Consider the following 1,015,260-nt stretch of genomic DNA (forward strand, 5'->3'; position numbering starts at 1 on the left):
TATTTTGAATACTGAGTACATTAAATGTCAGTATGGCAGGAGGACTAGATGGAATTTCACCACGTTTTAAGGGAATGTGCTGCAGAACTGATCATGCCATTACCTTGGCTGCTTAATGAAGATCTTGCAATGAGAAAGATTCCTAGAAATTGGAAGGAGGGTAAGGTGATGGTAGACTGAATTTATCAAACTATAGGGCAGTTTGTATTTCTTCTGTATTTGTTAAAATTTTTAAGAAGTTGATAAGAACTCGCATACAGAATTGGGCATAAGAGGGCAGTATTATTTATGCAGGCCAGCATGGATTTGTTTAAGGCTGTTCTTGTTTTAGTAATCTGATTATCTTTTACAATAGAGTAACAAGAGCTGTGGATGATGGTAAGACATATGCTGTCATTGGATTTTTCAAAGACATTTGACAGGGTGCCACATGATAAGTTGGTTTTTAAGTTGCAACATAAGAATTTGAATATCAAGTTAGCACCAGGACCATTACTGTTCAGTCTTTCTGTCAATGATATTGATACTACAGGGAGATATTCAGTTTTTTGCAGATGATAAAAGGACCTCCCAGATGAGTCTTTGACTCCATGAGGTCTTGGGTAATAATAATAATATTATGAAGCTTGGAAAGGTTATTAGTAATAGTCCTGCATTTTGGCTTCTCAGGAGGATTTAAATAAGTTGGAAAGTTGGAAATATGAACGGGAATTTTAGTATTATGCAATTAAATGTAAGGTTTTGAAATTTGGCATGCACAGATGGAATGCTTCATACTCACTTGATCAAGCTATATTGGCAAGAAAATTGATAGAAATTTGAAGTTTAGATGAAGTATTGCAAAGGTTGTGAAGACATCTCAGAGAATTGCAGCAATATTAAGGAGGATGTTGTTCATGAGATATAAAAGGGTGGTGGTTCCATTCTATAAATCTTTGATCAGTCCACATCTGAATTTCTTTGCTCAGATCTAGTCATTGGGATTTGAAGGGGATAACCTTGGTTTCGAGTGCAGAGGCAGATAACAAAAATGATATCAAGACTATACAGTCTTGATTAGAGGATAGGCTGAGAGCATGCAGACTGCAGAGTTTATTGAATAGAAGACAAAGGGTGGTGGGGGGGGGGTATGTTGAGACATTTAAGCTGTTGGAAGGTTATTATCAGATTAACAATGAGGAGATTTTTCATATGGTAAAATGAAGGAAAGGAACGAGGACAAGGGGGGTGGGGTCATCCCTAGAAGTTACAAAAGGAAGTAGTGAGTAAAGAGGTAAGAAGACAGTTTTTGAGGAGAGTGGTAGGAATTCATGGAATTGCCTGAGAAGGTGGTGAAAGTTTGGATGGTGGATGAGATTAAGGAGTGGTACAATAGACATTTTATATTGATCTCCCATGATGAGTCCTGTGACTGCATGGAGGTCAAGAAAATAACAATAATAATAACTTCAAGTGAGTGAAGTAGCAATGATATTATTACTGTCATCCCAACAAAAATGAAGCCATATGATTCCATGGAGGTCAGGAAAATAATAAAATAAATTAATAAATTGCCAATAATAGCCTGATATTTTGAGGATACAAACATACTTCATGTAACCCATGGATTTTTCACTAGACCACATTCTTATATCTGGATATATACCTCCCAAGGTGGAATTATGTTTTATCATTGATTCCATTTTCTTTGAACTGCTGAAAATACCTGCACTGGTAAATTCTTTTCTGTATTTAGATTTCTCCTTTCTTAGACCTTAAGAATATAAGAATGTATATGAAATTTCTCTTCAGCTACCCTCTGCATATAGTATAATAATGAATATCTGTCTTATTGCAGACTTTTTTTCTCAGAGACCACCTGCACAACAACTTTTTTTTTTCCTACATAACACAAATGGACATTAACTCGGCCATTTCTGCTTCTATTCTCACAAAATAATTCACCAGTAATGAATTTGCTATTTTATTAGGGATAGGAACAAACTTCAGAATATCTTTCCTTGAACCTCTGCATATGAAAGAGTTGTAAAGTAATGAGCACTTGACTCTGCCTGACAAAATGGCATGCTATTCCACTAGAATCAAAGCACTACTTGCATTTGGCTGGAATATATCCCATTACAGGTTAGTGGTGAGTCATCGTAACACTTGGTATATTAACTGTTGTTACTGTTGAAACAAGAAAATTCCAGCATGTTCTCACTGATTATGACACTTTCATGACAAGCACTATAACTACTAAATCATGCCATAAAGTAACAACCAGAATATGTAATAATAATGATTAAAAATCTAGTCTTTGTTATATATTATTATTATTATTATTACCACCCCAAAACCTCATGGAGTCAAAGACTCATCTGGGAGGTCCTTTTATCACACACACAGCTCATCATACTATGTTTTAAACACATTCAAACTCTTTGCAGACATCACATTCTCAGGCAAGGCATTCCAATCATTTACAACTCTGCACGAAAAAAAACCTGCCTCTCACTCCCCTACTCACACCCTCTTTATTCAGTTTCCAGGGATGACCTCTGGTTCTCCCCTGATCTCCCACTATTCTCTGTAAAACTTCTCCAGCATTGATCCTATAACAACCCCTTACTAACTTGTAGGTCTCTATCATATCTCCCCTCTTTCTCCTGTCCACCAGACTCTGCAAATCACATCTTCTCAATCTTTCCTCATACTTCCAGAGGTCAGAAACTACCTTAGCTAGTCTCCTTTGGACCCTTTCCAACATCTCTTCATCCTTCTGAAAACGGTGACCAAATCTGGGCACAATAGTCCATGTGTGGCCTAATCAAAGCCTTATACAACGGAACAAGAATCTCCCTACTTCTACATGTCAGTGTCCTCTGCATCATTCCCAGAAGCCTTTGTGTTGTCTTCACAATTTTGGCGATGTGTCCTCTAAATTTTAGATCCTTATCCACTATCATCCCAGATCTCTTATTTCCTCTACTTCCAACAATATATTCTCACCAAGCATAAATTCTGCATCCCATCTTTGTTTTCCAAATTTTAAAACCTTACATTTTGCAACATTGAATTCACATATATGTAGATAAAATCCTGCAAGTACACAAAAATACAGTATGTTTCCAAAGGTATGCATTGCATTGTCATGTATGTAATAACCACATTGTTCGGAGCTTGTAATACATGTTGATATTGATGTTTATTTGCATTATGTAAATGTTTAAAATCTGCACTACTGCCTATGTGTTATTTCCCTGATGTGTTATTAGTCTGCCCAGAACCAGTTCACACTCTGTAAAGGGATTACAATCAGCTTCTTATTGATTGTAATCCCTTTTTTGTTCTTGCAATTATGAAAGATAATAATAAATGATGGAGAAAGGAAGGGGGGGGGTGTTGAATGAAGTGAAAGTGGATGTGCAGAATCAGAGAAACTAGAGCTTTTGAGGTGGGGGGGGGGGGTAGCTGTTGAGTGGATATGCAGATATCAGCAGAGTGTAAGAATGTGTATAATATGCCTAAGTTAGTACCACTGGTAACAAACCAGAATGGAATAGTGAGTATAAAGCATCAGGATAGCAATGGGACCAAGAGAATTTTGCACTTTATGTATACTAATGAGAGAAGCATTCAGAACAAGCATGAGAAATTTTTGGCATTAATTAGTTCATCCGGGCCAAAATTATTGGCATTAGTCAGACATAGTTAATAGGATAGAATGTGAAGGATAGAGTGTGTTCAGGGAGAATAGAGAACAGAATGGGGGGGGGGGGGGGAGTATTATTGATGATAGCTGATGAACTGCAACCAAAGAGAGTAAAAGTTCAACTGCAGGATGGTGAAAATATTATATTTGAGGCTATCTGGTGTGAAATAGAGGCCAGCAGAACAAAACATACAGTTGGATGCTGCTATAGACCAGGGTATGGAAAATATCTGGTCTGGGGTCTTTCCTCCAGAGGCAAAGCTGCATGTCACCCGGTCCCCTGGTTGCGGATCAGGGAATGGCCACCAGAGATGGTGGCTAGCTGCGAATAGCCAATAAGCAGTCCTGGACAAGAAACCGCAATACTAACAGGATGTGGTAGGTTAGTGGACAACTCCAGTAACTCTATAAAATGCTACAGAAGTCCAATGACAGTACTGCATCAAGGCGAGCTTAGGCAGCACTAAGCCTAAATCTATATACTCCTTCTTGCATCTCTCCCAAGCTCTTCAAGGAAGACTAAGGGTCAGATAAGTGTCAATGTGCTGGCAGTAAAAAGAAAATACAATTGAAATCTGTTGCCAAAGAACAAAAGAAAAAACTCATGCCGGCTCAGACGTCACCCAATCAAACAAGGTCCACGTCCCCAATCGAGTAATCAGGATTGGATCGAAAAATCCGTTACTGAAAACAAAGACAAAAATCAAACTCAAACCTGTAAAGGATGGAATATCAATTGGTATATGGAATGTCCGTACACTCTGGGCAACTGGAAAATTGCAATTGCTTCAAGAAGAAATGAAAAAATACAGATGTGATATATTGGGTATTTCAGAAATGAGATGGACACTGTCAGGAGAATCAAATGGTGGAAGAGTTCTCTGGTCACGAAAGTAAGCATGAAGCAGGCATAGGTTTCCTGCTAAGTAACAAGGCCTATCAGGCAATGATAGGATACAAACCAGTTAGCGAAAGAATAATGGTTGCAAGATTCAGTGCCCAACCATTTAATATCAAGACCATTCAAGTATATGCGCCCACTGCAGAGAGTGCAGATGAAAACATTGAGAGATTTTACAGGAATCTACAACTAGAAATTGATGAGGTGCCGAAGCAGGATATACTCATTATTGGAGGAGACTGGAATGCAAAAATTGGCAAAAATAACACAGGATGGGAAGAGGTTATGGGAAAATTTGGATATGGAGAAAGGAATGAACGTGGAGAGATGCTTCTGGAATTTGCTACTGATAACAACCTGGTGATTTGCAATACCAAATTCCAACAAAAAGATTGTCGTAAATGGACATGGCGCTCCTTCGATGGCAAACACAGGAATATGATCGATCTGATATTAATAGACCAGAAATAGAGAACCTCAGTTCAACAGTGCAGATCATTCAAAGGAGCTGATATTGATTCGGACCACAGCTTAGTGATTTATAAGATTAAGACTGAAACAGAAGTACAAAGGAAAGTTCCAGAAAGCTAGAGACATTTCGAAACTAAATGAAGACAGGCTAAGAACAGCATATCAGAACATATTGGAAACTAAGCTTAAGATCCCAAGTGAAAAACAAAATTTAAATACAAGAGCAGAACAACTGACTAAAAGAAGTGCTAAAAAAGCAGTAAGGAAATAATTCCTGAAAGAGAAAAGATCAACAAAAAATGGATAACTCACGAAACCCTAAAATTTGTACAAGAGAAAAGAGAACTGAAACTTAAAAGAGATAATTCAGAGGCAGCAGATAGATCAGTTATACCCTCAGTGCAACGAAGTACGGAAAGCAGCAAGGTCTGATAGAACCAAATGGTTGGAGGACCAGTGCAAAAACATTGAATAGTACTATGGAGAACACAAAACTAGAGAGGTCTACAAACTTATAAGAAATGTCAATAGGAAGTGGCAAACAAGATCAGTAGCAGTCAAAGATGAAGATGGTAAAGTATTGATGGACAAGACTGAAATCATACACAGATGGACAAGATATTGCAGCGAACTATATAAAAATCAACTAAATAATACTGCAACAGAAGTAATCAAAGAACTAAAAGCAATCTCTCCAGCAGCAGAGATCTTTGAAAATGACATCTTGGAAGAGGAGGTGAATAAGGCTATAAAACATCTCAAGAACAACAAGACTCCTGTAAATGAGATGCTAAAATATAGGGGAGAAGAGAATCAGTTGTAAAAGAAATGCATAAGCCATGTAATGAAATATGGGGAGAATATAGGGGAGAAGAGAATCAGTTGTAAAAGAAATGCATAAGCCATGTAATGAAATATGGAGATCAGGGTATATACCCGAAGAGTGGAAAAAATTGGTCTTAGTTGTTCTTCATAAGAAAGGCAGTGCTTTAGAATGTACCAATTACAGAACTATTGCATTAATGAGTTCATCTTGGAAAACTGCTGATGAAAATACTAACAGAATTCCTGAAGGGTCACATATTATTATTATTATTATTTCCCAAGACCTCATGGAGTCAAAGACTCATCTGGGAGGTCCTTTTATCACACATTTCATCATACCGTGTCTTAAACACACTCAAACTCCTTGCAGATACCACACTCTCAGGCAAGGCATTCCAATCATTCACAACTCTGCACGAAAAAAACCTGCCTCTCACTCCCCTGCTCACACCCTCTTTATACAGCTTCCAGGGATAACCTCTGGTTCTCCCCTGATCCACTGTTCTCTGTAGAACTTCTCCACCATTGATCTTATAACAACCCCTTACCAACTTGTAGGTCTCTATCATATCTCCCCTCTTCCTTCTCTCCACCAGACTCTGCAATATGGAGGCACATCTTCCTGATGAGCAAGCCAGATTTCGAAAAGATCAAAATACAGTACAACAAATACTCGCACTAAGACTAATAGCAGAGAATAGCTGAACATTGTGCCCTTTGATTAGAAAAGACCTGGGTTCGATTCTCGTCGTGACGAGGGGAATCCTTATATGGGCTTTTTCAGTTGAAGGTGAGTTTGCCAATCTCATACAGCCATAGCAGGGTTTTTTGAGTTGAAAAAACCCTGCTACTACTGCATGAGTTGCCGGCCTGGTTGGCTGAGTGGTTAGCGTATCCAATGTCCAGCCATGTTATATTTTGGTCAATATTATCAAATGCTTTTTGGAAGTCCACGAAACAGCAGTATATCTTTTTGTTCTTTCTTCGAACTTTCTCTGCTATTAGTCTTAATGCGAATATTTGTTATACTGTACTTGGATCTTTTCGAAATCCAGCTGCGGGTTCGAATTCCGCCGTGGGTATGGATGTTTGTGATTGTCTGTGAAAATACTAGCGGCGGTGGTGGGGGAGACATTATGCTTGATTGTCACACCGAGCTACAAGTGCTGGAAAAGGGACTATGACTGGTGAACGATATTGCAACAAAGTTTTTCAACTCATGCACGAGCAGTCGAGATACTTCTGGAGGCCAAGGATATTAATCGAATCGAGTGGCCAGCACCCTCCCCAGATCTCATCTCCATAGAACACGTTTGGGACGTAATAGGGAGACGCATTGCTGCTCAAAATTACCTTCTAGAAAACAAGACCTATGTTGCTCTGAAAGATGAGTGGTTTGCCTCAAGAACTCCTAAATCACATGGTACTAAGCATGGTAGGATGTTGTGAGAGCTGCATCGCAGTTTTGGATAGACATATTCCATACTGAAATCTTTCCCCTTAGTTTTCTGTAAGCACTGTACATTGATTTTTTAATTACGTCCTTTGGAAATTTGTAACTTTTGCCAAAATACCATATTGTAGTTTATTTTGTACGTAATTTATAATACATTTTTGTGTAATATAATTCATTAGTAAGCTGGCAATAAATTTATATCCACATTTGGCTGTAGTCTTGAAAATTTTTCATATACTGGTAAAAATGTAGTTTGTCCTTAGCTTTTGAACACCAATGTATTTGAAAGTTCTTATTTCGAGCCGGGGAGGTTAATTGGTTTTCTATGATTTCGTTTGAAAAATTAAATTGTGAAGGAAATGACCTATACCAATGTATTACATTCACTAAATATATGCAAAATACACAGTTTGGAAAGAAGTCAAAGGACACCTCTATGAGCAATGTGCATCGTGCCATGTAACGCTGTTTCTAACCTGTATAAATTGGAGGAATATGATATTATTATTATTATTATTATTATTATATAAAGGAATACATTCAGAATTGTACACTTAATCCCTGAAGACGAAATAATGTTATATTGTATGTAAAACAATGTATGCAAAATTATTATATTTTCGTTTAGTACAGAATCGAAAAAAAATATATAATAATAATTTTTTTTTCTCACTCAAACTTTATTATTTATACATAATATTCATAATACATTACATGAATACAATTGTACATAGCAGATACTTACACGTACATAATATTTTTTATTAAATAATAATTGTTTACAACATATATTATTATAATATTAACAATGTGGATTATACAGATTTTTTTTCATTATCATACAGTATTTACATATACAGTCATCCCACGATTTACGTCGTGGTTCCGTTCCATCCGGCACGACGTAAGTCGGTTCTTATAAGTCGATACATTAAATCAACAGAGTTATAGGGGTTAGGGACTTAACTGTAATAAGTATACTGTCATTTTAATTTTTAAACCTTATTATAAAACTGTATTGTGCGTTAATGCCAGTATAAAACAGGAGAATAATCACCCAAATCTCTACAATCACATCTCCATTACCTTCCCTATGTGAAGGACAAGGCTGCGGCTTTTCTGGTGTAACTTTTTTTTTTTTAATTAAAATACCCAATGTGCTGTGCTTGTTCCTCTTCTTCTTTTCATCATAAAATTGTTTATAGTAAACAAACACATCATGTTTCCTTTCAATTAATAAGAAGCGTTCAACATTTGGGTCCATGTCTTAAACCATTTTGAGAGCATCGCTAAGTGCAGAGAGCATTTCTGCAAGACCTGCAACAATTTATTCCTCCAGTTCGGCCAATTCTTCGTTGGTCAACTCTTCAGGAGTACTTTCTATGAGTTGAACTATTTCATCATTCACTTCGAGATTCAGATTGTTTGCTAAGGCCAGTATTTCTTCACTCAATTTACAAAGGTCTTAAATTTTTTCAAAACTTCCAAAATCGTGCACAAACCTTTTTAATGTCTTTTTCCATGTGCCACTCATACACTGAGAGATCACTTCATCCCAAACTACAACAATATTTTTAATAGCATGATAAATATTGAATGCTTTCCCGAATTGCATGAGAGTCTGGTTGTTTCCTTCAGTAACAGAAATGATTTGTGAAAAACTTCTCTGTAGATAATAAGCCTTAAACACTGTAAGAACTCCCTGATTCATCGGTTGAATCAATGAAGTAATGTTTGGAGGAAGAAACATGACCTTGAACTTGGTGAAGATCATCGATATAAGACTGATGACCAGGACCATTATTTAGAATTAATAAAATTTTAAATTCTACATTTTCTTTCACACAATGGCTTTCCATTTCACTCTCATTACAGTTCATTAAGGCATCGGCAAACACTTTTTTGAGTCATTCACAGCTTTTTATATCTCCGCTAATGAACTGGAAGTGTATGCTTCCTAAAGTTTTTGGAGGCTCTTGGATTCACACTGTGCTATATCACAAATAATTTCAGTTTACATCCAGCCACATTATCCCCTAACAGAATCGTAACACAGAATCGCAGATTTTGGCTTTTTTGTCGATGAGTGTCAGCTCTGGCATTTTTTTCCGAAACGAGGAGGTCTCATCAATATTAAATATTTGCTGTGACAAATAATTTTCCTCCGTAATAATTTTATCCAATTCCTCCACAAACTCCTTGGCATCCTTCTCATCGGAACTTGCAGATTCACCATACATTTACATTATGCAGTGCAAAACGCTACTTGAATCTCATGAACCAACCGGAAGAAGCGTTGAATTCGTAGTCATAATCGGCTCCTGCTTTTTCCTTCAACATATTAAAGTGACTGTGCCTTAGCAGTTATGGTCATAGTGGTAAGGGGGTATGTTTTAGTCCAGGTCCTCCTCTATGCATGATGGGTAGCTTTTCCAATCACCGATAGGACCTTGTCGTTGCTTCCTCACTATCGCAAACTTGCAACTGCGTTTCAAGATTAATTGCTCGCCTCTTTTTTTGTGATTCTTCACTAGGTCTTTTAATTGGGCGTGTAGGAACCATGTTGCTCAATATATCGAGAAATATTTAACGATAAATACGCAAAATTTTTTAAACACAAAATCAACAGAGGAACTGTTGAATCCACGTGCCGACTGCCGAGGGATATTGCCGATGAATGCGTTGTTGCCACTGTATTGTTGCATGATGTATTGTTACTAAATAGAAACCTTTTTACTTTACACTCGCTTGCGTCTTGTTCAAAAATATAGTCGAAAATGCTATCTATTCCCTTATGGGATCACATACGTAAGTCGAGGAATGGCTGTATACAAATAAGATAGTTTTTTTTCCTGCTCTGTACAAAATTCTGTACACAGTTTAGAATACCTTAATTTCTTTTTAATAATTTTCTTTGAATATAAATATACACATACTTTTTCTTTTCATATCAATATTATCGAGGCCTGTGTAGCCCAGTGGTAGTGGCTCTAATTAGTGATTCAAATTTCCGAATTTCCGTGAGAAGAAAACCCTCCTGATGCCGTATGAGATCGGTTAACTCACCTTCAATGGGAAAAGCTATCGCAGATTTTTTCTAGTAGACGAGCGCAGTGTCTCTATGCTCTTCCAATTTCACTACAGATCTCATTTGGTTTATCTTCCTGACCCTGGGTACATAATCTGATATTTCTTCCCTCAAACATCGCCTGACCATTTCTCATATGCTTTCAATATTGTGCAGATTCTTCTACCCAAGGCAATGCTTCAAGCTACCTCCTCAGATTGTCATAGTCACCTACGCTTTAGTTCCAGAGACACTCCTTCACTAAAAATTCTGCATGTTTCGCAAAAGATCAAATTGCAATGCAGAAAAATGCTGCTTTAATAATAATAATAATTATTATTATTATTATTATTACCCAAGACTCATCTGGGAGGTCCTTTTATCACACACACATCTCATCATACCGTGTCTTAAACACACTCAAACTCCTTGCAGACACTACACTCTCAGGCAAGGCATTCCAATCATTCACAACTCTGCACGAAAAAAACCTGCCTCTCACTCCCCCACTCACACCCTATTTATACAGTTTCCAGGGATGACCTCTGGTTCTCCCCTGATCTCCCACTATTCTCTGTAGAACTTCTCCACCATTAATCTTATAACAACCCCTTACCAACTTGTAGGTCTCCATCATATCTCCCCCCCTCTACCTTCTCTCCACCAGACTGCAAATTACATCTTCTCAATCTTTCCTCATACTCAACATTCCAGAGGTCAGAAACTACCTTAGTCAGTCGCTTTTGGACCCTTTGCAACAGCTCTTCATCCTTCTGAAAACCCGGTGACCAAATCTGGGCACAATAATCTATGTGTGGCCTAATCAAAGCCTTATACAACGGAACAAGAATCTCCCCACTTCCACATGTTAGTGTCCTCCGCATCATTCCCAGAAGCCTTTATGTTGTCTTCACAATTTTGGCGATGTGTCCCCTAAATTTTAGATCCTTATCCACTATCATCCCCCAGGTCTCTTATTTCCTCTACCTCCAAAAATATATTTTCTCCAAGCATAAATTCTGCATCCCATCTTTGTTTTCCAAATTTTAAAACCTTACATTTTACAACATTGAACTCACATCCTCATTTGCTTGCCCAATCACTCAATTTATTCAAGTCTTCTTGCAAGGCCACAACATCTTCACTACTCTTTATGGTTCGTCCCAACTTTGCATCATCTGCAAACAACTGAATATCTCCATCCAAATCTTCGCCAATATCATTAATATACAAGTTAAATAGTAATGGTCCTAAAGCAGACTCCTGAGGCACTCCACTAGTGACTTTCCTTTTCCTGGATATTGCACCCCCATACACACCTTGTTGATATCTATCAGATAGCCAGTCTCCAATTCAATGCACTAATCTAATATCCAACCCCATCTGCTCTAGTATGACTGTCAACTTGTCATGAGGTACTCTATCAAAAATCTTTTGCGAAATCCAAGTATATTACTATCCTTCTCCTCTGTCCAAGGAAGCAGTCACTTTATTGTAATAAGTAAGTAGATTACTAAAACATGACCTCCTTTTAGCAAATCCATGCTGTCCATCAAAGATTATACCACTGTTGTCAACCCAACTCTGGATCCTAGTTCTCACAAGCTTCTCCAACAACTTAACCACAACACCTGACACACAGATAGGCCTATAGTTTGATGCTTGAGTTCGATCACCTCATTTATGAAGTGGCACAATCGTGCCCTTCTTCCACTCCTTAGGAACTTGACCAAGTGCAAGACTCGTATTAAAAAATTCTCGTATTAAAGACTCGTATTATTATGGTCAAACTTGATGATATTACAAGATCCAGCACTCCTAAACCCCGATTTTTGCACTTTCACACTCTATTTCAGATAATTTCTCACATTATCTTGAGAAATTATATTTTTTTCCCTCTGCATATCCTTTCCTCATTCGAATCTCAAGGAATGTATTACTAAGCCTTGCTTCAGAGTTGGTAAAACATTCAGCATCTTCTGGTGATTCCCATATTCAAACTCAATTGCCTTACATAAGGACGTCTGCACGCACACACACACACACCCTCACTTATATTCCCCTAAAGTTCTGATGTTGCATTTCCATTCTCTCACTGAATAGGGCTTTCTTCAGACATCTAACTCTATACTCATTCAAACACAGTTCACCATTCGTATATAAATCCTTTCATCCGTTGAATTTTCACCATACATTCGTAATCCGCACTACTTCTCCCGCACTATTTACTCATTCACCGTTTGCAGTAATTGTCCTTCAAAATTCGCTTCTGTTAATAGATTTACAATTTTAATTCGCTCACTCTTCATTTTCGCTTTTTTTTCCAGTAGCTCCTTCATATCATCTCTCATTTCTTACCTGTCGGTGCATTCCCGTTTATTCTGTTGGCGCCCCTCACTGCAGATAGTCTCGAATGCTGTGTTTCTCATGAAATATGGTGACGAGTTGTATTATCTTCGATGAATATTTCTTATCATTTTTTCTTGATTTGATTGATTCGTTTTTTTCCTTTTCCTGATCCAAACATTAGTCCCAACTAATAAAAGAAATAGTTCTTCTTGGAAGTATGCTTCTGCAAGCCTTTTCTTCCATTTCACTCAAAATTCCAGACCTGTAACCAAGGTTCGGTTTTCAAACAAGTGTGGTAAAGCGTCCATTAATAATAATACGTTTTAATCAACATCTTAATATTACTCAGCATATTAAGATGTTGATTGTAATAAGTAAGTAGATTACTAAAAAATTTGGCATAAAAATAAGAGGACATTTATTTTTTACACACAATCAATATCCATTGATTGTCTTTATCACTGCTGCACTGAACTTTTCTTTTAATTTTTTTTCTCTTTGTTCTGGCGGGGGTTTCTGCTGTCTTCTATGAAGCTTGTGCCGAGTTTATCTGAGGATGATAGATTGCTGTAGCGTCGTGGTTTTGTTTCAGTATCCACGGCGAACCAGGTGTCGATTTAACTGTTTATATGTATATGTGCATATATATGTACACAACTTAACAATTCTTAACATAGTTAAAAAGCATCAGCTCCGTCGGTTTGTTTACATTGTGCGAATGAAACTGGACAGACCTCTTCGCCTATTTGAGGGTACTGTGGAGGATATAAGATCCAGGGGAAGACCAGCTGGCATAAAGTCCTTAGAACTGCATTGGACTTTCAAAGCTATTAGCATATGAAAGGGCGTGCTTTTGGAGAACAGTGGAAGACTCTTATTCATTTGGGACTCAACCTATTTTGAGGACGGAAAAGAAGATAAGTGCATTTTTTTTTTCTAGTTGGAGTGTAGAAGCGAGTCCTAAAAAATTCCCAAAATGTGACATCGGATTATCCCTTAATCTTTTGGTGGTCACCGACTAGTCTGGGAAAGACGACGGATGCATAGCTTTTGGACATTTCTTCTTTTATTTCAATTTTAATTACTAACATTTATTTTAAACTTTGATTTGTATTTTAATTTAAAATTTAACTGCAAATCCTGAACATTATTTTGTTCTGACTTACTGTGAGAAAGAGCAGTTCACACACACACACACACACACACACACACACACACACACACACACACACACACACACACACACACACACACACACACACACACACACTGTCCTACCAAACTTAAATTTTTGTAACTGAAATAAGTACGATGTATTTTGAAATTATTTGGGAATGTCAGAACCTACTTTTAAAATATTGCAAAAAGCAATAAACAAATAAAAATATTTAATTCTGCATCTTCTGAAACATTTTCATTCCATTAACTTTAAATCCATGTTCGTTACTTCTTGCATGATGCAGACGATTCAAACATTATTTTTTGAACAACAGAGTGCGCTATGAACAGTGCTCTCTGCCGCTGTTCAGTTTACCCCTGTATTTGAGGCTTTGTGTAAATGCGCATTAGTATGACAGGTAAGGTGCTGTATCTGGCAATTCAAGTTAGAAGCGTCAACTGTAGATTAAAAATAAAGATTTAATTTGTCTTGCATAAAACTATGTTTTAAAGAAGTATATATATTTCAATATAATAGAGGTCGTTATTTTAATCCAATTTACGAAACTTCCTGTAGGACGCTACTTCCAGTTCTGTGTAAACAATTCCGGAAGATAACACACCTCGAGATACTGTAGGCGTGCGCGCTATGCTGTGGTTTATTATAAGCCAAGTGTTTAAATTAATAAATTAATATAGAAAGCTAAAATACGACACTCCATTTCGTTACTCATCTTTTCGTGCAGTCTTGATGAGTGTCAAAAATAAGAATGATCTCAGAGGATGTCAGCGTTCTTGAATCAAGCGTGAGACTAACATTTTTGGATCGGATTAGGAAATGTCTTTACAGTAAAGTAGAGTGGAAAGCTTATTTGTGTGAAAAGGTGGAGAAACAACGGGAGAGAGAACAAGGTATGCTTGCTTTATAAAAGTAATATGTACAAATTCAGTAATCTTATTTGGTACGCCACACGAATTGCTGTGTAGCTACGTTCTGTAGATTCCTTCATGAACGTATAATTTTGCATATTTAAGTTAATTTAAGGATTTATCCTACTTTCTAAGTAAAAATAAATAATTAAAAACGAAATATTACCACCGTTTGTAAATAGTTTTTTTTTTGTTGTTATGTATTGATGAAATAATTTTTCGAATTCCTCTATGAAAAAAGTTTATACTTTATATTTTATTTTGTTTTCCTATCCCCTATTAGAAGAGTGCTTTAAAATGTAACAAAAAATAAAAAAAAAACGTAACCTTCGAGTTTAATACTGCTTAAACCATATTATATTCTGTAAATCAGTAATATCTTTATAGAAAATTCATATCTTCTAAAATGTGGCTATTTAGCGTATGATATCTAAAGAAAGAAAATAATCATAAATAAATCTACTTTATTCAGACTCGTACACAATATGATAACAGTATAAATAAATTTGTGGCACATACTTGAGGGTTAGCTTTTTTTTTTTTTTTACTGGCTTGTATTTTTTAAAGAAGCTTCTTCACCTCGTTCTGTTAGTGTCCTTCCTATAAGCTGCTTAAACTGGTACTGTTTAGGAAACGATATGCAAACAGTTCTAGATTTTCATCATTTCGTTGTCCATATTCTGTGAGGTAGTGCATGGTTCGCTTTGCGCTGCTAAATATAGAAATAAAGTCGACTGCACGTGTCTCAGAGTAGCTGCACCATCGTCTATTTCCTTACTAATTTCTGTACGCCACTACCATGTTCCATGACAGAAATAAAAATATTGGCTTACACTAACGAGAACTGAAATTAAAGATCTAACTTGAAGAAGTGTGTTTTCTTAATTTTCCTTAGGCATTTTATCGCATACGTTTAACTTGAACAGAAGTTTAAATTTCATTTACGAGAAAACAATTTGGAAAGGCGTATCGTCCAAAAATCGAGAGTTTAAACTTTGCTAAACATTATTTTATTATCGTTTCTAATTATTAAATCAAGACATTTCACCTGACACTGTCTTTTATGCACTCGTTGTTCGACTACAGATAAGACGATATTTTTAAGTAGAATATCTTCAACCGAAAGATATCGTATTATAAACTGCAACCAAAATAAAGATGACATTTTTAAATTTCTTTTTTTTTTTAAAAAACTTCTTCAACTTACTTTTTATCCCAAATATGTTGTAACATGTTTACCATACGATTTTGATAATAACGTTATTAATAGCATAAACGTTAATCTTAGATAAAATAAGGAAATAATCGAGTTTTAAATTTAATTATAAACTGCACTTAGTTATATTTAACAATAACTGAACTCATAAATCTTTCATACAAGAAGTTATTGTGTATTACAGTTAAATAGCTTACTATACAGTCTGAAATAAGACTAATGGTTACTTTTGAGAAAAATAATTAAGTAGCCTTTGTACTTATGGCAGTAATCATAGCGATAAATAATTGCAATTAACGGATATTTATGGACTCGTTAATTTTACACAGAATTTTGTACTTTTTAATTTTATATTATAAACGTAAACAATGTAAACTTAATAGTAAATGTTTCTCCATCTTTTATGTAAGCTTAAGCTTTGTTGCGTTCATAACACTTGCATGTAGAGTTTAATCTTTGTGTGCGCGTGTGCGTGCGCGCTGCGAAATTTGGTTTCCAATTTCTTATTAAACTACTCTGAGTTCAGTCTAGTGTCCATTCCGTTCTGTTTTTATCTATTCATTCATTTATTGTTACATAAATCGTTTTCCCCCCTATTACATAGTTTTCACTATTAATTTTTTTCCCCATTTCACAAGTATTTTCTATATTAATACTCGGACCACTGATTTATAGATTCTTTTGTTAGAACTTCATTATTTCATGTTGAGTTTAAATATTATTTTATTCCATTTTTAAATATTTGCATTGTAATGTTCCTCTTCCATTCACTAGGGATGTCTTTTCTTAAAGAAAAGTTTGCCCCGTTTTGGTTGATTTCCCCCCCCTCAATACTCAGATGACCTTATGTTAATTTTTTTGTTTTCTCTGCATTTTTTCTGGCTTCAAGGTTTTCTCCACATTTTGTTTTTGCTCCATAAGAGTCGTATTTCTACTGCGATGAGTCTTCAGACTTTTTGGAGGTGTCACGAATAATATTTCAATTGTTTAGATTAACCGTCCCGATATTTTTACTTTGCTCATCATTCTTTTATATGCTACATATTTAGCTTTATTAGTATTTAACAAATATTTGGGAATATAAGACTACCTTTTGATTTCTGATAGGGTTTTTATTTCTTAACACACACACACACACACACACACACACACACACACACACACCAGGCTATCCATTTTGTTTAAATTTTTTCCAGTGTTTGTCCTAATGCTTAGTAAGATCTGCTTGTCTGTTTTTAAATTTTTCGCTTATAGAGATCTTTTTTTTTTCAAAGTCACTAGTTTTTGATAAAGTATTCTTATATCTTATGCTACTGTCTTAAATTTATTTTCTTAGTTATCTCTTTATTTGTATTTTGTTGGAGTCGAAAATTTCCCATTAGTATCCCTATGATATCCTATTTTTCATCTGGATTTAGTATTCTTTTTTATTACTAAAGAATATCGTTGGTGAAATTACTGTTATTTCTCCATTGTTTTATACTGACTCTTGTAAACTAAATCTGTGTGTGTGTGTCCGCCGCACTATTATAAATGTGTTTTCTATAATTAATGATGTTGTTCCATTTGAGTTCAATTATTTCATATGTTCACTACATTATGGATTAAAGAAAGGAAAAGTATTTCATATGTTCTTGAAACTGCATTGTTTCCAGTCTTTGCATTTAACTTTTCTGCCAGTATTATTAATTAAGTTGATAATTTTACAGTCCAAGAATTCAATTTCTGTTTTTCTTCCTTGAGACTATATGCCCTGATTAGAATTTTATTTTGCAATGTTATTTTTATTCACCGTATTTCGACTAGTATTCTCCCTTTCTGAAAACCCTCCTGTATTATTCCTATATCAATTTATCTCTCTTTCTGTATGTACTGAAAACTGTGACATTTAATTTGTACATTACTTTGCATTTTCTTTGTTTCTGTTATGCATGCTATATATATATATAATTTATCATTTCAGATTATCAATATGTTCCATTTCCAGTGTCTTCTCCTTTTTGCTCTTTCACGGTCAAATTCATCGGGAGATTCAGGCTATATTCCTTATTGTTCCTATGAGTATGTAAAAATATGTAACTACAAGCTCGTAATATGTAAAAAAATCATTTTTATTTTATTATGCTTCGTACTGATAGAGCGGTGCTACTCTTACATAACGTCCAAAAGGACTTAAGAAGGCCAAAGCCTTTACATAAAGGCTTTACATAAAGATCACTCCACTCCGCTAGAGGGCTACATGGTGTGTAGTGTTTTCAGAGAGCTTCCGAAAGCTAAGTATAATTTTGAGTGAAAATTGGAATATTGGTTTAAATCTTAACGGCATTGTTTATTTTTGGTAGCTTGTTGTGCCTGTTTGATTTTGGTGTGAATTCCGTTATATTTAACTTAGTATTTTAAAGATACCTTTCATAGAATAGCACATGGCGTCAATGCGACGAAAAACAATGGCTTCCAAAAATACGACGCCATTGTTCAAAAACTTTAATGTGAGGGAGTTTGTCCAGTGTGATATGTGTGGGATGTATGCTTTCCCGAAAGAGTCTGGAGTTTGGATGGAAAATGATAGTGGTGGGAGACTGTGTGGAAAGTGAGGAATTGAAGTATGTGTCAGATCGTGAGATTGTTGTGGTTGAAGAAAGCTAGAATGTGATTGTAGTGCCTTGATAGGAAATTGCGATTTGTACAAGATGGCAATGAGAGCAGTGATCAAATAGAGAGTGAAAGCAATTATACAGAGAGAGAAAATGGTTTAAATGATGAAACAAATGAGGAATTATTTGTAAGGAGTGAGATCGCAAGGTTATGCGGAGTAATACACGGTGCGCAACGGCAGTTGGAGCACCTGCAAAACGCTTTCCAGAGTGCCTTGGCACCTGCAAAACGGAAATAAGTGTTTGAAAGGAAAAATAAGCGTAAGAGTGAGAGAGTTTCAGAAATGAAGGAAAGAGCGTTGTGCAGTGACTCGTTATTCAGAGGTGTGATAGATGGGAGTTTAACTGAATCGTACTTACCGGGTCCGAAATTTAAGGATGTAAGTGAGAGTGTGAGAGCGCAAAAACAGAGGGTAAAAGAATTGATAGTTGTGGCGGTGTTACGAATTGAAAGGAGATCAATTTTTTATGAGCGAGGACTTGAAAGTGTTGTTAAAGGTGCGAAATAAAAGAGTGACAGAGTTAGGATGGTGAGTCTGTTTCCGCGGTACGACAGAGAGGAGTTTAGGAGGAGGGCCATAATCGCAAATAAATTTATGCGCAGGTTATGCAGACAGTGTGGTGTGGAATTCGTGGATGTGTCGAATGAGTTTGATGGGCGAAAGGATTTATACAAGATGGATGGCCTGCATTTGAATGGATTTGGTGTGCGGAGACTGGAAAAAGTGTTGCTGAATGAAGTGAAAATGGATGTGCAGAACCAGGGAAACTAGAACTATCAAGAAGTGTGTGTGTGTGGGGGGGGGGGAGATATGCGGACATCAGTGAGACAGTTGATGGTAAGACTGTATATAATGTACCCGAGCCAGTACTAAGGACAAGTAATCGGAATGGGATAGTTAGAATAACGCATCAAGATAGGGGTGGGACAAAGGGACCTCTGCATTTCATGTATACTAATGCCAGGAGTATTAGGAACAAGAAGGACGAATTTTTGGCCTTGGTTTCTCTTCCTGTCCAAGGTTATTGGCGTTAGTGAAACATGGCCGACAGAAGATGATATAGTTAGTGGGATAGAATGTGTAGGTTATAGTGTTTAGGATGGACAGAGAAAATAAAATGGGGGTGAGAATGTTATTGATGACAGCTGATGAACTGTAGCCAAGGAGAATTGAAGTTGTATTGCAGGATAGTGAAAAGAGCTCATTTGAGGCTATTTGGTGTAAGATTGAGACTGGCAGAACAAATATACAGTTGGGTGCTACTATAGACCAGGTGATGGAATAGATGGTGGAGATAGTATGCATAAACAAATTGATGAAATGAGTGGAAGTAGGGTAATTATCATGGGGGATTTCAACAATGGCAACATTGATTGGAAGGAGGAGAGGACACATGTGAGGAAGGAAAAGGATTTTATTCAATAATTAAAGGATAACTATCTGAGACAGCATGTAATTGAAAATAATAGGCATTTGAGAGTGCTTAATTTGACTGTAATGAATATAACCATGTTGCCACCTATTGTTGAGAGTGATCATAAGGTCTTGACCTCGGAGGTGGTTAAAGGTGTGGAATTTTCGATTAAGACAGGGTATATGTGGAATTACTGTGCTGGCAAGTATGATAAGCTTAAGAATTTGATTGGTTCAGTGCCATGGCATGTAAAACTGCAAGGGCTGGATGTTGATAGTGCATGGGAGGCGGTTAAGAAGTGTTTGCATGATGCAGTGGCTGACTGTATACCTAGAATCCGAATAATAAATCAAGTAGGGGTTAAATAGATGAATAACACCATTGCTTGAGCTGCAAAAAGAGAAACAACTGTGGAGGGAATTTAAAGAGAAAGGTGACAATCAGGCACACGAACGGTATGAAGCGCAGGCCAGAAGGGTAACGAGTGTGGTAAAAAAAAAAAAAGCAAAAGCGGATTATGAAAGGAAACCAGCTATGCATGCTAAAGAGAATCCAAACAGTTCTTTCAATATGCTGCAAGCAAAAAAAAAAAAAAAAAAAACTGCACACGGCAGAATGGTTTTAAGGAATGCCAATGGTAAGGAGTTCACTGAATCAGTCGATATAGTGGAATTACTGATTGAGCACTTTGCAAGAGTATATCATCCAGGTGGTGACATTGAAAGAATAAAGGAACTATTAGTTTATACGGGAGTTGTGATGAATGAGGTGGAGGTTAATGGTCTATTACAGAACCATACTCTGAATACATCTGCTGGATTGGGTGGTATACCAGCACGGGTCTTACTTGAAGTGGCTAAAGAATTATCATTGCCCTTGACCATGTTGTTTAATCTGAGTCTCGGGTCTTTTTTATTCCCAAAGGTGTGGAAAGAGGGGGAAAATAGTTCCACTGCATAAAGGAGGATCCAAGACTATCTGTTGCAAATTACCGACCGATCAGCATATCAGGAGTTATTGTCGAGGTCTTGCAGAAAGTAGTCAAGGGAAAAATACAGGAATGGATTGATGAAAATGGGATACTGTATGGGAGACAACATGGTTTTGTGAAGGGTAGATCATGCCTCAGTAATTGCTCAAGTTTTATAACACAGTGACGGCTGAACTGCATAAGGGTAATGGGTTTACAGTGATACTGCTGGACCTGGCTAAGGCCTTTGACAGGATACTACTTGGAATTCTAATCCGTAAACTGCAATATATGGGAATAGATATAGGGTTGGTGAGATGGACAGAAGGGTGGTTGATGGAGAGATATCATAGAGTTGTTTATTCAGGAGTAGAGTCCAAAAGATGGCCTGTGACTAGTGGTGTGCCGCAGGGTTCTGTTCTTGGACCACTGCTGTTTAATTTGTTCATTAACGATATAGGGAAGGATCTAAGAGGAACAGTTCATTTTTCCACTGATGATGCAATGTTGGGTAGGACAATAGTGAATGCAGAAGATGTCAAAATCTTGCAGGATGATTTGGATTTATTGGAGTTCTGAGCAACTGGAATGGATGTCAATTTAAATGCATAACCTTACAAAATGTAAGGTTATGCATTTTGGGGTGAAAAGATTAGCAGCAGTATACCACATTGGTAGAACTGTACTCCAGGAGATTGATGAGGCCAGCGACTTGGGAGTGTTGGTGGATAGGGAGATGAAGTTTAGGGGACACATTTCTAAAGTGGCTAAATCAGCTCATTAAATCACTTGGTTGTTGAAAAATACTTTGACGAGCAGAGACAAGCAGGTTATTGTTCCTATATACCGAGCCTTGATAAGACCTCATCTCAACTACTGTGCCCAGATTTATCACTTAGGTTTCTTCTTGATGGGGAAAGGTGGAGAGGATCCAGAGGCGAGTGACCAAAGAAATTGGTCACTCGCCTCTGGATTACAGAAATTGGTTGATAGGCGGAAAAGGGGCGATATGATTGAGACATTCAAATTGCTGAATGGTTTTTATAGGATTAATTCAGAGGATATTTTTGAGATCAGGACTGGTGGTGGGAGAACTAGGGCAAATCTATGGAAGCTGGGCAAGAGTGTGGTTAGTAAGGGTGTTAGAGCTGGGTTCTTTACTTTTAGAGTGCTAATTGAGTGAAATCAGAGTGTTGTGCATGCTATGACAGTGAGTGAGTTCAAGGCAAGATATGATAGATACCGTGAGAATGTGGACATGATGTTTAGGGCCTCCCTCGATGAGTCTAAGGACTCCGTGGAGTCGCCGTAATAATAATAATAAAAAGAAAGATTACAAGCGTATCACCCGACGCCAGTTCTTGGTATCCTATTTGTCATACGCTGATGGTCACGCCAGGCCACCAGTGTACCCTGCAGGGTCCTCAAAGAAATAACTTCAACATCGCTCTTAGATAAACCAAGTAAAGAAGTTACTATAGCTAGCAGCACTCCATACGCCGTTCATAGTGACTGTGGCGCTGGTAAAACGAGGATCCGCCCCAAATTCCTCTTCTATTTACGAGGCAAGGTCATCGTTTCGTTCGTAGTACTGAACCTTGCTCTTATGGCAATAGGTAAGTGAGTGCCCAGTATCCACTACCTGAACATCAATCGCCCAAACACCACACTCTCCTCATTACTATATCTGGCTTTCTGACGCCAGTGAAGTTCTATAGAGTGGTTCAACTGTGGTCTCCCAACCTTTGTTATTAAAACGGTTAGCCAATATGGAGATCACATGGTGTCCATGTGCCTGGAAACAGCATTGGGAAATATGATACAAAGTCTCACTGTAACGGCAGCTAGCCCTACAGCTAATGTCTTCACTGCCCCATCGGGCTGTGTGGGCCCTAGTGTGCAGGGAATTTATTCTAGTCCTTATTAAATCAGTAAACTCAAAACCAGGAAGTAATCTAGTCCCGTCACTATCCACTAATGTTGTGGGGGATATCAAGTGTGACTACTAAGGAGGCGCCGTCTACAGAACTGTAAAGCAAAGATGCCCATCTCTTATCCTCATCTCTTGCTGTCCCAATCTTGGCGCCCTGATACTGGGCCCACCTTTTCACAGTCTAAAGTACTTTTGGATACTATATGAAAAGCCTCTCTACAGATAGCAGAGGATGAAGCTACAGTTTTCTTATTCTAGAATCAACCACCTTAGTGATGGGGACCCCGAGCCCGCCGTCCTTCACTCGTGCATGGAAATACGATATTGTGGTGTCTGGCGGTAATCCGAGCCATGAGCTAACGGCTCTATCCATTCAGGGCAGTACCGAGACGTATGTCATACCAAGAACCAACTTGTGGTAAAATCGAGGTGGGAGATAATAGGACAGAATAAAGAGCCTTTTCTGGGGGGCTTAAGAGGAGCTCGCCTCAAAACGGTAAGCCCAGACTCTAAGGCAGAAAGGACAGAAGACCTCCCCCTTTGGAGTGAACATAACATCAAGGTATCACCACTCCTCTAGGATGGTCAAAGCATGCAATGGTTTTGCATGCAGGGAAAACTATACCCTCGACCTTAAGCTTTTTGTCATGACCTGAAGGGACAAGATCATATGAATCGGACTTCTCAATATTAATATTCAGGCCGCTAATATGAAGGAAGTCAACTGCCCGGTCAAGGAGTTCCGGCAAGCCTATCTATTTGTGGTGGCTACGAGAATAAGGTCGTCAGCAAAGGCCATAGCACTGAAGAAAGAGGCACCTAGAGAGTAACCAATATGGTTAGGAAGAGAGTGAAGAAACTCATCTCTGATGTACTTGAAGAATGGAGATAGAGGGTCGGCCTGATGAACACCCCGCACCCCGAGTATTGTGGTCACACAGTCCCCTGTTGTGATAGAGATGGAGCCACCTATATAGTGCTCCCTAACATAGGTAAGAAATGGTTCTGGACATCCAGCAACAGATAGCATTCTAAGGATAGCAGGAAGGGAGACACTATCAAAGGCCTTTTGGAAGTCCAGGGACGCCATGTATAGAGGCTCCCTTAAGGCGGCGTCGGGAATCTGAAAGAAGATAGGAAAGGAGGTAGATGTTCTCGGCACAGCCATCTGAAGGGATAAAGACTCACTGCCGGTAGTCGTGCTGTAGTAGTCTGCCCGATATCTTATGGAAAAGTCTAAGAATCACTGGTGATATAGTAATAGGCTTATAGTTTGAAGCATATGTAGAGGTTTCCTTCTTGGGAATAAAAATAGTTCTTGAGGCACGAAGATATGGTGGAATCACTCTTATAGAGAGAAGAAGGTCGATTATGTCTATAAGATAAGGAGAGGTACCCTATGACGTCTTAATTCTGGGAAACTGTCTGGTTCAGGGAAAGTTGAATTTGCAGGTTTTAGATGAAAGCTGATTTTATTTCTTGAATGGATACGGGACGATAACGCTGTGATGCAGGAATAGATCACAATGCCTTGGGCGAGTCACTCAGAAAAATGCAGAGGTGGAGTGGAGAACACCGAACTCCAAAAACTCCACGAAGTTTTCGTGTTGTTCTTCCAGAGATGGATGGGGGGGGGGGGGGAGTGCCATCTTAAATGGTTTTGGCACACATCCCTCTGTTTTTCTTATAGAGGGCCTGCATTACTGCATAGGCCCTCTTCCGTAGTACTAACTACAAATAAGCAGAGCTAACTGGTGTCCCCTCCCCTTTATTTACTTAGGCATGTTGATATGGTCTTCATACGTTTAGTGGGCCTTTTAGAATTTACAGTGCTAGACTAAACTTGGTTAAAAAAATCTTCCAAGAATGATTTGCGTTATATGTAATTCACAGATTATGCTTTAACATTTCGTTCTTCCGCAAGTTCTTGATAACACTGAAAATAATTTATTGTGCAAAGTGGTACTGTGCGCCAAATAAATAGGACACAGTCTGCTGTCTTTGTGTCATGTTTGCATATAATGTAAAAGCACCCTACTGGTGTGTGTTTACAAAAAGGGTGCTCTTATAAGCTGTCTTCCTCTTTTCCACTGTTACTTATTGTGCAGTATTCGCACTGCAAAAATTCGTATATTACAAAATCTCTTATAAAATGATAGTTAACTTCCCAATCAGCAAATTTTTAACTCTAAAATTTATCGTTTGATATTTCTGAAACGTGGACTTGGGTTATTCGTCGTTAACTCTAATAATACAATATGTACCGACTAATGGAACCGTAGATTGCTCCATGGTCAAAACAAAGGATTCATTATCGCAATGGATATAGCCACTAGAGGGCTACATGGTGTGTAGTGTTTGTAGAGCTCCTGAACAGATAAGAGTTATTTTGAGTAATAATTGGTAAATTTGCTTAAATCTTACGTAGTGTTATTTACTTTTCGAATTTTGGTGTGTGATTTTTGTCTGGGTGATTTTTTGTCTTGTCCGAGTTGTTTCAATTAGTAATTTGATAGATACGATTATTTGTGCACATGGCGCCGATAAGGAGGAATACAATGGCGTTCAGGTCGCCGTCCTTGTGTAAAAATTTTAATTTAAAGGATTTTATTCAGTGTACCGTTTGTGAAATGTATGCTTTGAGGAGAGCGGTTGGAGTCTGGTTAGACAACGATGGTGGACTGAATATGTGCAGAAAGTGTAAGGAATGTGAAGATTTAAAGAGTATTTCAGGTCGTGAGAGTGATCGTTGTTGAAAGTGAGAATGTAGAAAATACTGATATGCGAGGTATGAATAGTGATATTTGCGAGGAAGTACCAGATAGCTGTGAGAGTGGCGTTGAAAGTGAGAATGAGGGTAAAGATACAGAATGAATGAATGAATTAACGATAATAAAAACGATGATACAAATTCAATGAATGAGATCGCACGGTTACGCGTAGCGATACACAGGGCAAATCGGCAGCTAGAGCATTGGCAAAAATGTTTACCGAGCGTACCAAATAATAAACGGCAAAAGTATGATAAGAAAAATAAGAGTATGATAGTGAGTGTAAACAAAATGAAAGAACGAGTGTTGTACAGAGATTCGTTAGTAAGAGGTGTGATAGATGAGAGTTTAACAAGTATGAGCAACCTGATACGAACGTTAAGGATGTATGCGAGTCAATTAGAATGCAAAAGCAAAGGGTGAAAGAATTGATAGTGATAGCAGCAACAAATGATTTCAAAGGAGACAAAATGACTCTGAGAGAGGATTTGAAGGAATTGCTAGAGGTAGCAAAAGTGAGAGAATTAGGATGGCGAGTCCATTGACACAGTATGTTAGTGGAGAGTATAGGAGGGAGAAATTGCTAATGACTTTATGTGCGGATTATGCAGGAGGAGTGGTGTGGAATCTGTGGAGTGAGTACGATGGGCGAAAAGAATTATATAAGATGGATGGTTTACATTTGAATCGAACGGAGACTTCAAAAGGTGTTGTTGAATGAAGTGGATGTGTAGAATCAGGGAAACTAGAGTTATTAAGGGGGAGGGTGAAGTAGATATGCAGACTTTAGGAAGACAGTTGAGTGTATGGATGTGTGTAATATGCCAAAGCGAGTACGAAGGACAACAAATCAGAATGGTATAGTTATTATGAGGCATCAAAATAGGGATGGGAATAATGGGCTTCTGTTTCATTTATACTAATGCCAGGAGTATTAGGAACAAGAAGGAAGAATTTTTGGCCTTGGTTGGCTCTTTCAGACCACAGGTTATTGGCATTAGTGAAACATGGCTGATAGAATATGATATAGATAGTGAGATAGAATATAATGGGGTATGGTATGTTCAGGAGGGTAGGGAGAATAAAATGGGGAGGAGTGTTATTGATGATAGCTGATGAGCTACAGCCAAGGAGAATGGAAGTGGAACTGCAGGATAGAGAAAAGAGTACATTTGAGGCTGTGGTAGGAGGGTAATTATTATTGGAGATTTCAACTATGGTAACATTGATTGGAAGAAGAAGAGGACACATGATAGGAAAGAATTGGATTTTATGCGGTTATTAAGAAATAACTATATGCGACGACATGTAATTGAAAATATTAGGGGTCAGACAGTGCTTGACCTAGTAATTGCATCTGAGAATTTCGCTGTAACGAATGTGACCACGTTGCCACCAATTGGTGAGAGTGATCATAGGGTCTTGACTTGGGAGGTGGCTAAAGGTCTGGAATTTACAATTAAGACAAGGTACATGTGAAATTATCGGGTTGGTTGACAAGCTTAAGAATTTGATTGGTTCAGTGCCATGGCATGTAAAACTGCAAGGGCTGGATGTTGATAGTGCATGGGGGTGGTTAAGAAGTGTTTTTTCATGAAGCAGTGGCTCACTGTATACCTAGAATCCGAATAATAAAATCAAGTAGGGGTTAAATGGATGAATAACACCATTAAGCTTGAGTTGCAAAAAAAAAAAAAAAACTATGGAGGGAATTTATGGAGAAAGGTGACCTGCAGGCACATGAATGGTATAAAGCACAGGCCAGAAGGGTAACGAGTGTGGTAAGAAAAGCAAAAAAGGATTATGAAAGAACATTGGCCATGCAGGCTAAAGAGAATCCCAAACAGTATTTTCGATATGTGGCAAGTAAAGGAAAAAATGTATATGGCAGAATCATTTTAAAGAATGCCGATGGCAGGGAGATATCTGAATCAGTTGATACAGTTGAATTACTGAGCGAGCACTTTGCGAGAGTATATCATCCAGGTGGCGACAATGCAGGAATGAAGGAACTAACATCTTATACGAGAATGGAGGTGAATAGTCTATTCCAAAACCTCAATGTCAATACATCTGTGGGATTGGATGGTATACCAGCTCGTGTTGTACGTGAAGCAGCTAAAGAATTGTCAGTGCCCTTGACTATTTTGTTTAATTTGAGTCTCGGGTCTGGGTTAGTCCCGAAGTGGTGGAAAGAGGGGAAAATAATTCCACTGCATAAAGGAGGTTCCAAGACTGGTGTTGCAAATTACCGACCTATCAGCATATCAGGAATCGTTGTCAAGGTCTTAGAGAAATTAGTCAAGAAAAAAATACAGGATTGGATAGATGAAAATGGGATACTGTATGGGGGACAGTATGGTTTTTCTGAAGGGTAAATCATGCCTCAGTAACTTGATCACGTTTAATAACACAATGCCGACTGAACTGGATAAGGGTAATGGGTTTACAGTGATTTTACTGAACCTTGCTAAGGCCTTTGACAGGATACCACATAGATTTCTAATCAGTAAACTGCAGCATATGGGGATGGATATAGGATTGGTGAGATGGATAGGAGAGTGGTTGTTGGAGAGATATCAGATAGTGGTTTATTTAGGAGTAGAGTCGAGAAAATGGTCTGTGACTAGTGGTGTGCCGCAAGGTTCTGTTCTTGGACCACTACTTTTCAATTTGTTCATTAATGATATAGTAAAGGATCTGAGAGGAAGTGTTCATTTGTTTGCTGATGATGGAAAGTTGGGTACAGCAATAGTGAGTGCACAGGATGTCAAAATTTTGCAACATGATTTGGATAGTTTGGAGGACTGGGCTAAGGAGAATGGATGTCAATTTAATGTGGCAAAGTGTAAGGTTATGCATTTTGGGGTGAAAAGATTAGCAGCAGTATATCACATTGGTGGAACCGTACTCCAGGAGATTGATGAGGAGAGGGATTTGGAAGTGTTGGTGGATTAGGGAGTTGAAGTTTAGGGGGAACATCGTAAAAGTGGCTAAATCAGCTCATCAAATCACTTGGTTGCTGAAAGATACTTTAACAAGCAGAGGCAAACAGGTTATTGTTCCTCTGTATCGAGCCTTGATAAAACCCCATCTTGACTATTGTGCACAGATATGTGCGCCAGGGTTTCTTCTTGATGAGGAGGAAGTAGAGAGAATCCAGAGACGAGTGACCAAGATGATAGCAGATCTATGGAATGAACCTTATGAGAACAGATTGAAGATTTGTGGGTTGCAGAAATTGGTTGATACGTGGAAAACGGGTGATATGATTGAGACATTAAAATTACTGAAGGGTTTCTATAAGATTAATTCAGAAGATATTTTTGAGAATAGGACTGGTGGTGGGAGGACTAGGGGGCCATGCGTAAAAGCTCTGCAAGAGTGTGGTTAGCAAGGGTGTTCGAACTAGGTTTTTTAATTGGAGAGTGGTGAATGAGTGGAATAAGCTGCCAGAGTCTGTTGTGAGTGCCATGACTGTGACTGAGTTCAAGGCGAGGTATGATAGATTCTGTGTGAATGTCGAATAGTTCTTGTCATGATGTTAGGGCCTCCCTCGATGAGTCTGTCGACTCCTTGGAGTTGCCCCTAATAATAATAATAATAATTATTATTATTATTATCAATGATGTCTGGAAGTTATTGCATTTCAACATATCTGAGTTTAGTTTTTCAAACTGCCACCTTCAAACCTTCCTAGAAGATAAGTGACGTTCCCAGTATCGTCGACAGGATGTAGCATAGAGGCAGCCTGCCTCACGTCTCGGCTTAATAAGTGCTCTCGTTCAGCCATATTACGGTAGGCGCCGTCGCTACGCTAGGAATTCCAGTTAGCATGGCAAGTGCAGAAATAAGTTTTTCCAAGCTTAAACTGATTAAAAATTATTTGCGAATAGCAATGATCCGAAAAAGATTGGTTAGTCTAGCATCTGTATCGATAGAGGCGGACATAGCTTATTACTTAAATTTAGAAGAGCTTATAAACAGCTTTATTGTGCGATATCCCCGTAAAGCAAACATTCAATTAATATTAAATGTTTTAATATTAATTATGTAATCGTTTTGCATTAATGTTTCTCTTGTAATAAAAACAAAATAGCAATTGGATAGTTTCTTATATTTTTGTCTTATAATCCATCACGGGCGATATTTAATTGTTTACTTCAGGGAGCGATCTAATTTGGCGTCGTCCCTGGACGTGCCATACATCACTAATGTTTCATTTTTTTTTTTTTGATTTTTTAATAACTAAACGGTTTATCTAAAAATTGCAAAATATTTAAAAATCACAGGTGTAATTAACTCTATATTTAAACCAAACCTAGTTCAAAAACAAACCAGGCTAAAAGTATACAATACATTAGCCCTACCGGTCTTAATGTATGGAAGCGAAATCTGGACAATAAAACAAAAAGACAAAGATTAACAACAGCAGAAATGAAGTTTATGAGAAAAACTGCAATGTATACCCTATTTGATCACAAAAGAAACGAAGATATTATGAAAGAATTAAACCAAGAACCAGTAATAGAAAAAATTAAAAAATATAAACATAAATGGATGGAACACGTTCAAAGAATGAAAACAGAAAGATTACCAAAACAAGTCTTCAAGTACAAGACATTAGGAAAAAGAAAACCAGGACGTCCTCTTAAATGATTCAACGATGACTTCTAAGGCCGGAACAGACCATGCTAGGCTTAAATCCTTGATACGCATGATGATGAAATTTTAATTTTGTTTTCACTTGCAATTCTTACTAGTACCTGCCTGAAGAAGCCACTGGCGCTTAGTGCGCGAAACTAGTCGATGCATATTATTAGAATGGACTAATAAATCCGGTCTTTGTATCACCGAACACAAACTCGTAATCGCAAAATTCCATTGTTAAATTCGATATTATTCGTTTATTAATGAAATTAGCCTTAAGATGCTTTGTATACTGAACGAGGTAACAGAAAAGGGGGACATACATCGGCACCCGTATTCCATTATAATAGGATAACATATTAACTATTCATTATTAATCAAATCAAGTTCATTAAAATATTCAGTAGCATTGAGTTTATTCATCGTGGCCGAACGTTTTTAAGACCTATTTGAACCGTACTCATTAAAATGCCAAATGAGATTTTTTACCCCGTCAGGGAAAAAGTGAGTTTGTTCATAGGGGGATAACTATCTTAAGTATTGTGTGTTGTAAAGATCACCAGGCCGAGTGAGTGTTCGGTGTAGTAATAACGGAAATGACTGCCTACATAGCACCGCACAGCCAGTACCACACCTCCCCTTTGGTAATAGGCGATGCGTAGTCTCATAGAAATATCAGGGAAAAGAGTAAATCAGGTAAGTCTGACAGACAACCGCTTGGAATAATAAAGGTTAGCATATAGCCAAGTCACATTTCATGAGATGGCAAGTTTAAACTTAAAGTTGAAAGGATAAATAGGGTGTTTGGGAAATGGATAAAAGAAAGAAACAGTTACCAAAAAAGAAGTTATTACAGAGAGAGAGAGAGAGGGGTGGAGTATAGCGATTCTAGGTGGTAAGTTTAACATCAAAGGATTGGAAGGAGATTAATGATTTTTAAAAAAAAAAACTAGAATATTCAGTAATCTTAATATTCCCAAAACAATTACCGCTTCCTTTGCTAATATTTACAGCGGCACAGTGCATTAGCGAAGAATTTGATCAGATATCTCGTCTTTGAGGTGGTGTGCAAAGGAATTAGATTGAAATGCTTGAAATTTTTGTAGTTAGAAGAGTCCCAAGGGAGTGGAAAAAAGCAAGATCTCTCTCTCTCTCTCACTCAAAATAAGAGGAATGATGATTGGGACACAGAAGCAGTTAAGAAGATCATACTAAATAAAATGGAACCTTTTCCCATGAGATTCCTATGTGAATCGTATTGGCATTAAAATAATTATTAGACTTCACTGAAACTTGATTTGACTGAAATTTGTTTCTTTGTTAGGTGGGAGGTGTTTCAGCAGATATGCGAAGCAATTAGTTCGATTATAGTCATCTCTATAATCGAACTAATAACAGTCTTTCTTCTTAGAAGTTTTGTTTACTAAGTAAATTTTCTTCATGTTCCGCAGTTATTAATTTCTAGCACGTGTGTAAATACAAAGAATTTGTCCCCACAAAATAATGAAATCGAACTTGTAACCCAGCAACTCAACGAAAATGATTGCAGTACACACACACACACATGAATACAAATAAATACAATTTAGGATTACGGACATCATACTCTCTTATTTAGCATCCGCGGGAACGCATTTAACCATGACAATTGTGAGAGGTAGAATTAGGGAATGAAACGGCGTTAAGGGATTTATCACTGAAGTTGCTAGTAAAAGCGTCGTGCTACTTTCCCATCGCAATTTATTAAACTACTTTTGATGGATTTGATAAAATTTAGTATAATAATTGTTTACTAAACTGTTCTTCATTTAGGTACAGTTTAATCTGTCATTTAACACAATGATTACCTTTATACTTTATCAGCAGTTGCTCCAAAAGAAACTGTCGGGTTAGGCGGATCATTTCTTTCTATCTTCTCACCAAATTCATTCTTCGTGAACACCTCCAATTCAGGTTTCTTTTTTTTTTATCTTATCTGGTCTCTCCTCCTTTTCCTTGGTATCCCTCTTAGTCTCTTCCCATCAATTTTCAGTTCACACATTCTCCTTGTGTTCGTTTTAAATTCATTCTCAAATATCCAAACCACTTCAAGTGATTTTAAGAGAAAAAAAATTTTTTTCCCAACACTTTCTAGTCCCAAATAATTCCTTATGTTCACATTTCTCATTTTATCTTTCCTGTTTATACTAACATTGTCCTTAAAAAAAAAGTAACTTCTGTTAATCATAACCTTGCACTTGTTATGTGTGAAATGTTACTGAGTGAGAACTCACTATCCCAAGGTACACTACTTACCTGCTAAAAAAAAAAAAAAAAAAGTTGTGCCCACTGAAATCATTCTCTCCTGAAGGTTTTTCCAAATCAAGAAATGCTATAAACAGGGTTTTTTTCCCCAAATTTCCAGTGACTTCCCATAATTTGCCTTACAGTAAAAATCAAATCAACAGTTGTTGCCCTGTTTTTTCCCCTATTCGTGTTACCATTATCCTTTCACAAATCCTTACTCACTGATACTAATGTTATTCGTATACAGTCGCTACATTCCCTTCTTTAGTTTCCTTTATATATTGGGAAATTAATCCCCTTGTCCCGATCGAGTATCGCCTTCCTTCTCCAGATCATTTTCAAGATGTCACATTACGATTTCAGTCATGTACTATCACAGTGGTGGCGAACCTTTTTATGTGCGCGTGCCAAAAATTCACAAATCGAGTTGCTGACGTGACCGGCAGTTTTTAATGGGGAAATAATTAATAGAAAATTAATTTAACTAATTAATTTATTAATTTAACAAATATAAAAGTACGTTTAAATTAGTTATCAATCACTGGACTAATGAAATCTTGCAGCATATTGTAGTTTCCTCAGGCCAACATCATTAAATTAATTTTTGCTAATTTTCATTGACATATCCCATTCTGATCACCAAAAATTTATAATATTATTCAGTGGAAAATTGATTATTATATTATTAAATTGATTTTAATGATGTTAGTTTTAAAAAAAAAAAAAAACCTGTAGTGAGAAAAAATTTATGCATTGTAACTCACAATAGAAGTCAGCTGAGCAGGGGAAGCAGCAGAAGGATGTCAACTTGTCGGCGAAACGCTTACCGTATTTATTCGAATATAACTTGCTCTCGCGTATAACTCGCACCCCTGATTTTACTTTACAAAAAAAGACATTAAAAAGTTTTGCATATATCTCACACAAAAAATGTTTAAACATGTTCACATCGAGGCGATAGTAACTCCTCCCCCGCGGTTAACTACATGCCCTCCCCAGTAGCAATTATACTGCATATGCAAGAAAAACGAGTAGTTTTATTGTATCTCTGAATAAGGTACAGAGGCTTTTGCAGTCTGTGTAATATATTTCTCAACAAATAGTGCAGTTAGAGACAGCTGGAATAAAAACGGCACTAACAAATGTATCATATGTCCCCTCTCACAGAAACTATGCTGTATAGCATTGTTTCTCAACGTGGGCAATTTCAATATTTTAGGGAGCAATTTGAAAATGTACATGTACATATTTATACATATTTATCTTATACATTTTCAGAACTTGGCTGACTATTATGCTAGAGGGGGGGGTCAAAATCTTTGAGACGTTGAGGTGGGGCATGATCCAAAAAACGTTGGGAAACACTGCTGTATAGACTCAAGCAAAACCATATGTTGCACTGGAAACACAGTATCGAACTAAAAACTATTGTCCAATTTTTCAATTATGTGAAATAAGTGTTTGATTGCATTTGAAATTCTCGATGTCATAACAGACCACAAAGGCTAAAATTCTACCACGAGTTGAAACATGCCGTATAATGAGTGTGTGAGTTCGCCTGCCAGCTCAAATGCAAACAAGCAGCAATAAAATTCAACCAAGGGTTGAAACTTTGTGTGAGTGAATGTTGTTATGACAGTTTCAGATGTTATGGAATTCGGTTGAAGAGAATTAGCATTTCAACTGAACAATTGTCGGTCGCCTTTGTCTTTGGGTCGCGCGATCTTGTGTTAATACCGCACCAATCATATACACGTCTTCATAGCTGCTCTCTCGTGTAAAACAAAATTTAACTTGTACGTATTGTAACTATTAAAAAAAAAAAAAAACGTTGAATAATATATAAGTGCATGAAAGGATGTCAGCTGTAAATCGTTGATGTGCCAGCAAAATTCTCGGATGTGCCACCTCTGCCACGCGTGCCATAGGTTCGCCATCTAGATACTATCAAAAACTCCGGTCAGTTCAGCAGGCAAATAATCTATCTCGGGGATGCTTCTTTAACTTCTGCATTTCTTTTTCACCACTGTATTCATTCCAATTTATTACACTGTGACTTATCTTTGTACTGTATAATGTTGCCACATCGTTCCCATTATACAAAGTACTCTATGCGAGTAATGGCTAAATGGATACATGTCATTTGATTCACATAAAAATTCATTTGTTTTACTGAACTTCATTGATGGTCCCGACACCAGACGAGGTGCACTGCCCGATGACGAGCGTTGGCTAGTCTCAGTGATTCTGGTATTAATATTTTATGATGAATTTTTCCGCTTACGTCTCGATTTTTAGACGAATTGGAAGTAGTATTTTAATGCTTCTGTGCTTTAATGCAGACATGTACACCAACCTACGAAAGTTTTTTTTTTTTTTTAACCTATAGTACATTAGTACAGTGGGTTGGCTAAGAATTTATATTTTATTAATATTATACACTCAATGGACGAAAATTAGAGACAGGGGGCGTTGGGAAGTTGACACCTATATCCATGGCCGTCTCTACCGACAGTGCAGAACGTGCTTCTATAATTCTTGTAAAGCTTTTGACAAATTTATCTGCTGCTGCTGCTTTGTCAGCACTAGCTGCTTCTCCATGTCTGACCACACTATGAATTCCTATTCTTTTTTTAAAGTTGTCAAACCTCTGCTACCTTTTGAAATCGTCATCATCTACCTCAGAACTTGATCCCGAAGTCTTCTTTTTCAAATCTTGATAAATCTTTTTAGCTTTCTGACAGATGGCATTTTGAGATGTAGTATCGCCCGCCATTTCTCTTTCTTTGAAAATTAGTAATAGCTTTTCCATTTGCTCAAAAAGAAGCCCTCTGACATTCAACCTTGAAGTTCCCTTAGCTACCATAAGTTCTTCTTTCTTAGCCAAAATGGTTAATATTGTAGAATGACTGGTTTCATATATTCGAGCTAGCTGCATAACTTTCACACCATCTTGTTTTGCTATTATTTCTTTCTTCTGTTCAATAGAGAAAATGTTTCTGTTTTTTTTTTTTCTCTCACTAGCTTTCTTTTTGGGACCCATTTTGTCACACGGTAAAAAAATTCACTCTATAAAAAAAAAGATACGCAAAATACGGTATTATTACAAATTGTACAACACTAAGAAAAGGGATACAAAGAATATATCGTCACCTGAAAATAAAAGTCGTCGTCGTCCGGTAGCATCATCTAGCAAGAGGGTTGCAGCAGATGAGCAGCTCTTCTCCATTTCTCTCTGTCTGTTGCTTCCATCATTCTTAAACCAGTCCATTCCACGATGTCATTAAACCACTCTCTAGTTGGTCTTCCACTTCTTATCTTCCCCTCAACTTTCCCTTGTAATATAGTTCTTGTCAGGTGTCCCGAAGAGCCTCTCAGAAGATGTCCTGCAAATCTGGTCTTTTGCATAATATTCTTTAGCAGTGTTCTTTCCATCCCAACTCGTCTTAAAACCTTGATTTGATATTCTTTCTGTATAGCTAATCTTTTCCATCTTTCTATAAAACCATATTTCCAATGCATTAATTCTTTCCATATCTCTTTTTCTGAGTGTCAATGACTCACTTCCATAACTTGCAATACTCCAAACTGTTGCTTTAATTATTCCATTTCTAACGCCTATTTTAGTGTTCTTGTTTATTAAAATTCTCTTCGTTTCCATAAATGCCGATTTAGCTTTGCCTATTCTATTTCTAATGTCCAACTCTGAAGTTCCTTTCTCTGGGATCCAGCCACCTAAATATTGAAATCTTTCCACTTCTTCTAAAATGTTTCCTCCACATCTTATTTTTACATTATCTCCTATTTCTCCTGTTTTTTTAAAATAAAAGTAAAAGTTCAAAAAAAAAAAAAAAACGCGTTTTGAAATAAAAGTTAACAGTTAAATTCGAAACCTGCAGTTTTTGACTTAGTGCATTTTGCTTGTAAGGCGACCATATTAGATACAGCACTTACCGTAACATACACTGATTAGCAGCTTATTGATACAACAATTATTATACAGATGAGATTTTATTTTGCCTTTTGATGGCGAACGAACAGTGACACGCATCCGCCGATTTATTGCCTATAAAAAATAAATGCTTAAATACTCATTTTCATCATAAAACGCATTTATAACCACAAATTTTAAAACAAAGCACAGTACATTACAAGAAAAGAAACAATAAACGGTAAACGTAAACAGCTGGCTATGATGGGTCAAACATATCTGAGCTTCACAGCTATGCCGCTTGGCTGTTCTCTATTCGACAATGTCTTCCCGCGGGTGGCTGAGTGCGATCGGAAAATTCCGGTTTTTTAGATCAGTAGAGAGGTTCACATAATTGAGAGTCGTTAAACAAAGCCTGTGTCGTTAACCAAGAGATTTTTTTCTTACAGCCACTCGTCGTTAACCAAGTATGTTGTTATCTGAGACCGTTGTAAACCAAGGCACCACTGTATACCAAAAATAAGGGGTGGCAAAATTCCTAGGGGCGACCCTGCTTATATTCCCCGCGCAGAGTGAAATGTACCCAAACCGAACGCAGACAGTAAATAGGGAGACATCGGGCTTCCCAACAGTGTATCGCAATCGACGAACATGACTACTAATGTGGCAATCTTAGCGACTTTGATAGTGGGCGCATTATCTGCTCAATTCTATCGCTCGTACAGACCAACTACAGGGCAATGGCGGCACAAAGTTTCACATCCAGTTTGAATGTCAGAGGTCCAATCAGCGTCAGCAAACGAGGGTACAGCGAATCCTGCATACCATTGGCTACGGGAGCCGACGCCCTAATAGTTTTTTAATTATAACCATTAGCAATAAAGGTAGTTCTGATAATAAACAGTTCTTTGCTTAGAAGAGAATCTGTAGAACAAATTTTATGAGCTCTGTCAAGTAAGGATTTAATTACACCATATTTCTGAAAAGGGTGATGATGAGAGTTAGAATCAATGTATTTACCAGTATTGAGTTGGTTTTCTATATAATGAGAACTGTAAACTACCAGTTGGTTGACGTAGAATGAAAAGCATCCAGAAAAGGAGGACAATTGTTTTCTACTTCCATGGTAAATTTGATTCATGGGTTTATTGAATTAATATTTTCAAGATATTCATGAAAATCGGACAAGGCAAACACATCGTCAACATATCTGTACCATACCGATAGTTTGGGTGAAATAACGCCCAGAATATGTTGTTCGAAATGTTCCGTAAAGTAATTGGCTAGAGTTGGCGAGAAGAGATATCCCATAGCTGTTTCCCCTCTATCTGTTTATATAGTTTGTTCAGGCATCTGAAGTATCCTGCATTAATGACAAAGTCGAATAATTTTGCAGTATCAGGAGGAAAATCTTTATAAAGCAATTCAATCATATATGTAAAGAGTGAGATTACATCAAAACTTACTAGAAGATCTGTGGGTTGTAAGGGTAATCCTTACATTTTAATTTTAAAATCTGTTGATTTTTTTTATGATAGAAGCAGAATTTATGGTAAATGTAGAAAGAAGATTAGATAAGTATTTTGAGATTTTATATATAGGATATCCTATGCAGTTCATAAGTCTTAACGGCACAACTTCTTTATGCAATTTAGGAAGGCCATATAGTCTAGGAGCAAAAGCATGAACTTTTAGCCTTTTTACTGTTCTTCATCCCAAGAATGAACTTCGTTCAAGAGGCTATTAAGTTTATTGCTTTGTGATTGAGTATGGTCTCTATCAATACTTCTGTACGTAGAATGATTTTGAAGTAGAAAATTGTTTCTAAAATAATTTTTTCTCATCGAATTACAACTGCTCGACCTTTGTCCGCTTTAGTAATAATTAGGTTTTTATTACATTTTAAAACAGATAAGGACTTGAAATTCTTTTCTAGATAGATTACATTCAGGAAGTATTGATTTAAATAAAATATACGCTGATTGAAATGTAGTTTATTATTATTATTACTACATGACACCTCCAGGGAGCCCAAGGGCTCATCGAGGGAGGGCACCTACTCTACAACGCTCATTCTCCACCACTCAATCCACCAACTACAACGAACGGCCATCATCATCTACACCAACGCCATCTACCGGCCATCACCACCACTAGTATTTTCACTGACAATCACAAACATCCATGCCCACGGCGGGATTCGAACCCACAGCCTTTGGACTGGAGAGCGGATACGCTAACCACTCGGCCAGCCAGGCTCCTTAAATTATATGAACAGTTACCAAGAGATATTCAGGGGATATTTAAATCAATTCAAAGAATTAAATTACATAATTAATAATAATTAAATAATTCAAAACTACCTTTATGGTTATAATGAAAAAACTATCGAAAAATAATGAATAATTATGGCCGTCGTCCTAACTCTCCTCCCAGTACCAGAATTTGTATTTCATATGTTAAGAGACTTAGAAAAAATAGCAAGATTATTTCTACAGATTAACGAACAGGTCGCGTTCCGTCCAGTTCGCAAACTTGATACATTCCTTATCTCACCAAGAGACAAATATCGTCTTCTATCTTATCCAGGAGGTTACAGAATCCCTGCTCTTGTGGCTTATTATTATGGACAAACTGGTCGATGTGCACAAATTCGTCTTGAAGAACATCAAGAATACATTTCTCCTAAAGAGCCCAACAAATCCACTTTAGCAAGCCATGCTTTATCTAACAAAACACAGGATTCAGTGGAACAAAACCAAAATGTTATACAAAAGTTACTTTCTTTTGGAAAGACTACAAAGAAAGCTGTGAAGCACACATTCGCAAACCGAACCTGAACAAAAAACTATTACCTAAAACTTTCTGATTTGGGGAAGTTATATTAACTAATACTCACCACTCATGTGTAATTAAATTTTGCTTATATTTAAAAATCATCAACTAAATTAATGTATTGTAAGTTATTTTGAATATCTATGATATTAATGCAGATGGAGCTATTCTCCTGCAGCCGATAGTGCACATAATATCACGGGCCTTTAATTAAATTGTTCTTTTTAGAGATTTCCTCTATACTAAGTTTCATAGCCATTGTCAATACAGATTGAAAATAGCTATTAAACTTAGCCGAACATTTTACAAATAGAAATATCAAACGTAAGTGATTCTGGTATTAATATTTTACGATGAATACTACTCCCAAAGAAAAGCGTTTCTATAAATTATGAAAAGGAGGTCATCGAAAATTATTGCTGAATTGCTTTTACAATGAAATTTCGTTCGACTATGAAGTGTCCTTGGATGAACTGTCATTCACTGAACTGTTTCGGGTGGATTTTCATGGAACCCTGTGAAACCATCACCCTGCTTGCTGGACGTCTGGAGTGGCTTGAAAATATTTTATGGTTATTCTCTAAAGTAGGGTTGTCAGAATATGTAACCTCGCACCCCACCTACGAAATTAATACTGAAGACTTTACAGCGGTGGGATTCATATTTAGGAGAAAAAGCCGATGCGCTGGACAGTCGTGCCTTCCTACATTGTGGCAATCTGCTTTTCCAACACGATGACTGCATCTCATAAAGTAATTATTGTGCGCAAGTGGTTTGAGAAAATTAGCATCCCTTGACCTTTGGTAGGATAATGTGGCTATAGAAGTTATATGCTAACGTGTAAAATACATTGCATTATGTTTGTTTGGACATAATAAATGTATTAACTGATAGCAAGAAGAATTTACTCCTCGTTTCCCTGCAGCATGTTATAAACAGTATTCTATTAAGAAAAGCGCAATTAATATTTTTTTAATCCTTGCCTCACCCTAATAATCTTTTAGAGGCAACCTCTCCACAGAGATGAAGAAAGAAAGAAATATGCAGTGATAATGGAACTAAATGTTTATAATCTGCTATTCTAAGAAAAAAAAAAAAATTACCGTAATTTTCCTTGGTCATGCTTCAACGCAGACACAGCTATAAACAGGGATGTACTGAATTGTTAACAACCGGCTTGCTAAAAATAAATAAATAAAATTAACAAAAGGACGTTGCAGGATCTTCCTTTATAGAAATCATTCCCTCCCCCCCCTCTCCTCGAAAGTATAAACGAATTGCATTATCAGCAAACATCCGCTTATTTTCTCGTTACATTCTGAGGGTAGCAATTCCACAAAATGTTACTAGGGAATTATTATAGAACAATGTAGTTTCCTGCTGTTTTCGTTGTCCAGTAGTATTCCACGTCTGTAGATGTGTTCATGGAGCCGGTTTGCCTGTTTTGAAGGACGGAAAATTCTGGTTTCCGGGAGAAAACTACCACCTCCGTATCAAACTGGCTAACTCGCCTTTAACTGAAAAGCCTCGATAAAGGTTCTTCGCATCATAGGCGGGATTTGAACCCGGGTCTTTCAACCAAAGGGCTCAGTCAAAACCAACAGATTAACAGAGGTCCACGACAAATCTAGAAATGCGAAATTTTTGAGAGAATAAGAAGCGCCCCATTCAAAATTAAGCGGTTTGTTGGAAAATAATATTCATGTAAAATTGTTAGCGGAGATAATCCGTACGCAGGCCTGCCGCGTATGGGGACGGGAAACACAGGGTATCGAAATGCAGACGTCTGGATTTTATGTGTCACCATATACAAACTTATCGCACAAATGACGCTTAGTCATTGTGGATTGAAGTGCTTGCCGCTCTACAGTTTATAGCCATTGTCGGTTTAACAACAGGCTCGCAAAATTATTGAAAACTTAACAGTCGGTTCGCATGAGCCGGTACGAGCCGGCTTCAGCAAGTAGAAGAATAGAATGAACATACACAATCAAGTTAAAACGATAGCTTTTCAACACAGGAGAACTCTATCAAAACTGTAGTCCAATACAAGAAAGAGAAACTGGCAATTTAAAACAAAATTAACAGCCGTGTGGTTAGTTTATCAAGAGCACTTCCTAGATGAGGTGATAATTACGTTTATACAGTTGCGCTTGAAAAGGTTCTCCCATCCTTAATATTTTTCAAGCACGAGTCCTACGTAATATTCTGGTATTATTTATTTAGTATTTTTATTATATCAGAATGTTCTATAGGATTCGTGCGATAAAAAACAAACAATAAATAAATAAAATAAAAATAATATATATATATATATATATATATATATATATATATATATATATATATATATATAATCTTTTCAATCCGAAGTGCAATACCTTTCATTTTGCTACATTAAATTGATAACCATTGTTCTTTGCCCACACTGCCCATTTATTTAAATCCTCCTGTAAGAATCTACATCTCCTTTATCAAGTATCGTCCTCCCTAGTTTTGCATAATCGGTAAACAGCTGAATATCCACCCTTCAAATCTTTCGCTGTATTATTATTGTATAATTTCAAGAGCAGCAGTCCTAGTACAGATACCTTGGGCACTCCACTACCCTCATTAGTTCGTTATCCTCATTCGCTTTGATTCCACTCTACCATACACCACCCTCTAATGTCTATCAGCCATCCCCTATCCATCCCACCAGCCTCATACTCATTCCCTTTTCTTCCAACTTATGTAATTCCATGTGGTATTCTGTCCAATGCCTTTGCAAAGTCCAGCAGTATCATTGTGAAGTCATTTCTTTTATCCAATTCTGCTTTCACCTTATTATAAAATGTGAGTTAATTACCGAGGCAGGACCAACCTTTTACAAAAGCCCCTTTATTTTAAACCAACTTTTCCAATACTTCAACCAATACTTACAAACCAATTAATATCTCCAGAGATATTAATTGGCCTTTAATTTGCTACTTCTGTCTTGGAGTCACCTTTATGTAATGAAACTATCTTACTCTGTTTCCACTGCCTTGCATACTTGCCAGAGCTGAGACTTAGATTAAACAACTTTGTCACAGGCACTGTCAGTCCACTTGCACATTTTCATAGCACACGAGCTAACATGCCATGCAGGCCCACTGCTGTCACCTTGGTTTTTTTCAATATACTGAGTACCTCAATGCTCACATCAGTCGGTAACCTTAATAACTGCTAAGTAAAAACCTGGACGATATACCCTTGCAAAGTGATCACTTAGTAAGTGAACTCCTTCTGCTTCTGTCACTTTTTTACGATTACTACTAAGTATAGTTATCTTTTCACAATGATTCTCTAACTTGCTATGCAGCAAACAAACTTGGATTTACTTTAGCCTGCTTGTCTATTTTTCTCTCGAAATTTGATTTAGCCTTCCTTACCATACTAGTTACCCTTCTTGCTTGTTTTTTATAACTGCTCATGGTCATGCTGATCACATTGATGTTTATATTTCTTCCACAATGCTTTCTTTTTTTGAAGCTCTTGCTTTATATTGCTACTCATCCATTTCATCTCTGCTTGGTTTATCCTCCTTACCCGGGGTATACACTCTGATACTGCCTCGCTCAAATAATCCTTGATCACTTCCTATGCACTAATGACATTCATTCCATGTGGGTTCTTATGCCATGGCACTACTTCAAGTGTCTCCTAAGTTTATCATAATCGCCAGCATTGTAGTTTTGCATAAACCCTTTCTAGACTGAAATTTCCACATGTCGAACAACCTCCGAGTACAACTCTGCATGGTCAATCTCCCCGATCGTAGGTAGTGTTGCTACTGCAGTTATAGATAGATCTTTCGATGCTATTACCAGATCCAACACTATCAAACCCGTGGTCCCTTCTATTGCTGTTTCAGGAAATTATCCCTTAATAACTGTATAAATTCCATTTCCATTTTGCCATGAGCACTTTCCTACTTCAAATCTGTATCATCATAGTTAAAATTTCCGAAGACAATTGCTCGGCCTATACTAATTGTGCTAATGTGTTGATGCATGTTGTCCACATATTCTTCTGGACCTCCATTTTTATAGCAGCAACCAACAATACATTTTATTCTGTTGGCGTCTATCTCTCACCAGACCGCCTCAAATGAACCATTTCCATGAGCTTAACTTCATTTTTTGTTGGTTGAGGTCAGTGGCGGTTCGTACATAAGCACTGCGACACTGCAGCACCCCGAAGGGAAAAAAAACGAAAAAATTAAATTTTGTTTGTGTTTATATATAAATAATAACAATGCTTACAACATTATATAAATGCAATACAACATGTTAAAGGGTACAGCTTATGTTTTGACAGTGATTGAATAGTTAATAATTTGAATTGTTCGATTAACGCTTTAGATTACGAAACAAATGCACTGCGATCTAACGCAGTGTCGGAATTATCACGTTCGGTCAGTTCCAGCTAGATTCGCCGATATTCGTTTGCACTTGTCACTGCACATAACACTGCTCGTTGAGCAGTGTCGCTACAGATAAATTGTATGCTTGCACACGTTATTTCTGTGAGATACGAAACTTTTATTATTGGTGTGTGTTCGCAGCGAGGGTGAAATATTTTTAATAAAGCAGTTTTTGTAATATGTAGATTTATTTATTAATAAATTGGTTACTGATTAGGAAAAAATGAATTATTTTTTCCTATTTTGTATATGCAGCACCCCTACTTAAATATTCACCGGCCGCCACTAGTTGAGGTCCTTCAGCCATCATTAATAATACTCCTCCTGCTCCATTTCTTCTAACTTCTCTGAAAATACAATATCAAATATTCTGTCCCTGTAATTACATCTTTCTCTGATATCTAGGTCTCTCTGATGCCAGTTATTTTGACCGAGTTGAGTTGACCAATGTTAAAAACTACTCTTCTTTATTTCCGATACTGCGGTCATTTACGTGCATTTCAACATCCTCCTTCGGCCCACAGTTATCCTTACATGTCATTACCTGTCCATTCAGATGCGAAATCTAGGAAATGTAAACATCTCTTCACAATCATTCTTGCACTCATACTTATCTATCCCAAGGGCAGCTATTTCTACACAGTCATTTCTGCACTCACACTCATTTGTCCCAGGTGTGGCTAGACACATGCTCGATTGCTTCCCCCCGTATATCTCTAATTTCCCTGGTTTTGCACTTCCAAACTCTCACTGAACAACACTTTTTAAGTGCAGTCCATTAGGCATATACATGTCCTTAAGTCCATCAAATTTGCTCCAGACTTCTATAAACCGCACACGATTCCTCCTGCACAACCTCACTGACTCATTGTCATTCGTAGCCCTTCTTCCCAATTTTGTCCTGTCATACCGAGGCAGCAGACTCACAATGTTTACTTTCATACTCTTCATTTTTGATTCTTTTAACAACTTTTTCACATCTTCTCTCATTGCATCTTTCTCAACTTTCAAATCATTTGTGCTTGCCAAAACAATTAACTTCTTCGCTGTTTTCTACTGCAAACTTAAAGCTTCACTAACATCATTTATCTTCGCGCCTGGAAAACATGCTTTCGTCACATTCTCATTAAGTATACCTCTTGTCATTGAATTCCTCCCCCATACAATACTATCTCTTTTCTCTCAGGTTCTCGCACTTTTATGCTTTTCCCATTCACTCTTTCTTTAATTCTCTGTCCTCTTGTACCATACGCCATCGTTTCTCCACGCGCTCCAGCTCACATTTCGTTCTGTGAAGGGGTCCGCGTAAGCGTGCAATTTATTTCGCGCTGGCATCCACATTATTACTTTGAACAGCTTCCTTCAACCTCTCATTCGTATTTCTTGCACTATCATTCACTTCTTCCGCAACATCCTGCACAACTTCCACAACCCTGCCTTAAATCTATAACATCTGTCGTATAATATCCATAATACCATAACTGTCGGTTGACAGTTATGGTATTAACATATTATGTTCTAACATAAACATGTGCACAAATTCACATGGAGAGAAGAGGCAAGGAACAAGAAAAGTCTCGTTGACTATGTTATTGTCGATAGTGATGTTTTCTCCCTGATGCAGGATACCAGAGTGTACAGAGGATTTCAAATTGGAATTATCACCAGTTAGTCTTGAACAGGATAAAATTGAATTTCATATTGAAAAAGAAGAACATGTAAGAAAGTTTTAAAGCGAATAAAAGTTGAGCAGCTCTCAGATATGAACTGTAGAGACTAAAATACACAAACATTATTCAAAAAAAAAACGAAAGAGTTTCAGAACAGGAACCAAACCTTGGACATTCCGTGGCAAGCCCTGAAGAAAACACTGATTTGTTCGGCCTGAGAGGTATGTGGTGAGGTCTGCAAGGATAGAAAAATCAGAACTCCATCGTGGACACTGGAAGTTAAAGAGGCAGTGAAGGAAAAGAAGAAAGCAAATCAAAAGTTTCGGGCAAATAAGTCATCTTGTGCTCTTAGAGAATACAGAGACAAATCTAAGAAAGCTAAACGCTGTGTAAAACTTGCTAAACAAAAGAAATGGGAAGACTTTGGTAAGAACGTAGAAAATAAATATCAATAAGTTCGCAAGATATTCTGTAGGTTGTTAAAGAAGCTCGGAAATGGAGGAAAGAGTGCTGTAAAAGGAATTTGAGATGATAAAAGCGACATGAAAACTGGAGAAAAAGAAATCCTTGAATTGTGGATTAATTACTTCGAAAAATTGCTAAATGAATCAAGCAGTGATAGCCCAGTGGTAAAATACACTCAACAGGTATGCAGTCAGGAATACATATCCATACTTGCAGTAGAAAAAGCCATCAAAGGCCTGAAATGTCGAATGGCAGCAGGATAGATGATATTTGACCAGAAATGTTCAAGTATTTAGGTATAAAAGTCTTACAGTAGCTGTACTGTATAGTTCAGAAGGCCTGGACAGAGCTAGAAGAATTCCGGATGATTGGAGTGGAGCTCTTATAGTCCCCATATATAAAAAGGGAAAAACTGAATGTGAGAATTACATAGGTATTTCTCTGCTGAGTGTTCGTGGTAAGATTTACGCATGTATACTTGAGAAACGGTTGCGAATGATTGTGGAAGAAAAGCTTGGTGAAGAGCAAGCTGGATTCAGGCCAAATCGAGGCTGTCAGATCAGATCTTCACTTTACGACAAATAATTTAGATATCATGGGAATATAACAAAGATCTGTATTTAAGTTTTGTAGGTCTGGAAAAGGCATATGACAAGGTGCCAAGAGAGAAGCTATTCAATACCCTACAGTTATATGATATCAGTGGGGTATAATATCAAGCAATACTTAGTCTTTATTTGAGTTGTAAGTCAACAGTTAGAATTGAAGGAAGTAGAGGAAGATGGTTTAATGTTAAATCTGGTGTCAGACAAGGATGTACATTATCCCCTCTGTTATTCATTATCTATATGGATCACATTATGAAGGAAAGTGGTATTAAACATGATATCAAAATTGGAGATGTTAATGTCAGTTCTTTGCTTCATGCAGACGATGTTATACTTCTAAATAAATCTGCTACAAGTCTGCAAGATTTCGTGACTAAATAGAACAACTCTTGTAATAGATTTGGTAGGAAGATCAGCAATAACAAGACAAAGAGAATGAAAATAAGAAGAAACATTGAAATATCAACTGCATTGTGAATGAAGAACCTATAGAACAAATGAAACATTTCAGCTACTTAGGCACGATTTTCAGTGAAGATGGTAAATTAAATATGGAAACAGACAAACAGAATCAACAAAGCTGGTATGGTAGGAAGTCAATTGAATAAATTTATATGGAATAAGAGAGAAATTAATCAAAACACTAAATTAGCTGTATACAAGACAGTGTTCAAACCAATTTTAACTTATGGATCTGAGAGCTGGGTCAGAAGTAAAACACTTCACCAAAGACTAGAGACCCCAGATATAAGAGTCCTGAGAAAGATTAGAGGCGTGAATAATGACATCAATGGCAATATATTAAAAACGAGGATATTAGGAAAGAATCTTAACATCGTCAGCATCCACGAATGCTTTAGCAGAGCTAATCTCAGGTAGTATGGTCACTTAAACAAAATGTACGAGGAAATATTAGCAAAACAAGTGTTTTCTGCCAGATTGGCAGGAAAAAGACCTAGAGAAAGACCAAGATATAGGTGGATTGATACGCTAAAACGTGCCTTAAAAGATAGTAATATAAGATCTGATAATGCTGGAGTCTTGACAGATTGATTTGGAGATTTTAGATAGGAAGTTAGTAATGATATACATTTTTCATGTAGTAGTGTCATATCCTTGAACCCTTGAGAGTACAGGCAGGAATTTGATGATGATTTAGTGAAAGTTTAATGTGGACACTGATTATTTTGTGGTCAGAGTTTAATTGAACAGTATTATATGCTCAACAGTTCTTGAGTGATCCATTTTCCATTGATTAAGATGTGGTCTATTTGGGAATGAGATCCATTTGGATATTCCCAGGTCCATAGTCTTCCTTTTGTATGAGGAAATTTGATTTGGTTGATTACCATGCTTTGGCTATTGCAAACGTTCATAAGAGAATGTACATTGTTATTTGTGGTTTCATGATAAGTATATTTTCCCACGTTTGTAGTAGTACTGGCAATGTCTTTACCGATTTGGGCATTAAAATTGCCATCAATGAGTGTGACGGTGTGGTCTGGGATATTCCTGCCAGCTTCAGAAAGATCTTTATAATAGGTGTCTTTGTCTTCTAGTGAAGAACATTCTGTAGGAGCATATGTGGATATTATTGTCAGTTTAAGGTTTGTATTTATAGTTATGAGAAGAATTCTTTCAATTGATGTTACTTTTTCTGCTAGTTCCTTCTTGAGTATTATTCCAACCTCTCCAGTTCCATACTTTTTGCTGAGTTATAAATATATCTCCATTTTTTGTCAGCTGATGAAGTTTCATTCACTTCGTGATTGTGAGTTCACCATCTATGTTCTTGTATACGTATACTGTCTATGTTGACTTTTTCTGCTCCTCTAAGTAGCTCAAAATGTTTCGTTTTCTTGAGTGTCCGTACATTATATGTTGAGATGAGATTAGATTTCCATAATTTAATTTGATCACATTTTCTTTTACCTTTATTCAACCAAGAACTTCCTAGAAGGCTTTGATCCTTGGTATTCATAGTAACTGTATCAGCAGCTGAGGCACAAGTCTGTGTGGAAGTAACTGATATTGTCTCGTTTTCTTTCTTAATCATTTAATATCCACATATTGGGTGATTGGCCCTACGAAACTAGGTCAAAGAAATAGAAAAAATAACAAAAACAAAAAAGAGAGCAGAAATGGCTACATTCCAAGAGAGCGTATGCCGGAATAGAACAAAATAAATAGTGCAATTGCAGAACGAGAAGTAAGGAAGAAACAGAGAGAGAGATGGAACAGTTTTGTAACTGAACTAGAAAAGGATATAACTAAGCCACAACCAGAAAATAATAAAATACATGAACACAGAAATAAAAGAAAAGGTAAAAATACAAACAATAGATTTATAAAAATGTGTATTTTATTTTCAAAATCTCTTGACTGATGATAAGAAAGAAAGAAATAAAATTTTATAAACAAAGAATGCTCTAACAGAAAGTATTACGATGTCAGCACTAAACAAAATAGAGTAAATAAGATAAAAAAAAAATAGGAAAGCACCAGGAGATGACAATATAAACATTGAACTGTACAAAAATGAAAAATTCTAAAATTCTTTTTAACTTGTTCTGGATTTCCGGAGAAACTCTTTCTACTTAATGCGCAGTTATTTCTGTGTATGGTTACACGTGAATTTTAACTGACTGATAACGAATCTTTGAAAGTAAGATATAAGTAACAAATGTTAAAATGGGTTCTCAGTTTTTCGAGAAAGATAAACAAATACGAATTTAATTCGCCGTTTCCTTTGATTATTCATTTAATGCACTACTCTTATAAGTATTACATATTTTAGCTAATTGTAGTTGTAGTTTTAACTCTACATGCTTGAAAGAAATGGCCAGGGTTTTTTACTACTAGACATGCAGTGAAATATAAAAAGAATATATAATTTGTTAGCAATAAATTAAAGTTGTGTATATTTGCTTTCATCGATAACTTGCACTCACACAAAAATTCTCATCCTGAATGTATTGAGATGTTATCGCTGAAAACTGTTTTAATGCTAATTTGCTCTGAACTTATTTCCAAGCGAATTTAATTCATTGTTACCAAATACGTTATTTTTTGATTCTGTTTTCATCTTTGTTTCCTCATATAAAAAGTAATCATTTGAATGAATTTACACGATTGTTTCCTTATTTTCAGGAAAAGATGGCAATCGAATGATTGAAAGTGATCAATTGAAGACATCGGATATCGAGTGAACCCGAAATGATTCTGAAAATAAAATTTAATGTAGCATAATAAATGATATAATTAGTAATAAATAATTCCGTATTTTATTTATTTTATTTTATTTTATTGAAATTCTGCATGCATTAAGCATGCATAATAAAAATATTGTTTAACAAATTTCTTAGTTCCATCTTTATGCTTTGCAGCTGAAATAGCCTATTATCATTGGTTCCTTGACAGATCCTCCCGATCATTCACTTTATTAAATGATTCTTGGACTTAGCTCCACTATAAACTTCTTCACCAAAAATTATTTAATTCGGATATATGGATGTTTTTCATACGTTTTTATGAGCATAAGTTTAAATTAATACTCGTAATTTCAGTGGTTCCAGAATGCAATTTAATAAATAAATGTTTAAAGAAGTTCCTCTTGCCGGCGAGCCTTGAACAGAAACGATTTTCTAATCGAGTTCATTATTGAATTTGTCATGTAACTCCCACCGAAAGTGGACGGCGGACAGGCTAACGATTTTTCTTATATTTTTCCTAACCTGGAAACTTTGCTACCTAACATGGAAGTTTTTAAGCCACTTCAGCCTCCAATTACCGGGGAGGTGGTTCCACACCGAACGATGAAATTCATTTCCTATCTAAAGACTCAAACATCCATGTCCCGATCTTAAGCCACCGCTTGTTGGATACGCTAGCTATTCGGACAATTAAGAATTTATTATATTTTATTTACGCTTTCTGGGAATGACTGATAGACGTCAGTTGATTTATGAGTAGATGTGTTCTGTCATTTCTTATGCGTTGGTTTTCTTTTACTCTTCTTTCTCGCACTTAAGCGACGGGACAAGATATTTTCTCAAAATCTTCCGTAATGTTGACTGCTGTAGATGTACCGCCAAACCCTGTTAACTGTTCCCATACTCCACTGCATTGTAGCACTTGACAGGTAGCAGTGATGGTGTCTTTTCGAAATCGTTATACCACTCGCAAAACGAATTCCCGAATTCAAATGAAGTTCATCGTTTAATATATTTATTTCGATTACGAAGAGGAATAATACTAGCAGACATTCGAAAAGGAGACAGGGAAAAGCATTCAACAATAAATAATAAATATATAATATATATCGCATTCATCCTCCCTCATCTAGTTATAGAACCAAGTAACATTTGCAGTCCAGGATGAAAATAAGCACCTTAACTTCACTGTGATGTGTCAGAACCTTCTTTTGAATGGTGTAAATTTCACTTCTGTGTTTAGTTTTTAAATTAAAGTTTGAATCAGTTCCGATCACTTCTGTTCACTCTATACCGAGTTTGTTGTTACATTGTTTCAAGTTAATTTAACTAAAAACTGCCTGAACAGATCCACTCCAAAGTCGAAGGGGGGGGGTCTTTTCCCCTTCCTTTTTATTCTTTATACTGCGGCGATATGGGAGTTTCTCATCTCTATCGTGTATTTCCTTACGATTGTAATCTGTATGTCTCCAAATCCAATAGTAATTACGTTAGCACGGCACTAACGTAGAATAAGATGAACAATCTCTGGCGATTACCATGAAAAATAAATAAATAAATAGATCAGTCAGCAGCTGAAAGCAGCACGTTTTTCCAACATCAATTTACCATGGTCTTATATGCGATGAAGTCTTTGAAGATTACATTCAGATAGGAAGAAGTTTTAAATTATTTGAGAGATAAAGAAACCAGAATGTGGCTTTCCTCCTTGCACAGGAGGAACAGTAATCAATTAGAGAAGTCAGATGAAATCTAAGTCACTTTCTTCAGCGGCCGATATGCGGCAGAGAGAGAAGAAAAAAAAACTAGATATATGCTCAAGGGTGTCTGATAATTCATTTTTTTATTATTCTCATTGTTTTTTCTATACAAATGCAAGGGTAAATAAAATTAACCAATGGTAAGGTTCCTCATGATCCCGATGCTCTGGTACTTAAGGACAGATCCCATAAAGGAGGTAATGAAAGAAAAAAACATCATTTTCACTTTTTTTTGCAAAGATGTTCTGCTAAGATTTTGTCTAGATCATTCCAGGTGAAATCATCAAATTAAAATTAGTACAGAACTAGTACAGAAACACAAGCTGTAAGGCACTCCTCCAGTGGATCTTATCATTCATTACACATTTATTATCTTCCAAAGTGATGTCAAGCAAAGTTAAAACAGAAATATACAAGACAATCATTCGACTTGTACGTGTTTTGGATGAAGCATAACAGACTTAGCTTAGCAGATTGGTGAAAATAAAATCATTAGAAAATTCTTTGCTCTTGTAAAAGAAAACACAACAGGTGAATGGAGAGGACAATTAAAAACTATACGAACTCTTTAGATCCTAATAATTGATGAAATCAGAGCTTGCAGACAATGATTTGGATATGTGCAAAGAATGAGTGAGGAGTGAAAGCTAAAGAATCATTCAAGAGGGGACCTCATGGAAAGTGACGTACGGGAAGATGGGACAATTCTGGGAGGATAACATCTTAAAAAAAAACCAGTCTTGTGTGAGATGGGAATACTGCACTGAAAGCTCAAGACAAAAAAAAAAAAAAAAAACAGACTTGGAGAAGTTGATACTCGCCACAAAGAACCCCAGAAGTTCCGTAAGCTAGAGAAGTAGAATTTATTTTTGAAATTCGTTCCATTTTATTTTCAGGAGAGAATAACATTTCGATAACTAAAGTAATGATAATATGGTTACTGAGGGTTATCTGGCCCTTGTCTGGTTTTAAAATTAAGTATGGCAGTAATTTAAGAAAAGGGAAAGTTATGAACAAATATTCTGTAAACACTTAAATTCTCTTGTTCAAACCTGTAAGGATTGAGGACTCGTTCCGTTTTTGAAATCTGTGATATGGTTACCATTTGCCATCACTGCTATTTGTAATATGATTGCGCATTCTACTACGCCGTGGTATCTGCGACCATATGGAAGTTCTATTCACAGAAAAAAGTAACCATATCGGCAGGTTATTATTTGCTGCTGTAGTAGGCAGAGTCCACTCCAGACGACTGTAGTCATTCATTATTTCAGTGTACATTCATATAAAACCCATTGTAACCCCGATTAAGTTCCCGATCAAAATTAATTGAAATGTGACATTTTTAAAAGTTCCACGTATCACCACTTCACAAAAGAGACATTACGGACATCCATGCCATATTGTGTGCAAAATATTTAATCCGCTGTACTTAAGAAAATAATGTTATAAATGCTGGATTAAAATCGTTAAGAAAAATTTAATGTTTAATTTTTTTCTTAATGTTTATCAGAAATGTAAATGTAATTTACTCTTGTTGAAGAGATTTGTTATTATTTAGAGTATTCATACAAAGTTAAACATAAGGAAATATCCTCGATAAATAAAATACAATGAATAAACCTGTAAAAGAGGAGCTCAAAACATTTTTTTAAGCAAATGGACAAATGACAAGGATGCAGTTCTTTTTTTTGTTAACGAGCTTCTTTCGATCTTTTTCTGGCAAAAAAAAAAAAAAACATGGTATAGTGAAATGATGTGGAAATCTTTCCTATTCCTTTATTAATATCATTAATGCAAGTATTAAAGAGAATTTTTTATTATTATTCTGTGGATGATGTGATAGAACCATTCGGATGCACTATGGTGGACGTAGGGATGAACAAAAGTTGCAGTCACCAACTTTTGCAAGACAGAATGCGTGATTAAAGGACGAGGTTCAGTTAACCAACATGGTCACTCATTAGTGTTTATATTTGTGAGGCATTTTTCGGCAACTGAAACGTGAAGAATCCTTTTCTTCACGAATAGGAGTTTCGGTTGTTGGAGAAGCCAGTCCATGCAAATTAGAAATTAACGGAAAAAGAATGGAACCAGTTAGCCAGATAAACTGTATAATTAGAACTTTAACGTTTGAAGTTTAACGATGACAGTCACACTTGGCTCGACCAAGTTACTGTTTACTGGAAAGTGAAAAAGTAAGCACTAAACATCATCGCTCGCACAAATGATACCAACGATATCTCTACGAAGTATACTGTTTCGAGTAACGTTAAAACTCAGAGAAATCACTCGACATAATATTGCAAACCTTCCATATTTTTATTATTTTTTATTTTTTAGGAGGAAAGTTTATCATGAACGCTGCATCAGGAAGGATGTGTGACGCCCTCATTTCCTCACCCTCGCTGCCGCGAGTTATATGGAGAGGAAAGGGGAGGGGGGGGGGGGGAAACTGTGCACACGTGGAAAGATGCGTCTGCACAGTAGATTTCGCTACTCTACTGTGCCGACGCATCTTTCCACGTGTGCACAGTTTTTCCTCTGCGTGGTTTAAAGGACCGATGTCGCAACTGTGTTCCTTAAGTATCTTCCCATCGAAATTGGAGTGAGAAAGCAGTTGTGTGCTTGTCGCAATTTCAACGGGTTTTCATGTCTCCAAACACGAAACCTCGTTGAACTAGTTAACAGTCTGTTGCGATCTTCGATCATCGCAAGACAATTCAACGACATCAACGTACACCGAAAGAGAAGAACCGCAACTGTGCATCACCCTTTCCGATCCCGTACAGCCATCTCCAAACTGTAACGTGAAAATTGCTTTAAATGAACATTCAAATTATTGATATCAGATTGTTGGAATAAACGGTGATACTTTTCAGTTTGAACCCATTGGCTGACTGTAATTCACGTTAACCCAGTTCCCTCCGTTTATGCTTGGGCCATCGAGAAAATCAGCTTGCTTACAGAAATTTGTGCACGATCGTAAAAGATGACGTCACCATCCTTATCGAAAACGTGGGCACCTTCAAGTCGAAATATATACCCTCTACTTTAAGCAAATAAAAACAAGACGTTTTCTTATAATTCTGTGTAATCCTCGGGTTCACAGCTAGATTTTTAGACTGCATTGTATAAATCGTCTCCTTGTTTGTCATTTTTTTTATATCCAACTTGAGTCCAATAACATTTTCTTCGATTTGAATTGATATGCCAACCTCCATTTGCTCTTTCTGCAATGATTCCTTAATTTAGATTCCTCACAATATCTGAAAAAAATCTTATCGAAGGAAATTAACAAACCGTATGCATATGGTTTGGGATATTGATAAATAGTAAGTTTTGGCATAACATTGATTTCTTTAGGGCAGTTTTGGTGTGGAATTATGTGCTAAACATGTCGACGCCCGGTTCGGTGCAGAGGTGGAAAGGATTGCTTTTCTTCCTGCGTAACATTTTATTCCAATAAACAAGACAGCTCTAATACACATTCAATTACACAAAGACGGCAGTGTTCGAAATTGGTAAGCAGCTCGTGTTCACCTTAGCCGTTATCTGGGTTCAGACTGGGTAGAGTTGTCAGGATCAGATTTTCGCTTTAAGACACAGTTGAGAAATCGCACGAATATAACAAGGACTTGTACTTTGCAGATCTGGAAAATTATACGACAAGGTGGGTTGAGAAGTTTTTTTAATGCTACAGTTATGAGTAAATGGAATGTTGTTCTAATCAATACTTAATATGCAGCTAAATTAAAGAACTAGAGGAATATGGTTTGTAAAATCAAAAATTGTGTCCACAGTCATTCAGCGACTGTGGACACAATCTCCGCTTTCTTTCATCTCCTTATGAAAGAAAGTGACATTAAATCTGATATCAGAATCGAATATATCAAACTTAGATCTCTATTTTATGTAAATGATGTATTCCTGACAAATCTAATGTAAATCTCCCGAATTCTTTAACTGAAGTGACTTTAACTTTAATAACATAACTATTTCGATATGAAAATCAACAATGAGAAAGAAAAACTCTGAAAACAGGCAGGATCATAAAAACGTTTGCTAGATTCTCAAGGGAGAGGAGACATTATATATAAACCTGTATAGCAAGATATTATATATTATATATCGACCTGTATAGCAAGTAAAACATGCAACTATTTAGGCGCAATTTTTGGTCAAAATGGCAAATTCAATATTTAAATTGACAACACAATAAACAAAGCTGGTATGGTGGGATCTATTTGAATAAATTTAGATGGAACAAGAGAAATTAGTTAAAACAGTAGACAAGCAGTATGCAAGGCAGTGTTCAAACGTTTAAAGTTATGGATCTGAGAGTCGGTTAGAAATACAGCGCTTGATCAAGGATTAAAGACCATAGATATGAGTATTAGAAAAATTAGTGGCATCAATGGCAGAATTATATTAAGAATGAAGATATTAGGAAGGGACTTAACATTGTTAGCATTCAGGTATGTGGAAATCTAATCTAAGGTGGTATGGTCATCAGAAAGATTAACGAAACAGATATTCAATGCAAAGATAGTAGGCAATAGATCCAAAAGAAGACAAATATCCAGATGGATTGATTCAGTTAGACGTTTACATTTGTGATAATGTAAACTTAAGCATATCATTCTTTTAGTATCTGCCTTCCTCTTGAGTTATACATATTAGGAAATTGAGCTCGCGGCTTCCGAGCTGTGGACTTTAATATTAAGAGAATAGGGAGGAGCCATCTTGCATTTCCAAACACTATTGGAATGTTGTAGTATTGTGAGCTCTACTGTCAATTCCTTCATACAGATTAAAATCCACATTCGTCGAGAGGGAAAGAGAACATACACCGCCAATAAGACTAACTGAAATTGGGCAAAAAATCAAGTGCGATCTCCGATACGGAGGTTGGCCACCACGTCGTTCACTTATAATTCCTATCTTGTGCATATCTATAGATCTATACGGTGCTTTTGTCTGTATTCTTCTAGCATTCAATGTTGTTCATATATTGATATCCTGGTGCGGCTCTTCTTTCCTGTGGTGTTCCATATTGTTCAGTCCTTTTCCTTGGTATGTTTTAAGAATTCTATTTTCCTCTCCGGTTCATATTCGCTAATTTTAATTTTGATCAGCTTTATGAAGTACTTGTTTGTAACATTTTCTAACCAACCAAGCGCATCATCAATCTTCTTAGTAACCACATCTCCAGAGTCATTGGTTTGTCTTGATGTGTTTCTGGGATGTACATGGATATAAAATATACATAACGAATCACAGACGCATTCTTCTTACTTTATTTTAATGGGAACATTTTCAGAATTTGTTTTGAATACTGTGATCAACTTCATGTTTGATGAAATTTTTAATGGTGGTCCACTCAATTTTTGTTCCACTGTTTAAAGTGGAACAAAAACTGAATTTTCAAGTGTATATGTAATGTATTATTTGTCACCATGAAATTCTTGATAAGCACTCTGAATGTGTGTAGAGGATTACTATTATAGACCTGCATGAAATTTACTCGAAACCAAGCCTTCCTTCGAGCGGTCAAGTGTCGTAGTGTGCAAACGCCACATCCACTGAGCTACACAGGCTCTTGTGAAAGAATATAAGCAATTTCTACAAAGCTTTAAAATATATATTCAAAAACAAGGATTACAAAATAGTTTTAACTAGTTATCTCAGCTCTGTAAAGAAAAAAAAAATTGACCAAGAAATTCTTTAACAACTTACCATGCCAATCAAACTGTAATACAATGTGTGGCTCTCCAGTCAGGTCATTGAGTTCTCGTCTCTACGAGCACTTCCGAGACTGCTGTGTTTTTGTGAGAGGAAATGTTTTCATAAATTTAGAGAACAAATAAATCCCAAACCCGTAACCACTAAAACGGCAGATTAGGCCATTCAACATAACCACATTCCTCAAACTGAAAAAAAAGTTAGCATCTCTGATTTTTAGGACAATGAAACCGAATTAAGTTAATCTCAAACAATAGCAATCATATCCATCATATTGCAATAAATCCGAAACTTTACCAGCAGTTAGAATGCTTCGTACCCTCCGATGCTATCTGAAAAATTATGGAATCACTAGGGTGATTCTGTAATTTTATTATAATCTCTCACTGATCTTTCACACTTCTGAGAACGGCTATTTTCTGTTTGTACTTTCGTATGTTTCGGAAGTGTCGTTTTGAACTACTAACATAGTTTAAAACACTAATAAGTGTGTATCACTAATCTTTATTGTCGCCAAGGCAGTACTTACATGTTTTCCGAGACGGACGGGCCCGAAGCGCTAGAGTGCTCCGGGGTTCCTCCCTCATTGTTTGGGTACTTAAATTGGCCTTAATATATCCCCCCCCCCCAGCTAGAACCTCGTGCGCCTGTGCATAAGTACGGTCCTGGTTGGCACTAGTGGAAAAAATCAGTTTCACTAGCGCGAAATTAGAGTTTGCCACAAGATAGCTATTTTTACAAGTGCAGAATATATATATATATATATATATATATATATATATATATATAAAAAGAGGATTCAAGTACAACCAAGGACTAGGACGAAAAGAATAGAGGTACCAGACTGTGAAAAACTCACTCCTCACTAAAGTTTGAAGGAAATAATATGAACACAAAACATCTATTTCTTCACCCTTATGCTGGAGGAAAATTCTTATTTATAATAAAAAAAAAACATCGATATGCAGATTAACTTCTTAGGATATTTTCCATGCAAGCGAACCGCATCACTCCAGTAATAGTAGACAGTCAGGTGAGAACAGTGGAGATGACAGATTAATTCAGGCATTCTCAAAATGGGTATGGTGAGTAATATCAGGAGTCCAGAGACGGAGTCTGCACCCTAGCTCTACTAAACAACTGAGTAATGACCGCTTACCCTTCTCCGAGCCGAGTGTTTCAACGGCACAGTGCTCACACCGTAGCAGCCCATCGCCAACAATAGCGAATTTCCATAATTTTCCACTAAAAGACAGAAGGGAGAAGACATTTGTGCAGCCATTCTTCGAAACGTCAAGGCATCTCCAGCTACCACCTCAGCATAGGCTGACCATACGTACCGTTTTGAACGGGACAGTATCGTTTTTTTTTTTTTCATATTTTCCGACCGTCTCGTCGTTTTAATAAAAATGTAAATTTTGTCCCGTTTTTAATAAAAACTATAAATTTACTTTAATATTGGTCAGTCATAAATTATTATTCATAATCTGTAATCTTTTGTGAATTAGTGGACCCTCATAAATCTATAATCGTGAGACAGCTGGATACATGGAATAAAGAAAACATCCCTGTATCTGATAGACGGGTACAGATTTTTTCTGAAATGAGCGAAAAACGCCTAGACGTTCAAGACTTTTGTAATATTGTGGAGTTTATTCTTTGCCTTCCAGAAAGTAAGCACCTGTTGAGAGAATATTTTCTGTTATGAACAGTGTGTGGTCGAAGGAGAAATCTAGAATAAGTGTTGAGATAATGAGGGCTATGTTAGTTGTAAGACAAAATTGTGTGATGGAGTGTGAGAAGTTTTATGATAAGCTGTTGAAAGACCAAAATTTTCTGCATAAGTTCACTTATCGGAGAAATATTCATGGTACGATTGTGGTGAAATACAGCCCCCCCCCCTACGTCTACCTAAATTTTTGTATGGGTTCTGTCACTTAAGAATAATGGGAAGCTCAGCATGTTTATGTAATAAAACTTTTTTTATCGTCTTACTTTTGCATGAATACAGAATATGATTACATAATCCCCGTCCCGTTTTGGCAATCCCATTGTCCCGTTTTTGTCTCAAGGAAATATGGTCAGCCTGCCTCAGCAGCTACACGAATCATTTATACCTTACTACTACACCAATATCTTCGAAACGGATGCTCACCATCTAGCTGGAAACATCTACTAAAAAATCCGAGGAAAAGACTCTTTTACAATGGCTAGTACATGTAGGAGAAATGCAAAATGTAGGGGGAAATTATTGAACCATCACCACAGAAATCATTAAAGGCCATCAAGAAAAAATTTTAAAAAAATCAGAAAAAAATAGGGAATAAAAGGCGTTATTTTCTATGAGAGGATAATAACTTTTGTTCCCTTATATGGAGCAGACGAGGCGATTTTAGCCCTATTTAACTTTTGGAGACTGTTGGGCAGGTCAATGTCCACCTGTAACGAAACAGAGATAACTGGCCCAAAACTGTCATTAACTGTCAGCAATCGATGAAGAGACGATTGACAAGTGTTCGCCATCTCGTGGGTCCTAACGCGATATGTTACTGCCTGCAATAGTGTAACTGTTCTAAGAAAAACGATCGAAGAGGGTTTTTCGATCGTTTTGCGTGAGTTTACGGATGACAAACCTGAGTTTCTAGGAGAAAAAAACCTGTTTGCCTCTCTTAGAGATTGAGCAAATCAGGAACCGGTCAAAGAAAGGCTACATAAAAGTTCCTCTTGTCTGTGACTAGAATTGCGTATAGGCCTTATTTCGGGCAATCTAGTGCTCAAGAAACAAACGTCTCTTCCACCGAATTACACAGGCTTGAGAAAAGAGGATCCAACTACAAACCCGAAAAGAAAGTAAAGTCCAAAATAAGAAAATCCATAAGTGAAACAACAGAATCTGAGATAGAGCGAAAATTTCCTATCTTCAAAGAAAACAATATCAGTGACAAGACTGAAACGTATATTAACAACTATAATTACATAGTTGTTAATATACGTTTATATAAGTTATTATACGTTAATACATGCTAAAAGGAAACGCATTTCTGTCACTTCAGAGATACGTTAGAACTGACCACAAATACCCCATGACATTATTTTTGAAATTTGAAACAATATGCTGAACATTTTGAACTACAAAGCAGGAATTTATGACAAACTGAGGGGTATGCTGAGTTCAGTGAAATCAGATCGGTTGCTGGATGGGAAGAATATCGACAGTGCATAGGAAGCATTTGAAAAATACTTAAACGATACGATGTATCCAGAATGTGTCGAGACAGTTCGAAGAATAAATAGGGTAGGAGTCAAATTGATGTGTAATTTTAGTAAGCAAGAGATTCGTAAGAAAAGGATGATGTGGAAGGAATACCGTATGCATAAGGACGATGTCTGTTATGAAAATTATAAGCAGCAGACCAGAAAAGTCACAACTGTTGTACGGAAAGCAAACTCTGAGTATGAAAAGATACTGGCTCTGCATGCTAAAGACAACCCACAAGAATTCAATCTATTTGCTTCAAGTAAAGGAAAGAAATAATGACAATCAAAGAATAACTCTTCTAAATGCAGATGGTGTGCGGGTTACGAATGAAGAAAAGGTTGTTCAACTAAGGAGTGTCCAATTTGTTAAAAACTATCAACCTGGTGTATGTAGCATTGAGCTCACTGCTACCTCTTCAATAGGTGAAGAAACTCAGGTGTGTGAGAAAGAGGTATTAGAACTGTTGCACAAACTGAATGAGAATTCAGCAATACTGACTGAAGGAACACCAGCATTTGCGCTAAAAGAGTGATCAGGTAAACTGGCTATTCTTTTGACCAGGCTGTTTAAAATGAGTCTCAGAACATGGAAGATTCTACAGGAATGGAAAGAATGTATAGTAATTCCATAGCATAAGGGTGGTGTAAAGACCGATGTAACCAACTATCGACCAGTTAGTATGTCAGCAGTGGTGGTGAAGATTTTGGAAAGCTTGGTCAGGGCTCACATTCAGAAATGGGTGACAGTGAATCTCTACATTGCAATGAGCAACATGGTTTACTAAGGAAAGGTCATGTTTTAGCAACTTTCTCACATTCTATAACAATATTACCATTGAACTAGACAAGGGGAATGGTACCATGATACTTTTGGATTTTACTAATGGTCTAGACAGAATACAGCATGATAGACAAAGGGGTATTAAGTAGAATTCTATGATCCTGTTTAAATACCCGTTTTATATTTTCCTTCCATTTCTTTACTAATTCATCTATATAGATATTAAATAACAGTGGTGACATTGGACATTTTTGACGAACCCATGTGTTTATTGATTTCCATTCTGTAACTTTTTCGTTGATTCTTAAAGCTACTTGGTTGTTCTTATACATGTAGTTATTGCAGAAAGCACTTGGATTGGAATGTTTAGATTGTTTGATAGCTTGTTAGATAGTTTGTTCCTTAATTCTCTGTCCAAGGCTATCTGGTAGTCTACAAAAGCTATATGCGTTTCTACATTGTGTTCATAATGTTTTAATTAAGATTTTTAATGTAAACGCTAGATCAATGCACAGTAGTCCTTTTCGAAAGCCATTTTCTTCTTCACAAAGTTTATCTTTTACATATGATTTAAGTCTCGAAATTAATATTCATGCATATAACATAACATGTATTTATAAGACTTATTCCTATGTAGTTTTCATAATTGCACTATCGCCTTTTTTACAAATTGGGATGATAATTGCCTTGTTCCAACTTTCTGGAATCTTTCTTTAATGCCAGATATTGTTAAATTATTTTAAAAGTCGTTTACTCAATAGGATAGGATGCCTGAATATTTTATAAGTTCTATATTTATTCCATTTTCTCGAGAGAATTTTCTTGATTTATTTTGCTGAATTTCTTGTAATGTATTTTTTTCGTGTATAGTTAGTAGTAAGCAAACCAGATTTTCTCTTTGATTATTCCTAGTTTCACTTTTTCTTTTACCTCATTCATATTCCTTAGAATTTTGTATGTATTTTGTCTCTTCACTGTAAGATCTCTTCTAAGTTTGTTATGAAGTTGTCCCATGTTTCTCTATTCTTTTTTTTCGATATGCTTTTTTCTATTGCTCCTTTGTTTATAATTATCTTTTTGCCTCTAATGATTTTGTGTTTTAACCATTGTTTATATGCTTCTTTCTTATCTTTGATTATCGATTCAATGTTTTCTTCCCAGTTTTATTCCCTTTCTCCTCTTCCATTTACTTTTTGTTCGAAGGCATTCTGTTACTGCAGAATGCCTTGACACATTTATTAACACATTTTTTAAATTATTCCATTCTATCTCTACATCATCATTATCTTTTGTTTCCTCTAGTTTTCCACTTATTCTTTAAGAATAAAGGTAGTTGATACTTTTATCATCCAAGAGTTGAACTCTAAAAGATTTCTGGAGATTTCTTTTAGCACTGATTTGGTTAATTGGAATAATCTTAATTTTCCTTGTAAAAGATAATGATGAGATTCTTTTTCTTCACTTCTAAATACCTGGCTATATAGCAGGGGTAGCCAACTACGCATCCTTTTGGAGTCAAAATAATTCCGGTAAGACTTAGATGAGCTGCAATCTTTGACCAATGTGATGGTACGGGAGTAAGTGAGTGCGCACGGCGAGGTTGTAACGAGCTTGTCAGGACTGGTTTGACTAATTACTAATCTTCTAAGGAGCTTAAGGAGCTTACTAAGAAAATGGATACAAGGAAGGTCTCTACTAGTAAATAAGTAACCAAAAGTATTGTATTTCGATTTTAAAATTATTCTAATTCTTCAAAGTAAACTTCATTGTGTTTCGAATTAAACTTTTTTATTGCAGTAATTTTTATTAACCCTGTTTTACTGTCTCTCTCTTCTCTCTTTTTATTTTGTTCCTCTTCTCTTTTTGTTTATTTTTTCCTGTTATATCGTGAAGAGCCATGTGACGTGTGGACACGAGTCACATGCGGCTCAAGAGCCACGTTGTGGCTACCCCTGCTATATAGTATAATATTATCTGTTTTCCTACTAGCTAATATAGTCAATTATACTTTTTAGGTTTCTTGATTCTCAAGTGAATTTATGGCAATCTTCATGCTTGAAAAAATTGTTAGTAATTTTTAAGTTATTATACACAGAAAAATCTCTAAGTCTGTACTCATTTTTATTCAATATTTGTTCCTATATTTGTACCCTAGTGGAAGGTTTCCTACTATGGAATTAAAATCTCCCATTATTAATAGATAATAATTTGTGTTTATTTTTTTTTAATCTAAATAAAAAGATATTGCTATCATCCTCTCTTCCTTCCTCTGAGGCATAGACACCGATGACAGTCAGGAAGCCACGGCTTATTTTTAATCTTAATTCTAGAATTCTCTCACTCCAGTATTCCAGTATTTGTAATTCATCATATTTTTTAAAATTGATTTGTGAATTATTTGTGAATAATTCATAAATAATTCGATATGTTCAAAGTAAACTTCATCAATGTGTTTCGAATTAAACTTTTTTATTGCAGTAATTTTTATTAACCCTGTTTTACTGTCTCTCTTCTCTCTTTTCTACTATGTACTTTCTACTATCTAAATGCAATCATCCGTTTCATCTGAGCCTATATTACTGCTAATTTGATATGTCTTTCTAGACGTGTCTAGATCTTGATATTTGTGATGGATACTCCTGACATTCCAAGTAGCAACATTCCAGATATTCTTGTTTATTTTCATTTTTTCCCTTTCCTTATCCTTCTCATATCCGTTAATCTGTCCAAGTCGTTTTCCATAGTGACAGTCTGGTTACTTCTTACTTTAGAAAATGAACTAAGAAAAGATTCAGCTGGGTTGGTACCGGCCATCCGCAGTCTACTTTAGTGGTAGGGCTGTCACCTTAGGGCCTCCAAACTTGCCCTAAGTCTTCCATCTCACGTTTGCACCTCACCAAGATTAACACTGGGGTTAGTACCCAATCTTCCACACGGTTGCTCAAGTTCCAGGTTTCACCAAGTGGAGGTAAGAGTTGGATTGGAGAGGAGAGACTAGGAGATCCTTCTTGAGAGAATCATATGTTGCACACATCTCCTTTGAACCCTATATAGCAGAGGTGCGACAGATACCAAATACTTTATACTATATACCAAAAGTACAACTGATATACAGGGATTACTCCTGAAACAACAGAAAATTAGAACGGATTGTTACAAACCACTGAACAAACCAATTTTCTCAGACAATTTAAGGACTACCAGGATTCTCGCTCCCTTCCAGGTGTGTACAGTATCTCGCTTCAATGTGGAATTCACTACTTTGAATAAACACGACAGAACACTGTCTTGAAATGAAAACAACATGAAAATATATATAAATTAATGAAATAAAGAGCCAAAAGGCTTCACTTTGGTGATGTTAATATTATTTAAATTAAGGGGATATTTAATCCCACATTATTTCAAAGCCGAATAAGAAAACTCTAAGATAGAAATCAAAGAGTTTCATGCCGAATAGAGCAATTTATAGAAGTTTAGCGAGTCCAAGCGTGAGCAAACACCTGGGTGGTACAATACCGGGAAACTCGCTGCAAAGGGTAGTTAAAGCTACAATCGCTATTCTTAGTATTTTCCCTAATGTAAAACTCATCCCCTAGGAGATGTATGTTGTTTTTCATTAAGGGAGATAGGTCACTACCCAGACCGGTTTCAACATTTATTGAGGTCTCATCAGTGAGTAGGTAGACCAAAAAATACCAAAATTATAGTGATAATAGCTTTTTTTGCTATTTTTTGGCTCTTTATTTCATTAATTTATTTGTGCACCTTTTTGACAACTCGTACTGTAAAGTATTAAAGCTATTATGACTATAATTTTGGTATTTTTTGGTCTACCTACTCATTGATGAGATCTCAATAAAGGTTGAAACCGGTGTGGGTAGTGATCTATCTCCCTTAATGTAAAACAACATACATCTCCAAGGGGATGAGTTTTACATTAGGGAAAATACTAAGAATAGCCATCATAGCTTTAAACACCTTTGCAACGAGTTGCCAGGTATTGTACCACCCAGGTGTTTGCTCACGCTTGGACTCGCCGAACTTTTATAGTTTGCTATATTCGGCATGAAACTCTTTGATTTCTATCTTATAGTTTTCTTATTTGGCTTTGAAATAATGTGGGATTAAATACCCCCTTAATTTAAATAATGAAAAATATAATCCGTGCCTTAGTAAAGACTTTCATCAAGTGAAAAAAATATGCGAAGCTACTACCTATATCCCAGTATAAATCACAGCGACTATTTCTGAAAACGGTTCATGTGCCCCAAATCCGTTGACCATAATAGAAATAGTGCAATTTGTATATAAATTTGGGTGCACTGCCGAAATACATTGCAGAGAGCACTATTTTCGTCCTTCACACATTCTTCTGGAAGACGTAATTAGTGTCTCCTTTGAGTGTGTATATTAAAAATGCCATTGATTATGCCTGCTTGCGCTGGCAACACGTGATGTTTTTTTTTTATATTTAATTTAGCTATAAATCACGATTTCATTTCTGTCTCTGTGTAGTATATTGCAGAAATTTCAACATGAATTCCTTCAATTGGTGAATGGAATCCATGTTTTCTTCTAGGGTGTAGCATTACGGAAGTATACGGCTTCTTCCTCGGGACTACACAATCACCCATAGAAATAATTACAATTGAATTCTATGTGATTACAAATAGCTTTTGTTTGTTTGTTTGTTTAATGCTAAACTAATTTTAAAGAATTTTTTTCACTAAAGTTCTTTGCTTGAACCTCAGGAATGTTAATACAGGAATATCAGTGACGTTCGTCCCAGAATTTATTATTTGAAACTAGATGCGATTTCTTTTGTGGAATGCGACGCTGTAAAACAAATATTTGTTTCTCTGAAACAATTTTGTTAGGAGGCTAAGTAGCTCAGTGGAAGCGGTGTGTTCGTCTATGGTGCTATCTTTTCCAAAGAAAGAAAGAACATCCTGAATTCGATTCTAGTCGTAGACTAGAGAAATTTTTTCTAAGGCTTTTTTTTTTTTTTTTTGGACCAATTTCCGAGTTAGTCGATCGCTGACACGTGCACGCTGGTATTATTTAGGGACCACAAGATGACCACACTTGTCACCTGTCTGTTCGCCAGAAGCCAGCTGATTGGTTACTGGTGATGATTGAACTTACCACTCAGTCTCCAGAAGTTACATAGCGGTAAATGGCCCCGCCTACTTTCCATTGGGGAATAAAAGGCGTTGCATCAGCCGATTTTTTATTTTAACTACACTCATGCGGACTTGCGCTTCATTGAAAAAATCCACAAGCAAGTACGCTATGCACTTCGTCGTCCCGCCACCCGTGACAACTCAAACTACATTACACCAAATTATCAAGAACCTCAATAACAGAAAAGCACCAGGTCCTGATCAGATTTCAAACAAAATTATTAAAGTACTTCCTCATAAAACAGTAATGCATCTTGTAGCAATCATTAATGCTATGCTAAGACTCAATTATTTTCCCACTCGATGGAAGCAAGCAGATGTAATCCTTATACACAAACCAGGGAAGGCGCCCCAGTTCCCCCAGAATTACAGACCTATCAGCCTCCTGTCGAGCCTGGGAAAAATAGCAGAAAAAGTAATTCTTAAACGCCTCCAAACTGAAACAGAGAATCTAGGTGTAATCCCAAAAGAACAATTTGGATTTAAAACTGAACATAGTACAACCCAACAAATCCACAGACTCATAGAATACATCACTATTGGATACAACTGGAGACAGCATACAGGTGCAATCTTCCTAGATGTGGCAAAGGCCTTCGATAAAGTGTGGCACAAAGGCCTCATCCACAAACTAATTACTGCAAAATACTCACTAAACCTCATTCAAATCATAGACTCTTACCTAAAAGACCGAAAATTTCAAGTGAAACTTCGTGGACGCAAATCAACTACAAGAAGAATCACAGCAGGTGTCCCACAAGGCTCCCTGTTATCACCACTACTCTTTAACATTTTTATCTCTGATGTCCCAAGTACGACATCAACCATCATGGCATTTTATGCGGACGACATGGCAATACTCACCAGATCGCTCAAACCATACCTGGCCACCCAAAGATTACAGACTGCAGCTAAAAATCTTGAAAAATGGTTTCGATTATGGAGAATAGATGTTAATGTAGATAAAAGTACGGCCATACTATTTACAAGGAAGAAAGCAGACCATCATGGAGCAATCACGATGTTCAACACTGTTATCCCATGGCAAACAGAAGTAAAATACCTGGTAATCATACTAGATAACCGTCTCAGTTTCAACTCCCACATCTCTCATGCTTGCAATAAAGCAAATTCAACAATAGCTCAGCTCTACCTTCTACTCAACCGCAGAAGCAAAGTCAGTCCAGAAAACAAATTAAGAATATACAAAACATTCATCAGACCTATACTGTCTTATGGTTCCCCAGCGTGGAGTCACACCTCTCCTAGCAACATCAAACGATTGCAATTAATCCAAACCAAATGCCTCCGAATGATCTTTGATGCCCCATGGTTTGTAAGAAACACCATTCTCCATCAAGATGGAAACCTGCAAGACATACCTACATTTCTCCTCCAGATAGCAACCAAGTACTTTACTCAAGCATCACTCCATCCCAACCTACTCATTCGTGAGTCATCCAACTATGATGAAAATGACAGATGGAAACATAAACGCCCAAAGGCGGCCCTGATCACAGATTGAAACCTTTCAACACAGCCCTAATAAGGGCGAGCCAAGTGCTCAAAAATTTCTCTATTAAACAGAGAATTTCAGAGCGATGTAGGGAGTAAAGTCCACGGGACTGACATCTATCAAGCCACAGAAGATAAAAGATTTTTTATTTTAGAACGGAATGATGAAAAAAGATGATGATGAATTATGAATGATGAATTATGAATTGGTTTGATATGTTTTTAGCGATTTATATTTATGCTTATTCATTAGTAATAGTAGTTAATTGCTTGCTACCATAAACAGTCACTTTATTTTCCATAGTGCTTTATCCAGGTAAGTCATTTGTAATTACAAGGGCGATTCGCTAGGCCTACAGCCGCTAGTATCGCCTTTTATTTGTTTCTTATAGTGACCTTTTATTGCTGGTAGGACACCTAAGAGTGTCTACGGGATTTGCTAGTGGGCCCTCAAAAGTCCACAGGGTTATCTTTACCTGCTCGGGACACCTGAGAAATCTCTACTCTTTCTCCATCTGTGTCTTGAAATGGCAAAACTTGTGAATGAAACCCAATTCGAGGAAGTATATAAGGAATTCCTCAGATTGGGAAAGCTGCTGAGTGATAATTGGCCGGGAAAAGTGAAATTGTATGACACGTTTCCCCTCGAATGTGTCTCAGACGTTGCCGCTGAAGATCATTTAGAATAGTGCTTCTACTTCTTCAGACTTTGTAGAAGTGCGCGCACGCAAAAAGCGAAGAACAACAGATGAACCGCACAATGACAATAGTGAAATGGAACAGGCTTTCGGACGCCGCTATTTCTCCCAAAGAAAAGGTGCCTCCGATCATCCTTAGAGAGAAGCATAAGTGGACAGCTTTAAGATCCACAATGTCCAATTTGCATATTGGCTTCATTAGGTCAAAAACATGGATGAAGGCATAAAGATCCAGCCAGCAACAGTGACAGGCTATAGAAGGTTGTCCAAAGAACTGGACGACAGAGGCATCCAGTATCATACTATGATGATCCAACTATGATGAAAATGACAGATGGAAACATAAACGCCCAAAGGCGGCCCTGATCACAGATTGAAACCTTTCAACACAGCCCTAATAAGGGCGAGCCAAGTGCTCAAAAATTTCTCTATTAAACAGAGAATTTCAGAGCGATGTAGGGAGTAAAGTCCACGGGACTGACATCTATCAAGCCACAGAAGATAAAAGATTTTTTATTTTAGAACGGAATGATGAAAAAAGATGATGATGAATTATGAATGATGAATTATGAATTGGTTTGATATGTTTTTAGCGATTTATATTTATGCTTATTCATTAGTAATAGTAGTTAATTGCTTGCTACCATAAACAGTCACTTTATTTTCCATAGTGCTTTATCCAGGTAAGTCATTTGTAATTACAAGGGCGATTCGCTAGGCCTACAGCCGCTAGTATCGCCTTTTATTTGTTTCTTATAGTGACCTTTTATTGCTGGTAGGACACCTAAGAGTGTCTACGGGATTTGCTAGTGGGCCCTCAAAAGTCCACAGGGTTATCTTTACCTGCTCGGGACACCTGAGAAATCTCTACTCTTTCTCCATCTGTGTCTTGAAATGGCAAAACTTGTGAATGAAACCCAATTCGAGGAAGTATATAAGGAATTCCTCAGATTGGGAAAGCTGCTGAGTGATAATTGGCCGGGAAAAGTGAAATTGTATGACACGTTTCCCCTCGAATGTGTCTCAGACGTTGCCGCTGAAGATCATTTAGAATAGTGCTTCTACTTCTTCAGACTTTGTAGAAGTGCGCGCACGCAAAAAGCGAAGAACAACAGATGAACCGCACAATGACAATAGTGAAATGGAACAGGCTTTCGGACGCCGCTATTTCTCCCAAAGAAAAGGTGCCTCCGATCATCCTTAGAGAGAAGCATAAGTGGACAGCTTTAAGATCCACAATGTCCAATTTGCATATTGGCTTCATTAGGTCAAAAACATGGATGAAGGCATAAAGATCCAGCCAGCAACAGTGACAGGCTATAGAAGGTTGTCCAAAGAACTGGACGACAGAGGCATCCAGTATCATACCTTTGCGCTCAGCTCCGAAAAAAACTTAAAAGGAGTCCTTCGTGGTGTCTGTGAAGACATTGGCACAGCAGAAATAGCTGCTGACCTAAATTCTCAGGATCTTCCCCCCAGTCAAAGTGAGCAGAATGTACAAAGCTGACAAGACTCCCATGCCATTGGTCCTTGTTGAGATTCATAAAATATACAAGGATATTTACAACTTAAAAACAGTCTGTGGTCTCATCGTCACACCGTAACCACTCCGTAAAAGATCATCGTCTGAGCAGTGCCACAGGTGCCAGAAGTTTGGCCATGCCCAGAATCTATGCAGAGCAGAATATAGATGTTTAAAATGTGGAGACAGCCACCCAACCAATACCTGCACAAAGCCAAGGACTACCTCGGCCAAATGTGCCAACTGCAGTGGCCCTCATCCCGCGAACTACAAAGGATGTACTCAGCATCCAAAGAACAGACGGATGGAGGCAATCAATCAGCCCTCCTCCTTCAGCACAAGAACACCAGAGGCCCAGACATCAAAACCGGAGACTCAGCGGCCACAGTCGGAGACCTCCAATAATACAGACACCCGAAAAGCAAACAAGAAGCTATGCTGATGTGACCCGTACAACTAGACCAAATCCAGAACAAAATCAACCAACAGCACCTAAAAACCTAACAGCTGTTATTACGGCCTCACTAGCAAACATGCTACAAAATTTCAGCCTATCAAACCCTACTGAAACCTCCATTAAAAGATTTCTTCGTGAAACACAGGTCATCCTCACAGCTCTCATAAATGAATAGTAACAAACTCATTCTTCAGATAGTTGCGTGGAACGCAAATGGCCTTAAAAACAAAATTCTGGAACTCCGACACTTCACATCTAGGTATCAACCAGATGTTATTTTAATCAGTGAAACTCATTTAAAACCCTCAGACAATCCTACAATAAGGGGTTATCACCTATACAGAAATGACAGCCTACTCTACAGAGGTGGCGGCACTGCCATCTTTATAAAAAACTACATTAAGCACCACTCTGTGAGCATTCCTTCAACCACTAACCTTGAGATCACAGGAGTGGAAGTAGTCACCAGCTCCACTGGCAAACTGAAAATCTACTCAGCTTACAGCTTACAACCCTCCCCAAAAATCTCTACTTCACTCTGATCTAAATGCCATCTTATGCACCAGAGAGCCCACCATTATTGCCGGCGATCTGAATTCCAAGCATCCTGCGTGGAATTGTACAACCACAAACAAGAATGGTTGCATCCTTTACAATTACTTAGGATCAAGCAACGCTGTTGTGGCAGGCCCCAACGAACCAATTCATCTCAGTACGTTCGGCACTGCTGACATCCTGGATATAGCTATCCTTCAGGATATTAAACTTCAATTCAGCATCATATCTATGGATGAACTATCATCCGACCACAATCCAATACTACTACAGCTGGGAAATCGAGAATACCTATGTCCTCTTTCTCACTCCTACATTGCATGGGAAAGACTGTCAGCAGCACTGAAGGATTATATTGGACCTGTTCCTCACATACGCACAAAAGAAGAAGTAGAAACTGCAGTTACAAATCTCACACAACAAATTAATTCTGCTATAAAGGTAGCTTCCTCCTACAAATCTGCCCGCAAGCCAGATCGTTTGCCTGAAGACATCATGAATATGATCAGAGACAAAAACAGAGCTAGGAAAAGATACCATAACACGTGTGCACCACAAGATAAAATAAATCTAAACAGATTAAATGGGGCAGTAAGAGATGCACTCAGAGCCCATAGAGACCAAGTATAGAGACCAAGTATTATCCAAAGTATGGGATGAAAAGTTATCCTCCATTTCTCCTACTGATCACTCCATCTGGAGACTACTGAAAAATATCAAAAACAAAGACAGATCCCTTCCCCCCAATATTCTCTGACCAGGGCCTTGCTCACACAGATGTAGACAAAGCAGAAGTTATAGCACAAAACTTAGAGGAGCAATGCAGGCCTTCGTATGAAAACTTTGACTTTGACCACATATATAAGATTCACAGCAAGGTCAGACACTCACTCAAATTTCCTATCTCCAGCACTGACCATATTGCACCATTAATGTCATATTAAAAAATATGACATTAATAATGTCATATTTTTTAATATGACATTATTAAAAAATTAAAGAACAAAAAAGCTCCTGGGCCAGACGGCATTACTAATCGGGTGATTTAACTTCTGCCCCGAAAAGCAGTAGTGCACCTGACCAGTATAATAAATGCAATTTTAAGATTTCACTATTTTCCTTTCACCTGGTAACTGGCTGACGTAATTCCCATACATAAGCCAGGCAAAGACCCACACCTACCGCAACATTATCGTCCAATCAGTCTTATCTCAAATCTGGGTAAGGTTGCAGTGAAGGTCATCCTCTCACGACTCCAAACCTCAGTAAATGACCTAAACATCCTCCCTAAAGAACAGTTTGGTTTCAGGCAACACCATAGTACTACCCAGCAAATTCACAGAATTGTGGAATACATCACCACCAGCTACAACTGGCACCAGTGTACAGGCGCTGTTTTCCTAGACTTATCCAAAGCATTTGACAAAATCTGGCATTTTGGACTCCTGCACAAACTTATCTCAGCCGGTACCTCACTGAAATGGTTCACTTAATCCATTCATATCTTCAGAATAGATCAATGCAAGTAAAAATCAACGGTTCTACATCCTCCAGCTCCACATCTTTGCTGGAATGCCGCAGGGATCTCTACTGGCTCCATTGCTGTTCTCTACATACATGTCAGACATCCCGCACAATCCGATGACTTCCATTTTGGCCCTGTATGCGGACGATACGGCAATACTAACTAGATCTCTCAGACCCCATTTCATTACCAGAAAGCTTCAAGAAAACCTTCTAAAGCTGGAGGGTTGGTTCTCCAAGTGGAGATCGGAAGTCAATTCCCAGAAAAGCTCAGCCGTTCTTTTCTCAAAAAGGCCAATGTCTCCTGCAGGAGATGTGTTACTATTCAATACTAAAATTCCCTGGCAGACAGAAACAAATTACCTGGGTGTAATTCTCGACAAAAAGCTATCTTTCAACCAACACATCAAATCTGCGTGCACAAAGGCATCTAAAGCCATAGCTCAGATCTATCCGCTAATTAATAGAAATAGCAAGCTCAGCAACAGAATCAAATTGCAACTATACCAGGTGACGATTCGTCCTATAATCACCTATGCCTCTCCCGCCTGGAGCCACACCTCTAATGCTAACATTATCAAAATACAGCAAGTGCAGAATAAGTGCTTGTGAACGATTCTGAACGCCCAGCGGTATGTTAGAAACAATCAACTCCACAGAGACCCAAATATTCCCTATATTTTCTCTTTTTTACAATCCTTAGCAACCAAGTTTTTCCTAAAGACGTCCACACATCCCAACGAATTGGATCAGCAAACTGCAGCATACGATCCAACGGACATATTCAAATATAGAAGACCAAAAGCTATATTAGCTTTAGTGATGCATTATCTCCATGCCCATTCAGGGCGAGCAATCTGCTCATAAATTTTATCTTCACTGTAACCACAACAGATAGCGGGGATTATGAAAAGCATCTTGCTTCACCCCTAAAGACATAAATGTCCATTGTCAATTGTCAATTTTTTAGAACAATTTTATTACAGTTGTATTTCAATTATAATTTCAATTTCAATTATATAATAAAATTAAGTTGTGATGTAGCTCAGTGGAAATGGTGTTTGCATGGCTCTTGATCGTCCAAGAGAAGACCTAGATTCAAATCTATTCGTCGACTAGAGGAACATTTTCTAAGCCTTTCTTCTTCGCAGATTCCCGTAGGAACTTGGCAGCCACCAGTCTTGAGCCAGTTATCTCTAGGGCTCTGTTGTTGAATGAATTTCTCCAAAAAGTGAGATAATGCTAAAACAGCCTCTCTCACCTGTAAGAGAATCAAAAACGTTAGCAGTATATATCATCATCAGTAGGAGCAGAGCAGCAGCCATTGTCGATCTACTGCTGGATGAAGGCCTTTCCAACTATTTGTCCGTGGCTCTCCTTTCCCATGTCACTCCTGCAAGTCTGATAACGTCATCAATCCACTGTGATTTACGTCGACATTATGGTCGTCTTTCCTCTCGTGGAATCTATATCAGTGCTTCTTTTGTCCATCGTTGATCCCTACACCATCATCATGAGGTATGAAAATGCAGCCAAAAATATGTTTACAGATGTGTGTGCAGAACATTAACTAGAGCTGAAGACTGACCAGTCAATGTAATGATTTCCTTTGCATTACAACAGTCATAATAAATTCCTTGTCTATAATGATTATCTAGTTTTTGTGAAATCAATTTGTTCGTCATAATCAGTAGTGCACTCTTATTTTACCTATGCAAAAAAAAGTTCTTAACATGGTATCATGTTGCTGTATTAATGATACAAATTCAAGTCAGGTAAAATGAATTTCTTGAAGTGGATAGCTTTTTTGCAAATAATGTAGAGATTATGGTATGCATATTAAATTAAAACGAATAACTGTGAGAATCTGCTGCTAGGATTACCCTGAGATGTTTAATCCAAAACGTTTTTACACCAGTAATAATTGCAGAGGAAATGGGAGATAAATATTCATAAGTAATACATATGCAGTAATTATCTCGCATTTTTCGAATAAAAAAAAAAACATTTGTAATTGCTCCCGTTCTCTTACGTCTCTTTCATGAAGTGTAAGATAAACGCCTTCAGTCATATATCCACCGTGATGTTAAGCAGAAAGCCTTTATCCCTGTGATGCTGTGCTGAGAATATCTTTATTCTTTCCTCTCTTCTCTCTGAATCCTGACGCTGACTTCGGTCTCTCTTTATGGCGTCCATGGACCACCAGAAGACCTTCAGCAGTGTCTCCCTTCAAGTTGCACTTCGAGTGCTGTCTGTTGCAGGATGTTTGGAAGCTTTCTTCACTTATGTATCAGGGATTTACTCTACAAATTCTGTAACTATTACTCTTGACTCCGATCGGCTTCCATCCCAACACTTAGGGATATATGCCAAGGAGAATCTCTGTTTTCTGTTTTCTTTAATTCTGTCATCGATGAGTTTATTCGCTTTCTTCCAATACATATTGGCTTGATGCAACCACTATTAATGTTATGACGTTCGCTTAAGATCTTATAACTCATAATTTGTACTAGAGATCGCTTGTCGGAACTCCTCAACTAAGCAGTCGACTTCTTTCAAGTTCAAGACCTTAGCATCAGCTTATCTAAGTTGAGTATGCGTTTTTGTAGGTCGAAACAAGAAACTGGACGTTGAAAACTGAGTTTTCCTCTCATTGCATGTCTGTGCATTCTCTTTCGGATCCAGAGGAGTGAAAATACTTTTGTATTCTCTTCTTTCCGATAGCCGCTCCTCTTTCCCTTTCATTCCAGGATCATATCCCTCTTCTTTCCAAAAAGTCCAAACAGCAATTCTTCATTCTGAATTACTTCCTTCTTCCTAGACTCTATCATAGGTTAATCCTGGGTAAAGTCTCTCTCTCTCTCGGCACTGTTCCGTATGTCTCTGTAAACCATGGTCATCTTGAGATTTCGTCGTTGCAATGCTTAGTGCGTATGTATCCTATACCCAGATTACAGATCATATTCCTCTCCATTTCAGACTCATGTCTTGCTGTCTGTAATCAATGCTCTTCCGACTAGAGGTCGTACAACTCGAGTAAAAAGTGATGACAACTGCAGAATTTATAAACTTTTTCTCATGTTGCTCAGTATTGTTACTGCATAAATGGAGATTTGTCAGAAGACACAATGCAATAGTGAGGGTTACAGAGCATAGGTTCAAGAACAAAGGTTAGACCACATCAGTAAAACCTCACTATAGTACTAACAATGGATTGAAAGAGCCTGACTTTGTAGGGGAGAGGAATTGAGATAGTCGTCATCGCCATAGAGTTGTGGGTGTAGGGCAATCATTCATCATGAGATATCTGCCTATTATTCTGTAAACCTTGGTGCAACTACTTTTAGAACAACACCAAATCATATCAAAATTTTCCTCTGCAACTGTCTCCTGACATCATACAATTGTAACAAAGGTGTATGTGTGTTAGCAAAGCATTTTCTAAGATTTGGAGTCTCTCGGGTTGATATCAAGAAACACTCTTCGTATACCTTGCAGGGCACACTGGTATGGAGGTACCAAAGAAGGACTTAATTCCCAGGTTTAGAGCTGGATAGCACAGGGTACTGTTGGGGCCCTCTTCTCTTGTGTGTGGTACCATAATATGTAGCACTGATTTCAGTGTAAAGTTTACAAAATATAGATAAAATTAAAAAAAATCGTTAAACAGGTGAATAGGCAAATTCTCTCAGATTCATAACCAAGCCTTCTTCCTCTTCTTATAGTACTATCTTCTATCGAAGGTCAGCGTCCATCTTGGCAAACAAACTACGTTCTTACGTTGATCTGAGCAGTTCTACGCTGCTCTTTCCTATCCACGCCTTGATGTTGTGAAACCAATATATCCTTTTTCTTCCTTTAGCTTCTTTGACATCAATTGTTCCTACCAAAATGGTTTGTTGAAGCTAATATTTGGGCCAAAATATGATATTTTTCGTTTCTTGATCGTTTGTATGAGATCTTTGTCAATGGATTTTAAGACATCTTCATTGGTTATTTTTTTTTCTGCCCATGATATCTTTAGCATTCGTCCATATAGCCACATCTCAAAGGCTTCAATTTTCTTGATGGTTGCCGCCTTTAATGTCCATGTCACAACTCCATAGAGCAAAATGGACCAGAAGAAACATTTCAACATTCCGCATTTGACTTCTATGATTAGATCTTTATTGCAGAATAATGTTCTCATTTTCATGAAAGACCGCTGCGAAACTTCAATCCTTGTCATTATATCTATTTCAGGATCCCACCTTCCATTAATCTGCCAACCAAGATATTTATACCTTGACAATTGATCGGTAGTTTTTCCGATTGAGTGTAAGTTTCATTGATGAGGTTGGATGTTTGCTAATCAGTGGCGTAGCTAGTGGGGGGGAGGGGAGGTCCGACCCCGGGCGGCAATTTGTACCTTTTTTGAACTTTTGTAATTAAGTATATTATTTCTGGGAAAACTCCCATGTTACGAAACGAAACACTCTCGTACTAATCTAACGCCCATTGACATTATTAACTTAATAAAACTAATAATCTCGGCAAACTTCTTCAAGTTCAACAACAACATGTACATTTAAATCTTCGGACTCCCCATGGGCCAAAACATCAGTGGACAACTAGCAGAATTATTCCTAGCACATATAGAATCACTCCTACTCCACCGTTCCCCCCCCCCCGACATCACCTTTTATGGCAGATACGTGGACGATATTCTGTGCATTGGTAATCCCACACACATCACCACCTTAAAAACATCCCTAAACGGTTACAGCAACAGACTAAAATTCACCACAGAAATCGAACAGAACAAATCCATCAATTTCTTAAACTTGACATTAACCAGAACACACACAACAAAATAGCCACGAAAATATACCACAAACCCTCGCATATCGGAAACTACCTCCATTTTCACTCATACCATTCATATTCTGTTAAAAAATCTGCCATCTTATCACAATTCATAAATGCCTACAAATTTTCAACCAATCAGAATAATCTAAACGCAGAAATATAAAAACTAACACAGATCTTCATAAATCGCAACTATCCTACACAACTTATTAACTACGCGAACAAGACGGCAAAAAACCGCCAAAACAACCCAAGTACCAAAACGAACTTCCCAACACAAAAAATTATCAAACTACCATACACCCAAAACACATACAAAGCTTATAAATACATCTTCAAACATACTGACTACAAATTGGTATTCGCCACAAACCAAAAACTGGCAAATCTCCTAAAATCCGCCAAGCCTCACACACAGAAAGAAATATTTGAACATCACAATGTAGTCTATAAATTTCCCTGCCAAAAAGACTGTGATATTACCTACACAGGTTCCACCATCAGGTCTTTATGGGCAAGACTACAAGAACACTACCATGATTGTAACATCCCTATTCCAGAACATCTAAACACTAAAAAACGTAACATCAAAAAGAAAAATCGAATACAAAGCACAGGAAAAACGGAAATAGCTGTTCACGCCCTTGAACAAAAACATACCCCGCAGATCGACAAGGCCATCATAGTAGACAGACAAGACAATGAAACAATGCTAAGAATATCGGAAACAATAGCCATAAAATGTGACCCGAACTCTATCAACGTACACAGGCCCTACATAATCTCCGAGGTTTGGAAGCTTCACAACATAAAATTGAGGTCACAACCCCGACCAATAGTCGATAACACAAACACTTCAAAAACAGAAGCGCCTACCCGACCTGACATAGCATCCACTTTCCCAATGTGTTCAGATGACGACCGAGAATAGTCGAAACGGACCGCACCACGTCAACCCCCCTTTCCCCTTCCCCCTATATAAATAATCAACACTTTCACCTTTCCCCCATCCTACATAATATAGTAATATAATATACAGGGTGTTCGGGATAAATTTGACAGTTTCGTAAGGAAAAAGAAAATCTTCTTTGTATCTATTAAATTTAATGAATTGACAAAAAAACATTACAGGCAGAGTTAATTACAATACTATCAACAAGATTTACTCAAAATAACCACCATTAGCATCGATCACAGCTTCAATTCTGCTTCGGAACCTCGAACAAGCTGATGCTACAGTCTCCCTGGGAAGGGCCGCAAAAACTGTTTTAATTTTATCCATTAACTGGGCTTTTGTATTACTGGAAGTGCGATTGGTGTCTTTTTCAACTGCGCCCCATACAAAATAATCCATGGGGTTAAGGTCTGGGGAGTTTGGAGGCCAAACATTTGGACTGGTGAAGTCGTAGAAATTTTCAGACAACCATTTTTGACTTTTCCCAGAGGTGTGGCAAGGGGCCGAATCCTGCTGCCATACATACGGCCTACCATTGGCTACCCTTGTTATCCAGGGCTTGACTACAGTTAGCAACTCCACGAACAAAGCCCGAATTCCAATGCCAGGGTTCTTCAACACCTGTTCCTGCAGATTTGCGAGGAATTCTGCTGTACGAACGCAATCAGATCGTCTGCTAGGGATCTTTCTTCTTGCTACATCCTCGTAGTCACCATTGCAAGTCTCTAGTTCATGCCTGATTGTTTTTACTGTATTCAGGGAGCATTGGGCAGCAGTCGTAATATCCTTATTTTGATGGCGGGCACGAATCATCATGATACAAGTTATTCTCTTCCATGATTCAGGTGGGTTCCAGCTATCCATCCTTTCTGACATCTTGTATATGAATGAAGAAGGGTCCAAACTTTTAAATGAAGAGAAGTGTGTGTTAATACATGTAACTTACGGAAAAATATAATTAATTATAAATATGTCAAATTTATCCCGAACACCCTATTACGGGAAAAAAACCCGGGTTTTTCTAATTTAATTCTCCCAAATTGCCTACCCCCCTCCACACACACTCAGTGTTTTCGGACATGGCACAAAGAAGAAAAGCCGCAACACCCAGAAAAATGTATGTGTAAATTTCTCTTCCTTATGCTACATATACTTTTTGGTAAACTTACATCTACAATGCCCTAAGAATCCGTGAGTAAATAGCCAATGATATTTAAACACTCCTAAACTGAAGCAGGCAAAATAGCCGTAATTATAATAATTTTGTAGTTAATTCTAAAATGCAGATTCGAGAACTCAGTTCCAAATATCGTAATACTGTTGCGAATTTTCCTCACAATTGCTGTAAGTATTTTGAGTTGTGAGAGGAGTTTTTCTAAATAAAATTGATTAAGAATTACCTACATTACTATGAAATAGACTTCTCCAATGTCATGAACGATTCTGTTAACAGGAAAGGAAGAAAAATAACATTTTAGAATGTTGAAATTAAAGTTTTACTTCAAAATAAACATAGTGTTTTAATTTATTTCCCTATACGTCATTTTGACTTTTTGTAGTATTTTTGGTGTGTATTGAGAGGGGCGGCAAAACTCAGGGACTGTCCAGAGACAGTCCCTGAGTTTTGGGGAAAAAGCTCTAGCTACGACACTGTTGGTGATGAGCACGTATTTCGTCTTATTGATGTTTATATTTATTCCCATTCTCTGGCTTACTATGTATACTCTGTCAATGAGTTTTTGGAGATCTTTTGGATCTTTCGGGAGTTTTTGGATTTAGCATAGTGTCATCTGCATATCGTAGGTTGTTATCAATATTTCCATTTATTGTGCACCGGACATTCTTCCAATCCCTTTTTAAAGATTACATGTACCTTAGATTATCTGAGTACATGTTGAACAAGAGTGGTGAGAGAGCACACATCCTTCTCTCACTCCTCTTTTGATTTTAATATCACTGGTGGTAATGCTGTCTAATTGAATTGTAGCTGATTGATTCCAATACAAATTTTTTATTGAGATTTAACAGAGATTTTATTCTGTTAAGTTAGTGTCTGAACTTGTCGAAAGCTTTTTTCAAAATCTCTGAAACACATAAAGACAATTTTCTGTTTTTCTATATTTCTGCATTTTTATCAATATTTGGCCACAAAAAAGGGAAACTGCGTTTCATTCAGAATTTCTTCACTTCTATAAATCCGATTCTGAATTACTTTCAAAATATTTTTAATGCTCAGCAAGGTTGGTCGATTGGCAGAGCTTCTGCTACTAATGGCTTGCAAAAAGTTAAGCAAGTTTGAGTGCGGTTAGTAGTTGGAAGGATTATACTCGTTTGATGCTGTTGGCACACTCTCTTTCGATGAGTCTTTGGACTCCCTGGAGGTGTCACAGAATAATATTTTTTTTTTAACATTTTATTATTTCTCAGATAAATTACATACATTATATGAACACAATTATGCATAAGAAATACTTTCTTGTACATAAAGTTTTTTAAATAATAATAATAATAACAATAACTGTTTACAACGTATATTATTATAATATTCATAATGATGATTATTACAGATTTTTTTAAATTATTAATTAACATTTTTTAAACATTTTATCATTATTTTTTATTTTTTTAACATTTTATTATTATTTTTATTTATTTAAAAATTTTTTTTTTTTTTAAATTTTGAGAAAGAATGATTATACATACAAATTTCTTCATTTGCTTATAAGGATTACTTGTAGATGAGTGAGGCAAGTTAATCCCACCTACTTCGAAGCTTGGGTTAGCTTTTATGAAGAAAGCCTTCACTGTGTTGTTGCTACTGTTTATGTATGCGATGTAGGCATTGGATGCTAGTGATTTGTGATGTGTATATTAGTGTTAATGGTTTCTTAACTTTGTTGGTATATTTTCCAGAGTTCGTTTTTTAATGTTCTGTAGTTATCTACGTGTTTTAACTTTCTTGGTAGGTTGTTGAGTTGCGTGGGTATCTGATGTGATCTCACAAAAGAACCGTATGAGTTATTGAAGGGTGTGGGGATGTAGAAAGTTTTTGTTGTAGGTCGTGTTATACGATATGTGTCTCTGTTGTTTCGATAGATGATGTTGAAGTAATTCCTTGTTAATGTCATGTAGTGTTTCAGGATTTTAATGCTCATTATTCTGTGTATCGCCATGTGCTTGTCGGATATTGGTTGTTGCGTGTAAGGTGTCCAGATCACTGTTGACACGATTTTCCTGTGTAGTGTTTCTAATTTTGTTAGGTGGCTGTTTGATGTATTTGTATAGACTGTTATTCCGTATCTGAGTAGGGATTCGCAGATACTGTGATATAGAAGTTTTTTTATGTTGGGTGGAATAATGTCTTTAACTTGGAAGAGTTTTGCTGCGATGATCCGGAGTTTGGTGTGTAGGTATTCTATATGTTTTGTCCATTTTAGGTGGGAATCTATATACAGACCGAGGTATTTTGCGTGTGTTACAGGTTTGATTTCGGAACATTGGCAGGTATTTTTGTTGTTAATGCAGCAGTATGTGTGCCACTGTATCGATAGTGATGCGGGGCGTATGATTCTTGGGTTGTGTATTATCAGCATCTGTGTTTTGGTGCCGTTGATTAGAATTGCGTTTTGGTGGAAGTATGTTTATAATAATAATAATAATAATAATAATAATAATAATAATAATAATAATAATAATTAGACTAATAAGTCGGAAGTCGCCACAAGATTTCGCTTTGGGTTTCTTTGGGACAGTGATAAATGTAGATTTGAGCCGATCGGCTAGAAATTCGCCACTTTCATATATTTTAGTGAACAGTTTTTCAATAAGTTTGATGTTATCTGATTCTATTAATTTTAAAATTATGTTTGCACACCATCTGGTTCACTTGCTTTTCCTGTTTTACCTGATCTTATAGCATTCTCAATTTTATATTTCAGAATTGCTGGTCCTTGAATGTTATCTTTTATATTTATAGGCTTCTGTCTAGTATCATTGAAGAGTTCTGTTATATATTTTATTCAAATCTGTGCTTTATTCTCTTCTTCTAGAACTATTTTTCCACTTTCGTCTCTTAGAGACACTACTCGCTTTTTTTCTGAATTTTCCGGAAATTTCGTTGATTTTCTTATACAGATTGAAATTGTCATGTTTCTTCTGAAGCAGAGGTGGATACTTATTCTCCAGCCTGACTAAGACGTTCAACTTTAAAACCTCCAGAAATACTGCGTAATACAGTTACTATAATATGTAGTTTTTTTTTTTTTTTTTTTTTTTTTTTTGAGCCTAAAATCGGTAACTTTGTGAGGCAGTCAGCCCACCAGGGTTTCTTTCTGCTGGTTGAATGTATAGAAAGTCTGCTTTCATGCGGATAAGTGGTGTGTGTTTGCGGCTGAATGTTGCGAGATTGCACGTGGGGCATGTATATGTAAATATTTATATATATATATATATATCCGTAGTTGTCCCTTAACATTCATTTGTATTGTTAAAATATGGTATGATATTTGTTAACACACAAAGCTTGTGTATAATGAAATAAGAGACATTTAGATATACTTGTTGCGGGGAACAAAGTTCTCATATGGGTCTTTTGGAAATGTCAGTAATATAATTTAGTTTCTTATATATTGAAATAATATTAGAATACTGATTTTAAAGAATAACTCTTCTGGAAGTAGATAATTATTATTATTACATCAACTCTCTCTTGGAGGCAAAGATACATCTAGTGTGTGTAGGGGGGGGGGGGGGAGTTTATACTTTTATCAATTACATAAATTATATAAGAAGTACATTATGAATTTGTGCAGGTCTACATACAGTGTAGATAATTCCAAGGACTTCTTGGAATTATCAATAATAATAATAATTATTATTATTGTAATTGTATAATAATAATTAAATGGGGGTTTTCAACTGAAGGTGAGTTAGCCGACCTCAAATGGAAGTAGCAGGTTTTTTTATCACTGCTACAGACAAATTGGCCTTCAAAACACAATTTACTGACAAAAAATACTGCTATTAGTGATGATGGGCGGTAGATGGCGTTGATGGTAGTATTAGTGTCGTAGTATGAGAATTAATTAGTAGTGGAGAGGGTGAGATGTATTTTGCCAGGCAGAGTAGATTGTTCACTCACGATGAGTCCTTGGATTCCCTGGAGGTGTCATAATAATAATAATTCATTAACGTGTCATGTTAATGAATTATTGTTGTTATTATACAGGCATGTCTGAACACTCATCACAGGAGACAAACCTAAACTAACCAAAGAATGACACTCATACTTCTCCTTGAATTCATTGGCAGGCAAAGCACTCAAACTGACTGTGTCAATGCATTCCACAAGTTCACCTCTCTTCAACCAAAATGTCCAATTTTCACACCCTTGTTAACCATGCTGTTACCTCTAGTACTCCCACCTTTAGCCGATTGATGAAATATTTCCCCTACATTAATCCTATAACACGCTTTTAGTAACTTAAATGTTTCTATCATATCCCCTTTTCCACCTATCAACTAACTTTTAGCAACCACAAACCTTCAATTTGTCATCATAGGAGTATTCCACAGGCCAGTAGCCTCTGAATCTTCGCCACCATCTCTCATTTCATTCCTAAGAAATCCAGGTAACTAGACTTGAGCACAGTAATCCCAATATGGTTGTATCAAGGACGTATAAAGAGGAATGATAACTTATTAATATCTGCATGTTAAATGTCTGTTTTTTTAAATTTCCAAAGGAAATTTCATTTATTTTTTTATTATGTAATCAAAAACAGTAAAGCTGAGTCTGATGAAGCATACAGAAGAAAATTTACTGTATATTAAAACACCCTTATGGATTTTGTAATTTTGATAATTATTGTTTTTGTTTCATATAAAAAAGTAAAAGAATTTTGTCAGTGGCGACTTTTTTTTGTAGAGTGCTGTGTAATTGTACTTCACTTATCTGACCCTTCAGTGATAAGAAAATAACTTTCCCACTGTGGTTGGATGAATAGTAGATTACTGTATAAAATTAAAATATATACAAAAAAAAAAAAAATCTGTAGCCTACTCTTGGGTACTAATGGACCATAGGTTGACATTCTTTTATGGGTTGCAAGGCACATAAATTCCAATTCAAAATTGATAGTCAAATCTTTGGACTCCTGATGGGATAAGAATATTACTGACTCCTACATATTCCTGGCATTTAATTCTTTGGCCAATGTTTCAGTTGTCCTGAATATTGGAAAAAGATGAGGTTTTATTATGGTTAGATCTGTTAAATAATTCATTAGGTTGCATTTCGCGATGTAATAAAGAGAGAACTCTGTTAATATACTTAATATAATGCTATCCTGATTTAATAAGTGTATCCATTATATGCCTAAACCTGGAAATGAAATGCTTAAAGCTGATCTTAAATTGATTATGTCGACAACTAATCATTTATGCAAATACTTGAGGCAAAACCTGTAGCTTCCTCTCAACAAAAAAAATTTATCCTTCAAAATATTGAAGTCCCTTTAAATTTATAACATCTATAAAGTATTAACACATTTATAAGGTATAAGAAAAAGTATTAACACATTTATAAGGTATAAGAAAAAGTATTAACACTTTTTCTTACACCTTACTTCACACTAGTCAGCATAAGACATATCTGGCATGAATATGTTAAAGACAACGCTTCAGATACTCTACTAAGCAAAAAATCAACACATTTCAGACTGTGTCTGCAGCTTTAACCAATAACTGGGCTCTGATTTGCAGGTAGAATCAACTATTAGATTGCTTTGTTGCTGATTATATTGATACTTTAGAGATTGTAATATTTCAATCCCTGACTGCTTAAACCAATAATCAAAAACACCAGCTGATATTGTCACATAATATAGTATACATCATGAAATGAAAATATACTTGCTTTTCAAACTTATTTATCCTTAAGGCTATAAATATCTATTGTGTATAGATTCTATTAATTGGCGATAAAATAAAATTGAATGATATATGCACGCAAACACAAGAAAGATATTTAATTAACCAAATATTTTGGTCTGGAAATAGCAGACCATCCTCAGTGGTATTACAAGAACAGTTTTAAAAAGAAATACAAGCTAGAATACTAACAATAGATCGTTAAAAAATAGAACACGGCGCGTGATGTTATATCACTAAGTATGAAACGGAATATTTTGAAGTAGAGACATGATTGAAAAAAAAAATAATTAATGCGTAATCTTGATTAGACTTTCCCAGATTTTTGATATAGATATACGGTCATTACGATTCAGGTTGGGACGATGGAGCAAATCCTTCACGCTTTCCTTGAACAAACGTTTGAACCTATAACGGGATCTGATGTAAGAGGTGAGTCCTAGACCAAAAGATGCTGTGGTCAGTTTCAATCCCGTGTTGAGCCAATCCAGACTTTTCAGGTTTGTCGTGAAGAATGGAGGATTGATGTTCTTGGATTCTTTTTTCAAGAGAATGTTCAGTCTGTCCAAAATAGGAAAGATCACGGTTGCAAGGAATTTGATAAACTCCAGGAAGAGATAAAGTTGTCTTTAGAAGAAGGAAATTGAGAAGACACTTTGTTAATAGGCTGATACGTAGTTGTTAAATCATATTTCTTTAAAATTCTTGGGATAGGTTCTGAAATACCGGAGATATAAGGAATAGGCTCAACATGGGATTGAAACTGACCACAGCATCTTTTGGTCCAGGACTCGCCTCTTACATAGATCCCGTTATAGGTTCGAATGTTTGTTCAAGGAAAGCGTGCAGGCCTTGCTCCATCGTCCCAACCTGAATCGTAATGACTGTATATCTATATCAAAAATCTGGGGAAAGTCTAATCAAGATTACTCATTAATTTTTTTTTTTTTTTTTTCCAATCATGTCTTTACTTCAAAATATTCTGTTTCATACTTGGTGATATAACATCACGCACCATGTTCTATTTTTAACGATCTATTGTTAGTATTCTAGCTTGTATTTTTTTTAAAACTGTTCTTGTAATACCACTGAGGATGGTCTGCTATTTCCAGACCAAAATATTTGGTTAATTAAATATCTTTCTTGTGTTTACGTGCATATATCATTCAGTCTTATGTCACGAGTATCCTTAAAACAGCAAAATAAAATTGAGCTTTAAATTTATAACCAGTTAGAGTATACTTTGATCTTTGGTGCCACCTGCATAGATAGAACACTTCTCTCTATGTTTAATTATTCATCTTAATTTCTTTATTTGATGATTTGCTGAATATATAGATGCTTTCAAAATATATAGATTTTAAATCCTGTACTGAATTGTGGTTTATTTGAGTTTGTACTGTTTGTTCTATATATATTTTTTTATTTTGTTTATAGATTTACACAGGTTTTATGTTTTGTCTAATACTACTCAAGTATGAACAGGAGAAATAGTAAGGCCAGTGTTCATACTGACTAACTAACTACAAATATCTCAAGTTGTTTCATCTGTTATCCTTAGATATATATGAATAGACTTTTAGCTTGGACAAGTGAGTGGGATTGCAATTTTAATATTTATAAGTGCAAGGTTTACATTTTGGGATATGGAGATATAAGGCTACATATACTGTATTGGTGTAATTCAGGAAGTGGATGAGATTCGGGATCTTGTGGTAGACAGTGGACTGAAGTTCTGAGTGCATATTGCAAGTGCTGCAAAGACTGCACATCATATTGCTGCTATGATAAAAAGTACATTGACACATAGGGAAAAGGAGGTGGTAGTGCCTCTATATATGGTATTGGTCAGATAACATGGACTATTCTGCTCTGATTTAGTCACCTACCTTTCATTGTGGTGTGGAAACACTAGAGAGGGTCCAAAGACGAATGACCAAAGTGATATAAAGACTGGAGTGTTGGTTATGAAGAGTGTTTTTGACGGAATGTGGATAATAGAGGTTGGTAGATAGGAGGAAAATAGGAGATATGATAGAGACCTTCAAGTTAGTTAAGGGATTCTATAAGATTAATACAGAAGGAATTATAAAAAGAGTGCTTGTTATTGTAGAACGATGTGATGAAAACTGTTGTGAGGAGTAGATTTCTTATGTGGACAGGTTTTGGTGAGTGGAATGCATTGTGAATGCAAGGAGTGTAAATAACTTAAAAGTTCATTATGATAGACATGTTGCTGGTAGAGTGTGGGGGGGGCCTCCTACAATGATTCTGTTGATACCATGGAGGTTACCAAAATAATAATAACATATGAATGGTGTAGTCCAAGGAAAATTGGTTAATGATACCCCACTGAATATTTAGTTTACTATCCAATCGTCTAGAACCCAGCAGGAGGAGAATGCACTTCAAGCTCAGTAAATTCCAGATAGAGCAAACAATTTTTTAGATTTTTGATATTCTTTTGAAGGCTGAGGAGTAGATCATGTTCTTAAAAAAATAATTAACTTTTACATGCTTCAGTTTTGACATCTTTTCACTTGGAAAGTTCTTGGGAGTTCTTTTGTTTGGTAGAACAGTGGGAAGGAGCGATGACAAGGGGCCATCCCTGTAAGTTGCAAAAGAAAGCTGTGAGCAAGAGGGTGAGGAGTGGTTTCTTAGCATGGAGGGTGGTTGAACCATGGATTGCATTGCCTGATAGAGTGGCAAGAACAAGAACGCTCAGCGAGTTCAAGGAGTGGTATGATAGACTTTGTGTTTCCTAGGAAGGACCTCCCACGATGAGTCTTTTGACTCCATGGAGGCCTGAATAATAATAATAATCTCATTTAGGATAAATTCATGTGACTTAGTATGAGAATCAGTTACTAAATAGGCCTTGAATTCCCTGTCATGATCTGGATCATGTAAAGTTACGGTGACATCAGTTTGTGGGCCTCCTCAAAAATTCCCTTCAAAATTTAATCATACACAGGTTCTTATGCAACTTCAATATTATTATTATTATTACATAGTACCTCCAGGAAGTCAAAAGACCCATCGAGGGAGGGCACCTACTCCACAACTCTCCGTCTCCACCAACTACAACTATGTTCATCATCTGCACCAATGCCATCTACTGCCGACGACCACCAGTATTTTCACAGACAATCACAAACATCCATGCCCACGACGGGATTTGAACCCGCAACCTTTTGGCTAGAGAGCGGATACACTAACCACTCAGCCAACCAGGCCTTCAAAATTAATTTATATCAAGGAGTTATTCTTCAAAGAAGTCTTCACAATGAGGCTGCTTTAGCTCTTCCACATCACAAAGATTTGCTTCATGCAATTCTGACAGTAGTATATGTACTGTGGTTTTAACTGCTATTTGAGGTTCAGTAAAAATAACTTGGACCTGAATGTCTGTACATCATATGATTGTGCACATTTGAAGTTTGCATTTATGCCTTAAATGCTGGTAAATTGGATATCGTTTTTAAAAATATTTCTGAGGGAGTGCTTATTTGTTTCTATTTTCGTATTGGTGTTGGAGAATTAGAGTAGAGACATGCAGTGAGAGGAAATACTGTTAGACATGTCACTCATACTGAGAGCATCCAGTTTTTGTTCCACAACACTGCCTTGAAAGCATCTCATTCATATCACACTACTTGAACCCCCCCCCCCTCCTCCAGTTTCAATGTGCCAGCAGGATTGTGTCAGATCAGGAAATCCCATGATACATTACTATAAATTTGGTCACATGTACTGTCTTGCATCAGACCTGAAGATAGAAATGGAGATAGAATTAGATATAAATCCAGTATAAATTCTGTCTTCATTTCTATCTTCAGGGAATGATCGGGCATGTTGTGAAGTAACCCGCTAACTTAAAATAGATGTTCAGTGTATAGCAGCAATTAGCTGAAATCAGTGTATAGCAGCAATTAGCTGAAATCAGAACTAGTAATTGAATACTAGACAGAATTTGAATCATTAATAGTCGATGTTAAAATATGGATATTTGAGAAATAAACATTTGGGTTACCTTTTCCCCCAAATATAAATAAATACATTTTCTTTATATTGATTCTAAAAAATGGTAACCTAAATGTTTTTATCGTGGTTAGTGCTGTGTCGTATGACATCACTGGCCCTGTCCATCTATTATATATTGTTTTCGAGTCAGTCAGAATTCAGAAGACTAACTGTAGTTAATTTGTGTACCTAAAGGTTTTATTTTATTAAGAGCTGTTATAATGATTTTCAATGTTTATACTCTCAACTTTTGTTTATGATGGTAGAGAAGAAATTGACTTGAAAATACTTAGAGTAAAGCTTATTTACCTGGTATGGAACTTCCCTTAGGGGTGCTTAAGGGTCAAAGCTATATAACTGAGAGGAGACCTCCACATAGCCTTTAAAGGAATGCGGAGAACTGACCATGGCTTCTGACCTAATGTCCAATCCTCACCTTCGCGTGGTACACCCTGTTGGGTATCTACTTGGATACTGAACAAACAAGGATGGGCTGGCAATTTGGGATTTAGCCGACCAAATTGTATTCTTATTGGTTAAACCAAAATAAAAAAAAATTATGGTACAACATGACAAAATTTTATGCTGGTTGGGGCATTGCTAGAGTTAAACAAGGCCCCCATTGTTTTTGCCGGGGAACCAGGGTGAACAGCGAAAAGTCAGCTACTGGAACAAATCTGAAAACAAACCCCAACTCAATATCACCAGAGAAGATCAGTACTATCAACGTAAGAAGCCTGAATGGCAAAGAAATGGAGCTAGCTGAAGAATTAGATAAGTACCAGATGGACATAATAGGGGTGACTGAAACAAAAAAACAAAAAACTGAAACAAAAACTGGTGAGTTCTTTCTGAGCAATAAATACAAAATGTTATATTCAGGCAATGACAATCAAGGAAAAGCAGGAGTAGTCATAGTATTCAACACAAAATACGAGGCTAATCTTCTTGAATGGCAGTCAGTCTCAAGTAGAGTAATGTGGGCAAATATGAGAATGAGGAACTAGACAATGAGACTTATTTGTGCCTATGGTCCCACAGAAGGTTCTACTAAGGTAGAAGTGGAGGAATTTTTTGAGGCTTTAGAAAAAGCAACTGACACAATCAAAAAGGAAAAGTTGATCCATGTTGGGGATCTAAGTAGCAGAGTAGGAAATGATTGTGAGACATACAAAAATATTTTGGAAGAATTTGGAGAAAAGAGCAAAGCTAATAATAATGGCAAATATCTGTTGGATTTCTGCTCAGAACATGGACTAGTTATTACTAACACCATGTTCCAACATAAATATGAGCACAAATTCACGTGGAGAGAAGAGGCAAGGAATAAGAAAAGTCTCATTGACTATGTTATTGTTGATAGTGATGTTTTCTCCCTGGTGCAGGACACCAGAGTGTACAGAGGATTTGAAATTGGAAGTGCTCAATATTTAGTCTTGAGCAGGATAAAATTAAATTTCATATTGAAAAAAATAACATGTAAGAAAGTTTTAAAGCGAATAAAAGTTGAGCAGTTATCAGATGTGAACTGTAGACTAAAATACACAAAGATTATTGAAGAAAAAATGAAAGAGTTTGAGAACAGGAATCAAACCTTGGAGATTCAGTGGCAAACTCTGAAGAAAACACTGATTGATTCAGCCAGAGAAGCATGTGGTGAGGTTGTCTGCAAGGATAAAAAAAATCAGAACTCCCTGGTGGACACAGGAAGTTAAAGAGGCAGTGAAGGAAAAGAAGAAAGCATATCAAAAGTTTCTGTCAAATAAGTCAGCTTGTGCTCTTAGAGAATATAGAGACAAATGCAAGAATGCTAAACACTGTGTGAAACTAGCTAAACAAAAGCCGTGAGAGGACTTTGGCAAGAATATAGAAAATAAATATCAAGAAGGCGGCAAAATATTCTGGAGGTTGTTGAAGAAGCTTAGGAATGGAGGAAAGAGTGCTGTAAAAGGAGTTAGAGATGATAAAGGTGACATGAAAACTGTAGAAAAAAAGATATCCTTGAAGTATGGAGTAATTACTTTGAAAAACTGCTAAATGAAACAAGCAGTGATGACAGCACAGTGGTAAAAAACACTGACCAGGCATGCAGTCAGGAATATATATCCATACTGGAAGTAGAAAAAGCCATCAAAGGCTTGAAATGTGGAAAGGCAGCAGGAGTAGATGATATTCGACCAGAAATGCTGAAGTATGGTGGTATAAGAGTCTTACAGTGGCTGCACTGCATAGTTCAGAAAGCCTGGACAGAGGGATGAATTCCCGATGATTGGAGTAGAGCTCTCATAGTACCCATATATAAAAAGGGAAATAAAACTGAATGTGAGAATTGGAGGTATTTCCCTACTGAGTGTTCCTGGCAAGATCTATGCAAGTATACTTGAGAAATGGTTGAGAAGAATTGTGGAAGAAAAGCTTGGTGAAGAACAAGCAGGATACAGGCCAAATAGAGGCTGTCAGGATCAGATCTTCACTTTACGACAAATAGTTGAGAAACCATGGGAATATAACAAAGATCTGTATTTAAGTTTTGTAGATTTGGAAAAGGCATATGACAAGGTGCCAAGAGAGAAGCTATTCAATATGCTGCAGTTATATGGTGTCAATGGGGCATTATATCAAGCAATACTTAGTCTTTATTTGAGTTGTAAGTCAGCAGTTAGAATTGAAGGAATACAGGAAGATGGTTTAATGTTAAATCTGGTGTGAGACAAGGATGTACATTATCCCCTCTGTTATTCATTATCTATGTGGATCACATTATGAAGGAAAGTGGTATTAAACATGATATTAAAATTTGAGATGTTAATGTCAGCTCTTTGCTTTATGCGGATGATGTTATACTTCTAAATAAATCCGCTACAAGTCTGCATTCTCTGACTAAATTGAATAGCTGCTGTAAGATATGGTATGAAGGTCAGCAATAAAAAGACAAAGACAATGAAAATAGGCAGAATCATTGAAAATGTCAACTGTGTTGTGAATGGGGAACCTGTGGAACAAGTAAAACATTTCAGCTATTTAGGCACGATTTTTACTGAAGATGGTAAATTACATATAGAAATAGACAACAGAATCAGCAAAGCTGTTATGGTGGGAAGTCAACTGTGTAAATTCATATGGAATAAGAGAGAAATTAGTCAGAACACTAAATTAGCTGTATACAAGACAGTGTTAAAACCAGTTTTAACTTATGGATCTGAGAGCTGGGTCAGAAGTAAAACTTGACCAAAGACTAGAGACCACAGATATGAGAGTCCTGAGAAAGATAAGATGCATGAACAGATGGCATCAATGGTAATATCATATTAAAAATGAGGATATTAGGAAAGAACTTGACATTGTCAGCATCCAGGAATGCGTTAGCAGAGCTAATCTCAGGTGGTATGTTCACTTAAACAGAATGGGTGAAGAAAGATTAGCAAAACAAGTGTTCTCTGCCAGGTTGGCAGAAAAACGACCCAGAGGGAGACCAAGATATAGGTGGATTGGTACGGTACAAAGTGCCTTAGACGATAGAAATATAAGATCTGATAATGTTGGAGTCTTGACAAGTAACAGACTGATTTGGAGGAAAATTGTAGATAGGAAGTTAGTAATGATGTAATTTTTTTCATGTAGTAATATCATATCCTATACACCCATTGAGGGTACATGGCAGAAATTTGATGATGATGGAACTTCCCTTATGTAACAGAATGGCGGGCTGTGTTTAAAATAGGTTTAATAATTAGAAATTACCAAAAAGAAGGTGGTTATGAAATTATATTTAATATATTTTGAAGAAGTACAGGTACAGTAATAAAGTTTTACACATACTTGATTTTTTGAATGAAGACTATGATTTAAAATTCTGATATGATTTAAAATTCTGATATGACAGTATTGGATATGAAATAATGTAAACATATAAAATCAATGAATAAGAGGAAATAGCAAGATTGAAACACAACAGAAAATATTAAAAAAATAGTGAATCAAAAATTATGAATTTAAGAAGAAAGGGATAGAAGAATTAAAAAAAAAAAAAAAAAAAAATCGCCCTGTAAAAATACATGGTAGGCCAGCAGTATGACAGTCTGCTGCTGACTGTTTTTGAGAAATTATCACATAGTAGAGAATGTGAAAACTAGCCCGTGAGCTTGTGGTGTGGTTATGGAATAAGGTGGTAAGTGCAAATATATAAGTAGTTAACATATTTGCTTGCATTGAAGCAAATATGTTAACTACTTATAAAAAAAAAAAAAAAAAATCAGCTAATGCCTTTTATATATTTCAGACTTATTATATATAATGAGTCTGAAAATCGGGAACCTTGAAATCTGAACAATTTAAGCATTTAGGAATAATGATCGGTAATCAACCAAATGAGATGGTAGAACTCTGTTTCTCTCTCTCACTCTCGTTTGTGCTCAGTTCAAAAGATATTTGGTAAGACTAAAGTAAATATATGTAAACTAGTAATTCTTCTAGTTGTTACCTGTGAAGGTTAAACCTGGATATCTGCAGGAAGAGTGGAGAATTGGATTTCAGCTTTTGAAAAGAAAATCCTCAGTGAAATATTTGGACCAGTGATGTTGATGGTCTCTGGAGAATTAAATGAACTATGAATTATATCAACTTTATAAATTGCCCACAATATCCAGTGCAATCAAGTTCAAAAATTTGCATTGTGTTGGGCATCTTTTTCATATGAAAAATGACAGTATTCTGTTAAGACAATAAATAGTAAAATTATTGGCAAACGATCAAAAGGCAACCTAGAACAAGATGGATAGACACCATTAGTCAAGATAGCAACATTATACTACTTACATGTCCAAACTAGGGAAATAAAGTTTTGGACAGACATAGTTGGAGGCAACAAATCCAGGAGGCCAAGGCTCAATTTGGGCTGTACAAGCTATGAGAAAAAGAAGTGTTTAAGTTTTGAAAAAGACATATGACAAGGTGTCAAGAGAAAAACTTTTCAAAACACTAGAATTATGTAGAGTAATTGGAACATTATACTGAGCAATACATTGTCTAAAGTTGAGTTTGAGTTGTAAGTCAGCCATTAGAACTGAAGGAGGTACAGGAAGATGGTTTGTTGTTAATCAGGTGTGAGACAAGGGTGCATATTATACCCAATTGTTATTCATCACCTATATGGATCAGATTATCAAAGAGAGTGATATTAAATTTAGTATCAAAATTGGAGATGTTAATATTAGTTCTTTACTTTATTGAAGTGATGTTGTACATCTAAATAAATTCAATACAAGTCTGCAGGATGCCCTGACTAAAAATTGAATAACTGCTGTAAGAAATTTGCTATGGAAATTAACAATAAAAAGACAAAGATATTGCAAATAAGTAGAAACAGAATGCATAGAACAAGTAAAAACATTTCAGCTGTTTAGACACAATTTTTAGTGAAGGTGGCAAGTTATTATTATCGTCATCTCGGACAACTCCAAGGAGTCGACAGACTCATCGAGGGAGGCCCTAACATCATGTCAAGAGCAACTATTCGACATTCACACAGTATCTATCATACCTAGCCTTGAACTCATTCACGGTCATAGCACCCACAACAGACTCTGGCAGCTTATTCCACTCATTCACCACTCTCCAAGTAAAAAACCTAGTTCTAACACCCCTGCTAACCACACGCTTGCCCAGCTTCCATGTATGGCCCCTAGTCCTCCCACCACCAATCCTGTTCTCAAAAATATCTTCTGGATTAATCATATAGAAACCCTTCAGTAATTTGATTGTCTCAATCATATCACCCATTTTCTGCCTATCAACCAATTTCTGCAACCCACAAATCTTCAACCTGTTCTCATAAGGTTCATTCTGCAGACCTGCTATCATCTTGGTCACTCGTCTCTGGATCCTCTCCACCTCCTCGCCATCAAGAAGAAACCCTGGCACCCATATCTGGTCACAGTAGTTTAGATGGGGTATTATCAAGGCTTGATATAGAGGAACAATAACATTATTTGTCTCTGCTTGTTAAACTATTTTTCAGCAACCAAGTGATTTGATGAGCTGTTTTCGCCACTTTTGCAATGTGCTACCTAAACTTCAACTCCCTATCCACCAACACTCCCAAATCCCTGGCCTCATCAATCTCCTGGAGTACGGTTTCACCAATGTGATATACTGCTGCTAATCTTTTCACTCCAAAATGCATAACCTTACACTTTGCCACATTAAATTGACATCCATTTTCCCTAGCCCAGTCCTCCAAACTATCCAAATCATCCTGCAAAATTTTGACATCCTGTGCACTCACAATTGCTCTACCCAACTTTGCATCATCAGCAAACAAGTGAACACTTCCTCTCAGATCCTTTCCTATATCGTTAATGAAAAAATTGAAAAGTAGTGGTCCAAGAACAGAACTCTGCGGCACATCACTAGTCACAAGCCATCTTTTGGACTCTACTCCTGAATAAACCACTCTCTGGTATCTCTCCATCAATCACCCTCATCTCCATTTCCCATCCCCATCTGCTCAGGTTTACTAATTAGAGTAACATGTGGTATCCTGTCAAAGGCCTTGGCAAGGTCCAGTAGAATAACTGTAAACCCATTACCCTTATCCAGTTCAGCCAAAATGTGAGCAAGTTACTGAGGCATGATCTACCCTTCACACAAAACCACGTTGTCCCCCATACAGTATCCCATTTTCATCTGTCCAGTCCTGTATTCTTCTCTTGACTAATTTCTCCAAGACCTTGAGAACGATTCCTAATATGCTAATCGGTCGGTAATTTACAACAGCAGTCTTGGAATCTCTTTTATGCAGTGGAACTATTTTCCCTGCTTTCCACCCCCTCGGGACTAACCCAGACCTGAGACTCAAATTAAACAAAATGGTCAAGGGTACTGACAGTTCTTTAGCTCTTTCCCGTATGACACGAGCTGGTATACCATCCAATCCCACAGATGTATTGACATTGAGGTTTTGCAATAGACTACTCACCTCCACTTCATTCACCACAATTCCCGTATAATCTGTTGGTTCATTCATTTCTGCAATGTCACCATCTGGAAGATATATTCTTGCAAAGTGCTTGCTCAGTAATTCAACTATATCAGCTGATTCGGTTACCTCCCTACCTTCGGCATTCTTTAAAATCATTCTGCCATATACATTTTTTCTTTTACTTGCAACATATCGAAAACACTGTTTAGGATTCTTTTTAGCCTGCATGGACAATGTTCTTTCATAATCCTTCTTTGCTTTTCTTACCACACTCGTTACCCTTCTGGCTTGTGCTTTATACCATTCATGTGCCTTCAGGTCACCTTTCTCCTTGAATTCCGTCCATAGTTGTTTCTTTTTTTTTGCAGCTCAAGCTTAATGGTGTTATTCATCCATTTAACCCCTACTTGATTTATTATTTGGACTCTAGGTGGTATACAGTCAGCCATTGCTTCATGCAAACACTTCTTTACCGCCTCCTATGCACTATCAACCTCTAGCCCTTGCAGTTGTACATGCCGTTGCACTGAACCAATCAATCTCCTAAGCTTGTCATACTTACCAGCCCGATAATTCCACATGTACCCTGTCTTAATTGTAAAATCCACACCTTTAGCCACCTCCCAAGTCAAGACCCTATGATCACTTTCACCAATTGGTGGCAATGTGGTCATATTCATTACAGTCAAATTCTCAGATGCAGTTACCAGGTCAAGCACTCTCTGACCCCTAGTATTTTCCATTACATGCTGTCTCAGATAGTTATCCCTTAAAACTGCATAAAATTCAATTCCTCCCTCCCATGTGTCCTCTCCTCCTACCAATCAATGTTACCATAGTTGAAATCTCCCATAATAATTACCTTCCTTCCACTCATTTCTTCCATTTGCTTATGCATACTATCTCCACCATCTATTCCATCACTTGGTCTATAGCAGCACCCAACTGTATATTTAGTTCTGCTAATTTCAATTTCACACCAAATAGCCTCAAATGTGCACTTTTCTCTATCCTGTAGTTCCACTTTTATACTTGGCTGTAGCTCATCAGCTATCATCAATACCCCCCCCCCCCATTTTATTCTCCCTGTCACTCCTGAACACACCATACCCCCTCACATTCAATCCCACTAGCTGTGTCATCTTCTATCAGCCATGTTTCACTAATGCCAATAACCTGTGGTCTGGAAGTGCCAACCAAGGCCAAAAATTCTTCCCTCTGAATACTTCTGGCATTTATATACATGAATTGAAGAAGCCGATTTGTCCCATCCCTATCTTGATGCCTTATACTAACTATCCCATTCTGATTCGTGGTCTTTCATACTTGCTTGGGCATATCACACACATTCACACACTCAAGTGTCTCCCTAAAATCTGCAAATTGATTCCATCCCCCCAACCCCAATATCTATAGTTTCCCTGGTTCTGAAACTTCTTCCACCACATTCGACAACACCTTTTCAAGTCTCCGCACACCAAATCCATTTAGATGTAATCCATCCATTTTATATAAATCCTTTCGCCCATCGAACTCATTCCACACTTTAATCCAAATTAAATATGGATGTTGATAACTAAATTAGCAAAGCTGATGTGGTAGGAAGTCAACTGAATAAATTTATATGGTATAAGAGAGAAATTAATCAAAACTAAACTAGCTGTATACAAGACAGTGTAAAAACCAATTTTAACTTATGGATCTCAAAGCTGGGTTAACAATAAAGCACTTGATTAAAGACAGCAATCACAGATATGAGAGTTTTCTGAGAAAGATTAGAGGAGTGAACAGATGATGTTACTGGTAGCATCATATTAAAAATTAGGATATTAGTCTTCATTTGAACTCCTCTTCCACACCTTCTGCAAACTGCTGTGCATCTTCATTGTCAACTTTCCAACTCTTTAGCTAGTAGCACTATTTTGTTACCAGTCTGTTGTTTTTGTCTTTGTGATAGTCCTGTGAATGTAGGAGCATGTATTTTCATTAGATTTTTCCAAACACCATTCATATGCTGCTGTCATCTCACTCTGTGCTGCATCTGCAAGATATACTTCTTCCAGAGGTCTTTAAGGGTTTTCTCACCCTTATTGTTAATAATAGCCTCAGCAAAATTATTTCTTGAATAATATTCCTAGAAAACAGCAATAACTCCCCTGGTCATGTTATGGGTTGCAAGAAAGAGGGCATTTCGTGAACTTGTTAACGGGATGGGCATTGTAGTTATCAGTGGCCATAAGTCGCATGTCATTTGCCAAGGACTGACTGTACTGATGTCCTAGCCTTATTGGCTTCAGCCATAATTTCAAATGAAACCAATTAGAGCCTGTTCAGCTCAGTGGATGTGGCGTTTGCACACCACGGCGCTTGGCCGCACGAAAGAAGACTTGGTTTCGAGTCTAGTCGGTGACTAGAGGAAAGTTTTCTAAACCTTTTTTCGACCGGTTCCCGAGTTAGTCGATCTCTGGCACGGGCAAGCGAGTTTTTCGTCCCGTAAACTCAAGAAAATCGACCGTAGAACCCACATTATTTCAGACATAAATATATTGTGTTAGGGACCATGAGATGGCGGAACATTTGAGCCGTGTCTCTTCACTGTTTACCGCTTAATTAGTGATAACCTTGGGCCGTCTATCTCTGATTGGTACCAGTGGAGATTGAACTGCCCACTCAGTCTCCAAAAGTTAGATAGGGCCAAATGGCCTCGTCTACTCCCCGTATACGGGAATAAAAAGGCATTAGCTGATTTTTTCTGATCAATATCAGGAAATAAAGCATCGTTTTCTTCCATGGTTCCATGAGTTGCTTTAAAAACATAAAACTGTGATTAAATTAGCAGGATGCTTCTTTTGGTTAATTTGGCATTTCTTAGATGATTCTGATATGTACACAATTTATTGCAGTAAATCAGCAGAATTTCAGTTTTATAATTTTGCTTATAGGAAATGAATCTTGTCAACTATGGACTATTCAGTACAGGAGTTTCCTTCAAGTGCAGAAAGAGTGGCAATTCAAGGAAATCAGCTCGATGCTTATAATGAAGGAACTCCATTACAGCAGTTCTCTGGAAGCAGCCAGATTTTGGGTCAAGAATATAGACTGCTTCATAGTATTCTAGCAGATGGAGGGAACCACTTTGGTGTTTCATCACTTACATTTGATCAACAGGAAGAACTCCTTTGGATGGGAAATCAAGGGGTATGAATAAACAGACTTTTTTATTTTTGTTTTTTAATTTTATTGCAAGTAAACTAATGTTGAATGCAGTGAGTGTAATATTGTATATCATGGGGAATAAGGTTCTTGAATAGTTCTCTAATTTGCATGTTAGCAGTATGTCAGAGCTATAGATTTCGTTACTATCAGATAATTTTTTATAATGACTACCAACTCATTTTATTTATAGCACAACCTGTGATACATGAAATCAATAACCATAATAAAAGAAAAATTCACAACTTTGGTAGTGAAAAAAAAAAACATACAGCATCTGAAAAAAAAAAAACCTTTTCTTTTGAACTACACTGATTTCCTGTTTAAATCTGATGGACAGCAATAAAATTTTTCAATTTTTTTTTTTGTTTGTAAAATTTACACAAATTAATGGACCAACATCTACAGTGTTCATGTTTGTCATCAGAATTTCATGTTTAATGTTTACTTATGTGTTTACTGTTTAGGTATTTAATGAACTTTCCTACTATAAGTACAAACTTGCATATATCATTACTTCATTACTTTCATAAATTGCATCCACAGCAGTACAATTTATCGAAACAACAGTAAATCATTGTCTCCATTAATGAATTTTTAATAAATTTATTTTGTAAACTGTTTTGCACTAAAGTTTTGAATTTACATCTTGATCTTTAGGTTGAGTTTAGATTAAGGTTACGTTTCGTGGTAATTGTTTCATATTTCAATTAAATGACAGTTGAAATTGTTAAAAAATGTGTAGTAGAGTTGAATACCCTCTCTCAATGATCTTTGGAGGTTCTACATAGTAATAATAAAAATACAAGCTTTTCTTAGTGGGACTCGTTTAAAGAATAAAATTCTAATTTTTTTAAAAAAACTACATGGTCACGTGTGAGGTGCAGATGAGGGTTGAGAAATAAGAAACCTTTTGACATTCTTCTTAAAGAGCTGCAAGTTGAAATTGTTGGGCAACACATCATGTGGAAGGCTATTCCAGAGGGCAAGAGGCAGTTGGAATAAATAAGGAGAAGGAGAAGCAGGTTCGATGAGTTTGCAGTTGTACTCTAAAGGAATGTTGGACAACAGCTGCTCTTGTTTTAACATGCCAAACAGCAAGTGATGGTTGTCAATTCACTGGTAGATTAATTGAAAGTATTAATCATTAATTCATCTTCGAACTGTATTATTTCCTATTTTTCATTATTTGTTTTTGGTATTGTGAAATTGCACATTCCAATGGTTTCTTTAATGCTTCCCCCCCTTTTTCTTTCTCATTTTTTGCTTTTTTCCATGTGTTATGTTTGTATATATCTACTTGCTATTTTTTTAAAAAACATTTCTTTATCAAAATTTGAATTCTGTTAGCCTTTCAAAAATCAGTAGTATTTTCTCTACATATTAGTTGTGTCAGCCTTGGGGCTGAAATAACTAAAATGCACTTTTGGCATCTTGGGTAAGTGATCCTACAAAGAAAATGGTTTGAAGAATCAAGAGTCATGGAAGTAACTTATTTGAAGAATCATAAAGGCCTGGTTTTGACTTCTGTGACTGATTCCAGGTTAGATTAAATAATACTGGTTCATGATGTATTAATTTTTTTTGAATTCATACTGAAGATATACTTGATAATTATGCAAATAAAAATTTATGTGTTCCATTTGTATATTTTTCTTTAAATTTAAATGTCTACTTATGTTTCAGTTCTTCTTCTTTAAGTGATATTTCCTAACAGAGTTCAACAACCACCTTTGCAAATTTATAAATTTTGCAAATGTTTCAGTTCATTGAAATAAATTCACCCATTTCCTGAGCTTTTCGATGGTTCACTTTAGCGAGTACGAGTGTGACAAACCCAATGTGCCTGATGCTGGACCATGCATTACTTAATGTAATATACATTTGTTATATTATCTATAGCAGGGGTGGCCAAGATGTCGGCTGCAAGGCACCTGAATGTAGCAAATGATTCGTTTCTTAATGAATGTAGCAAATTAAACGAATAAATAGATTGAAAATGAATAGATAAATGATAATCAAAATTATTAATTGATAAAAAAATTGTCAAAACATGTCAAACTAATTTATTTATAATCTGATGTAAAGTTTATTATTTAACGGTTAACAACGAAGCCATCGCTTTACAGCAGTCACATGATTCGTTTCATCCAGAAACGTTCACTTGACAGTTCTGAACGCGCCCAGTGGTAACATGTTAGATGACGTGTACACTGACAGTTGACAGTCCATCTGTGTATTGTTCTTGATCAAGACTCTTGCAGCCAAAGTGTCCTGATTATCCAGTATTTTAGTACCAAGTAATCCCATGAAATCTTTTTCCGTTTATCGATCTTTAGTGTGTATTATTTTAAATTTAGGAAGTGAATGCAATTAGTATTGTTAAAAAAAAAAAAAAAAAAAAAAAAAAAATAAATAAATAAATTAAAGATAACAATGAGTGAGCCAAGAACAAGTGTGAAAAAAATAAAAACTTATCACTATCATAAAGAATGGGAAGAAGATTTTTTCTTTATTATGATGAAAGACAAATGCGTATGTATAATTTGCAACACAAATGTGGCTTTACCGAAAAAAGCAAACGTTGAAAGACACTATTGAACTGTTCATAAAAACTATGAAGAGATTATCCACAGGGCACTGCCTTAAGAAAAGCAAAGGTACATCAAATGAAGACACTACTGACAGCACAACAAAATATTTTTGTCAAGTACAATACAGGCGCAAAGGCTGCTACAATTGCGTCATTCAAAGTTGCTGAAACTTTAATTAAACGTAATAAGCCGTTTCAAGATGGAGAATTATGGAAGGAAGTCTTCATCAAAGCTGGTGAAATATTATTTCAAAATTTTAAGAATAAATCAGAAATAATAACTGCTATTAACAATATGTCATTATCACGAAACACAATCATGTGTAGAGCAGAAGAAACCAGCTGGAACCTTGAAGAGATTCTGCATGAAAACATAAGTGCAATTTTTTGTCACTACAGTTTGACAGATCTACTGATTATGCTGGTACTGCACAATTATGTATTTTTATTCGAATGGTTTTTGAGGATATGTCCTCCACAGAAGAATTATTAACCATTATTCCAATTCAAGGACGAACAAGATGTCAAGATATCTATGATTTATTTAAGAATTACATTGTACGTATGTTTTCCAATTCATAAGTTAGTGTCAATAACTACAGACGGAGTGCCTGCAATGGTAGGTAATAAAAACAGTTTCGTCGCTCTTTGTAAAAACGATGAAGATATACCAAGTTTTGTAGACTATCATTGCATCATCTATCAGCAGGCCTTGTGTTCAAAAGTACTGAAATTCAATCATGTTATGAATGTTGCTTTCAAAATTGTTAATTCTATAAGATCAAATAGCTTGCTGCATCGTCAGTTTTGGGCTTTGCTAAAAGAATGCGAGAGTGAGCATAGTGAATTATTGTTACATACTGAAGTAAGATGGTTAAGCTGCACCACATTTTTATCAGGATTCAGGGAACATCTTCCAGAAATAAATTTGTTTTTGAAAAACAGATGATTCACATCCAGAATTAAATGATAAATAATGGCTACTTGACCTCGCCTTTTTCTGTGACATTACAGAAAAACTAAATAACCTAAACTTAGAATTACAAGGAAAAAATAAAACAATCATTGATATGATAAGCTCCTTAAAATCATTCAAGGAAAAATTAAATATGCTTGAAATACAATTAAAGCAGTGCAAATTGAAACATTTAAAAAATTTGGCCGATCAGTCAAGGGATATACAAAATGTCACCTTTAATAAACACGCTGAAAGCATAAGACTTTTAATGAATGAATTTGAGGTAAGATTTGTAGGAATCAGTAAGCTCGATGATATCACTACTTTTTTATCATATCCCTTCAATGAAAATATTACTGTTGAGAATACAGCTTCAAAATTGAATGAATTTCTCGACACAAATAGAGTAGATTGGAAGAAGAAATTATAAAAATGAAATGCGATATCCACCTCAAATCAATTGCTTCAAATAATAGTTTTTGGAAGTTGATCCACAAAAGTAAATATCCAAATATTTGGAGAATCGCCGTTTATTTTAATGCATTTTTTGGATCAACTTATTTGTGCGAATCGGCATCCTCATGTATGAATGCTATTAAGAAAGCATAGATTGCAGCTAAGTGATCAACATCTGGAATCGTGTTTACGAATTTCTTTAAGCTCGTACGATCCAGTTTATGATCGCTTAGCTGCATCTATGCAATGTCAGGTATCGTCCAATTAAATTAAAATATTCAATTTTGTTTGTATAATTTTATTTAGTTTTTTGTATTTTTTATTGTTATTATTTTTTTAATAAAGTTATGAACAATAAATTTTCTTTTTTTTTGTTATATTTATTGCCTTATAAACTTTTAAAAATCTTGAAAACATTTTCGATCGCATCTATAGTCGCCCGCAGAGATATTTTCACTAGGTAAGTAGCTCCCAACGTCTAAAAGTTTGGCCACCCGTGATCTATAGACTTGTCCCTGCCCTTCTTTCTTTCTTTTATTTTTCCTTTTTGCTCCTTCCCCCAATGCTATTAGAGTATTCAAGAGCTATGGGTGAATCCTTTCTATTTTACTATATTTTTTCTCCTCATGCAGTGGAGTCTGCTTACTCTCTGAGGTATTTGCCTTATCTAGCAGGCCTGAATCCCAAGATGCATAGTCAGTGTAAGAGGATTGACCAAATAACCCCTCCTGCCCTTAAACAAATAGTTTGAGAATTGATGGGCATAGCAGCCAAGGCCAAAATGGGCATGTCATCTCAAATGTAATATTTATTTCTCAGTTGAATGATAGAATTAACTCAAACCCAAACTCTGGATAGTACATCTATGAAAAACACCTTGAAAAAGAAGAACTGTGTAAAGCATTGACAAAAATAAATTGATATATTCTTGAAACAAGAACTGAAGAAAAAATTACTGAAACAAGCAATTATATTTTACATACTGTTGGAGAAGATCACGGTTAAGGAGATTTAATTATGGTCAATAAAAGATGGAAAAATAATATTCCTGAACTTAAGTGAATCTTCCAGAGAATTACAAGTCTTAGATTGAAAATCAATAATCATTGTGATTTAAGTATAATACCAACAGCTTATACGGGAATTGTGGTGAAGGAAGTGGAGGTGAATAGTCTATTACAAAACCTCAATGTCAGTTCATCTGCGGGATTGGATGGTATACCAGCTCGTGTTGTATGACAAGCGGCTAAAGAATTCTCGGTGCCTTTGACCATTTTGTTTAATTTGAGTCTCGGGTCTGGGTTGGTCCCAAGGGGATGGAAAGAGGGTAAAATAGTTCCACTGCATAAAGGAGGTTCCAAGACTGCTGTTGAAAATTACTGGCCGATCAGCATATTAGGAATTGTTGTCAAAGTCTTGGAGAAAATAGTCAAGAAAAAAATATAAGATTGGATAGATGAAAATGGGATTCTGTATGGGGGACAACATGGTTTTGTGAAGGGTAGATCATGCCTCAGTAACTTGCTCACGTTTTATAACACAGTGACCGCTGAACTGGATAAGGGTAATGGGTTTACAGTGATTCTACTGGACCTTGCTAAGGCCTTTGACAGGATACCACATGGAATTCTAATCAATAAACTGCAGCAAATGGGGATGTGTTGTGTCCTGAATAAACCAAGAAAAAGAATTACCATTTAATTATTCAGGAACAACTCTCTTTAAAAATAGGCAGAGAATGTGATGTGTTGGCTATAAACTGGAAATGTATATATATGCATATAACACTAAGATAGGAGTAAGAAATTATATAACAAATGAAAGAAAATTGTAAGACCTAACCTATTATGTATAAGGGTCTGATAGAGAAATTATTTAATGTATTGAATTAATTTAAGAACCCCATTTTATGTGTCATAAGATAGAAAAATCTGTAAGCCAGAGTCCAAGGGTCACCTTTTGACCGTCCAGTGTTATGTGTGCGGGGGGGGGGGGGGGGGGGAAATTATGGGAAAGAGAAACTAGAGCGCTTTCTAAGAAAACACGCCAAGCGCATGTGCAATGTAGTGGAAGGAGCTGGACGCCATGACAAAAACCTACGTGATTGCGTTGGCGGGCATCACGATATACGAGAAACGCTGGGGAGATCATGAAAACAAAAAGGTCAAGCAAACCCCACTCGAGGCTTTTTGGTTCCTGTTTCCTGACCTCTCGGACATTGGTCCAGTCTGCCCCTACGGAGAAGTTCCAGGCTGGCCGTGGAAGGTATGAGTCGTCTGCCGCAGCGCATGGAATAGGGCTAACTATTTCCTTGGACTAGGATAGCTATGCAATATTGTGCGACGGAAGAACCAAGTAGATGCCGTCCATTCTGGCTAAGCTCCTGAGCCATAATCGCCTTTCTCGCTGAGAATCTGGCCGTACAGTTGTTGAAGGTGACCAGATGAGCAGCAGAGTGAGAAGAAGCCTTGATGCCCAGACAAGGCACAAAAAAGGAACGAGTATCATTTCAGAGACGGTAATGTAGATTCTTGTGTTATATTTTCCGGTTAAGGAATTGTGTTTTCCAAAGAACATTTTGTGTAGTGGACTTATTATATGGAACTTTAGGAACTGTCTCCAACTTGGCATAGACCCATCTTTGTTTGAGAACTGTCTGCCTCTATTTATTTTGTATGAATTAATTGTGTTATGTTAAGTGAGATAACTAGTGACCAGGTGAGTGTAGAATGAGTGATAACTTGTGATGAGATAATGTTCAGCTACATATAGAGGTGCTCCAAGCAAATTTGTTCATGTATTTCATTAGTGGTAATGAACCAGAGATCTTACTAAAATTTGATTCAGATTACTTAGTAATAAAACTTTCATGTATCATTTCTTTAATTAATAAATATGTTTCTTAGTACCTGCCTGATCTGGTTTTGTATATGAATTCAAACAGCCACTCATAAAAATATTATTGAACTTAGCAGGAAGAACCCACGTGTATAATTTAATAAAGCAGACCACGACTGCATACAAGAATATAGTGAACAGAAGTTAAATATTTATTGTAGTTTAGTTGCTGTGTATCACTCTGAGAGAGAGCCATCCTGGATAAGAGTCTCATCTATCCTCGGTATTGGCTGGCGCAGTTAAAAAATAAATTTGTCAATGTTTATCAGATGGATTGTCTCAGAAGATATGTTTAATGGCTGCGTCTCATTCTAGGACAAAGCCTTAATCATTAAGTATCCTAAACGTGATTAAATTTAAGAACGGCCAAAGATTTTGTTTGTTTAAAAGGGGAGGAAAGATTTAAGTGAACAATGAGTTAAGTATAGATTAACTTTAAAGGCATAAAAGGGAAAAATATAGAACAAGAAAAAGATAACAGATGGATATAGGGTTGGTGAGATGGATAGGAGGGTGGTTGATGGAGAGTGGTTTATTCAGGAGTAGAGTCCAAAAGACGGCCTGTGACTAGTGGTATGCTGCAAGGTTCTGTTCTTGGACCACTCCTTTTCAATTTGTTCATTAACGATATAGGAAAGGATCTGAGAGGAAGTGTTCACTTGTTTGCTGATGATGCAAAGTTGGGTAGAGCAATAGTGAGTGCACAGGGTGTCAAAATTTTGCAAGATGATTTGGATAGTTTGGTGGACTTGGCTAAGGAAAATGGATGTCAATTTAATGTGACAAAGTGTAAGGTTATGCATTTTGGAGTGAAAAGATTAGCAGCAGTATATCACATAGGTGGAACTGTACTCCAGGAGATTGAAGCGGCTAGGGATTTGGGAGTGTTGGTGGATAGGGAGTTGAAGTTTAGGGGGCACATTGCAAAAGTGGCTAAATCAGCTCATCAAATCACTTGGTTGCTGAAAAATACTTTAACAAGCAGAGACAAATAACGTTATTGTTCCTCTGTATCAAGCCTTGATAAGACCCCATCTAGACTGCTGTGCCCAGATATGGACGCTAGGGTGTCTTCTCGATGGGGAGGAGGTGGAGAGGATCTAGAGACGAGTGACCAAGATGATAGCAGGTATATGGAATGAACCTTATGAGAACAGGTTGAAGATTTGTGTTTTGCAGAAATTGGTTGATAGGTGGAAAAGGGGTGATATGATTGAGACATTCAAATTACTGAAGGGTTTCTATAAGATTAATTCAGAAGATATTTTTGAGGATAGGACTGGTAGTGGGAGGACAATGCCATCCATGGAAGCTTGGTAAGAGTGTGGTTAGCAAGGGTGTTAGAGCTAGGTTTTTTACTTGGCGAGTGGTAAATGAGTGGAATAAGCTGCCAGAGTCTGTTGTGGGTGCCATGACTGTAAATGAGTTCAAGGTGAAGTATGATAGATACTGTGAATGTTGAATAGTTGTTCTTGATATGATGTTGGGCCTCCCTCGATGAATCTAAGGACTCCTTGGAGCTGCCCGTCATAATAATAATAAAAATATATGTACCCCTCCAGTCATTAAGATGAAGAAATTAAGAATTTCTATGAGGATCTCTCTAACACTATCAGAGATAGTACATGTCACATGAAATGAGAAAGGACAGAGACTAGTTGAATTTGCAGAAAGTGAGGGGTTGTATATAGGAAATAACATTCTTTAAAAAGTGAATTAAAAAAAATGGACCTGTAGATCACCAAACTGAGAAGTTTTAATCAAGTTGATTATATTATGGTAAGCAACATGGAAATACCAGAAAATGTATCTGAAATTGTTATTGAAAATTGAAATTGTAAATGAAAAAATCCACACCAGATGGTGAGGATATAATTATTATTATATTTGTTATTTGTCACCTTCACGGAATCTAAAGACTCATCGAGGGAGGGCATCTACTCTACAGCCCTGCTTCCACCACTTGCAATCCACCAACTGACTGCAACTACACCAACACCATCAACACCACTATTATTTTCACAGACAATCACAAACATCCATGCCCATGGTGGGATTCGAACCCACAGCCTCTTGACTGGAGAGTGGACATGCTAGCCACTTTATAATAAACCATAAAGAAAAATTTGAGAAAATAATGGAAGGAAAGTTCAAGGGGAAAAGTATGAATGAATCAGGCTTATCTGATAGAATGGAGGAGATAACTTTAACAGTAATGGAAGTTACTAAAAGTTTAAGAAAATCACTAGCAGCAAATAGAACTTCTAGAGAAAAACTTACTTTACAGATATATGATCTAATAAAAAAAAAAGAAATACAGAAGTAACGAAGATAACATAGAATTTATGGAAATGCAAAAGTTAGAAAAGAAATCAAAAAACGCTATGAAAATATAATTTAAAAATAATTCGGAACATAATAGAAAACAATCTCTTAAAATTATTAGAATTCAATGATATTTTAACTACAGAAAAAATTCCAGTGCAGTGGCCTAAATCCTTGATTATCTTATTACATGAAAAAAAAAGGCAGCAGAGGGGATATCATTAACTATAGGCCAATCAGTTTACTATCACAACTGTATAAAATGTTTATATCAGTTATATCAAAATATTTAGTGCTCCTTGATTTTAAAGAGGTTTTGATCCTCTATATCATTCAGAAATAAACAGCTTTAAACGATAAGTCATCCCAACAAAGTATATCTAAATGCCTTAAACAATAGAAATAGGGAAGAGGGCCCCCCCAATCCGGACCCTTGAAGCTCTTGACCAAATTTCTTATGGTCTGATTTCAAGGTGACTAACTTTGCAATGGCATCCAATTTTCTAATGAAGAGTCAAACAAAATCATCGACATAGCCATAGCAGTACAAGGATCACACGGAAACATCTAAGACTCTTCAAAAGGACAAGACAACAACATCTCTGAACCGATTGGTAGAATTTTGAAGAAGTATCATATGATTCCTACATATTTTCCTATCAACAAAATTTCTCATCTGTTGCTATCTACAAAAGATAAACTGTCACCTCTATCATTAGCTGGAGTTTACCAGATACCTTGTGAATGTAATCTAAGATACTTTGGCAAATAGGCCGTTCTGTGGAAAAAAGAATTAATGAACATCAGTATTATATTGAATACATGAAACCTCAAAAGTTCGATCTGCACCACATAGTATTGACACTAAACACAGTATCCAGTGGGATAAAGCTCATCTCCATAGAGCAGGTTTAAATATGAACGCCTTTTCAAAGAAAGTTGTGAAGTCCTTTACATCAGCCAAATCTGAATTAAAATGATTGTCTCTCTCTCCCAAAAGTTTGGGAGATTCTTATCTTATGTAATCATCAAAAATTGTTTTTAATAATATTTTTAATAATATTATTTATTAATATTAATTTCTAGCGCTTGGCAACAGTTTTTTAATTGGTAAACCACCTACTGCTGAATGTACCTTGTATTCCCATTCCTTTGATTTGCTTGTTTCTGCATACTCATGATGTACTGCTATTTTCAGTACAAAATATCTGTACTTTAATTTCATTAAAGTTAATTACTGTGGTTACTGTGTAATTTATTGTTTAAATTATATTCTTGCTTAATCCTTTATCCAAGTGTAAGCAAACAGTTTGCATGTGAAGTATCTTCACGGCTAGGTACTTGTATATAGATGCTAATAACTTCACATTAATTGTGTCTTTTTGTTTTTTTTGACCAGTCTCGGTCATTCCACTGCTGGATGAAGGCCTCTCCCATTTTTTGACCACTTCTTTCTATCTTCAGCAGTCTTTTTCCATTTCTTGTCAAAGTTTCTGAGATCATCATCCCATCTAGTCCTTGGCTTTCATCTGTTTCTTCTTCTGGTTGGTATCCAGTTTGTAAACTCCTTGGTCCAGCATCCATCCTCTTTTCTCATTACATGACCTGCCTACTTCCATTTTCGTATTAATGTGAGTTAGAATGACATTTATTTTGGTTTGCTCTATAATCCAATTCTTATTTTATCTTTTAAAGAGATCCCTAAGATGTTTCTTTGAAATTTTCTTTGAGCAGTCTTCAATTTGTTTTCTAGTCTTTTTTGTTAGTTTCCAAGTCTCACTACCATAAGACATGACTGATAATAAGCATTGCTCAGTTACTTTCCTTTTTAGGCACAATGGGATGCTACTCTTAAGAATGGAATTTAGTTTTCCACTGTCCATGCCAACTGTATTAGTCTATTGATTTCTGATTTAATGCCTTTATCGAAATCAAAGAGCTGTCCTAGATACACTAATTGATCTACAATATCTGATTGATTATTTCCCAGGTTGATGGATGATTTTATTGCTGACTTGTTGAACATTACTATAGTTTTCCCAGTATTTATTTTTAACCCTTTTTTTCAGACTTTCTGTATTAAGTTGGTCTTTCATGCCTTGGAGTTCATTGGCTGTTTCAGCTATTATCAAGATATCATCTGCATATCTTAAGTGTGAGGGGTATTTCTCATTTATCTTTATACCTTTATTGTTCCAGTTTAAGTTTTTAAAGATTTCTTCTGGTACTGCATTGAACAGTTTTGGTGACAGTGTCACCAAATTGTGCTGATTTCTTCAATAATATTAGATCTTGGATTTTGCGCACGATAAACTAACACAGGCTTAAGTTTAAAATCGCTTTCTACATTGCCTCCTAAGTTAAAATTGCCTTCTACATATGCCTGAGCAAAAAGGGGGAGGCCTTCATACTTTATATCCTGGTTGAGATACTTCCATTTTAGCTAGGAAAGTTTTTGTCAGCATAAGCTTCCAAAAGAGACAGTTTTGTCGATTGAATATTTGCCGATTGTCATAATCACCCTTCTGAATTATCCTTTGCAAATTCTTCAGGAAACTTAGCTGCAGAATCTTTATCAGCACTAGTCGATTTTCCTGTTATTCGTACTTTATGCAGTCCAGCTCGATTTTTAAAATGGTCAAACCATCCTAAACTTGCAGTAAAGCTTTCACATTCCTTTTGAAATTTGGTGTCTTTCAATGATGTAAAAATATTGAGAGCTTTTGCCTGAATACAGGTAGTCCTTGACTTACGATGGTGTTCTGTTCCAATGTCTCCGCCATAAGTCGATTCTGTCGTAAGTTGAGTACTTTTTTTTAATTCTTGATTTGTTTGATTTCTGTTATATTTTCATAAATTAGGTTTCTATTTAACTTAAAATGGTTAAAAATATACATACTTACATAAACATTTATAAATTATTTATTAGTACATATAAATACAAAATTAAGAAAGAAAAATTTAAGAAAAAAAATACATAAACACATATCAAAAATGGTGCACTTACTTTAATTTGAAATTCCTTTAAATATTCGTTAACATAAACAAAAAACTTATTAACGGTATCTTTAATTAAACAAGTGAGTAACTGTTACTCATTTGGATGATATGGTTATTTCTTGCAATCGGGAGTAGCTTTTTTATTCAGAAAATTGGTTAATGTTATCTGTTGGGTTTTGTTTTCTTTTCTTCATATATTTTACGATAACATCTGACTGCTTCTCGAATTTCCTTTTCGACTTTGGCGAAGCGATCAGTGTCTTGATCCATATTTGAGAAGAGATGAGAAGGAGGGCAATAATTGCAAATGAATCTATGTGCAAGTTATGCAGGAGGAGCGGTGTGAGTTTGTGGACGTGTGGAGTGAGTTTGATGGGCGAAAGATGGATGGTTTGCATTTGAATGGATTTGGTGTGTGGAGACTTGAAAAAGTGTTGTTGAATGAAGTGGATGTGCAGAATCAGGGAAACTAGAGTTATTAAGAGGGGGGGGGGGAGTAGATATGCAGACTTTAGGGAGGCAGTTGAGTGTATGAATGTGTATAATATGCCTGAGCAAGTATGAAGGACAACAAATCAGAATGGGATAGTTAGTATAAGGCATCAAAATAGGGGTGGGAATAATGGGCTTCTGTTTCATTTATACTAATGCCAGGAGTATTAGGAACAAGAAGGAAGAATTTTTGGCCTTGGTTGGCTCTTTCAGACCACAGGTTATTGGCATTAGTGAAACATGGCTGACAGAAGATGATATAGCTAGTGGGATTGAATGTGAGGGGTATAGTGTGTTCAGGAGAAACAGGGAGAATAAAATGGGGAGGGGGGAATGTTATTGATGATAACTGATGAACTGCAGCCAAGAAGAATAGAAGTTGAACTGCAGGATAGAGAAAAGAGCACATGTGAGGCTGTTTGGCATGAGATTGAGGCTAGCAAAACAAAATATACAATTGGGTGCTGCTATAGACCAGGTGATGGAAATAGATGGTGGAGATAGTATGCATAAGCAAATAGAAGCAATGAGTGGAAGGAGGGTAATTATTATGGGTGATTTCAACTATAGTAACATTGATTGGAAGGAGGTGACACATGGGAGGAAGGAATTGGTTTTATGCAGTTATTAAGGGATAACTATCTTTGACAGCATGTAATGGAAAATACTAGGGGGAGGGTCAGAGAGTGCTTGACCTGGTAATTGCATCTGAGAATTTGACTGTAACGAATATGACCACATTGTCACCAATTGGTGAGAGTGATCATAGAGGTCTTGACTTGGGAGGTGGCTAAAGGTGTGGAATTTACAATTAAGACAGGGTACATGTGGAATTATCGGGCTGGTAAGTATGACAAGCTTAGGGGTTTGCTTGGTTCAGTGCCATGGCATGTAAAACTGCAAGTGCCGGATGTTGATAGTGCATGGGAGGTGGCTAAGGAGTGTTTGCAGGAGGCAATGGCTGACTGTATACCTAAAGTCTGAATAGTAAATCAAGTGGGGGTTAAATGGATGAATAACACCATTAAGCATTGCAAAAAAAAAAAAAAGAAACAACTGTGGAGGGAATTTAAGGAGAAAGGTGAGCTGCAGGCACATGAACGGTATAAAGCGCAGGCCAGAAGGATAATGAGTGTGGTAAGAAAAGCAACAGCAGATTATGAAGAAAATTAGCCATGCAGGCTAAAGAGAATCCCAAACAGCTTTTTCGATATGTTGCAAGTAAAAGACAAAATGTATACGGCAGAATGATTTTAAAGAATGCCGATGGGTAGAGAGATAACCAAATCAGTGATATAGTGGAATTACTGAGCAAGCACTTTGCTAGAGCATATCATCCAGGTGGTGACAATGCAGGAATGAAGGAACTAACATCTTATACGAGAATGGAGGTGAATAGTCTATTCCAAAACCTCAATGTCAATACATCTGTAGGATTGGATGGTATACCAGCTCATGTCGTATGTGAAGCAGCTAAAGAATTGTCAGTGCCCTTGACTGTTTTCTTTAATTTGAGTCTCGGGTCTGGGTTAGTCCCGATGGGGTGGAAAGAGGGGAAAATAGTTCCACTGCATAAAGGAGGTTCCAAGACTGCTGTTGTAAATTACTGACCGATCAGCATATCAGGAATCGTTGTGAAGGTTTTGGAGAAAATAGTTAAGAGGAAAATACAGGAATGGATAGATGAAAATGGGATACTGTATGGGAGACAGCATGGTTTTGTGAAGGGTAGGTCATGCCTCAGAAACTTGCTCACATTTTATAACACAGTGATGGCTGAACTGGATAAGGGTAATGGGTTTACAGTGATCCTACTGGACTTTGCCAAGGCCTTTGACAGGATACCACATGGAATTCTAATCAGTAAACTGCAGCATATGGGGATGGATAGTAGGGTGGTTGATGGAGAGATATCAGAGAGTGGTTTATTCAGGAGTAGAGTCCAAAAGATTGGCTGTGACTAGTGGTGTGTAGCAGGGTTCTCTTCTTGGACCACTACTATGTAATTTGTTCATTAACGATATAGGAAAGGCATAGCCAAATTAGCCAGTCTTGCGGCAGGCAGTAGGGTTTTTCTGCTAGTTTATCTGTCATTTTTTATCCCACAAGCAGGCAGACCAGCCCTGTGAACATACGCTTCTACAGCCAAAAATATATCCCCCCCCCCAATGGCAGACTAGGTAACAGGTCATTTGGAAGTGGTATTAAAAAGTAGTCGCATCTAAGTAACATGCAGACCCTGCATAGGAAGCGGGAATAACGCATGGTGAAAGAAGATTAACGATATAGGAAAGGATCTGAGAGGTACTGTTCATTTGTTTGCTGATGATGCAAAATTGAGTAGAGCAATAGTGAATGCACAGCATGTCAAAATTTTGCAGGATGATTTGGATAGTTTGGAGGGCTGGGCTAAGGTGAACGGATGTCAATTTAATGTGAGGTTATGCATTTTGGGGTGAAAAGATTAGGAGCAGTATACCACATTGGTGGAACTGTACTCCAGGAGATTGATGAGGCCAAGGATTTGGTAGTGTTGGTGGATAGGGAGTTGAAGTTTAGGGTGCAATCGCAAAAGTGGCTAAATTAGCTCATCAAATCACTTGGTTGCTGAAAAATACTTTGACGAGCAGAGATAAACAGGTTATTGTTCCTCTGTATCGAGCCTTGATAAGACCCCACCTAGACTACTGTGTCCAAATTTGGGCCCAGGGTTTCTTCTTGATGGAGAGGAGGTGGAGAGAATCCAGAGACGAGTGACCAAGATGATAGCAGGTATATGGAATGAACCTTATGAGAACAGGTTGAAGATTTGTGTTTTGCAGAAATTTGTTGATAGGTGGAAAAGGGGGTGATATGATTGAGACATTCAAATTACTGAAGGGTTTCTATAAGATTAATTCAGAAGATATTTTTGAGAATAGGACTAGTGGTGGGAGGACTAGGGGCCATCCATGGAAGCTGGGTAAGAGTATGGTTAGCAATGAGTTGTGAATGAGTGGAATAAGCTGCCAGAGTCTGTTGTGGGTGCCATGACTCTGAATGAGTTCAAGGCATAGTATGATAGATACTGTGTGAATGTTGAATAGTTGTTCTTGACATTATGTTAGGGCCTCCCTCGATGAGTCTAAGGACTCCTTGGAGTTGCCCTTACTACTACTAATAATAATAATATTTTCGAGTAGCTGAAGTCCTTGATTTATTTTTTAAAATACTTCAGCTTATCCTTTTACTGTAAACGTTTTAATGATTTCTCTTCTTCATCTTCCTCATTATTCCTTTCTTCTTCTTCTACAACTCTTTCGTTTTGAAAAATCAAGTCTTGATCAGTCAGTTCACCTTCTTCGTGATCTGCTAATTCTTCTATATCAGTAATATTGATTTCTAGATCCACTTTTCTTGCAATTTCAACGATTTCTTCACCAATTTGTTCTAACATGCCATGCTAATTGTACTCTTCGAGTGTCTCCTGTGGTAGTAACTTCTTACAAATTCCTTGCATACATTGTTCCGTTACTTCCTTCCATGAAGTTCCAATGTTCTGGATACATTTTTTAATATTAGTTTATTCCAAAAATCGCATGATATTATAGCATCATTGTCTGTTGCTGTTATTGCTTGAGATAATGTAGTTTTCAGATATGTCTTGAATAATATGTCTTTAAGGTAGTAATCGAACCTTGATCCATAAGTTGAATCACAGCTGCTGTATTGGATGGTAGATACATCACATTTATATTTTCATTCAGATCGCCGATGTGAAGAGGATGTCCTGAAGCATTGTCAAGCAGCATTAGAATTTTAAAAGGCATGTACTTCTGGAATAAAATAATTTAAGAACCAGTCTTCGAATAAAACAGTTGTCATCCAATTACGATTACTCCTGTAGTAGCCTTACGATTACTCCTGTAGTAAATCGGCAACTTATTCTTGTCAATGTTTTTCAAAGCTCTGGGGTTTTGTGAATGGCAAACAAGAAATGGTTTTAATTTAAAACCAGCAGCATTTCCTCCAAGAAGAAGAAGCACAATCCTATCTTTAAATGCCTTAAAACCAGGTGCCGATGTAGCTTCTCTGTGAATGTAAGTTCTGACATTCTTTTCCAGAACAGTCTGGCATCTACATTAAAAATCTGCTCTAGCAAATAGCCTTCATCTTTTATCATCTCTTTCAGATTTTTCTTGAAAATATCGGCAGTTTCAAAATCGGAGCTAGCAGCTTCTCCCGTTATTCATAAGTTATGCAAGTTAAATCAGCTTTTGAATCGATAAAACCAGCCTTTACTAGCGTTAAATGTATGCTCGGCATATTTATCTTCTTCTTCTTCTTCTTTTTGTTCAGATGCGTATACAAAAGCAGTGTGATATATGTGGTATATGCTGGCGGAAAAGTTAAATTAGAGAATTTTTAATAATAATTTTTGGCCATCGTAAGTACGAATTGTCGTAAGTCAAGGACTACCTGTATTCCCTGTACTAAGAGGCATTTTTTTTGGTTATAATCTTGAATCCAGAATGATAGAAGATGCTTCATCTCAATCATTAAATGGCTTCTATTTTGGGTGATCTGCTTTCTTAAAGAAACAGTAGCAACTTTTCCTTGTTCTTTGTATTCTTTGCTCTTATTTAATATAGTCCGAACTGTAGCCTAGCTGTATCCCAGGTCTCACACAATAATTGTATTATCGGCACTACTTTCATGCTTTTAATGACTTCCAGCTTTTTCGCTCACTGCACACTGGCAACAAAAAATTTCACATAACATAAAAAAATCAAGTTAACTGATTAATTGTTTGCTTAAAGTGGGAAATAGTATCATTTCACTCAATCGCACTGGTTATCGCACATATTGAATTCATGTTAAGCGAGGTTTTCCTCACCTATAATTTTTTTTTATTTCTTCCTTGTCTCCTTTTTTATGCAGTAACACTAGGTTGGTGTTGTTCCATTCATCTGGGATTTTTCCTCACATAGATTGAGAATATTCAGGATATAAGGGTTATATTATCTCACTTCCATATTTTATTAATTCAATGGTGATGCCATCATTGCCTGGTGCTTTGTTGTGTTTCATTTGTTTCAATGTTTCCTTTAGTTCCTTAATTGTTATCGGTAAGGTTGAAGGGCATCTCGGTGGTGTCGTATTAGTTGTTACTTTTGTATCATATAATTCTCTCTAAAATTCTGTAATTCTCTTGAGTATTTGTTGTCTGTCCCTAGTGATTATGGCATCTTTGTTTTTGATAGCAATGATATGTGTTTGTCCTGTGGTCATGCTCCTAATTAAAACTTTCATGTTTGTTTTTCTTTGTTTCTTTGATGTTTTTTTTTTTTTTGTGTTATATTCACACATGGCTGATCTTATTTTCTTAATGTTTTGCAGATTTCTATTTATTCTATATTTGAAAGTTTTTTGATATTGTTTCATTTTTCTTCTTTTTTTCAGAAGTTCTGTGGTTTTCTTGGTACTCTGGTGTTGATTGCTGATGTGTTTAGCTGTATTAATTTTCTCCAGGTTCTCTTCAAATGTATTAATATTGTCTAACTTCTTTAACAGTTCCATTTGAAACTGTTTTTGTTTGTTTGCAATTATGTTGCTGTTAATTTGTTTTTTTGTTAGCTGCAATCCGTTAATTTCTTTATTTTCTCATGTTCAGCTTTATTTTTGCTATAATCAATCTATGATCGCTACCCATTCTGAATTTGGGTAGCACTAAAACATTTTGGATGATATGTTTTTTTTTTGTTGGTAAGTATATAGTCTATTTCATCTTTTGTATGCCATTGGGGCTTCTCCAAGTCCATTTGTATTTGTTTGGTTTTTTTTTAAAGAAAGTATTCATAATGTAAATCCTGTTACCTAAGGAAAAATCTGCTAATAAGTTCCCACTTTCATTTCTGTTTCCTAATCCAAGTTTGCCTATTTTGTCCAAATTATCTCGTTTTTCCAATTTTGGCATTGAAGTCCCCTATTATGATTAGATATTGCTCTTTGTTTTGATCTACTGCTGAATGTAGTTGGTCAAAGAACATTTCAATCTCTTCCTCTGTGTGGGTGGATGTAGGAGCATAGACTTGAATTAATTTAATTTTATATCTTTTGTCTCACTATAAGCATAAGTGTGATGATTCTGTTGGAAATAATTTTTAAATTCTTGTATTTTACTTCTTATTCTCTTGTTTATTATAAACCCTACTCCACCTATTGATCTTAGGTCCCCTTCTCGATATGTGTAGAACAGGTTTCCACTTGTGAGTTCTATCAGGTGCTCTTCTATTTTTTTTGTTTCATTGAGTCCTATTTTGCAGTTATAAGTCCCAATCCAAAATTTATTATTGATTTTGTCCTTTATTGGTTGAGGGCAAAATCTGATCCTGCACCTTCGTGCACGTGGTGGCCCCCCCGTGAATGGGAAACTGAGCAAAATGGTTCAGCTTATGAATATCTGCAGACTTGGGCCCCCCCCCCGCCCTCAGCCCTTGTTACCTGGGCTCAGCCAGTCCAGCTTACAGTACCAGACATGGACCCTGCCTAGGTAACAGGTGAAGAGGGAGAGAATGAGGATTGAAAACCTGGCAGTAGGTATGAAACGTATCTTCCAGTATGCCTGGTCAGCATGGAAGATTAGATCCCCCCCTCCCCCCACACCACCACCATGACAGTCAGGAAAAAGAGGAGCCATATTTGCCAAGGCCAAAATGGGCATAATCCACCAACTCTGACAAATTATTTTCAAACACATGAAGTTATTATCTCAAACCCATCAGGGAGGATAAAAACATAATAAATTTGGAAATTGTCTTAGCATCCCATAATTTTTAACGGCATTAGCAAAGCTACTAAAATGCAAAAGTGTAAAGTAAGAGTTGATTGTTTTGGATGGAACAAATGATTTGAAAGGAGAAAAGTATGGTATGGGGAAAGACATGAAGGAGTTACTGAAAGTTGCAAAAGAAAAGACTGAGAGAGTTAAGATAGTGAGTCTGTTGTCATGGTATGACAGAATTGAGACAAGGAGGGTTATAATAGTGAATAAATTGATGTGTATGTGTGGAGTGAGTTTGATGGGTGAAAGGACTTATACAAGAAGGATGGTTTGCATCTGAATGAATTTGGTGTTCAGAGCCTAGAGTGTTGTTGAATGAAGTGAAAGCAAAATCAAGGAAACTAGAGCTTTTAGGGTGAGTACACAGATAACCAGTGAGGCAGTTGATAGTCTTCTTCTTCTTAAGTATTCTGCAAATGAGCGGGTTCTTCTCTTAGTAGCAAAAACTTTCCTTCCACTCTCTGCTGTTCTGAGCCTTCTCTTTCAAGGTTGTGTACCTGTCTCCATTCAGCATGTCATCTAGCATTGTTTTCCTTACTCTTTCTCTGAGTCTTTTTCCGTCTATTTTTCCTTCGATGGCATTTCTGATGATTCCATTTCCTCTCAGAATATGTCTGATCCAGTTTCCCTTTCTTTTTTTTTATCCTCTCTAACAGACTTCTTTCTTCTTCTGTTCTTTTTAAGACACCTCTTAATTAGTTATTTTATCAGTCCATTTGATTTTTTCCATCCATCTCTAAATCCACATCTCAAAGCTTTCCAAAATCTTAATTTCTTCTTTCTTCAATGTCCAAGTTTCAGCTGCATAGAGGGCAACACTCCACACATAACATTTTGTCTTTTCTTTAGGTTTCTATCCATTTTACTTTTGAATAAATTCCATTTTCTATTAAAGGCATCTCTTCCTATCGCTATTCTTGCTTTTATGTCACTTTTTACATCTTCCATCACTGCTAATCACACTCCCTAGATATTTAAATGTCTTTACTTGATTTAATTTTTCCCCATTTATTCTGATATCCATATTTGCCTCTTTCCTTGCTACTTTCATTACCTTTGTTTTTCTTATGTTAATTTTCATTCCATAATTGATACAGGACTCCCGTAATCTGTGTAACAGATGTTGTAGTCCTGTTTCAGTATTTGATAATAATGCCTTGTCATCTGCATGTCGTATTGCAAATATCTGTCTACCTCCAATCTTTATTCCTTCTTCTGAATTTTCTAGTGCTTTTAACATTGCTTTGGAATACATGTTAAACAAAATTGGTGACAGAGAACAGCCTTGTCTTACTCCTCATCCAATGATACCTGGGTTCTGTTGTACCATATATGTCTCTCACCATGGCAGTTTGTCCCACGTATAGTGAAATAATTAGCCTTTCCAATCTATACCAATCTTTTCCATTACTTCTGCCATCTTATCCCATTTTACAAAGTCAAAAGTTTTTTTTTAAATCTATATAACTGATATTAACTTCTTTATTCACTTCCAGACTTCTTTCACTTATTATTCTTAACAGTCCAGTTGCATCTCTTGTTCCCCTATCCTTCCTGAAACCAAACTGATCTTCTCCAAGACATTCTTCCATTTTAGATGCAGTTCTTAGTGTTAAAATTCTCAAGTATTTTTAATGTATGGGAAATGAGGCTTATTGTTCTAAAATCCTTGCAGTTCACTGCAACTGTATTACTTTTCTTTGGTATAGGTGTAAATATTAAAGTCATAAAATCTTTTGGTAATTCTCCTTTGTTATAAATTAAATTTATTATTTTAGTTATTTCTTCAGTTCCTTTCTTCTGACGTTGTTTCAGGAATTCTGCAGGTATTTCATCTATTCCTTCTGCCTTTCCACATTTTAGTTCTTTAATGGCCATTTCTACTTCTGACTTCAAAGTCTCTGGGCTTAGATCATCTTCATTTACCTTCTTTATATCTCCTAATAGCAACTCATTTGGTCTATTTTTCCTTGTCATATAGATCTTCAGTGTATTCTTTCCATTTCATTAGGATTTTATCTTCATTTATGATTTTCCCATTCTTATTTTCTATGCCTCTAGCTCGAATTTCATTTCTCTTGTGATTCATGCTTCTTGCTTTTTCGTACAAAAGATCATACCTCCCCACTCTCTCATAATTTTCAATTTCTTCACATTATTTTTAAGCCAATCTTCTCTACTTCTTTCTGCTTCCCTTCTCAATTTGTCATTCGGGGCTCTATATTGTATTTTCCCTTCTGGGGGTGTCTTTATTTTTTCATTTTCTTTTTTCTTCCATTAGAGAAATATCATTAGTTATCCAAGGTTTTTTTTTTTATTCTTTTAGCTCTTACATATCCAATTTCTTCTTCTGCAATCTTCTTTATTTTCTCTTGAACTTGTTCCCATTTCTTTTCTGGATCTTCAGTTTTGACAAAACTTGTTTCCTCTAATTCTTTCTCCAATCTATTTCCAAATTCCTTGGTATTTTTTAATTTCTCTAAGTTCCATTTTTTTCCTTTTCATAGCTTCTTTTATCTTCTTTAGTTTCATATTTATTTCTATGAATAGTAGGTTGTGGTCAGAGCAAATATCAGCTCCAGGATACGTGCATGCATTTTTTACATATTCTTGTATCTTTACTTTACTATAATGTAATCAATTTGATACCTTTCCGTATCTCCTGGTTTTTTCCATGTGTATAGTCTTCTCTTAGATTTTTTAAACCAAGTATTCGTAATTATTAGCTTATTTTCTTTACAGAATTCCACTAACCTTTCCCCTCTCTCATTTCTATTACCTAGTCCGTATCTTCCTACTACACTCCCATCCTCTTCTTCTTCCACAACTCCATTCCACTCTCCAATTATTATCATATAGGCTTTGCTTTTTTCTTCCTTAATTAGTTCTTGTAGTTGTTCGTACATTTCCTCTATTTCCTCATCTGAATGGTCACTTGTTGGCATATATATACCTGCATTATTGTTATGTCCACCGGCCAGCCTTCAATTTTACCACCATAATCTTATCATTCAGACATTTTATGCTAAATAATGCTCTTTGATGTTCTTTTATTAAAAACAAGTGCAACTCCTTTTTCTTTTTTTATCTCTACCTGAGTAAATTACTTTTACTTTTGTCACTATAAAAATCATCTATTCCTTCCCATCTGACTTCACCAGAGCCCTATGATATCAATTTCTAATTTTCCACATCTGTTCATTGTTCTCGCATTCCATGTTGTAATTTTGATTCTCTGGCGATCTTTCATTTTTCAGTTTGTTTATAGCTTGCTCTAAGTCATTTTTAGAGGTTTGATTGGGAGAAACATCAGCACTTGAAGTGTCCTTATTTCCCGATATTGTATCCATTCCAATGCATCTTCTTTTCCTCTCTGTGCCAAGCGATGCCACCTTGTTTTGCTGGGCTGGTAGCTACCCCCCCCCCCTTATAAGTTCTGTCCATTGCTACTAACATTTTCTAGGGATATTAGTGGAGTGGGTTCCCGTTGCCTTCTCCACTGCATTGCTCCAGCAAGTACTAGAGCTGCTGCCCTCTACCAACTAGAGTGGAAGTTGGGAAAAGGAGAGACACCCTCGAGCCTCGAGTACTCTAATACCCTCAGGGTCGAGGTAAGCAAGAGTCATCCAAGTGAGGCCATATAAGAAAGAATATAGAAGGAACCTGACACAAGTAAGTGGAAGCAATGTCAGGCTCAGCTCTGGACCCCATGGCTGCTAACCATGTTGATAGTAAGAATGTGCAAAAAAAGCCTAAGTTATTGCCACTGGTATTTGAACTGCACTTGGTTGCAATTCATCACCTATCATCCATAATAATCCCCTATCATCCATCACCTATCAACCAACTGCAACTCATTGGAAGAGAGTAGGAGTTCAACTGCAGGCCAGTGAAAATAGCATATTTGAGGCCATCTTGTGTGAGATAGTGAATAGCAGAACATAATATACAGTTGGTTGCTTCTGTAGATAAGAAAAGGTAAAGGATGATGGGAATTGTATACATCAGCAAATAAGATCAATGAATGGAGGACAGGTAATAATTATGGAGGAAAACTTCAACTATGCGAACATATAAGGATTAGGACACATTGGAGGAAGGAAATGGACTTTATGAAGTTACTAAGGAGTAATTACCTGAGGCAGCAGGAATGTACTATGGGCTTGAGAGTGCTAGATCTAGTAATTGCATCAGAGAATGTAACCAATATGACCACATGGCCATCAGTTGGTGAGAGTAATTGTATGGTCTTGACCTAGGAGATGGCTAAAGCTAAATATGTGGCATTTTCTGTTAAGAGGGGGATATATATATGGAATTACGGGTAAGTATCACAAACTTAAGTGATTGCTTGGATCAGTGCCACGGCATATGAAACTGCAAGGGTTTGGATACTAATAGTGCATGCGAAACAGTAAAGGAGTATTTGAGGGAAGTAATAGCAGAGTACATACCCAGAGTTAGGAAAATAAATCAAGTGGGGATGAATACATCATTAAGCTGGAGCCCCCAAAAAAGAAAAATTTGTGGAGGAAAATGAAGGAGAAAGGTGACCAGCAGGCACAGCAGTGCAAAACGCAGGCCAGAAGGGTAGCTAGTGTGGTAAGAAAGACAAAATCAGAGTATGAGAGAAAATGAGCATATAAGCCAAAGGTAATTCCAAAGAGTTATTTTGGTACGCTGCAAGTAAACGGAAGAATGCTTATGGCAGAATGATTTTAATGAATGCTTGATGGTAGGGAGTAACTGAATCAAGCGAAATAGTAGAATCACTAAATGAACACTTTGCAGGAGTATATCATTGAGGTAGAGATATTTGCAGACAAGAGAGGCAAATGCTTACATGGAAACTGAGGTAAATGAACTGGAGGTGCATAGCATATTACAAAACCTTGATGTAAATACAGCTGTGGGATTAGATGGTATACCAGCTTATTTCAGTGGATGTGGCGTTTGCACACCACCGCGCTAGGCCGCACGAAGGAAGTCTTGGTTTCGAGTCTAGTCGGCGACTAGAGGAAATTTTTCTAAGCCTTTTTTCGACCGGTTCCCGAGTTAGTCGATCTCTGGCACAGGCAAGCAGGTTTTTCCTCCCGGAAACTCGGGTTTTTCGTCCTGTAAACCCAAGAAAATCGACCGTAGAACCCACATTATTTCAGACATTAAATATATTGTGTTAGGGTAAGAGACCACGAGATGGCGGCACATTTGAGCCGTCTCTCTTCACTGCGTACCGCTTAATTAGTGATAGCCTTGGGCCATCTGTCTCTGATTGGGTACCAGTGGAGATTGAACTGCCCACTCAGTCTCCAAAAGTTAGATAGGGCTAAATGGCCTCGCCTACTCCCGTATATACGGGAATAAAAAGGCGTTAGCTGATTTTTTTTTTTTTTTTTTTTTGAACCAGCTTATTGTTATAATGGGTTTCACGGTATAAAAAGAACACAGATGGTTAAGAAAATAACTATTTATTAACTTAAAAGCTAATATTTCGCTGGTATTATATCCAGCATCTTCAGAGCACACAACACAAAGTTTGTTACAAAGGCAAGACAACCACAATCCGGTGTAACAGTGGGAACAGTAGAAGTGATTGCAGCGTGCAACACAAGACTAAAGTCCTAATATGGCGCCATCTAGGTTAAAAAAAAAAAAAAAATCAAAGTTTTGAAATAGTAGTCCAAATGATAAAAAATAAAAGTAATAAATATTAATTTGGTCTTAGGATGACTGTCTCCCAAATCTTTGGTAGATTTATACAGCCATACTTGTTAAGGTTTGGAGTATGTTTCAAGGCTTCTGTTGATTCCAGGAACAACCTCTCTGACTTGTAGAAGCTTCTGTGCATTACTTTTGTTTCTTTCCAATTGATCCTGTGTGCAGGGGTATCCAAAGCATGGTCTGTCAGACCCGACTTACCATAGCGAAAGTGTCGAATATATTTTTTGTGTTCACTGAGGCGGATGTCCACATTTCTTCCTGTCTGTCCGTAGTAGGTTTGATGGCAAGAACAGGGCACTTCATAGACACCTGGATGTGATAAAGGAGTGCATTTGTTCTTAGGTGAACGGATGAGTTGCTAATTTTATGTAAGGTTTAAATACTGTGCGTAATTGGTGTTGGTTAAGCACCCTGGATATCTTTTCAGATGTGCCTTTAATGTATGGGATGGTGATGGTTTTGTTGTAGTCTTCTGTAGTAGATAGAGGGGATTTATGGGTAGCATTTAGTTTGTTATCTATTTTACGGGGATTATAACCATTGTTTAAGAAGGTTTGATGTAGGTGAGAAAGTTCAGCAGTGAGAGCAATGTCATCGGAACAGATTGCTTTAGCTCTATGGGTTAGTGTTTTTAAGATACCATATTGTTAAGAAGGGTGATGGTGTGATTGTTTGTGTAAGTATCTCCCTGTATGTGTGGGTTTTCTGTAAACAGAAAATGATAAAGAACCTTCTGGAAGACGTGTGATCAGTGTGTCCAAGAAAGGCAGGCAGTCATTGACTTCTAGTTCCATTGTAAAGTGGATTTTAGGAAGCTGGCTATTTAGATGCACTAAAAATGTATTTAGTGTGTCTGGGCCATGTGGCCAAATGGCAAAAACATCGTCAACATAGCGTAGCCAGAGACTAGGTTTGAGAGTGGCTGTGTTGATAGCTAATTTTTCCAGATGTTCTATGTAGAAGTTGGCTAAGGGGGGGGGAGAAAGAGGTGAACCCATAGCTGTCCCATCTAACTGTTTGTATATTTTCCCTTTCCATGTAAAATAACCTGCCTGTACTGTGAATTTAAATAGCTGGAATATATCTGGGGGAAATTGTGAATTTAGTAAGTTAAGTGTTTCAATCAGTGGTACATTAGTGAATAATGAGGTGATATCAAAACTCACCATTAGGTCTGAACTATTTAAGGTGTGGTTTTCTAAAATACTTTTTAGGTGGGTAGAATTTTTAACAAAAGAGGGAGAATTGTTTGTGTAAGTGGTTAGTAATTTTGCTAAATGTTTGGCTAGTTTATATGTAGGACTGTTTATACTATCTACAATAGGACGCAAAGATGTACCTTGTTTGTGTATTTTAGGAGCACCATATATTCTGGGTGCCTTAACGTGTATGGGTTTAAGTTTTTTGACAATTTCTTTAGGCCAGGAAGTGATTTTGTTCAGTAACTTGCACACCTTATTCTTTTGTGAGTTGGTGGGATCTTGATCTATGATTTGATATGTAGACTGGTCTTGGAGCAGTGCATGCATTTTGCTTTCATATTCTGTTGTATCCATAACTACAGTGGCGTTTCCTTTGTCTGATTTGGTTATTGTAATGTGGTTATTATTGCGTAGTTCTTTTAGAGCTATTATTTCTTTATGCGGGATATTATTTTTGGGAGGCTTAGAATGGATAAGGATATTGGCCACGTCTAACCTAATATTATTGGCTATGGCTGGAGGCAAGTCGTGAATCCCATGTTCAACGGAAGCCATTATTTTGGTTTTAGGCACATCTTTTGGAGTAACAGCAAAATTGTGTCCAGGACTTAATGCACTCATGGCCTCTTTGGATAAGGTTGTCGATGATAGGTTCACAACGACGCCATCTTGATGAAAATGCGGCCGCTGTGTAACATTGTGTTGCTGGAGGATTTCAAATTTTTTCTGGTGTTGGTTTTTAACTTTAGCAAATTCTTTATTGGCTGTAGAGTCGGAGATTCTATCCAAAATATCCCATAGCTGCGGGTTCAAAATGTCAGATAATGTATCACGAAGTACACTGATCGAGGAATTTATTTTTGAAAGTTCTCGGCGAGTAGCATATACCTGTTCCCGTAATAGTGCTAAACTCGCTCTTTTATAAATATGTTGGGCTTTGGCCGAGTGAAACTTGTTCCTAATTTTTATACAGTTTGGTATCAAATTGGTATCTTGGCACCTTTTTAAGAAGGCTAACCTGTTCAGTTGCCACGCCAATTTTACTTTCCACTTACCATATTGTCGTGCCTTACGTACGATGTTATCTCCATGAAGAATATTTATACGCGTGGATAGGCTTATGTGTTCGTCAGAAATGTTGTAATAGGTTGCACGGTATAAAAAGAACACAGATGGTTAAGAAAATAACTATTTATTAACTTAAAAGCTAATATTTCGCTGGTATACCAGCTTAGTTTTACGAGGTGTTAGGAAATTGGCAGTGCCTTTGACCGCATTATTTAATCTAAGTGTCAGTTCTGGGTTAGTCCCATGGGAAGTGGAAAGAAGAGAATAAAGACTTATGTGGCAAATTACCAAATGACAGTATATCAGGAGTGGTAGTCAAGATACTGGAGAAGTTGCTGAAGAGCAAAATACAGGAATGGATAGACAGAAAGGGGATACTATATGGGGTGGGGCAACATGGTTTTGTGAAGGATAGGTGATATCTCAGTAACTTGCTCATGTTTTATAATACAGTGACAGCTTAGTTGGATAAAGGTAATGGGTTTACAGTGATACTGCTGGACTTTTCAAAGGCTTTTTTTGAGAGGACACCACATGGCATGGAATTCTAATTAATAAATTGTAAGATATGGTGATGGATATAAAATGAAGTGAATAAGAGGGTGGTTGACAGAGAGATATCAGAGAGTAGTTTATTCAGTAGTAGTCCAGTAGAAGATACCTGATTAGTGGCTTGTCACAGAGCTTAGTTCTTGGGCGACTGTTATTTAATTTGTACATTAATGATATAGAAAGGGATCTGAGAGGAACTATTCAGTTGTTTGTTGACACTGCACAATTGGTTAGAGCAATAGTTAATGAACATGATGTTAAAATTTGCAGAATGATTTAGTTAGACTGGAAGTGTGGGCAAAGGAGGAAGGATATCAATTTAATGGGGCAAAGGAAATTGATGAGGCCATGGATTTCGGGATGTTAGTGGACAGGGAGTTAAAGGGCATACTGTAAAAAGTGCCTAAAGCAGATCATCGAATTACTTGGTTACTGAAGAATACCCTGACAACAGAGACAAGTAGGTTATTCTGCCTCTTTATAGAGCCATGGTAAGACTCCATCTTGACTCCTGTGTACAGATCTGATAACCTGGGTTTCTTGGGGATGAGGAGGAGGTGGAGATGATATGGAGGTGAGTGAACAAGATGGAAACAGGTCTATGGAATGAACTTTATGTGGACAGGTTGAAGATTTGTGGGTTACAGAAATTGGTTGACAGCTGGGAAAGGGATGATATGATTGAGACATACAAATTACTGAAGGGTTTTACAAGATTTATACAGAGGAAATTTTTCATTGGTGACTGAATTACTAGTGAGAAAACTAGGAGTTATCCTTGGAAACTGATTAAGAGTGTAGTTAGCAGGACTAGATTTTTGCTTGGAGAGTGGTCTAAGTTGCCGGTGTCCATTGTGGGTGCAATGTCTGTGAATGAGTTCAAAGCTAAGTATGATAGATACTGTGCAAATGTTGGATAGTACTTGGTATGATGTTTAGGGCCTTTCTCGATGAGTCTAAGGACTCTGTGGAGTTGCCCATAATAATAATAATGTGCAAAGCACACATCCTATCTGATGCATGTAACTCTGTCTTATGAGAAGGGCCATTACCCAGACAAATTTGAACCTTTATTGAGGTCTCATCAATGGGAGCCAGACTCAGACGAGATACCAACAGTCTGTCTTTGGCTTCCACTGATGAGACCTCAGTAAAGGTTGAAACTGGTTTGGGTAGGTGGTCCTTCCCATAACACGTGTGTGCAATGCTGTGCATTATAGGACACTAAGGCAATTAATGTGAAGTCATTATTCTCTATATATAAATAGCCTAGTTGTGAAGATACTTCATACACAAACTTCGTTTGCTTGCACTTGAATAAAGGATTAAACCAGAATATAATTTCTTGGCATGTTTAACTTAATTTATAACTAAGTGAAAAAATTTTCTATTGTGTTATATTTCTCCGTTTTATTCAATGAACTTAAATGAGAAATAACTCTTGTAAGTTTCCAATCAAATGTACTATTTTCAGTCTTAGTGATTCATTAAATCACTTGATTTTAACTTTGGTTTGATGACTAAATTGATTATGACATAGATAATGTATTTTGAGGACATACTTGGGTAGACCTGGTATACTTCATGTTTCTATCTTCATTACTTTGAAATTTATAACTTGAAACTTAGATAATGCTGTCATTGGTAAATTGTTTAAAAGCATAAGAAACTGAATGGTCATAAAAGACTAAATTGCAAAAGCATTAAACACAAAAACCGTAAAGAATTAAAAATTAAAAATCAAGATTAAAAATACACGGGCAAAGATTAAAACACTACTAATGAATAACTAATGTGGGGAAATAATGAAACCTCAAAAAGAATGAATGAATAAAAATGATATTACATAATTTACTGTGTATGAGCCGTTTCGACGTGGCATTGCCTTCAGACGTGCAAAGATCACTAAGAATGCACTTTGCACGTTTGAATACGTCTGATGAGGGAAAAAAGTGAGAAAAAATACAGGAAAAAATAAAACAGGTGGCAGAGTTTACTTAAATGGCTACATTGAATTCCTATAATTTTTCATTGATTGGTAGAAACAGATCAGATCATTGAGAAGTAGAGTATTTCTTTTGCAATTTGCTTCATAGACTACTCAAAAGTCTTTTGACTGTTTGAGACTATAAGCATTTCAAAAGAACACGTAGGATATATTTTGCATGAAAATGCATGTAAAATTGTGGTAATAAAAGTAATAGGTTTTCTCTCAATCATTTAATCCAACACCTGTTCTTACTATGTTTTTTTGTTTACTGTACAAGTTAGCTGTTAACCTGATGATGTTGACTATTTAGACTCACGTGCTGGTTTAATGGAATAAATACATCACATATAAATAATTAAACGCATTTAATCAGTCCTATCTGGTTAAGATACAAGGTCTGAAAAGTTCTTGGCCTCTATCATAGATGGCAACACTATCAACAACATTTTTTTTCCTAAGTTGGTACATCTGTCATAAGCATCCATATGAAATTGCAAGTCATTCTGTCAAGTAGTTTGTTTTATACAGCTGTCTGAAGCAAAATTGTTGTCTCTGTTCCTTGTACGGCTCATAAAATTCTTTGTAAAAGAAGGTTTAACACCAAAAGAAATTCATTCGAAGTTCATAAAAGTTTACGGGCACTCTTCTCCTTTGTTTTCAACAATTAAGAAATGGGTTGCCGAGTTTAAACGTAGCTGAACCAGCCTGGAAGATGATCCATGTGAAGGACGTGTTCCAAAAAGTGTAACAACACCAGAAATCGTTTATCAAGTGCACAATATGGTATTGGATGACTGGCAAGTCAAAGTGTGTGACATTGCTGAGACTATAGGCTTTTCAAAAGAACATGTAGGATATATTTTGCATGAAGAATTGCATATGAAAAAGCTTTGTGCAAGATAGATGCTGTACTTGTTCAAAAAGATCAAAAACACACTCACATGAAAATCTCTGAACAGTGCTTGGAGCATTCCGACAAGAATAAAACTGATTTTGTGCATTGATTATTACTATGAATGAGACTTGGATTCACCATAACACACCAGAATCCAAACAGCAATCAAAACAGCAGACAGAAACCGGTTGTTCAGTGCCAAAAAAGACAAAATAGCTTCCATCAGCAGGAAAGGTTATGGCATCGGTGTTTTGGGATGTTAAAGGCATTTTGTTTATTAATTATCTTGAAAAGGGTAAAACAATAACCGAGGAATGTTCTTCCGATCTTTTAACCAGACTAGACAAAAAAATTCGTGAGAAAAGACCTGATTTGCAGAAGAAAAAAATCATCTTTCATCAGGACAATACACCTGCCCACCAAAGTATTTTGGCAATGGGAAAATTATGGGATCTACACTATGAATTCCCCAGATTTGGCTCCCTCTGACTTCTATCTCTTCCCAAAATTATTTTGCAGATCTTACTGAGAACCACTACAGGGATGGGATAATGGTGCTGGAGCATCACTGGAATAAATGTATTAGTCTTAAAGGAGATTATGTTGAAAAATAAAAAGAATTTTGAAATTATGAATTCGTTTAGTCATTGTTAGGTTGAGAACTTTTCAGACCACCCTCGTACATTGATGATGTATTTTCTATTTGGCTGCATGGCTCAGTCACATTCGAGTCCTTCATCTGAACAGATAATAATAATAGCTTGCATTTTCTAGATACTCTAATCACACATCTTACCAATGGCACTCTTTTTTTCTCAGTTTACAGAAAATCCATCCACACAGGTAGATACAACGGTTGTTCCATAAGTTTCTGGTCTGACTAACTTTTAGATGTGATAGATAGCAAACAACTGTATCACTTTTTCATCAAGGGCATAGAAATGTTAATTCACATCTTTGAATTAACATTTCTATGCCCTTGAAAAAATAGTCTATTTTTGTCTGGAAAATGTCCTAAAACTGCATCTTTCACCTTATTGTCATCTGCAAATTTTCTATCCTTGAAGGTCTTTCTTCAGTTTTGAGAAGAGGTAGTAGTCACTGGATGTAGGGTGGGTGTTTAATCTCTTGGAAGCCAAAGTCCTTCACTCCTTCACTGCAGCCTTTGCAACAATAGCCATATGGACTGGAGTATTGTCATGAAGCAGGCGAACACCATGACTCAGCTTTCCTCGTCTCTTCTCCTTTATTGCATCATGCAGTTTGTGCAGAAGTGAAGCACAATATTCTGCATTCGTGACGGTATTCCTTTCCTTGAAGGCAATCAAGAGAATTCTCTGTCAATCCCAAAAGATTGTTGTACAATTCATGAGCAGTCACCCCCCCCCCCCTTTAAACAATATGAGATTATAAAAACCCTGTGTAACAGAGCAAAATTAATCAGTTCTGATAGGAGTGTTCTAACTATTGAGCTAGACCACATTCTCAATGGTTTCTTAGCCAATGGTTACAACCCCACAAAATCCAAATTAAAGCACTGTAACTGCAATGCTCTCACTCCCCTTCAGAGCAGAGATTATACAAAATCAACCCATTCCATATATCTAGGACACATTCAAAAAATTAAAAATTCTAAAAGTTACAATATATTATGTTTATTACCACATAAAAATTGGCATCCCCTATCTGCTCCAGTAAAGACCAGCTGCATTCCATAGACTCATCAGGTGTTTACCAGGTTCCTTGCAGTTACGAACTGTCCTGCTATACCCAAACAGATAGAAAGCCAATATCAGAATTTCTGAATATATGGACTACATTGATTTCCACCATTACAGCTGTCTGACTTGTTGAGGTCCTTTGTGTGTCTCCTGTAGACATAAAATATCACATTTTTGTTCTTTATACATTTTTGCAATAAGATCTTCTTTTACAGAGGAGAGACCCTCTTTATTGTGTGAGATGATTGTCAGGGTTGATTCCCTTAAGGGCCGTTGAGTTTTAGTCATTGTGTCCCTGATAGTTGCACTATAAAACTGTAGAAAACTATAGAAAACTGTATTGTACTATGCTATACTGTAGATCGCTGGTAGCAGAATTCACGTTTTGTTTACAAGCCGTGAATTCTGCTGCCAGTGGGATTGACAGGGGTTGCGATGTGAACGCTTCTGCTAAAGCCCCTATAATGATGGTGATATTGGGGATATACACCATGTTCCTAGTTGGCAGAGAAAGCAGTGCCTATAATTGTAAATACAGTGAAACCTCAGTTATCGAACATAATTTGTTCCTAATGGCTGTTCGGAAACCGATTTGTTTGAAAATCATTTTCCCATAAGGATTAATGTAAAATGGATTAATTCGTTCCTGAACCCCAGATGATTGGTTATTTAAACTTTATAACTTTTTTACTTCATGCATAAAATCGTATACAAAAGCAATGAAAATGCATAGATTGTTACACAAAAAGAATAAACACGATAAATAAATAAAATATAGACAAAAATTGATCGCCTCTTTATTTTTGAGTTTTGTACAGATCGTTGATTTTGCCATACCGAACTGCATAGCAAGATCCGAGAACGGCATTTTCATGTTTGGATATGATTTCTTTTTAATCTCTATCGTGGTTCTAACAACTTTTCTTTTTGCTTTGCTGCTATCACTATCCTTCTTCGGCACTGCGGTGGCTTATTTAATAATAATTTATAAAAAAAAAAAAAACCCACAAAATACAAAGAAAATCAAGAAAAGGCATTGCAAATTCAAGAATGTGAATGAGTTTAAGGGGAATGAATTTAAGGGGATATTGTGTGAATAATGGTTAGTATGCGATGTTGGGTCTCCCTCGATGAGTCTTTTGACTCCATGGAGGCACCTTATAATAATAATAAACAATAGGTGTTTTAAATTAATTAATTCTCCAGAAATTCCAGCACGTGTCTGCACTGAGCAGAGACTATGTTGTAACTGATGCTCTCCCGCCGTAATCTCAGCCTGCGGAGAACATGGTTGCTGGTTTGCCTGTTTGAGAACCGAGATTCTTTTCGGAAACCGGTGTGTTTTTAGTCCGGAAAATATGTTCGGGAACCGATTTGTTTGAGATGAGTCATTCAACCGCTGAGGTCCCATTGTATATAAATATAAGCACCCAGGATTCAGAGAGGTCATCACCCTGCATTTGGGGGTGACATATCAGGATATCCAAGTTTCCTTTCTGTGAGAAAGGGGTCAAAATCTCCAAAGTGTATGAGGACACAGTACTGGAACCTATGGTATGGTCCCTGAACAGCCTTATTTCACAGTAGGCAGTGGACTTTCCTACAGGACTCAGCCTCTGCACACAAGGCAAGGACCAAACTATAGTTGTTGGAGGTGAATGTTTCCAACTACATATCACTCTGTGGCAGCAGCAGTGATGGTGTGTCCATTGGATGATGTGCTTGCTGCCATCAGTATGTGCCCTCATAGACTTCGGGTGCGCATGAAGGCAGAAGGGGGGAACATTTTGAACATGAATGCTGCTGTGCACATTTACTGATAGATTAAAGGCTTATGCACTGTGCAGGTAGTAACAGTATTTATGGTTAGACTGGGTCTATATTGTTTGTATGGCACTATGCATAGCAGAACAGTGGCAGCCAAGATGTCTTTGTTGGGCAAGCTAAATTTGCAAAATTTTGTCCAGTGTAAAATTGGTGAGATGTATTCATAAAAGTTAAAAGATTTGTGGAAGGAAAGCAAAATTGGTGATCAGCTGTGTAATAAATGTTTTCGGTGAATGTGAAGAGAACGAATTATGTGATAGTGGAGTAGAGAGTATTGATAGAAGATAGGAAAATGTAAATATCAGTGATAACAGTGAAAGTGTAGTAGTGGAAGTTTGGGAGAATGTAGAAGACCAGAATAAAGAAATCACACACTTGCATGTAGTCCTTCACAGGACAAAGCACAAGATTGGAAGGCTGCAGAAATAGCAGGAGATCAGTTGAACTGAGAACAGAAAAAAGCAAGAGTCCTGAAGCCAAAAAAAAGAAAATTGTAAGAATCAGAGAAAGCGTAAGCAGATAATTTTTTATGGTGATTCTATGATAAGCAGAGTATATCATGAAAGCACTACAAAATCTTGTTTCTCTGGTGTGAAAATTAATAATATTAGTAATGCTGTCAGAATTCAGAAATGGAAGATGAAAGAATTGATTGTTTTTGGCTCAACCAATACCTGACAGGTGAGAATTATTGTATGAGGAATACAATATGAGAAATATGTGAAAGAGTTATTGGGAGAAGTGTAAAAGAAGAATGAGAGAGAGAAGTTTGTGCAGTCTGCTGCCATGCTATGACAGAGGCAAACTGAGGAGGAGGATGATAGCTACTGAATCAACTTACAGGTTATGCAGAAGGAAGGTGTAGAGTTTGTGGACCTATTGCCTGAGTTTGATGGATGGAAAGATTTGTACAGTGCTGACAGATTCAGTGTTAGGTTTCTAGAGAGAGAGAGAGAGAGCTTTGTTTACTGAGAGTGTGGAAGCGCAAAGCCAGGAAAACTAAAGAAATTAGGGTGGATGCAAATGAGTATGTATGAAGACACCCATAAAGCAAATGAGTGTGTGAATGAACAAACATGCAGAATCTGTTCTCTCAGGTGACAATATTGAATGAGGTACTCAATTTAGGATGTAAAGATGGTTGGGAGCCTAAGGGGATACTACAGTTTCTATATACTACTGGTAGAAGTTTCAGGCATAAGAGGAAGGAGTTTGGGCATTGATTAGTGCAACCTCTACAAAAGTTGTAGGTGTTAGTGAGATTTGACTAACTGCAGATGGAAATAGTAAATCCACCATATTCTACCCCTGTAGTTACAGGGGTAGAATATGGTGGATTTACTATTTTCAGGGAGGATAGAGTATATAGGACAGGGTGAGTTAGGGCTGTTGATAGCAGATCAGTTTCAGACAAGAGTCAGTCTGACAGATGAGTTCTTTTGAGTCTGATGTGAGATTGAGGCCAATAGGACAAAACATAAAATTTGTTACTGCTATAGGACAGGGGTTGCCATAGATGATGTGGAAGATATGCATCAACAGATTACTGCAATGTGAGTGCAGGTGGAGTAATTGTTATGTGGGACTTCAACTTTGGAGACAAATTGAAAGGAGGAAAGATCATGTCAAAAGATGGAAATGGAATTTATCCACTTATTGAGAGATAATCATTGGTAGCAGAATGTGACGAAGCAGACTATGGATACGATAGTGTTGGATCTTGTTATATGATCAGAGGACCTGTCCATAACTAAGGTGGTGACTGCCTACAATTGGGAAGAGTGATCATGTGGTCTTGACTTGGAAGGTAACAAAACAATGGGTAATTCCAGTTTAGAAGGATATATGAGGAATTATAAGGCAGGTGATTATGCTACACTTAGGAGGCAGCTTGGGAAGGATGTTCACAGAACATGCAGTACAGGCAAGGAGTATCTGGAGGAAGCAGCACTATCACACCATATACTCAAAGTTAGGAGGGTAAATTGTATAGGAGTTAGATTGATGAGTAGTATCATCTAGCATGAGGCTGCAAAATACAGAGAATAGTGACCAGCTAACTCATAAACAGTACAAGTATTAGGCAAGAAAAGTGACCAGCATGGTAAGGAAGGCAAAATCAGATTATGAGAAGACATTTGCCAAGCAGGTGAAAAGAAATCCCAAAGAGTTTTTTTTTTTTTCCCCCCACTCTGTGGCAACTAAGAGGAAGAATGACTATGGAAGAATAACTTTAATGAGTGTAGATGGCAGAGAGGTAATAGAGGCAGATGAAATTGTTGAGCTAAATGACCATTTTGCAAAGGTATATCATCCAAGTGATGATATTATGGTAGAGGTGACAGATACTAATGTGAGGACAGAGGTTGATAAATTGGAGGTACTTAGAATAATACAGGATCTGAATACAAATACAGCTGTAGGATTGGATGGGATATCAGCTTGCAATTTAAGAAGAATGTTCAAGTGAACAGGAGATGCTTTTGATTATTAATTTAAGTCTCAGATCTAGTAGAGGTTCAAGAGAGTGGAAGGAGGGCAAAATAATTCCCTTGCATAAAGGAGGATTGAAATCTGTAGTAACAAATTATAGACCAATTGGAATCTCAGGTATGGTGGTAAAAGTCTTGGAAAAGTTGGTCAAAAAGAGAATTCAGGAATGCGTGGATAAAAATATGCTACTCTGTGAGGGGGCAGCATGGCTTTTGAGATGGATTGGTCATGCCTTAGTAATCTGCTAACTCTTTTATCATAAAGTGACAGCTAAGTTGGATAAAGGGAATTGCTACATGATGAAACTTTCATATCCATCCCCATCCTGTTGAATGGGGATGGATATGAAACTGGTGATACAGATAAAAGAAGGCTGATGGACAGATGCCAGAAAGTAGTATATTGAAGAGCAGAATCAGGAGAAGCAGGTGACTAGTAGTGTGAGGCAGGGTAATAGTTAATCAAGTTTATGTGGAGAGGTTGCAGGATGACTTAAATAGGCTGAATAATATGGGCAAAACTTAATGGATATCAATTAATGTGGAAAATTGTAAAGTTATGTGTTTTGGGATACAAAGATTGCAGGCTGTATATCATGATGGAATTGTACTCCAAGAAATTGGTGAAGCCAGGAATTTAGAGATAGTAATAGTAGATAGGAAGTTGAAGTTTAGAGGGTATATTGCTGAAGTAGCTAGGATTGCTCACTGGATTACTTGATTATTGAAGAGCATTCCAACAAGTAAAGATAAGGGAGTTATCATTCCTCTTTATAAAACCTTGACAGCATGTTGTATTAAGGCTTTCAAAAAGGTATGATAGATACTGTAGTGATAATTTGGTTCTCCCACAATAAGTCTTGGGACTCTGTGGAGGTTTCCATGTAATAATAATAATGTAATAATTTTCAAAAGTTTCTATCATGTTGTACCAGCAGAACTAATCTCAGGTGGTATGAGCACTTAAACAGAATGAGAGAGAAAGAGATTAGCAAAACAAGTGTTCTCTGCCAGGTTGGCATGAAAAAGACCCATGGGAAGACCTAGATATAGGTGGATTGATACAGTAAAAAGTGCCTTAGAAGACAAAAATATAAGATCTGATAATGTTGGAGTCTTCACAGATAACAGATTGATTTGGAGGAAAATTATTGATAGGAAGTTAGTAATGATGTAAGTTCTTCATGTACTGCTATCTTAATATCATGTACACCCTTTGAGGGTACATGTCAGAAATTTGAGGATGATGATAATTTTCAAAATATCACTTTCGATTCAGGCAGAAATTTAGCACAGAACATGCTTTTATGAACTGTGCATGCAAAATACATTTGTATAGTTTTTGAGGGAAACTTGTGCCATAGTACTATAAATTATCTACATGTAAACACACAGAAAAGTATTATTTATTAAATATACTGCCAAATATTTCAGTTTGAAATTAACAAACTATCATTAGTGGCTTAAACAAGTTTTTTACAAGGTAGAATGCAAACAATTGATTTATTCAAAATAGTATGAGCTGTGCGATGTTAAATTGCTAATAGCGTTATGCTTTCACTGAAGAAGAAGTTAATCATAAAAGTGTACAATAAATTGCATAAATAATTATATAATTTATATTATCATACAAAAACTTAATTTATATTTCTGACAAGAATAGGCAGTCAGTCTGATTCAAGTTGGAGTGGTGAAGTAAGGCCTCAGCACTCTTTAAATGGGCGTTTGAATTTATACGGACATCTGCTTAGAAGTCGAGTGTTAGACCAGAGAACGTTATGGTCTGACTCTATTCTGTGCATGTTGTGCCAATCCAGACTTATGAGATTTGTTGCAAAGAATATAAGATTGATGTTCTTGTATTCTTTTTTCTATTGAACATCTGGTTTATCCAAAGTAGGGAAGCTGGCATTCACATGGAACTTGGTACACACACCAGGAAGAGACATACAAGGATAGTCAAAAGTTCTCGGCCTTGACCATAGATCACAATACTATTGGCCTGATTTTTTTTCTAAGTTGCTACATCTGTCATAAGCATCCATGTGAAATTACAAGTCTTTTATCAAGTAGTTTTTTATGGAGCTGTCTAAACACTAATGTTGATGACTAAACAGATCATTAGATAGATATAGTATCCAGATGGTTTCTTAAGAACTTCTGTCTTTGTAAATATCATTATTGGCCTTAATGTGTTATTCAGATCAAACTTCCCTGTATTTTTCTCTCCATCATTTACAGAAAGAACTCTCTACTATACATCATGAAAATTATGGACACAACTACAGCATTAGAGAAAAAGTTTAGTTTAATATAAACCAAAATAAACACTCAATGTTTTGATCTTCACATTAAGATCATCATCTGGAGTATACACATATATACAGAGAAACAAGTTGCACTACAATTTACATGGTATGCTAAAGTTACTGATCAACTGTTAAAACTATTGGCCTGACCTCTGGTGCCATCCAAAGAATTGGGATGGCACACATTCAGCCCACTTAGTTTTTCTAGCAAAACCTGACTTTAGGACTCTAATCAATTTTCATCTTTTATTGACCACTATCCATACTGGTTTATAAGTAATTTTTTTAAAGTAATTTTAAGTAATTTACAGGTCCAATATCTAATTTAATGCAATCTCCAAGTAATTTTTTTAAGTAATTATAATCTCTTCACAGGTCCAATGATTTTCTTAGCAAATTCTCTTCCTCCAATTTACCCTGTCTCTTGCTTCCTTCTTCATTTCTTGATATCCTTGTGTGTTCATTATATCATCAAGCATCATTAGTCATCTCCTTCTTGGTCACTTTCTTTCTATCATTCTTTTCAGTAGGCTGTCTTCTCTTAATACATGCTCTTTCCAGTTATGCTTTCTTTGTCTTATGGTCTTTAGTAAATTCCTTTCTTCTCCAACTCCTTGTAATACTTCTTCATTGGTAATTCTTTCAGTCCACTTTATTTTCTCCATTCTTCTCCATAACCACATTTCAAATGCATCCAACACTTTAGCTTTTTCCCAATTGTCCATATTTCTGACCCATATAGGGTCATATTCCAAATATAACACTTAATAAGCCTTTTCTTTAAATTTTTATTCATTTTATTAATAAACAAATTTTTCTTGCTATAAAATGCATATTTTCCTTTGTTAATTCTTTCTTTTAGTATGATATTATAAATTAAGTTTTTGTATGATAATATAAATTATATAATTATTTATGCAATTTATTTTAAACTTTTATGATTAACCTTTTTTTTCAGTGAAAGCATACTGCTATTAGCAAATTAACATCATGTGGCTCATACTGCAGTGGTATCTCGCTAATCCGAAACTCTTTAGTCCGAACCCTCCAGTAATCCGAACTGCGGTTTGAAAGACAAAAAGTTTTATTTATTACGTATTATTTTGTGTACTATTATTTTTATTTAATAATTATTATTTTAACTATTATTATTTATTTTATTATTATTACAGTACAGTATAACTATGGTGATACACAAAAAGAGGAAATTCAAAACATGCATAATTTGGTTAAAAATATAAATCCAAATGTTGTAATTTCACAGATATTATGGAATGGATTACAGGTAGAACCGAAAGTGAATTCGGAATCAAATCAGATGCTGAAATCATAAATATGACGCTGCAGAATGAATTAGAAGACAATGATGATAAAGAACTCGAAAAAAAAAAAAAAAAAAAAAGTAAAACATGAAGAGGCAGTTGACAGTTTTAATGTGTATATAGAATGGGCTGATATCAAAATTGGAGATGTTAATGCTTTATGCTTTATGCGGATGATGTTATACTTCTAAATAAATCCGCTACAAGTCTGCAAGATTCTCTGACTAAATTGAATAGCTGTTGTAATAGATATGGTATGAAGGTCAGCAATAAAAAGACAAAGACAATGAAAATAGGCAGAATCATTGAAAATGTCAACTGTGTTGTGAATGGAGAACCTGTGGAACAAGTAAAACATTTCAGCTACTTAGGCACAATTTTTACTGAAGATGGTAAACTAAATATAGAAATAGACAACAGAATCAGTAAAGCTGGTATCGTGGGAAGTCAATTGAATAAATTCATATGGAATAAGAAAGAAATTAGTCGGAACATTAAATTAGCTGTATACAAGACTGTGTTCAAACCAATTTTAACTTATGGATCTGAGAGCTGGGTCAGAAGTAAAACACTTGACCAAAGACTAGAGACCGCAGATATGAGAGTCCTGAGAAAGATTAGAGGCATGAACAGATGGCATCAATTGCAATATCATATTAAAAATGAGGATATTAGGAAAGAACTTGACATTGTCAGCATCCAGGAATGCGTTAGCAGAGCTAATCTCAGATGGTATGGTCACTTAAATAGAATGGGAGAGGAAAGATTAGCAAAACAAGTGTTCTCTGCCAGGTTGGCAGGAAAACGACCCAGAGGAAGACCAAGATATAGGTGGATTGATACGGTACAAAGTGCCTTAGACGATAGAAATATAAGATCTGATAATGTTGGAGTCTTGACAAGTAACAGACTGATTTGGAGGAAAATTGTAGATAGGAAGTTAGTAATGATGTAATTTTTTCATGTAGTACTGTCATATCCTGTACACCCCTTGAGGGTACATGGCAGGAATTTGATGATGATGATGATGATGATGATAGAATGGGCTAAGTAGAATGATATGCCAGTCCACAAAATTTTATTGCTAATGCAGCTCTGAGAAGAAGCATTCAAAAAAAGTTACCTTCCAAGAAGCAAAAGAAAATCAGTAATTTTTTTACAAAGAAATAAAAAAAACTTTTTTTTGTATTATTTGTGAAACTTTTTTTTGTGTGTTGTGTACAAGAAAGTGATATTTTTTACTCAAATTAAGTTATGTATTGAAGAATGCAATTTTATTAAATCAGAATCCTCAACAATACAGGTACATACAAATTAAATTTTTTACTAAAATAAATTTGTGTACTGTATTATTTTTTTTAAGTTTTACATTACAGTACAGTAGCTTTTTTTCTATCGGTTACTTCATTTATTTATAGAATTAAATTGATGTACCATTACAATCTGATTATTTTTGTCTTTAATGCTAGTTATTGTTGTCTCTTGGGAGGAATTTGCTAATCCGAACTTTCGAGCATGGTTTTTATTAGTTCGAATTAGCCAGATACTACTATATTTTGAATGAATCAATTATTTGCATTCTACCTTGTAAAAAAAAAACTGTTGTTTATGCCTCCGATAATAGTTTGTTAATTTCAAACTGAAATATTTGGCAGTATATTTAATAAATAATACTTGTGTTTATATGTAGATAATTTATACACAGTTTATACCTCTAGATCAGTGGTCTGCAACTGTTTTAATATGAAGGGCACAATACTGCGGACGCCATGGCGCTTGCAGGCTCTGCATTGCCGTCTCCTCCTGATTTAAATAATTAAACTTAAAATTACAATTGGCATGAATGGTTTTCAAATGTCTTTCCATATTACTTTTTTTTAGAAATAGCCACACTATTATTGCATAAAAAAAAATACATTTGCCATTATGATTGATAAAGCAAGGCGCTCACATCTGATCTGACAGTTACATGCTAATTGTTAACATGAATATTCTTTGACAGTGAAATGCCTGTGTCATGAGCCCTTCGTAATTTTCAAATTTTATATTGCGCTCTTCATATTAAAAAGGTTGCTAGCCTCTGCAAGATGTGCTTTCCATTTATGGAAAATACTAAGGAAAGAGGTCTGGAGCTTGCTCCACCTTTACTACGATTTTCAAATTTTGAAAATTTTCAAATTTTATATTACACTCTTCATATTAAAAAGGTTGCTGGCCTCTGCAAGATGTGCTTTACATTTATGGAAAATACTAAGGAAAAAAGTCTGGAGCTTGCTCCATCTTTACTACGAATTGCCCATAAGGCACTACCTATGCTTGCATCTGCTGAAACTTTTAGTTTCTATACATTTGGCACGAAACTCTTGTAGTTTCTATATTCGGCTATGAAATGATGTTGAATTCAATATTCACTTAATTTGTACCATCATGTATTATATTTGCAGTGTTTTTTCTTTATGTTTTCTTGCATTTTAGCACATACTAGTAATGAATGTATCTCTCAATATACTGCGATCTATGCTGCAAAATTGCAGTTGCGAGCTCCAAAGCAGTTTACAATAATTTCTCTGAGGGCATACTAAAAATTCACTGTGGGCGCCATGGCACCCGCAGGCACTGCATTGCTGACCTCTGCTCTAGATGATCATAAAGTAACATCAGCAGTATTTTCTGTTCTACACAAATTGTAAAAATAAACAGCGGTTATTTCAGTTTCAAAATGTTAGGTTGTGCTTAGGTTATTTATAGTATTAATGATTTTGACTTCTTCAAATTTTAAACTAAGCAGTATAATAACTGCTTTGTTTATACGATGATATGATGTTTTGGCTAATTTCTCTCTTATTCCATATACATTTATTCAACTGGCTCCCCGCCATACCAGCTTTGCTGATTCTGTTTCTGTTTCCTTATTTAATTTGTCATCTTCACTAAAAACTGTGCCTAAATAGCTGAAATTTTTACTTGTGCTGTAAGTTTTCCATTGAAAATGCAGTTTAAATTTTCTGTTTTCTTACCTATTTTCTTAGTTTTGGTCTTTTTATTGCTGATTTTCATGCCAAATTTGCTACAACTGTTATTCAATTTAGTTAGAGAATCCTGGAGACTTGCACTGGATGTGTTTAGGAGTATAACATCATCTGCATAAAGCAGAGAGCTAAGTTTTGATATCCCTGATTTTAATATCAGATTTAATGTCACTTTCTTTCATAAAATGTTATCCATGTAGATGATGAATAAGAGTGAAGATAGCATGCACTCTGTCTAGTCCTACACTTGTTTTACATCACACCATCTTCATGCATTTCCTTCATTTCTGACTTATAGTTTAAATATAGATGGTGTATTGCTCTGTATAATGTTCCATTTACTTCATATAATTTTGCTGATTTTGAAAAGCATCTTGTCATGCATTTTCCAGATCTACAAAAAAAGTGCAAACCCTTGTTATATTCCAATTTGACCTGAACTTGGCTTGTTTTCCTGTTTCTCTTCCATCAGTTTTTTTAACCTCCTTTCCAGTATGCTTGCAGAAATCTTACCTGCCTGTGAGAATTACAGAAGAAATTACCTGACTTGTTTCCTCTGTATATTCACATTCAGCTTTATTCAGCTTTCTATAGATGGGTACTATGAGAGCTTATTCCAGAAGAGATGGTCAGATTCCAGATGATTGAAGCAATCATCTCTTAGAATTTGACCTTCTGACTCAATCCTCTGAATTATGCAGTGTAGCCACTTCGTAACTTTTGTGCATAATTTTAATATATATAAAAAAGAAACGATCTTGGGGCTTCTTTTACTTTTGATAATGCTTAACAGTCGAGCCTAGATCTGTGTTTGTGTGCTAATACTTACCCTTTGCCTTTTCTGGTGTACAAGCAGATCATTTCCATCCTTGGCTTCTAAAAGAACTTGTCATCTGTTTTTGTTAAAGATGATACCTTTCTGATTTTGTTAAAGATGCTATCTTTCATAATCTCAAGCTAGGCAAATCCTAAATCCACTTTACCTTGGAATACCTCTCTAACATTTGGGATGGCATGCTCAAAACCGCTTAAAATTGTTGATACTTCAGAAAAGAACAGTTCGTCTAATTGACAATATCTTTCTCTCTCTCCCCCCCTCCCCCCAGACTCTAGCCACCAGTGATCAGCATTTTGTCTTTTCTTTCATTTCTCTGAGCTCTGTTCTACAAATACTTCATTTTCTCTTCCAGCTTAATCAGTTGAATTGGCAAAGGGAGTCAGTTGAAATTGTGTTATGAACTGGAAAAATGTGTTGCTGGATCTTGCGAGTATATTACATAAGCATGCAGTTATTATTCTGTACCTTGTAGCTGTTTTCTTTGAAAGAAACATTTGGGTGGACTCTAATTGAATTGAAAGTACAGCAACTTTCACTAAGGATTACAGGAATAGAGCTCTTTCTTTAAAACAACAGTGTACCTATGGATGTGCTTTGGTTAGGACTTTTTTGTAGTTGGTTAATGTGAATGTGTTGGTTATAAACTTTTGCTGTAGTGTCAACCTGTAATTACTGTGTAATATTAAAGTTTGCTCACCTTTATGTGCAAAGGAAAATAGTGCTAGCTTGTTAAAAAGAATTACCACATTTACAAATTCTATGTTGGAATATTATCTGACATATTAATTTGCTTATTTATAGGGACATGTGACATCATATTATACCTCAGCTCTTCAGAAGTACACATCCTTCCAAGTTCATGCTACAGATGAGGTGCGGGAGCTTCTGGCAGTATCAGCTGGAATTTTATCGCTTACTAGTAATTCTTTGCATCTCTCCTCTAGACGTGGACCTACAGTTTTTGTACATAGGTAAATGCTGAAGTTTTATTTGTAAATTTTGTACAAGATATTTTATAATTTCTAAAGATTTCATGCAGTCATGTATAAATTTGCTTTGTTTCTTTTAACGAACTGTTCAGCCTTCACAAGAAAATGGGTTTTCATTTTCCAACAGAATGAACATCCATTTAGCTTTTGTTGAGGTAGGTACATGACCAAACAATGTTCCTGCAGACTAAATAAATGCCAGTATACATTAAGATGAAAAGCCAAACGGCTTTTTTTTCTGGCAAGGTTGATATAAGTTAAGGGGATAAAAATCCAATCCCTTATTGTTTTTCAGCCAGTAAGCGAAACTAAGATCGAAAACTACGATCTGTAACGTTTCATGCCGACGAACTGTCAGCATATCCAAGCGTAAGTGACCACTTGGTAGTGCCACGCCACGGCGACTCGTTGCAAAGGTGGAGCAAGATCCCTCACTGTTCTTGATATTTTCTCATAATGTAAAACACACAACTCTTAAGAGATGTAGTACTGTTTTACATTATGAGGAGAGGTCACTACCCAGACCGGTTTCAACCTTTTTTGAGGTCTCATCAGTGAGTAGCTAGACCTAGAATATCAGAGTTTAAGTGAAGAAAACTTGCATACTTTTGCTATACGATTGCCCAAAAGGTGTGTCACTATATTATATTATAACATAGTATAACTAAGCTGAAAAGCCAAACGGCTATTTTTTTCTGGCGAGGTTAACTCTGATATTCTAGGTCTAGCTACTCACTGATGAGACCTCAAAAAAGGTTGAAACCGGTCTGGGTAGTGACCTCTCCTCATAATGTAAAACAGTACTACATCTTTTAAGAGCTGTGTGTTTTACATTATGAGAAAATATCAAGAACAGTGAGGGATCTTGCTCCACCTTTGCAACGAGTTGCCGTGGCGTGGCACTACCAAGTGGTCACTTACGCTTGGATACGCTGACAGTTCTTCGGCATGAAACGTTACAGATCGTAGATCGAAACGTTTTCGATCTTAGTTTCACTTACTGGCTGAAAAACAATAAGGGATTATTATCCCCTTAACTTATGCCAGTATACATTATATTAAAAAATTATGGTGACAACTATGATGTTAGAATAATAACTTTAAATTAAAAATAAAAGGTACTCAATGTTTAGACCATTATGCTATGTGGAGGTATAAGAGGTTACGCTGCATAATTCAGCAAGTCTGGTTTTATTTCCCTTTTTTTTTTTTAGATGGCTGCTGTGAGAGCTAAGAGTGTTCACAGCAACCATCTGTAAAAAGGGAAATAAAACAATGTGAGAATTAGAGGAATTTCTCTAGTAAGTGCTACTAGTTAGATTAATGCAAGTATACTAGAGAACAGGCCATCACAAATAGTGGAAGAGTAAGTTGGAGAAGAACAAGCTGGGTTCAAGGCAAATAGGAATTGGCAGGACAAAATTTTCACTTTAAGACAAATAGTTCAAAAATCATAGGAACATAAAAAAAAATTTATATTTAAGTTATGTAGAGCTGAAAAAAATATGACAAATTTCTAAGAAAAAAGTTGTTCAAACATTACAGTCATATGGTATAAATGGACATCATAGCTAGTAGTATATAGTCTATATTTAAGTTGTAAGTTAGCAATTATAATTGAAGGATATCAGAATGGTGTGATGTTAAATCAGATATAAGACAAGGATGTGTGTGCTATTTGTCGCTGATGCTCATCTATGTGGATATGTTATGAAAGAAAGTGGCATTAAACCCGATATTGAAATTAGAGATGTTTATCTCAATTCTTTACTTTATGTAGATCATACCTACATATTTACTTTATGTAGGTATGATCTTAAATAAATCCGATACATGTATGCAGAATTCCTTAATTAAATTGAATAACTACTATAACAAATTTGGTATGAAAATTAGCAATAAAAACAGCAACTATGTAGGGCTATTGTGAAAACAGCAGCTATATCCTCAATGGAGGAACTGTAGAACAAGTAAAATATTTCAGCTAATTTGGCACAATTTTTAGTGAATCTTGCAAATTAAATGGAAAAAAAAAACAAAAAAAAAAGAAAAAGAAAACAGAATTAAGCAAAGCTGAAATTGCAGGGAGTTAAATGAATAAATTTATATGGAATAAGAAAGAAATTAGTCAAAGCACCGAAAAAAGACAATGTTCAAACCAATTTTAACAAATATGAGAGTTGGGTTAGAAATAGAATCATTAATCAAAGACAATTAATCCAGATACAAGAGTTGCAAAAAATTAGCAAAGTGAACAGTTGACATCAATGGCAGAATCATATTAAAATACGAAGATATTACAAAGGAACTCTACATTCTTAGCATTCAGGAATGAAGTGTCAGTATTGCTAATGTCAGATGGTATGGTCATTTAAGAGACTTAAAAAAAGACACACAGGTAGCTCAAGACCTTGCTGGATTGATGCAGTTATAAGCACCATAGAAGGCCAAAATATATGACAATTTTGGAGTCCTCACAGATAAGACTAATTTTGAGAAAAATTATTGATAGGAGGTAGAATGACTTGCCATCTCCTTGAGTGTTGCATGCTAGTTTCTTGGCTAAGTAATAATTATGCCACATAAATAACACAGACACTTTCATGACATGCCTTTTCTGGATAAGCATTTAATATATTTCCTTTGTCTTTCCTTCGGTGTCTACTGTAAACCTACGTACAGACCTTTTCATACATGTAGACTCATCACTATCGAACACAAAAACTAGGTGTTAGTAGCAATCACAAAAATAGAGCCTTAACAACTTGCTCCAGTTTGAGGTATCAAATTGCCTCTCAAATCACCTTGCCTCCTCCTCCTCCTCCTCCAAACAGGTATGATATTATAAAAATTCTGGTTCATGGGGTTAAATTGATTTGCTCAGATACCACTGCATTCATTGTTAAACTCAACTACACACAAACATCTTTTTAGCTGGTGAACTCTTGATGAGAATTCTGTTGACTGGTTTCAACCTTTATTGAGGTCTGATCAGTGGGAGCCAGACCCACATTATTATTACAATACTTTAGATTAGAGATAGTTGTTGGAAGTTTTTCCACTTGGTAGTACTATAAATTAAAGATATGAAGAAATTATATACATGGTTTAAACCTTTATTCAAGTGAAAGCAAACAAAGTTTGCACCTGAAGTATTTTAAGGACTGGGACAACTTGGATGTAGAAGCTAATGACGTTAATAATAAGGTGTGACACCTTTTGGTTACTCATCTATGAAAATATGACTTCTGATTTACTTCAACTTTAGTATCACCTCTGGGTCTGGCTCCCACTAATGAGACCTCAATGAAGGTCGAAACTGGTCTGGGTAGTGATCCTTTCCATAATGCATAGCATTATAAATGTCTGTAAGGGGATATGCTTTGCATTATGGGATACTAAGGCAAGTAATGTGAATTAATTAGCATCTATATACAAGTTGCTCTGTCCAGAAAATATTTCAGGTGCAAACTTTGTTTGCTTACACTTGGATAAAGGATTAAACCAAGAATATAATTTCTTAGCATCTTTAATTTATAAACCACCTTGAGGGTACATGTCAGGAATTTGATGATGATATAATGATTTGCCTTTATATGCTTACTAGATGAGTTATGTATATAATCCAGTAAATAGTATTTGATGTTTTAAATTATTTTGAACATACTTGGAAGAATTGCTGACTTCAGTTATAATAGTTAATGATTGAGGTTTTTTTGAATTCATACTTGAGTCCTCTGAAATCAGTAATAACTTCCATAGGAGACAAACCTAGTTAGCATTTCAACATTTAAATTAGATGATTTGAATACAAGGAAATCATCACAGGAAATCAAGGAATTGCCCGCTAGAGGGCCAGACGGATGGTTGTGTTTTCAGAGAGCTCCCGAAAGCTAAGTACAATTTTGAGTAAAAATTAGAATATAGGTTAAAATCATAATGTAATATTGCCTAATTTTGGTAGCTTGTTGTGTCTGTGGGATTTTGGTGTGAATTACGTTATTTAATTTAGTATATAACGTTACGTTTCATTGATTTGAATATGGCTCCAATATGATGTAAGATAATGGCGTCCAAAAATACGACGCATTGTACAAAAACTATAATGTGAGAGAGTTTGTCCAATGTGATGTGTGTGGGATGTATGCATTCCCGAATGAGGCTGGAATTTGGATTGAAAGTGATAGTGGTGGGAGAATGTGTAGAAAGTGTAAGCAAAGTGAGGAGTAGAAGTATGTGTCAGGTAGTGAGATAGTTATGGTTGAAGAAAGCCAGAATTGCCAGAATGTGAGTAAAAATAGTGGCTTGATAGAGAATGGCGATGTACAAGATGGCAATGAGAGCGGTGATCTAAGAAAGAGTGAAAGCAACCATACTGAGAGAGAAAATGGTTTAAATGATAAAAATAATGAGGAATTATTTGTAGGAAGTGAGATCGCTAGGTTGCGTGCAGTGATACAAAATGTGCAGCGGCAATTAGAGCACCTGCAAAACTCTTTCCAGAGTGATTCGGATAACGTAAAAAAACAGTGCAAGAATGAGAGAGTTTCTGAAATGAAGGAAAGAGTGTTGTATGGTGACTCGTTATTAAGAGGGGTGATAGATGGCAGTGTAACTAAATCGTACTTACTGGGTGCGAAATTTAAGAATGTAAGTGAGAGTATTAGAGTGCAAAAACAGAGGGTGAAAAAATTAATAATTGTGGCGGGTACGAATGAATTGAAAGGTGATAAATTTTTTATGAGAGAGGACTTGAAACTATTGTTAAAGGTAGCAAAAGAAAAGAGTGACAGAGTTAGAATGGTTAGTCTGTTGCCACGGTATGACAGAGAGGAGTTTAGGAGGAGGGCCATAATTGCAAATGACATTATGCGTAGGTTTTGCAGCCGGTGTAGTGTGGAATTCGTGGACGTGTGGAATGAGTTTGAAGGGCGAAAGGACTTATACAAGATGGATGGCCTGCATTTGAATGGACTTGGTGTGTGGAGACTGGAAAGAGTGTTGCTGAATGAAGTGAAAATGGATGTGCAAAACCAGGGAAACTAGAACTACCAAGGAGGGGGGGGGAATGGATATGCAGACATCAGTGAGACAGATGAGTGTAAGAATGTATATAATGAACCCAAGCAAGCACTAGGGACAAAAAATGGGAATGGGTCATTTACAATAATGTATCAATATAGGGGTGGGACTAAGGAATCACTGCATTTCATGTATACTAATGCCAGGAGTATTAGGAACAAGAAGGAAGAATTTTTGGCCTTGATTGGCTCTTCCTGGCCACAGGTTATTGGCATTAGTGAAACATGACTGACGGAAGAAGATATAGTTAGTGGGATAGAATGTGTAGGTTATAGTATGTTTAGGAGGGACAGAGAAAATAAAATGGGGGGAGGGGTATTATTGATGATAGCTGATGAACTGCAGCCAAGGAGAATTGAAGTTGTATCGCAGGATAGTGAAAGGAGCTCATTTGAGGCTATTTGGTGTGAGATTGAGACTGGCAGAATAAAATATTCAGTTGGGTGCTGCTATAGACCAGGTGATGGAATAGATGGTGGAGATAGTATGCATAGGGAAATTGATGAAATGAGTGAAAGGAGGGTAATTATTATGGGGGATTTCAACTATGGTAACATTGATTGGAAGGAGGAGAGGACACATGTGAGGAAGGAAAAGGATTTTATTCAATTATTAAGGGATAACTATCTGAGACAGCATGTAATTGAAAATACTAGGGGTGTGAGAGTGCTTGACCTGGTAATAGCATCTGAGAGTTTGACTGTAATGAATATGACCATGTTGCCACCTATTGGTGAGAGTGATCATAAGGTCTTGACCTGGGAGGTGGCTAAAGGTGTGGAATTTTCGATTAAGACAGGGAATATGTGGAATTACCGTGCTGGCAAGTATGACAAGCTTAGGAGATTGCTTGGATCAGTGCCATGGCATGTATAACTGCAAGGGCTGGATGTCGATAGAGCATGGGAAGTGGTCAAGGAGCATTTACAGGAGGTAATGGCTGATTGTATACCTAAGGTCCGAATAGTAAAACAAGTAGGGGTTAAATGGATGAATAACACCATTAAGCTTGAGCTGCAAAAAAAGAAACAACTGTGGAGGGAATTTAAAGAAAGGGGTGACCTGCAGGCACACGAACGGTATAAAGTGCAGGCCAGAAAGGTAACGAGTGTGGTAAAAAAAGCAAAAGCGGATTATGAAAGGAAACTAGCTTTGCAAGCAAAAGAGAATCCAAAACAGTTCTTTCAATATGCTGCAAGCAAGAAAAAAACTGTACATGGCAGAATGATTTTAAGGAATGACGATGGTAAGGAGGTCACTGAATCAGTCGATATAGTGGAGTTACTGAGCGCGCACTTTGCAAAAGCATATCATCCAGGTGGTGACATTGAAAAAATGAAGGAACCATTAGTTTATATGGGAATAGTGATAAATGAAGTGGAGGTGACTAGTCTATTACAGAACCTTAATGTGAACACATCTGTGGGATTGGATGGTATACCCGCACGGGTCTTGCATGAAGCAGCTAAAGAATTATCAGTGCCCTTGACCATGTTGTTTAATCTGAGTCTCAGGTCTGGCTTAGTCCTGAAGGTGTGGAAAGAGGGGAAAACTGTTGCACTGCATAAAGGAGGATCCAAGACTACGGTAGCAAATTACCGACCGATCAGCATATCAGGAGTCATTGTCAAGGTCTTAGAGAAAGTAGTCAAGGGAAAAATACAGGAATGGATTGATGAAAACGAGATACTGTACAGAGGACAGCATGGCTTTGTGAAGGGTAGATCATGCTTCAGTAACTTGCTCAAGTTTTATAACAAGGTGATGGCTGAACTGGATAAGGGAAATGAGTTTACAGCGATATATAAAATCATATGTTATATACTTAATTTGCTCTTCTTATTGCAAAAACATCACTCCATGAAGTAAATAATTTTTTTAGTTTTCTTTTCGTATTTTTAAAAAATTTTTCTTGCTAACAGAGCTTGTACTGACACTTATTGGTTTACAAAGCAAGCATCTTATTCACTCACTCACTCACTCACTCACTCCCACACACACACACACACACACACAGTTGAACTTGGTTATAAGCACCAGGGGAGCAACAATATTTCATTGTTATAACAATTGCTCACTTATCAGTGATGAGTTAAATCTCCCTCTTTTTTTTTTTTTTTAGTAACATGATAAAACAAGATTCAAAAAACAAATGAATATTTAAGAGAAAGAAATAATATAATTACACACCTAGATATTATTTGTATGAATACACTTGTATAAAGTACAATATTTTAACTCCTAAACTGAAGCAGGCAAAATAGCTGTAATCATAATAGTTTATAAAGAGGAGTAACATGGGAGTTTTCCCAGAAATAATATACACAATATTTTAATATTAAACATCATTTATTTGTCCATAATTTTAAAACCATGATATGCTTAATACTTATACATGCAGATTATTTTTCCATAAGTTAAAGATGTGAAGAAATTATATTCTTGCTTTTATCCTTTATCCAAGTGTAAGTAAACAAAGTTTGAGCATGAAGTAACTTCGTAACTGATCTTCTTGTATACAGAGGCTAATGACTTTATATCAGTTGCCTTAGTATTCCATAATGCAAGGCAGATATCCTTAGTCATGCATAATGCTATGCGTTATTGGAAGGGCCTGTACCCAGACCGGTTTCGGCCTTTATCGAGGTCTCATCAGTGGGAGCCAGATCCAGAAGAGAGATCAAGGTTGAAGTAATGCAGAAGTCGTTTATTTCCCATATAGAAGTAGTCAAAAGGTGTCACACCTATTACTAAAATAATCTGGATTAGAGTCAGTTGTTGAATTTTATATATATTTATAAAAATAAATTTAACTGACTAGAACCCGAGAAAGTATAACAAAAAAAACCTTTAATACATCACGACTAGTTTCATCGGTGCTCCAACTTCTTCAGGTGAGAAATAAAAAACATAAGACATAAAAATAACAAGGTAAAAAAACACGAACTTTCCAGCTTAATAAAAAGTAGAATAGTAACAGTCATATTTGAATAGGTGACTGCGTGCTACCGTTGGCATGAGTTGAATGTGTGTGACAGCTAATTTTAGAGCGCCACTACTGGATTACTGCGCTATGGGAATCAGCAAATTGTAGCTTAGATTTGTTGTTCAAATGTGAAGGGTCCAGAACTATTTCTTTTGATTCGATAATGTATTCAAGGTTTTTGTTATACTTTCTCAGGTTCTAGTCATTTAAATTTATTTTTATAAATGTATACATCCCGAGTAAATCCTAATTTCAATAATATATATATTATTGAAATTACTGAAAGTGTTGCAAGTCTAGCTGATCCTGCACATAGTGCAAGACCAAGGCAACTTATAGTATAAGTAGGATAAGCTCTGATCACTAATCTTAATATTTACCCTTAATGCAAAGCACATCTCCTGGAGGAGATGTATGATGCTTTGTATTAAAGGCAAGGGGCTACTACCCAGACTGGTATCGACCTTTATTGAGGTCTCATCAGTGGGAACCAGGCTAGAATATATATTGTTGTTTTATAGCCTTTCAGCTGTTTAGGGGCAGCTATATATATATATATGCCACCATCCAGGGAAATGACTATGACCAAGGTGGTTTCCCGTTGCCTTCCTTGCCATACCATATCCTATGACTGTATCCTGTGTGTTCACGAGGCCAGTTTGCCTGCTTGCGGGATGAAAACCCCCAGCTAAACTGGAAAAAATCCTGCTGTCCATGCACGAGACTGGCTAACTTAGCTATGGTTGAGGAAGATCCTTAAGCTCCTTACATCATCGACGGGAATCAAACCCAGGACACTCCTACCTCAGGCATATGGTTGCAAAGCGCATAGCCACTAGGCTAACCCCATGGACTCTCTATATATATATATAGAGAGAGAGAGAGAGAGACAGACAGACACTAAAGAAGAGGCAAAAAAAAAAAAGGCACTAAAGAAGAGGCAAAAAAAAAAAAAAAGCACTAAAGAAGAGGCAAAAAAATAAGAGGCACTAAAGTCTCACTTGTTTTTCATTCTAAAAAGTTACTGATACAAATTTAAGAGATGGGAGCAATATGCAGCTTTTTTCAGCTCAACTGTTTTGCATCAGTGATTCATAACTTATTTAATTTGACAGGATTACAATTAGAACACCAAAAAAAGCAATTAGAAAAGGATGGTTAACTGACTTATATTTCACTGGATTTCAAATCAGCATCCTCAAAGCAAAATAACATGTTACAGTTTACACACAACGTTGAGTAAGTGAAACAGTTTTAATTGTAACAGACGAAAGATCTAATGTTGAATAAAGAAGTAGTACAGCTGAGTAGGAGTTGAACTTAAAACAGTTTGGCAGATTAATAGTAGTTAAGATTAATAGCAGCCATGGTAGTTAAGGTTAGGAAAATGCTTCATAGCCATTGCTGACTCTAAAAATAGTCTATCTGACCTCTAACGACCTCTATATAATATATCACATCAGTTTTCTTCCATCCGGTCCTGTGTGAAGAGGTGTCCAAAGTGTGGTCTGCCAGTCCCAACTGCCATAATAATGGTAGAGAATATGTTTCTTACATTCTCCAAGAGGGATGTTAACAGATCTTCCTGTCTGTCTATAGGCTCAGTCATGGGAACTTTAACTTTGCGTGCGCCAGGATTTGCTAGAGGATGGAGTTTGTCTTTAGGAGAGGGGATCAGAGTTGCTAATCTGATGTGGTTTGAATGTGGTATGAAGATTGCATTTTATTATTACTTTGGTTATCTTTTTGGATGTACCCTGAATATATGGAATAGAAATAGTAGTATTTTGTTCTTGTGTGTTTAGGGATGGTGAAGTAGGTGGAGGGGGTGGGGGCATGTAGTATTTTATCTATGGTGGGGAAGCTGTAGCCATTGGCCAAGAAAGTATGGGGAAGATACTTGAGTCCTGTAGATAGGGCTGCTTCATTAGAACAAATAGTCCCTGGCTGTGTGTGTGTGTGTGTGTGTGTGTGTGCGCGCTTTTAGGATTCCATACTGTTCGGCTAGTTAGTTATGTGATTGTTTATGTAGCTGTCTTCCTGCATGTGCTGGCTTTTTATAAATGGAAAAGATAGTGAACTATCTGGAAGACAGATGACTAATGTGTCAAGAAAAGACAATCAGTTATTGGATTCTGTTTCTAATGTCAAGTGAATTTTGGGGTTATTATTAGTGTATGATTAAATAATGATTATATAACGGCCACGAGGCCCCTTTTTACAGGGAAGTACGGCACCATCTCGATCCCCACTAATTTTATCCGTGCTCGGGACCGGCATAGCTGACGAATCAGGCTTATGGCTGGATCTTAAGTATTCCTGACTGTAATCTGTGTGTGATCACGGGGCCAATTTGCCTGCGGGAGGAAAAACTCCAGATAAACTGGGGAGAAAAACCCTGCTCTCCCCCAAGACCTAACTTGGCTATGTCTGAGAAAGATCCTTAAGCTCCTCATATTGGTGACAGGAATTGAGTCCAGGACGTTCCTTTCAGAGGCATATAGTTGCGAAGTGCATAGCCACTAGGCTAACTGTGTGGACCAATTTTGGGGTATTGGCTATTAAGTGAAATTTGAAAATAATTCAAGAACGCTTACCCATGGGGCTAAATGGCAATACTGTTGTAATACTGTTAAAATTAAAGTAAGTTATTAATAATGTCCAACATCTGAGCTTGTCAGCTGGTTTACAGCAGTAATATACCCAGCAGTAAATAATGATGTAAAAAAAAAAAAAACTGCATATAACAAGCGGATTTGAGGGGGGGGGGAATGTTGCCAAACATAACAAACATATGTATATACTTTGAAAAATTTTCAAATCTGTTACTTATAATTAGTTTAAATTCACATAATTTGTGTTTTTTTTTTTAACTTTTTTTATATGCAGTTTTTTTTTACATCATTATTTTTCTTAGTAACATTTGCATTATGCCTTTGTATGATACATTTTTTGTAATGCGTGGACATGTACTTTCTTTTACTTATTAGATATCTAAAGCATAATTGTAATTCTGTCTCTCCACTTTCAAGTTAGTTCCATTATTTAGTTCAGATAAACTTTGCGATATGGCCATTGACCTATAAGAACTAAAAATGTCCCTAACTATACATTGGGAAAGTTGTAATTTTTAAAATTTTTTCCAAAGGTAATATCAAGCAGTGGACTAAACATCAAGCTTGTAGTCATCACTAAATATCAAGCTTGTAGTCAGGAAGGAATTTGTTAATGTAATGATTTGTAACAGAACTCTAAATCTGGCAGAGCATTTTGTGATATCATGATCAGAAAGCAGCAGATTTGAAAGACATTCTGTTAACTTCACTTTTCTTGTTGTACTATTTTGTGTGTTAAGTTTTGGTATCCTTATACTCCTCCTCCTCACTACTGTAAAATCTTGCATAAAAGGAGTTTTTGTAATGAAATACCTTTTATGCAAATTTTACAGGTATGCTAAGTTCCACTAAAATACTTGTGTATTAATAGAAAAACTTGGTGTAATTGAAATGGAAGTAATGTTTTTTTTTTTAAATTATTGAATATTGTAATATCAAAAGTTTTGTGTAAGAACAAAGGAAATTACATATAAGGTAAATTGTGTCTAAGTATATCACTAGCAAACTAAAATTCCAGACAGATTAAGGGATTAAGTCATGACATGAGGCCACTGCAAATGTGAAGGTCAACATCACACGGGAGTTTCCTGTCTAATTGCACCGATCGACGAGGGTGACAGGTGCAGAACATCAGGGTACCGAGGGAACTACGACATAAGAAAAACGAAGGTCATCGGAACCATATAAATAGGAGTTTGGTGTGTGGAGACAGGACTTGATTGGTTTAGTCTGTTCCTGGGAGTTCGAGTTTGTTCTGGAGTGGAGTTTCTGTTCAAGGGGGCAGGAAGTCACATGGAATTCCAACGAGAGAGTTCGGACTCATGACGGTATTAAGGTCACCGTCAGCCAAGGAGTTTAGAAGACAGTACGATGCTCGTTAACAGCAGCTGAGCTTCACTAGAATCGTGGGTGATGAATTGTTATCCTATTCGGAGACCTGTATTCATGAAGCAAAGGCCAGAAGAACAATGTAACTAAGGCACAGTCGTATTAGGAGGAACCAGATGCCGAACTTCCAAGCCGTAGGAATTAAATTGTCCGCCGATAACAAGAAAGAAGTCTTGCAAATTACGAAAAGGATGTTCAGGTACAGTGATGAGGTCTAACGGGCTATAGAGGACCAGACTTTATGAAAAGTAAGAACTTTCCATTATTTAGTCAGAAAGAAACTTAGATTGTGACGGTGGTTTGAATTGATAGAATTGTTTTAAAATTAGAGTTGCAAGACTTTAGGCCTTGAGCTAACAATTGAATTAATTTACTCTATGTAAGAGAAAGCCTAGCTGAATTGTATACTGAATCTACTAAAATTATTTGTTGTAGTCATTCCTTAAGGCTGAATTTTTATATGTTGACGATCTGATTATATGGAAAGTTAAGAAAGGGGGAAAAAATTCTAGACAAGTAGTTCTGCTAAGATTCAGATGATTGTGAGAAATGATCGTATAACTTATATTGAGTTGTTAGATATAGTGTACATATTTGATTTAAGTCAAATTAATTTGTGTCATTTGTGTATTTGTTGCTTAGTGATGAATATGTAAACGTATGTTATTTTAGCATATATGTAATATCTTTACAATGAAACAAAATATGCACTCTTATGCACTTTTTATCTATTTTAACCTTACTCACTCTACTGCGTTTTATGTTTATCCACCTTCCTTATTTTATTAGTCATATGCCAATGAACACTGAAAATTTATTTGTAAGACTGCACCATCACTATATCAAAAATTCAGCATAAGACTCGATAAAACTTCCGGTAGATCTCTCTCTCTCCTACTAGCATAATTTCCTTCAACAAAGTTTACATAAACAGTAGTGGTTTGTAAGTAACTAAACTGTGCTTTTAATGCATTAATTGTTTCCAGCTCACAAGTCCTATTTTTTTAGGAACAGTGCAGTTGTAAAATAAAGAATAAGGCAGCACTTTTAACAAATAAGACCCATTTATTTACATTAAATTGAAATATACATGAATCAAGACAGGGAGATTGCTTTCTCTACCCATCTATAAAATCTTTAGCATACGATTAAAATCCTTTCACTTCAACACTAAATAATTTCTTTAACTTAAAAACTTATTTACTCTCTGCTTACAAATTCAACTTATTAAACTTCTAGTTTACTCGCAAAGAGGTTAGCTAACTCTCTGTTAAGTTAATTTTACAGATCTTGTATCAACTGCTAACATGCTAATTGACTCTCTTATGGACACTTCATCATCATCATCAAATTCCTGCCATGTACCCACAAGGGGTGTACAGGATATGATAGTACAACATGAAAAAATTATATCATTACTAACTTCCTATCTACAATTTTCCTCCAAATCAGTCTGTTACTTGTCAAGACTCCAACATTATCAGATCTTATATTTCTAGCGTCTAAGGCATTTTGTACCGTATCAATCCACCTATATCTTGGTCTTCCTCTGGGTCGTTTTGCTGCCAACCTGGCAGAGAACACTTGTTTTGCTAATCTATCCTCGCCCATTCTGTTTAGGTGACCATACCACCTGAGATTAGCTCTGCTAATGCATTCCTGGATGCAGACAATGTCAAGTTCTTTCCTAATATTCTCGTTTTTAATATGATATTGCCATTGATGCCATCTGTTCACACCTATAATCTTTCTCAGGACTCTCATATCTGCGGTCTCTAGTCTTTGGTCAAGTGTTTTACTTCTGACCCAGCTCTCAGATGCATAAGTTAAAACTGGTTTGAACACTGTCTTGTATACAGCTAATTTAGTGTTCTGACTAATTTCTCTCTTATTCCATATGAATTTATTCAATCGACTTCCCACCATACCAGCTTTGCTGATTCTGTTGTCTATTTCTATATTTAATTTACCATCTTCACTAAAAATCATGAATAAGTAGCTGAAATCTTTTACTTGTTCCACAGGTTCTCCATTCACAACACATTTGACATTTTCAATGTTTCTGCCTATTTTCATTGTATTTATCTTTTTATTGCTCACCTTCATACCATATCTATTACAACAGCTATTCAATTTAGTCAGAGAATCTTGCAGACTTGTAGCAGATTTATTTAGAAGTATAACATCATCCGCATAAAGCAAAGAGCTGACATTAACATCTCCAATTTTAATATCATTTTTAATACCACTTTCCTTCATAATGTGATCCATATAAGATAATGAATAACAGAGGGGATAATGTACATCCTTGTCTCACACCAGATTTAACATTAAACCATCTTCCTGTACTTCCTTCAATTCTAACTGCTGACTTACAACTCAAATAAAGACTAAGTATTGCTTGATATAATGCCCCATTGACACCATATAACTGTAGCGTATTGAATAGCTTCTCTCTTGGCACCTTATCATATGCCTTTCCCAAATCGACAAAACTTAAATACAGATCTTTGTTATATCCCCATGCTTTCTTGACTATTTGTCGTAAAGCGAAGATCTGATCCTACAGCCGCTGTTTGGCCTGAATCCAGCTTGTTCTTCACCAAGCTTTTCTTCCACAATTCCTCTCGACTGTTTCTCAAGTATACTTGCATAGATTTTGCCAGGAACACTCAGTAGGGAAATACCTCTGTAATTCTCACATGCAGTTTTATTTCCCTTTTTATGTATGGGTACTATGAGAACTCTACTCCAATCATCGGGAATTTGTCCCTCTGTCCAGGCTTTCTGAACTATGCAGTGCAGCCACTGTAAGACTCTTATACCACCATACTTCAGCATTTCTGGTCGAATATCATCTACTCCAGCTGCCTTTCCACATTTCAAGCCTTTGATGGCTTTTTCTACTTCAAGTATGAATATGTATTCCTGCCTGCATGCCTGGTCAGTGTTTTTTACCACTGTGCTGTCATCACTGCTTGTTTCATTTAGCAGTTTTTCAAAGTAATTACTCCATACTTCAAGGATATCTTTTTCTCCTGTTTTCATGTCACCTTTATCCTCTCTAACTCCTTTTATAGTACTCTTTCCTCCATTCCTAAGCTTCTTCAACAACCTCCAGAATATTTTGCCACCTTCTTGATATTTATTTTCTATATTCTTGCCAAAGTCCTCCCATGACTTTTGTTTAGCTAGTTTTACACAGTGTTTAGCATTCCTGCATTTGTCTCTATATTCTCTAATAGCACAAGCTGACTTATTTGACAGGAACTTTTGATATGCTTTCTTCTTTTCCTTCACTGCCTCTTTAACTTCCTGTGTCCACCAGGGAGTTCTGATTTTTTTAATCCTTGCAGACAACCTCACCACATGCTTCTCTGGCTGAATCAATCAGTGTTTTTTTCAAGGCTTGCCACTGAATCTCCAAGGTTTGGTTCCTGTTCTCAAACTCTTTCATTTTTTCTTCAATAATCTTTGTGTATTTTAGTCTACAGTTCACATCTGAGAGCTGCTCAACTTTTATTTGCTTTAAAACTTTCTTACATGTTATTCTTTTCAATATGGAATTCAATTTTATCCTGCTCAAGACTAAATAGTGATCACTTCCAATTTCAAATCCTCTGTACACTCTGGTGTCCTGCACCAGGGAGAAAACATCACTATCAACAATAACATAGTCAATGAGACTTTTCTTATTCCTAGCCTCTTCTCTCCATGTGAATTTGTGCATATTTTTATGTTGGAACATGGTGTTAGTAATAACCAGTCCATGTCATGAGCAGAAATCCAACAGATATTTGCCATTATTATTAGCTTTGCTCTTTTCTCCAAATTTTCCCAAAATATTTTTGTATGTCTCACAATCATTTCCTACTCTGCTATTTAGATCCCCAACAAGGACCAACTTTTCATTTTTCATTGTGTCAGTTGCTTTTTCCCCCAAAGCATCAAAAAATTCCCCCACTTCTACCTTAGTAGAACCTTCTGTGGGACCATAGGCACAAATAAATCTCATTGTCCAGTTCCCCATTCTCATATTTGCCCACATTACTCTACTTGAGACTGACTGCCATTCAAGAAGATTAGCCTTGTATTTTGTGTTGAATACTATGGCTACTCCTTCTTTTCCTTGATTGTCATTGCCTGAATATAACATTTTGCATTTATTGCTCAGAAAGATCTTGCCAGTTTTGGTCTTTTTTGTTTTAGTCACTCCTATTATGTCGATCTGGTACTTATCTAATTCCTCACCTAGTTCCATTTCTTTGCCATTCAGGCTTCTTACGTTGATAGTACCGATCTTTAACTCTGGTGATGTTGAGTTGGGGTTTGTTTTCAGATTTGTTCCAGTAGCTGACTTTTCACTGTTCGCCCTGGTTCCCTGGCGAAAACAACGGGGGGCCTTGTTTAACCGGCGACGCCCCAACTGGCATGAAATTTTGTCATGTTGTACCATCATTTTTTATTTTGGTTTAACCAATAAGAATACAATTTGGTCGGCTAAATCCCAAATTGCCAGCTCATCCTCGTTCGTTCAGAATTCAAGTAGATACTCAACAGGGTGTACCACGAGAAGGTGAGGATTGGACATTAGGTCAGAAGCCCTGGTCGGTTCTCCGCATTCCTTTAAAGGCTATGTGGAGGTCTCCTCTGAGTTATACAGCTTTGACCCTTAAGCACCCCTTATGGACACTTGCCATTACTAAAAAAACTAACTCTTAACAGTCCATATACAATATATCTCCTAGATTATAAGAGAAAAATATACAAAACGATACAACTTACAGAGGCTCTGTATCACACATTCAGTCAAGAGTCTTTTACTAAAGTCTATGGCTTTTCTTTCATCTCGAGTCTTAGGCTTCCTTCAGGAATATCTTGCTTCAGCAGTATCATGTTGGGATGTTAGCGGGCTTATGGACTGCAATCCGTGGTACTCAAATAGCACATATAAAAGGTTTCAGCATACGGGCAATTCTCCTCTGGATCCTAACTTTGGGAACTTCTGCTTCTAATTACCACCACTTCTGCTATGATGCGGACTCCGTATATAGTCTCAGCTCGCTTCCGCTCTGGTTCCAACTGCCTCTAGTTCCGATTTCTGATGACTCTCTCTTGACACCTGGAAGCCCCTTATGCTCCACCTAGTCTCCTTTTATTTTGCAATCTCGGGGCCTTGCACTAAGGATAGTAACCTAGAAGAATTCGGCTCGACTGTTTCATCTTCTCTTTAGTTTAACCCACTCTTTGTTCTCCTCTGTGCAATCTTTTGATTATATTTTGCCAGGCAGCGAACACTTGTCTCTAAAACTAGCGGACCTCTTTGTTACTTTGCTTCTCCTTTTGGGCCGCAGAAACTTCTCTAAAGGTGTTAGCGCAGAGGTAAGCAACTCTTATATAAAACTAGTAAGTAAGTATGTGTAACAACTTTTCCTGCACTCTTACACATAACTTACTTACTAAATAGCTTAAGGAAATTACAACGTACAATAGAATATACATTAAAATAAATTTTAATACACTTCCAATATTTCGGCAATGTCACGTTGCCATTTTCACAGGAACTTAAAAACAATGAAAGAGTACGCAGGCACAACACACAGTAAATGAAGACGAAGCAAGAAGCTATTCTTTCTCCTAAAACTCCTGATGGTGCCCTCTAGCAGGCAATGTTGGTATTCTTGGCCGATTTTTGCCTGAAGGTCTTCTGATGTAGGTTTCCCAAATTTGGGGCATTCTCATGCAACCAAATTTGTTGAGGTTTGGATTGTTTCTTATGGCTGAGGCTGATTCCATTAATAGCCTTTCATATTTGAATTTACTACCGTGTATTATCGTGGCTTTCTTCCACTGTATTCCATGGCAGATATCCAGTGCATGGTCTGCAAGACCAGAGTGGCTGTATTGGCGATACTTATCTGTTCAAATGACAATGCCCTAACCACAGAACTAAACCACATTCTCAACACTTTCTCAGCCAATGGCTACCCCTCAAAAAATTCCAAAAAATATTGAAACCAATAAACCACAACCCCCCCCCCCCCTCCCCTCCTTCACAACAAGGATTACTCTAAATCCATCACCATTTCCTATATCCGAGGCACCTGGAAAAAAATTACAAAAATCCTAAAAAAACATGACTTAACTTCTTGTTACAGACCATATAAAAAATTGGCATCCTTTATCTGCTCCACTAAAGACCCCCCCCTTCCTGACCTACCTGGTGTATACCAGGTCCCTTGCAGCTGCAAGCTGTCCTACTTTGGCCAAACAGGCAGGACAGCAAATATCAGAATTTCAGAACACAAGGACTACATCTGGTTTCACCAATATAGCCACTCTGGTCTTGCTGACCATGTGCTGGATACCTGCCATAGAATATGCAAGAAAGCCACGATAATACACCATAGTAAATTCAAATACGAAAGGCTATTCATGGAATCAGCCTCAACCCTTAGACGCAATCCAAATCTCAACAAATTTGGTTGCATGAGACTGCCCCAAATTTGGGAAACCTACATCAGAAGACCTTCAGCCCAATCGGCCAAGAATACCAACATTGCCCGCTAGGGGGTACCATCAGGACCTTTGGGAGAAAGAATAGCTTCCTGCTTCATCCTCACTTACTGTGTGTTGTGCTGCTTGCGTGCATGTGTCTTGTTTTTAAGTTCCTGTGAAAATGGCAATGTGACCTTGCCGAAATGGAAGTGTATTAAAATTTATTTTAATGTATATTCTATTGTACATTGTTATTTCCTTAAACTATTTAGTAAGAATGTATAACCAACGTCTAAGCCTTTCCATGAGACTTGCACATAACTATATGCAAAGTTCCCCATTGGGAAAGCATTGCCTTTATTTTTGACGTTAAAACAGTAAATACATTCACTTCCCACAGGGTTAACTACATCAACATTTTGCAAAATATACATAGAAACAAACAAGGTTATTTACAGTTCTCGTTGGACTTGACCTGTGTAAAAATCGATGTAAAGCGCTTTGATATTTTTAAGCTACATAGAGTTTTTACAAATAAATTGTTTTCTTGTCAAAATAATTTGCCTGATCTCTAAGTCCAATGCACTACTCATAAAATCGAACTTATGTATCTTAAAGTAGATATTGCCACGACTGCAGAGTAAGAAATATATGTAATTTGCTATAGAGATAAGTTGGAAAGGAAGGAGCTGTGTTTCATACTGGGTGTTCTATTCTTCGGAGGGAGATACTCCTCTTATCCTAGAATTTTGGTGGTGCAGCTGACTATGAAACAAATTTTCCAAAATTTAATTTAGAATAAACACCAGTAAATCAGAGAAAGAGATTGGCTCCAGCCCAAGGCAATTTCTTTGTTCTTGACGTCTTGCACATGTGAGCCTTACTATTTGCAGCCACAAAATAGAGGTAATGTAATGACGATAAGTCAGAAGTATAGTAAAAGGTTAAGAAAATAAGTTTCAAAACAAGAAAACGTAGAATTTTACAAAGGCGCAGCTGAACAAGAATTAATTAATAAGAACCATAATTAGTAACAATGTCATAGATTTAACAATAAAACATAGATTTTAACACTACCCTGCATACTAAATTTTAAAATATTAAAATGTATATGTTTGTTTAGTTCTGAGCAGCTTCAAGATATGCAGTGTATGGTTCAAATGCCTTCAGGCACATTGCTTTTGGGAGGTCATCAGAACAGTCTTGTAGAAATTGACTTAACAAATGGAGAACAAGTTCGAACAGTTCAAGTTGGAGAAAATGGGTCTGCCATCCTGCGACTTCATCCTAGGTTTGTGTGTGCAGGAGATGTTAATGGAAAGGTATTCAGTTTTGTTATTGAAACTGTAGTGTTAGAGTTAAGTTTTCTTTAGATTGTATTAATTTGTATTGTTGTATGTTTTATGGCAGTATGTTATGTCTGGTAAATGTGTGGATAAATGTTTGATAAATGCATGAATTTGATAAAAGAAATTGTCAAAACATCTTATTCCAATTCTAGTAATATTTTCATGCTGGTTCAGGATAAAAGAGTATACAGAGGATTTGAAGTAGATTAGATTTGAAGTGAAGTAGGAAGTTATCACCATTTGGTTTTTTTGAGTGGGATAAACTTGAATATCATATTGAAAAGAGAAGTGTATAAGAAAGTTTAAAAAAAAGAATCAATGTTGAGCAGCTTTCAGAAGTGAACTATTGACTCACATACAGAAATATTATTCAAGAAAAAAAAATGAAAGAATTTGACAACAAGAACCTAGATTGGAGATTCAGTGACACATCCTGAGAAAATATTGACTAGACCAGAGAGAGAGATATGTGGCGAGGTTGTCTGCAAAGATATAAAAAATAAAACTAAAAAATAAGTGACAGGCTCAATTGTCTCTCACAGACAAGTCACTTTGTCTCTAAGAAACTTGCTGCTTTTGGTGGGTAATCATATTATACATTCATAAGGCATATTCTGGTAATTGGACCACTTTTTTTTTTTTTTATTAAGCTAAAAGCACAATAAAGAAATAAAACCCGACAAGTTTCGTAAGTCGTTTGATTTATTTCAAACGACAATTAATTAAACCAAACAAATTAATTAAATGAATTAATTAAATCAAACGACTTACGAAACTTGTCAGATTTTATTTCTTTATTGTGCTTAGCTTAATAAAAAATAAATAATAATAAAAAAAAAATGTGGTCCAACCAGTGGAATATGCCTTATGAACTTCTAAACCACAGAAACCTCCACTTACAATATTATACATTGTCTGCAAATTGTGTGTGTTCTTCTAGTCAGGTTGTCTATTTTGCTGAATGGAAAAAACCTTAGTTTCCGAGAAGGAAAGCCCTGCCAGCTCTATACATGACCAATTTACTCACCTTCACTTGAAAAGTCCTAAAAAAGGTTCTTTGTTTTCCTAGACAGGACATGAACCTAGGTCTTTCCAACCAAATAGCATCTTCAATACCAGCTGAGCTATGGAGGCTATTTATAATATATTATACACTGGTATCCAAAAGCTAAGGACAAACTGCAGTTTTACCTGTACATGAAAAAAATTTCATGATTACAGCCAAATGTGGATAAATTTATTGCCAGCATTCTAATAAATTATATTAAACACAAAATGTTATAAATTTTGTATGAATTAAATTGCAATATGTTTTCAGCAAAAGTTACAAATATGAATGCAGATAAGGAATTAATGTACAGTACTTATAGGGAGCTATGCTAAGAGACATTTTATTAGGGAATATGTCAACCCCAAACTGTGATGCAGCTCTCAAAACATCATTCATGCTTAGTGCCAAGTGATTCAGGAGTTCTTGAGGCAGACTGGCCCACACCTCCTTCAGAGCAAGGATAAGGCCTTGTTGGTTTTTCTGGGGAGGGGATTTTCAAGCAGTAATGCATATTGCATCCCAATCTTGTTCTGTGAGGGTTGAGATCTGGGAGCATGCTGTCCACCGAGTTTGATTATTATCCTTGGTCTCTAGAAGTATCTCCACTGCTCATGCACGATATGGTGTGGTATTGTCATCCATAACAATGAATTCTTCTCCTCCAGCACCATGGAACAATCGAAGATGATGTTGATGAACTTCGTTGCAAGATTGTTCGTAGTGTAAAAATAATCATAATTAAAATTCAGAATATTTTTACAAATTGTTTATGTTAAAATGTTTATTAGTTTTGTTTTCATAACACACATTGTCGGCACTTGCGATGTGCCCGTTATGGAAATTGTTTTGTCAAAAGTGATAGAAGTCAGAAAATTGATGTGCTTACCAGATTTGATGTATTACTTACAGAAATTTTATTGTAATTTAAAATATTAAGTTTTGTGTTTTTATGAAGACATTCTCTTGTCACTAACGGAGACAATGTGCCAGCCATTACACCTAGTTTCTCGCTTGCCATTTTGAAGGAGTGCACATACTTGCTGAGAAGTTTGATGTGTGATTGACAGCTGACAAGGAAAGCATTCGGTATCTGAGTAACGGCTATAAACAAGAGAGCGTTTGGAAGGAATTTAGAACACAGGCTGGCAGATATTTAGGTTCGGAGGAACTTAAGTTTTTTATGTGACAGTTGGAAGAAAATTAATAGCATATTCCGAAAAAGGAATCATGGAACTATTAAGTTTAAAGTGGAATAATTATTTATAAATAGAAGAAAATATTGCTATAGGCATTTTAAAAGGAATATTGGAGGAAACGCTAATTGAAAGATTTATAGTAGGTTCCAAAAAGGGAATCGTGGAACTGAGTTTTTTTTAAAGTGGAAGAGACGGTCAATAAGCATAAGTGAATAAAAGAAGAAGTTGCTATTTAAGTTCTAAAGGAATGTTTGAGAAAACTCTGATTAAGAAGTTTCATCTGCATTAAGGATGCCGGATCTAACTATTATTTCTACTAAAAAGAAACAGAATTAAGTCAGGAAGATTTTATGTGTGCTACATGAGTGATGAAAAAGGATCCTGTTTAAATGAAGAATAGAGTCATATATCTTCGGAAAAGAGCCTTGACAGAGAGAGAACCTAGCTCTGAACATTTTGTCATTTTGAAAACAAAGTGTATAGTCTTAAGTTTAATTTAAAAAGGCCTTGGATCCAATTAATTTGTAGTTAGTTATGTAAAGTTTTTTGAAGTGTATATATGTTGTTTTTGTTTTATTAAATGTGTTTATTTTGTATTTTGGACTTGAGTCAGTGATTATTTGGATTCTGAAAGAAATAGTTAAGATCATTGTACCAATTGGAGTGAACCCTTGTGCATATAATAACATATATGTACACTCGGAATTAAAAAAAATAATTGTTAGAAACAGAGATCATCTCTATGGTAGGATTAATAATATGATAATATCTATGAATATCCTCTATATAAAAATCCATCAATTATTAACAATAGCTAGGTATGTCCATTAAGCATAACGCCTCCCCACACCATGACTCCATCACCGCTGTATCTATCCCCTTCAAGAATATTCTCGCAATGGCAAGCAGTACCACTTTCACGCCAGATTGAGTGCCATCTAGAATCAGAGGAAAGACTAAAATGATTCTTATCTGTAAAGAGTACATTAGCTCATTGGTGTTTTGTCCAATTTTTATATACAACAGTAGTACTGAAAATGTACTCTACAAAGAGTTGAAGTTAAGAGGGCATATTGCTGAGTGATAAAATAGCTCAAAAGATTACTTGGATGTTGATAAAATAGCTGTTGTCAAAATAGATTAACTGTGGAAGAGTCCTAGCATAAGTCCGATAGAATCATAGGACTTATGCTGACTCAATCATAGGACTCACGGTTCTCACTATTTCCTTTGTCCCCTGAGTGTGAGGTTATTTGCTAAGCTCACTATCACAAACAGTGAAAGCTGAAACCTCCACTATTGATGAACCGAATTTCTTAGCAAAATAACCTCACACTCAAGAGACAAAGGAAATAGTGAGAACTGTAACAAAAGAAAATCATGTAATAAAATAAAATAAAACAAAAGTTGCAGATATTCTGTGTGGGACACAGAACAAAAGAAATAGCAAGAAATTATACATTGAGGACAAATAAGAGGATTGACAAAGAATCATAAATAAAACATACAGAATTGACAACATGAAAAAAGTAAAAATGCAAACAGCAACAGAAAATGTAAAAAAGCACTAGGAGAGCCTGAAATTATGAAGAATTGAGAATTAATGTTTAAATTTTGAAAAGTTAGAATAACTTAAATGAATGTCACTTACCTGAAATCTTCATAATGAACTATAAATGTGTACAGATGAATTTAGGTTTTTTGAAAGTTAAGTTTTATGTCAGCTGTACATCATTGGGTTTCTCTCCAGCTAAGACGCTGACATTGACACCAGCTGTGTCTGTCACTTTTCTCCTCCCTTCAGGCTGACAGATGCAGCCTAACATTCATCACTTCTCTTCCCTTCCTCTTTGGAATTAAAGGTGACCAAGTTGACTGACTACTGAAGTTTTCAGATTATTTTTGATTTTAATGATACACACTGCACATATTTGGTCTATTATGAAAATTTCATATAAATGACATCAAGTTAACGTAACTTCATAAATTGATGTCTTTATTATTAAATATTAATTGAAATATTTAATAAATATAATTAATATTTAAATATTAATTTTGGATTTTCATTTTTATAATTTCATACTCTTCTAGTTATTTCTTTTGTTTCCTATTATGGTTTGCATTTGCACTGTTGTACTTTTTTTTTTCGTTGCTGCCAATCTTTTCTGTTGTCATTGTATGATTTCCCAATATTTTCTTTGTTATATTTCCTATTTCTTTTATTATTATTATTATTATTATTATTATTATTTGACACCTCCAGAGAGTCCAAAGACTCATCGAGGGAGAGTGTGCCAACAGCATCGAACAATTGGTCCCCTTCCAACTGCTAACCGCGCTCAAACTTACTTAACTGAGCCATTAGTATCAGAGGCTCTACCAATCGACCAACCTTTATTTATCACATGGAAAACTTACTAGTTTGAACAAATAGGAGTAGATATGAAGCTGGTAACATGAATATTGGATCTCTACAGACAAATACCTGTAGAGTGGCCTCAGGGCTTTGTGCTAGGGGCCATTTGTATATTTAAGTTATAGAGAAAGATTTAAATGTAAGGATTTAATTTAAATGGGAGGAGGAGTCAGTTCTTTGCTGATGATACAAAACTGAGAAGGGCAAAAATTGATAATGTAGAAAATTGGTATTGTGTGCAGAGGATAATGATTATTAATTTAATGTTACAATTATGTACTTTAGGTTGTAAAGGTTACATTCATTTTAGAAATTATGGACTTTACAACCATGTTATAAATAACTATTTTAATTTCCAGTCATTTTGACCATCATATTAAGATCATCATCTGGAGTATACACAAATATACAAGGACAAGCTGAGTTACATTTCACACAGTATGCTAAAGAGACAATGACTTGATCACTGGCTATTCTATTGGCATGACCTCTAGTGAAAATATAATATATAGATAAAAAAAAATACAAAAATTAAAAAATTAATTAGAAACTACATCAAAGCTATATTCTATTTAAGATAACATCAGAGAAACGTTCTTTCATATAGACAGTTTTCTTAGAGTAACAACGATGTCCTAATTTAATATGACAATTGTTTATTAGATTTATGATTCTGGATTATCTACAGTCCTGTTTATAGTTAACTCTTAGGGAGAAAGGTTCCTTGGGTAGCATATGTGCCTTCCATATGCTAGGGATTTTTAGACCATCATTATTGCTAAGGTTAGGGTAGTCGATAAGAATCTCACAGGCTTCCTTAAATTTAAGTTTTAAAAGAGGTAAACCGTGAGTAGACATAACTATACATAAAAATATAACGGAAAAACTCACGTAGAAAAATTATTTAATGGTATAAATTTTTTGTGCCTAATTGTACTGAAGATGCCTGTGACACACGGGCGAAAATTATACCATTAAATAATTTTTCTACGTGAGTTTTTCCGTTATATTTTTATGTATAGTTCCTTAAATTTACTTTCATGATATGTTTTGGTGTGATGTAAACAACTGGTGTTTTTCCAGTCAATTCCATGTAAAGTGTTCAGGACATGATCATAAAGGCCAGCTTCACCATAGTTATTATATTTAATGTGTTGTTTATGTTCCTTTTGTCTGATATGAATTGTACGTCGCTTTCCCCTATATATTGGTTGATTACAGGTGCAGTAAATATGGTATACTCCACGGTGGGCCAGCAGAGGGAGTGGGTCTTTGGATCAGTTGAGTAAGCTTTTTAATTTGGCAGAAGGTTTAAAGGTGGCTTTAAGGTTGTATTTCTGTACTATTCTGTTTATTTTATCTCACGTCCCTTTAATGTATGGAATGGTTATAGTTTTATTGTAGTCTAGTTAATCTTTGTTTTTTATTGAGGTCTTGTAGAGAATTTTGTTGATAGTGTTTTGCTGTAACCATTTTTTAGGAAAGTATTACTGATAACTTTAAATTCGTCTTTAAGCACTTGTTCATTGAAGCATATCTTCAAAGCCCTGTTTTTTTTTTAGAGTATTAATGACACCTAGTTTTTGTGTTGGGTGGTGGTAGGAGTTTATGTGTATATATTGACTAGTATGTGTCGGTTTCCAGGAAGGAAAGACTGCCAGAAGGAGGACATGGGACAAGTGTATCTAGAAATGGAAGTGTGTTCTGCTTTTCAATCTCAATTGTCAACTGTATGTGTTTGTGGTGTTTGTTTAGGTGGCTGAGGAAAGTGTCTAATGTCTTGGATTTTAAAGAAGAGGAATCTAGAGCACGTTGCTCAAAATATTCCATATAAAAGTTAGCAATGGGGGGGGGGGGAAATAATGGCGAGCCCATGGCTGTGCCTTCTTTTTGTGGGTAGGAAGCGTTTTGCCACACAAAATAGCCAGAACGTAATACATATGCAAAGAGCGCCATGATATCTGGAGGGAATTTGACCTGAAGAAGGATTGGGACATTCGTTAATAAGACAGAGATGTCAAAACTGACTAATAAATCATCTTTTTCTAATTTAATGTCTTTGATTATGTTTATAAAGTGTTATGAGTTTCTGATATAGAAGAGGGAATGACCTACTAATTTCTTGGCGAGGTGATAATTCAGGCTGTCTATACCTTCAACCATCGGTGTGTTTTGTTTGTGTCTATATTCTTGCCAAAGTCCTCCCATGACTTTTGTTTAGCTAGTTTTACACAGTGTTTAGCATTCTTGCATTTGTCTCTGTATTCTCTAAGAGCACAAGCTGACTTATTTGCCAGGAACTTTTGATATGCTTTCTTCTTTTCCTTCACTGCCTCTTTAACTTCCTGTGTCCACCAGGGAGTTCTGATTTTTTTATCCTTGCAGACAACCTCACCACATGCCTCTCTGGCAGAATCAATCAATGTTTTCTTCAGTGGTGTGTTTTGTTTGTGTATCTTTGGTGGACCATACATTCTTGTAGAACGAGCGTAGTGTGGAAGTAATTTTTTTGACTGTATCTTCGGGCCATGTAACTGATTTAAGTAGCTTCTCTGTTTTCTTTTTATTCTATTGGTTGGGTCGTAGTTAACAAATTGTTATGTACTCTTGTCCAAGACTAGCACATTCATTTTTTCTAATGTTTGCGGTTCAATTTAGAATAATGTTGGCACTGCCTTTATCAGCTCTAGTTATTAAGATGTCCGGATTTGGTTTTAGTGATTCACCACTGTTAAGTCGTGTTTCGTTAAGTTGCTTGTTATTGTTTTCTTATAATTTATATTTAAAATGTTGGCAGTTTCTAAATGTGTTTTATCTTCTATGGTAGTTGGGATGAATCTTAAGCTTCTGTCAATATTATAAATAAAATCCAGTTTGTTAATCGATCTGGGTGCTACAGCAAAGTTTAAACCTTTTCTGTGTAGCCAGAGTTCATCTTTGTTGGTGTTAATTTTGTTGATGTTTCATCTTTGTTTAAGGCATGGTTGGATAGGTTGATTACTTTATTGTTACCTGAAGGCAATTGGTGGCTCCTGTTGTTTCTTGCTTCTGGTTGGTTGTTAATGTTCACTGTGGAGAAATTCAAATATGTCCGTTGGTTTTTGTCTCTTTTAGTCTATGAAATTTGGATATGGATTTTTTTTTCTTTGTTTGAAGAATATGTTTTCCAAATATCTGTGTTCAAGTAACATGAAAGTTCAGATTTTAAATTTTGTAGCTGGTTTTGAGTAAAGGCCAAGTTTTTTTCTAGTAGCCTGGATCTGTTCTCAGAGTAACGCTTTCTCTATGAGGTAGTATATTCATTCTGTCTTTGTTAAGGTAAATTTTCTCTTAAGTTTGATGCAATTCACAATGATATTGCTGTCTCTACAACATTTAAAAATGCAAGTCGATTGACCAAACCAGAAACTCGAATCTTCAGCTTACCGTATTGATTGCATCGCTCATGGATCGAATCTCTCTGAATTATCAGAATCCTTTCTTTTAGTGTTACATGGTGATCAGCATTCATTTTAGAAATTATGGACTTTACAACCTTGTTATAAATAACTATTTTAATTTCCCGAATAGAATAAAAAAAGAAAACAGAGAAGCTACTTAAATCAGTTACAACATGGCCCGATGATACAGTAAAAAAATTACTTCCACAATATGATCGTTCTCCGAGAAGTTATGATCCACCAAAGATACATAAACAAAACACACCACTCTGGCTGATAGTTGAAGGTTTAGACAGCCCAAATTATCACCTAGTTAAGAAAATAGCGTCAATACTCAAGGGGTTGGTAGGCCATTCACCTTCCTATATCAAAAACTCATAACATTAGAAAAAATGATTTATTACTCAGTTTTGACATCTCTGCTCTCTTTATGAATGTCCCAATCAATGATGCAATCCTTCTTTTATAGGACAAATTTCCTTCGGATATTGCGGTGCTCATTGTGCATGTATTATGTTTTGGTAATTTTGTGTGGCAAAACGCTTTCTGCCTACAAAAAGAAGGCACAGCCATGCGTCACCATTATCTCCCCCCCCCCCATTGCTAACTTTTATATGGAATATTTTGAGCAACGTGCTCTGGATTCCTCTCCTTTAAAATCCAAAGTCTGGCTTAGATACGTTGACGATGTTTTTGCTATCTGGCCCCATGGCTGCCAGACATTAGACATTCCTCAGCGACCTAAACAAACCACAGAAAGCATACAGCTCATAATTGAGATTGAAAAGCAGAACACACTTTCATTTCTAGATACACTTGTCACATGTCTTCCTTCTGGCAGTCTTCCCTTCACTGTTTACTGGAAATCGACACATACTGGCCAATCCCCCCCCCCACCCCCCCCCCCCCCCACCCCCCCCCCCCCCCACCCCCCCCCCCCCCCACCCCCCCCCCCCCCCACCCCCCCCCCCCCCCACCCCCCCCCCCCCCCACCCCCCCCCCCCCCCACCCCCCCCCCCCCCCACCCCCCCCCCCCCCCACCCCCCCCCCCCCCCACCCCCCCCCCCCCCCACCCCCCCCCCCCCCCACCCCCCCCCCCCCCCACCCCCCCCCCCCCCCACCCCCCCCCCCCCCCACCCCCCCCCCCCCCCACCCCCCCCCCCCCCCACCCCCCCCCCCCCCCACCCCCCCCCCCCCCCACCCCCCCCCCCCCCCACCCCCCCCCCCCCCCACCCCCCCCCCCCCCCACCCCCCCCCCCCCCCACCCCCCCCCCCCCCCACCCCCCCCCCCCCCCACCCCCCCCCCCCCCCACCCCCCCCCCCCCCCACCCCCCCCCCCCCCCACCCCCCCCCCCCCCCACCCCCCCCCCCCCCCACCCCCCCCCACCAGATTTAACATTAAACCATCTTCCTGTACTTCCTTCAATTCTAACTGCTGACTTACAACTCAAATAAAGACAAAGTATTGCTTGATATAATGCCCCATCGACACCATATAACTGTAGCGTATTGAATGAATAGCTTCTCTCTTTGCACATTGTCATATGCCTTTCCCAAATCGACAAAACTTAAATACAGATCTTTGTTATATTCCCATGCTTTCTCGACTATTTGTCGTAAAGTGAAGATCTGATCCTGACAGCCTCTATTTGGCCTGAATCCAGCTTGTTCTTCACCCAGCTTTTCTTCCACAATTCTTCTCAACCGTTTCTCAAGTATACTTGCATAGATCTTGCCAGGAACACTTAGTAGGGAAATACCTCTATAATTCTCACATTCAGTTTTATTTCCCTTTTTATATATGGGTACTATGAGAGCTCTACTCCAATTATCAGGAATTCATCCATCTGTCTAGGCTTTCTGAACTATGCAGTGCAGCCTCTGTAACACTTTTATACCACCATACTTCAGCATTTCTGGTCGAATATCATCTATTCTTGCTGCCTTTCCACATTTCAAGCCTTTGATGCATTTTCTACTTCAAGTATGGATATGTATTCCTGCCTGCATGCCTGGTCAGTGTTTTTTACCACTGTGCTGTCATCACTGCTTGTTTCATTTAGCAGTTTTTCAAAGTAATTACTCCATACTTCAAGGATATCTTTTTTTTCTCCTGTTTTCATGTCACCTTTATCATCTCTAACTCCTTTTACAGCACTCTTTCCTCCATTCCTAAGCTTCTTCAACAACCTCCAGAATATTTTGCCACCTTCTTGATATTTATTTTCTATATTCTTGCCAAAGTCCTCCCATGACTTTTGTTTAGCTAGTTTTACACAGTGTTTAGCATTCTTGCATTTGTCTCTGTATTCTCTAAGAGCACAAGCTGACTTATTTGACAGGAACTTTTGATATGCTTTCTTCTTTTCCTTCACTGCCTCTTTAACTTCCTGTGTCCACCAGGGAGTTCTGATTTTTTTATCCTTGCAGACAACCTCACCACATGCCTCTCTGGCAGAATCAATCAATGTTTTCTTCAGAGTTTGCCACTGAATCTCCAAGGTTTGATTCCTGTTCTCAAACTCTTTCATTTTTTCTTCAATAATCTTTGTGTATTTTAGTCTACAGTTCACATCTGAGAGCTGCTCAACTTTTATTTGCTTTAAAACTTTCTTACATGTTATTCTTTTCAATATGAAATTCAATTTTATCCTGCTCAAGACTAAATAGTGATCACTTCCAATTTCAAATCCTCTGTACACTCTAGTGTCCTCCACCATGGAGAAAACATCATTATTAACAATAGCATAGTCAATGAGACTTTTCTTATTCCTTGCCTCTTCTCGCGATGTGAATTTGTGCACATTTTTATGTTGGAACATGGTGTTAGTAATACCATGTTCCAACATGGTGTTAGTAATAACCAGTCCATGTCCTGAGCAGAAATCCTACAGATATTTGCCATTATTATTAGCTTTGCTCTTTTCTCCAAATTTTCCCAAAATATTTTTGTATGTCTCACAATCATTTCCTACTCTGCTATTTAGATCCCCAACAAGGATCAACTTTTCCTTTTTCATTGTGTCAGTTGCTTTTTCTAAAGCGTCAAAAAATTCCTCCACTTCTACCTTATGTGGCACCATAGGCACAAATAAGTCTCATTTTCCGGTTCCCCATTCTCATATTTGCCCACATTACTCTACTTGAGACTGACTGCCATTCAAGAAGATTAGCCTCGTATTTTGTGTTGAATACTATGGCTACTCCTTCTTTTCCTTGATTGTCATTTCCTGAATATAACATTTTGTATTTATTGCTCAGAAAGATCTCACCAGTTTTTGTCTTTTTTTTCTCGATCTGGTACTTATCTAATTCCTGAGGTAGCTCCATTTCTTTACCATTCAGGCTTCTTATGTCGATAGTACTGATCTTTAACTCTGGTGATGTTGAGTTGGGGTTTGTTTTCTGTGAGATTCTTATCAACTACCCTAATTATTAACAATAATGATGATGATCTAAAAATCCCGAGCATATGGAAGGCACATATTCTACCCAAGGAACTTTTCTCCCTAAGAGAGTTAACTATAAAACACTATCAACAAAATTCTCTACAAGACCTCACCAAAAAACGAAAATAAACTAGACTATAATAAAACTATAACCATTCCATACAATAAAGGGACATCAGAAAAAATAAACAGAATAGTACAGAAATACAATCTTAAAGCCACCTTTAAACCTCCTGCATAATTAAAAAGCTTACTCAACTGATCCAAAGACCCACTTCCTCTACTGGCGAACCTGGAGTATACCGTATTTATTGCACCTGTAATCTGCCATATATAGGAGAAAACAGGACACACAATTCCTATCAGACAAAAGGAACATAAATGACACATTAAATATAATAATTATGGTGAAGCTGGTCTTTATGATCATGCCCCCCCCCCCAAACACTTTACATAGAATTGACTGGAAAAGTCAATTCTATGTTGTTTACATCACACCAAAATATGGTACGAACATAAAATTAAGGAAGCCTGTGAGATTCTTAACTACCCTAATCATTAACAATAATGATGATCTAAAAATCCCAAGCATATGGAAGGCACATATTCAACCCAAGGAACTTTTCTCCCTAAGAGAGTTAACTATAAACAGGACTAATTATGAGAAATTTTCTTTTTGGATTTATTAGTGGACCATAGTTCTTTATAAATATATACAATTGTCGACAAGTTTTGCCAACTAAGTCTGTCTGGCTTCTTCTGGACAAGAAATGGGTACACTAATGTTAAATGCTAAAAAAGAATGGAGTAACAACAGTTAAATTAATTAAAATTAAAATGACACATAACATCAAGAGCATGGAGCGTGGAGTCTTAGCCATTGTGTGTTGATCGTATTTTATAGTTTTCCACAAAGTTGAGTTCTGCTAAGCATAGTGAATTTGTTAAGCTTTTCCAGATGTTTTTTAGTATCACTCCTTGATTTTTGTTGAGATTGTGTCCGGAGTACCACTACAGCTTCTTTGAAGTTTCTACATCTGAAATCTTCTTCAATGTATGGCATGGAGCTGTTGTCCCATTCGATGGAGTGGTTCGAAATCGAGAAATGAAGGGCTAATCCTGAAGTATCTGTTCTGTTGTTGTTGACATCCCCTATATGTTCTTTTTTTCGGATTTCTAGGATTCGTGATGTTTGGCCTATATAATTCGATCCACAGGAACGTGGGATGTTATATATACCTGTGTACTTGTAGAAGGTGATGCTGTCCTTAGGAGATCTTAACATGTGTCGTGTAGTTTGAATAGGTTTGAAGGCGACCCTGATGTTGAAAGACCATGATTTTTGCTATTTTTGTTGAAACTGAGCCAGGATAAGGTATGAAAATGGATGATGTGTACTGCCTGACTGGATGTTGTCGCTGTGGTTTGTTTCTATTGAGAATCTTTTGGATTATATTTTTTGGGTAACCATTTCTGGCTAGTTTGAGATATGAGTGAGAGTTCATCAAGCAGATCTTTGTCTTCTGTGATGATATTTGTTGCTCTATTTTTTTAAGTATATGTATAATGCTAAGTTTTTGTGTGATGGTGAGTAGATTTGAAGTTAAGATAACGTCCGGTATCGTATCTATAGGTTTGCGGTAGATCGTGAGCTTGATTTGTCTATTCTCGTGTTTTTTTTATTAGTGTGTCCAGAAAAGTAATTGATTGTTATTTTCCAACTCTAACGTGAACTTAATTTTTTTGTGGGAAGAATTTATTTTTTAAAGGAACTTATGTAAGGCATTTTCTGTGTCTTTCCAAATAATGAAGACATCATCCACATATCTCCATCAGACTAATGGTTTGGATTATTTTGGATAGGATGTCAGCTTCTAGTTTTTCCATGAACAGATCGTTGCAAGGTGGTGGGTGACAAGGGGGGGGGATGCCTATGGCCAAGCCATCAAGTTGTTCATATATTATATTATTTTCTTTAAAGTAGTTTGATTTGAGACATTGCCAATTGCCAAGGCCATTGTGATGCAGCTTTTGCCCACACAGGTTTCCACTGCTCTCACATCTTGATGGTACTGTAGCCACCCTGCCTAAACACAAGGCTCACTTACTGGCATCACTTTTCTCTTCCAGCTGAGCAAAGTTTCCTCTACTCCACCAAGAACTCTAAATTTTCTACTGTAAATTCTGTAAAAATTTCACTATAAATTTACAGTTAAAGAATAATTTTCTAAAAGTGTCATTATAATGTTAATAGAACAACAGATGGTCAATAAAATTCCCAATTATTAAAAAAAATTACAATAATATATTATTGTAATTAAAAAAAAATACCATCTGTTGTCCTATTAACACTGTAGTGGCACGTTTTGAAAATGATTCTTTAATTGTAATTTTATATTGTATTCCATTATCAATGTACGGAGGATGCCTATGATATGTAGGCGAAAATTTTACAGCTAATAAATTTATTTCACATATGTTTAAGTTAATGTCTTTTTTTTTTTTTGCAGTATCTCAAGTTGTGTACCTATATTAAAAATGCTAACAAGTAAAGATAGATTTCTTATTATCTCGCTTTATAAGGGATAACTCCTTATAAGGCATGATTTGGCTGTATCTTGATCACTGCACACTGTTTAGTCACCTGCTATTCTTGGGGATGAAGGGATGGTGGAGAAAATTCAAAGATAAATGACCAAGCTGGCAACAGGTCTGTGGAATGCTGCTCATGAGGGTAGATTGAAGATGTGGGTTGCAAAGTTTAATTGATAGGTGGAAAAGAGGACACATGATAGGAACTTATGATTTATTAAAGGGATTCTATAAGATTGACACAAAGAAAATTATTCAATACATGACAACCAAAGAGAGAACCAGGGATCACCCATGGAAGTTGTGTAAGAGTGGTTAATGAAGGCCTGGTTGAGTGAGTGGAATGGATTGCCAGAATTAGTTGACAGAGCATGCTGACAGGGAATGAGTTTAAGGAGAGATATGATAGTTTTTATGCATATAAAAGTTAGTGTGGGTTACTCACAATGTGAGATCCAGAGTCCACAGAGGTACCCCTATAATAATAATAATTATCTGAACTGCTTCTTTTTTTCTTATCAGCTCAGACTTGTATCAAGACCAAATTTCCTAATCCTAGGTTTCTTGTGTAAAGTGATCTTAAGTTTCTTCCTTTCTAAACTTATGTAAAGTTGACCTCTTCTTTTCAAATGAAGTTTCATTCATCCAGCATCCAAGAGATTGAATTTTTATATCATCCAATTCCTGATATGTACCCTCAGGTAGTGTACAAGATATTGTGACAGTAGTACATGAAAAAGTTACACCATTACTAACTTCTTATCAACAATTTTCCTCCAAATTAATCTGTTAGCTCTCAAGACTCCAACATTATCAGATCTAATATTTCTATCTTCTAAGGACACTTTTTACTGTATCACTCCACTTACACTTTGATCTTCCTCTGGTTCTTCCTGCCAGCCTGGCAAAGAACACCTGTTTTTGCTAATCTTTCTTCTTCCATTCTGTTTAAATAACCATACCATCTGAGATTAGCTCTGCTAACACATTCCTGAATGCTAACAATGGCAAGTTCTTTCCTAATATCCTCATTTTTAATATGATACTGCCATTGATGCTATCTGTTTAGTTGTATAATCTTTCTCAGAACTCTTATATCTGTGGGTCTGCAGTCTTTGATCAAGTGTTTTATTTCTAATCCAGCTTAGATCCATAAGTTAAAATTGGTTTGAATGTAAAATGATGGTACAACTTAAATTTTTATATTATATTCAAAAACTTATAATTGTCTTTGTGTATTTTTTGAATATTTATTTAAATAAAATACACACATGTTAATTAGAGCATATATCATTGGTTATAGGAACTAATGCAGTTCAGCTAATAAAATACTGCATCAAAAGAAAATGCTGAAAATGAAAAAATTAATTGAAGAAACTGAAAATACAGTAATTGCCTTTTATCTGATCCTTCAATTATTGGAATGGGAAGTTTGGATACCTGAAGTGTTAGATAATTGAAGTAGTAATATTACATGATGCTCTACAGAGAAGTTGGTCGACATGCAAGGGTTGGTTAATTGAAGGGTTGTTGTTTCGAAGGTCAGATAAATGGTAGATTGCCATAATACAAATAACCCAAAGAGGTTCTTTAAGTGCAGTGGGATATTTTAAAGAGGATATAGACCACAAACTCAAATACTAACTAACAATCAACAAGATTTAATTTAGGGATGTATCGAAGCAGGATTTGGCTGAAGCATACTGAATTTTATAAACAAATGTTTTCAAAAAAAAAAAATACTCTTTAATAATTAAAAAAATTAATGAGTATTTTTTGTGTTCAAAATATTTATATGAAATTTAATTTGCAATGTTTAAAATTTAATTAATTTTGCTTCTGCAGAATATTCAACACTTTGACTAAATTGCAGAATGAAGAAAGATTAAAGAACATGTGCAGTAATACTTCACCTAACCATGTGACTACAGGAAAATAAATAAATGAATAAATCTATATATAGAAACTTTGAAAGTTTTGAAAACCGACTGGGGAACTTATGAGAATATAATCTTTGGTATTGGAGTTTCCTTAGCTTGCGCTACTTAAGACAGGTGCTGCCTAGGCACTCATATATTTGTCTTTTAATTGTTCTTTTGATTAATATTTCACCAGCCTAACAGCTTGTTCAAACTGTTGGTTCTTATTGGAGATCAAGCAGAAACCTTAAACTAATAAGAATCTTCTGTTTCAGAGAATTGTATTTTTCATAAGTGAATAGCAGTCAGTGCATAAAAGTAATCAAAGAAGAGCCTAAATGTATTCATTTTAGCATTGTAAAATAAACAGATCAATCCATTTTTCATGCACTACTTAAGAAACTTGGAATAGAGACTCCGTAGCTCAGTCGGTACAGATGAAACCCTATGGTCGGAAAGACCTGGGTTTGATTCCTGTTCAAGACATGAGGAACCTTTATCTGGTCTCTTTTGAGTAAAGGTGGGTTAGTCATTCTCATATGGAGGTAGAGTTTTTTCCACCAGAAACTTAGGCTTTTTGTTCCCAAGAACCCAAGAACAGGCAGACTGGCTCAGTGAACACAAATCTACAGTTATAAAATTACCCAATGCCAGACTCTGCGAAAAGCCGGTGGATTTCTCACAGTCGCACAAGCATAGTGGATCTTGCACTAAAGTGGGATAAAAGCACTATAAAAGAGGAAAAAGAAGACTTAAGAAACTTGGTAAGTTTTTTAAATAGTTCAAGCTAAGGCAGCTCCCATGGCAAGGATTCTATTCCCATAAGCTCTCTCTTTATTTGAAACTCTCCATGTTTCGATATATATGTATCAGCTTCAAAATTATTATTATTATTATTACTATTATTATTACGGGTATCTCCATGGAGTCAGTAGACTCATCGCGGGAGACCCAAACTAGCAAAACAATATCTGTCATATCTCTTCTTGAATTCATTTACAGACAAAGAGCTCACAACTAAGTCAGGCAATGAATTCCACTCATTCACCACCCTCCAGGCAAAAAACCTTGTTCTGACACCTTTGTTAACCACACTCTTCTTTAATTTCCAGAGATGGCCTCTTGTTCTTCCATCACTATCACACAGCTGAAACATTTCCCCTGCATCAATCCTATAAAAACCTTTTAGTAATTTGAATGTTTCTATCATATCCCCTCTTCTTCGCCTATCAACCAATCTCTGCAATCCACAAGCTCTCAATCTATCAATGTAGGGAGCATTTTTTATATCACTCACCAACTTGGTCACTCTTCTCTGAACCCTCTCCACAGCCTCCTCATCTCCAAGGAATCCAGGTGACCAGACCTGAGCACAGTAATCCAAATGTGGAAGTATCAATGCTTTATAAAGGGGAATAATAACTTCTTTATCTCTGGATGTCAGTGTGTTCCTCAACAACCAAGTAATCCTATGTGCAATCTTGGACACCTTAGCAATATGTCCTCTGAACTTCATCTCCCTATCTACCAATACCCCTAAGTCCCTAGCCTCATCAATCTCTTGGAGTACCTTTCCATCGATGTAGTACACAGCTGGTAATCTTTTAATCCCAAAATGCATGACTTTACACTTTTCCACATTGAACTGACATCCATTTTCTTTTGCCCATTTTACCAGCTTATTTAAATCCTCCTGCAAACTTTCAACATCAGCTTGATTTTTTATTGCACTACACAACTTTGCATCATCAGCAAACAACTGAATATCTCCCTTTAAGCCATTTCCTATATCATTTATATACAAATTAAACAACATTGGCCCAAGCACAGAGCCCTGAGGCACACCACTGGTCACCTGCCTCATTCTGGACTCGGCTCCTCCATACACCACCTTATGGTATCTCTCCCTGAGCCATTCTCCTATCCATATCACCAATTTAATATCCATTCCCATCTGCTCCAATTTGCGTAACAGTGTTCTATGGGGTATCCTGTCAAAAGCCTTAGCAAAATCCAGAAGTACCACTGTGTAGCCAGTTCCTTTGTCCAACTCAGATGTTATTCTATTATGAATAGTTAATAGATTGCTAAGGCAGGATCTACCTTTAACAAAACCATGTTGGCCTCTATAGAGTATCATATCCTGATCCACCCATTCTTGAATTTTGTCTTTAACCAACTTTTCCAAATACTTTTACCACTACTCCTGAGATGGTGATTGGTCTGTAATTCAATACCGCAGTTTTAGAGCCACCCTTATGCAAAGGAACCACTTTGCCTAACTTCCACTCCCTAGGGACCATACCAGAGTTCAAACTTAAATTAAATATCCAGGTAAGAGGGGTTGACAATTCATTTGCACATTCACGCAACACCCGAGCTGATATTCCATCTAAGCCTACCGCAGTGTTTGCATTTAAGTTTTGCAATATATTTAATACCTCTGATTCTGTCGCTTCAATTCTCACATTAGGTATTGCTATAGGTATAGAGATAGCCTCACTTGGATGATAGACTTTTGAGAAGTGATCACTCAGTAACTCGACTATTACATCTGATTTTGTCACTTCAATACCATCGGCACCCACTAAGGTTATCCTTCCGAAGTCATTCTTCCTCTTACTTGCCACATAGCGGAAGAACTCTTTGGGATTACCCTTGATCTCTTTGGCTAAGGTCTTCTCATAATCTGATTTAGCTTTTCTTACTATGCTGGTAACCTTCCTAGCTTGAGCCTTGTACTGCTCATGGGTGTCCTGATCGCCCTTCTCCTTGTAAATTCTCCATAACATTTTCTTTTTTTTGCAGTTCAAGCTTGATACTACTGCTCATCCATCTAATGCCTGCCTTGTTTGACCTCCTGACCATGGGGACACAATCTGATATTGCTTTCCTCAGATACCCGCTGATTTTATCCCAAGCACTGCTAACATCTTTCCCTTGCAATATGTTCTGCCATGGGATGGCTGCAAGCTCACTCCAAAGCTTGTTATAATTGCCTAACCTGTAGTTCCGTACATACCCCTTCTTAATAGCAAAATCCACAGATTTTGCAACCTCCCAAGTCAATACCACATGATCGCTTTCACCAACTGGAGGTAACGAGAACACCTTACTTATGCATATAACCTCTGAACCTTTTGGGATCTTCTTTGATAAAAAGGGAAAATAAAAGTTTGCTTTCCCTCTGAGATATTGTAATTGAGGATGTTATGGATCTATCCATATTTTGTAGCCAAATGTAGAACGAAACCTAACCCTTTCAAAGATTTACCAGTGTTGTAAGAATGTCATAAGCTTTATAGTAAAGTTTTGAAAGTAAAAGTTTTCTATATTTTCTTACTTTTGCTTGTTTCCACATTTTTCTATAAGGTATAAATGAATCTGTAATATAGTCTATTATAATATCTATGTAAGACAAATTTAAGCTTCTCAGCTGTATAGTTTAATATTTTATTATGTACTCACCTAGAGGTCATTATGATGAATTGAACTTTCTGACATAGCTCAGTTCACAGAGTTGAATGAGCTTTTGTCTTCACTTCTGCTTGTAATTGTTTGAACTTGGTCAGTTTTTGAAGCCTAGATTTTCATGCTAGCGCAAATTACTCAATGCATTAATAAAAGACAAATATATGGGTTGTGGGTAGAGTTCATGGATAGAGTTGTATAAGTGGTGTAGCTAAGGCAAATCTAATTCTGGTCTTGTTCTCGTAAGCTCACTAGTAATTTTCAAAACTTCACTTTCTTTCTACATCATCAAATTCCTGACAAGTAACCTCAGGGGGTGTACAGGATATAATAGCGGTACATGAAAAAGTTACACCATTACTAACTTCTGATCAACAATTTTCCTCCAAATGAATCTGTTATCTCTCAAGAGTCCAACATTATCAGATCTAATATTTCTATCTTCTAAGGGCACTTTTTACTGTATCAATCCACTTATATTTTGATGTTTCTCTGGTTCTTCTTCTTCCTGCTAGCCTGGCAAAGAACACTTGTTTTGCTAATCTTTCCTCTCTCATTCTGTTAAGTGACCATACTATCCCTGAGATTAGCTCTGCTAACACATTCCTGAATGCTAACAATATTAAGTTCTTTCCTAATATTCTCATTTTTAATATGACATTGCCATCTGTTCATGCCCCTAATCTTTCTCAGGACTCTAGTATCTGCAGTCTACGGTCTTTGATCAAGTGTTTTACTTGTAACCAAGCTCTCAGATCCATAAGTTAAAATTGGTTTGAACACTATCTTGTATACAACTAATTTAGTGTTTTAACTAATTTCTCTCTTATTCTATATGAATTTATTGCTAATATTGACAGTGGAACTTAAGTCCACTGTCAATATTAGCAACAAATGTTAAGCGTTTACTATCACCTGAATCTCGTCAACTTCCTGAAGCATAGCTCCACCAGTATAGTACAGTACATTGTCCTATGAAGGTGGTCTGAAAAGTTCTCGGCCTAACAATGAAAAAACAAATTTATAATTTCAAATTTTTTATTTTATTTTTCAACATAATCTCCTTAAGACTAATACATTTATTCCAGCGATGCTCTAGCTCGATTAACCCATCCCTGTAGTGGTTCTCAGTAAGATCTGCAAAATATCCCTCTACAGCTGCAATCACCTCTTGATGCGAAGAAAAATGCTGATCAACGAGGAAGAGTTTTAGTTTTGGGAAGAGATAGAAGTCAGAGGGAGCCAAATCTAGGGAATAGGTTGGATGTGCAACAATTCATAGTGCAGATTTCTTAATTTTCCCATTGCCAAAACATTTTTGTGGGCAGGTGCATTGTCCTGATGAAAGATGATTTTTTTTCTTCTGCAAACTGGATCTTTTCTCACAAATTTTTTCATCTAGTCTGGTTAAAAGATTGGAATAATATCCCCTGGTTATTGTTTTATTCTTTTCAAGATAATTAATAAACAAAATGCCTTTAGCATCCAAAAACACCAATGCCATGACCTTTCCTGCCGATGGAACCGACTTTGGTGCCAAACAACCATCTTCTGTCCACTGTTTTGACTGCTGTTTGGATTCTGATGTATAATGGTGAATCCAAGTCTCATTCATAGTAATAAATCATTGCACAAAATCAGCTTTATTCTTGTTAAAATGCTCCAATCACTGTTCAGAGATTTTCATGCGGGTGCATTTCTGATCTGCTGTGAGCAAGCGTGGCACCCATCTTGGCAAATTCTTTATGCAAAATATATCCTACATGTTCTTTTGAAATGCCTATAGTCTCAGCAATTTCATGCACTTTGACTTGCCAGTCATCCAATACCATATCATGTTCTTGATCAATGATTTCTGCTGTTGTTACACTTTTTGGACGTCCTTCACATGGATCACCTTCAAGGCTGGTACAGCCATGTTTAAACTTGGCAGCCCATTTCTTAATTGTTGAAAATGAAGGAGAAGAGTGCCCATAAACTTTTATGAATTTCGAATGAATTTCTTTTGCCGTTAAACCTTCTTTTACAAAGATTTTTACGAGCCGTACGATACTCAATTTTATCCATTTCAAGGGATAGACAACACTTTTGCTTCAGACAGCTGTATAAACCAAACTACTTGATAGAATGACTTGCAATTTCACATGGATTCTTATGACAGATGTGGCAATTTGGGAAAAAAAAATCTTGTCGATAGTGTTGCCATCTATGGTCGAGGCTGAGAACTTTTCAGACTACCATTGTATATTTCTGCACCTCAAACATCTTGTATATATTAATATCAAAGCTACAACCTCACTCATCTATCCAACCTAAAAGTCTTTTTATGTGGCTGTCACCCATGAAATATTATTTGCAAACTTATAGTAGATTTTGTACTGTGGATGGGCTAAGGATTTTTTTTCTATTTTTATCAGTTTCATATATATATATATATATATATATATATATATATATATATATTTGTATTTTTAATTAATTTTTTACATAATCCAGAAGCCCTACTCTAGAGACTAAACATTGAACTTTTTCAAGCCACTGCAGATCTCCAGTAAGAGGGGTAGTGATCTCACACCAGGCAATGAAATTCATCTTCCACCTAAAGTCTATTCAAATCATCCTGTAGGGAATTAACATCAGTTAATACTTCTGATAATTCTACCTAACTTTGCATCATCAGCAAACATTTGAAGATCCTCAGCTAATCCACATGAAAGATCATTAACAAATAAGTTAAAAAATAGGGGCCCATGAACAGAACCCTGAGGCATGCCACTAGTCACCTTCTTTTTCTGACACGCTTCTTCATCATACATAACGTGCTTGTATTGTACAGAAAGTCAATCTTCAATCTGTTTAGTCAATCTGTTATCCAGTCCCATCTTCTGTAGCTTATATACCAGCCTGTAATGTGATAATCTATGAAATACCTTTGCAAAATCAAAGAAATCACTGTATATGAATCTTCCTTATCCCACACGTATGTATATAAATTTAATCAAAACAGAAGAAAATTCATAGCCTGCTTATGGTACTAACATACCTTTTCATGAGCGCAAATCACAAAAAAACAAATGCTGCTAAAATTAAATGAGTATTTCCATAGAAACTTTCAGTAATAGTGAAAACCAGTATTTATTTATTTTTCAGAGAAATCTTAATTCTTCCTTCTCTTTTTACTTATTTGTTCCCTTCTACTCTCCAACCACACATGTGAGAATCCTGGTTAGCACAGTGCCAAGAAGAGTTAGTTCATGTTGAAGGGAAGAAAGGAATAAGGCGATGTACGAATTTGTCACCAATATGCGAAATCACGTCCTTTATACTTAAAATTTATTAAGAATACTTAAAATTTATTAGAAAATGAATTAAATAACTGTCTGTCCTTCCTAAATATGTCATCACATGCCTTTCGATGGCTTATCTTTTCCTGTTTATATGAAGCCAGCACACACATTGAAGAAATTTATATAAGCAATTACACCATCATCTATCCCGACATGTTATCCTAAAAGAACATATAGGGCCAGAGCAGTTTGTTTCAATGATGCATTGAACCTCATCTACATATCTAGCAATCCAAAAAAGTCTAGCATACTTAATAAATAAAAGATTCATGCTATATTAAAACACACATTGAATTAGCAATCTTCCACCACCAAAAGATACTCCATCTTCTATTACATATGGAAGTGTATGAAATAATATGCACCAGTGGATTGACTTACTGTGGACAGACAGGAAGATCTGTTGATGTACACCTTGAAAAACATAAGAAATACATTCATTACAATCACTATTACAAGTTAGAACTAGCAGACCATGCTTTAGATACTCTTTCACACAGGATTAGATGGAAGAAAACCAATATTTAAAGGTAGCAGAAAGAAACACTCCCCTCCCCAAAATCTCCATAAGTTTGTCTGTATTAATTTACCAAAATCTGGGCTCCAAAATTAGGACTCTGGTTCTTTTCTTATGTTGCACTTGTTACCACAAATGATAAATGATTAGAAATTATGTACAGTGACCAACTAGTTGTTCTCTGAAGTTGCTAGTTAGAACACTAGTGAACTATTAGCAGCTAAATAAATAAATAAATTCTTATTTTATTCCTTTTGCATTGTGAATGATATTGCTAAACCTCTGACAAATAATTATTATCACCTAAGCTTGTCCACACTGAAAAGTTGTAGACCTATTGCACATTTAGTACTTCAGATGGGCAGAGTGGTGGTCTCACACTAGCTAAAGTAAATCATTTATCACCTAAGGACAAATTCAAAAATCCATGTTACAGTGAGATTGAAATCCATAGCCTATTGGTTAGAGCAGTGGTTCTCAAACTTTTTCAGAATGCAGCACACTTGATAATGCAAATTTCTGTTGCGGCACACCCATATTCTTTGCTGGACTTTCGTGTAATTAACTGAAGTTTATAGTATTTTACAGTTTACACAACATTGACTACAGTACATTCCTTGGTACGTACTTGATGGTGTAATCATTGTCATATTGCTGGTGATCAATTGGTGGCACTTTAGTTCAGCATTTGTAGCAAAATATAGCAATGCTACATAAATATTTTGATATTAGGCTGGAAAAGTTTGCATACAATTACAATCATATAAATAGGCAAAAGTGCTCCAATATATAGAACGTGTGGTAACTATTGTGTAGTGTTTCTCAAAATTTTTTAGCTTGTAGCATATTGCTTCGCTGCATGGGATATTATAGCACACTTCCATAGTTGGTAGCAGCATTGCGCTAGAGGCGTTACCATTACCAAGGTCCATTAGGTGAATTGTAGTTCGAGAAATATCTTCAGTACCAGTGGTGGATATATATATGAGTCAACACTTATCACGAATTCAGTTATGCTGAACTCGAAACAATTAGTCATTGACTATTGGTAGCATGTTTACTCTACTCTGCAATTTGTTGTTTATTAAGTTGCAACATTTTGTGGCCTTGATTTATATTTTTTTTAATATGGAGAAATTTTTAAATGTCAAGGTTAAGTGGCCAAAGTGGAGATGCTCGTTGTGAAAATACAACTAGCGATTCCTTCAGACCCAGTAATAAAGTCAGGTACCTTCCCAGACCAATTCAACATCTGATGCTGTGTGCAAGTATCACAATTGTTATTTGTTACAGATTTACATACACGATTACTACTGCAGACACAAAACATCTATTGTTAAAAGAGGCAGAAGAGTTGGCAGAACTTCAGGCTGATCGAACTTTTCAGCTCAAGTTTAGGGAAACAACATTATTTAACTTTTATTATAATTACAGCTATCTTGATGGTAGATTGAGGAAGGAGGTGGAGATTGCAAAGGAACAATTTGGATTCATGCCTGGTAGATCAACAACACATGCTATCTTTGGGTTATGGCAGATGATGGAAAAATATCGAGAGAAACAAAGGGAGCTACATCTGGTATTTATTGATCTGGAGAAAGCATACGATAGAGTGCCAAGGCAAGAAGTCTGGAGGTGTCTGAGGGAGAAGAAGGTGCCAGAGAAATATGTCAGGTTGGTGCGGGAAATGTACAGAAATGTGAAGACAAGTGTTCGGACCTGTTTGGGACAGACGGAAAGTTTTCAAGTAACAGTTGGCTTGCATCAGGGGTCAGCATTAAGTCCGTTTCTGTTTAATATTGTGATGGAGGTGGTAACAGAGGAGGTGAGAGAAGATGCTCCTTGGACAATGTTGTATGCAGATGACATCTTGTTGTGTGTAGATTCAAGAGAAGAAGCGGGAACTAAACTGGAAAGATGGAGAAAAGTACTGGAAGAGAGAGGTATGAGACTGAGCAGAAGTAAGACAGAGTATATGTGTTGCGCAGTCGGCGACGGCCAGGAGACAGATCTGGAGCTGGAAGGAAATGTCATCAGGAAGGTGAGAGACTTTAGATACTTAGGTTCAACAGTGGAAGAAGATGGAGGAGCTGAGAAGGAAGTGGGATGCAGGATACAAGCGGGTTGGAGGAACTGGAGGGAGATGGCTGGAGTGTTATGCGATAAGAGGGTGCCGATCAATCTGAAAGGCAAAATTTATAGGACAGTAGTGAGGCCAGCTATGACGTATGTTATAGAAACTGTGGCCCTGAGGAAAAATAACATCAGCAGAATGGAAGTAGCATAGATGAGAATGCTTAGGTGGATGTGCGGTGTGACCAGAAAGGATTGTCTGAGAAATGACTATGTCAGGGGAACAGTGAAAGTTACGAACTTAGGAGCAAAAATACAGGAGGCAAGGTTGAGATGGTTTGGTCATGTGATGAGGAGGGAGGACGAATATGTGGGAAGAAGGGTCATGCAGATGGATGTGCAAGGAAGGTGGAAACGTGGGTGGCCAAAGAAGAGCTGGAGGGAGCTGGTAGAAGAGGACTTGAAGATGAAGAACTTGGATGTGGTGACAGCCCAAGACAGGATGGTGTGGAGGAGACTCATTACAAACAGTGACCCCACTTAAGTGGGAGAAGCTGCAGAAGAAGAAGAAGAAGAAGAAGATAATTATAATTACGGCTATTTTGCCTGCTTTAGTTTAGGAGTGCCCCTGTAAACTCTACAGGGGCACTCCTAAACTGAAGCAGGCAAAATAGCCGTAATTATAATAGTTTATTAAGAGGAGTAACATGGGAGTTTTTCCAGAAATAATATACATAATTTACTTGTAACCATACAACCCCTATCATTGGCTCTCTACTCAGAACCTCCCCACCAACCCCCAAACCCCCCCCCCCCCTCGATCACAAAACACCCTTAAAAATAGCTTTCACCTAACGCACATACCAACACAAGCATATGTCATGGTCGCACATCACATGTTCAATTTTTTTTACAGGGACACTCCTAAACTGAAGCAGGCAAAATAGCCGTAATTATAATAGTTTATTAAGAGGAGTAACATGGGAGTTTTCCCAGAAATAATATACAACATTATTTCAATTCTGGAATTTGGCAACAAAAAAAAAAAAAAAAAAAAAAAAAAACAGTTCTCAGTATTATCAGAAGATTCCCTATCTTCTACTACATTTTTTGAAAACCTACTTTGGAGCAGGGATTTTTGGCATTGACCAACATTAAAAGTAAGAAACGGAAGCAACTTCTTTCCTCTTGATCAAGAATTACAGGTGTGTTTGCAATTTGACCCCATATTAAACAATTGTGCAAAAGTAAACAATCCCATATTTCTCATGAAATTATAAAAAGGATGCAATTATTAACTCATTAATTTTAACCATTTCAGTTTGTATTACTTACAATTTACTTATTTCTCTTGTATTAATAAATACCTCTGTTGAAAATATTTAATATCTATTTTATGTTTCTTCTTATTTTCTCATTTTAACGAAAATACTTTTTGTTGTTATTTCTCGTGGCACAGTAACACAATTTCGTGGCATACCCTTTGAGAAATGCTAGGTTAGAGAGTACAGATGCTATCCAGTTGGCCAATGAAGCTGGCAGATTTGCATGCATTTCTGTTACATAAGTAGTTTTCATTTTCATTCTGCACCAGAGCTTCACTTTAACACTGTAGGGTGTATTGAATCCCATAGTAGCCTGGATTTTGCGAATGTCTTTAGGTGATAAGTGATGTTTATCTTCTTGTGGAAGACTACTTCCTATTAGATTCTTCATATTAGATCCTCAGGTGGCTTGAAAAAGTACCATCTTTGGTCTGTAAATCCCCAGAAGATCTGACCTTTAATTCATCCACGGTACTAGTGTACTGTAGGTTTAGTCTTTCATGATAAGATTCGGATTTATGTTTAACAGAAATCTAACATTCTTACCATACATATATCAGTTAAGAAACAATTGAAGGAGATCTTTTCAGCATCCTTTGTATAGTTTGCCCACCGATTAGAGATCCTTTGACACTTCTGCACATGTCAGAAAAAGGAGAATCCATTCCGATAATAGGATAATCGATCTGTCTTCTGGGATGAGTTTGTTTATTATTACAGGGCGGAAAATTTAGCTTTTCTTTTACGAACATTGCTGTTTTTAAAGTGTAACTATTTTGCTTGTATAGCAGTTGGAAAAATCTATGTAGAGTATTAACAAAATTAAAAAAGGTATAGTATAAAACAAAAATTTAACTAAGTTTATTTTTAAGAAAATTTTCTATAAAATAAAAATAATTATACAGAAAAACAAATTTTTTCAAATAAACTTGGTATTCTAAACTTTCAGTTGAGAGAACTGAGACACTTTAATGTCCTGAGCCGATTAATTATTTATGACTTGTGACTCTTAACAAACCCATGCAAAAAAAATGTTAGAAAAAAATACCATTATCAAATCCTTGTAATCTTCAGTCATCTGAATCGGTGTCTGAATCGCCATCACTTTCACTTAAACTGATCACCAAAGATTTGCATAATTCTTCAATAATTCCATCTCTGTCCCAATACATATTTTCTAATGAGGTGACATGCAAGCAATATTTTCCCAAGTTTGAACTGTAATACTTTCATTTGCCTGTTTTGAAAGCTTAAAAAGTTTCGACATGTCAATATCCCCAGTTACGTTGCAATGGTGAATGAAGCTTTTCACTTCTGCCCAAACATACTCAATAGCATTAATATCGCGATGATATGGTGGTAGCCTGAAAGCTAGAAATCCATGCTCTTTGAGCATTGTGTCGAATTTAAATAGTGTAATTGTGGGCGAGTCTTTTGACTAAATTAAGCAATTCAATTTTTCGCATATCTGGGGAATGAGAAATGTTATTTGCAGAGAGCCACTTCATAAGAAACTCTCTTCATAAGAGAGCCACTTCATATCACTCTATTCGATTAAACAAAGTTTCAATTTGGAACTTTGTTTAATCGAATAGAGTGATATGAAGCGTTATCAATTATAAAAACATTTTTAGCATTTTTAGGAAGGTTTGGAATCAGTTTTTTTCTGCCCACTTTTCGAAGATCGTAAAATTCATTTGCCCATGGTAATTTCCAGTAATTGAATTGGTTTTGTATACTAAGTTTGAATTCGGTAGAAAAATCCATTTCTCCACCCGCACACAAAATTATTATGCGCCACGAGGCATTTCCAATTTGTGGCACTCCACATTCTTTTTTAGACTGCCAACATTTTCCATAAGTTAAATTACTATCAATCCAAGTTTCATCTAGATACACAATCAATACACGATACTCCCTGATACGTCATATTGCTCTCAAATACTGAGTCTTCTAGATAAAACAATGTCACTTCGTTCCATGATAAGTTTCCTTTTATTCTGGGACTTTTTAAAACAAAATCCGATTTCATGAAGTATTTTCCTTAAAGTTTCTCTTTTCCAAGGAAAATTAATTTGTTCTTTAGGAATCAATTTCGGAACAGTTGGCACTCTTTTCTCGACCACGTAAAATTCGTGAATAGTTCTTATAACATCTACATCAAAATCATTCAAAGCTACGGTTTCGATGGTTTTCTTTCTCTGGCACTTTTTTTAGGCGATTTAAATTTTGGCTTACCTTCACCTTTTGATTCCCTATGAATTCTTTTAACAGCCGACCCCGATATGCCCGCAATTGCACTTACACGTTTTATGACTTGATAAAGGGGAAACAAGGAGACAGCCTTCTGATGATTCTTTTTCGCAGAATGTCAGCACATTATTCAATATTCTTTTGCAAGAGCTACTGAAACATTTAACAATAGAACTTGTTGACTGTACTGGATCCATCATACAAATTAATAATAAAAAAAATGCAAAAAAGCAAAAAAAAAAATCAAGCTACTACTAGTACAGCGACAGACAAGAAAGCACGTGATTTCGCATATTGGCGACCATTTCTCCCCTTCAGCATGAATCAACTATTCTTGGCAAAATGCCAAGGAGAGACCTACAAACGGTGGGCATACTAGATTATTATGGATTCTTTTTTAATTTGGATCCTTTCCATGAAAAGTTGTGAACCAATAGTGTGTATGTTAGACCCACTGTATGTTAGTATGTAAGTGGATGGACTAAGAGATTTTAATTAATTTTTTGTATTATTTATTTAATTTTTTATATAGTCCAGAAAACATGGAACTTTTTCATGTTTGGTATATTCAGGCCTCCATTAAGCGAAGTGCTGGTTTCAAACCAGGTGATGAAATTCATCTTCTACCTAATGATATTAGCATCAACGCTCACAGCGGGAAGATTCAGATTTGCAGCTCATTGGTTGGTAACTGAATGCGTTAGTTGTTGGTTTATTCATCTGAATTTTATGGATTATAAATTAAAGCTTATGTTAATAATTTTACTTCTTTAATGCTGTTGCATTTATTAATTTTTATTTAGATATTATTATTTTTTTAATTAATGAACTGTTATATTTTTATTAGATAACACTTCGTGATCCTGTCTCTTTAAATGTTGAACATAGTATCGATGCTCACTCTGGAATGCTTTCAGATTTTGATGTTCATGGCAATCTTTTAGTTACCTGTGGTTTTTCTACAAGGTAATGCCATTTTTTTAATAAACTTTATTTTCAGTTTATATTCTAGTTCATCACTTTATTGAAGGGTTGATAATATTTTAGATTATCTGATATCAAATCTGTTATCACTATACAAAATTAAGGAAATGGTAAGTGCCCTTAAGATCTAATTTTTTGGCTATTTACATAAATTATGCATCAAGGATTAGTTGAGAGTAAATTTAGCTGGTAAATAGTTTGATAAGTAATATTATATTTATATTGGAGTTATATATATATGTTGGAGTATCCCCATGGGGCTTGCAACTTACAGGCACAGGCATGGCTAACCCAGGGTCCCAGAGCTAAGTATCATCTATTTCAAAGCTTTTGGTCATACTTTTCTCTAACTCTTCCACTTCCTGCTTCTACCCTCAAACTAACATTCTTCCTAATGAGGATTCTTTACTTAAAACTTTCTGTCTGTCTCTTTTCTTACTTACTAACCTCAAGAGGAGGTCCTCCATCTCTCTGAAGCTATTAGAGTACTCGAGGGCTAGGGGTGTTTCCTCATCTTTTAACTAACCACTAATAGTTATAGTAGTGGGCAGCAGCGCTACTTGTATTAACCTCCTGTAGCATACATGTTACAAAACTGCGATGTGGAAGGCAAGGGGATACCACCACATTACATTCCCAAGTAAAAGCACCAAGAAAAAAGAAACCAACATTGAAATCAAGATTGGCAATGGAGCCTTCACTGAAGGAGTCATGCCCGACAGGAGAAGTAACCAGGCTTCTCAGGTCAACAGCCAACGAAATCCCGGTACTCATTCAAAAATGAAGACAAGAAATAAGCTGAATATTGGAACATGGAATGCAAGAACACTGCTAGAACCAGGTAAAATAGAAAATGTGAAAAAAGAAATGGAAAGACTTGAAATAGACATTCTGGGCATTAGTGAGACGAGATGGGAGGGACAGGGGTGATTTCTGGAGTGGAGAATTTCGAATAATATATTCAGGACAAAAGAAGGGCGAGTCAGGTGTTGCAATAATGCTTCATAAAAAAGTTGGAAAGTTAATCACTGCAATAATTAACTCTAGTGACAGAATCATGGCGATAAGTATTCAAAATGAACCAGTAAACCTCAATATTATGATGGTCTACATGCCAACATCACAACATAGCGATGAAGAAATTTATGAACAAATAGAAGAAATCTGGAGCAGCTTTAAAGACAGAGACAATACAATAATAATGGGAGATTGGAATGCTATAGTGGGAGAAGAGAGCAATGATAATGTTTCAGGAAGATTTGATCTTGGACGTAGGAATGAAAGAGGAAAGCAGTTAATAGAATTTTGTACACAAAAACAGTTAGTTATAGCAAATACACTATTTCAAGTTCCAAAAAGAAGAAGATACACATGGAAAGCACCTGGGGATTCAAATATATATCAAATACATTATATATTGGTCAAGAAAAGATACAGAAACCAAATAAAAAAATTGCAAAAGCTATCCAGGTGCCGACATTAGTAGTGACCATAACCTTGTCTTAATGAAAACAGAACTGAAACATAGGAAACAAATCCAAAGATGCAAACCAATAAGATGGAACCTTGAACAATTAAAGAGTAAAGAGAGGATACCAAGAGGCAACTGATCATAACATTCCAGAAAACATAAATAGTCAGAATAATATTGAAAACCGATGGAATATGATTAAAGAGTTAATTACAAATTTATCAAATCAATTATTGAAAAATGCAGAAAAAGAAAACATTGGATAACAGATGAAATATTTGGCCTTACGGATGAAAGAAGAAAATATAAAAATGCTGTTAAAGAAGATGTGGCCAAATACAAATATCTTAAAAATCAAATTACAAGAAAATGTAGACAAGCCAAAAAAGAATACCTGGAAGAACAGTGTAATAACATAGATGAATTATTTAACAAAGAAAACATAGAGAAAGCCTATAAAGAAATTAACAAAATGACTTTCAAATTTAATAAGAACAGCAAAAACAATGCCATCAAAGATGAAAATGGAAAATTACTAATAGAATCTGAGGATATATTAATGGAATGGAAGAATTATCTTGAAAAACTCTATAATGGCGACGAACTTGATGTTGTTATCAGCATAGAAAATCAAAATGAAGATAACCTAGGACCCCCAATAATGCGAGAAGAATTTGATAAAGCACTGTCCGAAATGAGTAAGGGAAAAAGTCCAGGTGTAGACAATATTCCTATAGAACTGCTACAAAATCTAGGTGATGAGACAAAAACCTTACTCTATCAATTAATAGCCCAAATCTATGATAGAGGAGAAATACCAAAGGAGTTTATGAAATCAACCATAATACCAGTACCAAAAAAGAATAATGCAAACAAATGCAGCCAATTTAGAACAATAGTTTTAATCACACATGTTAGCAAAATTCTGCTAAAAATTATTCAAAATAGAATTTATTCAAAAATAGATTGTCTATTGGATGAAGACCAATTTGGATTCAGTAAGAATAAAGGAACAAGAGAGGCAATACTCTATTTAGGAACAATAATAGAGAGAAGATTAGACCTTAGTCAAAATACTTACATTTGCTTCCTTGATTTAGAGAAAGCATTTGATAAAGTAAACCAGCAAATACTCCTAAATTGTGTAACTAATATTAGCATAGATTTGAGGGATAGGAAAATAATTTATCAAATTTACAAAAATCAAAATGGATGGATTAAAATCAATAATAAGGAGAAAATAATAAATATCAGGAGTAGAGTAAGACAAGGATGTATACTTTCACCACTTTTATTTAATTTATATATTGAAAAGACCATTCAGGAAACTAAAGATAAAATAAATAGTGGCATAAAGATAAATGGTGAGCAGGTCATGTGTATAAGATTTGCTGATGACATAGCCCTTGTAGCAGAAAACAGAAGAACGTTAAAAACAATGCTAGAATTACTAAATAATAACCTTGAAAAATATAAAATGAAAATCAACACAGATAAGACTAAAATAATTGTTACAGGCAAAATCCCTATCAATATAGAGTATGTAGACATCAGCGACAAACAAATAAAACAAGTGAAAAGCTTTAAATATTTAGGTAGCCTAATAACAGAAGATGGCAAAACAAGAGAAGACATAAGATCAAGAATAAACAACGCAAGAGCCCAATTCTCTAAGATGAAAAGCATTTTAACAGGAAACCTCAACCTACAATTGAAAAAAAAAATTTAGTAAAGACATTGATATGGAACATTGCACTGTATGGATGTGAAACCTGGATTCTAGGCAGAGAAGATGTAAGAAGATTGGAGGCTTTTGAAATGTGGTGCTGGCATCGCATGAACAAAATAAAATGGACAGAAAAAAAATCAAACCAACAAGTCCTGAGAGAGATGACAGTGACCTGACATGAGAGAGATAAACAAAACAAGAACTCTAATAAAATTTATCAAAATTAGAAGGGATAGGTGGTTTGGACATATACTTCGAAATGTGTAAAGAATAACTGAAGGCAAAATAGAGGGGAAAAGAAGAGGAGGCAGACCAAGGAAAAGCTTTCTTGACCAAGTCAAAGACAGCACGGGTTTGAGGAGTTACCAGGAGGTTAAGAAGAAAGCCAATGACAGAGGGGAATGGAGGAAATTGCTGCTGAGCTACCAGTCCCAAGACTGATGCAACTGATGATGATGATATTGGAGTTAATCTGTTATTATTTTTATAATAGTAGAAACTTAAGAAAAAAAATGGAGGCAGTTAATCCTGAAGAAATAGCATTTTGCAAAGTCTGACTATGTGGATGAATCTGATGCATTGGAGTAGTGTAATAAGCAGGATCCCTTCATATTTGGATAACTACTCTGACTGTTTTGATTTATATCTGAAGCCCAATTTTCTGCTGTTCGTATGCAGTGACTTCATCTTTCCCCAGCTCATTCTTGCCTCCCTCCTCCATTTCAACTAATCAAGCCTGGAAGAAATGCCATGATATTTGCTATGAGCAATGATCTAATACAAATTATTCATCTACCCACTAGAATACCAGATAACCCTTAACCTTTTCTTGGTTGTTTGCTGTTAACAGTGACCTGACTCATTGGCCATCTACCCACCAGAATACTACACAATTCTCACCATCTTGCAAACATCCCTGAGATTTTCTTAAGCATTTCTCCTTTCTAGTATATTAGTTTCCATCCAAGTTTCCTTTAATACGAAAATACCAGTGCATAGCTTTGGTGATGCCAGTACATGCCATTCTATTTCTTCATTTGACATTCCACTCTTGTAATGTACCATTCTATGCTAAGAGATTCTCCATAAATAATACTTTAACTTTGATATCCTTATCATTCTTCATTAGACGAGGATAATCCTGTTAACTTCAGTGCTAACTAAAACAGTCCTCTCTTATTATTTACAAGAAAGAACTCACTTCATTTCTCTTTTCTCTTTTGAAATATCAAAATGAAGTAAAAGGAAGCAAGGTAAGTTCTTTATATAAGACCAAATTTTTTCTTTTGGCTGACTTCTCTTAGCCTATCCTGGCACTAACATCTTGCATCCATATTATCTTTAGCTTCCAAAAAATTAGGTGCCATTTTCTGCTCAAGACATTGCATCTCATCTGTACTGTTGCTAACACTGCATAATTCTCAGTTCTATCTCTGCCCTTATAATACTGTTCACATTTTCCACTTGGCAGACTGTTATTACTTTTTTTATTTCTGTTGTGAATTGGATCCTTGGACGTTGGCTGTTCAAATGGGATAGGAAAGTGTGTAAGTTGGCCAAATTGCAAAACACATCGTCCATATAGCATAGCTAGCCAAATAGTGGGTTTAAGGTGGAGGAATTTAGGGCATTCTTTTAATGTCTCCATGAAAAGTTATCCGGGAGAGAAAGATGGGAGCCCATGAACATACCCTTAATTTATTTGTAGAATTTTCCTTGCCAAACAAAATAGCCTGAATTCATGGAGAACTGAAACAGGGCTAAGATATCAGGAACAAATTTTGCTTGGATAAGTGCCAAGGTATCCTTAAGTAGAACATTTGCGAAAAAAGAGGAGACATCGGAACTGACCATTAAGTCAGTTTGGCAGAGTTTGAGATCTTGTATACTGGACTTATATAAAAAACTCAATCCATTTTAAGTCCAGTACACAAGATTTCACACTCTACCACACTGACTTAATCGCGAGTTCTGATGTCTCCTCTTTTTTTTTCACAAATGTTTCACTTAAGGACACCTTCAGTTTTTAATTGCCCCATCACATTATGTAATGTGATGGGGTATTGCCAGTTTTTAGCTCACATTGTAACTGTTGATGGAGCATGGCTTTATCACTATAACCAGTGACCAAACAACAGTCAAGAGTGAAGACACAAAGGTTCTCCATGGCCAAAGAAGTTCCGAATTCAAAAGTCAGCACGGAGAGTTCTTGACATTGTCTTTTGGGATATGGATGGTGTAATATTCTTATGAAGTGCCTCAAAAAAAGGCAAAACTGTTACAGTAGTTTATTCAACAGTTCTGAAGGAATTGAAGTACTGAAGGAAAAACCCAAGGGAAACTGAGCAGAGGTGTGTTTCTTTTGCAGGGCAAATTACCTGCTCACACTACTCATGAAACCCAACAGACAATACACAACTTGAGTTTTCAATATCTGCCTCACCTGCCCTATTTGCCAGACCTGACCCCCATCTGACTATTTCCTATTCCCAAATTTTAAAAAACACTTAAAAGGAACAGAATTTACCACAGATGATGAAGTCATAACTGCAGTTGAAAACTGATTTGTGCAACAAGTGAAAGACTTTTTTTAAACAGAATGGGAGAGTGAGATTAGCAAAACAAGTCTTCTCTGCCAGGTTGGCAGGAAAAAGATCCAGAGGAAGACCAAGATATAGGTGGATTGATGAGTTAAACGTGCCTTAGAAGATAGAAATATAAGATCTGATAATGTTGAAGTCTTGACAGGTAACAGATTGATTTGGAGGAAATTGTAGATAGAAGTTAGTAATGATGTAAATTTTTCATATAGTACTATCATATTCTGTACACCGTGTGAGGGTACATGTCAGGAATGTGAAAGACTTTTTTCTCAGAGGATTGCAAATGATGCAGCAGCATTGTAACAAGGTATAACACTTTGTGGAGAATATATTGAATAACATGTAAGTTACATGGTTTTATTTCAATTCCTTAATGGTGATTATTACAACTTTTCAGCATCCATCCCCCTCAAAAATATAAAGATGATATGTCTACCTGTGAAAATGTGGTATTCAAATTTGGGGAATAGATGCAGGATAGGAGATGAGATAGAAACATTATTTGAAGGAAAAACAGATTGTAATTTATACATACATGAAATTTTATAGCTCATGTTGGGTGTGTGTGTGTGTGGGGGGACTAATTAAGGGGTCATTATTAGTGTGATTAGGAAACGTTTTGACCTGCTAATACTGATTTAATTCATATAAATGATTAAATGGCCACACATATATATGCAGCACACACATTACATAATGAAAATAAGAAAGTTAATATAAACCACTAATGTTTCATAATGAGTATCTCATTGCCAGCCTGGTTGGCCGAGTGGTTAGCATATATCCACTCTCCAGCCAAAAGGCTGTGGATTCAATCCTACCATGGGCATGGATGTTTGTGATTGTCTGTGAAAATGCTGGTGGTGGTGGCAGCCAGTAGATGGCTTTGGTGTAGATGGTATGTTGTGGTTCACTGTAATTGGTAGATTGTGAGTAGTGGAGAGGGAGAGTTGTAGAGTAGGTGTCCTCCCTCAATGAGTCTTTGGACTCCTTGGAGGTGTCCCCTAAAAACACTAATAATCTTCAGAGTGAATGCACACAAATTGGCTCACCCTGCAGTGTACCTGTCGACCAGAGGCATAGGAATGCCTTGATACTGGAATAGTTGCCAAGAGCGCAGGTGTTAGAACGATGCCAGTGGCAGGATAATTTTAACAATTATCGAAATTGTCTCACTAAGCATAGCTAAGAGCCTTTTCAAGAGCTTAGCTATGAATTTACTGAGGGTGGTAAAACTCTAGTTGTGCTGCTGTCGTAAACATCAGATATTTAGAACATATGGATTACATCTGTTTTTCTCCAGCTGAGAAATCTGGTCTTGCAAAGTGTAGAATTATTACTAGCCACAGGATTCTATGGAACAAGACAAAAATTCTTCACACACACGTTTATTTGAAATCTGTTTTTTTTTTTTTTTTTTGATCATTTTTGTTGGTTTATGTTGGTATGTATATAATAATATGTTTCTGCAAGTATTTTGAAAGGGTTTATTGGGATCATCCAGATAAATTGCCAGTGCTGAAAAACAGCATAATGCAGCATGTACACAACATCAGTCCTGACTAGCTGCATTCTGCTGTTGAACACACTGTGCAAAGAATGCAGTTTCTGTCATACTGAGAAGGGCAGCACATTGAACAGTGCAGTCTATGAATGCATAATAGAAGTAAGTGAATCAAAATGTGTGATTTATGCTCATGTTGCTTTTCTTCTCCTTACACACACACACACACACACACACACACACACACACAGAAAAATTACTGCACAACATTCGGCACATGATACAGTTCCTCCCCCCTCCCCCCAGTGGTGAATTTTGGATCTTGCCCCCCCTCAGATATGGCTTCCACGTGACACGCAGTGTATTCCTGCAAAGTATTTAGATCATTGGGTTGCACTCCACAAGGCCTTATACAAGGATACTTTAATTTTGATTATTCTGTGTGTGTGTATACATATATATATATATATCCTTTTCATATATTTAATTACATGTAGATTTATACCTTACACACATTCCCAGGTTTATTCTGCATGTCTCACCTATACTTTCTGTTTATTGTGTAACTAAGCATTTTATTGTATATGACTCAATATGCATTTCTGTGAGTAGATGTCTTAATTTAATTTTAATCTGATTTTTGATTTAGTCATTTTTCTTGTTAAACCTGCTCTGTGCCATACATTTTTACATTTTGTTATGTGCTTTGCACTCTGTTTACCATCAGCTGTGTCTATTTATACCTAAGTTAATGATTATGTTTTCAGTTCCCATGGGTTCCTAATAGTATCACTCGACTGGATGGAGAGTGGCAATGCGGTATCACTCTATAATTTCTGTTCATTCCTTTCTTGCTTCGTGTATCAGTCTGTTCTCTTTGTTTGTATTCATTCTGATGATGTGATGAGATACTCATCACAAAATAGTGGTTTATATTTAATTCTTTATTTCTGTGTAATTTACACGTGTAGTTGTTTATTTAGGAAACATGTAGTGCTGGCTTTTACATGTGGTGTGTGTAGTGAGCATGTGAATTGTATTATGGGTGCATCTTTGGTGAATGTGTTCAAGGAGAGAGATGATAGATAATCACAAATATCCTTGCCTATAGCAGGGATGTATTGCAATTGTCTTTAGGTGGGAGATGAATTTCATTGCCTGGTTTGAGATCACCACCCAGCTTATTTGAAAGCCTGAAATGGTTCAGGCTTTCAAATAAGCTGTTTGTTTTCTTGCTCTACAGACCAAATATGTGAAAAAATTCCATGTTTGGTCTGCAGAGCAAGGTTTCTGGACTGTAAAAAAATTAAATAAAAAAAATACAAAAAAGTCTTTATCCCACCCATGTGCTATACTGTAGGTTTTAAAAACCTTTCATGGGTGGAAGCCACAATGATGAGTCTTTGAACTGTCTGGAGGAGTCTGAATAATAATGATTTGTCTCATAGTTTGCTATTTCATAGTGATCAAATGAAATCAGTCCATTCCAAAACACCTTTGCTGTTAATATTGATGAGCTTCGACACAGATGGAAATGACTGAACTTCAGAATAATGGCATACAGAAAAATTCCCTGTAAAATTCATTATGGTTCAAGATCTTTGCATTATTGGGAATTTGTCTTAGTTTTATGCTGCACTCCAGGAAAATTATACCACCATCAAGTGAGGCAGCAAAAAAATTCTGTAGTAGATATTTGGTGACAAACTGTCATTAAAAGTAAATATCATTCCTGGCTTATGGATGAATGCTTTAATGCCATCATTTTCTAATGTATCTTCTCAAAAGGTGTGTAAGTGTGTGTGGCAAATATTTATTCCAATGCAGTTAATATTTTATGGCATTTCTTATCAAAAGTTTCCCTCTGCATTGGTTTATTTGTTCATTATCTGTTTGACTTGGGGATCATTTATAACTAAAATGATGTAATTGAGAGGACACCTTTATATATAGTCAGTGCTGGATTTAATGCTATAACTTTTAAGAGCTCCCCCATACTCTAGTGGGTATCTACATTGAAGTGGAGGCCCTTACATTGTGAAACCCTAAGTTGAAGTTTGCCTAGCTTATGCATAAATCTGGCCCTGCATGTAGCCTATGAGGAATGCAAAGAACCAACTGGAGTTCCTTCCCTAGTTTCTGGATTCCTTTTCAAATCTAATCTTCCCAATGCACACTCTGTTATTAAGTATCCACTTGGATGATGAATGAGCAAGAATGGTGTGGCACTGTGCAACTCTGCCCCTAATTGTATTCTCTGGTGGCTAAAACAACTTATACACTGACGGTATAGCATAATAAAATGATACATGTACAGTATATCACTTATATACCATGTTGCATATTTTTACATCCAGTTCAAAGACTGATATGCACAAATATTCCAGAAACATCCTAACTTGGAAATTACATTAACACATCAAGAGTATATCTCTTTTCTATATTTGTTTCAAGCTATTATGATTGATCTGTACAAACAGAATGAAAAGAATATTTATTTTTTCAGTATCCAGTCATTTTTTTTTATTAATCTGTTTTAGCAAAATTTAATGTTGTTGATTATTATTTCAGACTTAAGAAGTTTATGAAATGTACATTTTTATGGTACATATGTGTAATAATGTCCCTATTAAAATGTATACCTATTATTATATATATATATATATGAAATGAAACCAACTTAGAATAGCACAATTACAAAAAAAAGTTTGGAATTATATATATATATTGATTTATTTTTAACAGGCATGGTGGTCTTACAGTTGATCGTTTACTTATGGTGTATGATTTAAGGGTAATGAGAAGTATGGCCCCAATCCAGATGATGATTCCACCTCTTTTACTTAGATTTCTTCCAGCATTTACATCACGATTGTGTGTTGTTTCTCAGGTATAGTCAAAGATTAAACTTTTATTATTATAACATTCAGATTATTAAAATACAAAAGGATGAAAATAATTTTTGTGTGTGTATGCACTATGTACTTGTAACATATGTATATATACATGGTAACTACAAAGTGATTTGAGCACTGGACAGAAGTCTAACTGTCGAGGTTGTATTATTGTTTAGAGCACCTATAAGTTTTTATTCAATGCTGCATAAGGAAAAGTTTTCACTTTTGCCACTTGGGTACTATACAACGGAAACATTGTGATTCATTCAGCAAAGCATTTTCTGTTCTATGCTTGCATGCTACAAAATCTGTGAAAAATTGTTCAGACACAATTTTGGGAAGGATCCATGAGAGATTAGGAAACTTTTCTGTCTACTAATGGCTGATCAACCCAAGGAATCGAATAGCAGTTGCTGAAATTGAATGTCATCTTGATATGAGTAGGACAACAAACATTTATTAAAGTAAATTTCACCTCAATTTAACAAAAATTAAACAATTTATTCAAAAACTAGTACATTCATCCAACATTACATGGATATCATCGGGGAGATACTGTTAACTACATTCAAAAGATGAATCAAAATAATGAGTCATAAATCATGAATATATATTAGCTTGTCTCAGTCACAGCTGAAGTATATATTATACTATTAGAGTTCAAAGGAACAAATGTAGTAAGTTACATAGATTAAAAATTAAATAAAATAATAATACTTGTTAAAAAAAACTTTTAGACAATTAATAGTGATCACTTCCCAAAACTTGGATATTGACATACAGTCTGATTGGTTCAGGTTCGGACAATTTTTTAGTATTTCACATGTTTCAAGGAAAAGACGATTGAATTTGAACTTGCTGGAGTGAAGAAGTTTTGTCTGGTTTCATATGACTCTGTGTCTAATGTCAATAGCATAAGAAGCAAGGCCACACTTGTCAAGTTCCAAAAATGTAATATTGTCTTGATGTTCTTCAATTCTAATCAAGGTAGAATGGCCAGTCTGTCCAAAATAGAAAAGATGACATGATCAGGATTCTTGATAGACACCCAGTAAGGAAAGAGGTGGTAATGCATCCTTTGTTGATGATAGGAAGAAAAACGGTTTCCAAGTTGGTTTGAAGGAAGCATGTGGATTGAATTTACGAAGAATCCTTGCTATTTGTTCCATGGTTCCTTTAAGGTGGGGTATCGAAATTCTTTTCACATCAGATTGTAGTTTGGTAGAAGGATGATCATTATCAATAATTTTTTGAATGGTAGTTTTGTTGTATCTATTGCATATCAGATTGCTTTTAATTTTATTCAGTTCATTTAACAAAAGGGTTTTTTTGTGATGAATGATGTTGGGAGGAATGAGTGAATGTGTCTGCAAGTAAAGTTTGGCTTCCGATAAACTGAAAATTCAACATGACCTGTGGGATTATGAATTATTATGGTATCCAAAAAGGGTAGTTGGTTATTGGATTCACATTCAATAGTAAACTTGATATGGGAGTACAAAGAGTTTATTTTCTCAAGGAACTGAAGCATTTCTGACTCATTGTGGGATTGGACTGCAAATATATCATCAACAAAGCATGACCATACACGAAGGTGAGGGAATATAGTGTCAGAGTTCTTTTTCCAGATGCTCCTTGAAATAATCAGCTAAGGCTGGTGAGATAGGACTGCCCATTTCTGTTCCTTCTATTTGTGTGAACAACTTATTATGCCATGTAAAATAGCCAAAATTGATGGTAAATTTAAATAGTTTGACAATATCTTCTGGTAAATCCGATTGTAAAAACTGAAGACTGTTTTTGATATAAGAGCTGGTATGGCCAATGAGATTCTGAAGATGACGAGAGAAGTTTTGCAAAGTAGTAAGTTGGAGATCCAATACAGTCTGCTATTAGGCATAGTAGATTGCCATGCTTATGCATTTTAGGATGACCTTAGAGATGAGGTGGATGAGCATGATGAATTCACAACCTCTCAACAATAGTAGCATCCCACAAATGTACATTATCTAATAATTTATTTAATTTATTGATTTGACTTTTTGTTGCATCCCTGCTGATAACACTTTAGGTTGATTTATCTCTTAATAAGATATTAATTTTACAATTATATTCAATGCCATTCTTGACAACAGTGGAATTACCTTTATCAGCCTCCATATTGACTGTATTGGGTGTTCTGGCATGGGAAGCGAAAAAGCTTGTACTTCTGAGAAGGGTATATTTAAAGGAGGTGGTTTTGTTTTATATAAAATTTGGGCAGTCTCAAAACGTAATTCATTAGCTTCATCCATACATAATTCTCTGATATCTTTTTCTACATTTTCCTGATATTTATTTATTTTTTTATATCTATATATTTTTAATCTATGCAACTTACTACAATTGTTCCTTTGATATCTAATAGTGTAATATCATATACTTCAGCTGCAACCGAAACAAACTAATATATGCATGATTTATGATTTATTATTTTGATTCATCTTTTTAATGTAGTTAATGATGTTGGCCATGCATTTTTTACTAAATAATTTAAGGAAATTACATCGTAAACTAGGATATACATTAAAATAAATTTTAATATACTTCAATATTTCAGCAACTTTACGTTGCCATTTTCAAGGAACTTAAGAACAAAACACATGCACGCAGGCACAACAAACAGTAAGTGAGGAAGAAGCAGGAAGCTATTATTTCTCCTAAAGTCCTGATGGTGCCCTCTAGCAGGCAATGTTGGTATTCTTGGACGATTGGGCTGAAGTTCTAATGTAGGTTTCCCAAATTTGAGGCAGTCTCATGCAGCCAAATTTGTTGAGGTTTGGATTGTTTCTTAGGGCTGAAGCTGATTCCATGAAAAGCCTTTCATATTTGTATTTACTACGGTGTGTTATCGTGGCTTTCTTCCACCGTATTCTAGGCAGGTATCCAGTCATGGTCAGCAAGACCAGAGTGGCTGTATTGGTGAAACCGGATGTAGTCCTTGTGTTCTGAAATTCTGATATTTGTTGTCCTGCCTGTTCGGCCAAAGTAGGACAGCTTACAGCTGCAAGGGACCTGGTATACACCAGGTAGGTCTAGGGGGGGGGGGGGTTGGTCTTTAGTAGAGCGGATAAGGGATGCCAATTTTTTATATGGTTGGTAACAAGAAGTTAAGTCCTGTTTTTTTTAGGATTTTTGTAATTTTTTCCGAGGTGCCTTGGATATAGGGTATGGTGATGGATTTAGAGTATCCTTGTTGTGAGGGGTGGGGTGTTGTGGTTTACTGGTTTCAATATTTTTTGGATTTTTTTTGGGGGGGGGGATAGCCATTGGCTGAGAAAGTGTTGAGAATGTGGTTTAGTTCTGTGGTTAGGGCATTGTCATTTGAACATTGTCATGTCAACACTCCATATTGTTACAAGGAAGGGTGGTGGGATTGTTGGTGAATGTATCTGCCTGTATGGTTGGTTTTCTATAGACTTAGAAAACCAAGGTTCCATCAGGCTGGCAGGTGACTTGTGTCTAAGAAAGGAAGGCAGTTTTTTTTTTTCCTCTTCTAGGGTGAATTTGATTCTGGGGTGGTGGTTGTTTAAGTGTGTTAGGAAGGAGAGGAGTGCATCGGAGCCATGTGGCTAAATAGCAAACAAATCATCCACATTGCGAAGCCAAATGGTTGGTTTTTGTGGGGCAGAGTTTAAGGCTTTCTCTTCAAAAGTCTCCATATAAAAGTTGACCAAGGGTGGAGAGACTGGAGAACCCATGGCTGTCCCCTTTATTTGTTTGTAGAATTTTCCTTGCTAAACAAAATAGCCTGAGTTCTTTGTGAACTGAAATAGGGTTGTGATATCGGGAGGAAATTTAGCTTGGATTAGCTCTAAGGATTCTTTGAGTGGGACATTTGTGAATAAGGAGGAGACATCAAAACTGACCATTATGTCAGTGTGTTTGAGTGTAAGGGTTTCTATGCTGGCTTTGAAGTGGGCTGAGTTTTTTTATGTGTGAAGGTGTGTTGCCAGTATAGTGTGAGAGAGCTTTGGCCAAATGTTTAGCTAGTTTATATGTGGGGGAATCAATGCCATCCACTATGGGACGTAATGGCACATTTTCCTTATGTATTTTTGGGAGTCCATAAATACGGGAGGTATGGAATTAAATGGTTTTAATTTGTTAGTGACTTCTATAGATCAAGAAGTGACTTTCTTAAGGAGCCTGTGGAGTTTTCTAATTTGTGAGTTGGTGGGACCGTACTTGATAGGGAGGTAAGTAGTCCGATCTAACAATAGAGCTTTCAGCTTACCTGTGTAATCCTTTTGGTTAAGCAATACCATGGCGTTCCCTTTAACAGCTTTGGTGATTATTATTTTCTTGTTTTTCTTTAATTATATTAGAGATTTAATTTCCTTACTGGGCATGTTGGCTTTTGGTGGTTTAGCTTTGGTCAGAACACAAGCCACATCCAGTCTAATAACGTTGGCGATGTGGTTTGGAAGGTGTTGTATGCCGTGTTCAATTCGTATCATAATATCTTCAGCAGGTATTCTTCTGGATGCAATGGCGAAGTTGTGGCAACATGTGAGGGCGTCAAGTGCTTCAGGTTTCACGCTAAATGACGAAAGGTTGACTACCATTTCGGTAGGAAGTTGTGGTTTCAAGATCGAGTTCTTTTTTAAATTTTTAAATTTTTTGATGTGTCGATCTCGTACTTTTTTAAATTCTTTCTGTACTGCAGTGCACGAGATGTTGTATAAAATAGACCGAATTTCATGGCTTAAGGTAATTGAAAGGTCATCTTTGAGTGCCTGGATAGCTAAGTTAGCATCATTCAGGAAACGGCGAGTTGTGGCGATTTGTTCCCTGAGCAAGGCTTGGCTCGCACAGTTATAAATACGAAGAGCCTTTTGTGAAGAGAAACGGTGCTTGAATTTGATACAATTAGGAATTACCTGGTTATCCCAGCAGCGTTTTAGGAAGATGAGATGATTCAGTTGTCTGGCGTGCTTTACGTGCGATGGAAGCTCTGTGAATTATCGTAATTCTCGTGGAAAGGCTTAGACGTTGGTTATGCATTTTTTACTAAATAATTTAAGGAAATTACAACGTAAACTAGGATATACATTAAAATAAATTTTAATATACTTCAATATTTCGGCAACGTCACGTTGCCATTTTTCATTTAGCGAACACGTCATCTATGTGGATGATGTGTTCACTATTTGGCCACATTGCTCTGATGCACTCCTCTCTTTCCTAACACACTTAAACAACCAACACCCGAGAATCAAATTCACCCTGGAAGAGGGAAAAAACAACTGCCTTCCTTTCTTAGACACACTAGTCACCCGCCAGCTTGATGGAACCTTGGTTTTCTCACTCTATAGAAAACCCACCCTTACAGGCAGATACATTCACCAACAATTCCACCACCCCCTCCTCGCAACAATATGGAGTCATTAAGACACCACACATCAGGGCTAAATTTATCTGTTCAAATGACAATGCCTTAACCACAGAACTAAACCACATTCTCAACACTTTCTCAGCCAATGGCTACCCCCCCCCCCAAAAAAAAAAATCAAAAAAACATTGAAACCAGTAACCCACAATCCCCCCCACAACAAGGATTACTCTAAATCCATCACCATACCCTATATCTGAGGCACCTCAGAAAAAATTACAAAAATCCTAAAAAAACATGACTTAACTTCTTGTTATAGACCATATAAGAAATTGGCATCCCTTATCCGCTCTACTAAAGACCTCCCCCCCCCCCCCAGACCTATCTGGTGTATATCAGGTCCCTTGCAGCTGTAAGCTGTCCTACTTTGGCTAAACAGGCAGGACAGCAAATATCAGAATTTCAGAACACAAGGACTATATCCGATTTCACCAATACAGCCACTCTGGTCTTGCTAACCATGCACTGGATATCTGCCATAGAATACGGTGGAAGAAAGCCACAATAATACACCGTAGTAAATACAAATATGAAAGGCTTTTCATGGAATCAGCTTTAACCCTAAGAAAAAATCCAAACCTCAAGAAATTTGGCTGCATGAGACTGCCTCAAATTTGGGAAACCTACATTAGAAGACCTTCAGTCCACTCGCCCAAGAATACCAACATTGCCCGCTAGGGGGAGCCATTGGGACTTTAGGAGAAATAATAGCTTCCTGCTTCTTCCTCACTTACTGTTTGTTGTGCCTGCATGTATGTGTCTTGTTCTTAAGTTCCTTGAAAATGGCAACGTGACGTTGCTGAAATATTGAAGTATATTAAAATTGATTTTAATGTATATCCTAGTTTACGTTGTAATAACCTTAAATTATTTAGTAAAAAATGTAGTTAATGGAATCTATCTCTCTGATGACATCTGCATAATTAATATTGGATGAAATATATTGGAATTTTTGAATAAATTCTATATAATTTTTGTTTTATGTATGAACTGTGAAATTTACTTTAAAGTGTCTAGTGCACATGTTCCATTAAAGCTATTATTAACAAATAGGATATATATATATATATATACAGGGTGTTCGGGATAAATTTGACAGTTTCGTAAGGAAAAAGAAAATCTTCTTTGTATCTATTAAATTTAATGAATTGACAAAAAACATTACAGGCAGAGTTAATTACAATACTATCAACAAGATTTACTCAAAATAACCACCATTAGCATCGATCACAGCTTCAATTCTGCTTCGGAACCTCGAACAAGCTGATGCTACAGTCTCCCTGGGAAGGGCCGCAAAAACTGTTTTAATTTTATCCATTAACTGGGCTTTTGTATTACTGGAAGTGCGATTGGTGTCTTTTTCAACTGCGCCCCATACAAAATAATCCATGGGGTTAAGGTCTGGGGAGTTTGGAGGCCAAACATTTGGACTGGTGAAGTCGTAGAAATTTTCAGACAACCATTTTTGACTTTTCCCAGAGGTGTGGCAAGGGGCCGAATCCTGCTGCCATACATACGGCCTACCATTGGCTACCCTTGTTATCCAGGGCTTGACTACAGTTAGCAACTCCACGAACAAAGCCCGAATTCCAATGCCAGGGTTCTTCAACACCTGTTCCTGCAGATTTGCGAGGAATTCTGCTGTACGAACGCAATCAGATCGTCTGCTAGGGATCTTTCTTCTTGCTACATCCTCGTAGTCACCATTGCAAGTCTCTAGTTCATGCCTGATTGTTTTTACTGTATTCAGGGAGCATTGGGCAGCAGTCGTAATATCCTTATTTTGATGGCGGGCACGAATCATCATGATACAAGTTATTCTCTTCCATGATTCAGGTGGGTTCCAGCTATCCATCCTTTCTGACATCTTGTATATGAATGAAGAAGGGTCCAAACTTTTAAATGAAGAGAAGTGTGTGTTAATACATGTAACTTACGGAAAAATATAATTAATTATAAATATGTCAAATTTATCCCGAACACCCTGTATATATATATATATTGAATTTCACAAAGTATGAAAAAACTCAGTTGCTCTTTATAGAAGTATTTTACTTGTGCACATATGTCACTATTTTAGAAATAAATTTTTGTAATCGCTCACAATATTTATAGTTATCTGTTTATATTAATGACTATTATTAGTAGTATTATGATAATTATTATTATCCTGGCATTTTCAGATAATTAATTTGCTGACAAAGCACTAAGAACTACTGCTGGTAATCTATACTACTCATTCATCTCTCTCTCTCTCTCTCTCTCTACAGTTCTCATATGCATGATAACTATGACCTTATTTAACTTCCAGGGTGTTTTCCCATTTTCTCCAGAGTAGTCCAGAGACAAAACAGGCACCGTGTTTGGTTCCTTTCTTTTCGCATGCAGTGTAGGGATACTCGTTATAAATATGTTCATCATGCCTTAATTAAGTAGGAGCTTATATTTCTTGCATTTGAGGGTACAGTTAATAGAGTAGTTAGTTCTCTAGACTAAACACAAATGTAGTAGATATTATTATTATGTAACAGCTCCAGGAAGTCCGACTCATCGAGGGAGGGCACCTACTCTACAACCTATAAAATTCCTTTAATAACTTACATATTTCTAGCATACCCAACTCTTTTCTCCACCTATCAACTAACCTTTGCAACCTACAGACCTTCAGTCTGTCTTCATAGGAAGTATTCTATAAACCTATCTCAATCTTGGTGACTCACCTCCAGGTCCTCTCCAAAACTTCAACTTAGATTATCCATCACTGGATGTTCTAGTGAAAGGTTTGGAGATATATGTGACTGACATTTAGGCTTGTGATCACTAAATTGCCATTCTTTGGTTCTACCTGCCACCCTTTGTGATTAGATAGTAAGCTTTCCCTGTAGACATTCATTTCAGGTGTCATGGTAGATGGTTTCCTCTCTTTGAGCTTTTTCACTAATATGACAGTACTTCTGTGCTCTGTTTTATCACCCACTCTCTTTTTCCTATACATGAATAGCATGGTGTTTCAAAAGTGGGGGGGGGGGTTACAGCTTTGAATGACAATAGAAGGTAAATAGCGATAGATGAACAATTTTTATTAGTGTGCAAATGTATCATAACACTTGAAGTCTCAACACTGACATATTAAAGTTTGATATGGCTGCCTCCAGTAAATCTGCAGACATCCCATCTGTAATCAGTTTGCTGCCACACCCGGCAGAGCATATCTGGTGTAATTTCAGCAATGGTGGCAGTAATTCTGGAAAGCAGCTCATTCAAATTGCCTGGTAGTGGTAGTACAAGCACTCGATGTTTTGCAAAACCCTATGAGAAAAAAAATCTAACAGTGTAAGGTTGGGGAATGTGGTCGCCATGCTATAGGCACTCCTCTAATAATCAAATTGGTAGAGGGGCCCTGGAAAACAGGTGTCGAGGTACGACCTTACATCTGTTAGGTAATGAGGGGAGGAGATGCTCCGTCTTGCTGAAAAAAATGTGTCTGTTGTGGTCATCATCATCTAATTGTGGTATTAGGTACCCTTGTAGCATGTCCAGATACACACCACCAGTAATGGTAGACTCTGAAAAAAAGGAAGGGTCCATACACTTTCTTCTTACTTATGGCACAAAAAATGTTAGCCTTTGGGGTGCTACAAACATGCTCTATGATGGTGTGTGGATTTTTGCTTCCCCAAATTCTGCTTTTGTGAGTGTTTACTCACATATGAGAAAAGTGCACTTGTCACTGAAAACGATTGTGTCCAAAAAGTCCTCATTTTGTTCTGTCCTACTGATCATTTTCATACAAAAATCCTGACATATCTTCTTATCATCTATCTTCAAATGTACGAGGATAAATTTGTAAGGTCTTAAATGTAGACACTGTTGTAAAACACACCACACAGTCACATGTGGAATTCTAATTTGATGAGACACCTATCTGGTTGAATTTCCAGGTCTTCTATGGAAACTTTCCTGAACTTCTTCCACAACAGCATTGGTAGCATGCAGCCTTCCTGTTGACCTTGGATGATGCACAGAACAGCCTGTTTCCACAAAATTCTTGTGGCATGTGAAGTCGCCATTTTCAAATGGTGTGATGTTTTCTTGTGGTACGTTTTCTTTATGAATCTTCGGTGCCCCATAAAGGCATGGAGTAATAAGGTGTAAGGATTTAAGTTGTTTTTTAGTTCATCCAACCAACCAGTCATATTGCGGATAAGAGCGTTAGTCTCCAGGTGATTACTCATGATGGGATTTTTATCTAAGACTTGGTATGTGGAACTGTCTTCTAGTAACAATAGTTAATCTTATTAAAGTAATCTTTCAAGTTGAGAATGACTGTTGAATTTCCTTTGTCTGCTTTGGTTATTATAATGTCTTTGTTGTTATGTAAATTGCAGATTGCTTTCTTATCATATGGAGTAGTATTAGGTGTTGGTGGTTTTGCTGAGGCAAGAAAAATCGTACTATTGAATCTGATAGTATTTGCTGTAGCCTCTGGAAAATGATAGACTTTTTTCTATCCCAGATAAATCGCAATATGACCGGTTGGTAGGATGAACTAAAAAAACAATTTAATTCCTTACACCCTATTACTCCACGCCTTTATGGGGGCACCGAAGATTCATAAAGAAAACGTACCACTTCGTCCAATAGTTGATGGAAGAGCCTCACCTATGTACTTACTAGCAAAGCATCTGGCAAATTTAATGAAAGGAAAAATTAGACAAACAGAGACCTACATTAAAAACTCTCAACAATTTGTGGAAGAAATCAAAAGGATCAAAATATCACAAACTGACATTATGGCTAGTTTAGATGTAGTGTCCTTATTCACTAATGTAGAGGTGGTCAACATTCTAAAAGATCTCTTCCCTCAGGACATCACCCAGTTGTTTCATCATTGCCTGAAATCAAATTTCTTCAAAGTAAATAACATAGTATACAAACAATCGGAAGGTCTAGCCATGAGTAGCCCCCTCTCACCACCATGCGCAGATCTATTTATGGAATAAATTGAAAAGGATATTTTTTCCACCATTTCACCTAAACCGTCGATATGGTGGGGATATGTCGATGACGTGTTCATCATCTGGATGGATACCATGGAAAACCTTCTCATGTTTCTTAATAAAATCAACTATCAATACATAATAAGATCAAATTCACTATGGAACTGGAAAAGAACAAAGAACTACCCTTCCTTGACATACTAGTGAGGAGAGAAGATAACAATGTCCAACTGTCCATTTACAACAAACCCACAGATACAGGTAGTTCGTCTAACCATCATAGATCACAAAAACACAGCATCATTCATATGCTCCATAATAGAGCCTTAAGGTCTATTTCGAAAGAAGGAGATGTACAGAGGGAACTGTCACAAATAGCTAACACTCTATCTCTGAATGGATACCCTTCTAACATTTTAAACAAATTGCTTTTTAAAGACGACCCCCAACAATGTGGAACGGAGTCCCAATATGTGTCCACAGCTGTCATTCCATATATTAATTCAGTTTCCACAAAATCGGCGAGAATGTTAAAAGCTCATAACATCAGAGTGGTACCAAAGATGAGGTATCTTTCTTCAAATTTCCTGAAGTATATGAAATTCCATGCACATGTAGCCTTTCTTACATTGGACAGACCTCTAGAAGTTTTGAAATAAGACAGAAGGAACACGTGGGGGATGTCAATCACAATAGAATCATCACATCTGGTTTAGCTCATCATTTCTTAACATCAAATCACGTTATAGATTGGAAAAACAGTTCTATGCCTTACATCGATAATGACTACAGTCACAGAACGTTCAAAGAGGCAGCAGTGATGCTACGCACAGGCAATAATTTAAATAGAAATCAAGGTGCTATTCTTAAAGACATATGGAAATATCTCATCAATTCTCTCAGCTCAACAGAACTACAATATGTGAAAAACTACACAACACGTGGTCGTGTACCGGATTCTGACTGAAGCATTCGAACGCATGCATGCCATCAAACACGAATTATCAAATGTAATGACCTAACAGTTACTAAAGTGTATGTTTTCATGTAACTTGATGCATTTGTTATCACACCAGTACAGCCTTGAAAATGCTAGACAGTGGCTAGTGAAACTTGTTGGCTCTTTGTATTTGTAATCATTAAACAGATCACATCTCTCCTTTTCTTTCTGTTTTTCCATCTTCCTTCACTAACAATATACCAGTTATGTTTTTTTTCTTCTTCTTCTAGATCTTTTCTTATCTGGTCTTTCCACCTTTTCCTTGGTCTACCTCTTGGTCTCTTCCCCTGAATTTTATTTCATACATTCCTCTTTGTATTCTTTCTAAATTGATTCTCATTAGATGTCTATACCACTTCAAGCAAGAGTTCTTAAGCATTTCTTCAACACTTTTTAGTCCTAAATTATTCCTGATGCCCATGTTACTTATATGGTCTTTCCTTGTTTTTTGATGGCATTATCATATGAAAAAGTTACACCATTACAAACTTGCTATCGACAATTTTCCTCCAAATTAACCTGTTGTCTGTCAACATTCCAGTATTATCAGATCTTTTATTTCTCTCTTCTAAGGTATTTTTTTATTGTATCAATTCACCTACATCTTGGTCTTACTCTGGGTCTTTTTCCTCTACCATCATGGCAAAGAATGCTTGTTTTGCTAATCTTTCCTCTCCCATTCTGTTTAAGTGCCCATACCACCTGAGATTAGTAATGCTAACATATTCCTGGATGCTAGCAATGTCAGCAATGTCATCTTCTTTTCTAATATTCTCATTTTTAATATGATACTGCCATTGATGCTATCTTCAGTTGTCTAATATTTCTTAGAACTCTCATATCTGTCTCCAGGCTTTGAACAAGATTTTATTTCTGGCCAAGCTCTCTGAAGACAGAATGAAAATGTTCGTATCTTCTTTCTTAGTTTGCTTAACCTCTATGGTTCTTTGCTGCAAGGACCAACTTCTTCCGTTTCTTTTTGTCTAAGTTCTTTCAGTCCAGTCGAGGATTGCCATCTCAGCCAAGTCTTTTTGGATATTATCCTCCCAGAATTATTGTGATCACCCTCTAGGTTGCTTTTCATCAGGCTTCATCTTTATTATTGTTATTAAAAGAGATCCTCCACAAAGTCTGATTCATCAAGGGGAAAATTGGCAGGGGGTGGGATTCGAACCCACACCTCCAAAGAGACTGATGCCTTAAACCAGCACCTTAGACCGCTTAGCCACCCTACTGGCTGATATCTTGAATGCTTGTTTATCTATTCTTTCCACATGTCCAAGTTGTCTCAGTCTGCAAACTCAGATTTCATCAAATAAAAGTAGGGTTCTGATTATGTCTTCTCCAGTCACCTGTTGTGTTATCCCTTATAGTTCCAAAGATTTTTCAGAGGATTTTATTTTCAAAGATCTACAAAGCTTTTGAATCTTTGTCTTTTATGCACCAGATTTATGCTCCTTATAAAATAATGGTTCTAATGATTGTAATTGGTGTAGTGATGGATGAGTTATCAGTGTTCCAAAATATTTGAGGGCAGTGGCATTTTGCAATTTCTGGTTATCAATGGAAAACTTGTCATTATCCCTGGTTGATTGATGATCCTAATTTTCAGCAGAAGGTTTGAGTTTTGTGAATGTTATTCTAATGTCTTAGCATTTTCTTCAACTAGGCATATATCATCTGCATATCTTAATATTACTATTCTGCTTGTGTTATCTTTTACAGTATTTCAACAGTTTCTGAAATACATTTTCCTAAAGCTAAGTTAAAAAGGATTGGTGAAAGGGCACTTTCTCTATGCTTTTCTAAAATATACAAATAAAATATGTTACTAGTGAATATATCCTTTTTTATGTATCTGTCTTCTGGTTAACTGTAGACCTATTTTTTCAGAATCCTTTTTGTATTCACCTGTATTGTTCTGCAGCAGGTAAGATTCTTTTTAGTATAATATGTGAGATTGAAAGCTGCAGAAACAGCTAGAGATTAGAAAAACCGAGAATAGAAAAAAGCAAGACATCTGATACCAAAAAGAAAATTAAGAATAAATGAAAGAAAGAGCGTAAACAGATGATTTATTATGGTGATTCATAGAATCGCTAGAAGAAATCTTGTTTTCGCTGTCAGAATGCAGCTAGGGAAGGCGAAAGAATTGATTGTTTTGGCTGGAACCAATGACCTGAGAGGTGAGAAGTATTGTGTGAGGGAGGATGTGAAAGAGTTATTCGAAGAAGTGAAAACAAAGAGTGAGAGGACGAAGTTTGACGTTCTGCTACCGTGCTATTATAGAGGCAAATTGAGAAGGGGGGGGGTGAAGATTAAATTAATACAGGTTCTGCAGAAGGAATGATGTAGTTTGTGGATGGAAAGATTTGTACAATGCTGATGGACTGCATTTAAATAGATTCAGAGTAAGGTCTATGTGTCTAGAGAATGCATTGTTCATTGAAAGTGTGGAAGTGAAAAGTCAGAAAACTAAAGAAATTAGGGTGAATACAAGTGAATTTGTGTGAATGCAATGCAGAATCTAGTCTCAGACAACATATCAAATGGGGTAGTCAATTCAGGATGTAAACATAGTTGGGGGCCTAAGGGGATTCTGCAATTTCTATATTCTAATTGGTAGAATCATCAGAAACAAGAGGGAGAAATTTTGGGAATTGGTTAGTGCAACCTTGCCAAAAGTTATAGGCATTAATGAAACTTGGCTTACAGAAGATGATGTAGTTACAGGGATAGAATGTAATGGATTTAGTATTTTCAGGGGGGAGATGTGGGGTACTGCAGATGAATGTAGCCAGCAAAGAGTAGGAGTGTCAGCTGGACAGATGACAATTCTTTTGAGTCAGTCTGATGTGAGATTGAGTTTAATAGAACAAAATATAAAATTAGTAGTTGCTATAGGCCATGGAGTGCCAGGAATGATATGGAACACATGCAGCAGCAGCAGATTGATATGAGTGCAAGTTGGGTAATTATTATATGGGGACTTCAACTTTGGAGACATAAATTGGAAAGAGGAAAGATCACATGGCAAGGTTGAAATGGTCCCCAAGTCTCCTCCATCACATTCTATTTCAATTACTTGAAGAGAAGGCGATGGAGAGGACTTGGAATACAAGGATGTTGCATGTATTGGAAAAGTTGGTTACAGGATCAGAAGACCTGTCCATAACTAATGTGGCTACAGTGATCATGCTGTCTTGATGTGGGCAATAGTGAAGCATGTGGAATTTTCAGTTAAGAAAGGGTATATGTGGATAAACAAGGCAGTTGATTATTACAAGCTTAAAGCATTGACATGGCAAGAAAAATCTGCAAGTGAAGAATTTTCACTGATTATTAAGGATAGTCAAGGAGTATCTGGAGAAAGCAATATCAGATTGTATACCCGAAATCAGGAGCTTAATTCTGGTAGTAGTTAGATGGATGAGTAGGACCATTAAGCATGAACTGCAAAAAAAAAAGTTAAGGAGGATATGTAAGGCAAAAGGTGACCATCTAATTCATGAAAAGTACAAGAATCAGGCAAGAAAGGTGTGACCAACATACAAGGAAAGCATAATTACTTTACAAGAAGAAATTTGCTAAGCAGGCAAAAGCAAATCCAAAGAGTTTTTTTCTACATGTGGCAAGTAGCAGGAAGAATGACTGTGGAAGGAAAACTTTAATGAGTGCATATAGTAGATGACAACCAAGGGAGACAAAATTGTTAAACCACTGAATGACAATTTTGCAAGGGCATATCAGCCAACTGAAGATATTGTTAAGACAGAATTGACAGGGACTAATGTGAGAACAAAAATTGATGAATTGGAAGTATTTAGTATATTACAGAATCGGAATGCATACTTAAAAGTAGGGCAGATGAAAAAGGTACATTTCAGCATCTAATAAAAAAAAATAAATAAAGACTGAAAAGGCTCAAGCTTGAAGGCAGGGGGTAGTGAGTGAGTGGAAAAGTGGGAAGGCATTTTATTAAAAAAATATTTTTTTGAAATATTACTTATTAGTACTGAAGAAATGTAACAGAGACATCTAATTAGGTATGAATTAATGACTTTTAATGCTGAACTTTCTGAGCAAGCCTCAGCAGTAGGCAAGTATGGTGTAATTTTCATCTTTAAACATTTTGAGAGATTTTCATCACTTTTCAGATTGTTTCTTGATTTATTTTTAATATAGTTCATGTTCAGAAATACATTGAACTGAAACCCGAGCAAAGTCCAAATGCAAGTAATGTCAAATTTACAGTATATGTGTTATATCTGGTTTATTCTTCTTATTTAATCATACTTTCCTTATATACCTTCTCTCTCTCTATCACTCTATATTTTTGCAGTTGTAATATGTTTTTACCTAGACTCTGGTTCTGTCTCCTTTTTGGACATAGACAAATTTATATTTTATAGCTGTGCCAGCCTATATCCTATAATAGATAAAAAATACTATTCAGGGAGATGTTACCATTAATCTTACACATATATAATAATTCCTACTATCAGTCGTGGCCAGTATTCTAGCGTTTAATTCCCTCCTGCTTGTTAGGTTCGAACTTTAATGAGTGGTGAGTTGATCATTATCAGGCAAGACTCAGATTTGAGATAAAAATACATGTTTATTATCCACTCTATATACATCCTATAACTATATCAAAATACACAGATAAATCACTTATACATATCAATACTAAATTAAGAAAGTTACTTCAATTTTAAGAGCAGCTCAGTGGATGCTTTAAGTGACATTCAAGCACATTGCTAACCACTGCATTCAAACATACAAAATTCTCTTATAGATATCCCTCTATATTCTGGGATTACTATGCAAATTTAGGTTCGATTTAACTCTAACTAGTATTCTTATATATACATACATTTAGATTCACCTCCTTCTAACAATTCAATCCAGTTCAAATTGACAATGGATATCAGGTTGTACTAAGTTGCACTATTCACTTAAAGTTCTCTATGTTGCATTGTCCTGACATAAATTACATTACATATTAATTTCCTTCCTTCCATACAATCTCGTAATTAGGTAACAAAAGTCTACATTACCTTCACTGAGCCTTGATTAGGTCTGCAGGTCTGGCTTGCCTTTGTTATGCCCGAGTGGTGGTTCCTTCCTTATCCCACGTGCAGCATTGTATTGTTACTGGATAGGCTTTCTCATCCACAACATGGCTACTTCAATTTTCAGAGACTTCTTCGGGAGACATCTACGGGCTCACGAACGCTTATTAGGAAACCGTTCGCTCACTCGCGCTGGAATCTCGTCTGCCGTATCGCTAGGAGACTACTTCAATTTTCCGCCGCCACTCATCTCTGCCTATCACACCACTCGCACGACCAGGAAGATCCAGGCACACCTCGGTGAGACGATCCAAACCAAGAAGTCGAACAAAAAGCCCCGTCTGTCCTCACAAGACCCCTTTTATTCTCTGCGCACAATGCCCTCTTTTTTCTCCAGGAACTCCTACGCGGCACTCTGATATTCTTGTCCTCTTGAATTTCTCTTTACTTTCTCTCTGCTATGTCAGCGTAATTTCTCAAAATCTCCATACACTTCGCTTTCTGTGAACCACACTGCCTCAGGTCATACACCAGCAAGTACAAAACCTTTGACCTAATCTTACAAGTTGTCCAGTGATTATACTTGTTTAAGCAAATTCCATACAGTGATATAATACAATATTTCCTGCTCATTAAAATAAACAAATGACATGCTGCTCTGATACATTACTATAATTCATTACCTTATAAGATTGTAAAATTCCTGTGTTTTGCCAGTTTTCCTTTCATTAATTTTTTTTGTTATTATGTTAAGCCCTGAATGATTTTTTTTCATTCTGAACCAAAGCCATTCAGGGTGCAAGATATGTCAGCGTATAAGACCACTCTCGAATACTACAGAAAACCCTATGAAATCATGGGTCGTCTTATACGATGACTATAAAAAGGGAAGCATAATTTCTTGGATGAACATTTAGGTAGTTACAATACATCTTTATATAAGAAAATAGGCAGTGTTTATAAACAAATCAGATTAAATTTTTGTTATATAAATTTATTTAAAATATTACAATAGATGTAAGTCTTAAAAAAACAAATAATAATTATTAACCTCAATTTTCATGTTAATTTCCTTCATCATCTGTTGAAAATAGTTCTTCAAATTCATTGTTTAAATGCTCATCATATGGATCTGAGTTCGAATCCGGTGAATTGATTTTGTTTTCATCGTCATCAGTGTCCCACAGCAGATCATTTCTGTGCCATCAATAAGATTAGAGATACCACACTTTTGAAATGATTTTATTACAGTTTCTACTTTTACTTTATTCCTTGCTTTGATCACAAAATTGCACAATATATCAAGTGATGCAACATGCATAGATCCATCGTTTGTAAATGATTTCACCAGTCAACATCCAATTATTCCATTCTTCTCACATGTGATCTTTAAATGGTTTGTTCAAGCAGACATCTAGTTTGCAATATAGAAGTCAAACCACCTGGTATAACAGCAATTTTTGTGTTATTTTTTTCTAGAAGACATTTATTCTCAGTTAAATGACTACGAAACATATCCCATGCTAATAAACTGTGTTTCTTCGTTATATCGCCGGGTCGTGTGTTCCACATGTAAAATTCGATGTAGCTCAAATTACCAAAGCGTTTTACATCGATTTATACATAGGTCAAGTCTCATGAGAACTGTAAATAACCTTGTTTGTTTCTATGTATATTTTGCTAAATATTAATGTAGTTAACCCTATGGGATGTGAATGTATTTACTGTTTTAACTTCAAAAACAAAGGCAATGCTTTGCCATCGGAACTTTGTATATAGATATGTGTAAGAGCATGGGAAAGTTGTTTACTAGTTTTTTGTATGAGAAAGTTGCTTACAAGTGCATAACACCTTTAAAGTTAGTATCTAAGAGTTTATCTAGGAACTCGTAGATATCTAGGTTAACTTCTCTAAACCTAGGAGTTATCTAGTTTTAGAAAAGTTTCCGCTACTGAAAGGACAAACAAAGTATCAGAGAGATCCGCTAGTTTTAGAGAGAAGTTTCTACTGCTGCCAGGCAAATACGATCAAAATAATGCACGGAGGCAAACAAAGAGTGGGTTGAACTTAAAAGAAGATGAAAAAGTCATGCCGAATTCAGGGTTTACTATCCTTAGTGCAAGGACCCGAGATCGCAAAATAAAAGGGGACTGAGCCAAGCATAAGGGGCTTACAGTCATCAGCAGAGAGTCATGAAAATCGGAACCAGAACGTAGTCTGAACAAGAGCAGTGGCTGCAGAAAAAAGAGGTGAGGCAACACCCCAGTTACTACAGAGGAGAGCCGAGATCCAAGTGCCAAGAAAGCAAAGGCGAAACGCTGTTACTGAAAAGAACCAGAGCCAGTCGGCAGTAGTCACAGTCATTGGCAGTCGGCAGTTAGAGGCACAGTCATTGGCAGTTAGTAGCAGAAGTGGTGGCAATTAGAAGCAGAAGTTCTCGAAGTAAAGATGCAGAGAAGAATTTGCCCGTATGCTGAAACCTCTTGCACGTGCTATTCAAGTACCGCACATTGCAGTCCAAAAGCCCGCTAGTATCCCGACGTGATGCCGCTGTAGCAAGATACTCCTGAAGGAAGCCTAAAACTCGAGATGAAAGAAAAGCCATAAAGACTTTAGTAAAAGACTCTTGACTGAACGTGTGATACAGACCCTCTGTAAGTTGCATCCTTTTGTATATTTTCTCTTATAATCTAGGAGATATGATGTATATGGACTGTTAAGAATTAGTTTAATAGTAATAAGAAGTGTCCATAAGAGACTAAATTGGCATGTTAGAAGTTGATATCAAATTTGTAAAAATAAGTTAACAGAGAGTTAGCTAACCTCTTTGCGAATAAACTAGAAGTTTAATAAGTTGAATTTGTAAGCAGAGAGTAATTAAGTTTTAAAGTTAAAGAGATTATTTAGTGTTGAAGTGAAAGGGTTCTAATTTTATGCTAGAGATTTTATAGATTGGTAGAGAAAGCAATCTCCCTGTTGTTTGATTCATGTATAATTCATATTAATGTAAATAAAGGTGTTTTAATTAGTTGTTAAAAGAGTGCTGCCTGATCCCTTATTTTACAACTGCACTGTTCCTAAATAAATCGGACTTGTGAGCGGGAATTAACTAAGGCATTAAAAGTGCAGTTTAATTGCTTAAGAACCACGACTGCTTATATAAACTTTGTTGACGGAATTTAAGTTAGTAAAAGAGGGAGAGATCTACCAGAAGTTTTATTGAGTCTTATGCCGAATCTTTGATATATACTGATGGCGCAGTCTGAGAAATAAATTTTTCAGTGTTCGTGGGCATACGACTAATAAATACAAAAGGTGGATAAACATAATACGCAGTAGGGTAAGTGAGTAAGGTTACGAGAAAGTGTGCACTACTAAATAGTAATAAAGAATAAAGATAAAGCTAAAGAATAGAGATATAAGAGAATAAAGATATTACAACACAAGTATAGAAAAACAACACGTATTCGTTACATTGATGCAGTCAAGAAGATAAAATCCACAGTAGTTAAAATAAGAAATATTGGATTGGAACAGTTTTGTAAATAAAGAACACGCCAATAAATAGAAAGGATATATAATAGTGTAAGAAATTTTTTTAAGAACCATGAATGTGAACGACGGTAACTTGGGAGCTACTAACACGATGGGGGGATGTAGAATTTTTTAGAACAGTGAATCCTCACCTAATCATCTCTCAATTCTCTAGAGAGGACCACGATGATGTGTTGTCCTTCAAGTTTGTAGAGGAGCTAAGGAACGTCAGAAACTGGTCGGAATTCCAGTTTCTAATAATACTTAAGAATAAACTGATTGAAAGGGCCAAGAATTTTTTGTATTCCTCTCCCATACTGAGCGACACTTTGGAATACAATAAATTCAAGGATACTCTGATATCTCAGTTTTCCAAAGTTAAAAGCATGAGTCCGAACCTGTGGAGGCTCCAAAACTGCAGACAAGAAAAGAAATAACCCATCACAGATTATTACAATAGGTTGCTCACCTTAGCTAATAGCCTGAGCGTGTCCAGTGATGGAAAGAGTCACTTTGATTGGGCTGTCTTCAACCAGTTCAGGTCAGGAGTTAAGAGACAGCATACAAAAGGAAAATAAACACTTTGGAAGAATGCTATCAGGCAATTAAAGAAAAAGAGGAAAGGCTAGGCAATCTGCATCCCGCATCTAGTGCTAGACAGATACACAACATTACAGAGGTGTCAGATCCAAGAGTGAGATTAAGAAAGAGAAAAATCTAGTTAATCCTAAAGAAAAAAGTAAAAACCAACAGAAGGGAGGAAAAGAGGAAAATAAGGCCACAGAAGTGAATAAAATAGACCACAACAGATTGACGGTTGCAGAGTCAATCAATATGGAAGAAATACACTCTTATATAAAAAAAGAGGTAGAAAGACTACAGCAGCCCTAGATGGAGAAACTAGACTCCATCCTAATCAATTAGGGGAGTTCAAAGCAAAAATCTCCAAGGAGAAGCTGGGCTCTGAACAAGAGTGTACTGAAAGGGAAAATAAATATATATAGATAGAAAATAAATATGTTTTGTTTTGTAATTACCTGATTCTTATTCCTTAGCCAATGCACTATCCCAAAGAAATTAGCGAACCTGCGGAAATAGTAGAAAGACATTAGGCACGACTTGCATGTATAGAAATTGTGCTAATGTATTAATTTAATTTTGTTATCTTCTCGCCCTAACTTTCAAGCAATAGAAGGTCAATTAAGTGGCGCAGTTGTTATGAAAAAATAAATTTCTTAATTGATATTGAGCGAATGTTTAGGAACTGCTATGTTAGATAGACTTACTACACGAGGTCTAACTAACCGCTGAAAAGGGGGGGGGGGCAAGATATAAATTTAAGTTGACAGATAGATAGATAGCAAAAGAAAAAAAGAAAAACAAACGAATATTTTACAACTTCAATTCCTGAAACATTAGTTTCCATGTTTCCTTAAGCCATGGTGGAATGTAGTTTGCACAGCAGCCAAAAAAGTTCAGAAGCATCATCAGCTCCCATAGCCCATGGTATGCCGTACCATTGTTCGCTGATGATGCTTGAACATCCAGCATTGAAATTGGATGTGATTTGTGGCCATGGTTGTTCTGGACAGTCTACATCGTCCCCGGTCATGAATGCCATATGGTCAGAAACCAATTGCTCGCTGGTCTCTTGTACATCCATTGATGGTATAGGTGTATAGATCCTTGATATCACTGCCTTCAAGAACCCTAGAACTCTTACCACTTGGGTGATAGAATAACCCATCTGTCTTGCATCAATAATACAGCCACAATCAAAATTGCTAAGATCGCCACATTTACCCATGTTCATCAATTGTGACACACTGTTGGAAAGCCCCAATGTCTGCCTATTTTACTGCCTACATTCGCTTTGGGAATGTTTCACTCTGCGCAGGGTATGCCAGTGTCTCTTGCTTCAACATCAACAGCTGCCTCTGTTATATGCAGCAAAAATAAAATTCTTGACAGACCACCCATCCCGCTTAGCCAGCTATTACTGTCCGTGATGGAAGAATCCGTACAACCCTCAAGAGGCTGCCATAAAACCCTTTGCAAATTACTCAATCTCTAGACATTGTGGTAAACCATTCATACACCGCTTAACAGTCCCACCATGATAGCCATATGTATACCTGCGTATCTTCTCTTTCAGCAAGCTACTGAAATTTTCCTCTTGTTGCCTACCAGTAGCAGGTCTTTGAAGCTTACAGAATTGAATACTCTCATTTTGTGTCTGTGTGCACTGACAGTTCAGAATCAGAGGATCTAGTGAGATCTTCTGCCATCTTTCCAGACAGCATCATATTCACAGAAATCTCACTAGAGTGTACCATCTTTACAGCTGAGATATATGCAATAGAGCTTGCACTAAAATACATTTGATTATATTGCTTCCTGAAGTTCATAATACATTCAGACTCCCAAACTTCTCTTCAGGCAATTAAAAGTCTAGAGCTACAAAAGCATCTAGTGCTATCTTAAATCCAACTCTTCCTCTTTCAGTTATGGAAGCTACATCATATAGATGTATGGTTCTATTGGATTCCAATAGAACCATACATCTATTGGAACCTATTGGATAAAGGGAAATGAGGCTGCAGATACTGCAGCTTTGTTGGCTTGTTTCTCAAACATCCACCATCTTTCTGTCCCATACACTGACTACCAACAGATTTTCAGACACAAACTTATATCCCAGTGGCAGTCATCATGGGATAGAGAGAAACTAGACTGTCAGAATTCAATTTCAGACCTATTGGATAAAGTTTTGAAGGTTTGAAGAGAGGAAGTTATACTTGCTCGGCTCCACCTAGGTCAAAATCATCTCATTTAATAACTCTTAAGTTATTACCCCTCAAAAGGAGGGGTAATAACTTAATCGAGTGTGAGTTTTGTAATGGCAGACTCACCATTTGTCATATTTTAGTTGATTGTCTTCATTTCATGAATGAGTGCAGTTATTATCTTATGTGGATTCATAACATGTCTGAGCCCTATATGATCAGGCAGGTTTTATCAGACTTAAATGTTTCTTATACCAAACGATTTTTAGATTGTTTACACTATTTTTATTTATACAGTATTGTTTCATATATATACTCTTTTAATACGTTGTTTTTCTTTTTTTTTTTATGAACTTTTTATACTCTTTCATTGATTGTTTTACAACTATTTTATCCATCATTTTTATATATGATATTCGTTTTTGTATGCCCTTTTAGAAGTTGATTTGCATTGTTATCTATATCTGTTCATTTCATATTTTATTATCTTTTGAACTTGTATACTGCTATGATCATTTACTGCTGCAGTATTACCACAGCCATCCTTTCTTGCACCATAAAACAATAAACCAATAGTTTTGCTTATTTTGTTGTCTCTTTCCATATTTGATTTCCATCTTCACAAAAATTGTTAAATAACTGAAATGTTTTACTCATTTTGTGGGTTTCCTACAGAATAGAGTTTTGAATACTGATATTTTCAATGTTCCTGCCTGTTTTCATAGTCTTTTTTTTTTTTTTTTTTACAGCAGTTTAGTTAGGGAATTCTGCAGACTTGTTCTTAATTTGCTTAGGAGTATACTTCATTTGCATGAAGTGCTGTGATTAAGGTTTCAGTTTTAGTATGAGATGATTCCACTTTCCTGCATGTGATCCATATAGATGATGAATAACAGTGGAGATAGTGTTACACACTATCTCCTCTGTTAGGTGTAATTTGTCTTGCACCTAATTTTACACCAAACCAGTTCTAATATCGGAATGTTACCTTACAGCTTATAGACAGTATTGCTTGATGTTTCATTTACAACATAGAACAATCATATTCTGAAAAGCCTTTCTCTTGGCACCTCATATGCCTTTTTCAAATCTACAAAACTTAAATATTGTAGATCCTTGTTATAATTTCTTTACTACTTGTCTTAAAGTGAAAATCTGATCCTCACAACATCTATTTGGATTGAACTCAGCTTGTTACTTGCCCAGTTTCTCTTTCACAATTTTTCTCGGTCTGTTTTCAGTTTTTTTTTTCTTTTTGCCACATTGTCATCTCTCAGATGGCATATGGTCACTGCCATACCTCATTAGGGTTTTAGCGAAGTCTCTGTTAGAAGAAAAGCGGTAGGATCATAACTCCCTTTGTACACAGAATTAGTAAGACAATCACAATCATTCATGCCCATTGTGAAATTCAAAACCACAGCCTGTTTGTTGGAGAGCAGGTACACAATCCACTTTGCCAACCATGCTAGCATAATCTCAAGTATGCTTGCAAACATTTTGCCTAGAACACTGAATAGAGAAATTCCTCACTAATGCATATTAAACTCTGATATCCTCACCATTTCTCAGGTAAGATGAAGGGATGATTTAGTGCTATCAAAACACAATCCTGTGTTATTTCCTGGAAGAAAGCTTAGAAAGGAAATAGGAAAATAATCACTTTCTTCCAGGTATTTCCTGGAAGAAATTTCCAATGTGGGAGCCCAGCTAGAGCCTCATGTGCCTGTGCATAAAGTATGACCCTGATCACACACTTGTTTAAGTGTGTGATCATTCTGTTTAAGTGACCATATCACCTTAGATTAGCTCTTCTCATGCATTCTTGAATGTTGACAATGTCAAGTCCTTTCATGATATCATCATTTTTAATAAAAATCTGCCATTGATGTCATCTGTGTCCCCTAATTTTTCTCAGAACTCTCATATCTGTAATCTCCAGTCTTTGATCAACTGTTTTATTTGACAGTGCTGGACTCCATTTAAGATCTGTTTTTGTTGACTTTCTCATCTTGCTGAAATAAATACATCAAATTCATTGCCTCCTCATTCTCCAAAAAAAACTTGGTATTTTTTTTGTTCAAAATACCCTCACACCCTTCTCAATGTCTAACACTTTATAAATCCCCAATCCACTCAACCTTGGAATATTGTTCTCACATTTAGAATGGTGCATCCAAAACTTCCATGTGATTTCTTGATTGTATACAGAAGGCATTCAACTTAATAGGTGATCCCTCTTTCACAAATTCCATCCAATCACTTACTTGTTGGTACCCTGTCTCTGCATTATGCCTTTTTTTTATAGGTATTTTCATGGACATTGCTCCACCAAACTGGCCATTATCCTTCATCCACTTTTCTCAAATCACTTAAGAACTTGAGCAGTCACTTGTCAGTATTATCTGGTTCAATCCCAAGCATATGAAACCAACTGCTCATCTTCTTTCATCCCATGTACTTCTGTTCTTTGTGACGACCTTCCCCATAATGTTTTTTCCCCAATGAATCAGTTTTCCTCAGCTTTTCAAGAGATTTGTTGATAAGTTCGTTCTCTCTCTCTCTCTAACCACTTGCTCACACATGCCAATGTTGTGTTATATATACATTTTTTACCTCTTATGTGGAGGGTTAATTTTAACAAAGGGGGGGGGGGTAGAATGACTACTGATGATAGTTCACAATGTTTAGTGAGAATGTGTGAGAAATACGAGGTAGATATTTGATTACATTTTGCAAGTTAATTATACAAATAATAAGTGTCATTTTTAAATCTTTTTATCTAGAGTGGGCAGTTCCAGATGATTGATACTGGTGACTCAGCTCAGCAACCTTCACTTTTCTTCCATCAGGTTGAAACAGGTGGAGCTGCTTTGTTAACTTTCACCACTTCCTCATCATGTCAGGCATTGGCTTTTGGTGATGGTGCTGGTATGTATGTTATTAATTATTATTGTACGTGGGCTAGTCATTTTATCGCCATGTTCTAACATAAAATCATCATCATTGATTTACTAATGTGTTCAGGATACTATGATTACATGATTGTTTCCATTACTGCTAATGTCCTGTCAAAAATTTTCCTTTAAATTACTCTGTCACTTATTAACACTCCAGTATTATTAGATCATCTGTTTCTACCTTCTTGGGCACTTCTAACTACATCAATCGACCTAGATCTGGGCCATCTTTGGGATCATGCACAAAGTTGTACTTACACTTTTCCTGATGTGGGAAGGACCCAAGGTGCTAGAGTGCTCAGGAGGTCCCTCATCCAAACAATGTGGGAGCCCAGCTTGAGCCTCATGTGCCTGTGCATAAAGTATGACCCTGATCACACACTTGTTTAAGTGTGTGATCATTCTGTTTAAGTGACCATATCACCTTAGATTAGCTCTTCTCATGCATTCTTGAATGTTGACAATGTCAAATCCTTTCATGATATCATCATTTTTAATAAAAATCTGCCGTTGATGTCATCCCCTAATTTTTCTCAGAACTCTCATATCTGTAATCGCCAGTCTTTGATCAACTGTTTTATTTCTAACTCATTTCTCAGATACATAACTTAAAACTGTTTTGAACACTGTTGTATACTGCTGGTTTGATGTTATGGCTAATTTCTTATTTTTTCCATATACATTTATTCAACTGGCTGCTCATCATGCTGATTTTGTTTATTCTGTTGTCTATTTCATATTTAAATTGTCATCTTCACTAAAAAGTGTGCCTAAATAGCTGTAATATTTTACTCTGCAGGTTTTTTTTTTCTTCTTTTTTTCTGTGTCTATTTTCATAGTTTTGATCTTTTATTGCTGATTTTTATACTAAACTTGTGATAGCTGTTAGTCCATTCACTTCAAAAATCCTGGAGGATTTTTGAAGGCTGGATTTGTTTAGTTGTTCCACATTGTTAAACATGACAAAAATTATGAAGGTTAGAGATGTGAGTGAGGCCATGAAAGTTAGAATTTCAAAGCAATGGTATTTCCAGTAGTGATGTATGGATATGAAAGTTGGATTATTAAGAAGACAGAAAGTGAGTTGATTCATTTGAATTATGGATATGCAGAAGACTATTAAGAAACCCATGGACTGCAAGAATGGCCAATAACAAGGCTTTAGAAAGTATAAAGACAGAATGCTCCTTGGAGGCAATGATCGCTAAACAGAAGTTGATGTACTTTGGACACAGTATTATGTGAGCAGAGGAATCATTGGAAAAGGCAGTTGTGCTAGGGAAGATTGAAAGCATGAGAAGGAGAGGAAGACCTCAAAAGAGTTGGATGGACAACATAAAAGAACTTATAAACTTGAACTTAAGTTACTACCGAATGAGAGGACAAGAAGCTGAGTGGGATGGAGAGCCTTTGTTCACTAGATCACCAAGAGTCAAAACACGACTGGATCGCACATAACAACCATATCATTGATATAAAGCAAAGAGCTAAGTTTGATATCTTTGGTTCTAATATCTGGTTTAATGCCACTTTCTTTCATAATAATATTATTCATATAGATGATGAATAAGAGTGGAGATTGTGTGCACCCTTGTCTCATACCAGATTTTACATCAAACTTTCCTGTACTTCATTTCCAACTGCTGACTTACAACTTAAATATAGACTATATATTGCTGTGTGTAATGTTCCATTTATCCCCTATAACTGTTTTGATGTTTTGTTAATGTGTTTTGGCATTCTGAAAAGCTTTTCTCTTGGCACCTTGTCATATCCCTTTTCCATATCTATGAAACTTAAACACAGATCCTTGTTATATTCCAATGATTTCTCAACTATTTGTCATGTTCAAGTGAAAATCTGATCTTGTCAACCTCTATTTGGCCTGACGGCAGCTTGTTTTTCTCCAATTTTATGTTGGACAATTTTTCTTGGCATCTATTCAAGTATGTTTGTGCAAATCTTTGGAAGAGAAATTCCTCCATAATTCTCATATTCAGTGTTTTATATTTCCCTTTTGATAGATGAGTACTATGAGAGCTCTATCTACTCCAGTTATCTACAATTCAACCTTCTGAACCAGGCCTTAATTATGCAATATAGCCACTGAAGCACTTACACCACCATAAATGAGAATTTCAGGTTGACATCATCTGCTTCAATTGCCTTTCCACATTTCAAGTTTTTGATTGCTTTTCAACTTCAAGTATTGATATTTATTTCTGAGTGTATTCCACTTGAAAATTTCTGCCATTGTACTGGCAATGCTTGTTTCATTGCCAGCCTAGTCGGCGAAGTGCTTAGTGTATCTGCTCTCCAACAACAGGTTGTAGATTTGAATCCTGTTGTTGGCATGGATGTTTGGGAAGGTCTTTAGGTGGAGTTAAATTTCATTGTCCAATGTGAGACCACTAACCCCACTTATCAAAGACTGGAATTGGCTTGAAAACATCCCATGTTTGGTCTCTAAAGCAGGGTTTCCAGATCAGATTAAAAAAATAAACAAACCAAAAAATATATAAAATCAATAAAAATATGGGGAAAAAAATCCTTAACCCACCTGCTGTATGAATGTACTATAGGTTCAAAAATAAATCTTTTGTGGGTGGAAGCTACACATAAAAAATTTAACATTTTCCTAAACATTTAACATCTTTCAAATTAATTGCTCCAGGTATCCAGATTATCTTCTTTTTCGGTTTTCATGTCACCTTTATCATCTGCAATATTTTTTACTACCTTCTTTCCATTTCTAAGCTTTTCAATAGCCTCCAGAATATTTTATCACTTTCCTGTTATTTATCTTGTATATTCTTATCAAAATTTTCCCATGACTTTGTTTATATGTCACTTTGCTTTCTTACATTTTTCTTTGCATTCTCTTAGGACATCTTTCGCTTAACTTTCTAGGGACTTTTGATATGCTTTCAATTACTGCTTCTTTAATTTCTCTTGTCTACCATGGAGTTCTTTCTTTTCTGTCCTTATAGACAACTGTGCACATGTATTCCTAGTTGAGTTAATCTTTTCTTCAGAGTTTTCCCTCTATGGTTTGGTTCTTTAATTTTTTTTTTAATGAGGTTTAATTTTTTTTTTAAACTTTCTTACCTTTCTTACATGTTGCTCTTTTCAATGTGATAGTCATTTTTATCCTACTTAAGAGTAAGTGATGATCAATGCAAGTTACATGTGCCCTTTATGCTTAGGTATCCTGAACCAGTCAATAATAACATAGTCAGTGAAGAACTTTTCTTCTTTCTTGTGTATTTTTGTCGTGAGCATTTGTGCACATCTTTATGTTTGGAACATTGTGTTACTAAGGATTAGTCCATGTCTTGAACATAAATCCAGCAGGTACTCATCATTATTATTAGTGTTGCCCTTTCCTTCATATTTTTCTGAAGGCATTTCTGTATGCCTTCTCTGCTATTTATATCTCTAACCAGGACCATATTTTTGGTTTTTTAGCATAAAAATGTTCATAATTTAATGTGTAGAGAACATATGCACATACATATGCCAATCAAGAAACCTATGATTTTAATGCATAAAGTCTTATCATTTATGTTATTATTGATAACATCTTTTCAGATTGGAACAGGGTGACAAGAGTATATTTGAGATGAATTGGACAGAGAATGCCATTTAGTGTTGATAAAAATGAATATCACTTTAAAAAGAAATGTGTACTATAATTCTGAAAACAATCAAAGATGATTACATCTGAGAGATTTGAATTGTAGCACCTCATATGGGAAAAGGGTATGAAAACAAGAATTAAACCTTAGAAGCAGTGTGCTCAAGTCTTAATAAAACATTGATTATCTTAACTAGGAATGCAGTGAAGTTAGTTTTCTATAACCTTAGAAGATGACAGCTCTCTAGATAGACACAATTAGTTCAAGAGCATGTCTGGGAAAATGAGAAATCATATACGAAATTCCTTACAGTAAGCTGTCATCTGTACTCATCTTAGAGCAGATAGAGAAAAATAGTGGAAAGCCAAGTTATATGTAAAAATATCTAAACAGAAATCATAGGTAAATAAGGAAAGGATTGTAAATATTAGAAGAAATATATCGTGAAGGTGGCAAAATGTTTGGAAACTTCTAAGAAAGCTTAAAAATAAAGAGCATCCTAAAAGAAATCAAAGTTGATAAATGTGTTATACATACTAAACTCAGGAATAATCTGTAGTAATTACAGTGATATCTCATTTAAGCTAAGGAGATGCCATCCATGTTTACTTACAAAATGCAGTTCTGTATGCTGATTTATGCTGTTTAGTTCATCTATTTTGAAATATCCATAGCTCATTCAGTATTGACAATACCGTTGGTTAGAAAGAACTGAGTTCTTTCTAACCGAAAGAGCTCACCTTCTAGAACATGAAGAAAGTTCCTTTATAGGGCCTTTCAGCTTCATAGCTGGAAGGGTTTTCCTCCTAAAAAATCAGTTTTTTCCCTCAAAACAATCAAACCAGCAGAAGAATACATACAATTAATAGACATAATACACTGGTTTCACAGCCTTAGTTGCCTTGGCCATAAATCCAAAAAAAAGCAACATTTTGAAATATGCTTAATTTTTAATTCAAATACAACCTGCATCCCTGTTGACCACCTGTTTTAATTAATATTAATTTTACAATGCACCTATCATAAAAACAGTTTTCTTTCTGGGATTTTGCTTTTTTATTTTCCTAAAGCATTTTGGACTCTCCAGAGGTATGTTCTATTCAAAGTGTACATTCAGTGTGCCTGGTTGAACTGAATAGGCCTAACTTTCAATAGAATAGACTAATCATTAGTAATAATATCATGTTCCATCACTGTAATACATGCAACCTTTTTATTCCCATGCGTAACCTTACATTTTGCCACATTAAACAGGTAACTGTTATTCACTCTCCATGCTGTCAGTCTGTTTAAACCATCTTTGCAGGATCTCTATATCTTGATTAGCCCATGCTGTTTTGACATTGTGAGCAAACTGGATATTCCACCTCGCATCATTTCATGTATTTTTAGTGTAGAAATTCAATGTGTACAAATTGAGATTCTGATAGTCACCTGCCTTCTTCTAGATTCTGTTCTCCATATATATTGATATCATCCATCATGCACACTCTTCTCCATTCTACTAGATATATACTGATCCCCATTTTATTCCATGTTATATAATAGAGTACTATGTAGTATCCTGTCAGATGTCTTTGCACAGTCCAGCATTATCACCATGTAACCATTTTCCTTTATTTCACTCAGTCATTTTATCAAAAAGTGAGCTAATTACTAATGCTGATCTACCTTCCCATACCATGCTTACTCCCCCCCCCCCCCAATCAACAGTCTTCTTCTTGCCTTTAGCCTCAGCTTGTTGCATCTCCAACAATACTGTGATTCAGGTGATCTGTCCATCACTTTCTTGATCTGCCAACTACTGGTCTCTTTGTATTTGGCTTCTAGTCTCTTGTTAGTTTAAATATTCTTTTTGGCTCCATTCTATTAACATGTTGATTGAATTTGATTTTAATTTATGGATCTTAGAGCTGGATTAGAAATAAAACACTTGACCAAACACTAGAAACCACAGATGTGAGAGTCCTGAAAAGATTAGGGGCATGAAAAGATGGCATCAATGGCAATATCAAATTAAGATCCTAAGAAATTATATACTTGGTTTAATCCATTATCCTAGTGTAAGCAAAAGTTTGCGGCTGAAGTATTTTCAGGATGGGGGCAACCATATAAAGAAGCTAAGACTTCACATTACTTTCCTAAGTATCCCATAATGCAAAGCACATATCCTTATAAGTATGTATAATGCTATGCATTATGGGAAGGGTCACTACCCAGACCTGCTTCAACTTTTATTGAGGTCTCTTCAGTGGGAGACAGATCCAGCTGTGATACCAAGATTGAAGTAATGCAGAAGTCACATTTTCATATAGGAGTTGCAAAAAAGTGTCACGCCTTATTATTAAATAACTCTTATTATTAAATAACTTCTGCATTACTTCAACCTTGGTATCACAGCTGGGTCTGGCTTCCACTGAAGAGATCTCAATAAAGTTCTAAACTGGTCTGGGTAGTGACCCTTCCTATAATGCATAACATTATACATATCCATAAGGATATGTGTTTTGCATGATCGGATACTAAAGCAAGTGATGCGAAGTCTTAGCTTCTTTATATGAGTTGCCCCAGTCCTGAAAATACTTCAGGTGCAAACTTTTAACGCCATTTTACACATATCGTCGACATCATGCCGAAAGGTTTTTAATGCTTCTTGTGATAAGATTAAAACGTAAGTGTGATTCACTGGTGAGCCTCCCCCAGATCCAGCAATAATGTCTGTGATACAGATAGAGTAGTTATTAATGTGTCTGGCCATCCACAACAGACAGCGAATATTTTGTTTTGCCAAAAGGTCATAATTTCACTGTTGCTCCAAATAAGGTACCCATAATAGGTTTTTTCATAGCCTAGACAGAGGTATTTGATCCTTACCCCAAAAAACAGCAAACAGGACAAGATTTGAATGCGCAAAAATTCTTTTTAATTCTTTTTAAAGTTTAGGAAATTTAAGGACTATTTTTAGTTATCTTACTTTAGCTATTAGGTGGCGCCTTGTGAATATGTCAGTTATCGTTTAATTAGCATTTGTACTTGTACTGATGATGCCTGTGATACTCAGGCAAAAATTTTTCTAATAAAGAATATTTTTCGTGAGTTAATTCCGTTATTATAATTGTAAGTAATTGACATTATTAGCATCCAGGAATGTGTTAGCAGAGCTAATCTCAGATGGTATGGTCACTTAAACAGAATGGGAGAGGAAAGATTACTAAAACAAGTGTTCTCTGCCAGGTTGGCAGAAAAAAAGACCCATGGGAAGACCAAGATATAGGTGGATTGATACACTAAAAAGTGCCTTAGAAGACAGAAATATATGAATTGATAATGTTGGAGTCTTGACAGATAACAGATTGATTTGGAGGAAAATCATTGATAAGAAGTTAGTAATGATGTAAATTCTTCATGTAGTACTATCATATCCTGTACACCCCTTGAGGATGTATATCAGGAATTTGAAGATGATAATGATGATAGTTGTCATGGATATTAGGAATTGTGATACTTGAATTCTGGAGACCACAGGTATAAGAGTTCTGAGAAAGATTATGCAATATTAAAAATGAGGATATTAAGAAAGAACTTTCGCTTGTTAGCATTCAGGAATGTGTTAGCAGAGCTAATCTCTGGCAAAGAACAAGAACCAGAGGAAGATCAAAGTGTAAGTGGATATATACAGTAAAATGTGTCCTTAGAAAATAGAAATATTAGATCTGATAATGTTGGAGTCTTGAGAGCTAACAGATTAATTTGGAGAAAAATTGTTGATAAGAAGTTAGTAATGATGTAGGTTCTTCATGTAGTACTATCATAATATCCTGTACACCCCTTGAGGGTACATGTAAGGAATTTGATGATGACGACGACGATATATTCCTTTACCTTTTTTTTTTCTGCTTCTGATATTCAAGTTATTTTTATATTTAACTTATCCATTTCCTCAATTAATTCTTGTTTTTGATTTAAGAAACAAATAATTCCAACTTCTGATCCTTAATGTGTTCCATTTCTAGTGCCTTTTCCATTGTTCTTTCCTTTCAGATCCATCTGGACATTTTGTATTGTCTGGTTGCATCTTGTATTGTTTCTATGAGTGTTAGAAGTTTATTTTCCACTTGGTTAGACTATAACAAATTCAGTTTAATCCTTTACCCAAGTGTAGGCAAACAAAGTTTGCACCTGAAGTAGTTCAGGACTGAGGTAACTCGTAGCAATGGTGGACCAAGCTCTCATCACTCCTTGTCTCGTCAGTATCTCCCATAATGCAAAGCACATCTTCTTGTGGACATGTATAACACTATGCATTAAGGGAAGGGCCACTACCCAGACTGGTTTCGACCTTTATTGAGGTCTCGTCAGTGGGAGGCAGACACAGAAGTGGTGATACTAAGGCAGAAGCAATGGAGCCTCTCCATTGCTTCTGACTAGTTTTAACTTACAGATTTGAGAGTTAGGTGAGAAATAAAACACTCATCAATGACCACAGATATGAGAGCTCTTAAAAATGAAGATTAAATAAAAGTTAGGAAAGAAGATATTAAGAAGAAACTTGACATTGTTAAATGAGGGATGCATGGTATGGCAGCTGTTGTCTATGTTGCCTCAGGTTTAGCAGAAATAGGAGCATAATGAATGCTAGTTCTGCTGAACAGTGCCCATTGAAATATCTCCAGAAGAGAGACTGTGGAAAATGACTCTTGGAGAGAGAGAGAGAGAGAGAGAGGAGTCAATATTCAGCTGAACTGCTCTCTCTTCTTAACAGCATGAAGTAGTTTTAGATGTACCTGCTCCAAATGTGAGAGCACTGTTTCAAAGTTGGGCTCATTTGGGATTTGTACAGAGTAAGTAACAGAACTGATGAAAAGCAAGTAATGTCTTGAGCAAAATAGGATGCAAAGTTTTTTGGAAGCTGAGGATGCTATTGAAGTGATGCGGTTATTCCAGGAAAGGCTAGGAGTAACAGTCAGTCCAAGAACAGAGATCTGATCTTGACTATTTTGTTAAAAAGAAAGAGAGAACCAAGGTCTTTTGTGAAAAAAAAAAAGACAAAACTCTGTTTTGGAAGCATTGAAGGTGACCAGATTGCTGTTTTCCCATTGGAGGATGTTGTAGAGATCAGTGTTTGAGCTACTTATTGTAGATGATATTGAAACTTGAGATGTTTCAATATTACAAGGTTTGTCATATGAGTGGAGAGTACTGTTGCCAGCATAAATTAGGAAGAAACGTTATTTGACAGTAAACCAAAATATCTTACATCTGATATCCATCACAGTTATGGTTTATTGTTTATCTCTTTATAACTGATATTGTTTACCTATTTAGATTTCTCCAGAGGGCATCATCTGAAAATATTCTACATGAGGAATTTCTTAGGTAGGATATTTTAGATTAGATACTGTTTCACACAGATGAGACACAGAAATCCACTCTTGAATATCTTTAATGGCAGATCAGGTGGCTTTAGTAATAACAGAATAATCGATTTTATTAATATTTATGGCTATTTTGTCTATTTTCATATGGATTACCTCTTGTATAACATCATTGGCTTTTTTTGTTTACTCAATTTATTTAATTAAAAAAAAAGCCAATGACTGTCCGGCCTGGTTGGCCGAGTGGTTAGTGTATCCACTCTCCAGCCAAAAGGTTGCTGGTTCGAATCCTGCTGTGGGCATGGATGTTTGTCATTGTCTGTGAAAATACTAGTGGTGGTGGTAGATGGCATTGGTGTAGATGATGAAGGTAGTTACGATTGATGGAGAGTTGTAGAGTAGGTGCCCTCCCTCGATGAGTCTTTGGACTCCCTGGAGGTGATACATAATAATGCTAATGATAATAATAATGTTATACAAGGGGTACTCCTTAAGAAAATAGATAAAATAGCCATAAATGTTAATATCAATTTAGAGGAGTAACAGAAAATTTTCCAGAAGTAATATTTAGAATAATGGATATTTTATTTACCTGAGTGAAGAAGACAGTTTTTTGTTGTTTCAAGACCAGAACTATCAGTCACATTTTTTTTTATTTGGTTAAGTGATAGCCTCTCTACAGGTATAATTTTCTTGACTACGGGATGCCTCCAGATGCATTTGGTATAATGTAAATTATTCTTTTTTGCATTCCAACCATTTTTTAATTAGGGTGTCATATTTGAATTTTGATTGCTTCAATTATGGTATTCTCCACTCATGTTCAACCAATAAATTAAAGTTAGACAGGGAGCAAGATGACAATATAATGTATATAATTTTATTTTAGTTGGTTAGAATGTTTCAGATTCTAACCAACTGAAACATTATAATTATTTAGTTAATTATTTTAACTATAAGTAAATATAGTTAAATACAATATAGAAATATAACATCTGAATAACTATAAAATCCCTGGGAATGATGAGATCACTGGTGAATTGTTGAAATATGGTGACAAGGTGATAATAGACGAACTGTGTAGGTTATGTAAAATGGCATGAGAGGAAGGCAAAACACAGAAAGAATGAACAAGATCATTCCTAATACCTTTTCACAAAGAAAGGAAGTAAAATGGACTGCAAAAATTGCAGAACAATAGCTCTAATTAGTCATGTGGGAAAAGTACTTATGATAATATTAACAGAAAGAATAAGGAAACTAATGGAAGAAAATCTGGAAGATGAGCAGACAGGATTTCAAAGAGATAGAAGTACTGTGCACCAAATACTAATTTCAGATTAATGATGAAGAAAGCTCTATGTAAAAATAAAATATTTATACATAGAGCTTTCTCCAGAATTAATTATATCTGTCTATATATCTATTTTGTTGCCTTTCAGAAAGCATTTAGCAGTATAGATCAAATATAGTGGCATGGACAACAACATGCCACTATATTTGACATGACAATGACAATGCAGAGGCTGCTGTGAGAAAGTGTGGAGAAATAGGGAGATGGTTCCAGACAACAAGAGGCACAAGACAAGGAGACCCAATATCCTCAAGTATCTTTATCTTGCTTTTAGATAGAACAGTGGATGTCATAAAGGATAATATAAGGGGAATTTCCATTCAAGATACTAAGATAAACAGTTTGTGATTTGCAGATGATATAGTCATTATTGAAGAAGATGAAGAGGAATTAGAAAGAACAGTGCTAAAGTTACATGAAGAAGGCAGCAGATAAGCTGTAATGTCATGTAATGTTGCTGGGTGGTGGTTTAGAATTTCTCTGTCTGAATGATTGGATATACACATACCAGGCACTGAATTTAGAAACCTTTAGAAACATCATTTATTCTGCATATATGCAAAATACTTGATCATGTGCATCACCACATGTTCTAGACAATATTTAGGAATGCTGCTTGTCAGTACTCATCAATAGTGTTGATCACGATGGGGAAAAAAAACAAAGGATCTTTTGGAGTTCAATAAAAGTGAACTATCCTGGGTGTTTAATCAGTGGAAAAATAACCTTCATGCTAAGAGGCATAACTGTGGGCACAATCATGGCCTAAAGATTAGGGTGCACCTCTGTTCTGATTCCTATTCCTAAAACATGGAAGAATACAAAATGTAGCAATTTTAGAACTACCAGTTTAGTCACCCAAGCAAAATTTTCCTAAAAATCTTACTCTCCAGAATTGAGAGGAAAAATAGAAAGTATACTCTCAGAGCACCAAGCAGGGTTCCATAAAAATGAGTATAGTGGATCATTTATTGACATTACATCTCACTGAAGAAAAATATATTGAACATAATAAAATAAAAAGGATGTCATAGTTTTATAGATATAAAGAAGTCCTTTAATGTATTATGGTATTGAGGCATTGTGGAGAATACTAAGCCAATAATTTGGAATAGATAATAAGATAGCATGATAATTAAAACTCTTTACCATTCCTCAGAAATGCTAATAGAAATCAGTTGCAATTATAGCAAGCCTTTTAAAATGGAAAGAAGTATGTGACAAGGCTATGTACTTTTGCTGATGTTTTTTAACCTATTTTTGGAATATAATAAACTGGAATTTGCTGGGGGGGGGGTAAGAACACCCCCTCGCAGCAAATATAACTGGCATACACATTCTTGCAATAAGATTCTTTTCTAAAATTTAAAATATGTTAAACCCTTACATTTGCTAAAGGTGGAGGTATAAAAAATATTTTCATTGTGATCACTCTAAATTCAAACATCTGCAAAAGTGCCAGTGAAATTGTTATTTAATTAGCTGAATTAACAAATTACTCAACATATAATGAACTGTTAATATTATCTACCATTACTACTCTTATTGGTGAACCCATGAGTACAGTAAGAGCTAGTTTGTAAACAATTACAGAAGCTGGGCACTTTGTTTCAAATTTCATGCTCTTTCAAATATTACTTCCACCATAAAATAGTTTTTTGCTTTTTGAGCAGTCAGTGCACTTGATAGCAAACTTGTAGGGACCATAGGAACAATTTGTTGTAGTGTTTTATATTGAGTGAGTTTTATCATTATTTTGTGATACCTCCAAGGAGTCCAAAGACTCATCGATAGAGGGCACCTACTCTACAGCTCTCTGTGTCCATCACTTAATCCACCAACTACAGTGAACTGCCACTACCATCATCTGCAATGCCATTTACTGCCCACCACCACAACTAGTATTTTTTGTCTGTAAATTGCATATGTTCTGAAGGCTGATTTGTCTGTATGTGGGATGAAAAAACCCTAGTTTCTGGGAGAACAAACCGTGTTACCTCCATGTGAGACCGGCTAACTCGCCTTCAATTGAAAAAATCCATATTAAGATTCCTCCTGTCATGACGAGAATCGAATTTAGACCTTTTCCAATCAAAGGATGCAATGTACCATTGTTCTTCCAATTGCACTATGGAGTTTGCTCTAGTGTTTGTTATGGCAAGAATTGATATTACCTTTTTTAGATCAAAAACCTGTAATATGAATGCACTGTTCAGAAAATTGTAAATTTACTTTTTCTTAACCCCCTTTCCCCTTAAATTATTACTACTATTTAATCAGAAATATTGTAAATCCATATTTACAATATTTCTGATACAGTTTCAAGATACAGTTTGATCTTGCTGTAGCAGACTTGTAGGGATCATAGAATGGTATGTTATAGCGGACATACCCCCCCCCCCCAAGCATTGTACATATGGAGCTTTGGTCCAGACTGTTTGATAGTTTGTTATAGCAGCATTCACTATTACAAACCATTCTGTATTACTTTGTTAATATCCTACAGCAATGTGCATGAATTTGTTTTTCTTCTAAAGTGGGAAGTAATCAGTTGCTTTTATTTTTAGTGATACAGACCATAAAAGCAGGTTGTTGCTACCACAGGTTATATGTATGCAATAGTAATTTATGATTAATGTAGCTGAGTGTCATGATGACATCTACTTTCGTCCTCTCTACAAAGTGGTGATCTCTCAATTATCTGACCTTCAGATGATCAAAACTTCATTTGGGTTAGTGTGTCAACTGAGTTCTTGTACAATACTATGTAATTTTACTTTCAGTTATCGTATCCTTGATGACTGACAAATCGATTTTTTGCTGTGGTTGTACCAGGATATTCTGATAAATGCTTGTCATAAATCCTTCAGTTATTATGTAACTTGTCGAGCATTTTGCATTGAAGAATTTGGAATGCCATTTTAGCTCAATGAAGAAAAGTAGTAGACGTTAAAGAAGGACCTTAAGTTTGTTTTGAAATGATAATCAGAATGCAAATTCAGTGTGCAATTTAAAAAAAAAAAAAAATGCTGTGTAATGATACTTGATGCTATCTATGACTTTCTTCTTGAGAATTCTGCAATTGAGCAGGTTCTTTTTTTTAGTAGCAGAAACTTTCCTTCCACTCTCTTCTGTTCTGAGCCTTCTCTTTCAAGGTTGTGTACCTGTCTCCATTCAGCATGTCATCTAGCATTGTTTTCCTTGCTCTTCCACTGGGTCTTTTTCCATCTATTTTTCCTTCGATGGCATCTCTGATTATTCCATTCCCTCTCAGAATATGTCCGATCCAGTTTCCCTTGATTCTTTTTATCCTCCTTAACAGACTTCTTTCTTCTTCTACTCTTTTTAAGACCTCATCATAGTTATTTTTTTTTATCTGTCCATTTGATTTTTTCCATCCTTCTCCAAATCCAAAATCTTAATTTCTTCTTTATTCAATGTCCAAGTTTCAGCTGCATAGAGGGCAACACTCCACACATAGCATATATAGTGAAATCTATGTCTTTATGGTATATTATATACAAGAAAGAAATTTATACTGTTGTTTTAATTCACTCCATACGAGGCTCATGGATGTGGTGGAAGAGATCTCCTAGTAATGATTGACTTTTTCCATTCTTATTCTTTTTCTGTGCTTTGCTTTCTATATTTTTTGCTCTAATTCTCATGAATCATTTTACTATCCTATCTTCCAGTCCACCATCACTAGAATTTAATGCCTTGCTGCCATGTATGCCATGCAATGCAATCTGTAGGCATCTGATGCAGTGAATTATGACAGCATATTACGCAAGCTACCACCATTTCAATTCCTAAAGCATCCAGTTGATTTCTGCTTTTTCTTTAAACTCACTGTCTTGCTTGAGATCAGGCAAAGATACCTTTGTTGTCAGAGCAAAAAGTTCATCAGTTCTGAATCCAGTACATATCTTCTATAACAAGAGCAATCTAGAAAATGAAGGGCAGATAAACTTATTCACCCACTTTCCATTGTTAAACATAATGGATACATAATTGCCAACCCAACAGAAATTGGTGACACTCTCAAAGTTTTGCCAAGACATTCTCACTTTCAGCTGAAAAGCCCTTATAAAGATTTCACATGTTTCCAAGGATTTCAATGCCAAAGGTCATCCTCAGAAGTGCACTGCAGAGGTAAATCAAGCTTCCAGTGAACAGGATAGCACTCTTCATTTAAATTCACTCCTGTAGGGTGGAGCATAGGACTTCCTTGGAAACTGAGCAACAAAACAAATTATATCACAATAGCAGTTGGTTTTCATGTGCGTGTGTGTGTGTGGGGGGGGGGAGCTTTTAATAACAAATGTTTAATGCATTCTTAGTGTGAAAGTTTATTTGCTTAACAAATAAAGATTTGTTATAACATTTCCTTTATTTTGAGAATAACATTCATAATGTTGGAAGTTATTTTTACAAACATTTTTTCAGGTTATATTCATCTCTATGGTGCCAGCGATGAAGTAGCTTTCAATGCCTTTAGCCGTGCTACTGAGTTTGCAGATTCAGTAAGTCAAATTTATGTATTTGAGTTTGAAATTAATGTATGTTGATAAAGCACTGCACCTCCTGCAGTATCTGGAGTGCTCCTGTTAGCTTTTGAAAATTTGAGAGAGAGAGAGAGAGAGAGAGAGAGAGTGATTTTTGTCCCAGACAGGACCCATAAGACAAAAAAATTTATTAGACACTAAAATACTTACACATATACTTTATTTTTCCACATAGCCGGCATCGATTTCCAGACACTTTTGGTATTGTGGCACCAGTGAGTTTAACCGCTGAGTCATGTTGTTCTTTAGTTTTTCATCTTCAAAGTGCTGAGATGGGAGCAACTGTTTCATATGTACGAACCAGAAGTAGTCACTAGGCATGAGATCAGGGCTGTAGAACAGTGGTCAAAAAGTTCCACCCAAATTTTTAATTTTCTGAACAGTTCGAGCTGCAGTGTGAACTTGCATGTTGTCATGCAAAAGCACGATTCTTTACAAATACATTCTTCATCTTTTGTTCTGAATTGCTGGTATGAGTTTCTTCAGCATTTCACAACACACATCAGTGTTAATTTTGGTTCCTTGGTAAAGAAAATTGATGAGCAAGATCTCTTTTTTAGTCCCTGAAGACAGTGACCATCATTTTTTGACCAATGGTGTCTGTTTGAATTATTTTACATTCAGAGATGATGAATTGATTGTTGTTTTCACTCATGTTTTTGCATGAAATCTGTGTTTTGTTACCAGTCACGATACTAGAAAAAAAGTTCATCTTCATTTTTCCAATGCGCGAAACATTTTTGAGCTGATTCCACTCATTGCTGTTTATGTGCATTTGTCAGCATATTTGGGAGCCATCTGGCATATAATTTCTTATACCCCCAGCTTAAGCTTTCTGTCACTTGAACGACTGAGTCTGAAACTTCTGGGAATTCAAAAGAAAGTTTGATAATTGTGAAATGCGATTCTCAGGAATATTTGTGGTTACTATTTCCACCAAATCCTCTTGTCACCACACTTGGCTAGCAACTGCACTTGTCATTGTGAACATTTTTGTTTCCTTCTTTAAAGATGACACCATTGCCTAATTTTACTGTCATTCATTACATTAGGCCCATAAACCTTACACGGTCATCAGTAAATTTCTGCAGCACTGTTGTATTTCACTAACAAAAACCACATCACATCCCTCCTTGTGGGACACCCATTCATGATAGAGGGATTTCCAGGCCCTTTTCATTCTTCCTCTTTTCTTTACTTTACTTCCCATATTGTTTACTTACTTCTCCTGAGACTTTTTTTTATTATCTTTTTTCCATGCGGTGCGACCCATGGACATCCAGTTAGGGGGATCCTTGTAGTTTTGCACTATTTTAGCCTCTGTTTTGGCTAGACAGTTGGTCGTGGATTGGCTGGCCAGGATCATTCAGCTAGTGGGCTTCCCTGCATGAGTAAGTGGTGTAGCAGTAAATCTCATACCCCATTGTTTGGGATTGGGATCTAGGCTTGCTGCGGCACTGGTATAGTGTCTAGGGTAGCTCTTGCATTCCACTTCTGAGTGCAGTCATTGCTTGTTGTGGTGCTGTATAGTGTCCATGGTAGCACTTGCATTCCACTTCTAAGTGCAGTAATTGCTTGCAAGTCAGTGGGCATCCATATGTGACTGTGGTGAGTGGGGAACTTTGGCACTGAACCAAAAATCTTCCAGAGCATGAATTCTTCATTCTCAAATTTCTGTGGTCTAGTATAAATGTACCAGTGTTTTTGATCATCCATGCAACAGGTGAAAAGCCAGTAGGAAAAATTGTCACCCTTCTTTATTCTAAAGGGTTTAGAAGGACTGGCAGGTTATCCTAAAACTGTTCAGAAATTATGTTCTGGTGATATTCTTGTGGAAACATCACATCAGCAATATTCAAAGAAACTACTGGCAGCAACATCAATGGGTGGAATACCAATGACACTAACACCTCATAAAACATTCAACTTTTGTAGAGGAGGAGTGATATCAGAATGGGATCTCCTTGATGTTCCTGATGAGGAGATATGCTCAGAGCTTAAAGATTAGGGAATGACAGGTGTGAGGCTTATCCTGATACATAGTGATGGTCATCTGGTTCCAACCAGGAACATCATCCTCTTCTGATACACCTATGCCTCCAACATCTGTAAAAGTAGGGTACCTCAGCTGTCCTGTTAGTGTACATCCCTATTCTGCTAAAATGCTTTAAATGTCAGAAATATGGGCATGCCCAACTACCTGTTGTGGCTCTACCACCTGTGCCTGATGTGGAAGTAAAGAGTGTGATAACAAATCTTGCTTTGCAAAAAAAAAAAAAAAAAAAAACTAAATGTGTCAACTCAGGGATGTCATACAGCTTACTCTCATGCATATCAGAAGTGGTACTAACTGAAACAAATGTATGAGTTGGGGCACCCCTCTATGAACACCTGTTGGCAGCCAAGGATGTCAACTGGGATCTTGAAGTAGTAGCGTTGCCCATATTTTGTGAAGTTTTATTCGACCACATTTATTTAAATTAGGCTGATTTTAAGAGCAGCAGCTGATTCTAAAAACCGTCTTTCTCTTCTTAATTTACTGTGATGGAGAATGCACAGAATAAGTCCTTGGACTTCTTGGAGTTGTCACGTCATCATCATAATAATAATTTGCTGTCAGCAGTGATCTTTCACAAATTTTCCATCTGCTCACCAGAATATCAGATTATCCTCTCTGCATGCTTATTCTTTTCTTAACTAATTTTTTTTTCAAATGTTCTATTGAAATAAGCTCTCCTCTTGGGAATTCAGATCATGATCTCATCTTGCACTACGTTGGTACTGATTAGGATGACCTCTGCAGTTTTTACTGTCTTTTCCTTAGACTGATTGCTGTTTTCACTCTTCTGATCCAAATATTTATTCCAACCAAATAACTGAAATAATTCTTAAATATAAAGAGCCAGTAGGCTTCATTTTGGCAATATAAACATTATTTAAATTAAGGGGATATTAAATATCCCCTTAATTTCCCCTTAATGTGGGATTTAATATCCCTTTAATTTAAATAATGAAATAATTCTAATAGGAATGAAGGTCATCATCATTCAATCCACTCAGAAACCCATGAGTATTGAAGTTTTAGTCTTCCAATAAGTTGGCCTTGTAGTATTGCATTATATATTTGTTCAGCACTTGTCTTTTTATACATTATATACCAATAATTGTCCAGACACCCCTGTTATTTGAAGTTATGGAACATTTCATATTTTTTGATAACATTAAAACTGGTATACAGATAGTAGAAAGCAGTATTTCATCATAGCAGTTGAATACAGGTGGGTATAGCAACACTACATAAACTCAGAGACTTTGAAGGAAGTGTCATCGTTGGCTGTTGCATTGGTGGTATGTCCATATGTGCCATTGCTGCTCAACTGGAGCATCCAAAATCAACAGTTGGTCATGTGATCAACAAATGGAAATGTTCTGGCATCACTAGTGCAGGAAAACACACAGGGCGACTGCGGAAAATAACTAACAGGGACAGGACGGTGTTAAAATAGGCAGCATGTAAAAACTGACTACAATCGGTGCACACCATCCGTGATGAGTTCCACAGCTCTAGCAACACCATGGTGAACACTAATGAAAAGAACTGCATTTACTGGGTTTCCATGGAAGAGCAGTGGCACACAAGCTGAACATCATATCAATGAACTCATCTGGCCTGGTGCAAAGAGTGTGTGAGCTGGACAACTGACCAGTGGAAAATGGTACTCTGGAGTGATGAATCAAGGTTCACCTGTTTCCAGTCTGATGACAGAGTGTGGAGGCAGCCTGGTGAATGCTTATCATAGTCTGTTGTACTCACAATTAAGTTTGTTGGTGGAGGAGTAATGGTGAGGGGGGGGTGCATTCAGCCGGATAGAACTGCTCATTTTAAAAACCATCAGCCGGATAGTTTTTGTCTGTATTTCCATGAAGGCATTGTTGAAGGTTTATTTTTCACTTGGTTAGAGTATAATAAATTTAGTTTAATCCTTTATCCAAGTGTGAGCAAACAAAGTTTGCGCCTGAAAGTATCTTCGGGACTGGGGTAAGGTGGTACGACACCAGGGCAACTTGTTGCAAAGGTGGAGCAAGCTACCAACACTCCTGTCTCAGTATCTCCTATAATGCAAAACACATCTCCTTGCGGATATGTCTAATGTTATGCATTACGGGAAGGGCCACTACCCAGACTAGTTTCGACCTTTATTGAGGTCTCTTCAGTGGGAGCCAGGCCCAAGTTGAGATACCAGGCAGAAGCATTCGCAAGTCATCTCTACCTATGTTGTACTGGTGTTGTACCACCTTACCCCAGTCCTGAAGATACTTTCAGGCGAAAACTTTGTTTGCTCACACTTGGATAAAGGATTAAACTAAATTTATTATACTCTAACCAAGCGAAAAATAAACCTTCAACATCTTTCTCTAAATCCAGAGTAATTTATTAAAAAAGGGTGGCACACCATTTGGCAACTCCTATAGGTAGAGATGACCTGCGAATGCTTCTGCCTGGTATCTCAACTTGGGCCTGGCTCTCACTGAAGAGACCTCAATAAAGGTCGAAAACTAGTCTGGGTAGTGGCCCTTCCCTTAATGCATAACATTAGACATATCTGCAAGGAGATGTGTTTTACATTATAGGAGATACTGAGACAGGAGTGTTGGTAGCTTGCTCCACCTTTCAAATGAGTTGGACTGGGAACTCTTATGTAGAGGTTAATGACTTCACATCACTTCCCTTAGTATCCCATAATGTAAAGCACATATCCTTATGGACATGTATAATGCTATGCATTATGGGAAGTATCACTACCCAGCAGTGGCGCACCCGGGGAGGGGGGAGGGGCAAAGGGGCCTGGGCACCCCCCAAAGAAAAGGGAAAAAACACTAGAAAATTTTCCAAAAATCTTTTCCTAATTAAAATTCATTTTTTTTATTTATGTTGTGTCTTCTATTTCTATACTACTTATGAATTAGCGATCACTGCAGATGCTCAGTCATAGGTCGTATGCGATGCGTAGTGTGTATGCGCAAATCGTCTACTCAACTGGTTCCCCCCCTACTCCCCCAAAGGTTAAATCCTGAGTGCGCTACTGCTACCCAGACCAGTTTTGACCTTTATTGATGTCTCATCAGTGGGAGCCAGAGCCAGAAGTGATACCAAGGTTGAAGTATTTCAGAAGTCATATTTCCAGATAAGACTAGCAAAGGTGTCACACCTTACTACTAAGTACTTTGTGCTTACTACTAAGTACTTTACATTACGGGATGCTAAGGGAAGTGATGTGAAGTCATTAGCCTCTATATACGAGTTGCCCAGTCCTGAAGTTACTTCAGGTGCAAACTTTGTTTGCTTACACTTGGATAAAGGATTAAAACAATTCTTGTTTTAATCCTTTATCCAAGTGTATTAAAACAAGAATTGTTTTAATCCTTTATTGGTATGATTTCTTGGCATCTTTAATTTATATGGGATAAAAATTAAAGTCAATTCAAAATGCTATTTGTGATCGTTTCTCTTGTTTTCATAGGTGGAGACAATACATCCAATAGATATTTCTGATGAAGTTACTCCATTTTCTACAATTCCTGCACCCCATTGCAGTGGCAAATTACTGTCTGATTGGCCAGAAGAATTAACAAAAGTTTTATATAGGTAATTAAATCACTGTATCTGACTTTCTTGAATATATGATAGAGTACAGCAATGTTTTCCACAAATAATCAATTACACGATAACTACAGTAATTAACTTCAACGAAATAAAGGTACAAATATTTCAGACTAAAATTAACTGTACATCATCAGTGTGGACAACAAGCAGTTCAAAAGAATGGAATACAAAGTACTTTATTATTTGTAATTTATTATTTATAGTTATGCCACAGGTACCTTTAAAGATTAATATTTTCCACAGATATCTTACCCCAGTTACTGAGGTGCAATGTCTGTGGGGTATGGCATTACATAAAGCCTAATATTGATCACATACTGGAATAAATACTTAAATGGATCAGTGACTTGTATAAGTTTAATATAACCAAAATTTTCAGCCAAAAAGAGAACAGAATAACAGTTTTAAAAATTATTCACATATATTCTTGTGCAGCAGTTTTTATTTTTTTTGTTGAGTTCTCCAAATGCTCCTCACCATTGTGTATATTATTGTGTGTGCGTAGCATTTGGTGAAATTTTTCGTGAAGTTAAATTTAGTAAAAGTTTGCAGCTTTCTATATATAATCTTTCTAATAAATGTAACACTTCTGTCTTTTTCAATGGACTGCATGTTTGGAAGATAGTGATACTGCAAGATCTGATTTGTCTGACTCTTGGAATTGTATAGAAACCCTGGTGTGTTTTGAAATGTACAATTACAGATATATTTGTCTGTCCAGAGTATGAAAGACAACATGAACATTAAACTCAACATGGAAGAATTTTTCAAGTGTGGAAGGAAAATGGGCTGGCACAGACTTATGAAATGCAAAAACTTCATCCCCACAAAAGGCAACAGTATGGAAAGGCGAGTAGTGAAAGTGTTCAAGATATGCTGCTCATATTGCTCTTAGTAATTAGCAGGTGAGAGAGAGAGAGAGTTGTTGATGAATTCATAGTCAGAAAATTTGCCTTAAACATTTTTGTGTAGGAAAATTCATCACGAGACATTTTTGGCATAAAAAATTAAACTAACAATCTGCTGACCTTACCAATCAACTAATCAGTTAAAGGAAGGTAGTTTATTTAAAATTAAGCTTTCTAACTGACAGTCTGCATGTGTGCTTCCTTTCATAAATATTTCTGTGCACTAACTCCATTATGTAAAATATTCGGTGAGCATTGTCACCCTTCTCAACCCTGGAAACCTAAAATTTATCAAGCAGTGGCAGACTTAAAATTATCAGCTACTAGTTCACAAATCTCTGCTCAATCTTTAATTGCCAATATTTCATGAAATTTAGATAACAACACTTCATCTCTGATGCTGTCTTTAACAAATTTGTGTTGCAATATTAGAGGTTTGAAGCAAAAGAAAGGCCAAGCATCCCCTCTCCCATCTGGAAAAAATGGATATATAATTTCAGATGAGTATAAATTTCTAGAAAATGGTGAGCAATTTTTATTATATGATAGTGGTTAAGACGATGAAGAGAGAATTCTAGTGTTTGGTACACAAGCTGGATTGGATGACCTTGAAAATAATAAGGATTGAGCATATGACTACTTTTAAATGCAGCCCAAATATATATTATCAGTTATTGATGCTACATATAGTAATAGGAAGTATTTGCATTCCACGTCTTTTTGCCTTGCTTCCTGGCAAATCAGAACTCACTTACAGAGATTATTCAGTGCCTTAAAGGACTTACATTCATCATTAGATCCCGAAACATTGATGGGTGACTTTGAGAAAGCAACTATCAATGATTTTTGTAACATATTTACATCAACAACTATAACAGGTTGTTTATTTCATGTAGTACAAAATATTTATTGCAAAATTGTTGACATTGGTTTAAAGTTACACTATCAAACAAATGCTGATTTCAACACAAAAATTAAATGCTTCACAACATTAACATTTCTTCCAGTGAGCAATGTTATTGATGGATTTGTTGAATTGACCGATGATGATGATTTGTCCCAAGAATTTGTATCTTACTTTGAAACACACTATACAGGGTGATTCAGAACTCTTGGGCCAAACTTTAAGGGGCGATAGAACACACCTAAACAAGCACTTTTCATCATACAATGCATGGTCCGAACTCAAGCGGTGAAGCGCTTAGAGGGCGCTTTCCAGTGAAAACATATAAGCGCTGGTTTTTGTAGTCGTCGTTATTTCTACCGTGGGGTGCAAAGAGGATGGATTCTTTCACAAATCAGGAGAAGGCTGACATGCATTTCATTTACGGAGCTGCAGATGGGAATGAGAGAGAAGCCCAAAGACTGTATGGAGAGAGATTTCCGAACGCGTGCCTGATCATAAAACCTTTCAGCAATTGCACCGGTATCTGTGTGAAATAGGCTACTTTGTCAGTGGCACGAGGACGCCACGTGTTACAGAGGAAATTCTACTTATGGTTGCAGATCATCCCGAATGTAGCACGCAAGCAATTTCCCATGCTGTACGTGTGCCATAATCTACGGTGTGGTGAGTTCTACAAGACGAACGATTACACCCCTACCATGCACAGAGGGTGCAGCCTGACACCTGCAGATTACCGGCCTTGTGTGGATTTTACACAGGGGTTCCTGCAGCGGACTGCAGTGCAGCCAGACTTTGATGCATGTCTTATTCACCGACGAATGCACCTTTACACGTGAGGACATTTTTAATACCCACAATTATCATATGTGGGCAAGCAGAAATCTGCACACCACACGTTCACATTTGTACCAGTGGCGTTTCTACATAAATGTTTGGCCTGGAATCCTACATGACCATTTGATTGGCCCATACCTTCTGCCAGCACGACTCAATGGGAGAACGTATCTCGTATTTTTACAAGAGGTCTTGTCAGAATTACTGAATCCTGTTCCAGCAAACATTCAAACACGTATGTGGTTCCAACACAACAGAGTACCACTCCATTTCAGAGTGGATGTGCGGAATGCCTTGGATGCAACATTTCCAGGACAATGGATTGGACAGGGTGGTCCGATTGCTTGGCCGCCACGATCCCTCCCACCCGATCTCTCATGACTGGACTTTTTCCTATGGAGCCATATGAAAAGCCTGATCTACGATAGCCCCATCGATTCCAATGAGGACCTTATTGCCAGGATTTCTATTGCAGCTGCCGCTGTACGAGAAATGTGTGGTGTTTTTGTTAATGTACGCCAATCACTACTTCGAAGGTGTGAAGCCTGCATTAATGTTGGTGGTCACTCATTTGAGCAGTTTCTGTAATTTGTTCAATAAAATTCTTTAATTTATGTGCCAGCCCATCCTCGTTCATTCAGTATCTACTTGGATACTGAATGAACGAGGATGGGCTGGCAATTTGGGATTTAGCTGACCAAATTGTATTCTTATTGGTTAAACCAAAATAAAAAATTATAGCACAACATGATAAAATTTCATGCCGGCTGGGGCGTCGCCCGGTTACACAAGGCCCCCCCGTTGTTTTTGCCAGGGAACCAGGACGAACAGCGAAAAGTCAGCTACTGGAACAAATCTGAAAACAAACCCCAACTCAACGTCACCAGCGTTAAAGATTGGTACTATCAATAACAAGCCTGAATAGCAAAGAAATGGAGCTAGCTGAAGAATTAGATAAGTACCAGATCGACATAATAGGGGTGACTGAAACAAAAAAGACCAAAACTGGTGATATCTTTCTGAGCAATAAATACAAAATGTTATATTCAGGAAATGATAATCAAGGAAAAGAAGGAGTAGCCATAGTATTCAACACAAAATACGAGGCTAATCTTCTTGAATGGCAGTCAGTCTCAAGTAGAGTAATGTGGGCAAATATGAGAATGGGGAACTGGACAATGAGACTTATTTGTACCTATGGTCCCACAGAAGGTTCTACTAAGGTAGAAGTGGAGGAATTTTTTGAGGCTTTAGAAAAAGCAACTGACACAATAAAAAATGAAAAGTTGGTCCTTGTTGGAGATCTAAATAGCAGAGTAGGAAATGATGATTGTGAGACATACAAAAATATTTTGGGAAAATTTGGAGAAAAGAGCAAAGCTAATAATAATGGCAAATATCTGTTGGATTTCTGATCAGGACATGGACTGGTTATTACTAACACCATGTTCCAACATAAAAATGTGCACAAATTCACATGGAGAGAAGAGGCAAGGAATAAGAAAAGTCTCATTGACTATGTTATTGTTGATAGTGATGTTTTCTCCCTGGTGCAGGACACCGGAGTGTACAGAGGATTTGAAATTGGAAGTAATCACTATTTAGTCTTCAGCAGGATAAAATTGAATTTCATATTGAAAAGAATAACATGTAAGAAAGTTTTAAAGCAAATAAAAGTTGAGCAGTTCTCAGATGTGAACTGTAGACTAAAATACACAAAGATTATCGAAGAAAAAATGAAAGAGTTTGAGAACAGGAATCAAAATTTGGAGATTCAGTGGCCAAATCTGAAGAAAACATTGATTGATTCTGCCAGAGAGGCATGTGGTGAGGTTGTCTGTTAGGATAAAAAAATCAGAACTCCCTGGTGGACACAGGAAGTTAAAGAGGCAGTGAAAGAAAAGAAGAAATTATATCAAAAGTTCCTGTCAAATAAGTTTTGTTAAAGGTAGATCCTGCCTTAGCAATCTATTAACTATTCATAATAGAATAACATCTGAGTTGGACAAAGGAACTGGCTACACAGTGGTACTTCTGGATTTTGCTAAGGCTTTTGACAGGATACCCCATAGAACACTGTTACGCAAATTGGAGCAGATGGGAATGGATATTAAATTGGTGATATGGATAGGAGAATGGCTCAGGGAGAGATACCATAAGGTGGTGTATGGAGGAGCCGAGTCCAGAATGAGGCAGGTGACCAGTGGTGTGCCTCAGGGCTCTGTGCTTGGGCCAATGTTGTTTAATTTGTATATAAATGATATAGGAAACGGCTTAAAGGGAGATATTCAGTTGTTTGCTGATGATGCAAAGTTGTGTAGTGCAATAAAAAATCAAGCTGATGTTGAAAGTTTGCAGGAGGATTTAAATAAGCTGGTAAAATGGGCAAAAGAAAATGGATGTCAGTTCAATGTGGAAAAGTGTAAAGTCATGCATTTTGGGATTAAAAGATTACCAGCTGTGTACTACATCGATGGAAAGGTACTCCAAGAGATTGATGAGGCTAGGGACTTAGGGGTATTGGTAGATAGGGAGATGAAGTTCAGAGGACACATTGCTAAGGTGTCCAAGATTGCACATAGGATTACTTGGTTGTTGAGAAACACACTGACATCCAGAGATAAAGAGGTTATTATTCCCCTTTATAAAGCATTGATACTTCCAGATTTGGATTACTGTGCTCAGGTCTGGTCACCTGGATTCCTTGGAGATGAGGAGGCTGTGGAGAGGGTTCAGAGAAGAGTGACCAAGTTGGTGAGTGATATAAAAAATGCTCCCTACATTGATAGATTGAGAGCTTGTGGATTGCAGAGATTGGTTGATAGGCGAAGAAGAGGGGATATGATAGAAACCTTCAAATTACTAAAAGGTTTTTATAGGATTGATGCAGGGGAAATGTTTCAGCTGTGTGATAGTGATGGAAGAACAAGAGGTCATCTCTGGAAATTAAAGAAGAGTGTGGTTAACAAAGGTGTCAGAACAAGGTTTTTTGCCTGGAGGGTGGTGAATGAGTGGAATTCATTGCCTGACTTAGTTGTGAGCTCTTCATCTGTAAATGAATTCAAGAAGAGATATGACAGATATTGTTTTGCTAGTTTGGGTCTCCCGCGATGAGTCTACTGACTCCGTGGAGATACCCGTAATAATAATAATAATAAGTCAGCTTGTGCTCTTAGAGAATATAGAGACAAATGCAAGAATGCTAAACACTGTGTAAAACTAGCTAAACAAAAGTCATGGGAGGACTTTGTCAAGAATATAGAAAATAAATATCAATAAGGTGGCAAAATATTCTGGAGGTTGTTGAAGAAGCTTAGGAATGGAGGAAAGAGTGCTATAAAAGGAATTAGAGATGATAAAGGTGACATGAAAACGGGAGAAAAAGATATCCTTGAAGTATGGAGTAATTATTTTGAAAAACTGCTAAATGAAACAAGCAGTGATGACAGCACAGTGTTAAAAAATCACTGACCAGGCATGCAGTCAGGGATACATATCCATACTTGAAGCAGAAAAAGCCATCAAAGGCTTGAAATGTGGAAAGGCAGCAGGAGTAGATGATATTCGACCAGAAATGCTGAAGTATGGTGGTATAAGAGTCTTAAAGTGGCTGCACTGCATAGTTGAGAAAGCCTGGACACAGGGACGAATTCCCGATGATTGGAGTCGAGCTCTCATAGTACCCATATATAAAAAGGGAAATAAAACTGCATGTGAGAATTGCGGAGGTATTTCCCTACTGAGTGTTCCTGGCAAGATCTATGCAAGTATATTTGAGAAACGGTTGAGAGGAATTGTGGAAGTAAAGTTTGGTGAAGAACAAGCTGGATTCAGGCAAAATAGAGGCTGTCAGGATCAGATCTTCACTTTATGACAAATAGTCGAGAAAGCATGGGAATATAACAAAGATCTGTATTTAAGTTTTGTCGATTTGGAAAAGACATATGACAATGTGGCAAGAGAGAAGCTATTCAATATGCTGCTGTTATACGGTGTCAATGGGGCATTATATCAAGTAATACTTAGTCTTTATTTGAGTTGTAAGTCAGCAGTTAGAATTGAAGGAAGTACAGGAAGATGGTTTAATGTTAAATCTGATGTGAGACAAGGATGTACATTATCTCCTCTGTTATTCATTATCTATATGGATCACATTATGAAGGAAAGTGGTATTAAACATGATATCAAAATTGGAGATGTTAATGTCAGCTTTTTGCTTTATGCTGATGATGTTATACTTCTAAATAAATCCGCTACAAGTTTGCAAGTTTCTCTGACTAAATTGAATAGCTGTTGTAATAGATATGGTATGAAGGTCAGCAATAAAAAGACAAAGACAATGAAAATAGGCAGAATCATTGAAAATGTCAACTGTGTTCTGAATGGGGAACCTGTGGAACAAGTAAAACATTTCACCTATTTAGGCACGATTTTTACTGAAGATGGTAAATTAAATATAGACATAGACAACAGAATCAGCAAAGCTGTTATGGCAGGAACTCAACTGAGTAAATTCATATGGAATAAGAGAAAAATTAGTCTGAACACTAAATTAGCTGTATACAAGACAGTGTTCAAACCAGTTTTAACTTATGGATCTGAGAGCTGGGTCAGAAGTAAAACACTTGACCAAAGACTAGAGACCACAGATATGTAAGTCCTGAGAAAAATTATAGGCGTGAACAGATGGCATCAATGGCAATATCGTATTAAAAACGAGGATATTAGGAAAGAACTTGACATTGTCAGCATCCAGGAATGCGTTAGCAGAGCTAATCTCAGGTGGTATGGTCACTTAAACAGAATGGGTGAGGAAAGATTAGCAAAACAAGTGTTCACTGCCAGGTTGGTAGCAAAACGACCCAGAGGAAGACCAGGATATAGGTGGATTGATACGGTGCAAAGTGCCTTAGACGATAGAAATATAAGAGTTGATAATGTTGGAGTCTTGACAAGTAACAGACTGATTTGGAGGAAAATTGTAGATAGGAAATTAATAATGATGTATTTTTTTTCATGTAGTGCTATCATATCCTGTACACCCCTCGGGGGTACATGGCAGGAATCTGATGATGATGATAATAATATGTCAAGAACGAACAACAGTATAGAAGGGTTCCACAATTCAATGCAAAGCTCCATTACCAATATGCATCGAAGTATCTGGAAACTCATAACTTAGTTGATAAGGTAAGAGAGTTTAGCGAAGAAGAAAAAGTGTGATGCAGATCGAGGAGACATAGCAGAAAAGAAGAAAAAGTATAATGATGTTAATACAAAACTTCAGTGACAAGTGCTTCGATACAATCTGCAGCAAAAAGTTAATTATGTATGCAGCATCTCTTTTAATATGCACAATTTTTAAATGACTTCATTATGTTATGTACCACTGACATTCACCTTAATAACGATTGCCTTTTTAATGATTTTATAGTATCCTTTATCATCCATTGATTATTTTAAAAAATGTATGTAAAATGTCTTACGATACAAATGTTTAAGGTCTTTTCCTGAAGTTTTTTGCTGACAAAAAATATGTGTCAGTAATAGCAAATTGAAATAATTTAATGACATCAGAAGAAAAATACAGTTTGTTTTTAATGCTTCTGCCTATTTTCATTATCTTTGTCTTTTTATTGCTGATTTTCATACCAAATTTATTATAACAGTTATTCAATTTAGTCTGGGAATTTTGCAGACTTGTACTGGATTTATTCAGAAGTATAGCATCATCTTCATAAACCAGAGCCAAGGTTAGCATATCAATTTTGATTTAATACCACTTCATAATATGATCCATATAGGTAATCAATAACAGCAGAGATAATGTGTACTCTTGTTGCCTGACTTTACTTCAAACCATCTTCCTGTACCTCCTTCAATTCTAACTGCTGACTTCACTTAAATATAGGATATATACTGCTCTATATAATGTTCCATTCATCTCATATAACTGAAGTGTTTTGAAAAGCTTTCTCTGGGAACTTTGTTGTGTGCCTTTTCTAGATCTACAAAACTTAAATAGAGATCCTTTTTTGTATTCCCATGATTTCTCAACTATTTGTCATAAAGTGAAAATCTGATCTCGACAACCTCTATTTAGCCTGAACCCAGCTTGTTCTTCTCCAAGTTTCTCTTCCACAGATTTTCTTATCTGTTTCTCAAGTATACTTGCATAAATCTTACCAGGAATACTCAGCAGGGAACTTCTCACATTGTTTTATTTTCCTTTTTATAGATGGATACTATGAGAGCTCTACTCCAATCATCTAGAATTTGACCTTCTGACTTATGCAGTGCAGCCACTGCAAAACATTTTAAATTTCATATTTGTACATCTGGTCAAATTTCATGTACTCCAGCTGTCTTTATGCATTTAAGGTTTTTGATAGCTTTTTCTACTTCAAGTATGCATAGATGTTCCTGACTGTATTCCTGTTAAGAGTTTTCTATTATCATGCTGACACTGCTTTCTTATTTAGTAATCTTTTAAAGCAGTTATACCAGACATCTAGAATATCTTCATCTTCAATTTTCATGACACCTTTATCATCTCTGATTAATTTTAAGTATCCTTTCCACCATATTTTAAGCTTTTCAATAGCCTCCAGAATGTTTTGCCACCTTCCAGATATTAATTTTTCTATGTTCTTACCAAAAGCATTACTATTGTTTAGCTAGTTTTACACAGAGCTTTGCTTTCTTACATTTTTCTTCATATTGTCTAAGAGCACAAGCTGATTTGTTTGCCATGAACTTTCATTATGCTTTCTTTTCCTTGACCAGCTCTTTAACTTCCTGAGTCAACCATACAGTTTTAATTTTTTTGTCCTTGTAGATCACCTCACCACCTGCCTCTCTGGTTGAAGCAATCAACTTTTTCTTCATGATTTGCCACTAAATCTGCAAGGTGAAACTCACATATATCTCTGCACTGAATTTAAATTTCAGAATTTTTTCTCCCCACTCTATGTGAGGCACCTATTCGTGGTGGAGAAGAGCTGTCATCACTGGGATCCAATATTTTGCTGAGGTGCAACCTGTGGACATCCAGAAAGGGGAAGATTCTGGTAGTCTTGCACTACTTTGGCCTGTGTTTAGGCAAGATGAGTGATCCTGGATGGCCTGGACAAGATCACTCAGCTAGTGGGCTTGCCTTCAACGGTCAAGAGTGCTGCGCACTGGGTCTCCTTCCCCCATGATCTTGGTTCAGGGCCCAAGGCTTGCTGTGATGCTACTGTGCTCTGAAGTGGAACACCAGGGTTACCCCCCCCCCCCCCACACACACACTACAGCAGCATTAGAGTGAGTGGACAGCCATGTGTGACTTTGTGGTGGGCGGAGAGCTCTGGCATCATACCAAAAGCTCCTTGAGCATGAATTCTTCATCCTCCATTATTTCAGGGAGCCTAACAAACTCCTGACCAAGTAATGATACCATTGATACACCTTTTGATAACAGAAATAAGAAACAAAATATGTGATAACTGTATAAATGAACCAATTTTATTAATAATCTGTGCAGCAGATGAAAAGCCAATATGAACAATGTCACTCTTCTTTATTCAAAAGAGTCTTTCAAAAAACACAGTTAAGAAACTGTTCTGGTGGTGATCTCATAGAAACATCATATCAACAACGTTCTGAAAAACTCTTCAGAGCTACCATAAATCACTCAAATTCTGTAGAGGAGTAATCTCAGAATGTGATTTCCGAGATGTTCCTGATGAATAGATATGTTCAGAGATGAAAGATTGTGGAGGGTGGGGTGGGAGATGTGAGATGCATCCTGATCCATAGGGATGATCACCTGGTTCCAATCAGAAGCATCATCCTTATCTTTGATACTTCTCAAGCTTCCAACATTTTTTAAAGCAGGGGTATCTCATTTGTTCTGTTAGACTGTACATCCTTAATCCACTAAAATCCTTCAAATGCCAGAAATACAAAGATGCCAAAACTGTCTGCAGTGGCTCTGTCACCTGTGTCCAATATGGTAGTAAAGAGCGTGATAACCAGTTTTGCTCTGCAAAGAAACCTAAATGTGTAAACTCTCAGGGAGATCATATGTCATACTCCTGTGCATGTCAGAAGTGGAAAGATGATGAAATACAAACAATAAAAACAGAACAAAACATTTCAGACTGCAAAAAGAAAGTTAGCCACCACTATACCTGCTCTGAGATCCTGTTATGTTGAGAAGGTGGCAGCAAAAAAAATGTCATGAGCATCTCAAAACATGTATGTCTATTCCACCATTTGATAATTTCACCATATCTGAACTTGACGAATGTTACTGCTTCTCTGTTGAGTGCATCAATCGCATGATGTATGGCCTCACTTTGAAAATTGTTCCCTTCAATCAAAACTCACTTGTGAAAAAAAAATTATGGCTAGGTTTATCATCACTTAAAAGACAAACCACCAGACCCTTCCACAGAAAAAATGGATACTTCAGTATCCACTGAAATCAACTTGAGCTTAACCAGTGATCCTGACATATCCGATGATCAATAAATACGGTGATGGACACCATACTTCTTAAAATCTATTGAGAGATATAACCTGACAAGGGTAAGTCCTCAACTTCCTGTCAATCAGACAAGTCTACGAATCCCAAACAATAGAAAAATGTTTAAACTTAACTGTTGTGGGTTTCGCCAGTATATCAAGCACCTGCTACAGAAATACAAACCTTTTTGTTTCTGTCCGTAGGAAACTATATATCTCAATTTAAAACTCAGTGAGGATTCTACATTCAGGAAAATCACTCTTGTATGCAAGGACAGAACTGAAGATAGTCCTGCGTCTGGTGGTCTGAGGCAGTAGGCAGTCATGCTCCATTCCATCATGTTCAGCTTAATACCAGTCTGGAAGCAGTAGTGATTCGCCTATCTGTGGGTTTCTAATCACGTTATGCTCAGTATATTTACCATCGGGTTTTGAATTCACTGAAACAGAATTTGATAATCTCCTAATGCAACTACCTCCACCCACATTCCTAATTGGTGGCTTTAATGGTCATAACACCGTGGGGTAATGCCGATGTGAAAAGACAAGGTCATATCATTGAATCCCAAAATCCATGGCTTCTCCCTTAATAATGGAGCAAATACTTTATTCCGCATACCTACCCACTCTTATTCGGCAATCAATCCGCTCCCTTACCTTTTCCCCACTGCTCACATGGATTATCGATGAAAACATGTATGGAAGAGATAATTTTTCTCTTATCAGTACTACGTTTTCATAGGAACCCTGTCCTCCTACTTGGATGCCCACTTGGAAATTGTGCCATGCTGAACATTTTTCTCCATAGAAGATCCATCATCTTCTATGGATCTCCTTCTTACTATACAACAGAATATTTACAGAGGAAGAGTTTCCCAATGCTTGGCATAAGTCGATTGTCATTGCTATCCCAAATCCAGGCAAGGATTCAGCCCAGGTCAACAATTATTGTCCCATTGCTCTGATTAGCTTTGTAAGATCTTGAAAAAAATGGTAAATGCAAGGCTTCTCTGATACTTAGAAAGCAACAAACTTCTTTCCAACACACAGTGTGTCTTTCGTAGATACCGATCAACCTTGAACCATTTGGTCCGTTTAGAAATGTGTATAAGTGACAGTTTCCTGAAAAAACAATGAGAACATGCTGTTTCATTGTTCTTTGAGATGGAAAGGCCTCTGACACAGCCTACAGATAAGGCATATTAAAAGATCTGTTTAATCTTGGTCTGAGGGAGTACCTTCCTGTTTTATTAAAAGAATTTTCTCTTCAGCCCTGTCTTCCAAGCCCAAGTGCGAAGCACATTATCTTGAATATCATCAAGAAGAGGGGATACCTCAATGCTTTGTGTTAAGTGTGACACTCTTCTTTTTTAAAGTAAGCTCAATTACCATAAAGCTTCCTCCTACAATTGGCTGTTGCCTTTATGTCGATAACTTCACAATTTGCTGTAACACAAGGGTCATCGAAAGACAACTTTAACAACCTATCGATTGTATCTCTTCATGGGCTCTTTGTCATGGGTTCCAATTATCTGCATAAAAAAACTACATTTCTGCTTGAAATGCACTCTCCACCCCGATCTTGAGTTAAAATTGGGACAAACTATTATCCCTGTAGTTCCAGGTGCCAAGTTTTTAGGACTCAATTTTGACAGAAAGCTATTTTACACATTCATCATCTTTGGGATAAGTGCAAAAAAAATAGATCCTCCATACTCTGTCCTGTACAGAATAAGGTGCTAATCAATGTTCCTTGCTCTGTATCGTGCACTTGTATGTTCAAAGCTTGATTATGGATCCCAGGTTTACATTTCTGCAAGAGAGAGAGAGCATGCTCCGGTGGTCGGACCCAATCTATCTTCAGGGTATCTGATTAGCAACCAGTGCTTTTTTTGCACATCACCCATTCACAGTCTTTATGTTAAATCATATGAAACCCCCTCTATCATCTATATGAAAACATTTATCACTGAATTATGTCCTAAAAATAAAGTCCCTTCCAAATCATGAATCATGCAGCCTCTCACTTTGTCAACTACAGAAGTCTCCCACACACCCTCTTATGTCTATATTCAATTATTCATTATACACAAAGCAGCCCACTCTGATTACTTGCCCATCTGTACTGATGATTCAAGATCATAGATTTTTGTTGGGTGCACTGATATGTTTCCTAATATTGCAATCTCCAACCAGATTCCAATCAATTGCATTAATTATTATTATTTACAGCATCTCCATGGAGTCTGGAGACTCATTGCAGAAGACCCAAATCAACCATCATATGCATAAATCTTATCATACCTCTCTTTGAATCCATTCACCATCAGGGGACTCGCAACTAATTCTGGCAATCCATTCCACTCACCATTTTCCATGCAAAAAATCTGGTCCAGACATCCCTAACCACACTCTTACATAATTTCCACAGGTGGCCTCTAGTTCTCTATTTGTCATATATTGAAAAATTTCACTAGCATTAAGTCTGGAGACTCATCGTGGGAAACTCAAATCAGCCATCATATACACAAATCTTATCATACCTCTCATTGAATCCATTCACCATGACTCACAACCAATTCTGACAATTCATTCCACTCAAAAAATCTGGTTTGCACATCCTACTAACCACACTCTTACACAACTTCCACGGGTGGCCCCTAGTTCTCTATTTGTCATATATTGAAAAATTTCACTAGCATTAATTTTATAAAACCCCTTTAATATCTTAAAAGTTTCTATCATGTCCCCTCTTTTTCTGCCTATCAACTAAACTTTGTAACCCACAAACCTTCAACCTATCCTCATAGGGAGTATTCCACAGACCTGTCACCATCTTGGTCACTTGTCTCTGAATCTTTTCAACCACCTCCTGGTCCCAACAACCCAGTTGACCAAATCTGTGTGCTCAGTAGTCAAGATTGTGGTGCCAAATCATAACCTTATAAAGAGGGATGATAACTTCCTCTTTATAAGAGGAAGTTATCTTTACTTGTTGGCATGTTTTTCGACATCCAAATAATCCTTTGAGCTATTTTGCCAACTTTTGCAATATTCCCTCTGAACTTCAACTTTGTCCGCCATTAATTACAAGTCCCTAGCCTCATCAGTTTCCTGCAATCCAGTATGATCAATATGATACTCAATATGCAACCTTTCATCCCAAATTGCATAACATTATTTTGCAATATTAAATTGACAATCATTATCCTTTACCCACAATTCCAATTTATGTAAATGATACTGCTCGACTTTGCCTTGGCAAAGTCGCGCAGTAATATCATAGTGTAGCCATTACTTTTATCTAGGATATCTACATCACCTTTATCAACTATTGCCCTCTCCAGTTTTGCATCATCAGCAAAAAGTTGAATAACCCCTCTTAAATCTTTCCTTATGTCATTGATATATAAATTAGAGAGTAGTAGCTCTAGTACTGAACCCTGAAGTATTCCACTAGTTACCATCATTCTCCTAGACTCTACTTCACCATATACTAATCTCTGGTGTCTGTCCATCAGCCATGGTAATCTGTCAAATGCCTTGATAAAGTCGAGCAGTATCATGGTGTAGCCATTACTTTTATCTAATTCTGCTGTCACTTTATTATAAAATGTGAATAAGTTACTATGATGGAACCTACCCTTTATAAAGCCATGCTGCCCACCATAAGAGTATCACTGTTGTATTTTACCTTTCACTAACTTTTCTAATACTTTAACAACAACCACTTCCAATATATGAATTGGTCTGCAGTTTGCTACGTCTGTCTTGGAGCCACCTTTATGCAGTACTATCTTACCCTCTTTCCACAGCTTTGGAACCTTGCCAGAGATAAGACTCAGATTGAACAACTTTGTCAGAGGCAATGCCAATTCTCTTGCACATTCATGTAGTATACAGGATGATATGCCATTCAGTCCCACTGCTGAATACCTCCTGTTCATCTGTCGTTGATATGCATCTGTAATATCAGCAACTCTAAAATGACCACCTGGAGGATGCAACTTTCCAGAACAATCACTCAGCAACTCAACTCTTTCTTTTGGTTCAGTTACCTTCCTACTGAGCATTATTTAAAGTCATTCTACCATAGTCATATTTCCTCTTACTTGCTACCTGAGGGAAAAAACTTTTGGGTTTACTTTGGCCTGTTTGGCTTATTCTCCCTCATAATTTGATTTGGCCTTCCTTACCATACTAGTCACCTTTCTTGAATGTACTTTGTTCTGCTTTTTTTTTTTTTTTTTTTTTTTTTTTTTTTTTTTTTTTTTTTTGCAGCTCTTGCTTTATATCCCTACTCATCCACTTAATTCTAACTTAGTTTATCCTCTTTACCTTGGGTATTCAGTCTGATACTGTTACCCTCAAGCAATCTCTGACCACTTGCCATGCACTACATTCTTTCCTTGTAGCTTCTCAAGCATGTGTGAGAAAGAAATTGCATGTGCAATTTCTTTCCATGTAAGCATTTCATCATTCACATTACTTTCAACCACCCTTCAAACTCTGAGCCATATTTTGTGCACTATCACTCATTGCTACTGCATTATGCATGGCACCTTGATAATCCTGCTTTATATCCTTATTATCAGTCATTTTTTATTCTTTTGCAACTTGAATTTCTTATATTCACTTACAAAACATTTCCAACAAATATTTTCTCGTTCTTGCTCTCGTACCACAAACTATTTACTCTCAGCAATAAATACATCAAACATACAATACACTGAACTAAATCCCACATGTTGACATCGACCAACATGCCTTGGTCGCCATTTTTCTCATACATATCACTGCCATAACGAAAAACGATTATGAATAGAATATCACTTAATAATAGATGCCTAAAACAACACAACTTAACTACACAGTCAAAATAAACAAAATACCACCAAACAAATATAACATTTATCTACTAAAAAAGAATATCTTAGCTGAGCAACATGTGTACCGCATCTGCTACTCAAGATGACACTAGTGCCCTCTTCCATTCAGCTTGCACTTGTGCATTTAAGAATACCATTACCAAAAATGTGTAATTTATACTGACTCATTGAGTTCTTACAGGCTGTCTCCTCTTCTGTGTATAATCCATATCCAGTGCTTTGTGAGATTTTGCAACTGTTGTGCAAAATGAGGACTCTTAATTTTGATGTTTGGTTGTGAATCCAATATGGCTGGATTCCCAGCCATATTGGATTCACAACCAAATTGAGAATGCTCAAGGGAAATTGAGACTGCAGATGCGGCTGCTAGATCAGCTCATACTTTTTTGACATACTGTTTGATGGTTCCTTATACTGACTGACTACACCTAGGTTATAAACTAAGTTAATTGCCTGCTGGCAATACTCCTGCAGAAAGCACTGATGAACAAATTGCATGATATTAAGCCTGAAATTAACCATTGACATTCTAATCAGTATAGGAACATAAGAGAGGAAGTTTTTCTTGCTGGGCTCCACATAGGTCACAGTCATCTCACACATCCTTATTTACTGAGGGCTGATGTTATTTGTTCAGGTAGCTGAGGAAGGTGTTTAATGTTTGGTGGCTGTGTGACCAGATAACGAAAACATCATCAATGTATCTTAGCCAAACTGTAGGTTTTAAAGTAAAGGAATCTAGAGCCCATTACTCAAAAACTTCCATATAAATATTAGCAATTGGGAGGGGGGGGGGAATAGTGTTGAGCCCATGGTTGTACTTTTTTTTTTTTTTGTAGATAAAAATTATTTTGCAACACGAAGTAACCAGTCCGTAGTAAGCAATCCTACACACACTGGCCAATATATACATGCTAACTCATATCACCACCCTTCATAAAAAGTTAGGGTGTCAATGACTCCAACTAAATAAAATAAATAAATAAACAAAAATAGAGCTATAACAATTTGCTCTAATGAACAAGCTTTTAAACAAGAATTATTACAAATTATTAGCAATACATTTATAAATAATGGCTATAGCAAAAAAATACTATCAATAAAGTTCTTCATAAAACTTCATCAAAACAAACCTATAGATTATTGTAAAACCATAGCTATCCATACATGCGTGATTCTCAACCTATAGGGCACATCTCCTTTAGAGGGAAGTGCAAAATACTTAATGGAGGGACATGAAGAAAGTGGAAATCAAAGGAAAAACTGAAAAACTACTTTATTGAAGCAATTTAATGAAACTATTTATTGACACGAAAACAATATAAAAACAAAAATATAAAATACACTCTGAAAATAAAATGTATACAATCCACTGTATACATTTAACTAGTTGCACTTATGGGAACATATCAATATTGCAAAATATACCGAACAACTAATTAAAACTAAACAATAACAATGAATCTAAAGGCTTCCTGGGACCTGTGTTACAGAGCAAAGCTTTTCATATGATGGTGATACATTGAAAATTGACACTCTTAGTTCTCTTTGTATATTTAACTAGGATCTATATTTTGTTTTTAAGGCAGCCACTGCAGAAAACCTGATTTCACAAAGATGAGATGTTGGAAATGGCAGAAGTGCATGAAAAACTCTTGACTTTAGTGCAGAAAATTCATCATCAATACTCGTCCAAAATTCAACAGCAATTTAAATGCAAATTTAAATGCAAACACTTCATAAGGAGTTTTGCATTTAAATGCAAAACTCCTTATGAAGTGTTTCCAAATGTCTTTTAAGTTTATTCGGTTTCATGCTATCAGTCACCAAAATTTTCAAACAAAACCGAAATCTAAATATTCTGCTGCATACTTTCTCGATTTTACTTTCTGAGTGATATTCTGTAAACTTGAATTTGTTGACGTTGATGCTCCACAGTCCATTCATCAGATGCCCACTTATGTCCAATTAAAAATTTATCCATTTTTCTACACTAGAAAAGACTTTTTATACCATGTATCTCTGTTGTTATAGGAGTAAAATAATGCCAACCATTGACTTCTCATTCTTGGTCAGTGTTACTGCTGTCTTGCCATTTCAAGCCTTATTTATACTCGCAGAAACATTTCCAGAAATTTGAAACTTCTGTGATGAAACTGTGAATGTTTTCAAAAGGCCAATATGATTCAACGGTCTGTGCAGTGATGCCAGATCTATACAATTTTTGAAATATTTGTTGATGTATTTAAATTTGTATGAATATTTAAAAATTTTAATTGATTCCTAGTTTTGTTTTGCTGACTTTTATGTGTTTTGTCAGGGGAGGCATCGCAAAAACTAATATTGAAAAATGGGGCACACGTGGAAGAAGGTTGAGAAACACTGCCATACATTAAAGGGTTATCAGAAAAAATTAATAGAATTCTACACCATTATAATCTTAATGTCACTTTTGAACCACCTATAAAATTAAAAAAACATATTCAACTTCTCTAAGGATCCTTCCCCCCATTGGCTCATCCTGGAGTTTATCTTATCTATTGCACCTGTAACTTACCTTATATTGGTGAAACTAGACATACAATCCCTGTTCATAAAAAAGATCACAGAAAACACATTAAATTTAACAATTTTGGTGAAGCATGCTTCTCAGATCATCTCTTAACACCCTACACCAAATTGATTTGGAAAAATACATGTTCTTTACATCATAACTTGGTATGAACACAAATTTAAAGAAGCCTATGAAATCATTCTAATCTTAACAATAATAGTGATATAAAAATCCCAAGAATTTGGATAGCACACATTCAGCCCTCTTAGTTCTTCAGGTTTTCCATCAAACCCTGATTTTAGGACTCGAATCAATTATTTCATCTTTTATTGGCCATATCCATAATGTGTTGTTTTAATTTATATGTTTAATTATATGAATAACTTTTGTGTGAACATGTTGCTCTCTGGCTTAATTTATTTTTGTAACCAAACAGATAATAATAATAACACTCTAGTTTTGATGTAGTAAGGTTTTCCCCCCACCAGAGGTCAGGCCAATACTTTTAATGTTTTACCAAATCAATGTACTTTAGCATACCATGTAGATTGTAATGCGGCTTGTTTCTTTGTATATATGTGTATACTCCAGATCAGGGATTCTTAACCTATGGTACGTGTACCACTGGTGGTACGTGAGCCACTGCCGGGTGGTATGAAAATAGATTTGCTTACTGGTACATCTAATATCTTGAATTAAATATAGAATTAAATATAGAATTAAATTAAATACACTGGAAAAGGTTGAGAACCCTGCTCCAGATGATGACCTTAATGTGAAGGTCGAAATGCCAAGTGATTGTTTTGGTTTATTTTAAACTGAAGTTTTACTCTAACATGGTAGGTGTTTCCATAACTTCTATGATGAAGTCTGTTATCCTTATTTTTAACTTTGCATTATTGGCATATAATTGCACATTACTTAGACAAATTCCAATATTATTAATATGTAAATAATATTTTTATAATTTTATTATCTGTGTTTAACAAATATAAGCAGAATGGCTGTATTCCTTATTTCATATGTACTTTGTAGACTTTCTAAGCATTATTTTATTTACTTATTTGTTCAGGCGAACGGCACCTATTGATCAACAAATTTTAAATTCAATGAAAATGGTTGGATCAATTGGTTATGCCCCAAATCCAGGTAACAGGCGTAGAAACCAGGTACCTTATTCTTTAGAAAAGAGAAATAATAGAGCAAAGGAAACAGCTGAATCTCCAGTTTCAAGTGGTCAGTATACATCTATTTAATTAGGACAGCTTTAAATGTGTTCTCAAAAAAGATTTAAAAAACTATCTTTGATAATCTCTTGCTGGTTTAAATACTTAGGTTTTCATTAATTAAAGATACTTCTACAAACAGACATACTTTTAATGACAGTTTTGGTATCATTCTTTGCATCCTTTTCATTGTTTTAACTTGATAGAAAAATTTCTGGTAATCATTAAAACATTTTTATTATTGTGTGTGAAGTGCAATGTGGATGCAGACCTTCAGTCTGCATTCACTTCAGTCACTGATACTTGCCAGCAGTATCAGTTACTGAAAGTGAATTATCTGACAGTTAAGAAGATAATGCTAATGTGAAAGAGCACAAGTTAGTGGTAAAAAAGTGGAGAAAAGGTGAGTGAACTTCTAAAAGAAGCCATCGATAGTAGTGTGACTGATGGTAAGTAACTTAGGTTGAGCAAAAGTGGGAAATGTGATATAATAATAGTGAATGATAAGAGAGAGAGAGAGAGAGAAGTGAGACAGTGAAACAGTAGAGAAATGATGGCAGAATGGTAACAAAGACTGTATGAAAGATATAAACATTAGTGAGGTTGAGAAATTAATTAAGGCAGTTACAGAGTGAGATAGGGCACTTAGAGAGAGAGAGAGAGAGAGAAGAGCACTACCTAGGCTGGCAAGCAGCATAGTGCTATGTGGGGAGACTGGCATAAGATATTAATAAACCAGCAATACCTGCTCCATTTTTGCCGTAAGACTGGCAAAAATGGAGCAGGTATTGATGGTTTTGAGAGATATAGGAAGAGATACTGAGTCTATGCAATGTAGAAAAGGGGGAAATTGCTGGTAGGCACAAATGATTTGTGAGGAAGTGGGAATCAGATAGCATGAAATTCGAGTAAATTAATAGCGCCAGTGAAATTAAAGAATGCAATAGGAAGAATTTTGTGTTGCCAACGTATGATGGTAGTTATAGAGCTGAGGAAAGAAGTGATAATTATCATTAGGATAGGAAGAGAGAGACCTTGAGTATATGGATATATGAGAGAAATAGATATATAGTATAAAGAAGCTAATGACTACACATCACTTACCTTAGTATCCCATAATGCAAAGCACATATCCTTACAGACATGTATAATGCTATGCATTATGGGAAGGGTCACTACCCAGACTGGTTTTGACCTTTGTTGAGATCTCATCAGCACGAGCCAGACCCAAAAGAGATATCAAGATACTAAGGCAAGTGATGTGAAGTCAGTAGCTTCTTTTTGCCTGAAAACTTGAATATTTTAAGAATGAGGTCTTATTTTTCTGTTGACAATACCCTAAAACATATAAAAGAACTTGTTACTCCCATCTTAGAAATAATGCCGAAAACAGAAAAAGATGTTGCTGCTGCTGCTGAATACGAGTACAATACTATCCACTTAAATAAATGGACAACAAATATAGAAAACACTGAGCTATTCTGGACTGAAAATAGTTCAGGCACAAACTTTGTTTGCTTACACTTGGATAAAGGATTAAACCAAAAATATAATTTCTTGGCATCTTTAATTTATAGTTATAACCAAGTGGAAAAACTTCCAACAACTATCTCTAATACAGAGTATTTTAATTATTATTTTATTTAACGTATGATGTACAGATCTCAGGATATTACATACATATTACATAAAACAGCATAAAAAATTATAAAAATCATATTAAAAGGGGTACAATAGTTTGAAATGATTAAACATTAAAAAATTAAGAATCAGAGCTTAATCCTTAAATCCCAGATCCACTTCAGGGATTCTGGGGTCAGTTTAAAAAAAGTCCTCTTTAGTGTTGAGAATGAGTAGATAGGGCACTCAAGCATGATGTGATTGATAGTCTGAATCCCGCTTCCGCATTCATAGTTTGGAGGATCGGACCAGTTCCATTTATGCAAGAGATGTTTACATCTCCCATGTCCTGTTCTGATCTGATTTAAAGTGATCCATACATGTCTAGGAAGATTGAGGCCCTCCAGACAAGATGTGGATTTGAAATGGGAATTTGAAGATTGGAGGTATGTTGAAGCCAATACTCGTATAGGTCAAAATTCTGGTGGTTCATTTGTATTGCACTCTTCCAAGTGGGGTGCCTGGATTTCAGTCTTTGTGAGGTATGGAAGGAAATGTCTTGGTGGATAGGCAAGGAACTGTTTCCAGTTATTTTTGTCCATAATTTGCTTAAAGCTTGGGTCCTGCAAAGCAGGGTATGGGCTATATTACTGAGAATTGGGAACAACCAGTAGTCAGGAGTAGATCTTAGAGCACCAGAGATTATCTTCATAGTTTGATTCAGCTGAACATAGACTAAAGAAGCATGTGCGCTATTCAGCCATACAGGAGCACAATACTCTGCTGTAGAATAAACCAAAGACAGTGCAGTAGTGCATAGTGTGTTGGCATCAGCACCCCAAGAAATACCAGCAAGTTTATGCATTATATTATTACGAGTTTTTAATTTTTCAGCGATATTTTCTAGATGATATTTAAATATCAAACTTCTGTCTAGGGTAACTCCTAGGTATTTTGAATGATTGTTAAATTTCACCTGTTTGTTTCTAATACCTTTTCAGATATAATTAGCCTGGATAATACTTAACCCGGTGTTACTATCGTGGGCTATCACAGACCCCAAAGATTTTAAATTGACTATAACTTTTTAACAATGCTTGGCAGTGAGTCATGCCTCAGTATAGCTTCCTCTCCTGTAACCTGCTACTCGACACCATAGACAACAGGCTGTTGTGCACAAGCAAGTTTAGTGCGGGACCACACCTTACCACTTTTGTTACATTTTCCCACCTTACTAACAGCGGGTTAAACAAAAGGATGCGACTTCAGTTTTGTTCAGGTTGGGTTGTAATCACCATCGTTTAAAGTATTTATCAAGTACAGGCAGACTTCACTTAAGATGTTCTCTGATTTTCGAAATGTAGGATGTTGAGTTGCAATGGCAATATCGTCAGCATATGTGAATCTTTGTGATGTTGTCACTGGGATATCACAAATATATAAGTTAAGAAGCAATGGGGCAAGAACTGACCCCTGAGATAGGCCATTTTTAATCTTAAAGAATTTACTTTTGGATTCATTGAAAGATACTTGTATCCATCTGTCTGCTAGTATTTGACTAAGTAGATTAGCTAGTTTTGGTGATAGGATAGTTTCTAAGAATTTTAAAACGAGACCCTCTCACTACACTGTGCCATAGGCAGCAGAGAGGTCCTTGAAAAACAGTTGAAAACAATAGCGGTATTTGTTGACCTCTCTGCTTGATCACAACAGCTTCTGTCAGGTTTGAAGCCAGCCTGAGGAGTTCTATTATGTATACTTGGAGAAATTTTGTTGTATATCAAACTTGTATCCATCTGTCTGCTAGTATTTGATGAAGTAGGTTAGCTAGTTTTGGTGATAGAATAGTTTCTAAGAATTTTAAAATAAGACCCTCTCACCACACTGTGTCATTGGCAGCAGAGAGGTCCTTGAAAAACAATTGAAAACAAAGCAGTATTTGTGGACCTCCCTGCTTGATCACAAAAGGTTTGAAGCCAGCCTGTTTTCCTGAGGAGTTCTATTATGTATACTTGGAGAAATTTTGTTGTATATCATTCTTTCCAAAAGTTTGACAGATGCTTAGCAAGGTGATAAGACGGTAATTGGAAACAATGGTGGTGTCTTTTCCAAGCTTTAAGATGGCAATGATTTTAGATCTTTTAAAAATTGATGCAAGCATGCCAGAGTCCTGGATATTATTATACATAGCAGTAAGCCATTTAATTCTTGTAGATAGGTTTATACGTTAATAACACATGACTATTAAATTATTTAAGGAATTTATAACGTATACTGGAATATTAATTAAAAGAAACTTTAATAAATACCTCCATTTCAGCAATGTCACATTGCCATCTTCATGAGAACATACAACTATGACATGTGCACGCAGGCACTACTGTTATGTCTTTGTTGTTTCTTCTATAATTTCTTATTTAATATGCTTCTTTAACCTCTATTATCTTTTCTTGTGTGTAGCCTAACTAGATTCCACCTAGGGATATTTCCTTTTCAGATACTGGCAAATTTGTATTTATACTGCGCCAGTGAGTATCCTATAACAGGAATTTATTCAAGTTCAGGGAAATATTTCTAGATTCATTGGCATACGCTCTAACACATACTTAGATAGATATTGGTACTTTGCAGTCGTGACCAATGATCTATTACTTAAACATATATATCTAAAATTTCTCCCGCTATGGTTCTAATTTTATAAGTGATAATTTGATATCTCGAATTCAGGCATGACTCAGGCATATGCAATAAAACATGTTTATTGGAACTAAATGACAATTACAACTAAATTGAATCAAATTACAAACTTCTAAATCTCTTGCTAAGTTGAATCTCATGTAATTAAACAATTCTAAACTAATCAAGTTCACCTAGATAGATCAAATTGTTAATCACACAGAACAATAGAAAACAATGACAATGTTACACTAATTAGATTCTCTCATGCATGCTATTCATAGAGTACATACTATACAACTTGTTGCTTTCTCAGTTAAGGTTATCTACTAAACAAAATACAATTATTACTTCAGTCACGTACAATTAGATTCGTTCCTGACAATTCCTTGTCCAACAGGATTTTTCTATCTCAAATACGAAATCTTATCCAAGTTCTCTAAAGGATTGTCCACATTACTTAATCAAACATAAATTTCAATCTTCTATCACTTCTGTAACATATAACAAAGATCTCTACATTACCCAGTTCTTTCCGAAGGTCTATTAACTACCACGTGTTGTTCTGGTCATCCTTCAATCGGCTATCTCAGCGCCTGGCTTTTGGCTACGTCGTCCTTTCTACTGCTGTCGAACTCGAACTATTTTCTTCTGTGGCTGAGGACTATCTCTGCTCCTTTCCGATGGGACATCCAGTGACTGGCATGGTTTCTACATAGGCTGATGATTCATGTACGGCTCCACGTAGAATCTTGTTCAGCATAATCAGGAAAAATGGCCCGCTGTCCGACATCATAGAACCCTGGCTCATCCTTTCTCTGATCACCAGTCAAGAATCCTCGAGATGAAATCCGGAACAAAAAGCCTTGCAATATGGCGCGCATTGCCTTATATTCTATGTTCTAGCACCCTCCTTTTGCTGTATCCTTTTTTTCGCACGACTAATGCCCTTAAGATGATCCTTATTCTCCCTATTGCTGTTAGGTGCTGTCTTCTAGGAAAGCACGCTTACGTTATTTTCCGCATATGCTGTAGCCTCCGGCATTACGACCGATACGTGCATTTCAGATGTGACCTTTTGCACTGTTACCCATTACCTGTCTGGCGACTTACGTTATTTGAGATAGCTTAATAGGACACATATTTTAACCTAATATTTCTCTTACATAGAATCATTAATTTGTACACAAAGTTCTTTACATAGTATTACAATTCTACTAAAAGGAGGTAATTCTAATTCTATTTACAGTTAATACTTTATTTCTTCTGCTCGAGTACAAGTTTTTTTTCTCTCAGCTGATTTTTCAGACTCGTTAAATCCTGAATGAATTGTTTCCTTTTAAAGGTTCTTCATTCAGGATGTAACACTACAAAAAGCAAATGAAGCAGAAGAGAGAAAACTACTGTTGTTCCTAGAGTCCTAAAGGCCCCTAATTGGCTATATAAGCCATTTAATAGTTTTTGGACCACGGTTTTTAATGAATTCAGGGTAGATGTTATCGAGTTCAGCTGCCTTCCCAGTCCTCAATGAGTTAACTTCCTGAGTAAGTTTCTGGGAAGTGAAAGCCTGAGATAGTGATGATGGTGGAAGATCTGTTTTTAGATTTTTTAGTTTTTGTTTGACCACTTTCATAGTTACTTTATCTTGAGGATATTTAGTCATCGAAACTATATGCTTTGCGATGTATTTTAGATCTATGGCGAGCAGTTTACCAGAAGTCCTTTAGTTAGGGTCAAGTGTTACACCTTGATAACTTAAGAATGTGAAAATTTCAGTTATCATGATGTAACAGGAGAAGAAAAAAAACCCTGTATAGATAACTAAGCAAGCAAGCTTGTTCTTAAGCAGATATCGTTAAGAGCCCTTGAAAGTAACGAATACTAAAAATAAAAAGAAAGAAAAACATGCTTGCATCCAAGTGAAAAATATAGCTGAAATTGTTTGTTGGAAAAAAAAAAGGGGGGGGATTTTATTACAGTTGTGATATAAAATAAGGTTAAGTAAAGCAAAGAAGATTAGTCATAGGATTTTGTATGTGAGAGGCTAGTTTTTACTTGGAATAAGAGATTAAAGATTCGAGTTAATTCTTAGAAAATTTTGGAAAAGGGATTAATTTAGTATAGATGACATAGAGGTTAGCTTAAACAAAAACCAAAGCTCAAGGTCATAATTCCCGAATTGAGACTTCGTCACGTGTCAGTTGCATGCACACAGACCGCATGATGTTTTGGCAGAAAAACACCACTCTAATTGGTCAGTGAAATCGACTCCAGTAAGTGGGGAAGAAACGAAATTGAAGAAGGCGCCGGTAGGGGGTCATCATATAAAAGGGTTAGGAACCCCCCCCATGGCTTTTTTTCCTTAGAGTTCTCTTCACAAGTCTTTGTATAGGTCTCATGCTTTTTTCCTGAGTGATGGGTTAGGAGTTTTCTCCATCTAACACAATAAGGAAACAAAGTGTGCGGGATTTCGATTCCGTGTTCCTATTGTAAGAAATGAGGGACGCCGTTTAGTTAAAAAAGAGAGAAGATAATGTCAGTGTGTTTCATCGTCCAGTGATCGTAACGAGAGAAAGAAAATTCTATAAAGAAGTCAGTGCCCACGTGGTGAATTTCACAGCCATAGAATAGATGTTCCTATGTATGTTCTTGATTGAAGAATGTAAGGACATACATAGGATCATCTATGTATGTTCTTTTTGTGAAAGATTGTGAAAGCCCACCTTAGTGCCAAAAGAACTTAGGAGTGATAAGTTATAGAAGAGTTCGTCCTAGGAAGGTAAAATATTGGAAAAAGGTAGAGACCAGTGTAGAACACCCAAGTCAAAAGGTACTATAAAATCTTGTGTCAATTCAAATCATATGTAACTGTAGTCATTGTTCAATTACTGAACAGTAGAAAGGATTAATGAGAATTATACTAGGACTTTAGTACATGTCAATCTAGAATAAAAATGAGCTTGTTACTATTAATTAATACGTATTCATGTGCCTAGAGATTTATGAATGTACATTGTATTTTAATTAAGGAGTTTTAAAGGTCTAAAGTGTGTATTAGCTCAGCGAAAGGATAATTTTAATCCATATTGTCTTAGTGAGAAAATTAGAGTAACTGATTATATACGTCCTAGAAAATACAAAATTATAGCATGATCAAACCAGTAAGGGGTTAGACAAAGGATTAACTAGTTCTAGGATTATACTTGTCTGTATGTATAGAATCTGTTATGGCGATATGATCACAATTCTCATGTAGGATCTTAACCTAATACTTGTGTTTAGCTAGTGAAAATTTGTATTATATATTCTTAGTATTGAATTGAGTTTTATTTGATAAAGGATGAATTGTACCATGTTTAAGAGTTCAATAAACTTTTGTTCATTGAAAATACAGTTGTCTGACGTTGCTGCTCAATGCACCACTTGTAACAATGTACAAACCTAATCACCCGGGGGGGGAGGATTTGTAAAGTTACGAGACAAAGGTCACGACTGCATATTAGTTTCACACTCAGACATATTTTGGTAATTGCTCCATGTTTTTGAATTTTATATCTTAAACTAAATGTCCTGAAAGGCATAGTATAAAATAAATATTTAGGGACACTAAGGGGAGAAGAAGCTTGAATATTTGTATTTGGGTGATATCTCATATATAAATAAGATTTGGACAAAGACAAGTAGAGTTTCACATGTAAGGATAGTTGAAAGCCTAATAATCGTAAATTGGGACACAACACAAGCTTCTTAATCAGAGACCAAGCTTTTCGGCTGGAATGAGTAAAATTAAAATTGGTCATCATCTTGATCCATTTGTCTTTCCTAGCTTTGTTGAGAGACTTCAGTAGCTCAGTGGCTACTGTAGGGTTATTATTAGTAGAGAATTCTTTGTACAGTCTTTCACTGTCACTATTCCAGCCTGGAATATGATCTCTCCTAAAGCCTCTTGGAATGGTTCATTTGGTAGCACCAATAATAATGCCTACAAATCTATTGTAGTTGTTTTGCAGTAAGCTTTATAAATCTTATAACAGTATCAACCTGTTTCTTGAAAGATTCCCAGTCAGCTTTGAGAAAGTTTCACCTAGGTTTTAATTCTGTTCTTATGATTGGAATATTCAGGGCCTACTTTATAGATTATAGGTCGATGTTGGCTATTTGGAAAATTGTCTGATACTTTCCTAGAGATGGGGATGTGGCTGCTATTATCGTCTGCAGTACAGAAACACAAATCAGTGTTATATCCTCTTTCCCATCTAGAGATAAAACTTGGTTTATCTTTTGGAATCAAAGATCAGATAGAGGTTCTGATTTTTCATCTAGTTCACTAGTAAGATGCCATTTAGGTCATCCTCTCTATAGCCCCACCAGAAGGAGTGATGACTATTAAAATCTCCCAAGATTATGCTTGGATGTTGTTGTTGGGACAGTACTTGATCAGGGCATTTAACTAATGGAGGTTTATACACATTGGTTATAGTATAACCAGATATTATAATGGATACACTGTATATGTCCTTGCTGATGCTTGGTTCACAGATCTTATAATTTGAAATGTAATTTTTTTATATATGTTACCACACCATATTTGGAATGGTTTATACTATTGATCACATTATGTATTTCTAGATCATCATTACTGTGAGTTTCCTCTCTTATAACTACATCTATTTGATGGTAGTTCAGGATCTTAGTAAGAACTTCACATTTAGCCCTACTTATACCTTCTATATTTAATTGCCGTATTTTTAAGAGCGAGCCCATGTTCTTGGTTCTCAGGTCCTCGGTAGGTGTATGTTGGTTATTTGAGAGCCTATGTCTGTGAGTCCAAATAGGAGCATACGGAGCCATCTGTCACTGTAGACTATTTAGCGTTGCCAAGGGTGCACCACAAGGCAGTCTACATTATACCCCAGTATTTTAATAATAAGGTGTGACACTTTTTGGCTACTCGTATATGGAAATATGATCTACATTACTTCAATTTTGATATCACTTCTGTATCTGACTCCCACAGATGAGACCTCATTAAAGTTAGAAATGGTCTGGGTAGTAACCCTTCCCACAATGCATAGCAATTATACATGGCTGTAAGGATATGAGCTTTGCATTATGGGATAGTATGGCAAGTGATGTGAAGTCATTAGACACTATATACGAGTTGTCTAGTCCTGAAAATAGTTCAGGTGCAAACTTTATTTGCTTACACTTGGATAAAGGAAACCAAGAATATAATTTCATGGCATCTTTAATTTATAGTATAACCAAGTGGAAAAACTTCCAACATATATGGTACACTTGTTGCATGAATTAAACAGATATTTCGAGATTTACTTGTATATCATTGAAATAGTTCAAAGTTTGAGAGGACATGTTCAATTTTCTGATGATGCTACCTTAGGAAGAACAATGTTAAGGAAGCAATGATGTTAATGTTTGTTATGCAAGGATTTGAATAAGTTGGTACTTTGATCCACAGAATGTGGATATTACATAAGCAGTGCTAAGTACAAACTCAAATACTTTGGTCAGAGAAAGGTGAAATGAAGATTATCATGTTGGAATAACTTTGATTCAGAAGGTGAAGGAAGTAAGGAATTTGGTGCTATTGATTTATAGGGAGCTAGAGTTCAGGGATACATTGCAAAAAAAAAATTGAAAGGTTACTGAAAATTGCTGCTGCAATGTGAAAGACCCTGACAAGTTGGTAACTTTGAAATTTAGCCGTCGCAGAGGTTAATTTGCTCACTTTGAAAACTATATAAATCCCAAATTTACCCAACCTTGGAATACAGCTCAGACATTTGGAGTGAACTAATACCTAAGAATGACTCATGCTATCTAGAGGATAATCCAATTAATTTTATCCCTTGCCAAAAAAAAAAAAAAAAAATCACTTCAGTCACTTTCTCTCTCTCGCATAGATGTTTGATTTCTGCCCCATGTCTCATCTATAATCATGTTCATAGAGAATGTGTTCAGCAGAACTGGCTATGATCATTCCTCCATTTTCTTTCAATACTGTAAGAAACCTTGCAGCTGTTGGTCAGAATGGATTTTTCCCAAATTTGGTATTTTAAATCATACAAAAATTTGTCATGTAATTTCAATATTTGTTTCATTTGGATAATCTGTATTTTTTTTTTTTTTTTAAAGCTATAATTGGAACATTTTAAGGAGAAAATTAGATAAAATTAAAATGCACCATTTCATAATTATTTGTATTTGTTTCTTATGGCAAAACAATTCAACCCTGAATAGTCAGAAGGAATTTAAGGAAATTTGGTTTTTTATGTTGCGCACATACACAAGAGGTTGGTTGATTAACCGATAGTACATTATTACCGTGCATGGGTAGTGGGTTGGGAAAGGAGGAAATTGTTAACATTTAATTTAAATGACTGTGAATTGTATTCTTTGGGAAACACAGCAGGGAGGAGACTGTTCCACAGAGCAACAGTTGTAGGGATGAAGGAGGAGGAAAAGAAACTTGTTCTGTTTGTTTCTAGGTGTACTGTGAAAGGATGTTGAGCAGCAGCTGCACATGTTCCAACGAGCTTAGTACTGAGTAGAGGAATTATTGATGTTATTTCAGATGAATATTTCCCATGGAAATATTTGTAGAATATACATATTGCAGAAACCAAACATCAGTGTGAAAGTGGGGGGGGGAAGAGTTGGTAAGAGATGGGTCAATAATAAGTCTAATTTCTCTCCTTTGTAATGAGTCAAGCATTCTGAGAGAGCTTTTAGAGGCTTTACCCCATATATGGGAGCAGTATTCAATAGCTGGGCAGATTTGTGATTTTTATAATGTTAACAGCTGTTCGGGATGAAGTAACGTCTTGAGCAAAAGAGAAATACTAATTATTTTTGAAGCTGAGGATGCAATGGTTGACATCATCATCAAATTCCTACAGGTTCCCTCAAGGGGAGTACAGGATATGATAGTACTACATGAAAAATTTACATCATTACTAACTTCCTATCTACAATTTCCCTCCAAATCAATCTGTTAATGTCAAGACTTTAACATTATCAAATCTTATATTTCTATCGTCTAAGGCACTTTGTACCATATCAATCCACCTATATCTTGGTCTTTGTCTGGGTCTTTTTCCTGCCAACCTGGCACAGAACAACTGTTTTGCTAATCTTTTCTTGCCCATTCTGTTTTAATGACTATACCACCTGAGATTAGCTTTGCTAATGCATTCCTGGATGCTGACAATGTCAAGTTCTTTCCTAATATCCTCGTTTTTAATATGATATTGCCATTGATACCATCTGTTTTCATGCCTATAATCTTTCTCAGGACTCTCATATCTGTGGTCTCTAGTCTTTGGTCAAGTATTTTACTTCTGACCCAGCTCTCAGATCCATAAGTTAAAACTGGTTTGAACACTGTCTTGTATACAGCTAATTTAGTGTTCCGACTAATTTCTTTCTTATTCCATAAGGATTTATTCAATTAACTTCCTAACCATACTAGCTCTTTGTTGATTCTGTTGTCTATTTTCATATTTAATTTACCATCTTCACCAAAAATCATGCCTAAGTAGTTGAAATGTTTTACTTTTCAGGCTATAATAGCCGTAAAAATAATAATGCTTTAATTGTTCCACAGGTTCTCCGTTCACAATGCAGTTGAAATTTTCAACGATTCTACCTATTTTCATTGTCTTTGTCTTTTTATTGCTGACCTTCATACCATATCTATTACAACAGTTATTCAGTTTAGTCAGGGAATCTTGCAAACTTTTAGCAGATTTATTTAGAAGTATAACATCGCTTGCATAAAGCAAAGAGCTGACATTAACATCTCCGATTCTGATATCATGTTTAATACCACTTTCCTTCATAATGTAATCATATAGATAATGAATAACAGAGGGGATAATGTACATCCTTGTCTGACACAAGATTTAATATTAAACCATCTTCCTGTACTTCTTTGAATTCTAACTGCTGACTTGCAACTCAAATAAAGACTAAGTATTGCTTGATATAATGCTCAATTCATACCTTATAACTATGGTGTATTGAATAGCTTCTCTCTTGGCACCTTGTCGTATGCCTTTTTCAGATCGACAAAACTTAAACACAGATTTTTGTTATATTCCCATGCTTTCTCAACTATTTGTCATAAAGTGAAGATCTGATCCTGACAGCCTCTATTTGGCCTGAATCCTGCTTGTTCTTCACCAAGCTTTTCTTCCACAATTTTTCTCAACCGTTTTTCAAGTATACTGGCATAAATCTTGCCCAGAACACTCAATAGGGAAATACCTCTGTAATTCTCACATTCAGTTTTATTTCTCTTTTTATATATGGGTACTATTAGCACTCTACTCCAATCATCAGGAATTCGTCCCTCTGCCCAGGCCTTCTGAACTATGCAGTACAGCCATTGTAAGACTTTTATATCACCATACTTCAGCATTTCTGAGCAAATATTATCTACTCCTGCCACCTTTTCACATTTCAAGCCTTTGATGGCTTTTCTTACTTCAAGTATGCATATGTATTCCTGACTGTATGCCTGCTGAGTGTTTTTTTTACCACTTGGCTATCACTACTTGTTTCATTTAGCAATTTTTCGAAGTAATTACTCTATACTTCAAGGATATCTTTTTCTCCAGTTTTTCATGTCACCTTTATCTTCTCTAACCCCTTTTACACCACTTTTTCCTCCGTTTCTAAGCTTCTTCACAACCTCCAACAACTTTCAAAATATCTTACCGCCTTCTTGATATTTATATTCTATGTTCTTGCCAAAGTCCTCCCATGACTTTTGTTTAGCTAGTTTTACACAGTGTTTAGCTTTCTTACATTTGTCTCTGTATTCTCTAAGAGCACGAACTGACTTATTTGCCAGGAACTTTTGATATGCTTTCTTCTTTTCCTTCACTGCCTCTTTAACTTCCTGTGTAATCCAGGGAGTTCTGATTTTTTTATCCTTTGCAGACAACCTCACCACATGCCTCTCTGGCAGAATCAATCAATGTTTTCTTCAGACTTTGCCACTGAATCTCCAAGGTTTGATTCCTGTTCTCAAACTCTTCCATTTTTTCTTCAATAATCTTTGTGTATTTTAGTCTACAGTTCACATCTGAGAGCTGCTCAACTTTTATTCGCTTTAAAACTTCCTTATATGTTATTCTTTTCAATATGAAATTCAATTTTATCCTGCTCAAGACTAAATAGTGATCGCTTCCAATTTCAAATCCTCTGTACACTCTGGTGTCCTGCACCAGGGAGAAAACATTACTATCAACAATAACACAGTCATTGAGACTTTTCTTATTCCTTGCTTCTTCTCTCTCCATGTGAATTTGTGCACATTTTTATGTTGGAACATGGTGTTAGTAATAACCAGTCCAGTCCATGTCCTGAGCAGAAATCCAAGAGACATTTGCCATTATTAGCTTTGTTCTTTTCTCCAAATTTTCCCAAAATATTTTTGTATGTCTGACAATCACTTCCTACTCAGCTATTTAGATCCCCAACAAGGACCAACTTTTCCTTTTTCATTGTGCTGTAGCTTTCTCTAGAGCCTCAAAAAATTCCTTCACTTCTGTGCTATCATAGGCACAAATAAGTCATTGTCCAGTTCCCCATTTTGATATTTGCCCACATCACTCTACTTGAGACTGCTTGCCATTCAAGAAGATTAGCCTCGTATTTAGTGTTAAATACTATGGCTACCCCTTCTTTTCCTTGATTGTCATTGCCTGAATATAACATTTTGTATTTATTGCTCAGAAAGATCTCGCCAGTTTTTGTCTTTTTTGTTTCAGTCACCTCTATTATGTTGATCTGGTACTTATCTAATTCCTCAGCTAGCTCCATTTCTTTGCCATTCAGGCTTCTTATGTTGATAGAACTGATCTTTAACTCTGGTGATGTTGTGTTTGGGTGTGCTTTCAGATTTGTTCCAGTAGCTGACTTTTCGCTGTTCGCCCTGGTTCCCTGGCGAAAACAATGGGGGCCCTTGTTTAAACTGAGCTGTGCCCCAGCCGGCATGAAATTTTGTCATGTTGTACCATCATTTTGTATATTGGTTGTGCTGTGTTTGTGATGTGTTTATGCCAGGAGAGGGTTTGATGTGAGGGTAATTCCAAGAAGAGAGATCTCATGCTGTCTGGAAATTTGGCTATCTTCAAAAAGGATACTGGGAAAAAATGGTTCTTTTTTTATGGAAATAGGACAGAATTGAGTTTTATTAGCATTACAATTGATCAGGTTATCCAAACCCCATTGTAGGATGGCTTGGAGATCGGAATTGAGGATTGTGGTGGTCGATGTTCTGTAGGTTGAGGTGATTTGTGTAGGGTAAGGTTTATCAAATGAAAGTGAGAAGTGTAGGGGTGCTGTCGTCTGCAAAACTGTGTATTGGGTTGGAGGTCAAGTGAAGTAGGTTGTTGATATATAGCTGGAAGAGGGTTGGTGAGAGGACAGAACCTTGTGGAATCCCAGCATTAATTGAATGGTGAGAGGATAGGGAGTCATCCACCATCACACACAGTCTGCATCCATACAGACAACTGGCAGTCGAACTACAGAAGTCCTGGGTTAGACCAAATGATGGTAGTTTGCATAGTAAGCCTTTGTGCCTGACCCAGTCAAAGGCTTTGGAGATATCAAGTTCAACCACTTGAGATTCGCCAAACTTCTCCATGGCGTTTGTCCAGAGAGGAGTGCCATGTGAGCAGATCTCCTGTTGATTGGCAGCAACAGAAAATCCATACTGGCAGTCATTTATTAGGTGAGTGTCTTCAAGGTAGTGTAGGAGTTGAGAATTGTTGGTTTCCTCCATCACTTTGGATAAGATTGATGTGAGTGAGATAGGGCTGTAGTTTGATGGCAGTGACTTGTCACCCTTTTTGGGAATTGAATAATGGGCCAATTTCTAGTTTGTGGGATAGATTCCAGTGGAGTAAGATAGTATATATTGGCCACATGGGATAGGAGTAAGTTCTGGTGTGCAAACTTTCAGGACAATTGGGGGAATGCCATCAGGGCCAGGAGACTTTTTTTGTATCTAATTTGGACATTATTTGTCTGATCTCATCCTGGCAAAAGGATATAGGAGGCATTGCATGTTGGATGTGTGGAATGGTTGGGGGGGGGGGGACATTTACCATCATCAGTTATGCATGCACTGGAAGCAAAGTGTGAAGCCAGAAGATTGGCCTTTTCTATGGGTAATGATGCAATAGAGCCATCTGGGTATGATAAGGATGGGAATAGTGTTGGGCAGAAGTTATGGCCAATTGCTTTGGCAAGAGACCAAAAGGCTCGGTTGTCATTTGAACAGGCTGCTAGTTTCCTGCTTTTGGCTCTTTCAAACTCTTTTTTTTTGCATCTATTTTGGGCTTCGGTATAAGCTGTAAAGGAGGATGAGGTTCTTGATTTCAGCCAGTTATGGTATGTCTGGTGTTTCATCTGCACAGCCTTGGCACATCTTTTGGAGAACCAAGGTTTAGTTAGGGAATGGCAGTTCAGAATACTGTGTGGAATGTATATTTCCATGCTGGTGAGGATTACTTTGGTAATAAGTGTGGAGCATATGTTTGGGTTTGGAAGGCCAGAAGCAATAGTCTAACCATGGGAATGTGGCATAGAAGTTGCGGAGGCTGTCCCACTTGGGGAGGAGATGAGCACTAGATTTTGGTCAGAATTACCCAGGGAACTCATTACTTCCACTGTGTATTTGGAGGGGTCATTGGTGAGGAAAAGATCTAGGGTGTTTGGGGAGTGGTTCGGGTTATCTGGTATTCTGGTTGGCATCTGAACAAGTTGTGTAAGGTTGTTAGTGATGGCAAATATTTCAGCATCTCTGCCTGCAAGATCTATACAACTAGAGGAGGATGGCCAGCTGGTTTTGTAGACCCTTACTTGGATATTTTAAAATCTCCAAGTAAAGAGATCACAGTGGTTGGTTGCATTGAGGGGAGGGATACAGACAGCAAATGAATTTGACTGAGCAGGGAAGGGATATTTTCAACCAAAGAAGTCAAAGTTGGATGATTCTAGATTGGGCTCTCTCTGGCAAGGTATGTCAGAGCGGATGTATGTGCAGACACCACCCTTGGGGCGAAAGTTGTTAAAGAGGAGTAGTTTGGAAGGTTGAGATAAATAGTGCTGGGGGGAGGTGAGATTTTGAGTTTCTGCCAGAAACAGTAGGTGGGGTTTGGTAGACTAAAGGTGGTAGTGGACACTATTAAGGTTTGAGTTTAGGCCATGGATGTTGGTGAAGTGGATATGTAAGGTTTTGTGAGTCATATGTTTGACCGCAAGTGTCTTGCACATTTCCTATGCAGTGCCTTCCTGTTCGCTGTGCCTCCCTTCAGTAAAACTGAAGGGAGGCACAGCGAACAGAAAAACGGCTGGTTAAGTTCGATAAATAGTGATAAAAAGCCAACCTGGTTGGCTGAGCGGTTAGCATATCCACTCTCCAGTTAAAAGGCTGCGAGTTCGAATCCCACCATGGCCATGGATGTTTGTGATTGTCTGTGAAAATATTAGTGGTGGTGGCTGGCTGTAGATGGCATTGGTGTAGTTGTGGTTAGTTGTAGTTAGTGGATTGAGTGGTAGAGACAGAGAGAGATGTAGAGTAGGTGTCCTCTCTCAATGAATCTCTGGACTCCCTGGAGGTGTCGTAATAATAATAATAAAAATAGCTTTTGCACAGATTGGTCTATTTTGGTGCAGGAAGCATGCAGCCAGTGGCAACGGAACTCACAGAATATACTTTTTTTTTCTAACTGTGACATCAGTTTGCAGCTGCGGCACGTAATAAGTTTGTTGGTGGTAATCGACGTCACTGTGCTGGCGAGACACATGGTGCTCATTTGCTGTTGGCTTTTGTTGCTGCGATTTTTGCTGTGTATGCTAGGCATAGTGGACGCTACTGTGGGTGTCACACATGGCTGATTTAGAATTGGAAAAATAGCTGATTTAATGCACTACAAGTGCTTACAGGTTGTGCAGAAGTATTCTGCTCCTCAGTACCCGCTGTTAAGGTTTTCGTTTGATGATTAATTTTGATGAAAAACACTCACAATAACGATAAAATGGGGAGCACAAGTTTAGAGTAGCTTATTCACCGACTCTGCCTGGCAGGAATCAAAATATTGTGTAGTAAAATGGTGTCCTATAACCACGTGACCTTTTTACATTTTGTTACTCCAAATAATAGTTCGAAGCAACAGTCTATTCTCAATTAAATTAAGGTTAATGTTATCGAGATTTAGGATCACTGTTAAAATTCAATAAATGATTTCAATTTTTGTTACGTTTAGATAATGTGTAATGGTAGAATTAGGCAAAAAAAAATTATTTCTAGAATACATAATCCAAAAGAAGGTTAACATGTCATAAATATGCTTATAAAATTTAACATGGTTGTCGAATTTTTACAGAAATTTCACTTTACTTTAGTTATTTCAAGATTTTTGAATTTCGTGACTTTTATTTAAATATAACTGACCATCAACGGATGAATGCAAAGAACGGTATTATTACTTTATCTAGTAATCAGTTGGCACTGATGACACACTTGGATTGTGGATCTGGGCACTCCCTGTGTAGGAATCATGTCCAAAAGTCTCATCCCTACTACTTCCACCTACTCTCTAAATTTTCCTAATATTCTAACATGAAAGATAGCATAATACATTACAATGTTAATGTGATCAAAAAAATCTCCCATAAAAAACAAAAAAAATTTCAAGACTATCAAAAATATAACAAAAAATTGCAAAACACTAAAAATATACTTAAAAAAGAAAAGAATTACACATAGAATTTAAGAACATCTGGGTGATCCATCATCAATAATGTGTACCACCACTTATAAACATTCAAACCTGGATCTATTATTCATCACTGAACCTAAAACTGGCATCCTCACAGCTATAACTTGCATATACTTTTCAGTGTATCATGCATGATGCATTTCTTAATCACTGAACATACATTTTCATCAGATCTGATATCCCATTCCAAAAGTTATCAGCCCTAGAGTCTCATTTATAAACTGCTATTGTTTGCTCCCTTTATTGCTTTACTAATTCTGTGATTATACTGACGATGTAATGCAGAAGTAGAAGTCATATTTCCATTTACATGTATCAAAAGGTGTCGCACCTTATTACTAAAATACTCTGGATTAAAGATAGATGTTGAAAATTTTTTCACTTGGTTATATAATACTATAAATTAAAAATGCCAAGAATTATATTCTTGGTTTCATCCTTTATCCAAGTGTAAGCAAATAAAGTTTGCATGTGAAGTAACTTCATGACTGGGCTGCTTGTATATAGAGGCTGATGACTTCACATCAATTGCATTAGTATCCCATAATGCATCATACGTATGGGATACTAATGCAATTGATATTAGTATTTCATAATGCAACACACACACATATCTTTATGGACATGTATGATGCTATGCATTATACTGCATTACTTCAACCTTGGTATCACTTCTGGGTCTGGCTTCCACTGATGAGACCTCAATAAAGGTTGAACCCATCTGGGTAGTGGCCCATCCCATAATGCTTAGTATTATACATGTCTGTAAGGTTATGTCTGTTGCATTATGGGATAGTAAGGTATTTGATGTAAAGTCATTAGCCTTTATATACAAGTAGCTCAGTCGTGAAGTTACTTCACGTGCAACTTTTGTTTGCTTGTATTTGGATAAAGGATCAAATGAAGAATATAATTTCTTGGCATCTTTACTTTACCTTAAGTTATTTCAAGATTTCTGAATTTCGTGTCTTATATTTAAATGTAACTGACCAATAACAACAGACTAACTAAATGCAAACTAAATGAATATACTTAGTTTGCATCCTTTTTTTTTTATTTTTTTAATTTAACATTAGCAGAACTTAATTAATTTTGCAACACCTCTTTGATGCATTGCATAAAATAGGTCTGGTACTTGGCTTCCATTTTTCCATTCATCTAATTATTCTGTCTTTTTTGTATTCTGTTAACACGCTTTTGTCATCCCTTTTACCCGTTTGCTATCCATTCATTTACTTATATAACTTGCACTTTTTTTTTCTGTATATTTTTCATTTTTTATTTTGTTTTTCACACAGTTTTCATAATTTTTCATTTCTGTAATTGTGTTTAACTGTTTGATATTTACTTTTTCAGCTTGATTTCTGTTTCAGATGCACAGTCAAAAACTGATTTTATTTAAACTATATATGATTTCTTAAATTTTTATTCATAAGCTGCTCTTTTTTTTTATATAGTCAGTATAATCCTTTCTTCCTGATTTATGCTTATGCATAGACCCATGCTTTACCATAGAGGCTCAATACCAGATACAGTGAAATAGAATGGTTAATCCTTATTCCTGTAGTGGCCTGTGTTAATATATTTCAGGTATTCTTCTGGCTGGTTTGCCTGTTATGAGGGATGAAAAGCCTGAGCTTATAGGAGAAAAAAACCCTCCACCTCCATATGAGACCAACTAACTTACTATTTTATTGAAAACATCTGATAAAGGTTCCTTACTTCATAGACAGGATTTGAACCTTATCTTTTCAACCTAGAGGCTTGTCTAAACCAACTGAGCTGTGGAGGCTTCACTATAATAGCAAGCTTAATTTGTTTAGGAGTAAAAGGGAATGCTCCTAAACAAATTAAGCATCATAATACTAATTATGGATATTGGTCTGTTCAGATCTCATTATCCATCTAATATCATTTTTTGAGGTCTACTTGGCCTTTTCTTTCCAGTTGGTTTTTATAACAAATCAAGCTTGATATTATATTGACTGATTTTATTATGTTATTATGCTTGTCTTAGTAATAATATTTAGATTTTTATTTTCCATATTGTTTGTTTTTGTCTCGCCATCCTCTTATTCTGGTGGAGTGCCAGCACATCACTGGAGAACGGCATACATTTTTTACTAATCTAGTTGAGCCATATACACTCAGGCAGATCTTATCAGACTCAGACAAATTGTATGAAGTTTTTAACTTTTTTAAAAAGAATTAATTATTTATAAATACATTTGATTATAAATTCTATTTATATGTAGATACTGCTTTGATGTACTAAATTTTTTAAAATTAGTTTTTTGTATATAAAGGTTATTTACTAATTTATCTCTTTATTACAGCTCATTATTATCTTGGTTAATGCTGTAATAGTTTGTTTTGGTTTATCCTTTGCTGTCCTTGTCTGAATCAACTAACCATATTGTTCTGTTTAAATATCTAGAAATATTGTCTTTGGCACTTCTCTTTTACTTCATCTTCTGTTATTGTTTCTCAGCTAACCTGAATTTTAAAGTATTCAGAATTGATCACTTGTTCTATTATTTTTCTTTTTATTTCATTTGTTTAATTCACTTATCTAAACTATGCAATTCACCACTTATCTTTGATTTTCTTTAATTTTAGGTGATGAAGGATCTGAATCTGTTCCTCAAAGATATTTGAAAATAGAAATAAAGTATTCTCGGATGGGTCTAGATGAAATTGATTTCAATAGATTCAATCGAACAAGTTTCTCAGGTTTGGAAGCCAACCTTCCAAATTCATATTGCAATAATATGATTCAGGTGGGGCATATTTTTAATTCTTTTCAAGCTTCTTTAATTTTAATTTATATTACAAAATATTTTATTATGAATTTCACTGTAATATTTTATATCTGTCTGTGTATTCATTCATATGTCAGTAATGCAATGCCAATAAAGAATAGAAGTTTGAAACAAAAACTGCTGTAGTTTAGGTTGTAGTTAAATTCCTATTATCACCTTGCTTGTTGGAAGCCAAAGTTGAACAAGTAACTTTCATCCCCCACAGTAAAGTTGAATCATCTAATTCTAAACCAATTAAATACTCTTTTTTTTATTGGTAGGAAAATGACTTTCTCCTAAGTTTCAAGTTTTTGTATCACTGTATCCGAAATTATTATTATTTATTAGTTTTATTTTAATTAAATGTGCATTTTTGATCAAATACAAAACAGCAAGAAAACCATGATTGTTGTTTTTCATGTGTGTTTATGTGCATATGGTTCTCTTCTCTTTAATATGAGGCTGGTCTGAAAAGTTCTTGGCCTAACCATGAAAAAACAATTTATAATTTCAAAATTATTTTTATTTTTCAACATAATCTCCCTTAAGACTAATACATTTATTCCAGTGATGCTCCAGCGCCATTATCCCGTCCCTGTAGTGGTTCTCAGCTGCAATCACCCCTTGATTCGAAGAAAAATGCTGACCAGCAAGGAAGAGTTTGTTTTGGGAAGAGATAGAAATCATAGGGAGCCAAATCTGGGGAATAGGTTGGATGTTCCAACAATCCATTGTGCAGACCCCCTTTTTCCTATTGCCAAAACACTTTTGTGGCAGGTGCATTGTTCTAATAAAAGATGATTTTTTTCTTCTGCAAACTGGGTCTTTTCTCATGAATTTTTTCATGAGAAAAGACCTATTCGTCTAGTCTGGTTAAAAGTTCAGAATAATATTCCCTGATTATTGTTTTACCCTTTTCAAGATAATTAATAAACAAAATGCCTTTAGCATCCCAAAACACCGATGCCATGACCTTTCCTGCTGATGGAACCGACTTTGTCTTCTTTGTGCTGAATAACTGGCTTCTGTCCACTGTTTTGACTGCTGTTTGGATTCTGGTGTGTTATGATGAATCCAAGTCTCATCCATAGTAATAACTTGACACACAAAATCAGTTTTATTTTTGTTAAAATGCTCCAACCACTATTCAGAGATTTTCATGTGAGTGTTTTTGATCTGCTGTGAGCAAGCGCAGCACCCATCTTGCGCAAAGTTTTTTCATTTGCAATTCTTCATGCAAAATATATCCTAACATTCTTTTGAAATGCCTATGGCCTCAGCAATTTCATGCACTTTGACTTGCCAGTCATCCAATACCATATAGTGCACTTGATTAATGATTTCTGGTGTTGTTACACTTTTTGGACGTCCTTCACGTGGATCATCTTCAAGGCTGGTATGGCCACGTTTAAACTTGGAAGCCCATTTCTTAATTGTCGAAAACGAAGGTGAAGAGTGCCGTTAAACTTTTACGAACTTTGTATGAATTTCTTTTGGTGTTAAACCTTCTTTTACAAAGAATTTTATAACCACACAATATTCAATTTTGCCCATTTCATTTTGACAACACTTTTGCTTCAGACAGCTGTATAAAACAAACTACTTGATAGAATGACTTGTAATTTCACACGGATGCTTATGACAGATGTAGCAACTTAGAAAAAAAATCTTGTCAATGTTGCTGCCATCTATGGTCAAGGCCGAGAACCTTTCAGACCACCCTCATATACGGTGCCAGTGGTTATGAGTTGACTCATTTTTTCTTGTGAGTCAACTCATAACCACTGCCACCATGGGTGGTCTGAAAAGTTCTCGGCCTTGACCGTAGATGGCAACAATATCGACAAGATTTTTTTAGGGGGGGGGGGGGGATCACTTGGTAGAACATGAGCCTCACCTTAAATACCTTTGAGTGAGCCTGCAGAAACCTAACCTATGAAAGGCACATTACCAACTTGTCCAACAAACTTAAAACGAGAAATAATATCATTTCAAGGCTTGCTGGAACAACCTTCGGTTGTGGTGCAGAGGTACTAAGGTCGTCTGCACTAGCCCTCACGTTCTCTGCAGCAGAATACCGTGTCCCATTCTGGTAAAGAATTGCGCACCCTAACATTATAGTTAAATTCTACTGTGTGCACAATTAGTGGGACACTGAGAAGCACCTCTTTGCCTTGGCTGCCTATCCAATCTAACATTGCTCCACCAAATATATGGAGAAGACGAGCCTTGATTGACCAGGTGTTAGTAAGGTGGGGTGTCACAGTTATTTCTTTCTATATCTTTGGGGTCTGTGACACCCCACCTTACTAATGCCTAGTTAAAGAATTTAATAAAGTAATGAGCAACCCCCCACCATACCAGACTCTCATAAATCCACCTAGCCTTCAACTAAAATCAAGAAATCCCACAAAAACTCAAGTTAAAAAATTATAAAACCTACTTAAAAAAGTTTCTTTGTGGCCTCCTGACATTACAAAAAAACTCGAGCCATTCTGTTCTCGTCTCCCCTGGATATACGGTTTACCCAAAATCCACAAACCTAATTCTCCCCTAAGACCTATAGTAGATGCCACCAATGCACCTTGCTACAAATTATCAAAGCATCTAGCTAACTCTTTGACCCCCCCCACTGGTCTTACCTCATCTTATGTAAAAAAACTCCACCCATTTTAAAAACTTAATTGAAAATCTTACTTTAAATAATACAGATATATTGGTCAGTTGTGACATCATCTCTTTGCTTACAAATATTCCCCTAATTGACACCTTAACACTCTTAAAAAACGTTTTTTCCTTCTGATATCTTAGAGCTCTTTTCCTTTGCCTTCAACTCTGGTTATTTCTCTTGGAAGAACAAAATCTACAAACAGATAAAGGGAACTGCCATGGTTCCCCCCCCCCTCACCCTCCTCTTGCCAATTATTACATGGAAAATTTTGAAAAACGAGCCATTGACTATTCCCCTCTAAAACCTTCTATCTGGCTAAGATATGTAGATGATGTGTTCTCTATTTGGCCTCATGGCCCAGACACATTAGATTCCTTCCTCAGTCACCTCAATAGTCTACATCCAAGAATCCAGTTTACGATGGAAAAGGAAAATAACAATAGTTTACCCTTCCTAGACACCTTAATAACACGCCTTCCTAATGGTAACCTTTCTTTCTCTGTATATAGAAAACCTACTCATACAGGCAGATACATTCACAAACTCTCCCACCACCACCCCCCTCCCAGCAATATGGCATTATTAAAACTATGACCAATAGAGCCTACGATCTTTGTTCCTTAAAACTGCCCTTTCAACCGAACTCAAACACATACACAACACCTTCCTTTCCAATAGCTATAATGACTACAGAATTAAAAAAATAATCAAGTCCTTCCCCATTCCCCAACCATCTCTTCAGAAGGACTTCAGAAATGCCATCACCATTCCTTATATCCATGGTACTTCAGAAGAAATAGCCAGATCATTAAAAAAGTACAACCTCCATACGGCTTTTAAGTCCCATCGTAAACTTGCTACCTTTATCTGCTCCACTAAAGCCCAGCTCCCTCCTCTTTCAGTGCCTGGTGTATATAGAGTACCTTGTTCCTGTAAAGTTGCCTACTTCGGACAAACAGGCAGGTCAGCATCCACCCGGTTAGAGGAACACAGTTCTTACATCTGCAAACACAACTATGGTCAATCTGGCTTTGCAGACCATGTTTTGGATACATCTCACAGGATCTCCTGGAAAAATTCTACCATGCTCCACCATAGTAAATTCAAAAAGGAAAGACTATTCTTTGAATCTGCATCTGCACTCAGGAATCAACCTAATTTAAACAAATACGGTTGCATTAAACTTCCCAAAATTTGGGAAACTTTAATTATCAGAGATCCCTCTTTACATTCCAGGCCACCTGCAAATGCCCATAGAGGGCACACCACCTAGATAGGACTTTAGTTTCACTTTGTATTGTATTTGTGTGTGTGGTGTTACAAAAGATGTCTCTGTGACGGAGACGAAATATTGGAAGTATTAAAATTAGTTTTAATCCTTTCTCAGTGCTGTTAATATTCCATTAAACCTCTAACATGAATATCTTAGCCAGATAGAAGGTTTGAGAGGGGCTGAGTCTAAGACTCGCTTTTCAAAATTTTTCACATAAAAATTATCGAGGGGTGAGAGAGAGAGAGAGAGGGGGGGGGGAAACCATGCCGGTTCCCTCTATCTGTTTGTAAATTTTGTTCTTCCAAGAAAAATAACCAGAATTGATAGTAGAGGAAAAGAGATCTAAGATGTCAGAAGGGAAAATGTTTTCTAAGAGTGTTAAAGGTATCAATTTAGGGAATATTGGTAAACTGTAAGGTGTTGTCAAAGCTTACCAATATGTTACTATGACTATAGTCAGTCAGGCCTGGCAGGCCATGTTTTGGATACAACCCACAGGATCTCTTGGAAAAAAAAAAACCACCATGCTCCACCACAGTAAATTCAAAAAAGAGAGACTATTTTTAGAACCATCAGCAGTTCTCAGAAATCAACCAAATCTAAATAAATACGGTTGCATTAAACTTCCAAAAATTTGGGAAACATTAATCATTAGAGATCCCAGCTTACATTCCAGGCCACCTACAATCGCCCATAGAGGGCACACCACCTAGGTAGGACTTTAGAGTTACCCACGTGGTTAGCTTAGTATTATGTGGTATTTGAGTGTATGTTACATTAGTTTTTTTTAATCCCTGAAGATGTCTCAGTGACTGAGACAAAGCATTAAAAAAATCTGTTTTAATCCTTTCTGATTGCTGTATACATTCCATTAAACCTCCAACATGATATCCTCAAGCACTTAAGTCTCAACACACGGATTCTAGACTGGGCATTGACCTGTAGTTGCTTTGTATTCCTTTTGCCAATAAATAAATAGAGAAAAATAGCATATACACATATATATAAAAAATAAAACACAAGGAAATGAAAATATAACATGAAGGTTAAAAACTAACGTATTGTTTGGAATGTGGAATACTGAATATGGGTGGGATAATAGAAAGCAAATAATTATTTCTATTTTGCAGATTCCTCCAGGAAGACAGATTCACTGAAGGAAGGAAGGTACTTTCCTTCCTTCAATGGTTCACAAAATTTGAGGAATAGATGAAGGGAAGGGAAAATGACAGAAACATATTAAATGTTTCTGTCATTTCTGGTAAGGGGAACTAATAGCACAGATACAAATGAGATTTAACAGCTCATTGCAGATAAGAAATAACTCTGATCATTTCTGAAGCTGAGTGAAGGTGTGATTAGTAAGTGTGAGAAATAGGTTCTTTTTAGACATTTAAGATTTTCAGATGCTTAAATATCTATTTTCAGATATATAAAAAAGTGGATCACAACACTGCTTAAATATCCACTTTTTTATATATCTGAAAGACATTTAAGCATCTGAAAATCTTAAATGTCTGAAAAGAACCTATTTCTCACATGCTTACTAATCACACCTTCACTCAGCTTCCAGAAATGATCTGAGTTATTTCCTATCTGCGATGAGCTGTTAAATCTCATTTGTATCTGTGCTATTAGTTCCCCCTTACCAGAAATGACAGAAATATTTAATATGTTTCTGTCATTTCCCTTTCCTTCATCTATTCCTCAAATTTTGTAGACCACATTTCCTTAATCTGTTATATGTCATATAGTTCCATAGGGCAGATGTCATATGGCTATCTGCCGCTAGATATTTTCATTTGTCCACTCAGAATCCTGACTATCTGCAGTTTGGCTGTGTTTTTATCAGTCGTGTAAAGTGGGTAAAATAGCTTCGTTTCTACAAGTTAGTGTTCTCTTCAACATTGTAGTTCTCTGATATGATGACTTAACTATTTTAGCAATCAGGTTCTGGAAACCTGAACTCTCCATCTACCATTACCTCCAGGTTTCTATCTTCATTGGCCACTATTGTTTGACAGCAAATTCCCATTAATATGATACTCAAAATACTCTGCCAGATTAGGAAATATTTTATATGATGATGCCTTGGGCGTGTTTGCCATAAAACATAGAATTCATTTTTATATAGGGATAAACAGTTTTGCTCATTATACCTATTATTTTCGAAGATGAATAAAAATGATCTTATAATATCTCCTGCCCAACCATACTACAAAAAAATAAATAAAAAGTAGCTTATTGTATCATCGATTATACAGTACAGACATAATTAGTCTATACTACATGTAGAGACGATTAGTGTAAATTGGAGATATCTGGAATGAAAATGATTTAACTCTGCATAATAATAAACAAATTGCCTCCCACAGACTATCATTAAGACAATACTACTTTTACAATTAAAATTTAATCAAAAACATTCAAATTAGCATGCTATATATGTTTAAAACATTTATAAAAATGTGCTATGCTTAACACAAAAGGAAGAAAATATACTTTCAAGCAAGTCCCCCTCCCAAAAAGAAATGCAGGATGTGACACTGCAGCAATGCAATGATGTTAAAGCTATGAAATCTAGGAGAAATACTCAGATATTTTCTGTTATATTTCCTTATAAAAAAAAATTGTCAGTTACAACCCGCTCAGCTGATTTCATTGCCTACTAATAGGTCATAGCCTGTAGTTTAAAAAATGCTGCTTTTAGACCATCTCAAAAACTAATTAATACACTAATTGACCTGGGATATCAGAAACAAAGGAGTAGTTTGTTGCCTGACCTGGCTATCAGAAGTTGTTAATCAAACTAGAGTGGTTGAGGTTGGATATTACATTAGTGCATTGGATCAGAGACTATCTGATAGGTATCTGCAATTTGTGTATGGGGGGGAGCAATATCCCGGAAGAGGAAAGCCACTAGTGGTGTGCCTCAGGGGGGGGTCTGTTTTAGGGCCATTGCTGTTTAACCTGTATGTGAATGATAATGGCAGAGATTTGGATGGGGATATTCAGTTGTCAGCAGATGATGTAAAGTTACAACGAACTGTGTAGAGTACAGAAGATGTTGTGGCCTTACAAGAAGACTTGAGTAGATTGAGTGAATGGACACAGGAATGGGAATGCCAGTTCAACATTGCAAAATGTAAGGTTTTAAAATTTTGGAAACAAAGATGGGATGTGGAATTTACTCTTGGTGGGGAATGTATTGTTGGAGGTGGAGGAAATAAGAGATCTTGGGGAGTGGATAAGGATCTAAAATTTATAGGACACATTGGCAAAGTTGTGTGAACAACACAATGAATTCTGAGAATGATGTGAAGGACACTGATGAGATTCTTGTTCCATTGTATAAGGCTCTGATTAATCCATTCATGGACTATTGTGCACAGATTTTGTCACCTGGTTATCAAAAGGACAAAGAAATGTTGGAAAGGGTCCAGAGGCAACTGACTAAGGCAGTTTCTCATCTTTGAATGTCAAATATGAAGAAAGGTTGAGAAAATGCAATTTACAGGGTTTAGTGAATAGGAGGAAGAGGGGTGATATGACGGAAATCTGGTCTCCATCATATCACCCCTCTTCAGTGTTGAAGAGGTTTTACAGAAAATAGTGGAAATCAGGAGAGAACCAGAGGTCATCCCTGGAAACTGTATAAGGAGGGTGTGAGCATTGGAGTGAGAAGCAGGTTTTTTGCATGCAGAGTTGTGAATGATTGGAATGTCTTGCCTGAGAGTGTGGTATCTGCAGAGAATTTGAGTGTGTTAAAGGTGCAGTATGATGAGCTGTATGTATGACCCAAGGATCTCTTAGATGAGGCCTTGACTCCATGGGGGTCTTAGGATAATAATAATAATAGTAATAATAATAAACCTTAGAGAGTTTTTTAGATATGGTGCAAGTAGAAGGAAGAATGATTATGGTAAGATGATGTTAATGGTAGAATGGTTACTGCTGCAGAAGACATTGTTGAAGTATTCAGTGATCATTTTATCAGAGTGTTTTATCTTCTTCAGGAATCATGAGGAACTTAAATGTAGAGGACTTCGGAGAGGATGGCTTAATTGTGAGCGAGCAGGAGGAATTTGAGGAAATAAATACCCGTGATGTCAATAAGGTGATAGGATTTGATGACATCACTGTACATCTTAAGAGAATTTTCCAGGGAATTTCCATTGGCATGCCTGTTTAATGAGAGTCTTAAAACTACAATATGGGTTCCAAGGGAGTGGAAAGAAGGGAAAATTGTACCACTGCATAGAGGTGATGATAAGGCTGTGGCTACAAATTATTATAAGGATAGCTAGTTTCTGGTGGGGCTTAAAAGCTATGTGGAGGTTCTAATTTTTTTCCAAGACCTTGCTATTTTTTCCCAATGTGCCATAGGTGTAGGGGATGGTAATGGCACTTTTATGGTGATGGTGAAGAGTGTTACACTTTTATTATCACTCTTAAAAAACTTTTTACCTTTCGATGTCCTTTGCCATCAGTTCTGGTTATTTTTCTTGGAAGAACAAAATTTACAAACAGAGAGGGATCTGCTATGGGTTCCCTCCTCTCACCTTCCCCTCTTGCCAATTTTTACATGGAATATTTTGAAAAACGAGCCATATACTCAGCCCCTCTCAAACCTTCTATCTGGCTAAGATACATGGATAATGTGTTCCCTACTTGGCCTCATGGCCCAGACACATTAGACTCCTTCCTTAGTCACCTCAACAGTCTACATCCAAGAATCCAGTTTATGATAGAAAAGGAAAATAACAATAGTTTACTCTTCCTAGATATCTTAGTTACATACCGTCTGAATGATAAACTCTCCTTCACTATATATATAAAAAAAACTCACAGAGGCAGATACATAAACTTTCCCACCACCACCACCCCTCTCAACAATATGGCATGATTAAAACTCGAATCAATAGAGCCTCTAATCTTTGTTCCAGTGAATCTCTCTTTCAACTGAACTCAACCATATACACAACACCTTCCTATCTATGCTTACAGAATTAAAAAAATAATCAGTTCCTCCCCCATTCCTTGGCCATCGCTTCAGAATGATTTCAGAAATGTCATCACCATTCCCTACGTCCATGGCACATTGAAAACAGTGAAAAAGGGTCTTGAAAAAAGTACAATCTCTACAGCTTTTAAGCTCCACCTGAAAGTAGCAACTCTTATGTTCTACCAAAGATCAGCTCCCTCCTCTTTCAGTGCATGGAGTATATAATACCCTGTTCTTGCACATTAGCTTACTTTAGACAGATAAATAGATCATTCACTATCCATTTATATGAACACAAATCATACATCTGCAATCACGACTATGGTCATTCTGTATCAGTATCACAATTTGGTTACTAAGGGCTGATATGTAACATGTGTTTATGTGATGTTCATTAAACTTTCACAGATATGTGAAAAGGTTAGTATCACAATTTGGTTACTAAGGGCTGTTGATAGCATGTTTCCATAAATGGGAATCTGGTATCTTAAGGGTATATCCACCACAAAGGAATACACTCCCTATTTTAAGGAAATGCGAACTTCACCTTTAGGTTGTAGAATCAACCTAAAGGTTGATTCTTTCATTGCCTGGTGAAACACCACCACTTTTCATATTGGAATCTTAAAGTGGTCTACTGCCGTGTTTGGTCTTCAAAGCAAGAGCACTAATCCCCTCACTCCTTCTCACATGCATTTAGTATGACTGCTTTCAAGAACATGCCAGTACACTGGAGGGACCCAGATTGGTACAGTAGTAAAAAGATTCTGCAGTCTAGCTGCTAGGTAGTATATTGGACTGAACCTGATAGTAATGAATCTGGTGGCTTCCCAATCAGCTAATGATTAATCCTGCTGCCAGTTTGTGCTTTGAGGGATTCTGAATATGGTGATATGCAGGGTTCCTGTTGAGGCCAAGTATAAACAGAAGGAGTATCCTCTGTGTTGGTAGTTTATCATTGTGAGACTTCCCCTCCCATTGTATGCACCTATTCCTTTTGTGACTCTTCTCTTCCCATGCAGTGAAGAATGTATGGCAATACTGCAGATCACAAATATCTGCCTTAAAAACAATTCCAAAAAGCATAAACAATAAAAATCCAGCAAAAAATCTACAAAGAGTAAAAATAAATTCAAGTAAAAGTTCAGAAAAAGTAAAACCAACAACAACAAAATAATATTGAAAAAAAAACTTTCCATATCCTCTTCACAAACACTTGTGATCTCTGAAGCAATATAAATCATGTGCACCACCACCTACTACAATCATCGAAACCAAACACATTATTCTTAACAGAATAGATGAGATGAATCTTTATATGGGCTTTTTCAAGTGAAGGTGAGTTAACCAATCTCATATGGAGATAGCAGGGCTTTTTCTCCAAGAAACTCAGGTTTTTCATCCTGCATACAGGCAAATTGGCCATCACAACACAGGCAAATTGGCCATCACAACACAGGCAGTTTATAGACAGAAAAGTACTGTTGTTGGTGATAGGTGGGAGATGGCATTGATAGTATTTGTGTGTAGTGAGAGAATTAAGTAATAGGATGGATGGTGAGATTTGTGTGGTGGAGTGCTCTTTTGCAGCGAGTCTGTAGACTCCTTGGAGGTTTCACATAATAACAACGACAAGAATAACAGAACCTCAGTTGGCAATCTCACTAACTACCATCCACCTCAACTACCCAAACTGCATCTGGCACAGTTTCAGAATTGACGTATTAAAGAATGCAAAACGTGGTTAGACATATAATACTTAAATGGGATTTTATTAATATGACATACCCATGTGCATTTTTTGAAAGTAAGGATGAGTAAGTAAGGAAAAATATAAATAAAATAAAAAATAAAATTTTTATATATATAAAAAAAAAGTGCAGTAAAATAAAGCACAGGTGATTGATAGAAAAAAAAATTAAAAGTGAACCACATGAAATGCACCTCTACAGTCGTGGTTTTTTTTTACTTCTGTTGGGATTCTGCTAACATGTTTGTCTGAATGCTACAAGATTTGTAGATGTATTTCTAGACTCTTGGAATTGCTAATCCATCATTCTTGTTGAGATTAGGATGATAAATCAGCATCTCACAAGCTACCTTAAATTATCTTTCGAACCAAATTTGGGTGTACTGTAGGGACTTGGCATCTTTCCAATTAATTCTGTGACAAGTTTAGTGAAGGCATTGAATATGCCATTTGTGTTTGTGGAATTGTGTGTCTTGTTCCCTTGTGAAGGGTAAGTTGCAGGTGCACTTAATTTTGTGAACTCCAGGTTTCCATGTTAGCAAAGGGGATCTTTGGATGAGCTAAGTATACTTTTTAATTTTGTGGGCAGTTTGAATATTTCCTTAATATTGTACTCATGCAGATGTTTTCTGATATTCCCCTAATGTAATGGTATTGCTATGGCATTTTTGTAATCTTTTTTACCTTTTATGACATTATTGTTGGAGAATCTTGTGAATTGCTTTTTGTTGTTGTAGCCATTCTTTATAAAGGTTTGGCTACTAATCTTCAGTATCTGCTCATTGATGCAAATTATTACAGCACTATGTTTCAGAATGCTGATGACCCCTAGTTTTTGTATTGGATGGTGGTATGAATCATTGTGTATGTATTGGCCTGTGTGTGTGTGTAGGTTTATGGTAGACTGAAGGAAAGATTGTCTGAGGGAAGAGGTATGACAAGTGCATCTAGAAAAGGAAGAGAGTTATTATTTTCAATCTTGATGGTGAATTGGATATATGTGCATTGCGTTTGGTGGCCATGGGGCTAAATGGCAAATATGTCATCAACATATCTGAGCCAAACTTTGGGCTTTAGACTTGCTGAATCTAGAACTCATTGCTTGACATCTACATGAAAGTTATGGGGAAGTGGCCATACTTTCTTTTTGCAGGTAGAAATTATTTTGCTATGCAAAATACCCAAAGTAAAGTACATAGGCAAAGAGGACTGTTTTTATTAGACAGTAATTTGTTCTGAAGAAGAATAATCTCATCATTGATTGGGATATTCGTGAAAAGAAGTTATGTCAAAGCTGACTGCTGTCTTCATAGTTGAATGTGTTGTTTTTAATTTTATTTATAAAGTGTTGTGTGTTTTTTTATGTTGGAGGGGCAATAACCTACCAACTCTTTCAGTATCTGTGCTAATAGCAAAGTCTAGCTAAGGAACCCTCACCCAACTGACCCAAAGTGTGGCTCAGATTTGCCATTTGTCCCTACTGCCACCAAACATTAAGTACACTACTAAATCACCTAAGCAAACAACACAAACATATCCAATTCACCGTCAAGATTGGAAACGATGTTCTAGACACTTGTCATGCATCTTTCATTAGGTGTCTTTCTTTCTTTCACTGTCCACTGTAAACCTACACACACAAATCCATACATTCATAAAGATTCATACCACCTTTCAGCCCAAAAACTAGGGGTCACCACCTTCAAACATAGAGTCATAACACAGCCAGACAAAATTCTCCACAATAATGCAGCCAAAGGTAAAAAAAAATAAAAAATGCCATAGTCATATCATACATTAGGGAAATATCAGAAAAAAATAGATAAAATACTACAAATACAATATTAAGGCTATATTCAAACCTCTTGCAAAATTAAAAAGTATACTTAGTTCATCCAAAGATTCCCTTCCTTACCATGCCCACCTGGGAGTTGACAAAATCCAGTGCACCTGCAACTCACCCTACTTGGAGAAACAGGACACGCACACAGTTCCAATAAATGAAGATGAACACAAATGTCACATTAAATTCCTTTGGTATGTTAAAACAGCCTTTCCGACCATGCACTCCAGACTTATCACAGAATTAATTGGAAAGGCACCAAGTCCCTACACCACGCCAGAGCATCATTTGAAAGAAAATTCATGGAAGTTTGTGAGATGCTGATTCATCATTCTAATTATTATTATTTTCATTAATCATCTGTATATTATATTATTCAATTTCTTATAGGTATTATTTCTGGAAAAAATTTCCATTTTACTCCTCTAAGTAAATATTATTTTTATGCTATTTAGCCTATTTTTGTTTAGGATTACTCCCCCCCCTTTTTTTTTTTTTAAATAATGTCATTGGCTCTTTACTCAAATTTTAGGGCATTACTGATGTTTTATATGGGCAGATATATGAAGAATATGTATAGGAAGAAAAAATTTGAGTAAAAAGACTTTATTGACTCCAAACGAATGGGCACTTTTTTCAGAAAGTGTCTAATCACATATCAACAACTACACAGAATTAATCGAAACTCGGCACACAAAAAAAAATGGAATGCCCTAACAAACCCCCATAACAACAAATCCAACCCCTCGGATAATACCACGCAACTTAACCAAACAATTCTATTATGAATCTATCACATTATAACCTCACACCTGATGAAATCGCCATCCTGAACAAGGGACTGAACTTCACAATATCCCCAAAATACATACCTAACAAAGAACATTATTATTGAAATCCAAGCAGTTAGAAATGTACCCAAACAAAGAAATAATATTCCAGAAAGTACATCCCTTGAAGGTACATGGCAGGAATTTGATGATGATGATGAATAGCAAAATAAAAGTAAAATCCAACATTTCTCCCAACCTTCAATAAACCCTGATATCATTAAAAAAAGAACCTGAATATAATGATCGCAAAAGCAGACAAAGGCAGTACACTCATCATCATAAATAAAACGGATTACTACAGGAAAATAACAGCTATTTTAAATGACCAAAACACATACCAGAAAGTCCTAAATGACCCCACCTCCGACCTCATAAAACAAATTGACAACATCCTATACGTTCTAAAAAATCAAAACAAGATAGACAAAATAATAATGAAAAACACAACCCCTCATCACACATACCCCTTCTATGTTCAGACAAATTAAAACCTACAGAGATGATTACCCAGTATGCCCGATAGTCTCATACAAAAACACTGACACATCACCCTTATCGAGCCAAACTACTCAAACAGTTACTTGACAAGTCCAAATCTATGATAAAAAACACAGATGACCTTTACCAAAAAATAAAAAAAACTAACTCTATTCCATGAAGACGTCCTCACTTCGTTGGACACAACTTCGCTATACACTAACATAGATTTTCCCAGAACATTAGACATCGTACAAGCACTACTCACAGGTCACCATACCTTAGGTTCATGAACAAAATTAACTTCCAGCGATATCATAAACTTAATCAAACAGTAATTTTAGCAAACTTCTTTAAATATAACAATAACTTTTATATCCAAATTTTATTTTAAATTTTCAGACTCCCTATGTGCCAAAATATCAACAGACAATTAGCTGAATTATTCCTATGACACATAGAATCACACCTATTTACTCCCCTCTCCGCATCACCTTTTATGGCCAACACGTGGATGATATTCTATGCATTAGAGAACCAACATGCATCGCCACTTTACAAACCTTCCTTAACGACTTCAGCAAAAGACTAAAATTCACCATAGAAACAGATCATGAAAAATCCATCAATTTCCTTAACCTCACATTAATTAGAACAAACAACAAAATAGCCATGAAAATATTCCACAAACCCACACATATTGGAAACTATGCCCACTTCAGCTCATATCATCCTTATTCTATTAAGAAATCAGTCATCCTAGCATAGTTTATAATTGCTTACAAGTTTTCGACTATACACAATTATCTCAACACTGAGATAAAGAAGCTAACACAGATTTTTAAAAATCGAAATTACCCAACACAGCTAATAAATTACTCCAACAAAACAGCAAAAACCCATCAAAACAATCCAACAACCAAAACTAACCTCTCAACGCAAAAAATCATCAAACTGCCATACATCCAGAACACATACAAAGCCTACAAATACATTTTTAAACACAAACACACCGACTATAAGCTGGTGTTCATCACAAACAAAAAATTGGCAACACTTCTAAAACCTACTAAATCTCACACATACACAAAGAAATACTAGAACACCACAATCTGGTTTACAAATTTTCTTGCCAAAAAGATTGTGATGTCACCTACACAGGTTCTGCTATCAGATCTTTGTGGGCAAGATTACAAGAACACTTCTGTGACAGCAATATCCCATTTCCAGAAAACATTTAAACAATAAAAAATGCAACAACCAAAAGAAAGACAGAATACAAAATACACAAAAAACAAAATAACTGTCCACTCCTTGAACAGAAACATACCACACAAATTGACAAGACCATAATAGTAGACATGCAGGTAAACGAAACAATGCTTACAATATCGGAAACAATAGCCATGAAATGTGACAAACTCGATAAACGTCCACCGGTCCTACATAATTTTTGAAAGTTGGAAGCCCCATAACATAAAAATTAGGTCACTACTCGGACCACTTGAATACAATACAGATACACCAAAGACAGAAACATCTTAATATCTCTTGCCACACCAACAATTCTCTCGCATCTCTCAAATCCCGCTTTTCCACCATCCCTTCCAAGTCATACTTCCTTCCTCAACATTGAATGTATATCGCCATATGCCTGGATGCCACTGAAAAAGAAGAACAGCCAGCAACATCCCACAAAGGTATGTCTGATTTTTTTCTTCCTATATATTCTTCATATATCTGTCCATATAAAACATCAGTAATGCCCTAAAATTTGATTAAAAAGTCAATGACATAAAAAAAAAAGGGGTACTCCTAAACAAAAATAGGCTAAATAGCCATAAAAGTAATATTCAATTTCTTTATTATTTATTTAGTTTTTATATTATATTATATTATATAGTCTTATATATTTTTTCCCACCAAAGATGAGGCTAGTTCAGTGATGGCAAACCTTTTAGACTTGGCATATTGTCAAAAATTGAGAAAATGCCTAATTTGACTCTTCTGGTGTGCCCTAAACATGATGCCTAGTATTATCCAATATGCAGCAGTATCTAACATACATAGGATTGAATTCATTCACAGTCATGGCACCTACAATTGATTCTGGCAACCTATTCCACTCTCCAAGCAAAAAATCTAGTTCTCACACCCTTGCTAACTACACTCTTGCTCAATTTCCAAGGATGACCACTAGTTCTCCCACCACCAGACCTGTTCTGAAAAATTTCTTCTGTATTACTTACCCGTATATGAAAAAAGTTTCATGACTACAGCCAAATGTGGACATATATTTATTTCTAGCATACGAATAAATTATGTTACACAAAAATATGTTATAATTTTCATACAAATTATGGGTATATATAATGCTATGCATTATGGGAAGGGCCACTACCCAGACCAGTTTTGACCTTTATTGAGGTCTCATCAGTGGGAGCCAGAACCAGATGTGATACCAGGGTTGAAGTGAAACAACTTTCAAATTCTATCTCTAATCTAGAGAATTTTAGTAATGAGGTGTGACACCTTTTGGTTTCTTGTATATGGAAATATGGAATCATATAGTAATGCAGAAGTCATGTGGAATTATGACTTCTGCGTTACTCAAAGGATGAAACCAAGAATATAATTTCTAGGCATCTTTAATTTATAGTATAACCAAGTGTTCAACATTATTACCTTTATCTGCTTTATTGATAATAACATTAGGTTATTATCAAAAGAAATAACCATACAGCTTCATTTTGCTGATCTAAATTATATAGAAACACAAGATATTAAAGTTCCAGCTTTATTTCAAAGTCACATGTATATAGAAACTTTTGCAGTGTCAAATTTGCCTTAGTTTGCACTACTTAAAACACATGAGCTCTGGCCAAGCATCCATATATTCCCCTTTTATTAGTGTGTTTGATAAAGGTTTCATAATAAATGTTTGTTAAAGGTGAAACCTTTATCAAATGCACTAATGAAATGCAATATGGATGCTTGGACAGCGCTCATGTGTTTTTTTTTAGGTAAGGCAACTCTGACAACAGAGGACTTATTCTCATAAGTTCTCTGGTCAAAAATTTGAAACTTTCAAAGTTTCTACATACATTTGGCTGATATTGTTTATATTTTTGAAAGATATATATTTGTTGTGGTCATTTTTTAGTTTATGTCTCAATAATGTATTCTTTTCCAGGAAAATTTTTAAGCAAATAGTAAATTTTAATTCTTTGCTTAGTACCCCATATACACTTCGAGAAGTGTATACGGGGTACTCCAGAGAGGTGTGTAGCCACTTCTCATCCAGAGAGGTGTATAGGTAGATAGATTTATAACTGAATTAAAAGCTTTGTTAGCTTCAGTTATGGAAGAAGTGAAGATGGGAGGAAGATAGTAGAATTGGATAGATTGTTTCATTTTATTTTATTATTATTATTATTTATTTATTTATTTTTTTTGAATGATACTCTTCTGTTATCAAATTAATCCCCTTTCTAACATACTGCATTTTTAATTGGTAGAACTTATTTTCATTTCATTTCAATTACAAAATACATTCCATTAGGTTAAAAGTCTTGCTGTTAACTGTTGATTATCTAATATTAGGAGCCATATGAAGATTTCAGAAATTCTTATATCTAAATGTGTGAACTTTTTTTGACATTGACTTCTTTTAGCATTGTCCTGAAAGATAAATAATGAAATTAATAAAAAAATAAATAAGCACCTATTATTCCCTAAAAGTAGTAAGCAGAGCTCCTTCAGCACTCACTGACTTTTTTGAAGACATTTGGGCAGCTAGTCTCCATCCTTCAAGTTTTCACTGATAATGAGCCCAAACTATTAATGAGCAAGGCTTTGCAGGAGAAAGTATGGCAGGTAACTGTTTCTGCTGCTCTCTCTCTCTCTCTCTCTCGGTTCAGATCTAACGTTTGATTTATTGTCTGGAATGGTGCATGTTTGGCAATCAATATCATTTTTTTGATATGCAGGGTTAAGCCTCTAGTTTCCAGGTGATAAAATCTTACTTACCTCTGCTATAGATTAATCAACTTGGGAGCTGGCTGAAGAAAATCCTAGAAAAGGTTCCTTTAGTGAGCAACTAGAATCAAAATTCTTAGTTTTCTTTAGGCAATCTAGCACTATGGAAGCAAATGTCTTTTCCACATGGCTACATAGGCACTATCTATTGATATTTATTGAGGGGGAGGATTTTTAATGCATTTATTTAATGTCTGCATTAGACCCTCTTCACAAGAAATAATGGGTATATTGTTTTTTCTAGGTGTTGTATTATATGGAATCTTTAAGATGTGCTCTGCTTAGTCATTTGTGCCAAAGAGAATTTTGTCTTGCTTGTGAATTAGGATTTTTATTTTATATGCTTGATACTGCTCAAGGTTTACCTTGTCAGGTAAGTTTTCATTGCTGAAATCTAAATAATTAGTTACTTGAAATATCATTAGTTAAATGACATAAAAGAGATTTAACTGACATATATATTTTTATTACTATATACTATATATATTTTTATTAGTATAACATTTTTGCTGTAGTATCAAGGGCATCTTAATACTAGTATTATTATTATTATTTCGGGCGACTCCAGGAGTCCTTAGACTCATTGAGGGAGGCCCTAAACATCATGTCCACACAACTATGCGATTACATTCTCACAGTATCTATCATACCTTGTCTTGAACTCGTTCACTGTCATAGCACCCACAACAGACTCTGGCAGCTTATTCCACTCATTTACCACTCTAAAAGTAAAGAACCCAGCTCTAACACCCCTGCTAACCACACTCTTGCCCAGCTTCCATAGGTGTCCCCTAGTTCTCCCACCACCAGTCCTGATCTCAAAAATATCCTCTGAATTAATCCTATAGAATCCCTTTAGCAATTTGAATGTCTCAATCATATCTCCCCTCCTCCGCCTATCAACTAGTTTCTGCAACCCACAAATCTTCAACCTGTTCTCATATGGTTCATTCCATAGACCTGTTATCATCTTAGTCACTCGCCTCTGGATCCTCTCCACCTCCTCCCCGTCAAGAAGGAACCGAGGTGACCAAATCTGGGCACAGTAGTCCAGATGAGGTCTTATCAAGGCTCAGTACAGAGGTACAATAACTTGTTTGTCTCTACTCGTCAAGGTATTTTTCAACAACCAAGTGAGTTGATGAGCTGATTTAGCTACTTTTGCAGTGTGCCCCCTAAACTTCATCTCCCTATCCACCAACACTCCCAAGTCCCTGGCCTCATCAATCTCTTGGAGTACAGTTCCACCAATGTGGTATACTGCTGCTAATCTTTTCATCCCAAAATGCATAACCTTACATTTTGTCACATTAAATTGACATCCATTCTCCTTAGCCCAGAACTCCAATCTATCTAAGTCATCCTGCAAGACTTTGACATCTTCTGCATTCACTATTGCCCTACCCAACTTTGCATCATCAGCGAACAAATGAATTGTTCCACTTAGATCCTTCCCTATATCGTTAATGAACAGATTAAACAGCAGTGGTCCAAGAACAGAACCCTGCGGCACACCACTACTCACAAGCCGTCTTTTGGACTCTACTCCTGAATAAACTACTCTTTGATATCTCTCCATCAACCAACCACCTATCCACCTCACCAACCCTATATCCATTCCCATATGTTGTAGTTTACAGATTAGTATTCCATATGGTATCCTGTCAAATGCCTTTGCCAGGTCCAGCAGTATCACCGTAAACCCATTTCCCTTATCCAGTTCTGCCGTCACCTTGTTATCAAACTTGAGCAAGTTACTGAAGCATGATCTACCCTTCACAAAGCCATGCTGTTCCCTGTACAGTATCTCGTTTTCATCAATCCATTCCTGTATTTTTCCCTTGACTACTTTCTCTAAGACCTTGACAACGACTCCTGATATGCTGATCGGTCGGTAATTTGCAACCGTAGTCTTGGATCCTCCTTTATGCAGTGAAACTATTTTCCCCTCTTTCCACACCTTCGGGACTAAGCCAGACCTGAGACTCAGATTAAACAACATGGTCAAGGGCACTGATAATTCTTTAGCCGCTTCACGCAAGACCCGTGCCGGTATACCATCCAATCCTACAGATGTGTTCACATTAAGGTTCTGTAATAGACTAGTCACCTCCACTTCATTCATCACTATTCCCGTATAAACTAATGGTTCCTTCATTTTTTCAATGTCATTACCTGGATGATATGCTTTTGCAAAGTGCGCGCTCAGTAACTCCACTATATCGACTGATTCAGTGACCACCTTACCATCGTCATTCCTTAAAATCATTTTACTGTGTACAGTTTTTTTCTTGCTTGCAGCATATTGAAAGAACTGTTTTGGATTCTCTTTTGCTTGCAAAGCTAGTTTCCTTTCATAATCCGCTTTTGCTTTTTTTACCACACTCGTTACCTTTCTGGCCTGCACTTTATACCGTTCGTGTGCCTGCAGGTTACCCCTTTCTTTAAATTCCCTCCACAGTTGTTTCTTTTTTTTGCAGCTCAAGCTTAATGGTGTTATTTATCCATTTAACCCCTACTTGTTTTACTATTCGGACCCTAGGTATACAATCAGCCATTACCTCCTGTAAATGCTCCTTGACCACTTCCCATGCTCTATCGACGTCCAGCCCTTGCAGTTGTACATGCCATGGCACTGATCCAAGCAATCTCCTAAGCTTGTCATACTTGCCAGCACGGTAATTCCACATATACCCTGTCTTAATCGAAAATTCCACACCTTTAGCCACCTCCCAGGTCAAGATCTTATGATCACTCTCACCAATAGGTGGCAACATGGTCATATTCATTACAGTCAAATTCTCAGATGCTATTACCAGGTCAAGCACTCTCACACCCCTAGTATTTTCAATTACATGCTGTCTCAGATAGTTATCCCTTAATAATTGAATAAAATCCTTTTCCTTCCTCACATGTGTCCTCTTCTCCTTCCAATCAATGTTACCATAGTTGAAATCCCCCATAATAATTACCCTCCTTTCACTTATTTCATCAATTTCCCTATGCATACTATCTCCCCCATCTATTCCATCAGCTGGTCTATAGCAGCACCCAACTGTATATTTTATTCTGCCAGTCTCAATCTCACACCAAATAGCCTCAAATGAGCTCCTTTCACTATCCTGTGATACAACTTCAATTCTCCTTGGCTGCAGTTCATCAGCTATCATCAATAGTACCCTCCCCCCATTTTATTCCCTCTGTCCCTCCTAAACATGCTATAACCTACACATTCTATCCCACTAACTATATCTTCTTCCGTCAGCCATGTTTCACTAATGCCAATAACCTGTGGCCAGGAAGAGCCAATCAAGGCCAAAAATTCTTCTTTCTTGTTCCTAATACTCCTGGCATTTGTATACATGAAATGCAGTGATCCCTTAGTCCCACCCCTATATTGATACGTTATTCTAAATGACCCATTCCCATTTTTTGTCCTTAGTGCTGGCTCGGGTACATTATATACATTCTTACACTCATCTGTCTCACTGATGTCTGCATATCCATCCCCCCCCCCCCTTGGTAGTTCTAGTTTCCCTGGTTTTGCACATCCATTTTCACTTCATTCAGCAACACTCTTTCCAGTCTCTGCGCACTTCCATTTAAATGCAGGCCATCCATCTTGTATAAGTCCTTTCGCCCTTCAAACTCATACCACACGTCCACGAATTCCACACCACACCGTCTGCATAACCTATGCATAATGTCATTTGCAATTATGGCCCTCCTCCTAAACTCCTCTCTGTCATACCGCGGCAACAGACTAACCATTCTAACTCTGTCACTCTTTTCTTTCGCTACCTTTAACAATACTTTCAAGTCCTCTCTCATAAAAAATTTATCACCTTTCAATTCATTCGTACCCGCCACAATTATTAATTCTTTCACCCTCTGTTTTTGCACTCTAATACTCTCACTATAGTATGAAAGTCCTCTTCATTTATCAAAAATATTTCTCATTCAAAGCTTCATCTTTGGCCAGGTGGTCACCTTTTTAGCCTAGATATTGTGTCCTTATTTATAAATGTTCCTTTAGATGAAACACTTAGCTTCCTCAAGCAAGATTTTCTGGCAGATATTATTAGCCTATTTGATTTTGCCATTTATTCTGAATACTTCACTTCCCAAAACAAAGTTTACTAACATATTGAGGGCACATCAATGGGTGGTCCTCTTTTTCCAATACTAGTTAACTACTTGATGGAAAGATTTGAACAGCATCCTTCTTAAACTGTCTTACAGATATTTTGATGATGTTTTCATGGTTTAACATAAGTCTCTTACAGACCTACAAAAGTTTGTCAGCAAGATCAACACTTTTCACCATCATATCCAGTTCACTGTAGAGTAAGAAGAGAACAATCGGATTTCCTTTTGAGATCTATTGTTTTGTCAACCAAATGGTTGCCTTCATTTCTCAGTATACCGGCCTTAACATTCATACTCTTTCACACCATCATAATTGTAAAAAAAAAATCTGTCACCATTAAGATTTTTGTGCATTGAGCAAATGCTGTTTGCTCCACTGAATTGCTTTTCTCCCAAGATATAAACTGCATCAGGTGCACCTGCCTTACTAATGGCTTTACCAAATCATATGTCAACAAGATTATTAATAATTATAGAGTTTCCTTGTTATATGCCTCTCATCGTAATAAGTGATACAGAGGTGGTCAATCATATTGCCATTTCCTATGTTAAAGACATCTCAGAAGGTACAGGCAAAACTACTTAAATCTGTTGGCCTACAGTTGTTCTTCTATCTCAGATATCTACTTTTCTAAGCTCAGCTAAAGATAAACTTCCACCTTTAGCCCAACCTGTAGTGTATCAAATTCTTTGGCAGTGTTGTTTATCATATTTTTGGTTACCATATTTCACGAGCCAGAGGACCTGTGGAGCACACTAATTACCAGACACCTAGTTCTTTGGAAGAAAATTAAGGTTCTCCATAAAAGTAATAATCTTATGGAATTTATACATAGTTGTTGAGACCTTGTTACATCGACTGAATCTAAATAGAAACGATGGACTTTGACTATCCTTTTTATGGGAAATAGTCCTTCACAAATTCCAGAATTAACTACAATTCATTTTTATTTATTTTTACAAGAACCTTAATATAATCAGACCATGCTTTACATCATGTATGTGCATTTTGTGCATTTCATTGTTGAATATGCCAGTTTCTGTTATTGATATTTAATTTTCAGAAGATACCCATGATACTAAGGGGAAGGTTTTATACTAATACAAATATATACATAGGTTAAATCCATTTTATGTTGTTTATTAATTATCATGTCTTGCATTCCTATATGTCAAGTTAAATATCATTAGTTAATCTTCAGGAATGCTATATTTCATTATTATTCTTCTTATTATTAATATCTGACTTCCATGAAGTCAGAGACTCATCGTGGGAGGTACACACTATTGCACACAATGCTCATCCAACTATGCTTTAACCTGATTCAGTGCGTCTACATTCATAACACGCTCGGGCAGTGCATTCCACTCACCAACCACTCTCCATGCAAAGAACCTGCTCCTCACTCCTCTGCTCACACCCTCCTTATAACAGTTTCCGGCAATGGCCTCTTGTTCTCTCCCATTCTATGAAAAATCCCTTCCATGTCAACCTGATAACAATCCCTAACTAACTTATATGTCTCAATCTCCCCCTCTCTCCTATTCATGAGGCTCTGAAACTTACATTCTCTCAATCTCTTCTTGTACTTCACATTCCAAAGACCACTGACCACTTGTGAATCTTCTCTGGACCCTATCCAACACATCCTCATCACCATGAAAACCCAGTGCCCAAATCTGTGCAAAATAATCCATAAGAGGACTGATCAAATCCTTATACAACATCATAACCTCTCTATTTCTGTATGCCACAGTCCTCACCATCATTGCCATTATCTGATGTGACATCGCCACAACTTGTGCAATGTGGCCTTTGAATTTTAGGTCCTTGTCCACCAACATTCCTAGATCTCTCTTCTCCTCTACTTCCTTTAGTTTCCCCACAAAGTGTATACTTTGCATCTCATCATTGCTTACCAAATCTCAAAACCTTACACTTTGCAACGTTGAACTGACAGTTCCACTTACTTGCCCATTCATGCTATCTATTCAAGTCCTCTTGTAAGGCCATAACATCTGCTTGACTCTGCATTGGTCTCCCTCAGTTTTGCATCATCTGCAAACAGCTGCATATCACTAGTTAAACCCATCCCAATATCATTAACATATAACAACTGACAGCCAGTCCCTGATCCAGCTCAGAAGTCTGTTATCCAATCCCATCCGTTTCGATTTATTTACCAGTTTGTCATATGGCAGACTATCAAAAGACTTTGCAAAATCTAAGTACACTACTGTATATGCATCTCCACTGTCCAAGGTATTTGTCACCTTGTTATAGTACATAAGTAAGTTAGTGAAACATGATCTCCCCTTAGGAAACCCATGCTGATATCCACAGAGAATAGGAAATTAATAATGTTGTGAATTAATCATGTTGTGCTGTCATAGTAACCTGAACACTCATTGGGGGGGGGGGGTACATATCAGTAAATTGATGATGATATATATATATATATATATATATATATATATATATATATATATATATATTGGACTTGATTTCAAGTTGTCATTCATCCTCTGCAGCCCAAAGTCAAATTGTACTTGGAGATATGTCTTGTAGTGGTATATTGGAAGCACTGTTAAAGCCATATTATGGCATGTGACTCATAAAGAGAGCATCCTATCTCTATGCCATAACATGGCTTTGTTAATTCCACATACTCCTATTCATCCTATCTTCATTCACAATTTTGCAGCCAAAACGATGGCAATGGGATTATGCTCAGCTCATTGGAAAACCTTCTAAATATGTTACCATCACATTCATTCTTAGGCTAGCTTGCAAAATACTTCTTTATTGCTGTACTCTACATCATAGGATCTCCACAGTATGTTAAGCATGCCTTTGAAGGATATCATTGCATTTTTAAAGATTGGCATAACAGAAGACAGAAATGCTATTCTGGATACCAAACATAGGCACCATTCACTTCAAGTTATCTACCATTTGCTATTTCTAGTTAGCATAGCTTCCCACATGTGATTATCTTTAGATGGGATTTGAAACCACTACCCACTTATTGGAGGTCTGAAATGGCAAGTTTCATGTTTTTCTATAACAGTATTTCTGAATTATAAAAAAAAAACAAATAATACAAAGAATGTTAAATTGATAAAAAAAAAAAAAAAAGAATAGAATCCTTACTTCCTGGTACTAATGTGTTATACATGGTGGGCCAAAAGTCACGAAGGGGTCTGAAGTTTTAATAATGTTTTTTAATTAATTTTTTTTTTTTTTAACAGATTTTATAAAGAACACCTTTGAGATTAATCATGGAAAAATTCAAGACTGAACAGCGAATGCAAATTGTGAAATTTAACTATCAAAATCAAGGATCAATAATTCTGACCCAACAAGCATATTGCCGCCATTACGGCATGAAATATTCTTCAAGCGAATAAATGATTAGATGTTTGATTGGTCATTTTGAGGATTCAGTAAGCGACCTTCCACAAACAGGCATACCTCGCTCAGTTAGGAACAAAACCGCAGTTGAGCGTGTTGCAGAAGACCAGAGCACATCAACTCAAAGGCAGTCTGGACAGGTTGGAGTCTCTCGGACGTCTCTCTGGCATATTCTGAAAACCTTGAACCTGTTTCCATATAAAATCCAGTTGGTGCAACAGCTGAAGCCATCAGATTATGCCCACAGATTTCAATATGCAGTCAGATTTCAAGAATTAGCAAGAAGAGATCCTGATTTTATCCACAAGCTGATGTCAGATGAAGCACATTTTCATTTGAATGGCTTCATTAACAAACAAAACTGCAGGATTTGGGGTTCGAAAAATCCTAGGGCAATTCATCCCAAAGGGAATTCCCCCCCCCCCCCCCCTTAAGTATACAGTCTGGTGAGGGGGTGACATTGGAAGAAGTGATTGGACCTTGTTTTTTCGAAGACCACATTAGGAACCCTATCAATGTTACAGGAGATGAATATTGGTCTGTGATCGAAAATTCCTTGCTCCCAGCAGTTCAAGATAAACATGACGTGGTTCCAACAGGATGGAGTGACAGTTCACACAGCAAGGGCCACAATCCAAACTGCTCAGGCAAATTTTTGAGGGAAGAATAATTTCTTGCGGTTTTGACATAAGCTTACCATCACGTTCTCCAGATCTGACAACTCCTGATTTCTTCCTAGAGGGCTATCTCAAATAAAAAGTTTATGTTAACAAGCCTCAGACACTCCAACAGCTGAAGAACAATATTCGAGCTGAAATCAGAGCACTGGAACCTTAAACACTAATAGGTGTTATGAAAAACGCCTTAGAAAGGGCATGTTTGTGCGAAGCAGAAAATGGATGCCATTTACAAGATTTGATTTTTTGCACCTATTGTAAATTTATTTCCTATATATACTGTATATGATGCTATGGTATTGTAAATTTAAAACAAAAAATAAAGGCGTGAGTTGGAGTTACATAGAAAATTGTGTGTGTGTGTGTGTGTGTGTGTGTGTGTGTGTGTGTGTGTGTGTGTGTGTGTGTGTGTGTGTTATAATGGATTTACTCCACTGCGAGACATATTTTTTAAAAAAGATTAAATGACTGAAAGCCGAGAGATAAAAGTAAAAATACTATTTATTTAAGTAGATTGCACAGCTAGTTTGATCTTCATAGAAGACTTCTTTAGGTGCATAATGAAGAGACAACCAATAAAAAATTGCAAAAGAAAAAAATTCTATACATTAACGCATTAGCATATTAACATTTGAAGCTGTTCTGTGTATCTCCTCGTTGTTGGGCATGCGCATGTGTTCAACATCTTGTGAATGCCAAAGTTGGATGGCAGTCTGAGAGATTATAGCTGAGGTTGGTTTTCAGATGTATTTGATTGAAGATGATTTCTTTGGATTCCACAATTCTTCTATCCAGTTCATCATAGCATCGAAAGATATTTTCAGATTTGTCTCATAAGACTGGATGAATGATGTTTTCCTCATTAGCGTCAGTAGAATTTAGGACATGGTTTGACAGAGCACTTGCACTGGCTCTACTGTACATGACATCTCTTTTATTAAATATTGTTCTTCAAGATGTAATTTGATGGATTTTTCTGTCTGGCCAAAATAAGGTTTATTGCAGTTGCACCAAGTTTGGTAAATACCAGGATATTTCAGGTTGTGTTTTTGTTTGGGCCTACTGAGCAAGGAACAGAGTTTCAGAAGAAGAGTGAAATAAGTCCGGATGTTATATTTTTTAAGAACTTTGACCAATTTTGGCGAAACGAAATTAATATATGGTAGGGATGTTCTAGCCTTTTCACTATTTCTATCTTCAGTATGTCGAGGAGGAGGATTGAAAAGTAACTTATTAACTGCTTGTTTTGAATAACCATTTTGTAAGAAGAAACTGAAGTTCTTTGTTAGTATCTTCTTCACATAGGAGTGAGTGAGCACGTTTGCCTAGTGTAGGGATAATACCAACCAGCTCCCCCCGGTGTGTTTCAAAGAAAACTTTGAAACACAAAAAATCATCAAGCTGTCATGTATTTAGAACACATACAAAGCCAGCAAATGCATTTTTAAACGCACCGAACTATAAATTAGTGTTCACCATGAATAAAAAATTGGCAACATTCCTACAATCTACTAAATCTCACACATACAAAGAAATATTAAAACACCACAATGTAGTATACAGATTTCCTTGCAAACCAACTGTAATGTCACTTACACAGGTTCCATGATCAGATCTTTATGGGCAAGACTTCTGTGACTGCAACATACAATCCCAGATCATTTAAGCAATAAGAAATGTAATAGCCAAAAGAGAAACAAAATAGTAGGTAAACAGAAATACCAGCCCATGCTCTTAAACTGAAACATAACCTGCAAATCGACAAAGCCATAATATTAGACATACAGGAAAACGAAACAATGCTCAGAATATCAGAAACATTAGCCATAAAATGTGATAAAAACTCCCCCTATATAACCTCCAAGAGTTGGAAACTCCACAACATGAAAATTAGGTCAAGATTCTGACCATTGGAAAATGACACAGATAAACCCAAGATAAAAACACTAAGCCGACATTACATAGCCTCCGCTTTTCCTATGAGCTCCGAAGACAACACTCTGTCGAAATGGTCACACTCCATTACTCCCACCCCTCTAAAAAATATTCTATTTTCACATTTCCAAAGAATTTACAGCCTATCCTTGAAAACTCGGTTTTTAATGCACATACCTTTGTTTTATCTGCAATTCTAGCTCCAACATTTTTCTATCTCCACTTTTTCCTACCACCCCTTCATTTCTGTCATGCTTCAGCAGTGATACAAAACTGTTTATTTTTATACACCTGATGCTGCTCTAAAAGAAGAACATCCTACAAAGGTATGTCCGAAATTATTCCTTCCTTATATTTTTCACGTATATATGTCTCTAAAATATCAATAATTCCTTAAAAAAATTGAGTAAAAAGCCAGTGACATTATACAAGGGGTATTCCTAAAGAAAACTAGCCAAAATAGCCATAAAAATTAATATTAATTTTTATGGCATTTTGTCAAAAATTTTTGCATGGAAAATTTTCCTGAAATAATACTTATAAAAATAATTTTGTGCCTGATATCTGATAGAGTTTATGGATAATTATTTTATCTTAAAAAGTATTAACCAGAGATGTGTACTGTGACATCATGGAGCTATGTCACCATTGCTATAGCTCCTTGAGGACAAACCAGATGCAGTATTTCAGCAAGATGGACCACCTTCCTTCATATCAGTCATGCGACAATCTTTTTGCCATTGCCTGGCAGATAGATTAGATAAATTGATGGTTTATAGCCTTGTCTGCATGGCCACCTGATCTAACTCCGCTTGAGATTTTCCTCTGGGATTATGTAAAGGACACTGTGTATATACCGTTATTGCCACAAAATGTGGCAATGGTGGTATATCTTTCCACATTTTGTGGCATCTTGCTTGACAGTGTTATTATTAACATCTGACCAGATGGAGTTAAAGAGGTCTACACTCTCTCTCATGCACAAAAGATTAATGAAATGCATTACCTAAAAGTGTGGTGAGCACCACACTTTTAGGTAATGCGTTCTATTGACCAGTCACTCTTGATGCAAAGAAACTACTTCTCATTCCACTGCTCACATGCTCTTTATACAGCTTTCAGCAATGGCCTCTAGTTCTACCATTGCCTCCCTCTACTCCATAAAAAATTTCCTCCACATTAATGTGATAAAAATCCCTTACCAATTTGTATGTCTCAATCATTTCCTCTCTTTTTCTGTTCATAACATTCTGTAAGTTGCACTCTCTCTCAATCTCTCCTATGAGGAGACATTACATCTAACATTACATTGACCTGCCACTACTTTGTGAACTTTCTCTGGACCCTCTCCAGTATTGTACATCCTCAGGCTCTTGAAAACCAGGTGACCAAATCTCTGTGCAGTAGTCCATATGTGGTCTGCTCAAAGCCTTATACAAGGGAACCATAACCTCTTTCCTTGTGCATGTCAATGTCCTCCTCATTAATGCCGTAATCCATTGGGGTGTTCGTTCAATTTTAGCAACATGATCCCTAAACTTCAAGTCTCTGTCCATCATCACTCCCAGATCTCTTATCTCCTCCACTTCCTTCAAAATTTCTCCGTTAATTTTATACTCTGCATCCCAGCCTTGTCTTCCAAAATTCAAGACCTTGCACTTTACATATTAAACTGAAGCTCCACTTATTTACCAATTCGCATAGTCTATTTAGATGCAGTTCATTCTATTTGATGGATAGCATGGGTGTGCTAAAGGAAGATTTGTGTTTTAGCTGATATGTGATACTTTACTTAATATAATATAACTGTACATTATATTATTAAATATTTTATATTATATTAAGTTATGAATATATTATAACTTAATGTAATTTTTCTACTTTAGTTAATATAACAAAGTGAGAAATGCGTTACATAAGGGAGATGTATATACAATGATATATACATAGTTATATGGGTTATGTTACCTGTATAGTAATGTATATACATTACCCATATATGGTACTGTTACACCTGATATCTTAAGAATGTACAATTCTCAGCTATCATGGTGTAACATGAAGAATAAATAAAATAAAAAACCCTGCATAAAAGATAATAGATGAATTAATTAAAAGGAAAAGAAATATTCTTGCATCCAATAAAATATATAAAATATAAAGATGTTTGTTGAACTAACTAACAAAAAGAAAGAATATATTAATGTTATAATATGATATAAAAGAGAAAATTTAACTAAATAAGACAGAAAAGGATTAGTCATAAGAGATGGTATGTGAGAGGCTAGAGATTAAAATATTAATTAAGTTCATAGAAAAATTTTGGAAAGGGGACTAAGTTAGAGGCTAGTGAAAGAAAAACAACAGACAATCGCTTAGGGTCAATTCCCGGATCGAGACATCATTATGGGCTCGCCGACCAAAGGACGTTTGGCAGAAAAACGCCACCCTAATTGGTCGGTGAAGTAAAATCAAGTAGGGGGCAGAGAAAAGAAGTTAAGGAAGGTGCCGTTAGGAGAGCAAGTATAAAAGGGTTGGAAACCCCACCCCACGAGGGCTTTTTAAACTTTTCAGGCTTTTAGACCTTTTTGGGTTTTTGGTTTTGTTCCAGGAGAGTTCTTCGCGAACTCCTTCGTATGGGTTTCATGGTGTTTTCCTGAGTGGCGAGATTGGAGTTATATCTCCGTCATCACAACACGGAAACAAAAGTGAGCGGAATTTCGGTTCCGTATTTCCTATGTAAGAAGTGAAGAATGCCATATAGTCGAGGAAAAGAAAGCATATTCTTTGTGTTTCAACTTCAGTGACAACCACGAAAAAGGGAAAGCTGTAAAGAAATCGATATCCACATCGCGAGTTGCACAGCCGTTATTTAGACGATTCAAAGTGTGTCCTGAATAATGAAAGGTAAAGACCGCGTAGGCATAGTTCAATTCAAAAGGGAACATAGGAGAAGCAGATTATCGGAGAGGTTATACCAGGATACTTCAATCAGAAAAAGATAGAGGCCCATATGGAAAACTCAGGAAAGAAAGGTACTGTAAATTATATCTTGTGTTAACTAAGATTCGTCTGTATTAGTTATCATTATTCTAATACTGAACTGTTGAAGTGACCAAGAAAACAATACTAGGACTTTAGTATCTGACAGAATATATTGAAAGTAAGCTGGCTAGTGTTAATGTTATATGAGTAATTAAGTGTCCTGAGAATTTTGCATGTCTATTATATTGTATAAGAAAGTTTAAATGTCATAGTTATGTGTTAGTGCAGTAAATGGTTTAGTTAAGCTACTTAAGTTCGGATAGTTAAATTCTTCTTCTTCAACGCGTTATTCCCGCTTCCTATGCAGGGTCCGCGTGTTACTTTAGATGCGACTTCTGGTTAGTACTACTCCCAACCAACCCGTTGCCTGGTCTGCCGCTGGGGGGGGGGGGGGGGGGATATATTTTTGACTGTGGAGGCGTATGTTCACGGGCCGATTTGCCTGTTTGCGGGATGAAAAATGCCAGATAAACTGGCGGAAAAAACCCTACTGACCGCACCCAAGACCGGCTAACTTGGCTATGCCTGAGGAAGATCCTCAAATTCTTCACGTCTACAACGGGAATCGAACCTGGGACACAAGTTTGGATAGTTAAATAGTGTGAATTAACCTTATGTCCATGTCATATGAAGTTATGTGTTGAATGTGTATGGTGGCATGATCGTAATACCCATTATAGGATCATAGCTTAATTATTTATGATAAGCTAATGTCAGTTTGTAAAGATTTAGTATAGCATTGAATTGAGTAATAACTAAAATTTGAATTGTACCATGTTAAGGAATTTAATGAACCTTTTGTCCAATGATAAAACAGTTGCCTGAAATTGCTGTCCAATGCACCACTTGAAAAATTATGAACCTAATCACGCGGGAAATTAATGTTTTAAGAAATGAGATAAAGTGTCACGACTGTAACATAGTTACACTTTCTGACATATTTTAGTTTTTTTTCCTTGTTTTTGTATATAATATCTTAAACTAAATGTCCCAAAAGACGCAGTATAATACAAATATTAGGGATACTAAGGGGAGAAATAACTTGGATATTAGTAAAAATTTTGGTGATATCTTGAGCATAGATAATAGTAGAACATAGATAAGTGGAAATTATTAGATAGAATAAAAATCATAAATTGGGACACAACAGTACTAATGTACTATAGGTTGATCAACCAACGTATGGGCTCAACATTAAAAAAAAAGTATATGCAGTGGTATATTTAGATTTAGCAAAGGCCTTTGATAAATTGCCACACGAGAAACTGGTAATTAAATTGGAATAGATGTGGCTGGATAATAGATGAGCACACTGGGTTGGATATCCGTACTCTGATAGGTATCAACAAGTTGTGTGCAAGGTTCAAAAAAACCCAGTGGAGATAAGTAACTAGTGCTTGTCCTCTGGGTCTGTTTTTGGTCAGGGAAGGTTTGAATGATATGCAGATACATCGCAGCTGGGAAGATTGTGGCCAAACAAGAGGACTTGAAAATTCAGGAAGCATTGGGGTGTGCAGAATATAAATTTTCTGGTTGATATCTTAGAGGAGGTTGAGGAAATAAAGATTTGGGAGTGATGGTGGATAAAGACAAAGTTTAGAGGAGACATTGCTATGATTGTGAGGACAGCACAATAGATTAGGGTAGTGATGCAGAGGACACATGTAGGAATAGAAGATTATGGTTCCATTATATAAGACTTTAATCAGGCCACATATAGATTACTGTGTACAGATTTTGTCACCTGGTTTTCAAACAGGTGAAAAGATATTGGAATTGATCTAGAGACAATTACCTAAAGTTGATTTTGAAGAAAGATTGAAAAAAAAATTCAATTTGCAGAGGCTAGTGGTTCCCCCTTCCTCCTCATTAGGAGAAGGAAGGGGTAAGAATGATTTGGGCATATAAGTTGGTGTGGGGTTATTACCAGATTAATGTGGAAGGGGTTTTTCATAGAATAGGAAAAGACAGAGGCAGAACAAAAGACCATGTCTGTAAAATGTAGAAGGGGATGAACAGGTGGGAGTGAGGAGTATATTTTTGCATGGAGAGTAATGGGTGATTGGAATACACTGCCTGACTTTAGAATGGGTGAGTGCAGAGGCTGTAAATGTCCATAAGGCACAGTAGGATGAGCAATATTTGTGAAATGGGAACCTCCCATGATGAGTCTTTTAATTCTGTGGAGGCAATACATATGATAATAAAAGTCAATAAAAAAGCACTGAGCAACAAATGAACTATAATATTATTTTGACAAGAAGTCTTATGAAATCTTTATTACTCTTAATCCAAGAAATGGGGATGAAAGTTTGTAATTTTCATGAATATTTCATATGTTACGTTAATGGCTGAGGACTCCTCTGTCATTCCTCCATGTGAGGCACCTGTTCATGGTAGAGAGGACTTATATCAATGGTATTGGCCTTTTTCATTCTTATTCTTTTTTTATGCTTTTCTTTCCATATTCTTTGTTCTACTTCTCCTTAGTCTTTTTTTGCTATGCTGTCTTCCAGATTATCATCACTGGGATACAGCACTTTGCCACCATGTTTATCCTGCGGTGTGACACATACATTCAAAAAGGGGGATCCTGGTAGTCCTGGATAGCTCAGGACTACCAAGATGGGCAATCCTGGATAGCCCAGCTCAGATCACTCATAGTGGGCTTGCCTGCAAGGGTCATCAGTTGCAGTAAGTCTCCTTCCCTATGGTCTAGGGACAGGCTCAAGGCTTGCTGTGGTGCCAGTATGGTGTCTGGGGTAGCCCAGGCTTTTTACTCCCGAGTACAGGCATTGCTTGCTGGAGAGTGGGCATTCATATGTGACTCTATGGTGAGTAGGTAGATCTACCACCAAACTAAACTTCTCCTGAGAATGAACACCTCTTCATCATCCTGTTTATTAAGGGCCCCTCAACAAGCCCTAATCAAGTCAAGAAACCATCAAACATATCAAATGAAAACAAAATAAAAAAACATAAAAAAGAACATAACATCAGAGATAGCAACAACAATACCAATGTATTTATTACTGCACTCAGCTGGTGAACAGGCACTTGGGAAAATGTTACCCTTCATCCAGTAAGGCTGGCAAGATCATGTAAATCAATAAAGAGACTCTGTTCATGGGTATATCCTGGTAGAAACAACATCACAACCTCAATCACCACACCTCCTCTGTGCAACATCTGTTGGGGAAATACAATCATGGTCACCTCCCACAAAATGTTTAACTACTCTCAAGGAGTAATATCAGAGTGGAATCTTCTTGGCATACCAGATGAAAAGATCTGCTCTGAAATGAAGTAACAACCTTGATGGAGAATACTTATATATAGAGATCACCTTGTCCTCACCAGGAACAGTATCCTTACTTTCACTATTCCTAAACTGTCATAATCTGTGTAAGCAGGATAACTGTTGAGTTAGTCTTTACGTCCCAAACCATTTGTGCTATGATCTATGCCTAATGTGGCACTAAAAATCGTAAGTATAAAGATTAAGTAAAGGGGATAAAAATCCCTTATTCTTTTTCAGCCAGTATGCGAAACTCTAAGATCGATAACTACGATCTAAACATTTCATGCTGACGAACTGTCGGCGGATCCAAGCATAAGTGACCACTTGTTTTGATCCAAGAGTAAGTGATCAAAACAAAAAAACTCTTCTGTGTTGATCTTCGTCTGGTTAACCAATTCTCTCTCTCTCTCATGGTCTGATTTGGCCTTTCTTGCCATATTAGTCATCCTTCCTACTTGCATTCTGTACTGCTTATGAACACCCTCCTGTCTGTATTCCCTCCACAATGTTTTCTCTTTTTGTTAGAAAGATGTGTCACTGTTAATCCTAGAAGAAGCAATAATCCTTTTACTTAAACAAATAAAATAATCAAAATGACCTGGATTTTGATGTTCACCAAACTCTATAGCAGTGGCAAACCTGATCAAATTAAACAATAACCAAACTTGGGAAAAAAAAAAAAAAAAGTAGTGATCAAATATGTAATAATTATAGACTGATTATTCTTCTGTTCTACTGTTACCAAATCTTTATAAAAATAATATAGAATCAACAAATAATATTCATGAACAGCTAATAGAACAGGCTGACTTTAGAAAAAAACAGCTCAACAGTTGACCATATCTTTACTCTTCATAGCTTGGCTAAAATTGCATATGTCAAAGGGAAGAGACCTCTGTTTCTGTTCTGTGGTATTTGATTCTGTCAGTACTTATTCAGATATTAACAAAGAAAAGCATAGACTTTGAAATTCTAAGAATCATTTCAAACTGTTATCAAAATACAAGTGAAATAGTTCAATATATAAATATCTCAGCAAAAACACTTAATCAAATGAGGAGTTATGCAAGGATGCCCATTCTCTCCTGCCTTTTTAACATTTTCTAATTTTTTAAAATTCCATTGTCCCCCCCCAACAAAAAAGAATAAAAGTCAGTCCATAGACCAATCACACATATCATATACACATATGATGTAGTAATTATAACAAATCTCCAGCATGCAAAATTACAAGATAGATTGATTGCAAAAATTATGATATGAATAATATTTAAGTAAAACAAAGATAATGAAAGACACCCAGAACATATACAGATAACTTAACCATGAAAGCCGAGAAAAAGTTAATGGTGTTAATTACCTGGAAGCATATTTGACTTAAATTTAAATGACATAGCAACAATAAAACACACTCTCCTCAGCATGAACAATGATGAATAAACTTCCTAAAATTTGGTAAAAGAACAAAATTCCTATAACTCTAAAAATAAAATTCTACAAAATTATGCTATAATCAACAGCTCTATAGGACAGAATCCTGGACCTTTAAAAAAGGAAGCAGAGAGGAAACTGTTAACTTTGAAATGAAATGTTTCAGGAAAATAAACAGAACTCATTGGACAGGATAATAAGACTAGTGCACAAATGCTGCAAAATTTTAATATTCTCAATTCAAGAATTCTTAACACAGTCTAAAAACATCTTTGTTGGTTTGGCCACATTTTTTCCCATCAAATGGACAAACTCCCTTGTCTTTTGTTTGTGAGCACTGTGGAGGGTATAAGACTAAGGGGAATGTTAAAATTGACCTGGGATCAAGCCATTAGAACTGCATTGAGTTTTCAAAGCTGTTGATATATGAAAGAGCTTGCTTTGAACAGAGAAGGTGTTAAGCACTTTTCCATGAAGGACTTAACCAGTTAGGGACAGAAGAGAAGAATGCTGTGCTTGCATGTATCAACAGTTACAATTGATAGTAAAGTTAAGAGAAAGGTGGGTTTTTGTCATCAGACAAAACCCAAGAAATCAGATGGTAATACTTTGAGCAGTCAGTATTACTGACTGCTCAAAGTATTACCATCTGATTTATACTTTTTGCTAACAAGTCATAATGGAAATCAAATCCAAGCACTTATTTTTCAACAGAATTGAGTATATAATTATTTCATATTACTCAACTGCTAAAAGCATGCTGCTCTCATGGTTGAAAGGTTTCTCTCCACCGAATTCAGAGACACCAGCACTGTGCATTGAAAGATACAACCACAAGTCCACTTAACATAGCTGAATGTTTGAATACTTCATTATCAAATGTTAAAATTCAAAGGATTCATTGATGGTATGAATATTTTACTGTTATTAAAAGCAATTTCTAACACTTGTTACACTTGAAATTACATTCTGAACACTACTTTATAGTTAGCATTCATCAAAGGAGATGAAGTGTGAAATTTGCTCAGTAGTACAAACTTTTGTTTGCCTTTTACTTGGAAAGTATGACATCATAGATTTTCTATGATGTCATACTTTCTATGATGTCATAGAAAATAGATTTTCTATGATGTCATACTAAATAAAGATGACATTTCATTTAGCTGAAGAGTTGCACCATTATGTTCAACTCTAAAAATCTGTAATTTCTATCAATATTAAATATATTTTCTGAAAATTTATGTTATGTATTTTAGTTATATGTATTTTTTGCTTTCTTTGTAAGGGCGAATTTTGAAAGTAATTATTTATTGTTTAGGCTAGTAATTTTCTAAGAGCTTTTCGCACCATTCCTGAGGCATCTGCTTTAGGACTGATTATATCAGATTTAGGAGATACTCGTAAAAGAGTTAATATTCCAAGGCTTGTTCAAAGTTGGACAAGATTTATGCTTCAACAGATTCATACGGTATGTAAAAAATTACCATTATGTAAACAAATTTATAAGATATTAATACATGTTTTTGTATAGCAGAAGTTTTAAGTAATTATATGCATATAATCACTGCCATTTTTTTTTAAAAAAGAATTATGTGAAGTAATTATCTGTCACCTATTTATGTACATAATGATTCTAATTAGTTAGCATTACATGCAAAGGAGTTTCTTCTCTCTTGTATGGAAATTGATTCCTTTTTAAAGTGCACCTTTCTCATACTAATATTTATTTATTTTTTTTAAAGTATTTTTCAGAATATGGACTCATTTTTAACATATGTTCCAACATAAAGATGTGCACATATTCACATGGACAGAAGACCCTAGAAATAAGAAGTCTCGTTAACTATGTTGTTGCAGACATTAAATTAAACTTGCAAAGAAATTATATTCTTGTTTAATCCTTTAACCAAATGTAAGCAGACATAGTTTGTGTGTGAAGTATCTTCATGACTAGGCTACTAATAATTTCTTGGCAACTTTCATATGTTATTATTATAAGCAATATCATCATTCTGAAATTATACGAATTTGGGAATAAAAAAAACAAGCAATCGATATTTAGTTTTCACCAAGGTAAAATTGAATATGATAATGAAAAGTGTGTAAGGAAGTTTAAAAAAGAATCAAAGTTGAGCACCTTTCAAAGATAAACTGTAGAATTCAAATACATAAATATCATTTAAGAAGGAATGATAGAGTTTGAAAACAAGAACCAAACTTTGGAGTTTCGTTGGCAGACCCAGAAGAAAATATTAATTGATTCAGCCAGAAATTCATGTAATGAGTTGTCTTCAAGGATAGAAAAATCAAAAACTCCATGGTGGACTCAGATAGTTAGATGCAGTGAGGAAACAAAGAAAGCATATTGAAAGTTCTTGACAAGTTAGTCAGCTTGTGTTCTTATTTTTGTAAGAACTTAGAAAATAAATAAATAATAATTATTATTATTCTTACATAACACCTCCAGGGAGTACAAAGACTCATCGAGGGAGGGTACCTACTCTACAACTCTCCATCTCCACCAACTGCAACTACCTTCATCATCTACACCAACGCCATCTACCACTGACCACCACCACTAGTATTTTCACAAACAAACATCCATGCCCATGGCGGGATTTGAACTTGCAGCCTTTTCGCTGGAGAGCAGATATGCTAACCAATCGGCCAACCAGGCTGGCAATATCAGGAAGGTGGCAAAATATTCTGGAGGACATTGAACAAGCTTAAAAATGGAGGATAGAAAGTACTGTAAAAGGAATCATAGATAAAGCTAAAATGAAAACTGAAATAGAAATTTCTAGAAATCTTTATCTTTAGTTTTCATGATAATGACTTTGAAAGATAAGCAATTGAAACACACAGTGATAGCATGGTGGTAGAAACTATTAAGGATGAATGAAATCAAGAGTATTTATCAGTATTTTAAGTAATAAAAGCCATCTGAATTCTGAAACGCAACAAGGTAGCTAGAGTAGATGACATTGAACAGAAATACTCAAATACGAGGATGGTCTGAAGATTTCTTGGCCTCGACCATAGATGGCAACACTATTGGCAAAATTTTTTTTTCTAAGTTGATACATCTCATAAGCATCCATGTGAAATTGCAAGTGATGCTATCCAGTAGTTTGTTTTATACAGCTGTCTGAAGCAAAAGTGTTCACTGTATCCCTTGAAATGGATAAAATTGAGTATCGTGAGGTTATAAAATTCTTTATAAAAAGAATTTTTTATTATTATTATTATTATTATTATTTTGTAAAAGAAGGTTTAATGCCAAAAGAAATTCATTCGAAGTTCATAAAAGTTTATGGGCACTTTTCTCCTCTGTTTTCGACAATTAAGAAATGGGCTACTGAGTTTGAACGTGGCTGTACCAGCCTCGAAGATGATCCACGTGAATGACATCCAAAAAGTGTAACAACACCAGAAATCATTGAAGTGCACGATATGGTATTGGATGACCGGCAAGTCAAAGTGTGTGAAATTGCTGAGACTATGGGCATTTCTAAAGAATGAGTAGGATATACTTAAGTATAAAGAGCTAATAAGCTTCATAACAGCATACATTTCCTAGGAAATGTGTTTTTACATTATGGAAAATACCTAAGAATAGTGATCTGAACTTCCCCCACCTTTGCAACGAGTCGTCCGGTATTGTACTACGTACTAGGATCACTTGCATTGGCTAACGCTAGTTTCGCCGATACTTTATAGTTTTACTATATTCGGCAAGAAACTCTCTAATTCCAATCTTTGAGTTTCTTATTCGGTTTTAAAACTATGTGGGATTTAATATCCCCTTAATTTTAGTAATGTTTTCATTGCCGAATTGAAGCTTATTAGCTCTTTATACTTAAGTAACTTAATGGTTGCACCTGTTTGGATAACTCGTTTGCAGAGTATATAAGTTCTTTTCGCTATACGCTTTGGTATTTAGGTCTAGCTACTCACTGATGAAGCCTCAAAAAAGGCTGAAACCGGTCTGGGTAGTGACCTCCCTCCATAATGTAATAACAGCATACATTTCCTAGGAAATGTGTTTTTACATTATGGAAAATACCTAAGAATAGCGATCTGAACTTCCCCCACCTTTGCAACGAGTCGCCCGGTATTGTACTACGTACTAGGATCACTTGCATTTGCTAACGCTAGTGTCGCCGATACTTTATAGTTTTACTATATTCGGCAAGAAACTCTCTGATTCCAATCTTTGAGTTTCTTATTCGGTTTTAAAACTATGTGGGATTTAATATCCCCTTAATTTTAGTAGAGTAGGATATATTTTTCATGAAGAATTGCAAATGAAAACGCTTGGTGCAAGATGGGTGCTGCACTTGTTCACAGCAGATCAAAAACTCACTCGCATGAAAATCTCTGAATAGTGCTTGGAGCATTTTAACAAGAATAAAACTGATTTTGTGTGTCGATTTATTATTATGGATGGGACTTGGATTCACTATTATACACCAGAATCCAAACAGCAGTCAAGACATTGGACACAAGTCGGTTGTTCAGCAGCAAAGAAGACAAAAGTCTTCTTTGCCGCTGGAGCAAATCAGCAGGAAAGGTCATGGCATTGGTGTTTTGGGATGCTAAAGGCATTTTGTTTATTAACTATCTTGAAAAGGGTAAAACAATAATCGGGGAATATTATTCCTATTTAACCAGACTGGATAAAAAAATTCATGAGAAAAGACCCTGTTTACAGAATTAAAAAATCATCTTTCATCATTACAATACATCTGCCCACAAAGGTGTTTTGGCAATGGGAAAATTAAGGGATTGCACTATGAATTGTTGGAACATCTGCCCTATTCCCCAAATTTGTCTCCCTCTGACTACTATCTCTTCCCAAAATTAAAACTCTTCCTCACTGTTCAGCATTTTTCTTTGAATCAAGAGGCTATTGCAGCTGTAGAGGGGTATTTTGTAGATTTTACTGAAACCACTACAGTTACAGAATAATGGCGTTGGAACATCACTGGAATAAATGTATTAGTCTTAAGGGAGATTATGTTGAAAATAAAAAAAAAAATTGAAATTATAAATCCTTTTTTATTTTTATTGTTAGGCTGAGAACTTTTCAGACCACCCTCATGTTGAGGTATAAAATTTCACTGTAGCTACACTGCATAATTCAGAAAACCTGGATTCTGAATTATGCAGGAAGGTAAGAGGGTGGATTTCCAGTTGATTAGACAAGAGTTCCCAGTAGATTCCATTTTTAAAAAAGGAATAAAACAATGTGTGAATTATATAGAGGAATTTTTATTTGACATACCTTTAATGCCTCAAATATTAGAATTCCTAATATCCATGACAACTATCATCATTATCATCTTCAAATTTCTGATATACATCCTCAAGGGGTGTACAGGATATGATAGTACCAAATGAAAAATTACATCATTACTAACTTCCTATCTACAATTTTCCTCCAAATCAGTCTGTTACCTGTCAAGACTCCAACATTATTAGATCTTATATTTCTATCTTTTAAGGCACTTTTTATTGTATCAATCCACCTACATCTTGGTCTTCCTATGGGTCTTTTTCCTGCCAATTTGGCAGAGAACACCTGTTTTGCTAATCTTTCCTGTCTCATTCTGTTTAATTGACCACATACTACCTGAGATTAGCTCTACAACACATTCCTGGATGCTGACAATATCAATTTCTTTCCTAATATCCTCGGTTTTAATATGATATTGCCATTGATGCCACCTGTTCATGCCCCCCCTAATCTTTCTCAGGACTCTCAAATCTGCGGGCTCTAGTCTGGTCAATTGTCTTACTTCTGACCCAGCTCTCAGATCCATAAGTTAAAATTGGTTTGAACATTGTCTTGTATACAACTAATTTAGTGTTTTGGCTAATTTCTCTCTTATTCCCTTATGAATTTATTCCGTTGACTTCCGTTGGCAGAGAACACTTGTTTTGCTAATCTTTCCTCTCTCATTCTGTTTAATTGACCACATACTACCTGAGATTAGCTCTACAACACATTCCTGGATGCTGACAATATCAAGTTCTTTCCTAATATCCTCTAATCTTTCCTCTCTCATTCTGTTTAATTGACCACATACTACCTGAGATTAGCTCTACAACACATTCCTGGATGCTGACAATATCAAGTTCTTTCCTAATATCCTCGGTTTTAATATGATATTGCCATTGATGCCACCTGTTCATGCCCCCCCTAATCTTTCTCAGGACTCTCAAATCTGCGGGCTCTAGTGTGGTCAATTGTCTTACTTCTGACCCAGCTCTCAGATCCATAAGTTAAAATTGGTTTGAACATTGTCTTGTATACAACTAATTTAGTGTTTTGGCTAATTTCTCTCTTATTCCCTTATGAATTTATTCCGTTGACTTCCTACCATACCAGCTTTGTTGATTCTGTTGTCTATTTCCATATTTACCACTAAAAATCGTGCCTAAGTAGCTGAAATGTTTTACTTGTTCTATAGGTTTTCCATTCATAATGCAGTTGACATTTTCAATGATTCTGCCTATTTTCATTGTCTTTTGTCTTTTTAATGCTGACCTTCATACCATATCTGTTACAACAGTTATTCAATTTAGTCAGGGAATCTTGCAGACGTAGCGGATTTATTTAGAAGTATGACATCATCCGCATAAAGCAAAGAGCTGATATTAACATTTCCAGTTTTGATATCAGGTTTAATACCACTTTCCTTCACAATGTGATCCATATAGATAATGAGTAACAGAGGGGATAATGTACATCCTTGTCTGACACTAGATTTAACATTAAACCACCTTCCTATACTTCCTTCAATTCTAACTGCTGCCTTACAACTCAAATAAAGACTAAGTATCACTTGATATAATGCCCCATTGACACCATATAACTAGCGTTTTGAATAGCTTCTCTCTTGACACCTTGTCATATGCCTTTTCCAATCTACAAAACTTAAATACAGATCTTTGTTATATTCCCATGATTTCTTAACTATCTGTAGTAAAGTGAAAATTTGATCCTGACAGCCTCTATTTGACTTGAATCCATGTTGTTCTTCACCAAGCTTCTCTTCCGCAGTTCTTCTCAGCTGTTTCTCAAATATACTTGCATATATCTTACCAGGAACACTCATTAGAAAAATACTTCTGTAATTTTCACATTCAGTTTCATTTCCCTTTTTATATATGGGTACTATTAGAGCTCCACTCCAATCATCTTGTCCCTCTGTCCAGGCCTTCTGAACTATGCAGTGCAGCCACTGTAAGACTTTTATACCTCCATACTTGAACATTTCTGGTCGAATATCATCTACTCCTGCTGCCTTTCCACATTTCAGTCTTTTGATGGCTTTTTTTACTTTAAGTATGAATATGTATTCCTGACTGCAAGCCTGTTGAGTGTTTTTTACCACTATGCTGTCATCAATGCTTGTTTTATTCAGTAATACATTTTTCTCTGTATTCTCTAAGAGCACAAGCTGACTTATTTGTCAGGAAGTTTTGATATGCTTTCTTGATTTCTTTCACTGCCTCTTTAACTTCCTGTGTCCACCATGGAGTTCTGATTTTTCTATCCTTATAGACAGCCTCACCACATTCCTCTCTGACTGTATCAATCAGTGTTTTCTTCAGGGCTTGCCACTGAATTTCCAAGGTTGGGTTGCTGTTCTCAAACTCTCATCTTTTTCTTCAATCATGTTTGTGTATTTTAGTTTACAGTCCACAATTGAGAGCTGCTCAACTTTTATTCACTTTAAAACTTTCTTACATTATTTAAATTAAGGGGATATTAAATCCCACGTTGTTTTAAAACCGAATAAGAAACTCCAAGATTGGAATCAGAGAGTTTCTCGCTGAATATAGTAAACTATAAAGTATCGGCGACCACTAGAGTGAGCTAATGCAAGTGACCCTATTACGTAGTACAATACCGGATGACTCGTAGCAAAGGTGGTGAAGTTCTGATCGCTATTCTTAGGTATTTCCTATAATGTAAAAACACATTTCCTAGGAAATGTATGCTGTTATTACATATTACCTTGTTTATATCGCCGAAACGAAGCTTATTAGCTCTTTATATTTAAGTAACTTTCTTACGTTTCAATATGAAATTCAATTTTATCCTTCTCAAGACTAAATGGTGATCACTTCCAATTTCAAATCCTGTGTACAATCTGATGTCCTGCACCAAAGAGAAAACATCGCTGTCAACAATAACATAGTCAGACTTTTCTTATTCCTTGCCTCTTCTCTCCATGTGAATTTGTGCACATTTTTACGTTGGAACACTGTGTTAGTAATAACCAGTCCATGTCCTGAGCAGAAATCCAACAGTTATTGCCATTATTATTACTTTGCTCTTTTCTCCAAATTTTCCCAATATATTTCTGTATGTCTGGCAATCCTTTTCTACCTATTTAGATCCCCAACAAGGACCAACTTTTCTTTTTTCATTATGTCAGTTGCTTTCTCTATAGCCACAAAAAATTCCTCCACTTCTACCTCAGTAGAACCTTCTGTGGGACCATAGGCACAAATAAGTCTCATTGTCCAGTTCCCCATTCTGATATTTTCCCACATCACTCTACTTGAGACTGTTTGCCATTCAAGAAGATTAGCCTCATATTTAGTGTTGAATACTATGGGTACTCCTTCTTTTCCTTGATTGTCATTGCCTATATATAACATTTTGTATTTATTGCTCAACTCAACTCAACCCAACCATCACAACTAATGGCCTGAATTCCAGTCTCCTAGCTATATCTCATTGGAACAAGGACTACCTTCTAGGCTTCAATGCTACCAAAATTTGGTCTTGTGTGATCTCTCAGAACAAAGATTTTGCCCCCCCCCCTCCATTCAACAATACCCAGATATCCAAACACAATCAGATTTTTCTTCCTGGACTGACCCACACCGTTGATCTTTCCTGCCACAAGGAAACTATACTGACCACAGTCTCCCATAAGAATACAACCTTCAGCTGTTCAAACAAAATGTGAACAGATTCTTCCTTTTTTTTTATCTTCTTGCCCACACAGCACTAATCTGCTTTAGGTCTGTAACCTTTCATGTATGGATCAGAAATAAATAAATAAAAATTACCTACTGTTTTTGGTAACATTTATTATTAAACCAATACCGCCATGGAGGCAAAGACTCATCATGGTAGGTCCCTTTGTCATATACACAGCTCATCATACTGTGCCTTAAATACATTCAAATAATCTGCAGACACCACATTTTTAGGCAATGAATTACAATCATTCGCAAATCTCCATGCAATAAAACCCAGCTTTTTTTACTAGTGAACACCCTTGCTTACACCCTCATACAGCTTCAGGGGATAACCTCTCGTTCTTTCCCCCATCTCCCATCCTTTTATAAAAAAAAACCTCTTCAGTTTTAATCCTATAACCACCCCTTACCAACTTCTATGGTTCTATCATATCTTACCATCTTCTTCCTGTTCACTAGACACTGTAAATTGCATCTTCTCAAACTTTTTTGTATACTATATTCCAGAAACCAGAGACTACCTTAGTTAATTGCCTTTGGACCCTTTTCAATATCTTTTCATCCTTTTGAAAACGAGATGACCAAATATGTGCACATTAGTCCATATATGGTCTAATCAAAGCCTTATACAATAGAACCACAATCTCTTTACTTCTACAAGTCACTGTCCTCTGCATCTTTGCCAAAATTTGTTGTGTTGTCCTCACACTTTTTGGCAGTGTGTCCTCTAAATTTTAGATCTTTATTCATCAGTGCCTCAAAATCTCTTATCTGCTCTAGTTTGACTATCAACTTATCATATGGTATTCTATCAAAAGTCTTTGCAAAATCTAAATAAATCATTACATATATGTCACGCAGTTAGCCTAGTGGCTATGCGCTTCGCAACCGTATGCCTGGGGAAGGAGTGTCCTAGGTTCGATTCTCGTCAACGACGTGAGGAACTTAAGGAGCTTCCTCAGCCATAGCCAAGTTAGCCGATCTTGGGCATGGACAGCAGGGTTTTTTCCACCAGTTTATCTGGGGTTTTTCATCCTGCAAGCAGGCAAACCAGCCCCGTGAACACACACGGATCTACAGTCATAAATACTTAATCCCCCCCATGAGGGGGACTCAACTCACCCCAGTTGGGATGGGGGAGAAATAGGGAGGGAACTCCATAAGAATAAATAAATAAATTACACATATAATCTCCCTTGTCCATTGCTTCCACCTTATTGTAATAAGAAGTAGATTACTAAAACATGACCTCCCTTTAGCAAACCTGTACTGTCTAAAGATAATACCACTGTTGTCAACCTAATTCTGGATCCTGGTTCTCACTAACCTCTCCCAATACCTGATACAGGTGGCCTGTAATTTGATGCTCAAGTTGTGTCATCTTCCTTATGAAGCAGCACATTCTTTCCTTTCTTCCACTTGTCTGGAACTAGACCTAATGTAAGACTCATATTAAACAAATATGCCAAAAGCAGGCATAAACTCTCTGGCACATTTTCCTTCAAAATACATGGTGATATCATGAAGTCCCATAGCCTTATTAACATCCAGTTTACTCAATTCATCATATATCTCTTGTTCACTCATAGTCAGTCTCTCTCTTCCTCATCTACTGCTCTCAAACTCTCCATTATGACACATTCACAATGGTGAAAGACCTTTATGAACTGCATATTAAATATCTCAACCATATCCTTGACAGCAGTTATCCTTATACCATTCTCTCCAGTCATCCTTTTTTTATTTATTTTTAATTTTTTTTTATTTTCTGGTTGAAAGACCCCCCCCCCCCAAGGTTTTTTTTTCATTAGCTAACTGCTGCTCATACTGTACTTTTGCTATCTTTACCAACCTAGTCATCCTTCTTGCTTGTTTTTTGTACTCCTTATGGAATTGATTATTACCCCTTATCTTATGTTGTCTTCATAATGCCTTCTTTCTCTGTATTGCATGCTTAATCTCTTCATTCATCCATTTCACACCTACCTTATTTAACCTCCTGATCCTTTTAATATATTTAGACATTACTTCTACTGATAGTTCTTGAATAGCCCAAGCAGCATTGATCTCCTTTCCACAGAACTCTTCATTCCATGCTACACCTGTGAGCTGCCTTCCAAGCTTCTTATAATCACCAGTCTTGTTGTTTCACATATACCATTTTTTCACAAAAGTCTTAACATATCTGGCAATTACCCAGGTAAACACTTTGTAGACACTTTTGCCATCTGGAGGGAGATTTAACACCTCATTTATAATGGCATCCTCTGATGAGATGATGAAATCCAAGACCCTTAATCCTCACTTGTCCTCTGTAACATACTGTCAGAGGTAGTTGTCCCTCAAAAGCTTGAGAAATTAATTTTCTTTACTTCTGGTTGCTATTTGTCACCCCATTCTATATGATCATAATTAAAATCACACATAATAATCATCATTTTCCTATTTGCTTGGCTAATTTGTTTATACATTTCATCGTCACTATCCTCCATGTTCCCAGGCCTATAACAACATTTGACTAAGCATTTCATTCTATTCACCTCTATGTCACACCATACTAACTCACACCCACTGTCACTGTTTCCTCCTTGCATTTATGCAAGTATGCTTGAGTAAAGGCTAAGAATAATTTCAGAAGGGGAAACTGGAAGAAGAAGAACAAGCTGGGTTTAGGCTGAACAGGGTTTGTCAGGATTAGATTTTCATTTTAAGACATACTTGAGAAATCATGTGAATTATAGAGATCTAGAAAAAAGCATATACTAGTAACCCAAAATGCTAAAATTATATGATGTTAATGGGACATTATATCAGGCAGTATGTAGTCTATATTTGATTGTAAGTCAGCAATTATAAATGGAGATATGAAGATGGTTTGAAGTTAAATCACATGTAAGACAAGGGTGCACATTATTTCTACTGTTATTCATCAGTTATAGGGATCACATTATGAAATAAAGTCCAATTAAATCTGATATCAAAATTGAAGTTATTAATCTTAGCTCTTTTTTCTTTCTGCAGGTGATGTTATACTCCTAGATAAATCCAGTATAAGTCTTCTGGATTCCCTAACTAAATTGAATTACTGCTATAATTAATTTGATACGAAAATCTGCAATAACAAGACAAAGACTATGAAAATATGTAGAGCATTGAAAGCATCAGCGCCATCTTGAATACAAAACCTATAGTAGAAGTAAAACATTTTATCCATTTAGGCACAATTTTTAGTGAAGATAAATTAAATATGGAAATAGACAGCAGAATTTGCAAAGCTGGTATGGTAGGAAGTCAAATGAATAAATTTATGTGGTATAAAAGAGAAATTAGTCAAAAACACTAAATTAGCTGTATACAAGATGGTGTTCAAAACAGTCTTAACAGTTCTTAATAGTCTTAACTAATATTTTACTGATTTTCTACCCAGAATCTTCAGAGCACAAATAATGAGCAATGCAGCACTCAATTAGATCACTCTATGCAAGATGATGTAGAAACATTTTAAATTGTAACTGAAGAAGAACTAATGTCTTAACTCAGTGCCCTCTAAGGGCCACATAACCACAAAGTTAATTTGGAAGTCAAACTATTTGATCCCAATGAAGAAATTATTATAACCAAAGCAGATAAAGGAAATGCATCGTCATTCGTTATGGACTAAATAGATTATAATAGAAAAATGAGTAGTCTTAAATCCTCTAGATATGATATTATATTTTGGCATCCTTCCACATCTCAAAAGAGAAAAGTGTATAAATTATTTAAAAAAAAAAAAGTTACACCTTGGCCCAAAGAAATTACCAAAAGCTGAAACCGCCCTCTTATATGAGGTCCCCAAAATTCACATACTTCTAATACCTTTCCCCTTCGTCTAGTAGTTGACAAGCATAGATCATCCCACCTGTAGAGTGACTAGACATTTATTCACACTACAACACATCGCTTCCTTATTTATTAAAAATTCTCTGTCACTTTAAAACATGAATAAAAAATTTTTATCCTGACAGATTCAGACATCATGGTCAGCTTTCACATTTCTTTATTGTTCACCAATGTACCTTTGATAAAGATCCTTGACCTGACATTGAATTATTGAGATTCCTGATGTTTTCTGGTTATTTTTCATGGAAAGGAAAAATGTACAATGAGCTACCCTTCCCCAGCTAGGGGAAGGGTGGCTGGTTGTATATTTCTATATGGAACATTTTGAAAACCAAGCACTCTACAGCTTCACTTACATATAATTTGACTATGCTATGTAGATGATGAGTGCTACTTGGTTTTGTAAAAATCTCATATAAATGGTTTATTTATCATGTTTGTTTTTTACAGCATTATATATACTGAGTTAAAATTTTATTAATGAATGATATGCTTTCACATTTAGTAATGTAGTTGTACAGGTTAATGTTATTGCATCCACCATGTGGTAAAGCTATAGCATAATAAAGGAGACAATGTAATTAAGTAGTCAACTTGCTTACCATATGTTGTAATCCTTAAGGAGTTACATGGAAAAAATGCTGCGCATATATTATTGCATGTTATTCATTGATGCGAATAATTTTTTAATAAACTTTAATAAACCTGATGTCACTGGATAACTGGAATGCTAGAAAAATAAGTAAGCAAGCAAGGAAGGAGAGCCTGAAAGGTGAAATAAACTGCTGAGTTAAATTCGAAAAGTTTTTATGCACATCTTTAACTGATCACTAAGGAGGAACTGTGAAGTGAATTTTGCAGGACAGTGCAATGCATGAAGTGTTTGTATATTAGTGAAAATGTTATGTAATTAATGAGAAGCAAATTGTATGTGTTCCAAGGATCAATGTGGAATACAGTAAAGTTCCTTTTATAGGAAGTGTATTTGAAACTGTCCAGTTAAATACATTTTATTGCCAGAGTGATTATTCTTCTTGCCTGCTTCAGCAAAATCAAGAAAGATGAATTAAGGAGACTTACTTACTTGAAGTAAGTCTAATATACATATGCAAGTATATTAGTCAAATGAGATCTTTACTTTTGTAGTATTCTAAGGGATTGAATTGATGAGACAGAATAAACAAAGTAAATAAAACAAAGAAAGATAAAGACAGGAAGTTCCTATATGGTAAAGTGAAACTATACAACTTTCAGCTGAATGCTATGTTCAGTTTGTTGTGAAAAATTAATGTTATCTCTGAAAAATGGATTTAACTGTGAGTCAGAAAGTGAAAGGTATATATTTTATTGCTCATATGTGCAATTTCTAGAATGGCTATAAATTTATTTAGTAAGAATTTGAAGTTAGATATATAGAATAATGAAACTCTTTGATAACTGTAATTCTACAGAGAGAGTGAGTGTGTAATCTGTCACTGCTCCAGTGAATTGGTAACCATCATTCCTCTACTTTCTGTCTGTTAATATAAGAGCTACTTCTGCCCAAAAATGAATTTCTTTCTACTATATCCTCAAGATATTCATCAATATCTGAGAAACCTGAGTTAATATGTGCAGATCCTAACTCATTTGGAAAGATAGGATCAAAACCATATAGTACAAAGCAAGTTTTTTTTTAATGGCAGAATGAACTGCTGTCCTGCAATCAAATAAAGCTTGTGGTAAATAAGAATCCCAATTTAACAATTTAGCATTAGCTAGTTTAAAAAAAAGTCTTATTTAACCTTTCACACATTCCATTACTTTAAACAGTAAATTACATGATAACCACAGTAATTAACTTTAATGAAATAAAAGTACAGATATTTCATACTGAAATTAAAGAAACGGGAATGCAAAGTACATACAGCAATTGGTGGTTTGCCAATTAAAAACTGTTGCTGCATGCTAGAAATTAATATTAATAAATAATATTATTAAAAAGTTTTTGATGGTTACATAAGATAAGAATCTCCCAGACTTTTGGTGGGGGGAGAGAGACAATCATTCAGATTCAGATTTGGCTGATATAAAAGGGGCTTCGCAATTTTCTTTGAAAAAGCGTTCATATTTAAACCTGCGTCTATGGAGAAGATGAGATTCATCCCATTGGATACTGTGTTTAGTGTCTACTATGTTGTGCCACACCAGACTTTTGAGGTTTCATGTATTCAATATAATATTGATGTTCATTAATTATTTTTCCCACAGAACAGCTGTCTTTTCAAAGTATGTTAGATTACATTCACAAGGTATCTGGTAAACGCCAGCTAATGATAGAAGTTACAGTTTGTCTTTTGTAGATGGTAACAGATGAGAAATTTTGTTGATAGGAAAATATATGGGAATGAGATGATACTTCTTTAAAATTCTACCAATCGGTTTCGAGATGCCAGAAATATAACAGATTGGAACCCTGCGGTCTGTTGAAGAATCCTGAGGTGTTGGAACATAAGAGTCAATTATCTGCTGGATTTGATTAGGGTTGTAACCATTAAATTCCATTAACATTTTGATAGTGAGAAGTTCTTGTAAGCTTGAGGGAGAGGAGCACACTTTATGTGTTCTGTTAATTAAAGACTTGATAACACCAGTTTTTTGAGAGGTGTGATGACCAGAACTTTTGATGAATGTATCTACCGGTAAAGGTAGTTTTCGATAAACACTGGTTGATAAATTACTGGAGACTGTGTGTGTAAGAAGAATGTCCATTTTGCTATTCTTGGACACCCTTCTTGCGGCAACAGTTTTTAATTGGTAAACCAACGACTGCTGGTTTACCAATTAAAAATTGGTAAAGTTATCATGTAATTTATTGTTTATAGTCATGCCACAGGTACCTTTAAAGATTAGATTCCATTACTTTGAGGATGATAAGGTGTAGTAAAAAGCTTCTTTATATTTAATAACTTACATAATTGCAACATTAGTAGAACTAATGTTGCAATTATGTAACATTAGTTTTACAGTAGAACTAATGTTACATAATTGCAACATTAGTTCTACTGTAAAGTTTGCTCCTTGATCAGGTAAAAGTGTTTGAGGTGTACCATACCTTGAGATTGTCAGCTTTAAAAATTTATTAGCTATGGTTTTAGCAGTCTGATCCTTCATCGGTGCTGCCTCTAGAAAATGAGATAACATATCAATGGCTATAAGGATATACTTATTTCTTTGTTATGTTGCAGGTAAGGATCCAATTATATCAATAGCTACAGCTTGAAATGGTCTAACTGGAATTGGAAATGGTGGTAGAGGTGCTTTACCTATAAAGGTAGACCTGATAAGGTTTGGCATAAATGACAGGATTTCATATATGAATTAATATTTCTTATCTTCTTCTTCTTCTTCTGCAGCTTCTCCCACTTAAGTGGGGGTCATTGTTGATGATGAGCCTCCTTCACATCCTCCTGTCTTGGGCTGTCACCACATCCAAGTTATTCATCCTCAAGTCCTCTTCTACGAACTCCTTCCATCTCTTCTTTGGTTGCCCACGCTTCCTCCTTCCTTGCACATCCATCTGCATGATCCTTCTTCCCACATATTCGTCCTCCCTCCTCATCACATGACCAAACCATCTCAACCTTGCCTCCTGTATCTTCACTCCTAAGTTCATAACTTTCACTGTTCCCCTCACATAGTTATTTCTCAGACGATCCTTACTTGTCACACCGCACATCCACCTAAGCATTCTCTTCTCTGCTACTTCCATCCTGCTGATGTTATTTTTCCTCAGGACCACAGTTTCTATAGCATACGTCATAGCTGGCCTCATTACTGTCCTATAGATTTTGCCTTTCAGATTGATCGGCACCCTCTTATCGCATAACAGTCCAGCCATCTCTCTCCAGTTCCTCCAACCTGCTTGTATCCTGCATCCCACTTCCTTCTCACCTCTTCCATCTTCTTCCACTGTTGAACCTAAGTATCTAAAGTCCCTCACCTTCCTGATGACATTTCCTTCCAGCTCCAGATCTGTCTCCTGGCTGCCACCCACTGTGCAACAAATATACTCTGTCTTACTTCTGCTCAGTCTCATACCTCTCTCTTCCAGTACTTTTCTCCATCTTTCTAGTTTAGTTCCCGCTTCTTCTCTTGAATCTGTACACAGCAAGATGTCATCTGCACACAACATTGTCCAAGGTGCATCTTCTCTCACCTCCTCCGTCACTACCTCCATCACAATGTTAAACAGAAACGAACTTAATGCTGACCCTTGATGCAAGCCAACTGTTACTTGAAAACTTTCTGTCTGTCCCAAACAGGTCCGAACACTTATCTTCACATTTCTGTACATTTCCCACACCAACCTGACATATTTCTCTGGAACCTTCTTCTACCTCAGACACCTCCAGACTTCTTGCCTTGGCACTCTATCGTATGCTTTCTCCAGATCAATCAATGCCAGATGTAGCTCCCATTGTTTCTCTCGAAACTTTTCCATCATCTGCCGTAACCCAAAGATAGCATCTGTTGTTGATCTACCAGGCATGAATCCAAATTGTTCCTTTGCAATCTCCACCTCCTTCCGCAATCTTCCATCAAGAACCCTTTCTAGGATTTTCATTGTGTGGGACATCAACTTTATTCATCTGTAATTTTTACAGTCTTGTGCATCCCCTTTACCCTTGTAGATGGGGAAAAGAGTACTCTCCCTCCATTCCTCGGGTATATTTTCCTGTTGGCAAACTTTCATGAACAGGTCCCACAGCAGGTCAATTACCTCTTCCCCCAGTGCCTTCCATACCTCCACTGGAATCCTGTCGGGGCCCACCGATTTTCCATTCCTCATCCTCTTCATGGCCTCCGTCACTTCCACTCTGTTGATGTTCTGCACCATCCGCTCAGAAGGCTGCCCATCTTCTCTGTGAGTCCTTGCATTTTCCTCATTCAAAAGTCCATCAAAGTATATTCTCCATCTGTTTCTTATGTCCACATCCCTCCATAATACTCTTCCTTCAATGTCTTTGATCTGCCTCACATGTAAGATGTCCTTTGCTGCTTTATTTCTACATTTCACTAGTTGGTAAATTTTTCTCTGTCCTTCCTTTGTTTCTAATTGATCATACAGATCTTGAAATGCCATAGCCTTCGCCTGTGCCACAACTCTCTTGGCTTCTTGCTTTCTCTCTCTCTCTCTCTCTCTGTACGCCTCTCTGTCCTCTTCCACTCTTGACTCATCCCACTTCTGCTTTGCCTTCCTCTTAGCTGTCACTGCCAGTTGTACATTATTATTCCACCACCAGCCCTCCTTCTGCTCTCATACTTTCCAAAATACCTGTCTTTAATTCTGCACAAGGTTCTCTCAAATCCTTGATGACCAGCTAGATCAGAATCATGAAAGTTATAAAGAATCCTAAGTTTCATGATAATGAGATAAAATTTTTACTTTTATTTTACCCTCATCCATTTGCCTTGATAGAAGCTAACCATCCTCATCTAAATAGAGCATTTGAAGGAAAGAAAATTCTTCAGGAATAGATTAACTTCTTTGAACTTCATCTATAAGAGATTTTTCCCAGTTTTGACATTTTGGTGATTTACCCTTAATCCTATTCAATTCATTTATCTTGTTAATTTGAAAATCCTCATTCTTAAAATTATCCCAAGAAAACTGTTCTTTAGTATCTGATTTGCAGGATCTAGACAGGTCCTAGATCTAAACTATTTGCTACCACATTTTTCTTACCAGGAATGTAATTGATGTCTGTCATACTCTTGTAGTTCTAGAGTTCATCTAATTATATGCTGATTTTTATCTTTCATTGAAGATAAAAATGAAAGTGGCTTGTGATCAGATCTGAGGATAATATGCTGTCCTAGCAATAAGTATCTAAATTTTCTCAGAGAATAGACAATTGCTAATGCTTCTTTCTCTAGGACAGAATAAGTTATTTCAGGAGCTGAAACTGAAAATTTTCTACTGATGTAAGCAATAGGTTTAAATTCATCTCCTTCCTTTTGTTCTAATATTGAAGCTATACATTGATTTGAAGCATCTGCAGAAAGAAAAATTCTCTCCAAATTTTTGATAGATTAAAACTGGTACTTTTATCAGTGCTTAATTTAAAGAATCATATGCCTTCTGCTCAGCTACTAAATTTAATTCCCTTCTTTGTTAACATAACCAAAGATCTTAGGAATTCAGAGCAGTTGGGTATGAATTTCCAATAAAAATTTATCATGTCAATATACCTACTAACTTCTCTTACTGTTTTTGGAATTTTAACAGAGTGTGTGTGGCATTTATATTAGTTTGAGTAGGATTTATTCCAGTTTTACTAACTTTATGACCCAGATATTCAACTTTCTTTAAAAAGAACTGACATTTTAAACATTTTAATGATAAATTAGCTTCATCTAACTTAGAAAGAACTTTCACTAAAATATTTCTCTGAGATGTTAGGTCCTTTGAGTAACAAGCAAGTCACCTTGAAAACAAATAACTCCTTTACCTAACATATCTGATAGAACAGAAATTATTAGTTTTTTATTTTTATTTTTTTATTTTTTAAAGAAATCTGTGGTGCAATCATAATTAAAAGAAGCACACGTATTAACCACAGTGAAAATTATTTTCACTGTGGTTAATACGTGTGTTTCTTTTAATTAGAAATTATTAGTGACTGAAAAGACATGGCTGAATTTCTAGCTCCTTGAGCAAGATGATATAACTGGTACTGCTGCCATCTTGTTATGAAGGCAAAATATTTTCTGTCTTCTTTCTTTAAAGCAATCTGGAAATAGCCAGAGTTTAGATCTAATTTGGTAAAATATTCTGCTCATACTAAACCAATTAATAATTCTTCAGTTTTACAAAGAGACAAATCAATGGGTTTTGTGAGTTTATTGATTTTTCTCAGATCCAAAACAAATCTGAGATTTGTTTCCATTAGGTTTTTCTTTCAGAATAAAAGGACTATTCCATTTAGATTTTTCTATAATTCTTGCCTTTTCATACTCTTGTGGCAAGAGCTGAAAATGCTCTGTATTTTTCACTGGAGTTTGGTATTAGTTTACGTAGATAGGGGTCTGAGTAGTTAGTTGTAGAGAATGCTCAACTGTATTAGTACAAGACATGGACACAATATCTTCAGTGAAAACATTAGCAAATAACTGAAAAGCAGACTCAAAGAATGAATTCATATTCATTAACTTCTTTTCATTGGTTGTAGTTGCCAACTTTATTGCATTTTCTACTACAATTTATTTTATTCTCTTTAAATCTTTTCTTTTCATGTCTGTTTTGGCTTCCGAAACCTCAGAGCATACATTTAAATATTGTATCTTGTGAATAGATTGCTTATTAAGACTATATTCCAATCCACAAAGAGAAATAGTGCCATCTGAGAAATTACAGGCAAACTGATATCATTTTAGGAAATCAAGACCAAAAATAACCTGTATATTTGGATTAGAAGTCTCTGGAAGAACAATTAATTCATGAGAAACCTTCAGAAGAAAACATGGAATGTAGGGAAATACATCTATCCTTTAAGAAGTAGAAATTTCAGTTTCAAATATACCTGTTAACTTAATCAGATATTCATCATCATCATCATCATCAAATTCCTGCCATGTACCCTCAAGGGGTGTACAGGATATGATAGTACTACATGAAAAAAATTACATCATTATTAATTTCCTATCTACAATTTTCCTCCAAATCAGTCTGTTACTTGTCAACACTCCAATATTATCAGATCTTATATTTCTATCGTCTAAAGCACTTTGTACCGTATCAATCCACCTATATCTTGGTCTTCCTCTCGGTCGTTTTCCTGCCAACCTGGCAGAGAACACTTGTTTTGCTAATCTTTCCTCGCCCATTCTGTTTAAGTGACCATACCACATGAGATTAGCTCTGCTAACGCATTCCTGGATGCTGACAATGTCAAGTTCTTTACTAATATCCTCGTTTTTAATATGATACTGCCATTGATGCCATCTGTTCACGCCTATAATCTTTCTCAGGACTCTCATATCTGCAGTCTCTAGTCTTTGGTCAAGTGTTTTACTTCTGACCCAGCTCTCAGATCCATAAGTTAAAACTGGTTTGAACACTGTCTTGTATACAGCTAATTTAGTGTTCAGACTAATTTTTCTCTTATTCCATATGAATTTATTCAATTGACTTCCCACCATACCAGCTTTGCTGATTCTGTTGTCTATTTCTATATTTAATTTACCATCTTCAGTAAAAATCGTGCCTAAATAGCTGAAATGTTTTACTTGTTCCACAGGTTCTCCATTCACAACACAGTTGACATTTTCAATGATTCTGCCTATTTTCATTGTCTTTGTCTTTTTATTGCTGACATTCATACCATATCTATTACAAGAGCTATTCAATTTTGTCAGAGAATCTTGCAGACTTGTAGCGGATTTATTTAGAAGTATAACATCATCCGCATAAAGCAAAGAGCTGACATTAACATCTCCAATTTTGATATCATGTTTAATACCACTTTCCTTCATAATGTGATCCATATAGATAATGAATAACAGAGGGGATAATGTACATCCTTGTCTTACACCAGATTTAACATTAAACCATCTTCCTGTACTTCCTTCAATTCGAACTGCTGACTTACAACTCAAATAAAGACTAAGTGTTGCTTGATATAATGTCCCATTGACACCATATAACTGCAGCGTATTGAATAGCTTCTCTCTTGGCACCTTGTCATATGCCTTTTCCAGATCGACAAAACTTAAATACAGATCTTTGTTATATTCCCATGCTTTCTTGACTATTTGTCGTAAAGTGAAGATCTGATCCTGACAGCCTCTATTTGGCCTGAATCCAGCTTGTTCTTCACCAAGCTTTTCTTCCACAATTCTTCTCAACCGTTTCTCAAGTATACTTGCATAGATCTTGCCAGGAACACTAAGGGAAATACCTCTGTAATTCTCACATGCAGTTTTATTTCCCTTTTTATATATGGGTACTATGAGAGCTCTACTCCAATCATCGGGAATTCGTCCCTCTCTCCAGGCTTTCTGAACTATGCAGTGCAGCCACTGCAAGACTCTTATACCACCATACTTCAGCATTTCTGGTCGAATATCATCTACTCCTGCTGCCTTTCCACATTTCAAGCCTTTGATGGCTTTTTCTACTTCAAGTATGGATATGTATTCCTGACTGCATGCCTGGTCAGTGTTTTTTACCACTGTGCTGTTATCACTGCTTGTTTCATTTAGCAGTTTTTCAAAGTAATTACTCCATACTTCAAGGATATCTTTTTCTCCCGTTTTCATGTCACCTTTATCATCTCTAATTCCTTTTATAGCACTCTTTCCTCCATTCTTAAGCTTCTTCAACAACCTCCAGAATATTTTGCCACCTTATTGATATTTATTTTCTATATTCTTGCCAAAGTCCTCCCATGACTTTTGTTTAGCTAGTTTTACAGTGTGTTTAGCATTCTTGCATTTGTCTCTATATTCTCTAAGAGCACAAGCTGACTTATTTGACAGGAACTTTTGGTATGCTTTCTTCTTTTCCTTCACTGCCTCTTTAACCTCCTGTGTCCACCAAGGAGTTCTGATTTTTTTATCCTTACACACAACCTCACCACATGCCTCTCTGGCAGAATCAATCAATGTTTTCTTCAGAGTTTGCCACTGAATCTCCAAGGTTTGATTCCTGTTCTCAAACTCTTTCATTTTTCCTTCAATAATCTTTGTGTATTTTAGTCTACAGCTCACATCTGAGAGCTGCTCAACTTTTATTTGCTTTAAAACTTTCTTACATGTTATTCTTTTCAATATGAAATTCAATTTTATCCTGCTCAAGACTAAATAGTGATCACTTCCAATTTCAAATCCTCTGTACACTCTGGTGTCCTGCACCAGGGAGAAAACATCACTATCAACAATAACATAGTCAATGAGACTTTTCTTATTCCTAGCCTCTTCTCTCCATGTGAATTTGTGCACATTTTTATGTTGGAACATGGTGTTAGTAATAACCAGTCCATGTCCTGAGCAGAAATCCAACAGATATTTGCCATTATTATTAGCTTTGCTCTTTTCTCCAAATTTTCCCAAAATATTTTTGTATGTCTCACAATCATTTCCTACTCTGCTATTTAGATCTCCAACAAGGACCAACTTTTCATTTTTCATTGTGTCAGTTGCTTTTTCTAAAGCCTCAAAAAATTCCTCCACTTCTACCTTAGTAGAACCTTCTGTGGGACCATAGGCACAAATAAGTCTCATTATCCAGTTCCCCATTCTCATATTTGTCCACATTACTCTACTTGAGACTGACTGCCATTCAAGAAGATTAGCCTCGTATTTTGTGTTGAATACTGTTGCTACTCCTTCTTTTCCTTGATTGTCATTGCCTGAATATAACATTTTGTATTTATTGCTCAGAAAGATCTCACCAGTTTTGGTCTTTTTTGTTTCAGTCACCCCTATTATGTCGATCTGGTACTTATCTAATTCCTCAGCTAGCTCCATTTCTTTGCCATTCAGGCTTCTTATGTCGATAGTACCAATCTTTAACTCTGGTGATGTTGAGTTGGGGTTTATTTTCAGATTTGTTCCAGTAGCTGACTTTTCACTGTTCGCCCTGGTTCCCTGGCGAAAACAACGGGGGCCTTGTTTAACCGGGCGACGCCCCAGCCGGCATGAAATTTTGTCATGTTGTACCATCATTCTATATTTTGGTTTAACCAATAAGAATACAATTTGGTTCGCTAAATCCCAAATTGCCAGCCCATCCTCGTCCGTTCAGTATCCAAGTAGATACCCAACAGGGTGCACCACGAGAAGGTGAGGATTGGACATTAGGTCAGAAGCCCTGGTCGGTTCTCCGCATTCCTTTAAAGGCTATGTGGAGGTCTCCTCTCAGTTATACAGCTTTGACCCTTAAGTACCCCTAATCTATAGCCTTAAGACCCTTAAGCACCCCTAATCAGATATTTCAATCTTATAATATCATCAGGAATCAAGTCTTTAATTTTATTAACACGTTCGCTGCCAACTATGAGTATACTCGTATGTCGATTACCGCCGTCGTCGAGATTACTCATACTGACCTTGAAGAAGTGAAAGTGCTTGGCGTGCAGTAACAAACTATGCCCGAGGAGCATGGCAGTGAACGTGTTAAAGAGTTACCAAGAAATAAGAGAAATATGTGCTCCTGCATCTAATAAAATTTCACTAGGTATATTTTCAATAAAAACCCTATAAAACTGTCAAGGGTTTATCATTATTGATATGTGGCATTGCAGCAATATCTGCTTGATGATTTGAATCGAAACAATCGAAATTCGGACCATTTCCCTATATCTTTAAGTTTCTCTGATTCAACATTTTCATTGTCATCTCCTGAAAATGTTGGAATAACTAGATTAATATTAACCGCTTCAAAAAATTCACCATCTTCGGTTATGTTTAAAGTACTTGTATAAACAACAGCTTTATTCTCACTTTCAGAATACATTTTCTATTTATCAAAGAATAAGTATCATACTTTAATACAACATATAGATATTGAAGTCAGAACTCATCCAATCCTGTCAACTGTACTTTTTTTTTTTTTTTTTTTTTTTTGTTATATTAAAGACTTCATTCTCATATCCTACTGGTTGTGCCAATTTATTATATTATTAACATGTGAGATTGTTATACTTTAATATATGTGTGAGCTGGATCTGCTCCATGTATGTTATTCCCCACTTATGTCAACCTATATTTAAAGACTGTCGTGGAGTAAAATAACAATATATTTAATTTTATTTTTTGTTAGTTAAAAATGTTCCAGATTCATATTCATGATAGTGCATTGACATCAGGATCAGTATGTTGTGTTCTAAATTATGAAGCTTCCTTAAAATATTTACTTTAAACATATATTTATATACAATAAATAACACATGCGAAGATTAATTAAATGGCCATTTTAAAATAACATAAATGAGCTAAATTTTCTCTCATACTCTATTCAGTATTGAGAGACAAAATATTTTTACAAAAACAAACTGAAATTAGAATTCATTTTCACATTCCGTAGTCTAAACCAAGAAGCACTTGGCCATATAGAATGCCTTTAATGCATCTGTCTTTCAATTTTCCGAAGTAGGCATGAAGAAAATTTTCACAAACAATAGGAATATATTAACTGAACAGTTTCAAATGCATTCCAGTATTAGAACTGTCACTGCAGATTCCAAATTGCTCCTAGGAATATATATCACTTGCCTTTTATTGAGTGCAAAATATTTTATTTTAACTTAAAAAGGCTTGATATATCATACTGCACTTCAGTCATTAGTCATTAGCTTCACAGTTCTGTATGTTTGGAAAGCAATTCACAATGCATATCAAAACTTTTCTGAGATTTGACAATTTAACTCAGTAGTTTATTAAACCTCTTTGTCTCTGCTCCTTTGTTTGCCTACTCTTGATTTCCTAGCATTCCTGTTACCAAACAACAGCTGTTCTAAAAAAACAACTAACACACATGTCTGTTATGGGGATTCAAAGCAAAACTTGAGTCATAAAAGTGGCTGCTATTACTATGCTTGCATGCTACGAGTATTTGAGATATGAATACAACTGTAACACAACATAATTTATAATATGCATTCAACATTGCTGTGTTATTTCAGAAGGATTACAATACACGATAAGTAAGTTTACTTACTTACAACTAAAATTAAATTCTTTTACATTGCTACTGCTTAATCACATGGCAGCTCTAATAATACTAAATGACAAATCAAATATACTTTTAGATTTTTATCGTATAATTTTTGTTTCTTTAAATAAAATTGTCACCTAACATAAATAAAAACTGTAAAAAATGAACATAATAAGCAAAATGTTTATATGAGATTTTTACACCTTTACTGTGCAACTGCAAACACACGGAACCATGAAGCACTGTTATGAATAACCAACAACGCCTTTTCTATATTTATACACGTTTTGTACACATATGTGGACAATTTTAACTTATGGATATGAGAGGTGGGTTAGAAATAAAACACTTGATCCAAGACTGGAGAAAGCAAAATATGAGAATTCTGAGAAAGATTTCAGGGAATGAACAGATAACATTAATCATCGTATTAAAAATTAGGATATTAGACAGGAACTTGACATTGTTAGCATTCAGGATTGTGTGAGTAGAGCTAATATTGGGTAGTATTGTAAATTAATGTTGATTGCGTGATTGTAAAATATTATTCTTTACTTTAATTTATGCTCTGTCTTTCTTAAATTTGCTTTTATTTCTTTATACACTAAAATTTTTCTTAAGCTCTACTCATTTTTCATATAGGTGCACATTTAATACTTGACTGAACTTAACAATAATCTTGTTATCTTTGCCCCCCCCCCCCAATTAATCCTTTCTAATCTTACTTATATATATCCATACTGTTATTGAAAGACCCTTGGTTTTAGTCTATCCACTATAACAGGTTACCAACTCCCACACTGTGTAACTTAGAGAAATTCATTTGCTTTTTGACTGTGCCACTCTAAATTATTATGTACAGCATGAGAATTTAAGTTTGAACATGTATAAGATCTGAATCTTAATATACTCAGTTGCTTAAAAGTTAGTCCTGGCAACTCTTACTTTAATCAGGCTCACAGGTTCGACATTTATTTGGAAACTGTGCATTGACTAATAGATCAAGCAAGAGATTTACACAAACAAAACATGTTTATTTTAAGCTAAGTCAATTGTACAATGCATTTAGACAAATATCAGACAAAAGCTCTTAAAAGGCCTATCACTTGCTCAGCATGCAACATTTATATTTAGACATAACATGTACAATACAGGAATACTTTGTATAGCGCGGTTAATTGGTTCCAAGAAGAGTCCATGCTATGCAAAACTGCGTTGTTCGAGGTTTATTTATAAAGGTTTTCAATTTAATTTGTTTATTACAAAAATTTAGGATTATAAAAATCTTTAAAAATGAAAAAAAAAAGTTATTTTTATTAACTGAATAACAAATAAAATCCTTTTAATCTGATATAAAAGTTGTAGAAAACAAAACAAATATTGCTTCAATTTTAGCGTACAGTAATTTACTTTTTACTGAAGTAGTCTTTTAGTGTTCGATGAACCATCCTTGTCTTCTTTGTCTCTTCAAGTACTAGATCTCTGTAGCATTTGATGCCGTTATTGAGACTTTGTCTCACTTTGATGCTTCTTTCCAAATTCAGGTCGGCATTTATAACAAAATGGAAGCTTCGTTGATTTTTCTCACAAAAGTTGAAAGGTCAGCAAAGGAAAATTCTTCAACCATGACATCAGTGGGGTCATCTTTGTCTTCTTCTGCTTCATAGGCTCATTTTTGTTCCATCTCCAAAAGGGTTTCATCATCCAGATCATTTGAATGAGAATCAATACATTCGTTCACATTGTTACAATCTAAACTTGTAGAACCAAGGTCTTGCCCATCTGCACAATTTCTATTGAGATTTCTATGTTACAAAAGCAACAAAGTCCTTTGAACAATGCGACAAGATATTATGCCATACGGCTCTCATGTTGCTTTGAGTCGCCTCTTACCAAGATTCATAAATATTTTGAATGGCATCTTTTATGTTAAATTTCTTCCAAAATTCACTCAAAGTCCAAGAATCTTCTTCTTCTGCCAGCTTTAATCGCTTGAGCAAAAGTTCATCTTAAATAGTAAAGCCTTGAAAGTGGAGATAACGCCTTGATCCATCGGCTGCAGAATTGATGTTGTGTTTTTGAGGGAAAAAATGAATCTTGACATTTTCATCTAAGCCAGTCAATAGAGTTGGATGGCATGGTGCATTGTCTAATAAAAGAAAATTTTTAAAAGGAATTCTTTTTACAATAGCTTTTAACTTCAGGGCAAAAACAAGTTTTAAACCAGTCTTCGAAATTTGAACGAGTTACCCACGCTTTTTTATTCGAACGCCAATAAACAGGTAAATTGTTCTTTGTAAAGCCCTTAAGAGCTCTTGGGTTATCCGCTCTGTACACTGGCTGTGGCTTCAATTTTAAATCACCTGATGCATTACCTCCTAGTAAAAGTGTCAATCAGTCTTTTGACACTTTATACCTAGCTTGTGTTTTTTCCTTCTCTGCTAGAAATGTGTGTGCGATGGCATTTTTTTCCAGAACAAGCCAGTCTCGTCAGCGTTAAAAATTTGATCATCTGTGTAGCCTTCCTTCTCAATAAGCTCCTTCAATTCATTGGGAAATAATTCTGCAGTTTTAGTGTCAGCACTTGTGCTTTCACCTTGGATTCTTACATTATGGAGTCCCATATGCTTTTTGAAACTGCCGCCCACGACTTGCTATAAAAGTTTCACTGGTTGTACCTCCTTCATTTTTGCTTTCATTTTGTTTTGTTTTGTCATATAGACTTGTTGCCTTTGCCTGGATTATCATTTGACTCAAAGGAATCTTTTTCTGATTACAATCTTCAATCCAGATCATTAGAAGGCATTCCATATTTTCCATTGTAGAAGATCGATTTCTCGTGATCACTTTTGACATATAAGAACTGGTGCTCATTCCATGTTGTTTAATCTTTTCTTTGCTCTGAATAATTGTTCGTACATATGACACATTCATTGAATTCTCACATGCTATTTTAGCAAACGAAGCGCCATTCTCGTGACATTTTATAATTTCAAGTTTCTTCTCTAATGTCAACCACTTGTGTTTTTTTGTTATTCCGACAGTGTCTTGTTTGTTTTGTCTCTTTTCACTCATACTTAAATAATAAAAATTATTAAATATTAATATTAACGTAAATAATAAAATGCCGCAGGGAAAGAACGTATCTACGCGAGAGCCAATCGAATAACTACTGCATAAACGTGACTCTCGACTGTCACTTGCAGTGCCTGGGAGTCACCGGTCAGTGTTGACAATGTTATTGTATGTAATAATAAAAACCGCGTTAGACCAAAACCTGCGTTGTTCAAAACCGTGCTATACAAGGTATTCCTGTACTTAACCAACTGGTTTACAACACCTTGCTATCTTGAGCTGCCTCTTACGTCTTACTTAACTAAACATCCTATTTTAGGCATACATAAGTTAACATTTAGCTTCTCTCTCTCTCTCTCTCTCTATTCCCGTAACTTGATAATTAACTAAGCACAATTTCACCTGAATAAGTATACATAAATCTCTAGTACAACTACTGTAACATTAACAGATAAGAGCCGACTCACATTTTCATTTCATATATACTCCTAACAACTTGGACGATACTTCCGTAAGTTCTGCTACACTTTGCCTTTCTTTCTGGGTGCTGGCTATAATTTGAATGGCCCTTAGCAGTCTTTCGGTGGCAGTTTTTTAGGACAATGTAGATTGAATCTCCTTTGGTAAACTCGAACCACTGTTGAATCCTTGAATTCAACATGTGTGTAGCACATTCAGTGCCTACTGCAAGTACATTGGACAGCAATGGCCTCACCTAGGGTCACACCTCGACACGAACAAACTTGAGAGAGAGAGAGAGAGCCTAGAGCCCTTTTATAGCTCTGTTCATTCTTTGTTCTGTAGCTATAACTCCCTGGAATTTTCTGTATACATGACTATTAAATTATTTAAGGAATTTGCAATGTATACTGGAATATTAATTAAAAGAAACTTTAATGAATATTTCCTATATTTCGGCAATGCCACATTACCATCTTCATGGGAACATATGAATATGACACATACATGCAGGAACTACAAAAAGCAAATGAGGCAGAAGATAAGAAACTACTCCTGTTCCTAAAGTCCTAATGGTGCCCCCCCTAACAGGCTGTAGTGGGTTGTCTTGACCGTTGGGCTGATGTTCTCATGATGTAAGTCTCCCTTGAGGCTGTCTCATGCACCCAAATTTGTTTTGGAACATTTTTTAGAGCTGAGACTGATTCTATGAATAGTCTTTCATACTTGGAACTTGGTGCGGTGTGTTACTTTGGCTTTCTTCGTATGTATTCTGTGGTGGGAATCCAGAGCATGGTCTTGCAAGCCCAGAGTGGCTGTACTGGTAAAACCGGATGTAGTCTTTGTGTTCTTAAATCCTGATATTCGCTGTCCTGCCTGTTTGGCCAAAATGGGACAGTTTACAGCTGCAAGGGACCTGGTATACCCCAGGTAGGTTGAGGGGAAGTGATCTCTGGGCTTGCAGACCATGCTCTGGATACCCGCCACAGATTATGTTGGAAGAAAGCCAAAGTAATACACCTCAACAAGTTCAAGTACGAAAGACTATTCATAGAATCAACCTCAGCTCTAAAAACATTCCAAACCTCAACAAATTTGGGTGCATGAGACTGCCTCAAATTTGTCATTTGGGCTACCTTCATTTTTGGCAGCAAATTTCTACATTTGTATGACCTTTCAGACTTTCGTTCTTATTGGGTCAAACATAATCCGGGCTAATCCCTTATTTTCCATTACACATACACTTACAATATACATCGTTATTATTATTTTTTTTCAGTTTAATAGTATAATTATTTCATTAGTTTAGAAACTTTATAATTTCTGATTTCTACATGATATGTAAAAGTGATCACAGGAATTTATATAACAATTTCCCGTGAGAGATTTTACATTATGATCACTTAAACAGAATGGGAGAGGAAGGGTTAACAAAACAAGTGTTTTTTTTTTTTTTTTTGCCAAGATAGGAGGAAAAAGGTCCACATTTTAACAAGTTATGTCAGGAAGACCAAGATCTAGGTGGATTGATACTGTTAGAACTGCCTTAGAAATGAAGTATAAGATCTGACTTTGTTTGAAAAAAGCAAATTTTGGTATTGGAATGGTACTTTTATAACAACTAAGATAAAAGGGATAAAAATTAAATGAGGTTTTTAATTAAGGGATATTAATTTGACATACTAATGTGAAATGTTTGAAGGTAAAGATAATAACTTAGTACAAGACCTGATCAGAGCAGAGACAGTATATAATTAAAAATCCTGAGCATAAGGTACTGATAACTGATTGTAGGAATATATATCAAAAAACTTTCATCAACGTCTAACAATAATGGAGTCCTGATAGGTAGCAAACTGATTTAGAGGTATATAATTAAAAATCCTGAGCATAAGGTACTGATAACTGATTGTAGGAATATATATCAAAAAACTTTCATCAACGTCTAACAATAATGGAGTCCTGATAGGTAGCAAACTGATTTAGAGGAAATTTGTTGATAGGAAGTTGGTATTGTTGTAAACTTTACAGGTAGCACTAAAATAATATCCAGTACACCTCCCCATGAGGACACATATCAGGAATTTGATGATGTGTCCTCATGTGTAAGCAGTTATTCCTAAATTCAGAATAACTGCTTACACTGTCATTAATTCTACATAATAAAATTATATATATATATATATATATATATATATATATATATATATATTAGGATAACCAAGCAATTTTATATGCTTGGTTATTTTAGCTCCTAATCCCAAGTGTGCAAACAATTAAGTTTGCGCCTGAAACAAAGTTCAAGTCTAAAGATGGTACAACACCAGGGCAGCTCATTGTAAAGGTGGTTAAAGCTTTGATCACTATTCTTAGTATTTTCCCATAATGTAAAGCACATCTCACTAGAAGATGTATACTGCAATGCATTATGGGTGGGGTCACTACCCAGACCGGTTTCGACCTTTTTTGAGGTCTCCTCAGTGAGTAGCTAGACCCATCAATATCTCCTCCAGAGATTTTTATTAAAACTTAATACACCTTGTTGCAACTTATATAATTAAAGTTGATAAGGCTTTGTATTACTAAAACCTTGGTATTTAGGGTCTAGCTACTCACTGAGGAGACCTCAAAAAAGGTCGAAACCGGTCTGGGTAGTGACCCCACCCATAATGCATTGCAGTATACATCTTCTAGTGAGATGTGCTTTACATTATGGGAAAATACTAAGAATAGTGATCAAAGCTTTAACCACCTTTACAATGAGCTGCCCTGGTGTTGTACCATCTTTAGACTTGAACTTTGTTTCAGGCGCAAACTTAATTGTTTGCACACTTGGGATTAGGAGCTAAAATAACCAAGCATATAAAATTGCTTGGTTATCCTAATATACAATATACCCAAGTTAAAAATTTATTCCCATATATATATATATATATATATATATATATATATATATATATAAACCAAGGTAAATATATATATATTTACCTTGGTTCTAGTATACATTAACGATACCAAGAAATTATATGCTTGTTCATTTAAAAATTTTATGGAATTTACAACCGTGTTAAAAAAAACTTTTTTATTATCCCAATGTTTCAATCTTCATATCAAGATCATCATCTGGAGCATACATAAATATACAAGACAAGCTGAGTTATATTATTAACTGTAAGCTTTACGAATGAATTAGATAAATGTGTTCGGTGGATGCCTGCTAGAGTTGCAGAGTACAAGAGATTTGTAGGAGCAATCATATCAACTGCAAAAAAATATATCCCTAGAGGTTACAGAAAAGATTATGTCCCTGGATGGAATGAAGAGAGTGAACATCTCTACAGAGAGTTCCTGAAAAGTGAAGATCCTGAAATAGCAGATGAATTACTACATAGCCTGAACTCATCTCGAAAAACAAAATGGATTGATATGGTTGAAAACCTTGACTTCAAATGATCAAGTAGAAAAGCTTGGAATCTTCTCCAACAACTATCCACAACTAATCTACCTAAAAGAAAAAGTACAATCATCTCCCCTGAGAAAATAGCTAATCAAATCGTTAATATATCAAGAGCACCTAGGGACTGTGAACATACCAAGAAAGTTAAAAAAGAACTTAGAGCTTTAAAAATAAATGCCCCTGCTTTCTCACAATATGCCTCAATCTTCACTTGCTTTCTCACAATATGCCTCAATCTTCACTTGCTTTCTCACAATATGCCTCAATCTTCACTATAGATGAAGTAAAAGCCGTCATAAAAGATATCAAAGCAGGCAAGGCCCCAGGCTTCAACGGTGTCCATCCTGAATTTCTGATTAATAGCGGGCCGAATACTATAAAATGGCTCAGTGAATTCTTTTCTGATATATTATTGACTGGCCGACTACCTAGCCAGTTTAAGAAGTCAAAAATAGTTGCTATTCTTAAGCCTGGAAAACTACCCAGGAGGCAAAAAGTTACAGACCTATTGCTTTATTGAGTTGCACCTATAAAATGTTAGAGCGCCTTCTGTACAACAGATTGCCCACACCAATTATGCAGCATGTCCCGATTGAGCAAGCTGGTTTTAGAGAAAAACGTGGTTGCTGTGATCAAGTGCTCACTTTAACATCATACATAGAAGCAAGAAAAAACATCAGCTGTCCTCTTGGACCTAACAGCAGCCTATGATACAGTATGGCGTGAAGGTCTTATATACAAATTTCTTAGCATTGTCCCATGTAAACGGACTGCACACTTAATTTCCTCCATGCTTACTGAACGTTTCTTTCAAGTTATATTAGGAAATAAAATATCCCGACAACGAAAACTTAATAATGGTCTTCCACAAGGGTCAGTATTGGCACCCGTACTTTATAACCTATACACATGACTTGCCTGCTACCATCTCATGCAAGTTCTGTTATGCTGATGCCGCTGTAATTGCCATTCGACACAAAAACATGAGTCAGGCTGAAGACGTACTTACAAAAGATCTGAAAACTATAGGTGAATATTATAAAAAATGGAAGCTCCAGCTCAATCCAGACAAAACAGAAGTATCAAGCTTTCACCTTAATAATCACATTGCAGATGTCACTTTACATATCTTCTTTGAAGGATGTTTACTACGACACAATAAGTTTCCAAAGTACTTGGGCATTACCCTGGACTGCACGCTCTCTTACAAGCAACACCTAACAAACGTTTCTGCTAAGTTAAGAACCCGTAACAACATAATACAAAAACTAATAGGCACAACATGGGGAGCAACAGCCGATAATCTGCAGATTACTGCTCTTGGTCTAGTTTTCTCTGTTGCCAAATATTGCTCACCAGTGTGGCTAAATAGCACACATGTTAAACTTGTTAATAGCCAACTAAATAATACAATGAGACTGATTTCTGGCATAATTAAATCAACGCCCACACATTGGCTTCCAGCTCTTAGTAACATTGTTCCACCGAATCTGCACAGGACTAAGGCTCTCTTACATGAGTATAAGAAAATCTTGGAGAACACAGCCCTACCAATACATTTAGATCTCCCAGACTTAAGTGTATGATGATTGAGATCAAGACATCCACCATTACAATTAGCCCAACTACTACTACATTCTAACTTTGACTTGAAGCAAAAGTGGCAAGAACAGTGGGAGAGCCATACAGATGACATCACAAAATTTTCTCTCGATGAATTACAAGAAAGTTTTGATGCTCGCTCACACCTCCCATGAAAATCCTGGACTCAGCTTAATAGAATACGAACTGGTCATGGTGTATGTGCGGACATGCTTTTTAAATGGGGTAAACAACCATCCCCGCAATGTGATTGTGGAGCTCAGAGACAAACTGTGAACCATATTATGACTCAGTGTTATCTCAGAGCATATTCAGGAGACAAATTGGACTTTTTAAGTGCTACACCCGAAGCTATGAACTATCTGACCAATATGGATGAAACCTTTTAATTTTATTGGTTTTGAAAATAACTTTTGAGTTTTAATTTTATATGTTATTAAATATAAAATGTTATTAAAGAGCCTGTGTAGCTCAGTGGATGTGGCGTTTGCATACCACGGCGCTTGGCCGTACGAAGGAAGACTTGGTTTCGAGTCTAGTCGGCGACTAGAGGAAATTTTTCTAAGCCTTTTTTCGACCGGTTCCTGAGTTAGTCGATCTCCAGCACGGGCAAGCGGGTCCCGGAAACTCAGGTTTTTCGTCCCATAAACTCAAGAAAATCGACCGTAGAACCCACATTATTTCAGACATTAAATATATTGTGTTAGGGTTAGGGACCACGAGATGGCGGCAATTAGTGATAGCCTTGGGCCATCTATCTCTGATTGGTACCAGTGGAGATTGAACTGCCCACTCAGTCTCCAAAAGTTAGATAGGGCTAAATGGCTCACCTACTTCCGTATATGGGAATAAAAAGGCGTTAGCTGATTTTTTTTTTTTTTTTATGTTATTAAAGTGTATTGTATTGCATGTTTTGATATTCATGCCATACGAATAAATAAATAAACTGTAAGCTAGTGAAAGAATGATTTGATCGCATGTTATTCTACTGGTATGACCTCTAGTGGAAAAAAAAATTATAAATTACATCAAGCTAAATTCTGTTTATAATGTCAGATTAAACATTCTTTCTTATAGATGGTTTTCTTTCAGAAACAGTGATGTCATATTTTTAGTATTACCATTGTTATTTAAGATACTAGAATTTCTACAGTCCTGTTTATAGTTGTTCTTAGTGAGGAAGTTTGCAAACAACTATAAACAGGACTGTAGAAAATCCAGTATCTTAAATAACAATTGTAATACTAAAAATATGACATCATTGTTTCTGAAAGAAAACCATCTGTAAGAAAGAATGTTTAATCCTGACATTTATAAATAGAATTTAGCTTGATGCAATTCATAATTTTTTTTTTTCCCACTAGAGGTCATGCCAAGATCATCATCTGGAGCATATTTATGTATGCTCCAGATGATGATCTTGATATGAAGATCGAAATGTTGGGATAATAAAAAAAAATTTTTTAACAGTTGTAAATTCCATAAAATTTTTAAATGAATGCTGATCACCCTGTAACACTAAAAGAAAAAATTATATACAGTCATTCCCCAACTTATGCGAATCCAGAGTTACACGGTTTCATATATGTACTTATTCCCGTCCTGCTTCACGCCTCACCACTAGTTTTATCTTTCCGCCGCCGCCGCCGCCGGCTGCATTCGCCATTGTCGCACATGCTGTGAATAAGCACTGACGTGTCTCCATTCACACAATTTTTATAGTCTACAAACCTTGCGATTGTTTAATGTTATGTTCTTGATAAAAATTTTATCACATAAAAAATAATAATGTCGTCCAAAGGAAGCAAGTCCGATTCTTCTACAGCTAGCAAGAAAAGAAAAACATTGACTTTGGAAACAAAACTCAACATTATTAAGGATTTTGTAGGCAGAATGAAAATTTGTAAGCTAGCAAAGAAGTTTGATCTACAAATTTTCATTCTGCCTTCAAAATCCTTAATGGAGGATTTTGAAGGCGGAAAAAGAGAGAAAGGATTCCTGTAGAAAGAAGTTTGATCTACAGGAATCCACAGTAAGAACAATCATAAAAGAAAGGTTTACAGATTTTGGAGGACATAGATTCTAACGAGGAACAAATTGTAGCCACAAGGTAAGGAATAAAAAAATCATTAGCTTGCTATGAAGAAATTTTGCATGACAAGAAAAAGACATTATGCCATCAGACAAATCTATTTGATTTTATGAAACCATTGACATTGAAATAACTTTCTTTTTTTTTATGTGCGAAAAATTATAATTATGATTATATTTCTTTAAAAATATAGGTGTTTTTGTAAACCTTTGGTCCCAATTAACTAATATTTTGTATGTTTGTATGCAAAATTATACCCGAGTTACGCGAATTCGACTTACGCGCTTTTTGTTGGTCCCACCTACCGTGTAACTTCAGGTTATGACTGTACTTGGTTTTAATCCTTTATCCAAGGAAGCGAAAACAATGTTTTGTGCGTGAAATATATTCACGTCTGAGCTACTTGTATATAGAGGCTAATGAATTCACATCACTTACCTTAGTATGTATCCCATCATGCAAAGCACACACACCCTTTTGGACATGTAAAATGCTATGCATAATGGGAAGGATTACTACTAGACCAATTTCGACCTTTATTTTAATACAGGAATCATATGACTTCTGCATTACTTCCACCTTGGTATCTCTCCTGGGTCTGGTTCCAACTGATGAGACCTCAATAAAGGTTGAAACCGGTTCTGGGTAGTGACCCTTCCCATTACGCATGGCATTTTACACATCTGAAAGGGTGTGTGATTTGCATTATGGGATATATACTAAGGCAAGTGATATGTAATTATTGACATGTCAACTTGTAAAGGGTAGTCAGTAGGTTAAGAGAATTTTAGGGATAGAAGCTGAAAAAAAAAGTTTAATATATGACAGGATGGCAGGAGCAGAAGGAATTTCCCTTGGAAGTTGTGTAAGAATGTGGTTATCAAGGCCATGTAAACTAGATTATTTTGCTGGAAGAGTGGTGAATGAGTGAAATGGTTTTCCATAGGCTTTGTCGGTCAGCCTTCCATATTTATCTATTTCTAATACTAGCAACGTAACTGTAGAATTCCTTAGGCTATTCATCTCCTGTATAACACCCTCTTTCTTAGCAGCTCCTGCAAATTTCCATGATTCATCCATTTTATCTGAACGTTAAATAACGTTCAGATAAAATCAATCTGGCATTGCCATAAGTAACTGATGTCAGTCACTTCTGATTTCTATTTCCATCAACCTGATCAATCCACTGCACATCACTAATCTGTTTCCTTAATTTATCATAATGCCCTACTCTGTAATTCCACATACCTGTCTTGTTCCATGAAGCTGGCATCGATATGACCTTACCTGACACTAGCAAACAACAGAAAAAGGTATCATGTGATAGAGACTTAGAAACGTCTGAATGGATCATACAATATACTAGTAGATGAAATTTTTCATCATTTGGACAGTGGAGAGAGAGGTCAAGAGGGCATCTATGGAAGTTTAAAATGAATGCAGTCAAGAAAGGGATGTGAGCTAGATTTTTCTCATAGTGAAACCATGTAGCTCTAACCCCTTTCTTGACTATTTGATTGAAATGGCATGCCTTTGGAGAAGATGGTGAGTGCAGGTAGTGTGAATCAATTCAAGGAAAGCATGGCAGCTGGTGTGGGTGATGTGTAGCCTCCCTTGATGAATTCCTAACTCCCTGAAGTGTCTGGTAATAATAATAATCATCATTATTGGCAGAACCCTCGCTTATTCTATTCTCCCTATGTCATTCTTGAAATCACATTTTATCCATGCAAGTATATCCAGTAATACTTCTATGAATATGAGTACACTGTCATCCAGACCACATTAATGCCAATAACTTTTTTTCAAGGGTCACACCAAACAGTCTTTCAAACTGCTCCCTCTAGAGATACAGAATTACAAATCTGTTTAAATGAAACCTTATATGTCTTATATAATTCAGTTCGTACATCCACAAACTGCACAAATTACTTTCGTGCAACCTACCATTGACTCTGTAATTGTGGTGGTCTTTCTCCACTCTTCTTTAACATATCATTGTATTTGACTTACAGTATTTATTCTCTTCTCACACTTCTTCAATTCTTCCAGTAACTTTCATTTTCCCTCATACAACATTGAATGATATTAACGATATTAATATCACTGATTTCTAAACCATAGAATACGATTTGTGGTAACTAAAATACATTTCTTTTGTTTAAACCTTGTATCTTTTCTTTTTAGAAATTAGAAATCAGTTTTTCTAATTATTTTCTAATCAGTCTTTCTAATTAGAAATTAGTAACAATTAGAAATCAGCCTGAAAGAAACAAGAAACAGAAAATCACCTGGAGAAGATAAGCTAGGTTCAGAACTATATAAATACTCAGGAACAAGATTCAAAGGAAGACTCTTATTATTTTTAAATAAAATTTACTCAAATAGAATGGAAAAAAGCAGTTGTGATTCCTATCTTTAAGAAAGGTAATAGAGATGACCCTAAAAACTATAGAGGTATCAGTATACTAAATTCATGTTACAAAATATACAGCAGAATCTTAAATAACAAACTAATGAAATATTCCGAAAACTTTATTCTAGAGGTACAAAATGGATTTAGAAAAGGACGATCATGTATAGACCCAGCCTTCTGCCTAAAATTAATAATAGAATTACTATTACACATATTGCATTTATTGACTTTGAAAAAGCATTTGACAAAGTTAAAAGAAATATATTATTTAACATATTAAAAGAAAGACAAATACCAAATAATATCCTAAAAGCTATCACAAGTATATATGAAAATAATCAAATACAAATAAGATTAAATCACGAGCTATCATATACAAGAGAGATAAACCAAAGGGTCCGACAGGGATGTCCCCTCTCAGCAACTCTTTTTAATATCTACTTAAATGAAATAATAATAAAATGGAGTAAAAATTTACATCAAGGAATTAAACTTTCACCTACAGTTAACTTAAACACTCTCCTCTTTGCAGACGACCAAATAATAATTACAAATTCTGAAGATAACTTACAGAAAGCTATTTTAAATCTAAATGAGATATCCAAAGATTATGGTATGATAATATCAACGGAAAAATCAAAAACTATGGCCTTTCAAGGACAAGATCCAGCAAGAACTAAAATAGTATTAGATAACAAGATCTTAGAACAGGTGAATTCATTTAACTACCTAGGATGTATGATCACTTATGAAAAAGATATAAACATAAAAATTGCAAAATATTTAAAAATAACAGGAGTAATTAACTCTATATTTAAACCAAACCTAGTTCAAAAACAAACCAGGCTAAAAGTATACAATACATTAGCCCTACCGGTCTTAATGTATGGAAGCGAAATCTGGACAATAAAACAAAAAGACAAACAAAGATTAACAACAGCAGAAATGAAGTTTATGAGAAAAACTGCAAAGTATACCCTATTTGATCACAAAAGAAATGAAGATATTATGAAAGAATTAAACCAAGAACCAGTAATTGAAAAAATTAAAAAATATAAACATAAATGGATGGAACACGTTCAAAGAATGAAAACAGAAAGATTACCAAAACAAGCCTTAAAGTACAAGCCATTATTATTATTATTATTATTATTATTATTAAACAAGACCTCATGGAGTCAAAGACTCATCTAGGAGGTCCTTTTATCTCACACACATCTCATCATACCGGGTCTTAAACACATTCAAACTCCCTGCAGACACCACGCTCTCAGGCAAGGCATTCCAATCATTCACAACTCTGCACGAAAAAAACCTGCCTCTCACTCCCCTACTCACACCCTCTTTATACAGTTTCCAGGGATGACCTCTGGTTCTCCCCTGATCTCCCACTATTCGCTGTAGAACTTCTCCACCATTGATCCTATAGCAACCCCTTACCAACTTGTAGGTCTCTATCATATCTCCCCTCTTCCTTCTCTCCACTAGTCTCTGCAAATTACATCTTTTCAATCTTTCCTCATACTCGACATTCCAGAGGTCAGAAACTACCTTAGTCAGTCGCCTTTGGACCCTTTCCAACATCTCTTCATCCTTCTGAAAACCAGGTGACCAAATCTGGGCACAATAGTCCATGTGTGGCCTAATCAAAGCCTTATACAATGGAACAAGAATCTCCCTACTTCTACATGTCAGTGTCCTCCTCATCATTCCCAGAAGTCTTTGTGTTGTCTTCACAATTTTGGCGATGTGACCCCTAAATTTTAGATCCTTATCCACTATCACTCCCAGATCTCTTATTTCCTCTACTTCCAACAATATATTTTCACCAAGCATAAATTTTGCATCCCATCTTTGTTTTCCAAATTTTAAAACCTTACATTTTGCAACATTGAACTCACATCCCCATTTGCTTGCCCAATCACTCAATTTATTCAAGTCTTCTTGCAAGGCCACAACATCTTCACTACTCTTTATGGTTCGTCCCAACTTTGCATCATCTGCAAACAACTGAATATCTCCATCCAAATCTTCGCCAATATCATTAATATACAAGTTAAATAGTAATGGCCCTAAAACAGATCCCTGAGGCACTCCACTAGTGACTTTCCTTTTCCTGGATATTGCACCCCCATACACAACTTGTTGATACCTATCAGATAGCCAGTCTCCAATCCAATGCACTAATCTAATATCCAACCCCATCTGCTCTAGTTTGACTGTCAACTTATCATGAGGCACTCTATCAAAAGCTTTTGCGAAATCCAAGTATATTACTGTGTATCCTTCTCCTCTGTCCAAGGAAGCAGTCACTTTATTGTAATAAGTAAGTAGATTACTAAAACACGACCTCCCTTTAGCAAATCCATGCTGTCCATCAAAGATTATACCATTGTTGTCAACCCAACTCTGGATCCTAGTTACAAGCTTCTCCAACAACTTAACCACAACACCTGACACACAGATAGGCCTATAGTTTGATGCTTGAGTTCGATCACCTCCTTTATGAAGTGGCACAATCTTGCCCTCCTTCCACTCTTTAGGGACTTGACCAAGTGCAAGACTCGTATTAAAAAAATATGTCAAGGCAGGTGTCAACTCTCTGGCACATTCCTTCAGAATACGCGGTGATATATTATCAAGTCCCACAGCCTTATTTACATCTAGTTTACTCAACTCCCCAAACACCTCTTGCTCACTTACAGTCAGTCTCTCCTCCCCATCATCAACTGCTCTTAATCTCTCCATGAAGTCACATTCACAAGATTGAAAGATCTTTATGAACTGCTCATTAAGTATCTCCACCACACATTCTGCAACAGCTGTCTTTATACCATTTCCTCCAATCAATGTCATCCTTCCATAATCATTCTTTCTTTTGCTGGCTACATATCGAAAGAACTCCCTAGGATTCTTTTTAGCTTCATTAGCTAACTGCTGTTCATACCTCTCTTTAGCTACTCTCACCAACCAAGTCACTCTCCTTGCCTGGTCTTTGTAGAACTCATGAAATTGGTTACTTCCACTTCTCTTATGCTGCCTCCACAATGCCCTTTTTCTCTGTATTGCATGCTTAATCTCTTTATTCATCCATCTCACACCTAACTTATTTAACCTTCTCACCCGTGGTATACATTTAGACATTGCATCCACTAAATATTTTTTGAAAATCCCCCAAGCTGCATTGATCTCTTTTCCAGCTAACTCCTCATTCCATGCTACACCTGCAAGCTGTCTCCTGAGCTCTTCATAATCACCCCCCTTGTAGTTCCACATATACCCTTTTTTCACAGGGATCCTTGCACTGCTGGCAACCACCCAAGTAATCACCTCATGGTCACTTTCGCCAATTGGTGGATGATTTGATACCTCATTGATAATTACATCCTCCGATGAGATGACCAAATCCAAGACCCTTAATCCTCTTGTGCCCTCTGTTACATACTGTCTGAGGTAGTTATCCCTCAAAAACTCAAGAAACTCATTTTCTTTACTTCCAGTTGCTATCTCTTCATTCCAATCTATATTGCCATAATTAAAATCACCCATAATGATCATCCTTTTCTTATTTGCTTGGCTTATTTGACTATACATTTCACTATCACCACCATCCACATTACCAGGTCTATAACAACATCCCACCAAGTATTTGAATCTATTCACCTCTATCTCACACCATACTGCCTCAAAACCACTGGCCCCATTTCCCCCTTGCATCTCTACCTTGTATGGACATAACTCTTTCTCTATCATCAATAGCACTCCCCCTCCCTTTTTACCCCTTCTATCCTCACGAAACACATCATACCTTTCCATTTCTATTCCTGTCAGGATGTCATCCTCATCTAACCATGTCTCACTTATTCCGACAATCTCTGGGTGCACAGACGCAATTAGTGCAACCATTTCATCCGCCTTGTTTCTTATACTTCTAGCATTGGTATACAAACACAACAACTCATTTCTGGATCTACAGCTAGTTCCACTGATACCACTCACTCGATGTGATCTCTCCATGCTGGACTGGGGCCATTTCCCTTTCTGCTTCTTCATTTTAGAACCCTTTGCAATTCCATCTGTTTCCTTTTGATCCCTGATCATCCCATTACTTTCCTGCCTACACATTCTCTCACCTCTTCTTGGAGCATCCACCTTTCTCACGCTGTGTATCCCTGTCCACCCTGAGCCTCCCCGTTTCCCTGTTCCTCTTGCACACCCATTCTCTCATTATCTATACTCATACCACTCACTTCCACATTCATTTCCGCTCCTTCAATCTCTCCTGTCTTACTCTCCTGCTCTTCCACATCACTCCCCTCTCGATCTGATTCATTCTCTCTATTCACTTCTCTACCTTCCAGCAGCAGTCTCTCCAAGCGACTCACACCATAACCACTCAAATGCAGTCCATCGCTCCCATACAGCTCACTTCGTCCCTCAAACTCATTCCACACATTAACAAACTGTACTCCCATCTCCTCACACATTTCAGCCAGAATATCATTCATAATCCTTGCTCTCCGCCTCATTTCACCACAATCATACCTAGGCAACACACTGACCACCCTTCCTGTCACACTATTCTCCTTTATCTTTCCAAGCAGTCTCCTGACATTCATTCTGACATGCTCCTTGTTCTCTCTCAAATCATTCGTACCAATTAATACAATTAACTCTTTTGCTCGTTCCCGCCTCATATTCAATGCCTCAATCACTCTACTCATTTTACCGCCTGGAAAACATACCTTGTGCATTTTATCCTCTAGCACACCTTTAATAATGGAGTCACCATACAATGCCACTCGCTCATCTTTTGTTAACTCTTTCATGCCATCATGATTTATTTTAATAGTTTTGACCTGCATTCTCTTAATTTCATTCCGCATCCATTTCATTTCTTGCTTCATCCAATCCAATTCACCTTCTGAACCTCGCGACACATTCACTCTATCATTAAATCTTTCTAACTTTCTAACTCTCGACCCTCTCTTCTTACTTTCCCTCTCATTCATCCTTCTTTGTTTCCGTACTTTCGGTCCAACATACGTCCAACTTTCACTGTCATTCTTCTCACTTTCACTCTCACATATCTTTCTTTGTTTCCGTACTTTCGGACTAACATGCGTCCAACTTTCGCTATCATTCTTCTCACTTTTACTGTCATTCATCTTTCTTTGGTTCAGTACTTTCGTTCCAACATGCGTCCAACTTTCGCCATCAGTCATTCTTTTTTCGCAATCATTCATTCTTTCGATTTTTTTTACTTGCGATTTCTGCACCACGCCATTTCTACTTTCATTCGTTCTCTCAATTTCGTTTCTTTCCGCCTCACTTTCGTCCCTTTTAACATCCGTTACGGTTGTCAAATCGCTCTTTTTCTTTTTTCCTGATTTTTTAACATTTTTTCGCCTGTCTTTCCCGCCATCCTCTTTCCAACGTGCACTCACGACACAATCGGTACTAGCACTTTCTGTTATCAACTTCATATTCGCATTCATCAATTCCTCGTTCAGGTCACATTTCGCACACACCCTTCTTCCATCCGCACTAAACATCCACAAATCATTTATGTAATCGAAGGAATACATATAACAGACCTCACACTTAACGAACCTACTGAAATCCAAATTAAAATCATGGAATGACAATGCAGCCGCCATTTTTTTCTCTCTGCAGGTTACTAGGTCTAATATTAACGTTTTCGTATTTAGTTTAAACAAGAAAAAAAACCCCACACTAATAATATCGGTAGCGTACAACGTTTACAGCCGCTCTTACTTAAACAATTACGCATATATACTTAATTATTCCTAGTAAAACTTATCTGAATCAGGAGCTCTTCAAAGCACATTCGTAGCGCTTGACCCACTAGCGCCCTCCGGCCATTAGTAAAAAGAAAACCAGGACGTCCTCTTAAACGATTCAACGATGACTTCTAAGGCCGGAACAGGCCATATTAGGCCTGAATCCCCCCCCCCCCCCCACCCCCCCCCCCCCCCACCCCCCCCCCCCCCCACCCCCCCCCCCCCCCACCCCCCCCCCCCCCCACCCCCCCCCCCCCCCACCCCCCCCCCCCCCCACCCCCCCCCCCCCCCACCCCCCCCCCCCCCCACCCCCCCCCCCCCCCACCCCCCCCCCCCCCCACCCCCCCCCCCCCCCACCCCCCCCCCCCCCCACCCCCCCCCCCCCCCACCCCCCCCCCCCCCCACCCCCCCCCCCCCCCACCCCCCCCCCCCCCCACCCCCCCCCCCCCCCACCCCCCCCCCCCCCCACCCCCCCCCCCCCCCACCCCCCCCCCCCCCCACCCCCCCCCCCCCCCACCCCCCCCCCCCCCCACCCCCCCCCCCCCCCACCCCCCCCCCCCCCCACCCCCCCCCCCCCCCACCCCCCCCCCCCCCCACCCCCCCCCCCCCCCACCCCCCCCCCCCCCCACCCCCCCCCCCCCCCACCCCCCCCCCCCCCCACCCCCATGAACAAAAGACAAACTGATGATGATGATGCAGCAAGAGTGAGGAACTATCGTTTATGGATAAGTAGAAAATTTGTTCTTTGTTTGTGTATAACCTGAACACTTAATGTTATGTGAAACTTTGATAGTGAAGGACTGAGATAGAATTATAAGACAGGACTATAGCATAATTTTGGTTATATAGGAGATCAGGAAAGGATAAACCAAATTGAATTATTGTACATGTTAATGGATGTTAAGAAGTTTCAGCCTATGGATTGAATGTTGATATGGATTGTTAGCTTTAGGATTGTAATGTGAGATTTATAAATTGTGTGAAACATGAGGTTAATTGTGTCTTGACGATCATATCTGCCAAGGATATTTATGTAGATTGATTTGATTTGGATTTTAACTTACCTTGAATGGAATATTTTCCTGTATTGCTAGCTGTATATATAATGTTTAATAAACCTTGCTATTTCTTTAACCAAGAATGTCTGTGTATGGAATCCGATTCACCACTTGTAAAATTGCTGCAAATCTGAGTGGGAAAATTCTAGAGTACGATTAAGGTCACGATTGCAAATCTAGTGTTATTTCTGTACATCTTTATACTCACTTCTTGATTAACATAATTTATTTTAATCTAAGAGTTCTAAGTCGTGCAGCATAAAAAAATAAATTTCTTAGAACTTTAAGAGAGGTAGATTACGAAGGCTCTGCCATATTGGTTTTGGCTTGACCCTGGGGCTATCCCTTTGTGATCCAGAGGTAGCACGTGACATACATAGGACAGACTTTACATGTACATTAAGAAATTATGAAATTTAAAGAAATAGGACACAACAGTATACATAACATCCGATCATTTTTGGAATTATCCACAGTTTCGAGAATCTTACATAAGTTTTTTTTTTTTTTTTTTTTAATATCCGCGGTTCTTCAGTCTTATCAATCTCACATATGCTGGCATTTTGTTTTAGATCAACAACATCTTATAATACACAGAATATTCATTTTTATTCAGGAATAGATATTTTTTTTACTGTCTGTTGTTTCTGAAGACTAGAATAAAAATGTCTCTATGCTGTTAAAAAACTTTGCAACTTCAACAGATGCTATACTGCATAGCAAGAGAAACATTTAGTTTTTTTCAGGATATAGTAATCATTCAACAGTAATGTTTTATTACCCTCATGAAGAGGACAATGAAGCATTAGCACAGTATATATTGTGTTCAATTTTAGGAATCGTGTGAAGTCTGCGAACAATTGGGGGAGTCTTTCTTTAACGGGAATAAATGCAAAAATATAATATGGGTGATACTGATATTTCGTGGATGAGCACCGCACACCTAGCACATGCGGAATATTCTCCCCTGATACATAGATACATACATATGTATATATATATACACCCTCGTGTATATATATAAACTAAACACACACACACACACACACACACACACACACACACACACACACACACACACACACACACACACACACACACACACAGTTGACCTTTGAACAATGTGGGGGTTAGGAGTGTTGAACTCCCGCTTGTTCAAAAATCTGCATATAACTTTTGACTCCCCAAAAACTTAATTGCTAATAGCCTACTGTTGACCAGAAGCCTTACCGATAACATAAACAATTGATTGACACATATTTTGTATATTATATGTGTTATATACTGTATTCTTACAATAAAGTAAGCTACAGAAAAGAAATTATTAAAGAAAATCATAAGCAAGTGAAAATACATTTTACAGTACTGTACTGTATTTATCGATACCGTAAATTTACTTTGTCTGTTTTCAAGATGAATCGTATGTCTGTCAGTACCTACATCAATATTGTCTTATATGATACAAAACACTTTAAATATTATACGTATTACTAATACTAGACATCAACAACAAAAATATAACGTGAAAAAGGAATTCATATGTATTTATAGGTATAATGATTCTTTCATTGATAATGAAGAAGCAGCAATATGATTGCTTTATGGTAGCCTAACCTATACACTAATGAATGAATGAATCGTTATAAAATTTTTATTTTATGCTAATTGATTAATTTAACTAATTAATAACAGTTGATTTTATGCAGTTGAGTTTACATTTCTCTCGACTGCAAATGCCCATGTATGTGTGTAAGTGTTGGTGTGCATAAGTTTTAATAAATTTTTAACTTTTATGATAGATTTGTGTATACTCTATGGTAGTAAATGTTAAAATAGACTAGTATCCATGTATTTTATGCAATCATAACATACTTAACTTTTTCTTAATTTTTTTTTTAATTCTTTGACATTTTTAGACTACTTGGTTCATCAGTGAGTTTTTTTAAATTGTTTCAAATCTCCAAAAAATTTTCTGATGTATTTTTCAAAAGATAAAAATAAAATATATCAGTAGACCTGTGCAGTTCTTCAAGGATCAACTGTGTGTGTGTGTGTGTGTGTGTGTGTGTGTGTGTGTGTGTGTGTGTGTGTGTGTGTGTGTGTATTCTATACATGAGAGGTCAAGAGATCTAAAAAGCACATCAGTGCCATGTATGGGGTACAAATGATAGAAGTTTAGTGATTTTTTTTTTTTTTTTTTTTTTTTTTTTTTTTTGAAGAACTAAAGTTGTTCTTTAGTTCTTCCACTAAAGAGATGGACAGAATAAAAGAGGAGAAGCAGGTTCAATGTTTTGCAGTTGTGCAGTAAAAGGGATACTGGGCAGCTGCTGCTCTCGTATTAATAGATGCAACTTTCAGTTGCACCTGAAATTTAATATTTAATATAAATTTAATATAAATCCTGTCATGGACAGGATTCTCATTTAAAAAAAAAAAAAAAGCAGCAGCAGCAGCAATCACTTTCAAAAACTCTTAAATGAGCTCATCAGAAAAGTAATACGATAGAAATCAATGATCTAGAAGAAATACAATTGTGAATATATTTCAGCTATGGATGTAGAAGAAAGCAATAAAACCACAAATATGAAAAGGTAGTTGTAGTAACGATATCATAACTGAAAGCTTTAAATATGGAGTTATATCATTTCATACTTCTCATTAAATAGCAGTATAAATAGTGAAGATCATTGTAAGTCATAACTGCGACTCACAGCTTAATTAATATAAAATCATCCTGTACACCCTTCATTCCTGACTGTTGAATTGCAAGTTTAATGTAAACTCATTACATGCCTCCATTTAGACATATTAACTTAAGTGTTTTAAATAGCCACTCACTACCCCATCTTGTTCTTCAGTTGTTTTCCCTCTCAGTAATTATGCTTATTCCCCCCCCCCCCCCCCTTTTTTTTTTTTCTTTAAGTATGCTTTCATAAATTCTTTCCCAGAACACTATGAAATTCTTCTCTAATTCTTGCATTATTTTATTTAATTTTTTTTTTTGAACTGTATAACAATTGTTCTGCTACAGTCAAACTTGAATCTTCTGACAAAGCCATCAGAATTATTTATTGCAGTTACTGAAAGCTTTTATTTAAAGTTTTCAGGTACATCTATTCCAGCTCCCTTTTCCGATTTGAGGTTTTCTTGCCTTCTTCTACTTCAATAGTTAAAATATATTCATGATTGCATTTCTCTTAGATGATTTCTATCACATTATTTTTCAGACTAGTTCATTTAAGAGTTTTTGAAAGCACTTTGAAAGCTTTTTAAAAGATTTAGGTCGCCTCTTGCATGTAATTAACCAAATAATGGTGGCATGCAAGGCAATGAAAATCAACTCCATCCTAAAGACATTCACAAATATCAATGCCTGCTAAAGCCTGTTGATTGAAGAGCAAAGATTCTATCAAATCAGCATCCATGTGGTAAAATTGTTCAAGACATTTAGAATATCCTTCTCTTCATTTTTATATCTCAATTATAATCTTATTTATTTATTATTTTTTTTTTTTGTTGTTGTTGTGGTGCTATTTCTGTGTTTGTGTGAAAGCTGTTGTTAAAGTTTTGTGCTTGTAGCATACATAGCGTGTGTGCATGTTTCAGTTTTGTTCCAGATTGTTTAAAAGTTAGAGCAAGACATACTAATTGGCATCTGAAGCAAGATAACTGCTTTGTCTCTAAGCAACTTGCATTTTGACTTTGTAAAATATGGAGTGTGCTATATGTATTTGTTGGATTATGTGGATAAGTTGTGGATGGAAGAAGAGTGTGCAAATTGCAACCAGAACATGAAGGAAGTGATCCATAAGATATTATCATCATCAGAGACCTATAGGGAGTCAACAACTGATTGAGGAAGGCCATACATCACCTACACCAGTTGTTGCACTTTCTTTTAAACTTTGCACTAGATGTGCTTGCCACTTCAGCAAACACACAGTTCCACTCACTCACCACTCTGACAAAAAAAAATCTAGCACACTTTCATAACTGCTCACAAACTCAATTTCTACAAATGATTCCCCTTTGTTTTATCTCCACATTCCATATAATATAAAATTTCATTAAGTGATCACACCCTTTCAGAAGATGATATGACATCTCTGTCATATCATCCGTCTTTCTTCTTTCTAACAGTGTCTCCAATCCAGCTTGATTAAAATTAATATAGGCTACTTACATATTTATTGCTGTCTTAGCCTGACATTAGCATTATTAAATTATACAAATCTTTATTGAGCTTCTAGTTCAGGACATACACTACTGATATATACTGATAAAGTTGATGTCCCACACAATGAAGATCCTAGAAAGGGTTCTTGATGGTAGATTGAGGGAGGAGGTGGAGATTGCAAAGGAACAATTTGGCTTCATGCCTGGTAGATCAACAACAGATGCTATCTTTGGGTTACGACAGATGATGGAAAAATATCGAGAGAAACAAAGGGAGCTACATCTGGTATTTATTGATCTGGAGAAAGCATACGATAGAGTGCCAAGGCAAGAAGTCTGGAGGTGTCTGAGGGAGAAGAAGGTGCGGGAGAAATATGTCAGGTTGGTGCAGGAAATGTACAGAAATGTGAAGACAAGTGTTCGGACCTGTTTGGGACAGACAGAAAGTTTTCAAGTAACAGTTGGCTTGCATCAAGGGTCAGCATTAAGTCCGTTTCTGTTTAATATTGTGATGGAGGTGGTAACAGAGGAGGTGAGAGAAGATGCACCTTGGACAATGTTGTATGCAGATGACATCTTGCTGTGTGTAGATTCAAGAGAAGAAGCGGAAACTAAACTGGAAAGATGGAGAAAAGTACTGGAAGAGAGAGGTATGAGACTGAGCAGAAGTAAGACAGAGTATATGTGTTGCGCAGTGGGCGGTGGCCAGGAGACAGACCTGGAGCTGGAAGGAAATGTCATCAGGAAGGTGAGAGACTTTAGATACTTAGGTTCGACAGTGGAAGAAGATGGAGGAGGTGAGAAGGAAGTGGGATGCAGGATACAAGCAGGTTGGAGGAACTGGAGGGAGATGGCTGGAGTGTTATGTGATAAGAGGGTGCCGATCAATCTGAAAGGCAAAATTTATAGGACAGTAGTGAGGCCAGCTATGACATATGCTATAGAAACTGTGGCCCTGAGGAAAAATAACATTAGCAGGATGGAAGTAGCAGAGATGAGAATGCTTAGGTGGATGTGCGGTGTGACCAGAAAGGATCATCTGAGAAATGACTATGTCAGGGGAACAGTGAAAGTTACGAACTTAGGAGCGAAAATACAGGAGGCAAGGTTGAGATGGTTTGGTCATGTGATGAGGAGGAAGGACGAATATGTGGGAAGAAGGGTCATGCAGATGGATGTGCAAGGAAGGCGGAAGCGTGGGCAGCCAAAGAAGAGATGGAGGGAGCTTGTAGAAGAGGACTTGAAGATGAAGAACTTGGATGTGGTGACAGCCCAAGACAGGAAGGTGTGGAGGAGACTCATAAGAAACAGTGACCCCACTTAAATGGGAGAAGCTGCAGAAGAAGAAGAAGAAGAATTGAGCTTCTAGTTCAGGACATACACTACTGATATATTTGTTATTTTTTTAGATGACTGAATTTCTTCCAAAAGCTTTGGCTGTTCCTTTATGAAATTGTGAAAGTCTGCACAAGAAAAATGTCTTTTAAAATGTGTTTTTGTAATTGATATTGTCTGTACAGTTTCAACAGACAACTGGTTCCTTTCATCAGTCCAAAATTCATTCATTCAAGTAAACACCCTATTTCTAGGAATACTGTGCAAAAATGTAGCATTTGTGCATAGTATTCCTAACACAAAACTCACAATGTTTCATTTTGTTCCCCAAAACTAATGTATGTCCTCATTTTTTATTAACTGAATTGTCTGAGTCCACTTCTTGCTACTCGTCACACCACATTTCTTCTCAGGATCAATCTTAGATTCACAAAAGTTGACTCATATTCTCAATTCTGGTGTGCATTATAAAGCTACTTGTGGAAAAACTATGCAAAAGGCATCAGAATCACCTCTGAATGGATTTTAGTGTCAACTGTTGGAAATAGGGTAAACCTCTTTACTAATTTTCAACAACAAATTGACAGTTAGATTAGAGTTTATGAAATAGAAGAAAAGTAAAACTTTTTTTTTTTTTTTTAATGGGACATTTGACACCCTCTTTGCATTTTCTTGAGACAGTGGGATCAGTGGCAGAAAAGGGGGAGGCACACTTCCATTAAAAACAGAGGACTCTGGTCATCTATTTATCCTCCACTTCATGCCACATAGCTTGAAACTTGCTGTTACAGTAATTATTACCACTATTGCTTTCATGAATTTCTACTCTGAGCTTGTGTCATCTGATATCTCTTCTGTCATTCCTAAAAATACTGTGTCTTGTACATCAATTCCAGTTACTACATCTCACTGAGAGTCTGGTTTTACTAATGCCAACAGTTTTAGTCTACAAAATATTCACCAAACTAACAAACTTGATCGCTTTCATTCTAATAGGATGCCAGCATATTGTATGTAAAGTGGAATTATCCCTCCTGAAGGATAAGTAACTTTTTCGTAAGATTAGGTTAACTCCTTGTAGTTTTTGTTTTAAATGGGTGTGAGATTGACTGAGCTAGTTAGTTTGTAAGGAAATGTTGTATTTTTTTTGTTTAAATATGATATTGTCAGCATGGCACCAATGCATGGATGAACAATGGTGGGTGATTTGAATTTGTGGGATTTTATTCAGTGCAGTTTGTGTGTGTGAAATGTATTCGGCAAGAAAATTAAAGGATATGTGGAAGGAAATGGGGAGAGAGAGAGAGAGAGTGTAAGTAAACATTGTATTTTTTTAAAGAAATTAAATATGATATTGTCAGCATTGCACCAATGTGTGGACAAACAATGGTGGCAAAGACTTTGTTGGCAATTTGAATTTGCAGGAGTTTATTCGGTGCAGTGTGTGTGTGTGAAATGTATTTGTCGAGAAAATTAAAGGATATGTGGAAGGAAATTGAAACTGGAGAGAGAGAGTGTATATAGTGTTTCAAAAGTGAATGTCTGTTAGGTAACAAGAACACAGCAAATACTAGAATGAACAGTACCAACGGTAGGCTTGAAAATGATGCTATTAATGTTGAATGTGCAGCTGTGGAAATAGAGGAGAACGAAATGGACATAACAAAATTGTGCGCTTGAATGTTATCCTTCATAGGACAAAACACAAAATCAAAAAATTGCAGAAGCAACAAGAGATTAGTGAGACTGACAAGAGAGAAGCAAGTGGTCCAAAGGAATAATGAAGACCAACAAACAAGAAAAAAAAAAAAATTGGAGAAAATCATGTATGGAGACTCAACGATCAGGAGAGTACTTAATGAAAGTGTGACAAAATCATGTTTTCTGGGTACAAAAATTCATGATATTAGCCAAGCCATCTGGATGCAAAAAGGTAAGTCAAAGGAAATTCTGTTAGGGAGGATGTAAAAGAGTTGTTAGAAGAGGCAAAACTGAAGAGCGAGAAGGTGAAGATTATGTCTCCTACCATTCTGTGATAGAGGCAAAACTGAGGAGGAGGGTGTTGATAGCCAATGAGTCTATCCATAGATTGTGCAGAAGGAAAGATGTAGGATTTGTGAATCTGTGGTCTGTTGATGGAAAGGAGGAGTTACACAATTCTGATGGTCTGCATCTAAATGGTTTTGGTATTAGGTATCTAGAGAGCTTTGTTCACTGAGCATGCTGTAGCGCAAATTGGGAAACTTAAGCAATTAGGGTAGAAGCAAGTGAGTTTGTGTGAAGGCACCTGTGAAGTGAGTGTGAGAATGATCAAGTGAGGAATCTAGCCACTGAAGCAAAAATATTGAATACGGTAGTTGATTTAGAAAGTAAAGATGGGTGGGGGCCTAAAGGGATGATGCAGTTTCTACATACTGATGCCAGAAGTATAAGGAACAAGAGGGAGAAGTTTTTGCCATTGGTTAGTGCAAACTCACCAAAAGTTATAAGCATTAGTGAGAGTTGCTGACGTAGTTACAGTGACAGAATGTGAAGGATTTGGTAATTTCAGGGAAGATAAGATGGGAGGAGGGGTATTGCTGATGATAGCAGATAAATTGCAGCCAAAAAGAATAGGAGATAGGCAGGAGGATGACTGTTCATTTGAAGCAGTCTGGTATGAGATTAAGGCCAGTGAGACAAAATATACAGTTTGTTGTTGTTATATGCCAGGGAGTTACTCAGATGATCTGGAAGACATACATCACCAAATTAGTAGAATAAGTACAGGTTGAGTGATTATTATGGGAGCTTCAACCATGAAGATATAGACTGGAAGGAAGAAAGATCACATGGCAGGAAGGAAATAGAACTTATATACCTACTAAGAGATAATTACTTGAGGCAGCATGTGATGGAGAGGACTAGGGGTGGGAAAGTATTAGACCTGGTCATAGAATCAGAAGAGCTATCCATAACTAAGGTGACCATGACTGCATTGCCTCCCTCTGATTGTTGAAAGTGACCATGCAGTCTTGACTTAGGAGATAGTAAAACATGAGGAATATTCTACCAAGAGGGGCAATATGTAGAACTACAAGGCAGATGATTACGACAAGCTTAGAAGGAAGCTTAAATCTGTGCCATGGCATAAAATACTGCAGGATAAGGATGTTAGCATGGGATATAGTTAGGGGTTATCCAAAGGAAGCAATATTAAATTATATACCTAAGGTAAAGAGGGTTAATTGGATAGGAGTTAGATGAATGAGTAATATCATTAAGCATGAGCTGCAGAAGAAGAAAATGCCATTGAAGATATATAAAGAGAAAGGTGACCAGCATGGCAGGGAAGGCAAAATCAGATTATGAGAAGAATCTTGAATAGGCCAAATGAAATCTCAAAGAGTTCTTTTGTTATGTGGCAAGTAAGAAGAAGAATGACTATGGAAGATTAACCTTAATGAGTGATGATGGTCACAAGGAGATAGAAGGGGATAAAATAGTTGAGTTACTGAGTGATCACTTTGCAAGGGTATATCATCCTAGTGAGGTTATTGCTTTAACATATGTGACAGACAGATACTGATGTGACAAAAGAGATGAATGAATTGAAGTTTCTTAGGATATTGCAGAATCTCGCTGTAAATACCGCTGTCAGATTAGATGGGATATTGCTTTAATTTAAATCTCAGCTCTGGTAGAATTCAAAGGGAGTGGAAAGAGGGCAAAATAATTCCCTTGCATAAGGGAGGTTCTTAGACTGCAGTAACAAATTATAGACCAATCAGTATTTCAGGCATGGTGATGAAAGTACTAGAAAAAATTGATCAAAAAAGAGACTTCAAGAGTGGGTAAATAAAAATATGATACTGTATGAGGGTCAGCATGGCTTTGTGATGGGTTGGTCATGCTTTAGTAATTTATTAACTTTTTATAATAGAGTAATAGCCTGAGTTGGATAAAGGAAATGGCCTTCATAATGATTTTGCAAAGGCATTTCACTGAATAACGCATGGAATGCTGTTATGCAAATTAGAACAAATGGTGATGGATATGACACTGGTTACAATAAGAGGATGGCTGCTGGACAGATATAAAAAAGTGATATATGGAAGGGAAGAATCGAGGCAAAATCAGATACCTAGTGGTGTGCCACAAGGTTCAGTCTGGGACCATTGGTGTTTAATTTTGTACATAAATGATATAGGAAATGTTCAGTTGTTTGCTGATATGAAATTAGGTAGAGTAATAGTTAATCAAGGCGATGTGGAGAGTGATTTAAACAGGATGTTAGTATGGGCAAAAATAATGGGTGTCAGTTTAATGTGGAGAAATGGAATTATGCATTTTGGGAAAATAAATTACAAGCCATTTATCATATTGATGGCACTGTACTCCAGGAAATAAATGAAACTAGAGATTTGGAAGGGGGGAATAATCAGAATTTCAATTTTGATTAACCACCCTAATCTTAACAATAATCGGGACATAAAAATCCCAAAAATTTAGATGCCACACATTCAGCCCACTTAGTTTTCCAGCAAACCCTGACTTTAGGACTCTAAGCAATTTTTCAGCTTTCTTGGCCGCTATCCATACTAGTTTGTTGTAATTTATATGTATAATTATATAAGTAATTTTTTTGTGTGAACATGTTGCTCTCCAGCTTAATTTAATTTTGTAACCTAATAGATAATAATAACAGGACTCTACCTTTGATGTAGCAAGGATTTTTTTTTTTCCACCAGAGGTCAGGCCAATAGTTTTAACAGTTAATCAGTAACTTTAGCATTCCAAGTAGATTGCAGTGCATCTTGTTTCTTTGTACATTTGTGTATACTCCAGATGATGACTTTAATGTGAATGTCGAAATGTCGAGTGTTTATTTTGGTTTATATTAAAATAAAGTTTTACTCTAACGTGTAGTTGTTTCCATAATTTTTGTGATGCACAGTTTAGAGGACATATTGCTAAGGTAGCCCATAAGATTACTCAGCTATTGAAGAACACATTAACATACAGAGATAAGGAAGTTGTTATTCCTCTTTATAACGCCTTAATTCATCCACACTTGGATAACTGTTCTCAGATCTGGTCTCTTGGGTTTCTTGGGGATGAGGAAGCAGTGGAGAGGATTTAGAGGCACGTGACCAAGATGATGGGTGGCCTGTGGAATGTTCCCTATGGGAATAGATTGAGGGTATGTGGATTGCAGAAGTTGATTGATAGTTGAAATAGAGGGAATTTGATAGAAATATTTAAGTTGCTTGAAGGGTTTTATAAGATTTTATGAGATTTTTATAAGATTCAGGGGAAATGTTTCAGCACTTGGCTAGAGGGAGCAGAACAATGGGTCATCCATGGAAGTTGAATAAAGGTGTATTAGTAAAGTGTGAGCACTAGATGTTTTCTTGGAGAGTTGGGAATAAGTGGAATGAGTTGCCACAGTCAGTTGTGAGTGCTTTGTGTCAGTTAATGGGTTCAAGGAGAGGTATGGTAGATTGTGTCTCCCATAATGAGTCCATGAAGACTCCATGGGTGCCCATATAATAATAATAATGCTTCAGGCATTTATGTATAGACACAACAAGTTACCTGCCCACTTTTTTTTCATATACTTTCAACCGAGCCAAAAAAAAGACTACAGTCTTTTTGGCTCAGTTGAACTTCCTCCTTTCCATTTCCAGATATACTGAAAATCTGAATGCAGAGCACAGTCCATCCTTTCACCAGATTCATAGCCATGCTTATTGATGTTCTATCACTGTTTATGTGTGCAAACCCTAGCTGAACTTGCACACAAATTCTCAGCATTCCTCCAGATGATAGTTTCCCTAACTCACTGCATTTATGTCTAAGGTCCACTAAAGAATTTCTCTAGGCACCTCATGTCAAATCCACTGAAGTACTGACCATCCCTCTTATCTAAGTCTTTTCTACCATCAAAATCTCTGCACATCCAAACTCACACTCATTGATTCATTTGCTATCATTGCCCTCTTTTTTAACTCATTCCTATCATATCACAATAAAAAACTAACAATTTTTACTTTCTCACTCTTGCTTCTGCCTTTCATCCATCAATCCTTTCATATCGTCATGTTGGAGGCTTAATGGAATATATACAGACTCGGAAAGGACTAAAACTGATTTTAATACTTCCAATATTTCATCTCAGTCACTGAGATTTCTTCAGGGATTACAAAAAACAAATGTAACACACACACACACACACACACACACACACACACACACACACACACACACACACACACACACACACACACACACACACTCAAATACAACACAATGCTAAGTCAAACACGTGGGTGACTCTAAAGTCTTATCTAGGTGTGCGACCTCTATGGGCGTTTGTAAGTGGCCTAGGATGTAAGGTGGGAGATCTCTGATAATTAATGTTTCCCAGATTTTGGGGAGTTTTATGCAACCGTATTTATTTAAATTTGGTTGATTTCTGAGTGCCACTGCATATTCTAAAAATAGTCTTTCTTTTTTGAATTTACTATGGTGGAGCATGATGGTTATTTTCCAGGAGATCCTGTATGTTGTATCCAAAACATGGTCTGCGAGGCCAGATTGACCATAGTCGTGATTGCAGATGTATGGTTTGTGTTCTTCTAAGCAGATGATTGCTGATCTACCTGTCTGTCCAAAGTAAACCAGCTTACAGGAACAGGGCACTTTATAAACTCCAGGAACTAAAAGAGGAGGAAGCTGATCTTTGGTAGATGGATAAGGGTAGCAAATTTACGGTGGGGCTTAAATGCTGTGTGGAGGTTGTACTTTTTTAAGGATCTGGCTATTTTTTCTCATGTGCCACATATCTAGGGTATGGTGATGGCATTTCTGAACTATTTCTGAAGAGATGGCCAGGGAATGGGGAAGGAACTGATTATTGTTTTAATTCTGTAATCAGTTAAAATCAGTTGTAATCCCTTCTGAGTGCTGTATATATCCCATTAAGCCTCCAACATAATGTCCTCACAGCACTTAAGCCTCAACACATGGATTCCTTTTGTATCTGCTCTTACTCTAGTTATAACCATGCTCCAGAAATACTACTTAAATCTATTGGCCACATAAAAATTTTACTTGCCTGTAGTATGAACTGTGATAAAAGGTGTGTGTGTATGTATGTATGTATATAATATAAAAAAAATTATACTTAGAACTGAACTTATTTGGTTAGCCTTTGGAAAATACAATGAAGTACTCAAAGGAAAGATCCCAATCTGCCTTAAAAGAAAAATATCTGACAGTTGTTTACTTCCAGTTCATGACCTATGGAAGTGAAACATGGACTTTGACTAACAAATTGAGATTTCCCAAAGAAAAATGGAAAGGTCATTACTTGGAATTACCATTCTAGATAGAAAGCGCAATACTTGGAGCAGAACTCAGACTAGGGTGAGAGACATTATAATAGCCATTAAAAGATCCAAATAGCAGTGGATAGGTCATATTGCAAGAAGTAACATTCAACATTGGATAACGATATCAGAATTGCATCCTAAAGATGGAAAGATTACTACAGGAAAACCAAAGAGATAGCTTGAATTCAGTGGTATAGAAAAGCTCAAGATAGAATAAATGGAAGACTTTGAGTGAGGCCTTCATTCAGCAGTAGATAGAAAATGGCTAATAATGATGATGATATATATACTGCACACACATCTTTAATAGAAGGTAAAACAAAGTCAAATTATATACAATAATTTGTAAGATATGGCATGTCTTTATTTTGTTAGTCTGCCTATTCCCCCACCCTCATGTTACGTGCCACTTCTGTTCCGCTTCCTGCTAACTAATTACTAGTTTCCCATGACAAGAAGAACTCTTTTATTTCACTCTCTCATTATAGTTGGTATTACATACCAACTATAAGCAAATATGTTTTTGTAAATATTTAGAGGGTATTTTGAGAATGATATCTTTGTTTTTATTTATAGATTTTACTTATACGTCAACTTACAGGTGATGCTTTGACAGATGAGGAGCCATTTAGCAGAGATGATAGTGAAATTGATTTTTAGAATTAGTCAGTAACCATGAGTCTAATACAGAACAAGACTGTGAGGAAGAATCCACAGAGAATCCACTGATATTAATTAAAAAGATATGGATTTCTATAATACACTCCATTATTTGGATGTGTCTGTGGGACCTTACCACTTTTCTTACATTTTCCCACCTCACCAGCTCTGGGTTAATGACATCAGCAGTATTTGACACAAATCTTTTCATGTAATTTTGATACTGTTCTACTACTGAGCCAATGAATTCTTTGAAGTCAGTAAATGGTGTATTGAATGTAGCTTTATATTAAGCTGTATTAAGAAGGCACTTCAGGTGTTTTATCAGTTTAGTTTTTCTTTCTTTGGAAAGCAGCAAGAGATGTGTTTCTTGTAATAATCTAGAGTTTATCAGTAGCCCTAGAATATTTTTTATACATTACAGAATTCAAATTTGTCTTTGTGGAACGTCCACTTGAATTCCTTGAACCATTTGTCTTGAAAGCACACGCCTTGACTGTTTTTAGTTGGCAACACAATGGAACTCCTTTCTCTAATGTTGAATATTTTCTGGTTATTTTTATTTGAATATTTTCTTTACTGTGCATAACAAATAGTGAATTTATATAACAAATCCATAAAGTTTATTTAATAGGAAAGACAGTCAAGTCTGTAAAAACAACAGAAAATAGCCAACATTAACAACAGAGCCAGACAAGCATCTCATGATGTAATGCCAATAAAATGATCTGGTCTCACACATCTTGGCAAGATAACTGTGGTTTTAAAATAACACTATTAAAAGCCTTTTTGTCATATATTTTCAAGTATGTAATTACACTATACTAATTCACTTTGAGAATTGTGAAAATAAATTTACACCAATACTACAGTATGTTCAGGGTTAAAGAGGGTTTGAGAGAATTATAGTTGGCAGTAAAATAAATGAAAATAATTATTGTTAAATAAATTTTTTAAGGGTTTTTCTGATTTTTGTAATAATAGTTATGACTTGCAAGTTATGTAAAATACAGTGTAGTTTGAGAATAGCTGACTATTTATTTCAAAATTAATCTGAAAATAGGCTTCACTTTATAACAGAAGGTGAGAGAAATAGCACCAGCCTGTTCTTGGTGCTATTTCTCTCACCGAATCTAAATAAATATGGTTGCATTAAACTTCTGAAAATTGGGAAACATTAATTATCATAGATCCTACCTTATATTCTAGGCCACCTACAATTGCCCATAGAGGATGCACCACTTAGATAGGACTTTAGAGTCACCCATGTGTTTGACTTAGCATTGTGTTGTATTTGAGTGTGTGTGTGTTACATTCTTTTTTTAATAATCCATGAAGATGTCTCAGTGACTGAGATGAAATATTGGAAGTATTAAAATCAGTTTTAATCCTTTCCAAGTGCTGTATATATTCCATTAAGCCTCCAGCATGGTGTCATCATAGCACTTAAGCCTCAACACATGGATAAGTTAGCAATATTTAATTTGCTTATTGATTTTATATTGATTCAAAGGAGATTTTTCATTATATGACTAATGTGAGGAAAACTAGGATCATCCCTGGAAATTATGTGCGAGTATAGTTAGCAATGGCGTAGGGCTAGATTTTTTACTTAGAGAGTGGTGAATTAGTGGAATAGGTTGCTTGTGCCAGATGTGAGTGCCAGAGTCATGAAGGAGTTCATAGTTGGGGCACTCACAACCATGAAACATGCAAATGATGGTTGGTGTTGATGTTAGTGAACCTCCCACAATGAGTCTATGCTCTCCATGCTGATACCTACATATCGTAGTATTATTAATAGTAATTAATAATACTATGATATGTAGTATTATTAATTAATTATCTGCCATTTCTAAAGAATTTTTTTATCTAATTGTTTTTTTTTTCCTTCTGTTAAAGTATTTAAAAATTTTAGGAAACTAATGTATATTTGGAATGTGCTACTAATGTGCTGTTTGGAATGATTGAAGGAAAGAAAAAAGAGGAAGACCAAACAGAGAATGGGACGATGACATCGTCAAATGGTGTGGAAACTCTATACACAAATCGAGTCATCTTGTACAAAACAGAATGCAATAGAAGAATCATATCAAGATGGCAGCAGACACCTACAAGCATTGGACCCATGGTTGTTGATGATGATTGATGATAAATGTATATTTATTAACATTAAAGTTACATTACTCAGTCAACATATTTTGTTTTAATCCTTTTAAATTCAGAAATAATCCTGATAAATTTTTAATTTCTGTATTTATTTAGTATATGGGTAAAAAAAAAAAATAAAAAAAAACATTGATATGCAAATTGATACAAATTAGCACTGAACAATAGTGCTATTTGAGAGTAAGTGCAAATTTCTGAGACTTCCAAGGAAGGATTGCATATGCCAGTCATCAGTCATATAATGCATGGTCTGCATAGCGCCACACATGCAAAGGGGTGACTCTGGAATTCTCCACTGAATTCCATATAATTAGTGGACATCTAAGCCTTGTCTGCTTCTAAATTTTTTTAGCTGGCTTCAGAGGTGTCAAGGTAGATTGAATCTGAAAGATTTGATATTTTGGACTGTGATCTGGAGTTTGGTTTGCAGTTAATTCCAGAGGCTTCTCCACCAGTTCCAAGGGCCATCATCTTACATTTCCACAAACCAAATAGGAGATCTGGAGATAGGTGGCAAGCTGGAGATTGTAAGATATCTTGTTGTATGGAAAGGTTGATGCCATTTCTGATTTATTTCTTTAATGGATACCTCTTCTCTTCTTAAGCTTGGATGAGTAATATGGGAAAGGACTGACAACCATGATAGAGGAGTAGACCTTATGGTACCAGAAATGGTTCACATTGTTATTTTAAGGTGTGTGTGTGTGTGTGTGTGTGTGTGTGTGTGTGTGTGTGTGTGTGTGTGTGTGTGTGTGTGTGTGTGTGTCAATCAATGAGAGTCATGTAGTGACTTCAGCTTCAAACTGGCGCGCAGTACTCCACCACTGAGAAAACAAGACCAGGACTGCTGTTGTGAGGGTCAAAGTATTACAACCCCCAAGTTGTGCTTGTGAGCTTATGACATTGTTCCTGTCAGATATCACTAAATTTATTTTTTTTATATTATTTTTTTTTTCTTCTTTCAAATGCTGTCAGTATGTTAATCTGCTATTAAGTCAACATCAAGATAGCAAGAGTTACTTTCATGGATTACAATCCTGTTGCAGAAGTTTCTTAGTTTTCTTTGGGCCTCATGTTATTTAGGTGGAAAGCATAAACAACAATTTTACCGGGGTTAGGAGATATCTCCCAAGTTTTAAAGAAGTTTTGCAGTGAACACAGATCTTTGCTCAGTGTTTCCTTGAATCATCAGAAGTTATTTTGGGTGCAATTTGCTTTGTTTTCAGCATGGAAAAAACTTTCAGCTGCCTGTTGTTGGGGGGGGGGTATGTAATTTGTGTACATGTTGAATAGAACTAGGGCAAGGACAGATCCTTGTGGGATTCTATCCTGTATGATCAATTGTCTGCTTTTTTTTTTTTATGAATTCAGATGAACCTTTATTTTCCTATTAGAGAGCATTTGTTCTATTAATTGTAGCATTTTTCGAAGGTTTACTATTTTGGCTGTTTTATATGGTGAGCTTTCCTTTCATTTGGTGTCATAAGCTGATATTATGTAGATAAAGGCAGTACCTGTTTTTAAAAACCCTTTTGGTATCTAACATATCTGTGTGGGTTGTTATGGTCAGGACAGCAGCTTCTGCCAGGTCTAAACCCAGCCTGTTAATTAGGTAAGATGGCAGCTATTTTTGGAGAGATTCTAGAAAGGATACTGCTTTCAAAAGTTTGTAAGGAGTGCAGAGCAGTGCTAGAGGTAGTTATTAGGGTCATTAATTTACTTGTTTGGTTTGGCAAGGCTATTATTATATTTGATTCATGCCAAAGTTTTGGGATTTGTTCAATATTTATTACTGAATAAAAGAAATTAGATGCCAGTTTTTTTTTTTTATTTTTTTATTTTTTAAGGTTAGGAGTATATGCTGTGAATGTAGGACATGATGAAAAATACTTTTTGTAAAAATGAATCTCTTTTTTGATATTTGTGCAAATGATACACATTTTGGAATTTTGGGTTTAGTTTTTTGTGTTATGATTTTTGTATTACTGTTTGCATTTCATTTTCCTTTAGCTCTGTTGGGGGTACTGATGCTTTCTATTCCACAGAACAGCAAACAGTCCTTTCAACTTGATGTGGTAAAGCTGAGGGCATTCATTTATTCATGTCAGCAAGCTTTTTTATCTTCACGTAAGGGCCTTAAGAGGACAGAGGCATTGTCTGTATTGTTCTGTTGTTTGTGTTCTGCCAGAAGAACACTGCTTTCAGTTGACCAGCATGGTATATAGATCTTTCTGAATCCTCTGGGGATATGTGTTTTGCCAGATGATAAGAGAATTTTGGTGAATCTTTCATAGTTATCAATTCTAGGTGGAATTATGTTGGTGTTATTTTCAATGAATTTAGTGAATTTTGGCCAGTTTTCTTTTCTGAGATTCCATCAGAGTTTTGGGAAGGTGTTTATTCTTGGGATTATAAATCCTGTTGCAATTAAACATGGTCTGTGCTCACTGTGCAGAAGAAAAGGCAGTACTTCATAGGTTGAAGTGAGAGGAGTTCCTTCTGTATCATTGGTAGTAAAGAAGAGATCAGGGGTTGTGTCTAATTTGTATCTTCCAGATTTGAATGTTGCAGGTTACTTGCTGTCAGAGAGGAGGTTGTGATTGCTTGTTAGCATCCAATCTGTCAGTTTTAGACCTTGGTTGTTGTTGTTGTCATCATTATTGTAAAAAAGAAAATATTCTTATCAATTAGAAATAATAGAATTTGAATTCTTATTAAACATTTTAAAATATTATAATTTAAATAGTTTCTTTCTTTTTTTTTTCTGGTTTTTCACTAGTTTTTAAATCATGCTTAATGATTTAAAATTTCATAAATATGTTATTTATTTTATGTAGGAAATATTCAGAACCCAGTTATCATTCAGTTGTAACAAAGTTGTTTGGTGCCAAACTTATTAGTTGTAACAGATGTCGGTGTGGAAATGAAAGTCAACAAGAATCCACTACATTATTGTGTTCATTAGTTTATCCAGATTCTATAATGCCTGGTAATATTTTCATATTATTTTTCTCTGCATATAATGTTTCGAAAAAAAAAAATTCCACTAACAAAACCGGACACAAATTGTATTCTTGTTTTCATACCTACATAGTAAACAGAAAATTGAATTTAATGAGCCAAAAAAAACAATTTCATGATGAATAGTGCCATTTTGCAATGCATTAAGCTGAATCACTTATTCTGCAAATCACTAAAATTTGAATTTCTGTATTCATATTTAAGTCGAAATCTAATGATTCTATACATGCTAGGTTAATGAATTTATCATTTCATTATTGATTGCAGTTCTGGAAATGTTGTATATTCAAAATGCCCCAAATAACTATGTTTTGTTTCTTAGAACAGTAACTTTTGTGATATCCCGTAAGAACTTTTATTGTTCTTTTGCTTGGGATCTTCTTCCATCCTACCAACGAGAGACTAAAAATTTAGCATAGTTATTGTAAAGTTTTGCTTTATAATAGTTATCTCCCTCCACATGGACCACCTTTTCATGGTGGAGAAGACCTCCCAGCAATGAGCTCTTTTCCTTCTTCCTCTGTTTTCTCTTTTTTTTTCCCCCATATTTTTTGCTTTACTTCTTAGTCTTTTTTACTGTACTCTTTTCCAGACCAGCATCACTGGGATCCATTGCCCTGCCATCACCCAAGGATGTCTGGAAAGGAGGATCCTTGTACTCTTTCACTTCTTTGCCATCTGTTTTCTAATTATCAGCAGCCCTGAATGTCTTGGCCAAGATAAATTGGCTAATGGATTTGCTTGCAAGAGTCAACAGTGTTACAGTAAGTATAATACCCCATGGTCTGGAGATGAGGTCCAAGGATTGCTGTGGTGCTGGTGTAGCATCTAGGGTAACCCTAGTTTTTATATCTGGTCCACACACACACAAAAGATCACAAGACCTATAGTACACTAGTGCCATGTGTGGGCAAGATGAATAGAAGAAAGAAAGGAGGAGCCTGTTGGCATTTTGCTTGAACTGTTGAGGGCTGTAATCTTTGGGGAAGGCAGAGCAGAGTGGAGGAGACTGTTCTAAAGGATGGAAGTAGATGGAATAAAAAAGGAGGCAGTGAAGTTGGTTTGGCAAGTTTTAAGATAGGACTGTAAAAGGGTGTTGGTTAGCAGTGGCCCTTGTTTTAGTATTCCACTTCCTAGCACAGTCACTGATTGCTACAGATTGGTGGTGGAAAGCACTGGTGTTAAAAAAAAAAAAAAAAAAAAAAAAAAAAAAAAAAAAAAAAAAAAAATCTTTTGAGCTTGAAATTTTCCAGGAGTCCTAACAAGGCCCGACCAGGAGTCCTAACAAGGCCCGACCAAGTACAGATACCAAGGTACATTATTTGATAACAAAAATAAGAAATTACATTTGACACCAGTAAAAATGTACCAGTATTTCATATCATCAGTGCAACAGGTGAGAATCCAATAGGCAAAATGTCACCTTTCTTTATTCAGATGGGTTTAAAAGGACTGGCCAGATCTCCTAAAACAGTCATGATATGCTGATAATTTTGTAACAACATCATGTCCACAGTGCTCAGATAAACTACTAACAGTTATGGGATAACACCACCTAAAACATTTAACTCTTTTAGATGAGTGATATCAGATGATCTCCTTGATGTTCCAGATGAGGAAATATGTTCAGAGCTTATAGTGTAAAATTCAATGCAACATCATAATTCTTACATTGTTTAATTGCATCGATTTTACAGGAGTCACATCCGAAATTCAAAGAATTATAAACTTGTATATAATAGATGTAAACAATAATATCAGCCCATATAAAATTAGCCCAGAAAAATTTACATGATAATGTAGATAGAAAAAATATGAGTGTGTATTTCAAAAGAAAATCCCTTAGAGAGCTGAAGTATGTTAAAATTACCTACATAAGTAATACAAAATGCCCATCTGTAGAAACCCCAAGGAATTAAACATGCTAAAATAAAGTAAACAAGTATCTAAAAATAGAAGTTTAGGGGCAATTACCTTAGAGTTTGGAAGTATATTTGATGTATCATTTGGTATAGGGTAGAATGGAAACCCATTATAACCAAAGCAGTCCGACACTGCTGTCAAGGTCGATAGCAGAAGGGGCGGTATATATCAGAAGCTATTACGCTATGCTGAAAAAGGGATTAAACTACACTTCAGGGAGATAGAAGTCAGAACTTTCTAGAAGCAAAAGAGTTAGCACGTGATAGGCACGGGGATCTCAGACCTTAGTTCAAAGTTTGAGCGGAAATATTTGGGGTCTAAGAAACTTCGCGCAAGGTCCAGAGAGGCGAAATAAAAAGGTCAGGAATGGTCTAAGGTGGATTGACTTGGAGAGATGTGATGCCAGGAGAAAAGAGGGGGGGGGGTCGATCCATGGACTACGTACGATCCCAGATGAAGTCATGGAGGGAAAACAGAGGCGAAACCTTGTAGAGCGATCAGTGGCCCAGGACCAAGATGACCCTATGTCCGAGTGCCCACTACGTCGAAAGATCATGCTCCAGCCCTGTGAGTAATTCCAGAGGAGAACACTGTGTCCATGATGCGTCTGACGCGATAGAGCAAGCCGTAACAATAGAGGGGGGAGATCCAGAATAAGCCCGAAGAGAAGATACAATTAAAGTGCAATTGTGCCTATGAAAGAATTAATGTGAGTTGAATTTTTTTGTCGAAAACCTTCTCTTAATTTATGATGTGAAGGATTGTTTTGGATAGACTGAATTCATAGGATTGAAGGATGTAATAGATTGAAAAATAATTCGTATGAAGTAAATCCGCTTTTAGAATAATTAAAAAGATGTTAATGAAAGTTTAAGCTTACGTTGTATTACATTGAAATGGTTTAAAAGAGCTGATAAGAAAATTATAGAAAATAGAATTGTAATGGTGTGAAAGGTTGATTGCTAAGTGAGTGTTACATTCTTTTTGTGAAAGTTAGAATTGGAGATTTATATTAGTCAAAGCATGATAATTCCTAGATTGTAAATGGGATGATAGTTATTTGATATACAGAATTAATTGTTTGGTGATTTATGTATTTGAAGCTTATAACATGCCTGAGAGTTGTTCTATGTAATGTTTTAATTTTGATGCTTAGCCTTGAGAGGAAATGATAGTAACATCATTTAAGTGCATATGTTGTATTACTGTCTTAGTGTAAATAAATATGTTTGTTTTATTTATAAGAAGTGCCGTCTGAACCTTTTAGCAACTGCACTGTTCCCAAATAAAGCTGATCCTGTAAGTGGGAAAGAAATTAAGCCTTGGTACGAACTTTATGTTAGGAGTTAGCCACGACTGTAATTAACTGTATAGAGGTGCTTTACTGGAGGTATAATTAATTTCTTATGCCAATTAGAGATTTTTAGTGGCGCAGCCTGGAATAATCAAATAAATTTCTAGAAATCTCAAGTATAAGTTTAATATACTGAAGGTAGAGAAAAGGAATTAAGATTAACTGACTATATAGAAAGGTAATGGATAAGGATAAAGTATAATAAAGTTAACAAATGAAAATATAGAAGACAAGTCTAAAGAAATCGATAGACAGATTTAAGATAGAAATATTACAAAGGTGCAGTAACAGAAACATAAGTAAAATGCTAAATAAAAGAAGAAATCTCAAAATATTACAATAGATTATGGAGTTAGAGATGTAGGGATGGTCACCTGGTTTTGCCTAAGAATACACCCAAGCGTTCAGCATTTCTGAAAGGAGAGTAATTAAACTGTCTTACCAGGGCTGTACACCCCAATCCATTGGGATGCATGAAATATCAGAAATATGTGCATGGCCAAATTGCCTGTTGTGGCTTTACTATCTGTGCCTGATGTAGTAAAGTGCAGGATAATAAATCTTGCTCTGCCAAAAAAGCTAAGTGTGTCAACTGTCAGAGAGATCTAATCTTCTCCCATACATATCAGAGGTGAAGGATGAAAAAGAAATACATAAAAAGAGAAAAAAAAATATTAGGATGAAAAGATGAAGCTAGCCACCGTGACCATATCTCTCCTGAAATTCTGTAATGCTGAGGAGATGCCAGTTAAGAAAATTTCAAAAGCAACTCAAGTACATATGTCTATTCCATTGTCCGATAAGTTTAGCATACCCAAACTTTACAATCGGGAGTGCCTCTCTATGGAGCATATTAGTCGTATATTACAGTATTACAGTCTAACTCCAGATGTATTGAAAATTTTTCCAGAGGAGGAAGAGATGGATGCCAGCCATCCATACTTCTCAAAATCAGTTGATAAATATAAACCTGACAAAGTAAACCCTCAGTTTCTCAGAAATTGGATAACCCAAAACAACAGGAAAATTTTTGCACTTCAACTTTGTTTTTAGCATAGACTGTAATTCCCAAAACATCTTGATTTCTACTCTATCCAAAGCTTTGATGTGACCCTGAGTGCATCCAGAAAAGATTAGAAAAGATTACCATGGGATATATTTTGTAGTTACCTTATCTTATAGCCTTTAAATGTGCTTTGGTCAAAGCATGTTATGTTAGATGCCAAGAGTCAAACAATCTTAAATCTAATTTGAATCATCATCAACTAATCAAACAAGTTCAAAAATTCTATCGGATAAAATCTGGGAAATGAAAAGTAGAAAAAGAACATACTGTTTGTCTTTTTGGAACATAATGGATATGTTGCTTATCATCCCAAAGTTATTGCAGACACTTTGGGCAAAAGTTTTTGTAGAATCTCAGCAACAGCTTCACATGCTCCTGAATTTTTAATATTGAAAGAACAACAAGAGAAACAGTGGCTAAAGTTTTCTGTAAACAGAATAGAGCCATCCAGTTACCATTTTTTAAGAATGAACTAAAGAGCTTTTTTATCTTCCATCATCTTCTGTGGATGATGAAAGATAAAATCTATTACTGGACAACAGAAGACTTACACAGTAAGAGCTTCTGGATTCTTTATAAATCAGTTGGAACTTTCATCCTAAAACCAGAAAAATATCGAACACAAGCAAACAATTATCAACCTACTGCCTCGACCAGCTGTCTTTATATGCTATTAGAGAAAACGATAAATGCTAGTTTGGGATATCTGAATTTTATACCAATATTGTTGGTGCTGTTGGGTAGTAGGTGACGATGTGTGTAGTTGGAGAATTAAAGTAGTGGAGAAAGAGTGTAGAGTTGGATGCAGTTGCAGGATTAAGTAGTAATGGAGATGTTGAGGTGTGTGTAATGGAGTATGTTAGCTTGCCTCACCACAATAAGTCCTTGGACTCCTTGGGATGTCATGTAATAATAATTATAACTTCAAATTAAAAATAAATGAATTCAGGGTTAAAAGTTAATAATGCAATATTTATAAAGTTATTTAAATGTTTGTTTTTGTAAGGCATGCTGTTCTGAACAGCACAAAAAAAGTTACTGTTCCTTGATATCCTTGTTGAAGTAAATGAAGAAGAAAAAATGGCTATCCTTTTCCATATACAGAAAACCCATCACAATGGGATGATTTTTAAATGCTGCTTCACATCACCATCCATCACAAAAGATAGGCATAACTAAAACTTTACGAGAAAGGGCATACAATATATCAAGCACATCAATTAAAAGGAATCAAGAACTGCACTACCTGAAACAGAACCTCACACTCAATGTTTATGAACCCAAGATGATCAGAAAAAATTTTAATATATATCGTGCAACTCCCTTACTTAAACAAGATTTCAAGAATGTAATCATGCTGCCTTACATCAAGAATGTCACAGACAAAGTGGCTGCATTGCTCCACAAGTACAATATAAAAGTGGTTTTTTACCTTTACAAAAAATCTCAAGATTCCTACATCCACCAAACCTCCACATCATCCCATGAAAAAACCAGGCATTTATAAGGTTCATTGCTCTTGTAGCATTTGTTATGTAGGCCAGACAGGAAGGTCAGGAAAGATCTGCATGTCTGAACTCATAAAAAATGTGGAAAAAAAAAAAAAAAAAGAGAACAGAAATCAGCCCTGGCATTCCACACAACTACTACGGGCCATCAAGTACTTTGGCAACAAACAAAAATGTCATATATTGATCATACATGTTTTACAACAAAATGTAAAGATGCCTTGTAAATGATTAGGATCCCTACACAATGCAATAAAAATCGAGGCTTAATTTTACATCAAGTATGGTCTGCTTTCATCAAACATTTAACTGCTATGGACCTAGGATATAGCATGTATGATACCACAGAATGTGATAGCAACAACTACCAATGTTCCAACATGCGTACAGTAACGAATTTACCGTTTGTATTCTAATCAATTATATGTAACAGTTGTGAAGTTATCAACACATCTAATATGTTATTTACTATTATAATAATGGAATTAACTCACGTAAAATATTCTTTATTCGTAGAATTTTCGCCTAAGTATCGTAGGCATCATCAGTACATCAAAATAGGTTTGTGTCGTGTAAAGATTTTTGTGTACTGGTACCCCTGATGATGTAATTTTACGACTTATGAAACTTGTTGGGTTTTAATTGCTTATTTTAATTAAATTGTTGATTTACATCACAATGTGGTCTTAATACTGAAAACTACTCACAGAACTGCTAAACCAACAGAAAAATCTATTTGCATTTTGAGGTGTTGTTTTTATTTTTGGCTTCTGAAAGTCTCACTTAGATACAAAATAAAATTATTTAGTAGAAAAGTCACTTATGTTATTGCAAGTGATTAAATGAACTTAAGATATTGATATCAATAATGACATAGCGAGACTTTTCTTATTTCTTGTTTCTTCTTTCCAGGTGAGATTGTTCATATCTTTATGTTGGAACATTGTGTTAGTATTGACTAATCTATGTCCTGAGCAGAAGTCCAGCAGATATTTACCATTATTATTAGTCTTATCCTTTTCTCCACATTTTTCCAAAATGTTTCTATATATCTGGTGGGATTCATTTCCTTCTCTACTGTTTAGATCTCCAACAAGGACCACTTTTTCACATTTATGTTGACTGCTCCAGAGCAGTCAACATTTATGTTGACTGCTCTGGAGACTCAAAAAAAAAAAAAAATCCCCCCCACTTCTTCCACAGGAGAACTTTCTGTGAGACCATAGGCACAGAAAAGTTTCATTGTCCATTTCCTCATTTTGAAGTTTGCCCACATGCAATGTTCCCTCTAATTTTTTGCTGTGAGTGTGCGCAGAAATTTTTGTGTGCAAAATTTGCCTTCTTTTGAAAAGTATGTGCACACCCATACAGTCACCATGCTGATCATTTAAGCAAAAAAGTTAAAAGATTTTAGTTCACTCTTAACCTTCTGGTGTCATTGGGACATCAGCCAGGTCACCCTAACTCCCCACCTTGTTCCCATACACGGCAGTAGCCACCCCAGTAAACAGTCGGAAATCACAATTCACAAGCCTTGGGCAGGACTCGATCCGGGGACTTTCGTGCATGTGAGGCCAACACGATACTGACTATACTAGCCTCTAGACATAAAGATATGCCTAGAGGCTAGATTTAATTAACTTGGTTGTATCTCAATGCATGCACATGAATGTTATTATTTAGTCTACTATTTTAAAATTCCTTTTAAAAATTAGAGAATTTTGAGACGCTACAATATTTTTAATTGTACTCTAATTTAAGTTTTTAAAAGTATTTAATTATTTTTATTAAAATTATGAAACCATTGTTTTAATTCATCATGATCTTGAACTAATTTGATCAGCCAATCACGTATGGGAATTTTCCATGAGTCAGGCCTCAGATGTAAACAAACTGTGTGCCATTCTATATGCTACTTAAAAATTACACATTTAAGCCACACCCCTTTCACTTTGACATCAAATCGCTAGCCTCAAATAGGGTTACTGTTAATAATTTATAAGTTGTGTAACTTCGAGAATCTAATAAAAAATGTTTATATGCTTGAGGTTATAGGCTTGAGCGTTGCCGAGTTACCGTATTTTTTAAAGAATTTATAGGTTAATGTTTAGGTGGAACTGCTTTAATTAATAAATTTTAATTTCATCTTGAAAATCTAGTGTTACGCGTGCACATGTGCACAGCTTAGAGGGAACATTGCCCACATGCCTCTACTTGAAACTGCCTTCCACTCAAGAAGTTTATCTTTGTGATTATCTTTGCCCACCCACATTGAAAGAGCTTCAACTATCAGTCAGTTGTGTGTCTTTGTTTGCCCTTATTAATGGGTTCAGATTTTCAGCAGAAAAAGGTGTCTGTACACTTCTGCTGAAAATGCACTCTTCACTCAGATCTTTAGTTAAAAATTGGACAAAGTATTATTCCCGTAGCAACAGAAACTAAGTGCTTAGGTTTCGTGTTTGACAGAAAGCTTACAATTCTTGCACACACATTTGTGAACAATGGAAAAGTGCAAGAGAGCATTGAATCTCCTTTGCATTCTACCCTCTGCTGAACGGGATATGATTCAATTTTCACTGCCGCCTCATCATTATGCCCTTGTTTGATCAAAGATCAATTATGGGTCCCAGATTTATGGTTCTGCAAGTGAGAATACATGTCATTGTTTGGAATCTGTCTATCACCGAATATATTCAAATAGCTCTGGTGTTTTTTTGCACATGCCCCATTATGTTTATGTTGATTCAAATGAACCTGCTCTTTCACTTTGATGGAAACAGTTGTCTCATGACTATGCCCTAAAAATAAAGTCTCTTCAAGAACATCCTACACAGACTAGTATTTTTTTTCTATGGTGTGAGGTTCAATGCACACATCAGACTGCTATATGTCCTTTTGGTATGCATGTTAAAGAGATTATGCAAGTTATTGGCATGAATGTTGACAACATTACTAGCACCAAATGTTATAGCATTCCTCCATAGCATGTTTGGACTAAATCCTGCAACCTCTCACTGCACCAGCTGAGGAAGTCTCACACTCTGTCATTCATCTACCTTCAACTATTTAATGCACACAGAGCAAAGAATCTGATTTTCTACCTATCTATACTGAGGTTTCAATGTTTGAAACCTTTGTTGGGTGTGGGAATGAATCATACCCACTCAGATCGCACAAGATGGTAGTAATTATATTCATTCATTCATTTCGTGTGGTGATTCACTGGCCGTGAGCCCCCTTTTACGGGGAGGTACGGCACCACCTCATTGCCCCCCTATTTTTATCCAGGCTCGGGACCGGCATAGCTGACAATTCAGACCTATGGCTGGAGGGATTGTCTTAAGTATTCCTGACTGTATCCGTGTGTGTTCACGGGGCCGGTTTCCCTACTTGCAGGATGAAAAACCCCAGATAAACTGGGAGAAAAACCCTGCTCTCCACGCTCAAGACCGTCTAACTTGGCTATGGCTGAGGAAGATCCTTAAGCTCCTCACGTCATCGATGGGAATCGAACCTAGGGCACTCCTTCCCCGGGCAGTGGTTGCAAAGTGTATAGCCACTAGGCTAACCGCACGGACTAGTAATTATATAGGAGAGGTGCAGTCAATTTAGCTTGCACTTGTGAATATAAAAGAAATTGGTCTGAAAAGTGTATGATGTATATATACTCATTGAGTTATTTACAGGCAATCTCCTCTCCTGTGCCCCATCCAGTTCTTTGTGAGGTTTTATAATTGTTGTACAAAATTAATATTCGTAATGTTTGGTAGTGTTGGATTCCAAACCACATTGGAATTATGGAAAGGGGAACTACAGATGCAGCTACTAGAACAGTTCTAGTAGCTGCATCTGTAGCCAGGGGTGCACCTGGGAATAAGTTACTCTAAACCTGTCCTCCCACATTTTATCGTTATTACAAGTGGTTTTCCCCTAAATTATCCAGTAAACAGAAATCACAACAGTAAGTACTAAGGAGCTGATTACTTTTACACAACCCATAAGAATTTAGAGAGTATCAAGTCAGTTATCTGTTCAATTAAATATCAGCCACATGCAAGCACTCACTATGCCTACTGTGTGAGGGAGAGATGGCTGCAACAAAGAGCAACAATGGTGGAGCACTTTGGATCTCACCAGAGCAGTGTAGTTGATCATTAACAAACCTAATGATAATATGATGTGCTACAGTTGTAATATTGATATTACTGATATGAAAAAAATGTCTAATATGTGATGTCTGTTGCCACTGGGTGCATGCTTCCTGTGCAAAAATAGAGGAGTCAGCACATAAACTATTTATCGACCTCAACCTGCCTTCCTTTTGTTTGCTGTGCCTCCTTTCTGTAATGGGGAAATCAGGAAATGAGTCGAAAGTCTTGAGTGACGAACACTATGGACGAAACTTTCTCCTCCAAAATCTGAATGCTGGAAGCCAAGCTTGAACTTCTCAATGATTTGTGTCACAATACAAGTATCCTCTCCCAACAATGCTAACAAACTCCTCGACTTAATCACATCAGTGGTACATGACTCGATTGAGGTCAAAACAAGAAATTTAATGCCATTCTTCAGAACCATCCAATGAAAACTGACAAATTTTTAAAAGATGACATCAGTAAATTAGAAGGAGAATGCAACTTTGATCCCAGAAATATCATCAGGTGCCATTGTTTTGGACCCATGAATAAAAGAAAGGATGGAACGAACTTCCCATGCCTCTTGAAGGTGACTTGCAACACACTGCCAAGCACATCTGAACCAATAACAAGTTCATGGGCACTTGCTCCCATTTGTCCATATGAGCTCATCTTGACCTATCTTTTGCCATTAGAGAACAAGGACATCAACTTCGAAAACAACTTTAAGAAAATTGCCATAATGGAGATGACAATTGGGTCATCGACTACAAACAAAGAAAGTTGGTAAAGGAGTCAATATACAGACACTAAATATATGCCCCATAGAGCTTTGCATATCTACTTCTCCACATACATGGCCTCAACTCCAACCCCAGTAGTGTCTGCTATCTTCGTTTCTACCTTCTTGGCAGAAGCCCAATCCCCCCTTGCCACCACTATTCATCTCAACTTTCCCATCTAGGGAAAGGGTGGCATATGCACAAAACTTCTCTCACATACCATACCACAGAGCACCCAACCTAGAATGCCCAACTTTGACCTTCTTTGGTTGAAAATCTCCCTGCCCCATTCAGTCAGATTCATTTGCAGTCTATAGTGCTTCCCCAATGCCACCAACACACTGAGCTCTTTACTTCCTCCCCTTGAACAATGATATTCTCCAGTCCACTTCCCTAAACAAAATCAACTAGGAGATTTCAATGTCCATAACACCAACTGGCTTTTCTCCTCAAGCAGGAGGAGTTGCTGAAACATTTGCTATTGCTAATGCCCTTATACAAATTGTTCACATGCCAATCAGAATACCAGGTAGCCCAAATCACCAAATCCTCAAACACCCTAGATCTCCTCCTCATCAGTGACTTTTCCAAATACACAGTGAATGTAGTAATCCCTATGTAATTCTGACCATAATCTAGTGCTTGTCCCCCTCTTTCATGGAACATTACATAGCCACTCCATACAAGAGTAGTTTGGCATTATAACAGTGCCAAGTGGGATAGCCTCCATGGCTTTTGTGATTTCCCATGGTTGGACTGTTATGTTCGACCTTTCAACCCAAACATATACACTGAATGTGTCACCGAAATAATCCTTACTGGAATGGAAACATATTCCACACTACTCTGAACTGCTGTCCTATAACTAATCCCTGGTTCTCTAAAGATGTGCCAAATCTGTACAAACAAAAAATCAAGCATACTACAAGCTACTCATGCCCAATATAGCTGCAAGAGCACTATTAATGCTTCCAAAGAAAAAGTGCATAAAAGCAAGAAATTTGCAGCTTGTCCAAACAGCAGCCAAGCATTTTGGTCTCTTGCCAAATCAACTTGTAACTTTTGCTTAAACCGCTCCCACCCTATCATACCCATATGACTCTATTGCATCATCACCCACAGAAAAAGTCAATCTCTTAGCTTCACACTTTACCTCCAGTGTTTACATAATCCCTCCCCAACCATTCCAGATGCTCAATACTCATCCCCCCCCCTTCTTTTTGCCAGAAAGAAATTGGAAAATTATTGTTCAAATTACACAAAAAAAACAGTCTCCTGGTCCTTATGGCATTCCTCTAATTGTCCTGAAGGTTTGTGTGCACGAGAACTGACTCCTATCCCTTGGTCACCAGTATATGTTTTCTCTCTTACTCCATTGATATCTTCCCCATATCCTGGAAATTGGCTTATGTTTAACCCACTCCTAAGAAGGGTGACAAATCACTGCCATCAATCACCTGTCTATGTGTGAACACTGCAACATGTGCCTCAGCATTTGTCATGTTCTGTTGGAGTGCCATCACTTCCTCAAGAAAGGAATGACATTTTTTCTTATCTGGCTGAGCCATATACACTCAGACAGATCTTATCAGACACTGACAAACTGCATGAAGTTTTAACCTTTTTAAAAATCATTAATTTATACCAACATGTTTGATTATAAATTTTATTTATATGTAGATAGTGTTTTGCTTGATGTATTTTTTTATTTTTTTAAAAAAAAACTTTTTTCACATAACATGTTATTTACTAATTTATCTCTTTATTAATATTGATTCATTACCTTGAGTACCTGTATCCTTTAGTTTGGCACAGCATGACCTTTGCTGTCCTTGAACCAACCAACCAACCAACTAAGAAATATGCTTACAAATAGCCCATATACATAGATTTGCTATGCTTGTTGGATTATGTGTAATGTATTGAGTACTTGGTTTTCTAGATGTTGTGTATCAACTACATTCTCTGAAAAATAGCCTGAGTACATGGTGAATTTAAATAATTCAAATATGTCAGGTGCTTAATAAGTGCATTCAGACTTATATGCCGGTTGCTTACTGGATTCAAAACAGCACAAGGAATGAATTAAACAACAATTTAATGCATCCACCATTTTATCTCTGTGACAGAGACATCTTCATGGAGTACAATATAAATTGTAACAAACATTCAAGCTACACAAAGTAATGAAAAACTAGACCTAGATAAACCTATGATCTGGCTAGGTAGGGTGTCCTCTGATGCTTGGAAGAAGCCTAAGTTGTAACTCTTAATGACTAAGATTTACTGTTTCTCATTTTTTGGGGAAATTTAGCACATCCATATTTACTTATATTACATTCATTTTTAAGGATAGATGCAGATTAGGCATATATAGTGTTGTTCAGTGGTGGTTGGGAAGCTCTGGTGTTTATAAAACCCTTGAGCTTGAATTTTTACATATTTTCATATTTTATATAAACCATTTATATAAAAAAAAACCTCTTATATTTGAACTTGCTGTATTAAAGCATAGTGTTCTTTCATTTAATTTTGTGTGTGGTGTTAAAGACGGTCTACTAAACCCAAGTGTCCATCATGATAGAGGATTAGAGGAAGGATTAAGTATTTTGTTAATTCTGTTAGAATTGTAGCCATTAGATAAAAAGGTGTGGCACATATGGTTAAATTCATCTGTGAGAGATGCCTTATTGAAACAGAGATTAATGGTTTTGTTCCTCCTCCTTTCACTTATTAGGCTTAGTGGGTCATTACATTTGTATCAGGCATGGCCTATTATGATTTGAAACTGCCACCACTTTGAGGATAAGGTGGTTAGCCCTGTGCCTCCCCGTGTGTGTCCTGTGTCTGTAGATGTGTTTGTTCAGGACCAGTTTGCCTGTTCTGGGGGATGAAAAACTTGAGTTTCCAGGTGGAAAAAACTCCCTACCTCTGTATGAGACTGGCTAACTCACCTTTAGTCAAAAGAGACCAGATAATGGTTCCTCGCATCTTAGATTGGAATTGAACCCAGGTCTTTCTGACCATCTATACCGTCTCTGCTATGGAGATGTAATGGTTCTATTACTCTTTCTTTTAAAAGTGTAAACATTACACTCAATGACGAAGATTTATTACTCAGCTTTGACATAACTTCCCTTTTCACCAATGTTCTGATCAATGATACTATCTTGCTCCTACAGAACATATTTCCACACGACATCACGGTCCTCTTTGCCCACGTACTCTGCTCTGAATATTTTGTGTGGCAAAACAATTTTTACCTTCAAAAAGAGGGTACAGCCATGGGCTCACCACTTTTTCCCCCAATAGCTAACTTTTATATGGAAGACTTTGAGCAACGAGCTCTAGAGTCAGCGGGCCTAAAGCCCAAAATTTGGCTCAGATACGTCGACAATATTTTCACCATTTGGCCCCAACGCCGCGAAGTACTAAATACATTCCTTAGCTACCTGAACAGACAACACAAACGTATCCAATTTACCATTGAAATGGAAAAAAAAACAATTCTCTTCCGTTCCTAGACACACACGTCTCAGTCTACCCCAAACCTACACACACACATACACACACACACACACTGGCCAATACATACACAAAAATTCTTATCACCACCCAACACAAAAACTAGGGGTCATAAGCACCCTTAAACACAGAGCTCAAACTATTTGTTCAAATGAACAAGCTCTAAATAAGGAATTTGAGCTTATCAACTATACATCTATAAAAATGGATACAGTAAAAAAAACTATTTACAAGATCCTCCACAGAGATACTAGTAAAAACAAAAAAGATTTGAAGAATGCTATTGCCATACCTTATGTTAGAGGAATTTCTGAAAAAAAATAGAAAATAGACAGAACACTACACAAATACATCAAAACCACCTTTAAACCCCCCGACAAAATTAAGACACCTACTCAGTTCTTCCAATGATCCTCTTCCACACCTAGTCCACCCAGGGGTTTAAAAAATACAATGCACATGTAACCTACCATACATAGGGGAAATAGAGCGAACCATCCCAATTAGGAAGGACGAACACAAACGACTTTAAATACCTCCATTTTGGAAAAACCAGTCTTTCTGACCATGCACACCAACCATACCACAGAATTGATTGGAAAGGTAACAAGTCCCTACACCACCAAATCTGGTTCTAGAGGAAATTTAAAGAAGCATGTGAAATGCTCAAACATAATCCAAATCTGAACAAAAATGATGGCTTTACCGTTCCAAGAATGTGGAGGATCCATTTGCAACCTTTATAGCAACCAGGACAAGCCAAAGAAAAATTCCAACACAAGAAGACTTGAAGCCCCCCCCCCCTTAACATTCATTAGCAACTTGAACTATACAAGTCCAGAAGAAAATCGTAGTATAACAATCTGAACTGTACAAATCCAGAAGAATTTTAGTACAGGAGGACTTTAGCAGAGTCTATTATAGTTTTTTATTTATTTTGATTCTCGTAGACAAGCTTATATGTTGGTTATGCATTATTAAAACACTTAAGGAATTGAACAACGTAGTTAAGGATATAAATTAAATTAAACTTTAATAAATATTTTCCGATATTTCGGCAACGTCACATTGCCATCTTCTAAAGAAACTTACAAAAAAAGTTACGTGCACGTAGGTACTACCACACAGAAACTGGGAATGAAGAGATGAAGCTATTGTTCTCCTAACAGTCCTGATGGTGCCCTCTAGTGGGCTAAGTAGGTGTTCTTGGCCGTTGGGCTGAAGGTCTGCTGATTTAGACCTCCCAAATTTGGGGCAGTCGCATACAACCAAATTTGTTGAGGTTTGGAGAATTTCTTAGGGCTGAGGCTAATTCCATAAAGAGTCTTTCAAATTTGTATTTGCTACGGTGTATCACTGTAGCTTTCTTCCACCGTATTCTGTGGCGTGTATCCAGAGCATGGTCCGCAAGCCCAGAATGACTGTATTTGTGAAAACGGATGTAGTCCTTGTGTTCCGAAATTTTGATATTCGCTGTCCTGCCTGTTTGGCCATAGTAAGACAGTTTACAACTGCAAGGGACCTGGTAAACACCAGGTAGGTCTAGGGGAAGTGGTTGGTCTTTAGTGGAGCGGATAAGGGATGCCAATTTTCTGTAAGGTTTGTAACAGGAGGTCAGGTCATGTTTTTTTAAGATTTTGGTAATCTTTTCCGAGGTGCCTCGGATGTAGGAAATGGTGATGGATTTAGAGTAATCCTTGTTGTGGAGGGGATCTGTGGTTTGTAGGTTCTAATATTTTTTGGATTTTTTTTTTTTTGGGGGGGACGGGGTAGCCATTGGCTGAGAAAGTGTTGAGGATGTGATTTAGTTGTGTTTAGGGCCAAGTCGTTTGAACAGATTAGTTTAGCCCTGTTGTATAGTGTTTTCACTACTCCATATTGTTGTGAGGGGGGGTTGGGATTGTTGGTGAATGTATCTGCCTGTATGGGTGGGTTTTCTGTAAACTGAGAAAACCAAGGTTCCATTAGGCTGGCGGGTGACTAGTGTGTCTAGGAAAGGAAGGCTGTTGTTTTCCTCTTTTTCTAGAGTGAATTTGATTCTGGGGTGTTGGTTGTTTAATTGTGTTAAGAAGAAGAGAAGTGTTTCAGAGCCATGTGGCCAAATAGTGAACACATCACCAACGTAGCGAAGCCATATGGTTGGTTTTTGTGGGGCAGAGGCTAAGGCTTTTTCTTCAAAGGTCTCCATAAAGAAATTGGCCAAGGGTGGGGAGAGTGGTGAACCCATGACTGTCCCCTCTATTTGTTTGTAGAATTTTCCCTGCCAAACGAAATAGCCTGAGTTCATTGTGAACTGAAATAAGGCTGAGATATCGGGAGAAAATTTAGCTTGGATTAGCTCTAAAGTTTCCTTGAGTGGGACATTTGTAAATAAAGAGGAGACATCAGAGCTGACCATTATGTCAGTATGTTGGAGTGTAAGGTTTTCTATGCTGGCTTTGAAATGGGCTGAGTTTTTTATGTGTGATGGTATGTTGCCAGTATAGTGTGTGAGCTCTTTGGCCAAATGTTTAGCTAATTTGTATGTGGAGGAATCAATGCCATCCACTATGGGATGTAATGGCACATTTTCTTTGTGTATTTTTGGGAGTCCGTAAATACAGGGGGGGGTATAGAGTTAAACGGCTTTAATCTGTTGGTAACTTCTACAGGCCAAGAAGTGACTCTCTTAAGGAGCCTGTGAAGTTTTCTAATTTAAGAGTTGGTGGGATTGTAATTGATAGGGAGGTAAGTGGCCCGATCTAATAGAAGAGCATTCAGCTTACCTGTGTAGTCCTTTTGGTTAAGTACTACAGTTGCATTTCCCTTATCCGCTTTGGTGATAACTAATTCTTTATTATTCTTCATTTCCTGTAGAGCTTTATATTCCTTGTTGGATATGTTGGTTTTTGGTGGTCTTGCTTTGGAAAGGACACAGGCTACATCCAGTCTTACACTGTTGGCGACTTGATGTGGAAGGTGGCGGATTCCGCGTTCGATCTGGATCATAATATCCTCACTAGGTATTTTATTGGGAGCAATGGCGAAGTTGTGTCCACATGACAGCGCGTTGAGTGTGTCAGGCTTCAGGGTGACTGAAGAAAGGTTGATTACCGTGTTGGTAGCAGGTTTTGGAAAGACGTTAGAGTTCTTTTTTAATATTTCGAACTTTTTCATCTGTAGGCCTTGTATTTTTTTAAATTCTTTTTCGGCAGCGGTACATGAGACGTCATGTAAAATCGACCAAAGTTCGTGGCTCAAAGTGCACGAAAGCTCATCTTCTACGGCACGAATAGCTTCGTTAATGTCCGCTAAGAGCGACCGCGTGGCGGTGATTTGTTTGCGTAGCTAGCGCGGTTATATATTCGGAGAGCTTTTTGTGACACAAACCGGTGCTTGAATTTTACACAGTTCGGGATTACTTTATTATCCCGGCAGCGTTTCAGGAACGCTAGACGATTTAATTGTCTAGATAGCTTCGATTTCAATTTACCGTATTGCGGGCCTTCCGTGCGATTGTATCTCTGTGGATGATGTTGATTCTCGTAGACAAGCTTATACGTTGGTTATGCATTATTAAAACACTTAAGGAATTGAACAACGTAGTTAAAGATATAAATTAAATTAAACTTTAATAAATATTTTCCGATATTTTGGCAACGTCACATTGCCATCTTCTAAAGGAACTTACAAAAAAAGTTACGTGCACGTAGGCACTACAACACAGAAACTGGGTTGTAGTGCCTACGTGCCCCAAAATTGGGAGGCCTACATCAGCAGACCTTCAGCCCAACGGCCAAGAACACCTACTTAGCCCTCCCAAATTTGGGGCAGTCGCATACAACCAAATTTGTTGAGGTTTGGAGAATTTCTTAGGGCTGAGGCTGATTCCATAAAGAGTCTTTCAAATTTGTATTTGCTACGGTGTATCACTGTAGCTTTCTTCCACCGTATTCTGTGGCATGTATCCAGAGCATGGTCCGCAAGCCCAGAATGACTGTATTTGTGAAAACGGATGTAGTCCTTGTGTTCCGAAATTCTGATATTCGCTGTCCTGCCTGTTTGGCCAAAGTAAGACAGTTTACAACTGCAAGGGACCTGGTAAACACCAGGTAGGTCTAGGGGAAGTGGTTGGTCTTTAGTGGAGCGGATAAGGGATGCCAATTTTCTGTAAGGTTTGTAACAGGAGGTCAGGTCATGTTTTTTTAAGATTTTGGTAATCTTTTCCGAGGTGCCTCGGATGTAGGGAATGGTGATGGATTGTAGAGGGGGGTAGCCATTGGCTGAGAAAGTGTTGAGGATGTGATTTAGTTCAGTGTTTAGGGCCAAGTCATTTGAACAGATTAGTTTAGCCCTGTTGTATAGTATTTTCACTACTCCATATTGTTGTGAGGGGGGGGGGGGGGTTGTTGGTGAATGTATCTGCCTGTATGGGTGGGTTTTCTGTAAAGGCCAAGAACACCTATTTAGCCCACTAGAGGGCACCATCAGGACTCTTCATTCCCAGTTTCTGTGTTGTAGTGCCTACGTGCACGTAACTTTTTTTTGTAAGTTCCTTTAGAAGATGGCAACGTGACGTTGCCGAAATATCGGAAAATATTTATTAAAGTTTAATTTAATTTATATCCTTAACTACGTTGTTCAATTCCTTAAGTGTTTTAATAATTTTATTTATTTTATTTATTATTTATTTGTTTATTTTTATTAATTTTTTTTTTATCACTAGAGGTCAGGCTAAGAAAAAGATTAATCAACAGCATAGATTTAATTTACCTTTGTAGAGTGCAAGAGCATGTAGCTTGGTTTCCTATAAACATGTACCTTTCTGATGACCTCAATAAAGGGGTCAAAATGTCAAGTGTTATTTTATTAATAATAAGTAAAATAATTTCAGTATGTGTGTTTTGTGTCCCTAAATTCGTAAATATGAATAATGGTTCTATTAGTTAGCTTTAATATCATAATGGTGGAGGGAGGAAATAGGAGAGGAGATTGAAGAGAAAGTTTGATTGTATTTCTCTGTGTGAGTAGGTTTTCTGTATACTATAAAAGATTGATTATTGCCTTTTGGAAGATACATTATTAAGGTGCTTAGAAAGGTAGATATTATTTTTTATTTATTATTTTTTTTTTCAGTAGTAAAATGGTCTTCTGAAATTTGGCTGTTGAAGTGAAGGAGAAATGAGTGTCTAGGCCATGAAGTCAAATTGAGAACATTTCACTAGTATATATTAGCAAGATCTTAGAAAGCTTTAGGGGGACTGTATGAAGAGCATGTTTTTTTAACACACTTCATATACAATTCAGTGAGAGGGGAGATTATGCAGTACCCTCTGTCTGTAGTATATAACTTTTTTCCACCTGATAGGGGTAGTGATCTGTGTTGAGAAGTGGGGGGGGAGGACTATTTTTCTCCCTGACACAGATTGAGTTTGTGGAATAGAAATTTCAGTTATTCATTTATCTTATCATCTTTTAGGATAGAGATAGTACATTTTTAAGAGTATGCATGATGCCACTTTTTGGTTAGGGATGATGCAGAGATGACAAATGGAGGGAACAATCATTATAGATAAGCTTGCAATATACATCTAAATGAAATTATTTTCAGTAAGTAAGAAAGCTGTTTTAATTCTTGTTCAGCAATGCTTGTTTCCTTATATTTCAGCTTATATTTTACATTTGTTAATTATGCATTTATATTTTTTCACTTTGAAGATACCACATATAGTTTGTGGTGAAACTATATCTTTATACAAAGATATAAAATGAACTTTATTTTATATCTTTGTATATTAATGATAAAATAAAAACAAGGTTTTAGTCATGAAAAAAGTAATATCAAAGATGTGGAACGTTTTTTTCACTTTATTAGAAAGTAATTATATTTGACAAGAAATAATATTCTTGCTTAATCCATGAAGTGTAAGCAAACAAAGGGTATGCATTAAAGTATTTTCACAACTAGACCTTGTATTTAGTGACTGTTGACTTCGTAAAAGTTGCCACACCATCCCATAATGCAAAAACTTTATGGAAAGAACCACTATCCAGAGCAATTTAGAGTTTTTTTTAGTTCTCATTAGTGGGAGCTGTACCCAGTAATAAAACCTCAGTATAGGTTAAAACTGGTTTGAGTAGTGGTCCTTCCCATAATTCTTTTGGATTTGGGATGCTGAGGGAATTGAAGTCAACATCCTCCTATATACAAACCCAGTTGTGAAGATACTTTAATACACAATGTTTGTTTTCTTTCACTTACGTAAAGGTTTAAACAAGACTATAATTTCTTGTCAATTGATAATTTAATATCAGAGATGATTATCTGAATTGGTTAGATTAAATTACAAAATTAGGGGGAAAAAGTATTATCAGAGAAATTTCTAAATTAACAACTGTTATACTTCGAATGAACTTAAACTGGATGTTGACTGTAGCAATAAGATGCCCGAACTGTGCATCAGGAAGATTTTTAATTCTTGTAGAAAGGCTTATACGTTGGTTACACATGATTATTAATTAACTTAAGGAATTCACAACGTACACTAGAATATAAATTAAACTTTAAAATATATTTCCAATATTTCGGCAACGTCACGTTGCCATCTTCAAAGGAACTTAAAATAAAGACACATGCATGCAGGCACTACACACAGTAAATGAGGACGAAGCCTTTTTTTTCTTCTTTTTTTTTTTGTCTTCATGTTCATTTACTGTGTGTAGTGCCTTCTTGCACTTGTCTTTATTTTAAGTTCCTTTGAAGATGGTAACATGACGTTGCCAAAATATTGGAAATATATATTAAAGTTTAATTTAATTTATATTCTAGTGTACGTTGTGAATTCCTTAAGTTAATTAATAAGGAAGATTTCTGCCTTCCTTCCTTCCTTTCTTCACTTAAAGACAAGCTTTCTCCACTCAGTCTTCCAGATGTCTACCAGATCACCTGCTCCTGTGGTTTGTCTTACTTTGGACAGTCTGGCAGATCTCCAGCCATCTGTCATGAAGAACATAAATCTTATATCCAGTATCTTGAACTTGAGCAGTCTGGCCTAGCACAACATGCCATCTCAACTAAACACAAGAGTCCTTTGGAAGAAAACTAAACTTTTACATAAAAGTAGATTCCTTTTAGAGCAGTTATATAAGGAAAGTTGTGAGGCCTTTTTGTGCTGACCAAACTTAAACAGATGTGATATCCTATGGTTATCTCCATTATAGGAAGTATTATTATATCATATTTATATACCTCGACACCAATCTGATATTATTATATCAGATTGGTGTCGAGGCTAGCTGGTGAACGGACGTGCTATCGGAGAGCTCCTGAGAGATTTGTGTTTTTTGTTGATTTATTGGTGTTTTGGATTCAATTTAATGGACTTAAGTGTTTAATTTTGGTATATTATTAGAGCTTTATTAACGTGGTTAGTGTACTAAAGTGTTTTATAACATAATCTATGTCAGGAAGTCGCCGCTAGATGAATTCGTAATGAGTAGTGTTCGTGCAAGCTCCAGATAAGATAAGTATCATTTTCAGTTATCGATACAAATTACTTAATATTGTGTAGTTTTGTTTTGTTTGCCTTGCGTATTTTAGTGCGTCTATTTTTGGTGTGTTATAACGTTTAATTTGACAAAACACGTTACAGATAAATATGGCACCTGTGCGTAGGAAAATGGTGGCCAGTAATGAAGGTTCGCCATCGTTATCAAAGAACGGTAGCATAAAAAAAATGAGTCAGTGTACTAGCTGTGAAATGTACGCTTTGCGGAGTGCGGTCGGAGTGTGGTTAGATGATGATAAAGGATTGAATGTGTGTAGAAAATGTAGGGAGAATGCGGAATTGAAGTGTATTTCGGATCGTGAGTGTGATATTTTTGTCAACCTTCAGAATGAAGGAAATAGGGATATGACAAGAAATGGCAAGGTTGTACATGAAAATTGTGAGAGTGTGAATGTAGAAAGTGTGAATGATAGTATAAATGGTTTCTCAGAGAACAAAAAAGATGAGATAGATGCATTGAGTGAGATCGCGTTGTTGAATAGTGCGATAGAAAGAGCAAAACAGCAGCTAGAGTGCATGAACCAACCAATAATAAAAGGTATGACAGGAAAAATAGACGTATGAATGTGAACATGAACAAAATGAAGGATAGAGTGCTGTATGGAGACTCGTTAGTACGAGGTGTGTTAGTAGAGGATTTGACAAAATCGTACCAACCTGGTGCGACCATAAAGGACGTAACTGCGTCTATTAGAGAGCAAAAGGAAAAGGTGAAAGAAATGATTGTTGTGGCAGGTACGAATGATTTGAAAGGAGATAAAATGGAAATGATAGAAGACCTGAATGAATTGTTTGAGGTAGCAAAAGAAAAGAGTGAGAGAGTTAGAATGATTAGTCTTTTGCCACGGTATGACAGTGAAATGTTTAAAAGGAGGGCTATAATTGCAAATGACTTTATGCGTGGGTTATGTATGACGAGTGGTGTGGAATTTGTGGATGTGTGGAGTGAGTTTGATGGGCGAAAGGATCTATATAAGATGGATGGCTTGCATTTGAATGGTTACGGTGTAAGAAGACTTGAGAAAGTGTTGCTGAATGTAGTGGATGTGCAAATTCAGGGAAACTAGATTTGTTAGGGGGGGGGGGGTAGAGACACAGTCAGCACTTCCAGACCACAAGTTATAGGTATTAGTGAAACATGGCTGACTGTAGATGATATAACTAGTGGGATTGAATGTGATGGGTATAGTGTGTTCAGGAATGACAGAGAGAATAAAATGAGGGAGGAGTATTGTTGATGATAGCTGATGAGCTCCAGCCAAGGAGAATAGAAGTTGAATTGCAGGATACAGAAAAGAGCACATTTGAGGCCATTTGGTGTGAGATTGTGGCTAGCAGAACTAAATATACAATTGGGTGCTGCTATAGACCAGGTGATGGAAAAGATGGTGGTGACAGTATGCACAAGCAAATAGAAGAAATGGGTGGAAGGAGGGTGATTATTATGGGAGATTTCAATGGTCGCATTGATTGGAGTGAGGAGGGGACACACGGGAGGAAGGAACTGGATTTTATGCGGTTATTAAGGGATAACTATCTGCGACAGCATTTAATGGAAAATACTAGGGGTCAGAGAGTGCTTGACCTAGTAATTACATCTGAGGATTTGGCTGTAACAAATATGACCACATTGCCACCAATCGGTGAGAGTGATCATAGCGTCTTAACTTGGGAGGTGGCTAAAGGTGTAGAATTTTCAATTAAGACAGGGTACATGTGGAATTATCTGGCTGGAAAGTATGACAAGCTTAGGAGATTGATTGGCTCAGTGCCATGGCATGTACAACTGCAAGGACTAGAAGTTGATAGTGCATGGGAGGTAGTTAAGAAGTGCTTGCATGAAGCAATGGCTGACTGTATACCTAGAGTCCGAATAATAAATCAAGTAGGGGTTAAATGGATGAATAACACCATTAAGCTTGAGTTGCAAAAAAAGAAACAACTATGGAGGGAATTTAAGGAGAAAGGTGACCGGCAGGCACATGAACGGTATAAAGCGCAGGCCAGAAGGGTGACGAGTGTGGTAAGAAAAGCAAAAAAGGATTACGAAAGAACATTGGCCATGCAGGCTAAAGAGAATCCTAAACAGTTTTTTAGATATGTAGCAAGTAAAAGGAAAAATGTACATGGCAGATTGATTTTAAAGAATGCCGGTGGTAGTGAGGTAACTGAATCAGTTGAGATAGTTGAGTTACTGAGTGAGCACTTTGCAAAAGTATATCATCCAGGTGGTGACATTGCAGAAACGAATGAACCAGTAGATTATACGGGAATTGTGGTTAATGAAGTGGAGGTGAGTAGTCTATTGCATAACCTCAATGTCAATACATCTGTGGGATTGGATGGTATACCAGCTCGTGTTGTACGAGAAGCAGCTAAAGAATTGTCAGTACCCTTGACCATTTTGTTTAATTTGAGTCTCGGGTCTGGGTTAGTCCCGAGTGGGTGGAAAGAGGGGAAAATAGTTCCACTGCATAAAGGTGGTTCCAAGACTGCTGTTGTAAATTACCGACCGATTAGCATATCAGGAATCATTGTCAAGGTCTTAGAGAAAATAGTCAAGAGGAAAATACAAGATTGGATAGAAGAAAATGGGATACTGTATCGGGGACAGCATGGTTTTGTGAAGGGTAGGTCATGCCTCAGTAACTTGCTCACGTATTATAACACAGTGACGGCTGAACTGGATAAGGGTAATGGGTTTACAGTGATTCTACTGGACCTTACCAAGGCCTTTGACAGGATTCCACATGGAATTCTTATCAGTAAATTGCAGCATATGGGAATGGACATAGGGTTGGTGAGATGGATAGGAGGGTGGTTGACGGAGAGATATCAGAGAGTGGTTTACTCGGGAGTAGAGTCCACAAGACGGCCTGTGACTAGTGGTGTGCCACAAGGATCTGTTCTTGGACCACTGCTGTTTAATTTGTTCATAAATGATATATAGGAAATGATCTGAGAGGAACAGTTCATTTGTTTGTGGATGATGCGAAGTTGGGTAGGGCAATAGTGAATGCAGATGACGTCAAAATTTTGCAGGATGATTTGGATAGATTGGAGGTCTGGGCTAAGGAGAATGGATGTCAGTTTAATGTGGCAAAATGTAAGGTTATGCATTTTGGGGTGAAAAGATTGGCGGCAGTTTACTGCATTGGTGGAACCCTGCTCCAGGAAATTGATGAGGCACGAGATTTAGGAGTGTTGGTAGATAAGGAATTGAAATTTAGGGGACACATTGCAAAAGTGACCAAAACAGCTCATCAAATCACTTGGTTGCTGAAGAATACGTTGACAAGCAGAGACAAGCAGGTTATTGTTCCTCTCTATCGAGCCTTGATAAGACCCCATCTAGACTACTGTGCTCAGATTTGGTCACCTAGGTTTCTTCTTGATGGGGAGGAGGTGGAGAGGATCCAGAGGCGAGTGACCAAGATGATAGCAGGTCTGTGGAATGAACCGTATGAGAACAGGTTGAGGATTTGTGGGTTGCAAAAATTGGTTGATAGGCGGAGGAGGGGAGATATGATTGAGACATTCAAATTACTGAAGGGTTTCTATAAAATTAATTCAGAAGATATTTTTGAGAACAGGGCTGATTGTGGGAGGACTAGGGGACATCCATGGAAACTGGGAAAAAGTGTGGTTAGTAAAGGTGTTAGAGCTGGGTTCTTTACTTTTAGAGTAGTGAATGAGTGGAATGTGCTCCCTGAGTCTATAGTGGATGCTGTGACAGTGAATGAGTTTAAGGCGAGGTATGATAGATACTGTATGAATGTCAAATAGTTGTGATGAATATGATTTGGGGCCTCCCTCGATGAGTCTAATGACTCCCTGGAGTTGCCCGTAATAATAGTAATAATAATAGTAATTATACAAATTCCTTTGGCATGAAAATTTATATTTAAAAAGAACATTAGTTATCTTTTCAAATGTAGCCCAGATATAAGCAGTGGGAATAGTTTTGTTATTATCTTGTATATCATGTTATCATTTATTCAGGTCGTAATCATTGATAAAAAGATATGGTGAGAATGACTGCACTCTATGGAAAGAGCTGTGTCATTAGAACAAATAGCTCCCTGACTTTTTGTATAAATGTTCTGGGAATGTTGCACTTTTGGTATGGATGATCATATATAACTTATGTAAGTACCTATGCAAAGTGGATATTAGACCAAACATTATTTCAAAGCCGAATGTTTGTAGAAAGTATGGAAGTTTATACAAAAATACATTAAAATAGCCTTAAAAGCTATTTAAATAATGGAATGGATAAAAATAAAAATTTTTTATTTAATTTGAATAAACTGAAAATCACATACTTGACTGTTAAAGAAATGTACTTATCTTGGCAGTCTCATTACTCATAATCTTGACAATACAGAAGCAGTAACATATAGAATTAGCATTGGCTTGTCACATATGAATAAATTAAACAAAGAAAAATAATAGTATTTTAAAAAGCCTCAAACTTAAACTCTGGACCATTATATACCCATAGCATCATAACTGGATCTCAGATATGGAGACTCGGTCAGAAATAAATAAATAAAATCAGAGCTGGTGCCTTTTGTGATGTGACACCTTTTTTTGGCAACTCGTATGGTAAAGTATAAGTTTTGCATTACTTCAACCTGAGTATTTACACATGGGTCTGGCTCCCACTGACGAGACCTCGACAAAGTTCAAAACCAGTCTGGGTAGTGACCCCCCCATAATGTATAACATCATATATGTCTGCTAGGAGATGTGTTTTACATTATGGGGAAATACTAAGGTAGTGATCAGAGCTTATTCCACCTTTACTACGAGTTGCCCCTTTCATGAAAGGTTTGCTTACGCTTGGATCCTCCGAAACTTTTATAGTTTCTATATTCTGCATGAAATAATGTTGGATTCAATATCCACTTAATTTGAATAAAATCAGAGCATTCAAAATAAAATACTTACAAAAAATAAGACTCATTGATTAGAATATAAACAAATGAGCAAGTTAAAAACAAATTAAACTACAGAGAAGATTTAAACAACAAAAATGGTTTGAATACCTCTAGAGAATACCCTCTTAAGATAACAAACATAGCTCAGAGCAGTCATTGGGAAAAAAATCAAGTGAAAGACGAAAAAGAATTTGGCTATAGTCATTGAAGGAATAATCACGATATCCAGCTTCAGAGAAATGGCCAGATACAGACAGATGCCAATGATTTGTTCATAGTGAACTCAGCTCATTACCTGACAGATGAGAAGAAGGATACTTCACTAGGTTTTAAAATGCAGATATTGCATAAACCTTCACAATTTAGTTCACCTTTTTTATTTAAGGTGTTCTCTAAAAACAAAATAAGCCTTGCTAGTTTTTAGAATAAGTCAGATGTTTCTTGGAGTTAAAGAAGAGAAGGAATATATGTGAGAATATTGAAATTATTTTGAAATAGATTTTTGGGGTATTTTAATGTATTTCCTGCTACAGTGAAATTTTAACTTTGTTTTGCATGTGTCTGTGCCATGTAGCAGTTGGGTGTGGGAGATTTATTCTCTATACTATCCACAAATTCCTCCTCTCCATTTTTTTATTTTTTTATTTTTATGATTAAAGCTCTTTGTTAATGTTTCTGTGCGTACATAGTTTATAGGATGACGTGTAATTTATTGCACCATCCATAATATCACATTCTGTAAATTGATATTTATTTATTTATCTAGGAAAAAATTCTATGTATACTATTGAGAATTCTGTTATTTGTGAGAAGGAGAACAGAGATAATGAATTATGTGATTGCTGAGATGTGTGAAGCAAAGGGGGGGGGTTTCAATGAATCTATGTAGTGAATTTGAAAGAAAGTTAGAATGGTTTGAAGTTGATGGATTGTATTTAAATAGGTTTGGTGTTGAGCAATTAGAAAGGCTATTGTTTGCAAAGAAGGCACAGAATGAAGAGGGTGAATATTGCTAACAATCTCAGAATACTTATGAAGTAGGATAGCACAGCAAAACAAGTTATAGGACAGGAGGAAGATGGACACAAGGTTGAAGATGTGGTCGTAGCAGCACTAGGTGATGGAATGCATAAAGATGAGTGAGGATGAGAGGTATGGATGGCAATCAGAGTCAGGATCAGGGAAACAGGATTAGTCAGACCAGAGAGAGAGAGAGATGTGGTATAACAGCTAGAATAGAGAATGTTGGTGCTGGTAGAATGGCTTCAAACACACAGGGTTTGTTATATTCATATACAAATGTAAAGAATATTCAAAATAAGAGATCTGACTTCGTTGTGTAGATTGGGTCAGTATGCCCAAAGATAATTGGTATAAGTGAGATTTGGTTGCATGAGGATGATGTGATGTCAGGAATAGAAATGGAAGGCTATACAATTTTCTGGAAGTATAGGAAAGCGAAAAAGGTATTATTAAATTTTACACTTTGTGGACACAATTCCACAAAGTGAGGAATTTGATAGTACATGCACAGGCTGATATCTGATAGAATGCTGTCATAGACCAGTGAATGTGGAGAATACTGATTGTGAAATGTTTAAGCAAATTGGTTGGGTGTATGTAAAAAGAAGGGAATCCTGATGGGAAGCTTTAATTACAGGAATATAGAATGGATGGAGGAGACAGTGTATGGAAACAAGGAGATTGAGCTTGTTGAATTTCTGGTAGAATAATATTTTGTTGAATTCTGTTAGAATAATGTTCATGTTTTGGATTTGGTGATACCTTCACAACATGTAGCTGTTAATATTGATACTGCTTCTGGTTGATGAGAGTGATCATGAGGTAGTTGTTTGGGAAGTTGTGAAAACAAAAAAAGATTATTGTCAAAAATGGATATATGTGGAAGTATAAAGCGAGTGATTACAGGAAGCTCCGTAGTCACTTAGCATCAGTTCGTTGGATAGATGAGCTGAGCAGAAAAGATGCTGATAGTGCATGGAAATTCACAAGGCAGTATCTGACACAAGCAATGTATAACTGCTTATCAAGGGTTAAGCGAGTAAATAGAGTAGGAGTGAAATGGATGAACAATGAAAGTAAGCATGCTGTGTTGGAAAATGCTATGGAGAAGGTGCAAAGCATTTGGTGACCAGATCCATGAACAGTGTATGAAGTGCAGGCTAGGAAGATGACGATGTGGTAAAGAAAGAAAGAAAGAAAAGATGCAGTATGAGAGGAGATTGGCTGGTTGGGCCAAGGTTAACGTAAGGGAATTTTTATGCTAAATGCAAGCAAGAGAAAGAATAATTATGATGGGTTGACACCGTAGGATAGTCATGACAGCAGAGTGACTGTTTCCAAAGGATAAAGTGGAATTATTGAATGAGCACTTTATCATCATTTACAACAGTATACCGTACTGTTGTAAATGATGCCATGCAGTACATAGAAAGGAGGCAAGTATTAGAAGAATAGGAAGAGAAAAAAAATCAGAGATGCATCATGTTTCTATTTGGGTTAGATTTTAAGGCTATGGGAATGGATGGCATATCACCATATATTCTTAAGGAATGTGCTCAACAGTTAGGTGTGTCCTTATTCTGGTTATTTGTTGAAAGACTTGCAGTGGGTAGGGTTCCTAAGGAGTGGAAAGAAGGCAAAATAGTACCACTCCACAAGCATGTTTCTAGGACAGAGGTCTCCAATTATAGACCAGTCTGTATAACTGTGGTTGTGGTCAAGATGTTGGAGAGATTGGTTAGGAATAGAATACAGGATTGGGTTGATGGACATATATGATGGCCCATGTGTTGAGGCTTAAGTGCTAGGAGGACATCATGTTGGAAGTTTAATGGAATATTTGCAGCACTAGGAAAAGATTAAAAACTAATTTTAATGCTTCCAATATTTCATCTCAGTCACTGAGACATCCTCAGGGATTACATATAACTTTTGTAACACACAATGAAATACAACACAATACTAAGTGAAACACGTGGGTGACTCTAAAGTTCTATCTTGATGGTGCGCCCTTTGTGGGTGTTTGTCGATGGCCTGGGATGTAAAGTGAGACCTCTGATAATTAATGTTTCCCAAATTTTGAGAATTTATATCCAACCATATTTATTTAAATTCAGTTGATTTCTGAGTGCTGCTGAAGATTTTAAAAAGTCTTTCTTTTTTGAATTTACTATTGTGAAGCATGGTGGTTTTCTCCAGGAAATCCTGTGGGTTGTATCCAAAACATAGTCTTCAAGGCCAGATTGACCATAGTCGTCATTTTAGATGTATGATTTGTGTTCTTCTAAATGGAAGGTTGCTGATCTACCTGTCTCTCTGAAGTTTGTGAGCTTGCAGGAACAGGGTTCTTTACATACTCCAGGCACTGAGATAGGAGGGAGCTGATCTTTAGTAGAACAGATAAGGGTAGCAAGTTTATGGTGGAGCTTAAAAGTGGTTATTTTTTCTGATGTGCCATGGATGTAGCAGATGATGATGGTATTTCTGAAATTCTTCTGAAGAGATAGACAGGGAATGGGGGAGGTACTGATTATTTTTTTAATTCTGTGATCACTGTAGCCATTGGTAAGGAAGATGTTGTGTATGTGGTTGAGTTCAGTTTAAAGGGAGGTTCCATTGGAACCAAGATTTGTGGACTATTGGTTTGAGATTTAATAATGCCATATTGTTGAGAGGGGTGGAGCTAAGAGAGTTTGTGGATGTATCTGCCTCTGTGAGTGGGTTTTCTGTGTACAGTGAAGGAAAGGTTACTATTAGGAAGGTGTGTTACTAAGGTGTCTAGGAAGGAAAATAACTATTATTATTTTTATTTTCTGTCATAAACTCAATTCTTGGATGTAGGTTAATGAGATGATTGAGGAAGGAGTCTAATGTGTCTGGCCCATGAGACCAAATAAAGAACACATCATCTACATATCTTAGCCAGATAGAAAATTTGAGAGGGGCTGAGTCTGTGGCTCATTTTTTTAAAATTTTCCATGTAGAAATTGGTGAGAGGAAGAACCCATAGCAGTTTCCTATAATTGTTTGTAAATTTCGTTCTTCCAAGAAAAATAACCAGAATTGATGGCAAAGCGATGAAAGATATCAGAAGGAAAAACGTTTTTTAAGAGTGTTAAGGTATCATTTAAGGGAATATTGGTAAACAGTGAGGTGATGTCGAAGCTTTCCAATATATCTGTATTATTTAAAGTTAGATTTTCAATCTGGAAAAGAAAAAGAGGCCTTATGGACTCGGATCACGAAATTAAATGCATTATTGAAGAAAAGAAAAAAGCAAAAAACTGGATCAACCTTGAAAACAGTAGAATAAATATCGAATACAATAGGAAAAAAAGCAATAGCAAAAGCAACATGCAGGAGAATAAACAGAAACAGATGGAACAATTTTGTAACAAAATTAGAAGGAGACTGTACACTTAAAAGACCTAACACATACAAAATCCTTAAAGATCTAAGTATTTAAACTAGAGAAAAAGCAGATATTAATACCATTAAAATAGAAACATGGCTAAATTACTATCAAGATCTGTGGTATGTTGAAAGCATTCAAAACAGAAAACCACCCTTTGTAAACATCTCGGACAACTTGGAAATCATCACTCTAGAAGAATTAACAGAAGCATTAACCCAAAGCTAAACAGGAAAGGCCCAGGAGAAGATAATATAAACTGGGAACTTATCATATATGCAGGACTTGAATTCTCACTCAGGCTACTTAATTTTTATAAGATGATTTGGAAAGAAGGAAAATGCCCACAAGATTGGACAAAAGCAATAGTTATCCCCATCTACAAAAAAGGACACAAATCTGATTGTAACAATTATCATGGCATCAGCTTACTTAGTACCTATTATAAAGTATACGCAAAAATCTTAGCATATAAACTTAAATGTATAGTACATCCAAAATTTATAGAACAAAATGGATTCAGAAAAGGCAGGTCTTACAAAGACTCAGCATTTTATGTTAAAGTTACTAATTGAAAAACACAGAGAAACGAACATAGCTTTTGAAGTTTTTTTTCACTTGGTTATACTATAATAAATTTAGTTTAATCCTTTATCCAAGTGTAAGCAAACAAAGTTTGCTCCTGAAGTATCTTCAGGACTGAGGCAACTCGTGGTAAAGGTGGACCAAGCTCTCATCACTCCTTGTCTTAGTATCTCCCATAATGCAAAGCACATCTGCTTGTGGACATGTATAATGGTAGACCTCAATAAAGGTCGAAACCGGTCTGGGTAGTGGCCCTTCCCTTAAAGCATACATGTCCACAAAGAGATATGCTTTGCATTATGGGAGATACTATGACAAGGAATGGTGAGAGTTTGGTCCACCTTGAGACGAGTTGCCTCAGTCCTGAAGATACTTCAGGCACAAACTTTGTTTGTTTATGCTCGGATAAAGGATTAAACTAAATTTATTATACACGTAGCTTTTATAGATTACACCAAAGCATTTGATAAAATTATCAGAGAAAAACTATGGGAAATCCTGGAAGAATATAAAATAACAAACCAACTCTTTATAGCCTTATTTAATATATATCAAAATAATAAAATATCTGTGAAGCACAATAATTTAACATCAAGCTGGAAACCAATAAATAGAAGAGTACATCAGGTTTGCCCTCTCTCTCACCTGTTTTATTTAATAATATACTATGATCCATCAAGTCGTTTCTGACTCCTGGCGACTCCATGAACATACACTCTCCATTCTGATCTGTCCCTGACCATGTCTTTCAGAACCTCCAAGCACACTCCAGTTGCTTCTTTAACTCCATTCATCCATCTAATTCTTGGTCTTCCTCTTCTCCTGCTTCCATCAACTTTAGCAAGCGTCATCATCTTCTCCAGACTGTCATTTGCTTGCATAGTATGTCCGAAGTATGACAATTTTTTTGGTTGATGGTCATAGCTTCAAGGGAGCAATCTGGCTTTATTCTGTCTATCACTGATTTATTGGTTTGCTTTGCAGTCCATGGTATTCTTAGTAAGCATCTCCAAACCCATAATTCAAATGCATCTATCTTCCTTCTTTCACTCTTTCTCAGAGTCCAAATTTCACATCCATACAGCACCACAGAGAATACCATTGCTTCCATGATTCTGATTTTTGTTGTGAGGCTAATATCTTTATCTTTAAAGATTTTGCTTAAATTTGTCATTGCTTTTTTTCTGAGTAATAATCTTCTAACTTCTTCGGTACAGTAACCATCTTTATCAATTCGGGATCCTAGGAACACAAAATTGTTAACTGCTTTCATTTTCTCCCCATCTACTTCAAAATCATTAAGTTCACATGTTGACATAACTTTTGTCTTTTTGAAGTTAAGTTTAAGACATTATTTAGCACTTTCTTCTTTAATCATAATAAATTCCTTCAAATCTTCTTTGCATTCTGCTAGCAAGGTGGTATCAACTGCATACCTCAAATTATTAATATTTTTCTGCCAATTTTAATTCCAACTGAAGACTCCTCTAGCCCTGCCATTCTTAAAATGTATTCCCTGTACAAGTTAAACAGGTACGGAGATAAAATACGTACATCCTTGTCGCACTGCTTTACCTTTATTATTATTATTATTCAGGCCTCCATGGAGTCAGAAGACTCATAGTGGGAGGTCCTTCCTAAAAACATAAAGTCTGTCAAGACTCATCGAGGGGAGGTCCCCCCTAAGAAACACAAAGTCTATCATACCACTCCTTAAACTCATTGACCATTCTCGCTCTCACCACTCCATCAGGCAACGCATTCCACTGTTCAACCACCATCCACGCAAAGAAACCACTCCTCACCCTCTTGCTCACAGTTTCCTTTCGTAACTTCCAGGGATGGCTTGTTGTCATCACTCCTTCCTGCTGTTCAACCAAGCGAAAGAACTCCCCAGTGTCAACCCTGTAACCACCTCTCAACAGTTTAAAAGTCTCAATCATATCACCTCTCCTTCTTCTATCCACCAAACTCTGCAGTCCACATTCCCTCAGCCGATCCTCATAACTATCATTCTACAGTCTGAAACCATCTTTGTCAACCGTCTTTGTATCCTTTACACAGTTAATTTATCCCCTTCAAATACTGCAGACCAAATCTGAGAACAATAGTCCAAGTGTGGTCTGATTAGAGACTTATACAACGGAATGATAACCCTCTTATCTCTGCAGGTCAGTGTCCTTCTCATAATTGCAGCGATCCTCTGTGTTACCTTCACCACCTTTGCATTTTGTCCCCTAAACTTCAGGTTTCTATCAATCATCAACCCCAGATCTCTTGTCTCCCCTACTTCCTCCAGTAAAACTCCTCCCATAAAGTATGCAGCATCCCATCGATGTTTCCCAAACCTCGAGACCTTACATTTTGCTGCATTAAACTGCATCCCCATTCATTTGCCCATCTATCTAGCTTATTCAAATCCTCTTGCAGGGCTACCACGTCTGCGCTATTACTAATAATACTTCCCAGCTTCACATCAGCCGCAAACAACTGAATATCCCCTTGCAATCCACTGGCAATGTCATTGATATAAAGGTTAAACAATATAGGTCCTAGTACTGAGCCCTGTGGGACCCCACTTGTAACCCTCTGCCACCTTGAAACTGCTCCACCATACACAACTCTCTGATACCTATCAGACAGCCAATCCTGAATCCAGTTGACCAATCTGACATCCAGACCCATGTGCTACAACTTAAATATCAGCTTATCATGTGGCACCTTGTCAAATGGCTTTGCTAAGTCTAAGAAAATTGCAGTATATGCCTTTCCCTCATCTAATGTTCTTGTAACTTTATTATAAAAGGCTAGCATATTGCTAAAACAAGAGCACCCTTTCACAAATCCATGTTGACTCTCACAGATGACATTACCCTCATCTGCCCAATGCTGTATACGGTCCCTCACTACTTTCTCCAAGATCTTAACAACTACTGATGACACACAAACTGGTCTATAATTAGACACTTCCAGTCTGCTACCACCCTTATGCAATGGCACTATCTTACCTTCCTTCCATTCCCTGGGCACCTTTGCCAAAGCCAGACTTTCATTGAAAAGCCAGGTTAAAGGCACTGTCAGTTCCACAGCACATTCTCTCAAAACTTGTGGTGAAATACCATCCAGTCCCAAAGCTTTACTGACATCCAGAGTACTCAGTATCTGAAACACACTCTCCTCCTGTACCTCTAAACCTCGAACCAGCCCTATCCCTCTAGCATTAAAACTGACATCTCTAGGATGAAATACTCCAGTAAAGTGTTCATTGAACAATTCCACTATGTCCTCTGCATTAGTCACTCTATTCCCATTTTTATCCCACAATATCATTCTTCCACAGATTTCTCCTCCTACTGGCCACATATCTAAAAAATTCCCTAGGATTTTCTTTGGATCTTAGGACCAATCTCCTCTCATATTCCAGTTTCGCTTTCTTTACCACACTAGTCACTCTTCTGGCCTGTGTCTTATATTCTTCATGTATCTTCTCTTCGCCTGTCTCTTTATATCTCTTCCATAGCCTCTTTTTTGCATGCAATTCCTGTTTAATATTGTTTGTCATCCACTTTACTCCAAATTGTGTCCTCTTCTTCACTTGTGGTATACAACTTACCATTGCTGCTAACAAATATTCTTTCACAATTTCCCATGCACTAATGATATCCCGGCCTTCCAATTCCTCCCTCCATGAAACTTCCCGAAGTTGACGTCTAAGACTATTATAATCACCTGCATTATAATTCCACATAAGTTCCCGTCTTTTTGATACTCCTGCATGTCTATTCATTTTCCAAGTCAAAACCATATGGTCACTCTCTCCAACTGGTGGGAGAGATGTCAACTCTGTTGTTATCAACTCTTCTGATGCTATAACCAAATCCAAAACTCTTGAACCTCTTGTTCCCTCTGTTACATGTTGCCTAAGACATTTGTCCCTCAAGATTTCTAGAAATTTCATTCCCTTATTGCTACATGCATCTTCCTCTCCCCAATTTATACTGCTCTAGTTAAAATCTCCCATAACAATCATTCTTCTTGCACTTTCCACGCTCAACTGTCTCAACATCTCCTGGTCCCCATCCTCTGTGCTCCTTGGTCTGTAGCAACACCCCACTAAATATCCTGTCTTGCCCACCTCCACCTCACACTATATGCTTTCAAAATCATTAGTGTCACTTCCTTCCAAAGCCTCCACTCTTAGAGGACATAGGTCATCACTTATCATAAGCAGTACCCCACCACCACGCTTTTCCCTCCTATCCTGATGAAAAATGCTATAACCAGCCACTTCTATTCCTGTTATTATATCCCCTTCTGTCAACCACGTCTCAGTGATCCCAATAATTTTTGGCCAGGGTGATGCTATCTGTACCACCAATTCCTCTCCCTTATTCCAGATACTCCTGGCATTAGTCTAAAGCATATAAATGCCATTGTTTCTCTACCCAGCATTATCTCTTCTAGACTCCACTGGGCTCAGTGTTACCTGACATCGTCTCCCTTCTCCCAAGTATCCATTCCCACAATCTGCTATCATCCTCCCTTGGACACACTGACTCGTTCAGAACAGCAATCTCTCCAGATGCCTACATCCTTCCTCATTCAAATGTAAGCGGTCTCTCGCATACAATTCCTCTCTTTCCTCAAACGCACTCCAACTCCAAGCATCCACATTTACCTATTGTGAAATACTCAGTTTCTCCGAGATCTGTTCAGACAGTAGCTTCTTGTTCATAATAAAGATTCCTCAGAAGGATAATGAAATGCTATGGGACTCCCATTGTTATTAACACATTCCACATTTTCAGATGATCTACAGAGTCAAAAGCCTTGCTATAGTCAAGGAAACAAAGGTAGACATTCTTGTGATATTCTTGTGCTCTTTCTATTATCCATCTCACATTTAATATATACATTCTTTTATGAAAAAAATCAGAAAAAAATGGAAGATAACTAATGGAGGTGGAGTCAAGATAAACCGTAACAACAGATTAGCTACTCTTCTCTTTGCTAATGACCAAATAATCCTTGGAAGCAATGAAGATGAACTACAAAAATGATTATAATCTAAATAACCTGATAAAAACATATTGGTATAGAAATATCAACAGATAAAACAAAAGTCGAGGCCTTCAAAGGTGCTAACCCAATAAGGCAAAATAGTAATAAACAACAAAATAATAGAGCAAGTAAATACATTCAAATATTTAGGATGCACAATGTCATATGAAAATGAAGCAGATATAGAACTGAAACTATCAAACTTTTCAAAGTAACAGGCATTATAAATAAAATTTTTAAACCCAATTATGTACAAAAATACAAATAAGAATCTACAATACAGTAGCTAAACCTACCTTACTTTATGGCAGTGAGATATGGACAATAAAAAAAGCAGATGAAAGAAGACTTGAATCAGCTGAAATGAAATTTCTGCACAGAACTGAAGGAGTCACGATAATGGACAAAATTAAAAGTAACGAAATCAGAAATAAACTTGCAATTGCAAATTCCCTGAATGAAACAGATATTTGCTATAGAGAAAAATGGGGAGAACACATGCTCAGAATGAATAGAAACAGAATACCTAAACAACTTTTAAATTACCACCCAAAAGGTACCCAATGCAGAGGAAGACCTTTAAGAAAGATGGAATTGAGTTTGGAACAGGCAGGCCACTTGGCCTATAAGCCTGGAAAGGAAGAAGATTTTTAATTAAGATTTTAAAATGCGTAGATTTTTTTTATATAGGATGTGGTAGGTCTAGTGAAGAGGTTAAGAGAGTTAGCCAGCTGCTTTGTTTGTTGCATGGCGCATCAGTGGCATCTGCTATATAGTTTTTTTTTTTTTTTTTTTTTTTTTTTTTTTTTTTGAGGGAGGGGGGTGTCATTAGGTTTGTGGATTTGGGGTGGGGGTGACATCCAAAAGGTTTGAGTTTTTTTGTAATGTCTGGCGGCCAGGAGATAATTTTTTTAAGTAAGTTTTTAAATTTTTAACTTGTGAGTTTGTGGGATCATGCTCTAGTGGAATGTACGTAGCGTGATCTCGGAGAATAATGTCCAGTTTTCAGTTATATTCCATGGCATCGAGGATGAATGTGGCATATCTGCCCTGGTGATAACTATATTTTTTTTCTTCCTGTAACATTCTGACAGCAGAAAATTGGACTTTAGAGTCACCTGCATGTTTCACTTAGTATTATGTTATATTTAAGTTTGTGGTACAAGAGTTATTTGTAATCCCTGAAGATGTCTCAGTGACTTAGACGAAATATTGGAAGCATTAAAATTAGTTTTAATCCTTTCCTACTGCTTTGGTCTTTATGCTGTTTAATGCTCTTTATCTGATATTCATTCCTTGTTCCCTCCTGTCATAATCTTTTGTAATATCATGCTTTCTGAAGCATGATATTACAAATGGACATGGAGAGACTTATGGACCTGTAGAGAGAGAGAGAGTTCTGATTTCAACCCAGTAGAACGTAGTGGGATGAATTAGAATGTTGGATATATGCCAGACTAGTGTTATTGAGTCAAATGAGGATTAAATACTTACACATTTTGTATGTATTTAAATTTATGTTTTGGTTATACATCACAACAGATGCCATATGGTCACTCCAACACTTGATGATATGCCACACCAGTCCTCGTCAGGTAGTTCTGTTGGATGCTTTTCTGAAGGCTTCACCTCTCTAAGACTCCAGATACACCATCTATCTCTTTGACGGACTGTCCCTTCCTCCTTTTCCAGGTTAATTTTAACAATTTGTCACAACACAGCAAATAATATCTATTCATTGGACATCAACAGATGCTGTATAGTCACTCAGATGTCCACTGATGTGCCAAACATCAGTCCTTGCTAGGTGGTTCTGTTGTATGCTTTTCTGGAGACCTCAACTCACTGAAGATTAGTCATTCCAAACACATCATCCATTCATCTCATTGCTGGATTACCATCCATCTCTTCCTCTTTTTCCAGGAGCTGTACCTTCTTTTACTGTTTTGAGAAGTCCTCTTTCCATCCTTTCAATGAGTCCAAAGTATTTCAACTTTCTTCTGTCATTATCTTTATTGAGCCTTAAAGTTCTCCTCATCCTTTCTAGCACCTATCCATTTGTCTGCCTTTCAGTATGTGATATCCCCAGCAGCCTTCTGTAATGCCACATCTTAAAAGTAGCTATTCCTTTTCCTATCAGACTTGTTTAGGTTCCAAGTCTCGCATCCATAATCTTTGTCTTGCTGCGATTGAGTTGAAATCCTCTGCTCTTACTGACGTCATTGACTTTCTCAAGCATTTCTCTTATTTATTCCTTGTCATTACAAAGGAGTATTGTATCATCAGCATATCTTGGATTACTGATCAATCTATCACCTCTCCTAATTTCCTGTCTTAAGCTCATCCAATGCCACACACATGATGTCCTCAGCATAGATACTAAATGGGTGAGGAGAAGGTAGGCATCCTTGCCTAACTCCCTTTTCAAACTGAAGCCAAGCACTTAATCCAACACCTGTTCTTACAATGGCATCTTGCTCAGTGTACAAGTTAGCTGTTGAGCCTGATAGTGTGTTGAGGAAAAATCCATGATTTTCATTACTTCCCACAGTTTTATTTTTATTATTATTATTATTATTATTATGACACCTCCAGGGAGTCTAAAGACTCATCGAGGGAGAGTGAGCCAACAGCACCGAATGATTGATCTCCTTCCAACTACTAACCGCATTCAAACTTGCTTAACTTTTTGCGAGCCATTAATAGCAGAGGCTTTACTAATCAACCAACTTTTGCTGGCTAATATCACCCAAGCAGCACTGATCTCCTTCCCACAGTTTCACATGCTGAACAAAGTTAAAAGCTTTAGATTAGCCTATGAAACGCATTACCATAGGGAGCCTAAATTCTTTATACTTTTCTATGATTTCTCTAAGGCAAAGGAGTTGATCTCTGGTACCCTTACCTTTCCTAAAACCTGCTTTTTCTTCAGAAATCTCTGCATCAACTTTGGCCTCAATTCTATTTGGAATGATCTTTAATAAAATCTTGCTTGCATGAAAGATTAAACATATAGTTTTGCAGTTTTTGCAGTTCTTCACATCTCCCTCCTAATGTAGTGGTATGAAAACCTACTTCTTCCAGTCTCTAGGCCATGATCTTGTCTCTCATATCCTTGTGATCAATCTATGAAACACTCTTATCCTTCCATCTCCTGTGGGCTTAATTAACTGTTCTGGGATTCCAATTTCACCCAAGATATTATTACTGGAAGTTTTTTCACTATGTTATACTATAAATTAAAGATGCCAAGAAATTATATTCTTGGTTTAATCCTTTATCCAAGTGTAAGCCAACAAAGTTTGCGCCTGAAGTATTTTCAGAATAGGACAACTCATATATAGTATCACCTCTGGGTCTAGCTCCCACTGATGAGACCTCAATAAAGGACGAAACCAGTCTGGGTAGTGACCCTTCCCTTAATGCATAACATTATACATGTCCATAAGGATGTGTGCTTTGCATTGTGGGATAATAAGGCAAGTACTGTGAAGTCATTAGCCTCTATATGCGAGTCACCCTGTCCTGAAAATACATCAGGTGCAAACTTTGTTTGCTTACACTTGGGTAAAGAATTAAACCAAGAATATTATTTCTTGGCATCTTTAATTGAGAAATAGATGTAAAAGAATTCTTGGATTACTTTACAGATCTTTGGACGGATAATACTGGCATCAAAAATAATTACACCAGAAACTTACAAAATACCTTTAATGATATGATAACAATGAACGAATTAAAGGACAACCTAAATAAAAATAAAAAATGGTAAATCAGCAGGAGAAGATGGGATAAACTCTGAACTGTATAAATTTGCTGGAAACATCAAAGATTACTAAAATTTTTAAATAAAATATATACAAATGGACAAATACCAATAGAATGGAATATAAACGTAGTAATACCTATTATTTAAAAAAGGGGATAAAACAAAACCTACTAGCTACAGAGGTATTAGTTTATTGAACACATGCTACAAAATATATAGCAGAATACTTAATGAAAAACTAAAAATATACAGTGAAAAAATATTATTAGAATGTCAAAATGGATTTAGAAAAGGATGCTCTACAATGGATGCAGCTTTCTGTTTTAAACTACTTATAGAAAAAAAAGAAGAAAATTTAATTTGGAAACTCATCTTTTGTTTATAGATTACAAAAAAGCATTTGACGAAGTAAAAAGATATATACTGTTTGATATATTACAATAAATAAATATACCTAATATTTTACTACATGCAATATTGAATATATACAAAGATAATGAAATGAAAATAAAAATAAATGAAAAGTTGTCTGAAAAAAAATTTATAAACCAAGGAGTAAGACAGGGATGCCCTCTGTCTCCAACACTTTTTTTTAATATTTACATTAATGAAATATTAATACAGTGGAACACCTTAAACAATCAAGGTATAGAAATTTCCCAGAATAACAAAATAAATACACTATTATTTGCAGATGATCAGGTAATAATATCAGATAAGGAAGACAATTTACAAAGAGCAAAATATAATATAAACATTACAGTAGAACAGTTTGGAATGAAAATTTCCATAGATAAAACTAAAACAATGGCATTTTGTGGACAAACTCCAGTTAGAAGCAAAATAGTTATTAATAATAAAATAATAGAACAGATAAATACTTTCAGTTATCTTGGATGTGAAATATCATATGAAGGAGAAAAAGACATAAAATTAAAAACTTCAAAATTTTTATAGATTATAGGCCTGATAAATAGAACACCCAATCCAAATATAGTACATAAAGAAACACGCTTGAAAATATACAATACTTTAGCAGTGCCCACATTATTATATGGTAGTGAAATTTGGGCAATAAATAAAGAATAAAAACAAGTGTAATGAGATTTATGAGAAGAATTCAAAATACACATTATTAGATCAAAAAAGGAATGAAGACATTTTAAAAGAACTAAAAACAAAATCAATAGAAGAAAAACTAAACAATTATAAACAAAAATGGATTGAACATGTAAACCGAATGGCCAACACCCGACATCTAAAACAAATACTGAAATATAAGCCAATTGGAAAGAGAAGGCAGGGTAGACATCAAAAAAGGATATTGGATGGATAATGAGACCGGAACAGACCAATATTGTCTATAACCGTAATTAGTGTTATGATGATGATGATCTGTAATTTATAGTATAACAGGTGGAAACACTTCCAACAGCTGTGTCTAATCCAGAGTATTTTAATAAGGTGTAACACCTGTTGGGTACTTGTATATGGAAATATGACTTCAGCATTACTTCAACCTTGGTATCACCTCTGGGTCTGGTGCTCACTGATGTGCTTTTATGCTGAAGTGGTTGCTTTTCCTGAAATGTGAGTAGCTCTGCTCGATGGTAGGGTGAACCTATCACTGAGTGGAACTACCACTGAGTTAAATGATTCTTTGGGTCACTCATTGTTGGGTGATCTGAAGGATCGCATGAGTTTTTGAAGAGGTATTCCTGCACTTAAACATACTTTAATAAAGGTCGAAACCAGTCTGAGTAGTAACCCTTCCCATATGCATAGCATTATACATGTCCGTAAGCTATATGCTTTGCATTATTGGATATCAGGCAAGTTATGTGAAGTCATTAGCCTCTATATATGAGTTGCCCTGTCCTGAAAATACTTCATGTGCAAATTTTATTTGCTTACACTCAGACAAAAGATTAAATCAAGAATATAATTCTTGGCATCTTTAATTTATAGGGCATTATTGCTATAAGGCTGTTTAACTGCTCTTTCAACACCCCATATCTAAGTTAAGGAGGTTCCAAATTGAAAATTTCTTGGTGATAGGACTCCTCCATATTTTCCTTATCCTCTCTGATGTACTTACAGTATTCGTTCTGTCTGTTTTTCATTTCCAGTTCTTCTGTTAGTACTGCTCCATTCCTGTCTTTAATGACATTCAATTTGTGATTTAGGTCACAAACTAAAAAGATCATTTTAGAATTGTGCCTCCTCATCAGGAACTCTTCTCTCCACATTTATTAGTAGAACCAGGATGTAGTTGATCTTGTGCCTTGCCCTATCAATGGCAAATTCCAACAGTCTTTCACTGTGGGTATTACATTCATCCAGACTGAATGTGTCACACTCAGGCCCAACTCATACTCTTTCTCATCTTGCATTAAAGTCCCGTAAGATGTACAGTACAGCAAATAATAAAATTTAATTTTTTAATTGTGTTGTGATAAACCATCAAAACTGCTTACCAAGGAACTTATATATTATTTATTTATTTTATTTACTGGTTGTATCTGTTACATTATGATAAATCATTGAAATTATTTTAAATTTAGTGTTGTTCTTTGTACTTATCAATAGAGTGCATATTTTACAAATGTACTATCTAGAAAACTTATTTAATTGAGTTGTTTGATGTCCCTCCCATTGAATTTTGTAGATAAGTGTTAATTGAATCAACTATTTTAATCTTAGGAAAAACACCGACTCCATACACATTTGCAGAAATTTTACAGAGAAGCCTTTCAGTTGAGCAAAATATGCCAGCTTGGTGTGACATCTGTGAAAAGTATCAGTCTACAGTAAGTGATATTTTTGTGTCATAAAAAGTTTCATAATAATGGAGCTTTATAAAATCTTGACTTCATTTAGTCACCTAATTAATGCTTTTACAGGAATCTTATGTGTAAAAAAAATAGTGGCAAAAAATGCTCAGCAGGCATGCACGCAGGAATACATATCCATACTTGAAATAGAAAAAGCCACCAAAGGCCTGAAATGTGGAAAGGCAGTAGGAGAGGATGATATTCGACCAGAAATGCTCAAGTATTATTATTATTACTACATAACACCTCCAGGGAGTCCAAAGACTCATCGAGGGAGGGTACCTACTCTACAACTCTGTCTCCACCAACCACAACTACCTTCATCATCTACACCAACGGCATCTACTGCCGACCACCACCACCACTAGTATTTTCACGGACAACCACAAACATCCATGCCTATGGTGGGATTCGAACCCGCATCCTTTTGGCTGGAGAGCGGATACGCTAACCACTTGGCCAACCAGGCCGGCTATGTACGGAGGTACAAGTCTTACAATGGCTACACTGCATAGTTCAGAAGGCCTGGACAGAGGGACAAATTCTGATGATTGGAGTAGAGCTGTCATAGTACCCATATATAAAGAGGGGAAATAAAACTGAATGTGAGAATAACAGAGGTATTTCTCTACTGAGTGTTCCTGGTAAGATTTATGCAAGTATACTTGAGAAACTCTCAAGTACTCTGGGATCAAGGGTTAGGGGCCAACCTCGATTAAAATGGACTGATAACATCAAAAAATGGACAAATTCCTCCCTTTCTCAACTGGCATCAAGAACAAGAGACCGAGACGACTGGAGGAGCAAAGAGTATCACCTACCAGCCATGAATGACCCAACAGTTCATTTAGGACTATGGGAAAAGAAGTACTTGAGACACGGTTGAGAAGGATTGTGGAAGAAAAACTTGATGACGAACAAGCTAGATTGAGGCCAAATAGAGGTTGTCAGGATCAGATTTTCATTTTACGACAAATAGTTGAGAAATCATGGGAAGATAACAATGATCTGTATTTAAGTTTTGTAATCTGGAAAAGGCATATGACAAGATGCCAAGAGAAAAACTATTCAAAACACTACAGTTATATGGTGTCAATGGGGCATTATATCAAGTGATACTTAGTCTTCATTTGAGTTGTAAGTCAGCAGTTAGAATTGAAGTACAGGAAGATGGTTTAATGTAAAATCTGGTGTGAGACAAGGATGTACATTATCCCCTCTGTTATTCATTATCTATATGGATCATGTTATGAAGGAAAGTGATATTAAACCTGATATCAAAATTGGAGATGTTAATGTCAGCTTTTTGCTTTACGTGGATGATGTTATACTTCTAAATAAATTTGCTACAAGTCTGCAAGATTCCCTGACTAAATTGAATAACTGTTCTAATAGATATGATATGAAGGTCAGCAATAACAAGACAATGAAAATAGGCAGAAGCATTGAAAATATCAACTGCATTGTGAATGGAAAACCTCTAGAATAAATCATTTTAGCTGCTTAGACACGATTTTTAGTGAAGGTGGTAAATTAAATATGGAAATAGACAACAGAATCAACAAAGTTGGTATGGTAGGAAGTCAATTGAAGAAATTTATATGGAATAAGAGAGAAATTAGCCAAAACACTAAATTAGCTCTATACAAGACAATGTTCATACCAATTTTAACGTATGGATCTGAGAGTGGGTTAGAAATAAAGTACTTGACACAGATATGAGAGTCCTGCGAAAGATTAGGAGTGTGAACAGATGGCACTTATGGCAATATCATATTAAAAACAAGGATATTAGGAAAGAACTTGACATTGTCAGCATCCAGGAATGCATTAGCAGAGCTAATCTCTGGTGGTATGGTCACTTAAACAGAATGGTGAAGCAAAACAAGTGTTCTCTGTCATGTTGGCAGGGAAAAGACCCAGAGGAGGACCACGATATACATGAATTGATATTGTAAAAAGTGCCTTAGAAGATAGAAATATAAGAGATCTGATAATGTTGGAGTCTTGATAGGTAACAGATGGATTTAGAGGAAAATTGTAGATAGGAAGTTAGTAATGTAAATGTTTCATGTAGTACTATCATATCCTCTACACCCTTTGAGAGTACATGGCAGGAATTTGATGATCATGATGACATATATTCTTACTCTTAATGGAATTTATTATGGCAAAATTATAGCTACTGCTACTTATTACCACAAGAGTAATATGTTTAATTTAAATTAAACCAATCTGTAGGTGACTGGAAAACCAAGCATCTTCTCTTAAGGCTTGCAACTTGAAATGTAAGGACCTTATATGAAACTGAGAAGTTAGATAACCTTATACAAGAACTTGAAGCAATGAAAATTGATAATGCTGGTATCAGCAAAGTCAAATGGACTAATGGTGGAAAAATAAACAAGGAGCCATTCAATGATATACTCACTTGGAGACAGTCATAGGAATGGAGTAGCATTTGTACTAAAGAATAAGATTGTGCATTCCTTACTTGGATTTTGGCCCTTAAGTGACAGGATAATTGCATTAAAAATTGCAGCTCAACCTTTTAATATTTTTATTGTTCGAATATATGCACCTACTTCTGATTACCCAGATGAAGATGTAGAATGTTTCTATGAAAACATTCAAAATGCACTAAATAATGCTAAATCAGATGACATAACTGTTGTTATGGGAGATTTCAATGCTAAAGTAGGCTCAGAAGAGATATCTTCCTGCATGGGAAACCAGGGCCTGGGACATAGAAATTTAAGAGCAGAAAGATTAATAGTTCTGTCAAGAAAACAATCTGGTAATAGCAAATACTTTATTTAGCCACCTTCCTAGACACATGGAAAAGTCCCGGAGACAGCTGTAGGAACCAGATCGACTATATAATGATTAAAAAAAAGATTCTGGAATAACATCTTACAACCCAAAACATACCTAGGTGCTGATATTGGATCAGACCACAACCCTGTGGTCATTAAAGCAGCAATAAAATTAAAGAACAACAATGGAAATCTCTAAACATAGAAAAATATGATCTTGGCTCCCTTAAAAATCAAGAAATACAAGTTAAATTTTTAAAGGAACCGGCACAATCCCCTGCTGTTAATGTTCCTGATCCCACCAAGTATCCTTACCCTCAAGATGAGATTGAAGATAGATGGCAGAAATTTAAAGAGGGGGCAGAATAAAGGCAGTAAAACAAACAATTCCCAAATTTGAGAAGAAAATGAGTAAACCAGGAGATCGGGAAAGAATGTAGGATTGCAAAAGAACTATGGCTCAACAACAAATGCAAGGAAATTTAACTCCTGAACAAAAAAGCACAAAACCAGAGAACTTCATGAAAAAGTTAGGGAGCTAACTAACAAATCTTGTAAAAGGATAGGCTCTCATTGCAATGAAGATACCAGTGGAAACATCATAATGGAGAAAGACAAAATAAGGGATAGATGGGTAGAGTATTCAGAGGAACTCTACAATCATGATAGAACAGATAAGCCAATTCAAGAAGATTTGGAGGGGCCTACTATTCTTACCTGGGAAGTAACAAATGTCATTAGGAAAATTAAATCAGAAAAAGCTCCAGGAATGGATGGAATTATGGCAGAATATGATAAGGCTATAAGATCACTGACTGACATATGTAACAAAATATATGAAACCGGACACCTACCAAAAGATTTTAAGCACTCAACATTCCTACAATACCTAAAACATCGAAGACAGTCAAATGTGAAGAATACAGAACAATCAATCGGATAGCAAAAGTTATGTTATATATCATCCTAGAAAGAAATAAACATAAAATCAAAATGGAAATTAATGAAACACAATCTGGTTTCCAGGAAAATAAAGGAACTAGAGGACTCTTCAACATTAGAACTATTATAGAAAGATATCTGGAGAAGCAGAAAGAAGACTACTTGTTTAAATATAAAGAGCCAACAGGCTTCATTTCGGCAATATAAACATTATTTAAATTAAAGGGATATTAAATCCCACATTGTTTTAAAACTGAATAAGAAACTCAAAGATCAGAATCAGAGAGTTACATGCCGAATATAGTAAACTATAAAAGTATTGGCGATTACTAGCGTGAGCTAATGCAAGTAGTCCTAGTACGTAGTACAAACTTGGGCAACTCGCAGCAAAGGTGGTAAAGTTCTGATCGTTATTCTTGGTATTTTCCATAATGTAAAAACACATTTCCTAGGAAATGTATACTGTTTTTACATTATGGTGGGAGGTCACCACCCAGACTGGTTTCAGTCTTTATTGAGGCTTCATCAGTGAGTAGCTAGACCAAATTAATACCAAAGAGTATAGCGAAAAGAACTTATATACTCTGCTATACGAGTTGTCGAAAAGGTGCAACCCATTAAGTTACTTAAATATAAAGAGCCAATAGGCTTCATTTTGGCAATATAAACATTATTTAAATTAAGGGGATATTAAATCCCATATTGTTTTAAAACCGAATAAGAAACTCAAAGTTCGAAATCAGAGAGTTTCATGCTGAATATAGTAACTATAAAAGTATTGGCGATTACTAGCTTAATCAGGCTGGCCAAAATTAAAATACAGAATCAGAAAGCTTCTCTATAAAAGTTGACTTTTGTCAGTGATAGTGGCAATTTGATGATCATTTATTTTGTCACATGAAGTAACTAGAATGTACGAGACAAAGCTGGCTCTAATATTAGATAGACATTGCTACATTTCTCCAGTAAAAAATAAAGTATCATTGATTGGGAAATTTGAAAAGGTACGGGGGGACGTCCAGAAAGTAAGTTCCATTTTTAAATATTTTCACTGCAGCTTTGATTGCAATGGTGCATATGCGTGCTGAGTTTGTTGATTCCTTAGCAAGGCATTGGTACCATTTTCAGACATTCTCGCAGTGCGCACGCTTCTTGGTGTGTTTATGATGTCTAAGAAAATCGAATCGCCCAGCACATGTAAAATTAGGTCAGTTATGTGTTTCTTGAATGTGAGGAACATTAAAGCAGCTGAAATTCATCGGCAAATTATTGAGGTTTATGGAGAACATGCAATGAGTGATTCAATTGTACGAAGGTGGGTAACACTTTTTAATGAAGGAAGGAAGGAAGGAAAGGACAGGTATGCACGATGATGAACGGAGCAGGCAACCATCTTTAGTGACTGATGATTTGGTGCGTTCAGTTGAAGAGAAGATTCAACAGAATAGGCGATTCACTATGATGTCGCTCTCGCTGCAATTTTCAGATGTTTCATGTTCATGTCTTCATGAAATTGTGTCGGAGAAACTGAATTATCGGAAATTGTGTGCACGCTGGGTGACGAAGTTGCTTACAGAACAACACAAAGTGAATCGGCTGGGCAGTGCATTGGAATTCTTGACACGCTACCATGAGGATGGTGATGCTTTCCTGAGCTTGTCACCAGGAGCAAGACTTGGGTGTCGGACGCAACCCCTGAATCCAAACAACAGTCCATGGAGTGGAGGCACGCTTCATCACCAGTCAAGACGAAATTGAAGACAGTGGTTTCCACTCGGAAAATCATGTGCACTGTGTTTTGGGACAGACAAGGAATTTGGTTGGTAGACTTCTTGGGTCAAGGCTCCACAATCAATGCAAGTATGTACTGCCAAACCCTTAAGAAACTGTGAAATGTGATCCAGAATAAACGATGTGGCATGCTTACTGGGGGTGTTGTTTTGATTCATGATAATGCTTGCCCACACACACGGCTGGCGTAACACAACAACTTCTGGCCACTTTCGGCTGGGAACAATTCTATCATTCCCATATAGTCCTGGCCTCGTGCCAAGCAACTTTCACATGTTCAAATATCTGAAATCTTTCCTTGGTGGCTGGTGGTTTCAAGATGACGACAAGGTCAAAGAAGCAGTCAATACGTGGTTTGTCACAGGCAGCAACCTTCTACGACAAAAGTATATAACTCTTGGTGCCCCGTTATGATAAGTGCTTGAACAATGGGAAAATTATGTAGGAAAGTAGTGAAAGATGTCTACTTTAATTTCCAATAAAGTTTTTTTTTAAAGTATATTTTCGTTTCTCTGACAGCCCATCGAAACTTACTTTCTGGATGTCTCTTGTAAATAATGAGTTTTTATTTTAAAATTATTACTTCAACGTGATAGTATTCTCCATAATTTTGCCATAATAAATATTGATTACCATGTGAAAATGAAAAGTATTCTAATGAAATTCAGTTTGTAAAGATGAAAAGAAGATATCTGATAAAGTTTCATAGCTAGGTTTTGGAAAAATATTTTTGTAATTTGTTTTGTTCAGAACATCTGGTTGTGCTAGAAAAATTATGACGATATGAGAGATGAACTGAGATTTATCTCTAGGCTAGTTCTTGAATAGATATTCAAATAAATTGCCCTATTCTTCCATTTCCTTCTCCTGAGTCTTTTTTTTTTTTTACTATCCAGTCAAGAAGACCACCATCACTTCCCACCATGCTTGCTGTGTAGTGTGACTCATGCACATCCAGAAAGGGAGAGAGGAATCCTGGTAGACTTACAGAACTTTGGTCCCTGCTTTTTCAAGACTGATGTTCCTAGATAGCCCAGCCAGGATCAGTCAGTTAGTAGGCTTGTCTGTAAGGATCAGAGGTGTTGCAGTAGGTCTCTTTTTCCATCGTCTGGGAACAGGGCCCATGGACTGTTTTGGTGCCATTAGGCAATCCATGGGTAGCCCTGGTATTTTGCTCCCAAGCACAATCATTGCTTGCTTTGGAGTGGGCATCCATGTGTGGCTCCTTGGTGGGTGCGAAACTCTGCTACTGAACCAACTTCATCCTGAGAATGAATACTTTTTTCATCCTCTTGTATATTTCTAATATTTAACCAATAGCTGGGACTTTTAAGCACGTTTCAGTTCACAGTCATATCCCCATGTGCCCCCAAGGACAAGGGCACAGAAGTCTGACAGTCCTGAGCAAGTGTATAATGCTGATAAAACTGCTGGTGATGTTTATCAGACTCAACCACCTCTTTCCTTAAGATTTCTGAAGATCTTGTTTCGGCTGTAAAACACTTACATATTTAAACAAAAAAAAAAAAAAAAGAACTTATAGCTACTTTTGATTTTGTTTCCCCTCTTTACTAATGTTCCTACAGTTGAAGTTCTAGCTCTTTTAAAGGATAATTGATTAAAGAAAGTTATGTCTCTAATGACCCATTGTGTTAATTCTGGTTATTTTCTTTTTAATGATACTGCTTACAAACATAACTTTAGCTTGGCCATAGAAAATCCTTTTTCTCCCAGACTAGCAAATTTATACTTAGAAACATTTAAGGAAAAACCTATTTCTTCATTCCCATTAAAACCTAGGGTATGGAAGAGATATATATATATATATATAGATATAGATATATATATATATATAGATATATATATATATATATATATAGATGGTATTTTCTTAATCTGGAGTTATGGACCTGATTCCTTAAAGGAGCTCCTAAACCATCTCAACAGTCAACATCCAAAAATGCAATTTATGTTGGAATTAGAAGTTGATGTCTCTCTCCTGTTCCTGGAAGTCAAACTCACTTGTGTATCTGAAAACTTAAAAATCTCCATTTATATAAAACCTATTTACACCAATAGATATCTTCATGTTCAATCTCATCATTATCCACCTCAAAAACTTGGCATTATCTCCACATTAAGTAAATGTGTCTGCTGCCTTCTCTGTGAAGAAGAGGATATCAACAAAGAACTAGTTCTTACAACTTTTCAGAAATTTCATTTTATTTATTCTAAATAGACAGAAAGCTACTGTTTAATCCACCTCTTTGCTCTGTTTAAGATAGAATCGATGAAATTGATGACCTTAGCTATAATCTCTCCGATTGTCATTGAGCTACTATCCAACTTTGGTGTACACAAGACCATGACCAAATGGTATTGGGAATGCCTTCAAATGTCAGTAATACATTGACAATTTAATTTCTAGCTTTTCTCTTGCAATGTTTTTTTCTCTTTCTCTTTTCATGTAATGTATCCGATGAAGTCTTCTAAGAAGACAAAACTAGTTGTGCGCTTTAATTAAATAAAAAATGTTTCTGTTTTTATGTCACTTATGGAAACCCTGCTCTAGAAACCAAACATGTAACTGTTTCAAGCCGCTTCAGGTCCCTGGTAAACAAGGCAGTGTTCTCAGTTTTCTCACGCTAGACAATGAAGGTCATCATCCATGCCCACGATGGGATTCTAACCTGTGACCTGTTGGTTTGATATGGTATGATAACCATTTTGCCAATCAGGCCAGCAGTTAATTGTGTTAATTAATGTTAAACACATTATTTAATACTGTATCAAAATTTTATTACATAGTTAAGAACAAAGCATGAACCAGGGTATTCATCTTATGATTAAGTACTCCTCAGTAGTGGGGAACTCAGAGGCTGGAGAAGAAGCAAGGGTTGACTGATGTTGAGACTTACTCTTCAAGAGTATGAGGAGTTTTATGCATTGTGTAGAAGTCAACCTTTTCAGGGACATTGTGATGAAAAACTTCTTTTGTTTCAGCTCATTGAACATGGTTATGTATGGTGTTTACAATATCATTGAGGCTTTGCTCAAACTTCATTGCATGAATTATGTTGTCTTTGTGTTCATAGAAGAAGTCCACAAGGCATTTTGGTTGCGCATTGGGTTTGTTGTTGCCAATAGTGTTGTTGCCTCTTCATTAGTTAAATCATTGTTGTCGTCCTCTAAGTCTTCTGAATGTACATCCCTATTCTCCTTTTCAACTCCATTATTTCTGCAGTGGTTTTCTTGCACTGTTTTTCTGGAATGGTTTTGTAGTTCATCTGGACTGAAGATGTCCAATCTCAGGCCATAAAAGTTCTTTCAACAGGTGTCTTTCAGTGTGTTTTATTAGGAAGAACTTGTCAGCTGTGGTGATGTCCTTCCAAAACTGAATAACACTGAGGTTGTTGTAGCTGTCCATGGCCTCAATTATTCAGTTCATACTGCTCTTCATGTAAGGCCTTGATTATCCTATGGTTGAACAGAACTTTAAATGGAAGTCCCTTATCTCTTGCAGTGATAGAAACAGTTCATGAAGAAGTTCTTTTTCATCCATTCTTTTGCATTTCACATCCATTCTCTTGTTGCAAACTGGCAGCATAATCTGATCTTGTGCCACCTTGAATCCTGGGACCTTCTTCTGTTTGACAGCTATATAAGTGCACCAAGGCATCTTCTTGGTGCTCTTCTGTAATCCAAATAAACAGTTCCTTCTAAAGGTGGTGATAAAGCTGTGGCCTCAAATTATAGGCCAATGTGTGTATCTGAAGTTGCAGTGAAAGTGCATAGAGAGAGATTGGTGAGGAGTAGGATACAGAAATGGGTTGATAACAGCAGTATCCTCCGTGGTTATCAGCTTGGGTTTGTTAAAGGGAGGTCATGTTTCACCAACTTATGTAATATAACAAGGCGACAAATACCTTGGACAGGGGAGATGCATATAGTGGTGTACTTAGATTTTGCATAAGCTTTTGATAAAGTGTCACACAACAAGCTGTTAAACAAAATTGAAACAGATGGGATAAGATAACAGACCTCTGAGTAATGATATGCAGCTGTTTGCAGATGATTCAAAATTGGGGAGAGCAATACAGATTCAAGCAGATGTATGGTCTTACAGGAGGACATGATTATATTCCATGAATGGATAGGTAAGTGGAACTCTCGGTTCAATGTTGCAAAGTGTAAGGTTTTGAGATTTGGTAAACAATGATGGGATACAAAGTATACACTTGGTGGGGAAACTTTAAAGGAAGTAGAGGAGATGACATTTCTGGGAGTGGTGGTGGACAGAGACCCGAAATTCAGAAGCCACATTGCACAAGTTGTGAGGACATCACATAGGATAATGGACATGATGCAGAGGATCCTGACATGCATAAATAAAGAGGTTATGATGCCATGGTATAAGGTATTGATCAGGCTTCATATGGATTGTTGTGCACAGATTTGTTTCACTGGGTTTTCATGGTGATGAGGATATGTTGGAAAGGGTTCAGAAAAGATTCACAAAAGGTGGTCAATGGTCTTTGGTATGTGGAGTACGAGGATAGATGGAAAGAATGTAAATTGCAAAAATTTATGAATAATTTATGATAAGGGGGAGATATGATTGAGACATATATGCTAGTCAGGGTTTTTTTATTATCAGATTGATATGGAAGAGATTTTTCATAGAATGGGAGTGAGGGGGGGGAGGGTAGAACAAGAGGCCGTCCCTGGATTCTATATAAGGAGAGTGCGAGCAGAGGAGTGAGGAGAATATTCTTTGCATGGGGAGTGGTTGGTGAGTGGAATGTATTCCCTGAGTGTGTTGTGAATTTAGACACAGTGAATCAATTTAAAGCATGGTTGGATGAGCATTGTGTGCAATGGTATGTACCTCCCACAATGAGTCTCTGACTCCATGGAGGTTGAATGATAATAATAATAATAATAACGTCATTTTACACTTGTTTTTATACATTCATTTCTATACATATTTGTGCTGTTGCTTTACTTATTAAATAAGTGTTACCCTGCATATTGCTGGGATCTGTATTGGCACAGTATGACCTTAGCTGTCTTCATGCCACTAAATCTTTTAACAAACAGTAGTCAAAATGCTGCCATATCAAAGCCTTATAAAGAGAAATGATAATAACTTCCCTATTTCTTCTTGTGTGTTCAGCATCCAGTAATCCTTGGGGAAATTTTGCCCAATTTGGCAATACATATTTGAATTTCAGCTCCCTATCTATTGTCACTGCAGTCTGTCATCGAAGTGTCCCTTCATGATTTACCTGCAGTCAATTTTGTCTATTTAATACACAATATATATTATTTTTATCCCAGAGTGCATAACTGTCACCTTCCCACAGTAAATTTGCAGCCATTGTCTTTTGCAAAACGCTGTTAATCTATTGTTATTTTGGCAATTCTTGATATGTATTGCCAAATTTCCTATTAAAATATTAAAATTAACATGATAAATTTTCCTGTATTATCATGTTAATTTTAATAAATTAACATGATAATACAGGAAAATTAGGGAGTAATATATTTAATAGCTAAATTTTTCAACCTGAAAATTACATGTCATCATCACTGCCATCAGGCAGTTTGAATACAAAGTAAAACATGAATTAAGAACAATCTGCTTACCATCTTAAAACCCTGAAAGTATAACCTCAGCAGCTACAGCAAGAACTTCTGGATGTCATACATAATATGCATCTCAATGGTTTCTCAGAACAGACTATGCAACATATTTTTGATTCCTACAAGCCAAGCTCAAACAACAAAAAAACAACATGATGGGTTACCATCACTCATATTTCTGCATCTTGGAATCAATTTGTAGAATGCTTAAGAAGTATGATGTAGCGGTTGCATTCATTCCTTTCAGCAGACTATCGTCATGGTTCCCATCTTCTGAAGACAAACAATCTTCTGTGGCTCTTCTTAGCTCTTAGTAAACTGGAAGAGCAGTGGAGAAAAGTGTGTAAGAATACATATCCTACATCTCCAATAAAAAAAATCTGAGAAATTTAGTCTATCACACCATGGAATTGATACCTACTACAATATCACATGGTCTGAAATATGCTTACTCTGTCATTGCTGCTATAAGTTTGAATATTTGTTGAAAGAAGCCTCACTCTAGCACTGAATCTCTGAATCAGAATGACTGCCTTTCACTATCAAAGGTATGAGAAGTTCTAAGTTAATCAACTCATCCTTAATTTTTTTTTAAAATAACATTGATGTTTCCTCTATATCCATTTGCATTGTTCTATGTACAACATCATGAAGTTCTTACTACTTTAAAAAATCCATTGTTCATGTTCTACTTTGTATTCAAAACTGCCTGATGGCACTGATGAGTTGTAATTTTCAAGTTGAAATATTTAGCTATTAAATGTATTATTCATTCTTTTCTTTGTGTTATCATGTTAATCTACTTAACTCACTCTGTAGAATCCTTGCATCATTTCTATTATCTCTTGCCCTCTTCTGTATGCATCATAAGCAAACAGCTAGATTTCCCTGAAATTATTTCCTTTATCATTGAGGTATAAATTAAATAGCATTGGCCTACCATGTGGTTCAATGAGATGATGATACGCTCATTAAACCATGCGGCAAGCTCGCAGTTATCTGTTCTACATCTGATGATGTTTTACACAACATGGCCATCATATTGATATGTTGCTGGCTTGCCAAGTATATAACGAGCCTTATGTTCCCTTGTTCTTTGTTTTCAGGTCCTTTAAATATGTAGTTTGTTTAATTTATTTTTGTTGTCAGTTTTATTTATTCTTTGTTATCTGATTATCTCTGTGTTCATTTATTGATTCTTCATCTTTAACAATACCTAATTATCTCACCTCTGATTGAGTACTATGTCATCTTTACCTTCAACAAAATGCATGTAGGTTTGTAAAATTAGTATCTCTTTAACCTAGTTGGATAAAACAAAAGAGCTAAAAATAGCTTTGCTTTTTTCTGTTTAATATTAAGTTATTTATATTGTCTTCTTATATTCACTTGTATATGTCAACAGTTATTTTCCATGTTTATAAAAGTGTATCCTTTTATGGGATTTCAGCTTCAAATAAAAAATCTGAAAAGTCTGCCTGACATATTAGTGATTAGTTGTGGATTAGATAATCAGCAGGATATAGCATTCTGGAAAATGCAAGTGGAGGTAATAATTATTATGATTTTTTTTTTTTCTGTATGTTTATAGAAGTTTGTTTTGTTATGATAAATGTACTCTGATAACCTTCATTATGGTAATTGTGAAACTTCTGTATTTCAGAGTAGGTTCCTCAAAAGGTTTTACTTGCATATAAAATTGAACGGTCACTCACCTATGTTTGTGATCTCTCTCTCTCTCTCTCTTGTTGCTGGGAATGTTTTGTAGAAGGATTAATAAAGAGGGAAAAGGAAAGGAATAAACTAAAGAAAAGCAGTGAAAATTTAAGAAAAAGCAAGGAAGGAAAAATGAATATATATTAGTAATGGAAAACCTCAATAATAATGAGGAAGCATCTGTAACCATACTTTTTGTCTGTCATCTTCAAACTGTCAGTGAGCACTGAAAGGATCATGAGAAGTCATGTACTTTTCACACTGAGTGGATACTGTGTTCTGCATGGAGTGTGACACACACACACACTCACACCATCATAAAACAAATACATATACCCCCATTCATTTACATTTTTACAAATGTCAACATTATCCAGACAAATATTTACCACCTGGTTAGGTGGATAACTTTTGCACTTTGTAACCATCAGGCTGTAGGGTCAGATCCCACTGTAGCATGAACATTTAGTTTAGGCAGCAGAGGATTTTTGTTGATTTGTGTAACATTGCTATGTTTATTAGCACCTGAATTAACAATGTTTGATCCTTTAGAGCTGGGGAACCAGATAATCTTACCCTTTGTCCACTTATAGTATTAAATATTTGATAGGTTTATGACTTGCTACGAATAGATTCATTAACAAAAAAAAAAAAAAAAATATATATATATATATATAATAAATAAGGAAAAAAAAAAAATGTCAGCCTGGTTGACCGAGTGGCTTATATTTGGTTTTCAACCAACAAGCTGTGGGTTCAAATCCCATTATAGTGTTGGATGTTTAGTTGAATAAGTTTAATAAGCTCAGTAGGTGAGGGGTAGTATCCGATGTGTATAGCCAAACTTCAAGCCTTGAGATAAGACAGAGAGAACACATCGGATATGTAATAAACAACAGACAAGATATATCGGGCTTATCTTCCCATTTCTCCACAACCAACAATTCGAAAACTCTTAAGATCTCCAAAAGACTTCCATCCTTTCTTTAAATATGCTGGAGTTTACAATATTCCATGCTCATGTGGTTTAAGTTACATCAGTCAAACTTCAAGAAGCCTTGAGATAAGACAGAGAGAACACATTGGATATGTCAAAAACAACAGACAAGATATATCGGGCTTATCTTCCCATATCTCATTGAGTGGGATAAAAGCTGTACTCCTTGCATAGAAGAGGATTACTGCTCTCGTATTTTTGAAGAAGCCACAACAGTCGCCCCTTTCTGTAGAAAATCTTAATAGGAACCAAGGTTTAATCTTATTCGAGATCTGGAAGACCCTAATTAGATCTCTAAAAACATACAAGAAATGAACTTTAGTACCAACTATAAAACGTTCCTAAACAACAAGTGAAATCATGTACGCGCCACATGTGTATTGCACACATTCGGTGTTGTTTTGTAATTTATAATTAGAATTCTGTTAAAGTCTTGTCTGTAACATGTTTTGTTAGCTTTAGTTCCTGTCATCAGTCCTGTAACCTACCCTGAAGATGCCAACAGCATAAATTGGTGAAACTAGTTGGTATTAAAATAGTTTTTTCTCAGATACTTGATCAACATTTCCCAAATAGTCAATTCACATAGTCTGTGGTCAAGAAAAAATATCGTTTAATATGAATAGTATCCATGGGGATATACTAAACGAAAGGTATGTAGTTTTGAACTCCTAGAATGCAAAAAACCTAGGTTGTTAAATCACCTCACCTTTTTAAAAAGATGTCGGGGGATAACAACATTATTCCTAAGTTCTTATCTTTAAAGCAACAATTCCATTCCAGACGAGCTAAATATATATATTTCAAGACATCTTTGGTGCTTCTACGTGAAAGGATACAACACACGAGATTTGTATTAAGCAAATTACACTCACAATGTTACAATTTCTTTGAGGATATCTCTAGTACTTTAGACCAAGAGGTTTGGCAACTTTTAGACAGAATGATCAATATTAGCTATGAGAAAGCCTTTACAAAAAGCAAACGGAACCAAATTAAAAAATTTAATTTATGCAAATCATATTAAGTCTAAACCTTCTGCCAGACAACAAAGTTATTTTTAATTTATCGGATCACGTATTAACTAAACCAGAGATCACTATTCTCAAAAAAGGTTTCAACTTTGCGATAACACCCGATCACATACCTAAAGTGGATGTCATTTGTAATATAGATAAGGCAATCTCGTTGTTACCTCAACACACAGCCAATGACCTTAGATTAAAAAGTAGTACCATCCTCTCTTCTTCAAGAACTCCCAACACAAACTTAACCCCTCTGGAAAAAAGAACTATGCTTAGTTTAAAGAAAAAGAAAGATATCATTATACTCAAAGCGGATAAAGGAAACAGCACAGTGATCTTAAACACCAAAGACTACGAAGATAAACTTAGCTATTTACTATCAGACATATCTGTTTACCATGTCCTAGTAACAGATCCAACATTAAAAAATCACAATGATGCTAACAGCTTATTACGCCACATGGTTAACTGGCCAACAGAATTAATTAAAAAATTGAAGTCGATGCATCCTCTAACTCCAACACTATATGGCTGTTACGTCTTGGCCCTTCCCTTTTATGTTATATTTATTCTGCAGTTTCTGTTATCTATTACTTTAAGACATCAGCTATTCCGTTGCTGACAAATTTATATTTGTTTAAAACGACTGCCGTCAGCCGGCAACTGAATTCTGATACACAATTGAACAACTCAAAAATATTAAAGGGATCTTGTGATTTTGCAGTCGTGGTACCCCCCCCCCCCCCCCCTTTTCTTATGGCAATGGATTCCCCTTTTACTCGTGCAGGTCCGAAAGTTTAATAAGTGGTAATTCAAATCTCAGAAAATGACAGACTCATGAACTTTGGGTTAAAGAAATGCATTTATTTTAAAACACAAACATATACACACTTTAAATGGTGATTTCATTACTAAAGAGTCTGAACTCCCCCCCCCCCCCCTTTTTTTTTTTTTTTTTATGTTAAGATATCCAAAATATCTACTCCTAAATTTATTCTAACAGTCCCACACTTTCTTTTGTGTTACTATGTTCAGACTCGGTTAATTCACACAGAGTTACTCAGTTCCCACATATAAAAACAATACATACACATAGTTATATACAGTCCTTACGTAGAGCATATCAGACGTATTTCGTCTTGTAATTTAACATGGGATAATACTCTTATTTATGCTCAGGCCTTATCCTCCCCCAGCTTAAATAATATTCAAACTAATTTCTAACATAATATCATAAATATTTCTTCCAAAATAAACAGTTCGAAGGTTTGGTTCCTTTCTCAGCATAAGCTTAGAGTGGCACTAGCTTACTAGACATAGACAGATTAGTCCAAAAACATTTCTTTAGGTACTATATGAAAGTTAATTGTGTGGAGCTCCTTAATTCCCTTTTTCCTATTCCTTCTTTGGTTACTATTCAAAATGAGTATGAAAACTTGTACGTTCCAGTTCTTGTCTTTTCGCAGAGTTGCTGAGACTTCCTTGATTATACTTCCACGTTTTTCTCACCACTTATTCTCATGGCATCTGCGACTTACTTCTATTTTCTTCAAAAGGTTCACCTTTCACTGACTACACGTAGACATAACTAACCAACAGCTCTTTACTAGAATTCCGGCCTCATTCCTTGGCGCACTATACTCAGCACGGCACGTACAGCAACAGAGAGATTGTTGCTGTGCACCAGTGGTAAGCTTCTGCAGCTATCCCGGAGTTGGATCAGGAACGCAGGAACTGAAAACAAGAGAGAGAGAGAGAGAGAGATTGAATCTCACGCTGGACCTTATATTGTAAATGTGAGCGCCCTCTCTCGACGACTACGTCATGCTCATACCGGCAGCCGATTGGTCACCGCAACTCCGAACTGTTTTTGACATGGCTCTAATACATATATCATCTTATATACATCTAATAATAACATTTCATTACAGATACATAATTTTCCCTTGTTAATTTTTACACAGACATTATCAACTTTAATTATGGGCTTCTCAAAATCACTTAATATCTACAACTAAAGATGTTTAGACATACTTCTGAGTGAGCATATGTACACTATCTTTTTTTTAGCTTTTCTTCTGGAGGCATAAGTATGTCCTTATCCTTATCTCTAATCATTACCGTATGTTGGGTCGGAAGCAGGATGACTCGCCAATAGTGAATCAGCACTTTTTCCGACACAACATGGCGTTCCTAAAGTTCACAAAGATGGAGTTCCGTTACACCCTATGGTGGACGGTATCAGCTCTCCTACCATTGTGTTGTCTAAGTATCTTGCAAAACTCCTACAACAACATATCCATAATTTGGATACTTATATTAGAAACTTGCAACATTTTGTAGAGAAATTAGAAAACATCTCCATCTCCGAAAACGACCTACTGGCCAGCTTAGATGTCCAGTCGTTATTTACAAACATCCCTGTGGTAGAAGTCATCAATATTTTAGGTACTTTGTTTCTGCAAGATATCGCTTCACTGTTCAGTCATTGCCTAACATCTAACTATTTTTTATGGAAGAAAATCATTTACCAGCAATCGACTTGCTTGGCAATGGGCAGCCCCCTCTCACCATCTTGTGCCGATCTTTTCATGGAAGATCTTGAAAGTAGAATTTTATCTAAAGTAGACCCCAAACCCACAATATGATGGAGATATGTGGATGACTTCTTCATTGTGTGGAACCACAAAAAAGATGACTTATTTGAATTCCTAAATAAGATAAACTCCTTTCACCATTCAATCAAATTCACTCTGGACCTTGAAAAAGAAAAACAACTACAATTTCTGGATATCCTAATTAAGAAGCAAGCTAGTGGTCATTTCAACCTCTCAGTTTATAGAAAACCCACGAATACAGGATGTTATTTACACGTCAGCTCCTCCCACCACATTTCTCAAAAACTCAGCATTGTACACATGCTAAAGAAGAGAGCTGTCCGGATTACAACAGACCAAAAAGATCTCCCAGATGAATTGACATTGATATCCAACAACCTCACCTTGAATGGCTACCCCCCAGAGACTTGTTAACAAGATTCTGTTCTCTGATCTACCACAAAGACAACAAGAAGACACTCATTATATTACCACAATCGTCATTCCATACGTGGGGATAGTCTCCAACAAGGTTGCTAAACTCCTCAAACCACATAGAATAAGAGTGACCTTTAAACCTAAAGATACAATTTGAAAACTCTTAAGATCTCCAAAAGACTTCCATCCTTTCTTTAAATATGCTGGAGTTTACAATATTCCATGCTCATGTGGTTTAAGTTACATCAGTCAAACTTCAAGAAGCCTTGAGATAAGACGAACACATTAGATATGTCAAAAACAACAGACAAAATATATCGGGCTTATCTTCCCATGTCTCATTGAGTGGAATAAAAGCTGTACTCCTTACATAGAAGAGGATTACTGCTCTCATATTTTTGAAGAAGCCACAACAGTCGCCCGTTCTGTAGAAAATCTTAATAGGAACCAAGGTTTAATCTTATTCGAGATCTGGAAGACCCTAATTAGATCTCTAAAAACACACAAGAAATGAACTTTAGTATCATCTATAAAACATTCCTAAACAACAACAAGTGAAATCATGTATGCGCCACATGTGTATTGCACACGTTCAGTGTTGTTTTGTAATTTATAATTAGAAATCTGTTAAAGTCTTGTCTGTAACATGTTTTGTTAGCTTTAGTTCCTGTCATCAGTCTTGTACCCTGAAGATGCCAACATCTTAAGTTGGTGAAACTAGTTGGTATTAAAATAGTTTTTTCTCAGATACTTGATTGATATTTCCCAAATAGTCAATTCACATAGAAGTTAACTAATTTTACTTATCATGCAAGATTTTACACTATTACTGCTCTGTCACTGCTTGTTTTGTTTAACAGCCTTTTGAAGTAATTACTCAGACATCCAGGATATCCTTATCTTCAGTTTTCATGTCACCTTGACCATCTTTGATTCTTTTTACAGTACTCTTGTCCCAATTCTAAGCTTTTTCAATAGCCTCCAGAACATTTTGCCACTTTCTTGATATTTACCTTCTATATTCTTACTGTAGTCTTCCTATGACTTTTGTTTAGCAACTTTTATACATAGCTTAGCTCTCTTCCATTTTTCTCTGTATTCTTTTCAGGCATCTACTGACATGGTTGCTAGGAACTTTCAGTTTGCTTTATTCTTGTTCAGGACTGCTTGTTTAACATCTTGTGTCCAACATGGTATTCTTATTTTTCTATACTTGTAGACAGCTTCACCACACTCCATATTGAATCAATGTTTTCTTTGAATTTGCCACTGAGATTCCAAGGTTTATTATTATTATTATTATTATTATTGACACCTGCAAGGTATCAATAATAATAATTATTGATACCTTGCAGTCAATAATAATAATAATAATATCAATAATAATAATAATAATAATAATATCAATAATAATAATAATAATAATAATAATAATAATATAATAATATCAATAATAATTATTGATACCATCAATTTCACCTGCAAGGGGTCTGTAGACTCATTGCAGGAGGATTTACTTCTCATTTTCTAACCATTTCAGTTTTTCTTCAATAATATTTGTATAGTTGAGTCTACAATTTACCTGTAAAAGCTGCTCCACTTTAATTATTTTTAGAACTTTCTTACATATTGTTCTTTTCAGTGTGACATTCATTTCTATCCTACTTGGAACTGTGTGCTGTTAACTTTCAATTTCAAATCCTGTACACATTCTTGTATCCTGAACCAGCATTAGGATATCACTATCAACAGTGATGTAGTCAATGAGGCTTTTCTTATTTCTTGTGTCTTCTCACCACATGGACTTGTGGATATTTTTAGGTTGGAACATCAGTAGTTATGACTACTCCGTATCATGAGCAGAAATCTAGCATACAAGTATACTTTCCATCATTATTATCCTTGCCTTTTTCTACAAGATCTCTAACAAGGATTACTTTTTCCATTTTTTTTGTCTGCTGGCTGTGTGTGTGTGTGTGTGTGTGTGTATAAAAATGTTACAAATATAGTAACCCAATTATTACAATAAAGAAAACTTCACTTGTTCAAAACTGTTTGTTGTGGGTGTTGTATAGTGAACTCAACAGTGCTTGTGCTCAATTATATCTATATTGCTGAAAACAATTACGGGATATTTTGGTTTTCTTGTAAATTATAAAGTTATAAAAATAATTTACAAATGTAACACAATTTGTAATAAATATTGATTATTTAAACAATATCTCATCAATTACACCCTATCCATAAGTAAGAAATATTTATTCATATATAAAGTACCCAATAGTTATAATTATTTGTAGAAATTTATAATTATCCGACAGAAACTAAAATATCCTCCAATTGTTTTGAGCAGTGTATATACCGTATATGTCAGTGTATAAGACAAGGCCTAAATTTTAGGCTATTTTTAGGTTTTAAGCTTATGTCGGTTATATAAGACGACCCCCCAATTTCTTCTTTCTTGTATTAATGCAACGTTAGGTATTGTTGTTATATCTGTTATTTTTATATCTATGCATATCCGTTATTTTTTTTTCCATAGCATAGATTTAGTATTTATCAAATTACCCTAATTAAAAGTGATTAGCCCCAATTTTAATTAATTATTAATTTTACATTTTTTTTAAATTTTAGGATTATTAAAATTGTTATAATTTAAAATAAGGGTAATTGAAATGCCAAAGCAAACTAATAACTGTGCTGCTGCAAGAAAGTTTGACATAACCGAGAAGATGGTAAGAGAATGGAGGAAGAAAGATAATGCTGTAGTTTAAAAAAATTGCCAAAGAAAAAATATGCGATGAGAACGGGATTCACCCAGTGGCCGCAACTGGAAAATCATGTTGTAGATTGAGCATTTGAACAAAGGCAGAATGGTTATCTTGTTACAAGAAATATGATTAGAACATATGCACTAAAATGGTCAAGATTGAATCTGGATGAAAGTATAGAATTTCAACCTACTTCAGGATGGTATAATTGTTTTATGAACAGACAAAATCTGGTAATACGAAAAAAAGAACAAAATTTGCTCAAAAACTACCAGCAAATCTTGACCACAAACGTACCAGTTTCCATAAATTTATTATTCATTTGAGACAAGAACATAAATTTCTATTGTCAAATATTGGAAATACAGATGAAACGCTTATGAGCTTTGGTATGATAAGCAATAAAACAGTGGAGTCTAAAGCTAGTAAGAGTGTGCTAATTCGAAGTACAGGTCATAAAAAAAACAAGGTTTACGGTTGTGTTGTCACGTTTGGTTGATGGAATCAAGTTAAAAACCAATGATCATCTTCAAATGTAAAACTAAACCTAAGATAAAATTTCCTTCAGGTGTTTTAGTACATTTTCACGAAAAAGGATGGATGGACGAAAATGGTGTGAAATTATGGATAAATAATGTGTGGAACATGCGACCAGGCAGTATAATGAAGAAATGCAGTTTATTAGTATGGGATATGTTTCGTAGTCATTTAAATGAGAATACTAAAAGTCTTCTAGAAAAAAATAACACAAAAATTGCTGTTATACCAAGTGGTTTAACTTCTGTATTGCAACCACTAGATGTCTGCTTGAACAAACCATTTAAAGATCACGTGCGAGAAGAACGGAATAATTGGATGCTGACTGGTGAAAAACTCATTTACAAATGGTGGATCTATGCATGCTGCATCAATTGATATGTTGTGCAATTTTGTGAATCAAAGCATGGAATAAAGTACAAGTAGAGACTATAATAAAATTATTTAAAAAGTGTGGTATCTTTCATCTTATGGATGGTACGGAAGATGATTTGTTGTGGAACACTGATGACGATGGAAACAAAACGAATTCACCGGATTCGAACTGGGATCCATATGACGATCATTTAAACAATGAATTTGAAGAATTATTTTCAACAGATGATGAAGAAAATTAACATGCAAATTGAGGTTAGTAATTATTATTTGTTTTTTAAGACTTACATCTATTGTAATATTTTAAAATTTATGCAACAAAAAATTAATCTGATTTGTTTATAAACACTGCCTATTATAAACTGTCGTCTTATACACCAACATGTACGGTATATATATATATATATATATATATATGACAGAATGATCATTGACTCGGTTAACATACATAGTTTTATGAAAAATATTGAATGACTAGAACCGAGATTTAATTAAAAAGGTTTTAATATAAACACACTACTAGTTTCGGCCTGTAACAGTCTTCTTCAGGTGACATTATAAAAGAAAAAACACTAAACATTGAGGGTTAAAAGACTATGAACATCATAGACAGTCTTTATACATAATTAGCATTAAAACGTTGTAGTTGTATTTGAAGCTCCTCTTTCATTTGTTGCATTGTTGGGAGAGTGCGTGCTTGCTGCATCACGTGAACGCCAGTACATGATAACAGCTGAATGACTATCCGGGAGGTTGTAGCTTAAGTTGTTATTTAGATGAACAGGATTGAAGATGATTTCTCTCGATTCCACAATCTTTCAAAATACCTTGCCAAATACCTCAAAAGTTTTTCAGAGAAATCACCTTCCTTTATCAAGAACACTACAGAATTTGTTACATACATCAAGGATATTACAGTTGATGAAAATGACATCATGGCTAGCTTGGACATAACTTCTTTGTTCACTAATGTCCCAACAGATGAAGTCCTAACATTACTGAAGGACAAGTTATCCAAAAAAATGTTAGCCTTGCTTACACATTGCATCAGGTCCGGTTACTTCAAATTTCAAGATAATATTTACAAACAAAATCATGGACTGGCTATGGGTAATCCTTTATCTCCTGTTCTTGCAAATATTTACTTAGAAGATTTTGAAACCAAGGCTACCTCTTCCTTTATTTTAACACCTAAAGTTTGGAAACGTTATGTGGATGATGTCTTCATTGTTTGGAGCCATGGACATGAATCCCTTATGGTTTTCCTCGAACATCTCAATAGCCGACATCAAAGTATTAAGTTTACTGCTGAGCTTGAAACGGATAATTCCTTGCCTTTTCTTGATGTCAAACTGACTCGCTCTTCTGCTGGTAAACTAAAAATATCGATATATAGAAAACCCACACATACCAACAGATATCTGCACAGTCAATCCCATCATTTCCCTCCTCATAAGCTTGGAATAATTTCCACCTTGGGACATAGAGCCCGTTCTCTTCTTGATGATCCAAATGAACTGCTTACAGAAATAAACCATCTGAAAACTTCTTTCGAAGTTAATGGATATTCCAAGAAAATCATTAACAAATTCCTTCTTAATCCTCCCAGACATCAATCAGAAGAAACAAATAGATTCAAAAGCAATATATCTATTCCTTACATAAGTACTGTTTCACATAAATTAGCAAAAGTTCTAAAAAAATACAATATCAGAACCTTGTTCACTCCACTTCCAAAGATCCGTTCCTTAATTAGCCACCCAAAACCTTGTCATCATCAACTCAAATACCCTGGCGTATATAAAATATTATGTGACTGCGATATTCCTTATTTCGGGCAGACAGACAAATCTGTCGAAATGCGTATGGAAGAACACATGAGAGACATTACTTACAAGAGACAGCGAGCAAGTGCATTATCAAGTCATATCCTCTTCTCGGCTAATCCTAATGATGATAACCAAAGTCACAAAGTCTGCTGGGAAAAATCTACAAACATCTTCCGTTGCAGTGACGAAATAGAGAGAAAAATTGTGGAATCGAGAGAAATCATCTTCAATCCTGTTCATCTAAATAACAACTTAAGCTACAACCTCCCTGATAGTCATTCAGCTGTAATCATGTACTGGCGTTCACGTGATGCAGCAAGCACGCACTCTCCCAACAATGCAACAAATGAAAGAGGAGCTTCAAATACAACTACAACGTTTTAATGCTAATTATGTATAAAGACTGTCTATGATGTTCATAGTCTTTTAACCCTCAATGTTTAGTGTTTTTTCTTTTATAATGTCACCTGAAGAAGGCTGTTACAGGCCGAAACTAGTAGTGTGTTTATATTAAATCCTTTTTAATTAAATCTCAGTTCTAGTCATTCAATATTTTTCATAAAAATATATATATATATATATATATATGTATGTATATCATAGAGATATCGCCTATAACAGGACTAGAGCCAGCGCTCTCTCTAGCCACGTTCTCTTTTCAATTAACTCAGATGAAGGTTGCCAACACATTGTGAACTGGACTCAAACTTCTAACATCCATGTGTGCTATGATGAACTCGAGAGAAAGATTGTTGAATCTAGAGAAATTTCGTTTCAATCTCTCTGATGCACATGTTGCTTCTGTTCAGTATTGTAGCACTCGCAACAGCGCGTAGTATATGTTTGTTTGGAACTCAAGCTTGCTTTTTGTTTTCAAACACGCTACTGTCTTTTTTGTACTTGTTCTGTTATTACAATTTTAAGTCTCTGTAATTCTTTATATATTTCTTTGATTGTGATACCTGAAGATGTTGATCAATTCAACGAAACTAGTAAACTAGTAGTATCTTTTCAAATATACCATGTCATCTTTTTTTTCTCTTAGTATCAGTCATTAAAGCTTTTTCATATGTGTGTGTGTGTGTGTGTGTGTGTGTGTGTATATATTTATTGTTGAAATTAGGATTGACTCGGGATGTATACATTTATAAGATTAAAATTTAACTGACTAGAACCCGAGAAAGTATAACAAAAACCTTTAATAAATCACGACTAGTTTCATCGGTATTCCAACTTCTTCAGGTGAGTAAGAAATAACATAAAGACTTATAAAAATAACAAGGTAAAAAACATGGACTTTCTAGCTTAATAAAAAGAAACAGAATAGTAACAGTCATATTTGAATAGGTGACTGTGTGCTACTGTTGGCATGAGTAGAATGTGTGTGACATCTAATTTTAGAGTGCCAGTATTGGATTACTGTGCTATGTGAATCAGGCAAATTGTAGCTTAGATTGTTGTTCAAGTGTGAAGGGTCCAGAACTATTTCTTTTGATTCTATAATACATCTTTCAAATTCATCCTTACATATATATAAATTGGTTGTGCGGTCCCAAGCAACTTGGTGTTGCCGTTCTTCGAGGTTAGAGTTTGCAGAGAAGAGCACCTGACTGGAAAGGGTGCTCGCTCATATTCTGCTGCTGGAGATGTCACGTCTATGTTCCTCAAGACGAAGTGAAACAGATTTATCTCTCTGGCCAAAATAAGGTCGACCACATTTGCACATAACTTTATAAACACCAGGAAAATGCAGTTGGTTGTGTTTTGGTTTTGGTCGACTCAGAAAAGAACAAAGTTTTGGCAGAGTAGTATAGTCGGTCTTTATGTTGAATTTCTTCATAATCCTAGATAGATTCATCTTGGATTCATCTTCTTGTCGAGGTTGTTGGCGTGATCTCAAACGTTTAGTGATGTTATGAGATGAATATCCATTATTTAAAAAGTGTTTTTCAGGAAGTTAAGCTCTGTTTGTAGGTCTTCTTCTGTGGAAGTGAGACATCTTGCTTGATGGGCAAGGGTGGAGATGATGCCCAATTTCTGAGAAGGGTTAAATATATATATTTTATATATATATTTATATATAAAAATACTACAACTATAGTAACTCTCATTATTCAAGGAAGAACTTCATTTGTTGAAAACTAGTTTGTATTAGTGTTGTATGGTGAATTCCATAATGCAGTAAGGTCAAGCCTGTATTCGTCATGATCCTTCCTGCAATACATTGCAATATACATATCTTAGAGAAAGTGTGCTTTGCATTGTGTGTACTAAGACATATAAATGTGAACTCATCTGTCCCCACATGGAAGTAACATAGTTATGCAGATATTTTATATGCTAACTTTATTGTCCAATTTTGGTGCCAGCCAAAGTGCTCATGAAAATCATTTTGTGGAGAAGTTTCCAGTCTGAGACTCAATATGAGCAGCAGCCTATATTCACAATAGTGAAAGTCTGAAGTCACAAACTCTAAATTAATTCGCTTAATTCTGCATATCCACAAAAATCCATGACTGTTAAACTTGTGTACAATCATCAACAAAACTATGGATAGTGTAGTGGTGACTGAAAGCTGGTCATTTATTTATTAGGAGAAAGGTAGCAATAAACATGGTCCTGAAATACTTCCTGAATTGGCAGTGAACCTTGAAGAGTGGGAACCATTCACCATGACAAGAAGTAAGAGACCAGATAGAAAGGTTGCTATCCAATTGCAAATGATGGTAGGTAGTCTGAAAGATGGTAGTTTGCTGAGCTGACCTCAATGCCAGACATAAACAAATGCTCTGGAAATATCAAGAGTGACAGTATGTTTTTCCAGACTTTTCCATGGTATAGCTTTGGTGCTGGGTGAAGTAGACTTAAAGGTCAGCCATGGATCTAGTTTGGCAGAATTCACTACCAAACTAGACAACCTACTGGTGGTCATTGATTAACCTGGTGGGACTCTAGATACTGAAGAACTTGACTGTTGATGACTTCTCCATTATTTTGGACAAGATTGAAGTGATGGGAACAGGATGATAGTTTGTAGGCTGACTTTTATCTCCCATTTTTGGAATAAGTTGGGTGAGTGTTTGCTTTCATGCATTGGGATAAGAGATGTCATTGGAACTAGGCTTTTTGGTGTCCAAGTTGGTTAGTATTCTTCTGATGTCTTGTCATCAAAAAGCCACCAGAAGCATATGGTGCTTAATTTCTGGTTGTAAGAGGCAATTTACTTTTGTCCTTTATGCAGAAATTGGATGGGATCAATATCAGGAGGTTAGGGTTATTTTTAGATGTTGTAATGGTGGTGCCATCTGGATGAAAGAGATGGAAGTGCAGGTGAGAAGTTGCATCTAATGGCCTTGCCAAGAAACCACTTAGCAGTAGTTTAGACAGGAGGGATTTTCTTCTGTTGGCTGCTTTGAAGTCAGATTTGGATATGTTGATCATTTTGCCTTTAATGCATGTGCTAGTATAGGCATTTCATATGCAGCTGATGTTTTTAATGCAATCCACCTGCAGTAAGCTCAGTTTTTTATCCCCTTCTTTCCCTCCTTTTGGCTGCTTTTGTATACACTTTTTATTGAATCAAGACTTTGAAAAAGTGGATGGGAATTTTTGATGGAATGAGACCTTTGTGCTTGGGAGATAATTTTTGCGACTTCCTCAGGACAGGTGTTTGAATCAGTAGAACAAAAGCAATGATCTGAACTTGGAAATGAAGAGTATACGTTCTTGAATTTTTTCTACTTGGCACCTTTGCAATGCCAAAAGACACAAAATTGGGAATGTCTCAAAAAAGAGCATTTTCTGAGAGAGTAACCCTCAATAACATTGTGATCTGAGATACTGAGAAGGAAAGTGACTTCAACAGTATAAATGGATGGATGGATGGAGAACTGGTTAAAAAATATCAGGTATGTTGGAAGTGCAAAGACAATTATTAGGTATTTAGATTGGTAGACGTGCGATTTATGTTATGTCACTGCTTATAACACATATTTCTGTATCTCGTCCATCTTAGTGACTGGTGTTGGAAAAGGGAAGTCAGAATTCTGGTCATTGTGGTCACTTAAGAAGATGAATTTATATATATGGATAGTAAATTGCAGAAAACCAAGCTTCAGGAATGAGAAGATTAAGAGGTCAGTGTGATTTTTGGAAGATGGTGTAATATTTTCTTATAAAATTATAACAAACTCTTGTTTGTTATAATTTTCTTCTTGTATCTATTATCATTAGTTATCGTATACAGTCGCACTTTCAATTCTAGGCCACCATTTTGTCTAACGAAGAGTGTGCAAAGTTTGGAAGACAAAGGGATTGCCTTTGGGTAGCGCCAATTCCTTTGTTTCGTTTCTGGTGCTAATCCCTTTTCGGATTTAGGAAAAATTTATATTATGATGCTGTGCCATCTTAAATTCTAGACAGGAGAATAATTCAATATCAGAGAATTAACAACACTCAGAATTGTACACTATTAACTAATTCCTTGATAAGTTCGTGAAATACTTAAATCTTACAAAATCTATATTTCATTGCAGTCGTAGCTACTCTTATGTCTTAACTTCCGCACTGGTTCTGACTTTTATGCGTGGTGCAAAGAGATTAAAATCAGGCAGGTTGTTAGATTAATAAAATGAAAGACATTTATTCATCAAATCAGACATATTATAGATAACAACAATTCTAGCTTAGAATCACAATTATCCTTCAGATTGAGTTCAATTAATTAAGTGATACAAACTCACCCTTAACATTTCATAACATGCCTCAAAATCTCAGTTGAAACTAGATTAGAGCTTCAACTAGTAGCTAAACATTCCAATCAGCAATTTCCATTTCTAGTGGCTGATGAATTAACAGACTAAGTACACCGTTTAGCATTAATATATTAACCCTTTTTCTCCTTATTTAAGCTCTAGAGTCCTTTCAATTAATGAAACTTGAATAACTAAAAAGTTCCTTGCACGAACACGAATTATCTCTCTTAGTACAAAAGCATAATAGAACAAAATTTAACATTACCAGGGATCGTAGAAATACTTGACCTTCTCCTTATTTGTCTCTGGAATGCTTTTGTCTCGTTGAACATGCGTCTGCTTGATTTCTTCTGAAAGAATCAACTGGTGGGCTTGGACACGACTTGCCTCCTTTGAAGTAAGCTACTCTAGCTTGCCGCTATCGGATCAAGTTGTTCGGCATAACTTGTCAGTCTGCACTGTATCTTCTGCAGGGCTGAGGTCTGTACTCGCTGAACTACTGCTTGACCGTTGGGCTGCCTAATGACATGTCCGCACGCTCCTTCCTCAGGAATTCTGGACCTCCAGTCCGTAGAACGAAGAAAAAGTGCTGAGCTGGCACCGCCAAGCTTTATATATCCGAGATGCACTGTTCACCTTCCTATGTCATGATCTTCTCTCTTTTTTTTTGCGCTCGGCACCTAACTCCTCCACCACCCAGTGCCGCCACTTCACCTAGCATGCTTCGCTGGAAACTTCCACGCACAACAACAACTCGACTCTGGTGCACGTGTTTGCCTCAGGTCTTCAATGCTTAATGCGATAATCTTGCTTGCAATATGACTCAGATACTTACACATTAACATAAGGTTCACATATTTTTAACTTCTGGTAAATTTAACAATGACTAACAACAGTATAAAGGATAAAGAAAAATAAATTACCGAAGTTATAAATGTCGGTAATTTACAATTAGTTTTCTGTTCTCTGATGCACAATTATTAGCTCTGGGAATGTTGTTACTTGTTAAATATGAATGAAATAATCATGGAATAAATTCTCTTTCATTCAGAATTTAACAATGAAGAGTGGTGAACATAGCTGGCAAATATTATTACTAAAGTCGAGGAGATGAAAGCAAAGGATTCTTGATTTACCATTCTCTGGAAAGCAGCACCAGATCTCACAAAGGCACAGTTGCCACCCTTGTGGCAAAAGGAATCATGCAGTGCATACTTTGAAAAGTGAAGCTGGATTGGAGTTGATGTAGCTGCAGTGGAGTTTCTGGCAAGAGGAGTTGTAGTTTTAGAAGTTTGTAAATTATAGTATATGCTATTTATATTAGTATTTTATGCCATGGATGTTGGTGATGTTGGCTCAAGTGATTTTTCCCCTTTGGGATTTCAGCTTTTTTTTTTTTTCTGTATTTTGTTTTTTTGATTTTCATTGAATTGTTTCTTTTAAGGTTACATGGTGGCCAGCATTCATTGCATAAAATTTATGAAGACAATACTTGTGTTAGAGTAATTACTTATAATTAAGCAAATAACACTCAACATTTTGACCTCTATATAGAGGTCATCATTAGGAAAACATGCATATGCACAGGACACAAGCTACATGACACTACACAGAAGGAAGCTAAATGAAATGCTTTGTTAATGTAATCATTATGCTATCACATTAGTGATAGCATAGTGATTACTTGTGCAGAGGAAACAGTTAAAAATCTGTTACTGCATTATGCCCGAGCAGTGAAATTTATGTCCTACCAAAATTATACAAAACAAACACACCACCGTGACCAATCATTGAAGGAATTGACAGTCCTAATTATCACTTATCCAAGAAACTAGCAGCTACACTCAAGGAGTTAGTAGGTCATTCCCTTGCCTACATAAAAAATACACAACACTTTATCAACAAAATTGAAAACATCACACTCAACAATGAAGATATATTAATCAGCTTTGACATAACTGCCCTTTTCACTAATGTCCCAATCAATGATGCTCTTCTTCTTATACAAAACATATTTCTGCCTAATATCATAGCCCTCTTTGCTCACATACTTTGTACATGAAAAGAAGGTACAGCCCCATGGGTTCACCACTTTCACCCCACCCCACCATAGGTAATTTTTGTATGGAATGCTTCAAGCAGTGAGCTCTACGTTCAACAGGCCTAAAGCCCAAAGTCTGGCTCAGATATGTGGATGATATATTTGCAATTTGGTCCCATTGCAAAACATTAAATACATTCCTAAGTCACCTGAACAAAGAAAATCTCCAATTTACCATCAAGATTGAAAACAACTCTCTTCCTTTTCTTGACACTTGTTACACATCTTCCCTCAAGCTGCCTTTCCAAACTTACACATGCAGGCCAATACATACACAAAAATTCATATCACCATTCAATAAAAACTAGGGATCATCAGCACCTTCAAAGATAAAGCCCTAACAATTTGCTTCAATGAGCAGATGCTGAAGTTGGAATTTGAAATTATTAGCCAAATGTTCATAAAAATGACTACAAAAAGAAAAGTCTACAAGATTCTCCACACATGAAAAGCAGAACAGAAAAATGACTACAAAACAAGAATGATATAACTATACCATACATTAGGGGAATATCAGAAAAAAAAAAAAATAGAACACTGCATAAATACAAAAGCAATTCTCCTGCAAAATTAAAAAGTATACTTGGCTCATCCAATGATCCCCTTCCCTACTTTGCCAACCTGGGGATTTTCAAAATTCAGTGCACCTGCAACCTACCCTACATGGGTGAAACAGGGTGCACATCCTAATAAGAAACAATCAACATAAACACCACATTAAATTCTTCCCACTATGTAAAAACAGGTTTTTCAGATCATGCTTTTCAAACATATCACAAAATCAACTGGAAAGAAACTGTGTCCATACACTGCACCAAACCAGGTTTCAAAGAAGCTTGTGCGATGCTGAAACATCCCAATAACAACAAGAATGATGTTTTAGCAATTTCAAGAATCTGGAGGACCCATCTGCAACTTATATAGCATCCTGAAGATGATGGCAGAACTCCAACACAAGAAAGCCCTTAGATAAGAGGTTGTTAGAGATCTGCTTGATGTAGTTCCACTGTATTTTTTTTTTTATTTATTTTTTTTAATCATCTGTGTATTACATTGCTTGGAAAGAAGGCAGCGGACAACCCCCCCCCCATGGGCAAGGAGTAATGAAAATATGTAATGAGTCACATGTTTGTACCCAGTATCATTTGGAGGAATATGATGCTCCCAAGTCAGTTCAACTGTGTTGTTGACAAATTGGACCATCACATGTCAACACTCAGTGATCCCATACTGAGATAAAAGCACAGGTAGTCGACTTTAAGTGCTACCCACAGTGAAAAACTCTCTTTTACATATTATTCTTCATAGCATCCTACACTCACTGAACATGACTTTAGGGTGCTATCAAGGATAATATGTAAAAACCACCATTCATCAACTGTGACTTGTCTTCACAGAACCTGATCTCAACCGTATTAAAAATCTGTGGGATGAATCGGAACATTAGGTGAGTTCAATGTTCCACTCCACAACAGTCTAGTCTAGGACAGGGGTGGGCAACCTTTTTAAGTGTGCATGCCAAAATCGCCAAATCTTTTATGCAAAATTTTCTCACCTGCCAACTGAAATTTTGGGGAACATATTATTATTTGGTATATTTTTAAGTATTGGGAGAATCTTTTCAAATAATCAAAAATCACACTATAGGTAAAATTAAAATCAAAGAATATTGTAAGAGTGATTATTATAAGTCATGTAAGATTGAATGAATGTAAAAATCAGTGAAGGAATTTTTGCTTCCTTCTACCCTGTTGATAGCACAGATATTTTTTATTTGCCTTTAAGTGTAATTCTAGCTGCCACACAGCCACACACTTTAAAGACACAATTTTTAACATCAGCAAAAGAGTAAACAATAATTCTGAATATTTTGTTTTTTTTATAAAGATCAATCAGACATAAGTTTTTCCACATTTTTCGAATATGTTATAGTGCACAATCTGATAATCATTTTACTTGACTAAAGCACAATTAAAGAAAACAAAATTAAAGATATTCTTTTATTAATTCTTAATCCCTTACGAGTAATACGTAAAAATTACAGATAAAATAAAATGTTATTTTACTTACATAGTATATTAAGCAAAAGTTAATCTTTGCCATTTTTTAACAGAAAACATCAAATCAATACTAGAGAAAGAAAAATAGTGGATGCTTTATTTATTTATCATCAGTGAGGCTGCTGGAGATATGCATGCACTACTAGTTTCATCTGTAAGACTACTCCTATTACGAGACTTAACAAAGTTGATCACTGAGAACATGTAGATGCAATAATGGATAGTAATGCTGTTGCAAGGGTTTTTAAAAATACAAAAGTTTCTGGAATAGTATTCCAAGTCCTTAGTACCTCATTTTCCTCATTTCTCTCTGCTATTCCTGTCTCTAATCACTCCTTTTCAATATTTTTCAAGTCAACTCTGAGGTCAACAAATTTCTGCCTCCAAATTGAGCTACTTTGAAAATCAATCAACTGTATTTCAAAATCATCCATATTTATCCACGGAAACATTTTCAAGTTTAATTCATCCTGTTTTATGGTGTTTGGAAACTTAACAAATCTTAGAACTGCTCAACAGTTGACACAATGACATTTAAAAATAGCTTTGGTGGTCTGTTTTGTGATTCTTTTGGAGATCATTGATGTATTTCTTTAAATTTGGAAAATATCTAAATCTCTCTCTCTCTCTCTCTCTGTCTGTCTACATCCCTCTTGAAAACTCCTAGTTTCATTTCAAATGCCTTTATGTCATCAAACATAACATCAAGAGTCTTACCAGATCTCTGTAGTTTAAGGTTCAAGTCATTTAAATGTTTGCAAAAATCTGCAAAAAAAAAAGAAAAAAAAAAGAGATTTATCTCATGCAGGCATTCAACAAATCATTTCACAACAAGACCTCTACTATGCCGATGAACATTGTTGCACATTATTAGTCCTCTGTACACCAAATCCACCCTATTCTATTGATTCTGAAATTGTCTTTTATTCAAAGCACATGCAGAAATGTAATTAACAACCTTGGTTACTGTTTGCATCACATCTTGAAGTTCCCTTAGGTTAAGATGTTGGATATGTATTTATTTATTTAATTATTTTTAAAGTGAGCCCTGGGTTGCGTGCCAGATAAAAGTCATTGGCATGCCACGTTTGGCAAGTGTGCCAAGGGTTACTCATCTAGGGTCTAGGACCACATTACATATCTACAGGAAGAATGGTCCAAAATTCCCATTGATCACTATTGTACACTTATGGAAGGTATGCCTCTTAGGAATGCTACAGTCATCACAGTGTAAGGAGGTACATCTTATTAAGATGGGTGCCATGGCTGTTTATTCCTCATGCTGTGGTGTCCGTTGACTTCTTTCCAAGCAGTGGAAAGAAGTTAACGGACACCATAGTGAATATGTCATTTTTATACTTATGTATAAAAAAATTATTCTATTTATGTTAATTATTTTAATTTTTCACCAGAAGTCAGGCTAGTGTAAACGATTAACAAATTATTTAGATTTAGCTTGTGTCCTGTTCATATGTATGTTTTAATTATAAGTGAAGTATTTACACCAACACAAGTGTTTTTGTCTCCATAAATTCTACACAATGAATTTCATTTAGTTGGTGTTTGACGGAGGTTTATTTTAATCACAGTGATTCTATCATAATTAGTTGAAGGTTTCATTATTGTTACTTATTCTACGAATGGATTGGACTGGAGCATGAACCTAACGTATCTTCTCCAGGTGATTTTCCATTTCTTGTTTCTTTTAGGCTGATTTCTGATTCTTCTTTTGTTACCTCATTTTCATTAAATGTTTGCCAGTTATCTTTTTTAAAATATTTATCTGTCCACAATTCTGTATAGAAATTTAGAAATTCTTCCAATTTCAATTCGGTGTTTAATTTTATGTTTTCTGTAGTATCTGTACTTAAATGTTTCAAAATTTTATATACATTGGGTTTTATTTTATATAAATCATGTTCTAAATTAGAAACAAATTTGTTCCATGATTCTCTGTCTTTTTCTGACTTCTCTTTTAGCTATGGCTCTTATTCTTTTATATTCTATTTCTTTTTCTAATCTTTTACTGCTTAACCATTTATGATATACTTCTTTTTTCACTTTGATTATTTCTTTGATTGTATCATCTCATATCTTCAGCTTTTTTCTTTTTATCGAATTTTTGGTCCTTCCTAAGCTTTCATTTACTGCTGTGTTTAGTATCATTTTTATATAAACCATTCTGTTTCTGTTTCTTCATTTCATTTTATCTTATCTAAATATTGGTTAATTCTTTGTTAATATAGCCATTGTATATTTGTGTCATTTAATAACTTAGTTTTATAAACAAATGTTTTAAATTTTCTGTGTGTTTTTGTCATTTGTAGCCATTTAGGTAGTAACCTTAATTTTATTTTAATGAGGAAGTGGTCACTACTTATTTCATATTCTCTGTGGATTCTAACATCTAAAGAGAACTTTGATGTCTTTTCATTTATGATAAAATAATCTAATATTGATTTCCATCCTCTTGCTGCCCAAGTATATTTATATATGTCTTTATATTTATAGAAAGAATTCATTATTTTAAGGTTATTATAAACTACAAAGTCTATCAATTTTTTGCAATTCCTGTTTTACCATGGAGTATGTTCTCCATATATTCCAATATTATTATTACTTTTTGTGTTTCCAGTTTAAGTCTCCTGCTAATATTATATAATCATTTTTATTTATTTTATTATATATATTTTGTAATTGATTATAAAATTTAATATTATCATATTCTCTTCCATCTTCCAGGGCATATAACCAATTATTGTTAAATAACCTCTATCTATTTTTATTCTAGTTTCTATTATTCATTCATTCCATAATTTATAATATTTTAACTATTTTGAATGTTTTGAATGGGAATTATGAATCCAAATCATAACACCTGCTTGTGTTCTTTGGTCTCTGCCAACTCCATTATATATTACATTAAAATTTTTAGTTCTCATGGTTCCTTTTAATTTTCTTTTTTGTTTCAGTGATTTTTGCTATTTGAAATTTTCTTTCATTTAATATTTTTCTAATTAAGTATTGATTATAATAATTAAATATTGATTATAGATCTAAAAATGAATTACTCATTATTTATGAATGTCAGGGCATCAGAAAGGCTAAATTATTTCACTGATTGAGTTTCTTCACCCAAAAATACATACATACATACATCTTCAAGGCCCACTCTTCCTAATTGGGTTGTGGGGGCAAAAGCTGGAAGAGGAACTTCCAATGGTCACGATCCTCTGCCCAAGTTCAGGTGTTCTTTTGGTGGGATTCCCAAACGTGTCCACCCAAGGTTTTGGATATAATCTATCCAGCAAGCCTTCCACGTGGCCTCCCACCCTCTGGCTTGGTAAAAGAGGGCCTGCTGAGGGAGCCTCTCTTGTGGCATTCTGACCAGGTGCCTGTACCAGCGTAACTGTGATCTCTGAACACGGAGAAGCAGTGGTTGAGTATTGAGGGTTTCCCAAATTGCAGAGCTTCTGACTCTGTTGAGTTTTGTCAGCCCTGCAACCCCTCGAAGGAACCTCATTTCAGCCGCTTGGATTCGTGTCTGCATTCTTTCGGTCATTACCCAACTATCATGACCATGGTGAGGATGGGGACATAGACTGTATTGAAGACAGCCAGCTTTGCCTTCTGGCTTAACTCCCGCTTCAATACTACTGAACGACCAAGCTCCCGCAATATTGAGCTTGCTAAGCCAATTTGAGTATCTAGCTCTACGTCCATCCATTTTCCATCATTCGTGAATATGGACCCAAGGTATTTAAACTTCTCCACCTGTCTCATTGGGACTCCACTTACATTTAGAGTGCACTGGGATGGTTGTCTTGAGACCACAAATGTTTCAGTTTTGGCCACACTGATCTTCATTCCGGCATCTGCACAAACAGCTACAAACCTATCCAGGGTCCATTGGAGGTCATCTGTGGAAGAGCTAAGCAGAACTAGGTCATCTGCAAAAAGCAGACGTCCAATGCTACATTTTCCAATTCTGACACACTCACTGCCTCATCTGTGCCTATCAATCCAGTCCATAAATATTATGAAAAGGAGGGGTGACAGAACACACCCTTGGCGGAGCCCAACGGAGACTGTGAAAGGTTCAGACTTTGTGCTGTTTACCCTGACACAAAACTCTGGGCATTTATACAGGGACTTGATGGCAGCTAATAGTTGACCATCCACTTCATACTCCTGTACTACTTGCCAAAGCTTATACCGAGGAACCCGGTCATATGCCTTCTCCAAGTCCACAAAACATGTGTAGACATTCTTGGCATATTCCCAAGATTTCTAAAAGACTTGCCTTAAAGTGAAGATTTGGTCAGTTGTGCTTCTACCAGGACGAAAGCCACATTGTTCTTCCTGGAACTTTGACTCAACTATGCTCCTGCACCTTCTTTCCAAGCACTTAGCATACACTTTCCCAGGCAGGCTGAGCAGAGAGATGCCACAATAGTTACTGCAATCCTTCTGGTCTCCCTTCTTAAAGACTGGTATTATTATGCCTGTCTGCCATTGCGTTGGTGCTCGCCCAGATATCCAAGCAGCCTGACACACTCGAGTCAGCCAGAGAACACCGTCTCGATTTAAGGCTTTTATCATTTCGGGCCGAATTTCATCATCGCCAGCAGCCTTGCCTGATTTTAGCGATTTTATTGCTAAATGGACCTCTTCTGCTGTGAGACTAGTCATTGCCCCGATCTGCACCTCTTGGATGTCCACAACTGCTGGGCCACCCGGGTTAAGAAGGCTCTCAAAGTATTCCCTCCATCTGTGGAGGATATCCTTCTCGGTTGTTAAAAGTGCACCATCAGAGGCCTTAATTGCCCTTGCTGTGCACGATTTCCTCCAGCTGTCACTGCCTCTGCACTCCCATGGGTGGAATTTTTCACCCAAAAATTCCACCTAAAAATTGTTGGAATAAGTGAAACACAGTTGAATGAGTTTATCCTGACCAGAATAGAAGTGGAGGCTTACAGTGATTTCCATAGGGAGAAGAAGAATAGAAGTGAAGTGCTATTGATAATAGCAGATGAATTATGTCTACACAAGGTTGAGATGCAATGGAGAAATAGTGGGCAGTTGTTTTAAGGTGATATGGTATGAGTGGAAGGTTGATGGATAGAGATTTTTGATGCATGCTTGTTATAGACTAGTTGGATTAGTAAAGGAGTGTAAAATGATCATATGAGTGAGTTTAATTATGGAAGCATAGATTGGAATGAATTTCTTTCAGCAGTAGATTTCGCCCATCATGCAAGCTTGCTTTTTTTTTTTTCTTCCTTTTCACACATGTAAAGGAGCAAGTATTCCAGCTTAAATCTGTAACATTTTCCATTCTACTGTTTTTTTCCTTTGTTATTTTTGGTCAAATCTGGGCTTCTGCTGCTGCCATCTCTGCTGTTTCTTTCTTCAGCAGTAGATTTTGCCCATCATGCAAGCTGGCTTTTTTCTTCCTTTTCGCACGTGTTGATGTAGCTTTCATACTTTGGTGGCCTTTTTAGTAGTTTGCACTGCTGGCGTACATAACTAGCATTTTCCCTTAACTTTCTCATCATATTAAGGCAGGTAAAATTCAGAGAAGAAATTTAATTATTATTGCTCTATATCTATAGCTTTTTTTTTTTTCCCTTTAGAATTTCTTTATTTACAGCAGAATCCATAGTCTAATCATATTATGCATGAACGTAGCATAGAGTATAAAAATTCTCTTGCATGTTTCACAAGTGCTATGTACAGTTGCAGATTAATGCAACAATTTTTTTTTTTTTATGTAATGAAAAAAAAAATCCATATTCCTTTACAATTAAACATTTACAGTGATTCTATTCAATATCTATTATCCTTCTCAAAATAAATAAAACCACAGGCCTTCACAATAGAATGCTCAAGTAAAATCCTAAACTACTTTTAGATAATGAAAAGCATAGATTCTATTATTGATCACAAATACAGGTAGTCACAAGACCTGTAGCACAAAATTCATGTATTGTGGGCAAGTGGTTAAGAGAACAAAGGAACCTTTTAACAAGTTTCTCAAAAATCTTGAGGATGAATTCTTGGGAAAAGCAGTATGGGATTTTGAATTTGAACTGTGTATGCATGCTGACTAGTGGCTGCTTGTGTTCTTATATGAAATTATTGGAAGTGTATTCTAATTCTTGTTGGAGTAAACTGTCATTGACTAGCAAATGACTAGCTCTGTGTGCTAATGTTTTTATTATGCCATATAATTCTGGTGTTTCTGCTCTCCTTTTAGCTGTACATCTGATAGACACTGCTTGATATGGGAGTTTATACCCATACTGTATTTAGTATACACTAGGTACTGATAATAGGTGGGTGAACTTCATCTTTTGGACAACAAATAAGGGAAGCTACTTTTAATGTTAGTTTAGAGGATGTTTGTAATCAGTATTGATTTTCTGTTTTTCACTGATTTTCTTTTTTTTTTTTTTTAAGATACTTCCCTAATATAAGTTTTTGAATGACAATGGGCTCTCTTTTAGCTTATCTGATATTAAGTGTATTAAGTGTATGAGCCTCCATAGCTCAGTCAGTATAGACAAAGCTCTTTGGTCAGAAAGACCGGGTTCGATTCCCATCAGTGACGTGAGGAACTTTTATCTGATTCTAGTAAAATGAACAGGCTGTTATACACTTATAACAGCCTGTTCATTTTTTTGTTTTAGCTGCCTGTTCATGTCTCTTTCAGCGAAAGGTGAGTTAGCCGGTCTCATATGGAGGTAGAGGGTTTTTTTTTTTCCTCTTGGTAACTCAGATTTTTTCATCCCTCAAAACAGACAAACTGGCCAGTGGAACACACACAATTTACAGACAAGAATACTGAGAGGCACAGGGGGCTAACTGCTTTATCCTTGTATTACGGTTAAGAAATCCAAGAATGCTTAAGAAGGCTATGGGCACTTAAGTACCTGTTAAAGCCACTGATGGATGGATGGATGGATGGATGGATGGATGGTGTTAAGTGTATAACAGCCTGTTCATTTTACTAGAATCGTAACCATTACTGGCTGTTAAAGCCACTGATGGATGGTATTAAGTATATAACAGCATGTTTGTTTTACTAGAATCATAACCATTACTAATGGTGTCGGTAGGTGTCACACTGTATGATCATCGACTTGTCGAGAGCTCCTGAAAAGATTAGTAGTATTTTATGTTATCATTGGCGATTTTACTAGAATTTTACATATCATTGTTTGCTTTTTGTTTCTTGGTGTGTCTGTGCGAGTTTTGTGTGTTTTCTGTGTTATTTTAATTATTATTTTTAAGATAAGATAGCGTACATATGGCACTGATTAAAAAAAAAAAATGGCAGCCAGGTCACCGTGTTTGTATAAATTCTCACAGACAGCACATTGCATAAATTCTTTTGATATAAAAGAATTTATGCAATGTGCTGTCTGTGAGATGTATGCTTTGTGAAGAGTGGTGGGAGTCTGGTTAGATGGTGATAGTGGAGTTAATATGTGCAGAAAGTGTAAGGAGAATGAGGATCTCAAGCGTGTTTCAGGTGGCGAGAATGATATTGTTAATGATAGTCAGAATACTGTTGAGCGGAGCGATACACAGAGCAAAGCGGCAACTAGAGCGTATGGAAAAATGTGTGCTGAACGTACCGACTAATAAACAGCGAAAGTCTGTTGTGAAAAATAATAGAATGTTCATAAATGTAAATAAAATGAAGGAGTGAGTGCTGTGTGGAGATTCGTTATTAAGAGGTGTGATAGTTGAGAGTTGGATGAAATCGTACCAGCCGGGTGCGAACATAAAGGATGTCAGCGAATCTATTCAAGTGCAAAAACAGAGGATGAAAGAGATGATAATCGTGGCAGGAACAAATGATTTGAAAGAAGACAAAATGGAAATGATAGCAGATGTGAGGGAATTACTTGAGGTAGCAAAAGAGAAGAGTGAGAAAGTTAGGATGGTGAGTATTTTTCCGTGGTATGATAGTGAAGTGTTTAGAAGGAGGGCCATAATTGCCAATGACTATGCGTGGGTTATGCATGAAGAGTGGTGGTGAATTTGTGGATGTATGGAGTTAGTTCGATGGGCAAAAGGATTTATATAAGATGGATGGGTTTCATTTGAATGGATTTGGTGTATGGAGGCTTGAAAAAGTGTTGATGAATGAAGTGGAAGTGGATGTACAGACTCAGAGAAACTAGATTTATTAAGGGGGGGGGAGTAGATATGCAGACTTCAGGGAGGCACTTGAGTGTATGAATGAGTATAATATGCCCGAGCGAGTACAAAGGACAACAAATCAGAATAGGATAGCTAGTATAAGGCATCAAAGTAGGGATGGGACTAATGGGCCAATTCATGTGCACTAATGCCAGGAGTATTAGGAACAAGAAGGGGAGAGTTTTTTGGCCTTGGTTGGCACTTCCAGGCCACCACAGGTTGTTGGTATTAGTGAAACATGGCTGACAGAAGATGATAAAGCTAGTGGGATTGAATGCGACGGGTATAGCGTGTTCAGGAGTGACAGGGAGAATAAAAAAAGGGGGAGAGGAGTGTTATTGATGATAGCTGATGAGTTGCAGCCAAGGAGTATAGAAGTTGAACTGCAGGATAGAGAAAAGAGCACATTTGAGGCTATTTGGTGTGAGATAGAGTCTAGCAGAACAAAATATACAATTGGGTGCTGCTATAGACCAGTTGATGGAATAGATGGTGGGGATAGTATGCATAGGCAGATAGAAGAAATGAGTGGAAGGAGGGTAATTATTATGTGCGATTTCAATTATGGTAACATTGACTGGAAAGAGGAGAGGGCACATGGGAGGAAGGAATTGGATTTTATGTGGTTATTAAGGGACAACTATCTGCGACAGCATGTAGTGGAAAATTCCAGGGGGGGCAGAGAGTGCTTGACCTAGTAATTGCATCTGAGAATGTGGCTGTAACAAACATGACCATGTTGCCACCAATTGGTGAGAGTGATCATAAGGTCATGACTTGGGAGGTGGCTAAAGGAGTGGAATTTACAATTAAGACAAGGGCACATGTGGAATTACTGGGCTGGTAAGTATGACAAGCTTAGGAGTGTGCTTGACTCAGTGCCATGGCATGTAAAACTGCAAGGGCTGGATGTTGATAGTGCATGGGAGGTGGTTAAGAAGTGTTTGCAGGAGGCAATGGTTGACTGTATACCAAGAGTCCGAATAATAAATCAAGTAGGGGTTAAATGGATGAATAACACTATTAAGCTTGAGCTGCAAAAAAAGAAACAATTGTGGAGGGAATTTAAGGAGAAAGATGACCAGCAGGTGCAGGAACAGCATAAAGCTCAGGCCAGGATGGTATCAAGGTGGTAAGAAAAGCAAAAGCAGATTACAAAAGAAAATTGGCAATGCAGACTAAAGAGAATCCCAAACAGTTTTTTCAATATGTTGTAAGTGAAAGGAAAAATGTTCATGGCAGAATGATTTTAAAAAATGCGGAGGGTATGGAGGTAACCAAATCAGTCGATATAGTGGAATTACTGAACGAGCACTTTGCAAGAGTATATCATCCTGGTGGTGACATTGCAGGAAAGGAAGAACCAACAGCTTATACTGGAATTGTGATGAATGAAGTAGAGGTAAATAGTCTATTACAAAACCTCAACGTCAATACATCTGTGGGATTGGATTGTATACCAGCTCGTGTCGTACGTGAAGCGGCTAAAGAATTGTCAGTGCCCTTGATCATTTTGTTTAATTTGAGCCTCGGGTCTGGGTCAGTCCCAAGGGGGTGGAAAGAGGGGAAAATAGTTCCGCTGCATAAAGGTGGTTCCAAGGCTGCTGTTGAAAATTACCGGCCAATCAGCATAACAGGAATCATTATCAAGGTCTTGGAGAAAATAGTCGAGGAAAATACAAGACTGGATAGATGAAAATGGGATACTGTATCAGGGACAGCATGGTTTTGGGAAGGGCAGGTCATGTCTCAGTAACTTGCTCACGTATTATAACACAGTGACGGCTGAACTGGATAAGGGTAATGGGTTTACAGTGATTCTACTGGACCTTGCTAAGGCCTTTGACAGGATACCACATGGAATTCTAATCAGTAAAATGCAGCATATTATGATGGATATAGGATTGGTGAGATGGATAGGAGGGTGGTTGACAGAGAGATATCAGAGAGTAGTTTATTCAGGAGTAGAGTCCACAAGATGGCCTGTGATAGTGGTGTGCCACAAGCATCTGTTCTTGGATCACTGCTGTTTAATTTTTCATTAATGATATAGGAAAGGATCTGTGAGGAACAGTTCATTTGTTTGTGGATGATGCAAAGTTGGGTAGGGCAATAGTGAATGCAGATGATGTCAAAATTTTGCGGGATGATTTGGATAGATTGGAGGTCTGGGCTAAGGAGAATGGATGTCAATTTAATGTGGCAAAATGTAAGGTTATACATTTTGAGGTGAAAAAATTAGCAGCAGTTTACTACATTGGTGGAACTGTACTCCAGGAAATTGATGAGGCACGGGATTTAGGAGTGTTGGTGGATAAGGAGTTGAAGTTTAGGGGGCACATTGCAAAAGTGGCCAAATCAGCTCATCAAATCACTTGGTTGCTGAAGAATACGTTGACGACCAGGTTATTGTTCCTCTGTATCGAGCCTTGATAAGACCCCCATCTAGACTACTGTGCCCAGATTTGTTCACCTAGATTTCTTCTTGATGGGGAGGAGGTTGAGAGGATCCAGAGGCGAGTGACCAAGATGATAGCAGATCTGTGGAACGAACCTTATGAGAACAGGTTGAGGATTTGTGGGTTGCAAAAATTGGTTGATAGGCAGAGGACGGGAGATATGATTAATACATTCAAATTACTGAAGGGTTTCTATAAAATTAATTCAGAAGATATTAATTTTATAGAAATTTGAGAACAGGGCTGGTTGTGGGAGGACTAGGGGACATCCATGGAAACTGGGCAAAAGTGTGGTTAGTAAGGGTGTTAGAGCTGGGTTCTTTACTTTTAGAGTGGTGAATGAGTGGAATGGGCTGCCAGAGTCTGTGGTGGATGCTGTGACAGTAAATGAGTTTAAAGCGAGATATGATAGATACTGTTTGAATGTCGAACAGTTGTGATGAACATGATTTGGGGCCTCTCTTAGTGAGTCTAAGGACTCCCTGGAGTTGCCCCTAATAATAATAATGAAATTATTGGAAATGTATTCCAATTCTTTTTTTGGAGTAAACTGTCATTTCAGCAAATGGTTCTAGTTCTATGTGCCAGTGTTTTATTATGCTACACATTTGCAATGGCATGAATTAATATTAATGATTGTATAATTTCTAGTATGAAAATCTGGAATTATCTATAATTCTGTTGCCCAGTATGGGCAAAGTAGATTAGGACCAAATGTTTGATGTGCTGCATGCAGTTAGATGGAGAAAGACTTTAAATATCGGAATATGTGCTTAATGTTCCATATCATCATCATCATCAAATTCCTGCCATGTACCCTCAAGGGGTGTACAGGATATGATAGTACTACATGAAAAAAATTACATCATTATTAATTTCCTATCTACAATTTTCCTCCAAATCAGTCTGTTACTTGTCAACACTCCAATATTATCAGATCTTATATTTCTGTCGTCTAAAGCACTTTGTACTGTATCAATCCACCTATATCTTGGTCTTCCTCTCGGTCGTTTTCCTGCCAACCTGGCAGAGAACACTTGTTTTGCTAATCTTTCCTCGCCCATGTTCCATATTCATATTCAAATTACTTCGTTTTTCATGTTTTCTTTTCTCCTTGATAATGCCTCGGACAGTGCCTCCTTGACAATCATGTCCGACTAAGTTTAACACTTTAACTGCCATGATACTAATTTTTTTTCCGTCTTCACAGGCCATTGCACTGCATCATCATATTATGTTATTCTAGTGGTTATCTCACCTAACCTTGCTGTGAAAACCATTCGTGTTGTTTGCTATAACAAAATATCAACAGAAAATGGCAGAAATGGTGCAGCTAAGAAAGCATCAACTCCTCGGTGGAAATATGACCAGCGCGAAAAATATTACCGTGTGACATGCTTTTGCAAAGCCCATGATTGCACCATTTAGCAATTATTATTATTATTATTATTATTATCTGAGACCTCCATGGAGTCAAGGACTCATCGAGGGAGGCTGTAAATTAACCAACCCAGCTGTCATACCTACCCTTGAATTCATTCACACTAGATGCACTCACTACCCGTAAGGACAAATTATTCCACTGACTCATTTCTCTCTTTGAGAAAAACCTAGCTCTTACCCCTTTCTTGATTGCAAATAAATTTAACTTCCTTGGATGTTTCCCCCCTCCCGTGTTCTCTCCCCACCTTCCATATAATGAAACATTTCATCAGTTGAAATGCTATAACACCTATTCAAAAGTTTATAGACCTCTTTCATATCAACCCTCTTTCTCCTGTTAACCACAGTCTGTATTAGCTTTTTTTTTTCATTTATTGACTAAAAATAATAAAAATAACATTTTATTTAGTGTCTTTAAGCTGAAATCAAAATAGCTTTCGCTTCTTGCCTTTTTGAAATAAATACTTCGATTTGTCTCCTTTGTTTTATTGAAACACTTGCAAAAAAATAGTAAAAATATATACATATATTTTCTTATTTTGATACATGAAAAATTTCCAGTATTTTGATGGGCTAAGCTCGGTTTCTAGTGCACCAGGCCATGCTTATATACAGCCCCATGCATTAAAACTAGCCGCTGTGAGACACAGCTGTTTCACTAAGGAATAATGACAAGTTAACCTGTGAAACAGAGACGTATCACATGGCGATAGTGGAAAGTGTATGCAGGAGGCACACTTGTTGCATACGGCAGTCAGAGTGTTAAACTTACCAATTTGGTGGAGCAATATTTATGGACGTCTCTATCTGGATTTGAATTGACCTATTAAAATGCCAAAACAGAGTTTGCCTATGAGAAAGTCACTTGGGGGATTTTTGAGAAAGGTGTCACTTGTTAGATGAATTGCCATCTTTGGCACATAATCAAGAATTTATAGGAAGATTTTGGGTGCACCACTCCAAATGTGAGAACAATTTTCCAAGTTTGGGTGTGTAGGAGATTTATGAAGTGGAGTTGAGCAGAAAAGAAGTAATGTTTAGAATGAAATAGCATATCAATCTTTTTGGAGGCTGAAGAGGCTATAGACATGATAAGTTTATGCCAGAACAGGTTAGATGTGAGAGTGAGCCCAAAAAAAGGGAACTGATCTTCAGAAACTGGAACATTATCAAAAGTAAGCTGTGAGGAGGAAGGCAGAGTACCACCAGAGAGATAGATAAGGTTGGTGATGTGTAGAAGGAAGAATATGAACTGAGAGTACCAAACTCCGGGGTTCTCCAGCTCTAAGAAAGAAATCTGACCAGGGATGAAATTGGTAATCCAATCACAAAGGGCAGAAGGGAGACTACATGGTAGCTTAGCGAGATGTAAAAATGCTGGACACAATCAAATTCTTAGGGAATATCATGAACAACCACATGAGTTTCTCCAAATCTTTTCATTTGCTAAAAGTGGGTAAGGTTAGTGAAGAGGTCTGTAGTATAACGAGAATGATGGAATCCATATTGGTGATCATGAACTAATGAGCTCTCCAGTAGTGAAACATGATTATCTTCATCATTTTCAAGAATATTTAGGTAATATCAGTGAGATGATAGTTTGGTAGCTGTTATCTTCCTTTTTAGAGGCAGGCTGAATAAAAGCTTGGTTATGCTGTTGAGTAGCTACCAAATTAGTAGGACAGCTTATATAAGCAATACAAGAAGGATGTTAATTCTGGAGCATAGGTTTTGACCACAGCTGGAGGAATACGCTTATATACCCAAGAGACTTATTAATATCAAGACTAATGAGGATTTTTCTGATGTTGCCCTGGAAAAGATCAGCAAAAGCATCCTGTGATCAGTGTGTGGTCATTTTGGAGCAAAACAGCACTGTCAAAGGATTAAAAACATTTTTGATTGTTCTGATATTTTGTTTGCAACAGAGACATCTTCAGGAAGTACAACATATACTTGTAACATGTGTGTGCATGTGCGCGCGTGCACACACACAAAGGCAACACAGAACTAAGTTACACATGTGGACAGGAGACTAGAGCCTTAACTAGGTGGGAGCCCTCTTTAGGTGCCCTCTGGAGGTCTCGGTTATAATCTGGGATTTTGGAGAATTAATGTTTACCATATTTTGGGCAGTGTTATACATCCATATTTATTCAGATTATACTGGTTCTTGAGGACAGCTGCAGATTCTAAAAAAAATGATTTCACTTCTAAACACAGGATCAGATGTAGTGTAGTATTGTAGGAGGTGGTTTACCTTGGTAATCTCTACAAGATTTGGAGAAAAAAACTGATGCCAAGAGCCTTCTCTTTTGATGATGCTACGATGGGCATCATTAAGATCTGAGAGAGCAACGAAGAGTTGAAGTTACACCGAGTAACTTCAACCCAGTGACCAGAAGATTTGACTGCCAGTGAAGAGGAAGAGGATTTGTTGAAGGCTTTCTCATACTTGTTTTGGGCTGTAGTGTAGTCTGAGTGAGGTACTGAAGTTTTTGACTTCAGCCAACAAATATATTGCTGTATTTTTTTATCATGGGCTGCAATGACACATTTTATGAGAACCAGGTCTTAGAGATCAGAGGTTTTCACTGGGAAGAAAACACAGAAGAGAAACTTTGAGGATGCTGAAAATGAATTAACTTCTGAAATTGCAAAGTTAAAAACAGATTATTAGACAGAAGACATTGGGATTACAAAAAGTTGAGAGGTGTGTTTAAAGTAACATAGGAAAGACAAAGTTAATCAGCAAAATGAAAAACCATAAAGCACATAGGTAAGATATTGCAATGAAAACAGACAGGTAAAGGTGATTATAAAAGAATGATATTATTTGGCATGATGATTCCATCACAGAAACATGCCATTGATGACTGGTTATTACTTCGAATTCTCTCGGAGCAAAAATCAAAAATACATCAAATACAATTGAAAAGTAAAAGAGATGGCGATTCTAGTAGGTGTAAATGAGTCAACTAGCAGTGAGTTCAGTCTGAGAGAGGATGTGAAAAGATTGTTGGAAGAAGCAAGAGTGAAATGTGAGAAAGTGAAAATCTGATATATTACCTAGATATGATGGAAATGAATTAAGAAGAAAGGCTGTGATGGCAAAGGAATGGGTGAGAGATTTTGGATGTGTGGAGGAGTTTGAGTGAAGAATGGATTTGTATAAGAAGAATGGCCTACACTTGAATGCATATGCTATCAGGAGTCTGGAGAAATTATTAATTGGTATGAGGCCTGATGCAGAGAGTCAAGGAAATTAGATTATAATGAGAAGAATGGAGTGCATAAGCGCAACCATGTTATGTAACTGTTGATGATTGGAATGTGCATTATCATGGAAATGATTGAGGAAAGAACAATTTTGTGATTATCTGGTTCAGACTTATTAAGCATGTGGAAGGCTGCAAACATCCTTGCACATGCTTAATAAGTCTGAATAGAAATAAGAATAGAGATCTGCAAGTTGTTCATCTGGGTCATACAGATTACAGATTTCAAGGGCATCAGAAACAAAGCTGTAGAGTTTGTTGCCTTAGTGAATATATGATGAGACCTGACTATCTGAGGCAATTATATTAACTGGTACAGAATGTAAAGGTACAGTAGTTAGAAGGATGGACAAGATAGAAGACTAGGGGGGGGTGCTACTAATGATATTAGATGATATGATTTCAGTTAGTGTAGAAAGCAGGCAGATGATATGCATCATTCACAGAATTATTTGAATAGGCTGGAATTGTGTATATGGGTATATGAAAATGGCTTTCAGTTCAATGTTAGTACAGCAATTCCTCGATTAGTGCGCCTGATGCATTCTTTAAAACAGGCCATTAATCGAAACACACTAATAAAATATAATAACCTATGGGAAAAAGTATAATTCGTTCGTCAGATTTCTTTTGTGACCCTTAATTTTTTTTTATAAAAGAATTAGGGTATGTCTCAGGGTCTAGTTAAAGGTAAACTATGAAGCTCAAAGACAATAAAACATATTCAGAATATAAATTTATTATTCTACTTCTTAACAAAGAATTGAGCCAACGTAGTTTGGCAGTCATTTTGTTTCTTTTTTTCATACAACCGGCGGTATGTCTCTATTGCCTCTTCTACTCTTCTGCAAATTTTACCGCTTCTCTCTTCATCAGGGTCAGCCTCTAAGCTTTGCTGCTTAAAAACTTCGATTGTACGAAAAATATTTTCAAATTGTTTCTGTGAAATCTCTTTAGGCTGACTATCAGTAGATAAATTTTCTTCATATTCTTCAGGATATTCCTGCTGTGCATCTAAATTTAGCAGGTCGGAATCACTCAATTCTTCCTGTGAAATTTGATTAACTCTTGGACGGTATCGTTGAAGGGGAGAAAGAAATGAAGGACGTATGAATTGGTTTCCAACACATGAAATCACGTGCTTTATAGATAAAATTTCCCAACTGTTATACAAGCAAAATAGTTAACACTTTAAAATCTACAATGATCATAAAAGAGAAGTTAATTTTCCAACGTGTAATAATGAACAACTCATCCCAGAAGATGGATTAATTACCCTATTATTGGAATGGATTTTGCTTTTTGTGACATGCACAGAAGTGTCGAAGAGTCTCAAATCTCTTGGTGTACCATAGCAGACAACATAAATTTTGGCAGTAAAAATTTGGAACATAGTATACATAGTGTATATGGAAGTAGTGTAGTATGCCATTAAAAATAACTTTGTAAAATGTTTTAAATCTGTAACTAAATTATTTCATCCTGGTGAGTGATTTTTTAAAATAGTTAGCCATAAAAATGCATAGATAGAAAATTTTTAAATTTTGTAGCATTTATTTTTAAGAAGTATATAGGCGCACTAATCGGGGGTGCATCAATCGAGGGATTACTGTAAATGTAAAGTTATGCCCGTTCAGCAAAGATTGCAACTTCATTTCAGAGGATACTTAATTAATATTTATTTAATTTATTTCTTGATATTTAAATCATTGATTGATACTCTTAAACACATTAACATGAACTGCCAACACATAGGCACCTTTCTACTGGTTCATAGGATACTTTTGGTGCTGAAATGGACCTTTACATTTAAGGATAAGGAAATCATTTTGCCTCTTTACAAAGTTTTGATGCTTCCTCACTTGGACCATTGTGTGCAGGTTTGGTCACTTGTTTCCATGGTAATGTTGATATAGTGGAGAGAGTGTTAAAGATGATATTGGGATTATGGGATATAGATTATGAAAATAGATTGAGAATTTGTGGACTTGCAGACATTAGCAAACAGGAGAAAGAAGGATTATATGATCGAAACTTAAATTTCTGAAATGGCTATATATGGATGCCAGCAGATGGAATTTTTCATTTTGTGGAGAGTGAAGAGTAGACAAGAAGGGCATCCATGGAAGTTGAGAGTAGATGCAGTCAAGAAAGGAGTGAGAGCTATATTTTTTTCTTATAGAGTAGTTCATGATTGGAATGGATTGCCACTGGATGTTAATGTGTGCAAGCATGTGAGAACAAATTCACATGCGGCAGACCTCTAGGGGATGAGTCCCTGATCCCCTAGAGGTCTCTCTTAATAATAATGGAAACAAGGTGTAGAAATACTGGAGATCATAACAATTGGCACCATTTTAGTGTTATAGGGTACAAGGCAGCAATTCGCTGGAAAAAAAGAGTGGTAATAGCAAAGGGAATGTGGATAAAATTATTATTATTATATGATACTTTCAAGAACTCATCACAGGAGGACACTCCATTGTACTCTACACTATTTGGAACAAAGTCAATAGACACGATAGTGTGAAGAACAAACAGCCGTCGCACCCACCTTATTAAGATGTAGCACCTTATTAACCCTTTTACTGCTGTAGCAGCAGTAATTGATGCAATTGATGGGAAATTTTGGACTATTCATCCTGTAATAAATTTAGTTAAAGGAGATGTGCTTTGCATTATGGGAGATACTGAGACAAGGAGTGATGAGAGCTTGGTCCACCTTTGCTGTGAGTTGCCAAAGTGTTGTACCACCTTACCTCAGTCCTGAAGATATTTTCAGGTGCAAACTTTGTTTGCTTACACTTGGATAAAGGATTAAACTAAATTTATTATAGTCTAACCAAGTGCAAAATAAACTACCAACATCTCTGTTTATCCTGTAGTCATGGAATGAGGTCCTGGAGACTGTTGTGGGGCAGCCATCCCTTGACCTCCCCAATGCTTTAGTTCTTCGCACAAATGTTCTTCTGTAGGGTTGAGATCAGGACTCTGTGGAGGCCAATCAAATGGGGGTGATGTTCATGTCTACAAAGCACGCACGCACGGCACAAGTTAATATATGGCACATTGTCTTGATGAAAGAGACAATAGCCAGTTTTGTAGAAACATCACAAAGTAGGAAGTATTGCATTGTCCAGAATGTTGAGATACCTCTTGGAGTGCAGTGTTTGTGGTACCATAAACAGAGCTCTTGAGCTAAAACAGGACCATTCCACCACACCCACCAACTCTGAATTTCATAGTTGGCATTATACATTTGGTAAGAGGCATCCACCAGGCATCTGCCACTACCACCACACCTGTCCATCTGCTCATTAGAGGGTGTAACATGATTCATCACTCCATAACACTTCCTTCCAAGCTTCTGCATTCCAGTGTACATGCTTTTTTGCACAACTGAAGTTGATGCCGTATGTTGGTTCGGGTAATGTGGGGCTTGCATATGACAGTCCTACATGGAAACCCATGTTGTGAGCCTTCCTGAATGTTTTTGTGCAAATTCATGTTCCAGTCATCAATGTCCAGAACTCTTCATCAACATACCAACCAATGAATCACAGTTTTACATATTATCCTTCATAGCACCCTATGTTCAAATTTGGTGAGTGTGTGGTTTGTCGTCTACTGTGGGTAACACTTGCAGCTGACTCTACACTTCCATCTTAGTATGGTATTACTGATTGTTGACCCTTGGGATGGCCCAATTTGTCAGCAGTTTACCAAACATATAGGCCTGCAACATTGCATCCTATCACAATGCCTCTTTCAAACTCCGTCAATTCCCTTCTTGCAGCTATTTCACCCCTGATGTAGTTCTGCTGCCTTGGGAGCATCATATTTCTCCAATTTATACTCGCTACAAACACATAGCTAATTATATGGCACCAATGCACCTTGCCCATGGAGGTGTCCATTGACTTATTTACAAGCAGTATACATGATAAACCATCTCCACTATTTAATTTTTCAACTACTACCACGACCACAATGACACTATTACCATTAATACGTAATACCATTTACTGCCTACAACAGTATTTTTTGTCTGTAAATTGCATATTTTCTCATGACTGATTTGCCTGTGTGTGTGTGTGGGGGGTGAAAACCTTGCTAACTCAGCATGAAATCTGCTAAATCACCCTGAATTGATAAAGCCAACATAAAGATTCCTCTTATCACACTAAAAATCAAACTTGGGTCTTTTCATCAAAGGATGCAATTTTTCGTGTTTCTTCCAGTTGCTCTATGGAGGTGAATGAGAACAGTATTTCCCCTATGTGCACAAATCATATCATCAGTACAAGTATATTAAGATCCAGATTCTTTATTAATGATATTATAAATTCCAATGAACCAAGATAAACAATGCGATTAACATTTTGTTAATAATAACTTTGTTTCTTGTGTCTGTGACAGACTTGCCACAACGAATTAAAACTCCATAAGTTAAAGTTATGGTTATAATTATCACATTATCCCCACCCTTCCCACAATATGGTCTATTTTTTCCACAAATATGGCTTGATGAAGTGAGTATTTCAGCATTAAAGGCCTACCTTCGTAGTTGGAAGAAATGCCAACTAGACCTCTGGGTGATAGATGTCTTTCATTGCCAGAGAGACACCACCAACTTGCTTATTGGAGGTATGAAGTAGCATTACAGTGTTTTACCTTTAGAGTAGGGTTTGTAGTTTTTTCAGCACTTCCCCCTTCTTCCTGCATGTAGTTCAAGTGAGGGCATCCTAAGTTCTCACTAGGGAGCCAGTGTCTCCTCCATTTTAGGAGACACCAGTAAAGTGGTTTTTCTCAGATCAGCTGCGCGTAGTACATATGACCACACCTGGTTGTAACTCTACAGGTGCTTCAAAATCACTTGGTGAATAATTCTGCTGCTGCTTTCTTAGCCATTGTTCCTGGATGGATTTGAGTATAGCAGATTGCAAGGGGCACTCTGCGTAAGGCTCTACTTGGATTGACATCTGGACACTCCCTGCATGGGAGTAGTCTTTTACCCCCTGCTGCATGCAAATTTTCTTGTTACTTTATCTGCTATTATTGCAAACAGCATAAAAAGTTCTGTAATCTTTATGACAAAAAAGAGAAAAAAATCTTGTTCAAAATGTCCCAAAAAATTTAATTGCAATAAAACAAATATAATACCGAAAAAGTCCAACAAAAGTTCCTTGCAGATGTCCTATTATAAGAATACAGAACAGGTAATGCAAGAATGCAAATGTAAGAGAGCTAATCCATGTATAAAAGTAGTTAAACAAAAGTCATACAAAAAGTTTATATTTACATTATAGTGATATAATGGTTATAACGAGTTTCTTATATCAGTGTTTGATATAGTGAAAATTTGATTATATTAATCTGAATAAAATTAGTTTTTATGTATGTTTTGAATTATTTTGGCTTTTTATTTAAGATATAATTTTCTTGAATAGCTTCTTACTGAAAGAGAAGGGAAATTGATTTTCAAAAATTTACCAGAAGTACCAATTTTAAAAAAAAAAACATGTCGTTATGGAAACAATTGTTCAAGAACCAATTGTAGGTTTTTTCATGAGCGAGACAAAAGGTAGGAACACATTTCCTTGTTTTTTTTTAATTATCTGTAAGCAAAAATTGTCTGAACATGGAGTTTTGTTCTCTCTCTCTCTTAGTTGATATTATGCACTTTATTATTATTTTTTAAATCTAAGATCTCTTTCTTTACTGTGTTCTAATTTAGAATAGAAATTGCAGACCAGATTTTTTGCATGGAGACTGGTGAGTGAGTGGAATAGATTGCCAGAATTGGTTGTGAGTTTCCTGATGGTGATTGGATTCAAGGAGAGGTATGATAGGATTTTTGTGTATGATGGTTGATATGATGCTGGATTTGAGTCTCCCTCGATGAGTCTCTGGACTCCATGGAGATGCCATAAATAATAATAATAATAATAGAAATCAAAAGGAATAGTCTTTGATGCTATACTCAGGTAGCATTGATCAAGAAAAAGGAGTAGCAAGGAAAAGTAAAATAGATTCTTGATGTTCTTCTAGATGAATTGGGTCTGCATAATCCATCTGTCCATAATAACAAGGGATCCTCTAAACACTAAGATGAGAGAGGAGGATATTTGTCTTTCAGAGAGGTTAGGAAGGAATTTAGTTTATGAAATAGATGAAAAGAAACTTTTCAGTCAATCTGTCCAAGAAGTCTTGAAGTTTCTCTGATAATTCATTAGCATATAGAATAGAAATTCTAGAAACTTCTTCTCAAGAGGAATTAGGATGATTGCCATAATTATGAATTATTTTATCAATTATTTTTGTATTGTAGTCATTAGAGATGAAAATAGTTCTGATACTTGACAGTTCATTATTTAAAAGAGAATCAGTAAAACATAGCTTATGTGCACAGTGAACTAAAATCGTAATCACACTATATTTCTAAGTGAGGATGATGGGAAGCAGCATTAATATATGTAATAACAGTATAAGTTAGTTTCCTGTGTACTAAGAACTGTAAATTGACATTAGACTGATGTCAAAATAAGAATGTCTAGAAGACAATTGTAACTTTTACTTCAACAGTAAATTTAATTCTTGGGTTTACTGAATTAATTTTCACAAGATCATGAAGTTCAGACAAAAGTTTCACACAGCAAATACATCATCCATATATCTGTACCAGATAGAGTAGGAGGGAAAAAAATGAGTCATTAATTCAGATTGTTTTGACACAAAATTAACCTTAATTGATGACAAATTCAAACAATTTTACAATATTAGGAGGAAGATCATTGAATGGTAATTCCATTGTATCAACCAGCAGGAGATGTTTGTGAAGAGTTGAAGCTACATCAAAACTGATTAAAAGATTTGTGGGTTGTAAAAATATTCTGATCTTTTATTCTTGAACTAAATTTTTAATGAAAGAGGAAGAATTTCCTATAAATCCAGAGAGCTTATAGGTTGGACCACCTATTCAATTTATAGTAGGTCTTAACAGAACATTTTTTCTATGCATCTTGATAAGACCATAAAGTTAGGGAGGTCTAGCATGATGAACTCTTAACATTTTGCTTGTTTCTTCATCTAGGAGACGAAGCTAAGTGACTTTCAAACTCTTTCAAGAGTTGGAAGGTGAATTAGCTAACTGGAATTTAGAAATCATTGGTTAAACAAATAATCGTAAGTTTAGATATCACTTCCTCATTTGCAAATGTGCACTACTAACTAACACTTTTGGAATTAATGAAGTTTAGCTTATCCCTGAGAAGAAGGTGGAGGGATGAACTGGAACAAATTGCAGAAGTGAGATGGATGGAAGATGCAGAAAATCAAGTGGTCTGGAAAACCATGGGGAAGACCTTTATCCAGCAGTGGGCAGAACCAAAAGGTTGAAGAAGAAGAACCTATCCCCTGATATCTTCAAATTATTCAAATTTATGATGCATGCAGGTTACTTTTCTTGGAAAGGAAAAATCTACAAAAAATAAAATAAAAAAAGCACTGCAATCACATGAAGCATTTTAAGAACAAAATGCTTCATGTATACCACAGCTACTTTCAAACTCTTATCACTGAACTTTACACAGTTGATTGATAAGGATTTACCATATGGCCCCATGGGGAAGATAATTTGGATTCTTTTGTATCTTCCCTTTCCCCCCCCCCCCCAATTCACTTTGCATTAGAAAAAGAATCAAATAACTGTTTGCCTTTTCTTGACCTGTTAGTCACCTGCCTTTCAAATGGTTCATTACCTTTTTCCATTTATAAAAAACCACATGTGCGCGCGCATGCACACACACACACACACACACACACACACACACACACACACACACACACACACACACACACACACACACACACACACACACACACACACAGGAAGATATCTGCATAAACAATCACATCATCCAACCCAGCAGTATGGAATTCACTGACCCATAATGCTCGTTCCACAGAATAAGCTTCCATAGCTCATTCTGTGGAATAAGCCTAATGATGCAGCTCATTCCACAGAATTCAACTGTCTTCTCCATACTTGGCCAATGACTACAGCTCGCACTAAATAGATGAAATACTACATTGCCCTCTGCTTTCTCCTTCTCAACCATACAAAAACAAAACATTACTATTCCATATATCAGCAGTGTATCTGAAAAGGTTGCCAAAGTATTAATAAAATATAATCTTTGCACACAATTCATATCACATGTGAAATTAGCAATTTTGATTCATTCTCCTGTGGACAGATAGGAAGATCCATCTACATCTGCCTTGCAGAAAATAAGAAATAGATTTGCTACCATTATTATTACAAGTCAGGACTTTTAGACCATGTTTTAGACACCCCTTCACACAGGATTAAGTGAAAAAAAAAAACCAATATGCTATGTAGAAGTTGTTATAGGTTAGAAAAGCTATTTTTAGAGTGAAATAGCATTCCCTTAAGAAAGCATTCTCCTAATGTTAAAAAGTATGACTGTATTAATCTGTTAAAAATTTTGGAGATAATCATTTTAAGACCAACTCTTTCACAACTGTAATAACTTTAATAATTAAAAGAATCACACGTATTAACCACAGTGAAAATTATTTAATTGTAAATATTTCATCCTAAGTATCTTAGGACATCATCAGTACAGTAGTTTAAAACAATAATAGAAATAACATACAGTTAGGGTGCATGATTACAATAGAATCTCATTAAATGTGCGTAACGTGTTACAGAATTTAAAAAAAAAAAAATTATTCAACACAATTTTGTATATTTCCCATACTTTAGGAATAGTAAGAATGTCGTTGCGGTTTAAGTTTTGTCTGTGTAGTAGGGCTTCAGAACTTTCTTTGTATCAACGTTTTCATGTTAATATAAAGATCTATGTAAAAGTTTAGACTTTTCCCAATGGATCCTATGGTTTGGATTTTCAATTTCATGTTGAGAGAGGCCAGATTTCTGCGGTTTAAAAAGACGAATGTGGTCTTGATGTTCCGAGATGCATTTCTGAACAGACCTACCTGACTGTCCAAAGTAAGACAATTAGCATGAGCATGGAATCTCATAAACGCCAGGCAACATCAAAGGTGAGAGTTTTTCCTTAGGATAAGGTAACAAGTTGTAAATTTGGTTGATAGGTTTGTAAGTAGTGGCAAAATTGTATTTCTTCATAATTTTAAAAAGACGTTCGGAGATGCCTTTGACGTAAGGTATGGGAATCCTGTGGACTTCTTCCTGTCTGGTTTGATGTGTGGAAAAGTGACTGATGATTTTTTGAGTTGTTTTCGGATTATATCCATTTAGGATGGCTGTATTTTTGATTACTTCTAATTCCTGGTTTAAAGATTCTTCAGTGGAGCAGAATTTGTGTGCTCTGAAAACTAGCGATTTAATAATGCCAGATTTCTGAGTTGGATGATAAGCGGAAGAATTGTGAATGTAGCGACCTGAGAATGTAGGCTTGAGAAAGACAGACGTGGCGATGGAACAGTCTTCTTTCCTTCGGATGTGTAAATCCAAAAAGGAGATACCCTGTGGAGATTATTTTTCTAATGTAAAGTTGATGTGATGATGAAGAAGGTTAATTTTATCAAGAAACAGTTGTAATTCATGTTCGGGATGATCCCACGCTCCAAATACATCATCAACATGTCTTAACCAAATTTTTGGTTTGGGTTCAAAAGTGAATATTTTTTCCTCAAGGTTTCTGGAAACAAGTTTGCTGGGTTTGGTGATAAAGGAGATCCCATTGCTGTTCCTTCTTCTTGCTTGTAAATTTGACCTTTCCAGGTGAAGTAACCTGATGCAATAACAAACTTGAACAATTCAACTATATCAGATGGAAATTTTTGAGTTAGTAATTCTATTGTTTCTTTATGGGGAATATTTGTGAAGAGGGAGACAATGTTGAAGCTGATTAACAAGTCAGTTTTTGATAGTTGAATGTCTTTAATTTTTGTGTGAAACTCAGTAGAATTTTTGATTGAAGAGACTGTGAGTGGCCTATGTGAGGGCGGAGAAGGTTAGATAAGAATCTTGATAACTTGTAAGTTGGACTGCTGATACAGTCTATGATGGTAACTAATATTTAAGGAATTGACAGCGTATACTAGAAATATAAATTAAATAAACTTTAATATATACTTTCCGATATTTCGGCAAACGTCACGTTGCCATCTTCTTGGGAACTTAATACAAAGACACATGCACACAAGTACTACATAACAGCAAATGAGAACTGAAGCTAGGAAGCTAATGTTTTCCTAAAGTCCTGGTGGTGCCCCCCCCCTTCCCCCCGGCAGGCTATATTGGTGGTTCTTGGCCTTTGGGCTGAAGTTCTTCTGATAATTGTTTCCCAAATTTGGGGCAGTCTCATGCATCCAAATTTGTTGAGGTTTGGCATGTTCCTAAGGGCTGGGGCTGATTCCATGACTAGTCTTTCATACTTGAACTTGCTAGACCAAGAAAGAGATGGCATGAGACCGGAACAGGCCACATGGCCTATATTCCATGATAGGAAGAAGAAGAAGACTTGAACTTGCTGCGGTGTGTGACTGTGGCTTTCTTCCATCTTATTCTGTAGCAAGTATCCAGAGCGTGGTCTGCAAGCCCAGAGTGGCTGTACTGGTGAAATCGGATGTAATCCTTGTGTTCTGAGATTCTGATATTTGCTGTCCTGCCTGTTTGGCCAAAGTAAGACAATTTACAGCTGCAAGGGACCTGGTACACACCAGGTAGGTCTAGGGGAAGTGGTTGGTCTTTAGTGGAGCGGATAAGGGATGCCAATTTTCTATGTGGTCTATAACAAGTGGTTAAGTCGTGTTTTCTTAAGATTTTGTTGATTTTTTCCGAGGTGCCTCGGACGTAGGGAATGGTGATGGATTTAGAGTAATCTTTTTTGTGAAGTGGAGGGAAAGGATGGTTGTGGATAACTGGTTTAAGTATTTTTTGGATTCTTTTGGGGGGGGTAGCCATTGGCTGAGAAAGTGTCACGGATGTGATTTAGTTCAGTGGTTAGGGCTTGATCATTTGAACAGATTATTTTTGCCATGTTGAATAGTGTCTTAATAACTCCATATTGTTGTGAGGGGGGGGTTAATGGGATTGTTGGTGAATGTATCTGCCTGTATGGGTGGGTTTTCTATAAACTGAGAAAACCAAGGTTCCATCAAGTTGGCGGGTGACTAGTGTGTCTAGGAAGGGGAGGTTATTGTTTTCCTCTTTTTCCAGGGTGAACTTGATTCAAAGTGTTGGTTGTTTTTATGTGTTAGGAAGGAGAGGAGTGAATCCGGGCCATGTGGCCAAATAGCGAACACATCGTCAACGTAGCGAAGCCATATGGTAGGTTTTTGTGGGGCTGAGTTTAAGGCTTTCTCTTCAAAAGTCTCCATAAAGAAGTTGGCCAAGGGTGGGGAAAGTGGTGAACCCATGGCTGTCCCCTCTATCTGTTTATAGAATTTTTCCTGCCAAACGAAATAGCCTGAGTTCATTGTAAACTGAAATAGGGCTGAGATATCGGGAGGAAATTTAGCTTGGATTAGCTCTAAGGTTTCTTTGAGGGGGACATTCATGAATAAGGAGGAGACATCAGAACTGACCATTATGTCATTATGTTGGAGTGTAAAGTTTTCTATACTGGCTTTGAAGTGGGCTGAGCTTTTTATGTGTGATGGTGTGTTGCCAGTATAGTGTGAGAGCGCTTTGGCTAAATGCTTGGCTAGTTTGTAAGTGGGGGAATTAATGCCATCCACTATGGGGTGTAATGGCACATTTTCTTTATGTATTTTAGGGAGCCCATATATGCGGGGGGGGGGGGGTTAGAGTTATAGGGTTTTAGTCTTTTGTTAACCTCCACAGGCGAAGAAGTAGCCTTCTTAAGGAGCTTATGGAGTTTTCTAATTTGTGAGTTAGTGAGATTGTAATTAATGGGGAGGTAAGTGGATCGATCTAATAGCAAAGCCTTGAGCTTACCTGTGTAGTCATTAAGGTTGAGTACCACAGTGGCGTTCCCCTTATCCGCTTTTGTGATCACTATTTCTTTGTTTCTCTTCAATTCTTGTAGTGACTTGTATTCACTAATAGATATGTTGGATTTTGGAGGTTTTGCTTTTTTGAGAACACAGGCTACATCCAATTGAATATCGTTGGCGATGTGGCTTGGAAATTGGAGAATTCCGCGTTCAATTTGGATCATTAATTCCTCGGCCGGTAATTTCTTAGGAGCAATGCCGAAGTTGTGACCACGTGACAGAGTGTTGAGTGCTTCAGGCTTCAAGATAACTGAAGAAAGGTTAACTACAGTGTTGGTTTGTAGTTTAGGTTTGGACGCTGAGTTCTTTATTAATTTATCAAACTTGTTGATATGTCGGCTCCGTATTCGATCGAATTCTTTATTAGCTGCTGTACACGAGACGTCATGTAGGACTGACCAAAGCTCGTGATTAAGCATATGTGAAAGCACATTCTGTAGCGCTAAAATAGCTCTGTTTATGTCGGCTAGGGAACCGCGTGTAGTGGTAATTTGCTCCCGAAGTAAAGCCTGGCTTGCCCGGTTGTAGATACGGAGAGCTTTCTGTGAGAGGAAGTGGTGTTTAAATTTTACACAGTTTGGGATAACTTGATTATCCCAGCAGCGTTTTAGGAATTCCAGACGGTTAAGTTGTCTGGATAACTTAAGCTTCAGTTTGCCGTAATGGCGGGCCTTGCGTGCGAAGGAATCTCCGTGGATGATCATTATTCTTGTTGAGAGGCTTATACGCTGGTTAAACATGATAACTAATATTTAAGGAATTGACAGCATATACTAGAAATATAAATTAAATAAACTTTAATATATACTTTCTGATATTTCGGCAAACGTCACGTCGCCATCTTCTTGGGAACTTAATACAAAGACACATGCACACAAGTACTAACTTAAACTAACTTTCCGAAATATCGGAAAGTATATATTAAAGTATACGCTGTCAATTCCTTAAATATTAGTTATCATGTTTAACCAGCGTATAAGCCTCTCAACAAGAATAATGATCATCCACGGAGTTCGCACGCAAGGCCCGCCATTACGGCAAAAGCTTAAGTTATCCAGACAACTTAACCGTCTGGATTCCTAAAACGCTGCCGGGATAATCAAGTTATCCCAACCTGTGTAAAATTTAAAAATTCGTCTCACAGAAAGCTCTCCGTATCTACAACCGGGTAAGCCAGGCTTTACTTCGGGAGCAAATTACCGCTACACGCGGTTCCCTAGCCGACATAAACAGAGCTATTTTAGCGCCAGAGAATGAGCTTTCACATACGCTTAATCACGAGCTTTGGTCAGTCCTACATGACGTCTCGTGTACAGCAGCTAATAAAGAATTCGATCGAATACAGAGCCGACATATCAAGTTTGATAAATTAATAAAGAACTCGGCGTCCAAACCTAAACTAGAAACCAACACTGTAGTTAACCTTTCTTCAGTGAACTTGAAGCCTGAAGCACTCAACGGTCTGTCACGTGGTCACAACTTCGCCATTGCTCCTAAGAAATTACCGGCCGAGGAATTAATGATCTAAATTGAACGCGGAATTCGCCAACTTCCAAGCCACATCACCAACGATATTCGATTGGATGTAGCCTGTGTTCTCAAAAAAGCAAAACCTCCAAAATCCAACATATCTATTAATGAATACAAGTCACTACAAGAATTGAAGAGAAACAATGAAATAGGGATCACCAAAGCGGATAAGGGGAACGCCACTGTGGTACTCAACCTTAATGACTACACAGGTAAGCTCAAGGCTTTGCTATTAGATCGATCCACTTACCTCCCCATTAATTACAATCCCACCAACTCACAAATTAGAAAACTCCATAAGCTCCTTAAGAAGGTTACTTCTTCGCCTGTGGAGGTTAACAAAAGACTAAAACCCTATAACTCTAAACCCCCCCCTCCCCGCATATATGGGCTCCCTAAAATACATAAAGAAAATGTGCCATTACACCCCATAGTGGATGGCATTAATTCCCCCACTTACAAACTAGCCAAGCATTTAGCCAAAGCGCTCTCACACTATACTGGCAACATACCATCACACATAAAAAAACTCGGCACACCTCAAAGCCAGTATAGAAAACCTTACACTGCAACATAATGACATAATGGTCAGTTTTGATGTCTCCTCCCTATTCACGAATGTACCCCCTCAAAGAAACCCTAGAGCTAATCCAAGCTAAATTTCCTCCCGATATCTCAGCCCTATTTCAGTTTACAATAAACTCAGGCTAGTTCGTTTGGCAGGAAAAATTTTACAAACAGATAGAGGGGACAGCCATGGGTTCACCACTTTCCTCACCCTTGGCCAACTTCTTTATATAGACTTTTGAAGAGAAAGCCTTAAACTCAGCCCCACAAAAACCTACCATATGGCTTCGCTATGTTGATGATGTGTTTGCTATTTGGCCACATGGCCCGGATTCACTCCTCTCCTTGCTAACACATAAAAACAACCAACACTTTGAATCAAGTTCACCCTGGAAAAAGAGGAAAACAATAACCTCCCCTTCGTAGACACACTAGTCACCCACCAACCTGATGGAACCTTGATTTTCTCAGTTTATAGAAAACCCACCCATACAGGCAGAAACATTCACCAACAATCCCATTAACCCCCCCCCCCCTCACAACAATATGGAGTTATTAAGACACTATTCAACATGGCAAAAATAATCTGTTCAAATGATCAAGCCCTAACCACTGAACTAAATCACATCCATGACACTTTCTCAGCCAATGGCTAACCCCCCCCCCCCAAATCCAGAGAATACTTAACCCAGTTATCCACAACCCACCAACCCCTCCCCTTCACAAAAAAGATTACTCTAAATCCATCACCATTCCCTACATCCGAGGCACCTCGGAAAAAATCAACAAAATCTTAAGAAAACACGACTTAACCACTTGTTATAGACCACATAGAAAATTGGCATCCCTTATCCGCTCCACTAAAGACCAACCACTTCCCCTAGACCTACCTGGTGTGTACCAGGTCCCTTGCAGCTGTAAATTGTCTTACTTTGGCCAAACAGGCAGGACAGCAAATATCAGAATCTCAGAACACAAGGATTACATCCGATTTCACCAGTACAGCCACTCTGGGCTTGCAGACCACGCTCTGGATACTCGCCACAGAATAAGATGGAAGAAAGCCACATCATACACCGCAGCAAGTTCAAGTATGAAAGACTATTCATGGAATCAGCCTCAGCCCTTAGGAACATGCCAAACCTCAACAAATTTGGATGCATGAGACTGCCCCAAATTTGGGAAACAATTATCAGAAGAACTTCAGCCCAAAGGCCAAGAACCACCAATATAGCCTGCCAGGGGGGCACCACCAGGACTTTAGGAAAACGTTAGCTTCCTAGCTTCAGTTCTCATTTGCTGTTATGTAGTACTTGTGTGTACGTGTCTTTGTATTAAGTTCCCAAGAAGATGGCAACATGACGTTTGCCGAAATATCGGAAAGTGTATATTAAAGTTTATTTAATTTATATTTCTAGTATACTCTGTCAATTCCTTAAATATTAGTTATCATGTTTAACCAGCGTATAAGCCTCTCAACAAGAGTCTACGATGGGTCTAAGTGGAACATTAGTTTTGTGTAGTTCTTAGGTAAACCATAAATTCTAGGAGGTCTTGCATGGTATTTCTAAGTTTTTTTTATCGTTTCTTCATCTAAGAAGGAAGTTTCATTAAGTAGCTTATTTAATTTTCTGAGTTGACGTTTTGTAGGATCGTAATCCAATTTGGCGTAAGTATTATGATCTCGAAGAAGTAAATTCATTTTTCGGTCATATGAGTTTGTATCAAGAACCACAGTGGTATTTCCTTTATCAGCTCTGGTAATGATTATGTTTTTATTATGTTTTAAGGAAATAATAGCTTTCAATTCTGATGGTGGGATATTTAATTCGGAAGGATTGTCATTGTAGATCACTTTAGCTACTTCAGATCGAAGTCTGTTGGAGAGATGGTTGACGTTTCTTTCTATATTATGTATGAAGTCTAAATATGGGAAACATTTTGGTGAAATCGCAAATTTATGACCTCTTGCAAGAATATTTAATTCATCTTTTGTTAGTGGACAGTTAGATAAATTGACTACCCATTTTTCCATTGGTAATTTGTTAATCTTTTTTGATCAATTTAATAGATTAAGGTATTTAATATGTAGAGCACTATTGCTTTTATCAAAAGCTTTTTTTTTCCTGAATTCTTTCAGACAGTTATAATTAATTGTAGCAATTCTTAATTTAACATATTTGACAAGTCAGTTTCTAGTTCTGTAATATTTGAATTGTTTGTTGCTAATTCATGCTTAGAAACTCATAACTGATGAGTAGTAAGGAATGACTTGCTTTTTGATAGATTTTATGGGCACCGGGAGATTTGATGGAATCTCAGAACATAAAGAAATTATTATTATTATTATTATTATTGTTGTTCCGTGAAACTCCAAGGAGTCGACAGACTCATCGAGGGAGGCCCTAACATCGTGTCTGGAACAACTATTCAACATTCACACAGTATCTATCATATCTTGCCTTGAACTCATTCACGGTCGTAGCACCCACAACAGACTCTGGAAGCTTATTCCACTCATTCACCACTCTCCAAGTAAAAAACCTAGCTCTAACACCCTTGTCAACCATGCTCTTGCCCAGCTTCAATGCATGGCCCCTAGTCCTCCCACCACCAGTCATATTTTCAAAAATATCTTCTGGATCAATCTTATAAAAACCCTTCAGTAATTTGAATGTCTCAATCATATCACCCCTCCTTCGCCTATCGTCCAATTTCTGCAATCCACAAATCCTCAACCTATTCTCATAAGGTTCATTCCACAGACCTGCTATCATCTTGGTCACTCGTCTCTGGACCCTCTCCACTTCCTCCCCATCACGAAGAAACCCATTACCCCTGGTGCCCATAACTGGGCACAGAAGTCCAGTTGGGGTCTTATCAAGGCTCGATACAGAGGAACAACAACTTGCTTCTCTCTGCATGTTAAAGTATTTTTCATAAGCCAAGTGATTTGGTGAGCTGTTTTAGTTACTTTTGCAATGTGCCCCCTAAACTTCAACTCCCGATCCACCAGCACTCCCAAATCCCTGGCCTCATCAATCTCCTGGAGTACGGTTCCACCTATGCGATATACTGCTGCTATTCTTTTCACCCCAAAGTGCATAACCTTACACTTTGCCACATTAAACTGACATCCATTTTTCCTAGCCCAGTCCTCCAAACTATCCAAATCATCCTGTAAAATTTTGACATCCTGTGCACTCACAATTGCTCTACCCAACTTTGCATCATCAGCAAACAAGTGAACATTTCCTCTCAAATCCTTTCCAATATCATTGATGAACAAATTGAAAAGCAGTGGTCCAAGAACAGAGCCCTGCGGCACTCCACTAGTCACAAGACGTCTTTTAGACTCCACTCCTGAATAAACCACTCTCTGGTATCTCTCCTTCAACCACCCTCCTATCCATCTTACCAACCCTATATCTATCCCCATCTGCTCCAGTTTACTGATTAGGGTTCCATGTGGTATCCTGTCAAAGGCCTTGGCAAGGTCCAGTAGTATCACTGTAAACCCATTACCCCTATCCAGTTCAGCTGTCACTGTGTTATAAAACGTGAGCAAGTTACTGAGGCATGATCTACCCTTCACAAAACCATGTTGTCCCCCATACAATATCCCATTTTCATCTAAATTGTAAATTTAGATGAAATTTACTGCTGTTGTAAATTACGGTTGGTAATTTACAACAGCAGTCTTGGAACCACCTTTATGCAGTGGAACTATTTTCCTCTCCTTCCACCCGCTCGGGACTAACCCAGACCCGAGACTCAAATTAAACAAAATGGTCAAGGGTACTGACAATTCATTAGCTGCTTCTCGTACTACACGAGCTGGTATACCATCCAACCCCCACAGATGTATTGACATTGAGGTTATGCAATAGACTACTCACCTCCACTTCATTCAACATTGTAGGGGTTAAATGGATTAATAACACCATTAAGCTTGAGCTGCAAAAAAAGAAACAACTATGGAGGGAATTTAAGGAGAAAGGTGACCGGCAGGCACATGAACGGTATAAAGCGCAGGCCAGAAGGGTGACGAGTGTGGTAAGAAAAGCAAAAAAGGATTACGAAAGAACATTGGCCATGCAGGCAGGCTAAAGAGAATCCTAAACATTTTTTAGATATGTAGCAAGTATAAGGAAAAATGTACATGGCAGAATGATTTTAAAGAATGCCGATGGTAGGGAGGTAACTGAATCAGTTGAGATAGCTGAGTTACTGAGTGAGCACTTTGCAAGAATATATCATCCAGGTGGTGACATTGCAGAAACGAATAAACCAGTAGATTATACGGAAATCTGGCCTCTCTCAACACGGAATTGAAAATCCAAACCATAGGATCCATTGGGAAAAGTCCAAACTTTTACATAGATCTTTATATTAACATGAAAACGTTTATACAAAGAAAGTTCTGAAGCCCTACTACACAGACGAAACTTAAACCGCAACGACATTCTTGCTATTCCTAAAGTATGGGAAATTGTCATACAAAATTGTGTTAAATCATTTTTTTTTTGTAAAATTCTGTAACACGTTACACACATTTAATAGATTCTATTGTAATCATGCGCCCTGACTGTATGTTATTCCTATTATTGTTTTAAACTACTGTACTGATGATGTCCTAAGATACTTAGGGTGAAATATTTACAATTAAATAATTTTCACTGTGGTTAAAACGTGTGTTTCTGTTAATTATGATCGCACTACAGGTTTCGTTATTTAAAAAAAAATGTAATAACTTTATTTATACAACATTAGAGTCCCCAGCTTAGGACTTGAGATTAGTTGTGTATTACAATTGGAATTGTTCGACTTACTCATTGTCGTGGATTTTGCTCTGTGAATACTGGTTTGGAATCTAGCAAAACATAAGCTAGTTAATAAATATTCTTTTATAATTTAATTTTGTTTGTTGTGAATGTGAGTGTAAGAGCAACAATGTCATATAACTGTTAATGACGGGAATGGGCTTTGTCATGAAAATGTTGATGAGGAGGGAACAATTTCAGCTTTATGTTCGTCTGATTTGGACCCATCAAGCGTGAGCAAAAATGGGTCCGAACCAGACCCATCTCTGCTCAACCTTGATTGGTCCGGTTGGACTTACATGTATAAGTCATTAGAGAAGATAGAGATCTGCAAGTTGTCCAATTGTGTCAGGCAGATTGCAAACAAGACTATATAATAGAACAAACAACTTGATTATTATGTCTGTACACGAATGCTAGGAGTATCAGAAACAAAGGGGTAGAGTTTGTTGCCTTAGTCAGTATGCTGCGACCTCAGATTGTAGGTATTAGTGTGACCTGGCTGTCAGAATCAGACATACTAACTGGTATTGAGTGTCAAGGGCACAGTATTTTAAGGAAGGATAGAGAGGAGGGGCGTGCTGCTAATGATATCAGATGACTTGAATCCAGTTAGAATTTAGACCTATGATTGTAGTATTACTACTAATAATAATATTTCATGTGGCAGTGTGTTTGAAGTCATCTGGTGTGAGGTGGAATCTAACAAGATCAATTACATAGTGGGGTGTTGTTACAGACCTGGTGGATCAGTTGCTAGTGATGAAGAAATGCATCACCAAATAGAAAAGATGAGTGCAAAAAGAATAATCATAATGGGAGACTTTAATTAACCAAATATTGATTGGGTAGCAGTAGAATCTCATGAGAAGAATGAAAGTGCATTTATTGAGCTGTTGCAGAATAACTTTCTCATGTGACAGAAGGAACTCGAGGTCAAAGAGCATTAGATTTGATTATAGTGTCAGAGGGCGTTTAAGTTAAAGACATAACTATTCTGCCTCTGGTTGGTGACAGTGATCATGCAGTACTCACTTGGGAAGTGACTAAGTTTATGAATGTTTCATTCAGAAAAGGTACATGCTGAACTACGAAGCAGAAAATTATGATCAACCGAGGAGTATACTGAGTTCACTGGAATGGGATCAGTTGCTGGATGGAAAGAATATCGACAGTGCATTGGAAGCCTTTAAAAATACTTAAATGATGTGATATCAGAATGTGTCCCAAGAGTTTGAAGAATAAATAGAGTAGGGGTTAAATGGATGTATAATCTTATTAAACAAGAGATTTGTAAGAAAAGGATGATATGGAAGGAATACCGTGTGCATAAGGATGACATCAGTTATGAACATTATAAGCAGCAGGCTATAATAGTCACAATCGTTGTATGGAAAGCAAAGTCTGAGTATGAAAAGAAACTGGCTTTGCATGCTAAAGACAACCCACAAGAATTCTATTGATATGCTGCAAGTGAAAGAAAGAATGAATATGAAAGGATAATTCTTCTAAATCCAGATGGCATGAGAGTTACAGATGCAGAAGAGGTCGTTCGGCTAATGAGTGCCCATTTTATTGAAAGCTATTAACCTGATGTATGCGACATTGAGCTCACTGCTACTTCTTCACTGGATAAAGAAACACGGGTGTATGAGGATGAGGTATTAGAGCTATTGCACAAATTGACCAATATCTTTGACCAGACTGTTTAATGTGAGTCTCAGAACAGGGAAGATTCCGCAGGAATGGAAGGAATTTATGGTAATTCCATTGCACAAGTGATATCTCAGGAGTGGTGGTGAAGATTTTGGAAAAATTGGTTAGGGCTCACTTTCAGAAATGGGTTGACAATGAATCTCTACTTTGCAATGAGCAATATGAGTTTACTAAGGGAAAGTCATGTTTTAGCAACTTGCTCACATTCTATAACAATGTTACCATTTAACTACACAAGGAGAATGGATACACCATGGTACTTTTGGATTTTGCTAAGGCTTTTGACAGAATACAGCATGATAGACTCGTATAGAAATTTGGGAAAATGGATTTGGGTTATAGAATATTAGCATGGATAAGAGGATGGCCAACTGACAGATATCAAAAAGTAGTATGGGGGGATGTGAGTCTGCAAGATTTAAAGTAACAAGTGGTATATCACAAGGATTAGTGCTTGGTCCACTGTTATTCAATCTGTACATCAATGATATTGGGAAGGATTTTGACAAGAAACATTCTGCTATTTGCTGATGATGCAAAGATAGGTAGGTTAATCAGGAATGCTGCTGATATGCAGTACTTGCAGAATGATTTGAATAGGCTGGAATTATGCGTGGCAAAATGGGTGTCAGTTCAATGTCAGTAAATGTAGTCATTCACTTCAGCGTGATTAGATATTGAATGCATATTATATTGGTCGGATTATGCTAGAAGAAACTGATGAGGCTAGGTATCTTGGAGTGTTAATAGATAGGAAGTTGAAGTTCAGGGACCATGTAGCAATGCTGAAATGAATGTTTACACTTAAAGATAGGGATGTCATTTTGCCTTTTTACAAGGTTTTGATAAGACCTCACTTGGACTGTTGTGTGCAGGTCTGGTCTCCTGGTTTCCGTTGTGACTCTGATATATTGGAGAGAGTACAAAGGAGAGTGTTAAAAATGATATATACTGATTATGAATCAGTATATATCATGATTATGAAGACAGATTGAAAATTTGTAGACTACAGAGACTAGCAAACAGGAGAAAGAGGGGGGGGGTGATATGATTGAGACTTACAAACTTCTGAAAGGGTCATACAGAATTTCAATTGGTGGAATTTTTCAATTTATGGAGGGTGGGAAAGGACAAGAGAGCATCCTTGGAAGTTGAGAATGAAGGCTGCTATGATTAGCAGCCTTCATTCTCATTCATAGGTGAGGGCTAGATTTTTCTCTCAGAGGGTGGTGCATGATTGGAATGGATTCCCATTGGTGTGTGTAGTAAGTGGCCTTCTTCGATGAGTCTCTGACTCCCTTGAGGTCTGTCTTAATCATCATCATAATAATAATAATAAAAAGAACATTCCTCTCCGAGCTGAGACCCAAGTTATACAAACATATGAAGGGCCTAGCTAATTCAGCTGAATTCCTTTAGCATATATCCTGATTTCCCATCTGACATATTGCAAAATTCTTATTTAGACTATGCAACAGCTCTTGAAACTCCTCCTCATGCATGTCTGTTTTCTCATCCACTGTATTGATAGCTCATTTCACCATGTTTCATACACAGGATTAATAGATCTTAGCAAAATGCATACTCATTATTAGAATAAACTTATCTGATTATGACACAAGGTTTCCATCTGCATTTACTAAAGTTATTCTTCTACATTCATTTTTTTCATTGACTTCTAGCATGCTGATAAAATTATTTTGGGTTGCCTTTGGCCTGCACACCCAATTTCTTTTCATACTCTAATTTAGTTTTCCTTACAGTACTTCTAATTTTATGGCCTGCACTTTTAAACAAGGCAAATTAAATGGTTGCATTAATTGAGTCTGTTCACCCCAAAATTGTTGGAATAAGTGAGTCATGACTGGACGAGGTCGACATCTTGACAGAAATAGAGATGGAAGGGTATGAGGTATTTCATGAAGATAGAAAGGGTAAAAAGGGAGGGGGGGGTGCTATTAATGATAGAGAAAGAGTTATGTCCATACAAAGTAGAAATGCAAGAGGGAAATAGTGCCAGTACTTTTGAGGCAGTATGATGTGAGATAGAGCTGAATGGAATGAAATACTTGGTTGGATGTTGTTATAGACCTGGTAATGTGGTGGTAGTGACTATGAAATGTATAATCAAATTAGTCAAACAAATAAGAAAACAGTGATCATTATGGGTGATTTTAATTATTACAATATAGACTGGGAAGATGAGATAGCAACTGCAAGTAAAGAAAATGAGTTTCTTAAGTTTTTGAGGGACAACTACCCCAGACAGTATGTGACAGAGGGCACAAGAGGATTGAGGGTCTTGGATTTGATCATCTCATCAGAGGATGTAATTATAAATGAGGTGTGAAATCACCCTCCAGTTGGCGAGAGTGACCATGAAATGATTACCTGGGTGGTTGCCAGCAGAGGGAGGACCGCTGTGAGAAAAAGGTATATGTCGAACTGCAAGGGTGGTGATTATGAAGAGCTTGGGAGACAGCTTGCAGTTGTAGCATAGAATGAGGAGTTAGCTGGAAAAGCGATCAATGCAGCTTGGGGAATATTCAAGAACTATCTAGTGGAAGCAATGTCTAAATGTATTCCAAGGATCAGAAAGTTAAATAAGGTAGATGTGAAATGGATGAATGAAGAGGAAAAGGGCATTATTGAGGCAGCATAAGAGAAGTGGTAATAACCAATTCCATTACCATTGCAGAGACCAGGTAAGGAGGATGACTTCATTGGTAATGATAGCAAAAGTGAAGTATGAGCAGCAGTTAGCTAATGAAGCCAAAAAGAATCCTAGAGAGCTCTTTTAATATGTAGCCAGCAAAAAAAAAAATGAATGATTATGTAAGGATGATATTGATTGGAGAAAATGGTATAAGGACAACTGCTGCAGAAGATATAGTGGAGATACTTAATGAGCAGTTCATAAAGTTCTTTCATTCTTGTGAATCTCATGGAGAGATTGAGAGCAGTTGATGATGGGGAAGTGTGACTGACTGTAAATGAGCAAGAGGTGTATGGGGAATTGAGCAAACTTTGATGTTAGTAAGGCTGTAAGACTTGCTAATATATGATCACATATTCTGTAGGAAGGCGGCAGGGAGTTGACACCTGCCTTGACATTTTTTTTTAATATGAGGCTTGCACTTGGTCGAGTTCCAAAAGAGTGGAAGGAGGGCAAGATTGTGCTGCTTCATAAGGGAGGTGACAGAACTCAACCATCAAATTATAGGCCTTTGTGTGTATCAGGTGTTGTGGTTAAGTTGTTGCAGAATCTGGTGCGAACTAGGATCCAGAATTGGATTGAGAACAATGGTATTATCTTTGATGGACAGCATGGATTTGCTAAAGGGAGGTCATGTTTTAGTAATCTACTTATTTATTACAATAAGGTAATGGCTTCATTGGACAGAGGAGAGGGATACACAATAGTATACTTAGATTTTGCAAAGCCTTTGATAGATTATAGCATGATAAGTTGATTGTCGAACTAGAGCAAATGAAGTTGGATATTAGATTAGTGCATTGGATCGGAGACTGACTATGACTAAAAGCAATGGCCCCTAGAACAGACTCCTGAGGCACACCACTAGTGACTTTTCTCTTCTGGGATAATTGCTTTTTAACCTGTATGTTAATGATTTTGGAAAAGATTTGAATGGGGATATTCAGTTTTTTTCAGATGATACTAAGTTGGGATGAACTGTATAGAGTAGAAGACAAGAATAAATGAGAAACAAAGATGGGATGTAGAATTTATGCTAGTTGGTGATATATTGTTGGAGGTGGAGGAAATAAGAGATCTTGGGGTGATAGTGGATAAGGATCTGGAATTTAGGGAACACATTGTCAAAATTGTGAGGACAACACAAAGAATTCTGGGAATGATGTGGAGGACACTGACTTATAGAAATAAGGAGATTCTTGTTCTATTGTATAAGGCTCTGATTAGGCCACACATGGACTACTGTGCACAGATTTGGCCACCTGGTTTTCAAAAGGACCAAGAGATGTTGGAAAGGGTTTAGAGGTGAGTGACTAACTAAGGTAGTTTCTGATATCTGGAATGTCAAATATGAGGAAAGGTTGATAAGATGCAATTTACAGGGTGTAGTGGATAGGAAGAAGACAGGTGATATGATAGAGACCTACAAGTTAGTAAGGGGTTGTTATAGGGTCAATGTTGGAGAGGTTTTACAGAAAACGGTGGAATATCATGGGAGAACCAGATTTCATCCCTGGAAGCTGTATAAAGAATCTGTGAGCAGAGGAATGAAAAGCAGGTTTTTTTGCATTCAAAGTTGTTAATAATTGGAATGCCTTGAACGAGTGTGTTTCACGTGCTGTATGATGAGCTGTGTGTATGACAAAAGGACCTCCTACATGAGTCTTTGACTCCATGGGATCTTGTTATAATAATAATAATATTTCCTAGCTGCTGTTATTTTTATTCTCATGATATTCTTTGCACATTGTCTTCTTATATATATCTGTTGTTTAATAAGGTTTCATATCAGTCTACTCCCATCCATGTTTGTTCTTCAAACTCCAGGGACATATTCAGATAATGTTTCGGCTAAGCTCCTTTTTCAATGCTTTCCATGCATTGCTGATATCCTTTTCATTCAATAACTTATGCCATGGGATGAAAGATGTCAATCTCTTGAGTTTATTTTAATTTCCAGCTTTCTAGTTCAGCATGTAACCTGACTTAATAAGAAAGAATGCTGATAACCCATTTCATGTTAATATTGTATCGTTAAGTGTAACCATTAGTCGTATTTTGTTGGATGGAGCATTCAGGAATAACATGTATTGTTTACCCATTCAAATACTCTGGCTGAGTCAGGCAGATTTTGCAAAGCACAGATTTGATGCACTCAGTTTTAAACTTTTTACAGGAATCACTTTATATAATTACATCTTACTTGTATTACATGTATGTAGTGGGTGAATTTCATCACCCTCTATGTACAGTAAGGTCTGAAGTGGCTGAAAAAGAGTTTCATATTTAGTCTGTAAAGCATAATTTCCGATCTAACTCTGATCATAACTCTGATTTGATAAACAAGAGACTTGAAATTTTTTTGAAGGTAAACCTCACATTTAAAAGAAAAAAAAAATCTAAAATTATGTATTTTTTCTCTATTTATATAATGATTTTTTTATACTTTGTGTTCTGTTTTAGCATTTGGGTTAGTGAAGTATAGCCTCATTTATGCCGTATGCCATTGTTTCTCAACCTGTGGTTCGTGGACCACAGGCAGACTTAAATTAATTAAATAAATATATTTTTTTTAATTATCCAAACAAAACAAATTAAAATTGAATAAGTAAGTAAAAATTAGTGAAATCAAATGGAGACTCTAAAAAACCAACAAACAGCGTCAGAATGTTCAAAGGCAGAAGCAATAAAACTATATTGCTCACTTCACCCTTTTTATTATTCGTCATTCTGCTGCTACAAATTTAGGGGCAGAATGATGAATAATAAGAGGGGTGAAGTGAACAACAATATAGTTTTATTGCTTCCGCCTTCCTTTGCTGTTTTGTCAGATTTGAAGTAAACATGTGTTATCCACATTTCAACCAGTTGCTTGTTGTTTATTGATTTTTGTTATTGAAGGTTTTTTTTTTTTCCTTCAACCAAGGCTCAGTATATCTTCAGAAGTGCTAAGTGATACTTGGACAAAGTGTGTCATGAGTTAATCCCAGTATTTATATATTTTTCAGAAACGTTTTTTTAATAATGGAAAAGTGGCTTAGAACTAGGACTTTGAAAAACAGGGCAAATGAAATAGGTGATGCTAATCTTAATTGTGATACACATGTTGTAACGCCGAGTAAATCTGATACTATTAAAGTAGAAGAAACAAGCAGTTAAAAGAAAAAATACAGTAGGAAATATAACAGTTCGTATTTGAAATTTGGGTTTAATTGGTGTGGAGATGAAAGTGAACAGAAACCTCAATGTGTTTTGTGTTATGAAGTGTTGTCGAACGAGTGCATGAAACCTGCAAAACTCCGATGACATTTAGAAACTAAACATTGTGATGTGAAAAATAAGCCAATTGAATTTTTTCAGCAACGCTTAGGGACATTAAATCATGGAAAAAATATAGTTTCAGCCATGGTTTCCATTAATAGCAAGGCACCGGAAGCATCCTATCTCTTAAGTTTGCGCATAGCGAAAACAGGGAACCTCATTTTATCGGGGAAAATTTTCTACTTCTAGCTATAAAATATGTGGTAAAAACTATGTTTGGCAACAAGTTGATTTGAATCCTCATTCAAATGACACTGTTGGTCTCAGAATTAATGATATGGCAGATGACATAGAATTTCAGTTAATCGAAAGATTTATGAAGAGCCGTTATTATGTGTTACAAATAGATGAGACTACTGATATTTCAAAAGATGCGCAATTAATATGCTACATAAGATATGCACATGATAACAACATTCATGATGATATTCTGTTTTGTAGAACTTTGCCATCCTGAACAACTGGAGAAGAAATATTTCACATTCTCAATAATTACATAATACACAAAGGGATCCATTGGGAAAAATGTATAGGCTTCTGTTTAAATGGAGCTTGCGCCCTTGCAGGTAGGCATAGTGGGGTTGTTTCTATGGTCAAGGAAGTAGCTCCGGATATGAATTGGGTACATTGTTTCATAGAAAGGAAAGCATTAGCCTCCAAAGGAATGCCACCAGAATTTAAAACTGTGCTATATAACACTGTAAAGTTAGTTAATTTTATTAAAGCTCGACCATTAAATAACAGGCTATTTTCAGTACTCTGCGATGAAATGGGCAGTCAATGTATACAGCTTTTGCTTCATTCTGAAATTCGCTGGCTTTCCAGGGGCAAAGTACTTACAAGGTTATTTCAATTAAGGCACAGAGTTTTATTATTTGTAAATGAACGTAATTCTGATTTTGCATCACTCCTTCTTGACGAAGCATGGTCATCAACACTACCCTATCTTTCAGACATTTTTTTCGAAGTTAAATGAACCAAATATCTCCCTTCAGGGAAATTATTTAACTGTTCTTGATGCCTACGATAAAATAAAGGCATTCGAGAAAAAACTGGTTTAATGGATTGTCTTTTAGTGGAAAATATAATTTTCCACTAAAAGACAGACAATTTGCCCATTTTCCAACATTGGAATCCTTTTTAGTGGAAAATGATATTTTTGTTGATTCTGAGTTACTGGAAAGGGTTTGTGACCACCTCAAAAATCCGAAACAGAATTTTGAAACATGCTTTCCGAATAACTTTTATAAGAAATTTCTGTGGGTTCGCAATCCATTTCAGGCTTGCAGTCATGAGAACAACCTTTCGTTATCAAAAAAGAACAGTTAATTGAGCTTTCAAGTGACAGTGGACTTAAGATGCAATTCTGTGATCTTGGTTTGGCTCGATTTTGGATCTCACCTTCAGTAAGAAGTGAATTTCCCAAATTATCTGAAGAAGCATTGAAAATCATCATGCAGTTTTCTACAACCTATCTTTGTGAGAAAGGATTTTCATCGCTTCTTCAAGTAAAAACAAAATACAGAAATCTTGTTAGTGTGTGTGTGTGTGTGTGTGCCTATCTTCGACTGAAGTTGACCAATATGCAGCTAGATATCCAGCAACTCTGCAAGAGCCGAGAAGCTCAACCATCTCATTTAAAGTAAGTAGTAACATAATTATATCATATTATATATTTTTTAATAAAAATTAAAACTTTGTTCAATGATGATACACTTTTAATCGTTTACTTCCAATTTAATTATGTTTCCATATGTATTCAAAACATGCTTTTAGATTTATTATGTTATAAATGGCACAGTTTTTCTGAAATGTTGATAATTTTTACATAGGCTTTTTAAAAAATTACGAAAAGTGAAAACGAGATATAGGGAAATAAATTAAAAACACTGTTTTATTTTTGAAGTAAAACTTTAATTCCAACATTCTAAAATGTTATTTTTCTTGCTTTTCTGTTCGCAAAATCGTCGATGACATTGTCAAAGTCTATTTCATCACTCAGTTGTTGTTTTATAGACAGTATGGCAAGATTTCTTAAACGCCAAAAAAGTTCCCCCTGGCGTGCCCCCCCCCCCCCCCCCCCCCAGCTACGCCTCTGTAACTTAGTGGTCCGTAGAATTGTTTTAGGCATTTTACTGGTCCTTGGGCTTAGAAAGGTTGAGAAACGCTGCCATATGCCAATAAACAATTAATCATCTCTTCACCCATTTAATCTACTAAACAGCTAACCCAGCCAGAGAATGTACCATTCTTAATTGACTTAATATACTCTCTCTTTAGTTACTTTGGCCATAATTCCAATCAAAGCAAACCAAGCCTTCTAAACAATGTTTCATGGCTTTTTATAAAATAAAAAAAAAAAATCACAGTTGACACGTTTTTTCTTTTGGATATAATATTTTCATTTAAACCTTCATTGTTTTGTTATAACTAATGTATTAATTTGCAAACTTTTTTTTTTTCAGTCCAGAAAATCACATAGAAGGAAAGAGTGTGGCTTCCTGGATTCCATTCACGATAAAGATGAAATTAAAAGAAGGAACTGTTCATGTTGAGGAGGGCATGAAATTAGTGTGCCAGAAGGTATTTTTTTATGTTTCTTAAAATGTTTACCATTTATTTAACAAATTGAAATTGTCTTCTTCTTCTTCTTCCCTTCAAGTATTAGGCCTAGTGGCCTGTTACAGAGCTTAGAAGGCTATATTTATAGCCCTTAGAAGGGCTATCTTTAGCCCTTCTAAGCTGTACCCATCCCAAGGATAAGGTGGCTAGCCTTAGCTGCTTGTGTTCGTGGGACCGGTTTGCCTGCATGTGGGAGGAAAAACCTCAGATAAACTGGGGAGGTAAACCCTGCAGTCCATGCCCAAAACTGGCTAACTTGCCTATGTCTGAGAAAGATCCTTAAGCTCCTCATGTCGGTGACGGAAATCGAACCCAAGACACTCCTTTCCCAGGCATGTGGTTGCGAAGCGCATAGCCACTCGGCTAACCCTGCAGACATTGAAATTGTGCTATAACTAAAGTTTTAAGGCAGTAACTGATACAGAAAATATGTTTCTCATTATAATTTTTATAATCAGTATTTTAACATTATTGAATAATGGTCCATCCTGATTGCCTATTTCTCTGAGAGAAGTTAGCTGTATACATTTACTACTGTGAATGGATTGGCTAAGGGTAGACTATCTTCTAGAGGCAAAACATGCTACTCGAACAAACCATTTCAGGCCTGCATGCTGATGTACTCGGCCTCAAACCAGGAATGAAAAATCATCTACTACTTAGACATTTTTAAGCATCTACTTCACGGTGGGATTTTGGTATGTAATCTCTTGGAAAGCAACACTGTTATTTGCTTCCAAATACATGCAAAAAATCTTGCTTTTGACATTGTCTTTTTTTTTTGGGTGCTACAACACTAAACTGGCCATCAACATTTCTCTGCCTTTGCTCTGATAATTTTAGAACATAATTAGTCACTTGTCAATCCATACACAGTTCAGCTCTCGAAACTTAGAGAACCAATTTTGTTTATTCTATCTATCTTCCTGACACCATTTTGCCGAATTAACACAACTCCTTCCCCTTCTCAACTCTCAAGAGACACATTAACAGATTCCCTCTTGCCCACACATGGCACTACCATGTTTTAGGTTTTATGCCACTTATGCGGGGATGATTAAAAGAATATGTTGATGGAATTTTAATGGTATAGATGTGAACACAGGTGGATAAGAAAATAATTATTTATTGACTTAATTGCTAATATTTAGCTGATATTCTATTTGGCATCTTCAGAGCACACAAACAAAGTTTGTTACATTAGCAAGACAACCACATTATGGTATAACAATGGGACTAGTATGAGCAATTGTAGCTTTGATTATGGTAATATGGTTATTATTGTGTAGCTCTTACTGGCCTAAAGAAACAGTCAACAAACTCAAGCCCTTCCATGTTAAAACACCCAGGATATATGAAGCTCCAAAAATTCACAAACAAGGTACACCTTTATGCTCTATTGTAGATGGTATAAATTGTCCTAAATATAAACTTGCTAAACATTTAGCCAAACTACTAGTCACTTTCACAAACAATTCTCCATCTTTTGTTAAAAATTCTACCCACCTAAAAAGTATTTTAGAATACCATACCTTAAAAAGTTCAGACTTAATGGTTAGTTTTGATATCACCCTACTATTCATGAATGTACCATTAACTGAAACCCTTAATTTACTAAATTCACAATTTCCAACCTGATATATTTCAACTATTTAAATTCATGGTACAGGCAGGTTATTTTACATGGAAAGGGAAAATATACAAACAATTAGATGGGGCAGCTATGGGATCCCTCCTTTCTCCCCCCCCCAGCCAACTTCTACATAGAACATCTGGAAAAGCTAGCTATCAATACAGCTAACCTAGTCTTTGGCTATGCTATGTTAATGATGTGTTTGCTATTTGGCCACATAGCACAGACACATTGAATACATTTTTAGTGCATTTAAATAGCCAGAACCCAAAAATCCATTTTACAATGGAACTAGAATTCAACGACCATCTAGAGCAATTTGTTCCAATGACATAGCTCTCAGTGACTGCTGAACTTTCTCACCTACGTCATACCTTCCTGACCAATGACTAAAATCTCCAATAAGATAGATAAAATACTAAATGCTTCCTAGAAACCACCCCTGCCACTGTCTACCACAGAAGACTACAACAAAACTATCACCATCCCATACATTAAAGGCGCATCTGAAAAGATATCTAGAGTGCTTAACAAACACCAACTATGCACCGTATTTAAACCTTATGTGAAATTGGCAACTCTCATCTGCTAAGGACAGATTCTCTCCTTTATCACATCCAGGAGTCTATGAAGTGCCCTGTTCATGTCATTGAGCCTACTATGGACAGACAGGAAGAACTGTGAACATCCACCTCAGTGAACACAAAAAATATATCCACCACTTTCACTCTGGCAAGTCGGGTCTAGCAGACCATGCTTTGGATATCCCCACACGCAGGAATGATTGAAAAAAAAAAACAAGTGCTGCACAGAAGCTTTTACAAGTCAGAGAGGTTGTTCCTGAAATCAACAGAAACCTTGAAACATACTCCAAACCCCAACAAGTATCGCTGTATAAATCTACCAAAGATTTGGGAGACAGTCATCCTAAGACCAACTTGATACCTACTTTCTCTTTTTTTTTTTTTTTCCTGACTTAATTATTAGGAATTTTGGTTTCTGTTTCTTCATTCCCTTCTCACCCAATCTTTCAACATGCAGTGTGTGTGTGTGTGTGATACTTGTGAAGGGTAGATGTCAAGTATATTGACCAGATCTTCTATCTCTCCCATTTTTGTGGGCAAAGCAGCTACTTCTGCATGTTGACTGCTAGTTAGTGTGCAGAGACTGAATCAGATGGTAACATGAGAAGTTAAAGACTGCTTTATAAAAGAATTTACAAAGTCCCTTAAGTCTGACACCATAACTCTCACACAGAAATAGAAGACCAATTGATGAAATCGACATGAACTGGCTAACATTCAAAAATAGCATTAATGAAGCAGCCAAAAATATACTTCCACAATTAAAAAGGAAAAATAATAAGCATTGGATAAATGCAAAAATTTTAAAGTTGATGGAACCAAGAAAAATGTTAAAAAACAAACCCAAATATAAAAGCATGAATAATGAAATAAAAAAGGAATGCAGGAAAGTCAAGGGGGGGGAATGGATTAGGAATAAATATACAGACATAGAACATCTATAGTATAGAAGCAGAGAAATGCATGAAAAGATCGGAGAAATGACAAACAGGATAAATAAAATAAATCATGCAAGTGCCATTAGAGATTCAAGAGACCATATTCCAATTGATAAAAAAGAAATCATGGAAAGATGGATTGAATATACAAGAAAATTATATGAACAAAGAAATAATATTCCCGAAGACAGATCTAGAGAAAGACCATCCATTTTACTTTGCAAAGTCAAAAATGCCATCAGAAAACTAAAACTACATAAAGCTACAGGAATAGAGAATAGCTTGGCAGTGATGAGCTATAAGGGGCTCGTGCGAGCCCTTTGTTAAAATTTTTCTCAAATTTGCGAGCCCCTTGTTCTTGTTTACTTTTTTATTTTTTCAAAAAAAAATTTTTTTTTGAAACATATTAAGCGACAAACTCATACGGTAATCTAACAAAAATTAGTCTATTCGGCATTGTATAGATTATTTGGAATTATTGTTTCAATTCTTCTATAACGAATGCACCCAAGTTAAATAAAATAAGCGCATGCACTACTGGTTTTACCATATGATTGGCTACCAGAAGGGAGAAGGGTAGCCAATCGTATGGTAAAGCCAGTAGCCAATCAAATGTTTTATAAAAGATTTCATTCTTATTATATTTTGATAGTTAAAAAAATGTTTTTCTTATGTAAGATAAATTAACACAGTTGATTGTGTGCAAATATTTCATATTTAGATCATGAAATATTTGTTTAAAAATGATAGCCTTTAGAGGTTGATTGTCCTCTCATACTTTTTGATTGGAATTTGTACACAAACTGTATTAATAAAAGTTTTTATGTGAAATACGTTTTTTCTTTTTTTTTTTTTTCCCAATTCCCAAAAAAACCAAAAGCTACAAGATGTTAAGAATTCAGGAAAATTAGCTTCATCAGTAAAGTATCAAAAGTTCTCTTATATGTTATTCTTGAAAGATACCTTCTCTTGAACCTGTTTCAGCATCAGAATCATTAGAGAAAGATATTTAGAAAAACAAAAAGATATGTATCTCTCATAGATTACAAAAAGGCATTTGGCACTGTTCAACATGAGCAATTAATTGAAATTCTTTCAAAAATAGTCATGGATGGAAAAGATACTGGGTTAATAACTAATCTTTACCTGGAACAGACTGCATCTTTGAGAATAAATGGAGAGACCTCAGAAGTATTTCCAGTTCAGAAAGATGTGAGACAAGTCTGTGTCTTGTCTCTGATTCTCTTTAACCTATTACACAGAAGAAATATTTAATAAAATTGGTAACCTTAAAAGAATCATTGTAGGGGGGAAGAAATAACCTAAGATAAACAGCTGATACAGTTCCTTTAGCCGAAAAGAAATATGACATGAAGATCTTATAAATGAAACCCAACAGCAAATACAACAACCAGTATGGTCTCAATTTCAACTTTAAAAAGACAAAAATCATGATAATGTCAAGAGAAAAGGAAATACCAAAAATATATACATCAATGTGAAAGGAAATAAACTAGAAAAAGTGCAAACATATTTATACCTCAGACACTTGACCACAGAGAATGGAAGGATAAGATGAAATTAGGATTGAAATCACAAGGTCAACCTTCAGTAATATGAAAGGCCTACTGACATCTAGAGAATTAAATCTGAAAATGAGACCAAGAATCTCTAAATGTTACATATGGTCCACATTATGTCCGCGCGGTTAGCCTAGTGGCTTTGCGCTTCGCAACCATATGCCTGGGGAAGGAGTGTCCTAGGTTCGATTCCCGTCCCCGACGTGAGGAGCTTAAGGATCTTCCTCAGCCATAGCCAAGTTAGCCAGTCTTGGGCGTGGGCAGCAGGGTTTTTTCCGCCAGTTTATCTGGGGTTTTTCATCCCGCAAGCAGGCAAACCGGCCCCGTGAACACACAGGTTACAGTCATAAATACTAACGGCAAGGAAGGCAACGGGAAACCACCTTGCTCATAATCATCTCTCCCGAGAATGGTAGCATATAGCTACCCTCCTGTGGTCGTATGGCAGATGGGAACCAGAAGAAGGTCCACATTACTAGATGAAGTAGAGACATAGACACGTTCCAATCCGAGTGTGAAAAAACTGAAAGCTTTCAAAATGTGGATACCGCAAAGAATTATGACAATATCATGGAAAGATAAATATACAAACCAAGAGGTACTAGAGATATGCCTCCCTGTTCTCAGGGAGGCGCATAACAGGACATGGTGGAGACACATGGTAGTGAAGAAAAGATAACTAACACCAAGAGGGGGAAAAATGCATTTATTAAACTCTAATATTTTGCTAATTTTCTACCACCATCAGAGCACAATGAAACTATGACAGGCACGCAGTACTGAACCAAGAGAAACAATTTAAATTGTAACTTACACCTAATGTCCTTATGTGACACCCTCTATTAGTCAGATGACTACAAAGTTAATTCAGAGAAATCTGGCTATTAGGTTTTAAAATGATAGTCTCTCAAATCTTTGGTAAATTAATACAATCATACTTGTTGAAATGGGGAGAATGCTTCATAGCCGATGCTGATTCTAAGAATGGCCTCTCAGACCTGTAATGACTTCAATGTAATAAAGATGTTTTTCTCCAGCTAATCCTATGTGAAGGAATATCCTGAGCATGGTCTGGATTCTTATGTTATTCAGGTCGAGGTTAGCATCTACCAGTGTGCCCAAAGTAGACTAACTTGAGGGCACAAAGAACTTTATACATTCCTGGATGTTGAAGAATATGTAGTCGATCTTAAGGTGAAGATCTTTTCCAATTTTCTATACCATTAACACTTTACAGATATTAATTTTATTTATAAATTTCTAGCAAAAAAATTAATTAAGCTGGCTACATATATTGAACAGCGTGTAAAAATAGGCTTGTCCAAAGCAAAAGAAACATGATATATGGTCAAGTGAGTTCCCACTTGATGTGCAACACATACAAGACATTACCTGGCATGAACATGTTATAAATGCCATTCTCATGTAGTCGATATGTTATTAATATTGGTTCACATGTGATTCTTATACCTTTTAAGAATTTAAATACACTAACAAAATGTAGAATTTCCCTTGATTATTGGTTCCTAATATATCTTGAAACAAACAGATTCTTTCCTCCCGTCATAGTTTTGGTTTTGATTAAAGCACATGTCACAATTTGTGGGTGTGCCTTCCCAATATGCAGACGGAAATCATGAGACAAATTCTTGCATATCACCTCATGGGCAAGTACAACACAAGATGATTTTTTCCTTGTCCACATGAACATGTTCATTCTTTCTGCGCTCACCACCCTTTTAGGCTATTTATTTCACTCATCAACTACTCCCTATTCAAAAAACCTACTCCTAACTTCCATGGATGGCTTCTTTCTCTGCCCTTATCTTCCACCTTAATATTTCTTCCCATTAATTTGATAAAAGATGCCAACTTATATATTTGAATCATATCACTACTCCTCCTCCTATCTGCTAGACTCTGCATGTAGCATTGACTTATTCTCTCCTTCTGTACATCATTCAAGAGAACTAATACTGTCTTACTTACTATCCTTTTCTACCAGAAATACTGAAATATTAAGGAATAAAAGTTGTACAGTGGCTGTCCTACAGAATTCAGAAAGTCTGGTCAAAAGGTTGACTTCGAAATAACTGGAGTATAGCTCTCATCGTATCTCTCTGTAAGGGAAATAAAACTGAGGATATGGATGTGTTTGTTTATTATATGTGTGTAATGATGAATGATTTCCATATGATATTCAGTCATCTATTTTAATTGTTGAAAGGCCAATCAAGTTCGTCTCCTATGGAAATGCTATTATTAATTTCATATTCAGGTGTTAACTCATTTAAAAGAAACTTTAATCATTATCTATTATAACTGAAGAAAGTGATACTTCAATTACATCCAAAATAATTTTAAAAATCAAATATTATTTACAGTTATTATATACATGATATTTAAGACCAGATCATATCATGAATTAAAATATTAAGTCAATTGCTCACTTCTTCTCAAATTAAATTGTACAGAGATAAATGTACTAAAAGATTTAAACAAACTCATGTAAGTCAAGATGTAGCATTATATCATTATAAATTATATCATTTTGCCTGTTCTTCATTCAAGGTATTAATAGCCTATCCATTCAATCCTCAACCTGAGAGAGAAATGTAACCAAAGGGAAAAAAAAAAGAGTCTTACCTTCTCAAGTAGCTGAGAGAAAATTCAGGCAAATGCTGTTTCATTCCAAATGAGGAATATTAGTTTTGTCTGTTCTGGTCACCCACAGCAACAGGAATTATTAACAATCAAATCAAAACAGATTCCTCTAGAAGTATCTTGAAAACATCAGCTTATACCAGTTGCCATTAACAGACAGTATGCCTATGCACCTCTTAAATAAAATGTACTTTTTATTGCTTAAATTTATGGAAACTGGGTCCGTAGTCATAGGAATAGAATGCAAAGGATACGTTATCTTCAGAAAGGAGAGAAGGAACATGATGGAGGGAAGTTTTGCTAATGATAGCAGAGGAATTCAAGCAAAAAGAGTAGAAGCACATCAGGAGGATAGGGATGCAGAGGGAACTTCATTTGAGGTTATCTGATGTGAGATAGAAGCCAACAGGATGAGAAATGTAATTGGTTTTTGCTATAAACCTGGGATGAGGAGTATAAGACAGAATGTAGGTGACATGTATTGGCAAGTTATGATAAGTGCAGGTCGAGTAATTATTATGGGGATTTCATTATGGCAACATAAATTCGGAGCAGAAATTGTCATAGGGAAAGAAGGAAATGAAATTTATATAGATGAGACATTGTGTAATGGAGGAGACATAAGGTTCGAGAGTGCTGTATCTGATCATAGCATCAGAGGACTTAATAGTAACCAATCTACCTACACTGCCACCACTTGGTTAGATTGCCAGACAATGCAGAAATTTCTGTTAAAAAGGGATGTATGTGGAATTATAATGCAGGGGGGGAGGGATTATGACAAGCTGAGTAGTTAGCTTTCAGCTGTGCCATAGCATAAGAATTTGGAGGGAGAGATGGTGGTAGTGCATGGCAGGTAGTCAAGGGGTGTTTGAAGAGAACAGTATCAGAATGCATATCCAGAGTCAGAAAGATAAATTTGAATGGATGAAGAGCATCATTAAGCAGAGAGATGTAAAGTTCTGGAGGAAGTATAAAGAAAACAGTGATCAGCATGCCCATGAGCAATACAAGACACAGGCAAGAAGGGTGACTTGTATGGTAAGGAAGGCCAAAGCTAGCTGATGAGGCCAAAAGAAATTCTAAAGAGTTCTCTCATAGTGCTGCAAGTAAAAGAAGAAATGGCTATGGAAGAATGACTTTCAAAAGTGGTGATAGTGGGGAGGTAACGGAACTAAACGAATTAGTTGAATTACTGATCAAGAATTTTGCAGAGGTGTACCATCTAGGTGGTGATGTTGCAATGCTAGATGTGACATTGACTAATTGGAGTATGAAGAACCTCAATGCAAACTCAGCCATGGGATTAGATAGCATATTGACCCATGTATTACAAGAATGTGCAAAGGATTTATTAGTTTCTCCGACCAAGTTGTTTAATATAAGCCTTAGTACTGGAAAGGTGCCAATGGAGTGGAAAGAGGGCAAAATAGTCCCATTGCATAAAGGAGGCTCCAAGACAGAAGTAGCAAATTATATGCCAATCTGCATCTCAGGAGAGGTGGTTAAGGTATCGGTGAAATTAGTGAAAGACAAAATTCAGGACTGAGTGGATAGGAATATGATACTCTATAAGGGACAACATGATTTTTGTGAAGCGTAGATCTTGCCTTAGTAATTTGCTTACTTTTTTATAATAAAGTAACAATGGAGTTGGATAAGGGCTACTCAGTGATATTGCTAGACTTTGTAGAAGCATTTGACATAATATCATATAGAACTTTGATAGTAGTATCAGAGAAAACCAAAGATCCATCAAGCTGGCGAGTGATTAAAGTGTCTAGGAAGGGGAGAGTGTTGTTTTCCTCTTTTTCTAAGGTGAACTGGACTCTGGGGTGTTGGTTGTTTAAGTATGTTAGGAAGGAGTGGAGTGAGTCTGAGCCATGTGGCCAAATAGCAAACACATCATCCACGTAACGAAACCAAATAGTGGGTTTTTTGGGGCGGAGTTTAAGGCTTTCTCTTCAGAGGTCTCCATAAAGAAATTGGCCAAGGGTGGGGAAAGTGGTGAACCCATGGCTGTCCCCTCTATCTGTTTGAAGAACTTTCCTTGCCAAACGAAATAGCTTGAGTTCATTATGAACTGAAATAGGGCTGTCTCGGTATCGGCTGTCCCAATATTTCAGCCCTATTTCAGTTCACAATGTTAAGAGAACTGAAATTCAGCCCTGTTAAGAGAACAAATTACCGCGACGCGTGTTCTCCTTGCCGACGAAAACAAAACCTTACAGGCGCTAGAGGAAGAGCTTTCGAATACACTCGGCCATGATCTTTGGACGATACTTCATGACGTCTCATGCGCATCGGCAAGAAAAGAATTCGAAAAAATACGAAGTCGGCACCTGAAAAAATACGAAAACCTGATAAAGAATTCTACTTCCTTACCACAGCCACCACTCAACACTGTAGTCAACCTCTCGTCGGTAGTTTTAAAGCCTGAAGCACTCACAGAACTTGCACGTGGTCACAATTTCGCCCTAGCTCATAAAAGAATACCTGCCGAGGAAATCATGATCCAAATAGAACGTGGAATTCGCAACCTTCCATATCGCCAACAACGTCAGACTGGATGTAGTCGGTGTTCTCACTAAAGCCAAACCTCCTAAAACCAAGTTATCCAAAGACAAATATGCAGCCCTATAAGAAATGAAGAATAACAAAAAAAATAGTAATCACCAAAGCAGATAAGAGAAACGGCACTGTGGTGCTAAATCAAAAGGACTACAAAGATAAGCTTAATGCTTTAGTACTAGACCGTACTACTTACCTCCCTATTGAATATAATCCCACCAGCTCTCAGATTAGAACTCTCCACAGACTCCATAAGAAAGTCACTACTTGGCCTGTGGAAGTCACTAACAAACTAAAACCTTATAACTATCCCCCCCCGATTATATGGACTCCCAAAAATACATAAAACAAAATGTGCCATTACGTCCCATATTGGATGGCATTGATTCCCCCACATATAAATTACCAAACATTTAGCCAAAACGCTCACACACTATACTGGCAACACACCATCACACATAAAAAACTCAGCCCACTTTAAAACCAGTATAGAAAACCTCTCGCTCCAACACACCGACATAATGGTCAGTTTTGATGTCTCCTCCCTATTCACTAATGTCCCACTCAAAGAAACCCTAGAGCTCATCCAAGCCAAGTTTCCTCCCGATATCTCAGCCCTATTTCAGTTCACAATGAACTCAGGCTATTTCGTTTGGCAGGGAAAGTTCTACAAACAGATAGAGGGGACAGCCATGGGTTCACCACTTTCCCCACCCTTGGCCAATTTCTTTATGGAGACCTTTGAAGAGAAAGCCTTAAATTCCGCCCCACAAAACCCCACTATTTGGCTTCGTTACGTGGATGATGTGTTCGCTATTTGGCCACATGGCTCAGACTTACTCCACTCCTTCCTAACACACTTAAACAACCAACACCCCAGAGTCCAATTCACCTTTGAAAAAGAGGAAAACAACACCCTCCCCTTCCTAGACACTTTAATCACTCGCCAGCTTGATGGATCTTTGGTTTTCTCTGATTACAGAAAAACCCACCCATACTGGCAGATACATTCACCAGCAATCCCCCCCCCCCCTTACAATATGGGGTTATAAAAACACTATACAACAGGGCAAAATTAATCTGCTTGATGACAAGGCCCTAACTACTGAACTAAACCACATCCTCAACACTTTCTTAGCCAATGGCCAGAACCCCCAAAAAAATCCAAAAAATACTGAAACCATTAACCCCCCCCTCTCCACAAGAAAGATTACACCAAATCTATCACCATCCCCTACATCCAGGGCACCTTTGAGAAAATAACCAATATCTTCAAAAAATATGACCTTACTTCCTGTTACAGACCATATAAAAAGTTGGCATCCCTTATCCGCTCTACCAAAGACCAACCACTTCCCCTAGACGTAACTGGTGTATACCAGGTCCCTTGCAGCTGTAAATTGTCCTACTTTGGCCAAACAGGCAGAACAACAAATATCAGGATTTCAGAACACCAAGACTACATCCTGTTTCACCAGTACAGCTGCTCTGGGCTGGCCGACCATGCCTTAGATACCCACCATAGAATTCGTTGGAAAATAATACACCGCAGCAAATTTAAATACGAAAGATTATTCAAGGAATCAGCAGCAGCTCTAAAAAACGTTCCTAACCTCAACAAATTTGGGTGCATGAAACTACCCCAAATTTGGGAGACTTACATTATGAGAACTTCAGCCCAACTGTGAAGACAACCAAATTAGCCCACCAGAGGGCACCATTAGGACTTTAGGAACAATATTAGTTTCTTGCTTTCTTCCTCATTTGCTTTTGTTAGTGCCTGCATGCACATACCATATCTTTATGTTCCTGAAGATGGCAATGTGACGTTGTCGAAATATAGAAGTTATTCATTAAAGTTTCCTTTAATTAATATATTTTATATGCGTTGTTAATTCCGTAAACTAATTACCAGTTATTTATGAAGACATAGAAACTGCAATCTCTAAATCTAAGTCAGATGGTATTATTATAATGCTGGGCAACCTAAATGCAAAAGTGGGTTCAGAAAAAATCTCATCCTTAATGGTAATCAAGGGCTTGGAATTAAAAATAGATGAAAGATTGATCAGATTGGTTTCACAGTTTCTATCTGTGAAACCAATGCCTTATTAATTGCAAACGTATTATTTAAACATCCTCCCAGAAGACTATATACATGGAAAAGTCCTTTTACTTCTATATAAATCAAATATACTATATAATAATAAGCAAAAGATTCCGAAATTCAATAACTCAAACAATAACATATCCTGCAGCAGACATAGGATTTGTCCATAACCCAGTGACTGCAAAAATTAAAATAAAATTTAAGATACCAAACCAAACCATTCATAAGAGAAACTTATAATTCATACTCACTCACAATTATAAACATCCCTTGTTTATAATTGTTTAGTTTTTCTTCTATTGATTTTGTTTTTAGTTCTTTTAAAACGTCTTCATTCCTTTTCGATCTAATAATGTGTATTTTGCAGTTCTTCTAATAAATCTTATTACACTTGTTTTTATTCTTTATTTATCTTGTTTGTTTATTGCCCAAATTTCGCTGCCATATAGTAATGTGGGTGCTGCTAAAGTATTGTATATTTTCAAGCATGTTTTTTTTTTTTTTTTTTTTTGGTACTATATTTGGATTGGGTGTTTTATCAGGCCTATAATCTGTAAAAATTTTGAAGTTTTTAATTTTATGTCTTTTTCTCCTTCATATGATATTTCACATAAAAGATAACTGACAGTATTTATCTGTTCTATTATTTTATTATTAATAATTATGTTACTTCTAACTGGAGTTAGTCCACAAGATGCCATTGTTTTAGTTTTAGCTATGGAAGTTTTCATTCCAAACTATTCTACTGTAATGTTTATATTATATTTTGCTCTTTGTAAATTGTCTTCCTTATCTGATATTATTACCTGATCATCTGCAAATAATAGCATATTTATTTTGTTATTCCAGGAAATTTCTATACCTTGATTGTTTAAGGTGTTCCACTGTATTAATATTTCATTAATGTAAATATTGAAAAGTGTTGGAGACAGAGGGCATCCCTGTCTTACTCCTTGGTTTATAGATTGTTTTTCAGACAACTTTTCATTTATTTTTATTTCATTATCTTTGTATATATATTCAATATTGCATGTAGTAAAATATTAGGTATATTTTATTCTTTGTAGTATATCAAACAGTATATCTTTTTACTTTGTCAAATGCTTTTTTGTAATCTATGAAATTAACATGAACTGGCAAACATTCAAAAATACCATTAACGAAGCAGTCAGAAATACACTTCCACAATTAAAAAGGAAAAAGAATAAATGAAAAAATCTTAAAGTTGATGGAACAAAGAAAAACGTTAAAGAACAAACCCAAATATAAAAGCATGAAGAAAATAGGAATGCAGAAAAGCTAACGTGAAATGATTTAGGAATAAACGGACAGACATAGAACACCTTGATAGAAAGTACAGAAGCAGAGAAATGCATGATAAGATCAGAGAAATGACAAACCGGACAAATAAAAAAAATTATCCAAGTGTCATTGGAGGTTCAAGAGACCATGTTCTAATTGATAAAAAAAGAAATCATGGAAATATGGGTTGTGAATATACAAGGAAATTATATTAACAACAAAGAAATAATATTCCCGAACAGACAGATCTAGAAGGACCATCCATTTTACTTTGCAAAGTTGAAAATGCCATTAGAAAACTAAAACTACATAAAGCTTCAGGAATAGAGAATATCTTGGCAGAATGGTTGAAGACTCTAGATGAAGTAGGACTGAAATTTCTGAGATATTAACCACTCAGTTTGTGTTCCAGTTCCCAAAAAGCCAAAAGCTACAAGATGTGAAGAGTTCAGGACAATTAGCTTCATCAGTAAAGTATCGAAAGAAAAATAAACATAGAAATAAATGATACACAAAGTTGCTTTAAGGAAAATTTACAAGAGAAGGTATTTTCAATATCAGAACCATCATAGACTTTCTATGATGGTTCTGATATTTAGAAAAACAAAAAGATGTGTATCTTTTATAGATTTCATAGATTACAAAAAAAGGTTTTCTCCAATGTTCGTCATCAGTAATTAATTGAAATTCTTTCAACAAATAGGCAAGGATGGAAAAGACATTGGGCTAATAACTAATCTCTACTGGGAACAGACTGCATTTTTTGAGAATAAATTGAGAGACTTCAGAAGTATTCCCAGTTCAGAAAAGTGTGAGACAGGACTGTGTTTTAAAGGAACTGTTGATTGAAAGAGAAGGAGAGGAAGACAAAGACTGGAGTGGATGAAAAATATAGAATAATGAACCTATTTCTCATACGAGGAATGCAGCGGAGAGGCACAGAATAGGACATGGTGGAGATGCATGGTAGTTTATCTCCTAGAAGGAGAGGAAACCTGACAAAATAAGTACTGACATTAGACTAATTCCCCTCCTAATTTCACATCTAGTTTGATCTCCTTGCTTTGGCAATATAATGATTATCTAATCATTATATTGCCAAAGTAGTGATAATCATAATAATAATTATGATTATCACTTCTTTTCACAGTTCAAGTATCTATTCAATCTCTAGTACATTAAAGATCCATTTCAGTTGAACAGCAGCCGTTTCTTTAGTTGTTTTAAGCATTTTTATTGCTATATTATCATTGCTCCAAGCCATTTTCCATGTTTTATCTTCTCTATTATGTTCATTATTTCATTTTTATATATTGGTTCTAACATAATATTTAAATCTATGCTTATAGGAGGTTCTTATGCTATTAAACTTCTAATTATATAATTTATATTGTTCTCTACATTTGCATTCTCATCAAAGTGTTCTTCCATCTTCTAACAATCTTATCCTCTTTAGTTAGTAGCAAACCATTATTATCCCTTATAGCATATACTGGCTTCTTTTCTTCAGAGGATATTTTCCTTGTCATGTTATACCATCTTACAAACTGTTCACATAATTCCTTTTATCTTCTCTTGCAGATCTTTTGTCTTTCTCTCTATAACTACTAAAATTAATTTCTTTAGCTCTCTGAGATTTAGAAGTTTCCAACGTCATTTTAACTGTCTTTCTTTCTATGAGTTTTCAGATCTTCAAATCTCATTTTAAAATTTTTCATTGCTCTTCAATCATATCTTCTGGGTATTTTACTTTACTTTCACACTTTCTAGGTTTCATTTTCCAAAATATGAAATCTATTTTTTATCATAATTGAAAAATGTTTTTTAATTTCATTAATTTTTAATTTTAACATATCATATTTTATCCTTCCATTTTGATTTATTTCTAATTTTCTAATTCTTTTAATCCCATGTAATTTTAATTTAATTTTGGATCTTACTATGTAATGATCACATCCTACATCAGCTCTTCTCCTTACTTTAACATCTAAGAGCGAATTCCGAAAATTACCCTTGATTGCACTATGATCAATTTGGGTTTTTCCATCTGATGATCTCCAGGTCATTTTATGTATGTCATTATGTATAAAATAAGCTTCCTCCTATCACAAGATTATTCATTTCACAAAATGCCACCAGTAGGTCACCATTCTCATTTCTTGGACCAAATTATTAAAAATGAATGCAGTTTGCTATCATGAAGGTTTGACATTTGCTAGTGGTTGATCATTACCATTTAATTAGAAATGTCTTATTTAACAATACTAAACAGAACTTGTGCATTTGTATGATTTTTTAATTTTTTTTTTAATAAGAACAAAACAGAAGATGCAGAGAGTCATACAACAGAAGAATATAAGCTAATAAGGGAAGAAAGAGATGAAGAAACATCTGAACAAGTACTTTATGAATTGACAGCTGTGGTATCTGTAATATTAGATACTCAAGAAGCTGGCAGGGATAATATAGTAAGCTGTATTAAAGTTGGTCCCGAATATCATGCACGTCTGCAAGGGAGCCCTATTAGCCAGTGGTATCTTTTCAATGATTTCAGCATTATTCCTATTACTGCAGTAAGTTGCTTTTCAGTATATGCTATTTTATAAATTACATGAGTACATGTCAGAGTATGAGTTGCAACATAGTTTACTGATTTACAAAACAGTACATGTTATGAGTGAAATTAAAGTTTAGCATTAAAAAATCATTTTAATTTTACCATATTGATTTTTGACATGGCAATAGGTATCTTAATGGCAAGACAGCTTCTTCAGAACCACTAGGCATGCCTTTTATAATTGATGAAAATTACAGTTAAAAGAATCATCCCCTGCCAATGGATTAAGAATTTTTTTTTCTGTTTTTTTTTGCCTTTTTATATATTTTTTGCATGTTTTGCTTTTTTTTTTACATAGTCTGGAAACCCTGCTCAAGATTGTAAACATAGATGTTTTTCAATCCTTCATCCTCCAATAAGCAAGACAATGGTTTCACACCAGGCATTGAAATTCATCTTCCACCTAATGACAGTCACAAACATCCATGCTCACAGTGGAATTCACACCTCACATAAAATACAAAAAAGAAGTGTTAGGTTAGAAAGGATCTCTCCTCTAACTAGCCCTTACTCTTATGGAGAAAATATATCAAGGACTTTATCTTGTAATATATTATAGGGAGTTCACATTCAACTATGGATATATTGAGTTTCTTATGCTTATTGCACTTGTGAATCCTTCAGATAAAAAAAAAAGAGTAAACATAACAAGTTTTCTCCACATGTGCTCATATAGAACAAAAGGATGGAACAAAATAAAGATTTCTATATACAGAAATATATATTATATATATATATGTATATATATATATAAAACGCCTGGTAGATCAACAACAGATGCTATTTTTGGGTTACGGATGGAAAAGTTTCGAGCAAAAAAACAGGAGCTACATCTGGCATTTATTGATCTGGAGAAAGCATATGATAGAGTGTCAAGGCAAGAAGTCTGGAGGTGTCTGAGGGAGAAGAAGGTTCCGGAGAAATATGTCAAGTTGGTGCGGGAGATGTACAGAAATGTGAAGACAAGTGTTCGGACCTGTCTGGGACAGACAGAAAGTTTTCAAGTAACAGTTGGCTTGCATCAAGGGTCAGCATTAAGTCCGTTTCTGTTTAACATTGGACGAGGTGAGAGAAGATGTGCTTTGGACAATGTTGTATGCAGATGACATCTTGCTGTGTGCAGATTCAAGAGAAGAAGTGGGAACTAAACTGGAAAGATGGAGAAAAGTACTGGAAGAGATAGGTATGAGACTGAGCAGACGTAAGACAGAGTATATGTGTTGCACAGTGAGTGGCGGCCAGGAGACAGACCTGGAGCTGGAAGGAAATGTCATCAAGAAGGTGAGAGACTTTAGATACTTAGGTTCAACAGTGGAAGAAGATGGAGGAACTGAGAAGGAAGTGGGATGCAGGATACAAACAGATTAGAGAAACAGGAGGGAGATGGCTGGAGTGTTATGTGATAAGAGGGTGCCGATCAATCTGAAAAGTAAAATCTATAGGACAGTAATGAGGCCAGCTATGATGTATGCTATAGAAACTGTGGCCCTGAGGAAAAATAACATCAGCAGGATGGAAGTAGCAGAGATGAGAATGCTTAGGTGGATGTGCGGTGTGACAAGTAAGGATCGGCTGAGAAATGACTATGTGAGGGGAACAGTGAAAGTTACAAACTTAGGAGCGAAGATGCAGGAGGCAAGGTTGAGATGGTTTGGTCATGTGATGAGGAGGGAGGACAAATGTGTGGGAAGAAGGGCAGATGGATGTGCAAGGAAGGAGGAAGCATGGGCGGCCAAAGAAGAGATGGAGGGAGCTGGTAGAAGAGGACTTGAGGATGAAGAACTTGGATGTGGTGACAGCCCAAGACAGGATAATGTGGAGGAGACTCATCATCAACAGTGACTCCACTTAAGTGGGTGAAGCTGCAGAAGAAGAAGAAGAAGATACACAGAAATATATATATATATAAACAAGAAATATATATATATATATATATATATATATATATATAGTTTTATGAAGAATTAAATGACTAGAACCGAGATTTAAGTAATTACCAGAATAAAATGATTGAATTACTACATAATGATACCTACTCAATACTTGAGAGAGATCCAACTCGTGAACTTCAAAATCTTACAAACAACTTATTAAAAATAACAACTGAATTATCCCGAAACATTCGTTTATCTCTACGCTCTCTCCATCCGTTAATTCCTCGTATATATGGTGTTCCTAAAATCCATAAAGAGAACACCTCATTACGCCCAATTGTAGAATTTATCAATTCTCCTACATACAATCTTTCAAAATATCTTGCCAAATACCCCAAAAGTTTTTCAGGGAAGTCACCATCCTTTATCAAGAACACTGCAGAATTTGTTACATACATCAAGGATATTACAGTTGATGAAAATGACATCATGGCTAGCTTGGACTTAACTTCTTTGTTCACTAATGTCCCAACAGATGAAGTCCTAACATTACTCAAGGACAAGTTATCCAAAAAAATGTTAGCCTTGCTTACACATTGCATCAGGTCCGGTTACTTCAAATTTCAAGATAATATATACAAACAAAATCATGGACTGGCTATGGGTAATCCTTTATCTCTTGTTCTTGCAAATATTTACTTAGAAGATTTTGAAACCAAGGCTATCTCTTCCTTTATTTTAACACCTAAAGTTTGGAAACGTTATGTGGATGATGTCTTCATTGTTTGGAGCCATGGACATGAATCCCTTATGGTTTTCCTCGAACATCTCAATAGCCAACATCAAAGTATTAAGTTTACTGCTGAGCTTGAAACGGATAATTCCTTGCCTTTTCTTGATATCAAACTGACTCGCTCTTCTGGTAAACTAAAAATATCGATATATAGAAAGCCCACACATACCAACAGATATCTGCCCAGTCAGTCCCATCATTTCCCTCCTCATAAGCTTGGAATAATTTCCACCTTGGGACATAGAGCCCATTCTCTTCTTGATTACCCAAATGAACTGCTTACAGAAATAAACCATCTGAAAACTTCTTTCGAAGTTAATGGATATTCCAAGAAAATCATTGACAAATTCCTTCTTAATCCTCCTAGACATCACTCAAAAGAAACAAATAGATTCAAAGGCAATATATCTATTCCTTACATAAGTACTGTTTCACATAAATTAGCAAAAGTTCTAAGAAAATACAATATCAGAATCTTGTTCACTCCACTTCCAAAGATCCGTTCCTTAATTAGCCACCCAAAACCTTGTCATCATCACCTCAAATACCCTGGTGTATATAAAATATTATGTGATTGCAATATTCCTTATTTTGGGCAGACAGACAAATCTGTTGAAATGCGTATGGAAGAACACATGAGAGACATTACTTACAAGAGACAGCGAGCGAGTGCATTATCAAGTCATATCCTTTTCTCGGCTAATCCTAATGATGATAACCAAAGTCACAAAGTCTGCTGGGAAAAATCTACTAACATCTTCCGTTGCAGTGACGAAATAGAGAGAAAAATTGTGGAATCTAGAGAAATCGTCTTCAATCCTGTTCATCTAAATAACAACTTAAGCTACAACCTCCCAGATAGTCATTCAGCTGTAATCATGTACTGGCATTCACGTGATGCAGCAAGCACGCACTCTCCCAACAATGCAACAAACGAAAGAACAGCTTCAAATACAACTACAATGTTTTCATGCTAATTATGTATAAAGACTGTCTATGTTGTTCATAGTCTTTTAACCTTCAATGTTCAGTGTTTTTTCTTTTGTAATGTAACCTGAAGAAGGCTGTTACAGGCCAAAACTAGTAGTGTGTTTATATTAAAACCTTTTTACTTAAATCTCGGTTCTAGTCATTTAATTCTTCATAAAACTATGTATGTTAACCAAGTCAATGATCATTCTGTCATATATATATATATATATGTTAAAAATACCAAGCAATTTTGAACCTGGTTTTACTCCATTTCCCAAGTAAGCAAACAGACAAACAAGTCAAGTTTGCGTCTGCAAGTGATACAAGTCTAGCTGATCCTACAGGTAGTGCAAGACCAAGGCAACTCGTGGTAAAGGTGGCATAAACTCTGATCACTAATCTTAATATTTACCCCTAATGCCAAAACACATCTCCAAGAAGGGGATGCATGATGTTTTGTATTAAAGGCAAGGGGCCACTACCCAGACTGGTTTCGACCTTTATTGAGGTCTCCTCAGTGGGAGCACTGATGAGACCTCAATAAAGACTCAAACAAACTTGGCTAGAAATACCAAGATTTAGTAATACAGAGCTTATAAGTATTTTACCAGAACAAGTTGCCATAAGGTGTTTTAACCTTATTAAATAAAAATCTCTGGAGGAGATATAAATGTAGAAAGTATTTTACCTTGGGTATAATAAATGTTAAAAATACCAAGCAATTTTAAACCTGGTTTTACTCCATGTTAAAAATACCAAGCAATTTTAAACCTGGTTTTACTCCATAGTGGAGTAAAACCAGGTTTAAAATTGCTTGGTATTTTTAACATTTATTATACCCAAGGTAAAATACTTTCTACATATATATATATACCGGGTGATTATAAAATAATGTCAAGTGTTCAGAGCCCTCTAGCGAGTAATGTATTGGACAAAACACACCAATATTCGGTAGACGTACACAGTGGAACATGAGGATTAGATTTAATGGGAAAAAAAATAGTACCAAAAATCGCCAACAGGGGAAATTCTGACACTGCCAAATTAATTTTAGTAGGTGTGACTAATGAATGACTAAATGGCAAATGAGAGACAGCACACATCAATTTCATGACTTTTATTGTTAATTACAAATGAGGTTCAATACGACCACCATTCTGATGTTCCAGGAACTGCATACGGTGCACGACATTTTCCACAGTGGCTTGCAACATATCAGAATTGATTTGTCTAATGTGTAACGTTATTCAATCTTTCAAAGTTGGAATATCGGGTACATGTCCCTGATACACAATACTTTTAAGAAATCCCCACAGCCAAAAGTCACAAGGATTGAAATGAGGTGATCTCGGTGGCCATGGCGTGGGAAATGCATGACTAATGATTCTTCTGTCAGAGAAATATTGTTGCAAAACATGCTGTACCTGAAGTCTGATGTGGGGGTGGTGCACCATCCTGCATGAAGATGGTCGAATCGAGACATCCTCTTTGCTGCAGTTGTGGAACCACAAAGTTCTAGCATATTGGCATACCTGTTAGCATTGACGGAACAGGTCACTGGTCCATTTTTTGTGATTTTCCTTGTAAAAGTATGGAACGATGATAAAAGATGCCGTAAATCCACACCACACTGTGACTTTGGGCCACATGTGCGACTAATCCGCACATGTCTGCAGATAGGCATCTGCAGACGTGCGGATTAGTTGCAGCCCAAATGCGACATTTGTGTGTCTTAATATCACCATTCAAATAAAAGTGTGCTTTGTCACTCCATAAAATCTGCCACGGCCATGCATCATCCACTTCCATGCATGCTAAGAATCTCAAAGATAAGTCGATTCGTGTGATCGCATCACCAGGGTGCAATTCTTGAACACGACTGATTTTATAGGGGTAGAACTTCAACATCTGATGTAGGATTTTCCACACCGTTGTGTATGCGATATCCATTTGCCAGGATATTGCTCGTGCACTGCTGGTACCCTGCACATTCGTCATCTCCTGTTCCACAATAGCAGTTGCAACTTGTTCAACTTGTTGGTGATTGATTGGTTTGCGTCTCCTGCCTACCTGCACTGCTAGAGTTCCAGTAGTTTCAAATCGTCAAATCAGTTTTCGTAAGTTTGTTACGCTAATCGGTCCTTTTCTTAAATTTTTCATACGCCAAAAATCACGAAGACAAGCACTGGCATTATTGTTCTGCTGGTAATAGAGTTGGACTAACAAAGCAAGCTCACGTAAGGTAAGAGGCATCAAAAAGCAGTTTGTCTACGAATGATAAGAAATCTCACAGGCTTTCCTTTTATTGCATGATCACTCACAAGAAACGCGATAATGCAAATTAATGCATTTTACTTGCTAAACAGCGCCAAAATCTCCCCTATTGGCGACCTTTGGTACTTTTTTTTTTTTTTCGTTAAATTGAATCCCCATGTTCCACTGTGTACGTCTACCAAATATTGGTGTGTTTCGTCCAATACATTACTCGCTAGAGGGCTCTGAACACTTGACATTATTTTATAATCACCTGGTATATAAACAAGAAATATATAAAAATAAATCCATTAGAATATAATAATAGATGAAGACTTGTGTGTGGTTCTGGTCACTAGGGATTTGTGAGAATGAGTCAGTGGAGAGAATTCCGAGGCAAGTTACTAAGATAGTGATTGAGTTGCAGAACTCCATCAATAGACCTTGTCGATACCTGCAAATGGCATTTGTTATTGCCTTTCCTAAGTCAGAGAAAGATCAAAAATCCCCTCAGCTAGTAACTCTGACCAGCTGCTTTTGCCAGATTCTATAAAAAACAGTTAGCGTACATTTTTTATGATTTTTGGAGAGAAACAACCTTTTTTTCTAGAACACAAAAATGCAAGCACTTAGTATCAGTTTTCTTTGTAATAGAAAAAGCATATGACACTGGTTGGAGATGCAGAATACTGATAACTTGCACAACTTTGGTCTTAGAGAGAATCTTCCCACTCCACGTGGGAACTGATCTTTCCCAAACGTATATTCAAGAAGAGTGTCACGCTGTTTGCACTTATGAAGAACTTCCTCCAACCGTGAGTAATGCTCTATCTGGGTGAAGTTATCATCTTTTCTTATTTGTATAATATGAGAGTCAGAAATACAGCTACAGCAAGCTATTGATTTCAAAATGGGCACTTGATTGTGGAATTTTACCACAGATATGCTATTCATCCCTACTCAGAACTCAGCCTAGGACAAACTTTAATCACACTTACACCAGAAGCTTGGTTCTGTGTATACACAGATTCATGAGATTCTCTCTATAGACAATTAGATGTCTATTGGTTGGTGACTTAGAAAAGGGGTGTGAATGTTGGAGCCAAGTTGGCAGATGCTTCTGTGACCAGGAAACTGAAATTAAACATGTTAATTGAAGAACAGCCTCTAAGGTTATGTCATCATGGGGATCAACATAACAAATGTCATCAGCAAAATGCAATAGTGGACGAAAGTGCTTACTGCAAGAGAAGGACATTCAAGCATTAGTGCACTGTACCACGAGAAATAGGTGGGCTACTGCTGAATAATTGTGTAGAAAATTCAACACCAGTTGTGAGAAACCCATTTCAACAAAACTGTGCATCAGGAACTACACAGAGTTGGATATCACAGTTGGGTTACACAAGCCTTTCATCACTCCTGTCAGTGCATTTTGTTGCGTCCAGTGGGATAGAGATCACAAGCAGTGGACCACACAACAGCAGAGGAATGTGATATAGTCTGATGAAATCAATGTTCACACTTTTTTGCTGTGGCGAATATGGTATGTGGTGTCAGCTAAAGGAAGCTTACCAGCCTGAGTGCTTGTTTTCAACTGTGAACAGTTTTAGTGGTTCTGTAATGGTCTGAGCACATTCTCATCACATGGTTTGGGTACACTTGTATTGGAAGGCAAAGTGAACATTGTACGTTATTTTTAAATCATAAGTCCTCCTTCATAGTGAAAAATTTATTGAGACACAACACACGTGTTAAAATAATTACTTTACTTCATATTAACAAGTACCAATTGAACAATCAGTGTTTGACGAAAAGTGTGAGACCAAAAGGAAACAGAAATTAAATTATGGAGGAAAAAAAGAACAAAAAAAACTAAAGAATATAATATAATATACAGTTTCCAGCTTTCATAAATTATGAAAAAGCCTCTGAACTCAGTAGATCCGTGGAAAATGTTAGAAGCTTTAAAACATATAAGAATAAATGATATCTATATTCATTACTTTTTTTTTTTTTTTTTTTTTAAATAATAGGTACCAGTACACATGCTTTGCTATCAGGAAAAATTGCTAATTAAAATGATCCTGTATCCACATGTCACTGTTAATAAAGGTGCCGGTATGCTGTACCATTACATATCGTCCAAAAAAATAAAACAACTACAAATTCCCATCTGTATTAATATGCTACCTCATATATGTGGTATTAGAAGAGATGATTAGAAGTAATGTGTTTGTGTGAAAAGAAACAGAAATAAGAATTAAATGAAGAGGTCAGACGAGGCTCCATTTTGCTAAATTGTGCACAGTAATTCTTGAATATGTCATGAGAAAAATGTACTGGTGAAAAAAGAAGTAAACAATAAAGAATGCATGAGTAATTTGTGATTCATCAGTAGTCTTTTCTTAATAGCAACATCACCAAAAATTAAAATACATGCTTGTAAAATTAAATGAAATAAATCTAAAGATAAGCTAACAAATAAATAAATAAACAAATCAAAAATAATATAGAGTGGAAACACTCTAGAACAATAATACATAGAAATAGATTGAAAACATATTAAAATCGTGAGTTAACGTAAATATTCAGGACAAATCATTACGAGTAGTTAGGATAAATTATCATCTTGAATAAAAATAGGTTGTAAAATTTTAAGCAGGAGATATATTTCAAAAATCTGTTTAAAAAAAAAAAAAATACAGACAATGTGTACTCCCAATGGCATATGTTTATGAAACTTGGATGTTTGAAAAATTCACATGGAAGAGACTTAGAAAGAGCCATTCTGGGAATAACATATATTAGATAAAAGATTAATAAGCATATTAGGAAATAAACAGATTGGATATTACAACAATGATAAAAGGCAATGCTGGACAAGACATGATGGAATGTCTCACAACAGAATGGACATCAAAAATTGGACATTAGATACAAGGTAGGGCAATTGTATGATGGGATGATGTGATAAAAAGATATTATGGATATTTTTAGAGTAGAGATTCACAGGATCAACTGAAATGGAAAAAACATCGAGGCACATTTGTTCATTAGTTGGCTGAAGAAAGCTATTTATTATGACGATGACAATTTTCAACAACTGGATGCATAACAGTCGCCTTATTTTCACACGGACTCTTAGATACTTTTACCATACCTAATATTTTTGTACTACTAATTCCTTTTCATTATGCACTGCAACTCTATAATTTTTCTCTCTCCTTTTGCAATATAAAGTATATCTCCATAATTGAAATCATCTATAACAATAGTCCTTATATATAAGGTTAATTAGCTTGTACAGTTTACTTTCCTCTTCAGATGGCTTTTGTCTATGAATCTGTGTATTTTGTCTTGTAAACCTGTACTTCAAATGCAACAGCCTCAGGCAAACTGCTGCCTGTATTACTCATAGTAGTACCATTATCACAAGTTACACTCTATTTGAATTCATCTCTAATTTAGCACTTCTTTCTCCAGTTGATTTGGAGAAATGGCTCGCAAAAAGTTAAGCAAGTTTGAGTGTGGTTAGTAGTTGGAAGGGGTTATTCGTTCGATGCTGTTGGCACACTCTTCCTCGATGAGTCTTTGGACTCCCTGGAGGTGTCACATAATAATAATAATAATAATAATGTGCTGATTAATTGTTACTCCATTTGCATTAGTAGGACTTGGATGACAGAAGATGATATCCTATCACCAATTCCATTCAAATGCAATCCATCTCGAGATAACAAATGCTTCCTGCCATCAAATCACCCCACATAACTTCTGAGAATTGAAGTTAAGAAATCAGAGGTATTAAATATATTCCTAATCCTAATCCTGTGGCTTCCTCTCTTTGAGAGGGTTGCAGCTGATTACTAGGGAGTACTGACACAAGGTGGTTTCTCATTGCCTTCCTTGCTGTAAGTATTTATGACTGTAACGTGTGTGTTCACAGGGCCGGTTTGCGGGATTAAAAACCCCCAGATAAACTGGTGGAAAAAACCCTGTTGTCCACGCCCAAGACAGGCTAACTTGGTTGGCTGAGGAAGATCCTTAAGCTCCTCACGTCGTCGACGGATCGAACCTAGGACACTCCTTTCCCAGGCATGTGGTTGCGAAGCGCATAGCCACTAGGCTAACCACACAATAAATATATTGCAAAATTTAAATGCAAATGCTGCTGTAGGTTTAGATGGAATATCAGCTCGGGGTGTTGCATGAATGTGCAAAGGAATTGTCAATGCCTCTTACTTGGCTATTTAACTTGAGTTTGAATTCTGGTATGGTCCCTAGGGAGTGGAAGGAAGGCAAAGTAGTTCCTTTGCATAAAGGTTGCTCTAAAACTATGGTAGTTAATTACAGACCAATCACCATCTCAGGAGTGGGGGTAAAAGTATTGGAAAAGTTGGTTAAAGACAAAATTCAAGAATTGGTGGATCAGGATATGATACTCCATAGGGGTCAACATTGTTTAGTTAAAGGTAGATCCGACCTTAGCAATCTATTAACTTTTTATAATAGAATGACATCTGAGCTGGACAAAGGAAATGGCTACACAGTGGTACTTCTGGATTTTGCTAAGGCTTTTGACAGGATACCCCATGGAACACTGTTATGCAAATTGGAGCAGATAGGAATGGATACTAAACTGGTGATATGGATAGGAGAATGGCTCAGGGAGAGATACCAGAAAGTGTTGAATGGAGGAGCAGAGTCCAGGATGAGGCAGGTGACCAGTGGTGTGCCTCAGGGCTCTGTGCTTGGGCCATTGATGTTAAATGTGTACATAAGTGATATAGGAAATGGCTTGAGGGGAGATGTTCAGTTGTTTGCCGATGATGCAAAGTTGGGTAGCACAATAAAAAAAATGAAGCTGATGTTGATAGTTTGCAGGATGATTTAAATAAGCTGGCAAAATGGGCAAAGGGTAATGGATGTCAGTTCAACATGGAAAAGTGTAAGGTTATGCATTTTGGGATTAAAAGATTACTGGCTGTGTACTACATTGATGGTACAGTACTCCAAGAGATTGGTGAGGCCAGGGACTTAGGGGGGGAGGTGTTGGTGAATAGGGAGATGAAGTTAGTTCAGGGGACACATTGCTAAGGTGTCCAAGATTACACATTTATAAAGCGTTAATACTTCCACATTTGGATTATTGTGCTCAGGTCTGGTCGCCTGGATTCCTTGAAGATGAGGAGGTTGTGGAGAGGGCTCAGAGGAGAGTGACTAGGTTGGTGAGTGATGTAAAAAAATGCTCCCTACATTGATAGATTGAGAGCTTGTGGATTACAGAGGTTGGTTGATAGGTGGAGAAGCCAAAGAACATATGTAATTTACAGACATAGCAGATAGGATTTGCTTTGGTAATCACAAAGAGTAATCAGGTTTCAAAGATGCCAAGTTACTTGGCCATGATAGGCCATGGAGCCTGACAAAAAAAAAAAAGGGGGCAGATGGGATTAGTTGAGAAAATGATTAAGTGTTTGTAACTCTGTGATACCCTGACAATATTAAAGATTAAAACTATGTTTGATAGTGATCCTTCCCATAATGCATGGTACTGTTAGACAGCTCCTGAAAGATTTGTGATTTTTGTTGATTTATTAAGTGTTTTCTTAGATTTAATTGTCGATTTTTAGCATATTATTGTAATTTTTTAGTGTAGTTATTGTACTAAATCATTTTATAACATAATTTCAGAAAGAGTAAAAATTGTAGGATTACAACCTTTCATGATGTAAAGTTAGTACTAAGTTAAGAAGGAGGGCAATGATAGCAAATGATTTCATGTGCAGGCTGTGTAGAAGATATGGATGTGAGTTTTTAGATGTGTGGGGGTGTGTTTGATGGCAGAAAAGATTTGTATAAGAATGATGGCCTACACTTGAATTCATTTGGCATCAGAAACCGGAGAAATTACTTCTTGGTATGAGACCCAATGCTGAGAGTCAGGGAAACTAGATCATCAAGGGAGGAACGTAAAAAATGTTTGTGAAAGTTCAGCTATGGTATACAAACGTGATTAAGATATGAATGCCTTCAAACATGGTTATGCATGTGGCAAAGGAGTAGAAAAATATATGCTTTGGTTCGAACCTTTTAAGTATGTCTAGGGAGGGAAAAGAAAATTCTAGAACAAGACCGTATAGATTGCATATCTAATTATAAGAATAGGCTAGGTCATAATTTATTATGTCTATACACAAATGCCAGGAGCATTAGAAACAAAAGGGTTGAGTTTGTTGCTTTATTGAATACGATGTGGCCTAAGATCATTGGTATTAGTGAAGATATGAAACCTGGCTATTGTTTCATATCTTCACTAATCAGATATGGTAAGTGAGATTGAGTGTAACGGATACACTATTTTTAGGAATGACACAAGAGATAGGAGAGGCGACTTCTACTAATGATATCAGATGACTTAAATCCAGTTAGGGTAGAATTATAAGAAAACAATGATGGTAATAATGTCCCTTGTAGTGATGAGTTTGAGTCTATCTGGTGTGAAGTGGAGGTTAACAGAATGAAATATATGGTGGGGTGTTGCTACAGACCTGGCGGCCCAGTTGTAGTGAATGAGGAAATGCATCGCCAGTTTAGCCTTATGGGTGACTTTAATTTTCCCAACATTGATTGGGTAGAAGAGAAATCTCATGATAAGAAAGAAGAATAATTTATTGAATTGTTGTGAGACAACTTTCTCAAGCAGCATGTGAAAGAAGGAACTCAAGGTCAAAGAGTATTGCATTTGTTCTGCCAAGAATATGGCTATTTTACCACCAATTATTGACAGTAACCATGCTGCTCTTTTTTGGGAAGTATCTACTTGTATTGAAGCTCTGATTAAAACAGGCTATATGCTGAACTAAAGCTGGAAATTATGATCAACTTAGAAGAATACTATCTTTGGTCCCATGGTGTCAGTTACTGAATGGAAAAAATGTCAGCAATGCATGAGAATCTTTGAAAAAGTGCTGAAATGAGGTGGTATCTCAATTTATCCCTGGTGTTCAAAGAATAAATAGGTTGGGAGTGAAATGGATGTGCAGCCTTATTAAGCTAGAAATCCAGAAGAAGAAGAAGATGATGTGGAAAGAATAATGTGAGAATAAGAGTGAGAGGAGTGTGAAATATATAAAATTCAGGCCAGAAAAGTAACAAATATTGTGAGTAAAGCTAAAATGGAGTATGAAATGAAATTGACCATGCGAGCTAAAGGCAATCCAAAAGAATTTTATCGTTATGCTGCAAGCAAAAGAAAGAATGAATGTGGAAGAATAACTTTATTCAATGCAAATGGTACATGAGTGTCAGAAGCTAAGGAGATTGTTCAGTTAACGAGTACTCACTTTGCTAAGATATATTAACCAGGTGTATGTAGCATGATGCACAGTGCTACAGCTATGTTGGATGAAGAGTTAGAGGTTCATTAAAATGAAGAGCTATTGCATAACCTGGATAAGAATTTGTCAATAGGGACAGATGGAATATCAACCTGTTTGCTAAAGAAATGTTCAGCTGAATTGGCTAGGCCTTTCACACATTTGTATAACTTGAGTCTCTGCTCAGGAATGATACCACAGGAATGGAATGTATGTTAGTTCCATTGCACAAGGGTGGTGCAAAAACTGATGTCTAACTACTGACCTATTAGTATTTCTGGTGTGGTAGTGAAGATTTTAGAGAAGTTGGTAAGATCCTGCATTCAGAAATGGGTAGACAAGCATTCTATACTCTGCAGGGAACAGCATGGGTTTACTAAAGGAAGGTCATGTTTTAGCAATTTGCTCATATTTTGTAACAATGTTACAGCCGAGTTGGATAAAGGGAATGGATGCACTATGATAATGTTGGATTTTTCTAAGGCATTTGATAGGATACCACACGATAGGCTGTTGTGTAAACTGGAGAATATGGGATTGGAATATAATCTGTTGACATGGATCAGGGGATGGTTGACAGACAGATATCAAAAAGTGGTATACAGTGGGTGTGAATCTGTCAGATTTGAGGTAACCAGTAGTGTACCTCAGGGTTCAGTCCTTGAGCCATTATTGTTCAATCTACTAATGCCATCAAGCAGGGTCTATCATTAGATTTGCAATTTTTGCTGATGATGCGAAGAGAGGCAGGGCAATCAAGGATGCTACTGATATTAGCAATTACAAAATGATTTGGATTCAGATTTGGATCTGGAAATCTGGGCAAACGAAAATGTTTATCAGTTTAATGCTAGTAAGTGTAAAGTTGCGCACTTTGGCATGATTAGAGTTCCAGCGACATATTATATTAGCGCGGTTATGCTACAAGAAACTGAAGAGTTTCTTGTAGCATAAGAAACTTCAACATAGCAACTCTTCAGTTGCTATGTTGAAGCGAACCTTGACATGTAAGGATAAGGAAGTAATTTTGCCTCTTATTGAGGCTTTGATAAGACCACCTGGATTAATGTGTGCAGATTTGATCTCCTGGGTTACAAGGGGATAAAGAAGCTGTGGAAAGGGTGCAAAGAAGAGGTACAAAGATTATAAGCTTTAACCTACAAACATTAAAGCCTCGACACGAACAAACTTGAGAGAGAGAGAGAGCTAGAGCCCTTTTATAGCTCTGTTCATTCTTTGTTCCGTAGCTGTAACTCCCTCGATTTTCTGCGTACATGACTATTAAATTATTTAAGGAATTTGCAACGTATACTGGAATATTAATTAAAAGAAACTTTAATGAATACTTTCTATATTTCGGCAATGTCACATTGCCATCTTCATGAGAACATACAAATATGACACATACATGCAGGAACCACAAAAAGCAAATGAGGCAGAAGAGAAGAAACTACTCCTGTTCCTAAAATCCTAATGGTGCCCCCTAGCAGGCTGTAGTGGGTTGTCTTGGTTGTTGGACTGATGTTCTCATGATGTAAGTCTCCCAAATTTGAGGCAGTCTCATGCACCCAAATTTGTTGAGGATTGGAACATTTTTGAGAGCTGAGGCTGATTCTATGAATAGTTTTTCGTACTTTGGCTTTCTTCCTACATATTCTGTGGTGGGTATCCAGAGCATGGTCTGCAAGCCTAGAGTGGCTGTACTGGTGAATTCTTGTGTTCTGAAATCCTGATATTCGCTGTCCTGTCTGTTTGGCTAAAGTAGGACAGGTTACAGCTGCAAGGGACCTGGTATACCCCGGGTAGGTCCAGGGGAAGTGGCCTGTGGGCTTGCAGACCATGATCTGGATGCCCGCCACAGAATACGTTGGAAGAAAGCCAAAGTAATACACCTCAACAAGTTCAAGTACGAAAGACTATTCATAGAATCGGCCTCGGCTCAAAAAACTTTCCATTCTTTGAATAATCACATGTACTTCTGACATAGTGGTGCCATTTGCATCAATTTATGTTATTCTTCTACATTCATTCTTTCTTTTACTTGTAGCATATTGATAAAATTCTTTTTGGTTGTTTTTAACCTGCACAGCCAGTTTCTTTTGTAATCTGACTTAGCTTTCTGTACAATACTCATGACTTTTCTGGCCTGTGTTTTATATAATTCCTAACTCCTCTTATTCTTCTTCTCACAGCACCTTCCACATCACCTTTTTCTTATCGATATCTTCTTTAATAAGGTTGCACATGCATTTCACTCCTATCCTATTTTTCTTTGAAATCTAGATAGACATTCAGATATTGCATTACTGATATCCTTCCCATTCAGTAGTGGATATCACATTACACTGATGTCCGAAAACCTAAGCACGAACACTTTACCTGAATAAATACAGCTGCAAATTCAGACAAATCAGCTTGTGACAGTTTGTATAACTGACAATTTTGAGTAGAAAGTAAGTATACATTCAAAGTTTCGAATCACATGGTATCATACAACAGGATAAAAGGAAGTAGACTGCACTAAGCAAATTGTAGTTTAAGGAAGCTCTTTACATGAAAGAATAAAGTTGCAAACTTTGATGTCTTGTAATGTCTCAAAGACATCATCTGAATAATTTCACACAAGGAAGAATTGGAAAGTTTGAAAAAAGTCAGAGAATTACAGATATTGCCAGAGAGTTGGGAAATTCACATAGCATTGTATCCAGGCTCTGAGCAGTGTTTTAAATCAATGGAATGTGTTCCAGATGTTTGTTAAGAGGTTGCCCGTGCTCTATCTTCGAACATGAAGACAGATTTTTGGTTATAACAGCAAAACATAATTGATGCACTATGGCAGGTCAGCTTGCAAGTTGGCTCCATTCAAGCACAGGTACGCAGTTATCTCGACAAACTGTGGCAAGATGTCTACATCCCTTTATCCACAGCAAATCAAAAAGCACATTTTTTCAGGAGTGTTGTATCCATAAAAATTGGACAACACACCAATGGGCTAATGTACTCTTTGCAGATGAGAGTCATTTTAGTTTTTCCTCCAATTCTAGATGACATTTAATCTGGTGTCAAAATGGTACTGCTTCCATTGCTAGAATGTTCTTGAAAGGGATAGATATGGTGATCATGGTGTGGTCATGGTGCGGGGAGGCATTATGCTTAATGAGTACACCGAGCTACAGTGCTGGAAAAAGGTGTTGTGGGAATGATATTGCAACAAAGTGCTTCAACATCATGTTCGATCATTCTGTGATGCTATTGGCGAAGAATTCATTTTTATGGATGACATTGCTGCACTACATCATACACGAGACATGGAGATTCTTCTGGAGACCAAGAATATTAATTGAATTGAGTGGCCAGCATGCTCCCTAGATCTCAATCCCATAGAACACGTATGGGACACAATACAAAGGCACATTTCTGCTTGAAATTCACTCTCCAGCAAACAAACAAACAAAACCTTATCCTTGTTGTGCTCACTTTAATGTTGTACTCATAGAACAACTTTCCCACTTTGTCTGTAACATTCTTGATGTAAGATGGTGTGATCACATCCTTAAAATCTTGTTTAAGTACAAGAGTTGTAGGAGGTATATTATGAATTTTGTTGATTGTCTTTATAATCTCCACATCATCCTACGAAAAAACCAGACATTTATACAATTCATTGCTCTTGTGGCATTTGCTATGTAGGCCATATGGGAAGGTCGTGGGGGGGGGGGATCTGCATGTCTGAACATGTAAGAGATGTCGAAAAAAAAAAGACAGCATAAATCAGGTATGGCATCCCATAAAATTTCTAGGAAACTTCTGAAATGCTGAAGATCCCCATGCAATGTAACAGAAATCAAGGCTTAATCTTACAACGAGTTTGGTCTGCTTTCATTAAAAATCTAACTGCAGTGAACCTAGGATATGATATGCACGATGCTACTACAGAACGTGGTGCTGTAGTGTCAGTGATTAGCATTATTCCAACATGCATACAGTAATTAATTTAAATGGTTATTTATTTATATGTATGAATTGTGAAGTTCTATTAACATCCAATATGTGTAATTAATTGTTTCTGGTCTTTTTTTCTGTACAGCTTATGCTAATACCCCTGATGATATGTCTGATGACATACAAAACTCTTAATTATATTTTATTAAGCTTGTTAATTATCTCAGAATATGTGGTCTCTATGCTAGAAACTGTCCACAGAACTGCTAAACAACAGAAGTTTACACATTTACTATACGCTTTAGCCATTATGCCCACAGGCCACTACATATTTACAAAGGCAACAAAATCAACTTCTTTATTCCTGATGCTCCTGGCATGTGTGTATAGATTTAACAAGTTACCTCCTGGCTTTTTCACCTACAATCATTTGTCAACTTAGGATGTATGTGACTTAAGACCACTTGTACTTATAAAGTCAATGCCATTAACATGTTCACCAAATATCACCTCACTCCTGAAACCCTATCAGAGTATTATTGCAGCATGCCTCCAAGACATATTATTTGTGAAATTGTTTCTCTCATGCTGTTGCTGCTGTTGAGGGTAAGAAAACCCCAGAGACCTTTTAGAAGGAATATAATATCTTGCATTGTACAAAGACTGTAGATGCAACATGGTGTGAGGTGACAGTAGGATGTACGAATCGTTTGGAAAAAGCTGCTTAAAATATATGATCATTCATTCACAAGATTCAAAAAAGATATTACAAGAGATTGGTGAAAAGAGTGCTGCTTGCCATTTGCATACATTAGGTGAACTTACTCAATCATTCTTATTGTTCTTTCCATGATGATCCAGTTTCCTGACTCACTGCGTTAGGTCTCTTCAGTAAAAAAATAATTAACTAGGCTCCTCATGCTAAACCCATTCAAAGCGAGTCCATAGCGCAATTGGAAGAACGACAGTACGTTCTTCCAAAACAATGCCAAAGGGGAAATTTCTCCCTGGAATTCATGTAGGACTTCAAGAAAAAAGGATGATGGACACTACAACTGTTCAAGATTGGATTAGAACAGTCTGGGACAAATGGTCAGTGGCATTATTTTTATGCTCAGCTCTCATGTTGGATAGTTCAGTGGTTACTCAGGATAGAATAATAAAACAGCTTTCAGATGTGAAGACCAATGTGGCCATTATTCCTGGTGATCTTATGATTCCAAAATGATAAAAGGACAAGCAATAATGAACCTGTTTGTTTTAATTTAATTACAGAAGCATTGTCACTAAGATTAAAATATATTACATGATGGTGAGCAGCCGATCACGTAAATAATGTTCATAATTAAAATTTAAATGCATTCATTTTATAAATAATTTGAGCAATTATAAATTAGAATGAATACTGAGGATTTAATTATAAACATTAATTTAGTTTTTTTTCCCTAAAAAATCTTAGTTTCTTTAAATCTCTGCATATATCTCGCACTACGATTTTTTAATTTTCATTTTGGTGAAAAAAGTGAGTTATATTCTAGTAAATACTGTACTCATCATCATTGCCCATGGGGTCAATGCCTGTTGGTGTCTGATGTCTGTTTCACCATTCTTTACCACTTCCTCTGTCCACTGCCAGATTACTCAAATCTTGCAAACTCTTTCTACACCACTCTTTCACATCATTCATCCACTCTCTCACCTCGGCTGTCTTCTTCTGTTTATACTGTCCATTGTATCAATCATCAAAGTTGATCTTTCTACTGCTATCCATTCTGCATATATGTCCAAAAACTTTAGTTTCCTTGGAATTATTTTCTGAATTAGATTTTCTTTATAGTTTACTTTGCGATATAATTCTTCATTTGTTATCTTTTGTACCCATCCAATTCAAAGAATTTTTCTATAATATGTTCTTTTGAAGCCTATATTCGTCTCTCAGTTTTTGACCATTACCCATGACCGACAACCATAGAGTGCACTTTTTAATATGCATATTTCCAGCGGTCTCAGCTTTATGGGAAATCTCACTGTTTACTTTTCCATATGTTGTCCATTGCCTGTAGGTTTACTTTAGCTTTTGTTATCCTAGATATTATTTCTTTCTTAGTCAAAATCATGTGTGAAGTTCCAATGAGTACTACCATCTCTTTTCTCTTCTGAAAGCTGTTCTGGCCATTTCTGTACTATATGCAAAGTTCAATTTCCTATTTGCTATCACCTTCCCCAACCCCTTGCATCTGTAACCTCATCATGCCTGCCATCCAAATTATTGACAGAAGCTAATAATAATTGAAATGAATTATATAATAGTATAGTAGCTGGCATGGATTCTCAAGGTGCATGCAAATATTAAATACACTCACATAAAACAACTCCAAGAAAAGCTCTAGAGAGAAAGTGAGAGCTACTTTTTTCTAATAATGTGAATCCTATTTGTGAACACCAAATAAATCAAATGTGCAATTTTAGTACTGTAGGTGGACTAAGGATTAAATAACATAGGAAACCTTGCCCTAGAGATTCATGCTTACAATGAGAATTTGATTTTGTCTTGAAGTGCAAATGTAATGAGTGAATTATCTTACCATAATACTTATTTGTTCTTACACTCCAATTGACTTATTAATATTCACTGATATCTTACCTATTTCTGTGATTTCTTGTTTTTATTATTGTTCCACTTATTTTTGTTATCCTGTTTTTTTTTGTTTTTTTTTCTCAACACTTCTTAACTTTTTCCAGTTCTTTGATTGGTTATTTAATAATTTGTTTTAATGTGAAAATTTAAATTATATAATTATCATCATTTGCATCATAAATATTAGTGTTGCGATTTTTTTTTTTCTTCGCTCCACAGGTCAAATATTCTTGTCTCTAGCTTTTACATTAGCCTTCACTTTTGACGCTGTGCTATTGTTCTGACAGGTTTTTGGTGCTCATTTTAGGGATGTTAAATTAACAGTGTGCATACAAATATATTAATAAATGCACCAGATACAGTAAATCTTGTAAAAACCAAAATAATATACTAAAAATACACTCATTTAAGAAAATACTAAACGATTTTTTTTTTTTTTAATTATCTTACAGGAACTTGAAATGACACATCCTCTGCTTCTTTAACCTTCTTAGGCCACCATTAATATCTGAATTATTATGATAATAAATGAAAAGCAGTTGATATCATTTCTAAAGTATATTTTTGTATATATTTGTTTAGTATGAAGCTGTGTTCCTCAATCTTGATTGGAAACTTCCTTGTGTTTTGTATTATACTAGAACCGATGTGAATTTTAGGCATGCCTTTGAAGGTAAGAATCATATTATTTATTCATTTATATTATTATTTATTTGTATGGATTTTTTGATAGATATAAAAATTAGATGTTACAATTAAATAATAAAATTTAATTGTTAGTGTAGCAGGCAGAATATTCAAACTTTTATAGACTGTCTTATTTATGAGAGTTTATTGGCCATGCACACTCTAAACCAGTTTTCAAAAATGTGGTCTGTGATCCATTTATGAGGCCATGGTTTTCTCAGTGGGCCACAAGAGAATATTTTTAGTAAAGAAGAGCAAGATTTTATTTTTGTTAGTGTGTAAATTTTTAGATGGTGGTTAAAATATGGATTGGTGGAAATGAATTAGATGTCTTAGGAATTGCACTTCTGGCTGCTCCTATAACACACAGTTACACTTCATTGCACTGATGATAGGATATGAAATGTCTGCTGCAGTATAGAATAATGCAACTAAGATAAAAGTGGGCATGTCAGCTTTGCTCAATTTTGGTAACCCTTGAAAAAAAGAAGATATCACAAGAAAGTGATTGCTCCCAAATAGGCTATTATCTGTTTTACACTTAAAGAGTGGGGAAATGGAGGTTGAACATATCTTAAGTCTATTTAGGCACTGCCTCACAAAGTGATGACATAAAATGACTTTTTTATTTTTTTATTTGATTATTCTATAAATGCAGAAGTTTGCTTTTAAATATAATCTCTGTATTGTTTGTTTGTAATATGTCAACTTATATTTCAGTTAAAACATAAATATTTTATTGTTTCTTCTTTTAGCATAAATGTAGAACATGATCTCCTAATTGTAATGGGGAACTTAAATGAAAAAGTAGGCAAAGACTGGGATACCTGGCCAAGAGTATACGGACAGTTTGGGTATGGAGAAAGCAATGAGCATGGTGAAAGACTGCTAAACTTCTGTTCAAATAATAATCTAACAATAACCAACACTCTCTTTAAACAACCAAAACCCCAAAGAAAATGGACATAGATATCACCAGACAGACAAACCAAGAATATGATAGATTATATTATTGTAAACGAAAGATGGAAATCAAGTATCCTAATTTGCATATCCTTGCTGCAGACTGTGGATCAGACCATAAGCTACTATTAGCAAACCTAAGAATAAAGTTAAAATCTGAAAGCACTTTTACAGTCAATAGGAGACCGAATGCACAAAAAAAAAAAACCTACAAGACAACAATATTCTAAGAAAATATCAAGAACTAGATAAAAACCTGAAGGAACTACCAAACCAGAATATAAACATCAAAGAACATTGGTGCAAATTAAAGGAAATAATATTAAAATACAATAGGTTGCACAGAAAGAGAAAGTAAAAGGATTGGATCGCGAATGAAATAAAAATATTAAACGATCAAAGGAAAAGCATGAAATTAAAACAGAACTAATATAGTAATTAATAATAGATTAAACAGAAAATTTAGAAAACTAGTTAAAAGAGACGAGAGTAACTGGTTAGAAGAAAAATGCAAAATGGCTATCAAAAGAAAATAACCTCTGTGGATTATATAAACAAACAGACCAAATTAGTAAGACACTGACAACAAATATGATAATGATCAACAACAATGAGGGACAACTAATTGAAAGTAAAACAAAAAGAATTCACAGATGGGAAGAATACTTTAGAGACTTGTATAATAAAAACAGCTCTCAGGATATTAGTATTCTAGCCACAAATATCTTTACCAAAGAAGTAATAGCCCACAGCATAGATAAACTTAAAACTAGGAAATCACCTGGTATTGATAGATACACACAGAATTCTTAAAAGCAGGAAAGGAACTTTTGGAACCATTAAAACATTATTTGAAAGGATCTGCAAAAATTAAGCAATACCTACTGATTGGACCAAATCAGTTATAACTCCTATATATAAAAAGCAGATAAAACAGAATGTAATAATTACAGAGGCATTAGTCTCTTCAATACAAGAAAAGAAGTTGTTGAGAAAAATCAAATTTACAAGTCTATATATATATATATATATATATGGACTTGTAATATATGGATTATATATATATATATATATAAAACTAGCATTAGGAGAAGAACAGGCAGGTTTCAGACCAGGAAGAAGCACAATTGGTCAACTATTCACCTTAAGTCAGCTAATAGAAAAGACACTAGAGTACAACCAAAGTTGCTATATAAATTGCTTAGACTTTCATCAGGCATTTGATTCAATCCGTAGAAGAGAACTATGGGAAATTATGAAAGAATTTGGAATTCCCAACAAAAGTATAAAAATAATAAAGAATCTATATTAAAATCTGAAAGTGCAGTGTGAGTGGAGGACACCTTAACCAACTGGCTCCACACAGAGAGTGGAATAAGACAGAGATGCAATCCATCACTGGACTTGGTCAATCTTACACTGGAAGAAGCAACCAGTAAGGCCTTAAACAAAGAAGACTCTGGAATCAAAATATATGGGAAAAATATAACAAATTTAAAATTTGCAGACGACATTGCATTACTTGCAAGCATGGAAGAAGATCTACAATGAAATTCTGGTGAAATAAAGGAAAAATGTATAAAATTTTATAGATAAAACAAAAATTATGCAAATAGGAAAAAGAAACACCAATCTGAAAATTGAAATTGATAGTAAGAATCTAGATCAGGTACAAAACTTCACCTACCTCGGAGGAGTAATTGAGTATAACTGTGAAATTACAAAAGATATAAACAGACAAATCAGTCAAGCATCCCAAACTTTTGGATGACTTAATGAAATATAGAAGTCAATAGAGACATCAATCAAGTAACAAAAGTAAGAATCTATGAGACAATGCCCTACCAATACTCCTCTGTGGAAGTGAACGCTGGAATCTCAAAAAAGCTGAAGAGGAAAAAATTATTAACTACTAAAACGGATTGGCTAAGAAGATTACTTGGAGTGTCTCTGCTGGATAGACTAAGAAACAGTGACATAAGGAGATGACTAAAACAAGAAATAACATAACAAAACACATAATAAACAAATTCCAAGAAAGAAGACTGTATTAGTTTAGCCATGTGACCAGAATGGGAACAGAAAGATTACCAACTAAAGCCCTGATACAATGATGGATGGTAAAAGATCCAAAGGGTGGCCCAGAATTAGATGGATAGACAAAATAAAAAAGGAGCTGCAAATTAAATCACAAGTGACACCAAACTGGACAGAATTGTTTGGACTCTCCTGGGACAGACAGAAGTGGAAAGAGTTCATTTGGCCCACATAGATGATGGAAGAGAGAAGAAGTAGAAATGATGACTTTAAAAACTTAAAACTCATGAGAACTTGTAAGAAAAGTCATTGATTATGTTATTGTTGAAACTGATATCTGTAGATGATTGTTTTAAGCAGCAATGAAAGTGAATATCAGGCTAATAATAAAAATGTGTGCATAAGAATGAAATGTCACAGCAACATCCAGATTTTAATTTTGGATTCAAGCATACAGTTATTATTATTGGGAGGGGGGGGGGTTGAATACATAATTCAGTTCTGTAGACTTGAACAGTATAATCTGAAGATAATATTAAGTGACTGAAACTAGGAAACATGGTTAAGATTATGGATATTATTTCTGGGAAAAATCCCATGTTACTCCTCTTAACAAACTATTCTATTTACGGCTATTTGCCTGCTTCTGTTTAGGAGTGCCCCAGTTTAAAATGCCATTTTCTCTTTTCTCACGGATTCTTAGGGCATTGTAGATGTATATTTATCAATAAATATATGTTGCATAGAGGACAAGAAATTTGCACATACCTTTTTCTGGGTGTTGTGGCTCTTCTTCTTTCGCGTTGTCCAAACTACTGTGTGTGTGTGTAGGGGGGGGGTGGATTTTGGCAAGTGGGGGAATTGAAATAACAAATGGAAAAAACCCGGGTTTTTTTGAATTACATATATATATATTATAAGGGATGCGCAAAGCGTTTTTTTTACATATTTATATGAGGTGGGAAAGGCTGAAAGGGGTTGAAAACAGCAACTGATGTTGACTGTTTTCAGTTGACAGGGTGCGGTCTGTTTCGACTATTTGTGGTCGTCGTCTGAACACATGGAGGAAGTGGATGCTATGTCAGGTCAGGTAGGTGCTTCTGCTTTTGAAGTGTTTGTGTTATCGCCTATTGGTTGTGACCGGGGTTGTGACCTCAATTTTATGTTGTGTAGCTTCCAAACCTGGGAGATTATGTAGGGCCTGTGTATACGTTGATAGAGTTCGCGTCGCACTTTATGGCTATTGTTTCCGATATTCTAAGCATTGTTTCATTACTTTGTCTGTCTATGATGGCCTTGTCGATCTGCGGGGTATGTTTTTGTTCAAGGGCATGGACAGCTATCTCTGTTTTTTCTGTGCTTTGTATTCGATTTTTATTTTTGATGTTGCGTTTTTTAGTATTTAAATGTTCTGGAATAGGGGTCATCATCAGGAACATACATATGTACAATATATGAGTTATATGCTGCTGCATTATACAAAAGTGAAATGAATCTCAAGGTTTATTATTTGTTTATCCTAGCCTGACCTATGGTGGAAAAAAAAAAAAAAAAAAAAAAAAAACAGAACTGCGTTCAACAATTTCTACAGTCCTTTCTTCGTATTGAAATTTTCTTCTGTCTGGGGTTGTTGTGGTTGCTATATGTGTTGAAGATGGGTCCTCCACATTCTTGGAATAATTAATCCATAATTTCTGTTCGAATTTGGATGATGTTTTAGTATTTTACAAGCTTCTTTGAAGTTTCTTTCAAACCAGTTTATGGTGCAGGTAGGGACTTAGTGCCTTTTCGGTCAATTCTGTGGCATATTTTGGAGTGCTTGGTCTGATAGGTCTGTTTTACCATAGTGGAGGTGTTTAATGTAGAATTTGTGTTCATCTTTTCTGATTGAGATGGTGTATCCTGTTTCTCCTATGTAGGGTAGGTTACAGGTACATTGAATTTTATAAACCTCTGGGTGGGCAAGGTATAGAAGAGGATCTTTGGAGGAGCTAAGTAAATTTCTTAATTTTGATTTTGCCAGGGAATTACAAGAATAGCTATGACATTCTTGTAATCTTTTTTTCTTTTAATGACATTTTTATGGAGAATCTTGCGAACCATTTTTTTATTATAGCCATTTTTTTACAAATGTTTGATTAATGATTTCAAATTCTTGGTTCAGAGACTGTTCATTCGAGCAAATTGTTAGTGCTCTGTGTTTGAAGGTGCTTATGACTCTTAGTTTTTGTGTTGGATGGTATAAATTTTTATGTATGTATTGGCCTGTATGTGTAGGTTTACAGTAGACCCTGAAGGAGAGGCAGCTTGAGGGAAGATGTGTGTATCAGGAAGAGAGTTATTGTTTTCAATTTTGATGGTGAATTGGATACATTTGTGTTACTTGTTCAGGTCGCTTAGGAATGTATCTAATGTTTTGTGGCTATGGGGCCCAATGGTGAAAATGTCATCAACATACCTGAGCCAGACTTTGGGTTTTAAGCTGGCCGAATCTAGAGCTCGTTGCTCGAAGTCTTCCATATCAAAGTTAGCTATTGGGGGAGAAAGTGGGGAGCCCATGGCTGTACCTTCTTTTTGTGGGTAAAAATTATTTTGCCACGCGAAATACCCAGAGCAGAGTACGTGTGCAAAGAAGGCCATGATTATTAGGCAGAAATATGTTTTGTAAGAGAAGAATAGTATCATTGATCTGGACATTAGTGAAAAATGCAGTTATGTCAAAGCTGACTAATAAATCTTTGTTGTTGAATGTGATTTTCTAATCTTGTTTATGAAGAGTTGTGTATTTTTTATGTAGGAGGGGTAATGACTTACCAACTCCTTCAGTGTGGCCGCTAATTTCTTGACGTGTTTGTTTTGTGTATTTTTGGCAAGCCGTAAATTCTTGAAGTGCAGGAATGCAGTATAAGTTTTTTTGGTTGTTTCCCATGGCAATGTGATCACTGATTTGATTAATTCAGTTGTTTTCTTTTTAATGCCATTTGTAGGGTTGTAATTTACCATTTGGTACATATTGTGTTCTGATTCCAATAGGTTCATTTCTTCTAGGTATGCTGTCGGATCAAGGATAACGGTAGCATTACCTTCATCTGCTTTTGTAATCATGATGTCTGGGTTATTTTTTTTTAGGGATCTTTTTGCAGAACTCAATCCACTTCTTATGGGACTTCAAGTGGTTTTTAGATTTTTTGTCTTCATTAAGATGGAGATATAAATTCCCCAATCGTTATAGCCATCAGCAGTGAGCGAAACTTTATTACTGGAAAACAACTTACAACAGAAACAAAATATGGAATCTTTTTTCTTTAGAATACACTAACCATGACCAATTATTATGTTCTCCATTGCTTAGTCCCTACTATAATGATTTAATGAAAATTTCCAACCATTTGGACTGCACAGAAAAACGAAATTTGGTCTCACTGGTGGGATGTTTCATTATGATTTCCAGTCTTTCCGCATCACTTAAAGAGGGATTCCATCTTGCTGGATCAATGCTCATTTCAAATTTATCACTTAATTTTTTTGAAGAGGAAGATGTTACATCAGTTTTGTTTTTGTCCTCATTGTTAATAATATCGACATTACTGGGATTGCAATTAGAAGTACTTGCCATGAGAATGGCAAGTACTTCTAATTCAAAGAATTTTTGGTTTCATTTCTTCTGCTTATTTTCTCTTGTGCTACATTACCTGTTTCAGTTTTTAGATATTTATGCAAAGCCTTACTTTGTATCTGAATATCTTGTTCTTTTTCTGATTTTCATTTGCAATATTCTGCACCTGATAGTTTTTTCATTTATCAGACATATTGGGAAGTTAAAATTATTTTTATTACTATTATTAAATTATTTACAGTCACTGCACAACTGTATTTATGTATTTTGATTCTATTTCTTTAATTGGTTTACTCTTAACCAATTATCTCATTATGATTGTTTGGTCTCATTGGTTAAATGAGATTTATCCTCAGGTCAAGGTTAACTCACGGCCAACAATGTAATCAGAAATAAATGCAAGATAGGTGTCCTGCTATTGACACATCATCTGATATTAACATTGACAATGTGATATTAAACATAACATAATACTACATTATTTTAAATGATTATGATTTTTTTAAAAAAATATACAATACAATGAAGTTTTATTATGTAAAAATTTAACTAACGAATGCTGAAGTCTGATTTCAACAGAGAAGGAATAAATGACTTTTTATGAGTTATTTTTCATATAGGCCAATTTTGATGTCCATGCAAATGTACGTGTTGTACTGTTAGTAAGAGCTGGTCTGTAGCTTTATTTACTTTACTTCACTTCTTTGGTCTGTTATTGTTCTCAAGCCTAGTATTGCCTCTCTAGTTCCCTTATCATTATGGAATCCAAACTGATGTTCATCTAAATAACATTCAATTTTTCATTTTATTGTATGCAATCAGCACATGTATAGTATGATCTTTGAGGCATCATTAAGTAAACTAAAGTTAGATAATTTTTACAGTCCATTCCCTTTTTGTCCTTCTTGTTTGATCATTTTAAATAAGGCTTCTTATGTTGCATGGCCCATATTTTTTAGAATTTCATCACGTATTTCATCTATTCCTACAGTTTTCAAGCTAGGTAATTAATTATTGTATAGAGGCTTAAGTGCTGTGAGGACATTATGTTGGAGGTTTAATGGATTTTTTACAACACTCAGAAAGAATTAAATTAGAATTTAATACTCCTATATTTCGTCCTAGTCACTAGGACATCTACGGGGATTACAAAAACAATTAATGTAACATGCACACAAAAACTTACAATACTAAGCCCAACCACGTGGGTGACACTAAAGTCCTATCTAGGTGGAGCACCCTCTATGGGCGGTAGTAGGTGACCTGGAATGTAAGGTGGGACCTCTGGTGATGAGTGTTTCCCAAATCTTCGGAAGCTTAATGCAACCGTATTTGTTAAGATTTGGTTGGTTTCTGAGAGCTGCTGCTTCTAAGAAAAGTCTCTCTTTCTTGAATTTGCTGTGGTGGAGCATGGTAGTTATCTTCCATGATACTCTGTGGGTGGTGTCCAAAACATGGACAGCCAAGCCTGAATGGCCATAGTTGTGTTTAACGATGTACGACTTGTGTTCCTCTAGGCAGATGGATGCTGATCTGTCTGTCTGTCCAAAGTACGCAAGCTTACAGGAACAGGGTACTTTGTAAACTCCAGGCAGAGAGAGAGAGAGGGGGGGAGCTGATCTTTCGTAGAACGGATAAGGGTAGCAAGTTTGCGGTAGGGCTTATATGCTGTGTGTAGGTTATGCTTTTTTAGTATCTTGGCTATTTTTTCCGAAGTGCCTCGGATGTAGGGTATGGTGATGGCATTTTTAAATTCTTGTTGACGAGAGGGACGGGTAATTGGGGGAGGAATTAATTATTTTTTTGATACTGTGTTCACTGTAGCCATTGGAGAGGAAAGTTCTGTGTATGTGGTTAAGCTCAGTAGTGAGGGCGGTTCCACTGGAACAAAGATTGTGGGCTCTCTTGGTAAGGGTTTTAATGATGCCATATTGTTGTGAGGGGTGGTGGTTGGAGAGTTTATGAATGTATCTGCCAGTGTGTGTGGGTTTTCTGTATACAGTGAAGGCAAGTGTATCATTAGGCAGGCGCGTAACTAAGGTGTCTAGGAAGGGTAAACAATTGTTCTTTTCAATAGTAAACTGGATTCTTGGATGTAGGCTATTGAGATGACAGAGGAAGGAGTCTAACGTGTCTGGGCCATGAGGCCAAATGGAGAACACATCATCTACATATCTTAGCCAGATAGAAGGTTTGAGTGGGGCTGAGTCTATGGCTCATTTTTCGAAATCTTCCATATAGAAATTGGCAAGGGGGGGTGAGAGGGGGGGAAACCCATGGCAGTTCCTTCTATCTGCTTGTAGATTTTGTTATTCCAAGAGAAATACCCAGAGTTGATGGCAAAGGAAAAGAGATCTAAGATGTCAGAGGGGAAAACGTTTTCTAAGAGAGATAAAGTGTCAGTTCAGGGAATATTGGGTAAACAAAGAGGAGATATCAAAGCTTACCAATATGTCTGTATTGTTCAAGGTTAAATTTTCTGTGAGAGCTTTAAAGTGGGTCGAGTTTTTTATATAGGAAGCTGAATTTCCGGTGAGGGGGGACAGAGAGTTGGCCAGCTGTTTAGACAGTCTGTAACAAGGTGCATTGGTGGCATCTACTATAGGTCTGAGTGGGGAATTAGGTTTGTGGATTTTTGGTAAACCGTATATTCTGGGGGGACGGGAGCGGAAAGGTTTAAGTTTTTTCGTGATGTCAGGGGGCTAGGAGGTTACTTTTTTAAGGAAGATTTTTAATTTTTCTTAAACGTCTTTCTTAAACATGTTCCTTAGTCTTCAGTATTGTTCCCTGCCTTCAGCCTTCTTTGTCCTTGCTTTATTTTATTCTTCTATTAATTTAAGTATCTCATTTGTAATCCAGGGCTTCTGTGGTTGTAATTTTGTAAATCCTAACACTTTTTTTCTGCTGATCTTCTATTTATTTCCTTGATGACCACCCAGTCTTTCTCATTGTTCTTCTCAAGTGCAATCTGCTTTCTAAAAAAAAAAAAAAAAAAAACGAAAAAAACCCTGTTTTTTATATCTGAGGTCTTCAATAGTTCAGTATACCATTTTATTTTCCTTCTTCTATGTATTTAGTAATATTTTATTTCACATTTTACAATAACAAGTGAGTGTTCACTATTTCAGCTTTTGGGTATCTGTAGAATGACTGCAGTTGTTTTCATATCCCTTCTTGACTATATATAATCAATCTGGAATCATACAATGTCTTCTGGTAACTTCCTCCTATAATATTTTAGTTTTGATACTTCAAATATCCTAATATTCTGAGAACCTCCAATTCATCCACCTCTGTTCCCACCTCAGTCCCTGTCACATATGTTACAGCAGTAACTGCACTTGGATGATATACCCTTACAAAGTGTAATTTTGTAAGGGTATATCATCCTTTCATATCCCTTCTTGACTAGTATATAATCAATCTGGAATCATACAATGTCTTCTGGTAACTTCCTCCTATAATATTTTAGTTTTGATACTTCAAATATCCTAATATTCTGAGAACCTCCAATTCATCCACCTCTGTTCCCACCTCAGTCCCTGTCACATATGTTACAGCAGTAACTGCACTTGGATGATATACCCTTACAAAGTGTAATTTTGTAAGGGTATATCATCCTTTCATATCCCTTCTTGACTAGTATATAATCAATCTGGAATCATACAATGTCTTCTGGTAACTTCCTCCTATAATATTTTAGTTTTGATACTTCAAATATCCTAATATTCTGAGAACCTCCAATTCATCCACCTCTGTTCCCACCTCAGTCCCTGTCACATATGTTACAGCAGTAACTGCACTTGGATGATATACCCTTACAAAGTGTAATTTTGTAAGGGTATATCATCCTTTCATATCCCTTCTTGACTAGTATATAATCAATCTGGAATCATACAACGTCTTCTGGTAACTTCCTCCTATAATATTTTAGTTTTGATACTTCAAATATCCTAATATTCTGAGAACCTCCAATTCATCCACCTCTGTTCCCACCTCAGTCCCTGTCACATATGTTACAGCAGTAACTGCACTTGGATGATATACCCTTACAAAGTGGCCACTTGGTAATTCAAACTGTTTTATCTGCTTCTATTACCTCGCCACTATCAGCACTCATTAAGATTATCCTTCCATTGTCGTTCTTCCTCTTACTTGCCATGTAATGAAAAAAAAAAATTGGAATTTTCTTTGGACTGCTTGGCTAGTTGCTTCTCATAATCTGATTTTATCTTCTTTACCATGCTGGTCGTCTTCCTTGCCTAATCCTTGTATTTTTTCTTCAGTCTGCTCATCTTTCCTTATATACTTCCACAACATTATTATTATTATTATTTTATTATTTTTTTTTTTTAGCTGATGCTTAATGAGACTACTCATTCATCTAACTTCTGCCTGATTAATCCTCCTGACCTTCGGTATAGACTGATATGCTTCCTCCAGTTGCCCCTTAACTACCTACCATACACTACTAATATCCTTCCCTTGAAGGGTTTTATGCCTTGGCAGCTTCAACCTTCCTCTTAAGCTTGTCATAATTATCTGCCTTTTAGTTTTGCATATTACCCCTTTTTTAAAGAATATTCCTCATATTTTACAACCTCCTAAATCAATACTACATGATCACTCTCCTTAGTTGGAGGCAATGTAGTGACCATGGTTTGGATAGCTCTTCTCATCTTGTGACCAGGTGCAATACTGTTGCACTCTGAGTCCCCTCTATCACATGCTGCCTCAAGTAATTATATCTCAGTAGATGTAAATTCTATTTCGTTCCTGCAGTGTGATCTTTCTCTCTTCCAATTTATATTTCCATAGTCGAAGTTCCCCATAATAATTACTACCTTCACTCATTGTCCTAATTTGCTGATCTATGTCTTTTGCATCAGCCCTGGAATCCTGTGGCCCATAGCAGCAACCAATCACTGCTTCAAATGAACTGCCACCCCTCCCACCTGCTTCCTATTATTTTTTGGCTGCAATTCATCTGCTATCATCAGCAGCATTGCTTCCTCATCCTATCTTCTCTATCCTCCCTGCAAACACTAATCCTTTGTGTGCTTCACTGCTACTACATCATCTGCTGTTAACTGAGTCTCACTGATGGTTGTAACTTTTTTGCAAGGTTGCACTGTTTAATGCCAAAAACTCCTCCCCATTGTACCTGTTTCTTCTTGCATTAGTATACAGCAACTGTAGCATCCTTTTAGGTGCCCAATTACCTTTGCTTTCTGAATCGAGTACCATATTCAATATTATTGCTTGAGAGACTAGATTCTGCATTTATTAGTCATTCTCATACTCATTCACCTCCCTAATTGCCTTCACACTTACACACTCACTCCCTAATTGCTCTAGTTTCTCTGCCTCTGTGCCTTGATACTCTTGGTGAGGCTAACTCTCTATAGAAACCTAACTCCAAAACCATTTAAGTGCAGCACATCAGTATTATGCAAATCCTTTTTTCCATCAAACTCACAGACCATAAGTCCACAAACAGTAAATCATTTTTCTGTGCAACCTGTGTATTGATTAATTTGCTATCAGTACTCTCCTCCTCGGTTTGTCTCTATTATAGTAACAGAAGACTTGCAATCTTCACCTTCTTGGTCTTCTTTTTCATTTTCTTCAACAACTCCTTCACATCCTCCTTCATAGAATACTTCTAACATCTCATATCATTAGTGGCAACCAAGACAGTTAGTTCTCTCATCTTACCTTTTTGCATCCAAATAGTATCAATAAATGTTATAAAATTTTGCATTAGAGAAACAAGATTTTGTTACACCTTCATTCAGTGCTCCTCTGATGATCATAGAATCTCTGCACAAAATTTTCTCCTTGCCTTGTTTCTCTTGTTTATTCACATGATCTCAATTCTTACCTCAGACCTACTGCCTCTTTCTCTTGTCGTACCTGTTAATTTCTTCCATTTTTCAGTTTCTCACTTTGTATTGTAAAAGATAACATGCAAGTGTACTATTTCCTTATTGAGATTCACTTCATTCTCCTGAATTTCCACTATTATACGTTTAACATTAATTCTGACATTAACATTTTCCAATCTACCATCGACACTGTCTATTCTACTAACACTTGCTTCATGCTCACCAGTATCTCTCTCCCTCCATAATCCTTCAGCTTTCACAATGAATCCATCTTTTTCTCTCTCTCTCTCTCACACACACACACACACTGTTCTGAACATAACCATGATTTTTTTTTAATTGATGTGACTGTAAACAATGTAAGTAATCATTTCTAGATTGATTACTTACATTTTCATGTAAGCAATCAATTTTCATGCCACTTTCAGCAATTTTACATTCAGTGTCTTCATTTGCTTTCCATATTTCAAGAGTAATAAAAAATGGAATGGCATATTTACATATAGCATTTTTTTTTGTTACCTTTGAAATACACTCACACTATTAATTTCTGGAATTTGTTCAGCAACTGAAGGTAATTCCTTTCCCTATTTATGCAATATACTTATTCAGTATATTGCATAAATAGGGAAAGGAATTACCAGGCTAAACATTTTGCATTGCTCCTCCTAAAACATCAAACAAAACATGTTAAACTTCTGACAATATAAAGTGTTCATAAGTGCAGTGTTCTTTGTTCATTGCAGGAATTTGCAGTTATAATTTATTATTTTATAGAATATTCATAAATATGATTTGCTCAGATCTTGAAAGTTCATAAAAAATTTTGCCTGATATATCTAAAGCATTCGACTGTGTTCGTCATGATCTATTGCTACTGAAAATATTCAAATACGGCATTAGGGGAATTACTAATGACTGGTTCAGATCCTATCTGAATATTCGAAAACAATATACCAGCTATGATATATTTAAAAGCACTTCAAACATAATAAAATATGGAGTCCCACAAGAATCGGTACCAGGCCCCATCCTATTTATAATATATGTTAATGATCAATGTAAATACAAACTTTTTGGTAAAATGATATCTTTGCTTATGATACTCTTTTAGTATACACTGAAACAACCCTTGAAGATCTAAAAAATCGGATTAATAGCGATATGCTAAAACTAAGTATATGTTCAGCAACAACAGATTTAACATTAATACCGACAAAACAAGATATATGTACTTTACATTAATAGACAAATTAGAACACAGTACTATAAAATGGCATGAAAGGAAATGTAGTGATAGTCTAAATTGTAAATGTAGCTTAATCAAAAAAACGAAAACCATCAGGTATTTGGGCCTCCATATCGATAGCAATTTGAAGTGGAACTCCCACACCATTTTCTTAAATAAGTTTAGGTTCATAATTAGCAGAATATATTATACATCAAGTATTTGTTAAAAATGTAGGTCATTTGTTCATAATGATAAAAATAAATGTTTCTAGCACAGTCTCACTTTGCACATCGCACAGCCAGATTTTCCAACCTTTTTTTTTTTTCTTTTTTTTTTGTGGAAAATATCAAACATTTTAATAGTCTTCTGAATGAAATAACATAACACAAAACGTGTGTATATATATATATATCTACAAAAGATATTCACATAAATTTGTATGAATCATAACAGTACCCAATATATGGGTTTCAGGAACACTACAATGACTTATCTTATTCACAGAGATAACCTGCACAACATATTCTGGTCCTGAAAGGTTGTGTAGAGAAAAGAGAGGGAATGGGAAGAGAAAGGAAAGGGGTAAGGAGAGAGAGAGAATGATAGCTATAACAGTTTACTTCACAACAACCACTTTCTCTATTCAGCATTCAGAAGGAATGTTAAATAATACTATTTGAAGTGGTTAATATACAAAAGTTAAACTATGGACCTCCAGGTCAAAAAAAATGCAATCTGACCTGTATTGCTTGGTTAACTACCTTAACCATCTAAATCTGGTAGATTAAAGAGTTTGGGAAGGGGGGCCAATTTGGCACTTGATTTTGGTTACTGTGTTAAGTGCACCACATGAAAAACATTGAAACACACCACACTCCTTGTAAAAACATATCATGCTTCATATGGAGTTCTGAAGTCTATCTTGACTTACAAAGCATGCCTATCCACATATTCACTATCACTTATTTCCTATGCATAAATGAAAGGTTATTTCTTCTTTAATGCTTTTTCAGCTTTTTTCTATTGCTTTTCTCATGCTTTCTGTTCTTTTTCATGAGCTTTTCTTTCTTTTTCTATCTGTGTTTTCATTTCTTTGATTTTTTTTTTCTTTATAAGTGACCTGTCACCACTATTAGTTATACCTAATACTTTCAACTTGCTGCTATCAATTTGTAACAGATGGTTTCCTGTAACATCATTTTCCTGAAACTGGTGAGTATATCTTTCTAAACCAAGAGCCATAAGCCACTGCCCAACTTGGACTGTTGTCCATAAATGTACTGGTCTACCTTGCCAGTGCCGTGGATGCCTTTCCCTACTGCTGCCATGCCTTTCCTGATTTCCAACATGCCTTTGCATTGGCGAACCAGTAGAAGGCTTTGAATCCGCCACTAGATTCACCTGATTTGAAATGTTTTACACCTCCTGAAACAAATTTTTGCTGTCTTACAATTTTTGATTCTCCCACATGAGGAGATACCTGTTCACTACTACAGCTACTTCTAGAAGTTGTTAGGGTTGGTGTGCAATTTGAAAGCTTTTGAGTTCCAGATACTGGTAAGAGAGCAGAATCAACTGAATCTTGATCAATTTCAAGATTGGAGGTAGGTGACTTCATATTTGAGCTATCTTCTGTACAGGATGGAATAAATTCTGCAGTATTTGCAATTGATTCTCTTAATTTTACATCTGTTTCTTGCTGTGTGGGGCTTCAAGGGCTTTCATCAAGACTATTTACTTTTGATTGCCATTCAAGCGCTGCAACTTTGATCTCTTCTGCAAATGTAAGGGGTTTAAGATGGAATTCCCACATAGTCATGGCAGAAGACAGCTCTGAAGTTAAATCTGTACCAACAGATTTAGGAGAAAAAGCAATACAGGTCAGTTTGCATTTTTTGACCTAGAGGTCCATAGTTTAACTTTTGTATATTAACCACTTCAAATAGTATTATTTAACATTCCTTCTGAATGCTGAATAGAGAAAGTGGTTGTTGTGAAGTAAACTGTTATAGCCATCATTTTCTCTCCTTATCCCTCTTTCTTTTCTCTTCCCATTCCCTCTCTTTTTTGCAACCTTTCAGGACCAGAATATGTTGTGCTGGTTATTTCTGTGAATAACATTAGTCATCGTAATGTTCCTGAAACCCATATATTGAGTACTGTTATGATTCATACAAATTTATGTAAATATCTTTTGTAGATATATATATATATATATATATATGTAGAAAGTATTTTACCTTGGGTATAATAAATGTTAAGAATACCAAGTAATTTTTTAAAACCTGGTTTTTACTCCCTTTCCCAAGTAAGCAAACAGACAAATAAGTCAAGTTTGCGCCTGCAAGTGATGTAAGTCCAGCTGATCCCACAGGTAGTGCAAGACCAAGGCAACTCGTGGTAAAGGTGGAGCGAGCTCCGATCACTAATCTTAATATTTACCCTTAATGCCAAAACACATCTCCAAGAAGGGGATGTATGATGTTTTGTATTAAAGGCAAGGGGCCACTACCCAGACCGGTTTCGACCTTTATTGAGGTAGAATGGGAGTTCATGCCTTTCATCACTGGTCTCTTTAGATTTAAAAAAAAAGTTGTGCTGAGAGTCAGCTTGATAGTGAGAGAGGAGGAGAAAAGATAGAGTGGATAGTAGTAGATAGTTAAAAGAGGCCTCAGTCGATCTACTTGGCCTGACTTAAATGTCATCACCAAGCAGATCTCCGACATTATCTCCCTCCATCCGTTCTTTTCAGCTTTCCCCGGTCAGTCACCTCTTCAGGTGTCTGCCCGAGGAAAGTGGGGAAAAACAAATGAAAGAAGCACCACATGAAAAAGAGGAACTAGTAAATAACATTAAAAATTACATATGACAATTTGTAAGAAACTGGGTAAATTCTGAAATTTCAACCTGAATGACCAGTTTAATTCTGAGAAGAGCGGGGGCAGAGCCTGCCCTGGGGGATGCAGCCCACAAGGAGCTGCACCGCCTCGGTGTAAGCCTTCGCAGCCCAGGTTCTCAGGATACCCCCTCCTGTGTGGAATAGACATAGACCTTTTTTTACAACAAAAATTCTAATCTGAAAGAGGACAAAAAGAAGACAAAACAAACCAGAATTTTTTTTTTTTTTTTTTTCTCTTCCCCTCTGGCAGATCAATACTAGGAGTCGACTGACTTGTTAGGCGAGGTTTAAATCCTCCTGCTGTCTATTGTTGTGGGTTTTAATGATGAGATCTGCTAATTTGTCTCCACAGACGTGGTTTAGCATGTAGAGGCCTCTGTGCAGTGCTAGTCCCACGTCGTCCTCTGCATCGATAAGACCAATGATCTTTTCAGGAGTGATTTCTTCTATATTATCGACAAACACGTCGTTCCATTCTGCACTGACGACTCTTGGCCCGTTTTGTCCTGTGAGTATCAGTTGAATGTCTCCGAATGTTTCTATAGCTTTTCTTAGTCTCGCCGCCTCCTCGGGGAAATCTTTTAAGAGATGCAATATAGGTGCATTGGCCTTTGCGTGAAGGAACTTTGTGGGTTCTGAAGTTGACTTTATATTTCCAACTTGTGCTGGACTTCCTTGTTTCGATTTTTTAATATTTACTTCTTCAGGGCTGGCTGGCCTCTTTTGTGTGGTTTCTGCATTGTTGATTTCCATATCTACTGCCTCCGTGTCCTCGTCTATTGTGACTGCAGTGATAGTTCCGTTTTGTTGGTGCTGCTGGTTATTTTCGGTTGCTACGTCTGTAGTGGCGGTTTGATCGGTGCCAGTTTCTCCTGCCCTTCATCTCTCCTGGTTGCAGGCTTCTCCACTGGTGTACTTGGCAGTGTTTCGGAGGTGGCGGCATGATTCTCTGTTGTCCCCTCATGCGCGGCCTTCAGGGTGGGGAAATCATTCGGTTCTGCGCCAATAACATTTTGGGCTGTTGTTTCCGTGTTGGGCGTAATAGTGCCTCCCAATTTTTCGGCCAGATTTCTGTCCGGACAGGTGTCTATTTTATGGCCGTTAATGCCGCATTTTAGGCATGCCGATTGGCACTGTGCTAGTGTATGACCCGCTGTTAGGCAGTTCTTACACTTTAACTTCGGACATTGGACCCCGAGATGAGTCAGGGCTCCACATTTAAAACATTGCCTCTTTACTCCCGGGTAACTCACCATTACCCGGGCCGAGCCGATCATTACAAAATTCGGAACTTCTGTTTTCATCGTTAACGAGAACGTGACTTCCCCCGACATCCATTCAAGGTAGTCAGCGTCTTTGCCTACTTGGACATCTCGTACGGTTCCCCATTTCGAAAAGACTTGATTAATTATGTCATTGCCTCCTTCTAGGTATTCCAGAGGGAATAGCTCTATTCTCATCTTTTTAGAGATGCTACCAACGACAAAAGGATGGCAAAGTTTCCCTTCACACTCAACCCCTTTGAGTAGTTTCTCCCTTGTTGTTGTATTTTTACAAACTACTTGATATCTGCCACCCCCATAGGGGGTAAAGCCAGAAATATTATCTGCCCCTACGCAGTCAATTAGCGCTTTCGCAAACGTCCTCTTGTGTACACTTGCGTCGATTTCGAACCCGAGGGTTCTTACTCTCGGTAGAGCCGAAGACATACTTCAAAAAAAAAAAAGGGAAGAGTAGACCCTTGTACGATCCAAGTCCACAAAAGGACAGACCTGTAGAAAAGGCCAAGCTTTCCCTGTTTGCAGATAAGAAAAACCTGTTAAACTTTGGTACAGGGGGAACACAAAGAACCAAAGAAGAAAAAAAAAAAAAAGACAAAGGATTCTTACCAAGGCAGCAGGACTGTAATAGGAGCTCTCTCTCGGGGTCTGGAAACTGGAATCCAAGGCTGGGATACTTTCACTGCAGAGCTGGAACATGGAGCTTTGGGTGAAAGTGAGGGGTATCCCATCATTGGCCTACGAAAAAAGGCAGGGTCAGAGTGCCCCTAGTAGGAAAGAAAAAGAAGGGAGGGGAAGTGACAATGTGGTTGAGGTGGGGAGATGAGGGGGATGGGAGAGAGGGAAGAGGGAATAGGATGGGAAGGGCGGGTGGGGAGGTGGGGAATAGGAATAAGGAAATGTAGGCCTCAGCTCATATCTCACATCTATTTAGCTCCTCGCTATCAGATGCTACTCTTTCACCCCAGCTCACTGCCTTTCTCTCGAGATGGAAATGACCACGGAGGTGGCCGGTGCCCAGGTGACCTGCCCCTTCAGGGCAGCCCGCCTTGAGTAAGCCTTCGCTGCCTGGGTTTTTCCTCCGAACTACCTCCGTGGGAGTCCAGGGAACAGAACAGACCTCAGGGGGGGGGACAGAGACCAAGGAAATGACTCAGATTGGAGCTGCTGCTGCAGATGGAGATGTTACAGCAGCAGCAGGCAGAACTTGATGGTGTTGTGTCTGACACTGCACAGGATTGGAGGTGAACACCACTTGATCTTAAATGTGGTGTCCCCCAGAGCCTCTCTTTCGAGATGTAAAAATCTCCTTAAGGAACCGTAGAACTTGTAAAGGACGATTCTAGAGAGATCCAACAGATTGGGAGGATTAGTAGGGTTAGAAAATTTCTTTCTTACCTTCCAGATGTGGTATTTGAGCTCATTAATTATAAATACCACTAACTTCTGCTTGTTGTTGGCTGGGGGAGCGAACTGCAGGAAGATGACTTGCTCCTGCAGCAGGAGGGGGATGCGGAGCTCGACGCTTAACCTCCTCCAGATGTAGATGGAGATGGGACACCGGTAGAAGGCGTGCTCCACGGTGTCCAGGCTCCCGCAGAAGTCACAAAAGGGGTTCCTGGTGTTGTGGAACCGCCAGATGTTGATGTTCACTGGAAGGTGTCCATACGCAATCCTCCATGCCAGGCCCTTTCTCGACGGGTAGCCTCGATGTTTGGTGAGGTAGCCGAAGAGGATCTCGTTGTTATTGATCCCCAGATCCGGAACGTCGGTACGAACGATGTTGAAGAAGTGTTCGTACCAGGTGGAACTGTTCCGGATCGCGGCGATGTTCACACCCGACAAGCGGAGTTGTTGTATAAGCTGGCACAGTCTGTTGTAGTCTTCTGGAACAATGTCCGCCTTGGGACCCTGATTGACTTGGATCCCAAAAAGGGGAAGCTTGTGACCTAAGAAATACCGCACAGGATAGCTGCAGGGATGTGTAGTCTGCAGTATCCTGTTTAGATGGAATGCGGCATTACTTAGGTACCTGATGTTAAAGGAGGGGAGGCCGAAGCCCCCCCCGCTTCTCCGGAAGTTGAAGGATGTTAAGACCAACTTCCTGGCGTAGATTGCCCCAGAAGAACTTCAGGGGCTTCCTGTAGAGCCGGATTTCCTGATCCTCGCTGATGTTGGTGATGTTCAGGACGTGCTGAAGTGCAGAGCATATGATGGTTTTGATGACAGTAGCCCTGGAGGAGAGTGACAGCTGTCCATTTTTCCAGTCCTTGAGTTTCTCGACGATGTTGTTGTCGAGACGTTCGATGTTAAGCACGGGCTGTTCTTCAAACGGGACCCCCAGGATGGTGAGGGGGTCGGCAGTAGGGACGAGACCTGCTGGGATGTTGTGCAGGTCCCAGACTCCGTACAACTTGATCTTGATTTTGTCGGGGTTGGATGTTAACCCCGACACTTTGAACTTCTTTAGGATGTTGAAGAAGTTCAGCACGGAGTCGTTGTCCCTAAGTGTGCCCACCACGTCATCTGCGTAGGCGATTACCTTGGAATCATCCGTGGTGAGAGGAAGTGGAATTCCTCTAACCGCATGAGAGTTGTTCACAGCCCGCAGGAACGGTTCAAGGGCTAGAGCAAAGAGCAGAGGACTGAGGGGACACCCTTGTTTGACCCCTTTCTGGATGGTACTGGGGTCAGATGGGTGTCCGTTGATGAGGAGACGAGTAGAGCTGTTGTTGTAGCCTCTTCTGATGATGTTCAGGAGTCCACTGCTAACCCCGACTTTCTCTAGGATGTTGAAGAGAAAGGAATGTCGAACGCTCGGTTGAGATCAATTGTCAACAATGCCATGGAGTACTGCTTGATGTTAACCAGACGTAGCACTTCTCTGATGAGGATGAGATTGAACTCCATCGATCGACCAGGAACACCATACACTTGTGTGCTTTTGATGATGTATCTCATCCCGATCTTCAGTCTGTTGTTGAGAACACGGGCGAGGATCTTATAATCCGTGTTCGACAGACTGATGTGACGCCAGTTCTTGATGATGGATGGGTCCCTGTTGGTCTTCGGGATGAAGACGGTATGGCATTCCAAAAATTCCCGTGGCAAGTTTCCGGTGTTAAGGAAGGTGTTGAAGATTGCCACGAGAATGGGGAGGATGTGGTCCCAGGCCTCTCGGTAGAGTTCCGTGCTTAAGCCGTCTGGCCCAGGCGCTTTCTTTGTACGGCACTGTTTGAAGGCTGATGTTATTTCGGCCGCTGTAAACGGTGCATCCAACCCTGCTTGGATGTGCGCAGGGAAGGAGTCAATATTCCAACAGGAGTAATCCTGGGGGGTACTGTTGTCTTGATAGAGTTGACTGTAGTACCCCCCCAGAAGGCGTTCATGATGTCAGATGTTGTAGTGTGATCACGTCCGCCTTCTTTGATGGTAGTGATGGTACGTTCCTGCCGGAAGTTGACGTAACGCCGGTTGTAAAAAGCGGCCGATTGCCTGTCTTCCGAGCGGAGGTGGAGACAGATCTTAGTGTTCTTTTCTTCCACCTGCTTTTGTCTCTCCGATTCGATGTCGAGATTATTGTCACGGATGGCGTTGTGACATGGAAAGCCTTGGTGTTGGCTAGCCACGAACCAGCTCCTCTCCTTGTAGAGGTCACGGAGCCGAGCTCTTCGTTGGAAGGCACGTTCCTGGCCCCATTTTATCATGTTGTTCTTGATGTTAAGTTTTAGTCGTGCCCAGGCGTCCCAGTCCCAGCCAGCGGTGCACCAAGTGGAGCACAGTTGGTTAAGCTTGGCTGAGAACAGGGACGGGAAGTCTGGTGGTAACTTCCAGGGGCTCGGACCAACATCTACGGCTTCTAATGGATGGTACCTGAGCACGACTAATTTGTGGTCCGAGATGGTAGAATTAATCGGAATGTGCCTTATTGTCTCGGCTCTGGAGACAAGGGATGGTGACAAGTAGAAGCGGTCGATTTGGGTGCCGATACCTTGGCCTGTCCAAGTATAATCCCGACAGTAGGGGTTATGAGCCCTCTAGATGTCGGACAACTGGAGATTTCTGATGTGGGTTTCCAGTTGTCTGTAGCCAGCAGTACCTGTAATCGGGTTTCCCCCTACTTTATCGTAGGCCGGTTCCGCCACACAATTAAAGTCCCCCATCAAGATGACGTGATGGGTGCCGTATAAGTATGGATGGAGCGACTGGAAGAATGCAGGTCTTAATGTTGCATGTGCCGGGGCGTAGATGTTAATGTATCTGGTGATACAGCCCCTGTACTTCCAGTCGACGGCAAGGACTCTCCCTTCTGTATCCCTCTGGATGATATGGAAGGTATTTAGCTTGATAATGGAAAGGAACTCTAAGTAGTGTTCCTTTCCATTATGCCTAGTATTATACACATCCAAAAGAGGGGGTATGTGCTTTGCATTGTGGGATATATACTAAGGCAAGTGATGATATGAAGTCATTAGCTTCTATATGTAAGTAGCTCAGACTTGAATATATTTCACACACAGAACATTGTTTTGCTTCCTTGGGAAAAGGATTAAAACCAAGTATATAATTTCTTGGTATCTTTAACATATAATATACCTAAGGTAAAAAACTCTCTACATCTTTCTCTCATCCAGAGATTTTTATTAATTAGGTCGAGTTCCTTTTGGCTACTTGTATATGAGATATATATAACTTCTGTATTACTTCAATCTTGGTATCTCTTCTGAGTGTGGCTCTACACTGACGAGACCTCAATACAGGTCAAAACCGATCTGGGTAGTTGACCGAGCGATTTGCGTATCCACTCTCCAGCCAAAAGACTATGGGTTCGAATACTGCCATGGACATGGATGTTTGTGATTTCTGTGAAAATTCTAGTGTGGTGGTGGACAGTATATGGCGTTGACATAGATGATAATGATAGTTGCATTTCTTTGTAGTTGGTGGATTGAGCAATGGAGATGGAGAGTTGTAGAATAGGTGCCCTCCCTCGACGAGTCCTTTGGACTCCCTGGAGGTGTCATGTAATAATAGAAATAATAATAATTATACACATCCAACAAGGGGGGGATGTGTGTGTGTGTGTGCTTTGCATTATGAGATACATACTAAGACAAGGAATATGAAGTCATTAGCTTCTATATACAAGTAGCTCAGATATGAATGTATTTCACATGTAAAACATTGTTTTGCTTCCTTGGAAAAAGGATTAAAATTAAAATCAAGTATATAATTTCTGGGTGTCTTTAACGCATAATAACCCCAAGGTAAAAACCTTTTTATTTCCTTATCTCTGCTTGCAAGCCTGGTCACTTTTGCAACATGTACTCTTAACTCCAACTTCCAATCCGCTAATAACCCCAAATCCCTAAATTCATATCACTTTTCTGGAACACAGGTCCATCAGTGTAGTACACAACTTAAGTCCCTATATCCCAAAAGGCTTAACTTTATGCCTTTCCACATTAAACATTTTTTGACATATCTAGTTAGGTGCTATTTTGAGTGTTGCATGTTATTTCTAACTCCCGTAAGATAGGCCATTTTATTTATTGGGTGTATTCTAAGAATAATTAGTGTATTTTTAGAATTCAACTGCAGTTTTTACTAATTAACTGTATTTAGTGTATTTACTAAAATATATTCAAACACATTCTTAATTTGAGTTAGTTTTTAAAAATGGCACCAAAAACCCATAGAACAAAAGAGTGACATCAAAGCAAAGGGTAATGTACATGCCAGAATCTTTTTGCCACTGAGCAAAAGCATTGCAGCTCTGATTTGATGATGCACACAAAGATTATTTAGCATATGAAATTTCTAGATTAAAGTCAAACCTTAAACATTCAACCAGGAAGTTAAAAAAGTCGAGAAACATTTTAATTAAAAAACTCAGGACAAGAAAAACAAGGAGAACAGTAAAAGCAGGTCAGCATGGAATTTGATAAACTATCAGTGTATAATAAGGTAAGTCAATTAGAATGTAAGAAAAAAATAAAGCAATATGGTATAGAGATACCTTATTAAACACTCATTAAATTTGCACTTAACGATGGAGGTCCAAAAGTGGAAATTATGTGGCAAGTGCAATCAAGAAACATAAAGAAAAAATGATGGTAGTATTCTCATTGGAACAAATAATTGTTCTAGGTGTTAATTATTGAATAAACTAATAAATAACAAACAAATAGAGATAAATGCAGTGTAAAAAAGGATATGAAAGAAATGTTGGAAGAATTGAGAAAAATGAGCAATTAGTCTGTTGCTGAGATAGGATAGTACTAAGTTAAGATGGGCTGTGATAGCAGATTTGATGCATAGGCTGTGATTCAGAAATCAGTGAGAGTTTTTGGATGTACAGAGTGAGTTTGTCAGCAGAAAATGATTTGTATGAGAGGGATGGCATGAAAAGCGTGGAGAAATTATTTATTGAAAAGAAACCTAATGTAGAAAGTCGGGGAAACTAGATAATCATAGGAAGAATGGTCAGAATACATGTGTGGGTAAGTTCAGCTAAGGTATGTCAAAGTAGTAATGGTATGATTGTCATTGAGCATGGTTATGACTTGTATGTGTATAGGGGACCTTGTATGCTTTGGCTTCTGACTTTTTGCGTGTGCACGGAGGGCAGAAAAAAGAAACTGTAGGCTTACTGTAGATGTAATCATACAAATAAAGACAGAAAGTAACTTATGTCTATGTGCAAAGGCCAGGAGTATTAGAAAGAAATGGGTGTTTTGTCTTGGTGAATACATTGTGGTCTAAGATTCTTGCATTAGTGAAACCTGGCTCACAGAGTCAAATTTAACCAAAATCAAGTGTAAAGTATTTTCAGGAACAACAAAATAGATGGGGTGTGTGTGCCACTAATGATATCAGATACTAAGGAATAATGCCTCATATTACAGTAAGTTTAAGGGAATCTGGTGTGAAGAGGAAGGTGACAGAATGAAATATAAGACAGCATGTCACAACACATCTCATGGTTCAGTTATTGAGGACTATGAACCAAATTACCACATTGACTAAAGTTATCTGAGCAGTGAATAGATAGCAGAGAAAATTCTTCATAAGAATGAAGGACAATTTCTTGAGAAGTTGCAAAATAACTTTTGAAAGCAGCATGTGAAAGAAGGACCTCAAGATTAAAGAGGGTTAGATTTGATACAAAGCAACAAAAGGAGACTCTCAGTTAACGATGTGGTAGGCATCATGCCCTACTGAACTGGGCTAAGTATTATTATTATCATTATGGGCTACTCCATGGAGTCCTTAGACTCATTGAGGGAGGCCCTAAACATCATGCCAAGCACTATCCAACATTTGTACAGTATCTATCATACTTTGCTTTCAAATCATTCACAGTCATAGCACTCACAACCGACCCTGGCAACCCACTCTTGCTCAGTTTCCAAGCATGGCCCTAGTTCTCCCACTACCAGACCTCTTCTGAAAAATTTCCTCTGTATTAATCTTGTAAAAACCTTTCAGTAATTTGTCTCAATCATATCACCTCTTTTCCACTTGTCAACCAATCTCTGTAACCCACAAATCTTCATCCTGTTCTTGTAAGGTGCATTCCGCAGACCTCCGGATCCTTTCCAGTTCTTCTTCATTACCAAGAAACCTAGGTAACCAGATTATCAAAGTAGTCAAGATGGGGTCTTATCAAGGCTCGATACAGAGGAATAATAACCTGCCTGTCTCTGCTTTTCAAAGTATTTTTTAGTAGCCAAATAATCAAATGAGCTCCTTTAACCACTTTTGCTATGTGCCCTCTAAACTTCAATTCCTTATCCACTAACACTTCCAAATCTCTGGCTTCATCAATTTCCTGGAGTACTGTTCCATCAATGTGGTATACAACTAATAATCTTTCCACCCCAAAATGCATAACCTTACACTTTGCCACATTAAGCTAACATCCATTCTGCTTTCCCCAGCCTGCCAGTCTATCCAAATCATCCTGCAAAATTTTAACATCATCTGTATTAACTATTGCTCTACCCAATTTTGCATCATTAGAAAATAACTGAACAGTTCCTCTCAGATCTTTTCCTATATTATTAATGTACAAATTAATGTACTCTTGGCATCTCTGTGAGATGCCACTAGTCACAGGCCTTCTTCTGGACTCTACTCCAGAGTAAACTACTCTGATATATCTCCATCAACCATCCTCTTATTCATCTCAACAACACTATATCCATTACATGTGCTGCAGTTTATTGATTAAGATTCCATGTGGTATACTGTCAAAGGCTTTTGCAAAGTCCAGAAATATCACTGTAAACGACTACCTTTATCCAAGTTAGTTGGCACTGTATTATGAAATGTAAGCAAGTTACTGAGGCATGACATACCCTTCACAAAACCATGCTGCCCAACATATGGTATCCCATTTCTTTCTATCCATTCCTGCATTTTGCTTTTGACCAACTTCTCTAATACCTTGAAAACAACTCCTAATATGCTGATCAGTTGGTAATTTGCTACATCAATTTTGGAGCTTTCTTATTTTTCCCTGTTTCTGCCCTCTTGGAACTAACCAAAGCCAAGATTTAGATTAAACAATGTGGTCAAAGGTACCAACAATTCCCTAGCATCTTCACATAAAACTCAAGTTGTTATAACATCTAATCCCATAGCTGTATTCTGTTTCAGGAATGGTCAGATTAGAACAGATTACGTGCTGAGCTGAACAGAGGCCTGTGACAAACTCACAAGAATATGAAGTTCAATTTCATAATATCATTTACTGAATGGGAAGAGTATCACTGTTACATGGGAAGTTTTAAAAAGAGGCTGCAATGATGCAGTATTAGAATGTGTCTCTGAGTTCAAGAATAATTAGGACAGAAGTGAAATAATGTAAAAACTTACACTTTTGTATTAAGTAAGCGATTCATAAGAAGAAGATAATGTGGAAGAAATGTAAGATAAGGATGAGAGGAGTTAAATGAATTATATAAAACACAGTCCAGAAAAGTTATGAGTATTGCATGGAAAAAAAGCTGAGTCAAATTATGAAAAGACATTGGTTGTAGAGGCTAAAGGCAACTGAAAAGAATTTTATCATTATACTGCAATTATAAGAAATAGTAAATGTAAAAAAGTACTCTACCATGAATGCACAAGGTACTCTTGTGAGAAGCAGATGTGATTGTTCAAATAACGAGTGCTCACTTTCCTAAGATCTATCGACCAGGTCTATATAACATGGTGCACAGCACTACATTGGATAATTGGATAAAGAAGATAGAGCTGCAGAAGAAGGAAGTCCAGGAGCTGTCACATAACCTGGATAAGAAAGAATTCAACATTGGCACAAATGTGACATCAGCACACATGCGAAAGGAATGTTCAGCTGAACTGGCTAGGCTGTTAACATTTTTATAATTTCCGACATAGCCCAGGAAAGATCGCACAGGAGTGAAAAGAATCTATGATAGTCCTATTGTACTAGGGTGTTGCATATATTGATCTCTAACTGCCAGCTTATTATTATGTGTGTGTGTGTGTGTGTGTAGAAAGTTTTTTACCTTGGATATATAGTATATTAAAGATACCAAACAATTTTATAAGCTAGGTTTTAATCCTTTTTCCCAAGTAAGCGCAAACAGACAAGTAAATCAAGTTTGCACTTGCATGTAGTGCAAGTCTGAGACACCTTACTCCACCTTTACCACGAGTTGCCTCAGACTTTCACTACATGCAGGCACAAACTTGACTTACTTGTCTGTTTGCTTACTTAGGAAAATGGATTAAAACCTAGCTTATAAAATTGTTTGGTATCTTTAGTATATATATATATATATATATATATATATATTATCTAATCCACATGCAAAAGGCCACAAGACCTACAGCACATTAGTGCCATGTGTGGGAAAGAGGAACAGAAGAGAGGAGGATTCTGTTCATATTTTGTTTGAACAGCTGAGGATTGTAATCTTTGGGGAAGACAGAGTGGGGAGACTGTTCCAAAGGACAGAACTAGATGGAATGAAAGAGGATGCAGTGAAGTTGGTTCAGTGAGTTTCAAGATAGACTGTAAAAAGGTGTTGGTTAGCAGTGGTTCTTGTTTTAATGATTTTGGAGAAGATTGGAGGAATAATAGTGGCCATTTCAGCAGAACACTGTCCATGAAAGTATCTGTAGAAGAGACACAAGGCAGAAACTGAACATCTGTGAGAGAGGGATCGTTAATTATCCAGATTGCCATCTTCTGGATGGAACTGAGCAATATAGGGTGGATTTGGGCTTTGTATAGAATTAGCAGCTGTGAGGGGTGGGAAGTAGTGTCTTGTGCAAAAAGTACAAGTTTTTTGGTGGCTGCAGAAGCTAGAGTTGAAATGTGGTTGTGCCAGAAAAGATCAGATGTGCAGGTCACTCCAAGAAGGGAAATCTGATCATGTTTGAATATCTCACTATTACTGAAGGTAAGGGGAGGAGGGATGTGAGTTCTTTCTTGTGAGAGATTACACAGAACTGGGTTTTGGTGATTGAGGTTTGCACGGTTGTCATTGCCCCACTGGAATATAGCTTGGAGATCTGAGTTTAGGTCATGGTAGATCTTGAGAATTGTAATACTTGAAACACTAAAAGGTTTGCGGAATGAAAAGGAGGATTGGAGTGTACTGTCATCAGCAAAGCTGTTGATAGGATTGGAAGTCTGAAAAAGCAGGTTGTTTATATACAAGAGACATGAAGGGATCCATTCATTGTGCAGTGGAGGGAACTTTGCCCTGGTCATCAATGCGGGAATTGGAAGAGAAGAGTGGTGCCAGTAAGTTAGCCTTGTTTTAGTGAGGTGACTATGGTACCATTGGGATGTGAGAGCAGTGGAAACCTGGGTGGGCAGAAGTTGTGTCCAGTAGCCTTGGCAAGGGATTAGAAGGAGCAGTGCCATTTGGGCAGCAGACAAGCTGCCCAAATGGCACCGCTGCATTGGGCCCTTTGCAGCATTGGGCCCTTTCAGAGTCTAACACTTGGACTTGATGATTCTTTTGCAACTGCTGTGAGCTGCAGTATAGGCAGAGAGGGCAGTTGGAGTTTTTGTCTTGAGCCAATTGTGGTAAGCAGAGGTTTTTTTCTTTTACAGCATTGGCACTCTATTTTGAGAACCAAGGCTTGAATGGTGGCTGAGAATTTGGAGTGGAATAAGGAATCATTGTCACCGGAATGACAGCCCTCATTCCGGTGACAATGATTTCTGTTATTTGGTGTGTTTGAATCAGAAGAACTGAAGCAGTAGTCAGACCATGGTAGGGAGGAATAGAAATCACAGAGGTCCTCCCAGATGGCACCCTTCTAGTGCCAAAGGACAGAAAACTGAACTAGTGGGTGATGGTTTTTCTGTAGCAAAAGCTACTTGTATGAGGTTGTGGGCTGAGTTTCCAAGAGGAGAATTGACAACCACAGTATACCTGGAAGAGGAGCTTGTTAGGAAGAAGTCAAGTTTGTTGGCCGATTGGAGGGGGTTGTCTGGTATTCTGGTAGGAAGATTAATGATCTGAGATAGGTTATTGCTGATAGCGAACACCTCAGCATCTCTGTCTGATTGATCAGTGAAACTGGAGAAGGAGAGCCAATATGAGATTGAAGTCCCTAAGAAGGATGACCCTACTATAGGGATATTTAAAACTGCAAAAAGTAGAGCTTTAGAGAGAGAGAAAGTTGAAGAGGTCAGAGTTTTTGACAGAATTTGGAGAGTGATAGAGAGCAATTCTTGCATATAAAAAGAGTAGATTGATTTGGGGGATTCAAGGATTTGCATTCTCTGTATGATATGTTGGTTCTGATGAATGCACATATGTGCCACCATTGTGGCAGAAAGAGCTGTGCAATGTGTATTTGGGCAATTGAAGTTGTCATTTGGCATTCTGAAAGGATTAGTAGTTCTGGTTTAGATGACTGTAGGTGGTGGTGAACATCCTTTGTATTTGCTGTTGGTGAAGTGGATGTGGAAGTTTTTTTGTTTTTTTTTTTCTCGTAAGAATTAGTGTTGGTTGGTTGTATTTCTGTTGTCTCTAAAATCATTACCACTGTCTCTGTAGAGGTGGTGGTAATGATTTTACAGAAGTTGATAAGAACTTGTATGCACCATTGTGGTGCATACAAGTGAAAAGGTGATGATTTCTGTGAAAAAAAGATTTAGTACCAAAAGTCGCCGAAGGGTGAAATTTTGGTGCTGGCGGAGCCAAAAACAAGCACATTAAAGGCAGATAAAATGGAATAATAGCATTTCGAATAACATAACATAAAACGGGCTGTTATGGATGCAGAAACATCCAATCTGACTCCTTACGCTCAGCTGTAGAGCATATCGCATACCGGATGCAATTTGTTGTACACAAGGAAGATCAGCACATTGAAAATCATGTATGTGGTCCAGGGGATCCTAATTCTGATGAATAAAACAACATTATTTCCTCTGAGTTCAATCACTACATTAATTTCTGTGTCTCTCGCAAGTTGTGGTTTTAGTTTCATTATTATTATTCTTATTATCATTGTAACACGTCACATATCCAGCTGGAATGAGTGACGCAGCTGTTGCTTACACCGTCGAAATGTTATTATTCCATTTTATCTGCCTTTAATGTAATTATCCACATGTTTTTGGCTCTGCCAGTGGCAAAATTTCCCCTATTGACAACTTTTGGTACTAAATATTTTTTTCTCAGAAATCATCTCCGCATGCATTAAAGTCTCAATCTAAAATTTGGTCTCATTCCTTCTACCGGTTTTAGTTACAGATGACTCCAAAGAGGGAAAGCTATTTTATGGCCACTCTGTATATAATGCTGAAACAAACATTGACGAGTAAGGATAATGCAGTCATTTTGCCACTTTACAAGGCCTTGGCACACCCGCTACTAACCCTGATTCTGACTGGTCCATCATTTGCTAACTCAATCCTGGAGCTATTCAAATGAACCTCATTACCCTCCTTCTATCCTTTTGCCGAAAGTCAAACAGCGTAGTCAAGAGTTAATGCTAATTCCTTTGCATGTTATTGTAATATTCAAGATAAACATTATTCCTTGTATGGTTTATCTAGGAACTGAATGAATTCATGCTCGACTTTACAGTCAGTCAGATGTTTTACTTTTATTGTTGTATTATTTAATGATTATGAACTAGTTATATTTTCTAAGTATCATTAAAAAATTGCAACATATGATAACTTCAGTTGTTGTTTTTTCCTTTAAGTTCAAAATTTGGTCACTGAACAAGTGTTTTGTGATGATATTGCCTTAGCAGCCAGGAGTGGCCACAGCCATATTACATTCACTCCCCTCTCTCATGAAGAAATGCCGAAACCTGGTCAGTTAGTTGCTATGGATGCAGAATTTGTAACTCTTAATCAGGTACATCCATATGTATATATATATGTTCTCTGATTTATGCTATTAACTCTTTTTGATGTGTTGAATGCTTATTTTAAAAATAAATACCATCAAGATTTTTAACTTCATCTTTTATATTATATGTCTCAACACTGTTGCTGCTAATATGATATATAGTTATACATCATATGTATAATTACATTTGTATATAATTGTACATCACCACAGATAGTCCTGGCTTCTTCTGAGTTAGGATGAACAGAAAATACAAAAAAAAAAAAAAAGGCTAATGAGAACTATAACAGTACTAAAAAACAGAATATGTAAGTACCATTACAATATAAGTTGACACAAAAACCACGTGGCAGCTGGTACAGGTTAGCTATTGTTCAGTGATGTGCGCAAGATAGTTGGCTGAGAAGTTCAAGTCTCACATGCAGAAAGATCTAATGAGTGATTTCTAGATATTACACAGGATCATTCCTTGGTTCATGTTGAGTGTGCCATGTGAATGGATGACCGTAATAAATTCTTTTATGTTGCAAGCAGTGAGGTTGTCATCTGTGTAAGGAATGGAGTTCTTATCCCATTCATTGTTATAATGTGTGTGTGGGGGGGGAAAGGAAAAGCTGGGACCAAGCTCTCTTCTCTGTTGTTATTAACATCTCCAACATGCTCTTTCTGTCTAATTTCCAATTTCCAAGCTACTAGATGTTTACCCTATGTAAGGAAGACCTCAAAAACATGGAATATTATAAACCTCAGAATGTTTGTAGAAGGGACCATGGTCTTTAGATGAATGCAGTAAACCTTGTTTAGTTTAATACATATCTTCATTTATCATTTTCTTTTAGCTTCTCTATTAACATTGATTGTAGAGAATGCCTGGCTTAGAATATGTTTATTGAAGGTAAAGAGAGTACAACGAAGTTGAGGACTGCTTTGCTGCATATTTTGTAGTTCACTGACATTTCAGTATTTTGGCAAATATTTTCTGGTATTGTTATTCACATCTGTCATCATCATACAGTATCTTTTCATCTGTGATGCACATATTGTTTTATCATCCCAAAGCGCATAACTTTCTACTTGGACAATCAAATTGAATTGACTGGATTTTGAAAAGTAGAATAACAGTGCTGAGTCCATGGTTCACATTGTATTATAATGATTGCAAATGCAATGTATAGAATAACCAAGATCTGTGTGCATAAAGTTTTTGATAAAAGGTGACATAACCCGATCTAAGATAATTTCTTGTTAGATAATCGTAACATAAACCAGGAATGGCCCTACATTATTTATATATAGGGCGTCTGCTAGAGGTTTCCAAAAATACACGCACACACATATTTCAGCATCTATAAGGTTTATTAAAATAAATTTTTGTTATTATACAGACTAACTCATCAAGTTCTTATGAAGGTTAGTAAAGATCAATGTGTGCACCTTTTGTAGCTCGACAGATGTCAAAAATGATACTTGAGATCTTGGCCAGTATTTTCCAGGATCTGAGGTGTTATTAGGGCAACTGCTACAACGATATGCTGTTTCAAATTGCCCAAATCTCAAATTTTCTCTGGTACACACACACACACACACAGTCTTTAATAAAGCCCCATGCAAAAAAAAAAATTCAATGGAGTCATAACCAGAGACCTAGGTGGCCAGGCAGTTGGGCCAACTGCCTGGCCACCTAGATCTCTGGTCCAGCATCCAGGAAATGTCTCATTCAAAAATGTACTAACGTCTTGCTGAAACATGAAACCTAGGGGAAATCTGTGGAGCACAAAGATCTTCAGCGTGTCAAGGTAAGTGTGTCCTGTCGCTTTGGGCTTTATGAAAAACAATAGACTGATGATGCCATTTTTGTGCATGACTAACCTGACCTTGACTTTTGGTGTGTGAGTTCAAGGAGTGGTATGATAGAATTTGTGTTTCCTAGGAAGGATCTCCTGCGACGAGTCTTTTGACTCCATGGAGGCTTGAATAATCTACAGCATGTCAAGGTTCTCGTAGACAGACTTATACGTTGGTTATGCATTTCTAAATCACTTAGGGAATTGAACACCGTAGATTCGAATATAAATTAAATTATGCTTTAATAAATATTTCCGATATTTCGGCAACGTCACGTTGCCATTTTCATTCTACAAACAAATAGAGGGGACAGCCATGGGTTCACCACTCTCCCCACCCTTAGCCAATTTCTTTATGGAGACCTTTGAAGAAAAAGCCTTAGCCTCTGCCCCACAAAAACCAACCATATGGCTTCGCTACGTTGATGATGTGTTCACTATTTGGCCACATGGCTCTGTAACACTCCTCTCCTTCTTAACACACTTAACCAACACTCCAGAATCAAGTTCACCCTGGAAAAAGAGGAAAACAACAGCCTCCATCAGGTTCCATCAGGCTGGCAGATGACTAGTGTGTCTAGGAAAGGAACCTTGGTTTTTCTCAGTTTATAGAAAACCCACCCATACAGGCAGATACATTCACCAACAACCCCCCCCCCCTCCCGACAATATGGAGTGGTGAAAACACTATACAACAGGGCTAAACTAATCTGTTCTAACGACATGGCCCTAAACACTGAACTAAATCACATCCTCAACACTTTCTCAGCCAATGGCTACCCCCCCCCCCCCAAAAAAAAATCCAAAAAATATTAAAACCTACAAACCACAGCACCCCCCCCCCTCCACAACAAAGATTACTCTAAATCCATCGCCATTCCCTACATCCGAAGCACCTCGGAAAAAAATTACGAAAATTTTAAAAAAACATGACTTGACCTCTTGTTACAGACCTTACAGAAAATTTGCATCCCTTATCTGCTTCACCAAAGACCTACCTGGTGTATACCAGGTCCCTTGCAGTTGTAAACTGTCATACTTTGGCCAAACAGGCAGGACAGCGAATATCAGAATTTCTGAACACTAGGACTACATCTGGTTTCACAAGTACAGCCATTCTGGTCTTGCAGACCATGCTCTGGATACACGCCACAGAATACAGTGGAAGAAAGCTACAGTAATACACTGTAGCAAATACAAATTCGAAAGACTATTTATGGAATCAGCCTCAGCCCTAAGAAACTCTCTAAACCTCAACAAATTTGGTTGTATGCGACTGCTCCAAATTTGGGAGGCACACATCAGCAGACCTTCAGCCCAACGGCCAAGAACGCCTACTTAGCCCGCTAGAGGGCACCATCAGGACTTCTAGGAGAACGATAACTTCATATCTTCATTCTCAGTTACTGTGTTGTAGTGCCTGCATGCACATGCCTTTTTGTAAGTTCCTTTTGAAAATGGCAACGTGACGTTGCCGAAATATCGGAAATATTTATTAAAGTGTAATTTAATTTATATTCGAATCTACGTTGTTCAATTCCCTAAGCGATTTAGAAAAGCATGTCAAGGTAAGTGCATCCTGTTGCTGTGGACACAATGGACCGACGATGCCATTTTTGTGCATGCCTAACCTCATTCTTCATCATAAGCAACTAAAATGGAAATGGGCCAGACATCTATCCAGGAGAAAAGATGTGCGATGGACCACTATAGTGAAGAACTGGATTCCAAAAGAAGGAAAACAAGGCAGAGGACATCCTAAAAGAAGTTGGAGTGATGAACTGTCAAAATTTGTTGGGAAAAATTGGTCAACCATTGCCAAGAACAGAAAAAGGTGGAAAGAACTGGAGGAGGCCTTCATCCAGCAGTGGACAGAAATTGGCTGAAAAGAAGAAGAACCTGACCTTGACTTTTGGTGTGCGGGTTAAAGGAGTGATATGATAGACGACTTCGTGTTTCCTAGGAAGGACCTCCCATGATGAGTCTGTTGACTCCATGGAGGCCTGAATAATAATAATAATAATAATTAATCATTAGTTCACTCAATGTATTATTATACATTTGGTTCCATATCTTGCCTTAGGGGATTTCCAAACCTTGATAAAAAACCAAATTAGGTATACATGTATGGTGTTATTGTTCTTGAGATTGGTAAAATAATTTTTTTAGTTATACAAATTAAGTGGATATTGAATCCGAATGCAACATTATTTCAAAGCCGAATATATAGAAACAACAAGAGTTTTGTGCCAAATATAGAAACTATAAAGTTTCAGCAGATACAAGCATAAGCAACTTTTCAGGACAGGGGCAACTCGTGGTAAAGGTGGAGTAAGTTTTGATCACTTTCCTTAGTATTCTCCATAATGCAAAGGCACATCTCCTTGCAGACATGTATGATTAGGGTTGGTGAGATGGATAGTTGGTTGGTTGATGGAGAGATATCAAAGAGTAGTTTATTCAGGAGTAGAGTCCAAAAGACGGCCTGTGACTAGTGGTGTGCCGCAGGGTTCTGTTTTTGGACCACTGCTGTTTAATCTGTTCATTAACGACATAGGGAAGGATCTAAGTGGAACAATTCATTTGTTCGCTGATGATGCAAAGTTGGGTAGGGCAATAGTGAATGCAGAAGATGTCAAAGTCTTGCAGGATGACTTAGATAGATTGGAGTTCTGGGCTAAGGAGAATGGATGTCAATTTAATGTGACAAAATGTAAGGTTATGCATTTTGGGGTGAAAAGATTAGCAGCAGTATACCACATTGGTGGAACTGTACTCCAAGAGATTGATGAGGCCAGGGACTTGGGAGTGTTGGTGGATAGGGAGATGAAGTTTAGGGGGCACATTGCAAAAGTAGCTAAATCAGGTCATCAACTCACTTGGTTGTTGAAAAATACCTTGACAAGCAGAGACAAGCAAGTTATTGTACCTCTGTACTGAGCTTTGATAAGACCTCATCTCGACTACTGTGCCCAGATTTGGTCACCTCGGTTCCTTCTTGATGGGGAGGAGGTGGAGAGGATCCAGAGGGCGAGTGACTAAGATGTTAACAGGTCTATGGAATGAACCATATGAGAACAGGTTGAAGATTTGTGGGTTGCAGAAACTAGTTGATAGGCGGAGGAGGGGAGATATGATTGAGACATTCAAATTGCTAAAGGGATTCTATAGGATTAATTCAGAGGATATTTTTGAGATCAGGACTGGTGGTGGGAGAACTAGGGGACACCTATGGAAGCTGGGCAAGAGTGTGGCTAGCAGGGGTGTTAGAGCTGGGTTCTTTACTTTTAGAGTGGTAAATGAGTGGAATAAGCTGCCAGAGTCTGTTGTGGGTGCTATGACGGTGAACGAGTTCAAGGCAAGGTATGATAGATACTGTGAGAATGTAATCGCATAGTTGTGTGGACATAATGTTTAGGGCCTCCCTCGATGAGTCTAAGGACTCCTGGAGTCTCCTGAAATAATAATAATAATAATAATAATGATGCTATGCATTATGGGAAAGGGTCACTACCCAGACTGGTTTTGGCCTTTGTTGCATTGTTTTAGTTATATTAACATACTCCTTAATTGACACTGCTGGTCATTAAAGTTTTTGTTTTGTGAAATGTTATCTTTTTTTATTATAATTTTTTTTTTTAATATATAGGAAGAAGCTGAAATTCGAAGTGATGGAACACGTTCTACAATTAGACCATCACAGCTTTCAGTTGCTAGAATATCCTGTGTTCGAGGGTAAGTGATTATATACTACATAGCAGATTCTGAATAGTATATATCAATGTTGTTTATTTTTTAATGGTATATATTAGAACAGAGAGAAATAAGTAAATAATTAATTTATTAACTTATTGCTGATATTTTGTTGGTGTTATAACTAGCATCTTCAGAGCACAAAAACACAGTTTGTCACTGTCGCGACATTCTTTTCTTCATGTTCAAATTCGCCATCTTGTTGTAAGTCACTTTCATATAAAAAAACGACTAATTGTAAATTGATCACCAATCCAAGGGTAGAGAAATTTCTATTATACTGCACCACTCTATTCTTAGATTAGTCTATATAAAATAGCAGGATCAATTCATAGTTAGTTAGCAGTCCCCTTATTCACTTTGGCCGAAGTATTTGTTTTCCACTTGGGATTCCCGCAAGATTCGAATTTTTTGTGAACGGTGCAATAAAAAGGAATTCAGGCAAACACAATAATTAGATTAACAAAATAAAACATTTAATATAAGCTACATAACACATACATAAATTCTACTTGAAATTTTAAACAATAGAACCAAGTAAAGCATTAGGTCAAGTCAATCACATTAGTTCAATTTTTCAAACCTTCACATATACTTTCTCAAGTTCTGAGTCACAAAGTTCCTACACTTAATTAAATATAATAGAACTCCCTATCTAATCAGTTTTCACGCAATTCTCAGCCATGCCATACGCTTAAAGAACATCAAGGCACTAAATGCTGTAAATATCTCTCAAGCAATTTTTATTTTCTATCTTCAATCTCGAAGAATTGCCACATTTAAAGTTAGGTTAAACGTAGTGCAACTAATACTCAATTCTTCATGCATTAAAATAATTCAATATGACAGTCCTTACCAGAAACAGTTCCTAGTACATCAATCGCGTTGTGAGTATACTTTCAAAATATATTTATTATTCTTAAAAACACATCTATAAGACTTCTTCACAGTTATAACTAAAACACTATTAATCACGCTTCACAACTCTAGAAATCAACTGTAGGGTACTTCAATTGTCCTTATTACCACTCATTAACTAATTAAACACTGTGCAGTTCTCCTTAGGGCAAATTAGAAATAAGTCGCAATTCTAGACTAACTGGGTTTATTCAGAATTCTTCACTGAACGTTCAGTTTTTTTTTATTCTCCGATTACGGCATTAATTTCTTGTTATTATTACTGCTGACTTCACCTTCAGCTAGCTATAAGATTCGCTTCGTTCTTGCTCGCTTATAAGTATTATCCCTTTTAACTTCTGCCCTTGAGAACCTTTCATTTACTTCCCTTTACTCGTTTATACCCTTGCTTCCTCTCGCTTCAAAATTTCCGTTCCCACTCCTGTTACCTTTTATTTTTTTATTCTCCTTCTCCAAGCTCACGCTCTGTTCCACTGGTGCTCGTTTACTTCATGCGTTTCCATGACAACAAATAAACGTAAACATTTTCGTTAATGTTACATAAGGCTATACCACTACATTGAGTTAATAAAAACACAATAAATAGAATATTAGACTACTTAATCAACTCTTTCATTTTGTATACAGATAACTATAATAATATTCATGTTGGAGGCTTAATGGATTTTTTACAACACTCAAAAAGAATTAAAATAGACTTTAATACTTCCTATATTTCGTCCTAGTCACTAGGACATCTACGGGGATTACAAAAAAAAATTAATGTAACATATGCACAAATAACAAACAATACTAAGTTTGTTCCACTAACCCACTCTCTTAAAAATTTATTCCTGATAACCTTAAATTAATTCTGTAGAAGTCTGCATGATTCCTTAGCTAAATGAAATAACTGATGTAACAATTTTGGTATGAAAACAGATAAATTTAAAAATATTAGCTGCATATAGAAGGGAGATCTTATAGAATGAGTAAAACATTTCATCTATTTAGATGCCGTTTTTAGTGAAGATGGTAAATATGAAAATAAATAATAGAATAAAGAAAATGTTGCAGGTAGTCAATAAATTTCTATGGAGTAAGAGAGAAATTTACCAACACAATTAAACCAACAGTTTACAAGGCAGCATTCAAACCAATTTTAATGTATGAATCTGACAGTTTTAGAAAGAAAATCATTAAATACCAGAAACCTCAGATGTATGTGTTATGAGAAAATTTAAAGGAGTTAGTTAGCTTATCAGTTGTAGAATCATATGAAAAATTAAGATGCTACAAATAAATGACACTGTTAGTATTCAATAATGTGTGAGCAGAGCTAATCTGTAGTGGTACATTTCACTTAGAAGTGAGAGGAACAGTTAGGAAAACAGCTTGATGCTTTGATGGTAGAAAAAGATTTAGAAAGTTTCATACAGTTAAATTTGCTCTAGAAGAAAGACAAATATAAGATCCAACAGTTTTGCAGTACTGACAGTGACAGCCCAATTTGCATGAAAATTGTTGCAGTGACCCTTCATACCTCAGCTGGTTTCAGCAATACCCTATGGTTGGAAAGCTTGGGTTCAAATCCAGTGATGGACCCAAAAGAACCTTTATTGAGTCTTCATTTGAAGGTGTGGTAGCCAGTCTCATTAGAAGCTAGTAGGATATCCCTTCTTACAGAAACAGATTTTTCATCCCACAAAACAGTAAACCAGCCAAAAAACATATGAGCAATTGACAGCTGTAATGCACTATGTAGATACAACTAATTGCCCTATCAGAAATTAATCTGGTTTCAGAGAAGCCAAGTTGTTCAGTCACAACACAACATTGAGAAACAAATATGCAAGGGAAAAATTAGGGTTATTGATAGGTGATTAGTAACAATCTAAACTTAATCATGTAATGCTGTTCTAGCATATGCCTCTTCAGGATACATAACCAGCAATTTAATGCTGTGTGATGATATATTAAAAGTTTTACCCTTAATTGGTATTAAAAATCAAAGCAGCAACTGTTTTTGTTGATAAGGATTTGCCTTATGGGTTCACTCCTTGATTTCAGAACAAATCCCATTTGTAATATTCAGGGGGTTTCACCCTGGTGCCAGTGAGGTGATTGCTTTTGTGAATTCTTCCAAAGGTGTCAATTCCCAGTTGTACTTATACCTATTGAATGAATAACATGAAATTAATGATGTGTCTGTCTGATAGTTCCCATTTCTTACTATTTGTTTCATTTGCTGTTTCAATTGTTTCTGAACTGTTGGAATCTTGTGAGGACCTTGATAATTTCATATGAAGGATTTATACTCAGATAGAATTAATTCAGCACTGAGCACTCCACCACCTACATGGATGCTCAGTATCCTGCAAGTGATCAAGGCACCCAGAAATATAATTTCAGGCATTTCCAGGATACCAGAAAATAAAAAGTAATCCTCTAATCTTTAATTCCCCAAAGGGAGTAGGCAGATCTCCTCTCACCCTTATTAACTTTTTGAAGATTAGGGGGAAAGCTAGTTTCCATCCTTCGAGTATTTAAATTATCAATAAATCAGATTTTTTTTTTATATATATATAGGAGATGGTGAGTACAGCAGACAACTGCTACCCAGCTTGTGGTCTTAAATCCTAATGCTCATATTATTGTCTATAATAATAGTATGAGTTCTATGGTCAATTTTCTTAAGATGCAGGATTGATAACCTGAGATTCCAGGAGAAAAAAAACAATTTGCTAGAGAGTGACTATCTTGGGAACTGGTTGAAGAAAGGCTTAGAAAAAGTTCCTCTAGTTGGCAACTGGAATCAAACTTAGAACAGTCTTTGTTCAGGCAGAATAGTAATATGGATGTAAGCACTATTTCCACATTCCTCTACAGGCTTTCCCAGATACTATATTATTTTACTTAAATATAAAGAGCTAATAAGCTTCATTTCGGCAATGAAAACATTACTTAAATTAAGGGGATATTAAATCCCACATAGTTTTAAAACCGAATAAGAAACTCAAAGATTGGAATCAGAGAGTTTCTTGCCGAATATAGTAAACTATGAAGTATCGGCGACACTAGCGTTAGCAAATGCAAGTGATCCTAGTACGTAGTACAATTCCGGGCAACTTGTTGCAAGGTGGGGGAAGTTCAGATCGCTATTCTTAGGTATTTTCCATAATGTAAAAACACATTTCCTAGGAAATGTATGCTGTTATTACATTATGGAGGGAGGTCACTACCCAGACCGGTTTCAGCCTTTTTTGAGGCTTCATCAGTGAGTAGCTAGACCTAATACCAAAGTAGCTAGACCTAATACCTTAATTTAAGTAATGTTTTCATTGCCGAAATGAAGCTTATTAGCTCTTTATATTTAAGTAACTTAATGGTTGCACCTGTTTGGATAACTCGTTTGCAGAGTATATAAGTTCTTTTCGCTATACACTTTGGTATTAGGTCTAGCTACTCACTGATGAAGCCTCAAAAAAGGCTGAAACCGGTCTGGGTAGTGACCCCCCTCCATAATGTAATAACAGCATACATTTCCTAGGAAATGTGTTTTTACATTATGGAAAATACCTAAGAATAGCGATCTGAACTTCCCCCACCTTGCAACGAGTTGCCTGGTATTGTACTACGTACTAGGATCACTTGCATTTGCTAACGCTAGTGTCGCCAATACTTTATAGTTTACTATATTCGGCAAGAAACTCTCTGATTCCAATCTTTGAGTTTCTTATTCGGTTTTAAAACTATGTGGGATTTAATATCCCCTTAATTTAAGTACTATATTATTTGATTTTTAAATTTTTATTTTTATATATCGCCCTACACATGAGAGGCCCCAAAAACCTATGACATGAGAGTGTCATATATGAGCAAATGATTAGAAGAAAGGCATTGATGTTTTTTGAAGAGCTGAGGGTTTGTAATCATCAGGCAAATTGCATGGGGAAAGACTATTTTACTTGTATTTTTTTACTTAAGTTATGTAATTCAACTTCAAAAATATTATCATTGTTTTATTATTCTGTTATTTCTTTTGCAGAGAAGGTGGGTTAGAGGGAATTCCATTCATTGATGATTATATTTCCACTCAAGAACAGGTATATATATATATATATATATATATATATATATATATTTATTTGTATTAGATTTGTTGAATTCACCTGATGTATGAAATCACCCAATATTATCAACAGCATCATTTCCTTCAGTTGATTTAAAAAAAAAAAAAAAAAAAAAAAAACAGTGTTCTAAAAATTCTCTTTAAATCTAAGTGTGGTTAAATACCACATTATTTAAATGCATGTTTTTTTTTCATGTAAACTCTTTATCATGAGATGTTTAAAGAAGCTGGTAGTAGTTGAATATTCTGTTTTAATACTTAAAGTAATATGTCAAAATAGCAAGGTGTATGCATTTAACATTTGGTGACTTCATTATTTTTCATACTATGTTGTTAATAAGGGTAGCACATATAGGGAATAATGGAAATTTCTAATGCCTATATATTTTCCTTGTTACTTACAAGGTCATAGTATGAAATGCTATCCAAAATTTCAGGGAAAATGAATAGCATGTGCAAACCAGTTATAGTATGGCTTTCCACTATTGTAAGGAGTGAGCAGCATCCTTTGGGAATCAGTATGCCAACAACTGGCAGGCTGAGAAGTTGCATTTTTGAGTTATGTGCGTTTTTATATGGTCATCTTTTAGTGGTTCAGTGATTATCTTCTTCTTCTTCTTCAGCTGAGATGGTGGATTTTAAAGAGCAAAGAATCTATATCAAATTTTGCTTCAGCTTCAAAAAAAAAAAAAAAACTACTGTATAAGCTTACTGAATGTTTAACACATTCGCTGCCATGCTCCTCGGGCATAGTTTGTTCCTGCACGCCAAGCGCTTTCATGTCTTCAAGGTCACTACGAGTAATCTCGTAGCCAGCTTATCAGACAGAATTTTGTTTCATATGCCAACTACGAGTAACCTCATATCACCCCCACCCATATATTACTTGCGCTGATGAATGTGTTTATTGCGTCTAGTCTCTAAAAACTTTCAGTTTCGCCATGACCAGTAAAAGAAAATTTACTGATAAAGAATTAGTAGCTTACGCTAATACGAGCGATGATGAATTTAATGAATTCATCATTGCAAATGGAAGGATAAGAGGGAAGTTCTTTCCATTTCAAATATACACAAATTTGAAATGGTTGAAGCAAAAAATCGGAATGGAAAAATTCAATTAAAACCAAATATCGTTAGGGACTATAATTTGGGTATGTCAGGCATCGATCTTTCTGATCAAATGCTTTCTTGCTATTCCCCCTTACGAAAGAGACAATTAGATGGCCAAAGAAATTGGCAATACACATTTTTGATATATACATTCAAAATGCGCATAAATTTTATAATATAATTACTGAAAACACAATGACTGCGTTAAAATTTAGAGATCAATTTATCTCAGTTTTTGTTGGAATGGATGAGCTTACAGCATCACAGAATATCAGCAGGATTTGGGATCTTCATTATTTGGAAATTTTACCACCTACAGAAAAATATTCGCCGACAAAGCCATGCTGAGTATGTACACGAAACACGTTATTATTGTCCTGTTTGCCAGGAAAAACCACCATTGTGCATGGAAAATTGTTTTAAAGTGTATCATTCGTAATTTGAATGAATTGGTTTTTATTTTATTGATTTCATTTTATTATTTTTATTGATTTTATCAATTTTAAATTGATTTACAAATTACGTGTTATGCTACGGATTAGGTCGTGCTTGGCATAGGAGGTTGGTAATCGACATACGAGTATATTCGTAGTTGGCTTCTGAGGCACATATATAATATACTATATTTTAGTTGAAATTAGTTCCCTTCTATCAAGCCCCCAGACGTGCTCTCTGCTTTATTCAGAATCCAAGGGTCCAAATTAATGTAATTATACAAAGGGTTAACTCGTGTTTGACATAGGAGATCAGTAAATTGACCTACGAGTATACTCGTAGTTGGCTTGTGAAGCTTATATACGAACTACGAGTATACTCGTAGTTGGCAGCGAATGTGTTAAGGAAGCATTTGATGAATGTTCTTTGATGACAATGAGCATTCTGGACAACTTTCAACAAGCACAACACTGGAAAACATCACATGAGATGCATTGCTGCAACATTTGTGCTGAGACTACTGGGCGACAAACAGAAAGATCATTGTGTTGATGTTCCTGATCCACCTCCCACCCCCATTTGCCTGACCTTGCCCATGAGTGTGTTTCCTGCTACCCAAGATGAAATGCTAGCTGAAAGGGCATTGTTTTGACATGATTGAGGAGACCCAGGTAAAACTGCAGGAAGTACTGAAGACTGACTTGCATGGAATCATGGAAAAACTGCTGGTATCACTGTATACATGCTCAAGGGAGCTATGCTACTTCGAAGGAGACAGCAGAAACTAGAATTTAGGGTAGGTAATATATATATATATATATAGTTAAATTGCCTGAACTTTTGATTAGACTTTGTATTCTCTCCTTGATTAATAGGAGTTAATAAAAGTAATTTAATTGTTTTCTGCAAGTATTAGGTTATTAACAATACAATATGTTTGTTACACATGTTCCTTTGAAATGTCAAAATTTTTGCGAGATTGTATAGGACTGTCATACGGGGACCATTCCTTCCTGATATGTGCAGTACTATGTTAATTAGATCTGTTATGTGTATATAAAGAGCAAAACAGCAGCTAGAGTGCATGAACAAAAGTAGACTGAATGAACCAACCAATAATAAAAGGTATGACAGGAAAAATAGACGTATGAATGTGAACATGAACAAAATGAAGGATAGAGTGCTGTATGGAGACTCGTTAGTACGAGGTGTGTTAGTAGAGGATTTGACAAAATCGTACCAACCTGGTGCGACCATAAAGGACGTAACTGCGTCTATTAGAGAGCAAAAGGAAAGGGTGAAAGAAATGATTGTTGTGGCAGGTACGAATGATTTGAAAGGAGATAAAATGGAAATGATAGAAGACCTGAATGAATTGTTTGAGGTAGCAAAAGAAAAGAGTGAGAGAGTTAGAATGATTACTCTTTTGCCACGGTATGACAGTGAAATGTTTAAAAGGAGGGCTATAATTGCAAATGACTTTATGCGTGGGTTATGTATGACGAGTGGTGTGGAATTTGTGGATGTGTGGAGTGAGTTTGATGGGCGAAAGGATCTATATAAGATGGATGGCTTGCATTTGAATGGTTACGGTGTAAGAAGACTTGAGAAAGTGTTGCTGAATGTAGTGGATGTGCAAATTCAGGGAAACTAGATTTGTTAGGGGGGGGGGGGTAGAGATACAGTCCTTATGGAGGCAGTTGAATGTAAAAATGAATATAATATGCCAGAGCAAATAAGGACAACAAATCAGAGTGGGATAGTTAATATAAGGCATCAAGGGTTGGGGCTAATGGGTGTCTTAAATTCATGTACACTAATACTAGGAGTATTAGGAACAAGAAGGAAGAGTTTTTGGCCATGGTTGGCACTTCCAGACCACAGGTTATAGGTATTAGTGAAACATGGCTGACTGTAGATGATATAACTAGTGGGATTGAATGTGATGGGTATAGTGTGTTCAGGAATGACAGAGAGAATAAAATGGGGGAAGGAGTATTGTTGATGATAGCTGATGAGCTCCAGCCAAGGAGAATAGAAGTTGAATTGCAGGATAGAGAAAAGAGCACATTTGAGGCCATTTGGTGTGAGATTGTGGCTAGCAGAACTAAATATACAATTGGGTGCTGCTATAGACCAGGTGATGGAAAAGATGGTGGTGACAGTATGCACAAGCAAATAGAAGAAATGGGTGGAAGGAGGGTGATTATTATGGGAGATTTCAACTATGGTCGCATTGATTGGAGTGAGGAGAGGACACACGGGAGGAAGGAACTGGATTTTATGCGGTTATTAAGGGATAACTATCTGCGACAGCATGTAATGGAAAATACTAGGGGTCAGAGAGTGCTTGACCTAGTAATTACATCTGAGGATTTGGCTGTAACAAATATGACCACATTGCCACCAATCGGTGAGAGTGATCATAGGGTCTTAACTTGGGAAGTGGCTAAAGGTGTAGAATTTTCAATTAATACAGGGTACATGTGGAATTATCAGGCGGGAAAGTATGACAAGCTTAGGAGTTTGATTGGTTCAGTGCCATGGCATGTACAACTGCAAGGACTAGCAGTTGATAGTGCATGGGAGGTAGTTAAGAAGTGCTTGCATGAAGCAATGGCTGACTGTATACCTAGAGTCCGAATAATAAATCAAGTAGGGGTTAAATGGATGAATAACACCATTAAGCTTGAGTTGCAAAAAAAGAAACAACTATGGAGGGAATTTAAGGAGAAGGGTGACCGGCAGGGCACATGAACGGTATAAAGCGCAGGCCAGAAGGGTGACGAGTGTGGTAAGAAAAGCAATAAAGGATTACGAAAGAACATTGGCCATGCAGGCTAAAGAGAATCCTAAACAGTTTTTTAGATATGTAGCAAGTAAAAGGAAAAATGTACATGGCAGATTGATTTTAAAGAATGCCGATGGTAGGGAGGTAACTGAATCAGTTGAGATAGTTGAGTTACTGAGTGAGCACTTTGCAAAAGTATATCATCCAGGTGACATTGCAGAAACGAATAAACCAGTAGATTATACGGGAATTGTGGTTAATGAAGTGGAGGTGAGCAGTCTATTGCATAACCTCAATGTCAATACATCTGTGGGATTGGATGGTATACCAGCTCGTGTTGTACGAGAAGCAGCTAAAGAATTGTCAGTACCCTTGACCATTTTGTTTAATTTGAGTCTCAGGTCTGGGTTAGTCCCGAGTGGGTGGAAAGAGGGGAAAATAGTTCCACTGCATAAAGGTGGTTCCAAGACTGCTGTTGTAAATTACCGGCCGATTAGCATATCAGGAATCATTGTCAAGGTCTTAGAGAAAATAGTCAAGAGGAAAATACAAGATTGGATAGAAGAAAATGGGATACTGTATCGGGGACAGCATGGTTTTGTGAAGGGTAGGTCATGCCTCAGTAACTTGCTCATGTATTATAACACAGTGACGGCTGAACTGGATAAGGGTAATGGGTTTTCGGTGATTCTACTGGACCTTGCCAAGGCCTTTGACAGGATTCCACATGGAATTCTAATCAGTAAATTGCAGCATATGGGAATGGACATAGGGTTGGTGAGATGGATAGGAGGGTGGTTGACGGAGAGATATCAGAGAGTGGTTTACTCGGGAGTAGAGTCCACAAGACGGCCTGTGACTAGTGGTGTGCCACAAGGATCTGTTCTTGGACCACTGCTGTTTAATTTGTTCATAAATGATATAGGAAATGATCTGAGAGGAACAGTTCATTTGTTTGCGGATGATGCGAAGTTGGGTAGGGCAATAGTGAATGCAGATGACGTCAAAATTTTGCAGGATGATTTGGATAGATTGGAGGTCTGGGCTAAGGAGAATGGATGTCAGTTTAATGTGGCAAAATGTAAGGTTATGCATTTTGGGGTGAAAAGATTGGCGGCAGTTTACTGCATTGGTGGAACCCTGCTCCAGGAAATTGATGAGGCACGAGATTTAGGAGTGTTGGTAGATAAGGAATTGAAATTTAGGGAACACATTGCAAAAGTGACCAAAACAGCTCATCAAATCACTTGGTTGCTGAAGAATACGTTGACAAGCAGAGACAAGCAGGTTATTGTTCCTCTCTATCGAGCCTTGATAAGACCCCATCTAGACTACTGTGCTCAGATTTGGTCACCTAGGTTTCTTCTTGATGGGGAGGAGGTGGAGAGGATCCAGAGGCGAGTGACCAAGATGATAGCAGGTCTGTGGAATGAACCGTATGAGAACAGGTTGAGGATTTGTGGGTTGCAAAAATTGGTTGATAGGCGGAGGAGGGGAGATATGATTGAGACATTCAAATTACTGAAGGGTTTCTATAAAATTAATTCAGAAGATATTTTTGAGAACAGGGCTGATTGTGGGAGGACTAGGGGACATCCATGGAAACTGGGAAAAAGTGTGGTTAGTAAAGGTGTTAGAGCTGGGTTCTTTACTTTTAGAGTAGTGAATGAGTGGAATGTGCTCCCTGAGTCTGTGGTGGATGCTGTGACAGTGAATGAGTTTAAGGCGAGGTATGATAGATACTGTATGAATGTCAAATAGTTGTGATGAATATGATTTGGGGCCTCCCTCGATGAGTCTAATGACTCCCTGGAGTTGCCCGTAATAATAGTAATAATAATAATCATCATCAGCCATTGTCAATCCACTGCTGGATGAAGGCCTTTCCAAGCTTACTCCAAAACTGTCTGTCCAAGGCTCTCCTTTCCCATGTCACTCCTGCAGATCTGATGATATCATCAATCCACCGTGATTTAGGTCGGTGTCATCGTTTTTTCCTCTTGTGGAATCCAATCCAGTACTTCTTTTGTCCATCGTTGATCTTGTCTTTGAGCAATATGTCCAGCCCATTCTCACTTCAGCTGTTTCACATCTTCCTATGATGTCAGAGACTTTGGTTTGATTTCTTATTCACGTATTTCTTTTTGTGATCCAGTCTTGTGACACCAAACATACTTCTTTCCATACTAAATTATGTTGTTCTTAATTTTTGAATTTTCTTTGCGTTTAGTGTCCATGTTGCACAGCCATATAGGAAGAACACATTGGTTAAAAACTTTTCTCTTCGGCCATAATAGTAGTTAGCTTTTGAATATTGAACGTTATTTTCTCAAATGCTTTCCACCCAAGCATCATGCGTCTTTTAATTTCAGCCATGGTATTTTGTTCCATTGATATCGGTTGTCCTAAATATATGTAATGATCTACTTGTTTTTAATCTACTTCTTTTGTAAATATATATATATTATATAAATATATATATATATATATATTATATATATATTATGGGGGGGCTCTGCCCCCTCCCCTCCCAAAGTTCCGGGCTGGTAAGCCAGTTCTCCATTGTTTTTGAAACGTCCAACAAATTGTTGTCTCCTGAAGGCAAACACATTGTTGGACGTGAAACATTTCAAATTTTCGCTTATCAGCTTAGCCCTGCTCAAAACAATGAAGAGACAAAAAAAGTGACATAAAAACGTTTCAAATTTCGACTTATCAGCTTAAAGGCTTAATCGGCTTAACCCGGCTCAAAACAATGAAGAGACAAAAATCGTGCATAAAAACATTTCAAATTTCGACTTATCAGCTTAAAGGCTTAATCTGCTTAACCCAGCTCAAAACAATGAAGAGACAAAAAACTTTTCAAATTTCGGCTTGTCTTTTTATATATAGAGCGTGGATATACAGTATATATATATATATATTTTTTTTTTTTAATTTAATTATATTTATTTATTTTTCTTATCATTTTTCAAATCTTTGTTGAGATGGATGTTGAGTTTGAACACACATATCAATCCAAACTGCTTACTCGCCCGTAACTGTTCAGGTTCTGTATATTATGTCTGCAAATGTGTTTATGTTCATGGGACCAGTTTGACAGTTTTTGAATGATCAAGCATCAGTTACCAGAGAAGGGAATAGGGAAACTACTTCCATATAAAATCAGCTAACTCGACTTTAGTTTAAAATCCTTAGAGAGGTTTCTCATTCTGTGACAGGAGTTGAACTCTAGTCTTTCCAACAAAAGTGTATTGGATGGAGTAAAGGAGGTATATGGCTAGATGGAAGAAATTTATACAGTTACTTAAGGGATAATTACCTGAAAAAGCATGCCATGGAACAAATCAGGGTTTAAAAATGCTGGATCTGGTAATAGGATCAGAAGGTATATCCAGAACCAAATGGGAAGAGTTACTATGCAATCTGGTTCTGGGAAGTTCTTAAACATAGAATTCTCTTTCGGGACAGATTTTATGTTGAACTATAAAAATAGGAATTATGACATACTTAGAAGGCATCTTGGAACAGTACCATGGCTTGAGAAGCTGCAAGGTAAGAAGAATCAGTAGTGCATGGGAAGTGGTCAGAGTTTGTTTGAAAGAAGCAGTATCTGGCTGCATACCTGCAGTCAGCAGGATAAACCAAGCATGTGTGGAGGAAGGAGTGGTTAAGTGGAAGAGCAGAGTTGAAAAGCAAGAACTGCAAAAAAAAAAAAAAAAAAAAAAAGAAAAAAGAAAAAAGAAAAGAAAGAAAACATTGTAGAGGGATTGAAGAAAAAGGTGATCTGCATATTCATGAGCAGTACAAAGTGCAAATAAAAAAGGATAACTAGTATGGTAAGAAAGGTCAAATCAGATTATGAGAGAAAATTAGCTAAACAGGCCAAAGTAAATTCAAAAGAGTTTTGGATTTACTCCGGTCATTTCTGACCCCTTCAAAGTATCCTACTCTACAGGCGACACACTGTTCCTAACATTTTTTCCATTGTTGGAATGCTTCCTGGAACACGCTTTCTGTGATGGCATGCAGTTCTCTCATCGCATTTTCCTGAATCTCCTCTATGGTTTGGAAACAATATCCTTTCAAAGCGGTTTTAAGTTTGGGAAACAGGAAAAAATCTGCTGGGACTAAGTCCGGAGAATAGGGTGGATGGGGTACAATGGATATCTAATGTTTTGCCATATAACTGCATATGAGGAGCAACGTATAAGCCAGTGCATTGTCAACATCCAAGTCTGGTTTTCCCACAATTCCGGCCTGTTCCTGTGCACAGCATCCCTCAAACATGCTAAAACTTCCTGGTACAACTCTTTGTTTACCATCTGACCAAGTGGTGCAAATTCATAACGGACAATGCCTTTCTAATCAAAAAATACAACCAACATCATCTTGATCTTTGACCGACTCATCTGTACTTTTTTTTGGTCAAGGAGACCCTTTCTCAACTCACATCTCATCTTCCTGTTATGATGTTCTTAAGAAAGTTTTCATTACTATTTGTGTTGGCAAACAGTTCCTGACTAATTTCATGGTTCTCTTTCTGATCATCATTCAACAAACACGGTACGAATTTTTCACGGACACAACACATCTGAAGTTTTTCAGTCAAAATATGATGGCAAGATCCACTGGTGATGCACAATTTGTCAGCAACTTCTTGGACAGTTAAATGACAATTTCCACGAATCACAGCACTAACTCCCATGACTTGGTCGTCGTCTGTTGATGTGGATGGTGATCCAGGACTGAGATCTTCACCGATCGATGTTCTGCCCTTTAAAAATGCTTAAACCACCCATGGCACTGCAAAATTAAAGATACCTGGAAATTATATACTTGGTTTAATCCTTTATCCAAGTGTAAGCAGACAAAGTTTGCACCTGAAGTATTTGCAGAACTAGGGCAACTTATATGATTTCTGCATTACTTCAACCTTAGTATCGCCTCTGGGTCTGACTTCCACTGATTTAACCTCAATAAAGGTTGAAACCAGTCTGGGTAGTGACCCTTAATGCATAGCATTATACATGTCTGCAAGGATATGTGCTTTGCATTATGGGATACTAAGGCAAGTGATGTAAAGTCATTATCTTCTATATATACGAGTTGCCCAGTCCTGAAAATACTTCAGCCACAAACTTAGTTTGCTTGCACTTGGATAAAGGATTAAACCGAGTACAGTAAAACTTGTTCAAAGCAGAATCGCAAGGGACCGAATATATTTTCCACATTGGCAAAGTTTCCGCATTATACAAAATTGCAAAAAAATTTAAAATCCATTAAAATCATATTACATGGTACATACCTGTTTATGAGTGAAACTTGGCAGCACTGGTTCTTGTAAGTAGGTGATCCTTGTAGACCTATGTTATTAAAATAATAATAGTAATAATAACACATTATTAAAGTATTAATGCTCTACTACACTGCACATTACACATTTCCAATATACAACTCATTGAGATTTCTTCCACAGATCCAACAAAGAAACTTATTTCCACTGTTTTGTGATCATGTCTTTTTGAATGCAGTCCTTAACTGTATACAATAGTTCAAGAAGGCTGGAAGAGTTTGAATCAATTGCAGACTGCATTACTTGATGCAATGACGGGGCCTGTTTATGTGTACGAATTTTTGTTGAAATATCCTGTTCCCCAGCTGCTGCTTCTCCTTCTCCTTCCTCCTCCTTATCCTCCACATCTTCGTTTTTGTGTATTTCTTACCGCTAGTAGAGCTGTAGCAGATTCAAAGCTGTAATGTGTGGCTAGATGGTCATCACCCCGAACAAAGTTCTTTTTCTCGACAGAGATTGGATATTGCAGCAATGTTTTCACTCACCTCCTCCAAATTATCTGCCACATCACTTTCCCCAAACCCAACTTTAGCTAAACACTTTTTTATTACTTTAATTTTCTTCACTGCCAACCCAATCCAATTCACAGCATCCAGAACCGATACAGATCTTGCTAATGCATAAGAGCTATTGGCTTCTTCTACATTCGAAATCAAAGATTGCATCAGATGTTGTCTGTGGTGCGATTTGAATGTGTCAATAACACCCATATCCATGGGCTTGTTGCATTTTCTGGGAAGGAACCAAACGATTTTCACATTTGAAAGTGTTATCTTTGGGTGGCAGGTAGCATTGTCAAGAAAAAGGATGACATTTCTATTTTCCTTCTTCATTTTTCCATTAAACATGTTTAACTACTCTTCCATTGTAGCTGCAGTTATCCAATCTTTTTTATTGTTTCTCCAAATCACTGGTAAATTATTAATTTTCAGATTCTTGAAACATCTTGGTTTTGCTGCTTTTCCATTTCTCCCACCATATTCCCACACAATAACACTGTAAGTCTTTCTTTGGACATTTTGTCCCGATACACTGTTCTCCCTTAACCGTGAGTGATTTTGTTGGTAATGCCCAAAAAAAACAATCCTGTTTCGTCCGCATTGTAAATGTTTTTAGGTTCATATGGTGAAATCAATTCTAGCAGTTTTGGTTTCCACTTGCTCACTACACCTTCATCCATATCTTTAGATTCCCCACAGACTTCATTCCACACAATATTGTACCTCTTCTTAAAACTATCCAACCGTTCTGTAGAGCCTTAAACTGATCATTCCCGAGAGATTTGGCTACTGCGAGAGCTTCACTTTGAACCATTGGACCAAATATGTGAATTTTTTTGATCTTGCATTTGTGAACCACTCCCACACTACCTTGTTGCCAGTTACCTTTGCCTTCCTCTTCATTCGACCGTTTCCTTGCAGCCCACTTGTCCATTATTTTATCCTTTTAAGTGTGATGTATACTTGCATTTTGCCACACTTAAACCGCATCATTATTTCCTATACCGAGAGTTTATCCTTTTCTTTAGCTTCAATGACTTTGACGTTTTTTGTTTAGTGACAGTACCATGTACAATTTAGCCACGATGCAAAAAATGAATGGATCGGTTTATTGAAATTCAGGTTACTGAAATGTTTGGACTTAACAGAAACTGATTAGCATTAATTCTCAAACGAAACAGTAAAAGCAACACAAGTGCCAAAATCCAATAAATATAGGTGTATTTTTAAAACACTTTCCACTTTATACAAGTAATTTTTAATCAATTCTTCAAATATTGCTTTCTGTTTCCGTGTTGGGCAGATTCCGCATTATACAAAATAAATAATACTGTAATGCCTATTCTTCTGGCTGGGACTATATAATTGTTCACATTGAGCAAGTTTCCACCTTATTCACGTAATGCCTTGGACAAGTTTTACTGTATATAATTTCTCCCCCACATGCTTGTAGGACTGCATTCGGCAGTGCTACAAGTATGTGGGGGAGGACTATACTTGATTGAACAATTGAAATGTCTCTGTAAAATTTTACCAGGTTTGCAGAAAATTTTACACACATTCTTCAAGCTATTTCATTGTCACTTTGTCACAAATTTGATGAACAGCTTGTGCAAGTGCTCACTTCAGTGGATGTAACTCGACGACTAATGCTCAGCAGAACAGGGCAAATATCAGTTTGTTGTCAAAACCTGCTGCTAGGTGCACTGAGTAGATGTTGCAAGCTCTCTATGCCGATTGGTGCACTATTTAAAAAGTTCATTTTTTTTTGAACACCCGTGTACACCATGATACTGCTGGCCTTTGCAAAGGCATTTGACAGAATATTGCATATAAAACAGTTACGAAAGTTGGAACAAATGGGAATGGATGTGAAGCTGGTAGCATGGATAAGGTGGCTGACAGACAGATACCAGGGAATAGTATATTGAATCTAGGAGAATGAAGGTGACTAGTTGAGTGATTCAGGTTTCTGTACTAGGGCCACTATTCTATATAGGGAAAGATTAAAGGGTAAATATTCAGTTGTTTGCTGATTATGCAGAACTGAGGAGGACAATAGTTGATTAAGGTGATGTAGATATCCTGCAGGATGATTTAAATAAATTGGCATTGTAGGCTAATGCATGTCAATTTAATTCTGCAGAATGTAATGTTATGCACTTTAGGTTACATGTTATGTATCACATTCATAGTACTAGATTGTAGGAAGATGGGATGAGGCTAGGGACTTGGGGGTAATGGTGGAGAAAGAGAATGAAATTGAGGGAAATTTCAAAAGTTGGTAAAATAGCTCAAAGGATTACTTGGATGTTGAAAAAAAAAAAACTAACAGGTATAAATAGGAGTTATTATTGCTCTTTATAAAGCTAGGATTCAGTGGCATCTTGACTATTATGTACAGATTTGGTCTCCAGGGTTTCTTGCAGATCAGGAGGTGGTGGAGAGGATTCAAAGATGAGTCACAGACCTGGTGACAGGTCTATGGAATATGTCCTCATAGGGCATATTCCATAGACCTGTCACCAGGTTGAAGTTGAGGTAGAAGGTTGATTGCAAAGTTTAGTTGATAGATCGAAATGAAAATACACGAAACATAGACAGAGAACTAGGGATCATCTGTGGAAGTTGTATTAAGGGTGTGTGGACTAGATTTTTTGTGTGCAGAGTGGTGATTGAATGGAATGGATTGCAAAATTACTTGTGAATGCCCTTGACAGTGAATGAGTTTAATTAGAGGTATGATAGGTATTGCACACATGAAAGTTAACGTGTATCTCCCACAATGAGCCTTCAGATTCCGTGAAGATGCCCCATTATACTAATTGTCAATAACTGAACCATGGGGATGCTTGAATATATTTTAATACTGATCAATTTATATTTTATTTGAAGTTATTTTTTTGAATGATCAGGCGACTGCTTCTCTTGGTAATTTAGACTACACTCTTATCCAAGTTTTGTCTCTGGTGGAACATCCTTCCTTCAGCCATTCACTGTCTCATCTATTTTGCCACAACAACAATACTGACTGTGTGGACTTACATGAATTTTATTCCTCCTTTCCTTGATCAGGCTACTGCTTTCATTCTTCTGATCTGGATACCTGTTGTGATCTTGTTAGAGAAATAACCATATTGGAATGGAAACTTTTATTCCTCATTATGTTCAAATTTCCCGACTCATATCTAAAACATGGCTGCACGAGAAAAACAAACAGCCTTTTACAAGTGGCTTGAGAACAAAACACAACTACCTTCACAGTTGCCTGCAACACTGGTAAAAGCCACCATTAAAAGTCCAAAGTCTGAATTCAAATCCACATCTGGTGTTTAATGATAAATTATGGAGACTACTACAACTACTACTACCATGTTGAGAATAATTACTTTAATTGCCTGCCATTTCAACCTTCATATTAAGGTTATCGTCTGGATACATACATATATATATATATATATATATATATATATGTTAAAGATACCAAGCTATTTTAAACCTGGTTTTACTCCATTTCCTAAGTAAGCAACCAGACAAACAAGTCAAGTTTGTGCCTTATTATACCCAAGGTAAAAGTCTTTCTACATATATATATATATATATATATATATATATATATATATATATATACACACACACATACACACACACATACACACATAGAGTAGCTACATTATAATTCAAACAGTATGCCAAAGTGACAATAATTTGATCTATTATTTTACTGGCCCGATGTCCAATAAGAAGGAAAAAAACAATTCTTCTTTTACCGGACAAATTTCTGTTAGATATGATGGCCCTCTTTGTCCATTTACTATGTTCTGGTTATTCTGTGTGGCAAAAGACTTCTACCTCAAAAAGAAGATACAGCCGTGAGATTGCCAATATCCGAATCCCTCTTATGTTAACATTTATATGGAAGCTTTTGAGTGCACGATGCTGTAGATTCATAATCATCAAATTCCTGCCATGTACAGGATATCATAGTACTACATGAAAAATTTGCATCATTACTAACTCCCTATCTACAGTTTTCCTCCAAATCAGTCTGTTACTTGTCAAGACTCCAACATTATCAGATCTTAGATTTCTATCGTCTAAGGCACTTTGTACCGTATCATTCCACCTGTATCTTGGTCTTCCTCGGGGTCGCTTTCCTGCCAACCTGGCTGAGAACACTTGTTTTGCTAATCTTTCATCGCCCATTCTGTTTAAGTGACCGTACCACCTGAGATTAGCTCTGCTAATGCATATCTGGATGCAGACAATGTCAAGTTCTTTCCTAATATCCTAATTTTTAATATGATATTGCCATTGATGCCATCTGTTTATGCCTCTAATCTTTCACAGGACTCTCATATCTGTGGTCTCTAGTCTTTGGTCAAATGTTTTACTTCTGACCCAGCTCTCAGATCCATAAGTTAAAACTGGTTTGAACACGGCCTTGTATACATCTAATTTAGTGTTCCGACTAATTTCTCTCTTATTCCATATGAATTTATTCAGTTGACTCCCTACCATACCAGCTTTGTTGATTCTGTTGTCTATTTCCATATTTAATTTACCATTTTCACTAAAAATCGTGCCTAAGTAGCTGAAATATTTTACTTGTTCCACAAGTTCTCCGTTCACAACGCAGTTGACATTTTCAAGGAATCTGCCTATTTTCATTGTCTTTGTCTTTTTATTGCCGACCTTCATACTGTATCTATTACAACAGTTATTCAATTTAGTCATGGAATCTTTCAGACTTGTAGCAGATTTATTTAGAAGTATAACATCATCTGCATAAAGCAAAGAGCTGACATTAACATATCCAATTTTGATATCTGGTTTAATACCACTTTTCTTCATAATGTGATCCATATAGATAATGAATAACAGAGGGGATAATGTACATCCTTGTCTCACACCAGATTTAACATTAAACCATCTTCCTGTACTTCCTTCAATTCTAACTGCTGACTTACAACTCAAATAAAGACTAAGTATTGCTTGATATAATGTCCCATTGACACCATATAACTGTAGCATATTGAATAGCTTCTCTCTTGACACTGTGTCATATGCCTTTTCCAGATCGACAAAACTTAAATACAGATCTTTGTTATATTCCCATGATTTCTCAACTATTTGTCGTAGAGTGAAGATCTGATCATGACAGCCACTATTTGGCCTGAATTCAGCTTGTTCTTCACCAAGCTTTTCTTCTACAATTCTTCTCAACTATTTCTCAAGTATACTTGCATAAATCTTACTAGGAACACTCAGTAGGGAAATACCTCTGTAATTTTCACATTCAGTTTTATTTCCCTTTTTATCTATGGGTACTATGAGAACTCTACTCCAATCATCGGGAATTCGTCCCTCTGTCCAAGCCTTCTGATCTATGCAGTGCTGCCTCTGTAAGACTTTTATACCACCATACTTCAGCATTTCTGGTCAAATATCATCTACTCCTGCTGCCTTTCCACATTTCAAGCCTTTGATGGCTTTTTCTACTTCAAGTATGGATATGTATTCCTGACTGTATGCCTGTTGAGTGTTTTTTACCACTGTGCTATCACTGCTTGTTTCATTTAGCAATTTTTCAAAGTAATTACTCTATGCTTCAAGTATATTGAAAGTTTATTTTTCACTTGGTTAGACTATAATAAATTTAATTTAATCCTTTATCCAAGTGTGAGCAAACCCGGTGTTTTACTACCTTACCCCAGTCCTGAACATATTTTCAGGAACAAACTTTGTTTGCTCACACTTGGATAAAGGATTAAACTAAATTTATTATAGTTTAACCATGTGAAAAATAAACTTTCAACATCTTTCTCTAAATCCAGAGTAATTTAATAAAAAGGTGGCACACCTTTTGGTAACTCCTATAGGTAAAGATGACCTCGCCATTGCTTCTGCCTAGTATCTCCACTTCTGGGCCAGGCTCCCACTGAAGAGATCTCAATAAAGGTCGAAACTAATCTGGGTAGTGGGCCTTACCTTAATGCATAACATTATACATATCCGCATGGAGATGTGTTTTGCATTATAGGAGATACCGAGATAGGAGTGATGTTAGCTTGGTCCACCTTTGCTACGAGTTGCCCGGTGTTGTACTATCTTATCCCAGTCCTGAAGATATTTTCAGGTGCAAACTTTGTTTGCTCACACTTGGATAAAGGATTAAACTAAATTTATTATAGTTTAGCCAAGTGAAAAATAAACTTTCAACATTTTCTCTAAATCCAGAGTAATTTAATAAAAAGGTGGCACACCTTTTGGCAACTCGTATTGGTAAAGATGACCTCGCCATTGCTTCTGCCTGGTATCTCCACTTCTGGGCCAGGCTCCCACTGAAGAGACCTCAAAAAAGGTCGAAACTAATCTGGGTAGTGGCACTTACATTATTGCATAACATTATACATATCTGCAAGGAGATGTGTTTTGCATTATAGGAGATACTGAGATAGGAGAGATGTTAGCTTGGTCCACCTTTGCTTAGTTGCCCGGTGTTGTACTACCTTATCCCAGTTCTGAAGATATTTTCAGGCGTAAACTTTGTTTGCTCACACTTGGATAAAGGATGAAACTAAATTTATTATACTTCAAGGATATCTTTTTCTCCTATTTTCATGTCACTTTTATCATCTCTGATTCCTTTTACAGCACTCTTTCCTCCATTTCTGAGCTACTTCAACAATCTCCAGAATATTTTGCCACCTTCTTGATATTTATTTTCTATGTTCTTGCCAAAGTCCTCCCATGACTTTTGTTTAGTTTTACACAGTGTTTAGCTTTCTTACATTTGTCTCTGCATTCTCTAAGCACGCAAGCTGACTTATTTGCCAGAAACTTTTGATATGCTTTCTTCTTTTCCTTCACTGCCACTTTAACTTCTTGCGTCCACCATGGAATTCTGATTTTTCTATCCTTGCAGACAACCTCACCACATACCTCTCTGGCTGAATCAATCAGGGTTTTCTTCAAGGTTTGCCACTGAATCTCCAAGGTTTGGTTCCTGTTCTCAAACTCTTTCATTTGTTCTTCAATAATCTTTGTGTATTTTAGTCTACAGTTCACATCTGAGAGTTGCTCAACTTTTATTTGCTTTAAAACTTTCTTATATATTCTCCTTTTCAATATGAAATTCAATTTTATAATGCTCAAGACTAAATGGTGATCACTTCCATTTCAGATCCTCTGTACCAGGTAGAAAACATCACTATCAACAGGAACGTAGTCAATGAGACTTTTCTTATTCCTTGCTTCTTCTCTCCATGTGAATTTGTGCACATTTTTATGTTTGAACATTGTGTTTAGTAATAACCAGTCCATGTCTTGAATAGAAATCCAACAGGTTTTCCATTATTATTAGGTTTGCTCTTTTCTCCAAATTTTCCCAAAATATTTTTGTATGTCTGAGAATCATTTCCTACTCTGCTATTTAGATCCCCAACAAGGACCAACTTTTCCTTTTTCATTGTGTCAGTAGCTTTCTCTTGAGCCTCAAAAAATTCTCCCACTTCTTCCTTAGTAGAGCCTTCTGTGGGACCATAGGCATAAATCCCATTGTCCAGTTCCCCATTCTGATATTTGCCCATATCACTCTACTTGAGACTGCTTGTCATTCAAGAAGATTGGCCTTGTATTTAGTATTGAATACTATGGCTACTCCTTCTTTTCCTTGATTGTCATTGCCTGAATATAACATTTTGTATTTATTTCTCAGAAAGATCTCACCAGTTTTTGTCTTTTTTGTTTCAGTCACCCCTATTATGTCGATCTAGTGCTTATCTAATTCCTCAGCTAACTCTATTTCTTTGCCATTCAGGATTCTTATGTTGATAGTACCGATCTTTAAGTCTGGTGATGTTGAGTTGGCATGTACTTTCAGATTTGTTCCAGTAGCTGACTTGTCGCTGTTCACTGTGGTTCCCTGGTAAAAACAACGGGGTACTTGTGTAACCGGGCGATGCCTCAGCCGGCATGAAATTTTGTCATGTTGTACCATCATTTTGTATTTTGGTTTAAGCCAATAAGAATACAATTTGGTCGGCTAAATCCCAAATTGTCAGCTCATTCTTGTTCGTTCAGTATCCAGGTAGATACCCAACAGGATGCACCACGAGAAGGTGAGGATTGGATATTATGTTAGAAGCCCTGGTCAGTTCCCTTGCATTCCTTTAAAGGCTATGTGAAGGTCCCCTCTCAGTTATACAGGTTTGACCCTTAAGCACCCCTTTAAATCCCAAAGTCTGGCTAAGATACATTACCGATGTTTTCATTATCTGGCCCCTTGGCTACTAGACTTTAGAAGCTTTCCTCAGTCATCTGAACTTCCATTTCTGTATGTACTTGTCACAGATCTTTCCTTCACTGTTTACCATAAGTCTACACATGCTTTCCCATATATATACGTATATATACACACCCGCATAAACTCTTACCACCACCCAACACATAATCTAGGTGTCACTAAAAAAACTGGGCTTTAAAGATCTGCTCCAATGAACTTAAGCATGAATTAAAAATTCTCAGCAGTACTTTTCAAAAAAAAAAACGACCACAGAAAAAATGCAATGATCAAAATTCATCACAAGACTGCACCTAATAATAATCATAAACTAGATTATGCTAAAAAGTAGCCATTCCATACATTAAAGGGATATCAGATAAAATAAATGGAATATTACACTTTTACATGCGAGCCCTTGCGCACGCACGCACACACAAAATCATGGTGATTATAATTAAAGTTCACATTTTTGAAAGACTGTAACTGGGTATCTACTCAGCAGAATGATTTAATATTTAACACGGTGATACTTGCAACAATGAAATTTTATTTTGCACAAAAAGCAATGTTAATTCTGAAAGTTGCCACTAGGGCGATACATGAGGCTGCAGTACATGAAAATTACGTATGATGCTCCTGATATGCAGTAAAATGCTGCGACCATACCATTTATGCAAATGACAAATGTCCCTGGTGACATATGCTTCAAAAGAAGCTTCTATAAAAGTAGGTTGCTGTGGAATGCATCAGTTCGTTTCCTGTGAACAGACGACGTCTTAAAGCATGTCACCATTACCAAGGATCACACATTTCTTATGAAGTTATTTTACCAAAATAAAAGCTGTACTTTGACAACATTGCGAAAGTTCAGAGTATTAAAAGAATTAAAAACGAATTGTATGACTGCAAGTGGTTTACTCAAAATGATACAGAAATTTGAAGAGACAGGTTTCTTAGATGACAAACCTGGCAGAGGATGGAAGTCCATCGAACAGCAACATTGGAGTTAGTAGCTGCAGCATTAGAGGAAGAAAGGATGACAAATGTTGTAGGAAGCAGCAGCACACGGTGTATTGCACAGTTCACAAAGTTTTAAGGCAAATTCTGTGCTGTTATCCTTACAAGATTTCTCCATGTTCCAGTTATTTAATCCTGATTGGGGTGTGTGAAAAACATTTGTCCTACAGTTTCTTCTTCTTTGGACTGAACTGGACAACATCTGGCCATAAAACATTTTTTGTATTGACAAAGCTCATTTCCATCTGGACAATGCTATGAATGCACGCAACTGCAGAATTAGGGCAACCTCAAACCCATATGTCGTGTGACAGATTTGCGTCATTCCCAGAAGGTCACCATTTGGTGTGGTTTTACAGTGGAATTCATTATTGGACCTTTCTTATTCGATGAGCTCGATCCTGCTGGTCTCGGTAATATGCATCTCTCTTAGCCAATCAGGTGATTCCAACACTTTAACAGCATCAGTGCCTGAATTCAATAGTTTTTATGCAGTATGGTGTCCTTCTCACGTTGCAATTCCTGTCAAGTGGTTGCTCAGACATTTTACTGAGGACAGAGTCATCTTCTGTAAGTTTCATACAGTGCGGCTAGTGCCGTGACTTTTGGCTTTGGAGGATATTTGAAAGATGTTGTCTATCATTGACAAATAGCCAACTTAGTGGAACTCAAGACCAGCATTACTTGCCATATCCACAACATTCAAGTGAAACTCTACATTCTGTGGTTGAGTATGCGATTTTGTGATTTCAGCACATTACCAACAAATGGTGGACAACATAACAAACATGTTGTGTAACCGCAAAACTTGCTATGTGTATCCTACAACTTGTGACATTTTGAATTATATACTATGGTATTGCAGAACCATGTATTGCCCTAGTGGCAATTTTAGAACTAATGGTTTTTGCACTAAATAAAATTATGTTGCTGCATACATCTTTCTGTTAATTAAATGTTCCACTGAGTAGTTATCCAGTTATACAGCCTTTCAAAATGTGAACTTTAATTATGATCATCCTGTATATTGATCCTATACAAGAGAGGTCAAAGGACATATAAGTACATTATTACCATGTCTGGAGTGCAGGCGAGGAGTCAGAAGTTTATCAGGATATTTTTGTTGAAGAGTTGCAGCTTGTAGCTGTTTAGAAACAATTCTTGCCGTAGGACATATGTCCTTTGGCAAGAAGTACAGTCATCTCTCGACTTATGTCCGTGATCTCATAAATAACATTTTCGGTTATACTTTCAAACAAGACGCAAGTGAGCGTAAAGTAAAAAGGTTTCTGTGGTTAAGAAGTTCAATATAATTATTCTGGTTTTGTGACCACATTTTATTAAAGAAAACTATTTTTAAAACTAAACAAGTACTAAAAACAACACCTGACAATTTCGTTAGTCGTCAATCTAACATCTTCAGGGATAAAGAGAACTAAAAGTCTAAAGCACAAACTACTAGAAATTATGAAAATTAGTTCATTTTTGATATTGTGAACATCAAAACAGTTCATTAAAAAACTAAATAACAGATCTACAACCATTAATATGTGTTAGCCTGGAGATTATTCTGGAATAATATAATTTTTTTAATATAATTATTTTATATTAAACTTTTTTAATATAATTATTCTGGAAAACCGGAATAATTATATTAAAAAGGTTTCTATTTAGCAACAATGCATCATGTATAGTGGAAACAGTACATTCAGCGGCACCCTCTCTTGGCAGTCGGCACGTATCTTCAACAGTTCCTCTGTTGATTTTGTGTTTGAGAAATAGGTTGTGTATTTATTGTTAAATATTTCACGATATTTTGTACAACATGGCCCCTACACACCCAATCAAAAAACCTAGTGAAGAATCACAGAAAAAGAGGCGAGCAATTGATCTTGAAACAATAAATTGCAAGTTATAAAGCAACATGAAACTGCTAAGCCTGTCAGTGTAATTCCACATGACTTTGGATGGTCTCATTCTACTCAACGACCATTTTGAAAAGTAAGGAAAAAATCATAGAGGCTGTGAAAGGATCTGCTTCCATTAAATCAACAATAATGACGAAGCATCGAGAAGGTTCAGTCGGTGATATGGAAAAGCTACTTGCATCGTAGATAGTAGGACCTGAACCAAAAGTGTTTACCCCTTAGCATTATGACCATAATCATTAAGGCAGTAAGTAAGTCTCTTCAACATGTTGGATGAGAAAGCAGGACCCGATTATGACTACAAATTCAACAGTTCTTCTGGTTGGTTCATGAGATTCAAGCAGCTTTTTGTGCTGCATAATGTGAAAATGTATGGTGAATCTGCAAGTGCTGATGAGAAGGCTGGCAAGGAGCTTGTGGAGAAATTGGATAAAATTATTACAAAGGAAAATTATTTGCCACAGCAAATATTTAATATTATTATTATTATTATTATTTCGGGCGACTCCAGGAGTCCTTAGACTCATCAAGGGAGGCCCTAAACATCATGTCCACACAACTATGCGATTACATTCTCACAGTATCTATCATACCTTGTCTTGAACTCGTTCACCGTCATAGCACCCACAACAGACTCTGGCAGCTTATTCCACACATTTACCACTCTAAAAGTAAAGAACCCAGCTCTAACACCCCTGCTAACCACACTCTTGCCCAGCTTCCATATGGATGAGACCTCCTTGTTTTGGAAAAAATTGCCAACCAGATATTCATCCACAAAAAAGCTAAAATCTATGGCTGGTTTCAAAGCTCTTAAAGACCGTATTACAATTCCGTTGGAGGAAAATGTGGCTGGATATAAACTGAAACCATTGTGATTTGGCACAGTGAGAATCCACAAGCCTTAATTCTACATTTTCTTTCACACAATAACTTTCCATTTCATTTGCATAACAGTTGACTAAGGCATCCACAAACAATTTTTGAGGTATATACTCCTCCAGTTCATTATCAAAGTAATAAGAAATCGTGGATGCCTCAAAAATTGTTTGCGGGTGCCTTAATCAACTGTTATGAGAGTGAAATGGAAAGTTATTGTGCAAAAGAAAATGTTGAATTTAAAATTTTATTAATTCTAGATAATGCTCCAGGTCATCCATCTTATATTGGTGATCTTCATCGGTCCAACTGATGGATCAGGGAGTTCTCGCAGTGTTTAAGGCTTATTATGTATGTAGAACTTTCTCATACCATTTCTGCCACTGAAGGAAAGGACCAGACTCTCATACAATTCTGGAAAGCATTCAATATTTATTATGTGCTATTAAAAATATTGCTGTGGCTTGGGATGTAGTGATCTTTCAATGTGTAAGTGGCATATGGAAAAAGACATTAAAAAGGTTTGTACATGACTTTGGAAGTTTTGAAAAATATGAAGACCTTCGTAAATTGAGTGAAGAAATAGTGGGCCTAGCAAACAATCCAAATCTCGAAGTGAATGATGATGACATAATTCAACTCATAAAAATTGCCCCTGAAGAGTTGAATAATGAAGAATTATTATTATCTGAGACCTCCAGGAAGTCATGGACTCATTGAGGGAGGCTGTAAATTACCCAACCCAGCTATCATACCTTCCTTTAAATTCATTTACACTAGATGCACTCACTACCCCTAAGGGCAAATTATTCCACTCACTCACTGCTCTCTGAGAGAAAAAACCTAGCTCTTACCCCCCCCCCCCCCCCGTGTTCTCTCCCCGCCTTCCATATAACGAAACATTTTATCATTTGAAATGCTATAACACCCATTCAAAAGTTTATAGACCTCTATGATATCACCCCTCTTTCTTCTGTTAACCAGAGTCTGTAATCCACATACTCGCAATCTGTCCTCATAATCCAAATCCCATAATCCGGATAAAATCTTTGTAAATCTTCTTTGCACCCTTTCCATAGACCAAACCTGGGAGACCAAATCCAAGTGTGGTCTTATCAAAGGCTTATAAAGAGCCAAAATTACTTCCTTATCCTTACATGTCAAGGTTCACTTCAGCATAGAAATAATCCTCTGAGTTGTATTTGCAACTTTTGCTATGTGACCTTTGAACTTTAAATTCTTATCCACCGATACACCAAGATCCCTTGCCTCTTCAGTTTCTTGTAGCATAACCCTACTAATATAATATGCCGCTGGATCTCTCATCACGCTGGATCTTCATTAAACCGAGAGCCATTTTTGTTTGCCCAGATTTCCAGTCTATTCAAATCATTTTGTAATTGCTGAATATCAGTAGAATCCCTGATTGCCCTGCCTCTCTTCACATCATCAGCAAACAATTGCAAATCTGATGATAGACCCTGCTTGAAGTCATTAATGTATAGATTGAGCAATAATGGCCCAAAGACTGAACCCTGAGGTACACCACTGGTTATCTTAAATTTGGTAGATTCACACCCACTGTATACCACTTTTTGATATCTGTCTGTTAACCATTCCCTGATCCAAGTCAACAGCTTGTGTTCCAATCCCATATTCTCCAGTTTATGAACAGCCTATCGTGTGGTATCCTATCAAATGCCTTAGAAAAATCCAACATTATCATAGTGTATCCATTTCCTTTATCCAACTCGGCCATAACATTGTTATAAAATATGAGCAAATTGCTAAAACATGACCTTCCTTTAGTAAACCCATGTTCCCTGCAGAGTATAGAATGATTGTCTACCCATTTCTGTATGCGAGTTCTTGCTAACTTCTCTAAAATCTTCACTACCACACCAGAAATACTAATAGTTCGGTAGTTAGACACATCAGTTTTTGCACCACCCTTGTGCAATGGAACTATATTATGTTCCTTCCATTCCTGTAGTATCATTCCTGAGCTGAAACTCAAGTTATACAAATGTGTGAAAGGCCTAGCCAATTCATCTGAACATTCCTTTAACAAACGGGCAGATATTCCATCTGTCCCTACTGACAAATTTTTATCCAGGTTATGCAAAAGCTCTTCAACCTCATTTTCACGCACCTCTAACTCTTCATCCAATGTAGCAGTAGCACTGTGCACCATACTACATACACCTGGTTGATATATCTTAGCAAAGTGAGCACTCATTAACTGAACAATCTCCTTAGCTTCCGACACTCGTTTACCATTTGCATTCAATAAAGTTATTCTTCCACATTCATTCTTTCTGTTGCTTGTGGCATAACGATAAAATTCTTTTGGATTGCCTTTAGCTTGCATGGCCAATTTCTTTTCATACCATTTTAGCGTACGAAAAGTATTTTCTCACAATACTCGTTATTTTTCTGGCCTGAGTTTTATATAACTCCTCTCACTCTTATTCTCATGATACTCTTTCCACATCATCTTCTTCTTGTGGATTTCTAGCTTAATAAGGCTGCACATCCATTTCACACCCAACCTATTTACTCTTTGAACACTAGGGATATATTCAGATGCTGCCTTATTCAAGCACTTTTTCAAAGATTCCCATGCATTGCTGACATTTTTTCCATTTAGTAACTGATACCATGGGATCAAAGATAATATTCTTCTAAGTTGATCATAATTTCTAACTTTGTAATTGGTCGAACTGGAGGAACATTGCAGAAGAGAAAGAAGAGGGAAAAGAGAAACAAGAAGTAGTTGTTAAACATTTTACAGTGAAGGGTCGTGCAGAAATGTTCTCTGCAGTTAGCAATGTTCTCAAAATGACTGAAGATTTGTACCCGATGTTGAATGCTACTTATTAGTAGAAACACAAGTACATGATGCATTTGCTTGCTATAAATAAATTTATGATGAAAAGAAGAAGAGGAATAAGCAAAGCATAATGGACGTCTTCATCAAAAAAAAAAAAAAAAAGGTTAAACCAGAAGAGTTGCAGCCTGGTCCTTCACATAGGGAGGGCAATGAAGATATGATTGTGGAGGAAGCTTTGGGAGATTATATTTTTCCTATTTTATGGTGGCAATAATGTACACTACAGTTTTATAATAAGGTTAAAAATTAAAATGACAGTATACTTATTACAGTTAAGTCCCTAACCCCTATAACTCTCTTGATTTATCGTATCAACTTACATCCTGCTGGATGGAACAGAACCCCAACATAAGTTGATGGATGACTGTATTTAGAGGACATATGTAGATGGAATAAAAGAGGAAGAAGAAAAGCAGGTTCATGTTTGCATTTGCACAGTAAAGGGGTGCTGGGAAGCTGCTGCTCTTTGTATTAACAGGTGCAACAGAAAGTGGAGGAATGATAGTTGCCAGCAGAACAATTGAAATACTTGTAGAATAGACACAGAGCTGAGTACTGCATATGTGAGATAGAGTTTTGAAGTGAATCTGTAAAAGAGATCTTAGCATGTGTTGATTTGGGATTTGTATATTCTTAAGAATTGGCTGAGTGTAAGATACTATCTTGAATGAAAGAGAATGCTTAGTTTTTGAATACTGAGGAAGCTATTATTGATATGTCCAGTGGTTGGTGGTGTAAGCCAAGAGGTCTGCTGTGGATCTCGAATGGTTGGAATCCATATTAGTAGGTGCTGATTATTTGATGGGTGTCTAGGTAGTGGAGAAGATGCTATTGATGATTGCTTGGATTATGGTATGGTAGGCAGTGATTTTCCTTGGTTGGCTTTATCTTTGGGTGAAGTAACAATAATGCCATCAGGATGAGAGAGGGGTGAGGTGCAGGTGAGCAGAAGTTGCATCCAGTGGCCTTAGCAAGGGACCAAATTGTATGCTTTCTGTTTGAACAGGAGGCAAGTGACGGTAGTTCCTTTATGTCGCATTGTCATTGTTTGTAAGGGTCAGCATTAGTTTGTTTGTTCCATGGTTAGATGGAAGGATAAAGTGGAGACATGCAGTCAGAGAAGATAGATTCCTGGACATAGCATTAAATACAACCCTCATGCCACCTTTAAATCTGCTTCAAAATTAGAGAACTTGTTCAACTCATCCGAGGATCCCCTTCTTACCCCGGGTCCTCTACATAGAATTAACTGGAAAGGCACCTATTCATTACATCACACCAAAATTTGATATAAGTGCAAATTTAAGGAGGTATGTGAAATTCTAATCAACCACCATAATCTCAACAATAATCATGGTCTAAAAATCCCATTTATATAGATGGCACATATTCTACTCACATAACCTTTTGTAAATTATAATTAGCACTGTTAATTTATTGATTATGCCACCACTAGTTCTGTATTAAAAGTATTAAAAAGAAATGCAAATTCGTTTTCTGGCCATGTAAAAGTAAAATATCGCCTTGATGTTTTTTTCTTTTTCTTTTTTTTTTCCCTCGCTAGAGGTAAAGTGAATAGAAGAATGGTTGATTAAATTAGTGTCACTTTGGCATACTGTTTGAATTGTAATGTAGCTTGCCTGTGTGTGTGTGTGTGTGTGTGTGTGTGTGTGTGTGTGTGTGTGTGTGTACACATACTTCAGATGATGACCTTAATATGAAGGTGAAAATATCAGGGAATTAAAGTAATTATACTTAACACAGTAGTGGTCTCCATAATATATGAATATGTTTATGTGTCATTTTATTTTCACTTGAAAATTCACTTTCAAACTTGGAGAAGCTACTGATTTCATTCTGAATGAGTATCACATAGGCAGCATAGCTGAAAATATTTTAGGTGGATTAATTACAAATATTTTGATTTACGTATCATGGATCATTGTCACTATAAAACGATTTGAAATAAAAAAATTAATCAGCAATGAAAGTATATGGAGAATGGAATCTTCTCTTAATAAGACAGCCAGGTTAAAAAAAAAGATACCATTAGGATCATCTGAAGTGTGTGCATGTCATTATTAAAATTGAAGCATATGTATTATATGTAATAAGAAAAATAAATACTTATATAATTAAACAGTATAATTCTTTGTAATAATTTCCCAGATGTTTGGCATAGAGAGTCCATTGTTAAGGTTAAGATTTGAGCAATGCTAAAGATCTTTCTTTAAATAGACACTCATCTTTATGCCAGCATCTGTATAGTAATTTGACATCACTCCAAAGGATTTTGTGGCTAGTATTAGTAATGCTATGTTCTGCTAGACCCAATTTGTTCCATATTCTGAAGGAAATTGGTGTTTAGAAAGGCATATAAAAATAGATCAACCTGTTTTTCCAAAGTAGAATGACTTGCAGTTGCATGGGACTAAATGGATTTTAGTTAGTCTAGGTAGCAGGAGAGGTGGAATTTTATATTTTGGAGATGGTATCATTGAGCTAATTGAATTTATAGGCTTAAAATTGTGGAAATATTAAATTTCTTTAAGGTGTGAGAAATGTGTTCTGAAATGCCTTTAAATGGCAATTAATTGTGTGAGTCTTCCCTTTGGGTTTAAAACTGAGAATGGCAGTTTTTTTTTTTAATTCTAGAAATTTCTTTCTGAAGTAGATCAGATGAAGAACAGATGATATGAGCTCTGGACAGAAGGAATTTAATAATGACATAGTTTTGTGACAGATAGTGAGGCAAAGTCTGATGGATATATCAATCTGAAAAGGAAGGGTTGCAAAAAACTGATGTGAAAAAAGAGCCATCCAATTCTCTTTTCAAAGATACATCTGTGATCCTATAAGGGAATAAACATTTTCGACTACTACATTTACTCGAATATAACTTGAATTTTTTTTTTTTTAATTAAAGCTAAAAAATTGTGGTGCGAGATATATGCGGGGATTTTCATTCTGAATGAGTCTGAATGCGAGATATATGCTGGGATTTTCAGGAACTAAAGTTTTCAGGAAAAAACTGAAAATAGGCATGACTTACTAAGAATTTCCTATTTGCTATCGCTACTTCCAGCCTCGAGAGTAGTTTCCTTGTGTGCATTGTCTAAGTCAAAGTCATCTACCCAAATAGCATCATCTTCTTTCCCATTATTTCAAGCAGAAATTACCAGTAATTTACAAGACTTGAGATACGTAATGAACTATCCTTCAATTTTTGAGTTGATATGCTAATTCCCATCAACCCAATTCCATAATATCTGAAACACATTCACTATATATTTCTTAGTTTTAACACGTTCAAGATGAGGTGGTGTCAAGCAAAATCATATGTTGCTGGTGCAACATATGGTTTTGCTTTCTGTGGGAGGGGACATGTGATTCATTAGTTAGTGCCATTTTTATCCCATTTTTATTCTCTAACTGCACTATTTGTTGAGAAATATATTACACAGACTGCAAATGTTTCTGTACCTTGTTGGAGAAGACATGTTGTTTTACTGTGGGGAGTGAGTTATTATCGCCCTGACGTGAACGTGTTTAAATTTTTTTTGTGTGCGAGGTATATGTGAAATTTTTAAATTTATTTCTTCGTAAAGTAAAATCAGAGATGCGCGTTATATTCAAGGATTTTGAAAAAGATGCCAGCAATCGTAAAGTAAAAAGATTTCTATTTAGCATCACTGCATCAAGTGCATGATGCAATGTCAGCAATTGGCACATGTCTTCAACAGTTCCTCTGTTGATTTTGTGTTTGAGAAATAAGTGATTTGTGTATTTATCATTTAATATTTCCCGATATTTTGTGCAACATGGCCCCTAGACACCCAACCAAAAAACCTAGTGAAGAATCAGAGAAAAAGAGGCTAGCAATTTATCTTGAAAGGAAGTTGCAAGTTATAAAGCAACATGAAGTTGCTAAGCCCATCAGTGTGATCGCAAATGACTTTGGATGGTCTCATTACACAGTGCCGACCATTTTGAAAAATAAGGATAAAATTGTAGAGGCTGTGAAAGGATCTGCTTCCATTAAATCAACGATAGTGACGAAGCAACGACAAGGTCTGTCGGTGATGTGGAAAAGTTACCTGCATCATGAAGAGAAGACATGATCCAAAAGCACATACCCCTTAGCACTAGGACCATAACCGCTAAGACACTAAGTCTTTTTAACATGTTGAAGGAGAAAGCAGGGCCCGATTACGACTAGAAATTCAGTGCTTTTTCTGGTTGGTTCATGAGATTCAATCGGCATTTTGTATTGCATAATGTGAAAACGTATATGGTGAATCTGCAAGTGCTGATGAGAAGGCTGCCAAGGAATTTGTGGAGAAATTGGATAAAATTATTATGGAGGAAAATTATTTGCCACAGCAAAGATTTAATATGGATGAGATCTCCTTGTTTTGGGAAAAAATGCCAGAGCAGACATTCATCCACAAATAGCTAAAATCTATGCCTGGTTTCAAAGCTCTTAAAGTCTGTGTTACGATTCTGTTAGGGAGTAATGTGACTGGATATAAACTAAAACCATTTGTGATATGGCACAGTGAGAATCTATGAGCCTTCAAAAACATTAGGAAGCATACTCTTTCATTTCATTATCAGAGCAATATGAAGTCGTAGATGCCTCAAAATTGTTTGCGGATGCCTTAATCCACTGTTATGCGAGTGAAATGGAAAGTTATTGGGTGAAAGAAAATATTGAATTTAAAATTTTATTAATTCTAGATAATGCTCCAGGTCATCTGTCTTATATTGGTGATCTTCACCGATTTCAAGGTCATGTTTTGCCCTCCAAACACTAGTTCATTGATCCAGCCAGTGGATTAGGGAGTTCTTACAGTGTTTAAGGCTTATTATCTATGGAGAACTTTTTCACAAGCCATTTCTGTCACTGAAGGAAATGATCAGACTCTCATGCAATTCTAGAAAGCATTCAATATTTATCATGCTATTAAAAATATTGCTGCAGCTTGGGATGAAGTGACCTCTCAATGTATGAGTGGCATATGGGAAAAAACATTAGAAAGGTTTGCACACGATTTTGGAAGTTTTGAAAAAAATGAAGACCTTTTTAAATTGAGTGAAGAAATAGTGGGCCTAGGAAACAATCAGAATCTCGAAGTGAATGATGACGACATAGTTCAACTCAATCGTTGGTCAACTCTTCCCCCTGAAGAGTTGACCAACAAAGAATTGGTTGAATTGGAGGAAACTGTTGCAGAAAAGGAAGATAGAAAAGAGAAGCAAGAACAGCTAGTTAAACAATTCACAGTGAAGGGTCTTGCAGAAATGTTCTCTGAGTTAGCGATGTCCTCAAAATGGCTGAAGACATGAATCCCAATGTTGAACTCTACTTATTAGTAAAAAAAAAAAAAAAAAAAAAGAAAGTACATGATGATGCATTTGCTTGCTATAAACAAATCTACAATGAAAAGAAGTAGAGGGAAAAGCAAAGCATATTGGGCATTTTCATCAAAAAAACAAAGATTACACCATAAGAGCTGCAGCCTGCTCCTTCACATAGGGAAGGTAATTAAAATATGATTGCAGATGAAGATTTCGGTCATTATTTTCCTCTTTTATAGTGGCAGTAATGCATAGTACAGTTCAGTGTTATAAGGTTTAAAAATTAAAAATGACGGTATACTTATTACTGTTAAGTCCCTAACCCCTATAACTCTATTGATTTAATGTCGACTTACGTCTTGCCAGGTGGAATGGAACCCTGACGTTAGTTGAGGGATGACTGTAGTTCCATTTGATTCAAGTTCCATAGTGAAACTGATTCTGTGATGTTATTAATTTGTTGTAAGAAGACCTCTAGTTCATGTGATTTATTTCCACAGCAAACATATCATCCACATAGTGAAGGCATATTGAAGGTTTTGGATTAATCATTAAAATTTTCTCTTTCTTCTAAATAGAAGATGGGCATAATGGGAGATATTGGAGAACTCATCACAATACCTTCAATTTGGTGATAAAGCTTTTCATTCCAGCTAAAATATCCAGAATTAACGACAACTTGAAAAGATCTAGAATATTATTAGGCGAATTTAATTTTAGATATGAGGTCACTTGTATTTTTAATATAAGAAAAGAAATGTCCAGTTAAGGAAGAGAAGAGATTTGAAAGAAACTTTGAAATTTTCTATGTAGGACTGCCTATGCAATCCATGATTGGATGAAGAGAACATCTTGGTTTATGCAACTTGCATAAGCCCTAAGCCCTTTTGTTGCAGTGACTGCAGCAATCCTGCAGGACATACTTTCCACAAGCGTACAATAGCGATCAATAGTAATTTGCAGCCATTCTTCCTATAGGCATATAATGAGGTCCAGGACTGTTATGGGGCAGACATCCCTTGACCTCACCTTATGCTTCAGTTCATCCCACAGATGTTCAGATTAAAACTGTTGAGGACAGTCAAATGTGATAACATTCATGTCCACAAACCACACAATTACAGCAGCAGCCTGTAAATGAACGAGACAATGATCAGTTCTGTAGAAATGCCACAAAGTAGGAAGCATTGCATTATCGAGAATGTTCAGATTCCTCTTGGAGTTCAGTGTTCATCGCACAACCAGGAAAAACAGGTACCATCACACTGTCGTCTCCAAATTTCATAGTTGGGATTATGCACTCTGGTAACATACCTTCACTGAGCATCAGCTTGGTAGAGGATATAGCATGATTCATCGCTCCATAACACAACTTTCCAAACTTCCAAGTCCCACTATACATGCTCTTTATACCACTGAACATGACTATGCATGTTGGTTCAGGTAATGTAGAGCAAGCATATTGCAGTCCTACCATTGGAAACCCATGATGTGAGTCTCAGTTCTGAATGTTTCTGTGTAGATATCTGTTCCATTCGATGTCCTGAACTCTGCATTCATCATGTCGGTTGAAGAATGGCAGTTTTTGGATATTATCCTTCGTAGTACCCTAAAGTCACATTCAGTGGGTGTGATGGGTTGTCCACTGTAGGTAGCACTTGCAGATGACTCCCTGCACTTCCATCTCAGTATGTTATCACTGATTGTTGAATGTGGATGGCCCAGTTTGTCAACAATTTGCTAAACAGATTGGCTTGCAACACACATCCTATTGCAATGCCTCTTTCAAACTCCATCAGTTTACTTCTCACAGCCATTTCATCTGGACACAGTTGTGCTGACATGGGAGTTTGGGAGCATCATATTCCTCCAATTTATACCAGCTACATATATGTGACTCATTAAATGGCATGATGCCTTGCCTACTTTGCAAGCAGCGTGTGTGTGTGTGTGTGTGTATTCAGCATGTATATTAATTTAAAAATTAAGTTATATTGTTTTATTTTTAATTGAAAATGCAGTTTCATAATTGCAGGTGCTACTGACATCATTATATACAACACCACAAAATTTTACACCAAAAGGCAGACAAAGAATATTTTAATTTATTACAGAGCGGCATAATTTTGAAGAAAAGTTACATGCATGCAACAGGTATTGATGATAATAAAATTACTGAAATATAGTCTGTATTTCAGTAATTTTATCATATCATAGAAAAATATAGAATTGGAAGCAGAAATATAGTCCCAATAATTTTCACCTTCCAAATAATCCTTTTCTCCTTGGACATGTTTCATGCAGCTGTAGTAAAAATGAATAGCTTATTCTTCAAGTACAGCATTTTATTAAATCAATTTTCACAGTTTACTATTATTATATGTATTCTTTGTTATTATTTTTTAAAGATGAGCCTTATGAAATCAAGCAAGTGGTCAGGATTTTAAAAATTCCGATCCTTGTCAGAAATTCAATAAACTACACCCTCTGTAGTTTACAAGTGATGGCTTTTACTTAGTTTTTGAGGCACACAGTTTTTTTTTTTTTTTTCATGAAAAATGTCTGTAAAAATAATTTAATTTCATTACTAGCAAATTTCTCTTCACAGTTAGTTTGTTTGGATTGAATGATAAGCATATGTACTGTCCTACCACAGATGCAAGACCCCTTGACACTTCTGCACATGGAAAAAGAAGGCAAATCCATTCCGATAATAGGATAATCAATGTATTTTATGGGATGAGTGTTTATTATTATACATTGGAAAATTAGCTTTTCTTTAATGAAAATTCTAGTTTTTAAAGTGGTAACTATTTTGCTTGTACAACAGTTGGAAAATTTTAAGTATAAAGCACATGATTTCATGTGTCCATCACAAACTCGTACATTGCCTTATTCCTTTCTTCCCTTCAATGTGAATCGACTCTTCTTGGCACTCTGCCAGCCAGAGTTCTAGTATTGGTGGTCAGACAGTAGTAAGTGCATTTTTTTAAAGGAAAGTACCTCTTTCCTTTAAAATATTTCCTATATATATATATATATATATATGTATATATATATATGTATGTATATGACAAACATATTATTGTTCATATTAAGTTAATTTTAAAAACTACATTAAAACTAAAAAATAAATAAATGAAGAACTCACTAAAGTTACTATGGCTGTGATCTAAAAATGTAGCAAGAGTGTGCATCCTGAGGCCTCTGGCTGAATTAGAGTTTTATAAAAAGAAAAGGCAAAAGCAAAGCATGAAATGAAATAAGCAGTACAGGCCAGAGATAATGCCAAATGGCTCTTTTGGTATGTTGTAAGTAAATGGAATGTGAATAGATCTATAGGATGAGATGGCATACCAGCTTGAGTTTCATAAGAAAGTGCTAGGGAATTGACAGTGTATTTAATCACGTTGTTTAACCTAAGTCTCAGTTCTGGGATAGACCCAAGGGGGTGAAAGGAGATCAAAATAGTTCCATTGCATAAAGGGACTCCAAGATTGATGAAGTAAATTACCGACCGATCAGCATATCAGGAGTCATAGTCGAGGTACTGGAGAAGTTGGTCAAGAGCAACTTACAGAAATAAGATACTATGTGGGGACAACATGGTTTTCTGAAGTATAATTCATGCTTCAATAACTTGCTCACATTTTATAATACCATGACAGCTGAGTTGGAAAAAGTAATGGGTTTACAGTGATACTGCTGGTCTTAGAAAAAGGCTTTTGACAGGATACCACAAGGAATTCTAATCAATAAGTGGCAACACATGGATATAAAATTGATGAAGAGGATAGGAGAGTAGTATATTTAGGATTAGAGTCCGGTAGAAAGCCTGTGACTAGGGGCATGTCACAGAACTCTTTTCTTGGGCCGCTACTATTTAATTTGTACATTAATAATATAGGAAAGGATCTGAGAGTAACTATTCAGTTGTTTTCCAATGATTTAGCAATAGTTAATAAAGATGATGTTAAAATTTTGCAGGATGATTTGGATAGACTGACAGTCTGGGAAAAGGAGAATGGATGTTAGTTTAAAAATGGGATGATAAGCTTACCAGCTGTGTACCAGATAGATGGAACTGTACTCCAGAAAATTGATGAAACCAGGGATTTTCAGATATTATTGGATAGGGAGTTAGTTTAGAGGACATGTTGCAAAAGTGGCTAAATCAGCTCTTTGGATTACTTGGTTACTGATGATTATTATGACGAGCAGAGACAAGTAGGTTAGTATATCTCTTTATAGAGCTGTGATAAGACCCTCATCTTGACTACTGTGCATGGATCTGGTCAGCTGTATTTCTTGGGGATGAAGAGGAGGTGGAAAGGATCCATAGATGAGTGACCAGAATGGTAACTGATCTGTGGAATGAACCTTATGAGGATAGGTTGAAGATTTCTGGATTATAGAATTTGGTTGACAGGTGGAAAAGGGGTTATATGATTGAGAGATAAAAATTACTGAAGGGTTTTTACAAGATTAATACAGAGGAAATTTTTCAAAACAGGTCTGGTGGTTGGAGAACTTGGGGCCATCTTTGGAAATTGAGCCAGAGTGTAGTTAGCATGAGTGTTAGGACTAGATTTTTTGCTTGAAGATTAGTGAATGAGTGGAATAGGTTGCTAGAATCTGTTGTGGGTGCCATGACTGTGAATGAGTTCAAAGTAAAGTATGGTAGTCACAGATGTTAGATAGTGCTTGGAATGATATTTAGGACCTCTCTCTATGTGTTTCAAAACTCCATGGTGTTGCCCATAATCATAAGAATAATAATTACTTTACATATGTTAATAAGTTTATGATTTCTTCAAGTCTATACCATACAAGCCTAAAGTTTGTTTCTTTCAATTTTCATTAATATGATGTCTAGCACTTTTTGGTAACTTTCAGATATCTCTCTCCTGATGATGTTAATTGGTATTTGCTTTATTCAATCATTTCTTAGATTGAGAATGCATTTTATTTGTACTGTGAAGTATTGATAAATTTGGTTACTTCACTTATTGTGTATCCTTGTATACATAATGTATGTTTTTTTTTTTTTAACATTTATATTTGCCTCAAACTTGAAAAGTTGCATGACCTATAGCATATCAGTGCAACGTGTAGGCAAGAGAGTAAATAAAAAGCAGGAAACATTTTTTTATTAACTGCTGAAAGGTGTATTCTTTAGAGAAGGCAAAGTGGAGAGTCTGTTTCCTTTCTTTTAAGCTTACACGTTGATCTGAAACCATTTTTGAAAATTATGGAGACAACTACCATGTTTGAATAAAAACTTTAGTTTAATATAACTAAAATCTACATTCAATGTTTCGACGTTTATGTCAAGGTCATCCTCAGGAGCATACAACTATACACAGACAACAAGCTACACTACAATCAAGCTGGTTTTTTAAAGTTACTGACCAACCGCTACAACAATTGTTAGCCTGACCTCTGGTGGAAAAAAAAAAAAAAAAATACATCAACGCTAGAGTCCTATTATTAGTGTTATCTGTTGGCTGTAGAAATACATTGGGCACAACAACAAATTTATGTATCTATCTATGTACATATATTAACATCATGATTATAAATGTACATTCCAGCCAGTTGGTATGGAATGGTTTCTAATATTAGCTGAAGATTGGCTAGAGTCCTGACTTATGCTAGATCTTATATTAGGTAAGCTGAATGTGTGCCATCCAGATCCTTGAAATTTTCATGCCATCTTTTGTTGTTGATATTTGGGTGGTTTATCAGGATTTTGCAGGTAACTTTCCTTAAATTTCCTTTCATACCAGGTTTTTGTATGGTGTGAAGAGAGGGTGCTTTTCCAGTTGATTTGGTGTAAGATGTTGAGCACGTGATCTGAGAGGCCTGCTTCACCATAATGGTTATATTTAATGTGCTCTTTCTTATGTATAGGGATTGTCCGTCCTGTTTCACCAATGTACGGTAAGTTACAGGTGCAGCGGATGCAATAGACTCCAGGATGTGCCAATGGGAGGAGAGGATCCTTAAAGGAGCTGAATATGGTTTTAAGTTTGGTGGGTGGCTTGAAGGTGGCATTGAGGTTATAATGTTGTAGGATTCTGTTGATTTTTTCTGATAGCCCTTTAATGTATGGGATGGCTATGGTTTTAATGTAATCTAGATTCATTTTTGTTGTTGTTTTATGGAGTATTTTATTAATAGTATTTTTGTTATAGCCATTATTTATGAATGTGTCGCTGATGATTTTTAGTTCTTGTTTTATAGCTTGCTTGTTAGAGCAAATTGTTGTAGCTCTGTTTTTAAGGGTGTTAAGAACTCCATATTTTGTGATGGGTGGTGGTATGAATTAGCTTGTATGTATTGGTTCGTGTGTGTCGGTTTTCGGTAGACCGTGAAGGATAGACTGCCTGAAGGAAGATGTGTGACTAGTGTGTCTAGGAACGGGAGCGAGTTTTGATTTTAGATTGCAATGGTAAATTGTATGCGTTCGTGTTGTTTGTTCAGGTGGCTAAGGAATGTGTTTAGCATTTGTGGCCTGTGCGGCTAGATCACGAACACGCCGTCAACGTATCTAAGCCAGACTGTCGGTCTTAGTGTGGCAGAATCAAGAGCCCTTTGTTCAAAGGTTTCCATGTAGAAGTTAGCGATTGGGTGGGGGATAGTGGTGAGCCCATGGCTGTACCTTCTTTTTGTAGGTAAAATTTGTTTTGCCACACGAAGTAACCGGACTTTAGTACGTAGGCAAAGAGGGTCGTAATGTCGGGCAGAAATTTGTTCTGTAGTAGAAGAATTGTGTCGTTGATGGGGACATTTGTGAAAAGGGCAGAAACATCGAAACTGACTAATAAGTCATCTTTGTCGAGTGTTATGTTTTTAATTTTGTTTATAAAGTGTTGTGTGTTCTTTATGTAGGAGGGGGAATGACCTACCCACACCTTGAGTGTTGATGCTAATTTCTTGGCTAAGTGGTAATTGGGGCTATCTATTCCTTCCACAATTGGTCGAAGGGGTACATTTTGTTTGTGTATTTTTGGGACTCCATATATTCTGGTCGGGTGGGGTGCATAGTGGGGTTTGAGTTTTTTAACTGTGTCTGGTGTCCAAGAAGTGACGGACTCGAGTAGTTTCTCTGTTTTATCCTTTATCCTGATTGTTGGATTATAATTTACCAGCTTATATGTGTTGTTATCAGCTACTAGTTGATTCATCTGAAGTATGTATGTTGACCTTTAAGGATGACAGTGGCATTGCCTTTATCCAATTTCGTTATTATTATGTCTTGGTTGTTTTTTAATGACTTAATTGCTGCTAGTTCTGTTTTTGTGAGATTTTTTTGTATGGTTTTCTTAATGTTCAGGACATTACTAGTTTCTAATCGTATTTTATTGGCTATATTGTTAGGTAGGGACCTAATGCCTCTTTCTTTTGGTAGATAAAATCCAGTTTGTTTACTTTTTTAGGTGCTATTGTGTAGTTAAGTACTTTATTCAGAAGCATAAGTTCACTGCTGTTCAGGGTGTGGCTTGATAGATTGATCACATGGTTCTTGCTTGCCAGTGGTTGGTCGCTCCTTGTCTCCCTTGTTTGTTGTTCATTGTTGGTGTTTATCGGGAAGGAGGTCTCCTGATTGGATGGATTCCTGTGATTGGCCGCCATATTTTGCAGTTGTTTCAAACTGTGGAATTTGGTCTTGAGTTTTTTTTTTTTTTTCATTGGTGAAACAGGACGGACAATCCCATTATAGTGAAGCAGGCCTCTCAGATCACGTGCTCAACACCTTACACCAAATCAACTGGAAAAGCACCCTCTCTTCACACCATACAAAAACCTGGTATGAAAGGAAATTTAAGGAAGCCTGCAAAATCCTGATAAACCACCCAAATATCAACAACAAAGATGGCATGAAAATTCCAAGGATCTGGATGGCACACATTCAGCCTACCTAATATATAAGATCTAGCATAAGTCAGGACTCTAGCCAATCTTCAGCTAATATTAGAAACCATTCCATACCAACTGGCTGGAATGTACATCTATAATCATGATGTTAATATATGTACATAGATAGATACATAAACTTATTGTTGCACCCAATGCATTTCTACAACCAATAGATAACACTAATAATAGGACTCTAGCGTTGATGTATTTTTTTTTTTCCACCAGAGGTCAGGCTAACAATTGTTGTAGCGATTGGTCAGTGACTTTAACAAACCAGTTTGATTGTAGTGTAGCTTGTTGTCTGTGTATGCTCCAGAAGTTGACCTTGACATAAAGGTCGAAAAGTCAAATGTAGATTTTAGTTATATTAAACTAAAGTTTTTATTCAAACACGGTAGTTGTCTCCATAATTTTCAAAAATGTAGATGGAGTGAAAAAGTAGGCAAAGAGGTTGGTTTGGCAAGTTTCAATATGTAATGTAAATAGGATTTGGTTAGCAGTAGCTCTTGTTTTTCTGATTTTGACAGAAAGTGGAGAAATGATAGTGGACGTATCTATAGAACAGGAAGAAGGCAGAAACTGAAAGTCTATGCGACTTTCAGTTTCTGTCCACCCCATATATGTGAGCAGTATTCTTTTGTTGGGAAGATATGGATTGGTAGAGAGTTAGCAGCTGTATCAGCCTGAGAAGCTCAAATGGAATGAACTGCTGTTGATTCAGCGAGGTATGTGAGGAAATAAATAAACTTGTATATCATAAGGAAATATTTCAGGGAGTTGAAGAAAAGCTGTAGTATACCTCTTTAACACGAGTTTTGCAAGTGCACAAATCCCAAAGGAGTGGAATAGGGTAAAATTCTTCCATTTCACAAAGGTGGAAATAAAGCTGAGCAGTGGTGCACCCAGGGAGGGGGCCAATGGGCCCTGGCCCCCCCAAAAGAAAAAGGAAATAAACTAGAAAATTTTCCAAAAATATTTTCCTAATTAAAATTCATTTTTTTTTAAATTTATGTTGCGTCTTCTATTTCTATGCTACTTGTCATGTATTGGCAATCACTGCAGATGGTAAGTCATAAGGCGTATGCAATATGTAGTGTGAATTCATAAATTTTCTACTCAATCAGCCCCCCCCTCCCCCAAGATTAAATCTTGAGTGCTTGGGCCCCCTCAAAGATTAAATCCTGAGTGCACCACTGAAGCTGAGGAAACAGTTATAGTCCGATCTGTACATCTGGAATTACCATAAGGTATCGAAGAAGTTGGTGAGGATTTGTGCATTGGTGAGGTGGGGGAGGGGGTAACATGTATACTTGCATACTACAACAGGTTGTTGAATGCATTAGAGAAAGGGAGATGCATATACAGTGGGGTACTTAATTTTGCAAAAGCCATTTTGATAGATTGATGGGTTAGTTTTTAATTAAATTGGAACAGATGGAATTAGATTAGATACTAGGTTAGTGATTTGAATACGTGATTGGCTGTAAGATAGATATTAGCAAGTTGTGCATGGGAATCAGTATCCCAAAAGAGTAAAGTTGTTAATTGTGTGCCACAGTGATTTGTTTTAGGCCCACTATTGTTTAGCTGATAGGTTAATGATATTGGGAAAGGTTTAATTGAAGAACTGCTGTTCACAGATGATGCAAATGTTATGGCCTCACATAAGGATTGGAATAGACTGTATGAGTAGGAAAGAGTTGTGGCATCCAATTCAGTTTTGCTAAATGTAAGTTTTTGAAATTTAGTAGTCAAAGATGGAGTATTTGGTTGGCAGGCAAATTTTGAAGAAGAAAGAAGATGAGAGTTCTGGGAGTAGTAATGCACAGGAACTTGAAGTTTGTTAGTATTATATTGCTAAGATTAGGAAGTCATCACATTGGATTATGGCTGTGATGAGGAAAACATTGACATGCACACAAGTAAAGAGGTTTGGGTTCCATAACATTGTATAAAGACTTGATCAGGCCATATGTGGGTCACTCTGCACAGATTTCATCACCTGGGTTTCATAGCATTGAAGATATATTGGAAAGGATCCAGAGAAGATTGACTAAAATGGTTTCAGATCTGTGGAACATGGAAAAGTTGGATTGGTGAATTGCCATTTGCAGAGCCTTGTGTATAGGAGGAGGGGGAGGAGATATGATTGTGACATTGTTTTTTAAGGCATGCTGATATCATTGCTAATGATATCAGCATGCTCCCTCTTCTCCTATCCTGTCTATCCTTCCTAAAAATACTCTACTCTTTGCACTCAATATCAGTTAGTACATGCTTCTGATAGCCAAGTCTCCCTAATGCCTACAACATGAGTTTGTTGCCTTGCTTAATATATTGGAACCTCTATTCTGTTGTTTCTGATATATTTCTGATTCATGTACAGACATAATAAATTATCTGCATGCTCTTTTGCATACACTTGTCTGTGGTCTGCATGACACAGTTCGACAACTTGCAGATCTCTGTTCTTTTCTTATTTCCTGTTATTTCTTACTTATGCAGCCATTGTTACACATGCTTGATAGGTCTGAACCAGACGAACACAGAATCATTCTATCTTCATGACTGCAATACTAGTACAGTTTTTGGGTGAGTTTGAAGTCATCTGGTGTGAGGTGGTCTAACAAGATTAGATACAGAGTGTGGTGTTGTTACAAACCTGGTGGATCGGTTACTAGTAACAAAGAAATGCATCAACAAATAAATACAATGGGTGCAAAAAAAGTAATCATAATGGGGGACTTTAATTATCCAAACACTGATTGGATAGTTCTGAAATCATATGAGAAGAATGAAACTGAATTATTGATCTGTTGGGAGACAACTTCCTTAAGCAGCATGTGGAAGGAACACAAGGTCAAAGAATATTAGATCTGATTATAGTGTCAGAGGGGGTTTCAGTTTAAGACAACTATTCTGCCTCCAGTTGGTGGCAGTGATCATGTGCTCCTCACTTGGTAAATGGCTAAGTTTATGAATGTTCCATTCAGAAAAGATTTAATGTTGAACTACAAAATAAGAAATTATGACCACCTGAAGGGGTATGCTGGGTTCTGTGCCATGGTATCAGTTATTGAATGGAAAGGATATCAACAGTGTGTGGGAAGTGTTTAAAAAATTACTTAAATGATGTAATATTTGAATGTGTTCCTAGAATTTGAAGAATAAATAGAGCAGGAGTAAAATGGATGTGTAATCTAATTAAGCAAGAGATTTGTAAGAAAAGATGATATGGAAGGAATGTTGTGTGCATAAGGATAACGTCAGTTAGGATAATTATAAACAGCAAGCCAGATCACAAATGTTGTATGGAAAGCCAACTACAAGTATGAAAAGAAACTTGCTCTGCAAGTTAAAGACAATTCAAAAGAATTCTATTGTTATGCTGCAAGTAAAAGAAAGAATGAATTTGAAATAACTCTGCTGAATGCAGATGATATGTGGATGACTGATGCAGAAATGATTGTTCAACTAGTGAGCAGGCATTTTGCTAAAACCTATTAATGTTGTATATGCAACACTGAACCTACTGCTACCTCTTCATCACGAGAAAACTCATATGGATGAGGAGGAAATACTAGATCCTGTTGCACAATCTGAATAAGAATTCTTCAATAGGAACTGATGGGATATCAGTATGAATGCTAAAAGAGTGTTCAGCTGAACTGGCTATTCCTTTGACTGGGCTGTTTATTATGAGTCTCAGAACAGGGAAAATTCTGCAGTCTTTACACCACCCTTGTGTAATTCCATTGCACAAGGGTGGTGTAAAGACTGATGTATCCAGCTGTCAATCAATTAGTATCTCAGGAATGGTGGTGAAGATGGAAAACTTGGTTTGGGCTCACATTCAGAAATGGGTTGACAGTGAATCTCTACTTTGAAATGAACAGCATGAGTTTACCTAGAGAAAGTCATGTTTTAGCAACTTGCTCACATTCTATGATACACCATTATACTTTTGAATTTTGCTAAGGCTTTTGACAGAATGCAGCATGGAATAAGGATTTGCATAAATTAAAGAATATGGGACTGGATTATAAATTATTGGCATGGATAAGAGAATGGCTGACTAACAGATATCAAAAAGTGTTATATTGGGGTGGGGGGGGATCTGCGAGATTCAAGGTAACCGGTGTTGTGTGTCAAGGATCAGTCCTTGATCCGTTGTTATTCAATCTGTACCTTAATGATATGGGAAGGATTTGACGTGATATATACAGCTATTTGTTGATGGTAGAGTAATCAGGAGCACTGCTGATATGCAGTACTTGCAGAATGATTTGAATAGGCTGGAATTGTGGGCATGAGAAAATGGATGTCATTTCAGTGTTAATAAATGTAAAGTCATGAACTTTGGTGTGATTGAATATCCAATGTTGTATTATATTGGTGGAATTATGCTTGAAGAAATTGATGAGGCTAGGGATCTTGGAGTTTTAGTAGGCAGGAAGTTGAAGTTCAACAGTCATATAGCAAAAATTGTAAATACAACTCAGAATAATGGGAATGATGAAACAAATCTTGCCATGTAAAGATAAGGAAGTTACTTTGCCTCTTTGCAAGGCCTTCATGAGACCTTACTTGGACTATTGCACACAGGTCTGATCTCTTGGTTTCTGTGGTGATTCTGATACAGTGGAGAGAGTGTCAAAAAAATGATATCAGGATTGTGGAATACAGATTATGAAGACAGATTGAGAATTTGTAGGATGCAGACGCTACCAAACAGGAGAAAGAGGGGGGGGGGATGATATGATTTAGACTTACAAACTTCTGAAAGGATTATACAGAATTTCAGAAGATGGAATTTTTCATTTTATGGAAAGTGGGGAAAGGACCTGAGGGCAACCAGGGAAGTTAAGAATGAATGATTTCAAGAAGGGGATTAGGGCTAGATTTTTCTCTCATAGAATAATGCATGATTGGAATAGATTGCCATTGGATGTTGTGTGTGTGTGTGTGTGCAAGTAGCATGAATGAATTCCAGGTCGTTATATTCTTAAAAAATCAGCCCATCAAAGAATTGGTATGACAGCTGGTGCAAATAGCATGGTTCGATGAGTTCCTGACTCAGGAGATCTCTCTCTCTTGATGATAATGTGTGAGATTGTTATACTGTAATATGTGTGTGAGCTTGATCTGCTCCATGTATGTTATTTCCTACCTATAATCAAAATTTGTTATATTAAGACAGTCATGGAGTAAAATAACAATATTCGATTTTATTTTTTTATTGGTTAGAATGTTCTAGATTCATATCTGTGTTAGTGCACTGAATTCAGGACTGACATGTATTCTAAAGAATGAAGCTCAATTTTCTCTCACACTGTATTCAATATTGAGACACATAAGAAAATATTTCTACAAAAAAAAAAAAAAAAAAACTGAAAATAGCATTCACTCAAATGTTCTGTAGTCTCACTTGGCTGTATAGAAGTTTCCTTTAATGCATCTTTCAATTTTCCGAAGTAGGTATGAAGAAAAATTTCACAAACAACAGGTATATATTAATTGAACAGTTCTAATTTCACATAAAAAAGCTTATGTGAAATAAGCTTTTTATGTGAAAAATATACCATACTATGCTTCAGTTATTAGCTTAACAGTTCTGTATCCTTGGAAAGTAATTCAAAATGCATATAAAACCTTTTCAGAGATTTGAGAACTTAAGTTGGTAGTTTATTAAACCTCTTCGGCTCTGCTTCCTTGCTTGCCTACTCTTTACTTTCTAGCATTCCTGTTACTAAATGACAGCTGTTCAAAAAAACAACTAATGCACATGGCCGTTACCGAGATTCAAAGCAAGCTGCCTTTGTTACAGCAGTAATGACATATGAATACTACTGTAACACAAATCTCCAGATAACATACATACATTTCTGCACTATTCCTTAAGGATTAGAATATATGGTAAGCAAATTTACTTATAACTACAATTAAATTATGTTATATCACTATTGCTTAACCACATGGCAGCTTCAATAATACTAAGAATTATATGTTTGGTTTAATCCTTTATCCAAGTGTAAACAAACAAAATGTACGCCTGAAATATTTTCAGGACCACCTCGTGGTAAAGGTGGAATAAGTTCTGATCACTTGCCTTGCTAACTCTCATAATGCAAAGCACATAATCTCCTTGCGGACATGTATAATGCTATGCATTAAGGGAAGGGCCACTACCCAGACTGGTTTCGCCCTTTATTGAGGTCTCATCAGTGGGAGCCAGACCCAGAGGTGGTGATTATGGGAGATACTAAGGCAAGTGATCAGAACCTATTCCACCTTTACCACAAGTTTCCCAAGTGTAAGCAAACATTGTTTGCTTACACTTGGATAAAGGATTAAACCGAATATATAACTGGTAGCATAGCCAAGTGAAAAAAACTTCCATCAATAATACTAAGCATGTAATTGCAATACTAAATGACACACACACCTTTAGATTATCTTATCATATAAAAAAAACATATTTCTCATTAAATAAAATTCTCACCAAACATTATATAAAATGTAAAAATGAACATAAGTAATATGATTATGTGAGATTTTTTACAGTCCCATGGTGAGGGGGGGAGAGTTCTGGTACTGAAACAAACTTCCTCTGGGAAGGAGTAATTTTTCATCCCCCTGGGTTTATCTGGGCTCTCAACCTTGTCCAGAAACCACCAACTGACAACAAAATAAAGAAGCAGAAAACATCAAAGGCAGCAATAAATATACCAAACTTTTTAATGTTGATATGTTTAATGTAGAGTCAACTTAGGAATATCCCCTCAGGAAATTGTTACTCATCCAACAGGATTTTAAAGGATTGGCAAATATTCAAAATCAGTCAAGAAGTTCTGTACATTAGACATTCTTATAAAAGCAACTCAGACACAATCATCTACTGAAGGAATATCAGTGGCAATTACTTTCTGCGAAACATTTGAACTACTTTTAAGGGGTAATAAATGATCTCCCCGATGAAGAGATCCTTTCTGAAATGAATGACAACCATGAGGAAAATACTCATACATAGGGATAGTCATCTGGTTCCTGCCAAGAATATAATCCAATATCTCTAAAAGCAGGATAACTAAACTGTTCAGTTAGGCTTTGCATCATGATCTCTTTGCATTACTCTAAATGTCTAAAGTATGATTATTCTGAAAAGGCATGTTGTGGTTCAGCTATCTGTGCCTGATGTGTCAGTATAGTTAAAGAGAATCAAGAATAAGAGCAAAACACTAAAATGTCCTAATTATGAGGAAGATGACCTAGCACACAAAAGGTGGAAAAATGAAAAGCAGAAACAACAACAAAAATAAAACCTAACAGCACATCCACAATCAGTAGATGATGAAGCAGTATACCACAAAAGTAGCAACATATAATAGACCTAAACACATATGCTCTCTAGAGTGGATAAAAGAGAAAATTCAATATGGGCTCACTCTTGAGGATATGCCAAAAATGGTTCCTTTAAATGAAAATAATGGAAAATGCACTGCAAAGAATCAAGTTGTTATCCTTGTGGAAAACTATACTCCCTTCAAGTAAATCTCGCTTAATAGAAAAATAGAGGCAGTTGCCATCCAATTCTAAGATGGATCTCTTATTGCAGTGGTGTTTTTTTTTTTTGGGGGGGGGGGAATGGTACACAGAACAGTCTGGTGTACTGGTGCCTCTAACAGTGACGTGTGACATATGGATATGCAGTTTGATTTTAATTTTCAGCTTTTCCTACTAACAAGGAATGCATACTGACACCTATTGTTTGGAAGAAAAAAAAACATTGTACAACAGCATGATGCATCTACTTACCACGTGGTGCAAGCATCTTTCAGGATGACTGATGACATCATGCTGCAGTCATACCTTTAGTTTCAATAAGGGATTTAAACAGACAAAATTCTCTGTGAGGTAGTGTTATTTAACCATTGTTATTTCATGCATGAATTAACATTGGTTAAAGTGTGTGTGTGTGTCAATAATCTCTCCATTATGAACAGAAAAAGCAGCAGTCCCTTTCATATTCCTGTCTGAACTTTCATTGGCATTGTCTGCTTCTCTTCCTGTTACCACTGTTTAAGTGGAAAACATCAGTGGAAAATTGAGCAAGCTGACTGGCTTAACTTCTCTTTCTTAGTGCAGAATTTTATAGCAATCAGTCATGGTGAATCATGTAATAGTGTATTACACAAGCTGTCACAAGTACATTTATTAAAACATCTAGTTTGTTTCCTTCTCTAAACCATAGTGAGATGCTGATTTCTCAGCAACCAAGGAAGCTTAAAAGAAAGCTTGGAACATATTTCTCAGATACCCCACAAGAACAAATCTGATTGCTTACGAATGTTTCAGGATTCCTTCAGAGCCTATAGGAATCCTGAATCCAGTACACACCTGCCGTAACAAGAGTAAAGAAGTCTCTGACAAAATCCAAAAAATGAAAGACAGATATATCAGTCTCTAGCTCTCCATCTTTGAACATGATGGATGCACAATTACCAACATCCAGTTACCAACACCCTCAGGGTTTTTTGCTAAAACATCAGCAGAAAGAACATATTCTTCTCCCTTTCACTGGTACTGATGTATACACTGGGGTGTTCATGAATGGAAAAAATGAAAGGTGCTTTGCTTAAATGCCATGCAAATGCTATTATACCAGATAACATCTGTTATGAGATGATAGCATCTGTTACCAGCTGCCAAGGATCATCTACTGTACCTATTCAACATGGCTTTGTGTGAGAATGTTTTTCTGGAAACCTGGTGAAAGGTAATTATTACTGCCAATCCAAAATCTCCACTGAACTATATGCCAATTCATCTGACAACCATGCATGATTCTGGAGAAAAACAGCCATTTCTCTAGAAAAAAATCTGGCCACTGCAAATATTATTTGGCAACCACATCAACTAATCTGAGTGGAAGCATCCATCTGAGATGCCGTTCTTGAAACACAAGCACTTAGTATTTGTTTTCTTTGATATGAAAAAAGGATAAAACACTGCTTGGAGATCTGGAATATTTGAAAGACCTGCACAATGTTGGATGCTTCCAGAGAGATTCTTCCTCTCTTTATCAAGAAGTTTTTATCCAACTGAATCTTCCATGTCTGAGTGGGAGCTACTCTTTCATGACTGTGTACCCAAAGGAAGAGAGTCCCATAAGATTCAGTTTGTCATGTTTTTTTTTGCAGTCAAGATAATTTCAATAACTGAACGACTTCCTCCAACTGGAAGTAATGCGGATGACTACCTTCTTCTGTCATTTATATATATGAGAGTCACAGAAGGAAAAAAAAACTGTATAAAACCATCGACCATTTTTCAAAATGGGCACTTGAAAATAGATTCAGGTTTTCCGAGCAGAAGAGAGTTTGTGTGTTTGCTGCAAATGTGGCCGTCATCCAGACACAGAACTAGGACGAAACTTTATCCCACTTACACCAGAAACCAAGTTCTTGGAGCTTGATAATTAACTCACTTTCCTTCATTGCAGTTGCAAGATAAGTGCTGCTAAGCAATTTCTTTGCACCATATTCTCCATCTCTTGGGGTACCAACAGATGTTCTTTGCTTCTATTATTCCATGTACTGATTCGATCAAAACTTGATTATAGATCTTAAGTCTGTGCCCCTGCCAGTGCAAGTCTCTGGCAATAGTTGGACCTTATCCACCTCAAGTCATAAGAATTGTAATTGGAGTCTTGTAAACTTCAGTAATCCCTAGTCTGTACATTGAGGCAAATGAACCACCCTTGTTGCTTCGACATTAACAACTGCCTGTACTATATGCTATGAAATTAAAATCCCTGAAAAATGGTTATCATTACTACCAGCTGTGAATAAGATTATTGACATGTATGACAGACTCAGACCTTACTTTTTATCACAAGATAAATACCCTACATTGTTGAAATCATATTTCAGTAACCAGCTATCAGTACTTTGGCTCCATTTCTTGCAAAGCCAGCTGAAAATATTCTCAGCAACAATAAAGAAAATAGAAATGGAAAATATTTTGGCAACTGAAGTGGTAGAAGAATTGGAATTGCTCAGACAGAAAATTACAAATAGGAAAGCTGAGAACTTGGAAACTTTTAAAATGTGGTCAATTATTTCAGAGTTCAAAGATGAGGGTGTCTTTGATGAAAAATAATTTTTAGACACTACACATCTATTTTATGATATTTTCCTTGAATATTTAAGCAGATGGACTAAGGTGCAAGCAGCCTAAAAGCAATCAGTGATGTTGACAGCAAAATATTCAATATTGTTGATGAAGTCAACCATATAAATAATGTTGTGAACTCCAAGATGGAAGAATGGAAGGACACAAACACTGAAGTGGACAAAAAGTCGTGTGACGTGTTTAAGGTACTCCAAGAAAAAAACATCCACTACCAAAACACACTACCAGTTGTTGCATTTGTTATGGCAATCCGGAACAAATACAGCTGTAGAGAGAATTTTTTCTCTCACGAGTTCTTTGTGGTCTGATGAAAAGAACCGCTTCAACAACAGGACTGTGAAAGCAATAATTGTGATCAAGACACAGTTTGACATTTTCTGTATTGACTTTTATGTGTGCATCTTGAAAGAACAACACTTTTGGAAGAAATAATTTCTTTATATAATAATAATGATAATGCAGATACTCCATAATTATAATTCACCCTTCAGTCCTGTGTACTGTAATTATAATTATATGTTATTCCATTTTTATGTAGAGCGTACCAGAAGTGTCCTGTTTTTGTCCCTTTTTTTTTGTTTTGAAAATCTGGTCACCCTTGCATAGGGTGATCTGAGACACTCCTTTCTGTTGTGGGATGATGACATGCCTATGTGTGAGTTGTGTTGTACCATCTGGTACAACACAAATTAAAGGGTAGATAGATTATAATCTACCTACCCTTTAACTGGAAATTCCTTGATTCATTAAATCTAGGAGCTTTCATATGGCATTTTCAACTAAAAGTGAGTTACACCAGTCATTTGATTCTAGAGTTTTCACTATCCAGAAACTCAGGTTCTATATGCTACAAAACACGCATGCACATACCAGAGGGACATGCAAGATAGCTGTAGTTGTTTCAAATGTAATTTACGCTCGCTTGTTGTAACACCATACTAACAAAATAAACTTGAATTAAAAATGCCAAGAAAATATACAGGGTGAACATAAAATAACTTTCCCTCTTTGGAGGCATCTGTAGCTAAAACCAATGAACAGAATGAGACCAAATTTTATATTGAGACTTTTTAAGGCATGAGGAGATGATTTCTGCGAAAAAAAGATTTAGTACCAAAAGTCGCTGAAAGGGGAAATTTTGGCACTGGCAGAGCCAAAAACAAGTGGATTAAAGTCAGATAAAATGGAATAATAACATTTTGACAGTGTAAGCAACAGCTGCATCACTCGTTCCAGCTGGATATGTGGCGCGTTACAATGATGATGATAATAATAATAATAATTAAACTAAAACAACTTGCGAGAGACACAGAAATTAATGTAGTGATTGAACTCACAGGAAATAATGTTTTATTCATCAGATTCAGGGTCCCTGGACCACATACATGATTTTCAATGTGCTGATCTTTCTTGTGTACAACAAATTGCATCTGGTGTGTGACATGCTCTACAGCTGAGCATAAGGAGTTGGATTGGATGTACATAACAGCCTGTTTTATGTTCTCTTTCAAGACATGCAAGTTGGGAATGCCACCAACATACACAACGGATTTCAAATACCTCCACAGCCAAAAGTCGCATGGAGTGATGTCCGGGAATCGAGGCGGCCATGCCGTCTGAAAGAACTGACTGATAACCCTCTCGTTACTGAAATGTTGGCGTAAAAGGTGCTGTATTGAATGTTCAATGTGTGGCATTGCTCCATCCTGCATAAAAATTATGGACAAACATTGTCTTTGCTGCAATGCAGGAATGACAAAATTTTCCAGCATTCGTTGATAAATCTCTCCTGTAATGGAGCAGGTTACAGGACCTGTAGGGATAATACACTCAAAAAAAGTATGATCCTATTATGAAATTGGCTGTGAAGTCACACCACACGGTTACGTTTGGAGAATGCAGTGGTACTTGCTGGATCGCTTGGGGATGTTTAGATAAAAATGAGTCTCATCACCCCGCAATATTCTCCAAGGCCAGTCATTGTCGACCTCCATTCGGGCAAGAAACGTTAGCGTGAAGGTCATGCGCTTATCATAATCTGTGGTAGTTAGTGCTTGCACACAACTGAACTTATACGGATAGAAGTGAAGAATTTCCTTAAGATTTTCCAGACTGTATCAATATTGTGAGCTATGGCACGAGCGCTTGGACCAGTACTGGTCCCTGTGTCATCAAACACTTCTTTCACTGCTTTCTGTCCTCTGCCAGGTCTGACTCCTGGTGTTCCGGTTTCTTCACACTTCTTAATCATAGCTCTCAGTGCTACACCTGACATACAGGTTATGAAGCGTTCTAAATTCCCGAAGGGCCGCTACTTCATCGCACTGTTTAAGGTAATTCAACTTATCAAGTAAAGCATGCTGAGGCAAGGTAGGACGCATATTAAGCACAATTCATCAGTCATTCGAATAACTGCCTGAACATTCCCAATCCCTTTTTAAATGGAATTGGTGATGCAGCTATCACGTACACAGTAAAATTTGCATAAACCTTTCTACCTGCATTTACTGCAAATATTTGACTGCTTTCGACTCCACCAGTGCTAAAATTTCCCCTATTGGTGACTTTTAGTACTAAATCTTTTTTTTCGCGGAATTCATCTCCCCATGCCTTCGAAAGTCTCGATGTAAAATGTGGTCTCATTCCTTGTCTTAGTTTTAGTTACAGATACCTCCAAAGATGGAAAGTTAATTTATGGGCACCCTGTATTTTGGTATAATATCCTTTATTAATGCATAAGCAAGCAGAGTTTACATGTGAAGTTTCTTTGCAATTAGGCTACTTTTATATAGAAGCAGGTGACTTCACATTAGTTGTCTTAGTATCCAATAATGCAAAGCACACTACTTTTTCTGCTGTATAGTGTTATGCATTATGCAAAAGGCCACTACCTAGATTGGTTGGACCCAGTGGCAGCTTGTACATAAGCACTGCAACACCCCCAAGTAAAAAATGAAAAAGTTAAATTTTGTTTGTGTTTCTAAATAATAACAATGCTTACAAAATTATTTAAATGCAATACAACATGTTAAAGGTTACAGCTTATGTTTCGACATTGATTGAATAGTTAATAATTGGATTTGCTCAATTAGCGTTTTAGATTATGAAACAAATGCGCTGTGATCTAATGCAGTGTTGGAATTATCACGTTCAGCCAGTTGCAGCTAGACTCGCCGATATTTGTTTGCACTTGTCACTGCACGTAACAAGTGAATCCGACACTGCTCTCTGAGCAGTGTCGCTACAGATAAATTGTATGCTTGCGCATGTTATTTCTGTGAGATACGAAACTTTTATTATTGGTGTGTGTTCGTGGTGAATGCAAAATATTTTTAATAAAGCAATTTTTAATATGTAAATTTATTTATTAATAAATAATAAATAATTTATTTATTATTACTGATTAGGAATAAAAGAATTATTATTTTTTATTATTTTGTAATGCAGCACCCCCACTTAAAATTTTCAACGGCTATCACTGATTGGACCTTGATTGAGGTCTCATCAGTGTGACCCAGACTGAGAAAAGATACCAAGATTGAAGTAATGCAGAAGTCATATATATCCAATATATAAGTAGTCAATTTAAAAAAAAAAGGAAATGCCTAGAAAGAGACCATAATCTCTTTGCTTCTGCTTGTCAAAGTCCTCCTCAACATTTCCATAATTCCTTATTATGTTCTTACAATTTTAGCAATGCGGCCCTTGTAATTCCAGTCTCTGGTTATCATCACTCCCAGATTTCTCTTCCACCTCCTGCAAAGTTCCTCCATTAATTGTATGCTCTGCATCCCAATCTTGCCTACCAGATTTCAAGATGGCAACATTAAACTAAGAGTCCCCACTCATTTGCATGCTCACATAGTCTATTAAGATCCTCCTGCAAAGCCACAACAACTGCATATCTCCATTTAAGCCTGTCCCAATATCATTAACATATAATTAAACAGTAATGACTCAAAGACATCTCTGTGGTACTCGACTAGCTTCCTTTTTTTCAGAATTCACTCCACCATACACAACCTGCTGATACCTACTAGACAGCTAATTACCTATCCAATCTCATCCATTTTGGTTTAGTTACCAGCTTGTTGTCTGGCAATCTATCGAAGGCCTTTGAAAAATCCAAGCATATCACTGTGTACATCTCCCTTATGATGTTGACTTTTATTTTGAACATATAGGAAATTACTGTATATGTTATATATAATATCTCAGTTACATGCTGTATGTTATGTGTATCCTCGTGGGTACAGTCATTTAATTTTGTAGTGATTCTATTCCCTCAGCCATATGGCTGGTAGGGGTGGCTATATGTTACCATACTAGGGAAATGATTATATGCAAGGTGGTTTCCTGTTGCCTTCCTTGCCATACTATATCCTATGACTGTAGCCTGTGTGTTCATGGGGCCAGTTTGCCTGCTTGCGGGATGAAAAACCTCAGATAAACTGGTGGGAAAAACCCTGCTGTCCAAGACCAGCTAACTTGGCTATGGCTGAGGAAGATTCTTAAGCTCCTCATGTCATCAATGGGAATCGAACCTAGGACACTCCTTCCCCATGCATGTCGTTGTGAAGCGCATAGCCACTAGATTAACTGTGGAGACTTTGTAGTGATAGTGTTACTATAATGTTATAGTAGCTCCCTGATAAACTTAATTGCTCATTGAATATGGCTATGGCCCTTGGGTTTGCACATTGTACAGTTCCTTCTAGTTTATTTCAATTTTTTCATTCTTTATTCCTAAATAATGCTATTATTCTTTATGATGATAAAGAATAATAGCATTATGCTTTATAGAGATAAAGAATAATGATAAAGTGATAAAGATAAAGAATTTTATATAGATAAAGAATAATAGCATCAGCCCAGTTCTGAAATCCTACTCCTCGCTAACCTCTAACATTTTAACAGCTCCAAACAGATTGGTCTATAATTTTTAGCTTATTTTCACACTTTCTGCTCCTTTGGGATTTGCTCTGTTGCAAGACTCCAATTAAACAAGTGTACAAGAATATCATTAATTCCCTAGAGCAGCGATTTTCAACCGGTGTGCCGCGAGAGGTCTTCAGGTGTACCGCGAGATTTATGAAAACAAATTAATTGAAAGAAATAATGTTGTAATTTGTGCATTTATTTATTAGTGTCTGGTCTTCCCCCTTCTTGGGTGTGTAAATCAATCAAAATGCCTATTTTTTGCCAGATCATCAAAAAAATTTAAAAGAATATATAATTAGTGTGCTGCAGAATTTTAATAATTAGTCTAGGTGTGCCGTATTATGGAAAAGGTTGAAAATCACTCCCCTAGAGCATTCCTTCAGGGAAAAAAAAAAAAAAAGCAGTGATATATTGCCATGGCCTGCTGCCTTGTTGACATCAAGTTACTTAGTTCCTCATGTACCTCCTTCTCACTCACGTTTAATCTCACCTCTACCATACCCTCTGCAGTATATCTTCTCATGATGTCACCCTCCCAAAAATGAAATCTCCCTGATAAACTAACTGCTCATTGAGTATCTCAACTGCTTGTATATTCTGCATCAGTTAACAATCTAGCATTGTCATCAACTAACATAGTTGTTCTTTCTTCTGCTTGCCATATATCAACATAACTCCCTAGGACTTTTCTTGGCTTGAGGGCTAATTTTTGTGCCTTTGCTGTCTTTACAACCAATTCACCTCCCTGACTTTCTCTTTGTACTTGCCATGCAACTGATTATTTCTAGCATTCATCTTATGGTATATTCTTATTCTTCCAGATTTCAAGCTTAATCCTTTCATTCATTCATTTTTATCCTACCTTATTTAGTCATTTCACCTTTGGAATGTACTCAAACGTTACTGCAGTTAAATAGCACTTGATCATTGCCCAAGCAGCATCTGTTTCCTTTCCATTCATTTCTTCTTTCTATGTTATGGCTTTAAGTTGACTCCAAAGCTTTTTATAATCACTAGCCAGATGGTTCTACATATATCCCTTCTTCACAGAAGTTCCCATATGGCTGACTACAACCCAGGTGATGGCATCATGGTCACTCTTGCCAATTGGGGAAGATTAGATGCCCCACTTTCAATCAAATGCTCTGATGACATGATCAGATCTAACTATCAGCTCTCTGTAACATATCTCTTGCACCTCTAAACCTCGAACCTGCCCTATCCCTATACTATTAAAACTTATTTCTCCAGGATGAAATACTCCAATAAAGTGTTTATTGAACAACTCCACTATGTCCTTTGCATCAGTTACTCTATTCTCATTTTTATCCCACAATGTCATTCTTCCACAGTCATTTTTCCTCCTACTGGCCACATAGATAAAAAATTTCCTAGGATTATCTTTGGATCTTAGTGCCAGTCTCTTCTAATATTCCAGTTTCACCTTCCTTACCATATTAATCACTCTCCTCGCCTGAGTCTTATATTTTTTGTGCATCTGCTCTCCACCCCTCTCTTTATATCTTTTTCATAACCTCTTTTTCACCTGCAGTTCCTGTTTGTTATTGTTTGTCATCCACTTTACACCAAAATGTGTCCTCTTCTTCACTCTTGGAATACAGCTAACTATTGCTGCCAACAAATATTCCTTCACAATATTTTAAATTAAGGGGATATAAAATCCACATTGTTTCAAAACAGAATGAGAAACTCAAAGATTGGAATCAGAGAGTTTCATGCCGAATATAGTAAACAATAATTAGCTCTTTATATTTAAGTAAAATTCCTTCACAATTTCCCATGCACCAATGATATCCTGGCCTTCAAATTCTGCCCCAAGTTGATATCTAAGACTATTATAATCACCTGCCTTACAATTCCACATACATTCCCTTTTCTTTGATACTCCTTCATGTCTATTCATCTTCCAAGTCAAAACCACAGTCACTCTCTCCAACTGGCGGGGAGAGAGATGTCATCTCAATTATCAGCTCTTCTGATGCTATGACCAAATACAAAACTCTTGAACCTCTTGTTTCCTCTATTACATGTTGCCTAAGACATGTAATGACATGTAAGACATGTCCCTCAAGATTTCCAGAAATTACATTCCTGGAATTGTCACTGCTTCTATACCTGTCATTATCCCTTCCAAACTCCACTGGACTCAGTGTTACCTGATGTCATCCCCCCCCCTTCCCCAAGCACGCATTCCCACAAGAGGCCACCCCTGCTACCATCCACCCTGGGAATTCTAGTTTCCCTGCATTGATGTACTGACTCGTTCAGAAAATAGCAATCTCTCCAGATACCTATGTCCTTCTTCATTCAAATGCAAGTGGTCTCTCTCATACAGCTCCTTTATGTCCTCACAAATGCCCTCCAACAATCCACATATTCCAATCCTCTCTTCTGACACATTCTGGTTATTATGCTATTCAGTATTACTGCTCTTCTGCTCAGCTCGTCACTATCATACCTTTATCTATGTGGCCAGTAGGAGGAAAAATGACTGTGGAAGAATGACATTGTGGGATAAAAATGAGAATAGAGTAACTGATGCAAAGGACATAGTGGAGTTGTTCAATAAACACTTTATTGGATTATTTCATCCTGGAGAAATAAGTTTTAATAGTATAGGGATAGTGCAGGTTCGAGGTTTAGAGGTGCAAGAGGATAGTGCGTTCCAAATACTGAGTACCCTGGATGCCAGTAAAGCAGTGGGATGGGATGGTATTTCACCACAGGTTTTGTGATAATGTGCTAAAGAACTGACAGCTCCATTGACCTGACTTTGAAAGTCAGGTTATGGGATAGGTACCCAAGGAATGGAAGGAAGGTAAAATAGTGCCATTGCACGAGGGCGGTAGCAGACTGGAGGTGTCTAATTATAGGCCGGTTTGTGTGTCATCAGTAGTTAAGGTCTTGGAGAAATTAGTGAGGGACTATATACACTTTGGGCAGATGAGGGTGATGTTATCTGTGAGAATCAACATGGATTTGTTAAGGGGCGCTCATGCTTTAGTAATATGATTGCTTTTTATAATAAAGTGACGAGCAGTTGATGAGGGAAAGGCATATACTGCCATTTTTTTTTGGATTTTGTAAAGGCATTTGACAGGGTGCAACATGATAAGCTGATATTTAAGTTGCAGCACATGGGTTTAAATGTCAAGTTAGTCAAATGGATTCAGGATTGGCTGACTGATAGATATTAGACAGTTGTGTATAGTGGGGCAATGTTCAAGGAAGCAGAAGGTTACGAGTGGGGTTCCAGAGGTCTCGGTACTGGGACCTGTATTGTTTAACCTTTATATCAATGGCATTTTCAATAGATTGCAAGGGGATATTTAGTTGTTTGCAGATGATGTGAAGCTGGGAAGTGTTATCAGTAATAGTGCAGATGTGGCAGCCCTGCAAGAGGATTTGAATAAACTAGACAGATGAGCAAATGAATGCAGGTGTTGGTTTAATGCAGCAAACTGTAAAGTCTTGAAGTTGGGGGATCCATCGTTGGGAGGCTGCATACTCGATTGGAGGAGCTGTACTGGAGGAAGTAGGGGAGGCAGATCTGGGTGGTGATGATTGATATAAAACTGAAATTTAGTGAGCATATTGCAAAGGTGGTGAAGTTAACCCAGAAGATTACTGCAATATACTGAGAAGGACACCGACCTGCAGAGATAAAAGAGTTATTGTTTCATTGTATAAGACCCTGATTAGACCACACATAGACTACTGTTCTCAAATTTGGTCCCCAGGATTTGAATGGGATATATTAACTGTGGAAAGGGTACAGAGGCAGATAACAAAGATGGTTTCAGGACTGTACAGTGTCAGTTATGAGGATCGGCTGAGGGAATGTGGATTGCAATGGTTTGGTGGATAGAAGGAGAGATGATATGATTGAGACTTTTAAACTGTTGAGAGGCAGTTACAGGGTTGACTCACTGAAGAATACCTGAAATCCAGCTATAGATGGCACCATGATAAAATGTGAGGTCTTTTAACTGTTATAATTTTGAGTTGCTTTTAACTGTTATAATTTTGAGTTGCTTTCACAATTCCTGAAATTACTTGATTACAGCAATTGTGAAACCAATTCAAGATTATAACACATTTTTATGCTTCAAGGATACTAGTTTGAATCCAGCAAAATAACAGCAGTGTAATAAATCATATTTATTTTCTTCTTGTGGTATTGCTAGTGAACCCCATAAAAATTTGGGATTGAATGAATAGTTACCAACACCTAAGTCCTCCTACAAATCAGGCTAGCTCTTAGTTTTATATTTCTATTCTGACATGAGCTTTGTGCGTGGACATTATCCCTTTTACCCTGTTTCCATTTTCCACGGACTTTCATTGAATAATAACTCACGAAATGCTTCACTTAGTTCCTTAACATATTCCCTTACAGCATGAAACATTATCACACAGACATTTTCATACAGTCCTCATTGTGAAAGGCCTAGACTAACTATTCACATAATACCTGGCATACCTCTCCTTGAACTTTTTTGCCACTCTTCAAGCACAAGATTCTAGTGTTGATAATCCTGACTCTTTGTTCTCTTGCTTATGTAAAAATTTTTCTTCTACATCAGTTGCATAAATCCTTTTGGTAATACTATCATAAATATACCACTTTACTGCCAAGTCAACTTCTGACTTTGTAGTCACAATCCTTCAGTCTATCCCTATAGGTAACATACTACAGACCACTCATCATTTTGGTCACTTGCCTCTGAATCCTTTCTGCTACTTCCTCATCAGCATACAACTCAGGTGATCAGCCCATTACACAGTAATGATTATGTGGTTGTACCTAAAAGTCGTATAGAGAAGAATTATAACTTCCTTATCTCTGCTTGTTTTGTGTATTCTTCAATAACCAAGTGATCCGATGAGCTACTTTGACCACTTTGGTAATATATCCTCTGAAACTGAACTGTCTATCGACTATCATCCATAAACCCACCCTAGCAAAACATAGAATATGAAGGGCCAAATGTAGAAAAAGACTTCTTTGTGGTTCTTTTCTAAGGCTGTTGGATACAGCTTATTGTCTTTTGTCACACACTTTTATGATTCACAATCATTTCCTTGTATGTATGTATGTAAACTTTTATGTATGAGGGATATCCAAATCAACTACAGTTTCTAAAAATCATTCATCATCTAGATTTATACATTAATCATCCAAACACTCATGATAGGTGACATATATCAAACTATATTTAAACTTTATATTCATGCTTTGCATGATGGCTAAACATGTCATGACTGGTAGGTAGAAGTTTAGACAACAGTGGAATATGAATCTGAAAAGCAATTTTAAAGTATTTTTAAATAAAAATAAAGATAAAAAATGCAGATGGTGTCATTATCACGATATCTTGAGTAGAAATCAAGCTGATCATATTGCATTGAGTTTTACTGATAAGAATATATGCAATATTTTTAAAATTCTATATTGCAAACGAAATGTATGTTAAGACATTTCATTTGTTAAAATACATAAATTACAATATCTTAAAATTACTTCAGTACTTATGGGATTCATGTATCATCTAAAATATTGAGGACTTGTTAGCATAATGAATTAGTTACTGTATATATTTAATATCATATGTTTTCGTAGTTAATTTTAAAATTAATAATACTAACATTCTGTTTTGATGAATTAAAATTTTTATTCTGTAAATAGGATATTAAATAAAGAAGTTATATAGAGTGTCACTAAATGGAATTGCTAAACTTCAGTTGATTCTTTGCGTAATTTGTAGGAGAGTGGGAGGGGGAGAAAATTATATCAACACAGTCTAATTTCTGAGTAGCATGAGGTGCCATTTGTAAAAAGAAGGCTAAAATACTGAGTTAAACATATATTTTACAATTAGAAGTTATAATTTTTGTTAAAATTATTATTAATATTAGTAATGTATATAGCAAAAGACTTTGTAGGAGAGCTCCATCAGCACCCACAAAGCTCCTCAACCTTGTCTTACATTACTTCACTGTTTCTACACTCACCATGCTGTGGTAAGTGTAGTGGAATGCAGAATGTATTCTCTAAGCAACGAATCTATTCCTCACTTCTCTTCTCACACCATGCTTATATAGCTTTGGATGGCTTTTTTTTTTTCTACCTGTCTCCTTCATTTTATGAAAAATTTCTTCCACATGTAACTGGTAATAATCCAATTACATTTTTAAACAAGGGGAGTGTGTGTGTGCATATCAAGCCTTCCCATACTATTCAGAGAATCTGCAAATAACATTCCCTCAATATCTCATTACAGGAATCTTCATACAGAATTTGTAATTAATCTTCTCTGAACTCTTTCCAATACATTCTCCTTGAAAACTAGTCAACCAATCTGAACACATAATATAATAAATTTAGTTTAATCCTTTATCCAAGTGTGAGCAAACAAAGTTTGCACCTGAAAGTAACTTCAGGACTGGGGTAAGGTGGTACAACACCAGGGCACTCCTTGCAAAGGTGGAGCAAGCTACCAACTCTCCTACCTCAGTATCTCCCATAATGCAAAACACATCTCCTTGCAGATACGTCTAATGTTATGCATTAAGGGAAGGGCCACAACCCAGACTAGTTTCAACCTTTATTGAGGTCTCTTCAGTGGGAGCCAGGCCCAAGTGGATAATAAACTTTCAACAATCTGAACACAGTAGCCCATGTCCTAATGAACATCATATACAAGAAGGAGTCAAAACTTCTTTGCTTCTACATTGTGCAGTTCTCCTCATCCTTGACATAATCATCTGTCATCACAATTTTAGCAGTGTAACCTCTAAACTTCAGGTTTCTGTCTACTAATAAAGATCTCATCAGATCTTCTCCAGCAGAATTTTCTCATGAAGTGTATATTGTATACTCTGCATTTAAATTCTGCCTACCTACCAAATTTCAAACCTTACACTTTGCAGTATTGGAGCTATACTCACTTGCCCCACTTACACAGTCTGTTCACATCTTCATGTACGAGTTAAACAGCAACGTCACCAAAACAGACCCATGGAACATCATTTGTGACCTTTGCTCTCCAAGATACCCACCACAACTTGTTGATACTTATGTGTAGGAGCAGATTATGTTCCTTTGAGGTCCTAGGTGCAGTTTTGTTATAAGGCTCTTTATGTAAAAGTGTTTTTTTTTTTATATTAAAAAGACAATAAAATCCTTAAATACAGTGGAAACTTGATTGTCGAATGCCTCTGTTCTCAAACAATTCAGTTCCCGAACAGGCAAACGGCAACCACGTGCTCTGCGTGCTGAGCTGTAAGGTGGGAAAGCGTCAGTTACGTGACAGCCTTCATTCAATGCAGACATCTGCTCGAATTTGCAGTGAGTTTCTTGATTTTTTTTTTCTTTTTTTTTCATAAATTATTATTAATTAAGCCACCATGGGGCCACAGAAGAATAGTGATAGCAGCAAAGCAAAATGAAAAGTTGTTAGAACCACAATAGAGATGAAAAAAGAAATCATATCCAAACATGAAAATGGCATTCGTGTCTCGGATCTTGCTATGCAGTTCTGTATGGCGAAATCAACGATCTGTACAATACTCAAAAATAAAGAGGTGATCAATTTTCATCTATATTTTATCTATTTATTGTGTTTATTCTTTTTATGTAAGATTTTATGCATTTTCATTATGTTTGTATACAATCTTATGCATGAAGTACTGTTGTAAAGGTTTAAATAAACAATCATCTGGGGTTCAGGAACGGAATAATCCATTTTGCATCAATTCTTATGGGAAAATGGTTTCAGTTTTTGAACAATTCAGTTTCCGAACAGCCTTCGGGAACGAATTAAGTTCGACAACCGAGGTTCCACTGTAATAACAAATTTTTTCTTTATTTATAATTATTTATTTAATTTGTCTGTTTAGTATTACAACTTACAATGTTACCTTTCATGCTTTTAAATCTGCAAATCGATTGATAATGTTAATATAATTTAATATTAACTATATAATTTTCTATAAACATTATAGATAAATCATTTAAATGAGTCTTTTTGAGACCCCTCGAGACAACAGGGTCCTAGGTGCACGTCTGTTGGGTAATCCACCACTGCTTATGTGACAGCCGATTGGCTCTCAAACTCATTATGCAATCCATCCCTTCCAGTTTAGCAACCATCTTGTCATATGACAGTCTCTGAAAGGCTTTTGCAAAATCTAATTATACTACAATTTATCCATCTCTGTTGCTTTTGATTGATGCATTTATGAATTTGTTGTAAATATATAAATGAACATCAGTGATTACTATGATCACTCTTTAACAAACCTATGCTGACTTTCAAAGATACTGCAATTGTGAATACACTTTTAGCCTTATCACCTCCTTTGTGAAATGAAATAATTTTGCCTTATTTCAGTTTCTCTCAGACTAGCTCTGTTTTACAAAACTTGTAAACAGGATTGTTATATGTTCCATTAATTTACTGAACAGTTCCTTGCAGTAATATAGTGATATGCAATGAATTATTTAAATCATGTTTACATTCACAGAATTGTTTACTTACTTTCTCAACTGTATCTTCTGAAATGGTTATTAATCTGTTGCTATTTCTATTCACTAACTTAATTCTGTCATTCTTTCTTCTACTTGTTACATATCAGAACTCTCTGGTATTTTTCTGATATAATCTTAAAACTTATTCTACAGTTAAAAAATAAATTTGGACAAAAGGAAGGTACTCATTTTAAGAAATGACCATCAATAAATTATAATTGTAACTCAGAATGTCTGACATAAATTTGTTGAATCTGTTGTCTAGATGTGTTCACTAGTTAACAAATTCACTTTGACTATATCCTGGTCTGGATATCTGAGTGGATAGTATCTCCACTCATCAGTCTACAGGGAATGAATTAAAATCCTACTATTAACATGTATCTTTGTGAATGTGCCCATTAATAGCAGAGTTCTGTTATAAATTTTTTAACTGCTTGTATGAGGTTGATATTAAAATAATATTAAAAATGAAAACTCGTATTAAATAACTGGATTGTTAATGGCAAAATGTCTACCTAATTGCTACAATAACTATGGTAAGGAAACAAAATGGTCAACAATTTGTGTGTGTATAACTTAAATACATCTCTGAACTAGATGTACTTCTCTGAAGTACTAAATTAGTACTTTTTTAAATTAAGCACCTCCATTGCCCAACTGGAAGATTGACAGTGCATTGTGCCCTTCGATTGGAAAAGGCCTAAATTCTATTCTCATTGTGATGAAAGAATCTTTATCTGGATTTTTTTTTTCAGCTGAAGGTGACTTGGCCAATCTCATATGGAGGTAGCAGGATTTTTCCTCCCAGAAACTCAAGTTTTTCATCCTGCAAATAGACAAATTGGCCCTTCAGAACACATGCAATTTACAGACAAAAAAATACTAGTGGTGATGGTAGTAGAGGTTTGGTGTAGAGTAGGTGTCTCCCTCAATGAGTCTACGGACTCCTTGGAGGTGTTACAAAATAATAATAATAAACAAATTAGTATACTTTTTTCAACCTAGTGAGATATGAAGATGGGAAAGATTAGCAAAGGGCAAGCTCCCTCTACTTAATTTTCCTAGTGTCTACCAGATTCCTTGTTCTTGTTGTTTGTCTGTAGTGAAGAACATAAATCTTACGTTGAGTATCTTGAGCCTGAACAGTCTAGTCTTGCCAAACTTGTCATCTCTGCTAAGCACAACGTGTTCTAGAATAATATTAAAATCATACATTTCTGTTAGAAGTTTTATAACAATGGGAGATTACATATGGAATGTCTATAGAAGTAAGCCAGTTAAATGTTACTTCATTGTCCAGATGGAAATGGTCTATGTTTATTTCTTTTATGGGAGATAATACTTTTTTTTTTCAATCTATTGACCTTTCCCGATTTGTTTATTTAATTATATAGATTGAGTTATTTAATGTGAGTTTTCCTTTTATTTGTGATAGTATGGCAGCTCACATTTTTCTAATTGTAAAACAAATATGACTTGACTCTCATGACTCAGTGAGATCTACACTCTACCGGAAGCCTGAAGCAGTTGAAAAGATCAATGAACAGGCATCAGTGCCCTCTAACTCCAAAGCTTGTGAAATTTGACAACTGCATTATACTGCTTGAAGCATGTTACAGTGATTCCTCAGTTATCCGATATATATACCAAAAGTCTGTTGATATGATAAGAAACCGTCACATGGGTTTCTTATCAACAGACTTTTGGCATAGCATCATGTAACTATACCTGTTATCTGACCAACAAATTAATTTCCCACCGTGTGGTTGGGTAATTAAGACAGGTTACTCTGTTTTCAACTTGATTAACATCACATTTAGATTCAACGCCATTTGATCCAGTTTCAAGAAATATTAACACACCAATTAAAACTTGAGTAGGATGGTAGTTTATTTTAATGGCATTGATTACAACACAGAATCATAAGAAAATAGCTAATATTTATTAGCTTATTAGCTGATATTGGTATTATATCCAGCATCTTCAGAGTACAAGAACAGTTGTCACAGTACATGAAACAACAACAGCCTGGTATAACAGTGGGATCAGTTTTTTTTTTTTTATTGCAACAGATAACACAAGGAACTAAAGTCCTAATTGGTGCTATCTATGTTGGTAAAAAAAAAAGAGAAAACAAGTATTAATTAGATCTTAAAATGACTGCCTCCCAGATTTTTGGTAAATTTATACAACCATGCTTGTTGAGGTTTGGAGTATATTTTAAAGCTTCTGTTGATTCCAAAAACGCTCTCTATGACTTATAATGGCTTGCATAGCACTTTTGTTTTTCTTCCATTTGATCCTGTGTGAAGATTGTTAGGGGCTACCGATGATAAATTGATAACAATGCAATCTTGTGATTGCATTCATTTCAGGTTTACTTTACATGGTTAATTTGCATGGAAATATATATAAACAACTAGATGGGACAGCAGTGGGATCCCCCTTTAGCCAATTTCTACATAGAACACGTGGAAAAACTAGCAATGAATATAGCCACTCTCAAACCAGTGGTTTGGCTACACTATGTTGATGATGTGCTTGCTATTTGGCCACATGGTCCAGACACATTTTATACATTTTTAGTGCATTTAAATAGCCAGTACCTTAAAATCCATTTCACAATGGAACAGGAAGCTAATGACCATCTGCCCTTCCCAGATACACTAATCACACAGCTTGCTGATGGTTCATTATCTTTTTCTGTTTATATAAAACCCATGCATACAGGGAGATATTCGCACAAACATTCGGTAAGAATGTTTGTGTGAATTGGCTATTCTGAACTGTTTCATCATTCAGCTCAGCAGTATGGTATTCTAAAAACACTAATTCACAGAGCTAGAGGTTTCTGTTCCATTGACAGTGCTCTTACCACTGAACTCACCTACTTGTGTCACACTGCCTTAGCCAATGGCTATAATCCGCATAGGATAGAAAAACATACTAAATGCTTCCCATAAGCCCCCCCCCCCCATAGCCTATCACATAAGACCACAACAAAACTGTTACCATCCCATACATTCAAGGCACATCTGAAAAGATATCTAGAATTTAATAAATATCAGCTGCACATCATATTTAAACTGTATGTCAAATTGGCAATTCTCATACATTCATCTAAATACAAACTCTCTTCTTTATCACATCCAGGAATTTATGAAGTGACCTCGCTTACTATCAGATACAGGAAGAACTGTTGACTTGGTGAACATAAAAAAAATACATTCAGCACTATCATTATGGCAAGTTTGGTTTATCAGACCATGCCTTTGTTACCTTCTCCAAACCTCAACAAGTATGGCTGTATAAATTGAACCAAAAATCTGGGAGACAGTTGTTTTAAGATCTAATTAATACTTGTTTTCTCTCTTTTACCAACATAGCACCAATTAGGACTTTAGTTCTTTGTGTTGTCCGTTACAATTTTTTTAAACTAGTTCCACCATTATACCAAATTGTTGTTGTTGTTTCATGTACTGTGACAAACTATTCTCGTACTCTGAAGATGGTGGATGTAATACCAGGCACAATATCAGCTAATAAGTATTAATTATTTTCTTATCATTCTGTGTTGTAATTAATACCATTAAAATAAACCGACATGCATTGCCAACACATAAGCCCTTCCACTTATTTCTTGATTAGGAATAGTATTGCCAATTGAACAATAGACTCTCTCTCTCTCTCTCAGCATACTGGTAAAAGAAACACAAATGAAATGACCATTAGCTTATATTTCATTTAGAAAGGTGTATTTTCAGTAAAATAATACACTTTAACAGGATTGGTATAGAGCATGCAGTGGAATACTTTCAAGATCTGAACTGTTTCAACTAAACCTTGATACACAGGTTAGCATTTTTGGTTGTTGTTAGCCAAATTGTCAGATGACTATGATATTTTCTTGTCTGAAATTGGACCCATGTTGATTTTTTAAATGACTCAAGAAATCAACCACTGAAGTTTAGCTAATTCCTTCTGGTGCACTTTCTCTATGTGACTATGCAAGTATCTATTAAAAATAAATAAATCTTCTAAATTAATGAAACTGTAGGCCTCTATTTTAAAAAGCTTTTCATTCAATAGAAAGAGGAAACTCATGCTAAAAAAATATATTCTTTTCTATACCTGACCAAGGCTTTTCTTGGGGTTTTCTTTTTTCCTTTTTTTTTCAGCTTGTTTTCTGCTATGGCCAAAGGTGATATGCTTCTGTTAAAAACAGCAGCAAGAATTCAGTTTCCAGTTCTATTAAAATTCTTCAGCAACAAATTCTTAATCTGTAATAATTAAGAGTACATTTTGTTCTTCAGCTACTTCTTTGCATGCATAAAAAATGAAATGTATTAAATGAAGTATTAAACATTAGACTAGTTAATATAATGTATTGAAGTTTTAATAAATAAAAAAAAATCCTTGAACTTCTACTCTTCTTGTTTTTGTTATTAGTTTTCATTAGTCATAAAAAATTAACTGTACCAAACTCTCCACCTTTTCTAAAAATTTAAGTCCCATAACCACTGCTTAAGATTACTGGGAATACAGTTGTTGTACATTTCCAATTGCATTTTAAAAAAATACTTTTTTTTTTTATTAAATCTTAAATAACTTTTATTCATTGTTAAATGGGGGAAAACAAAATTTCTTGATTTAGCTTCTCAGATGGGAAGATCTGTGATGTAATAGAAACAAAATATAGGCAAGTGGAATGAGTGGATAATATGATTGTGTTGGTTGAACTGTTATGAAAGAGTAGTAGTTGAGTGAGAGCAAAAGAAAGGAGAGAGAGAGAGAGAGAAACAGTAAGAATTGTGATCGTGTTACCATGATATAAGAGTGAATGTTTAATTTTTTAGAGAAAGTACATCTGTCAGTGGTTGCATTAAAGTGTGGACATGTGCATGAAACTATGTGGTATGAATTGTGGGTGTAGTAATGACAAACACAAAGAGAGAGAGTGAGAATAGTAATTTAGGGATGACCCAATTGAAATGCAGAACTGATTTTGTCATGACAGAAAAGAGTAAACTGAAAATAGGTAGAAAGATTTGGTCCAAGATTCAACTTGTCAGCCTGATAGTCAACTGTCGCGCGCGCGCGCATGTGTGTGTGTGTGTGTGTGTGTGTGTGTGTAGGATACTGTTACAGGATAGAATGTGCTGGGTTCAGTTTATTCAGAGTGGAAAAAGAAAAGATAACAATGGTTGAGGAAGGGGAATGCTGCTAATGACTGTAGAACAGAAATCCCCAGTGGTAGTAGTAGCAGCATGAGTAATGCAAGAAATGGGTTTCAGGATGTGCAGTGTGAGAACATACACACCTGTTTGGTTAACAGGACAAAAAGACATAATTGAGCTCTGCTGCAGAGAACTAACTACAGTAGTGAAAAAATTAATCCGAACACTGACATTTTAAAGAAAAATTTTAATTTTGCAAGCAAATAAGTACAAAAATTAAGCTCCAACTTGACCTAATAATTTAGGTGTGCTCCTCTGTTCCTAATAAGTTCATTAATTCACTTAGGCATGGACTCTACCAGTGCAGAACACATTTTTCTTATTTCTGCAACTTGAAACCATACTTTTATAATACATTATAAAAAATTATGGAGACAACTACCATGTTAGAGCAAAACTTAAGTTTAATATAAACCAAAATAAACACTTGACGTTTCGACCTCCATATCAAAGTCATCATCATCATATATACAAAGAAACAAGCTGCACTACAGTCTACATGGTTTGCTAAAGATACTTACCAACTGTTACAACAATTATTGTCCTGACCTCTGGTGAAAAAAAAAATGGAGGCCTCTCAGATCACACTCTCAATACCCTACACCAAATTAATTGGAAAAGTACCTGCTCCTTACATCATACAGATTTAAAGAAGCCTGTGAAATTCTGATTAACTCTAATCTCAACAATAATGGTGACATAAAAATTCCAAGAATTTGGATTGCACATATTCAGCCTACTTAGTTTCCAGCATACCCCTGACTTTAAGCAGTTTCAGCTTTTATTGGAAACTATTCCATACCAGTTGGGTGGAATTTATATGTATACTACTTACATAGTTATATATATATATATTAGAATTCATATTTGCTTGGTGAAAATGATATGAAAATTAAAAAGTTTGAATGACTAAGAATTGGATTTAATAGGAACACTACTAGTTTCTTTGATAAAACAACTTCTTCATGTGTCCAACTACAAAGAATTATATACACAAAAAACTACAGAAACATTACATAATAACGACAACAGATCTATCATAAACTGTAGTACAGTTTAAACTGAATTACATGCTATAGTTGCTGCTTGTGAGAGATATCGCGAGAGCGCAGTACTGGACAGCAGAAATGTGTGTGTGTCAGATAAATTGTAGCTGAGGCTGTTATTCAGGTGGGTTAAATCGAGTGAAATTTCTTTGGATTCAAGAATACGTCTCTCAAGTTCATTATAACAAGTTTGAGACCAGTCTATTAGATGTCTTACATATATAAACATGTTGCTCTCCAGCCCAATTTAATTTTGTAATTTAATAGATACACCCCTTGAGGGTACATGTCAGGAATTTGATGATGATGATGAAAAAAAAATAGATAATAATAGGACTCTAACTTCGATGTAGTAAAGTTTTTTTTCACCAGAGGTCAGGCCAATAATTGCTGTAACAGTTGGTCAGTAACTTTAGCAAACCATGTAGATTGTAGTGCAGCTTGTTTCTTTGTTTGTATATATATATGTATGCTCCAGATGATAACCTTGATATGAAGGTCGAAACACTGAGTGTTCATTTTGGTTTATATTAAACTAAAGTTTTGCTCTAACACAGTAGATGCCTCCATATTGTTATAATGTATTCTGATCAGCGTGTAATCATGAACTATGGCCCACAATTTTCTGTTGGGTTAATGTCAGGAGATTTACCTGGCCACTGAAGCCATTGGATGTTTTGAATTTGAGGAACTCTTTTACTTTTTTTTGGAGTGAAATCGTGTTCGAAGATGAGTTCTTTTTCTTTCTGGAGCTGTGGGACCACTCTTTTCTTGAATATTTTTATGCATTAGTTACTTTCATCATACCATCAACAAGCACAAGTGATCCTGGAACATCATGTGTAAAACAACCCCAGAACATCTTTTTAGCTGGGTGTTTAGGAACTTGTTGAAGGTGGGTAGGAGAAATTTTCCCAGCCGCTGATTTGCAAACATAGGGCACTTACTCTCCTTGGACAAAGAAATGGTTCTCATCTGAGAATATGACCTCCTTCCACTTCTCAACAGTGCAATCTTTGTACACTTTTACTCACTGGAGCCTCTTTTCTGCATAGCCTTCATCAGCAGTTGTTTAATTTTTGGTCTGTGGGACCTCCCTGCTTCCATCAATCTTCAACAGACTGTCACATAAGAAATATCAATCCCACTAGCTGCCAAGTCTATTTAAGTCTACAGCATACAGTATTGGATTCATTTTACTTTCTTGAGTAAGTGTAGTTTTCCTTTTTTGTCTACATTTTCTTTTTCTGTCAGGAGAAAAGGTACCTGTCTCCCTAAACCTCTTTAAAATAAATAGTACCCAAGCCTACACCACACTCATTGGCAATTTGCCTTTGAGTCATGGATGTGTGCTGAGAAAGAGTATATATTTTTTAATGCTTTCTTGGAGATGTATCCATTTTATAACTGCACAAAATCAATAAAACACTACGAATGTGTACTTGTTTGCACTATTAGAAATGCACAACACTATTAATAAACATCATAGAGACAGCTTTTTATTCGTATGGGGTTTAGCACATAGAGTGAGTTAAAACACACAGCACTCAACCAAAATAATGAACTAAAACCAAAACTAAAATTACTGTGAACTGAAACAAAAACCAAACCAGAAGGGAAAGAAAGCATGCAAGGTGACTTTGAGATAACTCAAGGATAACTTAAACAGCATGGGATGGAAAGGACTTGTGGTACAAGTACACTGGATATACTAATAGCATCTGAGAATCTGTTTATAAATGAACTGCTTGTTATGCCTTCAAATGGTGAGAATGATCTTCAGTTTTAACTTATAAAGCGACAATATATGTAAGAGATTTGACTAAGAAAGGACATGGCAGCTGGAAGCAGTGTCTTAGCATGAGAAACTGCATGTTACAGAAATCAGTTGTGCTTGAAATTAATCAAAAGGTACCTTAGGAAGCTATAATCGACTGCATCCACAGAGTTAGGAGAATTAATCACATGGGAGTTAAATGAAGGAAGAACTCTATGTCTTTTTCTGCAACTTTTCCTTTAAAGGAAAAGTTGCAGAAAAAAAGCAACTTCGTGATACTGGATCCGGTACCATGAAGTGAGTGATAATGAGCCTCTGGAGAACTATAAACAGCAGGGCTAAGAGAGTGAGGACCATGGCAAGAAAGGCAAAATCAGATTATGAAAAGAAGTTATCCAAACAAGCTAAAGAAAATGAGAGAGTATTTTATTGCTATATATATATATATATATATATATATATATATATATATATATAGCAAGTAACAAATGAAGGATCATTGAAGAATCTTAGTGAATGTGGATGGAGAAATGTGTCAGATACACAAGAAATAACTAAGTAAGTGTTCTCTTTAGTGAGGTATATATATATATTCTTCAAAGATACATTAGTGGCAGAACTAGATGAAAGAATATAGGTTGATGAGTTAGAAATATTAAAGCAGTTACAAGAGCTTAAGTCAAATATAGCAGTTGGACTTGATGGGATATTGTCACAGTGCTGACTAAATGTGCAAAAGAATTAACAATATCTCTTATGTGGTTCAACTTGAGTCTCAACACATACAAAATTCCTAGTGAGTGGAAGGAGAGAGCAAGGTGATTCCATTATGCAAGGATGGAGTTGGACTCATACAGCAAATCATAGACCATTTTTGTAACTCTAGTGTGGTCTTCAAAGTAGGGGGAGAGGCTGATAAGAAATCACATCCAAATGTGGGACGATAACATTATGACCCTCTATAGTGGACAGCATTGGTTTGTTAAAAGTAGGTTTTGCTTTAGCTATCTGTCGCATTCAATAATTGAGTGAGTGCACAGTTGGATAATAAGAAAATGGATATGCCACAATATATCTCAGAGATTGTGAAGGCATTGGACAGGATTCCACATTGAAGATTATTATACAAACTCAAAAGGTGGGTTTGCTGAATAAACTTGTGACATCAGTTGGAAAGTATCTTATTTACTGATAATAAGCTAAGGAAATTAATAAGGAATGTAGCTGATACAGAATCCATGCATGCTGATTACAGATTTGTTATGTGGGAAAATGACAATGAATGTGAAATTAATTTTGCCAGATTTTACATTTTGGACAGAGGACATCATGATGGGCAGTGTACTATATTAATGATAATTTGTTCGAATAGTCGATGAAGCTGGATACTTGGGATTATTGTGAATCATGAGATAAAGTTTAGGAATCACATTTACCAAGATTGTTAATCATTGCAATGAATAGCAGCACTTTTAAAGCGAGTACTACGTTGTAGATAAAAATAAGTTATTTTCCCACTTTACAAGGTTTTGTGAATCACAGATTTATAAATTCACATCTGGATTGCTATGCATAGATATGGTATCTGTTTCTAAGGAGATGGGAAAAGAGTTGAAAAGAATTAGTGGACCAGGATGAGATCTGGCCAATTGAATCATGCACATGAGGACTGATTGAAGGAATGAGGTCTTAAAAGTTTGAGGAACAGACAGAGGAAAGGAGATTTGATCAAAACATATAAGTTAACAATGAGATCCAACAGTATAAATATGTGAGATGTTACAGCCAGTGACAGGTAGGAGAGAACTCTGGATCATCCTGGGAACTTGACTATGGGTGTTGTTAGAAAGCTTGTTTGGTGCAGGTTCTTTTCTTGGTATGTGGAAAATAGCCTACTGATTATATGCTCTGAGTACATATTTGGTAAATGTGCTCAAGGCAAGCTGTAACATGTATTTAATATGAGTGTTTTAAATGAATTCTGCCTCAGTATGTCTTTGTATTCACTGGAGGAGTATTTATAATAATAATAAATAGTGTGTATGTGTGTTCATGTGATACTTATTAAAAAAAAAAGAAGATTATACTTATTTAAGTTAAGGGATATTACATCCCATATTGTTTCTTAGCCAAATATAGAAACTATATAAAGTTCGGCGATTCCAAGCGTAAGTAAATACCTGGACAGTGCAACATCTGACCCATTTGATAGTGCAAACTGAGGCAACTCATAGTAAGGGTGGAGCAAGCTCTGATCCTAGGAGCTAAGTTCACATTATGGATAAATACCAAGAATAGTGATCGGAACTTGCTCCACCCTTACTATGAGTTGCCTCAGTTTGCACTACCAAATGGGTCAGGTGTTGCCCTATCCAGGTATTTGCTTATGCTTGGAATCGCCGAACTTTATATACTGAAACTCTTTGAGTTTCTTATTCGGCTAAGAAGCAATATGGGATGTATTGTTAAAGATACCAAGCTATTTTAAACCTGGTTTTACTCCAATTTCCCAAGTAAGCAGACAAACAAGTCAAGTTTGCGCCTGCACGTATTGCGAGTCTAGCTGACCCTCAAAGTAGTGCAAGTCGATTCTCATAGAAGGGATGTAAGTTATGTTTGCTACAAACTTGGTATTGACTAGGTCTACCTACTCACTGATGAGAACTCAATAAAGGTTGAAACCGGTCTGGGTAGTGACCTTCTCTCATAATGTAGAACAGTAATACCTAGGAGCTAAGTTCACATTATTGGTAAATACCAAGAATAGTGATCAGAGCTTGCTCCATCCTTACTATGAGTTGCCTCAGTTTGCACTACCAAATGGGTCAGGTGTTGCACTATCCAGGTAATCGCCGAACATTATATACTGAAACTCTTTGAGTTTCTTATTCGGCTAAGAAACAATATGGGATGTATTGTTAAAGATACCAAGCTATTTTAAACCTGGTTTTACTCCAATTTCCCAAGTAAGCAAACAGACAAACAAGTCAAGTTTGCGCCTGCACGTATTGCGAGTCTAGCTGACCCTCAAAGTAGTGCAAGTCGATTCTCATAAAAGGGATGTAAGTTATGTTTGCTACAAACTTGGTATTAACTAGGTCTACCTACTCACTGATGAGAACTCAATAAAGGTTGAAACCGGTCTGGGTAGTGACCTTCTCTCATAATGTAGAACAGTAATACCTGGGAGCTAAGTTCACATTATTGGTAAATACCAAGAATAGTGATCAGAGCTCACTCCATCTTTACTATGAGTTGCCTCAGTTTGCACTACCAAATGGGTCAGGTGTTGCACTATCCAGGTATTTGCTTATGCTGGGAATCGCCGAACTTTATATAGTTTCTATATTCGGCATGAAACTCTTTGAGTTTCTTATTGGGCTAAGAAACAATATGGGAAGTAAAAAAAAAAAAAAAATCAGCTAACGCCTTTTTATTCCCGTATACGGGAGTAGGCGAGGCCATTTAGCCCTATCTAACTTTTTGGAGACTGAGTGGGCAGTTCAATCTCCACTGGTACCCAATCAGAGACAGATGGCCCAAAGCTATCACTAATTAAGCGGTACGCAGTGAAGAGAGACGGCTCAAATGTGCCGCCATCTCGTGGTCCCTAATCCTACCACAATATATTTAATGTCTGAAATAATGTGGGTTCTACGGTCGATTTTCTTGAGTTTACAGGACGAAAAACCCGAGTTTCCGGGAGGAAAAACCTGCTTGCCCGTGCCAGAGATCGACTAACTTGGGAACCGGTCGAAAAAAGGCTTAGAAAAATTTCCTCTAGTCGCCGACTAGACTCGAAACCAAGCCTTCCTTCGTGCGGCCAAGCGCGGTGGTATGCAAACGCCACATCCACTGAGCTACACAGGCTCTTCATATGGGAAGTAATATCCCTTAACTTAAATAAGTTCATGTCGCCGAATTGAAGCCTTTGGCTCTTCATATAATTAGAAGATATACTGTTTTAGAGGGGAATTACATTTATTAATTTCGTAATGAAGATTTATCCTCTATGTTGAGGTTATCTCCCAGAGCATATGTACAGCTATTACGCTCGTGAACAAACTGTTATAAAGCCACAGCTAACAGAAGGACATCAACAATAAAATAAACTGCACATGGTTATTGAAGGTATAATTATAATAATTAGAAAAGGGTCAATTCCCAGTTGATATTAAATGGTAGTTAAGTATTAATTAAACTATTGTTAGATTAACATGATCTAGAGTACTGAATAGCAAAGATGTAGCAGATGATCCATTTTATGTACAAATAAACAGTAAGCTATAAAATTAAATCAGCTAATGTAGCCTAGAATCTTGTTGCTAGTGAAATGATAGATGGACCATTATATAGCAACTTATGTAAACATATTCAAAAACTATTCAAATAACTATCAGAGCTTTGAATATTGATTGGAATGGACTTAATAATTACTGTTTGTTATGACAAACCATTATGCGAACATAATTAGATTGTGGGAAATCATAAATTATAAACTGAAGAATTATGTATCATGTCTAAATATTTTCAGCATCAACCTTTTAATATTTTGATAAATGTATATGTGTACATGCACATATTTTAAAATATTTTCTTATTAATAAAATCCATTGGGAATTGCTAATTCAGATTTTCCCCAATACATATGCTAATGATATGATTTGTATTTCAATATGATTCTTATTTTAACTATGAATTATTTAATTTGAAATGAATGGAAATATGGTTAAGGAAACATTCTGGGAAATGTAGAATACACATTATTTATTCTTTGAAAATCTCTCCATGAAAGGTTGAAAACCTATAGCACACTGGTACTGCAAATAACCTGCAAGTTGGATAATTCCATACTCCCACAAACCATTATACTTTTCAATCCACTTCAGGTCCCCAAGGTTTGTATTTCATGATCATCATCATCAAATTCCTAACATGTATCCTCAAGGAGTGTACAGGATATGATAGTACTACATGAAAAATTTACATCATTACTAACTTCCTATCTACAATTTTCCTCCAAATCAGCCTGTAACTTGTCAAGACTCCAACATTATCAGATTTCTATTTCTTATATTTCTATCATCTAAGGCACTTTGTACCGTATCAATCCACCTATATCTTGGTCTTCCTCTGGGTCGTTATTCTGCCAACCTGACAGAGAACACTAGTTTTGCTAATCTTTCCTTGCCCATTCTGTTTAAGTGACCATACCACCTGAGATTAGCTCTGGTAACACATTCCTGGATGCTGACAATGTCAAGTTCTTTCCTAATATCCTCGTTTTTAATATGATGCCATCTGTTCACACCTCTAATTTTTCTCAGGACTCTCATATCTGCGGATTTTCCTTGTAAAACACCAAATACTTCTTACCCAGCTCTCAGATCCATATGTTAAAACTGGTTTGAACATGGCCTTGTATACAGCTAATTTAATGTTCTGACTAATTTATCTCTTATTCCATATGAATGTATTCAACTGACTTCCTACCATACCAGCTTTGTTGATTCTGTTGTCTATTTCCATATTTAATTTACCATCTTCACTAAAATTGAGGCTAAATAGCTGAAATTTTTTACTTGTTCCACAGGTTCTCCATTCACAACACAGTTGACATTTTCAACGATTCTGCCTATTTTCATTGTCTTTGTCTTTTTATTGCTGACTTTCATACCATATCTATTATAACAGTTATTCAATTTAGTCAGGGAATCTTGCAGACTTGTAGCAGATTTATTTAGAAGTATAACCATCATCTGCATAAAGCAAAGAGCTGACACTAACTCCAATTTTGATATCAGGTTTAATACCACTTTCCTTCATAATATGTTCCATATAGATAATGAATAAAAGATGAGATAATGTACATCCTTGTCTCACACCAGATTTAACATTAAACCATCTTCCTGTACTTCCTTCAATCCTAACTGCTGATTTACAACTCAAATAAAGACTAAGTATTGCTTGATATAATGCCCGATTGACACCATATAACTGTAGTGTATTGAATATCTTCTCTCATGGAACCTTGTCATATGCCTTTTCCAGATCGACAAAACTTAAATACAAATCTTTGTTATATTCCCATGATTTCTCGACTATTTGTCGTAAAGTGAAGATCTGATCCTGACATCCTCTATTTGGTCTGAATCCAGTTTATTCTTCAGCAAGCTTTTCTTCCAAAATTCTTCTCAACCATTTCTCAAGTATACTAGCATAAATCTTACCAGGAACACTCAGTAAAGAAATACCTCTATAAAACTCACATTCAGTTTTATTTCCCTTTTTTATATATATATGGGTACTATGAGAGCTCTACTCCAATCATCGGGAATTCATCCCTCTGTCCACGCCTTCTGAACTATGCAGTGCAGCCACTGTAAGACTTTTATACCACCATACTTCAGCATTTTTGGTCGAATATCATCTACTCCTGCTGCCTTTCCACATTTCAAGCCTTTGATGGCTTTTTCTACTTCAAGTATGGATATGTATTCCTGTCTGTTTGCCTGTTGAGTATTTTTTACCACTGTGCTATCACTGCTTGTTTCATTTAGCAATGTTTCGAAGTAATGACTGGATACTTCAACGATATCTTTTTCTCCCGTTTTCATGTCACCTTTATCATCTCTAATTCCATTTCTGAGAGCTGCTTCAACAACCTCCAGAATATTTTGCCACCTTCTTGATATTTATTTTCTATGTTCTTGCCAAAGTCCTCCCATGACTTTTGTTTAGCTAGTTTTACACAGTGTTTAGCTTTCTTACATTTCTCTCTGTATTCTCTAAGAGCACAAGGTGACTTATTTGCCAGAAACTTTTCATATGCTTTCTTCTTTTCCTTCACTGCCGCTTTTACTTCTTGTGTCCACCATGGAGTTCTGATTTTTCTATCCTTGCAGACAACCTCACCAGATGGCTCTCTGGCTGAATCAATCAGGGTTTTCGTCAAAGTTTGCCACTGAATCTCCAAGGTTTGGTTCCTGTTCTCAAATTCTTTCAGTTTTTCTTCAATAATTTTTATGTATCCTTTCTTTTAAGCTTACATGATGATCCGAATACATTTTTGAAAATTATGGAGACAACTACCGTGTTTGAATAAAAACTTTAGTTTAATATAACTAAAATCTACGTTCAACGATTCGACCTTTATGTCAAGGTCATCTTCTGGTACATACAACTATACACAGAAAAGAAACTACACTACAATCAAACTGGTTTGTTAAAGATAATGACCAACCGCTACAACAATTGTTGGCCTGACATCTGGTGAGAAAAAATAAAGAGATGCAGAGACAATAACCTTATTCCTATCTGCATCAGGCTAAAAAAAGAAATTTACGTCCGCTAAAGCACTCCGTATTTATGACCACACTGTAAAAGCAATGCTGAGAGAACACATCGAAACAGCCCACCAAAACCTAGCAACAACATAAAATCTGGTTTCAAAATTGCAATCTGAACTATCGAACTACATTAATCCAGACATCATTCTACAAGTACTTGAAAGAATTACTATCATTTTGGCCAAATATATCTTGGAAAAGAATAAAGAAAAATTCAAGACCAAATTCCACAATTTGAAACAATGGCAAAATATGACGGCCAATCACAGGAATCCATCCAATCAGAAGACCTCCTCCCCAATAAACACCAACAATGAACAACAAACAAGGGAGACAAGAAGCGACCAACCACCGGCAAGCAAGAACCATGTGATCAAGCTACACCCTAAACAACGGCAAACTTACGTTGCTGAATAAAGGACTTAACTATGCAATAGCACCTAAAAAAGTAAACAAATTGAATTTTATCTACCACATAGAAAGAGGCATCAGGTCCCTACCTAACAATATAGCTGATAAAATACAATTAGAAACTAGTCCTGAACACTAAGAAAACAATACAGAACAATCTCACAAAAACAGAACTAGCAGCAATTAAGTCATTAAAAGCCAAACAAAACATAATAATAATGAAATCGGATAAAGGCAATGGCATGTCGTCCTTGACAGGTCAACACGTATTTCAGAGGAGTCAACTAGTAGCCGATAACAACACATATAAGCTGGTAAATTATAACTCAACAAAAAGGATAAAGGATAAAACAGACAAACTACTCAAGACCATCACTTCTTGGCCACCAGACACAGTTAAAAAACTCGCACCCCCACTACCCCCCCTCCCCCAGAATATATGGGGGGGTCCCAAAAATACACAAACAAAATGTGCACCTTCGACCAATCGCAGAAGGGGAATAGACAGTCCCAATTACAACTTAGCCAAGAAATTAGCGGCAACACTTAAGGAGTTGGCCGCTAATAAAATGACTTGTTAGTCAGTTTCGACACGTTTCTGCCCTTTTCACAAATGTTCCCATCAATGACACAATTCTCCTACTACAGAACAATTTTCCGCCTGACATTACAGCCCTCTTTGCCCACGTACTACAGTCCGGTTACTTCGTGTGGCAAAACAAATTTTACCTACAAAAAGAAGTTAACGATTAGGGCCCCACCCTAATTGCTAACTTCTACATGGAACCTTTGAACAAAGGGCTCTGGATTCCGCCACGCTAAGACTGACAGTCTGGCTTAGATACGTTGACAATGTGTTCACAATCTGGCCGCACGGGCGACAAACGCTAAACACATTCCTTAGCCACCTGAACAAACAACACGAACGCATACACTTTACCATGGAAATTGAAAATCAAAATTCGCTCCCATTCCTAGAAACACTAGTCACACGTGTTCTTTCAGGCAGTTTATCCTTCACGGTCTACTGAAAACCGACACACACTGGCCAATACATACATGCCAATTCATACCACCACCCATCACAAAAATATGGAGTCATTAACACCCTTAAAAACAGAGCTACAACAATTTGCTCTAACCAGCAAGCCCTGAAACAAAAACTAAAAATCATCAGCGACACATTCATAAATAATGGCTATAACAAAAATGCTATTAATAAAATACTCCATAAAACAACAACAAAAACGAATCTAGATTACAGTAAAACCATAGCCATCCCATACATTAAAGGGTTATCAGAAAAAATCAACACAATCCTACAACATTATAACCTCAATGCCACCTTCAAGCCACCCACTAAACATAAAACCATATTCAGCTCCTTTAAGGATCCTCTCCTCCAATTGGCACACTCTGGAGTCTCTTGCATCTGCTGCACCTGTAACTTACTGTACATTGGTGAAACAGGAAGGACAATCCCTATACGTAAGAAAGACCACATTAAATATAACCATTATGGTGAAGCAGGCCTCTCAGATCATGCGCTCAACACCTTACACCAAATGAACTGGAAAAGCACCCTCTCTTCACACCATACAAAAACCTGGTATGAAAGGAAATTTAAGAAGCCTGCGAAATCCTGATAAACCACCCAAATATCAACAACAAAAGATGGCATGAAAATTCCAAGGATCTGGATGGCACACATTCAGTTTACCTAATATATAAGATCTAGCATAAGTCAGGACTCTAGCTAATCTTTAGCTAATATTAGAAACCATTCCATACCAACTGGCTGGAATGTACAAGTATAATCATGATGTTAATATATGTATATAGATAGATACTTTTTGTTGCGCCCAGTGCATTTCTACAACCAACAGATGACACTAACAATAGGACTCTGGCGTTGATGTATATATATATATATATATATTTTTTTTTTTTTTCACCAGAGATCAGGCCAACAATTGTTGTAGCGGTTGGTCAATATCTTTATCAAACCAGTTTGATTGTAGTGTAGCTTGTTTTCTGTGTTTAGTTGTATGCTCCAGAAGATGACCTTTGACATAAAGGTCGAAACGTCAAATGTAGATTTTTGTTATATTAAACTAAAGTGTTTATTCAAACACAGTAGTTGTCTCCATAATTTTCAAAAATGCAATCTTTGGTATTTTAGTTTGCAGTTCACATCTGAGAGTTGCTCAACTTTTATTTGCTTTACAACTTTCTTACATGTTATTCTTTTCAATATGAATTCAATTTTATCCTGCTCAAGACTAAATAGTGATCACTTCCAATTCAAATCCTCTGTACGATCTGGTGTCATGCACCAAGGAGAAAACATCGCTATCAACAGGAACATAGTCAATGAGACTTTTCTTATTCCTTGCTTCTTCTCTCCATGTGAATTTGTGCACATTTTTATGTTTGAACATTGTGTTTAGTAATAACCAGTCCATGTACTGAATAGAAATCCAACAGGTTTTCCATTATTATTAGGTTTGCTCTTTTCTCAAAATTTTAAATATTTTTGTATGTCTCATAATAACTTCCTACTCTGCTATTTAGACCCCCCAACAAGGAACAACTTTTCCTTTTTCATTGTGTCAGTAGCTTTCTCTAGAGCCTCAAAAAATTCTTCCACTTCTACCTTAGTAGAGATTCTTGGGACCATAGGCACAAATAAGCCTCATTGTCCAGTTTCCCATTCTGATATTTGCCCATATCACTCTACTTGAGACTGCTTGCCATTCAACAAGATTAGCCTTGTATTTAGTGTTGAATACTATGGCTACTTCTTTTTTCCTTGATTGTCATTGCCTGAATATAACATTTTGTATTTATTGCTCAGAAAGGTCTTGCCAGTTTTTGGCTTTTTTGTTTCATTCGCCCCTATTATAGTAATCTGGTACTTATCTAATTCCTCATTTAGCTCCATTTCTTTGCCATTCAGGCTTCTTATGTTGATAGTACCAATCTTTTCTGGTGATATTGAGCTGGGGTGTGTTTTAGGTTTTGTTCCAGTAGCTGACATTTTGCTGTTCGCCCTGGTTCACTGGCAAAAACAACAGTGGCCATGTTTAACCAGGCAACGCCCCAGCCAGCATGAAATTTTGTCATATTGTACCATCATTTTGTATATTGGTTTAAGCGAATAAGAATACAATTTGGTCGGCTAAATCCCATATTGCCAACCCATCCTCATTCGTTCAGCATCCAGGTAGATACCCAACAGGGTGCACCACGAGAAGGTGAGGATTGGACATTAGGTCAGAAGCCCTGGTCGGTTCTCTGCATTCCTTTATGGCTATGTGGAGGTCTACTCTCATTTATACAGCTTTGACTCTTAAGCACCTTAAGGTTTATATTTAACACTGGTTATACTACTCCAGTCTTAGGTAGTTCTATTATTATTATTATTTTAATGGCATGTCCGCAGCAGTCTGTGTTCAAAATGTAAGGAGTAACAAATGTATTTATAATAAAAGCATATTTTTATATAAACAATTTCAAGTCACTAAAAATGAAAATATGAATATTCATAAATTATTATTTCTAAAATAAAATTATATAAATAAGAGTGTAAAAAAAAAGTACAAAATACAAATACTACAATATAGAACTGAAAAGCTTCAATTTGGTATAAGATATTTAATTACAATGAAGGATAACACTGGAAGTGTCAAATTATAAGCCAGTTTGTGTTTCATCAGTAGTTAAGATCTTGGAGAAAGTAGTGGGAGACCATATACAATGTTGGGTAGGTGAGAGCCAACATGGATTTGTTAAGGGATGCTCTTTCTTTAGTAATATGATTGCCTTTTATAATAAAGTGACAAGAGTAGTTGGTGAGGGGAAAGGCATATACTGCCATTTTTTTTGGATTTTGCAAAGGCATTTGACAGGATGCCACATGATAAGTTGATATTTAAGTTGCAGCATATACTGCAACTAGAAATAGGATTAGCTATCTGATAGGCATCAGAGATTTGTGTGTGTGGTGGGGCAATATCAAGGAGGCAGAAAGTTACAAGTGGGGTTCCACTGAGACCTGTATTGTTTAACCTTTATATCAGTGGATGGCAGGGGGATATTCAGTTGTTTATAGATGATATGAAGGTAGGAAAGGTTATTAGTAATAGTGCAGATGTGGCAGCCCTGCAAGAGAATTTGAATAAACTGGACAGATGGTAAAATGAATTGGTGTGTCAGTTTAGTGCAGCAAAATGTAATCTTGAACTTTGGGATGCATCAATGGGAGGCTGCATGCTCTGGGAGGAGCTGTAGGGGAGGTAGGCCATCTAGGGGATGATGGTTGTTAGAAATCCAAAAATTCAGGGAATCATATTGCAAAGATGGTGAAGGTAACCCAGAGGTTTGCTGCAATACTGAGAAGGACGATGACCTGCAGAGATAAAATAGTTGTTATTCCGTTATAAACCCCTGATCAGGCTACACTTGGACTATTGTTCTCAAATTTGGTCCCCAGGATTTGAAGGGGATAAATTAACTGTGGAAAGGGTACAGAGGTGGATAACAAAGATAATTTCAGGATTTTACAATGTTAGTTATGAGGACAGGCTGAGGGAATGTGGGGCTGCAGAGTTTCATAAGTAGAAGAAGGAGAGGTGATATGATTGAGACTTTTAAACTGCTGAGAGGTAGTTACAGGATTGACACTGGGGAGTTATTTCGCCTGGTGGAACAGGGGAAAGGAGCGAGGACAAGGGGCCATTCCCGGAAGTTACGTAAGGAAGTTGTGAATCAATAATACAGTATTTTATGTATTATGTGTACTTTATAGCCAAATACAGAAACTAAAAAGTATCAAATTTTCTCAAGTTGTGAACAAGAGGGTGTAGGGTGGTTGAATCATGGAATACACTGCCTGATAGAGTGGCGAGAACAGGAACGGTCAGTGAGTTCAAGGTGGTATGATAGACTTTGCAATGAGTCTTTTGACACAATGGAGGCCTGAATCATAATAATAATATTGAAATGGGAGATATTATGGATCCATTTTATAAACTGAAAAGTTTTAAAATTTATCAGAGAACTTATAAGAATGTAACCTCCATGGTTTGCTTTGGAACCCATACATCGGTTTTTTATTAGTGCTTAGATTTCACTGGCTTGGTACATGTTTCCAACTGTTGATTCTCACTTCATCTCATACACAGGATTGCTATGGTATTAAACAGAGTTTTTGTTCTCTTCAAGTTTCTGTCTAGCCTGTGATGAGAACCAACAGTTTTAAACAGCTGCCAGGCCAGATTAACCTAATCTAAGCACAAATAAAACTTATAATCAATAATATGTATCAATAATACAGTATTTTATGTATTATGTGTACTTTATAGCCAAATACAGAAACTAAAAAGTATCAAATTTTCTCAAGTTGTGAACAAGAGGGTGTAGGGTGGTTGAATCATGGAATACACTGCCTGATAGAGTGGCGAGAACAGGAACGGTCAGTGAGTTCAAGGTGGTATGATAGACTTTGCAATGAGTCTTTTGACACAATGGAGGCCTGAATCATAATAATAATATTGAAATGGGAGATATTATGGATCCATTTTATAAACTGAAAAGTTTTAAAATTTATCAGAGAACTTATAAGAATGTAACCTCCATGGTTTGCTTTGGAACCCATACATCGGTTTTTTATTAGTGCTTAGATTTCACTGGCTTGGTACATGTTTCCAACTGTTGATTCTCACTTCATCTCATACACAGGATTGCTATGGTATTAAACAGAGTTTTTGTTCTCTTCAAGTTTCTGTCTAGCCTGTGATGAGAACCAACAGTTTTAAACAGCTGCCAGGCCAGATTAACCTAATCTAAGCACAAATAAAACTTATAATCAATAATATGTATCAATAATACAGTATTTTATGTATTATGTGTACTTTATAGCCAAATACAGAAACTAAAAAGTATCAAATTTTCTCAAGTTGTGAACAAGAGGGTGTAGGGTGGTTGAATCATGGAATACACTGCCTGATAGAGTGGCGAGAACAGGAACGGTCAGTGAGTTCAAGGTGGTATGATAGACTTTGCAATGAGTCTTTTGACACAATGGAGGCCTGAATCATAATAATAATATTGAAATGGGAGATATTATGGATCCATTTTATAAACTGAAAAGTTTTAAAATTTATCAGAGAACTTATAAGAATGTAACCTCCATGGTTTGCTTTGGAACCCATACATCGGTTTTTTATTAGTGCTTAGATTTCACTGGCTTGGTACATGTTTCCAACTGTTGATTCTCACTTCATCTCATACACAGGATTGCTATGGTATTAAACAGAGTTTTTGTTCTCTTCAAGTTTCTGTCTAGCCTGTGATGAGAACCAACAGTTTTAAACAGCTGCCAGGCCAGATTAACCTAATCTAAGCACAAATAAAACTTATAATCAATAATATGTATCAATAATACAGTATTTTATGTATTATGTGTACTTTATAGCCAAATACAGAAACTAAAAAGTATCAAATTTTCTCAAGTTGTGAACAAGAGGGTGTAGGGTGGTTGAATCATGGAATACACTGCCTGATAGAGTGGCGAGAACAGGAACGGTCAGTGAGTTCAAGGTGGTATGATAGACTTTGCAATGAGTCTTTTGACACAATGGAGGCCTGAATCATAATAATAATATTGAAATGGGAGATATTATGGATCCATTTTATAAACTGAAAAGTTTTAAAATTTATCAGAGAACTTATAAGAATGTAACCTCCATGGTTTGCTTTGGAACCCATACATCGGTTTTTTATTAGTGCTTAGATTTCACTGGCTTGGTACATGTTTCCAACTGTTGATTCTCACTTCATCTCATACACAGGATTGCTATGGTATTAAACAGAGTTTTTGTTCTCTTCAAGTTTCTGTCTAACCTGTGATGAGAACCAACAGTTTTAAACAGCTGCCAGGCCAGATTAACCTAATCTAAGCACAAATAAAACTTATAATCAATAATATGTATCAATAATACAGTATTTTATGTATTATGTGTACTTTATAGCCAAATACAGAAACTAAAAAGTATCAAATTTTCTCAAGTTGTGAACAAGAGGGTGTAGGGTGGTTGAATCATGGAATACACTGCCTGATAGAGTGGCGAGAACAGGAACGGTCAGTGAGTTCAAGGTGGTATGATAGACTTTGCAATGAGTCTTTTGACACAATGGAGGCCTGAATCATAATAATAATATTGAAATGGGAGATATTATGGATCCATTTTATAAACTGAAAAGTTTTAAAATTTATCAGAGAACTTATAAGAATGTAACCTCCATGGTTTGCTTTGGAACCCATACATCGGTTTTTTATTAGTGCTTAGATTTCACTGGCTTGGTACATGTTTCCAACTGTTGATTCTCACTTCATCTCATACACAGGATTGCTATGGTATTAAACAGAGTTTTTGTTCTCTTCAAGTTTCTGTCTAGCCTGTGATGAGAACCAACAGTTTTAAACAGCTGCCAGGCCAGATTAACCTAATCTAAGCACAAATAAAACTTATATACAGGCTCCTATGCAGAGAGTCCGTGTCTTTTAAGCAGTGCAACCTGAGTTCCAATTCTGAATGTTTTATACTCATAAACGCTCTGAGAAAATTTGATACTTTTTAGTTTCTGTATTTGGCTATAAAGTACACATAATACATAAAATACTGTATTATTGATACATAATATTCTCCATTTTCAGTATTTTAAAATTGCACGTATATTTTCCGGATCTTCCCAAGTGTATGATTCAGGCAGAATGGTAAAAGTGGTTGAGTTTGTTGTTTCGAATTATGGCTGAAACAACTAAGACTATGAGGCCAGTGTGTTGTGTATATAAATTTCTTGTTTTTTTGGGATGAAAACTCTAAAACCCTAACATTTGTCACAATGCTCATATATAGGCATGCCATTATCCCTCAATATGAAGAATAGATGATGATCAAAATTTACCAGTTGCAGTTCTAATTGCATGATGGTGAATATGATTCAAACCATCAGTACGCATTGTCTTAGGCCATATGCTTTCATGAATTATTATTGAATGAATGATTAGAAATTATGCTCTTTCTAAAGTATCTATTTTTTTTTTTTTTTTCTTACATTTTAATTGATGTGCTAATGGCTTTGGGAGGTGGAGATGTGACTTTCATGTGGTGTAAATACTGTGAAACATTAAAAATGTAGATATAGAAAGCATGCCATGATTGTTGAATTTTTAGAGTTATCAATGCTTGATGAAGATAAGTATTGATTTTATTAATTATATTATACTAAGAGTTTTATCATCCATGTATCCATGTCAATGTCATCATAAGGAGTATACAAAAATACTATTATTATTATTATTATTCAGGCCTCCATGGAGTCAAAAGACTCATCGTGGGAGATCCTTCCTAAGAACATAAAGTCTGTCAAGACTCATCGAGGGGAGGTCTCCCCCCCTAAGAAACACAAAATCTATCATACCACTCCTTAAACTCATTGACCGTTCTTGCTCTCACCACTCCATCAGGCAATGCATTCCACGGTTCAACCACCCTCCATGCTATGCTAACCACTTGGCCATCCTCCCTGGAGTGGAATATGTAGGGGAAAAAAAGGGTATTTATGTCTATTCATCTTAAAGGAAATGTGTGTTTTTTAAAAAACAAAATGCTGTGCTAACTACTTGGGTGCCTATGCTTAATAAATAAAAAAAATTAAAAAATGTAATTTTTTTTTCTTTTTGGGAAACAAACTTCTGGAGAAAAAAAACAAAAAATAAACATAATTAACACTCATATGTTGATTACCTTGATGCACTAGTGTTTCATTCAGGATTTCTCCATGATTGCAGGTTACAAATCTGCCTCCAATGATCTCGATCTTGACCCTCTCTTTCATGTTATACCCATAGATTTCACTAATGGATCTTCCTATCTTGTAAGTGGTCTTCCTAGTTTTTTCTTTATTTTCGGTTGCTAATTAAATAATCTGTATGTCCATTTGTTATCCCTACGTCTTGCTATGTGGCCTGCCCATCTCATCTTGTTTTCATCTACTGCATTTACCACATCTTTTGCACCTGATCTCTCTCTTAGTTTCGTATTACTAACATGTTCCATTTTGCTGATAATGCAAAATGGAATATGATCAGCATCATTTGTAATGATGTTGATAAACACTATCATTACAAATCCTATGTTCTATTGCACGTTAAGTTATCCTAAGGGTCTCTTCTTGTTTTGCTGTGTTCCATGTTTCTGATCCCTATGTGAGTGATGGAAGAACATCACTATTAAATAGTTTTGCCATCTTGGAGATGTCAAGATTGATTTGGATCAGTAAGTGTGTCTTTTAGCCCTTTGAATGATAGCCGTACTGGTCTTTGCTGGTTCTTCAGATAAATTATTATTCATTTTTATTGTTTTTCCTAAGTAATTATAAGAGTTAACCTGCTCTATAGGGATGTTATTAATACATAGGTTGCTGTCACTTGTGTAGATGTTTGTAATCCATTTTGTTTTGTCTAGATTCATTTCTAAGCCTATCTCAGTGCTCTTTGTGTATATTTTTTTGCCTATTTCTTCTAGGTCTTTTGGGTTTTCAGATATTAGTATTTGATCATTGGCAAACATAAGGATTTATAATTTTTTGCCATCTATGTTTATTCCCCTGTTTAGGTCTATTTTTCTCAGAATATATTCCAAAGTAATGGTAAATAGGTTTGAGAAGAACATATCACCTTGGTAGACCCTCTGACCACACAAATAAGATTATTTGTGTGGTCAGATTTTTGTTAACTTTTCTTATCATGTGGATGTAAGTAGGATCCACGTGTATTTCCAGTAAGGCATGGATGACTGCATGTCATCATCATCATCATCATACGTATCAAGGATTTAGGCCTAGCATGGCCTGTTCCAGCCTTAGAAGTCATCGTTGAATCGTTTAAGAGGTCGTCCTGGTTTTCTTTTTCCTAATGGCTTGTACTTTAAGGCTTGTTTTGGTGACTGCATGTGTTCTATGGTATCAAATGCTTGTTTGAAATCTATAAAGAGGAAAAAAGAGGAATTCTCTGCATTTTTCTGTTAATTGCGAAATGACCTGGATATGATCTATTGTGAATAAGCCTCTTCCGAATCCTACTTGCAGTCTGCTGGAGTTGTCTTCGAGAATAGTTTGGATTCTGTTCAGTATTACTCTGTTCAGGATTTTTAATATATGGGAGAGTAGGAAGACTGGGCGATAATTTTTTATGTCTTCTGATTTTTTTTTTTTTAAATAGAATTATGGTCTTTGAGGTCTTCCATTCCTCTGAAATCTTTCCTTCTTTCAAGTACCACTTGAATCTGGTAACCAAGGCTTTGAATATAGTTGGCTCACTTTGTTGGATTTCTTCAGCCTTAACATGATCAATTCCTGAGGACTTGATCATTGATTCAGATCGAATCTGAATCAACCGTTATTCATTTTCTTAAGGTGTGTTCTGTTTCATCAGGAAGTACATATAGTATATTGCTTGCTTTTTGGAATAAGTTCTGAAACTTGGCATTTAGTTGCATAAAGATCATTATTGAAATTCTGCAAAATTTCTTCTATCTTTTTTCTCTTAATATGTTTTTCTCTATTTTTTTTTTTTTTCCAGGCTGATTTTTGCCTGTGCTGCTTCTCTTAGTTTTTGTATCCTGAAAGCTTAGTAGTCTTCTGGAATTCTTTTCCTTAGTAACGTAGAGATAATTTTGTATTCTGGAAAATTTCCTTGGGATTTCTTTAGTTCTTTTCTCTTTTTCAGTAGTTCTATAGTTTGAGGTGTAGGTCCTTCTCTTTTCTTTTATTTCACAGGAATTTCTGATTTTTTTGCACTCATTGAATTTATTAATAAATCCAGTATAGTTGTCATCTATGTAGCAGTTCTTAACCACTACCAGCCAGTCCACATTTTCATGGATGCGAAATGCATATTAAAATTGTAATACCATTGATATTACATTGAAATTTATGATGGATATGAAGTTTTGAGGGTGCGTATTTGATCTTTAATGGCCGGTAAGGTGGTTAATATCTATTTATTTGGGCGGTCTTTTGTAGTTTGATGATGCTCTGATATCCTATTCTTATAATGGCTCTGTGAAGTCTGTATACATTTTGTATGGGTTGGGCTTATGCAAACTGCGTCAAGGCGAGCTTAGGCCGCCCTAAGTATATGCTTCTTCTTACATCTCTCCCGAGCTCCTCAAGGAAGACTGAAGGTTTGTCAGATAAGTGTCGATGTGCTGACCATAAAAAGAAAATGAAATCTGATGCCAAAGAACAAGAGAAAAGACTCATGCCGGCTCGAACAGGATGGAATATCAATAGGTACATGGAATGTCTATACACTATGGGCAACTGAAAAATTGCAGTTGCTTCAAGAAGAAATTAAGAAATGCAGATGCGACATCTTGGGTATTTCAGAAATGAGATGGACACTGTCAGGAGAAACAAATGGTGGAAGAGTTCTCTGGTCAGGAAATGAAAGTAAGCATAAAGCAGGCACAGGTTTCCTTGCTAAGTAACAAGGCCTGTCAGGCAATGATAGGATCCAAACCAGTTAGTGAAAGGATAATAGTTGCAAGATTCAATGCCCAACCATTTAATATCATGACCATTCAAGTATATGCATCCACTGTGGAGATTGCAGATGAAGACATTGAGAGATTTTACAGAGATCTACAACTAGAAATTGATGAGGTACCGAAGCAGGATATACTCATCATTGAAGGAGACTTGAATGCAAAGATTGGCAGAAATAACACAGGACGGGAAAGGTTTATGGGAAAATTTGGATATGGAAAAAAAATGAATGCAGAGAGATGCTTCTGGAATTTGCCACTGATAACAACTTGATTTGCAATACCAAATTCCAACAAAAAGGTTGTCGTAAATGGACATGGCGCTCCTTCGATGGTAGGAATACAAATATGATCAGAAATGGAAAACATCAGTTCAACAGTGCAGTTCATTCCAAGGAGCTGATATTGATTTGGACCACAGCTTAGTGATTGCAAATATAAGAATAAAACTGAAACAGAAATACCAAGGTAAGTTCCAAAAGGCTAGAGATATCTCAAGACTAAATGAAGACAAATTAAGAACAACATATCAAAACATACTGGAAACTAAGCTTAAGACCACAAGTGAAAAACAAAATATAAATACAAGATCAGAAAGATTGACTACAGTATTAAAAAAAGCAGTAGAGGAAGTAATTCCTGAAAAAGAGAAGATATAAGAAATGGATAACTCAGGAAACCCTGAAATGGTACAAGAGAAAAGAGCACTGAAATTTAAAAGAGAGAATTCAGAACCAGGAGACCAGTTATACCATCAAAAATGCAATGAATTAAGGAAAGCAGCAAGATCTGATAAAGCCAGATGGCTGGACGACCAATGCAAAGACATTGAACAGTACTATGGAGAACACAAAACTAGAGAGGTCTATAAACTTATAACAAATGTCAACAGGAAGTGGCAGACAAGATCAGTAGCAGTCAAAGATGAAGATGTAAAGTATTGATGGGCAAGACTGAAATCATGCAAGATGGACAAGATATTGCAGTGAACTATATAAAAATCGACTAAATAATTCTGCAACAGAAGTAATCAGAGCTAAAAACAATCTCTCCACCAGCAGAGATCTTTGAAAATGATATCTTGGAAGAGGAGGTGAATAGGCTATAACACATCTCAAGAACAACAAGAGTCCTAGAAATGACAATAATAGGTGAGATGCTAGGATATGGGGGAGAATTGGTTGTAAAAGAAAAGCTAAAAACAATCTCTCCACCAGCAGAGATCTTCGAAAATGACATCGTGGAAGAGGAAGTGAATAGGCTATAACACATCTCAAGAACAACAAGAGTCCTAAAAATGACAACATAATAAGTGAGATGCTAAAATATGGGGGAGAATTGGTTGTAAAAGAAATTCATAAGCTATGCAATGAAATATGGAGATCAGGGGTATGCCCCGAAGAGTTGAAAAAATCGGTTTTGGTTGTTCTTCATAAGAAAGGCGGTGCTTTAGAATGCACCAATTACAGAACTATTGCAATGAGTCATCTTGGCAAAGTGCTGATGAAAATACTTACAGAACGTCTGAATAGTCATATGGAGGTACATCTTCCTGGTGACCATGCCGGATTTCAAAAGATCGAAGTATAGTGCAACAAATACTTCCACTAAGACTAATAGCAGAGAAAGCTCGAAGAAAGAACAAAAACATATACTGCTGTTTCGTGGACTTCCAAAAAGCATTTGATAATATTGACCAAAATATAACATGAGCTGTCTTGGATCCTATAGTGTGTGGACAGTAATTTGATCCTTCTGTTCAAAGATATAAAAAGCCAAGCACAAGCAACAGTCAGGATAACAGGTGTGACTGGAGATTGGTTTGCCACTAGTCAAAGCACAAAACAAGAGGACCCAATATCACCAACCATCTTCATCACACATCTGGGAAGGACACTAGATAAAATCAAATAAGAAGATGGAGTCATTTCAATAAATGGAATGAGAATAAACTACCTCTGCTTTGCAGATGACATCATCCTGATTGAAGCAGATGCAGCAAGCCTGGAAAGAACACTGCAAACACTATATACAGAAGGAAAAAGATATGGACTAAATGTCGATTTTGAAAGAACTAAAACAATGAATATTTGGACAGCAGGAGTTACTGAACAAAGTTACCATTGAAGGATTTCAACTGGAAAATGTGGAACACTTCACATATCTTGGATGCCACATGATGCAAGCCTTGGACCCAAAAAAGAGGTAACAATTAGAATAGCCAGAGCAACAGCTATCTTAAAAGCCATGGACAAAATATGGAAGCGCCAAGCTATAAAGATGCACACTAAACTGTGCATTGTGAAAATATCTTCAGCAGCATGCTCTATGGATGTGAGACCTGGGTACTCCTGAGAGAATCTGAAAGGAGGATATTAGCATTCGAGAGAAAGTGCAATAGAAAGATCTTGAGGATAAGCTGGATTCAGAAAGTGAACAATGAGGAAATCTATAGATGAATACAACCAAAAGGAAACCTGATGCAGAAAATAATCAAAAGGAAACTATGTCAATTTGGCCATATATGTAGAATGAACGATGAGAGAAAATTAAAAACGTTGCTGTTTGGAATGATTGAAGAAAAGAACAAAAAAAAAGTGGAAGACCAAACAGAGAATGGGGCAATGACATCATCAAATGGTGTAGAAACTCTATACACAAACTGAGTCATCTTGCACAAAATAGAATGCAGTGGAAGAATCTTATCAAGATGGTGTCAGACACCTACGGGCATTGAACCCATGGTTGTTGTTGTGCAAATAGAAAGATAAAAATAGAAAAAGTGAATATATATATATATATACACACACACACACACACTAAAACTATATGCTAAAAATCGCAAATTTAAGTTCAAATTGTCTCTCATCTGTTGGATTGCATCCAGGTTAACCTGGAACAGGCCCGTCAGTGTGCCCTGAAAACTCCACAGTGGGCAGTCTTGAATGAAAACCCTTTGCATGCAGTCGTATGGAACAATTCTAATAACATTTTCCTTTGCCATGATGAAGTAGAAAGGAAGAATCAAAGGAAATCATTCTCAACCCTTTACATCTCAACAACAACCTGAATTACAACCTTTCAGACTGTCATTGTGCTGTGGTTAAATACTGGTGTTCACGAGATGCTATACGCATGCATACGCTCAACAATGAAGCCAACAAGGGAACAGTTTTGAATGTGCAGATGTATCTCTTTCATATTTCCATTTCTGAAAGTGTGAAGAATGTCCTTCCTCATAGTTCATGCATTTAGATTTTTGGCAGAGCAAAATTTACTATTATGTTCTTACATGTCATATTAGGCACAGATAAAATGAATATCAAAGAATAAGTAAATACAGATGATACTTTCAGGTCATAAGCAAATGAGATTGTTCAAACAAGTGCTTAATTCACTAAGATCTCGCTCTCTCAACAAGATGTGTCACATGGCAATGTTACCATTACACTAGATGAAGAGACAGAAGGGCCTGAAAACGAGTTTTAAGAGCTGTTGCATAACTTGGAAAAGAATTTGGCAATTTTTTTGTACTGATTTCACACATGAGTAGGCTGAAGGACCTATAAACGCATCAGTGCTGTATCTGAATTGCAGGTGAGGACTCAGAAATTTATTGACTTTTTTTTCGAAGAGTTGCAAATTGTAGTTGTTTCAAAATACTTCTTGTGGAATGCTGCTCCAGAAGATGGAGGTAGATGGAATAAAAGAGGAAGTGCTGTTTTGGTGTGTTTGCAGTTGCACAATGAAGGGGTGTTGGGCAGCTGCTGCTACTCTTACATTAACAGGTGTAAGATAAAGTGAAGGAATGACCATGGAAACTCTTCTAAAGTGTTAGTTCTGTAGAATAGACAGAGATGACATAGGGATTGAAGTGAATCTACCAGAGGAATCAAGTATGAGGTGAATTGCTCTATTCTTGATAATGACAAAAATTTTTAGAGGAGTTTCAGGTACTCTGCACCAAATATGTGAGAAAAATTTAAGGATGGGCAGATTTGAGAGTAGGTTGGTTGCAAAAAAACAATTCGAAAGAGGAAGCCTAATTATTTTTATGCTGAAGAAGCTATTGAAGCAATGGGCTTGTGTCAGGTGAGACTGGAGACAAATGTTAGAATCTCACTCAGAGAGATTTGACACTATCTGGTGAATTTGTGTGTTACTGAGAGTGAGGGGATGTGAATTGAGATCTCTTTTGTTAGAGAATAGTCAAGACTATGTTTTCGGATTGGATATCAGTCTGAATCTAAATTCAGTTCTGCTAAGTTCAACTGAATTGTATAGGCCCTTGACATATTTGTATAATTTGAGTAAAAGCTCAGGAAAGAACCCAGAAGGTGATGCAAAAAGCAATGTGTAACTACTGACCTATCAGCATCTCTGAATTGGTGGTGAAAATTTTTTAGAAAAGCTGGTAAGAAATTGCATACCAAAATGGGTTGACAGAAAAGCTATACTTTGCAAAGAAAAGCATGGATTTTTTTGGGTTTATTCAAGTGAAGTCAAGTTTTAGCAATTTTCTCATACATTAGATTAATGTATGGCTAATTTAGATAAAGGTAATGTATACTCTATGATATTGTTGAGTTTTGCTAAGGTATTTGACAGAATACCATGTGAAATGCTAATTCATAAAATGGAGAATGTGGGATTGGAATATTATTATTATTGCATGGGCACATCCATGGAGTCCTGAGACACATGTGATACCCAAATTATCAAAACAATATCTATGGTACCTATCTCCTTGAAACCATTAACAGACAAAGCATGAAAACTGAGTCAAGCAACCCATTCCATTCATTCACCACTCTCCAAACAAAAAATCGAGTCCTCATAGCATTGAAAACCACACTTACCCAATTTCTAGGAATGACCTCTTGTTCTGTTTCCTCTGTCCAAGTGCTGAACCCCCCACCTGCATTAATCCTATAAAAGCCCTTAAATAACTCAAATGTTTCTGTCATATCCTCCTCCCCCTTTTTTGCATATCAACTGGCTTTTGCAATCCATAAATCCTCAGTCTATTCTCATAGCAAGCATTCTACAGACCACTCACCATCTTAGTCACTTGCCTCTGGATCCTTTCCACCACTTCCTGACCCCCAGAAACCCAGGGGATCAGACCTGAGTACAGTAATCCAGATGCAGTTGTATCAAGGCTTTATAAAGAGGAATGGTAACTCTCTTATTTCTGCTTGTTCTTCAATAACCAAGTATTCCTGTGATCTAGCCTTCCTAATTTATCAATATGTTCTCTAAACTTCAGCTCTATATCTACTTCTACCTCAAATTCCTGACTTCATCATTTCCTAGGTACAGTTCCTTCAATGTGGTACATAGCTTGTAATTTTTGTATCCCAAAATGCATAACTTTACACTTTTCCACGTTAAATTGACATTATTATTATTACGTGACACCTCCAAGGAGTCCAAAGACTCATTGAGGGAGGGCACCTACTCTACAACTCTGTCTCCATCATTCATTCCACCAATTACAGCAAACTGCATCATCTATAGCAATGCCATCTACTGCCCAGCACCACTATTAGTATTTTCACAAACAATCACAAACATCCATGCCCATGATGGGATTCAAACCTGCAGCCTTTTGACTGGAGAGCGGATACTCTATCCAGTTGGCTAACCAGGCAAGCCATTATGTTTTGTTCGCACTTGCAGGATTCAAATCATCCTGCAAGCTCTATACATCACCTTAATTAACTATTACCCTATCTAACTTTCCATAATCATCAAACAACTAAATATCCCTTTTCAAATATATTTCTGTCTCATTTATGTACAAATTAAACATCAGTGGTCTGAGCACAGAACCATGCAGTACATCACTAGTCACCTTCATTCTCTGGGATTCTGCTCCTCCATATACTGCTTTTTGGTATCTGTCCATTATCAACCCCTTTTATCCACATCACTAGTTTCATATCAATCCCCATTTATTGCAGTTGCATTATAAAGTTCCATGTGGTAACCTGTCAAACACCTTTGCAAAATCTAGCAGTATCATCATGTAGTCATTCCCTTTATCCAACTCGGCTATCACCCTATCATAAAAAGTTAGTAGATTACTAAGGCATGACCTTCCCTTCACAAGCAATGCTGCCCCTCATAGAGTATCATATTATTATCAACCCATTTATGAGTTCTATTTTTGACCAACTTTTCCAGTACTTTTACCATCACTCATGAGATACTGATTGGTTAATTTTCTACCACAGACTAAGATCTTCCTTTATGCAAAGAAATTATTTTGCCCACCTTTCACTCTCTTGGGACTTTGCCAGAACTGAGACTTAAAATTAAATGGCCTAGTCAAAGGCATTGCCAGCTTCCCTGTACATTCTCGTAAAATGTGAGCTTGATATGCCGGCCTGGTTGGTTGAGTGATTAGTGTATCTGCTCTCCACTCAGAAGGATGCGGGTTTGAATCCCTCTGTGGGCTTGGATGTTTGTGATTGTCTGTGAAAAGTGGTAGGCAGTAAATGGCGTTGGTGTAGTTGTGGTTCATTGTAGTTGGTGGATGAGTCTTTGGAATCCCTGGAGGTGTCAAGTAATAATAATAATAATAATAATATCATACAGCTGTATTTGCATTCAGTTTCTACAACATCCAAAGTATACCTCCAGTTCATTAACCTGTGTTCTCACATCTTCACTTTAAAGGTTAGTCGATTGGTAGAGCCTCTGCTACTAATGCCTCATGTAAAAAGTTAAGCAAGTTTGAGTGCAGTTAGTAGGTGGAAGGGATCAATCGTTCAATGCTGTTGACACACTCTCCCTCGATGAGTCTTTGGACTCCCTGGAGGTGTCAAATAATAATGACAGATAATAATGAATGATTATATAATTGCAAATATGATCTCTTTGTAGCTCACCAATTTTGTCTGCCTGTGTTACCTCTATACCACCTGCACTCATTAAAGTTTTAAAGTTATGCATCCATAGTCATTCTTCCTCCCACTTGCCACATAACAAAAAAACTCTTTGGGATTTCCCTTGGCCTGTTTTGCCAGTTTCGGAGTTTGCCTACCTTACCCTCCCCCCCATACACACACACACAGCTTTTTGTTGCAGCTCATGCTTAATGATATTATTCATCCATTCCTACCCGATTTACCGCCCACAACCTTAGTGTACAGTGTAATATTGCTTACTGAAGATATACCTTAACTATTCACCATGCATTGCTAACAACCTTCCCTTGCAGAAATTTATGCCATGGTACTGCTTCCAGCTGCCTCCTAGGTGTGTTTTGCTACCTCCCAAGTCAAGGCCACACAATCACTTTCCACAATTGGAGGCAATGCAGCTACCCATGAAGTGAATGTAACTCCATTCACTTTAATACTTTTCAGTTTCACAGGTTTTGGTAGTAACTATTGCTACTTCGTTCTCTCACTTCTGAAAAGTCTCTCATTTCTCTTGTAAAACATCTATGGCTCTCCCACTGCCACGTCACATTCTGCTTCAAGTAATTATATCTCAGCAAGCATATAAATTCCATTTCCTTTCTTCCATATGATCTTCCCCCCTTTCAATCTATGTCTCCGAAGAAGTGCCTCATAATAATTAATCAACTTGAACTCATTGTACTCATCTGCTGATTTATGTATATATCTTCCAAAAAGCTGCAGTGGAAGCAATCTATAGCAACCAATTTTTTATTTTGTCCTATTGGCCTCAATCTCACACCTCACTTTTGGCGAGGTTTCAATAACCAATGCCAAAAACTTCCCTCTTGTTCCTGATACTTCTGTATGTAGAAATTGCAACATCCCTGTAGGCCCCCAACCACCTTTACTTCCTGAATTGGTTACTCTATTCAATATTTTTGCTTAAAAGACTAAATTCTACACTTATTGTTCATTCTCACACTCACTTGCTTTGTGGGTGCCTTCACACAATCATCTGCATCCACCTTAATTTCTTTAAATTTCCTGACTTTGCACTTTCAGTGAACAAAGCACTCTCTAGATGTGTAACTCTGAATCCATTTAAGTGTGTTTCGTCAGCATTGTACAAATCTTTACATCCATCAAACTCGAGCCATAGGTTCACAAACACTGCATCATTATTATGCACAACCTGCATATTGATTTGTTAGATACCATTGCCCTCCTTCTCAGTTTGCCTCTATCATAGCTTGGCCGCCAACTAACAAACTTCATCCTCTCACTCTTCGTCCCTCATATAATATCTCTCACCTTTCAGGTCATTAGTTCCAGCAAAACAATAAATTCTTTCACTTTCCCTTTCTGCATTCTAATACCATTACTGATATTATTAATATTTGCACCAGGGAAACAAGATTTTGTATTGCTTTATAGAATTGCCATGAAAATTATCTGCTTACACTCATTTTTCTCTTTGTCTTTGGACCTCTATTTTTTTTCTGTTCTAAGTTTGGCTAATCTCTTACTATTTCTTTATTCAGATCTTCTACGTTCTCCTGAACTTCTACCACTGCAACTTTTGCATATGCTATCTTACCACTACTTTCAATCACCTCATTTATACCATCTTTCACATGTCTTTCTCTATTATTTAAACCTGTAACTCCATTCACTTTAATACTTTTCAGTTTCACAGCTTTTGGTAGTAACTATTGCTACTTCGTTCTCTCACTTCTGAAAAGTCTCTCATTTCTCTTGTAAAACATCTATGGCTCTCCCACTGCCACGGTTATACAACATTCCATGTACCTGGATGGACTAACGAAAGCAAATCCCTGTATCAGGAATTCCTTGAGAGTAAGGATCTGAGATAGAAGTACTGCTTCATAGCCTTAATGCTGCTCGAAGGGAAAAAGTGGATCCAGTTAACTAAGAACATAGACTTAAACACTCTAGCAGAAAAGCCTGATTGCTACTCAAGAAGCTCGGTCCAAGTCCCTTTATCATCCCATGTAAAACACTGGGGCACCTCATAAGCAAATTATGTGATCGCTATTTCAGATAAATCAAGAAACAGAGAGTGCTTAAAAATAGGGCTCGGTGCTAGCACCACTGCTTTTCAGTCTTTACATCAGACATCCCTGAAACAATTAGTAGAAAGTTTGCTTATGCATATGATTTTGCTTTGGTAATGAGTGATAAATCTATAGAAAGAACTGAAGAAATTTTGATAAATTATATGTCAGCCTTATGGCAGTTCTATGAAAAATGGAGATTAACACCAAATCCTGGTAAAACTGAATGTTTTGTTTTCACCTTAATAACAGACTTGTAAATCAAAAACCAGAGATATATGTTGATGGGACATTAATCTTGTTTAATCCGACACCTAAATACTTGGGGATAACCTTGGATAGAACTCTGTCATATAACATATGATTAATATTGCTGCTAAAGTATGTACTAGAAATAATATAGTTCAGAAACTCTGCAGTACTACATGTGACTCAATTGCCACAACTCTATAGTGCATCGCTTTGGGACTGGTGTACAGCACAGCAGAGTATGGTGCCCCTGTCTGGCTTAATAGTCACCATGTCAACAAATTAGATGTTCAACTTAATCTCACTATGCTCTTGTTAATGGGCTGTATCAGAAGCACACCCTTACAATGACTTCCCATTCTGAGCCATATTTCTCCTCCAGAATTGCGACAACAGGAAGCTCTGCTTCATGAATATAAAAGAATCCTAAATAACCAAAATCTCCCAATGCATGAGTTTATATTCCAGATGCTTTATCTGATAGATTAAAATCCAGAAGATCTGCCATTAAAACCGCCTGTAATCGTCAGTCAGAATGCCAGTTTGAATAAGTGGGATGCACTGTGGACTCAAGTAGTATCACCTGAAGTCTGTAGCTACATAAATATTCTTCAAAAACCATCTGGATTTGACCTGCCCAGGAAAATTTGGAAGACAGCTAACAGGATCCGTACAGGTCATGGTGTATGTGGAGACTTACTATCAAAATGGGGAAAGATACTGAATCCCCACTGCCCTTGTGGAGCTGAGACCCAAACCATTCGTCATGCAGTTCAGGAATGTGAATAATGGCATATCCAGGTGAAATAAAGGACATTTTTGTCTATACCCAGAGACAATCAATTCGATTAAAAATCTAAATATAAAAATATGACTAAATTTTTCCTTGATGCTTGTCATATATTTAATACCTGTATTTTATCTGCTTGTTTATGTTTTGCTTCTTTATCATTTTATATATTATATTTTATCTATATTCATTAGTATTTTATTTTCTTTTAGCCATGTATATATGCCATACGATAAATAAATAATTACTAAATAGTTTAGGGAAATAACAACGTTGACTAGGATATACATTAAAATAACTTTTCAATACAAATCCAATATTTTGGCAACATCACGTTGCCATTTTCAACAGTGAGCAAGACACGTGCATGCAGGCACAGCAAACAGTAAATGAGGATGATGCAGGAAGCTATACTTTCTCCTAAAGTCCTACTGGTGCCCCCTAGCAGGCAATGTTGGTATTCTTAGGCGATTGGGCTGAGGTCTTCTGATGTAGGTTTCCCAAATTTGAGGCAGTCTCATGCAGCCAAATTTGTTAAGGTTTGGATTGTTTCTTAGGGCTGAGGCTGATTCCATGAAAAGCCATGGGTTCTGCACTCTCCCCACCCTTGGCCAACTTTTATATGGAGACTTTTGAAGAGAAAGCCTTAAACTCTGCCTCACAAAAACCAACCATTTGGCTTCGATATGTAGATGATGTGTTCACTATTTGGCCATATGGCTCCGATGCACTCCTCTCCTTCCTAACACACTTAAAACAACCAACACCCCAGAATCAGATTCGCCTTGGAAGAAGAAAAAAACAACTTCCTTCCTTTCTTAGACACACTAGTCACCTGCCAGCCTGATGGAACCTTGGTTTTCTCAGTCTATAGAAAACCCACCCATACAGTCAAATACATTCACCAACAATCCCACCATCCTTCCTCACAACAATATGGTGTCATTAAGACACTACACAACAGTGCTAAACTTATCTGTTCAAATGACAATGCCCTAACCACAGAACTAAACCACATTCTCAACACTTTCAATATTTTTTGGATTGTTTTGGGAGGGTAGCCAATGGCTACCCTCCCAAAACAATCCAAAAAATATTGAAACCAATAAACCACAACTCCCCCCCCCCCCTCACAACAAGGATTACTCTAAATCCATCACCATACCCTATATCAGAGGCACCTCGGAAAAAATTACAAAAATCCTAAAAAAATCACTGCTTAATTTCTTGTTACAGACCATATAAGAAATTGGCATCCCTTATCCGCTCCACTAAAGACCAACCTCCCCCCACCCCCCTTAGACCCACCTGGTGTATACCAGATCCCTTGCAGCTGTAAGTTGTCGTACTTTGGTCAAACAGGCAGGACAGCCAATATCAGAATTACAGAACACAAGGACTACATCCGGTTCCACCAATACAGCCACTCTGGTCTTGCAGACCATGCTCTGGATACCCGCCATAGAATATGGTGGAAGAAAGCCACGATCATTCACCGTAGTAAATACAAGTACGAAAGGCTTTTCATGGAATCAGCCTCGGCCCTAAGAAACAATCCAAACCTCAACAAATTTGGCTGCATGAGACTGCTTCAAATTTGGGAAACCTACATCAGAAGACCTCAGCCCAATCACCCAAGAATACCAACATTGCCTGCAAGGGGGCACCAGTAGGACTTTAGGAGAAAGTATAGCTTCCTTCTTCGTCCTTGTTTGCTGTGCCTGTCTTGCTCACAAGTTCTTGTTGAAAATGGCAATGTGATGTTGCCGAAATATTGGATTTGTATTAAAAAGTTGTTTTAATGTATATCCTAGTCTACGTTGTTATTTCCCTAAACTATTTAGTAATAATGCATAACCAACGTCTAAGCCTTTCCACTAGAATTATGATAAATAAATAAATAACCACAATCCATATTTTCTTGGCAATGAATACATAGCACACATACTGCATTTCACAAAATCCCCCATATCAAACCTCCTGCACAATGATGTTTTCACTGCCATTGTTCTCGTTTGCATTGCTGCCATGAATAACACAGTTTGTCTATTGTACATAATATAAATATATCAAAAATAAAGAAACACACAGTCCTACACAAGAATACTACAATCAATATCAAAATATCATGAAATCAATATTACAGCAATGACTTTGCTAACTCATGATCATGCGGTCCATTCAGTACACAACCACCTTGGGATCCTCCCTTCAGATGGCATGTACTGTATAATATTGATGTGGAAGCCCTGCAAGAGGATTTGAATAAGTTAGATAGACGAGCAAATGAATGGGGGTCGGTTTAATGCAGCAAAATGTAAGGTCTTGAGGTTTGGGAAACATCGATGGGATGCTGCATACTTTATGGGAGGAGTTATACTGGAGGAAGTTGGGGAGATGAGATCTGGGGTTGATGAGTGATAGAAACCTGAAATTTAGTGGACATATTGCAAAGGTGGTGAAGGTAACACAGAGGATTGCTTCAATAATGAGAAGGACACTGACCTGCAGAGATAAAACAGTTACCATTCCGTTATAAAGCCCTGATCAGGCCACACTTGGACTATTGTTCTCAAATTTGGTCCCCAGGATTTGAAGGGGATAAATTAACTGTGGAAAGAGTACAGAGATGGATAACAAAGATGATTTCAGGATTGTACAATGTTAGTTATGAGAACAGGCTGAGGGAATATGGGGCTGCAGAGTTTCATAAGTAGAAGAAGGAGAGGTGATATGATTGAGACTTTTAAACTGTTGAGAGGTGGTTACAATGGTTGACACTGGGGAGTTCTTTCGCTTGGTTGAACAGCGTGAAGAAGTGATGACAAGAGGCCATCCCTGGAAGTTACAAAAGGAAACTGTTTGCAAGAGTGTGAGGTGTGGTTTCTTTACATGGAGGGTGGTTGAACCATAGAATGCATTGCCTGATGGAGTGGTGAGAGCGAGAACAGTCAATGAGTTCAAGGAGTGGTATGATAGACTTTGTGTTTCTCAGGGGGGACCTCCCCAAGAAATCAAATTGATTCATCCATAATTCGGATGAATCAATTTGATTTCTTGTTTCTTCTTAATGATCCCGCTTTTGCATCCATACATCCATCAAAAATACTGTTTATTTAACAATTCTAACTTTTGTGACCTTGCTGATATCTGTCTTTCTTAGTTTTTGTCAGGTTTAGCATAGCGTTTTATTCCAAAGCTACCTTCTTTTATTTCATCTTCACATTAACCATCATTTTTATTCTAGATCCCAGAATAATAACTTACAACCACCTCTCTTTTATCTCCCTCAATCATAATTTCATTCCAAATTGCCAAAAGACATGACTTTTATTTTGCTGATGGTTAAATTAAGCCCATTTTTTTTTTGCCTTCCCTCTTAACAAAATCAAAAATATTACTACTTTACTTTAAAGTTTGTGCTATCTATCTGAAACAAATTCAGCACTTGTAGGACATGGCAAAGTATGCAGTATATGACTTACATATGGACACATGGCCACAGGAAAACCATTCCTATCCCTTATGTTCATGGTACATCAGAAAGGATAGCTAAAATTCTCTGAAAATATGATCTCTATACTACTTTCAAACATTCATTCAGTTACTTTTAGTATCTTTAGGAATTATCTACTCCTAAAATTTAACTTCATCCTCCTTCACATGCTGAAATGTATAAAGTTCCTTGTGTCGGCAGTTTATCCTACTTTGAACAGACTGGTAGATCAGTTAACATCTGCCGTGAAAATTACATTCACAGTCACTGTATGGCAAGTCTGGACTGGCATACCATGGGATGAAATTTTATTTATTCTTATGGGGAAAGCTGTTTTTTTTCTCCCGGAAACTTCGGTTTTTCGTCCTGTAAACTCAAGAAAATCGACTGTAGAACCAGTGGTGAGCTATGGAAATTTTAACAAAGTCGAGCAAAAAAAAAAAAAAAAAAGCCGTATTTCACACAAAAACTATTATTAATACAAGTTGTGTACAAATTCCAATCAAAATGTATGAAAGGACAATCAACCTCTAAAGGCTGTCATTTTTAAACAAATATTTCATGATCTAAACATGAAATATTTGCACACAATCAACTGTGTTAATTTATCTTACATAAGAAAAACATTTTTTAACTATCAAAATATAATAAGAATGGAATATAATCTTTTATAAAACATTTGATTGGCAACTTGGGCGCATTCGTTATAGAGGAGTTGAAACAGTAATTCCAAATAATCTATACACTGCCGAATAGACTAATTTTTATTAGATTACTGTATGAGTTTATCGCTTAATGTTTCAAAAAAAAATTTTTTTTTGAAAAAATAAAGTAAACAAGAAGAACAAGTGGCTTGCAAATTTGAGAAAAACTTAACAAAGGGCTCGTGCCCACATTATTTCAGACATTAAATATATCGTGTTAGGGTTAGGGACCACAAGATGGCAGCACTTGTTGAGCCTTATTTACTGCATGCCACTTAATTAGTGATAGCCTTGGGTACCAGTGGAGATTGAACTGCCCACTCAGTCTCCAAACATTAGATAGGGCTAAAACGACCTCGCCTACTCCCTATACAGGAATAAAAAGGTGTTAGCTGGCTGGCTGGTTTTATATATAAAGACTAGGCAATCTTCTCTTATATTGCACTTTGTCTTTCCTTACTGTACCTGTCACTTTTGTGACCTATATCTGGTCACTGCTTTCTCTCTGATTTCTCCTCCATAACAATTGTTTATCACACTGCTTGTGATAAACAATTGTTACTACAGCACTTTCCACAGTACTTTCTATAATCATCTGCCTAATAATTCCACACATGTATCACTTCTTGACCAAAACTTTTAATTGGTTAGCCATCTACATTTCTCAAAAACAAATAAATCCAGTGCTAGTGAAAAAAACACCTCAACATATGAGCCAGATGATACCACTAAAAAGAAATAATGAAGACATTCCTACAGTGGAATTCTTGTGGATGCCAACAGAACATAGAAGACATTAAGGCTCTCTTGCATAAGTATAAGCCAATATGCTTTTGCCTACAGGAAACATACCTGAAGCCGATTGATGACCTGGAATTCTGTATGTCATCATTCTTAAGAATAGGAAGGAGGTAAACCTGCTCATGGTGTAGTCGACATCCTTGCTGGCAACCATACCCCCTTCCAGCAATTCCCACTTAACATTAACATAGAAGCAATAAAATTTAAAGATTAACATAGAAGCAGTTCTATCCAAGTCCCATATTGGAATTCTAATAAAAATATGCTATATCTATCTTCCCCTGCTGAAGATATTTCTCAAGATGACTAATGTTGTAATAAATTTAGTTTAATCCTTTATCCAAGTGTGAGCAAACAAAGTTTGCACCTGAAAGTATCTTTAGGACTGGGATAGGGTGGTACAACACCAGGCAACTCGTTGCAAAGGTGGAGCAAGCTAACATCAACTCCTATCTCAGTATCTTCCATAATGCAAAACACATCTCCTTGCAGATATGTATAGTGTTATGCATTAAGGGAAGGGCCACTACCCAGACTAGTTTCGACCTTTATTGAGGTCTCTTCAGTGGGAGCCAGGCCCAAGTGGAGATACCAGGCAGAAGCATTAGCAAGGTCATCTCTACCTATATAATATAAAAAATAAATAAATAAAAAAGACTAATGTTGGAAGTTTATTTTCCACTTGGTTAGGTTATAATAAATTTAGTATAATCCTTTATTCAAGTGTAAGCAAACAAAGTTTGCACCTGAAGTATCTTCAGGACTGAGGCATCTCGTAGTAAAGGTGGACCAAGCTCTCAGCACTCCTTGTCTCGGTATCTCCCATAATGCACAGCACATTTCCTTGCAGACATGTATAATGCTATGCATTAAGGGAAGGGCCACTACCCAGACCGGTTTTGACCTTTATTGAGGTGTTGTCAGTGGGAGCCAGACCCAGAAGTGGTGATACTAAAGCTGAAGCAATGGAGAGGTCATATTTACCTATCCGAGTTGCCAAAAGATGTACTACCTTATTATTAAATTACTCTAGATTTAGAGAAATTTGTTGGAAGTTTATTTTCCACTTTGTAGACTATAATACTTTTGGCAAACCTTTTAGCAGCTCGTATAGGTAAATATGACCTCTCCATTATTTCTGCCATAGTATCACCACTTCTGGGTCTGGCTCCCACTGACGAGACCTCAATAAAGGTCGAAATCAGTCTGGGTAGTGGCCCTTCCCTTAGCATTATACATGTCCGCAAGAAAATGTGCTTTGCATTATGGGAGATACTGAGACAAGGAGTGATTAGAGCTTGGTCCACCTTTACTACGAGTTGCCTCAGTCCTGAAGATTCTTCAGGCGCAAACTTTGTTTGCTTACACTTGGATAAAGAATTAAACTAAATTTTATCAAGATGACTAACGATATGATATTGCAATTACTATTCCTTTTACTTTTAATGGGGAATTTAAATGGACACACCACTGTGGTGTAGTGCCCACACAAACTTCAGAGGAGTTGTTGAGTGTATGCTCTACAACAATAATCTCTCCCTTGTAAAAACTGAAAGCAACACCTTCTTCCATATGCCTTCCCAAACATTCATTGACATTGACTTAACTGTCTGCTTGCCCTTCATTTTCCCAAATTTATGACAATATTTGAGAACGATCACTTTCTGTGATATCCACTTTGATGCATGGGCAGTCATGTACTATATCACAGTGGAAAATCGAGCAAGCTGGCTGGTCCATCTTTTCCTTATTAGCAGAATTTGATTCTGATAATAATATTGTTGCATAATATGTACAGATTCACAAAGCTCTTTACAAGCAATAAGAAAGCTTAGAGTTACAGAACATCCAGCGCTCTCTCTTGAATCCAACATGTCATTTCTCAGTTATTATTATTATTATTCAGGCCTCCATTGAGTCAAAAGACTCATCGTGGGAGGTCCTTCCTAAGAAACATAAAGTCTTTCAAGACTCATCGAGGTGAGGTCTCCCCCCCCCCCTGAGAAACACAAAGTCAGTCTATCATACCATTCCTTGAACTCATTGACCGTTCTCGCTCTCACCACTCCATCAGGCAATGTATTCCATGGTTCAACCACCCTCCATGCAAAGAAGCCACTGCTCACCCTCTTGGTCACAGTTTCCTTTTGTAACTTCCAGGGATGGTCTCTTGTCATCACTCCTTCCCACTGTTCAACCAAGCGAAAGAACTCTCCAGTGTCAACCCTGTAACCACCTCTCAACAGTTTAAAAGTTTCAATCATATCACCTCTCCTTCTTCTATCCACCAAACTCTGCAGTCCACATTCCCTCAGCCGATCCTCATAACTATCATTGTACAGTCCTGAAACCATCTTTGTTATCCTTTATCCCCTTCAAATCCTGGGGACCAAATCTGAGAACAATAGTCCAAGTGTTGTCTGATCAGGGTCTTATACAATGGAATGATAATTTTATCTCTGCAGGTCAGTGTCCTTATTATTGCAGCAATCCTCTGTGTTACCTTCACCACTTTTGCAATATGTCCGCTAAATTTCAGCTTTCTATCAATCATCAACCCCTAGATCTCTTGTCTCCCCTACTTCCTCCAGTATAACTCCTCCCATAGATTATGCAGCATCCCATTGATGTTTCCCAAACCTCAAGACCTTACATTTTGCTGCATTAAATTGAGACCCCCATTCATTTGCTCATCTATCTAGATTATTCAAATCCTCTTGCAGGGCTACCACATCTGCAGCATTACTAATAATCCTTCCCAGCTTCGTATCATCTGCAAACAACTGAATATCCCCTTGCAATTTACTGACAATGTCATTGATATAAAGGTTAAACAATATAGGTCCCAGTACTGAGCCCTGTGGGACCCGCAATTGTAACCCTCTATTTCCTTGAAACTGCCCCACCATACACAACTCTCTGATACCTATCGGACAGCCAATCCTGAATCCAGTTGACCAATTTGACATCCAGACCTATGTGCTGCAACTTAAATATCAGCTTATCATGTGGCACCCTGTCAGATGCCTTTGCTAAGTCTAAGAAAATGGCAGTATATGCCTTTCCATCACCTAATGCTCTTGTAACTTTATCATAAAAGGCCAGCATATTGCTAAAACAAGAGTGCCCCTTCACAGATCCATGTTGACTCTCACAGATAACATTACACTCATCTGCCCAATGCTGTATACAGTCCCTCACTACTTTCTCCAAGATCTTACTAACTACTAATGATACACAAACTAGCCTATAATTAGACAATTCCAGTCTGCTATCACCCTTATGCAATGGCACTATCTTATCTTCCTTCCATTCCCTGGGCACCTTTCCCGCAGCCAGACTTTCATTGAAAAGCCAAGTCAAAGGCACTGTCAGTACCCCACCACATTCTCTCAAAACTCATGGTGAAATACCATCCAGTCCCACAGCTTTACTGACATCCAGAGTACTCAGTATTTGAAACACACTCTCCTCCTGTACCTCTAAACCTTGAATCTGCCCTATCCCTCTAGCATTAAAACTGACTCCTCCAAATGAAATACTCTAATACAGTAGTCAATGAACAATTCTACTATGTCCTCTGCATCAGTCACTCTATTCCCATTTTTATCCCACAATATCATTCTTCCACAGTCATTTTTCCTCCTACTGGCCACATGTCTAAAAGATTCCCTAGGATTTTCTTTGGATCTTATGGCTAATCCCCCTCTCATATTCCAGTTTCGTCTTCCTTACTATACTAGTCACTCTTCTGGCCTGTGTCTTATACTCTTCATGCATCTTCGCTTCACCTGTCCTTATATCTCTTCCACAGCCCTTTTTTTGCATGCAATTCCTGTTTAATATTGTTTGTCATCCACTTTACTCCAAATTGTGTCCTCTTCTTCACTCATGCTATACAACTTACCATTGCTGCTAACAAATATTCTTTCACAATTTCCCACACACTAATGATATCCTGGCCTATCAATTCCTCCCTCCATGAAACTTCCCGAAGTTGACTTCTAAGACTATTATAATCACCTGTCTTATAATTCCACATACGTTCCCGTCTCTTTGATACTCCTGCATGTCTATTCATTTTCCAAATCAAAACCATATGGTCACTCTCTCCAACTGGTGGGAGAGATGTCATCTCAGTTATTATCAACTCCTCTGATGCTATAACCAAATCCAAAACTCTTGAACCTCTTGTTCCTCTCTGTTACATGTTGCCTAAGACATTTGTCCCTGAAGAATTCTAGAAATTTCATTCCCTTATTGCTACATGCATCTTCCTCTCCCCAGTTTATACTACTGTAGTTAAAATCTCCCATAACAATCATTCTTCTTGCACTTGCCTAACTCAACTGTCTAAACATTTCCTGGTCCCCACCCTCTGTACTCCTAGGTTTGTAGCAACACCCCACTAAATATCCTGTCTTGCCCACCTCTACCTCACACCATATGCTTTCAAAATCATTAGTGTCGCTGCCTTCCAAAGTCTCCACTCTTAGAGGACATAGGTTGTCACTTATCACAAGCAGTACTCCACCACCATGCTTTCCCTTCCTATCCTGCCAAAAAATGCTGTACCCAGCAACTCCTATTCCTGTTATTATATCCTCTTCTGTCAACCACGTCTCAGTGATCCCAATAATTTTTGGCCATGCTGATGCTATCTGCGCCACCAATTCCTCTCCCTTATTCTGGATACTCTTGGCATTAGTATATAGCATATAAATGCCATTGTTTCTATACCTAGCATTATCCCCTCTAGAGCTATGAAAGCTTCATTTGGATGTTTGCTTCTGATTTCATTTATATTCCAAGCCACATTGGGATTAATTTTGGAACTGTAAAGAGGAAGTTGTTCCTGCTTTGCTCAGGTTATACTCATCTTGCACATTCCTTAACCTTGAGGGGAGACTGTGTGAGTTTTGTGATGCTGCACTCCATCATTCATATTTTTGTTTACTATCTTTGTTTTACTGAGCACAGTCATTATATTAGTCACTCTTCTGTAATCTGTCTGAACCCTATATATGCTTATGTCTATTAGTTTTTATTAGTTTAATTTATTATATGTATTTTAAAAATCTGGTTTTTTTTTTTTTTTTTTTTTTAATTTTAATACTTTTTATATGCATCTTTTACTTCTGTTTTTCTGCAATGATTTTTATCTGTTTATTCTATTTTACTTATTTATTACTTTGTATAACGAAATGTTTCATTTATTTTTATATATGTATATTATATTATTACATATTTATTATATATTTGTTAAGTGTGTACTGGTGCCATTAAACCAAAAACTAACGAGCAAATGGAAGGATGATGTGAGATGATATGATTGAGTCTCATAAGTTGTTGAGCAGTTGGTACCAGATTAAGACAAAAGATTTTCACATAGAGTAAGGGGTGAGAAGTAAGCTATTTTTTTTTGCATGGAAAGCAGTTAAATGAGTGGAATGCATTCCCTGAGATTGTGGTGAGTGCATGCAGAATCATTAATTGAGTTTAAGACATGATTTGATGATAACTGTGTTTGATAGTGAGTACCTGTACCTCCCATGATGAATATTTTGATTGCATGGAAGTCAGAGATAATAATAAATAGTATCAAAGCTATTTTGTATGTGTTGTTATCCTTTACCTCTCCTGAGTGGACATAATTACCATCATTTTAGTGGTCAAGTGAATTTTTTTTTTCTCTAAATGTGATACAACCAGCCTGCTTATTGGATGCCTCATGTGGTTGCTTTAAATTACAGTTTTTTTTTTTTTCTCTAGAGCTGTGTAATTGGTTTATCTAATCCTTAATGCCTAAATGGTATTAAATGTACAACAGGCTTATAACATTTTATGTGACTCCTACTGTAGGTAGGATTCACATAAAAACAATGCTACTCTCCCAATTTTTTTACCTCAGTTCAGAAAATTTTCAGAACTCTATTCATATTACTGCTTATATGTCCCTCTGTTAATTAAGTTTCACACATAACCATAGTGCATGATGACAGTGAATATCTCCCCCCCCCCCAAACATATCAGCCTTATTTACCTTCACTTTGCACTCTGGCTATTTTACTTCACAAGTAAAAACCTACAAGCCAATTTAAGGCGCAGCTATGGGTCTCACTATCCCCCCCCCCTTGGCAACCTTCACATGAAAAACACATTGAAAACACAGCCATAAGTTCTTCCCCTGTCAAAAACACAACATTGCTGTGCTACATTGATGATGTATTCATGTGGCCACATGGCAGGGATACTTTAGAAATTTTTTTGGCACATCACAACAGCCATCATCCACAGAGGATCTGTTTTGCCATTGAAAAGGAAAATAATAACTGTCTGCCCTCCTTTGGCACTCCAGAGCTACTGGATTCTTATCCTTGACAGTCAACAGAAAACCTACCAACACTGGTAGGTACATCTGCCACATTCTCTACCAGCAGAATGTTGTTATAAAAACCATAGCAGACAGACAGTAAGAACCATCTGCTCAGATGACAATAGCCTCTCCACTGAAATCAGTCAAACGCCCTCCCCCCCCCCCCCCAAAAAAAAGAAGAAGAACATAAAAAAAATTCACTGCCATTCCCTACATCTGGGGCACCTGAGAAAAAATGTTATGCATTTTTAAAAAGTATGACATAGAGATATTATTCATGTGAAGATGTCTTTGTAACCGAATTGAACTACTCGCTTAGTATTCTGATTAGCTAAATAAATTTAGTTAGTTAATTATTAGCTTTGGACATCTGCTTTATTTCACTAAACATCAGCATGTGTAAGTTTTGCATATGTTAATAAATCTCATGGGCAAACTGACTCACTTAATGCCACAACTTATTACCATTTTATTTCTGATGCTCCTTGTATTAGTATACACACATAACAGGTTCACGTGAAAACCATAATTCATGTCTATACCTAAGATGAAAAGCCAAACAGCTATTTTTCTGGCGAAGTTAATTAAATTAAGGGGATAAAAATCCCTTATTATTTTACAGCCAGTATGCGAAACTCTAAGATCGAAAACTATGATCTAAGAGTTTCATGCCGAAGAACTATCGGCTATCGGCGAATCCAAGCATAATTGACCACCTGGTAGTATTATCCCCTTAATTTAATTAACTTCGCCAGAAAAATAGCCGTTTGGCTTTTCATCTTAGTTATAATATAATATAATATATGGACACACCTTTCTGGCATTTGTATAGTGAAGGTATGTAAGTTCTTTTCATTTAAACTTTGATATCATCCAGGTCTAGCTACTCACTGATGAGACCTCAAAAAAGGTTGAAACCGGTCTGGGTAGTGACTTCTCCTCATAATGTAAAGCAGTATTACATCTCCTAGGAGTTGTGTGTTTTTACATTATGAGAAAATATCAAGGATAGTGAGGGAGCTTGCTCCACCTTTGCTTCGAGTTGCCTTGGTGTTGTACTACCAGGTGGTCACTTACGCTTGGATTCGCCGATAGTTCTTCGGCATGAAACTCTTAGATCGTGGTTTTTGATCTTAGAGTTTCGCATACTGGCTGTAAAATAATAAGGGATTTTTATCCCCTTCATATAATTCATGTCTGTTTCATTATTTCTGCTATCTTACCAATCCACTGCCTAGGATTTGAAGAGTTCCTGATTCAGATAAGTATTACTAGGAATAATTAAGTATATATGTGTAATTGTTTGAGTAAGAGCGGCTGTAAACGTTGTACGCAACTGGTATTATTAGTGTGGGTGATTTTTCTTGCCTAAACGAAATTACGAAATCGTTATTATTAAACCTAGTAACCTGCAGAGAGAAAAAAAAAAAAAAAAATAGCGGCGGCATTGTCATTCCATGATTTTAATTTAGATTTCAGTTTTTTCTTTAAGTGTGAGGTCTGTTATATGTATTCCTTAGATTACATAAATGATTTGTGGATGTTTAGTGCGGATGGAGGAAGGGTGTGTGTGTGTGTGTGCGAAGTGTGACCTGAACGAGGAACTGATGAATGCAAATATGAAATTGATGACAAAGTGTTAGTACTGATTGTGTCGCGAATGCATGTTTGAAAGAGAAGGATGGTGTGAAAGAGAGGGGGAGAAAATGTTAAAAAATCAGGAAAAAAGAAAAAGAGCGATTTGAAAACCGTAACTGATGTTAAAAGGGACGGAAAGAAACGAAATTGAGAGAACGAATGAAAGTAGAAATGGCGTGATGCAGAAATCGCAAGAATAAATGATACCGGAAAAAGAATGAATGATGGCGAAAGTTGGACGCATGTTGGACCAAAAGTACTGAAACAAAGAAAGATGAATGACAGTAAAAGTGAGAAGAATGATAGCAAAAGTTGGACGCATGATAGTCCGAAAGTATGGAAACAAAGAAAGATAAATGAGAGTGAAAGTGAGAAGAATGATAGTGAAAGTTGGATGTATGTTGGACCGAAAGTACGGAAACAAAGAAGGATGAATGAGAGGGAAAGTAAGAAGAGGGGGGTCGAGAGTTAGAAAGATTTAATGATAGAGAGAATGTGTCACGAGATTCGGAAGGTGAATTGGATAGGATGAGGCAAGAAATGAAATGGATGCGGAATGAAATTAAGAGAATTCAGTTCAAAACTATTAAAAAAAAATCATGATGGCAAGAAAGAGTTAACAAAACATGAGCGAGAGGCATTGTATGGTGACTCCATTATTAAAGGTGTGCTAGAGGATAAAATGCACAAGGTATGTTTTCCAGGTGGTAAAATGAGTAGAGTGATTAAGGCATTAGATATGAGGTGGGAGCGAGCAAAAGAGTTAATTGTACTAATTGGTACAAATGATTTGAGAGAGAACAAAGAGCATGTCAAAATGAATGTCAGGAGACTGCTTGGAAAGGTAAAAGAGAATAGTGTGTTGCCTAGGTATGATTGTGGTGAAATGAGGTGGAGAGCAAGGATTATGAATGATATTCTGGCTGAAATGTGTGAGGAGATGGGAGTATAGTTTGTTAATGTGTGGAATGAGTTTGAGGGACGAAGTGAGCTGTATGGGAGCGATGGACTGCATTTGAGTGGTTATGGTGTGAGTCGCTTGGAGAGACTACTGCTGGAAAATGGAGAAGTGAATAGAGAGAATGAATCAGATCGAGAGGGGAGTGATGTGGAAGAGCAGGCGAGTAAGACAGGAGAGATTGAAGAAGTGGAAATGAATGGGGAAGTGAGTGGTATGAGTATAGAAAATGAGAGAATGGGTGTGTAAGAGGAGCAGGGAAACGGGTAGGCTCAGAGTGGACAGGGGTACACAGCGTGAGAAAGGTGAATGCTACAAGAGGAGGTGAGAGCATGTGTAGGCAGGAAAGAAATGGGATGACCAGGGATCATGAGGAAACAGATGGAATTGCAAAGGGTTCTGAAATGAAGAAGCAGAAAGGGAAATGGCCCAGTCCAGCATGGAGAGATCACATCGAGTGAGTGGTATCAGTGGAACTAGCTGTAGATCCAGAAATGAGCTGTTGTGTTTGTATACCAATGCTAGAAATATAAGAAACAAGGGAGATGAAATGGTTGCACTAATTGCGTCTGTGCACCCAAAGATTGTCGGAATAAGTGAGACATGGTTAGATGAGAACGACATCCTGACAGGAATAGAGATGGAAAAGTATGATGTGTTTCGTGAGGATAGAAGAGGTAAAAAGGGAGGGGGGGGGGGAGTGCGTGCTATTGATGATAGAGAAAGAGTTATGTCCATACAAGGTAGAGATGCAAGAGGGAAATAGGACTAGTGGTTTTGAGGCAGTATGGTGTGAGATAGAGGTGAATAGAATCAAATACTTGGTGGGATGTTGTTATAGACCTGGTAATATGGATGGTGGTGGTGATTGTGAAATGTATAGTCAAATAAGCCAAGCAAATAAGAAAAGGATGATCATTATGGGTGATTTTAATTATGGCAATAGAGACTGAAATGAAGAGATAGCAACTGGAAGTAAAGAAAATGAGTTTCTTTAGTTTTGAGGGATAACTACCTCAGACAGTATGTAACAGAGGGCACATGAGGATTGAGGGTCTTGGATTTGGTCAGCTCATCGAAGGATGTAATTATAAATGAGGTGTCAAATCATCCACCAATTGGTGAAAGTGACCATGAGGTGATTACCTGGGTGGTTGCCAGCAGTGCAAGGACCCCTGTGAAAAAAGGGTATACGTGGAACTACAAGGGGGGGGGGGGGGGGGATGATTATGAAGAGCTCAGGAGACAGCGTGCAGGTGTAGCATGGAATGAGGAATTAGCTGAAAAAGAGATCAATGCAGCTTGGGGATTTTCAAAACTATTTAGTAGGTGCAATGTCTAAATGTATACCATGGGGGAGAAGGTTAAATAAGGTAGGTGTGAGACGGATAAATAAAGAGATTAAGCATGCGATACAGAGAAAAAGGGCATTGTGGAGGCAGCATAAGAGAAGTGGAAGTAACCAATTTCATGAGGTCTACAAAGACCAGGCAAGGAGGGTGACTTGGTTGGTGAGAGTAGCTAAAGAGAGTTATGAACAACAGTTAGCTAATGAAGCCAAAAAGAATCCTAGGGAGTTCTTTCGATATGTAGCCAGCAAAAGAAAGAATGATTATGGAAGGATGACATTGATTGGAGGAATTGGTATAAAGACAGCTGTTGCAGGATGTGTGGTGGAGATACTTAATGAGCAGTTCATAAAGATCTTTCAATCTTGTGAATGTGACTTCATGGAGAGATTGAGAGCAGTTGATGATGGGGAGGAGCGACTGACTGTAAGTGAGCAAGAGGTGTTTGGGGAGTTGAGTAAACTAGATATAAATAAGGCTGTGGGACTTGATAATAATTCACCGCGTATTCTGAAGGAATGTGCCAGAGAGTTGACACCTGCCTTGACATATTTTTGTAATAAGCGTCTTGCACTCGGTCAAGTTCCTAAGGAGTGGCAGGAGGGCAAGATTGTGCCACTTCATAAAGGAGGCGATCGAACTCAAGCATCAAACTATAGGCCTATCTGTGTGTCAGCTGTTGTGGTTAAGTTGTTGGAGAAGCTTGTGAGAACTAGGAGTTGGGTTGATAACAATAGTATTATCTTTGATGGACAGCATGGATTTTCTAAAGGGAGGTCATGTTTTAGTAATCTAATTACTTATTACAATAAAGTGACTGCTTCTTTGGAGAGGAGAAGGATACACATTAATATACTTGGATTTCACAAAGGCTTTTGATAGAGTACCTCATGATAAGTTGACAGTCAAACCATAGCAGATGGGATTGGATATTAGATTAATGCACAGGATTGGAGACTGGCTATCTGATAGGTATCAACAAGTTGTGTATGGGGTGCGATATCCAGGAAAAGGAAAGTCACTAGTGGAGTGCCTCAGGGATCTGTTTTAGGGCCATTACTATTTAACTTGTATATTAATGATATAGGCAAAGATTTGAATGGAGATATTCAGTTGTTTGCAGATGATGCAAAGTTGGGACGAACAATAAAGAGTAGTGAAGATGTTGAGGCCTTGCAAGAAGACTTGAATAAATTGAGTGATTGGGCAAGCAAATGGGAATGTGAGTTCAATGTTGCAAAATGTAAGGTTTTAAAATTTGGGAAACAAAAATGGGATGCAGAATTTATGCTTGGTGAGAATATACAGGGTGTTCGGTATAAATTTGACATATTTATAATTAATTATATTTTTCCGTAAGTTACATGTATTAACACACACTTCTCTTCATTTAAAAGTTTGGACCCTTCTTCATTCATATACAAGATGTCAGAAAGGATGGATAGCTGGAACCCACCTGAATCATGGAAGAGAATAACTTGTATCATGATGATTCGTGCCCGCCATCAAAATAAGGATATTACGACTGCTGCCCAATGCTCCCTGAATACAGTAAAAACAATCAGGCATGAACTAGAGACTTGCAATGGTGACTACGAGGATGTAGCAAGAAGAAAGATCCCTAGCAGACGATCTGATTGCGTTCGTACAGCAGAATTCCTCGCAAATCTGCAGGAACAGGTGTTGAAGAACCCTGGCATTGGAATTCGGGCTTTGTTCGTGGAGTTGCTAACTGTAGTCAAGCCCTGGATAACAAGGGTAGCCAATGGTAGGCCGTATGTATGGCAGCAGGATTCGGCCCCTTGCCACACCTCTGGGAAAAGTCAAAAATGGTTGTCTGAAAATTTCTACGACTTCACCAGTCCAAATGTTTGGCCTCCAAACTCCCCAGACCTTAACCCCATGGATTATTTTGTATGGGGCGCAGTTGAAAAAGACACCAATCGCACTTCCAGTAATACAAAAGCCCAGTTAATGGATAAAATTAAAACAGTTTTTGCGGCCCTTCCCAGGGAGACTGTAGCATCAGCTTGTTCGAGGTTCCGAAGCAGAATTGAAGCTGTGATCGATGCTAATGGTGGTTATTTTGAGTAAATCTTGTTGATAGTATTGTAATTAACTCTGCCTGTAATGTTTTTTTGTCAATTCATTAAATTTAATAGATACAAAGAAGATTTTCTTTTTCCTTACGAAACTGTCAAATTTATCCCGAACACCCTGTATTGTGGGAAGTAGAGGAAATAAGAGATCTGGGGGTGATAGTGGATAAGGATCTAAAATTTAGGGGACACATCGCCAAAATTGTGAAGACAGCACAAAGACTTCTGGGAATGATGCGAAGGACACTGACGTGTAGAAGTAGGAAGATTCTTGTTTCATTGTATAAGGCTTTGATTAGGCCACACATGGACTATTGTGCTCAGATTTGGTCACTGGGTTTTCAGAAGGATGAAGAGATGTTGGAAAGGGTCCAAAGGCAACTGACTAAGGTAGTTTCTGACCTCTGGTATGTTGAGTAGAGGAAAGATTGAGAAAATATAATTTGCAGAGTCTAGTGGAGAGAAGGAAGAGGGGAGATATGGTAGAGACCTACAAGTTGGTAAGGGGTTGTTTTAAGATCAATGGTGGAGAGGTTCTACAGAGAATAGTGGGAGATCAGGGGAGAACCAGAGGTCATCCCTGGAAACTGTATAAAGAGGTTGTGAGTAGGGGAGTGAGAGGCAGGTTTTTTTCGTGCAGAGTTGTGAATGATTGGAATGCCTTGCCTGAGAGTGTTGTGCCTGCAAGGAGTTTGAGTGTGTTTAAGACACGGTGTGATGAGATGTGTGTGTGTGTGTGATAAAAGGACCTCCCAGATGAGTCTTTGACTCCATGGGGTCTTGTTTAATAATAACCTACTCAACTACTTCTCTACTTCCAAAGATACAACTGATCCCAGTCTGTTTGAGGATGGCCTGCTTACAGCATAGTTCTTCTGTCTGCTCATTTTTATGCCCTCTATACCACGTCTCTTACTCTGCTCATAATTATCTCTCATACTGTTTCTTCCTCCTTTTCTCCCACTACTTTTTTTCATGCTCCAACGTCTCTTTCTTTTTCATACTCCATTTATCTTGCCTTTGTGTGTTTCTCTCTCTTTCACTTCCTACTACTATTTACAATATTTTCAAATACTCTTCAACCTTGTTAAATGTAGTTGATCTCTCGGGCCACTCTGTAATTTCTTCATATTTACTTTGTATATCCACAACTTGCACATATTTTGCTTCGCACAACTCAGCTATTGTTGCTATTCTTCCTTTCTGTTCTCCTCAAATCACTGCTGTCATACCTAGGGTAATACAGCATGCTGTCTACTTTCCCAGCTATACCGTTGTCCATCTCCTGTCAGCACAGTTTTGTTTAATCACTTTCATTATAGAGAGTAAGATTTGTCAAATTTCTCATTTGGCTCTTTCTAGATGCCAAAAATAAAATATTCAGCCAAAGAAAATGCCAATTTTCTTTGGCTGAATATTCTTGCCATATAATTTACATTTTTGTAATCAAGGCATAATCTGTATATGTGTTTGTCATGCAGCATTATGGTTTCCATATTGTATGCCTTTTTAATTTTCATACCTATATAGCAGTTTCCTGATTGTTTCTTAATAAGGTTATAATAAGGATATAAGAATATAATATGGAAAAAAATAATAATAATTGTTTCTTAATAATTATTTAAATTTCCCTTAATTTAAATAATGTTTATATCGCCGAAATGAAGCTTATTAGCTCTTTATATTTAAGTTTCTTAATAATATTTTATCATTACAATGAGTTTTGAAATTGGAAAAATAAAATCCAAAATTTATAACTTCATAACATAATTTTTATTGTTTTTTCTAAATCGTAATTTTATATGAAAACTAACATTTATCATTGCAGGTAGTGGACTATCTTACCAAGTTCTCTGGCATACAACCTGGTGATCTAGATGCCACTATTTCATCAAAACATCTCACCACACTGAAAGCCACATACCAAAAGTTGCGATTTCTTATTGATAATGGAGTTAAATTTATAGGACATGGTCTGAAAAATGACTTTAGAGTTATCAATCTTGTGGTAGGCATCTGTTTTATTATTCAGATTTATTTTTTATAACCGTATTCCATTAAAAATGATTATTGAATGCAATTTAAGCTGATCAAGGTAAGTAGAAAGTTGCACAAATGTGGTTTCAAACAGCAGTAATATTTTCTAGTTATATTTCTTTTAATTAAATAGCATGTGATCTAATTTTCAACTTCATCCTCCTTCTATATTAGATAGAAGATCGACATATATTAAATAGTAGATCGACACCATATTAGGTCATTATTAACAGCAAATTGGATCATTACCGGACTGGTAATGCACAACGTATAGTCTGTCCCAGCCAACTTGACTTGGCTCCACCTTCCTGCAGTATGGTTTTTTGCTTTTGAATTAGATCTTCATAGGCAATTTCAGTTGTTTTGTTATCACTGCTTTGTTTCTCTTCATTGATAACAGCTGATATTATTTGCAGCAGTTTTGAACTCGGAATCATTAACTACTTTAATTTGCTTCAGTCGAATTTTCTCTTTCTTTTCTATTTTAAATGCAATCACTAACTCTGCGATTATATTCATTATTGTACATTTGCTCATTTTATTAAAACTTCCTTAATCTTCATCATTTGATTTTTTGGGAGAATCATAAAAGTATTGCAGTGTATCAGAATAAGATGCTTGCTATTTCCTTATGCAAGCAATCGATGATATGATGATGATAGTTATAATTGATGCTATCTGTTCACTCAACTGATTTTTCAGAACTCTAATATCTGTGTTTAACTGTTTCACTTCTACCTCAGCTTCTCAGATCCATGAGTTCTGAACCATCCCAAATTGTGTTTCTGGGTAAAATTCACGATATTAGCCATGCCATCTGGATGCAGAAAGGTAAGATGAAGGAATTGATTGTCTTGTTTGGTACAAATGATTTGAGAGGAGGTGAGAAGTATTCTATGAGGAAGGATGCAAAGGAGTTGTTAGAAGAGGCAAAACTGAAGAGTGAGAAGGTGAAGATTGTGAGTCTCCTATCATGCTATGATAGAGGTCAACTGAGGAGGAGAACATTGAAAGCCAATGAGTCTCTGCATAGATTGTGCAAAAGGAATGATGTAGAATTTGTGGATCTGTGCTCTCTGTTTGATGGAAAGAAGGATTTGTACAATATTGATGGACTGCATCTAAATGGTTTTAGTGTTAAGTTGTTTGGAGAGAGCTTTGTTCACCAATCATGCTGAATTGCAAATTCAGAGAAACTTGAGCAATTAGAGTGGAAACAAGTGAGTTTGTGTGAAGACACCCATGACGCGACTGAGTGTGAGAATGACCAAGTGAGGAATCTAGTCTCTCAAACAAAAATATTGAATAGAGTAGTCACTTCAAAAAGTAAAGGTGAGTGGGGGACTAAATAGATAGTGCAGTTTCTATATACTAATGCCAGAAGTATCAGCAACAAGAAGGAGAAGTTTTTGGCATTGGTTAGCGAAACCTCGCCAAAAGTTATAAGCATTATTGAGACTTGGCTAACAGTGGATGATGTAGTTACAAGGATTGAATGTGAAGGATTTTGTGTTTTTCAGGGAAGATAGAGAAGACAGGATGGGGAGAGGAGTACTGCTGATGATAGCAAATGAATGCAACCAAAATGAATTGGAGACAGATGACTGTTTATTTGAAGCAGTTTAGAGTGAAATTAAGGCCAATAAGACAAAATATACAGATAGTTGTTGCTGTAGGCCAGGGAGTTCCGCAAATGATCTGGAAGACATGCATTGCCAAATTAGTACAATGAGTACAGGCTGAATGATTATTATGGGGGACTTCAACTATGGAGATACAGACTGGAAGGAAGAAAATATCACATGGCAAGAAGGAAATAGAATTTATACACCTGCTGAGATACTTAAGGCAGCATATGATGGAGGGGACTAGGGATGGGAGAGCATTGGACCTGGTCATAGGATCTGAAGAGCTATTCATAACCAATATGACAACATTGCCTCCAATTGGTGGACGTGACCATGCATTCTTGACTTAAGAGATTGTAAGATGGTGTATTTGTGTAACTACAAAGCAGGTGATTATGACGTGCTTAGGAAGAAGCTTAAATCTGTACCGTGGCATAAAACACTGCAGGGTAAGGATGTTAGTAGTGCATGGGATATATATCTAAGGGTCACCTATAGGAATTAAATTGTATACCTAAGATTAGGAGTATTAATTGGGTTGGAATTAGATGGATGAGCAATATCATTAAGCATGAGCTGCAGAAGAAGAAAATGCTGTGGAGGATGTATAAAGAGAAAGGTGACTAGCATGCAAGGAAGGCAAAATCAGATTATGAGAAGAATCTAGCTGACAAGGTTAAAGGAAATCCCAAAGTGTTCTTTCATTATCTGGCAAATAAGAGGAAGAATGATTATGGAAGATCAACCTTAATGAGTGATGATGGTCATGAGGAGACAGAATCAGATAAAATAGTTGAGTCACTAAGTGACCACTTTACAAAGGTATATATCATTCTGCATCATTTTGCAGAATCTCAATGTAAACACAGCTATGGGATTAGATGGGATAGCGGCGAGGATTTTGTGAGAATGTGCAAAGTAACTGGCAGTGCCTTTGACTAGGCTCTTTAATTTAAGTCTCGGCTCTGGTAGAGTTCCAAGGGTGTGGAAAGAGTATCTCAGGTGTGGTGGTAAAAGTACTAGAAAAATTGGTAAAAAAGAGAATTTAAGAATGAGCAGATAAAAATATGATACTGTCTGATGGTCGACATGGCTTTGTGAAGGGTCAGTCAAGCTTTAGTAATTTACTAACTTTTTATAATAGAGTAACAGCTGAGTTGGGTAAAGGAAATGGCTACACTATGATTTTGCTGGATTTTGCAAAAGCATTTGACAGAATACCACATGGGACACTGTTATGCAAATTAGAACAAATGGGGATGGATATGACACTTGTTAAATGGATAAGAGGTTGGTAGTTCGACAGATATCAAAAAGTGTTAAATGGAGGGGCAGAAACAAGGTGAACACAGGTGACTAGTGGTGTGCTACAAGGTTCAGTGCTGGAACGCTGCTTAATTTGTACATGAATCATATAGGAAATAACCTGAAAGGAAATATTCAGTTGTTTCTTGATGATGGGAAATTAGGTAGAGTAATAGTTAAGGCAACATGGAGAACTTGCAGGATTTAAATAGGCTGTCAGTATGGGCAAAAGTTAATGGGTGTAAGTTTAATGCCGAGAAATGTAAAGTTGTGGATGAATAGATTACAAGCTATGTATCACATTGATTGCACTGTACTCCACAAAGAAGATGAAGCAAGTGATTTAGGGGTAGTGGTAGACATAAAGGTAAAGTTTAGAGGACATATTGCGAAGGTAGCCCATAAGATTACTTGACTATTGAAGAACACCTTAACAAATAGAGATAAGGAAGTTGTTATTGCTCTTTATAAGGCCTTGATATGCCTACATCTGGATTACTGTGCTGAAGTCTAGTCCCCCTGGTTTTTTGGAAATGAGGAAGTGGTGGAGAGGATTTAGAGGCAAGTGACCAAATGGTGAGTGGCCTGTGGAATGTTCCCTATGAAGATAAATTGAAGGTGTATGGATTGCAGGAGTTGGTGATAGGGTGATGGGAAAAAGAGGGAATAGAAACATTTAAATTGATTGCTTAAAGGGATTTATAGGATAGATGCAGGGGAAATGTTTCAGCATTTAGCTAGAACAGAACAAGGGTTCATCCTTGGAAGTTAAATAAAGATGTGGTTAGTAGGGGTGTGAGGACTAGATTTTTTGTTTAGAAAGTTGTGAATGAGTGGAATGGGTTTGCCAGAGTCGGTTATGAGTTCTTTTTCTGTTAATTGGTTCAAGGAGAAATATGATGAATTGAGTCTCCTGTGATGAGTCTTTGGACTCCATGGAGACACCCATATAATCCTCATCATCAAATTCCTGACATATATCTTCAAGGGATGTATAGGATATGATAGTACTACATGTAAAACATCACTACTAACTTCCTATCTACAATTTTCCTCCAAATGAATCTGTTACTTGTTAGGCAACAGACAACATTATCAGATGCCTATAACTTCCTCTGGGTTTTTTTCCTGCAAACCTGGTAGAGAACACTTGTTTTGCTAATCTTTTCTCTTCCATTCTGTTTAAGTGACCAACCCACCTGAGATTAGTTCTACTAACACATTCCTGGATGCTAACATGTCAAGTTCTTTCCTAATATCCTCGTTTTTAATATGATATTGCCATTGATGCCATCTGTTCATGCCCATAATCTTTCTCAGGACTCCCGTCTTTGGTAAAGTGTTTTATTTCTGAGCCTCTCAAAGCTCAGAAAAGATACCAATCCATGGGAGAGACTTTATTTTTATGGCATAGTTAAGATATGACTGTTTTCTTCTGAGTGACAGAGCAGGTTTGTTCATCTCGAAATAAAAAATTTTAATGGGTGATGTGCAAAAATTACCAGTAGTATGATGAATATGATCCAGTCATTGCAGGTTAATATACGTTGAGACCCATAGTCCAGTTGACAAATGTGTGCAAGGAATGCAAGCTCTCTATCATTGATGAGTCCTAAGAACTGGGTGGAATAATGATTTGTTTAATTCTTAACTAAGGTGCTTGCATGAAAAGTGCATTCTCAGCAGAACTGTAAACAGACACTTTTTCTGCTGAAAACCTGAACCCATTTATTTATTTTGTATCCAAACACAAGTGGTACAGTAGTAAGTAACTGCTACAATATTATTTACAATAAATTAGGATACATTACAAATGAGAACAGCTCAAATTTGGTAGGCGAATTATACAGGGAATAATAAGTAACATATGAAGAAAAAAGAAACTATACATAAGTTATATGCAATAAATATGGTCGCATGTTCTTCCAATATCTTCTGCAATCAATTGCTCTTTCTGTGCAGGATATAAGGTCCTCTTTTGTGCAAGGTGATTGAAGAAGGGGGGGGGGACAAGAAAGAAGGTGTTCCATGGATTGGGTTGTCCCACATTCACAATTATCTGGTCCAGTGAGGTAGCCCTCGTTTGATGAGGTTTTGTTTGCAGCGTCCTGTTGTTTGATGTCTGTTGAGACTTTTCCAAGTATTGCAGTCCAAGTGCACCACATGGTAGATGTTCGGCTGTTGGAATACCAGTATTATTCTCAGGATATAGTGCAAGCCATTGCTGAAGTCTTATCTCCAGAGAGTTTTTAGGTCGTTCAACAGTTGCTAGGAAGCTATGTCAGGATCTTAGTTTTTTGGGGCACTGTGGTCTGGCCAATAGTGGGTGATGTTTATCATTCATTTGTCTGCTTCTTTTGTCAGCTGAGAATGCAGATCTTTGAATTGACCAGATAAAATCAACCTAAACCCATTACTATGAGCCAATACAGAAACAGTCAGTTGATTGTTGAAATTTGCTTTCAGTTACACTCATGTTACAAGAATGATAGTAACTTATGGAGTCATCAACTTAAAAAGCATTGCCTACAGTGAGAGGAACATGTTCAGTGATTGCATTAACTATGACAGCAAAACGTGTACATATCAGAACACTGAAACCAGATATTTCCATTTGAGCAATGCACCTCTTAATACAAGTTTCCAAATAGACCAAATGGTCCAAAGTTCAATGATGTCTTCGAAAGCCACAATGCAGCTTTCAAGCAACCATTGTCAAGCATTACTAACTACAAAGCTGGAAATTATGATCAAATTAGAAGAATACTATCTTTGGTCCCATGGTATTAGTTACTACTGAATGGAAAAAAATGTCAGCAATGCATGGGAATCTTTGAAAAAGTGCTTGAATGAGACGGTATCTCAATATATCCCTAGTGTTCGAAGAATAAATAGGTTGGGAGTGAAATGGATGTGCAGCCTTATTAAGCAAGAAATCCATGAGAATAAGAGTAAGAGGAGTTACGAAATATATAAAACTCAGGCCAGAAAAGTAACGAGTATTGCGAGAAAAGCTAAAATGGAGTATGAAAAGAAATTGGCCATGCAAGCTAAAGGTAATCCAAAAGAATTTTGTCGTTATGCCACAAGCAAAAGAAAGAATGAATGTGGAAGAATAATTGAATGCAGATGGTACACGAGTGTTGGAAGCTAAGGAGATTGTTCAGTTAATGAGTTCTCACTTTGCTAAGATATATCAACCAGCTGTACGTAGCATGGTGCACAGTGCTACTGCTACGTTGGATGAAGAGTTAGAGGTTCGTAAAAATGAAGTTGAAGAGCTCTTGCATAACCTGGATAAGAATTTGTCAATAGGGACAGATGGAATATCAGCCCGTTTGCTAAAGGAATGTTCAGATGACTTGGCTAGGGCTTTCACACATTTGTATAATTTGAGTCGCAGCTCAGGAATGATACCACAGGAATGGAAGGAATGTATGATAGTTCCATTGCACAAGGGTGGTGAAAAAACTTGATGTGTCTAACTACCGATCTGTTGGTATCGTTAGTGTGGTAATGAAGATTTTAGAGAAGTTGGTAAGAACTCGCATACAGAAATGGGTAGACAAGCATTTTATACTCTACAGGGAACAGCATGGGTTTATTAAAGAAAGGTCATGTTTTAGCAATTTATTCATATTTTATAACAACATTATGGCTGAGTTGGATAAAGAAAATGGATACACTGTGATAATGTTGGAATTTTCTAAGGCATTTGATAGGATACCACACAATAGGCTGTTGCGTAAACTGGAGAATATGGGATTGGAATATAATCTACTGACGTTGGATCAGGGGATGGTTGACAGACAGATATCAAAAAGTGGTATACAGTGGGTGTGAATCTGCCAGATGGCCCAAGGACTGAACCCTGAGGTTCAGTCCTTGGGCCATCATTGTTCAATCTATACATTAATGACATCCAGCAGGGTCTATCATCAAATTTGCAATTGTTTGGTGATGATATGAAGATAGGTAGGGCAATCAGGGATGCTACTGATATTCAGCAATTACAAAATGATTTGAATATACTGCAAATCTGAGCAAACAAAAATAGTTGTCAGTTTAATGTTAGTAAGTGTAAAGTTTTGCACTTTGGTGTGATTAGATTTCCAGCGGCATATTGTATTAGCGGGGCTATGCTACAAGAAACTGAAGAGGCAAGGGATCTTGGTGTATTGGTGGATAAGAATTTAAAGTTCAAAGGTCACATAGCAAAATTTGCAAATACAACTCAAGCGAACTTTGACATGTAAGGAAGTAATTTTGGCTCTTTATAAGGCTTTGATAAGACCACACCTGGATTACTGTGTGCAGATTTGGTCTCCCCGGTTCCAAGGGGATGAAGAAGCTGTGGAAAAGGTGTAAAGAAGAGTTACAAAGATTATATCCGGATATTGGGATTTAGATTATGAGGACGGATTGTGAGTATGTGGATAACAGACTCTGGTTAACAGGAGAAAGAGGGGGTGATATGAACAGAGGTCTATAAACTTTTGAATGGGTGCTATAGCATTTCAAATGACGAAATTTTTCGTTATATGGAAGGTGGGGAGAGAACACAGGGGCATCCATGAAGTTAATGTTATTCTCAGTCAAGAACGATGTAAGAGCTAGGTTTTTCCCCAGAGAGCAGTGAGTGAGTGGAATAATTTGCCCTTAGAGTAGTGAGTGCATCTAGTGTAAAGGAATTTAAGGGAAGGTATGATAGCTGGGTTGGGTAATTTACAGCCTCCCTAGATGAGTCCTTGAAGGTCTCAGATAATAATAATAATTATCTCATCCCTTTTTGATGGCACTGTCCCACAGAGAATTGTGTCCATTAAAGTCAACCATAAGAAGAATGGGCTGAGGCAGTTGCAAGATAAAGTTATCAAGTTCAGTTTCATTTGAATCAGAAATTGGTAGTAAATAAATGGGACATACTTCAATAAGAAATCCCCCAGATGCTGCTGCTTCCAGAGCAGTATTAAGGTGGACGTGATGGAAAGGAATATTATGACTTACTAGCATAGCTACTTCACCATGATCAGGATCACATCTAGTTCTCTCCTGACAAACACAGTGAAGTTCCTTATGGTATGGTCCTTGTGGGATTTTAAATGTTTCCTGCAGAAACAAAAAAGATTTGTTTTTCTGTGGTAGAGCCTTGATATCATCAATATTTCAGCAAAACCCATAACAGATCCATTGTAAAAATTTTCCTATTGTTTTGGCTTTGTAGGCTTGTTTGATTTGTGAGATGTTGATGACATATTTGTCTATTGAGTTAAGGAAATATGGGTAGGTAGTGTCCATCTCTTCATCTGGAAAAATGTTTAATACATTTTTCTGCTCCAAGAACGGGGAATGAATGTACGAAGACAAGTAGTATGATAGGAGAGAATGAGAAAATAATAGTTGATAGTGTGGAAGGTGTGAGTGACTGTGGAAGTTTAGGAGATGGTTTTGTTTGGGAGAGTGAATTTAGATTAAGAGTGACTGACCTGCAGAGGGAGATAGATGAGTTGAAAGAGGAGGTGGAATGTCTAGTGAATGAGAGCAGAAGTATGAAAGATAAGATTAGGAGAATGGAAGAGATAAATGCAAGGCGAATCAGAGTAGGAGAGAGAGAGAGAGAATTTAGGGAGTATGAGCGAGAGGTATGGGGGTGCTAGAAGAGTAGAGAATGGAAACAGTAGAAGAGAGGGAATGAGAGAGAGGTATGGGAATGCTAGCAGACGAGAGGATGGAAACAGTAGGAGAGACGGAATGAGAGAGAGGTATGGGAATGCTAGAAGACGAGCAGATGGAAACAGTAGTAGGAGAGACAGAATGAGAGAGGGATATGGAAGTGCTAGAAGTGGAGAAAATGGAAACAGTAGGAGAGAGGGAATGAGAGAGATGTATGGGAGTGCCAGAAGAGGAGAGAATGGAAACAGTAGAAGAGAGAGGTATGGGAATGAAAGAAGAGGAGAGAATGGAAACAATAGGAGCGAGGGAATGGTAAGAGGTATAATGTATGGCGACTCAGTGATCCGTGGTGTTCAAGATAGGATGCGTGAGGAGTGTTTGCCAGGAGGAACAATAGAAAGGGTGGCTATGGCAATTAAGAGAGGTGAAAGGGTGGATGAGATGATTGTGATGGTAGGAACGAATGACTTGAGTGGTAATGTAAGTCAGGCAGCGAGAGATATGAGATTTTTGCTTGAGACTGTACGGAAGAAGACAGAGAGAGGAAAAATAGTGTGCGTGTTGCCTAGGTATGATAATGATGAGCTGAGCAGAAGAGCGGTGATATTGAATGGCATAATAGCGAGAATGTGTGACAAGAGAGGACTGGTATATGTGGATGCTTGGAGTGCGTTTGAGGAAAGAGAGGAGTTGTATGTGAGAGACCGTTTACATTTGAATGAGGAAGGACGTAGGCATCTGGAGAGATTGCTGTTCTGAACGAGTCAGTGTGTCCCAGGGAGGATGATAGCAGGGGTGGCCTCTTGTGGGAATGGATACTTGGGAGAAGGGAGACAATGTCAGGTAACACTGAGCCCAGTGGAGTCTAGAAGGGATAATGCTGGGTATAGAAACAATGGCATTTATATGCTGTATACTAATGCCAGGAGTATCCGGAATAAGGGAGAGGAATTGGTGGCGCAGATAGCATCAGCCTGCCCAAAAATTATTGCGATCACTGAGACGTGGTTGACAGAAAGGGATATAAAAACAGGAATAGAAGTCGCTGGGTATAGCATTTTTCATCAGGATAGGAGGTGAAAACGTGGTGGTGGGGTGCTGCTTATGATAAGTGATGACCTATGTCCTCTAAGAGTGGAGAATTTGGAAGGAAGTGAGACAAATGATTTTGAGAGCGTATGGTGTGAGGTAGAGGTAGGCAAGACAGGATATTTAGTAGGGTGTTGCTACAGACCCAGGAGCACAGAGGATGGGGACCAGGAGATGTTTAGACAGCTAAGTTTGGCAAGTGTAAGAAGAATGATTGTTATGGGAGATTTTAACTTCAGTAGTATAAATTGGAGAGATGATGCATGTAACAATAGGGGAATGGAATTTCTAGAATTCTTGAGGGACAAATGTCTTAGGCAACATGTAACAGAGGGAACAAGAGGTTCAAAAATTTTGGATTTGGTTATAGCATCAGAAGAGCTGATAATAACTGAGTTGACGTCTCTCCCACCAGTTGGAGAGAGTGACCATATGGTGTTGACTTGGAAAATGAATAGACATGCAGGAGTATCAAAGAGACGGGAACTTATGTGGAATTATAAGGCAGGTGATTATAATAGTCTTAGACGTCAACTTCGGAAAGTTTCATGGAGGGAGGAATTGGAAGGCCGGGATATCACCAGTGCGTGGGAAATTGTGAAAGAATATTTGTTATCAGCAATGGTAAGTTGTATACCACGAGTGAAGAAGAGGACGCAATTTGGAGTGAAGTGGATGACAAACAATATTAAACAGGAATTGCATGCGAAAAAGAGGCTATGGAAGAGATATAAGGAGACAGGTGAAGAGATGCATGAGGAATATAAGACACAGGCCAGAAGAGTGACTAGTGTGGTAAGGAAAGCGAAATTGGAATATGAGAGGAGATTGGCCCTAAGATCCAAAGAAAATCCTAGGGAATTTTTTAGCTATGTGACCAGTAGGAGGAGAAATGACTGTGGAAGAATGATATTGTGGGATAAAAATGGGAATAGAGTGACTGATGCAGAGGACATAGTGGAATTGTTCAATGAACACTTTATTGGAGTATTTCATCCTAGAGGAGTCAGTTTTAATGCTAGAGGGATAGGACTGGTACAAGGTCTAGAGGTACTGGAGGAGAGTGTGTGTGTTTCAGATACTGAGTTCTCTGGATGTCAGTAAAGCTGTGGGACTGGATGGTATTTCGCCACGAGTTTTGAGAGAATGTGCTAGGGAATTGACAGTACCTTTAACGTGGCTTTTCAGTGAAAGTCTGGCTTTGGCAAAGGTGCCCAGGGAATGGAAGGAAGGTAAGATAGTGCCATTGCATAAGGGTGGTATCAGACTAGAAGTCTAATTATTGGCCAGTCTGTGTGTCATCAGTAGTTGTTAAGATCTTGGAGAAAGTAGTGAGGGACTGTGTACAGCATTGGGCAGATGAGGGTAATGTTATCTGTGAGAATCAACATGGATTTGTGAAAGGACGCTCTTGTTTTAGCAATATGCTAGCCTTTTATAATAAAGTTACAAGAACATTAGATGAGGGAAAGGCATATACTGCAATTTTCTTAGACTTGGCGAAGGCATTTGACAGGATGCCACATGATAAGCTGATATTTAAGTTGCAGCACATGGGTCTGGATGTCAGATTGGTCAACTGGATTTAGGATTGGCTGTCTGATAGGTATCAGAGAGTTGTGTATGGTGGAGCAGTTTCCAGGAGGCAGAGGGTTACAAGTGGGGTCCCACAGGGCTCAGTACTAGGACCTATATTGTTTAACCTTTATATCAATGACATAGCCAGTGGATTGCAGGGGGATATTCAGTTGTTTGCGGCTGATGCGAAGCTGGGAAGGATTATTAGTAATAGTGCAGATATGTTAGCCCTGCAAGAGGATTTAAATAAGCTAGATAGATGGGCAAATGAATGGGGGTGTCAGTTTAATGCAGCAAAATGTAAGGTCTTGAGGTTTGTGAAACATCGATGGGATGCTGCATACTCTATGGGAGGAGTTATACTGGAGGAAGTAGGGGAGACAAGAGATCTGGGGTTGATGATTGATAGAAACCTGAAGTTTGGGGACATATTGCAAAGGTGGTGAAGGTAACACAGAGGATTGCTGCTATTATGAGAAGGACACTGACCTGCAGAGATAAGAGGGTTATCATTCCGTTGTATAAGTCTCTGATCAGACCACACTTGGACTATTGTTCTCAGATTTGGTCCCCAGGATTTGAAGGGGATAAATTAACTGTGGAAAGGATACAAAGACGGATGACAAAGATGGTTTCAGGACTGTACAAGGATAGTTATGAGGATCGGCTGAGAGAATGTGGACTGCAGAGTTTGGTAGATAGAAGAAGGAGAGGTGATATGATTGAGACTTTTAAACTGTTGAGAGGTGGTTACAGGGTTGACACTGGGGAGTTCTTTCGCTTGGTTGATCAGCGGGAAGGAGTGATGACAAGAGGCCATCCCTGGAAGTTACGAAAGGAAACTGTGAGCAAGAGGGTAAGGAGTGGTTTCTTTGTGTGGAGGGTGGTTGAGCCGTGGAATGCATTGCCTGATGGAGTGGTGGGAGCGAGAACGGTCAGTGAGTTTAAAGAGTGGTATGATAAACTTTGTGTTTCTCAGGGGGGGGGACCTCCCCTCGATGAGTCTTGACAGACTTTATGTCTTAGGAAGGACCTCCCTCAAAGAGTCTTTTGACTCCTTGGAGGCCTGAATAATAATAATAATAATAATAACATCATCTGATGTATCAGGAGAATTTGGTGGATACAAAATTATCCACTTGTTCTGTGGGCTGTCTCTCGTTCAGTGATATCCTTAACATAATTTTCTTGCTGGTTATTATTGGATCAGATCATTTTTGTCTGTTTTAAGAGTGAAACCATAGGTTGAGCAACTGTGCTCCACAGAGAAGCACTCATGATCATAAAGTTCAGATATGGTGGAATAGACATACAAGTTTGAGTTGCTGTTGATACTTTCTTGACTGTCACCTTCTCAGCATAAGAGGATTTCAGGACAGGTGTGGTGGTACTAGTTTCCTCTTTGCATCCTAATATGGTATATTTTGTTCCATTTTTATCTTTCGATTTCTTTGAATATACTTAAACTTCTGACATGCACAGGAGTAGGCAGATGATCTCCCTGACAGTTAGCACATTTAGCTTTCTTTATAGACCACAATTTATTATCATCGCTCTTTGCACACAATTGATAAAGCCATGACAGGCAGTTTGGGCATGCCCATATTTCCGATATTTAAATTATCTCAGTGAATTAAGGATATACAGCTTAACAGGTGTCAATTGACTTCCCTCCTTTTAAAAATGTTGGAGACAGGTATGTCAAATGTAAGGATAACATTACTAGATAACCAGTTCGCCATCCCTATGTATCAGGATACACCTCATAATTGTCACTCTCTGATCTTTAAGCTATGAACGTATCTCATCATTTTGAATATCAAGGAGATCCCATTCTGATATCATTCCTCTAGAAGAGTTTAGTGATTTGGAAAGTGCTGTTGTTATCTGTATTCCACCCATTGATGTTACTCTGAGTGTTGCTGACATGATGTTTCCATAAGGATATCACCAGTATATAGTTTCTTAATTCTTTTGGGAGATTCTGCTAGTCCTAAACCCTGAATAATGAAAGGTCAAGTTTTCCCTATTGACTTTTATTTTTTGCATAGATAATGAGAAATTCTAGTACATTTATACTGGTGTAGCATGTCTTTTGTTTCTTATTTCTGTTATCAAAAGATACATGTATAGTATAAGTACTTGGTTGGGACTTTCTGATTGCCCTGAAGAATTCATGTTTACAGTTTTTTTTGTTTCACATGGATGCCCATTGTCTGACTGTTCAGAAATGCCAGGGGGGGCTATTCTTGATGCTATGCTGATACCACAGCAAGCCTTTGGTGTGGTGCTTGAAAACTTGAAAGTTCTGTTTTCCATCCTTTAGTAATCCCATGTGGTTCACCAAAATAATGTCATTGTCTATGAATATATCAGTAGAATCAGCCATTCTTATGTAGAACTCTTTCTCCCTGATATAATAGAAATTTTTAGCATTGTCTCATTCTTCCTACTTCAAATGGCAAGGTATGATTTATACTCATTCACAGTTGAGTATAAATATCTTCTGAATAGGTAATGGTGAGTATGGAGATAGCCACTCATAATCCACACAATTTTCCACAGTGGTAACACGTGCATCAAGGAGACACTGATGGTTGAGAAGTATTTATTCATACATTTGGATCTGCTTTTCTTATATTTCTTATCTCAGTCTCTGTTGGAACATTGATCGTTTAGAAATACTGATATCCTGTATATGCTGCTTCTTTCCGTTTTGATCATTCTACAAGCAGTGTGCTCTATTTGTTTATGTGGATGTCACATTTCTTCATCCTTGCCGTGAGGTTATTGTTGAAGTGCTTCTTTGGTCCTCCTTTTGTTCCAGAAGGCAGGTATCTTGCACACCAATGACCAGTCCAGCAAAATTGATGGTGGATAATCATTTCCTCTGTATTTGTGTAGTTTTTTCATTCAGACCACCGATATTAGTGCATCTCTTTCTGACCATTTTGACGATTCTTTGAAGAGACAGTATTGGTGTTGTAGTTCAAGTTTCACAAGTATGCACCAAAGTAAGGATTACAGCAACTCTGAAAAACAAGAATTTGACTGCAGCATGGATATTGAGGTCATCAAAGATTCATTTTCAGTAATGTTGAAAAGCTTGCAGTAGTGCATTTCAAATTACACTGAATTTCTTCATCAATTTCATTTGCTGAGATATAACTGCCAACATAGGAAATATGGTTCACATTTTCCAGTGTGAACCACATAATCCATCTGAGTGATATGTACTTACTTTATATTCAGTTTCACAATGACAGAAATTGCCATTATTATTGGTTTACTGGAGATGCAAACTGTTTGTGAAACTCCAGTAAACTAATAATATTTTATTCTATTTTAAAACCTAGAGCAAGTTTTCCATTAATGAGATGAAAAGTCGTTACAGCAGAGACTGTAAAAAGCATTGACATTAAACCCATGGTATAAAACAGGCTCACTTTCGCCTGTTTATACCATGGGTTTCCTGAAAATGGCTACTGTTCATCATATGTGATGTACTACCATTTTGAAAATACTATTTTCAAAATGGTAGACAGCCAGTCTTTGGTAGAATTTTCTAGAGACCTTACTGGTTGACAGAATCAATCACTTAAATCAAAGGCTGTGAAAAGTGGGTAATTTTATTTGCAACTTTTCTCTGCATTACTCTTAGTCACATGCAGTGAAGATCGTTATTCCATAGGATGGCCTGAAACTGCACTCAGATTCTGAAAATGGTCTCAGAGTTAGGATGATAAATCAGGTAGAAGTTAAAGGGAAAAGTGCCATTATTAATCTGGACTTGCATCAAAAATAAAATGTTGTGGAAGGAATAACAGGAGAAAGATAAGAGCATGATAATAAGTAGTACAGGACAGAAGAAATTATAAGCATGGTAAGAAAAACAGCAGTATATTTTAAGAGCAAATTAAATGGGCTGACCTAAGAGAATCTAAGAGAGTACTTTCACTACATTGCAAATAACTGGAAGGATAACTTTAAGTAATGTAGATAATAAATATGGCAAGGTTATTATTATCATGGATATCTCAATGGAGTCAGTGGACTCATTACAGGAGACCCAAACTTTCAAAACAGTATCTATCATATCTCTTCTTGAATTCATTTAGAGAAAAAGAACTTGCAACTGAGTCAGGCAATGCATTCCACTCATTCACCACCCTGCAGGTGAAAAACCTCATTCTCACACCCTTCTTAACCACACTTTTCCTCGACTTCCAGAGATGACCTTCTGTTCTTCCATCACTATCACACAGCTGAAATATTTCCCCTGCATCAATCTTATAAAAATCTTTTAGTAATTTAAATGTTTCTATCATATCCTCTCTTCTCCACCTATCAACCAACCTCTGCAATCCACAAACTCTCAATCTATCAATGTAGGGAGCATTTTTTACATCACTCACCAACCTAGTCACTCTCCTCTGAACCTTCTGCACACCTCCTCATCTCCAAGGAATCCAAGCGACCAGACCTGAGTACAGTAATCCAAATGTGGAAGTATCAATGCTTTATAAAGGGGAATAATAACCTCTTTATCTCTGGATGTAGCGTGTTCTTCAATAACCAAGTAATCCCATGTGCAATCTTAGACACCTTAGTAATGTGTCCTCTGAACTTCATCTTCCTATCCACCAACACCCCCAAGTCCCTAGCCTCATCAATCTCTTAGAGTACTGTTCCATCAATGTAGTACACAACTGGTAATCTTTTAATCCCAAAATGCATAACTTGACACTTTTCCACATTGAACTGACATCCATTACCTTTTGCCCATTTTGCCAGCTTATTTAAATCATCATGTAAACTCTCAACATCAGCTTGATTTTTTATTGCACTACCCAACTTTGCATAATCAAACAACTGAATATCTCCCTTGAAGCCATTTCCTATATCATTTATGTACAAATTAAACAATAACGGCCTAAGCACAGAGCCCTGAGGCACTACCACTGATCACCTGCCTCATCCTGGACTCTGCTCCTCCATTCAACACTTTCTGGTATCTCTCCCTGAGCCATTCTCTTATCCAATCACCAGTTTAGTATCCATTCCCATCTGCTCCAATTTGCACAACAGTATTTCATGGGATATCCTGTCAAAAGCCTTAGCAAAATCCAGAAGCACCATTGTGTAGCCATTTCCTTTGTCCAACTCAGATATCATTCTATTATAAAAAGTTAATAGATTGCTAAGGCAGGATCTACCTTTAACAAAACCATGTTGACCCCTATAGAGTATCATATCCTGATCCACCCATTCTTGAATTTTGTCTTTAACCAACTTTTCCAATACTTTTGCCACCACTCCTGAGATGGTGATTGGGCTGTAATTAATGACTGCAGTTTCAGAGCCACCTTTATGCAAAGGAACCTACTTTGCCTTCCTTCCACTCCCTAGGGACCATACCAGAGTTGAAACATAAGTTAAATAACCAAGTAAGAGGCGTTGACAATTCCTTTGCATATTCATGCAACACACGAGCTGATATTCTTCTAAACCTACAGCAGTGTTTGCATTTAAATTTGAAATGGAAACATACTGGTGAGTGAAACACTATCAGAATGCACTGTGAAAATGCGGCAAGTGTTAAGGTTTTTAAGGTTCTATATGTTGCTAGTTGAGTAAGTTCCCATGATGAATGCTGACTCCCTAGAGGTTGATCTGATATTAATAATAAACATGCCTATTAGACAGCTTCAACGCATTCACTAATTCAACATTCTCCAAGCAAAAAAAAAAAAAAAAATTTAAACTTTTTTTTGGCTTAGATATAATCACACACTGAATTTCTACCCCATGTGTTAAAAATATTATTTTTATATCTATAGAAACTCTCTGCCTACTCTAAACCACATTTTACAACCCACAAACCTTCACTCTATTTTTAACAGAGAGCATCTTCAATATCAGAATGTATTCCCATGGGCAGGAAGACAAACAAGGTAAGCATTAGATGGATGAGTAGTAGTATCAGGCTTGATCTGCAAAAAAACAAAATGTTATGGAGAATTTACAAGGAGAAAGGTGATCAGTACACCCATGAGAAATACAAGGCTCAAGCTAGGAAGGTTACTAGTAAGAAAAGCTAAATCAGATTATGAGAAGACCTTAGCCAATGATATCAAAGGTAATCTCAAAGAGTTCTTCCACTATGCAGCAAGTAAAAGGAAGAATGACTTTGGAAGGATAACCTTAGTGTGCTGATATTATTGAGGTGACAAAATCAGATGTAATAGTAGAGTTACTGAGTGATCACTTTTCAAAAGTCTATCACCCAAATGAGGATATCTCCAAGTGTAGCAATAACTAATGCCAGAATTGAAGTTAATAAATCAGAGGTACTTAGTATATTGCAGAATTTAAATGCAAACACATCTTAGGTTTAGAATATCAGCTTGGGTGGTGCATGAATGTGCAAAGGAATTGTCAATGCCTCTTACTTGGTTATTTAACTTAAGTTTCAACTCTGGTATGGTCCCTAGGGAGTGGGAGGAAGGCAAAGTAGGTTCCTTTGCATAAAGGTGGCTCTAAAACTGCGGTCATTAATTACAGCCCAATCACCATCTCAGGAGTGGTGGTAAAAGTATTGGAAAAGTTGGTTAAAGACAAAATTCAAGAATGGATGGATCAGGATATAATACTCTATAGGGGTCAACATGGTTTTGTTAAAGGTTGATCTTGCCTTAGCAATTTATGAACTTTTTATAATAGAATGACATCTGAGTTGGACAAGGGAAATGGTTACAGGGAAATCAGGGGAAATGTTTCAGCTGTGTGATAGTGATGGAAGAACAAGTGGTCATCCCTGGAAATTAAAGAAAAGTGTGGTTAACAAGGGTGTGAGAACAAGGTTTTTCACCTGGAGGGTGGTGAATGAGTGGAATTCATTCCCTGACTCAGTTGTGAGTTCTTCATCTGTGAATGAATTCAAGAAGAGATACAATAGATATTGTTTTGCTAGTTTGTCAGTTACTCGACTAATTCTTCTACTTCCATCATCATTCATCACCATTGCTGTTCATCCTTAGCCTATGTTTTGTTTTTTCATGAACTAGCTGATTATCTTTCTGTTTATTATAATGGGGGGGGGGAAGAAGGTTAGAACCTTCTAGCATGTACTTAACACTCAGGAGCTCACATCTGATCTGACAGATACATGCAAAATGTTTAATGTAAATATTCTTACACAATTCGGCGTATATCTTGGAGGTCATGAGTAGCTGTGCATTCATATGTTACGAGTGATATTCCGCACTTTTTTTTTTTGCTGTCAGTTTGGCCTTAACCATGTTATGTAAAGGTTTGTGATGTTTGACAGTAAATTTTATCTGAGAGATACCACAACCTCTGAGTTTTTTTTTTTTTTTTTTTTTTATTCTTTGTTCAATAATTTCTGGATTGTAGCTGAAAATAAATAAACTGTCATGTTACTAAAACAGAGAGCCAAAGGCTTATTTTTGTCAAAAATAAGCCTTTGGCTCTCTATTGTTACCTGGTGTTGTACTACTTACCCAGGTAAGATAGTACAACACTATATTCAGTCCTGAAAATATTTTCAGGCGCAAATTTTGTTTGCTCTCACTGGGATAAAGGATTAAACTAAATTTATTATAGTCAAACCTAGTGAAAAATAAACTTTCAAGAAATTTAAAATTTTTAAGACTAAGTAGATTTTTTTTAATCTTAATTAAAAGAAACATATTTAATTTTTATTATTTCTTTTTTGTTCTTTTTTTATATTTTAATGGAAAAAATCACACATTGGTGTTGGTTAACAAATTTTGCTTCTTGCATATTTCGACGATTAATGAATATTAGTAAATACATGCTTATTCATATAAGTTTTGTTTCAAAGGTATTGATAAGAAACATAAAAAAGATTATATCCAAAATCTTGAATATAAATTGTATTGAATATAAATACCATAAATATTATAATAATATATGTCTGTGTTAAGATTTTTTTTTTAGATGGGGGGGGGGGACGTGAAATATTTTAATTTTTCCATGGGGGGGGGGGGGGGGCTTGGCATCCGTAAGTTTGGGAAGCAAACTTATGGATTGTTTTCCATGCACAGCTGGTAATGATAACAGAGCATTTGAGAGAAAATCAATGATCATTTCCTTCTTTTGTAGTTTCTTATGCCACACCAGTTCTTAGGTACCTCTTAAGTTTATTATAATATCGCTGTAGTTCTGCACATACTCCTTCTGAATTGAAAATTTAACATTTGATTATGGCCAAATTCTTTGATGCTCTCATCAAAGCACTATCAAATCAAACTTTTTCAGTAAATAACTTCTAACATGTCCTTTCATCCCCATAATCGAAGTGCCTCAAAATAATATGTTTTGGAGTATGTTTTTTTCTCAACTGTTCTTAAATCTCAAGAATTGATAATTGTTTTTCAAGAAGATAAGGAAATTATTTAAAGAAAAAAAAAAGGAATCATGGTCAAATTTCAAAGAAGTTCTTTTGAGCACTTTGCTTCATTTAGAAGTAACAGATGTCAATTTTACTGAATGTACAAATTGACACTGCATTATACAGTAGCAAACAAATTAATCCGAACAAGCCAAATTATCAAGTTTTTGGTTTTTGTTTCAATTCACAGTAGTTTCGGTTTACTATTTTCATTAATTTAATTTCTGATCACTTAAATAAGTTGACATTCATAGTGTTTTATTCATTTGTGTAGATATAAAATGGATATATCTTCAAGAAAGTGTTCAAAAATACGTACTCTTTCTCAGCATGCATCCATGACTCAAAGACAAATTGCCAATGAGTGTGGTGTTGGTTCATCATCTTCATGTGTCATCTCCATCCAGGAGGTTGATTGCCATGATGTGACTCATTGTTAACTATGGGCATAAGGATAATGTGGTGAGGACACTATCCCTTCTACTTTGTTGTAAGTATTCATGGCTATAGATTGGTGTGTGTTCACAGGGCTGGTTTGCATGTTCTGAGAGATGATAAACACGAGTTTCCAGGTGAAAAAAACCTTCTACCTCTGTATGAGACTGGCTAACTCACCTTTAGTTGAAAGCGACCAGATAAAGGTTCCTTGTGTCATGGACAGGAATCAAACCCAGGTCTTTCTACCAGAGGGCTTTGTCTATACTAACTAAGATACAGAGGTTCTAGTGTTGGTTTAGGTACTGTTATTACGATTTCAAGAGGTTTAAGGAGACAGGTACCTTTTCACCTGACAGAAAAGGAAAATATGGGCTCCAGTGGGAAAAAGGGAGAAAAAATTGGACTATTCAGAAGTGGAATAAGGTCGTATTCTCAGATGAGAGACATTTCTTTGTCTAAGGAGATGGGAATCGAATTCAGGTCTTTCTGATCAAAGGGCTTCATCTATACAAACTAAGCTACGGAGACTCCGGTGTTGGTTTAGGTACTGTTATTGAAATTTCAAAGAGACTTAAGGATACAGGCACCTTTTCACATGACAGAAAAGGAAAATGTGAGTGAAAAAGGAAAATTACACTTACTCAAGATCGTTTACTAGTTAAGAAAAGCAAAATGAATCCACGATTGTCTGCTGTAAACTTAAATAGAGACTTGGCAACTAGTGGGATTAATGTTTCTGACATGACAGTCCATTGAAGATTGTTTGAAGCAGGGAGGACTGCTAACAGACTAAAAAAAAGAAACAGTTCTTTATGGAGGCCATATTCTCAGATGAGACCAATTCTTTGTCCAAGGAGAGTGAGTACCCTATGTTAGCAAATGAGCTGCTAAGAAGACTGGAGTTGTTTTACACATGACAGTCCAGGATCACTTGTGTCTGTTGACGGTATGATGAAAAGTAATATATACATAAAAATATTATGTTGGAGGCTTAAAGGATTGTATACAGCACTCAGAAAGGATTAAAAACAGAATTTAATTCTTCCTATATTTCGTCTCAGTCAATGAGACATCTTCAGGGATTACAAAAAAACTAATGTAACATAAAAACAGATAACAAACAATACTAAGCCCAACCACATGGGAGACACTAACGTCCTATCTAGGTGAAGCGCCCTCTAAGGGCAGTTGTAGGTGACCTGGAATGTAAAGTGGGACCTCTGATGATAAGCATTTCCCAAATCTTAGGAAGCTTAATGCAACCATATTTGTTAAGATTTGTTTAAATTAAGGGGATATTAAATCCCACATTGTTTTAAAACCGAATAAGAAACTCAAAGATTGGAATCAGAGAGTTTCTTGCCGAATATAGTATAGTAAACTATAAAGTATCGGCGATCACTAAGCGTCCGCTAAATGCAAGTGGCCCAGCACGTAGTGCAATACCGGAAATCTCGCAGCAAAGTCGGTAAAGTTCTGATCACTATTCTTAAGTATTTACCATAATGTAAAAAACACATTTCCTAGGAAATGTATGTATATTTAAGTAACTTAATGGTTGCACCTGTTCGGAAACTCGTATAGCAGAGTATAAAGTTCTTTTCGCTATACACTTTGGTATTAACTCGGTCTAGCTACTCACTGATGAAGCCTCAAAAAAGGCTGAAACCGGTCTGGGTAGTGACCTCACCACCATAATGTAATAACAGCATACATTTCCTAGGAAATGTGTTTTTACATTATGGTAAATACCTAAGAATAGTGATCAGAACTTTACCGACTTTGCTGCGAGATTTCCGGTATTGCACTACGTGCTGGGCCACTTGCATTTAGCGGACGCTTAGTGATCGCCGATACTTTATAGTTTACTATACTATATTCGGCAAGAAACTCTCTGATTCCAATCTTTGAGTTTCTTATTCGGTTTTAAAACAATGTGGGATTTAATATCCCCTTAATTTAAATAATGTTTTTGTTGCCGAAATGAAGCTTATTAGCTCTTTATATTTAAGTAACTTAATGGTTGCACCTGTTCGGAAACTCGTATAGCAGAGTATAAAGTTCTTTTCGCTATACACTTTGGTATTAACTCGGTCTAGCTACTCACTGATGAAGCCTCAAAAAAGGCTGAAACCGGTCTGGGTAGTGACCTCACCACCATAATGTAATAACAGCATACATTTCCTAGGAAATGTGTTTTTACATTATGGTAAATACCTAAGAATAGTGATCAGAACTTTACCGACTTTGCTGCGAGATTTCCGGTATTGCACTACGTGCTGGGCCACTTGCATTTAGCGGACGCTTAGTGATCGCCGATACTTTATAGTTTACTATACTATATTCGGCAAGAAACTCTCTGATTCCAATCTTTGAGTTTCTTATTCGGTTTTAAAACAATGTGGGATTTAATATCCCCTTAATTTAAATAATGTTTTTGTTGCCGAAATGAAGCTTATTAGCTCTTTATATGTTAAGATTTGGTTTATTCCTGAGAGTTGCTGCTGACTCTAAGAATAGTCTTTCTCTTTTGAATTTGCTGTGGCAAGGTAACGCTCCTGTCATTAACCCATAGAAAATTAGTGGGCCATAGTGAAAAAGAGACTTTAAAAATTAAATTGTGATACAGTGGATAACTTGATATGTTCCATTATAAAAGTATGGTTTCGAGATGCACAAATAAGAAAAATGTGCTCTGTGTTGAAAAGGTACCTGTCCATGCCTAAGTGAATTAATGATATTACTAGAGGAGCCATATAAATTATTAGGTAAAGTATACTTATTTTCTTATGAAATTAAATTTTTTCTTTAAAATGTGAGTATTCGGATTAATTTGTATGCTACCATAATTACTGGTTAATGGGAATAATGTAACATAAATAGCATCCCATGTTTTGTTCAGCTGACATTAGGTATATCTCATATTCCATAATACACATTCAGGTTTGTAAAATGGGGCAGGATTATGCACAGTTTATCACATCCTTCCTTCTTGTAAAGTAATGCATCTTCAAAATGCAAGCATTTCTGATATTCATAGGTTTCATTAGTAACATAATTTTGTAAGCATTTCCAAGGAGGTTATATTCACAGTGATATATGATACACCCTTTTTTGATAGTTTGCATCTCTATTATTTGTTTCAATTATTCTGTGCTTACCTGCTGAGTGAATGGGTAGCACACCTATTCTTCACCTACATGAGTGGTAGTGGAAATGCTGCCATGGATATTTGTGAATATGTGGCAGATGATTTTCATTACCTGGCTACCACCACCCTGCATTGCAGATTTTGAGATATATATGCTTTTCAACAACTTTAAATGAGAATATTTTCAAACTTAAACTAATTGGTCACTCATGGGTTTTGCATCGTAGCATAGATGTTGATGTATGTGAATGTGCTTGGTAAATGTTAATTTCATCATTCAGCTTACTGAAGTCTAAAGTGACTTTAAAAAATCTCATACTTGATTTATCTCTCTTTCTTGAATAGAGCTTCCAGATTATCTAGCTTTCATCCAGAACACAGTTCTAACCTATAACAAAGTTTTCAATTTCTCTCATCATGAACAATGTTCTTTTCTATTGTTCTAAATTGTTTCTTATCTGGTTGCTCTTCTTTATCATGATCTTCCTCTTGTCCTTTTCCCTTCAGTGATACACTCGTCTTGTCATTCTATTTCCAAACTACTTCAAGCAAGAATGCACAGGATTGCATTTCTTCAATGATTTATAGTCCCAAATTATTTCTTATTTTCAATATTTTATTCAATACTTTCATTTCCATTGCCCATTCAACATAGGTCTTTTGGTTATTATCCATGTATCTCCATATAGCCCAAACTAAAAAGAATGTGTGAGGCATTAGTAGAATTAGAAAGAGATGCCTGAACGTTCTATATAATAGGCCTCTGATGAAGCTATAAAAGGCCCCAGAAAACTGGCAATCTCCTCTTTCTAATCCATATTCCAATAATTAAAATTTACCATGAGGATGCCTATCTAATTTGTCTCAGTATTATTATTATTAAGATCAAACATCCATGGAGTCAAAGACATTGTGGGAGGTAAACACTAACATGCACAAAACTCATTCATTATGTCTGCATTTGCAACCCATAGGGCAATGCATTCCACTCCCTAGGGGGCGGCCTATTATTCTACCCCCCCCTCACATTCTATGAAAAAATTCTTCCATGGTAACTGGATAACAACCTCTGACCAAGTAATATGTCATAATCATATCTCCTCCTATTCGTGATGCTTTGTAAATTAAATTCCCTCAATCAGTCTTCATTACCCCACATTCCAAAGATTACTTACCACCTTTTGTGAATCTCCTCTGGATCCGTTCTAACATATTCTCATCACCATGAAAATCATGCGACCAAATCTGTGCACAGTAATGAGGTCTGATCAAGACCTTATACAATGGAATCATCATAACCTCTTCATTTTCTGCATGTCAAGATCCTCCTGATCATTACCATTATCTAACATGACAACTTCACAACTTGTGCAGTGTGACCCCTGAATTTCAGGTCCTTGTCCACCACCACCACCATCACTCCCATATCCCTCATCTTCTTTACCTCCTTCAAAGTTTCTGCACCCGGTACTTTGCAACATTGAACTGATATTTCCGGTTACCTGCCCATTCATACACATCTATTCAAGTCCTCCTGTAAAGCCACATGTGCTCCCCAATATTGCATCATCTGCAAATAGTTGTATATAGTTACATCTTGATAACTTAAGAATGTGAAAATTTCAGTTATCATGATGTAAAAAGAGAAGAAATAAAAACCCTGTATAGATAACTAAGTAAGCAAGCTTGTTCCTAAGCAGATATCGTTAAGACCTTTGAAAATAACGAATACTAAAAATAAAAAGGAAAAAAAAGATGCTTGCATCCAAGTGAAAAATATAGCTGAAATTGTTTGTTGAATTAAAGATAAAAAAAAAAAAAGGGAAGGGAATTTTATTACAGTTGTGATATGATAAAATAAGGTTAAGTAAAGCAAAAAAGATTAGTCATAGGATTTTGTATGTGAGAGGCTAGTTTTTACACTTTTTTTACACTTGAAATAAGAGATTAAAGATTTGAATTAATAATTAATTCTTAGAAAATTTTGGAAAGGGGATTAATTTAGTTTAGATGACATAGAGGTTAGCTTAAACAAAAACCAAAGGTCATAATTCCCGAATTGAGACTTCATCACGTGTCAGTCGCGTGCACACGGACCGTTGTTTTGGCAGAAAAACGCCACTCTAATTGGTCAGTAAAATTGACTCCAGTAAGGGGGGAAGAAAAGAAATTGAAGGTGCCGGTAGAGGGGTTATCGTATAAAAGGGTTAAGAACCCCCACGAGGCTTTTTTCCTGAGAGTTTTCTTCACGAGTCTTCGTATAGGTCTCATGCGGTTTTACTGAGTGACGGGTTAGGAGTTTTCTCTGTCCGACACAATAAGGAAACAAAGTGTGTGTGATTTCGATTCCGTGTTCCTATTGTAAGAAATGAGGGACACCGTTTAGTTAAAAAAGAGAGAAGATAATGTCAGTGTGTTTCATCGTCCAGTGATCGTAACGAGAGAAAGAAAATTCTATAAAGAAGTCAGTGCCCATGTGGTGAATTTCACAGCCATAGAATAGATGATCCTATGTATGTCCTTGATTGAAGAATGTAAGGTAAAGATTGTGAAAGCCCACCTTAGTGCCAAAAGAACTTAGGAGTGATAAGTTATAGAAGAGTTCGTCCTAGGAAGGTAAAATATTGGAAAACGGTAGACACCAGTGTAGAACACCCAAGTCAAAAGGTACTATAAAATCTTGTGTCAATTCAAATCATATGTAACTGTAGTCATCGTTCAATTACTGAACAGTAGAAAGGATTAATGAGAATTATACTAGGACTTTAGTGCTTGTTACTATTAATTAATATGTATTCATGTGCCTAGAGATTTATGCATGTACATTGTATTTTAATTAAGAGAGTTTTAAAGGTCAAAGGTGTGTATTAGCTCAGTGAAAGGATAATTTTAATCCTTTCACTGAGCTAATATACACCTTTGTCTTAGTGAAAAAATTAGAGTAACTGATTATATATGTCCTAGAAAATACAGAATTATAGCATGATCATACAAATAAGGGGTTAGACAAAGGATCAACTAGTTCTAGAATTATACATGTTTGTGTGTATAGAATCTGTTATGGCGATATGATCACAATTCTCATGTAGGGTCTTAACCTAATATTTGTGTTTAACTAGTGAAAGTTTGTATTATATTATGTATTCTTAGTATTGAATTGAGTTTTATTTGATAAAGAATGAATTGTACCATGTTTAAGAGTTCAATAAACTTTTGTTCATTGAAAATACAGTTGTCTGACGTTGCCACCCAATGCGCCACTTGTAACAATGTACGAACCTAATCACGTGGGGGGGGGGGGGTTGTAAAGTTACGAGACAAAGGTCATGACTGCATACATATTAGTTTCACACTCAGACATATTTTGGTAATTGCTCCTTGTTTTTGAATTTTATATCTTAAACTAAATGTCCTGAAAGGTGCAGTATAAAATAAATATTTAGGGACACTAAGGGGAGGAGAAGCTTGAATATTTGTATTTGGGTGATATCTCGTATATAAATAAGATTTGGACAAAGACGAGTAGAGTTTCACATGTAAGGATAGTTGAAAGCATAATAATCGTAAATTGGGACACAACAATATCACCAGTTAAACAATAATTGCCCCATGGCATGCCACTAGTGACTTTTCTCTTTCAGGATACTACACTCACTATTCTGTTATCCAATCCAATCTGTTTCAATTTACCTAACAGTTTGTCATGTGGCTGTCTATCAGAAGCTTTTGCAAAATCTAAGCATGCCACTGTATATGCATCTCATCATCATCATCATCATCAAATTCCTGCCATGTACCCTCAAGGGGTGTACAGGATATGACAGTACTACATGAAAAAATTATATCATTACTAACTTCCTATCTACAATTTTCCTCCAAATCAGTCTGTTACTTGTCAAGACTCCAACATTATCAGATCTTATATTTCTATCGTCTAAGGCACTTTGTACCGTATCAATCCACCTATATCTTGGTCTTCCTCTTCGCTAATCTTTCTTCTCCCATTCTATTTAAGTGACCATACCAGCTGAGATTAGCTCTGCTAACACATTCCTGGATGCTGACAATGTCAAGTTCTTTCCTAATATCCTCATTTTTAATATGATATTGCCATTGATGCCATCTGTTCACGCATCTAATCTTTCTCAGGACTCTCATATCTGCAGTCTCTAGTCTTTGGTCAAATGTTTTACTTCTGACCAAGCTCTCAGATCCATAAGTTAAAACTGGTTTGAACACTGTCTTGTATACAGCTAATTTAGTGTTCCGACTATTTTCTCTCTTATTCCATATGAATTTATTCAATTGACTTCCCACCATACCAGCTTTGCTGATTCTGTTGTCTATTTCTATATTTAATTTACCATCTTCACTAAAAATCGTGCCTAAGTAGCTGAAATGTTTGACTTGTTCCACAGGTTCTCCATTCACAACACAGTTGACATTTTCAATGATTCTGCCTATTTTCATTGTCTTTGTCTTTTTATTGCTGACCTTCATACCATATCTATTACAACAGCTATTCAATTTAGTCAAAGAATCTTGCAGATTTGTAGCAGATTTATTTAGAAGTATAACATCATCTGCATAAAGCAAAGAGCTGACATTAACATCTCCAATTTTGATATCATGTTTAATACCACTTTCCTTCATAATGTGATCCATATAGATAATGAATAACAGAGGGGATAATGTACATCCTTGTCTCACACCAGATTTAACATTAAACCATCTTCCTGTACTTCCTTCAATTCTAACTGCTGACTTACAACTCAAATAAAGACTGAGTATTGCTTGATATAATGCCCCATTGACACCATATAACTGCAGCGTATTGAATAACTTCTCTCTTGGCACCTTGTCATATGCCTTTTCCAAATCGACAAAACTTAAATACAGATCTTTGTTATATTCCCATACTTTCTCGACTATTTGTCGTAAAGCGAAGATCTGATCCTGACAGCCTCTATTTGGCCTGAATCCAGCTTGTTCCTCACCAAGCTTTTCTTCCACAATTCTTCTCAACCTTTTCTCAAGTATACTTGCATAGATCTTGCCAGGAACACTCAGTAGGGAATTACCTCTGTAATTCTCACATTCAGTTTTATTTCCCTTTTTATATATGGGTATTATGAGAGCTCTACTCCAATCATCGGGAATTCGTCCCTCTGTCCAGGCTTTCTGAACTATGCAGTGCGGCCACTGTAAGACTCTTATACCACCATACTTCAGCATTTCTGGTCGAATATCATCTACTCCTGCTGCCTTTCCACATTTCAAGCCTTTGATGGCTTTTTTCTACTTCAAGTATGGATATGTATTCCTGACTGCATGGCTGGTCAGTGTTTTTTATCACTGTGCTGTCATCACTGCTTGTTTCATTTAGCAGTTTTTCAAAGTAATTACTCCATACTTCAAGGATATCTTTTTCTCCTGTTTTCATGTCACCTTTATCATCTCTAACTCCTTTTACAGCACTCTTTCCTCCATTCCTATCCTTCTTCAACAACCTCCAGAATATTTTGCCACCTTCTTGATATTTATTTTCTATATTCTTGCCAAAGTCCTCCCATGACTTTTGTTTAGCTAGTTTTACACACTGTTTAGCTTTCTTACATTTGTCTCTGTATTCTGTAAGAGTAAAAGCTGACTTATTTGCCAAGAACTTTTGATATGCTTTCTTCTTTTCCTTCACTGTCTCTTTAACTTCCTGTGTCCACCAGGGAGTTCTGATTTTTTTATCCTTGCACACAACCTCACCACATGCCTCTCTGGCAGAATCAATCGATGTTTTCTTCAGAGTTTGCCACTGAATCTCCAAGGTTTGATTCCTGTTCTCAAACTCTTTCATTTTCTTTTCAATAATCTTTCTGTATTTTAATCTACAGTTCACATCTGAGAGCTGACCAACTTTTATTTGCTTTAAAACTTTCTTACATGTTATTCTTTTCAATATGAAATTCAATTTTATCCTGCTCAAGACTAAATAGTGATCACTTCCAATTTCAAATCCTCTATACACTCTGGTGTCCTGCACCAGGGAGAAAATATCACTATCAACAATAACATAGTCAGTGAGACTTTTCTTATTCCTAGCCTCTTCTCTCTCTCCATGTGAATTTGTGCACATTTTTATGTTGGAACATGGTGTTAGTAATAACCAGTCCATGTCCTGAGCAGAAATCCAATAGATATTTGCCATTATTATTAGCTTTGCTCTTTTCTCCAAATTTTCCCAAAATATTTTTGTATGTCTCACAATCATTTCCTACTCTGCTATTCAGATCCCCAACAAGGACCAACTTTTCCTTTTTCATTGTGTCAGTTGCTTTTTCTAAAGCGTCAAAAAATTCCTCCACTTCTACCTTAGTAGAACCTTCTGTGGGACCATAGGCACAAATAAGTCTCATTGTCCAGTTCCCCATTCTCATATTTGCCCACGTTACTCTACTTGAGACTGACTGCCATTCAAGAAGATTAGCCTCGTATTTTGTGTTGAATACTATGGCTACTCCATAGTATTGAACAGGTTCTTTTTTGTGTCAGTCACCCCTATTATGTCGATCTGGTACTTATCTAATTCCTCAGCTAGCTCCATTTCTTTACCATTCAGGCTTCTTACATTGATAGTACTGATCTTTAACTCTGGTGATGTTGAGTTGGGGTTTGTTTTCAGATTTGTTCCAGTAGTTGACTTTTCTCTGTTCGCCCTGGTTCCCTGGCGAAAACAACGGGGGCCTTGTTTAACCGGGCGACGCCCCAGCCGGCATGAAATTTTGTCATGTTGTACCATCATTTTTTATTTTGGTTTAACCAATAAGAATACAATTTGGTCGGCTAAATCCCAAATTGCCAGCCCATCCTCGTTCGTTCGGTATCAAAGTAGATACCCAACAGGGTGCACCACGGAAAGGTGAGGATTGGACATTACGTCAGAAGCCCTGGTCGGTTCTCTGCATTCCTTTAAAGGCTATGTGGAGGTCTCCTCTCAGTTATACAGCTTTGACCCTTAAGCACCCCTGACCCTTCAGCACCCCACATATGCATCTTCCTTGTCCAATGCATTTGTCACCTTGTTGTACATAAGTAAGTTGGTAAACCATGATCGATCCTCAACAAACCCATACTGGCAAGTACAGAGAATACCACAGTTTTCAACCTGTCTATATCCTAGTTGTCAATAATTGCTCCAATACCTTAACCACAGTTCCAGATATGCAGATTGGCCTATAATTTGTAGCCAAAGCTCTACCTTTATGCAGAGAACAATGTTACTATCTTTCTACTCTCTTAGGATCCTTGCTGTTGTAAGACTCTTATTAAACAGACATGTCAATGCTGCTACCAACTCCCTGGAACATTCCCTTAAGACACATGATCATATGTCATCAGGTTTATTTAATTCATTATGTGCCTCTTGCTCACTCATAATTAAGCCATCCTCTACACTAGAACGTCTCATGATTTCTAAGCACCCTTATAAATTGTTCACTGAATATTTCAACTATGTCCTCTGCAGCAGTTACTATCCCACTATCCCACCATAAATATTTTTCTTTCTGCTTGCCACATATCTGAAAAACTCTCTAGGGTTTTTCTTGGCCTGATTTGCTAATTTCTGTTCATACTGTAGTTCTTACCAACTGAGTCTCCTTCCTGGTCTGCTCTTTATACTCCTTATGTAATTGATTATTGTTTGACAGTCATCTTGTGTTGCTTCTACAATATCCTCTTCTTCCAGTTTTTGTGTTTAATTCCATTATTCATTCATTTGCCTACCTTGTTCAGTCCTTTGATCTTTGTAATAAATTCACACATTGATGTTGTTAAATATCGTTTGGTCAGTTCCCAAGCATTTATTCCCTTCCACTTTACTCCTCATTCCATGCTATAGCTCTAAGGTGTCTCCTATGTTTCTCATAATCACCAGCCTTGTTAGTTCCACACAAAACCTTTTCTTACCAAAGTTTTCATATGGCTGGCAACAATCCAGATGATTACCTCACAGTCCCTCTCACCATCTGGTGGGAAATTTGTCCCCCCCCCCCCCACTGACAATTAGGTGATCACCTGGGTTGTTGCTAGCCATATAAAGTGATAAGTTATTAGATCTCTCAGTCCTCGTGTCCTCTCTTACATACTGCCTCTTAATTCCTGTGTATATTACCATAATTAAAATAACCCATAATGATTGCCCTTCTTTTGTTCATTAATCCTAGTTTCTTCCACACTGCTTCACCACCACCCTCTGATTAAATATTTTTTTTTCTATTAACTTTCACCTCACACCATACTGACTGAAAACCATTCCCGCTACTATTTTTCTTACACATCTCCACTTTGTGTGGACATAATTCACCTTTTATCATCTTCATGTCCTTTCTGTTCCTGCCAAGATATCCTTATTCATGTTTTAATTAAATGAATTTAAAATTTTTATTGTTGAAATAATTAAAACAAACCATGTTTTAATTATTTCAATAATTTTGGGGCAAATAAACTCATCAGGAAAACCATTTTATCTCTCTTATTTCTGAGGCTCCTGGCATTTGTAAATAACATAGCAATTTACTTTTAGGTCTGCATCCAGTCCTACCTATGCTCATTCACCCTTATTACCACTTACCTTATCTGTCTCCTCAGACTCAACTACACCCCTTACATCCCAGGCCATCCTATTCCTATGCTGACCATCCTCATACACACATTCACTACTACTTCCAACATCCACTCTCCTTATACTGTGCTCCCTGAGCCCACCCCCCAATTGTTTATTCTTGTTCTTTCATCAGTATCTCTCACACTACTGGTATTATCATGTATACAATAACTCGAGGCTCATCATTTCCTGTCTTTTGATCTTTTGCTTCACCTCTTACTCACATCACTCATTGCTCCTCCTCCTCCTTGTAGCAACAGTCTCTCCTAGCTGACTCACACCAAATCCATTTAAATGCAACCCGTCACTTTTGTACAAATGAATCCTTCACTCAGATGCATTGGACACATTTATAAGCTCCACTCCCTTCTCCTCACACAGCTCTGCCAACATACTATCATGATCCCTTCTCTCCATTTCAACTCTTCACTATCATATCTTGGCAACACACTGACCACCTGTCTAACTACTCAGTTATCTTTCACCCTTCTCCATGACCTCCTGATAATCATCATCACATTCTGCTTATGTCCAGCCAAGTCATTTGTTCCAACAACTCACTCACTCATCTGCTTTTCATATCTAACACATCAGTTATATTGCAAATTTTCCCTCCTGGAAAACACACCTTATGGAATCCCTATACATTACTATTCTCCAGTCATTTGTACCTCTTTTGCTTTACTTTCCTACATCTTAAACGTTTGTCACTCTTTCATTCTTATCCACCAAACTTCTCATTTCACTATGCATATTTTTTATCTCAATTCTAATTCCAATCTGCCCATTTTTTAAGCATTGCATCTTGGTACTTAGATTATCTAGTCATTCTATAATTTTTTTCTTCATTCCTACTTTCTTTCACTTACATAATCTGTCATGATTCATACAGTTATTTGCTTTTGCAATTATGCTTTCTTTTGTTCCATCAGTCAGTTTTGCGTTTACCAATAATTGGTTGTTCAACAGAATATCATGCTTTAGACATATCCATAACCTCTCTTCTCTCCTGTTCAATCTCTCTACAAACACACACACTCCGCATTCTCAAAAAAAGTTCACACTGTTAATTGCATTTAATTAATCACATACTGTTCAAAACGGTACGTATGGTCAGCCTATGTATAAGTGTTATGTAGGATTCGATACATGATGGAGATGACATGTTCTGTGAGTCCTGGCTCATAATTTAATGTAATCAGGATGTTCATCATGACAAACTACTGCCAAAATATGATAATCGACACTAGCATAGAATTTGATAGATTCCAGGGTGGGCTAAAGTTTGATGTTTGCCCTTTGCATTGTGTCAAAAAGCAGAAATCTTGTTAATATGGCAAAAGAATATCTGAAGCACAACAGCCTAAGCAGTTTGGCTGTTCTTCCAGAGACACATTTAAAATGAGGAATGGTAACATAATATACTTTGGGAAGTGGATGAAAAGGAAAATGTTGGTATTTAAAGATAACCCATTTTGCATTGAACTACTGATCTGTTTATTTATTTTTACCCACACCTATTTAAAATTCCTACATTATAAATTCCTACAAGATTGTATAGGTTATATAGGAAATATTATGTTCTTACCACAAGTATCATTTTAGTATCTCTACCTATGGAAACAATACTAGTTTTCCCCAAAACACTGGAACTCATAATTTCACATGTTATATATTTGGTTTAATCCTTTATCCAAGTATAAGCAAACAAAGTTTGTGTCAAGTATTTTCAGGATTGGGCAACTCGTGGCATAACTTCACATCACTTGCCTTAGTATCCCATAATGCAAAGCACATCTCCTTGCAGACATATATAATGCTATTGCATTAAGGGAAGGGTCACTACCTAGACCAGTTTCGACCTTTATTGAAGTCTCATCAGTGGGAGCCAGACTCAGAGGTGATGATACTAAGGTGGAAGTAATGGAGAAGTCATATTTCCATATATCTATTGCCAAAAGGTGTCACACATTATTATTAAATTCTATGAATTAGAGATAAGTTGATGGAAGTTTTTTCACTTGGCTATGCTACCAATTATATATTTGGTTTAATCCTTTATCCAAGTGTAAGCAAACAAACCAAATATATGGATTAGACCAAATATATAATTGGTAGCATAGCCAAGTGAAAAAACTTCCATCACATTCACTTATCTTTATCTCAAAATAAGAGAAAAGAAATTAAAATACAAAAGAAACAAATGTTTAATTGCATAACTATACAAGTATAATTATTTACATAAGGAAAAGTGTAAGAGATTACAAGTATAATCTACAATTGGTAAAGGAAACAGATTCCTTTAACAATTTCTCTTTATGAACAAACAACTATAACTTATTAATACAATCAATTCTAGTTAAGGAATCTTTTCACACTAGCTCAAACTTTAGTACTCATTACAAAATAAGGAACATCCCTTCTGTAAAACTTGAGTACAAATTATCTTCAGCAATATTATCTCACTTAAGAAAGAAAACTGCCTTACAGTTTTCTAAACACAATCTTCATTACTTCAATTCCTATTCTTTACTGAATAATAGTCTTCAGTGTTCTGTAATACATGCACTATCATAAGGAACACTGCTTAGAAGAGACACACAACTTTCTGCTTGAGATAAAATATAAAGTCTTAATCCTATCATTGATAGAACAGTAGATATACCTATCTTTGGAACTTGCTTTCTCCAACTTTGTTATTCCTTATAACAAAAACGACATTTAAGGCATTCTTCTAGATTATCTTTTGATGGTTATAGAGGATTAGAAAGAAATGAATACTTTCAAATAATTCACAGGTATTCCCAGTACATTCCTGTAACCTTTTCTTCTTTCAAAATGGCTACGTCTTAATTACCATGTTACCCTGCCATGAGTTTGTTCTTCTCTACTCTCAATTCCATTCTCTCTCTCTCTCTCTCTACATGTGTGTGCCAGCTTCAAACTCACTGTTAATGACTGAAAGTGCAGCGTAGTACTTTAACTATGTATACTTTCAACTTCACGTGTTTGTCTTTTGCTGCCATTATGTAACTTTGCTGAAATTAGCAAAATATTTTAAACCAAAGTTATGATTCATTTTAATAACTTTTATGCTCTTTGTGGACAGAATGACAAGTGAATTTAATTTATGACATTAAATTGAATTCTGCAATAACAGTATTAAGCAAAACATTACATTACAGAAAACAAGGAGGAGGAAGAAATATACATTTTATTTACCTTATTTCTTTCCATTATTAAGATTGCTTCATAAAATAAGACACCCAATTAAAAAATATATTAAACGTGGTGCATCTGAATGAACCTCATCAGATACTTCCCATAAACGTATAGCTATAAAATAATTTTTTTACATAAGACTAGTTAAAGTTATTCACATATAAGATGGATGTAATTTATTTTCTGGACAACAGCACTTCAGTAGAGCACAGACCAGAGTTTTAATGGTGCCAGATTTTTGCAAAGGATGGTGGAGATCTAGATTAATTAATTTGATTAGTTTATTTTACCTCAAGACTGAACTGGATGTGATGGTGGATTCTGTTGATCTTTGGAATGAAATTTCCACAGCCAAACACCACAAAAAATATCATACCCATACTATCCTTATGGTATGGGTATGATAGGAGAAATTCTGCCCAGTAGGTGTTCAGATTTGCTCTGTAAAGTATCAAGTGTTGACACTTCACAATATTTATGCTGAATAAGCAATCACAGGGATGAAGATCAGATGCCTATTCTTAATAAATGAATAGGATTTTCCCATGAAAAGTGAAAGTAATTCAGATAATTGAGAGCATATGGTGAGGTAGAGGTGGGCAAGACAGGATATTTAGTGGGGTGTTGCTACAGACCCAGGAGCACAGAGGATGGGGACCAGGAGATGTTTAGACAGTTAAGTTTGGCAAGTGCAAGAAGAATGATTGTTATGGGAGATTTTAACCTACAGTAATATAAATTGGAGAGAGGAAGATGCATGTAGCAATAGCAGAATGGAATTTCTAGAATTCTTGAGGGACAAATGTTTTAGGCAGCATGTAACAGAGGGAACAAGAGGTTCAAGCGTTTTGGATTTGGTTATAGCATCAGAAGAGTTGATAATAACTGAGATGACATCTTTCCCACCAGTTGGAGAGAGTGACCATATGGTTTTGACTTGGAAAATGAATAGACATGCAGGAGTATCAAAGAGACTGGAACTTATGTGGAATTATAAGGCAGGTGATTATAATAGTCTTAGACGTCAACTTCGGGAAGTTTCATGGAGGGAGGAATTGGAAGGCCGGGATATCACCAGTGCGTGGGAAATTGTGAAAGAATATTTGTTATCAGCAATGGTAAGTTGTATACCACGAGTGAAGAAGAGGACGCAATTTGGAGTGAAGTGGATGACAAACAATATTAAACAGGAATTGCATGCGAAAAAGAGGCTATGGAAGAGATATAAGGAGACAGGTGAAGAGAGGATGCATGAAGAATATAAGACACAGGCCAGAAGAGTGACTAGTGTGGTAAGGATAGCGAAACTGGAATATGAGAGGAGATTGGCCCTAAGATCCAAAGAAAATCCTAGAGAATTTTTTAGCTATGTGGCCAGTAAGAGGAGAAATGACTGTGGAAGAATGATATTGTGGGATAAAAATGGGAATAGAGTGACTGATGCAGAGGACACAGTGGAATTGTTCAATGAACACTTTATTGGAGTATTTCATCCTGGAGAAGTCAGTTTTAATGCTAGAGGGATAGGGCAGGTTTGCGGTTTAGAGGTACAGGAGGAGAGTGTGTTTCAGATTCTCTGGATATCAGTAAAGCTTTGGGACTGGATGGTATTTCGCCACGAGTGTTGAGAGAATGTGCTAGGGAACTCACAGTGCCTTTAACCTGTCTTTTCAATGAAAGTCTGGCTGCAGGAAAGGTGCCCAGGGAATGGAAGGAAGGTAAGATAGTGCCATTGCATAAGGGTGGTGACAGACTGGAAGTGTCTAATTATAGGCCAGTTTGTGTGTCATCAGTAGTTGTTAAGATCTTGAGAAAGTAGTGAGGGACCGTATACAGCATTGGGCAGATAAGGGTAATGTTATCTGTGAAAGTCAACATGGATTTGTGAAAGGGTACTCTTGTTTTAGCAATATGCTAGCCTTTTATAATAAAGTTACAAGAACATTAGATGAGGGAAAGGCATATACTGCAATTTTCTTAGACTTAGCGAAGGCATTTGACAGGGTGCCACATGATAAGCTGATATTTAAGTTGCAGCACATGGATCTGGATGTCAGATTGGTCAACTGGATTCAGGATTGCCTGTCTAATAGATATCAGAGAGTTGTTTATGGTAGAGCAGTTTCAAGGTGGCAGAGGGTTACAAGTGGGGTCCCACAGGGCTCAGTACTAGGACCTATATTGTTTAACCTTTATATCAATGACATTGCAAGTGGATTGCAAGGAGATATTCAGTTGTTTGTGGATGATGCGAAGCTTGGAAGGATTATTAGTAATATTGCAGATGTGGTAGCCCTGCAAGAGGATTTGAATAAGCTAGATAGATGGGCAAATGAATGGGCGTGTCAGTTTAATGCAGCAAAATGTAAGGTCTTGAGGTTTGGGAAACATCGATGGGATGCTGCATACTCTATGGGAGGAGTTATACTGGAGGAAGTAGGGGAGACAAGAGTTCTGGGATTGATGATTGATAGAAACCTGAAATTTAGGGGACATATTGCAAAGGTGGTGAAGGTAACACAGAGGATTGCTGCAATTATGAGAAGGACACTGACCTCCAGAGATAAAAGGGTTATCATTCCATTGTATAAGTCTTTGATCGGACCACACTTAGACTATTGTTCTCAGATTTGGTCCCCAGGATTTGAAGGGGATAAATTAACTGTGAAAAGGGTACAAAGATGGTTTCAGGACTGTACAATTGTGGTTATGAGGATCGGCTGAAGGAATGTGGACTACAGAGTTTGGTGGATAGAAGAAGGGAGAGGTGATATGATTGAGACTTTTAAACTTTTGAGAGGTGGTTACATGGTTGACACTGGGGAGTTCTTTCGCTTGGTTGAACAGCGGGAAGAAGTGATGACAAAAGACCATCCATGGAAGTTACGAAAAGAAACTGTGAGCAAGAGGGTGAGGAGTGGTTTCTTTGCATGGAGGGTGGTTGAACTGTGGAATGCATTGCCTGATGGAGTGGTGAGAGCAAGAACAGTCAATGAGTTTAAGGAGTGGTATGATAGACTTTGTGTTTCTTGGGTGGGGGGGACCACCCCTTGATGAGTCTTGACAGACTTTATGTTCTTAGGAAGGACCTCCCACGATGAGTCTTTTGACTCCATGGAGGCCTGAATAATAATAATAAAAAAGTGTTTTGTAATGTTGTTGGAAGATGAGCCATTGTAATCAAAGACATGAACTACTATAGATTCTACATCGACTCTGTGTCAAAATAATACCATTTAACATAGCAATATAACTCCTGGAAAAAAAATATCCGATCAAATGCTGTTATCACTACGATGACTGCAATATGCACGACATATTTCATGGGAAGTTTAACATCTAAACTTTTCTGCATGCAAGTAATGAAATAACTCACTTTAAAATATAAAAAGAAAGGAAATTTTTTTGTATGATTCAAAGATTTAAAGGCTAATTTAAAGAAAATAAATGATCTGTGCTAGAAAAAAGTATCCGATCAAGATGACAGTTTCTTACTGCAATCACCAAGGAAACAAATGTATCATTTCCTGATATTCAAATCTACAATTGTCTGTGCATGCGTAAAGCATAAAGAAAATGTTTATAAGGAGCAGAATTATGATTGTGAAATGTGAATTCTATCTACAGTGTTAAAGGATGGCTCCTATGAAAGAACCTTTGGCAATTTAAAAAACAGCATGTTTGAATATCTGAAAGATGGAATGTCTCAAAGGACTGTATGTGACATTTTGAAAAAATATCGTTCGACTAATAGTATTAAAAACATGCCAAGTGGATGTCTACATGCCACCTCATGAAGACAGCACAGAAAACTATCTGAACTCTTGCAAAGACCATTGCGATGTTCAACATTCAGAGAACGTAATGCTGCATGGATGAACTACAGAGTGTGGGAAGTGCCCACACAGTACGAAATCAGCTGAATGATCAAGGATTTCGCTTTTGCAAAGCTAAAATAAAACATTTTTTGACAGAGCAACAGAAAAAGTGCTTTTCCAATGGTGTAAAAATCATGTAAATTGGGAATATAATGACTAGAAAAAAAGTCATGTTTAGTGACGAATCTTAAATTTGCCTTTGAACTGGCAATAATAATGGAACCTTTGTATGGAGAAGAGTTGGTGAAAAGTTCTTCAATGAGTGCATTAATACCAAGGTTAAATTTTTTTTTCCTCATTTACTGTTTGGAGTTGTGTGACATCACAAGGTGTTGGAAAGCTATGTATCATGTTACATACAGTTGACTCTGAAATTTTAAGCATTTTTTAGATTTCTTGTATCAAAAATTGGTTCCAGGATTCCGATGACTTCATTTTTCAAGATGATAATGCATCTTGTCACCACAGCAGACAACTCAAAAACTATCTGCAAAACAAGAAACACTCAAATTAAACTATGACTTGGCCTTTGAATAGTCTGGACCTGAATCCAATCAAAAATGTTTGGAATATTTTAAAATTCCAACAGGTGAAGGCCCTTTCCTATATCAATGCAACAATATTCCTCATCGACAAAGTGAGGTGGAATGGTTTGATAAGATGGGTACAACACATCTTATTTGATGTGTTGTACCCATCTTTGTATTTGACAACACAAATGTTGTCAAATTATGTCATGCAGTTGCGGAAAGCTGGAGTGAAATTCTGTTAAATGATGACTGTCAAAAGTTGTGTCCATGCCACGAAGGATGAAAGCAGTTATTCAGGTTAAAGGAGGAATAACAAAATACTAGTTCGGTGATCAGAGATATATTTCCTGATCAAAGAATAATCACATACTTTTTCTTGAGTGTTTGATTTCCATTCACATACTTTCTGGTTAAAAGTAACTATAAAATATTTTTTGTTAATCGTATTTATATTCATTATTCATAACTGTCCAATTTGAACAAAATTTATGTATTGAGGAAAAATAAATCCTAATATACATACAATGTTAGTGTCACAGTCATTGATCAAATACATTTTGCTAAGGATTGTAATAATATATACTGTTAATTTTATAATTCTTAGGTTCCTCCTGAACAGGTGATTGATACAGTGTACCTATTCCAACTGCCCAATAAGCGAATGGTTTCTCTTCGTTTTCTTGCCTGGCATTTCCTTGGTAAGCTTATTATGTGATAAAAATTTAAATTAACATATTTATTAGTTTGTGTTGATAGGAGAAAAAAAATGACCATTTGTGCTGTTATATGTGATTAAACTATACATTGTCTGAGCAAAACTACTCAGACACCTACTTATCCAAACTTTCACTCTAATATGAAAGGCATTAATATGGAGTTGGTCCATCCTTTGCTGCTATAACAACCTTCAATCTTTTAGGAAGTCTTTCCACTAGATTTTGGTACTGCCGTGGTAATTCTCTTCCTTTCTTTTAGAATTGCATTAGTCAGATTAGTCGCTTATGTTGGGTGGGTTGGCATTCAGTTCATCTTACAGATGTACGATGGGGGTGAGAAGAGAATCCTGTGTAGGCCAGTCAAGCTCTTCAGTACCCATCTTATCAAACCATTCCACCTCACTTTGTTGATGAGGAATATTGTTGCATTGATATAGGAAAGGGCCTTCACCTGTTGGAAGTTTATTTTTTGTTTGCTTACACTTGGATAAAGGATTAAACTAAATTTATTATAGTCTAACCAAGTGCAAAATAACTTTCCAACATCTTTCTCTAAATCCAGAGTAATTTAATAATAAGGTGGTACACCGGTCGGCAACTCATATAAGTAAATATGACCTCTCCATTGCTTCTGCCTTAGTATCACCACTCTGGGTCTGCCTCCCACTGACGAGATCTCAATAAAGGTCGAAACCGGTGTGAGAAGTGGCTCTTTCCTTAATGCATAGCAGTATACATGTCCTCAAGGAGATGTGCTTTGCATTATGGGAGATACTGAGACAAGGAGTGATGAGAGCTTGGTCTACCTTTGCTCTGAGTTGCCAAGGGATGTACCACCTTACCTCAGTCCTGAAGATATTTTCAGGTGCAAACTTTGTTTGTTTACACTTGGATAAAGGATTAAACTAAATTTATTATAGCCTTCCTGCTGCCATATCATTGAGAGCTCAGAATTGAATAGAATTAGCCACAGCATTAAGCATGTAGAAAAGAGGCCCATTGCTGGGCCAAGTTTGCCCAACCGAACCACAAAAAATAGCACCATGAAATAGACCATGATGCCTCCTCTACAAATTTCACAGTTGGTACAGCACGTTCAGGCAGGCAAGTAGGTAGCATTTTCCTGCCATCTGCTAAACCCAGACTGCCAGATGGTGAAATGTGTTTCCACTTCAGAATCCAATGGCTGTGAGCTCTACACTACTCCATCTGACACTTGGTGGCTGCACAGCTACAGACACCCATGTTCTTCAGCTCCTAATGAACAGTTGTGGTGCTGGCATTACTTGCAAGAGGTGGTGAGTCTTTCTACCAAGCATGGGTGATTTTTTCATGCTGAGTGCTTCAGCACTCAGCAGTTCTACTCTGATTTTATGTGGCCTACCTGGTCATGATTGTACTGTTGTTGCTCTTAGGCATTCCCATTTCACGCTAATATCACTTGTGGTTGTTCAGGGCAGCTACAGCAGAGGAGAAATTTCCCAAACCGAGTTGTTGCAAAGGTAGCATCCTATGATAGTCCCAAGTTGAAAGTCACCAAACTCTTCAGCACAATCCATATTATTGTTAATGTTTGTTTATGAAAATTGCAAGACCTTGTAGTTCCTTTTATACGTGTATTAGCCATGATTGTGATGTATATAGTCATATCAACTTCTACAAAGGGTTGTTCAGATATTTTTTGTTCTGTGTGGGTGTGGGTGCACGTGCACGTGTGTGTGGGTGTGTGTTAACAGCATCACATGTATTGTTTGGGAACAAGTGAAATGACCCAAGTAACAAATTAGTAATTGGTTAATTTTTCAGTAAAAAAAAAGTATGAATGGAATTATAATTAGAACAAAATTTGAAAGGCAGTGAATTTAAAGATTATGAAATTTTAAAATATCATGAGCTAAAAAAACTAAAAAGATGATCATCAAGCAGTGGGATGCGCTTCTGCTGTGAATGGCTTTGAAGGTTATAGAAGCAGTTGAGATAAGCATTGTTCCTTTGTAGTTAGTCTGTAGGCAGTTATGAAAGAAATGTATGAAGTCGCTTTACTGGAATAATGTTTAACATTAAACTTGAGCAGCACATTAATCCCAAATTCCTTGTTTTCAATTGAAGATCATCTCATGTGATGAGATGTGGATTTTCCAGTATATTCAAGAAACAAAGAGACAATCGATGCACTAGAAAACTCCCATGTCACCGAGAATGAAAAAAGCAAGAATCCGCAAATCAAAACTGAAGGCAATGCTGATCGTTTTTCTGGTATCGATGGCGTGGTAATGGTTGAATGGGTACCAGAGGGTCAGACAGTTAACCAACAATATGTGGAAGAACAATGCTCCAGCCACAGTGCATTGTAAAGCAGTATCTGGCTGATTAGAAGATCCAAGTGTTGGACCATCCACCTTACTTGCCAGACTTAGCTCAATATGACTTTTACCTTTTTCCAAAGTTGAATTCCGCATTGAAAGGCACCCATTTTCAGTCAGTGGATGAGGTAAAGGAGAAAATGGCAGGGCTACTGAAGCAGATAACACCTGATGACTTGCAGCACTGCTTCCAACAATGGAAAATTCATATGCAATGGTATATAAATAGAGAAGGGGAGTATATTAAAGGAGATGACAATTAAGTTGTAAAATTGTAATAATAAACCACATTTTTGCAACCAGTCTTGTTATTTAATGGCCACTGTATATAAGTGGTGTGCTGTAGGTGTCCGTAATCATCATCATATAAAAGATAGAAACTAGTCTATATTTTTATCTGATGTTGATGATATTGAAACAGCCAGTATATATACACTGCTGACTGGTCATTTTTAGTACAGTTTTAAAGCTCATAATATTTTTAAATATAATGTTTAATTCATTGTCTTCTAAATTTTGTTTCATTTGTTTGTTTTCACCTTTCATATTGTTTCCTAAACCTCATATAATTATTATATTTGAAGAAACTACAAATTTTTAATACTTCTGAAATATCAGAAGTATTTAATTAACTTCTGATATTTCAGCAAAGTCAAATTGCCATCATCAGGAATTACAGAACAACGATATGTGCATGCAGTGCTTAAAGGTCAAAGCTTTATATAACTGAGAGGAGACCTCCACATCACCTTTAAAGGAATGCGGAGAACTGACCAGGGCTTTTGACCTAATATCCACTCCTCACCTTCTCGTGGTACACCCTGTTCGGTATCTACCCGGATACTGAACGAACAAGAATGGACTGGCAATTTGGGATTTAGCCAACCAAATTGTATTCTTATTGGGTTAAACCAAAATATAAAAATAATGGTACGACATGACAGAGTTTCATGCCGGCTGGGGCATCACCCAATTAAACAAGGCCCCTGTTATTTTCGACAGAGAACCAGGATGAACAGCAAAAAGTCAGCTACTGGAATAAATCCTAAAAGACACCCCAACTCGTCACCAGAATTCAAGATTGGTACCATCAACATAAGAAGCCTAAAGGCAAAGAAATGGAGCTATCTGAGGAATTCGATAAGTACCAGATTGACATAACAGGGGGTGACTGAAACAAAAAAGACACAATCTGGTGAGATTTTTCTGAGCAATAAATACAAAATGTTATATTCAGGCAATGACAATCAGGGAAAATAAGGTGTAGCTGTAGTACTAAACCAAAATACGAGGCTAATCTTCTTGAGTGGCAAGCAATATCAAGTAGAGCGACGTGGCAAATATCAGAATGGGGAATTGGACAAGGAGACTTAATCATGCCTAAAAGGCACAAATAAGTCTCATTGCCTACAGAAAGTTCTGCTAAGTCAGAAGTGGAGGAATTTTTTGAGGCTTTACAGAAAGCAGCTGACACAATGAAAAATTGGTCCCTTGTTGGGATCTAAATAACAGAGTAGGAAATGATTATCAGATACATAAAAATATTTTGGGAAAATTTGGAGAAAAGAGCAAAGCTAATTAGTGGAACTCTCCTAAGCCCAGCAACATGTATAAGAAGAGCTCCTGATTGGGATAAGTTTTCAAGGAATGATTAAATATATATGCATAATTTTTTGAGTAAGAGAGGCTGTAAATGTTGTGCATTACCAGTTTTATTAGTGTGGGGGATTTTTTTGCCAAAACTTAATTACGAAATTGTTATTATTAGACATAGTAACCTGCAAAAAATGTCGGTGACATTGTCATTCCATGACTTTAATTTAGATTTTAGTCATTTCGTTAAGTGAGGTCTGTTATATGTATTCTTTCGATTACATAAATGATTTGTGGATATTTGGTGAGGATGGAAGGAGGGTGTGTGCGAAGTGTGACCTGAATGAGGAATTGATGAAAACAAATATGAAATTGATGACAGAAAGTGTTAGTAGCGAGATTGTCGCGGGGAAAATGGGTGCACGTTTGAAAGAGAAGGATGGTGAGTAAGAGAGGCGAAAAAATGTTAAAAAATCAGTGAAAAAGAGCGATTTGAAAACCTAATGGATGATAAAAGGGACGAAAGTGAGGTGAGAGTGGCTGAAGGAAACAAAATTGCGAGAACAAATGAAACTAGAAATCAACAGTGAAAAAAATCGAAAGAATGGATGATAGCGAAAAAAGAATGATGATAGCGAAAGTTCGATGCATGTTGGACTGAAAGAACAGAAACAAAGAAAGATGAATGAGTGTGAAAATGGGAAGAATGATTGCGAAAGTTGGATGCCTGTTGGACCGAAAGTACAGAAACAAAGAAGGATGAATGAGAGTGAAAGTGAGAAGAGGGGGGGTTGAGAGTTAGAAAGATTGAATGATAGGGAGAATGTGTCACGAGATTTGGAAGTTGAATTGGAATGGATGAGGCAAGAAATGAAATGGATGCAGAATGAAATTAAGAAAATTCAGGTAAAAACTATTAAAATAAATAATGATGGAATGAAAGATTTAACGAAGGATGAGCGAGTGGCGTTGTATGGCGACTCCATTATTAAAGGTGTGCTGGAGGATAGAATGCACAAGGTATGTTTTCCAGGCGCTAAAATGAGTAGAGTGATTAAGACATTGGATATGAGGCAGGAGCGAGCAAAAGAGTTAATAATATTAATAGGTACGAATGATTTGAGAGAGGACAAAGAGTGTGTCAGAATGGATATCAGGAGGCTGCTTAAAAGGACAAAAGAGAATAGTGTGACAGGAAGAGTAGCTAGCATGTGGCCTAGGTATGACTGAGGTGAAATGAGGCAGAGAACAAGGATTATGATTGATATGCTGGCTGAAATATGTGAAGAGACAGGAGTACAGTTTGTTAATGTGTGGAATGAGTTTGAGGGATGAAGTGAGCTGTATGGGAGCGATGGACTGCATTTGAGTGGTTATGGTGTAAGTCGCTTGGAGAGACTGTTGCTGGAAGGTAGAGAATGAATCAGATCGAGTGGGAAGTGATGTGAAAGAGCGGGAGAGTAAGACAGGAGAGATTGAAGAGGTGGTTATGAATGGGGAAGTGAGTGGTATGAGTATAGAAAATGAGAGAATGGGTGTGCAAGACGAGCAGGAAAACGGTGAGGCTCAGGTATGACAGGAGTACACGGCATGAGAAAGGTGGATGCTCCAAGAGGAGGTGAGCTTGTGTAGGCAGGAAAGGAATGACCAGGGATCAAGAGGAAACAATTGGAATTGAAAAGTTTTTTAAAATGAAGAAGCAGAAAGGGAAATGTCTTTTCTCACCAGAGGTCAGGCCAACAATTATGGTAGCGGTTAGTCAGTGTCTTTAACGAACCAGTATGATTGTAGTATAGCTTGTTTCTTGTGTATATTTGTATGCTCCAGAAGATGACCTTGACATAAAGGTCGAAACGTCGAATTGTAAAATTTTAGTAATATTAAACTAAAGTTTTTATTCAAACACGGTAGCCGTCTCCATAATTTCCAAAAATGCATTCGGATCACCCTGCAAGCCTAAAAGAAAGGAACAAAAATGCAGAAATAGCCCCAGTCTAGCATGGAGAGATCACATCGAGTGAGTGGTAGTATCAGTGGAACTAGCTGTAGATCCAGAAATGAGCTGTTGTGTTTGTATACAAATGCTAGAGGTATAAGAAACAAGGGAGATGAAATGGCTGCACTAATTGCATCTGTTCACCCAAAGATTGTTGGAATAAGTGAGACATGGTTGGAAGAGGATGACATCCTGACAGGAATATAGATGGAAGGGTATGATGTGTTTTGTGAGGACAGAAGGGGTAAAAAGGGAGGGGAAGTGCTATTGATGATAGAGAAAGAGTTATGTCCATATAAAGTGGAGATCAAAGAGGGAAATAGTGCCAGTGGTTTTGAGGCAGTATGGTGTGAGATAGAGGTGAATGGAATCAAATACTTGGCGGGATGTTGTTATAGACCAGGTAATGTGGATAGTGGTGATAATGAAATGTACAATCAAATTAGCCAAGTAAATAAGAAAACGGTGATCATTATGGGTGATCTTAATTATGGCAATATAGATTGGAATGATGAGATAGCAACTGGAAGTAAAGAAAATGAGTTTCTGAGGGATAACTACCTCACACAGTATGTAACAGAGGGCACACGAGGATTGAGGGTCTTTGATTTGGTCATCTCATCAGAGGATGTAATTGGAAATGTGGTGTCAAATCATCCACCAATTGGTTGAGAGTGACCATGAGGTGATTACCTGGGTGGTTGCTAGCAGTGTGAGGTCCTCTGTAAGAAAAGGGTATATGTGGAACTACAAGGTGGGGGGTGATTATGAAGAGCTCAAGAGACAGCTAGTGGGTGTAGCGTGGAATGAAGAGTTAGCTGGAAAAGAGATCAATGCAGCTTGGAGGATTTTCAAAAACTGCTTAGTAGATGCAATGTCTAAATGTATTCTAAGGGTGAGAAGGTTAAATAAGGTGGGTGTGAGATGGATGAATAAAGAGATTAAACATGCGATACAGAGAAAAAGGGCATTGTGGAGGCAGCATGAGAGAAGTGCAAATAACCAATTCCATGAGGTCTACAAAGACCAAGCAAGGAGGAGGGTGACTTGGTTGGTGAGGGTACCTAAAGAGAGGTATGAACAGCAGTTGGCTAATGAAGCCAAAAAGTATCCTAAGGAGTTCTTTTGATATGTAGCCAGCAAAAGAAAGAATAATTATGGAAGGATGGCATTAATTGGAGAAAAATGGTATAAAGACAGCTGATGTAGAATGTGTGTTGGTGGTGATACTTAATGAGCAGTTCATAAAGATCTTTCAATCTTGTGAATGTGACTTCATGGAGGGATTGAGAGCAGTTGATGATGATGGGGAGGAGAGACTGACTGTAGGTGAGCAAGAGGTATATGGGGAGTTCAGTGAACTAGATGTTAATAAGGCTGTGGGACTTGATAATATATCACCACGTATTCTGAAAGAATGTGCCAGGGAGTTGACATCTAAATCTGCCTTGAATATTTTTTTAATAAGCGTCTTGCACTCAGTCAAGTTCCTAAGGAGTGGCAGGAGGGCAAGATTGTGCCACTTCATAAAGGAGGTGATCGAACTCAAGCATCAAACTATAGGCCTATCTGTGTGTCAGCTGTTGTGGTTAAGTTGTTGGAGAAGCTTGTGAGAACTAGGAGTTGGTTGATAACAATAGTATTATCTTTGATGGACAGCATGGATTTGCTAAAGGGAGGTCATATTTTAGTAATCTACTTACTTATTACAATAAAGTGACTGCTTCCTTGGACAAAGGAAAAGGATACACAGTAATATACTTGGATTGCACAAAGACGTTTGATAGAGTACCTCATGATATGTTGACAGTCAAACTAGAGCAGATGGGATTGGATATTAGATTGGTGCACTGGATTGGAGACTGGCTACCTGATAGGTATCAACAAGTTGGGTATTGGAGAGCGATATTTCAGGAAGAGGAAAGTTACTAGTGGAGTGCCTCAAGGGACTGTTTTCGGTCCATTGCTGTTTAATTTGTATATTAATGATATAGGGGAAGATCTGGATGGAGATATTCAGTTGTTTGCAGATGATGCAATGTTGGGACTAACCATGAAGTGTAGTGAAGATGTTGTGGCCTTACAGGAAGACTTGAATAGATTGAGTGATTGGGCATGGAAATGGGAATGTGAGTTCAATGTTACAAAATGTAAGGTTTTAAAATTTGGAAAACAAAGATGGGATGCAGAATTTATGCTTGGTGAGAATATATTGTTGGAGGTAGAGGAAATAAGAGATCTGGGGGTGATAGTGGATAAGGATCTAAAATTTAGGAGACACATCGCCAAAATTGTGAAGACAACACAAAGGCTTCTGGGAATGATGCGGAGGACACTGATGTGTAGAAGTAGGGAGATTCTTGTTCCGTTGTATAAGGCTTTGATTAGACCACACATGGACTATTGTGCCCAGATTTGGTCACCGGGTTTTCAGAAGGATGAAGAGATGTTGGAAATGGTCCAAAGGCGACTGACTAAGGCAGTTTCTGACCTCTGGAATGTTGAGTATGAGGAAAGATTGAGAAGATGTAAATTGCAGAGTCTAGTGGAGAGGAGGAAGAAGGGAGATATGATAGAGACCTACAAGTTGGTAAGGAGTTGTTATAGCATCAATGCTGGAGAAGTTTTACAGAGAATAGTGGGAGATCAGAGGAGAACCAGAGGTCATCCCTGGAAACTGTATAAAGAGGGTGTGAGTAGGGGAGTGAGAGGCAGGTTTTTTTCATGCAGACTTGTGAATGATTGGAATGCCTTACCTGAAAATGTGGTGTCTGCAAAGAGATTGAATGTGTTTAAAACACGGTGTGATGAGCTGGGTGTGTGATAAAAGGACCTCCAGATGAGTCTTTGACTCCGTGAGGTCTTGGGGTGGTGATGATAATAATAATAATAATGGCAAATTCCTGTTGGATTTCTGCTCAGGACATGGACTTTTTATTACTAACACAATATTCCAACATAAAAATGTAAGAAAGCTAAACACTGTGTAAAACTAGCTGACTTTCATGGGAAGACTTTGGTAAGAACATAGAAAATCAAGAAGGTGTCAAAAAAGCTCAGAAATGGAGGAAAGAGTGCTGTAAAAGAAATTAGAGATGATAAAGGTGACATGATAACTGTTGAAAAATATATTTTTGATGTATGGAGTAATTGCTAAATGAAACAAACAGTGATAGCACAGTAGTAAAAAAAATACACTCAACAGACATGCAATCAGGAATACATATCCATACTTGAAGTAGAAAAAAGCCATTGAAAGGCAGCAGGTGTAGATGATATTCCACGAGAAATGCTCAAGTATGGAGGTATAAAAATCTTAACAGTGGCTGCATTGCATTGTTCAGAAGGCCTGGACAGAGGTACGAATTCCAGATGATTGGAGTAGAGCTCTCATAGTACTCATATATAAAAAGAGAATTAAAACTGAATGTGAGAATTATAGATGTATTTCTCTACTGAGTATTACTTGTAAGATTTATTCAAGAATACTTGAGAAACGGTTGAGAAGGTTTGTGGAAGGGAAGCTGGATTCAGGACAAATAGAGGCTGTCAGGATCAAAATTTCACTTAATGAGAAATCATGGGAATATAACAAAGATGTGTATTTAAGTTTTGTAGATCTGGAAAAGGCGTATTACAGGGTGCCAATAAAGAAAGAAAGAAGCTGTTCAAAGTGCTACAGTTGTATGGTGTCAATCGAGCATGATATTAAGCAATCTTCTTCTTCTATAATCTGTGTGGATGATGATGAGGCCAAATGACCTCTTTCCACTTATGTCTGTCCTGGGAGAGTCCAAACAATTCTGTCCAGTTTGGTGTCACTTGTTGTGATTTGGTTTTCAGGTCCTCTTATATTTTGCCTACCATCAAATTCTGGGCCATCCTTTGGATCTTTTACCTTTCATCGTTGTATTCAGGGCTTTAGATGGTAGACTTTCTGTTCCCATTCTGGTCACATGGCCAAACCATCGCAGTCTTCTTTCTTGGATTTTGTCTATTATTGTTATTTCTTGTTTTAGTTGTTTCCTTATGTCTTCGTTTCTTAGTCGATCCAGCAGAGATACTCCAAGTAATCTTCTTAGCCAACCCATTTCAGGAACTAATAATTTTTTCTCTTCACCCTTTTTGAGATTCCAGCATTCACTTCCATAGAGGAGTATTGGAAGGACCATTGTTTCATAGATTCTTACTTTTGTTACTTGTTTGATGTCTCTTGACTTCTATATTTTATTAAGTCATCCAAAAGTTTAGGATGCTTGAATATCAAGCAATACTTACTTTTTATTTGGGTTGTAAGTCAGCAGTTAGATTTGAAGGAGGTACAGGAAGATGGTTTTATATTAAATCTGGTGTCAGACAAGGATGTACATTATCTCCTCTGTTATTTATTATCTATATGGAACATATTATGAAGGAAAGTGGTATTAAACCTGGTACAAAGTTGTAGATGTTAATCTCAGCTATTTACTCTATGCAGATGATGTTATACTTTTAGATAAATCTGCTAGAAGTCTGCAAGATTTCGTGACTAAATAGAATAACTCTTGTAATAGATTTGGTATGAACGTTAGCAGTAACAAGACAAAAACAATGAAAAGAGGCAGAAGCATTGAAAATATCAACTGCATTTTGAATGGAGAATCTATAGAACAAGTAAAACATTTCAGCTACTTAGGCACGATTTTTAGTGAAGATGGTAAATTAAATATGGAAATAGAATCAACAAAGCTTGAATGGTAGGAAGTCAACTGAATAAATTTATATGGAATAAGAGAGAAATTAGTCAAAACACTAATGTGGCTGTATACAAGACAGTGTTCAAACCAATTTTAACTTATGGATCTGAGAGCTGAGTTAGAAATAAAACACTTGACCAAAGACCACAGATATGAAAGGAGGGGTGAACAGATGGCATCAGTGGCAATGTCATATTAAAAACGATGATATTAGGAAAGCATATTATATTAGCATCCAGGAATGTGTTAGCACAGCTAATCTCAGGTGGTATGGTCACTTAAACAGAATGGGAGAGGAAAGATTAGCAAAACAAGTGTTCGTTGGCAGGAAAAAACCCAGAGGAATACCAAGATATAAGTGGATTGATACAGTAAAAAGTGCCTTAGAAGAGAAGATAGAATATAATATCTGATAATATTGAAGTCTGTAACAGATTGATTTGGAGGAAAATTGTAGATAGGAAGTTTGTAATGCTGTAAAGTTTTCATGCAGTACTATCATATCCTGTACACTCCTTGAGGGTACATATCAGCAATTTGATGATGATGATATATGCATGCATGCACTAACACTGGGTAAATAGGGCTGAAGAACATGTAAGAAAACACATGAGGATGAGTGCTTCCCAAATTTGGAGCAATTTCATACAACCAAAATTGTTGAGGTTTTGAAAGTTTCTTAGAGCTGAGCCAGATTCTAGAAATAGCCTTTCATATTTGTATTTACTGTAACCTTCTTCCAGCATATCATGTGATGGGTGCCAAAACATGATCATCAAGTCCAGGGTGGGGTTAGTGGTGGAACCAGATGTAATCCGTGTATTCAGAAATTCTAATCTTGGCTGTCCTGCTCATTTGGCCATAGTATTAGGACAGTTTGCAAGTGCAAGGAACCTAGTAAACACCTGGTCTTTGATAGAGGGATACCGATTTTTTATGTGGTCTGTAAGCAGTTGTATTTCCTTAGGATTTTAGTTAGTTTTTCAGATGTGCTGCAGATGTGTGGAAGTGTGATAGATTTCGTGTGGTCTCTTTTGTGGAGGGACTGTAGTTATAGGATTTTCATATTTTTGGATTTGGTGGCAGTTATATCATTTGTCTAACAAAGTGTGAGAATGTGGTCGAGTTCAGTAGTTAGGGAATTGTTATCAGAACTGATTAATTTTGCCCTGTTATATGGGATTTTTATAATCCCATACTGTTTATAATCCTCTGCCCAACAGTATGGGATTTTTATAATCCCATACTGTTGGGTAGAGGATGTGTTGATGAATGTATCTACCACTATGCTTGTGTGTGGGTTTCTCTAAATGGAGAAACCCACACACAAGCATAGTGTGTGGGTTTCTCTAAATGGAGATTGCCAGTGATCCATTACGCTGGCTCAGAATCGGAGTGACTAATAAGGGGAGATTGTAATTTTTCATTTTCTAAGATGAACTGGATCCTGAGATGTTAGCTGTTTAGATGTATTAAAAAATTCTGGAGTATCCAGGTATGTGGTCAAATGGAGAATACATCATGTATGTAACATAGCAAAACATTGGATTTATGTGGGACAGAGTTTAAGGCTTTCTCTTCAAAGGTCTCCATGAAATAGTTGGCCATGGGTGGAGAACACATGGCTGTTTCCTCTGTCTGTCTGTAGAATTTTCCTTATAAACAAAATGGGCAGATTTTTTGGTGAACTAAACTAGGACTGAGATATTGGGAGGAAGTACAGCTTGGAGAAGGTCTAATGTGTCTTTTAAGTGGGACATTAGTAAATAGAGAGGAGATATGAAAACTGACCATTATGTCAGTTTGTTGGAGTATGATGTTTTCTGTACTGGCTTTAAAGTGGGCTGAGTTTTTTTATGTGTGTAGAGGTGTTGAAAGAAAAGAGTCACGCTGGTCCTCCAGATTGGGGGTTGAGCATAGGGTCGACAACCCCATCTCGTAAAAAATCAACTAGTCACGAAAAAGCATGTACCAAGTAATCTTCATTGGATGGACTTAAAATGGATATCGATTCCGGCCTTGGAATAATGGTTTATGAATAGGTGCATGGAATGTTAGAAGCTTGTATAGAGTTGGAGCATTTCAAGAAATCATACATGAATTAAATAGATATAAAAGGGATATAGTAGTAATACAAGAGACACACAATGGATAAGAGAAGGAAATTTGAAGAAAGAGAACCTTTCTCTGTGTTATGGTGGAAACAACACAGATAAACATGAATTTGGAACAGATTTTCATCATTAGGAAAATATTTTGGCTATCTCTGATCGAATTTGAAGCAAGCTGTTAATTAATTTGGCTACATCCAGAAATTTAATATTAAGCAGCATTATGTTTATAAGGAAGAATATACACAAACAAACATGGAAATATCTTGATGGTCATACATTCAATGAAATAGACTATATCATAATAAGCAAAAGACAGAAATTGCCAGACTATCTAGAGCTTCAGAGGAGGTGATTGTGGTAGTGACCATTTTTCTAGTTGGTGCCATACTTAAGATTAAAATAAGCAGTAAATATTTTTCAGCACATGCAAATCATCTGAGATACAATATTAACAAACTAGATATATCAGAAGAGAAAAATATGAGTGCGAATTAAAAGAGAAATTGAAAAATATACCACTGAATGAAAATATTGAAAACATCTGGAATCATATCAAGGATAGCATAAAAGTAGCAGCAGAAAACTCATCTGGAATTCAGAGTAAAATACAGCATAAAAAATGGTTCAATGAAGAATGTGAACGGACAGTAAAGAAAAAGAAAACAGATAGAAGCACTTTACTTAATAACCCAGCTGATGTTCATGCCATTCTGAGATGCAAAGAAGCCAATAAAATAATAAGATGACAGAAAAGAAAATTTTTGCATGAGTATATTGAAGAAGTTCAGAAATACTTTACAGTAAATAATCCCAGAAAATTTTTCCACATAACTAAAAACTAAAAATCAGACCCACATATGTAAACAACAGTAATCAACAATATCACAATGGACAATTACTAGTCTCTAGAGATGAAATAGCAAACAAGTGGATAGAGTACGCAAACTCCTAAATTGTGATGAATGTACTGTGTCTTTCAAACTGGATGCTTATCACACTTGTCACCCAGAAATAATTAAAACCTTCCTTAGCTGAAGTATAAGAAAGTTATAAAGCTGCTCAAAACCAACAAGACACTAGGTGCTGATGGAATAGCAGCCGAACTCATTAAATATGGGGATAGAGAAATATACATAAGCTGGTAAAAAGAAGAAATACCTACAGAATAGAAAGAACCACTAATCATTCCATTTAAAAAGGGAAACAAATATGAATATAAAAATTACAGTGGAATATCGCCACTATCAGCAGAATATAAAATTTTATCTAATATTATACTAAAAAGAATCTTACCTTATGCCAAAGAAAATATTGGTTGAATATCAAGCGGGATTCGGAAGAAATGGATCAAAAGTTGGCCAAATATTTACACTAGAATACTAGAAAAAAAAAAGGGAATACAATCTGCAGATCTATATTTTATTTGTAGACTTTAGAAAAACATATGATAGCACTCATAGGACCCAAAGGACTTTGGAAAATATTAGATGAACTAGGAATACCTACTAAGATAAATACATCTAATCAAAATTTGCATGCACAGCTGAAGAATGGTATTAGCAAATGGAATGAGATCTAAACCTTTGATATTAATTATTATTATTATGATGTGAGAACTCCAGGAGTCCAAAGACTCATCGAGGGAGAGTGTGCCAACAGCATCAAAAGATTAAACCCGTCCAGCTACTAACTGTGCTCAAACTTGCTTAACTTTTTGCGTGAGCCATTAGTAGCAGAGGCTCTACCAATTAAGACAGAATTGAAACAACGAAATGCCCTTTCGCCCATCATTTTTAATTTAACATTAGAAAAATTCATTTGAGAAATTGTAAAAGATACGTAAACAGAACAGTAATATTAGGATATACAGATGATATGTGTCTTGTTGGAGGAAATGTTAGACAGTAGAACAACATTTAGATATATGCAGAAATCACAATCAAGTGATTTCTGTCACCTCCTTTAAATATCTTGGAGATTACTCAAGATAATGAAATTAGTACAGAAATAAAAGCTATCAACATGCCTCCAATAGATCTTATCATTCACTACATCATTCATTATCTTCCAAAATTCTATCAAGCCGATTTAAAACAGAAATAAAAGAAGACAATCATTAGACCTGTTGTTTTGTATGGAGCATAACAGACAAAGATGCAAATCTTTGAAAACGAAATCCTCAGAAGAGTCTATGGACCTGCAAGAGATAACACAATGGGTGAATGGAGAAGAAGACATAATCAAGAACTATATTAACTCTATAGATCCCCACTTCTAGTTTTTGAGATTCAAGCAAGCAGATTTGAAATGGCTTGGACATATGGAGACAATGGCTAAACAAGCATTCAAGATGAAGCCTGATGGAAAGTGACCCAGAGGTAGACCGTGGATGTGTTGGTTGAATAATATCCAAAGAGACTTAGATGAGATGGGAATTCAGAACTGGAATGAAAAAGCTCAAGATAGAATGGAAGAAACTGGTGCATGCAGCTAATCTTAGAGGTTCACCTAGCTGAAGAAGTAGTGTAGAAGTGTTGCCAGTATATTGTGTGAGCACTTTGGCTAGCTAAATGTTTGGCTTTGTATGTGCATGAATCAATTTCATCAACAATGGTTGTAATGGCACATTTTGTTTATGGATTTTTGGTAGCTCATGTATCTGGGGGGGTCTAAAGTTATATGGTTTTAGTTATTGCTGACCTCTATTCCAAGAGGTGATCTTTTTAAGCAGCTTGTACCATGTTCTGATCTGTGCAATCTGATTGATTGTTTTTTTTATTTCCAGTAGTGCTTCATATTCTTTCTGTGAGGGGGTTGCTTTTCAGTGGTTTTGCATGTTTAAGTACACTGGCTACATCCAGTTGAGCCTAGAGTACCAAATTGGGGTGTTGGCTGTTAGGTTGAAGGTCTAAGGATGAGTGCTTCCCAAATTTGCACCCCATAAAAAATTGGGATCCCTTATCTGCCTAGCAAAGACCAGCCACATTCCTCAGACCTACTAGGTGTTTGCCAGGTTCCTTGCAGGCATAAAAACTGTCCTGCTTTGGCCCAGCAGGCAGGACAGCCAAGATTAGAATTTCGGAACACATCGATAACATGAATGCTGTCAGGACAATAGTCTAATTCCTACCTGTGTAAGGATTAAATTTTTCAGAACTACTATTAGAGATGTTGCTTCTTGGAAGGCAGCAGCTTCTAACCTAAGATACCTGCTTTGACCTGCTTGAACAAAACTTCTGTTCCCCTTGAGCACTCAGGATATACACAAAAGCTAGTCTATCTCTACTTAAGTAATGAATACTTAATGTGGTCAACACAAAGTGCTGTGGCTTTCACCTTAAGCTTTCTAAGCTGGCCAACCATCAAAAAAGTACTGTTAGTCAAAGCAGGCTTCATAACCTCCATGAAGTCAGATACTCATCGTGGGATGTAAACACTATTGCACACAATTCTCATCCAACCATACCTTAAAAAATTATTCATTGTGTCTACATTCACAACACACTCAGGCAATGCATTCTACTCACAACCACTCACCTTGCAAAGAACCTTCTCCTCTGCTCACACTCTCTTTATACATTTTCCATTGATGGCCTCTTGTTCCATTCCTCTCCCATGTCAACCTGATAACAATCCCTGACTAGCTTATATGTCTCAATCACATTCCCTCTCTTCCTCCTATTCATGAGGCTTTGCAATTTACATTCTCTCAAATCTGTCCTTGTACTCCACATTCTAAACACCACTGACAATCTTGCTGAATCTTCTCTGGACCCTTTCCAACATATTCTTGTCACCATGAAAACCTGGCAACCAGATCTGTGCACAAATAATTCATAGGGGGCCTGATCAAGGTCTTATACAATGACATCATGACCTCTCTATTTCTAAATGTCAGGGTCCTCTGCATAATTGCCATTATCCAATGTGATGTCTTCACAATTTGTGCAATGTGGCCCCTGAATAACGGGTCCTTGTCCACCACCACCACCACTTCCAGATCTCTCATTTCCTCTACCTCCTTTAAAGTTTCCCCACATAGTATATACTTTGCATCCCATCATTGTTTACCAAATTTTAAAACCTTACATTTTGCAACATTGAACTGACAGTCAAATTCTCCTTGTAAGGCCATAACATCTGCTTGACTCTGTGTTTGTTCTCCCCAATTTTGCATCATCTGCAAACAGCTGCATATCACTAGTTAAACTGATCCCAGGATCATTAATATACAAATTGAACGACAATGGTCCGAAAACTGATCCCTGCAGTACATCGCTAGTGACCTTCCTCTTTCAGGATGTTGGATCACCATATACTACTTTCTGATACCTATCTAACAGCCAGTTACTGATTCCACTCAGAAGTCTGTTATCCAATTCCATCTGTTTCAATTTATTTAATAGTTTGTGGTGTGGGAGCCTATCAAAAGCTTTTACAAAATTCAAGTATACCACTATATATATATATATATATATATATATATATATATATATATGCCTCTCCCCTGTCCAAGATATTTGTCACCTTGTTATAGTACATAAGTTAGTAAAACATGATCTCCCCTTAAGAAATCCATGCTGATTACCACGAATACTGTTGTTTTCACCACAACTTGAAATATATAGATTGACCTATAATTTGAAGCCACAGCCTTATCACCACCTTTATGCAGTGGAACAATATTATCTTCTTTTCACTCCCTTGGAAACCTGTGCTGTTGTGAAATTCTTATTAAACAATTATGCCAATGCTACTGCTAATTCTCTGAAACATTCCCTTAAGATGCATTTTGATATGTCATGAAATTCTATTGCCATATTGACATGAAGGTTATTTATTTCCTCAAATACCTCCTGCTCACTCACAATTAAGCCATTCTCTCCTATGTCCTCTACACTTAAGTTACTCAGGATGAAACATCTTATAAATTGATCACTGAATACCTCAACAATGTCTTCTGCAGCAGTTACCATTCGACCATTTTCATCTATTAACATTGAATAGAATTACAAAGGGTAATTATAACAAGCTGAGGAGTCAGCTTTCAGTCAGCAGTGCCATGGCATTAGAATTCGGATGGGAGAGATGTTGGTAGTGCATGGGAGGTAGTCCAATGGTATTTGAAGAAAGCTGTATTAGCTTGTATACATCATTAAGTAGGAGTTGTAGACAAAGTAAAATATAAAGTATATTTGAATATAAAGTAAAAGGTCAGCAACATAAGACCAAAGCTAATTATGAGAGAAAGCAAGCTGATGAGGTCAAAAGAAATCCCTAAGTATTTTTTTATAAGGTGACAAGTAAAAGGAGGAATGATTATGAAGGATGTCCTGTCCCTGTTCCCACTGATTATTATTATGAAAAACCTCCATAGAGTCAAAGACTCATCATGGGATGTCCACTGTTATACACACAATACCAAAACAATCAACAAATTAGCTACTTCTCTCATACAGTCCACTCTGAAGATTTTATGGAGGAAAAACACAGATTTTGGAGTAATTGCTTATAATTATGAAAACAATACTCAATGTTTCAACCTCTGTATCAAGGTGATCATCAGGAAAACATACATATGCACAGAACAAGGTACATAAAACTGCACAAAAGTAAGATAAATCTAACTGTTAATCATTTACTCTAGTCTGACCTCTAGTGAAAAAATAAATAATAAAATAATAATAAATATAAATTAACAAAATAAAATGTTTTATACAGATGATAATTAAAAATAATGTTTTATAACAGAACTACATTAAACACATCTGCACAGTCCTCTTGTGTTGAGGTTCTGCCATCATGTTCTGGATACCTTAGAGGGTGCAGATGGGTCCTTCAGATTCTTGAAATCACTGATCCATTATTCTTGTTTAGATTTGGATGATGTTTCAGCATCTCATAAAATAAATTTTATTTTTTTTTTATTTTTTTTTCTTTCACCACAGGACATCTCTTGTCCTGTGCATATGTTTTCCTGAAGATGACCTAGATACAGAGGTTGAAACACTTAGTATTATTTTCATAATTACTCCAACACATGTTTGTCTCCATAAATTCTTCACAATGATTGCTGACCATGTGACCTTAAAAGAAAGAATTGTGATAATTCATGGAGAGGTGACTCCCAGGCAATGTAACCACTACAGTAAGATAAAAATACATGTGCCGGTGTTAATTAATTGGCTAGCCTTTCTAAAACGATGTACAGACAGCAATGTGATAACTAAACACTCCATATTTATGCCCATATGGAAAAACCTATGTTGAGAGAACAAATCCATGCGGCCAACAAAAATCTATCAGTTACCCAAAACAAACATTCTATAACTGAAATTAGAGCTATTGAGTTAAATAAATCATATTTGGGATATTCTAGAGAGGATCACAGATTACTCTGCAAAGCACATGTTATGTGACAACAAAGAAAAACTAATAGTGAAGTTCCAAACACTGAACCAAAAAGCAACAGACATTCTAGATACCATGCCTAGAGGAGCAGCTAACCACCAGTGGACCACAACCAGCTACAACTTTCACAATGGAGAACTCTTGCTTCTGCAAAAAGGCTTAAACTATGCTATCACACCAAAGTCAGTAAACAAACTAGGCTTCATATACCACATTGAAAGAGGTCAAAAATCCCTCCGCTCCAATATAGCTGATTGAAAAAACCAACATACTAAGTTCTAATAAACAATTTAACCAAAGCAGAAAAATTAGCCCTTAAATCTCTAAGAAATAATCAAGACATTGTTAATACCAAGGTGGACAAAGGCCACCTTGATTGGATATCATAGCTTGAAAAAAATTAACCAATTGGTATCTGACCACAACACGTACCAGTTGGTTAACTACAATCCCACAAACCACATCATAAAGAAAACAGAGTTAATCAAGTCAGTGATCATGTGGCCAGAGGGAACAACTAAAAAGCTCTTACTTCATTATACCCACTCTCCCAGAATTTATAGCCAGCCTAAAATACACAAAACAAACACACCACTATGACCAATAGTTGAAGGAATCAACAGTCCCAATTATCACTTAGCCAGGAAACTAGCAGCTACACTCAGGGAGTTGGTAGGTCATTCCCCCTCCCTCCCTCCTACATAAAAAATACACACTTCATCAACAAAATTAAAAACATCACACTCAACAACAAAGATTTATTAGTCAGTGTTGACATAACTGTCCTTTTCACTAATGTCGTGATCAACAATACTATTCTTCTCATACAGAACATATTTCTGCCCAACATCACAGCCCTCTTTGTCCACATACTTTGCTCCAGGTATTTCATATGGCAAAATTATTCCTATCTGAAAAAAAAAAAGGTACAGTCATGCCCCCCCTTCCCCCAGTTCTAACTTTTGCATGGAAAACTTCGAGCAATGCACTCTAAATTCAGCAAGCTTAAAGCCTGGCTCAGAGATATGAGGGTTGTTTGAAAAGCTTAGCAAATTTCCAAATAGACGGCAACACAATTCATTCATTCATACCAGTGTCAGCACATATCATCTTTTTCATGACCCTTGGCAAACTTTTAGCTACATGCGATGCATAGTTCTCGTTTGGCAAGCATTTAAAATTACTGTGTTCACATTTTTCATAAAAATGGAGAAAAACGAGTTTCATGCAGTCATAAAATACTTTTATTTGAAGAAGTGGATGGCTGTACAGATCAAAGCTCAGTTAGATGCAATGCAGTTCTTGCAAATGCTCATGAGTCCATTGAAGATGAAGCGCGTTCCAGACACTTGACTGAGGTCACTATGAAGGAAATGATTGACAAAATCCATGGTATCATTATGAAAGACAGCCGAGTGAAAGTGCAAGATTGCTGAGATTGTAGGCATCTCAACTGAGTGGATGTATAATATCCTGCACGAAAAATTGCACATGAAACAGCTGTGTGCATGATGGTTGCCACGATGGTTGACTGTCGATCAAAAACGCATGTGAAAAGATATTTCAATGCAGTGTTTGGCAATGTGTAATCACAATTCAAGTTTTTTTTTGTTGATTTGTGACTGTAGATGAAATTTGGATCCACCACTACATACCTAAGTCCAAGCAGCAGTCAAAACAGTGAACAATGCCCGGTGAAAGAGCAACGAAAAAAGCGAAGACCGTTTTGTCAGCTGGGAAGGATGACCACTGTTTTTTGGGATTCTTGAGGAATTATCATGGTAGACTATTTGGAAAAGGTAAGACAACAATAGGAGTCTGTTATGCATCATTGTTGGACCATTTAAAAGAAGAACTCAAGAATAAAAACGTCCAAGAATGGCGCAAAAAAAAAAGTGCTCTTTCATCAAGAAAATGCACCATCTCACACATTGGCCGTCGCAATGGCAAAATTGCACAAATTGAGGTTCGAATTGGTTCCATATTCACTGGACTTGGGCCCATTTGACTTCTTCTTGTTCCCAAACTTAAAAATTTTCTTCAAACAAGGCTGTCAATGACTATTTTGCACAATTTGACAAATCCTACTTTTTTTAGATGAGATGAAAAAATTGGAAACTCATTGGGCCAAATGTGTAGACCTCAATGGAGACTGTGTTGAGAAATAAAGGTGATTTTTTTTTCAAAAAAATGTGTTTAACTTATTTTTTTTTAAAACTTTTCAAACAGTCCTTGTATGCTGATGATATTTTTGCCATTTGGCCCCACAACCACGAAACATTACATATATTCCTAAGCCACCTGAAAAAACAACACAAACGTATTCGATTTGCCACTGACATTGAAAACAATAACTCTCTTCCTTTTCTAGACACACTTGTCACACGCCTTCCCTCAGGCTGCCTTTCATTCATGGTCTACTGCAAACCCACACACAGGCCAATACAAAAAGTGGGGGTCATCAGCACCCTCAAACACAGAGCCTAACAATTTTCTTCAATAACCAGCACTGAAGAAGGAATATGGAATCATAAGCCAAATGTTTTTTTTTTTTTTTGTCTGCACAGTTAGCCTAGTGGCTGTGCGCTTCATAACCATATGCCTGGGGAAGGAGTGTCCTAGATTCGATTCCCGTCAGTGAAGTGAGGAGCTGAAGGACTATGGCTGAGCTTCCTCAGCCATAGTCAAGTTAGCCGGTCTTTGGCGTAGATAGCAGGCTTTTTTCTCCAGTTTATCTTGGGGTTTTTCATCATGCAAAACAGGCAAACCGGCCTTGAGAACTCAACACTACAGACATAGGATACACTAGGGCGTAGGGCTGACCATCTTAACCTGTGAGTAGCTTGGGGTCTGATGAAAGGATGATCAGATGAGATAGCCAAATGTTTATAAAAAAAAAAAAAAAAATCATCACAAGATCCTCCACAATAATACCATTAAAAGAAAAAAGATTACAGGAATGCCATAGCTATACCATACATTAGGGGAATATCACAAAACATAGAACGTTACATAAATACAACATTAAGGCAACCTTCAGAACTGCCAGGGGTTTACGAAATTCAGTGCACCTACAACCTATCCTACATAGGGGAAACAGGGCTCACTACCCAATACAGAAAAACGAACATGAACACCACGTTAAATTCCTCCACTATGGCAAAACACATCATGCACTTCAAACATCACAGAATCAACTGGAAATCAGGTCTCTACACTGCACCAAAACCTGGTTTGAAAAAAAGTTAAAGGAAGCTTGTGAGATGCTGAATTATAATCCAAATCTAAACAAGAATTATGGATTAATAATTCCTAGAATTTGGAGGATCCATCTGCAACCTCTATAGCATCCAGAACATGATCGCCTTAATATAAGAGGACTGTAGAGATGTGTTTAATGTAGTTCTGCTATAAAAGTTTATTTAGATTTTTTTATCATTTGTATAATATTAAACTTATGTATAAAGTGTATAAAGTTTATTTTATTTTGTTAATTAATTTACATTTATTTGTTATTTTATTATATATATCTTTTTTTTTTTCACCAGAGGTCTGACTAGGGTACAGTAATTCTATTACTATTCCCTATAACCAGGAATCTCAAAAATGCAAGAACTTTAAAGAAATACGATCTATCATTTAGAAAACTTACACATATAACAAAAATATATTGAGTTTTATTCAAAAATTCCAGTATATTTCATCTAGTGTTGCATAGATGTCATCATTGAGGCAGACTGTTAAATGTAAAGCAGGAATCATAAAGCATGCATATACTAGCTTGTGTCTCAGTAGTAGATGATTACACTATTAGAGTTCAAAAAACAGTTGTAAAAGTTACATAGATTAAAATAATTAATTATGAACAACTGATCATAATTGGAGAGATCATTACTCGGTATTATCATTTTAGATAGCAAGCGCAATACTTGGATCAGAGTTCAGATTTGGGTGAGAGACATTATAACAACCACTAGAAGTTCCAAATGGCAATGGGAAGATCATATTGCAAGAAGTAACCCTCAAAAATGATATCTGAATGGTATCCCAGAGATAGAAAGAGAGCTACATGAAGACCAAAGAGATGGTGGAAGGATGAGATTGAAGAAATTCAGTGCCATAGGATAGCTCAAGATAGAAATGAATGGAGAACTTTGAGCGAGTCCTTTGCCCAGCAGTGGACAGAAAACGGCTCATGATGATGAATAGTGATTACTTCCCAAAACTTAGAGATTGACATGCACTGAATTGTTAAGGTTCAGATGAGTTTGTTAGACTAGTCATTTTAGAAATTATGGGCTTTACAACCGTGTTATAAATAACTATTTTAATTTCCTGACATTTCGACCTTCATGTGAAGGTCATCATCTGGAGCATATACAAGGACAAGCTGAGTTACATTTCACACAGTAAGCTGAAGAAACAATGATTTGATCAACAGTTGTTCTGCTGGCATGACCTCTAGTGAAAAATAAAAAAAATTGAAATTAAAATTCAAAATAAATAAAAAAAAACAGATAAAATTACAAATTAATTAATTATTTAGAAACTACATCAAAGCTAAATTCTATTTAAGATAACATGAGAGAAACATTCTTTCTCATAGTAACAATGATGTCGTTTTGACTACAATTGTTATATTAGATTTAGGATTCAGGAATTATCTACAGTCCTGTTTATAGTTAACTCTTAGGAAGAAAGGTTCTGTGGATAGAATATGTGCCTTCCATATGCTTGGGATTTTTAGGCCATCATTATTGTTCAGATTGGGATGGTTGATAAGAATCTCACAGGCTTCCTTAAATTTGCGTTCATACCATGTTTTGGTGTGATATAAACAACTGGTGCTTTTCCAGTCAGTTCTATGTAAAGCGTTCAGGGCGTGATCAGAAAGGCTAGCTTCACAATATTTATTATATTTAATCTGTCGTTTATGTTCCTTTTGTCTGATAGGAATTGTGCGTCCTATTTGCCCTATATATGGTAGATTACAGGTACAATGAATACGATATACTCCAGGGTGGGCCAGTGGGGAGTGGGTCTTTGGATGAGTTGAGTAAGCTTTTTAATTTTGCAGGAGGTTTAAAGGTGGCTTTGAGGTTGTAGTTCTGTAGTATTCTGTTTATTTTATCTGATGTCCCTTTAATGTAAGGAATGGTTATAGTTTTATTGTAGTCTGGTTTATCTTTTTTTTTTTTTTTTTGGTCTTGTAGAGAATTTTGTTAATAGTGTTTTGGCTGTGACCATTTTTTAGAAAAGTATCGCCGATAACTTTAAATTCATCTTTCAGCGCTTGTTCATTGGAGCAGATCTTCAAAGCCCTGTTTTTTAGAGTATTATCGATACCTAGTGTTTGTGTTGGTAGGATAATAAATTTGATAGGTGAGGCTGTCTGCAAGATAACCTCACCACATAGAAAAATCAGAACTCCATGGTGGACACAGGAAGTTAAAGAGGCAGCGAAGGAAAAGAAGAAAGCATATCAAAAGGTCCTGGCAAAGTCAGCTTTTGCTCTTAGAGAATACAGAGACAAATGTAAGAAAGCGAAACACTGTCTAAAACTAGCTAAACAAAAGTCATGGGAGGACTTTGGCAAGAACATAGAAAATAAATATCAAGAAGGTGGTAACATATTCTGGAGGTTGTTGAAGAAGCTGAGAAATGGAGGAAAGAGTGCTGTAAAAGGAGTTAGAGATGATAAAGGTGACATGAAAACGGGAGATAAAGATATCCTTGAAGTATGGAGTAATTACTTCGAAAAATTGCTAAATGAAATAAGCAATAATAGCACAGTGGTAAAAAAAAACACTCAGCAGGTATACAGTCAGGAATACATATCCATACTTGAAGTAGAAAAAGTCATCAAAGGCTTGAAATGTGGTAAGGCAACAGGAGTAGATGATATTCACAGGAGGTTATGACTGATTGTATACCTAGGGTCCGAATAATAAAACAAAGAGCGGGTTAAATGGATGAATAACACCATTATGCTTGAGCTGCAAAAAAAAAAGGAAACAACTGTGGAGGGAATTTAAAGAGAAAGGTGACCTGCAGGCACACAAACAGTATAAAGCGCAGGCCAGAAGGGTAACGAGTGTGGTAAAATAAAAAAGCAAAAGCGGATTATGAAAGGAAACTAGCTATGCAAGCTAAAGAGAATCCCAAACAGTTCTTTCAATATGCTGCAAGCAAAAAAAAAAACTGTACACGGCAGAATGATTTTAAGGAATGATGATGGTAAGGAGGTCATTGAATCAGTCGATATGGTGGAATTACTCAGCGAGCACTTTGCAAGAGTATATCATCCAGGTAGTGATATTGCAGGAATGAAGGAACCAACAGCTTATACAGGAATTGTGGTGAATGAAGTGGAGGTAAATAGTCTGTTTCAAAACCTTAATGTGAATACATCGGTGGGATTGGAATGTATACCAGCTCGTGTCGTTCATGAAGCAGCTAAAGAATTATCATTACTAAATAGTTTAGGGAAATAACAATGTAGACTAGGATATACATTAAAATAACTTTTTAATACAAATCCAATATTTCAGCAATGTCACGTTGCCATTTTCAACAGGAACTTGTGAGCAAGACACGTGCACGCAGGCACAGCAAACAGTAAATGAGGACGAAGCATGAAGCTATTCTTTCTTCTAAAGTCCTACTGGTGCCCCCCCCCTCCCAGCGGGCAATGTTGGTATTATTGGGGGATTGGGCTGAGGTCTTCTGATGTAGGTTTCCCAAATTTGAGGCAGTCTCATGCAGCCAAATTTGTTGAGGTTTGGATTCTTTTGTTCCCTCAAATTTGGGAAACCTACATCAGAAGACCTCAGCAGGACTTTAGGAGAAAGTTTAGCTTCCTGCTTTGTCCTCATTTACTGTTTGCTGTGCCTGCGTGCACGTGTCTTGCTCACAAGTTCCTGTTGAAAATGGCAACGTGACGTTGCCGAAATATTGGATTTGTATTAAAAAGTTATTTTAATGTATATCCTAGTCTATGTTGTTATTTCCCTAAACTATTTAGTAATAATGCATAACCAATGTCTAAGCCTTTCCACTAGAATTAAAGAATTATCAGTGTCCTTGACCATGTTGTTTAATCTGAGTCTCGGGTCTGGTTTAGTCCCGAAGGTGTGGAAAGAGGGGAAAATAGTTCCACTGCATAAAGGAGGATCCAAGACTACTGTTGCAAATTACCGGCTGATCAGCATATCAGGAGTCGTTGTCAAGGTCTTGGAGAAAGTAGTCAAGGGAAAAATACAGGAATGGATTGATGAAAATTACATACTGTATGGGGGACAGCATGGCTTTGTGAAGGGTAGATCATGTCTCAGTAACTTGCTCAAGTTTTATAACACAGTGACGGCTGAACTGATAAGGGTAATGGGTTTACAGTGATACTGCTGGACCTGGCTAAGGCATTTGACAGGATACCACATGGAATTCTAATCCGTAAACTACAACATATGGAAATGGATATAGGGTTGGTGAGATGAAAAAGGTGGTGGTTGATGGAGAGATATCAGAGAGTAGTTTATTCAGGAGTAGAGTGCAAAAGATGGCCTGTGACTACTGGTGTGCCACAGGATTCTGTTCTTGGACCACTACTTTTCAATTTGTTCATTAACGATATAGGGAAGGATCTAAGAGGAACGGTTCATTTGTTTGCTGATGATGAAAAGTTGGGTAGGGCAATAGTGAATGCAGAAGATGTCAAAATCTTGCATGATGATTTGGATAGATTGGAGTTCTGGGCTAAGGAGAATGGATGTCAATTTAATGTGGCAAAATGTAAGGTTATGCATTTTGGGGTGAAAAGATTAGCAGCAGTATACCGCATTGGTTGGACTGTACTCCAGGAGATTGATGAGGCCAGGGACTTGGGAGTGTTGGTGGATAGGGAGATGAAGTTTAGGGTACACATTGCAAAAGTGGCTAAATCAGCTCATCAACTCACTTGGTTATTGAAAAATACTTTGATGAGCAGAGACAAGCAAGTTATTGTACCTCTGTACTGAGCCTTGATAAGAATTCATCTCGACTACTGTGCCCAGATTTGGTCACCTGGGTTTCTTCTTGATGGGGAGGAGGTGGAGAGGGTCAAGAGGTGAGTGACCAAGATGATAGCAGGTCTATGGAATGAAATGAGAACAGGTTGAAGATTGGTGGGTTGCAGAAATTAGTTGATAGGCAGAAAAGGGGAGTATTATTGAGACATTAAAATTGCTAAAGGGTTTCTATAGGATTAATTCAGAGGATATTTTTGAGATCAGGACTGGTGGTGGGAGAATTAGGGGACACCTGTGGAAGCTGGGAAAGAGTGTGGTTAGCAGGGGTGTTAGAGTTGGGTTCTTTACTTTTAGATTGGTAAATGAGTGGAATAAGCTGCCAGAGTCTGTTGTGGGTGCTATGATGGTGAGTGCGTTCAAGGCAAGGTATGATAGATACTGTGAGAATGTCGTATAATTTTGTGGACATGATGTTTAGGACTTCACTCGATGAGTCTAAGGACTCCCTGGAGTCGCCTAATAATAATATTCTACCAGAAATGCCGAAGTATTGTAGCATAAAAGTCTTATAGTGGCCACACTGTATAGTTCAGAAAGCCTGGACAGAGGGACGAATTCCCGATGATTGGAGTAGAGCTCTAATAGTACCTCTATATAAAAAGAGAAATAAAACTGAATGTGAGAATTACAGAGGTATTTCCATACTGAGTGTTCCCGGTAAGATCTATTCAAGTATACTTGAGGAACGGTTGAGAAGAATTGTGGAAGAAAAGCTTGGTGAAGAACCAGCTGGATTCAGGCCAAATACAGGCTGTCAGGATCAGATCTTCACTTTACGCCAATTAGTTGAGAAAGCATGGGAATATAACAAAGATCTGTATTTAAGTTTTGTCAATCTGGAAAAGGTGTGACAAGGTGCCACTAGAGAAGCTATTCAAAACTATTACAGTTATACAGTGTCAATGGGGCATTATATCAAGCAATACTTCGTCTTTATTTGAATTGTACGTCAGCAGTTAGAATTGAAGGAAGTACAGGAAGATGGTTTAATGTTAAATCTGTTGTGAAACAAGGATGTACATTATCTCCTCTATTATTCATTATCTATAGGGATCACATTATGAAGGAAAGTGGTATTAAACATGATATTAGAATTGGAGATGTTAATTTCAGCACTTTGCTTTATGCGGACGATGTTATACTTCTAAATAAATCTGCTACAAGTTTGCAAGATTCCCTGACTAAAATGAATAACTGTTGTAATAGATATGGTATGAAGGTCTGCATTAAAAAGACAATGAAAATAGGTAGAATTGTTGAAAATGTCAACTGTGTTGTGAACGGGGAACCTGTGGAACAAGTAAAACATTTCAGCTACTTAGGCACAATTTTTAGTGAAGAAGGTAAATTAAATATAGAAATAGACAACAGAATCAACAAAGCTGGTATGTAGGAAGTCAACTGAATAAATTCACATGGAATAAGAGAGAAATTAGATGGTACTAAATTAGCTATATACAAGACAGTGTTCAAACCAGTTTTAACTTATGGATCTGACAGCTGGGTCAGAAGTAAAACACTTGACCAAAGACTAGAGACTGCAGATATGAGAGTCCTGAGAAAGATTACAGCCACGAACAGATGGCAATATCATATTATAAACGAGGATATTAGGAAAGAACTTGACATTGTCAGCATCCAGGAATGCATTAGCAGAGCTAATCCCAGTTGGTATGGTCACTTAAACAGAATGAGTGAGGAAAGATTAACAAAACAAGTGTTCTCTGCCCAGGTTGGCAGGAAAACAACCCAGAGGAAGACCAAGATATAGGTGGATTGATACGGAACAAAATGCCTTAGATGATGGAAATATAAGATCTGAGAATGTTAGAGTCTTGACAAGTAACAGACTGATTTGGAGGAAAATTGTAGATAGAAAGTTAGTAATGATATAAATTTTTCATGTAGTACTATCATATCCTGTACACACCCTTGAGGGTACATGTCAGGAATTTTATGATGATTATGATATTCTTTATAATAAAATTAGTTTAATCCTTTATCCAAGTGTGAGCAAACGAAGTTTGCACCTGAAAGTATCTTCAGGACTGGGGTAAGGTGGTACAACACCAGGGCAACTCGTTGCAAAGGTGGAGCAAGCGACCAACACTCCTACTCACTATCTCCTATAATGCAAAACACATCTCCTTGCGGATATGTCTAATATTATGCATTAAGGGAAGAGCCACGCCCAGACTAGTTTTGACCTTTATTGAGGTAGAATGGGAGTTCTCATCATCATTGGCCTCTTTAGATTCAAAAGGTTGTGCTGAGAGCCAGCTTTGATAGTAAGAGAGGAGTAGAAAAGATATAGAGTAGATAGTAGTAGGTAATTAAAGAGGCCTCAGTCGATCTACTTGGCCTTACTCGAAAGTCAGTGCCAAGCAGATCTCTGACATTTCCTCCCTCCATCCGTTCTTTTCAGCTTTCCCCGGTCAGTCACCTCTTCAGGTGTCTCTCCGAGGAAAGTGGGGAAAAACAAATGCAGGAGGACACACATAAATTAAAAAACAAAAGAACTAAGACACACAGAAACAGCAAAGGAGCTAGAACGAGCATAAACAGAACAAAAAAAAAGTTGGTGAATTAACAGAAAAGTACTGCAAGAACGGGGAAGAGCCTGGCCTGAGTGATGCAGCCCGCAAGGAGCTGCACCGCCTCGCTGTAAGCCTTCGCTGCTCGGGTTCTCAGGTCTGCTCCCTCCTATGTGGATTAAGCGTGAACATACAGAAACAGAACCAAGAAACTTAGAATGGGCTTTTTTTAGATCTTATTTGCCCTGCTATTTTTTATCGCTACCTCATAATCTTTTACCACGTTTTCCATCACTGTGAGTATGTGTACTGACTCTTCATCATTTAGTTTCCATATTCTCTTCAAGCTTTCATTCCATTTCGCACGGTGATAAGTGACGTTTCCAAACTTGAGCCATATTCTAAGACTCTCTAGCTCACCTTCACATTGCAAAGCAGCGTCTCCTTTTTCCTGTAGAGCTGTGTGGACTTTGTTTCTTATCTGGGTTTATCCCTAAGATAGAATAGGATTCGTTTTGTTACATTAGAATTTTCATATAGGGGTTCTTTTCCTTTTACCGGTTTTGTAATGGGGTGAGAAGAACTCGTGTTTGTATCTACTGGTAAAGTTCTTTTTTCAAATTCCTTCATTATCCATGGGTATCTCTTTTCCAAATCTACTCGTGTCAGCGACTTCAATGTGTCGCATAAGTGTTGTTTTTCTTCCTCTGTTAAGTCCAGGTGACCGTCCAGTTGATGGGGCTCGACCTTGGTTATATCTTTTACATAGTTCTCCCCATATGAGTCTATTGCTCCTCTTAAAGAACAAGAAAGTTGGCTCTCCTTTTGTGGTCATTATCTGAAATAGTTTTGCTGCCATTTTAAGAGATCCCTTAAAGTTCTTCAAAATGACAGAGCCGTTTGGGGTATTGCTTTTAACAAAGTCTGTTCCTTCTTTAGTTTCTGGATTGCTTCCTTGCTCTCTGTCTTCTTCTTCTGATGAAGTTTCGTCCTCATTTTCTGTGTTGTTTCGTGTTATTATTTCATTTCCATCCTCATCTGAACTTGAGATTTCTATTTGGCTTTCAGTGTCCTGTTTATTTTGTTTCATTTCTCCTTCTTCCGGCGTGATGGGTCGTTTTGCTGTACTGGTATTGATTTCCATTTCCTCCGTTTCTGTGCTGCTATTGTTGTCTTCCGAATCATTGGTGTAAGATTTCTTAGTGTTCTGTTTCTTTTTCTTCCTAATTCTCCCTTCTGCATTCCTCCCAGTTATTGCCTGATTTCCTAATGTAGTCGTTGCGATAGCTGGCGGTTGGAGGGCTGGAAACTCTTCTGGTTCGGTTGTTTGTGGTTCATTTACTGTTTGGCTGGTAGCTCGAGAGTCCTGTGTTGTGAGCTTAGGAATGGCTACTGCCGCAGGTGTTATGGCGCCTCCTGCTCTTTCTGCAAGTGTCCTGTTAGGACAAACGTCTATTTTATGGGGTGTGTTCCCACATTTACGGCACGGTGACTCACATTGATTCAATGTGTGTTCTGTCGATAAGCAGTTGAAGCATGTGTTGTTTTTCAGGCAGTGAGCGCTAAGGTGGCCCAAAGTGGTGCACCAAAAAAATTGTTTTCTTACGCCTGGATAATTGACTATTACTCTTGCTGAACCTAAAAAAATCAAGTTGGGGACCTCTGTTTTCATCTCGATTGAAAAGCTCACTTCCCCTGATTTCCACTCTGGGATATCCGCGTCTTGTCCGATTGTTACGTTTCGGACAGTCCCCCACTTGGAGAAAATGGTTTTAATGATTTCCTCCCCTTTCTCTAGATATTCTAGAGGAAACCTGTCAGTTTTTACGGATTTTAAAATACTCCCGACTAGGAAGGGCAGGTATTTTTTCCCTTCACATTCTACACCTTTAAGGAGCGTTTCTCTTGTTTCTATGTTGTTCGTTACTATTTGGAACTCCCCCCCCCCCCCAAGGGGTAAGCCCGTAAATGCTTTCTGCTTTCGCGACATTGAGAAGAGCTCTCACAAACGTCGCTTTGTCGATGTTTGGGTCAATTTTGATCCCGAGAGTACGAACTCTTGGCAAGAATTTTGACATTGTTAACCTTACCAACAAAATAGCAAATTTCAGTCCCCGAAAGGAAATACCCTAAAACGGACCTGCACTGATTGGAACGAGGCCGCAAAAAAAGAAAAACTAGAAGGGTTCTTACCAAACAATACTGGCATAGGAGCTCTCTCTCTCTCTCTCTCTCAGGATCTGGTAACTGGAATCCAAAAGAAGACTGGAACATTGAGCTTTCTCTCGGGGCCGCTGAAAACAGGTCTCATCAGTGGGAGCTAGGCTAGAAGTGAGAGCCAGGCCCAAGTGGAGATACCAGGCAGAAGCATTAGCAGGTCATCTCTACCTATAGGAGTTGCAAAATGGTGTGCCACCCTTTTTTAATAAATTACTCTGGCATTAGAGAAAGATGTTGAAAGTTTATTTTTCACTTGGTTAGAGTATAATAAAATTAGTTTAATCCTTTATCCAAGTGTAGCCCTTCCCTTAATGCATAACATTAGACATATCCGCAAGGAGATGAGTTTGCATTATAGGAGTGTTGGTATCTTGCTCCACCTTTGCAACGAGTTGCCCTGGTGTTGTACCACCTTACCCCAGTGCTAAAGATACTTTCAGGCGCAAACTTTGTTTGCTCACACTTGGATAAAGGATTAAACTAATTTTATTTTACTCTAACCAAGTGAAAAATAAACTTTCAACAGATGATATTCTTTCTTAGTTTGAAGGATATGGTTCAGCGTGTTGTCCATGACCTTTTCGAAGATAATCCAGAGTTTACCGGAAACTGACACATACTCCTACCACTACCCAACACAAAAACCTGGTGTCATTAATACTCTAAAAAAACAGGGCTTTGAAATCTGTTCATGAACAAATGCTGAAAGACGAATTTAAATCAGCAATACTTTTCTAAAAAATGGTTACAGCCAAAACACTATTGACAAAATTCTCTACAAGATCTCAATAAAAAACAAAGATAAACCAGACTACAATAAAACTATAAATTCCTTACATTAAAAGGACATCAGATAAAATAAACAGAATAATACAGTAATACAACCTCAAAGCCACCTTTAAATTTCCTGCAAAATTAAAATGCTTACTCAACTCTTCCAAAGACCCACTCCCTCCACTGGCCCACCCTGGAGTATACCTAATTTATTGCACCTGTAATCTACCATATATAAGAAAAATAGGACGCACGATTCCTGTCAGACAAAAGGAACATAAACGACAGATTAAATATAAGTTTTAAAAGAGGTAAACCGTGAGTAGACATATCGGTACACAATAAACTTTCACTTTCTACGTGAGTTTTTTTCCGTTATTTATTGTGTACAGATTAAATATAATAACTATGGTGAAGCTGGCCTTTCTGATCATGTCCTGAACACTGAATTGATTGGAAAAGCACCAGTTGTTTACATCACACCAAGACATGGTATGAATACAAATTTAAGGAAGCATGTGAGATTCTGAACAATAATGATGGGCTAAAAATCTCAAGCATATGGAAGGTACACATATTCTATTCATGGAACCTTTCTCCCCAAGAATTAACTATAAACAGGTCTGTAGATAATTCTGAATCCTAAATATAATATAACAATTGTAATGTTAAAAATAAGAAAACATTGTTACTGTTTTCTTATTTTTAACATTACAATTGAGAAGAAAACTATCTATAAGAAAGAATGTTTGTCTCGTGTTAGAGGTTTAGTGGAATATTATTATTATTACCACGGGCTACTCCAGGAGTCCTTAGACTCATCGAGGGAGGCCCTAAACATCATGTTCACACAGCTGTAGGTATGATAGATACTGTGAGAATGTTCACACATTCTCACAGTATCTATCATACCTTGCCTTGAACTCGCTCACTGTCATAGCACCCACAACAGACTCTGGCAGCTTATTCCACTCATTTACCACTCTAAAAGTAAAGAACCCAGCTCTAACACCCCTGCTAACCACGCTCTTGCCCAGCTTCCATGGGTGTCCCCTAGTTCTCCCCACCAGTCCTGATCTCAAAAATATCATCTGAATTAATCCTATATAATCCTTTTAGCAATTTGAATGTCTCAATCATATCTCCCCTTTTTCGCCTATCAACTAGTTTCTGCAACCCACAAATCTTCAACCTGTTCTCATATGGTGCATTCCATAGACCTGCTATCATCTTAGTCACTCGCCTCTGGATCCTCTCAACCTCCTCCCCATCAAGAAGGAACCGAGGTGACCAAATCTGGGCACAGTAGTCGAGATGAGGTCTTATCAGGGCTCGGTACAGAGGTACAATAACTTGTTTTTCTCTGCTCGTCAAGGTATTTTTCAACAACCAAGTGAGTTGATGAGCTGATTTAGCTACTTTCGCAATGTGCCCCCTAAACTTCATCTCCCTATCCACCAACACTCCCAAGTCCCTGGCCTCATCAATCTCTTGGAGTACAGTTCCACCAATGTGGTATACTGCTGCTAATCTTTTCACTCCGAAATGCATAACCTTACATTTTGTCACATTAAATTGACATCCATTCTCCTTAGTCCAGAACTCCAATCTATCTAAGTCATCTTGCAAGACTGACATCTTCTGCATTCACTATCGCCCTACCCAACTTTGCATCATCAGCGAACAAATGAACTGTCCCACTTAGGCCATTCCCTATATCGTTAATGAACAGATTAAACAGCAGTGGTCCAAGAACAGAACCCTGTGGCACACCACTAGTCACAGGCCGTTTTTTGGACTCTACTCCTGAATAAACTACTCTTTGATATCTCTCCATCAACCACCCAGCTATTCATCTCACCAACCCTATATCCATTCCCATATGTTGTAGTTTACGGATTAGAATTCCATGTGGTATCCTGTCAAACGCCTTTGCCAGGTCCAGCAGTATCACTGTAAAGCCATTTCCCTTATCCAGTTCAGCCGTCACCTTGTTATAAAACTTGAGCAAGTTACTGAGGCATGATCTACCCTTCACAAAGCCATGCTGTCCTCTGTACAGTATCTCATTTTCATCAATCCATTCCTGTATTTTTCCCTTGACTACTTTCTCCAAGACCTTGACAACGACTCCTGATATGCTGATCGGTCGGTAATTTGCAACCATAGTCTTGGATCCTCCTTTATGCAGTGGAACTATTTTCCCCTCTTTCCACGCCTTCGGGACTAAGCCAGACCTGAGACTCAGATTAAACAACATGGTCAAGGGCACTGATAATTCATTAGCCGCTTCGTGCAAGACCCGTGCCGGTATACCATCCAATCCCACAGATGTATTCACATTAAGGTTCTGTAATAGACTATTCACCTCCACTTCATTCATCACAATTCCCATATAAACTAATGATTCCTTCATTTTTTCAACGTCACCACCTGGATGATATACTTTTGCAAAGTGCGCACTCAGTAACTCCACTATATCGACTGGTTCAGTGAACTCTTTACCATTGTCATTCCTTAAAATCATTTTGCCATGTACAGTTTTTTTCTTGCTTGCAGCATATTGAAAAAACTGTTTGGGATTCTCTTTTGCTTGCATAGCTAGTTTCCTTTCATAATCGGCTTTTGCTGTTTTTACCACACTCGTTACCCTTCTAGCCTGTACTTTATACCGTTCGTGTGCCTGCAGGTCACCATATTAACAACACTGGGAAAGGATTAAAACTAATTTTAATTATTCCAATATTTCGTCTCCATTACAGAGTCATCTTCGGAGATTAAAAAAACTTTTTGTAACAACACACGCACAAATACAATACAAAGTGAAACTAAAGTCTTATCTAGGTAGTGCACCCTCTATGGGCATTGGAACCGTATTTGTTTAAATTAGGTTGATTCCTGAGTGCAGTGCAGATTCAAAGAATAGTCTTTCTTTTTTGAATTTACTATGGTGGAGCATGGTAATTTTTTTCCAGGAGATCCTGTGGGATGTATCCAAAACATGGTCTGCAAGGCCAGACTGACCATAATCGTGTCTGCAGATGTAAGAACTGTGTTCTTCTAACTGGATGGATGCTGACTTGCCTGTTTGTCCGAAGTAGGCAAGTTTACAGGAACAAGGTACTCTATATATACACCAGGCACTAAAAGAGGAGGGAGATGGTCTTTAGTGGAGTGGATAAGGATAGCAAGTTTACGGTGGGGCTTAAAAGCTTTATGGAGGTTGTACTTTTTTAATGATTTAGCTATATTTTCTGAAGAACCACAGATGTAAGGAATGGTGATGCATTTCTGAAGAGATAGTCGAGGAATGGGGAAAGACTTGATTATTTTTTTAATTTTCTAGTCATTATAGCCATTGGAAAGGAAGGTGTTGTGTATATGTTTGAGTTCGGTTGAAAGGGCAGCTTTACTGGAACAAAGATTGTGGGCCCTATTGGTCAGAGTTTTAATAATGCCATATTGCTGGGAGGGGTGGTGGGAGAGTTTGTGAATATATCTGCCTGTATGAGTAGGTTTTCTATATACAGAGAAAGAAAGGTTACCATTAGGAAGGTGTGTTACTAAGGTGTCTTGGAAGGGTGAACTATTGTTATTTTCCTTTTCCATCGTAAACTGGATTCTTGGATGTAGACTATTGAGGTGACTGAGGAAGGAATCTAATGTGTCTGGGCCATGAGGCCAAATAGAGAACACATTATCTACATATCTTAGCCAGATAAAAGGTTTTAGAGGGGAAGAGTCAACGGCTCATTTTCCAAAATTTTCCATGTAATAATTGGCAAGAGAGTCCTTCCCCATTCCCCGACCATCTCTTCAGAAATGCTATCACCATTCCTTACATCCATGGTACTTGAGAAAAAATAGCTAGATCATTAAAAAAAGTACAGCCTCCATACAGCTTTTAAGCCCCACCATAAACTTTCTACCCTTATCTGCTCCCTCCTCTTTCAGTGTCTGGTGTATATAGAGTACCTTGTTGTTGTAAACTTGCCTACTTCGGACAAACAGGCAGGTCAACATCCAACCGATTAGAAGAACACAGTTCTTACAACTGCAAACACGATTATGGTCAGTCTGGCCTTGCAGACCATGTTTTGGATACATCCCACAGAATCTCCTGGGAAAAAACTACCATGCTCCACCATAGTAAATTCAAAAAAGAAAAACTATTCTTTGAATCTGCACTGCACTCAGGAATCAACTTAATTTAAACAAATACGGTTGCATTAAACTTACCAAAATTAGGGAAGCATTAATTATCAGAGATCCCGCTTTACATCCCAGGCCACCTGCAAATGCCCATAAAGGGTGCACTACCTAGATAAGACTTTAGTTTCACTTTGTATTGTATTTGTGTGTGTTTTGTTACAAAAAGTTTTTGTAATCCCCGAAGATGTCTCTGTGACAGAGATGAAATATTGGAAGTATTAAAATTAGTTTTAATCCTTTCGCAGTGTTGTTAATATTCCATTAAACCTCAAACATGAATTCTTCACAGCACTTAAGCCTCAACAGACGTAATGTTTCTCTCATGTTATCTTAAATAGAATTTAGCTTTGATGTAGTTTCTAAATAATTAATTAATTTGTAATTTTATCTGTATTTTTTTTATTTTATTTATTTAGTTATTTATTTTTTACCGAACATAAGGCTATTTATTATTATTTTTTTTTTTTCACTAAAGGTCATGCCAGTAGAATAACCAGTGATCAAATCATTGTTTCTTTAGCTTACTGTGTGAAATGTAACTCATCTTGTCATTGTATATACTCCAGATAATGACCTTAATATGAAGGTTGAATCATCGAGAAATTAAAATAGTTATTTATAACATGGTTGTATAGTCCATAATTTCTGAAATGAATGCTGATCAACGTGCAACACTAAAAGAAAGGAAAAGACTAGTCATATATTTCAGCTGCAATTGAGACACAAGCTCGTATATGCATGCTTCGTGATTCGAATGTTGTTAATGGTCTGTCTCCTGATGATGTCCAAGTAACATTGGATAAAATTCTATATATATATTTTTTGTTACATCTGAGAGTTGTGAAAGTTTTTTTCATAGGTCTGGTATACATGTTCCATTAAAACTATTAAATATAATCTATGCACTGCTTTGAAACCTCAATTAAAGCTGGCTTCTCTTGTCTACCCTCCTAAGGATCCTCTTCCTTCCCTCTGTTTCAGGTGTTTATAATGTTCCTTGCTCTTGCAACTTATCATGTTATGGTCAGTGAAGTCTAACTTGCACAGGATCAGATGGGAAAAGAACTATTGTCCTTCAGTCATAGCAAATACAAACTCGAAAGATTCTTTTTAGAATCAGCAGCAGATTTACAAAACCAGCATAATAATAAATATATTTGTGCCAAACTAATTTAGGAAACTAATTCTTAGGCTTCCCACCCAACAAATAAGGGTAATCAACAGTACCTATGGAAGGCAGTTTTTCCACTTGGTTATACTATAAATTACAGATACCAAGAAATTATATTCTTGGTTTAACCCTTTATTCAAGCATAACCAAAAAAGTTTGCACCTGCAATATAATCATTATGGCAACTCGTATATAGAAGTTAATGACTTCACATCACTTGCCATAATGCAAAGCACATATACTTATGAGCAGTGGTGAGCTATGGAAATTTTAACAAAGGGCTCGCATCATCGAGCAGAAAAGAAAAAAAAAGTCTAACTTAGCCCTTCAATATTTATATTGCGACTTTGTAGAGCTTCTGACAGATATCATGATTCCTGTAGGATCAATCATTAATGCTAGATCTTTTAAAAATTCCAAATTGAGAAGTCAGTTTAAAAAGCCCTTACATTTATCGTTCGATGCAAAATGCTTGCATAAAGCTGGGTAATTTCTCCACACAGCAAGAGCCATTCGTAAACTGCATATCGTGGTCCAAACACATGCCGATATTTAAAATTTCAGTACCAAGGTCTTTTGCAATCATATTTAATTCTTGTTGATTTTTTGGTGATTGAAGATAACAAGCATGTAATTTATACATAAACATTTCAAAATGATTTATTTCTTTAATGTTTTTTATTGAATCGTCTAATGCTAAGTGTAAACGATGAGCGCAATGCCAAATTGGAACGTTCGGAAATTTTTAGAAGTTCGATTGCAACATCTAATTTGTTTCCTAACATTACGCCAGCTTCATTAGAACAAAATGCAATGAAATGATTTTTTATATACTTATCAGAAAATCTATATGAATTTAAAGTAGCATGTATAGATTCCACAGTGGTATTTTCTAATTCTACAAGATTATTAAACAAGAAGAACAAGTGGCTCGCAAATTTCAAAAAAATTTAACAAAGGGCTCACGCAAGCCCCTTATAGCTCACCACTACTTATGGGTATGTATAATGCTATGCTTTATGGGAGGGGTCACTACCCAGACTGGTTTCGACCTTTATTCAGGTCTCATCAGTGGGAGCCAGACCCAGAGGCGATACTAAAGTTGAAGTAATGCAGAAGTCATATATTCATATATGAGTTGCCAAAAGGTATCATACCTTATTAATCAAATACTCTGGATTAGAGATAGTTGTTGGAAGTTTTTCCACTTGGTTATACTATATATTAAAGATACCAAGAAATTATATGCTTTGCATTAAAATGTGTATTGAAAATGGTCTCAAAATATTACTGAAAATTCTGTTGATAAATAATTTTGCTAACATAAGTTCATCCATTATAATCACAGATGATTATTTTTAATCAAACCCACATATTAGAGGTGTTGTAAAACCTCTAATATATGTGGATTTCATTAAAAATAAAATAACCATTACCTCATATCTTCCGGTTACATGCCAATATTTCATAATATTTTTGACTCTGTTATAGCATAGTCAAAAAATATGGTTTGGAGAGTAGCATTTGCAAAATGTAAAACAGGTATTCCAGTCAGCATGGTCAATTTTCTATCTGGATATTCATGACTGTTTTCTTTGAGGAAATACTGAAAAGCAGAGGAAAGTGATCATTTCAATATACAGTTGACCCTTGAACACAACATTGGGGATAGGGATTCTGATTCCCCATGTTGTTCGTAAATCTGCATAGCCTACTGTTGACTGGAAGCCATACCCGATGACATAAACTGTCAATTAATACATATTTTGAATGGTATGTATTATATACTATATTCTTACAATAATGTAAGCTAGAAAAATGAAAATCATAAGGAAGTGAAAGTACATTTACAGTACTGTACTGTATTTATGAATACCGTAAGTGTATATTGTCTGTTTGACAGTACCTACATCAATATTGTCTTATATGGTACAAAACAATGTAGATGTTATACATATTACTAACACACTATCTTTTCATTTTTGATGTCTAATATGGAAAGGAAATTATTCATATTTATTTACAGGTATAACGATTGCGCATTGATAACGAAAAAGCAGCAATATGAATGTTTTATGGTATCCTATTGCAATCTATACGATTGCTTTGTCGCAGTCTGGCCTATGTACTAATGAATGAATCATTATAAAATTTCTTTTATGCTAATTAATTTAACTAATTAATAACAGTTAATTTTATGCAGTTATATTTTAATACTATATCTTTGCACTTACTTACATTTCTCTCAACTGCAAATGGGTAAGTGTTTGTGTGCAGTTTTGATAAATTTTAACTTTTTATAATAGATTTGTATACTTTATGGTAGTAAGTGATCAAATAGACTAGTACCAACATATATTTTATGCATTCACGATATACCTAACTTAGTTTTTTTCAATATTTCTAAACTATGCAGTTCATGAGTTTTCAAATTGTCGCAAATCTCCAAAACATTTTAAAATACATTAAAAAAAAAAAAAAAAAAAACACGTGGACCTGCATAGCTCAAACCCATGCTCTTCAATTGTATGTTCTCATTAATATTTAAAATGAATATGGGAGCAGATAGATATTATGAAAAATAAGTATTGCATCTTTTATTAAAGAGAAAGGTGAATTTCCAATTAATTTCTATAAAAATAATAGTGAAATGTCTAAGTTGGGATCCTTGCTGGGTTTAGTTATGTCTGAGGTTGATTTGTATGTCTAGGAGACTGATTATTATTATCAGAAATCTTGATGGAGGCCACATAATCACTTTAATGCCTGCCCTAACTATCCCCAAAGGGAAACCATTCCAGTCGTGCACTGCGTAATAACAACAGAAAAAACATAGATTTCACTCCATTCTTAACTACATTCATTCTCAACATCCATGGATGCCCTTCATTCTCTCCTGTTATGCATAAAAATTCTATCTACTTGTATTCCTGACCCTTTCAGAACTTTGTAAGTCTGTATAACATCACCCCACTTTCTCCTGGTTGCTAATGTTTAGACTCCACAAATTCTCAGTCATAATCTATGGTCCTTAGTCCCAATATCACCCCCCCCCCCCCACTGTTTCCATATCACCTCAGAAACAAGGAGACCAGATCATATCAAAGACTTGTATAGAGAAAAAAATAAAAAAATGACTTCCTTGTCTGTATGTCAAGGCACATATTAGGATTTTCTAGCCGTTCCTCATATCTTATTATTATGACATTTAGACTGAAGGAGTCTAAAGACTCATCGCGGGAGGACACCTACAACTGTCTCAACCACTACACCGAACCTCTATTACGAATCAACGCCATCTACCGTCCACCTCCACTGGTATTCTATGTCTGTAAATTGCGTGTGTTCTGAAGGGCCGATTTGTCTGTATGCGGGATGAAAAACCCGAGTTTCCTGGAGAAAAACCCTGCTACCTCTGTATGAGATCGGTTAACTCACCTTCAATTGAAAATCATCCAGATAAAGATTTCTCCCATCGTGACGAGAATCGAACTTAGGCCTATTTCATTCGAAGGGTGCAATGTACCATCGTTCTTCCATTTGCGCTACGGAGGTGCTAATATCTTAACTTTCTATTAAAACTCAAAAATCCTTAGTCCAGTCTGTTCTTCTAGTATAATCTCATCAATATAATATGGTCATAAGTTTCTGCTTTGTACTTCAGCATATAACATCCATATATTTAGCAGCTTAACAGGTTATTGCAGAGAGAATTTCTAAGAAAAAAATTTGGCTTTGCAGACCTATAAGATTTCTGAGAGGTTGAGGACTTGCATTTGTCTGATTTGTGTTTTTCATTTGATTTTGTGGAGTATAAACTGCCAGTGTCTAGTGCCCCCTCTGGAAATACACTATCTACCAATAATTGTCTGTACACCTCTGTTATTTGAAGCTATGGAACATTCCAGGTTTGTTAATAACATAAAAAAACAGTGTACAGATAGTGGGAAGCAGTATTTCATTGTAGCAGTTGAATACAGTTGGTATGGCAACATGACATGAATTCAGTGACTTCGAGAGAGGTGTCATTGTGGGCTATCCCATTGGTGGCATGTCCATACATGCCATTGCCACTCAACTGGAGCATCCAAAATTAACGGTTGGGGATATGATCAACAAATTGAGACCTTCTGGCATCACTAGTGCAGGAAAACAACCAGGGTGACCACTGAAAATGACTGAAAGGGACATGAGGGTGTTAAAATGGGTAGCACACAAAAACCAGCTACAATCAGCAAGGACTATCTGTGATAAGTTCCAGAGCTCCAGTAACACCATGGTGAGCATTAATATTGTACGAAAAGAGCAGCGGCACACAAGTCAAACATTACAACAATAAACAAGGCAGCTTGTCTGGTCTGGTACAAAGAGTGTGTGAACTGGACAATTGACCAGTGGAAAACGATACTCTGGAGTGATGAATCAAGGTTCACCTGTTTCTAGTCTGATGACAGGGTGTGGAGGCAGCCTGGTGAATGTGTGTTGTACCCACAGTAAAGTTTGGTGGTGGAGGAGTAATAGTGGGATGCATTCAGCTAGTTTGGAGCGGGACCACTGGTCATTGCCCATTGTTCCTTGATATTCTGGATAATCAGGTATTGCCTATACTGTGGAGTTTTTATGGAATGGTATGAAGAAATGAGTGTTAAATGACTGCCCTGGCCGGCATGGAGTCCTGACCTCAACTCCTTCAAACAAATGCAGGATGAATTGGAGCTGCAATTAAGGTCTAGAATAGTATGTCCTCAATCTGTTGCTGAACTCAGCTGCTTTGATGGAGGAATGGAGATAAATTCCACCTGATGTCAGGGTGCAGGAGGTGATCAAAGCCAAAGGTGGATATAGCCGATATTAGGGTTTGCCTGCTGGTGTCAATTGTAAATTGCTAAACTGTCCAGACAATTATTAGTAGATAGTGTATATTTAGTACATCATCAGATGATGTCTCGGCAGTTAGTTGTCGTATTTATTTTAAATTCAGTGAATATAGATGCTTGCCTTTTTTTAACATTTGGATTAGCAGGTGGCAGATCATTTAACTGTTTAGGGAGAGACTCTAATAGTATACATGATTAATGCACCTAAAGAGAAGAAATTATATTGTTCAGGTATGCAATTATACAATTGTGGGGTAAGCATATAGGTTTGTGTCCCGTTTTATTTTTTCTTCACCAAAGAACTTAAGGTCAAGTGTTGTAATAGCAAGATTCCTCTTTGCTTCCTGATAGGATGATTTTCATCATTCTATATCTTTGGCATGTTCAAGAGTAGAATGTATGGTCTCCCTCACAGGTCATACATTTAGGAGTTTTTGTTTGCAGGGCACTATGTGTTATCATTCTCTTTACTGTCATGATAGGCATGTTCATATTTCTAAAATTTAAAGTAAAAATGATATTATAAAATAAAGACCAGGTATCAGAGCACATTAGGGTGACTGAGATGTTAAAGACTTATGTGTGTCTAACATAAGGATGATATTCCCAGTCAGAACTAGACCACTACCACAACATATCAAAATGTGATTCATAGCTGTTATGTCATAGTCTTTAAACTCTGAACATATGTCCACATCAAGGAGATTCCATTTCAGTTTCACTCCTCTATAATAACTGAGTGTTTTTTGGGGACGTGTTACCATAATTGCCATCATCCTTTAGAGTAATGCACTAATAGTTTTTTCAGAGTTGCTGACATGATGATTTTATTAGGACTGCAAGTTATCAGTGTATACAAAATATACTGATGAAACCAAAGGAAATGAAAGAACATAAAAAATTAACAGCCTCCGTAGCTCAGTCAGTGTAGACGAAGCCCTTTGGTCAGAAAGACCTGGGTTCGATTCCCGTCAGTGACACGAGGAACCTTTATCTGGTCTCTTTTGACTAAAGGTGAGTTAGCTGGTCTTATATGGAGGTGGAGGGTTTTTCGTCCTTCAGAACAGGCAAACTGGCCCTGTGAACACACGTTGCTACAATCAAAAATACTTAATCCCTCATTAGGAGGGCTCAACCAGTCCTAAGGGGATGGTCAAGGGTCATGGGGAACCCCACATGAATAATAATAAAAAAAACATAAAAAAATTGAAGTAGGGAAGCAACAGAGAGTTAAACTGCCATATGCTGCAAGATTTTAAGAATGAGCTGATGAGAAATATGTACATTGAGATTAGAAGTTTGTATAGCATTATGCATTTAAAAAAAAAAGAGAATAATATATATATATATATGACAGAATGAAAGTTATAGATGACAGAATGATCATTAACTCGTTAACATACATAGTTTTATGAAGAATTGAATGACTAGAACCGAGATTTAAGTAAAAAGGTTTTAATATAAAAACACTACTAGTTTTGGCCAGTAACAGCTTTCTTCAGGTGACATTATAAAAGAAAGAAAAAAACACTAAACATTGAAGGTTAAAAGACTATGAACAACATAGACAGTCTCTATACATAATTAGCATGAAAACGTTTTCATGCTAATATATATATCTCGGTTCTAGTCATTCAATTCTTCATAAAACAATATATATATATATATATATATATGTGTGTGTGTGTGTGTGTGCTTTGCATATGGGATACTAAAGCAAGTGATGTGAAGTTATTAGCTTCTATATATGAGTTGCCCAGTCCTAAAATTATTTCAGGTGCAAACTTTGTTTGCTTACACTTGAATAAAGGATTAAACCAAGAATATAATTTCTTGGCATCTTAGGGTAATACAGTGGAATGAATTTCAGTTCTTGAGAGAATTATATTTGGGGAGAATACAAAGATCAAGAGTTAGATAATGTAAAGAGAAAAAGAAGTGGTTTCAAAGATTTAAAGTTTGTAAAATTAATTAAGGAACAAGGCAGAAGTTTTATTGACAAGTGCACAGGCATACATACATACTGCCTGTCCATTAATGATTGCAAGAGAATAAATTACTTTAATATGTGTGCTTCCATTATGCTATGCAATAACTCTAATTCTTAATATTAATTCGGATAATAATTCTTAGCCGCCATAGCGCAATTGGAAGAACAGTGGAACATTGCGTTCTTCGATTGGAAAAGACCTGAGTTCAATCCTCGTTGTGACAAAGGGAATTGTTATATGGGCTTTTTCAATTGAAGGTGAGTTAGCTGATCTCATATGGAGGTAGCAGGGTTTTTCCTCTCAGAAACTCAGGTTTTTCATCCCGCGTACAGACAAATCAGCATTCAGAACACACAACTCACAGACAAAAAAATACTGTTGTTGGTGATGATGGGCATGCATTTTGATTGTAGTAGTGGAGAGGATGAGATTGAGATGTATTTAGCAAAGCAGAGCAGTGCGTCCTCCCATGATGAGTCCTTGTACTCCCTGGAGGTGTCATGTAATAATAATAATAATAATATTCCTTGGAAGTAATAAGTGTTTTTTATTCACGAATGTTCTCTCCACTATTATAAAGTAGGACTGTTTTGTTTCTTCATTTGGAGTTCTCTCTTGTTGAAAGTGAAATGAATGACTAAAAAAACCTTGAACTGATAATTCATTACTATGATTGATTGATACACTTTTGTTTGCTCTGTTTACTTCATTCAAGGAACCAATATAGCAAAATTTTACTTGAGTGCAGTTGAAAAGTTAATATGATGTCATATCTTGGATTGTCTTTTTTCTCATTAGGAGTTTAAAACAATTGAGTTCAGTGCATAGTTATCTCTTATCTATCACACAGTTTACTTTGAACAAAAGTGTGTGAATGAAATAATTATCGTAAATGATACTTGATTGATTAAATAATTTATTTTGATGAAGTAATTTTCTGACTTCAGCTCAATTATATATTGTTCAGCTCTTCAAATTGAGTTAAATACCTGTCTAATATCACATAAAAGACTAATCTAGTTAGCCAAACAAGTGTGTGGCTGCATAAAATTATCAAAAATCTGGGAGACAGTCATTAGTACTTATTTTTTCTCTTTTTCCAACATAGATGGCACAATTAGGACTTTAGTTCCTTGTGTTGTCCATTGCAATCTTTTAAATCTAGTCCCTGTGTTATACCAAACTGTTGTTTTGTGTACTATGATAAACTGTTCTTGTGCTCTGAAGATGCTGGATATAACACCAGCAAAATATCAACTAATAAGTTAATAAATATCGATTATTTTTTTTATGATTCTGTGTTGTAATCAATATCATTAAAATAAACTAACATAACTTAGCATTTTGGTGATTAAAATAGGTGATAAATTTAAAAAATAAAATCATTCATCATCAGATATAAAACAAATGGATATGAGTATGGAACCCTAGGGTACTCCAGCATTGATAAACAAACCTGATGAGAGCTAACTAATCCACCATGAACAGCAATTGATTACCAGAGGAAACTAGCAATCCATTCACAAAGTGCTGGAGAGAGAACCATAGGATTCTAAGAAGACCTTGATGCCAAACATGATCAAGGGTACAATATGAGTTTTTCTAAATCTTTCCATGGATTATATCCAAAGATTGTTCACATAATCCATTCTTCTTCTACAAGAAGGAGAATGGGTTTACAATGCCTTATATCTTTTTCAACTTCACTTTGGAAATCTTTTCTTAAGGGCAATGGTTTTTTGGTCCTCTTTGTTAGATTATTAAGATATCACTCACTGTAACATATATTGATTCTAATATAGGTTACTTTAAAACATTTGTGTGAACTCATTCCTGTGTTTATTAAACATAGTTTAATATTGAACATCATATTATATTACATTGGTAGTATCACAGATTCCTGTGCTAAGTTTTCACTTACTGTTATATTAATGAACTCCAGTGATAGTACCTTTTGTAATTTTTTACAGACATTAAAATTCAGTCAGAAACACATGACTCAATAGAAGATGCAAAAACTGCATTACAGTTATACAAAAAATATCAAGAACTCTATGAGAGATGTGAAGTAAATGAAGCACTAAAAGAACTATATGAAATTGGCCGAACTCTGCAGTGGAAAGTTCCAGGAAGTGATGACTGAAATTGCATATTAGAAAGAAGAATAACTAAGCTCAAATTATTTAGGAGAGAATTATGCAGCTATCCTCTCATTTCTGATAAAAGCTTTTATTCATGAAAAGACATTATTCAAAATTATGTTTTTATTAGTAATTCAGTTTGAGAATAAGTTTTTCTATATATATGGCATAATGGATTTACTCAGCTGAGAAACATATTTTATAAAAAGTAAAAAATACTGTTTAATAATTCAGCATAACTAGTTTTGGGTGCACAATAAGAGAGAACAACCAACAAAAAATTGCAAAAGAATAAAAAGTCTAAACATGAAAGGGTTAGTGTATGAACACAATTCCACAATTCTTCTTTCTAGTTCATCATAGCAGCAAAAGATATTTTCAGTTTGTCCCATAAGACTGGATGAATGAGGTTTTCCTCATTAGTGTTAGCAGAATTTAGTATGGCCAGATGGAGGAAAAAAAAAAAAACTAGAAAGAAGAATTGTGGAATCTAAAGAAATAGTCCTCAATCAAATACATCTTAACAACAACCTCAGTTATAATCTCTCAGACTACCATTTTGCTGTCATCCAACTTTGGCATTCACGAAATTTTGAACACGTGCGGACACCCAACAATAAGGAGATACAGAGAACAGCTTCAAATGGTCACATAACGCTTTGATGTTTAGACTTTTTATTCTTGCACAATTTTTTGTTGGTTGGTTCTCTCTTACTGTGCATCCGAAGAAGTCTTCTTGAAGACGAAACTAGTTGTGTTGAATTAAACAGTACTTTTTTTTATCTCTCTGCTTTCAGTCATTTAATTTTTTTTTTTTTTTTAATATATACATATATATATATATATATATTGGGTATACTGAAAGATGCGTTTATAAAGATTTTCATTGTTGAATCATCCGGACCATGTATTTGTGAAGCATAACAGGTTTATCTTTGTATATAACAGTATTAATAAGGTACTTTTTAATCAAGTTATCTGCACATATATTTTTATACACTAAAATTTGAAGACTGTTTTGTATATAGGCAAAGTGGATATTAGTTCCATCATTATTTCAAAGCCGAATGTTTGTAGAAACTATGAAAGCCAAGTTGCCTTGGCTTGCACTACTTAAAATACATGAGTTCTGCCCAAGCATCCATATATTCACCTTTTGTTAGTGCATTTGATAAAGATTTCGCTGTTTTGAACTGGTTATGTTCAGAGATCAGCCAGAAACCTGAAGAGAGCAAAAAACTCTCATTCAGTATACTAAGGAAATTGAAATGTCAGAGAAATATATTTGTTGTAAGTGAATTCTTGGTTGATGTGTAAAAGTAATTACTAAATAAAAAGCCAAAAGGTTCAGTTCAGCGATGTAAAATGACATAGGCAAAGTGGATGCTAGATCCATCATTATTTCAAAGCTGAATGTAGCAAGTATGAAATTATTAAATTTCATATTTCAATAAAAAAAACTATTAAATTATTATTTTAATTTATTAGTGCATTTGATTTATCAAATGCACTAATAAAAGGCAGATATAAGGACACTTGGGCAGTGCTTATATCTTTTAAGTAGTGCCAGCTAATAAGGCAACTTGGGAATGCTGAAAATTATATTCTCATAAACTCTCTGGTTGACTTGCAAAACTTTCATTGCCTCTACAAACATTCGGCTTTGAAATAATGATGATTATAATATCCACTTTGCTTATGTAATTTTACATCACCAAACCGAAGCCTTTTGGCTCTTTCTTTAGTAATGTTTTGTATATTTTGTACAGATTGAAAACATACTTAAATCAGTTTATATGGAATTATTCATTTTGCAAGTTTTCACAACCATGTAATTTTTTATTTTATTTTTTTAATATGTCTATTATACAGTATGTTCTAAATTTAACTTTAAACGTTTTGGAGAATATTTTAATTTTGTAAGATTACCTTTCATTATGTACAGTTATGGGCACAAGAAAGTGTTCATTAGCAATCTTGTCTCTTAGGAAGTAAATTTATATTTTATAAATGTATTGAATATTTTAATGTTTAACATTTGTCATATACAGTTGCATAAAAATGTTTATAATTCTCATCCTCTTTGATCCCATCATAATTTTTTAAAATACCATTTAATGCTTTTCACCGTATAAACTCTTAGAGGTGGGGGGGAGGATTACTAACCATTGTGGCAGTAGGAATTTATTTTTTTCAAGCAAGGATGATAATTAACTTACATTTTATACAAATTATGGACTTGACAACCATGTTATAAATAATTATTTTAATTTCCCAACGTTTCTGGAGTATATACATATACATACAGAGACAAGCTAAATTACATTTCACACAGTATGCTGAAGAGACAATGAATTACTCAATGGTTATTTTAGTGGCCTGACATCTAGTGAAAATAAAATAACTACATCAAAGCTATATTCTATTTAAGACAATATCAGAGATATCAGAGAAACATTGTTTTAATTATTTCTTCATTTTATTGTAATTTTATTTTCACTAGAGGTTAGGCCAAAAAAATAACTTGATCAATTCATTGTCTCTTCAGCATACTGTGTGAAATGTAATTTAGCTTGTCTCTGTATACCACAGATGATGACCTTAATATGAAGGTCGAAACGTCGGGGAAATTTATAACGCAGTTGTAGAGTCCATAGAGTCTAAATGAATGCTGATCACTGTGTAACACTAAAGGAAAGATAATTAACTTATTTTTTAGTCGTATGGAATTTAACAAAGTTTACCTGAACTTGGAGAAGATCAGAATTACAGCAAGTATATAATGATATAAAAATGGTAGAGCATCCAGGCATAAATAATAACTCGTACCGAACTTGCTTGAAAAATAATTCAACTTTGAACTAAGAAAATGGCCTGCATTAGGAAAGTTTTGTGAAGAGTTATTAATATCTCTCTCAATTTTCCTGCTGGCAAGGACATGCAACAGGAAAATAAGTTTGTGAGATAAATTGAGAAGGGTGCAGTGTTTTATTAGGATTGACAAAAAAACTGCATTAGTGTGTGAAAGATAACAAGCAGATCTGAATTTGTACAAGTAAGTTATACACTGGTTGACCTTTTGACATAATATAGGTTTTTACCCCTGGTAGTAAAGGATTATCCTAACACTTAGATATTACTATTAAGATAAATGCCATGGAGTCAGCAAATTCATCATGGGCAGTTGGTCCACTTAGCACAAAACAATCCATTCATGCTCCACTGTTCGCATGCATGAAAATTTTTACACAGCTTTCAGGGATGGCCTCTTGCTCTTACTTTCCACTCTTTTATATAATCCTTTATGTCAGTGCTTCCCAAACTGGGGGCTGTGAAATAATGAAAACAAATTTTAAATGTTTTAAGACTAAGTGTGCCATGTATGTAAGATGCTAAAAATGTAATATTTGCATTTGATTTTTGCAATATTCGCTTTGTATGTTTTGTATTAAATATAAATACAATAATATATGTCTGTATTACAATTTTTTTTTCCGATGGGGCCTTTGCATCCATAAGTTTGGGAGGCACTGCTTTATGTAATAATCTGTAAAATCCCCTCTCTACTGCTTATCCATTAAACTTGGAAAATTTCATTTCCTCAACATTCGAGAGTCCAGATGTTGCTTTTATCATTCATCTCTGGACCCTCTCCAATGTTATCCATATTATATAATGAAAACTATGTGACCAAATTTAAATATAAAAGCCTGTGTGTTGTCTGACAAATGTTGTATAGTGGCAAGCCTCCTCATTTGCTTTATGAAGTATGGTTCCAGTTCCCTTATATCATGCTCTCCAAAGAGCAAAACCTTGCACTTTAACATTCATTGTACATACAGGGTGATTCAGAACTCTTGGGCCAAACGTTAAGGGGTGATAGAACACACCTAAACAAGCACTTTTTGTCATACAATGCATGGTCCGAACTCAAGCAGTGAAGCGTTAGGGATTAGCAACTACTCTGTCACGAAATGAAGAAACACAAGAATCACAGAGGAGATTTGAAACAATTGCAGAAATTACAGAACATAAATTAAAGAATTTTATTGAACAAATTACAGAAACTGCTCAAAAGAACGACCGTCAACATTAATGCAGGCACAGATACCGGTGCAATTGCTGAAAGGTTTTACGATCAGGCACACGTCTGGTTGGAAAGTGCTCTCAGTACAGTCTTTGGGCTTCCCTTGCATTCCTGTTCACAGCTCCGTAAATGAAATGCGTGTCAGCCTTCTCCTGATTTGTGAAAGAACCCATCCTTTTTGCACTCCATGGCAGAAATAATGATGATTGGAAAGTGCCCTCTAGTACTTCACTGCTTGAGTTTGGACCATGCATTGTATGACGAAAAGTGCTTGTTTAGGTGTGTTCTATCACCCCTTAAAGTTTGGTCCAAGAGTTCTAAATTACCCTGTATATGTATATTTGTGTGTCCTTTCTTCACATTAAAAATTTTCTGTTTGACTGCCTCCCACACCATTATCTCAAGATCATTCTCTCATGGATATCACATTCACTACCATATATTTTGAGGATTTTATCAAATCCATCACATACTACTTAAGACAAGTATTATTATTATTAGAGACCTCCAGGAAGTCAAGGGCTCATCAAAAGAGGCCATATGAGGGTGTTGAAACGTTGTGACATATTCCCCACAAAGTGTTATATACTTGTTACAACAGTGCTACATCATTTGCAGTCCTCTGAGAAAAAAGCATTTCACTTGTTGCACAAACCAGTCCTCAGCTGCAGATATGACTTCATCATCATCAGTGGTGAATTTTGTTCCTTTCATGTTTCTTTAAATTTGGGAATAGGTAATAGTTAGTTGGGGCCAGGTCTGGCGAATAGAGTGGGTGAGGCAGACATTGAAAGCCCAAGTTGTGTATGGTCTATTGAGTTTTGTGAGCAAGTGCATTGTTTTGCGAAAGCAACACGCCTCTGCTCAGTTTCCCACGGCATTTCTCCTTCAGAGCTGTTGAACTGCTGCTGTAACAATTTCACCTTTTTGAGGTACTTCATGAGGATGACACCATCCATATCCCAAAAAACAATGGCAAGAGCATTTCCTGTTGACTTTTGCATTTGTTCTTCTTTGGCCATGAAGTACATTTGTGTCTCCACTCCAATGACTGTCATTTGGTCTTTGGATCATAGTGATGAAGCCATGTTTCATCAACAGTCCCAATACAAGCCAAAAAATTTGCACCTGATTTTTCAAAATGACCCAAAATCCCTTGAGATGGTAGCACACATTCTCTCTTTTGGTCACCATTTAAACATTTGGCACTTTGCTGAGAGTTTCTGGATATCTGGATAGAGTTTTTGCAATTTTTTTGGCTGGTATTTGTCTATCATCAAGGATCATGGCATGCACTGCATCGATGTCTTCAGGTGTGATTGCTGTTGAAGGTTTTCCTGAACTGGTGGGTCTCTGTTGGATATAGTGGGGCACTGTTACGTAAAGTCTCACACAAACTTTGGTGAATTTCAGCTGCGGACTTTTCTTGCAGCACGAAAAACTTCATGACGACCTGTACCTCTGCATCTTCAAATTTCTTCAAAACCTCTGACGTCTTCTTATATATTGTAAAATAAAAAGAAAAAATTATTAAAATTTGATGAAACATGGGGATTAAAGGGTTTTAAGATATTTTCTTTCTTGTGGTATATCGGTTGCTTTAATATCGTTTTTGTTCTAGGTATTTATCTGCTAAACTTTTCACCCCCCCCCCCTCATTTATCATCCACACCAGCTGTTATCTATTCTTAAATTCTCATTAAATCACTTGCTGCTCTGAGAGAGAAAACTCTAACTTTCACAGATTTCCTTTGCTCCCCACCTTCCATATAACAAAAAAATTTCATCAGCTGATATCCTATAACATCCTCAGAAAACATAAATCTTTCTCCTTTTAATCTACCGGGTGATTATAAAATAACATCAAGTGTTCAGAGCCCTCTAGCGCGTAATGTATTGGATGAAACACACAATATTCGGTAGACATACACAGTGGAACATGGGTATTCGATTTAACGAAAAAAAATATTACCAAAAGTCACCAACAGGGGAAATTTTGGTGCTGCCAAATTAATTTTATTAGGTGTGGCAAATGAGAGACAGAACACATCAATTTCATGACGTTTATTGTTAATTACAAATGAGTTCAATATGACCACCATTCTGATGTTCCAGGAGCTGCATATGATACACGACATTTTCCACAGTGGCTCGCAACATATCTGAATTGATTTGTCTCACGTGTAACGTTATTCATTCAAAGTTGGAATATCGGGTACATGTCCTTGATACACAATGCTTTTAAGAAATCCGCACAGCCAAAAGTCACAAGGATTGAGATCAGGCGATCTTGGTGGCCATGGCGTGGGAAATGCACGACTAATGATTCTTCTGCCAGAGAAATGTTATCTTAAAACATGCTGTACCTGAAGTCTGATGTGGGGGGGGTGAACCATCCTGCATGAAGATGGTCGAATCGAGACATCCTCTTTGCTGCAGTTGTGGAACCACAAAGTTCTGTAGCATATTGACATACCTGTTAGCATTGATGGAACAGGTCACTGGTCCATTTTGGCGATTTTCCTCGTAAAAGTATGGAACAATGATAAAAGATGCCGTAAATCCGCACCACACTGTGACTTTGGGTGAGTGGGGAGGCATCTGCAGACACATGTGCAGATTAGTTGCAGCACAAATGCGACAGTTGCATGTGTTAATTAATATCGCTGTTCAAATAAAAGTGCACTTCGTCACTCCATAAAATCTGCCACGGCCATGCATCATCCACTTCCATGCGTGCTAAGAATATCTCAAAGGTAAGTCGATTCGTGTGGTCACATCACCAGGGTGCAATTCTTGAACATGACTGATTTTATAGTGGCAAAACTTCAACATCTGATGTAGGGTTTTCCACACCGTTGTGTATGCGATATCCGTTTGTCGGGATATTGCTCGTGCACTGCTGGTACCCTGCACATTCGTCATCTTCTGTTCCACAATAGTAGTTGCAACTTGTTTGTGATTGATTGGTTTGCATCCCCTGCCTACCTGCACTGCTAGAGTTCCAGTAGTTTCAAATCGCCGAATCAGTTTTCGTAAGTTTGTTACGTCAATCGGTCATTTTCGTAAATTTTTCATATGCCGAAAATCACAAAGACAAGCACTGGCAATTAACGATAATGGTATTGTTCCACTGATAATAGAGTTTGACTAACAAAGCATGCTAACATAAGGTAAGAGGCATCGAAAAGCAGTTCATCTACGAATGATAAGAAATCTCACAGGCTTTCCTTTTATTGCATGATTGCTCACAAGAAACTCGATAATGCAAATTAATGCATTTTACTCAGTAAACAGTGCCAAAATTTTCCCTGTTAGCGACTTTTGGTACTATTTTTTTTTTCGTTAAATCGAATACCCATGTTCCACTGTGTACGTCTACCAAATATTGGTGTGTTCACCCAATACATTACTCGCTAAAGGGCTCTGAACACTTCACGTTATTTATCAGCTGGTACATTCTTTAATGACAATATTATCTTTGAGCCTTTCTTCAGCTTCTTTAACCCCTCAGAATACACGAGAACAAATCTGTGCAGTAGTCCAGGCAATGTCTTATCCAGACCTTTGTAAACAGGCAAAATGACTTTCTTATCCTTACATATCAATATTTCAGTATTACAGTTATCATTAAGTTGTATTTGCAGTTTTTTTTATATGTTAGCTTTCAAATTCAACTTCCTATCCACATTAGCCTCATCAGTTTCTCTAAGCATAATCGTACCAGTATAATATGCTCTTTGAAATCTCATCATGCCAAAGTGTATAACTTTACACATACCAACATTGAATTTGTCCAACCTTTTCAAATCAATCTGTAAGTTCTGTATATCAGTGACATCCCTAATTGCTCTCCCTATCATTACATCATCAGCAAACATTTGAACAGCTCTTGTTAGGTCTTTCCCAATATCATAAATACGTCGACTTAAAAACATTGGTCAAGGACTAATCCCTGAGGTGTGGAGCAGAAAGTAGTATATGGTAGTAGCATCTGGCATATTTCTCCCAATATACCAATTCCTGATACTTATCAATTAGCCACCTGCTTATCCAACTTGTAGTTCATGTTCCAATCCCATATCCTCCAGTTTATTGAGCTGTGCCATAGCATAGTATATTCATTCCGTTTATCCAGCTCTGCCATAACATTATTATAAAATGTGAGCAAAGTGACATGACCTCCCTTTAATAAACCCTTGCAATTCCTTACAGTTCCTTGAAGAATGTCATTTACAACCCATTAATTATTATTATTAACCCAAGGCCCCATGAACTGAAAGACTCATCTAGGAGATCCGTTTATCATACACACACAGCTCATCATATGCCTTAGCACACTCAAATTCTCTGCAGACACCACACTCTCGGGAAAGGCATTTCCATCATTCAACTCTGCATGCAAAAAACCTGCTTCCAGGGATGTCCTCTAGTTCTCCCCTTATCTCCCACCATTTGCTGTAAATTCTCTCCAACATAGATCCTATAACAACTCCTTACTAACTTGTAGGTCTCTATCATATCACCCCTCTCCCTCCTGTTCACTAGGCTCTGTAAATTGTATCTCCTCAATATTTCCTCATATTTGACATTTCAGAGATTAGTAAGTACTCTGGACACTTTGTAACATCTCTTTGTCCTTTTGAAAACCAGGCAACCAAATTTGTGCACAGAAGTCCATGTGTGGCCTAACCAAAGCCTTATACAATGGAACAAGAATCTCCTTCTACAAGTCAGCATCCTCTGCATCATTTCCAGAATTCTTTGTGTTTGTTGTCCTTCACAATTTTGGCAATGTGTCCCCTAAATTTCTGATCCTTATCCACTGTCACCCCAAGATCTCATATCCTCCACCTCCAACAATATATCCCCACCAAGCATAAATTCTATATCCCATCTTTGTTTTCCAAATTTTAAAACCTTACATTTTACAATATTGAACTCGCATCCCCCCATTTCCGTGCCCATTCACTCAATTTATTCAAGTCTTCTTCTAAGGCCATAACATCTTCTCTACTCTTCATAGTCCATTCCAACTTTGCATCATCTGCAAGCAACTGAATATCCCCATCCAAATCTGTGCCACTGTCATTAACAGGCAGGTTAAACAGCAGCCTTAAAACAGACCTCTGAAGCACACCATTGACTTTCTTCTTCCTGGATATCGCCCCCCTCACACACAATTTGTTGATACCTATCAGATAGCCAGTCTCCATTCCAATGCACTAATCTAATATCCAATTGCATCTGCTCTCGTTTGACTATCAAAACCCTTTGCAAACTCTAAGTATACTACTGTGTATCCCTCTCTTCTGTCCAAGGAAGCTGTCACCTTATTGTAATAAATAAACAGATTGCTAAAACATGACCTCCCTTTAGTAAATCCATGCTGTCCATCAAAGATAATACCATTGTTGTTAACCCACTTCTGGATCGTAGTTCTCACTAGCTTCTCTAACAACTTAACCACAACACCCGACACACTGATAGGCCTATAATTTGATGCCTAAGTTTTATCGCTTCCCTTATGAAGTGGCACAATCTTGCCCTCCTTCTTCCACTCCTTTGGAGCTCGACAAAGTGCAAGACTCATATTAAAAAAATATATCAAGGCAGAAGTCAACTCCCTGGCACATTCCTTCAGAATATGTGGTGATATATTATCAAGTCCCACAGCCTTATTAATATCAAGTTTACTCAATTTCCCATATACCTATTGCTCACTTACAGTTAGTCTCTCCTCCCCATAATCAACTGCTCTCAATCTCTGAATGATGTCACATTCACAAGAGTGAAAGACCTTTATGAACTGCTCATTAAATATCTCCACTATATCTTCCACAGCAGTTGTCCTTATACCATTTTCTCCAATCAATTTTTTTGCTGGCTACATATCGAAAGATCTCCCTAGGATTCAAAGTGCTGCCCAGGGCGGGCAGCACTTTGAACTTTTGCAGTTAATTCTAAAATACAGTCTCGAGAATTCATTTCCAAATATTGTAATACTACTGCAAATTTTCCTCACAATTGTATGTGTTGCCAGTTGTGAGAGGAGTTTTTCTAAATAAAATTGATTAAGAATTACCTACATTACTTTGTCCTCAATGATTTTGCTAACAGAAAAGCAAGAAAAATAACATTTTACAATGTTGATATGAAAGTTTTACTTCAAAAATAAACAGTGTTTTAATTTATTTCCCTATACTGTACGTCGTTTTGACTTTTTGTAGTATTGTTGGTGTGTATTGAGAGGGGCAACAAACTCAGGTACCCCCTGGGTGGTTTTAAAACTTCTCTCATGCTGCTTCAATAATGCCTTTTTTTTATCTGTATCACATGCTTAATCTCTTCATTCATCCATTTCACACCTACCTTATTTAACCTTCTGACCCTTGGAATACATTTAGACATTGTTTCTACTAGATAGTTCTTGAATATCCCCTAAATTGCATTGATCTCTTTTCCACCTAACTCCTCGTTAATGTGGCTAAATGCTCTATACAATGTTCCTATAAAAAACAATCAACATCTAAACAGCAAATTTGATATTCTTGTTTCTAGACAAATGAAGCCTTTCCAAGTTCCAGATAATTGGGTCGTCAATGTGTCCAGTCGCCCTTTAACGAGTAGTGAAACACTCATCCTCTCAAAAGGACATGATTTCGCTATAGTCCCTAAAAAAATTCCATATTTAGATTTCCTTGTTAACATTGAATGGAACCTTAGTTATCTCTCCAGTGAAAAGGCTAATTCTCTCTGCCTAGAAGTTGCTTCTAAGCTGCTTAAATCCAAGCTTCCTCCTTCCAACATATCTGCTTCTGAAAAGAAAGTGCTACATTCCTTAAGAAGCAACAGTCACTTTATCATCACTAAAGCAGAGGAAAAGCGACAGTAATTATGGATTCTTCGAACTATAGAAGAAAATTTTCTCTGTTACTTCGTGATTGCTCAACGTACCAAGAACTTAATCACGATCCCACCAACAGGCAACTGAAGAAATTAAATTCCCTTCCAGATGAAGTAATAAGTTTGGATGCAGAAACAATAGAAAAGTTAAAAACACATTTTGCAAGACCTCCTAGATTTTATGGTCTAAATAAAATACACAAGACAGATATTCCTCTTCGTCCTATAGTGGACTATATTGATTGACCTACTTATCGCATAGCCAGATATTTATCGAAATTATTAAAATCACGCTCTTTTTTGAAAAACTCTTTGGATTTCCTAAATAAATTAAAAAATATCTCATTACAACCTACTGATCTTATGGTGAGCTTCAATGTAGAATCTATATACTAATATACATCTCAAAGAGACTTTACAATTACTTGCTGACATCTTCCCATAAGACATTATAAAATTATTTGATTTCATGATGCACTCTGGATATTTCTTATGTCAAAACAAATTCTACAACCAAGTTGAAGGAACGGCCATGGGAAGTCCACTTTCACCTGCTCTAGCCAACTTTTATTTGGAACATCTAGAAGACATCCTGTTTTCATCTATATTCCCTCAACCATCCTTTTGGGTAAGATTATATAGACCACATCTTTTCAGTGTGGCCTCATAACAGAGATTCCTTACCTTCCTTTTTAGCAAGAATCAATTCCTTACATCCTCATATTAAGTTTACCATGGAGATTGAAAAAGACAAGAAGTTATCCTTTATAGATGTCCTCCTTATCCATTCACCTTCAGGTATTCTAACAATAACAGTTTACAGAAAACTCACTTTCACTGGACGTTATATTCTCAAACAATCTGCTCATCATCCTTATCAAAAAACAGGAATCATAAAACGTTTAATCCGACAAGCTAGAACTAATTGTTCAACTTCTCATGAATTACAGAAAGAACTTTCAACTATCAAACATCACATGAAATTAAATGGCTTCTCTGAAAAAAGTACACAACATCTTTTCGATTCCTACAATCCAATCCAGAACGACAAAGATTCAATACATCGAGTTCCAATTCCATATATTTCCGGGATTTCAGAACCAATTTCAAGAATTCTGAAGAAATATGATTTAACAAATCATATAAGAAATACTTATATACCTATTAACAAAATATCCACCTATTTCCCCTCTTCTAAAGATAAATGCTCAACTGTGTCTCTGCCTGGTGTGTATATCAAGTTCCTTGTAACTGCAATCTGTCTTACTTTTGACAAACAGGACGCTCTATAGAAAAAAGAATTCAAGAACATCAATCATACATTCAGCACAACAAATCCGATAAGTCTGGATTGGCTCAGCACGGGATAGAGACAAGCCACAACATCCTCTGGTCCAAGACTTGCCTTCTACACAGATGTTGCTATAAATTTGAATGCCTATTTAAAGAAAGTGCTGAGGCCTTACTTCAATGCCCTAACTTGAATCGAAATGACTGTATTTCCTTATCAAAAATATGGGAAAGTTTAATCAGGATAACACATAATTTTTTTTTTTTTAATTTTAAATTGAGACTTGTAATTCCTGCATTAGTCTAATGTTATTTATAAATTAAGATTATTACATGAAATTGTGAATTAATACCTATAGTTTAATCATCACTGTGATGAAATTTTTCCTCTCTTTAATACTTAGAACATCACACGGCTCGTTCTACTTTTGAATGATCAATTGTCGGTATTCCACCTTGTTAAAAACTGTTCCTATGTAGCCACTGAAGATAGTTTGTTATTTTCAGACTGAAATATTTGGCAAATATTAAAATAATCTTGTGTTTACATGTCTATAATTCTTAATCATAATGTCACAAGTGTCTCTAAAAAGTATAATGAAATATTGCCGAGTTAAATAAGGCAATCTGCTGTTTTCTTTAGAGAACCAGGGGAAAAACAGTAAAAAGTCAGCTACTGGAACAGACTCACCTTCAGCAGAATCAGATAGGCACTCTCTGTATAACAAGTATCAATAAAAAAGAAGTTGAACTGGCAGAAGAATTAGAGAAGCCATGTGGGCATAATTAGTGTTAAAAGCAGGTGGAATCTGTTAAACAATAAATACGATGCAGTAGTGATCACAAAACAGAGTAACAATAATGTTCAACACTGGACATGAACATAAACTTTCTGATTGGTAGGCATTTCAAGTAGGGTTATATGAGCAAATTTCAGAATGGGAAAAGGTCCAAAAGATTTAACGAAGAAATGGGGGAATTTTTTGTGATTAGAGAATCCCAGCAAAGATGATTAAGGCACGAGATGGAAGGATAAGAGTGTTTCATAGATTGAGTACAAGGATAATGGAGACATGATTGTGGCCTAGAGATTGGAAGAATTCAGTCTTCATATCAATGCACAAAAAGGACGATATGAAGGATTGCAAGAACTATTAATTTAATCTCTCATGTAAGCAATATTTTATTATGGATCATCCTAAATAGGTTGAGTCCCAAGTTGAGGTAGAGATGCCGGAGGAACAAGCAGGTTGTAGGAAAGGAAAGGGTATACCAGAGATCAAATCCTTTGCCTTAGACAGATCACTGAAAAGCATAAAGAATTTAGACTCCCTATGGTAATATGTTTCATAGACTATTCCAAAGCTTTTGATTGCATTCAGCATATGAAACTGTGGGAAGTAATGAAATTAATCGACTTTCCTCAACACGTTATCAGGTTGATAGCTAACCCGTACAGCAAGCAGGAAGCCATAGTAAGAATAGGGGTTGAAATAACAGTTTGGCAAGGATACCTACTTTTCCCCTCACTTGTTTAGCATCTATGCTGAGGACATCATGAAATTCCAGATGAGTTTAACACAGGAATCAGGATAAATGGCAGATTGATGATACAGTTCTCCTTTGTAATGACAAGGAAGAACTAGGACAATCCTTAACAAAGTTAATAAGATCAGTAGGAACAGAGGACTTCAACTCAGTCCTAGCAAGATGAAGATTATGGTTCTCAAAGGAAATATAAATAGGGAAGTGCATGAGAAACATGTACCTCAACGGAGAAAGAATTGAGAAAGTCGGCAAGTTCGAATACCAGATCCATTAGTACAGTGAAGAATTGCTATTCAGAGGACATCAGAAGAAGACTAGGAATGGCTAAAACACTCAGAGACTAGCCTAAAATCTGGAAGGATAGATCTGTCTTCACAGGAACAAAGTGGAGGATTCTGGATGAAGCTGCTTTTCCAACAGTGACTTATGGATGTGAGACCCAGAACCTAAAGAAGTCTGATAGGAAAAGGATAGTTGCTTTTGAGATATGGTGTTACAAAAGGCTGAGGATATCATATACTGAAAAGCATTCAAATGGGTTGGTGCTAGAAAAAAATTGGCAGAACTTTAAGGCTCCTTACATTGACAGAAGAAAGCTAAAATACTTTGGACATATTGAAAGGATGGAGGGAAGACGTCTCAAATCAGTAATAGAACATAAAGTTCCTGGAAAAAGAGGATGTGTCTGGAGTTCTGATGTCTCCAGAAAGGCATATGATAGAACCAGCTGGTATGGAACATTACCAAGGAAAGGAGTGATCATACAGCATCTGATGGATGAATGAAGAGAAAGCAGCTAACATAAAGAAAATGGTAAGCTACTCCTTTTGGAGATCTAATCATCAGGGTAGGAAATGAATTAGGTATATATAGAAGTGTTTTGAGAAAGTTTGGAGAAAAGGGCAAAGCTAATAATAATAATAATAATAGTAAGTGCCTGATAGATTTCTGTTCAGATCATAGACTATTCATTGTTAACACCATGATTCAACATATAAAAATGTACATAAATTTGTCCTTTGACATACACAAATCTACAGGCATAATACTTATCCTTAGGAGATGCAGCAGAGGTGTGGTGTGCTGCCTGCTTTAATTTGCCATAACCCCTAATGAGGGGACTCTACCTTTCCTAAGGGAGACAGATAGGTTGAAGAAAAAAAAGATAATTGACAGATAAATTTGGAGGAAAAATTGTTCATAGAAGATTAGTAATAATGTGAACATAATCATGTACTTTTTCTCTTAGTATTCTTTATACCCCTTGAGGATATATATATATATATATATATATATATATATATATATATATATATATATATATATATATATATATCAGGAATTTGATAGTGACTGTGGTTTTTATTGCTGATGTTTTGTTACAGAAGTTATTAATTTGGTTAAGGGATACCACAAATATGTACTCTATTTTGTGGGAAGTTTTTGGTATTGAGACCACTTCATAAAGAGTTTAATAAAAAAAAAATAAGCAATTATATTTGACAATTGTGAAGTTATCAGAACCATCTGTGTAATTAAATGTTAATCTGCTTTTGTTGCGTAAAACTTTTATGTACCACTACCCCTGATGATGCAAGTCTTACGACATACGAAACTTGTCAGGTTTTAATTGCTTATTTTTGTTAAACTCCTTATTTATATTATAATGTGGTCTCAATACCGAAAACTTCCCACAGAAACTTACGTTTGCATGTACTCTATTTATTTAAATAGACCTAAAGATATACAAGTAGCCCAGTGATGAAGTAACTTGACGTGCAAACTTTGTTTGCTTACAGGATAAAGGATGAAACCAAGAATATAATTTATTGGCATCTTTAGTTTTTAGCTTATGTACTATGAGAAGGTCCAAAAGAACTAACAGAGGCCTAAGGAAGTTTAAAAAAAAAAAAATTTCATAACGTAAAGAAGTCCCTGAGAGAGAGAGAGAGAGGGGGGGTGAGACCAAGTTATTAAGGGGTTGTTATAGGATCAATCCTGGAGAGGTTCTACAGAAAATAGGAGATCAGGGGAGAACCAGAGGTCATCCCTGGAAGCTGTATAAGGAGGGTGTGAGTAGGGGAGTGAGAAGCAGGGTTTTTTTCATGCAGAGTTGTGAGTGATTGGAATGCCTTGCCTGAGACTGTGGTGTCCGCAGAGAATTTGAGTGTGTTTATAGCACAGTATGATGAACTGTGTGTTTGATAAAACGACCTCCTAGATGAGTCTTTGGTAATAATAATAATATGAATACTTATAAGTAATAATTTATTATTTTTTCCTTTTTGAACGTGTTGCTCTCCAGCCTTATTTAATTTTGTCACCTAATGGATGATAATAATAATAGAACTCTAGCTTTGATGTAATAAGGTAATTTTTTTTCACCAGAGATCAGGTCAATACTTGTGATGGTTGGTCAGTAACTTTAGCATGCCATATAGATTCTAGTGCAGCTTGTTTGTATATATGTGTATACTCCAGATGATGACTTTAATGTGAAGGTCGAAATGTTGAGTGTTTATATTAAATTAAAGTTTTACTCTAACACAGTAGTTGTTTCCATAATTTTCATAATGTATTCTGATCACCATGTAAGTATGAAGGAAAGGAATTTCTAATCTAGGATATTTTAATAATATGATACACCAAATTGACAAAGATACGGAAATATGACTTCTGCCATCGATTCATATCTCAGTATCCCATGATAGCTTCCACTGATGAGATAATAAAGGTTGAAACTGGGCTTGAGTAGTGATCCGTTCATAATGTACTACATGAAGGGCAATTTGATGTGAAGTCAACTTCCTGTATAATTTATTTCAAGTATAATTTGCTTTCTGTCTGAATGAAAAAAAAACGTTTCATACAAGCAGATGGTGGCTTTACATTGAGCAGTGAAATTCTGTATCACTTGAACACTAACATTGGCAAATATCTATAAAGTTGGAGGTTTGTTGGTTGGAAAACAGATTCTATCCACTCAAACCACCACATTGGTGATCCACTCCTTTTGAATCTCTACATGGAAAACTGATACATTTTCTGTATCTATAGGAACAGATGGAATATCAGCCTGTTTGCTTAAAGAATGTTCAACCGAATTGGCTATGCATTTCACATGTTTGTATAACTTTAGTCTCAGCTCAGGAATGACAGTTCCATTGTACAAATGTGTTGCAAAAACTGATGTGTCTAACTACTAATGTTGCATCTACTAGCCTATCAGTATCTCTGGTGTGGTAGTAAAGATTTTAGAGAAGTTAGTAAGAGCTCGCATACAGAAATAGGTAGAAAAACATGCTATACTATGCAAGGAACCGCATGGGTTTACTAAAGGAAGGTCATGTTTTAACAATTTGGTGATATTTTATAACAATGTTATAACTGGATAAAGGGAATGGATACACTGTGATAATGCTGGATCTTTCTAAGTCATTTGATAGGATACCACACAAAAGACTATTGCATAAACTGGATAATGTGGGATTGGAATATAAACTCTTGACTTTGATCAGGGGATGGTTGACAGACATATCAAAAAGTGGTATACAGTGGGTATGAATCTGCCAGATTACAGGTGTTCTGAAGCCTGGTTAGTCTTGGTTGCACACTTTTTGGTCCAAGACACCAGACAAGTGTGGAAATGAGCAGCCTTCTCATTGGAATACTACCCTGGACACTTTCAGATGACTAACTGGCTCATTATGCTATTCTTCACGTCTTGGGCTAGCATCCCCCGGAATGGGTTAGTTTCCTCTCTTGCAATAATCAAGAAAATAGCGGGTCTGACTCTGATTGGCTAGATCCAGGAAACTCTGAAGATTAATTCTGATGGTCGGGACTTTGTGGAGTTTTGGAGTACTGTCTTCTCCACTCCACCACTGCATTTGCCTGATCAAGACCAGCCTTGAATGCTTGTCTCCATATTAAATAACCAGTTGAAAAAGAAAGGTTGGGAGACTGCAGTTAAACCACACACTATAGGACTACAGCTGATATTAGAAAGCCCAATTTAATTGCAAAGAAGGGTGAAAGAGTTTGGGTTATTGATGCACAGATAGGGTACTGAACACCCACTTGTCAGTCATAGAAGCAAGGTCTCATGTTATGGGCAGAATATAGATCTTGCTTGACAGATTGAAGAGGAGTTTGGAGCAGCTCCTCATTTCACTAGTGCTGCCACCTCCCTTCATGGTGTATGGTGCAATGAGAGTTACAAAGACTTTACTTCTGTAGGCATTACTTCAGCAAACATTAAAATCTTGTTTCTTAGAGCTTTGTAGGACACACTGGTGGCTTGATGTCGTCACGAACAAATGACTTCTAGAATACCTCATACTGGTATTCTACCTATTGGGGCAAAGGCATCAGTCTTTGCTCTGGTAGACCATAGTATGTAGCACTGGATTTCAGTGCAAAGATTTTTAAAATAAAATAAAATGACCAGTGGTTTATCTCAGGAATCATTCCTTAGGGCATTATTGTTCAATCTATACATTAGGCAGGAACTAACATCTGATTGTCAATTGTTTGCCGATGATGCAAAGATAGGCATGGCAATCAGGGATGCTACTCATATTCAGCAATTACAAAATTATTTGAATCGACTGGAAATTTGGGCAAACGAAAATGGCTGTCATAATGTTAGTAAGTGTAAAAGTTAATCACACTTTGGCATGATTAGAGTTCCAGCAGCATATTAGATTAGTGGGGTTGTAGTACAAGAAATTTAAGAGATCTTAGCATATTGATGGATAGCAATTTAAAGTGCAAAAGTTGCAAATACAACTCAGAGGATAATGGTGATGTTGAAGTGAATCTTGACATGTAAGGATAAGGAAGTTATTTTGTTTCTTTTTAAGGCTTTGATAAGACTACACCTGGATTATTGTGCACAGATTTGGTCTCCTGTGTTCCAAGGGGATAAAGAAGCTGTGGAAGGGGTACAAAGATTATATCTGGATTATGGGATTTAGATTATGAGAACAGATTACGAGTATGTGGATTGCAGACTCAGGTTAACATGAGAAAGAGGACTTTTGAATGGATGTTATAGGATATCAACTAATGAAATTTTTTGTTATATGGAAGGTGGGGAGAGAACACGGGGGCATCCATGGAAATTAAGTTTGTTTGCAGTCAAGAAATGGGTAAGAGCTAGGTTTTTCTCCCAGAGAGCAGTGAGTGAGTGGAATAATTTGCCCTTAGGGGTAGTGAGTGCATCTAGTGTGAATGAATTTAAGGGAAGGTTGGATGATTTACAGCCTCCCTCAATGATTCCTTGACTCCCTGGAGGTCTCAGATAATAATAATTTTCTTGCCCAGCTCATACCAAAATCCACCATGCAGGCCTGGTTGGCTGAGTGGTCAGCATATCCCCTCTTCAGCCAAAAGGCTGCGGGTTCAAATTCTGCTGCGGGCATGGATGTTTTTGATTGCCTTTGAAAATACTAGTGGTGATGATAGGCGGTGTATGGTGTTCTTATAGGTGGAGACAGAGTTGTAGAGTAGATGCCCTCTCTCGATGAGTCTTTGGATTCTCTGGAGGTGTTAGATGATAATAATAATAATTTGGTGGAGGTAGATAGACGACATATTCATAATCTAAAAAGAGAACTATATCTAGGCTACCAAAGATGTCTGGTAGCCTAGATATAGAATTGAATTGAATAAAATGGGATGAAGTATTGATATTATTATTTCATGGGCCACATATAAAGAGATAAATAAATTATTCCACACCATGCCTAACTAACCACCTGAAAGCGAATTAAGTCTCTTCACTCCATAACTCTGAATCTACATGTTTCTCTTTTAAAATTTTAAAATCTCTCTTAAATGACATTCGGTTAAGACCAATTGTGAATGTCATTAGCTTACCAGCTTATTTACTATCCAACATCTCGCTGGATTACTGCAAAGTCACATCAAGTGCCTCAGTAGTGCAATTAGAAGAACGGTGGTCGTTGTGCCCTTCGATTGGAAAAAGCCTGAGTTCGATTTTCGTTGTGATAGGAGGAATCTTTATATGGATTTTTTCAGTTGAAGGCGGCAGGGTTTTTCTCTCCTTGAAACTCGGGATTTTCATCCCACATACAGACAAATCAGCCCTTCAGAATACATCCAATGTACAGACAAAAAATTACTAGTAGTGGTGGTGGGCAGTAGATGGCATTGATGTAGATCATGATGGTAGTAGAGGTTTGGTGTAGTGGTGGAGATGGAAAGCTGCAGAGTAGGTATCCTCATTCGATGAGTTTTCGGACTCCTTGGAGGGAGTTCAAAATAGTTAGCATATCTGCTCTCCAGCCAAAAGGCTGCAGGTTCGAAACCTGCCATGGGCATGGATGTTTGTGATTGTCTGTGAAAATACTAGCGGTGGTGGTTGGCGGTAGATGGCATTCATGTAGTTGGTGAATTGAGTGGAGGAGACAGAGATGTAGTTGCCCTTCCTTGATGAGTCTTTGGACTCCCTGGAGGTGTGACGTAATAATAATAATAATTGTGTTATCACTATAATGAGTACAATTCAAGCAATGGGGGGGGGGATAGTACCATTGATTCTTTATCATAACTATCTGCTTCAGTATATCCCAATCAATTATATACGCAATCCATCCTTGTCCTCCAAATTTTAAAACTTTATAATTGTTAATTTCCAAAATATCTCTGTGGAATCTGAAGACTCATTGTATCAAGCATATAATAACCATTATTCACATGATGCCACTTGTATTTCACTTATTCACCCTCTGAACCAAAATTCTAGACCTTACATACTAGCTAACCATACCATTACTCACAAGAGTGACCCCTCTCCCATATTGTTACTTCCACAACAATATACTGAAAAACTTGGTTCATATCAAAGCTTTATAAATAGAGACACTTTTTATCTCTACTTATCATGGTAGTGATCCTTTGTGCTATTGTGCCCGTTTTTGCAATAATTCATCAGCAAATATCAATTTCTTGCAGTATACAGTTTTTGCAAATGTAATATACAGTCTAAACAACATTACTTACTTGATATTTTGCCACATTTATCTGGTAGCCAGTATACTAGAGCAGCAATTTTCAACCGGTGTGCCGAGAGATTTATGAAAACAAATTGATAAAGAAATAATGTCATAATTTGTGCATTTATTTATTAGTGTCTGGTCTTCCATCTTATTGTGTGTGTAAATCAATCAAAAGTATTTGCCAGATTATTAAAAGAATATATTTTTAGTGTGCTGCAGAATTTTAATAATTAGTCTAGGTGTGCTGTGTTATGAAAAAGATTGAAAATCACTGTACTAAAGCATCCTTCTGGATTCTGTGTCACATTTATTGTCATCGTCAGACCTCCATTGAGTCAAAGATTCATTGTAGGAGGGGTCCTTGGCTCTTTGGGCAATTTACAGCCTGTCTTCCTGTTATTTAGTCCTTTCATACACACGCAGCTCATCACACCATGCTTTAAATGCATTCGCATTCTCTACAGATCACATCCTCACAGTACATTCTGATCATTCACCACTCTATATACAAAGAAACATGTTTCTCACACCTTCCTTATAGAGCTTCCAGGGATGATCTGTTGTTCTCTCCCCTTCCCATCACAACATTCTATGAAAAATCACTATCAGTAAATGACTAGATCTCTAGTTTCTTTCCAGTTGTCTCTGTTCTTTGATGACTTTTTCTTCTCTGCCTTTCATTTATTAATCTGCTAACATTGCCAGCTCGTCTATATTTATGTGTTTTACAATTCCTCATAATATCCTTTACTCCAGTCATCTGTCTCCTCTCTCCTTGGCTCTTTGGGCAGCTCACAGCCTGTCTTCTTGTTCTTTATTATGTCATCTATAAATAAGGTTGAAATAATGCATATACTAAATAATTTTCTTGTTAAGCATATAAGTAGATCTAACAGATAATCTTAATATAGCCAAAACTCTATCTTGTTTTTTTTCTTAAAGCCACCTGATTGTCAAAGGTAAATATAATCATTCACAATTTCAATAGGATTATCTTCTAACTTTAGTTCAGCTTGATCTGAATTTGTCATAAATTTTGTTTTAGCTATATTAATCTTAAAACCTTTTATTCCTGTTTTCTCTGTCAAGGTCATTTTAGCATTTTTCTGAGCTTCTTTTAATCCTGCGGAGGTCGTGGCTGATCTGACAGATACAAACAAATTGTTTAATATAAATATTCTTAAACATATCCAGTGTATAGCTTGGAGGTCATGAGTAGCTGCACATGCATATTTTACGAGTGATATTTCACACTGTTTATATGGTTGGTTTTGGTTTTGGTTTTTAACATGTGTTATGTAAAGGTGTGTGATATTTCATAGTAAATTGTATCTGAGAGATACTGCAACCTCCGATGTCAGTATAGTTTTGGTTTCGTTTTTTTTTTTAATTTACCATTGACAATGGCTGGAAAAATATACCAATTGGATAATCCATCAGATGTTGAAGAGATTCAGTGATTTTGTTACTCAAGTCTGATGAGAGAATGAGAATGATAGAGTCAAATGCGAAAGTGAAAGTAATATTTGATAGTAAATTGTATCTGAGAGATACCATGAACTCCGATGTCAGTATAACCCCCCACCCCCCCCCCCCCCCACCCCCCCCCCCCCCCACCCCCCCCCCCCCCCACCCCCCCCCCCCCCCACCCCCCCCCCCCCCCACCCCCCCCCCCCCCCACCCCCCCCCCCCCCCACCCCCCCCCCCCCCCACCCCCCCCCCCCCCCACCCCCCCCCCCCCCCACCCCCCCCCCCCCCCACCCCCCCCCCCCCCCACCCCCCCCCCCCCCCACCCCCCCCCCCCCCCACCCCCCCCCCCCCCCACCCCCCCCCCCCCCCACCCCCCCCCCCCCCCACCCCCCCCCCCCCCCACCCCCCCCCCCCCCCACCCCCCCCCCCCCCCACCCCCCCCCCCCCCCACCCCCCCCCCCCCCCACCCCCCCCCCCCCCCACCCCCCCCCCCCCCCACCCCCCCCCCCCCCCACCCCCCCCCCCCCCCACCCCCCCCCCCCCCCACCCCCCCCCCCCCCCACCCCCCCCCCCCCCCACCCCCCCCCCCCCCCACCCCCCCCCCCCCAGGCTACCCTCCCCCCCCCAAAAAAAAAAAAAATCCAAAAAATACTAAAACCAGTTATCACACACAACTCCCCTCCTTCACAAAAAAGATTATTCTAAATCCATCACCATTCCCTACATCTGAGGCACCTCTGAAAAAATCAACAAAATCCTAAAAAAACATGACGACCTCTTGTTACAGACCATATAGAAAATTGGCATCCCTTATCCACTCCACTAAAGACCAACCACTTTTCCTAGACCTACCTGGTGTATATCAGGTCCCTTGCAGCTGTAAATTGTCCTACTTTGGCCAAATAGGCAGGACAGCAAATATCAGAATCTCAGAACACAAAGACTACATCCGATTTCACCAGTAAAGCCACTCTGGGCACTCGCCACAGTAATACACCGCAGGAAGTTCAAATATGAAAGACTAGTCATGGAATCAGCCTCAGCCCTTAGGAACATGCCAGACCTCAACAAATTTGGGAAACATACATCAGAAGAACTTTGGCCCAAAGGTCAAGAACACCTAATATAGCCCACCAGGGGGCACCATCAGGACTTGAGGAAAACGGTAGCTTCCTCACTTCGTTTCTCATTTGCTGTAATGAGAATGTTATGTAGTACTTGCATACACGTGTTCCCATAAAAATGCCAATATGACATTGCCAAAATATTGGAAAGTATATATTAAAGTTGATTTAATTTATCTTTTTAGTGTACGCTGTCAATTCCTTAAGTATTTAATTATCATGTTTTACCTGCGTATAAGCCTTTCTACAAGAATGTCACTATTTGCGTATGGGAAATATATGATTTCAACCTTAGTATCTCTTCTGGAGCTGGCTCCTGACCTCAATGAAAATCAAAACTGGTCTGGATAGTGGTACTATGTAGTTCTAATGCATACTATTACAAACATGCCTGAAAGGATATGCGCTATGCATTATTCAGCATGAAACTCTTCGATTCCGATCTTTGAGTTTCTTATTCGGTTTTAAAACAATGTGGGATTTAATATCCCCTTAATTTAAATAATTGAGGTGAGAACAATAGGTTGATGATAGACATGTCACTTTTTTTATGGGATCAGCTATATATGGACATGCTTCCAGTCTTTAGGTGGGATGCAAGCTGAGTAATAATATAGAATACTGATGATGAAGGACAGATGTGTCCGGGGCACTTTTAGTGGGATACCATCAGCACCAGAAACCATTTTTGTATCCTAGTTGTTCAAAATTCTCCTGATGAAGGCCATAAGAGGCATGTGATGTGATGTTTGAGATAATTTAACTTGCTCATCCAAGGAACTGGAAGAGAAGAGCAACTTTATCTTTTGGGGATGTTGCAGTGCATCAGTCTGGGAAAGAGAGAGAAATGCAGGCACAGATGGGCAGAAGTTGCACTCAACAACTTTTGTGAGGAACCAAAAGGTGCAACTACCTCTGGTGCAGGTGATGAGTTGTCACCATTTAGTCCTAATCCTGCAGGTGTAGGCTGTGAACAAAGCTGAAATTATGCAGCCCAGTTAATAATGAGCTGTGCTTTTTTGGAAACCATGCCTTGGATATAAGGGGTAAATTTTGAAGAAAGTGGGGGAATGAAACCCAACGTGAATAATTTCTGTAACAAGATCCTAAAACATAAATGTAGAGAACAGAAACAGCAGCTTGACAATGGAAAGAAGGAGTAAGAGTCTGAGATCAACCCACTAATGCCAAAAGTACATAGGGAGGTCCCACTAGAGAGAGATGAAACTTTCATGTGTCAACACAAGTCATCGTAGAAAATATTCGTGGGAAATGTTATTGTAATTATACCCATATATATGAAAAGTAAATGCAATACAAGATATATTTCACAAAATTTAATTTATTTATTTAATTTTCATAATTTTTTTTTTTATTAGTGAGTTTCCTAATTTTTGTTTCTTCTTAAAAAGTTATTAATATTCTTTTTTTATTTAGATATTACAGGTTTTGTAGATGGAATATTAATTTTTACAAAATGAACAGGGTACCATATTTCAAAAATTTATTCTTCTAATCATTCACTATTTTCTGTGCATTGGGACACCCATCCAGATGATGTGTGTGTGTGTGTATATATATATATATATATATTTTTTTTTATCAGAAGTAATTCATATTAGTGAAATAACTATTCTCCCTAAACACCCTATTCTAGTTTGGTAAGAATTAATATTCCATCTACAGAGCCTGTAGTATCAAAGTCGATTTGATTTTTTTTTTTATGACGCAAAGACATCAGAGGTCATACTGTGCCATGACACAGGTCACAGCTGTACATATATATGGTAATTGATTAGTAGGACAATCACAATCATGCATACTCTTGGTAGAATTTGAATCCACACCAGATGTAGTGTCTAAGTAAAAAATAATATTAATAACTTTATACAGAAAGTTAAATAATTTGTTTTTCATATATGGATATCATTACAATAGGAATTTAATTTTTCACGAACCAAACTTCAATGACGTATTGTGGCCTGAATTATATTTTGCCTGGTAAATAAACAGTTTGCTTTAGGTATTGTTTATAGCAAATATCTCTGCTCCACTTAGAGATTAGTTAATTGCTAAAAAGGAGGCAGTTAGAATTTTAGTCATTAATGCCCCCACTGTTAGGAAATTTTCCCTGTAGGAAATCAAGCTTCAAGGATAAGAGATCCAAACGATTTTCAGAATTAGGGGAGCAGTGGTATACACAGCACTGTCTCTGCTATTAAATTAATTTTGTATATAAAAATTAAGATATTTCATCATCATCATCAAATTCCTGCCATGTACCCTCAAGGAGTGTGCAGGATATGATAGTACTACATGAAAAAAATTAAATCATTACTAACTTCCTATCTACAATTTTCCTCCAAATCAGTCTGTTACTTGTCAAGGCTTCAACATTTTCAGATCTTATATTTCTATCATCTAAGGCACATTGTACCATATCAATCCACCTATATCTTGGTCTTCCTCTGGATCATTTTCCTGCCAACCTGGCAGAGAACACTTGTTTTGCTAATTTTCTTCGCCCATTCTGTTCAAGTGACCATAGCACCTGAGATTAGCTCTGCTAACGCATTCCTGGATGTTGACAATGTCAAGTTCTTTCCTAATATCCTCGTTTTTAATATGATATTGCCACTGATGCCATCTGTTCACGCCTACAATCTTTCTCAGGACTCTCATATCTGCGGTCTCTAGTCTTTGGTCAAGTGTTTTACTTCTGACCCAGCTCTCAGATCCATAAGTTAAAACTGGTTTGAACACTGTCTTGTATACAGCTAATTTCGTGTTCCGACTAATTTCTCTCTTATTCCTTATGAATTTATTCAATTGACTTCCCACCATACCAGCTTTGCTGATTCTGTTGTCTATTTCTATATTTAATTTACCATCTTCAGTAAAAATCGTGCCTAAGTAGCTGAAATGTTTCACTTGTTCCACAGGTTCTCCATTCACAACACAATTGACATTTTCAATGATTCTGCCTATTTTCATTGCTGACCTTCATGCCATATCTATTACAACAGCTATTCAATTTAGCCAGAGAATCTTGCAGACTTGTAGCTGATTTATTTAGAAGTATAACATCATCCGCATAAAGCAAAGAGCTGACATTAACATCGCCAATTTTGATATCATGTTTAATACCGCTTTCCTTCATAATGTGATCCATATAGATAATGAATAACAGAGGGGATAATGTACATCCTTGTCTCACACCAGATTTAACATTAAACCATCTTCCTGTACTTCCTTCAATTCTAACTGCTGACTTACAACTCAAATAAAGACTGAGTATTGCTTGATATAATGCCCCATTGACACCATATAACTGCAGCGTATTGAATAGCTTCTCTCTTGGCACCTTGTCATATGCCTTTTCCAAATCGACAAAACTTAAATACAGATCTCTGTTATATTCCCATGCTTTCTCGACTATTTGTCGTAAAGTGAAAATCTGATATTGACAGCCTCTATTTGGCCTGAATCCAGCTTGTTCTTCACCAAGCTTTTTTTCCACAATTCTTCTCAACCATTTCTCAAGTATACTTGCATAGATCTTGCCAGGAACACTCAGTAGGGAAATACCTCTATAATTCTCACATTCAGTTTTATTTCCCTTTTTATGTATGGGTACTATGAGAGCTCTACTCCAATCATCGGGAATTCATTCCTCTGTCCAGGCTTTCTGAACTATGCAGTGCAGCTACTGTAAGACTCTTATACCACCATACTTCAGCATTTCTGGTCGAATATCATCTACTCCTGCTGCCTTTCCACATTTCAAGCCTTTGATGGCTTTTTTTACTTCAAGTATGGATATGTATTCCTGACTGCATGCCTGGTCAGTGTTTTTTACCACTGCACTGTCATCACTGCTTGTTTCATTTAGCAATGTTTCAAAGTAATTACTCCATACTTCAAGGATATCTTTTTCTCCAGTTTTCATGTCACCTTTATCATCTCTAACTCCTTTTACAGCACTCTTTCCTCCATTCCTAAGCTTCTTCAACAACCTCCAGAATATTTTGCCACCTTCTTGATATTTATTTTCTATATTCTTGCCAAAGTCCTCCCATGACTTATGTTTAGCTAGTTTTACACAGTGTTTAGCATTTTTGCATTTGTCTCTGTATTCTCTAAGAGAACAAGCTGACTTATTTGCCAGAAACTTTGGATATGCTTTCTTCTTTTCCTTCACTGCCTCTTTAACTTCCTGTGTCCACCAGGGAGTTCTGATTTTTTTTATCCTTGCATACAACCTCACCACATGCCTCTCTAGCAGAATCAATCAATGTTTCCTTCAGAGTTTGCCACTGACTCTCCAAGGTTTGATTCCTGTTCTCAAACTCTTTCATTTTTTCTTCAATAATCTTTGTGTATTTTAGTCTACAATTCACATCTGAGAGCTGCTCAACTTTTATTCGCTTTAAAATTTTCTTACATGTTATTCTTTTCAATATGAAATTCAATTTTATCCTGCTCAAGACTAAATAGTGATCACTTCCAATTTCAAATCCTCTGTACACTCTAGTGTCCTTCACCAGGGAGAAAACATCAGTATCAACAATAACATAGTCAATGAGACTTTTCTTATTCCTTGCCTCTTCTCTCCATGTGAATTTGTGCACATTTTTATGTTGGAACATGGCGTTAGTAATACCCAGTCCATGTCCTGAGCAGAAATCCAATAGATATTTGCCATTATTATTAGCTTTGCTCTTTTCTCCAAATTTTCCCAAAATATTTTTGTATGTCTCACAATCATTTCCTACTCTGCTATTTAGATCCCCAACAAGGACCAACTTTTCCTTTTTCATTGTGTCAGTTGCTTTTTCTAAAGCGTCAAAAAATTCCTCCACTTCTACCTTAGTAGAGCCTTCTGTGGGACCATAGGCACAAATAAGTCTCATTGTCCAGTTCCCCATTCTCATATTTGCCCACATTACTCTACTTGAGACTGACTGCCATTCAAGAAGATTAGCCTCGTATTTTGTGTTGAATACTATGGCTACTCCTTCTTTTCCTTGATTGTCATTGCCTGAATATAACATTTTGCATTTATTGCTCAGAAAGATCTCACCAGTTTTGGTGTTTTTTGTTTCAGTCACTCCTATTATGTCGATCTGGTACTTATCTAATTCCTCAGCTAGCTCCATTTCTTTGCCATTCAGGCTTCTTATGTTGATAGTACCGATCTTTAACTCTGGTGATGTTGAGTTGGGGTTTGTTTTCAGATTTGTTCCAGTAGCTGACTTTTCGCTGTTCGCCCTGGTTACCTGGCGAAAACAACAGGGGCCTTGTTTAACCGGGCGATGCCTCAGCCGGTATGAAATTTTGTCATGTCGTACCATCATTTTTTATTTTGGTTTAACCAATAAGAATACAATTTGGTCGGCTAAATCCCAAATTGCCAGCCCATCCTCGTTCGTTCACTATCCAGGTAGATACCCAACAGGCTGCGCCACGAGAAGGTGAGGATTGGACATTAGGTCAGAAGCCCTGGTCGGTTCTCCGCATTCCTTTAAAGGCTATGTGGAGGTCTCCTCTCAGTTATACAGCTTTGACCCTTAAGCACCCCTTTTTATTTATTTATATTAATTAAAATTTTGTTAACTTTGATTTTAAATGTGAAAAAAAAATCTTTTTTTTATTAAATGATAGTTAGTCCAGAGCAATGAAATTTTTAAAATCATTGTTAATGAACATGTTAAAATATAAAAAATGAAGTAATGTTAGGTATTTTTTAAATCCAAAATCAATGAAATTAAATTTTTTTTTTTTTACACAATTTGAATTCATACTGAATTATAAGCCAATTGTGTATCTTGAGCAGTCTCTTTGATGAACAGCACAGTTTTCTAAAGGAAGATTAGTGTAAGTCATCTACTTATTACAATAAGGTGAAAAGTGAAATAATAAACTGGAACAGAAGGTAGATAACAGATCAATGTGTTAAATTGGAGATTGACTATCTGCTAGATATCACCAGGGGTGTGTTTTGGGCCCATTCCTGTTTAACTTGCATGTTAATGATGCAGAATTTGTGACTTTACAAGAGAACTTGGACTGAGTGAATGAGCAAATGAGTAGGGTTACAAGTTCACTGCTGCCAACTGTAAGGTTTTTGTTTCAATAAGGAAATACCATGAGTAGGCATATTTAAATAAATTATAATACTGGAATAAACTTATGTACGGTTTTAAAAATCGGAACCAGTCACGGGATGCAGAGTATGCAGTTAGAGAAGATGATAATAGATAAAGACCTAAAATTTAGGGGATGCATTGCTAAAATTGTGGGGGCAGCACAATGGATTCCAGCAATTATGTGGAGGACCAGTAGCGCACCCAGGGAGGGGGTCAAGGGGCCCTGGCACCCCCCAAAAGAAAAAGGAAATAAACACTACACAATTTTCCAAAAATCTTTTCCTAATTAAAATTCTTTTTTTTTTTTAATTTATGTTGTGTTTTCTATTTCTATTCTACTTGTCATGTATTGGCGATCACTGCAGATGCTCAGTCATAGGTCGTATGCAGTGCGTGGTGTGTATTCGTAAAATGTCTACTCCCCCCCCCCTCCAAGATTAAATCCTGAGTGCGCCACTGTGGAGGACATTGATGTAGCTTGATTATGGTTCCACTGTAGAAGGCCTTGATCAAGCTATATATGGACTTGCTATACACAAATTTGATCACTGGGTTTTTAAAAAGAATGAAGAAATATTTGTAAGGATCCAGAGGCAACTAGACTAAGGTGGTTTCTGAAATGCTGAGAAAATACAAATGGTAGAGTGCAGTGGATAAGAGGATGGGGATAATGACAGACATAAATGCATAATGGGTTATTACCAGGGTAACATAGAAAAAGTTTTTCATATTATGACCTTTTTCTTGACCACTAGTATTAATAAATTAAAGACTTAATTCTATATGTTAGTCAAGTAAATAACAGTTTAATATCTGACGTTTCACTGGTAAGCAATAGAAAGTAACAAAAACTAGGAAACTAACTGACAATTCTAAAAATTACATAAAGTTATCACTGTGCATGATAACAATATCGCAAGTACAACGTTTTATTTGTTGAGATATTTATTGTAATTTTCATGAAAGTTCAATTCTTTTTGGTTAAATGATCTGATTAGAGTTTTTCCATGTATCTGGTAGGATTAGGCCTTGATTCTTATTTAAGTTACCTATTGAACGGGCGACTGTAGCAGCTTCTTTGAATGTTCTGGAATGGTAGTTCTCTTCTATGTAGGGCATATGACTCATATCCCATTCAATATTATGGTTGGTGGAGGCAAAGTGGGAAGAAAGGCCTGATATATCTTGTCTGTTATTCTTTACATAGCCTATGTGTTCTTTCTTTCTTGTTTCAAACTTCTAGATGTCTATCCGATGTAATTGATACCGCATGAACAGGGTATGCTATAAACTCCAGAGTATTTGTAGAAAGGATGGCTATCTTTCTGTGATCTTATAAACTTTTGAATGGTCTCAATAGGTATGAAGGTTACTCTGATATTATATGGTTTTAGGACATATAGCACATGCATGCATAAAAATAAAATTTGGCAATGTGGTATCTGCATATAAGCAAAATTACAAGAAGGTTACACAAATATACGAGGTGTCCTACAGCAATGCATAATTGGCCAAAAAAAATTAATAATATGTATGCACAAAAGTTAAGCTGGGCAATGCAGTATCTACATATAAATAAAATTACTGCAACATTTAAGGCAGTACATAATTAGACAACAATACAAGAATAAACAAAATGCTTGTACAACATTAAGCCAAGGAATGCAGTATCTACATAGAGTTAAAGAGGAATTATTATACAATATGTATGCATAAAAATTAAGTTCAGTAGTGTGGTATTTACATATTAACAAAATTATAACAAGGTAACACAAGGCTACAGAAATACATGATTGGTCAGAAATTAATCTAATGAATAATATATACATTAGTACTCAACTCCTGCACATATACATCACAAAACATTACATATTTTGTAACATATACGTACAAAAGTTAAGTGAAGCAATACAGTATTTACATATAAACAAAATTACAGTCAAATGTGTTTGTATAAATTAATTCTTTGTAAAAAATTAAAAACATCATGCAATCTGCCTAAGTGTATATCTGGCCAGGTAGGCAAAAATTTCATTCCACTCTTGTGCAAAGTGCTGGCACTCTACCAGTATATGATAAATAGTGAGATGTGTATTGTATTGCATTTTTCACACATGGGAGGATCATTAGCTCTCAGTAAATAAGAATGTGTAAGATGACTGTGACCTATGTGGAGCCTAGTGAGAACAACTTCCTCTCTTCTTTTTATTCGTTGACTAGAATGCCAATGCTTAATTTCAGGTTTAATGTCATATAATTTGTTTGTTAATGCTTCTTGCCATGATGACTGCCATTAAGCAATTAGCTTTGATCATATAAACTGTCTGTAGTCTGTATATGGAGAAAGTTTGAGCTGATTTAGCAGCTGCAGCCTCATTTCCCTTAATTCTAATGTGGGGAATCCAGCACAACTGAACATCAAAATTAAAGATTTTCATTTTGTGAAACAGGTGTAATATCTCAATAAAGTACTGGATGTGGATTATACATAGGAGAGGAGGTAGCCTGTAAAGAGCTCAATGAGTCTGTATAAATTATACACTTTTGGTAGCAGTTTTCTTTTATATGAACAAGTACAAGCTGAATGGTAATGTAACTCTGCTGTATAATTATTGCAATCAGATGGAATCTGGTTGGAGATAATGTCAGGAAACACAGCAGCAAAGGTGTTAGTTCTTGAACCATCAGTATAGATAGGCAAGAAATCAAAGTGTACTGCTCTGTGTGCATTACACAACTGGAGGCAGACAGACGATGGAGTATGAGATTTCTGTAGCTGACAAAGTGAGACATTGTAGGATGGTATGCAAACTTGTCATGGAGGGATGCTGTTATGTTTAGTGTAGGCAATGTTGTCAACATTTATACCAAGAGCTTGCATAGTCTCTTTAACATGCATACCAAAAGAACATATGGCAGTTTGAAGTGTGTGGTATTGAGCTTCCCAGTGCAGAGAAAAGAGATTAATCTATGTAGGATGATCTGGGAGAGACTTTATCTTTAGGGCATAATTAAGAGACAACTGTTTCCATCAAAGTGTTAGAGCTGGTTCATTTGCTTCAACATAAAGACTCTGAGTGTGTGATGTGTGAAAGGCACCAGTAGCTATCTGTATACCCTGATGATGGATGGAATCCAACCATCTCAGGTTACTCTGTGTTGCAGAACCATAGACTTGAGACCCATACTCCAGCTTTGAACGTATAAGCGAACAATAAAGATGGAGCAATGAAGATCGATCAGCACCCCACTCAGTAGTGGATAGAGTGCAAAGAAGGTTCAATACTCTCTTGCATTTTTCTCTTAGTTGACAAATGTGTGCTAGAAATATAAGTTTACTGTCAAAGATCAGTCCCAAGAACTTGGCTTCTGTAGCTACTGAAATAGCAGTGTTGCTGTCCCATTCTTAATTCAGGATCTGGGTGAAGAGTGCGTTTTCGACAGAAGTGTACACAGACACTTTTTTCTGTTGAAAACCTAAACCTATTACTAAGAGCCCACAGAGAAACATGATCAATTGCTTGCTGAAGTTGTCTTTCAATTACCATCATGTTACGGGAGTGGCAGTAAATTGTGAAGTCATCAACATATAACGCATTGTCTACAGTGGGAGGAAGCTGTTCAGTGATTGAGTGAATTTTAACAGTGAAAAGTGTCACGCTTAAGACAGAGCCTTGGGGAACACCCTGTTCTTGATGATATGATCAAGATAGTGTATTTCCAAATCTGGCTTGGAAAATTCGCCTGGAAAGAAAGTTTTTAATAAATACAGGAATGTGTCCTTTAAGACCCAGGTTATAGAGGTCTTTTAATATGCCATAAGCTTTTTTTTTCCATGTCAAAAAAAAAAAAAAAACTGAAACAAGGTGTTCTTGCTTCAGAAATGCATCTTTTATACAAGTTTCTAAACAAACCAAATGGTCTAAAGTTGAGCAATGTCTACGGAAACCACATTGTTGCTTTCTAAATACGGACCAATAATTATTTACTTGTGTTGGATCTTTTCCTGGTTTTGACAATTGACTTATGCCAAGAATTTGGAAACTCTTCCTCTGCAAGTATTCTATTGTATAGTAAAAGAAGGAGATCCATAGAAGATGATGGTAGATGTTTTATTATTTCATAATGGATGTCATCAGGCTCTACTGCACTAGGGTGAGATAGTAGGAGAGCTCTTTTTAGTTTCTCCTTAACAAATGATTGTGTGGCTCAAGAACATTGGTAGAAAAATTTAGCCTTTGTTTTTCTTGCTGTTCTTTCAGAATTAAAAATTCAGGAGGATGTGAAGCCGTTGCTCGGATTCTGGCAAAATTTTCTCCCAGAGTGCCTGCAATAGCTTTGGGATCAGCAATAACACTTCTGTTATGGTCTAAAACAAACAATATGTTCTATATCTGCCTTTCATTTTCTGGATTTTATCCCATACAATTTTTGGACTGGTCATTTGATTAATTAATGTAGTAAATTGGATCCATGATTGTTTTTGACTCTGATGCCTCACATAGCATGTTTTGGCTCAAGCATGCGTGAAAGCTATAAGGTTTGATGTGGTGAGATATCTATGAAATATATCCCATGCTCTGTGTTGATCTTTTTTGGCTGTCTGACATTCTGGGTTCCACCAAGGCTTTGGATAGATTGGAAACTGAGATGATGGTTTTGGGATATAGGCTGTTGCTGCCTGGACAATGCGCTCCGTTATATATTTTACTGCTTCATTGATAGGCGTTTGACTGATGGCATCAGCATTAAATTTTGCAAGATGAGAAAAAGTGTTCCAGTCAGCCTGATCCATTTTCCATATAGGTATCCATGTGTCACATAAATCCTGTTTTTTTTTTTTTTTTTTTAAATCTCTGTCTTAAACAATATCTAAAAATATTTTTGTCATATGCAAAACTATATTTCTTTAAACATCTGTGATATGAATTGAAGCGGATTACCAGATAGAATATATTTCCTCAAAAGTAAAGAATAAACTTACCTTTCTAAAATCCTTTTGATACTGTAAATCTATTAAAAGAAATAACATAAATTATACAACAAAAATTGGTTATTATTATTCTCTCTCTCTCTCACACACACCTGTGCATGTTGTAGATAATGAATCAAAACCACCAAACTAGAGCTACCACAATCATCCTCAGATTAGCTTAACTTAACATAAGCTTTAAGGATGTCTGTAGGCAATTTCCAGAACAAAATGGTACAAGCACAGTGCATTTATGAAATTGATATTTTTTAGATTTTTATCTAGTTAAATTTAAACTGAAATTATAAATTTCCTTTATAAAAATTAAAAAAAAAAAAAACTATGCCACAAGAGATCCATCCTAACTGCCTTTCCTGCCTCCTTTTTTTTTTCTTTATAACCTTCAATCAAGATTTGCTACTAGTGTAAATTTTAGACAAGTTAAACTAACTAGTGTGGATTTTCTCATACTGATCTGCACCAAGCCAAAAGAAAAATAATGCAAGAAGTGTTTTATTTTTTGGAAAGAGTAGAAGTTCAACATGAAAATAGGAGCAGGATCAATAGAGAGGATACATTTGAGGCTATCTGGTGTGAAAAGGTGTTTCTTCATTTGAATTAAAATTCAATGAAGAAAATTTAAATAATTAATTACATTTTTTATGAAACACATGACTGAGGGTATTATTTAGGATAACTTCCCAAAATTGAGAAAGTTTAAGGAAATCATTTTCGTTGAGGTTAGGATTGCAAATGTGTGATTTGCAACTTTCTTTGTTATAATCTTTCCAGAAAAATTTTAGTATTATTTGAAGAATACTATGGATAGTAGACAAGGCATGGCTAGCTAAACCAGATTTTTTAGGTTCTTGAAGTTACTCATGATGAATCTGAGCAGAACAACCAATCTGTCACAATAACAGGGAGTTCTGTAAACTCCAGGAAGAGAGAGAGAGAGGAAGATAGACGAGGAAGGTATTAGTTTATGAAATGGATGTCAAAGAGATTTGCAGGTCAATCTAGCAAAGAAGTCTTACAATATTTTGATAGTCCTTTAATATATATGGAATAGAAATTCTAGAAACTTCTTGAGAATTATTAAGATGAAGGTGATAATAACTATTTTATCGATTGTTTTTGTATTATAACTATTGCAGATGAAGGTAGCTGTGATAATAGTCCATTATTTAAAAGAGAATCAATTGAACAAATGCTATGAACTCAGTCAACCAAAGATTTAACCATACTGTATTTCTAATAGGAATGATGATGTAAAGCAGAATTAATGTATTTGCCAGTATGAGACGGGTTTTCTGTATACAGAGAACTGCAGACTGCCATTAGTTTGATACAGAATGACAATCTCCAGAAAAGGAAGACAGTTGTTATCTTCTACTTCAAGCGTAAATTTAATTCTTGGGTTTACTTTATTAATTTTCTCAAGTAAGTCATGGAGATTGAACAAAAAAAAAAAAAAGAGTTCCATGTAGCAAAAACATCATCAACATCATGTTGGAGGCTTAATGGATTTTTTACAACACTCAAAAAGAATTAAAATAGAATTTAATACTTCCTATATTTCGTCCTAGTCACTAGGACATCTACGGGGATTACAAAAATAATTAATGTAACATATACATAAATAACAAACAATACTAAGCCCAACCACGTGGGTGACACTAAAGTCCTATCTAGGTAGAGCACCCTCTAAGGGCAGTAGTAGGTGGCCTGGAATGTAAGGTGGGAACTCTGGTGATGAGTGTTTCCCAAATCTTTGGAAGCTTAATGCAACCGTATTTATTGAGATTTGGTTGGTTTTTGAGAGCTGCTGCTGCTTCTAAGAAAAGTCTCTCTTTCTTGAATTTGCTGTGGTGGAGCATGGTGGTTTTCTTCCATGATACCCTGTGGGTGGTGTCCAAAACATGGTCAGCCAAGCCTGAATGGCCATGGTTGTGTTTGAAGATGTAAGACTTGTGTTCCTCTAGACGGATGGATGCTGATCTGCCTGTCTGTCCAAAGTAAGCCAGCTTACAGGAACGGGGTACTTTGTAAACTCCAGGCAGAGAGAGAGGAGGGAGCTGATCTTTCGTAGAACGGATAAGGGTAGCAAGTTTGCGGTGGGGCTTATATGCTGTGTGTAGGTTGTATGTTTTAGTATCTTGGCTATTTTTTCGGATGTGCCACGGATGTAGGGTATGGTGATGGCATCTTTAAAATCTTGTTGACGAGAAGGACGGGGAATGGGGGAGGAGTTGATTATTTTTATGATACTGTGATCGCTGTAGCCATTGGAGAGGAAAGTGCTGTGTATGTGGTTAAGCTCAGTAGTGAGGGCAGTTCCACTGGAACAAAGATTATGGGCTCTCTTGGTCAGAGTTTTAATAATGACATATTGTTGAGAGGGGTGGTGGTGGTGGGAGAGTTTGTGAATGTATCTGCCTGTGTGTGTGGGTTTTCTGTATACGGTGAAGGCAAGTGTATCATTAGGCAGGCATGTGACTAAGGTGTCTAGGAAGGGTAAACAATTGTTGTAAAAAATCCATTAAGCCTCCAACACGATGTCCTCACAGCACTTAAGCCTCTACACACGTATTCTAATCATCCATGGAGAAGAATTAGCACGCAAATCCAAGCAATACGATAAGTCAAAACTACGACTATTTAGGCTGGCCTTTTTAAAACGATGTCGGAATACAAGAGTGATACCAAACTGTGTTAAAATGAAGATCGATTTCCATTCCAAAAAAGCACTTCGTATATATAACCGTGCCAGCCAGGCATTACTCCGCGAGCAAATCGCCTCTACACGTGCTACTCGCAGTGACGAACGCCGCCATTGGCTCCCTACATTCAGAGCTATCCACTGTTCTTAACCCTGAACTTTGGTCGATTCTCTCTGGCATTTCGGAAACTTCCGCACAGAGAGAATTCCAAAAAATAAAAATTAACACATCAAGAAATATAGCAACCTTGTGAAAAACAAACCACAAATTCAACCACTCCAGACAGTAATAAACCTCTCTTCCAAAAGGCTCAACGACGATACCGTCAGCACCCTTTGCCTCGGCCGTAATTTTGCCATCGCTCCGAAGGAAGTGCCGGTGTTTGACGTAATGGTGAACATCGATCATGGAATCGGTCGCTTACCATCGGAGATAGCTAACAACATCAGACTTGACGTAGCCAAATCCTCGCGCATTCTTCGCCGCCAAAAAGTAATTTATCATATGCCCAACGCACGGCTCTCCTGAAACTACGTAAAGAAAAAAGTATGAAATCACCAGAGCGGATAAGGATAATGCCACAGTCGTTCTTAATACCAGTGAATACAATCGTAAAATGAACATTATCCTCCGCGATCGCGCTACCTACATCCTGCTAGAACACGATCCCACAAAAACACAAGTTAAGAAACTAAAAATTTTACTCAAAAAAAGTATCTTCCTGGCCCCTGACGTCACGAAAAAACTTAAACCTTTCCGCTCCCGTCCCCCCCGAATATACGGTTTACCAAAAATCCATAGACCCAATTCCCCACTCAGGCCTATAGTAGATGCCACCAATGCACCTTGCTATAGACTATCTAAACAGCTGGCCAACTCTCTGATCCCCCTCACCGGAAGGTCCCCTTCCTATATAAAAAACTCGACCCACTTTAAAGCCCTCACAGAAAATTTAACCTTGAATAAGACAGACATATTGGTAAGCTTTGATATCTCCTCTTTGTTTACCAATATTCCCTTAATTGACACCTTATCCCTCTTAGAAAACGTTTTTCCCTCTGACATCTTAGATCTCTTTTCCTTTGCCATTAAATCTGGGTATTTCTCTTGGAACAACAAAATCTACAAGCAGATAGAGGGAACTACCATGGGTTCCCCCCTCTTACCCCCCCCTTGCCAATTTCTATATGGAAGATTTCGAAAAACGAGCCATAGACTCAGCCCCACTCAAACCTTCTATCTGGCTAAGATATGTAGATGATGTGTTCTCTATTTGGCCTCATGGCCCAGACACGTTAGACTCCTTCCTCAGTCATCTCAATAGTCTACATCCAACAATCCAGTTCACTATGGAAAAGGAAAAGAACAATTGTTTACCCTTCCTAGACACCTTAGTCACATGCCTGCCTAATGATACACTTACCTTCACCGTATACAGAAAACCCACACACACAGGCAGATACATTCACAAACTCTCCCACCACCACCCCTCTCAACAATATGGCATTATTAAAACTCTGACCAAGAGAGCCCACAATCTTTGTTCCAGTGGAACCGCCCTCACTACTGAGCTTAACCACATACACAGCACTTTCTTCTCCAATGGCTACAGCGATCACAGTATCAAAAAAATAATCAACTCCTCCCCCCATTCCCCGTCCTTCTCGTCAACAAGATTTTAAAGATGCCATCACCATACCCTACATCCGTGGCACATCCGAAAAAATAGCCAAGATACTAAAACAGTACAATCTACGCACAGCATATAAGCCCCACCGCAAACTTGCTACCCTTATCCGTTCTACGAAAGATCAGCTCCTTCCTCTCTCTCTGCCTGGAGTTTACAAAGTACCCTGTTCCTGTAAGCTGGCGTACTTTGTACAGACAGGCAGATCAGCATCCATCCGTCTAGAGGAACACAAGTCTTACATCTTCAAACACAACTATGGCCATTCAGGCTTGGCTGACCATGTTTTGGACACCACCCACAGGGTATCATGGAAGAAAACCACCATGCTCCACCACAGCAAATTCAAGAAAGAGAGACTTTTCTTAGAAGCAGCAGCAGCTCTCAAAAACCAACCAAATCTCAATAAATACGGTTGCATTAAGCTTCCAAAGATTTGGGAAACACTCATCACCAGAGTTCCCACCTTACATTCCAGGGCGCTCTACCTAGATAGGACTTTAGTGTCATCCACGTGGTTGGGCTTAGTATTGTTTGTTATTTGTGTATATGTTACATTAATTATTTTTGTAATCCCCATAGATGTCCTAGTGACTAGGACGAAATATAGGAAGTAAGTATTAAATTCTATTTTAATTCTTTTTGAGTGTTGTAAAAAATCCATTAAGCCTCCAACATGATGTCCTCACAGCACTTAAGCCTCTACACACGTATTCTAATCATCAACATATCTGTACCAAATGGATAGCTTAGATGAAAAACATTCCATAAAATAATTGGCTAGAGTAGTGGAAATTGGAGATACCATTGCTGTTCCTTCTATCTGCTTATAGAATTTGTTTTGACAACTGAAGCATCTTGGATTAATTGCAAAATCTGGATGAAAATCATTATGTAGTAATGATTTTGTACTATAAAACACTATTAACAAAATTCTCTATAAGACTGCAATAAAACTATAACCAATCCTTACATTAAAGGGACACCAGATAAAATAAACAGAATACTAAAGAAATGCAACCTCAAAGCCACCTTTAGACCTCCTGCAAAATTAAAAAGCTTACTCAACTAATCCAAAGACCCACTCCATCCGCTGGCCCACCCTGGAGTATACCGTATTTATTGCAATATATACCTGTAATCTACCATATATAAGGGAAACAGGATGCACAATTCCTATCAGACAAAAGGAACATAAATGACACATTAAATATAATAACAACTATGGTGAAGCTGGCCTTTCTGATCATGCCCTGAACACTACATAGAAGTGACTGGAAAAGCACCAGTTATTTACATCACAAAAAAAAAACATGGTATGAACACAAATTTATGGAAGCCTGTGAAATTCTTATCAACCACCCCAATCTAAACAATAATGATGGTCTAAAAATCCCAAGCATATGGAAGGCACATATTTTACCCACGGAACCTTTCTCCCTCAAGTCCTGTAAACAGTACTTGAGATAATCCAGAATCCTAAATCTAATGTAACAATTGTAATGTTAAAAAATAGGATATCATTGTTACTGTAAGAAAACTATAAGAAAGAATGTTTCTCTCATGTTATCTTAAATAGAATTTAGCTTTGATGTAGTTTCTAAATAATTAATAAATTTATAGTTTAATCTGTATTATTTTTTCACTAGAGGTCATGCCAGTAGAATAACAGGTGATCATATCATTGTTTTGTTTCTTTAGCTTACTGTGTGAAATGTAACTCAGCTTGTCTTTGTATATACTCCAGACGATGACCTTAATATGAAGGTCGAAACATCGGGAAATTAAAATAGTTATTTATAACACGGTTGTAAAGTCCATAATTTCTAAAATTAATGCTGATCACCGTGCAACACTAAAAGAAAAATTGTTCTTATTGTGTTTCAGAGGCCATAAAGCCTGAAAATCATTTACTGGAGGTTATGAAGGGCTGCTTTTATTTATACTAAATATAAAGCCCAGAATAGGAATAGTTTTCAAAGTTACAGACTAATCTAATCCTTTGATCAATACTAAGCTTTCTTCATTGGATAAAGGACAGCCTAAAATATTAATGACAGTTCTTGAGGAGTCAATCGAGTTATTAAGCGGAATATTCTTCTTATTGAATTTTATGAATATGACAGTTGCTTAACTGTCATGAGAACTTTTTCCCCACTAAGATCTTATAAACACCATTAGATTCTTCAACACATAAAACATTAGATAATTAAGCTGTAACAGAATCTTCAATGCGACTGACAAAAAAATAGCTCCGTTTTTGCTTCATGAATCTAATTAATCAATAAAGAAAAATTTGCACACCTGTATATGTGATGTGCTTGGAGAGAACAAAAAACTTCAATTTTTCAGCAAGTTGGAAATAACTGTGATCTCTTGCGGCACTTTAAAAAGGTTATTCTGATACATTATACCATATACATATTTTGAAAAATCGAGACATAAGTAGAAGACATTAGAATAAAAATAAATAAATATGGATGGCATTTACATTAATTTATTTATTTTTGCAGAATTTAGTGTATATAATGTCATGTGCTTACAATTTAATTGTTAAAGAGTATCCCTTTTTTATAATGTCATTGGCTTTTTTACTGAATTTTTTAGGGCATTACTAATGTTTCAACCAAGTATCCTTATCCTACAGATGAGATTGAGGATAGATGGCAGAAATTTAAAGAGGGCATAAAAAAGGCAGTAAACAAACAATTCCCAAATTTGAGAAGGTGATGAGTAAACTCTGGATGAATGACAAGATACTGAAAATGATGGAGAGAAGAAAGAAATACAAAAATCGTTCTGAATACAAGAACTTAAACAAGGAGATCAAGACAGAATGTAGGATTGTAAAAGAACTATGGCTCAACAACAAATGCAAGGAAATTGAACTTTTGGACAAAAAGCACAAAACCAGAGAACTTCATGAAAAAAGTTAGGGAGCTAACTAACAAATCCTGCAAGAGAATAGGTTCTCATTACATTGAAGACATCATCCTAATGGAGAAAAACAAAATAAGGGATAGATGGGAAGAGTAATCAAAGGAACTGTATAATCATGACAGAGTAGATAAGCCGATGCAAGATTTGGAAGGGGCCTACTATTCTTACACGGGAAGTAACAAATGCCAGGCTTAAGATGATAAGGCTATAAGATCACTGACTGACATATATAACAAAATATATGAAACTGGACACCTGCCAAAAGATTTTAAGCACTCGACATTCCTACCAATGCCTAAAATATCGAAGACAATCAAATATGAAGAATACAGAACAATCAGTCTGATTAATCAGATAGCAAAAGTTATGTCATATATCATCCTAGAAAGAAATAAACATAAAATCAAAATGAAAATTAATGAAACACAATCTGGTTTCCAGGAAAATAAAGGAACTATAAAAGGACTCTTCAACATTAGAACTATTATAGAAAGATACCTGGAGAAGCAGAAAGATGTATACTTATATGTTATTGACTACACAAAGGCCTTTGACAATATACAACATGAACAACTAATCAAATGCATCAGAAAATTAGGAGTAGATGGTAAAAATACTCGATTACTGATAAATCTATATTGGGAGCAAACTGCCTCAGTAAAAATATCAGGAGAAACCTCGGAGGAATTACCAGTAAAGAAGTGTCAGAACAAGGCTGTGTTCTTTCCCCTATACTGTTTAACCTGCGTACTATTATTCAGGCCTCCATGGAGTCAAAAGAATCATCGTGGGAGGTCCTTTCTAAGCACAAGTCTATCAAGACTCATCGAGGGAGGTCCCTCCTAGGAAACAAAAAGTCTATCATACACTCCTTAAACGCATTGACCGTTCTCGCTCTCACCACTCTATCAGGCAATGCATTCCATGGTTCAACCACCCTCCATGCAAAGAAACCACTCCTCACCTTCTTTCTTACAGTTTCCTTTTGTAACTTCCAGGAATGGCCCCTTGTCATGACTCCTTCCCGCTGTTCAACCAGGCAAAAGAACTCCCCAGTGTCAACCCTGTAACCAACCTCTCAACAGTTTTAAAGTCTCAATCATATCACCTCTCCTTCTTCTATCCACCAAACTCTGCAGTCCATACTCCCTCAGCCGATCATCATAAACAACATTGTACAGTCCTGACACGTTCTTTGTTATCTGCCTTTGTACCCTTTCCGCAGTTAATTTATCCCCTTCAAATCTTGGGGACCAGATCTGAGAACAGTAGTCGAAGTGTGGTCTGATCAGAGTCTTATACAATGGAATGATAACCCTTTTATCTCTGCAGGTCAGTGTCCTTCTCATTATTGCACTGTGTTACCTTCACTACCTTTGCAATATGTTCCCTAAATTTCAGGTTTTTATCAATCATCAATCCCAGGTCTCTTGTCTCCCCTAATTTCTCCAGTTTAACTCATCCCATAGAGTATGCAGCATCCCATCAACGTGTCCCAAACCTCAAGACCTTACATTTTGCTGCATTAAACTGAAACCCTCAGTCATTTGCCCATCTTTCTAGCTTATTCAAATCCTCTTGCAGGGCTACCACATCTGCACTATTACTAATAACCCTTCCCAGCTTTGCATCATCCACAAACAACTGAATATTGTCTTGCAATCCACAGACAATGTTATTGATATAAAGGTAAAACAATATAGGTCCCAGTACTGAGCCCTGTGGAACCCCACTTGTAAACTTCTGCCTCTTTGATATTGCTCCACCATACACAACTCTCTGATAACTATCGGACAGCCAATCCTGAATCCAGTTGACCAATCTGACATCCAGACCCATGTGCTACAACATAGATATCAGCTTATCATGTGGTACCCTGCAAATGCCTTCGCTAAGTCTAGGAAAATGGCAGTATATGCCTTTCCCTCATCTAATGCTCATAACTTTATTATAAAAGACTAGCATATTGCTAAAACAAGAGTGCCCCTTCACAGATCCATGTTGACTCTCACAGATAACATTACACTCATCTGCCCAATGCTGTATACAGTCCCTCACTACTTTCTCCAAGATCTTACTAACTACTAATGACACACAAACTAGCCTATAATTAGACAATTCCAGTCTGCTATCACCCTTATGCAATGGCACTATCTTATCTTCCTTCCATTCCCTGGGCACCTTTCCCGCAGCCAGACTTTCATTGAAAAGCCAAGTCAAAGGCACTGTCAGTTCCTTAGCACATTCTCTCAAAACTCGTGGTGAAATACCATCTAGTCCCACAACTTTACTGACATCCAGAGTACTCAGTATTTGGAACACACTCTCCTCCTGTACCTCTAAACCTCGAATCTGCCCAATCCCTCTAGCATTAAAACTGACTCCTCCAAGATGAAATACTCCAACAAAGTGTTCATTGAACAATTCCACTATGTCCTCTGCATCAGTCACTCTATTCCCATTTTTATCCCACAATATCATTCTTCCACAGTCATTTCTCTTCCTACTGGACACATATCTAAAAAATTCCCTAGGATTTTCTTTGGATCTTAGGACCAATCTCCTCTCGTGTTCCAGTTTCGTCTTCCTTACCATACTAGTCTCTCTTCTAGTCTGTGTCTTCATCTTCTCTTCACCTGTCTCCTTATATCTCTTCCACAGCCACTTTTTTGCATTCAATTCCTGTTTAATATTGTTTGTCATCCACTTTACTCCAAATTGTGTCCTCTTGTTTACTCGTGGTATACAACTTAACCTTGGTGCTAACAAATATTCTTTCATAATTTCCCATGCACTAATGATATCGTGGCCTTCCAATTCCTCCCTCCATGAAACTTCCCAAGTTGACATCTTAGATTATTATAATCACCTGCCTTATAATTCCACATACGTTCCCATCTCTTTGATACTCCTGCATGTCTATTCATTTTCCAAGTCAAAACCATATGGTCACTCTCCCCAACTGGTGGGAGAGATGTCATCTCTGTTATCAACTCTTCTGATGCTATAACCAAACCCAAAACTCTTGAACCTCTTGTTCTCTCTATTACATGTTGCCTAAGACATTTGTCCCGCAAAAATTCTAGAAATTCCATTCCCTTATTGCTACATGCATCTTCCTCTCCCCAATTTATACTACTGTAGTTAAAATATCCCATAACATTCATTCTTCTTGCACTTGCCAACTCAACTGTCTAAACATTTCCTGGTCCTCACCCTCTGTGCTACTGGGTCTGTAGCAACACCCCACTAAATATCCTGGCTTGCCCACCTCTACCTCACACCATATGCTTTCAAAATCATTAGTGCCACTGCCTTCCAAAGTCTCCACTCTTGAGGACATAGGTCATCACTTATCATAAGCAGTACTCCACCACCATACTTTCCCTTCCTATCCTGCCGAAAATTCTGTACCCAACGACTTCTATTCCTGTTATTATATCCTCTTCTGTCAACCACGTTTCAGTGATCCCAATAATTTTTGCCAGGCTGATGCTATCTGCGCCACCAATTCCTCTCCCTTATTCCGGATACTCCTGGTATTATTATAAAGCATATAAATGCTGTTATCTCTCAAGAACTCGAGAAATTCATTTTCCTTATTCCCAAATGCTATTTCTTCATTCCAATCTTTGCCATCCTTCTTTTATTCACTAATCCATGTTGTTTATACATTTCTTCATCACATCCCTCCACATTCCGAGGCCTATAGCAAAATGACTAAGTATGTCTTCGTCTCAACTTCCACATTACACCACACTGCCTCATAACCATTGCCACTATTTCCCCCTTTCATGTCTACCTCATGTGGACTTCATTCCCCTGCTATCATCAGCAGTACTCCCCCTGTCCTTTCTATCCTCGCAAGGAATACTGTATCCTTCCATTTCTATTCCAGTTATGATATCATCTTCATTCAACCATGTTTCACTTATTCCAATGATTTGGGGGTGAATAAACTCAATCACAGAAACCATTTCATTCCCCTTATTTCTGATTAATCCATCTTAACCACTGCTCAGAACTCTGCTGGAATCTATAATACCTTCATCACAACTAAAACCCAAAGCCAGTTTGTATATTGATATGAGGAATAATTTCAGGGGAAATATTTAGTTGTTTACAGAATCTCTATACCATCCTAATAAAGGCAATGTACAGCGATACTGAGGGATGACTTAAATAGACTAACAATGTGAAGAAAGGATAACAGTTTGACACTCAGTGTGAAAAAGTGTAAGGTTATACTTTTTTGAATGAAAGAAGCACAAGCTGTATATTACATTGATATAATAGATTTGAGAAGAAATGATGGTGGATACAAAGTTCAATAAATATATTGGAACAAAAGTGGATAAAACAATGCAAGGGATTGCTTATGCTGAACGCATTGATAAATAGAGATATAAAGAGAGATAAGAATCTTAGCTTTTTATGATTAGATTTGGTCACCAGCATCATCATAGGAAATGGGGGGTTGTGGAACTGCAGCACCACCCCCAATTTTTCTTGATATATAAATATATTCATTAATATTTGCTTGTAATATTTAATTTTATCATCAACACTCCTATACAATTCTCTCATTTTGTATAAAAAATAATAAAAATCCATCTTGTAACACTTAGAAAGGCAAAGGATGCTATCAGCACTGTGTTTACTACAGTGTCATATTGCTATGCGCACAAGCACATGCACATCATAGTGAGATTAGTGAGATGCGAGCTAAAATAAGAACACTAAGATACAGTAATACAATCTTAGTGAAATTACTGTATTGATAAAAATTCTCTTGACAATTCTTATTACTATATCAGAGCCTGAACACTGTTTTTCAACATTAAAGAGAATAAAAACATTTCTGAGGAGTACTATGAATCAGGATAGATTAAATGCACTTGCGATGATTTCAACGGAGAATAATTCTTCAACAGTCACACAAACATCAAGGAAAAAGTTATTGACCTTTCGCTTGAAACAAAACAAGAATGGATTTTATGTTTAAGTAATTTTGAATTATACTGAACTGTATCATTTTATCAATAATAAACAATATTTTTTCATGAAACAAAACAAGAAGAATATATTTTATTTTTAAGTAATTTTGAATTATACCAAACTGTATAATTTTATTGATAATAAAGAATATTTTTTCATGTTTAATTTTTTTTCAATTTTTACCATAATTTTGATATTTTATCCAAACAGGTATACATTGTACGTACAGTGTGTATGTATATTTCGAAAGTTGCAGCATCCCCAAGATTTCAAGCCACAAAGCCACTGGTCAAAGAAGCTCACTAATTTGAAGGTGAACTGTGTGGAAAAGTAGGGTTATGATAGAAACATAAGTTACTGAAAGTGTTTTATAGGAGAGAGAGAGAAAAGAAATATCCAAATATATCACAGGAGAGAAGAGAACATGGAGTTATCTTGGGAAGTTGAATAAAAGTATATAAGAAATAGATTTTTTCCCTTTGGGGGGGGGTGAAAAAAAATGAAATTTATTATTACAGTAAACCCTCGATTAAATGGACTTCAGATTTAACAGACAAAATTTCCAGTCTGTATGTCATATGTGAAAATTAGTGAAAATTAGCACCCTGTTAATTTTAAAATGCTTTTAACCAAGATTTGCTTATAATTAAATTAACAGGTTATTTTTTGTTATTAATTTTCTGTTATTTTTAAAGAAATTTGGCAAATAGGCCATCATATGTTGGAAAAACACTGTAGTAATTTAGCCGACATAAATGAGTCACCACTCATAAAACATGTTTGGCGAATGATTAGGAAGTGATCACACCAATCAGTTCTTTTGTCACCTGGCATGACTTTCTGTGGTAGTTTTATTACACACAATTTTGTAATTTTAGGAAGTTAATTATAAAAAACAACAGAATTCAAAAGTTCAAAAAAAATTTGATAGTTTTTTTTCAAAGCAGGATTACCTAAACCAAGTGCCTCAACATCGAACATTAACTTACCTAAAAGTGTATAAAGCAATTTTTTTGTTATTACAGTGCTAATTGCAGTATAATATTACAGATATTTTTATTTTAAAAAATTCGCAATTTAATTGACTTTCGATTTAACGGACACCCCTTAATCCCTATTAATAAGTCTGTTAAATCGAGGGTTTACTGTATTTATTACACTCCAAGGAGCCCAAAGACTCATTGAGGTAGGGCACCTACTCTACAACTCTGTGTCCACCATGTAATCCACCAGCTACACCCAACCACCACCACTAGTATTTTTTGTCTGTAAATTGCATGTTCTCAAGGCCGATTTATCTGTATGCAGGATGAAAAATCTGAATTTCCAGGAGATAAAACCCTGCTACTTCCATATGAGATCGGCTAACTCACCTTCAATTGATAAAACCCATATTAAGATTCCTCCCATCACAACAAGAATTGAACTTAGGCCTTTACAATCGAAGGGGGGGGCAACGTACCATCATTCTTCCAGTTGCAATATGGAGGTGCTCATGAGTTGATTACAGCAGTAGTTGTGAATGTATTGCCAGTGTGAATGTTCTGGTTTTGTATACAGTGATTCAATATTTTATCTAATATTTTGATTTCTGATAAATTCCTTTAAGTGATTTTTCCCACATACAATATACAATACTATATTTCATAATTCTGTTAACAATCTTCATGTCATCATTTTTCATCACAAATGAAATCAAGTCAATGCTAAGTTTGAGAATTGATATAAATAAACAGTAACTCTCAAGAATTCCTTCTTGGAATAGTTAATTACAAGTATTGACATATTTTAGTTCTGCAGTTTTAACTGATTCTGCGAGTGAATAATGATGCATAGTGCTTTAATAAAACATTTCTTCAGATGATTTCTAAATTCCTCAAATAAAAATGTTCCATTACCTTTTAATGCTGCAGCAGAAAGTTTGGAAAATGTCATTATTAATGAACTGCCAATCTGAAGCCTCTTTGCAAGGTGCCTTTAAAAAATAAAATTTTAAGAACTTAATCAGATATTAACTAGTGTTTGATAAAATTTTATGCAGCATGAATGAAATTACTGGCAACTGAATTAGAATGTAATCTGTGTGTACCTAAGAAGCGTGAATGATAATCAATATCATGTAAGAAGCAGAAAGTGTTATGTGTGTCAGACACCTGTTACAGTAATTGACATGTTTATCAAATAGTCTGAAAATGCATACAGCTAATGTACAGTGGCTAGAGGGTGCATGTGTATGTGTACATGTGTACATAGTTGTGCAAATTTCTTAGCTATCCTCTGGAATCATTTTTATAAGCATTGCACTTGCATAAACCCTGCATAAAAATTGTGTTAAGCAATCATTGTTATATATTCTGAAATATTCTGAAAAAGATTACCCATGTTTGAACCAAAGTTTGAGTAAAAGAGATAAGTTCCTTCTTTCAATTCATCATCATTTATTTGAGCAATGCAAATAGAACAAACTTTAAACATAAATTTTAAAGATAAACAAACATTTTTCAGGTGAAAATTTTTAGTTGTTTACAAAATCTCAACATCACTCTAATAAAGGCAATGTAGACATTCTGAAAGATGAGATGATGGTCAGTGAAACTGACCCATCATCAAATGACAGTGGCTAGAGGTTGCATGTGTATGTGTACATGTGCACATAGTTGTGCAAATTTCTTAGCTATCCTCTGGAATCATTTTTATAAGCATTGCACTTGCATAAACCCTGCATAAAAATTGTGTTAAGCAATCGTTATATATTCTGAAAAAGATTACCCATGTTTGAGCCAAAGTTTGAGTAAAAGAAATAAGTTCCTTCTTTCAATTCATCATCATTTATTTGAGCAATGCAAATAGAACAAACTTTAAACATAAATTTTAAAGATAAACAAACATTTTTCAGGTGAAAATTTTTAGTTGTTTACAAAATCTCAACATCACTCTAATAAAGGCGATGTAGACATTCTGAAAGATGAGATGATGGTCAGTGAAACTGACCCAAGAAGAAGTATATATGAATTGGTAGTGTAGTGAAAATTCTGAGCTGAAGCAGAGATATGTACAGTTGGGATGATAATATAGTACTGAGGAGAAAAGCATTGATTACTGATAACATGATATAATGTGAAAAAATTGGGATCTTGGAATACATGCATGCTTAGAGTGCATTTCACAATAAATCGTTGTATCTGAACATGGAAAGATGCAGACATTTGGAGAGGAAGATAAGAAGTGTTTTGGACAGGCAAACTAGAATTTTCTAGGTAAAAGGCTTATCAGGGATGGCCTGTTGTGGGGGATAGTAGCTTGGAAGATGAGAAGTTAGAGTATATCAGTGAGCTGAGCTGAGTCAAGTTTAGGGAAACAATAATAGGTATGAAATTTTTTTATGAGGAAAATGTTTTTTTTTTTCTTCTGATATATGTAGCAGGAAGTGAAGCTGAAGGGTATATAGGCATATTTTGGAAGGATATGGAGAGTAAACAAGATGGAAGAGTGTTGTGTATAAGTGAGGGTTGTGGCTTTTATGCATGGAGAACCAGTAGGAAAATCATTTTGAGAGCATATGGTGTAAGTCTGAGGTAGATAGCACAAGATATTGTGCTATCTACCTCCAAGGTTTTCTGACCTCCATGGAGTCACAATACTCATCATGATCAATTCTAGACAACACAAAACTGATCATACTACTTAAACTCGTCCACCATTTTGCATTTTTACCACTTTCTCAGGCAATGTAATCCATGTTCCTACTGCTCTCCATGCAAAAAACGTATTTCTTACACTTTTAATCACCACTTCCAGGTGTGACTCCTCGTTCCTTCCCTTCATTCTATTATTGAAAAATTTCCCCAGTGTCAATCTGATAATAACATTTTAATGGCTCAAATTTCTCAATCATACTTCCCCCTCTCCTTGTCTTCTATCTGCCAAATTCTGTAGCTTGCTATTCTTCAGTCAATCCTCATAACCAACAGTGTACAGTCCTAATATCGATTTCTTTATCTGTCTCTGCACCCTTTCCAAGGTCAATTCATACCCTTCAAATCTCAGTGACTTGAGTCCAGAAATCCAGATGTGGTGCCATCAAAGCTTTATATAATGAGATCACTACCCTTTTTTCTCTTGTACTGTATGTCCCACATACTTAAAATTTCCCTAAGATCCAATCACCCTAAGATCATTTTTATCCCCTGTTAGTATAACTCCTCAGGTGAGTATGAAGCATCCCATCTGCAGATCCCAAATTTTAAAACCTAACATTTAGTTGCATTGAATATTATTAAATAACATCCTTAATCATTTGCCCACCTTTGCAGCTAACTTAAATCCTCTTCAAGAGCCAAAACATCAGCACTATTAATAATAACCCTTCCATCATTTGCAAACAACTGAATATCTTTCTGTAGTCAAGTGACAATATCATTGACATAAACACTGAATAGTAATGAACCCTGTGAAACTCCACTTGTAATCCTCCTATTCCTTGATATCTATTAGAAAGCGAGTTACCAATCCAGTCCACTAACCTGATATCCAAAGCCTACATGCTGCAACTTGAAAACAAACTTGTCATGTGGCATCCTGTCAAATGCCTTTGCAATAAAAAATTAAAAAAAAACAGTTGTAAAATGTAACCAATTATTAAAACAAGAGCATCTCTTAACAAATCCATGCTGGCCTGCATTAATAATATTACTATAATCTGTCCAGTTCTGTATATGAGTTCTTACCAACCTCTCCAAAACCTTAACTACAGAAGAAATACAAATTGGCCTACAGTTTGATTCCATTCTACCACCACCACCACCTTCATGCAATGGCACTATACTAGACTCCTTACTCTCTCTCCAGGAACTTGTTCCAGGAGCTTGTCCCATTGCAAGACTTTCATTAAACAGTCAGTTGCACAGCACATTCCTTTAAAGCAAATGGTGAAATTCCACATAGTTTCCCACTGCCTTGCTGGCATCTGGAATATTCAGTATTCAGAACACACTGTCTTCTATCAGTCCTTTCTCTAGAAATAAAGTCTGTTTTACCAGAATGGAACACTTTAATAGTGATCATTAAATAGCTCACCCATGTCATTTGCATTGGTCATCTGAGTCTCATCTCTATCAGGCATGATAATCTGTCAACAGTCATTTTCCTTTCTACTGGCCACATATCGAAAAAACTCCCACCTTGGGAGCAATAACTTCTTCACTTGAAGTACAATCTGCCATTGCTGTTAACAGTTTTATTCTTAAGAATCTCTCATGCACTATTGTCTTCTCTTCCTTCCTTCAAAGCTTGTTTCTAACTTTATGATAGTTGCCCATCTTATAATTCCACATTAAATTCCTTTCATCTTAACCTCCCTAGTGGCCAAGATGGATGAAATAGTGAAACCAAATTGCACTTCTTATCCATGTTATTCAACAGGTGTTACAGAATCATATCCAGATTGAGCATTAGAGTAATTTTTGGATGAGAAGTCCAAAAATTTTATTGCCTTAGTAGTATTCTGCCTCTGCTCCGTTTATAAGGCTGTAGTCGAAGCCCCCCCCCCCATAATGATCACTTGATTTTCCCTTACCAAGCTACACTGTCTCAACATTTTGTGTTCATCACCATCTATTATTTCCTATTTTATAGCTACATCTGACTAAACATCTATCTCACACCATAGAATATAGTGTAACTCTCAAAGCCATTAGTGTAGCTAATCACTCAGTTTATACAAGTCATCTTGTAAGGCCACAACATCTACACTCCACTCCCCATAGTTCATCCCAACTTTGCATCATCTACAAACAGCTGTATATCCACATTCAAATCTTCCCAAATATTATTAACATCAACGATAAACAGCAATGGCTCTAAAACAGACCCTCCCCTGAGGCACACTACTAGTAACTTTCCTCTTCTAGGATATTGCTCCCCATACACAACTTGTTAATAACTATCAGACAGCCAATCTCCAATCCAATGTGTCAGTCTAATATTCAACCCCATTTGCACTAGTTTGACTATCAACTTGTCATGCAGTAATCTATCAAAGGCTTTGCAAAGTCTAATAAGTACACTACAGTGCATTCATCTCCTGCATCCAATGTTGCTGTCACCTTATTCTAATAAGTAAGTAAATTACTAAAGACCTTGTCAAATCAATTCTGGATCCTGGTTCTCACCAGCTTCTCTAACACTTTAAATACAACTGACACATAGATAGGCCTATAATTTAATGCTTGAGTTCTGTCACCTCCCTTGCAGAACAATCTTGCCTTCCTTCCACTCCTTTGAAATTGACCCAATGCAAGACTCATAATACCCAAATATGTTAAGACAGTTGTCAACTCCCTGGTACATTCCTTCAAAATATGCAGTGCTATATCATCAAGTCCCATAGACTTATCAACATCAAGTTTTCCTAATTTCCAATATGCCTCTTGCTCACTTATGCATTTCTTCATCACCTTGCTCCACATTTCTTGGCCTATAGAAACTTCTGACTAAATATATCCTTCTGTCAACCTCCACACTCACACCATACTGACTAAAAACCATTGCCAATATTTTCCTCTTGCATCTCCACCTTATATAGACATAATTCTGCCATTATCATTGGCCATGTTATCAATCTTAATTCTCCATATACCTCTTTCTCACTCAATCAGTCTGTCCTCATCCACAATAATGAAAGATCTTTATGAACTGCTCATTAAATATCTCAGCAACATTCTCCACAGCAGTTGTCCTTATACTATTTTCTCCAATCAATCCTTGGGAATTTTTTTGGCTTCATTGGTTAAATACATTTTAAATTTAATTATTAATTTAATAATTGCCTTATTTAAGCAGAACACAATGGCAGTACTCATGAGGTCAACCACACAAGTGTGACAAAATTCAAGTAACAAAAGACTTTTCGAAAATGATTTAATGTTGTAAGTATAATATGTATTCATGGTGGAATATAAGAGATGTGTTTGTGAAGAGAATGAACAGGAGATGAGAGAACGTGTAGATTTGTAGAAAGTGCAATATATTATTAGACTATGAGTTCAGAATGCGAAACAGACTGAAAAAATAAATGATAGCACAGAGGGAATGAAAACTAGTGAAACTGAAAGAGCAAAAGAACGCAAGAATGTATAAGCGAATGTCAGTAATAAGGGAGAGAAAGGAAGTATGAATGAGGAAATGGAAGTAAGGTATACCAGAATGAGAAAGTCTACAGGAGTGACTGACAGTGAAATGGCAGAATGTAAGATTTGATGAAACAGTTATTAAAAATGAAATCAGGAATATGTGGAATGATATTAGATGTTTAGCAGAAACTAATGAAAGTGTGCAAAAGAATGGAATGAAAGAAAAATAGGTAAAAGAGGATTCCTGGATAACAGCGTATGGAGATTCCATAGTTAGAGGATTAGTTAATGAGAGAGTCCATGAGGTCTGGTATCCAGGAAGGAGAATGAGTAGGATAATTCAGGCATTGGACATGAGGAAGAAATGAACAAGAGAATTAGTGGTGGTTGTGGGGACAAATGATCTAAGTGGACATAAGAAGCATGCGAGGGCGAATATCAAGAGGTTATTGAGAAAAGCGAAAGATAACAGTGTAGTGGGAAAAGTTGTTGGTGTTTTCCCTAGGTATGACAGTGATGAGTTGAGATGGAGAACCAGAATCATGAGGATATGCGAGTGGAGCTGTGTGAGAAGGGAGTACAGTTTTGTCGACGTATGGCATGTCGACATACGTCGTTTGTGGGATTATACAGACATGAGGGTTACACATGAATGGCTTTGGAGTTCAGTGTTGCTAGATGGACATGCAGTGTGTAATGCAAGCAAGAGATCAGAAGTAAGGAATGAAGTGAAAGATCAGGAGAGTGGTATTGAAGAGGTAAAAGTGCTTGGCAATGCAAACGGGAATGCAAGAGGTACAGGGAGACATGGCACAGAGAGAGAGTGGATGTTGAAAGCAGCAGTGAATGTGTGTGTAAGGAGATGAAGTATATTGTGATGTGGGTGGGGAAGTTGAGACTGAAAAGATATATGTGGTAAGTAGTGATAAAGGTCATTGAGCAACAGCAGGTTTGGTGAGGAAATCACAAACTGGCTATAGACTTAAAAATGAACTGCTGTGTTTCCAAATGCTATTAGTATCAGAAATAACAAAGATGAAATGGTTTCACTGATCGAGTTTTTAGCCCCAAAATCATTGCAATAAGTGAAACATGGTTGAATGAAAATGATATCCTAAAGAGAATAGAAATGAAAGGATACAGTATTTTTTGCAAGAAAAGAAAGGATGAGAAGGGAGGAGGAGCGCAGCCGATGATAGCAGGGAAATTATGTCCGCATAAGGCTGACATGAAAGAGAAATAGTGGCAATGGTTATGAGGAGCAGTGTGGTGGGTGGTGAGCCGCTGGCACCTCCAAAAAAATGCCCCCCCCCCCCCCAGGGAAGTGTGTTATCACAATTACTTTTCAACATCTACATCAATGATCTCCCCATCTTTCCAGGGACTAGAAATTTTATCTATGCTGATGAACTTGCCATAGCTACTCAATCAAAAAATTTCAAGTCCATTGAAACTACACTATCACTTGCTTTAAATAGTCTAAACACATACTATACCAGCAATCAACTAAAACCAAACCCCTTAAAAAACTCAGACTGGCCTTTTCCACCTTAACAATAAGGAAGCTACAGATTTCTTGGGAAAGCTCTAAATAGAATATTCCTGGAACCCAATCTACCTCAGTGTGACTCTCGATCGCACCCTCTCATATAAAATCACATAGAAAAAACAAAGGCAAAAGTGAATGCAAGAAACAATATGTTACGAAAGCTTACCTCCTCCTCCAAATGGGGTGCAGACCCTAACACACTGAGATCTTCTGCCTTGGCCCTTTGCTATTCTTCTGTTGAATACGCCTGCCCAGTACGGTCCAGATCCTGCCATGCTGAAAAACTTGATCCAGCATTGAATGAAAGCTGCCACTTAATTACAGGATGCCTGAAACCAACACCACTAAAAGACCTGTATACATTTTCTGGTATTGCATCCCCTTTAATTCGAAGATCTGCATTCTCAACTGATGAAAGTAGCAGACAAATGCATGATGAATGCCACCCACTATTCAGCCAGACTGTAGTGCCCCAAAGACTAAGATCCCAACATAGCTTCCTGGCAACTGTTGAACCACACACAAGACTTCAACAATGGCTTTCGCGCTATATCCTGAAAATAATACTGGTATTCCAATAGCCGAACATCTTCCACGTGGTGCCCACTTGGACTGGAATACTTGGAAAAGCCTCAACAGACTGCAAACAACAGGACGCTGCAAGCAAAACCTCATCAAATGGGGCTATCTCACTGGCCCAGACAATTGTGAGTGTGGGACAACCCAGTCCATGGAACACCTTCTTGCTTTCCCCCTTTCTTCCATCACCTTGCACAGAAAGAGCAGTTGATTGTGCAAGATACTGGAGGAACATCTGACCATATCTATTGTATTGTATATAAGTTATGTATAGTTTCCTTTTTTCATATTTAATTATTATTTCCCTGTATAATTCACCTACCAAATCTAAGCTGATCTAATTGTAATGTATCCTAATTTGGTGTAAATCATGTTATACCACTTAGTATCACTCATGTTTGGATACAAAATAAATAAATACTCTTTATACATAATAAGTATAATAATATGCAGATTCTTCATAATGGTATCTCCACCTTGACTGGCATGCACCAATAACGTGAAGAGCTATGCAAGTGGTAGCTATAGTTCTGGTAGTGCTTCCCTAGATGGACAGGTCGAGAGGTAGGGCCAGACTAAGAGAGATACGCTGGTCCTCCAGGTTGAGGGTTTTGCATGAGGCTGTTTACGTTACCAAGTAAAAAATTTCTAAAACTCAGATGCTTGAACTGGAAACTTCATCAGACTGAAACAAGATAAAACGACTAAATAAGAATAAAAGTAACCAATTAGGAATCTTGGACATTTTAAAAGTAGCCATGTGGAATGTGTGAAGCATAACAACAAATTAATTAGAATTAGTAAAACAAGTAAAAACTAAAACTATGAATACAGCTGTGATAACAGAAACAAAAAAAGAAATTAAAGGGAACAAAAGATATAGATGTTTTACTATGCTATATTATTATTATTAACATGTGACCTCCATGGAGTCAGGGCCTGATCATGGAGGTACACTCTATTGCACACAATGCCCATCCAACTGTGCTTTAAACTGATTCAATGCATCCACAACACACTCAGGTAATGCATTCCACTCACCAACCACTCTACATGCAAAGAACCCTGTCCTCACACCTCTGCTCACACCCTCCTACAGTTTCCAGTGATGGCCTCTTTTTCTACCCCTCCCCCATTCTATGAAAAATCTCTTCCATGTCGATCCAATTATAACCCCTGACTACCTTATATCTCTCAATCATATCCCCCCCCCACTCCCCATCCTCCTATTCACGAGACTCTGCAACTTACATTCTCTCAATCTGTACTCATACTTCACATTCCAAAGACCACTGACAACCTTTGTGAATCTTCTCTGGACCCTGTCCAACATATTCTCATCACCACCATCAAAACCCTATGCACAAATCTGTGCACAACAATCCATATGAGGCCTGATCAAGGCCTTATACAATGGCATCATAACCTTTTTATTTCTGCATGTTAGGGTCCTTCACATCATTGCCATTCTCTGATGTGACGTTTTCACAACTTGTGGAATGTGCCCACTGAATTACAGGTCCTTGCCCACCATCACTCCGAGATCTCTCACTCCTCTACTTCCGTTAAAGTTTCCCTACCAAGTGTATACTTTGCATAACATCACTGCTTATTAAATTTCAAAACCTTACACTTTGCAACATTGAACTGGCAGTTCCGCATATCTGCCCATTCATCTAATTTATTCAAGTCCTCCTATAATGCCATAACATCTGCTTGACGCTGCATTGCTCTCCCAAGTTTTGCATCATCTGCTGTATATCATTAGTTAATCCATCCCAATATCATTAATATACAAAGTGAACAACAATGGCAACAAAACTGATCCCTGTGGCACACCACTAGTGACGTTTTGATTTTGGATACCGCATCCTCACATGTAACTTTCTGATACCTATCCAACAGCCAGTCACTAATCCATATCAGAAGTCTGTTATCCAATCCCGTCTGTTTCGATTATTTTAAGAGCTTGTCGAAACAGACAGGATTGGATAACATGGCAGTCGATCAAAATGCTTTGCAAAATCTAAGTACGCCACTGTATATGCATTTCTCCTGTCCAAGTTATTTATCACCTTGTGATAGTACATAAGTAAGTTAGTGAAACATGACCTCCCCTTAACAAACCCATGCTGAGAACCACACAGAATACTGCTGTTATCAACCCATTTCTGTGTCCTACTTCTCACCAGTCTCTCTACTACTGTCGCCAAAACTCCAGATATACAGATTGGCCTATAATTTGAAGCCACTGCCTTATCACTACCTTTATGCAGTGGAATAATCTTACCTTTAAACCTGTGCTGTTGTAAGACTCTTATTAAACAGGCATGCCAATGCTACTGCCAATTCCCTGGAACATTCACTTAAGATTCATGGTGATATATCATCAAATCTTATCACCTTACTGCCATCAAGGTTGTTTATTTCCTCAAATACCTCCTGCTCACTCACAATTAAGCCATCCCCTCTTATGTCCTGTTCATGTAAGTCCCTCATAATTCCACCCTGATCAGGATGAAACACCCCTATAAATTGATTATTCTTGTTGAGAGGCTTATACGCTGGTTAAACATGATAACTAATATTTAAGGAATTGACAGCGTATACTAGAAATATAGATTAAATAAACTTTAATATATACTTTCCGATATTTCGGCGAACATCACGTTGCCATATTCTTGGGAACTTACTAAAAGACACGTGCACACAAGTACTAATAACAGCAAATGAGACTGAAGCTAGGAAGCTAGCGTTTCCTAAAGTCCTGATGGTGCCCCCTGGCGGGCTATATTGGTAGTTCTTGGCCTTTGGGCTGAAGTTCTTCTGATAAAAGTTTCCCAAATTTGGGGCAGTTTCATGCATCCAAATTTGTTGAGGTTTGGCATGTTCCTAAGGGCCGAGGCTGATTCCATGAATAGTCTTTCATACTTGAACTTGCTGCGGTGTATTACTGTGGCTTTCTTCCATCTTATTCTGTGGCGAGTATCCAGAGCGTGGTCTGCAAGCCCAGAGTGGCTGTACTGGTAAAATCGGATGTAATCCTTGTGTTCTGAGATTCTGATATTTGCTGTCCTGCCTGTTTGGCCAAAGTAGGACAGTTTACAGCTGCAAGGGACCTGGTATACACCAGGTAGGTCTAGGGGAAGTGGTTGGTCTTTGGTGGAGCAGATAAAGGATGCCAGTTTTCTATGTGGTCTGTAACAAGTGGTCAAGTCATGTTTTTTTAGGATTTTATTGATTTTTTCCGAGGTGCCTCTGATGTAGGGAATCGTGATAGATTTAGAGTAATCTTTTTTATGAAGGGGAGGGGGTGGTGGGTTGTGGATAACTGGATTAAGTATTTTTTGGATTTTTTTGGGGGGGTAGCCGTTGGCTGAGAAAGTGTCACGGATGTGATTTAGTTCAGTGATTAGGGCTTGATCATTAGAACAGATTATTTTTGCCCTGTTGAATAATGTTTTAATAACTCCATATTGTTGTGAGGGGGGGGGATTATTGTTGGTGAATGTATCTGCCTGTGTGGGTGGGTTTTCTATAAACTGAGAAAACCAAGGTTCCATCAGGTTGGTGGGTGACTAGTGTGTCTAGGAACGGGAGGTTATTTTTTTCCTCTTTTTCCAGGGTGAATTTGATTCTTGGGTGTTGGTTGTTCAAGTGTGTTAGGAAGGAGAGGAGTGAATCCAGGCCATGTGGCCAAATAGCGAAAACATCATCAACGTAGCGAAGCCATATGGTAGGTTTTTGTGGGGCTGAGTTTAAGGCTTTCTCTTCAAACATCTCCATGAAGAAGTTGGCCAAGGGTGGGGAAAGTGGTGAACCCATGGCTGTCCCCTCTATCTGTTTGTAGAATTTTTCCTGCCAAACGAAATAGCCTGAGTTCATTGTAAACTGAAATAGGGCTGAGATATCGGGAGGAAATTTAGCTTGGATTAGCTCTAAGGTTTCTTTGAGGGGGACATTCGTGAATAGGGAGGAGACATCAAAACTGACCATTATGTCATTATGTTGGAGTGTAAGGTTTTCTATACTGGCTTTGAAGTGGGCTGAGTTTTTTATGTGTGATGGTGTATTGCCAGTATAGTGTGAGAGCGCTTTGGCTAAATGCTTGGCTAGTTTGTAAGTGGGGGAATCAATGCCATCCACTATGGGACGTAATGGCACATTTTCTTTGTGTATTTTTGGGAGCCCATATATGCAGGGGGGGGGGTCTAGAGTTATAGGGTTTTAGTCTGTTGGTAATCTCCACAGGCCAAGAAGTGACCTTCTTAAGGAGCCTATGGAGTTTTCTAATTTGTGAGTTGGTGGGATTGTAATCAATGGGGAGGTAAGTGGAACGATCTAATAATAAAGCCTTGAGCTTACCTGTATAATCTTTAAGATTAAGTACCACAGTGGCATTTCCCTTATCCGCTTTGGTGATCACTATTTTTTTTTTTTTGTTTCTTTTCAATTCTTGTAGTGCCTTGTATTCACTACTGGATATGTTGGATTTTGGAGGTTTTGCTTTGTTGAGAACACGGGCTACATCCAATCTGATATCGTTGGCGATGTGGTTAGGCAGTTGGCGAATCCCGCGTTCAATTTGAATCATTAATTCCTCGGCCGGTAATTTCCTAGGAGCAATGGCGAAGTTGTGACCACGTGACAGAGCGTGGAGTGCTTCTGGCTTTAAGGTAGCTGACGATAGGTTAACAACAGTGTTGGTTTGTAGTTTGGGCACCGAGTTCTTTGTTAATTTATCAAACTTGTTGATATGTCGGCTTCGTACTCGTTCAAATTCTTTTTTAGCTGCCGTACACGAGACGTCATGTAGTACCGACCAAAGCTCGTGATTCAGCGTAAGTGAAAGCTCATTTTCTAGCGTTGATATAGCGCTGTTTATGTCGGCTAGGAAACCGCGTGTGGCGGTAATTTGCTCCCGAAGTAATGCCTGGCTAGCGCGGTTGTAAATACGGAGAGCTTTCTGTGAGATGAAGCGGTGTTTAAATTTGACACAGTTCGGGATGACATGATTATCCCGGCAGCGTTTTAGGAATGCCAGACGGTTAAGTTGTCTGGATAATTTCAGCTTCAGTTTGCCGTAATGGCGGGCCTTGTGTGCGAAGAGATCTCCGTGGATGATCATTATTCTTGTTGAGAGGCTTATACGCTGGTTAAACATGATAACTAATATTTAAGGAATTGACAGCGTATACTAGAAATATAGATTAAATAAACTTTAATATATACTTTCCGATATTTCGGCGAACGTCACGTTGCCATCTTCTTGGGAACTTACTAAAAGACACGTGCACACAAGTACTAATAACAGCAAATGAGACTGAAGCTAGGAAGCTAGCGTTTCCTAAAGTCCTGATGGTGCCCCCTGGCAGGCTATATTGGTAGTTCTTGGCCTTTGGGCTGAAGTTCTTCTGATAAAAATTTCCCAAATTTGGGGCAGTTTCATGTTTGGGTGGGTTTTCTCAGTTTATAGAAAACCCACCCATACAGGCAGATACATTCACCAACAATCCCCCCCCCCCTCACAACAATATGGAGTTATTAAAACATTATTCAACAGGGCAAAAATAATCTGTTCTAATGATCAAGCCCTAACCACTGAACTAAATCACATCCGTGACACTTTCTCAGCCAACGGCTACCCCCCCCCAAAAAATCCAAAAAATACTTAACCCAGTTACCCACCACCCCCTCCCCTTCACAAAAAAGATTACTCTAAATCTATCATGATTCCCTACATCAGAGGCACCTCGGAAAAAATCAATAAAATCCTAAAAAAAACATGACTTGACCACTTGTTACAGACCACATAGAAAACTGGCATCCCTTATCCACTCCACCAAAGACCAACCACTTCCCCTAGACCTACCTGGTGTATACCAGGTCCCTTGCAGCTGTAAACTGTCCTACTTTGGCCAAACAGGCAGGACAGCAAATATCAGAATCTCAGAACACAAGGATTACATCCGATTTTACCAGTACAGCCACTCTGGGCTTGCAGACCACGCTCTGGATACTCGCCACAGAATAAGATGGAAGAAAGCCACAGTAATACACCGCAGCAAGTTCAAGTATGAAAGACTATTCATGGAATCAGCCTCGGCCCTTAGGAACATGCCAAACCCCAACAAATTTGGATGCATGAAACTGCCCCAAATTTGGGAAACTTTTATCAGAAGAACTTCAGCCCAAAGGCCAAGAACTACCAATATAGCCTTAACAGATGAAGCCGTTAATGAGTTAAGTCATGATCGTAATTTTGCCATTACTCCTAGGCAGCTTCCAAAAGCTAAAATAATAGTTTATGTTGAATGAGAAATATACAACCTACCTCCAGCAACAGCCAGTAACATTCATTTGAATGTGGCCAACATCCTAACCCATTCCAAGCCTCCTGTAAACAATATCCCACCAAAAGAAATCAGTGCTTTAAAAGAACTATACAATAACAACCATATTGTTATAACTCAAGCATACAAAGGTAATGCAACTGTGGTGATGAATCTAGCTGAATAAGGAAGCAAAATGCATATACTTTTACAAGACCAGTTAACATACCAAATTATAGATCGTGATCTCACTAACTCTATAAAGAATAAAGTTTGCATATTGTTGAAAAAAGTCGCTTCCTGGCCAAACAAACAGTTAATAAACTCAAGCCTTTTCAACACCCAGAATATATGGAACACCGAAAATTCACAAACAAGTTACACCCCTATGCCCTACTGGATAGTATAAAGAGTCCCATATACAAATGTGCTAAACATTTAGCTAAATTACTAGCCAATCTCCCAAATAATTCACCCTCTTGTGTTAAAAATTCTGTTCGCCTAAAAAGTATTTTAGAAAACCATATCTTAAAATGTTCAGATGTAATGATTAGTTTTGATATCACTTCACTATTTACAAATGTACCATCAATTGAAACTCTTGATTTACTAAAGTCACATTTTCCCCCTGATATATTTGAACTGTTCAAATTTACAGTACATGCAAGTTATTTTACATGGAAAGGGAAGATATACAAATAACTTGATGGGACAGCAATGGGCTCCCCCTTTAACCAATTTTTACATAGTACACTTGGAAAAGCTAGCTGTGAATACAGCCACTCTCAAACCAGAGGTTTAGCTACGTTATGTTGATGATGTGATTGCTATTTAGCCACATGGTCCAGACACGTTGGATATTTTTTTAGTGCATTGAAATAGCCAACACCCAAAAATCAACTTAACATTGGAACAGGAAGCTAACGACTGTCTGCCCTTCCTGGATACACTAATCACACAGCCTCCAGATAGTTCCTTATCTTTTTTTTGTTTATAGAAAACCCACACATGCAGAGGTAGATTTGCACAGTCACACCATCATCCATCTCAACAGTATTGTATCCTAAAAACATTAACTCACAGAGCTACAGCTATTTGTTCCAATGGCAATGCTCTTATTTGATCAATGATAAGATATTTCTTTTAGTATTTGTATAAGTAGATAAGTATTTGTGAGTTATCATTGACAACTCACTCACTTATGTTACACCTTAGCCAATGGCTATAATCTCCATAGGATAGAAAACATACTAAATGCTCCCCAGAAATCCCATTCATTGCCTACCACACAGGACCACAGCAAAACTGTTGCTGTCCCATACACGGGCCGGCGGAAGCGAGCATGCGGGAGCCGCTACGATGGGGGACACCACTGCCAGGGAGTGGTTCATAAGTTAATTTTTAAGAAACAAAATTTTTATCATAAAAACAAAAAATTCTTAGAGTGATCAATATTAAAATAAATAAGGCCGGATACACCGAATAAAAATTTTTAAAAAATGTATATTGCCACCTCTTTGATCAGCCGGCTGTTTACGATTTGCAGCTAGAGCAGGCTAAATGCTTGCCTGCAGAATGTTGTGTCTACTGCAATCTATCTAAAGTGAAACAATGAACGGTTTTTATGCGCAGAAACATTTCGTACAAAACATTTGTTGCTAGTTAACCAGTCATATGGTACACATCTCAGTAGGCTACTGACAGTAGCGCAGTGCTGACTATTATTTTGTCTCTGTGTCGTGTTGTGTAATAATTTCTTGTGGATATAAAATAGAAATGTAGGGTGCACAAAATCATAAGTGTCATGCTGCGAAAGAAGCAGATATTAAGAAACAAACTGGGGCTCTTAATAAATTTGTTAAAATACTAAAATATTCTAATACAGATTGTAACCAACTCGATACATCAGAAATCAGAGTTGAAGAACAGTGCACATCATCCAGTTTTCATGAAAGTACTATTGCAACTATTGAACAAGATAATTGAACATGATTTAAGTGAAAAATAATTAGGATTTAGTCAGCTACAACAAGATTTAGTTGTAGCTGACCATGAAACTAACACATTGCTAGTCTCTGTAAATTTAGAAGATCCAGGTGAATGGGGAAATATTGATGAAAAATTACAAGCTGTTTTAATTGAAATGGGGCCTGTTCAAAAGAAAAATATAATATATCCTAGAGATACATATGGTCGTAAATTTGGCGACATGTATTATAATAGAAAAATGGAAAACGGGAGCTCGTGCCAAGAACATGGCTCATTTATTCCTCAACTTTAAATTTTGTTTTTTGCTTTTGTTGCAAACTTGTCGCACCTACTAAATCAACTGAATCACCTACTGAGTCTTATAGAAGGTTATAACGATTGGAGAAATGTAGTACAACTTTACATAGATGTGAGACTAATTTAACTCACATGAAAAATTTCTTTAAATGGAAGTAACTTGATAAAAATTTAAAAACACAAAACTACTATTGATTTTCAGACTCAAAGCATGTATGAAATGGAAAAGAAACATTGGACGAGTGTTTTAGAACGCTTGATTGAAATTATAAAATTCCTTGGTAGGCGAAATTTAGCTTTTCGTGGATCATCTGATAAATTATATGAAAGGAGCAACTTTCATATAATTCATATATCAAGAAATTAGTCGAACTGTTTGCTATGTTTGATCCCGTTATGGAAACTCATGTTGAAAGGGCCCTACAACAAATACGAATTTACACTATTTGAGTAAAGACAGTCAAAATGAAATATTGGAAACTTTAAGTAACGCAATCAGGGATACAATTTTATTATAAATTCGAAAATCTAAATATTATTTCATAATTTTAGACTGCACACCTGATGCAAGTAAAACAGAACAAATGACCATTATTATTTGCTTTGTTTCCTGTGTCAATGGAATTGTCAAGATCAGAGAAAACGTTTTAGGTTTTGAGATATATCATATCAGATTCGAACGGACGTGGTTTATGTGCAACAATAATGAAACAACTGGAAAAATGGACCATTGCAAGGGCAAGTGAGAATGGAACATGCGAGGTTAAGGGTATGAAAATGGGGCAAATATGAAAGGAAAAAAATATGGGCTTCCAAAATTTGCTTTTGAACAAAAATCCTCGAGCATTTTACGTGCCATGTGCTGCTCATACTCTAAATTTAATCATTAACAATGCAGCCAAAGTGAATGCAGATACAATTAGTTTCCTTGCAATTATTCAAGAAATATACAATTTCTTTTCATTCTCTTACAAACGTTGGACAATCCTTTTAAAGTTCGTAAAAAAACTAACATTGAAACAGCCATCAGAAACGTGATGGGAAAGTAAAATTAATGCAATCCGCCCTCTACAATATCAGTTAGGAGAAATTTATGATGCACTTTTTGAAATTTTAAATAATGAAACTCAGCATCAAGCACAAACATTATGTGCTAAAATAAAGGAGTACAAATTTATTTGCTCTCTTATAACTTGGCATGATTTACTTAACAGAATAAAGCCTGTGAGTAAAATGCTTCAAGACAAAAATATGAACATTACACTTGCTTTAGAATCTATCGAAAACTTAAAAATATTCTTACAAGAGTATCGATCAGATACAAATTTTAAAGAAGTTCTAAAAACGGAAAGAACTGAGTGAAGAGGTTGATGGAGAACAAGAATTTAAAACTGGTACAGAAGTTCGATGGCGAAAGAAGACACGACAATTTGATTACGAGCATCATGACGAAACGCCACAATCGCCAGAAGATAAATTTAGAGTGAATGTGTTTTATACACTTATAGATGTTGCAATGTATTCATTAATAGAACATTTTGAACTAAAAACATATTATGATAATTTCAATTTATTGTATAGATTAATACAAATTAATAACGAAGATTTACGAAGAAATTGTGACGATTTAGATTCTCTTGAAGGACTGTGACAATAAAGACGTAAATGCAATAGAACTATATGACTAATTATGTGCTTTCCGGGATATTTTTCGGAAGGATAATTTAAATATTCAAAAGCCCTTTCGATATTCTTAATTTTATTGTGTCCAATAATTTATCTTGCCCTAACTTTTAAATTGCTTTAAGAATACTATTAACCTTACCTGTTAGTGTAGCGAGTGGTGAACGTTCCTTTTCCAAGTTGAAATTGATTAAAACCTACTTAAGAACAAGTATGTCACAAAAAAGGCTTGTTAGTTTAGTGTTAATAGCTATTGAAAATGATATATGTGCAGAATTAAACGTTAAGACCATTATTTCTAATTTTGTGAATATGAAATCAAAAACCTTGAAATTTTAATAAAAAAAAATTCAAGTATATTTATGTAATTTAATTTATTTTCTGTTCTTCTGTAAAGATGTCATTTTTTGAATACTTATATTTAATGTTCTAATTATTTCTGAATTCTTTTCATATCTTCTCATCTATTTTGAGTTTCTTTCATTTTTCTAAAAGATAGTTCCACTTATAAAAATTTTTACAAGTTACTAAGAATTTAGTAACTTGTAAAATGCAAGAATTTTTTAAACTTTAATTAAAATTCATTTTCATTTTGTTAGCGATTCGGGTCGGTGAGAAGGCAATAATCCCTGTATCATTATATTCAACGATTAAAGTGAAGTGGCTTTATCAAAATTTGCTTTAACTTTTGAGAATTTTTTGAATATTCTGGGTTTTAACTATTATCCTGCCTAGCCAACACCCCCGGTTCGTTACATTTAGCGAACCAACATGTGGCTGTTCCATCAAAATTTATTTAAGAAATTTCAAATAATTAAAATTTTTATTATCGTAAAAGAACCACACTCTCCCGGATTGTTACAGGGGCGCTTAGATAGAATTGCATGTGGGCGCCAAAGACCCTAGCGCCGGCTTTGCCCATACATTCAATGCACTTCTGAAAATATATCTAGAGTCTCAATAAATATCAGCTATGTACCATATTTAAATCTTATTTCAAATTGCCAACTCTCATTTGTTCACTTAAGGACAAATGAGAGTAACTTCATAAACTCCTTTATCACATTCAGGAGTTTATGAAGTGGCCTGTTCTTGTGACCGGGCTTACTATGGATAGACAGGAAGAACTGTTGACATCAGACACTATTGTTATGGCAAGTCAGGTCTAGAAGACCATGCGTTGGATACCCTTTCACACAGGATCAGATGGAAAAAAACAAAAGTGCTACACAGAAGTCTTTATAAGTCAGAGAGATTGTTTTTGGAATCAACAGAAGCTTTAAAATATACTCCAAACCACAACAACAAATAAATTTACTAAAAATCTGGGAAACAGCCATCGCAACAATAAAACAAGGTATCCAGTTAACCAGAAGAACTCTAAACACAATGCTGTATGCAGATGGTCAGATAATATTACAAGACAATGAAGATGACCTTCAAAAATTAGTTTATGAATTAAATAAAATAAGCCAACAAAACAATTGAAAAATTTCTCAAAAGAAAACTGTGGCATTTCAAGGTCGAGATCATATTAGATCAAAAATAGTTATGGAAAATAACAGATAACACTGTTTAATTTAATTATTTAGGCTGCATAATAACATATCTAAAAGATAAGGATAAAGATGAAAAAATAAAGAAATTTCAGAAAATCTGTGGGACAATTAATAATAATAAAAAAAAAGACAAGAAACTTAACTAGTATTTTACAAAGTAATGGCCACTCCCACTCTATTATATGGTTCAGAAACATGGTCTGCTAAAAATAAAGATGAAAGCAAAATACAGACTGCAGAGATGAGATTTCTAAGAGCAATTAAAGGGTGCACAAAATTCGACCACATAAGAAAATGGAGCCATCAGAAAATAACTAGATATTTATGACATAGATGAAAAGAACATCTATTTAGGATGGAAAGATATCAGCTACCAAAAGATAGGTATACACCAAACAGAAGGGGGGGGGGGGAGACCAGTGAAGCTGGAACAGGCAAATGTCTAATCCTTGAACAGATGGTTTATAAAAATTACAGCAGAAATACATCAAATGAATCTTTATAGTCCTGTTATCTTAAGGTTCTCTTTTGATGGTGTTCTACCATCATGTTCTGGATCCTATATGCTTGTCAATTTAGGCTTCAATAAGCAAGGCATTCATTTCCCACCTAAATTCATTTCATTTCAATTCATTTCCCACCTAAAGGCACAAACATTCATCCTCACGGCAGGATTCAAACCCACAGATAGTCATGTCAGAGAGGGAGAAATATTTTAAATTAATGATAAGGACTGAGATATCCCTAATCTAGTCCTTATTTGATGGGATTTCACCCTATGTATTTCAAAAACATGCAAGATAATTAGCAGTCCTAATCTTAGGATATCTCACAGAGAGTGGAAGATATAGACAGAATATAATGGATACAGTAATAGAGGAAACAGGATTGGGGGATGAGTTTTGCTAATAAGAGTCTTATATATAATGAAGGTCATATATAGTGGCATCATAACCTCTTTATTTCTGCATCATTGCCATTATCTGATGTGATGTCTTCACAACTTGTGCAATGTTGCCCCTGAATTTCAGGTCCTTGTCCACCACTACTTCCAAATCTCTCATCTCCTCCATTTCCTCATCAAGTGTATACTTTGCATCCCACCGTTTCCAACCAAATTTCAAAACCTTACGCTTTGCAACATTGAACTGGCAGTTCCGCATATCTGCCCATTCATGTAATCTATTCAAGTCCTCCTATGCCATAACATCTGCTTGACTCTGCATTGCTCTTCCCAATTTCGCACCATCTGCAAACAGCTGAATATCACTAGTGAAATCCATCCCAATATCATTAATATACAAATTGAACACCAAGGTCCCAAAACTGATCCCTGTGGCACATCACTAATGACCTTCCTCTTTTGGGATACTGCACCACCATATACAACTTTCTGATACCTAACAGCCAGTCAACTAATCCAACTCAGAAGTCTGTTATCCATTCCCATCTGTTTCAATTTATTTAACAGCTTTATGTGGTAGTCTATCAAAATCTTTTGCAAAATCCAAGTAGACCACTTTATTTAATTATTTATTCATATGGAGTTTCCTCCCTTTTTCTCCCCCATCCCTATTGGGGTGAGTTTAGACCCCTCATGGGAAGGGTTAAGTATTTATGGCTGTAGCTCCGTGTGTTCATGGGGCCGGTTTGCCTGCTTGCGGGATGAAAAACGCCAGATAAACTGGCGGAAAAATCCCTACTGCCCACGCTCGAGACCGGTTAACTTGGCTAGGGCTGAGGAAGATCCTCAAACTCCTCACGTCTTCGACGGAAATCGAACCTGGAACACTCCTTCCCCAGTCATATGGTTGTGAAGCACACAGCCACTAGTCTAACTGTGCGGATAGTAGACCACTGTATATGCATCTCCCTTGTCCAAGGTATTTATCACTTTGTTATAGTGCATAAGTTAATAAAACATGATCTCTCTTTATCAACCCATTTCTGTATCCTACTTCTCACCAATCTGCCTAGTACCTTTACTACAACTCAGAATTTAGTTATAAATGAAACATACCATAATAAGAAATCCCACAGATTGTAATGGCTATTGCTTCCACAGCAGTATAAAGCTGTATATTATGGAAAGTATTATGATTGCCTACAAGGTTATTTACTCCCACCATGAACAGGGGACCACGTTGCTGGATTTTAAATATGTTTCTTGCAGTCAGAAACAGAAAGTTTTTTGTTTCTGCTGTAATAAAATCAATCTGGAAAAACTCACAACAGTTCCATTGTAAAATACTTCCTATTGTTTGGGCTTTTATAGATTTGTTCGATTTCTGAGATGTTGATGATTTATTTTTTTCATGCTTATATTTGTCTATTGATTTATGGAAATATGGACAAGCAGTGTCCATCTCTTCTCTGGAAAAAAACTCACTCTGATACATCATCTGATGTATCAGAGTGAGTGTCGGTATAGACGAACTCCTTTGGTTGGAAAGACCTGGGTTCGATTCCCATCTATGATGTGAGGAACCTTTATCTGGTCTCTTTCAACAAAAAGTGAGTTAGCCAGTCTTTTATGGAGGTAGAGGGTTTTTCATCCCTAAGAACAGGCAAACCAGCAATTCATATCCATATGAATTTACGCTTGATGGGGGATATATTGTTGGAGGTAATAAGAGACCTTGAGATGATGGTGGATAAGGATCTAAAATTTAGAGGACACATTGCACATATTGTGAGGATAGCACATCATCCTCATCAGTGGGAGCCAGATCCTGAGATATATGGAAATATGATTTTGCATTACTTCAACCTTAGTATCACCTCTGGGTCTGGCCCCCACTGATGAGACCTCAATAAAAGTCAAAACCAATCTGGGTAGTGACCCTTCCCATAATGCTTTGCATTATACATGTATGTAAAGATATGTGCTTTGCATTATGGAATACCAAGGCAAGTGATGTGAAGTCATTAGCTTCTATATACGAGTTGCCCCAGTCCTGAAAATACTTCACGTACAAACTCTGTTTGCTTACAGATAAAGAATTAAACCAAGTATATAATTTCTTGGTATCTTTAATTTCCACCTTTGAAATGCATTAGGGTAGGCTGCATGCTCTGCCTGTCAGTTTACATATTTAGCTTTCTTTCCAGAGTAAGATTTGTCATCATGCTCTTTATTATCACACTAGGCAAGGTGGTACAACAAGTTTGGGGATGCCCATATTTCTGACATTTAAAGTATCTCAGCAGATTAGGGATGCAGAGCCAGTTAAGATATCCTACTTTTAGAGATGTTGGAGGTTTGAGTGTATCAAAAGTAAGGATGATGTTACTGACTGACTGCGATCAGGGTGTATCACATATCTATCACTCCTTGATCTTTAAGCAGGGAACATAGAGATCCCATTCTGATATCATTCATCTAGAATAGTTTAGTGTTTTATGATGCATTACTAACTGGTATTCCATTCATTGATACTGCAAAAAGTACATCACAAGAGGGTTTTTTTTTTTTTTTGGAAAATTCTGCTAGTCAAATCCTTTTGAATAAAGAAGGGTGATATTTTCTCTACTGGATTTTCACCTATGGCATAGATGATGAGAAACTCTGGTGCATTTATATTAATCCAGATGGCTTTTCTTATTTTTGTTAATAAATGATATCTGTATGGTATCTATGATAGCTTCTGCTCATCTGGCCCTATCACCTGCTCCAAACAAGTCACAGAAATTATTATCATTGTAATGATGGACTTCAATTCCCCATTCTTGCAAAAATCCACCCATGTCTGCTTTCCAAGCCCTGGTTCAACAGAAAATGTATCAAAGTACTCAAAGCAAAAAAAATTCATCTTACTGCAGGTGACTTGCATAAAGAATTCTGGCTTCATACTCTGTCTATCCGATGCATGCAACAATTATAAAATAAGCAGTCGTCAGCAGATATTTAAATCTGATTTCATAAAGGCCAACGGTAGAAAACTTGCCTCCTGTCCAAATGAAAGCCATGAATTTTGGTCTCTTGCAAAGGCCATTAGACTCAACTTCTGCTCACCAGCACTTCCACCTCTCTCTCTCTCTCTCTCTCCTACCCTCCCCACTCTCCCTCCGATCCTGATCGTGCCACAGTTATTTCACCCAAAAATAAAGTTGACCTCTTGTAGAACTCTTTTCCTTGAACTCCTACATAGATGACCGAGGGAAATCACCTCCTACCATACTGAAATTCGAGTTCCATATGCATCCTGTATTTTTTCAACAAAAAGACATCTGAAAATTGCTAAATAACTTGGACACTAAAAAGTGTCTTCTGGCCCAGATGACATCTCTCCATCTATTATTAAACATTGCACTCCAGAGTATCACATATCCTGCTTATTCCAAAAATGGGGAATAGAAGTCTACTGTCAAACTATCGACCAATCAGCATCATCCGAGCCTACTCCAACATAATGGTAAAAGTCATCAATAGTCAACTTCTCCACTATCTAGAGGCCTACCAGTATGTATTCAACCATTCAAGATCCACAGCTGACCACTTAACTTAATATCTATACAATTTTTCATTTATCATTAACATATCTTATGGATTATATAGTGATTTTCAATTTATGACTTATGACAAAATTGTCAGATTGTTGGTTTATGGTACATGGACAACTGTGGTCATACTGTGCCAGTAAATAATCATACTATGACAGAAGTTAAAAACTAGTAAAATATGAAATAAGCAAATATAGATTGTGTGTGTGTGTGCGCGCATGCGTGGTGTGCGCATTTAAAAAAAGAAAGGTGTTAAAAAACCACAAGTATATAAAAATGATTAAAACGCAGTTGCAAAAAGTTCTTAAAACAAATAAAGAACAAGATATTAAAATAGTATATACAAGAAACAACACTGTATAAACAAAACAAAAAAAAGTGTAAACAATCTATATATGGTAAAAGATGTTAACTGTTTTGAACTATTTTAAAACAAAAGAAACATATGTTGAGTCTGATAAAATCTGACTAAGGGTATAGGGCTCAGACAGATGACAAGTATATAAAAATGAGGTAAAATAATAACAGTGCTAATTCTTGAACTGGGGACAGTCCATTAAAATATGATGAATGGCGAGCCTGGCCTTACAAAATTCACATACAAGCATGTTATCACTCCTGAGTAAGAAGTGTATTAGATGACTATGATCAATACATAGCCTAGCAAGAACTCAATCTTTTTGAATGCTGCAAAGGCCTGACTTATATAATTACATTTTAGGAGTGTCTGTCTGATAATCTGTGTGTGGCACAGACAGACAATCAATGCTTGAGAAGAAAGCTAACCTCACTGCAGTATCTGCAGCCTTCTTTTGCTTAATGCCAACATGACTTGGAATTCAACAAAAGCTTACATCAAAGGGTAGTTTCTATAATGGAAACAGATGGTGCTGCATTCGAGATAGCACCATATGTTGCTAGATAATGACTTCTCTTCAGGAAATAAGAACTTTGCAAGTCTGAATATATCATGCACCTTTTTGTAGTGATAGAATCTCATGTATTTTAGTGCAAGCTGTATCACATACAACTCTGCTGTAAAGTTGTTACACTTTGTATAGAGATTTGTACAGATATAATGTTGTCTAGAAAAATTCAGAAGATCCCACTAGAACCTATGATTTTGAGCCATCTTTGTAGACAGGCACAAAATCAAATATTTGGTTCTACTAGCTTCAAAGAGCTGCTGTAGATGACTGCAGGGGAAGAAAATTCTGATAGGCCACCAAAAGAAAAGCTACATGCTGGCATGTATGATTAACATGGAGGAAGTGGGTTTGGTGGCACCTGAGCTATGTTATCTGCTGCTAATTCTAGAGCTTGTAGGAGAGCTTTTATCCACAAACCAAAGTGTTTTATGGAAGTCTGTTGACTGTTGTATAAATTCTCAAATTCTGACCAAAGGTATAGTTGGATACATAGGTTGTTGTTCTGCAGGGATTTTATTTCAGTTACACATAACAAAGACAGCTACTGGCAAAGCAACAAAGGTGGTTTATTTGCCTCGATGTGCAGATTAGGAATAGGTGATGTGTGAAATGCTCCAGTTGCAATTCTGATGGTGTGGTGGCGAACAGAGTCTAGTCATTGCCATATGCTCTGCCTGGTAGGAGAATAGACTTGGGACCCATAGTTGAGTTTTGATCTTATTGATGGTGTGTACAAATGAAGCAGAGAACAACTGTCAGCACCCTCAGCAGATGGAAAATAGGGTGCATAGAATGTTGTGGGAACTTTCTGGGACTCCCTAATCTTCTTTATTGGGACAGGAGAGGCAGTTTCCAGTTGGACTTGGAAGATTTGGTTAGATAAGAAGTTTTTGATTAAAAAAAAAAAAAAAAAAAGGAAGATTCCCTCTAAAACCAGAATTATGTAAGTACAGAAATACCTTGTATAGCGCGGTTAATTGGTTGTTCCAAGAAGCATCCGCGTTATGCAAAACCGTGTTGTTCTAGGTCTATTTATAAAGGTTTTCAATTTAATTTATTACAAAAATTTAGAATAATAAAAATGAAAAAAAAAATTGTTATTTTTATTAACTAAATAACAAATAAAATCCTTATTTTATTTGTTATTCATTTCAAACCAAGATATAAAAGTTGTAAAAAACAAAACAAATAATATTGCTTCAATTTTAGCATAATTTACTTTTTACTAAAGTAGTCTTTTAGTGTTCATTGAACCATCCTTGTCTCTTGAACTACTAGATCTCTGTAGCATTTGATGGCATTATTGAGACTTTGTCTCATTTTGATGCTTCTTTCCAAATTCGGGTCGGCATTTATGAGAAAGTCGGAAGCTGCGTCGATTTTTCTCACAAAAGTTGAGAGGTCAGCAAAGGAAAATTCTTCAACCATGACATCAGTGGGGTCATCTTCATCTGCTTCATAGGCTCGTTGTTGTTCCAACTCCAAAAGGGTTTCATCATCCAGATCATTTGAATGAGAATCAATACATTCGTTCACATTGTTACAATCTAAACTTGTAAAACCAAGATCTTTAAGATTTCCTCTTTCTGTGATGCAAACAAAGTCCTTTGAAGAATGCGGCAAGATATTATGGCATATGGCTCTCATGTTGCTTTGAGTCACCTCTTGCCAAGATTCATAAATATTTTGAATGGCATCTTTTATGTTAAATTTCTTCCAAAATTCACTCAAAGTCCAAGAATCTTCTTCTGCTGCAGCTTTAATAGCTTCAGCAAAAGTTTGTCTTAAATAGTAAGCCTTGAAAGTGGAGATAAATAGTAAGCCTTGATCCATCGGCTGCAGAATTAATGTTGTGTTTGGAGGGAAAAAATGAATTTTGACATTTTCATCTAAGTCAGTCAATAGAATTGGATGGCCTGGCACATTGTCTAATAAAAGCAAAATTTTGAAAGGAATATCATTCTTTTTAATAGCTTTTAACTTCAGGGCAAAAAAAGTTTTAAACCAGTAAAATTGAACGAGTCACCCACACTTTTTTATTTGAACGCCAGTGAACAGGTGAATTGTTCTTTGTAAAGCTCTTAAGAGCTCTTGGGTTTTCCGCTCTGTACACTAACAGTGGCTTCAATTTTAAATCACCTGATACATTACCGTCTAGTAAAAGTGTCAATCAGTCTTTTGACACTTTATACCCAGCTTGTCTTTTTTCCTTCTCTGCTAGAAATGTGCACGATGGTCTTTTCCAGAACAAGCCAGTCTCATCAGCGTTAAAAATTTGATCATCTGTGTAGCCTTCCTTCTCAATAAGCTCCTTCAATTCATTGGGAAATAATTCTGCAGTTTTAGTGTCAGCACTTGCGCTTTCACCTTGGATTCTTACGTTATGGAGTCCCATATGCTTTTTGAAATTGTAGAACCACCTGCAACTTGCTATAAAAGTTTCACTGGTTGTACCTCCTTCATTTTCGCTTTCATTTTCTTTTATTTTGTCATATAGACTTATTGCTTTTGCCTGGATTATCATTTGACTCAAAGGAATCTTTTTCTGATTACAATCTTCAATCCAGATCATTAGAAGGTGTTCCATATTTTCCATTGTAGAAGATCGATTTCTCGTGATCACTTTTGACATATAAGAAGCAGTGCTCATTCCATGTTGATTAATCTTTTCTTTGCTCTGAATAATTTTCGTACAGATGACTCATTCATTGAATTCTCACGTGCTATTTTAGCAAACGAAGCGCCATTCTTGTGACATTTTATAATTTCAAGTTTCTTCTCTAATGTCGACCACTTGCGTTTTTTTGTTACTCCAACAGTGTCTTCTTTGTTTTGTCTCTTTTCACTCATACTTAAATAATAATAAAAAAATGAAATACTAATATTAACATATATAATAAAATGCCATGGGGAAAGAACATGTCTACGTGAGAGCCAATAGATTAACTATTGCATAAACGTGGCTCTTGACTGTCACTTGCAGCGTCCGGGAGTCACCGGTCAGTGTTGCCAATGTTAGTGTAATAATGATAAGTGTAATAATAAAAACTGCATTAGACCAAAACCCGCGTTGTTCAAAACAGCACTATACAAGGTATTCCTGTATTCAGTATTCCGAATCTCCAAGCAGTGTCATATGCTTTTTTTCATATCAAAGAAAGCCAATACTATATGCTCACATTTTATGAAGGTATCTTTAATCGATGTCAGCTGAAAAGAGATTTGGGATATAGAGCAGTACTGGATAGTTGAGATGTCCTGCTTTGACATATGGTGGTGTTGGTGTGTTAAAGGTAAGGATGATGTTTCTGGTGGGGACCAGATGCCCATCCTCTATGTATCAGGATCCTTCTTATAAATATCACACCTTAATCCACATGGACATTATGGTTCTAGAAAAGATTAAAGTTTTGTGAGAGTAACTGTAATTGGTATTCTCCCAATAGATATTGCACGGGGTTAATTTTTCTGATTGTGCTACTGTAGCTGCTTCAATAAGGATATCTCCTGAATGCAGTTTCTTTTCAGCTTTATGTTTTTTCAATTTGACATTTGCCTGTTTAGTGCAATATTAAGAATAGTGGTGTGTATTTATTGCAGCTGCTGATGTTATAATAAATTTAGTTTAATCCTTTATCCAAATGTAAGCAAACAAAGTTTGCACCTGAAGTATCTTCAGGACTGAGGCAACTCATGGTAAAGGTGGACCAAGCTCTCATCATTATACTAAGACAAGTGATGATAGCTTGGTCCACCTTTACCACAAGTTGCCTCAAACTTTGTTTGCTTACACTTGGATAAAGGATTAAATTAAATTTCTTACAGTCTAACCAAGTGGGGGGGGGGGAACTTCCAGTAGCTTCTGATGGGTTTTTTTTTGTTTCTTACTTAGGTTCTTTGTTTATAATATTATTTCTACACTTTGTTAGGCACTTCTGCACTAGGGAGGCACCTGCGAATAAGTAACGTTAAACTTCTGCTCCCGCATTTTATCGTAATTGCAAGTGTTTTTTGTGCAAAATAAGCAGTAAACGGAAAAGTAACAGAAGGTACTGAGCAGCTGATTACTTCAGCACAACTCGTAAGTACCCGTAGTCCATTAAATCAGCTATTTTTTACAACTAAGAAACAGCCATGTGAAAGCGCTATGCCTACCGTGCGAAGTAAAGATGGTGGCAACAAAGGCCAACAATGGAAGATTACCTCAAGTCCCATCAACGTAGCGTCGCCGATCACCAAAAAACCAAATGACATTACTAAGTGCCGCAGCTGTGAAATCGAAGTCAAAGAAAGGAAAAAGGGTATATTGTGCGATTTCTGTTGCAACCGGCTACATATTTCTTGCACAAAAACAAATGAATCAGCGCACAAGCTTTTTACCGATCTTAACCAACCCTACTTCTGTAGGATGTGCCTCCCTTCCATAAAACAGATACTAAACCTAGCCAAAAGAGTTGAAAACCTCGAGCAACAGCTTAATACTATGATCGATACTTTCTCCTCCAAAATCGGAAAGTTGGAAACTAAGCTCGAGATGCTTGAAGACAAGTGCCCGATCGCAAGTGCGCCCATGCCTGCTAACGAACTTCGTGAGCTAATCGCATCAACGGTACACGAGTCACTCAAGGCCGAAAATAGGAAAATCAATGCCGTTATCCTGAACTTTCCGACGGAAAACGGTAAATCCTTAAAAGAAGACATTGGCAAACTAGCACGAGAATGCAATTTCAATCCCAGAAATATCGTCAAATGCCATCATATTGGACCTATAAACAAAAGAAAGGACAGAATGAACATTCCACCTCTTGTGCAAGTGATCTGCAACTCACCAATAAACACATTCAATAAACACTTGGTTAGGACTTCTGGTAAACAACAGGATAAAGAAATGTTAATTCTCAGGAGTAAGGTTTGACTCCAGAGCATCCACCCATCATGGAACCACACAAGGATGCCCACTGACCAGCAAGCAATGACTGCACTTAGTAGTGGAATATGTGGGTTATCCTGGATGCTATACAAACACTACACAGCAATCGTTGCACCTGTCCCCAGACCATTGGGAAAGGAGGCACTGCATAACCTTTGACCCCTTGCAGGCAAGTCTACTAGCCAATTGTTTCTGGCTGGGCCATCCAGGATTGCTAGTCTTGCTGAAGCAGAGGTCAAAGTAGCACACAATTACAAGGATCTCCCTTTCCAGATCTCCATAGGTCATCATAGCCAGGATCCAATGATCCAACAACTCATATAGAAAAGATGGATCATCAGAATGGAACTCCATTGTAAGCTGAGATTGACTGCTTATCACATTAATTATATATTTGGTTTTATCCTTTATCCAAGTGTAAGCAAACAAAGGTTGATCCTAAAGTACTTTCAGGACTGAGGCAACTCGTGGTAAAGGTAGTATAAGTTCTCATCACTTGCCTTAGTATCCCATAATGCAAAGCACATCTCCTTGCTGACATGTATAATGCTATGCATTAAGGGAAGGATCACTACCCAGACTGGTTTCCCTGTATTAAGTGCGAGGTTACCTCTCCAAAAACTTGTGAAATCCCCTGGATCACCCAACAATGAACAACCTGAAGGATCAAAACTCAGCGTTGTTCCTCTCAGTAACAGGCTCACCCCACAACTGAGTAGAACCACTCATATTTCATCTTAGGGGTAACAGCAACAGCCGAGCCTCAGTTAGAACTTCACTGGCTACGGCATTGTCATCCATCACCCAAGCTTCCAACCAGTTTCGACCCTTAGGGGTCTTGTCAATGGGAGTCAGACCCACAGGTGGTGATACTAAGGTGGAAGTAATGGAGAAGTCATATTTACCTATATGAGTTGCCAAAGGGCGTCACACCCTATAATTAAAATTCTCTGGATTAGAGATAAGTTTATGGAAGATTTTTCACTTGGCTATGCTACTAATTATATATTAATATCACCTTGGTATCACCACCCCTGGGTCTGGCTCCAACTAATGAGACCTCAATAAAGGTCGAAACCGGTCAGGGTAGTAACCCTTCCCTTAATGCATAGCATTATACATGTCTGCAAGGAGATGTGCTTTGCATTATGGGATACTAAGGCAAGTGATGATAACTTATACCACCTTTACCACGCGTTGTCCCAGTCCTGAAAGTACTTCAGGCTCAAAATTTGTTTGCTTACACTTGGATAAAGAATAAAACCAAATATATATAATTAGTAACATAGCCAAGCAAAAAACCTTCCATATGCTTATCACATTATTAAAATAAATAGAAAAAATTCCTTAGCCCACCTACAGTACTGATGCACTATAAATTTCCAGCCTTTTGTAGGTTGGCACTCACGTTAAAGAAGAGATCATGTTTGCAGTTTGCAAGAAAATGGCATCGTGGAACTATTGGCATGTCCAACTCTGACTTCATAAAGGCCAAAGCAGAAAAGTTGCCAAATTGCTTGCAAAAGCATTGAATACAACTCTGAATACAACTGAATACATACATCTGCTCTGATCTGGATATATGCTTCCAATGCATGGAAGCATATATCCAGCATATTCCCCAAAAAGAGAGCTAATAGTCTATGATCATCTCAGTCTTCTGTAAAATAATGGGGAAATTCATCGGGCATCAGTTTCTTTATTAAACAGCAGCACAACAGTTAATCAGCACCCATTAGTATGTATATCAACAATCAAGATCAAAGGCCTACATCACCTACCACTAGACGGATGCTATGGAAGAGTTCACAGAAACATGTTTTCACTCTTGCCATTTCCAAAGCTTTTGATTCTGTCTGGAATTGAGGTTTGATAAGGAAACTGTCATCTTTCAGTCGATGTGCCACCCTCTGGAATTGAGTAGCCTGATTTGGTCTCTCTAGTCATTCACTACATGTTATGATGAATGGCTTCCTCGCTTCAATATTTGCCACTGCAGAAGTGCCTCAGGACTCTGTTCTATCAGATATCCCTTTCTCCTATATATAAACAACCTACTATAAATCACTGATAATCCTATCCACAGCTTAGTCAATGAGGGTACACATTATTCATCCAACTTACCATGCAGTGCTCAGACATTCCAAACTTCAATATCATCTGCAAACCAGTGCCATAACCAATGATCTCCATATCATCATCATCAAATTCCTGACATATGCCCTCAAGGAGTGTACAGGATATGATAGTACTACATGATAAACTTACAGCATTACTAACTTCCTATCTACAATTTTCCTCTAAATCAATCTGTTACCTGTCAAGAAACTAACATTATCACACCTTATATTTCTGTCTTCTAAGGCACTTTTTACTGTATGAATCCACCTATGTCTTGGTCTTCCTCTGGGTCCTTTTCCTGCCAACCTGGCAGAAAATACTTGTTTTGCTAATCTTTCCTTCTCATTCTGTTTAAGTGATCATAGCACCTGAGATTAGTTAGTTATGCTAACACATTCCTGACAATGTCAAGTTCTTTCCTAATATCCTCATTATTAATTTGATACTGCCATGCCATGCCATTGATGCCATCTGTTCATGCTCCTAATCTTTCTCAGGACTCACATATCTGCTCTCTTTAGTCTTTGGTCAAGTGTTTTATTTCTAACCCAGTTCTCAGATCTATAAGTTAAAATTGGATTCAACACTGTGTTATATACAACTAATTTAGTGTTTTGACTAATTTCTCTCTTATCCCATATAAATTTATTCAGTTGACTTCCTATCATACCAGCTTTGTTGATTCTGTTATCTATTTCCATATTTAATTTACCATCTCCAATAAAAATTGTGCCTAAGTAGCTGAAAGTTTTACTTATTCTATAAGTTCTCCATTCACAATGCAATTGATATTTTCTATATTTCTGCCTATTTTCATTATCTTGTTATTGCTGATTCTCATACCAAATTTATTATAAAAGTTATTCAATTTAGTCAGGGAATCTAGCAGACTTGTACTGGGTTTATTTAAAAGTATAACATCATCTGGATAAAGTAAAGAGCTGAGATTAACATCTACAATTTTGTATTATCAGGTTTAATACCACTTTCCTTCATAATGTGATCCATATAGATAATAAATAACAGAAGAGATAATGTACATCCTTGTCTGACACCAGATTTAACATAAAACCATCTTCCTGTACTTCCTTAAATTCTAACTGCTGACTTACAATTCAAATAAAGACTAAGTATTGCTTGATATAATGTCCCATTGACACCATACAACTGTAGTATTTTGAATAGCATTTCTCTTGGCACCATGTCATATGCCTTTACCAGATCTACAAAACTTAAATACAGATCTTTGTTATATTCTCATTCTTTCTCAACTATTTATCGTAAAGTGAAAATCTGATCCTGACAGCCTCCTATTTGGCCTGAATCCAGCTTGTTCTTCACCAAGTTCCATTCCACAATCCTTCTCAACTGTTTCTCAAGTATGCTTGCATAAATCTTACCAAGAACACTCAGTAGGGAAATACCTCTCTAATTCTCACATTCAGTTTTATTTCCCTTTTTGGATATGGGTACTACGAGAGCTCTACTCCAATCATCTAGAATTTGTCCCTCTGTCCTTCTGATCTATGCAGTGCAGCCACTGTAAGTGGCTGCACTGCATAATTTATACTTTCATATTTGAAAGTATAAATTATGCATATTTGAGCATTTCTGGTTAAATATCATCTATTTCATTTGCATTTCCACATTTCAGGCTTTTGATCGCTTTTTATACTTCAAGTATGGAATTGTATTCACGATTGCATGTCTGTTGAGTGTTTTTCACTTCTGTGCTGTCATCACTTGTTTCATTTAGGAATTTTTCAAAGTAATTACTCCATGCATCAAAGATATATTTTTCTCTGGTTTTCATGTCACCTTTCGTTATCTGAGCAATTCAGGTATAGGCTTTTTATGTTCTGTTCCTGCTCTGTGGATGAAGTTGATCTTTCCACCTTAATCTTCGATGTCTACAGTCTCTTCTTCCTGTAGGTTTATATTTATATGCTAATTTGGGGATCCTATTATTATTCATCCTTTTTATGTGGTGTAGCAAATTTTGCTGATATTCTTCTGTTTTTAGTATCTAATCATTCTCTTATTTCTGTGTTTTTCTTTTTATCTAACATAGTGAGTCCTAGGAGAGGTCCTAGAAACTTCATCTGTGCTGCTTCTAGTCTTTGTTTTAGAATCCAAGTTTCACTTCCAAATTTGAGAGATGGTTTAGAGGTCATGTTATGTAATCTCAAGTGAGTTCCTTTAGTCATTTGTTTTCCAAAATTTCTTTTAATTATGCCATTCATTCTATTGGAAATTTGTAATCTTGCTTCCAATTGTGAATCAGTATTGTATTGCGAGATTATATTTCCCAAGTATTTGAATTCTGTAACTTGTTCTATTATTTTAATTTTAAGCATAATTTTGACTCTTTAAATTGTGCTTTCACACATTGCCATAGCTTTTGTTTCATAGATTTTCGTTTAAATTTTTTTTGCTATTTCATTTAGATGGTTAGTTGCAATTTGGAGTTTATATTCTGAATTTGAAATTGGTACTTGATCATCTGCATAAAATATTGTATTTAGCTGTATATTATTTGTTAGTTTAACCCATGGAATACTAAACTGATGATATGGATGGCTCATGAGAGATACCAGAAAATAGTGTATGGAGGAGCAGAGTCCAGGATGAAGCAGGTGACCAGTGGTGTGCTTCAAGGCTCTGTGCTTGGGCTGTTATTGTTTAATTTGTACATAAATGATGTAGGAAATGGCTTGAAGGGAGATATTCAGTTGTTTGCTGATGATGCAAATTTGGGTAGCGCAATACAAAATCAAGCTGAAGTTGAGAGTTTGCAAGATGATTTAAATAAGCTGGCAAAATGGGCAAAAGATAATGGATATCAGTTCAATGTGGAAAAGTGTGAAGTTATGCATTTTGGGATTAAAAGATTACCAGCTGTGTACAACATTGATGGAATGGTACCTCACGAGATTGATGAAGCTAGGGACTTTGGGGTGTTGGTGGATAGGGAGATGAGGTTCACAGAGCACATTGCTAAGGTGTCCAAGATTGCACATATGATTACTTGGTTATTGAAGAACACTCTAACATCCAGAGATAAAGAGGTTATTATTCCCCTTTATAAGGCATTGATACTTCCACATTTGGATTACTGTAATCAGGTCTGGTCGCCTGGATTCCTTGGAGATGAGGAGGTTGTGCAGAGGGTTCAGAGGAGAGTGACTAAGTTGGTGAGTGATGTAAAAAATGCTCCGTACATTGATAGATTGAGAGCTTGTGGATTGCAGAGGTTGGTCGATAGGCGGAGAAGAGGGGATATGATAGAAACATTTAAACTACTAAAAGGTTTTTATAAGATTGATTCAGGTTTGAGGAGGTTGTGCAGAGGGTTCAGAGGAGAGTGACTAAGTTGGTGAGTGATGTAAAAAATGCTCCGTACATTGATAGATTGAGAGCTTGTGGATTGCAGAGGTTGGTCGATAGGCAGAGAAGAGGGGATATGATAGAAACATTTAAACTACTAAAAGGTTTTTATAAGATTGATTCAGGGGAAATATTTTAGCTGTGTGATAGTGATGGAAGAACAAGAGGTCATCCCTGGAAATTAAGGAAAAGTGTGGTTAACGAGATTTTTTGTTTGGAGGGTGGTGAATGAGTGGAATGCATTGCCTGACTCAGTTGTGAGTTCTTTGTTTGTAAATGAATTCAGGAAGCAGTATGATAGATATTGTTTTGATAGTTTGGGTCTCCAGCAATGAGTCTACTGATTCCAAGGAGATACCAATAATAATAATAATAATTATAGTTTGAGTAGAAATAAGTCCACTGATCTCTATCAAAAACTTAAATGTCAATCATGATTACCATATATTATCACGTATAATGCGATCCACGTATAATGCGAACTAGAAATTTTGTTTGAAAACTAGCGCTAAAATGCCATGTCCATGTATAAAGCGATCTGTTAATCTTGTTCCATAACATTATAAATAATACAATATGAATTAATGAAAGAAATGTTTATTTTAAAACAAAATTTCAAAATCCTTTAAATTCTTCTTCACCTTTTGAGTCATCAAACATTTCATTTATAAATTCATCTGTAGGGATTGCATCATCAGTGTAGTAGTTGTCGTCATCGTCTTCATGCTCTCCATTTTGTTGTGCATCATTCTTGCTTTCGTATATGACGTGATCTTCGTATCCATCCATTGAATTACTCATTCCACATTTAAGAAATGAGCATTGAATCATTTCAGATGGTATCGAATCCCATGCTTCTTTAACCCAGCTGGTGACTAGGGTGATCTCAAGCTTCTGAAAATTCCCACCCTTTGTCATCTTCACCAAACCAGATGACCATTCTCTCCATTTTTCACACAAGTGATCTTTAAATGGCATATTCAAGCTGACATCAAGCGGCTGCAAAACGGAAGTTAGACCACCGGTATGACTGCTAGGTCTGTACGTAGCTCACGTGCGTTCTCTTTGCTTGCCTCCATTAAATGCACCGGAACATATCCCAGACTAGAATGCTTTGTTGACGTAACAAGCTGCCTGGACATATGTTCCATACTTGATCCAGCCACAATTGTACACCTTCTTCATCCATCCAACCTTTCTGATTGGGGCGAACAATGACACCGGGTGGAAATTTCATATGCTTTGGAATTTTCTACCTTTTAAATATCACTGTCGGCTTTAATTTGGTTCCGTCTGCCATGCATTCTAGAACAATGGCAAAAGGTGTTTTTTCATGTCCCGTCATTTTTATGAGGACACCCTTTTCACCAACTGAGTTTACTGTTCGATTCCCAGGCATACCAAAGTACATGGACCCCTCATGTACTTTTGATATTGCCAATTTGGGAAAGTTCATATCTGTGACACTTCCGTAATTTTATAATAAATTTATGGAAGGACTCCACTTCTTCAAGCTGCTTTGGTAGCTTCTGCGCACTTTTTGTTCAGTGTCATAATGTTAATGCTTTGCGTTACATAAATCTGTTGCACCACCCCAGGCGAAGCAAGAAAAGATGAAATACATGGTTTGTCCTTGAATTTACCATTCTTGAGTTGTATAGCTTGAAAACGAATTGCATTTCTTGTTACTATAATGACATCTTGTCATTGCATCAAAATCCATTCATTTAGCTCTTCTTCGAGTTCAGAAAGGATGCTACATCTCCATGATGGGCACGTTTCATTTTGGGAATTTTTTCAAGACTGTCCTTTTGCTTACGCCAAAGTCTAATATTACTCTCTGCTACACCAAATTCTCTCATAGCAACACTGTTATTATGTTCTTCTGTAAACTACATGACATGCAATTTAAATCCCGCTTCAAAAGATGAACATTTACGTTTCTGTTGGCTCATTTTCAGGCTAGGTTTGTTTAACGAATAATATTTAAAATGAACTGTGGTTAAACCAATATACCTAACTGTGCTAATATCCCGCCAATGGCGCAGGATATTAGCACTACTTACACTACTGGCTTTATGCATAGATACGATGCGCTCTCGGTCGCCGAATGTGAGTGGGTCAAGTAGATTTGGTTGCATAGGCATTAGGTAGTATATATTATGTGTGCAAGTCTAATAAGATGTTATATTTTTTAAGATCAGCATATAATACAAACCCCTAACTTTTAAGTAGTATTTTTTAGCATATATTTTTCGCATTATACACGATAATATACGGTAATATACCTACCCATCTCTGGTAAAATATGACTTCCATGTAGTTTCCTTTTCTTTAGATATTATGGTATATTCTGTTTCCAATAAAGAGTGCAATTTTCCATGAATGGTCACATTATTTCTTTTTGCAGGGGACTAGAAAACAAATGTTTTTGTAAGAAGTTTATTTTGCACTTGGTTAGATTATAATAAATTTAGTTTAATCCTTTATCCAAGTGTAAGCAAACAAAATTTTCACCTGAAAATATCTTCAGTACTGAGGTAAGGTGGTACATCCCTTGGCAACTCGTAGCAAAGGTGGACCATGCTCTTATCACTCCTTGTCTCAGTATCTCCCATAATGCAAAGCACATCTCCTTGCAGACATGTATACTGCTATGCATTAAGGGAAGGGCCACTACCAAGACCAGTTTCAACCTTTATTGAGGTCTCGTCAGTGGGAGGCAGACCGAGAGAGGTGATACTCAAGTAGAAGTAAAGGAGAGGGCATATTTACCTATATGAGTTGCCAACTGGTGTACCTAAATTACTCTGGATTTAGAGAAAGATGTTGGAAGTTTATTTTGCACTTGGTTAGACTATAATAAATTTAGTTTAATCCTTTATCCAAGTGTAAACAAACAAAGTTTGCACCTGAAAATATCTTCAGGACTGAAGTAAGGTGGTACATCCCTTGGCAACTCGTAGCAAAGGTGGACCAAGCTCACATCACTCCTTGTCTCAGTATCTCCCATAATGCAAAGTACATCTCCTTGCTGACATGTATACTGCTATGCATTAAGGGAAGGGCCACTACCCAGACCGGTTTCAACCTTTATTGAGGTCTCGTCAGTGGGAGGCAGACCCAGAGAGGTGATACTCAAACAGAAGTAATGGAGAGGTCATATTTACCTATATGAGTTGCCAACCGGTGTACCACCTTATTATTAAATTACTCTGGATTTAGAGAAAGATGTTGGAAGTTTATTTTGCACTTGTTTATTTTTCAGGTGCAAAGTTTGTTTGCTTACACTTGCATAAAGGATTAAACTAAATTTATTATAGTCTAACCAAGTGCAAAATAAACTTCCAACATCTTTCTCTAAATCCAGAGTAATTTAATAATAAGGTGGTACACCGGTTGGCAACTCGTATAGGTAAGTATGACCTCTCCATTGCTTCTGCCTGAGTATCACCACTCTGGGTCTGCCTCCCACTGACGAGACCTCAATAAAGGTCGAAACTGGTCTGGGTAGTGGCCCTTCCCTTAATGCATAGCAGTATACATGTCCGCAAGATGTGCTTTGCATTATGGGAGATACTGTGACAAGGAGTGATGAGAGTTTGGTCCACCTTTGGTAAGAGTTGTCAAGGGATGTACCACCTTACCTCAGTCCTGAAGATATTTTCAGGCGCAAACTTTGTTTGCTTACACTTCGATAAAGGATTAAACTAAATTTATTAAAATGTTTTTGTAAAATTTCATATTTATTTCTAATGTACATTTGCATAACTTTTATAAATATTATTATAACTTTTATTATTATCACAGATCTCAAAAAGGAGTTATCAGTCTCGCTGTGGAAGAATTATATTCAAGGAAAAACATGTCAAACTTTAAACTCATTCATGCTTCACTCACCATTCTCCACATAAAAATTTTACTTGTCACTCCTACTTTTCATATCTTTACATAATTTCCTGAGTTGGTCTTTTGTTTCCCTTTATTCTCCACTTTATATATAATCTTTTTTATATTGTCTGGCAAAATTATTATTATATGAGTATCTCCATGGAGTCAGAAGACTCATTGCAGGAGATTAACACTGACCTTATACACACATGATAACCTATCATACTGCTATTTAAACTCCTGACAGAACTCACAGCTAATTCTCGCAATTCCTTCCACTCTCCAAGCAAAAAATCTAATCCTCACACAATTACTAACTACACTCTTACACAACTTCCAGGGTTGACCGTTAGTTTTCTCTAAAGTTGTATTTGCATTCTAATGTTCTAATCGTTGTCAATGGAATACAAAACAAAATAGATTTTTGCTAACCTCCAGAACAAGCAGGAATTCAGAAAAAATCTACAGCACTTATGTATGTAATAAGACAAATCATTGGAAAGACAAATGCATACCAAAAACCATTAGGTTTGGCACTCATTGATTTTGAAAAGACATTTCATCAATCTCAACATTAGCTATTTTAGAAAGTAAAAAGAAAGGATTAAATAAAAGTGTGATGGTCCCATTGTATAAAGCTTGAACCGACCACATCTGGATTTCTGTGTGCAGATCCAGTCACTGGGATTTGAAGGGGATAAAGTAACCTTGGAGTGGGTTTAGAGATGGATAACAAAAATGATAAAGACTGTACAATGTTGATTATGAGAACAGACTGAAGGTATGTAGACTGCAGATTTTGGTGGATTGTTGGAGGTGGAGCAAATAAGAGATCTTGGGGTGATAGTGGATAAGGATCTCAAATTTAGGGGACACGTTGCCAAAATTGTGAGGACAACACAAAGAATTCTGGGAATGATTAAGAGGACACTGACTTGTAGAAGTAAGGAGATTCTTGTTCCATTGTATAAGGCTTTGATTAGGCCACACATGGACATCTGTGCACAGATTTGGTCACCAGGTTTTCAAAAAGAAGAAGAGATGTTGGAAAGAGTCCAGAGATAACTTACTAAGGTAGTTTCTGATCTCTGGAATGTTGAATATGAGGAATGGTTGCGAAGATGCAATTTCCAGAGTCTAGTGGATAGCAGAAAGATGGGTGATATGATAGATACTTACAAGTTAGTAAGGGGTTGTTATAGGATCAATGTTGGAGAGGTTTTACAGCAAATGGTGGGAGATACATCCCTGGAAGCTGTATAAGGAGGGTGTGAGCAGGGGAGTGGGAAGCAGGTTTTTTTTCGCACTGAGTTGTGAATGATTGGAATGCTTTCCTGAGAGTGTGATGTCTGCAAGGAGTTTGAGTGTGTTTAAGACATGGTATGATGAGCTGTGTGTGTGTGAATAAAGGACCTCCCAGATGAGTCTTTGACTCCATGAGGTCTTGGGGTAATAATAATAATAATAATAATAATAATATAATACAATTCTTCTGCTTTCTGTTTAATTCTTGATATGATGTTAATATCATGTGCATTATTAGAATGTCTTTAGTATCTATTGGCAACAATCGAATAACATATTCCAAAGCTAAGTTAAAATGTATTGGAGCCAGACTATCTCCTTGTTTTAATTCTTGAGTTATTGGAAAGGGATCTATTAAATCATTTTGTATTTTAAACAGTGCTTTTACACTTTTTGATAACCTTGTGAGGCTTACCAGCTTTTCTAGTATTCTAAAGTGAATCATAATCTCATATAATTTACTCTGTTAATGCTGCCATGTGCTTGTTGGAAATCAACAAAAATTTGATGAATATTTATATCAAATTTCCAAACCTACTCTAATCATTGTTTAACTATATGTATGTATCTAATCAATTGTGGATTTGCCTTTCCTGATACCCCCTTGGTATGGCACCAATTATCTTTCCCATAAATGGGTTTAATCTGTTCTTCAAAACAGAGGTATATATTTTGTATGCTGTACATAACAGAGAAATACCTCTATAATTTTTTGACCATTTTATCATTCTTTTTATGTATCGGATAGATCAGGCTCTTTCTACATTTTTTTTGACATTTTCACTTTCTTCCATATGATTAAAATCAATTCACATATTTGTCATCTATTTTCTTTCCTCCTGCTTTCAGTAACTCTGTAGGGATTTTGTCTATTCCTCGGAATTTGTTGTTCCTGAATGAATGTATTATATCATTAAGCTCTTGTCTTCATGGTAGCGCTACAGAATCATCCTCTTCAACAGTAGTTGTATAGAATTTTGAATTGCAGAGATAACATTTTTATTCAAATTCATTGGAATATTCTCTCCATCTGTTTTTTATTTTTTCCTTTGTTTGATAATAGCTTTTCCTGTACATCTCTGCATTGTGCTTAACTGTTTTATAAGTCTAAGATTGTCCCTATTCTTCATTTCTTATTCTATTGTATCATTTTTTAAGGGCTTGTCTATTCTTCTTTTGACAGATTTTATCTGTTTATTGTATCAGTTCTTTATATTTTCCTTCTTTAATCCTAATGGGTATATTATTTCTTAAATAACATTCCTTGAAGTAAATAACATCCTGATAAATGAATTGCAGGAACGCATTGGTATTTGATGAACAGGTTAATTGGGTGGCCATCATAAGTATGAGTGGTTGTGACTTATGACAGTTGCATATGTCATAAGTCAGGACTGACTATATAGACTGGTCTACAAAAGTAGTCATCTCTTTTAGCACGAGGATATCATTTTGTTTTTTTAAATCTGATCCACACACAAAAGGCCACAAGACCTATAGCACATTAGTGCCATGTGTGGGAAAGAGGAATAGAAGAGAGGAGGAGTCTGTTCACAGTTTGCTTGAACAGCTGAGGGTTGTAATCTTTGGGAAAGACAGAGTGGGGAGACTGTTCCAAAGGACAGAAGTAGATGGAATAAAAGAGGAGGCAGTGAAGTTGGTTCAGTGAGTTTCAAGATGGACTGTAAAAGGATGTTGGTTAGCAGGGGCTCTTGTTCTAATGATTTTGGAGGAAAGTTGAGGAATAATAGTGGCCAATTCAGCAGAGCATTGTCCATGAAAGTATCTGTAAAGAGGCACAAGGCAGAAGCTGAATGTCAGTGAGAGAAAGAGTGATTGAAGTGGATGTGTGTGTGTGTGTGAGAGAGAGAGAGAGAGGGAGAGAAAGAGAGATCATTAATTAGCTGGACTGCCCTCTTCTGGATAGAATTGAACAATCTTAGAGAGGATTTTGGTGCACTACCTCAAATGTAGGATGATATTCCATGGTTGGGTGGATTTGGAATTTATCTGGTTGTGTTTGGATATATCAGTATTATTGAAGGTAAAGTGGAGAGATGCAAAGTCTTTCTTGCAAGAGATCAGACCAGACTGAGTTTTGGTGGCATTGAAATCTGCAAGGTTGTCCTTGTCCCATTGGGATATAGCTAAGAGATAAGAGTTCATTTTACAAATTATGGACTCTACAACTGTGTTATAATTATTTTAACTTCCCGACGTTTCGATCTTCATATTAAGGTCATCATCTGGAGTATACACATATATATATATACAGAGACAAGCATTTCACACAGTATGCTGAAGAGACAATGATTTCATATATGGTTATTCTACTGACCTCTAGCAAAAATAAAATAAAATTACAATAAATAAATGAAATAAAATAAATTTTATTTATTTAACTATTAAATGACAATAGTTAATTGATAATTACTATTAGGGAGAAAGGTAAAGAGGGTAGAACATGTGCTTTCCATATGCTTGGAATTTTTAGACCATCATTATTGTTAAGATTAGGGTGACTGATAAGAATCTCACAAGCCTCCCTTATTATGTTCATACCATTGTTTTGGTGTGATGTAAACAATAGGTGCTTCTCCAATCAATTCCATGTAAAGTGTTCAGGACATGATCAGAAAGGCCAGCTTCACCATAGCTATTATATTTAATGTGTCGTTTATGTTCCTTTTTTCTGATAGGAATTGTGTGCCTGTTTCCCTTATATAGGGCAAATTACAGGTGCAATGAATATGGTATATTCCGGGGTGGGCTAGCGGAGGGAGTGGATCCTTGGATGAGTTAAGTAAGTTCTTAATTTTGCAGGAGGTTTATACCATAGGTAATTCAGGATAATAAATCTAATATAACAATGCTGTTGGTGTTAGATGACGAAGGTTGGTGGAGTAGTGAGACGAAGAATTGTAGAGTAGATGTCCTCCCTCGATGAGTCTTTGGATTCCCTGGAGGTGTGATGTAATAATAATAATAATTGTCATGTTAAATTAGGACATCATTTTTACATAACAAAACGATCTATATGAAAGAATGTTTCTCTAATGCTGTCTTAAATAGAATATAGCCTTGATGTAGTTAATTTATTTATTGTAATTTTATTTTCACTAGAGGTCAGGCCAGTAGAATAACCGTTGATCAATTCATTGTTTCTTCAGCATACTGTGTGAAATGTAATTTAGCTTGTGTGTGTGTGTACTCCAGATGATGACATTAATATGAAGGGCAAAACATCGGAAAATTAAAATAATTATTTATAACACGGTTGTACAGTCCATAATTTGTGTAAAATGAATGCTGATCACTGTGTAACACTAAAAGAAAGGAAAAAGATAAGAGTTCAGGTCACTGGTCATTGTGGATCTTGAGGACTCTAATACTTGAGCACTACAAGGTCAGTCACATGAAAGGGAGGAATGGGGTATACTGTTATTGGAAAATATGGATAAGATTGGAAGTCTGTGAGAGTGGGTCATTAATATACAAAATGAAGAGAGTTGGTGAAAGAACAGAATCCTGGGTACTCCTGCATTGGTGACGAAATCTGAGGAGAGGAAACCATCCACGTAACATGTAGTGAGCAACCAGTGAGAAAGTTGGTAAGCCAGTTGCAGAGTGTGGAAGGCAGACCATAAAATAGCAATTTGTTAAGTAGACACTTGTGCTAAATCCAATCAAATGCCTTTGAAATGATAAGGGCAACCTTTGATATGCAACATTTAACATCAATATGTAGCCCATTCAACTTCATACACTTCCAAGCCCACTAGCATTTTCCTCTCTTCTAGCCACTTCACAGCATGGATCATCAAAAAGGGATACACATAGGGGAACTGCAGTGTAAGAATTATGAAAAACCTTAGCAGGAAGTTTAAGGCAGTGAAATGGCATAAGAATCTGAAATCTAAGCATGCCAGCAGTACATGGAAAATAGTCAAAGGGATAGGAGAATAAATCAGGTAGGAGTTCAATGGATGGGTAACATCATTAACAGGAGCTGTATAAAGGGAAAATGTTAGATGATATATAAGGAAAAAATTGAGCAGGAAGCATATGAACAGTACAAATCAATGGCAAAAAGTGTAACCAGCATAGTAAGGCAAAATCAGATTATATCTAATAAAAAATTTATTATTTACAATTTACAAAGCCAAATTAATGCTTCAGAGTTATTTTGTTATATAGTGAGTAAAAGGTAGAATGATTGTGGAAAGCTACTTTAATGAGTATTGAGAGTCGACGTAGCACGTGGCGGGGAATTTGAGCTGTGCTGAAGAAAGTGCTTATTAATTGGTGAATAGTCCGTTTTTTTCTACGTTTTTGTAGTGCTAAGTTGTTTTCTGGAATACAGGTGTCCATCAGTGGTTGTTTTTTTGAAGTTAGTTGTTGTCGCAATAGTGTGTATTTTGGACCGAGAAGACGAGGTCGGAATCGAATGCATAACGGTGGAGGACAAGATGAAGAATAAGTTTTCATTATTTAGTTATTTCATTACTTAAATATAAAGAGCCAAGAGGCTTCATTTCGGCGATATAAACATTAATTAAATTAAGGGGATATTAGATCCTACGTTGTCTTAAAACCAAATAAGAAACTCAAAGATTGGAATCAGAGAGTTTCATGCCGAATATAGTATAAAAAACTATAAAAGTATCAGCAAATACTAGCGTGAGCTAAATGCAAGTAGTCACAGAACGTAGTACAAACACGGGCAACTCGTTGTACAGGTGGGTGAAGTTATGATCGCTATTCTTGGTATTTTCCATAATGTAAAAACATTTCCTAGGAAATGTATGCTGTTATTACATTATGGTGGGAGGTCACTACCCAAACCAGTTTCGGCCTTTATTGAGGCTATGATTCCGATCTTTGAGTTTCTTATTCGGTTTAAAACAATGTGGGATCTAATATCCCATTAATTTAATTAATAGTTATTTCATTTTATTTATTTATTAATATCTAGTGTACTTAAATGTTCTGTTTGAAATTGTTTGTACTTTTTCTTATAGCTATACTCCCTGATACTTACTTAGCATTTAATTTTTGACACTATATGGGGAAGGGGGACAAGTCCCCCTTCCCCATTTAAGGACTCCATTTTGCATGATATCATACATGATTTTGTAGCATGCGGGACTTGCGGAATGTATGCATCCCGGCGATTGTATATGTGGCAGGAGAAAGAAGGGGGAAAATGTATATGCGCAAAATGAAGGCAATGGGAGGAACTTGGTGATTTAGAAATAACCATAACTAACCTTGTTGAGACTATAACTGACCTCATTGAGTCAGAGATGGGAGATTCTCCACGTACAGAGATCACGGGTATGATAGAGGGCAAGAGAAGTATGAATAAAATAATAAGAGTGGGGAGTATGGAAAGGTCGAATGATTCTGAAGTTTTACGATAGTCTCAAATGGGAGGGTGAATGGCAAACAAGAATGGTTGACTTACAGAGAGAGAGATAGATGAGCTGAAAGAGCAGGTGGAATGTCTGGAGAATGAGATGAGAAGTGGGAAAGATGAAATTAAGCGAATGGAAGAGACGAGTGCAAGGCGAATCAGAGGAGGAGTGAGAGAAAGATATGGGAATGAGAGAAGAGGAGAGAATAGGAACAATAGTAGAGGAGAGGGATTGAGAGAGAGTTATTGGAATGGTAGAAAAAGAGAGAATAGGAACAGTATAAGAGAAGGAATGAGAGAGAGTTATGGATGTAATACCAGAGGAGAGAATGGGAACAGTAGAAGAGAGGGAATGAGAGAGAGTTGTATGAATGATAGAAGAGGTGAGAATAGGATAAGTGGAAGAGAGGGAATGAGTGTCAGATATAGGAATGATAGAAGAGGAAAGAATGGAAACAGCAGGAGAGAAGGAATGAGAGGAATGCAAGGGAGCACAGGGAGTAGAAATGGAGTGATGCCAGGAAGGCAGGTAAGTAGGGGAGCACAGAGGGGAAACTGTTACAAGAGAGAGAGAGAGAGAGAGTGAGGGATGCATGTGAGCAATCGAGGAATATGGTGGTAAGAGGTGTAATGTATAGGGACTCAATGATCCATGGTGTTCAAATAGGATGCACGAGGAGTGTTTGCCAGGAGGAACGATAGAAAGTGTGGCTCTGGCAATTAAGAGAAGTGAAAGGATGGATGAGATGATTGTGATGGTGGGAACAAATGACTTCAGTGGTGGTATAAATAGGGCAGTGAGAGATATGAGATTCTTGCTTGAGGCTGTACTAAAGAAGACACAGAGAGGAAAGATAGTGTGTGTGTTGCCTAGGTATGATAATGTCGAGCTGAGCAGAAGAGCGGTGATATTGAATTGCATAATAGTGAGAATGTGTTAGAAGAGAGGATACGAATATGTGGATGCTTGGAGTGCATTTTAGGACAGAGAGGAATTGTATGCATGAGACTGCCTGCATTTGAATGAGGAAGGATGTAGGCATCTGGAGAGATTGCTGTTCTGAACGAGTCAGTGTCTCCCAGCGTGGATGGTAGCAGTGGTGGCCTCTTGTGGGAATGGGTACTTGGGAGAAGGGGGACGACATCAGGTAATGCTGAGCCCAGTGGAGTCTAGAGGGAATAATGCTGAGTATAGAAACAATGGCATTTTTATGCTTTATACCAATGTCAGGAGTATTCGGAATAAGAGAGAGAAACTGGTGGCACTGATAGCATCAGCCTGGCGAAAGATTATTGGAATCACAGAGACGTGGTTGACAGAAGAAGATATATTATAACAGGCACAGAATAAATTAAAGACTTAATTCTGTATCTTAGTCTAGTAAACAATAGTTTAATATCCGATGTTTCACTGACTGATATCTGTCAGCATTTTCAAAAGATACACAGGTAAGCAACAGAAATACTAGTGGTCAAGAAAAAGGTCATAATAACATGCATAGAAGTTGCTGGGTACAGCATTTTTCGGCAGGATAGGAAGAGAAAGTGTGGTGGTCGAGTACTGCTTATGATAAGTGATGACCTATGCCCTCTAAGAGTGGAGGCTTTAGAAGGCTGTGACACTAATGATTTTGAAAGCATATGGTGTGAAGTGGAAGTGGGCAAGACAGAATATTTAGTGGGGTGTTGCTACAGACCAAGGAGCACAGAGGGTGGAGACCAGGAGATGTTTAGACAGTTGAGCATGGCAAGTGCAAGAAGAATTGTTATGGGAGATTTAACTACAGCAGTATAGATTGGGGAAAGGAAGATGCATGTAGCAATAAGGAAATGGAATTTCTAGAATTCTTGAGGGACAAATGTCTTAGGCAACATGTAACAGAGGGAACAAGATGTTCAACAGTTTTGGATTTGATTACAGCATCAGAAGAACTGATAATAACTAAGATGACATCTCTCCCACCAGTTGCAGAGAGTGACCATATGGTTTTGACTTGGAAAATGAATAGACATGCAGGAGTATCACAGAGATGGGAACGTATGTGGAATTATAAAGCAGGTGATTATAATAGTCTTAGACATCAACTTGGGGAGGTTTTGTGGAGGAAGGAATTGGAAGGCCAGGATATCATTAGTGCTTGGGAAATTGTGAAGGAATATTTATTAGCAGCAACGGTAAGATGCATTCCACGAGTGAAGAAGAGGACACAATTTGGAGGAAAGTGGATGACAAACAATATTAAACAGTAGTTACATGCAAAAAAATAGGCTATGGAAGAGATATAAGGAGACAGGTGAAGAGAAGATGCATGAAGAATATAAGACATAAGCCAGAAGAGTGACTAGTATGGTAAGGAAGGTGAAACTGGAATATGAAAAAAGATTGGCCCTTAGATCAAAAGAAAATCCTAGGGGATTTTTTAGCTATGTGACCAGTAGGAGGAGAAAATGACTGTGGAAGAATGACATTGTGGGATAAAAATGGGAATAGAGTGACTGATGCAGAGGGCATAGTGGAATTGATCAATGAATAATACTTTATTGGAGTATTTCATCCTGGAGGAGTCAATTTGAATACTAGAGGGATATAGCAGGTTCAAGTTCCACATACTGAGTACTCTGGATGGTATTTCACCATGAGTTTTGAGAGAATGTGCTGGGGAACTGACAGTGCCCTTGACCTGGCTTTTCAATGAAAGTCTGGCTGTGGGAAAGGTGCTCATGGAATGGCAGGAGGGTAAGATAGTGCCATTGCATAAGGGCGGTAGCAGATTAGAAGTGTTTAATTATAGGCCAGTTTGTGTGTGTCATCAGTAGTTAGTAAGATCTTGGAGAAAGTAGTGAGGGGGACGATATACAGCATTCGGCAGATGAGGGTAATGTTATCTGAGAGTCAACATAGATTTGTGAAGGAACGCTCTTGTTTTAGCAATATGCTAGCTTTTTATGATAACATTACAAGAGCATTAGATGAGGGAAAGGCATATTACTGCCATTTTCCTAGACTTAGCAAAGGCATTTGACAGGGTGCCACATGATAAGCTGCATACTCTTATCATGTGGAAGTAGGGGAGACAAGAGATCTGGGGTTGATGATTGATAGAAACCTGAAATTCAAGGGACATATTGCAAAGGTGTTGAAGGTAACACAAAGGATTGCTGCAATAATCAGAAGGACGCTGACCTAGAGATAAATGAGTTATCATTCCATTGTATAAGACTCTGATCAGACCACACTTAGACTATTGTTCTCAGACTTGGTCTCCAGGATTTGAAGCAGATAAATTAACTGTGGAAAGGGTACAGAGGTGGATAATGATGACAGTTTCAGGACTATACAATGTTAGTTATGAGGATTGGCTGATGGAACATGGACTGCAGAGTTTGGTGGATAAAAGAAGGAGAGGTGATATGACTGAGACTTTTAAACTGTTGAGAGGTGGTTACAGGTTTGACACTTGGGAATTCTTTCGCTCGGTTGAACAGCGGGAAGGAGTCATGAAAAGGGGCCATCCCTGGAAGTTACGAAAAGAAACTGTAAGCAATAGGATGAGGAGTGGTTTCTTTGCATGGAGGGTTTTTGAACCGTGGAATGCATTGCCTGATAGAGTGGTGAGAGTGAGAACGGTCAATGAGTTTAAGGAGTGGTATGATAGATGTGTTTCCTGGGAGGGACCTCCCACGTTGAGTCTTGATAGACTTATGTTTCTTAGGAAGGACCTCCCATGATGAGTCTTTTGACTCCTTGGAGGCCTAAATAATAATAATCATTCGTAATCATTGCTTTCTGCCTCATCTTATCACTGTCATACCTGTGCAACACACTTACTACCTCTCCCATCAGACAATTATCGTTTATCTTTCTCATCAACCTCCTAATAACCAATCTGACATGTTCTTTGTTTCCAGTCAAGTCATTTGTACCTATTACAACTACCAACTCTTTTGCTTGCTTACTTCTCATATCCAATGCCTCAATCACTCTATTCATTCTATCTCCAGTAAAATATACCTTGTGCATCCTCTCATCCAGCACACCTTTACTAATTATATCACCATATAATGGCACTTGCAGGTCTTTCTTTACTTCTTTTATGCCAATATTATTTGTTTTCATAATTTTCAGTCTCCCATACATATTTCGAATTTTCTTAACTTCATTCCAAATCCATTTCATCTCTTGCCTCATCCTAACCAACTCAACTTTTGAATCTTGCGTCACATTTTTGCTTTCATTCTTTCTCTCGATTTCATTTTCTTCTGCCAGATTAACATCACATTCATCTTTCTTACCATCGATTAAGTTTCTCAGATCACTCGTTCTCTTTTTCAAAGCTTTTTTTTTTATCATTTTTTCATTGCACTTTTACACCATCCTTCTCTATCTGAAGAGCACTCATCCTCCTCATGGCATTCTCGGTACTAACACTTTCAATCATCAACATATTAGCAGTCATCAAGTCCTCATTCAGCTCACACTTCACACACACCCTCCTTCCATCTCCCTTAAATATCCACAATTTATCTATGTAATCAAAAGAGTATTTTTTTTTTTTTTTCAAAAGCGTACATAGAGCATATCTCACATTTCATGAAACGACTGAAGTCAAAATTAAATTCCTGCATTGACAAAGCAGCCGCCATCTTTCCTTTGTCAGTTACTAAGCTAAGCTAAGCTCTAATATCAACGAATTTGTAAATAAATATAAACAAAATATCCCACACACTAATAACACTACAAACACACAATCTTTATACTAACTCTTACTATGAACACACACTTATATACTATTATTTCAAAAAAACTTATCCGAAATGGGAGCCCTCTTTACACACCACTACTTCTTTCATGGTATGAGTGACCTGCACTGTTCATCCATTTCACTCCTCCTCCTCTATTTACTCGCTTATCCCTTGGTATGCAGTCATACATTGCATTTGTCAGATACTGCCTTATGAGTTTTCATGCATTTTCACCATCTTTTCTGCTCAGCTCATCTACCCAACATATTGATGCTAACTGACTACAGAGCTTCCTATAATCACCTGCTTTATACTTCCACATGTATCCATTTTTGGCAGTGACCTTTTCTTGTTTCATCACTTTCCAAACAAGTATCTTATGATCACTCTCACCAACCTGCAGCAGCGTCAACACCTCATTAACAACTACATTTTGTGAAGTTATCACTAAATCCAAAACATTAAAGCCTCTAGTTGCTTCAATCACGTACTGCTTAAGATACTTATCTCTCAAAAATTCCACAAGCTCACTCTACTCCTTCCAGTCTATATTTCCTGTAATTAAAGTCTCCCATCAGGATCACCTTCGTTTTACATGCCTAAACATTTCACAATCGGTTATTCTCTGCATTCCCTGATCTATAACAGCATCCCGTCAGATATACTAACTGTTTATTTCTACTTCACACCAATCAGATTCAAAATCTATGGATGCACTATCAACTACCACACTTTGCGGACACAATTCCTCTGCACTCATTAACAGTACTCCCCTTCCTCTTTTCACATTTCTATCCTTCCGGAAAATTATATATCCTTCTAGTTCTATTCCCGACATCGCATCCTCCTCAGACAACCAAGGTTTGCTTACTCGAATTATTTTTGGGCATGCTGACTCAATCAATGCAACAAACTCAGCTCTCTTGTTTTGAATGTTCCTTACTTGTGTATAAACATAACAATCACTGTATGTTTGAGGCCATTCTACCAGCATCAACATTCTCTATTCTAGCTGCTATACCATACCTCTCTCTTTGGTCTGACCACTCCTGTTTCCCTGATCCTGACTCTGATTTCCATTCCTATTTGTCTTATCCTCACCTTTATGCATTCCATCATCTTGTGCTGCTGAAACCACATCTCCGACCTCATATCCATCTTTCTCCTGCTGTACAATCTGTTGATTTGTGCTATCCTGCTTCACAGGTAGAATCTGACCATTTACTACATTAACTTCTTGACTCTGTGCGTTCTCAGAAAACAAGCCTTTCTAAATGCTCAACACCAAACCTATTCAAATGTAATTCATCTGCTTTATACCATTCCAACTTTCCTTCAAATTCAATCCACAGATTTACATATTGAACCTCCTTTGCCTCACACAACTCAGCCATCTTACTATTCATTATCTCTGCTCTCCTTCTCAACTCACTGTTGTCATATCTGGACAACATGCCTATGACTTTCTCAACAACATTATTCTTCTTTACTTGTTGCAACAACTTCCTCAAGTTTCTATCAACATTCTTTTTCTCTCCAACTAAGTAATTTGTGCTCACAACTACTACTAATTTTGATGCCTGGTATTTCCTTTTCTACAACACTTCATGTTTAGTGCACTTTATTAGTAATCACACCTCTAATGATCGAGTCTTGATACACTGATATAAACTATCCTTTGACTCTTTCCTCATAATATTAACTTCCTCCTTCTCCTTAACATCAGCCAATCTCTCCTTTACATGCTTAATATCATCTTCCAGATGTTTCATTTTGCTTTTCATTTTCACTAACTTCTGCTGAAGCTCTTCTACTATGGTCCTGACATTTGTTCTCATTTCTAATCGCCCTAACTATCCAGACACTTTTCACATACGTTAACACTTTCCTTCTTCTCGTATATTAAACAGTCCACAAATCTTTCACATTTTTTGGTGCATACATATAGCACCAAAATTTTCACAATGCATCCACTGCGAAAAATCCAAAGCAGAACCAGACTTTCGTACAGAAGCCTTCCATGCCACTGATGTACGTTTCTTTATGGACGGCATCTTTAGAAGCTGAAGCAGTACAACAAACAAGTAGCAAAACACAATATAAACAACAAAAAATTTCAACAACAACACTGAAAGACACTTGTATCCAAACTGAAAAAAAAATGCAGCACAATTTGCAGCAAAAATCCACACTATGCACTAATTAAAAACACTTTTTTAGCACAGCTCAAATCTACTGCTACATTCACTCGCAACACTAGTGACTAATATAAGGTATTTCTCATTGGAGAAGTATCCATCACATACAACAGAGGTATTCCAAAAAAAAAAAACAGGAGTATATTAAAAAAAGTACAACCTAAGAGTGACTTTCAAACCTTCATGTGAAACTTAGGAACTCTAAATAACGTATTCTCACATTAGCCATCCCGATATCGACAAAATATGTTTCACTTATTACATTAGCAAATTGGGAAGAAAATCTTAATAGCATAGAAAGAGCACAAAAGGCATGTCAAATCTACACCACCCAAAAATAATTAGGTCTCTTTGACCATGCCACTGACATTAACCACAGGATTGAGTGGCAAGGAACCAGGTTCCACCAAGTACTAAGTTCTGGTATGACAGAAAATTCGAAGAAGCATATCAATTTCCCAGCTTTAAATGAAGAATGATGGCCTGAAGATTTCAAGAAGTTGGCTGATTACTTTCTGACCTCATCCTTCCTCCATCACAGCTCCACATATCACTGGACTCCAACAAGCATAAAAACAACTCAAGAAATGCTAAAAGATTCTTATCAAGATATGTTATTAAAACAGTCTTCTTCTGTATATACTTCACCTGGTAAATATGATATTCCAATAAGACTTTGTTTCTAACAGTTCAGGTTCTGTTTCATAATACATGTTAATGGTCAAAGAACTGATAGCAAAATATCTCCCTTTTCTACCAGAATCTCAACTAGCCACCTAAGTTATTTTTTATCCACTGCCAAAATTAAACCTCTAGGTTTGAATGTCAATTATGAATACGTTCTCTTTTTAGGAGTAATAATCAACTCTAAATTTTTTCTGTTTAGTATTATTATTTTTTACTAACATACTAAGAGGTAAGTCAATCTTATCATTGGCTCAGAGAATAGAATATTCTGCGGTTTACCAGAGAATATGTTATATATTTGTATTGTGTGTGTGTGTATACAGTGGAATGACAACTCTTATCTCTGCTGTTCAGCATCCATTTAATCATTCTAACCCTATTCATCTAGGAATAAAACCTGCTTTATCATGATAAAACATCCCTATTCAGTGATAATTAAATTCAGTTCTACCATGTCATCTTCATTGGTTACTAGGCCATCTAGCAAGGTCATTTGTCGACAATCATTTCACATCTTACTGGCTACATAATTAAAGACCTTTTGGGATAGCATGTGCTTGCATGTTTCTGGGCAGAGTTCATATCTTAAGCAGTGCAATACCAAGGAACTCTCATGGCAAAGGTAGTAATATCATAAGTCCTCCCTCCTGCAATCAACTTTGAAACTTTTTAAGATTTAAATTCAATTATTTGGCCATGAAATAACAATGGATTTGTTTTTATAACTCTTTTGGATTTTCTTTGGATCACAACACTAGTCACCTCTTGTATTCCAATTTTGCCTTTATGGTCACTTTTTTGACTTCAGCATCATTTCCATGCAACCTCTTCTGTTAAAAGTGTTTCCATAATCTTTTTCCATCTGCAATTCATTTGAAATTTCCTTAGTCATCCATTTTACTGTAAATGTTTTTTTTTTTCACTCTTGGTATACAATTTGCCATTGCTGATAGCAAATATTTCTTCGCTAACTCCCATGAAATCCAGATCTCTCTCTCTCTCTTCCATTCATTGTATTGCCTGCAGCTGTTTTCTAAGTCTATAATAATCATCCACCTTATAATTCCACAAATTCCTTTTTCCTTGGTACTTCTGTATGCCTTAATGCACTGCACTGAGGATGATTATTTTTTAAGTATCTATTACAAGCATGAATTGTAAATTCTTGAATGAACATTGCTGCTATAGACTCATGTCTGTGATTTTTAGTTTTTGACCATTGAAAACACCCAAATTATTTTTTTTTAATTCAAAAATTTCAGTATCTGAATGCATATATCAGCTCTCAAATTATAGGCTAGTAGTGAGCAACCACATGTACGCACACTAGTGATCTTTGATCACTAGTGTGCGTACATGTGGTTGCTCACTCTCTCTCTCTCTCTCTCACACAACCAAAAAAAAAAAAAAATTAAAAATTAAAACAACTTACATAGATAACATGGCACAGGCTTCCGTTATCATCTACAGTTACAAAAATTAGTGACTCTTTGATATTGCATCTCACAATGGTCCGTTGTATAAGTATACTAACAGCCTCTGAGATAAACTTTAATCCTTCTAGTTTTGATTCAGGAATGATATTCACCTTACTTGATATCACCTGGAAATTTTAGAATATTTGTTTGTAAATTGTTTGCAGTTGTAAACAGAAATTATTTTTTTAAAAAAATCTTTTTGCTAAAAGTTTTAGCTGTAACATATTATTATTGCAAAATTATCTATTGAAAGTTTATATATATTTCAAATTCTATTATACTACTCCATTAATAAACAGTTTATATCATAGACAACTATAAATTTTCAATAATTGATATTAAAAATGAAAAATCCCTTAATCATTGTCCAAAGTTCTTCAGAACCTACAACCAAATGTTTTATCTACTGCTGGATTCGTTGGGGAGATAGGAAATAAATTCATTTTAGAAATTATGGACTTTACGACCATGTTATAAATAACAATTTTAATTTCCCGACGTTTCAACCTTCATATGACGGTCATCATCTGGAGTATACACAAATATACAAGGACGAGCTGAGTTACATTTCACACAGCATGCTAAAGAGACAATGATTTGATTACCGGTTATTCTACTGGCATGAACTCTAGTGAAAATACAATATAATATATATATATTTATTGTAAAATGAGTTGAATGACTTAAACCAAGAGTTAGGTAAAAAAAGGGTGTTTAATGGTAAAACACGACTAGTTTCGGCTTATAACAGCCTTCATCAGGTGACATTATAAAAGAAAAGAAAAAACATTAAACAATGAACGTTAAAAAAACTATGAACAACATAGAGAGTCTCTATACATAATTAGCATGAAAAAGTTGTAGTTGTATTTACAGCTGTTCTTTTGTTTGTTGCATTGTTGGGAGAGTGTGTGCTTGCAGCATCACGTGAACGCCAGTACATGATTACAGCTGAATGAATATCTGGGAGGTTGTAGCTCAAGTTATTATTTAGATGTTCAGTGCTGAGGACGATTTCCTTAGATTCTACGATTTTTCTCTCCAGTTAATCATTGCAATGAAAGATGTCTGTATGACCTGGGTTTTCATCACTAAGATCAGCCGAGAAAAGGATATGGCTTGATAAGGCACTGGCTCGCTGTCTCTTGTAAGCAACGTCCCTCATGTGTTCCTCCATACATAATTCAATAGATTTGTCCGTCTGGCCAAAATAAGGAATATCACAATCACACCATATTTTGTACACATCAGGATATTTAAGATGATGATGACATGGTTTTGGGTGGCTTATTAAGGAGCAGATTTTTGGAAGTGGATTGAACAAAGTTCTGATATTGTATTTTTTTAGAACCTTGGCTAATTTTTGTGAAACTGAACTTATGTAAGGAATAGATATATTGCCTTTAAATATATTTATTTCTTCTGTGTGATGACTAGTGTGATACTCTAAAAAATAGGGCTTTGAAGATCTGCTCCAATGAACAAGCACTGAAAGACGAATTTAAATCAGCAATACTTTTCTAAAAAATTGTTACAGCCAAAACACTATTAACAAAATTCTCTACAAGACTTCAATAAAAAATAAAGATAAGCCAGACTACAATAAAACTATGACCATTCCTTACATTAAAGGGACATCAGATAAAATAAACAGAATACAGTAAACCCGAAGTTGCGCAGTAGGTGGGACCAACAAAAAGCGCGTAAGTCGAATTCGCGTAACTCCGGGTATAATTCTGCATGTAATTTATATATACAAATATACAATTGGGACCAAAGGTTTACAAAAGCACCTATATTTTTTATCTGTAATCTACCATATATAGGAGAAACAGGACGTGCAATTCCCATCAGACAAAAGGAACATAAATGACACATTAAATATAATAACTATGGTGAAGCTAGCCTTTCTGATCATGCCCTGAACACTTTACATAGAATTGACTGGAAAAGCAGCAGTTGATTACATCACACCAAAATATGATATGAACATAAATTTAAGGAAGGCTGTGAGATTCTTATCAACCACCCTAATCTTAACAATAATGATGGTCTAAAAATCCCAAGCATACGGAAGGCACATATTCTACCACAGAATCTTTCTCCCTAAGAGTTAACTATAAACAGGACTGCAGATAATCCAGAATCTTAAATCTAAAAATAACAATTATCATGTTAAATTAGGACATCATTGTTACAGTAAGAAAACTATATATTTGAAAGAATATTTCTCTGATGTTATCTTAAATAGAATATAGCTTTGATGTAGTTTTTAATAAATTAATTTTTTAATTTCATTTGTATTTAATTTAATTTATATATATATCTCTCTCTCTATATATATATATATTATTATTATTCAGGACTCCATGGAGTCAAAAGACTCATCATGGGAGATCCTTTCTAAGAAACACAAGTCTATCAAGACTAATCGAGGGAGGTCCCCCCCCCCCAGGAAACACAAAGTCTATCATACCACTCCTTAAATGGATTGACCATTCTTTCTCTCACCACTCCATCAGGCAATGCATTCCATGATTCAACCACTCATCATACAAAGAAACCATGCCTAAAGCTATTTCTCACAGTTTCCTTTCGTAACTTTCAGAGATGGCCCCTTGTCATGACTCCTTCCTGCTGTTCAACTAAGCGAAAGAACTCCCCAGTGTCAACCCTGTAACCATCTCTCAACAATTTAAAAGTCTCAATCATATCACCCCTCCTTCTCTCCACCAAACTCTGCAGTCCACACTCCCTCAGCCAATCCTCATAACTAACATTGTACAGTTCCGACCATCTTTGTTATCCGCCTTTGTTCCTTTTCCACAGTTAATTTATCCTCTTCAAATCCTGTGGACCAGATCTGAGAACAATAGTCTAAATGTGGACTGATCAGTCTAATACAAAGGAATGATAACCGTTTTATCTCTGCAGGTCAGTGTCCTTCTCATTATTGCAGCAATCCTCTGCGTTACCTTCACTACCTTTGCAATATGTCCTCTAAATTTCAGGTTTCTATCAATCATCAAACCCAGATCTCTTGTCTCTCCAACTTTCTCCAGTTTAACTCCTCCCATAAAGTATGCAGCATCCCATCGATGTGTTCCAAACCTCAAGACCTTACATTTTGCTCCATTAAACTGATACCCGCATTCATATGCCCATCTATCTAGCTTATTCAAATCCTCTTGCAGGGCTACCACACCTGCACTATTACTAATAACCCTTCCCAGCTTCACATCATCTGCAAACAACCAAATATCCCCTTGCAGTCCATGGATAATGTTATTGATATAAAGGTTAAACAATATAGGTCCCAGTACTGAGCCCTGTGGAACCCCACTTGTAACCTTCTGCTTCTTTGATGTTGCTCCACCATACACAACTCTCTGATTCCTATCGGACAGCCAATGCTGAATTCAGTTGACCAATCTGACATCCAGACCCATGTGCTGCAACTTGAATATCAGCTTATCATGTGGCACCCTGTCAAATGCCTTTGCTAAGTCTAGAAAAATGGCAGTATATGCCTTTCCCTCATCTAATGCTGCTCTTGTAACTGTATCATAAAAGGAGAGCATATTGCTAAAACAAGAGCGTCCCTTCACAAATCCATGTTGAGTCTCACAGATAACATTACCCTCATTTGCCCAATGCTATATATGGTCCCTCACTACTATCTCTAAGATCTTACTAACTACTGATGACACACAAACTGGCCTATAATTAGACACCACCAGTCTGCTACCACCCTTATGCAATGGCACTATCTTACCTTCCTTTCATTCCATGAGCACCTTTCCTGCAGCCAGACTTTCATTGAAAAGCCAGGTTAAGGGCAATGTCAGTTCCTTAGCACATTCTCTCAAAACTCGTGGTGAAATACCATCCAGTCCCACAGCTTTACTAACATCCAGAGTACTCAGTGGAACACACTCTCCTCCTGCACCTCTAAACCTTGAACCTGCTATATCCCTCTAGTATTCAAATTGACTCCTCCAGGATGAAATACTCCAATAAAGTATTATTCATTGATCAATTCCACTATGTCCTCTGCATCAGTCACTCTATTAACATTTTTATCCCACAATATCATTCTTCTACAGTCATTTCTCCTCCTACTGGGCACATATCTAAAAAATTCCCTAGGATTTTCTTTGGATCTTAGGACCAATCTCCTCTCATATTCCAGTTTTGCCTTCCTTACCACACTAGTCTCTCTTCTAGTCTGTGACTTATATTCTTCATGCATCTTCTCTTCACCTGTCTCCTTATATCTCTTCCATAGCCTCTTTTTTTGCATGTAACTCCTGTTTAATATTGGTTGTCATCCACTTTACTCCAAATTTTGTCCTTTTCTTCACTCATGGTATACAACTTATCATTGCTGATAACAAATAATCCTTCACAATTTCCCAAGCACTAATGATATCCCGGCCTTCCAAATCCTCCCTCCACAAAACTTCCCCAACTGGACATCTAAGACTATTATAATCACCTGCTTTATAATTCCACATATGTTCCTGTCTCTTTGATACCTCTGCATATCTATTTATTTTCCAAGTAAAAACCTATTGTCACTCTCTCCAACTGGTGGGAGAGATGTCATCTCAGTTATTATCAGCTCTTCTGATGCTATAACCAAATCGAAAACTGTTGAACTGTTGTCAGTACTGGGACCTATATTGTTTAACCTTTATATCAATGACATTGTCAGTGGATTGTAAGGGGATATTCAGTTGTTTGCAGATGATGTGAAGCTGGAAAGGATTATTAGTAATAGTGCAGATGTGGTAGCCCTGCAAGAGGATTTGAATAAGCTTGATAGATGGGCAAATGAATGGGGATCTTGGTTTAATGCAGTAAAATGTAAGATCTTGAAGTTTGGGAAACATCGATGGGACACTGCATACTCTATGGGAGGAGTTATACTGGAGGAAGTAGGGGAGACAAGAGATCTGGGGTTGATGATTGATAGAAACCTAAAATTTAGGGGACATATTGCAAAGGTGGTGAAGGGAACACAGAGGATTATTGCAATAATGAGAAGGACACTGACCTGCAGAGATAAAACAGTTATCATTCCATTGTATAAGACCCTGATCAGACCCCACTTGGACTACTGTTCTCAGATTTGGTTCCCAGGATTTGAAGGGGATAAATTAACTGTGTAAAGGGTACAAAGGCAGATAACAAAGATGGTTTCAGGACTGTACAATGATAGTTATGAGGATCGGCTGAGGGAATGTGGACTGCAGAGTTTGGTGGATAGAAGGAGGAGAGGTGATATGATTGAGACTTTTAAACTGTTGGGAGGTGCTTACAGGGTTGACACTGGGGAGATCTTTTGCTTCGTTGAACAGCGGGAAGGAGTGATGACAAGAGGCCATCCCTGGAAGTTATGAAGTTATGTGAGCAAGATGGTGAGAAGTGGTTTCTTTGCATGGTGGGTAGTTGAACAATGGAATGCATTGCCTGATGGAGTGGTGAGAGCGAGAATGGTCATTGAGTTCAAGGAGATGTATGATAGACTTTGTGTTTCTTAGGGGGGGGGGCCTCCCCTCGATGAGTCTTCAGAGATTTTGTGTTTCTTAGGAAGGATATCCTGCGATGAGTCTTTTGACTCCATGGAGGCCTGAATAATAATAATAATAATAATAATAATAATATGATTGAGACTTTTAAACTGTTGAGAGATGGTTATAGGGTTTACACTGGGTTGTTCTTTCGCTTGGATGAACAGCGGGAAGGAGTGATGACAAGGGGCCATCTCTGGAGGTTACGAAAGGAAGTTGTGAGCAAGAGCGTGAGGAGTGGTTTGCATGGAGGGTGGTTGAACCATGGAATGCATTGCCTGATACAGTGGTGAGAGCAAGAACGGTCAATGAGTTTAAGGAGTGGTATGATAGACTTTGTGTTTCCTAGGAGGGACCTCCCACGATGAGTCTTAATAGACTTTGTGTTTCTTAGGAAGGATATCCTGCGATGAGTCTTTTGACTCCATGGAGGCCTGAATAATAATAATAATAATAATTTTGTTAGGCTGCAAGTTATGAGCAAATGCAAAACAGACTGAAGGAAATGTGGGCACAAAAGACTATATCAACAACAGAAAGAAAGCTAATGAGACTGAGGATGTGAAATAATGTAAGAAAGAAGAAATGAAAGTAAGTGACATGGAAGCAAAATGAAGTAGGAATGATGAATGGAGATGATATTCTGACAGGAGTAGAAACGGAAGCGCAGACTTTTTTGCAAAGATAGAAAAAAATACGGGAAGGAATGCTACTGATGATAGCAGGGGAACTATATGTCGATATGAGGCAGACATGAAACAGGGAAATACTGGCAGTGGGATTGAAACGTGATGTGAGGTGGAAGTAGACAGGAAGAGATATTCAGTTGGATGAGCTTTAGGCTAGGTAATATAGAGGATGCAGATGCAATGTATAAACAACTTGGGTTAGTGAACAATTAAAGGATGATTATTATTTGTGATTGTAATTATGGCAGCATACATTGGAATGAAAAGATAGCACTTGGGAAATAAGGAAAATGAATTTCTTGAGAGACAACTATAAATTAAAGATGCCAAAAATGATATTCTTGGTTTAATCTTTTATTCAAGTGTAGGTAAAAAAAGTTTGTGCCTGAAGTATTTTCAGGACCGGGAAACGCATATATAGAGGCTCATGACTTTACATCACTTGACTACATATCAAAAGAAATCCCTAGAATTATTTTTGGCTTCATTAGCCAACTGCTGCTCATACTTCACTTTTGCTACCCTTATGAACCAATTCACCCTCCTTGCCAGGTCTTAGTAATCCTAATGGAATTGATTATTAAAACTTCTCTTATGCTGCCTTCATAATGCCTTTTTTCTCTGTATCACATGCATAATCTCTTCATTCGTCCATTTCACACCTACCTTACTTTAACCTTCTGACCTTTGGAAAACATTAATCCCTCGATTAATGCGCCCCTGATTAGCGCATTTTTGATTAGTGTGTCATTTGTTTTCGATACCCAAATTTGATTAGTGCGCCTATATATATCTTAAACATAAATGTTACAGATTTTAAAAATTTTCTATCTATACATTTTTATGGCTAACTATTTTAAAAAATCACTCACCAGAATGAAATAATTTAGTTACCGATTTAAAACATTTTACAAAGTTATTTTTAACGGAATACTACACTACTTCCATGTACGCTATGTATATTATGTTCCAAATTTTTACCGTCAAAATTTATGTCGTCTGCTATAGTACGGCCACAGATTCAATACCCTTCGACACTTCTGTGCATGTCACAAAAAGGAGAATCCATTCCGATAATAGGGTAATCAATCTGTCTTTTGGGATGAGTTGTTTATTATTACATGTCGGAAAATTAACTTCTCTTTTATGATCATTGTAGTTTCTAAGTGGTAACTATTTTGCTTGTATAACAGTTGGGACATTTCACCAATTCGTACGTCCTACGTTTCTTTCTCCCCTTCAATAATAACATCCAAGAGTTAATTAAATCTCATTCTGTAGAATTGAGTGATTCCAACCTGCTAAATTTAGTGGGAAGATTCCGAAGAAAATTTAACCAGTGATAGTCAGCCAAAAGAGATTTCACAGAAACAATTTGAAAATATTTTTTGTACAATCGAAGTTTTTAAGCAGCAGTGCTTAGAGGCTGACCCTGATGAAGAGAGAGGCAGTAAAATTTGCAGAAGAGTAAAAGAGGCAATACGGCCATACTGTCGGTTGTATGAAAAAAAGAAACAAAACACCCGCCAAAATACATTAGCTCAATTCTTTGTTCAGAAGTAGATTAATAAATTTATATTTTGAATATGTTTTATTATCTTTCAGCTTCATGCTTTTCCTTTAACTAGGCCCTGAGACATACCTAAATTCTTTTATAAAAAAATTAAGGTTCAAAAAAGAAATTTGAGGAACGAATTATACTTTTTCCCATAGGTTATTATATTCGATTAGTGCATTTTCGATTAATGAGCCTGTTTTAAAGACTGCATTAGGTGCACTAATCAAGAGATTGCTGTGCATTTAGACATTGCTTCAACTAGATAGTTCTTGAATATCCCCCAAGCTGCAATGATCTCTTTTCAAGCTAACTCCTCATTCTATGCTCATGCTACACTTGCAAGCAGTCTCCTGGGCTCTTCATAATCACCCCCCCCCATAGTTCCACATATACCCTTTTCTCACAGAGGTCTTCACGCTACTGATAACCACCCATGTAATCACTTCATGGTCACTCTCACCAACTGAAGGATGATTGGACACCTCATTTATATTATTTATGTCTAGCCTCCATGGAGTCAAAAGTCTCATCGTGAGAGGTCCTTCCTAGGAAACACAAAGTCTATCATACCACACCTTAAACTCATTGACCGTTCTTGCTCTCACCACTCTATCAGGCAATGCATTCCATGGTTCAACCACCCTTCATGCAAAGAAAGTACTCCTCTTGCTCACAGCTTCCTTTCATAACTTCCAGGGATTTATAATTACATCCTCTGATGAGATGATCAAATCCAAAACTCTTACTCCTCGTGTGCCCACTGTTACATACTCTCTGAGGTAGTAGTTGTCCCTCAAAATCTCAAGAAACTCATTTTCTTTACTTTCAGTTGCTATCTCATCATCCCAGTTGATATTGCCATAGTAAAAATCATCCATAATAATCACCCTTTTCTTATTTGCTTGGCTAATTTAATTATACATTTCATAGTCACTACCATCCACATTACCAGATCTATAACAACATCCAACCAAGTATTTCATTCCATTCACCTCTATCTCACACCATACTGCCTCAAAACCACTGGTATTATTTCCCTCTTGCATCTCTACTTTGTATGGACATAACTCTCATCAACAGCACCCTCCCTCCCTTTTTACCCCTTCTACCCTCATGAAACACGTCATACCCTTCCATCTCCATTCCTGTCAGGATGTCATCCTCATCCAACCATGTCTCACTTATTCCAACAATTTTTGAGTGAACAGACTCAATTAATGCAACCATTTCATTTGCCTTGTTTCTTACACACTTTGTTATACTTCTCGCAGTTGTATACAAACATACCAGTTCATTCTTGGATCTATAGCTAGTTTCACTGATACCACTTATTTGATGTGACTGCTCCATTCTTATTTTGAGCCGTTTCTTTTTTCCTTTATTCATCTTACAACCTTCTTCATATCCAACTGTTTTCCCTTGATCCCAGGTCATCCCCTTCCCTTTTTGTCTACACACAAACTCACATCCTCTTGGAGCATGAACTTTCTCATGCTGTGTTCCCTTGTCCACCTCAATCCTCATTGGTTTCCCTGCCTGCCTTGCGCAGCTCTTCTCACATTCTCTATACTCTTGCCACTCACTTCTTCATTCATAACTACCTCTTCAGTCTCTCCTGTCCTACTCTTTCGTTCTTCCACATCGCTTCCTACTTGACTGGATTCATGCTCTACACTCACTTCGATACCTCCCAGCAGCAGCAGTCTCTCTAAGTAGCTCACATCAAAATCATTCATATGCTGTCCATCTTGTACAGTTCACTTCATCCTTCAAACTCATTCCACACATTAACAATCTGCCCTCCTTTCTCCTCACATATTTCCACTAACATATCATTCATAATCCTTGCTGTCTGCCTCATCTCACCACTGTCATATCTGGGCAACACACTTACTACTTTTCCAATCACACTATCATCTTTTATCTATCTCAACGATCTCTATATCCAATCTGACATGTTCTTTGTTCACAGTCAAGTCATTTGTCCTTATTACAACTACCAAGATGTTGAAACATCATCTGAATCTGAATGAGAATGATGGACATAATTTGTTATTTATTAGGTGTTCATTGTTTTCACCAGAGGTCAGACTAGGGCAAACAATTAACGAAATATTTAAATTTATCTTACTTTTGTGTTGTGTCATGTAGCTTGTGTCCTATGCAAATGTTATGTTTTCCTGATGATGACCTCGATACGGAGGTCGAAGTTTTGAGTGTTAATTTCATAATTATAAGTAAGGTAATAACTCCAACACATGTTTTTGTCTCCATATATTCTTCGTAACTAAAACTTCATTAACAGTTACATTTTTGAGAATAGATAACTCCTTGTTAGATGGACAAAGCAACATAACAAGGCAGGTCCGTATTTTAATTTAGTAAAGAAGGGAAAAGTAGTTTCAGAAAAAGCAGACTTACTGGAATCAAATACATATATACACACATATTCATAATATGGAACGGATGTGGAAAAATGATATGATACCTTATTTTTTATAATAGTGGTCTTCATGCAAAAGCCTCCAAATGTCCTTCCTATGTCAGTCTTCCTGTCAACCATGCCACCTATGCCCTGAAATAAAAAATACTTTTTAAAAATTAGAAATGTACTGCATTCATGTGTAATAATAATATCAACACTATTATTATTAATAACTTATTTTAATTGTATTACAACACAAAACCACTAAATTAAAAAAAGTATGTTTATTGACTAGCTAGTTAATAAACATACTTTTTTTTTATTATAATAATAGTGTTATAATAATAGTGTTTAAGAGGAGTAGCATGGAAATTTTTCCAGAAACTATACCTAACCATACTTTTTTTTTTTTAATTTAGTGTTACCGTTTGTAATGCCATTAAAACAAGTTTTGAGTAATATCCAACAGCTAAACTTGCCAAGATGATTATTATTGATTGGACAATTCTTTAAATTCCATAAATTCATCATGAGATATCCCTTATTTTCTTTATCACCATTAGTCTCTGTTCCAGACAGACAGTGCACCTTATATAATGGCTACAAAACAACAAAAACAATTAATATAACACTGAAACTCTATTACCAACACCAAACTTGTTATGCTTATCTGCTCCCTCAAATATCAACACTTCCCTCTCAGTTCAAGGCATATATACAAATGCAAGATAGAAATGTTTCTCCTAACAGCAAGAATCTGTTGCTGTGACAATGACAATCATTGCGAAAATAATGGATACAACTACCGTGTTGGAGTAAAACTTTAGTTTAATATAAACCAAAATATACACTCGACGTTTCAACCTTCACATTAAGGTCATCTTCTGGAGTATACGTATATATACAAAGAAACATAACATTAATATAACACTGAAACTCTATTACCAACACCAAACTTGTTATGCTTATCTGCTCCCTCAAATATCAACACTTCCCTCTCAGTTCAAGGCATATATACAAATGCAAGATAGAAATGTTTCTCCTAACAGCAAGAATCTGTTGCTGTGACAATGACAATCATTGCGAAAATAATGGATACAACTACCATGTTAGAGTACAACTACCGTGTTGGAGTAAAACTTTAGTTTAATATAAAACCAAAATATACACTCGACGTTTCAACCTTCACATTAAGGTCATCTTCTGGAGTATATGTATATATACAAAGAAACAAGCTGCACTGCAATCTACATGGCATGCTAAAGTTACTGATCAACAAATTACATATTTGATTTAATCCTTTATCCAAGTATTAGCAAACAGAGTTTGCACCTGTAGTAATTTCATGACTTGGGCAACTAGTGGTAAAAGTGGAGTAAGTTCTGATCACTTGTCTTAGTATCTCCTATAATGCAAAGCACATCTCCTTGCAGACATGTATAATGCTATGCATTAAGGGAAGGGCCACTACCCAGACTGGTTTCGACCTTTATTGAAGTCCCATCAGTGGGAGCCAGACCCAGAGGTGATGATATTAAGGTGGAAGTAATGCAGAAGTCATATCGCCATATACCAGTTGCCAAAAGGTGTCAACACCTTATTATTAAAATTCTCTGGATTAGAGGTAGTTGATGGAAGTTTTTTCACTTGACTATGTTACCAGTTATATAATAAATAACCAAATATGGTCATCCCTGGAAATTGTATAAAGAGGGTGCGAGTAGGAGAGTGAGAGGCAGATTTTTTCGTGCAGCATTGTGAATGATTGGAATGCCTTGCCTGAGAATGTGGTGTCTGCAAAGAGTTTGAATGTGTTTAAAACATGGTATGATGAGCTGTGTGTGTGTGATAAAAGGACCTCCCAGATGAGTCTTTGACTCCATGAGGTCTTGGGGTGGTAATAATAATAATATATAACTGGTAACATAGCCAATGAAAAACTTCCATCAACTACCTCTAATCCAGAGAATTGTAATAATAAGGTGGTCACACCGTTTGGCAACTGGTATATGGTGATATGACTTCTGCATTACTTCTACCTTAGTATCACCACCTTTGGGTCTGGCACCCACTGATGAGATAAAGGTCAAAACCAGTCTGTATAATGACTCTTCCCTTAATGCATAGCATTATACATGTCTGCAAGGACATGTGCTTTGCATTATGGGAGATACTAAGACAAGTGATCAGAACTTACTCCACATTTACTACGAGTTGTCCCAGTCCTGAAAATACTTCAGTAGCAAACTTTGTTTGCTTACACTTGGATAAAGGATTAAACCAAATATATAACTGATAACATAGCCAAGTGAAAAAACTTCCATTTACTGATTAACCATTAAAACTATTTGCCTGACCTCTGGTGCTTAAAAAAAAAAAAACTCACTAAATCAAAGCTAGAGTCCTGTTATTATCATTATCTATTAGGTTACAAAGTTAAATTAAGCTGGAAAGTAACATGTTCATACAGAAAATAATAGATAAATAAATAAATAAACAGAAAATAAAATTACTTATATAAATATACATATAAATTGCAACTGGTAATGGATAGCAGGCAATAAAAAATGAAAATTGCTTAGAGTCCTAAAAGTCACACATTCAGCCCACTTAGTTTGCTGTAAACTAAGTGGACTGAATGTGTGCCATCCAAATTCTTGGGATTTTTAAGCCCCCATTATTATTAAGATTAGGGTAGTTAATCAAAATTTCACAGGCTTCTTTAAATTTCCTTTCATACCAAGTTTTTGTAGCATGGGATTATGCAAGCAAATATTTATAAGTTCAGCACTCTTATAAATTTTTGCTTACATAATCCCATGCTAGTGGGAGACCACCAATAACACCTGTAAAATGAACATTTTAATTTATAAAAATCAAGTGGATATTAAATCCAACATTATTTCAAAGCCAAATACAGAAACAATAAAAGTTTCATATGAAATTTGACCAGAGAGCTTATAGGAATACACTTGCTGGTATTTACCTAGCCTAGCCAGACCTTATAGGAGACACACCCGCTATAACAGCATTCATATATTCGCCTCCTACTGGTCCATTTTGATAAGGTTTCACTATCAAAATGGACCAATAGGAGGCCACCATAGCAGGCATGTCTCCTATAAGGTACGGCTAGGACAACTCGTAAATACCAGCGAGCGTATTCCCGTAAGCTCGCTGGTCAAATTTCATACAAAACTTTTATAGTTTCTGTATTTGGCTTTGAAATAATGCTGCATTTAATATCCACTTGATTTTTATAAATTTTACATCGCTAAAGTGAAGCCTTTTGGCTCTTTATTTTAGTAAATTTCAATTTAAATATAAAAATTAAGAATACAAAAGAAAGACATGTCTCCTATAAGGTCCGGCTAGGACAACTCATAAATAATTAAGAATGCAAATTTAAATATAAAAATTAAGAATGCAAAAGAAAAACTAAGTAATTATCTTGCTGAAATTCCAAGACTGTAGCTAGATCCAAAAGACAACCCTTTATTAGTCTCATTGGTAGGAACTGGATCCGAGATAACTTCCACATACATTCTTGCATATTTTCCACATATCAGTAGTAAATGGTGTACTGCCATATAATTAAAATAACCTAGATAAGTGAGAGTTTAATGTTTTTCCTCTTGGTTACAAAGCTGGTAACCCAGTTGCAGTATTCTGAAGACAGAACATATGAAATGATCCTATTCAATAGGTCTTCATGTGAAATCCAGTCACATGTCTTAGAGATGTCAGAGCAGTTATTTGAGATTCTCCAAATTTTCTCATGGCATATGTCCAAAGGTGGTTGATAAAAGCAGAAGATTCACTGTAGACTAAACATGATGGAATTCATACTGGCAAATGTTTATCAGTTGAGAAGCTTCAAGTTAGTGTAGAAAATTAATGTTAATGGTTTTCTCAATTACATTAGACCAAGCTGAAGTCAGAGAGATTGGATGGCAGTTTTGAGTAAAGATTATTTGATTCTCTTCTTAGAAATCTATTGCATATGGGCTAATTTCTAGGCTGTAAGATAGATAGATATCAGTGGAATAAGAGAAAACAAAAAGGCATCATAAGATAAAATTGATCTCTGAATAACAAATCCTGTTAACTTGGGAAATGCTATTAGGAACAGGTTTAGTTATCAAAATTGCATAACAATCTTCTGATCTCTTTCTGGTAATAAAAGAAGCATGTTTAGAATGATGTGTGGTTAGACAATATTATGAGAAATAATTATTGTCTAACCTTTCAGTTTTCAGATTTCTTGTCAGACAAGAAAGCAGAAAGTTTGACTGCCATTTGGACAAGATACAAGTTTCCTGTTTTTAGCTGTTTCAAAACTAGTTTTAAGTGCATTGATACTTTGATAGTACTGTGCTTTAGTATAAAGCACAGTACTATCAAAGTATCACAGTACTATTTGATAGTACTGTGCTTTAGTATAAACAGAAAAGGAATATGGAGATTTAAGTGAAAGTCAAGTGCAATGGTGGTCTTTGAAAAAGGTTTGGATAATGGACAAGAATATGTAATCTCCACAGTGCATTTGGAATAATAATGGCATTACACCTTTTAACTTAAAAGAGATCCAGGTCTGATTCTTGTCATGACAAGATGTAAATTATGTAAATGGTGGTAATAGAATTGTGTGTAGATGAAGGAGTAAGACAGTGGGCTGTGTAGAGTAAAGTACCCTCATGCATTGCCAGCCTGGTTGGCCAAGTGGTTAGCATATCTGCTCTCCAGCCAAAAGGCTGTGGGTTCGAATCCCACTGGGCATGGATGTTTGTGCTTATCTGTGAAAATACTAGTGGTGGTCGGCAATAGATGGCATTGGTGCAGATGATAAAAGTAGTAGTAGTTGGTGGATTGAGTGGTGGAGAGTTGTAGAGTAGGTGCCCTCCCTCAATGAGTCTTTGGACTCCCAGGAAGTGTCATATAATAATAATGCATGTTATTACATAATATTATATAGCTTGTTTCTGTGATGAGCTCTGTGCAAATGTTTTTAGATCTGAAAACAATATTCCTACAAATGAAATGAGGTAAAACGAGGAACAACACAGAGATGGCATGAAGATCATCCCAATTGGCATTCTCATGATGCCAGGCAAACACTGAAGATGCACAAGTGAGGAAGAGATCCAGAGTGTTTGGAGAGTGATCAGGATATCTGTTATTCTGGTAGGCACATGATCAATTTATATAGGATCATTGTGATGGAAAATATCTCATCATCTCTACCTGCTTGATATATTTAATTGGTATGAAAATGGTGGGGGAAGATTACATAATCATAAAATATGAACTGGAGAAAATAAACATTTAAAGAAAATAAATAAATAAATAAAAAACAGTTCAGAATAGTTTGTGACAAATAGAGAGTCAGAGACAGCAAATGCGTGTGATAAAATGGCACAGAGATTGTGAGTAGCAATAATTTTGCTTTATATGAATGTACACTGCACGATTCTAATGTGTAAAAACTCTTAGCAATTAAATTTCAAACATTCAATGGTACTTTACCTCACTGTAATCGTGTTGACTTTGGTGAATTAACTGAAAATCCATTGTCAGTAGAGCTTTTATAACGGTACTATATGTTCCTACATTAAAAGTTATAGAGCTTTTCATTAATACAGAGATACACTGGTGTTTCCTATACTGTGTTATTTTCATGGTGATTATGAAGCAACCAACACACATGCCATCGTTCGTTGAAATATCCAAGTAATCTGATAGCATCCACAGGTCGACTTTTAAATCTAAAATGACAAATAAATAAATAAGTAAATCATTCAATCATAAAAAAAAATTTTATTATTATTATTATTTTGGCCTTGCACCAGGAGACCACTTAATTTAATTCAATAATGATTAAGTCATTTAATGATTATGATAAGATTTCTATACAGCCAAAAGATCTATTATGGAAGGGCATAGCTATCAAATACAATGTTCATCAAACCATATTTCAAACTAGTTTATCGTTTCTTTTCTCATCCCACTCTGAGGCAGTTCATTCTGCTCACTTGGATACTTGTACAAAAAACACTCCAAACTCCTTTGTTCACACTCTCCTTATATAACTTCTAATGGCAGACTCTAGTTTTGCACTAGTGTTTCTATCTCTATTCATTTATCTGATACAAACCTTTCATCAATATATATTTCTTAATCATATATTTCTTCTTCCCTCTATCCAACAGGATGTGGAGATGTTGTTCTCTCAATCTCTCCTCATTTCTAACACCTGACACTAACTTATTTTCTTCTCTAGACTCTTCAAAATCTATTCATTTTCTTGAAAAGCTGGTGAAATTGTCCATGATAGTACAAATGCAGTGATGAAGGCTTAGTATAGGGGTATAACCTCTTTGCTTCTATAAATCGATGTCCTGCCACATGATTACCAGATTCTCTTGAATTCTCTTTACATTTCTCACAGTATGACCCATAAATTCCAGGTCTTTATCTGTCATTACTGATAGGTCTTCCAACTTCTTCATGTTTTCTGCACCAACTAATTATACTGCAACAAATTCCAAATATCAAAACTATGTACTTTCAAAGATTGAACTGAAAATCACACTTACCTACCCACACAGATGACCAATTCCCTATCAAATTCACCTGATAAATAATCCACATGTAACCAAATTTATTATTACTATTATTCTAGCTTCCATAGTCAGAAGACTTGTGACTTCTGACTATGGAATAAAGGTGAGAGAATGATTACGCATTCTCTCACCTTTATTACTCTATGCAATATTTCACTTATATCTATTTGATAGACCTCCATTCATCAACTTGACATGACAAAGTTCTAAGATAGTCTTAGTCACTCAACTCTGTACTCACTCCAATATTGTCTCACACTCACTCACTCACTCACTCACACACACACACACACACACACACACACACACATAATATATATATATATATATATATGACTACTACTATTAACTTGGGGTTGGGATATGTTAATTTTTAATATAAACTGACTAAAAACCCGAGAATTATAACAAAATGAGATTTATTTGAAAATGACGAAACATATTGCATTTTCAAATAAATCTCATTTTGTTATAATTCTTGGGTTTTTAGTCAGTTTATATTAAAAATGAATATATCTATATATATATCTATATATATATATATATGAATTCATGAGCATTGACTCGGTTATTGTTATATATTTAAAAAATATTTAATGACTAACAAACCAAGAATAAGTTAGAAAACTTTAATGATACAACTAGTTTTGGTTTATTGAAGGGGATAAATTAACTGTGGAAAGGGTACAGAGACGGATGACAAAGATGGTTTCAGGACTGTACAATTTTGGTTATGAGGACCGGCTGAAGGAATGTGGACTGCAGAGTTGGTGGATAGAAGAGGTGATATGATTGAGACTTTTAAACTGTTGAGAGGCGGTTACAGGGTTGACACTGGGGAGTTCTTTCACTTGGTTGAACAGCAGGAGGGAGTGATGACAAGAGGTCATCCCTGGAAGTTACGAAAGGAAACTGTGAGCAAGAGGGTGAGGAGTGGTTTCTTTGCATGGAGGGTCGTTGAACCATGGAATGCATTGCCTGATGGAGTGGTAAGAGCGAGAACGGTTAATGAGTTTAAAGAGTGGTATGATAGACTTTGTGTTTCTTAGGGGAGGACCTCCCCTCGATGAGTCTTGACAGACTTTATGTTCTTAGGAAGGACCTCCCACGATTAGTTTGACCATAATAAGGAACATTACAGTCATACCATAGTTTATATACGCCAGGATATTTTAGATTACGATGGTTAGGTTTAGGATGGCTTATAAGATATCTGATTTTTGGAAGAGTGGTGAATAACATCCTGATGTTGTACTTCTGAAGGACTTTTGCCAATTTTTGGGAGACCGAACTAATGTATGGGATTGAGATGTTACCTTTAAAACTGGTAGTTTCTGTATTGTGGTGCCTAGGAGGATCTATAAGAAATTTCTTAATTGTTCTTTTATAATATCCATTTTGTTTAAAAATATGTGAGAGGTGATTAATTTCTTTTTGGAGCTCATCTGGATCGTTTAAAATAGAGCGAGCTCTGTGTCCTAAAGTGGAAATAGTTCCGAGTTTCTGCGGTGGAAAATGATGAGAAAGACTGTGAAGATATCTATTAGTATGCGTGTGTTTTCTGCACATAGATATTCTAAATTTTTCAGAACAACATGAGAGTTTTATATCCAGGAAAGGAAGGGAGTTATCATGTTCTAGTTCTGCCGTGAATTTTATATTTGGATGCTGGTTATTTAGATGATGAAGAAAATTCGTGAGAGAGTTTTCACCATGACTCCATATAATAAAAACGTCATCTACATAATGTTTCCAAACTTTAGGTTTAAATGAAGAGGAAGATATAGCTCTTGTTTCAATGCCCTCTAGGAAAATATTCGCCAGAATGGGGGATAAATGGTTCCCCATCTAGGGGAACTTGGTTCTGTTTATAGATTGTATCTTGATATCGGAAGCAGCCAGGTTGAACGCAATGCTTTAATAAACTAAACATTTTTTTAGATAATTTATCCTTTAATAATATTAATACTTCTTCAGTTGGTACATTTGTGAATAATGAAATAATATCTAAACTGGCTATAATATCATCTTCGTTGATGGAAAGATCTTTGATACTAGATACAAATCTAAGGTGTTGTTGATGAACGATGAAGACTTATTAGAAAAAGACTTGAGATATTTTGCAAGGTATTTTGATAGTTTGTAGGTTGGAGAGTCAATACCCTCGACAATAGGGTGAAGAGGAGTGTTTTCCTTATGTATTTTTGGAACTCCATAGATGCATGGTATAAGTGGATGAAGGGAGCGTAGAGAGAGACGTACATCATAAGGAAGTTCACTAGTATTTTGTAGTAAGTTGTTAGTACGGTTTTGTAGTTCCCGTGTTGGATCATCCTGTAATATGGAATATGTGTCACTTTCAAGTAGTAGAAGCATCTTATTATGATATTCTTCAGAATTGAGGATAACTGTGGCATTACCTGACCAACCTTTGCTGGCTAATGCCAGCAGAGGTTGGTCAATTGGTAGAGCCTCTGCTACTAATGGCTCAGTTAAGTAAGCTTGAGCGCAGTTAGTAGTTGGAAGTGGACCGATCGTTCGATGCTGTTGGCACACTCTCCCTCGATGAGTCTTTAGACTCCCTGGAGGTGTCAAATAATAATAATAATACCTTTATCCACTGGTAAAATTGTTATATTTCTGTTCTTATGGTATCTCGGAACTTTAATACAATGTTTTTTTATTTTTAATTATCTAATACAATTAACCTGTGCTTCTCAGTTTTCTTAATATCTTCAGTCTTTTATTATTGTTTCTTCTACCTACAAAGATACCTGATGAAGGCCATAATAAGCTGAAACTAGTTGTATCATTAAAGTTTTCTTACTTTTTCTCATCAGTTTGTTAGTCATTAAATATTTTTTAAATATGTGTATATATATATATATATATATATATATATATATATATATATATATATATATATATATATAATGGTGACTGAAATCCAAATATGGCCTACAGGGGAACTATTACTTCCCTATGCCTACTTGTCAGTATTTATAGCAGCAATTTTCTTTTCTTGGTAACATTTAGAATTTTTGTAATTTGCTCCTGACTTTATGATTCCTATACAACACTTCTAGACTAATAGGCTCCTCCTAGTTGTCTTTCCCAGAGAAAAGTTCCTGCTATACTACATATCTCATTACACCTTCTCTGCCCAAAGTATCAAATTATTCAAATCTTCTTGTAACAATATATCAAAACTTCCCAAAATTTCTCTTCCAAATTTAGCATAATCATCCTGCAAATTAATATTTCCCTTCAAACCTTGAAGAACATCTTCAGTATACAGATTAAATAACAGTAGTCTCGAAGATAATCAGCTAGTTGCCTTTCCCTTAAAGAACATTGCCCCATCCTAACCACCACATACACAACTTTCTAGCACCTATTGGTTGGCAATCCTAATAACTGAGTTACTAGCTATCCATCCTCATCCTACTCAACATCAACAGTAGTTTTTCATGTGTTATCTATTCAAATACCTTTTCCAAATCGAGAAACATTTTCCCTTATTCAATACATTTCACCCTACCTTAAAATATAACCAGGTCTTGTTTCATTAACTAGAAACAAGTCCTCTCCTTAATAAATCCATGCTATTCTCTAAAAAAACATCTGATCTTGTCAATTCAAGTTTATATTCTATCTCTACCAGTCACATTTGATAATCTGTAGTTTGACACCATTCACTTGGATTCACTCTTATGCAATGACACTATTTTTCCTTCTTTCCACAATATATGTGGTGATATCTCATCCAGTACCACAGTCTTATTAACATCAAGATTAATTAATATTTTAATTACTTTAATACTTTAATTAATACTTTACTTGGACAGGAGTACACAGCATGAGAAAGGTGTATGTCCAAGAGGATGTGAGAGCATGTGCAGACAGGAAAGGAATGGGAAGACCTGGGATCAAGAGGAAACAGTTGGAATTGAAGAGGGTTCTATAATGAATAAGCACAAAAGGAAATGGCCCCAGTCAAGCATGGAGAGATCACATCGAATGAGTGGTATCAGTGGTACTAGCTGTAGATCCAGGAATGAGCTGTTGTGTTTGTATACAAATGCTAGAAGCATAAGAAACAAGGAAGATGAAATGGTTGCACTAATTGAGTCTGTTCACACAAAAATTGTTGGAATAAGTGAGACATGCTTAGATGAGGACGACATCCTGACAGGAATAGAGATGGAAGGGTATGATGTGTTTCGTGAGAATAGAAGGGGGGAAAAAGGGAGAGGGAGTGCTACTGATGATAGAGAAAGAGTTATGTCCATACAAAGTAGAGATGAAAGAGGGAAATAGTGATAGTGGTTTTGAGGCAGTATGGTGTGCGATAGAGGTCAATGGAATCAAATACTTTCTCGGATGTTGTTATAGATCTGGTAATGCGGATGGTAGTGACTACGAAATGTATAATCAAATTAGCCAAGCAAATAAGAAAAGAGTGATCATTATGGGCAATTTAAATTATGACAATATAGACTGTAATGATGAGATAGCAATTGGAAGAAAAGAAAATGAGTTTCTTGAGTTTTTGAGAGATAACTACCTCAGACAGTATGTAACAGAGGGAACAAGAGGATTGAGGGTCTTGGATATAGTCATCTCATCAGAGGATGTAATGATAAATGAGGTGTCAAATTACCCATGAATTGGCGAGAGTGACTATGAGGTGATTACCGGGGTGGTTGCCAGCAGTGTGAGGACCTCTGTAAGAAAAGGGTATATGTGGAACTACAAAGGAGGGGGGGGGGGTGATTAAGAAGAGCTCAGGAGACAGCTTGCAGGTGTAGCATGGAATGAGGAGTTAGCTGGAAAACAGATCAATGCAGCTTAGAGGATTTTCAAAAACTATCTAGTAGATGCAATGTCTAAATGTATTCCAAGGGTGTGAGAAGGTTAAATAAGGTAGGTGAAATGGATGAATAAAGAGATTAAGCATGCAATACAGATAAAAAGGGTATTATGGAGGCAGCATAAGAGAAGTGAAAATAACCAATTCCATGAAGACTACAAAGACCAGGCAAGGCAGGTGACTTGGTTGGTGAGGTTAGCTAAAGAGAGGTATGAACAGCAGTTAGCTGTTCATACCTCTCTTTGATGCCAGAAATGAAGCCAGAAAGAACCTAAGGAGTTCTTTCGATATGTAGCCAGCAAAAGAAAGAATGATTATGGAAGGATGATACTGATAGGAGAAAATGGTATAAAGACAGCTGTTGCAGAATGTGTGGTGGAGGTAGTTAATGAGCAATTCATAAAAGTCTTTCAATCTTGTGAAAGTGACTACATGGAGAGATTGAGACCAATAGATGATGGGGAGGAGAGACTGACTGTAAGTGAGCAAGAGGTGTATGGGGAGTTGAGTAAACTAGATGCACGTATTCTGAAGGAATGTGCCAGGGAGTTGACACCTGTCTTGACATATTTTTTTAAATATGAGTCTTCACTCAGTCAAGTCCCTAAGGAGTGGAAGGAGGGCAAGATTGTGCCACTTCATAAAGGAGGTGATCAAACTCAAGCATCAAACTGGAGAAGTTTGATGCTTGAGTTCAATCAATGCTGGATAAGTTTTACAGAAAATAGTGGGAGATCGGGGGGAGAACCAGAGGTCATCCCTGGAAACTGTATAAGGAAGGTGTGAGTATTGATTTTTGAAATCACGGATTTTACAACCATTTTAACATGGTTATAAAATCCATAATTTCAAAAATGAATGTTGATCACCGTGTAGCACTAAAAGAAAGGTGTGAGTAGGGGACTGAGAGGCAGGTTTTTTTCGTGCAGAGTTGTAAATGATTGGAATGCCTTGCCTGAGAGTGTGGTGTCTGCAAGGAGTTTGAATGTGTTGAAGGCACTGTGTGTGATAAAAGGATCTCCCAGATGAGTCTTTGACTCCATTAGGTCTTGTAGTAATAATAATAATCTAACACTGGCACAGGTGGCAAGTTTTCTATGTTTAGCCCTTTCAAAATCAGACTTAGGCTGTTAATAATAGATTTGCAAGCAATGCAGGTTTCAGTGTTGTTTATGAATGAAGCTGGAGGTTTTGTCTCAAACTAGTTATAAGTTATTTTCTTTTCAATTAACATTTTTTTTTTTTTTTTTGAAAAACCATGGCTTAGATATATGATGGGGATTTTGAAAAATGTAGGCCTTCATTCCACATGAATAACTTTTGCAACAAGATCACAACTATGTAGAACTGGAGAACAGTACATACAAATTCAGAGATCTTACTACTTGGCATTGTTGTATCATCAAAGTATATGAGGTAGTGAATAGCTCAGAGGAGAGCCAGCAAAGATTGGTCGATTGGTAGAGCCTCTGCTACTAATGGCTCATGTAAAAAGTTAAGCAAGTTTGAGTGTGGTTAGTAGTTGGAAGGGGTTCAATCGTTCGATGCTGTTGCCACACTCTCCCTCGATGAGTCTTTGGACTCCCTGGAGGTGTCACATAATAATAATAATTTCACTAGCGATGAAACTGACGAAAGTGAGGAGTGATCACTTTAATAGTGTACCTAGAAGAACTGGTTAAGGAAATTTCCAGAATGTTGGGTGAATAGAGAGGATTGTCAGAAATTTTGGAAGAGATGAATGGTTTGCTTTAGGTCATGCTCACAGCAAACATCTCTTGCTTCTGTTCTAGCTTGGTCAGTGGAGTTGAAGAAATTATTGATTTGATTTAATTTTTATGGTTCAAAGACATCAAAAGTTTGCTAGGACACAGGTTGCAACAGTACATATGGTAAATGGTTAGTGGGACAATTATAAACATCCATGCCCTTGATGCAATTTGAACCCACAGCCTCTTGGCTGGAGAGCAGATTCTCTAAACACTCAGCCAACCAAGCCAGCTGAGTTGGAGAAAGAAAGCCAGTTAGAGTGTGGACATCAAAATCAAGGGAGAAGACTTCACAGTTAGGGAATTTGGACTGAAGGAAATCAAGCTTTAAGGATAAGAAGTCAAAGAGACCAAAATATTATCAGAATTGGAGAAAATGGTAGAGACAGTAGATGAATAATAAATAATGAGACATGGAAATCATAAGCCAAAGGATGTCAAAAAGGAGAGAATCAAGATTAGACATCATATGGCAAGGAATATCAGTTTGCACATAAGCACAGGTATCACCCTTAGGCAAAAGGAATCACAGAAGGTGTAAATTAAAAATAATACCAAGCAATTATATTCTTGGTTTAATCCTTTATCCAAGTGTAAGCAGACAAGTTTGCACCTAAACTATTTTCAGGACTGGGGCAACTCATATAAAGAAGCTAATGAATGGCTGCCACTGATGAGACCTCAATAAAGGTCGAAACCGATCTGGGTAGTGACTCTTCCCATAATGCATAGCATTACATATACCCATAAGGATATGTGCTTCATATTATGGGATACTAAGGCAAGTGATGTGAAATCATAAGCCTCTATATACGAGTTACCCCAGTCCTGAAAATAGTTCAGGTGCAAACTTTTTTGCTTACACTTGGATAAAGGATTAAACCAAGAATATAATTTCTTGGCATCTTTAATTTATAGTATAACCAAGTGGAAAAACTTCCAACAACAATCTCTAATCCAGAGTATTTTAATAATAAGGTGTGACACCTTTTGGCACATATGGAGATATGACTTCTGCATTACTTCAACCTTGGTATCACCTCTGGATCTGGCTCCCACTGATGAGGCCTCAATAAAGGTCAAAACCGATTTGTGTAGTGACTCTTCCCATAATGCATAGCATTATACATACCCGTAAGGATATGTGATTTGTGTTATGGAATACTAAGGCAAGTGATGTGAAATCATAAGCCTCTATATACGAGTTGCCCCAGTCCTGAAAATAGTTCAGGCATAAACTTGTTTGCTTACACTTGGATAAAGGATTAAACCAAGAGTATAATTTCTTGCTATCTTTAATTTATAGTATAACCAAGTGAAAAAATTTCCAACACATAATGTGTTTATTGCGGTAGAGATTTAGAGTTTAATGATGGTGCATTTAGGGTTTTATTGATGGTATAGGGTTTTTAGTTGTTTTGCTTATAAAATTTTTGCAAGATTTTTTTTTATATATATAAAAAATTTTAGGAGTTTTTTTTGGAAGATTTTATTTTTATTTTAATTGCAATGGCTATATTTATGTAGGTTTACTGTCATGTTTATATTTCAAAGGTGAAGAGAAAAAAAGCAGGGTAACATACTGTGGAAGATAAGAATTCAATCTCCATGCCATAACATGGTCATGACAGTGCCTCTCATATACCATTACATAGTACCCTACAGGCCTAAAAGCTCATGAGGAAACCTAATAAACACATTACCATTTGGTTTGGTCCCATTATATGGTGGTCAGACTGCAGAAATGCTTTACTGTTGTGCATTCAAAGATAGGGGAAGTTCTGGATGTCAAAATATATCTGTCATGTTCTTGATGGGCATGCAGAAAAAAAAATCATTCGCATGTCCAGTTGGAAGACTGGGAGGGGAGGACAGAAACCAGACCTCCTGTTCTGGGAACCAAAATAGTAACAGCCACTTCAAGCCACTAGCAAGCAAGGTGGTGGTGTTTCACTGGGTGATGAAAAACATCTACAACCTAGTATGTCTAGATGACATTTCTTCCAACTAGAAAAGGTATCCTTTTACAAAGTAAATGCTCACTGATATCACCATAGCCACTTTGGTGGAAACAGGCCACACCATGAAGAGGTGGGATTGACTCGATCAGGAGAGGCTGTGTATTGAGCATCACTAGTCCATAGACTCAAGATTATAAAAAAAGGTGTTAGTCATGGAGTACAAGTGGAGAAATGTTACCAGAACCAGAAGACTTAATTCCTCTGATATTCAGTATTCTTACAGTCTTAGTACTCTTAGTATTCTTATATACAAATGAATGCTAAAGATATCAGAGACAGAAAAAATAACCAATGAAGATGTTTTATAATCCATTGGCAAAGCCAACGATCTCATACAAACAATCAAGAAGCAAAAAACATCATATCTTGGCCACATCATGAGAAACAGCAAATGTCAGCTTCTATGAACCATTTTGGTAGGAAGAATTGATGGGAAAGGAGCTAGAAGAGGAAAAAGAATATCTTGGTTTGACAACATCAAGACGTGGACAGGAAAGAGCAGCGTACAACTGCTGATCAACACAAGAATGTAGTTGTTCAACAAGATGGTCGCTGACCTTCGATAGAAGATGGAACCATAAGAAGTATTCTTACACTATCACCAATGACCTTACACAAAGTGTACACATCAAAATATATGAGTTGTACTTGAAAGGGTCACCTTACTGGTGACCCTTTCAAGTACGCTGTTAATGTTGTTTTTCCTCTAGGTAATTCAGACCACAATGTAGAGCTGATTCCATTTTCTCACAAAACATGCACATAGGTCTCACCCATGTTTTGTCTGATATAAAAATTCCAACTGCGATAATCTTTGAGCTTTCTGTGTCTCATTTCTTGATCAGATTACTGTTTTCAGCTTGACAAAGAAATGTACTGAATGCATCATTGAATTAACTCTTATTGGTATGGGCACATTTATTCTTCATTTCACTCTAAATTATCAACCCATATCCAAAACATGTAACAGAACTGAACAAGAGAGGAACAGGGCATATGGGGGGACAGGAGTGGGGACTTCTATTATAGCAGTATAAACTTGACAAAGGAATCATCATACAATACTAAGAGAACTGAATTATTTGATTCTTGAAGAACAACTCTAAGGCAGCATATAATGAAGTGGAAACATGAGGATCAAGAGTTTGGGACTTGGTCATAGCATTAGAGGATCTGATTGTGACTGATATGTCATACTTATTTGCAGTTGGTGAGAGTGATCATGTAGTTCTGACTTGTAGGATGAATAGACATGTAGAAGTATCAAAGGCAGAAGGAATTTATGTGGAATTATAAGACAGTAATTATCATAAGTTTGGAAATCAGCTTGAAGAAATACAATGAATGAAAGAATTTGAAGGAAGAGAGATCAGAGTGGACATGGATGATATTTCAGGAAAAAAAAACTACTGTTGGCTGCAGTGGCAGATTGTATACCTAGAGCAAAGAAGAAGATAAAGCAATTTTGAATCAAATGGATGACTGGATGACTACAGAAATAAAACAAGAATTGCAGATGAATAAGAGGTTGTGGAAGACATATAAAGATAGAGGCAAACAATTGCATGGGGAATATAAAGGTCTATCCCCTGATTTGCAACTGAATTGCCAGCTTTGTGACTAAGTGATGGTGGATGTTCCTTAATTTTCTAACTTTTCAATGCTGTGGTTCCCACAAGGCTCTGTTCTGTGGCATCAATGCTCCTCCTCTGATATATCAATGACCTACTCAAGTTAATGGCCAATCACCTTGCACTACACAAAACGCCACTCCCTCCAGATACACCTCTACTATGCTTAAGGTGAGATGTCTATATTTGAGGAGTACCCTGACATCAAATCTCTTCCTTGATAAACATATTGCAATTATTGCCTTACTGGCATTCAAAAAATTAGAATTTCTCTTTCATTACTGCAGTTACTCACCAAATCAACTTTATACAAATCACAAGTCCAATCAACCAATGTATACACTTCTAGCATTTGGGGAAGCACTCTTAAGCATCCACTAAAAATACTTGATTCAGAAAAGGGCAATTAGACTGATTAAGGACCTGCCTCTCATCAGTTCACTCTACTTACTTTCTCACATGTGTTCAAGTTTCCTCTGCTTGAATCTTATACAAATACTTCCATGGTTCCTGTTTTCCTGAACTAACATCAATAATTCCTCCTCTAGTAAACCCATCAAAACATGTGCAGCAGATAGTAAATATCCTCCCCATTCGCAGTCCACTTGCAAACTCACAGAATACATTTCTCTTTCTCTTCCTGCATTCCTTTCACTGATACAAGCCAGAACATTCTTCTATCTTATATGTTTCCCAAGGAATGGAATACACAAGTCTTCAAATCAAATATGAACAAGCTTCTTTCTCCTAATCTTTCTGCTTATCCACAGTACAATGAAAGGCAAGATAGTCAAATCACTCCTTACACATGTAGGGAATTTGGAAGGAGTGAGCAAAATATGGGTGAGAGCATGAAAGAAGTGTCTAACGGCAATGTGGATGATAAGAGGACAGTAAGGAGTAAAATAGTGTGCTTGTACAGCCTTCCTTCACAGGACAAAATGTGAGCTAGAGTGAATGCAGAAGTGATTGTTGTATGATACATCAGGATGGAGAATGAAAGAAGAAGCAAATGAGAAAAGTATGAAAGTGTGAGAAACTAGCAGTAAGGACAAAATATTGTACCAAGATTTGATTATGATGATTCTTATTATTATTATTCCTTTCTTCTTCTTTTACCTTCTGGTGTTGAGGATTTTCTATTCATTTAACTGCAGACATATCACGAGGATAAGGTGGTCAGTCCCATGCCTCCCAGCGTATCCTATGTTTGTAAATGCATGTTCACGGGCCAGTTTGCCTGTTCTGGGGGACGAAAAACCCAAGTTTCTGGGTGAAAAAACCCTACCTTTGTATGAGACCAGCTAACTCACCTTTAGTCAAAAGTGACTAGATAAAGGTTCCTCACATCACTGATGGGAATCGAAACCAGGTTTTTCTAACCAAAGGGTTTTGTTTATACTGACTAAGCTAGACATCTACATCGATTTGATGATAAGAGGTTTAATTAAAAAGAAAGTGACAAAAACATGTTATCCACAAGCAAAGATCAAGGATTTCAAAAGAAAGATTCTGATATTGCGACCACGTTCATTCAGATAAATAAAGATAAACAAACCCGATGAGTCTCGTATGTCGTTTGACTTACATCTTCAGGGGTTAAAGGTAACTAAAAGTTTAAACACAAGAAATGAGAAATTACTCAAAATAGCCCATCAGATGTTGTTATGGCAGTCTAACTGTTTATCAAATTAAAAATCTGAATGCAGAATCAATACATATGTTAATGAATACTATGTTTGAACAATGCTGTTGTTCATGTACAATGTATGAACAACGTTCTGTTGTTCACGTTCACTCTGTCCGAGGTCTGACTTAGGCATTTTTTATGAATACTGACAAGACTTGGTGTAGAATTGGATTATTTTGAGTAATTTCTCATTTCTTGTGTTTAAGCTTTTAGTTATTACCTTTAACCCCTGAAGATGTAAGTCAAACGACATACGAAACTTGTCGGGTTTGTTTATCTTTATTTATCTTAATAAACATGTGGTCGCAATACTGGAATCTTTCTTTTGAACTGCTAAACAACAGAAACCTACAACTACAAAGATCAAGGAAGTTGCTTAAGCTGTTAGACCACAGAAGTGAAAGAATTGGTTGTTTTGGTTGTCATAAGTGATTTGAAATGAGGGAAGATATCAGCGAGTTGCTTAGAGAAGTGAAAAAGAAGCATGAGAAAGTAAAGATTGTGAGTCAGCTGCCTCAGAATGATAGGAATGAAGTAAGATGAAGAGATATGATTGTGTAAGAGGTAAGAGAAATGGTGTGCAGTTTATAGATGTATAGAGTGAATTTGATGGATGAAAAGATTTGTATATGCCTGATAGACTTCATTTGAATAGTCTTGGAGTTAGATGTTTGGAGAGAGTTTGGTAGTGCAAAATCAGGGAAACTAGAAATATTAAGAGATGTTATATTAATGATGAAATATTAAGAGATGAAATATAAAGAGGTGGCTGAACCCATACGCGAGTGCTGCGCACGCATATGGGTTCAGCCACCCATGAGACAAATGAGTTTTAGGAATGGCCAAACCTTACCTCGACATACAAATTACTGTGAAATGTTGAATACTGTTTCACATGTTTCAAATCTGAATGGGTTGGTAATGACATTACACAAGGGGATGTTGAAATACATGTAAGTGAATGCCATAAGTATCAGAAATAAAGAAGAGGACTTTTTTTTGGCATTGATTTGCTTGACTTGGCCAAAAATTATAGACATCTGTGAGAAGTGTTTGACAGTAAATGATATACTTACAAGCGTAGAATGTAAAGGGTATTGTATTTTCAGGGAGGATAGAGAGAATAGCAGAGAGAGGGTAGGGATTAGCTAATGATAGCTAAAGAACTTCAACCAACAAAATTAGAAGTTAAAGAGGATTTTAGGTCTGGGGAGTTGGTTCATTTCAGGATACCTGGTGTGAAACAGAAGTGAACAAGACAAAATATTTTACTGGTTGCTACTATGGACCTTGAGATCAAGCAGAAGAAGTGAAGATAATGCATTGGTAGATTAGCACAATGAGTACAAACCAAGAAGTTATCATGGGAAGGAGAGGACAATAACTATCGAGATACAGACTTGAAGGAGAAAAGGACACAGGGCAAGGTGGAAATGGAATTTATACAGTTAATATGTGATAATTAGCTGAAACAAAACATGATGGAAGGAAACATGGGTTTGAGAGTTTTGGATCTGGCAATAGCATCAGAAGATAACTACAGTAGAAGCACTCACTGCAATCAGGGAAAGTGACCATGTAGTCATTTTCTAGAAGGTTGCTAGGCATGAGGAATTCTCTGTTAAGAAAGAATTTATGTTGCACTATAAAGCTAATAATTATAACATGCTTACAAAACATCTTAAAACTGCCACAGATTGAGAAGTTACAAGGAAAGAATGTCAGTAGTATATGGGAGGTGGTCAGGAATTGTTTGAGAGAAGCAATATCAGAAAACATGCCCATGGTCAGGAAGATAAACCAAGCGGGGGTTAAGTGAATAAGTATTGACATAAAGCAAGAGTTGCAAAAAAAGCATTTTGAGGGGAATATAAACAAACAACTGATCAGCATACTCATTAGTGGTGCAAAGTGAAAGCAAGAAGGGTGACTAGTATGGTAAGAAAGGTCAAATCAGATTATGAGAGAAAATTAGCTAAGCAGGCCAAAGTAAATCCAAACATGGATGATAAAGACTTGCAAAGTAATCACTTAGCACCTCAACTATTTCTTCTGCTTCAGTGACTTTTCTACTGTCGGTACTGTTTGAAGTCATTCTTCCATAATTAATCTTTCCTTGGCTATATTATGAAAAGTCTTTAGGATTTCTTTGGCCTGCTAAGCTAATTTACTTCATAAATCTGATTAATGAAGAAAAGCTCCTGGAGCTGATGGTGTGTGTCAGTTGAATTACTGAAGGCAGCTGGGGATGAAGTGAATGTAGTGACCGAAATTTGTCAACAGGTTTGGAAGAAAATATACTGGTGTCTTTGCGGTATTCATTGCAATTCCAAAAAAAATTAAATCCCAGAAATTCTGAGAATTATAGAACTATCACTTTAATTTCACATGCAAGTAAAGTTATGCTGAAAGTGATCCAACATAGGTTGGAGCCATGTATGAATAGAGAAATACCACATGAACAGACAGGCTTTAGGAGAGGTAGAGGAACTGGAGACCAAATAGCAAACATGAGATGGATTATGGAAAGAACAAGAGAATTTCAGAAGGAAGTATTCATCTGTTTTGTTGATTATAAGAAAGCTTTTGACTGTGTAGATCACAAACAGACTGTGGAATATAATGAGATCAATGGGAATACCTGAACATTTAATTCTCTTGATAAGAGAGCTGTATGACAACCTAGAAGCTTCAGTAAAAACAGTTTTTGGAGTAACAGACAGTGTTCGAGTCAGTGAAAAAGCTCATGTTCAGCAACGAGAACAAGACTATGTAATCTTGTTCTAGTTGCTAAACATGTGGAGGCTTGCGATGATCAATGGTAGAGTGGTGCTGTTACTTATTAGATCCAGCACTGTCAAACCTCGGGTTTTTCTCCCATCACATGCTCTTTTGGGTATCTATTCCTTAATAACTATATAAATTCCATTTCCATCTTGCTATGTGTTCTTTCCTCCCTCCAATCTATGTTTCCATAGTTGAAGTTCATGGTAATGATGCTTAGTCAGCACACTCATTGTGCTAATCTATTATTTCATGGCTTTCATATCTTTCTGTGCACTGCCAGGTATATATATATATATATATATATATATATATATATCATCAACCAACAATATGTGGTTCTATTGGCTTCTATTTTTAGTTGTTCTTCCGGCAAAACCTTCCGGTGTTTTGACAGAAGGTTTGTGTAAAGAAGGCTCCCGGTTCAGATAAGTTTTTTTTTTACTAATTAATTGCAAATAAGTGTATGCATTTATGTATAAGAGTTGCAGTGGAAGTTGTGTGCATGCAGGGTTTGTAGTGTATGGGCCTCTTTGTTTATAAAATTGTTCCACTTACAGCAGAGTACAGTAACCGACAAAGAGAAGGTGGCAGCAGCTTTGCCTTTACAAGAGTTTAATTTTGATAGTTGTTTTGAGAAATGTATTATACGAATTTGTGCTATATGCATTCATTAGATTGTGTAGATAACGTGTGGATATTTAAGGCACAGAAAAGTAGGGTGTTTTTAAAATGTGATCTGAATGAGGACTGGATGGGTGGTATACGTATCAGCATCCGAAGGTGTTAGTAGTGAGAATGCCACAAGAAGGACGAGTGTTCATCTGATAGCTAAGAGAGACAATGTAAAAAAACAGCAAAAAAACTGGTAAAAAAAGTTCTGAAAAAGCAAAAGTGCAATCAATAATAATAAGAATGATGAAAGCAATACGAATATAGCAAAAGTTGAAAAACAGAGTGCGACTAATGGTAAGGTTAATAATTTAACACGTATAAAACCAACAGTAATAACTTTAATGAATTAAAGGTACATGTACCTTTAATGGTAAGGTGGCCAGCAGCATTGACAGTGAACATACATGAATGACTGTGGATAAAACTGGAAGAGTGAAAAAATGAAGCAAGATTTCAAAGCTGAGTTAGTGAACATGAGACAAGAGATTTGTAGATATCTTTGGAAGAGTAATGAAGTTGAAATGAATTGTCGATGTGAAAGAGGTAATGAAAGACCAGCAAGTGGTGCTGTAACAACATTCAATTATTAGAGGTGTGGTAAACAAGAAGATGTGCAAAGTTTGTTTTTCTGGAGGTACAGTGAATAGAATGATTGAGGAGTGATATGAGGAGTAAGTGACCAAAAGAGTTGGTAGTGGCAGTAAGGACAAATGACTTGACTGGGAACAAAGAAAGCATTAGATTGGCAATTAGTGAGGTTATTATTATTATTATTATTATTATTATTATTACCACCCCAAGACCTCATGAAGTCAAAGACTCATCTGCGAGGACCTTTTATCACACACACAGCTCATCATACTGTGTTTTAAACACATTCAAACTCTTTGCAGACACCACATTCTCAGGCAAGGCATTCCAATCATTCACAACTCTGCATGAAAAAAACCTGCCTCTCACTCCCCTACTCACACCCTCTTTATACAGTTTCCAGGGATGACCTCTGGTTCTCCCCTGATCTCCCACTATTCTCTGTAAAAACTTCTCCAGCATTGATCCTACAATAACCCCTTACCAACTTGTAGGTCTCTATCATATCTCCCCTCTTCCTCCTGTCCACCAGACTCTGCAAATTACATCTTCTCGATCTTTCCTCATACGCGACATTCCAGAGGTCGGAAACTACCCTAGTCAGTCTCCTTTGGACCCTTTCCAACATCTCTTCATCCTTCTGAAAACCCGGTGACCAAATCTGGGCACAATAGTCCATGTGTGGCCTAATCAAAGCCTTATACAATGGAACAAGAATCTCCCTACTTCTACATGTCAGTGTCCTCCACATCATTCCCAGAAGCTTTTGTGTTCTCTTCACAATTTTGGCAATGTTTCCCTTAAATTTTAGATCCTTATCTACTATTACCCCCAGATCTCTTATTTCCTCTACCTCCAACAATATATTCTCACCAAGCATAAATTCTGCATCCCATCTTTGTTTTCCAAATTTTAAAACCTTACATTTTGCAACATTGAATTCACATCCTCATTTCCATGCCCAATCACTCAGGCTATTCAAGTCTTCCTGTAAGGCCACAACACCTTCACTACACTTCATGCTTCGTCCCAACTTTGCATCATCTACAACCAACTGAATATCTCCATCCAAATCTTCACCTATATCATTAATATACAAGTTAAACAGTAATGGACCTAAAACAGACCCCTGAGGCACTCCACTAGTGACTTTCCTTTTCCTGGATATTGCTTCCCCATACACAACTTGTTGATACCTATCAGATAACCAGTCTCCAATCCAATACACCAATCTAATATCCAACCACATCTACTCTAGTTTGACTGTCAACCTATCATGAGGTACTCTATCAAAAGCCTTTGCGAAATCCAAGTATATTACTGTTCTTACAAGCTTCTCCAACAACTTAACCACAACACCTGACACACAGATAGGCCTACAGTTTGACACTTGAGTTCAATCACCTCCTTTATGAAGTGGCACAATCTTGCCCTCCTTCCACTCCTTAGGAACTTGATCGAGTACAAGACTCATATTAAAAAAATATGTCAAGGTAGGTGCCAACTCCCTGGCACATTCTTTCAGAATACGTGGTGATATATTATCAAGTCACACAGCCTTATTAACATCTAGTTTACTCAACTCCCCATACACCTCTTGCTCACCTACAGTGAGGCTCTCCTCCCCATCATCAACTGCTCTCAATCCCTGCATGAAGTCACATTCAGAAGATTGAAAGATCTTTATGAAATGCTCATTAAGTATCTCCACCACACATTCTGCATCAGCTGTCTTTATACCATTTTTTCCGATTAATGTCATCCTTCCATAATTATTCTTTCTTTTGCTGGCTACATATCACGAGAATTCCTTAGGGTTCTTTTTGGCTTCATTAGCCAACTGCTAGTCATACCTCTCTTTAGCTACCCTCACCAACCAAGCCACTCTCCTTGCTTGGTCTTTGTAGACCTCGTGGAATCGGTTATTTCCACTTCTCTTATGCTGCCTCCACAATGCCCTTTTTCTCTGTATTGCATGCTTAATCTCTTTATTCATCCATCCCACAACCACCTTATTTAACTTTCTCACCCTTGGAATGCATTTAGACATTGCATCTACTAAACAGTTCTTGAAAATCCCCCAAGCTGCATTGATTGCTGAGAAAAAAGTTTGCTTTTAAAGGTTGCTGAGAAAGATAAAAAAATAATAATGTAATAGGAAAGGTAATCAGTGTGTTACCCAGGTTTGTATACTGAGTGATGAACTGAGGCGGTGAGCAAAGATTGTGAATGATTATTATTATTATTATTTGTCGCCTCCAGGGAGTCCATGTTAGTGGAAAGGGAGATATGTCAGTAGAAATGTGTGAAGAGAAAGGAGTGTGTGGAGTGAGTTTTAAGGATGAATTAAACTGTAAGAGTGGCAGACTGCATTTCAATGGTTTAGATGAGTCATTTGGAGAACCTACTGCTGGAAGGGAGAGTAATGAGTGCAGAGAATGAATGTGTTTAAGTAAGAAATGATGTGAATGAGTGACAGAGAAAAGAAGGAGAAATTAGAATGGTGCTTATGAATGAAGAAGTGGATAGCATGAGTCTAGAGAATAAGAGAACAAGTGGCAAGACAAACTTGAAATGGGGAGACTCGGAGGGGTACAGGAGTACACAGCATGATAAAGGTTGATGCTTCAAGAGGATGTGAATGCATGTGTAGACAAAAAAGGGAAGGGGGATGACTGGGCATCAAGGGAAATCAGTTGGATTTGAAAAAGGTTCTGGGATGAGTAAGGAGAAAAAGAAATAGTTCAAAGAAAGTATAGAGAAGTCACATCTAATATGTGGTATCAGTAAAAGTGAAACTAGTTATAGATCAAGGAATGAGCTGTCTTGTTTGAATAGAAATGCTAGAAGTATAAGAAGTCATGCAAATGAAATGACCGCATTGATTGAGTTTCTTCACCCAAAAATTGTTGGAATAAGTGAAATATGGTTGGATGAGGATGATATCTTGACAGAAATAGAGATGGTGGAAGGGTATGATGTACTTCATGAAGATAGAAAGGGTAAAAAATGGAATTGGAGTGCTAATGATGATAGGAAAAGAATTATGTCAATACAAAGTGGAGATGCAACAGGGAAATAGTGCGAGTGGTTTTGAGACAGTATCGTGTGAAACAGAGGTGAATTAAATATTCAGTCAGATGTTCTTATAGCCTTGGTAATGTGGATGGTGGTGATCATGAAATAGATAATCAAATTAACCAAGCAAATAAGAAAGATGATCATTATGGGCAATTTTAATTATGGCAATATAGACTGGAATGATGAGATAGTAACTGGAAGTGAAGAAAATTAGTTTCTAGAGTTTTCGAAGAACAACTACCTCTGGCACCACATAACAGAGAGCACATGAGGATTGATTGTCTTGAATTCGATCATCTCATTTGATCATCCTCCATTTGGTGAGAGTGAGAACGAAGTGATTACCTAGATGGTTGCCAGCAGTGTGAGGATCTCTGTGAGAAAAGGGTATATGAGGAACTACAAGGCAGGTGATTATGAAGAACTCAGGAGACAGCATGCAGGTGTAGCATGGAATGAGAAGTTAGCTGGAAAACAATGCAGCTTGGGGGATATTCAAGAACTATCTAGTAGAAGCAATGTCCAAATGTATTCCAAGGGTGAGAAGGTTAAATAGGGTAGGGATGTGAAATGGATGAATAAAGAGATTAAGCATGAGAAAAAAAAGGCATTATGGAGGCAGCATAAGAGAAGTGGTAATAACAAATTCCATGAGGATTACAAAGACCAGGCAAGGAGGGTGGACTCAGTTGGTAATAGCAAAAGTGAAGTATGAGCAGCATTTAGCTAATGAAGCCAAAAATTATTTTCAGGGAGTTCTTTCGACATGTAGCCATAAAAAAAAATAAAATAAAATAAAAAATAAAATAAAGGATTATTGAAGGAAGACTGGTTGCAGAAAATGGTATTAGAATAACTGTTGCAGAGGATACAGTTGAGATATTTAATGAGCATTTCATAATGGTGTTTCATCTTTATAAATGTCACAGGAAGAGGAAAGACTGACTGTGAGTGAAGAAGAGGTATCTAGCGAATTAAGCAAACTTGATATTAATAAGGCTGTGGGACTTGAATATCACCACATATTTTAGAAGAAATATGTCAGGGAGTTGACATCTCCTTGACATATTTGCTCATTATGAGTCTTACATTGGGTTAAGTTCCAAAGGAGTGGAAGGAAGGCAAGATGGTGCTACTTCATAAGGGAGGTTACAGAACACAAGATTCAAGGCATAGGTCTATCTTTGTGTTGGTGTTCTGGTTAAAGTGTTGCAGAGGCTGTTGAGAACTAGAATCCATCAGAACTGGGTTAACAACAGTGGTATTACTTTTGATGGACAGCATTGATTTACTAAAGGGAGGTCATATTTTAGTAATTACTTATTTATTACCACGTTGAGTCTCTGATTCCATGGAGGTCAGATGTTAATAGTAATAATCACAATAATGTGACATCAGCATTGGATGGATGTAGGAGATAGATACACAGTTGTACACTTAGACATTGCAAAGGCTTTTGATAGATTATCTCATCTTAAGTTGATAGTCAACATAGAGCAGATGGTGGTTGGATATTACATTACTGAATTGTATCAGAGACTGACTATCTGACAAGTATCTGCGAGTTGTGTATGAGGAGGAATATCCCAGAAGAGGAAAGTCACTAGTGGTGTCACTCAGGGATATGTTTTGAGGCCATTTCTGTATATTAATGATATTGTGGAAGTTTTAGATGGGGGGATATTCAGCTGTTTGCAGATGATGAAAAGTTGTGACGAACTATGAGAAGTAGAGCAGATGTTCTGGCCTTACAAGAAGACTCCAACATTTAGAGTGAATGGGCAAAGCAGTGGGGATAACCATTCACTTGGCAAAATGTAAGGTTTTTAAATTTGGGAAACAAAGATGAGATGTAGAATTTACGTTTCGTGGGGATATATTCTTGGAGGTGGAGGTAATAAGAGACCCTGAGATGATGGTGGATAAGGATCTAAAATTTAGAGGACAAATTGCAAATATTGTGAAGACAACCCAATGAATTGTTGGAATGATGCAGAAGACACTGACTTGTAGATATAAGTAGATTATTGTTGCATTGCATAAAGCCCTGATTAGACTACATATGGACAACTGTGCACAGTAGTCCATTTGATCACCTGATTTTCAAAAGGATGACGAGATGTTGGAAAGGGTCCAGAGGCAATTGCCTAAGGTAATTTCTGATCTCCGGAATGTTGAATATGAAGAAAGGTTGAGAAGATGCAATTTGCAGAGTCAAGTGGATAGGAGGAAAAGGGATTATAAGATAGAGACGTATAGTTGATAATACAGGGTTGTTACAGGATCAATATTGAAGAGGTTATTCATAAAATGGTGTGAGATCAGGGGGAACAAGACGTCATCCCTGGAAGCTATATAAGAATGGTATGAGCAGGTAGTGAGAAGCAGGTTTTTTGTGGATGGAGAGTTGTGAATGATTGGAATGCCTTGCCTGAAAATGTGGTGTCTGCAGAGAATTTGAATATGATTAAGGCAAAGTATGATGAGCTGTGTGTGTGTGTGTGTGTGAGAAAGGGACCTTCTAGATGATTCTTTGACTCCATGGGGTCTTATGATGATGATAATTTGCACCAGATGGCTATGTGGTTCAGACAGCTGCTAACAAACCATATCCTTCAGGTCTGAGATTTTCTTGAACTTCTACTTTTGCTGGCAACAGTTCTTCAGATATCATGAGTAATATCCTCCTCCTTTCATTCTCTTACCTCTCTCTACTCTCTGAAAATACAATAGCTCTTACATTCTATCACTATATAGTCTTCTATATCAATCTGTCCCATTCATTCATTCACTCATTCAGATAATCTTCGGTAAAGTCTAATCACTACTGCCATAACCATTCTCCTTTATTTTTGATGATCCTGATATTTGTATACATACATTTCAATTCTCCCCTATGGTCCACAGTTGGGATTGGGCATTCACAGCATTGCATGTTCATTCTCTACTCATACTTGTTTGTCACAGGGTTGTTGAACATATGCTTGACTACATGCTCCACCCCCCCCCAAAAAAAAACTCTTGTTTCTATGATTTTGCACTTCCCACCTCTCACTGAACAACACTTCTTCAAACATCTAATTCCAAAATTATTCAAATGCAATTCGTCAGGGGCATTAGAAGTCAATTCATCATTGGACTCCAGCTATCTATAAACTGAACACGATTGATTCTGCACAATCTTCTCACTGACCAATGTGCAATCATTGTCCATCTTAACACTCGATTCATTCCTATCATACCATGGCAGCAGACTCACAATCCTCATTCTCTTATTTTCATTTTTACCAGCAACTCTTTCATACCATCTCTCATTGCATATTTCTCACCTTTCAAATAATTCATATCAGCCAAAACATTCAAATCTTTTACTACTTCTTGAATATTAAATTTTTAAGTTTTTTTGTTTTTTTTTATTTTATTTTTTGTTCCACACAGGAACATGTTCAGATCAAGCAAAATTTGTTGATGTGTAAAATACATTGATATGTTCTTTTTCCACCGATTACTTTTGAATCTTGCTATATACTCGGTGATAGGCCTTGTGATTAGAAACTAATTCTAAACTAATTCCAAGCATCTTTACTATGTCTATATTAAAATTATAGCATATTATATTAATATTTAATGATAAGAAAATAGACAAACTGCAGTACTGTAGTATTTCAAAAGAAGTGCAGTAAATATCATTAATTTAGTACGAGAGGGTCATCCAGAATTACAAGACTTACCAAGCGGATGCAAGTAATTGATTCCATTTTTGCAATGGCTAAAATAGGTTGTCTTCTGAGGTATACCTAGTGCAACAAATACTGAATTAGTTTATTATTTGCTGTATGCTTTCAGAAAAGAAAAACTACTGAACTCTAATGATGTATGTATAGAGTACCTTGAAGTATATTATTGCACATGTATATATTCAATGTAAAGACTCATCTCCTGCAAAATAAATTCTAAGCTAAAAAACCCAAAATCTTGAGACCAAATATTCATGCATAACTTTGAAATGAAAAAGTGAAATACACATCAGGTTATGAGAAACAGATACTGGAAGTCACAAAAATAATAATTATTATTATTACTACTACTGTATGAGTACTCCTCAAAGTCTGAAGATTCATCATGGGAGATTGAAACTATCCATAAAATACAATCATACCTCTCCTTGAACTGATTAGGAAAGCACCACCAACTGATTCTGGCAACCCATTCTATTTATTCACAACTCTCTGAGGAAAAATCTAGTCATCATGCCTTTACTAACTAAAACTTTTACTCAACTTCCAGGGATGATGTTTTATTCTGCCCCTTCTAGTCAAGTACTGAAACATTTCCCCTGAATCAATCTTATAAAACGTTTTAAGTAACTTTAAATTACGATGGTGGTCTGAAAAGTTCTCAGCCTAACAATGAAAAAAATAATTTATTAATTTCAAAATTATTTTTATTTTTCAACATAATCTCCATTAAGATTAATACATTTATTCCAGCAATGCTCTAGAGCCATTATCACATCCCTGTAGTGGTTCTTATTAAGATCTGCAAAATACCCCTCTACAGCAGCAATCACCTCTTGATTCGAAGAAAAACACTGACCAATGAGGAAGAGTTTTAGTTTTGGGAAGAGACAGAAGTCAGAGAGAGCGAAATCAGGAGAACAGGATGGATGTTCCAACAATTCATAGTGCAGATCCCTTAATTTTTCCATTACCAAAACACTTTTGTGGGCAGGTGATCGTCCTGATGAAAGATAATTTTTTCTTCTGCAAACCAGGTCTTTTTTCATAAATTTTTTCGTCTAGTCGGGTTAAAAGATCAGAATAATATTCCCCAGTTATTGTTTTACCCTTTTCAAGATAATTAATAAATAAAATGCCTTTAGCATCTCAAAACACAGATGCCATGACATTTCCTGCTGATGGAACTTGGTCTTCTTTGGTGCTGAACAACCAGCTTCTGTCCACTGTTTTGACTCCGGTGTATTATGGTGAATCCAAGTCTCATCCATCAACGCACAAAATCAGTTTTATTCTTGTTAAAAGATTTTCATGTGAGTGAGTTTTTGATTTGCTGTGCGCAAGTGCAGCATCCATATTGCAAAAAGCTTTTTCATACACAATTCTTCATGCAAAATATATCCTACACATTCTTTTGAAATGCCTATAGTCTCAGCAATTTCACGCACTTTGACTCACTGGTTATCCAATACCATATTGTGCACTTGATCAATGATTTCTGGTGTTGTTATACTTTTTGGATGTCCTTCACATGGATCATCTTCAAGGACGGTATGACCAGTTTAAACTCGGCAGCCCATTTCTTAATTGTCGAAAACAAAGGAGCAGAGTGCGCATAAATTTTATGAACCTCAAATGAATTTCTTTTGCCATTAAACCTTCTTTACAAAGAATTTTATAACTGCACGATACTCAATTTTATCCATCTCAAGGGATACAGACAACACTTTTGCTTCAGACAGCTGTATAAAACAAACTACTTGATAGAATGACTTGCAATTTCACATGGATGCTTATGACAGATGTACTAACTTAGAAAAAAAAAAAAATTTGCCTATAGTGTTGCCATGTATTGTCAAGGCTGAGAACTCTTCAGACCACCCTCGTATATCACGGCATTCATTTTTGCCTATAAAGCAACTACTGCAGTCACAAACACCCCCTCAATCTGTCCTCATAGGGAACACTCCACAAACCACTCACCATCTTGGTTGCACTCCTTTGAATCCTCTCTACCACTTCCTCATCCCCAAGAAACCCAAGAGACCAAACTTGAGCAATGATTTGTCCAGATGTGGACATATCAGTTTTTATTCCTTATAAAGACATATAACAACTTCCTTACCTCTACTTGTTAGTGTGTACTTCAATAGCCAAATAATCTCATAATATGAGCTACCTTTGCAAACCTTAGCAATATGTTCTCTAAACTTCAACTCTGTCTACCACTATCCCTAAATCCCTAGCTTCATCAATTTTCTGGAGTATAATTTCATTAACATGGTGCACAGAGACTGTCCATCGACTTATCCCAAAATGCATAACTTTACATTTCTCCACATTAAACTGACACTCATTATCTTTTGCCTATACCAACAAACTGTTTAATTCATCATCAAGTTCTCCACATTGTCTTTATTAATTATTACTTTACCTAATTTTGCATGAGCAGCAAACAGCTGAATATTTTTTTTCAGATTATTTTCTATATCATTTATGTAAAAATTAAATAGCAGTGGTCCTAACATGGAATCTTGCAACACACCACTAGTCATCAGCTTTTGCCTGGATTCTGCTCCTCTGTATACCAATTTCTGATATCTGTCCAGCAGCCATCTTCTTGTCCACATAACGTGTAATATCCATCCCGATTTGTTCTTACTTGAGTAACAACGTTTTGTGTGACATTTAGTCAAATGCTTTTGCAAAATACAGCAGAATCACAGTGTAGTCATTTCCTCCATTCAACTCTGCTGTATTCTAATATAAAAAAGGTAGTAAATTACTAAGGCATGACTGACTGACCTTTCGCAAAGCCATGTTGCCCCGAGCTTGCAGGATGAATTAAATAGTTTGTTCGTATAGACAAAAGATAATGAGTGTACTTTTACCATCACTCCTAACTCATTAGTCTATAATTTGTTACTACTGTCTTAGAACCTTCCTTATGCAAGGGAATTATTTTGCCCTCTTTCTACTTCCTGAACTCTTCCAGAACCAAGACTGAAATTAAAGTCTTAGTCAGAGGTACTGCCAGTCCTGTACACATTTCTGCAAAATGTGAGCTGATATCCCATCTAATATTATTATTATTATTCCTGACACCTCCAAGGAGTCCGAAGACTCATCACGGGAGGACAATCCTGCAGCTGTATTTACATTGAGATTCTGCAATATTCTACAAACCTCTAATTCATCTACCTCTTTCCCTGAATAAGTCTCTGTGACATATGTCACAGCATTAACCTCACTTGGATTATATACCCTTGCAAAGTAGACACTCAGTAACTCAACTAGTTTATCTGTTTTTGTAAAGTTATTCTTCCACAATCATTCTTCCTCTTCAAATAGCAAAAGAACTCTGTGATTTCCTTTGGCCTGCTCAGCCAGTTTCTTCTCATAATCTGATTTTGCCTTCCTTACCGTGCTGGTCACTTTTCTCCTTATATACACTCCAGAGTATTTTCTTTTTCTGAAGCTCGTGCTTAATGCTATTATTCATCCATCTAACTCCAACCTGATTAACCCACCTTACCATGGGTAATTTAACATAGCTTCCTCTAGATGCTCCTTAACTATCTCCCAAGCAATACTAACATTCCTAAGCAGGGTTTTATGCCATGGTACAGCTTCGAGCTTCCTTCTAAACTTGTCATAATCACCTGTCTTGTAGTTTCACATATACCCCCCCCCTTCTTGACAGAATATTCACCATTTTTTACAATCTTTCTAGTCAAGACCGCATGGTCACTTTCCCCAATCAGCGGCAATGTAGCCACCTTAGTTATGGATAGCTCTTCTGATCCTATAACCAAGTCGAATATTCTTGTACCTTAAGTCGTGTAAGTCAAATAGTCTTGTACCTTAAGTCGTGTAAGTCAAATAGTCTTGTACCTTGAGGCAACATGTGCCTATCACATGCTGCCTCAAGTAATTATCTCAAATATAAATTTCTTTTCCTTCCTGCCATTTGATCTCTCCTCCTTCCAATCTGTATCTCCATAGTTAAAGCCCTTCATAATGGGCTTTAACTATGCATTCATAGTTAAAGCCCCACTCAACCTGCATTCATTATACTAATTTGCTGATGCATGTCTTCTAAATCATCCCTGGAAACCCCTGGTCTATAGCAGCAACCAACCACATATTTTGTCTTATTGGCCATGCTTTCACACCAGACTGCTTCAAATGAATAGCCACTCTTCTGCATAAATCCAATTATTTTGAATGATGAGAATGGAGTGAATTCTTCAGGGCCTTCAAAATCTGATGTCAGTTTGAAAATGTTCTTACATTTCATGCATAGCAATATGAAGTATTCTTCTCTTCTTCTGGTTCCCATCTGCCATACGGCCGGGGGAGGGTAGCTATATGCTACCATTCTAGGGAGAGATGATTATGAGCAAGGTGGTTTCCCGTTGCCTTCCTTGCCGTAAGTATTTATGACTGTAACCTGTGTGTTCATGGGGCCGGTTTGCCTGCTATATGAAGTATAAGAAGTTTATTTTAAAAATGGACAAGCTGCAAAGTATTAATCTGTTGGCCATAACTTCTGTCCAACACTACTCTCAATCACTATTACACTCAAATGATAGTATTCATCATCATCCATAGAAAAAACCAATTTTCTGGCTTCATAATTTATTATTATTATTATACCCTCCATGGAGTCAGCAGACTCATCATGGTAAATGTCCCCCAACCATTTCAAACACTGTTTGACCTTTTGCTAGAAAGATGAGAAAAATCTTGTCTATACTGGATATCAAAACTTTCTTGATGCTGATGGTATTCCTCTCTTTGTTCTAAAGGTCTGTACTCAGAGTTGCCTACCACTCATATTTCTTTTTACACTCTTATCCATTATTGTCTGTCCTGAAGTCTGAAAATTAGCCACATGCAACCTATGATGCCTAAGAAAGGTGAAAAATCTTAAACTTCAAACTACCACATGATTTTCCTCACTAAATTCCTTCTAAAGTAATAAAAAAGAACCATCAAAACATAACCACTACATTACCTTGAAGAATCTCAACTAATAAATAACTGCTAGTATTTTATCACTACTTATCAACAAGGACTCTACTTACTCATGTTAAACATCTCTGGATCAACACCATCAAAAATAGAAAAATTTGGCAAATCTGACCTCCATGGAGTCAGACTCTCATTGTGGTAGATACACACTATTACACACAATGCTCATCCAACCATGTCTTAAGCTGATTCAATGTGTCTCCATCCACAACACATTCAAGGCAATGCATTCCTCTCACTGCCGCCCTCTCCTCACTCTTCTGCTGACATCTTCCTTATACAATTTCCACAAATGGCCTCTTTTTCTACCTCCCCTCTCCCATTCTATGAAAAATCTCCACTGCCAACCTGATAACAACCCCTGCCTAGCTTATGTCTCAATCATATGCCCACCCACTTCCTATTCACCCCCCCTCCTATTCACAAGGCTTTGCAGTTTGCATTCTCTCAATCTGTCCTCATATTCCACATTCCAACCACCTTTGTGAGTCTTTTCTGAGCCCTTTCTAACATATCATCATCACCACAAACACTCAGTGATGAAATCTGTGCACAATAATCCATATGAGGCCTGATCAAGGCCTCATACAATGGTATCATAACTAACCTCTTTGTTTCTGCATGTCAGGATCCTCCACATCATTGCCATTAACCAATCTGACATCTTCACAACTTGTGCAATGTAGCCAATGAATTTCAGGTCCTGTCCATTACCAGTTCCAGATCTCTCATCCTCTCTACCACCTTTAAAGTTTCCCTACCAAGTGTATACTTTGCATAACATCACTGCTTATTAAATTTCAAAACCTTACACTTTGCAACATTGAAATGGCAGTTCTGCATATCTGCCCATTCATGTAATCTATTCAACTCCTCATATAATGCCATAACATCTGCTTGACACTGCATTGCTCTTCCCAATTTTGCATCATCTGCAAACAGCTGAATATCACTAGTTAAACATCCCAATATCATTAATATACAAAATGAACACCAACGATCCCAAAACTGATTCCTGTGGCACATCACTAGTGACCTTCCTCTTTTGGGATACTGCACTACCATATACAACTATCTAATACCTAACAGCAATTCACTAATCCAACTCAGAAGTCTGTTATCCAATCCCATCTGTTTCAATTTATTTAACAGCTTGTTGTGTGGCAGTCTATCAAAATCTTTTGCAAAATCCAAGTACACCATATATACATCTCCCCTTTTCAAGGCATTTGTTATCATACATAAGTTAGTAAAACATTATCTCCCTTTAACAAATCCATGCTGATAACCACAGAGAATACTACTGTTATCAACCCATTTCTGTATCCTACTTCTTACCAATCTGGCTAGTACCTTCACAACAATTCCAGTTATACAGATCGGACTATAATGTGAATCCACTACCTTTATGCAGTGGAACAATCTTACCTTCTTCTTTCTACTCCCTTCGAAACCTGTGCTGTTGTAACTCTTATTAAACAAGCATGCCAATGCTACTATCAATTTTCTGGAACATTCACTTAAGATGCATAGTGATATGTCATCAAGGTTATTTATTTCCTAATATACCTCCTGCTCACTCACAATTAAGGTATCCCCTCCTATGTCCTCTACATTAAAGTTCCTCATGATTCCACCCTGATCAGGATGAAACATCCTTATAAATTGATACTGAATATCTCAACAATGTCTTCTGCGGGAGTTACCATTCTATCCTTTTCATCCATTAACATCATCTTACTATGATCATTCTTCCTTCTACATGCCACATATCTAAAACACTCTCTATGCTTTTTCTTCACCAGATTTGCCAATTTTTTGCTCATACTGCACTTTTTTCCTTACTAAGTGACTTTCCTGGTTTGTGCTTTATACTCTTCATGTAACTGACTATTACCATTATTCAACTTGTACTGCCTCCAGAGTATCTTCTTCTTCCAGATTTCATGCTTAAGCTCCACATTCATCCATTTTATACCTACCATATTCATTCAGCCTTTTTGGCCTTCGGAATACAATCACACATTCATGCTGTTATGTATTTCTTTGTCAGTTCCCAAGCAGCATCTGTTTCCTTACCACTCAACTCCTCATTCCATGCCATAGTTCCAAGCTGTCTCCTAAGCTTGTCATAACAGAATGACTAGTCACAGCCAACGTGATCACTTTATAATCACTCTCACTCTCATCATCTATTATTTGTAGACTTGGAACTGCAAAAAATCTCATCTTGCAATGCTCTGCTTGTAGAATATTTCATTTGCTGATAAAAGCATTTATAATTCCCTTTGCCTTCATAAGATTCATGTTGCTTCCCTGCAATTTGATGTTATCCTCATTTAATTTAATGAAAATATCAGAAAGATATGCGATTTCAACCTTTTCCTTTAATAAAACATTACATATGTTCTCATCATGTGAATTAAGAAAATCCAAAACAGTATCGTAGAGATTATTAAAGTGCTGCAGACAGTTTCTATTTGAGACCGATCTAACTTCAATGTGATGCAAAAGACCCTCAAGTTCTTCTTCATTTTCATGGCAAATTTCCTGATATATATGGGTATTCAATGACTGCGCTTTTATTTTATTCACTGCTTTAATAACATCATCTAAAGTCTTATGTAGTCTACTGCTAAGATGCTTTGCAGCTAATTGCTATCTATGATGAATGCAGTGAATTGTAAAGATATCTCGAACTGCTTCTTTTAAATGTGCTATAAATCCATGGTGATGACCAATCATAGCTGGTTCTCCATCAGTTGCACATGCAATAATATTTGTGAGAGGAATGTTTTTAGCATTAAAAAGTCTTTAACGACCTTAAAAATTGTACAACCTTTTGTATCAATTTTCATTTGTTATGCAAATGGAAATCCTTCAATAATTTCTTCATTAGTATGAAGAAATTATTGAAGACATTATATAATGCCAGCCTGGCTGGCCGAGTGGTTAGTGTATCTGCTCTCCAGCCAAAAGGCTGCGGGTTCAAATCCTACCATGGACATGATGCTTGTGATTGTCTGTGAAAATACTAGTGGTGATGGTGGGTGGTAGATGGCATTGGTGTAGTTGCGGTTCGTTGGTGGATTGAGTGGTGGAGACAGAGAGTTGTAGAGTAGGTGCCCTCCCTCGATGAATCTTTAGACTCCCTGGAGATGTCACATAATCATCATCATCATCATCCTCCTCATGCATATCAAGGATTTAGGCCTAGCATGGCCTGTTCCGGCCTTAGAAGTCATTGTTGAATCGTTTAAGAGGACGTCCTGGTTTTCTTTTTCCTAATGGCTTGTATTTTAAGGCTTGTTTTGGTAATCTTTCTGTTTTCATTCTTTGAACGTGTTCCATCCATTTATGTTTATATTTTTTAATTTTTTCTATTACTGGTTCTTGGTTTAATTCTTTCATAATTTCTTCATTTCTTTTGTGATCAAATAGGGTATACTTTGCAGTTTTTCTCATAAACTTCATTTCCGCTGTTGTTAATCTTTGTTTGTCTTTTTGTTTTATTGTCCAGATTTCGATTCCATACATTAAGACCGGTAGGGCTAATGTGTTGTATACTTTTAGCCTGGTTTGTTTTTGAACTAGGTTTGGTTTAAATATAGAGTTAATTACACTTATTTTTAAATATTTTGCAATTTTTATGTTTATATCTTTTTCATTTTCATATGTGATCATACATCCTAGGTAGTTAAATGAATTCACCTGTTCTAAGATCTTGTTATCTATTACTATTTTAATTCTTGCTGGATCTTGTCCTTTAAAGGCCATAGTTTTTGATTTTTCTGTTGATATTATCATACCATAATCTTTGGATATCTCATTTAGATCTAAAATAGCTTTCTGTAGTTTATCTTCAGAATTTGTAATTATTATTTGGTCATCGGCAAAGAGGAGAGTGTTTAAGTTTACTGTAGGAGAAAGTTTAATTCCTTGATGTAAAGTCCATTTTATTATTATTTCATTTAAGTAGATATTAAAAAGAGTTGCTGAGAGGGGACATCCTTGTTGGGCCCCTTGGTTTATCTCTCTCGTATATGATAGTTCATGATTTAATCTTATTTGTATTTGATTATTTTCATATATACTTGTGATAGCTTTTAGGATATTATTTGTCAAATGCTTTTTCAAAGTCAATAAATGCAATATGTGTTTCTATATTGTATTCTCTTCTTTTCTCTATTATTAATTTTAGGGTCTATACATGATCGTCCTTTTCTAAATCCATTCTGTACTTCTAGAATAAAGTTTTCGAAATATTTCATTAGTTTGTTATTTAAGATTCTGCTATATATTTTGTAACAGGAATTTACTATACTGATACCTCTATAGTTTTTAGGGTCATCTCTATTACCTTTCTTAAAGATAGGAATCGCAATTGCTTTTTTCCATTCTATTGGGGGGATACCAGTTGAGTAAATTTTATTTAAAAATAATAAGAGTCTTTCTTTGAATCTAGTTATTGCATATTTATATAGTTCTGTACCTGGTTTATCTTCTCCAGGTGATTTTCTGTTTCTTGTTTCTTTCAGGCTGATTTTTAATTCTTCTTTAGTCATTTTCTTTTCATTTTCATTAATTGTTTGCCAGTTGTCTTTTTTAAATTATTTGTCTGTCCACAATTCTGTGTAGTAATTTAGAAATTCTTCTAATTTCAATTCAGTGTTTAATTTTATGTTTTCTTTGGTATCTGCATTTAAGTGTTTCAAAATTTTATATACATTGGGTCTTATTTTATATAAATCATGTTCTAAATTAGAAACAAATTTGTTCCATGATTCTCTATGTCTTTTTCTGACTTCTCTTTTAGCTATGGCTCTTATTCTTTTATATTCTATTTCATCTTCTAATCTTTTACTGCTTAACCATTTGTGATAGGCTTCTTTTTTCTTTTTGATTATTTCTTTCATTTGTTGCTGCATTTAGTATCGTTTTTATATTAAGCCATTCTATTTCTATTTCTTCATTTTGTTTTATTTTGTCTAGATATTGGTTAATTCTTTGTTCATATAGCCATTGTACATTTGTGTCATTCAATAGTCTAGTTTTATAAAGAAATGTTTCAATTTTTCTTTCTGTTCTTGTTACTTGTAGCCATTTAGGTGGTAATCTTAATTTTATTTTAACAAGGAAGTGGTCACTGTTTATTTCATATCCTCTGTGAACTCTAACATCTAGTGAAAATTTTGATGTCTTTTCATTTAGTATAAAGTAATCTAATATTGATTTCCATCCTCTTGCTGCCCAAGTATATTTATATATGTCTTTATATTTATAGAAGGAATTCGTTATTTTTAGGTTATTATAAACTACAAAGTCAATCAATTTTTTACCATTCCTGTTTCGAGTATGTTCTCCATGTATTCCTATATTATTATTAATTTTCGTTTTTCCAATTCTTGCATTTAAGTCTCCTGTTAAAATTACGTAATCATTTTTATTCATTTTATTATATATGTTTTGTAGCTGATTATAAAAATCAATATTATCTTGTTCTCTTCCCTCTTCTGGGGCATATAAACCAATTATTGTTAAATAGCCTCTATCTATTTTTATTCTAGCTTCTATTATTCTTTCATTCCATAATTTATAATGCTTTAACTGTTTTGAAAGGGAGTTATGAATGCAAATCATGACTCCTGTTTGTGCTCTTTGGTCTCTGTCAACTCCACTGTATATCACATTAAAATTTTCAGTTCCCATGGTTCCTTTTAATTTCTTTTTTGTTTCAGTGATTACTGCTATTTTAAAGTTTCTTTCATTTAATAATTGGTCTAATTCTATTTCTTTATATGCTATTCCTCTTACATTCCAGTTTGCTGTGTATTATATTTTGTCATTTCCATTTTTGTTTTACCTTTTCCATTCCAGGGTCGTTTCCTATAGATTCAATCCAATTATCTTTTTCTGTCAGCTTACTAGTAGAGTTATGTTCTCCATGTCAGGGGACTAGCCTGACGATGGAATAGTTCAGTCGTAGGGCTGCTACCTTAAGGCTTCTGAACTAGCCTTCTTCCGAATTTAAACCCATAGGAGGAATAGGGTATATTGAAGGGAGAAAGAGAAGATTATAGAATAATTACAGTAAGGTTTATAGAGAGGGCATAGTTGTAAGGCCAGAAATGACCCTATGGCCCTCGAGTACTCTAATAGCATAGGGGTCATGAAATAAGAAGAATTGGCTAATAAGGCCTTATAGGAAAGATTAAAGTAAGTGGATCTTCCTCAAAGTAGTAGAAGGAGAGGAGATAGATCCAGCTAGGGGTCCATGGGAGTGCTGCTTCCCTTACGATTGCCCCTTATGGCCCTGTTGGTCCACGAATCCTTATTCAGTATATTTGGACCATCCCACCATATACACATGCATGCACACACACACACATGGTGGGCTCCCCCATCTGCCACCCAAGGGACGCGCTCTCTAGGGGTTACAGGGTCCCCCGAGAGTCACATAATAATAATAATAATAATAATAATAATAATAATATAATGCAAGTAGGCCATTAACAAAGCTTCATTGTCATATAAAGTTGTCTCACTGAGTTGCAAAGAAAATGCTGTAGTTTTTAAATCATCACAGTTTTTTTTCAATGTCCTTTGCCATTTCATCAATTCTTGTTGATACTGGACTATTGCTGAGAGGAACTGACGACGAAATTACTTTTACTCAGGCCAATCATCATATCTAAAACTTCATTTATAAGTGGTAATATGAGAGTTTCACCAGTAGTATGTGGTTTCCACATTTGGCAATTAATTTTGAAAGTTTGTAAGACACAAGTCTCTTCTCTTGTTGGTTACTTTGTTTTGCAGCCAACCCTTTACGTCCAGGACGATTTCTAAATTTAGTCTTTAATTCGCAAAAGTATTCCACATCCTTTTTTTGCTTTATTTGGATGCTTTGTTCATAAATGCTCAATCATTGAAGGCTTCATTCCTTTGTTATTTTCACATATTAAGCACATTGGTAACAGCTCATTATTTATAGATGAAATAACTCCATATTTTAAATATTCACTTGAATATTGATGACATTTTCTTTTTTTTAACTAATTTTAATGGGCTACAAGTGCTCCACACGATATCACAGGCTAGATGTAAACTGCAAGCCAGGGTTGTCAGATTAGGCGTTAGGAAAAGTAGCAGATAAAGCTTATAAAAGTACTGGATTCTGCTAAAAATAGCCAAAATTAATTATTTTCAATGTAGAAAATTCAGACCAAAAAGTAGTCCAATTACTTAACATTCAATGTAAAAATTCTAAAAAAAATAATTCTTGTAGATAGCCTTATACGTTGGTAACACAACTATTCGATTATTTCAGGAATTTACAATGTATACTGGAATATTAATTAAAAGAAACTTTAATAAACATTCCTATATTTCAGCAAGGTCACATCGCCATCTTCATGGAAACATACAATTATGACACGTGCACACAGGCACTACAAAAAGCAAATGAGGCAGAAAAGAGAAAACTAATGCTGTTCCTAGAGTTGTAAGGTTCCCCCCTCCCTCCCCAGACAGGTGGCTATATTGGGTTGTCTTGGCTGTTGGGCTGAAGTTCTCAAGATGCAAGGTGGGGCATCGGGCACCCAAATTTGTTCAGGTTTGGAAAGTTTTAGAGCTGAGGCTGATTCCATGAACAATCGTGTGTATTTAAATTTGCTGCAGTGTAATAACGTGGCTTTCTTCCAACATATTCTGTGGCGGGTATCCAGAGTCTGCAAGCCCAGAGTGGCTGTATTGGTGAAGCCAGATCTAGGCTTTGTGTTCTGATATCCTGACATTTGCTTTCCTTCCTGTTTGGCCAAAGTATGTGACATTGCCGAAATATAGGAAGTATTTATTAAAGTTTCTTTTAATTAATATTCCAGTATACATTGTAAATTCCTGAAATAATTTAATAGTCGAAAAAAATAAGCAGTGAATAAATTTGAACAGTATTGTCAGACATACAGTATTTTGAACAGTGTTGCCAAATATATAATATAAATAGGGATGCTAGATTAAATGCAAAATTTTTTGCTTTTATTATATTAATAGTATTATAATGCTTATCACCTCCCTCAGCACTACCTAACGCTTACCGTCTCTAGAGGGCACTACCACCCAGGTTAAGAACCAGTGCTATAGACCATACATGTAGGAATACATTTCGAGAGTGGGTTTTTCATGATATTTTGTACAATCAAAAGGGTTATAAATGTAAATGGTATGTTGATACCGATTGGGCTCCAAAATGTACTGTGAGAATGCAAACCGTACTGAACTTGCTGATGTTGTTGGCAAGTCTGTTCCACTATGAAGAAAAGAATATCATCTAGAAATAGATGGAAGAAGCCTAAAATGTTGCTGTGCCAAAATCTTCAGTAGTTCCTGGCTTACCTATGAATGGAAACTGTGGATAAATTGGTATGCATTTAGTGACGATCACCCATCTTCCACATGAAGGCATGTCTAAACCACATGCATAATCACTATCTTCACAGTTTACTCTGCTCATCAACATCAGCAGAGTAAGAGCTACATGAAAGGCAAAGGCTCCAATTTCCTGCATCTCCAGAACTTTTCCTTTTTTTACCCCATACTTTGCTTTCTGTTGGGAACTGGGTACCTTTCATTTCCGCTTTTGAATGGCATAAGGTGCAGTGCAGCACTTATACACATGAATTTTGTTTGTATGGGATAAAAAAAAAGTTCTGGAGATGCAGAAAAGTTGGAGCCATTGTCTTTCAAGTAGCTCTTACTCTATTGATGAGAAAAATATTTCTAGTTACGAAGATATCAATTTTGTGTGTAGTTTAGATGTCTTCATGCAGAAGATGGGTGATCGTCACGAAACAGGAAAGTATCAATACTTCTAAACTGATGCTACTATTGTTACTACTTTGCCATCTCAGAAATGAATTGTGTGTTGGATATATTGCTAATATTCCTTTCTCACTGAGTAACAGGCTGTAAGCTAATGAAAACTGTCCCTACAATAGCTGAATACACACAGAAATTTTTATTTTATTTTATTTTTTTTACACCTTTCCGATTGATTTATAGATACTTTTTTCTCAGACACTTGATCAACATTTCCCAAATAATCAATTCACATAGCTTCTGTGGTCAAGAAAAAAATATCATTTAATATTTTATTTTGATATTGCTTTTGTAGCATGAAACTGTTTTTTAAGCATTCATTTCCCCAATATCAAAATTTATTGATTTATAATTATCAGGAAATAATATAAATGAGAAAATATATAAAATTTGCTAAGTTCGGTATTGGAATATTAAAAGTTATCTGGTACAATTACTTTGGAAAAATAACAAATGCAAGCAAAAAGAAAATGCACATATGTTACCTAGAAATATTTGTGTGTGTGTTTTGACAGTGTTTTTTTGTTTTTTTTTGGTTGGGGGGGGGGGGGGGTTAGCCATCAAAGGTGAAACACAATTATAATTCTATTATGGAAATTTTTTTTTGAAGCATTCACCTATATATGTTTCCAATGATAAACTGTAGGGAAAATATCGCTACTTCAGAAACTGCCACATAATATCAAAATTAGCAGAAAATATGTACATAACAGTTGATTTTTTAAAGATACTTGTGACATTAGGATTATAAAATATATACATGTTTACACAAGAATATTATTTAATTTGCCAAATATTTCAGTCTGAATATGACAGACCATCTTCAGTGGCTACATAGGAATAGTTTTAAAAAACAAGGTGGAATACTAGCAATTGGTCATTCACAAATAGAACGAGCCACGTGATGTCATATCGCTAAGTATTAAAAGAGTAAACATTTTTTATCAGAGTCATGATTAAATTAAAGATATTAATTCAGAAATTCATGTAATAATCTTAAATAACATTAGACTAATATAGAGGGGAAAAATTATGTGTTATACTGATTAAACTTTCCCAAATTTTTGATACAGATATACAGTCATTATGATTCAAGTTAGGACGTTGAAGTAAGGCCTCCACACTTTCTTTAAATAAACGTTCAAATTTATAGCGACATCTGTGTAGAAGCATCTGTCTTGGACCAGAGGATGTTGTGGCTTGTTTCTATTCTATGCTGAGCTAATCCAGATTTCTTGGGTTTATTGTGTTGAATGGATGATTGATGCTCTTGAATTCTTTTTTCTATAGAGCATCCAGTTTGTCCAAAGTAGGAAAAATTACAGTTACACGGAACTACACACCAGGTAGAGACATAGTTGAGCATTTATCTTTAGAAGAAGGAAAATGGGTAGATAATTTGTTAATAGGTGTATAAGTGGCTGTTAAATCATATTTCTTCAGAATTCTTGAAATTGGTTCTGAAATCCCAGAAATGTAAGGAATTGGAACTCAACATATTGAATCTTTGCTGTTTTGTGTTGGATTGTAAGAATTGAAAAGATGTTGTGTACTCTTTTTGGAGACGCCATTTAGTTTCATGTGATGTTTGATAGTCAAAAGTTCTTTCTGTAATAAATGAGAAGTCGAACAATTAGTTTTGGCTCGTTCAGGAGAAGAAAAAAAAAATCTTATGTCAAAACAAATTTTACAACCAAGTGGAAGGAACAGCCATGGGAAGTCCACTCTCTCCTGCTCTAGCCAACTTTTATTTGGAACATCTAGAAGAAGTCCTGTTCTCATCTATATTCCCTCAACCATCCTTTCGGGTTAGATATATAGCCAACATCTTTGCTGTATGGCTTCATAACAGAGACTCCTCACCTTCCTTTTTAAGCAGTATCAATTCCTTACATCCTCGTATAAAGTTTACCATGGAGATTGAAAAAGACAACGAGTTATCATTTTTAGACATCCTCCTCATCCGTTCACCTTCAGGTATTCTTACAACAACAGTTTACAGAAAACCAATTTTCACAGGTTGTTATATTTCAAAGAATCTGCCCATCATCCTTGTCAAAAAACAGGAATCATAAAATGTTTAATCCGACGAGCCAAAACTAATTGTTCAACTTCTCATTTATTACAGAAAGAACTTTTGACTATCAAACATCACATGAAACTAAATGGCGTCTCCAAAAAGAGTACACAACATCTTTTCGATTCTTACAATCCAACACAAAACAGCAAAGATTCAATACATCGAGTTCCAATTCCTTACATTTCTGGGATTTCAGAACCAATTTCAAGAATTCTGAAGAAATATGATTTAACAGCCACTTATACACCTATTAACAAATTATCTACCCATTTTCCTTCTTCTAAAGATAAACGCTCAACTGTGTCTCTACCTGGTGTGTATCAAGTTCTGTGTAACTGTAATCTTTCCTACTTTGGACAAACTGGACGCTCTATAGAAAAAAGAATTCAAGGGCATCAATCATCCATTCAACACAACAAACCTGAGAAATCTGGATTAGCTCAGCTTGGAATAGAAACAAGCCACAACATCCTTTGGTCCAAGACTCGCCTCCTACACAGATGTCACTATAAATTTGAACGTTTATTTAAAGAAAGTGTGGAGGCCTTACTTCAACGTCCTAACTTGAATCGCGATGACTGTATATCTGTATCAAAAATTTGGGAAAGTTTAATCAAGATAACACATTAATTTTTTTTCCCCTATATTAGTCTAATGTTATTTAAGATTATTAGATGAATTTCTGAATCAATATCTTTAATTTAATCATGACTCTGATAAAAAATGTTTACTCTTTTAATTCTTAGCGATATGACATCACGTGGCTCATTCTATTTGTGAATGATCAATTGTTTGCATTCCACCTTGTTTTTTAAAACTATTCCTATGTAGCCACTGAAGATGATCTGTAATATTCAGACTGAAATATTTGCCAAATTAAATAATATTCTTGTGTAAACGTATATATATTTTATAGTACATAACAGTTGACTTCATAACCATCATTTATTTCGATTTGTAGTAAGTGAATAGGGAAAACCAAGAAAGTTGAAGTGCAAAGAACTACAGATTAAATTATAAAGATTATACATTACATGATATGATTCAAGATTTATGCATGATTCTCTATAAAGCAAAATTGTTAAAGTGTGAAACTTTGGATTAAGATTATGAATACCAAACAAAGAAAACTTAGATGTAGAAAGTATTTTTAACTTGGGTATAGTTATGTTAAAGATACCAAGTAATTTTAAACCTGGTTTTACTCCATTTTTTCCAAGTAAGCAAAAAGACAAAATATCAAGTTTGCGCCTGCGCAAAATTGACATTTTGTCTCTTTGCTTACTTGGAAAAAATGGAGTAAAACCAGGTTTAAAATTACTTGGTATCTTTAACATAAAGAAAACTTAATTTGGAACAGATGGAGGCTGAATTTCTTTTAGGATTCAGATTTTCATGAATTTATAAAATAATTGTTTGACAAAAATAGTTATCTTGACTCAAGTTCTGAGAAAATAAAATGTACTGATAATTAACAAAAAAATTGATAGTGACATTGATCTTCCAAAGTAATACAATATTAAGTGAAGAAAGTATGAAAGGACCTCTTATTTTGCAATGACACTAAAAACCATAATTATACGATCAAAGATGTAGAAAAATATAACTTGTAGGTATTTAGTCTAATATAACTAAGATTCCACTTACCAAGCAAATGGCAAGCAACTGCGTTCTATAGGTAACTGAACATAGCTAAGTATGCAAGGTAATCAGGTTAAGTGTTCTTGTCAGTGTGAAGGATTATCACACCTTCTAATGGACATGATGGTCAAATTGCATTTCATATCCATGTTATTTCAACAGGTGGTCTTAACTGTATTCAGATTTTGCTTGACGTATATATACATCCTGGCTAGTTGGGAGGTTAAGCAGTGGTTAAAGATATGTTTGTCCCAAAGGAATGGAAGGAAAGCAAAATTCTTCTACTTCACAAAGGTGGTGATAAAGCTAGGGCAACAAATTATAGGCCAATCTGCATATCTTGAGTTGTAGTTAATATACTGGAGAGGTTGGTGAGAGAGAGAGAGAGGATACAAAAATGGGATGAAAAGAGTGATATTTTTGTCCTGTCAGCATTGATTTGTTAAAGGGAGGTCATGTTTTACAAACTTGCTTAAGTGCTGTAACAAGGTGATCACTGGAATTGGACAAGGGAGAGGCACATACAGTAGTATACTAAGATTTTGCAAAGGCTTTTGATAGATTGTCACACAACAAGTTGGTCAGTAAACTGAAGTAGATGGGATTAGATAACAGACTAGTGAGCTCAATAGGTGACTGGCTATCAGATAGGTATCAGCAATTTGGGTATGGGGGGGGGACACTATCTAGAAAGAGGAAAATCACTAGTGGTGTGCCACAGGGGTCTGTTTCGGGACCACTGTTATTCAATTTCTATATTAATGATATTAGGATAGGCTTAACTGGTGATATAAAACTGTTTGTGGATGCTGCAAAACTGGGGAGTGATGAGGAATCAAACAGATGTTGTGGCCTTACAGGAGGGCTTCAATAAATTGTATGAGTGGGCAACAGAATGGAACTATTAATTCAATATTGTATAGCGTAAGGTGTAAAGTATAAAGTGTAAGGTTCTGAAATTTGGTAGGCAAAAATAGGATGCAAACTACACACTTGGTGGGGAAATTTTGGAGGAAGAGGAGTAAATCCATGGAGTGGTGGTGGACAAGGATCAGCAGTTCAGAAGTCACATTGCAGAAGTTGTGAGGACATCATTCAGATTATGGCAATGGTGCAGAGGACCTCAACTTGTAGAAATAAAGAGATTCTGGTTCCATTGTATAAGGTCTTGATCAGGCCTTGTATGGATTATTGCACACAGATTTGGTGCCCTGGTTTTAATGATGATGAGACTATATTGGAAAGGGTCCAGAGAAGACTGACTAAGGTTGTAATTGGTCCTTGGGATGCGAGGATATATTAGGCGACATCCCTGGTAGAAGAAGGGGACATCCCTGGAAGCTGTATTAAGAGGGTGTGAACAGGAGCATATGGAGCAGATTCTTTGCTTGGAGGTTGGTGAGAGGAAAGCTTTGCGTGACATTGTGCTGAATAGCTACACTGAATGAGTTTAAGGCACAGTTTGATGGGCTTTACTTATAATAATGTTTGCCTCCAGTGATGGGTCTTCTGACTCCATGGAAGGCTGGTGTTAATAATAAAAATAACTATCAGTACCCCCCCCACACACACACTCCTTCTATCCAATAGGTTTTACAAATTTCATTTTCTCAACCTTTCTTCATACTGAACATTCCAGAGACCAGAATCCGCCATAGTATATCACTTCTTACCCTTTACAATTTCTCTTCATCCTTTCAAAAACCAGGTAACTAAATCTGTGCACAGTAGTCCATATGTGGCTTAATCAAAGCATTATACAATAGTACCATGATCTCCATATTTCTATCAGTTGGTATCTTCCACATCACTACCAGAATTCATTGTTCTTTCCTCCTCATAATTTTACTAACATGTCCTCTATATTTTAGGTCCCTATTCACCATCACCTGCATATCTCTTATATCCTCCATCTCCTCAAATATATCCCCACCAATTGTATTCTCTGCATCTGATCTTTCTGTTTTGAATTTTAAATCCTTATACTTGGTGACAATAAACTGGCACCCCTCCACGCTCCTGTCAGCTATCCAAGTCCACTTATAAAGCCACAGCTTCTGCTCTACTCCTCATAGTTCTTCCCAACTCTGCATCATCTGCAAACAACTGAATATCTTGATTCAAACCTTCTGCAATATTGCTAATACAGAAGTTAAAGACTCTCCTCTTCCAGGATATTGCTCCCCATACACAGCTTGCTTATACTTTTCAGACGTCAATCTCCAATCCGACACACTAATCTATTATCTCGTTCATCCATTTCCATTCCAGTTTAACTATCAACCTATCATGTTGCAATTTATCAAAAGCCATTGCAAAATGTAAGTAATCCATTGTGCATGCATCACTCTTGTCTGTTACATCTGTCATTTTATTGTAATAAATAAGGAGATTACTAAAACATGATCTTCCTTTAGCAAACCAATACTATCAAAGGGAATGCAACTGATGTCAACCCAATTTTGGATATCACTAACCACTCCAAATTCTTATGAAGAGGTACAATCTTGTCTTTATTTTTTTTGTAACTTGGAAGAATGTAAGACTCATTAAACAAGTATGTCAAGGCAAATGTCAACTCCCTGGCACACTCCTTCAAAGCACAGAGTGATGTGCCCTCGTGTCCTGTAACCTTATTAACATCAAATTTACTCAGTTCCCCATCTATCTCCTCTCAACTCATAGTGAGATTCTCCCTCTTGCTTTCCACTGTACTCAAACTCTGCACAATGTCACATCAGGAGGATGAAATACCTTTATGAACTCATTTAATATCTAAACCACACAGAGGAATTAGGTCCTGATGGAATCCCACTATTGTGATTAAGAGATGTGCTCCTGAACTAATCCCCTTTTTTGACATCTATATACTAAACTTATACCCAAGATGGCATCCACCCTACAGCACAGAAGTAAGCCGTATATAGCCACCCCCCCCCTCCCCTGCAAACGATAAATGTCTACCATCAGAACTTTTTGGGGGGAAGGGGAAATCAAATTCATTAAATTTTTACACTTTTCCCTATATACATAATTTTTGTTCTTATTACAAAAAACATTATCATACTATAAAAACAATATCAGTAATAATTTTTTAGTTTCCTTTTCATATTCTTTTAATTTTTCCTGTTAGTACTAACACTTATTATTTTTTGAAACAAGCATTATCTACCATCAACCTTATTGCTATCACTTCAATTTTGTCCAAAGTAATGGAGAAGCTTATCAGCAATCAACTGCCAAAAATTAGAACTGCCATCTAATCAGTAACTATCTGTATGTATTTTAGCAGTCTTGATCCACAGGAGGGCTTCTGGAGTACTAACAAATCTCTGGACTCATTCTATTTTATAGATAGGTTTGGAGAAACCTGCATGATTGCACTTGATGTCTCCAAGGCTTTTGATATATAGTCTGGCTTCAAGGGCTCCTCGAAAAATTACCATCAGATGGACTGCCTTCATCCTTGTGAAATAGGATTGTCAGTTTCCTCTTGGACTGATCCCTATGTGTAAAGTGGATGGTATTCTCTCTTCAGATCTTCCTGTTAATGCCAGTGTCCTTCAGGACTCTGTCATTTCACCCACCTTCTTCCTGATTTATATAAATGATCTGCTCTCATTAACTTCAAATCCTATTCATAGTTTTGCTGATGACAGCTCTCTCTCCACTCATTCTATTCATATGACAAGCTATGAAGTGCTCAAATATCTCAAGCTTCAAGATCATCTGTAATAAATGCCATGAACACTGATTGTCATGGTATCCTTGATTGGAGTGAAAGCAACCTAAGCAATTTCACACTTTTGCTTGCTAGTTTTCATGCAAAAATGACTCAGATCTTTGCTTACTTTCGATAATACTTAGCTTGACAGTAAAGGACCAAATCTCTCTTCTTGGACTAACTCTTATTCCAGACATTTCCTGGCATAATCATATCACTTCCATGTCATTAGCTTCCAAAAAAAACTAGGTATCCTTTTCCACTCAAGACAGTATACTTCTCTTCTGAACAGTTACTTACTCTGCATAAGTGATGGTGGGCAGTAGATGGCATTGGTGTAGTTGCAATTCATTGCTGTTTGTGGATTTGAGTGGTGGAGACAGAGTTGTAGAGTAGGTGCCCTCCCTCGATGAGTCTTTGGACTCCCTAAAGGTGTCACGTAATAATAATCATCATCATAATAATAAATCTCAAACCTGGCCAACCTTGGGATACTGCTCTCATGTTTGGAGTGTGCACCTAAGACCTCCTTAAAAATTATTGCTACTGTTCAGAAAAGGGCAAGTTGGTTGATTAATGTCATCTCTTTCAGACTCTCTTCAGCTACTTTCTCAGAAGATCAGTTTCTGCATTATCTTTTCTACAGGGCCACTGTTCAGCGAAACTAGCTATCCATTATACTTCCCATTTCTTCCAGATCTACAGGAAACTCAAGCAACAACTTCTCAACATCCCTTAACAGTTGAACCTGATACTTTCAATCATCTTACATTCCACTCACCTCAATTCTGTGAAACAGCCTCCACTATGAATCATATCCAAAGGACTTCAACTTCCAGCAGTTTAAGAAGCATATCAAGATATTACTCTGTTCTTGACTTCTTCCAATATATGGCATTTTTTTTGCCAAAGTCCCTCTGCCTCTTGTGTATGGGAGTAATTTTTTTTTTTAAATCCCTTACCATTTTCACCAACCAATAACATTTGCTTGAACCATTCTGTCTTCTACTGGCTACACATCAAAATATTCCCCCCCCCCAAAAAATTTTAGTTTAGCTCCATTAGCTAACTGTTGTTCATACTGCACTTTTGCTACCCTTATCAACTGAATCATCTTCCTTTCCTGTTCACCATACCACAATGTAACCGATTATTACCACTCATTATGGTGCTTCCATAATACCTTCTTCCTCCAGAATGCCTGCTTAATCATGTCATCAATTTCATACCTACTTTATTTAACCTTCTGACCTTAATAATATATATTGACAGTGACTTCTGCTAGATTATTCTCGAATAGTATCCAAGTAGCATTGATCTCCTTTCCATCCAACTTCTCATTCTATGATACAGCTGCAAACTGTGTCCTGAGCTTTTCTTAATCACTAGCCTTGTACATTTCACATATGTCCTTTCTTCACAGCAGTCTCATATAGCTGGCAACCGCCAAGGTAACTACTCAAGAAATTTCCCTCAAAAACTTGAGAAATTCATTTTCTTTACTTCTTGATGCTATCTCATCACTTCAGCATGTATTACCAATTAAAATCACCTATAATGATTAACCTTTTCCTATTTACTTTGATAACTGCTCTCTATATAGCCAGGTCTATAGCAACATTCAATTAAATATATAATTCTAAACACCCTGAGGCATAGCTAGGGTGGGGCAGAGGGAACGGTCTACCACGGTTGGCACTTTGAACCTTTTTGAACTTTCGCAGTTAATTCTAAAATACAGTTTCGAGAACTCATTTCCAAATATTGTAATACTACTGCAAATTTTCCTCACAATTGCTGGAAGTGTTGCTAGTTGTGAGAGGAGATTTTCTAAATAAAATAGATTAAGAATTACCTACATTATTATGAAACAGACTTCACAAATGTCATTGACGATTTCGCTAACAGAAAAGCAACAAAAATAACATTTTAGAATGTTGAAATTAAAATTTTACTTCAAAAATAAACATAGTGTTTTAATTTATTTCCCTATACTTTGTTTAAACTTTCTGTAGTATTTTTGGTATTGAGAGGGGTGGCAAACTCAGGGACCGCCCTGGGTGGCAAAAGCTCTAGCTACACCACCGTAAACACTGCACGGCCTCAAAATCAATGCTTTCTCACTTGAATCAGTATGTTGCATGGGCACAGCTACTTTTTCTATCATCGACAGCACTTCACCTCCCTTTTTATATTTTCTTCCTTCATGAGGAACACCATACCCTTCCATCTCCATTCCTGTTCATTCGGTGTCCACAGGAAAGTCCTCTTTATATTATTATTATTATTATTATTATTCAGGCCTCCATGGAGTCAAGAGACTCATCATGGGAGGTCCTTCCTAGGAAACACAGTCTATCATACCACTCCTTGCACTCATTGACAGTACTTGCTCTCATCACTACCAGGCAACGCATTCCATGGTTCAACCATCGTCCATGCAAAGAAACCACTCCTCACCCTCTTGCTCACAGCTTCCTTTCATAACTTCCAGGGATGGCCCCCTTGTTATTGCTTCTTCCTGCTGTTCCACCAAGAGAAAGAACTCCCCAGTGTCAACCCTGTAACTACCTCTCAACAGTTTAAAAGTCTCAATCATATCACCTCTCCTTCTTGTATCTACCAAACTCTGCAGTCCACATTCCTTCAACCAGTTCTCATAACTAACATTGTACAGTCCTGAAACTATCATTGTTATCCGCCTCTGTAACCTTACCACAGTTAATTTATTCCCTTCAAATCCTGGGGGCCAAATCTGAGAACAATAGTATAAGTGTGGTCTGATTAGGGTCTTATACAATGGAACAAAAACTCATCTCTGCAGGTCAGCATCCCTCTCAGTATTAAGCAAATCCTCTGGGTTATCTTCACCATCTTTGCAATATGCTCCCTGAACTTCAGTTTTTCTATCAATCACCACCACCCCCAGATCTCTTGTCTCCCCTACTTCCTCCAGTACAGCTTCTCCAATCGAGTAAGCAGCCTCCCACCAATGTATCCCAAACTACAAGACTACATTTTGCTGCATTAAACCAACCCTCATTCATTTGCCCATATGTTTACTTTATCCAAATCCTCTTGCAGGGCTGCCACATCTGCACTACTACTAATATCCCTTCCCAGCTTCACATCATCTGCAAACAACTGAATATCCCCCCTGCAAATCATTGACAATGTCATTGATATAAAGGTTAAATAATACAGGTCCAGTAATGAGCCCTGTGGGATCCCACTTGTAACCTTCCACCTCCTTGATATTGCCCTGCCATACACAACTCTCTGCTACCTATCAGACAGCCCATCCTGAATCCAGTTGACTAACCTGACATATAAACTCATGTGCTGCAACTTAAATATCAGCTTATCGTGTAACACCCTATCAAATGCCTTTGCAAAATCCAAAAAACTGGCAGTATATGCCTTTCCCCCTCATCAACTGTTCTTGTCACTTTATTATAAAAGGTAATCATATTACTAAAGCAACAGCATCCCTTAACAAATCCATGTTGACTCTCACAGATAACATTACCCTCATCTGCACAATGCTGTATATGGTCAACCACTAATTTCTCCAAGATCTTAACAACTACTGATGAAACACAAACTGGTCTATTATTAGACACTTCCAGTCTGCTACCACCTTTATGCAATGGCAATATCTTACCTTCCTTCCATTCCTTGAGTACCTTTCCAGTAGCCAGACTTTCATTGAAAAGCCAGGTCAACGGAGCTGTCAGTTCTTTAGCACATTCTCTCAAAACCCATATTAAAATGCCATCCAGTCCCACAGATTTACTGACATCCAGAATACTCAGTATTTGGAACACACTCACCTCTTGCACCTCTAAATCTCAAACCTGCCCTATTCCTCTAGTATTTAAACTTACTTCTGCAGGATGAAATACTCCAATAAAGTGTTCATTAAACAACACCACATTGTTCTCTGCATCAGTCTCTCTATTCCCATTTTTATTCCACAATGTCATTCTTCCACAATCATTTCTCCTCCTCCTAATGGCCACACAGCTAAAAAATTCCCTAGGATTTTCTTTGGATCTTAGTGCCAATCTCTTCTCGTATTCAAGGTTTTGCCTTCCTCACTATACTAGTCACTCTCTTGGCCTGAGTCTTATATTCTTCATGCATCTGCTCTCCACCCCACTCCTTATATCTCTTCCATAGCCTCTTTTTCACTTGCAGTTCCTGTTGTTGTTTTTCATCCACTTTACACCAAATTGTGTCCTCTTCTTTCATGGAATACAGCTTCCTACTGCTGTTAACAAATATTCCTTCACAATTTCCCAAGCACTAATGATATCCTGGCCTTCCAATTCTGGAAGTTCCAAAACTCTTGAATCTCTTGTTCCCTCTATTACACGTTGCCTAAGGCATTTGTCCCTCAAGAATTCTAGAAATTCCATTCCCTTATAACTACATGCATTTTCCTCTTCCCAACTTATACTGCTGTAGTTAAAATCTCCTATAACAATTATTCTTCTTGCGCTTGCCAAGCTCAATCACCTAAACATCTCCTGTTCCCTACCTGCTGTGCTCCTTGGCTTGTAACAACACCCCACTAAATATCCTGTTTTGCCCACCTCTATCTTACCCCATATGCTTTCAAAACCATTAATGTCACTGCCTTCCAAAGCCTTTATTCTTGGAGGACATAAGTCATCACTTATCATAAGCAGCACTCCACCAATGCATTTTTCCCTTCCTATCCTGTCGAAAAATTCTGTACCCTGCTACTTCTATTCCTGTTATTATATCATCTTCTGTCAACCAGGTCTCAGAGATCCCAATAATCTTCGGCCAGGCTGATGCTATCAGTGCCATCAATTCATCTCCTTTTTTTCTGGATACTCCTGGCATTAGTATAAAGCATAAAAATGTCACTGCTTCTATATCTATCATTAGATATAGAAGCAGTGACATTCAACTGGACTTAGTTGAATGTCACCCTCCAGATTCAACTGGACTCAGTGTTACCTGATGTCATCCCCTTCCCTAAAGCACCCATTCCCACAAGAGCCCACCTAGGCTACCATCCACCCTAAGTTGCTGTTATTTAGCAAAAATAGTTCTCATTTTAAAGAAAACGATACCAGGGCTTCCTGTTTCCCCAGATAATCTCCTTTTTTAGCCTAAATAGTGTCCTTATTCACAGATGTTCCTTTAGATGTAACAATTAACTTATTCCAGCAAGATTTTATGGCAGATATTGTTATCCTATTTGTCATTCATTCTGGATACTTCACATGCTAAAACAAACTTTACCAACAAACTGAAATACATCAACGGGCAGTCATTTTTCTCCCACACTACCTAACATCTCCATAGAAAGATCTGAATATTGGATACTGAATAGCATCCTTCATAAGCTGCCCTTATTATGCCAAGAAATTATATTTTTGGTTTAATCTTTTATCCAATTGTAAGCAAAGTTTGCACCTGAAGTAATTTCAAGATTGAGCAAACTCATATAGTGATGTGAAGTCATTAGCTTCTCTATACGAGTTGCATGATGCTATGCATTATGGGAAGGGTCACTACCCAGACCGGTTTCCACCTGTATTGAGGTCTCATCAGTGGGAACCAAACCCAGAAGTGATATCACGATTGAAGTAATACAAAAGTCACATTTTCATATATGAGTAGCCAAAGGCAAGTGATGCTAAGGTAAGTGATGTGAAGTTATTTGCTTCTATATACGAGTTGCCCAGTCCTGAAATTACTTTAGGTGCAAATTTTGTTTGCTTATGCTTGGATAAAGGATTAAACCAAGAATATAATTTCTTGGCTTCTTTAATTTATAGTATAACCAAATGGGAAAACTTCCAACTTTTATCTCTAAGCCAGAGTATTTTAGTAATAAGGTATGACACCTTTTGGCAGTTAATTGCTCTGCTGTAATTAATAATAACTGCCTCCTCACTCTGAATATAAACTATCCCATTAGATTCTATTCCTATGGAAGTACACCTTTCCGTTTTTGTTTGACTAATATACACAAACCAATGCCACTAACTCCTATTTCTTATTTAAGATACTTGTAGCACTAGTAATCTGGCATAATAGGTACCCAACTCTTTAAGTGCGCACACAATCCTGATGCCCTAGTCAAGTAAACCTGTGACAAAACATCTCTTTTCATTTAACCCTAAAAATTGGGGAAGGAATCGTATTATCCCACATCTTATTTCTCATGTCTGTTACAATCACATTTTTGAATACTCATGATTACTGTGGTCACAAATCCTTAATACCAAATGGGAACTGATCATTCATCTAATATAGGCAATGCACCAATGTTTACCAAGAGCCAGTCAAGTAAAAAGATTTAAGTGATAGATGAATTTCATTTGCTACCTACATCTTTTTCAGCCACTTGTCCTCTAGTAAGTCTCACCCAGTAAGAGACTATCCTTTTACTACAGGATTGAAGTAGCTTGAAAAAGTCCATCTTTGGTGTTTAGAGCAGGATTGTCTAACCTTTACAAACCTCTTGTACTAATGTATTATAGGTTCATGATCTTCTGTGTGGAAATTACATTAAAAATAAATAAGGTAGAAAATAAATGGATGAAAACCAGTAAATAAGTTTTATTATGAAGGAAATATAAAACAGTAGGTCACGACATCTACTAAAGGTACAAACTGAAGAATAGAAGAGTAAGGGCACACTAAGTAATGAAGAGCATAATACGAGAGGCAATTGCCAGGGGCAGACTAAAAAAAAGAACTAATGGAATCTCCTGCTACATGGCAAGCAAAACAAAAAATAATTATAGAGTGATAACAAAATGGCCAGTGCTGAAAGGTAATGGACTATTTAATGTACATTTTTAATGTTTTTCAGTATACATATCATACAGGTATAAATGATGCTGTACAATACCAAGATGTGAGAAGAGCAGCAAAATTATGTAATGGCATTTTGTCAATATATATATCATACAGGTGGGAATGATGTGTACAGTACTTAGAAGGGAGCCAGATGTTACAGGAATAGATGTAAGTAAAAATGAAATGGATCAGTTATCGAATAGGCTAGATATTCATAAGACTGACTAGCTGGCAATATCCATCTTAAAATACTGTAGGAAGGATGTGGATTATAATAATGTAGATTGCCCTCCCATTGCTAGCAAAGGTTGGTCGATTGGTACAGCCTCTGCGTAATGGCTCAAAAGATAAGCAAGTTTAAGTGTGGTTAGTAGTTGAAAGGGGTTCAGTTATTCGATGCTGTTGGCATAGTCTCCCTCAATGAGTCTTTGGACTTCCAGAGGTGTCACATAATAATCATAATAATAATAATTATGAGTCCTTGGACCCTTGAAGTATCACATAATAATAATAAAAAAATTATTTTTGCACCTACCTACTGGAAATGAAGTCTTTACAGGAAACCCTTCCATTTTTATTGGAATTCCAATCTGTATTCGATATACCACATACCTACAAAATAATACCAGTGTAGTAATGGACACATGACAGTGACAGTATTCTGAGAGTAATGAATAAAAATAATATTTTTAATCATTTTTTTTTTAGTTCTGTAACTTTTCCCTTCAGGATTTCTGCAAATTCAGATAACTTTCATAATGAACGATGATAATAAATCAATTAAAAATTAGTTAATAACTAATTAGTTAATGTGATGTACAGTATTATTTAGCTAGCAACAAAACTATGATATTGGTGGGAACTTGACTGGGAACAAGGAACACATAAGATTGGATATCAGGAGGTTAATGAGAAGGATAAAAGATAATAGCGTGAAAGGAAAAATAGTCAGTGTGTGGCTCAAGTGTGACAATGATGAAGTGAGGTGGAGACTGAAGATTGTAAATGATATGTTAGTTTAAATTGCGAAGAGAAAAGAGTGCAGTTTGTTAACGAGTGGAATGATATGAAGGCCAAATTGAACTGTATAAGATTGATGGACTATATATGAATGGTTTTGGTGTGAGAAGACATTTGGAAAAATTGCTGCTGGAAGGTGGAGAAATGAATGCAGAGAATGAATCTGATTTGATGAAGTAAGAAGCAATGTGAAAGAGCAGGAGAGTAAGGAAGGAGAGACTAAAGTGGTGGTAATGAATGAAGAAGTGGGTAGAGTATAGAGAATGAGAGAACAAGTGTGCAAGCCAAACAGGGAAACAAGGAGGCTCAGGGTGGACAGAGGAACACAACGAGAGAAAAGTAAATGCTCCAAGAGGATGAGAATGCATGTCTAGACAAAAAGGGAAGGAGATGACCTGGGATCAAGGGAAAAACAGTTGGATCTGAAGAAGATTCGAAGATTAAGGAGAAATAAAAGTGGCTCGAGTTAAGTATGGACAAGTGACATCTAATAAGTGGTGTCAGTGAAACTTACTATAGATGCAGTAATGAGATGTAATATTTGTATACAAATGCTAGAAGTATAAGAAACAAGGCAAATGAAATGGCTGCGCTGATTAAGTCTGTTCACCCAAACACTGTTGGAATAAGTGAAATACAGTTGGATGAGGATGACATCCTGACAGGAATAGAAAGATATGATGTGTTTCTTCTTATTGTTATTATCCCAGGACCTCATGGAGCCAAAGATTCATCTGGAAGATCCTTTTATCACACACACACACAGCTCATCATACCATGCCTTCAACGCATTCAAACTCCTTGAAGACACCACACTCTCAGGCAAGGCATTCCAATCATTCACAACTCTGCATGAAAAAAACCTGCTTCTCACTCCCCTACTCACACCCTCCTTATACAGCTTCCATGGATGATCTCTGGTTCTCCCCTGATCTCCCACTATTTTCTGTAGAACTTCTCCAGCATTGATCCTTTCCTCCTATCCACCAGACTCTGCAAATTACATCTTCTCAATCTTTCTTCATACTTGACATTCCAGAGGTCAGAAACTACCTTAGTCAATCACCTTTGGACCTTCTCCAACATCTCTTCATCCTTCTGAAAACCAGGTGACCAAATCTGGTCACAACAGTCCATGTGTGGCCTAATCAAAGCCATATACAACGGAACAAGAAACTCCCTACTTCTACACATCAGTGTCCTCTGCATCACTCCCAGAAGCCTTTGTGTTGTCTTCACAATTTTGGCTACCTAAATTTCAGATCCTTATCCACTATCACCCCCAAATCTCCTATTTCTTCCACCTCCAACAGAATATCCACACCAAGCATAAATTCTACATCCCATGTTTGTTTTCCAAATTTTAAAACCTTACATTTTGCAACATTGAACTTAAATCCCTATTTCCATGCCCAATCACTCAATTTATTCAAGTCTTCTTGTAAGGCTACAACATCTTCACTACTCTTCACGGTTCATCCCAAATTTGCATCATCTGCAAACAACTGAATATCTCCATCCAAATCTTCACCTATATCGTTAATATACAAGTTAAACAGTAATGGTCACAAAACAAACCCCTCAGGCACTACACTAGTGACTTTCCTTTTCCTGGATATCGCTCCCCCATACACAACTTGTTGATACCTATCAGATAGCCATTCTTCAACCCAATGCACTAATATCCAACCCCATCTGCTCTCTAGTTTGACTATCAATTTATCATGAGGTACTCTATCAAAAGCCTTTGCAAAATCTAAGTATATTACTGTGTATCCTTCTCCTCTGTCCAAGGAAGCAGTCACTTTATTGTAATAAGTAAGTAGATTACTAAAACACGACCTCCCTTCAGCAAATTCATGCAGTCCATCAAAGATAATACCATTGTTGTCAACCCAACTCTGGATCCTAGTTCTCACAAGCTTCTCCAACAACTTAACCACAACACCTGACACACAGATAGGCCTATAACTTAATGCATGAGTTCGATCATCTCCTTTATGAAGTGCCACAATGTTTTTCTCCTTCCACTCCTTAGGGACTTGACCGAGTGCAAGACTCGTATTAAAAAAATATGTCAAGACAGGTGTCAACTCCCTGGCACATTCCTTCAGAATATGTGGTGATATATTATCAAGTCACACAGCCTTATTTTCATCTAGTTTACTCAATTCCCCGTACACCTCTTGCTCACTTACAGTCAGTCTCTCCTCCCCATCATCTGCTGCTCTCAATCTCTCCATGAAGTCACATTCACAAGATTGAAAGACCTTTATGAATTGCCCATTAACTACCTCCACCACACATTCTGCAACAGCTGTCTTTATACCATTTTCTCCTATTAATGTCATTCTTCTATAATCGTTTTTCCTTGCTACATATCGAAAGAACTCCTTAGCATTCTTTTTGGCTTCATTAGCTAACTGCTGTTCATAATCTCTTTATCTACTCTCACCAACCAAGTCATCCTCCTTGCCTGGTCTCTATAGACCTCATGAAATTGGTTATTTCCACTTCTCTTATGCTGCCTCCACAATGCCCTCTTTCTCTGTATCACATGCTTAATCTCTTTATTCATCCATCTCACACCTACCTTATTTAACCTTCTCACCCTTGGAATATACTTAGTCATCACATCTACTAGATATTTTTTGAAAATTCCCCAAGCTGCATTGATATCTTTTCCAGCTAACGCCTCATTCCATGCGATACCCACAAGCTGTCTCCTCAGCTTTCATAATCACCCCTTGTAGTTCCACATATACCCTTTTCTCATAGAGGTCCTCATACTGCTGACAACCACTCAGGTAATCACCACTTGGTGGATGATTTGACACCTCATTTATAATTACATCCTTTGATGAGATGACCAAATCCAAGACCCTCAATCCTCGAGTGCCCTCTGTTACATACTGTCTGAGGTAGTTATCCCTCAAAAACTCAAGAAACTCATTTTCTTTACTTCCACTTGTTCATTTATTAATCAAATTGACTAATTTGATTATACATTTCATTATCACCACCATCCACATTACCTGGTCTATAACAACATCCAACCAAGTATTTGATTCCATTGACCGCTATCTCACACCACACTACCTCAAAACTACTGGCATTATTTCTCTCTTGCATCTCTACTTTGTATGGACATAACTCTTTCTTTATCATCAATAGCACTCCCCCCCCTTTCTTTTTGCTCCTTCTATCCACACGAAACACATCATACCCTTCCATCTCTATTCCTGCCAGGATATCATCCTCTTCCAACCATGTCTCACTTCCAACCTATTCCTACAATCTTTGGGTGAACAGACGCAATTAATGCAACCATTTCATCTGCCTTGTTTCTCATACCTCTAGCATTTGTATACAAACAAAACAGCTCATTTCTGGATCTACAGCTAGTTCCACTGATACCACTCACTCAATGTGATCTCTCCGTGCTCAACTGGGGCCATTTCCATTTCTGCTTATTTATTTTAAAACCCTTTTCAATTCCAACTATTTTCTCTTGATCCCAGGTCATCCCATTTCTTTCATGTCTACACATGCTCTCACCTCCTCTCAGAGCATCCACCTTTCTCACGATAAGTACCCCTGTCCACCACGAGCCTCTCCATTTCCCTGCTTCTCTTGCACACCTATTTTCCCATTTTCTATACTCATACCACTCACTTCCTCATTCATAACCACCTCCTCAATCTCTCCTATCTTACTCTCCTGCTCTTCCACATCACTTCCCACTTGATCTGATTCATTCTCTCTCACTTCTCTACCTTCCAGCAGCAGTCTCTCCAAGCAACTCACACCATAACCACTCAAATGCAGTCCATTGCTCCCATACAGTTCACTTCTTCCTTCAAATTCATTCCACACATTAACAAAATGTACTCCCGTCTCCTCATACATTTCAGCCAGCATATCATTCATAATCCTTGCTCCTGCCTCATCTCACCACAGTCATACCTAGACAACATGCTTGCCACCCTTCCTGTCACACTATTTTCTTTTATCCTTCCAAGCAGCCTCCTGATATCCATTCTGATGCTCTCTTTGTCCTCTGTCAAATCATTGTGCCAATTAAAACTATCAACTCCTTTGCTTGCTCCCTCCTCATATCTAAATGCCTCAATCACTCTACTCATTTTACCAGCTGGAAAACATACCTTGTGCATCCTATCATCCAGCACACCTTTAATAATGGATTTGCCATATAACCCCACGCACTCATTTTTCGTGCCATCATGATTACTTTTAATAGTTTTTATCCAAATTTTTCTTAATTTCATTCCGCATCCATTTCATCTCTTTCCTCATCCAATGTATTTCAACTTCCGAATCTCACGTCACATTTTCTCTATAATTCATTCTTTTTAATTTTCTAACTCTCGACGCCCTCTTCTCACTTTCCCTCTCATTCATCCTTCTGTGCTTCCGTACTTTCAGTCCAACACGCATCCAACTTTCCCTATTATTCATTCTTTCAATTTTTTCCACTTTTGATTCCTGCATCATGCCATTTCCAGTTTCATTCGTTCTCTCAATTTCATTTCCTTTCACCACTCTAGCCTCACTTTTGTCCTTTTTAACATCTGTTACAGTTTTTAAATCACTCATTTTCTTTTTTACTGATTGTTTAACATTCTTTCAACTCTCTTTCACACCATCCCTCTCTTTTGAACGTGCACTCATTTTCCCTGCAACATTCTTGCTACTAACACATTTGCATTCAGCAATTTCTCGTTCAGGTCGCACTTCGAACACACCCTCCCCTTCCATCCACCCTAAACATCCACAAATCATTTATGTAATCGAAATAATACATATAACACACCTCACACTTAACGAAACGTCTGAATCTTCTTCTTCTTCTGCAGCTTCTCTCACTTAAGTGGGGTCACTGTTGATGATGAGTCTTCTCCACATTCTCCTGTCTTGATCTGTCACTACATCCAAGTTCTTCACCCTCGAGTCCTCTTCTACCAGCTCTCTCCATCTCTTCTTTGGCTGCCCACGCTTCCTCCTTCCTTGCACATCCATCTGCATGACCCTTCTTCCCACATATTCGTCCTCCCTCCTCATCACATCACCAAACCATCTCAACCTTGCCTCCTGTATCTTCGCTCCTAAGTTCGTAACTTTCACTGTTCCCCTCACATAGTCATTTCTCAGACGATCCTTTCTGGTCACATTGCACATCCACCTAAGCATTCTCATTTCTGCTACTTCCATCCTGCTGATGTTATTTTTCCTCAGGGCTACAGTTTCTATAGCATAGGTCATAGCTGGCCTCACTACTGTCCTATAGATTTTGCCTTTCAGATTGATCGGCACCCTCTTATCGCATAACACTCCAGCCATCTCCCTCCAGCTCCTCCAACTCACTTGCATCCTGCATCCCACTTCCTTCTCAGCTCCTCCATCTTCTTCCACTGTTGAACCTAAGTGTCTAAAGTCCCTCACCTTCCTGATGAGATTTCCTTCCAGCTCCAGATCTGTCTTCTGGCCACCACCCACTGTGCAACACATATACTCTGTCATACTTCTGAACGAAACGACTGAATAATAAATTAAATTCATGGAATGACAAAGCCGCCACCATGTTATTTCCTCTGCCGGTTACTATTCTAAGGTCTAATAATAACAAATTTGTATATAAGTTTAGGCAAATGAAAATCCCCCACACTAATAATACTGCTACAGCACAACTTTTGCAGCAGCTGTTACTCAAACAAATACTCATATATACTTATCTCAATGTGGAGCTCTGCTTACACACGTTTGCCACGCTTTACTCAACTCAGTTTATCGAAGAAAGAAAGCCTAAGAAAGGGAGGGAGAGTGCTATTGATGATAGAGAAAGAGTTATGTCCATGAAAGATAAATATGCAAGAGAGGAAATAGTGGCAGTGGTTTTGAGGCAGTATGTTGTGAGATAGAGGTGAAGGTCTATAACATCCAACTTAGTTGGATGTTATAGACCTGGTAATGTGAATGGTAGTGTCAATGAAATATATAATCAAATTAACCAAGCTAATAAAAAAAGGATGATGATTATGGGTGATTTTAAATTATAGCAATATAGACTGAGATGATGAGATAGCAACTTGAAGTAAAGAAAATTAGTTTCTTGAGTTTTTGAAAGACAAATACTTCAGGCAGTATGTAACAGAAGGCACACAAGGACTGAGGGTCTTAGATTTGATCATCTCATCAGAGGATGTTATTATGAATGAAGTGTCATCACCATCCATTTGGTGAAAAGGAATATGAAGTGATTACCTAGGTGGATGACAGCAGTGTGAGGATCTCTCTGAGGAAAGGGTATATGTGAAAGTACAAGGTTGGTGATTATGAGAAGCTCAAGAGGCAGATTGCAGGTGCAACATGGAATGATGAGTTTGCTAGAAATGAGATTAATGGTGCTTGGATGATATTTAAGAACTATTTAGTAGAAACAATGTCTAAACGTATTCTGAGGGTCAGAAGGTTAAATAAGTTAGGTGTGAAATGGATAAATGAAGAGATTAAACATCAATACTGTGTAAAAATCATTTTGGAGGCAACATAAGAATAGTGGTAATAATCAATTCAATGAGGATAAAAAGAATAGACAAGGAGGGGTGACTTGGTTAGGAAGAACAGCAAAAGTGAAGTAGGAGCAGCAGTTAGCTAATGAAGCTAATAAAAATCCTAGGAAGTACTTTCGATATGCAGCCAGCAAAAAAAAAAAAAGAATGATTATCGAAGAATGACATTGTTTGGAGAAAATGGTATAAGAACAACAACTCCTGCATAGGATATGGCTGAGATATTTAATGAGCATTTCATAAAGGTGCTTCATCCTTGTGAATGTGATATCATGAAATGTTTGAGACCAGTGCAGATGAGGCAGAGGAGAGACTAACTGTGCATGAGGAAGAGGTACCTAGCAAATTAAGCAAATTTGATATTAATAAATCTGTGGGACTTAGTGATATATCACCACATATTTTGAAGGAATGTGCCATAGAGTTGACATATGCATTCACATATTTGCTAACTATGAGTCTTACATTGGATCAAGTTCCAAAGGAATGAAAGAAAGGCAAGAATATACTGCTTCATAAGGAGGTTGCAGAACTCAAGCATCAAATTATAGGCCTAACTGTGTGTCAGTTATTATTATTTTTATTATTCAGGCCTCCATGGAGTCAAAAGATTCATCGTGGGAGATCCTTTCTAAGAAACACACAGTCTATCATACCATGCCTTAAATGCATTGACCGTTCTTGCTCTCACCACTCTATCAGACAATGCATTCCATGGTTCAACCACCCTCCATGCAAAGAAACCACTCCTCACCCTCTTTCTCACAGTTTCCTTTCATAACTTCCATGGATGGTCCCTTGTCATGACTCCTTCTCACTGTTCAACCAAACGAAAGAACTCCCCAGTGTCAACCCTGTAACCACCTCTCAACAGTTTAAAAGTCTCAATCATATCACCTCTCCTTCTTGTATCCACCAAACTCTACAGTCCACACTCCCTCAGCCGATCCTCATAACTAACATTGTACAGTCCTCACATCATCTTTGTTATCTGCCTTTGTGCCCTTTCCACAGTTAATTTATCCTCTTCAAATCCTGGGGACCAGATCTGAGAACAATAAGTGTGGTCTGATCAGAGTCTTGTACAAAGGATGATGAACCCTTTCATCTCTGCAGGTCAGTGTCCTGACCTGCAGAGATGAAAGGGTTCATCATCATTGCAGCAATCCTATGTGTTACCTTCACTACATTTGCAATATGTCCCCCTTAAATTTCAGGTTTCTATCAATCATCAACCCCAGATCTCGTCTCACCTACTTCCTCCAGTATAACTCCTCCCATAGAGTATGCAGTGTCTCATCGATGTGTCCCAAACCTCAAGACCTTACATTTTTCTGCATTAAACTGACACACCCCCATTCATTTGCCCATCTATCTAGCGTATTCAAATCGTCTTGCAGGGCTACCACATCTGCAATATTACTAATAACCCTTCCCAGCTTCACATCATCTGCAAACAACTGAATATCCCCTTGCAATCCATGGACAGTGTCATTGATATAAAGGTTAAACAATATAGGTCCCAGTACTGAGCCCTGTGGAACCCCACTTGTAACCTTCTGCATTCTTGATATTGCTCCACCATACACAACTCTCTGATGCCTATCAGACAGCCAATCCTGAATCCAGTTGACCAATCTGACATCCAGACCCATGTGCTGCAACTTGAATATCAGCTTATCACGTGGCACCCTGTCAAATGCCTTTGCTAAGTCTAGGAAAATGGTAGTATATATGCCTTTCCCTCATCTAATGTTCTTGTAACTTTATTATAAAAGGCTAGCATATTGCTAAAACAAAAGCGCCCCTTCACAAATCCATGTTGACTCTCACAGATAGCATTACTCTCATCTGCCCAATGCTGTATATGGTCCCTCACACACAAACTGGCCTTATTAATAATTAGGCCAGGTTGTGTAGACACTTATTGTGGTTAAAGTGTTAGAATGGCTGGTGAGAACCAGGCTCCTGAACTGGGTTGACAACAGTGATATTATCTTTGCTGGACAGCATGGATTTGCTAAAGGGAAGTCATGTTTTAGTAGTCTGCTTATTTATTACAATAAGGTGATGGCTTCATTGGACAAAGGAAATGAATACACAGTAGTATACTTTAATTTTGCAAAGGCTTTTGATAGATTACTGAATGATAAATTGATAGTCAAATGAGAGTGAATGAAGTTGGATATGAGAATACTGCACTGGATCAGAGAATGGCTATCTGATAGGTATCAACAAGTTGGATATGGGGCAGCAATATCCTGGAAGAGAAAAGTCACTAGTGGTGTGACTCATGCATCTGTTTTAGGACCATTGCTTTTTAACCCATGTTAATGATATTGGGCAAGATTTGGATGGTGATATTCAGTTGTTTGCAGATGATGAAAAGTTGGGACAAACTATGAGGAGTAGAGCAGATATTCTGGCCTAACAAGCAGACTTGAATACATTGAGTGAATGGGCATGAGAATGGGGATAACAGTTTAATGTGACAAAATGTAAGGTTCTAAAATTTGGAAAACAAAGATGAGATGTAGTATTTACGCTTAGTGCAGATATAGTGTTGGAGATAAAGGACATGGGAATCTTGGGATGATGGTGGATAAGGATCTAAAATTCAGATAACACATGGTGAAAATTGTGAGGACAACACAACAAATTCTGGGAATGATGCAGAGGACACCGACTTGTAGAAGTAAGGAGATTCTTGTTCCATTGCATAAGGCCTTGATTTGGCCACATATGGACTATTGTGCACAGATGCAGTCACCTGGTTTTCAAAAGATGAAGAAATGTTGCAAGCGGTCTAGAGACAATTGACCAAATTAGTTTCTAATCTCTAGAATGCTGATTATGAGGAAAAGTTGAGAAAATGCAATTTACACAGTCAAGTGGAGAGGAGTAAGAAGGGTAATATGATACAAACAGAAAGTTGGTAAATGGTTTTTATAGCATCAATGTTGAAGAGGTTATTCATAAAATGGTGGGAGTGGGGGAGAACAAGAGGTCATCCCTGGAAGCTGTATAAAAAGGGTGTGAATGAACAGGGGGAACAAGGGACAGATATTTGCATGCAGATTTGTGAATTGGAATGCTTTATTCGAAAGTGTGGTGTCTGCAGAGAATTTGAATGCTTTATTCGAAAGTGTGGTGTCTGCAGAGAATTTGAATGCTTTCAAGGCAATGTATGATAAACTATGTGTATGACAAAGAGATCTCCTAGATCAGGGGTGGGCAACCTTTTTAAATGTGTATGCCAAAATCGCCAAATCTTTGATGCATTTTCTCACGTTCAGACCGAAATTTTGCAGAACATATTATTTGATGTCTTTTCAGTATCGGGAGAACTTTTTCAAATAATCAGAAATCACACTACAGTGGTAAACCCAAAGAATATTGTAAGAATGATTATTGTAAGTCATGCAAAATTGAATGAATGTAAAACTTAGTGACAGAGTTTTTACTTAAAAGTCCTTCTACCCTGTTGACAGTGTGGATAATTTTTATATTCTGTTAAGCGTGATTCTAGCTGCCATATACAGCCACACAAAGACACAATTTGTAAGATCAGCAAAAGAGTAAACAATAATTCTGAATTTTTTTGCTTTTGATTTTTTTATCAGACATAAGTTTTTTCAAGTTTTTCCAATATATTACAGTACACAATCTCATAATTGTTTTACTTCACTAAAGCACAATAAAAGAAAAGAAAATTAAAGATATTCTTTTATTCATTCTGAATCTCTTGCAAGTAATGCATAACAAACAGAAGTTAATCTAGCATTTTTTCTTTAGCAGAAAACATCAAATCAAAACTAGAGAAAGAAAAACAATGGATGTTTTATTTATTTAGCACCAATGTGACTTCTGCTGCTGCATTACTGATGAGAGATCATTTATATCTGATAAAAGTCTGCTTTTATATCTAATATGAGGATTTTATATCTGATATGAGGCTGCTTAGATGGATAAAAGAGAATAGTGTGACAGGAAGGGTAGTAAGCGTGCTGCCTAGATATGACTGTGGTGAGACGACAAGGAGAGCAAGGATTATGAATGATATGTTGGCTGAAATGTGTGAGGAGAGGGGCGTACAGAGTACTAATGTGGGGAATCAGTTTGAAGGACAAACTGTATGGGAGTGATGGACTGCATTTGAGTGGTTATAGTGTGAGTTGCTCGGAGAGACTGCTGCTGGAAGGTAGAGAAGTAATAACGAGTACAGAGAATGAATCAGATCAAGTGGGAAGTGATGTGGAAGAGCAGCAGAGTAAGATAGGAGACATTGAAGAGGTGGTTATGAATGAGGAAGTGAGTGGCATGAGTATAGAAAATGAGAGAATGGGTGTGCAGGAAGAACAGGGAAAAGGGGAGGCTCAGGGTGGGCAGGGGTACACAAAGTGAGAAAGGTGGATGATCCAAGAGGATGTGAGAGTATGTGCAGACAGGAAAGGAATGGGAAGACCTGGAATCAAGAGAAAACAGTTGGAATTAAAGAGGAATGAGCTGTTGTGTTTGTATACTAATGCTAGAAGTGTATGAAACAAGGCAGATGAATTGGTTGCACTAATTGAGTCTATTCACCCAAAAATTGTTGGAATAAGTGAGACATGGTTAGATGAGGACAACATCCTGACAAGAATAGAGATGGAAGGGTACGATGTGTTTCGTGAGGACAGAACTGGAAAAAAGGGAGAGGGAGTGCTATTGATGATAGAGAAAGAGTTATGTCCATACAAAGTAGAGATGCAAGAGGGAAATAGTGCCAGTGGTTTGGAGGCAGTATGGTGTGAGATAGAGGTGAATGGAATGAAATACTTGGTTGGATGTCGTTATAGACCAGGTAATGTGGATGGTAATGACTATGAAATGTATAATCAAATTAGCCAAGCAAATAAGAAAAGAGTGATCATTATGGGCTATTTCAATTAGGGCAATATAGACTGGAATGATGAGATAGCAAGTGGAAGTAAAGAAAATTAGTTTCTTGAGTTTTTGAGGGATATCTACCTTAGACAGTATGTAACAGAGGGCACACAACGATTAAGGGTTTTGGATTTGGTCATCTCATCACAGGATAGAATTATAAATGAGGTGTCAAATCACCCACCAACTGGTGAGAGTGACCACAAGGTGATTACCTGGGTGGTTGCTAGCAGTGTGAGGACCTCTGTAAGAAATAAGTATATGTGGAACTACAAGGGGGGGGGGGGTTGATTATGAAGAGCTCAGGAGACAGCTTACAGGTATGGAATGAGGAGTTAGTTGGAAAACAGATCAATGCAGCTTAGAGGATTTTCAAAAACTATCTAGTAGATGCAATGTCTAAATGTATTCCAAGGATGAGAAGGTTAAATAAGGTAGGTGTGAAATGGATGAATAAAGAGATTAAGAATGCGATGCAGAGAAAAAGGGCATTATGGAGGCAGCATAAGAGAAGTGGAAATAACCAATTCCACAAGGACTACAAAGACCAGATGGGTGTGGCCTTGGTCGGGTGACTTGGTTGGTTGAGGGTAACTAAAGAGAGGTATGAACAGCAGTTAGCTAATGAAGCCAAAAAGAATCCAAAGGAGTTCTTTCGATGTGTAGCCAGCAAAATAAACATTGATTATGTAAGGATGACATTGACTGGAGAAAATTGTAGAAAGACAGCTTTTCAGAAGGTGTGGTGGAGATACTTAATGAGCAGTTCATAAAGGTATTTCAATCTTGAGAATGTTACTTCATGGAGAGATTGAGAGCAGTTGATGGTGTGGAAGGGAGACTGACTGTAAGTGAGCAAGATGGTGTATGGGAAGTTGAGCAAACTAGATGTTACTAAGCCTGTGGGACTTCATAATATATCACCACATATTCTGAAGGAATGTGCCAGGGAGTTGACGCTGGCCTTGACATATTTTTTTAATATGAGTCTTGCACTGAGTCAAGTTGCAAGGAGTGGAAGGAGGACAAGATTGTGTCACTTCATAAAGGAGGTGATAGAACTCAAGCATCAATCTATAGGCCCATCTGTGTGTTGGGTGTTGTAGGTTTGTTGGAGAAGCTTGTGAGAACAAGGATCGAGAATTGATTTGACAACAATGATATTATCTTTGATGGACGGCATGGATTTGCTAAAGGGAGTTAATGTTTTAGTAATCTACTTACTTATTATAATAATGTGACTGCTTCCTTGGATAGAGGAGAAGGATACACAGTAATATACTTAGATTTCACAAAGGCTTTTGAAAGATTACCGTATGATAAGTTAATAGTCAAACTAGAGTGGATGTGGCAGGATATTAGATTGGTGCATTGGATTGGAGACTGGCCATCTGATAAGTATCAACAAGTTGTGTGTGTGTGTGGGGGGGGGGGAGAGCAATATCCAGGAAAAGGAAAGTTATTAGTGCTATGGCTCAGGGATCTGTTTTAGGGCTACTGCTGTTTAACTAGTATATTAATGCTATTGGTGAAGATTTGGATGAGATATTCAGTTGTTTGCAGATGATGCAAAGTTGGGATGGACCATGAAGAGTAAAGATGTTATGGCCTTACAAGAAGACTTGAATAAATTGAGCAATTCAGCACGTTAATTGGGATGCGAGTTCAATGTCACAAAATGTAATTTTCTGAAATTTGGAAAACAAAGATGAGATGCAAAATTTATGATTGGTGAGGATATATTGTCGAAGGTGGAGGAAATAAGGATCTGGGGGTGATAGTGGATAAGGATCTGAAATTCAGGGGACACATTGCCAAAATTGTGAAGACAACACAAAGGCTCCTGGGAATGATGAGGAGGACACTGACTTGTAGAAGTAAGGAGATTCTTGTTCTATTGTATAAGGCTTTGATTAGGCCACACATGGACTATTGTGCCCAGATTTGGTCACCTGGTTTTCAGAAGGACGAAGAGATGTTAGAAAGGTTCCAGAGGCGACTGATAAGATAGTTACTAACCTCTGGAATGTGTAGTATGAGAAAAGATTGAGAAGATGCAACTTACAGAGTCTGGTGGACAGGAGGAAGAGGGGAGATATGATAGAGACCTACAAGTTGGTAAGTGGTTGTTATAGAATCAATGCTGGAAAGATTCTTCAGAAAAAAGAGGGAGATCACAGGAGAATCAGAGGTCATCTCTGGAAACTGTATAAAGAGGATGTGAGTAGGGGATTGAGAAGCAGGTTTTTTTCATGCAAAGTTGTGAATGATTGGAATGCCTTGCCTGAGGGTGTGGTGTCTACAGAGAATTTAAGTGTGTTTAAAGCAAGGTATGATGAGCTATGTGTGTATGATAAAAGGACCTCCCAGATGAGTCTTTGACTCCATGGGGTCTTGAATAATAATAATAATATTTTGTAAACTGTAGAGATATGCATGCACTACTAGTTTCATCTGTAAGGCTACTCTATTACAAGAATTAACAAAGTTCATCACTGAGAACAATGATTCTGTCCCTTTTTTTTTTCTAAATAGAAAGTGTTTTGCCACACAAAAAAGTAGCACATGCTCAAAGAGCACTGTAATATCAGGAGAGAATATGTCCTGTAATAGAAGGATTGTGTCACTGATTGGGACATTTCTGAAGGAGGAAGAGACCTCAAAATGGACTAATAAATCATCTTTTTTTTTAACAGTGTGATGTCTTTTATTTTGTTTACAAAGTGTTGTGTGTTTTTAATGTAAGAGGGGAATGACCTACCAACTCCTTGAGTGTTGACACTAGTTTCTTTGCTAGATGATAACTGGAGCTGTCTATACCTTCGACTAAGCTGGAGTATTGTGATTTTTTTTGGTAGACCATAAATTCTTGGGGAATTAATTTTTTAATGGTATCTTCGGGCCATGCAGTGATGGATTTAAGTAGCTTCTTCATTTTCTTTTTTATTCAATTGGTAGGGTCATAGTTAACTACTTGATATGTGCTGTTGTCTGAGACTATTAGATTAATTTTTTCCAAATAAGTAGTTCAATTTAGAATCTGTGGCACTGCCTATATCAGCTCTGGTAATTATGATGTCTGGATTTAATTTTAGTTTTAGTTTTAGATTTTACCACTGTCAATTCCGATTTTTTTAGGTTGCTGGTTATTGTTTTAGTATAATTTAAATTTAAAATGTTAGAGGTTTCCAAATGTACTTTATCTGCTATGGTGGTATGGATAAATCTTAAGCTTCTTTCTATATGGTAAATGAAATCAAGTGTGTTAATTGTTCTGGTTGCCACGGTAAAGTTTAAACCTTTGCTGAGGACTGCGAGCTCATCATTGTTCAGGACGTAGTTCGATTGGGTGACCAAGTGACTGTTCGCTGAAGGTACTTGGTGGCTCCTGTTGACCCTTGCTTCTGGTTGGTTGTTGTTATCACTGGCTTGTGGTTGGCTGTTATCATTCATTGAGGAGGAATTAAAAAATGTCCGTTGGTTTTTCGAATGTTGATGATCTTTAAGTCGAAGAAATTTGGATGTGAGTTTTGCCTTTTTTGTTTCCTGGATATGATTCGCCGAGTTGTCCATAAGTTTCTCAAGGATATCCCAAATATCTGGGTTCAAACAACTTGAAAGTTCAGATTTTAAATTCATCTCTTTCCTCTTCACAAATGTCCCAATCAATGAAACAATCCTTATATTCAGGAAGATTATATTCAGGAAGAATCAGGAAGATTGGTTCAAGGTTATATCGTAGTGAGTAGAGTTCGTGCAAGCTCTTGATAAGATAAGTATTATTTTCAGTTATCGTTGATAAAATTACTTAATATTGCGTAGTTTTGTTTGCCTTGTGTATTTTAGTGCGTCTGTTTGTGTGTTTTTGGTGTGTTATAACTTATAATTTGATAAAACACGTTGCAAATAAGTATGGTACCTATACGAAGGAAAATGGCGGCCAGTAATGATGGTTCGCCATCTTTATCAAACGTGAGAATTGTGAGAGTGTGAATATAGAAAGTGTGAATGATAGTATTAATGATTTCCCAGAGAATAAAAAAGATGAGATAGATGCATTGAGTGAGATCGCGTTGTTGAATGGTGCGATAGAAAGGGCAAAACAGCAGCTAGAGTGCATGAACAAAAGTCGACTGAATGAACCAACCAATAATAAAAGGTATGACAGGAATAATAGACGTATGAATGTGAACATGAAAAAAATGAAGGATAGAGTGCTGTATGGAGACTCGTTAGTACGAGGTGTGTTAGTAGAGGATTTGACAAAATCGTACCAACCTGGTGTGACCATAAAGGATGTAACTGACTCTATTAGAGAACAAAAGGAAAGGGTGAAAGAAATGATTGTTGTGGCAGGTACGAATGATTTGAAAGGAGATAAAATGGAAATGATAGAAGACCTGAACAAATTGTTTGAGGTAGCAAAAGAAAAGAGTGAGAGAGTTAGAATGATTAGTCTTTTGCCACGGTATGACAGTGAAATGTTTAAAACGAGGGCCATAATTGCGAATGACTTTATGCGTGGGTTATGTATGATGAGTGGTGTGGAATTGTGGACGTGTGGAGTGAGTCTGATGGGTGAAAGGATCTGTATAAGATGGATGGCTTGCATTTGAATGGTTAAGGTGTAAGAAGACTTGAGAAAGTGTTGCTGAATGTAGTGGATGTGCCAATTCAGGGAAACTAGATTTGTTAAGGGGGGGGGAGTAGATATACAGTCCTTATGGAGGCAGTTGAATGTAAGAATGAATATAATATGCCAGAGCAAATAAGGACAACAAATCAGAGCGAATAGTTAATATAAGGCATCAAGGTAGGGTTGAGGCTAATGGGGGTCTTAAATTCATGTACACTAATACTAGGAGTATTAGGAACAAGAAGGAAGAGTTTTTGGCTATGGTTGGCACTTCCAGACCACAGGTTATTGGTATTAGTGAGACATGGCTGACTGTAGATGATATAGCCAGTGGGATTGAATGTGATGGGTATAGTGTGTTCAGGAATGACAGAGAGAATAAAATGGGGGGGGGAGGAGTATTGTTGATGATAGCTAATGAGCTACAGCCAAGGAGAATAGAAGTTGAATTGCAGGATAGAGAAAAGAGCACATTTGAGGCCATTTGGTGTGAGATTGTGGCTAGCAGAACTAAATATACAATTGGGTGCTGCTATAGACCAGGTGATGGAAAAGATGGTGGTGACAGTATGCACAAGCAAATAGAAGAAATGAGTGGAAGGAGGGTGATTATTATGGGAGATTTCAACTATGGGCACATTGATTGGAGTGAGGAGAGGACACATGGGAGGAAGGAATTGGATTTTATGAGGTTATTAAGGGATAACTATCTGCAACAGCATGTAATGGAAAATACAAGGGGTAAGAGAGTGCTTGACCTAGTAATTACATCTGAGGATTTGGCTGTAACAAATATGACCATATTGCCACCAATTGGTGAGAGTGATCATAGGGTCTTGACTTGGGAGGTGGCTAAAGGTGTAGAATTTTCAATTAAGACAGGGTACATGTGGAATTATCGGGCTGGAAAGTATGACAAGCTTAGGAGTTTGATTGGTTCAGTGCCATGGCATGTACAACTGCAAGGACTAGAAGTTGATAGTGCATGGGAGGTAGTTAAGAAATGCTTGCACGAAGCAATGGCTGACTGTATACCTAGAGTCCAAATAATAAATCAAGTAGGGGTTAAATGGATGAATTACACCATTAAGCTTGAGCTGCAAAAAAAGAAACAACTATGGAGGGAATTTAAGGAGAAAGGTGACTGGCAGGCACATGAACGGTATAAAACGCAGGCCAGAAGGGTGACGAGTGTGGTAAGAAAAGCAAAAAAGGATTACGAAAGAACATTGGCCATGCAGGCTAAAGAGAATCCTAAACAGTTTTTTAGATATGCAGCAAGTAAAAGGAAAAATGTACATGGCAGAATGATTTTAAAGAATGCCGATGGTAGGGAGGTAACTGAATCAGTTGAGATAGTTGAGTTACTGAATGAGCACTTTGCAAGAATATATCATCCAGGTGGTGACATTGCAGAAACGAATAAACCAGTAGATTATACGGGAATTGTGGTGAATGAAGTGGAGGTGAGTAGTCTATTATTGCATATTATTGCATAACCTCAATGTCAATACATCTGTGGGATTGGATGGTATACCAGCTCATGTTGTACGAGAAGCAGCTAAAGAATTGTCAGTACCCTTGACCATTTTGTTTAATTTGAGTCTCAGGTCTGGGTTAGTCCCGAGCGGGTGGAAAGAGGGGAAAATAGTTCCACTGCATAAAGGTGGTTCCAAGACTGCTGTTGTTAATTACCGACCGATTAGCATATCAGGAATCATTGTCAAGGTCTTAGAGAAATTAGTCAAGAAAAGAATACAGGATTGGATAGATGAAAATGGGATATTGTGTGGGGGACAACATGGTTTTGTGAAGGGTAGATCATGCCTCAGTAACTTGCTCACGTTTTATAACACAGTGACGGCTGAACTGGATAGGGATAATGGGTTTACAGTGATACTACTGGACCTTGCCAAGGCCTTTGATAGGATACCACATGGAACCCTAATCAGTAAACTGGAGCAGATGGGGATAGATATAGTGTTGGTGAGATGGATAGGAGGGTGGTTGAAGGAGAGATACCAGAGAGTGGTTTATTCAGGAGTGGAGTGACTAGTGAAACGGCTTGTGACTAGTGGTGTGCCGCAAAGCTCTGTTCTTGGACCACTGCTTTTCAATTTATAATAGATTTAGTTTAATCCTTTATCCCAGTGAGAGCAAACAAAGTTTGCGCCTGAAAATATCTTCAGGACTAAATATAGTGTTGTACTATCTTATCCAGTAAGTAGTGCAACACCAAGGCAACTCGTGGCAAAGGTGGAGCAAGCTACCAGGCACTTCTAACCCAGTATCTCCCATAATGCAAAACACATTTCCTATGTGGATATGTATACTGTTATGCATTACAGGGATTGGCCATCTACCCAGACTAGTTTCGACCTTTATTGAGGTCTCTTCAGTGGGAGCCAGGCCCAGAGCTGGAGATACCAGGCAGAAGCAGTAGCAAGTCATCTGTGCCTATGGGAGTTGCCAAAAGGTTTATCACCTTTTTTAAAAATTACTCTGGATTTAGAGAAAGATGTTGAAAATTTATTTATCACTAGGTTAGACTATAATAGATTTAGTTTAATCCTTTATCCCAGTGAGAGCAAACAAAGTTTGCGCCTGAAAATATCTTCAGGACTAAATATAGTGTTGTACTATCTTATCCAGTAAGTAGTGCAACACCAAGGCAACTCGTGGCAAAGGTGGAGCAAGCTACCAGGCACTTCTAACCCAGTATCTCCCATAATGCAAAACACATTTCCTATGTGGATATGTATACTGTTATGCATTAAAGGGATTTGCCATCTACCCAGACTAGTTTTGACCTTTATTGAGGTCTCTTCAGTGGGAGCCAGGCCCAGAGCTGGAGATACCAGGCAGAAGCAGTAGCAAGTCATCTGTGCCTATGGGAGTTGCCAAAAGGTTTATCACCTTTTTTAAAAATTACTCTGGATTTAGAGAAAGATGTTGAAAATTTATTTATCACTAGGTTAGACTATAATAGATTTAGTTTAATCCTTTATCCCAGTGAGAGCAAACAAAGTTAAGTGCCTGGTAGCTTGCTCCACCTTTGCCACGAGTTGCCTTGGTGTTGCACTACTTACTGGATAAGATAGTACAACACTATATTTAGTCCTGAAGATATTTTCAGGCGCAAACTTTGTTTGCTCTCACTGGGATAAAGGATTAAACTAAATCTATTATAGTCTAACCTAGTGATAAATAAATTTTCAACATCTTTCTCTAAATCCAGAGTAATTTTTAAAAAAGGTGATAAACCTTTTGGCAACTCCCATAGGCACAGATGACTTGCTACTGCTTCTGCCTGGTATCTCCAGCTCTGGGCCTGGCTCCCACTGAAGAGACCTCAATAAAGGTCAAAACTAGTCTGGGTAGATGGCCAATCCCTTTAATGCATAACAGTATACATATCCACATAGGAAATGTGTTTTGCATTATGGGAGATACTGGGTTAGAAGTGCCTGGTAGCTTGCTCCACCTTTGCCACGAGTTGCCTTGGTGTTGCACTACTTACTGGATAAGATAGTACAACACTATATTTAGTCCTGAAGATATTTTCAGGCGCAAACTTTGTTTGCTCTCACTGGGATAAAGGATTAAACTAAATCTATTATAGTCTAACCTAGTGATAAATAAATTTTCAACTGCTTTTCAATTTGTTCATCAATTATATAGGAAAGGATTTGAGAGGAAGTGTTCACTTGTTTGCTGATGATGCAAAGTTGGGTAGAGCAATTGTGAGTGCACAGGATGTCAAAATTTTACAGGATGATTTGGATAGTTTGGAGGACAGGGCTAGGAAAAATGGATGTCAATTTAATGTGGCAAAGTGTAAGGTTATGCACTTTGGGGTGAAAAGAATAGCAGCAGTATATCGCATTGGTGGAGCCGTACTCCAGGAGATTGATGAGGCCAGGGATTTGGGAGTGTTGGTAGATAGGGAGTTGAAGTTTAGGGGGCACATTGCAAAAGTGACTAAAACAGCTCACCAAATCACTTGGCTTCTGAAAAATACTTTAACATGCAGAGACAAACAAGTTGTTGTTCCTCTGTATTGAGCCTTGATAAGACTCCATCTGGACTTCTGTGCCTAGTTATGGGCACCAGGGTTTCTTCGTGATGGGGAGGAAGTGGAGAGGAACCAGAGACGAGTGACCAAGATGATAGCAGGTCTGTGGAATGAACCTTATGAGAATAGGTTGAAGATTTGTGGGTTGCAGAAATTGGACGATAGGCGAAGGAGGGGTGATATGATTGAGACATTCAAATTACTGAAGGGTTTTTATAAGATTGATCCAGAAGATATTTTTGAAAATATGACTGGTGGTGGGAGGACTAGGGGCCATGCATGGAAGCTGGGCAAGAGCATGGTTGACAAGTGTGTTAGAGCTAGGTTTTTTACTTGGAGAGTGGTGAATGAGTGGAATAAGCTTCCAGAGTCTGTTGTGGGTGCTACGACCGTGAATGAGTTCAAAGCAAGGTATTATAGATACTGTGTGAATGTTGAATAGTTGTTCTTGACACGATGTTAGGGCCTCCCTCGATGAGTCTGTCGACTCCTTGGAGTTTCCCGGAACAACAACAACAATAATAATAATAATATTACAGGACAAATTCCCTCCCAATATCACAGTGCTCTTTGAGCATGTACTACGTTCTGGCTATTTTGTGTAGCAAAACACTTTCTACTTACAAAAGGAAGCCACAACCATGGCCTCAACATTATCCCCCCTATTGCTAAATTTTACATGGAACATTTTGGGCATTGTGCTCTAGATTTCTCTCCTTTAAAACCTAAAGTCTGGTTTAGATACGTTGACAATGTTTTCACTATCTAGCCCCATGGCTGTCAGACACTAGGCACTTTCTTCAGCCACTTAAACTAAATAAACAGCATAAATGTATACAATTCACAATCGAGATTGAAAAGCAGAACACACTTCCATTTCTAAATACACTTGTGATATGTCTTCCTTCCGGCAGTCTTTCCTTCCCTGTTTACTGGAAACCAACATATACTGGCCGAGATATATATATACAAAAACTTCTACCACCACCCAAAACAAAAAGTAGGGGTCATTAATACACTTAAAAACTGGGCTTTGAAGATCTGCTCCAATAAACAAGCACTTAAAGATGAATTAAAAGTTATCAGCAATACCATCCTAAAAAATGGTTACAGCTAAAATACTGTCAACAAAATTCTGTACAAGACCTCATTTAAAAACAAAAATAAACAAGACTATAATAAAACTGTAACCATTCCATACATTAAAGAGATATTAGACAAAATAAACAGAATACTACAAAAATACAACCTTAAAGCCACCTTTAAACCTCTTGCAAAATTACAGAACTCACTCAACGCATCCAAGAATCCACTCCCTCCACTGGCCGACCCTTGGGTATACCATATTCATTTCACCTGTAATTTGCCCTATATAGGGAAACAGGATGTGGAAAAAAGGAACATAAACAGCACATTGAATATAATAACTATGGTCAAGCTGGTCTTTCTGATCATGCCTTGAACATTTTACATAGAATTGACTGGAATAGCACCTGTTGTTTACATCACACTAAAACATTGTGCAAATGTAAATTTAAGGAAGCCTGTGAGATTCTTATCAACTGCCCTAATCTTAACAATAACGATGGTCTAAAAATCCCAAGTATATGGAAGGCACATATTCTACCCACTTAACCTTTCTCCCTAAGAGTTAATTGTAAATAGAATCATAGTTATTCCAGGATCCTAAATCTAATATAACAATTGTCATGTTAAATTAGGACATCATTTTCACTGTAACGAAACTATCTATATGAAAGAATGTTGCTCTGATGTTGTCTTAAATAGAATATAGCTTTGATGTAGTTAATTTATTTTATTTTATTTTATTTCATGTATTTATTGTAATTTTATTTTAATTTCGCTAGTAGAATAACCGTTGATCAAATCATTGTCTCTTCAGCATACTAAGTGAAATGTTTAGCTTGTCTGTGTGTGTGTGTGTGTGTGTGCATACTCCAGATGATGACCTTAATATGAAGGTCAAAACATTGGGAAATTAAAATAATTATTTATAACACGGTTGTAGAGTCCATAATTTGTGTAAAATGACTGTTGTGGTATATTGTTTCTTCACCTCCTAGTATATAATGATGCATTGCTCTATGTTTAACTTTTGTATTTTCTTTTCATCCTTCTGCCTTTGGCATGCTCTCAAGTATTCTGGGAGGTCTTCCTCACAGATAGATCAGTTTGGTGTCTTTATTTTCATGTTCTTGACTGCCACACCAATCACAGATGGCTGAGCCATAATAGGACATTTGAGAATAATTATATTTCTGGCATTTAAAGCACCATAAGGGGTTTGGTATATGGAACCATACTGAACAGTTAAGATATCCTGCTTTTGGTTTGTTAAAGGCGAGAATAATGTTTCTGATGGGAATCACATGCCCATTCCTACGTATCAGGATTCTTTTTATAGCTATTACTCCTTGAGTTTGGAACATATCTCTTCATCAGGAACATTAAGGAGGCGCCACTCAGATATTAAGACTCTAGAAAAGTTTAAAGTTTTGTGCAGGGTGATTGTGATCAATATTTCCCCAAAACATGTTGCATGGAGTAATTTTTCTGATCGTACTACTGGAGCTGCTTCAATAAGAATATCTCCTGAATTTAGTTTATTTGCTGCTTTTTGAGATCTTGTCAAAACTTCCAAATCCTTCTGGATGAAGAAGAGTGACATTTTTCCAATTGGATGTTCATCTGCTAAATGTAATATTAAGAACAGGTGTGTATTTATTGCAGCTTCTTATGTTTTTTTTTGTTTCTCACTTTGGTTCTCTGTTGATGATAATATGGTTTCTGAACATGGTTGGGGGCTTGGAGAGTGCCTCTGATGAACAAGAAGGAGAAGTATTCATTCTCAGGAGATATTTAGTTTGGCACCAGAGCTCCCTACCCACAACAGAACCACACATGACAAGCAATGACTCTGCTCAAGAGTGGAAAGCCAGATCTACCCAGAACCCTATACAATACTACATAGCAAGCTTTGTCCCCAGACTATGCCGAAGAAGGCTGACTGCAACACCCTTGACCCTTACAGGCAAGCTCACTAGCTGATTGATCCTAGCAGGGCCACACAGGACTGTCTGTCTTACTAAAGTTAGGGTCAATATAGTGCAAAACTACCAGAATCCCCATTACCAAATGTCCACAGGTCACAGCAGCAAGGCACTGGATCCAAGTGATGGTATTATGGAAGATAGAATAGTAAAAAATACAAAGGAGAGGTAGAGCAAAGAATATGGGAAGAATGAAAAGGGCCAGTCCCCTTCACCATGAATAGGTGCTTCACATGGTTAGGGTACAGAATGGTAAAGGGTTGTTAAAGGATTAACAATGAAGAGTTTTTTTTTTTCATAAAATGGTGGGAGAACTGGGGAAAACAAGAAGGAAGCTAATCAGTCTAATTGACAAGCTTAGTTATTGAATGTTATTTATAACTTATTTTAACAGCATTAACATAACCAAATGACCTATTTCATAAAAAAAGATGTTTATTAACTGTCATATTTTGCTGGATTTCAAACCAGTATCTTCAGAGCACAAATTAGCATATTATAGTTTACACACAACAATGAGTAAGTGAAATAATTCCAAATGTACCAACTGTAACAACTAAAGTCCTAATTTGGCACCGTCTAATATTGTAAAAAAAAAAAAAAAAAAAATTACAGCAGTGTAGGAAATTATTGGCAAATGATTGCATCCATACATGTTCAGGTTAGAAGAACTATTCATTGCCATCATGGCTGACTCTAAAAATAATCTTTCTTTCACTTAAAATAAAGAGCCAATAGGCTTCATTTTGGCAATGTAAACATTATTTAAATTAAGGATTAATTTAAATAATGATTAATTTTAAGCCTTAATTTAATTAATGTTTACATCGCCGAAATGAAGCCTATTGGCTCTTTATTTTAAATAATTTATGGGTGCACCTTTTTGACAACTCATATAGCAGAGTAGATAAGTTCTTTTCGCTATACCCTTAGTATTATTTTGGTCTAGCTACTCACTGATGAGATCTCAATAAAGATCGAAACCAGTCTGGGTAGTGACCTCCCACCATAATGTATAACATCATACATCTCCTAGGAGATGGGTTTTACATTATGGAAAATACTAAGAATAGGGATCAGAACTTTCCCCACCTTTGCTACGAGTTGCCCTAGTTTGTACTACGTAACTTGGACTACGTGCTTTAGCTCATGCTAGTAGTCGCTGATACTTTTATAGTTACTATACTATATTCGGCATGAAACGCTTTGATTCCGATCACTGAGTTTCTTATTTGGTTTTGAAACAATGTGGGATTTAATATTCCCTTAATTTAAATAATCTTTGTGACTTGTAACGACTTCTAAATAGCACATTGGTTTACTTCCATCTAATCCTGTGTGAAGAGGTGTCCATAGAATGGCCTGCCAATCCTGACTTGCAAAAATAATGGTAGGAAATGTATTTTTTATGTTCTCCAAGGCAGACATTAATGGATCTTCCTGTCTGCCCAGGTACTATGGAAGAAAACCCTGGGAGCCAGGATTTCTTGGTGATGGGGGAGGAGGTGGGGAGGATTTAGAGGTGAGCAACTAAGATGATAGCAGGTCTATGGAATGAACATTACAAGAACAGGTTGAGGATTTGTGGGTTGCAGAAACTGGTTGATAGCAGAAAAAGGGGGGGGGGAATATGATTGAAACATTTAAATTGCTGACCAGTTTTAACAAGATTAATTCAGAGGAAATTTTTCAGAACAGGTCTGGTGGTGGGAGAACTAGAGGCCACCAATGGAAACTGAGTAAGAGTGCAGTTAGCAAAGGTGTTAGGACTAGATTTTTTGCTTGGAGAGGTAGTGAATGAGTGGAAGAGGTTTCCAGAGTCTATTGCGGGTGGCATGATTGTGAATTATTTTAAAGCAAAGTATGATAATAATTTTAAAACTTTGAAAAACTATGAAAATAATTTTAAACTTCCAGCAAAGTAGGATAGATACTGCACAAATTCTGAATAGTTTTTGACATGATGTTTAAGGCCTCCCTCGATGAGTGTAAGGACTGCTTGGATATGCCTGTGATAATAATAATAATAGTAGGCCAAGTCACAGTCACAAGGAACTTCATACACTCCAAGATATGCTAAAAGATGCAGTTCATCCATAGGAGAGGGGATTCATAAATTATGTATCCCTGGAAAATGAATATAAGGAGGGTGTGATCAGAGGAGTGACAAGCAGGTTTTTTGCATGGGGAGTTGTGAATGATTGGAATGCATTGCCTGAGAATGTGGTGTCTGCAGAGAATTTAAATATGTTTAAGGCATGGTATGATGAGTTATGTGTATGGCAAAAGAACCTCCTAGATGAGTCTGACTTCATGGAATCTTAGGATAATAACATTAATAATAAAACACAACAGTTATTCAGAGTAAGAAGAACATTACAGAGAGGAATACATAGTCTATATTTAAAATGTAAGCAGCTAGAACTGAAGGAAAAATGGGAAAATGGTTTCGTGTAAAATTAGGTGTAAGATAAGAGTGTGTGCTATCTTCACTCTTATTCATCATCTATATGGATCACATTATGATAGAAAGTCTCATTAAACCTGATATTAGAATCAGAGATATCAAAATTAGCTATTTCCTTTATGAAAATGATGCTATACCAGCACCACAGCAAGCCTTGAGCTCCATCCCAAAACCATAGTATAGAAGAGTTACTGCAATACTGTTGACCCTTGCATACAAGTCCACTAGCTGATTAATCCTGGATGGGCCATCCAGGGCATCCCAGTTTGCCAAAGCAGAGACTAAAATTCTGCAAGATTACCCGAAATTCCCTTTCCAGATGGGAACTGGTCACTCTGCAGCAGGGTATTGGATCCCAGTGATGGTGATCTGGAAGAAAGGATAGTAATAAAGATTCAGGAGAAGTAGAGTGAAGAATACAGGAAGAAAAGCAAAGAAAAAGAATAAATAGTATCAGTACCATCACTGAGATGTCCCCTACACCAATAGCAGGTGCCCCAGTTTAATCTACAAGCACTTTTATTAAGACATAGATAATTATGTAATAACTAATATTCATTGACGATAAATGAATACATAGACATCAATTAGCGATTACTACACAATAATGTGGTAATAATATTATAGCAAGTTTTTATTTGTTATTAAGGGAATTTTGTCAAAACAAAAATGAATAATGATAATACACTAAGCTATTGGAAAGCTGTTAGGAAAGGAATGAAAGACTTATTTGGATCAATGAATAAATTTTTGGAATAAATAGATGGAATGCCACAGAAAGAGAAAAGAGAGAGAGAGAAATATTGCCATTGTGTTGTTGAACATGCAAAATACATGCCACACTGTATGCAAAATGTATAATGTTTAGAGGATAAACCAAGAAACTTTTTGAGTCAGCTACGTAAAAATTTTTTTTTATTATTATTATTCAGGCCTCCATGGAGTCAAAAGACTCATCGTGGGAGGTCCTTCCTAAGAACATAAAGTCTGTCAAGACTCATCGAGCGGAGGTTCCCCCTAAGAAACACAAAGTCTATCATACCACTCCTTAAACTCATTGACCGTTCTCACCCTCACCACTCTATCAGGCAATGCATTCCATGGCTCAACCACCCTCCATGCAAAGAAACCACTCCTCAACCCGCTTGCTCACAGTTTCCTTTCGTAACTTCCAGGGATGGCCTCTTGTCATCACTCCTTCCCGCTGATCAACCAAGCGAAAGAACTCCCCAGTGTCAACCCTGTAACCACCTCTCAACAGTTTAACAGTCTCAATCATATCACCTCTCCTTCTTCTGTCCACCAAACTCTGCAGTCCACATTCTCTCAGCCAATCCTCATAACTATCCTTGTACAGTCCTGAAACCATCTTTGTCATCCGTCTTTGTATCTTTTCCACAGTTAATTTATCCCCTTCAAATCCTGGGGACCAAATCTGAGAACAATAATCCAAGTGTGGTCTGATCAGAGACTTATACAACAGAATGATAACCCTCTTATCTCTGCTGGTCAGTGTCCTTCTCATAATTGCAGCAATCCTCTGTGTTACCTTCACCACCTTTGCAATATGTCCCCTAAACTTCAGGTTTCTATCAATCATCAACCCCCAGATCTCTTGTCTCCCCTACTTTGTCCAGTATATCTCCTCCAATAGAGTATGCAGCATCCCATCGATGTTTCCCAAACCTCAAGACCTTACATTTTGCTGCATTAAACTGACACCCCCATTCATTTGCCCATCTATCTAGCTTAACCACATCTGCACTATTACTAATAATCCTTCCCAGCTTTGCATCATCCGCAAACAACTGAATATCCCCTTGCAATTGAAATTCTTTGATGACGATAGCAAGGAATGTAATATGACGAGATATTGATATATAAGAAACTAAATTCCTTCAGTTGTTTTCTAAAATCATAAAATACTTGTTGAAGCATTATTATATATTTGTAGCAATAATTTATTGAATTCAGTTCAAAATATTTTTGTAGCTTTTGGGATACATTTTATTTTACCAATATCTGTCATCAGTGGAGAACATAACTTCTTAAATTTTTTTAAAACTAGTTAGCTGTACAATGTCACAAGAAAGAATCAAATCTAGCGATAATTTCTATAAAAACAAGATACTAGAACAAGCAAACTTTGAAACTGTCAAAGAATTTTACTTTTGTCAAAGAAACTGTCTTCACTTTACGACAAATAGTCAAGGAAGCATGGGAATATAACAAAGATCTGTATTTAAGTTTTGTCGATTTAGAAAAGGCATATGACAAGGTGCCAAGAGAGAAGCTATTCAATACGCTGCAGTTATATGGTGTCAATGGAGCATTATACCTAGCAATACTTAGTCTTTATTTGAGTTGTAAGTGCAGTTAGAATTGAAGGAAGTACAGGAAAATGGTTTAATTTTAAATCTGGTGTCAGACAAGGATGTACATTATCCCCTCTGTTATTCGTTATCTATATGGATCACATTATGAAGGAAAGTGATATTAAACATGATATCAAAATTGGAGATGTTAATGTCAGCTCTTTGCTTTATGCAGATGATGTTATACTTCTAAATAAATCCACTACAAGTTTGCAAGATTCCCTGACTAAATTGAATAACTGTTGTAATAGATATGGTATGAAGGTCAGCAATAAAAAGACAAAGACAATGAAACTAGGCAGAATCATTGAAAATGTCAACTGTGTTGTGAATGGAGAACCTGTGGAACAAGTAAAACATTTCCGCTACTTAGGCACGATTTTTACTGAAGATGGTAAATTAAATATAGAAATAGACAACAGAATCAGCAAAGCTGGTATGGTGGGAAGTCAATTGAATAAATTCATATGGAATAAGAAAGAAATTAGCTGTATACAAAACAGTGTTCAAACCAATTTTAACTTATGGATCTGAGAGCTGGGTCAGAAAGAGAACACTTGACCAAAGACTAGAGACCGCAGATATGAGAGGCCTGAGAAAGATTATAGGCATGAACAGATGGCATCAATGGCAATATCATATTAAAAATCAGGATATTAGGAAAGAACTTGACACTGTCAGCATCCAGGAATGCGTTAGCAGAGCTAATCTCAAGTGGTATGATCACCTAAACAGAATGGGCAAAGAAAGATTAGCAAAACAAGTGTTCTCTGCCAGGTTGGCAGCAAAACGATCCAGAGGTAGCCAAGATATAGGTGGATTGATGCAGTACAAAGTGCCTTAGATGATAGAAATATAAGATCTGATAATGTTGGAGTCTTGACAAGTAACAGACTGATTTGGAGGAAAATTGTAGATAGGAAGTTAGTAATAATGTAATTTTTTTCATGTAGTACTATCATATCCTGTGCACCTCTTCAAGGTGCATGACAGGAATTTGATGATGATGATGATGATTAATGATGATGAAAGAATTTTATTTCCATGAAAGCAAGATATGTAAATGTTTCATAACAAATTATCATACTCTGGTGACTTTGAGTTTCTAATTATTATTATTAACACCAGATCTCCATAGTGTTGAGAACTCGTCGTTGGAAGTACACACTGTTACACAAAGCTTATCAAACCATGCTTTAAACTCATTCAATGCGTTCCACACATGAACTGCTCTCCATTCAAAGAACCTACTCCTTATGAGCTTGCTCATATCCTCCTTATACAGTTACTAGGGATGGGCCACCCTTGTTCTCCTTTCATCCCATTCTATGAATAATTTCTTCCAGTTAACTCAGTAACAACCCCCTTATCAACTTAAATGTCTCAATCATATTCCCTCTCATCCTCCTTGTGACTTTGGAGTTCCTAATCATTATTATTAACTAGACAAGGCTTTACAGATTGCATTTCCTAAATCTGTCAATGAAGACAGATTGAGAGAAAGCATTGAAGATTGACAAAGTTACCACCTTCTCTGGACCCTTTTTATATATCCTCATCACCATGAAAACCAGGGGACCAAATTTGTACATATCATTAATATGTACATAATCCATATGAGGCATTATCAAGATCTTAAACAAGAAATCACAACCTTTTTATTTCTACACATTAAGGTCCTTCCCACCACTATCATAATCTGATCTTATCTCCTCAACCTACTTGCAGAATTTCCTCGCTAAGTGCATACCAAATTTCAGATGTTGTGGTTGCAGTGTCAAAAAGACTGGTGAGAATCAGGATCCAGAATTAAGTTGGCAACAACAATTATATTATCTTTGATGGACAGCATGGATTTGCTAAAGGGAGGTCATGTTTTAGTAATCTACTTACTTACTTATTACAATGAGGTGACATCAGCATTGGATGTGGGAGATGGATACACAGCAGTATACTTAGCAAAAGCTTTTGACAATTACTGCATCATAAGTTGATAGTCAAACTAGAGTGGATGGGATTGGATATTAGACTAGTGCATTGGATTAGAGATTGGCTGTTTGATAGGTATGAACAAGTTGTGTATGGGGGAGCAATATCCTAGAAGAGGAAAGTCACCAGTGGTGTGACTCAAGAGTCTGTTTTAGGGACATTGCTGTTTAACCTGTATGTTAATGATATTGGGGGAGAGTTGAATGGGGATATACAGCTGTTTGCAGATGATGCAAAGTTGGGAGGAAAAGAATTATGAGCAGCAGAACAGATGTTGCGGCCTTACAAGAAGACTTGAATAGACTGAGTGAATGGGCACGGAGGTGGGGATAACAGTTCAATGTTGCAAAAACATAAGGTTGTACAATTTGGAAAACAAAGATGAGATGTAGAATTTACTCTTGGTGGGGATGTATTGATGGAGGTGTAGGAAATAAGAGATCTTTGCGTAATGGTGGATATGGATATGAAATTTAGAGGAGATATTGCTAAAATTATGAGGACAACACAATGAATTCTGGGAATGATGCAGAGGACACCTACTTGTAGAAGTAAGGAGATATTGGTTCCATTGTACAAGGCTCTGATTATACCACATATGGACTGCTGTGCACAGATTTGGTCACCTGGTTTTCAAAGGATGAAATGATGTTGAAAAGGGTCCAGAAGCAGCTGGGTAAAGTAGTTTCTGATCTCTGGAATGTTGAATATGAAGAACGGTTGAGTAGATGCAATTTACAGAGTCTAGTAGATAGGAGGAAAAGGGGTGATATGATAGATAAGTACAAGTTGGTAAGGGGGTTGTTATAGGATCAGTGTTGAAGAAGTTTTTCATAAAATGGTAGGATATCAGGGGAGAACAAAAGGTCATCCTTGGAATTTGTATAAGGAGGGTGTGAGCAATAAGCAGGTTTTTGGAATGGAGAGTTGTGAATAATTGGAATGCATTGCTTGAAAGTACTATCTCTGCAGAGAATTTGAATGTGTTTAAGGCATGGTATGATGACCTGTGTGTATGACAAAATGGACCTCCTAGTCTATGACTTCAGGTCTTAGGATAATAATAATAAATATAAAGTTCATGAAGTTATTAAACCTCAACCTTCCTGGTTGGTGCCATATGCCGGAGCTATCAGGTGGACAGTACTGTTTTGAACTGGTAATATCCATCTTATGAAGAATTTCTGCAACTGTAAAGGACCATTTTTCACTATATCTGTGTGATGTATTTTGTACTCAAAATTTCTTTATTACTCCCTGGAGGTCTCTCTTAATAATAATAATAATAAAATACTTACAAGTGAATTGTTATCTAAGTCACTGTTAAATAGTTAATTATTTTACTTACCCTTTAAGAGTTAGAGCTGTTTGACATGTAACTGCTTTCTTTTTGTAAGGAACAATATCCCACTCAATTCCAAGTAGTTCCTCATTCCGTATATTCTTCTTTTGTATTCCTATTGAATGCTGCATAAAATAAATGAATATTTTACTTTCCATTCCAATGTTTATCAATATATCTTGTCTTCTAATCTATAAGAATAATAGCTTGACAGACAAGATGATCATCTATAGCAAGATAAAAAATATATAAGTTTATAATCTATAAAATATATAATCATAATCTTTTTAAATATATAATTGAATGAGGTCTTGAATCTGCTCCAGTTGGCAAAAGTGACATGAAGTAGTCATTTGTGTAGTGACTAGCCATCTGAAGACTTCTTTGAGGAAAGAATACATGTTAAACTACAAAACTGATAATTGTGTAAACCTCAAGAAACACTGTAGAACAGCACCAATATCTAAATGCAATCCAAAGATATTATACATTAAATAGAGTATTATGGAGACAATGTAGACCTTGAGGCAGTAATCAGTTACTTGAGGATAAGAGAAAGGTCCAAAGATTGGTTAGAAAAGTGAAGTATAAGCAGCACCATATTGGCTTGCTGAGTGGAAAGTTTTTTATATATATTGATCCATCCAATATACACGAGAGGTCAAAACACCTATAAGCACATCATATGTGGGTGAGGACTCAGAAGCCTGTTGATACTTTTTTTTTTTTTTTTTTAAGAGTTACATGTTGTAGTTGTTTGGAAATACTTCTTGCAGTAGGCTGTTCCAAAGGACAGCAGTAGATAAGATAAAAAAGGAAAAAGAAGAAAAGCAAGTTTGATGTGTTTGCAGTTGCATAGTAAATGCGTATTGGACAGCTCCTGCTCTTGTATTAACACAGACACAACAGCAAGTGGAGGAATGATGGTTGCCAGTTCTGTGGAGCAATGATCATTGAAGTACCTGTAGAATAGACAGAACTAAAACACTGTGATTATGAGATAGAAGTTGAAATAAATCTGTAAGAGATGGATCATCTATGAGTTGATATGCTCCTCTCTGGACAGCATCAAGAATTTTTATGGGAGTTTTATGTGCTTTACCACAAACATGTGGGCATTTGTATATAGTCAAGAGGGCTGGATGTAAAATAGCATCTTGAACAAAAGCAAATGCTTAGTTTTTTGAATTCTGAGGAAGCTAGTGATGTGATGTATTGTGTTTGTGCCACGAGAGACTGGAGGTGAATGTTAGTCCAAGTAGAGAAATCTGATCTTGTCTGGTGATCTGTGTATTACTGAGGTTAAAGGTAGCTGAGCTGATATCTCTTTTACAAGAGAAGAGGCAAGACTATGTTTTGGTGGCATTAAAAGTGACCAGATTGCCCCATTGTGAGTAGATCAATGTTTAAGGCACTAAGTTGCAAATGATCTTGATGTTTGGGATATCAGTTCACTGCATGGTTTGGTAAATGAGTAATATTAAATAAAAGTACTATCATCTGCAAAGCTACAAGTGGTGACCGAGAGTAGGTCATTTATGTACAACAGAAAGAGGGTAGGTAATAGTACACTGCCCTGAAGTACTCCTGCTTTGGTGGTAAAGTTCAAAGAGAAGAAGCCATCAACAATTGCATGCAGTGGAGGACCAAAGCAGAAGCTAGCAATCCAATTTCAGACGGTGACAGATGAATGGCAAAGAATGGCAATTTGTTTAGCCTGCCTCGATGCCAGAATGACCAAAGTCTCTGAAAATATCAATGGTGACGGTACTGGTTTCTCCAAATCTTTCCATTGCACATGTCCAGTGGAATGTAAGCTAAAAGGTCAAGCTGTGGATCTTGAATGCAAAATCCATATTGGTTGTGAGATATACACTTAGAGGGTGGCCTTTGAAAAGATGAGAAGAGAACATAACAGACCACTAGGTCTATTACTGGAAAGGAAGAAGAAGAATTAATTACATTAATTAGTATATCTGTTCTCTCCAAACAACACATTGTTGTTTCAAATCAAACCATTGATATTTATAAACATCTCAAAGACCTGAAGTGGCTTGAGTAGTATTTAGTATTTCTGGATTATTAATCCTTAGCCCACAGTAATAATCAGTATTGTGCTGATAAGCTTTTAACAACAGTCTCAGTTTAAAAAAAAGTGTGTATATATATTTATTGTAAGATTTATTGACTTACAGCAATTTGGAATGCAAAACTTTCAAAGAATAATAAAATATTCATTTTTTTACTGTAATTTCCATATAGCCATTTGATTCTCACAAAATATTTTTGTTGATTTTTTCCAGCTTTTATATCCTTACCCAGTTTGTGGTTGTGATTCAAATATGATTTGACAAATGGAGTTGCATCCCAAGCTGCAATCCAAAAGAGTTATCATATCCCAATAAATTTATCATCACTGAATCCAACATATGATCTATTGCAAAACTATTTCTCACCCTTATACAAATTATGTTCATTAAACTCAAACCTCTTTCAGCATCAGCACTACTGATTGCAATAGTGCTAACTACCCTTTCAGAATTTTGAATTATTATTATTACACCCTCCATGGAGTCAGCAGACTCATAGTGAGAGGTTCATTCAACTACCAACATATTTACCATAACAAATCTTAAAATCCTTAACACTCCCTGCATGAATAACATATTCTGGTAATGTGTTCCATTCACTTACAGTTCTCAATGTTAAAAGTCATCTTCTAACAGCCCTCTTCACCACAGTCTTATAAAACTTCTAGGACATCTGGGTTTTTCTCTTCTCAACTTTCTATTCTTTTTTACAATCCTCTCTGTATTAATCTGAAAATATCCCCTCACTAACTTAGGCATCTCTTTCCCTCATATCCAGTAAACTCTGTAATTTACATTCCTTTAACCTCTCTTTCTCCATAGCCAACATTTCAGAATTCTGATATTGTAGTAATCACTTAACCTAACTTTTCTAAACCTCCTTCAATGTTTCCACATCACAATAAAAACAATTGACCAAATCTGAGCACAACAGCCCAATTGTGGTTTGGCCAGTGATTTAGACAGTTGCTACAACCATCTCCTTATCCCTACATGTTAGTGTACTTATCATAGCAGCTCCACAATATGCAGTCTTTGCAACACTAAACTTCAGTCTACTGTCAACCATCACCCCCAGATCTCAAATCTCATCCACTAACCTGCAGTACAGCACCATCAATATAGCACACAACCTTATATCTCTGCACTCCAAAAGCAATACCTTGAACTTATTAATATTAAAATGGCAATTCCGCTCATTTGTTTAAGCTAAGTCTATTCAGATTTGGCTGAAGAGAATTAATATGATCAGTGCTCCTTATAATTCTCCCCATCAACTCGGCATCATCAGCAAGCTGCTGAAGATCACCAGTCAATCCACGTGAAATTCTATTTACAGCAGGGACCTAAGAATAGAATCTTGGGACACACAATTAGTTTGTGTGTTAAAGTTAAACAGCAGGGACCTAAGAATAGAATCTTGGGACACACAATTAGTTTTTTTTTTTTTCTCTCTCTCTCTCTTTGAGACACTGCTCCATTATACACAATTTACAGGTAGTTACTGGTATCGTTCAGAGAGCTAATTACCAATTCATGTAACCAATATACTATCCATTCCAATCCTCTGCAGCTTATGCACTAGCTTAGCTCATAGCTCAAGGTAAATAAGGTAAAATTTCAAACGCTTTTGTAAAGTCATTTGCAAAAATATCACTGCATATCAGTGATATTCAACCTTTCACCTCCAGGTGCATTTGCCATTGAAAACATTTTGCAGGCCACAGATAAAATCTGTTAACTTTTTTTTTTTTTTTTTTTTAGAGTAAGTCAATTTATACCCTAAGCATCAGAGATAGGACAAAATACTTGAAAATGTATTAGTAAATACTAAAATTTAGGGAAAATGGATATATGGTATCCATTGAAATATTACATGGTCAATAGATATACAAAACAAAAAATAACAAATATCTGTCCTAGTCAAAAGATATAACTAAACTTATGAAATTAATACATTTATTTATCAAAGATTATGTGGAATTATAAAGCAGGTTATTATTATTATTATTATTATTCAGGCCTCCAAGGAGTCAAAAGACTCATCGAGGGAGGTCCTTTCTAAGACATAAAGTCTGTCAAGACTCATCGAGGGGAGGTCCCCCCCCTGAGAAACACAAAGTTTATCATACCACTCTTTAAACTCACTGACCGTTCTCGCTCCCACCACTCCATCAGGCAATGCATTCCACGGCTCAACCACCCTCCACACAAAGAAACCACTCCTTACCCTCTTGCTCACAGTTTCCTTTCGTAACTTCCAGGGATGGCCTCTTGTCATCACTCCTTCCCGCTGATCAACCAAGCGAAAGAACTCCCCAGTGTCAACCCTGTAACCACCTCTCAACAGTTTAAAAGTCTTAATCATATCACCTCTCCTTCTTCTATCCACCAAACTCTGCAGTCCACATTCTCTCAGCCGATCCTTATAACTATCCTTGTACAGTCCTGAAACCATCTTTGTCATCCGTCTTTGTATCCTTTCCACAGTTAATTTATCCCCTTCAAATCCTGGGGACCAAATCTGAGAACAATAGTCCAAGTGTGGTCTGATCAGAGACTTATACAACGGAATGATAACCCTCTTATCTCTGCAGGTCAGTGTCCTTCTCATAATAGCAGCAATCCTGTGTGTTACCTTCACCACCTTTGCAATATGTCCCCTAAACTTCAGGTTTCTATCAATCATCAACCCCAGATCTCTTGTCTCCCCTACTTCCTCCAGTATAACTCCTCCCATAGCGTATGCAGCATCCCATCGATGTTTCCCAAACCTCAAGACCCTACATTTTGCTGCATTAAACTGACACCCCCATTCATTTGCCCATCTATCTAGCTTATTTAAATCCTCTTGCAGGGCTACCACATCTGCACTATTACTAATAATCCTTCCCAGCTTCGCATCATCCGCAAACAACTGAATATCCCCCTGCAATCCACTGGCTATGTCATTGATATAAAGGTTAAACAATATAGGTCCTAGTACTGAGCCCTGTGGGACCCCACTTGTAACCCTCTGCCTCCTGGAAACTGCTCCACCATACACAACTCTCTGATACCTATCAGACAGCCAATCCTGAATCCAGGTTATTACAACAGCCTTAGATATAAACTTGGAGCAGTTTCATGGAGGGAGGAATTGGAAAGGCACAATATCATTAGTGCTTGGAAAATTATGAAGGAATATTTATTAGCATCAACAGCAAGTTGCATACCACAAGTGGAGAAGATAGCACAATTCAGTATAAAGTGGATGAGAATCAATATCCAACAGAAACTGTAGGTAAAAAAGAGGTTGTGAAAGGGATATAAGGAGAGAGGTGGAGAGCAGATGCATGAAGAATATAAGACTCAGGCCAGGAGAATGACTAATATGGTAAGGAAGTAAAAGTGGAATATGAGAAGAGAATGGCCCTGAGATCCAAAGAAAATCCTAAGGAATTTTTTAGCTATGCAGCCAGTAGCAGGAGAAATGATTGGGGAAGAATGACATTGTTGGATAAAATGGGAATAGAGCAACTGATGCAAAGGACATAGTGGAGTTGTTCAATGAACACTTTATTGGGGTATTTCACCCTGGATAAGTAAGTTTTGATACTAGAGGGACAGGGCAGGAGTGCAAGAGGAAAGCGTGTTTCAAATACTGAGTACTCTGGATGTCAATAAAACAGTGGGATTGGATGGAATTTCACCATGAATATTGAGAGAATGTGCTGAAGAACTGACAGCTCTGTTGACCTGGCTTTTCAATGGAAGTTGGACAAAGGGAAAGGTATCCAAGGTGTGGGAGAAGGGTAAGATAGTGCCATTGCATAAAGGTGATAGCAGACTAGAAGTGTCAAATTATAGACAAGTTTGTGTTTCAAACTTGTTAAGATGTTGAAAAAATTAGTAAGGGAACATATACAGTGCTGGTTGGATGAGGGTAATTTTATCTATGAGAGTCAACATGGATTTGTTAAAGGGCGCTCTTGCTTCAGTAATATGATTGCTTTTTATAATAAAGTGACAAGAGCGATTGATGAGGGAAGGGCATATTCTGCCATTTGGGGGGGGGGGATTTTACAAGGGCATTTGCCGGTGAACCACATGATAAACTGATATTTAAGTTGCAGCACATGGGTTTAGATGTAATGCAACTTAAGCTTCCCCATTCGCAACTATGTTGTGAATGGGGAAGCAGTTTCATGGAGACAGGAGGTTACAAGAGGGTCCCATAGAGCTCAGTACTGAGACCTGTATTGTTTAACCTTTATATCAATGACATTTTCCTATGGATTTCATAGGGGTATTTAGTTGTTTGCAGATGATGTGAAGCTGGGAAGGGTTATTAGTAATAGTGAAGATGTGGTAACCCTTCAAGAGGATTTGAATAAACTGGACAGATGGAAAGATGAATGGGATTATCAGTTTAATTCAGCTAAATGTACAGTCCTGAACCAATTATATATTTGGTTTAATTGTTTATCCAAGTGTAAGCAAACAAGGTTTGTGCCTGAAGTATTTTCAGGACTGGGGAGACTTGTGGTAAAGGTGGGATATGTTCTGATCACTTGCCATAGTGTCGCCCATAATGCAAAGCACATCTCCTTGCGGACATGTATAGTGCTATGCATTAAGGGAAGGGTCACTACCCAGACCTGCTTCAACTTTTATTGAGGTTTCATCAGTGGGAGCCAGACCCAGAGGTGGTGATATTAAGGTGGAAGTAATGCAGAATTCATATCACCATATACCAGTTGCCAAAAGGTGTCAACACCTTATCACTAAAATTCTCTGGATTAGAGATAGTTGATGGAATTTTTTTCACTCTGCTATGCTACCAATTATATATTTGGTTTAATCCTTTATCCAAGTGTAAGCAAACAAAGTTTGCGCCTGAGGGGGGGCAAACTCCCCCCCCCCCTCACCACCACAAAAGTCGACAAAACTCGATCATATTAAACAGCATTTCAGACAACCTTGTAAAAAATACAGACTGGAATTGCCTACTTAAAATAAATGATCTTGTAACATTACATGAGAATTTCCAACTAAATTTTCACAGAAATATACAAAAAATATAACCTTTTGGCAACTCACATATGAACATATGACTTCTGCTTTACTTTAAACTTTTGTATCATCTCTAGGTCTCGCCCACACTGATGAGACCTCAATGAGATAATACCGAGATCTGAAGTAAAGCAAAAGTCATATGTTCATATATAAGTTGCGAAAAGGTGTCACTACTTATTATTAAAATACTCTGAATTAGAGATATAGTTGTTGGAGGTTTTTCCACTTGGTTACTATACATTAGATATGCCAAGAAATTATATTCTTGGTTTAATCCTTTATCCAAGTGTAAGAAAACAAGTTTGTGCCTGAACTATTTTCAGGAATGAACTGACAACATCTCGATTTTTGGCAAGATAAGTACTTTAGTTTTCTTTCGATTGTTTTTCACCTTAATTTATTTTACTGGTGCTAGTGTTGGTTTCATCCCCACTAGTACTAATTTCTTTTAATAAATATTAGGATTTCTGGTGGTGCAGTTAGTATCTGCATTACAGGATTACTTTAAGTAGAACCATGGCTGCCATTTATAGTAGCTCAAACAAACATTTGCTGGTGGTGTAGAATTATTTCTGTATCACAGAATTATTTTATTCTCAGTATTACAACTGAAAGTTTTTCCTTCCAATTAAATGCAGAGGTTATAGTCTTTTTCCCACTTGAGATAATGGTACCAATTCCTCCAAGGGTGCGAACTAGAGGAATTGAAATTCCCAGATGTTAAGAAGCCAGATGGGTAACTAAGGTTTTAAAAGAGATAGTCGGTGCAAACAAGATTTATTCTTTCACCCCTTGCGGCAGAGGGAAATATTTAATTGTAGTTAAAGATGTGGAAACAAGGGACAAACTATTACAGGGTTTTACTTTCAAAGGCAGCACAGTTATTCCTGAAATAGTCGGGAGCCAGGTAAAAACAGTAAAAATTGAATGATATCCGATGGAATATATTATTATTATTACCCCAAGACCTCACGGAGTCAAAGACTAATCTGGGAGGTCCTTTTATCACACACACACACAGCTCATCATACCGTGTTTTAAACACATTCAAACTCTTTGCAGACACCACATTCTCAGGCAAGGCATTCCAATCATTCACAACTCTGCATGAAAAAAACTCACACCCGTCTTATACAGCTTCCACAGATGACCTCTGGTTCTCCCCTGATCTCCCACTATTCTCTGTAGAACCTCTCCACCATTGATCTTAAAACAACCCCTTACCAACTTGTAGGTCTCTACCATATCTCCCCTCTTCCTTCTCTCCACTAGACTCTGCAAATTATATTTTCTCAATCTTTCCTCTACTCAACATACCAGAGGTCAGAAACTACCTTAGTCAGTCGCCTTTGGACCCTTTCCAACATCTCTTCATCCTTCTGAAAACCCAGTGACCAAATCTGAGCACAATAGTCCATGTGTGGCCTAATCAAAGCCTTATACAATGGAACAAGAATCTTCCTACTTCTACACGTCAGTGTCCTTCGCATCATTCCCAGAAGTCTTTGTGCTGTCTTCACAATTTTGCGATGTATCCCCTAAATTTTAGATCCTCATCCACTATCACCCCCAGATCTCTTATTTCCTCTACTTCCCACAATATATTCTCACCAAGCATAAATTCTGCATCCCATTTTGGTTTTCCAAATTTTAAACCTTATATTTTGGAACATTGAACACACATCCCCAATCACTCAATTTATTCAAGTCTTCTTGCAAGGCTACCCTTCACTACCCTTCATGGTTCGTCCCAACTTTGCATCATCTGCAACCAACTGAATATCTCCATCCACACCTACCTTATTTAACCTTCTCACCCTTGGAATATACTTATCATCGCATCTACTAGATAGTTTTTGAAAATCCCCCAAGCTGCATTGATATCTTTTCCAGCTAACTCCTCATTCCATGCTACACCTGCAAGCTGTCTCCTGAACTCTTCATAATCACCCCTCCCCCCTTGTAGTTCCACATATACCCTTTTCTCACAGAGGTCCTTGCACTGCTGGCAACCACCCAGGTAATCACCTGATGGTCACTCTCACCAATTGGTCGATGATTTGACAACTCATTTATAATTACATCCTCTGATGAGATGACCAAATCCAAGACCCTCAATCCTCGTGTGCCCTCTGTTACATACTGTCTGAGGTAGTTATCCCTCAAAAACTCAAGTTCCAGTTGCTATCTCATAATTCCAGTCTATATTGCCATAATTAAAATCACCCATACTGTCTGAGGTAGTTATCCCTCAAAAACTCAAGTTCCAGTTGCTATCTCATAATTCCAGTCTATATTGCCATAATTAAAATCACCCATAATGATCACCCTTTTCTTATTTGCTTGGCTAATTTGATTATACATTTCATTATCACCACCATCCACATTACCTGGTCTATAACACTCTCCAACCAAGTATTTGATTCCATTCACCTCTATCTCACATCATTCTGCCTCAAAACCACTGCCATTATTTCCCTCTTGCATCTCTACTTTGTATGGACATAACTCTTTCTCTATCATCGATACCACTCTTCCTCCCTTTTTACCTCTTCTATCCTCACGAAACACATCATATCCTTCCATCTCTATTCCTGTCAGGATGTCATCCTCATCTAACCGTGTCTCACTTATTCCAACAATTTTTTGGTGAACAGACTCAATTAGTGCAACCATTTCATCTGCCTTGTTTCCTACACTTCTAGCATTTGTATATAAACACAACAGTTCATTCCTGGAGGAAACAAGGCTGTGTAAGTTGCATTCCTTCAATCACTCCTCATATCTGACTATCAACAGACCAGATGCTGAGTTAGTAAATATTCTCAAGACCTCCTGTAAAATACATCATGAATCCCTCTGAAAAGCAGGCTATCAAATCTCTGCACAGATATCCAACTCACAAGTTATTATTTAATCATGTGTTCCAGCAACTTGTTTGCAATTTTATTAACAGTCTTTGCAAATCAATTATACCACTGTATTATGCAACGTCCATGTCTTGTGCATTTTTCACCATGTTGTAAAACATAACTTCCTTTTAAAAAATAATGTAACTATCAGGAAATTATATAAAGGTCTGATCTGACCAAGTCTGGATTACTGTGATAAGGTTAGGTCACTGAGATTTAAATGGGATGCAGAAGCAGATAACATAATTGTCATCAGTCTTGTACAATGCTGGTTATGAAGACAGACTGATGGTATGTAAACTACAGAGTTTGTGGATAGAATACAAAGGGGAGGACTGAATGATTAAGACATTTAAGCTTTTGAGAGGTATTTACTGGAAAGATTTTTTATATAGTAGAATGAGGGAATGGAACAAGGACAAGGGGGCCATTCCTGGAAGTTTCAGAAGACAGCAGTAAGTAAGTAAGACGGTAAGAAGTAAGTTTCCCGGAAGCTGTATTTGCATTCCGATTCTGTAAAATCCTATGCATCTCTAATTCATCAACCTCTGTTCTCACATTAGTTCATGTCATCTCTATTGTAACAATATCTTTACTTGAATGATATGCCCTTGCAAAATGATGATCACTCAGTACTCAACAATCTCATCTGCCTCTGTTACCTCTTTACCATCTGCACTCATTAAAGTTATCCTTCCATAGTTATTCTTTCTGTTACTTGCCACATAACCAAAATGTTCTTTTGGATTTCGTTTTGCCTCTTCAGCTAATTTCTTCTCATAATCTGATTTTGCCTTCCTTATCATGCTGGTTATGTTTTTGCCTGATCTTTGTACTGTTCATGAGTTAGCTAGTCACTTTTCTCCATATTTATTTACTTCTTTTTCTCTATATTTATTTACTTATTTATTAACTTACTCCTTATTTATTTACACAACATTTTCTTTTTTGCAACTTAATGAGGTGCAAAAAATCATCCATCTAACTCCTACCTAATTTACCCTACTGACATAGGTTATACAGTGTGATATTTCTCCCTTGACTATCCCCCATGCTGTGAATATCCTTCACTTGCAAATCTTTATGGTAGTGCTTCCTAAGTGTATCATAATCAGCTGCCTTAACTGAAATTTCCATGTTTTTGCTGCCTCCCAAGTCAACACTACATGATTAATTAGTCATGTCACCTTACTCATGGACAGGTGTTCTGATCCTGTAACAAGATCCAACACCCACATATCCCGAGTAACCTCAGTATATTCTGCTTCAAGTATCTCTCAGCAAGTGTATAAATTCCATTTCTTTATTGCCATGTGATCTTTCCTCCTTCAAATCTATGTCTCTCAAGTTGAATGTCCTCATATTAATCTGCTGATGCATATCTTGCACATCATCCCTGGCACCTCTTGGATTATAGCAGCAACCAGTTTTATATGTATAATGTATAATCAAATTAGCCAAGCAAATAAGAAAAAGGTGGTCATTATGGGCGATTTTAATTATGGCAATATAGACTGGAATGATGAAATAGCAACTGGAAGTAAAGAAAATGAGTTTCTTGAGTTTTTGAGTGATATCTACCTCAGACAGTATGTAACAGAGGGCACGCGAGGATTGAGGGTCTTGGATTTAGTCATCTCATCAGAAGATGTAATTATAAATGAGGTGTCAAATCATCCACCAATTGGTGAGAGTGACCATGGGGTGATTACCTGGGTGGTTGCCAGCAGTGTGAGGACCTATGTAAGAAAAGGGTATATGTGGAACTACAAGGGGGAGGGGGGAGTTAGCTGGAAAAGAGATCAATGCAGTTTGGGGGATTTTCAAAAACTATCTGGTAGATGCAATGTCTAAATGTATTCCCGGGGTGAGAAGGCTAAATAAGGTAGGTGTGAGATGGATGAATAAAGAGATTAAGCATGTGATACAGAGAAAGAGGGCATTGTGGAGGCAGCATAAGAGAAGTGGAAATAACCAATTCTGTGAGGTCTGCAAAGACCAGGCAAGGAGGGTAGCTAAAGACAGGTATGAACAGCAATTAGATAATAAAGCCAAAAAGAATTATAAGGAGTTCTTTCGATACGTAGCCAGCAAAAGAAAGAATGATTATGGAAGGATGACATTGATAGGAGAAAATGGTATAAAGACAGCTGTTGCAGAATATGTGGGGGGAGATACTTAATGAACAGATCATAAAGGTCTTACTATCTTGTGAATGTTACTACATGGAGTTGAGCATGTAGTAACATTCACATGTCGCTCTTCCCCATCATCAAAGCAGTTGATGATGAGGAGGAGAGACTGACTGTAAGTGAGCAAGAGGTGTATGGGGAGTTGAGTAAACTAGAATGTTAATAAGACTGTGGGACTTGATAATATATCACCACGTATTCTGAAGGAATGTGCTAGGAAATTGACATCTGCCTTGACATATTTTTTTAATATGAGGGAGTGGAAGGAGGTCAAGATTGTGCCACTTCATAAAGGAGGTGATCGAACTCAAGCATCAAATTATAGGCATATCTGTGTGTCAAGTGTTGTGGTTAAGTTGTTGGAGAAGCTTGTGAGAACTAGGATCCAGAGTTGGGTTGACAACAATGGTATTATCTTTGATGGACAGCATGGATTTGCTAAAGGGAGGTCGTGTTTTAGTAATCTACTTACTTTTTACAATAAAGTGACTGCTTCCTTGGACAGAGAAGAGGGATACACAGTAATGTACTTAGA

General features: G+C 36.6%; 2 protein-coding genes and 1 long non-coding RNA gene across 3 annotated transcripts; 2 read left to right on the forward strand and 1 right to left on the reverse strand.

Moving 5' to 3' along the window:
- The first annotated feature begins 14,323 nt into the window (after positions 1 to 14,323).
- On the forward strand, positions 14,324 to 49,990 carry LOC150105245 (uncharacterized). The gene is made up of 2 exons (XR_016548473.1): positions 14,324 to 14,833; positions 49,854 to 49,990. It is a non-coding gene; the product is annotated as an uncharacterized LOC150105245 (long non-coding RNA).
- A 33,077-nt stretch (positions 49,991 to 83,067) lies between these two features.
- PAN2 (PAN2-PAN3 deadenylation complex catalytic subunit PAN2) lies at positions 83,068 to 800,441 on the forward strand. The gene is made up of 27 exons (XM_090393913.1): positions 83,068 to 83,145; positions 99,594 to 99,849; positions 145,177 to 145,346; positions 165,058 to 165,256; positions 195,180 to 195,298; positions 205,369 to 205,513; positions 231,136 to 231,280; positions 246,126 to 246,202; positions 251,767 to 251,891; positions 271,585 to 271,748; positions 292,477 to 292,637; positions 310,793 to 310,921; positions 329,820 to 329,969; positions 379,752 to 379,801; positions 392,609 to 392,760; positions 436,130 to 436,236; positions 448,906 to 449,004; positions 489,500 to 489,633; positions 513,221 to 513,338; positions 529,075 to 529,332; positions 549,813 to 549,903; positions 581,050 to 581,207; positions 586,695 to 586,780; positions 591,744 to 591,801; positions 710,712 to 710,891; positions 751,113 to 751,206; positions 798,256 to 800,441. The coding sequence occupies exons 2-27, from the start codon at positions 99,613 to 99,615 to the stop codon at positions 798,426 to 798,428; spliced, it is 3,579 nt and encodes a 1,192-aa protein (XP_090250039.1). The 5' UTR covers positions 83,068 to 83,145; positions 99,594 to 99,612; the 3' UTR covers positions 798,429 to 800,441.
- A 19,794-nt stretch (positions 800,442 to 820,235) lies between these two features.
- On the reverse strand, positions 820,236 to 1,002,631 carry LOC150105247 (ciliogenesis-associated TTC17-interacting protein-like). Its single transcript, XM_090393914.1, has 10 exons — positions 1,002,480 to 1,002,631; positions 970,518 to 970,594; positions 941,769 to 941,834; positions 917,826 to 918,064; positions 912,363 to 912,449; positions 902,006 to 902,176; positions 884,626 to 884,747; positions 847,244 to 847,320; positions 823,627 to 823,735; positions 820,236 to 820,425 (listed from the first exon to the last, which is right to left on the reverse strand). Exons 1-10 carry the CDS (start codon positions 1,002,629 to 1,002,631, stop codon positions 820,236 to 820,238), a joined length of 1,290 nt encoding a protein of 429 aa, XP_090250040.1.
- Positions 1,002,632 to 1,015,260: the final 12,629 nt, after the last annotated feature.

Source organism: Typopeltis vanoorti, chromosome 6, assembly GCF_054136105.1.
Source record: "Typopeltis vanoorti isolate ZY-2024b chromosome 6, IOZ_Tvanoo_1.0, whole genome shotgun sequence".
Taxonomy (NCBI): Eukaryota; Metazoa; Arthropoda; class Arachnida; order Uropygi; family Thelyphonidae; genus Typopeltis; species Typopeltis vanoorti.

What these genes read in the sequence shown, in the direction of transcription:
- LOC150105247 (XM_090393914.1), bottom strand. Translation starts at nt 1,002,631, where the DNA reads ATGGAAAGTAAAATATTCATTTATTTTATGCAGCATTCAATAGGAATA. An exon ending in CAATTACTTGCATCCGCTTG is followed by an intron (nt 918,065 to 941,768) that starts GTAAGTCTTGTA and finishes TTGTCATTTTAG; the next exon opens with ATTTAAAAGTCGACCTGTGG. An exon ending in GTCAACACGATTACAGTGAG is followed by an intron (nt 912,450 to 917,825) that starts GTAAAGTACCAT and finishes TTTTTATTTCAG; the next exon opens with GGCATAGGTGGCATGGTTGA.
- PAN2 (XM_090393913.1), top strand. Translation starts at nt 99,613, where the DNA reads ATGGACTATTCAGTACAGGAGTTTCCTTCAAGTGCAGAAAGAGTGGCA. An exon ending in TCTGGAAAATGCAAGTGGAG is followed by an intron (nt 449,005 to 489,499) that starts GTAATAATTATT and finishes TTTCTTGAATAG; the next exon opens with CTTCTTACTGAAAGAGAAGG. An exon ending in TTTCATGAGCGAGACAAAAG is followed by an intron (nt 489,634 to 513,220) that starts GTAGGAACACAT and finishes TTTTTTTTTCAG; the next exon opens with TCCAGAAAATCACATAGAAG.